The following is a 991,346-nucleotide window of genomic DNA, read 5'->3' on the forward strand; positions in this document are numbered from 1 at the left end:
AATAGTGTCCATCGCTCAGCTCTCGTTCAAGGTCGGCGAGCTGAGCGTGCTTCTCCTTGTAGAAGTTGGAGATTCGCATCAAGACGACGGACAGCGGATCGCTGCCGTTTTTGTGGACTAAAATATTTCTGTAACATGTCATAAGCATTAAAACTTACCGTTCTCCGCTTCAGTCAAAAGGGGGCGAGTGAAGGTAACCCCTGGACGCTTGATGGGCATTGGAAACAGGTGGTTTCCATAGCCAGCGTACACGGCATCCTCCGGTGTGATGCGAAGGATGGTTCTTCCATGGTTGGCGACGTTGACAGGGGCGCCTTTAATCCAAACGACCCCGTAGCTTCCACCCCGAGCATTCTTCGACGGTGGTTGGCCGAAGACGCCCGCGTTATCCGTCGGACGCTTGCGAGAAGTGGTAGGCTCGTCGAGACCAACTTGGTCGAGCGCCTCCATGCTTCCGATTCGACGAGCGTCACGTTGCTCTACTCGTCGTTGCTGCAGAAGGCGGGGGTGAGCGTCGGCGACGTCGGAGGGTTGCTGCGGAATTCCTTCGTATCTAAACACAAAAATTATGATCAAACAGAAGACAACCAATCTTATTGAAAATGTAAGCGTATTGTAGTGATATATAGAACCCGCAAGTTATCCTACTCCATTAATTATGATAAATACGTACCCAACTTCGAATTCTCGGGTTGGACCGAATCGGAAGAATTGTCCGCTGCCTCCCATCGATGGGGGAAACATCGGGTAGGGAAAGATGGCATTGGGGGTGAGGGAGCTGGGATGCTGGTACAATCGTGCACCCTTCACGAAATGGGGGTCCAGGCCGACGAAAGGTGAGGGCGGAAGCGGAGCTCCAATCGGCGTGCCAGGGACGAAACGATGCGGTGCGTTGAAGCCAACCGGGAACTGGAAGACAGGGTTCACACCCATCGCACCATAGGGGCTAAACGCGTACGCTGCTGGAAGGGCGCTCGGAACTCCAGGCCAGTTCGCAAAGTTGGCGCTTTGCTCCTGTGGTAAAGGAGCAGCAGGCGCGTCTTCGCCGATGTTCGTCGGGATCACTAGATTCCGAAGCCGAGGAGCACCACGCCGAGCTGCCAAGTCGCTTTCCTTTTTACATGTTTTCAAAAAATATTACAATCCATTTAATAATAATTAATTAAAACATTTTCCTTATGGTCAGCGGGCGCCCTTTCCCATCCTGCATTCGTTCGAATCGGACGGGCCTCAAAGAAGAAGCTAGAATCCTTTTCGTCCTGAGAATTCGGATCCCATGCTCCAAGCGTGACTTCGAGCTGGTTATCCGCTAAATTTCATTTTTAGATATTAAAGCAATATCAAATTATTAATGTTACTCATAAAATTCATAAAATATGCAATTCAAATTTAAGTCAAGTGTAGAATATCTTTTTGCAACACTTACATTCATTCAGACGAGTCAGATTCTCGAGATCGACGACTTCAGGGGGGCAATCGGGACGTCGACGTCCATTTCGGTTAAAAATCGTTCCAAACTAAGAAATTTTAAAACTATTAACGTAATTTCTACAACGTACCCGATGCATATTCTCCAAAAGTTATTGTCCGAGAACTGCAACTTTGAAAACTGATTGAATTTGACCACACGATCTCTTATATACCCGTCGAAAACATCCATGTTCTAGAAACACCTGCCAACAATATCTTATGAATTTTTACAAGAAAATGATAAAAATCAATACGAAAATGCAATAAAACAAAGAAAAGAATAAAGCTAGAAAGTAAAGAATTGGAGTAGGAATCGAGATGATGCCAGCGCGAGTAATAGTGTAATTTTGTAGAAGAAAGCCCATATATTCCAGGAGAAAAACCCAAATTTGTCAATAAAATGCCATTTTCTCAGAATTCAACCGTTAATTTTCGCTAAAATTTGGTATATAGAATAATTATTGAGAGTTCTCAATATTTACATAGAAGAAATCCAAATGAATACACTAACTGAAGAAAAAAAGAACTTTAGAAGTGAATACATGTATGACATACGCAAAAACGAATTTCACTCGATTCTAGAACAAAAACAACAATAAAAAAAAAACAATTGTCACAAGAGCCACTTTCAAACTTCTAATGACACAATTAAATTGCATCGATGAATTATCGCCACCGATGGCCTTCTCAATTGCAAAACCCTAATTCATACGCGGCCAAGTATTCCTAACTCGTACGTAACGCTTACTACACAGCTCAAACCGACTACAAAACAACCGTTATCAACAAAAGACGAATCAACCGCGATAAATAGACAGTGATGACAAGACAGGTTAAGAAAGAAGATTATATTTTATTTATGCACAGATTGCACAAAAAAAAGAAAGGCCAATATTTATCGGCGTCGTTGATTCTGGCCGAAGTTGAACTCCATGCCACCGCGAGTTTTGATGGCGATCGTGAAATGACCATTGATCACATCGTCTTCGAAAGTCTGGAAACGCTCCAGAATTTGCGCATCTTGCCGCATGAGAGATTCAACGGCAATTGCCCGTTCTGCAGGGCGGAGAGAGTCCAGTTCGAGGGCCCGATACAGCGCGTTTCGCTCGGCTAATATAAATATAAGGTTGGAAAATGTATCGAATCATACCGTTGTAAGCAGCCGAGCCAGGAAGGTGCTCCACGTCTTCCGGCAAGGGTTGCTGTCGAGGCTGGGGTCGCTCCCGGGGCTGAGATGGTTGATGCTCCACTCGGCGCTGGTCCAACACGCGTTCGCTGCTACGAGCGCGTCGAGAATCACGAACAGAGTCGGTTCGGCGAACTCTACCACGTTCCATTTCAACTTCACTCAGCTGAGACGCCGAGTCAGAGGTTGAAACATCGCTAGCAGAGGACGACGAGTAGGTATTAGCTCGTGTAGACTATAAATAAGAAGTGAATGATTATTATTAAAATTCCACCGCCAAATTATGTCAAAATAATAGTACAATGAAAATAACAATTAAAATTAATCTATAGCTCCACAGTAGACACTCAAAAATAAAAAAGAACTTACCGGCATTTTTGGACTTTCGGCCTTTTCTCTATCCAGACAGACGAGAACTGACGAATTTGAAAACACATCCCAGAAGTTAACCAAAGTTCTAGAAATAGTTAGAAGACGAAAAATAAAAACATGTTAAATTTGTAAACAAACACAGTTCTAGAACACCTGTTATTAAGATACCTTTAAATTTCCATTGAAGCGAACGGAGGCGGACATGATGGATAGCAAGGACGTGAATTCAGTTGAGAGCGTGCGTAGGCGGGCAAAATGAGCCAGCTAACCCAATTGGTCGCAACGCGAGCGACAAAACCAGTACACGAGATTTTTTGCGAGAAAGACACCAAATTTTTAAAAAATATTCAATCATATTTCCCGGAGATCTAATAAACCACGATTCACCTTCTGCCAAAAGGAAAATCATGGCTAAACCCCGTTTCTGCCAAAAACGAGGCTTAGAAATTAAATCTACAGGCAATATCATCCGAATATTTGAAAATTATATAAAATCTCGTGCAATTTATTCATAAAAAATCAATCTTAATTCTTACTTATAAAATGCAGTTCCCACAATTTCGAGCAAAAAATGTTTTCTAGGGGCGATTTCACCGAAAAAGTCCAACAGGGCGACCAAAAATTTCCCCCAACCCGCCCCCAACTCCGTTGCATCCTAACTATTTCGTGGGTACAAAAAATAAATTCCGCGAGAAATCCGTTTTCTAGGGACGCTTTCACCGAAAAAGTCCAACAGGAGGACCAAAAATTTCCCCCAACCCGCCCCCAACTTCGTTGCATCCTAACCATTTAGTGGGTACAAAAAAAATAACTTCCGCAAAAAATCCATTTTCTAGGGGCGCTTTCACCGAAAAAGTCCAACAGGGCGACTAAAAAATTTCCCCCATCCCACCCCCAGCTACCAACCATTTCGTGAGTACAAAATGGCTGGCCAGTTGGGAATGGCACGCTCCGCGTGCCCAATATTATTCGAGGGGAAATAAGTTGGGAAGGGTTGGTTAGTTGGGAAGGTGGGCCAGTTGGGAATGGCACGCTCCGCGTGCAATATAAAATTCGAGAGAAAGTAAGTTGGGGAGGGTTGGTTAGTTGGGAAGGTGGGCCAGTTGGGAATGGCACGCTCCGCGTGCAATATAAAAGTCGAGAAAAATAAATTCGAGAAAAATGGAGTTTTTTTGCGCGGAAAACATTTGCGCGGAAAAAAAAATGCACGAAAGTGAATTTGCCAGGTTTTCGTGCAAGTGCCATTCGCGCAACACGATTTCCGAGCAATTACCATTCGAGTTTTGCGATTTTGGGGCAATTCTTATTCGCGCACTTTTATTTCCGTGCAGTCCAATTGGCCCCTGGAAGTCATTAATTTTATCGTGGATTTTCTTTATCAACGAAAACATAATTATAAATTACTATCATGTCTTGATTGGACATAATTTGATCATTAATTGATTGTTGAACTTTAATTTCCAAACCTCGATCGAAGCGCTGAAAGGTAATTGTTTGTTATGCTCTGTTCCTGGGAAAATTAGGTCTTTCCTAGGCTCGTCAATAGAAGATGAGAACATGTCCGACTTCGAAACGCGGGGAGCTTACGCGGCTTTGTCTCAAGCAGCCGGCCGTCTCAGGTGGAATATACTTTTATTCTACTTCAAATGGCAATCCCGCCCAGCTAAAGAAAAAACGGATAGTCGGATAGATAAGGTTCCCTGAAGAGATTACTAGATCAATTATTTTAAATAAATAATTTATTTAGCTGCTCAGCAAATGAGCATGCTGGGGCTCTACCTGTGTGGGCTCAACCTGTGTAAAACCTGAGTCAGGATATGACAGACCTTTGATGAAAAGCCGCGTAGCGGCTTTTAAACGAAGCCGCGAAGCCGAATAGATTGGAATTTTAGCTTGCGGCTTCGTTAAGAAAAAGCCGCTACGCGGCTTTTCATCAACGATCTGTCAGACCCTGACTCAGGTTTCTACAAAGGTTGCCGAGTCCAGTTCTAGGGTAGGGTAAGTGTTGGGTTCCAATAATGGGTAAGTTCAGGACTTTGATTGGCTAAAAGATAGAGAAGTATTTTCTGATTGAGTGAAGCCTTCAAAGATATTTTTGACTCAAATTAGTAAGAAGAAGAAGCAACACGAACTAAGGTTTAAAAGAGCGTGAACTTTCCGTAGTATGGATTGCGCCGTTTTAAAAGGGCTCACCTTAAGACGGCCTTAAAAGGGCGTGAAGTTATTGTATCAACCTGGTACGGCCGTTCAAAATCGCTCAATCTCGATTTAACTAGATTTGTTAACAACGACCTTTTTGAACTGAGAAGTTCTTAGAAGCGTTATTTTCTTCTTGGAAGGACTCTCCGCTACTCCTGCTGACAGTTGCGGGGAGCAATAAACACAGAAGCAGTAATCGGTCTAGGTCGGGGTAAATTCAATCAGGGCCCTCTCTTGGTTAGACGACTCTGAAATCTGCGCCAACAATTAGTTGTTTAGAGGAATCATAGCACTGGTCAACTCCGGCTACTTGACCGTGGACATTTTGCTCAATAATCTTGAAGCGTCTGCGCGAACTCTTGAAGCTCTCTACGGTAAGAAATTGGAAATTGTTCTCAGCAACCTGTGTGGAATCCTGAGTCAGTATCTTAAGGGAGTGTACCTAAAAAGTGAATGGAAATATGCTCGAAATCGTTGTTGACACCCTAAGTTCAAAAAATTAAATTAAAATGGCACACTTGTCGAAGCCGCTTTGCTCTGAGGTTTTTACACTGGTTGCCGAGTCCTAATTGGAATTTTTGCTTTGAAAAGACCTCAATTGACATTTGTAGCCGTCGAAATGGGCCACGATCATGAAGACGCGAGCGTTTTCACCGAGTGCGGAACCGCCGGTGAATTCAATGCTCTTCGAAGAATCTCGGAAACAGCTGAAATTCCGTCAGAAGTAAAGAACTGGCTGGTCGGGACGTTCTGCCGGACAGAGATTACAAAAGCGAGTAAGTTGTTTATGCAGAGTTGAGCAGATTAGATCATCTCCTAATTGTCGAATTTGCATAAAACAGCGAGGCTGAATTCGAAAAACGCAGAATTAGAAAATGAATCTACTGTTTTCTGGGCAGCAGAAGCAGTTTCAAGCAAAGAATTACAGTAAGGAAAGGGCAAAACGGTAATGATCAGAACAAGCCATAAAGTAATAATTTCTGTTTACTCCAGGTTTTTCATCTTCGAATAAATTGAATCTCGAGAGAAGAGCTGGCGTTTTTATCAGAGGATCGTGTCAGACAGAGGGTGCGCGGCTCTCGAATAGGCACTTTCGCCCATTTTTCGCGGCCATAAAAGTGCCTAAGCCAAGCTTTAAAATGTCAGAAGGCCATCATTAAATACGGATCATCTTACAAAGGTTAAACATTAACCCCTCGCGAAGCAGAGTTGTGCGTATTCCTTGCCGCCAATAAAACAAACATAGAAACGTTTTTTTTTCTTTTTTCGCGAGAAAAAAAAACGAAAAGCGAAAAAAAATCATTCAATTTTCAAAAAAAAACACCTAAAAATCACTCATTTTTGGGAGACATAGAAGAGAAGAATTTCAAAAAACAAGAAAAAAAAACAGTGAATTGCCCCGAGGCGCGTGAGCTCGAAATGAAGCTGGAATTTCAATGAGCCGGGAATTGTCTTGCAAACTTTGTCAGGCGATAACGCAGAGTCAGAAGAAAGGGACGAGATTTTTAACTTACGGGAAAGGGACACGAAAAAGAATGCGCGGGGAAATGTTGTGACATTGAATGATAGCTCTGTATTTGCATGACAGTTAAAGTTACTGAGCGCGTCATACCTTGAACGAACCAACAAAACAGAATTACCGAATTTCCCCTTGTTCAAAACTTCGCTCAAAAAACATAGGAAAAAGGGCCTCAGTCGCCCTAAATCAATATTATCAATTTGAAAAGAGAGCCGACTTATCCTACTTATATTTGCCGAACTTGGCCCTCAAAAATTACGAAAACTCGGCGACTCCATCTGTGCTCACAGAATTAAGTACAATTGTCAGAACTATCAACTTGGAGTTTGTCCTGAGATTAAAATCCTTGAGAAAGTGCGCTTTTCAGTAGTTTTTTTTCTGAAGAAGTTTTTTTTCTTACTGTACTTTTGCGCAGGTAGAAGATTATTTTTTCGTTCGTTGCAATTTGGAACACGAAAACTGACCTTTTAAAGCCCGGAAACATTAAAATTCGAGAATATCCGGTCATTTCTATTTCGATTTTTGGTTTTGTCAATTCTGAAAATTTGTGTCCCGCATAATGGCATGGCTGAGCAGGACGGCAAATATCAGGACTATACCGAGACGTTCCTGCCCAAGGGTGGACACCAGCGCAGTGAAAAGGAGCATCCAGATGATTTGGACAATGAAAAGTGAGTTGCTAACAATATTTTAGATGAAGGAAACAAGAAAAAATTCAAGGTCTTAGGAAAATGGTCCATAAAAATATCATTGATTTTGAATTTTGGTAATTATCGAGAAGCCGCTTGCGGCTTCGAAAACAAAAATTAGAGCCGCGCTCTGCGCGGCTTTCTTTTTAAAAATCTCGAAGCCGCGGGCGGCTTCTCGAAGGTTATTTTTGATTTTAATTTTGGACTTGAAATTGTGCTTGTTAGAAGTTATTACATCAATAATTTATAACTACACGTAAACTTGGTGTTGGAAGAATAAAAAAAAGATGTTGTTTCTTGTTTCGCGGAGCATTAGAATGCTGGAATTGATCGTCAGCCCGGGAGACCCCGCCAGCGGTCGGGCAGATGGCCGCCGATTGACATGGCGGTCGGAAAACATCCAGTAAAATCAGATCACTTCAAATTTGCGAAATTGACTCAACAAAACAGTGAACACAACGGGCCTCCTTCTGAGACACGTTTAATTCTAGCGCCAGTACAGTCATAAACGTGGTCTTGAACGCAAAGAGGCGATAGTCCCTCCTCTCGAATTCGGGACTAAATATTTGCTCGTTCGGACTCTCACTCGACCATAACCGGCATCTAAATGACGACTTGGATCAATAATTTATTAAAATCGGTAAACTACCCCGCTCAAATATTTGCGGCGCCTAATTCCTCGCTTTCGCAAAAAGTACTCTCTTGAAAGCAAATTCTTTTCGATACCGGGTTAGATAGAGATTCCCGAGGTCAAACATTATATAATCGTAATAATGACTGTTACAAATAAAATTTAATTTATGAGAAAAATGAAATAATGAAAAATATAATTACTACGAAAGCCGCGCAGCGGCTTTTGGAAACGAAGCCGCGCAGCGGCTTTCCTGAAACCGAAGCCGCGAAATTTCTTCGCCGAAAATTTGATATCTAGAAACTAAATAAAAATTAAATATCTTTATTTTTTAAGACTTCAAATTTTTGGCGAAGCCGCTCTGCGGCTTCGTTTTTAAAAAAAGCCGCTGCGCGGCTTTCGAATTTAACTATTTCAGCGATGGATTTAGGAATCAAGAAGTAGCGCGGTCTTCCATCTTATCATTTTCTAGGGCAGATAGCCCCGTAAATAGAAGAAAGCAGCATTCTAAATTGACTTCTTGCTGCGAAGTGGATGGAAGGAAATTAGGGGGCAAAGGAGCAACGCGTCATTTTTTTTTTGCGAGTTGGGCAAATACGCACTGAACAGTTATCTTTTGAAGTTTTCGCATTTTTGAAACTTCTCAAGCGCGTAAAGACAATTTACGAAAGCTGCTGTCTTTCTGTTCAAAAAAAAAAATGTTTCCTAAATACCGTTTTTCGGACCGTTTAAAAAGTGACCGGAATTCAAGCGGCCTCGTTTTTGGAAAAGATCTTCAAGTAACAATTTTGATTTACTGCCATTTTGTGTCAGAATCAGTGTCGGAATCAATGTTTACCATTTTTTAACGTAAAAACGTTTCATCGTCAAATTTACAACATCGTTGTCGTCGATTTTATAGCGGATTATTAGATGCCGATCAAATAGAATTTCATCCACCTCAAAAGCAGTAAAACATGGGATAAGTGGTTTATTATAAAAAATAATCATTCCCCTGTTTATTCAGAATCAGAGCTCAGCAACCTGAGTCAGGGTCTTAAGATCGCAAATGAAAAGCCGCGTAGATTTTATAATAGCCGGAATTTTATAAATTATAATAGATTGGAAAAGTAACTTTTCGACTTCGTTTTGAAAAAAGCCGCTACGCGGCTTTTCGTTTAAGATCTTTAGACCCTGACTCAGATTTTCTATACAGGTTGGCGAGTCCAGAGTATTCGCCACCAAGGTCATTTTTCTTCTGATTTAGTTTCAACTTTAGTTTCCCACTTTTTTCCCAAGGAATTTCGCGATATTTGCGTCTTGTCAAAAGCGAAGCCTTTTTATTCCTCAGCTGAGGAAAACATTCCTTGTGCAGGAATCTCTGTTCTTTTCAAACAGGGGGACTGTAAAATGAGAAATCCAAACTGATAGGGTAGTCATCCAGTTGACAGCTGCTTGTATACTTTTGGCTGTGACGACACTAGAAAGAATTGTCATTTGCGCGGAAGAAACGGCCGGATCTTTTAGCTCCAGGATTTCTTCATTGTCGATGGTGTTTTTTTTAATTTTAGACAGTTTTTTGTCGTTAAATTAAAAAGATCAAACATCAAACAGACGATTCTAACCAAAATTTATAGGACGCGTCATATGAACTACCCAAAAGATCTGGTGAAGAGCTTGAGTCTGATAGACAAGTGGGAGTTCAATGTTTTCGACGTCTCCGATGCTTCCAAACAAAGGCCGCTTACGTATGTTTTATACGAACTGCTCAAGAAGTACGATTTACTTTCGACGTTCAAGGTAATCGAAAATCCAAATTTCATCAAAATTCAATCAAAACTGGCTTCTACCTTTCATAACCTTATTTTCTTCTGATTCATTCGATAATTAGCGGGCTAGTTTCAGACAAAATATTTTGTAAAAAATATACAGTTGGCCGTCAAAAGCTCATTCAAAATTTTCTCGAAGGAAAACTCCATTTTAAGGGTATAACCGTCGATTTCCCCAATGATCGAAAATAAACTCATTTATTGAAATTTTACTGAACAAAAGGAAAAGTTCAAACTTTGACGAAAAAGTTAAACAACCAGCGATTTCGTTGATCTTTATTTTTCTAAAGCCTTAGTAAGTATTATGGTTATTTTCTTAGGCTGAATAACCCCCTTCCGCCCGTCGCGCAACGCAGCGCTCAAGTCCCACCTAATCAGCTCCTGTCAGTGACAGTCAGTGCGACTTCTGCGAGTATTTTCTTGAGCACTGGTCGTATTTGCTCTAGCAGCCCCTGGCAGCCGATATCGCTGACAGGATCTCATGTCAAATGTCTCCGATTTCGCCGATTGCGCTTATTTTTCAATTCAGCTTTCTTTAATTAAAAGAAAGCTTCCCTCAAAGTTACCGTAAAAGAAAGCATCGATAGAAAAATATTCCTCCGCTATTTGGGAGACGAAAGAAGCAATTACAAATCTGAATATTTTAGATTCCGACGAATGTGCTCATGTCCTTCGCGGACAAGGTAGACGCTGGCTATAGAAAACACCGGAATCCGTACCACAACCCTAATCACGCTGCTGATGTCGCCCAGACCACCCACTTTTTTATTTGCCAAACAGGTAAAAAGAACACTTTTTCCACAACAGAAAAAGTTCACCTGGCCTCGGAAACCTGTGTTGAAAACCTGAGTCAGGGTCTGAAGGGTCTAGAATGAAAAGCCGCGTAGCGGCTTTTTCTAAGATACGAAGCCGCGAAGCGGCTTCGCGAATGTTACTTTTTCAGTCTTTTATAAAATTCTAGCGTATTTTGAAAAAGCCGCTACGCGCTCAGACCCTTACTCAGGTTTTCTACACAGGTTACCGATCCCGTCAGTTCACAGAAAAAAATGCAGAAAGACTATTTTTTTTGAATTCTTGCCGAGGCAATTTCCGAAATCGAATCGCTGTGAAAAGTGCACTAAAGTCTATTTACATATTTGAAAATGGCTTCCATTACTTCCGGAAGCTCACTTGCGAGAAACATAATCGTGAGATTTCGTTTACTAATCCAATTGGGAATCGCTCCGTTGTCTAGAATTTTCTAGGCCTGCTCAACTGGCTCAGCGAAGTAGAAGTCTTTGCCATGATCTTCGCCGCTGCAATCCACGACTACGAACATACAGGCACAACGAACACATTCCACACGCAAACCAGGTGTGTTTGGCCAGCTACCAGAACTCTTCCGAAAGTTAGATCATCATTGTAAATAATGATTCGATAATAAGGTCGATACACAGTGGCAAAATGGAATGCCCAGTCTTACTACTGATAGAGTACCGTATCGGAGTTTCAGTAAAGTTTTATAAGACCACTTTTTGCTCATCAAATAAGTTGACAAATAAACTTGAATTCGCCAAAACTTTGAAATAAAATCGATAAGATAAGACCTCAAAATTAAGTAATTGATATTTTTATCCAATCAAAAACCTTTATAAACGCTTTTAGCCAATCAAAACCCCAATTTCCCCAACTATTTAAGACAAAACCAAATTGGCCTCGATATCTGGCTGTACAGAAGGTCGTTTTATTTTGTGCAAATAGACAAAAGTGACTGTAATAACTAAAGGATCAATTGAGGTCGCCTTTGGCCGTGCTGTACAATGATCGCTCCGTTCTTGAAAATCATCATGTCGCTGCCAGCTTCAAAATGCTCCAAGACAACAAAGGAAGCAACATCGTTGCCGAACTGACCCGAGATCAATTTGAGGTATTTTCGCTGCTTCGTGTCCTTTTTTCAAATTGTGATTCAGGAATTCCGCTCGCTCGTTGTCGACATTGTGCTCGCCACCGACATGTCGCAACATTTCCAGCAAATGTCCCAAGTCACCGACGCGCTCAACAACCCGAAAGAGCTTGACAAAGTCAAAGTGATGGCTCTCATCGTTCACTTGGCCGACATTTCACACGCTGCCAAGTGCTGGGAGCTGCACGAACGGTACAGTCAAGAGGGAGAGAGCACTTGATTGAATCTCTCTCTCGCCCTGTTCACATAACATAACAGTAAATTGAAGCTGGAGCTACGCGCTCACTGAAGAATACTTCCGACAAGGTGATCGGGAGAAGGAACTTGGACTGCCTTGCTCCACTCTTTGCGATAGAAATACTGTGATGGTGCCGCAATCTCAATTTGGATTCCTGCGTTTTATCATTGAGCCAAGTTTTAACACGCTGATTGAGCTCTTTAGGTACTCTTTTCAATTTGCTTGTAATTTGCTGAAAATCGAGAAGCCGCTTGCGGCTTCGAGAAAAAAAAGAAAAGCCGCGCTTCGCGCGGCTCAAATTTTCTTTTACTCGAAGCCGCAAGCGGCCTCTCGATTTTCAGCTAAGATTTTTCTTCAACCCTTCTCGTATAACATCTCTTCAGGCATATTGCTGACCACTATATCGCGAAAGAAGACGCGGCCCTAAATTCCGCTGATGTCGCTGAGAAAACCGAGGGCTCGCCAAACCGAACGCGCCGCCATATTGTCAAGTGCCGCTTGGGGACTAGTCAAGACCAAGGTCAGTGTCAAGTTTTCTGTCACTGCAGCTGTCGTGATCTTCCCACAAGAACTCGGCAACTTTTATTAGACGCCAAATTATTTCTAGTTCGAGTTAGAATCTTCTCAAGTAGTCTGTGACGCTTATTTACTGTATTTATTATAGGCGATGCACTTTACCCTGACTATACTTACGCAAACGTGGTGGCCCGGCTGGAGGAGAGCGGCAAGAAATGGATCGGAAACATCGAATCAAATAGAAAGAAGTGGTCCGCCTTGGCTGAAAAGGAAAAGGCCACTGCTTCGCCTAAAGATGAAAACAACAAGGACTCACTCTCCACAACCGACTCGACCAAAAACGCCTCCTCAGACTCGGCGGACAACAAAAACGAAAATTCTAATAATAACACTAAGGAGAAAAACTCAAAATCAACGAAATCAGAAACGTCGACAAAAACCACTGCGAAAGACAACGAAAACTGATGCCGCTACGCCGCAACGCTCAAAGCACCAGATGAAACCTCATTTTTTTTTGATATCAAGAAGAGTCTCTGTTCAGAAAATATCAACGTAGAATTTCAAAAAAACAACGATTACTACTATTAAGATATATAATAAATAAATATACTAAATTAACATTTTCTGTTTCCTTGAATATTGGCTTTGGCTGAAGTCATTTGATCAAATATTAGCATTATATGAAGGAGAAAACGTATTTCATGCAACTCAACGAAAAATGAACGGCAATGAAGAACTATTAGCGCTAAGAGATATTTACAGGGAACGAGTTATTCCCGAGAATAAACGATTCAAGCAGCGATGTGTTCTTTTTTCAGCCGAGAGTTTGAAAGAAAATCATCGAAGTTTTTGGAAAGAAATTTTTCTTTTCAACTACTCAGGTGGGGACAGAAATCGAAGCACGGCGCAAGCAAGAGACTCGGAATTCGATGAGTTTTTGGATTTCAAGAGGTTTTCTGATGGATCCGGGCCTCATACCTATTTAAAAAAGCTCCTTGAATACAGAAAATTGCCAAAAGAAGAGCGATGGAAAAAGCTCAAGCTTGCTGATTTCGCAGGCGCTCTTCAGAAAAAGACAGGGGAGGAGGAGGAAAGTCCGCAAACTCTTAGCCCTTTCAGCACTTACATTAGACCACAAACATTCTTGGAAGAAATATTGGACATTCAACTTCATTCACTGTGGCTGGAAAAAACAACGAATGAATTGGGAGAGTTGAAACTCCTATTTCCAAATGAAAAGCAATTCAAAGAAGATGTTTCCAAATCAGATGCTTCGGTGCAGGAATTCGCCAGGGACGAAGCGAAAGCCCAGGCCTGGCTGAATATTTCCACCTGTTTGTTAAAAGCATTTGAAGATCAAGCTGCCTCTGTTTTTCACCTTTACCAAGATTTCTTTAGCGACATAGAGCGAGAAATGGAAGACAAAGAAGATTATTACGGCATAAGCGCTGGAACAACTAATGAATTCAAACTATGGCTGAATGAAGAGGTCAAGAAGCCGGATCATCTGAACCCGTTGAGCGAAGAAAACTTTACGAAAAATTTGAGCTATCAGATTCCGGAGTTGGGCAGACTCGCAGCGACGAAGGTTTCACCGCCAACTACAACTATTCAGAATGCGCCCTATCAAACCATCAATCACTCCGTTTTAAAAACGATCGTTCCAGTTCTCCTCAAAATCCGCTGCTTTTTGGAAGGAAAGGATGAGCTTCACGAGCATTTATCATCTTTCATCTTGAAAACTGACGATTCGAATCGATTCGTCAGTGTCACTTTGGCCGACGTTTTCAAAGAGAAGATTTCCGTGGAAATGAATTCAAAGTGGCTGAACTCGTCTTTGGAAGAAATCGAGGTCCGCTACGTTCACGAAGATTTCAACCCCGAATTATTCCCACTGCCCGAGTGGCTTCCAGATTTGAAGAATCTGTACACATTCTTGCTCGCGACCTTGGCTCGCTATCCGATGACGCTTTGCAGGCACGTGATGAAGAAGTTCGAGAGCGTCGGTTCCAACTCCTTCGACCATTCGAACTTCATCGCCGAGTTCAATCCCGTCTTCGACCAATGCGTAGGCCTCGGACGTAAAAATTTCGATTTTCACCATCGGAGCTTCGTATGAGGACGAGTAGCTCATTCGAAAGCTCTTGAAGAGGGCTTATGGACAAATAAAAAATTGGACCCTGCCTCCCTGTTTCAAGTTATTTCGTAAAAACGTTTTTCGACTTTATCTTTAACGGCAGATTACTCAAAACTGGGAGACAGGGTCCAATTTTTTATTTGTCCATAAGAAAGCCCTCTTCAAGAGCTTTCGAATGAGCCTATTCTCAATCCTATACGAAGCTCCGATGATGGTGATGGATTTTTACGTCCGAGGCCTACCAATGCGCGTTGACCATCTTCTGCGTCGAGAATTTAAAGCTTACCAAGAGCAACTCCAGCACCGATCTCTTGTTCAACACTATGTTCAAGCTCAAAAACGAGTTCAAAGAAGCGCTCAAATGCAACTTTCAAAAGGTCCTTGTCCCGCCTCGGAATCACTTGAAATCGGGCGACTTCGACTTGCACTTGTATCTTCGGCGAATCAATAACTTCTCGCTCTATCCGATTCGGGCTGAGTCGATCGGACGAGTTCTGCAATTCGAAATGAAGCACTTCAAGGACCTCTCTCGCGGAATGCACATTTCTACCAAGCCGAAAATGATCGAGTTCTTTCAGGATAATGCTCTCGTAATGATGGACGTTTTGAACGATTGGATCAAAGAAGGAACGATAGTCAAGCAACACGCATTCGCAGAAAAGTCATCGAATCTCTCAAGTCTCAAAGGCCAGATGAAACAAAGAAGCTTGTCCAGCAGATGATCCACGACTTTCGATCTGAAACGAGCACTTTTGTCGACAGCGAAGCGGACGGAATTTTCAAATTTTCATATTTTTTGAAAGATCTTTCCGAAAATGCGATCGGATACAGCGTCAACAAAAATGTTGATTTTTCACGGATTTTGATGGAGAAGAACTTTTGCATTCTGCGGGTTACAAATGACGAAGAATCGGATTTCTGGATTTTTGCCAGGAAGAAACAATCCAACGATTTATCAACGGGCAATCGACTTGTTTAGAAGAACTATTCGACCAAATGCAGAGTTCTGAGTTCCTCTCGCCAGTCACGAAAGATCTGTTAATTAGAATTGATGACAACGAAAAAGCTGCTTCGAACAGAGCTAGGGTTCCGCACGATTGGAGGACCTTATTTTTCAAAATCCGAATCCTTATTATATCAAAAATAGACTTTTTATAAACTATGGGTTTTCGAATACGGCGAAAAAATGATGACAATAATATTCCGATTCACCATCGGAGTCGCCGATTTTTCTCGGTTTTTCATACTTCTAGTGGCAGCACAAACTTTTCTTTAACACTGTAGATAGAATCAACCCTAAAAATCACAAATCTGCAAAAACAAATTTAAAAAAATTCAAGGTTTTTATGTGCTGTCCATTTGAAAATTATCCATTATTTATCATTATGTGAAAATTGAGGAGGCGCGCTCTGATTGGCTGATGAGGAAGACATTCTCAAGAGTCGATTTGAAGGAAGATTATTCTAAGCTTCCGCGATTTTGTCCTTGTTGGTGAAAAAGCCCTTTCTCGATAAGATTTTAAATAGAAACCATAACAAAGTAAAAATCTTGGATAATTTGACTTTTTTCAACAATGGGTGAGGGCGGGGTTGGGGACATAACTGAGATTGATCACCTCAGAGTCCAACGCCGATCTCAAGCCCCTTAAATTTAAAAATCAAGGAACGGGGCTGAAACGGCCCGAAGGGCCGTCAAGCCCTTAAATTTAAAAATCAAGGAACGGGGCTGAAACGGCCCGAAGGGCCGTCAAGCCCTTAAATTTAAAAATCAAGGAACGGGGCTGAAACGGCCCGAAGGGCCGTCAAGCCCTTAAATTTAAAAATCAAGGAACGGGGCTGAAACGGCCCGAAGGGCCGTCAAGCCCTTAAATTTAAAATCAAGGAACGGGGCTGAAACGGCCCGAAGGGCCGTCAAGCCCCTTAAATTTAAAAATCAAGGAACGGGGCTGAAACGGCCCGAAGGGCCGTCAAGCCCTTAAATTTAAAATCAAGGAACGGGGCTGAAACGGCCCGAAGGGCCGTCAAGCCCCTTAAATTTAAAATCAAGGAACGGGGCTGAAACGGCCCGAAGGGCCGTCAAGCCCCTTAAATTTAAAATCAAGGAACGGGGCTGAAACGGCCCGAAGGGCCGTCAAGCCCCTTAAATTTAAAATCAAGGAACGGGGCTGAAACGGCCCGAAGGGCCGTCAAGCCCTTAAATTTAAAATCAAGGAACGGGGCTGAAACGGCCCGAAGGGCCGTCAAGCCCTTAAATTTAAAAATCAAGGAACGGGGCTGAAACGGCCCGAAGGGCCGTCAAGCCCTTAAATTTAAAAATCAAGGAACGGGGCTGAAACGGCCCGAAGGGCCGTCAAGCCCCTTAAATTTAAAATCAAGGAACGGGGCTGAAACGGCCCGAAGGGCCGTCAAGCCCTTAAATTTAAAATCAAGGAACGGGGCTGAAACGGCCCGAAGGGCCGTCAAGCCCCTTAAATTTAAAATCAAGGAACGGGGCTGAAACGGCCCGAAGGGCCGTCAAGCCCTTAAATTAAAAATCAAGGAACGGGGCTGAAACGGCCCGAAGGGCCGTCAAGCCCCTTAAATTTAAAATCAAGGAACGGGGCTGAAACGGCCCGAAGGGCCGTCAAGCCCCTTAAATTTAAAAATCAAGGAACGGGGCTGAAACGGCCCGAAGGGCCGTCAAGCCCCTTAAATTTAAAATCAAGGAACGGGGCTGAAACGGCCCGAAGGGCCGTCAAGCCCTTAAATTTAAAAATCAAGGAACGGGGCTGAAACGGCCCGAAGGGCCGTCAAGCCCTTAAATTTAAAAATCAAGGAACGGGGCTGAAACGGCCCGAAGGGCCGTCAAGCCCCTTAAATTTAAAAATCAAGGAACGGGGCTGAAACGGCCCGAAGGGCCGTCAAGCCCCTTAAATTTAAAAATCAAGGAACGGGGCTGAAACGGCCCGAAGGGCCGTCAAGCCCCTTAAATTTAAAAATCAAGGAACGGGGCTGAAACGGCCCGAAGGGCCGTCAAGCCCCTTAAATTTAAAATCAAGGAACGGGGCTGAAACGGCCCGAAGGGCCGTCAAGCCCCTTAAATTTAAAAATCAAGGAACGGGGCTGAAACGGCCCGAAGGGCCGTCAAGCCCCTTAAATTTAAAAATCAAGGAACGGGGCTGAAACGGCCCGAAGGGCCGTCAAGCCCCTTAAATTTAAAAATCAAGGAACGGGGCTGAAACGGCCCGAAGGGCCGTCAAGCCCCTTAAATTTAAAAATCAAGGAACGGGGCTGAAACGGCCCGAAGGGCCGTCAAGCCCCTTAAATTTAAAAATCAAGGAACGGGGCTGAAACGGCCCGAAGGGCCGTCAAGCCCCTTAAATTTAAAAATCAAGGAACGGGGCTGAAACGGCCCGAAGGGCCGTCAAGCCCCTTAAATTTAAAAATCAAGGAACGGGGCTGAAACGGCCCGAAGGGCCGTCAAGCCCTTAAATTTAAAAATCAAGGAACGGGGCTGAAACGGCCCGAAGGGCCGTCAAGCCCTTAAATTTAAAAATCAAGGAACGGGGCTGAAACGGCCCGAAGGGCCGTCAAGCCCCTTAAATTTAAAAATCAAGGAACGGGGCTGAAACGGCCCGAAGGGCCGTCAAGCCCCTTAAATTTAAAAATCAAGGAACGGGGCTGAAACGGCCCGAAGGGCCGTCAAGCCCTTAAATTTAAAATCAAGGAACGGGGCTGAAACGGCCCGAAGGGCCGTCAAGCCCCTTAAATTTAAAAATCAAGGAACGGGGCTGAAACGGCCCGAAGGGCCGTCAAGCCCCTTAAATTTAAAAATCAAGGAACGGGGCTGAAACGGCCCGAAGGGCCGTCAAGCCCCTTAAATTTAAAAATCAAGGAACGGGGCTGAAACGGCCCGAAGGGCCGTCAAGCCCCTTAAATTTAAAAATCAAGGAACGGGGCTGAAACGGCCCGAAGGGCCGTCAAGCCCCTTAAATTTAAAAATCAAGGAACGGGGCTGAAACGGCCCGAAGGGCCGTCAAGCCCCTTAAATTTAAAAATCAAGGAACGGGGCTGAAACGGCCCGAAGGGCCGTCAAGCCCCTTAAATTTAAAAATCAAGGAACGGGGCTGAAACGGCCCGAAGGGCCGTCAAGCCCCTTAAATTTAAAAATCAAGGAACGGGGCTGAAACGGCCCATCCCGGATCCGTGTTTTCCAAGCTAGAAAGCTTTTGAAAAAAATGAGACGCGGGTTGGATTCGAGCTCGCCATCTCGTCTGCTCGAAGAGAAGCGCTCACCACTGAGCCAACTCCAGGGTGACAGTGCAGTGCAGTACTCGATTCATATTTCCGCGAAGAGCGCCAGCCAATCAGCGCGCAGCAGGCCTCCTTGGCAAAATATACTTTGAAGCCCTTAAAAGGGCTGAAGGGGGATTTTCTGGAAAAACAGAGGCCAGGAATGAATTTCTAGGCATTATTTTGGTGGAATCTCCAAATTTTATTAAAATGAAAAATTTTGGTCCAATCGTGCGGAACCCTAAACAGAGCTTTCTTGTCGACAATTGTTGATCCCAATCGAGGGAAGTTCAAAATGCTGAGACGAGCGTACTTTGAACCAGGCAACTTTAGCATTGATGTTCCGGATGAAGAAGAAGTGCCAAATCTTTACCAGCAGAAATCGCAAACAACAAGGACGAAGACACTTTTGGCCCGACAGAAAAGTGTTGTTGATGAAACAGAGCAAAATGAGGAGCTCGAAGATGAAGACTCTATTTTCGAGGAGACAGAAGAAGCAAAAGAAGAAAAGAGAAAAATGCCATTGACTGGAGAGAGGAAGACAGCATCTTTGTCGTACGAAAAACAGTGTTCGACAAGCTCGACTGGAAGGGAAAGTCTACGAAATCGCCCCTAATTCAATGACTCTTACCCCCGTTTTTGCCGTTGAAATGGAGAAAGACTGCGATTGCTATATCGTCACAAAAGACATCAACAACGAAACCGTCTTTAGCAACGTCTTTCAAGAAAGCTTAGAACTCGTCGTCAAGCAAATCGGAATCACAAACGAGGCAACAAAAATGGTCGAAAATCTCCGGCAATCAATTTTGAAGATAACGCTTTCTTTGAAAAACATTGTGAAGGAGCATTTTGCGATTTTCCGGCGAGTGGAAGCCTGGTTTCTTGAGATGCAAAAGACTGGAGGAGAGAATTTCAAGCTTCAAGAAACTTTGGATTATTTCATCAAGGAATTTCCGAATGGGACGCGCCGACTTTACGAAAGCCTCAATTTTCTATTTCTTTCCGTGATGGGCAGATTCACCAGAAAACCCTACAATGAAAAGATCATCAATGATCCATTTTATCAGTCATTTCAACGAATGACTCTGGATATTTTGCACGAATGGACGCTTTTTGAAACGACAATCTCGAGTGCTTGGTCGTTTGAAATGATCAAAAATAACTTGCGACGAGGGCCTATTTCGATGGAAAATGAACACTTGGACATTCATTTTTTGAGAACTCTTGGAGGGCAAGAAGCAGAAAAGTACAAAGAAACGCTCAAAAGAATTATTGACGCTCTTCAAAATCACGGAAAGGAAAATCGTGTCGTTCGCCCAAAAAGAATATTCAGCCAGGAAAGTGTCGACCAGATCAATACTTCTCGAATTACTTTCCAGAAAAGATGCCAGGAGTCTGTATCAATGCTTGACTCAAGAATCATGAAGAAGAAGCAGAGCTTGCCTAAAGAACAAAGGAAAAAATTGGGCATTGGAAGAGTTTATGAAGCATCTTTTCTGAAGGCACTAGCGAAGAGCCAGAAGTCACTCTAAGCGAGTGGAGGACTCTCGCCCAAGTGGACTCTCGCCTAAGTGGACTCCCGCCCAAAAGGACTCTCGCCCAACTTGGGCGGGAGTCCATCTTGGGCGAGAGTCCATGTGGAAATTTTCAACAATGAGAAACAGAAAGTTGGGCGAGAGTCGATCTTGGGCGAGAGTCCTCCACTCCATTTGTTAATGAATGACAAAAGAAAGCAATGAGCTGTATATAATATATATGCAATGTACTTTATATAAATAAAAGTTAGGGTTAGGGGGCACTGGGCAAAATGACAGAACAACCTTACCCGAGGGGGATAGGCTAGGGTTAGTTAGGGTTACTGAAGGTAACCCTAAGTAACCCTAGACTAGACCCCGGCATCTTAGGACCTAAGGGGCGAAGCCCCGTGGTAAGGGGCAATTAGATTTGATAATTTCGTCTGAAAAGTGGTGCAGTAGGATTGACCTTCTCTTTCAACCTAGTCGAGGACTAGCACTTTTGAGAGTTCGAGTTTTATTAGCGAAGCGCTATATTTTCACATCAAAGAATTTATGCTTTCGCTTATCTTTCTGGACAAACCGAAACAAATCTAATTGCCCTCTAACCCTAACATTAATTTATATAAAGTACATTGCATCGTTAAATGACATCTGGAGATAAATGAGAAATTCCATCATCAGAGCCAGTTGCTTGTCTTGTAGAACAGTTCACTTTTCTACAAGACAAGCAACTGGCTCTGATGATGGAATTTCTGTTCCGAAAACGTTAAGCCTGCAATAAACGAACTCAAAGTACATTGCATATATCATGTATGATATATGTTATATACAGCTTATTGCTTTCTTTGTCATTGAATAGTCATTAACAATTGGAGTGGAGGACTCACGCCCAAGATCGACTCTCGCCCAACTTTCTGTTTCTCATTGTTGAAAATTTCCACATGGACTCTCGCCCAAAGGACTCTCGCCCAACTTGGGCGGGAGTCCATCTTGGGCGGGAGTCCACTTGGGCGAGAGTCCTCTTGGGCGAGAGTCCTCCACTCACTCTAAGCATCAGAATGTACCCTCATACTATTGATATAGGAAAATCTTTAGGAAAGGTATTTAAACTATCATCTGGAAATTGTTTGCTTCATCTTTTTAGGGTGGCTTTGGCGTGGTAAGCTTTGGAACGAGACGGGACACTGGCGACCAGCTTGCTGTTAAACAAATCAATCCAATTTGGAATGCCGATGCCGAAACAATTGCATCGATGCGAGATACGATCGAAAGCGAATGCGAAGCCAGCGAAAGGCTTCATCACAAAAACATTGTCACTTATTTCGGCTTCAAAATGGAGGTAAATCTAAATCTAAATCGTCCATTGAGAGTTGACAATTGCCGTCTAGGCAAACGATTTTCTGCGAGGGCAAATGATTTACGAGTACTGTGAGCTGGATCTTTCCAAAGAAATCTACCCTGAAGGTCTTGCTCAGATCACCATTCAATCTTACGCAATCCAATTGATCGATGCAATCGAATACATGCATTCCAGTGGCTGGGTTCATCGAGATATCAAACCTGGAAATATCCTCCTTTCTCCAAGACGAGATCACAGGTAGAATTCTATGATTGCTATAGCCTATAGAAAGCTAGAATTACCGCTTTAGCGTTCTCAAACTAGCTGATCTTGGCAGTGCCCTCCTCCTAGACGAAGAGACAATCGTTGATCGGCCAAAGGCAGAAATCGGGTGCACATCGAATTACGCACCCCCAGAAGTGTTTAAGGGAAGAGTGGGCTTGACAAGTGACATTTGGTCAGTTGGCTGCACGGTGCTCGAAATGATCACTCAGAAATTGCCATGGACGGCTGATTGTTGGAAAGAGCAATTTTTTCCTGGGCCAGTTTGGAGAAAATGATTATGACATAGAAAAATGGAGAAATCCACTGGAGCACTATGAACAGAAAAAGGGAAAACTTGAGACTCTCTTTGGCGGTTCCGCGTTTATTTTGTACGCTAAAAACTTCATCAATCGGTACGTTACCTCAGCCTTGCCAAAGAAGTTAATGAACTGTTTCTGTAGATGCTTCGATCACAACCCAGAAACGAGAATCACTGCTTCCGAGCTGAAAAATCACGCATTTCTTGGACAGATAGTAACTTCCTACTCGTGGTATTGAATCTCTTCTCTCTTTGATCGATCTTTTATTTACAGATAATAATACTTAAATAAAGTGGTTTAATTCTTCCTGATCACGTGTCGGATATAGTAGCTGAAGCCTTGGCTGAAGCGCGGATTGCAGAAACTGAAAGTTATCCAGATCATCTGCTTTTTTTCAATTTACCTGTAGAAAAAGCTGTTCAAAATTGAGTTAACGTAGAGCAGCGCTACTATCACGTGCTTGGTGAAATTGCACCAGAAGAAGCTCGGCATTTTGATTTCGACGATTGTCGACAAGTTCCAATACGTAAAGAAGGGAACACGACAGACAAAGAAGCTCAGCACCAGGTTTCTCACCATTCCCAGAGAGCGCTAGAATATCTGTAATTCGGAGAAATGAGAAAAGAGAACTTGCCGATCTGACAAAAGCTCTAGAAGAATTGGACCGCGAAGTTTGCATCACGCGGCGCATTACCAACGCGTTTGCCACTACAATCACCACTGAAACAAGCTTCAAAGGGGTTGAAAAGGACAGTAGCTTACCAGAAGGAATGGTGAAGGCAAACCAAGTCCATGTCTGAAGCCATCTCGAAAAGGCTTGAGTTTCACTGGGAGGAAGTTCGCAGCTCACGAGCGGAGAAACAGTCGAGTTTTGGACGGACGAGTCGGCGGGAATGGAAGTTGAGCTGTCGTTGAAGTCGAGATTGTAGTCGGAGTTCAACACTGGCAAGTCGGGAATGAAAAAGAGCGTCTCTTCTTTGCTCTTGTCCATGAATCTGTTTTGGCATCTTCCTTGATTTTTTGATTATTTAACAAATACCGTTGTCGTTTTCTTGCCTGCGGAGGTAATTGCGAACTCGTTGGAGATCAGAAAGCTGAAGATGGGACAAGTGATCCAGAGACATCGGACCACCCAGCGGGCGAAAACTGGCGTCCTAATTGGTAATTTTTTTTCGCAAAGAGGCTTGTTTGAAAAGTACCTGTATTTTAGTAGTTTGGCAAAGTTGGCACTGACGCTAAAATATCTTACAATCAGGGACTCCAAAATCATCCAAATGGATTCTCTCAAAATGAAGCAGATGGATTTTGTGTTCAAAGTTACTTTCATTAGTAAATAATGAGTGCCTCTTTCTCCCTATTGAATAATGAGTTCCCTGTTTCCCTGTCGACTGACATGACGGCCAAGAACCAGGCGACGATGGTGAAGTTTAGATAATGAAAGAATGCCCACATCCGACAGGATAATTGACGCATTCGCTCGCTGCACATTCGGCTGAGCAGATCAAGCTGATTAGATTAACAAAAGTCTGGCAAATGAGTTATTGGCTCTGGTTCAGTCAGTGTCTTCAAAGCATCGTTTTTGCTTGATTTTCTGATTGCGCTGGAGACAGAAACCGGATTAGCCGACGGTCAAGGGATTATTTCTTGGATCAAAGATTAGTTGCTAATCAGTATTTCTATAAATTCATCAATAGATGTAATGATAGTATTGTCGAAGAAAGAGATCTAAGAGAACCTTCCTCTCTCAAAGGGGAAAAATGGTATCTCGACTGCTTCAATTAAAAATGATTGAACCTCAATTAGAATATTGGCGAGCAAAATAGCGAACACACGCAATTACAGTAATTCGCCAAGAGGCAACAGGCCCAGCCCGTTCCTGTATTCTTCAAAAGCGGAAAACTCCGGCCAGGCCATGAAATAATCCGACCAGAGCTCCAAAGGACCAAACACCAAAAACGTAAAGTCGGTGAAGGTCAAATGAATAGTGTATCGGAAGCTGGAAGTGTGCTGGCTTCGCGCTGCGGACTTTCTTGTGTAGAAATGGATCACCAGAGCGAGGAGGTTGAAAACGAGGCCGATGATCAAAACCGTTCCCTGGAAATAATCAAGTTCATCGCGAAATCCAATAAAACGATAATAATTGAATATTTTATAATAAAAAATAAGTCCATTCTTTTTTTTATTTCTCTAATAAAAGCTCACCCTTAGAATAATATACTGAATCATGTCTTTCTTCTTTCTTAAAATAGTCTTTGAAAAAATGTATCGATACGAAAATGTAAGAAAAAAAGGAGGAAAGAGCAAAGAAGAGAACTCAGGAGATGGCGCGGTTTCCAATAATATTACCTCATTAGAAAAGGTCTAATCTAACGTTAGTTAAGCAGCCCAGCTATTTCTCCGACAGAATTAATCATTTATGGAATTAACGAATCATTATGTCACTTTTGAGTCTTGTATTTCAATTTCAGATTAAACTGATGATTCCGTGTGATGATTTATGTGTATTATAAAATATAATTTATACTCTCGTCACGAGAATCCCCTGGTTTATACTTTTTTCGGCGAAAGACTATCGAATAAGAACCACTTCCAATTTGCCCGGACTGCTAGGAAATTGCAACCATACAGTAATACACCTGCTGTCAATTAGCTGCGTCATAGCTCCTTGATTGCTCCTTCCAGGAACGCAGCTTCTCAAAATTATTCAGGTGCCACATCAATTCTAGCGCCATAGCAGGAGTTTACAAGCAAGTAACTTCCGATGTTCCAATAATAATACTTACGAACAACAAACAGGCAAAAAATGAGTACAAACAGCAAGAAGCTCCAATCCCGAAAGCAGCCAACTTCTCTTCTGATGCAGTCAGCAAACGGCACCCTCTACAACGCCATCGAAGTCGACCTTCTGACCAGAGAGAAAGTCCGGGACGTCGTGGTCAAGTTCTTTCCCAAATCCTCCGTCCGAACCTACGTCGATGTCAAAGGCATTCGCTGTCCTTCGGAGATCTACTTTCACGTCAAAGCCTTTTCCCTTGCCCGTCCCTTCATCGTCGAACCACTCGACTGGATCGAGCGAGAAGATGACTTCGCGATCGCCGTGGAAAAGCCCGAAAGAACCATGGTCCATGGACTTGTTTAACTTCTGCAACAAATTCGGCGTCCAGAGCGAGAAGAGCGCGAGAATCATTTGGACATGTCGCATGCTACAAAATGCATCTGGGGGGAGTGATCTATTCTGACATCAAGGACGAAAACGAACTCATCGACCCCGACACGCTTCAAATTAAAATCATCGACTTCGGCTGCGCGAATTAGGTTCAACATCTCTACGAGAAACAATCGTGAACAGATGCCTACTAGGTCATCACGGAGAATTTGAGGATTCTACCATTTTGGAGGGAGAATTTTGGGCTTCAACGGTCTAAAATTTGTAGAAAATATCATGCGTTTTGATGGTAAGCATGTTCTCCTGTAGCATGGCAACGAGTTGATATATTTGCGAGTCAACTTGTTATCTTTTGCAAGATCAAAACGGACAAATTTATGAGTAGCTTTCCTGCAGAGAAGAGTTCCTTCAGTCTCTCCACGATTTATCTTCCTGCACCGGACAACACTCTCTTTGATGAATTATGGACTTCAGGATCGAGTTTTACCGGTTGGTTTTTACGTCGCTTTTGACTTGATGTTCCAACTCGTTGAAAGATTCAGAAGTAGATTCAGATGATTCTTTGTCTTCAATAGAAAGTGTCGAGGAGAAAGAAGAAAGGGGAGGGATTTTGTCGAGATGGACTTCTATTTTCTGTTGCACTAGAAAACGAAAAGAAATAAACCATAAAATGTGAAAAAAGAATGGCCAGTACGGGGATCGAACCCGCGACATTCGCGTTATTAGCACGACGCTCTAACCAACTGAGCTAACCGGCCTGTCGGGAAAGCTTGAATTTGACATACATATTGTCGATCTTCCATGATTCCAGAGCTCGCAAAAAGTGTCGCCCGCGCCCCCACCCCCGAAAAACGAGCGGGCACCGCGGGCGAAAAAAGCCCGCTAGGAGCCCGCTTGAAGCCCGCCTGTAGCCCGCTAACAGATTTTTCTTTATGAGATGCATACGGATGTCGAATATTGAGAATATTGTATTCCCCATCAAATATGCGTGTATTTACCGTAATACGGCCGTCTGCACTTCGCGGCTGTTATTTTTACTTACAACAGTACAAAATGCTGTCCAAATCAATAATCCTGAGAGTCCGCTAAAGAGGGTTTACGAGAGGTTCACTTCGGAAAAGCTGAATTTAAAAATTTATCAAGAGCGCGATATAGATTAGTTTCTGTATACAACAGACAAGTCAGAAAGTAAATGTAAGGCCAGTGAAAAGAAAAAGAGAAAGTAATGGAGAGCGGGATATATTTTTTATTTCTTCTTATTATATTTATTATTGGTAAGGGCTTCCTTTTGATAAATTGTTTATTAAAAATAGTGACGCTATTGATTTTAATCTGGAATGAAATTCAAAACTACATTTTTTGCAAACACTCTTCTTCAGGAAATTTTCTCAAATTATAAATTTTAAAATTGCATAACTCAAAGCCGCAAACTGACCGATTTGTTGGTAAACGGAAGCGATTACTGTTCTGACGAGTCAGCTTAGAATTTGAGAATAAAAATGAGTCTACGCAGCAGATGATGATGGTCATATGGTTACCAAGTCTGGGCTCGGCAACCTGTGTAGAAAACCTGTGTAGAAAACCTCAAGTCAAAAGCGACCTGAGCTGTAGTGAAAAGAATTCGAAAGACTGATTTGGCATTATTGGCAAGGCCTCTTCGCGGCTTTGTTTAAAAAAAAGCCGCAACGCGGCTTTCAAGAACAGCTTTTCCAAACCCTGACTCAGGTTTTTTACACAGATTGCCGAGCCCGGTTAAAAGTGTCCAAGCTGGGTTGCCTTCAGAAATTACTATTCCCACTAGCTAAGTGAAAATTGACTACTGTAATAAAATCTGGAACAATTCTTCTTTTTTTATGCGAGAAAATTGTCTTTTATTTCGTGAAAGTGCGCTGCGGCTTCGTGGCGGAAATGGAGAATTAATCGCTTTTGGCCGCATTGATTTTTGTATTCGTATATTCTGGACTGCGGTCTCGCCACCGCTCGTTTCTGGACAATTGTAAAAAGTGGGAGAAGCCACTTGATTCCCATCTGGGCGCCTTTCTCATGGACGAATGTATGGGAATGAAATGAAACATTGCCCATTCGGAAATATGAATTTTGGCAAATGCAGTTGCGGGCAGTCGCAATTTCCTTCAGTACTTGACTTGCTCGGGGATTCAAATACATTTCTGAAGCAAAGCAATGTCTACCAGACACTCTTCTTCACGATGTTCGTCCAAAATTGTGGATAAGACTCGAAATTCCTGTCCCAAAATCGTCAATTTCTCTCAAAATTTGACCAATCAGAGCGCGATTTTGTCCAAAAACCGACAATCTTGGGCTGAGATTCCTAAGTTTTGTCCACATTCTTGAAGGAAGATACATTGATACATTATATACATGTTATTGCATTTCAAACTTAATTTTTTCGATTTGTTCAAAGCAAGAGGCCGCCTATCCGGTCTATTCTAGCCCTATTCCGAATAGGCGTAAAACTCAAAACCCTTGCAAGAAGTGTCTCTGGCTGCGTATTTATTATGGAGATGAAAGGCGCATTCCGCCCATCAATATGCGCCAACAAGCGAAAAAATCCGCTAAGGCCACTTACGGCGGCGGATCATCCCTCCTGAATAAAAATAACGAAAAAAAGAGCGCTGACTTTCAAAAATCATGTTTTCACGATCTTCGAACATAGATTTTCGAACAGTCAAGTCTCTTATACTTACTTATTTGAATATTGGCACTAGAATCTAACAGAAACAGCGAAATCACCTAAGTGTGATTCTAGCTCTTTCTTTTTGAAATTTCTTGTTTATTTTTTTCTCTCAAAAAGCTCAAGAAACTTCAATAATGAGCTCGAATAAAGATTCGATTTAATTCTAGTGCCAAATTCTAGTCTTTTAGTTCAAATAGAAGACTTGGAATTTTGGCCCTAGAGGACATTCTAGACTAGTCTCGCCCAGCAACTTGTGCCCAAAACCTGAGTCAGGGCCTGAGAGATCTTGAATGAAAAGCCGCGTCGCGGCTATTTTTAAAATGAAGCCGCACAGATTAAATTGATAATATTGTTATTTTTTTTAAATTTTGCGGCTTCGTTTTCAAAAAAGCCGTCACGCGGCTTTTAATTAAGCCTCTTTCATATCCTGACTCAGGTTTTGAACACAGGCTGCCGAGCCCAAATTCTAGAGTTCTATCTTGAAAGAAACTGAAGCGGAGGAAACAAGAGAAGATAAGAATTTCCTGCCTGAAAAAGATTACCGCGCCGAAGAAAGTAAAATTTCGTCTCGGAGCGAGCGACTCAAAAGGCTGGATCCTGATTTTCTGATGTCATTTTTTGTCGGGTGCAGAAGAGAAATGGCGATATTCCGACTGAAGATGGGCGTCAATTACAATAATTTGAAGGATCTGCGAGACAAGGATGGTTATACGTTACGGAATATTTCGAATGGCCAATTTAGAACAGATTTTATGATAATTTTTTGTTACGATATTAAAATAAATTTTTGAAGAAAATATTCTTTCCTTCAAAATCGACCTCTGATTACTAAACGTAAATCATAAAAAAGGCAAAAAGAAAAATTGAGCAGCGAAAAAAGCGTCAGATGGAAAAGAGAACTCAAAATAATCCTGCCCAGATCACGGAAAATGCCCCACGTGACACTCAAAAGGTATCTTTACATTCAACCTGTAATCATTTCAGAATCATAAATTCCTATTTTAGACGATTCCGGTTAAAAACCTGACGGAAATCTTCGAAAAACTCAGTTCGCAAGAAAATCCACGAAAAGTAAAGTTCATTTTAATTATTTTTTATTTAATAATTTATTTTCTAGCGAAAACATGAAGAAGAAGAAAAAAGTTGAAAATGCGAAAATATCTTTAGAAGCCAATTAATTTAGAATCAAATCAGCATAACAAATAAATTCATCCAGCTTTTGTCCATTTTCGTAAATATTATCGATTCCGAATTTATTTGCCCCAGATAGCATAAACAAATTGTTTCCAAATTCATAATTTTGATTCATCATAAATCTGTTTTTCTATAGATTGCATTATTCATAAAGCCTTAAATAAATAATTTCCATAAAAAAGAGAGATTTTCCGTTAAAAATTCACGATTTTGTTTTTTCATTTACATTTTCATTCTTTTCTCGAATACGTGAATATGTCACGCGAAAATGGCAATTTTCGCAAAATATTAAAATAGTATATTCTTCAAACTTTTGTTCAACTAACAGTTTACTGTACGAAACTACAGTTCTTACTGTCAGTTGAACAAAAAGTTTCAGAATAAAAAAATCTAATATTTTGCGAAAATAGTCATTTTTTTGATAAATTAAGGGGTCCCCATATTAACGGGAAAACAGGGAAAATAGGGGTCCCTATTTTTATTGTCGACTTTCTATTGAAAATAATTTGGCGCGGCGCAAATTCGCGGGTTCTGAATTATGTGAGTCTCGTTTAATCAAATGGGCGACATGAGAAAAAAAGTGCAAGTCCATATTCTGTCATGTCCGGTCGTGGGATAATCGCCCCGGACTAAAACTAGCGGGGCGAAATTTCTTGATTTTCTGATGAATCTAAATCAAATTCGCCTCCCGTCCCTGTGGGAAAAAGAAAATCAGATGCTTTTCTCATTTCGCGCTTCTTTTTTGTAATTTCCAAATTACATATACAATATTTCAGCACGGGCCAGCGAAAAAAGGCGTGGCTACTAAACTGACAAGCGTGTACTTGAAAATTGATATGCTCTTTTCCTCATGCGCCATTCAAGATTGCATGGTTGCATATTGAAAAAGATCCGGAATATGCATTCCGAGATGCAAAAGGAGACATTCCGCATCCTAAATACTCCCCTAATTGATCATCTTTCTAAGAAAAATGGCGAAAGTTTAGCCTGACGCTGGGCTCTCTAAACATGGAAAACCTGTGTAAAAACCTGAGTCAGGCCCCTGAAAAAGCGATTTTTAGCTTTTTAAAATACTGACTCAGGTTTATGAACAGGTAACTGAGCCCACGTCAGGCGGCCTGACTCAGGCCTGCGCTCGGCAACCTGTGTAGACCTGTGCGGAACCTGATTCAGGCTGCATTGATAAAAAAGGTCATTTTGCGAAGCCTGACTCAGGTTTTTCACACAGGTTTCCGAGCCCAGGCCTGAGTCAGGCCGCCTGATGTGGGCTCAGTTACCTGTGTATAAACCTGAGTCAGGATTTCAAAAAGCTAAAAATCGCTTTTTCAGGATCCTGACTCAGGTTTTTACACAGGTTTCCGAGCCCAGAGAAAAAGACTTTTTCGTTGGAAAATTAAAAAGCTCAGTTTCCGTTGCTGGCATTTTTTTCAACAAAATATTCGGAACTGATTAAAACATCTTCAAAAAAGTTTTCTTGCTTCTATTTCCGCTGACAAAAGGGTGGACCGGAAAATGTACAATAGTAATTATATGCGGAACAAAATGCTCAATCGAATGCCATCGAAGGCGCGCGCCGCCTGAGAGTTCCGCTCTTGAAGACTTCCGAAAAACAATCCCTTCCGCTATGCAAAAATCAAAACTAACCGCCGAGGAGACAAGAATAGCTGAATACTGATTTGAAATCAGTGATTTCCAAAAAAGAAAGAAGGAAAAAATCGGAAATGGATTTCTCATGGGAAAATTTTTATGAAAATTAGTAAAAAAAATGACCATTTTGGGTCATTACCGGCATTTTACCAGGGCTTGGAAGATGTCCAATAAAAGCCGCGTAGCGGCTTTTTTAAGAAAAGAAGCCGCAAAGCGTTTTCGCCAAAATTTCTGACCTGATTGGAAAGAAAGTTTTGCGAAGCCGCTTCGCGGCTTTGTTTCCAAAAAAGCCGCTACGCGGCTTTTAATTGAAGATCTTTCAGACCCTGACGCAGGTTTCCTATACAGTTCGCCGGGCCCAGGTTATAATACCGACCGATTTTCTTTATTTTCCAATTCTGAGATTGAGGCTGAAACTGTGAGGAAACTTCTTTCCTTTGCGGTGCTAGACACATTTCATCTTTTAGTCAAGCTGTCGCTGGAAATTAAAATGCCAGTGTGTATACCTATTATAACGCGTATTCATAACGCGTCAAGCCGTTCCGATTTACTATCGCCAGTGCTTCCTATTCCATCCTTTAGATTTCGAAATCCCAATCTTTGCAACTTTCGTACAGATCGATAGCTAAGTCCTCGGAAGCGCTAGAATGATCAGATAATGATTGTATTTGCAAACAATTTGCGGGGAATGCCGGTTTTGGTTTTATTCAGTTTCGAAGTTCCAAAGAGGGCTATAATCAATCGCAATTCTTGGTCGGCATAATTCGATTCAACCTTATCAATCGAGGAATTTACTTCCGATTTTACGTTTTTGAAATCGTTTTTCTTTCCTCTTTCTCTCAAGAGTAATTTTCTTCTAAGGAGGTATGCGCAAATTGATGCATTTTCCGGGCCTTTTTGGTTGAGTTATTTATATTAGAGTAAGGGTTAAGATAAGGGCTAGTGTTAGGGTTAGGGCACCCTTAAAATCAGAGCTCGACAACCTGTGTAGAAAACCTGAGTCAGGTTCTGAGAGGGTTAAATTTGAAGCCACTGCTTTTGTAAAGCTATTTTTTAGGGTAAGGGTAGGGATACCCTTAACGTCCGATCTCAGAGCCTGTGTAGAAAACCTGAGTCAGGTTCTGAGAGAGCTAAATGTGAACCCCTGCTTTTCATAAGCTTTTTGGAGCTCTCTCAAAACCTGACTCAGGTTTTCTACACAGGCTCTGAGATCGGACGTTAAGGGTATCCCTACCCTTACCCTAAAAAATAGCTTTACAAAAGCAGGAGCTTCAAATTTAACCCGAACCCAGTTGCCGACCCTTTTAGGAAGAACCTTTAGTAATTGAAACTACATGGGTTTGCACTATTTTCAGCGCTTGTCAAAAGTGCGATTTTCTAGTTTGTAATTTTTGTGTATAAAAATATTATGCGTTGACAATTTGAGGCGGATACTGATTCCGGAAGTAGAATAAAATTAATTTGAGAATAAAATCACAACTCAAAATAATCAAAATCTCATTTTAGAAGAACATCGAAGGTAAATATAAAAATTAGTGTTTTCAGTAAACATTTTTTCTTTCAGACTCAGAAAAAACGCTGATTTGTTTTGAAATTTTGAAAGTGAAGGAAAAGCCCTTCTTGGCTTTTGCCCAGAATAAGGCGCTAGAATGAGGCGCTAGAATCATGGGAAGAAAGAGCTGCTTCGCGATCAAGTGGGCCTTGTTGTCTTGAAAAATTTGAAAATTTCCTCTTGCGCATTTTTGGCACTTGATGCTGCGGCAACAAATTCAAATTATTCAAAACGCGCCTTTACGGGGTTAATGAAAATTATACCAAATATTCACGGAAGCGCTAAGCAACTTTGTTTTCGTTGACGCCGCCGAAATTAAGGGGGTGTCTCAGTTTTCCTTTTTCTCGTAAAAAAGTTCGACTTTCTTTCTTATTCAAAAAAAAATTGCCATGAAAGATTCATGCGCTAATCCAGGCTAATTATGCCTGTTTGAGATTGACTGACATTATCACGTGAAAGAAGCGGGAGCGAGTCAGCTGAGCTGGGTTTTTTCAAGGGTGGAAGTGGCGGCACCCCTTTCAAATTGACCAAAACTGTATACAAGCACTGACAAACAAGAATACAAGAATACATGTTTTGCATATCAATAGTACTTCTCGACCCGCACAACAAAGCTTTTAGCGGCGATGAGTAGTACTGCTATAAATTATAAATATTTTTTCGCAAAAAGAAATATCAAAAATCTAAAAATAAAGCAATTTTTTATTTAGTGATGTTTTTAAATTGAATCTGTCCATTTTGATAATTGTCCATTATTTTCAATTTTGCATCAGAAATTCTTTTTAATATGTTTTTCATCCCATTACCGGGGCTAGGCGTGACGGGTTAGCACTGACCCAGGTGCGTTTGCGCCTTTATTTTTTTAATAATTGTTGAAGATTTGAAGATTCTTGCTCTTTTTGATCAATTTTTCACACTTGCCTCGCAAATGTTGATTTGAGACATATGGTCAAATTGAAATCTACAAAAAAGAACCCAATGCTTCGAAGTTATATAAATCTTAGATTTTTCATTTTCACAGAAAATCTTTGACTTACTATTTAGGGTTAGGGCTAGAGTAAAGTTAAGGGTTAGGGTTACGATCAGAGTTGGTAAAAAAGTATACTTCACTCGCCCTTCAGAATGAAGTATACTTCATGAAGTATACTTCAGGGCGTTGCAGGGCGTTGAAGGGCGTGAAGTGTACTTCCGCACTTCCCTCTACTTCAACCGCCCTTCCGCCCTTCACTCTACTTCAACTTGGTTCTGTCGGCCATCAGAATCCATCCGCCAGAATTTTTTCAAATTTTACGCTTATTGGCTCTCAGGCGCCATGATTTAAATCACGCTGATTGTGGCAGATGAAGTGGCAGCGAAAGTTTTCGATAAGAACCGATAGCTGAAGTATACTTCAGCGCGTGAAGTATACTTCAGAGCCATTTCGTACTTCACCGCCCTTCAAGAATGAAGGGCGCCCTGCAGATTTTTGAAGGGCGGGGGGAAGTATACTTTTTTCCAGCTCTGGTTACGATCTTTGCTGAAAATCTAGAAACAAGGCTCGGCAACCTGTGTAGAAAACCTGAGTCAGGGTCTTAAAGATCAGAAATGAAAAGCCGCGCAGCTGCTTTTTTAAATACAAAGACGCAAAGCGGCTTCGCTAATATTGCCAACAATCTGAGTTTGTTTATTTGAAGGCTTAACGTTTTCGGAACAGTAATTCCATCATCAGAGCCGTTGAAGTCTTGAGATAACTGTAGATCTTTTCAAAAATCAGACAAATCTATCAAAAAATTTAGCGAAGCCACTTTGCGGCTTTGTTTCTGAAAAAGCCGCTGCGCTGCTTTTAATTTCAGTTCTCCCAGACCCTTACTCAGGTTTTCAACACAGGTTGCCGAACCAAATCTTGAAGCCGCTCCGCGCGGCTAATTTTCTTTTCGACTCGAAGCCGCAAGCGGCTTCTCGACTTTCCGATTAAGGCTTCTTATTTGACAGATTACTGTAAAATCCAAGAAGGTACCTGTAAGTATATGTATTGGAAAGATGAGTGCTTTTGGCTGTGAAATGAAGCGCGTGGAGATATGCGAATTGGAATGCATTTTCAATGCGTATTTCGCGCATTTGCGAATTATTTAAAAATGAAGGCGGCTCGGCCACTCCATTTTCGGGAAATAAAAATGCATCGATATTATCATGTCCTAATCGACATGCATGTCAAACGGGGCGTACTCTGACAGGCTAATTTTGAATATTGAATTACTCCTTCTCAATTATCCTCTAATTAGATATTTACAGATAATATTCCCAATCGACAATATTTCGACTGCTCTTCTTCGATCAAAACGCTAAAATGTCAATTTGAATTGTAATTAATTCTTATTCGGAAACACGCTTCCTTCGGTATAGTCAATTTAGATGTGCGTAAATGATTATGGTGGAAAATGTAGGTCAATGCCTCAAATTAAATGAATTTTTGTCGCGATTCGCGAATTTATTAGAAATTATAATTATGGAGAGAATGAGAGAGTCGTTTTTGAACGCTCTTACGTCTTGACTTTATTACGAAAGATTTCCAAAATGGAGAAAAAGTACGAGAATAGATCTCGATCGATTTTCGCGTGACTCTTCCTTTTCCGGAATTTCGCGAATTTTTCCTGGCAAAAGGAAAGTATAAGAAAGCATTACACGCGTTCTGAAAAAAGCTCTAGAATCAGCTTTAAATATACTCTGGTCACCCGACTGAGAACAGTCTAACCCGATCGTTGGGGACACCCTTAAGGGGAAAAAATTTCGAAAAGTCGTTTAAGAAAAGCCGCGCGCGGCTTCTTTTATCGGCTTCTAAACGCTAAAAATCTCCGCGCACGCGTATTTGTTTACTCCCCAACACAACACCTTCCCCTCCCCCAGCCTCTTCTGAGTCTTTTGAGTAATTTCCGCTCGGTGGCGCTTTCAATATTTTATTCAAATTATTCGCCGCCGCTTATTCGTCTGAGCATACGAGTCGCGCGCCGCTCCGCCCGTGCGCCGGCGCAAAAAGAAAAATGCTCTCTTCCGCCCTCTTGGCGCCGCGCAACTGCTCCCTCCCTCCATAACTCGAGAAAAGAGCATATTGTGCGTACCATATTCAATCAGAGAATTATATCCACGCATATACCTTCTCAAAAAAACAAAAAACTTTCAAACTTCATTTTTAAAAATTCAAGAAAAAATGACAACAGAAACGAGCCAAAACGAGCCAGAGCCAGTTGAAAAGAAGCCGACAACTGAATTTCTCCAAGTTCCAACATCTTCGCCAAAACACGTGACGGCAGGTAGAGCCACGCCAAGTCCAACAGGGACAGCTGTAGCGAGCCAGAGCACGGCGGGGACGCCAAGTGCGGTTTCAGAGGGACAAGATGGGATGATCGCAAAACTCCTCGAGCACTTTCAACAGCAACAGCAGCAACAACAAGTCCACGCTCAAACACAAGGTAAGAGATTAGAACAAATTTTAGAAATTGTAAATCGAATTAGTCGTAAAACTAGCCGATTGCATCTTTTGACTCAAAAAACGACCACCAAATCATAGAATTCATAGGTTGAATAAATCGGTCTCGAAAGCCGCGCGCGGCTTTCTAGACGATTTCAACTAAATATTCAGTCTTCATTTTCAAACGAACATTTTAATGAACAATAACAACTAACCCTAACCCTAACCGTTGAGGCGGACAGTAACCCTACATTAGGGTCCATTTTTCACTAAAATTCTTGTTTTTAGCTATTTTTGACACCTAAAAAATACATTTTCTATTTTTTTCATTTTTAGAAGTAGATAAAGAAAAAGATAGCTGGCTCGGAATAGGCCGCCTAAATCTGTTTGAAGCGTTCATAATGAGGATGCAAATCGCGTAAATATTTCCAACCACAGCAATCCAACAGGGCCAAAAATAAATATTTGATCATGGATATATATTTGAATATCTTTCGTAAGCCCAGGGCGGCCTTTCTGTGGCGGCTTATTTTATGCCAAATGATAAATATATAAATCCGCAGAGTCTGTTTCGCACTTTGGAGGTGTCATCTAATCGTATCAACAAAAATATAACTCCATAAACAGCTCATTTTTAAGGTGCTCAAAAGTCAAATGAGTTTTTTTACTAGAAAAAAATTAATTAATATTAAAAATTATTATTTAAACAAAAACAAAGTTTAGATATTGAAAAATAAGGGGGTCTCTGTCTTAAATAACTATTTTCAGAAGATATTTCTCCAAAAATTAATATACTGACACCCTTATTTTTTCTCTCTTTCAATTGATAAAACCCTTATCTTTGATTTATAAAGGCTTAATTTTTAAAATTCAAAATTTTTTTTAATAAAAATTTCAATCAAAGTTGTCTTACTTTTGGTAAAAAGAGACTCTGAAAATCTAAAATTAGACTGAAGTTGAATTTATTGTTATTTTTTTTCTGGAGCTAGAATTTTTATTTGCAGCTTATCAGAATTATAATTAATAAATCGACTTTTTTATGATCGATGTTTTTTGAAATATCAAAAATAATAAAATAATGACTTATTTGTTTTGAATTTATTTGGATAAATGCGGTGCGGGTTTTTGCACCTCGGGACTGATGGGTAGTTAAATCCGAATGAGATTTTATTTAGAATAAACAGATACAAACCCAACGCGGCTTTTTCATCAAGATTTATTTGAAAAGGAAATCAAACAGACACAGGCTCCTGTAAAAAGTAGCTACTCGGCGATTTCCGAGATTTCCGCAATAAACAATCTCATTTTCGTTCCTCTTCATTCCTAGCTCATTATTATTGAAATCAATTTGGTTCTTGAAATAAGCGACTTCCGACAAGCACTTCCGAGTCTTTTTCTTGAACATCGTGTTTTATTTATTTTTAGGACAACCCTGGGCGAATGCGTACACGAATCAACAACTAGCAATCACCATTCAAATGCAAGCTTCTTTGACCAACATTCAATGTAAGTTTCTTCATTCAAACTACCACGAATCTAATCCCAACTTTAGCAATCGAAAAGAAGCTGGAAAAAAGCGCGGAAAACTTCGCAGAACTCCTCGATCAATTCTCAAAAGCGTCTCGTTCTCCTGAGCAAAAGCACTCGCCCAGTTCCCCATCATTCCAAAGCGGCAGTAACTCGCTCCGGGGAAAGTTCCGCGATTCCGACATTTCCACCGGCAGCAATGGTACGTCACAGCATTCCGGCTCGTCGTCGTCTGCTTCCTCCTTGATGCGTCCCCAGCATGGGCTTCCTCCCCTAGCGATGAGAGGACGGCCACATTTCCATCCCGGAACCATGGATGAAAATATTCAAGTAAGTTTTTTTTCCGCCAGAGATATTGATTTCTCTTCTCTTATCGAAGACTTTAGGGCACTAACTACCATTAGCTTGCGGAAACCTGGTCTCGGCAATCTGTGTTGAAAACCTAAGTCAGGCTCTTGAAGAGCTGACATTAAAAGCCGCGCAGCGGCTTTTTTAAAAACAAAGCCGCGAAGCGGCTTTGCCTGAATTTACGATAGATTTTGATGGTTATATTAGCGAAGCCGCTTCGCGGTTTCGTTTTTAAAAAAGCCGCTACGCGGCTTTTCATTTTAGCTCTTCCAGAGCCTGACTCAGGTTTTTTACTCAGGTTGCCAAGCCCAGCCAGTGGCACCATGATTCGCTGAAAACACACAAATTTGTCCAGCTGAGTATGGACGGGTTAATACCATCAGAACGAGCTGAAGGGTCTGATCTTTACTGGGAATACTTAGTTATGGACGTAGCCATTGATTTAAATGTAAAAGTCAAATTCGGTAGTCATTGTGCGGTCGGCCCTCCACCTGGTCATCCCCCCGCGTCAACGGTCATTTTGAAATAAATTCGGGCACCTGCATTATTCTCGTGAATTTATTAACATACGCCCTGAGAAGAGCCCTTTCTTAACGTAACTCAGAGAGAAAAAATGACCTTTTCGCAGAATATTTTTTGATATTCAAAAAAGCGGGGAGATTAAAAAGCTCCTTTTCGGAGGACTCATCGTATTCTCTCTTGCATAATCCCCTGGTGCGCGTTTGAGTATTCCTCGTGAATCAAAAATTTTTATTTTTTGCATTATCTCGCCACAGGTTATGCAGAAGGCGGGACCCCGCTTGTCATGAGCAACTTTCAATTTTTTCTCTTCCATTTTTTTTGAATTTTTTGCAAAATCGCATCGTTTAGTGCATAAAATACAAATCAGCGGGCGTGAGAAAGAAACCGAAACGCCACAGACATTCAGTCGCAACAAATGCAAAAAAAACGACAAAAATAAAAATGGAAGAGGAGAGAATGGGATTCCCAGCCTCTTCTCTGAAGAAACCGTCTGCGGCCCTTCATTTTTTTCAAAAAGAAAAAGCCGCGCGCGGCTTCGGAGATCACGAGGGAAAGAAAAAACTTGATCTCGAAAGCCGCGCGCGGCTTTTTCCAGGCCTTCGAAAAGCAGGCTTAGGTTGTAAGTCTTATTATGGCTTTTTCTTAACCCATTTGTTCGTCATGGCCATTTTCTTGGACATTTGCTTTTTCGACTCGGAAGTGTTCCAAGGACTCATGAGGTGGAAGTGCCAGCACCTGACACGGGGCCCAGTAACTTCATTTGCTTTTTAATCTCCGGTCGGGCAAATTTTGCAGCTTTTGGCAATATTATTTTTTTGACTTGCATGCAGTACAGGTGGCCATTCGGCTCGCCTGACCCAACCCATGTATAATACTACGCTATGTTAATGAAATTCAGCAAGATAAACCACCACCTGCCGGAAAAAGAATTAGAGCCAGAAAAAAGTTCTTTTTCTTGCGAATTAGAAAATTCAAATTGAATTAAAAGCATTAGGCTTTAATATTCAGTAAAAATTGATAAAAAAATGATGCGAAAATTTGGGTCGTGGAAATCTTGCGAAAATGATTTCATCTTTATGACGCGGGGGAAATCATTAATGTAAATTTTCAATCATGAAAAAACGATTCACGCGAAAATTATGTATAATTTTTTCCTAAACAAGCGATTGCGTAAGATTTCCGATGATGGTCAGATTGGAACATTACTGATGCTTGAATTTTTAGCTTGAAGAATTGGACAGATTCGCGAAGGAATTCAAGCAAAAGCGGATCAAGCTCGGCTTCACTCAAGGAGACGTCGGAGTCGCTATGGGAAGATTGTATGGAAGCGACTTTTCGCAAACGACGATTTCGCGTTTTGAAGCGCTCAATCTTAGGTAACCAGTTTTCTCCCCACCCAAATGAGACGATTTCCTTTAGTTTCAAAAACATGTGCAAGCTGAAACCAATTCTCGAGCGCTGGCTAGAAGACGCGGAACGCTACCTGACTCCGAATCAACAGTCCTTGTCCACTGAAGCTCAGTTGGAAAGCGCGAGACGCAGGAAGAAGCGAACCTCAATCGACAATTCTGTCAAAGGTACTTAGCTTATTGTTTTGTCGAAATTCGCGAGTTAGGTAATGAGCTGCTTAGCTGCCAAAAATGCACGTGGGTGAATACACGGTGGTTTATTCACGGCCTGAATGTGGCATTATTAGCTTGAATGTCGTGGAATATCGCGACTAACACCACGAATATTATACAAACGAATAATCATATTCCATGAGCGCGAATTTCAAGCAAAATCGATAAATGTCATCTTCAAAAACGCTTGAAAATTTCATGAATCAAAATTCAAATTTCACTAAATGTCACTAAATTTTGTTCTTTTAACTGAACTAATCATTTAGTAGCTTTGGAAATGCATTTCCTTCGAAACTCCCGACCAACCAGCGCCGAAATCACGCAACTGGCCGAAGACCTTGAAATGGAGCGAGAAACCGTGCGAGTTTGGTTTTGTAATCGGCGACAAAAGGAAAAAAGAATCGGCAGTCACGGAGAGGTACTAAGAGGACTATCCGAAGAGCGGGGAATGAGTGAGATTAGGAGCAGTCAAATGAGATGCAAATTTGGAGCTCATTTCAATCCAATAATAGAAGGATGAGCACCTGCGCATTTCGGAATGTGACAGGGGCTTGTTTAGGTCAAGCGCGGGTCGAGCGAATATTTTGAAAGAAATATTTTTTTGAGAATAGGCCTTACTTCATTCAGCCCTCACTTGAAACCCCGACTCTGCATGAATTTCAATTAGTCACTAACTCCGTTCTTTTCAGGAGGAAAACGCATCGATTCAAGACTCCGAGCCAACATCTCCAGTTGGCACTACTCACCCGACCCTGCCAGCTTCCAGCCCGATTGCCCAAGTTTCGCAAATCCCTCAGATTCCCGTCTCCATTCCCCTTTCGATCCAGAACGCTGACTTCTACCAGAACTTAGTCAACATGCAAAAGAGCGGAGGACTATTCGGAAATATGGCCTCCGAGATTCCGAAGCTGCCAAACTTTGGTTTCTTCCCTCAAATTCCGCAAATATCGGCGCCAAATCAAATGGCAGAGATAACTGAGCTTCCAACTGCACAGTAAGAGTTACTGTATATCCCCGTCACAGCTTTATAAATATATTTTCACTGTATAATAAAAATATAAAACTCATTAATTTCATTTGATTATTGTTGATTTCAAAGTATTGTTTTTGCTAATGGGCTCGGCAACCTGCGTGGAAAACCTGAGTGGAGTCAGGGTCTTAAGCGGCTTTTCTAAAAACGAAGCCGCAAAGCGGCTTTGCCAGATTAAAAATTGTTTGACGTATCAATATTGATTTAGCCGCTTCGCGGCTATGTTTTTAGAAAAGCCGCAACGCGGCTTTTTACCATCACTCTTCCAGGACCCTGACTCAGGTTTTCCACGCAGGTTGCCGAGCCGAGATATGACTTTATTCGATGAACAGCATATTTTTTAGTTTCCGACAAAGCTCTTATTATTTTTTCCGCATCGAATAAATTCAAGAGGCAGTTCACTCTGTTTGGAATATTTTTCCGCGCAAGTCGTTTTATGTAATTCGGCAAAAACTTGAAATTCAGTCGGGATGCTTAAAATTATGCTGAAAGCGCGGCCGAACAAAAAAATTCATAAAAAACATGAGTGCTTATTATTTTCTCTCCTTTTCTTTTTGCAGTGTTTAGGAGTTAGTGGGAAAATCTGGTTCTTTTTAATCAAAGATCGCATTTTTATCTGGTTTTACGATTTTTCTTGCCCAAGATCTGAAACGTGAGTGCTAATTTTTTATGTATTTATTCCATTGTTTGGCAGATAGTGGAAAAAAACAGGTCAGTTTTTAAAAGTATGGAACTGTGTGGAGTGATTTGAACAATTCTATTCTTCTTTCGCAGTGAGAGATTTTTTCTCAGCAAGTACGATGTTCTCTTCGTTGATTTCATTCTGATTCTCGTCTTTCTTTGGTTCTTCGTATTTCTTTCGTTTCAACACTCGGTAGATGTGCCAGCTTGTGAACAAACTAAAATATGAAAAGTTTAAAACCCAAAGGCTACTAAAGTCCCTCACGTGATAAAAGCGGCAACAGCGTTCACAATGAACAAGACCTTCTTGGTGCCCATCGCCGCGATGAATAGGTTACTGATCGTCGGCACAATAAGCGTCATCAGCCCGTCAAACATCTGGTCGAAGAAGAGGGCCTTGTTGAGGTTGGCCCCGCCGACCAGGTCGATCAAAATCACGTATTTGAGACCAGAGTAGCCAGCCAAGCCAAGAGCAAAGAGAACTAAGCCGATGGCAAACATCCAGTAACTTTCAGCGAAGATAAAGGCGATTTGAGAAGCAAGGAGAACCGCTGTCCACGCGAATTGGAGAGTGGTTTCGGAGAAGCACTTGGTTAGCTCTCCCCAAAGAGGTCGGAAGAGCACCTAGAATGCTGCGTTATTCAGGCAGAAATGATGTTAAATGTACCTCTGGAATAGCGCTCCACAAAATCAGCTGACCAGCCTTTTCTCCATCAATTCCCATTTCAATAGCAACATTCGTAATTTCCGTAAAAACCGAGCTCATGATAAAACCAGAGCAGACCATGCAATTAACGATCATACAGACGATTCCAGGGTTCTTCAGTACGCCGGTGAATTCCTTCACTTTATCGCCAAAGGGGACTTTGTTTTCTTTCTCTTCGAGCGCTCGTTGTTTCTGGCTCTCGATTTCGGAGGAGTGCTGGTGGAAGAGAGTAGCCACGATGGCTAGGGAAGGATGTTAGTTCTATCGCTGAGGGTAGAGTATCTTACCTTGGTGGAAGAAAATTCCAGTCATGATCAAAAGCGCGCCTGTCCAGCTCATAACAGTGGCGAGGTAGGAGGTAATCGGGAGCAGGGCAGTAATGAAGATAGGAGCTCCAATAAAGAGGTAGGGATTCCATTTGTTGCGAGTCTGAAAATTTTCTTTACAAGGAAAGTTGTATATCCTAGACGTCTAGGAAGACTTAAAACTAGCATGTATGTCAGTGCATATTCCATGTTTTACCTCGTCTAGCCAATTCTGTGGGGTGATGCAAATGATTCCGAAGGAAAAGCCAGCGCCGATGCCGGATAAAATTCCCATAATAATCTGCGGGATGACAAAGTACTCGGCAGGCCACCAGTTAGCAAAGTAGATCAGCAAGTAGCCGACAAGCGAAAAGACAGTGGAAAGAGTGAGCCACTCGCGAGCAGAGAGCTTGGAGTAGAAAGCGGAGAGGAACATCGCGCCAAAGTAGAGGAAGCCTTGGTTGAATCGCTGATGCAAGGAGGCTGTTTCTTGGGGCAAACCATAGGAACCCTTCCACTGAAAAACAGATTAGAAAAAAGTTGAGAAATAATAGCAGAAAAAAATGATTCAAAGGGCGCTAAGCTTTGAAAAAGCAATATTTATCTTCTGAATGATCATTCTCTCCTGACTGTAATTTGAAAGTGTACTTACTGAGGCTGTGAGGACATTCTGAAAAGCCGAGAAACCGAAAGTAAATCCAGAAAGCAGGGCCGAGCAGGCGACAATCAACTTCGAGTAGCCGCCATCTTTCTTCGTTGAAAGCCCAAGTCTCTTTTTCGGATAGCCCATATTCTCCGTTCTTTGGGCAATTTGGGTGCTAACGGGCTTAGTGAAAAAACGGCCTAAATTTCGGGATTCTCTCGATTCCTCAAACGAGTCCGGGGCGAAGTGCAAGAGATGACTCATTTTTGAGCTCCTCACTGGACTCGCGCCAACCAATAGGGAATCATCAAGGCCTGAGGAGCTGAGTCAACTTTTCAGCAACCTAAAAATGAGAAAAAATTGAGAATAAAATGAAAACAGTAGCATCCTTCAGTACCGAACTGAAACTTCCGAAACTGATTGAGTCTTGAAGCAATAAATATCTAAGTTGACAAATTTTCAAGAGTTGTTTTTTATAAATTGATTTATTCTGAAATCACACTGATATGAAGAGAAGAAGCAGGAGAATGGAATTTTTGAAGTAAAGTAAGTTTCGAAGCAATGATCTTTGTACAGTCATAGTAAGGTCCTTCAGAATGTTCTTTGTTTACTCATACTGGTAGCAGACAATTTCATCTTGCATGAAGTAGGCTTGTTGATCTGGTTGGTCTGGCTGTCCGACCGCTGTCTCGTAGACGTAGTAATCGCAAGCTGGGAATTCACCGGTGACGACTTGAGTTACAGGAGGAAGAGCAGAGTTGCTGTTTTCTTGGTTGAAGAGGGGAGAAGCTTGGGCAGGTTCCTGAGTCAGGACTCCAGAATCCGGAGAATGAGCGAAGGCGAGAGAAGTTTCTGGAGAGTAGTTTTGCTGCTCAGCGTAGCTAGAATCCGGCGAGAGTTGACCTTGACTGTGATTTTCGACTGGAGAAGCAGATCGATTCGCAGATTGAACCGGTTGTTCTGGAAATGACTGGTTCTGTGCCGGGATCATCCCTTTTCCCATCATCTCAGCGGTGACTTTTTCCAGGTAGAGAATTCGATTGATTGCTTCTCGAAGAATCTTGGCTTTGGTTGGTGTTTTCATGTCTGGGCAGACGATGGTTCGGATGTCTTCGATGCAGTGATTAAGCTTTTCCATTCGTCGTTTTTCTCGTTGAGTAGCCATTTTTCGCCGGTTGGATCGCTCTTCTTTTTTGGGGTCTTGTCGATGCGCCGGGGCAGTTGCGATGGGGACGGATTGGGGCTGCTGAACTGGGGGTTGGAAGGCTTGGGGAGGGAGGTTGACGTGAGGTTGAGGGACATGGAGAAAGTCCTGGCCCCACATGACGGTTTCGGAGGGTTCAGGGTTGATCATCGAGCTCTTCATGGAGTATTCGATCCAGGTTGAAGTCTCTGTAACCATTTTTTGCTTTTTGCTTTTTGAGGTTTTGCTTTTTTGGTTGTTTGAAAGTGTGTTTTAAGTTTGATGAGTGTTCGGAGAGAGGAGGAGTATTTATTGCAAGCGTGTGAATACAGAATATCGCCACCTATGTGCGCATTTTGCATTTTTTTCGCGTTTAGCGGCGGCTGGCGCCTTTCAAATGCCCCGCGCAGGAGGGAAGATTCTTATCGATGGCGAAAATCGCCATGTATTCAGGATATTGGCTTCGTGGAAAGCTAATCTGATACTGATCTCGTATCTGATCGAGTTTGAGGATCAACGAAAAAGCTGGCGAAGGGTTCCGGGAAAGAGCTATTTCCGTTTCCGCTTGTCGCTAGAAAATTGTAATAAACATGTTTTTCATTGCTTCTCTTTCAAATTCATGACAGATAAGCTAACTTACTAGAAAACAAGGAAGAGAGTAGACTTTCGAATAGAAAATCTCGATAAAAAAACTGATTTTAGATTTTTTTTTTGATTAACCAAATGATTTATCTTAACTGAGGCGACTTTAGAACTTCGAGTGGAGGACTCTCGCCCAAGTGGACTCTCGCCCAAGTGGACTCCCGCCCAAAAGGACTCTCGCCCAACTTGGGCGGGAGTCCATCTTAGGCGAGAGTCCATGTGGTAATTTTCAACCATGAGAAACAGAAAGTTGGGCGAGAGTCCATCTTGGGCGAGAGTCCACTTGGGCGAGAGTCATCCACTCCAATTGTTAACGACTATTCAATGAAAAAAAAATGCAATGAGCTGTTTATAATATATATCATATATAATATATGCAATGTACTTGATATAAATTAAAGTTAGGGTTAGGCGGCACTGGGCAAAATGACAGAACAACCTTACCCCAGGGGGATAGGCTAGGGTTAGTTAGGGTTACTGAAGGTAATTTAAATAATTTTAATAATTTCCGCTGAAAAGTGGTGCAGTAAGACTGACCTTCTCTTTCAACCTAATCGAAGATTAGCACTTTTTTGAGATTTCCAGTTTCGGTTTGTCCAGCAAGATAAGCGAAAGCATAAATTCTTTGATGTGAGAAAATATTGCGCTTCGCTAATAAAACTGGAACTCTCAAAAAAGTGCTTATCCTCGACTAGGTTGAAAGAGAAGGTCAGTCCTACTGCACCACTTTTCAGCCGAAATTATCAAATCTAATTGCCCCTTACCACGGGGCTTCGCCCCTTAGGTCCTAAGATGCCGGGGTCTAGTCTAGGGTTACTTAGGGTTACCTTCAGTAACCCTAACTAACCCTAGCCTATCCCCCTCGGGTAAGGTTGTTCTGTCATTTTGTCCAGTGCCCCTAACCCTAACTTTAATTTATATAAAGTACATTGCATATTTATTATATACAGCTCATTGCTTTCTTCTGTCATTGAATAGTCATTAACAATTGGAGTGGAGGACTCTCGCCCAAGATCGACTCTCGCCCAACTTTCTGTTTCTCATTGTTGAAAATTTCCACATGGACTCTTGCCCAAAAGGACTCTCGCCCAACTTGGGCGGGAGTCCATCTTGGGCGAGAGTCCTCCACTCTAGAACTTCACCATGAATACAACAGAAAGTCTTAATTTCTAGCAATCATTAGAGCAAGAAGCTCGCATAAAAAATTTACCACCGCGCAAATTCCAAATTCCAGAGTAGCTGAATTCTCCCCTTGGCTGAAAGATTGTTACCTTGTCATTCTCAAAAACCTCAAAAACAAGTCTGAAAGCGCTGTAATCGACCGTCAGTTGACAGTGAGCTTAGCATAACTTTCGTCGACTTCCTCGAATTAGAAAATCTGAGCGGGATTAGCTCTCTCCCGGGGTGTCATCTCCCACAATTCTCAGTTCTCAAAGACTCCTTCCGTCCGACCAAGTTCATCATTCTCACCTAGGAGGCCGCTTCATCTCTCAAAAGTCTATTAATAGAACTTTGAAAATTAAGGGGCTGGACATCTTTAATCGCGATTTTCGAGATGATATTTTCCAAAAAAAAATTAGACATTGACTCCCTTATATTTTCGAATTCTGAGTACACAGCTTCAAATAAGGGTCTATCCTTTGTTCACATTTGAATAATCAAAAGTTAAATTAATTGAAAATTGAAAAGCAAAGCACTGATTTTTGAATATTAATCAATCAATCAGACTCTGAACTTTCGAACTCATAGACTGGTAATGAACTCATTTTTTGTAAAAATCGATGAATCAATTTATTTCAACTGATTTGCATCGCCGAGCGACGAATGAACTAAAGTCGTCAATTTCAACCCCAAGAGAAGAAGAGAAGAAGGGAGACTGTTAAAACTAATCCCCCAGAAACCAAATTTGAAGTAATTACAAAAATGAACTCAAAAACAGCAGAAGAGATCTGAAGAGAAGACAGAGACGTAGACTGAAACGAGAAAAAGGAAAATGAAGAAAGAAGAGTCTGGAGAATCGAATGCACATAAATTATGTGACATAATTAAATTAAAGAAATGACGTCAATTGTAATCAAAATTAGACAAGTTTGAACTGGGTCACTTCATTTGAACAATTCGTCATAGACGGTTTTTCTTTGAACTTCTCCCAGGTTCAGAAGATGCATTGAACGAAGATAATCGACGGTTCTTATTTCAGTTCTGATGCGTCCAGAAACTTATCTGAAGATTAGATAGCTGCGCGCGGTTTTCGAATGAAGACAAAATTTGATCATTTATATATCAATTCGAAAGCCGCGCGCGGCTACCTTATCTTCAGATAAGTTTAAGATCACAGAAGAATTGAAATAAGAATCGTCGATTATCCTCTTTCACTTGTGGAAAAAGTTCAAAGAAAATTCCAGAGAAGCGTGAATTTATTGCCCTCTGCTCGCGCTCTAATTAGGGTACTCAGAGCGTCGTTCACAAAGTCACAAATTGCGCACATTAAAACCGGTCTGAAATTGAGTAGCTCCAGTTTTCTGTTTGAAGTTGGAAGAAATAGACAGCAATTCAAAATGAATACAAATGAGAGCATAGGAGTCCAACTCCAATGCTGAAAGTCCATGAATCATCCAAGATGATTTCAAAAAACTTTTTGTGGGGCCGGAAATCGTAAAAAACTGCAAGTGCAGTTTTCTTCAGTTCGTCAAGACGAGTCGAATGATGGGTCTAACTCCTGATAATTCTAAGGATTTACCGGTTTACCGGCTGGTTACCGGAAAATACGTTGTCACCGGCCGTTTTTGTTCTAGAAGTGATAGACTAGTGTTTGACACCGGAAATTGTTCTTTATAGTCGGTTCTCCTGCAGCCTAAAAGATGAAGGTTGTATCAATTCTCTGAAGAGAGTTATCACTAAAAACAGTAATTTTTACTAAAATTTTGTTGTTGCTGCACGTTCCTAATTTCTAGTCCCATTTTCGCCAAAAATAGTATTTTAGTGATAACTCTCTTCAGAGAATTGATACAACCTTCATCTTTTAGGCTGCAGGAGAACCGACTATAAAGAACAATTTCCGGTGTCAAACACTAGTCTATCACTTCTAGAACAAAAACGGCCGGTGACAACGTATTTTCCGGTAACCAGCCGGTAAACCGGTAAATCCTTAGAGTTATCAGGAGTTAGACCCATCATTCGACTCATCTTGACGAACTGAAGAAAACTGCACTTGCAGTTTTTTTACGATTTCCGGCCCCACAAAAAGTTTTTTGAAATCATCCAATTCAAATTTCATAATTGTCTTATTCCTTGAAAAGACGGATAACCAGTGGAGAAAACCTGAGTTAGGGTCCGAAAGATCTTTCATGAAAAGCCGCCAAACTCAGATTTTCTACTCAGGTTGTCGAGCCCAGTTACTGTAACTAATTTCCGGCTAAGCAAAGGCAGAATTCAGCACGAAATTAAAATTAGATGAGTCATAATCTCTTTGAAGCTCACTGTGAGTTATCTCCCTTCGTGTTGAAGGGTTGAAGAGGACCCCTTGAACTTGGAACTTGGTCGTAGTGGATCGAGGCGGCTGGGCGCTGAATCGCGGCGCTGTGAGTGGCGCGAGCGATCGACCAATCAGCGCGTCGCTTGCGCCCGCGTCCTCCAGCAGAGCCCGCCTACGTGTTTTCTTTCTGGGACGATCCACACTGCGAGTTTTGCCTCTGGACGAGCTCTCTGTCTCGCCACGGACTCGCCAGTGAGCTCCCTCTTTCTCTCTCTGTTCTCCCAGGCCCGGCACCTCTCTAAGGTGCTCCTGCCCAATTACAAGCCCCCCTTTGTTAAAATAAAAAACAGCCATTTTTGGGACAAAAATCTAAAGAACACAAAACAGACTCCGCCGAAAGAGATTATACAGTAACCCAATACTGCCCAGAAGATTAACATAAGTGCCACAAACTGAATCTTTGAACGTTCAGCTATTGAGAGATACGCCCTTAAGAAAAGTGAAAATTGAGAAAGAAAAAAAGAATATAAGAAACAGAAAAATTTAATCAAAGGTATTTCTTTTGAGTTTTATGATTATGTAATACGTTTTTTGGCGAATCCCAGGAGGTGGAAGGCTATATTTATGCAATAATAAAAATAATCGTTACGCCCATCACGATAGTTATTATTTTTGTCCTTTTTATTTCGAAAAGGGGCTAATTGTTTTTAACCCCTTTGAACCCGAATTGTACTGAAAACGTCTATTCGGCGATTTGCAGACTTTCAAAGAATTTTTTTTATTGAAGAAGGAATGTCAATTAGATTTTAATTTTGATTAAAAATCATTACAGTAAGAAAAATGCGGAAATAGTTGTTCAAATCTAAAGACGCAGATTGAATTCTATGACTAAATGATGAGTTTTCAGAAATAAGATACAGCCGCTCTTGGGAGCTTGATTTCTTGTTCGGAATTTAATCACCGCTTTTTCTAAATAGCTTAATTTAATTTGCTCGGCAGCTGATTACTGATTGTTATTTATTCTTAGCCGTTTTTCTTTCAAGACAACATTCAAGTTCGCTTTTCTTTCGTTTTTTGGTTCCAGTAGTTTGAAATTAGCAAACGCAGCTGTTTCGTTTTGAGAGTTGCAAATGTGCGCATTTTTGGATTGAAACTTTTGCGCTCATATTTGAAACACTTTACGGCAGAATTCCAAAAACTTGAGAAAACTTTCACCCCGGGGCGATAGATGCTGAGGGCCTTACCCACCATTGACAGTCTCTCTTTTCCGAGTTCATCGTGGGCCACTTATCTGCAGTCGTATACTTCGGCCATGTAATTTTCTGAGAAGGTATCAAAGGAATCCTTTGATGAAGTCACTCTGCTCGGAAACCTGTGTAGAAAACCTGAGTAAAGATTTGAGAGAGCTAAAATAGAAAGCCGCGTAGCGGCTTTTTTTAAACCGAACCCGCAAATTATTATGGGTTTCTCTGTAGTAATTTTGGCGAAGCCGCTTTGCGGCTTTCATTTTAGCTTTTTCAATATCCTGACTCAGGATTCCGGGCCTACGAATCAAAGGAGCCATAAAGTGTATTTGGCTCATTGATTTGGCTTCAATTTGGAAAAGTAACTCAGCCGCAGATCATAATTTAAAGAAAAGGAGTGACATTTTCATTCAAATGAATTTGCGCGCCAAAGAATTTTACGTCTCCCAGGAGCATAAATTCTACGTGATTACGCTTTTATCCTGAGTAAATGATAGGATCAGAAAGAAGCTCGGCTCAAATATTTATCGATCCCTCCGTGTTCTGAATTGATACAGTCACATTCCTACTGTCTGAAGCACAGACAGCTGGGGAATTGTTTCAGTATTGCTACAGTCTTTTTTTCGAAGTGTTCTTTGGTTTGGCGATGATTATTTATTGATCATTTTCAGATGTCTAAAGCTGCAGCAGTTTGAGAGGATCATCAGTCAATCCAGTTTTTTTGCAATCAAGGAGGAGTCAATCAAGACTGTTTTTGTCTGGGTTCTTTTTGTAGACAAAAACAATCAGCTGCAGATTGTTCTTTCTAAGGCACAAAAATAACTGATGAAGAACAAGGTCGCTAATTAGTAATAAGCAAATTCGCAGCTTCGTTTCCTCGAATTCTTTGATGCTCATTTTGAAGGGAATAACTCATTCCGAATGATAAACGATAGTAAATTAAACTTTAATCAAAAACGTCATGGCTTCGAGAAGAAAGGTAGGATAAGGATATTCTTCTGAGGTTGGAGAACTGTCGCCACATCGGAGACACGCCGTAGGGCGAAAATCCCCGTTGATTGGCCACCAGAGTTTGACAAGTGGCGTGTTTCACGATTGAAAAGAACCTTTTTTGAACCGCAGTTCAAATTCAAATTGACACTACTGCGAAAACGTTTTGACACTTATCTTTCCAGAATCAGAGGAGTTAATGTTATGACAAATCCTAAAGGAAATGGGCGCTTCCGAATCTCAAGATAGCTTCTTTTTTGCCTTTCAGGGAGATTTTTGGATCATAGATTTCTCTTGAAAATGGCTGTAAATCGAAAAGCCGCTTGGGGCTTTGAGGGAAACCGAGCTCTTAGCGCGGTTTTTTTTTTTATAACTCTTTCTTCTACCCTTTTCTTCTGCGATTCTTTACAGATATGCCTTTGCGTGATCAAACATTTGCGTTAATCTGCGGTTGCTTTCAGATGTCATCGGAGGCAGTCGAATTCGTGCAGGCAAAGTGGCAGAAACTCATTGATCAGCTGGAGGCGCAATCAACAAGGACAAAGGCAAACTGCCCAAAGAAGCTGGGAAACAACGGGCCCTATGTATATGTCGATCGGCGTAGATATGTGGAGGTAATCACATCCTACTAAAGAGAGGGGGTTGAACGACTGTACGGTACAATTAAATTGCAGCAAACCCGATTTTCTTATTTAAAAAACGAGAGAAGCTGAGAAACGCGGGGAAAACTAAGTAACAAGGTCAAATGCTGTATAATCTGACTGTAGCTCCGAGCCTAACTTCATGTCATTCTGAGTTCTCTCTTGGAAGATTAGATTGATTAAACTTGTTTACCAGAACGCAGCGTAATTTTAGCCGAACAGCCGAAACTTTACAAGTTTTTATGTCCTTATGATTGTAATGCCCTGTAACAGATTGTGGACCGTTCATTCAATCTTGTTTATAAAATATTTACGATCGGGCCTAACACCTTTTCTTATTTTGGCCATCTTATATCATCTCTTTCGAATCGGTTCTTCTCGTACAGACATTGCCCTTATTACGACAACCCAAGAGGCTCAATTGAATATTTAAAAGGTAATTGACTCGAGGTGATCCTTAATTTTATAAACGGCCCCCTCCTGGCTCGGCAATCTGTGTAGAAAACCTGAATCAGGGTCTGAACTCAGAGAATCAGGATCTTTCAGAATCTTACTCCGGTTTTCAACACAGATCGTCGAACCCAGCGCGCCTTAGCAGGGCCTATTCAACAGATTTACTGAAGAAACACGCCCGAAAACGGACTTCCTTCCCTCGTTTTGGTTTTGTACTAGATCGGCAGCCAGGAACATTGATTTGATTTTACACAAGTTTGCAGTTTATCGGGCGCCGCTTAGGCTCTCCTTTTCCCGCGCTCGGGGACATATTTCCGCGTGCATTATTTATCTTAAAATGCTGAAATATTTACCCAAAAACTAATCCCGGTCGGTCTTTCTTTTCTGCTCGCCAAGATCAGCCAAGACGGACCCTGGCGGATGTCGACCGACCCTCGGGGCGTAATGATCTTGAATGGACAAAAAATATTGATTCAGACTTTTGCCCCCTGCCAGCATCACCGCTGCTGTACCGTACAGTATTAGCCTTATCAGTTAGAGATAACAAAGTATCCCCAACCTTTTTCCTCGAGAAAATATCGCGATTATCTTTACACAGCTTCGAAAACCCCTGATCTTTGAATAGGAAGCAATTGATGCAGAATTTAGCTAAAGATAATCGAAGCGAATCTTAGCTGCAGAAGTGAGTAAAAGCGAAATAGAAATACTTTATAAGCGGCTGACGTACTTCTATCAAAGAATGAGCGAAGCGAGGCTTCGCTACAAATGAAGAAGAAGCGAAAACCAGCTCTTTTTATTCGCTTCGCTCATGCTCTGTATCGGGGTGATCTCTACAGATCTCTGTAGCGAAGATTCGCTTCGATTCACATCTTCGTAGAAATCCGAAAATTGCGCGAGTCATTGATTTTTTCAGCCCTTCACTCCCTTCGACATCTCCAAGCTGACTCCACCAAATTTGAAAGCAAATAGCAAAGAATCGTAGATCGAAAAGAATCTTTATCGAAAACATCAAAATTGAAAATCCCAATTTGCATATCTCAATTTCACCTTTATTTTTCTACTTCTATTTTCCTGTAATAGATTATTATATTTTCTGTAGCTCTCATTTATTTACCGCTAATCGGATTTATTCAGATTGGGTTATTCTACGAAACAGTGAAATCGTAGAACGCAGAAAAAGAGAGAAAAATGGGAAAGGTTCGACGCCAAGCGGCGAAATCAAGTGGAAAAACGAGCAAAGATTCGAAGACAGTCGCTCCTGGTGCTTCTCAGGGCTTGGTTTTCAATACTTCTGGTTATGGACAGCATATTTTGAAGAACCCGCAAGTCGTACAGGTAATTTAGCTTCTTGAATTCCAGCGTAGCTGAATAAACGACTAACCCAATACGAAGATGAGCTTCTCATCGACTTCTTTAGTCAATGGTTGAAAAAGCTGGAGTTCTCCCAAGCGATACCATTCTTGAAATCGGTCCTGGAACAGGAAACATGACAGTCAAGCTGCTGGAAAAGTGCAAAAAGGTGATCGCGCTGGAAGTCGACGATCGAATGGTGGCAGAAGTTCAGAAGCGCGTGATGGGGACGCCACTCAAACACAAACTCACAATTATCAACCAAGACGCCCTGAAAGCAGAGCTGCCTTTCTTCGATCTCGTTGTAGCGAACTTGCCGTATGCAATCTCTTCGCCCATTACTTTCAAATTGTTGCTTCATCGGCCCATGTTCCGCGTCGCCGTTCTCATGTTTCAGAAGGAATTCGCTGATCGGTTAGGAAAGGGTTTTTAGGCTTCGAAAGCTTGAATAGGTGGAGAAGTCGCTTGCGACTTCGAGAGAAAGAAAAAAATAGCCGCCCATGCCGCGGCTTAAATTAGTAGTATAGTCGCAAGCGGCTTCTCGATTCAAATTTCCAGTATTGATTTATTTTGGCTCCATCTAGGAAAACACGGAGCGCTGTCTATCTCTGTTTATTTACGCAAGTGAACCCTAGAAGTGGCGCAGCCCGGGGATAAAATCTACTCGCGTCTGTCCGTGGCCGTCCAGAGCTTGGCCCGCGTCGATCGCATCCTCAAAGTCGGAAAGAACAACTTCAAACCGCCGCCAAAGGTTGAATCCACCGTCGTTCGTATCGAACCGAGGAGGCCTCCGCTGCCGATCAATTTTACTCAAGGGATTTTATATTTATGCTATTATTCAAAAGCTAACGCATCATAAGCTAACGCGCAATTAGTGCAAATATGAATCTCATTTTCAAAATCACTCTTTTTCTTACCAATCGAGAATCTTGTCATTTCGTAGAAAGAGCGTCGGAGAATTTTTCTTCTATAGTAATGTTACTGAAGAGACCTTCAATCTGTCTGCGAGACAAAAATGGGCGAATTTCGATTGAGGATAACAAAGCTCCCGTGAGAATAAACATTCGTTACTTCACGCAAGAAATGCCCCTTCCTGTCTATCCGACGACAGTACATAAACACGGATGCAGACTGCAGGTTGACATAGATGACTTCTTGCGCCCGAAATAAAACACTTGGGTTTCCATAGAGATAACTCGAAAATACTTCCGATGTTCGCGATTTTTTTCTAATTTTTTTTTTCGTCGAAACAAGTCTTTCTTCCTTCTTCTTCACTCTTATGTGAATCATATTATGCCTGTAATAGTTACTGTGTGCCCAAAGTCGTTTGGGCATAGCAGCTGAGGCGCTTTGCTCTAATATTTGAAGCTCGTTGTCAATATACGATCGCGGAAAGGTTACCATAGAGAGAAATGCAAGAAGCAAAACTCAACTTCACTTTTGAGAAATTGGGAATTTCAGTTTGATGATTTTAAATAGCTAATTTTAAAGCCAGCGCTTTTTATGACGCTCGTTGAGTTGTGAAAAAATGAAGATCGATTATGATTTCAGCGCTAGAAATGAACCGGAAACGATAGAGAGATTTTCAAAATCCCTAAACACAGAGAGTGGGACGCAATGTTGAGAATTTGCTTCAGCCGGAAGAACAGAGTTATGATGGCAGAATTCACAAACAAGAAGGTTTTGGAAACGCTAGAAAAGGAATGGGCTCTTAATTTCATCTTGTGAGGGGTCGTTTTAGATTTTAATTGACCACAAAGTAAATAAAATTATTATTTCAACTTATATTTTCTTAAAATTTAGCGTCTTTCTGTAAAGAAAATTTGATTCTCCCCCCTAAATTGATTCTTCTAAGTTGATCTTAGTTTGTTGCAATTAGTTGAGTGGTTTCGCAACGGATTTACATACCCGAATGTTAGCTTAAAATTCACCTCTATAAAAACAGATCATCTCTGCATCTAACTTTACTTTATTCACTTGATCAAATTATTTAAGCCCGTAATTACTGCCAATAATGGTAGTTTAGTGGGGGTCAATGCAGAATAAACTTGCGTAGTCCGAGCGACGTGATTTCATAAGTGACTTCAAAGTATTACTGAGCCCCGGAAAGAATTTTCAAACGCACTGTAGTTTACAGAATAAGAGCTTACCGATGGATTTTGATTTCAAAGAACTGATCGTCGAGGCAGTTAAATCTTCCGAAATGGCCGAAAAAAGAGCTAGACAGGCAAGACATTTAGTCTTATTATAATACCAGTAGTCCAACATTGAAAACCGAAGAGCCGCTGGCAGCTTTTAGCTAAAAAATTTAGAAGTTTACACTTGCGGCTTTCAAAAGTCATTTTTTAGTTCTTGCTCGAAGCCGCAGGCGGCTTCTCGATTCTGAAATTATCGTTCTATTTTGGCCCATTTCATCCCTTTTTAGATGGATTTGGACGACTTCATGAAGCTGTTAGCCGCATTCAACGAGCGCGGAGTACACTTCGCATAAGAAGGAAATAACGAAGAAGCGAAAGAAGAGTTGTAGATCGTCTTCAATTTTTATGAAGCAAATGTTTGCGAACTCGGATGTGTATAAACGAAAAAGAACGCTCATTTCAGTCGATTCTCACAGTCGTTAAATTTAAGAAAGCCTCTTCAAATTCCAGTTAGGCAATTTTTCACGCAATTCTTAGGACTTTCATATCAAGCGTTTTGATTGGTCCGAATTTCTTTAGAATGCTTTTGATTGGCAGATTTTGCTTCTTACCTTTTTTTCTTTGTTTTTGATCCGCTGGAATTAAGGAATTGTCTGATTTTAGATTGAAATTGGAATTTCGCTTTGATAGGTCCTAAACTACTTGCCTCCATCCCCTGGGTCTGACTTGGCTGACCAGTGGGAGACTCACTCGTCTAGAACAAGCCAAGTCCAAGCCCAGAACCAATGCCAGCCCAACCGACAAATACGCGCAGTCGCAGCCAGCGAAACCCCACAGGAACGGTTTCTAACTACACGGATCTCATTTTTATCGATTAATTCTCTAGAACGTGATAGCACCCGCCTATTTTTTCCATTTCTACTGGGCCTTATCCCATTACAAGAGAGATCAAGGTCGATATTCAATACATGGGCTACAGTAAAAGTAAGAAAATCAAGCCCAACTCACTAGGAACTGCTAGAAAAACTCGTAAAATTGAAGAAAGATTAACTTTAGCTCAAAGCCGCAAGCGGCTTCTCCATTCTGAGCAAATTTATTAGGGTTTCTTCTTCATCGAGATTTCTAGCTGTATATGAGAAATGTTTTCTGAGCCGCGAGATCTCCTCAGAGCTCAGGCACTCCGAACAGAGGGTCGTAGCCTTTTGAGTGGCCAGTTAAGGGTCTTCCTATTTTAATCATTCAATGCGTATTGAAAGCGCTTCTGCGCCCTTACGAAAAATTTTGTGCAGACCCATAAAATTAGCAGCTCATGCTCCATTCACGGACCGCAACTCCGACTTCTGCGGGTGCATCCGTCACCAGTTATAATCTCCCGTCGCCTAGCGGCGGGCGCGGCAAGGGACAAGTTAGAAACTCGGAGTCAGATGGCAGCAGAGATCGAAATGTGCTCATGGTCGGGCCGAACTTCCGCGTCGGCAAGAAGATCGGCTGCGGCAATTTCGGCGAACTGCGACTCGGTAAATCTTTGTCAATGTTAGCTTCTTATTAACGATGACTTTTTAGGTAAAAATTTATACACAAACGAGCATGTGGCGATCAAGCTGGAGCCGATGAAGAGTCGGGCTCCTCAACTCCATCTAGAGTACAAGTACTACAAGTTAATGAGCAACCCAAGTACGTACTCTCTACCTGTTTCCCCTCGTAACTAATTTTCTAATTATAGAGGGTATCCCGCAAGTCTACTACTTTGGCCCCTGTGGACGCTTCAATGCGATGGTGCTGGAACTGTTAGGCCCCTCCTTAGAAGATTTATTCGACTTGTGCAACAGACGATTCACCCTCAAGACAGTTTTATTAATCGCCATTCAACTGGTACGCCCTTAATCATTAACTCTTTGATCAACCTCTTTCTTTTCAGATATCACGTGTAGAATATGTGCATAACAAACATTTAATATACAGAGACGTCAAGCCGGAAAACTTTCTCATTGGCCGGGTTAATTCAGATACACAAAACACAATTCATATTATCGGTAAGCTCTTTCTCGCTACAGCCGCGCTAACCCACGGTTTCTTTAGACTTTGGCCTTGCGAAAGAATACATTGACGCAGAGACGAAAAAACACATTCCCTATAGAGAACACAAATCGCTGACTGGTACAGCGAGATATATGAGTATAAATACTCATCTTGGAAAAGGTAGAATCCACCAAAATCTTGGCTAGACTAACCTGTTCTTAGAGCAAAGCCGCCGAGATGATCTCGAAGCTCTGGGACACATGTTTATGTACTTTTTACGCGGATCCCTTCCATGGCAAGGCTTAAAGGTACGCTTTACTCGCTCAGCCCTCTTTCCGTGATCCATGATATACATTTTTTATTCATCGATCTCTTTGATTTAACCCGTCAACGCACAATGGCGCAAAACTGAAGGCTCCTGCACGTTTTGTGTCACCACTGCCTTGACGGGTTAAAGATAATAAACGACGCCTAATCTCTTTCGAAGTACGAAAAGATTACGCGAGTGTAAAGATGCTTTCCTTGACAAAAAATGCACGACAATAGCAAAAATATGCCCTAAAATGTCCGAAAATGCAGTTTGACATGTATATCAATTTAGGCTGAGACTTTAAAAGAGAGATATCAGAAAATTGGAGATACAAAGAGGACGACGCCTATCGAATCTCTCTGTGAGAATTCTCCAGGTACGAAATGAACAGGAAAGAAAGGGCCAAACATGGAATTTTCAGACGAAATGGCAACCTATCTACGATACGTGCGTCATCTAGACTTTTTCGAGCAGCCGGACTACGACTACCTGCGGAAGCTGTTCACCGATCTCTACGAGAGAATGGGCTACGGCCAAGTGCCCGGCCCCAACGAAATTCCCGAGTTCGACTGGGCTAACAAGCAGCTGGTAAGTAACAGAGCACCAATCATTGACAAAATAAAAGACATAAACTCAGTCCCCAGATGAGCAGATTTTGGTAAGAAACGCGAGCGAGAGAAAGAAAAAAGAGAGAGAGGCATTTTTTAAGCCTTTGAAAATTTTGATAAAGGCAGTTTGAAACCATTTTTTAACGAAAAGGGAGAATAATTGGTCCCTATTTGAATTTTCTCCCCTTATCGAACTTTCGCTTCTCTTAGATTTAATTTCTATTTTCAGCCTCTAACGACGGCAGTGAGCACGCAGCCCAACTCGTCGAGTACTCAGCCGAATCAGGTAAATTTGAAATAAGCCAAGATCAATTCCAACCATTTGACAGAAGATTAAGGAGCCGACTCAACAGCCATCAGTGAATCCACCTGTCAATACTACTGTTAATAGAGATACAGTATCGGAAACAAAGTAAGTCTTCAAAAAACACCAGAAATGCACTGAAATCAAGGAAGAGTAAGTACTCTTAAGAGTTCTTAAATCTTCAAATAAGACCTGAAAATGGCAACTTATTCACCCTTTTTTCAGATGCTTTTGCTGCTGGAAAGGAAAGAGCTCGCGTTCTGTGCCAAAAAGGAGCTGAAGTTGGCATCGTCGCAAATCCAACCTGCCTTGAATTTTGAATCCAATTTTCAAAAGAAAAAAAAACTTGTTGCTGAAAACGCCTTCTCTCTTTGACACTGTTCCTGATATTCACCGCCGTTAAAACCGAAAAAGAAAAGACAAAAAAAAGAGAACAAGAACGCAACGAGAAAAACGCGCAACTTTCAAATGTCAAGTTTTTTTATTTAAAACTAAATTATTTTCAAAACAAACAAAATAGACTCTATTCTAAAAAAATCTACTCTCTGTCTGTAACTTGCTCTACTTTATTTTCAACTCAGCCCAAGTCTCAACTCATCCCATGTATCATTTTTATTTTTCTACCGACTTTTCCGGGCCCCTAAGTTGAATTTACAGTCACTCCACCACTAGTGAGAGCTTTTCAAGTTAACTCTTTTGGTGAGGAAATTTCAAAATTGCGCTGAAATTTCATGAAAACATTATTTAAAAAAAGTGCACAAAACAGTTCATTTCGGCGCCGCAATTCTAGTGTCTTACAAATTTGACATTGATTTAAAAAAAAACTCTTATCGGCTCTTTCAATTTCCCCTCAACTAGAAAACATAAAAACGGGTTAAAATTGTTTAACCCGTAAAAAGCCAACTTTCAACTCAATTTTTCGAAGTTCACTAGCCTTTTAATGAAGACGACAAAAAATGAATAATTAAAAAAAACTCAACACACTGTGCATTTTCTTCAGTCTCCCTCTCATTTTTTTAATTTCCCTGTTTCGAATTTGGCCCGTTTCGAAGTTTTTGAAAAACCCGCCGAATTTCCCGCCAATAAAAACTATCAGTAAATTATTTCTCGTTTTCGACCAATCAAATTTCCCGATTTTCATCCTTGGCCAATCAAGTCAGCCAGTTTCTTTTCAAAAACTTCGAATTGGACCAAGAACCTCCTGTTTTTGCTCTGCATCAAAAAATACTTTTTGAAAGTCAAATATTCCAATTTACACCAAAATTCTCGGAGAAAAAAAACCCACTTTCCTATTTGAATTGAACCAAATTCTACTTGCGGGGGAAGACCTTAGGAATAAAATTAAAAGAAAACCTAAATAAAGCAAAACACTCTATTCTAAAAACCCACTCGTGTCATGTCAACTTTCAAAAAAAAAATTGCAAGAAAGAAAAAATTCACAGAGTTTCAAGAAAAAAATGCAAAATCCGCCACTCTCTGTAAATTTACTATTGAAGACTTTTTGCCAAATAAAAAACTTATTTTCAATGGACCTAAATTTAAAATTTGCAATTCTAAATGCGATTCGCATTTCTCTCCTTCGGCAGACTCGGCTCGGTAACCTGTGTAAAATCCTGAGTCAGGGTCATAAATGAGCTTTAACTTATTTCGGGTCAGCTCTTTGGGACCCTGACACAGGGTTTAACACAGGTTGCCGAGCCCAGTTGGCAGATCCTTGATTCTTTCTTGCAAGAATCTCTAGTACTGTAAAGTCTTTAGTAAATCGTCTCTAGAACCCCGGCAACCTGAGAGTTCCTTCTCCGACTTTCACCGATCCAGGAACCAAGAGAAAATGTCAGTCGTGACTTGTAACGTCCCTTAGCTTCAATTTTATTGTCAGACCTTTTTCAACCAACCAAAAAATAGAAGAAATTCAAAGTGCAAGACCAAAAAAGAAACATTCTAAAAGTCAAATGGTCAAGTTTTTTCAACCAGTTTTACCTATTTTAAACAGTAATTGTTTCATCATCGGGTAACTTTTTTTGTGTATATTTTTCCCTGTACTCTTACTGTAATTTCCAGTATCACACATACATTCATGCATTCAGCCGGTCGAAAAATAAGCAATTAGGTTACCAATTATTCAATTCAATCGGCAATTCTGCCAGATTTTCCCTCGATTTCGACCAATAAAATCGCGCTGCGACTCTTTTCAACAAATATGAAATCCTCTTAGGCCAAAACATGCTACAACGGTTCCAACTTATGCAGTCCCAGCTTACTGTAACTGCTGCTTGGGTCTTTTCTACTTTTAAAAACAATCAAGCCTACTTCTTTTAAAAAAATCTAGTGTAACTAAATCCTTGTTCTATTTTTTAAAATGTTCGACTTTGATTAAAACTTGAAACTTAACATGTTTGAAAAATGATGAGCCCATGTTCTTTTCAGAATTTCGGAAATCTTTATTGAAGAAAATGTCGTTCAAAAACAATGAATATGATATCGAGGAGCAATTTACTGACAAGGACAACTACAGTAGCAACCGCGAAAGATCACCTATTCGCGGAGCGCGACCAGGAAAATTTAGGAAACGGTTCAAGGACGCTGATTATTTTCCTTGGGATTCTTTGCGTCGCGAATTACGATTTGCCATGAAGTAAAATCTGACAATCTGATAGGTCGAAATCTACCCTGGGTTCGGCAAGCTGTGTAGAAACCTAATTTAGGGTTCCGAATGAGGCTCCCTTTTTTATAAAAGCTCTTTCAGGCCCCTGACTCAGGTAACTACATAGGTTGCCGAACCCATTGTAGATTTCGGACAATCAGATCTTGCGATTTTACTTCATGGCCAATAAAAATTCGCAGCGCAGAAGATCTTATTGCTTGAAACGATGAATCAGTCGTGAACCGCAAGATAAAGCTCTGGCGACAAGTTCAAGATTCTTCTGAAAAACTTGCCTTACTCAGTGAACTGGATGAAATTGAAAGATATTTGCAAGGAACATTGCGCCGGGACTGTTATCTTTGCCGATATCATCAAAACTCGAGATGGCCGCAGCGCCGGTTTCGGCCATGCTGAATTCAAAGTAACCAAAATAATAAATTAACTTTTTTTATAAAATAGACAATGACTAGCATTTGGAAAGCTGCTAAAAAGAGAATTTTCTTTAGACGCTGGAAGAAGCAAAATCCGCAGTTGAGAAGCTCCATGGAATGATGTTAGATGGACGGTTAGTAAGCGGAAAATAGGATAGTCTCATTATCGAGAAGCCGCGTGCGGCTTCTATGATTGAAAATGAAGCTTCGCGCGGCCTTTTCATTTTATAGTTCGTAGCCGCAAGCGGCTTTTCGATTTTAGACCACATAAATTTTGCAATCGTCAATTTAGAATATTGACATTAATTTTCTTCTAACATATTTTCTAGCGATGTCCGCTGCGATCTTGACATAAACGATGACCAGCTCCATAGAATGTGCCGAAAACAAGGGCTGGATTTTCGCTCTGAGCGGCAGCAGCAATGGGACGCAGAACGCGCTGAGCGTCGGAATCAGCGAGGCAATGGAGGGTACAGCAGAGATACTGGCTACGGATCCGGGCATCAGCAGAGCTACGGAGGGGGGCCTGGCCGCTTTCCCGGCGACGACGGACCTTACGGAGGGGAGAATCGATACGGCCCGATGCGCAGTGTTGCGCCCAGTCACCAAGGTTAGTTCAAAATAGACAGAAGAGCGGTTTTAATTGAACCTCGAATGATGGTCGAAATCGCAAAGAAAAATTAGTTGGAGACGCAATTGACTGACCGTCGATATTGAGCTGTTTTTTTATTTGCATGACGCAGATTGTCTGAGATGCAGTCTTGTTTTAGACGCGTTTCTCATTATGAGAGTTCGCAGTAGCTGATACAGGCAGATCAGAAAGATGGTTCTTTCGGACAGAGAGAGGAAATTATGTCATTTTGTTCGTTCTTTTAGGCGACGGACTTATGACAATTCAAGTCCACAATCCCTTTTCCGAGGAAGAGTATTGTTTTACAGGTTCCAATTTTCAAGATTTTCTCCACTTATCACACACTGACTTATCCACACTTCCGTAAAAATAGGGTTCCTTTGATTTTGATTCCAAGCCCAAAAGTATTAATAATCATCAAATTTAACGGCAAAAGAGTGGAATCAGAGGCGTCCTAAATTGAAAACTCATATTTTTGTACAGTAAGGTTTTTGTAGAAAAGTTCGCTAAAAATGTCGGGAAAAGGCGACATAAGAAAGACGATAAAGTGTCGCCTGGTTATAAGATTTACATGGTTTTAGCTAGCTTTACCGATAAAGATATGGGTATTTCGATTTTAAAATAAATGTGTCTCCGTTTCAGCTTGGTTATCAGTCTATGTTCAGTACCTATGATTAACGGGCGTCCCCTGACCGAATACCCGGGCTTCGATAATCTGAGCCCGTCGGTCATGGATGCCATCGGAGCGGGTCCAGTTGGGAAGAACATTTTTGTGAGGAATTTGGATTACAAAGTTGACGAGGATAAAATGAAGGAAGTGTTTGGGCTTGCTGGCACGGTTGAAGAGGTTTCGCTGACAAAGGATCAGGACGGAAAGTCGAGAGGAATGGGAGTTGTTTCATTCAGTCAGGTTCGTAAAAAGCAATCGATGTTTGTCAGCTTTAAAATAAAGAAAGAGTTCAAGACTCAATTTCTCAAGACTCCGGGTAATCAAATTAACGCGCAGCTCTGGGAAATGACAGTAATGATAAATCCGCCCGAGCCGGGCTTGAGTGAAAGATATAGATAGTATTAGAGGCTACAGAAAGCAACCTCAATTTGTTTCAGAATTACGAAAACGTTGCGAAATCGAGCTTTCTCACTAATAGAGATTGATATTTGCCCATCATAATTTTGCGGCGCTATTTTGAGAATTTCGAGTGATTCACTTTTTGAACTTTTGTTTAAATTAAGATCCAGAGATGATTAGGAGAATAGGTGGCTTGTGACTTTGAGCACCATTTATGAACACTGAATTTAGCCAATGGAGGCTGTCAAGGCCGTCGTTATGTTCCACACTCAGGCACTTTTTGGCCGCGCTATGTACTGTAAGGTAAGTGCATCTGACAGTTATTCGATCCAGTTATACTTTATCAATGTACTTAGATGGATCGCAAGAACAATGAGGCTCCAAAACCAGAGAAGAAGAAGCTGCCCGAGGGATTGGCCGGACTTAATGTTAATCCGGACATTTTGAATCTTCCCACAGGAACGCGGGCTCTTACTTTCAAACAGCGGATCAGGCGGATGATCTCATACCCGAGATTTCTCGCTCTGAGATCTCGTTTTTCCTGCATTCGATGAATGTCAGTTTCATTCGCTTCAAGCCCGAGAAATAGATTTTAAACCGGCTCCAGCTTCCCAGGTTCCAGTCTACAATCCCCCTCCTATGAGAGATCCCTATGGCGGCTATCAGCAAGCGAACAATGTCAATGCTCCAATGCTTCATTCTCATGGATCCGGCTGCGTCATCACCGTCGATCGTCTACCTCCCAGTGCCACTCAACAGCGGCTCAGGACAGGATCATAAGCTTACAGAATTTATGAGCTTTGAAATTGGGATAGTAGTTGTAATCTAAGTTTCAGGTTGATATTATAAGTCGTTAGCTTCGATATTTTATTAGTTTATGCGTTGTATAAAGATCGATCTGGTTCGAACTTCAATTTTATAATCCCGGATGGTTTTAATTTTTACGAGATTACATCTGGATTTGCTAGTTTTGATAGAGAAAAAATGAGAATAAAAATGATCTCCCAAATTATTTTTTCCATGAAATCAATGAAGAGAACCATGATGATTCCTGATAAAGACGGCTTTTTGAAGACACCGGTCGAGTGGCACAGGTTCACCTGACTGATTTTGGACGAGCAGAGATCAGATTCGAGAGTGCGTTTGATGCGGAGAGAGCAGTCGGTCGATTCAATGGATACATGATTGAAGGAAAAGTTTGAACTTGAAAGCTCATATTGCGCATTTTTCACTCAGAACATTCCAGAGACACGAGTGCTCTTGTGAAACAATACGTTCAATCCTGTTGAATCAAACAGCAATTTGATATTTAAATAATTTAAAGCAGTCTGTGTCAATACTGATATTGAGTGGCCTCCATTCTAAGAATCAATTAGAGTCAGAGAATTTCTCTCTTTGATCGGAGATGGGTAATCAAATTGAAAAACCCTTGTTCAAACTTTAAAAAGGTCACCAACTTTCTGCCAGGATCACCGATTAAGAGCATTCATATCCATCTCCCCACTGCCCAACGATACACCTTACCCTTTATCTTTCAGAAACTTTCACTTTCTTTTGTTTCACCTGTCCAGAAAATGTTCCTTTATTTGCGATTTATGAGAATTTGGCGATTCATTTAGGCTCTATTCTGCATTCTGACTTTTTTGACGGTGCTTCATTTTCCATTTAATAATAGATACCATTCTACAACTGAATAGAAAAGAGTCTTTTTTTCAGAGAAATACACGAATCGAATATGGACAACCAGGGAGATGGCCCAGAGATGATCCAGCTGGACAACAACTCACGTGAGTCCTCAGAATCGCCACGGCTGTCCCCACGCAATCGTCATGAGTCGGCGAACTTCCAGCGAAAGGCGCTAGAATCGCTCAATCTGGACGGAAATGACTCAGGTGAGAAAAGGCTCAGCCAGGCGCTTTTTAACAATTCTAGCTACTACTGGTAGTAGTCCAAAGCGACAAAGAATGTCGTCTGGTATGGGATTACGGTTTTAGGGATGATGTGTAGGTACGTTCTTTATTTCTGAAAACAATTCATTTGAACCCATTTTTTGATGATCAGATAGATTCGCATGTAACCAGCGCGTTTTATTTACAGTTATTTCTTACAGCGAAAGAACTCTTTTCAGAATTATTGATTGTAATTATAGATACTTCCGATGGCTACCCAATCGAGAAGAGCGAGCAAATGAACCATGATCTCATGGAAAACGGACTCCAGGCGAAGCCCTCGTCCAAGAAAGTCCTTGGTAAGTCGTTCTCGAATACAAAATTAGAAAATCGAAAGATTGAGAAGGCATTAAGAGGTTTAAGGGCCCCGGACAAGGAGAATGCTAGAAGGTATACCGTATACGCAATCAGTAGTGCTAACAAAAATATATACTCAAAAGCGCGGCTAATAATTAAAAAAGAGGTTTTTGAACCATCCGAATGAACTCACTAAAACGCTTCTTCTGGTGCTAAACCTACCTAAACTTGCTCCTGAATTAACATTTTAGAGTACTACAACAAGTACCAACTTCCGATGCCTCCAGTTTCACGGCTTCGCACTGAGTCGATCACGGATAATGAACAAAATGAGTACCAAAAGATCAACATTTCCTCTCGAGAATCAACAGGAATGTCACGCGAGTCCTTCCAAAAGATTGCGCATGATATTATGGGGGCCATAGAGATGAGACAGCGTTACATGGCAAACAGGTTAGTTTTCCTTGATTCCAACCGTCTTCCTCAGCCTTTCGTAGCCACCAGACTTTCCAACCAACGGCAGATCGTCATTTACGAATTGCAAGAGGACGCGCCGCGAAGACCCCCACGGACGACTCAAGTTTAGACCTTGATGTACCGTATCATCCGCCGCCAGAGGATACTCACGTAGAAAGCCCATACATTGACCTTAAGGTCGATCAACTACCAAAGAACTGGACTCATACTTGGAAAATGCGCCATGGGATTATTGACATTCGGTATCGAGCTCTATTACTTTCTTCGATTTTAAACTCATCGGTCTTATTCAGGGACGAAGACAACAACCCGCTGCGCTACATCATCCGTCCAGATACTCACGAATTTCTCGACAACCACGCACAACTACTCAAATCCATGTCAAACGGACAATTACGAACTTACTGCTGGCGACGACTGCAGTTTCTCTCCCACAAATACAACCTCCACCATTTGCTCAACGAAACACTAGAAATCAAAGAGATCAAGGAGCTGCCACATCGAGACTTCTACAACTGCAGAAAAGTCGATAATCATATTCATGCCGCTGCGATGATGAATCAAAAACATCTTTTGCGGTGAATTTTCGCGCTGATCGAATGAAATTTTAATGAGAAATTTAGGTTTATCAAGAAAACGCTAAAAACCGACGCTGATCTGGTCGTAACAAAAGATGGAAAGAAGCTTTCTGAAGTTTTCAATCAAATTGGCATCTCTGCGTACGATCTTTCCGTTGACTTGCTCGATTGTCACGCCGATACAAACGTTTACCATCGATTTGACAAGTTCAACTCGAAATATAATCCTCTTGGACAAAGGTACGTTCTTCTTTTCCTCCCAGTTGGTAACACCCTCCATTCTAGCGTACTTCGCGAGCTGTACATCAAAACAGACAACCACATCAACGGTCGTTACTTTGCGCAAATCGCCAAGCAAGTGGCCGAAGATTTCGAGGACGCAAAATACCAACACGCAGAGCCGCGTCTTTCAATATACGGCCGAGAATATGACGAGTTCTCCAAATTGGCGAAATGGGCGGTGTCCAACGATGTCTTTTCCAACCATATTGTATGGTTGATCCAAGTCCCGCGATTGTACGATATCTATAAAAAGAAGAACCCGAAGCTCGTCTTCCAGACCATATTGAAAAATATATTTGGACCTGTAATGGATGCTTCTTTGAAGCCACAAGAGAACGGATAAAGAACGAATAGCATTAATATATTCATTTGACCCAAATTTAGCTTATACCTAATCCCTCCTTGATTGCAGTCATTTCACGAACAGGGTCGATTGAACCATCAGTCCTTCTATGCATTTATCCGCGGAAAAGAACACCCCGAGCTCGCGCGTTTCCTCGAAAACGTCGTTGGTTTTGACTCCGTCGACGACGAATCCCGCCACGAAACCTCACAGTTCACCGCCGAGACGCCGACCCCAGATAAATACAATATGCTTGATAATCCGGTCTATTCATATTATCTGTGGTATATGTACGCCAACATATCAGGTAAAGTATCTCTAGCGTGTGATAAGCGGGGCTCAAGATAATGCTTTCAGGGGTAGACTTAGGGCTGATTATTTAGATTCCGAGAGCTGGTTGCAATTTACAGTTAGACTGTAGACTAAAGAGTAGTGGACTCACTTTTGTTGGTTTTATTTGCAGAAACTTGGTGACAGTTGAATTCACGATATGACAGTTGTAAAGTAGGGTTTATGAAAGATTTGGTGAGGTGACGGATTTTTTCGGGCGGCCTTTCATCGACTGTCGGCAGCTCTGGGCTTGAGCCAGTCTGAAATTTTGTATTTACGACTTTTGTAGGATTTCTTTTTATTTTCAAATTAACTTACACAGCAAAGTCGGGATCAATTTCGAATTCTTCCTCTTTTTCTTTCTTTTTTGTCGATTTGAATTTGGTTATGGCTTTGTTTACCTTGAGTGAAATTCTGACTACTCTATCCATCTTTCCGATTTTCGATTATATTCCCTTGTCTCTTGTGTTCACTTTCAGTCTGAAATAATGCGGGTTGAGATCACTACTGGGCTTGCTACAGACAAGAAGGGACACTCTGTTGCCCCCTCCTTCTGGGGCGACGGGCGACAGACATGAGTGCGTAAACCGCTTGTAAAGGATTCTCTGAGCTTTTCTGCTCGACATATTCTGTTAGTTTAATTTGCTGCCGTCAGAGCAAGCGTTCATTGCAAGGTAGAAATGCTTTCAGTCTGGGACACGGTCATTGTCTCTCCGAATTTAATATTTTTATATTTTCCATCTCTTTCGACCAGAAATGACATATGGGACTGGGTTTAAACATGGTTTACAACTGTGTTAATTTGACATTCAAAAGTCTACTGATGTAAGAAAATCACTGTTTGACGTAAAGGTCTACAGTTTTTTTCACACATCGAATACACATCCTTCTCGGGAAAATTTACATTGCTAGATTATCTCCTATTAACCTTTTGAATCGATGCAAGGTTTTTGCCACGACTTGATCATCCTAGTTATAAAAGCGCAATTAAAAAAGCAAATTGGCTATGCATTTATTGAGAACAGCTGACGTAGTAAATTCACTCTTGACATTCCGAGTCTATAATGAACTTACGAGCTAAGTGCTGGATATTGGTTCAGTCGAGTTTTATTTTAGTCATTGCCCATGTGATTTCGTTCTTATGCACTCGCCAAATGACAGTTGTGACGTTATTTCAAATCATTTAGGAGAAGATATTCAAAGCTCTTAGTCCACTTTCTGGAGATTCTTTATATCATGTCGAAAATCTTATAAGCTCGATATTCCTTCCTGTTGTTGAGCTAAGAGTTTAACGTGATGATTTTAAGCTATTTACTGTATCATTTTCTACAAGAAAGGGAACCTTTGATGATCTGCGTTTTCGTTGAAAGAAATAGAAGTAGCATTAATAATGGAGCGTCCTCATCACCAATATTATCATCATCAACTTGTTTTTGACCGCTGAAGGCAGCAACTGTCAAATGTCAAATAGCCCAGGTTATTAACAAATGCAATTTTCCTAGTGATCAACCAAATACGAAAAGAACGCGGAATGAACACATTTGCCCTACGCCCTCACTGCGGCGAAGCTGGTCACATTTATCACACGGCCACGGCGTTCCTCCTTTCGGAGAATATCAACCACGGCATTAACCTACGAAAGTCGCCGGTAATGGAATATTTTTACTACCTCTGTCAGATCGGCATCTCAATGTCGCCAATGTCCAACAATCACCTATTCCTACCCTACTCAAAGTCCCCCTTCAAAGGTACTAAAAGGTTCTTTCGTCACTTTCTTTACCCAAATTCAGAGTTCTTCGAGCGAGGACAGAACATAGCCCTGTCGACAGATGACCCACTTCAATTTCACCTGACAAAAGAGCCGCTGATTGAAGAGTATTCTGTCGCCGCCCAAGTTTGGAAACTAAACTCAGTGGACATGTCGGAAATCGCGCGAAACTCGGTTTTGATGTCAGGCTTCAAGGATCAACTTAAGGTTCTCCTTTTCTTTCCGATCCCTTTTATTCACTCTTTCTTCAGCAATACTGGCTTGGTCCGCTTTACCGCCGAGAAGGAATAGAAGGAAACGACAACCGACGAACAAACGTTCCACCAGTTCGATGCCACTTCCGCTTCGAAACACTCGACGGCGAGCTGTCTCTTATTTCTTCAATTATCAAAGAAACGAAAAATAACAACCCATAACTTTGCACTACCGACAAGTTAAAACAACGAAGTTACCAACCATGACGAAACTACAAAAAATGACCCCAAAAACGACTTTTTGAAAACTCAACTGCTGTATTTTTCCTTCTTTCTTCAGTGCATCCTTATTCTTCCGTTAATTTTGCACGTTTTGAATATTTATGTACACGTTACATTATCGCTCGCGTTATTCACAGTTACAGTTACCGTTGCAGTTATACAGTTAAATACTTTAATAATAATTAAACAGCTTTTGTTGACATAATATAATCAAGTTGCGCCGTGTTATCATCCTTCAGTTCAAATTCATTCAACTCATGATTTGTGAAACAGAAAACGAAACAGATTCTTATTTAAATATTACAAAATTTAAAAGCTAATGGCAGTTACAAATGAGAAACTGTTGTGTGAATCAGATAGAAATAAATAAAAACAATTTTGCAATTTACCTCTCTCGCTCGTTTTGTATGAAAAAATTTCCTTCGTAAAACGTTACATCAGTAGTTACAGTAATTCTAGTAGTTCTTTTAAAAAATCTTCAATTTACCTTCTGCTCGTGAACAGTTTAGAGTTTAGCTACATTCCGAATACACTAAAATAGCTAATAAAAGTACTGAAAATTTGCATGTCTAATAAACAAAAAAAAACGAATGAAATCAACGAAGAAAACAGATAGCTTTCCTCGATAGTCTCGCGAATTATGAGCAGGCATGGAGAATTCCAGCTTTTCCCGCACTTGTGAAGATCAAACTTCAAATAAAAACACGCAGGGCATTTTGCAAGATGTAATTTCTTTTCCAACTTTCGCACTAACTATCAATAATAGCCGCTTTTTCTATTTTTGCGAGCAAAAGTTAAAAATAATGAAGCTATTTGAAGCTTCGCTGCCGATTCTAGCGGCTGGCTGGAGTGACTTGTACGAGAAAGCAGAGAATGGGGTGGATTTGATATTCAGAAATGACACTGAATTCTATGCGAAGTACAGAGATCACATTGAGAGAGTTGGAAACTGTCAAAACTCGGTTCCGGTGACGGATGATTCTGGTAACAGTGTCACTATTCCACCAGTTTTGTGGCCTACGCAGGGTGCCAATCCAAATGTGGTTGATTATGAAAAGAAAGGGATTAGGCAACATCGATTTATGAGCGCTTTTCTTCCTTGATTTCAAATTTGACATCTCCTTATCCCTCTCCAGTGCGTCTATATTTTCTCGAATTTCAACATGATGTGGTCGGATGCTGAAAAAGTGTGCGAAGAAAAGATCTCAAGCTCATGCACTCCCAATTGCAAGGGAAACCTGGTCAGCATCCATACTGACTTTCAGGACCAAGCAATCTTTGACGCTTTCAAAAACGACGAAGGAACTGGCAAGCCGGCCTGGATTGGTCTTCGACAATACTGTGCGTTCTGCCCGTTAGAGTGGGCCGATCACAGTCCTTTTGACTTCCGAAACTGGCAACAGGGAGAGCCCAACAACGAAGACGGCGATGAAGACTGCGTCGAGACAAATTTTTTCTCCGAAGGATGGAACGACAACACTTGCGCGGCGAAGCGCCAGTTTGTCTGTCAGATTTACACAAGCGCTACGAACCAGCATCCAAAACCTGACATGGACAAGACATGGCCAGCCATCGGCGGCTGCAAAGACGGCTGGTGGAAGTACGGAAAAGCTTGCTTCAAGATTATTGGCGGACGCGGGAACACTGATGCTCAGAAGGAGGAGCCAGTAAGATCTGCATCGCCAACTATTTTTAATGATTTCAGGCAATGAATTGGGACGATTCGAAAACCCAGTGCTCAAATGAATGGGCTGGTGCTTCACTCGCGCAATTCCCAAATATATACTACCAATATTTCGCCAACTCACTAGGATCCGGCTGAATGTGGAATTATTTATATATTATAAAAGAAGAATGTTACGACATAGAGGCTTTCATGTGTACGGTACACATATCACCATGAATCATGGTCCATGATTCAAATTGAATTTCAATAAGGTCCTCCTTCGGCCTTGATGCTTGAATTTCCATCGACTCTATTCATCAATATTGTCGATGACTTGCCCAGCTACTGTATTTTCCATCTCGTCATGGTCTGAGTGGAAATAATTTGACGATTCAAGTGGGCTCAATTTCCATGGATATTTATACTAGCGAAATGTGCGGATCTACTTAATTCCGTATCTTTTCCATCGTTCAGTTCATCTTCTGATAACGATAATTTGTTACTTAAAGTTACATCAACAGGGCACAATCCTGTAATACAGAGAATATTTTTCACGACAGTAGAATTCCATCTCTAGAATTTTACTCGGTTTTCCCAACAAGGACGCGACTTTCCAGTGAGAAAAATCTCGATACAGTATCGAATAATTTCTTGATAAGATTTTTCCTCGCGAAATCAAGTACCGCAGATACATGTCACATACAGCCAGTTCTAGTAAAGCTCGCCGGCCGTGATGTCTACATCGGAGCGCTCACGTCAACGACCGACATAACTTTCCACTGGGACGATGGCTCCCGACTAACATATTCTTACTGGGCGGACGGAGAACCGAATAATTATGGCGGCGTCGAGGACGTCGCATTGATGGCTTGGCTGAACGAGCCACATTATCACACTCGCGGACCAGGAGAATGGAACGACTTCCCGCGGAGCTACGAGCGCGCGGCAATGTGCTATCACAAGCTCGATTCTTCCATGAGCGAGAACACCGGCCGCTGCCCAGAGGGATGGAAACAGCAACCGGGCATTTCTAATTTCTGTTACAAACTTGTCACTGACGGCGATGGATTCGACAACGCCGGGAAGAAATGCGCCGATTTGAAGGGAGAAACCGGTCACCCAACAGCTTTGGCATCTGTAATGGACGTTTATGAAGATGCGTTTTTGGCGTCAATGCCTGTAAGTCAAAGTCCCGGAAAATGATAATTGATGAATAAATTTGCCTGTAGTATTCTGCTGAGACGAATTTCGACCCAACATTTGATGGAAAAAGAGCTGGAATCTGGATTGGACTCAAGGGAATCAAGGAAAGGTTTTCCGAAAGAATACTCGAAATTATAATGTTGTGCAAAACTTATATAAATTTATGACTGAAAATAGCGTCTAAATATCAGAAAAATAGACGTCTTTAAAGACCTTCATATGAGCCTCAATAAACAAATTAGTTGAACTTTATTTTTCTTTGACGAAACCTCACTAGGACGATTCTAATACCGTCAAATGGAAGTGGGACGACGGCTTTCCATTCGCATACACAAGATGGGGGACGAACGAACCCAACTTGCAAGCCATTCCAGCCGGTGGAGAGGGATGTGTCTATCTTGGAACAGATCGAAGTTGGTATGTGGACAAGTGCAACTTGGTGAATCCGTTTATTTGCAAGTCGAACATGGATGATACGAGTGGACAGGTGACCGATGATCGAGGAGAGCTGATGGACTGTCTGCCCGGCTGGGAGCCCACTGGATCTGAGGACAAAGGTAGAACCCTCAAAAGAGCTTGAGTTGTAAATTATTCTAGCAAACGGACACCATTGCATGAAATTCTACGATACAGCGGCAAGCTGGTTCCAAGCAAACTACATGTGCGAAGCTGTTGGCGCTCAACTGGTCTCCATCCATTCTGAAAGCTTCAATCTCCGAGTCAAAAGCTACGTCACTTCTCAAGGAACAGATTTCAAAGAGTATAGTAATAGTTTCTGTCTTGGGTCGATCTTATTAAAATCGGCCAAAATGGATCTCTCAAATAAGGCACCAATGCTAAGTACTGGGTCGGCATGAAACGAAATGAAGTCGGCGGGCTAGAATGGACTGATGGCTCCCCAGCGAGCTACTTCAATTGGGCCCCGGGAGAGCCAAGTGAAGAATGGGTGAGTCTTCCTTGTTTTCAAAACCGTGATTTATACTGCGACTATGTTTCAGGGAGGTGAGAAAGAAGACTGCGTCAATATCTTTAACAACGGAGCTTGGAATGATGCACCTTGCGGCTATGCAGCTCCCTTCGTTTGTAAAGCTTCTCGACCTACAGTAAGTGACTTAGACGACAACGACCATGGTAAAATAATTTTTGAAATGTTACTTGTTCTTATGTCATAATGATTTCAATAAAAAATGTAATTTTGTCTACTAAAAGGGAAGAAAATTGGCGTGAAGATACATGTAGATATCGTTTTATTGGACATTAAAATGCGCATAATTAAAAAACAATCACAAGGAATGCGTAATCAGAGTTCCATTAAAAATTTCTTCAGAGCAATTGTTTCGACATCGCTGAAGTCGATAAGGAGCAGTGTGGCTACCCGGGCATCACAGCTTACGAGTGCGAACATGTCTTCAAATGTTGCTACAACACCTTGACCGTTAACGGAAAGTCATGCTACCATCCTAGAGGGAGAAAGTCAGTCTCAGCTACTTGCGCTCTCGTCATCTCATGATCGATTTTTAGGAACAGTGAAATGACGCCTGGAAAAGCAGCGGGAATCGCCAGTGCTGTTTGGATTGTTCTGATTTTTGCCATTGCTGGGTATTTCTTCTTTTTCCGTGGAAGTGGTGGAGATGGGTTTGCCAATCCGAACATGTAAAAATACTGTCTTTTTTCTATCATGACTTCTGTTGAAATAAATTATCAGATATCGTTTTTGTCAGATGAGATTTTCGACACTTTGATTTTGAATGACTTCGAGATTTACCGAAAAAAGGACTTCTAGATGTTCACCAAGAACATTTAACATGTTCAGTCCATCAAACACTAAAAAATGTCTCAAGCGACGTCAAACGAGAGTTACATATTTTACACCCCTCCCACATCTGCCGTTAGTATTGCAGAGGATGCAGGAGCGGAACGATCGGCAGAACTTTTGAGCGAAAACGAGAAGCTCAAGAAAAAGAACAAGAAGCTGAAGCTTGCCTTTGTGGTCGCTGGTACGAGCATCGCCACTGCTTCTGCGATCGGTCTCGGCATGGCTTGCGCCAAGAAGTTCAAGAAGAAAAAGAAGAAGAAAACTGGAAAGTGATTGTACTCTCCTCTCAATGGATTTTGTCAAAGAAAATTATTGTTGAAATAAATTTTAAAAAATATTTTTTGAACTTTTATTTCAAGATAGTCTATCATATCGTTTTATACAAGCAATTTTGATGCAGCGAAAGGTAGGTAAATGAGCAAAGTTTAATGATAATGCCGCGCTTGTCGAAAATATCGTCTCAGCGAAGGTTTCATTTGTTTTCTGTTTGAACCAGTGAATCGATAAAGCACTCCTGTAGACGATCTTGGACCTCGAGTTCCCTGTTTGAATTGGCTGACGTTGTTTCTGAGTCTGTTGAAGCCGATCATATCAGCAGAAGCAACGAGAATATTGAGTAAAAGAGCGAGAACAAGCATGTTTTATTATTTTTATTTGATGTCGTATTCTGATTTTTGGACTGATACTGATGATTCAAGCGCTGTTTAAATATCCCTTAGATTCAAGCGTTGGCGCCCTCCTCGTTCTTAAGATCAAATCGAGGGCATTGAAAGAGCATTCGCTTTATCACGCCGATATATAACTTATGAGCGACCAGGTCGGGAAAAGGTTTTATTTTCATCTAAACTAACAACTATTCATATTAGACTTGCATCAATTGTCCAAATAAAGATAACTAAATGAGGTATAATCAAATGTTATGTAAGAAAGCATTTATTTTGTTCACAAAAAGAAACTGCTAAAATTAAATTTAATTGCACAGGAAAAATATTATTATATGGATGAGTTACAGGAGTCAGAACGGTTTTCGTAATACAGATGTTGCTCGATTTCGTCTTTTTAGGGCTTAGCTTTGAAAGCGTTAAATGTCTGTTTTGGATATTTCACATTTGACATTTCATTAAAGAGGAACCTAAAGCTAAGCCGTTCCTTGAAAATTGATCATTTCGCTTTGTCGATATTTGTTGTCGAAGAAATGTGTTTTCGGTCGCTCTGGACCTTTAATGTAGCTTTGGCGCACCATTGTTTCTTTTTTGGATTCAAAAAAAGTTAAAGAGTATCTTTAAAATCATCAGTTTTGAGTCCCCTTGGCAAAGTTGTAATTTCCTTTTTTTATCTGTCGTTTTACTTCTATAAAGAAGGATTGTTAGGGTCCGAGGGAATTAGTCCTTACCGTTTCTTGATACAGTAAAGTTCATCAGAACTTCGTTTATATGAACTGGTCGGTTGTAGCGGCCTGTTTTTGATCTTCGAACTTGTCTTTTCGTCGGTTTATATCATTCGCAAGCTTGCTGAAAACGACACTTGTTTTGGAAATCAGGGCGTAAGTATTATGTCATACTTACGATATCCGTTCTAGTTTAGTAAACCAACCAAATAAAGGGTACATCCCGATTATTTCCGCTCAGTGCAGATGCGTTTCTACTTCCATAGAAAGCTGTATATCGAGGAGGGAAACTACGTCATATCTACTGCTATACATAGCCTGTGTATAACTCATACAAGTCCGAATTCTCTCTACTCCAGTGAAATTATGGGGAAACGTTAAATTCATTACCTAATCATGAGCTCTTTCAGAAGCGCTCTGTAGGCAAATATTTCTTCCGCAGTCGGCTCTCTGTCAAATTTATTACTGTCTCTTCTGACTGAACATGAAGATCCCATCTTCTTCTTCTTCTTCTTCCAAATAATATGAAAATTATAGTTCAGTAGCTATATCAAATCAAGTCAAGCCTTTGTAAATTTGTCACTAAAAGTATGAAAGTTTTCTTTTCAGAATTATGCAAACTGAAAAGAATGAAGTGACCTTGGTCGCGAGGAAAGCGATTAAAGTTAGAGCTTGGTCAATTAACACTCGACGTCCCTTCTGCACCTGATGATTTTCGCTATCAGAAGGGAACTTAGCAGCATGATTTTATGCTATAGATCTGATGGAAAGCTGTCAACACTGCGTAAACCCTGTCTTTTGAATATTATCGATGGAATAAGGTATTTTTGGTGATACAAACGAGTTCAAAAATTCAACAATAGAAAAGTAAGTATAAATAATGATTTTGTGATGCATTTTTGATCGAGTTTGCGGTTGATTATTGCATTATTGAGAAATAATAACTAATACATTAATTAATCGATAGCCTCGGGAAGGCACGAGGACGGAGATAGACTTTGCAGGTACCCAACACGTCGAGGAGGATTAGTTATTAATAGCTAGCTTTTTCTCTGCATCCATTGAAAGTAGCAATTCATTCCAAGAAAAAAAAACAGCGAATGTCAATATTTTTCACCGGTTGGAGAAAATACGCCCTTTATTGCTGCCTGACAAGTAAAATCAAAAGAAAAGAGATACAGTGGAGGAAAATATTCTTTAGTAATTTGCATCTTTCATTTTATTGTATGCGCGCAGCTGGAAAATGGACTTGGTGTTTTGATAGCCTTTCCGATGGTCTTTGAGTTGTTGCTGCTTATTGTCGGCATTCAAGGTACTTTTGTCGACGTAGCTACTAGCGAATCGAACGGATAGATTTCTTACACAGTTTTTCATAATCTTAATCTGATTGAACATACGAGGAAGATAAGTTGTACTGAGTACCATAAGATTATCAGATAAGTGACGCTTAAGAAAGCGGCAGTTTTCTCGTATTTTTGATTGATTAGTTGCGCAAATATCGAGCAATTTCTAAATTGGCATTACTATAATGAAATCAAACGTGCAAAAAAATTACTACTGCTGGCCTCATAAGCTGTAATTAGATATTATCTGAGCAGCTGAATTGCGTTTTGGGCCTCTTTGCTTGAAATATTCGATATAAATTTCTTTCAATTACTTGTTATAAAATTCCGACTTACGTATTCTCAGGCTACGAGCGATATCTTGAAAAGAAAAAGACGGACGTCCATCAAATCGAAGAAATCCAAAAGATGTACCCTGAAAACCTCAACAATCTCAAAAACGAATAACCTATCCTTTCAAATTTCTAGAGCATCTGTTTTCTCCGCAATAAATCGCAGTTCCTATTGAGTTTTTCCTTCAAAGAATCATTGAATTATCTCCAAATGGAGAAGACTTGCGGCCAGACAGCCGCGAAATTATTCAGCTCGTTTTTCGGCAGTGATTTTGGCGTTGAGACCTGGTGTAAGGACGTTCCGGCTTGGAGCACAGCCGGAGCAGGAACGGATTTTTCTTATATAAAGTCGAAATCGTCAAATTTATCCTTTGAAAAATTCTCAATGCAGTGTATGACTATATCATGCTCTGGACCCCGTTCGTGGCATTTTTGTCGCATATTCTCGTGGCTTACGCTTCTTACGTCCTGGGTCATTCTTGGGGCACCTTTTTCATGTCCAGCGAGACGGAGGAACATGAATTCACAACGGATCAAATTCAAGAGCGCAGACAGATTCTTCAAGAGCAACTCGCGCTAGTTCTCGATGATTTGAACAATGACAAGAGGAAGATTTTCGATTTGGATGCTGAGTTTGAGTTTTCAAAGCAAGAAATTCCGTCGTTGCAGAATCAAATCAAGCAACTTCAAGGTTTGAATCTTTCTAGATGGTTGATTGGAGCTTTTAATTGAATTAAAAGCAATGTTATTACTGTATTAATGATCAGTAATGATGAAGCTTCGAGCTTCTTTCCGTTATTGATAGTTAGGGTTTCGGAGATTCTCCGATTTTAATTCCCGGTTCTTTAGACAAAATTTGGAACCCTGTATAAGTTTTGTTGATGCTGATTCTTCTGTTTCTTCAACATCTTTTAGAGGAGATCGATTTCCTCCAGGAAAAACTCGACAAGTTGAGGGAAGACCGACTGGAGCTTCACAAGCGATTCTACGGAGGAATCAATGACATCGCAAATATGCAGGCACGTGGTTTCGTATTCTTCTGCTGATTAACAATTCGGAATTGTCAATTCTCTCAATAGCAGTTTAGGGCTCACAATCATCATGACGGAGTTATCGTTGATTGTTTTTCCTCGTTGAATTCATTCAAACTAAATTAGCATTGACAATGTCTTACACAAAATCTTATGTAAGATTTGTTTCATAACATTCCATTTTAAGAAAATCTTGGAGCCTCAAGCGCTAGACAACGAAGCAGCTAAAGAGCTCATCCGGCGTATTTCAAATATTGAGGATACAATTTCATCCTTCCACGATGCCATGCGAAACCAAAACCATTCTTTCAGAAAACGGGATTGATCGATCTTCAGATTAAGGCTATAACCTCTCTTTTGGCCTCTCTGGAAAACGGACTTCCCTTGGTCGATTTCAAAAATTTAAAAGGCAAACATACTTGTTTTCTCCTAAAAAATTCAAAAATGATATCAAAAAATACTTTTCTTCCGTAAATTTTTACTCTAGAATAATTCAAAAATCGCCATTCGGTTTTCCAAGAAAACTGGAAGCTCTGAGGTAAAATTAATCCGATAATAATATTAAGTTTGGCATATTCTATGATCCCTATGGAAAAAATATCAAGAAATTGTCTTAATTATGATTATAGTTCTCTCTTCTTTTAAATCTCTTTTGTTTATAGACGGACGCTTGAGATACACGCGGCCAATCAGAGCGCGATGAATCGCTTGACTCACACGCTCGCCAACAGCGCTCTCTTTTTGGCCTGGAGGATAGCACTCCGCGCAGCGCGTCCACGCGCATTTTTATCCTCAGGTGCGTCCACTAACATGGCGCTAGAATGAAAATTTGAACAGATATCGAAGATTTTTTCCATAGGGATTATAGAGAAGGCTTTAATCTTTTAATTGATCGAAAAAAATCTACCTCTGTAATGGTAAAATTCTTCGGAAAACCGAATGGCGTTTTTTAAATGATTGTAAAGTCGAAATTTCGAAAGAAAAAATAATTTTTGATGGCATTTCTGAAATCTACGATAGATTTTGAGTACATGAGCCTTTTTAATTTTTGAAATCGACCAAGGGAAGTCCGTTTTCCAGAGAGGCCAAAAGAGAGGTTATAGCCTTAAGATTTTACGAACATAAAAATCCCGAAAAAAGACCGTTTGAGATTCAAGATTCCGCTCGATTTTCAGAGTCGTTTTAAAAGAAGTAATTTGTTAATTTTAAATTGAAGACGCAATAAATATATATTTTGTTTTCATTTGGAAAGTTTATTGAAGCAATCGAATTAATGAATTATTGAAGCAGGAAAAAGTTGGTTAGTAGTCGGCGGATAAATCGTCAATGACGTACGCAGGGTTAGATGTTCCGCTCTGAAGCTCAATCTGAGAATGACATGATTTAAATTTCCGGTCCTAAGGACTAGGGGGATTCTATCACTGTTGGCAGAAGACTTCTCATTTCCATGACCGTCGTTGGCCGACGGAACAAAGGTCCGGTCGCCATTGACGCCCTCACTTGTAAAACCTAAGCAGAAAAAGAATGTACCAAATTTTGACTTCAGAAATTTGTGCACACTACTGGTGAAACAAAGTGAGTCTCCCAAATCTTCAAAGATTTAGATTTGAAATTTTTTCATAAAAAAATGGGAGGATGATTGAATGGTTAGATGAGAAGCGAGTTTAAACTTTATACAACCCGGCAGTTTTGTTTATAAAGTTTCTTTTCAAGAGATGTTGAAAATGCGGACCAGTAAAGATAAAACTTACGGATTTGCGCCGACGAGCAGAAGATTCGATAAGGCTATCGTCATATTCCTTCGCTGTTAACGTCATGCTAGAAATATAGAAAATGATCCTTTGATTTTGAGAAAATAAGTCTGAGTTTTAGAATGTCGGTTGGAACTCCTTTTGATGATTTCAAAAAAAATTTCGCGGGCCCGGAAATCGTCAAAAAACGTCTTGACTAGTTTTGTAGAGCTCGTCGAGACGAGTCGAATGATATATCAAAATCCTGAAAATTCTAAGATTTTCCGCCAAAAAAAGTGATAAGAAGGTGGCTTATCAAAAAATTTCTGACCAGCGCCGTTTTTGTTCTAGAAAAGTTGAGGTGATGTTTGACCCCGGAAAATGATCCTTATGATCTGTTCTATTACAGCAAAAAATTTCAGCTCGTAATCACATATCCTGCCGTACTTATCAGCGAAAAATTAGAAATTTAGTGCATTTTGTTGTCGCTGCTCGTTCCTAATTTCTGGCCCATTTTCAGTCCCATTTCCATTCGAAAATGAAATATACTGATAAACTCGGCTGGGTAGATGATGACTGGCTGAAATTTTTTGCTGTAGTAAAACAGATCATGAGGAACATTTTCCGGGGTCAAACGTTACCGCAGCTATTCTAGAACAAAAACGGCGCTGGTCAGAAAATTTTTGATAGGCCACCTTCTTATCACTTGTTTTGGCGGAAAATCTTAGAATTTTCAGGACTTTGATATATCACTCGACTCGTCTCGACGAGCTCTACAAAACTAGCCAAGAGGTTTTTTGACGATTTTCGGGCCCGCGAAATTTTTTTTGAAATCATCTTTTCCACTCTTTGAGTTTTTTTATTATCGGCATTTTTACATGTTTACACCGAATTCAATAATTTTCATACCGAGTCTGATTTCATTCAGTATTTAGTACTCCTTGGGAATCTGTATAATCTATCTTGGCATCAAGATAAGCTCGAAATCAAAAGGATAAAAAAAATAATTCTTTGGGGCTAAAGAAGGAAGAAATTTACCGCTGTATCTTCCTCTAACTCAACGTATTCATAAATATCATCAAGTCCGAATCTCGGGCTATATTTTCCATCATAAACAAGACTTTCAATTTCCTTGTACCTGTAATAGACGACGAAAAAGACCCATCCAAAGTTGAGAAAAACCAAAGCGCCGTATAAAAACAAATCGCCGGGGATGATGTCTTTCTCGTTTTCTTCCCATTCTTTCTTGCCGTTGCTGAACTGGATTCCGAAGCCGATGAAGAAGGGAATCGATATAACAACTAAAGGAGGTTCTCGGGATATTCCTAGGGCTTGATAATCTACCCATGACAATGGCAAGCCACATAAAAAATCTGCACCGTCTCCAGTTTCGTCTGCAATCAGCAAATGTCATCCTCTCTTTTCCTTCTTCTTTTATTCAAGACGTTTCTTTTCTCTGCTCTGTTCCCACCGTGAATCAGAGCTTCCAAAAATTGATATATTGTTTGGCTTTTTGTCTTGCGCGTTACTCACAAAAAAAAAAGGTAAAAAATTAACTCGGGAGAATAACGATGCTGGCGCGAGTTGGTAATCGCGCGTTTCAAAGCTGCTGAGAAGCTCAAACTGAAGCTGACAAGGATTTTTATGATCGGATTGCGATCACAACAAAACAAAAGATCAACCGACAAGGACGTTACTTGAAAAGGCAGCCAAGCGAGAAGAAAAACGGAATAGCGAATAATATGCGCAAAAGACTGGACTTTTGAGCATATAGAAGAAATTAATTTATTAAACATGTATTAGAAACAGAGATTGCGTGGTAGTTCTTGTAGCAGTACAAAAGAATGATAGTTGTACGAACAGAAAAATTGTTGTTTTTTTATCCTTTTTGAAGAAATTGAGTTGCTAGAATTGTCTCGTCCAGTTTTGCGCGGTCCTTTTCTTCCGCCAGTTTTTCGCGCAATCTCGATATTGCGGCGGGGAAAAGCTCTTCGGGAAAAGTGCTTGGTACAGGAAGATACAGTATGTAATGGCGGATGGAGTCACGGTCGTTTTCTACTGCGGAGATAAGGGAACTAGAAGAGAGTTTTCTTTTGGGAGGGTTTGGAGTGGTTATGTTACCAGATAATGATTTTGGACTGGCCACGGAACTTTTGGCAGATATTTGGAATAGCTAGCAAAAGCCAGTTGAAGATTTCATCTCGTTGAGGAAAAATACGGAAGCAGTCGCTCAGAAAGAATAAATATGAAGGAACCAGCGCTTCTTTTGCATTCATCAGTTCGATAAAGAGCTTATTTAAAACCCTAGAAAAAGATAGAATGTATAAAAAGGCAGATTGATTTGTACCTTTCATTGATTGAAATTTCGCTGAATAAGAGCTTCAAGAGAGCGAGCATTTTCGAAGAATGTTTCTTTGGATTGGTGACGGCGGAGTTCAGGATCACGGAAATTACGGGGTCGCTACCGATATCGCTCGAGTTCTTGTTTTTGATGAACGACGCGGAACGCTTTTTTGAGGAGAAATAGCAGCTAAAAACATATTAAACTGACCATAATTTGTCATGATCTTACAGAAGGGAACTCGTAGCAAGAGTAGAGCCAGTTGAAGCAAGATAGGAGTCGTTCGCCATGCTCAGATCAGCTCCTATCTGTGAAAACTGCACCACTTGGTCCGGAAGCAAATGTCCCAGCCACGCGATTCTGCCCAAACCGAGTAAAAGAGGTTCGACGGCTTCGAGGGAAGCCCCAGTGTAGCCGACTTGGCGATGATTGATATGATGTTCGATGTAAAATCGACCTGTGCAGAGTTAGAATGAAAAGTTCAAGATATATTTCATTTTTGATATTAAACTCTTTCCTCGTCTGCGAAATCAGGGTGTCGCTCAATTATCAAAAGAGCGATGGAGAAGTCGTAGAGCTTGAGTTGCAAGTCGATAGGATTCAAGGACATCAATGATGGATGCGCGCTCAGTGAAGTGAGAACCTTATTTGCTATCAGCGTCAAGAAGTTACTGTAAGAAACAGTGAGCCCTCTTGGCATGTCTAGCAAATTCAGTACAGAGCTTCGGACACTAGAAGTTTTGTTACACTTTTGTAGATGTACCGAACTTACGATAAATCGGAGGAAATAGAACAAAAGCCTCGAGAAACAAGGGGCGTAAGAGTTTTTGTCAAAAACTCATCGTTGTAGCCTGCGACAGATGCTGCCTTTGTCAAGCATGGCAACAGCGTTTCCCAAAGAAGAGGATCTTCGTTTTCTGGATTTGAAGTTTGAACAAGTCCAGTTACAGCTTTGAGAGTTTCGTTGAAGTGCTCTCTGGTTGGATAGGCGTTGACGATCATATTTATTGCTCTCGCTGCTTCCAATAGAACTCGTCGATGAGGCGCTAAAATTTATGTTGAAATCATGTCAGAGAATACTTTAGTACCTTCGGAATTCTCATGAATAGCAAAATGAAACCACCGTAGAAACAAATCAAAAAGAAACTGCGTCGAAGAATTCAAATCTGGCGTCCAGGAATCATCTGATTTCTCCGAGGCCTCGAGCTCTATTTCTGCCGAGGAGCTTCTTGCACTTGTCATTGGCGAAATTCCTTGTTTCCTGAAATGATTTGGAGCGCATGAAGCTCCAACTGAAACTATCGATGGTCCCTGGGACTCGGGATTCGAAGACAGCCAAGGGGATGAGTTTTGTAACGACGAAGATAGGTCAGATTCAGCTTGCGCATCTAAAACCCGAGGAAGAGGACATCGAGGGTGGTTTATCAAGGGAGAGACAGCAGGTGAGCCCGCAAATGTCTTTCCATTTTGAAACTGGCGAAATGCGAGCATCGTGAGTACTGTTAATCCTCTAACAGCATCAACCATCGAGTCTATCTCTTCTTCGCGACCAGATCCAATGTTCAAATCGCTGGAAGTCTTGCTCATGATCACCTGTTGCAAGCCAGTCCACAGTGAGAGAAAGCACGTTCGAGTTCCATAGCCAAACGCGCGAAAATTCCGAACTGATTGGGTGATTATTTCTTTATCTTCCAACTCGTTTGGCTCGCCAATTTCAGAAGCGAGAAGAGGCTTCCGGAAGAGCTCTTCTTTGCCGGGAGTATAGGAAAGAATCGATAGGATCTTCCGAACAAGGACGGAGTCAGGACAGTTCGATAGGAATGAAAAGGAGATTAAGCTGTCGATCCCGACCATGGAAAAGATTTCTTCAAGATTCTTGATTGTGTTATCGTAAATTTCATCATCCAAACAGTCAGTTTTGCAAAGATCATCAAAAATATTTGCTAGCTTCCTTCGTTTTCTGCTTTCTACAAGAAGCGTGGTATTCGATGAGCTTTTCTGATCGTTTTCTCCGACTTTGATGGAAAACGGACAGTCGAACATCGTTGAAATCTCGAGTCGTAATCGTCTTGAAGGAATAAGTTGTACGTATTTTCCGACCGTTTCTGCCCAGGCAACCTTGTTCATTGCTAAGAGTTTGACGAGCTTTCGGATAGCCCCGATTCTATTTCCCTCAAATGTCACTTTAACAAGATCTTCATCGACATTCACATCAGATTCGATGAGAGAAATCATGTGTCTTCTAACATACGCCGGTGCGCTGGAAAGACTGGACTTAAAGCTCGCTTGTTCTTCTTTCAGAAAATTCTTGAGTTTAGAACGAGTCCTCGTTGATTTCAATGCGGATTGAATCAAAAGTTCATCGCATGAAAAGGTTTCAAAATCAGAGTTGAAGATTTTAGCAAGTTTGGCACCGGTGTTATTGTAAGTTGAGTCCGATGCGATGAAATTATTGTGAAGTCTGATGGCAGGACAAAAAGTGCTTTCAAGAGTCAAATCTGGAATGAGTTGAGATTCTGCGACGAGCTGCTGACGAGAAATATGCTGGATAAGAACAAGCGTTTCGAATTTTAAACTTTCATCAGAGTATTTCAGCAGCTCGGAGAAGATGCTTTTCATGTTGATTTTTGAAAGAATCCCGTGAAGATTTGATTGAGAAATAACTAGATGAAGAATCCCGAATAAAACCTTGCTGATCGCCGACGATTTATGCCTTTTCAAAGCAATCAAGGCATTGTCTAACATATCTTTGAACGAGTCTTCGTTTGCTTCTAGCACTCCTCCGGTACAGTGCTCGAAAACAACTCTTAGTAGCTCGAGCTCTTTTTTGTCCGAAAATTTCAAATTCAGGACGAAATTTTCGATAAATAAATTTCCAGTAAAATTGTGGACGATTCTAGCACTCACACTTCTCCAGAGATTAATATCAGTGAGCCGATAGTACTTGAGAATGTGAATCAACAGTGGAAAAGATGAGCAAGTAGTGGACATGTTCAGAATCATCGAAAGAATCACTTCTTTCTGCGCAGACTCGGAGACTGTTTCAAGGGAGAAAATATCGTCGACAATCGGAGAAAGCGCTGGAATCGCATGTGTTTCGGGACTGAGCCCGGCTGCGTTGAGACTGTTGCATAGATTGATAACTTCTGACTTTGTAACAAAAGTCTTTGCGCCTCCCTTTTTCTCCCCGCTTAGAAGAACGAGGAAAAGAAAGATGCTCGGAATGACCATTTTTGCATCTCGCCACAGGTTTGCTTCGGCGGTGCTCAATTGATTCAGCAAGATTTTCACGAAGATCCCTTCAGAATCCAGCAAAGAATAATTCACCCGAAGCTGCATCAAATTAGTAAGAAGTTTTAGGACTGCTTTTTGAATACGCTCATCAGTAGAAACTGTATATCTTCGCATAGCACAGATGACGATCGGTTCGAATATTCGAATAAAGTCTTGAACTGATGATGATCCCTTTTTCGCGTTGAAGTTGATTTCTTGGAGCCGCGCGTCTACCATCTGTTTATACGATTTCTGATGGTTGAGTTCGCTTTCAGAGAGGTGTGAACCTGCCTGTGTTGTTGCTTGAGCATCCGTGAGCCGAAGAGATATCAAGGAAAGCGGAGTGTCCCTTAATTTCTCCACCAAATCAGCTTCGTACGATGATGGCAGCTGAGATTCATTGGGCGGTTGTTTGACTTGGAAAAGGGCAGAAAGCACGGAAGTCGCAGTGAAGATGCATTTCGAGGGCAAATCATCATAGGTTGATTGAAGAAGCCCAGTTAAAGACGTCAAGATGATCTCGGCGAATTCGGAAATGACCGAAAACTCGATGTTTTCCAGAAGAATCTGCAAACTCTCAAGAACCCCTGATAGTAAATCTGATAGATTTGAAGACTTGGATGTTTGAATTTTTGAAGTTTGGTATGCTTGATTGACTTTTTTGTAGAACTCATGTTGGGGAACCTCGTCAGAGTTTTTCTCCAAGTCCACAACCGGCGAAGTAGCCTTTGGGACGTGCTCTTTTGGGCGAGAATTATTGAAAGGAATGGAGTTGCGGAGCTTTCTGGCAAAGCTTGGACTCGAGCCACGGACCTTCTGATCATCTTCTACCACCGGTAAAGTTCTTTTCTCCGATTCAAGGTTCAATAGTGCATCGATTTTTGCTTCAATCAAAACAATATGTAAAATTTTTAAATAGCGAACGATCAAATTCGCCAGTCGTTTTTGACCATCCAAGACCATTGCTGGTACAACTGGCTCTTTTAGCTGCAATGTTTGGGTCCACTTAACCATCAGTTTTGACGCTAACTTGAGCATTCTTCCTAAATACTGCCAGTCGACGATTTCGCTGTAAATTTCGCAGGTTTGCAGAACGAAGAACAGGAGTGGAGGTGAAGGATGATCGAATTTCCGAACCCAAGTTTTTGCCGAAGGATACTTCTTTAACAAGATGAAGATTGCTCCACAAATAGAAGCAATTCTAGGTCCATCGACTGATTTTAACAACTCGTTAGTCATGAATGAAATGAACCATTCAGTAGACAGGTCGAAGGGTTCTTCAGTGGACTCCTCAAAGCAGTGGTTCACATATTTGGCGGTGATCAATTCTAATCTGTTGATTTCTGGCGAGTGGACTTTGTGAATAGCTTTTGGCCCGTAGCAATTTTTGCTAAACGCGAAGGTGAACTTGAGACATCCTTCTCGAACCCGCTCGTCTTTTGAAGAGAGACACGCAAGAAAGTATTCCAGGGCCCGTTCTTCGTATAGGAAAACATCTGCTTCTGGCGATAAGGCGTGAAAGAATCGCCAGTCTACTTCGGAGAGGCAGGAAACGAGATCGATTTGCGTTGACCAGTAAGTTACCGTTTTTGTCAGTTTCAAAATGTTTTCCACGGAAGAAATGTAAAGCTCTCCTTTCCGATGCTGGAGAAAGAAAGGGAGGAGATTTCGAATTCCTTCAATTGCTTTCGACAAGGATTGGTTCGAAGAAGTCGTCGAAATGAAATTGATAATTTGCTCGAATTTGGATTTGACTCCATTTTCCTCGTGCTCATTTTTCATCAAGTTGGCAAGGAAGAGAACAGTGTGGCCTTGAAGATTCGGGTCTTCGTGCGAAAGAAGATCTTGAATTTTCGCCATAGAAGGGAGCGAAGAAATGGAGGGGCTCATTGAAACGCAGAAATTTGAAGCAGAAACGATGAGAGACTTGATTGAAACACGCGAAAGACCTGAAATTTGATCAGTTTGAAAGAGATCTTAATTTCGAACCTTTGTCAGGCAATAATTCTCCATCTTTGACGAGAAAAGTGGGCAAGAGATAGCTGCAGAGCTCTTCAATCGCATCTTGATCCAAATTTTTCGCGTTTTTGAGGAGTAAATTGACGAGTTCGAGCGAAATCAAAACTGTAGAATACGCGGGCTCTTCTTTCAAAATGTCCACGAGGGTTCGAATCAACTCAAAGTTCGAAGCGTAAGATTCTTCAAATTCTAGCAGTTTCTTCAGCGCTAGAATTATGGCGGGAAGAATGTCTCGCATTTCCGGGTCTTTGAGTTTTAAAAGAGAGCTTCGACGACTTCATTTTTCGCTGACTGTAATGAACGAGCATTTCGAGCGATTTCGCTGCAGATTCTCGGTTAGACGGAGAAATAAGTGGCTTGGAAGTGATCTTCGCGATGAGCGTCGTTTCCAGATCTTTGAAATCTGCTTCGGTGAAGACATGACCCAGGGATCGAACTAGATTCATTGTCGCATCTGACAGGACTTGTTGGACGCTTTCTTCTTTGCTCGAAATCAGTCGGTTTAAAATTGGAACGATGTGCTGGGCGAATGGCTTGCTTTTTTGCGGTTTAATCGAGCTGGAAAGATTGGAGAAACGCATGAGAAGCTGCTTGACTCGCTTGAGTGTCTTGTCATCCCAGTTTTCCAACGGAAGATTGACGGTTTTCTGTAGGTCCTTGAAGAGAATGTAGCGGAAACGAGGGAGAATATTTTCGGGAAGGAATTGGGTCAGTTGATTTAGCGCGTCGCTGGAACCTTGACGAACGTCACGTGAGTTGTCTTCGCAGAGAAGAAGCAGAAATTCTAGCACAATAGTTATGAAAAAACCACCGTTAGGGACATACCTATGCATGAATTTAAATTCAATGTAAGCTGCTGATCCGGAAGGAGCAAAAGATTCTCGACCATGTTCTTCGCATTCTGGCATTTTTCTTTAGGGCTCATTTGGTGCCGATTAGTGTTTTTGGAGGCGTCGAAATGCAGCCGAAACTGCGCCAAGTTCTTTTGGACCGACTCCATTTTAATTTCATCTCAATTTCGAAGCATCTGAAAAGGTAACAAATATGTAAAGGAATTAGTTGATAGATATAATGATAATTTTTCAAGATATTCGTAAAATTTATATCACGAATCATAACAACAAAGTTATTCTATGAGCTTCATTTTATGCAGAGTTGGAAGGGCCTCATCACGGTGTATGATGCATGCAGTAAGGAACATGGATATAGCTTCATTTTATATTTATACTTTAGTAGAATTATTTTTCATTAACATTTTTATTTCTGGGGACAAGTTCATCTTCAGGTTGTACGATGCACCATGGGGCTAATATGTATCTTGCTTCATTTTATTCAATTAAATTCATATTTCTCGCGTCGATTTCAATTATCTGAAAACAAATTGTAAGTAAAAGAAGAGTTAAATTAATAGACCTTTATTGAATAAATTTAATTAGACGTTGCCTTATGCATTTATGCACTAATTTTGATAAAGCTTCATTTTACGTAGATTTGAATTTAGAAAAGTAACAGTTTACATGCACAATGCACCACGGGAGTATAATTGAAGAAGATTCATTTTATGTAGAGTAGAAAGAATTCGAGATGTATAATGCATCTGGTAAGCAATATGGATAGAGCTTCATTTTATTAAGTATAATAATAATTCAAGTATAATTTAAATTAAAGTTGTTTAATACACCTCGCATCAAACCTAGATATTGATTCATTTCAAAGAAATTATATTATTTTTACTCTAATCTACGGGCAGTTTGTTGTTCGAATACATTTTAATAATTCTTCATTTTCATTTATTCATTTTTTCGAAACGATTCCAACCATCTGAAAATAAAAGAAGATACACTTAAGTTTCAAATTCAAACATTTGATATTCATTTGAGCAGTTAACACAGTTGAAATAGCACTGACTTATTTTACAATCTTCCATGCAGTATGCATATTGGAGCTCTTTTAGCTTCATTTTATTTAGAATTTATTAGTTAAATGAGAATAAATAGTTGCTATATGCATGCAGGGGCGATTTTGGATCTCGTTTCATTTTATAATAAAATTTTTATTTCTTATATTTTTGAATAGCAATATTTTCATTTATAAAGAAGTTGTCTGATGCATGCGACATCTAATATGGATAATGATTCATTTTAAATTCATCGAGTCGATTTCAACAATCTAAAAGTAGAATACGATATTCATCATTCAATTCTCGACTCAAGAATCTCGAGTCAATTCCATCGAGAATTTGTTTTCGTAACAAAAATTTATTTCATTTTTTCTCAACATTCAAAAGTACACTCCGAATTTGGCTTCATTTTAAGAAATGTATGAAAGTACAGTAATGAGACATTGTACTTTAATTCATAAATCATTTTAATGACAGAATTGAGTAATATTTCGATGTTCGGTTTCCATTCGCAGGAATGACCCTAATATTCTCTTAGATTCATATTATTCATCGTCAACGATCATTCTTCATTCCACTTTTTTCTTTTGAAAAAAAACCATAATCTTTCTTCATTTCTCGCGCAAAATAATAGTGCGGAGAAGGGCGATTTCCCGTGGCGCCCAATCAAAAACGAGAGATTTTTCGATCAGCTCTTTTTTGCATTTTAACATTTATAGAGAGAAAAAGTAATTAAAAAAATAATACTCGAAAGAATCCGAGCAATGTAACAAATTCTCACTAGTAATTACCGATTTCTCCGAAGCCCTCTTTTTAGAAACAAATACAAATTTCCCTTATTATTTCAGAATGACCGCAATCGACGACGGACCAGAAGCAAAAAAGGCGAAAATGTTCGCCGCCCCGACGGTCGAAGAAGTCGCCGCTCTTCGTGAAGCCGAGGGAATCTTCAGTGGCCGCTTGAGTCAGCTCAAAACGGACGAAATTCTCCGCGAAATTACTCCTTCCCAGAGCGAACTAAACGAGCTCTCCGAAATCCTCGGAGCGATCAGGACTCTCATGAAGAAGTTGCCAAAGCTTGACGACATGAATCTCGAAGACGTCGGAACTTCAGTCAAGGATTCCGTCATTCCGATCGTGATGAGCCCTCCAAGCGACAAAGGGCTCGTCCGATTTCTCCCACCATCGCGAATTTCACTCATTGATCTGGATTCCAGCGTCAAATACGATGAAAAAATCGAGGCCAGAATCGAATTCGAAATGCCCAAAGCCTGTTTGCAAGAAAAAGACGTCTGGGACGAGCGATTTTTCAGAAAGAGAGCGATTTACATGGCTTATTTAGCGACAGTTTTGACGAAGAAATTCGACGTCAGCTATAGAATCGTCAATGGTTTGAGAATTAAGCCAATGATGATTCTTTCCAACGAGAAATTTCAAATCACGTGCGAAATAAAAACAGAAGTGGAGTTCGCAAAACGAGTAAGGTTCATCCCTTCTCGCTGCAACATTCATTACAACTGGTGGGCCCAGATTTCCGAGGATGATTCCATTCCCGCTGAAACGACGCTTTACAACTCCGCCATGCTCGACGATCAAATTTCCTTCGAGCAAGAAGAAAAAGACCTCCTGGAGAAATTCTCATCTCTGCCCCCTTCGCTGAACAACGCATCCCGATTATTCAAGCTCTGGACGAGGCAGTCATGCATTCATCATTTCGAATCTTCTCCGGATTTTTTCAAAACATACGCGCTCACTTTACTCGTCAAAAATCGAATGCCCCGTCTCGCATCCGCTTTTCAAATCTTCCGTCTCGTGTTGGAATCACTCGCTGCGGGCGATTTATCTTCCCTATCCGGCCTCTCAGATACCGAATGGCCCGCTCCGTGCCTTGGCTCGACTCAGGGGAGAAATCTGTTATCAAATGTTCCGCTGAGCGCTTGCGAATGGCTCCGTTTTTCGGCAGCCCGAGATAGCAAAATTCTAGCGAAGGATCTTTCCAACGGAGTGATTTCCACTCTCGTCAACAAACGAAGCTTCTTGTCTCTTTCCCATGCGATTGTTCTTCTACCAGACGATGGTTCCTTACAGTGCGTTCTCAAGCGAAACCGAAACGACACTAGAATCGCCGCTCTTTCAGGAGACACAGCTACTACAGCGCTGGAGTACTTAATTCTGCTCCTGAAAAACGCCGTGACAGATCGAATCGTCGCAATCTGCCCGAAAGTGCCGGAATTCAAGCCTTGGTCCACAGTGCAACAGCCGCCAAAGTCTGAGGAAGTCTTTGGCCTCGGCTTTGGCATTTCCTTGTCTGAAAGCGAAACGAACAATTTGGCGAAGGTCTTTAGAGGACCAGCAGCGGATAACGATTCTGCGAAAAGGTTCAGGAGTCTTTGGGGAGCAAAGGCGGATGAGAGAAGATTTCAGGACGGATCAATTTGCGTCGCAGCGCATTTCGATTCTGAAGGTTAGTTGAAAATAGAAGATTTATTTTTGGCTAATTTTGGCGTAAAATTTTAGATCCACTGGAAGCAGCTGTTCGTCATTTGCTCAAATTTCACGGTCAAATTGAAAAAGTCGAGTATTTCGGACGAATGCAAAGCGAGAATAGAGCCGACTTCGCGGAGTATCAAAAGCTATCTGATGGTTACGCGGAGCTCGAGCAGATCCTGCGCTCAAATGACCTCGATTTGCCGCTGCGAATTACACACCTCTGGCCGGGCAAGTCTATTTAACAAAGTTCAACTCAATAACTGTACTTTTAGTGAGTCCTACTTTCCGCGGGACAAGTTCTATTCCCTTTTCGCCAAAAGCAAGTCACCTGCCGAAAGCCGCTTATCAGTACAACGTCGACGTTCCAGAAGCAAAATCACTTCCTTCCCATTTCGCTTCCAATCGAATTCTACTTCAGCTTGAAGGATCTTCGAAATGGCCACAGAATATTCAAGCAATTAGGAAACTGAGACAGGCTTATCATATCAGACTTGCGGAGATTCTCGCCAATAAATTTCAAGTAAATAACAAGCTCAAATTTTCCTTATTATTTATTAGATGAGAGCAGCGCTTTCGGAAAATGGATTTGCCGTGAACTGCCGATTCAATGGATTCTTATTCACGCTAGAAACGGTTTATCACAGAGAACAGGAGCTGCTAACAGAATCCTATCATCCTCAAACCAGAGTTCGAAATCCCGCGTTTGCCCGGGGGAAGATACGGGCACGGGCAAGAAAGTGAAGATTCCCGAGGGCAAAGGCGGTCACGGGCAAAAAAACGAATTTTCCCGCGGGCCAAGCGGGCACGGCTAGGATCGACAAGTCCCACCCGACACCCGATCGAAAACCGACGTTTTTGTCGGGTTTTTGTTGATTCTGCCTACCCTACAAAAACCCGACGTTGAAATTTTGGCGACCCTAGAAAATCGGGTTTTTGTAGGGTCATTTATCGGGTTTTTGTAGGGTATTTTTGTCGGGTTTCTCATCGTATCTACTCATCAGTTTCTTTAAAGAGAGCACCAAAACTTCTGTTAGCCAAAAATTATGTCCATTTTCGCCGATTTGGATTCAATTTATTTGATTTAACTTCCGTGTTGTGAAAACGCGACGAGAACCCGACAAAGACCCGATAAAACCCGAAAAATACCCGACAAAGACCCGATAAAACCCGAAAAATACCCGACAAAAAACCGAAAAAAATCCTACAAAAACCCGATAAAAAACCCGACGAAAACCCGACAAAAACCCGATCGGAAAAATCAGAGCTCAAGAAAATCCGATGAAAACCCGACCCGGATTTCGGGGGCATTTGTCGATCCTAGGGGCACGGGCACAATAAAAAATATTCCCGCGGGCAAATTCGGGCACGGGCAAGATTCCCGCGAGCTTTAACGGGCACGGGCAGATTCAATGTACCTTATGAAAAAGTGTTTAAACTATTTAAATAGCGTGGAAATAGACACCAAATACTTGAGGGAGTATATTGGGGGGTATATTGAAAACTAATCTGAATACAGAACTGTTATGACGTGCTTTTTTTAAGGTTAACGAAGTTTTCCAGCCCATTTCCGCCTTATAGACCCCCGAACATTATACCTTTACAAATCAACAGAAAATTTTAAGAACTTTAACGGTTCAAAATTCTAGGAAACTCCACTTCCGGTCGGTTCTAGAGCCGGAAGTTGACGTAATTTAGGTGTTATGGTGAAGTGTGACCCAGTGTTAAAAAATGGCCAAAACTCTAATGAGGGAGTGAGCGCGAGCAGAGGCCCCTAGATTATTAACATGAGTGAGCGAGGGCGAGTAGACCCTTCTGATTTTTTCGTGAGCGAGCGAGCGCGAGCGCAGATACCGGAATGTTCTATGAGTGAGCGAGCATGAGCGCTCACTCGCTCGCACGCGCTCACTCGCAGCTTTTCAACAACGTTTTGATTGAGTTCTTTCTTAAAAAATTCTAGTTCTTTTAAATTTGAATGACTTTTAACTATAATAAGTCAATAATGAGTACTCTAACGGGACTGAAAGATAATATCCAGATAAATTTCATAATTATTTAATGACTCAGTGTTGAGGGTGAATTAACTGTGAGCGACCGCGAGTGACCGCAAAAAGGGACCTTTGAATTTTATGGTGAGTGAGCGAGCGCGAGCATTGGGTTCTCCAAATCACATGAGTGAGTGTGCATGAGCGCTCGCTCACTCGCTCGCGCTCGCTCGTGGCTCGCGCTCACCATTTTTTCAAACACTGGTGTGACCTATCAAATTGATGCTCAGACGATTTCCTATCATTTTAGACCAAGAATCAAGACCAACCGCGGTAAAATAAACCGGAAAAAAGTGAAAAAAAAATTCATCACTTTATGCCTTTTTTACATAATTTTAACGGTCGGTTTGACCAGGTTTGGGACTGTTTCTTCTGAAATATTGATTTTAGGATGACTCGAAATCTTCTGAGCATCAATTTGATAGGTCACACTCTACCATTTTAACTAAATTTCGTCAACTTCCGGCTCTAGAATCGACCGGAAGTGGAGTTCTCTAGAATTTTAAACCGTCAAAGTTTTTGAAATTTTCTGCTGATTCTAAAAAAGTATGGTGTTCGGGGTCTATATTATAGAAAATCGCCGTTTGCCCAACTTGGAGAAACGGAGATCTTGGGCAAACGGCGATCTGAAAAAAGTTTATATTAATTGATCATTAGACATTATTTGGCTTTTTTAATGTCAACCCTGGCTTCTTCAACGCCAATCCTGGCTTCACCAACATCAATCATGTTTTCTATATCAATATCATCGACACTATATCAATTATGGCTTCTCCATCGCCAATTCTCGCTTCACCGACTTCAAATATAGCTTCTCCAATGTCCATCCCGGGCTCTTCGACGTCAATCCCGATTTCTCCATCGTCGATCCCGACTTCTCCAACGTCGATCCCGGCTTCATCCATCTCCATCTCGGCTTTTTCAACGCCAATTTTATCTTGAAGAAGCCATGATCGACATTCGAGAAGCGATGATTGACAACTGAGAAGCCGGGAGTGACGTTTGAGAAGCTTGGATTGAAGTAAGTGACGCCCGGATCAGCATTGAAGAAGCCGGGATTGACGCTGGAGATGCCAGGATTCAAGTTTGAGCCACCAAGATTGACGTCTGAAAAGCTAGGATCGAAGTTTTTGAAGCCGGGATTGAAATAAGTGACGCCGGGATTGACTGTGAAGAAGACAATAAAAGTTATATGATCAATCAATTTAAACACATCGCCGTTTGCCCAAGTCGCCGTTTCCCCAAGTTGGGGAAACGGAGACCATTCGGTCGTAGTTTCTAACTAGCTCCTAAAACTTGCGATTTAAAAATCCGAATTGATTCAGGGTCGTTTTTATTTTATTTTCTTATTTTGAAAAATAGGCTTGAGATTTAGCAGTAGAAAAAATGTTCCCCGGGCTGCCCTCGGGAATATTTCGTGCGGGAACGCGGGCAAACCGCCCGTGCCCGTTTATGCCCGCGGGAATCTTCTCATTCATGCCCGTGCCCGTATCTGCCCGCGGGAAAATTTGTTATAGTGCCCGTGCCCGCTTGGCTCGCGGGAAAATTCGTTTTTGTGCCCGTGACCGTTTTTGCCCCCGGGAATCTTAAATATTCTGCCCGTGCCCGCCCGCCCGCCGCCCCCTTGCCCGGGAGCCGCAAAAATTTCGAACTCTGCCTCAAACTGGCATGCTCATTGTCGAGGTATTTTCAAAATCCAAAACCCTTTTCAACCCTCTTTTTCCAACACCAGAACACAGCAGCTTCGGAAAAAGAAGAGCTCAGAACTCAGATTCGCCCGAAACTTGCAATGATTCTCTCACGAATGTCTTCCGTCGAAATGTCAGTTTGCCGCCTCTTCCGAAGATGGATCGGAAGTCATTACTTTTCATTCCAAATTGATCCGCTTCTTTCGGACTTGTTGGTTTATTCGGCGCTGAGGCACGACGCTGCTGGGCCACCTGGAAGCTTGAGAAATGGATTTTATCGGCTCATGATCTTTTTATCAAGTAAGCTTTTTTATACGATTATCTTGGTAATCGTTTTAACTAGCATTTGACTTCATTGACGAACCAATTTTCATCACTGGCGGCGTGGGAGAAGCATCAGAAGAAGAAACAGAGAACGAAGAGCTCAACCAAAACTCTCTCCGCGAGTATTTTATGGAAAACCGCTCGACGATCTTCGCAAAAAACGGAATTATTATCTCAAGCAAGGCGGATCAGAATAGAAGTTTGATTACACAAGAAGGTCCATCGAATGCGGTCGTCAAAAAATTACAGATGTTGGCGCTTGCTTCAAGAAAAAAGGTAGAATCGGAAGTTTTGTTGAAAAATTTATGCTCTTTTTTAGATGGAATCAGATGTATCCGCAATGAAATGTCAAGATCTCTCCTCCCTCTTCATCGGCTCAACAAAATGGTTCGACGTTTTAGTAAATTTGAAGCCAATGAAGGAAGCTAAACTCAAGACCGCTGCGGAAACATCAAAGAACAAGCACCGACTGGAAATACCCGACTGGTCGCCAGTAAAACTCGTCTTTGACACCTATTCTAGGGCACTCGGCCACAGCGCGCTTTTCTTTGCAGACGAACATAATCAGGAAACGAGATCACAAAACTCCCGAATATCCAAAATTGCAAGAGTCCTCTTTTGTTATTTCTAGCTGGGGAAATGAGGTGCCAAGTAGACTTTTGACGGCGGAGGAGTTTTAATGATCTTGGGAAACAGAAAGTATTAGGTGTCAAGTTCCGAAATGTTGGAGAACTCAAAGGACTGCAAGGAGAATGTTTAGGTTCGGGTCGTTAACAGTTAATTACAGTCAGTTTGCGAAGAATACAGTCTTAGAGCAGAGGCTTCTTTCGGCTTCAAAGTTTTAAGAGGCTTTTGGAATTCGTTGAAGACCCATAAAAAGGTGGAATGGCTCGAGATGAGCTTTCAAAAATGTATTTGAACAAGGTTGGACTCGTGAATGACATGAAGATTCTCGCTGAAAACGCGATTGAGTCAATTTCTGTGCAGAAGGATATTTGAATGAATCTTCGAATTTAATAAATTACCAAGTATGAAAGAACAATCCTGTTTGATGCGTCTTTTCAGATAAATGAGACTTGTCAGTGCAAATATTTGGCTTTTCAATTGTCGCTTGAAAATCGAGACTAGGGAAAATGGTTAAAATCGCGGAAATTGAAGCAGCGTTGGTAAGTTTTTGGAGTTTATAAATTCAAGAAAAAACTGGTAATTCCCAGGGGAGAATTAAAACAACTATCCACCGCACTCCGATTTTGACGAACAGCACAGTGGACAGTCTCGCCGGGCGGCAATTGTTTTTCAAAGCTGAGAATTTACAGAAAACCGGGAGTTTCAAAGCTAGAGGAGCGCTGAATGCAGTTTCCAAGCTGGGAGACGAAAGTTTGAAATCCTTTCCGTCTTGCCCATATTTTTTCTTTAGTCAGTGCTGTCTGCTGCGATTCATCTGGAAATCATGGTCAAGCATTGTCTTGGGCGGCAAAAAGTGTCGGAAAGACATGTCACGTGGCAGTTCCTAAGGGGGCACCAATGGTGAAAGTCGCTGCTATTGAAAATTATGGAGGTCTAGTGCACTTTTGCGAACCGAATGATGCCGGAAGAGAAGCGAAGGTACCCGCTATTCTTCATTTCGAAATGTCTAAAACTTTTGTAAGAGAAATGAGCTTGTCGAAAAGTATGGCGCAAAGATGATCCACCCAAGCCAGGACTTTGACGTCATCGTTGGCCAGGGAACAATCGGCCTCGAACTTATTGAACAATTCGAAGAACAGCCCTTGGACGCGATAATCATCCCCGTCGGTGGCGGCGGGTTAATTTCCGGAATCGCAACGTAAGAAATCTGTTCCCTCTTTTTACAAGCTGTTAAATCCGATAAATTCATTAGGGCGCTGCGTGCGAGCTGGCCGGAAGTGAAAATTATCGCTGCTGAACCTGTTGAAGTCGATGATTGTGCTGTTTCGATGGAAAAGGGTGATCTAGTTGTGACAGAAAAGAATGATACCGTTTGTGATGGAGTCCGGACTAATGTTGGCAAAAACACTTGGCCGATGATCAAGGAACTCGTTGATGAGGTACAATTATTCAATTAACCTATGTACAAATATTCGAAGGTGATCACCGTTGATGATATTTCCGTCGCAAAAGCTTGGAAACTCATCATGGAGCGAATGAAAACCGTGGCAGAACCAACTGGAGCCCTAGCCCTTGCTGTAGCGCTTTCGCGATCTTTCAACGAGTCATACCCACGAGATCAGTTCCCGAGAGTCGGGGTGATTCTTTGCGGCGGAAATCTTGATCTGTCTGTTGTTCCACAAATGCTGAAACTCGCTGATTGTTGATTACAGCGATTTATAACATTTTTTGACTTTCAGAAAGTTCGATCGATGTCGGAAAGCTGTTCAATTTGCCTGGAAGATATTCTTCTTCCCCTGACTCTTCCATGCAACCACACATTTTGCTACTTATGCATCAAAGGGGTTGCGTTATCGCCTTCTGGTCCTACTTGCTCTCTTTGTAGAGCAGTTTTCAGCAACAGTCTAATTGTTAAACCTCCAGCAATTCCGGATGCAGCGGCGGGAGACGAAAATAAACCAAGATGGTACTATGAGGGAAGAAATGGTTGGTGGGAGTACGACGAGCGCACTTGCGAGGTGGAATAGATATTTAAACCAAATGAAATCGTATTAATATTCTTTGAAAATATGGAGGGCTATCAACTAATTTTCAAGATGGTTGAAAAAGCCTTCGTGGACAGAAAAACAAAAGCGACCGTTTTCATCTCTGGCAACACGTATGAAATTGACTTTGAATCGAAGCGCCAGTATCAGCCAAATAGAGGAACAAGACGGAGAAAAGTCACTAGAGGATCGCGAGCTGAACTGGGAGACCGATTTCTGGGAATTGCGGGTGTCCCCAAGCCAGACCCTGTTATTGATCTGACGAATAGGTGAGGAATCCAGTTGCTAAAGGATTTATTCTGATTCTAGTGATTAATTGTAGAGTCAATCGACTTCGAACCGGCCGATGAATAACTAAAGTGAACGACTGTAATATTACTACGATTCATTATTTTTAAACTGATAAGACATATTTATACTGTACCTCTTTCGCTTCAACCAATTTCCTTTCAATGATTCATGGATAATTGACCTAACTCGTGGTTAATGTTTTTTCTATTAGATAAAAAAATATTCTAAAAATGGACAACGAAAACTGCCAAATGTGCAAAGAAAATCTAATCTTGCCCCTTCAGCTTCCCTGCAAGCATATGTTCTGTTTTCTATGCGCCAAGGGGCAGGGATCGAGCTGCTTCATTTGCAAAATGTCCTTTGACAAAAATCTTATCGAAAAGCCACCGTCGATGGATGCTGTTAGAGAAGGAAACAAGGATAAAATTCGATGGTACTATGAATCGAATAATAATGGATGGTGGGAGTTTGATCCTAGAACTTCTGATGTAATTCAAAGTTTATATCAACCCGATCATTTAAATATCAGAATTCGTTAGCTAATACGAATTCCCTAGAAAATCGAAGATGCATTTCGTCAGTCACAAGCTACAGTCGATTTTCCGATCGGTCAAAGAACGTACGAGATCAATTTCGAAGCCAAACGACAGTATCAGCAAAACGATACTGGCAAGAAACGAAAAGTTACAAGAAGTTCTAGGCGAGATATCCAGAATCTAAGAGGCGTAGCAGGAGTACCCTTGCAAGATTATCGAAGAAACAATGATGACGAGTAAGAATTTTTAGATCAAGAACAATTCCATAACTTATTTTTAGCATTGAAGGTCTAAGTGACTCTGACGAGGATTAACTCTGATTGATTCTGCTGTAGAATTTTATATATAATCTCACTGCCGTGATTGGCTTTACTCCTGATTGAAACGAAAAAATACTCGCTCCTGTAAACAAAGTTCCATTGAAAAATTGCCTTCGACTTCAAAATTTCAAATTAATAAAAATGGATAAACACTCCTTGATGATCTAATCGTATTTTTGATAAAAATCTAAACCGGGCGCGGCGCTAAGTTGCAAGATAGAAAAGAATCCAGCGTTTATTGCTCTCTTTATTGCCCATTGCTGTATCGGAAGTGATCTTCCCAGGCATGATAGGAGTTTATTGCCCAAAATGCACAGCGATATTGGAGCCTTGAGGTACGAGGTCACCGTCAAGCTCCACCGACTAGTCCTGTTTTTTCGCCATTATGTAATTTGAATGTCAATTTTCTCTTCCGGATTTTGATGAAAGCTATTTGAATTCAGAATGAAATCTCTGGAAGTCGACAAGCACGTCAACTTCTTGGTCAAAGCAGCGACTACGAGAGGCTTCGAATGGGAGATGACAGAGTATCTTAGAATGTCTGGGAGAGGCTCATAAATGTAGCACTTATTTGAAGCTTTTGATATCATAGAAGAGTACCCAAATAGCCATGAAAAGCATCTATTGGTCCCTAACTGCTCTTGATCTTCTCGGACAACTAGATAAACTTCCTCGGGAAGAAATGATCGCATATGTCTTCTCCTGTCTCCACGAGAACGGTGGATTCTCTCCCGCTCCAAATCACTATCCAACTATTATCTACACATTATCCGCTATCCAAGTCCTGGTGATTCTCAAAGCGCTAGATCAGCTCGGAGAAAAGAAAGAAAAAGTTATCGAGTTCGTCAAATCTCTTCAAAATACGGACGGCTCATTTATCGGCAGCCCAGATGACGACGAAGAAGAAACAGACACGCGATTCTCTTTCTGTGCTGTTGCGACATTGAAACTGCTCAATTCATTGAATGCAATTGATCTCGACAAAACAGTACAGCACATAAAGGCCTGTCAAAACTTTGACGGCGCTTTTGGAGTCCGGGTGGGGAGTGAAAGCCACGCAGGGCAAGTTTTTTGCTGTGTTGGAACACTCGCGCTCTTGGAAAAACTGGACATCGTTGATCAGGAATTGCTTGGTTGGTGGCTTGCTGATCGTCAGGTAGAGAATAAGAAATGAATGGCAACTTGGACTTATACGATTCTAGCTACCGTGTGGAGGGCTGAATGGAAGACCGATGAAAAAGGAAGATGTCTGCTACTCTTGGTGGGCACTTTCCAGTCTTGTCATGATCAAGAAATCTGCTTGGATTGATCATAAAAAACTCGCTGAATTCATCCTCTCCGCTGCAGTAGCCCGTCCTAAAGCTGCCTCCTTTCATAACGTTTTTTTATTCAGGACGAGGAAATGGGAGGAATAGCAGACCGACCGGGAGACATTCCAGATCCATTCCACACACTCTTTGGCATCGCTGGATTGTCTTTACTGCAGTACAATAACAACTTAGAGCTTGATATTTCAAGCTCAAAGGAGAATGTAAAACTGAAACCAATTGACCCAGTACTTTGCCTGCCATCATACCTTCTTCATGAAAAATAGATTATGCAATAAAATTGTTCATTGAATGAAAAACTTGTTATTTCAAAGCTCCAAGTCAATGGCAGAAATATAAGTACTGTTAATTCTCGGAAATGAGCAGGTGTGCAGACTTGTATGAGCCTAAAGTACGCTTATTATGCGCCTTACCATGAAATTGTCGCTTGTAAGCCGCAGCAGCTGCAGCGGGGTGTAGGGCGGCCACGGTACAAATTTGTACCGCCGTTACAAATTTGTACCGCCGGTACAAAAAATTTTGTACCGCCGGTACAAGCCAAAAATAAAATCCGAGAAAAACTGTGCGCTTCGCGCTAGAATTGAAGGAAACTCCGTACTGGTATAGTAAAGGTGGAATTCTGTCCAAAAATGAGCATTATTTTGGGTAAAAATCGGTTTTTATTGGCAAAAAAATTATCATTTTTTGTACCGGCGGTACAAAATTTGTACCCGCGGTACAAATTTCACTTTTGTACCGTCCCCCCTGCAGCGTTAGGTGCTTCAAGCGTCGGCATGATAAGATCTCCTAATAGGAATATACATCGAACATCTCCAATCCTCTAAGAGATTTGGCCTCATTTAGCATCAGATAATTCCTTCCGCATTATAGCTCAAAATTTTCGTAACCTGAAAATTTTTACAAAACAGTGATGCCGCGCATTGATCCGCTCAGTTGAAAATGAGCGACCTACATCAGGCGGCATCGAGCTCAATTAGCGTGAGGTGGTAAATTCTAGTTGCAATTTAGTTCGTCATCAATTTTTCAATTCAAGCCTAAGAATGACTATAAGCAATTCGGTATCTTATCAATTCTTCCCCAAAAACGACACCACCGAATTTGTGGCAGCAATCATTCGCATCGAATGTCTTTCTGCTACTCGATTCTGATGCATTTAGAAGATTGAGCTTTTTCAGCCTTCATCTTCATCGATGATTTCCACGAGCGAAGCAATCCTAGCTTCTTATAAGTGAGATTGAGTCGATCTTTTTGAATGTCAAAGCCCCGAGTTTTCCGACAAAATTTTATAGATGTAATGAGTAAACCCACAAAGCATACTTTCTTTGATACTTCCTGCCGAGTTGCTTCCCCTGGCTTTCCCTACTTTCGCCTATCCCTCCCCCGCTGAGCCCTTCTTCTCGCTATATTTGTTGACCTCGATGATCCCGTGGACAGAGTCTAATCAGCCGCCAGAATCGGAATCGTAAATTCCGCCGCTATCATTTTACCCGATCTCCCCATGTCGCATGAAGCGCGCCCCATGGTGCTCCTTACGAACGATGCGCCACCTATCAGCCTTACAGTCGTAAACCCATATAAACTGTATCCGACTGCAGTTCGACATCACCTCATTCTCAATTCCAAATCAAATCACAACAACCAAACAATCTTTTCAACTCCAAAAGATTCAAAAAGAGAACAAAACTCGCTGAAAAATGAACGCTTTCTACCCTTACAGCTACTACCAAGCCTCTTCCCTTCCAGTCGCTTGGGGAACCAGCGAAGCTACAGCGACTGGCAATACCCTTCCTTGGGAAACATCCGCTGTCCTAGCTTCTGCTAGCCAGGCTCCTGACCAAGTTCTCAACTCCTCCGTTGGATCTGGCTCCCCAACTGGTTCTCCACCACCACCAGAGACAAACTCAACCGAAAACAATGGCATCAACCATGCTCAATTTGCTCAGGCTCAGCTTTACCAACAAGCCTATCAAAACTGGAACTACGCTGCTCAGGGATATCAACAAGCTGCTGCTACTGGAGCTACTGCCTGGCAACAAAATCCATCTGGTAAGAATTTGACAATCATCAACCTTCAGATCGAATTCATAATCTTTCTCATTTTCTAAAATATCAATTCAGCCCCAGCTCCAAACCGAACCCGAACTCGAGACAAATACCGAGTCGTCTACTCTAACTACCAACGAGTTGAGCTCGAGAAAGAATACAACTTCAACAAGTACATCACGATCCGTCGAAAAGTCGAACTGTCCAAAATGCTCGATCTCTCTGAACGACAAGTCAAAATCTGGTTCCAAAACAGGTAAATATCTTGAACTTATAGATCTTTCTGAAATTGTATTCCCAAAGAATTTCTCCTTATAACAAAAATTTTAGACGAGCCAAAGAACGAAAAATGGTCAACAAATCTGGCAACACTTCCACTGACTCTCAGGATCTCTCCGAAGAAGAAAAGTCCGCCCCTGAAACTCACTCTGGCGTTGAGTTCTCTGACGATCCCTCTCCCCAGCAACCAGAAGATCACATCGACCACATGATCAACATCATCGACGTCAAAGCTGAGCCACAGACTCAAGCCCCAAAGCCCGAGATCGAGACCATCATGCAATCCCTCGTCGGCTGCACTCAAAAATACCTCATGTAAATTCATTCTTCCTGCCATAAGTCGTCTATGATTCCTTTGTATTTATGCTCATTTAACTATTACCGTTATTGCTTCTTTACTGCCAATATGAAAAATAAAATATCATGCCAAACTCGAATCTCGTTGATTTTCAAATAATTTCAAATCAATATTTCATTTTTGTGTAGTTGCAACTTTATTAAATAAATGGCAGCTAGTTTGATAAATGAAATGTTTTCGATAAATGGAGGTAAATGAACTGTTGAACTTTAAAAAACGGAGGCTAGTTGTCAGCTTAGAATGTTCATAAGTAGTTTCCGCCGGTGAATGGTTGAATCACATTGTTTGCCATTGGAGTCCAAGACTTGCCACCACCTCGACTTCTCTGACCGTATGACTGCTCATTCGAGTATCCTTCGTTGTTGTTATACTCATTCTGCTGATTTGAGTATCCATCGTTGTTGTCATACCCATTTTGCTGGTCAGAATAACCAGAGTACTTTCCAGTGCCCCCGCCATATGTGACGGTCGACTGTCCTGCATAGCCAGCATCGTTGTTGTTTGACTGATATCCAGCATGGCTATTGTAGCCCCCATCATTATCATTGCTGTGGGATTGGTAGCCGCCGTGACTATTGTAACCGCCCTTGTTGCTATTGACTGGAGCGTGGTTGTTGGACTGATAACCGGAATGGTTGTTGTAGCCACCTCTATTTGACGATCCTCCACGTCCTCCGCGGTCAGAGTACCCCCCTCGTCCACCACGATCAGAGTAGCCACCTCTTCCGCCACGGTTGCCACCGCGATTGCCACCACGATTGCCACCACGGCCTCCGCCTCGTCCACCGCGGTCAGAATAACCACCTCGTCCGCGATTTCCACCACCTCGATTGTTGAACCCTCCTCGGCCACCACGACCGCCTCTGTTGTTGAAACCGCCGCGGTTGTTGTATCCGCCTCTGTTATTGCCTCCATACCCACGATCATATGTAATCATCTCTTCATCCTCTTCGTCTGGATTGTTGAAAGCCTTAGAAGTGCTTCCAAAGCTCATAGGAAGATCGAAACCCGCCATTTCATTTTCTTCTTCAGCGGCTTCTTCCTGTCCAGCTTGAGCACCTCCAAAACTTGTTGGAAGATCGTAGTTCATTATGTCGTCTTGTGTGAACGGATCAGCCGTGTTTTCCGATACAGCGCCGCTATTCCCGCCAACAAGGTGCTCTTGAGAATGTTGAGCCGAGTTTCGGGCCTGAGGAGCAGCATTGTCCCAACCTGGCGCAGGTGGAGCAGCCCATAAAGCCTTAGGTTTAGGAGCAGACGCATTTTGACGTGAGTTTGTGAGTTTCGGAGCAGAATGGTATACGATAGGAGAGGTTTCCTCAATATCAGGCCCAGTCAAATCGATTTCTATGCTTGTAAAGCTATCAGCAGGGCCATTATTGAACGGATTATACGGACTATTTTGGTTTGGCGTTGCTAGTTGCGGCTTCGAAGGTACAGGCGCTTTCGGTCCGAGCTTTTGAACTGGTTTTGGCGTGTATGGTTTGTAAGAAGGATGGGGACCAGTGGCAGAAGTAACGCTTTGTACTCTTGGTGCTTTCGCGGGTGGAGGGCCTTGTGTAGGTGTAGTTTGAGCGGGCTGGAAGTCTTGGTCGTTTGGATCATTCGGTTGTCGTTGCATTTGAACGGGTTTTTGCAGTTGCGGTTGAGATGCTTGACTTGGTTTTGAAGTCCTAAGTAAAATAAAATGTGGGAACTGGGCATTGGACTTACGGTTGCGAAGTAGGCTGCGCACTTTTCTGATTCTGCAACATCATGCATGTCGCCATGTTCGACATAAGCATCATATTCATCGTGTTTTTGGCAGTTTTGACCTCTTCATTTTTCTTTTCCAGCTCTTCCTGCAGCGCCATTTTTTCTTTTTGAGTCTTTTCTCGTTGGAGTCGTTGTAAAACAGACTAAACGGGAGAATAAGATATTGAGTTGAAAACATCAGGCTTTACCTCTTGTTCAGGCTCTTGCGCCAAATTAAGATTGATCTTCGTGCCCTGCTTGAACCCTTCTTGAGGAGGTGGTAGGTTCTCTTCATTTTCCAGCTGAAAAAATGAGATGAAAGGGGACTTTGAAGGGATGAGTTCACCTCTGGAGCCTCGCGGAGCCTATCCAACGAAGCTTTAATCATACTTCTTCTTTTCGGATCTTTTGTCAGTTGCATTTCCTTGATCAACGCTTGTCGTACTCGTTTGCACTCTTCTTCCTGTTCTTTTAGCCTTTCCTCACGCTTCGCCAATTCTATGTCTTCTTTCTTTCGTCTTTCTTTAATCGCTTTTCGTCGATTGTACTCGTTAGTTTTCAGTTGTTTTCGATGATTCTGGACTTGTTTTTTCATATCTTCGGCTGTAATTGCTTCGGAGGAGATTATAGAGCCGTTCAGTTGGGCATTCTGAGTGTGGAGGATCGCCCGGTCACGCGTTTGCTAAAAATGGTTGGATCTCTCTAGCTGGAATTGCATGAAAAACCTGATCAACAAACTCAATGTAGCAGTCACCCGAGCATAGCCTCTTGCCGTGGGTTTCGATATACAAGCCGTATTTTGCTATCAAACAGTTTTTCAAAGGTCCAGAGACCAGATCATCTCTTGTGACGTCTGGTGCGAGACCGGAAATCTTCACGCAGCTCGATTCAATATCAGAAACGCATGCGACCTTGCCAATTTCTTGCGTCTCTTCGTCTGAGCTCTTGTTGTTTTCGGATTGGTAAATAGGCTTTATAACGTCTCCATCGAGCTTCTCCCAGATTTCACAGTCCAAATGGTTCACTATGGAATGAGTTATGAATTGGATTTGAATAGTCAGCTTGCCTTTGACAAATTTGGTTCCAAAAAGCTTCTGATCAAAAGACAAAGCGCGATCCTTGTCACCAGGGGAGTTAAACTTGACCAGAAAGCTTCCACATTCTGTTCTCTTGAACTGAGCAATCTTTATTCCCTTGAAAAATGGAACAATCTCATCGGCCGTAGCACCGTCTGGCAAGTCGAATAAACGAACGAAAAGATCATTTTCTGGCGGTGGTGTGATTTCGCGTGGCGCTTTTTCGGGATCCAGCCCGGCCGTGATTTCAGCGATGACTTTTTTCATCTCCTCTTCGCTGCTCTCTGTAACTTTCACCTTGTACATATGCTCGCCTTCTTCAGGGGAGAGCTTTTTTCCGTCTTTTTCCAAGGCGAGCTGCATATCTAATTAATTCGTAAGAAACATGTTCCTTTCAGTAATTTTCTACCTTCATCATTGTGGAGATTTACATAGACAAGTCCTTTCGGACCGCCTATGATGTGGACTCCTCCATCAGGAATTTCGATCTTCTTGAAGAACCGGCGAACATCAACGGATGTAGCTTCCTCTGGGAAGTATTTAATGCGAACGATAGGCATTAAATGTCGACTTTCGATTTCTGAACGGCGCAAAAACTAGTTCCTTGTTGAATTTTCGGCAAGTTTAAATAGTAAATGATAATAAATGTACAGAATGAAATAGATAAAAGAGCGTCAAAAAATTAAGCACGAGTACAGGCTTCTTTTAAGAAAGATGATCTTCGTTTGAAATTGGTTTTTTAGACTTTTCTTTCTTCACTTCTTGAAGTCTGAAGGCTTTGAAAACCGCCATGGAAGTCACCCTAGCACCCGGCTTGCTCAGTTTTTTGGCGATTTTAATCCAGGACAACTCTTCTTCGCGCATTTCTTTGATGAGTTTGATCTCTTTGGCAGTGAGTTTCTTTTTGCGAAGATCTGGATGGAGCTTTCTGTCCCATTGAATGTACGCTTGGAAGGGATGGACTCCGTTGGCGCCGTATTGAAGGCGCTCTCGTGATGTCAAATGCGTGATGCGTTTGCTCGTCATCTTTACGTTGCACTGAAGAGCGAGGGTATTCAATTTACAGGCGATCAGCATCCAGTCGACTTCCACTTTCTTTCCGACGATATTTTCTCCCTGTTCTTTCATCGTTTCTATTTTCGATTTGAGCTTTTCTTTCGATTGCTCTCTGATCTTATCCGCTTCAGATTCGACTTCCTCTACTTCTCGATCTTCGCTTTCTTTCTTTTCAAATTTGTTCATAAGCCGTTCCCACCATCGTCTTTCGTCCGACATAAGAGATTCGTTGATTTCATTTTTCAACTTCGCCTCAACTTCTTGACGGATGAGATTCTTCAACATTTGCTCCTGACGCGGGCTCATTTCGTAGTCCATTTGGTTCATCACGAAATCCTCGCAGAACTTCATCTTCTCTAAGAACAAGTTGTCACTTGGATTGTCCGGATCATTATAGGGCGAGGCAGTTTGAATCCTATCGAAGAAATAGGGCTTTTGAAAGGACGAGAGGGTTTCTCCATTTTCTAGGCCTCTCGATCGCCGGTGAAGACGGTCGTGTTTTTCGTCGATTTCAGCTCTTATTATCAGTTTTTGCGTTTTCAGATAGGTGATCCGGCGTTTCAAATCATTGACGAATTTCTCTAGAGGTTTTTGTAAAAGCAAATTGTGCTCCAATAAACTGTCGATTTTCTTTCTGTTGCTTTCTTCGGAGACGGGCGCGAGGTCTAGAGAATTTTTCTCAAGTCGTATTGAGAACTAGAACTTACCGATAAGCGTGTTGCTCAGATTATTCTTTGAGGGTCGAATTTTCATTGGAGAAGTGGGAGTGAGTTCTTCATCGTCATCTTCATCTTCCGGAAGTAAAATTTCGTCCGGATTCGTTGGAAGATCAGGAGGTAGTTCGGGGTAAAAAAATTTGCCTTCTTCATTCGTCGGCATATTCTGGATGAGCTCATCAAGATCTGCCAGGTCGCCCGCGTTGCTCGTTTGGATGGAGGGCTTCGTTGTCGACTCCATGATCTCAGAGAAGATCGAATCGAAGTCGTTCGTCATTGTGCTTCTTGAATCAAAGATGGGCGGATTTCGAGGAGGGAGAGGAGCGTTCCAGACTTCAGCTGACCGCGGGTCGAAAAAGTCGAATGGCTCATCACTAGAAAGAAGATGCACTTTCTGTTTCTTCCAATGTTAACAATCCACACCTGCTCTGGCCAAACTCGACATTGATTTTCGACATTCTAGCATCAGGCCTTCTTCTTTTTGCAGGAGGATTAACAAGGGTTTCATGGTCAGAAGCTTTCGAGGTAGAAGGTTTGTCTTTATTCATCGATTTCAAGAGTCTAAAAGCAAATAAAGAGTTAGAAGACAAAGAACCGATTCCAGGGCAGTTAACGGTAACTGGAAGAAACTTGAGGGTCAGCAACTAATAATCAGTTAAATAAGAGGATATTACCAGTCCTCAAGATATTGAGCGCCTTTTGCCGGTCGCCCTTTTTCAAAAGAATATAAACAGCTAGCAGCACAGTTTTATGTGAAATGAGCTCGGGAGGAACTGCCTCGCGCACTTTAGCCAACTGGTCGCACGCTCGGTTGTAATCTCCATTTACACAGTAGGCTAAAATACAGTTTCTTTCTTTGACTGAAGACGAGGGAGGTACCTGCTGCAAGATTTGAACTAGCTAGAACTTTTGCTTGTTGAACTGAGGTTGGGCAAGTCATATTCATTGGATTCTGAGACCAGGAAAGGTCCATATTCATCCATTTCAGAGCGTCTTGTGCGTGAGAAATTGCTTGTTTGTAAACTTTGCAAGCTTCTGTTATTTCATTTAGTTCCATGAGTGCTTCGCCCTTTAGAAGATATTAAATTTTGATTTAGAAGTTCAATTTCACCTTGTACATGTTCGCGAAGTAATTATACCCATGCTCTGGATATTTTTCAAGAGATTTGTTCGTAAAATTGACCGTTTCTGAATATTTTCCAAGGCGCAGGCAAACAAAACCGAGTGTTACATAAATCATCGAATTCATTCGTTGCATCGCTTTCACTTCCTCCTGTGACATCCCAGGCGTTTTCATTGACGGACTGTAACTCAGCGCATTGTGCAAGCATTTGTAAGCGTAACAGTAGGAAAGCCGAGGGTTCGTATCTGGTTGATCGAGCTCGATTGTCTGTTGTTTGTGGTTTGCAATTGCTAAGCGGGCGCAACCTGAATTTTGAAGTTTTACACTGTAAAATTTACAGGGAAAGTAGAGGATGAACTGTACCTTCACCAATTTCTGTAATCACTTTTTCCTCTTCTTTAGCACTTTCGTGTTTATAAGCGATACAACATTCTGCCAATCTGTACCAGACTGAGGGTTGATCATACAATGTTTCCGACGCCTTAATTTAATAGGACGAGGGTACTCTTCCATGATTTCCACGTACCTTCAAAAGAAGTCCAAAGGCCTCTTCACTTTTGCCATGATACAATTTTGTTACCGCGATGTTCATAACTAGCCTCGCTCTCAGGTCCGTGCTGGGGCGGCCGTTCAGAAAGGGAAGTTGATGCTTACTAAATATTTTGTCCAAAAAGTCGACAAATTCGTCTTTACCAGAAGATTTCATCATGTTCTTCGAGTGCCTTTTGGAACGTCCCAGCGGCGAGAAGGTGTTTATGCATCCGATGGTAAATGATTCCAAGGTTGTTAAAATACATCGTTTTGCAGGACTCTCCAAGCTCCGAAGACTCCTGTCTTGATTCAACGATCGGCTCGGAGTTGAGTATCTTCATCGCTTTTATGTCATTCCCGCGATTGATTTCGAACGCCGCTTTGGCAAAGATTGATAGATTTGTTGAAGACTTTGTAAGAGTCTTGATGTCTTTGGAAGATGGCTGCTTTGGGCGCTCTTCTCCGATGCAACAGGGATAGAGATACGCTCGACAGTAACAGGCATTGATTCTTGTTCGCCATGTTTTTTGAAGTTCTGGTCTGAAGGAGTTAACACACATCTGATCTCAAAGTCAGAAACATGTACTTACGACCAGTTCTCTGCTCCGTTGACGATACTGCTCATATTCTCCAAAACAGTCAGTGCGGTCATCGGATCTCGTTGAGCTAGATGAGCGTCCGCAGCTAGATGGAGAATTTTCAGCTGAAATTCTTGAGACAAACTTGTCGAGTCAGATTCGACATCTTCTTCGAACAGCTCCAGTAAATTCTCAAGGATCAACAACGTGTCAGCGTATTTCTTTTGACGAAAAACCGTGACAGCTTTGTTGTACAAAAAGACCGGGAACTTCTTGACAAGAGTTTTTTGATCGTAGCCGGACTCTTTCAAGCAAACAGAGTTCAACTAACATTGGATTGTCTTGATTCTTCCTTGATATCAATGATGAAAAATGATCAAATCCTTTCCTGTTTCATGTTGCTATCAAACTCGTCGCATTGTTCGAACCCTGCTTTTCTGAACTGGCAAAGCTGGATATTGCTAAGTATGCGCATATCGTTGGGTCGGAGTTTGGACAACTCATATAAATCATGCAGCGCTTTTTCTATGTCCCCAGCTTTGTAGTGTTTCCGACTGCTTTCTGCTAGCTCTTGCTCCTTTTCGGTATATACGATTGATTGGTTGTTGCTCGGCTTTTCGCCCATTCTGAACTTGTTTCAGAGGCAACAGTGATTTTCATTCATTAGTTTTATTTAGATATTTAATCAATATTAAGATATTAAAAAGGCAGGTTATCGAAGCAAAAGAATAGTAAAAAAGTCGTACACATGTTTGATTTGTTGAGAAATTGAAATTGAAGAAAAGCAAGCAAAAAGATAGAAGAAGTACGCTTGGCGAAGATAGAGAGAAAGGGATTCCAAGAGGAAGCGCGCGGGAAAAAGAGAGAAAGAGAGGGAGGGAGAGGGTTAAAGTTCAGTAGATTCGGCTATTTACGATACTTTGATAGAAGCGTTACTTTGCTTTGAGGTAATGAAAACAAGGGGACAGAAACAGGAGTTTATTGTTGTGAGCCAAAAACGTTAGCGATTTCGTCGTGCTCAACAATTGGCTCTTCATCATTATCCTCTCCGTTGACAGGAATGTGATGAGGACGGACAAAAAGCTTTATCCTAGGCAATATGTATCGTTTTCCTGCAAAGACCAAGGCAATAATGAGGATTATGAAAATCAAGAAGGTAAATAACATTCCGGCGCGACCAGTGGTTTCGTACGGCTCAAGGGTCCCGTCGTCTTCGGCGATATAAATAGAATGAATAATTAAGTGATTATCGTTGTGCGCTTTGATAAGGCCCTGTATCAGATCCTCGCGGAACTCGTCCTTGTCTCCCGTAAAGTCTTCCGATAGATGGGCGTAGATGTACATCAGTGTTAAGTTTCCCGAGAGTGAGTGGCTAACTGGCAAGATGTCGATGTCAGTTTCGAAATTGAAGTGGTATTTATTGACGAGCTCGTCGACCTTGTCATCCTCAAGCATTTTCGTCAGCAGCAACGTTTTGATGTATTCTTTGATTGCTTGGTACTCTTGATCGTGAGCGGGAGAAACTCTGAATGAAACACAGTCAATTGAATCCAAGGAAGGGAGGAACTTACATCGAGCTTTGAAAATGCACCTGAATCATCTGAAGATCAGGAGAAGTTTTCATTCGACACTGACTCGTCGTCGTCCCCAAAGTCGACCTTACGCTTACTTGGACGTCTAATTGCAGATCCGCAGAGTAGCGATTAGGAAAAGTTACTAAATAATATTGAATCAGAGGAATACATGCATGACATACCATTAATAAAAGGAGTGTTCTGCTCAGAAAAGCCTTCATTGTTTCTGAATCCATCTCCTGACCATGTGAAGGAAACAGGGCCACTAATCTGATCGAGTCCATGAAAATCCAACCAGTGACCATTTTCATCCGATACATGAACATTTAGCTCGTTGATAAATCCGACTTTTGTAAATCGAGGACAGTAGAGTAGCGCGTTCGAGATTTTTTGCAAAACTAATGATTGAGCTTGCTTTTGGAAGATTAATTTCCTGATCACCTGTGAAAGATTCGGTGTTTTTGGATAACTCGTCGCTCACGTGGATAGTGTATTTGCCAAAAGGGAGGTCTTTGTACACAAACTTGTCCGTCGTCTTATTAGCAATTACCTTCTGTTCGTCTTCGGAAAATAATGTCCACTGAAACGGAGGAGTACCGCAGGAATCAAGCAGCTCTGCAGAAAATGCAAGTGGTCCCTCGAGGAAAACCTTCCCTCCAATATCTATTTTGGACTTTTTACAATCGTCGTTTCCTGAAACCGTTAGCATGAAATATCCATTCGTGTAATCTACCTGATGCCCACGAAAATTCCGTGCCGCATAGATTTCCAGGGGCTTTGATCGGCAGCAACGACGATTTACGAAGATAGCCGTTGTAGTCTTTCAAATAGCTGCAACGATGGTCCTCGACTACCTTGAGATTGTTTTGGCAGAAGTAATCATTCATTGAACAAGATTTACAAGGCTTCTGCATTGATTTTTCTTTGGATGATTTCTCAAACGACTCAGAATTGTAGCAACTGTAATTGATTGACAAAATGCTCTACAGACTGCGATATTGAGTCTTAAGACTAAAAGATAAGACTTAAGGGACCTGGGCGAGCAGCGCTGAGCCAAACTTCACGCGCTCGCCGTTCTTGTTAGAAATAAGATTTTTGAAATTTCTTTTGTAAATTATATCTCCAAATCCTCAGCTTTCTGTTCCAATTCTTAGTTTTTCTCTATCATTCTTGGTTGATGAGCTAGCGAGAAAAGAGAAGCCCAACTTCAAAAGGCATCAAGTCTTGCAAACTTAATTTTTCTTCATAAAATTAGCACCATTGAAAAGCGCGTTAAATTCTGAACAGATCCCACTCCATCAGCTTAACTAAATGGGTACTCATTGGCGTGTAAGGCCAGATAAACAAGATAACTTAGCGCCCGCCCAGCGGGAATCATGTCCAGGAAGCCCAAAATAGCTAAATCGGAGCGTCCAGCCGTGCCGCGACCAGCTGCCCGCGCTAAGTAGTTCTCTTTATCTGGCCTTACACGCCAATGAGTACCGATTTAGTTAAGCTGATGGAGTGGGATCTGTTCAGAATTGAACGCTCTTTTCAATGGTGCTAATTTTATGAAGAAAAAATTAAGTTTGCAAGACTTGATGCCTTTTGAAGTCGGGCTTCTCTTTTTTTCGCTAGCTCATCAACCAAGAATGATAGAGAAAAACTAAGAATTGGAACAGAAAGCTGAGGATTTGGAGATATAATTTACAAAAAGAAATTTCAAAAATCTTATTTCTATCAAGAACGGCGAGCGCGTGAAGTTTGGCTCAGCGCTGCTCGCCCAGGTCCCTTAAAACTAAAGTTTTTCAACCGTAACTTGACAAGGGTTTCTTTCTCCAGTATGAAATCTCCGCTCCAATCGTATTTTTATCATCGCAGTTTGAGTATACCCACGACTCGTAGTCGCTCTCCTTGCAGTACTCATACAAATGAGCAATGTTGATCGAAATCGTGACCCATTGATGATTACCGTTATGGGCAAATACGATAAATTCTTCAGCGCCTTCTCCTTTTGTCCAAATCGCATCTAACGAAGATTCGGAGATTTAGAGATAAACTCAAGAAAGAATCCTTACCAGAGACAATAGGCTCAGTCGACATTTGAATCGTCTTCCAATTTTGTCCATCATCAACGGTATAATACAGCTCAATTGACTTCTCAGGAATCACGACTAAAATCGACCCATAATCGAGAAAAGCGTGAAGACTTCGTGTATTCTCCAATTTTCCCGGAAAAGAAGGACTCTTCCATGTCTTCCCAGCATCGTTTGTTATAAACAAATTAAGCTTATCGCTCAGTTGCGGGCCCACAGAGCCCATAGCCAGGACAAATCCTGGCATGAGCTTTTTCGAAATGACTGTTGGAACATAAACTCCCGTGGATAGGTACGCATCTTCTAAGTGAATGTTCAAAGTATCTCCCTCTGCTATTTCTTCAGTTGACAGAGGCTGGGAAAGTACTGACCAGCTTTTTCCTCCATTCCATGTGATCACCGATTGATAACGATCATCATAGTAATGATTCGCCAAAAAGCACCCTCTCAACCCTTTCACTTGATGAATATCAGCGTTGAAAACATTTGGTTGGATCGAAACACTCATGCAACCCGTCGCTACTCGATCAAAAAACTTCACGTCCGTCAATGACTCGCGGAACTGCACACCATTCTCGTCAGAAACGTACAAATTACAAATACCACTGGCGTGCTTGACAGCGAGAAGAATGAAGTTTTGGTCCGTGGAGATAATGTGAAAATCTTCATGAGAAACTTCAGCAGGAAAAGATGTGCGTTGGAAAGGCAGACGATTTTGGGAGACATGGAGGAGAGAGACATAGTTCATCCGACTTTCAAAGAATAAGAAGCCATTCTCGCTTCTGAAAGATCCTTCCGCCATATCATTTTTCTTCGAATATTCTCGCAGCGCTTCATATTCTTCTCCAGCTGAAGAGCAATCTGGCACCAAGCACGAAACAACCTCGTAGTTTCGCAAATAGTTTTTGATCGAAAATCGCTCAAAATGAACAACTCGTTCCCAATTCTTCACCGATGCTTCTTCGCCAGTGATTGTTTCGTACTTTTCGTCGCCCCAGTAGACTTTTTGCGGACTAACAGAGTCCGAAAGCTTATCCAGCGTCTCTCCGAAATCCCGAGATACCCACAGCGTCATTTTCGAAAAATCCTGCAATAGAAACCAATCAACTTGACTTGGGTGAAAAGTGATGCTGCTCGCAGTAACTCCAGGAGGGAGAATTATCTCCTTCATCGTTTTCATTCCATCTTTAGAAACGAAAATAGCTCGTTCATCCCTTTTCGTCTCCGGTGCTTCGAGAAAAACCAACCGGTCTCGATCGACATCGCTCCCTTGCATGAGACTTATGATCACATTTTCGCCAAATTTCGCGCTCTCGTCAGTCCAGGACTTTCCAGAATCAGTTGATGTCCAATACGAAAATTTCGTACTAACAGTTCCCTGCAACAAGATTATTCAAACAAGAAAACGCGGAAAAATTTACCTCGCAATTTCGAAAGAATAAATGAAAAGAATCAGAAGTGTCGCGAATAAAAGCCTGGTGCATGTCTTTTAGATGCGAGGGAAAGGTCTTTTGAGTGACATAATCGGGAATAGTGACAGTTTCGATACCCCTTCTACTTCTGATAACATTTTCAGCTGGGGAAAATGGCAATTTCTGAAGACAAAATTAGCCGAGTCTTCGATTGATAAATGTCTTACCTGAATAAGAGCACCAGAATCAGAATTTCCAGTCACAAAAAGAGCATTTTGGAAAGTCGTTTCGGCAAGAAGAAGCAACCAAGATATGTACAAAAACGGCGACGTCATGATTCAGGTTCTTCTTTAGGATTTCAATAAATTCATCACAAATTTATTCTAAAAGGAACAATTTCAAGTGAACCCTCTGTTTCACCGTCTATAGATTAATGCTATAGCATCAGTAAATTTCAATCAGAACGAATCAAGAGCAGTCAGAGTTAGAATTAGTCTTTTAAATATCCATGGAGTCGTCATCAAGCTTGACAAGCGATGGCTTCTCTCCTGGCTTGAATGCCGGCTGGCCGAGGTAGGGGCAGCTAGCGCATCGGAAAGCATCGCCAAGGTAGCAAGACCCACAGGCAGATTTGGGATTTTCACGCTGTTCCACTGATAAGGCGTCGTTTTTCGCGATTTCTTCCGCTACAAAAACTTTCTTTATTCCATTTTGAGAATCGCTACAGCCGTCTCTTCTTATAGCGAAAATTTTCCATCATGCCTTTCATTGGCTAGCTCATGATTATCCAATCATGAGGCTTGATGGAAATATGCGCTAAAGAGAAAAGCCTCTGTAGAAAACTCAAATTTACCTAATCCACAAGTGCAATTCGCGCAAGCTCTCTTTTCTTATCTTTTCCAGTTCCGCAATCTGCCTTCAAGTCCTTCTCATCCGGCTTCGCCAAATCTTCAGATCGTAAAAGAGACGCTCCATCGATCGTATTCTTATCATCGAGCGTCACTGCACTTCCCAAATTGTACTAATCGTAATAATAATTGAATAAAGCAATCAGAAATTAATTCTTACGTTTGGTTTCGAGGCAGTTATTTGATTTCCGCCGCTTTCGCTAATTTTTACGAAGCCACTCAATGTCAGATTTAGTGTCAAAGTGGCCGCGGCGCCGTCGGGAATGTTGGTGATGGTGACGGATTCGCCTGAGGCGAGTGTTTTGAAGACGGACGAGAGGGATTCGATCGTGTTGTTGGTGGAATAATCGAGGGAGGACATTTTCTTTCTGAAATAAAATGAGGTTAGTCTTGTAATTTGTGATTAATTTGGGGCACCATAACTTATGGTCCATAAGTAAACAGATATTTGGAGTTTTACATTGATCTCGAATCTCTAACTTTCACTAAATAAAATGAATCGATACTGAAAAAATTAGGACGAGGTATGCCGAAGCAGTTACAGTTTATGACAACTACAGCGAACCTATGGAAAATTCAAATCCCTTCTAATACTTATCTGTTTTAATAATTATTCTGTTCAAAAAATAAAAATGATAGCATGTCTATCATATACAGTTTACTCGCACATTTTGGACCTTTTTTGTTTTGCAGATTTCTCGAAAAAGGGCCGAATTGTGCGGGTCCGAAATTCGGATTAACTTGCTGCTCCTTCAAAAAAGATGAATTTTGGAGCCCTAAAATGTTAAAATCTCACTATTTTCGTCAATTATCCCCGTAAATTCTACGTGTTAATCAAAAAGAGTAAGAAATAGCATTTCTGTCGTAAATATATCTTACAAAATACGTTTGAGCAAGGAAAATTGAGTGAAATTCACATAGATGGCTAATTGAGCGATTTTCATTAATTTTCGCGAAATTCGAAAAAAGGGCCGAATTGTGCGGGTCCAAATTGTGCGAGTCGTCTGTAACGTAAAATTCTAGAATAAAAAATATTGTTATCAAAGTGCAAATCAGATCCTCGTTTCTTCTCTCTTTCTTCAAAATTGATCTCTTTACTACGCGAGGTGAGTAATTTTCAAAAATGAGAAACGCGGTGACTCATATTTTCTCTCAATTCAGCTCGATTATAAATTGCACATTTCCTTCCAATCGTTACGTAAAGACCATTTAATTCTAGAGATATGAGATCGAAAGAAAAACGATAGTTGCTGTGAAAACGAAGAAGAACGAAGAAGATGATTTTGAAACTTGGGAAATTCGCGGCGAAAAGAAGAAGTCTCCGAAATTTCGCGGTTTCAAGTGGCGATTTTGCGAGAGGAAGGGTTGAGAAGACGCCTGTTTATGTGGATAATCCCTTTCTTCCGGCGAAGAAAACAGGTTTGTGCGAATTTTTGGTGAAAATTGAAATCGAATTTGGTCAAAAAATAGAATCAATTTTGAACGTATATTAGTCAAATTTCAGATTAAAAATTAAGTCAACATTTTCGTCTTTTTAGCCAGATTTTAGTCGCAATTTTGATGCGGATTTCAGATTCAACGCGAATAACGCCTTCGAACCGAGAAAAACTGAACCAATGGAGCGCGGAAGTCGACAAAATTGAGCTGAAAATGGCGAAGCTCCAGGCGGTAGAAGTTGCTCAACTGTTGAACAAAGAAATCCTCCGCCAAGCAGCTGTTTCTTTCGAGCCCCCGAAAATGTCCGAAAAAGAGCTCAAACGAATCGCAGGTACAATTTCTACCCCTCTCCTTTTCCAAAAAATTAAAGAATTGACTTCAAGATGAGGCGAGAAGTTTGTATTTCTGGACAGTTGAGAAGCACTTTTTCGCGCTGCTAGAATCGACCGCGAGAATCAGCGAAAAATGCTATCAATATCAGCTTACTGGAAATGGAAACAGCAACTTGGCGAACAAATATGCTTATTCTTCTAGCGTTGTCAGAGCAAGATGGAATTATAAAGGTAATAATTTTTTTCAATCTATTTTTCTGGATCTTTATTATATTTTTCAGATCAAAGCACTCCCTTTTTCGGAAGCTATTTCGACAACGTCATGATCCGTGTTACCTCAATTTGGATTTCTTCACAGTGTGGCTCTCTTTTCGTCCATTTCTGTCCGACCTTTCGCATTTCGCTTGTTCTACAAATAACCCACGAAGCTTCTTCAATATGTCAAGTATCTTCAGGCGATCAAGAGTTTAACCAAAACCAGAATTTACCTTCATTCATTTCAAATCAGGATGTTTATCTTATCAAAGTTCCTCTCACCAAGTCCAGCTACCTAAGTTTATATGCACATGTAAGTCAGAAAAATAGGGTGGTTAAAAGCCCCCCCCTCCCTCGGGGTGGAAGCAAAGGAACCCCTCCCGACCCCGCTTTTTGCCTCCCTAGCCCCCCATCTTGTAAATATCTGAATAATTCAGGTCCGAAAAGATGATATTGAAAAAGATGAACATTCAATTTGGCAGTCGAATCCTGTAACACATTCTATTCTTACCTCTCTTTCTTCTTAAAACAATCATTTTTCAATTTTTTCTACTGAATTCAAAATCCTCAAAATTCATCGAACCCTATTCTAAAATCTCCCCCTTTTAGACCAAAAGGCAAAAATGGCGGAGCACGGAGCCGCCCTGCAAACTTACAACAACGAGCTAGTGAAGTGCATCGAGGACTTGAATCAAAGACGGGATGAAGTTTCGAAGGAAATCAAACTTGACGAGAGCGAGAAGGAAAAACTCGAGCATGATATTGCGATCCTCCACGAACGGCTTCAGAAAGTCAACACTTCGCTCGCCAGGAAGATTCAAATTAGAGATGAATACGGAACGGCTTTCAAGTTATAATTACGAGGCCGAGAAAAGAGGGGGCTTCTCCCCCTACCCCCTTCCTCGGTCTTCAACCTCAGTTAGGCTCTAAAATTTGAAAGCCCTCGAAAGACCAGACAATTGCGGAAACCGAAGGCGCCTACTCCAAAATCCTGGAAACATCTCAGACCCTGTTGAACAGCGTAAAAATGCAGATGACGCACAAATCGCCAAAGAAAGACTTCAAAGCATAATTTCTATTACACAATCCATTCCTACTCCTTTCTCCTTGCGAATGTTTTATTTTCTCCTTCAAATTACATTTTTTCTATTTTATATAACTTACTACCAATTTTAATAAAATAAAAGATGATTTTTTATTTCTTTCCTTTCTTTCATTGTTTGCCGCGCTAGAATGCCGAAAAAGGACGAGTCATCAGGGGACGAGTTCGTTCCATCCGGCGAGGAGGAAAATTCAGCGCCGGAGAATCAAGGATCTGACGAAGAAGAAGAGGCCGAGCAGGAAGATGACTTCGACCCTTATCAGCCGAGAAAGGCAAAATTGAATAGGAAGAATATTGTAGAATCTGAAGGTACTCCCCTTTCCCAAACTCCTTTACTCTATCTTCTTTTAGATTCGGATAAACTATCGACAGATCCGGACAACTCGGATGAATACGACCCTGATGAAAAGAAGTCCAAAATGAAGCGATCGGCAAAGCACGCAGATTCGGACTCAGATGATCAGCCGAAATTCACACCATCACCTAAGAAGAAAAAAATTGTCCAGAGAAGAAGAAGGCCGCCACGCAGGAGGCCTGTTTCAGAGTCAGACACGGAAGATTCAGCAAGTACCGCGACAGAATCAGAAAGTGATGAAGCCGAAGCGTCTGATAAATCGCCCGCTGCTCCGACGGGAAATACAGTTGTCGATCAATTACAAGCGAAGTTTCCCGATGTTCCAAGATCTGATATCACTAGAGGTAGGTTCTTTTCAATATCCTTCCTTCCCTTATCATTCAGTTTACTATCAATCCTCCTGCCAAATGGACAAGGCAATCGCGTACCTCACAAACGAATACAGTCCGAGCAAATTTTCAAAGCCAAAAGTTGAAAACGGAAGCAGAAGAGTCCCTGCTAACGGCCCTGATTTGAGCGAAGAATCAGAAGAGAGCGAGGACGAGAACGAAAAAACAAACCTGCAATCTGAAGAAGACCAAGAGAGTGAAGACGAAAAACCTGTTGTAAAGAATAAACGAAAAGTAAGTGCCCTGAAGATATTACCCTTTCCCCCGCTTGAAGCCGTGTGAGTCTTGAAATCAAGGAAGAGAACCGATTTCCCCACGTGATTACGTCATCAGACGTAATAACTAATCCAGAAGGTTCGATAGAACATTCTAGTAGATCATTGCGGGGTTTTTCGTCAGTAAAAAGAGGATTTTTCGAAACTTGCAAGTTTGATTTTTCAAGATGGTTATTGAGAAAATACGGAGTCAGAGTAAAGAGGCAAAGTTTATTCCCTATCACATGGTGGTAAAGCGGGCTAAATCGCCTGTACAGTGCTTGAAGACGAAACAGGTATTCATAGTAATTTTTCTTCTGCGGATTTCGAACTCTTTATGGAATTATATTCGTTGACCATCGAGAGAGGCACAGTGGTCCATATCATGTCGTTTCATTTCATATTGATATTTTCTTGATAATATCTTAGATTTCTTAAAATTTTATTCCAAAATTTTCACGGCGTCTTCATAGCGTTTGATAGTAAATGATTCGCGGTTTCATTTTTTTGTCTCTGATATCTTCAAAACCTTTCCTATTTTTATATACCAAAAAATCAATTAAAAAACTGCCACGCAGCTTTAGAATTATAAATCGATCGATTTTCCAACGATTTTAGGCTCTAAATTCTTCCGATGAAGAATGGTGTCCCGCTGCGAAGAAGCAAAAGACAAAATCCTCCAAGAAAAAGCCAAGCGTCAACTCTCCAGCTCTGACGACGATGAGAGACCAACAGCCCGTCGCGACGAATCTGACATGTCCGATGGTGGTGTCGATGACGATTACTCCGAAGACGAAAAGCCGGCTAAAAGATCAGCGTCGGCGGAAAAGCCGCTGCTGAAATTTCTCAATTCGGCTTCTGCTCCGGAACTCGCGATCTTGAAATCCTTTTCGGACAAAAAGATTGAAATTGTAATGGAGTTACGACCATTCTCGAGCTTTTTGGACATCAAAAAGAAGATCGAGGCTTATAAAAGTGATCTGAAGGTAGGGAGAACTGTTTAGAAAGAAAAATAACAGTTCATAGGACAAAAGAGCCACGGTTTTAAACAGCTTCAATATTGACTCCCTTGCCGATAGTGTGGAAGAGTTCCTGAAAGGCCGCGACATGGTCGTCAGTCTTCTTAAAAAATGCCAAAGCATGGGCAAAAACGTCACTCGTGGACTCCAACGAGAAGGTGGTGGACTCATGATTGAGAAGCCCTCCCTCATGGCTGATCACTTGGTCCTCAAAGACTACCAAAAGCGAGGACTGCATTGGTACACGCAGATCCACCAGTTGAAAATTGGTGGAATCTTGGCCGATGAAATGGGGCTCGGAAAGACTGTTCAGACAATCAGCTTCTTTGCTTGGTTGAAGGAACATTATCCGAACTTCACGAAGCCGCATTTGGTTGTGTGCCCGTCTTCGACGATGGACAACTGGAAGAGGGAGTTTGAGTGCTGGTTACCAAGGTAGATTTCGAATCGAGAGGCGTAACTTTCATTTATTCGTTTTCAGCTTTAAGATCTTCATGTACCACGGCGAGGACCGGCGCCACCACCTCAAGCGCATCATCAAGGCAAAATCGGAGCCGCACAAGGCGGAGGACTGCCATAAGGATATCGACGTTATCATCACGACCTACACCTCTAGCAACTCACACGAAGCCGATCGCGTTGGAATCAAAAAGCTGGGCGTCGGCTATGCGATCTTCGATGAGGGTCACATGTTGAAAAACATGAACACGAATCGTTATCAGCAACTGATGAGAATAGGCGCGCGGAGAAGAGTTTTGCTCACAGGAACGCCGCTTCAGAATAATCTGCTGGGTGAGCAATAAAATCATATTTATTGACTGATTGATTTTTTAGAGCTGATAAGTCTGATCAAATTCCTGATGCCGGACTTGCTTCAGAAGTCGTCAAACACGCTGCAGCGGATTTTCAAACTACGGAATCAGGAATCTGAATTCGCTAAAAAGCAGGTCGCCGAGTGCCGAACTATTCTCCAGGTAGAATATCCTTCGATGTTCCCCTCTATCATGATCTTAGCCCTTCATCCTCAGAAGAGTAAAATCGGAAGTGCTCAAGGATCTTCCTCCAAAAACATCGGAAGAACTGTACGTTGATTTAACGTATCAGCAAAAGATGTTTTACATGGAGATCAAAGACCTTCTTCGTTGTAAATTGTCGACTACGGAAAAGAAGGAGCAGGGAATCAGAGACATCAGGAACCATTTTATCCAGCTTCGAAAGGTAAGACTCGCTGAATCTAAATGCGGCCTCATAATCAATTGAAGGTGGCAAACCATCCTCTTCTTCACCGAAATCACTACACTCCCGATATCCTCCGCAAAATGGCCCGCACCCTTTGCGATAAGGAACTGAAGAAAGAAGGAAATGTCGACTACGTCTACGAGGACCTCGAAGTGATGTCCGACTTCCAAATCCACGAGACGTGTGAAAAGTACGCGTCGCTGAAGAAGTACCGGCTCAAGAAGGACGATATCCTGAACTCCGGCAAGTTCAAAGTCCTAGATGAATTATTGCCGAAGCTCTTTGATCAAGGCCATCGAGTGCTGCTCTTTTCTCAGTTTGTCATCATGATGGACATCATGGAACGATACTTGGTTAGTGAGACATTTTTCTTCTTTATCTAGTTTGTCTTCAGACCGCACGAAAGATCAAGTACATGCGCTTAGACGGATCGACTCCCGTGGAAGATCGTCTTGACATGATCGACACTTTCAATGCCGACTCGGACATCAATCTCTTCATGGTGTCAACTCGCGCTGGTGGCCTTGGCATCAACTTGACATCAGCGGATACCGTCATTATTCACGACATCGATCCAAATCCCTACAACGACAAACAGGTAAACACTCCTCTTGCTCTTCAAAAAAAATTTTTCAAAGGCCGAGGATCGCTGCCACCGTGTCGGACAGACGAAACCGGTCAAGATCATCCGACTCATCGTCAAAGGTAAAGAAAGTCACTCATCTCCTTTGTTCTTATCCGAGTTTTTAGATACGATCGAGGTCCGTATGCGCAAATTGGCCGTCGACAAGCTTGCTCTGGAGTCGAAAATGGACATGAATGACCGAATGGTCTACGGCGAGGGTGAGAAAGGCCCGGTTGAAGCTGAGGACGAGGATTCAAATGATGTGAGTCAGGCGGAAATGCTCGATCTTCTCTCTGATAGCCCCAAGCCCGAGGCAGTGAAAGAAGAAGAATGTTCTGAGAACGAAGCGATGAAGGTAGACCAACTCACGCTGGATACACAGTCTCAGAGCTCGTCTATCAAAACCGAAGCAGAAGGTAGAACGATCATTTTTTGTGTGGTTTACCATCGTTTTTAGGTGAGAAGGAGCCGCTACGAGAGGTCCAACCAAATGGTTCCTAAAATATAGACTTTCATGTGTTCAACATGCGCAACATTCCAGTTTAACTGCCGTATACTCCCTCCATCCAACAATAAACTTTTAAACAACCAACGTGTTCAAAACCACTCTGCCAGACCTAAACGAAGGTTAACTAGGAAAACTTTAACATGCTAGAAAGCTTCTTTTAATATGCTAGATTATTTTTCATTTTGACGATAACCGACTCTTACTGCTCTGAACAAGCGCAATACTGCCCTCATGTGTTATTTTTTCTTAAATTTTACTACCGATTTTATTCGACGATGTCCTTAAATATTTCCTGCATCTCAAATCTCGCTGAAAATAGACCCACAAAGTAATTAAATACTAATGCCCTTCTACTCACGATTTCACTCTAGAATAACATGTGGGACATCGTCTTATCGTATACGAATGAACGAATCGACTTCAAAGTCGACCCAGAGTGGTCGCTAGAAACTCTATTTTCGAAAGTAGAGGACCTGCTTGATGTGCCAACGACGAATATGAAATTGATCGTCGCCGGAAAGGGGCTTCAGAATGTGGCGGATCAGAAAGTTGGAACTTCTGGCCGGGTTTCTAGAAGTAGTCTTTTGTGTTGTTGAGGGTAGGATTTGAGGAACCCAGTGAAGGATAAAAGAAGGAGGAAAACTCATGGTCTTGGGAAAAAAGTGTAGCGCCGCTGAGGATGCAATCATCAGTCAGCTCAGGCCGCTCAGAAAAGACTTCGACAACAAAGTGGCTAAATTGGACCAAACAGGTTATCCTGATGATTTGGCTTCCAGTAACTAATTCTATTTGTAGCCGGGTCTGTTGAAAACTATGAAAAGGGTTTCGTCCAGGAGAAGAAGCGTATCGACAAAGAAATCATCGCCATCAATGAGTTCTTCATGAAAACGCTAGAAAAACTCGATGGTGTGTCCATTGCAGCCGATTTGAAAGCAGCTCGGCAGTACCGAAAGACTATGGTCAAGGTAAGTCTCATAATTCAAGATGAAGATACATTAAAGGCAAATCAAGGATATCCAGGCGCAAATGGACCGTGCTGATTCTCTGCGATCAAGACTATCCTTCAGTCCGATTGGCGAATTCGCCACAAAAGAGTAGACTTTTGACAATTTAGTTCACTTTTCCCTTGTTTTTCCTTTGCGCGTGACATGTTGAATAAATCTTTAACTTTAAAGTTTGATCCTCTTTCTTGACCGCCCCTGCGCTAGAATGCCAAAAGAACGTAAGAAGAAAGGAGCACGAAAGAACAACGATCCTCTGATCAAAAAGCCAAAGCCACTCGGGCAAGAGCCAGTTGAACACATGGGAGATGGAGTTTTGATCAAAGATGTTGATCCATCGAAAAGTATGGATGCTGATGCTTATTTATTTCTTACTTTTTTAAGTCGGACAATCAATCGGGCAGTCAGGACCTAATTTTGTCGACCCAAAAATCACTCGTGGAATTCTTGAGGCAGCTCGGGAACAGCAGAAGGAAGAAAACCCGATTGGACTTGACGATGAAGACGAATTTCCAGCTCTGGGGGCTATTACAGCGAAAAATCCATTGGAAGATGATGACGACGAAGAATATGAGGATATCGATGAAGAGGGCGAAGATGTGGAAGAAGTTGTGATCGACGGAGATGATGAAGAAGCCCTCGCGATGTTCTCTAAGGGAGGAGAGGTAGGATCAGTTTAAGAGGCAGTTTGTCTAAGATGATTTTCAGCGGCAAAATTTGGCCGATTTGATCATGGCCAAAATTGAAGCAAAAAAGCAGGATGTTCAAGAAATTGTTGGCGAAGACGAGGTTGGCTCTAACTTGCCGGAAGAACTCGTTATTCACTACCAACAAATCGGCAATGCCTTGGCTAATTACAGAAGTGGAAAGATGCCAAAGGTAAAATACCTTCAATTTGCAACGTCAAATAAAATGAATGAAAGTTTCATGAATCCTTAAGTCTTTCAAACTCATCCCTCGCCTGACAAACTGGGAAGACATCCTTGACGTCATGGCTCCTGAAAAGTGGTCGGCCGCCGCGATGTACCAAGCCACACGAATGTTTGCATCGAACATGTCCGAGGGTCTTGTCCAGCGATTTTACAATGTGTACCTCTTGCCTCGAATCCGAGACGATATTGAATTTTACAAAAAGCTCAACTTCCATTTGATGAGCGCGCTGAAAAAGGCAATTTACAAGCCCGCTGCGTTCTTCAAGGGAATTCTTCTTCCATTGGTAAAAAAAATCATTGGAATCAAGGAAGACTAACTTCACTTTTCTAGGCCATGGCAGCAGATACTTGCACCCTTCGAGAAGCAACAATCATCTGCAGTTGCCTGAGAGAACATTCTATTCCAGTCATGCCAGCGGCCGCCGCCATGCTCAAAATTGCTGAAATGGAGTACAACGGAGTCAACTCGCTATTTTTACGAACGCTCATTGAAAAGAAATATGCCCTGGTAAACCGATCCTAAATATGGGATTTTGACAGTTGAAATATTTTAGCCTTTCCGAGTTATGGACGCTTTGGTTTTCCACTTTCTCCGATTCAAGAACGAGAAGCGCGTCCTCCCCGTCCTCTGGCATCAGTGTTTCCTATCGTTCGTGTCAATATACGCAGCGGATATTTCGGCGGAACAGAAAGAAGCGCTCATGGAACTAACGAAGTTCCAGAACCACCCGAAGATTGTGAATGAAATCAGACACCAAATTCAGAGGACTGAACCGAGAGATATTGAAATGGAACAGCCTCCAGAGCATATTTTGGAGGAAATGATGATGGCTAACTGAACGAAATAAAACAGACACAATTGTGAACTTATTGTTGTTGTTTTCTTGCTGGTTATCTTTGTGTTTAATTGAATCTTTATCAAAAGAGGAGTAAAAAGATTCAAATTTTAGATGAAGCGAAGTCGAGACTATGGCGCGGGTGTGGAAGTAGATCCATCCGAAAAGCGCGGATGGAAGATCATCCACCAGTCTGTTGTCGTCACGCAAATCAGTCTCCGAATGCGCTCGCTCATGGCGTTTGTAGACTTGCGCATTCGCCCGCTCGATCGAAACTTGAAATGTAACTTTCTTCCTTATCAATTTTCAAAACTTAAAATTCACTAGCAATCAGATTGAACGCCCGTCAGTTGCGAATTTACTGGGTTCGTTGCGACGATATCGTCTGCAAGTTCGGCTACGTGGATCCCAGCTCAAAACTCGCCCGAACCGACTTTCCTCAAAAGAACCACACGTACATTCAGCATTGCTACGAGTCCGCGATCGCCGAATCCGATCCAGATCGAAACCACGGTGAGCTGAAGATTGACCTACCACCTGAGATACTCGAGCGGATTCGAAACAATCCCGAATCTCCTCCAACGCTTTCTATTACAGTTGAATACACGCTTGAAAAGCCCCGTGGAGGTCTTCAATTTATCCAGGGTCCGAACGCCCATTGCTACAGCTATGGCGAAAGTAGACAGTGGTTTCCCTGCGTCGATACGAATACTGAACTTTGCACTTGGACCCTCGACTTTACCGTTGATGCGAATTTAACAGCAGTTTCTTGTGGAGAACTGGTGGAGACTGTTTTGAGCGAAGACAGTAAAACGAAAACCTACCGCTACAAATTACTCGTCCCCACTAGCGCTCCGAACATAGGACTGGCCATTGGAAGCTTTGATATTCACGTGGATCGGGCAATGCCTGAAATGACGCATTTCTCCATCGCTGGACTGGTCGATTCCCTCGTGTTTTCAACCAATACAACTTACCAAGTCATTGAGTACTTTGAGGACCTTCTCTCCGCCAGATTCCCATACGCTCTCTACAAGCAGGTTTTTGTCGAGCGATTGCCAGACAAATTCAAGTCCTATAGTTCGATGACGCTGTATGATACTAATTTACTTTATAATGAGCGAGTCTTGGACCAAGGAAAAGAGGATAATTTTTTATAATTTTTATTTACAATTTGAATGAAGGGTTTACAAGACCTCTTGGGAGAGGTTTAGGAGAATCAACATGTACAAAAGTAGAGCGGTCGATCGTAGCAAAAAGCGATGAATCGAAATGATGGTCGAAAGAGGGGTTGATAACTCCCTTCTTCGTCAAGCAAGGAGATGGGTAGTGGTAGAAAGAAGGAAGTTCCTTCTTAGTCGCTGATTCTTCGTTCGTTTTGCAAATGCAAAGAGACTCGAGGCAGAAAAGGAATCCAACGGTGGAGCAGTAGAAGCAAGATTCGGTGGTAGAGGTGTTCATGGATTTGATTGTTGTTTTTTGATTGATGAGTTCTATCGCTAAAATGATCGCTTATATACCCGGAAGTAAGGCGCTATAATGAGCGATCGCTATCAGCGCGCAGCAGATTTCGCGGAAAGCAGCAGGCATCAATCGGCGAAATGAACATTCGTGACATGACTGGAACAGCTGTGCGCTTTCATTTTTTGTTCATCCCGGCTGGATATCTTTGAGTCATTACTGTTCCTTACCCCTTTGAAGTTTTGTCGGAGACAAGTTTTTATCCTCATGAAAAGTCATTCCAACGCGGAAAATCATCGCTAGAGCAATTGCAGCTCAATTCTTTGGTTGCTTCATGGTCGCTGGAAAGGATGGAAACTGGTTGCCAGCGGCGATTGGTGGTTATTTGAACTCACTTTGGCTGAGGAAGACATTTGGAAACTCTGAATATCGGTATTTCATTTACGATGAGACGCGGAAAGTCTGCGCGTATGAAGAGAAGGAAACTCCAATTGTTCTGGCCAACAGTTTCTCAAATCAAACAGTTCGGCACAAGAAAATGGTAGCAAAGAAAGGCCACCTAGTCCTCCGAATCCTTGAAAATCGTCTCACAACTTCACTTCTTCTCCAAGCCATCAACAAACTTCTTGCTATTTCTCGCGACTCATACCTCAGAACAGAAGGAAAGCTTCTTGCAAACAAATCTGGGAAGTTTGAGAAATCGCCGCAAATCATTTCTTCAGTCAGTTTTTTGAAGTTTGTCGCTTCTGTAACCGAAAAAGATGTGAAAGACTTGTTGGATCTGTGGGTCCGCCGTGGAGGAGTGGCGAATATTGTAGCGTCATTTTCTTTTCAGCGAAATAAGAATACGATAGAAATAGAATTGAAGCAGGATCGATCTGGGTCGGTCAGATACGTTGGTCCAATGACAGTGAGGGTTCAAGAACTCGATGGTACTTTTAACCACACGATTCAAGTTGAAGACAAGACAAACAAGATCTCGATCAGTTGTCATTCCAGAGCGAGGAGAAATAAGCGAAAGAAGATACCCCTGCTGAACGGAGAAGAAGTTGACATTGATCTTTCCCAGAGCGACCAAGATTCACCAGTTCTTTGGATTCGACTCGATCCAGACTGTAATTTATTGAGAACAATCGAGCTCAGACAACCAGACTACTGCTTACAGTACTTGGTAAAATACGAGCGAGAAATCATTGGCCAATTAGAAGGAATCGAACATCTCAAAGACTATCCAACAGACAATACAGTCAAGTCACTGAAAGAAGCCGTGGAAAGCTTAGATTTCTTCTGGAGAGTGCGAGTTCGTGCAGCAGAAATGATGGCTCGTGTGGCAGATCAAATGCCAGATCCTGTTCCTGTAAAAGACGCTCTATTATCGGTGTTCAAAAGCTACTTCTGTTTGTCAGATACAGTTTCGAAAGAACGTCTGGTGCGGAGAAACGACTTTTCGAATTTTCAACAGTATTTCGTCCAGTGTGCAATTCCATTGGCCATGTCGAGAATACGACTCTCATCGGGGATGACTCCGGCTGGCGTTTTTACGTTCATTGCGAATTTGATAAAGGTAAATTTTCTTTTAATTTTTCAATTCACATCCTTCGTTTCAGCACAATGACAACTCAAAAAACGCGTACCTTGATTGTCAATGGAAGGCAAATCTGGTCACAGCTCTTTCTAACACACTTTGCCGCGCTGTTGTAGCACAGAAGCTTTCGTCTGTTTCAGAAGAGGCAAAAGAAGTTATCGAGGAAGTAATGAGAGTCATGAATACAGAATGGTTGCTGCCAACCTACAGACATGTGACTTTTATCGCTGCTATGACAGCGGTAAGAACCCTTCAACGACAGCAGCACATTCCACCTAGTCCAGAACTATTCAGGTTAGATTGATTTTGGTGTCATAGAAATTTAAGTCTTTTTCAGGCGTTTTTCGGAGAGCGACCAATACAGTACAGTACGAGTAGCGGCGATAAAATGTCTGATAGACTACATCAAGACCGAGAAAAGCAACGCGCTGGATGATCTTACGAGACTTTTGCGCTTCGCTTCGAGTGATCCAGAAGCTAGAATTAGATACAAAGTCGTCCGTCTTCTCACCAAAACACCGCCTTTCAAACGAGGGTAAATCAGATTTCTCTTTCATAATTTCTATCGTGAGTCCTTCAGTGATTACAATAACAAATTGAATTGTCCATTGATCCGGCAACTCATCTGGCAGTTGATTTCTGAGGACTCTGCTTGCGACGCCAGAGTTAGACTTGCTGGAATACAGCTTTGGAGGGTTTTGTTCGGCGATGCCGAATTCGACAGGGATAATAAAGTCGTTGCTAATGTAAGACTATTAACTTCTCTACAAATTGCTTATTGGTTTCTTTAGTCGCAAGGGTCAGACGACGAAAGCAAGAAGAAAAAGAAAAAGAAGAAGAAAAAAGAGAAGAAGCTCAAAAAAGATCGCGAAAAGGGAGAGACAGATTTGAACTTCTTCTGATTGAAACTTACTCTGCATTCAAAATTTCTGCTGACGCTTCTTTTCACTACCATTCGATAAAAATATACTTTCAAATTATAATTCTTGGATTTTAGAATGGAAGAGTTTGAAAGTTCAATACACAATTGTCTCGCGGGTGATGAAGAGTTGACAGCAATTTCTACGCGATTTTTTAACATTCTTCAAGACGAGGAAAACGAGCTCCTTGTTGAGAACTTCGACGATGAACAGATTTTTCAACAGATCGAGGTAGCCTAATCCAAGTTTTAGAGTCATTTTGATAAGTCTTTTTTAGCATTTGTATACAAAAGAAGTGATTGAAAATATGGAAGAATACAGATGCTTGGAAATCGAGTCGGACTCGGAAGCAGAAGAAGAGCAAGAACTGATAAGTGACGAGCCTAAGCAACAGGGTTCTCTTTCAGATGGAACGGAGCTAGATCCTGAATTCGGATACAACTCTGACGATAATGATGAAGGCGATGAAGACGATGATGGCGATGAAGAAGGCGGATTCAGCGATGCTGAGGGATCTGATGATGATCTCAAGGCTGCGCTGGAGCATTTTGATGATGATGAAGGAGAAACGAAAGGTAGTACTGTTGAAATTGATCCCAATCAACGATTGATTTAGGCAAGAGCTCCAGATCGGAAGATGAGTTCGAATCTCTCCGGGCTCAAAAGTCCGAAATCGACGATGAATTCTTCTCTCTCGCCCAGATGGAAAAGTACTGCGACGATATGGATCAGAAAGAAATGGACGGAAACTTGGATGAACTGGACTCAGATCTGGAAGACGAGCTCTACGGCGATGGTACAGGGGCTGACGATGGCGAAGAAGAAGACGAGGACGACGATGAAGAGGCGGACAAGCCAATAATGTACGATTCTTTCTTCAAGTCTACATTTGAAAAGCGACAAGAAAAACTCGCAGAGGAGATCAAAAAGCTCGAGGACGAAGCTGTCTCCAAGAAAGCCTGGCACTTGCGAGGTGAAGCCACCGCTGAAGCTAGACATGAAGATGAACTACTTCAAATGGATCTTGACTTTGACGCTCAGGTTGATCTTATCTACATCCCAGATTAAAATTGTACTTTATACAGGCTCCTGCGGTAGCTCCGACAGCAGAAGCGACTGAAACCCTCGAGGCGATAATTATTCAAAGAATCAAAGACATGGGTACGCGACTACCAAAGATCGATAAGAAATTCAATTGAAATTCTAGCATTCGACGATGTCGAGCGAAAGTCACGTGCGATGATTGAACCTGCTGAAGCTAAAGCGCGACTAGTTCCGGACGAAGAGCGAAAATCACTAGCCCAACTATATGAAAATGAATTTTTACAGGTTCAACTGTTTCCTGATTATTTTTTCTTATCAATGTTTCAGAAAGGACAAGATACAGACGAAGACCCAGTTCGAAAAGAAATCAAGAAGGACATGAACGACCTGTTTGCCGAACTTGACTTTTTGACCTACGATACGACAGTGAACCAGAAAGAGGTGGAAATTAAGGTGATAAGCGATACTCCCGCCTTGCGCTCGGAGGAGATCGGCCCTTCGCTCGTCTCGACGTACTCTTCGATGGCGCCGGAGGAAATCGACGGAAAGGCCCGAGGCGCGTTTATGGACAAGAGCGAGCGATCTGCAACGGATATTAAAAGACACAGAAGAAAGGTCAAGGCAAAGATTAAAGCTAGAAAGGAAGCGGGCAAAGAAGTTACGTTTAAAAAGCCGAAAACAAAGGTACTCTTTTTCTTAGATTCAAATGCTAATTTTGATTAGTCGCAAGCGGACCTCAGACCCGTCGATGGTGCAAAGATCAAATGGACGAATTCGACAAAGGTCTTCAAAGCGCTGCAAGACGAAATCGACCACGGGACTCTTTCGAAAAAGGCCGCCTCGAAAGCGAAGAAGGAAAAAGTTTTGGAAATGCGAAAAGCAAAGAGTTTCAAACTGTGAAAAATAATAAACTTCCTTTGAAAAACACACCTTTCACAAAAAATTGGAACATCATGTTAAGATTTCTCCAGTTTCGATTGGCCGGTACGCCAAATACAGCAATCTTATTGGTAATCTAAAAATGCACTTCCATAAATTGGTTTAGTCCTCAATTTATCACTCACAAGGGCCGTATTCTCTAGATTCTAGAAGTCACATCTCAAAAATATTCTTTCTTCTCTATGCAAGTCAGACAAACTCGTAAGAAAATTAGGGAGGCATGAACTGCGGGAGCTGTTGTGGTGGATGTATCAGGTAGTACTTTCTATTTTTACTTCATCAAAAAAGAAATTTCAAAAGAATATTATGCTGCTGCGGCAGAGCTTCTTGTCGAGACCAGGACTGTTTTGGAATAGAGACAGCTATGGAGTGGGATGGGCTTTCAGTTTGCCATGCAGCCATTGTTGAGCTAAACTCTCCTCTCGACCGAATAACCATGACTGACGCCTGGTACAAGACCATTCAGACTCATCCTTTTTTACGCGCGAAATGGAGCAGAGGGTTCATCGCGAAAGTTAAAGAAAATACAGAACCGACGTATCTGGAGATTCCTGGAAGTCAAGATATGGTTGATCAGCTGATTATTCACTCGAATAAAGATGCGAAATTTGCGGAACTGACTGTCTGCGAACAAGGATTGACTATTCAAATTCTAGGTACAAATAATGCTTACTCCTCCGTTTTTCTATTTGAGTTCAGTGACGATTCCTCATTCCCTGGCAGATGGAACAGCAATGATGATAATTCTCAACGACCTTCTGAAATTCTACGAAAAACCGCATCAATCTGCGATTCTAAATGAAGACTATCCCGTTCAAGCCGAAAAACTCAAACCAAAATTGTCTAAAGAAGCTATTAAAAACTACAAGGTAATTGTCTGATGGCTTCAATACAGAGCTTCACCGAAAACACATTCCGTTTTAGAGGAAAATTCTAACCCAGCAGAAAGAATTCAAAAACGTCGTTCCTCATCAGAAATTCAAAGAACGAGATCCCGAATACATGCCTACACATGTTACGATCCGAAAAGGAACTCCAGATGGGCTTCAAAAGCTTCTTCATTTTTGTCGAAATAATGGAATCACCGTTGGTACTTATTTGATGGCCGCTTTCAATTGTGCATTGGCTCAAGACAAGGTAACTCACACCTTGTGGTATACTTTTCATCCAGTTAGATGGTAAAACTTGGAAACGAGCTGAAAATGGACATTGACTTCAATCTTCGAGATCGATTTCCTCAGAAGCTTGGAAATACTGTTGTAGCATGCTATATCGGTGTTGGAAGCATCGTTCCTAAAGGCTTGAGTTGAAATCATTAAAAACTACAGATTTTTCGAGCTGAAATTTTCGTGAGCTTTTTGTAAGCTTGATTTCAATCACGAAAAAAAGCGGAGCTTACCGAAACGCTCGTGGACGTAGCCAAACGGATCAAAAACGAAATCAACGAGCAACTTGAAAACCAAGAGCCTTTTATGATGAGAGCGATGATGGATATTCTAGGATCTTCAGATGGCAAAGAATTCAATAAGCCGATTAATAATCACATCGGTGTGTTTTTCCTTTTGTTTCTAATAAAAATCGTGTTAGCCTCGAGCGTGAATTTCTCAAACATCGGAAAATACAAGTTCGAGACCCAGTTCAATTTTGGGAAAATTCGCGAGCTTTACTGCTCTGGCAACAAATGGACCAAGGCATACGAATACTGCCTGACCGTCCAAACGACTGATAAACTCTGCCTTACCATCACCCACCCGACGATGCCTATATACGAACCGACCGCTAACATCTATGGCGAGTATCTCATGTTATTTGCTAATGATCCAGAAAGATTTGGAAATATGACCCTCAAAGATTATGAGAATTTTTTGAATTAGTGAAAGCTATTTATTCTTTGTACTCTCTTGTAAAGTATTATTCAATAAAGTATATGTATATCTTTGAACAATATATAGGCTATATATAATATAGCGAAATAATATAGGCTATATTATATAGCTCATGCATCGTGAAAGAATACGAGAGAATGTTACGTAACTAAATCTGGGGCATCATTTCTAAACAAGAGTCCCGTACATGGGTGACCCGTTTGCAGTGAAAATAAGCAGTTAGAAACGTCATTTGCAACAAAGAAAAACGTGGGCTCAGAGTTTAGACATGCGTGGTGCAGTTGGTGCCCTGCTGAGTGCCAATTATCGAGATTCGTTTTCATGAGATCATCCACTCGAATCGCTGCCGCTAGCGGTGCACCACGGCGCATAAAGGGAGCAGTTTTCTCCACCAGAACACGTTCAACGTCATAGAGAAAAAAAAAGTAAAAAGATGAAGCTCAGTTTTGCTTTTGTTGCCCTCTCCTTCGCCCAAGACGACTCCAGTTTCTACACATCTACTGTTGCAGCGACTGAACGACCAGATCGGCCACAGTGGTATCCTTATGAAAGCGTAAGTGTCTTTATTTTCCACATTTTCTGGATTCTTGTTCCTGATTTGGATGAAAATTTTATCGTAAAAATGTAGGAAGCAGAAAAACAAGCAGCCGAAGCCGCCGCCCAAGCCGCTGATATCGCCCGACGAGCCGACGAAGCTGCCCGCCACGCCGCCGAGATGCAAGCTCACCAGGAGGCTATGGCCGCTCACGACGCTCGAATGGCCTACGAACAAGAACAACGAGAAGCTGCTGCCGTAGCTGCCGCTGAAGCCCTTGCCGAAGAGATCGCATACAACATGACGCGACAAGAAGAAGCTGATGAAGCGCAGCGAGCGGCAGAAGCTGAGCAACGAGCTGCCGAAGCTGCCGAACGAGCTGCTGAACGAGCTTCTCATCGAGCCTGGCAACGAGAGCACGAGGCTGCTATGAGTGAGCATGAGTCCAGAATGGCTGGTTAGAAATTCCCAGCGAAAGGGAAACGGAATGAACTAACATTAATTTTTAGCCGCTCAAGCTGATGCTGCTGCTGATTCATCTGCTTCAGACTCTTCATCCTCCACTACCGACGAATACTAAAGAATTTTCAAAGGAAATGCAGAGAAACCCGGAAGTCCGACCAATTCACTGTATTAATTTCCCAACAATAAAAAATGCTTGTTTACAAGCTTGTTTGCATTTAGTCAGTAACTATGAAGCGGATTGAACAGATTTGGTTGTTTAATCTTCGCGTTAGAACAATCTTCTCATGGTCCTCAATTTGCATTTCTAGGGAGATCGAGAAGTGTTTAACCGGAAGTCAGAGAAACGTGTGAATTTAAAATTACTAATGGAAAACGAAGGGTTACAGATAACGGTCTTGAAATTGAGCTGACTAGTACTCTATTCATTATAAAAAAAAATGTAGTTTTTCAAGACGAAGACAGATTCGCGTGGAATCCTTGCACTTGACAGGTGAGAGTTTCAAATTGCCTGTGAACCAAAATCTTGAATAAAGATGTTTACGCCGAGCTACTGGAGCAGAGGAGGTCAGAGTTGCGATGCATCGAGATCGTCAAAGTAAACAACGGTCGATTCGGGAGGTGCTCATCGTTGATTTCAGGAGGTTTCCGGAGAAATTGAAGATTTACGGAGTCAAATAGGAGAGATTCTTCAATGTTTTTCGACTTTTTTTCTTGAGAATTTGAAATTTGAATTTGAAAAGTCGACAAAAGACGAATTTCATTCAATGCTTCTTCAAAACCTGGCACCTGCTAACACCTGCTCATAATTAATAAATAGAAGACGACAACTATTTTTGGTATTTTTTTTTGTTCCTTGTTGTGTTGACTTAGAGGCAGTTATGAAGACAAAATGCAATACATTTGGCGCTAATTGGCGCACAGGTGAGCATTTTTTTCGCAATCGTTGAGCAGTTTGTTTATGTAAATATATGTATAAATATATGTACGTATAAGTTAGCAGGAAGGGTGTTCTGTACAGATTCTTGTTTGGGCCACAGCTCGCTACGAAAATATGCAGATTATTTATCTTTCTTTTTTGTACAATTGGAGAGTTTGGAGCTACTTCATACATGGGGTCAGCATTTCTCGGGAAGGGCCACTACGGTCCGCTTTTCCGGCGTCTTTTCTTGGGCTTTTCGTTTCGTGGAGTAGCGATTTAGCTCGGCGCGGACGATCTCGTCCATTTTGTCGTCTGTAATTACGATTCTTCCAGGCTGGTGTTGTCGAAGGTCGTCTTTGGACAAGTCCAAGCTGGATCCACTTCGGGAGGAGTTCCACAAATAGCCGATGAGTCCCAAGACGACTAGAATAGCGACTCCGATGGCGAAGAGCAGAACAGTCGCTAAAAGAGTGTTAGAAAAAGGTTCAAACTGGTCAAAAATCAAAAAGGGGGTAATCGGCTAGTTTCGGATCGCGTGGAGCTGAGCGCCCGCACGAGTGAAAATAAATTTCCACCACCCGCGAATCCGAAATCCGCGATTGCTGAAGTCCAACTGAATAAATACGCGAAAAGGGATGAGCCGCGAGAATGGTCGCTGAAAGTTGGACCTCTGCTATTTTGCTATTTGTGGTTATTCAGTTGAAACTTCCAGTGAGATTTTAACCTAAGGGGGGTTCTGTGGCCGTTTACTTACCAACTGTGTAGGAATGATCCCTGGCGAGTTGCATGGACTCAGTCCTGTACTCAGTGTCGACTCGAATGATCTTATCGCGATTGACATAACTGTACTGGGAATCGTAAGGGATGGAAAACTGCCGTCGTAGTTGGAGATCTTCAATGTGCGCTAAAAATAAAAATTGATTGAAAAGTTGTTGATTCTGCATTTCTGGGGAGAAAAAACGGTGTTCAGCTTTCAGGTGCACCGTTCGCCAAATCGTAAAATGAAGAATTAGCGTTAGAAAATGATTCAGGCCGCGGCCTGACAGTTATATTGCAGGCGGAATACATAAATGCGTTCGCCTCAAGGGCCAGCGGAAATACGCGCACTTGCGCCTTTTTGCGTTTTTACAATTTTGATTTATTAATTGAATGGCGATGGTGCTGGATACCGAAAAAATATGACAATTTCCGAGTCTCTCAAAATCTGAAATGATCCATCAGCCAATTTAACACGTGGCCCAGTTTCTTTTCACGCACTCGAAATTTTGCATAATTGCCTCTTGAACCGGTCGGCCATCTATCATCGACGGGGGCCGGCGTTTGAGCGGTTGACATTTCTTTTTCGAAAGTACGCGAAAAAAACTCATTTCGAAAATTCTCTGTCATGCGAGATATAATTTATTGCTGCTAGTTCCAAATTATTTCTGTCAATTTAGGAGTCTCGTTGTCTCAGGGCCCTTTTTTACTTACAAAAGCAAGGATTCGTGAAGTACTGGTTGCGGAAAGTGTTGCAGTGGAACACGTGCATGTTGACCTTGCTACTGGTGAACTGTAAGTCGTCAATGTCGCAGCTACAGTCACGTGGGAGGCAGTTGAGTTCGATGAGTTCTCGGCGGCCGCGCTCGCATTTTTCTAGCCTTTCCATTTCGTTCTCGTTCTGGCAAGTTGTTGGGGAATCGGGCGAGATGGTACAGTGATCGTTGATTGCTGAAGAGATACTGTGAGACTGGGAGAAGAGAAAAGGGCTTGGAGATAGGGAAAAATATGTCGCAAAAGGGACGCGCATCAGGAAATCAAGCAACGATAATCGTCTGGAAACTCTTTCCCAAAGGAATTCTCCTACTACTAAGCCGGCCCTGCTCGAAGCCGGATACAGCCATTTTTTCACAGCCATTTGCTACTATGAAGAAGCAAAAATCTTTTGAACTTTCGCTCGAAGAGCGTTGAATGGGCCAAGCCGGAACTACGAGCGACTAATAACTCGTAAAAATACACAGAAATTTAGGCCCGGAGCGGAGCATATTAACCACTTATGCACGGTGCATGTAAAATCGCCGCGGAGGTATAAAACTGGCCGAATCTATTAAATCTAAAAACGAATCTGCGAAAAAAGAAATATTCGAAAATTGCGATTGATTAGGTGTACTAACTCAATTAAGAAAAAGTGAGCTCTTTCACAGCGAATCGATCCCAAAATCGAAAAACCGAAAAAGGAGGATCACGTCAAAAAAATTAAGATTTGATTGAAGAGCCCAAATCCGGTACCGATTGTATTGATCCGGAACTTTTCAAGAGGCGCGAAAATTGGCGGCTTTGGAGGAAAAAATCATTGACCTTTGGGCGCTGGACTGTTTGGTTCTTCAAGATGTTACTTTAAGATTTTTATGTAAGATAAATTCAATGACCTTTTTGCGAGGAAAAAATAAGGCTGTCCTTTTTCTATTTAGATGAGTTTGAAGGGTCGGTCTGCTGACTTTTAATAAGTGTGGCACTCTTAACTCCTGCTATTTTCACAAGAAATTAGAGCTAAAGACCCTAAATCAACAAGATGGAAAGAAATATAAATGTGTTGTATGTTCCCAAAAGAAAGAGCTTGAACTGAAGATCTGGGCACACGCGCCGCCGTCCTTTGACAGGCGATCTCTACTATTCATCAAAATCATCACGATTGTTGGTCCTAAGGAGTACGCGTGTTCCCAAGCTTTTTTGGCTACTCGATGAGAAAAAATGAAAAAAAGCGCTCTGGTTTCACTTTTTTCTTTCTTTCTCAGACCAGCAAAGTCAAGGGCAAACTCGAATAAGGGGACACCCCTGCGGGAACATTTTTCAAGATATTCGCTAAAAATTGATAGGGGTCAAGTTTTTCAAGGTCAAATGCAAAAACGATCCATGGGAAGATTATGTCAGACTGGGCACAGTCACGTTACGACTCACGTAAAACATTTTCCCGCACCATCGCATCCGGCTAGCACAATCGACGAAAATTCCCACAACGACTACTTTTTTTCATTTTCGTCGACAAAACAGACAGAAAAATTGAAATAATTGGCCAGGTGCTGGATCATTATCCCATAAACTGAGGTCGAAAATGGAACTTCTACAAATCATCTTCTTTATAAGACTACCCCTAACTCCAACCCTAACCCCTGAACTCCCCCCAACTTTAACCCTAGCCAAATGGCAGACTCTGGATTCTAGCGCCCGATTAACCCGCTTCCGTACGAGAAATATAGGAAGATCCTCTGCTCAGTTAACCTTGTACTGTGAACTTCAGAACCATGGCAAGTCCAAATCGAAAATAAATGACCTCTTCGTAAATCAACTGTTCTCACTGAACGATGTGTCAATATTTCAAGAGCACTTGTAAAATCGACAGAATTAAGAAGCCTTTTCCCTTATTCGCATTTTGAATTCCCTTTGGTTACTAATTCGTAATTCGTAATAATTTAAAATGCGTATACGTCGTTTTTCATGGGAAAGGGCGGGTTTTCCTACTCGACCGCATTTTATTCAAAATTCTGGCTTCTGCCCGATGTTGCTACAAATTGGCCAAGGCGGAAATGCCGCTTGTTTTGGAAGAAAAAAATTTACTAAAAAAAAAAACGAAAGATTTTTTCGAAAAAGGGGATATGCAAATCCCATCGATAAGGGGGTTTGTCGCGTGGCGCTAGAATTAGAGAAAGAGAGAGCTACTGGGGCGGAGAGATGTCTGGAAGACTTTTGCATAATCTTACTGTTTGAACATTGTTTTTGGATAAATAGGAGGGCGAACATGGATCAGATCGAGGGATGACAAGGTCATTTTATACGCTTCGGTTGGGTTCAAATCCCGGTTTCTTAGTAGGGTTAGGGTATATGTATACCTTCTTAGATAAATAGAACGCCTTTTCCTTTTTCACCGTCATTTTTGGAGCTCGCTTTTGAGTTCTTTTTTACGATAGTTCAGAATTATGTTGTTTTCCCAGAGGAAGTTGTTTTTGACGTGTAAAGACAATTACGGTTTAGAGTCGTTAAAAAGTCAAGGGAACCAAAAAGTCTGCGTTTGTCTATCCTGAGTCAGAAGTTCTGAGAAATATTAAAGGAAAGAGCTTGCTGTCCCCTTTCTAGCGTTTCTCAAGGCCCCCGAATCATCTTTTAAAAGTGTGATTAGGCGGAAGGGTCATCACAATCAGGTGGTCAGCGCCGCCTTTTTCTCCCCAAGTCTTTCGAAACCGCTTATCTCAGATTTCAGCCTCAAACGAGCGCCGAGTGTAATAATTAAACGCACTTTAAATTGGCTGGCGAGGGGTCGCGCGCCGAGAATTTCGGAATGCCTCTCGCAAAAAAATTCAACGACAGGTCACATTGTTGAATATAAAGCCATTCGAGCGAGCCCAAATTCTTCATTTTGAAATATTTATTCGAAAATCCGCCAGATCAGAGCCAAACGCGCAATGCACGAGCCTAACCGCCCGGTCAAAGATCCCAGACTTTGCGGCGCAAAGATATTTTTAGAGAAAAATTTTCGGTATTTTCAATATCAAATGATTATCTAACTGATTTTCCTAAAATTCTCCGACAACAATGATAATTTTTGCGAAGCCGCTTTGCGGCTTCGTTTTCGTAAAAGCCGCTACGCGGCTTTTTATTGAAGCTCTTTCAAATACTGACTCAGGTTGCCGATCTCAATTAGGGTGAAATTAAGGGAGATAGGGGCGATGGAAGAGGCCCGAAGATCGTTCGGAAACCAGATCTGATGTTTATTTCAAAAATCAAAGCGGATCAACATCGTATGTAAATTGGCTGTAACATGCGGGGGGAAATTGCATGCGCAGGCGCCAAAGCAAGCAGCTCATATAAATCACAGCATGCCGCCAATCCGCTGTTTACATAAAATATACTCCGTGTAAATGTTCAAATCCGCCAATTTAAAAATCGAAAAAATCCCGACCGTGGCGCGTAAGAGGATTTTGAACTTCGCGCCGAAAGTCATTATTGGATAAGCGGCGGGATAATAATTCCTGGGCTGTGAAACGGAGGGGAGAAGGCAGGTGCGTCGTATACATAAAAACGAAATAATCTGCGATCAATATTTACTATCTGCATGTTCTCACGAATCGCGAAAAGAATTATTCATCATTTCGTCAGCGTTTTTGGATCGACCTCGCTTTTTCCCTCCTTTAGAAAAAGACTTGTTTATCAACCTGTAGCTCCTTAAAATTCCTTCAATAAGAGAGACACCCCCTTAAATTTTAGGCAAAAGAAAAATGGGTAAAAAACATTTCGTTATATTTCTCCAACAAAAAATAGATAAGGGGACATCTTCAAAATATCTCCGAGCGCTTATGGTATCAATAAATTTTCCTTATCAGTGATAAGGGGTGAGCCGAAAGATGTTCTTACCTATCAATGCCCTGTCGCAAAGACTTCTTTCTTTGACAATTTTCTTGTGATCAATGCAGCTCATTTCGACAGCATCAGCTCCATGGCCGAGAAAAAGGCCAGCTGTGATGATTTTCAGCATTGTTTTTTTATTGTTGATCTTCTGATTTTCTCTCTTTTTTTCCTCGACTTCTACGTGTTTTTCTTTTTCTTTCGTGTATCTCTTTTGCGGAAGTTCTTCTTCTTTCTGAAAATAAAAAAGGTGTGTTTTTTTCGTATTTATTCTTGATCTTTTTTTGGCGAAAATGAGTTTAGCGCTCTAGGAAGCTGCGGCGCGAGGATTTTTTTCTCCACCGAGCTCGGTGACTTGGGCGCTGCGGAGCCCCAAAAGAGGGCGCGCCGTGATGGCGAATTTCGCGAGGAGAAGGGGGAGGTCTTTGATTGAGGATTTTGAAGATTTCGAGGTTCAGGGGAAAGGGGACAGATGGGAGGAAGGGCACAAGATGGGGGAAGATAGATTTATTGATAGAAATTATGGATTAAAAGTGCTCAGTGGCGATATACAGGCTTTTCTGGGCTTTGCTGAATAGACAACTCAGATTCAGTAAACTCCTTTTAGTCAGAAAAGACCAGTCTTAGCCTGCAAATAAAAGGGATGAGAATTGAAGAGTACATAATCGATTCAAAATGTAAAGTTGAAATGCCAGCTTTGGGAGTTCCAAATCTGCCAAATCTTTGTGGTGATATTTAACCCCAAATTGCACCTGAAAGTTCAAGAAAGGCGACCACAACTTTTCAATTTGACGACTTCCAAATGTAATTTCATTTTTCTTTTGTATTTTTTCATAAAATGAGTTGTGAAAATGTATATTCCCGGGAAGAACGCCAGGTGTTTCCGAATAGAAGGGGCTTGGGCACACGCCAGGACGAGAAACAGGAAGACATTAGAGGGGAAATTAAGAAAATTGACACGGTTTCCGGTTGCGAACGCGAAATTTAAAATTGGCTAACTAATTTTCGAAATTGTAAAACACGCAACTTTGTTTTTGTTGTTTCCTGTGTGTCATTATCAGACAGTCACTAAGGGCCTCTCTCAATTTATATTCGGCTCGGCAACCTGTGGAGAGACCCTGAGTCAGGATTTGAAAACGTCTAAATAAATAGCCGCATAGCGGCTTTTGCAAAAACGAAGCCGCGAAGCGGCTTCACCAAAATTACTATCTGTTTATATTCCTTCAGGAGTCCTGAATCAGGACCTGTGTAGAAACCTGAGTCAGGGTCCTTAAAAAATAGATTCAGATTGTAATTTTGGCGTAGCCGCGTTGGGGCTATTTTTTGCAAAAGCCGCTATGCGGCTTTATATTTATGCTTTTTCAAATCCTGACTCAGGTTTTTTTCACAGATTGCCGAGCTCAGGAAAAGAGTTTTTAAATTTGAAACTTACCTTTATTAATAAAAAAGCTCTCTGTTTTCTGATCCGGGCTGAGTCGAATGACGAAAGTTTCGGGAAGTCGAACTCGTACGAGTTTTTTGACGCCTACTCAGTTTTAAACTTACTTTTATTTAGTCTTTAAAAAGGCAAAAATTGAAAGAACAAACCTTGAAACCTTGGCTGAACTTGAATCCACAATCAATCACTAGAAAAAAGTGCTTTGTTTTTTTAACAACCAAACTCGCGTGTGGCTCTGATTGATGATCTTCTGGAGCAGAAAAAGTAAGGCTCAATTTTCAATTCAGAATTGCTGAAGTCTCTCTTCTAGAAAAACGAATACGGAGAAAATTGCCCAAATAAGAATGGCTTTATTTTAGGAACACCAGAATTTTTCGAGAAAAATAATTCAAGAATGAACACAGGGCTCGGCAACCTGTGTAAAAACCTGAGTCAGGATCCTCCGAAGCGGTTTTGAAGAAATAACACAGATTTTATTTGCGATGAGTGGTTAATTTATTGAGCGTGATTCACGTTCAGAAGGATGAAAAGAAGAAGTGATTGTTGAGGAAAGAACCATTTCAAACAATTATTGTTACTGTAGTTTTAGCTCTCGGATTGTGATCGTGGTTTAACCAGATCTCTGGATAAAAGAGTTCCTTACAATTTTTTTCAGAAGAATCTCGGGCCCATTTCGACTATTCTAGTGATTTTAAGAACTCTTTCCTGAGAGAAGATCGCGCCCCAATAGCTTCTGATCTTCGTCGATTCTTGACTTTGGTTATTTGAAAATCGTCCTTGGCCTGTTCGAGTCCAGCGTTTGCTCGCTCGAGGCACTCCTCAAGCATCTGCGTCTTTTCATCCAGCTCGCGCTTTTTCGCTTCTGAAAATCAAAAACAGTCAGTTAGTTCATTTCGTTCTTTCAAGGAACCTGAGATGCGAAAGTTCTGTTCGACGATAGAATGCTTCTCCATCAGCTGTTGGTTTTGCGCTTTGAGCTCTTCTTGCCACTTTTGCCACTCTGCGTATTTCTTATGGAAGAATAAGAAATTTCAGGGTTGGATCATTTTTACCTGCTGAAGCTCGCTAAGCTTAGAATTATTGTTTTTCAAAGCTTGAAGTTTGGTGACTAAGTCGTGCTCGGCGACTCTGAGCTGGATGTGCATATCCGTGTCTGCTTCTTCTCTTATTCTGCGAAGAGTCTCATTCAGCCCCCGAGGAGCTGCTTCTGACAGCGTATCTTCGAGCTGAGAGAGCTCTACTTTCTCAATTTCCATTTTGCTGCGCCTCGGAACTGGTGAAAATCGAAACTGGCGAATTTTTTGGAAATTCGCTTGCTATGGTTTCGGTTAGATCGCTTGATAAAAAGTAACGAAAGAAAAAAACTTGTTTTTGAATGTTTTTATTTTCACCCACCATAATTACTAACAAGGAGAAGAGCTGGACGAGGTGATGAAAATTTATTGATTTCAGAATGGGTCCAATAACCGCCTTGGCGCAGATTTTCATATCCGGCGGATGAAAGACAGATCAAGAGCCATAAGAAATATGGTAACAAATTTATGGCCCTTCCCATCCATCTGCCACTAATAAGCTCGCCCTTTCGCCTTGACCTTCCAGAAGAAAATCGACGAAGAGGAAGGAAGACCTCCTGTTCATAATCCAGTCTAAGCACTTTTATGCTTATCTGCGATAAGAACCATGTGTTTTAGGTGTTTAAACTTCGGAAATGAAAAATCACTAGGGTAAGTTTATACAACATCACGTGTTCTGTTGTGGTTGTGGTCGACTTAGAGGTGTCCGAGCGTGAAGACTAATCCAGCCGAGCTTAGTGCAAGTGCATCTTTTGAGCGATAATTTTCCATTTTTTCATCCCCGGCGCGCGCGGAACCCGATAATCCCCTTATTGTATCCAGATCAGCCTAAATGCATAAAGTATACCTTTCTTCTCCAGCCAAAACCGACATGGCAGGTTATGTGCACAAATGCATTAATAAATTTTAAACGATTTCAAACGCTGCAATTATGGTGCTGTTATCAGCCGCGCAGATTCACTGGAGCCAGAGGAAGAGGTTCCAAATTCCAAAATGTCTTATCCAACTTTTGGAAGCGCCAATTTACCGACCTCAAAAAAGGTGATTGATAAGGAGCAGCATTTTTATGGGGACTGACTCTACAGAACTATCGTTTCAACTAATTTCTTTATAAGCATGGTGACACCCTTAAATTTAATTCGAAATTACAAAAGATGAATATTTCGCTGTGCTCGGCAACCTGAGTAGAAAACCTGAGTGAGGGTCTGAAAGAACCGAAATGAAAAGCCGCGCAGCGGCTTTTTCTTAAACGAAGCCGCAAAGCGGCTTTGCCAAAATTTTTGATATATTGTAATTGTAATATTAGCGAAGCCGCTTTGCGGCTTCGATTTTATAAATAGCCGCTGGGCGGCTTCTCATTTCAGTTCTTTCAGACCCTGACTCAGGTTTTCTACTCAGGTTGCCAAGCCCAGATATTTCGATTCCTGGAGAAAAGTCTTCCCCCTTGAAGTTGACTTTTTTTGTGGAACAGGAGGTTTTTGACAGAAGAGCAAATTCTATTACAAGCGCCTGAAAGCCGAATCATCCTTTGTAGAAGCTCTTACAAGAGTAGCGGTCGTTAGAATCTCCATTTCCCGCAGGTGCTGTCGGCGGTACCTTCGAGTAGACTTGGCGCTCCGGACATGTCGCTTTGATCGGTGAGCCAATCTGATCAGTAATCTCCCTAACACGACGCGCAAATCTGATCCACCGAGAATCTGTCTCGGCTCAAGCGCATTCCCCTGCTGAGGATTACAAAAAATCTGCGGTTCGCGAACAAAAATATTTGACAAGCTCGAAGCTTCAAGCGGAAACTTTCAAAAATTCACAACTTCTACAGTACTGTACCGCAAAATTCCACAGAAAAGCTCAAATACAAGTCCGCTCACCATCAAGATCGTGGAGATCGACAGAAAATTGATGGGAAGATGGCCTTAGAAATTTCCCTTTTTTGTTATCAAGGGTAAAATTCAGAATCGTTTTTTATGGCCTCCCAAGGTCTTTGACCCCCTGTTGAATATTTGGCGCGGAAGTGGGGGCATCTGTACAAACGCCAGCCAAAAACTGGGCTTAGACAAAACAACTTTCGACTTTCGTGTAATCAATGTGTATCTCGGGCAAAATGTATCTTCGCGTGTTTGAAAAGAATGTTCCGGGGATATCTAAAATACACCCTTCGTAGATTGGTGATAACCGTCTTTCTGCTTATCACAGTTTTTCTCAGCGTTGTTCTTTTTTTTTTGCCTAAAGCTCAACACCAGGTGCTTTTTTGCCAAACTTTCAAGTACTGATTTTTCTTACAGAAGGAGGTCATTTTAAGACCACCCTTGATCGACTTGCCCGGGCACTTAAATTTTTTAAAAACTTGAAACGAGCAATTTTCATGTCAAGGAAGCAACCAGCCCAGCTTGGAAATCAGTATCCAAGCATGTAAAAAATTTAACCTGGCCGGCTTTAATTATAGATTTTTCACCTGTGTGGATCATCGGCCACGCGTAAAATCGCGCGCTCATTTCCGGAAACGGATCTGTCAGGAATCAGATCCGCTTGTGAACAATGACAAGTGTCGCGCTGAGAAATTATGCGTTTCATCAGTACTTTTTTCGCTTTCCCTTGAAATTTGAAATTTGAAATTTGAAATTTTGTTTATCAAACTTGATCTTTGAAATTTCAACGAAAAAGTGAGAAATCAAACACTAAAAGTACCTGTTTCTCAAACATGATTTCCTGAGCCCCCTAAATAACACACGATGTCTCGAGATGACAGCGAGCTGTCAGATGTAAGACAAACCGCCCCAACTCGAAATGTATTCAGTGACATTCACCGCCGATGTCCTATCCATACAACCAAACGAAAGGTCACGAAAGTCAACCTTTGGCACGTGACTGGTTTTTCTGAGAAATCAGACCTACAACGGAGGCCTGTTTTAAGACCACCGTTGAGCGAAAATGTGTAATGAAATAACCACCGTGTCTAATTTTTAGCTCTTCAATTGCATCTTTTAATTGAAAGCAGTAGGACTTTCTCTGGTCGATAATTTTTCCACCAAGTGGGGCATTGTTTCTGATCCTTGGATTACTGACTCGTGGCACGTGCGTGGCACAATTTCGCCAAGACATTTCAAACAGGGAATTAATCCCAACCTTAAAATTCGCCAAGGCAGAAGACAATGGCTAGAAAGCAGTGCTTGAAATGTCTTTACGGCTGTTATTGGCGGCGGCATCAATGGCACTCCAGGCGAGGGATTAGCCAGAGTTGAAATGCGGGCAAGCACCGTAACAGATGCCCAGATCAAGTAGGGCACACCCTCGAGTACTCGAGCCAGTGCTTTGTAGCCGCACGCGCGAATCTATTTACCGGATGGTTTTACCCGACCCCGCCCGAGATTTATGCGAATATTTGGCGCTTTTCCGCGAAAGTCAAAAGAAAATTCCTTTCAACTGACATTGAGAGAAGAACCTTCTGTTGGAAGAGACAGAAATTGATCCGATTAGAGTCTCCAAAAGGTCATCGGCATCTGAGAACTTTGAAGATGCCTCCTTTCCATTTCTCTCGGATGAATAAATTTTCGAAAAGGCCATCGCCTCTGATCAACGCTTTCAAGCTGATTTTCAAAGATGCTTTTTTCGAAAATGGATGTTTTGAATTCACTCAATCGAAGAAGCGAAAATTTCTTCCGCTCAGATTCTCATCAAGGTAATTTTTAAATTGAGGATAATTAACTGTTGACTCAAGGGGCCATAAATTCGTGTACCGACAGACGCGCACGTCCGGCGCTAACAACAAGCCGTTAAGTGTGGCCATCTTATTAAGGAGGCCCCTCACGGTCAACGAGCACGGCGTGACATCATCGCCAAGGATCATGGCACGTGTACAAAGCGATCCATCAACATTTTAGTGGCTAAGAGAGCTCAACATCGAAAATACGAAAAATACCTTCCTTGACACCTTTGTTCATGAATCCTGGGTTCGAAAATAACAAAATTGCAACCCATAAATCACCGTTAATCACCATTTTCCGACAGTAGTCGACGTAACACCCTAAAAATCATGACTTTCTTCGGAAACAATCTGCGTCAAGTTAGGCATTTATTGCACTCGGTAGTTAAAAAAGATTACACAGACTAGAATTATTCTAATGGACAGTTAATCATTCAGAGCTCGTCATGTTGTCCCTCGTGCAGCTTCTTCTTGGCCTTTTCTTTTGTCCAATCGAAAAGGGTGTCGAAAACTAGAGGGCCTTCGTATTTGACCATGGTTTCCAAGCCTCTGAAGAGCCAAAACTCTCCAGCTTTGACTTCTTTGCCCCGGAGAACAGAGGTCGAAGAAGAGGCGATGATGTAGTTCTTCTTGATGTTGAATTCGGTGATTCTTGGGTAGCCTCGTTTCTTCTTTTTGTAAGTTTCAAGCGGGAAAGCTTCCGCAATTTGTTTTAGGAGTTCCATTTCTCGTTCATTTCCGCCGTGGTGGAACAGGACAAGGTGAGGTTTTTGCTGGGCGATGTTTTGCTCGAAGACGGCAGTTGTCTAAAATAATGTTCAAAGTGAGATAGAACGATTTCTTTACCAAATAGAGCGGTTCCATTTCGTAGAAGTTCTCCGGCGCTCCTTCGGCAAGTTGGAACTTCTCATTCCCAGCAAGTGCATTTTCGAACACTTCAAAAAGTCGATCTGGCTGCCACTCCTTCTTCTTCATGACTCGTCTTCCCCAGCGATTTCCCGTTGCCGTGTGGGAAATTCTGAGTGCGGATAATTATGGTTTATGCCAAAAATAAACGTGCGAAAGTGGCTCACCTGTAGGTAGGAAGCTCATCAGGCACGACATCGAAGAAGCCAACGAGTCGATAATTATCCGGGTTGTCGGCATCTGCCACCATGAAAAGCGTATCCTTCCCATGACCCGCTAACAAAAAACATGGTTACGTTGAGCTCAGCATACTCACTTCCACCTCTCATAAAATGCCTTGACAATAAATACACTTACTTTCAATGGAAGAAAAACTCAACAAAAATGACTTAGAAAATTACCTTGTTCAACTTTTGCGGCGAATTCGATGAAGTTGTCCAAGATCTTAGCATATTTCGTTTCTTCTTCCTCATTTGTCGGATCAGGAAGGAGTAGGAAGATGTGATGAGCTTGATCTTTGTTAAAAATAACCATCGTGTGCTCCTTAATTTTCATTTTGAACAAACCATCATGCGTTTTCATCAAACCTCTGTATAATCCTGCACAAGTGGCTTGCCAAAATTTTCAAGGAAAGAGCTCAGCGTCTCCTTGGTCATTTCTCCTTCCATTTCAACGATTCTTCCTGGCATGGACTGCTTGAAAATGTATGTTCCATGTCTCTCAATCTAAAAACTGAGATTCGATGGCAAGACAGATTTTCCTACCCCAAAGACTTTCGCTACATCGGCATTAAAAGTAGCCGCCATTGTGACCAAATCGAAATCATCGCTTGCATATTCTAGCGTGGAGATATTCGCATCGCCTTCTGGGTAATATCCGAGGCAGAGCACTTGGGTGTCTTCATTGTACTTCTCTTTGAGTGCCTCAGCTGCATCAAGCGTTTCAACGTGACTGGGGTGAGATTTATTGCCAATTGAATTAATGGAAGGGACTCTCACCGAAAACTGTACAAAATTCGACGGGCCATAAATTTCACCAGTTTGGGAATGTGACGACGACCCTGGTATCGCGAAGCTCGTCCGTTTTTGTAAAAATTAATCCAAGGATAGCCTGAAATCAACAATGACAACTCCTCTTCTTTCTCTCTTACCCTCGATGTTGTACATCTCTTTGATTCTCTCTGTATCTGCGCCCATGTTGATCTGGACGAGTTCGATGTTCTGAGCCCATTCGAGATCCTCGAGAGCTTGGGGAAGCTCGTTGAAAGTTTCGGAAAACTCCATGCAAGGGATGCAAGCGGGATGAAAAAAATATGCAAGGACGTATTCATTCTCATCAATCATTTTTTGCAGCTCGCCAATGTCTTCCACATATTCGATGTATTCCTGAAAAAACCATACCGAGAATCGTTTTTTGTTGTAAAATACCTCTTGTTGTTCTTCCTTGATTTCAGTTGAATCTGTGGCCTCAATCTCAACATTTTCACTTTCGACCACGACATTTTCCTCGACGACCGTTTCTTCAGCAAAGGAAACGGCAAAAAGGGCAAAGGCCCAAAGTAATAACCTCATTTTCTTTTATTATTTGCGAGGAATTTCAAATTTTGGCGGCGATATTAGGAAGCACACATCTGTCCACTTTCCCAACTTTACGTGTAAGCCACGTTAGTATTTGTTTCTTTCGTCAATTTTAAGAAAGTTTCGGAATCGAACTTGAGTTTGATGTCGAGGATTTATTTGTTTATTTTCAAAAGGATTCGGAGCAGAGAAATAATTTTTAAAAATGTGATCAAATTTTCAGCTAATTTCTAACGCGGTCAGGGATAAGGAAAGGGTGTTAAAGTCTCAGTTTCAGCGCTGATCAGCTGCTAGTCGTTCCATTGTTCGGTGCCGAAGACGCTCGCGATGTTGTTATGCTCACAAGCATCCTCTTCATCGTTGTCGTTTTCGTTTGCTGGAGTGTAGTGTGGACAATCAAGCGCGTGTTGCAAATCATCATGTTCAATAAGTGGTTGATCTTCGTTGTCTTCTTCTTTTACGGGTTTGTATTGATGACGATTTTTAATCTTCGGCAATATAACGCTTTTTATGACAAAGACAAGAGCAGATAGTAGCACCAAAGAAATGGAGGAGGAGTAGAATATATGATGAGTGATGATTGCAAGGAAGCGTTTGAACCATGTCTTTTTTAAAGAGTTTTTCTTCAAAGTAGTTGGATCATAATCTGCACAGGTCGGAAAATCTTTCGGCAAATAAGAATAGGGCTTGTTCTCTTCCTTGTCTTCAACATTCAATGCAACGGCCATTCCTTGGGCATTGTGGAAAAGTTGATGACAGTGCATAGGCCAGATTCCAGGATTAGTCGCCCGGAAGCGGACAATCGCGTAGCCCATTGCCGGGACTAGAATCGTATTCTTCGCGACGGTGTTCTTACTTCGCAATCTTCGAGTCTTCAAAATGTCTTCTCTGTATTCTACTCTTGGACAGCGGCTTCCACCAATACATGTCAACGCATCATCAAGTCCAATAATTTTTCTATGTTCATCAAGTCTCGGAAATCCAAGTTCCTGGACAAAAAACTCGTAGCCGTGCAAATGAAGCGCGTGATAAGTCCACTCGTACGGGGAGTTTTCGTTTGTGATTTCATGAGCAGCGGATATTCGTATCTCAACAAGCTCGTCTTTTTGGACTGTGAAAATTTGCGTACAAGTTCTGTTCCCCTCATCTCCTAGAATTTCTTCAGTGCAAGGCGTTATATACTCGTCCTTGATTCCATCGAAAAAGGGTCGGTATGGATAGGCGAATTTGATCCCGTTGATTGACGATCCTCGAGCAAGATTCAAATTCAATTCAATGACTTGATCTGGCTCTTCATGAATCTCTGCTGGATCGTACTGATAAGCATCTGCTTCGATGCTTTCATCTCGAAGAAAATCCATTATTCCAACGCAATTGAAGCCACGGTAGTTGGCCAGCGGACAGTTGAGATAAGTGAAACTAGGATGATCCAAATTTCCGTCATAGTCCATAAATTCTGTAACATCCCTGCCTTCGTGAGGTCTTAGAGGAGGTGGCATGTCTTTCCAGGGCTCAAGAGCGACGAGATTCCGGATGCGTTCTCCGCGAAACGGGGCTGAAGATCGCTTAACAGAGACTCTTACAAAAGGTCGAGGGCTAAGCTGGTAGTCCGGGTCAACCACATGTCCGTATCCTTCGACCATGATTTCAGCAATGAACTCAATCTCGTCAAGTCCGTTTAATTCGCTTTCAATATTCCACGTCTCACCAACTCCGAAGATCAGTCCATGTCCAGCTGTTGACTTGATTCTTCTACCATCAGTTCCAGTCGCATAAATAGGCAAACTATCAGCTCGTCGAACTAGAATTGGAACTTCGAAGCCGGCGTGGATTGCTTTCAACTCGACAGTTTCTGTTTCGTAAGGAAGGACAAACTGCTCGCCGATAGAAAACTCTGACGAATCATTTTTATGTCGGAATTGCCCATGGCCGTTGACCAAAATTGAATCGACGCAGTAGCTGCTCACTTTTGCCCCGTTGAGAAAACCCTTCTCCGGAGTGGTGCATGTTCGCGCTCCAGTTCCAGTAAAGCGATCTCCACCAGAGAAGCCATAACGGTAGGGATCCGCAGCAGCGAGAAAGTCAGAATCATCTCGATACCAGTCGGTCATAACAAATGGAATTTTGTTCGCGTGGTCTTTTTGTTCTTCTTCTTCAAGGACGATGAATGCTCCATGAAGTCCATCTGCCCGCTGCAGTCCTTTGTGCGAGTGATACCAGTGCGTTCCAGTGTTTTCAGCCTCGATGACGTATGTAAACTCATTGAAACTGTTTACTGGGCACTGAGAGAACATCGCTCCTCCATCCATCCAGTAGTTGTTCATCATATGTTGCCCATGCCAGTGGAGGGTAAATGCCTGATCATGAAGTGCGCTTTTTACATGGATAATGACCTTCGCCCCCTTATTTACGATAACACTCGGACCGGGAAAATGACCGTTTGTTGTAATAACTCGGCGTTCTTCCTGGCCGTCGGTGAAGAAAAGGTTCTCTAGCTCGTTCAGGGGGTTGAGGGTGTTACCTTTTTGATCGACAAGAAATGGAGTATTGGCGGTAAGCCCGATCTGGACAATGTCTAGGTTATGGCGTGTGTGGTTCCAAGTCACCGAGAAATCACGAAGAGAACCCTTTGCTACATTTGTTCGCTGCCCGTAATCTCGCGTTCGCCAGGTGTTAGTTAGTCGATACTCAATGTTCCAGAAGTACTCGCAGACATCAGCAGTACAAGCATCATTGCAGGGCTCATCGTAATGGCAGATAACTTGGCGAGTTTTGGTTTCTTGCTCCTCATTTGGTTTCGAAAAGGTTCGATGCAAAAATATCAGAAAAAGAAAGTTCATTTTCTTTGTCAGCTTCTGGTGGTGAAGGTCAGCTTTTATACTGTCAATGGCGTCTTTGGGCGGAAGTTTGTCTGAGGAAGGGCGAAAGCGTGATTCCGCTTACCTATTATATTTTGAGATCTATTCTGCGCTGCTAACCGGCAACTAATTATAATGAAAAAAAAGTTTACCATTTCGCACATTTGCGGTTTTTTTGTACCGCTCTCATTATTGAACCAATGATCTTTTATTCTTCAGCCCTCTATCTTGCCGGCGTCAAACAGAAAAGCTGATTACCTATTGTACTGTCAGACGTAATGGCGGGAAAAGAAGTTCAATGTTCCGAGTTTTTCGATCAAATGTGTGATTATATTTGCTATATCTACAAAAAATATGTACATAAAATACTGTAAGCTGAACTAGAACAGAAGCTGAGCTGTAAGAATCACAAGGAGTATATTCAGTACAGTCGTTTTAGAAGAAGAGTCCTCCATCTTGGTTGGATCGTAATTTCCACATGTCGGGAAGTCAGTCGGGAGATACGAATACGGTTTGTTTTCCTCCTTGTCTTCAACATTCAACGCCACGGCCATGCCCTGGTAATTGTGAAAGAGTTGGTGGCAGTGCATCGGCCACACTCCTGGATTTGTCGCCTTGAATCGAACAATCGCGTAGCCCATCGCGGGAACTAGAAGCGTATTCTTCGCGATCGTATTGTTACTTTGCATTCTTAACATAGGTCATCCCCTTGTTACCAGGATAAACGTTGGCGAAAATCTGAATTTAGCAGGATAAACCCCAGGCAAACTTGCCCCCATGTTAGCAGGATAAACTTTGGCAAAAGGGCTCATTGTTAGCAGGGTAAACTTTGGCACTCAATTAACAGGGTTGCGTGAATCATCAGCGCTCGCCCAGGGCGTGACGTAACAGTTAGCCCGAGGAGGACTCAACCTGCTGGAAGAAAATGCCAATGAAAAATATCTTCATAAAATCTGCTTGAAAATTTCAATATATATTTATAAATTCAGTATTTAATACAAGTTAACGATTTTATCATTATTAATTTTAATTTTGATATTTATTCATATTTTTAAATTATTTATTTTTAGGGCTTAGGAGGGTAGGCACCAGAGTTGCAAATTTGGCTTTATTTTCGCTGAGCTGAGTGAGCTGAGTTGAGCTATTTTTACTGTATTTTAGTAGTAAAATTGTGTTGAAATCATTGAGCTGAGCTGAATTATTATCGACGATAATTTATCGTCTGAGCTGAGGAGATCAGTTCACTTTTGAAAATCACTGAGCAGTCTCAGCTCACTTAACTCAGCAAATTTGAAACTCTGGTAGGCACATTATACAGTATTACTAATACTGTATTAGAAAGCTCAGAAGCTGAGCTATTTTGACTATTGATAACGGGGTGATCTCGTACCTGGCCCTTTTCGGACTCTAACCATCTTTCAAGAAGAAAAATCTCCAAAGTTGATCCCGAGTGATCCCAGGTAACCCCAACTTGACCTCAGGTCAGCAATGATGCAGATATTATATCCAATATTAGATATATAAGATATTAGTCCCTATATTCTATAATGATATGGGCTATACTTCACCGAAGTCGCTTGATCTAATGAATGGCCTCGGAATCCTGTAAACAGGAACAGAGACAGGAACAGGGATTTTATTTTTTGGCCCATTTTAATTTAAAAAAAATTATATATTAAAATTAAAATTAATAACATAAAATTGTTCACTTGTATTTCAAGCAGATTTGCTTCATTCGCATTTTCTTCCAGCAGGTTGAGTCCTCCTCGGGCTAACAGTTACGTCACGCCCTGGGCGAGCGCTGATGATTCACGCAACCCTGTTAATTGAGTGCCAAAGTTTACCCTGCTAACAATGAGCCCTTTTGCCAAAGTTTATCCTGCTAACATGGGGGCAAGTTTGCCTGGGGTTTATCCTGCTAAATTCAGATTTTCGCCAACGTTTATCCTGGTAACAAGGGGATGACCTATGTTAGATTGTCCAAGATGCTTTCCGTGTATTGAACTCTCGGGCAGGAACTTCCGCCTTCGCAGGTCATTGCTCCATGAAGTCCAACAATCTTCCCATGATCATCGAGTCTGGGAAATCCAACGTCTTGGACAAAAAACTCGTAGCCATGCAAATGGAGAGCGTGATAGGTCCATTCATATGGAGAAAGTGGATTTGTTATTTCATGGGCAGCAGATATTCTGAGCTCAATGATCTGGTCTTTCTGGACTGTTATCATTTGAGTGCAGGTTTTGTTTCCATCTTCACCCAGAACTTCATCGGTACAAGGAGTTATGTTCTCCTCGTTGATTCCATCGAAAAACGGGCGGCTTGGATAAGCAAATTTGATTCCGTTGACAGATGATCCTCGAGCAAGATTGAAGTTCAATTCAATAATTTGATCAGGTTCTTGCTCAATTTCCGACGGGTTGTATTGATAAGAGTCAGCGTCGACGCTCTGATCTCGCTGGAAATCCATAATACCAATGCACTTGAAGCCGCGGTAGTTGACTACTGGGCAGTTGATGTAAGTAAAGTGTCGGTGGAGAGGGTCGTTGATGTCTACTCCTTCATGAGGTCTTCGAGGAGCAATCAAGTGCTGTCTTGGCTGAAGAGGAAGAAGTTTTCTGGTTCGTTCTCCCCGAAATTGCGTAGAAGATCGACGAACAGGAACTTTCACGTAGGGTCGATGGCTGTGATGATAGTCCGCATGAACGACATTTCCGATTCCTTCGAGCATGATTTCAGCAATGAACTCAATATCATCAAGTCCATTGAATTCGCTTTCAATATTCCAAGTTTCGCCAACGCCGAAAATAAGTCCGTGACCGGCTGTGGACTTGATTCTCCTGCCATCAGTACCGGTTGCGTAAATCGGCATATTATCAGCTCGTCTGACCAAAATGGGAAATTCAAACCCGGCATGAATGGCCTTCAACTCTACTGTTTCTGTATCGTATGGTAAGATATACTCCTCGCCAATAGAAAATGCCATTGATCCGTTGTGTTGTCGAAATTGTCCATGGCCGTTTACAGTGATGGAATCGACGCAGTAGCTGCTCAGTTTAGCCCCATTGAGGAAGCCCTTTTCTGGCGTTGTGCATGTTCGCGCTCCTGTTCCAGTAAATCGATCTCCTCCAGAAAATCCGAAGCGATAAGGGTCTGCAGCGGCGAGAAAATCAGAATCGACTCGGTACGAATCAGTCATGACAAAAGGAATCTTATTACAGTGATCTTCTTGTTCTTCTTTTTCCAAAACGATGAATGCTCCATGAAGTCCATCAGCTCTTTGAAGTCCCTTGTGCGAGTGGTACCAGTGTGTTCCACTGTTATCAGCGTTGATTACGTAAGTGAAGTCATTGAAACTGCTCACGGGGCATTGAGAAAACATCGCTCCTCCGTCGTTCCAGTAGTTGTCTTCCATGTGGAGCCCGTGCCAGTGGAGAGTAAAAGATTGATCGTGGAGGGCGCTTTTGACGTGGATGATGACTTTTGCTCCCTTGTTGACCATGATGCTGGGGCCAGGAAAGTGACCATTGATGGAAATGACTCGGCGTTGATCTTGTCCGTCGGTGAAGAAGAGGTTTTCAAGCTCGTCCAGAGGTTCAAGTTTGTCGCCGTTTTCGTTGACGAGAAACGGTGTATTTGCTGCAAGGCCTTCTTGTATGATTTCTACGTTTTTGCTTGTCTCGTTCCAGGCGACAGAGAAATCGCGAAGAGATCCGCTTCGAACATTCGATCGCTGGCCATAGTCTCGCGTTCGCCAGGTGTTTGTTAGTCGATACTCGATGTTCCAGAAGTACTCGCAGACATCAGCAGTGCAAGCATCATTGCATGGCTCATCGTAGTTGCAGATAATTTGCTGCGATTCTGCTTTTTCCTTCTCCGTTGGCTTGGAAAAGGTTTGATGTAAAAGTAAAACAAAAAGAAATTTCATTTTTGATTTTTTTTGATAACCGTGGGTTACGAGGACTACCTTTTATAGCGTAAAGAGGGCGCTACGAAAAGGAAATTTTGCGTATTCATTTGATTTCCACGTAGGACTCGTGCAGTCATTTTATCGCTTTGCAAACTCTTTCCATAGAAACGTTCGAAGTAATGGTGTTAGAAATGATTATTGGAATCTATTATCTTTTATCGTCATGATCTTTTACTGTTGGCAAATGAATGTGATTGAGACTGGAATTTTCCCGTAGTTAGGTCCTTATGAAACGTGATAGGCTCTGCCGGAGCCTCAAAATCAATGATTAAAAGTACTCTGATTAGTTGTCACTTAAATTTTAAATTATCTTTTCTTCGGCCCTCTCAACGGAAGAATTAGCCCCTAGTACCATATTGGCTGAGTCATCTGATAGCCTTCAACTAATTTTTTTTTTTGACTTTGACTTCGTGAATTTAACCGTATTCAGAATTTTGAACCCAGAATTTATGGGTATTAGATGTAGGAAAGGAGGTCTTTTTCTGCAAATTTTCATTCAAGTTCCTACCTGTTCAAACACCAGCCGTTTTAAACTGAGGTTATGCAGGATATATAATATATTAATAAAATGCATCTTTTCCTACAAGCAATTGTATCAATTGAACTATTCCTATCAGCAGTATTCGGCGGTGCTGTTAAATTATTCTGTACTGGCATTTTTTCAAGGGCAAGGTGATTTGAACTCAAGTAGGATATTCCAATTGAAACCGACATGAGAACAGAATTATTAATTTGAACATATTTCATACTCTAAATAAGATTTCTTTATCTACAGGTTGGCTTATTCAGAAAGCTAAGGGCTCTTCTGAACGAATGTTGTATGTGAATTTCTTGTTGCAATTCAGAAAAACTCAAGTGGTGCAGATACATTTCAAAAACTTGACCCGTCATGCAAAAAGGAAAATTCACACCAATGGTATATTTTGCAATAAAAACCGTATTTGGTCTTCACAGAAGAAAGGAAAATTACCAACAACATCACACCTTCTGAAGGGAAAACATGTCCGTATTTATTCGACTGAATTATATTTTCGACACTAGAATTGAAAAAGAAAAGAACAGAGAATGGCTTCAAATCTTATCGCCATTGATACAGAAGGTGGAACTGGGAATGGAAAAGTTACTGTTGCTCTGGTTTCTTGCTCCGAAGCCATACTTTACCACAAGAGAGGTAAACTTATATTATCACGATAAGTTATCGTCGATAACCCTGAAAATATAGATATCGTTGAATACTCACCAGACTTTAATGCAATGAAAGCTGCTATTCTCCGACATACAAGCGGAAAAACACTTGTTGGACACAATGTGAATGCCGACATTTCTCGAATCGGCCTTAAACCTTCGGACTTCACAGACACTTTTGATACTCAGGGCAGTGGTGCAATCACACACACATCGAATCGAACACATGATGTTGTGGAAGATGCACGACAGAGCATGAAGATCGCGCTCAAACACTTCGGCTATCAGGTAGGACTCACATTCTTCTCTCGCCTCACATATTTTAGAAGCAGTAAAATCTGAATAGAAACCCACGAAAATTTATCATCTTTCATTTTGAAAAATTTAACGGATGGCAAATCATGAAGCGTTATTTGCTGTTCAGCTCAATTTTCCTGACTGACAATAAACTACCATCACATCACTTATGAGCGATTTGAAACAGTATAACAGCTTTGGCGAGAATAAGCAGGGTCAATAACTTCGAGCAAACAACTCAAGTTTTCTCTTTTTGGCAAAAACGTTGTAAAAAAGTTTGAATAGAGGGATAGATCCTAGATGAAATCCGGTTGAAGAATAAAAAACCCACTTGATGCCTCTTCTATTCAACAACTTGCTTCAATTTGACACTTTTAACTTTTATATTCTTCGCGATCAAAAACAATCTCTTTCATTCGAACTAACTAAAGCTGCCTTACTGAAATTGAATAATGAATTACGACCAGCACGCAGAGAATATGGAATATGTCAGAAATATTAGACCGGAGCCAGCGAGTCAGAATCAAAATGATGAAAATACGGTAATTTTCTGCAAATAACTGTTTATTTCATTTTTAAAAAGGATGATGATGGAGATATTTTGAAACAAGTCCTTTTACTTTCCACGCATTTGTCTAACAGATTCGGCGAGTTTTCAAAACAACCAATTTTAAAACGCCCTCTCTCAGCAATTTTGAAAACTAAGCTAAGACAACAACCTCAGTGATATATTCGGAATCGGGCTACTTCTTCTTTTCGTCGGGATTTTCTTTCTACTGATGTGCTGTTGCTGCATTCTTGGCTTGCAAAACATCTCGTTGTTCCAGCAACTGCCATGTTTTCAATCACTTGCGACGCGGCACCATCAAAATCCTGCTCAGAATAACAACTTAAATATAAACGGCCATTTGGGGTGTCCGAATTTCAGAAGAGATCATAGACATTCAGGTTCGTTGAAAATTGCTCTTCGATTCTAAATTCTAGCTTTAGAAGGAGAGTATAGAATAAACATTGAAGATGACATGAACGAAAGCATAATTCTACCGCCTGCCGGGAGCACCAGCAGAGCCAGAGGACATCATCCTTCAGCGCCAAGAAAATGGATTCAGAAAAACTTCTTTGGAAATAATCAAAAGATTTTGTAGTCCATCAAAGAGAAAGTTCTTTGCTCAAGCCGAGCAAGTAATTTCCAGCTACAAAAAACTGCGCGAAGAGCTTCGATCAACTGATAATAAGAACAATCATGTTTCTTGACAAATAAAATTTTTCTCCAAAAGTAGCAGCGAGTCGATCTTGGCGACTTTTTCTCCAGCATTAAACCTGCCAATCTAGACAGATTTCGAAAGAGACCGGCTTGAACCGGTCGGTAGCGAACGTGTCTATTTCTAAAATTGAAGGGGCGTTGTCCGAGCTATGACTACTCTAAAATCTCTTATTTCTACGATTCTAGCGCGCTTTGACCGGTGAACAAGGGGTTCTAACGTATGACGAGTTGTTTGCAAAACATAGTTTCATCATAATTTCATCGAAAATGCCGTAAATACGGATCTCACGAGGTCATTTGTGACGTAAAAGGCTCCATGCCCCGCGGTGTTTTGGTGGTGGTATAAAACGAGGCGCAGGACTGGTGTTCTTCAAAATCTTCGAAAAAGAGATTCTTTTTTTGCCAGCAGCAGATAATGTTGTCCTCCACGACCAGCCGAGCCCTCTCCGTCACTGTCCGACGACCCTTGACAGTTTCCACCGCTTCCTCGCTCAAGAACTCGTCGAAGCAGCAAATGATCCAGAAACTCGGGCAACGAGACCACTTCGGCAACGCCAAGCGATTCGAGGCACAGCTCACTTCCTCTGCCGGTAACAAAAAGTCCTTTCCCTTTTTCCGAAACAAAGTCGTTGCTTAATTACAAGCACGGCAAAACGAACCTACTAGGTATAGCAATTTGTCCTGATTTAATGTTCTGTTTGAATGAAAATGTGTTATTTTTTGAATTCTGATTCTTATGTGTTCTGATTGTTATGACTCTCTGCTCTGATTTGTTTTGATGTTCTACCCCATTCAACAAGAACCCTACCCTTATCGATGTATGCTCCACGACAAAAAGGAAGAAAACTGCTTCCGGAGCTCTATGACTATGACTCTGATTCTGATTGATACTGTATTACTTCTGATTTTTGATATTTTGTGTTATGTTCTGTTATGTTCTGATATGTTTGTTTGCCTGAAAGTTATGTTTGATTGAATAAATGTTTTTTTTTTCCTTAAAATTTGTTTTAATTTCGTTGTTCCTTTTTTTCAAGCGCAGGATTTTGGCATCGTATATTCTCAAGCAGTTTTTTGGAGATCGATGAGTTGATGTTCCGACTTATAACTGGAAAATTACTGTAATATAAATGATAAATAGACTGATTGAAGGGCGGTGACGGTTCTGCCGTGATAAGTCTTCATCTTGACAGTTATTGAAGATTGTAGTCTAAAAATTTACCTTGGAAACTAACCTTGGAAAAGTCACATCAGGCAGCGCTTATACTTATCTCATATCATCGGCGATACTGTCGATATTACTGAATCTGTCGAACGGCGCTACTCAGCCTTATTAATATGCAGAACATATCTTAATCACTTTTTGATATAAAAACCAGAGCGGTCCTGCCCAAAAGATCACCGAAACAAAAAAAAAACTATGAAATTCTTGATTTTTTTCAGCGCATTTTTTCTCCATGGATCCGAGGCCAACCGGCTACGACCAAGTCAGATTCAAACAAAAAGTAAACTTCGAATCAAATAATTTTCAGGCGCGTTTTCGCCGTTTGGCATGATGAAACAGGACGCAGACTACTTCAAAAAAGCGAAAAGAGCTTACAAATCTCCATATGATTCCTGGCAACAGTATTTTCTCTGAATGATAAAATAAATTTTCTATTTACAAGTTCAAAAAGAGTATTCAATATTTATTTATTTACAGTTTTTCTACTACCGGTTTTGTACAGAAATAAATCAATTCGCGCTCAGCTTTTTTATAAACCTCCCGACGTCCAAATGACCGTGGATCTTTTTAATCGAATTCGCCGTCTTGTTCAGCTCTTCTTCCGCGCTCGTCTTTTTGCCGTAGTAAGAGGAGAACTCGCGGTTGAACTCGAGGAGGATCATCGCGCGCGTTGGAACTTTTTCATTTTCCTTTGTTACAGTGTCTTTTACAGGCATTTGCCAGCCTTTGAACATGCTCTTTGCCTTGAAAGGGCTCCAGCTCATTGACATCTTCTTCTTGTTGTCCTTGCAAATCCAAGCTCGTCGAGAAACAGCTTCAGCGCATGAACAAAAGCTTAGACGATTACTGTAACTGTGTTCAAAAACTACTCATTTATCTATAAAGCAGCCCAAAAAATCAGTCTTGAACCTTTCCTTTTATAGCTCGAAATTCCAGCCAACCCAAGTGGCTGATGCTTGCCGTCGTGCTTGTCCAAATGGCCGGCTTCTTTCAGACAAATGGTGTGACAAACTGGACAGGTGGACGCGCATCTGGCCATAGAAGCCTCGGTGTCTCGCTTGAGGAGACATTTGCGCACCTCTGCTGATAGGTCGGAAGGGTTTGGCGCTTCGACAGTACTTATAAGGCGACGGCATTCTTTTTTGATGAGCTTTAATTCGTCTTCAAATGAAATGTTCGTTTCGGCGACTTTTTAGAGTTAGATTCGAGTTAATTATTTATGCCAAATCTAATTGATAATTGAATAATCAAAAAATCTACACTCATAAACTCTTGCCTTCTAATTTATCAGAAAACCAGCTTGAAAGTAAATTCTTGCAAATCGGCCTCAGTCGAGCATCATCTGGATTCGCCACTGCGCTGGAAAGAAATTTCAGTTTCTCAAGAATTGAGTCCCTTTTCTCGCTCTCCTCGATAATTGAATCAAAATGCTTCTCAAGTTTGACTTCCAGGGAATTCTTCGTTTCGTTAATAGAAAAGTGAGCTTCTACTAGCCGCTCGAAAATTCGCCAGTAATGCGCGGCAGGGAAGGAAACATTTTTCAACAAGATCTTCGACACTTCCCCACGAAGATCTTTCACCGAGGAGGCGATCTTTTGGACAAATTCTTTGTCTTTCGAGAGACAGAGAGTTTTAGCGATTTCAGTGGCTAACAGTAGTTTTGTTTCATCATTGAAAGTGATGTTCGCCAGCTGCGAGGTCTTCATCAAGTCGATTTCCATCGTCTTCCACATTTTTTCAGCTTCCAAATCGTTGGAACTCGCTGTTTTAATACTCACCTCTTCAGCGGCAAACTCTTGGAAGCCCTTAACAACCGCCGTTTTAATTTCATTCTTGAGCTGCTCCATCAGCATTTGAAACTCCGTCAGATCTTTACAGCTTGCTTCAAAATTCAGCCACATTTTCTCCTTGCTTTCTGCCGATCCAAATCGCTCGACGATATTATTTTCTTGTTCCCACTTTGAGTGAACTCTTTCGAGACTCTCGGTTGTGTACTTTTTCGCGAAAATATAAAACAAAAGTGCTTCGCGATGCTTTTTGGTGACTTTGTTTACTTGCTGGTGGACTTTGTAGAGGATTTTGTCCACGACGCTTGTTGAAAATTTTTCACAGTTTTGGAGAATGTCGTCGATGGAATGCTTGATTCCTTTGGCGTAATAACTCAATGAAGATGATTCGTCAAGACCGGTTACCGACTCTGTCGACCAGATCTGTTCTCCATCTGAAAAACGGTAGAATTTATCTTTTATTTAAAACTTACCTTCATCCGTTTTACATTTTCTGATTGTGGATGTCTTCTCTTTCAGCGGTTTCTTCCATGTCTCCAGAAACGCTTTGTCTTCTTTGCCATCTTTTTCGCCCACGATCATTTTCATCATTTTTCCCGAGATGTCCATCTTTTCCCGCTTTGCTTTGTCGGATTCTAGCTGCACTTCAAAGTCCCGGAATCGTTCGTAAACCCGGGCTTGAACATCGATTTGCGGCGGTTGATCGGCTTTTAGCTCTTCATAGAAAGAATTGTACTCTTTATCGAAGAATTTTTGGTACTCTTCGGGTTTTTCTTTCATCGATGGGTTGTTTTCCCATGCTTTTCGAAGCTTGTTTCGGAACTGCTGCTCGTAGCGGGCAAGGATGGTGTTGAACTTGAGCGTGTTGGATGCAAAGCGTTTGAAAAGATATCCTTTTGTGTCGTTTATTCTTGAAGCTTGACTTGTCCAGTGATTAACAAACGTGGGCTTGTTTCCGCCAAGCGAGGCAAAGTGTTTTTCTTTGAGTAAGTTTTCATGATTCTGGATGAACTCCTCGACAATCACCCCACAATCGTGCCGATGATCCTCCACCAATTCGTCAATCGTCTCATCTATCTTTATTCAGAGTTCAATTACAGTAAAACCAAAAAAACACGCCTGACAAATCTGATTAAAACTCATTCTTTGAAATCTCACATTTAGCATCAAGCTCGGCCGCCTTCGTTGCGGTTAGTTTTTCCAACCGCTCGGTGGCGCTGGACATTTTTCGCTCAAGATCGCGCTTGAGCTTTTTTTCGGCATTCTTGAGCTGGTTGTATGCTCGGAGTTGGACGGCGTTTTTGAAGTTGAAATTGAAGTCCATTGTGGACATGGAGTTGGAAACATCTTTCATGAGACCCCACCATTCCGACAATCTCTGAAAAAAAAAACGTTCAGTCGGGCTCTGATCAGATGTTTACCTTCGGCTCGTATCTGGAATCGACAGTTTGGCTGTGAATATATTTTCGAAGCTCGCGAACTCGTTTTCCAAAACCGGGCTCAGGCTTGTCATCAGGAGGATTGGGAGAACTTTTGAGCTGCCCAATGAACTTAATATTGCCTTCGAGCTCGTTGTCGCCCGTGGAGATATTGATGAAAGAAATGCTCACGTCCCTGAAATAAGTAAGCGACAATTATCGGCAGAGGTCACCACCTGAGCTCGTTCTTCCCCTTTTCTTTCTTAGCTCCAGCCACGCTCATCACAGAATTATACACCGCATCATCCATAGAATCTCCAATAACGCCACAATCATTCAAAATCTCGTTCGCAGATCGCAAGCTTTCAACGAGAGAAAGTCGCTCGTTCAAAGTCGCATTGAAAGAATGTCCATTCGCATTATTGACTTTGTATAAAACTGTCATTTTCGGACGGACTGTAAGACCCGATTCTTCAGCTTTCAATGCGGGTCAATAGTAAGTCTCAAGAAGGAAAAATCGTTATCAATAAAATTTTGACCAGAGCCTATGGAACTCGATTGATAAGCGCGAAGAACGATTGGTAAAATATCCTTCACTGCTGAGTCGTCATCCCCAACCGTCATCATGATTGTAGAATCAGAAGGAATGATGCTCATTGTCGCCATTTTATTGTCTTTATTCTCGCTAAATGCTCTTCCTGCAAACTCAGGAGCTCTGAATTACAATTTAATTCAACTCAAGAGGGCTTAGTAAGTTACTTACCTAATTCCTTTTGTATCGAGCACTAGAATGTAGTCAAATAACGGAGAAAACTTGGATTTGACCAGTTGCATATTGATTCCCCTAGAACACATTCCATCTCCGCAGCTAAACTGCGTCCCGAACATCGTATTCAAAAGAGTTGATTTGCCAGCAGATTGGACCCCAATAACTGACTGTACGAAGACCCGGACGTCTCCAATTTTCTCAATGACAGAATGAAAGACTGCATCGAGCCACTTCTCGTTCAAATGCCCTGTATCTCCGTCTTGTAATTCTAGAGGGAAACCATCCAAAAGATGTTGCGCAGCGATGGAAGGGAGGAATTTGATCTTGGTTCGTCGCGGATTTCCGACATAGACGTGGCTCATCTCCCGCCAGATTTGAGTCAGAGAAACAGATTGTTTTGTGTACTCAAGTTTAGCCTTGAAGAAATCTTTTCGTGCTTCTTCCCCTCCTTTTTGCTGCATATTGTTCGCCGCAGTCAAATAATTCTGATACGATTCGGCGGTGTATTGCCCCACGAGTCGTTCAAAAACATGCGAGAACGTCTTGAATCCGAGAATTCGTAGCTCGTCGTCCTCATTCTGAAGCACGCGTAGAAAAACGTCGATAATTCCACAAATTCGGCTCGTTTTAATCTGCTGCTGGTACGTCTCTCTAGCGCGTTTTAGCTCTTCCGTCTCTTCGGAAAGCGACAGATTCTTTTCGTCCAAAAGGTTGCAGTAGTTTTGGAAGAGTTCCTGGAGCCCTAGTTCATTTCTCAGAACATTTTTCGAAGCCAAACAGGACTTGACCGCGGCATCGAGTGCTTCGACCCCAGATGATGCGTAAAAATGCTCGACATTTTCCGCCCTCAGTTTTTGCAGCGAAACTCGTTCGTCAAACCACTTCCACTTTGATAGATGCTCGTTCAGCTCGTCCGCGATTTCATCAAGCTCTTCTGACTCATTTTGCAAAGGAACAGTGCCGTTCTTACTGTGCATTGTGTAACTATCCCCGTCAGATACAATGACATCCGCAAATTTCTCGACAAAATCCATGAGCTTTTCTGATTTTCCTGAAACATTCAGGACTATCCAAGGATCCGGTTGGGACTTGTTTTCAACATCGATGAATCCGATGCCGATTTCGACAAATGTTTCTTTGAAAACTCTTAATTTTGTGACATTCGATGTCCCTGATGTCACCGTGTGATGAAGAGCGAGTTCGATCAATTTTGGGTTGCGTTCTTTTTTGTCCTTGTCGGAAATAAACGCGACTCTTGGCAAAGAAACATCGTTCGCCAAATTGATCTTGCTTCCATCTCCAACGAATATTTCAAACAAATCGAGGGCTTTTGAAAAGTTGTCAAAACCAGCTCCTTCCAGGGACTTCAAGATAATGGGCACAGATCCACGCTGCTCTAGAATCTTTTGAAAAAGAAAATTATTTCGGGCAAGGCCATTTCCGCGAATGATCGAAACCAGGTTTTTGAAATTCTGACTTCGCATCTTGCCATCTGTGAATTTTTGCCGATGAACGATGTCGTGAATGACTGCTTCGGGCGTGTTCGACCCGAGTGCTTCGTGGTCAACGTCTTGGAACTCGATTCGATGGGTGAATCGTGGGACGAGGGTTGGATCGACCCAGCGAAAGACTGGTCGTGGCAAAATTATGTCCAGCATCGAGTCATTTTGCGACTGCGAGCTCGAACTCCGTTTGGAAGAAGAGTCCACTGTCATGCAAGATTTCATCGATTTCAAATCGTCCAGCGTGTCACAACTCATTCGCCGTTCGTTCAAGCTTTCCTTGATGTTTGCTAGTTCAGCTTTTCTCTCATTCTTTGCCAGGTGCACCATCTTTACCATGTTCCCATTCTTGTCCATTGCTGCTTTCTGGACGAGTTTTACAGTATACGAGTTTCTGCGCTCGTGTTTGGCCAAGTCTTCGGGTGGCAGTTTTTTGACAGAATCGGACCAGCTCTTGTCGTGGATATCAAAGATGTTGGTGACTTTTACACTTTCTAATTTTGCTTGCTTCTTTTTCGACTTCTTCGCCTTTCGTTTTTCTTCTTTTAGTTGTTTCTCGACTTCTTTTTGTTTTTCAACAAACTCTTCGTATTCCTTCTTCAACTTTTCGTCATCTTCCAGTGTCGATGATTCGGGTTTTTCGGCTGTTTCTTCTTTTGGAAGAGACTTCTCCTTGTTTTTGTCTTTTTTCTTCTTCCTTGATTTTTTCTCGGGCGCTTCAGAAATTGACGATTCGGCTTGAGAGATTTCAGATTTTTCCTCAGGTATTTGCTGAATGTTTACTCCTGGAGTTCCTTTTCTTGCCAGCGGCTTTCGCGATTTTGTTGGTACTTTTTGATGGTTAGTCAAGTTCTTTTTTAGCTCTTCTTGGTGCACTTCGGAAACTTCGGAGACAGACACTTCATCGGCTTCAGTTTTGACCTCAATTTGCGGCGCAGAAACTGGCTCTTCTTTTGGCACTTCTTCTTGAAACTCGGGCTCTTCTTCGATGACCTTAGGAATATTGACAGATTCTTCCACTTGATAAGAGACTGGCATGCTCTCTGCATCGTCGGATGTATTTTGATTGCCATCGCTCAGCGGATCTTCCACGATATTGTCCAATTTAGCATCTAATTTATTCGCTTCATTAATTTTTGCTCTATTTGCCAGCTTATTTTTCACCACATCTTTATATTTCTCCTTCCTGGGAAGAAACTCGGAGTCTGAATCTGTCGAAACATTTGAAGTTGTTCTTGGTACTTTTGGAGGAAATCGAACTACGGGAGGTGTTAGGCCACTTTCTACTGATTTTTCGGCGTCTGGAGCACTTTGCTCTTGAATTGATTGGATTTGCTTTGGCTTTGGGCGGACAGAAAGGCTGAATAGTGTTCTATATGAATTTTGCTTATTATGATATTGAAATGATGATGAAATGAATTTGTTAGAACGCTCCTTAAACTCCCAACGCGACGTTTATATTGCCTCGCTGATTTTCCAGACTTGCTTCCTGAAGAATCATCCTTTTTACATTCAATTTGATCTTTCTGCGGTTCTTGGCCTTCTTTCGATAAATCTTCTATGTCAGGTTTTTCTTCTGGCTCTGTGGTCGAGATTGTTTCAGGCTTCACATTTCCTTCTATCTTTTCTGCTGGTTTTTCCAGAGCAGAGTCTGACGGAATTTCTTCAGGTGAGCTTGATGATTGAGACTCACAAGATGATTTGCTCACCGGTACCCAGGATTTTTCACGGCTGGGATGAGAGCTCGAGGTATTTTGGAACGAGTTTCCAGTGAGTCTTTTAACCATTCGGGCGAGCTCAGATTCATGCGATTCTTTCCCTCCATTGTTACCGGTAATCGGAGCGATGGTTTTAATATTCAATGTTTTGGGCTTTGAGATATCCTTCTTGTCAGCCTCTTCTTTCGGTGGTTCTTTTGTGACTTGTTCTTCTTTAGCAGAATTTTCAGAAGGCTTGGAATCTGTTGTTACAGATCCAACCGTGTCTCCATCGAAATCTTCTCCATTTGTATCTTGCGAGCTAAGACTCAAACCTGAGCTTACATCTGAGAAGTCCGATACTTCCTCCGATATTTTCTCCCTCACTAGGTTTTCGCTTTTTTCGTTTTTCGCCTCTACAGACATTTTTAATCAATAAAGATCTCTCTTTTTTGTTGTTTTAAAAAATATTCATTTTTAAAATAGTGTGACTTTGTCCTGAAAGATTTAGTTCTAATCCGATTCTATGCTCGTTGAAAACAGCAGGCTATAAGGTCATCGTTTGATCTTGCTGGGGTTGAAACACCGCGCTGCCAAACCACATGTGGACTAGCGATTCGGAAAGTGCTCACGTTCCGCGTCAAGATACCGTAAGAAAGGGGACAATTAGAATGCCTAACTACTTGGAGACCTATTAATTGAGATTGTTAGACAGCTCCCCACTGGCAGCTCTTTTGGCACGATGAATTTTCTGTTCGTTGGAATTCGGCCGAAGATAGTTAACTTTAAAATGCTAAATGCACTGTAAATCGCTGTATGTTTGAATAGTCAGAGACAAATCTACATCTGTAAACCAATTCGCCTGTCAATTATCGGTAGAAAACACTCTAACCGCTCATCGTTTGGGTAGACAAAGATTTACGACTCGTTTTGAGACCTGCTCTAATGAAGAGGCTCTTCTGTATTCGAAGGGCGAATTTATTGAGGAAGATAAAACGCACGTTATGAATGAAGTACCCTGTAAATATCAAGCCCTGCGTATGTTCAAACACAGAAACGACCCCGAAACCGAATCACATTTTTCGTCCACCACGGAATTTATTTCTATTTCTTACAAAACAGAGACAAAGAAACCGAAGAAATAGGTGAAAAAGAAGGAAAATACGATGGGGAAAGGGTTCAGAAATCATGAAAGGAGGAGTTAAAGAGCTGATTCCTTGAACCATTATGAAGGCTGCCGATATAAAGCTTCAAGAATCGCTGGAATTTCTGGTTTTGGACTGTTTCTTGGCCTTGTTTCTATTGCTACCGCGATCGTCAATATAATTTTTATAAGTGACAGAACTAACCCTACCCCTAAATATAAAGGTTTGTTTCGTCTCATTTCTACAATAAACAATTGCTCATGCAAGAATGGATCCCGTTGGATAATATGCCGGGATATATTAGTGGATTTTTATCTGTTCTTTCTGGGGCTTTTGGTTTATCCTTGCTTTGTACGGTAAGAGCACACACAGCTTTCATGAGATCTACCTCTTGACTCGTAGTCGACCCCTGCCTCTTCCGCGTCCGGGATCGTAGCATCTGCCCTGGCGTTTTCAATTATTGCTATGGCTACTTCTGCAGCCGCGTTTCTTGTCAATATCAACTCGATTCTTCAACTCGACAATCAGGGTGGTAAGAGTCTCTTACTAAGAAAATTTCATTTCTTTAGAATCTAACCTTTTTTTTCTTCAGATACTTATTTGTGGAAGATTAGTGTGGATGAAGAAGTAATGAACCTCTTTCAAGAAGAAACAAGACAAAAAGACATTGGCTTCATTATGTTAGCTGTTTCTGCTTCAGTTAACATCACCAATTTCATTATTCAACGTAGTTATATAAACATTGTTATGAAGTACTAAGTATTTATTTCAGTATCCACGGCATTTGTCATTTGCTGTAGTGTCCCGGGTTTTTGCTGTGCCCCTTCCGCTACAGATGTATCTATGGAAAAGGGTGAGAAGAATTACGCCCTAGACGAGGCTGGTTCTGTTGGAAATGTCGACGACCTAGCGTCATTTGTCTCTTCTGGCTCGATAGGAACATGTCTTCGATTGATTTTAATTAGCAAATTAGCAAGGTGGCAAAATTATCGCTTGAATTTCTCGGTGAAATTATACGAGATTATACAGCGTCAGAGATAATTCTTTAATCCTTGATTAAGTCTTACATAAACTTGAATAATCTTCAAATATGATGAGTATAGTTTTAATTAATCGAAAAAAGAACTTCCTTTCTACAACGGAATGTATGCTAATGGAATGCCTGCTATTCCAGATGGCCAGGCACCAGCCCCAGAGTCTTATCAAGACATTCCAGCGCCAGACTACTCCAACAGCTGATGATGCTTGCCCTTCCCGCTGTTGATTTTCTAGCGCCCGCTCAAATAAACAAAGTGCTCGAGACAAAAATCGATTGCAAGCTAATCATTGACATTTATTTTTGACGAATATCACAAAGCATAAAAAGGGACTGTTATAGCTTGAAAACATCAAAGGAAGTCGTAGCTAGCACCAGGGAATAAATTACATTAGGAGCAGGAAATAAGTTGATATGAATTCTTTCTGTGCCCGAGATAAAATAAAGTGAAAAGAAAAGCAATGAAGCTTGCTTATTTTTTTCGGAAGAAAAATGGAGAAGAGGACGAGCAGTTTTGAACTTTCGAGCAGTGAACTGTCGTAACACAGGAGGCTGTGTCGTATTCAAATAAATGTTAAAAATAGAAAATCATCTGTCGTTGGAAAAATATACAATCGGGTAATAGAAGTTCGATCAAGAATCATCGCTGAACATGATTTTCATTTTCAGCCGGTCATGGACACTTTCTTGTTCTTTGTGTAGTCGACATAGAATGCCAACATTCGCTTGAGACGATCCAATTCTTTCCTGAAAAGGGTCGTTATCTGGTCTTGAAAATGGGCTTTTGACGGCTGCGGTCTTCTGACATCATATTTACTTTCTCCTCAATGAGTTCATAACGCACGCTCAAGGGCGATTTCAAACCGGAAAAGAGAGAATGATGTCAAAAGAGTCGGGAAACGCCAAAGAAAATTTAACTTACATATGAGTATCGAGGCGCATCTTGAGCTTTGGATTTTCCTCTTCAAAGATTGAAATCTTCTTGAGTTTTTCTTCGATCATTTTTCGTTTCTTTACTCGTGATCGTTGCGCCGCTTCGTTGTTGATCTTTCGCTGAGCATTCATCTACGAAAGAAGTTAGGATTTGGTCAAGATAGAGATTACTTACTCTTTCTTCATATTCTAGCTGCGTTTGGATTGAACTCGAAGGAGATTGCTCGAGAGAAAGCACCATATCTGTGCTTCCAGCGACGGGCTGGACCTTCAGCATTCCGGAGATCTGGTCAGCTGTGATCGGCTGCATCTGGCTCGACTGGGCGATTTGGGGCTGCTCGGGAGTCTGTTTCTCCGGCTCTTCTTTTTCCTTGAAAAAGGGTTTGAAGCAGCCATTTTGAGGGACAAAAAACTGGCAAAAATAGAAAGGATACTTACATTGTAGCGGCCCAGAAAATCGTCGATCTTGGAGAACGCAAAATCCTGTTGAATCCTCTTCAATTCATCAATCATCTGATCCTTCGTCTTCGGCTCTTGAGGAGCTGGCTCAGCATGACCAGGCGGTAGAATCATCGATGGCTTGAGAACTCCACCATTCTGAGCGACTCCTTGTTCGGCCTCGACCAATTCGGAGAATTCATCCAAACCGGACTGCTGCATTATATCGTCGAAGGTGACCATTTGTGACTTTTGCCAAATATTCTCTCTGGGAACCTGAAAAGATGAATTTTCACAAATTTGCATTCAGAATTTTTGAATCTCGAAAGAAAAAAATTGTTGGCAACGAACCCAGAAAGCGAACTCGATTGACCCCGGCCTTAGGGGCAGTATACTGGTGCAAAAGTGTGGATTTTATTTGGTGCATCTTAGCTAGCAGCCTTCGGGTTCGTTGGAGGTCAAAGAAGGGTGTGAACAAGTTGAACCAGACAGAAAATTGAGGTCAAATGACCTCTTGATTTATTCAGTACCTGTCTCGTAGAAGGCTCCATGGATTCTTTCTGAGCCTTTATCAGCTTGCTCTGGTCCCATTCAACATATTGTTGATGTTCAGGCGAGAGTTGTTGAGGAAGGTGCTGCTGCATCGGTGGTGATGGCTTCATCATTGGTGCTTGCCCAGGCCTGAAAGAGAACAAGATAGTCTTCAAGAGGGAGAAAGCTCGAAACAAACCTGAACATTCCAGGCTGCTGGGAAGTTACATTTGTCGGAGACCTCGCCTCCGGAGATGAAGAATAGCTGAAAAGGTCGTCAAAGCCCTCTCCGGACAGCTGCTCCAGATCGTTCATCGAAACGAGCTGGGATGGATTCCAAATTGAATCGTGTACCATTGAGGGGCCCTAAAGCAACTCACTTATTTTCAGCTTCAAAAATAGGGGAATTGAAATCTCTTCCGAAAAAACTGAAAATTCAGTCTCAAATGAACTCTTGCTCTACTGGAAGTTTCTCAGTAGAAAGTATTTCCGCTAGTAGGGATCAATGAATTCCGCTTATAAGTGGTTACGTAATCATTAACCAAGACTTGCTTTGAGAGCAAGAATTCATAAAAGATAATTGATATGAGCATTATAAGATGATAAACCGTGTCTAAGGAATTGAGATCAACGTAATCCATGGGAAAAGAATGCAAAAAGGGTCTGATCTCTTGTATGTTTTCTCGAGAATGAGCGAGAGTCCCGTGTGCGCTCAGCTTTTTCTCCTTCAGAGTTCGAGTTTTCTAAGAGTTCACAAGCGAACCCGTTTGCGCCCCTTGTCTCTTATGTAATTAGTCAGCTCAGACGGCCACTGGCTCAGCCAGAAAGGCGTGGACCACGGTTAACCTCCTTCTTTTCTTTAAATCAATTGGCCTTATTCGAGAATGTTCCCAAGAGTGTTGTGAAAGATAAGGTTAATGCTTTTTTAAACTTTAAATATTACACTGTCTTTGTGGGACAAAACAAGATAAGCGTAAACATATTTTGACGATGCTACCGTATCATATAATTAATATCATCGATATGATAGGGTTCCATATCATTCTATGAACACAACAGTGTTAAAAGATGACCAAAAAATCAGAGAGAAACTCGAAATTTACGAATATTTATGAGAGAAAATCTCTCCCAGAAATACTGTCCTTGCGTTTTTTCGATAACTGAAATAGATATTCTAGCGTTGGAAAACATTTCCACGGGAAAAAGAACCGGCCTTATTCTTCGATATTGTAAAAATCAATCAATAAGATCTTTATCAAACAGTTAACGACGAAGAAATTAACGATACTCGATAGTATCGAGTCGATACTCAGGTAATAAAGATACTCGATTTACGTTTTTCTGTTCAATCAAGTGTAAATTAATAGCCTTCTCTTTCTAATAGACTTACAGCTGGGTTCTGTGAGTATTTGACGGTCCCAGGTTTTCTTGGAGCGCCGAAATTCTTTTCTTGCCCATTCATCGGGTTCCAGATTTCGCGATTCTGCGTGCTCATTCCTTCTCCCTCTTCTTTCACCAGGATTTCGGACGTCACCGGAACTTGTCGACTGATTCTTTCAAAGGGCTTTTTACTTGAATTCTTTTCTTGTAATATTCAATGGCGACATGAATTTCCTTGAAAAATGCATTACTGTATCATAAAAGAATATTTGATTTTGAATCTCTCAAATGAATTGAAATTTGCCTTTTACAGGATCCGGCAGCCTGTGTAAAAAACCTGAGTCAGGTTGTGTGGAGGCTTTTTATTTACCCTCTTTCAAATCCTGACTGAGGTTTTCGACACAGGCTCCTGAGCGCTGTAACAGGTAAATTCCAATAAATTTGAGTTTCATTCTTTTGAAATCCAGTAATTATATAAATTGGAAAAGAAAGAATAATAAATGTATAGAAAAAAATCGATAGTTGATGAGTTAGATAAGCCCCATTCCTAATTGGTATGGTAGTAGGGATGTTCTTCTGAAGAGATTCTGTGCTTCTACCGTTGCTCTCGCTAAAACCGTGGCTATAAATTCGTTGCTTGCCGGATTTGGGCTGAAGGGCCTGCTGAGTTCTGGCCCTTTTCATGGCCCAACGCTCTACTTTTATATATTTTTTGTCGAAAGGGCGATACTCGTGGATTTCACGAGCTCCACCATTCTTCCCTGAGCCCAGATTTCGCCGCGCCCATTGGTCAGGAGCCAGCGCGCCTACGCGATTATATAACCCTAACGCAATTTTTCTGCGAGATTCTTACGACCTCCTTTGAGAGGTCGTCTCGGAGAATCAGTTTATCGGACGTCAGAAACTACATATCACTGCAAATGTCTATTCTTATGATTTTATAGAGAATGAACTTTTTTGAGGCCATTTTTGACCAGAAAATCGACGAGAAAAAGGGTTTATAAAAGCTGTTACATAACTAGATATCGTCTGAGCTGATGATCTTTGTTTATCAAGCGAAATTTCGCCGGTCTGAGATACTGTAACTTTCTTTATCAAAAAAGCTACAAAGGAACCCTTGATCAATGTTCACTCGAGCGGAAAAAGTAGGGGACTAGGGGTGATAATTTGATTAAAGTTTTTTGACCTCTAAAATCAATGTCGAAGCTGATTTTCAACGGATACACGACGTTTTCCTCAAACCGACGTTCTCCTCAACCGACGTTTTCGTTAAACCGACGTTCTCCTCAATGATCAGAACGTCGGTTTGATCAAAACGTCGGTTTAATGAGAACGTCGGTTTTCCTAAAAATGCGGGGGCAATGAGAGCGAATGAGAATGGGCTCTTTTTGGATTAAAAATTGTAAGCTATTGTAAGCTATGAAAAATGATAACAGAATTAATTATTTAGAAAAATAAAAAAGTAAAAAAAAAAATAATTATTAATAAAAGTCGATATGTTTATCGGACAAACATTTGTCTACATAATTTATGCGGTAAAATGATCTTCTTACATTTTATCAGTCTTGTATACATTTTAAAAAGATATATTTTAGTTGTATTAGTTCATTTAATGAAATTATTAATTATTCTTACACTTTAACGCTTAACAATTTAAGTTTTGAAACATAATGAAAACGTCGGTTTGACGAAAACGTCGGTTTCCAAGCTGAGTCTAAGCCAAATTCAAGGCCACGCATTTTTAGGGAAAACCGACGTTTTCATTAAACCGACGTTCTGATCAAACCGACGTTCTGAACATTGAGGAGAACGTCGGTTTAACGAAAACGTCGGTTGAGGAAAACGTCGGTTTGAGGAAAACGTCGTGTATCCATTTTCAACCTTTCTCAAGGGGGGATTAAGTTCGATCAACGATTCTCAAACAGCGAAAACTTCATTCCAGGCTACGGGACTATTTGTTCCGAAAACATAGGTTCTACCGTTGAGCTCAATGAACTTATTGAGGCATTCAATTTGAGGGGTCATTTGAACTTTCCGAAGAAAATTTTCTGGAAAAATCATTTTCTGAGAGTCTAAGATGATGCAACGAAAACATGAACCCAACGAATACGGGGTTATTCATCATCTCCAAAGATAGATACAGAAACGTATGGCCTCGTCACGTGTATAATGGAAAAAATACGATACAATCAACACAACCCGTATCAAAAATCATATGTTATTAAAGCGTCATAAAGTTGGAATCAACAAGGATAATATAATGAATCATGAGGATCGTTTTTCGAACGTTTTCGTTTATTTAAAACATCATCAGGAAAAACTAGAAACTGTTACGACAGAAAAAGAGATAGAAAACTAACTTGGTGTGTGAGAAAGCTGGACAGATAGCTAACTGAATCGAAATTTTCAGAGCAGAAAACAAGTGAAAAAGGAAAACAAGCGAAAGATAGTCGAGCGCCAAGGTGGCCCTAAAACAGTGCTCGACTAAAAAGTTTTAAATTGTTTGAAATCAGATTGTTCGTTGAGTGAAGGTTTATGGAGTAAAATAAGAAATTGTTCCGTGTTTTTTCGTTGACTCTCAAAAGTTAGATTGGTCTGGAGTACGTCAAAGAACTGAAGAGCAAAGTCATTTTTTGATAGTTTACGACGGATTTTTGGTGGATTTTCAGAGTGAAAGAACTCTAAAGCATATTTCGATTGGGCACTTTTAGTTTTTTGTGAACTAAGGAAGTTTTTTGTGCTTGGATCACTGATGTAATTGTGATAGTGTTCTTGAAAGGTTTTGCAGGAGATAATATGTTTATAAATAGAGGAAGGAGCAGATTTGTTCTGATTATTTGAGCTCGTATGTTCACACCAGCGTATACCGGCACGTCTCATGGTTTGACCGATGTAACTAGCACGACAAGGACATTCAAATTTATAAATAAGATCGTTTAGCTCGTGTTTATCTACTGATCTTTTCCAAAATTTACCTAAAGCACGCTCCAAACGAATAGTCCTCCAAGAAATAGTGAGACGAAAAGACGGAGTAACTTTGCGAAAGAGTTTTTGAAGACTTAATCCGATTTTGTAGCACCGTTCACTAGTAAAATCAAGACACAAGTTGTATTTTCTAATAATTCCTTCTTCATCCCTATGAAGCGGTTCAAAGTTTTTAGATTTTATCTCATTAATTTTACGCTTGATAATGGGCAAAGGATAGGAGTTTTTTAGGAAGCGTTGTGTCAATTGTTTGAGTGCGAGGTCTAAAGAATACGGACACGATGTACAGTTGAATCTTCTGTAAATTTCTCCTGTCAATAGAGAGATCTTTTGATTGAGAGGAGTGACACTAGTTTTAAAGTTAGTCAAGATGTCGGACTTATTATCTTTTTCGAAAAAGAAAAGTTGGTATTTTCCATCGTGAAGTTTAATACTAGTGTCAAGATAAGAAATGAAATTAGAAATTAGTTTTAGGGCCACCTTGGCGCTCGACTATCTTTCGCTTGTTTTCCTTTTTCACTTGTTTTCTGCTCTGAAAATTTCGATTCAGTTAGCTATCTGTCCAGCTTTCTCACACACCAAGTTAGTTTTCTATCTCTTTTTCTGTCGTAACAGTTTCTAGTTTTTCCTGATGATGTTTTAAATAAACGAAAACGTTCGAAAAACGATCCTCATGATTCATTATTAACGAAGTCAATATCAAAAATAAAGGATAATATAGTTTGAAACTTGTGAATTCAACAGGAACATTTTTGTTTATTTGAGTTTGTGAAAATTTGAGGTAGACAAGCAAAATGTACAAAGAAAGAAACAGACTTGAACGGTTCATTCATTTTTTCAATGATGAGTTGTTAATTGAGTTTGAACGAGGGTGGATCGGCGGCTTTCGCTTCTCTGGTGTTTTCTGAAAGAAATGGGGGTAAGAAAATGATGCGATGGGCTAGCTTACCTTTTCCAAGCTGGGCCAGATCTTCTGAACTTCTCTTTCTGATTCTACGATTGTGACGGATTCCAGGTCGGATTCGTCCATGAATGTTGAAAAAGTTGGCCTGGCGCTTGTCAAAGAACTATGAGTTGATTTCGGAGAGCTCAGAGGGACCTGAAAGAAAGAGGGTTGAAGTGGAAATAAGGGTCGATGATATTTTACCTGCTGGAGCTGTGGATTTTCATTCGTTCCATCAGAGGCCGATTCCCGCCCGGAATCAGAGTGGAAGCTATTTTCAATCGTACACTGTGTGTGCGGATGATTGGAGCTGGTAAGTTCTACCTGCCACTTGACTCGCTCGTAGTTTTCGATTCTGGAATGTCTGGGCGAAGTTGTCGCCGAAGGTTTGTGTTGAAGAGGCCTTCCTGGCTTTTTATGCGTTTGGGTTTCGTGGAAGAGATGGGGGTTTTCGATGCTCTGATTGCAGCGGGTGTAATCGGGGTTGTGGGGTGGTGGAGGTGGGAAGGAGTTTCTTGAGCTCTTGGATCGTCGACGAATCACGATGTAGAAAGTAACCATGAAGACAACAAAGACAAGTGCAGTAAAAACTGCAACGAGGAAAAATGCCAGCTGACTTGTACTCGTCTTGAGGGACAAACTCTGGCTCTTGAATTCTGGCAACAAGGCCTGAACATCACTTGCTGTCATTGTCACTTCCTCTTCTGTCACGTAAATATTCACCTAAAATGCAGATAAGTACATATTGAGAAAATTTTATCTTGAGGCCGAAGAATGCGCCAAACGCGTAAAATTACGGGCTAGCTGACACCAAGAGCGAGATAGCGCCGGATTCAATTACGGTAAAAATTAGTTGCTGAGTCGAAACTTACACGAGAAGAAATCTGAAGAGGAGGCGAGCCGCCATCAGAGATGCTGATTAGAATTGGGTTTGCACCAAGATCGGATCTTTTCAGTTTCGATGCAAGAAAAACTTCGCCAGCGGAGTTGATTCTGAACAGCTCTCGCGGTTTGATTTGATTGATGATGACTTCTCCGTTTGCTCCTTGATCTCGATCGCGAACTTGAATCGTAGCCACTTTTTCTGCCACGCGGGTGTCAAGAGTAACTTGGATTACGTCGAGGTCTGGATTGGGCCAGATCAGGGCCGGAGCGTTGTCGTTTATGTCTTCAACTAGAATTGAAACTGAAGCAGTGGCGCTTCGCCCGTCCTTGTCCTCGGCGATTATCTCGATGTTATATTTGGTCTTGTCGATATCCGCGTCGATGGATCGCTGAAGAGAAATTTTCCCAGTCTCGGGGTGAATTCGAAAAGGAACGGAGTTGCTTCCAAGCCTGTAGCGGACTTGGGCATTGGTATCTGCGTCGATTGCAGATACAGAACCAATGACTGTCCCTCCCTCGGTGGTTTCCGGAAATGAGAAGTCGTATTCGAGGCGCTCGAAGACTGGATCGTTGTCGTTCTCGTCCAAGACGTTGATAATCACGCTCGTTTCTCCTCTAAGACTTGGGCTTCCTTTGTCGACAGCGATGATTTGGACAACGTGGCGGGATAGAAACTCTGCATCCAGCGATTTCAGAGCTACCAGATTGCCAGTTTCTCTTTCGAGAGAGAAATAAGGAGAGTCTTCTTCACCGAGAAAGTACTCAATCTCGGCATTTACACCCTCATCGACATCCGTCGCGCGGAGAGAAACAATCGACTTGCCAACATCGTTATTTTCGAGAATATTTACATGATACATATCGCGCTGGAAGAATGGCGCATTGTCGTTTACATCTTCTACTTTTATTGACTTCGTGTTCGTCGTTGTCAGCGGAGGGCTTCCATTGTCCATCGCTCGCAAAGTAAGCTTGTAAAGATGCACTCGTTCGCGGTCGAGTTCTTTCGCTGTTTTCAGAATGTAGCGATTCGAGCCTTCGATGCTCTCAAGCTCGAAATCTCCATCTTCTCCGTCTTCGAGAGCAACAGTGAGTTGCTGGTCTTTGTCCGAATCAGTGACTCGAACAAACGCGACAAAAGTCCCAACAGGTGCGTCTTCTGAAATCCTTCCTTCAGCGTCTGATCTTCGTCCAAAAGAAAGTTCGATTTGAGGAGCGTTATCATTAACATTAACAATGTTGATGGTAACTGTAGAAAGAGCGCTTTCAGATCCATCGAATGCCTGAACATAGAGCACGTGTTTCTTCTGCATTTCATAATTCAGCTCAGAATTGACAGCAATGTCGCCAGTTTTCGAGTTGATCTCAAATATCTTTCGAGAGAGCGCGTCTGTCAATCCATCGTCGAAGGAATAAGTGATGATGCCGTAGCGCCCGCGGTCGCCATCGCTAGCGTTTAGCTTGTGAATAACAGTTCCAACGGGAATTGATTCGGTTAGGTTCATGCTGACTTCTTCGCTTCCAAATGTTGGTGAGTGATCGTTAACGTCATCGACAACAACGTTGACTTTCATCGAGCTCGATAGTCCACCGAAGTCGAAAGCAACAAGCTCCAGCTCATGATTCTCTCGTTTTTCAAAGTCAAGGGGTTGCTCAAGAACGAGTTGCGGGATGATCTTGCCATTCGGGTGCTGAAGAGGAAGGATCGAAAAGAATCGAGCAGGGTCGGAAATTTCATATCGTTCTATGCCGAATTCTTTGCTATCTGCATCTGTAGCTGAGGGAAGTCGAACTTTTGTTCCTACGCCCGTGTTTTCAGGAAGATGAATTTCTATGGAGTCTTTTTCGAAAACCGGGCTGTTGTCATTGATGTCCAAAATGTCCAAATCAATGTAAAATAATTTAAAGTCGTTGTCGTTTCGGTAGAGGATCTCCGCGCTGATCGAGCACCTGGGCTCGTCTTTGCTGCATAATTCGCTGTTCTCGCGGTCAATGTCCGTAATCACTCGCAGATCGCCTTCGGGAGTGACGTTGACGATATTTGCTCCTTTGACGACTTGAAAAATCGCGGTAGAAGAGGTGAGGGAGATCTCGGCCAAGTCCTGGACGATGTTGCCGATGTAGCTGCCAAGGCGAGTGCCATCCGTGATCGAGTAGCTCAGGTGACTCCCGGCCAGCGCTGTCGCCAGCAGATGAAGAATGCGCCGCATTTTTCTAAACACAACCATTAGTGCCAAAAAACCCACCGATCCATCAAAAGTAATACGATGTTATTATGCATTGTTTTCTGCATGAATTTTTAAAGCTGAGAAAAAAGTGTTAATTGATGGGGAAAACTGGTATTTGCTTTTTTTTTCAGTTGCAAGATTAGAATGTTGATCCAGTAAGATGAGTAAGAGTGCCATGTCGTGCCAGGAAAGGGGATTAATAATTCGGATCGCACACTTTCGATTGTTGTTCCTTGCAAATAACAGCGTGAATTACTTATTGAAAGTTGAAAATTGGCGATCTCAAACGTAGAATTTTAAAAAGGAATCCCGTGGGAAACGAATTTCATGCATTGAAGTTCAATGATTGAACAACGAAATCAAAATATACAAAAGAAAAAGTTTAACATAATCGGGAACTCTTCTACAAAAAAATGGTACCAATGGGAAGTTCATTAAATTTGAGCCTCATAAAGTACAGTTAACATTAGATCAGACCGCGTCTTAAGGCTACGGGGGTCGACGAGGCTCTAACCATGGCCTTATTCCGGGAAACTCAAAAGAGTTGGAGGCTTGGATCTTTCATTTAGAGTTAATTTGAACCTAGATCTTGATTTGTATAGAAAAAAATCTTAAGTTTATAGACATTTTCTTGCCAAAAAATCGCTTCAAAGTTGGCATCTCGACCTATAATAGGGTAAAATTGGCTTCAATTCTGAAGAATTGAACCTATAAAAATATGCTTAGTATATTTTTAAATAAAATTTCAAACCTTTTTGAGGCTTTGTATAGAAAGAAATCGTGGATTGAATCAATAAAAATATCGAATATAATTTTTTGAAAAGTGAATCTCAGTAAAAAGTGCATTTTTTGAAATAACCATAAACGATTTCTGCTGTAAAATCCAATATATCTGACTACATAAAAAACCAAGACTACCATCAAATTTCTCGTGCTCTGCGCTTTCGAAAGAGCCCCAAATGACGAAAATCCAAGCCAAAAAAATTTTTACGGTCAAAGTTCTAGCGCTCGTATCTCGGAAACTACAAATGATAACGACTCACTTTCAACTGTAAGTCTACTTTATTTTTTGAGGTGAATTCACATGGCATAATGAATATCGTCATACTTTCAAGTTAAGACCACATATAACGTCGACCCCCGTACCCTTAAGGCCCTTAAGTTAAGGGTATCAGGGGCATAAAAAGACCTTCAGGTCCCCGGTAGACACAGTTGACCACAAGTGGTTAAAATAATTTTTACCTTGTTTTACGATGTTTCGTTATTTCTCTGGAACTGATTCATAAATGAATATTCCTGTATTCGTGTGTATAGGAGCACAATTGTTGTCGACTGGAATTGTTTAAACTGGCAATGCGCACAATGGTCCCTCTTTACATATTCTTCCAAAAACAATTCTTCGTAAGAATTACTCTCTGTCTTCCTTTTCGAATCCAATCTCTGGGTTTGTAGTTCTGGAGAGTCTGGTGACTGGGGCCTAGGACATGTTTTTAGTTATGTTGGTGGAGGAACCCTTTGCGCCGCAAATTTTTGTGGCTTTCGGAAAACGCGGTGCAAGCGAGCCTGGCGCGCGGCGGCGGAGCTAGAGCGCGGTGGCCCGCCGATCCCCAGCGCTGATAGAGACGCAGCTCCGCGCACCGCACAGATGCAGATCAAAAAACGGACGATCATCATTGATACTAGGAAACTGAATGGTGGAAGGACTGCTACCGTTATGGTTCATCTTCAATTTCATTGTTGAAAAATAATCATTTTCGTTGTTTTTTATGTTTAATTTTTTATGCAAAGTGTGGGGCTATTTATTTATCTTATCGGCGTCGAGTTTATGCTAATTGAGCCCACCATCTAAGGGGCCTTGTTTACCCTGCAAGATGCTAAACGAGTTAGGAAGATTTATTTAGACAGCTGGGAGGAACTTTAGACAGCGCTAAGGAAGTTATTTCTCGTGACCTTTCTCGGCGAAAATAACGCGACTGGGACGCAAATTTATGCAGAAAATTTTGAAAAATCGAAGAAGAGGGATTCATATTTTTGTAATATATACAAATCATGGCGAATTAATGAGTATGCTGGATCGGATTTTGACAGACGCGCTAATGGTGTTGCCAAAGGAATATAAATTCAATGGGATTAGGAGCCGCGAATCTGAATGACGGGAATCTCGACCTGTCAGAATAATTTACAGATACTCGTACAGAAGGAACGGCGATCCAAAACAGCGATCTACCTCTCGTGTTTCTCAGTATTAGAATAAATACTGCGGTGTATTGAAAGATTCCTGGTCGATTTCAAAACCAAAAAGAAAAACTCAAAACCGGTGCTTCCCGCGGGCCTAATCATAAAAAAATACATTCCCAGAATTTCAGTTGGCGCTTGAAAATATAATGTTAGTTCTGGCAGCGAGGCAGGATGACCACAGCAATCAAAATGTGCATTTCGAGGTGCGCGCTCTTTTCTCAAAAATCGCGACGAAATTTTAGGGACTTGAATTCCGCCACCGAAAAATGTCGGGAGCCAATTGAAGCGCGACCGGAGTCAAAGAAGGACATAATTTCGCGGTTCTAGCTTTACATGCACCAACTTGGTCTCAAAGATCATTACAAGGAGCCGAAATGAAATATTTTATTCATGTCTTCGAAAACCAAAATCGAAAATCGAGGAATAATAATTTTTATTTCAAGAAAAATCCTTTCGGTTATTTTCGCTCTGGGGTCCCTTAATTCGTAACTAGGCCTCTCATTGTCCCGTACAGGAGAAGTAATCAGCCTGGTACAAGATTTATCTTGTTCGGGACAAGGCTCGCATTTTACTTACTTGGGCGAAATTGACCCCTGAACATGATTCGCGCCCTTTTCGCGCTAATCGTCTAAGAGGCTTTCTAGCTGCTCTAGAAACAATTTGCGCCGCTTTTTCCCTTTTCATAATTACGGGGGCAACTAAAGAGCCGGGCCTAATTACTATGCAGGTGCACTTCAAATTTTCCAAATCGCTTTTCAAGTGCTCTGAATATCAACGAGCCCAAGAAAGTTATTGTTCAAAAACAGATTTGCAAATTTTCATTAATTTTTCTGATCTGAGCTGACCTGAGTAAAAATTTCTCTGAGCTGAGCTGGCCTATTTCGGAGGTTACTGAGCTGAGCTGAGCTGAGCTGGCCTTTTTTAGAGGTCATTGAGTTGAGCTGAGCTGAGCGGACCCTAATTAGAGCTGAGCTGATTGACCTGAGCTGAGCTGTTTTTTACCGTTTTTGGTAGTAAAATTGTATTCAAATCATTGAGATGAGCTGAGCTGAGCTGAGTGAAAATTGTCTGAGCTGAGCAGATCAGATCATTTTCCAAAATCACTGAGCTGAGCGACTGCTCAACTCACTCAGCCAGCTCAGCTCAGCAAATTTGCAACTCTGTTCAAAAAACTTTTCGAATTCAAAAATCGCCATGTTAATATTTTATCAGCTCAAATTTGACACGCTTAGCTGGAGAATCCACTGAACTCGCGGCTCAATGGATCAAAAAAAGAGCCAGGTGCAGTTGCTCTTTTTTGTTGTAGTTTTGTCTGAAGGGATTACTGAGCTCAACAAAAAACAGCTGGAAACTGGGGTCTCCGAAATTTATTGGCCGATTAGAAAGAGCCTTAGAAAGGGATGAAGCCTTGGTTTTTAGGATAAGAATCGAAAAAAAATGTTTTGGAAAAATTTTTGAAGCTATCACTCAAGTTTGTCGAAAAGTTATTTTTTCACTTCATGCACGGGTGGGCTAGCATTTCTGACACGATGTTTGGCGCCGTATAAACTCACCGGTACCTCCGATCGATCATGTGACTTCCTGCAAGTCAAAAGCGGAAACTGCAATCTGTCAATCCGATCTCAATACTGGTCTGGATTAAGTCTAATATCTGCCAAGTCTGATAAGCTCAGAAAGACTAATTAGCCCATTGTGGACCTTCTCTGGCGTGCCTAAGCTCCTGAAAAAAGGGATGAAAAGAGGCGGTCCACGATTGCCGCAAAATTTGATTCCGAGGCGACGGTTTTTTAACCTCGCCGCCCTTTTTTTTTTAAATTACGGTACTTTGGCAATTGGTTTTAGCGAGCATTTTTTAATGCTTGAAAAATTTGAAAATTTAAATTAAATTCTTCATTACTCGAAAAGAGAGGGGCTAATGAGTGAGAATAAACTTGTATTTGGATAGAATTGATCAGAAGAAATCAGATATGAATTTTTAAAACAATTTGTTTACATGTTAGATGTTTGAATAACAGATGATGAATTATACATAGAACCAAATTGAAAACTCGCGATATATTCTGGCAAAGCGCCCGGGTCTTTATTTTCGCGCCACTACTGTAACTTTCATCTGACTGTAGAACAGATTTGAACAGATCTTACAGTTGTTCGACTAGCAAATAATTGAGAAGAATTAGTTCGGAAAAAGATTTGATTGTTACGAGAAGCATCGAAAAAAATTGTTATCCTTGTCTGATCCATTTTTTGGAAAGCCACAAATCGCATTTGTAGACCTCTGGAAAAAGTGGAACTTGGCTCGCCAGATGGGCGAAACCGCGACATTGCTGCTTAGGCAATTTTTAGCTGTGTTTAGACTGGAGATTTGGACAGGTGTACTTCCGCTTGAACATTTTCTTTTTCAGAGGCTTATTCATTTTTTTTCTTCGCGGAGGAAAATTTTGAATGTGTGTTTTTGGCGGTTTGGGAAAGGAAAACCGCCAAAGCCGCTTGAAGGTGCTCATCCCCTCTAACTGGGAGACGTCCTCGGATCGAATTCGAAAACGATTATCGCTTCTATTTCCGCTTAGCCGGGCTATTTTTCTACTCCACGGCTGTCATTAATAATGCGCTTTCAAATTCTCTTCTAGCGCCAACATGAAGATTATGTTATTTGATCTTACTACTAGATCCTGTAGAAAATTAAAAACCATAAAAATCATATTTTTTTGACTTAAGAAATTTATGAAGGTGCAGTTTTTGGATTACCAATAGGATTGCTATATTTGGCCTACCGGCCAATCAAAACCCTAATCACTTCCATAAATTGGTTCAACCTTTTTTTCCTTTTTATAAATTTATTCTTCTTTTTATTCCATGAGCCCTAACATGAAATATCTTTAGATTTGTCAACTTTCATGAGACTATCAGAATCATCGTAAAACTCATTTATCAAAATTGTAACTCGTAACCAAACCCTTCCCTTCCGGATGCTTCCCTACTCTGGTTTCAGAAAATCTGCATATTACCTTACCTTACGTTACCCTTATTCAATTCTCGACTCTAGAATAAAGCCTTAGCTACTCGGAAGTGCTTGAAAACCTCTGGTTTATCCCTACCGCCCGGTATAACTCCGGTTTAACGATGTTTACAACACAACCAGAACATGGTTGTAACATTTCTCACCCTCCGAAAAAGGCTCATCAAATTAACTCCCCAGCGCGTGTTTACTATATACAACTGCCAATCCGAAAAAATTTCCGAAATGCTTGACATAAATTTTATAAATTCCATGTTTTCAATGTTACCTTGCTATTTGCTTTTTTCCTGTCCTCTCTAGTTGCTGGGACGGGGATTAAAATTTAAATCCTGAATTCCAAATTTGAAATATTCTGGATTTATGGTGCAAGTTCCAGATTTTTCCCTGCGGCGGAGTTTTGGGTGGCGGAGCTGCCGTCTGTTAGCATAAAAATTTCATCTTCTGAGCCATTATTCAAATCCAGCCAGGTTACATGTCATGAGTTGTATGTTTCCCTTTCATTTGTGATTAATTATTCACGTTTTTCTTTAAAATGCACAATCTGAGAAGCAAAATGCAGAAGGCTATTCAATGGCTGCTTTTTGTTCGTACTCGATTTGAAACCGCTTTTAACATTAGCAGGTGCAGATTGAATCTACTGTGGTTTCGCGTTACAGGCAGATCTGGGCTCGGAAAGCTGTGTAAAAAACCTGAGTCAGGATTTCGAAAGAGCTTGAAATTGGACCTTTTTAACGTAGTATGATCTCAAAATTCGGCCACCTATAGCCGAATTATTCGTCAATATTTTCAATAATTCTGAATGAAAAATTCGTGTCAACGTCGTTAAATCGTATTTTTGGCAAAGCCGCTTTGCGGCTTCGTTTTCAAAAAAGCCGCGTTAATGAAGCTTTTTCAAACCCTGACTCAGGTTGTCTACACAGGTTGCCGATCTTCATCTGTTGTTAAAATAAAGCTTTCCATAGTTTCTTTCTTTTGAATTGATTCTTTCCGGAACGAGTCCCCCTCTTTGATCTTCTTTTAGTTTCAAGAGCGGCTTATATTTTGGAGCATATGGCGAGGCTTTGTGATTTTTGGGAAAAGACTCTTCTTGCTCATAATTAATGATTAGTTTCTCCATATGTTGATTTCCGTGGCTCAATATTTTTTGAATTCGGCGGGCGGCGGGTCAAGAGCGCTTGAAAGGCTTTGTCTCAGCTGCATGTAGTTCCGAATTAGTCCGAATTATAAATCTGTGAATAATTTACTTTCATTTATTTTGACTCGCTCGAGTGAGTCGGCCACGAAGATCGGATCTGAGCGTCAAGGGCTCTTGGACCTTGTTTGGAAAATCTAAAAAGGAAGCCCCTCTACAAACAAATCACCCGTGGAGAGAGTTTATGTACATCTACAGATAAGAGAGGCCTTCGGGAATCCCACAAGTGCCAGTAGTAAACAGTTGCTTGAATTATTTATCTGCTTGATCTTTTTTCAATGAAAGAAAGAACACTTACCATAGCATCCTATGAAAAGTTTCTTTCCCTGGAAATGGAAAGAAAATGAGACAAATCATTATTTGCTTATCTCCGCCTGGAATTAAAGATGTCCCGCTGAGTCCCCCGCTGAGGCGAAAAACGCCACCTTTTTGTCCCGTGTTTGCGCAAAAACGATTTTGGAGAATGGAAGTCTGCGTGAAAGTTACGAATCAGTATTCTTCAGTTACTGCATTCTTCATTATGTAAGAACCTGTTTTGTCTGTCCTTGTTGATTTCACAAAAAGACAACGGTTTACATAAGACATTCGAGACGAATCTTAAATAATAGCATGTCACACATCACATGTTACATTTCCGAGTGAAAAAAAATCATCAAACTGGTTCTGAAAGTTGCTAATTTGGAGGCGTCCCTAAACGAGATAGGCTACTTTAGGGTCATTTTTAATGAGAGGTGTGTGAGTCCCTGTTTTCATCCTAGCTAAATATAGCCAAGCAATTACGACTAATACAGACACTTCCTCAAAAGGGATTGCGTACGGAGGCGAGCGCTAGAATCCTGACTTGAACCTTGTTTCAAAAATTGAATGACTGTAATTGATCATTTAAAAATGACTCAGTATAATTTTTCTCTTGCAGAAATCAGCAAAACTCTAGCCGAAAACGATAAGACTCCTCAATCGAAATTTCATTGAAAAAAAAATTCTAACCGAAACGCCTATTTATAGCTTTCAAAACAGCACTATAAATCGCTATATCGAATAAACCTAGTAACCGAAATTTTCGCCAACATTTCATCATTGAGTATTATTTTGTTTTTCATCATAAAAAGTACTAGACAGGGGTCAACCCTCTTTCAGCCATATTTTGCGCGTCGACAACAAATCAAATTTGCAATTTTTCGATCGTCAAAGGGCTGATCTATCGTCATAAATGATGTAAAAGTACAACTCGAGCCAAGCATTAGAGGAGCGTAAGGGCCGTATAAGGAAAGACGCGTGTTGGATTTGCACGATCGAGCGCGTGAACCCGTCTCGTGCTGGTCGAGCTAGTACCAGCTACCGGATTTTCTAGCCATGCTATTTAAACCTCCGTCCATCCGCTCATTCCTCATCAAAACTCAAAAACAAGAGCTTTAATAAAAAAACTTCGACTTTTTTCTAAATAGAGAGTCCAGAACTACAACAACGATGATTTCCACAAAAATATCACCACGAACCTTACGACAACTCGGCATCCGATCCGACATCCTCAGATCAGTCTCTGCAATGGCCATGGAAACTCCGACTCGAGAAGAAGCCCTGACTACCAAACCACTTTTCTCTGTAACCCCAGTGAACGAGCGAAACCAAACCGAACTGTCGGTAAAAATCGGCAGGGGTTTCGAACAACGTCACGTGGGACCCGGACCCCGAGAGCAACGCGCTATGCTTGAAACGCTCGGCTTCACCACCATCGAAGAATTGATCACACGAACCGTTCCGGAAAACATCCGACTTCGCGGAAACCTACAGATTGCCGATGCAATGACCGAAGCTGAAATGCGCGAAGAATTCGAACGAATCGCGAAGAAAAACGAGCCCTTCACCTCTTTCATCGGCATGGGCTACCACAACTGCTTCACCCCTGGGCCAATCCTGCGGGATGTCCTTATGAACCCTGGCTGGCACACCCAGTACAGCCCATATCAGGCTGAAATCTCGCAGGGCCGACTTCAATCTCTCTTGAATTTCCAAACCATGGTTTCTGATCTTACCGGACTTGCTGTCTCCAACAGCAGCTTATTGGACGAAGCTACCGCTGCTTGCGAATCGCTCTCGCTCATGATCAACGGAACAAAGGGCAAGAGAACCAAAGTGCTTGTAGACTCGAAGTGTCACCCGCAGACGATCGCTTGTCTCCAGACGCGCGCTACTAACAAAAACATCGACGTAGTGATCATGCCCAAGAATCAAATGGGCGAAGCGATGGACACCAAAACATGCGGCGTGATCGTGCAGTACCCAGACACCGAGGGCAACATGGATGACATTACCGAATTGGTAGACAGCGTTCACAACAACGGAGGATTGGTAAATACAATTGCATAACTAGAACTGTTACGTAATATTTTAACAACTAGGTCAGCATGGCTACGGATCTCCTGGCGCTTTCCATCATCAAATCACCTGGTGAAATCAATGCTGACGTCGCTTTCGGTTCATCCCAGCGACTTGGTATTCCAATGTACCTTGGCGGCCCTGCAGCTGCCTTCTTCGCTACTCGAGAACAGTTTGCTCGACAAGTTCCTGGCCGAATCGTTGGTGTTTCAAAAGATGTCAACGGCAAGCCCGCACTCCGACTTTCCCTCCAAGCACGAGAACAGCACATCCGCCGAGAAAAAGCCACTTCCAATGTCTGCACCGCTCAAGCACTCCTTGCCAACGCGGCGGCAATGTGGGGCGTTTATCATGGACCCGAGGGAATGGTCGAAATCGCCGAATCTATTCATCACGCAGCCTTGGTCGTCGCTCATGGCGCGAAATTAGCAGGCCATAAAGTGTTGACCGAGAACTTCTTTGAGACGATGAAAATTGATGTTGGCGAAGAAAAAGCTATTATCTTGAAGAAAGCGCATCAGGCGAGAATCAATCTCAGAGATTACACTGATGAATCTTGCATTGGCATTGCTCTTGGTAAGATTCGAGCTTGAAGATAATTCGCTAACTGATTTATTTCTAGATGATACAGTCACACGCGACCAGATAGACATGCTTCTTTTGATCCTTGGAAGCCCAAAGATGGTCGGCGATTTGGACGAAGTAGACATTGACGACATCGACAGAAACTCAATCGCTTCAAGCGACTTTGTTCGAAAAACTTCATTCATGGAACATGAAGTCTTCAAAATGGTCAGATCAGAGCTCGAACTTGTTCGCTACATCAAGGAGCTCGAACGAACTGACTTGTCGATGGTGCACTCAATGATTCCCCTCGGCTCTTGCACCATGAAATTGAATGCTTCCTCTGAACTTGAGTATTTGAGCATGCCTGAGTTCACCAACTCGCATCCATTTGCTCCAGAGTGGCAGAATCGCGGATGGAAGCAAATTTTCAACGAGTTGGAAAACGATCTTGCTGAAATTACCGGCTACGATAAAGTGTCACTTCAGCCCAACTCGGGCGCTCAGGGCGAATACGCGGGTCTAGCTGCTATAAATGCTTATCACAAAGCAAATGGTGAAAAACGAGGAATCTGTTTGATCCCAACTTCTGCTCATGGAACTAACCCTGCTTCGGCCACCATGGCTGGGTTGAAAGTCAAGGCGGTCAAAGTCAACTCTGACGGATCCATCAACCTCGATTCGCTCAAAAACGAGCTTCACAAGCACCAGGAAACGTATCTAGCATCATGGTAACCTACCCATCCACATTCGGCGTCTTCGATGAAGATATTTCCGACATTTGCGGGCTCGTCCACGATGTCGGTGGTCAAGTCTACCTGGATGGAGCTAACTTGAATGCTCAAATGGGCCTTTCTCGTCCTGGAAAGTACGGAGCTGATGTTTCTCATTTGAACCTTCACAAGACCTTCGCCATTCCTCATGGTGGCGGTGGACCTGGCGCTGGACCCATTGGTGTCCGGGCTCATCTCGCGCCATTTCTGCCGTCTCATCCAGTCATGCCAGGCACAAACCATGCAACTAGCTTTGGTTCCGTTTCCGCCGCCCCATACGGCAACGCTGGTGTCTTGCCAATCTCCTGGTCGATGATTAAAATGCTCGGGCCAGAAGGACTTCGCCATTCATCTGAAATCGCCATTTTGAACGCCAACTACATGCGAAAACGGCTCGATGGCTACTACCAGATTCTTTATACAGGTTCGCATGGAATGTGCGCGCACGAGTTTATCATCGACATTCGACCTTTCAAGAAGACCTGCGGCATCGGAGCACTCGACGTCGCCAAGCGATTGATGGACTACGGCTTCCACGCTCCTACAATGTCTTGGCCAGTGCCAGACACGCTCATGATCGAACCAACCGAGTCAGAAGCAAAAAGCGAGCTTGATCGCTATTGCGACGCTCTGATCTCCATTCGAGAAGAAATTTCCGCAATTGAAAATGGCTACGTCTCCAAGATCGACAACGTTCTCAAAAACGCCCCACACACGATGGAAAGCGTTCTTTTTGGAGAGTGGGATCATGCGTACTCGCGAAAGAAGGCTACCTTTCCTGCGCCTTGGCAGCACAATGGAAACAAGTTCTGGCCTACTGCTTCCAGATTAGATGATACTTTCGGAGATAAAAACCTGATCTGCTCGTGCCCTCCTATGAGCAGCTACAGATAAATTTAAGAAAAATTTTCTTTTCTGTCTGATTAACAATCTGCTACCTCATCAATCATCCTTGCTGCCAACATTTAATGTACATAGAATTGAATCAACAAATTCAAATTTACGATTTATTCTCTGAATCAATGAAAACTGGAAGGTTTTTTAAAAAGCATCATTTTGAGAAACAGTTTCTTCTTCAATTGTTCCTTGTTTCTCTTCCTGGCTCTGATGAGTTTTGTCATCGCGTAGTTCGGTACAAACATTTGTCCGAGTCTTTTACTGTTAAAAAATGAAAGATCAAACGCAAAAATCGCCGAATAAAAGGCAGAAAAGAGTAAAACTAAGTTCATTTTCATGAAAAAATAAAGGTTTTGCTTGTCAGCCTTTTTTACTTAGTTGATTTTGAGGGACAGAGATTTATACTTTTAATTTGAGGGCGCTGTATCCGACTTCTTCATATGCGTTAAATTGAGCTTGAATCAATTTTTCGCAAAATAGTTGTCAAATTTAACTACTGCATTCAATATTTTCCTATTCTTTGGGAAGGCGTGGCTCTCATTAGATCTCATAAATTCAAAAATCATTCATCGCGTAACCAAAATCTCAAGCCAATGAGCCTCAAATTTTTCATCGTTGACGCTTTCGCTGGAGAGCCGTTTTCAGGAAATCCAGCTGCTGTTGTCTTTTTAGAGAAAAAGCTTGAAGAAGAAGAGTACCTAAAGTACAGCGCAGAGTTTAACCTTTCCGAAACGGCTTTTCTTCTTCCGCTTGAAGGCAAGAGTCTAAATTTGAATGAGAATCCAACGAGATTCTCTCTCCGCTGGTTTACGCCCACTGTTGAAGGTTTTTATTGCATTTGAAAGTAAGCAAATAACCGATGTTCTTTTAGTAAATCTTTGTGGTCATGCGACGCTAGCAGCTTGCGCGGCATTGGAAGCTTTTGGAATTGTTGCAAATGAGTTCGAATTTGAAACACTTTCGGGACTTCTCAAAGGTGTTAAAGATGAAGAAAACTGGTGCCTTCAATTTCCATCGAATCCTCCAGCGGGTTTATTTCCGTTTCTTTGAAATTCTCGACAAGTATCAATTCAGAAATGGAGAAAACCTGGCACTCTGAAGTAACAAATTCAATCTTTGATGACAATGACGTCGTTTCGAAGATTTTCTATTCTAGCGCGACGAAAAAGATGATCATCGTTCTTGATGAAGAGGTATTAAAGATGATCATATAAATTGTATAACTTTTAGCTTCCAATTGATTTCTTGAGAAATCTTCAAGTCGATTCTACGAGGATGTTTGAAAGCTGTCCAAGGTTCATGATCGTCACGAGAAAAAATATATATCTGGTTATTCTAGTGGCGAGGTTGTTCGAGGAGTATCAATAACAAAAGCTGTAAAAGAAGATGAGAACCTGGACTTTGTCTCGAGATACTTTTCACCGTGGGCTCGTGTCTGAACAACTACTGACATAATTCAGTAAGAAGCTCAGTCTGTTGTAACAGAACGAGCCTGACGCAAGAACGGGATCCCAGAGGATCCAGTTAATGGCTCGTCGCATACTAATCTCGCGCCGCTCTGGGCGAAGCTGCTCGGCAAAGTTCAGCTCAGGGCGAAAATGGTGTCTAAAAGAGGAGGAGATCTATCTTTACAAGGTAAATTGAACATTTCCTCAGTTAAAAATCATCCTTTTTAGTGAAAGAAAAAGAAGTTATGATAGGAGGACCGTCCAATCTCTTTGCATCTGGCCATGTGTGTGTTGAAATTTAAAAGCCTATCACATTGAAAATAAGTTAACTTTATTCAACAGGGCAGTATTTGCAAAGGGGCTTTTTGAAGTCTTGATAATTTGCGAGTCGTTTTATTTCGGGATCCAAGCATTCGCAGCATCCTTCGTCAGATGAGTTTTCTTGTCGGTACCAAAAGCCTTTTCCAGCGCCCATGGCTTCGCATTCCACCATGCAGTCTGAAAGTTACAGTAGCGAAATTTGATTTGTTGATGTTTGTTCTTACCAGCTTCAGGCAGACAATGGTGATGAAAAGTCGTTTTTGGAAGATGGGCATTTTCGCGATGGAGGAGCCCCGAACTGAACTAAAGGACCACGTGAAACTGTAATTCTGAATGTCTGTATAAAATACCTCGTTCAGGGCAAACATATCAAAGGAAAAGAGGTCTGCATCATCCAAAAAGTCGTTGGCTAGATCACTAGAACAGCGCGTTATCTATGAATTGATTTTGTTACTCTACTTGTATCTGTTTTTCGTGACAAATTCCGAGGTAAATTTGACCGTGCTGTCCTCCTCAATGTCTTCGATTTCGTCGCACACGGCTAGATTATCGTTAATTGGAGGTAAAGCTCCTCAACCGCTGCTCATAAAAGAGCTGGTTATATTTTACGCTGAGAGCTGTCGCGGTAAAGGTCATGACTCGTTTATAATACTACGTCAATCAGCAGAAAATGATTTAATTGCTTCCATTCTGAGCCTTTTAAATGTCATGTCTCTTTCATGCTCACTTCAGGATACAAGTTATCCTCTCGGCTATCATAAAAATAAACCATGGCCTTTCGATAACTACCTGATGGAAGAGTCTTGCGTCTGCAGCAGTCCTCCATGCGATTGCCGACTTTTTCCAAATGAAAAGAAAGACATTCAAAGCATTTGTCACATTCTTCCCTCACTCCTCTTGAAAGCCGACCAGAATTGTGAAACGGGCATTTGGCGCAGTTCAAAGCAGGTCGTTGAATTTCGTGCGAGTCCCAGAGTAATCCGATGCTTCCAACGGTCTTTTCCAAATGACTTCCGCGAAGGGATTTTAGAGCATCGGCCAGGGGGACTTTTTCGACGTCTGTTTCATACGATTTCGGCCGGATGTCTAAACCATGAAGACTGCAAATCGCGTAGCTCCTAAAAATTTCATAGAAAATCAGAGCCTCGAAACTCGATCCTGAATTTCCTCCCTTTTTTACCTTTCACAGACACTATCAAAGCTAACTTCCTCATCTGCTGCTTCTAAAAACTTCAGAAGAAGAATTCCCAGTCTGACCATTTCGATATTATCTTTCTCTTTTTACTGATAAATGACTCTTTTTACGAAACACGGCAGTTTTGAAAATACGAGATTCGGATGAGTTTTCGACAAAAACGTTGTAAAGCGCGATATTTTCTGGTTGACGGCGCTCCGGCTCCTTTGTCAAACTATTCAAATTTGCTCTAGCGTCGTATTCACTCGGCTACTCTGCTGTTTGTTCACTGAAAATCACAGTTCAAAAATATAAGTTTCTACTGAGAAAAATAGCGTAATGATATAATAACGTCATACTTATTGTTCTAGCTATTCTTTAAAAGTCCTTTGTCTGTGTGAAAATTTATGATCTTTGGAAAGATCACTGCTCCCAGCTTCAAAAGCAACATGAAGTTGTTCGCGAGTTGCCTCGTTTTTTCTTCCTCTGCAGAGATTGCCCTGTCTTCTGATGATTTAGCAAAGTTCAAGTGCAGGTCAAGCGGAAGCTGGCAACTTCCTCAGAGCTGTGGGTCCTCGGTAAATAATATCGGCTGATTTTTTTTATTGTTTTTATCTGATTAAAGTGCACCGATTCGGACAAGGCAAATATAGCATGTCAAGTTAACCTATCAATTGACCCCAGTGATGAAAACTTTTTGGTAAGTATTTGCTTTCTATATCTTTTAAAGAAAGTATCAGCTGTTCACTTCCAACGGCGTCCCTGACCACAATGCATGCGCTGCGGCGCCGCAATCAACCGTCGACCCTCAGAATTACTCGTACAAGATTCCTCGAGAACCGGTCAAAAGGGCTGGCAATCCGGAAGACTTTGGTACTACCAACATGGCGGAAATCGGCTTTGCAATAAATGGAGTCCCATTTTACAACCCCTACGACGCTGCTTGCTGCGATGCGGGATTGTACGAGCTACATGCGCTGGATCTTTGCTATGCTCATCCAAATGGTCAAGGAGGCAGGTATCATTACCATGTTTGGTCTCCCTGTATCGCAGAATGCACTGGTGAGTCTGAACTGGTCGGCATTGCCTTAGACGGGTTCCCAATTTACGGCCCTGGAATCAATCCGGAAACTGGCAAAGTCTGGTCCCAGAGCGACATGGACTTTTGCGGCGGAAAAGAAGTTGATGGAAAGTAAGTTCATTTTCAAAAGAATTTTACGCCAACTATTCTAGATATGCGTACTACGTTACAGTTGACTTTCCTTATGTGTTACAATGTTACCGTGGGGAAACGAGCTCGACCTTCAAAGATGGACAGGAGTTCCGTGCTACAGGAACATGCGCGCCGAACAATGAAGGCTGCAGCCCGGGTGCTGGGGGCGGGCCTGGAGGTCCAGGAGGACCAGGAGACTCTGGTGGGCCAGGGGGTCCAAGAGGTCTACCAGGAACCAGGCCAAATCATCACGCTCACGGTCGAAAACGAAGAGATATTCATGATCAAACTGAGAGTTGGTTTCAAGAGCTGGAGAACCTTACTAATCTTGGATACACTTCGTCCTACTCCAAAGAAATCCTGAGACATGTTGAAAAGAGGCAAGATTCTTCTTCAGTTCTTCTTAAAAAATCTTCTTTAGCCGAACAGTCAGAAGTGTTGAAACTCTATCCTCTGCTATTGATGAAGTCATCTCTGCAGGCGACGGTCGATTCACGAAGGAAATCTACTTGAAGCACCTGAGCTACCAGTGCAATTCATGCAACGGGCCTAGAGATCTTTACGTATGTTCGTATCCATCGACAGATTTTTTAATCTTTTAGTTGAACTGCACGGCGGGGAGACATGATACATGTACTGGAGAACGAAGTCTGTTTACGCTCCAAGATGAGGATACTTCTGTGAATAACGGAGACGGAGGGGATGCAGGAGACAGAGAAAATAATGAAGATGGGGGAAACAATGGAGATACCGCGGAAACTGGAGGAAATGGAGCAGGTTTCAATACTGTTTCAATTTCTGTACTGTCGATGATGTCATTATTTATGCGATGATATACCGTATTTCTCTTAGATATAGAATAAAGGATTTGTTAGAATAAATAGCTCATTTACTCCGCAGCAAAAATAATTGCGCCAAGTTGTGATAAGTGCACTAAACCGAGGATGTTGGACTTCTTGCGCATCTGGCTAAGATTGTGTTCGACAGGCTAATCCTTGACTCAACCTTTCGATTGCGAGATAATTGATGTTTTCACAATATAAAGTTGTATCTGAAGAATTTGTCGAACTCACAATTCGCGAAAAAAGAGGAACAGCGATGTTAGAATCGAAAAAAAAGAAAGATGAGATATTGACAATATCATATTGTTTTGCCGTGGAGGATTAGACCACTTTTAGTATAAAGCATTTGTCCAAAAACCTTCAGATGATGAAAGGTTTTAGTTTTTAGCACAGCTATAGCATTCGGAGAGGAGGAGCAAAAGAAATGAATAATTAACAGTAAATTATTGATGAATATTAAACGAATTGCGAATTGACAGAATCGATCTCGATTTACAGGAATTCAGAAATAAGTACAGAGTTTGAGCGTTAATTATGAAGAGAAACAGTACCTGCCACGTAGATAGGCCAATTCGGCAGCAACCGTTTTGCCCGTTTTGCCGTTCTGCCCCAATGCCGTTTCGCCCCGAATGCCGTTCTGCCCGTTCAGGGCAAAACGGAAAAATGGGCTGAACGGCATTTCGGGCAAAACGGCATTGGGCAAAACGGCATTCAGAAAGTAACCAATTTGAAAAATTTAAGTCTTTATTCTTAAAAATTTAAACCTTTTAACCTGTTCAATCATCAATTTACTTTCAAATTTCAATCAATCAAATCTATTTTTGGAATTTCCGATTTCCAAACGCACTATAAAGTCCAGCCCGAGTCAGAATCGAATCAGTTCCGTCGGCTCCAATCAAAAGGTTTTTTCAGGTTTCGAGTATTATTTTTCAAGTACCTACCCCATTTATGGGTATTCTATTATAAAACCCGAGGAGCGGGCCTTTATACCCTCTAGGTATCTGACCTAAAATTACAGTCTGAAATTGGTACTTGGCATACCGATTGGAACCGAGAGGTACCGGTCGGTAAAAACTCAATATGAAATCAAAGTATTCATCAAACTGACAACCTTTTCTGATAGAAATCACGGTCAAAGGGGGTCGGTGGTCGAGAATTCGACCCAGTTTTTCTAAAGCTTCCAATATTAGTGCTTAGTAGTACCTACCTATTAACTATTCTAAATCTATTTTTGGAATTCCCGATTTTTACAACCGACGTTCTCACTTCTGCAGAGATTAGCAGGCGCAACGCTGAGATCGAACTTTTTTTTGAGGTGACAAAAAACTCGAACTCATTGTTTTCGTTTCGTGTAAATTTTAATTATTCAGTATAATTAGCTAAATTCCATCATAATTAAGTAACTTTGCCCTCATCAGCTAATTGAAAATTATTATCGAAATGAACGCTTCAAAAATGCCGTTTTGGCCGAAATGCCGTTCAGCCCATTTTTCCGTTTTGCCCTGAACGGGCAGAACGGCATTCGGGGCAAAACGGCATTGGGGCAGAACGGCAAAACGGGCAAAACGGTTGCTGCCGGCCAATTCAGCCCATTTTCTGGAAGAGGACACCTTGTCCGATTTGAATATTTTAACTGCGCACTTCTGGCCGAAATAAAGCCTGCTTTCCAAGTTTAATTTTATACTATTTTTCAGACGGACAGAAATTAAAACAAAAGAAAAACGAGACCATGCAACTAAAAATATGCCTCCTACTCGTCGGAATCGTCCAGGTACCAAACTCTTCTGAAATCAAGGAGGACTGATTAACCCGCTTTAGTCACGATTCTACAAGAAGGCTCAGAGCGAAGCAGCGGCGAAAAGAGGCGACGAAAAAGCATCTTACTGTACTGCTGAAATCTGCGACAACTGCCGTAAACATATTATCCTTTCTTTCGGCCAGGGTCCCTCGGAAACGACAGAGTCTTGCAAGCAGATTTGGATTGAACCGGACTGTTGCTTCTCGCTTCTTTGAAAATGAATGGTACAGGTAGGAGCTTCTGTTATCATCAGACTGGGATTGGCAACTTGTGTAGCAAACCTAAGTCAGGGTCTTGAAAGAGCTATCTTAGCGGCTTCGATTTTACAATACCCACAGCGTGGCTCTTTCTTTGCCCTGACTTAGGTTTTCTACACAGGTTGCCGACCCCAGTTCTCGATCATCCTTTTTCTAGCGCTCACATCTTGCTAAAACTGGAAGAGGAGCAAAATCTTCACCTTTTTAACCCTTCGCCGCGCAATTACCAACCTGGAATATGAAAAACTGGAATTGCCCTGCTCTTTTTTACTTCATCGATTCTGCTCTTTCCTATTTCTTGCCAGTTTTGCACAATTTTTTTGAATAAAAATAATGACAAAGAAGGCTTTTTAGAACTCGAGCGTGGTGTTATTTTGAACTCCCAAAGACAGGATACATGTTTGATCCAATAAATAGATGGTGGTGATTTCTCGTTCGTCGGAAAACAGGTTGAACAGGTTTAAGCGACCTGGATGTCGATGGTTCGCTCGCCGTCGATGCTGTCCTGGGTGAGGTCGGGGGCGGCGAAGTTGATCTCGGGGAAGACATCCATGTTTCCACCTGAAATGACAGTCAAATTGATTGAAAATGCCCTTTGGAAAATTATTGGAACATAGATTTGAACCTAAACTTGAAAATTAAAAAAACCGCTTGCGAAGAAGCTTTAATAAAAAGCCTTCTAGCCGCTAGAATCTAGCGGTTTTCTCAGAAACGAAGCCACAAAGCGGTTTTGCCAAGATTTCAATTCGAACAGTTATAAACTAGATGTTACCCTGACTCAGGTTTACTTTACAGGTTGCTGAGCTCAGGCTCCTGGATTTCTTGAGTTCTATTTTTTGAAATTGAATTAATTTTTTTCCTCAATAAAATGTTCGAAATAAAGAGTTAGTCAGTGTTATCTTATGTGAAAATTAAGGGGTTATACCTCCGTAAGTTCGGGAAAGTCGCTCCTGAATGTCAGCTCGTTCCTGGGCGAAAGCAGCGCCGCCGTCGACGATTCCTTCGGTCTCAGATCGAGACTTGTACTCTCGGATCTACGAGATTCTATTGAGTGGATGGTTGCGGCGATGATTTGGTACCTTGTTGAGGAAGATGGCCTGGACGGGGTCGACGGATCGTCGGGTGGTGGAGACGGAAAGGGCTCGGGCGGCGACTCGGAGCATTCTAGAATAGAACACTTGTTTTCATTAGATTTTCTGGGTTTTTTAATTGTTGTGTCTGTCGCTTACAGGTAAATTTTTTCGCATAACTGTTAGAATTATCAAATTGTTTGGTAATTAATGAATAAATTGACTACCCTTCTTCTATAACTTTAATATTTTTATACAAATAACTGAACGAATAATAAACAACCATAATAAAAATTACTTTTCCGAGTTTTAACAGAACTAATTTGAAGAAACCCGTTTTCAATTCAAATAACGCCTAAGTTCTAGAAATTCTTCTGGACAACAGGATCTTCTTCTTTAAAATCTCTTATCACTTTCCCACGGTCGAAAGGGAAAAAGGAAAAGCATTAGGAACTCTAGAAAAACTCGAGAAAGTCGAAAAAGCGGCGATTCTTCGATTCGCGCCGTGCTGCCTACGCGCGCGAAATTGAAGCCCTCATTGGCTCAGCGCCGTTGGGAGAGAAACAATCAGAATGAATGAGAAATTCGCTCCGACGTAGAATTTCTAGATTTTCACAAGAGAATGGAATTTCTACTCGCCTGAGGGCAAGAACGAATCGCCCAAGAGACAGAAAATGACTATTTCTTCAAATCTGTTAATTCTTATCTAATTCTATATTATAATGACTATAAATTTATAAAATGAAATCATTAGAATCTCCCTAAATTCCGTAAAATGCGTGCTCTCTTAAAATTGTTTTTCTTTTTTAAAATTAATCTTATTCATAAATTAGTGTTGCGATATTTCTGTAGTCAACCAATGATGACTCTCATAAACTTAGAAAACTCGTTAATCTCAAATCTCTCTATTTTAGTTCGAAATTAGAATGTCTACCTGGAAAGCCGCCGGTATCACCTACGTCCGATTCTCCGCCATCGCTGCTGGAGCTCTCAAGCGAGGCTTGAACGCCGAGGCCATTGGTAAATTCCTTTATCAACGCTAGAATCAACATTTCGTAGCCAAGCGAGCCGGTGGATCTGGCCAGAACATCATCGCCCGACAGTGGGCTAACGGCAAGCCCAACGGAGACTTCATTATCGGAAACAAGGTCATGGAAGCTCTTTAAACGCTCTTCTCCAGCTCTAGAATCCCCCTGTTCGACTGTTCAAATTATTTATTCGTCTCCAGCCCTCGACTGAACTGTCGAAAACGGCGGCCTTGAATTCGTAGAAAAATACAATACAAAAACACACTCCAAAGAAATAAAAACGAGAAAAGAATCGAAATCGAGATTTCAAAGAAGTCGATTTCAAGAACTTTTGTTCATCATTAGCTGTTTTATTGCATGACTTGAACAGATAAAAAGATTTATACAGGATGTATCTCGGAAATTCGCTCGTACTGTAGCGCTTTCAAAAATAGATGTTAATAATGTGCCTATTGAATGCATAATCGACAACCTGCTTGAGGCAGTGCGCGAGGCTTCTGCATCATTTTAAGAATTTATAATATTTATTCATTTGATAGTCGAAAGTTGAGTTTTTATACCAAATGCACCCGCGGGGCTAAATTGATCGAGGGATTTGCGTTTGAATAAAGAGCAGCTTATATCATTGATTTTGGATTATTGACAGTTGGATTAACCAATTTGATTAAGAATTTTTGATAAAAATGAACATTTATCTTAATTTAAGAAATCTAAGTCTTCAAAACAATTTTTGGAAAGCGAGAGCCTGAACATGACTTTGATGGGTTCTGCTGTCTTGTTGCCTCTGTTTCGCCACATCAAAAATGATCCCATAACTGTGTCTTCTGTTTCCATTAGATTTCTTGATGATTGGTTTTGAAAGAACATTTCTCTGGAAAGTATAAGAGTTTGCTAAGGCTCTCCACATCTTGTTCCGGATTTTGAGGAGGATTAAGATTGAGGCAATGCCTACTGAAATTCTCGTCGAGGGTTTGATTTTCAGCTTTTAATTTGCGCTAGAATTATCAATCAAAAATCAACCCTTTGCCCAATTATGTGCAGCATGTAAAGCCGCTCGTTTACGATTTGATTCATTTTCTCTCTTTCTTTCTATTTTGTTTTATTTTCCCGAAATGCCATGCCAAAGCCCCTAAGCCGCACTTGAAAGCGCTCAAGAATGACTCAAGAAAAGGATTTTTCCGAAGTGACTTGAATTCGCGAATTCAATACGAATATTTTCCCGCTTCCAAAGGCAGCCCTGTTTTTCATGCATTCACAAATATTTGTGGCTTGGCGAAATACCAATTCTATAGTTAAAAAATTCTTGTTAATAATTTTATTTTTATTTGAAAGACAAGAAAATCTACTTGCACAAAGTGGCCATTCTCGTGCAAAGCATATTTTCATGCTTATTTTTGTTAATTTCGTATTTACAGAACAGTTAGAAACAATCTCTTTTCTCAGCCAGACTTGCCCTTCTTCTTGCATTTTCTGCCCTTGCATTTTGGAGGCGGCTGGTTCAGAATTGGCGCGTTTACTTTGACTTTCTTTTCCAACCCGTCGATTCGTTTGAGGAGAGCTCGCTGATTTGCGCAGAATTTCAGGTCGGAAAGGATGAATCCTCGAGCGCCCTAGAAATAGCTCTCTCTCTGTCTTTCGGAAAAAAGATGGAACCTGTAGCATATTGAACCAGATTCGTTTTGGCCCAAGTTTTCCCTTCTTCTTTCCTCGTCTTCCTCGCACCTAAGTCATTCACTTGACAAAATCATGGAAAAATAAGAAACTAACATTGAGACTAGAAGCGATAACTCCATCTTTGCTCTCTCCAGGATTCTTCTCGCCGAATTCGTCGTCGTAGTCGGAAGTGTGGTCTAATTTTCTATGTAAGCATAAATTCATATTAACCGAACCTACCTCCGTAAAGAATGTAATCTTCATAGTTGTCATACTCTGCGTACTCATAATCGTAGTCATAGTCGTAGTCGTAATCGTAGTCGTCATCATTGAGCTCTGTTTCACGACGTTTTCGCTCGACCAAATCGTCCTAAAAGGCATTTTTGGGGGGTCAAAAGCTTGATTTTTAGTACATTGAAGAGTCGGGAAGCTTTTCGCTCAGACTGACTGGCTTTTCTGGCCGCTTTCTTGTCCATTCTCGAGTTTCGTCGACCTTGCTGGGTCATTTTTCGTTGATATCTTTCTGTCTCGTCGAAAGGAAGGCACTGGTTGCTTCTGAAAAGAGGTTGGAAAAAGTGGGGATGAGCTGTTTTTCCACCTTTGGCCAGGAAGCGGAAGGGAATTTTTAGTCTTGCTGTCGATTTTGTTCAGAAGATTGTTGATCTTCTTCTTGTTCGATTTGACATTCTTTTCGGCAAATTGTTTCACTAATTTTGTGATGGCTCCCCATCGTTGCTACATTTGAGTTATTCTAGCTTTTTTCTCTTTTCATCGATAAATTAAAGGAATAGCTTCTTTAGAACTCTAACTGAGGTCCCATTTTCTTCTTTTTCTTTCCTCGCTTGGCCTTTTTCCTTCTTCGACCGCGTTCAAATGAGGCTGAAATTGTTCATAAAACACGAATGATGGTTCTTCCTTGATTTCAGTGGACTTTTTTTATGAATAAACTTACCCAAGCTGCTGCCTTTTCCCTTGGCTGCTCGCCTAACAAGCGATCTCTCTGCATTTTCGACACTCAAAGTTTGCCCTAGAATGCCGCTAAAAATCGTGAAAATCGGCAAGAGTCGCATTCTCTTCCCAACTCAAAATAAATTTATCTAAAACGCAAAACCGCAACAAACTAATACTGAATAAAGGCAAAAAAGATCATGATGACTCGCGCTCGCGTTCAAGGGCGCCATCGAGTGGTACACTTTTTTGGCTGCAGCGCTGAATTAAGGAACTGCTACTATTTTGGGATGGAGAAGGTCGTCGGGAAATAGGATCGGGATTAATTATCCAGCGCTGAAGTCATTTTTTGCAGATGTCGTATTTTTGTGCGACGAAGCTTATGAATGATATAAGAAATCAATCAAATAATGAAAAGGACTTCCTCCTTGATTTCCGCTCGGATCGTGGGCTCAGGAACCTGTGTAGAAACCTTAATCAGGGTCCTGAAAATGCTGAAATAAATGGCAAATTCTTGCTTAGCCAGAATATGAACAATAGATTGAGATGGCTAGAAAGCCATTTTCAGGACCCTGACTCAGGTTTCTACACAGGCTGGGGATCCCAAATCGGCATCATAGAATTTTGAGCAACTTGAGCTTGAGCAGCAATCGTCAATCCAAGAAGCAGTTGAAGAGTCGTCAGAGTAAACTTTCAGTGGCGTAAAACATTTCCGCGAAAGCGAAAAAAGCTGTCGCGGCGGGAGTATTTTGCCAATATTTGAGCTCTTTAGGAATTCACAATTCGGGACATCATTTTTCGTTTATTTTAAGCAATCAAAAGATTAGCCCTAGCGCATTTTCTCAACCACTCAGCAATTTCGAATTTCAACAACAGAAGACAAAAAGAGACGGAAGAAACAAAAAAGGTAGAGGTCGAATTTTCGTTACAGTTATAACAGTAGGTTCAACGAAAAATGCGACTTTTTTGCCGAGAAAAGCGGAAAATCCTTCTTTTGAAAAGTGGAGATCTGAAGATCAATTGAAATTACAAAAGTTAATCCAATCAATAATTTTAGCGCCGCGGGTTTGCTTCTGTTTGGGATCTGGAGCGGCTTCTGGGCACACACAAAACAACTTTTTATACTGTCAGGCAATCAACAATTTTGCGCAATTCGAATGAGAAAGATTTGAGGAAGATTGTGTGAGAATGAAATGGTTTATTTTTGGACTGGCGATTCTTTTTCAGACCAGGTATGGAATTAGCTTTTTGCTTCAGCTCAGCAAGTTCAATTTTAGCCCTTAAATTCTAGAGCTTTTACTGATGGCCGAAGAGCCGCTTGCGGCTCTGACTAAAATGAACCCTTAGCCGCACAAACCGCGGCTCTTAAGTTTTTTCGCTCAAAGCCGCGAGCGGCTTTTCGGGTCAAAAAGCTGTTGCTCAAGCTCAGCTTGCTCCGTTCAACTCATTTTCAGCCAAAAATTGATTTTCTTACCGCTAGGTTTTGTTTTCCTAAAAACCGTAAAACAGTAGCAAGAGTGTCAAAATCTACAGCGAATATCCTTGTATTTTCGACAGTAATTTCGCCAATGTTTTATAAGCAGTTCGGAAGTCGACAGTTTTATGAAACTGTAAAATGCATGAAATGTCAACTGGCGAGACAGGTGGCGTCCCAAACAGAATCTTATCTTTTTCTAATTCAAAATTTCTAATTCGCCAAAATAAGAAATGAAAAAACGATGAGCTGTTAAAAGTTCACGAAAAGTAGGAATCAATTCAGCTGTGTGGAATTTAATAAATCTGCTCTGCTGACATTTCGAGCAGCTTAGAAAAATTGAAAGAGGCTTTTCTTGCCAATCAAATGTAGCTCATTTAGCGATTTTAGCGTTTTCGCTGATCGGAAAGTGGCGAAAAGGTGGGCCAGGAACTCGGCTCTTGAATGTGATATATTGACGGTCTCGGAGATAAAGAAGAAAAAGAAGGCGAAAGTGAATTTGGACGAAATTTATAATGGGTAAGATTCTTATTCAAAATATGAGGTTCCCATTTTAAGGATCTCCCCCCCCATCGAGATTTGCGAGTGATGGGGGGGGGGGGGTCCCGAGAAATTTCCTTTAGGATGTGCCCGTTTTAATGAATTTTCTTTTGAAGTCAAAGTCCAAGGCTACAAAAATTTACGGGTGCTTTTTCAGGTCGTATTATTTGAACATGAACTCTGGACATTCCGGGTTATTTTGGGAACGAAGCGCTGAGAATATAAAAGGCCAGTTGCTGGAATTATTCATCACGCGAGGACGTGTGAGAGGTATTCTTCTTTCTACCATTGTCTCGATTCTGTCACTCTTCCACTATTGAGTGTTTCGTCTCAATCTGTAGTTACAGTCGTTCTTTCAAGTCGGGGATAAAAATCGAAAACTGCGGCCAGCCTGGTTGATTGGATACAAGCAGCCGGGAACGGGCCACTTCGTCCTCCGATTTTTCGCCTTTGGAAGTTTGAATTGTCGAGCAGCCCATCGCCTCATTCACTGGAATCAGATCAAGCACTTGACGGCGTACAGCAATCTAAGGAAGATTCAGGAAAGACTCCTCTTAATTAACACTTTCTTTCGAACGAATTAAAGTTGAAAGTCTTGATCAAGATCCGAAAGAACAACTTTCGACATGCGATCTTTCAACTAAGCAATTTGGACAGCTCCCTGCTTTAGAAAATCAAATTTATTCCATCTTGGAAATCTTTCTGTATGTTCCTTTATGTTCCTGTATGTTCAAATTAATAAAACAGCATCTCATTAGTAGCCTAAGCAAAGGACAGTTAAAGAGGTTTCCTTGGTTCAAAGTCAACAGTTCAATTAACAAAAACAACTAACAATAGAATCACTGCCGAGAACGAGAAGCCGCTTGCGGCTTCGAGTATGGGTGATTAGGCCGCGCGAAGCGCGGCTTTTACGCCTTGTTTTGTTCGAAGCCGCAGGCGGCTTCTCAATTTTCAGCAGCAATTTTTAAGTAACAATTACGATTCTAGCGTAAATCGTTGTTGACACCCTCAATCAAAAATTACAAATCAGAGTCTCAACATTTGCCTTTGCTTTGTGAAAACATCGGAAAAGCTCCATCAACCCGTGATTTGTCCGTTAAAAACTAATCCGCCTGGGAAAGTACTTGCGAAGGAGAAAAGTGAAGGTCGACGAGAATGAAAACAAGTTCTGATGGGAAGACGATCGTAAGGAGATTGTTCCATGCGCTTGCCAGCTTCCAAAGATGGATCGGATTAAAAATGCAGAAAAGCGCCGCTTATAAGAAGAGATACAAGTTTTTTGTACTGCCTCGACACTTTTTTTTCGGTCAACAGAAATTTGAGAGGGGAAAAGATTTGAAGATCGAATGCGTCTTTTATATCTTTTTATTTCAGCAGTTGTAAGTAAAAAAAATAGGGTTATAGAAAAAAAAGACGGTGGCGATGATGTCTGATTCGCCAGAAGGCCGAATAATGATTTTTGATTGGTCAAGAGGAGGAAATTAAATTTTGTCTTTTAGCTATCTTTATACGATTTTCGAGATCTGTACGAGCTAAATGATGTCCGTATTCGTCTCATGAATACGCTGGATACAAATACGCCTGACCACAACATCCGTAAAACATAACCTTCCTCCTCCATCCCCATAATGTCTTTTCTAGAGCTGCGAGAGTACATGCCCTACAAAATGCTTTGGAAAAACGACTACTTCCGAAAAAGCGCGGCTTCAGTCCCTATCGAGCGCTAATGAAGAATAATTATTTCTAATATATTTGAAACAGATGTACAGTTAATAAAACAAGAGAGAGAGAGAGATTGAGAGAGGAAGGAAATATTTGACAGTTGCTTTCAGCAGTAATTCAGCAGCTCTTCTTCGAGGTTCTTGAAGATTTTCGGACGCGAGTACGTCGCCAAGTGTCTTAAAAAAGGGGGAAATGAATATTGATTCGGGGCTACTGTAGTCCTTACTGTTGTCCGTCCGGATTGACCATTGCCATGGTCATCTGCAGCGACATTTTGGCAAAAGACTGTTTCGTCTCTCCAGCTCGAATTTCCATCATTTTCGACTTGTGCCTTCGATGCAGTTTTGTTTCGTAAATGAATCGCCAAACCAGCGAAACCAGAAAAACGATCAAAAGGCCAGCTAAAATTATTCTTTGATAAGGTCGAAATTTGAAAGTTAAAACACGACAAAGCGTGTGAAATGTCTAAAAGTCAGAAAAAATGCGCTGTCTAAAACACTTTTTGCTGCGAAAGTTTGATTTCACGCTCTTTCGTGCCTAAAAACGCTAATTGCTTGACATTACGCTTGAAAAGTGTTTAGACGCACGGACGGGTTAATTGTTGTACCGTTTTCGCGTGATAAAATTTATTTAAAAAATTGATTAATTACTTCACTAAAGCTTTCGCTCGGGAACCTGTGTAGAATACCTGAGTAAGGATCTGAAAGAACAAGGATAAAAAGCCGCCTAGCGGCTTTATTCAAAACGAAGCCGCAAAGCGGCTTTGCCAGATTATCAAAATATGATAAAATGGAAGACTTCAGGATCCTGACTCAGGTTTTCTACACAGGTTGCCGAGGCAAGTCTTTAACTCACCTAGGATGACTCCAACAACATCTCCTCTTTTCAACATTCTCCGAAATTCTCGATCGTCGATCGTTCTTTTTGAAATCCGTACTTTTACACTTTTCTCAAGGTTTTCGCCATAAAACGATGCCCATTGAAGCGAACGAGAAAGAATTCAATAAAATGCCAATTTTTTTTTATTGAAACACAACCGATCACAATGAGCGGATTATCCGGCTAAGTTGACGGTCCGAGAGCATCATTTTAAACATGCTATAATTTGCTGTGGTCTTTCATCTTTTTTTGTTTCCAACTACCAAAACTAACCATCATCGCAAAGAAGAAATAAATCATTTTTATTGCACACAAGCTTAGAATTCTTGCATAACTTCAGTTTTCAGATTTCAGATACCCCTTCGAATTACAGCAATTTGTATTAAAAATAGAACTCAACCAAGTAGGAATCCCCTGGCAGCCGAAAATACAATCAGTTGAGTTTCCTCTCCGAAAACGAAGTGCTTCGACACTAGAAATCTTTATAAATTCTTAAATAAAGTGCAACCGACACTTTGTTGATCAAGAAATCAACGAAGAGGAGTTGATGATCTGTTGCTCTTCATTTTGCGATTTCTGCAAGCTACGAACTTTTTTCTTCGTGTGAAAATGAAGTCGTTTTTGAAAATCCCGCAGCTTTCATCTTCCACGATTCATCTTGATAATCCCTTTTGAAGCAAAAAAAAAAACGATATCGGGACATTCATTTCGAGCGAGTTATTTTTGAATTTCTCAACCCACCTCATCCTGAATCATCTTTCACCCGAATCCACCGTATATAAAGCCCCCGAAACTGGCATTTTCGCCATTCAAAAATCCTTCGATTTTCAACAGAAGAAAACAGCAACCACCAACAATCAACCTTCAAGATGCCACTCCGATGCCTCGCCAACGCGATCGCATACTGCTGCGGGATGCAAGTCGTGATCCTCGAACAGAGGGTTGAGGAGAACGAGGAGAAGATCCAAGACAACCAGGACGCCATCGAGGAGATGAAACTTCAAATCACCCATCTGAAGAAAGGCATCCCTTTGCCCTCTGCGAAGAAGACCGTCATCGTCGAGAAACCAAAGGAGTCGAAGGCATCAAACCCCTGGGGCTCTGGAACCAAGAAGCCTTGGGGAGTCCCCGAAGAAACCAAGAAGGACAGCGGCGAGGATGAAGAGTACGAATTTCCTTATAAGTACGTGAAAGAAAGCCATGGCTGGTACTAAGTCGCTTCATCCCAAAACTTCTGCAACAACATCCTGATCATTCCTCCTAACATCTGGAACACTTCTGGCTTTGCAGAAGGGCCCTTTTTAGGGCCACAAATCCTTTTACCTGAGCTTGCTCGGTTTTAGACTAACTTTTAGTTCTTCCCTACTCTTCAGATTCATTTGAGAATCTAATTTACTCATTTAGTGTCATCGGACTCCCAAAATTCGATGGGAATTCTTGACCTCAAAATGTATCATAAACTACGGGATTAAAAGATGTGATTTATCTTGATTCTGTACGTCGAAAGTATCCCTCACCCCTACCACCTGCAATTCTTCAAAAGCTCATTCTTTTTTATCCGAGTTTCGGAAGAAAAGCAAGGTGTTTGAGGTCCGGAATAAATTTTACAACTTCTCCACTTCTCTAACAAGTCAGAATTCCGCTGATTTTCACAAAAAATTGTGACTAACTCAGAGACGTTGAATCGTTCGAAACTGGCGCGTCGCTCCTCCGCCCACGCAGAATAGTCACGCGTGAACAAAGTCTCATTACAGTCGATCCAACAGTAGGGCCTTTTTTCGAAAAAGTACAGTGGACTGTTTCTCGCTTTCTCGTCCGACTGAAGAGAAAAATCGGAATTGTGAGAGTGCGCTTTTGGCTGTTCCATCACGTGCGGGCGCCAGGGCGAGCCGCGCGTTGATTGGCCGTCGCGAGCGCTAGTCAAAACGCGCGTAGAGAGCCCGGAGAAAGAATTTTTCGAAAAAAAAGAGAGTAAAGGAAGATTGCTTTAGCGGAATGGGACATGAAAAGGACTGTAATTGCCACGTGAAATCGACGGGTTTAGAGCAATCTTTGGATGAGCTTGATTGGCAAAGGTTTTTTTAATTAATTAGGAAGATATTATCGTAAGTTTTATCAAAGAGGAATATGGGGAGCAGCTTTTGAAGGAAATTTAGAAAAAGTAAAGAAAAAAATTGCGAATCTAAACAAACATGATAATTATGGCTTTACTGGAAAGTGAAATATTTCACTAGTTTAAAAAATAATTAAATATTTATTTGAAAATTAGTATTTCGCTCCTGAAAGCTATTCATTATGCAGGCATGGATGGAAAATCTAGAATCAGATTTTTGTTTCTAGAATATTCTAAGCGTGTTTTGCGAGTTTTTCCGGTTCAAAAGTTTCTGCTTTTCCAACCTTACAATTCCAGCGCGACAGAAACACAAGCACATAATTCAATTCTTACTGAACCAAAGGGATATTGAAGTAAACGCTAGAACTAACGGTGGATGCACTCCCCTTCATAGAGCAGCCATTACAGGTGCTTTACTGTGAAATACAGTAAGATAAGAAGTAATTAAGGGGATCAATCGGTGGTAGAGCTATTTCTAGCGAAAAAATCCGTCGATTTCTCAGCGGTTGATGACGAGGGCCAAAATTTTCTCCACAAACTTGCCAAGTCCAAAAAATTCTCGAAACAGTTTTTATCTAGAATTTTCGCTAACTATTCCGAACTCCTCGTTTCTGACAATTATTCCAAACTGCCTTCTGATTATCAATCCTAATTTCAATTTTATGAAATTGATCTTTTTTCTCACAAAATTTCTTATTTTTAGACGGTTTATTTTGAGGCAAACTTGGCGAACAAAAAAATTCGTGCGTATTCGCCAAGATCGCAAAGGAGAAGGAGTCAATCTTCAATTCCCTAAGAAGATTTCCTAAAAAAGGAAATCGGGATGGACGAAGATACCAAGCTGGCGCTTGAGCGGCAGAAACAAATAAACGACATCAGCAACTATAAGAAACTCGAGAAGATCGGAGAAGGAACATATGGCATCGTCTACCGCTGCAAATACCTTCCAACAGGACAAACTGTTGCAATGAAAAAATTTCGTCTGGGAGACGAGGAAGAAGGAATTCCGCCGACAAGGTAAGACTTAAATCGTTTTGGGCTGTTTCAACGCAATTCTAGCGTTCGCGAAATCTCCCTGCTCAAAGAACTGAAGCACCCGAACATAGTCGACTTGATCACGATTTTGGTGGAAAAGGAGAAAATCTATCTCGTGTTCGAATTCATGCCCATGGATCTCAAGCAATATCTCGACTCCCTCAAAAGTAAATAAACCCCTTTCCCCTTCCCACTCTAACTTCAAATTTCAGACGGAGGAAAATGCATGCGCGAAAAACTCGTTCGATCATACATGTTTCAGCTTGTTTGTGTAAGTCAAAGACCACTCCCTTCCTCGCTTTTCTGACAGTCATTCATTAGGGCTTGTCATTTTGCCATAGTCGTCGAATACTCCATCGTGATCTGAAGCCACAAAATCTTCTGATCGACGAATCTGGCAACATCAAACTTGCTGATTTTGGCCTCGCTCGCGCTGTTTCCATTCCTGTCCGCGTCTACACCCACGAAATCATCACCATGTGGTACAGAGCGCCGGAAATTCTTCTCGGTCAAAAGGTAGGCATTCATTCTTGTTTCTGGCGACTCAATGAGCTCTAGAACTACTCTACGCCCGTGGATGTCTGGTCCTTAGGCGCAATCTACGCAGAAATGACGACATGCAAGGCCCTCTTCCCTGGCGATTCGGAAATCGATCAAATGTTCAAAATCTTCCGCATTTTGGGAACGCCGAGCAAAGACTGCTGGCCCGAGGTCGAAAACTTGCCCGATTTCAAAGTCGAGTTCCCGCAGTTTCCGCCGATCGGCATCCTGAATCGACTGAAAGAGCAAAACAAAAACATCGAGCTTTGCAAAGAAGGACTTGACTTGATGACGTCGTTCTTGCATTACGATCCAAAGAAACGATTGTCCATGCGCAAGGCCTTTGACCATCCATACTTCGACAAGCCACAGTAAGATCTTTTCCTCTGCTCATGAGCTGATTTCTCTTTTTCAGCTTGGACCGAAAGATGTACCAGGCAATGCGATGCCCTGTGGTCCCCGACTACACGAAACCAGACGCGAATACAGGGGCGCTGAACCTGAACACATCGCTCAATTCGATGGAACAGTAACTTTCCTCGTTCTTTCCTTTTCTCCATTGAAAAGAAGTATTCAAACCGTTCCCCATTCACACTGAAACACTTTGTGACATTCCAGTCATTCACACACCTGCCCCACTAAACTCAAACATTTTCTACTCCCCTTTTTGTAACAAAATCAATCGTTTCAGATTGAAAGGGACCAAATAAATCATGACCCGAGGTCAGAAGAAGCATCTGAAGCGGCTGAATGCCCCCAACCACTGGATGTTGGACAAGCTTACCGGTGTCTACGCCCCCAAGCCTTCCCAGGGTATGATATAGCCCTTGCCTTTTTTCGGCAGAAGTTGTCACGGAACTAATCTTTTGATTAGGACCCCACAAGCAGCGGGAGTGCCTCCCCCTCATCCTTTTCCTCCGTAACCGATTGCACTACGCTCTCACCGGTGCAGAGGTCAAGAAGATCCTTATGCAGCGATTAGTCAAGGTCGACGGCAAGGTCCGAACCGATGTCAACTTCCCCGCTGGTTTCATGGACGTCATCTCTTTGGAGCGAACCAACGAGCACTTCCGATTGATCTACGACGTCAAGGGCCGATTCGCTGTCCACCGAATCACCCCCGAGGAGGGCAAGTACAAGCTCTGCCGTATCACCAAGATCGGTGTTGCTGCCAAGGTAAGATCAACCCTTAGAATCAAGGAAGACTAACTCAAATTTTCCCTGCAGGGTGTTCCATTCGTCGTCACCCACGACGCCCGAACCATCCGATACCCCAACCCCGACATCAAGGTCAACGACTCCGTCATCCTTGACATCGAGTCTGGTGCCATCACCGAGCACGTCCGATTCGACACCGGATCCCTCTGCATGATCACTGGCGGTCATAACTTGGGTCGTGTTGGAGTCATCGCCTCCCGAGACCGACACCCTGGTTCCTTCGATATCGTCAACATCAAGGACGCCACTGGTGCCGTCTTCGCCACTCGACTTGAGTAAGACTCAATTCCTTTGTCACGATCCTATTTTCCATTCTAGCAACGTCTTCGTCATTGGCCGAGGAAAGCAGGCCCTCGTCTCCCTCCCACGACAGAAGGGAATCAGAATCTCCATCGCTGAAGAGCGAGAGAAGCGACTTGCCCGTTAATTTGTCCCTGTGCGCGTAAAACTGTACTTGTGAAGATTTAACTGCGGCTACTGTCCAAAACCAGAAATTAAAGGATCACTCTTTTAGATCAAAGGACTCTTAATTAATCGATATGGATAAGGCCGCCGCCCCAGTCAAGCTTGCTAAGGTCACCGACGTTCTCGGCCGAACTGGTTCCCAAGGTCAGTGTACCCAGGTAAGTCGACGACTTCAAAACTTCCAAAAATGTGTAGAGTTGCTTTCTAAAACTTCACTTTTCAGGTCAAGGTCGAGTTCCTCGATGACACCAAGCGATCCATCATCCGAAACGTCAAAGGACCCGTCCGTGAGGGGGACATCCTCACCCTTCTCGAATCCGAAAGAGAAGCCCGACGACTCCGATAAGTGGACAGCTCCACCACTCTTGTCTACTCAGTTCTGCTGTGTGTGATAAATAAACAAAAATGGAGTAAAATCGGTCTCGTTTCCAAATAGTTTTAAAATTTCGCAGGATTCAGCTAGTTAAAATCCTTTGACGCATGTTTTCTTCCTATAGAGGTGATAGTTTTTAATGATGCGCGAATTCAGATGAGTTGAAATCGTCGAAAAATAAACCATGACAGACGTGGCCGTAATCTTACAGAGCCTGGAGTCGGGCACGCTCCCGATGCAGTCAGGACTCTCGGCGCTTTTGATGAAGTCTCGCGACAATCCGGTAGAAGTTCTTTCCTCTGTTCCCTTTCTCGTCCAGCGATTATCGAACGAAAATGACTTGAACAAGATCTCCATTATTCTAAACATCTTTTGTGAGCTGCTTGGCGCCTCGGAAAGCGAGAGAGTTGGTGATTCCACTGCCGAGAGCATCATCAAGTCGGATGTGTTGACGACGCTGTTCAGTTTATTGCCCGAGACGGAGTTTTCTGTTAGATTCCCTCTTTTGCGAACGCTTCTTTATACTTGTCAACGAGTACCGAAAGATGTCCAACTGGCAGCCGTGTCATCTGGAATTGCGATTGGACAATTAACTGGTATTCTTCAGGATTCTCGAGAGATTCTCAGGTTTGTTTTATCCGAGAACTTATTATAAAACGATTCCCAGGAATGAAGCTGTGCTACTTTTCTCAGAACTATGCGAGGATAATCAAGACTTGCCAGTTCTTTTCGCCTTTGAGTCTGGATTCGAGCTGCTTATCCACATTTTTGAATCTGAATCTTGGGCTGATGGCGGCGTCGTTGTTCAAGACTGCCTCCAACTCATGTGGCTGGTGTTGAACGAAAATACGAACACGCAGTCATTTTTCAAAGAAATGGGGTTCATGCACAAGCTCCTTCCGCTCTTCGCCGCTCCCGAGCGTTGGGGAAAAAGAAGAAGTGCAATCGCTTCGTCCTCGGTTCAGCTATTTTCCGTCTTTGTTTCTCCTTCTCTTCCGGCTAATCATGTGATAGCGATGGTGCAAACGATGGATCAAATCGGTCTTTTGCCTCATGTTCTCAACCTTGTTCGCTCTCCTGGATGCCCAGACGAAGTCGTCGAGTCCTGCTTGATTCATCTTTCCCGAGTTTGTTCGCAGTCTTCAACGCAATCAATTATCGATTCTGGAGTCTGTCTCGCTGCTCTAACACTAACCCTAAACTCTGAGCGACGCTTTCCCTTGCGCCAGGCCGGCTGGGAACTCACAAGAGCATGTATTCAACGATCAGCAGTAACTCAACAAGAACTTGTCTTTGGGATTTCTCAAGCGACGGCTGGAGATACGACACAACCAAAAACATTCGGCTCTCTCATGGGAAGACATATTTTAGTAGCTCTCATGGGCGGCGACGCAAGCTGCTGCTGGTTCAGTGCCACTATTCTCGCCCGTTGCTTGACCGATCCTTCAGTCAAAGAATGGCTTCTCACAGTGAAGCTTCCTTACCAAGACTCAGACGGTTCTGTCAAACGATCCGTGACTTTATTTACGATTTTGACATCGAGAATACTGCAGAGACCCGTTCGCCTTGCAATCTTGCTCTTACTCGCTTCCTGGTCACATGGTTCCCCTGGTGCTATCGCCGCTTTATTGTCCAACTCTCCTGAAACGCCCGAAGCTAACTCCCTCCACGTCCTGCTCAATATCCTTTCGCAAAATCCGAATTCGGACGATCTTCTCGACATTTCCGAGCGATGCGTCTCCAGCTACATCCTTCTCCTTGCCGTATTACAGCTCCCAGCTGTGCGCGGACAACTCATTCCCGTTCTACAGCAACTGGGTGGTCGATTTGTTGATCCACTTAGAATCGCTAATAAAAAATCGTCAATGTATAAAAGTGGCGATCTTTTGCTCGAGGAAGATTTTAGGAAGCTCGTCCGTGATGCGTTACCAGCGGCGGAAGAAATCATGAAAGTCCAGTTGAAGCCAAAAACTCCCTCTCCTACCCAAACACCCGCTCCTAAAGCAAGTACTCCGGAGCCGAAAAAGGAAGAAGAGCTGGAAGAAAACCGTGATTCCGAAATGAAAAGTGAGCACTCGAGCCCAAGCCCCTCTCCTATTCCAACGATGGACTCTTCCATGACAAAAGAGGCCGACACTTCATCTATCATCGAAAAAGAAGAACTAGAGCAGCAAATCCTTGACATGTCAAATGAACTGATTTGCCTCAGAGAACGAATCAATGATCTGGAATCTGAACTCGATACGAAATCAGTTGATGTCGAAAAATACTCCAACGAAGTTAAATCGCTTCAAGAAAATTTGGAAGGAAAATCAGCTGAGAGCAACAAAACTGCGGAAAAAATCAAAGAACTTGAAGCTAACTTGGAAGAAAAATCCAAAGACAACATCAGCTACAGCCGTAAAATTGATGAACTTGAGGAGCAATTGATTTTGCTAGAATCAGAATCAAACTCAACGGCTGCTACTGCAAATGGTGATGCTAAACCTGGTGATCAGAGTCAATCGAAAAGAATCAAGGAGCTCGAAGCCGAGTTGAAATCAGTGACACTGAAGGCAAATCATTCAAAAATTGCGATGACCAATTTGGAAAAAAGTATTTCAAGTTATCACGACAAAATTAATATGCTCGAAGGTGAAGGGACTTTTTTTATTTGATCTGGTGTTCGACTTGTCTTCTGGAATTAAAATAACATTCTAGCGCGAAATGTCGAGATCCAAACGCATCTGACTGGGGTTGAAGAGCACAACAAAAAGCTAAAGAGCGAGTTGATCGAGAAAACGACGCAGTGCGAAAAGTCAGAAGAAGAAGTTCGTGTGCTGATGTCGTCTACGTCATCGGATAATATTGAAAACGCAACAAAGATTCAGGAGTTGGAGGCTGAGCGAGACTTGTTGCTCTCTGAGAATACTCAAAAGTTTGATCAAAATCGCGTCTTGCAGGTAAGCCTTTTCTCTTTTTTCAGTTAAAAAACAATCCCCATTACTAATGGGCCATTAGGATCGAATTCTGAAGCTAGAAACACTTCTGAAGCAGCAAAACGAGTTTATTGACAAGCACGAGCAAGAGGCCCAAAACAATAGAGATATCCAAGAGAAGATTGTTCTCCTGGAAGATGCGCTTCAAGACATGGAAGCGAGACACAAGAGAGAGATGAACTACAAAGATGATGCATTGAGCGAGCTTGAGCGACAGTTGGACCGAAAAGAGTAAGTTTCAAAACTGTTAAGGATAAGATGAAATTGATTGATTTTTCTGTTCAGAAGTCAGGCAAAAGAAACGAAAGAAACCATCAGCGATCTAAAAGAAATGCTCTCAGAGACGAAGGAAACAATCCACGAACACGTAGCTGTGATCGGAAGTCAACGAGCAGAGATAGACTCGCTGCGTAATTTGCTCGATCAAAACGGAATCGAGGTAAGTCAGGAAATATCATTCAATATTTTCTGATTATTAGAGTTTGGAGGAAAGGGCGGTCAAAAGCACTGAAAGCGCTTTTTCAACTAGACCTGGCTTTTCAAGGATTCCGAAACTAGTTAGATCCAGGGAGAAATCGTCGAGTATTTCATCCGACTCATTGGAGGTTAAATGAATTAACCGTCGTAAATCATCATAAATGTCCATTATAAACTTTATAACACTTTATAACTTCGCTAACAAATACAGAAACAAATGCGAATCAACCTAGCGTAAATCGTCGAAAATTGTCTAAAATCATATTTTCGTTCCATACTTCAGTTAAAGCTCTCTTAAGCTGCCTGCTAGGAAGAACTCAAGTGGAAGTACCGAGCGTGTCCGTCAATCATCAGCCGAGTCCTCGACCCCTACTGTAGTTGAAAACGGAGATCAAGGAGAGCCAAAAGATCTAGGTAATGCTTCCCCAATCCTCATTTCCCTGACGATTACCAAATGACTAGACATGATGCATCTCCAGAAACCAGTCCACGCTGACGTCTTGCTGCGAATCGACTCGACAAATAGCGAGAGCTCAAGAACCTCAAATTCGAAAGCTGAAAAACCTGAGAGCAAACCTTCAGCAACCTCGCCTTCAATCGAGATAACAGCAAATTCCGAGATCATCAATCAGTCTTCCCAGAATCCCCCTAAATCAGAAGAGTCAGATGGTAAGTCAATGAAACAGGGGGCGAGGTATCTAACCATTTTTAGATTCATCCTCTTTAGAAATTCAGGCATTCTCGTTTGCCAAATATTTTAAAGATCAAGCATCAGAGGGTGATATTTTATAAAATGCACGCTTTGATTTTTTCCACTCACTATTTTTAACACACGCTTTTCATTTACCGCCAATAAACCTGCCCTATCTTCAAAGAAACAGTTATTGAAAATCAACGAAGCTTCAAGACTGAATGGTAGATTCAGTTTGTAATTTAGAATTCTTCGACTCGCCCAGATCATCACACTATGAGCATTTACGAAGGATGATGCCCTCGGCAGTGTCATCTGGAGCCGATATTTCAGCCAACGAAGGGTTCGACTATGACGCCGATGTAACTGAAACCAAACGACGTAAATCAAAGATTCAGCTTGACAGGTAATCAGAGCACAAAAAGCCCAAAATGGAAAATGAGTGTATGTCGCTTCAGAATTCGACAACACGGAGAGAAGCAGAAAATCAGGGAAAAGTCCAACGAAGCAGACAACAAGAGCCAAGAGCAGGATAAGAACTCCTCCGAAAAATCATCTTCTAGTAAATCTTCGAAGAAACCAAACGCGCCTAGCTCAAGATCAAAAGCAGCGCAAAAGAAGCCGAATAAAAAGATCGCCAATAAGCCCCCTCGATCGAAGAGGAAGTGATACTTTCACACCTCACTATAGGGATGAAGGCAGTTTCAGTTTTTTAGTTAACTTATATAACTTTTATGTTTATTCAACTTTTAGTTTTACCTTCACTTTTCATCATTTCTGTATTCTGTATTAGAAAATATTTCTACTGTCTAAGTTCCGTTTTGTATCTATTTCAAAAATTATAATTACATCCGCCTATCAGTTTGTTCTTATCAACATCAATTCTTCTATTGACCTAATTTCAATTATGATGATTTCATTTTTCCTTTCTTCTTCTTGTATATTTTCTCTAACTTATCTCATGGTACCGGACCGCATGTGTGCAATATGGAGTAAAATAACAGTTCCGAAAAACATTTCCTCTATTTCTTTTCATCCCTCTATTCAGGCAAGTTCGATTGGTAAATGTCGGAGAGAAAAAGATCTTGGGATGGACTCGACGATGAGCTTTTAGAGCCTAAAAAGGTATAGAACTTTCTTTTGAATTCATTTTAATATCTTTTGAAGGGAAAATTAGACAACGAGGAAGAGCATGACGAGGACGCTCTGTTGCTAAATGAAGATCTCGATGATGATCTTCTCAAAGACTCGGACGCGGAGCTAGAAAATGAGCTGAATGGAGCGGATAATCTTTCCGACAGTGAGCTAGGTAAAAATAATATCAGAGTAACACCGGTAAATACTTTTTTCAATTTAGACCTCGAAGACAAGGAAGAGAACAAAGAAGAAACAGTCGAGAAAGAGGAAAAAGCTCAAAGCAGCAAAACTGAAAGCCCCAAGAATACAGAACCAAAAGATGAGCTCGCGGTTGATCTCGAAGAAGAAGAGCTCGACTACGATGACGAATTGTCCGACGATGGGTCTGCAAAGGTTCGAGAGTCCAAATTCAAAAGCGAACGGAAAGATGAAAGCGAGCCTATTCGAACAAAAAGGTATTTCCTGAGCATTTTTTATGCCCTAGCCCCTCTTTTCTAGCCCTAAAGACATCCCTGATAAACTGGAAGTATCAAAAGAAGTGCAGGAAAGGATAGAAAAGGCAGACAACGAGAACAGAAACCGCCGAAATAATCGCAAGCGCGACAACGAGCGTCACAACAACTCAAGTCGTACAAATCCGCCACTGCCGAAAAACGCTCCGCCGGTGATTCGTTACGGCGTGCCACCTCCCAACATGGGTCACATGCCTCCGGGCCCGCCGATGAATATGCCTGGCGGGCATATCCCACCTATGCCGTTTCCGCCAGCTTCAGCCATGGTAAGAAAGCCGGCATTCTTCATTGTGAAGCACTGAGTTAATCGATCTTTTAGCAGCAGCAAAATAATATGAGAAAGATCCACGTAAATCCACGATTTCGCAACGCAAGTCAAGCCCGAGCAACTCCCATGGTAAGCAACGCCTTCCAGAGAGAGTCCTTGATCTGTTTTGTCTTAGCCCCCTCGTCCAGTCTACAACCCTGTCCAGCCGCCGTATGGGATGCCGCCAGGGTTAGGAGCACCACCAATGATGGGTGGTCGTCCCCCTTTTCCTCCAGGACCACCCCCAAACATGGGGATGGGTATGAATTTGCCCCCACCTATGATGCCTCCCCGGCCGTACAAATAATTGATAAAATTGTAGAATTTTACAAACAAGACATTTTAAGATTTATGAAAATCTCTTTACTTTATTGCCTAAAATTGTAAATAATAATACTTGAAGAAAAAATATTTTCTATTACAATTTCTCCTTTATTAGTTCAAAAATGAAAGAAATATCTCCAAATCTCATCTTTATCTCAAGAATTTCTGCTTTAAAATCTTTAAAGTTTGCTAATATTAATATTATTATTACTGTATTTCTGTCATTACCCAAGGTTGTTGCTTTCTGATATATCAAAATAATCTTTTTTAACAAAAAATCTGAACTTTAACCTTCTGACTGTATTTTTCAACCAACAAGTCAACTTGGTGATCCCATAAAAAAGAATTTACCCGTTTCTGTTTCTTTAGTTTCTTGATCTACCAAACCAATTGTTTAATGAAAACAAATGTAACAAATCGACAATTCATTCTGCAATGTGTTTCCCTTGATGATTCAATTTCCTGCTGTACGAGAGATAGTTCCAGTGTCGACGAAATTCACGATTTCAAGAAGACGAATTTCAACTCAAGAAGTTAAAATTTTTAATTATCCAATTACTGCCTCAACAATCCGAAAAATAAACAATAAGACTTTCGCAAAATCGTAAATCGTTGGTATTCTTTCATAAATCGAACTGCAGTAACATTTAGTAGACGGCAAATTGACTCATTCCATGATCATCAAATTGTCTTCCCCAGGCGAGTGTCCTTTGCTCGCGGTCTTGTCCAGCGCTGGCAGGTTGAAGCTCCTCATTTTACGGTCTGTGGGTCTGACAATCGGGGCGAATTCTTAATAAAACTTGCGTTGAATAAATGAATGAATGCTGAAAGTCTAACCGATTACGGTACCAAGAGACATTCGCGCACACTTTGCGTTAGTTTGTGCCGCTTGACGAACTGTGACGAGAAATGATTGAAAATAAAGATATTTTATAATCAAGTAATTATTCTGCCGGTTTGTAGATTATAATAAAAGAGAAGAATCTGTCTCTCTTTCCTTCATAAACGGTCTTGAAACCAAGCGTGCCCACTCGTACGGAAATCGAATCAGTAAGATCTTTCATACGGAAATTTAAAAGTGCTCTTTTGCGGAAAATTATTTTTAACTTTCGAACTTTCCTATTGTATATAAAGAAGAGCTTCTCTCATTGTTCATCTTTCGATAATCAAATAATCTAAAAAAGTAAAATTATTTTTAAAATCTTCGTAAAATTCTTTCGTTTTATGGCGTTGAGAGTGAACTGCCAGCTATATTGGCAATGAGCAGTGGCGCCGCCAAGTGACAATACTTGTATTTAAAATCCTATGACGGAATTCGACCAGATGTTCTTTCTTCAGTCAAGATCAAGAATTGCGAGAAAATATTTAAAGAGCCTCTCAATTCAAATTTTATTCAAGAAAAGTCGGCTCCGGGACAGTTAATTTTATCTCAAGATTGACTTAAATTCTTCAAAAGTACTACTGAATCGGATACGGATGATTAAGCATTATTTTTAGGCGCTTGATCCCGTAAAACACTAATTGGAGGATCCTTTTTTTTTGTTTTCCTCTATTCTTCTACTAAAAAATGAGCAAAAATCTGAGAGTCTTCTCTTTTAAGATGTCGGACGTAATCCCTGACGTGACAGGAATCTCGCCGAAGGAGGCGAAGCCTGGCACGAAGTTGACAATCCGTGGGAACAACTTTGGCAAGTCACCTTCCGATCTCGTGGCGGTTTACGTCTGTGGCAAGAATTGCTCATCCTCAGCGGAATGGCAAAGTGAAAGGAAGATTATCTGTCGCGTAGCTGCTGATTGCGAGGGTAATCTATTGAATTGAAATCAAGGAAGACACTATTTATCTAAGGGCGAGGAAGCGTTGTTGTTCACACAAAACGAGGTCCTGGAAAGTGTCAAATTCAATTCACAGCGCTCAAATCTACCCCGCTCGGTCCACTGGAGCAATCGGCTGTTTGGGTAGACGAGGCGCCCGGTGCAGGGGCTTTTTCAAGGTCAGAACGCGGCTCGATCCGCCCGACGTCGCAGGATCCATTGGGGCTCAAGAAAATCGCAGACAAGCCACTTCAGACAGAGCACATTCGATTATTTCCCGGCCAAAGTCCTGATCCAGGAAACGAGCAATTTTCCCCAACATGGTTTCTGCTACATCATCACAAATCGACCAGTTTTAACGATTTGAAGAAAGGCTTGGTCAATTTGACACAGACAAGTCGAGGAGGGGTCGTTCCTCAACCTACTACCGCGCAATCCGCCTCAATGACGCACATAAAAGATTCATTACCGATCTTCTTCGAGGTTCACGAAGGAACGGATTCTCTTTTCCGAAAAAATAGACAGTAAAATTACTGAAATGATAATCTAAAAATAAGCACTCAACTCGATTCACGGGCAAATGGGCAAGCAATCTTCTGTACGAGGAGAACGACCGGATATGACGGACAATCTTTTAAGGCTATTGAAATCGGCAGAATCCAACTCCCAGAATCTATTCCAAGGTAATTCCAAACGTTTATAAATAGGGTTATAATAAGCGACTTCAAGATGTTCTGACCCAAAAGGATAAGGCTGATAAAATCAGAAATACCCTGGCGGTTCTTCAGCGCTTCAAGGTACTTTTAGAACAAAAATACAAGGCTTAAACAATTTCTAGCTTCTGTTCTTTCTTCCCGGTCGAGTAAACGAGCTAAAAGACGACATCTTGGACGTAGACAAGTTCTCGAAAGTCGTGTCTGATGTAGACAAAGTGCGTTCTCTTTTCCGCGATACAAAAGTTCCCGCTTTCCAGAAAGTGATGAAAGAATTACACAACTCCGTCTCCAGTTTACAGACGCATCTACAGGAAAAGCTCTTCGAGTCGTCTGTTCAAAATCAGACTCAGATTGTCCGACAACTTATCGAACTCGGCGCGACGGGCGATCCGACCTGGGATGCTTTACAAACCAGTTTGAGGGTAAAATCGACCTCTAATTTTAAATTTCTACATTTTCCATTTTCAGTCGATGCGTACGAAAAACTTTGCCTCGTTGGAAAAAGCACAAAAGTCGTGGAATAATGAAGCCACATCTATCCGACGCGAATGTATCTCCGCATTCGTTGAGGAAGTATTAACGTTATTCAAATCCGTCTTACCGGATCTATGGAAGCTATGGAATCGATATTCCAATGGAACCTTAATCTCTAATGACGCCGTTCAATCTTCGAAACTGAAGCAGCTCGCTAGCACTCATGCTAAAGAAGTCAAGCGACTCTTTTCCGATGAAATCCTCCACGGAGTTTCAATGATTCGCGCTGCGGTCCTTCACGAAACTCTACAGGCGAAAAACGCGACGGAAGCTGCAGAAAGGCGAGAATACGGAATCTGGCCAGAAGCGTGCTGTAGTGCGGTGAATGCTGCGACGATGAATCGACTTCTTCAGATTTGCAGGGCGATCGATTACAAGGGCATCTACGGAAGCGATCATATAAAAGAGCTGTGCTTCGACTTCCGGGTTCAAACAATCCGATTGCTAATGGAAGAGTTGTTGGAGGAAATCAAGAGTCTGAAGCATCAAGAAGATTGGGAACTCCTGGCCGATGGGGGAACTAACCTTCCGAAACTCTTCGTCTCCGCGGTTGATGAATTCTGTCTCTTAGTCCGGGAGCCTGTGAAGAACTTCCCCAACGAAGAAGTGATCTTCGATCGAATTCAAGTGGAAACGGAGCTTCGTAGCCTGATAGCTTCTATACTTTGTCAGTTTCCTGTCACTCTCAGGTAATGTCAGAAGATAGATTCCCTCACTATCCGTATATAGCCAACTAGCGACGATGGAAGCACCGGCTAACCTCAAGAAAATGTGGCTATCCGGTGCAATGCGGCTTGTCACAGTCCTCTCGAATTCTATCCATTCTAGGATCACCAAAATGAATCATATAGAAGAATCCCTTACAAAGATCGGCTTCCCCGACGCTAGAAAGGTATCATTTTTCATACTGCATAAAGATAAAAGTAAGGAAATTATCCTATATTTAGGTCTGCATCACCGTTCAGCGAAAATTTGCAGAGCTGGACAATCGGCTGATCGAAGGATATCTCGAAACGCGACGAGATCCGATAGTGTGCGCGGTTGAACCTGGGATGTACGCGGGTATGTTTGACTGGGGAGCGTGTCCCAGGCCGACACAAGTTCGTCCCTACGTGAAATTGTGTTTGATCGAAGTAGTAGCGGTTCATGCCGAGCTTCATTCGGTCTCGCAGAAGTTACTGGCTTCTGTTCTTCCCAAGGTATACCACTAACAAACAATCCAATCAACTCTTATCAACTAAGGTTATCGACGGTCTTGGTGACGAATTCGTCCGGCTACTCGGATCAGTGTCCAAGTTTTCAGCACATGGAGGACTACAAGCCAGAATCGAAATTCGAGCTATTGAAGAATGCACCGCTCTTTATAGCTCACCTCGGTCGAAAGAGCTCTTCGAAGAAGCCCTCAAGCTACTCCCTCCCGTCACTGGAAACGAAGAACGGCAGCTTGAAGAGCAAATCATGCAAACGTTCAGAAAACAAATGCGTATTCAACTTATGCCTCTTCGCGATAACTAAACTAGCTATTATTCACCCTATTCGTACTCTATTTCTTCCTCATTTAGTTCAGCTTATTCTTACCTTCATGCAATTTTCAATTAATTCTCAAGCCTTCTTTCTGTACTAAGATTCCTCGCATGTCATTCCTAAAGCTCTCGTTCTTCAATAAAAAGAGTTTTCAGTACAAAATAAATTCCGTGCATGACAGGGCAACTGATTCGATTTCGGTTTCAAAGATGCTACTCAATAACTTGCCGCAGACTTGCGCCCGAGGACAGAAATGAAGGATCATCCGCAGGTTCAAAGATGGGACTTGGTGAAAAGAAGTTCAAAATCGATTGGACTGATAAAGAATACAGGCAAGAGTTACTGACCTCGAGAGCTATTTTTAATCGCTCTTTAGACATTTTCACGCGCGATACAACGCAAATCCAGTAAATCGACCTTATTACAAGTCGAAAAAGCCGTTTGAAGTGTACGATGAAGCTCGAAAAGCTACAGTAGCTCCTCCTCCCGATGTCGATGGTACTGTTAATTCTGATGAAACAGCTGTTCGAGCGTCAGACGGTCCCGCGGAAACCAGAATTCAGCGGAAGATTCGAGAGCTAGAGGAAGCGGAGCGACTAAGATATTACCACGTTTCCGAGTATAAGGTAAAATTAGAATCGGAGAAATGATAATTTTATTTTGATTACGGCAATTTATATAATAATCCGGAAAATTCGAAATTGGATTGTATGATGAAAAAATTATACAACATATTTGTAACGTAAAGACATACCTAAGTGTTCATAGAAACGTTTTGTCTGTCTTTTTCTTACCAAATGTTACTGGAATTTTAGTCATTGTTCAACTCGAAGAGTTGGATCATATCGTCCTTTGATATCTTCGAGAACGTGCTTTTTCACGTGCTCTATCTTTGATTTTTCACCGTGATTTCTGGAGACGTCTTTTTAGGAAGTTGTCGTAAATCAAAGATACATATAAATTATGTATCTTATGAGAATTATTATCATCAAACATTTTAAGCCAAAATGGCACGAGTTCTACGGTCTGCTCTCCAATCTAGATGTCGATTACGAAAAAGAAGCTGCAAGACACCAAAAATGGCGTGCGCGTTTGGATTTTGCTCACAAGTTGGGTATTTTTGCTCTTTTCTTGATAACCTTTCTTGGTTTAGGTAAGTTCATACCCCCTCATACTCTCTATAAAGCGTTTTCAGTTGATTTTATTCTAATGGAAGTGGGCTCGCAGTTCATCCCTCGCGGAGAGCTGACGCAGCTCCAAGTTCTTGAAGAAAAACGAGCGCAATTACGAGCACAGCTATCAGATCGAAACTGGGTGATTGATTACGATAAGAAAGAGGCGAAATTGAAAGAGCTTAATAAAGAAATCCGCGAGTTAAAGAAAATTAATCAGGAAGTCGAAAGATTAATTGCTTCTGAAAGTGCGTCTGAAAGTTCATCTTCTGTTAATAAATAAATAAAAGTTTTACCATTCTTCACTTATTTACCGTTAGTAAGAAAGTCTACCTATATTAGAGGTCGATAATTGAAATCGTGATGGACAGAAATGCCAAGCTAGCGGCAGCTCGAAGTAAACTAGCAAAGTTTCAAAAAGCAAAGGCATCAACAGTACCCGCCAAGCGACCCGAAAACGAGGCGATTTCAAGAGGCGGAATCGCAGATGAAAGTGGAGCTCCTTCGGTCAATGGAAATCATGAAGCGCCAGCCCCGTTTTCCATGAATAACTTCAGTCATTCTCAATCTCAACCATCTAATGGCAATAATTTATCCGCGCTAGAACAAGTTGAGCTTCATGCAACACGAGAGCAGCTCCAGGAGCAACAGAAACGAATCACAGAGCTTGAAGAAAGCCTCAAACGAGAACATGAGGAAAAAGAAAATAACGCCACCAATGCCGTTCAATCCATTCAGCAACTTCAACGGCTCCTGGAAGAGACGAAAAATCAAAACGATCTTCTCCAGAAAACGCTAACAGACGAGCAGAGCAAATTTAACCAAATAAACTTCAACAAAGACACAGAAATATCAACTTTGAAGAGTGGTAAACTTCAAGCAGAACAACTTTCCCAGGTTTTTCTTCATCCTAGTTCTTCCTTGATTCCAACGAGTGTTTTTTAGCAACTGAACGACCAACTCAACCAGCTGCAACATCAAGTGGAGGTTTATCAGAGCCAAGTGAGCCAGAACAACTCTCAAAATGTCGCCAACCAGCATCAGTTATCTGGAAAAGTGCAGGAGCAACAAATGACGATTGAAATTCTCGTTGAAGAAAAAGCAGAACTGAATGCCAGGTTCTTCTACAAGCGTTCGAGTGATTGTATCTATAATTCCCTTTAGAGTCCGGCAGTTAGAAGAACTTGAGATCTCGTTGAGAGCAAATCTCGAAGCTTCTCTTTCCAGCGATAAGAATAACTCGCAGAATATTCTTAACCTCCGGAACGGATGAAAATTCTAAACATAGTAATTGTTGCTCAATATTCAATTCCGAACATGCTCGCTAATATCTGATCATTTCCACAATCGAAAGAGAATATCTATTTATAATATTTTAATTGTGTCATTACATCCTCGCAAAAGACAGGAGAATAAACGACTCAACGAGTCCAACGAGCAGCTTTCAAGCCAAATTGACGAAAAAGATGCGACGATTAAAAAATTTCAGCAAACTTCTTCAAGGCTGAAATCTGAGGTCGACATCATTTCGCTCAAAGAAGAGGATAATAAACTGATGATCGAGCAGTTGGAAGCGCAGATCAAGGAGTTCCAACAAATTAACGCGACATTGACAGAAGAAAAGAACATGGCGGAAGCATCGCTAATGCAAATGTCTTCGGGATCCGACGCTGTTCTTCTTGAGCGAAATCGGTTGATGGACATCGTCAACGAGTTGAAAGCGCGAGTTCAGCAGCAGCAATACCAACTAGAAGAAATTTCCTCTGAGCGAGACCAGTATCGACTTCAACAACACGCGACTACGGAAAAGAGTCAAGCAGCTATCAACGGCCTGGCCGAGCAATTGGACACTTCTGTGAAGGAGAATGATACGCTGAAGGAAGAAATTGCCGTTCTTCGCGAGCAATGTAAGTTGATGCATAAAATATACTTGAAGTTATTGCAACGCAAAATAAGAAGCATGCTTCTCATACCAGCAGGAAAGATAAATACGTATTAGCATTCAGTGGCAGTAACGATTGAATCCAACACTTTGCCTGTACAGGCTGTTTAGGTCTGGCAAAATAGTTTTGTCTGTAAATTCGAATGTCTGAAGTCTCAGCGCAAGTTTGATTTCCATTCGCAAGTCTACCGGCAAGACGAAAGCATATCTTTGGTCACTCATGTATACACCGTATACAGTATACGAATCATGTGCCAGTAGCCATAATACCTTTGATAGAATTATCATCTATTAAATAAGATGTGTTCATTCATGAATAAACGATTACATAAAAATATACGCGATTTTGTTCCTCGTTAAAAAGGTTTAGTTATCAGATCATTTCGTAACATCTATTTTGAACGGTGTGTGCGCCAGAATATTTTGGCGCCCTCTACACTGGTCTATTCTCCCGTCGACTATTTAAGTTTCTCCAAGGAAATTTTCAGTCATCATTAGTTTCACTATCTTAATAACGAAAAATGAATATCCTCAAACTGTTCGTTCTTGTCCTCTCCGTCGAAGGTCGTGGCTTGCGCAGAAATCGACGGGATCTGAGCTCGCAGAATAGAATGGCCAACAATATGTTTCTCCAAGAAGTTGCACTTCGAAACCCACAGAAACGAGACCAGCTATCATACTATCAAATGCTTCACAGCTATCTGAGCAAGCAGCAGCGTTCAAAACACACTGTCGACTTTCTTAATCATGTTGAAGGTCAACTTGAGCGTTTATAGCTCGACTGTAACCTCTCTTCACTATCGTCGATTATTTATCGAAAATATAAATAAAGATCATTTATATTTAACTTGTCATTTTTCCGTTGTCTTTCTTCATTTATAATTCATTCCAAAATCACTTATCGAAAGTGACTGCTAAGAAGTTTCGCTTCTTCGAGTGTCATTTACAAAACCAGACACTTCGAGAAATGAACCCTTTTATATACTTTTTACTCCTCATCGAATGTTCTTTCGCTCGAGGAAAAATGAGCAAACGAGATCATGCAGGAGTGAACAGACTTTCGAATAACATCTTTTACTCGTACAAAGCATTTTCTGATCCACATGAGGAAGCGCAGGATCTACTCCATCAAATCTACGATCACATGAATGATTATCGCATGAAGAACCAGTTTGGCCTTTTCTTTCATTTTCAATAAATGTTTTAATAAAGCGCAAAATATTATATTCCTTTCCAGGCTTTTCAACAAGCTCCAGGGTTAAATCTATCTTTTTCTCACAATATTTTTCAGCGGTTTCAAAAGCCGACGATTCCGAAATTGACGAGTTGACCAAGACCATTCTTGAGCACGAGGAAACTTTCAAAGAGCTCGACTCTGAAATCAAGCTCCAAACTGAAGCTCGCCATCAAGCCGAGCAAAAAGTGCAAGATGTCCGTAAAGAAAAGGAAGAATTGCAAGCGCTTGTTCAGCATGAACAGGATCGTTCCGAGGCGTTCCAGCGACGATGCACTGATTTGGAGCAGAGACAGATTGAATATAAAATTATGCTCGAATCATCCGAGGGAGATAAAGCGACGATATCACGTGTGTTGACCCAGAATAAGAAGCTAAAGGATGAATTCGAGGAATTACAGAATCAGCTCGTTCTCGTCACGAATCAGAAAGCAGATATGCTTCAAGATAATGACGGGCTAAGGCATAAATTAAAAGCAGCAGAAGCCGCGATTGAAGAATCTCAAGGCGTTCAACTAGATAAAGACCAGTGGAGGTATATTCCTTAGGAAGTGTTTTTCGTAAGTTTTAAAATAAGGGACCAGCTGGAAAGTCACGAGCAAGCAATCAAAAATCTCCGCGCCGATCTTGACTTGTCCCAGCAAGAAGTCAAAAATACACTTCGGGAAAATGCCGAGCTCCGCGATGCTCTGAAGACGGCTAGATCTCAAGCAAGACCACCAGTGTCTTCTATGATTTCCGTCGAAACGGTAAAATTCAAATATAATTTCGAACGATTATAAATATTTTCTTCAAATTTTAAATTAGCTTCCGCTTCCGCGCAGCCGTACAGAATTAGAAGTCTACGTTTTATTTTGTCTGGCTATTTTTTAAAATATTTACATCCGGGTTAACTGCGGTCGTGCTGAAGCTAATTTGAAACGAGAAATGAATATATTTTGGTGACACATTCGGTGAACTTTTCTGTCTAGATGACAACTTTTGATGTAAGTATGAACGGTGAACAAGGTGATGACTCAAGCTCATACTCGTTTGTTGGTGTGAGCGAACAAGGCTCTAGCCAGGATCTTGGAGAGGACCTGGTCGAGATGCATGAATCTGAGCATGCAATCGCTCAGCCGGGCGTGTTCCCTGATGATACTTTGGTGATTCCCATCCTTTTCTATATCATTTTGTTTACAAAAACACTAGGCGAACATTGAACCGATCAATCAAACGGTCTCTGAAAAGCCAGAGATCATCAACAGATTGGAAGCTCAAATCGAAACGCTGGAAAAAGAGCGCGACGAGCTAACCTCCCAACTTGTGGAGGCTAAGCAGAAGCAACTCAAGCTCATGGAAAAGACCGATGCGGCGATGGAAAGACCAGCCCAAGAGGACTACTCTGCTCTCAAATCAGCGAAAGAAGCGTTGGAAACTAAATTTGTCGATGTATGATTTTGCAGAATTTGTTGTTGACGACTATTTTTATATTTTTAGATCATTCAGCAAAATGCTTCAATAAAAGATGAGAACGAGAAGCTTGAGGCCTTGGTTCTTCAATTGAATGCTGAAACGGATACAATTATAGAATATGTTTCTCTATATCGAGATCAACGTTCCGCTCTTGCGAGGAAAGACAAAGCTACGGTGGCAATTTTTTTTAATTTCGGAAGAGATACCGGTGAAACTAAGATCTAAAATGAGATCTCACTTTCCAGGAGAAGGTTGAAAGAATATTTTAACCTATCTCAATGTCGATCTCTGTATAAATTTTGTCATCGTTGGAAAAGAAAGAAATGAAGAACTTCAAGCTCTTGCTTTACAAAGACAAGAGGTCCAGGCGAGGGTAAATCAGCTAGAGATGCTGCTCAAGTCTACTGTTCAAAACATCAGGCCTCAAGTCGAAGCTGCTCAAACGGTAAGAATTAGCTTTATTTTGCTGCTTTTCATTTTGTAATCTTAGATATCCGAGACTAAAAAAGATGAAACTTCTTCCGATGCTGGTTCAACAGCTCCTGAAGGCGAGATTGAAAGATCAGAAGAAGCTCCTGAGTCTTTAGAACTATCCGAAACAGAGAAAGGAAACATCGATAAAATTCTGACACTTCTGGACGAAATTCGAGACCCCTTCCAAGGCCAATCTACTCCCGCAATGATCGGCATGGAGTACGAAGGGCAACTAATGATCGTCTAAGATACCAGCACCTATCGCTATTAAAAAATATTATCATAGTCGACTTCATCCAACTTCTGTAATAATATTTTCCCTAATTCTATTTTCTGTAAGAGCTTCTGTTTATATAAATATCTACCGGTTTTAAAGCTGCTCCATGCTAGTATCTTACTGTTCTTTTACAGTGTGAAGTGGTAAAATGTGCAATAATATCTTTCAAAGATAGTCCATTCAAAATAAAAAAGTAACATTCACAAAAAAAAACAAGGCATTAAATTTTTATTCTTCAGACAGAATGAGCAGATTGCATTATGCGGACTTTAGCGGCACTGAAAGTCATCGAAATGTGAACATCGGCAGGCGGCAGAGGAGCGACAAGAATGATTTCTTGAACAAACGGCAGCAGGAGCGCGAGAGAAGGGCTCAGGAACGCAAGAATGAGAAATCAGCAGTTGTGATCCAAGCTGCGTGGCGGAGCCTTGTGTCGAGGCGTAGGAGCGTCTTGGATTTTCAGAAGGATTTGTCGCAAATACTGGCCAGCGCGAGCCTAGGTGCGCGAAATCGGAAAGCTATCTCCCTTTTCCTCCTTTCTTCGAGGTCCGGGCCAGGTGAAGAGCTCGTGACAGCTCTGGTTAATCATTTGTCCAGACAACAGGAAGTGACGGGATTCACTTTTCATCAAAATGAAGTGTCGATTCGCTGTCGAACACTTTGTAAAAACATGAAGAAACTTCTCTAAAAAGAACCTCAAGAGAATCCCGAAATAAGCGATCAGCTCTTTGTCTGATCATTCCATTTCCACCGCCTTCCTGATCATCGAGATCTTGTCTCACGTTAAATACCTGTGTGGGCACTGGTAGTCTGATATTAAATTTAATTTTCACTTCTGATTTTCCATCCAGAACATCGGAAATTAATTTCACGATCGAATTGTTGATTATCAGTTGAAAGAGAAGCTGCTCCTCGAATTGGCCCTGGATTAAGAGTAGTAGAGAAGCTGATAGCATCTCGCCCAGAATCTATCATTGATGCGATCCAATTTGGCATGTTCCGACTTCTAGCGTCAATCCAACTTTTGCTCCTTCCTTCTGACACGACAGATTTAACGCGTTGCCCGCCGCGAGTCGTTGCCATCACTGATATAATCATGAAGGTCTTGAATTCTGTTGAAAGAAGCCCACGATCAACAATCGGAATAAAATGCTTCCTGCGCGACTACATCGGTTCCACTGGCAATTCCTTCCTTTCATCACAAGTTGCACTTGCGATCAAGGAAGACTCACGTGTCAGCGAATTCATTTTAAATGCGATTGACAGTTTTGTCACTGAACAGACAATCATCGTTTCTTTTTCACAAGGTATTTCAAAAATTTATCATTTGGATGTTAAATAGTGTTGGTTTCAGAAACAAACTCTTTTGGCGATTTTTCAAGAAGGAAACTCCCCCATTTCAATGATGCTCGTTATGTTCCAGTTTTTCCCGATTCCGAACTTCTTCATTTTCTGTTAATAATCGCCTCCAATGCAGCGCAATCTTCACAATCAAATACAGTTCTCAAGTCGATCTGTTGGTGCTCAAAGAGCGCTATTCAGCAGCCGGTCTCTACCGATGCCTTTGAAATGGAAGACGACGATGATTGGCTCGACGAGGACGAAGACGAGTTTGATGATGAAAACTCTTTCGTTTCGACGCTCAATCTTCGTGAACAGGAGCTTCGAAACAACCTGGCTTTGTATTTTGCCACGCTGGACTTTGACGCAATCGATTCGGAGCTCATCGTTGAAGTCGTCAAGTTGATAACGTCTCTCAACGACTCAAGCTTGTACTTGAAAGTTTCGACAAACACAGGTTTCCTGAAAGCACTCTGGACAAAAATCGAGACCATGGAGAGTCCCCTTGGAGGAAAAGTGGCGGAACGACTGATAGGGTTCCGGCCGGTGACGGAAGACGACTTTAATGATTTCTCGTCGTTAGTGCATTACTTTTGCAGCACAATCAGGCTTCAGTTAATCGGTAACGAATAGAGATTTTTAACGATGATTTTCATGATTTTGTAGCGCTATCCGACGATGAGCTTAGCAACGACAAATTTCTGATTCCAGCTAAATCGTTGACAGAATTTACTTCATTTTTCTGTCGCCTAGGCGTTGGAATCGTCAAATTTCTCTTTGGCGGACAACGCGAGACCCGCATCTCAACCCAAAGCGGATTCAACTTACTAACGCCAATGTCAAAGGTACGAGTCTATTTTCTCATTTTTAAATTATCCGGCGAAAATACCGGTCATGACAATGTTGACGCAAGTAATGAAAAAGACGAGCATAAGAGAGAAGGACTGAACAGTTCGAGCGAGGAAATTTTTGTTTGGGTGTTGGATAAAGCTGAAGATGCAGGTGTTGACGACTCCTATCAGAATCTGAAACGAACACTAGAGAAAGAGAGAAGGAGAAAGGATGCTACCTGTCCTGAGATAGAGATAAGGACGAGGAAGAGGAGACATTTCCATGTGAATGGGCGAACCTCGCATCCAGTTGGAACAGAGACTCCATTTTCAAGAGTCCTTGTCTAAAATAAGATCTCATTTCATGTGATTTTTATTAGTTTTACCTGCTCCCAATCTATCTTCCCGCAGAGGTCATACATTACCATGAGAATTCGTAACTATAAACATCAGATTGGAAAATCAAGTTAGCCGAAGAGTTAACCTGATTAGCATTTGCAGTAAGTAAGGCCATGTCCACCGCAACGGACGTAATCGTCTTCTCAGTATGACACAAGCACTCGCATCCGACGGGGCACTCTTGAACAGAAATTTTACATGTGTTTTACACGACTCAGTACGTTTTTTCACGGTCTTTTTTCGTTTGAAGAACCCGAAGAAGCCCGACTTCTTTTCTTTCTTCGGTTCAATTTTCTTTGGAGTCTGTCGTTTTACCTTCCTTGGTGCTTGATGGTTCTTTTCCGGTGGATTTGAGTCGCAAGAATAACCACTGTCTAGGTTGTCTTCTTGGAAGACAATGTCCTAAAATTAATATAAGAAAAAGGCCAAACTGTACCCGAAACCTCTTCGTTAAAAAGTGGTTGCTCCTTGCTTCCAGTAGATCCCTTCTCTCTGTAATAACTCCGATCGTAGGCAGATTTCTTGGCATCTTCTTTAGCTTGTTTAGCTTTTCCAGCTTCCTCGTCTAAACTCGGATAAACCATGTTTGAAAACTAATAAATCTCGTAGATGTCACTTTCAATCGTTTCCTGGCTCCTGTCATCCCTCAAAGCTATTAAGGTGACAGTGCATGTTACTTTCACACTTTATTAAGTGTCCTCAACTCGTCAAGGATTACCTATCATATTCAGAAAGATATCCTGCATCTCTCTTTTCTTAATTTTAAAATAACTGTAGCCTTCAACTCTGCTGGCTAACGTATCTAGGCATCATTTTTATCGCCCTATCGAACTATCACTAGACACTTGTTTTGCTAGATTCCTGGTTATCGGAATCATAAATTGCAAATGAAAACAACTGCTAGTAATTCCTCGTGACCAGCTGTTTGAAGACCAAAATACCTTGAATTTTTCTCGTTTTCCAAAGCAGCCTTGCATATTTCGATTGTTTTTCTTCTCTTCTTGTTTCCTATTCTCATAAACCTGAAATAAGCCTGCGATTACGTCCATGCACGGCCGAGTAACTTTCGGAAACGGAATATACGCAAAATTAACTCTGATGAAGTTGGTATGGCGCGTCGTTTCCGTCTGCTGAGCTGCTAGAATGTTAAAGATTAATGACTTTCTTTTTATCCGACAAAGAAGAGCGTGTGAGTTTCTGAACTTCTCTCAGCTGTTTAGAACAAAAGGAGGCGTTTATTGCTGAGGAAATCCACAATCAACAAAATTCACGATCTCGTTAATTAACTGCAACTTTAAGCTCCTGCGAAACCTCCTTTCCCGTGCAGAGCGGAACCCGAACATTATTCATCGTGTATTCTCCGATCATGTCTATTTCCCCGTCGAAGATTTTTCAAGTGAGTTAATTTCTCCCGCCACATGGCTTGACGCAAATATTCTAAGTTCTCCGGAAGCAGCCGATGCTCGATGAATCCTCGCAAATACAAAACGTTGCTAAAAACTTCTACGGCGCGCGTAATTACGATAAACAACTGATGACGATTCTGTCCTTTTTTCCCTTCGCGATTCCGTTTTCCAAGCGGATCACGATTTTTTATAATCTTCTGGAAAACGATCAAGCTCCCAATCCTTCCATGTTTCGGAACGACACAAGAAGAATGCGATATAGAATCAGACGCGACCGGGTGTTCGAAGATGCTTACTCGCAAATGTCCCATGCTGACTGGAAACACGACTTTGACATTGAAATTATGAACGATGGACGCGTCGAGCCTGGTTTCGGCCAAGGCGTGACGCGCTGGTTTACTGAGGCGTTGCTTCAAGCTGCTTTTGATCCTAAAGTCGGCCTGATGCTGCAGAATGAGAATGGCGAGCTCTACCCCAATCCTTTCGTCAGCCAAATTTATCCAGACTCTTTTGAGGCTTATTACAAGTATGGTTGAACAAATAAGACTTTTATTAATCTTCTTAGGTTTTTGGGGAAGATTCTCGGCTACATGGTCTACACGAAATCAATCAACTATCTACCTCTCTGTTCATTTTTCCTATCAAAGATCCTCCGTGGAAGTATCGAACTCGACCTTTCCGAACTTCAAGGACTCGATAAAGGTACCATTATTAGACTTGAAACGCCTTATATTATCTTTTTAGAGCTTTACAAAAACCTGATGTATTTGAAATCAAATCCTGAGGAAATCGAATCAATGGGTCTCGATTTTACGGCGAATTTATCAGCCCTTGGCAATGCAGAAACTGTAGAACTGAAGCCAAATGGATCAAACGTCCCCGTCGACAAATCTAACTACACAGAATTTATCATCAAAGTTGCAGATTTTCACTTGAACAAGGCTGTCGCTCGTCAATGCAACGGTAAGAGAGAATAAAATATCCTTGTTGATTCCGTATTTTAGCATTCCGCGCTGGCTTCTACTCAATCATCGACCAGGCATGGGTGAAGCTCTTCGACCAGCGCGAGTTCGACATTCTCATCCAAGGCGTCAAACAAGACATCGACATCGAAGATCTAAAGAAAAACACTGTCTACTACAAAATGCGCGACGACGATGATCGATGCTTTACTGCTGATCATCCGACGATTGTTGCATTCTGGCAAGTCCTGAACGATTTCAATACTGAGGAGCGGGTCAAGTTCTTGAAGTTTACGACCAGTTCGCCCAGAGCGCCATTGAGAGGCTTTGCAGAGCTCAATCCGCGGTTCACGCTGATTAATACTAATGAAGGTAATCACCTCCCTCCCAATTTGAACCGAACTTTTCCCAAGATACATCACGGTTACCGTCTGCCTCAACATGCGTCAACTTGCTCAAAATGCCTCCCTATCCAAATCGCCAACTCCTAGAGGAAAAACTCCGCCTCGCGATCGAAGCTGTCACCTTCGAATTTTCCTAAACGAAATCGGACCTAACCAAAACTTGCATCTTACATGAACAAACTCGATGATTTTTCTGCTCTACAACTTCTTCACGGATAATTCTATATTCTTCCCTTTTTAAAAATCTAATAAAAAAAATGATGGAAATGAATCAACAAAGCTACAAAGGACTTTGTTCAAGTAATTATTGTAGCAGCATCCACGCGTTTAGCTTCAATTATCCGAGCAATGGCAATTATCTCTCATGCGTTAAAAACAACATGCCTCTAATTAGGTTAAAGAATCCAGCTTCGTAAGTTGTTAGTACCATTTATTTTTGCTTTGTAATCAGTAGCGATAGATAGATACTAGCGGCCAAGTCCTGCAGACCCCAAAACATCATTCCAGGGCATTGAGCTTCCAGCTTTAAAATTTACATGAAGATTTTCGTCTATCATTTGCATCATCTTACGCTTTTTATAGGCAGAGAGCATCTTCGACCAGCTGCGACTCGAGATAGATCTGAAGGCAGCGTCGGAGCCCTTATCAGCAAGGAAGAATACTACTTTTCCGCTCTTCAATCCATTAGTAGGAAGTTGTTAGTGCTAAAAGGCCATCTTATCAGTTCGGAATTCGACCGTGTTTAGCTAACAATTCCTCCTTATCATATTCACGATATTTTCATAATTAGTACTTTGAGGTTTACTCGTGACGCTAGAATGATAAGATACTGTTTTATTTCTCTACGTAAGTTCTTCAACCTCAATCGACTGATAGTACCCAGCCGATAGGCGGTTATTAAGTATATCTTTAATTTTGTCAAGCGGTTTTCCTGAAACAAGTAAAATCCTTTTTAAAAACATGTTTTCTCCTGCTAGCTCTTAGGTCTTGATAAATAATAATCCGGAATTTCTTGCCCTGCTCCTTTTAACCCTTCAAAATTGCGCCATCATGTGGTCAGTAAGTCAATAGACGTGTATTGTGATTTTGCTGGTGTATTATAAATATACAGTGTGACGCGTTAAGACTATGTACAGTAGTTTTTTCTTCTTCTTTGCTGCATTGGCAATTTGGCAGGGTAAAAATTTCTTAAAAATTAATTCCCTGGCTGAGTTTTTTTAATTTTAAAAATTCAAAAAAATGGTGGAGGAATCAAAATGGACATGTTGATGATTTGTACAGATACTGCTCATAATTTTGAAAAGGAGGATTTGGGGGTTTAGATGGGAACATCGTAGCCGTCCGGACTGTATGACTTCGACTTGGGGCCGAGGCCTTTAAAGTTGCCAAAGTGGACGTGATCGTAAGTCGACGGAACTTGGGAAAAGCTCATTGTTCGTTGGACTCCTCCGTTCATTCCGAAATGAGCTCCTGGAGGAATTCCCATTGGTCCAATGTGCCCATAAGGACCCGACATGGATGCCATAGAAGCGCGAGGATCCATCATTCCCATCTTCAAATTTTCCATTGAGTAATTCATTCAAGAGAACAGAAATAGAATACCTGTTGTTGCATTTGAGGCGGCAAGTGGAAGGTTTCATAGTTGGACGGAATCTGGCTCTGCGGAGACATGTTGCCCAAGTGACTCTGGGTCTCGTAAGGGTGGTGCTGACCTAAAACGCCAAAAGTGAGAAAATGAATCTAATTACCCTCGGTGTTGATTTGATTCGCGTGTGCCCAAAAATATGCAAACACATACTTTTAACGTGGCTCCGCACGTTCACTTCTCGAGTGCCCGGGAAAAATATTCCGCCCCTTTAATTTTCCACGAGGATTTTTTACGAGAGCCTCTCATTAGAGAAAAAGATGGCCTTTTTGAAAGCTTGTAAAAACAGTATTAACAAAATAGGCGCACCGGGCCGAAAGTTTTCGCCCGAGATTTAGAATAGAATTTTTTTCTACTCTTGTATTCGAGGCCCACAAACGCATTAATTAGCAACTAATTAACGCTTTAAAATCGAAGAAAAAATTTTTTTTTTTTGAAAAATTTTTCGGAATCTTGGGCCGAAAATTTTCGCCCGAGATTTAGAATAGAATTTTTTTCTAATCTTGTATTCGAGGCCCACAAACGCATTAATTAGCAACTAATTAACGTTTTAAAATCAAAGAAAAAAAAAAATTTTCTTGAAAAATTTTTTGGAATCTGGGGCCGAAAGTTTTGGCTGCGCAAGATTATTTTTTTAATAAACGGCAAATTTCATGGTGGGCTTTTTCGATGTTGCTCGACTCGCGGATGTAGAGCTGATCGTGATTGACCAGAAAGTTGTTGTCTCTATAAGGAGAAGATGAGTTTTGATTCTCTTCCTTGCTGTCAAAAGACTTACACGAAGGAGCAGAGAAAGTGGCGACTGCAGAAGCGAATCAGAGTGAATCCAATGATCGAGAGCACTTCCAGTGTCACGTCCAAAAAGCAAGAGGTCAGATCGTGCGTCGTCTTCGGCAGTTCCGATTCAAATTTTCAATTTTCAAATTTATAGTACCTGTATCTTATTTTCTCCCACGATGATTTGATTTCCCTCGACGAGTTTGTTTTCAACACTGAAGCCCATCTGCTGAGCATCAATCCGAGCATTTATCAAAATTGAAAAAAAAAGAAGATTTTTTGTAGAAAAATAATTTAAATATCGCAAAAACCTAAACCTTATTGTAATTTTTATATCTTTGAATTTCAAAAAGCCAGCCCCTCCGGCCATTTCCCCACGGGGATTTGGCTGGAGGGGCTTTTTTACGTAAGGAGAGCCTTAGGCTGAAGTCGACCAAACGTAAAAAAGCCCCTCCGGCCAAATGCCTTGACGGAAATATTCTAAGTTCTCCGGAAGCAGCCGATGCTCGATGAATCCTCGCAAATACAAAACGTCGCTAAAAATTTCTACGGCGCGCGTAATTATGATAAACAACTGATGACGATTCTGTCCTTTTTTCCCTTCGCGATTCCGTTTTCCAAGCGGATCACGATTTTTTATAATCTTCTGGAAAACGATCAAGCTCCCAATCCTTCCATGTTCCGTAACGACACAAGAAGAATGCGATATAGAATCAGGCGCGACCGGGTTTTTGAAGATGCTTACTCGCAAATGTCCCATGCTGACTGGAAACACGATTTTGACATTGAAATTATGAACGATGGGCGCATCGAGCCTGGTTTCGGCCAAGGCGTGACGCGCTGGTTTACTGAGGCGTTGCTTCAAGCTGCTTTTGATCCTAAAGTCGGCCTGATGCTGCAGAATGAGAATGGCGAGCTCTATCCCAATCCTTTCGTCAGCCAAATTTATCCAGACTCTTTTGAGGCTTACTACAAGTATGGTTGAAGAAATAAGACTTTTTTTAATCTTTGAAGGTTTTTGGGAAAGATTCTCGGCTACATGGTCTACACGAAATCAATCAACTATCTACCTCTCTGTTCATTTTTCCTATCAAAAATCCTCCGTGGAAGTATCGAGCTCGACCTTTCCGAACTTCAAGGACTCGATAAAGGTACCACTATTCAATTAGAACCCCCTTTTATCCCCTTTTAGAGCTTTACAAAAACCTGATGTATTTGAAATCAAATCCCGAGGAAATCGAATCAATGGGTCTCGATTTTACGGCGAATTTATCAGCCCTCGGCAATGCAGAAACTGTAGAACTGAAGCCAAATGGATCGAACATCCCCGTCGACAAATCTAACTACACAGAATTTATCATCAAAGTAGCGGATTTTCACTTGAACAAGGCAGTCGCTCGTCAATGCAACGGTAAAAGAGAATAAAATATCCTTGTTGATTCCGTTTTTTAGCATTCCGCGCTGGTTTCTACTCAATCATCGACCAGGCATGGGTGAAGCTCTTCGACCAGCGCGAGTTCGACATTCTCATCCAAGGCGTCAAACAAGACATCGACATCGAAGATCTAAAGAAAAACACTGTTTACTACAAAATGCGCGACGACGATGATAGATGCTTTACTGCTGATCATCCGACAATTGTTGCATTCTGGCAAGTCCTGAACGACTTCAATACTGAGGAGCGGGTCAAGTTCTTGAAGTTTACGACCAGTTCGCCCAGAGCGCCATTGAGGGGCTTTGCAGAGCTCAATCCGCGGTTCACGCTGATTAATACTAATGAAGGTAATCACCTCCCTTCCAATTTGAATCAAACTCTTTCCAAGATACATCACGGTTACCGTCTGCCTCAACATGCGTCAACTTGCTCAAAATGCCTCCCTATCCAAATCGCCAACTCCTCGAGGAAAAACTCCGCCTCGCGATCGAAGCTGTCACCTTCGAACTTTCCTAAACGAAATCGGACCTAACCAAAACTTGCGTCTTACATGAACAAACTCGATGATTTTTCTGCTCTACAACTTCTATACGGATAATTCTATATTCTTCCCTTTTAAAACATCTAATAAAAAAATGATGGAAATGAATCAACAAAGGACTTTGTTCAAGTAATTATTGTAGCAACATCCACGCGTTTGGCTTCAATTATCCGAGCAATGGCAATTATCTCCCATGCGTTAAAAACAACATGCCTCTAATTAGGTTAAAGAATCCAGCTTCGTAAGTTGTTAGTACCATTTATTTTTGCTTTGTAATCAGTAGCGATAGATAGATACTAGCGGCCAAGTCCTGCAGACCCCAAAACATCATTCCAGGGCATTGAGCTTCCAGCTTTAAAATTAACATCAAGATTTTCTTCTATGATTTGCATCATCTTACGCTTTTTATAGGCAGAGAGCATCTTCGACCAGCTGCGACTCGAGATAGATCTGAAGGCAGCGTCGGTGCCCTTATCAGCAAGGAAGAATACTAGTTTTCCGCTCTACAATCCATTAGTAGGAAGTTGTTAGCGCTAAAAGGCCATCTTATCAGTTCGGAATTCGACCGTGTTTAGCTAACAATTCCTCCTTATCATATTCACGATATTTTCATAATTAGTACTTTGAGGTTTACTCGTGACGCTAGAATGATAAGATACTGTTTTATTTCGCTACGTAAGTTCTGCAACCTCAATCGACTGATAGTACCCAGCCGATAGGCGGTTATTAAGTATATCTATAATTTTGTCAAGCGGTTTTCCTGAAACAAGTAAAATCCTTTTTAAAAACATGTTTTCTCCTGCTAGCTCTTAGGTCTTGATAAATAATAATCCGGAATTTCTTGCCCTGCTCCTTTTAACCCTTCAAAATTGCGCCATCATGTGGTCAGTAAGTCAATAGACGTGCATTGTGATTTTGCTGGTGTATTATAAATATACAGTGTGACGCGTTAAGACTATGTACAGTAGTTTTTTCTTCTTCTTTGCTGCATTGGCAATTTGGCAGGGTAAAAATTTCTTAAAAATTAATTCCCTGGCTGAGTTTTTTTAATTTTAAAAATTCAAAAAAATGGTGGAGGAATCAAAATGGACATGTTGATGATTTGTACAGATACTGCTCATAATTTAGTGTTATTGCTTTTGAAAAGGAGGATTTGGGGTTTTAGATGGGAACATCGTAGCCGTCCGGACTGTATGATTTCGACTTGGGGCCGAGGCCTTTGAAGTTGCCAAAGTGGACGTGATCGTAGGTCGACGGAACTTGGGAAAAGCTCATTGTTCGTTGAACTCCTCCGTTCATTCCGAAATGAGCTCCTGGAGGTATTCCCATTGGTCCAATGTGGCCATAAGGACCCGACATGGATGCCATAGAAGCGCGAGGATCCATCATTCCCATCTTCAAATTTTTCATTGAGTATTTCATTCAGGAGAACAGACATAGAATACCTGTTGTTGCATTTGCGGCGGCAAGTGAAAGGTCTCATAGTTGGACGGAATCTGGCTCTGCGGGGACATGTTGCCCAAGTGACTCTGGGTCTCGTAAGGGTGGTGCTGACCTAAAACGCCAAAAGTGAGAAAATGAATCTAATTACTCTCGCTGTTGATTTGATTCGCGTGTGCCCAAAAATATGCAAACACATACTTTTAACGTGGCTCCGCACGTTCACTTCTCGAGTGCCCGGGAAAAAATATTCCGCCCCTTTAATTTTCCACGAGGATTTTTTACGAGAGCCTCTCATTAGAGAAAAAAGATGGTCTTTTTGAAAGCTTGTAAAAACAGTATTAACAAAGTAGGCTCACCAGGCCGTGCGTAAAAAAAGGTGTCTACTTTTGTCAGAATAATGGATCCTTTGAGGTAATCCGGTAAATTCTCGCGCGTAAGAAAGCTCATTACAGATAGACGTAACGGTAATAAGATTTTTAGAGTAAGACTCGAGAAGCTTATTAGCGACACTTTAATGCCCGGGTATTAGACAAGTACTGCTCTAAGGATTCCGATAAGCACGTTTCAGCGCGTCTAAGGCGATTAAGGGTCCCCACAGCGATAACTTCCCAGTTTGTTCTTACCATGCATCATAAGAGGATATCCACTAGCGTACGAGTCTGGCGAATTTCCACGCGCAAAGCTTGGGTCGAGCATTCCGGGTTCCTGAAAAAACACCAAAAGTTCAAGAGCGAAATGATTATAAGTTAGTGGCTACCGTGGAATAAATGTTATTTGGATTGTGGGGGAGATTGTGGTTGTCATACGCGCTGCCCTTCTTCCGATCGTGGCGGAGAGTTTCTTCTTCTGACGTTCCGGTCAGCAAAATGTTATAATTCAAAGGGATTAACCCATTTTTGAGTTGTTTTCTGACCCGTTCCTTGTGCTCTTCTAGCGTTGGCGCCGCGCAGGCCATTTTTGGTTTGCTCGTCGTCGATTTCCTCGTCTTTGGTTTGCGAGAACTTCGCGTAGGCAAAGGCGATCAAGCAAATCAAAATTAAACCGCCTACGAGCAAGCCTACGATGAGCATTGTGGTCGCTCCGCCGCCCACGCAGGCGACTTGGGCACTGGTTGCTCCGGCGGAGAGTGACCGGGGGATACTCCAGCCGCTTTCGAAACACGTGATCTGAAGGATATCGATAAGGATTTGGTATAGAAAGGGACAGCTGATTTTTCGCAAGCTTGTCTCAAGTTTGAGATTTTTGAAGAAAAAGTCTCGATTCTAGTTTTGCCAAAAACATGGTTAAAGATGCGCTCAATGGTTAAAATGAAAATTTATTTAGGAAGTCGATGATAAGAGCGGTTCTTTAGAGAGCGTGGAACGTGGTCAATGATAAGTGACCACGAGTTGGCACTTGATCGCCTCCCAGCGCCGTTAGTACAGCTTATGGGTACTTACTCGGTCTATCGATGGTTTGTAGCCCCCGTCGCACTCGAGTCTGCATTTCTGCCCTGGTTTAGCGATCCAAGTCGTCAGTTCAGGACAATTTAGGCGCCCGTGCTCGGGCCTCCGCAGCATTTGGCCGGAACATTGCACTAGAATCAAATGTTAAATTTTATTTTATCAATAATTTATTTTTAAAAAACATATTAAAAGGTTAAAGGAAAGATTCGAGCAAAGGAAGTCTTCAAGGAAAAAATTTTTCTTGAACAAATTGACTTAAAAATAATAAAATATTTATAAATAAAAAAGTGACGTGATTAAATCTTAGCTAAGATTATAAATCTTAAAGTGACCGGAAGTCTCGCCAGGCTGGATCAGTGATCGCTTAGGGCGGATAAGCCGTAATCACATCATCTTCTTGGACTTGTTTGGACCGCTTTGCCAAATAATTATCTCCAGCTTGGAGCAAAATATTTAGAAATTGAGATCACATTTTTTTCGCTTTTGGGGTTTGTTCATCGGTGACTCGACGTGAACTTTAGGATTAACCTCAATTTAGCAAAATTAACAAAAAATAATAGAAGAAAAGTGAAGCTCAATTTTTCAATTTTAGACACTGTCAGGTTATCTTTGACGAAGCTGTTTGACGGAGCTGTATTAATCAAATTCTAATCACGAAAGAATTTGAAATGGAACTTCAGTCGAACAGTTGTTCACGTGACATTTCATTATTTGACAAAAGAAAGCATAATTGATACCGGTGAGACCAACGATCTCGACGGTACCCTACTTCCCCACGGGGCCCCTCTTATTTTTTAATAAGGGTTTTAGTCGAGGTAATACTAAGGGAGTCTTATTAAGGGCAAGGGTTAGGGTTAGGGGCATTTTTTTGACTAGAAATCATGCCCAAATCGTTGGTCTCCTCGGTAACACCCCTTATAGTTATTTTAAAGCACTACCGTAACAGAGTATTTTTTAATCTGAGCTAAGAAGATCGAGCTATTTACGAGTTATTTACAATCTTTCACCCGTAACAAGTGTTTTTACATAAATCTGCGTTCGATCCCCTTTTGCGAAAACAAGCTACAAATATTCACGAAAGTTTCGGTCGACCCGTTAATTTTCTAAAGAACGAATTCGGGGAATCCAAAAAAATGCTAATTTACGTGATTCAATAATCGTGATGAAAGCTCTTTCAACCAGATGACCTTTTTCCCTGCCGCAACTTTTCGAACTTGTCGAGAACGCACTGAAATGTCACTTGCTGACAGTGAGAATGTCAAATGTCACTCCTTATAGTTCCATTGAAACCGAACTTTCTGAGTACAACACAGAGTTGGGACGTTTTTAGACTGGTTGATTTCGGTTCAAGATGAGCAAAGAATAATCTGAAATTGTCAATTTGATCATTGATCAGCAAGAGAAGATCTTGAATTTTCTCATTAGAGCAAATTCTTTTTGGTTGTATAAGAGTCTGAAACGAGCTTGAAATTGCTACTATCGATCATCCTCGGAGAGAGATTCTCAAAATTACATCCGGTCGGGTTCTCTTGGAGGATCTTGGAAGGACTTTATGACAGGTTGAGCGGAGCTTTCCGCCGAATTATGAACATACTAATTCTCAGTCAAAAAAACTACTGCATATTTTATGTCTTAAGACCTTTAGACAGACTTGAAGCTACAGTTCACTGACCTTCTCTTCAGGCATTAGAGTAAAGAGTACTGAGAAACCCTTGCCACAAAAATCATCGGTGCATTCGATATGCTAATAAAATGCTCGATTCCCATTTCTAGCGATTTCTAATGTCGTGAGAGCGGAGGATATGCGCTGGACTGATATGGGCCCTCGTCCGTGAATCCTCCGCAAGAGTAGATATGAGTAGGAGCATCACTTTGTAACCGAGGCCGGATTAGATGCCTTTGCGGCCGTTCCATAACTTTTTAAAATGCGACGGGCAAAAAAAAAACGCTTCTAGCTAAACAGCTCCACGTTTTGCACCTGCAGCTGCTTACGGCGAAATTATCAGCTACGACGTTCGAGTAAACTTTCTCTCTCACCGTAACCGTGAAAAATTTACGATTGCTGCCCTTTTTCAAGCGGTTCACAGAGGCACTTTCTAAGTTTGATTCTTTCAATTTTTTGAGTCGAAAATTTCAAAGAGGAGGAAATTGAATCTGTTTAGATTTTTTGCCCACTGTTTCTAGAGCGAGCTAGCTGTTTTAGACTGCCCATCGCCAAGTTCTAATTTTCTGGTCGGTTTTAGTTTTCGCCGCAGCGGACAGGCATAATTTGTCAACCCCGTCATCATGTAATGAACCGACGCCAAAACTAAGGCTATTTTGGGACCGTTGTTATTCGACCGGGCAAAAAAAAGAAGAAGCTACGGGTTTCTTGAGCATTTAAATCGATTCTTTGGCCAAAGACTCTCTTCAGTAAAAATGAGGATGAAATGCCTCGAGTGTTGTAAACATCGTAAATTATAATTCCAGCGGTTTCTAGTTTCGAGTAAAGAGTACGCCGCGGAAATTCCTTTTCCATAACTTGGGATAGAACGTCCGCGCCACCTCATCTCCAAAAAGGGTTGAAAATGCTAATTTTACTTTAACCAAGTCTTTTTCAAAAGGATGTTAATTTTTTTTATCGCGAAAAAAGTCTGAAAAGTCCAAACTTTCTCAATCATTTTTAGCCTTCTTATCTTGAAGTTTATGAATCCTCCCAACCGACTGATATTTTTCCTCAAAGCTCAGTTTCCTTCCAAGCAAATTTTCTTGCCAATTAAAATATTTTGGCCCGTTCCATTACATCACGCTCAAACATTTCTGTAAACACAATTATAATCTCCAAACTGGCCCAAATAAAACGTAATACCGTAAGTTAGTCGATCTTAAGAAAAATCAAAATTAGCCAAATTTATGCGAATTCGATTTTGATGCTTCCGAAGTGCTTCCGAAAAATGAACATGCCCGTCAAACATAATCTGACAGAATCTGCATTTTTGAAAGTGCAGTTTATTAATGAGCCTAAATTCTATAAGGGATGCTTTTCAAGTTTAGGTTTTAGGGTTGATCGAGGTCTTTTTGTTTCGAAATTTGGACTCAACCAAAAAATGGAAGTGTATTTTTGGATTACCAATAAGATTGCTGTATTTGGCCTACCGGCTAATCAAAACCCCAATCCAGAAAATCACTTCCTTTTTTGGTTGTACCCCGAAATTTCGAGGAAATCTATTTTTTGAATGAAATTTTTAAAGAATTCAGGGAAGAAAGTGCGTCTTTTGGCCATTTTTCGTTGAGGAAGAATATTTAACCAAAGCTGTTTTCCAGAAAAAATAACTCTGGTGTCAGCTGTTGTATATTGACAAGAAAGTTCTTGTTGCACTTCTGGCTACTTATCATTGAAATAATAATACATGCGCTGTCCCCTTGTCTGCTGCATTTTTCACTCTTGACTTGAGAACTCAACAAAATGCAACATGGACATAATCGCTTTCTAACAAGAAAAAGTCAAAAAACAGGGTCAGCTTTCTGCTCTCTTTTTTGTATGTTCAACATAAACAACAAACTTTTTTCTGCCCAGAACCATCCCTTGTTCGAAACTGTTTCGTGCTATTATTAATCAAAACCCTTGATGGATGAAAACACGTGACACAAAAACAGAACCTCCAGGCTGGCTCTGGTATTGTCGAAAACAATTCGAAAGAATTCAATTAAAACGTTTCTTTTTGAAAAAATGCTAATTGAATTCGAAAAGGAAGCACAAAAACATGCAAAGAGGGGAGGCTCATTTCCCAAAATGATTTTGAGAATTGAGAATTCGGAATTGAGATCTTGTAAGAGATAGACAGAGCTTCTAAGCCCAATGATCCGGAGAGTTAGAGGTTTAATTCGATCAAAGGACAAAATCCTTCGAGATTTTCGCCGAAGGGAAAGGTACCTTCAGTCAATCTTTTGGCAAAAGCGCACGAGGAAATTGCGGATTTCCGCGTTAGAGGTTCTAAGTCCAAAAACGTTCTACGCGGCCTTTTTATGACTCAAAGCTCAAAAAAAAAACATTCTTTATCGAAATATGAATTAATTTTCAAAAAAAAGAAAAAAATATGAGAAAATCGATTTTTTAGAAAAAAAAATTAATTTCTAAAATTTTAAAATGAAAAATCATTATTTGATAAATAAAATTTTTAACCAATAATAAAAAAATAATATAATTTTATAAGCTTACCAGACGAACTCATTTTCTTCTTTTGTTTTCTCTCTCAATCCAAGTTTCTTCTTTTTTATTTTTCTTTTTTCGATCTCTTACTTTCTTCTTTAAAAATGATTCTTCCTTGATTTCAAATAAAAATGTAAAGACGCGTCGATTCTTCACTAATTCGTCAATATTTTCTTAATTCCTGTATTCTAGTTTAAATTCCTCAACCGTTTTTTTTGCGTGTTCGGCCAGATGCGTCAGGCGAGCTCGGTTCCTGTGCGGCGCTCGTGCGACTCGTTATCATGAAGACTCAGCGCGCGCTCAACGGCTCCGTGCTACGGACGCGGTGCTCATTGGCCGCGTTGTCCGTCACTTTTACCTGCACCACCGCGAAAATCGCAAAGCGGGACCAAGATCCTTCTCGAGCCGCCCAATTTGGCGATGCCAAGTGGATCAACTCGAAAATTGGCGCTTGCAATAATATAAATGATTATCTAAGAATATCGATGAGATAATTCTAGCTTCGAAACAGATTAATTTGAAGCAACGTTTTGCGGATCAGAGATTTTAATCGAAAATTTTCGACACTAAAGGTCATGAGTTCGAATCTTCGTGGAAACTTTGTCTTTTTTCCTTTTGCTATATTTGAGATCGAGGTCAACTTTTTGGATTGAACCATTTTCAGCCCTAGAAACAACCCGAATTCGAGGCGTTCCGATCAATTTAAGCCTCTCGCCCCTCCTTAAAACGTGTTTTCAATTGAGCCAGCTCCCAAGTTCCTGATCGGGTTATTACTGCACCGCTAAGTTTATTATCGAAGGGAAACTGGTAATTATTATCCTGCCTTTCTTGCTGTGTATTTACACAGGATCGACTGTCCGGATCTTGCAACGTTGCGTTTTGTGTTCAACGAGAACCCATGCATGTTTTTCCTAGTTTACTAAACGTTTGAACTTTTTTGATTAGTTATTTAAAGAACGGGATTTAACCGAGAGTAATCTAAGCGAAAGTGGAAGACACCCTTCTTAAGCCTGTTTTTCAGCGGAGTTTTCTTCCGGAGTTAACATAGCGAGACCCTTATTTTTTCAAGCCAAAAGAAAGCTTAAATCCTCCTCTAAGGTTTCTGCCACAAAATCAATTTTTACAATCTTAAGAATGTTTGATATTCTAGCACCCAAAAAGGGTCTTCAAGCACTTCGAAATACAGAAATTTGAAGCCGTAATCGTTCGCTAACTTTCTTCTACAATAACGCCTTGTAATAACAAGATTGACGCCTTTCTGGAGACCAATAATAATAATATGAAGACGGTATTTATATTAAAAACCAGGCGCAATATTTTGAGTTCGATAAGAAACTCACTTCCCCCGTAATTAGAATCTGGACAGGTTGCATTAAACAAATACCGAACCCACTCAACCTAACCATTTCTCTTATGCGAAAATCAGAGTTCGTTTTAGCAAAACTGCCTAATTTGCAATTTCACGGATGACCTTTTACTCAACGTTCTGATCGCATTAAAAAAACGGGCCCCTAAATTTACTTTTTGTTTGATTCGTCATTATGTCTAAGCTTTTAAACTTTAAACAACTTGTTGTACTGGCGGCTAGTCATTTTAGATGCTCATGTAATTTGACAAAAACGATTATAAAGAACACGTTAAAACTAACTAGTTTTTAATTTTTAAATTCCACAATGACATTGCTAGCCCAATTCCTAGATTTTCTTCAAAAATTTGCGAAGTGACACCCTTATTTTTAAAATATAAAAAAATACAACGCTAGCCAGATCTTTTTGCTGAGTTTTCTTCAAAATTTAACGGAGTGACACCCTTATTTAGCGACTTAATTTTTGTCTTGAAAGGAGAAAGATTAATTAATTAATTATTAATAAATATTAATTTAAATATCTAGTAATTAAACAATCTCGTTTAAAGGCTAAAATTAAGTCGCAAATTAAGGGTGTCACACCGTTAAATTTTGAAGAAAACTCAGCAAAGTAATCTGGCTAGCGTTGTACCTTCAATATCGCTATATTTAAGGGCGTCATCATCTAAATAAGCACATTAGAACTAGTCGACACATAAGACTGACCCTAACTCAATCGATGTGGACACCCTTAAGCAATCTCTTAGCATCTGGATTTTAGAAATTGTCAAGTGGCTGAGAGACTTTGATGGGTGATCCGCTTCTTAGATAACTTGCAAAGTTCTTGAGTTGTTTCAAATATTATTGATAAAACGTGTGAAGATAACAAGAAAAGAAACAGTACTTAGTTTTGATGTCTTTCAGGTGAAAGACAGGCGTGCTGACTAAGAGACAGCTACTTGTCTTGTGCTATTTAGCAACACCTTTGTTTTAGAAAAAAAGAAATGCAATAAAATGTTTGTTTTCGCCAGTACACTCTTTGACATTTCTGGTAAACATTTCAGTCCTCACTCACTTTTCTTTAGAAGCTCACTTTTCATCTTTGGAAAAAAAACCGTGAACAAATTCAATAAGAAAATTTGAAAAGACTTTTCAAGTACAAATTCAATCAAATAAATCGAAGAAAAAATCGGAAGCCACAAACAAAACCCACCTTCAACCCTTTTTTTATATCCAAGGCTGGTCTTTTTCGAGACAGAATAAATTTTTGAATATTCAAATTTTCGGGCAATTTCAGACTTATTTAAAACTTCAAGTCGTGAAAAAAGTCAAAAGCGAAAAGCCAAAATTGATTTTAAAAGAAAACGTAATTATCCCCACCAAGGTCGTAATTAGCGGCACCGCAGAAGCTCATCACCAGCTTGTGTGATCATTTCTACCGTGGAAGGTTGCCCCCCCCTTTTTTGCGATAAGATAGGAGCTCGCGAAAATGTTCTGAAGATATATTTTTATCGAGTTTGCACACTGTGGTCGGGGTAATGCTTATCCAATCACCCCTGGCAGGAGATATTCGACGGAGATTGTGTCATGTTATCTTTCAGACGACCGTTCTTTCTAAAAAATAAGCGTCTCTAACGAAATAAAACTATAATTCAAGAACTTCTTCTTCAAAATTTTTTATGATGATCCGGCGAATTGAATTCAGTGGCCTTTGACGTAATTATCTAACTGTTCAAAATAGAATAATTTCAAAATCTCAGATCAAAAATCGAAAATTGAAAATTGAAAAATTAAAAATGAGAAAATTTGTGAATGCCGCGATCATTTTCCTTCTTTTATTCATATTTTTAGCAAATCTATGTGGCGAAAAAGAGGATTTGGAAGAGAGAAAAGCTCCCGTTGGTCAACTAAGAAGATGGAATCGATCAAAGACCATCGCATTTTTACGTTCGTAAATCAATTTTTCCAAAATCTTCATCAACTCATTCTAGATCCGAAGAAATCAGGAGGTACTTCAATCGATGTAACTCTCTCACCCATCGTCAAGGACCTCTCCACCAGAGAAAACGACAAATACCTTGGTTTTCGCACTTCGACTGGTCATTCTTCAACACTCTTTCGTACAACAACTCTCTTGAGCCGATAATGATGCTGAGAGAACCAATGGCTCGGTCGGTTTCGCACTTTTATTTCAAAAAGACGATGTTTGACGTCACTTCCAAGCGGGAGAACCAGAAGTTTATGAAAATGACGATGGACGAATTTTTCAATGATCCAGTCGAAATAATGCGATTTCAAGAAATTTGGATGGACACCTTTTCCGGCGTTTCTTGGCTCGCTGGAACAATTACGAACCCAGATGATTATACCTTCACTTCTGAGCATTTTAAGAACGATTTCGACAAGCAAAAAAGCTTCGAAAAACTAGAATTGAAAAGGCTAAATGCTTCGTGGAGCTTGACTTTGGCTGCGGACAGACTGGAATCGCTTGGATGGTTTGGAATTTTGGAACGAATGGAGGATTCGGAACGACTTCTTTCGTACGTATCCTTGAATTTTATTTGAATAATTTATTTTTTAAAAGATATTTTTTAGAAGAAAACGTAAAAATTTCCCACAAGCGAAGTACGAAAGAGATCCTAGGGCACAAATACCCGATTCCAAGTCCGTCGGTGTTAAAAAAGCTTCACGATCTTTCGCCTCTTGATCGATGGCTTTATGAATTCGCCAATCGACTCATGGACGCTAGAATTGAAGAGCTTGAAACAGGAGTTTTCGCCCGGCCAGAAAGACCTGCTTTTCCAACAATGACCTGTCTCGCAACGAGTTACATGATCAACTGCCCAAATTCTAGCGCTCTTTCTAATTGGATTAGCTCAAGAGCCACAGCAGAGTATCAAGAGTCATTCGAAAAACTGCTGAAAACATAGTAATAAAGAAACTACTAGTAATTCGAGGTTATTCCAGATTTGAACGAGTTCCCATCAAAATCTAGGACAGAAGTCTTATTTATCTTTTTGACAATTGTGGGCACCTTGGCTCTGCGGACGCGATAACTTCCGATCTGACAAATAAGTTGGTTTTACTGTTCTTTATTTGCGCGCTGAGCTCTTTATCGAACGCCATAATTGGCATAATATTTAGCTTTGAATTAGCCAGAGGCAGTAGTGATTTGCCTCCCAGGCTTCCTCTGAGATCTGCCCTCGGGCGAGAGTTCGCGAAGCTACGAAACATAGAGATCTAAGTAATTCTGGAGACAATTGTTTCGAAACTGGACAAAAGAAAAAATTGCTGGAAAGTGCGTGCCCAAAGCGCTTCTTGCTTTTTGATATTTAATCTTCACAACGAGCGCTAACAACCGCTACGACCACTTACGCGCTGATTACAGTAAAGTTACAGAGAGACGAAAAGAGAGAGCTCTCCCCAGGAGCTGAGGAAAGAGAATGGGGAGGGAAGAATCATCCGTAAATCGGGCAGATCTGCACATTGCTCTTCTTCCAGTAAGTTTAAAAATGAATAGAATTTGGGACCGTCAATCCTGTCAGAAATTTATTTGCCCAGCTTATAGAGCTTTCAAAGAGCGAATTACTTTGAGGATTAGTATGTTTAGTCTAATTTCAAGTAGCTTTTTCAAGTCTTTTTTTCTCAAAAACTCTTATCCAACTTTGGAGTGACCATGACAACAAAGAGTTATGAAAAGCACAATTTTGCGAATTTCCATTGGAAAAACTTTGAATACTTGAATCTTAAATCCGTTTTCAGAGGGAAGCTTGGATTCAAAAGCTCAATTATGCGCAGTTTCAGTCGATTTCGGATGCAGTTTCTTTGGGTTTTGTTAGAGTTGACCCGGATTTCAGGAACAAGCTCAGAATAATTCGATTATTGTAACTCTACAGAGGCTATCTAGAATGGTGTTGCTGTATATTCGCGTTGCTGATTGGTTGATTTAGGAAAAACGGAGTCTTGACCAATCATAAGCGCCGGATGGAGGGGTTCGTTATCAAGGAGAGCTGCAGTAGATTTTCGGTTGAAAATGAGCTTGTTGCAGTTTGAGTCTGATCCGGAAAGAAATCTCCCGTCAAATAAGATTTCGGGAAAGCTTCACCTTTCTTCGCCATGTCGGCCGGGCCCTGGTCGTCGTCAAGAAGAACCAGGAAGAGGAACTCAGGCACAGAGGTCGGAGAAGTTGTTTGATTTGGCATTTGGTTCTTTCAAATTTCAATGTTAAATTGTTTGATCGAAAATTAATCCTCGAAATCCACGGCAGATTTATTTGCCGTTAGTACACTTGTAAATGCTGCCCAACTTGTACAGTAAATGTCGACCTCTCGAACAGAGGTAAACTCATAAATCCATTCTTCTGTCGCGAATTTTCCCTTTAGGGAAGCATTATCTTCCGCCGCACTCGCACTCGTACGAAATTTTATTGCTTCCTGGAGAGTCGCATCTCTATTTGAGCAAAAGCTATACAGATGGCCAGAAACGACCGGTTAAACGGGAACTGACGAGGCTAAATACTTCGCAGATCTTGAGGCAGATGGAGCAAAAGAAATGCCTTGGCGACCGGGTCTAAAAATAAAATAAAAATTATTTTATCAAAATCAATCAAAACCCAATTTCAGACAGCACGGAGTAGTACAACTGGAAAAATTGGCAAAGGAAAATTCTCAAGCTAACAAAGGTTCGTTTACGCTCATTTCTTACAGTAACAGACACCTCGAAATGTGAGTAAACTCCGAAAAGCCATCAGAAGACTCTACGAAGAAGGAATTCTGGAAGACATTTTCCGATTCTTCGAAACCGACAAAGACCGAATCCGCTTTATCGAATGGATGTCCGAGCAGACCTCCCTCGACGACCTTATTCATCAAATGAAGGACGACCCATTTTCAGGAATTAAAAGCTATCTGATCAAGCAGGGCACGTTTTGGAACGAAGGAAAACGTTTTATTTAATAACTATCCCGAAGACTGAAGAATTTCTTAGTCTCATCTTTGTTTCATGACGCGCATTATGAGTGTTTTCATGGACACAAACTTTACTAGTTGCTAATTGAACGTGCAAAAGCCCAAACAGCGATGGCAGCAAATGTCGACAAGCGACGCAGATTCGTCTGGGGCAGCACTGGCGCCGACGCGGAAGCAGTAAGTCATCATTGGCCTCACACGAATCTTGGGATACAGATGTCCATACAGAGTGCTGTTATCAGCGCTAGAGTGGTGAATTTGTGAACGTTGTCTTGCGTCAAAGCCTCTTATCGGCGATTTTGAATTTTGAGTATTTCTTGACTTTTCACCGCAGATTGGCCACTCTAGCAAGCACGCAAACATCTCCAACTTTACTCGGGAGTAAATCATCCCCCGATCTCTGGAATTCCTTCCAAGGAAAGAATATTCTTCTTCCAAAAATTCCACACAGTCAGAGTCAAACACACCGCAACTTTGATAGTCCCGGTTTTGGAAAACAAAAGACGGAAAACCGCGTCGACGAGAATTTGGACCAGCAACACTTGGATGTGTGTATAGTCTCGCTGTTTGAGTTTGTCGAGCAATTGAGTGTCGCTTTTTGAACTCACCGTACTAACTGCTGTTTCCATTAGTAGCCATAACAATTGACATTTTAGCGCTACTCGTTAAAAATGATCCTAAAATGACCGTTCAACCCTAGTGTAGACAAATCTGGACAACCAGATTTCAAATTTCTCTCGAAAAAACGCGAAATCTAACATCTTTCTTCTTAGGCGAAAATTCTCAAAAACCTGGAAGAAAGATTCGATGACCTTCGGGCGACCAAGCCAGAGCCTTCTGAAGCGAGCCCGCAGCAAAGCAGAAGCCGACTTGGACCGAGTGAGTCGCGTGAAAAATCGCGTAGATTACACAATTCACGTTCGATTCATTCTTCCAAGAATCAATCGAAAGGGTCAGTACTCCCTCAGCTTCTTCCGTCGCCCTATCGGAAATGGTTCCAATTCTCGATTACCCTCATTATTTAATAAGCAAAATAAACACCTTCTATAATATTTAGATCCGTGTGGCCACGAAGCGGCCACATATTGAAATAAAATATATATTTTATATTCATAGTGAACTTTGAAATAGACAAGACCCTCGAAGAATGAGCGAGTATTCGAAAATCTCACAAATCGAAGCGAAATCAAGAAGCACGCTTCTTGATTTTGCAGTAGGAAGGTTCATTCAGACTTGCAATTTTATGGAACGATCAATGATTATTTTGAACCTCGAAGGATCAAAAGTTCATCCAGATCTTGTGGTGAGTCCGCCGCGAGATCGATTAGAATCAAACCAAGTGCGGACCAAGAATCTTGCCCTTCCGCCACTAGAACTTGCGCTAGAAGACTCTACTTCTACTAGTGAAGAAAACGCTTTAGAAAAATCCTTGTTAGCGATAGAACCTAATCCTGCTTCGCACGAAACTGACGAAAACTCAATGTACACCGAAGATTTTTCGACTGAAGAAAAATCTTCAGAAAATCGCACGAATTCGCATGTTTCAAATGATCATAAATCCGAAAACGAAAACGCAACTGTCGATCAAAACGCACTCGATATTACAGTGATCAGTAATTCGAACATGGCGACAATAAGTAACACAAACGGGACGGTTGATAATTCAGAAGGATACAACAACGAGTACAGCGACGATGATGGATACGGATATAGCGACGAAGAAAATTACCAGCGGCGGGAGGATGATCGATCTTACGAAAATGGATACTCTAAATCGCACGATAGAAAGGCGAGAGAATCAAAGAGATACCAAAGCAACGAGCTTGATTATCACCACGACCGGGACATACTCAAAGACAGCCAGAAAGGCAACGAGAATCAGTCGCAATTTCCATCAACAAGTACCAACGAAGAACTTGAAGAGAAAATCCGCCAAGGTAAAATTCCAAAATTTCCATCCAAATTTCTCTTATCGTCAATTTATCCAATTCGCCACACGCGCTAATCAAGATTATCCGCCCTTTAGCCCGCGCCGAGCAAGAAGCATTCCGCCGCGAAGAAGAGCGACGTGTCCGGACGGAAGCCGAAGAACGGAGACGGAAAAACGTCTCGCGCCTGAATCGCCTCCGACAAGAGCAGAAAACCGCCGAGGATCGTCGTCTAGCAGTCGTTGCGCAGGAAAGGCATTTGAAAAATGAAATTGCTGATATTGAGGAGCGACGTGCAGGTATGTTTACTCAGATACTATCTACATGGGCGTTTTACATCCTTGGCTTTTACAGTAGAATTCACAAGGAACAAATTAAGAGCTGGAAAAACTAATCATGCTGGAAATTGAACGATCCAGACGACTAGAAGAGCAGCGAAATCCAAATTCAAAGGCCAAGAATCCGTCGAAAAGAAAACCAGTGCTCGGATCAGTAGAATTCAAGCGGAATGCCAATCGTGATAGAATTATTCAGGTCAGTTCCGCTCAATGTCAAAAGGCGAGTTTTCTTTTTAGATGGCTGAGAGAATAAAATTCACAAAATTGCGAAATGAAAATACGATCAAACGAATTGAAAACGAAACAGCCCGGCGGTAATCGATACTTATTCTTCCTTCGTCCTTGAGATCTTTGTTTAGTAAGAAGATGGAAGAGGAACTCCGGCGGGTACGCTCGGATATGATACGTGCAAAGATTAGCCACAATCGAACGTACCGGACCAACAACACCAAACGCAACAGAGCCAAATAATGACAATTCCGCTTTTTTAAAAACCACTGATTTGATCATAAAAATACACATATCTTCAACTTTTCGAACAACTTTTTGTTTACAAAATTATTTTTTATTATTATTATTGAAGCATTAGAAAAATATAATTTACAGTTCTTCTTCCGGCTGACCTTGAAGAGCTCGAGCGTCTTTGATGGCATTGATCCGAACTTGTTCCACTTTTGATTTCAAGTCGAAATAGAGCATTTCAGCTTGCTCTCTGAAAGAAGAATTAGAGAAGACATTCGAAAAATCGTCGTACCTCGTCGAGTCATCATCATGTTCCAAAAGCTCGATCATTTCTTCCATCGCGAAGGGTCTTCTGTTCTTGATGCGGTGCAGTTTTTCATCGAGCTTCTTTTGACGATCCTCGTAGCGCCATTTTTCTTGCATTTTTATCGACGTCTTTGTTGATGGAGCGCTGGAAAAAGGATTGAAAAGAGAAGGCAAACAAAAACTTACATTAGCAAGGCTCGGAGCTGATTGTAAGCGGCGGTCTGGGAAAGCGGCTCGACGTTGTAGGAGTACTCGACCTTTTCATCTTCTGTCAGCTCTAGAATTTTCTCGATGGGCGTCAATTCTTGCTCCAGATCAAGCTCCGCTTCGCGCATCGCCAACGCAGTGATCTTCGACAACTCGGACTCATAAGTCGGCTCCGGCTCGTTTTCATTCTTCTCTTTTTCTTGGACGGGTGGTTCTTCGTCGAGATTTTGTGTGAGGAAGAATGAATCTTGAGGCATTTCTGTTGGGTCTTTTTGGTCTATGGAGATGTCTTTTTCTTTTTCGAGTGACTGGAGTTGACTTTTGGAGTTTTGAATCGCGAGTTGTTCCTTGTGCTTGATTGCTGCTTGTTCTTCTCGGTATGCTTTTATTCTGAAAAGAACTGTAAGAACCTGTTTAGAAGGATCATAAGACTGACCGTTGATCGACTGTAGACTTCTTTACTTTCGGCTCGAACTCTTGAATAATAATTGGATGCTGAATGACAATTGGCGTCTTCTTTGGCGGCTCTGTAGCTTGTCTCTGGATGGCCATCCCGTGTCGCTGGGTCAGATACTCTTTCAAAAGTGGAGGATCGCCTTTTACAGATTGCGTAAGAATCGTATTCGATATAATCAGCCGCTGAAGTGAGGGCATACTCGCCGCCGGAAGAAGCGATTCTTCTGTCTAAAATCATTGAAATCAACGAAGAGAACGACGAGAATTTACTTTACCTTGATAGGATTGGAGGATAAATCGAGCAGCTTCAAGTGCTTTAAAATCAAGTGTCCAGTTTCTGAACCGACAACGGGAATCTCCTCGATGTGGTTTTCATTCAGATAGAGCTCTTGTAGCGACGGAATGTACTGTAGTTGATGGAAACACTGTGATTGAAGCGAATTCGTTGATAGGAGAAGACTTCTTAGTTTTGTAAATGCGCCATCTTCGATTGTTATTTCTCCGATTTGATTTCCGCTCAGATTTAGGACCTAAAAATTGGCTTGAAGTATTTGGATGCTGACTTACTTGAAGGCTTTTTAGCTTTCCAAGGCTAGCCAAGCAATCGCCATTTAGCTTGTTAAAACTCAAGTCCATAAATATCAGGTTTTTGTAGACTTCCGGGTCGGGCAAGCGAATTCGAAATATACTGTTGTAGCTCATCTCAAGGATTTCCAAGTTTTTGGAGAAACACTGTAACTGATCTAGGTTCAGGTAGTTTTCTGTGACATCCAGCGTTACCAGGTTTATATCTAAAAAAGCAGTAAGTAAAAGGCTAATTATTGATACAGTACCTTTCATTTCTTCTGAAAGAACATCTGTATAACAGCCGCCAAAAAGCCGCGCTTTCGTGAGTAAATGTGCTTCCGGCCAGCCATGATTTCGCAGAAGCTCTTTTAGGGTTAAAATATTCGTCTTGATTTCGTCATTTTGTTTTGGAGCGGGAAGACCTTCCTGGTGAAGATTCTTGTTTCGATTGTGTTTTTTGCTGTGTTCTTTTGACAAGTTGATGATCCAGTTTCCGTTTACTGGATCTTGTTTTCTGGCAAAGTTTTAAACAAGGAAAATTTATTTGAAAATACCTGAGATTCTGTGGTCGGAAAACATGATGCGGCACATAATCCGACTCTCCTTCAAGTTTCCAACGTGCCATTTTTTAAAATCTCATTTTTTCCTCTCGTGTGTCGTCTGAAAAAATAATTTTCAAAACTGAATGAATCTCAAAAACAAACAAATCTTCAAGGGATATTCTCGAGAATATATTTCTTTAGAATGTTAGTGAGTAAACTTTGAGTCGATTCTTGCGTTACTACGGCAACAGGACGGGAATAAATGTTAAAAATCAGAGAGATTAGATTGTCTGAGAGTAGTGGTCACTAAAAGAGAAGATAATAGTTTGAGCTTAGCCTCTAATAAGTTTATTGAATTTTTAGTGAGAGCAGATTTAAAATGTGCACAGGAATGGGTAGTCTCTTCAGCAGGTTTCGTCAGCGAAAATGATTGCCACCTCTTCTGATTGATTGCATTCATCGGCGCGTTTGTTGTTCGCCATTTTGGCATCATCGACACCGGCATTGATCGTCTCTCTGAACGAGATGATGTAGCGAAATCGTTTCTCCATTTCGTCCTTGTTGTTGATTGTTCCTTCCTTCGTTTTCTTCATATGACCACGAGTGGCGGAAAGATGATGGATGCTGCTTACTTTCTGTGGGAATGCTTCGATCTCCTTCTTGTATCGGGTTCTCCGAGCGCAGAACCATCTGCTGACGAGGAACAACGGAGAGTCGAGTTCATAAGCGAGTTCTTGCCTTTCCAATTTTGTTGGGTAAGGGTCCGTCATGAAGGCTTGTTCGAGAAGTCGCTCTTTCTCCTTCTTCGAGAGATGAGTTTTTTGCTCGTTGTTGTTTTGCATTTCTTTCTTGTCTGATGTTATGACTGGTTAGCATCCGTTCCCTTTATATACCCTGCACAATCGAAAAGGTGGCGCCACAAGAGCACCGATGAAGAGATCAAGCTGGTTAAAAAATTCCTCCCCTCTCCCGCTGAGAATTAAAGATTCCTGCCGAATATGCCCTGCGTTCTGATGATTATCTTTGCACCAATTCAAATTCGACACTGGAGACTTTCAGCTCAGTTTCAGAAATGCTACTTAGCTGATATTTCATGTTTTTTTTGTATTTTTATTACTCAATATAAAGTATTAGTAAAGTTGAAAGAAATCTTTGAAGAATGGATAACATCGGGTGTCGAAGGTCGAATAGAGAGAAAAAGTCTTCATGTATATTGTTTTATGGGTCAGAGAAAATGTTGCAAAGCTCGGTTGATTGAATTTGAACAAGAATTATTTAGATAAAAAAATGATGAACAGAATTTTTACTGTCTGGGTTGAATATGAATTATTTTAAAAAGTTATACTTGGTTATTTCATTATTGAGTGTTTTACATGGTAATTAGTACTTTAATGGAAGGAGTCGATTATTGTACTGTACAAGCCACGTACCAAAAGGATCAAATGTAGAATTGTTGAGTGGAACTTGGAGTCTATTTAAAAAACACACAGTCTAACTACTGTAACACATTGAACATGAGTAACACCAGTAAGCAGAGATTTCGCGAGTAGGCAACTGTAAGGCTTGTGAATAATAATAATAAATAAAGTTATGCGTGTTTAAATATTTACATAAAAACTCGGGGCTGTTTTTTCTTGCTTTTTCTTTAATTAAGTGTGAACGAAAATAGAACGGTGGGAGACATAGAGCAGCTTCTAGTTGAACGTTGTGAAAGTGGAAGTGAAGTTTGAAGAGCGCATCAGTTGCAGAATTAATGGAGGAGCAAGTTACATTGTCGTTATTTTGTCGGCCCATTCCACAAGTGCGGCGACGAGGACATGGAGGAGAAATTCACGTGCAGCCCGTGCAGACCGTTGTTTTGCTGGTGGTAATGGCTGGAAATGGAATTTAGGGATTGGGTTAGGAAAAATAGTCGTACTTATTCGGCTGGCCTTGTTGCGGTGGATTCGGCCTCTGGACAGGAACTGTATGATGCGGATGAATGTATTGATACTGGCCGAGATTGTTTCTGACGTAGTTTGCTGGATTAACTGTAACTGGCGTGTACTGCTGGTTCGGATCTGGCGCCATGTGAGCATGCGTGCTCGTCTGCGGCAGCTCGCCCTGTTGCGCCGGTGGCAAACCGTTGTATCCTCGATGCTGGAGTTGAGTTGCATTATTCCCGTTCGGCGCGCTTAGAGGCGCCTTGTTCGAGTTGCCTTTCGTCTTTTGCGTTGTTGTTTTTTGTTGATGCTTGTTCTCGCTTGTCACTTGTTGCACGATTTGGTTCTGCGGATGTCCGTTTAGTCGCGGGTTCTGGCGATGATCACTCGGGGTTGCCCGTTTGTGGGGCTCTTCTCGCAGCACCCGCCGCGTCCTCGATCGTTTTGCTTGTTCCTAAAATATGCTTTATATTCCGAAAAGCTGGAGAAACTGTACCTTGTCATATTTTTCGCGTTGCTCGGGCGTCATTAAACTCAACGCCAGGCCATTTGCCTCTTTTAAACTGTTGAGTTCGTTTATCAAATCGTTGATTAGCTGGTCCTTCGACTTGCTTTCTTCTTCAATCATAGTGAGCATGATCTTTTTGCCGTAGTCGAAGAACTCCGTAATCTTGCAGATCGTCTCGTTCGAGCGCACTGGCTCGTCACTTTCAACGCGTACTGGTGCCGCCACCGGTACTGTACGTTTTTGATCTGATAGAATGGGTATTCAAAAACGGTATAAAAAAGCGTAACTCACCGAAAATTTTCTTATCAGGTTTTGGCCTCGGTTCATAATTTTCTGAAGCCGCAGATGAAGTGGGTTGCTGAGCTTCGCGCAATTGATTTCTCGGAACCTGATTCTCATCTTTCGCTTTTTCCTCGAGCTCTTTCACTGGACTTGCGACTTTGGAGATTACTTTTTCAGGTGCTTCCCGCGGCTCGCCAGCTTCAAATAATTATAAATGGATACAATAATTGAAAGTATACCTGGCGACTTTGATTTCGCCCCGTCAACGTCAATTTGCCCGTGATTTTGCTCCTTGACTTTCGCGAAGCCGTCGAGAATGGTTATCAAACTGATAGTAGAAGGCTTCATCGGTGGCCCGAATTCCGGTGCTTTGTTCACCAACTCGGGGGACTTGGGCGTCGAGTTCTTGCCTACTTCGTGCTTCAACTCAACTCTTCTCACGACGTTGATATCTTTACCAGAAGCTGCGTGGCGAATCCCGTCGCCTTCGTTGGGCACTTTATCGGTGATCTCCCACCGATCCTTGCTCCATTTGTTGTTTAATTTAACGCGGATGAATTGTTTCTTGTTCGCTGCTGTTGTTTCCGGCTTCTTCGCGCTCGGGTCGGGCGCTGTTTTGACGCTGGAACCGGTGTTGATGTGGATTTGAGTGTTGTTCGTGATCAGCGGCTCTTCGTCGTCGTCCGAGTCGTCTTCAGAGGATGAAGAAGAGGACTTAGATAAGGTTGAATATATAGTTGGAGAAGTACAGTGTACCTTATCGGGATTATCAACGCCATGGTCAAGCGGGTCGTGCTTCAACGATTGCGGCTTGTCAAGCCGTTTGACTCTCTGTTGGATTTCGACGACCCTGAACCCGCTGTTGGAGCCAACAGGCTCAATTGGCACTGTACGATCCATTGTTTCGTTACTACTGTTCGTGCCTTTCATCCAGACTTCATGAGTGCTCTTTTAGAAACTCTTGTCAGTGTTTCTCTTCGATTCGGATCGTCATTCTAGCGCGAGTTCATAAGTAGGGAGGGTCATAAGAAAATTCGCAAATATTTAAACTCCACTATTCGCGGAAAAGTGAGGCTGTGGCATGGCAAACAGATACAGCTTTTAACAGATACAGCAGTACTAAAGAAGAACTTCTCTAAACGATTTGAGAACGATTGAGGCAGAATTAAAAATAGACTTGAAAAAGAGGCAGTTTTGGGAGTTCATTTTAGCCGGTGATACCGTAGCGTGGGCGCCGAGCAAGACGCCCTGAGCGCGAGAGACAGATGAACTTTCTGATAGCGAAAAATACATGTAATGTATTGAACTTTTGGAAATGTGAATTTTCTAAATTGAGGGTATGACGGTAACACGGCAGTGATGAACTTCAATTACATAATTTAAGAAACAATAACTTTTGACGTCATTAAATATAGGAAAATGACTTCATCTCTGAAAAGCACTGTGTCAGTCAGAATGAGCATCTAGTGACATCGAGTCACCATACTCATCATCGCAAGGAGAAACAGGGAAGCCATAAGTTCGCTTGATCCACTGTCCTTCAATTTCTTCCCCGATTGATTTTCCTTTGATCTAAAAAAAGGAGCAGTTAAAATTAAGAAAAAAACTATCGACAAACCTTGGCAGAGCACAGCCAGACCCAAGGCATCCGATGATAGTCCACCGGTTTCTCCAAAAAGATTTTAAATTTCTTCTTGCTGTTGAAAGTTGTTGTAATCCGTTCTTTCAGATCGTATAAGGTGGAGACTTCCTTCATTTGCTTCATATAAGGATCGTAGTTGTCTGGTCGACCGGTTGGATGCTTCTCATCAAACCAGCATTCGACTATCATGGCGGGTTTATCCTTCGAGACTTCGACATCTCTGTGGCAGTTCATCAGTCGACCACTTTCCAGAAGCTTATGCGTAACGACAACGGGAGAGTTCTTTGGATCATCCAAGTCGGTTAAGATAAGACTCGATTTACTCCAAACTAAAGAGGTGTTTATGCCTTAGATAATCAAAATTCTGAGCTGATATTTTCTCAAAGAAAATACATAAAAACATCATTTTTATCGAAAATACGCGACTCTAGAAATTACCTTCAACTTTGGGAATCTGAAAATCCGCCAAAATTCGCGGATTCTTTCTCAGACAGCTTCTGATGCTCGTCAGTTCTCGCTCGTCTCGAGGGTAGATCATGAAGCTGTTGAGAATTATCCCGCGACAGTTTCTTTGTTCGTCGTACGGGATGTAGTCGATTTTAAAATGCTTCTTTAGTCGGGTGAATACTTCCTTGCTTCGTATTTCCGGATCGTTGGTTTCATAACAAATCTGCAGAGCTAGCGGCAGTCGAGTTTCACTGAAAGACTCTGAAAAAGAAAATAATGAATGCGTTGGATATTCCGCGTTACTTGTCAGGTATCGAAGGGCCATTCGATGCAGATCTCCTGTGACTTCATTTTTGTAGATGACGGTGGCGGTTTTTCTTTTTTCGCGAGAGGACTCGACAAGGTCCAAAATCTGCTCCATCTTTTTGTATGGTCGGATGAATCCAGCTTCGATTAATACTCGCGCTCTGAAAACATTCTGTTTTCATTTTTGAATGCCCGGATTACTTGACAATTAAAAATGTAATTTCACTCACCTAAGAGAAATGGCTTGAATCATCGGCAGCCCCAATTCCTGTCGATCTGGATGCTCGAGGGTAATCAATGGCGCGTCCCGAAAACTCCATTTCGGCAACTGTTCGTTAGGTGAGTCGATATAAAGTATCTTCTGCGCAGAGAGCTCCCGCCAGTACGCGTTAATAGCATCAACTTTAACCAAAGAAAAGGGCGCTGGAGTCGCTCCAAATGCGGTAAACGCGACTCCTTCTGCTGGGCGATGAAGATTCAAAACCGGCGAGAATTTGAAGTCGTGTTCCCGAACTTAATTTCTTATTTTACAGGTTTCCTAAAATTTTCACTCTGAAGAACTTACTGCAGTTTTGAGCTTCTCGGGCGGCGATGATAAATTCCGGTTCATTTCTCTTCGTTGCTTCGCGCTTTTGAAAGTCGTCGACGATTTCCTTCCGTGTTTCAAAGATATCCTGCTCTGACTCAAGTTCCATCGTCCTTTCCTTCATTCTTCGCTCAAGTTGGGCTTTCACTGTACCTTCCTGAATGATCATTTGCCTCGCGAACTCTTCGCGCATCTCTTTGCCCGATCTTTGACGGCCTTGATCATCTTTGCCTTCTGGATGTTTAACTCTTCGACCATGCAATCCGACAGCAGCTGAACTAGAGCCGTAAAAGTGGTGAAAACAGTAAAACATAGGCAGAAACGACATCATAAAACTTTCCAATGCATAATTAACGCGATTACATAATTACAAATTTGAATCTCACGTGAACGAATTATTCTATTAGAATTGTTTGATTAGTTTAAAACTAATCATCAAAAAACGAGTCACCGACCAAACCCTTCGAAAATCAAAATTACCTGTACGTCATCAATATTTTTGTCGATTATATCATCAAATTGCTTTCTACTTCTCAAATTTGAGCTCGGAAAGATCGATTCAACCTCGTGATAGTTCTTATTGCTCTTATTGTGTTCTGCGATTCGTTTTACATGCTTGGCGCAGTAGAACTTGATCCCTCCGGGACAGCGATCGCATTTGAATGATGGCGTTTGTGTTTCACCGACGAAAACGCAAATTGCGCAGCCATTCGGATCAAAGATCTCGGCCATTTTCCTCGTTTTCTTGATGAAATCATCGAGTACTTGCTTTCGTCTCTGAGCAGTATCGACACTCATTTCTAAAAAACAGCTTTTTCAATGAGGATCAAAGTAAAATGAATCAGTACAGTTTTGCTAATGCTAAAGAGCTCCAATCAAGCTCGTATTGAATCAAAATACTGACTCAAGCGTGTCTAAAAACTAAGAAGGTCTGAAAAAAGAAGACAATCACAGAATTTCTCTTATTCAATTGAAAACGTTTTTCAATATTGAAAATCGAAATGGTAGTTACAAATGTTACGAAGGAAGTTCGCAGGGGCTGTCATAATCATATTTTAACGAGAATTCCGCCCGGGGGTATTTTTGTCTTCAGGGTTTCTTTGACCGATTTATTTGACCATTGTCTTCCAGAATCTGGCGCAGACAGTTGTTGATGTGCTTCCATCGGTCGCCTCCAAGGTGAATTCCTCCGTACCAACGAGTCACGATCACGGCGATGTTCATTGCGCCCGTTATGTCCACGAGATGCAACATTCGACCCTGAACACAACCTCATTATTGATGAAGTAGCCTACTTAAACTTGAGGTCTTCAAGTAGGCAAATTGAAATTCTATGGGGTATTCCGTGTTTTTATGAACTGAGCAAAATAATAAAATAGCCATGCCTTGCGTGGCTAACTTTACTATTGGAAGCTGCGAATGGCATCTCAATTTAGAAACAATTGTTCCCGAATAGCATCATTAAAAATTTTATTCCCAAGTCCTTAAACTCACAAAGCCTTAAATCACTAACGGTCCATAACCGGTCATAAAAATAAAAGTTCACCCCAAACTCGAAAAATAATCCCCTCTCTAAGCCATTACCTCTGCTCCACTCTCTCCATCTTCATCAGCATCTGACTTGACTATTCCATTTTCGTTGACTTTATAAACAAACTAGAAAAAAGCTCGTGTTTTTCTCGGAAAATTAGACTACCATGTTGTGAGTAGCCGACGCAATTTTTCGATTTTGAAGGAGTTTTTCTCGAAATCTGAGCGCTTCGGCTACTGTATTAACTTTTGCATAAAAGGGCTGGAAAGTGGACTTGCGATCGATAATTGTCTCGCCGGCGACGATTGCGATATCGCTGATGAGCGGGTCCTCAATTTTCTCAGCCGGCTTCTCACTCTTTTGGTATTCCAAGGAAGCTGCCTCTCTAGATTTCTTGGCTCTCTCACCATCGGCCAAGGTTAGTATCTCTTTAGGACGCTCAAACCAGTTCGATTTCAAATAATTATCGATTGGGAAATTTACCAAGACCTTGATTGACGAAAACACGCAAATGAATAAACTCTAAGAAAGCAAGAAATCGCTTATTATTTCATCAAATGTTATACAAATCTTATACTGCTTATAAATTCGAAAATATTAGGATTAATATGTCTCAAAGTTTGATGATAGTTTTGGGACATGCTAATCCGTTTATTTTTCATTATGATTGTCTGTTATTGATTGGGCTCGGCAACCTGCTTAGAAAACCTGAGTCAGGGACCTGATAAAGCTCTTATAAAAGCCGCGTGACTTTTTCAGGACCCTGATTCAGGCTTTTTTCACAGGTTATCGAGCCGAACGTCGATATTTTTTACATTCAGCATACTGTATGCTGCATACACTAACTTTTCTCAATTTTTAAACTCATCTTATTGTCTAAGGGTTGAAAGATGAATAAATTAACTCGTGTCGAACGTTTTCCTCGAACTTTCTCCGCCCACTCAAAGACAATTGGCTCTCCAGATGAAAACATATCCTCTAATTCTTTGATGAGAGCGCTCTTTTCTTCACGTTGCAAAAAGAACGCCTGCACAGATACAGCAGGGCAGTGGAGGGGATAGTCAGCGGCAATTTCTACCCTCAGTGATGCTTCTAGCGAGCTTTCTTCCCCCTGCAAGAGATGTTCAAATTGATTATATATAAAACAAACCTTGAAATTGATCTCAATACACTTGTCCGACAAAACATCTATTTCTTCATAAATGCTTTGTAAAGCGAGGATTTCATCGGACCACTCTTCCGTGGTCATAGTCTACCAGACAGATTGACGGACAGACAAACTTCAGACAAGAAAGCACAGTCTTCAATACAGTGTGATTCAGTTCTAGTGCAGTATCTTTTTATTTTTGCTTCAAAGAAAAGTTGAGGGAAGCTGAACTAGGGCAGAGTTGGAGCGGCGATCCTTCGCTCGATTTTTTACAGGAGTGCGGCTTACGAGACCCACGTCGTTGATGGAATGTCGTCTTTGAGACCTAAGAGTAAGTTGGAAGAAAATTCAAGAGCGGAGCTTCTTGCTACCTTTCCATCGCTTCGGTGAAGAAATCTGAAGTGTCGGATAACGGCGTTTCTGCCTCAAACTTGTCTTCTTCCGCTAGTAAAATGTCTCCTTTAATTTCTTCTTCAGCTGGCTTTTGAAGCTCAAGTTCTATGGAATTGCTTCTTTCCTGGATTCTTTCTTCAGCAGGAGATCTGACGAAAGACTCGTGAAAACTGCCCACAGATTTTACCCAAGGAAGAAAAACGGTCGCTTTTCCAGGCGATTTTGAAATGATTTCCTCCGCCGTTTCCAACTGCACATATTAATTAAGTTTCAGTTATTGAAGTTGAAGTTTTAATTACTTTGATTGGGCGGCAGCGTTTTCTGATTCCTTTTGGGAGCTCGGGCATGTCCAAGATTTTGTTGTAGTCGACTAGCAGCGATGTTAACTCGGGCATCGCGCTTAATTGATTGGTAACTTAATAAGTAATACTTATCATTGAGTAGGGGGTTCTGACGATATCTATAGAGAGTTCTCTCCTTGCAAAACCTGAGTCACGGTCCGGGCAGAGGTTTTTTCGAAAAAAAAGTCGATTAAAAAGTGGTTTGAAATTACCTGATGGTCCGGGGCAAATAGGTGATTTCATTATTTTCGAGGTCAAGAATAGTGAGCTTGGGGAGAAATGTAACTTCGATGGGTAGCGAGTCGAGTTGATTGTTGTACAACCACAGGCCGCGCAATTCAGAGCATTTTTTTAATCTGCGGCGCGATGGTTTCAATTCTGTTCTGACCCAGGTGAAGATAGGTCAGCGACTCGAGACGATGGAGGTCGCCGGGGATGCTTTTCAAATTGTTCTTTTCCAGCCATAGAGATTTGAGTGAAGGGCACTTGCGGAGCGTCGATGTTTTCAGACTGTTTAGGTTGTTGTCGTTCATGTAGAACACGCTCAGATATCTTCAAAGGGAAGCAATCAGAACATGAGTTGGAGAAGGGTTTTCAGACTTACTGTAGGCTTGTAACTTGGGGTGGAATATTTCTGAAGTAGTTGGAGTCAAGGCACAGGACTTGGATGAATTGAAGTTCTTGCACGGCGTCTGGCAGACGGGTGAGGCGACAGTCGTTCAAGTACAGTCGAGTGATGTGTATCAACATGTCATCGTAAATGACCTGTTGGACAATCGGAAACAGCTCATACTCGAGTGGTAGATCTCGCAGGCCTCGGTAGCCAAAATCTTCAAAAAGACATCCAAAAAACAGTGAAAAAGCGTTGGGCTTACCGATAGTATCTTGTCCATGGCAAATACGTCTCTTTTTCCTGTCGAGTTTTAGGAGAATTGTGTAGACGAAGTCGCACACAGAGACTAAAAAATACATCTTACACATTTCCTCTAACTTTTTCACCATCTGTGCGATAGAATGCTGAATAATTGCTAGTAGATATTGTGGAATATAGAAATTACCGACGATGGCATTCATGGGCACCATAAATGTTAATGAAGATAATTCACACTCGCGTCCCTCACTACTGGACACTTGTTCATTACTGGAAACTCTGCTCGTGGCTAGAGTTTTGGAACGATTGGCTTTTTAATTGATGATCTCTTTTCTTCTTGTTTTTGCTACCGTGAGTCCTCTATGTCTTCAAAATTTGTCCTCATTTCTCTCTGCGTTCTGGTGAGCGAGTGAGCGATACAGTGAAAGTGGATTACAAGCGGCCTGTCTGTATGAGAGCTGCACCTGTCGCTTCGAACAATCAAATTTGAGGCTCGAGCCACGAGATGGCGAAGCCGACAAGTCCGATCGCAAGTGGATTAGCTCCAAGACCGCCCCAAGAATTATTTTCTTTCTCTAGTATCGACCTTTTTCAAAATCCAAGATTATAAAGATCTGTCAAAAAGTGTCACTGGACGACGAACGAATAAAAAAGTATTGAGAACATGTTAGATCTATCGTACGATCTTGGGATAATTTGGGGGCATTATATTGATCAGTATTTTTTTTATTAATCCGAAATGAGATTATCCCGCCCGCGTACCACGACCACCGAAGCTTTGCTCCGCAACCTGTGTGGGAAAACTGAGTCAGGGTTAGAGACCATCTCTATTAGTAAGTATGGCGAATCCGCGAAGCGGCTTGGAAGCTCTTTCAGAACCCTGACTCAGGTTCCCTACACAGGTTCGCGAGCGCAACGCTAAAGAACCATAAATTCTACTGGTTTTAGTAGAGACCGGAAAGAAAACCAACAGACGAAAATTTAGCTGAATGCCAGTTGTCGGTTGGACGCTTTTATCTGTAGGTCTTCCAGCACTAGAATTGGCTAATATTGAAAGTATGGCCCGCTGCAACCCTGGCATCCGAATTATAAGGCTCCTAGGTACGTGTGGGTTGGACAAGTAATCTATTGTATTCAAGTTCTTAAAGTTTCAAGAAACAGTAATTTAGACTAAGAGCAGTAAGTAATGATCAGGCAGGATGAAAAGTTCTTCTAAAAATTTGACTAAATCAGCCGCAGCACCCTCGGCAACCACAATGAACGCATTCAACGACCTAAAGAACATCAATTTCGGCTCTCTTTTTTTTCGCTCGATTCTACCTTTCCCTCCTCAAGTTTTGATTTAGGAACGCGGCAGACGCAAGTGGTCCCGAAGTTGGTATCCCTCGTTTGAATGCATCTGAGACAGCAGAGATTCTCGTATCCTTGCTTCTTCCACTTGGCGATCAAATTCGCGTCAGCAACTCCTTCTCGAAGGCACCAGTCGTACAACTCGCGCTACAAATTCGAAAATTGAAAACCTGTTCGTTTTGGGATAGAATTATAAGTACCTTCTTTTGGCGTTTATATATGCATGGAAAGACGGTGGCTTACCGAAATGGCCTTTCGCTTGTAGAAAAGGTCAAAAATGTAGCGCGATCGCTGATGGTGGATCTTGAAGACGGGCCAGAGTGATTCTACCTTTTGAAGGGTTACGAATTTGGCCAAAAGTGAGAAGCGGAGCAATGAGCGGTTTTGAGCAAATACTAAAAATTCTTCCGCTCATTTTCCGCTCAAAGTTCGTAACCATTCCTTTCGCTTGCCTTCATGAGACTCGTTCTCCGCTTCTTTCATCTTGATCGTAAGTTCCTCAAAGCATCGATTTTTAATTTTAGACTAGCTTATTTCAATTTAAATAGACCAACGAACATAAATCCACTTAAGAAGAGTATCCGACGAGTAAATGAAATTAATCCCGAAGCGATTTCAATTAGCTTGATTAGGAAAGATTGAAAAGGATAATCAGAAGTGCACCGATCTTCGTTGGACATAAAGCCTTACATTCAGTGTTTCTTCAATCAGCTCGTAGCCCTCAGGCGCTTTCTTGCGAGTTCGACGGATTTTTGGCATTCTGAAAAGGTGAAATTATTAGTTCTTCTTTTAAATATTCAATAAAAAAGCGAAATTTCTTAGTAAAAGTCTTTTTTTTCAATAACGAATTGATATTATCATGACACTGTCAAAAATATCCTCAGAAGCTTTCTCTTGCAAATTTTTCTTTCTAAAGAAGTAGCTCAGGAATAAAATATTCTCGTGGAAAAAAGAAAGACGGATTTTGAAGGCAGGTGCGCGCGAAAAGAAAATAATTCTCGATCTTGATTGGCTAAACCGCGCATTCGAGCGCGCGATTCAATTTTGAATCAATTTCTTACCAGACCGAGAGAACAATCGGATTTTCCGAAGATACATTTATTTTACAGATAACAGATAACAGAACTCTCAGAATTGAGTTAAAATTTTTAAATGTCGTCAATTTCAAGCACAGCTTTGATTTTTACCCTCAGATTGTTGATTTTTCCTCGAAAATGAATCGCCAAATTGGGTTTGTGCTCGATTCCCACGCAAGCTTTGATCCTCAGCACTCCTGTAAAGACTGCATCTTCTATGGGGATGTAGATGATCTCTTCCGAAGTCGAAGCAGCTTCGGAAATGGCCAGCGCCGCTTCCCAATATATAACGTAGCGGCTCCGTAAATGTACTTTGGCCACTTCCAGTACGGCCACTTTTCGTGCTCCACGAAGATTCCCTTCAAAACTCAATCAAGGGCTTCTATTTCAATTAAGGGTGTACCTTTCTATTTGCCCATCCGCTGTGGACGTCCATTCTTGGCAAAACTGCTCCCCAAATTGCTCGTTGTTCATTTTTATCGAGAATTTCCATCATTGCAGCTAAAGTACAGTGGTCAACGATGAATTAAAAGACTGAACATACCCGGGTCTGACCAAACATCATCATCTTGAATCATAAAGAATTCCGGCTCCTCGCAACTCTCAAAGTATTCATACGCCGATTTCGTCTTGAGCACCAAGTTCTCATAGCAATCCTTGAAATCTCCAATGATGATGTCTTCCTCATCCTCAAGCTCGATCTCCGTCCTGCCAAGAATGAAGAAAACACTGTATAAATCTCGTTTCGGAAGTCGATGAAAATAGAAACGGAGAAGATTTCGAAATTCCAAGTTTTTCGGAGCGGAGTTGATGATGATCAAAAATTTGGAGGTGGGACATTTTGGCTTCTTCAAAAAACCAAGGGTGAGTTTTCTGCTTTGTCGCCAACTTGGTGGCAACACTAGAAGAAAAATCATTCATCTCCCAAGGACGAGAAATTACCTTGAGGATCGCAAACTCCATTTTCAAAAGTAAAAGAATTCGGCCCTATTCCCGGCGGAACTTCCCAGGGTTTGATGAAACTTGGATTCTTGAAATTTCTCTTGTAGGAAAAATCTTCAAAAATCTTATTCAAAAAGCTTCGCTCTTGTAAATATTTAAGAGCAGAATGAATAAGAAAATGATAATAAAAATAGCTAAAAAGCTAGAATTTGTATTCATTTCAAATCAGCTTTCAATTGAACTCCATTTCGTCATCAAAACCCGGTGATAAAAAGTTTTTCGTCCATTGTACAAAGTAATTATTGTCAATCATCATCAACTCTCTTTTCTTCAAAAATAAGAAAATCTAAGGCCTGTATTTTTCATTGATATTTATTGAATAAATAATTTCGCAAAAAGATATGCTGGGCATTATTTTCAGGCAGTAAAGTTTCTAAAAATTCAAAATAAAACTAATTTTTTCATCCTTCAGAGATCAACAGCTTTTGCTTTGTAGAGAACGTTGAGAAGGAGGTCGTCGTGAAACGCGAATTTCTTCGCGGTCGGATGCACGATCCGTTCGACGAAGACGTTTCGCGACCAGGACGATGGTGTTGCGCGCTACCAGGGGATTATGTTATTGCGTTTTAAGTACTCATTCAGATTGAAAAGCTGTGTTTATGAACTTGATTATTCAAAGGACCGAATTATTATTATAATTTGAATAATCATAATCCGCACCAGAAAGGCAGTACTCCTGACGCAAATCTCTTGTTCCGACGTCGAGATAATATCGTGTTCTGAGAATTTTTCGCAACTTAGCGAGTAGACAAATGGAAACAAATCCTCGGAAGACCAAACTGGAAAGTCCGCTCCAAGTCGCTCTTTTACCATCTTTTTCATTCCGTCTCGAATTTGCTCTTCTGACAGGGGAACTGCCACGTAAACGGCTTGAATTTTATGCCTAGAAACTTGGCTGCGGCGGGAAAGGGGATGAAGAAGTTACCTAAGAACCTGGTCTTCGAGGTAGTCGACAAAATGCTTCAAAGCAGTTGGTACGTCCTCCATGATTTCTTTTACTTTTTGGCATGTTTTGTTGTCCTCCTGAAATAATTCAAACTAGAGGTTTTGACGGACAAACAAAGCTTTTGAATCCTTTTTTTTCTGAAAATATTTGGAAGGCTATAATCACGTTAGGCGCCTTTCACGAGAACCGAGTGTTTTTCTACAGCAGAATTGACGCTTACAGTAAACAATAAACCCACTAGATAAAGCTTTCAGGGTGTGAAAGCTAAGACAGTACCTTTTCTTTACAGTGCTTCATCCAATCATCAGTATCGAATCTGTAATGCACTGCAATGAATCGTTTTCCACCGACAATTTTCTCCATGAATCTGTCAATCATCTTGACGATAAATGGTGGTCTTCTAGTGCTTTGCATCATGTGTTTTAAGAACTGAAGATCTTCCGGGTTCTTGAGCGCTTTATTCGCGTTTCCGTTCCAAGCAGCGTGGAGGTAATTCGTGAAGTCGTTGAATTGAACGTAGGGAAAGACCCAGACCACGCAGCGAGCATCCTGGACGGGGTAGAGGGAGTGGATGTGCTCGTTTCCGTCCAACGCCAGATTTGAAGTCATTTTGCCGTTGAAGTCCTTTGGAAAGGTAGGAATGCCATCTCTCGGCCCGCAATTCGCGTCAAGAAAGGGATAGAGCCCTGTGAATTCTCTAAAGATCTCAAGCCGATCTGCAAGGTGAGATGAGCAAGCCGCCCGGGCATAGAGAACTGCATCGATGTGTCCAGCGCACTTCTCCTGAATTTCTGACATCTCGCAGGTCGTCGTCAAAGACCGCAGTGAACCCAGGTCAAGGCGCAATTCAGGCGGCACGAAAACGTTTCCGCCTTGAATACTCTTTCCCTCGGTTATCAATCTTAGTACAAATGATAGCTTTTATTAGAGGTTTTCCGACCAATCAGAATCGAATATGGTTTTGTGAGAGACCAAATTACTTAGTCTCCTTAATTATTTTATCATGTGACCCAAGATAGCCTTACATCATTTGCAACTTGTAAGCGAACCGAGCCTTATCAGAATGATGTTTGAAGAAGGGAGGCACGCAAATTGTTCTGAAAAAAGTCTATTATTTTCTCTCCATTTCAGTCGCTCATTTTTTACCTGTTCATCTTTCTTGCTAAAATGAGGGCTTCTCTGAATCCACGCATTTGATTATTTGGTCCCCATGCCAAAACCGGAATTAGAAATTTCTCGGGGCTAGAAATTATTTGCATATTTAGAAGTATTAACGAAAGACTTGATTTACTTCGTATGAAATCGAGGGACGATCCCATTTTTTCGAGGATTGTCAATTTGGCATTCTCGCCGTTGCAAATGGTCCTCGATCAATTTGTTCTCCAAGAACTTTTCCGCAGATTCCGGCACTTCTTCTTCTTTGATTAATCCTTCGTCAGCCTCGACCAATTCATCCAAATGAAGGATCTCTTCTTCTTTCAGAATATTGTCGAAGTAATGAGCGACTGAAAACGATATTATTGGATTTAACTAACAATTTGTCTTTCTTAAAACTAAGGTTACGATTTCGCATTTTAAAGGGCATTTCGAATGAAGGGTCTGTTTTGGGTGATAATATATCATTCCGAAGATACGAAGCTAGAATTCGAATTCTTGAGATTAGGAAATTCAATTTCCACGGGAAAACTGGAGAAAACTGGATCGTTTGAAAATTATTTTGATAAAAGTTTGGACGTGGCGGCGCGGGGGTTTCTAACGTGGTTAAATGGCGCTCAGAGGTTAAGGCTAACGTTCCATGCGCATACCCTCGCGGGCCTTATCGTAATTTATCCGATTACTCTTTCTTGTCGCTACTCACAGCCTCGGACAGAATAGTCCACGTTATTAATCTGAGTTAGCAGCCAAAGACCAAGAATAATCCAAATACAGAAGACGGCAGCGCCAGAAATAGCTTCCATTTTTCCTTTCTGGCTTCTTCTACTACTTCTCTATCATTTTTTCTTCGCTAAAAAAGATAATTCTTTGGATTTAAGAAAAGCCAAAAAACTGGAAACTCTGTTTTGGGGACCCTTTCTTTTGATGAGAGTCAAACTATAACGTTCCGCTGAATCTGCCCGCGGCACTCTGCTTTCTACCGCAGTAAATAACTTTTGAAGAGCTTAATTCGGCTTTATTTGCCCCAATTACAGTATTCCGTCGTTCAGTCTGACCGTAATCAGTGCGATATGACCACCTGTAGTTTTTGTTTGATGCCGAGAATTTATTCCACAATTTTTCGTGTTTCCACGATGTCTTTAATTTTATTCTATTCTTTGAGAGGTGCAAGAGTTATTCAGGCAGAGGAGGCAATAATCAAACGTCAGAATCTCCAGTAGTTATCTGCTGTTCTTCCGTTTCTTGGGCGAAATTCTTCGGCAGCTCGTCATGATCTTCTTGTTGCTCCATTTGTTCTAATTTCTTTTCGATTGTAGCTTTGCGTCGCAATGTCTGAAAAAGATAAATTGGTCATTTGACCTTGGCTTTTTCGAGCTTACTCTTTTTTGGTCCTCGTCGATTTGGTAAAGAACGTATCCAGCATAAACCGAAACAGACTCGACATCGATCGCCATGAGCTCGGAAATATGCCCTTCATAACTTTTGATTAGGCTTCGATATCCAGAGTCCTAGAAAGCATTAAACAACAGAAGCTCACCACCAATCTTACTTGGGACAACTCTGCCAGGGCTCCAAGAGCTTCGCGTTTACAATTGAGCGAAGGGGCAAGAGCGAATTGCACAAGAGTTTTGACAACTCCGCTTGGATCGTTGTTCATGAGCAGCTTTCGTTGCTTGTCATCCTTGCACAAGACATGGATCGCGCTGAGAGAAGCCTCAATGACATCGTCGATTTCGAACTGCTCGTATCCCTTTGCAACGGATAGTTCGGTCATCAGCGAGTAGATTTGAGTAATCACTTTCAGATCGTACATTTTGTTTCGACAGCGTTTGTTGAGAGAGAGGTTTCGGACGAGTCTGAGGGCTGCTCGTTTGTAGGTGACATCTTGTTCGTCTGGCTGTTCATGGGTTAAAAAATTAGTCATTTTTTTACTGGAAAAAGAGTCTTTCAACCCGTAGCTCGGGAAAATTCTTGAGCGCGGAATGAAGTTCAGCAATGACATGGCGGTCGGCAATTTGATCTCGTGCCTTTTCAGCACATGGGTTTCTGGAGGTCAGATGTCGAAGCGTACAGATCGCGGGCTCTTTCGTGCTCAGGGAATCAGATGCTCTGTGATTTGGAATTAGGAGTATGTTTTAGCAAGGATTTCTTACTCTAAGATACAGGCGGAAAGTGATCGAACACCGTTGTTTTCCACGACGTAAGCCTTGTTTTTCTCAGAGTTGCAAGTCAAGTTGCAGAGGATGCCACCGGCGATGTGCCTCAAGCTGTCCACAACGTTAGAATCGCCACTGATGATCAAGAGGCAATCAGAGATGAGTCTGTGAATAACTTTGGAATCGTCATCGATTCTATCCGACAAATTTCGAATTGTCCACAGGATTGATTCCTTTATGTCTTCGCTCGCTTTGGGATCGTCAAACGCGGTGATCAAGCTGTTAACTGCATCCAAGCTAAGAATTTCTCGCTGAAAATCGAAAATCACTCACTATAAAAAATATTTTCTCCCACCTTCAGACCAGAGTAAGCGCTGAGGGAGCAAAGAGTTCTAGAGGCGGCGTATCGAAGTTTTTCATAAGTCGAAGATTTCACCGCATCAATAATGAAGCCGATGCAATTCATTTCCGAAACAATCACCTTTGAGCCCACATCTCCCATGCACAGCTGCTCCAGCGAGGCACAAACGATCGCGTGCACCTTATCTTTGAAAGGTCGATTTTCTAAAAGAGATTTTTACTACAGGAAATGTTGAATATAAAAGCTGAAACCTTTGGGGCTAATCAGAGCGGACATCCGTTTGACTCCGCCAGCGAGACGAATTGCTCCCGCCACTTCGTCTTTATTGTATGAGATGAGGTTGTAAAGCGTCGATAGGGCATATTTGACGATGGTGTCTTTTGGATGGCCGAGCATTCGAACCAGCGCTTGGATGGTGTGACCCTGAAAATAAACTAAATGCAGCCGGCATTTTTGACCAGATGTTCTCGGCAGGTAATGCTTCCCGCCGAGATGGCGTTTCTCTGCCGCCACCAGTTGGACTTCTAAGTCGATATAATCTCCCAATGTTAATCCTTCACCATTATTAAAATGATTACTTCTAGTACTGAATTTTGCATATATCGACGAGAATTTGAATTCAGAATATGTACTACACAGTGTAGTCTACACTTCTTTAAAATGAAACTGTAACTATATTCGCAATGCAAGAGAAGCAACCTGTTAAAACCAATAAATTATTTTTTGAATAGAAACTATGAATTGGTACCTTGAACATAGCCATTCGGCCTTTGGGTTCTTCACTAAGGATTGCCATCGTACCAAGAACAGCCTTTTTAGTTTCATCGTGCGTCTTTGTATTCGTGTCTATCAAAAAAAAACTGTTTACTTAGGAAAGCTTTCATTTGAAATTACCTTGAAGAAAATGGGAAAAGGCGGGCATAAGGTCTTTTGAATCAATGAGAGCATACTTCGGCGCTGCTTTCTTCGCGAGTGAAAGGATGGACGAAGCGCCATTGTGAGCCTGGTTCGGATCGGAGGAGTTCAACAGCCCTATCAACTGCGGCAGAACGGAAAGAGTCACTACAATTTTATCGTCAAATAAATTGCTGGGAAAGAATAATTTCTGTCGCTTTAAAACTTACCTAGTGCATCGTCTTTGAAATGGAGGAGATGGATCACGCCATCCATCAATTTTCGAACAGCTGGGGTGAGTTTGTCGACGTTTCTGTTTCGTCGATTACTGAAGGATATTTTGGTCAAATTTTCTAGTGCTAGAATTTAAATCAAGCATTGACAATTAATGATTTTAGGAAAAACGAGCGATAAATTGATCGATGTTTTATTTAAAAATCAAATTAAAAATAAAAAAAGCTCTTCAAAATCATACCTTTTTGGAGCTGATGCATTTTCGTCTCCAATAACTGCTTGTTGGACCCTTTCTCCGATTCCACTAATTTCATCTGTCGGGAAAAACGATTCCCAATTCTACAAAAACCGATTTCTTTCTTGTTGATTTCGCGCTTTCTCTTACCAAAACTCCCAAATCCTTTTCATAATTAGGCTCTTCTCTGGCGATTTGTGTACTCTGAGTCCATGCCATTTTCCGGACAAATTATTTTTATGAATGATTCGCGAAAATACGACTTTCGCGAAAAAAATATGAAATCAGAGCCGTCTTTTACGAGTGAATGGCGATCACAAAAGAGCCCCCAAGTCAAGGAAAAAATGCGCGTACACGGCACTACGGCCATTCAGCAAGCCACGGAGCAAGTCACCATTGTGGGAGGGAATAATGGATTCACCAAAAAAGGCGACCATGAATCATTTATTGCCACCGTTAAAGCCAGTTCTTTTTATTCAAAACTCATCAAAAGTCGAGTTAGCAAATTTGGAGTTTATTTCAAATTCAGGGAGTTCAATGTCAGGAAAAGTCCATTCAGCGGGAAAACAGTAATGGTGTTCTTACTGGAGCTCAGCGACGAATTCAGCGTAGACGTTGGCGTCGCACTTGCCTCCGACATCGCATTGGTCGCACATTTCTCCGTCGGCGAGGCACTTGGCGCAGGGAACGCAAGCCATGATGTCGGCTTCTAAAAAAGAAGGGGAACAGCTTTTTGGTTGCGTTTGGGTTTCGAACCTGGGTGTCGAGCTTGGAGCTCAGAAAGGCCCCGGCTCTGGAGGGCTTGATCTTCAGCCTTGCAGCTGGTGATGCAGCAGGTGATGCAGCAAGTGATGGAAAGTCCGGCGCAGTTCGAGTTCATCGAGTCAGATAAAGTCGAAACTCAAAACGTAAAAATGAAGGAAAGGACAAAATGAATAACATAAATGTTAAAACTTTAACTTTTCAATAATTCATAATTCCTATCCTCTACAGATCATCGCCGCCCTCGTTGCCGCCATCTCCGCCTCTGCCTTGACCGGTGAGTTGGATACCAAGGCCGGTTGTGCTTGCTGCGCCGGACTTTCCATCACTTGCTGCATCACCTGCTGCATCACCAGCTGCAAGGCTGAAGATCAAGCCCTCCAGAGCCGGGGCCTTTCTGAGCTCCAAGCTCGACACCCAGGTTCGAAACCCAAACGCAACCAAAAAGCTGTTCCCCTTCTTTTTTAGAAGCCGACATCATGGCTTGCGTTCCCTGCGCCAAGTGCCTCGCCGACGGAGAAATGTGCGACGAGTGCGAAGTCGGAGGCAAGTGCGACGCCAACGTCTACGCTGAATTCGTCGCTGAGCTCCAGTAATCTCAGTTCCGCCTTTTTCAGATTCAGTGATTCAATGATTAATAAAGTCCCATTCGTAAATCGGGTTGATAGTTATTGATGCCAGCGCGTACATAACAACAAGGGCAACTGCGCAAATCAGGAAATCTTAAAATCCGCTTCGTAAATTATGTCTGAAAAGGTCAAACTCTTTGTAAATAAAAACATGATGAGCGGTTTCCTTCAATTCGAATGTCATCAAGCGGCCTTTGCTCTTGATCGCCTCGCCGTTGATTGAGCGGATTATTGGGAAGAAGCTGGCGCAATAGACGGATAAGTCGCCAGGTTAATGTTTCGTTCTCTTTTTCCAAGTGTTCCTTGATGCGGCGCAACGCGGCCTGGCTTTCTTCAGAAACGCTTTCGCCGATATATTGGGTCAGCTTCACTTGAACCGAGGGCTTTCCTTTCAGACCCAGCAACATGTTCGAGAGCTCTTTCTCTGACTCTAAAATAAGAATGGAAAAGTTATTGCGTAATCTATAAAAACCTTTCTTTTTAGAACATGAATTTTCTTCCAATCTGGAATCGGAATAGTTGACTGCGTATTTTGTGAAGACATCTTTGTATTCTTCGATAACCTTATCCATCTTTTTTGGAGTTATTTTATGATAGTGACACCCTTATTTTTCCTTTCTAAAAGACAGATTTTAAGTTAATGAATAAGGGTGTCACTTTGTTTTTAAAAAGTTTTTAAGAATTGATGATGCATAACTCTGCCTTTGAAATAATGCTATTGGATTGTTTTGGACTTGATTCTTGCATTTGTGGCGGTGGTGGTGTTCCAGCGCGCTCTGGAAAGGGAATAATTCTGCTGCTAAGTTAAACCGCAGAATGTGCCCGTACGACAGGACCGCAGCGGGAGAGAGTGATTACTTATTCCCCTAATCTGATACTCGCTGCTCAGTAGTTTCCTCGGCCATGTGTGAATTCGACATTTCGCACTTTTTTCAGAACTGGGCACCGCCAAATAAACAAGCCTAAAATGGGTTAAAAAATCGCAAACTAGAAAAAAAAAATAAGTAGCACCTTGGTACGAGAATTTGGCAATTTGAAATTAGGTCAATGAAAAATAACAATTGGATCTCTCTTGGAACATCTGTAAATGTGTGAATATCTGCAGCTTGTGTTCACTGATGATAAAAAAGGGTTGTTTCTCAGAATTGCTAAAACAGTGCCCCCTCGATTTCGTGAGAGAGAACATTGTTGATAATATTTTTGATATCCGCTTTATTCAACCCAGATTCTCCATAAAAGCAGTAATACTGTAACTGTCCAAATAGCCTAAGTAAGTTTATGTAATATTACGAATTTGCCGTTATAATGATATTGAGAACTTCTTATGCTTGTAAGCAGTACTAAATAATGACTTATTGATAAGAAGAGTACGCCCTTTTAGGTACAAATTGGAAAGCTGAACATGATTCATAGGGGACTGAAAAAATGCATATTTACAAAATGAATCTTCAAAAATAGAGTTTACGCAATCGTAAAACGCAGGCTTCAAAAGGCAACTCATACAAGTGGCATTATTCATCAAAGACTATCTTAAAATTTCTACAGTTTTATTTTAAACATAAGCATTTTTGACCAAATTTCACGCGAAAAAGCCGCGTGCGGCTTTCGAGTCAAAAAGTACTAAGATTTTTTATTCAAGTTCTATTATTAGTTTTATATTTATTTTCTTTATGAGAAAGCCTCAAAAAATATTATTTTATTTTTATCTTTTTATCGGAAAAAATCATCTAATCCGATTTTTTTTCCGCGAAATTTCGTGGCGCGCGGAGCATTTCTGCTTCGCTCAAAGATTTTTTTGTTTTCGATCTTGATTTTCGGCTTGACGATGGTGCTTGACCGGGCGGTTAAGGTCAGGGGCGATTTTTAACCGTCGACGATTGAATTCGCGAATTCGGATTTGGCGATTGGGCGTTTCGGTGGCGCCCGCGCGGTCCGATTGGGCGCCACGCTTTCCAAATAAGGAAGTTTCTTTAAAACTGGTGGAGACATCGAATACGAAGCAGACTCACTCACTCAACCAAGCGAGTCCCAAGAGAACACTCCTTCTCTACTTTTTTCTTTTTAACCCGTTTACCGACAACACATAAATCCACCAAAATGATGGAAGACGAAGTTGCCGCCCTCGTCGTTGACAACGGATCCGGTAAGTCCGACAATATCGCCGAGAGAACGAATGAGGGCTGGGGATGATTTTTTGTCAAGAAATTTATCTGAGAAACTCGTTTTTGTTAGTTATTTTTATATTTTGGACTCGAAAGCCGTTAGCGGCTTTTGGAAGTGAGAAAACTCAGTTTTCGCTCTGCCGCTTTCTTTTCGAGCCGAAAAACGCTCATTTTTGGAATTTTATTTTTTCGACTCGGGAGCCGCACGCGGCTTTCTCGCATTGTTTCATACTTCTCAAAAGCCGCGAATGGAAATTGTTTTTTCCGTTAGGTTCGAAAGCCGCAAGCGGCTTTCTCACAATTTTCGTCGTTTTCGCGACTCAATTTTGAGTGTTCGAGTTTCCACGATTTTCTAGAATTCTTGAGCATTTGCTTTTCGGAGCTGCTAAAATGATCATTTTCAAAAAATCGAGAATCGAGAGAGACTTATTTAGAACAAATCTAAATTTAAAATGATGTCTGACGATGATATTTCCGCTCTTGTCGTCGACAACGGCTCCGGTAAGAGTTTGGACTTCGCTTTTTTATGAATTCCGACGGTGTCAGTGCGGCAGCGTTAATTTTTTATGAGATCGTCAGATTTTCGCTCTGAAACGAAAAGTCAATATGTGAATGATTCGCGCGTTTTATTTGCGTAAGATTCACATCCGGTCCAAGCCAGAACGATTAACCTATTGCCGGAAATGAGTCATTTATGCGGTTTTCTAACTTATACGCTCTAATGGGTTAAAATTTGAAGTAGTCTTGATTTAATTTATCGCAATTGCTTCGAACTTTAACCCATTGGCGTACGCAAACCAATTTTATGGCCTGCTAGTCTCGAAAATGCTCTGTCTGAGCACCGCGTCATTGAATAAGCCCCCTCTTTATTCGTTCAATTGCTCGATTCATTGAATTGAAACAGCTGACCTAACAAAAACTTTCAAGGTATGTGCAAGGCTGGATTCGCCGGAGATGACGCTCCCCGAGCTGTCTTCCCATCCATTGTCGGTCGACCACGACACCAGGTAATTAAATAATTAATACTCGCTGATAAGTTAATAACTGATAATAGAATTAGTGACGCCCAGGTTTTTTTTATCAATTAAGCTTGGGCGGTATTGTCCTCTCTCAGCACATTTTAATCTTGAATTCAGGGTGTCATGGTCGGTATGGGCCAGAAGGACTCCTACGTCGGTGACGAAGCCCAGTCCAAGCGAGGTATCCTCACCCTCAAGTACCCCATCGAGCACGGTATCGTCACCAACTGGGACGATATGGAGAAGATCTGGCATCACACCTTCTACAACGAACTCCGAGTCGCCCCAGAGGAGCACCCCGTCCTTCTCACCGAGGCTCCCCTCAACCCCAAGGCCAACCGAGAGAAGATGACCCAGATCATGTTCGAGACCTTCAACACCCCTGCCATGTACGTCGCCATCCAGGTACGCTTCAACACCGTATTAGCAGATCTTAATTTCTTCCCTAGGCCGTCCTTTCCCTCTACGCTTCCGGTCGAACCACCGGTATCGTCCTCGATTCCGGTGATGGTGTCTCCCACACTGTCCCAATCTACGAAGGTTACGCTCTTCCCCACGCCATCCTTCGATTGGACTTGGCCGGCCGAGATCTTACTGATTACCTCATGAAGATCCTTACCGAGCGAGGCTACTCCTTCACCACCACTGCCGAGCGAGAAATCGTCCGAGACATCAAAGAGAAGCTCTGCTACGTCGCCCTCGACTTCGAGCAGGAGATGGCCACCGCTGCCTCCTCCAGCTCCCTCGAGAAGTCCTACGAACTTCCCGATGGACAGGTAACCCTCCTTTCCTTGCTTATTTCCTAACTCTTTTTTCCAGGTCATCACCATCGGCAACGAGCGATTCCGATGCCCAGAGGCTCTCTTCCAGCCATCCTTCCTCGGTATGGAATCTGCCGGTATCCACGAGACCACTTACAACTCCATCATGAAGTGCGATGTTGATATCCGAAAGGACCTCTACGCCAACACTGTCCTCTCCGGCGGTACCACTATGTACCCAGGTACGTAACGCACTCAAAAAGTGCCCCCTCTCTCCCCCACTTAGTTTCTTCTCAAGCATGAAAACTCAACTTCTATTTTAGGAATCGCCGACAGAATGCAGAAGGAGATCACCGCCCTCGCCCCATCGACGATGAAGATCAAGATCATCGCTCCCCCAGAGCGAAAGTACTCCGTCTGGATCGGTGGCTCCATCCTCGCCTCCCTCTCCACCTTCCAACAGATGTGGATCTCGAAGCAGGAATACGACGAGTCCGGACCCTCGATCGTCCACCGAAAGTGCTTCTAAGCAGCTTTTCGAAAACCCCGCGCCCTCGTCTTTATTTCCACGTGACACTATTCTTACATGTAATAATTCGACGCGCGTTAAAGTTAATATTAATTTGTTAATTAGTCGCATATTATTTTTTTCTCTATTCTTGTTCTACCACCTTGCACCACCTGTTGACTCCTATTTTTTTATTTTCGTGACGCTCAAAAACTCTCATGTAACTTCTTATCCCCTTCTTGAGGAAGAATGTTTATTAAACTGATTAATGAACATCGACTTTTTTGTTCTTGGCGGTATATTTAAAATTTCATCATTCCCAAAAAGGCAAAACTCTTAACCAATCAAAAAGCACCACCAAAAACACTAAAAAAGCAACAGCGCCACCGTCTGGCCGGGTTGACATTTGCGAGTCTTGTCAAAGAATACTTCTCTTGGTAAAACAAAATCTGCACTATCTACCAATCAACAACCATTCAAGTTGAGCGAGCCCCTCCAAGGCCTGGCCCGAGGGGGGTGAGCGCGAACTGTTGACAATGCACATTGCCAATCGACCGACTGCATGATAATTCTGCTTCATGTTAGACTTAATTCGGTTAAAATCATAATAATAAATAAAAATGCTCTGACAATTCCATCACTCTCTTAAATTTTCTTCGCAGGGCAGGTGTTTATCTATTAGAATTTATTTCAGAATACTGCGGAGGAGGAAGAACTACAGTAGTTGAATCAGAAAAAGCAGGGTTTGAATGTGCCTCTCCGGCTCTTGGGGGTCGGGAGGGAACTGGATCATCTTTCGGGTAGTTTTCGATGTCACCGTATTCTGGTGGGAGATCGGCCATTCCGGGCAAGTTTGAATTTCGCTCTGAAAATCAGGTTGAGTTTTTAGAAAAGGGCCGATTGACTTACCGTTTATGACGACAGTTCCACCGAGATTTTGAATGACTCTGGTGGCGGTTGGATTTCTAGGGCAGAGCTTGGGGATGATCACTTTCATTGTGATGAAAATGAGCAACGTCAGAATCAGTAATCCTCCAACGACTCCTCCTGAAGAAGATCGGATACGAAGGATAAGATAATTTATGTTCTTACCGAGGATGTATTGAAGCAGATTCTCATGGGAGATGCTTGAATTTTCCAACGTCATTTCTTCCGTTGTAAAGATATCTGAAAATAGGTTTTATGGTTCGCTGAATAAATAATTTTATTTACCAATTATTTCGCACGAATCTTTAATTTTCAGATTCGAAAAATTGACTCCAGTGTCGAACTCCCATCCTCCTTGTAAAATTTGATCATTATCTAACTCCAAGCACTTTGAGTAGATAATAGCTTCTTTTGCTGGTATTCCCAAATTGAGACAGCTAGCGTCGTTAATATTTTTGTAAATATAGCAATTGGAAGGAAGCGGCAATGAATCTTCTAATTGATCGGTTGAAGAGCTTTTTATATCTTCGTAAATTTCATCAAAAATTTCCGGGTATTCCTCTAAAATCCCGCTAGTTCAATTTTTTGTTTTCAGTTTTCTCACCTTGCTTTTCAAAATCTCTTTTTTGAATACAACTGTTCCGTTGAGACGCTTCTTTCTCCACATTTGTATAAATCTCTCTGATGCCAACAACAACGACAATCACAGCTAAAGCATAAATGTAAATACAGCAGGTTCCTTCGAGGTCATTCAGTGCCCGAACTTCGAAAGTTCGACTATAATAGGGGGAATTGATCATTTTCAATCTCTATCCAATCAAACAAAAAATAGAAAAAAAATTGTGTTTCCGGTTTGAGAAAAATCCTGAATCCCACTAGTTTTGCTAAATTTAAACTAAAAAAAGTTTTAGTAAAAAACAACCGTTTCTTCCTTGATATCAATTTTAGACATCTAATTTTAATGGATCATTGAGTTTTATTCTTACAAATAGCCATTTTATTGAATGAATTAAAAGCTAAGTACTTTGTCAAGAATATGGGATAATCAAAAAAAAAAATCCGTACCGATAAAAAAGCAGAAAATCGAGCAAACAGGAGTGAAACAACTTCTTCTATAATTCTGAGCTCTGTGAGAACTTCTGAATAAAAAAGCTAAACTCATATTTTCGAACGTACTTCGTTTCAACTCAATTTCGTGCACTAAAGAATCGAAAGAAAAGCAGAATTAGCAGTCGTAAATGATCGGACTCAGGACGGGTTAACGATATGCCCAATTATAAAAAGAAGAATGACGCATGACCCCAGAATCAGGGCACAAACCAAGAATAGGAAGTGATTTTTTGGATAGCCAATAAGATTGCTGTACTTGCCCTACCGGCCAATCAAAATTCAGATCCAGAAAATCACTTCGTTTTCTTGGTTCAGGGTGAAAAGTTCATCCTTACCGATAAATGCTAGAATATAATGAATTCGTTGATTCTGCGGGTGACTGTAAAATCCTCTCATTTCAAAATTCACTCATTATTTTTTTTTTCTCAATTCTGACGAAAATATAATTGCAGCTTTCGTAAAAAGTAATTGCTCAAGTTTGTCAGTTTCAATTATCTGGAATAATTCATTATAGATGCCTTGGGTTTTGTTTTCCATCACCTTACAAAGGCCAAAAAGCTCAAGCGAACAAAGAAAACAAAATGAAGATGCGTGCCACTATTGTCGACCCTGTCGACCGTTGTGAGGATTAGTTAAAATTGGACGCTCCAGAAAAGTTCACTTACCAAACAAAAACCAGCACAGTTGCCAAATACTGAAGCTACTTCTGCTTCTCTGTCTGTTCTGTCTTCTTCTGATTCGAATCATTGTTACTCTCGTCACGACCAATGTGTCCTAATAATTTAAAAAAATCTATTTTGAAGATGTTTTTTAATGACGACTTTCTGTGGCGAGCAAATTTTTTGTTCACGCACTCGCAATTTTTAAGCGATCGCCGGAATCGCCTCCAGACTTTGATTTTTTATGGCTGACTTGAGCTGTTAGAAATTTTCATTTTACTGACCCACTTTTGTTTTTTTTTAAATGTCTATTTTTATCACTTACCATTTAAAAACGATAATCAAGAAACACGCTCTTTTTTTAATTTTTCTGATATCCTTTTTTGATTATTGAGAATAATTCACTTTCAAATACGGCTAGGTCTTTTTACGCTGCTGTGCTTTCGCTGCGAGTGGAAGTAGTTCCACTTCTCTTTCATCTGATAATTGCCAAGGAGAATTTTTATTGAGATATTCAGAGAGTTGTATTCTTCTTTATTACACCGACAATTCATCAAGAAGAAGATTGCCGGTCTTCTATTTCTAAAACAACAATTCTGAAAGACTTGTGCGTTGATGATGTATTCCGGTGGCGTCTGAAAAGGGATCGAAAAGGGCGATTATGCAAACCCTCTGATGCGGCGATTTTTTGGGGCGATTTTCTGTATTTTGTATTGCACGAGAAGTTATAAGCTATCAAGGGATAGTGCCGGATAGGATTCCAATTTCGGGTCGAAATTTTCGGCTGTCAGCTCAGTGCGATATTTGAGCGAGCGGGTTTCGGCTCGAAAATGTTTTACCGCGCCGCTCGCTCACGCTAAAATATCGCTCATCACTCAGCCGAAACTGGAACTTTCGACTCAAAATAAGCTCCGTTAAGAATTTCCGAAAGAAAGGAAAGAAAGAAGGCTTTGGAAAACGGGGGCATACAGTGACTAGCGGAAGTGGCAATCGGACACTTGTGGCGGAATAGACCTCACGCTGCCAGTTTCCATGGCGGGCAGGCTCTTGAGCGGAAATCCGCCAACTGGCCATCAGTGAGAGTTCACATTGGTAAGTCGACGGTGCACGCGTGGCTCAACTCGGACTAGCTGCAACTGCGTTTACTGGCTTTGCTAATGCCGCCGCCTTTTACCAAGTACCCATTTTACTTACTCCATCGATTAGCAATCTAAATTAGCAGCAAAGAACTGATGGGAAAGTCAGAAAAAGAAAAACGCAGAATATTTTCGCGCAACAAGTTTCGGCAAAAAGTACACCACCAAATTTTCTTACCGCCAAACATCTCCGTCTTTTCCTCACGTGATCGGTGATTTAGATAGAAAAACGTGAAATTATACTAATTACTCATTATAATAAACTCATTATGCTGCAATATTCGAATTATTTTATATAGATGCTATAAATAAACAGCGATTATATGATATAATTTATATAATTTATCCAAAGTTTCAGTTATTCTTTGGATTAAAAAGAACTTTAGATCATTTTATCGGTGTCGAATCTCATTGAAATCAGATGACAAATGATCAGCTGATTACTCCTCATAAAAAATCAGGGCAACACCTTTTTTAATCAGAGAAGTCAAAAATGAATCTAATCGAGATTTTTCAAAAAAGTACTTATATGTGAGCTATGTCAATCAGAAGAAAAAGATCCTGAATTTGCGAAAAAATATGAAATGAATAACAATATTTTGTAATTTTTTTGGACACCCTTTGATCATCAACATTTGAATAAATTTCATACTATAAAATTGTCTCTCTTTCTTTAAAATTGCACAAGATCAAGATATCGCTGGAAAATTAGAGATTTCTCTCTAAAACGAAACGTGAAATTTAGGCACTTGCAGGCTGCAGCATCTGGAGGCACGAAATTTTTGATCAGTAAATCAGTAAAAGTAATCCGAATCGGCATGCTTCATTTTCAAAGTTTGGAAAATTTGCTTATTTAGATGCGGATTCAAGTGGCCTGCGCTTGAAATTATATAACTGGCGTGTATTCTTGAGCATCGTTTGAAAATATCGTCCTCGCAACTTGGGCATATTTGCTGTGATAATATACATTTCTGCGCATTCCGCTTGGAACTAAAACTCAAACTTGAAGTGCGTTTAAAAGCTGCTTAGATGCGGCGATTGCGTAAAAAAACGCATTTTCGAGGACGCTATTCTTGTCAACAGCAATTTTAATTACCAACAAGAGTACATACGCGCATCTCAATAATTCGCGCTCACGTGCTGACCGTGTAGCTATTTTCTAGCGCCCGTTTCAAGCCGCCCTTGAGAGTCTCAAATCTTTTCCAAATAGCTAAAAAAAAGTTCCAGCAAAAGATTTTCCACTCTGAACTTTTCAAAACAAAAACAGAAAAAGGAAGTTTAGTAAACGCACTTTTAAAGTTTTCAACTAAAGCAAACGAAAAAAGTGCCACTTCAAAATTGTGATTTTTTCCCAAAAGTGCTTTTTTTCACCGGAATTCGGAATTTTGTGAAATTGAGGATCTCGTTTTTCGTAAGACGGGGAAAGAAGGGATTGGCGCGTGGATCATCATTCCTCCTGCCTTTTCCGAATTTAAATTCGGTTGTTAGAGGTGTTCTGCAGAATCCAGCTGGCGTCGTTTCAAAAAAGAGATAAAAACCTGATTTTGCGCTAAAGACAACTTTATCGGCGAAGCTCTCCTCGGAACCTTGTAACCATTCAAGCCAACGAACAACAAGGCCTTGTTAGATCCCCTCTACTGTTACTGTAATTCATTTCGTTCAACAGTTATGCGATTATTCGATTGGGAAGTTGTTGAAAACAGGAACGTGTTTGTCTGGCGAATGCGCGCTAGAATTTCAAGCACTGTTGGTCAAGAGCTCGAGAATACTAATTCAGAATACTTACTTTGGCAAAAGTACGATCGATAAGCAATTCGCTTTGTTATGTTCAATATTTCTTCAGTAAGTAAAAAGAGGTTTGTTCAATGCATATTTCGTTTAGCTACCCTTATTCTACCGATGATTTTTGATGATTTCCCCGAAAAAACGACACCAAGCGAGAAGATTTCATTTTTTTTTGTGCTTGGAGGACCCCCCTGCTGGAAGAATTTTAAGTAAAAGAAGAATAAACTCTTCCGGGGATTAAAGAGTCTATGGACACTTTAGTCTATAGACTATAGTCTAAATAGTCTTTTATAGTCTATAAATTACAGAGTCTAGACTTTAACTCAGCCAGGAATAGATCAATTACTTCTTTGCGTCAGAAAAACAGGACATTCTAAATTGAGCAAATTTAGCAAATTTGAAATTGTCAAGATTGAGCTTAATCGCTGGCTATTATGAAATAGAACAGTCGCTCTCTATTTTTCTTTTAGAAGTCGTGGAAACGTCATTCCTAATGTTATTGCAGAGCATAATCTCAAGCAGACCAATCTCAAGTTTATAAATTCGTCATAATCGCGTAACAACATATTTACGTAACGAGCACATCGAAAGAATCGGGATGTTTAAATGCTAATGATTGAAGCAAGCAATATTGTGTTAGAAATAAAAATAGGGACTCAGCGCTTTCATAATTTCTTTAATTAATTTACCAGATTTAATTTGCTTTTGTATTTTTGTTCAAAATTATATGATTACACTCCTCGGTAGCTACCTCAGTAATCGACTCAAAACCACGACAGTGAACTAAAAGAGCAGTTTGTTTACAAAGTACCAGTTGCTAAAAAGCGTCCCACAGTCAGTCGGACACTGAAATAGACGATTTGAATTGGACATCGTTAGAGGCGCGCTCTGGATCTATCTCTCTCTCTTTCTCTTCTTGATGATGATGGCGCCAACGCGCGCGCCCTGAGTCGATCGGAAAAAATCGCGCTGGCTTCGTTATTGCTCCAGAGAACCAAGGACTGCTCCTTCACGAAGTAATATTTTTCCATAGATACTTCGGAGCAGCTTTTAAACCGAATTCTTCAAGAGACTAAGACCACGAAAGTGGATAATACGAAAAAAAGGAGGAATACATAAATCGTCTTTAAAAAGGTAACAAAAAAAATTTAAGAGAGGAGTAGAAAAGCAACCTTATTTTTGGTATTTTAATCGTTTTACCGAAGGTTTTACTTAGGGTATACCCTCTGTAAAATTTTTTTCTATTTATAGATGTCTTTGAACGAAAATTTTCTAATTTTGACTCAAAATTTTTGAGTCTCCTAAAATTAAGGGTCTCTAAGAAAAGAATCTCGAACTTTTCGAGTCGAAAAAAAAAATATTTTGAAAGACATTTTCTCTTTGCTAGAAAACGAAAAAGACCCTTATTTTCTTTGATTCAAAATAAAAAAAGTTGTGGAGCTAAATATGATGAAAGTGTAGCTTATGAGCAGCAACCTAAATAGGGCGTCGATGTGTTTTGGGCAGTCATATTTTTAGAGCGTTGTCCAGTTTTCTCAAGTTAAGGGGGTAGAAACAGCTTTCTCGATTTTGGACTGCAGCTACATAAAAGAAAGCATAAGATTTAGTCATGTTCACGAAATTTCCTCATAAATGTTCCTAGAAAAAGGGTTGAGCTTCACAAAAATGTGAATGAAATTTGTTTAACTATCAGGGATCTCGCGATATACGTGTTTAAAAATTAGGGAAAATCGAGAATTTCGGAGAGATGAGCTGCTTCTGAGCCCCCTTACTCAAAAATTCGATGACTAAAACAAATTTCGAGAGAGATGCTCTTAGATCTAAGATGTTTCTATCAAAACCTGAAGAGAAAATTTGAAAATGTAAGATTCTCTTGTCTGTAGCGCCGGTCAAAAATCGCCCATTTCGGAAAAAAGCTGTTTCTACCCCCTTAATCCTCAGAGTTAAATAAGGCTTAACCGTATTCTAGTGATATGCAGATGCGCGGGCTCATTAGCCATTCGGGATTAGGCAAATAGATCTTCTGTTGCCTTTGAAGGGAACTGCTGAACTGTTATCAGATGGGGCAGAAGTACTTGTCCCAAAAAGAGGCTTCCCGCGAAGGTGATAGATTCCCCTCTTCTTTCTTTCTCCACCTACTTCGGCATTAGCGCTAAGCCCCCTCTTCTCGCGTTCCTTACTTGAAACCGTTAAAACACTCCTCCATCGCGACTCGACCCTCTTCCGAGGAATAACGCTTCGTAATCGACGCTCAATGATTTTATCAAAACAAGCGATTAAAAATGATTAATTTACCAATTTATTTTTTCGTTGATGAAATCATAATTTCTCCTGATCCAAAACGAGCTTGGCCATGAGTTGGCTAATATTATTAACAACTCGGCGGGTGACGAGCACTTCGATAAGCGGAACGGGCTAACGCTCTAACCAGAGAGTCGGAGTCGGAGATAAATCCAACTTTTTATTCCCAGCTCGTCATATTTTGATAATGCGCGCGAAACTATAGCTTGACTCATTTTCTCTCATCATTCTTATGAAATTTTATTATGATTTTTTTTGTATAATTATTAATATTTAATTATTTTATTTTTATAATTTTATTTTTAATTTTTATAATTTTTGTTATTTTATTATTTTTTATTTTTTATTATTTTTTTATTATTTATTATTTTTGTTTTTAATAAAAACAAATAAGTTGGTGAGCTGAGCAAGCTAATCTTTAGCCCTTTTATTTTGAGCTCTGTTACTATTATTTTGACGTGTGCTAGAATTTTTACGTATTGCTGCAATTAAGCGTTGGTTAGTTTCGTCACACGCTCTCTAAAAGGGCCGATCTGATGAGGTTAACGTCGAGTGACATAAGTTGGGGGAACCTTGGCAGAATGCGTCGATCATCGGCTGTCTCCTGAAGATACCGGTAGTTACTGGTGGCGGAAAAGATCTTCCAAAAGCGGAAAATTGATTTCGATAAGGCGCTGCGAAGAAATCGGAACAAGCCGCCACATTCATTCACAACAACTAACGGTTCCATCACTTTGTCCAAAAATGATGTGGCATTTCACGAAGCCCACTTGCGCCAGTTAGAACTTCAGAAGAAAGAGACTCTTTTTCGAATGATTTTCGATTACCAAGATGCTGGCTCGCGTATAAAGTTGTGAACGAGGATCAGTCTAACTTGGGGGCGGGTGTATTTTCACACGACGCAGCGGACGGACGTTTTGCATCCCTTCTTCCGGATCGTTCTAATACTTGACCAACAAATATGCAACCACGTGGTTGACTTCAGGCTCCACACAAACTGCACTTTTGTAATGAAAATTGACTTTTTCGAGTCGGAAAAAACCTAGATTTTCGAACTCATCTTTGTCCAATATTAAATATAATATTTAATAATTATATTAATATTTTTTTTATAAAATTATTAAACCTTATATATTGAATTATAATTTATAATATATTAAATTATAAAAATTTTTATTCTTTTTTAAAATATAAATTAATAAATTTTTATATTTAATAAGTATAAATAAAAAATAAATATTTTTTGGCAAAATTAAGTTCTGTGAAAAAATAGACATAATTTCTGAAAGTGGTTATTTACAGTAACTGAAATCGCTTAAGAAATCATGAGATTATTTTTGCACTTCTCTCGTGAAAGCAAAAACGCTCCTGCTTCTGATTGTACATTAAAACTGCAGCTGTATTTGGAGTCACTTAGGTCGGTGGCCGCCCGCCCGGAGAGCAAGGACAATACCGGATCCTTCGAAAGTGAAATGATGCACCTGCAATCGCCTTTTTAGATTTTGCGTCTTAGATCGCTCTTCTCCCCGCCGCGGACTAACTCTAATCGCGCGCAACATCGCCCCGATTTTTTAAGCTTATCCGATTTTTTGACTTACTCCGCCGGATTGATTATAAAAGAAAGAACTGATCTGTTACCCTTTATTGAGCGAATAGAAAAAAATACGAAAAAAATAAGTCTTTGATCGGGATTTGAACTCGCGACCCTTTGAACTCGAGATTTTTTTTATAATTTTTGAGCGTCAAAATTTTTAATCCTAAAATTTAGAATCTGAATTTAGAGGAAAACAGACTAAAACTTGAAGGTTTTTTAACTCTGAGTATCGTTAGCTAAAGTTAGTTTTGAAGGTTAAGGGCTATCGCCCAGATGTACGTAGTCTGGAGTCGCAGGTGCTGCTTATAGTATTTATTGACTTTCGCCATGGCCACGTCGTTGCAGTACGTAACTCCGGGCGGGGGTCGTTGGTCTTACTGCAGCTTGTTTAGAAACTGAGCGGAACGTGATTTGCATCCCTTAATCCCAACTATCGCCACGCATCATCCGCTTTCTCTGTCATTTAACTCCTCATTTAACAAGACAAGTTCTAAACGGATTGCCAAATCATTGTTTTGCCAGATTTGAATATTCAAATATCACGCCGCTGTTTTTTTTTTAAATTTTATCTCGAAACTAAGTTCAAGGCAAATTGCGGGGATACCCTAAATTTTTCTTTACAAATCTTCTCTCCAAAGTTTAAATAGACTCTAAGCTATCTATTAGTTACAAATAATTATTATAACGGAAAGCTAGAATAAGCAAAAATTCGTAATAAAAAGACCTCTCACACTTCATTTTTGTCGAAAAAGCGATTAACTCGACTCTTTCTAAAGCTCCCTCTCTATGTAAAGATGTGCCTACTTTGTGTCGATCTCTTTGTTATCCTCCGAGGTCAGCCAGCCCGTACATATGCTGCGAACGGGTTAATGCTCTCCCGTCTTAGCAATTATTGAAGGACACCGGTTGGGCCAGCGAGCAGCACCAAACAAACCCTTAGTGCCACTCGCTCAAATGTGCAAAATGATTGTTTTGGGAATAAACCCTTCCAACCGATTTAGAAAAAGACCATTCAAGTAGTACAGCGCACAATTTCATCATCAATTATTTTTTTCGAATATGCCGAAATTAACAAAAAGCAATTACCAATTTTACCATTCAAAGATTTTCATCAATAGAAGCATCATTTTGGACTCCAATTTCTGATTATATTTTTCATAAATCACAATCCATTATTAGGGGCGCCCTGGGAAAGTCGCCGAATGTCGCCAAATGTCGCCGAATGTCGCTGAATATCGCCAAACGTCGCCGAATGTCGCTGAATGTCGCCGAATAGCGCCACTTTTTCTTTAAATACAGGCATCCTGAAAGAAAATTGTTTTCTGTTTTTAAAAAAGAGTGGCAACATTCGACGACATTCGATGACATTCGGCGACATTCAGCGACATTCGGCGAAATTTGGCGACTTTTCCCAGTGTCGCCCCATTATTAATCAATTTCAAAGTAGAAAAGGGGTATTTAATCATCATTTTTGTAGACACACAAAAATGCACATTCATCATATTACCTCATCGAGTTTTAGAGCGCTTTTGCTCTCAATTGGAGATAATTTGCCAATTGAAAAACTGTCGATCAAGTTATTTTTTAGATCTCTTGCTGAAATGTTTCGCTTCTTTGCGAAATTGGCGATATTGGCCCTCGCCCGGGCGCAAGAAGATGTGCAAGTCACGTGCGAACCGGAAGAAATGCGCATTCAAGTGACGAAAGCAGTAGTCGAAAGCAACGGCTTCCGGCAAGAAGACGTGCACCTCACCGTAAGTAAATTTTACAACTTGTGAAAAAGTTGTTTCAAGTTGCGAGTTCTTTTTCGTGTTTTCACTCTTGCAAGTGTTGTAACATGAGTTTTTTTTTTCTAAATTTGTGAATTTCAGGATTCCAGCTGCGTTTTCAACGAGGTCGACGAGGACAACCAATACTACGTGTATGTATTTATAGAAATGGGAAATAAGTGGGTTATGATAATTATGACCAATTTACGAATGCAAATTCGCTCGTATTTGGAGTGAAACTATCAGACGCTTGTTCAATTAATTGACCCCTTGGCCGCAGTGTTTCAATCACAACACTCGTCCAATACGTGGCGAACGGGGTATTTCATAAGACGAAAAATTAAGAGTCTATTTTAAATCGAATCATTTATTATAAAAAACCAAACGTTGCGCCCCTTTCCAATCGTCGAAATTTGATAAAAGACTTGAGTCTTTTATTGAAATAAAATCAGCTTTTTGGCTTTTAAAATTGCCTAAAATAGACGATGAAGGACTAGAATTTGGGGTAGATTTGAAGTAAACGAACGTGAAATCTGTATTTTCGGCTCGAAAAATACTTCAGCTGAGGATCTAAAATTTAATTTGTTTTTTAGGTACCGAGTTTCGCCGCTGTCAGCCTGTGGGACTGAAATTAAGGTGAGTTTTTACCCTCGCTGTTTTTATTGATGCACAAATTCATGAGGAGGGCTACTTGATTGAAATTGATGTTGCTTGAAAAATATCAGATTGAGATAAAAACACGTGTTCAGATCAATGGCACCCACGTTACCTACAACAACAAGCTCGCTGCTGGCAGCCCAGATGAGGAGCTCAGAAAGGGACAGGTCGTCATTGGAAGCAAAAATAGCCAGGTACGTTTTTTCATTATATTTGTTTTGTGATTTGTTCGATAATTGATCGAGTTATAGTTTGATTATTTCAGTCGCGACAATCTTTGGCCGCCAAGCTCCGCTGCGTATTCCCCGTCGAGTTGATGGTGTCATCCGCTTTCCTGCCCAACATTTCCTTCATCAACATTCCGGAAAGGATCTATCTCGAGCCAGGAGCGCTCGTTTTTCTAAAAAGCTAGAGACGCAACTCGATACTTAGTCAAGTCGACTAGTCGCGCCCGCGCAGTACTTTCAAAGAATATCATTAAATCGCTAGAAATTGATCCGTTTGAAAAGCTTCCGGACTCTTTTGGCGTTGGTTCTTTCCAGGCGTCGATGGCTCTTTTCGAAAATGAACTTTACGAAGACCAATATCTCGAAAACCCGAAGATTTCAAATGAAGACCTTCTTTACGTCGGTATGGAAAAAAAAAGAAAATATAATTATTAGTCATCATTTTCCAGAGCTCGATTCGCTCAAGCTCGTAATCCCACCTGACGCTCCTCGATTACTCGGTTTATTTAGGCGTTCAACTTCTCGGAGAGATTCAATCGGACGTCTTCTTGAAAATGGATCGATGCTGGGCCACTCCGATCGCTGACGCTAAATCCGACAAACAATTCGAGCTTCTGACCGATTCCTGCCCAGACTCACTCGCCAAGGAGCAGGGAATGAATGTCACCCAGAATGGAGTAGCTGTAAGTAGCAGAAGTGACAACCTCTTTCCGGAATGATTACGAGGCCGAGCTACCGCGAGTTGTATACAGAAATGCATCGACCGCGGCGGGGCATGACTAGCTGCGAATGAAAATGACGCTTTTGAGCTTCAAGAAACAAATCATTTCCGGCCGATAAATTGGCCAATCTTCTTTCCTTAACTTTTCTTTTCAAGACGACCGCCCGATTCCAGATGCCCGTCTTCAAGTTCGTCTCCTACTCCGCTGTCTGGCTTCACTGCGACCTCCAAATCTGCGTCAAAGAAACTTGCCAGCCAACTTGCGATGCGCGACGAAAACGTAGCTCTGGCTCTGAAGAATGGGATCAACGGTAACGTCAATTTTCATAAAATTTTCACATTGAAAATTAAGGCACCTGATTTCCGTCGGTCCAATTCAGCTCAGCTCTGGCGAAGAATTGGCGATTGAAGAGACTGTCAAGTTCATCGAGGAAGAAATCGCCGAACAAAGCGACAAGATTGTTTTTACTCCCTTCCACGTCGCTGTTTTGGGCGCTCTCTTAGGATCGAGTTAAAACTAAACGGATGAAAATCGAAAGAACTAAAATGTTAAAACACATTTATACCATTAAATATCACGTGATTAACTCGTTGGAGCCGTATCAGTGCTCTGCATCGCCCTGACCATCTTCCTTTGCCGAAAACCATCCAAGGCATAAAAACTTTCTAAAGTCAAGTTGAACCGTTATCATAAATTGCCCAGCCCAATCGTTTCAAAAAAAATTTTTTTTATGTAAAATTTCAAACAGCTTTTTTTCGAAAAAAAATCAGCAGCATCATCAAACTGAAAGAAGTTACTTTCAAAAAAATAGTCATTTTTTCAGAAAGAAGCTATTTTTCGTTTTACAAATTAAAATTAAAAGCATTTAAAAGCTTCTGAGAATTTTTAGCTTCTTGTTTCTTGTAAATATTTCACAAAATTAATCAGCGGTGATGAATTATTTTGTCGACCATTACCAGCTTCGGGGCTTTTTTTCTAAAAAATGGAAATATTCGAATTTTCAAATTTTCGCGCAGGCGAAAGAAAATCTACAGATGTCGAGAAAACCAATCCTTCGTTGGAGAAAACAGAAGAACTAGCAATTGTATAAACGTCGTATTTTATTATTTTCTGTTTTCGACTGCGAATTTCAAAACACACAAAAACACAAAACAACACGACTGTTCAAGTACTGTGCCAAATCATTTATTAATAAAAAAACGATCTGTACTATAATTTATAAACAAAAAAGCTTCGGTGGTTTTTAAACGTGTCATAGTTATGCATTTCTAGCGCCGTTTCTCGGGCAAATGTAAAAAACGCTAACCGCTGGTGGTATTAATAAGGACAGGTCTTGATCCGCGGAATGCGTCATCATAGCTTTCTCGCAGCTGGCCGCTCTTGCTCAAAGTACTCTCTAAAGTAAGCAACGTGACTCATCAAGCTTGAATTTAAGATACGCAGCTTAACCCTGGCAGTTCGAAATATGCGTTGAAAACAACGAGGACTACCTCCACTTCAAAATAAGTGAATCGAAAATTTACGTATTTCTCCGTTTTCAAAGTATACGTACCTTCGAAATTACATAACTTTGGCTGTGCAAGAAGCGTGAAAATTGAAAATCGAAAATTGAAAATTTCATTTGTCGAAGTTTAAAATCACCGCCCGCAGAGAACAAACAGCGCCGCCACCTGACGAGCCCAGTCATCAAAAAACGCCGCACTTGGCGAGTCTGGAATTGGAATGTTGAAATTTTCTTGAGTACTTTGAACCGGCCAGATGTGTGGAGAACTCTGACGCGTTTTTTGCCAACTTTTTATTGGACATTTTTTCCATGCTGGCTGGGGGTGAGTACAACAAATTCCCGGAATGGAGGTTGTTAAACACTTGACATCAAAAATAACACAAGCTAAGACAAAAAGACTGTCAAGCTGTCGACGCATGTTGTCAAAATCCGTCCCGTAAATTTTCCGCTTTTATCCTCAGAATAGCTTTTCAGAGATGGTAACCGAAGAAGAAGGAGAGCTCTCTGCAAAGCATATTTTTACACAACAGCTTGTTCTTGATGATTCTCCGATTTTTTATCGGCAAGAAGTTCAGGTGACTAAATCAATAAATTAAACGAATTAAAATGATATAAAACAGTGTCTGGGATGCAATCGAATCGGCATTCTAAATCAAAAGATGGAAAAGTACTCTTGTTTCCTAAAGAAGAAGCTTTGAAAAGAATTTGGACGAGAAAAGTCTCCGGCAAATTGAGCTTTGCAAATCATGGTTTTTCAACGCTGAATCAACGTAACACTTACATGACAGTTGGCTCTATTTTTTGGATTGCGGTCATGATAATTGGTATCCTTTGCTTTAAAATTTTCTCTTTATTTTTCAGCGAATCTGTATTCTTTGGAAAAATCGCGCGGCGTCACTACTTTTCTTACTTCGACTTGCAATCGGAATTACAAGCAGTGCATTCGAAGCGCAACAATGGATTACTGTGGACATTTGATGAAGCAATGTTTTCAAACGAAGAATTTCATTGTTCCGGAAACAATTTCCGAAATCAAAGCGAAAGATTCAAAACCCTCTTTGTTCTCGGAAGAAGAGAACGAAGTGAATTTGCGCCGCTGCCAGAAGAAAAAGTTTTACGATCAAAATGTGTGCAGACATCTTTGTTCGAAAACGCTTGTTTTGGAATCAACAAGGAGAAACCCAATCTCGCCTTGCGAGTCGATCTGTTTCGAGTTGAGCAGATCATTCGATTCCGCCGGGGCAGTTTGTCCCTTTCAAACATATTGTCCAAAGGGTTGTCCTTGCCCTTTTTACGAGTGTGAAAAGTTCGAGGCGCGTCAGAAGTTGATTCCTGTCTTTGATTTGCGCCAGAGTTCGGAAGATCGCAGTATGGAGGCGAATGAGGACTTCAAGCTCATAACGGGTCGTTGGGAGAATCGAAGAATCGGGAAGTTTAAATTTCCAATAATTCTTTCTGAATTTAATGGCAATGGGGAACAAAAGAATGCCTATGCATCGAGTTTATTGCTCCCTTACGGAAGTTTTTATTGATAATCCAAAGATATTCGCCAAAAGTTTTGGCCCAAAACAAGTTTGAAATCAATAAAAACACTCAAGTCAATTGGCGCTACTTTTCTCAATGGCGAGCATTTTTTGGTCGATGCAATAGGAAATCTGCTGAAAGTCAAAGAAAACGGTGATTTCCCCACATTTGTTCCGAATCGAATAAATAGCAAAGGAATGTAGGTAATAATGCCATAATTACTTTTTGACTTTTTCAATAGAGGATTCTTCGTTTTCCACTTTGGCTCCTCGATTGGACTTCATCAAATCGAAATTCGCAGAAAAGACAAAGCCAAAAAAGTCTTTCCGGTAGTCGTCATCTGAAAAAGGTCGAACTAAAATAAGAAAGTTACGTTTTTCCACCCGTTTTGACCTCAAAAAGCTCACCAACTGGAAGGGCAGATAAATGCTTCTATTACGCGCCTGATTACAATTTGGACCGTTTCGAAGAAGCACAGGGTTTCATCGCAAGCAACCATTTCAATGCGAAAACATCTTCTATCAGTTTCAAAGGGGTTTTTAATTTAATGAGTGTCAGGATGGGCGACTATTACATCAAGCTTTCTTCGACTGTTTCCTTGAACTCGATTAGAAAAGACGAAGAAATGGAAAAAGGATGGCGAAAAAACGAGATTCATTTGCCGGCAGAATTTAGAGATTTGGATCCTGTCCTTGTCATTCCTATGAAATGAGTTAAACATTTTTTAAGGAAAATAAATAAAATATGTTTAACTCGGAAAAGATTGATTTGGAAAAGCTGCTTTTAATTCTGGTTTCAAGAAGTATTGAACTCTCAAACACGCTGTACTCGCTGCTGTTCGAAGCGGAAGGGAAGTTTCTCACTCTCGGCAGCGAATGGATTGGCTCTCTGGTCAAATACGAAGAAAAATCTTTCTGCTTTTCAAAACTTTTTTCTTCAGATGATTATTGGTATACAGATCAAGGTGGAATCAACAACGACGAATGCGAATACTTCGGCATTGGAATCATCAACGACGAAAAAATCTTTCTTCAAAACTACGTTTTCGATATTTCGTTTGAAATTGTCATGAATTTCGAACAAATCGAGATCGAGTTCGTGCAGCAAAAGTCGTCGCGGAAAATGCACGTGACAAGCAATCCATTTTTCGCGTTTCACGACGACATCTTCCCCGCTTTTGCGAAAAATGCTGCTTCTCAGAGACAATTTCCTCAGCCCAGTCCCTTCTTGAAAACAATCATTCCGGACAACTCATTTTATTCGCTAGAGGAATTGAAGCATATTTCAACTTTGGAGATGAAACTCAATGGAACAGAACATTTTGAGCTCGACATCGATTTTCGGCGAATTTATATTTTCCCAAGCGAGCTAAAAATTCTTGAATTTCAGCTTTTCGACGGAACAGCTCTTTTCAAACTCGGAAACACTGAAAAAGGCGCGCCTTGGATTGCATCCGACTATTCCAATGATCGCATTATTTTCGACGATCGTATTTTTTATTTAGAGAAACTAAGATTGAATTTCAGTTCAAACAATCAAAGCTGCTCATTTTTTATTGAAGTGAATAAGGAAAAGTTTGAATCCTTTGCACATTATATTATTTCAATCATTTAATAAAATAATCAAATAAATCAATAAATTAAACTCATAAAGAATGGAGAGCGCGAGATCAAAAGTATAATAAAATTGAGTGGACTGGAAAGCATCGAAAACAGAAAAGTTCGAATCTTCAAGTTTGATCGTTCAACGAGCATTCGGAACTTTATTTATTCTTCGGCAAAGTCAAGCCAGATAAATGTTATAAGACCGTGGCCGTGGTTAAACCCTGACTATCGACCTTACGCACTCCTGGCTGACGGGTCCATCAAAGAAAATGCCTTTTTCAATCCTCCTTTTGGCAGCAAAATGAGTATTTGCGAATATGCGCAGGATTTCAAACACGCACTGGTAAAAAATCAACTTCACCTTTTTGGCGGCAGAAATAATAAAGTAAAACAAAAAATTGAAACCGGAGAATTATGTTCATTTTATAGATTGCGCGACTAGATGGATGCCAATTCACAGAGTTGTCTGCGCAGTTTTATTATTCGTATGCGGGATATGCTTCAGTTTTATCAATTTCAGGAGGCAGTGAAGGTAAAGTGCATGATTTTCTAAACTAAAAATATATTCTTAGCGATCATTTGTTTTGATGGAGACTCTGAAAGAAAATGCGAGCTGTTCGATGGATTTAAAGTCAGAGTGACTTTTGCGACTACATCGCCTCATCAATCGGGTGAATTGGCCCTTTACAATGGTCGTCCGACTGCAATCGGGGGAGGTTTACCTTACGGGTAGGAGAACCGGTGATTATTTCGACTTTTTTCTGGGCTTAGGTAGGGAAGAGTTTGATGCAGTTTTGGAAAGCCCAGATCATGCGGATCATTTTGACTATTGACACCATGGGGTAATCTTTTATCCTTAGGGCATCAAGGGCCTTTTAAAGTCCCAAAATCGAAGTTTTTCCGGAAATCCGGTAATTTGAAGGCTTGTCCGGAGGTTTTGTGGAAAACTGCTTATGCCAATTCAAAGAAGAGGCAATGAGGAGTCAGAAACCGTCGAAAAAAGTAGTAGGCTACGGGGTTCCTGAGGAGCTAGAGGCTCTAGAAGTTGAGGAAATCACCCGGAAACGAGTAAATTTTCTCTAAAAAGGGATGAAATTGTATACTTATATATCCGGATTGGCTTTTATTACGTTGTTCTAGGTTTTTGATGTCAACTATTAATTTTGGGGTCATCTGAGGTCACTTGGGGTCATCTTCAAAAAAGATTAGAAATCTTTGAATAAATCACCCCAAGTCACCTCAGATGATATAATAGACATAGTTTATATCATATAAAGCGTTTTCATCCCTTTTTAGAGAAAATTTACTCGTTTCCGGGTGACTTCCTCAACTTCTAGAGCCTGTAGCTCCTCTGGAACCCCCCTAGCCTACTACTTTTTTCGACGGTTTCTGACTCCTCAAAGCCTCTTCTTTAAATTGGCATAAGTAGTTTTCCACCAAACCTCCGGACAAGCCTTCAAATTACTGGATTTCCGGAAAAACTTCGATTTTGGGACTTTAAAAGGCCCTTGATGCCCTAAGGATAAAAGATTACCCCATGGTGTCAATAGTCAAAATGATCCGCATGATCTGGGCTTTCCAAAACTGCATCAAACTCTCCCCTAACTAAGCCCAGAAAAGAGTCGAAATAATCACCGGTTCTCCTACTTACGGGGTAGCAAAAGCAGCAGTCGAGACATTGACCAACTCAGGCTGGGTTTTTCTGCAAAACCATCCAAGGTAAAAAAAAGAAAGAGAGAGATAAAAATAATTGAAGATGGATTTCTTTGTTTTCTGCGATTGGGCTTCCTTCAGGAAGTGTCCTGACAGTTGGAGGACTTAATCAAAGAAATCCAACGGGGAGGAACGGCGAATTCGATGACATTTGGCGACTGAAAGAAAATCACTGGTCCTTGATCGGTTCTCTTGAAAAAGTAAAATTAGAGTACGTCTCGAGTATTTATTACTTCAGTCTGTTCTTGGCTCATCAGCTTTATTATTCGATAAATTCATCTACGTTTTTCCTGGCTCCTACGACAAAGCAGAAGGCGTTTTTGGTCCATCACCAATTATAAAAATAAGCTTAGGTCAAGGTTTCAATTTTTTAAGGAGTATTTGACAGCACTTATTTATATTTTTAATTTGTTTTTGGAGCCTTGAAAAGACTCAGAAGAAAAGGTTTTGTCGACTGATGAAGTTGCAGTTCAAAAACATTCTGTTTACTTTCCTATTCTTTTTGTAACGCCTTCTGAATTTTAGAAAAAAAAATCTATGTACAAAATATTATTAAGACTTGATGTGATAAAAGTCCCGTAAGTTTTATCATATGATTGTTAAACTATCAGAGCAACAGATAGGGCCATCGATTACTAGCTGTTTGAAGTCCGTATTTTCAAAATTTATTGATCATAAAGTAAGCTCCTTTCGATATTACAGGCTGTTATTAGTATAGTATAAATTTTATAGCTTTGATCTGTGTACTGTTCGCAATAAAACTGTCATGGAATTTGACCTTTTTGTAGCTTTTAATTCGTACTTTTAAAGAAAACAAGTGTTTTTGAAGCTCGTTGCTAGAAAGCTGCATGCAATTACAAACTTCGGGGCAGTTATTGTTATTGAGAAGTCTAGCCGAAGAAGTCGCCAAACATCTTGAAATCGTTGAGAATATTATCTAGCCTTGAAAATTGCAGCATCCAATTTTTTATTGGCTTTATTCGTTTTCAAACCTTTTGCAGAGAATCGGAAGAAAGTGCGAGTGCATGTTTCGATGTGTCAATGAACCAAGCTTGTCGTGTTGGCCACAGAAGCCTCGGTTCTTACAGTAAAGTCTTCGAACTGTAATTAGAAATGGGCAAAAGATCTAACCTGTTTTGCGTTACGCGCATGCAAGTAGAGCAGTTTCCCGAAACGAGAGAACTGAGCAAAAGTGAAAGAAGTAAAAAAACCTTCATTTCGTTTTCTCTTTTAGAGTGAATCCAAAAGGGAGACTTGATCTTTTGAACTGAGACTGTCGATTTTCCAATTTACCCATTTCAATTATCATTATTGATTAGTAATTTATCAGGTCTTTTTTGATGATCTTTGACAGGATAACCGATTCAGTCTAGTTTTTATCTTATCTGAGCAGAATATCTTATTCAGAAGTAAATTTTTGGGGACAGGTGAGTCCATAAGTTGAACCCTTCTCATTTTTGCTGTAAGGTACAGCAATTTGAATTTATCCGTGGATAAAATTCAGCCGGCAATTCTTATAACACTTTTACAAAACACACGAGTCGTGTGAGTACGGCACTTTTAAATTAGGAGTGGTGTGAATTTAATTGCCTCAACTTATTTTCCATGTTAAATTGTCCATGCAGTTCCACCAATCTTTCCATACATACTTACCCCATAAAACCATATATTTTCTGAATCCTAACGAAAAGATCTAGTGCTTTGCTTCCGTATTAATAATGCGCCCGATTTTCAATTTTCGGTAAATCGGATTTTTGTCAAATTTTGAATAAAATGAAAGAAAAGTGCTATTTTAGGCGATGAACAGCAAAGTTGAGGTACTATAATGAGTTTCGACTTGGCTCAGTTGCACCGGACACCGTCAATCAAGTAAAGAATTATTAAAAATAAGGAGTTTTTGCAAAGAAAAGAAACGCAAAAAAGCTTTTGTTTTTCGATTTTATTCAAAATTATTGGCAGTGGGATCCTCCGTCAATGGCCCATTGAAAATGGCCTACTCGAGAAGTTCAATCGGCAGGTTCTATGGCGTCCTCTACTTGTTGGCAGTCCGAAATTCCGCTACTAGTAGTAGTGAAAATGTCACAAATTTCCAGAAAGTGATCGATTTCGTGACATTTGTGACATTTCGAGTGCTGTCGGTTATATCACACAACGTTGATTGACACCCATTTCGAAAGTCCCGGCAGCGCACTAAGACCTGTTGTTGAGGATGATAAACTCTTTTGCGCTAAAGATAGAGCTCTTGAGCGTACTAATTGGTGCACGTTAACATAATATAAACTGAGGGTAACAGTGCTGTTAGCAACGGCAGAAAATCCCTCAAAAAAAGATCAAATAAAAAAGCGATGAAAACCATCTTCGCCATGACAATCTTCGCTTCCGCCTCGGCCGAGTACTTTGGCAAAATCCGAATGCCTCGGTTCGAGAAGCTGGTTGGTTCCGAGGTCGATTTAACCGGCCCCATTGCGGTTGCATCGAAGGACGACTGCGTAAGTCTCTGCCGAGCTGCTTCCATTTTCATCAGCCCGACAAGGCAGTACGATTCTCTCTGCGACTCGCCAAGTGCTTACCGCCACGGACAATGCTTTCTTTCTGGAATTCCAACCTTGCAAAAATTCAATCTTGACAAAACTGGCTCTCGCGCTTTGTCTTGCACCTTTCTCTGCTCTTACATGTCTGACTGCATGTTGGTACAGACGGAGACGCGATATACAAGCAGACGAACCTACAAGACCTGCTCGTTTTTCAATGGATACGTCCAAATCGAGCCAACACGTCTCTCCGTCGAAGTTGAGATGAAAGAAGAAATCTTCGATGAATATTCTCGCATGTAACTGTTATTCCTGCTCCACCATCAGTACTTCTTTATCTATTATTTCTTTATATGCTGTAATCATACTAGACAATAATTCCGTTTGTTGTTATTAACTACATGAGACAATCAAATTCAATAAAATGCATTCAAAATAATATTGACGCGGAGAAGATCTGATTCAATTTTGAATAAAGAACTTACAGTGGTACCTTAAACTGGGACCCCCTTTAGATCAACTCAATTGGCATTCCCTCTGAATGCGTTTTTCTTTGCTCTTAGTTTTGAATTTTTTGAGCTCCTGTGGCTAGACAAGAGCCAAAACCCATGGGCCATGGTCTAAGTGGTTCGAACATACTGATTAGTTGATAAAAGGTAAAGCGGGCCGAATTCGCTTCGCTTTTGAGTAAATTCGCTTTAGGGAATTCAGACCTCTTGTCATAATCAGGGCTCTAAATCTGAGGCAAAAATCAAAAGTCCGGTCTGTCCAGGTCCGGGCACTTGGCCTAAATTTCGAAGTCTGGTCTGTCCAAGTCCGAATTGAAAACCCGGACTTTTAGTCTGGTCTAGTCCGGGAAAAGTCCGAAAAAGTCCGAAAAAGTCTGGTCCGAGAAAAAAGCCGAAAAATCCGGTCTGGTCTAGTCTAGTCCGAAAAAATCCGAAAATTTTCGAATAAAATACAACAAAAAATCGATTTTTTTTCGAAAATTTTTCGACTTGAATCAAGAAAAACTATTATGACATAATAATTATGTTCAAAATATATTTGAATAAGACAAATCGAAACTTGCTCATCAGTAAGTACACATCGAAGATTTGAGCGCTGCTAGGACCCATCATCTTTTTTTTTATCTTGGAATCAAAAAATAATTTCCTAAGCTATATTTTCTATGAAAAACTTACTGGGACACCAATCATGACAAAAAACCATATCATATGGCCCATATGGCTATTGTCAATAGCCTATTGAGACTTTTCGGACTTTTTCGGACTAAATTTGTCTAAAAATAAGTCTGTTAGTAGTCTCAAATCGGTCCAGACTTCTCGGACTATCTCGGACTTTTCGGACTAAAACATAAGTCTTGAAGTAGTCCACCTTTTCGGACTTTTCGGACTTAGTCCGGCGACAAAGCCAAGTCTGGTCTGGTCTAGTCCAAAAATTTTCTCAGCCAAAAATCAGAAGTCTGGTCCGTCCGGCCGGACTAGACCGGACGGACTTCGGACTTAGTCCTAGCCCGGACTAGTCCATTTAGAGCCCTGGTCATAAAAATACGGTATTATTAATACTTCTGGTATATTATTTGACCCTGACCGATTGGGTTCGTAAACAAACCGGGTTCGACGGTGAAGCACTCTGAAGCACTTAAGAAATAACAGTAGTCATGGATGATCCATGATGGATCAGTGATCAAAGGTACCAATTTTAAATAACATAAAGGATGCTCCATCAAGCCTTGATGATCAAGGTTCACTCAAGATGTTGATTTTGACAATCAAAATATCTTATTTTATTTGATTGACATGACTGATTGATCTGTACATGAGTACACGAGGTGCTTCCCCGAGATAACTATACAGGCGTAACGCCTGGGAAGAGTATTCAATTAGTTTATCTCTTGATTATCAGTAACAGATGAAGTGAATGTTAATTCAAAGCAATAGGGTAGATCGGAACATTTCTCCACAAACAGCATTCTGATATGATATCGCGAGAATCGCCCGTAATGTACTAGAGGGTTTCTTATGGTTCCCCTGGTGATAAAAATTATACTATAATCTTGGGATTTATCGGGTAGTTCCAAGCTATTTACTTACGATAAAGAAGGACTCATTGAGATCTTGATTTTGTCAATTATCAAAATTTATATTATCAAGATTTATTGAAGCAGGGAAAATTTTGACGCATAAAAATAAGAGGTAAAGCGTGCAGAGAGGTACCAGATTGAGTGTGCTAGTGACGAGGACTTCTATTTCTACGGGATTGAAAGCTCTTCAATGTCTAAAAAAATAAATTAGAAATGCTTGTTTATAAAAAAAATGAAACCTTCAAGACGTCCATGTTGCAAACAGACATGGCATAATCAATCGCAGTTCTTCCTTTGTTATCTTTCTGCTTCAAGTCGGCACCATTTCGCAAAAGCATGTAACAAAGCTCCTCTGTCTCTGGCTCAAAAGCTCTTCCTGCTACATCCATCAGCACAGTAGTGCCAAGCGGGCTTTTTGACTCGATGTTCGCGCCATTTTGTAGTAATAGTTTTATAACATCGTATCGAGGGGTAAGTGCACTCCCGGCAAGTAGGATTGGTGTTAGACCAGATACGGTTGATACATTTATTGAGGCCCCCTTTTGAACGAGCATCTCGACTACTTCTGTTTGCGCATGCTGAAAATAACAATGATTACTGCCGGCTGCAATTTAAAATTTATAAATATCATTAACGCACGACTAATCTAATTTTAATAGCTAATTAAAATAGCTTCTTTTGTAAGATTTAATGACTTTTAATTTGATGATGGGACAACTAAAATAAATATATTATTGTAGTGAGTTTATAATTCTCAACTCACCAAGCAAGCATGATGAATAGCTCTCCATCCACGATTATCAGCAGCATCAACTGGCAACTGTCCGACGCGAAGATAAAAATCCACCAACTTGACATTTCCGACCGAAGCCGCGACGAACATATCCACTAGAATCGTCTTCGAACTCAGCAACGACTTCGTATGCAAATCTCGAACATAGTAACTATGCCTCGCAAGCTGTCTCTGAAATCCAGGACCATTTGTTGGTGCCAACGCTTCTCGTGATTCCGATCGTGCTTTCATTTTCGAGCTCTGAAAAAAAGTTGGAAAAGCTCAAGTTGTTGTTTTTCCACCTTTTGCGGGTAGTTTTCTTTGTCGAGTTTTTCCAAGGATTTCGAGAAGGTCTTTTTCTCTAAATCAAAGTTATGGATGCGCACGTATCTCCCGCTCTTGGCATGAGATTCACTCTCGTTAAGTTTCTTCCGGATCATCTGAGGAGTGTAAAAAAGCTTCATTATCGTAAAATTATGTTAAATTATCTTGCGCTTTGTCGAGTTTTCTCTCGCTGGGATAAATGTTGTGCGCAAATCGTTCGCTTTTGTACTTTTGAGCACTTGAGACTACTTCAAGGCACGCTTCGCAGATTTCAAGAAAAAAAAAACTATAATAGTCGGAATCGATTTCTCAAAAATAGAAAAACAGAAGCGGAACAGAAAGCCGTCTCAAAGAGGACGCAAAAGGTCGTCCGAACCCGTGGGGGGCTCATTCTTCCCATCGGGGCGTCCGGATGGGATTAATTTCTTTATGTTACCTATTGTAAATCTCCGCGAACGGCGGCGGAAGCTCTTTAGTTGCGTCCGATACTTTTTCATTTTCCCCAAGATTGTATATTATTTATGGACAGAACTGGCCAAAGATTGTCGATTAAGCTTCAGATTGGCTTCTCAAAATAGACGATTTCTATTTGAAATGCGTTGTGTAATTGAACTTTGACTGAACTTCAATTACACAAGGTGTTTAAAATAGAAATTTTCAATCTTGAGACGCGATTTTGAAGGTTTATCGACAATTTTTGCCCAGTTCTGTCAAGTTTTAATATTGAGGACTTAACCAATTTATGGAAGGGCATTTTTGAATTACCAATAAGATTGATGTATTTGGCCCACCGGCCAATCAAAACCCCGATCCATAAAATCACTTCCATAAATTGGTTTAACCCAATATCGATGACTAGTAAAACTTAGAGGAGGTTCTCTGGTTATTCAAAAAGTATCAGTACCGGTCACATTTCCTTGCGCAAAAAGCTCTTGAAAGAACTCATCTTTTCTTCCAAAAATCAAAAATACTCTCTCTCTGAAAAAACAACGAGTTAAATGCCTCTAAGCACCGCTTGGTATTCCTTATCACAGATCACCGTCAGAATCGATTAATTTCATCATTTCTCACCGTCGAAGAAAGAACTTACCTAAACTGTTCTTGGGAAGTTTAAAAAAGTCTCCATTCTCTCCAATAGTTTGTCTCAGCTTTTTCTTCTCTTTTTGTTGCGTTTGATTTGAAATTGCCTGGCTTTGGCCGGACGCTTTGTGGGAGATTTCAAACACTCTATTCATGATCTTCCCCATTTTTGGAAAAAATGAAACAAGAAATCAAAAAAATTGAGTCGCTTTCTCGATGTCAGAAACCTTTGGGTTCCGCTCTGATGGTTTCAAATTGATTTTGATCTCTGGCCAAGCCGAAAATCTGGGCCAATTCAGAGAAAAAATATGGGCCAATCCGGCAAACAAAATCGAGCAGCTGCTCCTGTTTTTCAACAGAAAATCTACGAAGAAGCTCGTAAGAATGATTTTATTAAATATTATCAGTTGAAAAAGTGATTGAACTCTTCGAGAATTGCTTTTGAAATCTTCATGTTCTTCGACGAGACCGAGTTTGAATCCAGTATTTCTTCAGTAGCAAAGACATTCAGCGTCGATTTGATTTGTGAGCTCTGAAAGACCGTCAGCATCCGGCGATTTGAGATTTGTTACCTTGTGTTTGTTTTCTTGCCAGCAGGAGTTTTTGATCATGGACTTGAGGATGAGTAAAAAGTCGGTTCTTTTTGGATCGTCGGGTGTCAGGTCGAGGAGATTTCGGAGGATGATTTCAATGAGGATGTTCAGATCTGTTGTGTAGAACAAGTCGGCAGTTTGTTTACTATTTTCGATTTAAAAAAGAAGGCGAATGATGAATTTTCTACCTTGAGAAGATATCCGTCAAGATCTTGAGAACCGAGTGTTTTTCGATTTGGCTTCTTTGGAAAGAAGTGATTTCTTCGTATTCGGAGTTGAGGAGAGGATCGTGTCCGCGATTCATGACCAGCATGAGCAATTCGGAGAAATTGGTCCAGGAAGGGTTCTTGGAAAGCGCTGCAAGGACCGGATTGTGCTCTGGGAGCGAGAAGTGCAGGTTGAAAGCAAGGAAGAGTTTCAGGAGAGAGGAGTTCGTTTTTTCAAGCTACAAGGAAAATCATCAAGGAAAAAATTGATCTGAGTTAGTAACCTTTTTGACAGAATTGTTCTCGATAAAATTTAGCACCGAATAAGCCCAATCTTCAGTCAGATGCTCCAGCGTATGGACGGTAAGGGGCTCTACCGCTGACAACAACAATGAAAAGGCCTCGAAGAGGAGAAGTAAATATTCTTGGCTCTTAGGTTTTTGCACGTGATCACGAATGTCTCTTGCCAGTTCGACTGGGAATACTGTAGGAGTGAGTTGTCTTGCGATGTTTTCAGAAATTCCTAAAAAAAGGTGAAGATTCACCAGAACTGCGAATCTACCTAGTAAGCAGTGAAGAATACTCAAGACGCTCATTCTGATTTCCCATCTCGGCTCGATCGAATAATAATTGACAAGTGTCATTAACGGACCAAAGTTATCTGTCTCAATGACCGCCAGAATCGTGTCTGGATGAGTATTTTGCAGTTTCTTGACGCAATAGGAGCAGAGATTTCGAATCTTGTCGAAGTCATCTTGAATCGGGTTCGTGATCTGCTGCATATCATCTTTGAGATGCTCCAACTGCTCGAAAATCTCCACTAGCTCCTTTTCGTCGTCCTGGTCTCTCGCGAATTTCACATCTGCTAAGAACTCTGTCATGATTTTGTCCATCAATCGATCCAGCTCTGGTACGTTCTCGCCCAAATGACACAAGACCGATCTGAGAAGCTTCCTCGATTTCTCTGAAGAAAGGCCCGACTCTGATTTGACAAGTCGAACCAAGCTCGTTCCGAAGTTCTCCGGCACTGAAACGTTATCTAGCGCTGCGGAAACATCCGGTTGGCTTTGAATAGAGACATAGGATTGCTGGCGAAGCTGGCGCTCTTGTTCAACGTCGGTGCTGTTATCTGAAGTGTCATCTATCGAGCTTACTTCAGACTGTGTCACGTTGCTTGTGTCCCCGTCAGAATAAACTGGAGGTGCAGGGGCCTTTTCTTTTTTCGGTGCTTGTAAGCCATTTGGACCGACTGTTTGTCGGATGACAGAAATCGCGGAGCTCGCCGAAGACTGGGAGCTTTCCGTTCTCATCGGTGGCGGAGGAGCTTTGTTTTTCTTGACAGGAAGAGTTTGGCTTCTTTTTGGCTTGGCACAAAGCTGCGATTCGACTTCTTGCGCGTCTGTGTCCGACATGCTTGAGTTCAAGTCCCAGTTTTCCACTGCTTCACGGAGATTCTTGAGCTTCGTCATCAGGGCCCGGTTTTCTGCTGTAGGCCGATTTGCCATCTCGTGAAAAAGAACTGCGATGGCCTTTTCTAGAAATCTCTTCGTAAATGTCGCGTTTCTACCAAGGTGCTCGGGGAGATACGATCCTGTTTTATGATTCCCAACATAGTACTTTTGATTCTTATAAGAATGTATTATAAGAATATGTATATACAGTGAGATCGATTGATGGGAATCAATAGGAACCATGCCTGGAACGTAACCAACTTGACCCTTCTCATTTGCAGCTAGCCACCAGTCAGACGTAGTCGTTTCAATAATACAGTAAACCCGGCCTGGCTCCAGATTGATCGTATTCGATTCTGTTCCATTATATTTATACGTCGCCCTGAAATATCTGGCAAATGTTTCTCCTATAAATATTTACCGATGAATAGCACCAACAGTTTTCGTATTGCTGGACATTCTCTAATTCTAGCAATTCTGCGTCTTATTTACAGAAGAGCAATTAAACCATGTTTCATTGAATGACAGTCACAGCGGCGGTAGGATATATTTTCTCTGGGGAATAAGCGCTTGCGGGCGTAGTATTTACTCGCCGAATTCCCAAATTCCAAAGAAGCGTATTTTATACAGAGAGAAGCTCTTTTTAGTAATCCTAACACAAGTGCATCTTTCGTGGGCCGAAAATCTCCCCGTGGCCCAATCAACTGGCGTTCAAACAGATCATAGATTATTCAAAACTCTCTTTTCAAAAATAGAACATCAACTACCAAAATAATTCTTCAGTCAAAAGAAAAACCATCAAATGTCTTTTGAAACTCAGTCAGCCTGACTGAGTCAGGAGTAGCGTTGGCCAAAAAAATCGAAGGTCGTGCGCCCAGGCATATAAATTCGCTTGGCGATTTTCGCCGAAAGCGAAAGCGAAGCGAAAGCGAATCGAAAATTTCGCTTTCGCCCCCCGAAAATGACACTCCTGATGTTCGCTTCGCTTTCGCTTTTTGTCCCCGATTTTCGCCAAAAATTCGCTTTCGCCGAGGCCTCGCTTTCGCCAAATTTTCGCTTCTGGCGAATCTTCGCCAAAATTTCGCCGTCGCCAAGGCCTCGCTTTCGCCAGGAGTTTGCTTTCGCCAAAATTTCGCCAAATTCTCGCTTTCGCCAAGAGTTCGCTTTCGCCAATATTTGGCCGAATCTTACTTTTTTGTCTTTCAAAGCGGTAGCTTAGTAGAATTTAATACAGTTTTAGAACACCTAGAAGCTGGGGATCATTTGGCTACTGATAGGTGGGGGTGATCTGAGGGCATTTAGGTACCTCCGAAGGTGGGGTCGGCAAGCCACCAATGTTTGGTCACCAACCGTTGGTGGAGGTGGGTGGGTTGACAAGAAAATCAAATTTTCACTGGTGGTGGTGGGTGTTGGTGGGTTCTTTAAGGTAGTGGTGGTGGGTGAATGATGGGTGGGTGGTGGATTTTTTCGTAAACGTTTTTCTGACCCCAAAATTTATAGAATAGGAGTTGATTACACCGATTTTTCGGTCATTTTTAACCAACAGGAGGAAAACGAAGTAGAGGTAAAGTCATTTTAAATAGAGAACTGATATTTTTGAAAGATTTCGCCAAAAAAGTTTTACCGAAAAATCTTTCCCACCACTTCCCACCAGGGATGTGCCTTTTGCTTTTTTTGGCTCCTGAAGTCGGAGAACTCGGCAAAAATTGAGCACCTTTTCCAAAAAGTCTTTTTGTCGATTTTAATTCATTTAAAAATGTTGAAGTTGTCATTTGGGGTCATCTGAGGTCAAGTCGGGTCACTTATCAGAGTTTTCTGAATTTTCAATTATTCTTGACCTAGAGTGACCTCAGTTGACCCCAAGCGACATCTTAAACACTTATGAATGAATAAACGTCGATTAAGAGAATTCAAATCGTGTACTTTTTGGGAAAAAGTACTCAATTTTCCTAACTTGAAGAGCCCCTAGCTCCCCAGATACCCCACCCCCGCCCTACTTTTCTAGAGCTCAAAATGACTGCCAGAGCCTGGGCCTTCAAAAATTCTGAGCTTTCATTTGGACGGGTATCCCATATCAAGGGGTCAAGGCATTCATGGGACCGGAAGTTCTGAAATCGGAACTAGATCTCTTCAATCGAATTTTTGACTAGCGGGAAACGGCTCAAATGAAAGCTCAGCTTCTCGGTGTTCCAAAACTGTGTCATAATTATTATACTAAATTAGAAATATGGGTCGAAGTTTCATCTTATTAGATCGCGTTTTATTCAAATTTCTTTCAATTTCGGCGAATTTTCGCTTTTGGCGAATATTCGCTTTTGGCGAATTTTCGCTTTTGGCGAATTTTCACTCTTGGCGAATTTTCACTCTTGGCGAATTTTCGCTTTTGGCGAATTTTTCGCTTTTGGCGAATTTTTCGCTTGGCGAATTCGCTTTCGCTTCGCTGTGAAAGATAGGCGTTCGCTTCGCTTTCGCTTCGCTTTTTGGCTGGAAAAATTTTTCGCTTTCGCTTCGCGTTCGCTTTGGGTTTTCGAACGAAATTTATATGCCTGCGTGCGCCTGACACAGTTCACCCCTGTTTCGAAGCGCCTTCTCGAGAGGGTCATTTTGAGCTATTAAGGACCCCCCCCCCCGTCAGCTTTTTTCGAAAAATCAAATTTCGGAATTTTAAAATTTTGACCCCGGAAATGGATTCTACGGGTCGAAAAACGATTTTGAGGCTTCATTTTTGAGGGTCTATCTTGACTCTAACACCCTCAAAATCGCGTTTGAAAATTGGACTTTTCGCCAAAAATTGACGAATTAGCCCTAATTTTGGCAAAAATATTGATTTTCTTGGTCCAAAATTCCTCTCATCATGTTTTTAAGCAAGTTTAACCAGAGGACGCATTATAGACCAAAGATATGGTGTTTTTAAAAATTTCCATTTTTGAAGGAAAGAGCTGACGGGGGTCCTTAACGAAAATAGCAGGAAGGCATCGAAAAAAATAATTTTCTGAAAATTTCGTGATGATAAGGTTTTAGAAATAATGTCAATTGAGTTCCACTTCGTTTGTCAAGGAAATATGCTTAGTCGATTCCTGATATGATATCAGTGATATAATATTAATGATATGCGTGTCCACGAAAAGATCAGTAGAGAATGCACCTAATTGGAATTGCGTCAAATCTGCTGAGCATTCAAAGTCAAAGACGCGGTTATAAATGCTTTGAAAGGTTAATTAAAAGTCCTTCCGGGAGCCACTGTCACTCATGTGTCCGCGTGCCTGTTTCTCAATGCGGGACCAATCGGTTTTGGCTTCTAAAAAGTGACTTACAATCCGGAAAATTAAATGCCACTGGCAATTAGAGCTGCGAGTTCTAATGCGCTTCGAACTTTGTGCATAATATATAATATAATATATCATATAACGTACCCCCTAGCTCGCTCACATTTTGTGAACATTTTTCCCTTTTTCGCTTAGTTAAACTCCAACAAGACCCCCATTGGTCGCTCGCTTTTTGTTACCAAGATCCGTTGGTCGCTTTCCTTCTTTTGCATTCTACGACCCCTTGTTCGCCCTCCTTGGTTTCGACGGCGCACCTTTGCTCGCCCGCCTTTCTCCGTCATTTATCTCTTGTTCGCTCCTGAAGCCCCGCGAGAACGCTTTATAACGCGTAGCTCATTTTCTTTTTCACTTTTAAAAGGCTTTTTAACTCGTAGAATGGTCTCAAAATTCGATTTTCATGATTTTTTCCAAGCAAACATATTTTTTTATGCTCGTTCACGTCCATTTTGTCAAATTTTCATATCTTCTTAATAAGAAGAAATTTGGACACTCCATTTTAAGTAAACATAAGTACTCGAAATACATGGATTGAAACTTTGAGACTGTTTTTATAAAAAATCAAATGCCATTTTCCTCGAGAGTTGCAAATTTTGATTAATTTTTCCGAGCTGAGCTGAGCTGACCTGCGAAAAAATTTCTCTGAGCTGAGCTGAGCTGAGCTGGCCTACTTCGGAGGTTTCTGAGCTGAGCTGGCCTTTTCAGAGGTCATTGAGCTGAGCTGAGCTGAGCAGACCTTTTGTTTAAGAGAGTTGAGCTGAGCTGAGCGGACCCTAATTAGAGCTGAGCTGAGCTGTTTTTTACTGTTCTTTGGTAGTAAAATTGTATTCAAATCATTGAGCTGAGCTGAGCTTAGCTAAGTGATAATCGTCTGAGCTGAGCTGAGCTGAGCAGAACAGATCATGTTCGAAAATAATGGAGCTGAGCTGAGCTGAGCTGAGTGAAAATTGTCTGAGCTGAGCTGAGCAGATTAGATCATTTTCCAAAATCACTGAGCTGAGCGACTGCTCAGCTCACTCAGCTCAGCAAATTTGCAACTCTGGAACCAGTGTCAACATGAAGATTCGACTATTTTGAGTATAAATGTACATATAAAGTCAAACTATCAAGTTTACGGCATAACACAGCGTTGCTACAAGATATAAAAATTTAACTGGCAAATGAGGCAAATGTATGAGGGTACTATATTTAATATAATTATCTTTTTCAGGTTTAAAAAGAGGAAATGAAGTTTAGTTACTGTCAAAATATTCATGAAAATGAAAATATAGTTCCCTATGAAAAAAGAGGGTTTAAAAAGAGGAAATGAAGTTTAGTTACTGTCAAAATATTCATGAAAATGAAAATATAGTTCCCTATGAAAAGCTTGAGTCGAAAGTACAGTAAGAGCTGTAAGAGCGACCCAAGCCGAGCTAGGCTTTGGCGGTCTCGCGGCGAACAAGGGATAAATGGGTGAGGAGGAGCGAACAAGGGCGCGCGAGGTAAAAGAAGGATGGCGACTAATGGAGCGCGCTGAAACAAGAATGAGAGCGAGCAAGGGGACTTTGATAAAATTTAACTAAGCGAGCAAGGGAAAAATGCTCACAAAATGTGAGCGAGCTAGGGGGTACGTTATGATGTACGACCACCCGGCAGTATTCCAGTAGAAACGCGTGAGGTTGTATTTGCTAAGGCCATCACGAGGCTCACAATTTTCTTATTCAGTATTATTTCCTGTCATATCCACACGATCTATGCTAAAAAATATTCATAAGAAGCCTCTCTTTCATTTTCTCTCCGTTTGCCCAACTTGGAGAAACGGCGACTTGGGCAAATGACGATATGAATTAATTTAAATTGATTGATCATATGACTAAATTTTATAAGCTTCTCCACAGTCCATCCCCGCTTCACTTGATTCAATCCCGGCTTCAACAACTTCGATACTAGCTTTTCAGACGTCAATCTTGGTGGCTCAAACGTCAATCCTGGCATCTCCAGCGTCAATCCTGTCGTCTTTAATGCCAATCCTGTCGCCACTTACACTTCAATCCTAGCATTCTCAATTTTTTACAGAAAAATAAATAACTGGTCGATTCGCCCTTGTTTTCAAAATTTTTGGATTTTGGTCAAAATACTCGTAATTCTGGCACTCGTAATTCTCGCAGTCGACTGTATACGTTATGTTTCTAGAACAAGTTGTTTGATATACCACTGTTCAAACAAAATCACTGAACGTTGTTATAAATACCCACATAACCGCTTACAACCTTCTATAAGGATGATTTTTATGCCACACAATCATAAATGACTCCTATTTTTAATCATAAAAAACGTTAATCTACAGAGTTGCTCTTCCAGGATTTTCGATGTAGCATCTTGGGATTCAGGAATTTTTTTTTTTATTATTCTTCCAATTTTTCTGAAATCTTTTTCTTCGGCCTTGTTACCGCCTTTTTTATTTGAACGAATATATTCACTATAAAAAAGTAAAAACTATGAGAAAAAGGATGAATTAATTTTTTTTATCGCGAAGATTCTTGTGGCGCACTTAGCCTCCAAAAGGATCAAGAGCGCCATTGGTCGCTCTGTATAAAACAGCGCATTAAGATATTTACCGTATCAATTTTTGAGTAAAAAAGGAAAGCCCGGTTTTCTCAAAAAGATGAAATTATTTAAGTTTTTTGCGGGTAATTATCAAGAGATAATATTTATTTGAACGTTAAAAAATAAATTTATAATATAATTTCAGAAGCTTGCAATATAGAATTGTTATCTTTCTATCATGATATACCTCATACCACACAATCATAAATGACTCCTTCATTCATCATAAAAAACGTTATTCTTAACAGTTTCTTTTACAGGATTTTCGATGAAGCATTTTGGAATTAAGGAAAAAAATAATTTCAGATTAAATATGAACTTTAAATTCGATAACAAGTGAAGTGAACCAGGGGGTTAAAAATTTTCAAAATTTTGGGAAAAATTGTTGTTATAGTTTTATTCTTAAAGGATAACCTATATTTAATCAATTACAATTTTTTTGTTTTTAAGTCTCCTCGGCTGTCGGTGCCACCGAACGACCAGAAACTGATGATGTGTTTATGAACCAATGTCAAGCAGCATACTTGGAAAGCAAAGGTATTAAGATCGATCAGGAGATGATCATTGAAGACGACTGCGACAAGGAAGGCGAAGAAAATCGTGCTGCCGTCGGGACCGTCACGAGATGGACTAATCTGTGGGACCCAGCTGAGAACAAGTTTATCGTTCCATATTACTTCGCAGAGGGTTATGAAGACCTCGTGTTCGGCAAACACACTGGGGCAAGGTCAATGGAGGTAATCAACGAAAATGTCGCTCATTTTGAGCGACTTACATGCATCAAGATGAAACTTATCACCGAAGTAGAAAAAGACGACTACACTTCGGTCATAAGGGTCTATGGGGATGATCCAAATAAAGAATGCTCATCTGGCATTGGTCGCTCCTTTGGCGATAGTTTTGTCCATATGCGAGCTGATTGCTACACCTGGAACGAGGGCACAACGATCAATCACGAGTTCATGCATCGACTCGGATTTCTCCACGAGCATTCACGCGCTGATCGTGATGAACACGTGACTATTCACGCAAATAAGGTTAACGATTGGAACTACCGAAAATTGACCTACGGTCCATCGGACATCGGCCAATGGGAGGATCTTAACAGTCCATACGATTTCAACTCGATAATGCACTACTACTCTGGGACGCAGCCAGATGGACTTCCAACCATAAGCGTTGCCGGAAATCTGGCAGTCCGCGCTCCTGTTGATCGAACATGGCCAATGTCGGACCAGGATGCATTCCAACTTAATGCTTACCAAGGCTGTGAAATGAACAACAAGTGTGCTGATGCTGGGCCAAATCGATGCGGAGCACCGTTCCACGTTTGCTTGAACCAACCGATCGGTTACGAATGCGTCTGTGTCGTCGGCTTTGAAAGAGTTATTGACGCCGATGGAGTTCAAACTTGTATTCGCAGCCCTGATCCAACATCGGAACCAACACCTCCGCCAGCAAAACTCGTACAGGACATGGTGGTGATGATTGATGGAAGTGGCTCATACAGCGGATATAGGGAGGCCACATGCGACGGTCTCAAGACACTCATCAGAAGAGGAATTGATATAGAAGAAAAACGAAACGAAAAATTCCGTTTCGGTTTTACCCTTTACTCGGATAGAACCTTCATGACAGAAGAGTTTACAAGAACCTCTAGCAGAGTCTACGATTTAGCAATGCCATTGGTTGACGTTTCGACTTTCGTTAAAGATGATGGAAAGACGATAGATGAAGGAAAACTCGACGATGTTAAACAAAGCTGCATAACTCGTCTTGGGAGCATGTACGGCGGAGGTAAGATAGAAATTATCCTTTTGATACCTTATAATACTTTTCAGGTGATTGGGAAGAGGATGTTCTTTCCGGTGCAATATGGACAAGATCAGCTGATGCGATGAATTGGTCGGAAGATTCTGCGAAATCCATCATTGTAGCAACTGATGTTCATTATTGGACTCAAGAAAGGGGTCTCACGTGATCAATTGAACATTTTGAATCATACATTATCTGAAAATCGAATCATCTGTAACCCTCTATTAGAAACGAAAATGCGTGGCATAGTGACACCACCAACCTCCTTATTGCCAGGCCAAGTTCTTAACGATCTCTACATCTTCGGCAACGATCCAAATCAAGAGGGTGGTCAGTACACTTACTATCCGATGGATCCAGCTGTCGAGTTTCTCTTCTGCTCCGAGTTCCGTCTGGACAAGATATTTATTTCTGTCAAGAGCAGCTGGCCTGAAGTTTTCGCGGCCTACGATCAACTGAAAATCAATGCTAAGAATCAATGCGAGCGTGGAGAGAGTCTCGAAATCCATCCAGTAACTGGGAGCGTTGCAACTCAATTCTTGACACTCGCTGAACAGCTTGAGGAGTTCGCAGCGTCCGCTGCTACAGCTGCTGGATCGACGGCAATTAATGAATGCAATCTTGGAACTCATGATTGCCATGCCAAGGCGACCTGTACCGACAATTCATCAGGCTATTCTTGTGCATGTAATGATGGCTTCCACGGCGATGGCTTTGTCTGCACGGCCGTCGATCCATGTGAAACACTCACCTGCGACGGAGCTCACGAATTTTGCCGTAACGGTGCGTGTACTTGCAACGATGGATACGAGATGGTCGATGGAAGCTGTGTCGATGCTGACGAATGTGCTATCATTGCCTCTTCCAGTACTCTGACTTCACTTGGAGACACTCTTCTCGTCCCGTGCGCCGAGGAGCTACTTGCAATAATATCGAAGGATCATACGAGTGTATTTGCGACGGTAAAGGGTGGGAAGAAATCGATGGTGTCTGTGTCAACAAGGACGCTTGGAAACAAATCCAGACTCAGTACACGATCCGAATGAATAAAGTCAACGGACATCTCGCTGTAAGTAATTCTATTTGTTTCAGAAATGAGTTAGATTTTAATTCAAATTGTCATTTATTTAAAGAGATTAATCGACAACCTTGAAAAGACAAGATTTACACGAAATTACATCCGAAAAATGACAAAGAGGATTCAAGTACTCGATGACCATACCAATGAAGATAAACTCCGCTGCGACGGCTCTGACGCTCCTGATGATGATGATGAAGAAGCTGAAGATCTCCGAGTTTTTGACGGAACCACAAATTGCAAGCTCGCCTCTCAAATCAACAGTGCGCTCGTTTCAGCATCCCGAAAATGGGCCTGCACGCGATCCGGCTTCAATAACTCAGCTGCTGACAGACTCGTCCGACATTTTAACAAACTTCACCGTCAATTCAAAAAACGAATGTGCTCAGACGAGCTACTTGTCTCTTGAGGGTCTATTTTATCGCGCTCTTCCGCTTTTTAACTAGCATTCTTGTAAATGCGTCAAGAATCTGCCGAGTTATGATTTTCTCGTTATTTTTTTTTCCTTGATAAAAGTTTTTTTTTACTGTCGACGTCTATTATTCAATAAAAAGCGTGATGTCATGAAAAAATTAATATGAACAGTAAAAATTTCTCATTTCGATGATTTCCCTCTTTCAGGTTTCCAAATGTAGCAGTCAAACAATGAAGCAATTACTTTATTTCGATGTAGCACATGAAATATGAAACAGCATACAAAAAAAGAGCTCCTCTTTTCTCGTAAGATTATCTCTAGAATGTCATATTGTTTTCCATTAATTGTTTAATTGTTAAGTTTTAATTGGTACATTTTATGCAGCTCATGTAGCAGCGTTCAAATATTTATGACAGTGTATATTTATATACAGTTCAACCTCAAATAACTTCTCTTTTTGTTTAAAAATGATAGGCTTAGAGAAAATAAAAAGAAGGAGACGATTTTCTGTTTTTATATCTAAAATGAACTGAATTCTGAGAAATGGCTTGTTTCGTTGTAGTTGTATGAAATCAAGGATGACAAACATTATTGTTTCAGTTTTTTTTTTTTGTATTAATTTTGAGAAAGGAACGAAAAACGTAAATTCATGGGAATTCTAACAAAGAAGGATTGATTGAGCTAGCTGGTAATCCGTAGCAAAGATGCAAGGATTAGAAGCTGTTCAAAAATCGACGAAGTTTTTTGATGTTGTGGCGCATCGCCTTCTCGCTCTGCCGGTAGCGGATGAATTTGGTCATTGCAGGTGTAACCTTGTAGCGATTGAAGAAGCGAAACTCCATCGCGAAGGCCGAAGAAAAGATGGAGAAGAGGATAAAGATGTTCATCAGAGAAGAAGAAGCTGTTGTTGTAAGTTTGTGTTCTTGGGAGGAGTCGATTGATGTGGTTCCATTGAGTTTTTCCGATTATATATTATTTTTTGAGGGCGCTATTTACGCATTGATCTGGTTAGAGCATCACACTTCGGGGCATGTGAAGAAAATTCTCAAATAAGGAAGCAATACATATTCTTTAAAATCTTACTCCACCATGATATGATTTTCCTTTGCTCGATTTTTTCGGCTAATAACTACTATAATAACCAATTTTTTCATGATAAAATTCTACATCAATTTATTCTACTACTCATAAGACTGTCCTTCTCCACGGAATTCTCTAGTAATTCTCTAGCTCTGGTCTCTCTTCAAAACGCATGATTCTTTCGCCTTTTTCTAGAGAATTCCGTGGAAAGGGACACTCTTACGAGTATTTCGATATATTCTAGGTCATAATTTCCACAAACAAAGCGTGCTAAGTCCAAAAGTTTCCGGCGCAGGGTATCTTTTTTTTGTCGCTGCTTATCATCTCTGTCTCCACAGGAGATCAGCCTCTGCCGCGCATACCCGTAGTAGATGTGTTTGATGCTAAATAGTGCTAATAGCACGCGCAAAGAAAATAAAGCCACTCGCCCCGGGGAGCATCACACATCAGATCAGAGCTTTCTACCCATCTAGGCGAAGCACAAGCGGTGGTTTTGTTGCGGCAAAATTTACCGAAAGCGAACCAAGGTAAAATTGAAAATTGCCAATTTTTGGAAAGCCGAATTTCCAACGATATAATAACGTCCTTTTCGCCAAATTTGACTCATTTTCAATATAAAAAATAATAAATTTACGAAATTTCGGATTCAAATAAGCCGTTTTTCACATCAATTATCGATGGAAACTAAAAATTGAAAAAAAAAATTAATAATTTCAGAAGCTGTGCGCGTCAAAACGTAATGGTCGCAAAAGACTCCGGTAAAAAGTAAGAAAAGTGTCTCCGTTTATCCATTCCTAAACATGCTTAAAAAAGAGGGAATACGAATCCAATTAATTCGTGGCTTTTGCGCGCGATGGGGCTGTGTCAGTCGAAGAAGAGGAGTTTGGAGGAAAAGTTAACCGCGAAGAGGTAACAACGTGCATCCATCTTTGAGCGCGATAAATTTTTGAGATTCACGACTGGCAGGATTGACAAATTTATGGGGTCCTTTCCGCGCCCCATTTTTAGTCTAAAGGGTTGAAACTTTGTTCTAGTGAGCATCTTGACGAGCGAGAGCTTGTTGAAAGTTGGCTGGATACGCTTCAAAGAGCGCAAAGCGACGATGAGAAATTTATCCTTTACAAAATCCTCGTCGGCTTCTTTGAGAACCGTGGTCATTTCTGGAACATGGCCGGCTACGCGCAGAAACAATTCGACCTGGTGCGCAACTCAGTGAACAAGGAGCATTTGTTGTGTGGAAGTCTAAACCTCGCGCGTGCAAAGCTCTTTTTGGGCGATCACTCAGAAGCTGCCAAAATGGCCAACTACGTCAGTACCAGAACACGTTTTTGCCACATTAGCAACTCTATTTTCAGAGTCTCAGCATGTTGGAAAACATCGACTTGAATGCGGTAAATTATCGGTTCAAGGAAAGAGTTTTTTAATTAATAATAAGACTCATCAGAAAAACCTTCTCAGAATTTCAAAAATGACCTCTGCGCTGGAACTGGTTAAAATTAAAAAAGCTCTTTTGTTAGGTCGATGCACTACTTACTGCTGGAGGAGCAAATATCGGATGCTCACGGTACATTCACTCGTCTTACTCATCTATGTATTTTATAGATATTCCATAGCTTTGGGACATCTTGATGCAGCGTTGAGGCTTAGCCATATGTACTCCGACAAAGTGACTGAAGCTTTAACATGTTGCCTTCTTTCTCAGCTCTATTTCCAGCTGCGGGACGACGGGAAGGGAACATTCTACCCCATGAAGGTAAAATTCGAAGTTCAAAGCCAAGTTTCAGAGACCAATTTTCAAGGCTGACTCGCTCCTGGCCCGCTTTGGCGAGCAATGGGACGAAAAGTCCAAATGCACAATCATGCTGTCGATGGCGTATGCTGAGCGAAAGGTAGGTAAAAAATATCGAGGCGAGGAGAGGGATGAAAAGGCATCTGAAATGATTCTAGAGCAAAAAGCTTGATTCTGCAATGGCTCGATGCGAGGAAGCGATGGCAATTGCACATGAATCGAATGATAGAGCTACTCAAGCACATACGATTCTCTGCTTTGCGGATATTCATCGACAGCGTATGGATAATGATGCTGCTATTCCAAGGTGGAGGAAGTCGTTTTAGCTTGCTTTCAAAAAGTCCTCTAGGTACAAAGCGGCGCTGAAGATGTTCCAAGACAACGGAGATTCTATGGGAAAACTAAGAGCTCAAATTGGGCTTGCAAAATGCCTTGTCTTCAAAAAAGACCAACGAGAAGCTTCCCACTTTTATCAACTCGCTGTTGCTACCTGCCATCAAACTGAAAATAAGGTACCATGAATACAAGACCATTTAATGATCATATCTCCAAGAGCTACGCAATCAAAATTTACGAAGATCTGATCATCATCGAGACTCACAACAATCTCGTGTCCAATATCGAGCGGTACACATCTTTGCTTCGCCAGGCGTTGAAGGAGATGAAAGTCAAGTGTGGGGCATGTCTGGGTCTGGAAAAAAGACCAGACTTAATTGAGTAATCATTCCTTTTAGAATACATTGGCGACGAGTCGACTCAATTAGAGGCACTGAACTGTACTCATTTCTTCCACACGGATTGCGTCCAAGGAGGAATTTCCGTCTGCAGATGTTGCCAGCAGAACGTCCACGATCTAAGGCCCATCAACTAAAAAGCTATTTTCCATGTTCAAATCAAATTTTTACCGCGCATTCGACTGAGCACTGCTTTACAACTTTAAATTCAATAAATTGATAAATCTTTCATTGTCCGAGAATTTTCTGTTACAAGCGATAATTCATTATAAAACTCATTATTACTCCAATCGCTGTCAGAAAGTCGGGTTCCAGCCAAAAAGTTATGATGAGTTCTAAAACGTGGCCAGCGAAGGAGCCGAACCGCGATCGGACAAGTGCGCATCTCATTAGGTCCGGAAGCAGACGTCTCTCTTACTTCATTCTTTGAGAAGCCATTTTTTATATTCCAATCTATCTTTTTATACGTATTTTTTCACCATGAAAGTCGTGAGTTTCTGGCTCGCCGCGCTCTTGGAAGCGCAGAAAGTAGATAAAGGACCAACAAGAGGACCTCGCGGAAGAGGGCGAAAACTTCAAGAGCTTCAAGCACTGTATCAATCGCAGCTGAAACAGAATCAATCGAGAATTTTGGAAAGAGCTTCAGAACTCGAGGAAGACAGCGAGTTATCCAGAGCGCTTTCATTTTCCTTCCTTGAGCAATTTTCCAAGGTAGCCATTTTTCAACCCTTTTTGGTTCTTATTCCTTCAGTACAAAGCCTGGCGTGAATCAGCCCGAGACTCGAACAACGATTTGTTCATTTCGTTCGATGACAACCGTGATATGATCATCCAACAACTCGACCATCACCTGGCAGCTTCTCAAGATTCCCCTTACGACAAGCTTCCGAACTACGACCAGCTCCTGGAGTACGGCTGCTATTGCAACTTGCTCGATCAAAAGATAACTCAAGGACAAGGAGACCCAGTTGATGAGATTGACGAGGCTTGCCGCGCTTGGAGAAGATGCTCTTATTGTTGAGTTCATAAAACATTTTCCGCTTTATAGCAATATTTTAAAACTAGAATGCTGAACTCTAAAAGCACTAGAATCGATGATGTCGACTGCGAGCCACTGCACACTCCCTATCAGCTTTTCTTTGATTACGAAGCGAACATGTATAACTGCGATAAGAATATTGACAATCCTTGCGCTAGGAAAGGGTCCGGAAAATCTCCAGCTTCATATATAAATTCATCAATTTTTACCCTGAAATAGAAACGCCTGTTCATGTGATGGAGAGCTGGCCCTGCGGTTAGCAGAGCTCGCGCCTATGTTCGACGAGAGAGTATTAACGATCATTACGAAAAATTCTCATAATTCCATTTTCAGTTCAGTAAATCAGGCGGATTCGACAGGAAGCAGTGTCAGTGGAAACTGAGAACAGGACCAAATCCTCCAGATGAATGCTGTGGAAGCTATCCAAATAGGTAAGAGATCTAAGAAATGCGTGGAGGAAATGCGTAAATGGATCTTGTGTGGGGAAACAATTGAATCAATTAATTCTAATTATGCTAAATGATTCGTTAAGATTTCCTTACAACACCAATTTCGGTGACCAGAGATGCTGTAAGAACGATGTATACAGACCAAATGAGGGACAATGCTGCGTGAAGGGCCGCGTAACGACTTGCTCATTTTGAGCCTTTTTGAGACCTTTTTATACCTTTTTATACACGAAAAATAAAACGCTTGTGATTTTCATTGATGGAATATTTATTAATTATTGCACAGCAGTGAAAGTTTAAGATGATGAATCTGACGATTGGTAAGGTAAGTTGAGAAGTTAGAAATCAAGGTAAGTACGCGTCGGGATATAAACATAAAAAGGCTCAATCTTATGTAAAGAGCCGTTGGAGGTTATTGGCCTTGTAGTCGGTTCTGAGCTTGACGAAATTGTGAAGCACATTCTTGTCCAGATTTGCGAGCTGATCTCCAGTGCAGACTTGTCTGAGATTCTCTGGAACAGCAATCAACAGGTTGCACAAAGCATGGAGGGTGTCGAACTTGGAATCAACGAGAACAGAGTTGAGCGATTTTGCGGCAGTTCTGTATTCTTTTATGTCGCAGATGGCCAGCATTCCACCCATGGAGGAAAATTGGAAAGCTAAAGGAAAATATATGACTTGCAAACTTTTCGAAATAAACCTTGAAGATGGTCATAAATGAGCGTGTAGAATTTTCCACCTAAGGCAGTTAGGATCATATCAATATTTTCGCCATCAAGATGCTTTTTCATAGAAGAAATGACCTTGTGGAGGTATTCGACTGCTTTTCGACACGCTGGGGTGGCTTGAGAGGCGAGCTCGTCAGACAGGAAGTCATTCCGTTTTTGCTCAGATTTTAGGATGTTCTTAGCGAAGCCGATTGCCGACGTAATCGTCTTCTCCAGAGCATTATCCATAGTACTCTCCATCGCGTCTTTCATGGCTTTCCTAGCCTGGACGGCTTCTGCGTGAATAGGACTCTGCGCAGTCAAGGGCAAAAGATCATCGTTGAATTGCTTTTCAAACAAGTGCCACACTGTATTTGCTTCTTGGACGAGCAGAAACATGGACATATCTGGCTCTGCCTTTGGCTCAGCAGCTGGCGCCTGGCTCAGGCCAAGATCAATCGCGTACTGGACCTGGGCTCGGCAAACTGTGCTGTGTAAAAACCTGTCACAGGTCCTGTTTCCTGTTTTTGGGGAACCTGTCTGAGTACCTGTGTAAAATCGGGTAATAATTTGGGCCTGTCCTGTGTACCTGTGTAAAATTGGGGGATAAATTTTTCTTTTGCTGTCCCTGTTCCTGTTTCTGTCTTAAACAGGCCTGTGTTTCCCGCTCAGGTCCTGACCATAGACAGGTTCCTGTGTAACCAGGTCAGGAACTGCATAAGTCAGGGAAAATGTATAAAGAAATCAATAGCGAAAGACGAGAAAAAGAGTACAATAATCAAAATTACCGATAAATTCGCGTCTTTTTGTTTCTTTGTAATATTTTTTCTCAGAAATTTCCTGTTTTTTTGTCCTGTCACAGGGCCTGTTTCCTGTTTTCTGGCCCGCTCAGACCTGTTCAGGCAGGCCCTGACCTGTGTAACCTGTTTGATAAGCTGTGTGAAAAAACCTGTCTGAGTACCTGTCTAAAATCAGGATATTTTTGCTTCCTGACCTGTGTACCTGTGTAAAATATGGGACAGAATTTTTTTTTCCTGTTCCTGTGTCTGTTCCTGACACAGTTTGCCGAGCCCAGGTACTGGACATGTTGCTTGATCAAAAACTCCAAAAGTATGTTGAAAATCTTCAACCCATTCTCAGCAATCGAATTGGTTGGAGAAAGCATTCCGCAACGTCTAAATGCCGAGTGGGTCTCTTGCAAGACGGAAGCAGCAAGCTCCTCGGAAATTAGAATTTCAACCTTGCGGTTGTCAGAGCCGAATATTGACCCGACTTTTGATGCCATTTCGGAGCCCAAGCCGCGTTTCTCGTGACCTTGGCGTTCGTAATAACGATCAAGGAGCTCTTTTGACCTCTTTTTGAGGAACATTTCTTCATCAGAAAGATAACTGTAAATAGAATGCGGACTGTAGAAGATGAGTAATCGTTAGCTAAACACTCAGATACACAAATCCAGCATAGAATGGACATAAAATCACTGAATGGCGTCTCTGAATGTCTGACTAAAGAATTCTCAAGGGTTTCAAACTTTCTCTACGGTATGCAAAAATTTGCAATAAAACTAGTCTCATCGGATGAAATCGAATTTGTGATGAGCGAATTCGTCGGCCGCAAATTATGTCCTGCGCGGTGTATTGCTCCGGGGGACAAAATAAAAATTTATCTTGTCGCATACGCAGCTGAATTATGCCACTTTCCGATTTCCGCTTCAATTTGGCGGTGAGCGACAAAGAGTGTGATGGATATCGGGGCGCCTTCAGGTGGGCCCCCTTCGATGTTCCATATGAGTTGAGACATGTGTGGTGATAAGAATAACATGGCAATAAATAGAAAACAGCGCATCCTTTCCTAGAGATAAAGTCGTCGAAGACGGATCGTTGAAGCTTCTTCGTGAATGTCGAATCTTTGTAAGAGTTTTATAGTGTTAGCTGATGATATTTTGTATGAAAATAATAAACTCTTTCCTGATCCAGGTCGGTGTTTACTCAGAGCTGCAGAGAGCGTTGATGTCTTCTCGTACAACTTATGACATTCCGATAGATAGAGCTCCAAGTTCTTTCTTTTCAGCGGGTCAAGTTTTCCATGAATGTACTCTCCCAATTGATTGTCGTAGCAGCTCTGGATCAGTTTCCCCAGCACTTGTTCTGGCGAGTTGAACACCTTCGAAATCTGCGGCGATTTTCCATCGATGAGCTGCGTTATTTGCTCAAAAATACTTTCATCCGCTTCGATTTGCTTCAGCGCTTCTTCCACATACGCATCCACGCAGAGCTGATAGTTCTGGTAGCGACTGAGTGCAGAGTTTGAAATGCTCGCAAATGCTCGCGAGCGAAAAGAGCGAGAGCAAAAATTTATCATTGCTCTGAGAGCAGGGGAGCGGGAGCATGAAAATGAGTTGGCTCGAGAGCCAAAAGAGCACGAGCACAAATTTGAACCCGCTCGCGAGCGCAGAGAGCACGAGCGCATATGTCAGAAATGCTCGGGAGCTAGACGAGCGGGAGCGGCTGCTCTCGTGCTCGCCATGGAATTGACTCACGAGCGGCTCGCGAGCAAAATTAAAAGAGTAATTTTTTTGCATAATTATTCACTTTCATAAATAAATTTCTTTGAGGATCTATTTTTGGTGTTTTCGTATGTATATTCGTTATGTAAGCTTCATTAGGGCCGTAATCTCGGCAGCAGAATGCGAAAAGCCGAGAGTAAACAGATAAAACATGCCCACCGCGAGGTGCTAACTCCTGTGACAGAGACTCATATGGAATTAGTCACGGGGCCGCCGAATCATTTTAGGCCCTTGAAAGCTGCTCGCGAGTCAGTTTTTTCAGCTCGAGAGCCGATCGAGCGAGAGCACAATTCGACCAGTGCTCGAGAGCCAAGAGAGCGAGAGCGCGAAATGAAATGCGCTCGCGAGCGCAAAGAGCGCGAACTCTGAAATAAATGTGCTCGGGAGCACAAAGAGCATCATGCTCGTGCTCGCTCGCTCTCAAGTGAGCCGCTCGCGAGTCACGAAAATTTCAAACTCTGACTGAGTGTCTCGGCAGTGAGCTGCATTTGCTCGATGTCGTTGTTTTCTCCTGCAGAGCGGAATTTGTTGAGCAGTTCTTTTTCGACTTTTTTGTATTGGTTGAGGATCGAGAGTTTTACTTCTTGGAAGTTTGAGTCTAAAATTCATTGATGAAAAAAGCGTCTTATTGAAATCATTCGTGACAGATTTTATATTTACCAGGGAGCTCTTGGGCAATAAGATGCAGTTTTCTGACGACATCAGCGGTTTCGTTGATTCTGTGTGGATTCGTAAGAACATCTTGATCGAGGGAAACAAAATTAAACCTACCCAATGCTGTAATTATTCAGCACGAGACCAGAATTAACGCTAAATTATTGAAATGCATTCACCATATAGACAATCATATGATATGATTAATATCGTATCGTATTTATCATATATAATATAATGTTGTGTGTTTTCGTCGTTTCCTGAATTTACATTTCCCGAAAGAAATTCAGAAAAATAGCCCATCAATCGCTGCGCATCCGCGGCATGCTCTCTCGGCGTGTTGACCCCTTCCAGCTGTTCACCAAGATGGACAACTCTCGCGGCAACGGCGGATATGCGCTCCTCCAGATCTTGGAAACTCTGGAAAGCCTGCTGCTGATGACGCTGAAGTTCTTGAATCCTCTCAGCATGGCGTTTTCCACTGCTGCGCAAGTCGGCCTCCAGCTTTTGGGATTTTTTCTCCAGTTTTGAGTCCAAAAGTCGAAGTTCTAAAAAATGTCTCTAGAACATTGCTGAATATAGGGTTGTTTTTTAAAAAGTAAATCAGTTTTGAAAAGATGCCCGGAGCGCCGGAAAAAGGAAAAGTATTCAATAAAATCTAGTTTTTTTCTACAAAAGAAAAAGATTTAAAGCTCGTATATTCGTAATAAAATCTGCGTAATTGAATATTCTAACGGAAGCCACGCCAAATATAGTGCACCAAAATGCCATCTGGCGAGAAACAATTCGAAAAGAAACAAGATGCCAAAAACTTTACACTGATTATCACATAAATCCACATAAAAAGATTCACAATATTACAGGTAAACTCATCCTAACCACTACACAGTAATGATTCGAATTCAGGCAAGCCTAACTCGTTACACGATACCGCTGAGGGTGAAGAAGATCCTAATTTTTTGCATATTATGAGAGAAATCCGCGTCGAGCCAAGAAAAAAGTACGAGTTTCCCGTCACTGAGAGCCAAGAAATTGGCTGGGAGTCGCGGCCCCTTCTAGATGGCAACACTAACAGTAAGTTGAAATCCTTCATAACTAAAAACAAACGGTAACCTTAGACTTTGCATGGAATGATGATCGACTTCGTTTCCCTGTGGCTAATACTGACATTTCAAAGTACAAAGACGCCGAGTGGAAGATCAAGGAACAAATGAAAATCAATCAAGGCTAGGACTTTTTTAATTGTTGCTCTCCGAAACTGTAAATAAAAACGATACTCCCTTATCAAGAAACAGTAAAGACTGAAATGTTCAACAAAGACAATTCAGCCTTCATAATAACTTTACCTTGAATATGATTGGAAAACTCATCGAACAGAACTTGTGGATCGAAAGTAGTTTCCGAAGACGCGCCACTTCGCCAGGCCAGCCTTTCTTTTATGAGTTGACATTTCGACTGGCGAGAAAATAAAGATACAGCTTACATTAGCGTCATTTCTAACGCTTTCCATAAACTTTGTGGAACAAAGAGTAACTTCGTCAGAAAGGCTCAAGATCGACGACGGACCCGGTTAAACTTATAAAATGAGCTAAGAAAATCAATAATCAAATGACTGTAACTTTTCCTATGTACTGATCAACATCAAACGGATTATTCTCCGACTCATCGAAAATCTCCACATTCGACATGCTAAAAATCAATGTTTTCAACACATTCATCAGTCATAAGAAGAAATCGCTTTGGACTGACACTTTTTCCGGACACGAATGGTTTTAATTTTTATTTCGAATAGGGTGTTTTTGGTTTGGTAAGTTTTCCAAACAATAAATAAGGAATAATTTACTAGTTATTTTGAACATGGATTTTTCAAGTCTTCCGGAGCAGATTTTGTTTTTTCATAAATTTAAGTTTTCTTTTCACTGTTTAGTAGTGCTGCTTGTTGCCGACTTCAAGGCCGAGACCAGACTTGAGGAAGTTTCGGGATCGCATTCGGTTGGCTCCAACGTCGAAGCCGTCGCAGGCACCGTACGCGGCCTGGACGAAATCAGCGTCGTACATGTACTTGTCGACAGCAGACTCGATGTCGGTCTTGCTGACACGGGCAATGTTGGAAGTGATAGTCTTCAAAGATTGCTAGAAAAAGGTATGAGGAGAAGTTTGAATTTCAAACTTTGAAAGGTGTTTTCATAGGGAGAAGGCCCTCTGAGACACTCTTCATAAATCTACAGCAAGCATTGACTTACTCCCTGAGCAACAAGATCAGCCTCAGTGGTTGGGTTGGAGTACTTCTGGTAGAGCTTGAGAATGGCCTTGTTCTTAGCAGCCTCGATCTCGTGTTCTCTGAATTCAATTATATCGCATGGAAATGATAAAATTTCTTACTTGAGTCCCTTCCACATTCGTTTCATTTCTCGCTGCATCTGGTAGAGAACACCCATTCCTCGGGTGGCGATTTCGATGTAACCGTGAGCACCAGCGTAGGCCTTTGGCACATGAGCGTACATGCCGAAGAGACCGCAGTCAGAGTGGGTGGTAAGCTTACCCTTGAAGGAAACGATGTCTTCGGAGTTCAAGTGTCGGGTGTGGCCGCCCTAGAACAAATAGAATGGAAGATATGAGGGAAGATTTACCTCTTCGACTCGTCGGATAGGTCGCTCAGCAGAGTAGAACTTCATAAGTGGGTTGGAAGAGTGCTGAGCATGCTGGATGGCGTTGTTGTACTCGCCAGCGACCTGGGCAAGGACCTGGAAGACAGCAGTCTCTCTAGAAAACGGTTCGGAAGAGAAAAATGGGAACTTGAATAACCGAGGTCGGTCAGAGCCGGGGACGTAGAAACCAAGTCGGAACCAGCAGTCTTCTTCGAAATCGTTACGGTCCTTGAGCTGGTTTCCGTGGAATTGGCAGGGCTCGTTGGGAGCAACTCGGCCAGCCTAAAAACATGGAAATACTGTCTGGCAGATGGGGTTTCCCAGACAAGACGTAGATTGTGTTGAAATCAAATAGTCTTTATCATAAATTATGAAGTCTGTTTCAGACATGGAATTTTTTTACTGTCTTGGAAAAGGATGGATGAACTTACATTGGTGGCGATTTGGCCAGCGATAGCGCAGAGTTCGTCGTGGTTGACGTCTCCGGTGCCGACGATGGTGAGGTTGGAGCCGGCAAGGGCTTCTCGTCGGAAGGAGAGGACCTCCTCGGCGGAGGTCTCGTTGATACCAGAGGTGGTTCCGTAGGGAGAGGCGGAGAGACCAGAGAGCTAGAGAAAATTAGATAGTGAAGGTTGAGATAGTAAAGAAATTACCATGAAGCCAGACATGTGAGCGTAGTCCTCGCAGACAACCTCTTTGTTAGCAGCAACGGCGTTGAGAGCAGAGAGAGCATGAGCTCGATCAGCATCAGTGACAGCGTCAGCGCCAATGGCAGAAACGAGCTGCTCAGCGAATGCAGCGGCGTTACCAGGGACGGTGGTGCCGAAGACGCCGGATCGCTCCCGCTCGAGGTAAGAGGAAACGTTGGTGTTGCCAGCCTCGAGGTTGTTGAGCGTGACCGATCGGTTGAGAGTGGTCTGGGAAGAGGCGGTCTCGTTGCGAGAGCCACAGCCAGAGACGGCACCGACGACAGCGAGTGGCGAAGATGATGGGTTGGTGACCACGGTGACACCGTTGGAGAGGGTGCTCTTGGTCAAGTTTCGGATCGAGTTCAGTGCCCTCATCTGAAATCAATGAAGAATGAGGAAGTGAAGAGGATTATCAGTTGAATAAATAAAATATCAGGATTGTAAGTAGTAGAATTATTGCAGTATCTTTTTTGATGATTTGGCGAATGAAATTGATTTCCTATTGAAGAAATTTGTCGCGCGGATTGACGGGCTTCGGTGGTTCAACAGGAGGATTCTAAATGAAGAAATTAGATCAGTGCTTTTTTTCAGGAGAATAGTTAATAAAGAAATAGTTATTATTTCAAGGGCATCTGTACTCAACGGATGCTCATTTCGAATTTCACCGCTTATTTTCGTAAATAGCCAAACAAAGATGTATTAGAAAATCACCGGAAATATGATTTTGTGGAAATTAAGATTGGATAAGCATTGAGCAAGAGGGGCGCGCGAATTCACGAAGATCACGAAATTTTACGGTAAGATTCGCACAACTCGACCGAGAAAATCTATTCGAAGAATCTTCGAGAAAGTAGCATGATGTAAAAAATTTAGTTTTATCAAGGCTTTATCCTTGTTCTTTTGAATTACCTGTTGTGGAGGAGGTGGAGATGGATTCATGAACCAGCGCTGTATCAGAATAATTACAGTGACAGCCACAGCAGTAGACGCCATCGAATCGACATAATATTTATACTTTTGATAGAACGACTCTTTTGGAACTTCTGCAGCTGACTCTTCTTTCGGGATTTGATTCTTTCTATTTTTTCGCGGCGGCGTTCGAATTGGCCGATTTCGTAAAACCGATGAAATCGAAACTCGCCGGAAGGAGTTGTTGATGATAGTTCTTGACATTCTTGAGCAGCTTTTATCGAAGGAATCGTCGCATTTGTATTCTCTACTACGCGCGTTTTCGTTCTCTCGGGCCAGATCTAAATAAGAAATTTGACCAATGAGCGCGCGCGGCCGCAAGTTGCAAGAATTTGCTTCGCTCCAAAGATTCTAGATTTTCTTGAGACGATTTGAGAGATTTCTATGACTCATGCTAGGCAAACAGAATTTTTGAATGCGTTTTAAATTGATAATTAACGATATCTATTTACAAAATTAGTGATCCCCAGCTGCGAGGATATACCGTAAATAATACGATATAATATGTTTTATCTTACCAATGAGTCTTCAAAGATGACTTTGAAGAATTAAACTACGAATTAAACGATAAACTTGAGCTTTATTATTGGAGAATTCATTCTAGAACTTTCTGAAGTCTATCAGCATTGATGTCGCTTCATCATCATTTTTTCCTCCTAATAAATTGGCAGACCGGGCTGATCCGGCTCTGAAGTATCAGAAAAGCTGCAAGAACTGGACCAGAAACAGTACACATCAATCATTGTCAAAGGCTACTTTATTTACTTTGAAGAACTTTCAATTTCCGAATAAAGATTTCTACACTCTGTGCGGTTTCTGCCAGTAGCTTTTCGACCCCCTCGCCACTCGTTGCGCCTTGTTGTACGTTGACGGAAACATCTTCTTCAATACCCGCCACGTTTGCATTTCCTGGAGATAGTCGAGTCCCTGGCGAATCTTCGGATCCGGCGAGTGATCGGAAAGGTTGTTTCGCCACTTGTTCAGGGCGCTTTTGTAAATTGGCTGTGAGATCTGATCTGTTGACGGCTCTAAAAAGGGTTGAAAAGCAAAAGCGGTTGGATTCATCTGAACCGTTGGGCGCGACTTTAATCTGGTCCATTCCAGAGGTATGATCCAGCATCATCGGGTGGAAATCCTCGCCAATAAACTTCATCGTTTTCCTCATCACAGTTTCCGTCGACAGAACCAAGTCCTCGTACAGAACCATGATGCAGTTTCCCTTGCCCCTGTGCGCTCCATTTTCTCTCTTATTCGAAGGTCAACCTCGTCTCAACTAGAAATCGCAATCAAGGATGAACCCTTTCCCATTCGTTTCGTTGGCATTGAGAAAGCATGAATCTCATGTTTCTATTCCAGTTGGAAAAGATCGACTCCAAGCTGTCGTTGTCGACGCCTGAAATTGTGATGTTCCTAGTTCTCAGGCTGTTCGCAATCGCACGCGGGTCCCGGATCATCAAAACGTATTTTGAGTTTGGAAACATATTCGGCAATGACAGAAGATTCATTTGTCGGAGAACGAACGGATCTAGCAGCAAATACATTACAGAGCTGAAACAGCCAGATTTACCTTTGTTGCACATTTGCGGAGCGGCCCGATCGTGTTCCACGATGACCTTGAGGACAAATTCGGCAACGAGCGCGTCATACATCGCGGTACTCAAGCCCGAATCGGCCATTCGCTGAAAGTATGATCAATTTGACCTTGACGTTCAAGCGTTGAACACGCGAAACTAATCTCTACCGGGCAATAAATCAAGTCTTTATTCTCCTTCACAAAGAAAGGCCTTTGCGAACTTTCTCTTCCATGATTTCACTTTTTACCTTTGTGTTGCGCATTTGAGCCCATCTGGAGATAAATTGAGGAATCACGTGGGTCTCCGGGCTGATTGAGTATTTAGGGTATTTTCAAGAGCAAGGTCTCTTACCCACAGCGGATATTCTCATTGATCTCGATCAAAATTCGCATCAAAGTCGTTCCAGAGCGAGGAAATCCACCAACGAAAACGATCGGGTGATTCTTGTCGTATCGATAGCCATCTTTCTCTTATTCACGGTTCTACAGTATTTTCTCGCGAAACGATCAAGAATAATAAGACCGTTTCTATAATGAATTCTCTTCCAGCACATTCACAAGTACTATCACTATTCAACACCAACGACGAAGAGCTACTAGAACTGCTCTGCGAGTGGATACTGTTACTCGAGCTCTGGTCAGTAGCATGCGCTACTATTGCCAGAAAAATACTTTTCAAAATCATAAAATCGCAAAATCTAGATTGTTCGAGGAAGGAATTTTTCAAGGGGCTTCAAGGAGCAAAAGGGACGATATTTATTTATTCGCCAAAGTTTGTATTTGCGCTCAAGTCTGGACACCCAAAGTTTTCCTCAAAAAGGAAGTCTGGCTTTGCGATTGATTTGACGCTTTTTGAATGAAGAGTCGACGGATTCAAAAAGAGGAGAGTATGTATTTCAGTGAAGGCAAGTTTGTAGAAAAATGTGAAAATGTGAGCAGGAAAGTTGTCAGTCTTCATTCACGCGTCTTCGTTTTTTCGCGCTTTCTTCAAGTGCATTAGTGACATCTACTTGATTTCTATGTCTGCTGGTCCCTGGAAACGCTCTTGAAATACGATTATAATTTAAAGGGATGTAAGAGGCTTACTTGGAACGGACGCACTTGACTCGGAACTTATGGAACTTGCTGTGAACCTCTTCAGAAAAAATATCCTCAGCTGTGTACATACTGACAGACTTGGTTTCTGGAGCGAATCCATCATCGTAGATATCTTCGTCGGTCTTTTCTGACTGCTGGAATTCATCTGATGTCGACAGTCGCTAAATTAATCATATAAAAGTGCTCTTAGAGGTGTGATGTTTACCATAGTCACGTAATATTTCTTCGGCATCCTTGGCATGGCTCTCATCTTGGCGGTCATAGATGTTAGCAACTTTGTAACTGCTTTTTTCAAATCAGTCTGTTCATTTTTATCAAATTTGATTGGCTCATTATCATCCTTCATCTGGAAGCAGAGGGAGCTATCCTTGACAATGAACTTGAACATCTCAAAAATAGTAGTTTCCGGCTTGCCCTTCTCTGAGTAAAATGCCAGTATGATGGTATTGAGGAAGCCCTTTTCGATGTACTCGAAGATCTTCTTGAGCCAGATGCTCACTTGACGCGCGGTGCAACTGTCTTCTATTTCCGCAGCGTACGGGTTCAAAACCTAGAAAATCTATCTAGCTTGCCTGAGTCTTCAAACCTTACCTTGACAGTAATATCATCGCACCTTCGGTCAACGAACAGGTTCTCTTCCAACCTGAGTCGATGCCTGCAAACATGCGAGAATCCAACAGCAACAAGCTTTTTTATTAGTCTGCGTGAAGCTGCGATCGTATCTGTTTTCTCTTTGAAGAGAAAATTTTGCTCTGTCGCGACTTCGTTTCGATATTTCTGACGCTGCATTGTTAAAAAAATTCTAAGGCAACTGAGGAGACATTGTTTTCCAGGCTTTTTTCTATGATGATTCTAGAAACTGGTGCCCTGCTTTGACAAATAGATCGATTTCGGACGAGAAGGAAAGTGAGTCCTTGTTGATTTCAAAAACGATTTTCGCGATTGTTTTGAACTATATTCTTGTTTCGTGTTTTTGTGATCAGTAAATATATATATTTTAACGAGTTTTTCATGTTTGTGATAAGAAAAATGGTTATGAAGGTAAGTTCAGTGTAAATTGAGGTATTTCAATGATGAGATTTTGTTACGCGCAAGAAGTTTTCAATGAGAGTTAGTTTGGGGTACCAGAAGAGTTTTGGGGTTGTGTCTACAGCGGTTTTGAGAAGGTGGAAGTAATAAATAGTATAGAAAGAAGTGTCTTTGGAGGATTGTCTGGCTAGGTTTGATGAGCCATGGCGGCGCCAGAGGCAGGATTCCGACTCAGCTGAAGACGCAGGCGATTTCCTGATTGTTGGATCGCGGCGAGCACGGCCTGGCTCTGCATCTCGTTACACCTACCAATCGTCAGTAAAGACAGGAAATAAATTGATAGGCTAACCTTATGTTGTTGATTTGAAGTATGCGATCAAATGGCAGGACTCCAGCGCGCGCGGCAGGACCGTCCGGCTTGATCGAGTTAACAAAAACACCTTGTTCGTCTACGCCATCAGAAACTGAGAAACCAAAAGTTCCAAGTTCAAGATCCTTGAAGACGATCGCACGGAGGTTTTCTTTATATCCAGCGGTTGCTACAGAGCGTAAGTCCCTGATGACATCATCTAAAAACCCCTTATGAAACATATTATGTATTGATGGCAACGATACCTAAAAATTCACTAGTTTCACTTGGTGCGCGCTCGGGAAATTGCTTCGAATTCGTGTTGCCTTCCCAATTGCTCTCGTCGCTACTTCGGTCTTCTTCTTGATAAAGATGCGGTTGACGATGTTTGACATCTCTGACTCTATGGGCGGATCGCGCGCGGCTCATTTTACTCCTTGTCTCTTTCTCTTCCAAGTCAATATTTCGAATTTCATTACGGCGCTCGCGACCTAATGCTCGATCACGGCTGCCATCTCTACTTCCAAATCTAAGAAAAAAGGATTGAAGGGTGAAATGATGGAGTAAATCTTTACCTGCTACTAGCTCTCATTCTGCGGCTATCCTGTGACCTAGAGCGCGGCAATCTCCTCGCTGAAATGTTGTCCATCGATTCGAAGTTTCTCTGGAAATCGAAATCAACGAAGAGAACAGTAATTTGTGATTTATTGGACAAATAATGTGAAATGACATGGATATGGCGTGTGACGATAAATGAATTACCTTGAGGATGGAGAATTCTAGTGGAACACTGTTATTAACGTTTGTGAGTGAAGACTTGGTTAGTAGGTTGAGTGAGGCGGAATGTGAGAGGCCGAGGCCCATGGTGAGATTTTGTAGACTTGCCTGCGGGATGTGCCTGTCCGAGAGCGCGCGGTCCCGACCCGGCAGCCGCGCCAGGGAGCCGAATTCATTCGACCTTCGCTCTGATGCACGATGCCGAGGGTTGCCCAGTGTGTGACTGAAATATCTCGGTTGAATCTCTTTGAATCAAGTTTTCAGTAAAGGACCTTGAAAAGTTAGGATTGCGGCTGTTAGGCTGCCTAGCTTTGCCATGATTCGATGACGAGTTCTGACTGAGTTCCGAATTGCCTGACTCCCAACTCTCCACGGCCGAGTCGTGGGACTTGTTATTCCTGAAATGATAATTTCACGAATTAGCAACCACCACCAAAATAAGCTTGCAGCTTCAACCGCAGGACTTACGGAGTATGGTATCTCTGGAAGCGCGTTTGCTCATTATCAGATGCTTCCTCTGCTATTCTCTCGTCGAACAGCGCTCCTTGAGTTTAAAAGTTACGGATTTAGACTAGCGCACGCCTGTACCTGTGGAAAGAGGTTGATTTGAACTTGATGGCTTCATCTCATCTTTTTCTATCTTTAATTTTAGTACATCACTTGATCTCATAAGCTAAAAAGAACGGTTATTATCTAAATAAAAGTCTTTTTTTATTAACCTCGATGCATTGTTGAAGCGTTTTCGTTTTACAAGAAGTTCCGTTGATAGATAAAATTTTGTCACCCTTTTGAATAGCTCGTGTTCTTTCGGCAATGCCGCCAGGAGTCAGGTTGGAAACATAAATCGGGTCAAATGGATCGTCCGAGCCCGTTATCGTAATACCTTCGATTTACGAGAAATGTCAGTAATTGATGACAATGATGGGTTTACCTAGCGGGCCGCCGTTACCCTTGAGCTCAACAGTAAAACATAATCCTGTTTCTTCTTCATCCTCTTTTCGTATTTTTAATCTGACCAGTTCTCCTGTGTTTTTCAAGAGCTGAATTGCATCTGATATCGTACAATGATCGAGTTTATGATTGTTGATCGCTAAAAGCTTATCTCCCGCAGCCAAACTGCCTGTCCGATGAGCCACAGATCCAGGAATAATATTCGAAATCGCAAGAGGCTCGCCAAATATTCTATTTCGCGGCGCAGAAACTTCAATTCCAAGACTTTTCACAAGGATAACCTACAGTAACTAGGCCTATCAAAAGGCGACAGTTTCCTGGAGCCACTTTTTCGAATAGTGGCGCCCTACCTTCTCGTTCAGAGCGATTACATGATCATAAAAGTGGACGCTAATTGGCGCGATTTCGTCGGTTACCCTTTTCCTTTGATGTGACTTCCTGTGCAACTTGAGCGTGAACTCGCCCGATGTCGGTACAACAGCGTCGGCAATGTCAAATTCGACCTCGATCTTGACCCGTCCTCGATCAGCGGAGTCCATGAGCATCTGATTTGCCTCGTCTGGGCCCATTTCCTCGAGAGGGACATCGTTCAGTCGTAAAATCCTGTCTCCGGCCTGGAACACTGCCGCCTCATCTGCCGCGCTACCTTCGTCAATCGACTCAATCAGCTTGGGCCCACCCATGAAGTCGCAAGTGGCGAAAACACCGGCAGAAATGTTGATTCCAAAGCTTGTCCGGGGCTCGCACTCGAGCGTACGGCAGAATGTTTCCTGGTGGTTCACTTTGACGAGTGCTCGAAAATATGGTACTAGCGGCCAGTCGGAAAATTTAATAAGATCATCGACACAATTAATCTTGCAAATACGGTCTAGTAAAATCGTTTTACGTTTCCGACTACACACTTGAGCTTGTAAGGGGTCATTTAATACACTGAACATGAGTCAAGTTGTTTCTTGTTGAGCACTGGCCTTGATTTGGCTGCGCGTAGGGGTCGAATGACGCCACGGACATTTGCGAGAGGCCGGATTTCAACTTGCGCCCGCGCATTCTTGAGAAGGTGTTTGATTTCGAGCTCAGCATCGTTCCGGAGCGCGAGAAGGTGCCAGTGTTCAGATGACTGTAGCTAGTACCAGGGCCTATCGATGGTGTGTACCTGCCAGGATATCCGATACTTTTAGGACCTTCAATAGATAGTCGAACGTGACTAACTGGCAGAATTTCCAATTTGATTTGATCGCTAGGGGACGAGAGCAACCTTGTCGCATCATCAAGCGTGAGTTGTTCAACGTGATGACCATCAATTCGAATCACCTGATCACCAACATGTAATGCTCCGCAGCGATCGGCAATACTGGCCGCCACGATTTCAGAAATGACGATTACGTGTCTGTGGTTAATCACAGTTACGCTCAAATTGACTCCCAAATTGGATCCGGGCGGCTTTGCTACTTCAATAGACAGCGGCCCCTTGGCGTTTTGAACTTGATCGACTATTTGAGCCGAGTACTGGACGGTGAAAACCTCCTCGCGATCGATAATGGCGAGGGCCTCGTCGAGGGTGCAACTGTCCAGCCGGTTGTTGCCCGCAGCGACCATTCTGTCGCCCACTTTGATTGGAGTATTCGCATCGCAAAGGGACCCAGGGCGAATGAACGAGACAACAAGAGGGCGGGTCTTCATCGGATCTTCTTTATTCACGCCGCCTCTTAGAACGATGCCACGGCCAGAGCCTGGGACGTCGTCGCGTGGCAAATTGACAGTGACAATCTTTTGGACTTGATGGGGCGAAGGTGGAAATGTAGGAGGCAGCTCATAGTCGATGCCCAGGTTGAGTACGTTGCCCACGTTTTTCAACAAGTTAATAATGTCGTCATGCTTCAGTCGGCTTGTATTGATCCCATTCACCGAAGAGATGATGTCGCCGACTTGGAGCAAGTCGCAGCGCGAGGCCAACCCGCCAGCGCGCAAGTGCTCCACTCGCGCCATCGACAGCTTATCGAGCCCGCCAGCGATTGTCAACCCCAGTGGCTCATCTGAGTCCTTCACAAGCCTAAAGCCAACTTTCAGTATCTTTTCAACGGGTTTAGCATTGATGTACAAAAAAATTAATTGACCCAAATGGTGATTATTCTTTCAGCAAAAATCTTACTAGAATTATTTTCGACCAAGTAAATTTTCAAAAAATCGCCTTACCTAACAGTTGTGCTGCCTTTAATTTCTTCTGGAAGAAGACTCTCCAGAGGCACCAATTGCTGCTCATAATTAGGAAGCGGACTTTGACTGCGCTTGGATCGGTGATTCTTGGAGCCAAGACAATAAAAATTCTTCAGAGGCATTTCTTTGAGCCACTCGTCAAGTGATCGGCAACATTCTAAAGAATTCTCTTTCTCAAATTGAAAAGAAAGAAAGTAAAAAAGACGGGGAGTAAAAATTACGGTGGATTAAGCGTGCGTGCTCCAGATGTAGCTTGGTGATTTGAGAAAATTATGGGGGTTGAACGAAACGATGAACAAAATCAAACGGCGGATCATTATGAGATTAACGATGAATTATGCGTTGTAATGAGTATAGCGCTCGTGAAAAACCGTAAAATGAGCTTTTGTTGGCATTTTGAAAAAGTACGCTTGAATAACGAAATTCAAAGGATCTTTCGAATGAATTTTTTCTATAATTAAAAATTTGAAAGAATTTAACTTTTGAACTTGTCAAAGTACTCAATAAACGCTCTTTTATTTACGATCGATTCAAGAGCTAAGTTAATTTTTGATGATGACAAATTAGACACAGAAACATTGATACAAGGTACTTCTGATTATTACCTTCTGATTCCTCTTTTCTTTAAAAAAATCTCTTTATTCTTCGGTACAAGGCTCTCTAGTAAGTGAGTGTATATTTCTTTTTCTGAATCCTAGTCTAGCTGCAAGATTTTTCTGACACCTCAGCTCAGGGTTTTCAAGGTGAGCGTACTGTTTGTGAGATTTTGAAAAAAAATTTCAACGCTCGTGCTCACTCGAAAATAAACGGCAACCTGGGGGAAACAATGCCCCGGCGCCAGAGTTAAAATTACTCAAGCCAAGAGATGCGTGTCGCCCCCATCTGGACGTCATGATCAAGAGAGAAAAGGTAAACCCGCGGAAATTTCAATTTCCTCAAAATGGTCCTTGATCAAAAGACTCAAGTACCGTTTGGAGAAGCTCCTTTGATAGAAAACTAGACCAAGGGCCAAAATGTTATTCAAAACAAAAATACGATTCCCATGAAATTCGAAAAGAACTTGATGAGAATTTATTCGAAATCAAGGAAGAATTCCTTAGAATAAAAACTATTCCAAAAACTCCACGCTTTATTAGTAAACGTAAAAACAATTCAAGAAATGAGTAAGTTAATTATGCTTAGGTATGCGTTCAAAAGACCACAAGCGAAAATCGCTTCCTCCTTGGTTGTTACTTTCGTTTTTTTTCTTTACCTCTCATTAAATCTCCCGTTTCAGAACCACTGTTTCCTTCCTCTCATGTAAAAAGCTCGTCAGACATAAAATAATATAAATCTATTCAGGTGACTTTGAAAAGTAAGATTTTTGAAGGTCGTCAAAAATGTGGCGTCGTTGTCGAGCTACTACATTTTATTACTATTGACGATATTTATTATCACATTTGAAGATGTGATCTCATTTTCTGGTAGTTTTGCTTTAATCCCACGCGGATTTCCCCTTCTAGATCAATTACAATCTCCGGAAACGAGCTGAAAGAATAGCTCCTTTCTTTCAAAGTGTCCTTTTTACAGTAGAATCGCTTGAAAAGGACAATAGAAATTCCTTTGGCAACTAGTTTTTCTCTTTTTATTTTTTAACATTAGTTATAGCAAAATAAGGAGAGTGAAGATTAATTTTACAGTAGTTGAACTACTGGCCGTTTTGGCCGAAACGAACGGGAGCACCAGTTGAGCCGGTCGAGTTTTGAAGCTTTTGGTAAAACGACGAGCGCCAGATTCCATCGCGAATGCGCGGTTGGAACTCTCCTTTGGGCACACCCGTGTAGAGGGGCCACTGGTTCGTGTCTTCCCGCTCTGGAGGGAGGTTCTTGTCGGGGAGAACTCCCAGAAGCGTTTTCGACCATTTCCACCTAAGAAAATAGATTTTAAATTCAGCTAGATGAGATCAAGGAGGAATGTGAGCACCCTAGAGCTAAAGAATTTCTCGAGAGATTACCATGGTCTCGATTTTCCTTTTGTGTCCGATTCATTAAAGAGGCTTTGTTGTTGATATAGTACTGTTGCCATTCGCGTTGCGGGAAATAGTATTTCTCGAGCGCCTTGCGCGCCGCAAACTTCTCCGCCAGCTGGATCGACGGCCCGTGACCTTGAATAAAGAAAAGTAAGTTGAAACGACGTCAGATGTGCTCATAATACTAACGATCATAAATTATCAACGCTATTTTCGTAAATCATTTAATCGCCGAGTTTTACTTATTTCATTTGATCTCGTAAATCAAACGGATATTCATCAAAACCGAGCTTTTTCTTGTGGCTGCCTAAAGAAGATCGATATTTTTATATTTGTCTGGCTAGAACTTTTAATTTTTCGACCAGCTGTTAATATCAAGACATCACAAGAATTTTAACTAGATAGACAAACTCTTGAAAGTCAATCAATCTCACGAGACTACTCAATTTTGATCAACATCCTTTTGATTTACGAGATCAAATAAAATTGGCGAAACTCGGCGATGAACAAAATGATTTACGAATAAAGATTGTTTCCGTCAAAACTTATTATTCAATAAACGGTACCTTCTCCGATTCTCTCGCCTCTGAAGTAGACTTCCACTCTGTAACGCATCTTTGACGAGCTTGTAGAGCTAGAATTGTGTCTGTATTCTGGCAAGTCGGGAGATCCTTCCTCAGGGCGCAATGTGAGGCAACACTGTTGAAGACAGGATTTAGGATCGTTCCAAACTTGGCTCATAATAAAGTGCTTCAATCGGGGATAGAAGCAGACTTTCATGAAAACGTCCACGGCAATTATTCCTTGATCTAATCGAGTATTAATAAAGTCATTATGAATATAAATTTACCGATGAATAAAGCGCCAATGAAGGATTCCATCAAATCTGCGAGAATTTTTTGTTTCCAGCCCATTTTATCTTGGTTTAGTGATTGGCGCGAAATGACAAACTTTTAAAAGTTTTCAAAAGAGTGTTAAATTAAGCATTTTTTTTCTGTCAAAATTTTATTGAAACTAGCCTTATCGAGTCCAATTTGCTGGGCAACAAGCGCTTGGGTCGGTGCACCAACCATCGTACATCTCAATAATGTCAGATGCCCCTCATGGTGAAGTGGAAAGTGCTTGAATAGATATTCCGCGGCAAGAAAGTTGCAGATCGCGTCACCTAAAAACTCAAGCCGCTGATTGTGACCCTTTGTGATGTCATTATATTTGACGTTCTTGAGGGTGAGTGCTTTGGCGAGGAGGCGAATGTTCTTGAACTTGAGGCCGAGGAGATTCTCCAATTCTGCGCAGCGCTTGAGCACTTTTGAAGATTCAATCTTGGCTCGGTCGCCGTCCGGGAATTCTTGCTGAAGAGGATGAGCTGGGAAATTGAGCCAGATTCGTTGGAGACTTTCGTCGTCGAATAAAACACGGGCGAGGAGGTGGCGAACGGGCTCGAGTCCGCCGTCCATGTAAATAGCACCGAGGACAGCTTCGAAGCAGTTGGCGAGGGCGTTGTTTAGATCCTCTCGTTTGGCAAGATCCTGGAGAGAATAAGGTTGGGATTTTTCGGAAGTAACAAACCTGGGAGTGGATGTAGACGAAGTAATCTTCTAGCGTCAATTTTTGCGCTAGAGCCGCGAGATGAACATTACAAACAAGGGCACATCTCAGCATTGAAAGCGCTCCTTCCCCGAGATGCGGAAACAGATGAAAGATGGAGACGGAAACGATGAATCCTAACACAGCATCGCCGAGGAACTCCGGTCGCTCCAAATAGTTAATTGGACTTTCCTTCGGCTCGCTAGTTCCGAGCAATGCCATGACTTTTATCAACGTAACAATGCCCCTTTTCCGCTCGTACGGACGAGATGGTCCATCCTCGCCGTATTGCGGTTTCCTGATGCCGCAGTTTGTCGTGGAGTTACGCACGTGATCCGGGTTTTCGCCGTAATTGTAAACTGCTGATGGATGGGTCATCGCTCGCGTGAGCCAGGAGAGATTCTTGAATCGATAACCAAGGATTGTTTGAAGCGAGTCCAATGAGTGGATGTATCGGAAAATTGGGATAAAAACTTGATCAAAGAATTTGGAAAAAATATTTCAATTTGGAATCAAGGAAGAGAATTTGGATCCCTGCCTGATATGATGAGTTACGACGGGCAATAAAAATGCATGAGCCGCCATGTCCGGGAAAATACCGGTAAGTCGAAAGTTTTCGCAGGAGATTTCGTTTGTAACTTCGCGCTGCATGTCGGCCATTCGGCGCATCTTCTGAAGAAGAACTTCCAAATCACGGATTTTTGACCAATGCTGTTCTTGAATACGCGGCTTGTTCGTAATTAAATGTCGGTATTTCTGATAGGTCCTGTACACTTTCTGATAAACAGGGTCGCCAGCGTAGCTCAAGTTCGCCGGACGCACGCCAAAGTGCACAATTATGGGCCAACGGTGTTCTTTGTTCGCAGCCCCGGTCATGGTTTTCTCCCGGTCGAGTTGGTCAAGGCGAATAGTAGAAGGCTTCTTGCCAGGGTTCGTGACAAGCTGACCTCGGAAGGTTTTGACAGGGTGGCTATTTTGGATTTGGGGGTTAGTTGGAATTGGATTGGATCCAATCCATTAAGGTTTGGATGGAATTTGGATGGCCTGGGTACCGGATTTTGTTGGGGAAAATTGGGCAATTGGGGGAAATTGGGGAATTGGATCCAATAAAAAATATCTCGCTAAACTATGCAAAGCAGGGTCATTTTCATGATAAAAATGAACAATTTCGGATAAATAATCATTGTTTTGGCCATGTTGATCTTCTTTTCGGATTAAAACTTACTGTTTCCGTTCTTCTCAAAGTACTAAAAGCCTTGGAAAAATTGGAAATCCAATTGGATCTAATTGGAATTGGGGATTTTTGGGGAATTGGCTAATAATTGGATTGGGTTGGATTTTGGATGGATAGTTACGACTCAAAATTTATTGGATGGAAATTGGATGGCCAGACCCCAAAATTTTGTCCAAAATAGCCACCCTGGGTTTTGATATAGTTTTCCCAGGTATTGAAATCCGATTCTTGAGAGAATTTTGAAAGATGTTATCCTTATCATTACGGACTATGTCTATAGAAATTTCTTATAAATCAAATTTTGATACCAACAGGGTCTAATGTTCAGAATTATGATCGGCATTTGATGCGTGTTTTTTAATTCAGGTAACCCCGTAGGGTTAATCATCAGTATGTGCCAGCCCTGAGACATAATCTCCCATTCGTTCTTGGCACGTAGTTTTTAGGTCAGTTCCATATCCGCAAGATAAATCTTCACCCAGATAGCGTCAAGTGTCCCTATCTATAATTTCATCATTCCTGACCCTATCAGGACTAAGGGAAGACGGAGTTTTCCTCCATTAGGAAATCTTATGGTCTTTCAAAACTCTTCCTAACAATCTAACGAGGTCATTTGGCTCAATCAGCGGCTTGTTACTGTCGATAAAATACTGCATAATCTGGTCCATTCCCAGCAATTCCAACTGATTGTCAAGTCCGCGTGATTCGAATCGGGGCAGGAAATAGAAAAATTTTTGGCTAAAAGATGATCCCGGCTCGATTTTGACACTAGGGTCGTTCGAGGGAGTGAGGCCTTCAATCCAATCGTAGAGTTCTAGTGTGTCTTTGAAGAAAAAGTCCGAGAATAGTTCCAGGTCGGCAAGGCAAAATGAGGTGGGGGCAGGTTCGGGAAGCAGGGTGATAGCGTGCTCATTGTGGTATCTAAAGATTGACACGGTAAGAATCAGAGGGGATGGTTTTATTCGACCTGGTGACTGGTATTGTTGGCACTTTTGACAAGTCCCGATGGGAGAAAATTGAATACCCGGCAAATCGGAATGTCTTGTTGTTGTAGCTGATTTTAGTAGTGATATGATCCTTGAAGGCAAAATTCTTGAGAGGACTGACAGTGATTCTATAGTGGAACAGCTTATCGAGGTTGTTGCTTTTGGCAGGGAGAGCGGGAGGCTGGATTTCTTGTGGATAGACGCCGTGGTTGATTCCGTGTTGCTGGTCCATTTCGCATTTGCACAAAGGGCCGTCGTTGGCCATTTTGGGCTCATTGTACCAGAGCTCGGCACACATGCGGTCCGGGTGATTCTTGATTGTTCTGATGTACTTGATCAGTTCGCCAGCTTTGTTGAGGATTTTCTTCGTGTCTCCTTGGAGCAGCGACTTTCTCTTCTTCTTTTCTGACTTGCCGAAGACGCCGGCTTTTTCCAAGTCCTTTCTGAACTCTTTGATAACTTGATAGCCTATCGTGTCTTCTTGGCCATCGGCAGCTTCTTCTAGCGCATCGTTGAGGGTATCTCCGTCGACCGTTTGGCTTTCAGTGGCAGTTTCTTCTTCTGTAGCAGCTTCAGTCTCTTCATTTCCATTTTCCTCGTTTGTTTCTAGGTCATCTTCGCATATGAGTAAATTAGTACCGTTGTCATCATCGGAATCGACATCTGAGAATTCATCTTGCTCGTTTTCAGGAGTTCCGGAGAGGATGGCCGCTCTTTTTCGTCGCAAAACCTGAAGAGAGAAAGTTCAGGGGGAAAACTAAAGCTGCATACCTTCGGAGCTTGCCAGGTTGAATCAGATTGGGCAGTGTGTCTTTGTGAAAGAGCTTGAAACTCTTCGCGGACAGGCTCAAGTGACGGCAAGCTCTCGCGCTTTTCAGTGAAATTCAGCAAGGGAGAATAGTTGTCCGTTGGTGCGGAGATAACTTTTTTATTCGCAACAGGTGCAGGAGGCGGTTTGGGAACACTTCCATGGAGGAGTTTTTTCTCGTAGTTTTCGCGATTCCTTTCTCTGTTTTCAGGTCTTGGAGAAGGGCTCTTGTTGGCACTTTCAATCTTTAAAATAAATAAAACGGAGCCCATTCCTTCGGGAACTTCCAGTTCTAGTGTCCCGATCTCTGTTCCTCGATCTACTCCTATCTCTAGTAGCATCTCCATTCATCATTCCATTGCGAGATCCAGATCTGGAATCTCTATCTCTTGAATTAGAGAAATCTCTCGAGCGTTTTCGGCTATCACTTCTCGGCTCTGGGAAGCCTAGTAAGCGTGAAACAAAGGAAAAGAAAAGTGATCAACGTACCATCGTCGATTCGCTCGAGTTTGACTCTCACAGGAGCTCCTGAAAGTTGAGGCTCTTCTCCTGGTTCTGTTTTGACCCTAGCGGTTGGGTCGAAAGGGATGAAAGAAGATCGGTCTTGCCACTCTTGGTCAGTGATGCGCTCGATTTTCACCCGCCCGTTAGTGCTACTTCTGCCTCTATTTTCCTGCTGGTCGAACGTTTCCTCTCGTGAGTGACCCCACTGTGGCAACTCTCGCGGTTCTCTAAATCTATCCACGCGAGCGTTGCCACTGTACTCATCACGGGAGGAGCTATTTCGCGAAGTTCTAGCGCAATTCTGAGGCTCAGAAGGGAAGCCTGGCTCTTCGAATTCGCGCTTGAGAATCGGTTTTTTAGAATTGGAATTTGTCGTGTTGGAACTGTTCGGGGGCGCTTGGAGCAGCTTGAGCGGTGGGGAGGGACTGTTGCTAGAAGAATCAGTGTTGGACACTTGAAGATTGTTGGAGGCGATGACGCAGGTGGCAATTTTTTTCATTGGCATATCGTGACGGCTTTTAGCAGTATAACGAACGGAAGCGTTTAGCGTGGGCAGTATTTGATTCTCACAGACTGACTGAAGAATAGTGTTGCTTTTCAAAAGAAAAAAGGAGAGCAAACCTTGGTGAAGAAAATGGTGCCATCAATGAATCCAAAATCGGCATCGAGGGCAGTGACGATCCCGACAAAAATATCGCCACTGTCATTAGTCATTTCGCATTGATCTGAACTTGAGTTTTTTTTAAGAAAACAGAATACGAGGACTTGCATAAAGGAGTAGTTTATTTTGTCGTTTAAAAATTGAACCCTTTCAATATTTCAATATTTAGTAGTCATGAAACGATGGCGCGTTTTTTCTTTGGAACCAAGTTTAATTAGAAACTTTTTTAAAAACGCTCAAAAGGCCCAAATTCTGCCCTGATTTTTGTATTTCAAACATGTTTTCGTCTTTGAAGAAGCAAAAAATGAGTTCTGTTGTAAGGAAAGTTATTTCAGGTAAATTCAAGTTCATTAGGTTTTTTATGAATAAAGACTTGCTCGTTCGGCAGTTGTTTTTTTTCTTAATTTGGGGCAGAATGAAAATAATAATGGATCATTTTGGTCATGGCCTTTTTTCCAGTTAATTCTAGTGGAGAAGCATTGGAGACTCGTAATGGAAAAATATGATAACGGGTGGAAAATTGACGAAAACGGGAAGTAAAAAGGGTAAATTTTTGAAAACGCGGTTTTGAAATTGCCAATCGGCAAGTTACAGTAAGAAAAAACTTGTACAGTCGAGAAATAAAGCAAAAGACTAGTACTGTAACACTTGTACTCCTACAATTGAGACGGTAGGTATGGAGTACCGAAAATAAACAGGCTGAGAAAACGCTCAATAGAACTATTTATGGGGCTAAATATGAGGGTTTTCAAAGCCTGCCGTTGATTCGGTTTCGTTGAAGTACACTTCTCACATCTTTTGTAAACCTCAGTGCATCTAACATGGGCAATAAATTAAGTAAACATGTATCGTGCGGATCCTGAAAACGAAAATTAAGATCATTTATTGGAAAAACGAAGGACTTACGGAGAACCACGATTTGATGGGGACGGCATTTTCGACATAGTGGCGATATGCGCCGGGACTATTGTCAAGGATGAAGACGGAAGATAGATCGCTATTTACTGTAGCCAGATCCTGAAGAAGATTTTTAACTTTAGGTCTACCCGACGTTTTCGTACCTTTGTGTAGGAATGATACTCCATCCGGCAATCTTGTCGATAATATCGCCGTCTGAGTATCGTTTTGTGCGGATCAAGCTTGTCGCAAACAGCTGAAAAAGGTTACAAATAATCATCATTAGCAAGTGAACCTGATCCATAAACTTCCATAGATGCGGTGAAGACAACCAGGTCATACCATTGAGAGACAGTTTGAAGAAAATAGTCGACATGTGGACGCTTGTAAACATAAAACGAAACGGGATGTGAGTCAATCACAACGTTCAAAATGAAGTCTGATGTTTTTGCTACAGAATATATTTTCACTTGGTTTTCAAAAATCCTCCTACTTGATCTAGCTGGACCTCCACGGCCAAGGCCATCGTGCTGCGAGTGGATGAGTGTCTCGTCAAGATCCAGCACTAGCGTTTTCCGCTTGACACCAGTTACGCTTAAGTTTCACATTAAGCAAAGCGAGAGGGGACAAGAACGTACCGTTGAATTTCCGCAGGTTCTAGCGGTGCAAATCGATTGGGATATCTCAGCGTCGTAAACTGCTGAAACCATCTGATATTCCTGCTTGCCGTGGTGTACAAGTACTTGATGACACCGACTATAAACATAATGGATCTGATACTGTAGACGAGTACTGTACTCATTAGTTGCAGCATCACCGTACTCCAGGACTTTAGCGACGGGTCACCCATGGAAAACAAGAAATAACAATTAGAAAAAAACGCGATGAGCACCTCACTGGCGCTGCATTTTTTCTCTCTTTTTTAACCTTTTTTCTTTCGATAAACCTCTAAAAAGATGAATGCTCAAGAAAAATGTGAAGAAAACTTGGTTGTTTTTGAAGAAGAGGAATGTCAGAATAATTGGCTACCAGAAGTCTAAAAGGTGTCTAATCCTCCTTTATGGAAGAAGTGGAAGTTCCCAAGGAAAAAATTGTCGCTGTCCACAAAGGAAGAGCAATAGAAAGAACAAGTTGAAAGTTTGAATTTTCATTTTGAGTATACAACTCGATTTCGTCGAGTAAATCAAACGACGCGCCTGGGTAGAGAAATTCGTGTTTGGAAAATACTGCAATCGCGATAATTAAAAGTGGGTGACTCAGAATCGTTAGAATCGCCGGAATTTTCTTGTTGTAAATTGGTAGAGACAGGAAACAAGCAGATAGGAGGAAAATCAGGCCTTGGCCGATACAGAGCAAGCATAAAATAGCAGAGAATGTTGCGTAAGCGAAGAGAGGGATAGAGGATTCGGCGGAGAGGGATTTCTTGCGACTGGAGAACAAAGGGCCGATAGAAGCGAGGAGTACAATTGATAGCTGGGCGGTAATCGTTTTGTGGGGAAAAGAAGCGTATTTGACCAAAATCTCCATGAGGAAAAATGATGATACTCCGCAAACTGCAACCCTTGATAAATGTGACAGGTCGAAATCACCAGCCTATGATTGTTTCAAAAGCGGATAATAATTTGAAAATGTACCTGATTGCCAGTGTTCCAAGACTTGAGAACAGCCACTGCGGGAACGAGAAAAAGAAGTCCAGCGGCAGGCATGTAATATGAAATCGAGGAATAATTATTCACTGAGGAGTAAATGTAAAACCAGATCGAAGCGTGAAGTCTCTCCAGTAGATTATTCTCTGCCCGCAACAGGTGCTCAACAAGCCGTCCAAAATGCTCGTCCCCGTATAGTTTCTTACCCCCTTTTTGCTTATCCTAAACAGTAACAAATCTGTCAGCATATGATGTAAAATAGGGTCGGCCAAAAAAATTTTTTGATCTCCGATTCTTTTGAAACCAGTTTCAGTGGATTCGCGGTGCTCAAAACCTCTATAAACCAAAAATTGCAGAGATCCGATGTTCCGGTCTCATTCAAGGGCATTTTTTCCAAAAATTGGGACTTGAATTTGACACACTTGCTAAAAAATTAAATTCACTATATATTCAAGGCAAATGAAATATTTGATGACAGAATATCATAGAGAAGGGTTCAAATTATACAGGTAGTGAACAGAAAAGAGATAGAAAACTCATGTACCATTTTTATGGAAGGGTGTTTTGTGCCAATTACCCTTATATATGGTTAACTCAGGTATTCATTCATTCATAAATCAATAAAAAAGATGTTTCAATCCCAAATTTTTGCTCGTAAGTTAGATTAAACACTAAGGAATAACTTTTCCCTTTCAGAATGCTTATATGAGTTGGGGAATTTTTTTAAATAATTTTTAAATAAAACTACTGGATATTTACGAGAACTTAAAAATGAAGAAAAAAGTCTTTTAAGAGGACAAAAAAGGTTCAAATTCTTATCTATATGCTTGAACGTTGATTAGAAATTATTAACTAGGTATTGTGTGGATATCACCAGTGATATTCATGAGAGTCTATTAACAGAGGATCTGTTGGTGTCTATCTGTATCATTAAGAGGTCTTGAATGACCGTCAGCACTATAAATGTAGTTTCTAGTCCTTAAAATTACACAAAATGTCTTTTTGAATTATGCTGACATCATCAGAAGTCCTGATACTGATACCTATGATCTGTAAGGTAATGTCTGTATTAGAAACGCTTAGTCAATGACTCTGAAAATCGCATACATTCATAAACAGGGCTAAAAATGCCCAAAATGTCTTTTTGGATAATCCTCAAAGTATCAGAAGTCGTCAAACTGATACCTATCATCTGTAAGTCAGTGTCTGTATTATAAAGGCTCAGTAAATGACTTCCAAAATTGCATACAGTCATTAACAGGGATTAAGATGCACAAGATGTCTTTGATAATAATTCTCAAAGTATCAGAAGTCCTCAAACTGATACCTATCATCTGTAAGTCAGTGTCTGTATTATAAAGGCTCAGTCAATGACTTCCAAAATTGCATACAGTCATTAACAGGGATAAAGATGCACAAGATGTCTCTGAGAATAATCATTTAAGTATCAGAAGTCCTCAAACTGATACCTATCATCTGTAAGTCAGTGTCTGTATAAGAAAGGCTTAGTCAATAACTCCGAAAATTGCATACAGTCATAAACAGGGTTTAAAATGCCAAAAATGTCTTTAATAATAATCCAACCCAGCTCCGTTTCTGCAATTCAGTCTAAGATGGAGCAAAGCCGACCCGAAGGGGAGGCTAACTCCATTCATGCATTCACGTCTGAGACGGGGCCAAGCCGACCTCAAGGGCAACCTAGCTCCGTTTATGCAATTCAGTCTGAGACGGGGCCAAAAAATATTGTTAAAATGAAATTTCAAGCTAACGCCCAGTTACCATAGTACGGAGGCTTACTTTTAACGCAAGATAATTAAGCCCGGTTTCTCGGATTCAGTAAGGAACAGGGCAAAGCCTATTTTAAGGGGAGAATAACCTCATCTGTTGAATTGAGTAAAGTAAGGCGCAAAACGACCCGAAGGGGAGGCCAGCCCCCTTTCTTGGATTCAGTTAGGTAGGGGGCCAAGTCGACTCGAAGGGGAGGCAAGCCTTATCTCTTGAATTAAGTCAGGTAAGGGCGAAGCCGACCCGAGAGATAAGCCAGCTCGTCTTAAATTCAGTCAGGTAAGGGACCAAGCCGACCTGTACCTAACTGAATCCAAGAAACTGGGCTCGCCTCCCCTCCCGGTCGGCTTAGCCCCTTACCTAACTGAATCCAAGAAATGGGGCCAATAATCCGAAGTTATTAGCGCGCGCTTTGCGGGAATCGTGGGCAAACAAGCCAAAAAAAAATGTCTCAAAAGCGCAAACGCCCGCTGCGGAACTGATCCTAACGCCCAGTTGCGATAGTACGGACTCCGGAGGCTTACTTACGGAGGCCAGCACCGTTTCTTGGATTCAATAAGGTTCGAGGCCAAGCCGACTCGAAGGAAAGGCCAGCCTTATCTCTTGAGTTCGGTTAAGCAAGGCGCAATAACGACCGGAAGGAGAGGCAAGCCCCGTCTCTTGAATTCAGTCGAGTAAGGGGCGGAGCCGACCCGAAGGATAAGGAAGCCCCGTCTCTTACATTCAGTCAGGTAAGGGGCGAAGCCGACCCGAAGGGGAGGCCAGCCCCGTCGTTCAAATTCAGTCAGGTAAGGGACAAACAACCCGTACCTAAATAAGTCCAAGAAACGGGGCTGGCCTCCCATTCGGGTCGGCTTGGCCCCTTACCTAACTGAATCCAAGAAAAGGCTGGCCTTCCCTCCGGGTCGGCTTGGCCCCTTACCTTACTGAATCCAAGGAACGGGGCTGGCCTTCCCTCCGGGTCGGCTTGGCCCCTTACCTAACTGAATCCAAGAAACGGGGCTGGCCTTCCCTCCGGGTCGGCTTGGCCCCTTACCTTACTGAATCCAAGAAACGGGGCTGGCCTTCCCTCCGGGTCGGCTTGGCCCCGTACCTAACTGAATCCAAGAAACGGGGCTGGCCTTCCCTCCGGGTCGGCTTGGCCCCGTACCTAACTGAATCCAAGAAACGGGGCTGGCCTCCCTTCGGGTCGGCTTGGCCTCTTACCTAACTGAATCCAAGGAACGGGGCTGGCCTCCCCTTCGGGTCGCCTTGGCGCCTTACCTAACTGAATCCAAGAAAAGGGGCTGGCCTTCCCTCCGGGTCGGCTTGGCCCCTTACCTAACTGAATCCAAGAAACGGGGCTGGCCTCCCCTTCGGGTCGGCTTAGCCCCTTACCTAACTGAATCCAAGAAACAGGGCTGGCCTCCCCTCCGGGTCGGCTTGGCCCCTTACCTGACTTAAATCAAGAGACGGGGCTTGCCTCCCCGTCGGGTCGTTTTGCGCCTAAAATTTAGGAACGGTTCCTAAGAAAAAGTTTTCTCCGAGCCCCCAAGTAAGGCTATTTATATATTTTTTTTTAATATTAGTCTTCAATCAGTTGGTCTTCTAGTAAGGGGGTCCTCCGGGGGGTCCTCCGGCAGGGAGTGGCCGAAATTGGTCGAATGTGGCAGTATGTGGCCATCCAAAGCTATTTATGTTTTTTTCTATTATTGGTCCTCCAGCAGTTTGTCTTCCAGTAAGGGGTCCTCCGGAAGGTCCTCCGGCAATAAGTGGCCAAACTTGACCGAAGTCGGCAATCACTTGCCAATGAAGGCTTGATATTTTGCGTAGCCAAAATTTCGATATTTAGAAACGTCCACGATTCAAGTTTTTGGTGACAAAATCGCGATTTTCAAAAAATTCTAAAAAAATTTCCCCAACTCGCACAGACAAATGGTTGAAACCATTCGAATCGTCTCGTTCTCCTCTTTCTAATGAGGTATAATTCGTAATTGAAACACGAGATCAATTTTTTTTTTGGCCGACCCTAATGTAAAAGTCGACATTACCTTGACAGTTCTGAGGGTAACCGAATGAATTCCATATTTAATCAAGTCCGCATGGTTTCCCGAGCCGTATCCCGATCCAGTTTGAAAGAGTTGTTTGAAAAAGAGCTTGGAGAAGTCCTGAATTCGATAAATTTCTGCCGAAGCGGTGTCGTTCATGATCCTCATCGACATTCCTTCCGAATGACCGCATCGTATCACAGCATTTACTGTAAGAAAATCATTTGAAATTGCATTCAAGAGGAACATACCGATGTCCTGATTGGTCATTTGGCCGTTATCGCCTTCCATTTCCACATTGACGAAGGAAAAAGTCGGCGCGTCTCCCTTCAAAACAACGCCCGTTTGAGGCGAAGCAGCGGACAACTCCAACTCTGGACCCTCGCATTCTTTGTTTTTATTCTCGAAATTGTTCTCCAGCCAGCACTGAATGCCCCGACGCCCATGGGTGGAAAAGATAAAGAAGATATCCTTGCCCCAGTGGGTTTGGTCGGAAATCATCGACATTAGCGCCATCCCGGTGCCGAACGCTGAATTGGTTACTTTCTCGTCCCAGCTGGCGATTGGGACGTTGATGATGATACTTTCAGCGGCTGAACTGCCGATTGGGCAAACTCGAACGATGATGTTTGAAGAGGAAAGATCCGAGTAACTCCAGGATTGTTCTTCATATTTCAGCCTAAAAATAAGATTTTTGAAAACTTGAATCTTGCAATCGTCAATTCCATCATCATTTCTTTCCCCGAAATGGAGGCAAAGAAGGTTGCTAGAAAATCCTACTGTACCTTAAAGTAGTAGCAGCCTTTTTAATCAAATTCTTCCTACAATCAGCAGTCACACAGTCTTCCATCCTCCTATTCATCACTCCCGCCAAACCCTTCACCGTCTGCGAATACTTTGGCGAAGCCATGCGCGGCTGTAACGCATTCTCATCAATATAAGTTCTAGCGTTGAATTGAGCTGAGCTCTGCATGGCCAGCCAACCAATGCCGCATAAAAAGCCGAGAGTTGAGAGCTTACTTCCGAATTTATTGATTTTAGCGCCGATATCTTTTGTTGAACTCGGGTCTGTTAGAAGCCCCATTTTTAAATCTGAAATCAAGGAAGAGTAACAACGAGTCGGTAAATTAGAAAAATAGATATATATTTTATGAGATTATAAGAAAATAAAATCAAAGTGAATGAAGCAAAAGGCCGAGAATGGGGAAGAAGGAACAAGATAGTACAGTAGCTTTTTTGAGCCGTGGAGTGGGAAGGGCAATTATTTTCCTTTTTTGCCTTTGCCCTTTCCACCCTTCTTCTTCTTGCCTTTCATGAGCTTGCGGACCTTGTAGGAGCGGAAGAAGGCTTGAATTACAGTCGCGTTGAATGTCTTGTCTTCGAATTCTTTGCGTTCGCGCTCTTCTTGCTCTCTCTTTAGGCGGCGTTCTTCCATAATTGCGTCGTAGTCAACCTGAAACCGCAGTAAAGAAAAAAAGACAGATAAACCCTTCACTTACTTTTAAAATAGCAAAGCGTTCCTTGAGTTCATCGAGCTGTTCCTTTTCCTCGTCATAAGCGTCCTGGACCTCTTCGAGTTGCTGCTGCTTCTCGATCATAAAGTCGTCATATTTGGCGATCCAGTTTTCGACCTCGTTCTCGATTCGGAATTTTTTACTTCGCAAGTTGAGTTCCACTTCGCGGTGCTCCACCACTAGCTTTTTCAGGTCCACTTCGAGCGGTTTTATCGCCTCGATTAAAGTTTTTTTGCGCTGCTCAGCATTTCGATTTTCATTAGCTCGTTCCTAAACAAAATGGGTCAGTCCTAAATTGAGGTAGATAGCATTTTTGATAAAGTCCTTTTAACACAAACTGTCAGCTTATATAAATACCGATCCACGAGAAATAGATCATAATTAACTGACATGCAAAAGCCTTCCTAAATCTTGTACTACCACCATTTGGAATGAATAACAAACAACCAGAAATCATACTCGACTCAAATGAATATGCGACAAAAAGAATTTTTTACTTTCTTTAAAATGAATTCACTTTTATCTAGAATATTGAAAACATTTTTGAGATATTACAAATAAATAAAAAATTATATATTTCTCCATGTCCTTCTATATTTTATTTACAACCCTGCAAAAATGGGTTGTTCCAAGATATTAATCAGGGTTGTGCAAATATAAAAATGGTCACAGTTGGTTTTTTAACCCCTTTTCGCCGTACAAAAACCCGCAGAGAGTGAAAAATACTGTAGCATTCTTTTGAGAGAAACAAGGGTTCATGTCCATAATATTTTTTATAAAATGACTTTTCAATTTATGCGGTTTCATGGGAGATGATCGTTGATTCTACATATTTATGAAAAAACACAATGAATCATTGACAATGATCATTGACACGAAAAAACTTCGATTGTGGACAAAAATTTTGTACTAAAATGAATCTCAATCTATGTAAGAATACTCTGAAGGAAGCGTGAAAAAAATCATCCGTATTTTGTGCTCAAATACTTTTCAATCGAAAACCACGATAAAAACTGCTAAATAAAAAAACCAATATAATTGTGTTACTTACTTGATCAGCATCAGAATTAGTTTTTTGCGCCATCGCTTCGGCATTTTTCTCAATATTCGCCAGCTGCGTTTTGAGCTCGCGAATGACTGTGGCTCGTTTTTCTGTTTCTTCTTTTTGATTCCTTCCGCGACGGAGAGTTCCTTCTCGACCTTCTGCGTCTGAGTGACGATCTCCTTGAGTCGCTGGTTCGACTTTCGAATGTACATTTCGCGGTTTTCTTCTTCCTTTTGCGTCATCGTCAGTCGGTCCACCATTCCAGAGCGCAGCTCGTCGATCAGAGAAGCCAGCGATTCCAGTCGAGCGTCCGATTTCGAGCTGCGGATTAAAGAACACAAGTTCGCGTCTTTTGAAACATCTCGCAGCGCGTTTCGGGTGAGAATTTTTAGCTCAGCCGCTGAAAAATGAGTTTATATGAGGACGAACAATTCATAATAGAAAAAAGCCGTTTGCGGCTTTCGAAACATCGAAAAACCTCGAAAAAAAATTTTAGCCGCATGCGGCTTTTTATTCAACGGAGAAAATTTCATTAACAAACTTGCTCAAAATAAGCCGCTAGCGGCTTTTCTTCTTTGAAATCTTCTTCGGTAAATGAATTTTTCGCCTTTGAAAAACCGCAAATTCGGCTTTTTGATTGAATCTCAAAGCGAAATTTCACGGGAAGAATTGAAAAGTACCTGGAGTAGATTTCTCCTGGGCCGCTTTTCTGAGAATGTGGCAGGACTCTGGAAATTGTTTGAACTGTTCAGCTGGGACCGACGCGAAGCCGGCGAGGAGAAGAAGCCGCCTGTGCAGTTCGTTGAAGACATACATGATTCGTTCCGCCTCGACGCAGGAAATCTTCTTTCGGACTTCGCGATACGACGCCGCCAGCTGCGCCGGATCCTGAATTATTTCATAACGATTTTCTATAGTAACGATTCTTTCGTAAAATCCGTATTTTGACCATTACTGTACCTTTTTGGCGGCGTCTGGAGGCGGCCCAGAAACAGTGACCGTCATTATTCTGAACTGGTGCAAATTTCAAACTGAGCAGAAATTCCAAAAAGGAGGGAAAATAAACGAGCGTTCTAGAAATCGCACTTTTTTCTAGACGGATATTTACAAGGCGATTAAGCCTCATTCTCGGACAGTAATTATTTGGCTTGAAATTTGAGTTTTTTTAGCAATTTCGTCAGACACGAAGTTTTTAAAGCAAAGGTAATAAAACACAATAATTTTTAACAAATAATTTATTTTAAAAAATCATTAAGAAAACACCGAGAAAGCCGCTTGCGGCTCTAAAATTGATGAAGAACTCTTCATATTTGACACGAATCGTGTTTCGACTCGAAAATTTCGGATTTTTTTTTGCATTTTTTTTCGCGATAATTTAAAATTGATAATTCTCTTTGAAAAATTGACTCTGACGACAGAATATTTTTTTATCCAGGAAACATTCGGTAGTAGCGCCTGGGGTCAGGGAAAGGACAATAAACGCAATTTTTTGGTTTCTTTCTTTTTTAGCGCGAAATGAGTCAAAATGAGTTGCTTTGGCGGGGAAGGGCGCGCCAACGCGGGCCCAGCGCGCGCAAATTCGGACGAAAAAAAGATCTTCTCTTGTGGTTTGACATCTGTTGAATCATTTTTGTTTTGGTTTATTCATAGTAAAGCTTTCGGATCTGATAGATCCATCTTCAGTACTAAAATAGTTGTAAAATTGTTGATCAGAAAACTCTTTTCACCTTTTTGAGAGGCTTGTAAGGGCACACTAAAGAACTTGAATGAGAAAATAAGAACAGATAAAATTTGGTCTAGAGAAGAATTTGATAAGACCTCGGTCTTGCAGACAGAATGTTTTTTGAAAATGTGTAGAAATAGACGGGCTTCGGAACATTTTCAAATTTAGACGGGCATTTTTGAAAATGTTCCGAAGCCCGTCTATTTCTACACATTTTCAAAAAACATTCTGTCTGCAAGACCGAGGTCTTATCAAATTCTTCTCTAGACCAAATTTTATCTGTTCTTATTTTCTCATTCAAGTTCTTTAGTGTGCCCTTACAAGCCTCTCAAAAAGGTGAAAAGAGTTTTCTGATCAACAATTTTACAACTATTTTAGTACTGAAGATGGATCTATCAGATCCGAAAGCTTTACTATGAATAAACCAAAACAAAAATGAAAAAAAGATCCTTACTTTTTGAAAAACCATTTTTCGCCGCTTTTTTCGCTCTCATTCCGGTTTTCCCGAGTTGGTCTGAAGAAGAGATGAGTCGCACGTGATGCGAGCAAGAAGATCAGGGACTGGGAAAAAGGCTAAAGAAGAATTTAGAGACGAAAAAAGAAGGAAGAAAAAATGGGAGCTCCGATTCACGAAGAACCTTTTACCAATAAATTTACAAAGAAAAAGGTTGGAAATTCATTCATTCCATTATTCACCCAAATCAGGAAAAGCCGCGTGCGGCTTTCGAGTCAAAAAGACAGTTCGTTTTCGATCAATTTTTGAGTCGAGAAATCTTTGAAAAAGACGCTTTTTTGACTCGAAAGTCGTGTGCGGCTTTTTCCCTTTTCTCTTCATCTTTATCCATTTTTTCTTATTTCTAATCATCTTTTTGATTAGGAAAGCTTATCAAAAGATTCCTTGAAATAACTGAAGACTATCAAAGCATAAAATTCTCGAAGAATTTTTCCGAGGTGATAAAATTTCATTTTGACCGTTTTTTCCTCTTTGAAAAATGCTCTTCGGGAATTTAAACGGGTCCGATAACTTATCGCGTTTTTCATTGTTCGAGCTGGATAAATTCAAATTTCCATCACGTGACCTGATTAAAATTCCTCTAGAAATGAAGATGTTTTTGAACAGAACTTCTTATTCCCTTTTCTTTATGGTTTTTAGGAGATCGCCCGAGCAGGGTTCAAAATGTAGCAGTGTAGTAATGTAGCAATGTAGCAATTGCTACATTTTTGCTACATGTTGATGTAGCAGGTGTAGCATGTAGCAGCGTTCAAAAAGCGTGTAGCAAAGTGTAGCTTGCTACATTGCTACATTTTTCTGGAGGTGAGGATTTTTATTATCAAAAGAGACGATTTATTCATAGCAAATATATTTTAATGTCTCTTTTGATTAATATTATTGATATTTAGCTTAATTTCTATCTAGTTTGTCTTTAAGAAATTAAAAACCATAAAAAAATTCATATATAATTGAGATCTTATCGAAAATGGTAGCAGACCGGCATAATTTTATGTAGCAAGTGTAGCATGTAGCAGCGGTTTTTTAAGGGGAATGTAGCACATGTAGCATGTAGCAGGGACTTTTCTTGAGGGATGTAGCACGTGTAGCATGTAGCAGCAATATATTGCTACATTTCGAACCCTGCGCCCGAGGGCTACGAGGAGTGATCAGGTGCGTCGAAGATGCAGCTGGAGCCCAGTTCGCGGCTAAAACGATCAGAAAAACGCAAAAAGGGCAGAATATCGTGGACGAGATCGAAATGGAAATGGCCGCCCTGAATCTTTGTGAAGATGTTGCTACTGTAGTGAACTTGCACGCCGTCTACAAGACCAAAAGGGACTACACTTTCATTCTTGACTATCTGCCTAAGGATCTCCACTCGGAAGTCGAGGTAAGCGGAAATTAAGGAGGATAGGGTTGCTAATTTAGGGCTCTTAGAAAGACGAGCCGATGAATGAAGCGGAAGTTATTCAAATCATTAGGGATCTGTTGAAGACGCTGAACTATTTGCATGAGAGACAGATTATTCACCTAGGTAAGGAGAAATTTGTTGATAATGGAAAATATTGAAGAAACTGTTTGCTGACCGTTTTCTTTCAGATCTGAAGCCAGAAAACATCCTGATCGACGAGGAAAAGAAAATCTATCTTTGCGACTTTGGCATGTCGAAAATGCTGGAAAATTCAAAAGAAACCTGCCGAGTTGCTGGAACGACCGAATACTGCTCTCCAGAACAGATTCAGTTCGAGCCGCTTTCTGCTGCTTCCGATATGTGGGCAGTTGGAGTCATCGCTTTCGTCTTGCTTTCCAAGACAAGTCCTTTCGAAAACGGCGAAAAGCACGAGACGCAAAATGCGGTGATCAACTGCATTTACGACTTTGAAGGGGAAGCCTGGTCTGACAGAAGTGCTCTCGCCAAAAGCTTTATTCAAACATTGCTGATTCGCGAACCAAAGGTAAATTTGCTTCAAAGATACAAAAAAAAGTGGCACAAAGGCGGGAAAAAAGGACAAGCGAAATTTTCAATTCGGTCAAATATTTGTTAGAAAAAATGCTTTTTCTAACAAAAATTTCGTAGAAACGAGCGAGCGCTTCTGAAGCTCTACTTCATCCTTGGCTCGAGTCTCCGGATAAAAACGGCGCAGAAATGGCTGCCCCACCGAAAATAGCTAGAAGATTGAGCAAACGATCATCTTCTGTTGCTCTTTTCGGGTTGAACGATATCAATCTGAATCGGTCACTCGATTCGGCCGTCCAAGAAGTGATCGAGCTCCCACCGAAAAAGATCAAAAGCGATAGGTAGCTAGCAATCCCCATTTGATGAATTTTCTTACAGCTTTTTTCAGCCAAGAGTGATCTGAATCGTCTTCAATAATCTACCTCCGTTTGTTTGTTCTTACTGTATCCATATCAGACATACAGTACTTCTAGTATCTACTCATACAGTTCAAAGTTCCGTTCGCTCTAGAATCTCCAACAACTGAAATCATCACCGACCGTACTTTCAAAAAGAAAATCTTCCAAATTCGTACTCAGAGACAACTTTAAAACGTACCCTGCCCGAATCAGTTTCCAAAAAATGACAAAATGACAACAACAAGGACTAACGCTTACTGATTTCAAGCAAAGACTCTTCAGAATGAGATGATAATTCAAAACCTAGTTGAAGATTTTTACCGTCAGCTAGATTTAACGAAACCAGTTCTCATATTATGCGGAATCGATGTGGATGCCATGGCGGCCACGCGCATCCTGATGGCCATGTTTCAAGCAGACCTTATTCAATATAGACTCAAGGTAATAAACACTCATTTCATTCCGTTTCTCAACCTCCTTTTAGCCAGTAAACACGAGACAAGCCCTGTGCCAAGCAATTTACGATGAGAAGGCGAAGATCGAGCAATTTGTGCTTCTCAACGTAGGCTCCACTGTAGAATTTTTCAATGTCGACCCAGATGGATTCGAATTCACCTCAGAAGATCAGAAACCGCTCTTTGGGGACGATGACAACCTCACTTTGTATATTATAGACTCACACAGACCTATCAATCTTCTTAAAAACGGATCTCAAAGAACTTATTTTTCCCCTAAATTTTTACTCTATTTTTCCAATTTCAAAGTTCATTTTGCGATCCTTAATCAGTGTTTTTTCCGACCTCTCGATGTCCAGTAGAATTTTTGTACATGTAGCTGAAGACGAAATCGAAAATATTCCCCTCCACGAAGACGTTTTCTCGTCCGACTCTGAAGATGAAAGTGGAGACGAAGGTTTGTCTCTTACTCTGCTACGTTTCTTCTTACTGTGTTTTCAAGATAATCTGATGGAACGCATGGCTCGCAGGACGGAGAAAGCCCAGCGTAGTGAAGCCAGACACGCACGAGTTGCGGAATACGAAGAGTACACATTTTGCGGCCCAAGTACGGCAATAACAGTATTCGGTAAGGATCGTCTTCAACTTTCATACTTGAATGTTGTGTTTCTTAGATCTTGCACAAAAACTTTCAAAAGACACAATCGCTTCCTTGTGGTGGGGAATCGTCGGAATCACGGATCAGTATGTCTCTGGCCGTGTTCGACCTGAACAGTATAAAACTAATGTATATAAATATATGCTTCATCAGCATACACAAAGGTAATCTGACAATCATCGCTTCTCTGACGAGCTTCGATTTTCTCAGACTTCAATCAAAAGCTGACGCAAATAATCGCGCTCAACTCCTGTTAGAACCACTGGAAGATCTTCAACTTCCTCTTTACAGACATTGGAACGTCAGCGAGGCCCTTACTCATTCACTCCCAGTTGCGTCAGGTACTCTTCCTTGCTTCCAACTCCCGCTCATTTCTTCCATAGCCATTAAAGTTTGGACCGGTTCCGGAACCCGCAAAATAAAAGAACTCGTTGCTCAAATTGGCCTTCCACTCACCCAAGCGGGAGAAAAGTATCACTACATGGAGGAGCGCTTCAAAACCGACTTTCCAAAGCAACTAGAGCAGAAAGCGCCGAATTTTGGAATCAAGAATCTCAAAGTGACAGCGTTCACGGCTCAGCGAGGATTTGGTTATAAATATACTGCTGCTGATACGGCCATTGCGATAAATGCTCTATTAGAATTGGTAAGAAAGACTGCGCTAGACTCATGATTATTTTCGGGCTTCTCTTAGACAAGTGGAGACGATTTAGTCAAAAACTTCGAAGAAGCTTTGGAAGCGCTTAGAACAGAGCAACCGACAATGTGCCGCATGCAAGACGGAATCGAACTCGCCAAGGGCCAGCTGCGCGCTATTCTAAACACGATAAACTCACAGATAGAAACGAATAATATAATCAACGCTGGACCGTTTTTGTACATGAACATGAAAGAAAGCCCAGACAATCACATGTTCGCCCATCCTGTCAGTATACGACTTCTCTGTAAGTTACAGTCAAAGACTCTTGTACTTACTCTTTCCAGCTGCGTATCTTCTCCACTCATTCTGCCGATCCCAGCCAAAACAGCGTCGTGAGAAAATCCGAGCTCTTCCCCTGGTTCTTGCGGCTCCTCGTGGAGAAACAGCGTAAGTGTTCAAATACAAATACTTGATGATCAAAATGAATTCAATTTTAGTCCTGGGAAAAAGCTTGTTTGCGGCTGCCCACCACTTGGCTCTACCTCAAATAAAAACCCCTTCGGAAAGGCATTCAAAGAAGCTGGCGCTCGCTCACAGGCACGAATCGACTACCAGTTTATGGGTAATTTTCAGCCACTTTTTAATAAGCATTTCATCTTGTTTTTAGACGATAGCTTACTCCAAATCGACACGGACGATTTTCTCAAGTTCATGGAAGCCCTCGTTGTAGAACTCTCGATGAACGACTAAAATGAAGAAGATCTAACTTATAGAAACGTCCTATCTTTCAACACATCCTCATATACATTCCACTCATCATCTTCGGTAGCATACTTTTACTAAATATTTTCCGAGCACTCTTTTTTTAATTTTTCGAAAAACGCAACTTTTGGAACACGGAGAATCTTTTCAATTGAAAAATTCATTTGAATTTACTTGTTGAAAACATTCTTTCTGATGACCATCCTGACCAGAGTTTGAAATTTTCGTGACTCGCGAGCGGCTCACTTGAGAGCGAGCGAGCACGAGCATGATGCTCTTTGTGCTCCCGAGCGCATTTATTTCAGAGTTCGCGCTCTTTGCGCTCGCGAGCGCATTTCATTTCGCGCTCTCGCTCTCTTGGCTCTCGAGCACTGGTCGAATTGTGCTCTCGCTCGATCGGCTCTCGAGCTGAAAAAACTGACTCGCGAGCAGCTTCCAAGGGCCTCAAATGATTCGGCGGCCCCGTGACTAATTCCATATGAGTCCCTGTCACAGGACTTAGCACCTCGCGGTGGGCATGTTTTATCTGTTTACTCTCGGCTTTTCGCATTCTGCTGCCGAGATTACGGACCTAATGAAGCTAACATAAAACTGAAAACACCAAAAATTGATCCTCAAAGAAATTTATTTATGAAAGTGAATAATTATGCGAAAAAATTATTCTTTTAATTTTGCTCGCGAGCCGCTCGTGAGTCAATTCCATGGCGAGCACGAGAGCAGCCGCTCCCGCTCGTCTAGCTCCCGAGCATTGTCGAGATATGCGCTCGTGCTCTCTGCGCTCGCGAGCGGGTTCAAATTTGGGCTCGTGCTCTTTTGGCTCTCGAGCCAACTCATTTTCATGCTCCCGCTCCCCTGCTCTCAGAGCAATGATAAATTTTTGCTCTCGCTCTTTTCGCTCGCGAGCATTTGCGAGCATTTCAAACTCTGATCCTGACTATCAAGCGTGAAAGGTAAAGTAAGTTATCTCTTCTTTGGACTCTTTTGTTCACTCAAGTCTTCCTTGATTTCACTTTATGAGTCCTTTTTTCTCGCTTTAGGCCTATGATTAGAATATTTAAATTACAGTCTTAATTAAATCTCATGCAATTAAAGTCTGTTCCCATCATTCCCAGATACCAAAATCATCTCAAAAAGAAAGGCCTCTCATACTGAATGCTCCCGGTCCGCCCAATCTTACAAATTGTTCTTCTCTTTTCCAAGAGATTTATCATTGTAAAGAAATACCAACCTTTTGCTGATCAAAAAAGCACCACTGCCACTTTTTACAAGTGAAACAATAAAATAAAGTTCCAAAGAAAATTTTGTCTTCATTTCCTTGCCTTCATTTTTTGAAGAAAAAAGAAAAGAAACGCGCTATATCTTTTCATTATCGATCATGAGCTTTTTGCCACTTGGAACTGTTTCTGCAGTGAACTAATCCCAATGTGCCATTCTCGCTCACGGACTCTTCCTTTCTCAGAATGCCTGCGCAGTACGCGATTTTGCACAAAGAGGAGAGTGCACATGAAGAGGGGATCTGGTGCGTCGCGTGGGCCACCGATCCGGAAAGCGGCGGCTTCGAGAGAATCGTCACGGGTGGCGCAGACGGTGTTGTTAAGGTTTGAACTCACAGCTTTTCGCATTAAAAATGAACGGCAGAGCTGGAAATGGGAGAACAACATGGTCATTCAAGAACACGCAATGACGGGCCACAATCTCGGAATCGTGGGAATCACTGCGAATGGCAAAAAAGCTGCTTCGGTGGGAATGGACGCGACGATCAGACTTTGGGATTTGGAGAGCGCCCAGGAACTGTCAATTATAGAAGGGACGCCGTCGAGCATGTGGTCGATCTGCTTTTCTCCTGATGGCACAAAAATCGCCACTGGCGCCACTGGAGCTGATGTCAAGGTGAATTTTGAATGATTTTCCTATTGAAGTAGCTTGTCATCTTCAGATTTACGACTCAGAAACATGCGAGGAAATCCAAACCGTTTCCGCTGGAGGCAAGTGCCCTTTTGTTCTCTCCCTCGCCTATTCTCCCGATGGGACGCTTCTTGCAATTGGTGGCATGGATGGCATTATAACGATCTTTTCAACTGAGAATTACGATACTTTCAATGTCATCGAGGGACATGCCATGCCAATCAGATCTATTGCGTTTTCATCAGATTCCCAATTCATGATGTCCGCTTCAGATGATGGTCATATCAAAGGTAAATATTCAAAAAGGTGGCAAAATCACAGCTCTTTTCAGTTTATGATGCAAGCCACAAGAATCTCGTCGGAACTCTTTCCGGCCATTCTGGCTGGGTGCTCTCCGTCGCCTTTGGCCCTGATAACACGGCAGTCTCCTGCAGCGCTGATAAGACAGTCAAAGTTTGGAATGTCGGAACTCGCCAGTGCCTGCACACTTTTCACGATCACACTGATATGGTTTGGTGCGCGAAATACGCATCTGACGGACAGACTGTCGCCACGGTCGGCGATGACTGCATCTTACATGTATTTGATTGCCCTGTATGAAAAGAACAAACAACTGCCAAGAAACCCGAAAATCGAACTGCTGAAAGAACACTTTCTTTTTCAGATTTCGATGCGGACGGACTGAAAAGGGATGAGTTCGGAAACGCAGTCTGGGACACTCGGGTTTTCAGGAGCCCAGTTGCTTTGTAAGAACAAGTGTGGTTTTTACGGCAACGAATCGTGGGAAGGATACTGTAGTCTTTGCTTCAAAAAGGCCAAGAAACAGGAAAGTGTTAAAATGAGCGATTCCACGGTGAGCCTCCTTTTGATTTTGGCTTATCACTCCTGATTCATAAAGAAAAAAAGGGAAAAAGATCGAATCAGTTCTTGAGAGTTTCGTTTTTCGAGTTTTTTCGGAAATCAAATGATTGTCTCTGACCGATCATAAGTCGTGAAAACTTGTGTCTTCGAAAACTTTTTTTTTTAATTTTCAAAATTGAAAAAATAACACCATGAAAAAGCAAGAAGAACAAAGAACGAAGCTCGACAGTCCCGAGAGTCCGAATTCGAAGTCGAGTTGGTTCGATTTCAGCGAAATCTCTTTATTTGGCGAGAAGAAAAAGACTCGTTTGTCCCTAACGAGCGCATTCAGGTATGAAACCGGTAGTGCCCTTTTGCACCTAATCTGCTAAAAATCCTAAAATCCGAGCAAAGAGAAAAAATGCTTGGAAGCGCCCGATCTTGCTCTTCTTTTGCCATTATTGATCAGAATGGCAGTTATATAACAAGCCATTTACCTTCTTGTAGCTCTGGCTCTGGCTCATCCCGTTCGCGATCGCCCGAGGCTGAGGCGACGGGCCCAAAAGCGGACCTCGTCTCACGCCAGTTGTTGACACTCGTGGACAAACAATCCGTCGAGTTTGTCGCCAAAACCAAAAAGAAAAACTTTGCTCCTGAAGAGTTCGGAGAGGTGATAACCTCCTTTTACGATGCTCTTGCTGATGCAATCAGAACCAAAGAGGATGATGATGAAACTGTGGCGACTTGCATGGATCGTGCAGAGGGGAATATAACCAGCGAAATCTATCATAAATTATTTGCACAGGAAGAAGATGAAGCGTTGGATATTGGTACTTTCTATTTTTATCATTTGAGGTCACTTGACCTTAATTTTTCAGATCTCCAGCGAAAGATACGGGCTCTTCACTGGGTCGGACCGGCCATGGTTGGCGCAAAACTAGACCGTGGTCTACCAGAAGTTCGACTTCTTATCGACGATGCAGTAACAAACTTTCTTCAAACAAATTCCACTGAACTACCTCGGTAATTTCTAAATCCCCTAAAATGGCCTTTTGGAACAGCGTTTTTAGCGAAAAACTCGAGCATTTGTCGGCCGCTTGCGACTGTATTATGAAATCACTGTCAATATCTACTGGCTCATCTCCTTCAGCGGATGATCTTCTCCCAGCGCTCATATTCCTCTTGTTGCATACTAATCCGCCACTGTTCAAGTCGAATTTGGCTCTTATCCGGCGCTTATCCCAACCTGAAAACCTTCGCAGGTAAGAAACTTTTCTTTCTATAGTCCAAAGTTCGACAAAGAGGATTCAAATCTTCATTATCATTTAGTGGAAAACTGGCCTATCATTACTGCTCTATTTGCTCAGCTGTGGGTTTTATTGAGCGAGGCATCAGCGAAACGGAACTCAATTTAACGAAGAGACAATTCGATCAGTTCCAGAAGAGCGAGGCAAGGCCGCCAGCTGCGTTGATGGATTTTGACTTCACGACGATGCGAAAGTCGGACAGAATCGTTGACATTTTCGACGTTGACGAGGATGAGGTCACATCTCCAGCGCTGGAAAGACTTCGGTAAAAAGAGGCGAATTTTTGGCGTTTTTTCTAGCACAAGTACAGTTAATTATGGAATTTCTGGACATTTTTTGTCGCACACTTTTCACAAAAATGTCCAGAAATTTGATACATAACCTTGAAAAAAATGTCCCACCACAATTGCTTAAAATTTTTCACGGAGGAAAAATAAACGTTTTTTTTTCAAAAAATTGATTAAGGGATCACCCCCCGATTTTTCAAAACTTTGGCACCAGTCATTATCGCCTATGATTAGATTCCTCGTGTTCTGAGGATCATTTTGATATATGATAGTACCCCTTTACATAAATGCATCCCCGAAATTTTGGCTCCGAAAGTTCGGGAAAATGCATGTAAATTGTACTTAGCGTGAAAATCGCAATTTTTTTCGATTTTTCATTGTAATCGTAATAAGACAAACAAGGGCTCTTTCGAAAGCTTAGAATGTGAAGATTACGAATATAATAACCGCACTAGAATTTTCGGCCAATTGTTGGCGCTAGAGAGCATTTAAGCACCCAAATAACGCCAAAAATGGTTTCAAAAGTTTTACAACTAGAATTATTTTATTCACTTATCCGATCATGCTGATTCTACCAAAAAATATAGATTAGCGTCTATACTTTTAGATAAACCAAAAAGATTTTGAATCCCAAAGCCCAAAAAAAAGTAGATACGATTTGAAAATGACCTAAAATGGCCATTTTTCAAAATGTTAATCACTTTGACGGCCTGTAATGCATAAGCGAATGTTTTGCTGGCAAGCTGATTCTACCAGAATTTGCTCCTTTCGAAGCGTACTTTCTAATGCGCCCAAAAACAGCTTCCTACGTAAGCTCAAAAAAATGTAGATGGAGGTCAAAGTTGGCGAAATCGGGGGGGGGATCCCTTAAAAACAATAATAAAGTGCGATGAAGCAGCGAATTTTGCTTAAAATACTAAGATTCTACAAGAAAAAGTCTTCTTCGTAAATAGAATAACCTTTCATAACTCAAATTTGACTATAAATTTCGGAGTCGAAAATCTTTTTTGAGAAAAAATGTCCAGAAATTTGATTCTTTTGCTTTTTAAAAGTGTCCCAATTAAACCCCTTAAAATTCGAAAAATGTCCAGAAATTTGATGTCCAGAAATTCCATAAAAAACTGTATAGGGAGAAAGTCTAACGAGTATTTCTAGCCTCCTGAAGCTGAAAAACGAAGAGTTCTTCAACAAAGCAAAGAAGATGAAAGAAGAACTGACGAGTTTCTCGATGCATGTGCAGCGCGAAGTGACTGACATCTCCGAAAAGTACTCCCTCTCTCCCGATCCATCCGAGCAATCCGAAAAGAATCCCCCATGACCAGCTGCTACTTCCTTTCTTCTCTCTCTTTTACCTTCTTTTTAATATTATCTATTCAAGAAAAATATACATATTCTGTCATAATATTTCTTCACAAAAAGATTAAACGATGTTGTTTCAAATAAAAAAGAAAAACGGAAAATCAAAAAGCCAAAATTCTCAAAAGAAAAATTCCTCCAGAATAGAATGACAGAAACGGCTCCAGAAAAAGTAGAAATCCTTCTCAGAGCAGTTGGCGATGCGCCAGTGTTGAAAAAGAACAAATTCAAATTGAATAGAACGCAGAAAATTGCATTCGTTTCCGATTTCTTGCGAAAAGCGACGAAATGCGAAGGAGATGAACGTATTTTTCTGGTGAGATTTTTCACTATCACGTTTTCTTAGAATTTTCAGTACATTCATCAAGCTTTCTCGCCAACAATGGACTCACCAATTGGAACGCTCTTTGATAACCACGCTAGGCCCGGTTCTATACTCGCAGAATCTCTAGAATAAGGCATTATTTACTTTCTAAAAAGGAGAATATCCTCAGTTATAAGAAATCTTCTGGTAAGAAAGGGCGTGATTTTCAAGAAAATTTTCCATTATTTTTAACGAAATAGAACCGAAAAAGTGACAACAAACTTGTTGTCCATTACAGTAAGACTCCTGCTTGGGGATGATTATTCACATAGCCACTGAAAAAGAATCTTTCCTACAAAGGCCCATCTGTACATTAATTCAATGGAAATAATCAAAATTCAAATTTCTTCATTCAAATTTCCGATTCATTTTGATTGAATTTTCGCTTTTTTCAGACATCATGGGGCGCGATGAGGGCGGAAAAAGCGACATGGAACGAGTCGGCCTCTTCTCTGAGGTCGGCTACACGACGCTCGGGGACAAGTACCCAAAAGTCCACCCCAGCTCGCGACCTATAAATCAGACGGCTCACAAAGGGAAACAAATGTTGCCCGGTGGGAGCAAGACAATGTAAGTCATTAGCGTCTATTTACGAGAAAATGATTAAAATTTTTTATGATCAGGTCCGCCAACCAGAGCGGCTACTTTGAGCCCAACTTCAAGCGAATAATGGAAAAGGAAGCTTACATTGATCCGGTGAAACTGAGGCGTCAGGAGCGACTGCAGAAGGGAAAGAAGAACATTGGAAAGTCCTTCCTCCCTTCCAACTATCCTAAGAGTACGTTTCTTCGCCCTTAATTCTAGCGCTCACGAATCTCTTCAGAACCTTCCGGAGCTGGAAATCATTACGGAACCTTGTCTGGTCCAATCGAGCATTTCTCCGCGCAGACAAAGCCAAAAGCCGCGTACATCAAGGAGAAGAAAAATTTCCTCACCAATCCTAGCAAGCACGGAACTGGATATGGGTATTTGCTCTTCTTGAACTTTTCTTATAATTCTACCTTTTAGCTACGTCGGAGTGACGCTCGGAAAGTATCAAGACCACGCTGTGGATCCGTATAATCGAATGAAGGAGCTCAAAAGAAAGGAAATGGAAAAAAGCAAGGCGCTCATGAAGGGAGGCCATTTCAAAGTAAGAGTTTTCTTCTCTGTCTCTGATTGTTAAAACTATTTTAGCTCAACCTTCATCCAAAAACTTATTTCAATCCAAATATTTTCAAAGCTGACCGACCGCTACCTCCACCGAAACCAGCTTCAGTTAAGCCACCAGCAGTGAAGCCATTCAAGCACTCGTCGCCTGGAAAAGCACTTGGCGGATCCAAGGCAGGATGTTTCGACAATTATCCTTCCCACTCGAACGATCTTTACACCATCAAGGTAAATCCCCGTCAATTAATTCGATTTCGAAGCGTCGTAAAACTTTTATTTTTAGCAAAATAAAAAAGTCACAGTGAACTCGTCTGGAAAGCTCTTTCACGCCATTCCTGGGCCAAAGTCACGCCCAACCCCGTCCATCATGGCAAAGAACGTCGCAGTGAGGGTGAATAGAAACAACTACAAAACAATCAAGAGCGTTATGTAACTGTTCATCCCTATCTGTTTGCGTCGGACACTGTAAAATCACCGAGATTCCGTATATATTTTTTTCTAATAAAACAAGTTTATTTTTTTATAAAAAAAAGAGAAAAATGTTCTTTACACTAGATTGAGTGGTTGTAAAGAAAAATATAAAAAGAGAAAATGGACATGGATATTGATATGGAAATTGAGGGAGTTGATGAAAGAGAACAAGATGGTGAGTTTAGCCCTAAGTTTGAGGGTTAAAATGGCTTAGAAATCGTCGATTGTGGTGACTATGATTGTGACGTGCCGATGAAAGAAGGCGACACGCGCGAAACCGAGCTCAACCACAAACTCATATCCAACTACAAGGTGCTATTGGCTTCGTTTTAAGATGTTCCTTACCCTGTTCATAGGCTTCAGTACAAGACTTTGCCCTATTGAAGACCTTGGGAAAAGGTGGATATGGAAAAGTAATTCTCGTCAGAAAACGAAACGAGCCAGACAAAGGGAAGCTTTTTGCGATGAAATCGTTGAAAAAAGCGACCATCGTCACAAATCAGAAGGACACGGTTCATACCAAGGCCGAAAGAAACATTCTAGGTTAGAAACACTCGATGGAAAGTGAGAGATAAATCGTGTTTTTCAGAGCAAGTGACGCATCCATTCATCGTCGAGCTTCGATACGCCTTCCAAACGAACGGAAAGTTGTATCTCATCCTTGAGTACTGCCAAGGTGGCGAGTTGTTCATGCTCATGGAGCGTCAGGGCAACTTTCTCGAGCCCATGGCCAAGTTCTACCTCGCGCAGATCACCCTCGCACTTGGCCATCTTCATTCGCTAGGTATCGTCAAAGAGCAAATAGAGACAAAAACAGGAAGGGGAAGTGTCGGGAAGACTCTCCAGAGCATGTTGGTCTGATAGACTCCCTCTTTCGCGTGTTTATTAGTATTTCGTGACGCTCACGATTTGCGTAAAAAAGACACATTTGAGCATGGGAATTTATAATTAATTTTAGGAATCGTCTACAGAGATCTCAAGCCGGAGAATATCCTGCTTGACAAAACTGGCAACATCAAGATCACGGATTTCGGCCTCTGCAAAGAATCTGTCTTCGATGAGGACACGACAAACACATTCTGTGGCACTATCGAGTACATGGCTCCAGAGGTAATCATCAGACGAGGTCACAATAGAAGTGCTGACTGGTGGTCTGTAGGTGTCGTAATGTACGTTGTTGTTTTGTTGTCCGTTCTGTACTTATCGCTATAAATGTAGGTATGACATGTTGAATGGCGGCCCTCCATTCACCGGAAGGGACAGAAATGAGGCGAAGAAAGCTGTCTGCAGGGGGAAATTGAAGCTAAAGAGGCAAGTACTTTCTAGCGCTTTTAAAATGTCAGCAATGACAGCAGTGGCAGATGTTCACAAATTTTAACAAGCGCCAATTCATTTTGATGCGACACTACTTTACTTATTCTGTAGTTACTTCACGTTGAACGCGAGAGATCTGATGAAAGGCCTTCTGAATAGACAACCAGCAAATCGACTCGGAGCGGGGCCGAACGATTATCTCGACATAAAAGTAATTCAATCTCAGTTTAAGTCTTTGAGAATCTAATACACAATCAAGGGACATCCTTGGTTTGCGGAAATTGACTGGGCAAAATTACTGGCGCGGCAACTCGAGCCGCCATATGTGCCACAACTTCGCAGCGAGGATGATACTCAATTATTCGATGAGCTTTTTACGCGAGAGCCGGCGCTCGACTCGCCCAGTCAGTCAAGGATTCAAAATGCAACTTATATCAATAATGAGCCGCTCTCTTCATGCCTTTCCTTTTTTTTTGAATCCATGTCTAGACGCCCTTGAGCATGACCCATGCAGACGCGTTCGCCGGCTTCACATACACCCGTAAGTCTAGACTAGTAGATAAGATAAGGAAAAAAGAAGATCTTTTTTAAGCCGATTAGCCAATTCTCACCGTTCTATTTTTCCTAGACCCATCGATTATGTCAGAGTTGACCAGTGAGCAGAAAGTATCGAATGTTATGGAAAAGGATCGACGAAGGATCAAGATGAGAGACGAAAAGCCAGTCGAGTACACCGCATCGGCAAGTTACTCGTTTTCAGTTGAACAGGGAGGTTTCAATGAGTCCCTAAAGGAGTCCCCCAAAGATCAAGCTCAAGTAGGAAATGGTGGCGACAAGAAATGCAGCATCTGTTGAAACCTATGATCAGAATTCCGGCATCAATATCAAACGATAATTGAGCATATAATTATAAATAGTAATATTTCTTTTTGTATTGTATGGGGCTATAATTATCTGGTTAAGTGCGCGCTAATTTATTTTGTATTTTAATAATCACAAATTTTTATTAAAACCTCCGCTATTTTTTTTCAATTTTTATTATCTGGTGCGTCAGATCTCACCATTCGCAAGTGCTAGGGTTTTCGTAACGTAGTATTTCCTCTACACATTCCAAATAGAGTTCCCAATCATTTATCATTATTTTCGTTATTTACTACTGATAACCTGAAAAGGCAATAGCAGATCAGTCAGCTACAGACCGGCTTGACGTGCCTTTGCCTTGCTGAAACTGTTGTTGTATCGCAAAATTATCCCGTTTTATAAAATTCAATTATGAGTTACTATTTTCATTTATGATTGACGAACAATATCGTACTGTATGTGAACTTGTGTATCTAATCAATAATAATTATCTACTGTATTTTTATTCCGAAGGCATGTGAGTATGACTTCAAAGTTAGCTCTTTCTCCTTTACTACCGCTATTAGTCTGTTATGAAAACTTTATATTTTTTGTTGGTATCTTGCTACTGGATATATTTTTGACCAAAAACCGCCATACTGTTCTATGAAAACAAATATTAATAGGCTTTACTAATTATGATGCAACCCTCTGTCTGCAACTACAGAATACCAGTATCGTGAATTGAATTTGATAATTCTTCCGATCGAAAATCGTGTTGACTTTTCATTTTTCCAAGATTAAAAATGGATGGGGATTTGGACGGAATTAACGACGGGCCTGCGGAAGATGAGACAGAGTTGCTCGACCCGGGCGAAATGAACACTGACGATGTTCACATGCGAGAGAGCGAGATTCAGACAGAAACTCTTGAACTCCGCTACAAGGTATTTTCTTCCATGATTTCAAGGGGGTAACTTCTTCTGAAGGCGAAGGAAGATGACTTTCAAAAGCTCAAACTCCTCGGCCAAGGCGGATACGGACAAGTCTTTCTGGTCAAGAAGAAGCACTCGCCGCATGAGGGCAAGGTCTTTGCGATGAAAGTTTTGCGAAAGGCGAAAATTGTCTCAAGCGAAAAAGATACTGCTCACACAAAATCAGAAAGAAACATTTTAGGTTTGAGGGTTCCCTCTATCCTTTCCCAATTTAACAAAAATTTAGGGAAAATAAATCACCCGTTTATTGTCAATCTTCACTATGCATTCCAAACCAGTGGGAAATTATTCCTTGTCTTAGAATACGTCCAGGGCGGCGAAATTTTTATGATGTTAGGAACGGCTTTTATATTGGAGTCTCCAATTTGGAGAGCCCCTAAAGTTTCTCTGGATAGTTTGAAAGCTTGGAAAAAGAAAATAAAGGGCTCTTACCCGAATCAGAAGTAAAACTTTATCTTGGCCAAATCACGCTCGCGCTGGGGCACCTGCACGAAGTCGGCATTATCTTCAGAGACTTGAAACCAGAAAATATTCTTATCGGAGCCGATGGACATGTTAAACTTATTGACTTTGGCCTGTGCAAGGAGCGCGGGAGCAATGACGAGAAAACCTTTACTTACTGTGGAACTATTGAGTATATGGCGCCGGAAGTTATAACGAAACAAGGCCATGATCAGTGTAAGTTTTGTTTATTATAAAAAGAGTTTTCTTCCTTGATATCAATTTCATTTTACTTGAACAGAAACGACTAGCAATCTTTGAAAAGTAGTCTCATTCTTCTTCGTTTATTTCTTTGAATAATTTTAAAAGCACGTGAGTTTCTCGCATTTCCGACAACCTCAGGTCGGATATTATTGATCGGAAGCGAGCAACATTCGCAACAAAGAACGAAAAAGGGAATTAAAACAGAAACTCTCATGAAATACATTTACTAAAATTTGAAAATTGTCTCTCGCTGAAGTATTAATCTACGTCGATAAGAGCACTGGTCATTTCTCAATAGTGAAATTCCATCTGACGTTTAGGAAAATTTTATCAATTGCCTCTTACGCGCCTCCATGAAACACCCCGTAACGTTTTGCTTCAGCTGCTGACTGGTGGAGTTTAGGAACCCTAATGTATGATATGTTAACTGGGTCGCCTCCATTTTGCGCGGATAGCAGGAGAGAAACGACGAGAATGGTCCTTCACGGGCGCATCTCACTTCCTCATCATTTATCGGCGGAAGCGAAGGACCTTCTCAAAAATCTCCTAAAACGAAATAGCGTATCTCGTTTAGGAGCGGGTTCAGATGATGCCAAAGAAGTCCAGGTAATCATCTATCCTTTGTATTCAGCCTCTAACTTGCCTTTTTCAGAGACACAGCTGGTTCAGAGACATAGACTGGGACAAATTATTTAACAAAGAACTTCCAATGCCTTATATTCCAGAAATCACGAGTATAGAAGATGTATCAAACTTTGATCCTACGTTCACCGAGAGGCCAATTCACGCAGAGTCACCTTCTTTTACCCCTCTAAATATGAAACAAGACCCTTTTACCGGTTTCACTTTTACTGGTTCGTTACTTTTAAACGAACCTTTATTACCAAAAATTTCAGAAGAGCTTCCCGAATCTTTTTACCGCGTCGATAAAGGGTTGGAATTTATCAGTGAAAGAGAAAGGAGGAGAAGGTTACAACAGGAAAGGTCAATGAAAGTTCCACAGGAAAGCAAAGACTTAGCATTTTAGTTTCAGCGGGCTTTTCATGATCACTTTCAGTTAAGCTAATTTAATATTCCTTATGCGCATTTATCCTCAATTAACATCGAGCCTATCCGCGCTGCAAGCCGCCTCGATGGTCAACGGACTCTGTCTTCTGTTTGCTTGAAAGTTAACTTTAAATAATGTGAACGCTTTAGCCTGATCTCCTTTCAACTTTAATTTGTTCGTATTTTTCTTGTCTGATAAACAGCTCAGAAAAAGAAACGCCCCTAAAATAATCTAATTTAAGAATTTGATCAAAATGGCAAAATCTCTTCGCTCCAAGCGCATGAGAAGAAATCGGGCTTACAGAGCTCAGAAGACAGGCCCAAGGGTGCTGAAACGAATGGTCGACAGTCTCGAAAAGGCAAAGGTCTTTAATGTGAGTCTTCCTTCCTATCAGTCGGGATTTTATACAGTTCAGGAAGCACGAGAGGCGGAGAAACTGAAAGAAGGCGGAGTCGAGATGGAAGATGTCACAGAGCAACCAGAAAAGAGCGGAGACGCAGAAATGGTCGACCCAAACAAAAGCTCGATGTCGAAACAGGATTGAACAAAGATGGATCCAAGGTGAGTGCCAAATTTATCGATTTGTTTTTGAACGAAAGCTATTAAGCCCGTTTGGATGAACCAGCGACAGTTTAAAAAGCTCACGAAGGCGAAGAAATCAGCGGGAAAGAAGACGAACAAGTTTGGATTGGTTTTGGAAGGACTCGGCCCAAGGAAGAAGTTCTTGGCTGACAAGAAGAAAAGCTGGAAGGGAAAGAATTGATCTGCCTGAGAGACTCGACTGTACTCTTGAAATAAATGAAGCTCTGAATTTGTCCTATCTATTTTCTTTGTCACTAGAATGTCTGGAAAAGTTCCCCGAAACGAGTTGAGCAGCTTATTAGACTATTTTACAGACGCAAAAACTACAAAATTCGGACATGGAGCGTCATATGATCAGCTCGATAAAATCACAGAATTGCAGCTATCAATTCATAAACAGCACTACGGTAGAAAGAAATGAGAGTTTCTGATGGTACCAATCGCTTTAGAAATCGACAGCGATAATCCGAAGAAAGATAAACTGTGCTGCAGCACAGATGAGCTGGAAAAAGTCAACGAAATCTTCAACAAAATGAAAAACATCAGTGACAAAATTTCTTCTCTGTAAAACTAGTCGTCAATTCCTGTATCTGTACATAAAGAATATGCATTTATCGATTACTCTCAATTTTATTCCTCAAGAAAGATCTTATGAATGCCTCCCCGATTGAAAATCCGGATTGTCAGTTGTAGACGTTTCAAAACGTATGATTCACTCGAAGAAAAATTCCGAAAAGACTTGCATGTCCGTTCAAGAAGGTAAAAAATAAGTCCCGAGCGGTCGATCAAGATCTTTAGCAAGATAAACAAGCTGTATGTTTTTGCCCTCGCTGCGCCAGCTTGCTTTATTTGGGACGCGTCGAACATTTACAGAAGTTTGAATGACCAATTTCACGAAAAACTGGAGTACATTTTGGAGGACGCAAAGACGAAAACAGAGAGTCAATATAAAAAACTCCTCGTGATGTACTGGCACACTAGGTAAGCCCGAGAGATCCTTCATTTCATAAGTTTTTCCTCTTCATGCCAGTCTTGGCTAATCGGATTTTCCTTCAGCTTCGAGAATGGAATTTCTCCTACAAATAACCACCCCTTCGATATTTATACGTTCTACCCCCTGACCACGCCGTGTGCAGCCCTGGTGTACGCCGGATTACGCGACATTTCCCTTCGTCTTGCTCTCGAAATCGCCATTCTCAGCCATGCGGCAAAACGGGGCGATTCCATCCCACTTGGTTCTTTCTGGAAATCGCGATTCATGTCCAGTATTGCCTGCAATACAGTAAAACGAAATCTAAATATGTCCTGGAGTCCCCCGAACGAGCATAGTGGCAAATATTTCTACCATAACATCGTTATCGCAAATTTAAAGAAGCTCCGAGCAAATTACCCTCGATATTCAATCCGCTTCTTTTCCCTCTTGGCTCTTTGCGGAACCTTCGTCGCATCAACTTGCTATCAGTTTATTCAAATTGCCAAGAAACAACAGCTAGAATACCTAAACACCGTTTTCAAAGAAGATGCGTTCAAAGATTTCAAATTTGAAGAACTCGATAGTTACGCCATGCAAAATATCATCATCAACATTCTCGACAACAACCCTGAAATCTTTCACAACAAGAAACAAGTGCTATCGTATTATGTTGGCCTCCTGACACAAAATAATACAGACCCGCTTTATTCCAGAAGTTGGTTGCCTTTCTCGCCCCTCATATCGGTAAGATCATTTGAGTCCTCCGTTTCTCTAATTGTTCAATTTTCAGCTTCAATATTTATTCAACGACCTGGAATTAAGAGTGGGACCATGTCCAAAAGTCAGTACTTTACTTGGTGACTTCTTATTCTACCAAGGGATCAAGTATCCTTCTTTTTCGCCTCTGTATCCTTACCTGAACAACGATGATGCCGTTCTCAGATCTGTTCTGTTACGACAGAAATACTCAATTAGCGAGTAAAGCTCCTCTTCACTGATCTCTTTAAGAATTATCGAATCGGAAGGAAAAGCTCATCATGTGATGAAAATATATACTCATTTCTTACTTATCATCAAATGAAGAACAATATGATTTTTAGCAGTGTCAGACCCTATAAACTTATAGAGAACTGTTTAAAACAATGAATGCGCTACTTGTTGATCTATTTTTGCCGCCTCATCATTTTTCAAAATGCTCTGCTTTCTTTTCTGATCTCTAGATCTATTCTGAAAACAGCCTCAATTAAATATTTTCAATAGAACCGTGAGACTAAATTCGTTGCAACCATGGGCCAGGGAGAATCGAGACAGAACCGCGACAAGGATAAAGATAAGGAGAAAAAGAAGTTTGAAGGTACTTTATTGATAGTTTTTCGAAGTTTCTGATCATATTCTTCAGCTCCTATCCCAACTCGAGTAGGCAAGAAGAAGCGAGTAAAAGGACCAGATACTGTTAACAAGCTTCCAACAGTCACTCCTTACACCAAATGCCGACTTCGTCTGTTGAAGTCTGAGCGTATCAAGGATTTCTTGCTAATGGAAGAAGAATACATCAAGGTAAAATTATTCCGATTTCCGCTTTGAACTCATATCTTCTTAGAACCAAGAGCGAATGAATCCTCAAGAAGACAAGAACGAGGAAGAACGCTCCAAGATCGAAGAGGTCCGAGGCTCTCCCATGGCCGTCGGTTCGCTCGAGGAAATTATCGACGAAAACCACGCCATCGTCTCGACTTCGGTCGGCTCTGAGCACTACGTCAATATCTACTCCTTCGTGGACAAGGATCAGCTCGAGCCTGGCTGCACGGTTCTCATGAATCACAAGGTCCATGCTGTCGTGGGCGTCCTCAGCGACGATACTGATCCACTAGTTTCAGTGATGAAGCTGGAAAAGGCGCCAACAGAGACCTACGCAGATATTGGTGGTTTGGATCAACAGATTACAGAAATCAAGGTAACGAGAACATGATCCCATTTGAAATAACCAACTCTCTAGGAATCTGTCGAACTCCCATTGACGCATCCCGAGTACTACGAAGAAATGGGCATCAAGCCGCCCAAGGGAGTTATTCTCTACGGTCCCCCTGGAACCGGAAAGACCCTCCTTGCCAAAGCCGTAGCTAATCAAACCTCTGCCACTTTCCTCCGCGTCGTCGGTTCTGAACTTATCCAGAAATATCTCGGTGACGGTCCCAAGCTCGTTCGAGAACTTTTCCGGGTCGCAGAAGATAACGCTCCATCGATCGTTTTTATGGATGAAATCGACGCTGTTGGTATGAAGCGATATGACTCGAACTCCGGCGGAGAGCGTGAAATTCAAAGGTGACTTCTTTCTTTTTTATATCTGTTATTAAAATAATGCTAGAACAATGCTCGAGCTTCTCAACCAGCTCGACGGTTTCGACTCACGCGGTGACGTCAAGGTGATTATGGCAACAAACAGAATCGACGCGCTCGACCCTGCGCTCATCCGACCTGGCCGTATTGACAGAAAGATCGAGTTCCCACTCCCAGATGTGAAAACCAAAAAGCGCATCTTCAACATTCACACCACAAAGATGACGCTTGCCGATGACGTCAACTTGGAAGAGTATTACAACTCGAAAGAGGAGCTCTCTGGTGCTGATATCAAGGTACTCTTCCATGATTCCAAAATTTTCTAAAACTATTAGGCCATCTGTACTGAAGCGGGTCTTCTCGCTCTTCGTGAGCGAAGAATGAAGGTTTGCAACGAAGACTTCAAGAAATCAAAGGACAACGTTCTCTACCGAAAGAAAGAAGGTGTCCCAGAAGGCCTCTACTTGTAAACGAATCCTCAATCTTTGGCACTCTTACATGTTCAATGACTTTTTCCCTTCTTCTGTCGCAGCTAGTTTGAATTCCGTTATTATTCTTGCTCTAGAATTAAAGATATCTCAATGAGTTTGGTTGTTTATATATTTGAAAGATGGGTTTTCTTTTGAAGTTTTTGAGTGGCGCAATTAGAGTTTTATCTTTTGTTTTTTCTAAGAATGAGCTCTTCAGAAGGAACCGATCGTTGATGACCTCGAATCAAATCAACTTTCAGGGTATAGTGGATAAAACCAGCTCGGCGCAAGAAAACCCTCACCTCAATATCGTTAAAGAAAAGTAAGAAATTCATTTTTCCGCCTTTTTGGAACGCACATTTTAGAGCTCGGGCAGCAGTGAAGGATCATATATCGCTTATTCAAGGAACTTTTCTCACTGGAAAATATCGCGAGGGACTAAGATCGTCATACAGAAACTTTGCCGATTGTGACAAGATATTTACGCGGCTGGAGAATCGGACGAATCGACTCCAGCGAAACTTAAAAGCTTCGGAAAAGCAGGAAAAGATCATCTGCTCAGGACTCTCTGCCGTACCCACCATTCAGGTGCTCGGTTTTCGCACTGTAACAATTTTTTTAATAATTTACCGTCTAGGCAAATATCGCCGCTGCCCAATCTCACTTCAAATAACTACCTGAACTACTCTGCCCCTATCATGTCATCCGCGAATGAAAAGATTGCCTCTTCACTGGGCAAAGAAATCATAAAAATTATTCATCTCAACGGGAATTTCCTCATTTTTGATCCACCATCCATCATAAGTTGTATGAAGATCAATATTCACGTTGATCTAATTGGCCCGTGTCCGCGACTGCTTGTTTCTGAAAAGGTACGGCATTAGCTCTTGCTAATAGCAGCCGCCTAATTAGCTGATTGTAATTAAGACGGGTCTCCCAGGCCTCCTAACGCCCTACCAGGCAAGCATTCTCCTCCCCTCTCCAAATGTGGAAGTTTTTGATGGCAAAGAGGAACTCGATTCTGTTTTGGGATTGACTGCGTTTTTTATTGCTTTCTCACTTAGGCACATTGAACGTGTCTTTGGGCGCTAGAATGAATACGTGACAATCCCTCTTACTGAGCAGCTAGTCGATTTCGAAGACAAGTTCTATCTGCAGCTAGAGCGCCATGTGAAGAAATCGCACTTGGAAATTGCCGCCAGGAAATGATGATTAAAATATTATTTGTAAAAAATAAAGATAAAAGTGTTTGATATCAGAATCGAGTTATGGCCAAAAAGTGGATATTCCCGCGGCGCTAGAAATACTGACCGAGGTGAAACCCTCCGATCGCCGTTGGAGAGTCAACTTTCTCGATCATGGATCGCTGTTGAAAAATACTAACGACGGCAGTAAATGCTCTCGCTTGCCGGAGATCAAAGGGCTCGACGCAGTGAAAGACAAGTGTCACCGTTATTTATGGGAATGCGGTTATTATCTCACCAGTGGCATGAAGTACGGCTGCGATTGGCTTGCGTACGAGCATCCGCCAGATCTCGTCCACGCCGAGTTCATCGTATCCGTCCTCGACGTCGACAATAAGGTAAAGTGAATGACTCATTCCACGTTCTTGAGCACTTGTTAACAGCTTTTCTGAGCCGTGTTTATGAGCGCGAAGAGTAACAGTATTTAGCTGCGCTCCTCTGAGAAGGGTTGGACGAGCTTGAAAGGGATTAAGAAAAATTTATGAGACATCAGCGTCCAACTCTGGCGTTGACATAGCTGCCAGATCACGCATCGCCACGAAGAGCAAGAAGAAATGGCTGCTTCTTAGTGTTGTTAATGTCATGGCTTTCAGATTTGTTAATCTTTTATGAAACTTATCAATTTGGATCATAGTCATTTTTAATGTCAATTATTAATTGGTTAGCAATTGAAACCCATTCACAGATCGCGTAGAAGGCTCCGTGATTAGCTGGGACCACCGTCGATATTAGGAACTGGCGCTGCCCAGCCCTGAGGCATGTGCATCTTCATTACCGCCGCAGCAGTGCTACTATCGCTAAATGTATTTGCCGAGTGAATCACGGCCAGTCTCCCTCTCCCCATTTTTTTCGTTATATCACCCCTGTGCAGGCCACAATCACTCTTTTCAAAAATGCCTTTTTCATTCACAAAAAATATTTGAAACTAAAACAAAATAAAAGAACGATTGAAAAATGCATACTGAAGATTACGAATAGAGAAATTTTATGTTCCGAGATGACCCTTGTTTAGTTTTTAAAACTTTAAATGAAGAGAAAATTGACGAAGATTGGGTTGAAAATTTATGGGGATAAGGTTGAAGATTTGTCATTTTGTAAAAATATTTTGAGTTATAAACCTTTGAAGAAAACACAATTGTAAAAAAAACTTTAAAGATGGGCCATTTTGTGTTTATGACCAACAATCGAAAACTCGGCAGAAAGAGCCTGAGCCTCGATGGTCTGTGCCTCTTTGTGTGGGTCTCTCTCGCTCTCTCTCTCGTTCAGAGCGCGCAGAGATAAAGAAAACAACTCCGCAAAGAATACGTTTTGAATATGAATAGTGGCGATAGTTTTTATTCCTCTGAATGAGGCCTAATTGATACGTTAATGATGAAATTTTATGCTCCGCGTTTCTTCTATTGACCCTAAAAACGGCAAGTTTCTTATTTTTTCCTCGCGAGAAAATTACTGTTGAAAAATGGGCATTGATCTTGCTCCTTGACCTTTTTTCACAAGGTTTACTACCCTCGCTCCCCGGAGGCATGTGTACCCTAATCTTACGTGGATACTTTTCCATAGATTTTCTTGAAAGAGAAGCTTGCAATTCTTTTTTTGACTCCCATGTATAGGTCAGCGAAAAATTTTGTTTGACTTGGGCACACACGCGTTCCGCTAAATTTGCAGATGTCAAGAGAGTGATTTTGCATGAGCTTTTTACGGTATAAAATTTTTTCTTCCTATCGACATGTTGTTTATGAAATACGCTCCTGGTTAGGAATATTTAGTAAAACCAGCGTTAGATGATAATATGACTCTAGCAATCAGTCAATCACTTTTGACTAAAGTTCATCTCCCATGCCGTTATCACCCGATTAGTGCGCTGCGTGGCTCCCCTTACGCACAGCCCTATTTTTTTATATTTTTGACAAGGCAGCCGTTTATTACATTTTTGAACATGATATCATGTAGAATGTCAAGAGTGTCACAGCGTAAATATCGCTTTTACGAGCCGCTTTCTTTGACAACAAGGAAGACTCATCCTGAGGGTTTCTTAGAATTGGAATCGGGATTATCCAGCTTCGGGCGCAGCCTCAGGCGCTTTCTTTTTTCACACCGCCGCGGGGCGGAATTAAATCTCGCCTAGTTGCCAAAAGCGCCCTTCTGAAAAACTTTTTCTTATATGATTTTTTTTATTCTGAGAGAGAAAAATAGAGGCTAATTGGATTCTGCGTTCAGAGTGAAATGAAATAAAGGAATATGCGTTTGTCGAGAAAACAACCACGATGAGTTTGACGATCGACCACTCAAGGCAAGAAAACGGTCGCGAAAAGCGTCAAGAGCAGCTTGCGAGATGGGACGAGAGCCAAACTGCTACTAGTAAGAATGATTTTTATAGAATTTTTATGAATAATTCTCAGTATCTGATGACCGAGCTGCTTATCGCGGAGGCCCGAGCAAGATCAAGTTCGGGTCAGGCGCAATTTTCCTCTCAGCCTGTCAGGCCGGCGACTACGAAGAAATCGAGGCCGTTCTGAGAGACAATGATGACATCACTATCAACTACGCTAATTCGGACGGTTTGACCGCGCTCCATTCTGCCACCATTGATGGAAATGTCAAAATGGTCAAGTACCTCATCTCAAAAGGCGCTGATATTAACGTGCAAGGTACCATTAATTTCATTCTGGTTTTTGGAAACAAGGAAGACGGAGAATCAGAAGTTGATCGTTCTTTTAGATCATGAAGGCTGGTCCTGTCTGCACGCGGCCGCGTCTTGCGGTTACGTAGAAATTGCCAAAATCCTGGTCGAAAACAAGATCGACCTTCTTCCGGTGACATCCGAAGGCGAGCTAGCGCAGGACGTTGCCGCCGAGGACAATCCGAAAATGAAAAAGTACCTCGACGAGCTGTATGCCTCAATCGACACCGAAGCCGAGCACAACAAGGAAGAGCAGCTTATGTTCCACGATGCCTCGCAATTCTACCACTATTATAAAAAATTCAATAAGGTCTACGAGCCAGAGCCAATCGATCCCAGTACGAAGGCAGGACCTCTTCATGTCGCTGCTGCAAAAGGTACTAAAGATCCTTTCTGAACAACTGTAATCTGGCTTTCAGGCTATCTTACTGTAATAAAGCTACTCCTCGAAGCTGGTTTCTCCCCTCACAAGCAAGACGCCGATGGATGGACCCCGCTCCACGCAGCGTGTCATTGGGAGCAACAAGAGGTAGCTACAGTCGTGATGTTTCAAGGAGTAAGACCTTTTTTAGGCGGCAGAATACCTGGCCGCGTATGGCGCTAATTTCAACATTCGAAACTCGCTCGGCCAGCGTCCTATCGACGTCCTGACTGCGCAGAAACTCATTCCCAAGATTCGCGATTTGGGCAAAAACAGACCAAAGCGCGAATCACTCCCTGAACTTCCTGAGCTACCTCCTTTCAGTTTGCCTGAACCTCAACCGGAGGTAACTTTCCTCGATCAATGTCGATTTTAATTTATTCTAGCCTACCCCCGCGACTCCCGAGCCAGAACCAACGACCTCAAAGACCCTCCCAAGCCGCACTATTGAGCAGCCGAAAAGGGAACCGGAGCAGAACTCCGCTAGCGATAGCCCGAAAAAGCCAAAAGTGGGCTTTGCCAATTTGGATAAAGAGCAGCGAGCTGATAGCCCGTGGGATGTGAAGCTCAAACAGAACTCAAATGCGACCGCCTCGCCTTCGGTGAAAAAACGCGAAAAATATGGCGTCCAGGATGACAGTATCAGTGTCAAAGATAGCTTCAGACAATTTGAGACCTCTGGGTAAGCCATTCTAGTAGAAGACTCCGCTAACCTTTTTGTAGCAAAGAAATTCGTCGTACGAAACGAGTCTCATCGACTGTTGAAAATCCCGATTCCGATCAGCGTCACACAGGCCAAACGCCCATTCCAGGTCTTCTCAATGAAGTTGAACGAAGCCACAAGGCCAAGAACAAGCGTAAAACACGCCAGGCTACAACCGGTGTTACTCTAGACGTGTACAAGCAAGCAAAGGAACTGGCGGAGAAGTCAATGAAGAAGAATCAAACAGAGACTAAATCTTCGACGAGTTTTGACAGAAATACTGATCGTATGTTTTCATTATCAAGAACTGCCCCTTTTAACAAAAATTCTAGCTGTTTCTTTTCCGAGCGGATACATTCCAAGTGATCAGCGCACGGAGCAGCCGTCCATCAATGCCTTGCTGAATCCAAACATTGCGAAGCAAGAGATGCTCAGAAAAATGCTCGCCAAAAAGACAGATTCGAAGAAATCTCCGTCAGAGACAAAGAAATCCATAGTCCCTTCAGTCGATTCCAGTGAAAGTTCAAATACAACTTCTTTGCCTGCTGGAAGATCTTCAAGGTAAACAATCTTAGATATTTTCGTCTGATCTTAAAAATAATTCTAGTGATTCAACTCATTCCGCAGCGACTCGCAAGACCTCATCGGAAACAACAAAGAACAACCTCGAAGCACCAGCTCCATCAGCCAGGACGAGAACGACATCCGAAACCCGCCGCAACTCGGACATGGAGTTCCCCCAGCATCTGAGTCGCATCCGCAGCCCTGTGCCGGACAAAAACGTGAGTACGGTAGAGATACTGGACAAGCCACGGAGGTGCAGCAAAATGGCCTCGCAGTTGATAGAAAGGATACGCATGGAAAGTGCGAGTCTGAATACGAGTCTTCCCGGACAGGCAAGATCGATGTAAAAGTCGAAAAACCGCGCATGTTCGTATCGTATTTTTTGTCCCTGTGTTTGAAAGTTTTGCTGGAATGGAGGATAACTTTGAACTCAGGAGGATGCCGAGGTTGATTACAAGTCAAAGTACGAGGATTTGAAACGCAAGCTCGAAGAGCAAGCCCGACGAATCCAAACCCTAGAAGCAGAAAAAGCGGATCTGGCGAAAGACAAAGCCACTTTATCTGAAAAACTCAGCAATATGCAGCTCAACGGTAAGCAAATATAGATTCGGCAACCTTTTATCGGTTTTAGGTTCGTACGACTCAGAAACCGAGCGGCTGGAGAATCTAAAGCTAAAGCAAGAAAACGCAGCATTGATAAGAATTATCGCCAAGGTGTCGAAGTAGACGCCAAAAATAGACCTTCACTTACTTTTTTTTCTTCTGTTCATGGTTTCAATGCATCAAAAAGACTCTATCAAACTTTAATTTATGACAAGAAAAATTCAAAATTCTCTGTACAATACACCAATGAATAACGCCCCAGAAACATGTTGATCAGTATATTTAAAAGAGACGATATTAAAACAAAAGTTCACGCAAAAAGTAAAACTCGAGATTGTAATTAAAAATTATGACAAGCACGTATTTTTTCTGTAATTTTCATTCTCCTTGTTGATTTCCAAGAAAACCGCACACGAAAATCACCATGAAATAAGGCACACTCACACGCTTTTTAGTATGTATAAAAATTCTCAACTCTTTTTCTGCATTTTACATATTTTTTATCTGCAAAACCACTTTATTAACACGAACCATCCAACTTTGGTCTAACAGAAAAGCATAAATCTCACGATTAAAAATTAATAGAATGAACAAATTTGCAAAACTACTGCTTGTGATAGCAACTACTGTCGGCCTTCAACTCTCGCTTCTTGGTGCGCTTTCTACTCTTTCTTGGGGAGCTTCGAACTTTCTAGCGTTTTGGGTTTTTCTTGCTGTTCTTGCCCAAGTCATCAAGGTAATGAAGGAGCCAAGAAATGAGAACTCAACGATTTCTACTGTAGCAAACCATCGGGTTCGAAAAATGCATAGAAGCAGTCAAATCCGTCTACCGAGAAGATAAAGCTGTTGAGAATTCAAAAACAAAGAAAGAAAACTGAAATGTATCAAAGTCAATCTTGCCATTTACCTTACCTATCGTATCTTCAATCTATTCCAAGTTGTAACACTGATTTCTATCAATAAACATATTTTTATAAAACCCAAAAAAGAGGGTTCAAAATGTGAATCTTTCTTTGAAACCGATTTCTTGTTGGCATGGCAGGTTTATGTCTATTTAAAAGTCTCGTAAAAGAGTCCTTGAAAAGGGTGGAGGAGCGTAAAATCTCGAGATCAAATTTTGATAGCCTCAATCTTGGATCGTTTTGATTGACTGCAGCGTGACATCTTTTCCCGCCGAGTGCTTTTCAGAGTGGCCCGAAGTAGGCCATAAGGTGAGTACCGTGGCGGGGGCATGAAACCGTAATTTTCGAGTCCACTGGGTTCTGACGCGTCTTTCATCAATGTCATCTCATTTCTGGGAAGGGGATGGTTCGGATTCGTTTGAGGTGCTTCCGGTTTTGAATGGAAGATTCGTGCAAATGATGGGAACCGGGGAAGATCTGTCGTTGGTTCCCTTTTTATATGGATTTTTAAATTGAAATTGACCATAAAAGAGGGAAAAAAGATGAAGGGACCGCCCTTAATAATGACCGTAACGTTAAATTGAGAAAATATTGAGATCCAGTCATGAGAAAAAGAACTGATAATTATCATTGATTAGGGAAATTAGGCCCTTTTAATCGATTTAGAAAGGCCTGCTAACGGTTGAAACTTGGTATTCTTATCTAGAAGAAATTATCTAATTATAATCCTCTTTTTATCGGATTCGGTTAGGTCCTCATCCGTCAACGTCTTTCGCCTGGTGGCGCGCCAGGCTCCTCCCCACTTCGCGCGGATATAAATAGCGAGTGGTGCGCGCTCTTTTTTCAAAAACAGTACAACAGATAAACGAATAACAACGATAGAAAAGAGAACCGAGAGTAAAAACGACAAGATCACAAGATGGTTTGGGGGACGGTTGAAAGCGTCATCACCAAAGCTCTCCACTACAGTACTCCTCTGAGTTACGCCTGGTTGTTTCTTCTCTTCACTTTCAGGTCCTTCATCGTTGCCGTCGTTGGTGGATCTGTCTACGGAGATGAAAGCGTAAGTTTAACTAAGAAAATGAATAACAATAAGACTGAGTTTTTCAGGGCAATTTCAAATGCGATACAAATCAGCCCGGTTGTCAAAACGTTTGCTTCAACCGATTTTCCCCAATCTCGCACATGCGCTTCTGGGCCTTTCAGTTGCTCTTCGTTTGCCTGCCGACAATCATCTTCATGGGTTTCGCTCAATTCGAGCTGGCAAAAGTCAACATGATCAAAAAACAAAAAGAAGAAGAACAAGTGAAGCAAACATCTAACGTAAGTCTTCCTTGATTTCAGCGATGAGATCTAACTTCCCATTTTCAGAGCGAATATTACAACAGCGCATCATACTGGTCAAACAAAAAGAAGCTGGATAAAAAGAGCGCGCGATATGGCGTCGATAAGCTGAAGAAAAAAACCACGGTCGCGAAAGAAGGAGTCGTTGATGTCGCTTGGACGCCACGAATCCGCACGATCTTCATTGTGCACTTGATCGCGCGGTTCGGCATGGAATGTCTCTTCATCTACCTTTCCTATCTTCTCCAGCAGCAGCAGAGCAAGAAAACAGGCCTCTCCGCCATGTGGGTTCCCGAAAAGTACGAATGTACTCATGGAGAATTCGAGACAAACTCTGCTTGCTCTCAGAATACACTCATCCCCTGCTGGGTCAGCCGCCCCTGGGAGAAGACAATTTTCATGCTTTACATGACCATCGTAAGTTTCAATGTTTTCAAAAACACTGCTCTCAAGAACCGCAAGAGAGCTACAAAACTTGATAATAGCCAAGAACGCTGTTCAGACTGGTCTTTGCAACGATCATCGACCGAACAATAAATTTTCAGTCTTTTCAAAAATTTAAATTATTTATTCGCGGTTCGAAAATGCTTATTGTGGTGTTTAGATTTCCGTCATTTCCGCCATCATCTGTGTCGTGGAATTCATCTACGTCCTGACTAGAACTACGCGAAAATCCCTTCAACGCCGAGCTCACCGAAACGTCGAAAAGAAACAGCTTATGCAAGGCAATGGCAAAACTGGAAATGGCTCGATTGTCTCTGAATCGACTAACGGACCAGCTGGCTACCCGAAATTGCCAAAAGATGAGAAGGAGCTCGAAGCGATGGAAGGCGCGATTTCAGAAGAATGCGAGCTGGAAGCTGAGGATCCTCCAAGCTACAAGACTGACGAAGAACGAGAGGCGCTCACTGCCTAAATAATCTGTATAAATATCGACACACTCTTCGAATCATCCCTTTCCCAATCGTTCCAAACTGTACAAAGCCAAAATTACCCCCTCAACGATCACCATCCTTTCAAAATAAACGACTACGAGAAATAACTCGATCATTATCAAATGAATAATATGTTATTAATTGCAGACGAATTCAAGGCAAAAATGTTTTCAAAGGAACATTCGGATGATTTTTTTCTCGTGGATCTCAAATCCGCAGTGGCAGTAGAATTTTCTCCTCCTCGCTTAAAAATTTTTAACCATGATGCAAGTCTCATTTCTTACCTTCTCGTTGACGAGCGAATTCCATCTTCATGCAAGTCCAGCAACATCCGTGACCGCAGCTGTGCGAGTATCGCGCTCGTTTTCCGTCGTCGTAGTATCTGAAGTGTTTTTCGATGAATACAGTATTCAGAATACTGATAAAGAACTTACTCGAAGCAGATTTGACACGTCAAGAATCTATCCAGTTGTTCTTTCAGTGAGCAGTTCTCTTCTTTTTTGGGGTCATCGACCGGAGATGATGAAGGTGAAGATGAGCTCTCTCCCAGCTCACTTTCTTCGGATTCTTTCTCTGACAAACTTATTTCCTTTAAATCTTCAACTAACGAAACGATTTCACTGGTGTTCGTTTCCCCATTCGATTTGTCTTGATTTCCTACTGTATTCCAGTCTGCTTCGTGGCCATCATCAAGTTCGAGCTAAATTATTATAAAAATTTGTAAAAATGATGTATTTACTTCTCCGGATACCATGTCGCTTTCGCCTCTGTTCCTTGAAGGGTCGTTCTGAACATCGCCTTGCTTGGTTTTCGAAGTTGTTTTGTTCGAAAGTTTGCTGTTTTGTTTCTTCTCTTTCTTTGCTTTCTTTGGCTTATTGCTGCGAGTTTGTTTCTTCTCTCGCGCTTTTCTGTCTTCTTCGTCGACCCAGTCAGGCATTTCAAATCGGTCAGGGAGCTGCTCCATCCTGTCAAAGACAAACGGAGGGTCGAACCTAAACTTGCCATCCTTGTAAACCAATCGTCGCTTCCTATCTTTTCTAGGTTTTTCTTGCTCCCAAACCCAGCCACATTTCTTAGAATATCCAGAAGTATCCTCCTCTCCTGTATTTTTCTCAGTGATGGCGACTGTAAAAAGAAGCCAGTGTGCGACTTGCCGTTTGCTCCTTTTCGAAATGTCAATCGAAACTTCTATAAAAAAAATGCAGTTATACGGACTGCCCGACGAAATTTCTCTGCTGCTAGTTATTTACCTTCCTCGTCGTCAGCATGAGGAATCAAAAGCCTCTGGCGCTTGCCATCAGGACTAATGAGAAAAAACAATTTCGCATTTTGGCATCTATTTTCCAGAAACTGGTCGATTATCCCAGTTTGACAGTGTTTCTCTACGTGTGAGCAGCGTTCTGGTATCTTCAAGGAAATTGGATCGAACTGCTGAACAACGACCAGCTTCATTATAAACCGACTGGTGCTCAAGGTTATGTTGCTCTCTTGGAGACATTCGTTCATCTTTTCTTCTCCGTAAAAAGTCATTTTCTCGAGAAAAAGGGAAATTAATAATGACTGTTTGAGTACCAACTTGGAACTGATGGTAGCGATTACACTTGTAGGCGGCTTCTTTTAGGTGTCGTGTCCTAATTCAAGGTAACATTCGCGTGGTAATAGACAAAACTTGTCTTTATTACCATAATAAACCGAGTCTAAAATGTGCAAAAGGGCTCATATTATTTTGAGTCAAAATGCTTCTAGATACCTCGGTAACTCGGCGTCTATGCAGCTCTTGAGAGCTTTTTTCTCTGAGGTCCAAAAAATGAACACAGAAAAAGCGACTTCCCGAAAACGCAAGAGCGAATCTTCCTCAGACTCCGGTCTTTTGAATTCGAAACGATGGTCGATCGAAAACGAAGACAAGGAGTCCGAGGAGAAGAGGGAAATTGAGTACATGGCCGATGACGAGTTCGAAAGCGAAGATGAGCTTCAATACGATTTCAGAAAGCTCCGCGAAGGGATGAAGAAGAAACAAGCACTCAAGGAATTCAAGGATTTGGTCAAACAAATCAAAACGACAAAAATCTGAAATGAAGAAAAACACCCTCAAAAACAAGCCTTTTTCAAGGCTACTAATCAACTAAACTGTACTTTTCTCCATCGTTGATAGTGTCATTCACTGAATGAACGAATTGATACTGTAAGACTTATTTTCATAATCGTTACTGTATCATTTCTACAATCGATTTTCTGAGCATTTTCAGTCGAAAACTGAAGATTTTGAGCAGTAAAATTGCTGTTATCGACGAATATACGAGATAATACTGTAATTACTAATAAGCCTCGTTGGGATGGTATTATTGAGATTGCTACTGTAAGTTTTTCTTCTTTCAAATTGACTTTCCTTCGATTTGACCTTGAGAAAACAGGTCAGAAACGACCTGACTTTCAATCTAGAAAAAACAACTTTTCCAGAGCCAAAGTTAGGTCTGGCAAATGAGTAATTGTGTTGTTTTGAGTTGTGCATCTTTCCGTAGGTTTCTGGGGTGTCCCCTTCTGCTGCTTTGATTAGTTCTTTGCGAGCTCGTCGATTCTGGTTGGAGCCAGTTGCCAGAGCAGAAATCGACACCGTCCATACACGTGCGTTCTCAAACGCGCCCGCGCTCGCTTTCAAACTCGAAAAAGCACACAACTCAACTCCCAACTCGCAAGAGAGACAGAAACACCTCCCCTGCTTCACTCTACCTTCAGTTCAAAAACACCCTTTTCTTTATTTTCGAAGAAAAAAAAGAAGGAACAAAAAGATGACCCGAAACGGAGGCGCGCGAAAAGCGAAAGAGGTTATTAAAATTATCACTTTTTTATTGATAAAAAATTATAACTAAAATAACGAAAATTTTTTAAAACAAAATTAATTAAAAAGTATAAAGAACCAGAAATAAGAGAAAAAAAACCTGAAATTTGAAAACCGGTTTTAACTAGTTTTTTCGATGAGAGCACGTGTTTTCGAGTCGAAATGGACAAAAGAAGAATTTCTCATTTTTCGACTCGAAAAGCTGAGTTGGATTCCGTTTTCCGCTTCTCAAATCGATTAGTTTTTTATCTATACCATTTGGTATCTTCTTTAGTAAATTATTGATCCGTGAATTTATTTCCACTTTTTTAGACGAATTTCAATTGAACTTTTGCTTTTCAGGCTGCACCTGCCAAGCCTGCTGGAAAGCCAAAGCGACCACTTTCTGCTTTCTTCCTCTTCGCTGCCGACCACCGACCTCAGGTCCGAAAAGACCTCGAAAAGAACGCCAAGGAGGGCGTCAAGGTCCGAGTTGGCGACATCTCCAAGAAGATCGGAGTCATGTGGAAGGCCGTCGACGAAGAAACCAAGGCCAAGTACCAGGTGAGCCGCTAATTCCGTCCTTATCCCCTACTTATGCCAAGTCTGTGACTTTTTTGAAAAGTTCTTTTTTAGAAAAAAGCCGACGAGGAGAAATCCAAGTACCAGGACGCCCTTGCCAAGTTCAACGTAAGTAAAAACACTCTGACGTACTAGATAGTTCTCAAAAGCCGGCTTTTCGGGTGATAACTTGATAAGCCGACGATTTCATAAAGATAATTGGACATCTTGCCACTTATATTCGAAATAAAAACGATACGCCAGCAGTAAACGTTCAATTATCTTTATGAAATCGCCAGCTTATTATTCTGAAAAGCTCCCTTTCCAACATTTCCCAACATGAATATAATTTTCCATTTTCAGGCGAAACAGGACGAACCTGCTGCCGCCGCCGAGGAGTAAACTTCTCGTCAACTTTTGCTCTTCTGTGCGCTCCCTGACCAACGAATTCGCGCTGCCCTCAAAAACATCGCGCAGAAAAAAACGCGCACGGTCTACTTCTCCTGCTGGTTCTGATCATCGCTAGACCAGTCTTTTCTTATTCTACTGCCATTTTCAAAAGTGTGCCACAAAAAACGATCCCTTCATTTTTACAAATGATCATTTTCAATCCCAACTATTCTGATTCGTCTTTCATGTTCACCAGCTTCATTCATTTGACGATGGCGATTTTGAAAGATGGATTAAGAACTTCGTACAATCTCGTCCTTCCCGGCCACTTTCACTGTTTTAGTACGATTCCCTCAAATTATTACTAGTATTTTATGACTGCACTCTGACAGTTCCGATTTTCTAAATTGTTCCAAATACAAATTAACGCCTCAGGGACCTTTTTTCTCGTCGATTTTTGACATCAACAAGGACTAACCAGTGTCAAGGACCTCTAAAAGTTCATCAGCAGGCTGGAATAGCGCTAGAATGAATCAGAGGAAGCAGTAGACGTATATTTGAGAAAGGAATCATTTGAGTGGACTCAGATCATTTCTGCATGAAAAGCGGCAAATATTTGCAAAAGTTGCGTGGATGTGTGTTCTACAGAATCTACACCCAGTCTCGCGACTTGCTAACGACAGAGATAACTAACAAGAGAAACGGAAAAGAATGGGCACGGTATGTTTTCAAAGGATATTTCGAAGCTCCTGTTCTGAAAAACGGTTGTATTCAGGAAAACGACATTCCAATCGCTGGAGCTGCTCCTCCACCAACTTACTCTGCTGCTACAGGTGCTCCAGCACCAGCTCAGCAGCCACAGATAATTTATGTCCAGCAGGGAGCACCACCACCTCCGCAGCAGGAAAGATTTCAACGAAAAAATAACGACTTTTCGCAAAGTTTTGTTGAAACCAAAATAAGGTTCTCGTTGTCGACCCTTACGGAAATCCAGCTGGAGTACAGACGCGCCACTGTAATTCATGCCAGTCTTCGGTAACGAATCATAATTGATACTATATCCAAATGTATATTAATTTATTATTTTGATTTTTCCTAAAATTCTCTTCAGCAACAAGTAATTTACCGCCCCGGTTACACTCCAGGAACGATCCTTTGTTGCATATTTTTCCCGATCTGCGGCTGGATCATGTGCTGCCAAAGTATGGCTGCAGAAGGTCATTACTGTGTCCGATGCGGAGCGAAAGTCTTCTAAGAAAATTCTCACATGATTCGTACTGTATCTTTTGTAACTGAAAATAAATGAAAGTCAAGAAACTGGAAGATCGTCTGACAGTACGAACAGAAGTGACTGAATAAATTCCATTCTTCTGGGCGCCAAGACTGGATAAACCGCTGATACTTCCTTTTTAGACAAAGCCTGTATTGTCCCGCCAGACTTTACAACTGGTCAATTTCCAACTAAACTAAAACCCAGAATGAGAAATTGATATCTTCCTCGCTCTTTCCGGGGTTTTTTCAAAACAGATGTTCCCACAAATTTTCACAGTTTTTCCAGCTTTTTTAAAATGCGATTAGCCGCACTAGCTGCCACAAGTTGAGCCTAAGCCGCGAGTTGCCGTAGTTACTCGACTAGAGATAATCTTCAATTTCCAGGTTTTCTTTTTTGGAGGCAAGAAAAAAGGTATAAACAAAATTGAAAAATTGGCGGAAGGAAAGTTTCTGACAGTGCCAAAAATTGAGATTCTGTTAGGAAGAGTTTACACTCGGCCTGTCAAAGATAAACCCGGCCATGTCATGTCAAATTGCGATGTCAGTCTCCTTCGATTTGTGATGTTGCGAATGTTAAAATTTCAACAAATTTTGCGGAAAAATTTTGACCAAAGTTTTTTTTCATAAAAAAAAGAAAAAGAGAAAAATGCGAAACGATTTTAAAAATTGAGCTGTTGAAATTTTGAGAAATTTCTATCGATCACGTGAGTGTCAAGTTCTAGCGCGGCTTTCTTTTAAGGTGCGTATTTGGCGCTAAATTCCTTGTCACTTGAAGTACCTTGCGGTTTTCCCCACTACAATAGCGGCTCTAATTCGTCATTTTTCTGTCACCAGATCTATCACACTGCACGGGCCATAAAAACAGAAACTCCGTTTTTTCGGTTTTCCTCTTTTTCCGGCGCCTTCTTTTATCTAGCACTTTATTACTTTTTAATCGACGAATAAATTCCTTTTCTTTAACCCAAAATCGTCCTGAACCATTTTTCTGGTCGCGCGCTTTTTGGGTGGTCGAGAACTTGATTCAGAAAGTAATAAATAAAGTTCAAAAAGAGACACTATTTATAGAAAAGCGCTAACGTTAAAAATGTATCGATTCATTTAGTTAATGATTCAAGTTCGGCTTGTTTTCAATTAATGATCATCACGTCCGAGAATCAATCATTTTGTCAAGATCAATCTTTGTATTCGCGCATAATTGAGATTAATTTAACAATTTTTTTTTTGAAAAACTTTGGTGATTTTGAATCTTTCAGAGATTTTTCTGACCGTTTCAAAAAAAGTTTTTTTTTATAAAATTATTCTCGCTTTAGTAAACCCTAACCCTAACCCCAACTCTAACAACTGCAGTATTTTGAGATTTGTAGGAATTGAGACGTGTTCTCAATTTTGTCTGGCAATCAGTTGATTAGTCTAAGACAAAACTGATAAACTCAGCTAATTTCGCCTTGTTGCATTTCCCCCAGGTCAGTTCTGAACAAATTCATTAAAATAAGCAGTATTTGAATTAATCAAAAAAGCCCGGCAACATAAATTCTCAGAGAAGAGGTGCAGTAAAAACCCAGTGTTGAGGAATGAGCATCAAACCCTGCCTTCGACCTTGAACCTCAGCTGGGCGGTGCTAGATTAATTACGCCGTGCGGCCGCTAGAAGTGCCACACTCTCGTTTTCTTCATGTTTTTTTGGGAAGTAAAAAGGTTTTATTTTTAGAGAATTCCCGGAAATCCGATTTTTTCCAAAGAAAAACCCACTATTTCTAAAAAAACCTAAATGATAGAATTTTTTTTTCTTTTCTTTTATGTCATTTATCATATAAAAATAAGGGTATCAAAACCTAACCCTAAAATTGAAGTCTTGAATAAAAAATTGAGCGTTTTTTAATGATAATTTATTATTTAAATAAAATAAAACAAATTTCTTCAATAAAAAAGCTCAATAAAACGATCTCGTAATCATTTTTCCCTCAATTAAATTCGCTTAACAATTAACTTTGCCATGAACTCAGATCAATGTTTTGGATGCCTTTGCATTGTAAAAACATTATTGTCGTTAAATTTTAACCTTTAGACTCTGTCAGAGATTAGAACGGATTCGCGAGATTCATTTCTTTTTTCTGATTCTAATTTCTACCAAACGAGCTGCGAAAAAATGAAGGAAAGAAAGCAAATTAATTTTTTGGAAGATTTGTGGGAAGAGAGAAAATAGAGAGGGAAAGAACGACGGGATTATCCAGTGTTCAAGTTGCCAAAATAAATGATTCGTTTCGGGCGGGAAAGGGACGGGCATCCGGAGCCGGAGTTTTTGGCCTTCGATTTTTTGAAGTTTTTGAATTTTTTTTTTAATTTTTTTGTTATAAAATTTCACCCCATTTCTCTCCCCTGTTTCCTCAGGCTGCGTGCCAAGAAAAATGACAAGTTCCAAATGATGCGCCGCCAGATCAAAGAGAAAACAACTGAAGATGCATCAATTTTTTTTCGTTCAAATTTGAGATTTCGCCTTTTAGAATGAGAGAAAAAAATTGAGCAAAAACAAGAAAATGTGGAGAAAAGGGACGATACTTTGGCTGCTCTTTCTCCAGGTAAGATTTTTTTTGTTAAAAGTTAACATCATTAAAACAGCGAAAAAAATGACAATTCTGACAAGTGGTTGTTTAACTGGTCACGTGCCAAAAGTACACCCGTTTAATGTTTTTTGATCAAGCCGTAAATTAACTCTACGACGTGACTTGCTTTGATAAGCGGAAAACACGCTCCATAGAGGCTTAAAATAGTTAATAGTGAGAAAATATTGCCAGATCAAACAACTAAACAACAACATTAAACATTTCTGCTGAGACTTAATAATCAAGGCTGCTTCAAGTTGTCATATGAAAGTCAAGCCCCAAAATCAGCTTTCAAATCTGCCGGTAGCGACGCATTAAGGGTGTCAACATCGATATTGAAGTTTGATCAACACTTCTTCTTTCTTTTTTCACTTCAGAAAAAAAAGAAGAAAGTGTCTAAGCGGCAAAATAGTTAAGAGCTTCCGGCCATGAAGATCGGGTTCACACTTTGCCCGACAAAAGGTGATTTAGCGCCAGTTAAAAAGCTTCCGTTCCCCCCTCCGTTTGACATAAAAATCGCGAATTCGCAAGAAGTTACTTCGGTACTCATTTTCAATTAGCATTTCAGCTCGCTGCTGCGCGGAGAAGAGAGCCAAGTCCAACTCGCTGGGTCTCGAGCCACATTCGTCGACAGTTCAAAAAGCTGGAGAGGCGACTCGACGAGTCTGACCTCAAGTTTGAGCAGCAAATGGCGCAGAAAGACAGCGAAATCAAATTGCTCAAGGATTCGCTTGACAAACTCGTTCAAAGCTCAAAAGTCCAGGTTCTCTCATCCTCTCTCTTTTCCCCTCTTCACTTCTTTTAGGACGAAACAATTAGTATATTCACAATTCGATTATCTGATGCTTCCGATACAATCACAAACCAGGACTTGGAAATTCTATCCTTGAAGAACAGACTCGTCCAATTAGAAAACTATTACAACTTCGACCTGACAACTTTTGCCTCCAGTTCTGCTTCGAATTCAGCAGCTTCGGCAAATGATGTCGCTAGATTAGAAGAATTGATCGAGAACAAGGAGAAATCCTTTGTCAAAACTATCTTAGGAAAGAGATTCAACGAGAACTTTGATGAGAAAATATCTTAATGCTTATTTATTACGTCTAAATCTTTTCTCAGAATTATACTCCGACCTGGGACGCCATTCTGACCAGCTTGCCTTCCCAGTTGACCGAAGCAGACTGCCGAGAATTGCCCTGAAGTCAAGGAGGAAATCGCTGATTTCAGAGACCGATGTCAGTAGCAGTTCCGATGCGAGAATTCTCCTCATCGGTGGCATTTCAAAGTACGAGGACGAAATTCACACACCTTTTGAAACCCGTCGAAAAAGCTCGTTCATCAGAAGAGATTATGTGTTTTCTATGGATCCGCTTATAAACTCGACGGTTATGACTCATTCCTTACCAGAAGCGAGGTAAAAATTTTGAAAAAAAGGGCTGATTTTAGGCGGTTTTCAGAGCTTATCATTGCAGCGTTCTACTAGAAAATCGAGTCTACGTCCTGGGCGGGGAAGGGATCGACAAAAAGATACTGAACTCAATGCTGGTCCTGACAGACTGGGGATGGGACAGAGCCAAAGAAATGAATCTTGAGAGAAAGCGCCTTTCTTGCGCCGTGTTTCGCGAGCGCATTTGGGCTTGTGGCGGCACAATGACGTACCACCGGAGGAAGGAAGCTACCTCCAGCCGCACATCTGCCATTACAATTCCTCATAAAACTTGCGAAAGCTATCACCCACAGGTTTTGCTTCTTGGCCCTCTTTCCAGACATCTTTTTAGAGTCAATAAATTTTTTTACTTCAGGACGGTTGGCGGGAAGAAGCTTCGATGCGGCAAGGGAGGCAGTGTGCTACTGCTTCTGTCACTTCTCATGGTTAGTTCAATATCTAATTGTCTTATCAATACTGTAAGGTCTGTACATAATTGGCGGAGGAGACGAGTTGCACAGTGAAGATCCTGAAAGTGTTGACATGATCGAGACTTTTTCGGACAATTTCGTCCGAGGACCCGAGCCCCTTCAAATGAGACAATCAGTTGGGTCTGCTTCTGTTTCCGTTTACGACAGTATATTTTTGCTCGGTGGTTGGTCTCAAATAACGAAACAGTATCTCTACGATGTTCTGGTTTTATATCCACATAATAAAGATCAATGGAAGAAGATTGGGGTGCTTCAGAGCAAACACTACGGCTTCGGGTATTTTTTCAGTGAAATCAAGGAAGAGAATCACTTTTTCAGTGCTGTTTTCCATGGAGGTCTGATCTACGTTCTTGGCGGACGGGACGAAGGAACATCTGATGAAGTGTTTCCCGTCTCGATCGAGCTTCTTTCCGCAGAAGAGCCACTGATAAAAACTTCTGCAATTGAAATTTCTCATCCGACAGGTTCAGACCGTTCCTTCCAAGTCAAATACCACTCTGTCACTGCATTCATCCCTTGATAAACAACTCAAAAGTCATCGGACTAAAACTACTTATAAATGCCAAAGAAAACTTCGTTACCTTTCCGGTAAGAATAGATTCAAAAGAAGAAATTCTTATTCATCATAAAATTTTCAGAAAAGCGAAAAACACAACTCTTCAAAGAAAACGAAACGACTAGAATTGAGTTTCACAAATATCAAAATTTGAACCGTCTTGCCTTTTGTCCACTGTACGTAATAAAATATGTTAATAAATATTTAAAGAGGACTACACAAAGAATATAAAAATATATTTATTCGAAATAATAAAATACAAAAATTAATGATCTCCGGCATGATCAGCAGCGTAGGAAGGATGTGGAAGGAGGTGGCCTCCTTTTCGAGTGAGGCGGATGATCTCGTCCTTGAGCAGGTTGATTTCGTTCTCTTGCTCTTGGATGATTTCGCGAGTTTCACGTCGGTAAGCTTCGTCCCTAATTCGCTGCTCGTCCAAATGTTGTGGTCGAGTATCTTAAAAAGGTTGGAGGGTGATTGGAAGAGGAAATTTACCGGAAGTAGCAATGTCCAGGTCAAATTTAAGCTTGTAATCTTCGCCTTTCATCATTGTTATTTGAGCAATTCGATCTGTGTTCTCCTTGACATGAACGGCGAGTTCTTCCCGGAGCGCTAGAATCTTCTTGTCCATTTCCAGTTCCTCTCGGGCCAGGTTGATTTCATTCTGTTGGTTCACTCGCTGGCCTGAAAAGGAAATAAAAATCAGAAACTCTCAATCATGTCACCTTCTTCAACTGCTCTGGGAACAGTAACCATGGCCAAGGAGTCGATATCGACAATTCGACCAAACTTGAGCATCATCGCTTGATTGCACTTTTCGTCCAGAGCTTTGACCTGATTGACGATGTCCTTGTTTCCCTTGACCAAATGGACGTGTTGTTGCTTCGCTTTTCGGTACTTGAGCTTTTCGTTTTCTTTCTCGCCCATAAGTTCTTCAATTCGGGTTGACAACCGGTTCATTTTTTCGGACGGAACCACGAGTCCTTGTTTCACAGGGAACTTTTCAAAGTCTTGTTCTATCAAAATCTGGGACATTTCCAGCGGCACTACGACCCACAATTCGTTGAGTTTTCCTTGCTTTTCCTGTTGGAAAGCGTCTAAATCTTCCATGGACGACTTTAGCTGGTTGTTGAAAAGCTTGATTTTCTTGGACAGGGCGTCGTGTTCTTTTCGCAAACTCTCTGAAGCTTTTTTCGCGTCTTGATGATCATCTTCAATCGCGCATCGATGTGCTCGGAGGAGAATCGTCTTGTCAAACTGCTCCTGATCGCAGTTTGCCGGGCAGACGGTGTCATCGAAAGGTTCCGCGTCAGAGTCCTCGTCGGAGTAGTCCTCGTCATCGTCGTCCGAATCAGAGTCCGAGTCGCTTCCAGAGCCGTCGTTGTTGCTCTGGGTCGCACGCTTGATTTTCTTTTTGTAAACTTTTGTCAAGTAGTTTTCGAACTTGTTGTTTTCGCCGATCAGTCGCTGGAAATCCGAAAGGCAGTCCTTTTCCTTCGCAGCGAGTTTTTCAACCTCTTTCCGCTTCGAATCAAGGCGAGCTTTGACTTGAGAAGCGCGGGCCGAGGCCTCGTCGATTTCTGCTTCTTTCTTTTCTACTCGCTCGAGGATGGCATTTTCTCGCTTTTCAAAGTCCTTGAGGAGGATCAGCTCTTGATGAAGAGTGTCTAATCGGAGCTCAGCCAGGACCAGATCCTCGTCAAGACGAGCTTTGAACACGTAGAGCGTTCGGACATCCTTGTCAAAGTTTGAAATTCGCTTTGCTGCTTTTTCTAGAGCCTGGTCGCGTTCAAATCGACTGATGACGATCTTTCTCGTGAGTTCTGCTTGTTCAAACTCCGTGAGAGCTTTTGCTTCGCCGGATCCTCGGCCGGAGCGATCAATAAGCTGAGTTTTCGAAGAGACTCCGATTGATTGAGCTAGAGCTTGAGCTGAGCGCGCTCGCCCGAGACCAGTGTCGCTTGGGCTCGAAAATTTATTGGCAGAAGCACGATTTGGTAGCTGAAATTTGTGCTCGTTCGTTTCTTCCGGCCTTATTTCTGGAATCGCTGGTGGAATTTTGTGCTCTTCTTCTGGCAGAATCGCTTCGAGTTCTTTCACTTTTTCGCACAATTTGAGCAGATCCTTTCGAATTGCGATTTTTTCATCTCGACCAGCGCGGACCTTTTTGTTGAATGTTTCTTTGCGTCTAAAGATTTCTTGGGAAAGGAGGGCGATCTGTCGCTTTTTCTGATTCGTATTGCTGCGCAAATGGTCGGGGACGATGTAGTCTTTCGACGTTTTCAGGTGGAAGTAGCCCAAAGTCTTCTTCGCGATACGAATCTCTTCCTCATCTTTGGGATTGATTCGATTATCGTCGGGTTTTTGCTTCATCAGCTCTTCCCACTCGCGCTTTCGCTTTTCTTTTCTTGCTTTCTTTTCTTCCGCTTTTCGCTGAGCACGAGACGCATCAGCTGGCAACTCGTCGATCGCCGTTTCCGAAATTTTTGCAGAAGACATTGATTGAGTCTCTTCTATGTTTCCACGACCACCGCCCCTGGAATTGCCGCGAGAGCTGTTTTCCCGAACGTTTTTCTCTGCTGTTACTGATCGTTCTAGCGCTTCTTTCAATTCTTCAGGAAGAGATCGCAGCTCGTAGGATTTGACTGAATCTGACGATTGAATAGCATGAAGCGTGATTGGATCTTCCATTATGTCTCCTCTGAATCGTTTGAAGACCTTTTCGTATCGCAATTTCGCCTTCGCCAAATCCCACTGATTCTGGCGTTGAATCAGGTCCAGCTTGTCTGCCAGAGCTTGTTCGGCTTCCGCAGTGAGCTTTTGATTGATTTCGAAGTCTTTCTTTAGCAGCTGACATGCTTCGGGCAATTGCGCATTTTTATCCTTTAGCTTGTCGAATTTTTCAATTAGGCTTTCAATTTGCTTTCTCTTTTTGATCTTGAGCAGGTTTGCTTCTTTGACTCGACGGTCGTATTCTGATTTCTGTTTTGCTTCTTCTAGTGAGTAACTTCCTTTGACTTCATCTCCAACTGGAAGATCGTCGAGAGCGATTTCCACTGGAGGGCGCAGTTCAATTTCGTCAACGGGAGTCACTCCGTAGGCAAAGACATTGCCGTCGAGTCCTGCTGAGATCATCCATTTCTGGTCAGAGGTGAGAATAATTTTTGAAAGACTTCCAAGCTGACAGTCGTGCATTGCGATTGTGTGATGGCTCTCGAAACCGTTTTCCAAATCGGCTTCAGAGTAGTGCTCCTTTTCTGTTTGATAAATTCGTACTTTGCCGTCCAAGGAACCGGCGTAGATGCGGTTTTTGCCTTCCGACCAAGATGTCACGTGGAAATCCTCATCGAGCATGAATGCGTCTTCGGGATCGACAGGCTCCGGCATTTCTTCAAATTCACTGAGTTTACATTTGTAAACTAAGCCATGATCGTAGCCGGCCATTTGGCACAGAACATAGCCTTCTTCATCCGCTGGTTTAGCCCAAATAACTTCTCCGACTGTTTCTGGGACGAAGAAATATTCTTCGAGCTCTTCAAATTCCATCGAATTTACCGGCTCGTAGATGTTCTTGATCTCATCATCTTTCACCTGGTCGCCCATATCCGCAGCTTTCTTCTGCGCGGCCTTGAGTTTTTCGTCGCAGGATTTCTTGAGCTTGGCAAGTTTGTCGTCGAACTTTGCTTTTGCTCTTGCTCGCGCTCGCTTGCCCTTACAGCTCTGGAATTGATAGCCGACGATGTTGACGTTGGAAATGGAGAAGGAAACAGAAGTGTCGATCGAGCTGATTTCCGGCAAGGTCACTTGGAAAATCGCGCCAGTCTTGCTCCAGCAGAGAAGGACTGAGTCATTAACCCAGGTAAAATCCTTGATCATTGATCCGAGGGAAACGAAACCGACAGCTTCCATGGTGTTGTCCTTCAAACTGAAGATGAATACAGTTCCATCGTCAGAAGATGATCCAATAAGCTTGCCATTAGGGCTTGAGTGAATTGAATTCACGGTTTTTCCATGCGGTCGGATCGCCTGGCGCAGGAGCAGGGAGTGATTCGACTTCATTTTACCATAAGAGAGGTTTCGAACTGTGCCATCTTCGAAGCCGACAACGATGGTGGTGTCATTTGGCCAGCAGACTGACGTACCCTTGACCGGGAATTTCATCGCGGCGAGAGCGGAAGAAGAGGGAATGTCGATGATCCGGACTTGTCGATCGCCAGTGGATACGTAAATGCAAGCTGTAGGGTGCGCGCACATGTCGACGACATTTCCACCGTGGAATTGATCCAGAATCTTTGGCGGCTTAGTTGTGTGGCTGAAAGAAAGGTCGAGTTCCCAAATTGCGCCATTTTGATCTTGCGCGAACCAGACTGAATCGTCTTCGGAAGACATGATCATCGAGGAAAAGGCAGCGTCGGGCACTTTCAGGCAGTTCATCGGATCGAGCTCGAACGTCATTGATGTCTCGGTAGTGTCGGCTTGGTCGATCGTGTCAATGTCCCAGACGCAGATGGCGCCGTCGACTCCGATGGTGAGCAGTTCGCCTTCGAGGATGAACATTTGCTTGATCGAACCATCGTGGCAGCTCTTTCCGCCCTTTCTGGTGATTTCGACTTTGATTAATCCGCCGTCCCAGACGAGCAAGTTGCCCCACTCGCAGCCGGAAATAACTTTTCCGTCCGGGAGCTGGACGAAGGCGTCAATGTCCGAAACGGATGTTCGTCCGAATCGCCCCAAAGCGCCCTGAAGTTTCAAACCAGTAAAGGTCTCGGCCATGTTCCAGAATCGAATGTGACCGATGCCGCACGACGTGAGTTGTCCATCGATGTCGGGGCTGAAGGAAGCTTGGAAGACGTCGAGAGAGTAGGCTTTTGAGCGAAGAACGATACTCTGGGTCTTCCAGTTCCAAAGAGTGAGGAGATAGTCGGGCGTTGAACTGACGGAAGCAAGGAGAGAGCCATCATGGTTGAATTCAACGTGGGAGAAGCCTTTTTCAGCACCGCCACGGAGGACATAGACGACTTCCATTTCAGGGTAGGAGTAGATTAGGATTTCGGGCTTGTCTCCTTTGCCTCCCACAGCGAAGAATTTCTTTGATGGGTGGATGCAGACCGAACCTAAAAATTTAGTTCGTTTTCGTTTTATCAAATAATTTATCTCGAATAGCTGCACAGCTGATATTGTCAGCTGTTGATTTCTTTAAAAATCAGTTTCGCGTGCTCTAGTTCACGAAATTTAAAATGTCACGAGATATATTACGCCATTACAAGAAAATTGAGTATGGTCAAAATTTGTTTCTTACCTATTGATCCAGCCGGCGAACGAAGAACCGTCTTTTCGTCTGTCTGTACGTTGTGAAATAAGAGCAAGTTTCCGGCAGAATGAAGAAGAACCTGTCCACTGTGTGTCTCCTCATCGCTCGGGAATAAATGAAGATTGAGCCTATTTGAGTTATTGATCAATTTTAAAATATTCTTGCATACCGTTTAGCACTGTCGTAACCAAAGGAGTCGAAATAATTGAAGAGCCTTCCACTTAGGTTCTTTGACAGGACATCTTGGTCACTCATATCCGGCACTAGAATTTCTTATCAGAGAGAATTTAAAAGCGAAGCGCGTGAATAAAAATTGGGGTTAGTGAAAAACTCTAATTTTTGTTAAAAATCACCTTTCCGACTACCTTTGGCGACAAAACTAACGAAAACTAGCAAAACACCAAAAACAACTCATCCCTTCTAGAGACGTTCTAGAGAAAATCGAATTAATACCGAGAGTGGTTTTTGCCTCCTCGACCTTTTTTCTTGGCAGTTCAACTTTAACCGGTTCTGGTGGGGGAATTTCCGGCTCTGGAGAGTAAATTTCTTCATTTTCAGAAAAGGTTAAACTTTCGTCATCAGAAATGCCCTCTGGAAGGCCAGAAATCTTGTTCATTTTCTCGTTTTCAACAATTTCTCGTGCATTTTTGATCAAATGTTCAGTCAGATTTTCAGCGCTCTTTTGATAATCTTCAGCAAGAACGATTTCAGTAGCAGTGTCAATTATAAACTCCGTAAATTGCTTTGCAAATTCCGGGAATAATGCAGAATCGGTGGAATCAACGAAATCACCGGACCCTTGAGAGTTCTCGCTGATAAAAGAGACTTTTGACTTGTGCTTCAAAAGACCCGGCGAGACTGATCGAAGATTTTTTGGATGGACGCTGAAATCAGAATCGCGTCTTAGTCTTGAAAACTTGCCGACAACTTCGATTTCTTCCTCCTCTTCTTCAGGCTCCGGGGTTGGTTCTTTCGGCTCTGGAGTCGGCTCTTTTGGTTCGGGAGCGATTTCTGCAAGATTGACAATCTCTGGTTCTTCCTCGGGAGCTTTTGTGTCTTCTGCGAATTGGACAAAACGGTCCCCGTTGTCTTCCAAGTCGGGAAAGTGAGTGAGCTCCTCCATCTCTTCTTGAGGGCTCTTGACTTTTTGAAAATTAGCAAAAAGGCTTTCTTGTCAAAAAATGCTCATTTATGCTAACTCATTCCTTGATCTGACTCTTCCATGTCTTCAAAATCGTCTTCGAAAACGTCGTCTTCCTCGTCTTCTTCTATTTCTTCTTCGATGATCTCTTCAAAAACTGCTTCAGAAACTTCTCCTTGCTTCTCTTTCTGTTTGCGATCAAATTCTTTTAGATCATCAGCTATAAAAAAGCCGTGTTATTGGAATATTCTATCAATAGCTTCTGTTTTGTAGCTCATAGCTTGCACAGTTTTTTCGCCATAGAAACGGCTGAACGAGGAGGTCCAAGTTCTATTTTTTCAACAATAGGGCCAGAATAATACATTCGATTATTTTCAGATTTTGGAGTGGGTGCGACATCGCTACCCTTTTTGATCATTTTCTTTTGCTTTTACCAAGACTGGCAATTCGACTTTTTCGCCGATCAGGGACCCAAGTTGGATCATTAAGGTGACGCCTCGCATATTGGCGCCTAGCCTCGCGCTTCAGGAGCAAGAAACAGTCCTTTAGCGACTTTGGCTTTTTATGAAATCCTTTTCAGAAGAAAATTTTTTATGTTGAGCTTTTAAAAGATCGTACCTTGATTATCTTCGCTCATAAATTTCTCGATACTGAACTAGAAACTCACAAGTCAAACATGAGCGCAGTATCCATTTTTGTAACCAAGTAACAAAGCAAACATGGTTCATTTTCATTGTTTTCATCAATATGCAATAAATCAAAAGTTCAATCGAGAGGCAATTATTTATTCTGTTTTTATTAAATCAGGATGTTTTAAAAAGAGGCTGTGGATTTTGAGGTCACGTTGATAAAAATGAGTATTTGAACGAAAGGGTTTAGTTAGGCTTTTTATAATAATACTACTGGCGAGTACAGTATTTCACATCTTTTGCTCCGCGCATTCCGAGAATTTGTTTTCCAAAGCGATCGAGATTTTTCGGACACCTACAAAATCAGTTAATTGACTTAAAATGAAGAAGCTCACCTCCTGCAACCATACGAGCCGGAATTCGGCTGATAGTAGCCAGCTGGACAGGTAACACACTGTGACGATTTTGCTCTCGGAGATCTGAAAGTTCCAGGATCGCATTTTTCGCACTGACCATCGCGAAACTCTTTTCCAGCTGGGCAGTTTTCATTTTGTTTTCTGATATTTGGGCAAGTCTGTTCCAGGGTATTCGGCTCCCAACGTCCAGTTGAAATTCGGCAGATATAAATTTTCATTGATTGTCCATCTGAAAAGGTGAATCCAATCGGACACATCACGTGGCAAAGTTTTCCAAAAGAAGCTCGGCGGCATGAAACTCGACCGTCAAGGGGCGTGGGTAGGTCGCGCTCGCAGGGAGAAGCAGCAGTTGTGGTAGTTGTGGTGGAAATTGCTGTAGTTGTTGTTCGGTGAAGATAAGGCTTGGGAGTTGTCATCCAATACTTGAGAGTAGATTCGCCTTCGACGAGGACGGCTACTTGGCAGAGACCGACGTTGTTGAACTTGTCAAAAGCCCTGTAAGTTATTAAATACTCCCCTGGATTCATTGGGACTCTTGGAAGTCCTTCCACATCTATTCGCATCACTCCTGTGTTGTCTTCAAATTTCGGGTCAAAGAAGATCTGTCGATCGGGATTGTAATGATGCATAACTCCCTTCTGACAATTTTTCGACACTGGAGGACTATCATCCACGACATCGACAAAGAAAGAGCAAGAGGCGACATTTCCCGTGAATCGATTTTGCGTCGAGAAGGAAATCTCAGTCACACCAAGATCAAAGCCGTACTCGTATGCACGGCCGTTCATTCTCACTCGAGGATGAGCCGTCGTCGGTTGAGAAGAACTGGCGGATTTGATATCTAACTGGAGCCAGGCAATGGCGTCGTCGGGTGGGAGACTTTCGCGGACATCCGAGGGACATTTGATCGATACTTTTGTCGAGACGCATGCTTCTTGAGGTTGGTCCCATGAGCCGTCAGATTGACAGCGCACATTTTTCTCCTAAAAGATTTTGATCAATTTTACTTTGAAATCAAGGAAGACCAACCTTAGTTCCATCCTCAAAAATGTAGTTTTTGTGGCAGAGCATAATGCATTTGGCACCCGGAAGTATTCCACCAGCAGTACAATGCAGAGGAGCGATTTCCTGGCCGACCTTTGGCGCCAATCCAGGGCACTTAATTTATTCCCTGTTACAAGCACTGCTGTGTTGTGACTTCTCTCACCTCAGCTTTGATGCATCTTGGAGTGCGCGCGGACCAGCCGCTCATTCCACAAGTTGCCTTGCTCGCGCCGATCAGTGAGAAATTTGGCGAACACATAAATCTGCAATTAACGCCGAGAAAAGCGCGTCCGTAGTCGGGCCGGACGCAGCTAGTCGGACCGATTACTCGACCATTATCGGGGATCGTGAGTGGATGACTGTATTTTGAGTTAAAAAAAACTTTTTTATGATTTAAGAATTCAATTTAGAGTTTCCTTTTTCACTAATAATAATGATAAAAGAATAAATAAAACAAAGTGTCTAAGAATTTTTTCAAGCTCTGACAATAACCGTCTGGATTAACATTTGTGGCCGAAGAGTAGGTATAAGGGCGGAAAGCTGGACGGTAGCGACTTCTAGGACTGAGAGCTGTTGGCTGAGGCTCACAATGACGGCGGTCTCTTTGAAGTTTAAGGCCACTCGGACAAGAACAAAAATACCCGGAACTGGTATTCATACAGATGTGGGAGCAGCCACCGTTGTTCGTTTCGCATTCATTTTTATCTGAAATCGTCCGGCTCTAGAATTCGCAGGAAAGAGTACCTTCGCAAGGGATATAAGCTCCAGGATCACCAACAAATCCTCCGGAACATTTGCAATCTGCAACTGTTTTGGTCGAGCTGGTGAAATCGCGCTCGGAATTCGCTTTAGCGCGGGTTGTCAAAACATTGTTCCCTTTTTCCTTATCACTTTGTCACTGAAAGTGTTTAATGAACCCGAACCTGGGCACTTCCGACAGAAATTTTCCGACGTGGCGTAGAACTTGTCCGGACACGAATACCGACATTGGTAACCAGTGGGAGTATCCATCAGCACTTGACCTTCAAAGCAGCGCCGCTTTGAAGAGGCTCGATTAGGCTCAACAATCGAACAGAGATTCAAAAATTTTCACAAAAAATATAAAACCATTTTTGCCCTTTTGAAAAAATGATCTCGCCTCTATTCCTGACAGCTGGTTTGGTCTTCTCGTAGAAAAAACCCTCTTCTACATTTGCACCAATAAAGGCCTTCGCATTTTTAAATGAATAAATTCAATCAATCCAAAAAGCCCATTAGCGCTTGATTGAAGCAATAATTTCAGCTGTGTTTTTACAGCGAAACAGGATCGACCTTGAACCAGCGCTCCGGCTTTTTACTAGTCGCTGCGAAGGCCATTACCTGAATTTAATGGGAGCTGTGACATTTGTCCTACACAAGCCGAGAGGCGCCCCACCACACAACGCATGACCAAGCTACTAGCCTTGGGGTTAGGTTAGGGTTAGGGTTAGGTTAGGGTTAGGTTAGGTTAGGATTAGGTTAGGGTTAGGTTAGGGTGTAGTAGCTTGCTGCAGCGCGGTGTGGTAGCGCGCCCCTCGGATTGTGTAGGACAAATGTCACGCTACTCGAATTTAATTACCAATGGAACTCTTTGCAAGGGATCAATTTTTTGTTTACCTTGAAGTGTCCGTACAAATTTTCGCAAAGTTGTTCACATGGATTCGCACTGTTAGCACATTCGTTGATGTCCACACAAGTCCGTCCGTCACCTGCATTTAGGGCTACTCGCTACTGTTTACAGAAGAAACTGGACTTCCGCTTTTTTATTAATTTCGGAGCCCGGAGCAAAAAGCCTGAATCCGTCCCTACAGTTGCACTTGTATCCGCCGAATGTGTTCAAGCAAGTGTGATGACAAGGGTTTCCTGTTGCGCATTCATCAATGTCTTTTCAAAGTTTCAAAATAAGTAAGAATCCTTTCCGTTTTTGGAAATGATGGATGGGTCAATCTAGGACCCAGGTCATTATCAAAAGAGTAATCCCAGGTATCAAGTAAAAGTGGGCCATAAGGGGTCTTACTTTGAACATGTTGATCGATGGATGCTTAGGACTTAGTAACTTAGTTAATTAAGGAAATTCAAAAGAGCGTCTCGATCATCGTTTTTGAAACTTGTCTTCGCAATCTCCTGTTCTGAAATTGAGTCTGGTACCAACCGAGCAAGCGCAAAAATAGCTCCCAAGAGTGTTTGTACAGGTCTGTCCTCTCATACAGTTGTGGCCGTATCTGCATTCGTCAATATCCACACATTCTCCTCTTGAATTTTACATACATTTATGAACCCCAAGCTCTCCAAACCTGATCATTTTAAACCCGCTCCCGCATCGGGTCAAAGAAGAAAGAATCAATTCTGTGTCATTATTGGTTTCATTCAGAGCTACTGCGATTGCGAAATGTATCGTAAACCTACAGTTTACATTTTCAGGCTGTTTGAATGGCAGATTTTTCAAACCTTTGTATTGAAAACAATTTCATCCTTTACAGCGAAAATTTTCTTCGAAGCATGATTTAGGGCGTCTCTTCAGATTTCTTCAGGGTCTCTACAATCGAGGCTGTTTAAACAAAAATTGGCCTTGTGAGTTGGCCCGTGGTGAGTTCTATAAGTAGGACAACACGAACAGAAAGAGAAGTAGTGGAAGAAGAACTCAGCGAGCTCGAAGAGAGAGGAGTACGCTCGGCTCGCCACAGGGGGGCGTCCCAGTTGGCGCAAGTTCAACAGCATCACAGCATTAATTAACACAAGCTCAGTCCCTTCTAATCCCCATTTCCGATGCAAATTAATATTTTCACAATACAAAATACTAGGATTAGACCGAGACAAAGGGCGTGTTTATTAGTTTATAACCGGAAGTGGGGTACTAGAAGTCAATTAATCAATTTAAGAAATATGAAAGAAAATATTAATTTTTGAATTATTGAAATTTTTATTGAAAGAAAGATCGAAGCAGAAACTTTTATTTGTGAAATTCAATTTTGTCGCGCAAGTTCTTTAATTTCCTTCTAATCTAAAAGCGGGCTCTGATTTGCAAGGGAGAAAAAAATTCAGTAAATTCTGAGCCCTGAAATATGATGGAAAAATCGGGTCGCGGAAGGCGTAAACAAGAGGGTTAGCCACAGTTCGCCAGTAAGTCCAAGTTTTTAGCAACCATAAATAATCGTCAGCGTAACTCCATAGAGCAGGGACACAGACTGAGAAGCAAAGGAGAAGATAATAAGGGCTGAAAACGTTTAGGGCCTTATCCTACTGAAGAAACTTACCCATGAAATGAAAGAAAGCTAACGATGTTTATGATCATCGTTCTGATCATACTTCCAGTGCTCGTCAGTCCATTTTGCTTTTGAAAGCTTGTTCCAACAATTGCATTTGAAAATGATGTAACTCTGAAAATACATTTACTCCCTTCCACTTCTCAGAAATATCAACCGAGAACAAACACTCATCACAGAGCTTCTTCTCCACATAAATGAGTTCTCAGGATGCAAATAAGTGAAGTTCGGGATGTTCGAATTGTTATTTTCATTGCAAGTGATGCAATCGCGGGTTCTGTCGTTCCACTTTCCTGACATTCTTCGCGATTCTGACTCCGAAAGCAGCGAGTTTCTTAATTTTTGTTAGACGTCTTTGGTCATTTTCTACCTTCTGTTCAAAACCAATCTGCTTCTTTGACTATCTGCCGACTTTCTTTTTGCAAGAAAAAGCTTTGCGGCCCGAAGAGCTCTTGAAGATTCTGGCGTTTCAAAAGTATGATATGAATGCCGTCGATCATGAATCAAATCAGGAATACGAGTTATCGAGTAATCGTTTTTCTCTTGCAGTCGGATATCCGGAAGGCTAAATGATTGAGATTACGGAGAAAAGAAAATCAAAAAGCACCTTCTGATCATTTCGCCTGAATCAGGGCCCCTGTTGCTTGATACAGAAAACCAGGAAGTGCGACTTGCTCTCCGATTTCTTCCTTGAAGCGATGAAATGTAAGAGTCGGAGGATTTTATGCTCAGAATAATTGAAGAGTAGCTCCAAATGATCACCACCAGCGGTATGAAAAAGTAGACAAAAGAGGTACTACGCTGGATGAAAGAAAGAAGGCTAAGTTGAAATCAACGAGGAGAATTCAAATATTTCTTCATCCTTTCCTGATTCGATTAAATTGAGACGAATGAAGTGCTTTCAAGCTGCAAATTTTTTCATCAGAACTAAGCTCGAGAATATATAATATGAGGCCACTGAGGACCGGCGCAAGAACCCATAAAATCGCCAAAAGCACTTTCACCAGCGTCGCAGTCCGATTAACACGATATCGAATCGGCGAGTAAATTGACAAGCCTCGGTCGACACTGATCAGCGTAAGACAAGCAGTAGAAATGAAATTCAAGGAACTGTCCGCAATCCCCCAAGTTAAGCAACACCACGAGTCCATTGGGAATGCCGATTCGAGGAAAAAATACGAAGAAATGGGCAGCAAAAGCGTTGAAATCAGTAAATCAGCAGCTGAAAAAAGGGATCTTAGGGGCTAAGCTGATTTTCTTACCAGCTAGTGAGAGGATTATGAAGTTTCCGGGGTCATAACTCAGTTGATAACACTTTTTGCGGCTAGAAAAGATCATTGCCAGAGAAAAAATCGAATAATTTCTAGCGCTGCCCATAGATATCCAAAGATAACCAGCGAGTTCTCTATGATGCTTGCAAGTGAGACCAAGCTATTGCCAACTGTTCCTATGTGAAAAATCGCAGAGTCTGTTACGTTATTCATTCTTTTTTCCTTGTTTTACTGGAGACAAAGAAGAATCGACCGAGCGAAGACGGAGGCCGAGAAGAGGAAGGAGATAATCGTCGTGGATCGGATTTAAACGGGGTGAGACTCGATATTTGCTTCCATTTACCAAAATATAATATATATCTTTAATTTCTCTACTGTATATCTACTATACGAGTTTAATACTCGTCTCAAGAAGATTTGGCACTTGGAAACAACGAATAGAAAATAAGAAAGATTTATTCTTAGAAAACATATTTTACAAAAAAATAAAAGAGCTTGTTTTGAGGTGAATGAAAAGTGGCAGCTTTTTAGATCTTTGGTGCAACACGGAACTCTTCTTCGAGACCTTTTCCTTTCTTTCGGCCGATCCAAGATCCGCAAGGGAATGTCCAGGAGCTAGAAATGAGTTGATTTGAGGCAATTTCAGCGTTTTCTTACTTTGAAGGAGTGGAAATAATGACATTTTTTGGCTTCCAATCAGCATTGCGCCCCTTGTCGTCATGTTCGAGTTTGATTCTAGAGCAGAATTATGAATGATTGAATTGAGAAAAGACCTTACTTTTCTAATTCACCGAGGTCGAGGCAGTTGATCTCAAAGTTGTCAGTATTGCCCCTTTCAAAGAGATCTCTCCATCTTTGCTGCAGAGGCATTTTTCCAGAGTCGCCGAGGGAACCATAGACTGTCAGTTTGACATTTGCGTCCGTGCCTGCTTTCCTTTCATCACAGGTTGAGACTGCCACGCTGTAGGTGATATTCTGCCGATTTCTTTGTTTCGCTTAATATTTTTCAATCATTCATGTTCAATTATTCTAAATTACCGATTCCGTCTTCAAGTGAGACAGTAGCAGTGACGCCATTTCTGTCCACCCAGTTATCCACAATCGCCAAGTACTTATTGCCACCAAATACCGCCTCAACAGTTGAAATATATGTCTTCTCAGCTCTTGAGCCGTCTAAGCTGATCGCAATTTCTTGTAATTCGCCGACGCCTTTACTCGTTTCGGGGTCGAAGCGACGGGATTCACCTTTTTTTAGACCAAGCGGATTTCGCAGACGCATTTCTGTCGAACCAGTTGATCCCATCAATTTCAGCTAAAAATATGATCATTGTTGTTGAAATAAAACGGAGTGTACCTTGAGCGACTCAGATGTTCCGGCATTTTTGACATCAGCGCAAGAAATGGTGAAATTGTATTCAGTCTTCTGATTGTCTCCAGCACCACCTGTCATATTTGTTGGAACCAGCTCACGGACAATTTGCCGATCTCCTTCGCTCTTTGCCAGCCACTGTCCGCATGGGAAGAACCACTCTTTCTCTCCTGCTTTCACTCGTACGTGTTCCAAGTGCCAGCCGGACTTGAATCCCTTGTTATCGTGCTGGATTCTGAGCGTGGCGAGCTCTCCAAGGTCAGGTTTATTGACGAATTTAAAGATATCGGTCTGGTTACGCTCAAATGGATCCTCGTTGTTGCCATTTTCTAGCGCCCAGACACCAGAGGTACCTGAAAACAATCAATAAAGGTGACATAAATTTGATTTACCGTTTTGGCCAGTAATTTCACAGATAACATTCGCATCAGTTCCACAACCAAAAAGATCAGAAGTCTTCACTTCGATTTCATAGTCAAGAAATTTCGCAGAACCGCGAGGCATGAGCTGAACAGTTTGTCCGCCCTCAGTTCTTTCGGTTCCATTGAAGACGTAGATTTTTCCCGAGTCTTTGTTTCTAACTTCAATCTTTTCACAGAACCAACTGACTTTTTTCTCTCTTCTTCCGAAAAGTCCACCGCCTTCAACAGCATCAGTCGATACCTTTGCTGTCACCATTTTTATCGGCTCGATGTCCTCAAGATCAATGTCGAAAATATCCCTTCCAGCTCGGGAGAATGATTCTTCTGATCGCTCAAGTTTGACATCAGCAAGCGTTTTGCTCTCGCCAGTAAATGTCAAGTAAACATCACCTTATTCTGTTCAGAAATATTTTTAATTGATAAGAAAAGAATGATTGATGTAATTAATTATTCATTATTTTACGTCATCTTATTTCTGAACTGAGCCTTCATCAAGACCTGCCCCATCTTCATCAGCCGTCATAACTGTAACTTCATAGGCCGTTTTTGCAGTGCCTTCTTCGATTGGCAGCGCATCTTCAGCATTGAAAACTCTATTGAGAAGACCGTCTCCTTCCGTCTTGCAATACCAGTTGTTCACTTTGAAGAAGTACGTCTTTGCCTTGAGAGGAAGATGAACCTCTAGGAGTTCGACGAACCAGCTCTCGTCTAAGTTCCTGACTCCAAGTTCAACTTTTGTAAGTTCTCCAACATCCATGTTTTCGAATGCCCAAGAGTCGACCGAGTCTTTTACGAATTTGTCCTGTCCGGTTGGGATTGGAAGATTGATTCGTTTCGTTGCCTTTTCATTGTCAACCGATGATGTTGTTGATGATCGACGACGATCACGTGTTGGCTCGTATTCCAGGACATCGTCAGATTTGCCATAGAAGCGAATGTATGCATCTGGCTCACTAGAATAGAATAATTTTATGTGGATAACTATCTTTACTCACGTTGTAGAAGATGCTCCAGGAATAGAGCCTGTTTTGATTCTCACTTCATACTTAGTAGCTGGTCCCTCAAAGTCGCCCTTTCCAATCGATCTTCCGGAGCTGGTAGACATTGCTGACATTGTCGATTTCGATGTCATCTTTTCCGGATCATAGCCCTTGATATACAGAGTTCTTGAAATCTTCTTGTCCTTGAGCCATTTTTCTGCTGGGAAAACGGCTGGTTCGTTTTCTCCATCAGAAATTTCCACGCTTCCGAGGAACCAGTCCGAGCCCAAGATTCCACTGTTGTCATGGCGAATGACCATTTTGAAGACTTGCCCTAAATCTGGCGTTGTTACTGTGAAGGTATCGAGCTGTCCACGCTCGAATTTGTTTCTGTTCTCGGATTCGAGAAGCGGGAATTCAGGAGATTCACCGTTTTCGCCAAGAAGTTTGATGAAAACATTCGAATTGGTTCCGGCTCCCATTTTGTCGCCAGTAAACACCTTGATTGTGTAAGTCTTGTTTTCAATCAACGTCCCTCCTGCGAGCAGATCGAGTTCAATTCGCTTATCCAACTCGTCGGACGCCAGCCATCTGTTGGCGCTAAAGACCGTCTCCTCCGACCCAGACGCGATATCTTTGACGTCTTTCATCGTCCTTACGACGACTTTGTCCAGATGCCAGCCCGATTTAAATCCGTTATCATCGTGGCCGATTCTTAATTTTTCAATAGGACCTACATTTGTTAATTCAAATGTGAATATATCGCAGTTGCCGGCTTCGAATCGCTGTCTTCTTTCGAACTTATCCGGGCATAAGAAAATCTTGTCTGATGAAGATCCGTCTTCGCCGAAAAGCTGAACGTAGACATTTGCATTTGTTCCGCTTCCTCTGTTGTCTGTGGTGTAAACGCTGAACTCGTAAGGAATCTTTGGCACAACTATTTCTGTATCACCATCATCTGGGTACAAATCTCGCTCGATGAGTTGATCCTCTTCATCTTTTGCAAACCATCGTCCAACTGGGAAACGCCAGGCTTTTCCCTCGCCAGGGCATTCAATTTCGACGTAAGAAACGTACCAGCCTGATTTGAAACCTGCATTGTCGTGCCCAAGTCTGATCTTTTTCAAATCGCCGAGGTTTATCGCTTCCACAGAGAATTGATCAAGTTGATCGCGTTCCCATTTATTTCTGTTATTACTCGTCTTGAGCTGGATTTTTCCAGAGTCGTCTTCTTCACCGAAGAGTTGAATGTAGACATTGGCGTCGGTTCCAGCACCTCTTCTGTCGCCGGTTTTGATTGAAATATTGTACGTATCGACGGCGGCTTTTTGCTCGAGAGCGATGGAATTTCGGCCTTTGTTCTGCCACTGAGAAATGGGAATGGGGATCAAGCTTCGTTCGACTTGACCATCATCTTCATCAACTGCTAGCCATCGTTTGCACGGGAATGCCATCTGCTCCGACATTCCTGGCCCAGATACTTTCACGTGATCGACGTACCAACCTGCCTTGAAGCCGGAGTTATCATGACGGATCCTGAGAGATGTCAATTCGCCCAGCTCGGCTGCTTTGATTGTGAAGGTATCCGTCTGATTTCGTTCAAACTTGTTGAGATTCTCCGACGAAGTCAGTGGTCGTTCGCCAGTGTCGCCATTTTCACCCGTCAGCGTGATGAAAACATTCGCATTTGTTCCACAACCCCGCTCATCACCAGTGACGACTTCGATTTTGTACTCAACTTCGTTTATGTCTCCAACTGGATTGCCTGACTCGTCGGTGGGCAAAAGCTCTCTGACAATTTGCTTGTCATCCTTTTTCTTATCAAACCACTTGTCACAAACAAAAATGGTCTTTTCAACCTCTCCTTTGCCATTTTTCGTCGAAATGACTACCCGGTCGAGATTCCACGCTGAACCAACTTTTGAATCATCATGTCCGATTCTGATCTTTTGGATTTTTCCCACATCTACGTCTTCTATTTTGAACTGGTCGACTTTGCCCCGCTCAAAGTTGTCAGATCTGTCGTTGAGGATTTTTTCTTCTGTTTTGCTCTCTTCTCCGTAGATTTGAATGAAAACATTGGCATCTGTGCCCGCAAATCGGACGTCACCAGTTGTTACCTCGATTTGGTAAGGAATAGTTCCGTCTCTGTTTGCTGTTTCTGTTGGAGCCAATTCTCGCCAGGTTTCACCATCATCTTCGTCAGAAGCAAACCAGCGATTGACCGTGAAAACGTATGCTTTTCCTATTTCTGGCACTTCCAGCTCAAGGTATTCAACATGCCAGCCATCTTTCAAGCCTCGGGCGTCGTGCCCAAGTAAGATTTTGGTAACATCACCGACATTTGGCGCTTCCATGTGGAAAATGTCAACTTGGCCGCGCTCAAATTTATCTCGGATTCGATTTTCGTTGAGCTTCAATGGCATTAATTCTGTTGTTCCATCCTCGCCGTAGATTTTTAAAGAGACGTTTGCATTTGTCCCTGAATTCAAAATATCAGAGGTTTTAACGCGGACTGTGTAGCGAGTCGTGTGGAGCATTTCATTGCCGTCGAGGTAGAGATCTCGGAAGAGCTTTCCATCTTCTTTTCGCTGGTCTAGCCAACGGCCGCAGATGAATTCTTGGCTCACTCCACTGGCAATATCAACCACTTCTACCGAGTCGCAGAACCAACCAGCGTTTCCGCCCCAGTTATCGTGCCCAATTTGCACGTGATTTATCTCCTGAAGATCGACAGCTTGAAGGATGAATTCATCAGTGTTTTTCCTCTCGAACTTATTTCGATTCTGAGATTTTTCTAGGGCTCTTTTTCCAGAATCGCCAAGGCCGTAGAGAATCACGTAGACATTTGCATCTGTACCAGCTCCAAAAACATCTCCAGTTTTGACGATGACTTTGTAATCTTTCAATTCTCCCGGCTTTTTCACCTTCTGTCCCGTTGCTGGGAGCTCTCGTACGATTTGCCCATCATCTTCATCAGTAGCAAGCCATCTGTCACAGAAGAATTCATAAACTTCGTCCGTATTTGCTTTCGAAAGCTCGACGCGATCAAGATGCCAACCAGCCATCGGCCTCGACCCGTCATGCCAGACGCGGATTTTGTAAAGCTGATCAAAGTCTGGCGGAAGATCCAAAGTGAAACGATCCATCTGACCTTTTTCAAAGTTGTCTGTTTGATTGTCCAGTGGAATTTCATCCGAACGATTTCCTTGAACATCGTAGACTTGGACGAAAACATTGGCGTTGGTTCCAGCGCCGCGAACTTCCGAAGTCCAGAATTTCGCTACGTAACCGTGCCCTTCTCCAAGATATCGCCGCTTGGACTTGGTCTCCATTAGTTTTCTCTGAGAAGAATTGGTTTTGCTTTGCTCGAGCCATTCGCCGCAATCAAAGGTTTGTTCCAACCCAGTAGTGTTTGAATAAATCACCACTTTGTCCAAGAACCAGCCGGGGCCGCGACCAGAGTTGTCATGCCCAACATGAATGTACTTAATCGGTGAGAAGTTGTCCGCCATTTCGAGATTATTGTGATCGACATCTTTCCTCTCCCACTTTCCTTGAAGCTCAACTCGACCAGAATCTTCTCCTGCTTCGGAAAACAGCTGAACCCAGACATTTGCGTCCGTTCCAGCGTTACGCTCGTCGCCAGTGTAAATAGAGACTTTATGGATGTAAATGTCTTCTCTGCCGCCAAGTTGAAACTCCCGCTCGATTTTTCCATCATCTTCTGACTTGGCAAACCAGCGCTGGCAAATGAACTCGTAAGGTTTTCCCTCGACCTCGATCTCCACTTTTTCCAGATACCATCCAGGCTTTGGTCCTTTATTATTGTGCCCGATTCTGATCTTCTCCGGGATTCCCACAGACGGAAGTTTGAGCAAGAAAGTGTCAGTTTTGCCCCGTTCAAAATTATTCTCCATTCTATTGTCGAGATATTTCTTTCCAGTATCGCCCATGTCGCCAAATACAGTCAGATAAACATCTGCATCTGTTCCGGCTCCTCGGAAATCACCAGTTGTTATTTTAATCGAGTAATTGGTCAGTTGAGCTTTTTGAGAAGGATCGGATGTTCCAACCAGATCTCGGAACATTCCTTCCTTGTCATTCAGCCAAGATCCACAGTAAAAGTACTGTTTGTCATTCGGCCTGATTTGGTTTGTCACAACAAGTCGTTCGAGGAACCAGTCTGATCCGCGACCCCTGCCGTCTTGCTCGATTCGGACCTTTTTGATGCCTCCAACATCTACACCAGGAATGACAAACACATCCGATTGCCCGCGCTCGAAGGTATCGACAGTTTTTGAAATAAGAGGACATTTCTCCGTCTGCCCGCGTTTTCCATAAAGCGTTATGAAAACATTCGCATCAGTTCCAGCACCAACCCTGTCTCCTGTAATGACTACGACTTCATACTTCGTCTTTTGCAGCTTTTTCCCGCGAACGGCCTGTATTTCTCGCGAAATCTGACAATCCCCGCGGTAAAGTGAAAGCCACTTTTCACAATTGAAAAGGTAAGTTTCCGGCGAATCTTCAGGTGTTACCGCTATTGATTTCAAAAACCAAGAAGCGGATTCTTCGTACCCATCGTGTTCAATCACAATTTTTCCAAGACCCCGACGTTTTTAAAATGCATGGAAAAAGTATGAGCAGAGCCGCGGGAAAACTTGAACGGACACAAGTCTGGATCTTGTTGCCCGTTGCCAGAGATTTTGTAAATTCGTTGCTTCTTCGATTGTCCTTTGGAGCCGATCAGGGTCAAATAAACGCGAGCTTCAGTTCCGGCGCCTTTCATGTCGCCAGTTTCAACTCTGACTTTGTATTTGATCTGGCCGCGGACTTTCTTGCCCTTTTTGTTCGTCAGACCAAATTTTTTCTTATAGAAATCGACCATGTGTTTGTCGTTCATGGTGTCATATCCTTTTATTCCACTTGAAGCGGGTCTAAGTGGCTGGAGACCGTATCCACCTCCACCGCCAAAGCCGCCTCGATTTCCTCCTTCTCCAAGGAGAGGATTTGGCTTTGGTTTCTTTGACGGAGCACTAATAGGTCGAGGAGTCGGTCGCTTAGGCGTTTGACATTGAACGTCTTTCAAATCGAGCGCTGGCGGCGGAGTTGGTTCTGGCCTCGGGCGTGGCTGCGGCTGATGGGTTTGTGTGAAACTATCTCGCCCTGTATTTGTCCCGGAGGAATTGTGAGTGATCTGCTGAATTCGTTTTGGAACGGCTTGATCCCGTCTTGTAAGAATTCGCTCCTGCGCTCCAGGAGGCGGGGACGATCCCAAAGCCGCGCTTCCATCGGAATCGTCCCGTGATTTCTCGGTGGCTGAATTCCTGGCTGCAGAACCATCGTCATCACTGGCGAGGAGTTCATATAGAAAGGGTTTCTATTTCGCTCCCGGCCCCACATCTTCTTATTTTCTTCGTTTTCGATCTCTTTTAAAGTATTCTCTTATCGGTTTTCAGTTTTCTATAATAAAAAATGTCATCAGAAGATTCTTTTTTTTTTATTTTTCGTCTGCTGTGGATAACGGAATTATTGTGGACTCAATGACGTGACGACCAGTTGCCATGTCTACCTGCGGCCCAACAAAGAGAAATGTACGACTAACTGCGACCTGTTTACAATGGCGATTTTTCTGATAATAATAAATACGAATTTTCGATAAATTCCTTTGAATCGCTCTTCAGTAACATTTTTTTCAACAATATTCATTTGAAAGTCATAATTTTCAACCAAAAGATGAACATTGATAAGCCCCCGTCTCTCAGCCAAGAGCTTCATCTAAGAAATCTTTCTAGATATTTCATTTCGATGAGATCCTCGATGTTTTGGCAGGATTTCACCCCTAAAACTTAAAAACTTATATTTTATTTTTTACTTATTCGATTTTGCTGGAGTAGAGAAATGGCTGGTAAAAAGAGGGGCAGACCATCGAAGAAGGACAAGGGTAAGTCTGGTGCTAAATGAAAATTTAAGCCAATGAAATTTTGTCATTTTGAAAATTATATTCAGAAGCAGAAAAACTTAACAAGGAGCTGAACAGTCTTCCTCGTGTCAAGATGATCAAAGAGAGACACAAGCTTGATACTGAGAACAATGTTCAGGAACGGGTCAATTTTTTGATAATCAATCGGAATTTCCGTTTTGTCCTCTTGAAATCAAGAAAGACTCACTAGCTTGGTTGATCCTAAATAAGTTCCCCGAGCCATCAACAAAACCTCCTCCAGTCGAAGCTCCAGCACGCCTTGATGATGAAACTCTGCTCAGTAGATCTGCAGAAATTCTCAAAGCTCTGAATCGACCAGTATCGACCATCGATCTGACAGACGAAGTCGAGCCGCCACCATCACTTGTCGATCTGACAGTAAGAAAATCCGTTCCGCTTGAAAAGTTCATGCGTCCGCCATTTTCCAACTTTCGCTTCGTCAAGCCCCAGGAAGGGATGAAAGCCGCTTTTTCAGACAAGTTATTTTTGAAAAGCAATAAGATAGAAAGCATTCTAATCGGGGACACGGACGATGAGTCGGCCACCCAGACCAGATTATTAAAAATGATAACAGCTGGCGCGTTCTCTCATTCTTCTCAAAACAAAATCTATCGAACCTCCTTCGTTCTATCGTGTGTTCTAATCAATATTTAATCAGAAAATTCCTTACACTGTTCTATATAAAGTGGAGAGTTGTTGATTGCGTGATTATTTCAATTCAGAGAATGAAAAACTTCTTTTTATTTTTTATTTTATTTGCCTTGGTTTTCGCTTTTCCGATAATTGAAGACTTCGGAATCGAAAAACGAGGAGATTTTTATGAACACTTAAAAGAACTCTTCATCAATTTTTTTCAACCACATGATCCTTACGAATGGTAAAAGAACTCTTTCATCTCTTCGATAGAAACCGAGACCTCCCATCAAACTCAGACAGTATGCTCGACCCAAGGGCCTTGGACCAAATTATGATTCAGACGAAGATCACTAGCTTACTTTTTTCTTCCCCCTACTTTTTCTTTCAACTCTCTAACTGCCATATTTCATTTATTTAAATCTAATAAATTTACGCAAACTGTCACAAACTCGGTTATTTCGAGCAATTATTGGCATTTCCAGTAAATGAACTTTCAAAAAGAAAGCATGATAATAATTAAAAATGCATTTAAAATGCGTTGATTGTTGCGCAAAGTTTACAGTTCACTAAAAACAGAATTCGGTGAATGAGAGGATTTTCTTTCTTTTTGATATTATTCGTTGAAGCTTTTGCTTTAGCGGAAACACCTGGATTTGAAGTTCAGAAAAGAGGAGACTTCATGTCTTATATGAAAAGAGCCATCGACATAAAAAAGAAATATGTCAAGAGGCTTTTCCATATGTACGTCCATCGACAACTATGATCATCTCGTAAAAAAGAACCGCGATCATCTATCCTGAGTCAAACGACAAACCCTCTGATCTCTTTATCCATATTTTAGTAAGAATAAAAACACAAATTAGAAAAAAATCGAGTTTATTGTTTCATTTTTTTTTCGAAGAAAAATTGATTTACGCGAAGCCAGCTTCCTTGTAGCACTCGTAGACGTTCTTGAGCGAGGTAATGTAGGCGGCGGTTCGGATGTCGAGTCCCAAGTTGTAAGTTTCGGCAGTTTCCATGATCTTGGTTCCGGAGCGTTTCATGGTAAAGGCGAGGCCAGAGTGGACGATGTCTTTCTCGGTGGCGCCGTGGATTCGCTTTTCCAAGTCAGCGGAAGGAGTCACTTTCTTGCCGATGGAATCTGTGACGGACTCTGAAAAGGGAAATTAAAATTTGGTTTCGATTTGAAGACTTACGGAGGATAGCCAAGTTCTGGTCTCGAGTGAATTCCCAAGTGAGTCGGCCGTAAGAAACGTGGTTCAAGTTCTTGAGCCATTCGAAGTAGGAGACGGTGACGCCACCAGCGTTGAGGTAGAGATCGGGAATGACGAGGCACTTGTTCTTGACGAGGATATCGTGAGCTTTGGGAGTGACGGGGCCGTTGGCACCTTCGGCGATGACCTTGGCTTTGATGCGGCCGGCGTTGTCGGCGGTGATGACCTTTTCTTTGGCGCAGGCGCCGAGGATGTCGCACTCGACTTCGATGAGACTGCCTTCCTTGGCTTCGTCCCAAGCTCGGGCGCCGGAGAAGCCAGTGATGCTGCCGGTCTTCAACTTGTGCTCGTCCAAAGCGTAGATGTCGATGCCGTTCTCGTTGAAGAGGCAGCCGTCCCATTCGACAACACCGATGCATTTAGCGCCCTAGACATAAAAATAAGCTAACGTCAATGGATAAAAACTTACGTGGCGGTCGAAGTATCGAGAAGAGTGGAATCCGACATTACCGAATCCCTGCATGACGTAAGTCTTTCCCTTGAGCCCAGTGGTGAGTCCAACCATGTCCATGTACTTTTTAGAGTTGCAGAAGAGATCGACTCCGTGGTAGACTCCTCGGCCAGTCGCAGAGACTCGTCCATGAACACCACCTAAGATAACGCGTGTTAAAAACCAGATTTTAAAGAGTAATTTCAAAAAGAAGAGCTTCTTTCGGAGTGCACTTTAGACAAGAAAACTAAGTGTTCTGAGTTTTTTGAGTTTCGATTTATGATTTAAAGCGCGCTCTCAATTGAACCGTTGGAACACTCAGTTGATGACGATGAATTATGAATAGAAGTTCTGGCAGAGAAAAGTAAGTACCTTGAGAAATGGGCTTTCCAGTGACGCATCCAGCAGCGTTGAGATCGGTTGGGTGGAGTCGCTGGTACTCGTTCGCCATCCAGGCCATTTCCTGCTCGCCAGTGTACATGTCAGGAGCGGGAACGTCGATGGAAGGTCCCAAGAAACCGTGCTGAAGAAAAAAATATTTTCTAGAATAACTTGAGTTTTTTACCTTGCTGAGCTGCTGAGTAAAAGCTCGAGTGATTCGCTCGAGTTCATTCTTTGAGTACTTTTTCGAGTCGCAGGTGATTCCGGCCTTGGCGCCGCCGAAGGGGACATCAGCGACGGAGCACTTCCAGGTCATCAGAGCAGCGAGAGCCTTGACCTCGTCCATGTCGACGTCGGGGGCGTATCGCATGCCACCCTTGGTGGGAAGACGGTGGTGCGAGTGCTGAGCTCTGTAGCCGGAGAAAACCTGAAAATGGCTTTACGAGTGGCTTTTTCGTTCGATTCTAACCTGGCAAGAGCCGTCATCCATTCGAACTCGGAAGGATGTCTCGAGAACAGTGTTGCAGGGCATCATATGGTTGAAAATTCCTTGGATATCATTTTTCTTCTGAGTAGCGCTTCGTTTAGCTGCTTCGGCTTGAGCTGAGCGGGCGGCATTGTCATAACCGACTAGCAAAGAAAATTAGAATGGGTTGAGAACAGTCAGGCTTACGTTTAATTTGAGAGTCTTCGATAAGTTTAGTTTCCAAAATATTGGCAGAGGCCTTGGTAAAGTCCAAAACCATCGAGTAGAATTTTGGATTGTCAGCCTTGGCCGAGGTGGAAGCAGCTCGGATAAATGTTTGGGAGAGCTTCATCTTTACTTGATAACTAAATTAATGATTGTATTGATGATCTGCAATGAAATTCTGTGACGAAAAAGAAACCTGCGAAAATGAAAAATGCGTCTTACCTGGATAGTAAAAAAACAAAAACTGATAAGCAACTGCTGATAAATGAAAAACAACGAAGGATGTTCTAGAGATGTGTATTTATTTCATTATTTAGATCTCAATTTTTGTGATGATGACTTCTTCAAATTTTGCATGTATCTACATAACTCTTTCCCTTCTAAATTCAGTAGTTCGTCAGATCTATCCGCTCTTTCCTTGAACTCGTTGAATAATTTTAGTTCTTTTTCCATTTTTTCAGCGCCAAATTCTTCGATTTTCTTGAACAATGTTCTATTTGCAGCTTCGTGAATCGCTTTATCGACTTTTTGGCGATCAAGAATCTTTTCTATCATTTGTTCAGAAAGATCATCGACGTGGAACTCTTTTTTCTGGTTCTTTTTCGCGCTGAAATAAACGATATCTTCATATTTGAGCCTCAAAAGCTCCTTCAAAAGAATCAAGCTTTCATCGAAATGCTCTGTTATCAGAATAAGATCGTAGTATCCAACAAGCCATTCGGCCACAGCCCTTTCTGATCCGAGCTTTTCATAAATGTCCATCAAGCCTAAAAGTAACAGTAAGGAGAAAGATGATTATAGTACCTAAATCAAAAGCACACGGATTTCGCCCATTCTCCAGAAATCTCGCATTGCCAACCCGTTTTCCAAGATTTTCTTTCGCAATAAATTGTTCAAAAGCTTTGAGTTTTTGGCTATTATCTTTGAATCCCATGTCTATATGAGAAAAATAAAACCAAGCCGAGATGATCTGAGTTACTGGGTCGCGTAAAATCGTAATTTTCTTTGCAGTCGGCAGTGCTTTATCAATGAAAGGGGACCAAACATGATGATTGGCGATGACTTGGTAATTGCCATCAGGTTCGTCTGTACAGTTAGCTTTGATGGGCCTGTGTTTGCAGAGATAAACTTCGTCTCCTTTTGGTAAGCCGACTGTCAAGTTGTATGTCAAGGCGTAACGGTAAATGATGTTTTGCAAAGTTGAGCTTCCAGTTTTGTGCGTTTTCATAAAATAAACTGGATACGCTTCAAAAGGCTCTTCCTCTTCCTGCGGATCAACATAATCAACCACCAGGTCTTCAGAAAAACGCAGATACGACATCTCTATAAAGACAATAATGAATAAAAAAATCAGGACAACCAGATAAGTGGTTTTCGAGTCGGATAATTTCATCGCTGTGAAAATCATTTTCTTAAAAGTTAAAAAGCTTAGCTAAGCGAATGAGCAACGGTTGGAGCGTACTCAGCCGACCGTTCTCGCGCGTAAGTTTTCTTCCTCAGGGCAGGCGAGTATTCTAGGGCCACTATTTTAACATAGGTCATCCCCTTGTTACCAGGATAAACATCGGCGAAAATCAAAATTTAGCAGGATAGACCTCTGGCAAAACGTAGTATGGTCTCAAAATTCGGCTACCCTCATTTTAGGTTAGTGTTAAGGGGGTTCCAAGGGGGCGAAGCCCCCTAGGTTAGGCCTAAGGGTTAGGAACTGGGTACTTTTACCCACGGGGGGTCCCGGGGGGCGAAGCCGCCGGGTTAGGAGTAGGGTTAGGAAAAAAAATTATACTTGGCCGAATTTTGAGGTCATACTACCTGGCAAAAGGGCCCCCTCGTTAGCAGCATAAACTTTGGCAAAAGGGGTCATTGTTAGCCACTACATTCTAACGTAGTCAGCAAATCTGTTTAGCTCATTTTTATGAATAGGGCTGTTTATCCAGAGCTTTTATCATAAATTCACTTGTCCATTGTCAATCACGATATCTCAATGGATATAGAGTCGACTTATAAGAATGCCGTGTGGTTTCGTTTACAAAGCTAATTCCCTGGTAGAAAATGCTTCAATCAGACTTACCATCAACATGAAGTTGACGCTTGAAAGACTCTTCCTCTACCGGTGGATCCACATAATCAACCACCAGGTCTTCAAAAAAATGCAGGTAAGATTTCTCTATAAAGACAACCATGAACAAAAAAATCCAGAGTGCAAGATAAGAATTTCTTGAATCAGTTAAATTCATAGTTTATTTAAAAATCATTATTTTCTTTTGGGGTAAAATGCTGAGCAAATTTGTCTATCTCGTTTGAATCAAACGGTTTGATTAGAATTAAATTGAATTCGCCATGAACGGCGATTTTTTATCTTGTATATAAGCTCAGTATTTATTCCATCAAAAGAGCGCCCAACTTCGAGGCGCTTTTTTCTGAAAATTTTGCAAGTTTTGTCACCAGCAAAAGATCAGCTCAGTGATTATCGAAAATGATCTGATCTGCTCAGCTCGGCTCAAAAAATGATCACTCAGCTCAGCTCAGCTCAATTATTTTCGAAAATGATCTGTTTTGCTCAGCTCAGCTCAGATAAGAATCACTCAGCTCAGCTCAGCTCAGCTCAACTACCTTAAAAAAGGTCAGTTCAGCTCAGCTCTGCTCAATGAGCTCGGAAAAAGGCCAGCTCAGCTCAGCGAAAATAAAGCCAAATTTGCAATTCTGACTTATATTATATAAGTCTTATATAGATAAATAAGAATAAAGTTGATGGTGAAAACGAGTCAAGACTGTATATCGTTTTTTCTGACATAAAGTGATATTGAAAGATAGAGAAAGTGTTTATATTTATTTCATTATTTAGATCTCAATTTTTGTGAAGATGATTTCTTGAGATTCTGCATGTATCTACAAAACTCTTTCCCTTCTAAATTCAGCAGTTCGTCAGATCTATCCGCTCTTTGCTTGAACTCGTTGAATATTTTTAATTCCTTCTCCATTTTTTCAACGCCGAATTCTTCGATTTTCTTGAACAATGTTCTATTGGCAGCTTCGTGAATTGCTTTATCGACTTTTTGGCGATCCAGAATTTTTTCTATCATTTCTTGAGAAAGATCATCGACGCGGAACTCTTTTTTCTGGTTCATTTTCGCGCTGAAATAAACGATATCTTCATATTTGAGCCTCAAAAGTTCCTTCAGAAGAATCAAGCTTTCATCGAAATGCTCAGTTATCAGAATAAGATCGTAGTATTCGACAAGCCATTCGGCCACAGCCTCTTCTGATCCTAGCTCTTCATAAATATCCATCAACCCTAAACATTACGGTGAGAAAAAGAAGATCATTCTAGTACCTAAATCGAAAGCACACGGATTTCGCCCATTTTCCAAAAAACTCGCATTGCCGACCCTTTTTCCAAGATTTTCTTTAGCAATAAATTGTTCAAAAGCTTCGTATTTTTTGCTGCTATTTTTGAATCCCATCGCTGCGTGCGGAAAATAAAACCAAGCCGAGATGGTCTGAGTTACTGGGTCGCGTAAAATTGTAATTTTCTTTGCAGTTGGCAGTGCCTTATCGATGAAAGGCGACCAAACATGATGATTGGCGATGACTTGGTAATTGCCATCATGTTCGTCCGTACAGTTAGCTTTGATCGGTCTGTGTTTGCAGAGATAAACTTCGTCTCCTCTTGGTAAGCCCACTGTCAAGTTGTACGTCAAGGCGTATCGATAAATGATGTTTTGCAATGTTGAACTTCCAGTTTTGTGCGTTTTCATGAAATAAACTGGGTAAGCTTGAAAAGGTTCTTCCACTACCGGTGGATCCACATATTCAACCACCAGGTCTTCAGAAAAACGCAGGTACGATTTCTCTATAAAGACAACAATGAATAAAAAAGATATAACGACCAGATAAGGGGTTTCTGAATCGGATAAGTTCATCGTTTAGCTGTGAAAATCATATTCTTTTTGAGTAAAATAGCGAGAAAATCCAACGCATTTATCTTAAATTCAACGGTCCATTGTCAATGGATATAGAGTCGACTTACAAGAATACCGTGTGGTTTCGTTTACAAAGCTAATTCCCTGATAGAAAATGCTTCAATCAGACTTACCATCACCATGAAGTTGACGCTTGAAAGGCTCTTGAGCTACCGTTGGACCCATATAAGCAACCACTAGGCTTTCAAAAAAATGTAGGTATGATTTCTCTATAAACACCACGATGAACAATATAATCCAGAGTGCAAGATAAGAGGTTCTTGAATCAGGCAATATCATCGTTCATTTAAAAATCATTAAAACAATTGTCTTTTGGGGTAAAATGCTGAGCAAATTTGTGAAGCTCCTTATATTGCTGAACGGCGATTTTTTATCTTGTTTATCAGAACGAAAGCACGGTAGTTATTAATCTTAAGAGCGTGCAAGATAGAACGCGTTTTTGCCAAAATGCTGAAAACAAATTGAGACTGTATAATATACAGTGTATATCGTCATTTTTTTTGACATAACTGATATTGAAGTTGTGCATGAATTTCTAATGCTCTCGAAAATAAAATTCTCATCGGTCCTGATTCAAACAAAGGCAGAAAGTGAAGAGCAGCTAATGAATCAGGGCGGTGACAGGTTTATTATTTTAATAGAAGGTGGCTTTCTGACTGTCAAAAGACGAAACTCGTAATGGAGCTAATTGAAGTAATTAAAAATGCAACCGCGAATGGCAAAAAACCCTAGCATCGAAAAGACCAAAGAAAATAGTTGTATTTTTTCTTAAGAAAGAGGAGTTCAAAAAAAATGAAGACTAGCAAAAGAGCTTCGGCGTTGAAAAAATCCGGCAAAAAACGTAAGTTCGAAATAATTTTCTAAATAAAAATAATTTTCAATAAAAAGTTAAGCCAGCTTTTTTTCGCAGGCTTGAATTTTTAACGAGCAGCGCTTGAATTCGCGCTAAAAGGCCTGATTTCTCATGTTCCTAATGTCCGAATCGAGACCAGCTGGTGAATTCTTAATGCTTTCTCGTTTCAGATAAATCTTTCAAGAACAAAAAAAAACTCAAAAAGAAAATTAAACAAAAACGTCTCCGCTAAAACATGTGCTAAAAGAGCAATCCAGAGCTATTTTTGAAAACATAGAGAAAAAGCCGAAAACAAGGAAAAATGGAAATTCTTCCAGTGAAATGCTTAAAGGACGAGCATTTTTTATTCTTTCATAATTCGTGGCAACTGTATTACATTCCTGAAGGAAGAGCTTTCGGATAATCAAAAATCAATCTTCAATTTAAAAATTTTAAAAATCCTCGTTTTTATCAAGCAGTCGTTATTAATAAATTCATATTGAAACAAGTACCGATACTTGGACCTTTCAATAAACATTTGAATCAATTGCCGCTGACTTTTCCATTTCTTTAGCGGCTTTGATCCTTCTATGAACCCTTTTTTCACCGCCTGAATATTTTATTATTGAAAGCTGAATATTAGAAACTTCAACTTTCAACTGCAAGAAAACCGAACAGGAAGCAGCGCCATCGGTTCTACCAGCTCTTGAAAATCCAGCTAGAGAGACCCATTCTGACTCTGGATTTGTCAGAGAAAAGAGACGTTATCCGCCGCCTTATTTTAGCAGTAAGAAATTTAGTATTAATTATTTGCCGAGAAAATATATAGCGAAAAAAGTCGGATCAAATGATGATGATACTAATAATCAATATTGACGCAGTTGGAATAGAGAAAGGGTCTATTTTTTACTTCTATTTTTTCATATTCTCGTTACTGTAAAATTACAGTATGGGAGGAGACATACGGGAGCATATTAAAAAGGCATATGCTAAGAGGGTATTGGTGATTAAAGGTGATTTGACATTGATAGTAGAGTTGGATATAAAAATGTCATCAATCGAGCGAGGGTGATTCTGAAGACAGGTCGTTTCCTCGCGCAATTTTAACTTGAAATTGAATTTTTAAAAATTCATCCTTTTTGAATGAAAAATGGCGCGTAAATGGACGACGCCGCGTAAAACAAGAGTTTTAGGTCAGAGAATGCCGCCCAAGGGAGGAAGCAATCAGAGGAACGCGCGGCCGCGGCAGGACATTGTCCAGTGGGCGGCGGAAGTCAACAATCAAGGCCAGCAAAATTGTAATAATGAGCAGGGACAATTGCAGGACTCAAGAGTGCCGCCGATTTCAGATGGAGGGGCTGAGCAGGGACCGACTTTTCTACCCGACGGAAGGAACAGTGATTTCGCATTTCTGCTCATATTTATGATGCTCTCTTATAATTAACTTATTCAAAAATCACGTGAACAGATCAGTCTGGCACACAAACGACGGCGGCTACTATATTTACTCTCCGACGGATTTCGGCGGTTCTGCCAGCTCGTTGAATCGCGTCAACCCGCCATACCAAATCGCCGAGATCGGCGCCGCAAAAGGAAAACACAAGTGGGACGATCTTTATTATTTCGGCGCGCTGGCTGCATCTAGACATGCAACTACCCATGTCTTCTCGGGAATAGTGGCGACGATCTTCGGGTTGATTGTGATGAAGACGCAGGCTTTTCAGGTAGACAGGAGCAGTTTTTTGTTGGATGAGCGAGGTGGTTAATTTTGGATTTTGAAATAACTTGTTTCAAGTGGATGTACTCGGAGGGCATTATCGCAGGTGGACTCTTCTTCCTCTGCGGCTTCATCTGCTGCCTTTGCTGCTCACCAAAAACCTCTGTTTTCACCTGTATTTTCTCGAGTATCATAGCCATCATTTTAATCGCCCATGTTGCCATCGTTTTCTACGTAGAAGGTAACCAATTCTATCCTCTATTCGGTGCAATTGGGACTCGATAATTTCGAAGTTTTTGATTCGCTGATGAAAAGAATACTGGCTTTTGATTGGTCGAATATTCATAAATGTTCGAATGATCGATATTTCCAGGAGAACTTCTTCTTATGATTTTTTAAGGTTATCGAGTTCGGGAAATCTGGGAAACACGTGACAATGTCCTGGGCCTCTGGTCTGTTTTGGGGTGTACAATGGCTGGAGTTATTGAACTCCTTTTAGGTAGAAAATCCTTTTTTTCATTTAGCTCATTTTTAAAGGTCTTTCGTCGTGTTCTGCCTGTTTAACCTACGCTGACATCGTCGACCGGTTGGCGATGAGGAAGCAGCAAATGAATCTAGCTAACCAGTACCCAGGTTTTATGAGCACCATTGCTGGTTCAAATGATAACGATTTCGCCTCGTCCCTTAGAGTTTCTAATAGATCGAGTTTGAAGCATCACGGGGAAAGAGTCTCCCTCTGCTCTGAACTCGAGCAATCCGCGGAGTTGACGGAATAATTCGCTATCATTTGATCCTTTTGTAGAAATAGAACTAACTGAAGAACTAATCGAACAGTAGAATCACCCTTACTAATCATTAGATCGCTTTGGATCACTTCTTTCTTCCTGGTCATCGCGATCCGATCTTGGCCTCAACGGAGGAAGAAACACAGGCATTGACGAAGAAGATGAACTCGACGCCGCTAAAGGTTTGATTTTGCTGCTTGTTAGGAACGTTTTGATAACGCTTTTGGAAAGATTCAGAATATGAGTTCCTGATAATGAGTCCGTTATCGATAAAACCTTCCAGTAGGAATTTCCTGTCTGGTCAATGGAAATTTTTTATTTTGAAAATCAGAAACTTTCTTAAATGCGAAAAATTAAAAATCAAATGAATCGAAAGAATATTCTTTCAAGATGATCCAAAAAATGGATAAAATCTCCTCGTTTTTGACCATTTTTTCAGACCAAATGGACGACCAAGGAATGGAACAAGGAGCTCTGGACGATTTCATGGAAAACGACTTGGCGAATATGGCGGAACGCGATGCAGAAGTCGAACTTGTCATGGCCGAGTACGACGCCGGCGATGCAGGTGGTGATGCTGGCTATGATGTCAATGATTAATTTAACCTCGTTTCCTTATTTATAAAGAGCTTATTTACGATTTGCATATTGGTTATTTACTAATATTTCCTCTTTTTTTTAATTTCACTGTACAATCACTTTCAAACTCACTGCTGCCGAAAAGAAAATTTGGAGGCGACCAAATTTTCAAAACGTCAAAAATAACAAATCAAAAATTTTCGAAATCTTCGAAATCAAGGAAGAGAATGACTGAAAATTTGAAAGTTTGTATTGAAAAAAGATACAGCGAAAAAAAATTAGACTTTTGTTTTAAGATTTTTGAAAGAACGGCTTCAACTCATCTCTGTATTTTTTTTATCATTTTCTGCTGTTGAAATAAAATAACTATCATAACCTTTAATTTTCTGATATGAAAAGAAAATTCTAACGAGCCAAGTTGGCAATTAGTTAGACTCTAACTGTTAGACAGTAAAAGATTCATACATACTACTGTATTCAATCAGAGAACAGCATGCAAACAGAACAGAATAGTAAATACTGAATTCAGCCAAAATAAGAATCAAGTGGATATGCATCTTCGCCATGTTTCAGCTTATCCAATCCGTATTTTTCTATGCTAGCAGGGACTCGTAGAAGTTTGAGCTTTTTGAGAGACCAGAAAACAGCCCCAGACAGGGCAATTGTCCACACTAGAATGGCAAGAGTTCCGGCAATGTTCCAGCCGAGGACTTTCCACTCAAAGAAGTCGCATCGAAAATCAGTCCCGTTTGGATATTTTCGGATGTATTCGAGCTCTTGGACGGGACAAATGTCGAAAGCTGAAAATACAGTTGATGCGTAAAAGACGATATAATCCTTACCAATGAGTCCATCATGCTTGAAAATCGGCGTCAAGAAGATTCCAACAAGTCCTCCTCCAAGATGAATCGGCGAAGCAGTCAAAGGGTCGTCGATTTCAAATTTTTCCAGGAGGTTTTTCGAGAAGATCATAAAGAGTGCCCCTAAAATTAATTTTCATAACGACTACCGTCACGGTAATGCATGCAGAAACTAATAACAATCGAGTTTTCTGACGGGTTTCATGATAAAATTGACAGTTCAATCGATGAACAAGGAAAAAGGCCGCATAATTTTGATCGGCTCTCTTAATAAAAATGTTCGGCTTCTTATTATTATTCCTTTTAACCCGGCTTCAGCTCGGGAAATTGTGATTTCTCACTTCAAGTTAGAGAAAGATTACGATCCGTGGCGCATCTTCGACTCTCACATCATGGAGAACTACTTGGAATCGCTAGAACATCAGATTTTTATGCAAAAATATGTGATGGGCTACTGGCCGGAGAATTGAATAAATATCGAAAAATCATTCTTACCTAAAGAGCCGACAAGAAGAGAGTAAGCCTGTGTCAAGCTATTGCTTCCCGCAGCAATGGCTACCCATCCAGCAAGAGCGCCATTCATCAGATAGTAAAGCGAAATGTCAGCGTAACCCCTTTTCCATCGCAGGGTCAAGTAATTGTAGGCCAGCGAAACGATGCCTCCCGCCGAACCGCCGAGGATCGTATTGACAAAGATTTTAGCAACAGTTGTTCCGTGATTTCCGGGGCCAACAATTGCCAGTTCTGATCCTCCATTGAAGCATAAAAAGCCAATAAAGAGGAATAGGAAACCAAGATTGATGAGTGGAACACTATGGCCGAAGAACAGTCCTTCGTTTTCCTAGAAACAGGAATAAACAAATATTCGTTGATTCGTATCGAAGCCTTACCTTTCCAAAACGGCCTCCTCTCGGACCCATAAACCACGCTCCAATCAACCCGGCGACGCCACCTGTGCAATGGACAACGGCCGAACCAGCGAAATCAATAAATTGGACTGGTTGATTCTGGTCGTAGAAGAAAGTCCCGTTGGAGGAGTAATCGTGGCGGTAGAAATTCTCAATCTTCGGATTTCGTAGCCATCCAGTTTCTGTCCAAGACCAGTGCGCGACTACGGGGAAGATAAAGCCCGTTATAAAGGTCGTGTAGATTATATAAGCGCCAATCTTAAACGGATGGTCATTTTGAATCATGGAAAAAAGCTTATTTACCTGAGAACGCTCAGCAACAGAGCCGGAAACAATTGTTGCTGCGTTGACAGCGAAAGAAAACATAAAAATCCAAAAAGCGAAACCACTTCTTTCTGGCTCGTAGGGGTTTCCCATGTCGAAAAAGAATTTAAGCCCGATAAAACGATTCGAGCTTGCATGAGGATGATCTTCGGGGAGGTCTCCAAAAGCAAAGGCGAATCCAACTGCCCAGAAAACAAGAGCTCCAATAACTAGAATTTTTTTCAGAAATGCTTGTCTCTTTTCTTACTTACAGAAGTCTAAAATATTCTTCCAAATAATGTTGACTGTATTCATCGCTCTTACAGATCCTGCCTCTAGAAACGCAAAGCCAAACTGCATCAAGAGCACAAACCATGCCATGATCAACAAAAAGTAATCATTCATATCATTTTCGTGCTTAGAAATTTCATTCGCCAAATTTATCCTGTCTTGTTCTTCGCTCATTTTTCTCTGTATTTTTTTTGTCAACTGAGAAGCGGTCAACAGGTTGCTGGACGAATAAATACGCACTTGGGAAAATTATGACAGGTGCCATAAAATGGCGTTTTCAGGTCATGATGCGCGATATAAATCTAACCCGTTTAAGTGGGATTTATATAGGGTTATAAAATGCCGCTACTAATTACTGCCTGCCTCTGAAATTTATTGTTCCAAGTTGTGCTGACGTTGCATAAGGAGGACCTTCAGGCTGAAGGCCTCAAATCAGAAAAAGAGCCGTAAAGGTAAGAGTTCCCTCTGACAGTTGATTAGTATGTACACAGTTCTAGTGCTTTTTCGAAATGTCCAATAACTAACATCGTCGAATAGAGTTCATTTGTAGGTAAGACCTTCGAATAAGACCCGAAAACAGAAAGACACTTTTTCAAATCAAATGTGTCCTAATATCATGAGAAGCGATTAATGCTAAATCGCCTCCCTTTCCACTTTTTTTTCTATTTGAATGGTTGCCCTGGTGAGCGCACTTGGACGATTTGCACAAAAAAGTATCTACAGTGGTGTTGTAGTTGACACTTCACAGTATAATCTGTTGCACAGTAACTATCAATAAACTGTTATTCATCTCCTAAAAAATTCGAATTTTAACTCTCACCCTATTCAACCAGAGGAAAGAATTGACTAGAGGATGTCCTGTAAAAGTGCCTTTGGGAAAGGATTTTGAAGTATCAAAAATGAATTTCAAAATTGAAATTATTCAAACAATCTTCAGTGAGCGTCATTTTACTGACTCGAAGTTTTCGAGTCGAAAGAACTTTTATAAAAAAAATCCTCTGAAAGATCAAGAACTCCTCGTTTCGCGACAAAAGGTGTCCATCCAGACTGGAAACTGCCCGGCGATTATTTGCAAATCTACTACGAGCCTGAAGTGCACGCTGATAGAAAGACAGAATTTTACAATGTTCAGACAGGTCCTTTCACGGAGGATCATGCTCGCAAACTTCGGTAAACGCCCAAAATATTACTCAATAAGCTTTTTTTTCGCAGCGATAGTCCAGGTTGGAAGAAAGGCTTCGACTTGTCAAAAGAAATGGCGATTCCGCATTTGCTTTACAAACCGCAGTTTGAAAAGAACAAGGAAATCGAGGCCCGATTTGGCCCGGGAATGTACAAGCACACCGACTTCATTCAGGAAATGAACAAAAAGCCAAGCTCGAAATTGGCGCTCTACGACCGGCCGGAATCAAGGAGAACTCCGAAAAACGATACTCCTGGTCCAGGAGAGTATACTCCAAAGAAAAGGGCAACAACGGTCAAATCGGTCAATGGGACCTATGAATTGAGTCCCACTTCGTTCAGGAGAAACGAAATTAACCTCCTCGATCATCCCTCTCAGCCCTCTGATCGGTATCAAACTTCCTCTATTCTTTATAAATTTGCTTCAAGATCGAGCTCTTTCAATCGAGAAACCAACCTCTTCCCGGGCGCTTTTCACAAAAATCTTTCACTGAAGAAATTTTGTCAAAGCAAGTCTCGAAACGCGGCCCTTACGATCTGTACTCTGGCAAAATCGGGCTCAAAATCCGGAAAAACGATGGCATCGGGCCTGGAGCATACGAAGTACAGTCGTTTACAGGTATTTTTTCAAGAGGTTCTTTCTTTTATGCTTTCGAAAAGATGTCCTGCAGAAAGAGAACAAAGGCAAGTTCAACATGAACAAGTATCAGTACAATCCATCAAGACTTGCCAGGCATTTACCGTAAGTCTCATTATTAAAACAGATTTGAAAAGCGTCAACCCTAGGCCATCAGACAACCCAGCTCCGTCAGACTACAGCCCTCATTCTTCTTCTACAACGACTGATAAAACACCGGCGGGAAAACGGGCTCCATTTTTGACATCAGCACCGCGGGAGAGAAAAAACTACAGAATGCCGTGCGAGGGATGGACGGATATCAACAGATTCTCGCGTTATCAATCCAAGTAAACCCATTTTCATTGTCAAATCAAGGGTCAAATCAATGCTTTCAGAAAAGTACTCGGGCCAAAAGTAGAGCCGAAGCAACCCAGATTTGTGCATCCAACAGCTGGGCTCAGCAACCTGTGTAGAAGACCTGAGTCAGGATACTGAAAAGCCGATTGAAATTAAGATTTTCAAGCTCTTTCGGGTCCCAGACTCAGCTTTTCTACACAGGTTGCTGAGCCCAGCCCAACAGACGACCAGCTTCATCAATCCCGGCTTCGACAAAATCGCTCAGTTTCCTTCGCCTAGTTCTAGAGCTGCAATCTACTGTAACTGTACATTTTTATCAGAAAATATTACTGCTTCAAAAATACATGTAACGCAAAAATACGGTACATTCTCAAATGATGAAAAAGCATAAAGAAGAAACCATAATTCAAATATCGGACTTCTTCTAGAATCGGCGAAAACCGGGATGTTGTTGGTGACTGTAATTCAGTCTAGAGATGGAAAGCGTGGGGAAACCGACTGCCAAGCGGAAGTTTTTCCTCCGACAAGAAAAGAAGTCAGGTAAAATTCTAGAAGAGAGATTTTTTCTTGAATTTGAAAGATAATTATAATTAAAAAGAGATCCTGTGGACGTGTCACGCTTCTCCGATGCGTGCCCAAGCCTTGACTCGCTCGTCGATAACCAATGAGAGCTGAGCTCCATTTAGCCCGGGGGTGAGCCGTTCTCGCCCCCGCTGAATCTGATTGTAAGAAGGCTTGACTCAGAGTTCCTCACTGTGGAAGTTCATTCTCGCTCTTCAGAAATTGGGGCGCTCAGCGAATCAGTACGCGGCGTTTGTGGCGGATCAACCAATAAGCGCCGCGCTTCGGGTCGCGCTCCCGAGCGAGATCTCTTGTTGCAGAAAACGCGCGCGCGCCGCCCCGAAATCGCACTTTTTTTGTTTTGTTTTTTTCTTTTGCTGAAGAGATTTTGAAGTTGTGAATTTCAGAAGTTGCAAATCCACCCACCAGCGTCCAGGTTGGAATTAGAACGCTGTCAATCGGAGAGTCTGCCACGGAGATCAAACTCAAAAGCGAAAACAAAGAGAATGAAGAGTCAGAAAATGAAGAGAGAATGAAGATGGAATCCTTCGCCGGCAAAATTGACGCCCAACGACTCGCCAAACTCGAAAGAAGGCTCGTCGAGGAGTTACGGGTTCGAAATTTATTAATTATAGTCAGCTTTTTTCGCCATTTTTCAGAGTTTTTAAAAAAGTCAGCGCGAAAAATATAGCCCCCGGTTATGAAAACAACCAAGCTAGCCAATGCTGACAGATTTTTAGTCAAAAATATTTTTTTCTTTTTATAGAAAATGGATACTTTTGATTGATCCGACTGCAATTAAGATAATTTCAGAATTATTTCTAAGTACATTGAGTGTTATTCATACTTTTTGAATATAATCTAATGGCTTTGTAATATGTTGAATATCAGCTGCTGAATAAATTATACATGCTTCTCAATCGGTGATAATGTCAGAAAAACGGTACTTTTATTTTGTTAAATATTGGCTAACTTTAGCTTGATTATTCACTGATTAGGGGCTCTGCTTATCGATTTAATAATTCCCCGCTAGGAAAATCACCGATTTTCAAAATTTCTCGGACAATAGAAAACTGTTTGCTTGAATAAACACCAAACTAGTTTTCTTTCTTCGACAAGTTCAGTTTTTTCCGGATCGGGGAATGAACCAAATTCTGGTTTGATTTGGGTTGATGGGGCGCGTTTCAAAGGCGTGAAATGCGCCCTTTGAACCCATAAACCTGATTTTTATTTGTTGCGACTGATTTTGATACTTTTTGAGTTCAGACTTGATTTTCTCATGACCACGTGACAAATAATAAGAAAATAATAAAGAAATTTTCTTTGAAAGTTATATTTTTCCTTTTTTTAATTAAAGAGATGATAATTTTCCGAACCCGACTTCAGCCAAACTCGAACGGATCTACCGGCCCCGCGAACCAAATAGCCGCCATGGCGAGTGTAGCAACTCCAGCGCCGCCAGAATTCAACGTCGGAATGAACACTTCTGAATCCGACAATAGCCAGACTGAGGGATCGCCGATGGAGGATCTTTCTGACTTGAAACAGACCTTGAAGACGACCGCCAAAACCCCTGAACAAACTAATCGGAGAGGGTGAGTTTCTTACACTATAAATTTTAGGAAGAAAAGATAAAGACACTAATCCATTTTATGTTCTTTCAAATCATCATTTATTCATAGCAAGCGAAAGCAAGACACGCCCCAGGAAAACCGGAGGACAAAGAACTCGCAGGCGAGCCAGAAGCCGATCGATAGCTATTTTGCTTCGAGCAACGATGTGTCAAGAACTCCCAGGCGTGGAACCGATAATGGAGTTGCAGTAAGTCGAAATCCTCTCTTTCAAAACGGTTACGTAATCGACATCTTTCAGAGGAGCTTGCTGATGTCTTCGAACAAGGATGAGTCGAACGACAATTCTGGAATCACACCTTTAGAGCCGACTACTCCGACAAGTTCAAGGCCGAAAAGAGCTCGACCCTCCCCTACTAATCGCTCGACCGACTGCCAAACGGACATGACGTTGAGTCAACTAGAATTACTTGAAGCTGGACAGGTAATTTTTATAGTAAAACCGGTTTAAACCCACTAGAACCGTTGAAACCACATCAAACCACGCAAAACCGAATGAAACCACCAAAAACCTCCATTTTTAAGGTGCAAAAAGCAAACGCGGAAAAGGACGTAATGTTCCGTCAAAATATGCGACTAGAGATGGAACTGAAACAGGCAAAGGACCTGGCGAGCTCGTTTCAAGACAAGTTTACCCGATGCATCAATCTGACGAAGAACATGCTCATAGAAAAGTGCAACCACGAGAAGCGCGAGGCACGAAGGAAATCGATGGAGGATCGCATTCGTCTCGGCGAGTGGAGCAGCTCTTACAGCGCCAGAGATAGTGTAAGTTATTCGAAAATCATCTTGAAAGAGGGATTGAAAATGGGTTTAGGAAAAATGGCTGAACGGACAAGCATTCATCGCCTTGGAAGATCGCGAGATTCAGCTTGAAATGGTGAAAAAGAACATTGAAATGGAGCGAAAGCTGCTGAGTCGCCGGCGCCCACCATCGACGACATCTTCTGGGAGCAGCCGTCAGCGCGAGAACGCCCTTTCGCTAGACGAGTACAACATGCAGGACATGATACTCAAGAACAGATCCAAGGCGCTCAAGGAGGACGAGGCGGAAATCAACTACGACAGGGACAAGCTCCATCGTGAACGAAGCTTGCACATTCGGTATGTTTAAAACACATCATTATACCTTCAGCCGTCGTTTTTAGCGAAATGAAGCGAATTATCAACGAAGATAATTCGAAATACTCGACGAATGTTGAGCTCCACAACCGCTACCTGCTCCTCAATCTGCTAGGCAAAGGAGGCTTCTCAGAAGTCTACAAAGCCTACGATTTCGAAGCGCAGAAGTTCGTCGCCATAAAGATTCATCAGCTGAACCAGTATTGGACCGATCAGAAGAAAACTGATTACCAGCGACACGCTCATCGAGAAGCTGAGATTCAAAAAATTATTAATCATTCCAAAATTGTCCGACTGTACGATAGATTTGAAGTCGACATTAACACGTGAGTTATATTTTTCTACAGTTTAAGGGTAATCCTATACATCGGCGCGGCGCTGCTCGCTCGATCCGCGCTCTGCCAGAACCTATTTTTCACTAGGCCATAAAATTCGAACGGAGTGAGATTTTTTCAAAATTCATAGAGATTCGTAATCCTTAAACCCTCTTCTATTGTTCTAGCAAAAATGAAAAAAACGGGAGCGAGGAACTATCTGAAAACCGCCGGTTTCCTTTGAAAGACATTTCCCGCCACATTTCTCATTCAAATTTCACAAAAATCAGATGGTCTTGTAGAGAATCGTCTGTTCTACAATTCATCTGATTTAGATTTTCTTTTAACGTTCTCAAAAATTCTCGATGATAGTTTGAAGAAAGTGCTATTCTTCTCTGCCGGAGCGCGCCGTGAGAAATAGGAAGAAGAGAGGCGCGAGGAAGCATAGCGCTCTTTTAAAATAACCATATAAAGTTATTGAGAGCGCAAAAGAAAATCTAAGTCAGAGGAATTGTAGAGCAGACGATTCTCTACAAGACCATCTGATTTTCGTGAAATTTGAATGAGAAATGTGGCGGAAATGTCTTTCAAAGGAAACCGGCGGTTTTCAGATAGTTCCTCGCTCCCGATTTTTTCATTTTTGCTAGAGCAATAGAAGAGGGTTTAAGGTGTTTCCTGGTTTGGTACAGATCCTGGTTTGGTACGAATCCTGGTTTGGTACGAATCCTGGTTTGGTACGAATTTCAAAATCATACCAAACCATGATTTGTACCAAACCAGGATTCGTACCAAACCAGGAAAATCGAGGGTAAAAATCCCGAAAATTGAAATATGAAATCATCGACTCTTATCAATTGTGCTCGACCCCCTTCAGCCTCAATATTTGAAATTATTTTATAGGAAGGAGATCTCATTTCTCAGAATCGTCAAGATATTTTTACACGAGCTCATCTGAGCAATTATTTGGAATCGCATGCTCATTTAAAAGATGTTAGGAGCATCCCTGCCCCTTCGAACAGTACCAATTTTCATACTGCCAGTGTCAATTTCATTTTTTCGAGTGATATTTTTACGGTAGACTTCAGCTATTACCCACAAAAAGAGCAAAAAATGACTTCAAAAAGTTTGATAGCTAGAAAATTTTTACACTAATCCGATTTTGCTGATTCTATCAGAATATAAAATCGGTCTTAGCTTATAAACCAAGCAGAAATATCAGCCCTTGAAAAGACCAAGTAAAAGGAGATTCAGTTTGAAAATGGCCTAAAATGGCCATTTTTGCCAACCTCAAGGAGGGGGTCGACGAGAATCGGGATTTCCGTGACCAAAAATGCGGGAAAACCTGATAAGATAGGCAAAATCTGATTTTACTGGTGAATAGAGAAGGGTTGATAAAATTAACCGGCGAAGGGAAAAAATTGGCCAGAAAAATCGGTCAAAAATACCGTCAAAGTAGGGCCATTTTCGCAAAAATGGTCAATTTTTTACAATTTTGTTCATTTCGACCCCTTAATCTTATTTTTATCAAATGATTTTAGGCTCAACAGATTCGGGAAAATCTGTAGATTCAAAAATATAAGATTCATATCCTGACTATGTGTATAAGCGAAATTACGATCACCCCTAAAAAATTCTCATCGATAGCCTATCCATTTTTCTCTTGTACAGAAAAATGAATGCTCAAGTAAAACCTACCACCAGAGGCGCTTAACCTTAGCCGGCCAAAATGTTATTTCTGACACTATCGGCCAAATGCACCATGAGTGGTGCATCACCTGCTTTTATTCTTGAAAAAATCAACTCAAAGTCTCTTGCGTTCGTCTTTGAGTTTGTTTTTGGGTTCTTGGTTAGGGTTAGAATTTGGATATTAGTTTGGGTTTGGGTTGGGGTGCGGATTCGGGTTTGGGTTTGAGCATCGGATCAAGTCCTCCAATTCGAAGAGGGAGGCTATACGGCCAATTTTTCGGAAAAATACTGCCTACCGGCCAAAAGCACCACCAGTGGTGTCGGCGCAATTGTTGCAACGAAAAACAGGAAATTATATCCACATAAATTACTTTTTTGACACAGCTAGACTAGCTAGCCTAACTTAGAGCCGTTACAAAATTACCGGGGCAAACTTACTACAGTTAATTATGGAATTTTTGGACATTTTTTGTCCCAAGATTTTCGAAAAAATGTCCAAAAATTTGATACACGCTGCCCAAAACAATGTCCCATCCAAATCACTAAAAAATTTTTTTTCGAGGAAAATCTACATCATCCTCTGTTTCATCCTTTTTCATAAGACAAAAAATGTTCTAAGGGTACGAGGTCAACCTTCAATCTTATTTTTCCCAAAGAAAAAATAAGATTTTTGATAAGAAAAAACGTCATATCTTGCAAAAAACAGAAAATTCAAAATTTTGGCGCAGAAAATGTCCAAAAATTTGATACAGGCACTTTTGAAAAGTGTCCCAAGAAAACCTCTTAAAATTGCAAAAATGTCCAAAAATTTGATGTCCAAAAATTCCATAAAAAACTGTATTGCTCTAGCGCATAGGGGCTACATTGTAGCCCAAGACATCTTTATACGGATCGATGGAGAATCTCAAGCTCTATGCCTGTATCATCTCAGATTTTCGAGATCTCAAAAATTTTCGGATTTATGGCGATTTTTCATTTTTCAAAGGGCTACGTGTCCCTAATTCAGCCAATCACAGCACTGTATTTCACGCATTTGCCCCGGTAAATTTGTAACGTCTCTTACTGATGGGGTGTTTGATAGCGAAATTTCCATCAGAGCGCTGTGGCGAATCAGAGTGCCTATCTCCAGCGGGCCTGAAATAGGCTAGTGAGGCCAGTTACCACACATTTTCTTGGTCGGCGCTCCGATTCGTCAGATGTTGGAAAAACGGGTTACGTGAATCTTATGGAAAATTCGAGAAAAATTAAACGGACGAATCAGAGCACCCGTCAGTGGGATGTCTGGTTACTAGCCTTACAAGTCCAACCCAGGCTCCGATGAGAATTTTTCCGCTATCCAACACCCCATCAGTAGCTGAGGCAAAAAAACGCCTCAGCTTAGCTTAGCTAGCTAAGCGTTTTTTGAGAGTGTAAGCTCACAGCTTAGCTAACTTAGGAGAAAATTTTGAGATCCTCAGCTTAGCTCAAAATTCTCAGAATTTAGAACTCTGCTCAGATGAGCTCGTGTAAAAATATCTTGAAGATTCTGAGAAATGAGATCTCCTTCCTATAAAATAATTTCAAATATTGAGGCTGAAGGGGGGTCGAGCACAAATGATAAGAGTCGATGATTTCATTTTTCAATTTTCGGGATTTTTTACCCTCGATTTTCCTGGTTTGGTACGAATCCTGGTTTGGTACAGATCATGGTTTGGTATGATTTTGAAATTCGTACCAAACCAGGATTCATACCAAACCATGATTCGTACCAAACCAGGATCCGTACCAAACCAGGAAACACCAGGGTTTAAGGATTACGAATCTCTTTGAATTTTGAAAAAATCTCACTTCGTGCGAATTTTATGGCCTAGTGAAAAATAGGTTCTGGCGGAGCGCGGATCGAGCGAGCAGCGCCGCGCCGATGTATAGGATTACCCTTAAGGGTGTCCCCAACGATTTTTTTGAAACAGGATCAACTTTGAGTTAATAATTCTATTAATCGGATAGTTTCTACATGAAAAATCTATTTGAATATTATTATTTGGACCCTTCTTTCTGCATTAATCTTGACCGATTTTGTAGATTTTGATCCGTTAATCCCCTACCGCCGCTTCAAAGAAGTTCGATTTCCGTAATCTCGGGGAACTTTGAGATCGTTTTTCTCGAAATCTACTCGTTCAAATTTCAAATTTCGTAAAGAATAATGTTGCTTGAACACTTCTCTCTGCATTAATCTTGACAGATTTTTTATAATTATATCAAATGCATATATAAATATACAATATATATAATGATGATTTTCACAAAATTTGAACCAAATTTTAGGGCTCTAATCGCTTGATTTTTTCTTCGAATTTCAGTCTGAACATAGTTCGATCCTTCAACAAGGCTCTCATGAGCTCAGATTGTGCACCGATAAGTAGGTTAATCCCCTTTTCCGGCGCCAAAGAGCAGGTGTTTTCGAGCTTTGGCGCGCTGTAACAATAAGTAAAATTCTTCGGATCTTTTCGAAAATGGTATCAATAGAAAGGAAATTTTTCAAGCTTTCAGGAGATATATAATTTGCTATACTTAATTTAGAATTTAAAAATAGCCATTTTCACAGTGCATTTCTATGGAAGGCTAATGCATTAGCGCGCTCATAGAAAAAGCCATATCTCGAGAAGTAGATAAGATATTGAAGATCTGAAAAAAGGTTCGGAATCGGAATTTCCTAAATAATAAGAAAAAATTGAGTCACCGAATTAGACATCTTCGGCCTCGATCGTTGGGGACACCCTTAAAGAAGCTGGAGTACTTTCTATATAGAAAATGATTCATTCTCTTTTTTAGATTTTGCACAGTGTTGGAATACTGCGAAGGAAACGACTTGGACATCTATTTGAAGCAGCATTCGAAGATTTCGGAGCAGGAGGCGAAATCTGTGATCATGCAGATAGTCCAAGCCCTCAAGTACTTGAATGAGCTCGAGCACCCCGTCATTCATTATGACCTCAAGCCAGGTACTGTCCTTTTCTAAAATTTATCTCCTCAAGCTGCCTTTCCAGGAAATGTCCTTCTTGCTGACGGTTCTGTTTGCGGAAACATCAAAATCACTGATTTTGGTCTTTCCAAGCAAATCCTCGACGGGGACCAACAAGATGGCGGAATCGAGCTGACTTCCCAGGGCGCCGGAACCTACTGGTATCTGCCGCCAGAGTGCTTTTCCAGACCAAATGGCGGTCCGCCAATCATTGACAATCGCGTTGATGTTTGGTCGATTGGCGTGATTTTCTACCAATGTATTTATGGAAAAAAGGTGAGAAAACAAGACGATTTTAGGCTTCAATCATTTTTCAGCCCTTCGGCCACAACCAAAGCCAGCAACAAATTCTGGAAAACAAAACTATCGTAAACGCGACGGAAGTGAATTTCCCACCGAAGCCGTCGCTGAGCCAGGACGCGAAGGACTTCATCCGCTCGTGCCTGATCTACCGCAAGGAAGACCGCGCCGACATCTTCGCTCTCGCCAGTCACCACTATTTCAAGGTGGGTAGTAAAGTCCACAAGAGTACCAAAGCACTTCCTCCACCAATAACTACACCCATGTCGCCATAAAATATCAAGACTCAAGAATACAAGTTCAAGGCATCATTAAAAAACATGTTTTTATTTGAATTGTTATTTTCATACTGAAATTTTTCAACTATATCTCACTGCACGAAATATTTTTTTACAACAATAAACCAACATCTCATCCCATCATCAGTAAGATCGGCAACCTGCGTAGAAAACCTGAGGCAGGGTCTGAAAGAAGCGGCTTCGCAAGAATATGAAAATGGATTAGACTGTTTATTTTGTGAAGCCGCTTTGCGTCTTTTCGCAAAAGATCTTTCAGACCCTCACTCAGGCTCTCTACGCAGGTTGCCGAGCTGACAATCATTCTCAAGGAGAAAATTCCCTGTTATAAATTCCTCTTTTGATTTGATTTTCAAGGTGCCTAACCGCCGACCAGCCGTTCCGCGCAATCCGCCAGGGATCTTCAACGAAAATTCAAACTGAAAAAAATAATTCATATTTCAAATCTATTCTAATTCAATTTTTTGAAAATTCTATTTCCGACTTTTCCCGATTTGACGTTCGGGCTCAACACACATTTTTCACTCTGCTGCTGCTCAAAAAAGAAGAAGAAAATAAGAAGAAACACGCATTCTAAAATAAATTCTAATGTTACGAAAAAACACCATTTTTTGCGGATTTTATGCTCAACTAGCAATATTGAATATTTTAATAACTAGACACTATTACTATTATTTTTTATACTGTCTGTGTCTGTTGCACCTTCTGGAAAGTTCACTAAACGACAATTGTAATTCTAGTACCCTTAATTTGAAACAAAAACGTACCAAAAACACCAAAGCCGTTTCAAACGCACTCCCCATTTATTTTTACTGTAATAAAACCATACCATGCCGTATCGAAAAATATATTTTGGCAGATTATTTCCAGCAGGATTCCGAAGGCGTAGATAATTTCGGCAAGATAAGATATTGAGAACCTCGCAACTGGGCTCGTCAACCTGTGTAGAAAATATGAGTCAAGGCCTTAAAGAGCACATGTGAAAAGCCGCGTTTTCTACACAGGTTCCCGAGCCCAGGTTCGTAATTTCGGTTGTTTTCTTTATAATTGCTGCTCCGTCATATTTTATATTTTCAATTATTCATTCTAATTTGCCTGCCGCTGCAATAAAATAAAAACTCCAAAATGAACCCGCTCAAGCTATCTCTTTATCGCTCAAATCTCGCCCCTGGTGAACCCGACCGTTTCTTTTTCCTTCTGAAAACGGAAAAATTGCCAGATCGAAAATTTGAGATTTACGGAACGCAGCACAAAAAATAATTATTGTTACTTTTTGAAACAGACAGAAAATAAGGAGGAACTCAAGCCTAGACAGACAAAACATTAGACTACAGGATCACGGGTCACTTACATTTTGCGACGCTAGAACTAGTTTTTGTTGTTTAAAATTTGATTAATCTAGTTTTTAAAAAGAGATAGAGTAAGAATAGGTAATTATTGGAAATTCCCGGCAACTCCTATTTTCAGTAGATTTTTTTCTGGACCTATTTTTCAAACCGATTTTTAAGGGTATTAGAATAATAATTAAGGGTGTCTTCTTGGACCAAAAGAAAGCCCGGGTCCCGGGCCGGGTTTTGTCAGGGTTTGAAGGGGCCGGAAGGCCCCTGACCCCCTTAAAAATCGATTTGAAAAATAGGTCCAGAAAAAATCTACTGAAAATAGGAGCAGCCGAAATTCCCTAATGGTCGTCACATTTAGCAAAGTTAGTTAGAGCAGGATATTCTCATTCCTTGAACCGTAAAAAAGACCGCTTTTGCGAAGCTAGAAACAAAAAGCCTTCCAAGATGGTAATGAGCAATTTCTTGAACCCTCTTTGTTCAGAGCACGAAAGGGCAACGTTGCTCATGAGCCGACCGATTCGACAAAAGCCCGTTCTTGATCTTCCAGCCCAGGTAAAATCCTCGAGAAATAACAGAACATCATTTTTTCCTCAGTTGGGAGAATCTCCTGGAGCTGGGAGTGGCTCAGACTCGCCTCGTCTGACGAGAAAGACGCAGGGTGAGCTCAACGAGGCTGAATCGAAGGGGGTTCCCTTAAATTCAAAATGGACTTTTTGGCTCGACAAGTAAGCTTACTTCTTTTTTATGCGATAGCGAGCCTTTCCATCTCGCGTTTCTGGTAGGCTGAGCTTCCAACGACCGATCAGAAGCGATGGAAAAACTCGTTATCGAAAGAAATCGCAGTAGAATCTTCGCAAATGTCAATTTAGGTCCGTCCCTGGTGCCACAGCGGCGCAGTACGAAGCCAATCTGCGAAATTTGTACACTGTTTCTACCGTCGAGGTAAATTTTTGAGGGAAAAAATGATTGGTTATTCTATCTTTTCAGAGCTTCTGGTGCGTTTACAATAATATTCCGACGCCATCGCGAGTTGCTTGCCGATATTCTTACCACTTGATGAGAGGCGTCCGGCGACCGATTTGGGAGGATGCGGAAAATGTCAACGGAGGATATTGGAAGCTCAAGTGTCCGAAAATTCATACTGTAAGTCTTTTCAAAAGGGATTTTCAGTCAAACGCTTTGCTTGAAAATTGAGCTATTTTTAAGGCTACTGTATGGAAAGAACTGGTCCTTGCCTGCATTGGGGAGCAATTCGTCGACGCCACTGCTGCTGATGACGATGTTACAGGCATTTCAGTCTCTGTTCGGGAGCGAGAAGACGTGATTCAAGTTTGGAACGCGAACTCGACCAAGAGCAACGACGCCACAGTAATTCCAAAGATAAAGTCCCTCGTTCCTCACGTCCAGTTCATCACTCACTTCTACAAAGGTCAGTCTACAGTCGTTCTTACAGTCGTTAACGTTCCGCTTCAGCCCACAAACAACACTTTGCCTTCGAAGGTTCTCGCGGTGGAAAGAATCACAATTCTCATCACGACAATCGCAATAACCATAATCGTCGTTAGTTCCAAAAACCGTACTCTCATTCATTTTCTCTTGAGTCTAATTTCATCTTCCTTTTTTTCTCGCCCGGACTACCTTTTTTCTTCCCGCGAGTCGTTCCATCCCTTCTTTTCATTACTTTCCCCCTATTTGTGCAATACGATGTTCCATGTCAGTTGAAAATCTTTTTTTCATTCATTCAAAGTTGGTTTGAAACTGGGGTGAGCTGAGGCTTTGGAAATCGGTGGGCTTTTTGGGAAACTTTGGGTTCTATGGGATTTTTTAAGCCAATAAGAAGGCCGCATCATCAATTTTGGCCAATCAGAGATCTTTTTGGGTTTACCTTTAACTCTGACTAGTTGGAATAGATGATGTAGGCTTCTGATTGGCTTCAAAACCCCACAGAACCCCAAGCATTCCGCTGGACCCCGCAAACCCGACAGAATGCGCCCACCCCAGTTCCGAAAAATCAAAATTCTGAGTTCACTAATTTTATATTCGCTCCTAAACCGACTGAAACTGTTTTAGTCGCCCCTTCCTATCCTAAAAATATTCTATTTTTACTGTTTCCCTCCTCGTTCAATTTCAACTCAACTGGCGGCCGCGAAAAAAACCGTTTTTTCGCGACTCAATACGCCTTTTTCTCAATTCGATTTTGTTTTCGTTTTCTATCGTTTTGATAAGCATCAATAAAAATGATCGATCTTTCGTTGAATTTCTTTACTTTTGCAAGTTTTGAAACCGATTTTGAAGCAACCAAAGAATTGGTTATTCCCACCGAAGAGGGTTAAAAACATAATGTTCAAAATTGAAGAGAGAATTTCATCGTTTTTAAAATTCGAAAACGCGCATCCTTTATTTACCTTATCCACTCAATTCCACTCTATTTGAGATTCTTTTTTTAATGTCTATTTCGCCTTTTTCCAAGACCGAAAAAAATCATTCGTTTCCGCTGTTTCTTGAATTATTCTTGTTCGAGGACATTTCTTTTTAAAATTCTCAAAGGCAATAAATAAATATTTTGTAGACTTTTCATAAAATCATACTCGTTTCAAAGCTTTTCAATTTCTTTGGAAACTTTGAAATTTTCTAATTTTCACTTGCAATTCCAGCAGTTGCAGAAAAGAAAAGTCAAATATTTGCTTTGGCTATTCTTTGCCCAGGGATCGTAAAGGAAAAAACATTGAAGAAAAATCTTTTCCATAGATCTTTTATGCTTCGCGTTGGTAGAGAACAGATACGGGCAGTTACTCGAGTTCCGATTATCACGAGACCGAGTGTTCCCGCAGAAAATTCGCAGTTTATTATACTCGTAAGTTTCGAAGTTTTTCTACAGGGGCTTCATCGAATAACGCTTGTTCCATCCAAGTCTCTGATTGGCCGGAAGTCTTGACCAATCAGGGCTTTGATGGAAAGATTTGTTATCATAGAACACCGCTGTAGCATCATCCTATCAGCAGAAAGCAGGTTACAAGAACAAAATTGTAGTCTGGCTGGGCTGGAGCCCGCCCGAAAACACTGAAACGATATGCCGAAATGTACGAAGAAATGGGCCACTCTTCCGTTATGGTCGGAGTGGACCTGACTGCGGTCAAAAACAGTGAAAAGGGTGCGGCCCTTGCGAAGCAGCAAACCTTCTGGGACGAAAACGAGCGAGCCATGTACACAGAAATGATGGAAGAATACATGAAACCGTTGTGGGAAGAGCATCCCGATTTGGAGAAAGTTTCCCCAATCGTGCATACCTTTTCGAATAACGGAATTCAAACCTGGTTTAATTTGACGGACGTTTTTCAGCCGCACAAGGGAGTGATATTTGATTCCGGCCCTGCTTGTCCACCTGATTGGGACGTGCCAGGAAAAATTTTTAGGCTCAACAATCCGAATGCCCCGCTTATGATCAAAATCGCGGTCACTTTAGGAAAGGATAAAGAAAATATTCATCAAATCATTTAAGTCATCAATCCATGAACCTTGAAAAGTAATGAACAGTGCTTACAGTTTTCGTGGCTTGGCAAAATACAAGAAAGAAGGAATGCTGATTCCTGACGACTTGATGGCAATGATTCCACCTCAAATAGGAACCGCGCCAAGTTTATTTATCGCTGCTGAACACGACACACTCACGTAAAATTCGAACTACGGTTAGGCAATTGAATTTCTTCAGTCCGCCTTCTTCCGTTGAAAAAGAACGAAATCGAACCAGGGATTTCGGCTTGTCGACGACGGAGTATCATGTGCTCAATGGAGGACATTGCACGATGCTGAGGGATGATGGAGAAAATTATAAAAGAGTCATTGAGAACTGGATAAAAACACTTGATAAATAAAATCTAAATCATTTCACTTTATTCGAAATAAATTATCTAAAAATGGACAAGAATAGGAGTCCAAGAGCAAGGCTGTATTCTCGCGCATCACTACCTCCATTGCCGCCTTTATTCGTCACCTTCATTTGAACATCATTCGATTTAGCTTCAAACTCGCAGTCTGCATAAAGAGCTCCAGTTGGCACAGAAGCAGCCTGGCATTGCGCTTAATTTTTCATTGAAATGTTGACCTTGATAAAAGCACTTACGGAAATTCTTGTCCTTCAAAATAAGATCCATCACATACAGGGTCAACTCGTCGATTTTCAAGAATCTTAAGTCTTCCATTGTATGATAGAATGCAGCCAATTGAAGAAGGCTGTATGGAAGATGGCAGAAAAATTCGTTCGAAATTTCAGCCGCTAATGAATTTGATTAAGATCTCTAGGAAATCTTTGTTTCTATTTTACCCGTAACAGGTACTGGCGGATTTCCTGCATTGTATTCCGTTACATAAGCGTTTATGTAGGCATCAAACTTTGAGTCTTTATCGGTGTTTGGTAACTCTGAAAAAAAATTGGTGCCTTGGATTAAAAAGACGCTTACTGTTCCAGAAATAAATAAGATCCCAAATTCTTGGCCCAATGTTTGAATTGTCGTAGTCCAAAAGACGGTAAGTTCCGTCATCAAGCTTGAAGATGTTGCCCAAGTGCGGATCTCCGTGGCTAAAGACGGCTGGAGACGGGGCCATTTCGGCTTGATCTCGCGCGTATTCGTAGAACTCTTGAAGAGTCTTCATATCACCGATTCCGTTCCTACGATATCGTTTAGAATTCGACAGAAATATTTCTAAATACTTTTGCATGTATCCTTGAACGAAGTCTCGACCATCTTTGAAATAATCATCGTTCAGATGATCCCCGTAAGCGACTGTATTCCAGGGCCAGTGTTGGCTGCAAAAGTCCCTGTTCATGCCTGTATCGCCGTATGGCACTAGATGATTCTTTGCAAGCAACCTAGCCACGGCGAAAATATCATCATCCGTTGGAGTGGTGTCTTCTAAATCACCGCCGTTCAAAAACTCCTGAACAATGGCGAAGTTCAAGCTGCCATAAGGATTTCCATCATTGTAAGTTTTGTAGATCTCTGCGCCAACTCCGATGTCGCCGCCATTTTGATACGCGTTGACAACGTCATTGAGACGATTTTTATTCATCCTGAAGTTTTTATCATTAATACTAGTGTATATAATATACAATATACAGTATAATACAGTATATTTACAATTTTCAATACCTGTAAAAGTTTATAGCGTCCGGATCGTTGTATAGTTTCACAAGAGTTTTTCGCTCAATCGTTCCTGAGTCCGCGGCTACATCATATGTGCACTCAAATAGTTTGGCTTGAGCACCGCTGAATCTGTATTCGAAGACTTTGGGATCTCCGCCGGCAACATCTTTGCAAATCTCATCCGCTTTAGCGGTTTGAGCATCTGAAGGTCCGTCAGCAAGAGCCGAATTGATGGCTGTTCAGGGTGAAAATTTTTCGTCATGAAATGCTTTAGTTTTGAATTTTAACCCTTGTCAAAAAGTGAAAAAAGCTTCATCTTCTGAGACGTCTCTCTGGCACGCCACAAATCTTGTCGAAAATCTCGGACCGTCGGAGAGTCGTAAAAGCTAGAAAGGCGTAGTTGGCTAAGCCCACTATTTCAGCTGGATTTTAGTCTTTTTGAATGCTAACCGCACCTCTTTATTTCTTCGTTCTCAGGGGAGCGGAAACTGCTTTGACGAAAAATATTTTGCTTTGTTCGCAAAAGTTCAAATTATAATAGCCATAGATTCTGGTCCATAGTTGTTTTTGCTCCACGAGATAAGACGAAGAGATCCTCGTACAATTGGTAGATTGGATCTTTTGCCGTTTAATCTCATACAAAAAGAACCTGAATTTTTCATGCAAAATCATCAGCAGATGTATTTCGGGGTGTAAGACGTAGCACGCGCCTCTCAAGAGGCCTCTAGAATATCGGTCAAGGAGCTAATCCGCGGGCTCCGCATCGAGGCAGAAAATAGGCGAACGAAGAAGCTCGGTCGATACCCATCTGTTCGACGGGGAAGCGATTCCGGTGCCCATTGTCTCGCTGCTGCGCGAGTGTTTCAACCCGATGACTTCCAATAAAAATGAGATTACAAGCACAATCGACCGTAAAACTGTCAGCCGATTAGTGATGCCTTGATTATAGAATTTTGCCGAAAGGAAAGTATCAAAAGCACTCTAGGAAGGAATGCAGATATTCGGGAGACGCTCGGTTCGATTACCAATTGGTATTCAAATACCAATTTTGGTATTCAAATACCAAATTCGCCAAAGAATACTAATTTCGCCCACCAAAAAATGCGAGTGTGCGCTCCGCGCCTGTTTTATAGGAAGCTCTAGATGTAATTTACCTGTTTTTCAAGGAAAAAAAATGTTTCCAGTAGAAAAATTTGGTATTCAAATACCAATTTTTGGTATTCAAATACCAATTTTGGCATTCATATACCAAAAATTTTTGGTAATGAAACCGAGCGCCCCCGAGATATTCTGCAACATTCCTACCTCTGATATACCAGCTCAGTTTTCTCCTCATTTTAAATAATCTTTTTAACGAAAAATAAGAAATGTATGGACATCGATTAAGACTCACTGGTAGCTCAATAAATCATTGACTTCTTTCTATAATTGGTATAATTGGTATAATTGCAAAAATAGGCAATAGTTACGGATAATTGTATAATAAAATATTCTCTAGACGGAAACTTAAAAATATTTTTCTTCACGGGAAAACAACAAATTATCAGTAAAATAAAATTAACCGATCTTGCCAGAGAAAATTACATAAACCAACCGGTAATCCCGGATAACCGCGCATTCTGTGACTGATCAATATCCAAGTTTTCTGAGAAGTGTCTTTTGAACTTGTCAAGAAATTGAATTTCGCGCGGTCGGACTCCTTTCAAGCTCGATCGATTCGGAGATCAGCTGTTCACTTTCTCGGCGTGCGCCTGTCCACCGTGCGCCCTCCATCATCCCCTTTATAAATTCCTTCGATCTGTCTTTCTTTTCATAAGCAAAAAAATTGAGCAACAAAATTTCAGAGAAAGAACATGCCCGAGTTTCAAATTCGCAACATCATGTGCCCCTTCGACTGCCGCTACGGACTTGGGAACAAAAACGACTCGCTCTGCAGACATCTCAAGCCCGTTCATCTCGAAAACCTTGCAGCAGAGCTGTTGGAATTCGAACTGTCTCAAGTCGAACCCTCCGAGCTCTTCAAATCCGTGCAGTTGTACGTCGACGACCCGGAATTCTGGAGCAACTGCTTGGGACTCGGCGAGAAGCTCCACCGCCACGCGCCAGTCTGGATTCAAGAAGCGTTCATCGAGTCTACGCGACACCAGCTCCTTCGTTTGAGCGGCGCGAAAATGGACAACAACAACTACCGATTGTTCATCAAACGCATCGAACAGCTGATGATGCTGACATCTCAATGCGACATGCAATTTTTACTCAGCGACATCGACTACTGTATCAGCAATGTCACTCGAGCCAACTCTTTTTAACTGACTTTCATTTAAAAATTTTAACATTCATTTTTTTATTCTTTTTCATTTATTTTTCCAGTTCTTTTATCATTCAAAAAATAAATTATGTTCAACTCAAATAAACCATGTCAATTCGATTCTGTCGTTTTCTGAAAAAGGGAATAGTATCCAAAAATTTGCAGGCTCCAAAGCAGCATGCACAGATGCACAAAAGCAGTGCAACGAGACCAACGACGATCCAAAGGATTGTGTGAACAAAGCTCTTCTTCATTTTGCAGTGACCGATCTAAGACAGTACTTATTGAAAGGAGATGAGAAGGTGCTACTAAATTTACCGGCTTAGTGAAATGGCGTGTATCTTCTCGAAACTCGCAAGTAACCTTGTCCTTCCAAAAGTCCATTCTTCCGTAACAACAAACCCTCGCTGAGCATGTCTTTCCTTCAGAAGCAAATGACAAGACGTGAAAAAAGTGCGTTGGAGCGCTTTCGCATCCGTAAGAATAATCCAGTGCGTAATCGAATTCATCTGCAAATGCTGCCAAAATGAAGAAATGAAAGATAGACCCAGTAAAACGCATCTCTTTAGATATTGAGTGTGAATTTTAGTGTCGGATTTCATGGTGAATAGAAAGGGGTAGTAATAAAAGGGGGTTCAGTGACATTTAGGTACGTCATTTCGCACGAAGAGTTGGCACGATAAGACGTGGTTCTTGTTCTGGGTGTTTGTTTGGTTGATTGTTTCTCCCCCGTGGGGGAGTGGGCCGAGCTCGCCGGTACTGCAATAGCGAGTCAACCCGTGGGAAGAGCGGAGCAAGCCCCTAACTACATCCCTAGTTCCAAAAATCAGGGTGACAATAGACGTCCCAGTAGGGACGGTCCCAGCTGTCACACTGAGAAGAACAGATACTACACTTGATCTTAGCCACAAAGGCCGGAAGCGATACCGAAGAAGATTCACGAAAGTGCCGGGCTCTCAAATTTGGGCGCGCGTTATGGTGTTTGAAACGCGCGCCTCAAATTGACATTCCATTTTGGGGCGCCGAGTAAAAAACCCTTTTTTCAAATTTTAAACACTTCTAGTGATATTTTTATTAATATTTCGAATAGAAAATAAATTTTTTAAATTAAAAATTATAATGTATTTCAGAAAAATAACTATTTTCATTCAATTATTTTTTTCTTATTAGTTTGTTATCGTAATTGAAAACTGCCGTGATTTTCATGTCAGTTTGAATGTCGATCACTTGCACAGGAATCGCGAAAAATCTGAGAACTTTCCCATCAAAACCAGATCAGCCAATTTTCAGCCATTCAGCGCGCTCCAAATGAGCCACGTACTCCTTGCGTCATATTATGGCGCGGTGAGCTGAATAAAATAGAGAATATTTTTTATAAAAAGGAAAATTAAATTTCAACGCTTTCCCTGGCAGTATTGATTTGGGCGAAGAGAAATTCTAGTGGTGCTGATGCGGGGATGGGTGTGGATTCTACTTCTCGGGTCAGTTGAGCTCGCAAGGGCGGAAGAAGAGGTGAAATCGAGAAAGAGCAGAATTGACGAAGTAAATGACGATTATGATGGAAAAGGTAAGCAATTATCGAACGAAAGACGCGAAAAAAATAATATAATCCTAGCTGAAAACGCAGAATTAACGATTCAAGAACAACACCGTCTTCTACACGAAGAAGCTGTCCGAAAAGCCCACGAAGCCGCACTAAAAGCTGCCGGACAAGACCCTCACGCAGGGAATACGCAATCGAATACCGTTACAACTAGCGAAACAGTTCAATCCGTACATACAGAAGTCGTTGACAACGCTTCTGGCGAAACGATAAAGGAGAAACTTGAAGTTACAAAAAAGGTGGTAGACAGCAATGGAGAAGTTAGAGAAGACCATTTTGTCGCTGAAATGGAAGATGAAGACCTACAGCTAGAATCTTCTCAAGAAGAAGAGGTTGTCCAAGAGGAGCAAGATGACCCAAAAGTTGCGGAGGAACCTGCCGAGAAAGAAGTTCAAACGACGATTCAGAAAAACGAGGCTTCCTCCACCGCTGGCTCGGAAGACTCTGGTAAACAAGAAAGCCCAGATGACGAAGAGTTCCAAAAGAGAATGGACGACTTCTCCGAATCCCTGGGGTCGCTCCTCACAGACGCTGTAAATACTCAACGACGGCTGAGAAAAGAGATGGACGACGAAGAACAAGTCAATGTTGGAGATAATATTAAACTCGAAGTTGGAGGAAGAAAACTCAAGGAAATTGAAATCGATGGAGTGAAAATCCTCACCGCTGATACCGTCAAAGAAAAACCTGGTAAAAAGAGCGGTAAACTCTCGAATATCCCTCCGACAAAAGTCATGCGAGAGCACGAAGTAGACGGTATAAAAATCATGACCACAGTAGATCTTGAAAACAAAGGTTTGGGTAGAAAACTTGAAAAATCAAATGAAGCAATGAAATGAAAAACGAAGTCACACAGTAAACATCACTAACTAACCCTAATCTTAGCAACCTTAATCAAATTTTAACATTATCGGCTACCTTCAACGGTACAGTACTCATTTTCAAGTAAGCACCCACTAAAAAGGCAATCCCGATTTACCAATCGACGTTCAAGACGAAGAATGGGAGCAATACGATCGAAACGAACAACTTCTCCTTCGTCGAAAGCGATTTCTCGCAGAAAACCCAACTTTCATCAACCCAACCTTCACGGGCTACAAAAACATCGACAATCTGGAACCAACCGTCGGTAAAACTGAAGATGATTGCCGCCGAATCTGGATTTTCAATGAGCGGCCGTTTTTGAAAAAGTGCGTCACTGAATTCCGTGGAGATATGCGCCCCTGGTGCAGTTTGGATGAGGTATTTCAGGGAAACTTTATCTTCTGTGAAGAAACTGAAGAAGAACGTCTCAAGCGGGAAAAGTACGTCGAAGCGTTGACTCTCTTCACTGAAGGAACTTCGATCATCGGCGGCTGGGATTCGCGACGATCCGTGGTCAAAAGCGGATTCGAAAAGATCGAGAAAGCGTATCAGCTTGGTTATGAAAAAGCATCGGGGCATCTCGCTTGGGCGAAATTGAACGGCTATTTTCTCAAAATGAACGTCCAGGAAGCGAAAGAACTCGCACTTGGCGGTGCCGAGCGCGGCCAAGCCCTGGATCAAGCTGTACTTGGATTCATGTACGCAACTGGTGTAGGCTTCCCAGCTAATCAAGCGAAAGCGTTTCTCTACTGGTCTTTCGCTGCTAATTCTGGCATCATGTCGGCTGATATGGCTCTTGGTTTCCGCTACTCCAAAGGCATCGGCGTCGCGTACAACTGTGAGGCTTCAATGGTTCATTACCAACGAGCAGCAGGCAAAGTGATGAACTCGATCTCGTATTCTGGAGGAAACGCGAAAGCGAAATGGAACCTCGAGCAATTAAATTCTGCTACTTTTGACGAATCGGGGCTGCACGATATCAACTTGATCAATTACTACGAGCTCTTGGCTAATCAGGGAGAAGTCGAAGCGATGGTAAAACTTGGGGAAATGTTTGTCGACCGAGCATATGAGGTAAAACGTCTTCAAAAAGGGAAAGATTTAATATTTTTCTATACAGAGAGATTATCAACGCGCAGCCGATCTGTACCGAAATGCTGCTAAATCATTGCCCGTCGCTGCCGCTCGCCTTGGACGACTCTATCTCGATGGACGAGGAGTTCCAAAAGACTACCGAACTGGGTACGAATACCTGAAATCCGCCGCCGACCGAAAAAGTGCAATGGGCCAGACCTATCTTGGAGTCATGTTCGAAGAAGGAACCTATCCACATCTTGCGATTCAAGATAAGGAAAATCCTGGTATCACGGGAATTCCAAGAATCGAAGAAGCTATCAAGTACTACAAACTCGCTGTTGAGCAAGGTTTTCCTGAAGCCTGCTATCGCCTGGCGATGATCCAACTTGAAGGACGAGGAATGAAGCCTGATATTCGCTCAGCGGTTAAAAATCTTCAAATTGCTGCGCAGCATCAGAACATCAAGGCGATCTACCAACTCGCGGTCATGCAGAGCTCCGGACGGTAAGATAATCGAAATCGAGGAAGGTTCTAAACATTATTTAGGGGAATCCCGAGAAACTGTCCAGCCGCGGTAGACATGTTCAAGAACGTCGCCGAGAGAGGCATCTACGCCCGTCTGTTTATGCATGGTGGCCAACAGTTCAAATCTGAGAACTACCAATCATCTTATGTGATTTACGCGAACCTCGCCGAGATGGGATTCGCGATCGCGCAGAGCAATGTTGCTGAACTTCTTGAGAACGGAGGTAGACTCAACTATCTCAACTCATTCAAACTTTATTTTACTTTCAGAAATCACGATCACAGGCGAGCAAAGCCCATACCCCCGCGCTCTCGCTTCCTTCCAACGCGCGGCTATGCAAGGAATCGTCACTGCCCGCGTCAAAGTAGGCGACTATTACTTTTATGGACAAGGAACTCCTGTGGACGAAAAATTGGCTGGAGACAATTATCGAGAAGCTGCAGAATCTCACGGCAATGGACAGGCCTTCTTCAACCTCGGCTGGATGCACCATCACGGTGTTGGGCTCGTGAAGGACATGCATTTGGCGAAGCGATTCTACGATCAAGCTATTGAAGTCAATCCAGGTAAGATCGAGATAATGTTGATTTCGACCATCTTTAACATTGACTTTTTAGAAGACGCAACACTGCCAGCGACACTTGCAATCATAGAACTTTACTTCGGCGGCTACGCATACGACCTCTTGTCCAGCATCGGCAAGATCACGCTTTCTTCTGTCGGTGAAAGCACGATGGAACTTATTGAAATTTACGTCGGCGAAAGCTGGGACATTTATCTCGGCCTCTTCCTAGCCCTAATTCTCTTCTTCGTTATCAACTTCAGAAGACAGTGATTTGCTGTATTCAATGGACGGAAAACTATCTGCTAGATGAAAATTAAATTCCATTTCTGTACCTTTTGCAATATTATTTAATGATGTTAATAAGACGATGCAATATTCAATTTCAATTCGACCGAAGTTTGTGTAAATTTTCACGCGCAAACTTTACTCTCTTGTTCAGCAGTTTATTATACATGAATTCAGGTCAATATTTCGTCCAAGACGAGTATAGGAGCACAGTCAGCGTATCCCAAATACGAAGCTTTCTGAAAAGCGTCTCCTTTATTTGATTTTTATGCTTCCCTCACCTGCTTTCCACCTTCTTCGCAAACGACGATGTCTGGATAAATCAAAGGGCTGAGAAATATAAAAATGGTTCCAAAGAAAGTCACCAGGAGAAATATCTGAAGAGATTTTAGCGACTTTCTTGAAGTCAAATCTTACCCAAAGTAAAAGCCTATCTAGGACCATCGCTACATACTGCCATTCTGTAGCTACTGCTTTCGCCGCCTCATGATGTCGGATACAATCGCCGATGAAGCTCATTTCCATCAGAGCAGCTCTTATTGAGCCTGAATTTTGATTTCCAACAGACATCTTCCATTTCCTCTTACCTTGAAGGGAAGCAAGCGTACTGTTTCGTTCACCCTGAAGTGCTTCTGTAGTTGATTCTTGAGTCAAAATTATAGGTGGAAATATAATAAGATCAAACCTTCAGTTGAGCTATCAGATGGGACTTTTGCTTCTGAATGTTTCCAGCTCATCTTGTTATCTACATTTGCTTCGTCGATTTTGAAGTTTAAGTTCCGTCGAAAGAAGATGTATTTTGGAAGGACTTGTAGAAAAACATGCCGAAGCCACTAAGCGAGAATTTGTTTAAGTTGTTTCTTGATGAGGATTTACCTTTGGCATGTCATGAGTTTGAGGACTTCTGTAGTGGATGTTGAGAACGCATACTGAAGCTACAATTGATGATGTAACCAGGACCATCGTAAAGATCAAGAATCGTCCTATCAGCGGAACATCCAGTGACGTTGGAGGAATCAGTTTTGATATCAGAAGCTAAACAACGGCCTGATACTCTGTTGAATGTGATGACTTACCAAAAAGACGGTAAGAGCAAGTAAAACCGAAATGCAGAGTGACATTTTTTCACCAGACTCGGATGGCAGGACAAAAACGAAGATCGCCAAGCTTGTAATAAGAATACAAGGAACAATCAAATTCACTGTGTAGAAAAGCGGTTTTCTCTTCATGACGATGTCGAATCTTACTTTGTCCATTTTGTCATTCTCAGTAGTTGTTTTTCTAGCGGGAAGGCCGATTATTGCCCACTCTCCGGAGTCAGTAAAATCATTTCGAATAGCTTGCAAAGAACCATGTTTTGAAACAGTCAGCTGAATCTGCACTTCTTTCTTTGAAAATACCCACGATTGAAATTCCATCGGACAGAGCTGGATGTCAAAGGGAAAGTGACGGACTCTAATCCCACAAGAAGAGTGGAACACAGCCGGTGGAGTCCATTCTACAGAGCCGTTGAAATAAACGATCGCCATTGCCATAAATGTCGACTCGTAAGAGCCGTCAGCATTGTTGTACAGAACCAGTTCAGGTCGCCAGATCTCGTCTCCAGGAAGCTGAACCTTTTCGATTCCACCATGATCAGCTGGGTTCCACTTCAGTCGCTCGTCAAACCAGCTTTGAGCTAGCCAAACTTTCGCGGTCATAAATTGTTCATATTCTTCAAGCGAAATAAGCTGCGATAAAATCAGGGTGAAATTTATATTCACAACGTCATGAACTTCTCTAACTGGCCTAACAAGAGGCGAGTACTTTTTCTTGTCAAGAAGCTTGTTTATCAATTTCTCTTCCTTGTTGTCATACGGAAGTCCGTCGTACTTGGGTATTTCTGCAGAAACAAAGAGCACGGGTAAAAAGTAAACTACTTTCATCCTCTTGAGCGCATTTTTTTCAATAAGCGAAGGCAAAGCTCATGCAGACAATAAATCAATATATCTTCGATTTTTACGCGGCTCACTGTCAGTCGAGAATTCAATTATACAGTTTCAAGGTCATCTTAAAATTATTTGTTTATTTTTTTCGAGAACAGCTTATGTTATTGAAAATTTCTCAAGCTCACAGTGTCTACACTTATTTTAAAAAAGTACAGAGTATGGAATCAGAAGAAGTTATTGCGGAACTGCACAACCTTTTCTCCGATAATGTGCCGTACATGAGCATTTGGAAAAGAGTAAAATTCAACGGTCTCGTGAACGAGACATTTGAGACACCTCTTCTTGGACGTCGAAATATTGAGCACCATGGATCTTTCTATGATATCACGGACGAAATCAAGGCGGCGTTTTCTACTAAGCTTGATGATTGGAAGTGCATCGATCCTGGATCATTACGAATGAAAAATTTCAAGCGGATTTCTCCTTCTAGTAAAGCCTTTGAAAGCTTTTTAATGTCAGGAAAAGAGGTGCTCGATGAATGCAACGGACAAGAGTCTTATGACTTAGGCTTCAACAACAAAGAGGTCTACTTATTGATGCAACCATTTAATAAGAGACTGTTTTTGATCCCGAAATCTGGAAGTAATAATAAAGGTGTGAATGATATAAGTTAAAATCTGTTAATAACATCTTGAAGATGCATTCATCAGATACACGGAAATCGACTCAATGGTTAGTGCACTTTAATTTTTACATCGTATATAATAATCCGAGGATAGGATCAAGACTGGGCTGCAATTTCAACGGTGAAATTTACCATTCAAGACAAAGAAGAATATGATAGACTCAAGCAGTCATCAAAGCCTCCGTCTTCTTATGTGATCCCGGACTGGGTGGAAAAGGAGTCGCAAGAAAGGATGAAGCAAGAAAGGAAAAAGCAAGAAATGCAGAATTCCAAAAAATCCTCAAAGAAAAAGCCGTCGAAGCAAAAAATTAAATCAAATCAGCCAAAGAAAAACGATATTAGTGCTCAAATAGCGGATCTAGACATAATAGACAGAAATGCTCCGTCTGGCGAGGTATGTTCTTTTGGATCAAGATAAACCAAATTGGTATTATACATTTTAGCGTGAACCTGATAATGAAACAGACTGGCTAACGGTTGGAGCGCCAAGTCAAGAAGAAAAAGACAGCCAAAATCCACCGATGAAACCACGAGCATCCCCGCCAGACGCCTCAGAAAAGCCACCGACCGAAACTGAGAAATCAGCTCTCGTTGAACTGGTCGAGTCAACAGATGATGCTCTTCCGGCGGAATCTCAGGGAGATCGAGCGTTGAAAGCTGAAGTTTCTGAACTGCAGGAGAAACTTGAACGCTATGAGATGTGCCCAATTTGTTTTGAGTGAGTTCTAGTCTTTGTTCTATTTCAAATTCATGTTTAGACGCTACGATGAAGATGAACACGCCAAATACTCCCATCAATGTGGCCATGGCTGCTGCTTGACATGCATGAAGATGGAGTTTGCTCGTCAACGTAACTGTAAGAATTTGTGAATTGGTGTTCATTCAATTTGATAAAAACTTTTTTCAGTGAGAAAAATGAAGTTCTACTGCCACTGTGGATTCGAGATACACGAAAAAAAGATAATCAGAATGTTCATTTGAAGAATGTCTACTGCTACAGCCTACAGTTGAAATGTTTCAACTTGAAACGTTTGATTATTGGAATAAACATGAAAAACAAAAGAATGAAACTCAAGTCTGAATTCTTCTTCTGGTCACTTTTTCAACTGCATTGGGGGCCTTTAATTTTAAGACATCGTAATTAATCGTAAATATCGTTTTCCACGTGCCCAAAAATAGCACCATTATTTTCCGCTCAATAGTACTTTTGTTCATTCAATAGAGCAGCTCGTCATTGTCCCTATTTTTATACTGCTCGGTTTTCTTTTCCTATGGGTCCGAAATTGACATCCTTGACGTGCTAACATGGGTAATTTCACATTTGACTGAATATTGTAATTTCCCATTCTCTCTGGTGAGGCGAGATTAGGGCACTTTCGAGTGGCGGTTCATCGCTGGAAATGGGCGATAATTGACCTCACTCGCAATTTGCGACGGAAGAAAGTGTTTGAAGGCGAGCGACGAATCAATATTCAACAGATAGAATTTCCCCCCAAACCTTAGATAATCCCGGAAGAGATTCTATTGTTGAGCATCGCGCTTTTTTCTCATACAATCAAGGCCGGCCTTAAAACTTTTCAAAAACCCAAAACAAAAGCTGAAACAAAAAGAACTTCAAGTCGCTGCTCTTCAGGGAAGAAAACAAAAATCAATCTGCCGACAAACAAACTGTACATTCCAACCCTAAAATCCTAAAATCGATGAGTTTTTATGACGCCGATAATAAACGGTATCAAGTGCGCGATCAACCGCTGAACCGGTTCCTCTTTAATTTCACATTTCAGTGCACCAGCTTTATGATATCGTTAATTTGACCCTGCGATCTTCCAATTTCCGATTTTCGTCATTGTCCTTTAGAATGGTCTCATTCTTGTATTCTACTGTAGAATTTGTACCTGCGAAAGAACCGACAGAGAACTTGTAGACTCTATGTGACTTGCCGACATTTGATCAACAGCATCTTTTTTGGGGCAGCTCTGATGAAATTTTTGAAAGATATAAAAATATGTATGACGCGTTTATGATAGGGAAAGACTCCCACGCTTTATTAAATTTCAAAACTTTTGAATAAATATATATGGGAATAGATATGGTCCATATTGTTGGTGTTTGAGTTATTTTCAATACAGTAAAATTGCAGTAGGAAGCCTGGGAAAACGCTGCATAAAAACCAATTCATCAAGCTAGAAACTGTTTCATTTATCAATCGGCGGCATCAAAGATTTGTCTATTTTAGATTTTTATTTACGCCAATTTATGATTCACGTTAATTGAAACCTCCTTTCCGCATCGTAAATTCGGCGCGCTTGGTGGCGCTGCGGGATCACTATTTTTGTAGCGCGGCTCGCCCTACCATTGTCTAAAAACTCGAAGCGTTTTCATCGTTCCACCACCGGAGCATCTCGCAACTTCGCCAACACAAAAGAGCTCGTAAAGCGCTTATTTTCACCCGTCTCGTTTTTTTCTAATCCCAGAGCATCGCCGTCAAATAGAGAGCTCAAGAAGGTTCCGAAAGGAAGAAAGCGAAGAAAGCCATGTCGCAGATTCTTAATATCGGCACCATCTGCTGCTTCTTGTTCTGTGGACTTACGTTATTTATCCTCTGTAAGTACTGTCATTCTAAAACCGCTTCTTACAGGCATTTTAGTTGATGTACAGTGGCAAAGAGAAAACGTAGCCGGAAATGTCCGAGAAAACCGAATGGAGACAATTGGTTTGTACTCTTCCATGATTTCGAAATTCTTATCTTCTATTCAAGGTCTTTGGCAACGATGCCAGTACTTGTCATCAGGAAACAGAGATTGCGACTACTTCGACAACCTCCTCATCTGTAAGTAAACTCGTCGTGCCCGAGAGCGGAGACAACTAAGAGTAATTTACAAAATTAATGAATGATTACCCGGATTGAATGACTCGGACGCGCGGCGGACGATAAATTCACTATCAAGCGCGCTTTTTCTTTCCTTTTATGGCATTCTACCGATCTTATCAAAATTTCAGGCGTTCCTGGCTACTGGGTTGCCGCTCGAGTCTTCGTCATTTTCGCCACAATTGCTGCGATTGTCAGTCTTGCCATGAGCACAGCCGGTCTTTCCTGCGTCAACTGCATCGCCGATCCAAACACAAAGACCAAAATTACTCGCATTGCTGCCATCCTCTTCGCCGTTGCCGCCCTTTGCCTCGGTAAGACTCCGAACAAGTCCATTCATAACAATGGGGAAAAAGAGCGAGTTTGAATAACGCTCGTTTCAATAGGCCACTTGAAAGCCAGCTCGAGTGAGTAGCAGCTTAGCGCACTCGTTTTTGATTTTGGAAAAAGCTTGCTCAATAGAATAATATGTTTAATAACTTTCATCAAAAACATTTTCAGGTGTCGGTGTGACATGGTTCTCCGCGGTCGTTTACCGAAACTTCTCAATGGTCGGCGGAACTGGTTTTTACGGAGGAGGACTTGGCACCATGGGCGGCATGGGAATGAACCCTCAATGCGCTACTACTGCTTCTGAATATTTCCTCTCTCGAGGCGGTGTCTTCGGCCGAGATGCCTGGCTCGGTAAGTCATTTTTTCTCACCTGACTGCGTTTTATCAAAGCAAGTTCCTGACGCGCCGAACTAACTCCAAATTTAAAGGATGGATCAACACAATCATCGGCATCATCGGCGCCGTCCTCATGTTCTGCGGCTCTTCCGGCAACGATGAAGATGATATGTACAACGACGGAACCATGAACAACAACGGCTACAACTATGGAAAGCCATCTGCCGGCGAATATTTGTAAACTTTGAGAAATAACGAGCAGATAATTGTGTTAGATTTCCACAATATCTACCTGTTGCTAACATTCCTTTTTTCTACGCGAAATGCCTCCCTTCTTGAAAACCAAAAACACTACTTCTACATCTGAAATCTTCACATCTGCACTAGAATTTTTATTCAGAAACAGACTACTGTACAGTCACGTGATATGCGTGATGATACCGATTATATTTTTTTGGCTCAAACTAATTGTGATACTGTGCCAACTGACCATCACAGCCATTTGAAAATTTTGTGAAAAAAAATACGAAAGAATCAATCAGATTATCTGTAACCTATTTCTAGGAGATAATAAAATATATAAAAAAGTCAAAAATCCTCGTTGTTTGATCTTTTCAAGCATGTCTTCGTTGTTTTCTGATATGGCGCCATGATCCATTGGTACTAAGTTTTGCATTCTTTGATTGTTCAAAAAGAGTAATAAATCTTCGATAACCTAGTCATGAAATTAGGCATCTGACCAATAGTAATTTTGCAGAGCGCTCGAACTCGGTATTTACGATCTGCTTCGTTTACGATATCGTCTCGCTTCATCGAGCCCGCAGAAACAATACCAGTTTACGCGGCTCATTCTAGATCATCCTTTTACAATGCAAAATAAATTGTCTCGTAAAATCAGTAACCCATGCCACTGGAAAGATGAAGCTGAGCGCCTGCTGTCGACGAGGTACAACTTTTAGTTAACGATGCTACTCATACAGAACCGCTGATCATGAGAGAGGACCCATAGTAAAACATTATCATATGTGTTCAGATAGTAAATATGTGAAAGAAGCGCCGGAGAAGCGAAAGTTCTTCGAGCGATTTTATTTGCTGACCATTCGCCGACGACAACAAGAAGAGAGGCTATCAAAGCACAAGAATTTTCCAGAGGGGATGAAGATGGCTTTTCACAAAGAGTAATGCTCGCAATTCTTTTCTTTGTCTCTTAAATCCCATCCTATAGAAACGAGCAAGACGTTATCGCCTTCCGAAGATGTTCGATTAAAAAATATCAAGGAAGAAAGTTCTCGTCGCTAATTGACCTTCAAAATGAAGATGGTGAAAAGGAAACAGTTCGATAATTAACTTTTATTGATGAAGAACTCCTTTTGTTTTAACCGAAACATTAATTTTTAAAAGATCTCTCTCTAGAACATGTTTTATGTTAAAGGCGATAAGCTAGAGATACAATCAGATACAGTGGTGTGAGCAGTTCGCACATCCCTTTTGATTCCCGAAGGTTTTTCTTTCTTTTTGACTAGTAACTATTTTTCCCCTCAAATGTCTTGTTTGATTAGGTAAAAAGAAATTATAAAAGGTCAGGAATAGTGTTGCGCGGACTGCTCACACGGCTGCTTCTGGTAAAAATGTGCTGCATCTTTATCTACGGGTATATTTGGACAAAGAAGCGGTTACAGAGCAGAGACGAAATTTCTAACTGTAGATCAAAGACCAGCTACACCGAGCAAGACTACCACAACGCCTACAAAAACTTGATGAAGATCAAGCTTCTCCGCCAAGAGAAAGACCTCGAACGAGCAGAATGCATCGAACACAGCGAATTCGACGATAAACTTTCACGAGTCACAAAAGTCCTGAAGAAGCAGCACTTGTCCCACCGGAATGTTTTTGGAAGCACTTCCCTTTCCAATGTCAGATTCAACATATAAATAAAAATCCTCAAAAACACCAAAACACTCAGATTAAAATCTTGAGCAGCTGCATCTGCATTTTGAATCATTGGAATATATTTTGAATCAGGGCATTTTTATTCAAGAAAGATGAGAATTATTTTGAATTTATTTTTGATAGAGTGCATTCAAGCGGTTTATAATATCGAGCAATGCGATAATTGCGGACTAGATATACAGGTAAGTATCAAAAAAGAAATACTCTTTGGAGTTTCTTTTAGACCGAAATCAAATGCCCGAGAAATCTCCCTCAGTTTTGCGACTTTGCGCCCAATTGCGAGGCAATTGTGGATCTTAGCCAATTTGGAGCAGAAAAGCTTATCCACTTTTTCGGGATGGATTTTTAAAAATTGAACAAAAACATTCTTTTATATAAATAGTTATTCATCCATTTTCAAGACTATAATTTCTTGAGAAATGGTTTCACAAAAGACTCCATTTCATTGAGGTATGAATCCTCCTCGCTGAATAAGGTGCAAAAATAATTTCAGTTTTCACTGGTGTCACACAAGTAGCTGCCTGAATCACCTTTTGACCGATGACGTCGACTGCACGGTCGCCATCGCCCCTGGTCAGAAATTAAAGTCTTCAATCAGTGCAAAGTGTAGCAGCAATTATGAGTGCGACGGTGAATCCAACATTTGCCAAGATACAGGAAACGTGGTCGAAAGTCGACGTCCGGCGACGTTTATTGTATTTTACGCTGTAATTAAGTCTACTCATGGGACTTATTGATTTTCCTATGGTACAAAGGGGTAATTGATGAGCAAATACTTTCACTACGGGCAGAACAATAGACGATCTTTCTGAATATGCGTTTTAGACGTCGCTTCATTCAGAATAATTTGGTTAGATGGTCTGAAAACATCCTCGCGACCATGTATCAGGTCTCTTTCTAAAACTAGTTTCCCAGTCGTCAAGGATCGGCCCGTATTCTGGCTGGGCGAGTCAATCTTGTCAAGGGAATGTTTGCGCCTTCAAGATGTGCAACTTCCGATGCGAGTTTCCTAAGCAAAAAATCATCGTCCATGATCTTGGTCTTCAGCCTTCTTGCTCTGATTGTACGAGTCCTGTGATCCCGATGCTGAAAAGCAAGAGTGACTGGAGTTGCACCGTGAGAGGTAATCATCTTTAAAATTCTTGCGCCGCTAAACCGAATAAGCACTTTTGGTAACGTCTCGGAATGAGCCGATTAAGATGAATGGCGACTACGTCGGCAAGCACATCACGAGTCAGTCAATAGCAATGGGCGAGAATGTACGAGTCATCTATGCCTTCGACAATTATCCAGAAAATATGCGACCGTGGATCGATTCTTGTGAAATAATCCTCCCGTCTTTGAACCAAAATGTCACTGTTGTACGAAACGGAGCCGTGCTCGATTGTAAACTCACGAGAGACATCAATTTTCAACTATTGCAGCCTTCAATCTACTTGCCTGATCCAGGAATCGTCCAGTTCGTTGCATTTACCCCTGAAAATCACAAAGGTTCTAAATCTCATAAACATCTGAGTCAGATGATCTGACTACTTTTCCTAGGAAGTTTCGGAATACGACTCAAGTGTCGTGCCATACTTTTGGAGAAAACGACTAGCCAGTATTCATCCGCTCATAAAATCACGACAAGGGAGACATCTACTACACAGCTCACGAAAGACACCATTGACTGGTCCAGGCAAGAGTCGATTAAACTCATAAAATTAATACCTCGATGAGTTCGAGATTCACTCAACAGTTATGAACGGAATGACTACAAATTCGAAGCTCTTGTATCAAACAATCTACCGGAGGAGTCAGTAACAACCGTCACCATGAAAATCTCGCCTGACAGAAAAACATCTTGGCAATGGGCAGCAATTTTCGTCATTATTCTCACTCTTGTATGCTTGATTATTATTTGGAGGTATGCTAAACTCCTGATGGTTTATCTTTACCTTGACTTTTAGCTCAAAGAAAGGATGTACAAAGAAAAAGGTTCGCTACATTTCACCCTTTTTGGCCGGTATGACAACGAGATAAATTTAGAGAAAGCGCAAAAATATCTGGCACGGGCTGCCGAAATTTGTTGAAAGTCATACCATCAAAGACAAAGAGACCGCGAAGATCGTTTGGGTTGAAAAAACCAAGCCGGAAGGAATTTAGAGTCGACTCAATCAACAACAGTCACATCAACTTTGAAACACCTAGTGCTGTCAGCATGAGCATAAAATAAAGAATTTATTTCACCAAACGATTCTCTAGGAGGATAATTCATCTGCTAGAGATAATACCGATGATTTCAATGCATTGCCCCGAAAAAATCGAGGTATCCATATATGGATACCTGCCCTTTGCCGCACGAAGGCGCTCTTGTGCTAGCCTAAAAAGTCCTCACCGCTTTCTTACTTTTGCTCCAGAGCAGACTCAATTAAAAAAATTGATAAATGGTGGTGTTTGGGCCTGGTGGTGGTGTTATTAAGTAAAAATATTAAAGATGTCACAAAAATCAAACTTGAATATAAAGAATTAATTAAAAAATTCAATGAACAATAAAATAAATAAATACGATTTTATTCTGAATTCTAAATCTGAGCAAATTAAATTAAAGCTTGTCTAAGGTAAAAATTCTGAAACCGAAGATAAAATTTTAAAATCGCTTGAACCAGAATGGATGAAAAAACGGCAGGGGCGAGATTCGATCTCGCGCCGCCCGCCCCAATTTCCAGAGCGATACCACTACGCTACAGGCTCCTGAAGCATGGCCTAACTTTTAAATTTATGTAGTAATTTACTATAAAAATTAAAAATATAAACCCCAACCGTCAACATTTTTCGTAAAAAAATCGAAAATTTTGGAACAGCCATATTTTGGCTTCTTAGTGCAGAGTTCGAAATTTCCCGCGCCGCAAGCTCCCGCGAGCCCCCGCGGGAGCGGGGGAGAGGAAAATTTCTCCCGCGCCCCCGCTCCCCCAAGATATTTGGATATTCTTTCCCCCTCCCCCGCTCCCTCGAGATTTTCGTGAGATCCTTCCCCCTCCCCCGCTCCCGCCGTAAATTTTCATGCCTTCTTCCCGCCCCTTCCCGCGCCGCGAAAACTCAAAAATGCTCCCGCGGGGCTGCGGGAGCAGCGGGGAAGAAGGTTTTAAATTATCGGGCCGTCTCAGCCCCGTCCCTGGCTTTTTATTTAAATGGGCTTGACGGCCCTTCGGGCCGTCTCAGCCCCGTCCCTGGCTTTTATTTAAATGGGCTTGACGGCCCTTCGGGCCGTCTCAGCCCCGTCCCTGGCTTTTATTTAAATGGGCTTGACGGCCCTTCGGGCCGTCTCAGCCCCGTCCCTGGCTTTTATTTAAATGGGCTTGACGGCCCTTCGGGCCGTCTCAGCCCCGTCCCTGGCTTTTATTTAAATGGGCTTGACGGCCCTTCGGGCCGTCTCAGCCCCGTCCTGGCTTTTATTTAAATGGGCTTGACGGCCCTTCGGGCCGTCTCAGCCCCGTCCCTGGCTTTTTTATTTAAATGGGCTTGACGGCCCTTCGGGCCGTCTCAGCCCCGTCCCTGGCTTTTTTATTTAAATGGGCTTGACGGCCCTTCGGGCCGTCTCAGCCCCGTCCCTGGCTTTTTTATTTAAATGGGCTTGACGGCCCTTCGGGCCGTCTCAGCCCCGTCCCTGGCTTTTTTATTTAAATGGGCTTGACGGCCCTTCGGGCCGTCTCAGCCCCGTCCCTGGCTTTTTTATTTAAATGGGCTTGACGGCCCTTCGGGCCGTCTCAGCCCCGTCCCTGGCTTTTTTATTTAAATGGGCTTGACGGCCCTTCGGGCCGTCTCAGCCCCGTCCCTGGCTTTTATTTAAATGGGCTTGACGGCCCTTCGGGCCGTCTCAGCCCCGTCCCTGGCTTTTATTTAAATGGGCTTGACGGCCCTTCGGGCCGTCTCAGCCCCGTCCTGGCTTTTATTTAAATGGGCTTGACGGCCCTTCGGGCCGTCTCAGCCCCGTCCTGGCTTTTATTTAAATGGGCTTGACGGCCCTTCGGGCCGTCTCAGCCCCGTCCCTGGCTTTTATTTAAATGGGCTTGACGGCCCTTCGGGCCGTCTCAGCCCCGTCCCTGGCTTTTATTTAAATGGGCTTGACGGCCCTTCGGGCCGTCTCAGCCCCGTCCCTGGCTTTTATTTAAATGGGCTTGACGGCCCTTCGGGCCGTCTCAGCCCCGTCCCTGGCTTTTATTTAAATGGGCTTGACGGCCCTTCGGGCCGTCTCAGCCCCGTCCCTGGCTTTTATTTAAATGGGCTTGACGGCCCTTCGGGCCGTCTCAGCCCCGTCCCTGGCTTTTATTTAAATGGGCTTGACGGCCCTTCGGGCCGTCTCAGCCCCGTCCCTGGCTTTTTATTTAAATGGGCTTGACGGCCCTTCGGGCCGTCTCAGCCCCGTCCCTGGCTTTTATTTAAATGGGCTTGACGGCCCTTCGGGCCGTCTCAGCCCCGTCCCTGGCTTTTATTTAAATGGGCTTGACGGCCCTTCGGGCCGTCTCAGCCCCGTCCCTGGCTTTTTATTTAAATGGGCTTGACGGCCCTTCGGGCCGTCTCAGCCCCGTCCCTGGCTTTTATTTAAATGGGCTTGACGGCCCTTCGGGCCGTCTCAGCCCCGTCCCTGGCTTTTATTTAAATGGGCTTGACGGCCCTTCGGGCCGTCTCAGCCCCGTCCCTGGCTTTTTTATTTAAATGGGCTTGACGGCCCTTCGGGCCGTCTCAGCCCCGTCCCTGGCTTTTTTATTTAAATGGGCTTGACGGCCCTTCGGGCCGTCTCAGCCCCGTCCCTGGCTTTTTTATTTAAATGGGCTTGACGGCCCTTCGGGCCGTCTCAGCCCCGTCCCTGGCTTTTTTATTTAAATGGGCTTGACTAAGGCTTGGATAAGATTAGAGATGATCAGTCTCAAATCTATCCCCAACCCCACCCACACCCGTTTTTAAATTTATCCCAGTTTATTCTTCCCGAGTTTTAGTTATGGTTTTTACTTAGTATGGACTTCAAATGAATACCATTTTCGGTATACCGGATAATTCCCTTGAAGATATTATTTTTCCTCAATTTGGTTAAAATTCTTCCATTTCCATGGTCCTCCGGGTCCTCCAAAATGTTACATGATAAAATTAAGGACATATTTATGACAAGAAGTTAAAGTAAAGTATATAAATATGGTTCCCCAATGTCGTCTTCTCTCAAAATCTTCCATCAGGTGAGGTCCTCCGGGGTCCTCCAAAAATCCACGTGATTTTTTATCGCGAAATATTTTGTTAACGTGACGAGAAATTTGTTCAACGAAGATTTCCCTGGAAGAGATTATTCTTCTTTCAATTTAAAATTCTTCCACCAGGAGGGGTCCTCCAGGCACCAGGAACGAGGCAAATGCTCGCTTGGTGTCGCTAATTCGGGCTTAAGTTTTCGGGGCAATCATCAAAAATCATCGGTATGGATATCTCGATAAATATATTTAGTAACAGGAATGAAATGACCGTTCTCATAAGTGATATAACAGCAGTGAAGATAAATGGGCAAATGTAATGTTAATTGAATTCTATTTCTTCGGCGTATTCTGAGAACTGTTAGATATTGCTTCCAAGAGTTAGCATACCTTTGGTGTTTTCTGTTTTCTCGGAACTGTAGGGCGCCAGCTTCCTTGTGGAGGCCCATTCCATCCACCAGGGCAAGCATAATTTGGAGGACCATTCCAAATTTCTGGTGCAGGTGGGCCATCAAAGTAATGTTGATGCCACGGATCAGGAGGGTAAGCCCATTGATTTGGAGGAGCAGCCCATGGATCTGGGGGACCAGCCCACGGATCTGGAGGACAACCCCATGGATCTCGAGGGGCCCAGTCCTCGGCCCAACCTGACTGCTGGGGCAAATGTGGAGTAAAAGGCATGCGATGAAAACCTCGTCCTCTGCCACCACCTCTTCCTCCTCCACGAGGAGTTTGTGTATTTCGCGGGATGATTTCCGACTTTCGTCGTTTACTGTCAGGCTCTTCGGTGGAAGGATCTTTTGTTGGGTCGATATTCTCTTGCGCTTTCTCGATTTTCTGACTGTCTAGTGAGTGTCTTTTTGCAACTGCCGCATTTTCAGTTTCGCGCTTTCGCTTTACAGCTCTGTATTTTCTTCTTTGCGTAAGTGCTCGTTCCATGGCATTGCCGAATAGTCGCTCTAAAGAAGGATTGCCTCCTTCTTTTTCGTCTTTGATATCAACGGGGGTTTCTATTTCATAACCCCACTCTTCGCAGCAGGTTTTTAGAAACAAGAAGCTGAGCCAGCGATGAGCGATTTGGTTCCAGTGCACGCCGTCGTTCTCCCGCAGCTTGTCTTGATTCTGTATCTTTCTGAACATGTAATGTGCATCCAAATATGCCCAGTCAGTGGTTTCTATGACTTTTTGAGCGGCAACGTTAGCAAATCCAATGTCTCTTCTGAAGCTTTCAGAGGCACCTCCGAATTGAATTTCTTCCACAAGGCCTCCAAAAGTATGCCGGCTGATTGGAAGAGCACTGCGCCATATTTTCAACGGCTTATCTCTCTTTTGCTGGTTTTCTTTCTCTCTTCTTTCGTTCTCGGCTTTGTAGAGTTCGTCAACGTGATCGACGAGAAGACGCAAATTGTAAGTAAATTGAGGAAAGTAACGTTGCCCGCGGATTTCTTCGCCATCGCCATATCTTGTCACGTCCCAAAAAGTACTCTGAATGTAGATTACATCTGGAAAATGATCTTCGCAATAAGTCGAAATCATCGCTTTCAGGCCCTCGCTGAAGACTCTCGTGACAAAAATAAATCGAATGAGAAACGAATCCTCCCATCCATCTTCCCCGGCTATTCCTCGCCATTCTCGCACCTCGCAAAAGTTCGTTCCGTTCATTTTCGCCGTAGATGCGACCAATCTGTCTCCTCGGAAGCATGCCTCTACTTTGAAGCGCTTTTCGTGTTCAGTCATCATACTGCCATCTTCGATCAGAGAGACGAGGTCTTTATACACGCATCTCTTAATTTAACTTTGACCATCAGCCTCACTAAAGCGTTAAAACCTGGACTGAATCGCCAATTATCATTATGTATTTATTCTTCAATATCGCTCTAGCATGTTCGGAAAAGAAGAGTTCCCCTTCTTGTTGCGATTTCCTTTCCATTATCTCTTGAATTCATGAATTTAAAAGTTTTCTAGCGCCTTGCTTTTAAATAGAATGAACAATTAAAGAATGAAGAATAGAAGACATCAGGTAAATCAGTAAAAATGCACGTAAAGTTGAAAGCGTCAGAAAAGTCGATCACGTGAGATCTGGAATCGACGATGCTTGCCGATGAGCGGATCGAGCAGATTTAGACTTGGAGGAGCGGGAGAAAAGATCGTTTCGCATGAGGTTTGCTCGTTGATTAATGGCGAGTTTCACTGGCTCCGCGGAGAACTTCGATGCTGATTTGTCTTCGATAAAATTGATCAGCCCCTTGCTCTTTTAAACAAACGTGAACGCAGGCAAATGAAGATAGATTTTACCTTTCGAATAAGTCTCAAATTATCGAGTTCATCAACAATCGCCCTCAAATACTTCTCCGCGCGGGGGTCTTCATATGAAACCGAGCCTTTCTTTCCATCTTGCGCTAGAACCATCTTTTGAAATTATTCCTCCTACATAAAACGTACTTTTCACTATTTCGAAATCAGTTGGCGTGGGTAAAACTCGTAAGCAATGACCGAGGGAAGCTGATGAAACTGAAATGAATCGCGCAACATTTGCGATCTCAAACTTATCTTCTGCTTCTTCCATTTGTTTCTTGTTCTTTCCCTGAGTAAAAATTGGCGATAAAAAAATTTGAAATTCCTTACGGATAAGTTTCTTCTGCGAACGGAATGAGGTGCTTTTGGCAAGGCACTGATGATTGGTTTTGGATCAGTTATGCTGAGGTATCCCTGGAGAAGCTTTTTAGATTCAGAAATTTGTTCTTCCCGTAATTCTGAATTTTCCGCGTGTGTTTCTGATGCTGTTGATCGTTCGCTTTCCAGGTTGTTTGAGCCTTCGATGATTTTCAGCCCTAGGTCCGATATATTGTCCAGCTTTCTTTTTCTTTCCGCCCTAAAACTGACTTGACAAAATATCAAATTTCGCTCCATACTTTAACAGTTCGATAGTAGCCTGTTCAAAGCGGTTCTTTTGCTCGTTCTCCTCGAGTTTTTCTTGGATAAATTTCATTCGCCTCTTCACTCGCGCTGATTCTTCGTACAACTTTGCAAGTTTCTGAAGCCGTAGGACCATTTGTGATTGAGGAGAGTTGCGCAGTTTTTGAACCCGAATCGAAAGCTCGTTTATGTCTGGATCGGTTTTCGCATTTCTCTTTTGGAAGTCATCCATGTCATCGATGAAAGCCATCTCTTCATTTACCACTTGAACCGGTGGCATTCGAGGTCTAGAAAAAAAAAGGGATGAGAAAGAGGGAGGATTGAAAAGACATAGAATTTATCCGATAATGCATGAGAAAAGAAGGTGTGAGAAAAAAAGAAAAGGCATTTCAGATTCAATGCTTCTTTTTGGCGCCAAATGAAGCAAAGCCCATTACTGAAGCTGATAGTGGATCTTCGAGACTTTCACAAGCTGCGGCGATCTTTCTCTTTTTCGCCTTTTTGCATTCTTTCTTATATTGCTTGTGCCACTCTTCGTCGGCTTCGGCTTGAGCTTTTCGCTCGGCTTGTTGCTTTTCGAAGGTCATGCCTCCGGTCTTTTTCAGTTCTTCCATCTTTTTTATTCGATCAGCGAAGACTTGTCTCACACCGACGACGCTTGATTCTAAATGGTTCAACTAGGTTAACTTTGGCCAGAGAAGGCACGAAACCTGGCAGTTTGTAAGGGTTGAAGCCCATATTCCTCTGATGTCTTCTTCCATTCATGTGGTTCAAGTACGCTCTTGAATCTTTGACATTGACATCACAAACTGAGCAGTAGTATCCGCCAGAGCCCTTGCCGTTATTCCCGTTTTCGAAACTGATCGCGACCTAGAGCTTCTTCAGACTAGAATGAGAGATGCTAATTTACCGTTTTCCCGATTCCACTTTCCATGTCAAGCTTTTTCTTTCGAGCTTGAACGGGATCTCGCATTGAGCTGGGCAAGTCTCGCTTTTCAAGGTTCGCGTCTGGGCCGTATTTTGTAGCTTTTTCCATGTCGCTTTAATAAAAAATGAGTGCCACGGCGATAATTTTAGTTTCCTACACTTTGAGACGATGTTGAGCAATCTTCTGGTACTCGCCTCGATCCCAAAGTCGCCGACCTCGATCATCCTCTGTCACCAATTCTTTCTCCTTTTCAGGAGGTGTGAGAGCGTTTTTATTCCCGGACATATTCTTCCGGATCTTCGCCTTGATGTCCTCCGCAAAAGTGGACATTCTAAAACAATCATATGAGACTTCGGCCGTTTAAAAATTTCCCGTGTGTATTTGTATCTGTAAATGGAGTGGTGAAGCGGCGCAGGCTGTGAAAAGTACGATTACTCGTCGATTATTTCATGAACTTTTGCAATGTGAGTGTCAACTCGAATCTGGAGATTTTCAAGAAAGTCTGTTTGAATATTGTATGCGCCAAGGGAAGAGAGCTCTTCTGTGATTGCCAGCAGCTTTTGCTTCAACTCGAGATTTTGACTTTCGAGTTCGTCGATGCGGCCCTCGAGCATCATCTGATTTGTGGGTCTATAATATGGCGATAAGAGAGGCTTCTGGTTTGTAGAAATGTACCTGATATTATCAAGCAAGTTCGAGAGACGGTTGGTTACGTCTTCAAGTTTGCCTGATCTCGGAGCAGGGGATTGAGGGATGTAATTCGGCGTGTAGTATTCCGTAGCGGATCCAAATCGACTATCCTTTAATTTTTCGGCAGGTGTGAAGTACATCGGTTTTTCTTTCTTCATCAAATTTATCGTCACATTTTCAGAGGGAGTCATGTAGATCGACTTTTCGAGGGCAAGTTTCGAAGCTTGCTTCTGCTCATTTGGCGTTTCAAACTTCGTCAAGTTTTCATTCAAATCTTTTGCGAAGGATTGCTCGTTGTCATTTGTTATTTCATGGAAGATGCGCCCTTTGGAGTCTTTAATTTCAGACTGATCGTCGCTAAATTCTTCCACGCAGCTGTGAAATGCGTCCGAGTCCATGTCAGAGAAGATGTTTTTTGCTGGACTGTTCACTGAAAGAAAAACGGTTCAAGATAGTAGGAAGAGTCATTCTTACCTCTTGGCAGTGGAAGTTTATTTTCCTTCTGGATACTCTTTCTCTGTGGTGTTTCACTGTTGATGACGGATATGTCTGGAATATGGAAGGTGACTTCTTTCGGCGATCGTTTGTTGAAAGGAGTTGAGGTCTGCTTGTTCTTGTTCGTCAAAATTCCTGGAGAAGGGAAGTTGCAGCTCTCATCTGCTTGAATTCTTGCGAGAAAGGGAGATTGGAGCTTCTTTCGAGGAGTCGAAAACATTTCAGGCTTTTCCATTTTTCAGTCCTACTTTTCAATTTCCAAGGTCTGAAATAAGGATTGTCATTATTTTTACATTTCGAAAGAGATTTAGTCGGATAAAGTATCATTTTCTTCAAGAAACAGATCCACAGATTCCTCATCGAGAAAGTCTTTCAATCTATCCACTCTTCTATCTGGCAGGCAGAAATCTACAGTATTTGTCATTTCTCTGCTCTCGCTAGTTATAAAGTCATCGTAGCCATCAGAATAATCGAAAATATATGGCCAGTCGCTTTCTTGAAGATAAGTTTTTGTATCACGGTTGTATTTGAGGCCGAATTTTCCGATTTCTCCATGTCGACATTTGTGAATCTAAAAAACTCTTAACAAAGATTAAAGTTGATTTCGAAGATACCTGTATCCAATCTTTCCGGACCCCGGTTTCGATATCCTGTGATGTTTGAAGTATGATTACATTATCGGCTTCCTGGACTGATCTCGCTCTCCCAGAGAGGTCATATTCCGTCAAAAATGAGTACCCATCTTTCTTGCTGACATTGCTTGTTTTTCGCGGGTGACAGATTACTGTTACGTGAACATCGGTAAATGTAGCTAATTCACGCAGCATTCTTATCGTGTTATCTAAGAAATGGTAATTAATAATTATTCAGTTTTAAATTGGTAGGTTATTTACCTTGGCTCATGTAAGCATCGTCCGAGCTCGTTCCAAATATCAGAAACTGCATATTATCGATAATTATATGATCGATTCTATGATTCTCTATCAGTTCTTTCAGCTTATCAACAAGCTCATTAGGATCCATCGAGCCTGGCTCGGAATTCAACGCTAGAATTCCAAGATTTCCAAGTTTTTCCTGAACGAATTCGTATTCAATTTGGCAGTCTTCGGAAGATTTCTGGCAGAGTTGCATAGCCTGCATATTTTGCAGCGCCTCTAGTTTCATTTCAAACGAGCACCAAAGCGTTTTTGCTCCATTGAGAGCCAAGTCTATCGAATATTCTGAGAGAAATGTTGTTTTTCCCTTTCCTGTGTGACCCGAGAAGAGTGTCAATTCTCCTTTCCGCAGGCCACCGAGATTTTCGTTGAGCATCGAGAACCGGGTAAATTTTATCGATTCCGCTGCAGTTTGACTTTGAACAAAAGATCGGGCCATATTCGCTCCAAGGTTGACTACATCGCCAGTTTCTCTGATCAGAACATTTAAAAGAGTAAGCGTGGATCGATGATGCTTTGGTCGTGGAATTGACGAGCTAACGGTCGTTATTTTTGAGTCATCAAGATCCTCAAAGATATCTGGGTATTTAGCAACAAGCTGGCCTGGCCAGATTATAATTTCCTTTTTCATCTCCAGAATTGTTCTTTTGAAGAGTGAAGAGTTTTCCGCGCCAGAAATGGGCAGCACGCCTTTTTGAATTCTCGCAGCAGTAGGTTCCAAACAAAGGGCATCCCACTCGTCTTCAACAACGATCACACGGTCAAACTCGCGCCATGAAAATAAACCGGCATAATTGTGATTTCCCGTGCTCGGTACATATGAAAAGTTGTCAGGAGAGTCGTATATTTTGACAGCGTGGACATTTTCGTCGCGTAGAAAATTTTCATCCTCGTGAAAAGGAATATCAACAAAGAGAACTCCATTTGATTTCAGGAATTTTAACCGCTCAACATTCTTATAATGAATCTGACTCATTGGGAGGGGAAATTTAACTTCATGCTCGTCAAGAATCGTTTGAAATCTCGCCTCGTAATCCCTTGATGAAAATTTTAATCGAGAAAATTGACGGAGTAGAAAAATTACCCTTCCAGAATCTTCGAGCTTTCGAGCAAGTTTTTAGCTTCGCAAAAATGATATAAGGCCCCGAGCTTCTGACAAAAATATGTTTTTCTGTTCCCATACAACTTGAATGAATCCTCAGATAAATGCGATGACCTTCGCTTTAGCACGATTGTTCTGACGTAGTTCTGCGTACACGTGCGCATTCTTTAATCAATCTAAGTTACTACTGCTTCGTTAAAATGCGGCTTCTCTTGCTCACTACACTCTACGACCGAAAGAGAAAAACAACAAGTGTAAATATTACATCTTCATCATGTTTATTGGCAGAAAGATGGTTCAACACCAGCAAAAGAACATGAGAAGGGCTTCACCGTAATCGGCCATTTACTTCTTGGACTTGTCGATGAAGATGGTGTGGCCGTTCTTACCGGAGTAATATCGGTCCTAAAATAATGAGATAAACGGAAAGTTCTCCCAGTTGATTTTTACCTTGTGGTTGGCCATGAAGCAACCGGGGCCGGCGACAGGGCATTCCTTGCGGAGTCGAGTGACCTTGCCGTTGTCGTCGACCTTGTAGTATTTGAGAACTCGGAGCTTCTCCTTCTTTCTCTTATGCTTGTTCTTCTTGGGGGTGGTGTAGACCTTCTTCTTTCGCTTCTTACCACCACCTCGAAGTCGGAGCACAAGGTGAAGGGTGGACTCCTTCTGGATGTTGTAGTCAGAAAGAGTTCGACCATCCTCAAGCTGTTTACCAGCGAAGATTAATCGTTGCTGATCTTATATGGAGTCAAAAATGGTTCCGTGGGTTGAGGTAAAGTTCTATAGGTAAGGAAAAAGCCTGAGAGATCAGAGTCACGGGAGCAAGCTTGTCCTTGCGTTATCGACGATTTTGCCAGACCGAGTCGAGCAATTTCTAACAGCGAAACAATGAGAAAAGCGAGCGAATTTAGAGATAAAAATACAGTTCATTTAAATGATTTATACTCGGCCTGGCAGGATCAAGCCGATATGCAACAAGTGAGATTTAGAAAACGCGAAAATAAACCTCGTGGACAAAACAATTGCAACCCGGACCGATCCTCAGGTCTCCCCTTCCAAGAAGTGTATCGAATCGAAAATCCTTTTTCAGACTCGTTCCTGGGGGAATTCCCTCCTTGTCCTGGATCTTAGCCTTGACATTCTCGATGGTGTCAGAAGCTTCGACCTCAAGGGTGATCGTTTTACCCGTTAGGGTTTTAACGAAGATCTGCATATTTGGCCGATCCTACCTGTCTAAACTCAAAACAATGAATAGTTATCTTACACAACCACAAGTCCAGAAATCGACAGAATCCGTACGCAAATGGCCGGAGCCGGATTTATTTGGCGGCAGCAAGGGCAGCGAGAACGGAGGCCTTCTTTTCGTCCTAAAAAGGGATTGAGAAAAGTGTTCAAAAATGATGGTGAAATCAAGGAAGAGAAATCACGAACCTGCTTGGCAGCTCGCTTCTCTCGCTTGAGCTTGTTCTTCTCTCGCTGGACGTGAGCCTGGGCTCGGAACATAGCGGCTCGGCTTCGTCGGGCCTTCTCCTTGTGGATGTGCTCCATCAAGACTCGCTTGTTCTTGAAGACATTACCCTTCGCCTTGAGGTAAAGCTCGTGGTACATGTGCTTGTCGACCTTCTCCTGCTTTCGGTACTTGGCCAAAAGTCGTCGGAGAACTCGCTGACGTCGCATCCAGAGGAGCTTGACGGGCATACGAGCGTTGGCAGTACCGAGTCGCTTACCGGGGCCAGTGTGTCGACCCTTTCGTCGGGCTTCGGTGTTGGCTCGTGCTCGGGCCCGAGAGTGGACAACGGTGGGCTTCTTGATGATCAGACCATCCTTGATGAGTCGTCGCACCTGATGCCTGGTAAATTGTTAGCGACTTACTAAACACGGCAAACGCACGAAACGTCAACTTACCTCGAGTTGGCGTTGGAGATGTTCTGGTTTTCATTGGGGTCCAACCAGACCTTGTTTTTACCGCACTTCATGACAGCGGCGGCGAGCCGCTTCTGAAGGAGGAGAGCCGACATGGTTGTCTAAAAAGGGCGGAGGTTAGAGACTTGCTTTTTGAATATTTTCGGCAGTAGATTTAGTGGCGGCCTTTGGTGGCAGGCGCGTCGGAGAAGAAAAGGACACGTGAAAAGTGACAATAGTTTAGAAATTTGACTAGCGTTTCGAGGCCTTCTTCATTTCGGCCTCGGTCAGACACATCATTCGGGGAGCGATCTGCATCGACATGAGCTCTTGGAAAAGGAGCTTGCACGCGTACGGCATTCGGACCTGAAATTTACATGAGTTTCAACGACTTAGAGTAGGGATTTTACCTGTGAGATGTTCGTCTTGTTTGAGCAAGATCGACACTCGAACGAGTTATTCGTCAGGTTTGCAACGCAGATGAGACCGCACAAGTTGCACACGTGTACTCTAGAAGCAGATATTATTATCTGGTGGATTTTGATTAATCTTACTTGTAAGGATCCGAAACCTCGAACAGTCTCTCTTTCAAGAACTGCGAGGCACCGTGCGCAATTTGACAATCACGTTCCATTTCTCCGAATCGGAGACCACCATCACGTGATCGACCTTCCATGGGCTGTCTGTTCAGCAGCTGAACCGGACCTCGGGCTCGACTAATTCATGATTAAAAGTTGAATGAGACAAGTCCAAGTTACCTGTGAATCTTATCGTTGACCATATGCTTCAATCTCTGGTAGTAAGTGGGTCCGAAGAAGACCTGTGTGTTCATCTTTCTACCAGTGAAGCCGCAGTAGAGCACTTCGTTTCCTCTCTGCTGATATTCATACTCGTGAAGAATATCAGAGACCTTCACAGAAAAAGTTAGAAATGATAACATTTCATCGACTTTTTACCTTCTGTACTGTGACGGAGGGATTGAATGGTGTAGCGTCACCAATCTCTCCCTTAATAGCGCCAACCTTTGACGTCAAACACTCGAATAAATGACCGATGGTCATACGCGATGGAATGGCGTGAGGGTTGACAATCAAATCTGGCTGCATACCATCAGGTGTGAAGAGCATGTCCTGAAGACAATGATGAGAATCGGTTAAAAATTCAAAGGCATTACCTCGCATCGGAGCATAATTCCGTTGGTACCCTTCTGACCGTGACGAGAGGCGAATTTATCTCCAACTTCTGGGATTCGGACTGATCGAAGACGGATTTTGACGAATTTGTAACCGTCTTCGTTAATCGTGACCATGACGGAATCGACGATACCCTTCTCGGTCGGCTTGGCAAAGAGAGAAGCGTCCTTCTTTGTGTATTTCTTCGCCGTCGGATCGAGGACATCGTCACCGTCCTGGAGCGCGATGGTCTTGCCGATCATAACATCATCACCGGAGATACGAGTGCCAGGAGCGATGAGACCGTCGTCTTCAAGTTTGTCGTAGATGGCGTGTCGCATGCCTTGAGTGGTCGCTCTGTCCGGCTTTTCGAATGTCTCTTCGGGGTCCAAGATCTTTTTGTTCTCCGTGTCCCTGTACCCTCTGTAATAAATAGATCGATGGAAACCACGATCGATTGAAGCCATGTTCATAATGAGGGAATCTTCCTGGTTGTAACCGGTGTAGCAAGAGAGTGCGACGATGGTGTTGATACCGGCCGGAAGTTCAGAGAAACGAAGGTACTCCATTGATCTCGTGACGCAGAGAGGCTTCTGGGGGTAGAAACAGATGTTGCCCATGGTGTCCATTCGAATCTGGAAGTTGGTGACGAAGACGCCGACGGCCTGTTTACCCATAGCGGACTGGTAGGTGTTACGCGGCGACTGGTTGTGATCGGGGAAGGGGACAATCGAAGCGCAGACGCCTAAGATCATAGCAGGATGAATTTCGCAATGAGTGTAAGATCTGCAGTAAGCCATCTCGTCCGTTTTCTTCACCTCGTCTGGCGTCATTGCGCACATGATCGTCTCCTCTTCGAGTGTATCGATGTACTCGACGACTCCAGCTTTGATCAACTCTGTCCATGAGTAATTCGAGTATTCGGGGTCTTTCAACATGGCGAGATGATCTTTTTTGAGGAGAAGTCGTTGATCTTCAACGATCAGGAGCGGGCGGCAAATTCGACCGGCATCAGTGTAAATGCGGATTTCTCTGTTTCTGATGTCTCGGACCATCGATACTTCGGAAACGATGATGTCCATCTGTCGACGAAGCTTTCTAAGGGTTCCCATGAGCTGTTCAGGGTCGCGATGGATACCGACCCAGCAGCCATTGACAAAGATCTTGGTGGCGTCGGAGATGGAATTTGGTGTAATTTCTTCTAAATTTTCCATCGACCATTCTTCCAAGAATTCAAGAATAGGACTGGGCTGAGAACCGACAGAGATGTAGGACATGAGGGCAAGATTTTTGACGAGACCGACGGCGTGGCCTTCAGGAGTTTCGGCTGGACATACCATGCCCCACTGTGTTGAGTGGAGCTGACGGGGCTTTGCGAGTTTTCCGTCTCGGCCGACGGGGGAGTTCAGTCGACGGAGATGAGAGAGGGAAGAGGCGTAGGTCAATCTGTTCAAGACTTGAGAGACACCGGGTCGGCACTGAGATGCTTTTTGCTGATCACCCCAGTTACCAGTAGCGAGGGAATACTTGAGACCATCGGTGATGATCTTCGTTTTGATGGCGGTAAGAACGTTCATGGGCTTTCCCTTTTCGATCTCTTTCTGCGCTGCCATTCGCGCATCCTTGGTCAATTTCTTAAAAAGTGATCGGAAGAGGAAAGCGAGGAGCGGGCCAGCAAGATCCATTCTCTTGTTACCGTAGTGATCTCGATCGTCTTCGCCTCGTCGACCGAGACCGGCCTGGAGAATACGATTGACCATGTAGCCGAGGAAGTATGCCTTTTTGGTTTCGCAGTATTCAGAGATACCCACGTGAGGGAGCAACTCTTTTTGGAGGATTTCTTTGGCGTACTTCATTCGCTTCTCGCGAGTGACACCAGGTCGAGCACCTCTTTTACCGATGAAATCGAGGGCAACGGCTTCTTCTTGGATGACGAAGGCTTCGTCAATAGATGGCTGAAATTTCATTTACTCTTTGACAAAATTTAAGTGACTATTACCTTGACCATTTCCATCATTTCCGGATCATCAAAGTCGTAAACGATGTGTTCCAAGATATCACGATCGGAGACAAAGCCTAGGGCTCGGAAAACGATGATGATTGGCGTATCCTGTTTGACGTAAGGCAAGATAGCAGCGATTCGGCGACCAATGGCGGACTTCTTAACACCGGTTCCACCGCTACGGGACAAGAGGTTGATCCAAATGGTCGACGTGGGGCGAGAGGAGTTCTCGAGACATGAGCGGCATTCGGCAGTGAGTTCGTACTTTGAGTCCTTTTTCTCGAAAACGTAGACGGTGTTGTTAGCCATTTTCTCCTGGGCGATGACGACTTTTTCGGAGCCGTTGATGACGAAGTATCCTCCGGGGTCGAGGGGACACTCGTTCAACTCGGTCAAATCGCGATCGGAAAGGCCGCTGAGGAGACAGTACTCTGACCTGAGCATGATGGGGATTTGACCGATGAAGATCTTTTCGTGCTTTTCCTCGTGTGGGCGAGGATCGTCGCTGCGGATGGTGGTTCTGTTGATGTCTACGTACAACGGAGCACAGTAAGTCAGGTTTCGGAGACGAGCTTCGTTGGGCATCAACGGATTTGGACCGGTTCCGACTTCCCAGTGAGTAGGCTAGCAATGAAAATGAGTGTATTGGAAAAAGAAAATGCATTACCTTGGAGAGATAAATCTGCTCAAACTTGATCTGGTACTTTGTCGGTTCTTCCGGCTCGCCGGCATTGTAATTCGGCTCCGACTGGAGCTCGATTACGGGCGATTCTTCAACAATCCGCTGGACGGACATGGTGATGAATTCATCGAAGGACTCCAACTGCTGACGAACGAGGCCTTTTTCGTCGAAATACGCAGTGATAATGGTCCAACAGGACTCATGCCACGTATTTGGCTATAAATGCGAATAAGAATTCGGTTGAGATGGAAAATTGTAGAAATTGACTCGAACAAGAAGAATATCAAGAATATTTTAAAGAAAAAATGAGTGTACTAACCGAGATTTCATTCTGGTCCCCGAAGGAACCAAGCTCATCGTCGTAGTTCATCCAGGAGTCCGTTTCAAATCTCTTAAATTTGAATTTTGCATTTTATGTCTCTCGGAAAACGGAAACATTCGAAAGAAAACGAAATTGTGAACAGTGGTGTGGGCAAGGGGCAGTCAGTTTATCAAATGACGCCGTTTGATTGGCCCATTCGTTTTTAAGCCAGAATCGGGCGGCCAATCGAAGCGCGCGCCCGCTCTGAGGAACGACACGTAACCACATGAGCCCGATACTACGATTCTGGAATTTTGCTAGAAAATTATTTTTCGTAAGACGACTGTTTTCGGTCACCAGAAGGTGACTCATCCCGAATTTGATTAAATATCGACTAGTTCTGACGAGTGACTATAGACTGGACCCGGCACCCTGAGTCAGGGTCTCAAAGATTTAACCGAAAAGCCGCGTAGCGGCTTGGGAAAATTACCTGAGTCAGGTGTTTGAGCTCAGTCCATAGAACGACTAGTAAACTGACATGCTTCATCCCAAAAGTGTCATTTATCACTGTTCAATTTCATGTAAAGGAGAAACGAGAGTTGTGTAAGTTCAAAAGATATCTCTATTTTATCTTGAGTGTGTTTTGGTATGGTGGGACAAGAACTGTCAGGATAATTGTGCGAATATATGGCAGTGTGATAACTGGATGAAAGTTTTAATTGGATTCTAGTTGATTCTGTGTCGAATTGACGGTTTATTCCTTGACTCGTCGGATGACCTTCCTTTGCTTGTCGAACTCGAACTTGTGGCTGCGGAAAATCGCCGAATTGTACAAGCCCTTGAAGCGAGAATGTAAAAAGGGGCGAAACAAGAAAAGTCTTTACCTTGCAAGATGTAATGTTCATCTGTCTAGCCTTGTCGAGCAGATCCTTCTCTGAGATCTCTACGTTGTTCGCCTTGTCCAAATCGTGCTGGAATCTGTTTCGGAGGTAGAATGTCTGCTCCTTGATCAGCTGCTTGAGCAAGAACATCAACAATTCGTTGTTGTCTCGTTTGTAGCTAAAAATAAAACCCGTGTGAAGAAAATTCGAGAGGTGATAAATTTTCGCTCACCTGAGATATTTTGAAAAGGTCTTTCGCATCTGTCTGGCGACAGTGAATTTCTGCGTCTCAATGAATGACTCAAGAACGACTCGGATGCCGATGTTGACGTCTTCTTCCAGCACCATGTTTCGGAGATGCATCTTCGCATTCGCCTCGGCCAGACGGATGACGGATTCAATATGACGAACAGTGATTGGAATCGAACCTGTCGCCATCGATTCTCGTCGCAACTCGGCGTACATTCGCGCCACTTTGTCTTGCTCCATGTCGAGCTTTGGATGCACCTAGAATTTTCTTTTTCAAGCAAAATCATTGATAACCCCCTTACCTTCATTCGCGCGTACTGAATGTATTTCTTCAACAAATCGGTTGGGATGTTATCCAAATCGGATTGAATCATCACTTCTTCTTGCTCCCTTTCTTCCTCTATGAAAAAAGTTTTGACTGATCAAAAAAGGTTGATTTACCATCGGCAAGAGGGTGGTTTCGCGAGTGCGATCGCAGAACAAAACGGGCAAGCTGCTCATCTAAAATTAGCGAAATTTAAAATCATTGTTGTCTTCAAGTTTTTACCTTGAACAGGGTCAATTGTATCCCGCACAACACAAAGCACATCGAAACGAGAGAGGATAGGCTCAGTGAGATCGACATTGTCGGAGAAAGTAATAGAAGGATCGTACCGACCGCTGATAGGATTGGACGCGGCAATGACTGAGCAACGAGCCTAAAATAGAGTTCGCCGATAGAGTTGCTTGAAAACCTGGTTAAGCTACCTGCAGCTGAGTGTTGATACCGGCTTTTGAGATGGAAATAGTCTGTTGTTCCATAGCTTCGTGAATTGATGTTCGATCTGAGTCATTCATTTTGTCGAACTCGTCAATCAGACATGTTCCCTCATCGGCCAGTACAAGCGCACCAGCTTCAAGAGTCCACTCTCCGCTAACTGGATGTCGTTGAACGTAAGCAGTCAAACCTACAGCCGAGGCACCCTGTCCAGTAGCATAGACGCTTCTTGGAGCGATCTTCTGCGTCGATTTCAAGAACTGAGACTTGGCAGTTCCGGGATCACCGCAAAGGAGGACGTTGATGTCGCCTCTCAGTCTGTGCTTCCCGTCGATGTTTTTGCGAACACCGCCAAAGAGTGATAAAGCAATGGCTCGCTTGATATTGTCATGGCCGTAGATGGATGGAGCGATGGATTGGCAAATTCGCTCGCCAATGCGCTCATCTTTCGACAACGCGCGGATCATTTTGATATCTTCTTCTGTGATAGCGCAGCTGGTGGTGCGGGCCTGTGAGTTGATTACGTGGTTGGCAAGGAGGACAGTGGAGAAGACAGGAAAGCCGTTTTTCGTGTTGAGCGAGCCATCGTATGAGTGGGAATAGATACCAGTGATGCTGACTTCATCACCGGGTCGACAGGAATCGACTAAGTCCGCGAGCAGGATCACATCCTTCGATCGAGGAAGACGGCCGGCTTGAACTGTAGCTGGCGACTCTTGAAGAGAGACTCGCTGATAATTCTGATAAATGGTTTCTTCCATGTTGACCTCGAAGGGTCCATATGATTGGCACTGAGGGCATGTTCCTGGCTTGACTTCCTGATTCTGTCCCTGCGCAAATGGGCCAACGATTTCGCCACATTTGAGGCAGGAAAATTTGACCATTCTCATCTGGGGCAAAACACCAGTTGTGGAAGCAATGACACCGTGAGTCTTGATAAGCTGCTCCAAGTGAAGCTGTCGCAGAGCGTTGATTTCTTCGACGAGTGGTAGCTTTGTGATGCGCACGAAAATTTCGGAATGTATGTTGGTGTAGCGGGGGAAGGAGTTGGTCACCAACTCGGTGGCAGCTTTGTTCATGATTTGCAGCATGACTTCAGGCACTTCTGGCAAGAAGTAAGCGAGCGAGTTGGCTTCGGAAGCGAGATTCGTGAACTCCACTTCCAGCGACTGTCGGTTGTCCATCACCATATCGTAGATGGCCTTTTTGAAGATGGGGTGGCCGTTTTCGTCCTTGGCTGTGCGCATGTATTGCTGGAAACGAAGGTAGAGTTCTTTGTTGATTTGGGGTTTTTGGACCCATTCAAGAAGCGAGTGTCCTTTTGTGTCTTCGATGTTTTCAATTTTTTCGTACTCTTCTGCGCCATCTTCGTAACGATCGAGGCGTCTTCGTCGACGAGAGTGATCCACCTAGAAAAAAGATTATATAACTCTATTCGTCATTATTAACGATATAAAGTCGTGTATATATAATTACATAATGATCCTACATCGTCATCTTCGTCATCGTATATCAAGTGATCCATTCCTCGACCTTCGCGTCGATCTCGTCGGTTCAGGTCTTGCTCTGCTCGCGCTCGTGCATCTTCGTCATCATCGACTTCGGCGTCGTCCAGCATTTCTTCGCCGTCTAATCACTTATGGAACGAATTCGGACTCTATTTCACTCACCGAGGTCGCCTCTATAATCGTCCAGCTCCGGAATCGCTCGATAATCATTCTCCATTCCATCGCCGAAGAGTTCATCGCCCTCTCCTTCATCAGCGTCTCCTTGGGCGTCGAGAAGGTGTTCCATTCCTTCGTCGATTTCATCGACTTCATCTCCGGCATCTTCCTCGAAGGGACGATTTGGAGAAGCTGGACGATGTGGATCTGGTGATGGCGGGTTGATTTCGGACGTTCCCAATTCACTACTGTTTGGATCCATTCTGAAAAGTACAAGTTCCGCGGAGTGAAAACAACGAGGAAAGCACGAGGCAGAGATATATATTTATCAAGTTGTGATGTTTCAATTGACAACCATCTCTTCGCTAGCAGTGACCATCTGTTCATCTTCTGATTCCGACTGTTCCTCGATCTCGACCTTTCCTCTTCCAACTTTGATGCGCTTCTGCATCTGATCTGCCTTCTTCTTTTCCTTGAACTGGTTCAGCTTCTCCTTCACAACAGCCTTAAGGGTAAAACATGAAATCGGCGCGGCGCGCCCGCCCGATCGGCGCCCCGCGGTGACCTACTTTTCAAAGACAGGGCAAATCTGAACGGATAAAGCTTTTTACAAAATTTTTTTTGATTTAGGATCGTCAAAGCTTTTTCTGAAATTATAGCAATTTTGAAAAGAAATGATAGCAAGGAAGAGTTCTTAAATGGCGTGAGTTGGTCAAAGTCTATCTCCTCCCACAATTTTCGTCCGATTTTTACCAAAAGATGAGCCTGTAGAGCTTCGTCTAATCTACAATTTCGTAGTTTCAGATTTTGAATTCTAGTTTCATAAATTTTTAAAAGAATTTTTTAAATGAGCGCTCTCTCGCCGCTGCTCGCTTTTTTCCCGCGCTCCTCGCTTCAACTACCTGCGCTAAATTCTGAGCAAATACTCTATGTGGGTCAGCGTATGCTGAATTTCCGACTGAAATGGTTTGAACTGGTGGTGATAATCATGCTTCTAAGGATGTTGATAATCCTTTTTCTTCAGCATTTTCTTGAGTTTGGTGGAATGCGTTCATTTACTATGCCAAAAAGATCTAAAAAATACGACAGAAGTGATAATTTCAAAAAAGCAAAAAATGAAGAAAGAGAGATGGAAAAAGATCAAGAGAAAGATTCAAAGGAAGTCGGCGTCCAAACAGAGGAGCCAGAAGAAGATGACGATGATGAAGAAGACTCTGAAGACGGAGAAATCGAAGAAGAGCAAGCTGAAGATGATGACGATGATGAAATCGAAGAAGAGCAAGCTGAGGAAGTCGAGCCAGAAGATGAATACGCTGAAATACACGATGATGAGAACATTATTGTCACGCTCAAAATAATCAGGAACATTCTACGAATCGTTGCGTGTCCTGGTTGCCTCAAGATTGGGGGACTGTGGCTGGCAGCTTTGAGTTTTGAGTATGTACGTCTTCATTTCGAGCTTGGATGTAACAACTGCAACAAATTCAAGTACAAGTGCTGGATGACAGAAGAAGCGTTCAACAAAATCTTCACATTTGCTCAAATTTTGAGCGGAATAAAGGACAGCCAGATGAAAAGATTCTTAGCAACAATAAGTTACGCTGCAAAAACTCGTAATGGACGTGAAATTTCTCCTGTTTACAACAACGACATCAACTCAAAAGCTTCAAAATGCAAAGAAACCGTCAATCAAGCAGTCATCCAAGAGTGTGAGGCTTCTATGAACTCAAAAATTCAAGAGTTCATCGAATTTCATCATGCCCATCCTGGCGAGCGCGTTGCAGTAAGTCTGGACGGCAACTACAACGACCGCGGCCTTTTGCGTAATCAAGCCCAGGCCTGTTTTGTATCGCTTATCGGAATAATGCAAGGCAAACCATCAGTACTTGGAAGTGTCATTCTCAAAAGAGCACAAGAAGCAAAAGAAGAAACCATCATTAAAAATTCGAAAGGAAGAATTGCTCCTCGTGGAACTCCTCCAAATGCATTGGAAGTCATGGGTGTGAACATTCTGTTTGAAGAAGTACTACAAAAAATTCAAGTCGCTATTCCAGAAAAGAAAATTTACATTTGCGCCGATAAAGATGCAAAAGTTCGAAGCGCAGAAACAAACAAATATAAAAATGGGCCGAAGAAAGGGATGGAAATTTTGCCGAAAGATTCTTTTCAATGGACTTACGATTCCGCGCATCTTCTGAAAAATATAGTCTACCACGCTGAGAAAAATTTGCCCATCGGAAGTTCAAAAGACAGATTCACAAAAAAACAAGTAACACAAGTTGGAACAAGGGTTCAAGATGCCTCAAAACATATAATGAATAACGATCTCTCTCTCGAAGAAGCGAAATTGAAAATGGATAAAACACGGAGACACTCTTATGGAAAACATGAGCTTTGCGATGAAAATTGTCAACAACTTCCTGCGATTCTTCAGCCTCATGGAAATCTAACGCAAGAAAAAATAGAAGAACTAATCGACGAACTTTACAGAAAAAAATTTGGAGAAGAGTTTATTTTATGTCTTCTAAATAACGGTTCAACATCATATAACGAGTATCTTCACAGCCTTATTTATAATCGACACTTATTTGCGAAAGGAGATCCCGCTGGTCCCTTTACTCAGCGATTTGATGTTGCTTGCAATCTTGGAATTCTCATTTACAATTATTCTCAAAATGAAGCTATCAAAAAAGTATTCAATCGACTTGACATTGGAACTGGTGAAATCGGCCTCAAAAGAATGGAGAAAATTGAAATTAGACGAAAAGAAACAAATAAGAAGCATGTCACTCCTCATAAAAATTCAGTCAGACAGAAACGTCGGATGTCGCAGAAACAAAATCGTCAATTTGGAACATATGGGAATAGAGTGCAGCGAGAGATCGACGAAAAACGGGCTGCGGCACTTGCAAAACTTGAAGAGGAAAAGAAACTTGTGAATGTGAAGAAAATTGAAGGAGAAAAGAATATTGGAGAAGAAAAGAAGATTGAAGAAGAAAAGAAGATCGAAGAAGAAAAGGAGAATCTGGAAAACTTTTTGTAAACTTACTTTTTTTTCTTTCAAAACATCCGTCTCTTTATCAAAATACAACTATGAATTCTGAACTGAAAGTTGTTATGAATTTGTTGCAAAAAGAAAAACACGATCTAGAAGTGAAAAGGGCATTCGCAGGAGCGCAGCGTGAGAAAAAGGCGGCCGCGGCGTGAGAGCAGTTGTTTTGAGAGGTCATTAAAAATTCTAGAAAAATCAAATTTGAAAGTTACTCTACGAAATTAAAGAGCAGACGGAGCTCTACAAGAATATCTAAGTTTGACGAAAATCGGACAAAAATTGTGGGAGGAGATAGAGTTTGACCAACTTATATCGTTTTTTAATATTTCCCAATTTTCAATTCTATTCAAAATTTTCATGAAAAGAGAGTAGGCTTTGACGATCATAAATCAAAAAAAATTTTGAAAAAAGCTTTATCCGTTCAGATTTGCCGTGACTTTGAAAAGTAGGTCACCGCGGGGCGCTGATCGGGCGGGCGCGCCGCGCCGATTTCATGTTTTACCCTTAAGCGAAAATTGTTTATCAAAAACTAGGCTGATTCGATTTACCTTGAGTCGCTCATCCTGAACCGCGGGCGCCTGCACGATTTTGAGGTTTGTGTCCACTTCCCATAAATCTGCTCGTTTTTGAACCTCCTAAAAATAATTGAAGGAAGAAGGGTTGGGTGGACTCGCCTTTGAAACAGCCAATCTGCTGAGAATATGATGTGCTTCTCGTTTTTGTCTGATCGCGCTGATTTTCTTGACCGCTTTGACGGTATCCTGCATGAGTTTTCGATCGTATTTGACGGGCTCGTTTCGTCTCTGGAAAAAGGGGTTGGAAAACGAAGAAGAGGAGGTGATGTTACCTTTTCGAATTCAAGGGAGGCGTCGCAGGTAAGTTCCTTTCCGTGAGCCTTTCTGTACGCCTTGGTCCAGCGGATCTTTCTTGGGTTCTTCTTCTTTTTGAACATTTTGTTGCACTTAGCCGTGCAAAATCGAAACTGTTTTGAATCGTTTCTGAACATTTTTTTGTGAAAAAAATTTTTGGGTCCCTTCTTTAACGGGTCAATTTAGAAATTTCTAGCAAAAAAAAACTAATTTTTAATTGTGAAAAAAATTATATGAAATTTTACCTGACGAAAACTGTTCCATGACCTGGATAGACCGGGGCCGAGCAGAAGTAGCATTTCTCGACTCTCATCCTCTATTCTTTCTTTTGAAAAAAGAGGAGAAACGCACGGAAAAGGGAAAATGAGTGACGAGTAGCTGGAGCAAACGCGCACTGAGGGGACCCACGGTGCGCTGATTGGCCGATTTCCTTTTTGAAGCGCGAATTGGGGAATTTGAATTTCTAGTGTAGCCAGATTCTAGAAATAAATAGGGTTGAAAACGTGAGCAAGGGGGTTTTGTGAAAGAAAAAACGAGCTAGCTTTTCGTATAAAAAAATCAAGGAATAAAAACAGTAACGATGATTTTTTTAACCACGAACTATATTTTATGAAATCTAGTACTTTCTATTGAAAAGTATTTTTATCCTACCATAACAATTGTCGATTTCCTAAACTATTTTTACAGTCTTACGGGACTTATTTTTACGCAGCACAAAACTAAGATTTATAGTGAATCAATGTACCAATGACTGGAAGTGACGAATGATTCATTCATGACGCCATTCAAAATTCAAAGGGCCCCATATTGGTGCGCACGAGACTTTGCGCGCCAATCAGTGGCTCCAGGGCGGGCTCTTTCCCAACCCACGCCACTTGAGCGCGAAAATCGACGACGAGCAGTGAAAAAGGAGAAGCGCGTAGTAAAAATTGAGATGACGCGATTTCCCCTTCGACTCCCCCTTCGTCACTTCAGCTTCCGCCAGTTTTCAATCAGCAGCAGCAGTTTTGGAAGAATTCGAGAATTGAACGATTTCGACGAGTTTTTCGAATGGACGAGCGAGGAGAAGATTTTGGTTTATTTCTATGCTGAGTGGTGTAATTTACGCGGATTTCAAATTGAAGAGGTAGAACAGAAAACGTAGAAGACAAGTACTGTATTGAAATCACGAAAAGCCCTGCAAGGAATCGACAAGAGCGCTAGAAAAATGCGTCAAAAGTTCAAAAGGTGAGAAATTCCATCAATTTTCCTTCGAAAAATCCTTTTTCTTTTTGTAAATTTTGAACCTAATTCCTAGCTGAGCTGATAAAAGTCGATTTTGACGAGTACGATGACATTTCAGCGCATTATACAGTCGATTATCTTCCTCAAACCCTCCTTATTGCGAAAAATAAAGGTTTGGAAATCTAAAAATTACAAATTCTCAATTTGAAACTAGAACTCGATCGTTTTATTGGAAACAAAGATGAAGAATTCATCAAAGAATTTCTGAAGAAAAACGATTTGTGATGACCTCTTGAAATTTTTCAATCAGAAGAGAATTTTCTAAACTCGGGATTTTTAGATAATTTTCGATGAATTTCGTTGCTCGAGCCATTTCCAGACGAACTTTCGCTTCGACTCGCCCTGTTCTTGGAAAAGTCTTCGATCTTGGCGACAAATCTGAAATTTCTGGCATTTTGCAAGGTAACAGCCTGCACAACAGACCGTAAATCGAAGAAAAAAGTGAGCCCGGTTATCAAGGAAATTTTTTATCGGTGAGAGATCTGAACGTCGAAGTTTGAAGGTACCTGCGGGAAATTCAAATTTCCAGCTTGCCTTAGGAGCGCGATTTGCAATCGGCGGCTGGGCGTTTTGCATCTGGCCTCGGGCGGGTGACACCTGCTCAATGCTTATAAAAATCAGACCATTCTAGATTTTACCCTCTTTCGATATATTTTTTCTAGAAAGGAAGCTTGAATTTATTCCCTTTTTACAAGCCTCAAATTAAATTATATCATTTTTGATAAAATGAATCTACTGCTTCTTTTTCATATTTATGTTTAATACGATCAAGAGAAATTTAGAATCGCCAAATCTTTTGGTCGACTTCCACGCTTCCTGGTGCGGCCCTTGCAAAATGATGGATCCTTGGTTGAAAAACGTCATCGCCCAAGAAGATGGTTCGTGATCCAGCCAGGCTGCCGGCTCGAGCCGCTACTGGCCCCAGTTCAAACTAACAAGTTCGTTCAGACGTAAATCTTTTGAAAATCGACGTCGACGAGTTTGAAGATATCTCCCTCGACTTTCAAGTGCGGGCAATGCCGACTGTTGTCTTTTTGAAAAACGGCGACGAAGTGAATAGATTTGTCGGAGCTAGAGACGAGTCTGGAATCAAAGAATTTATTGTCAACTCTATGGAGCGCTAATTTATCAGTTCCTTTCCTCAAATATTATTCAGTTTAACTGAATCAGTTCTTGATCGATATTCTAAATTTATCTCGTTATTTCATCGTGATCCGTTTAGACAGCAAAATCGGTTATTGAAAATATATGGTGAGCGAGTACAAGGAGTGTCCACTCTGTAAAGAAGAACTCGTCTCCAAATCACATGTCAGAGAACACATCATAAGCCACCAAGTTGACAAAGGTAAGTTTCTCTCTTCCTTGCTATCAATAACGCTCGATTCTTAGCTTACAGTTGCGCTAAATGTGACGACTTCTTTGCAAACTGGGGCGATCTGATGGAACACCTCGGCGTTCAACACAACGAGTCGTCTTACTCGGAGCGTATTCACTGGAACAACGTCACCACCGGCGAGCTAATAAAAAACATCTGTGAAGACATTTCCTCCGATGTTTCGAACTCTGAGAGTTGCCGGTCGTCCGATATTTCGTGCCCCTCGCCTGACTCTGCTATTCAAGGATTTCTCGATCAAAAAGCTACACCACTGGAGGACATATCTGAAGACATAGAAGAGGCTGATGTTCCCGAACGATCGCCCGATTCTGGCTTCATCATGACTTCTGGTACAGAAGCAGATGCAATCGACGCTGGTTCCTCTGGTTCCCCGTTTACCAGCAGAATCAATTTGAAGAGAACGAAACCGATGTATGTAAACATCACCCGGCTGGATCCATCAAAAGACTACGTCGATGGTGCAAGCAAAAAAGGAGCGGTGAGACGTGTGTCTACGCAGGAAAAGAACAGGATTGACGAGGAAGTACTCGATATTTTCAACGAGTCGCAAGGTTCGCCAGAAGCTCTTTCTCGTCCTGACACTCCGATCGAAACGGTCATCGCTGAAGAGAGTGAAAAAGAAAACATCGAGCCATCACTGGGAGAAAAAGAAAAGCCTGTATCACAGCCCGAGCCAGTCCAATCTGCTGATAGTCCTCTACCTGCTCTAGAACCAGTTGAGGATCAACTGGAAAATGCTCCTCAAGCAGAAGTAAAAGAAGAACCAGTGGATGAGAATGAGCAACATTCTGAGTCACCAGAGCCAGAAATCGAAGTCAACTACAGCGAAGGAGATATCGTCTGGGTCTGGATGAAAAAATTCCCCATTTGGCCAGCCCTTATTTCTAGATCGCCAGTAGAAGAAGGAGGGGACTTTGTGCGCTTGGTGAAGGGACTGAAAAAGGGAACGGATGAAATGGTGAAGAACTACCACTGCCAATTCTTCGGCGATCGAACTGAGCGAGCATGGATGACTGGAAATGCGATTGTGAATTGGGAAGAGAACATGGAGCCGCTGGATCAATTCACGAAAATCACAGAAGCTATCATCAACAAGATCCACAAGGCCTACAAGAAAAAGGAGCGCTCAAAGCAGCTGTTGACCGTGAAAAGAAAGTTGACAAAAACACAAGAAGGCAGTTTTGAAAAGGCAATCGAAGAGGTCAAAGATGCACTGGCAATCGAAAACATAGATGATAGAATTGAAAAATGGGGCATCCAATACATCGATGAAGAGGACATCAGAGAGTTCAAGCGAGTGAGGGATGCGGAGAGGCGAAAGAGCGAACCGAAAAAGACCGTCACGAAGAAAAAAAGCATCTTGCCAAAGACGGTCATCACGCGTTTCGATGAGCTTGATTGGGCAGAAAGCGCGGAAGAGCGAAATCCAACTCTACTCGTTGACGAGAGAAGAATGAACGATCACAGAAGAGTCGAGGCTGTACCTGTTCTTATGTCTCACCCAGAGAGGAAGGAGTACAAGCCCGTGATGCATGAGACACGAACGATTACAAAGGAACTCGCTGAGCGGGCAATTTCGACACTGTTCCGAAAAACCAAGCGATCTCAGCAGAAGGAATCGCCCGTGAAGCCTTTGAAAAAGAAACCAGCTGAAAAAGAAGACGTCGTCGGTTCCAAAGGCGATCACAAAAACGTGTGCGTCGACTGCGAAGAGCCGAGTACCGAAGAGATGGGAGGACATTTCTGCCGCGTTTGCAAGCAATTCTTCCACGAATTGTGTCAGAGCAATGAGAAAGAAAGTGTTGTCTTTATTTGTCGCAAGTGCAAGGATGGGAAGTACAGTTGCTTTGAGTGTAATATGGAGATATCGGATGAGGACGCCGTGCAAGATCCAAGTCTAGCCATAGCATGGGTAAGTTTATCGATGACAATTTTGAAGAATCGCGAAATTAACGGCTTATCTTAGTGTCCAGTCGAAGATTGCGGCAAGGTCTATCACAGGCACTGCCTTGAAGATAACAAATATTCGACACCATTTTCCTCCAAAGAGTCATCCGAGCAAAGTTACAAATGCCCACATCACAACTGTAAAACCTGCGTCCTGAAGAAAGACGACAAAAAAAGATTCGCTGAAGCTAACCTCAAGTTCAAAAGCAAGTTCCTTCATTCTATGCCCATTTTCTTAATCTTTTCTTCAGGGAAAAATGTTCAAATGCATTCGATGCCCAACTGCCTATCATTTTAACGCTGAGAACAAAAAAGACAAAGATGATGAATGTGTTCCTGCTGGTAGCGTGCTCATTGCTGGGACGAGCATTATTTGTCCAAAGCACTTCAATGTAATGAAAAACGTTGCTTAGATTCCTCATCAATGTTTCTAGCGACGGAAGGATAAGAAGAGCCATCGACAGATCCACGTCAATAATTGCTTCCACTGCTTTGAAGGAGGTAATCTGATCATTTGCGACCGATGTCCGGCTGCCTATCACGAGGCTTGTCTCGAGAGCCCTCCTAACTCCGATGGGGCCTGGTTCTGTCCGGATTGCGAGAAGGGATCGACAATTCATTACAACGATATTGTCTGGGCAAAGGTACTAAACTTTAGTAACTAAAGTTTCCGTTATTTATCAAACTAACAATAAACACCAGATCGGTAACTATCGCTGGTGGCCGTCCGAAGTCTGCCATCCAAAAAACATTCCAGACAACATCGCCAACATAAATCACGAAGCGGGCGAATTTGCAGTCAAATTCCTTGGTACCAATGACTACTACTGGCTCAACCAGCATCGGTGCTTTCTTTACAAGGTACTTTCGAGGACTGATATCAATTCTTTCGTTTGAAATATTGCTTTAATGCTTGAAAATCGGCTTCCCAATTTTTAATGCTTCTGAATCATAGGGACTTGTGGATAATCCGGTTGCGTTATTATACCATAATAATCAAGCTTTATACAAAATAAACGAAGATGGCAAGGTTTGATAATCTCACTTAAAAATATTTTTTGCATGATCACAATTTATCACTCATTGCATGGTTCTATTCAATGCTTGCTCACTTTTTTCACGTGTTATTTTCATGAATTAATTTTGTTTTAGGACATTGACCGTTTAACCTATCTCGGAGCTTTGTCTGGAAAGGGTGGCCTCAGAGACCATTTCCGTGAGGCTCTTATTGTGGCGGAGAACTTGTTCGACGAAAGAAGAGGCATCAAATCCTCTGGTGGATCTCTTCCTTTCCAAAAGATCATTAAGAATGTCGTAAGTATCCTGTTTTCTTCTTAGATTTCAGTCGACTCACCATCTTTTTAGGTTCACCAGAGTTTCCCCGACAATCTGAAGCAAGCAATCAAAAAGAGAATAGAGTACAACCTATCAGAGACCGAAATCTGTGAGTGTCACAAGCGCGGGAACATGTGCGACGAAGACTGCCAAAATCGCCAGCTCCAAAACGAGTGCTCCTCGAAGTGTCCCAACGGAGACAAGTGCCAGAACCGTCGATTCACCAAGCGCCAGTACCCGCCTCTTCAGAAGTTCACTACCACTTGGGGCGGGAATGGACTCAAGGCGAAGAAACTCATCTCGAAGGGTACTTTTATCATCGAGTACGTCGGCGAAATCATTTCGCACGAGGAGTCGAGGATCCGTCTCGCAAATTCGGCAAAGATCGGCGTCACTAATTATTATATTCTCGAGCTCGATAATGTAAGTTTCTTTGTTGGAGAGTGGCAAAGTTTGAACTCTTTTCTAGTTGCGGATGATCGACGCTGGTCCAAGGGGAAACATAGCCAGGTTTATCAACCACTCTTGCGACCCGAACTGCTGCATTGACCCTTGGATTGTTCAAGGAGACACTAGAATTGGTAAGAAGCATTCTTATTAACTCTTTTAACGTGCGTTTTCAGGAATCTTCGCAACGCGAGACATCCAAGAAGGCGAAGAACTGACCTTCAACTACCAACTCCAGCAGTCGTCCGAGGAAGGCAAGACAAAATGCCTCTGCAACAGCAAAAACTGCGCCGGCTACATTGGCGACAAGGTCAAAAACGAGAAGCCAGAGTCATCGCAGAACTCGAAGAAGTCGAAGTCCTCGAAAAAGCGCAAGCAAGCTTCGAGGAACTCGACCGCCGCCGATACGAGCATTTCACAAGTCACAAAGAAGAGGAAACTTGCGTAAACTCTTGACTTCACCAGGCACTCACAGATCTTTACAAAAAAAGAAAAACAGTTCACTCTCTCACTCAGCTTATTTTTCCTTTATTATCAATTACAACTGCCACTCACATTTTTATTCTGAATTCTTCTGTGACAAACATGACGCTGCCGGCCAGATTCACTTTTTGAAACAACTGAAGTTGATACTGAGCCTTTTTTACTGTAAATACACGTCTAAAAATAAACTATATTTAATTCACTTTGGCTTATTATCTGCAAAACTTTCGCTAAAACTAATCGAAGCTTGAATGCATCATATTTTGTCTAAGAGACTTTGCAAATATGTTCAAATTTCTCTAGACCCCATTTTTGCATCTTCAGTTTCTTTGCTTTGCTTCTCATTCTGCATTTTCTAGGCCTCAAGGTACGCAGATTGAGGACAGATTTAGCGAAGGATTAAATGAAAATAATCCAAAATGAATTGAATTGTTATTGAAGAGATCATCTCAGAAGTTTCTTCTTCTCATTTTTATTCTTTAGATCTTGATCTGGGCCTCAAAGAAATCGGACAACCATGGACGCTGGTTTCGAATCATTCGAAGTTGAAGAAATTCGTGATAAGCGGGTTACTAAAAGAGGTGAGTCCTTGCAAAAGGATATGGTCTAATTAATATGATCTTCAGGAAGCACGGAGTACCTAATCAAATGGAAAGGATACCCAGAACATGAAAAGACCTGGGAGCCGCCAGAGAATCTACAGTGCTACTCAATGATTTCTGAATTCGAAGAGGCTCATTCGAAGAAGGAGATCCGCAGATTCAAGCGGCCTAAAAACCCCGAGGTAGATTCTTATTGCTTATTTTTGGTTGAAACTTTTAAATAAGGACAAGGACGGTTTTGATTTCAAATACACGGCGAAGCGAATCATGGGAGTATCACATGATGACGATGGAAGAATTCTCTTTCTCATTCGATGGTAAGAGAATCGGCTCTCTTTTTATCAGCATTGTTTCAGGATAACAGATAAAGGCGAGAAAGACGTTTCTTTTGTCTACGCAAGCAGAGCAAACGATCATATTCCCAGCGTAAGTTTGATTCTATCATTAGGGATTAGAGATATTTTTCAGCTCGTGATTGATTTTTACGAATCGAAGCTGACCTGGCACAAGCAGTACCGCGTAAGCAAGAAGAAGACGTAAGAAAATCGAAGAAAAAAATGTCTACCAACTGCCAAACACAAAACAAAATAAACTGTTCTTGGTAGACCCCAGTCACTGACAGTGGCTCACTCACTCTATCACGTAAAATGTTTGCTCCAATGGGTTAAAACTTAAAGCAAGTTGCCTTTCTTTTTTTTCGTTTTTCAAGCTCACTTCATAATTCGACAAACAGTCAGTATTTTACCAATCAAAGTAAATTCACTTCTCTCTTTCTCTCATACTCAGGAACCACACTTCAGTTATTTTCTCTGCTTGGTAAAAATACTCCAACCGAATAAGTCCACGAAATCATCTTTGAAAGATCCTATCCTAACCAGCTTTTCTCTCCTTTCTTCCTTCAATCTAATACTATTCTATTTATAGCTTGCTTCTCCCTTAAAGTTTTAAGGGAGTCGGCGAGCTATACCAAGGTGAAGTTCCTCTGCGTTCATTCTAACCTTACTTACTTTACTAACAATAACTGTAAATTAAAAATTTAAGAAGCTCTTAAATTTCAAGAAAAAAATGCTCCAATTTAAATCTTTAAGCGGCTATAACTCTTAAATCTTGAAGCAGTTGCATAAACTGTTCCTATTTCTTTCACTTCAAAAACGAATTGGGTGTCATTAAAATTCGCTGTAAATAAATGATTTCCGACAAAAATACCTGTTTCTTTCTCAAGAATGAAGTTGTGTCCTTTGTCAGATGATGGCGATGAAATTGTCTTTCCGAAATTTTTGAAGAAATGCAGAATTGGCAGGGCAGAAATAAAACAAGCCTTGCATGGAAACGAAAGTAAGGAGAAAGCTGAAAAAGTGTCGAAATCATCTGTTGATTTTCAACTTCGCGATGATTCTATAACTGTGACTAACATTGGAAAGAACTCGGTGTTTACCGGAGATTTCGGGATGCCTTTGGAAAAACTGGGGCCGGATCAAGAACGAGTTTTGAAATTCGGAGATGTCGTCGGTTTTCGGCAAGACGCGCTGATCTTTCGGATTGAAAGTGGCTCTACTAGAAAAACGTCGAAATCCGATGAGATCAACGAGGAGAATACTGAGGCTATTTCTGAAGAAATACAAAATAAGGAAGAGTCTCAAATAGGGTCAGACAATGCTGAATGGACAAGTGGCTCCATTTCAAACCACGAAGAGTGAGAAAATAAATTCAATCGTTACTTTTTCAATGAAAAGTTTTCAGCGAAAACAAATCTTCAAAAAGCGAAGCTGGCCCCAGTCATATTAACACAGCTGCCCCAGCTCGGACGCGGCCTCCCTGCGAGTACGGGGGACAATGTTACCGTCGAAATCCAAACCATAAAATCGAATTTTGCCACCCTGGTGATGACGATTGGTGGGATCCTCTTGTTGAAAATGATGATCCTGATTTTCAAGATCCACGACCTGGTAATTCAAGGCATTTTTGTAAAAGGCTCTTGATGAATTTTTAGAATGCCAATATGGCATCCTCTGCTACCAAAAAAGCGAAGCTCATCGGCGAAAATTTCAACATAATACAGCCGGAAGCGCACCAAAGAGAAGAGCAGCCAGAAAAGCAGAAGAGAAGAACAAAGAAATCTCTTCTGATAGCGACGATCTCTTGAGAGAATCTGAAAGCGAGGTTGAATACGACATTTCTAGCGGAGAGGAGGAAAGACCAGCAAAAATGCAAAAAATTACAGCTGAAGCAAAGGAGCTCATAAACGAAACAAAAAAGATGCTTCGCGATCGAAATTTCTGATGATCCCTTTTATGAATTTTTTGTACTACAGTTAATTCCAGTGATTCTTTTAAAACATTATTTTCAATTTGATTTTTGTCAAATGAATGGTCCCTTGTTTAGAATGTCTTTTATAAAAGGAGTGGAGCAAATTGCCAACAAGAAAGTTTTCTATGAAAATGCATTGAAATATTGGGACAGGGTTCCACCGACGCTTGATGGTGTCATGGGTGGATTGCCCATGCTTTCAGGTTTGAAGTCTTTTCGTTGGTACTTTTGTTAATATGATGGTTTAGATCTGGATCTTCAAGAATCAAAGCCTTTTCTAAAGAAACTCGGGATGAAACACGGGATGAAGACAGAGAGAGCGTGCGACTTTGGCGCTGGGATAGGCCGTGTTGCTGATAAACTTTTACTCCCAGTCTTCAAAGAAGTGGAAATGGTCGAGTTTTCCGCCAAGCTTTGTGAGCAAGCAAATAAAGATTTCACGGAAAAGGGGCTGATTGAAAGATTGAAGATCACTTGTCTTCCGATGCAAGGTAGGGTTTTAATTTATTGCGGACTTTCTGCTAACTGTGTATTCTCAGATTATGATACATCAATAAAATTCGACTTGTTTTGGTTTCAATGGTGCGTCGGCCATCTGACCGATGAGGATTTTATCGCTCTCTTTACGAGACTGAGAGGAAAATTATCGGAAAATGGAGTCATTGTCATCAAAGACAATTGTGCCTCTACTGAGGAGACAGGTTACTTTCCGAAATATGGAATCAAAAATATAGCTTAGTTTTCAGAGTTTGATACAGCTGATTCGAGTGTTTCTCGACCAGTGACTGAATTGGAGAGACTTGTAAAAGAAGCGGGGTTGAAGGTGATTGAGAAAGAACAGCAAAAGAATTTCCCTGAGATAGGTCTTTATCCTGTTTATACTCTTGCCCTCCGCCCGATGGAATAAACAACCAGAAAATTAATCAGATGAATAAAAAAGGAGCCCGAAATCGTCACTTTTATTTCAGATGATCGAAAGGATACGTGATTTAAATCGTGTCGCTATAATTTTATAGCAACAATGACGAACTGGCTCCAGCTAACTAGACTTTTCGCCAACAAGAAGGCTATAATTGTTCTCCAAGGTATGGGTTCATATTCTTGAGAAGAAGGATTCTTTAGTGAGTAAAAGTATGAACCCTCGTTGTTGTTTTTATAATTTTATTTTTGTTACTTCAATTTCGTCTTCCCGATATCAGTTCTCCGGCCAAGGTAAAAACATCTTTGACTATTTTAGCGAAGATTTTAGCTTTTTGAAACTAATGTCATTTTTAGCACCAATCCGAATCTGAGCTAGAAAGAATTAAAAACTCAGTGAAAATCGAACTGCGAGAACTTGAAAGGTACTTTCTCTCATTCCATGATACTGTAATTATTTTGTTTCCGGTAGGACACGTGACACAGAGCAAAAAAAAGTAGAAAGCGTGCGTAAAAATGTCCTTGCTGAAGAACAGCGTCTCAAGCAACTGAAATCAGATGTGGCTGACTATCGTGGTCAAATTCAAGCTCTTGAGCGCGAATTACGCCAAAAAGCTGCGATTCAGAATCCGCCCGTGATGCCTCCGGAGCGTATCTTTCCACCGCATGAGATTCCGACGATCCCCTTCAGGGCCAATATTGACTGTTCCCGCGGCGACTGTTTTGATTACACCCGATGTCCGTTGACGGGTGGATTTCCGGTTTATCTTTATCCCATCGATCATATTCTCGACGATGTTACACACCGTCGCGCTGAGAATATCCAAGCCGGGCTACGTAAAATGCTGCAGATTGTCGAAGACGCAAATACCGCCTGTATTTGGTTTTTCATAACTGATAGTGTCGGTGATTTCGACCCAGAAACGCTTGAACATTGGCATGGTGATGGGAGAAATCATGTGATTATGGACCTGTCAGGCAGCTCAAGCTGGGGCGATATTGGCAGAGCTTCGAAAATGGGAACAGGCTTTGCGAATGTTTTGCCTTTTGATCTCCTTTTGCCAGAACCGATCGAGCTTCATCAACCAATTTGGGAGATCGCACCGCTTATGACTCCAATAAAACGCGCTCATCGACTCGTTTTTCAATTCTCTCCGCCACAAGGTGCCAGCAAAATCGTCGAGCAGCTGGCCTTGTTGAAGAAGCAACCGGATAATGTGGTAGAACCTGTTTCCTGCGGCGCGAAGCCTTGGGCGAATTGTGGGACGCTGGAAGAAAGGCTTGAGATCTTGTCGACGTCGACATTTTCCCTTGTTCTCGTTGAGAATAGTTTTGCTGATGTTTCTGATCGGCTTCTCGAAAGTTTGCTTTCCGGCGCCGTGCCGGTGGTGCTATCGTACTCTGGTGTATTGCCACTGCCCCTTAACGCTGTTATCGACTGGTCGAAAGCGTCCTTGCAACTTCCACTTTCGCGTCTTCCCGAGTTGTCGTTTTTGCTCAGTTCCATGACCTCGGATGATATCTTCGACTTGAGAAGACAAGGACGGTTTCTTCTCGAAGAATACTTCTCCTCCGAAGTCAAATCAGTCTACAGCGGTCTTCAAGCGCTCAGACACAAGATCGGATTGACCCCTCCTCCGATGGAACAAGCTGTCGGCGAAACGACGGACATTGAAAAGTTCTACCCGCCAACTTTACCCGCCGAACCAAACTTTCTCGATGAGGAAGCAAAGGACGAATTCGTATCAATCCAGGTAAACATGATTTTTTGTCGACTCACTTGGCTATCAATTCTGTTTCAGTCATTATCGCCGCTTCCATCGCCTGTTTTTCCTCAAAATTACACATATTTGATCAAGGATTATTTCAACTCTGTTGGTCCCTTTGCACACAAAATGATCGATGTCAATATTTTGGCAACGCCGCTACCATCAGAAGAAAAGTTCCACGACAAACAACTCCCGTTTGACCCCATTTGTGGGGGAGCAGGGGGCGATGGGACGCAATACCAGGTAACATTATGCCTTCTTCCTTGATTTCATACAATTTTCAGAGCGCACTTGGTGGTAACTTTCCACGAGAAGAGTTCACTGTAGTTATTTTGACCTACAAGCGCGATGATGTCCTTATCGGTACCCTTTCTCGTCTCGTGAATCAGCCACACTTGAACAAAGTCGTTGTTGTTTGGAACTCTCCCTATCCGATTCCAGACAATCTTCAATGGCCAGCTATTGGAGCCCCAGTAGAAGTTGTCATTCCTGAGCAAAACTCGTTGAATAATCGATTTCTTCCTTACAAAAACATCGAAACGGAAGCAATTCTTTCTCTCGATGATGATACGCATCTGAGAAGGGATGAGATCGAGTTTGCTTTTCGGACATGGAGAGAAGTAAGATTTATTAACGATAATTGAGTCAAAAACTGATAAACTTCAGAATCGCGACAGAATCGTTGGCTTTCCGGGAAGACACCACTCATGGGAGAATGGAGGGTGGTTTTATAACTCTAACCACACTTGCGAGCTGTCAATGGTCCTCACAGGCGCAGCATTTTTTCACAAGCAGTACTCGTATCTGTACTCAAACTGGCAGCCTCCCGAAGTCAAGGCCCTTGTCGACGAGCTGATGAATTGTGAGGACATTGCCCTCAACTTTCTCGTTTCTCATCTTACCCGAAAAGTGAGAAAGACTAGAAGTTAAAAACTAAAAAATTGATTTACTAGCCTCCTGTAAAAGTAACTTCCCGCTGGACTTTCCGATGCTTAGGCTGCCCAGAAGCTCTGAGTTCCACAGATGGTCATTTCAATGAGCGCCACTACTGTATAAAGGTGACTAAAAATGACTGCGAATGATCGAAGCCAGCGTTGATCATCAGTTATCGATACCGTCTTTTCTTGATATTTCGCCCCGCGCTTTATAAACTTGTCCGGTTCTGGATATATTTCATTCCTTTTTCATCTAAACTTGGAATAAATAGACTTTTTACTTCTTGGAAAAATGAGCAAAAATGCTAAGAAAATCTACTCAAAACATAAAATGCGCAGATTGAATTACAATACTGGGCCGATTACTAGCTACAATAACGCAAGCTTTCATTCTCTTCAAGCCAAACCCCAAAAGCCGATAAAAAGAATAACAGTGTGGCGAAGACTTGATTTCTCTTCCATCGAAGTAAAGGTAATAATTTCTTATTTCTAGCGCTTGACGAAGATCTGGGGCTACAATCCGCTGCTGTACACTGGTTACAGAGTTGACTCTGTATTATTCAAAACTAGACTGCCCCACGATAAACAGAAATGCTTCAAATTTATCTAACCAATTCTTTAACGACTTTATCAAGCTCCAATTTTGCCTTGCCATGTAAAAAAGATATTATCAAAGATTTAAAAAAGAGTTCTTATTTATTATAATTTATAAATTATATTTGCTTTGCCTCTATGATACAATTTCGCAATACCATATGTTTCCAACCAACTTTCTTCATAATTAAAAAAGGGATTCTTTACCAACAAAATCGTAATTTTTCAATTTAGAAAGAAAGTAAGGACTCATCGCCAAGCTTGACCGAAGTCGACTTTTTGGCTCTTCCCGATCAAAAAATGACGGTGAATTTAATGCCAAGTCGCAAGTCCCGTGGCCAAAGAAGAAGTGTTGAGGGCGAAAATGATCAGATCAAAAGGTATGAAGATAATCAAACTGCATGCTTTCCTCTAGAACACTCTTGTTTATCGAAAACTACAAGATGCTATTTTCCTAAATTCACAAATTTGCGAGTGACAAAATGAAGAAGAGTCCCATTTTTAGAGAACGTTTTCCCGCTTTTAAAGGCAATTTGTGGAAGTATGTCTTTTTTCAAGAGAGTCTTTAAGAGAGAAAATATTTTAATCAAACATTAAGCGAGCCAGAGCCGGCAGAAACGCAACGTCGACCGAATTACGACGATCTGCCTTCAGAGTTCGCTATTTGCGACCCGAATAGCACCACTCCAATGGCCCCAAAACCACCACTACCTGCGACTCCGAAAACTCCGCAAAACGTTCAGAAGAAGCCAGAAGCCTCAAAGAAAACAGAAAATAAGCCGAAAAACGATCGCGCACAGCAAGAAAGAAAACCGCCAAAAGAAATGATGAAGAAGCCTGCAAAAGAAAACCGACAGAATGCGAAAAATCCCGCGAAAGAAGCCGTCAAAAAGCAAGATGATCGAGTCAAACGAGTGGAATCCCAAGAAAGAAGTGAGAGAATTTCTTGTAAAATTGTCCTTTATTTGCTATTTTCAGAATCGACAGAAGATTTGATCAAGGACTTGATCGCGCGCAACGAGGAAATCGGCTCTTTGATGAAGATCGTTCAGGGCAATATTCCCAGCCAGAAATCAACCGAGAAGAAGCTCCTGAAGCAGGAGCTCAAGAATCTGTCTCACATGTAAGTTAAGCAAAAGAATATACACTCTAATTGAGTTTTAGGCAAGACATGTATGCAGGAAACTGCCTCTCCATCGCTCTTCGACTCTTCAATGCTGAATCTTCATCTGAAAAAACTGACAAGCATCGCATCGATTTATATAGAAGCATCGGTCGTTACAAGCAAAAAAGTGAAGAAAAGACGGCGGAAATAAATGCTGCCATGAGCAAGCTTTCTGTAAATAACAAAGAAGCGGAAACGCAAAAGATGGAAAAACAGCCAAAGAAGATTAAAAAAGGTAACAGAACGATTAATTCAAAACCGATTAATTCAATCTTCTCGCAGAGTTTAACCAGGGATCTCCAAAAAACTCAAAAACTGCCGAAAAGAATCCAGATCCAGTCAAACTCAAGCCTGCTCATAAAATGGCCGTTCCAGAGCCAGCCCGAAAAGAAGGATCGGGAATCTCTTCCAATTCCGGCCCGACGTCAGAATCAGAAGTCACTGAAGAGCAAATAGAAGCGATGGAAAGTGATCCATGTAAGTACAGTTGTGGCAAATATTTTCTCAATAACAGCTGCGCGGGATTAATTCTTTGTCAACTAGGAACAAACTTTGAAACAATCTAGACGAGTTTTGACGTATCTTCAAATTTGCCTCCTCTTCATTTTTGTCAAATGCTGATCATTGTGAAGTTACTGTAATTTTCTTACTCTCCTATTCTTTTCGATTTCAAGCCTCTCGTTCATTTCATCGAGATTGATGGAAACTGCTTTTTCAAAATAACGATTTCAGATCTCGTCTATGACGAAGTCGATGCGCTCGCCGGTCAACTGTCTGATTGCGACATTGTTCATGCAAAACAATATGTTGAGCCTGAGCCTTATTATTCTGCGCGAGAAGTTTCCCAAGAGATGGCAAAGCTGAAACTCGAAGAAAACGCTGTTTCTGTGATTCACGACTCCCATCTCGCCCGAGAAATGGAGCCATCTGAATTCACTGAAATCAACGACGACTACTGCAAGGCTTGCGAGGACCTTGGACAACCCTGCGAGGACTGCGACGAACTTTCCGGCTGGTGAATCTCGCCTTCTATCTCAATTTATAACTTTATTTGTGGTGCGTTTTATTTTCAAGCCAACTGCCTCCACTTTTTCTTTTATATACTCGTCGAATTTTAATTTTGAATACACGGAAAATAGAAAAAATTACCACAGAAAAGTTTTCGGAGTTGTTTTCAGGCCAAAAAATGTCTTCGAAGTTCCAGTTGAGTATTTTTGCCAGTGCGGCACTTTCTTCGTTCCCATGCCTTTTACTCAGGGTCGAAATTTGTCACTTCTACTTGCGACTGTTCTGATTTACGGCCCGATTCCTAACGGCTCGTCGTACCAGTATTTGAAGCCAGCACGTGCGCGCACTTGAGCAGCTAGAACGGGAAAATTTGAGATGCTTTGTTGTGAGGGTAAGTATTGTACCTGAGTTTGCTGAAGCGCGTGTTGCCGGGCGCTAGAAAGAGAACAGTCAGTGCGGCTATCATCATCTGACAATAGAGAGGGTCCCGATCATCTTTATTGTTTGACTAGTCTTTTGAAAGTAGTCTCATGCGGATATTATGAAATCGAGGAAGAATATAAAAAAAATATGAGTTGCTTTTGCATGGGAATTCTCCTTGACAACTCCTACGGGAAATCGAGCTTGACAATATCATAAAGATAAAGTCGAACTTGTTCTTTTTCGACTTGAATATGGGCCAACTCATACCTTGAAAGACTCAGTATACTCAGTTTTACATCTGAGCATATTTGGGGCAGTTCTACATCTAACCATCGGGACTGGCCTCCGTTGATCCTCAAGCCCTTCCATATTATTTCTAAGCTTCGCATAATGATCAGTTCTTCTATTCTTCAGCTGTGCCCACTCCTCTCTCGTCCAAAAGGACATCAATCCGTTCGGATAATTGTTCATTCTAGTAAAAACTCTCTCGTCTGACAAAAAGTGGAAACTCTTTTCTAACCCTAATCCGGAAATCTTGAAGCCACTCTTGTGCCGTAGCAGGTCGCTATTGACAATGGCGCTGGCGTGTGGTGGGGATATTTGCTTACCTTAGACTCTGATAAAAGCTGCAATCGTAAATGATACGTGTCAGGCACGGCTGTTGTTTGTAAAACTTTCAGCATTATTGCTTTATGCAGTGTATTTTGCTTGTCAAATACTGCTGTCTTTTGACATTTACTGTATTCTTTTTCTTCTGAGATTTGCAGTTTCATATAGTCTTCTTTGATTTCCCTCAAAAAATCATCAATTTACAATTCTAGACAATGGATGAATCGGACGACAGCTTTTTATACCCGAAGGGAGATGATTCTCTTGTGTACAGCCATCCCAACAATATCTTCGAACCGAATAACTCCGAGATCGCGTATATAAAAAGCGAGCTTCCCAAATGTGACGACTCAGCGAGCCAGATTAATACGTCTAGTCAACTTGCGCAGAAATTACTCGACGATGAAAGCTTTGTGATTCCAGAATTAAATTCAGAAAGTGTTTCTGAACCCGGCCCAGCGCCACAGGAAAGGGCTTGAATGAGTTCGAAAGAAAAGTAACGAGTTAGTGTCTTTGTATTGAACTCGACAAAAGCCCTTATTGAAGCTGCTGTTCACAACGGGAGATCTGCAAAGTAAACTTTCCACAAGAAGCCTCAAATTCAATAAGGACCTTTTTGCGGATCTCGATGGCCCTTTGGTATCAAAAGAAAACCAAAGAAACAAGCCGAGAGGCCTTCCGACGACCGGAAATAAACGAACAGTCACATATGGGAAGAAATACTGGAGTCAGAAATTAAAAGAAGACGATCCTGACGACGATTTCAGTCAAGAGCTGACATCGCAGTACTTCGTCAAGCTTCAAACTCAAAAATCAGTGCAAACAAATGCTATTCCAGCGAAAGAAAAAGTTCAAAACGGTGACGAAGACGATGAATTCGACTTCTCCGCGTACAAGCCACCACCAAAGAGCTCATTCAAACCTCCCTCGAAAAACACATCGAAGATCCACAATTCAGTTGAGACGATTTTCAATAAGGATTTCTGAGTGAAATCCTTACCCCCCTCTTTTATTTGCTTGTTAGAAAGAGCGTAAAAAGTTACACTAGAAACACTGAAAAAATCAAGAGATTTTCAAAATATTGACCTCGTGCCACGTGACTGAAGTTCCAAAAGTACCATTTCTTTCGGACATCGGCATTTCCAAGTCCTCTTAGCTGAGCAGGCATGCGATACATGAAAATGATCGTCTTGTCGAGCTCTACATCGGCATCTTGGTTTCAATCCTTGTAATTTAGTTTTCCATCCCTTTCTAAAATCAGCTGTTTGCTGAAAATATTGATTTCGAGAAAAAAGGGATGAAAAGGTTTGAGACTGACACGCCGATGTAGAGCTCGACGAGACGATCATTTTCATGTATCGCATGCCTGCGTACCTAAGAGTAGTCGGAAATGCCGATGTCCGGAAGAAAAGGTACTTTTGGAACTTCAATCACGTGCTATGACGTAATAACTTCAAAAATTTCATCCTTTTTTGGTGGAATCTGGCATAACTTTTTACGCTCTTTTAAATGAGCTAATAAAAAAGGGGGGTAAGGATTTCACTCAGAATTCCTTATTGAAAATCGTCTGAGTTGCTGAAAAGATTTGATCAATCTGTCGCCACTTCACTTTTTACAACAGGAGCAGGCTCAACCATTGCTCTTCCTGGAGTTCCTTTACCAAACAATATCCAGTCTCCTTCTGTATTTGCCAGTCCTAAAAATCCTCTCAAGGAAGTCGGAAATGATAAGAAAGCGTTTGCAGCTGTCGAGGGAAGGAAACTACCGCTTTCTGAGGTTGATATGAATCAAATAGTTCCTAAGAGTCCGAGAGAAACGAGCTTGGATGTTTCGTTCGATCCATCGCAAGCCCTTTTCACCAATTCGCCTTATGGAGCGAGTCCGATTTACAAGTCTGAAGATACGGATAAACCAAAGAAATCATCCGAAAATTTGAGGAAGGATATCTTTCAAGGCTTGGACGATTCCTTCGAATTCAAAGGATTCCAAACTGGACTCGGAGTCCCTGCTAAAATTGATGAAGCAGCCTTGCAAGCAGTTCGGGCTGCTGGCCCTGAAAGCAAGAACACTGGCTTTGAGAACTGCTTGGGAGTCAAGGCGAAAATTGATGAATCGGCGATCAGTGCAAGTAAGCAGCTCTTGAATACATCTAACGAGCCCGCCGCTTCTGCCAAGACTGCCGACGTTGACGACGAGTTTAGTCAGGATTTGACATCGCAGTATTTTCTGAAGCTCCCAACTCAAACAGCGCCTCAACTAAAGAACACTGGCTTCCAAAATTGTCATGGAGTAGCGCCCAAAATAGATGAAAATGCACTCAAAGCTGTCCGAGCTGGGAATCCTCAAAAGTCACCTGAAAGAAAGAACACTGGATTTCAGAACTGTTTCGGCGTAGAAGCAAAAATTTACGAAAAAGCTCTGAAAGCTGTTCGAGCTAACAACCCTCCCGGTTCTCCAGAAAAGAAGAATACCGGATTTCAGAATTGCTTTGGAGAAAAAGCGAAAATTGACGAAAACGCGCTGAAAGCTGTTCGTGCCGCGGACCCTTCACGGTTGCTTGAAAGAAAGAATACTGGCTTTCAGAATTGTTTGGGTGTCAAAACGAAAATAGATGAATCAGCGCTCCAAGCTGTTCGTGGTGCAGATGCTCTTACGTCGCTTGAACGACAGAACACTGGATTTCAAAATTGTTTTGGCGTCAAAGCTAAAATTGATGAATCCGCTCTACAAGCTGTCCGAAGCTCTAACCCTCCGAAATCGTTTGAAATAAGGAATACAGGATTTCAAACTGCCCATGGCGTCCCAATGCAAGTGAATGAGGACGCACTGCGAGCGGTTAAAAATTCCACAAGCTTGAATCAGAATACCTCTAAGCCGGAGTTCAGAGGCTTTCAAACATGCCTTGGTACCCAAGTCAAACCTGATGAAGCTGAACTCAATTATGTCAGAGGAAAGGAAGAGAAATCCGTGTCGGTGGCAGACAACTCTCAGAATACCACAGCTGAAAATATGAATGCGAAGATGGACATGCTTATCTCTGAAATACCCAAGGAACCTTCAAAATCTGCTACATGTCCATCACAAGCGTTTTTCGCTGATGTCTGGGAAAAAGATCTGAAAAAAGAACGAGAAATGAATCCTTTCGCAAAGCCACCTCCGAATGCAGATCAGCCCAAGCCGACTATCCAAAAAGAAAATGTTGCAAAGCCAGATTTACCGAAGTCAACAATCCAATACAGAGAACTTCCAAAACCAGATTTCGCGATCAAGCCATCTATCAAGCGAAAGTCTGACGAGAATGAATTTCCGGCGAAGAAGTTCAAGCCATCTCATTCGTCATCAGCAACTGAATCGTTCATTCCTCCTTCTAAAGAACCAAAACCTCCAGAACATAAAGAAGCGAAGAGAAAGAGTCTCGATGAATTCATGGCAAAATTTGTTTCCGAAACTTGTCTAAATTCAATTCATTTGCCCACCAGTTTGCGTCATCCTCCTCTCGAATCGTTGTGGGAGGAGTATAGAGATCTGCCAGACGAACCAACCGCGGAGACAAATATTGAATGTGAAGCGGATACAGATATTGAATGTGAAGCGGATACAGAGCTTATTAATAAACAAGAATCGGATTGTCAACCTTCTCAGCCGCCACGCAAGTACGTCTATGTTCAACGCTTACCAGAGCCAAAGCCAGAAGAAGTAAATGAACGAAGCTATCAGTTTTGTGCTAATTTCTTTCATCCGGAAACTGACTCCATTATGTACAAATACGCTCTTCTTGCGGATGAACTGCGTCTCAAAGAGTTGCAAGCAAAGTTGACCAGTGTCAAAAGATCTTCTTCATTCGCCATTCCAGTAAAATCGGCTGCTAAGAACAATTCGAAGCACAGTACTCCCATCCCTACTCGAAGTAACAAACCCGTCAAATCTCCAGATCTTGCTCTTAGTCCGATAAAAGAAGCGAAATCATCGGAGACAACCGGTATGATTAAATATATCGCGGAAGAAGATGAAGACTTCGATATGGACCTTGACGAAGAAACAGAAGATCGTGTCATGTCTGAAGAAGAAGTAAAGCAATTAAATGCATTGATCAGGAAGATCGACGAGGAGATCGATTGTCGGAAGAAAAGTCAAGAAAACCGCTACGGAGTGCTGTTCCAAAGCAAGAAATACTACACCGAAAGAGGCCAGACGATTCCATTGAGTCAGTTCAAGCCGCAAGTAAATACAGAGGATGAGCCTGCTGATCCAGAGCGCAATTTCAACTTGTTCGACTTTTGGCCAAAGGAAGATATTTTGGCTGGTAAGAAAACGTCCGATGATGGAACATTCAGCTGCGCAGCAGATGGAACTTTCGGCTCGCGACATATCCAGCGCACTCTTCACAGCTCGACGATCAATAGCTCGTTCCACTCTAAATTGTCAATTAACTGGGTAGAAAATCACGCCAAACTCGTCAAGCAAAAGCTCGCTGGATACAACAACTATCTCGATCACGAACTGCGCGAAAAGGTCTTCACCCCCGACGCGTTAGTCGACCAACTTCGACTCAGGGCTGACTTGGAATTTATCGACGGAAAGAGAAGTCTCATTGTGAAGATTTCCGAGCAGGATGTTGCTCCGGCTATGCCTGCTGTTCTTTTCATTTCCTCCAAGGAGCCTCTCAGGTATTTCGTTTCTATTAAGACGCTTTTAATTAATTCTGAATAGACTATCAGATGGCTGGTACGAAATCAAATGCGATGGCGATGCTTTGATAAAGCAGCGTCTTGAAAAACTCCCAATCGGTTCCAAAATCCTCATTTGTGGCGCAACCCTTGCCAAAGACGCTCAAGCTTCACACCCGTTGGAGAATATTTCCGAAATTCACATAACCGCGAATTCCACGAAGCGCGTAAAATGGTATACGAAACTTGGGCCGTTTTACAAAAACGTTACGCCTTCGACATTATCTTCTATTTCCTCCTCTGGCAGGAGTATTTACAAGCTGAAGCTGAAAATAACAAGAAAGTACCCAGATATTTGGCTTCAAGACAACCCAGCAAAAGAGAGCAAAGATAGACGAGTAGTTTTTTCAAAAAGACAGCGAGATCGATGGCATGCTCAGAAAGACAAAGATCTGGACAAGCAAAGAGAATCGCTCGCAGCAAGTATCAGGTAAATATATAAAATGATAAAATGCAAGATTTTATTCAAATCTTTAAAGAAAGAAACATCGAGAAAACCTCGACGAAGATCTAGCCAACTTGACAATCAAAGAAATCAGCGTGCTAGACGATCCAGAAGAAATTTACACTGCAGTCACGCTTTCAAAAGACCCAGAATATACAATTTCGAACTTGACTGAAGAACAACGGCAGAAATACCAAAGTAAACACGCTTTTTGTCCGTCCAACAATTCACGCTCTTTTCAGAATTCGCCGAGAAGCAAAACTTCAAGATAAACGAGACTTTCCAACGTGAGCAGCGACAATCCAGCGGAAAAACGACAAAGAAATTGAGATTTAAAGTCAAGGAGGGAAATAGAACCAATATTCTGCAAATTGATGAGAGCAAACTGCGCGACCAATCTCTGAAAGCAGGATCTATCGGTAATTCTAGCATTTGTAGTCCTCTGCTTCAAAGTGTCGCTTCTAGTGATCGTTGAAATGGCAAACATCGCATATCGAGGCCAAATCACAATCCCGAAAAACGGGATCGTGCGTGTCATTGAACAGGAATTCGTGAAACCTGAGTTGCCCGCAGAATACGCTAATATCCTTCCAGAACTCGCTGAGACCACAAAAGAGGTTGACATCGTTGGAATTGTCGTTCATCTTGCACCTACATCATGCGTACTTGCTGATAATAAGAAGCAGTTTGTAACTGTTCAGTTGGAGAAAAATACTTGGGACTTTGAAGCTCTCGACAAAATTGTTCTTGTCGGAGCTGTACTCGGTAATTAGCTTTCAAAGAAACACCCTCTTACCGTGCAAAATCTTAGCATTTAAAAACTTGGAAGTCGACCGCCAAAAAGCAGCGCAACTCAATTATACCCACGTCTCCGAAGTACTTTCCCAGGTGTCCGACTTCCAGGGCTCTCGCGGCGCGCTTTTCAACCTCTTCAATGCTTACAACAAAGTGCTTGCTCGCTCCGGCCACGAGAAGTTCATTTCTGCCTATCGATCTTCACCCAAATCTTCGTCCTTTTCTACACCGACGCGCCCCATACCGAATTCTTCAATAAACCCAACCACTCCCCTTAGTTCCAGAAAACCACCCGGAAATGCCGATCGAATGCACCAGCTGGAAATGGCAGAAGAGAAGTGGTCCCGCTCGAGCTTCTCTTTCAACCAAACCTCAAACTAATCAAGTTCAATCTAATTATCCCCTCCTCATCCCCTTCCTGTCCCATTTTTCTCACTACCATGAACATGTTCGATAAGTTTACAACTCACTAATTATAAAGAAAACACCAACCATTTCACCCTCATTTTTACGATTCAGTCGATCAAAATCGGAATCGATAACAATCATCTCCTCCATTCCTCGATCCTCTATTCTCTTTTATGATACCGCTTTTGCGTACTCTACCACTCTCTACTGACACTCGAGATAGGCTTTTTACGAAGCTTCGTTTTTTCTTTGTGATTCTACTATTTTCGCCAATGCGTGAGAAATTCGTTGACCAGTGCTTTAACTCAGCGCCCGCGGTCATGTGAAATTCTAGCTTTTTTTCAGAACCATTTTTTCACCACTACCCTTTTGTCTGACAGAGAATTACCCAAAGAAATCAAGAGCGACTTGACATGTTAGTATACTTTTCACAAATAGATACAGTATTTTATCTCAGGAATATATTTTGATAACACGACATTTAACATAAAGCAACATTTGTCAGTCCGACAAATTAAGAATGTTGCGAGTACTTGTTGACCAAGCGTACAATCTATCGGAGCCAAGTCCGCCAACCCTGTTCTGTCTCTTGGAATTCGACGGGATGCGACTGGCGACGAGCCACGTCCCGGTCAAAAATGGGAAGGTTAAGTTTAACGAAGAAGCCGAGTTTAACATCAAGAAGGCTGGCAATTTGAGGATTCAGCTTTGCTCAGTAGACTCCAAGCCTGGTCTTCTCAGTCTGGAGGTAAAACAACGCCCTAGAAACAGAACCATCCTAGAATTACATGATTAATCATCCCATATCTCGTCTTAACCCGCCTTTTAGAAGGTCAAGTTCTTTATAAAGGTATCATTTACGATTTTCTGGTAACAATTATTGTCAAAAACATGCATGATTAAAAGTTTGAACTCACGGAACTCAATTTATGTGGAATACTCACTTCATGATCTCATTTAAGGGATCCCCCCCTGATTTCGCCAACTTTGACCTCTATCTACTTTTTTTTGAGCTTACATAGGAAGCTGATTTTGGGCGCATTAGAAAGCCCGCTTTGAAAGGAGCAAATTCTGGTAGAATCAGCTTGCCAGCATAACATTCGCTTATGCATTACAGGCCCCCAAAGTGATTAAAGTTGGCGAAAATGGCTATTTTTGACCATTTTCAAATCGTATCTACTTTTTTGGGGCCTTTATATCACCAATATTTTTGCTTCTATAGATAGCTCAGAGCCTAAACTTAATATTCTGGTAGAACCAGCATAATTGGATGAGTGAAAAAAATTTTCCTAGTTGTAGAACTTTTTGGAGCCTTTTTTGGCATTTTTTTGGTGGTTAAATGCTCTCTAGCGCCAACAAATGGCCGAAGATTCTAGTGCGGATATCATATTCGTAATCAGCACATTCTAAGCTATCGATCAACCCCTTACTTGTCCTCTTTTGGTAACGATGAAAAATTGAAAAAAATTGCGATTTTCACGCTAAGTACAAATTTCATGCATTTTCCCAAACTTTGGAGGCCAAAATTTTTGGGATGCATTTATGTAGTGGGGTACTATAATATATCAAAATGATCCTCAGAACACGAGGAATCTAATGATAGGCGAAAATGAGCTGTGCCAAAGTTTTGAAAAATCGGGGGGTGATCCCTTAAAAACCAATTTCTTTGGACATTTTCTCACTACTTTTCAGGAGCATAAATTATTTGGCCGTACCAAAGTTCCCATCGCCTTTGACAAGGCAACAGAAACGGTTCAACCAGTGCGGGAGCTGGAAATCAAGTCCAAATCTGGAAAGACACGCGCGGTGATGAACCTGCGGCTGACTATTCAAAAGAATCCGAACGCAGCAGTAGCCAAAGAAGAAGAAAGTAACAACCCTTTTGTTTCAGCAGCTCCAGCAGAGAAATTCTCTAATCCACCAACGCCAACTGCGAGAAATCCTTTCAACAGGCCGAAGAGGGATGATTCGTTTAGGTCCTCGACGACTTCGGTCGATTCTCAGGAGCGTGGTTCACGATTATTTTTGTTGTTGAATTTGAAGTTGTTGTTCGAAGGCATTCAAACTGATTATCTCATGGGGTCACCCCTAGGTCAGAAAGCAAACCTACGTTTTCGTTATTGCTTGTCTTTTCCAATCCTTTGTGTCATGGAACAGACACATTGGTTGATTTTAGACAGCGTTAATGTCGATTAACAGTAATCTCCTCTTAATTCCACATGATATGTCATTGAAATATCTTATGGTGACCACAAGATCAGTCGACCTCTCAAAATCCCTTCGAAACATCGGATAATTCAAGCACGAATCCATTCAAGGGCTCTAACCCAAACTTGGCTAGCTCAAAAAGATCCATGTTCGAAAAGCACAAGGACTTTTCCCAATCGCTCACATCTATCGACGGTATCCCCGAGCACTCGACGCCGAAGAAGCCGCCAGTAATCGAAGAAAAGCCAAAAGAAAGGACTCGCGATAAACCGAGCAGAAACAAAAGCGTCCGGAACACGATTATTGGGAATATCGGCGACTGGGGATCAAGCTCAAAGAAGGAGGAAAAAACCGAAAAGAGGGAAGATAGATCGAGCTCAAATAATCACCTAGTCGTGGAAAATGACAGACTCAAGTTTGAAAACAAAGAGTTAAAGTCCATCGTTAAGTCAAAGGTAATTTATTTGACCTTGGAGCCCGAGGTTAATGAGACTGTTTTCAGGATAAAGAAATCGCCGAACTGAACGATTACATCGGCAAATTGTTAGTACGTGTAATGGAGCAAAGCCCCGACATCTTAAAAAGTTAATCCACTGTATTCTTTCTTTTTTACTATTATTTGTTCATTCACCATTTCTTGCGCTCAATCCACTCAAAAATACTTTAAACCCATGAATTCTCATAAATGAACATTCATTCAAAAAACTCATTTCGTTACAAATATTATTATCTTGAGATTTCTTTTTTTGCCTTTACAAAAAGCAGGAGATAGATTAAAAATTTTGACAAGTCTGTTAAACAATTTATAAAAGTTTCCTCCGGTCTTGACAGAATTTGAAAATCAGAATCTTCTTTGAGCTTGTTAGAAATCAATTTTGTAAATACTTCTGAATGGTAATATTCAATTCTCCCTTTATTCAAGTTTCAATCTACCGGACAGAATTCCGCCCCACCGTAAACTGACCGTTCTTCTTTACAACTTTCTTCTTCGAAAAAATAAACAAATGCTACATTTATTCGGAAAAAATCATTCTTGGCTGCGTATTTAAAAGATATCCTGATTCTTATTCATCGCAGAGAAAAGGTTATTTTACTTTATTCATCGCCGTTGCATGTTAGCAGCTGCTCATTTTGCAATGCAGCTAGTTTTTCATTATGTGGATTGACTGGGCCAAGAATATGAGGATAATCTCGCATCAGTCTATCCCAGAATAGTTCTGCAAGAAGCACATGAGCTGTGTGACTCGGGTGGAAACCATCAGTCGTTTCAATTCCTTAATTTATCATCGCAAATGCACGAATAGAGCCTTTTTACCTTGCCATAGTTCTCCGCCATTTTTCTCGTGAATCTCAAAAGCCACGTCGAGAGGATAGTCCATGTAAATGAGTTCGAAATTGTTGAAATTATTTCGTTGGTCTTCAACCAAAATTTCAGCAGTAGCAGTTAGATTTTGGGCTCTCTCAGTTGTGAAATCTCGTCGAGACTGATCGGAAGACATCCAGCCGGTGCAGGGAGAAACTTCAAGGCATTCAATGTAGTTGTAGAAATCTTCGTAAGTTGCGTCTTGATCGAGTTCCCCAAGAGGGTGCAGCCGATCAGCTTCAGATAGGTTTAACAATTGTTTTAACGAGTAAGAATAGTTTTTGGTTTAAACCCTTTGCTAGAATTTCAAACAAAAGCTCTCCCTGAGCAAGGCCAGTCACCACAACTGCGCTTCCTTCGGGGAGAATCGTCTCCAAATAATTGAGGCTCTCCAACGTCTTCTCGTAAAATCTTTCCGGAGTGGTCATATATTCCTCCGTATTTATCTTCGTGTTGCAAACATCATTTCCGACAAGCGATAAGAACACTAGCATTGGTTTGTCCAGATGTTTTCTACCAAGACCAAAGATAGTCTTGTCCGCCATGCTCGACGATTTGCAGCCATTGTTGGCTTGATTAATGAAGTCGTTCAAATTGCAGCGATTTCGCTCAACAAGGCGAGAATAAATGGAATCAACGTACTTTCCGTCGACCCACGATTTGGGCCCCGTCTCCCAGCAATTTCCTTTGAATCCGGTTATCCAAGAAAGATGCGGCCAATCAAGCTCGTTCGCCAGCGCGATTTCAGCGTCTTTGAACGGCATCGATTCTTCGGTCCAAAGATGTGGCGTAAACCAAACTTCTGGGATCGAAAAATGGGCTCCAGCAGAGTCTCCAAGAACAGCGACGCCGATCGCTCCACTGTCAGCGCAATAAGTGTCTTCGATTGAGACATCGTTCTCCATTCCAGATATTCCGTTGCAATTTGCATCGATGAATCTGTCACCTCTCACAGGAGGTTGCCCTGGGTAAATAGTGTCTTCTTGGTCGATGCAATCTTTTGCTCGCCACCAAAATCCTCTTGCACCGCCTGTTCGGAGGCCGAATAAATCGCCATCGTCGTCGATTGCCGGGACGTGTCTATCTAGTCTATCCACGATTTCTTCAAGCCAATCTTCAAAACCAAAAGAAGCAAATCCCTTGCAAATCGCAAAGTTTTCCGGTCCTTCCATGCAAAAATCATCCAGTCTCGACTTCATTTCCATCAAGGATATTTTAATTTGATCAGTATTTGCTGGACAGCCATCGTTTTCTTTCTCAGGATAGAATGAGCAGTAACGGTGTCCCTCTGAAATGTAACACTCTCCCATACAGTAGCAAAGGCTATCAACAGTATTTCCGAGCTCGAATGCCTCCTGGAAGTACGCTCCTAAATCAGCAGAAAATTCCTGGCAAATAGGTTCCAATCGCCCGAGTTTTTGGCAAAATTGAGACATGCCTACATCGTAGCGGATGTTGTTTGCCCGGGAGTACTTAGATTTTTTATAATGAATGTATCTTCATTGAAAAGATACCTGCTCTACCCACGTGCTAATGATCATGCAAGTATAGCAACCTGACCCTCCATTCTTGCTAGCGATCGCCGAAGCAAACAAAATCGGCAACGCCTTCATCTCTCTTATTGAGAAATTGAACTATTTTGCGCTTAAGAAGCTCAGTCAGAAAGAACAGCTGCATATTTCTCATGCAGTCATTCTATCTTCAATATTTATTTTTAAAATGAACTGTGACAGACCTTAAATAGAAGTTTTAATTATCTTTCTTTCGTGAATCTCAAATCCGCAGTAACGGTTAACGCCGGAACGCATATACGACCCATTTTTGGGTAATACGATTTAAAATCGTCGATTTTGCTCATTACAAAACCCATATTATATTTGATAAACGCATATAATATGACCACGGTCAAGTTATATTTTTGTAGCTTAGAGTCCGGTTATAATATATAAACCCGGATTTTTATTCTCTTTATGCCCAAATCGCGACAAAATCGGGTTAAAAAAATTGTCAGAAATTGGCAAAAATGGCCATGCGTTCCGGGGTTAAACTAACTCATTAACAGCATCTGTTTCAGTTTTATCTCTCCAGGAGAAAACTGATGAAACCCCAAGCTATATGAAGCTATCTTCCTGTGATCATATAAAAGATTTTCTTAGGAATGCCTAATGGACGATTAATGATCGTGTTTACTTCTTCCTATGCGCTCCTATGGCAATGACTATGTCTTTTCCGAATAGTCGTAATCCTATCTTCGTCAAAGCAACTCTGACTTCATTTTGTCTCGAGTGAACTCTTCATGGTGGTGCTGTTGTATAAATTTCCGCTTTATAAAAGCAGCACACGAGGCAGCTAACTATCTAGTCGCGATGAGAGAGCCGGAGATAACAACGTTGTTTTCGTTGTTGATTTTCTGTATCAGGAAACTTTCAGAGACCTAGGAGATGCATTGAATTCCTATTTTTGTAATGAAAGATTTTCTTTTAATGTGTTAAAATCACATTATAAATACCGTTAAGGCATTTACCGTATATACTTGGAATTAATTTGAGATCACAATTCAAACACTGCGCACATCCACTAATCCATTTATAGTTTGCCTGTGTTTCTAATTTCGATCACTTGAAAGGATATACAACTCAAATCATGAGATTAGGGTATTTCAGCAGCTTTCGTTCATGACCCGAAACGTTATTTTAATGATCACCATTCAATGTCATCTTTCGCTCGAACTAACATTTATAGCTTTGATATCTTCGGTTACGACTTTCAATAGTCGCGAGCATTAGCTTAACCCCCGAGAATCCGAACTTAAATGTTGATGAAGGCAAAAAAGTTTCACCGCAATCGATTGTTCCTGTCAATACACAAGCTATCCAACCAACGGGTGTGGGCCCGACGGCCCGACGATCTTTTCGCCGGTAAAATGCATGACCGACTGCAAAGGATTCACACGTGCGAAGAAGTTTGAAGCTGAAAAAATCTCGCAAATCGATGGAGTCACGACATATGCTGTTTCATTCAAAGGGAAAACTCAGCCTCCACCTCAAAGCTCATACACTGGAATGCTTCGATTTCGAAGCGGATGCTCACAAAAAGCGCTCGAGTATTTCTACTATTACAAAAAACTTGTGTTTATGAAACTCTCGGACCGGACACGAAATACCTACCAAATCGAGTTTGCGCTTCATCAAATTCCAAAGCAAGAAAAGCAAAAGGACAAAGAATCATATGTCGTTCAATTCTCAAGAAACTTTACTGAGGGAGAAAGTTTCAAAGCAAAAGGCGATGCTTTTATAATGATGGTAGGCCTTGATGACTGGATAATGCCGTATGTGAACGTAACTCACGATGAGATCGACGAATGCGTCGCAGGAGCGCAACTTTGGTATCTCCCTCAAGATATTGACACCAGTGAAATTGACTACACAAAGTGCTTCCTGTCCAAACGCTACAACGAAAGAATTTTCTGGAAAGAATCGTGGGAACTTCCACCTAAGCGGATGCCTAAGACGAAATCATGCCCGAATCCAGTCCAACCAAGCAATGGTGAAGACAACGAAGAGGACTCTGAGACAACTAAAACTCGGCCGATGATTGCTGGTGGACAAGAAAGTAAAAAAGGTCGATGGCCGTGGTTTGCATGGAGTCCTGGAGGAGAAGCTAACTATACTAACGATAACTTTGGACTCACGTAATCTGAGTATGTTTTTTACGCAACTAAGTGTTCCTTTTTAGAATCTTGACGAAGAACGAAGATGGGTCTGATGACTGGCTTCTAACAGATTATTATGCATGCCGTTACAATCCTTCACAGCTTCTTATACATATCGGAGAGTGGAATCTTGAGGAAGAAGACGACTCAAAATTTCAGGTCTATTCAAAGCGAAAAGAATACATTGATTATGGCTGGTATGACCGATACTGCCTAGTCCGTGTTCCTAATTTAATTAATGCTGCGCCAAAAAGCTGTCTTGATAAAAATTGCTTCGAACCTGTTTGCCTGGGATCAGAAGTTCCAAAAGAGTAAGTGCATTTTCAACTAATGTAATCAATAAAATTTTCCTAGTTACACAATCTGCTATTCTGCTGGCTTTGGTGCTGTTAAAAATATTGCTGAAGATGATGACTCATCTGACAGTTCTGACGATTCTTACAGCTACTACAGCTACTACAGCTGGTACTACGACAATTACTTCGAAGATTACTATAATGCTCCTAAGCAAACATTCGTTCTGAAAGACTTTGCTGTTTACGTTGAAAATGGGTATTATCATGCGATTGACTTTGATAATGGAAAAGGGAACAGAGCTAGAAGAAGTCATACCGATAATGATATTGACGGCCCTGCTCATTGTGTCGGTGATGCGGGCTCTCCAATGATTTGTCTAGGTAATATAGGTTTTTTATGCTTTATTAATACTAAATCTTCTAAGTTGATGATTACCCTGTTCTCACATCGATTGTTCGAGGAGACAGGTGGTGTCAGGAATTTCCAGAACGTATTCAAACGCTACCCGCTGACAAAATAATCGAATTTGTGAACAACCCACCAGAGATTTTTGTCTTTCCGAATGTAACATGGGAGGAACCGAAAGAAAATCTCACTTCAGGACTTGTCTGTGACACTCCTCTCGACCCGATTCCAGCTGAGCCAGTTCGTCCACGAATCATTGATGGAAAACCAGCTCCGATCGAAGACTATCCTTTCATAGGTTGGGAAGATTTTTTTATCTATTTCTTACAATATATAATAGTTTGGCTTGGATTCTGTGGCGGTACCCTCATAACAATGAATGATGGTACTTCTAGTGACTACATTGTCTCAGCTGCTCATTGCTGCGAGGTCAGATATACCGTTTTTTCTTGTTCAAGAAATTTCTTAGCTCTATGAATATTATGATATTGATATCCTCGAAAAAACCAACTCAACAACAGAGCGAACGACCACCACTACAAATAAACCATCCACTTCGAGCTGGACCACCACTACTGGCTGGGGATCAACATGGGGTCCGACAACAACAACAACTGGCTCTTCATCTTCTCCAAGACAAATTCTTCTTGGAACGAACGATATCTACGATCTTGGTGAATGCGGGATCAGTGTTGACGTGCAAGCGTACGCTATTCACCACGACTACGACTACAATTTCTACGACTACGACGAGTCGAAGTCAGAAGAGAAAGGAATACCAGCGGACATTTGTCTCATCAAAGTACCTAACATCAAAGCTGAAATCGCGAAGCAGCGTGGTAGTGATGCTTTGAATACATGCAAAAAAGCGATTTCTCCGGCTTGTCTTCCAGCAGAACATGTACCTGAAGGCTCTTACTGTAAACTTGCCGGTTGGGGAGACGTAAGCACAACTTTTTTCTTTACAAATAATTAAACCTTTAAAGGGAAACTCGCCATCTTATCTTCTTCATGATATTGGGCTCTACACTTTTTCAAACGAATACTGCATGGGAACTCCCAATAATGATATCATACCAGTTGAAACCTTCGAAACACAGGTTCTAAAAATCTGTAGCACATGAAATTACTCCTCTAGTTTTGTGCGGGTCTTCCTGATTTTGACGGCGACGGTGACATCGATAAAGGCAATAATGCATGCTACGGAGATTCTGGAGGCCCGTTGGTCTGCGAGGCTTATGGCAAACCGGTTCTTTACGGAGCCGTTTCATGGGGAGCTAGAGCCTGCAGCGACAAGAGTTACCCGGATGTCTATGCAAAGGTTTCTCATTTCACAGACTGGATTCTTGATCTTATTGAATAATAACCGTAGTCTCTGTCCAGATTTTACTATTTAAAATTTCTTCCAATAAATTTCTTAAAAATAATCGAAAAAAAAAACTTTTATTTACATTGTAATTGCAGTGATAAGAAAAAGTGAAGCAGGAGTCGATTATTTGAAGCTACCCCAAACTTCGGTCCCAGCCAGAGTTTTCCGTCGGCACAGGTTTGCCATCAACAGTTTTCTGTTCCAAACGAAGCTCATTCAAGCGTTTGCAATTTAGATCGCATTGAACTTCTCCGGGCTCGACTTTTATCTGATTAGGGATGAGAAAGGCACTCGAATACTCGAAACTCGAATAAATGATCAAAAACATTATTTCTCATCCCAAAAGCGGACCCGATATTCTCTGGTCTAAAACGGCATTCCAGTCGATTTCTTTGAACCATTTATGTTTTCGAATTCCGTCGATTCCATTACTCTGGTACCCGAGACGACTTGTCGGAGATCTTTTACAGAGTGATTTTATCAACGATGTTCCTGCTTCGGAAATCTCGCGACGAATGCCCGTCTTAGAACATTGGAAAACGAAAGGTGCAAGGTCGATTCCGGAGACGATTCTGTCTTGAATTCCCTATAATCCCAGTTGAATATGTAGAGAGAAGGTACGTAGAGTACCTTGGCGGTAGAATCTCTGAAAGGAGTTGAGCAGCTCAACATCTCATAAATGACGACTCCAAGAGACCAATAATCAACAGCAATGTCATGACCGTTGTTTAGAATGATTTCTGGGGCGATGTATTCAGGAGTGCCACAGAAGGTCCATGTTTTTTCTTCGACAATTTTGGCCATTCCGAAATCAACTAGAGAATTAATCTATCATTTCCTCTTGATAAAGAATGATAATACCGAGGACTAAATGTCCATTTTCATGGTTGATCATCAAGTTTTCCGGCTTCAGATCTCTATGGCAAATATTTTTCAAATGAAGATATTCAAGAGCAAGCGTGATATCAGCAGCGTAGTATTTTCCGACGATTTCATCAAGAGGACCTCTTGCCACAAGGAGATCGAAAAGCGAACCGCCCAGGTAAGCGTCTGTGAGAAAATATACAAAATGGAGATCTTTGAATGTGGTGTAAAGTTTGGAGATGAATTTGCAGTGGAGAGAGCTCAAAATGTCCTTAGAACACAGTTAGTTTTGAATGATCTGGTTGTCTTACTCTTTCTCGTAGAATGTATTTTTCTTGGTGATTCTTAACTATCGTATATTTTGGAATCATCTTCAGCGCTAAATGAATCGACTTGGTTTCAGGGGTCGATACAAGATGCACGGTTCCGTAACCTCCTTTGCCCAGGCGCTTTATGACAACCATTTCTGCCAGCTTGAAGTGCGATGCAATTTGTTTGTTGTAAACATCGTTTACAATCGTCAACGAAAGAACTCGCTCACGAGCTGGTGAATTTGCTCGGTGGCGTTCGATTGAACCGATCAAATTCACAAAAAGAGCTTTTTAGTGGTTAAATACTGAAATCAACGAGGAGTACCCACACGAAATGAGGCACGATAAAACCATTTCCTTTGTTCAAAACATAACACGTGACGTCTGTTGCTGCCACAACGTCGGCGTTTCTGTTCGTGTTGGAGAGCAGTGAAATGTCTCCAAAGTATTTGAACTGCTCCAGAGTCGCCAGATATTCGCCATTACTTTTAGAGGGCCTTTTCATTACTTTCTTCCCTTTCGAGTTAAATCCTCGCAGAGTGACTGTAAGATGCACCTGCAGTATCGAACCGGCATTTATGATGTGGCGGCGGATCAAACTGCCTTGTGGAGAGATGCCCTTTCCTGCTCACCTTGACGGAGCCAGATTTGATCACATAAAAGGAGTGCCCGATGTCGCCCTGGCGGATGATCTGACTGCCTTCAGCGAAGAACTGCTCGCTTAGAATAATAAAACAGTGTTTGTTGATCTTTCTTACCTCAAGCAAGCGGCCACTTTCTTCTGTTCCAACTTCGAAAACGTCTCAAAGTGGGTAATTTTGGAGACGTATTCGATCTTTTCTTGGAGACTAGCTGTTCCTATCGTTGCCAGAACTCGCTTGAAGTCATGTCTCTAATATGGATTTTTATGAGCCTCCTGGACTTGAAGATTAAAGAAAGCAAAAACCATAACTTGATGTACCAGACGGTCATTTTTGTCTTCGCTCTGACCGAAGCTGTTCTCGCGCAGTTGTAAAACACGGCAATTTCTCCAAAAAGATCTCCAGGTTTCAATACTTTTTCAGCTTGGCGGATTCCTCCTAGGCTTCCGAACATTTCCATCCCAATAGGCTTCAGAACAGCGGCGAGTCCCTCCTTGATGATGAACATTTCGTCCTTTTTCTTCGCGTTAGCATCGATAATCAGCGTATTCTCCTCGATCGTCTTTTCCTGGAATGCGTCGATCACAGCGTCCATCTGGGCCTTTGAGAGAGTTTCGTTAAATTTGAGAAGTTATAGAATCATATCCTGTTTGAGCACCTGATTCAGCTGAATTCGACCAACTCATAAATGTCATGGAACACTTGTTCCACGCAAATATGACAATATCGGCGTATATTTTGAAAGATCGGTTTGAACTTACTTTCGACAGTTTTTTCATGACAATGTCGTTTTTCAAGGCGAGACGTATTTGCACGATATCGCTTTCTGATTTATTGACAATATGGCGCGGAGATTCAATGGGACCTAAGATGTTAAATGTAAGTCATCGAAACCACCAGCTTCCGCCGCGCTACTGCAAAATCTGCGATATCAAGACGCAAACTACTGCGAGAATTTTTCACTAAAAAGTTTACCTGAGCCGCGTTCTCCGTAAATTGGGTTTCGGATTGTTTCATTTTGATCTCGATTCCCGGATTGAATAGCTTTCTTTATGGACAAGGCATTTCCATTCTTGAGTTCTTGGTTTTCGTCCTTTAGTTTTTTCACACTCGACTCCAAGTTTTCGATTATTGTTTTGATGTTTTCCAGCGACGATTTTAGTTCTTTGCTTTTTTCAGGAAAGACCACCCCTAGTTTCTCTAAAAACTCTTCCAGTACTTCCATTCTGGACGCTGGAGATGGTTATCTTCCTTGATTTCAGCTCTGTTTTTCTTTTCTGTTATCTAAAAATTATAAAATTTTTAACAGAAAGGACGATATTTTCCGGGCAGCACGCTATGCAAACAACGTTTGGATAGAGTTAGAATTTGCGAAGGCTAAATCAAATGTTGAACAAGGGGTCACGCACGAGTCACATTTTTCTTTCATTTCTCTTTTTTAAATTTCAATTTTGAACTTTCTCAACAAAATTTGCGCCTGATTTGACTATTTCTTTTCATTTATACACGGATCAATTGTTCTCTCGCCTTATGACAGTTCTCTCCGTCTCAGTTGATGATTCTCTGTTTAGTTCTCTTTTATTTTTATATTGTTAATTCTGAGACACCGTTTTTGGGAATCTCTGGTTCAGATATAAAAGGAGATATTTTCGTACGATGACGTAGTTGAGCATCTGTGCATCAATTATGGAATAAATGACGAGGATTTATTGCGTGCTTTTGCTCGTTACGACAAATTACTAATGTCATGATTTTTATTTTTTACAAAAAAAAAATATCAAAAAAGCCGTCAATTATCAAAAAGGTTCGTTTTTACCCAGATTCTCCCAGATTTTACCTCTATGTATATTTTCTTAATGATAGCTGAGTCCGAGTTCTCGTCATCTTAGTAATAATTTTTAATGAGACGTCTCTCTTTTCAAGAAAGAGGATTAGAGACAGGTTGAAGGGAGGGGAATACTTTATGGACAGAATAATCTTGTTGCCCTGAGGTGAAACGAAACTAAATGGCGGAGAGTCGGCAGATTCAATTCCGAAGACGTGAGATTTATTCAGACAGGGCATGATTTTAAATCACAAGGGTTTACAGTCAGGCTTGTAAATTGAGAGCTTGAAATTCGAGGAAAATTTCAAACTGGTCTTCAGAAGAGATGATAAACCTTTCGAGAAAGCCATTTTTTTATCATACTGCGGATATTTTATTTTTGTCCTTGAAAGTATTTCAACCACGTGTAAGTAAGTACCTGTAACTTAGAGCGGTAGGATTCACATCCGCCAAGACATTATAAATTGTCCAAAAATGCAAAAAAAAATCTTGCGCTGCCAAAGATTGACACGGAGATGGTTTAGCCAGTGTCAATTCTTGCAAGCATCAATCAAGACTGGCTCATTTGGCAGCTGATCTATACACGACAATTCAACTCTCAAGTCCTTTTTAAGACACTCGTTTAATTTACAATAGAAACGGCATTTTTTCTAAGAAGATTGTACAGTGCGTTATTTTGACAGTAGATCCTTTCGTGTTTATAAGACGAATTCGCGGAAGGCGTCGAGGTGCTCTTTTAGGCTCTCGATATCTTCGTCTCCTTCTGGCCAGATGATTCGAAGAGGAGCACAAATTGGACATTCGGGCTTGGAGCAAGAAAGGCAATGTCTCAGGTACTTTCTTGAAGCGTCACATGCCGCGACTCCGAACTGAAAAAATGATTATAGCTGAAATTTAAATCAAGGAAGAGAATTACTCTCAAATTGCATTTTTTCTCGAAGCACTCCTCTTGATGACAAAGCAGATCCTAAAAAGGGACGTTTGAGTCATGAAATGCAAAAGGAAAGAGCTCACTTGGAAATCCAGGCAGTATGGCATCAGAGCACACTCTTCGTCATCGCAATCAACACAGTGGATCATCATTGAAATTACCTGTCAACGGGTGAAATCAGAAAATTACGACCAAAAGCACAATTATCGCTCATCTCTCTTTATCATCTTTTTTAGAATATTTTCAGAGAAAAAGATGTTTTTTTTTTTCAAATTTTTTTTTGACTAAAATGGCTAATATTGAGAAAATTAACAAAAAAAAATTTCAATTATCTTCGGTTAAAAAGTCTAGTGAAAAATCTTTCTGTTCGTAATTAGTTTTTATAAAAAATATTTTTTTTCTTTTCGAATTAACCCGTTTCCTTTCTGATACCAGCGTACTTGTCAGCTTTTGCGTTTTTCATCTCTGTGACATTCATTTTTTTTAATGAAGTTAACTTTGTTTGTTTGCGCTCGTTTGATGAGTTTTGCGTTTGGAATTCAAGGCCTCGCCTTGATGAAAGAGGTATTTATTCATCAGTGCAAGGGCGGCCACTAGCGATTCTAGTAACAAGTGATAAAGACTGTCCAAAAGTGTCAAAGTGAGTCACGCTCGTCAAACAGTAACATCTGTACATTTCCCATCTGGTGTATAAATCTAAAACACGTCCTCTATCAACCACAGTGATTCATTTTCACTGCACGTACCGTGGTATATGAGAAAGTTACAAACCGCGACGTTCGATTTTTCCCATTTTTACCTTTTTTCGGCGATTTTTTTTCTTTAGTTTTTTTCGTAGAAACGTTGTTAAACTCGCTCTAGAGCAACTTTAATACTTTGGCCTATTTACTATATTCAAGCCCTAATCTAGCCATAAGTCCTTCTAATTGCCGATCAACTATTCCTCAAAAATGCGCTGCTCATACTCGTCTCACTTGCGCAACTCCGAAGACCGCGGAACAATCTTGGGCGACAGGCCATTTTTTCAAAGTTTAGCATGTTGATGAAATAATCATAAAAATCATAAGACTCACGTTGTTGTGAGTCTCTTTGATTTACTCTTGATAATAACAACCGCATCAAAAAGCAACAGCAAATGTTGTTTGGTTTTCGAGCATGGTCGATTTCTTCTTACCCACCGGTCATAGAAATATTTTTCTAAGTACAACTCGTCTCAGTGACATTTCTATCATTCTATTTTATGCGGTAGAAAGATTTGAGCGAAAGCCCGATTCTCTCGCTAGAATTTTTTGATAAAAATCTGAACGAGTAATTATGGCTTGTAAGAATATGGAAAAACTACTGGTAGCAGTGATAAGAAAATGTGAATAATGTAGCGATTCGTGTAGTCGAAGAAATTGATAATTACTTTTCACGTGGAACTTTTTTCTTAACAGAAAAACAAGGAAGAATACGCTAAAAGAAAAAGTTATGCTGAAATAAAAATCGCAATAGGTTAAGTCGTTCAAATTAAGCAGACGAGAAATGAGCTTTTCTCTTTTGCGTTTACGTTTTTCAAAGTTGATAAGTCGCTAACCTGCTTACACCGTGGAATGGGTTGAGCTGGGCAGCTGAATAAAATGCCGATCATTATCCTCGAAATTCGGAAGGCAAATAAACCCCCTCACGCGGTCCTTGCTTCCATCATTATTTTTTTTTCCTCCCCAAATTGAAATTTGCCATTTTTCATTCTTCCTCGACTTTATCGTAAAAAATACGGCGGTGACTTAACATGCCTCGAGTTGACTTTGAATCAGAAGGAAAGAATCAAAATCGAATCTCGGTGGCGAATTTTGTATCATTACATTTTGCGATCACATTACTACTTCGAGGACACCTGCGATGCCACACGTATCCTCATCACTTGCTTCTTCGAGTTTTAATCCCTATCCTTAAGGCCTTCACCTCATCTACTACTTCTTGTCTGTGTAATTCTAGCTTCAATATTCAGATTTTGGAATCAAAATATTTCGCTAGCAATATAGTCTTGTAATCTGGGCCGGCAACCTGAGTAGAAAACCTGAGTCAGGGTCTGAAAGATCAAAACTGAAAAGCGGCTTCGTCAGAAGTATAAAATATGATTGAATCATAATCTTGGGAAGCCGCTTCGCGGCTTCGTTTTTTAAAAAGCCGCTACGCGGCTTTTCATTTTTGATCCTTCAGACCCTGACTCAGGTTGCCGAGCCCAGTTTGCAATTGCAAAACAGCAATTGAGAGACCTTGTCTTGCCTATGCGAATATTCGCTAATTCGCCGACTTCATAAAAAGTTGCATCACAAAAATTCCCCTTATTCCGGCGCTGTTATAAACGTGCGCGATGAGAGGTAAATCCCCCTCCGCCCAGGTCTATTTGTGATTTAAGAATTCAGCGCGATAGATCATCCTCGAGCTTCTCTTCATGATGCAAATTTGAAATTTCGCATCTTCAGCAAAGCCAGCGAAATGAGTCAAACAAGTTCTATCAAAATAGTATTAAAATATTATTAGCCAAAAATGATTTTAACTTACCTTGATCTAACGTTTATTTCGGGACAATTTAACCATGAAACGCAGTTTAACAAATTCAATTAAAAAAATCATTACAAATGCAGTAACGCAATAATCCATTTGTCAGCCAAAGCAGTTAGTAAGGTAAAGTGAGGAGATGATCTGAAAAATTCATATCTGGGAAATGCCGGTAATGAACGGAAAGAACGAGAAATCGTCCGGATCAAGGGGATATTTACGCTCTCTTCAATAATTGCGAGTGAAAGAAAAATTTCTTGCGCAAATGTTCAAGGGCTCATTCAAGAGCAGAATAGTTCGAGTACCAACGCACAGACGATAAAGGCAGCCTTTTGTTGACATGTGAATGTTGACATGTGAATGTGTCATGTTCCTGTCATCATAAATCAACTCGTAAAATTTCCTTTTGGCTGCTCTTGGTTCAATAAATATTGTTAAATTTAAATTCTGAGAGGAAAAAAAGAAGCCTTCTGAAAGGCCATTTTGAGGCGTTTTTAGGTAAGTTTAGGTCGGTAGATCTGGCTGAATAATTGAGCACTTGGTTCGGCTCCCATACTCAAGATAAATATTTCTGAAATAATTATCCGCTCCACTTGTCACTGGCACTAAAGTTATCAATCGCGCCAGGCGGCTTTCTGAAGCCTCGTGAACACATCGTAATATTTTGCCTCTTGCTATTTTTTTGCTTTTTGTCTGGATAAAGATTAAGAGTATCCCCACTTATAGTTGACTAGAGGGCACAACGTCACTATTTTGAGTGTTTGAACGAGGAAAAAAATCCACAGAAAACAGCTTTTTATTTTTAACGAGCCGTTTTGCGTGTTTTTTATTCAATTATGACTTCAAGAGAAGCTCCTGCTCAAACTCAATCCACAAAGAAAGGTAAATTACGCGATAAATTAGAACGATGAGAAAGCGGAGGATACACCCTTAACGATCGTCAAAAATTTTAGCAAGAGATGATTTTTGAAGATTTTAACGATTTTCCTAGAAAAATATTAATTTGCGTCATGTTAAAAAAACGTCTCTTTTGTGATCTGAGCAGCTTAATTTTCGATTGTTTTACTCAAAAAGTGTCTGTTGTTATATCTAATAATTATATCTATTGTGATAAGCAGCTGCTTGCCTCTCAATGAGGGCCTCCTCGAGACGTGAGAGACTTGAGTTCAACAATCATTATCTGAATTGAGAATTGAAAATTGAAAATTTCCGACTTCGAAAAATTTCGAGCTGAAAATTAAAATTGTGTAATTGTGTAATTTTTGTAATTTCGCTAATTTGACGAACACACGACTAATCGATGCGTTGATCAAATTTTCGGAAAAATGAATACACTCGGCGAGGAGGTTCAATTGCTATAATTTAGAAAAATCCACCAAGCAAACGAGCACGGATCATATTCAACTCAACGGGAGAGCATCAGAATCCGAGAAAAATACTCAACAACTTCACGAAATGGATGCTACAGAGATGGAGCGAATGAAACGACTCAATCCGGACATTTTGAGAGACCAAGGTACTTTCAAGCTAGAATTCGGACAAGTCCATTTTCTGTAGAAAAAAGTTGAGAGAAATCAAAAAAGAGGCCGTTCTATGAATTGTCCAAGTGAGACTCTTTTAGATCAAAAGTTTCATCCAAATTTCGCCGCGCAGAATATTCTGACTGGCGCGGGAAAAGTAAGTTTTGATTGACACGAGTGCGCGCTAATGGCCTTTTGTAATTTTTCAGCCGATTTTGTCGCCACTTCAACAGAAGAGAATTCTGATTCACTTGAATCAACTTCAGAATATCAAGCTGGAGAGAAACAGGAATTCGGTTGAAGTCACTTTTTTTGCAAAAACTATCAATGGGTGCTCAAATAGTAGCAAGACTTGCGCCTTCGTCTACCGACCAACCATGTGAGGGACCAGAATGACATGGAAGGCTGAGTTTGGACTTGATAGAACCTTCAAAGGTGGTGAATCCTTCATCATCGATTTGCGGTTTTTTTCTAGTGGGTCAAGGGGACTCTGCTTTGTCACATCTCTCAGAATTTTGCGTTCCGGACCGCCTCTGGTTCCTGAAAGATGCCCCCGTGAAGAGAACAGACTGCCTCCCGAACAGACATCCTCATCCACTTGCATTTTGAACTGCGAAGCCAGATGAGCGTAACAGGAATCCTCACGAAGGAAGAGCAATTAAGCTCTTCGGGATTCGAACACACTTGACCATTTTCGCCTACTAACCCGCTACCCACACCACCGGGTAGCTTCCGATAATGGGGATGAAAAATCAACTTTATAAACCGAAAAAACCGACCTCGAATTTGACAATTCTTACATTTTTACTTTTTATTACAACATTTCTTCGGAAGTAGCCGCACATCAGCTCTTCTCGATGTAATTTAACATTGTTTTCAACTTCCGATTTTCAAAAACGAAGAATTCCGCGCCCGTTAGATCCAAGTAAATGAACAACTAATTTATTGCCGAATCAATATTTTTGATTCAAATAATAATTAATCTAATATGAAGTGATCAAATAACTGCAACTGTGTTTGCGACATTGTCTTTTGAGGAGAACATCTTGAGAGATAAAAGTGTGAAGTTTTATTTGCACAATGTTGTAATTTGCAAAACATGAAAAGACTTCTACTCGCTTGTGAAAACAAGCAATTTCTTTGAAGCAAGTTTATTTCTATGTAAGTTACAAAATGTGGATTCAGCGTGTCAATTTTGACCGCTTTCTACCGCGCTGCTGGAGGAACTGCAAATATTTTTAAAATTCAATGAATTAGCCTTTCGCCGACTCAGCTTTTTTCGTGTTTATCTTCAACCGGAAATAAAGATACCAGCAACTGTGCTTTGACAACGAAGCCTTCATCGACACTGAGCCGACCGGCAAATCTTCAACTTCAAATTCCAACACCAACAGCCTCAATCTTTGATCATCCTCGCCGATTAATCTGCTTCTCATGCACAAAATTGAAATAAAAAAAAAAAGTTCACTTACATCATAAATATCAAAAATACATCATGTTATCTCTACTGGTTTCTTCTTGTTGCGTGAAGATTTGGTTGATAACTGGGAGGACCAGTGCTCTCAAAGTGGATTGCGGCTGTGGATTTTGTGATCTACCTAAAAGTGTGAAATCTGATAACCGATTATATTTACTCAAGAGGTTCTATAAACTGCTTTCTATGTGAAAATATGCAGGTTTTTAAGTATAATTTGATAGATTTTAGACAAGACTTGCTTCGAGAAACACCTTTTTTATGAGATTTCATGATAAGATACACCGATTTTTTTTATAAAAAAGGCATAAATGTTTATTACTTTCTGTACAAAGAAATATCTTTACTTTCACAAAAGATATCTAAATAACCATCGGAGCTTTATTTCTCCAATCGTTTAGGCGCACATGCCATAAGGCTGAATGGTATGGTCGTCGCAGCACTGTTTGTTGAGAGAGTTGAAGATCGTCAAGGGACCGGTTGGGGGACCGCAGCATTCTGGCTCACTTAACAAATTTTGCGTGAGACTTTGTCGGGAAATTTCTCGTCGGTTTACGCCCGCCGCAAACGGGGGCTTATTTTGTAACTGTTCTGTAGCTTATTGTTTCCCGGAAACTCGGCGATTAGAAAAGCTCGTGCTAAGCAATTTTCAAGACATCTATTACAACGCCTGGATATATCATCAAGCCCTTATCCCAAGTGAATCTACTTTTCTTTACATAATCAAACTATTAATGTTAAATTACTCCCTCTCACTAAAATCTCGAGTACCTGACGCCGCTGGTTTTCAAACACGATGAGTTATCACCGCGCGGGTCCCATCCAGTGGTCGACCAGAAGAGATGATAGTCGGAATTGAAATGCACAAGTTGCTCGGGCATCTTTTTCGCGTAGTCGAGGTCGCACTCGCATAGATTTCTCTGGCAAGTGCCCGGCTTGTCCACGCAGATTACACCGCCGTTGGTTTTGCGCCATTTGTACTTGACGAGTTCGCCGATGCATTGCTCGCCAAACTCCATCTTTACGCATTTTTGGCAGTCTTTGTACTGCTTGCATACAACGTCTTTAGACTTGTTCAAGAATTGTTACATAAAGAATCGAATTGTCTATTTGACGAAGCTAGCGTGTCTCGTGTACGTAATTGTTGATAAAAATCTTGAACAACATTCCTAAAGGATCAACCGGTCGTCCATAGCCAGGATCGCTCATTGGGCGGTCGCCAAGGATCAAACAGTGGCATCCGTATGTCCAGTACTTAACACTTGATTGTCCAAAGAACAAAGAGAGTTTTTACCTTTCTTTCATCAAAAGAAGGGTTGTAAAACTGCACGATCTTCAGCAAGTCCGAGTACCTTCTTCCCATCACCGAGATTCCCCCTAAAAAGAATCTTGATATTCCTAAATCATTACTTTTTACCAACCTTGGGGTCGATTTCCATGTCGTCCTAGAATGCCCAACGAGTCGCTTTCATCCGCTTGCGCTTGTGTTCCGCTGAAAAAGGAAGCTCCGAAAAGGGCAAAATTGAAAAACGATTTCATGATGTTGAAGTTCGCTGGTTGATAATTGCTTATTGCAATTAACTGGAAGTGAAATTTGTTTGATGAAATTTCCGGGCTGATGAGATTTTTTATATTGCTCGAGTTATATCAAATGGCGCCGTCTAGTGCACCGGCTGGTAGATATGATTTACGCCACGTGAGCGGATGGAACTGATTATCCCACAAGTTGGACAAACACGAAGCAGATTTTTAAAATATGAAATTCAGGATCCGGAAATTGCTGAAATCAGCTTCATGCGCTTTGATTTCCCAGATGGAAATTCTTCATGGGAACTCTCGATAACTACAGGAGGAACGAAGATGCACGTAACCGTAAAATCTCACCTCTACGGTGCCTATCTTGCCAAAATCCTAGACACGTTGCGAAGGCTAGAGAGGACATTTTCGAAAAAGTGTCCGTTGAAATTGTAAAAGCAAACATGCGATAATAATCATTATTCTCTTGATTTGAGGGTGAAACTATCAACCTAAAACTGAGAATCTTGCTGCTAAGACCTTTCGTTACATCATGCAGAAACTGGGTAAAATTGGTATACAATCTTTTGCTGTTTCATAAGAATTTGGAGAGACGGAAAATCTTATCTTTCTGCAACTTTTAGACGCAAAACTCGTGCATAAACATGTTATCTTCTTTTTCGAAAATTTCCAGATTACTCAGTCAGGAGTTTATTCAATCTTTTTCTTTTTCGACTTTCAAACATTCACAGTTTCAGTCTGTAGGCGTTTCTGAACAGCATCTTGGAAGAGGTTGAAAACCGGCTTCGCGGAATTGGCAGCTTTGTGGAGCGCGTCCATAAGATGACCCTGGAAATCGCCATCGGATTGAACCGCCAGCAGCTTTCCGGTTCGGGAGAATACTGCGTGAATTGAGCCTTTTATTGATGCTCAGAATTTAAATCGCCGACTCAGAATCGTTAATAGTTCGATTTTATAAGAAAAAGATCGAATATATAATAATTTAGAGCACTTTCCTATCGAGTTATTAATATCTTCTAGCGTTGGGTTCCCTAAGATTTTAATGAGAAGACAAGTTCAAATTTGAATGTCATACCAATCAGATCAAGCGTCTTCTTCTCATCAACAGTTGAAGCTAGAAGAGCTACAGTTCCTCCAGCAGCAACGTGGTGCATTTGTATTCCAGCGTCTAACATGGCGAGAATCGCGCAATTTACTAAAATAACATTTTGTAAAACACTGTTTGCTTTCACCCTTGAGGTTTCTCTTTTACAAATGACAACTGTGTGCTGTCATAATCAATAATTTTACCTAAGGGAGTCACGCAAAACTCTGTTTCGAGCGGTTGCAAAACAATCTGAATCTGACATCTAGGGTTGGCTTCTTTCTGGACGAGGGAGGAGAGAAGACCCGAGATGGTCCTTTCAATTTGTCGGTGAACAGGTCCAGCTTGCTGATTCGACGGGGGATGAAGAATCACATTGACTGTAACTCGCATCGGATCCTGTTCTCGCTCCTTTGCTTCTACAGGGCCGTTGACTCCGCAAACGACTGTTCCAAGCTCGGAAACGAGCATCGCTGATCCATCGCAACGACTAAACAGTGAAATCACGGTTTTGCGGAAATTCAATTTCGATTGAAATTTGCAAAGTTACCGAACGAAAGGGAGTTTTTTCACTCCATTATAATCTTGGGCGGGGTTTGTTTTCCCTCGCCCGATAGATTTGATTTCCCTTGAACTAGGAAACAACATTTTTTCTTTCAAAGTAGCTTTGAAAGCAACTTTACTTCAGTCCAAAGAATAGAGCTGAACAAGCGCTGTTAGAAATTCTGTCTGCCAAGGGCAGGTTTATTAACCTCTGACTGATGATTGACAGAAGGTCAGAAAATTAATCGATCGACAGGTACTCGACAAATCGATCGAAACATCACACGTTTACGGCCACTGTTTTGTAATTCTTACTTTCTCTGAAATTCTAGCGAGTCAATTCTTACCTCAAACATCCTAGTCTAACTTCGACTTCTTTCTGCTTCTGAATTTGTGATGGGTGCAGTTCTGCTTCTTTTCTTCCCATCGTTATCGCTCTCGAAGACTCTCAAACCTTCCTTCTCAAAACCTCGAAATTCTTTCTTTCTTTCTCCAGTGAGACTGGCCAATCAGCGAGCAAGAAGAACTCAGTCGGAATCGAAACGGGGCAAATTGTGTGAAGGCTTCACTGAAGCCACTACTATTCAAGAGATGTGCAGCAGAACTGCTGGTTTTCTCTCAACAACTTTTCTTAAAGTTATTTGTCAGTTATATCAATCACACGATGATTCATAAATTGATGAATGAAAATGGCATTCTCGGGACCAAATCATGACCCCCTTCTTTCTAGTGCTTATCTGAAAGCCCATGATCTTAGGAGTCGAATGGTATGTTACTTAGGGTCTGAGTCATAGAAAATGACGTCATTTTGCTCGAAATAAGGCCCTTATGGGGAAAACCTATGTAGTGCCATAACTTTTTATTGAACATATAAAAAGATATTGATCTTAGGCTCATTCGAAAGAGCAGCTCGAGATCTAGGTCGGGAGAGGAAAATCGCAGTCAACCACCCGGTCAACCACGTGGTCAAAATTTTGAAACCGGCCGGTTCAACGTGGTTTATGGCTCCCGACCTAGATCTCAAGTTCCTCTTACGAATGAGCCCAAAATCACTATACTTTTATGTGTTCAATAAAAAGTTATGGCACTACATAGGTTTTCCCCATAAGGCCCTCATTTCGACCAAAATGTCGTCATTATCTATGACTCAGTCCCTAAGTTACATACCATTCGACTCTTCAGATCATGGGCTTTCAGATAAGCTCTAGAAAGAAGGGGGTCATAATTTGGTCCCGAGAATGCTATTTTCATTCATCAAATAGAACAAATAGAATTTCAAACAGATGTCCCCTGTAAGAGGCATCTTGTAACAATGCTGTCGTGTGAAGCGTTTTCACTACTGTAACTATTTCAAAATAGCGCATTACCCGTTTAGGGGCGATTCCGAAACCCGTTGCTCTTTTCGTATTTCCGGCGGGTTGTTTTCTCCCGCTGAGCAATTTGAATACAAAACGGAAAAAAGTTTTCGTAACAGTTAGAAAAACGTAGTGAAAGAGACAATGTGTCAGCTTGGTTTTTTTTCTATTGTAATTTGTCAAAGTTAGCGGGGGGTACTCTGATCTGCGAAAATGCAACGTGGTTTGTTCAGGGAATACTAGCTTCAATAATGTTTTTAGTTTATGATAGAAGGATGATGTTCTCCCGGGCTTCTGTCTCTCGCCCATCGTGGACGTTTTAAGGGTTATACCTTCGATTTCCCAAAAGTCTGAAAAAACCTTTTTTCTTGCTAGAAATGAGCTGTTTTATCTGACAGTCAAGTCAACTGTAAAAAATCACACATTAGTTCACCGCAACTGTGCAACGCTTTAATTGCCACTTGTTAATTACCAGCCACGATGGCTTGTTGTTCCCGTTAATTTCTGGCAACACAGGAATCAGCCCAATTCCTGTATTTGTTTTGTTGGAGGAGGTTATATCATCACGCCACGCAAGTTTCCTGAAACTTAAACGTTCAAGTCAGGTTCATCCAAATCGGATAGACGGAGATCATAAGATGATTGTGAGCCAAGACTAATCAGACAGAACCTGCAAATAAACGAGAAAGCTGTGAAAATCACATTTTCACAGAAATGCTTCTCGTTTTCTTTTTCGTTTTATAAATTATAATTCCTTCATGGTAAATTCTGGTAACAGGTCATTTTATTCATAAGTCTCATTTTATTAATTTCAATATCTCTAATGTTCGTTGCACAAAATTTTTACGATTGGGCCACATTTTGTCACTATAGTTTTCTTAATTCCATCTGCATCATTTTATCTTTCTTTCAAAAAAATTACTTTTGAATTTTAGTTCATTTCATATTTTTTGCTTTTTACATCAGATGATATCTGTTCCGCTGCTCCAAAATCAATAATTCGATCAATCAATAACTGTCGTTTTTTCAAAAATTAATGATTCTCAAAGATAATTTTTGAGTACTTACAGAATAAATACCCCCTGTATCTTCAGTCGATTCGGGAGTCAGTAACTTTCGTGACTGTTCGACCCTTCTAAAGCGAATTCTGGAGCTTTTACTGAATAAGTGCTTGTATGTCAAAACTGGTCCACGTGATGGTTGACGTAAGCTGCTCGATGGTTTCATAAACGCAAGCAGCGATTTCGCTTTCAGCCTAAAAGGATTGCGCGACCGTCAAAAGAATACGCGTTCGAGCGCGTGCCAAACGGGCCCATAATTTACCACCTCACTCTATAAATATTCACCACTAAGGCTCACCATAATTGCACAAAGACTAATTGGCTAAGTTCCTGCCCGGCGGAAATCTTGTCTTTTTTCATGAACAAAAAAAAACGAAATTGAATCAATTTGTCACGTGATCAAAAGTAAAAAAAGGCTGTTTATCCTGACATACTTGAAGTTCCATTTTTACCGTATTAGAGAAACGATTTTAGAAAAATTGAGGCGGGAAAATGATTGAATGCTAAGTGTCCCGATAGCGTCCGATAAGAAAACCTTATGAACAGATTACGAATCGACACGTAATTATTACCCTACTTATTAGACCCTGATGGAGCTTCGCCCGATTTCCTCACCATCCTTCCTCTTTTTTTTTTCACTGGAAAAGCCGCACTTATGCACATTTGGGCACCACAAGCAGCTGAAAAGCAAGCCATTCTAAAAGTTGCCAACGTGTGTATTATGCCATATTTCTCGAAATTTTATTTGAATTTTAATTCAACTAGAGGCGTACCAGATAGTCAATGGCATGCAATGTCAGTTAAGTTTATAGCAGGGAAAAGGGCTACAGAGAAAGATGTCTTATTGGTAATATTGCACTTGGGCTCTTCCGTGAATGGAAATTTCTCCATCGATCTTTTTGCGGGTTAATCTCTTTGTCGCTTCGGATATAATGGCGAGAGCTTCAAAATTAACCTTTCCTTGTTTCTATGAGAAAACGAGATCTTCTGTTCATCGGCAATAGCAATCTTTGCGCGGCAAATTTCCGTTCCTACAAAATTGATTTTACAACAGTAAAAAACGGCGCGATCCCCTTAAATTCTCTAGCATCTAATCTGGCCAAAGAATATTTGGCGCTCTCGCTAAATGCTTGGTGGCTGCACTCATGATGCAACTCGACATTGCTTTTAAAATTGCGACTGTTTTGAATCTCTAAACTATCTCCAAATCACTCAACCAAAATACCGTGAAGTGAATTAGAAAGATGAACTAAAATTCCAGTTTCTCTGAAGCTGATTCTCTTCATGTTCCTGCTTTCGGTTTCAAACTTGGCTGCAAAGAACCCCGGGTTCAATATTATTTCTCGCAAGATTACCGTCGTTTCCGTCTTCTTGAATAATCTTCACCACGAATTCGCCACTAATCTCCTCATCTGCGTCTTCACAAATCTGAATTTTAATTTATCTCAGCCTTTCTGAGCCGGATGAAATTCTGTTTTGACTTGACGAACGCGGAAAAATATTCACCATCGTTTTAAATGGCCAGGTTACGTAGTGCCTCCTTTTTTAACCAAAAGAGTTCATCCTATCAAAATATTTTATATCTCTTCTTACAATTTAAAACCATCAATAGCCAGCTTACCATGAACTCAGCTCTATCAAAATGGACAAATCCAAAGTTATTTTCCGGGTCAATTTTTCCTCGTCCTAGTTCCAAGCTGGGCTCGGCAACCTGAGTAGAAAACCTGAGTCTGGCTCTGAAAGAGCTAAAATGAAAAGCAGCGTAGCGGCTTTTCAAAAAGAAGCCGCAAAGCGGCTTCGCCAGAAGTTTAAGGAAAATTTATGTGATTTATTTGCAAAGTCGCTTCGCGGCTTCGTTTGTATAAAAGCCGCTACGCGGCTTTTCATTTTAGCTCTCCAGAGTCTGAATCAGGTTTTCTACTCAGGTTGCTGAGCCCAGGTTCCAAGACCTTTCCATTCTCGAGCTCTAGAATCGCCAAATACACTTCCTCCCCACTTTCATAGCCAGCTGTGTCGGTAGGAATGCCACATAGATCGCGAAGGTAAAACTGAAAAAACTCAGGTTCATAAGAGTTTCTTAGAAATTTACAAATTCTAGCGCGCGTAAAATCGATTCTAAAATATGCTTTATCAAATAAAATCAATGAAAAAGAAGTCTGCAAAAATACCGAAAGGAAAAGCTAAAAATCACTGCAGCGAAAAATAATTACGAAACTCTCGTTGTTGGAGCATGTGTTACAAGAATCACATCAAAAATTTAATGAAAAAAGAAGAAAGAAAACCTGAAAAACTTTCTTCTTTTCCTTTCCTTCCTCTAACTCTTCCACAGAAACAGGTTTTTTGAGGTCGATAAGACAGTGAATTCGACCGCCTTCCGGAGCCTTCAAATCAAACCACTCGTCCGTAACACCCTTGTTCCACAATTTCTTCAGGTTGATTTTCACTTTCCCAAGAGGTTCTTCTGAATATTCCTGCAGTTTGTCTTCCAGTGGCTTCTTTAGAATATCAGGAATGAGGTCTGTTTTCTCTTTGATTTCTTCAACTTTTTTGTTCAAAAAACCAAAGGAGCTTTTTTCCTGGGCTCAAGAAAAGTTGGCTCGAAAACATGAATAGAAAACTTCAGTCACTGCTCGAAAAATCTTTAACGAAAAGCCGCGTAGCGGCTTTTGAATAAGAAGCCGCAAAGTGGCTTCGGAAAATCTTATTTTCAATCAATTTGCAATTTGCTTTGCGGCTTCGTTTTCAAAAAAGCCGCGATGCGGCTTTTTGCTAGAGATTTTTCAGACCCTGACTCAGGTTTTCTAAACAGGTTGCCCACGAAAAGCCTCATTATGAAGTGGTTGACTTAATTCTCGAGCCCAATTCCTGCCCATAAATCCGCCGAAGCCTTTGTTGATTTTCTTGCCAAGTCCAAAAGGAAGACTTTCTATTTGCTCGGTCGGCAATTGCTCAACGATTTCGGGAACAAGTTTCTCGAAATCGTCCGAGTCGATGACTTCAAGTAGGAGCTGTGCATTCTTCCGAAACACCGAGAACACCTGTCAAGATTGAAGAGATTATTGAGACGTACGAAAACGTGTTGAATTTCCGATAAGAATGACTTGGTATAAAATTTGCTTCTTTCAACAAGGGCGCTCTTTCCAAGTTCTGGTAGATAAGATAAAGAAACTAATGGTACAAAGATCAAATCCAAGAAAGAAAGAAATTTACTAATTTTGAGCTCGGCAACCTGTGTAGGAAACCTGAGCCAGGGTCTGAAAAAGCAAAGAAAAGCCGCGTAGCGGCTTTTTAAAACGAAGCCGCAAAGCGGCTTTGCCAAAATTTTAAGATTGATTGAAGTTGTAACATTTGCTACACCGCTTTTCATTCAGACCCTGACTCAGGTTTTCTTCAAAAATTGCCGACCCTAGATCTTGGTTGTCTTACATATTTAGCCCAGGGACTCCCTGGCAGGGAGGACAATGCTAACCACTCCTCGGTTCTGGGAAAAGTGATAGAACTGATCATTTTAATTGCTACTTTGAGGACATATATTATGATAATTACGCAAGATCAACTTAAATTTAGAATGCACGTGTCTAGCCATTGGAAAAACCCGCTACTCATAGTTCATCGATTATGGAAATGCAACGCAAATGACAAAGGCGAGAGGCGCAATTATGCTTACCGTCTTGAAGTCCCACGTTGGGTTCAGCTCGTTTTTGATCACTGGAGTTCTATTTTTTGGGATTGGCGGAAAGAAAAAATGAAGTATTTATCAAAATTTCACTTTGGATTTTAAAAGTCACTTTTGGTGAAAAAAATGCGGGCTTTTGGTCGTTTCCTATTTCGAAATTACTACAGGAAGGGTTTATTAGATCATGTAAGTATCTCGAAAATTGCTCCCTTCGCCTAAACAATTGAAGGCTGCTTTAGAAGGTGTTTGATTGATCCGCGGCGCTCCTCAATGTCTTGAGTATGTTGTTTGACTCGGGTATTTTTAGCTGCTTGGAGGTGCACCTGTTACCCGGCCGCCTGTAAAAAATGTGTTCCGTTAATCCCTGCCTGGCTTGATTCCGCGGGTCTAAATAGACTTTCACAAAAGGGTCCGAAGCGCCTTGCCCAGGTGTCTGAAATATTTCTTGAAGAAAAAGTGAAGTCAGTCAAGAATTTCTCGATTTCAAAATTGATGAATTAACCCAGCTACAAATTAAGAATCGCATAAATTTTTGTTAGCGCTTTATCACCGATTCCGATCTCGCACCTAAAATGACCCCTTTCGTCTGGAAGCCACAAGGTCGGCAGAAATTTATGAATCGAATTTATACAACCGGAGCGGGTTGGTGCCCGAGCTCTAAGCAAAACTCAGCTTTGTTAGGACACGTGCACCTGCTCCCGGGCTGAGCATGAGCTGGAGCTGGATTCATTCAAAAGAGGATTGATAGACTCACGCTGTCCAGATCAGGCAAATCAGCTGCTTCCAGCACGTTAACGGCAACGATTCTAGCCGGCAACGGGAATTTGTAGACTAAACACGCACATTTCAAAATATACCAGATATAGAATAAGCTCAAATAAATCTTTCAGCTGAATATTTTCTGACTAAAAAACTTACCGGAGGGATCTTTATTGGCTGATTTAGGGGTTAAAAAGCATCATTATTTCCTGACCTCGGCAACGTGAGTAGAAAACCTGAGTCAGGGTTCTAAAAGAGTAAAATCAAAAGCCGCACAGCGGCTTTTAAACGAAGCCGCGAAGCGGCTTCGCCAAAGTTTCCAACTTAATGAACTATTTTAACCAGCGAAGCCGCTTCGCGGCTTCGTAAAAGCGCTACGCGGCTTTTCAGTTTACTCTTTAAGAACCCAGACTCAGGTTTTCTAGTCAGATTGCCGAGCCCAGATTTCTGCAATTAGTAAAAAATTCTTAATTTTAACCCATTTCTAGCGGAATAACCATCCTTTCAGGCTCCAAGAGTTGCGTCGCTATCGCGTCTTTAAGTGCCTTCTTTACGTTTTTGTGAATAAAGGGTTGATTAGCGATCGCAGCCGACTGAAAAAGCGAAAAAGTGAAGTGACGTAAGCGGGGAAGGCTTTTAATACGGCGAGTACTAACCTTTGTCAATTTGAAATCCACGTCGGGCGCTTCTGTGAAGTAACACACGATCGCAGAAATGAATGGAACTGTCGACGTGAGGTCTTTAAACTCGATCTTTTCGACCTGTTACGAACGCGGCTGCTTTTTAACCCGCCCACCTGCATTGGCCCTTTGAAGGTCAGATTTTTGACGCCAAAGGAAAGGTTCGCCATGGCTGTGCCGACTTCAATCGCGAATGTGGCATCTCCATCGTAGTCGACGTCAACTTCTAGCGCGATGTTGTCTTTTCCGATTTCGATGATTCTAGCTTCAGATTTTCAAACATTCTTGAGTCTGGGCTCGGCAACTCGTATCGAAAACCTGACTCAGGGTCGGAGAAATCTTAATGAAAAGCCGCGTAGCGGCTTTTAAACGAAGCCGCGGAGCGGCTTTGCAAAAATTATTTTCTAAGCTATTTGAAAAAGCCTATTTCTAAATTCTAGCGAAGCGGCTTTTCATTTAACATCTCTCAGCTCCTCAGGTTTTAGACACAGGTTGCTGAGCCCAGGCCCGATAATTGTCGTATATTTTGAAAATCTGATCCTTGGGTTGGTGATTTTCGGCACAGCTGATCCCATGGACGACTCAGTGAACCGGAAGAAGTTCATGAAGGAACTAGTGTTCTAGGGTCCGCTATCAGCTCTTCCGTTTTATCACTTATGTTCAAAAAGGCTTCTGTATTCGGAAGCAGATAACGTGAACAGCCACGTTGGATTTCGCAGCGGTAGAATTTTTAAAAAGCCAAAATTTCATAGAGTTAGGAAATTTGATTATTTTTGGAGAATTTAAATTAGCCCCCAAGAATGGCATGCGTATTAAAATGAGCTCTCCAACTCAGCTCTTTTAAACTGCAGGTTGAATAAGAAATTTTTCTTTTACCAAAGTCTGAGAAAAAGCAATGACCGGAAAAGAATTTTTCGACTACAGTAAACAAAGTAGTAATTAACGTTTTTCCTTAATTGCTGAAGAACAAAACGGACCCAAAGCCTGAAATCAAAGCTGCCACTAATTGAACTAGTGATACAGCCCAACAGCTCACTCTGTATGTATTTTGCCGCGTGTGGCCAAATCGAGCTCATTATCCCACCCATCAGATCACCCGTGAAATCTCCGGCGAGCTCTTCCATCCTCAAATATCCTCCTCACGGTTTACTCTTAATTTGTTCTTTCAAATTTGATGACTAGATTTATTGTGAACTTGAGCCAGAAGGACTCAAAGAACAGCTGACGGTGGTGGATTAGCATCTCTCTTTCTCTTTAGCATTTTAAAAGACTATTTTTTGGGAACAAAAAGTTACGAGAAAAAAGTTATAGCAGCTTCTTTTATTGATACTTTTATTGACTTTTTCTTGATAAAAACTCTGTCTTCTGAGTCATTAAAAGCACAATTTCACTATTTCAAATGAAAGCAGTTTCAGTTAACGACCCGCAATTCGTTGAAAATTTGATTCATTTATTTTTTAACGAGAGTGCTCTTTTTGCCCGTTCATTTGAAAAGTTGTTGCATAACATACTACCGGTATTTACTGCTATTTCCGGTAAATAAGAGTTGATGCAATCAATTTCAAAATTGAGTTTTGAAAATTGGGGAGCAGAGATTTTTGATAAAACCCACAAAGAGGTCTCTCAGCGGGTAATCACATCAGAGGCGAAATAATCCCAGCCCGATGGAATTTCCAAATTTGATAATTTCTCCGCCTTTTCGCAAAAAATGGAACAACTTTGGAGAAGGTGGGGAGTTAGAGGCGCGTGTGACCGAATCCTGTTTGAATGTGACCACCAAATCAGGCGGGATCACCCGCTGAGCCCCCTTATACGGTCGTGATAAGCAGCAGGGCGAGAGAGCGCCTGATCAAATGAGTTTTCACGCACTTGAAAAGCGAGAAAACCATGTTCTCAGATAAACAAACGGAGTTTTTCTAACTTCGGTTTGATTTTCGAATATCACGATTTTGGAAATCACATCAAAAACCTTGTCTCTCTATTCCCTAGCTGTGATAAAGAGGTCCATTCGTGAGTGTCTGCAAATGGAAGTCTTATCAAATAGAACATAAAGAAACGCAACGTGTATACTTTCGAAGCCGCCAATTTTTGGCTGAACGAAATTCTGGCAAAAGTCACCCCAGCTGGGGGATCAATCGTCGGGGAGTTAATAATTTCGCAAAATAAAAATGCTGCATGTAACTTACTAGTAGATGACACGTGATATAGAGCTTTAAAAACGCCATTTTGTAATCATCGGCCATTTGAAATCGTCTATCACGTGTTTCTCGTAATCCTCTAAAAGTTCAACGCAAAAAACTTTCGCTCTCTTGAGTAATTACTCGTCAGAAATCTCAATAGAATGTCTAATTGGCCTCGTCATGAGTAGTCATGAGCATCGTTTTTACAAGTTTCGGCAATCGACCCTCACTTTTTTTGGACAAAGAGAGATCGACTGGGCTTGGCAACCTGTGTAGAAAACCTAAGTCAGCCTTTGGAGAGCTAAAATGAAAAGCCGCGTAGCGGCTTTCTAAAAACAAAGCCGCAAAGCGGCTTCGCAACACCATTACTCTTATCTATTTTGAAATATTAGCGAAGCCGCTTTGCGGCTTCGTTTTTTAAAAAGCCGCTGCGCGGCTTTTCATTTTAGCATTTCAAAACCTGACTCAGGTTTTCTACACAGTCAGCCGACCCCAGGAGATCGATAGTGCAGTTAGAGTTCTGCTCAAATTTTCGTCATGAAATCGAAATCGAAAGGACGTCGCCGGCTGACCGGAAGATGATTTCATTATGAATAAAATTTGCGAATGAATGAGATGGCTAGACCGCAGCATTGGCACCTTGACGGGGCCACATAAGGCTTTGCTCCAAAAATGTCGCTAAATGTGACGCCTGGCTTATTTTTTTCGCTCCTCCAGAATTTCAACTTGAGTTGAAATTGGCGAGCAAGTATTGCTATTAGGTAGATAATGATGGGTCTATTTCGAAGTTCGATTGATTCGCTCGCTTCAAACGTGAGGAGCGGCTTACAAGGTTAGTTACAGTAGTTAGAATCGATTTGGACTGATTGCCGGTTCAATTGAGAGTGAGAGTTTTCAATATTTAGAAATTTTCGCACCACGTTTTTTGAAAGAAGCAGTTACAAAAATGCAAGAGTCTACGTGCCACTGTGTACAAATGTGCAAAAAGTGGATCCGCATATCCCGCCGCTTTCAACCACGGAAAAGGAAATACAGCAAGTGGCAACAGTAAACGCCGGCCATGGCTTTGTTTTTGAACTACGTGACACCGTTTTTATATATTTGATTTTTGAGACGATTGGCCTTGAACGAACCCGCCTGGAAATAGAATAAGATGGCAGACAAGTTCGACTAGACTAGTCAAAACTTATTTCCGACATTTGCTTAATCTACTGGGCGGCGTAAAATCTCGATTTACTTAGATTGAGCTCTCGGTCATTGCCAAGCCGAATCAAGTTATTTCTGAGGCTGGAGTGCGGTTATCGGAGCCGGAAATCCGACGTGTTTTGTTTGGTCGAGTTGTTCTCTGAGAACAGCGAGTTGTCGATGAAGATGTTTTAGATCCTCTCCGCTTACTTCCTGGCGAGAAGCTCTCTTGCGCAATTGCCAGATTTTCTAGTTCCTCCGATAGCTACATAATTCTACGTTTCCCCTCTTACTTGTTTGAACAATTGAGAAGCCTTTAATGCTGTAAGAGCCATTCTTTGCCCCGCTGGGCTCGGCAACCTGTGTAAAAACCTTAGTCAGGGTTCAAAGAGAAAATGAAAAGCCGCGAAGCGGCATTTTATATACGAAGCCGCAAAGCGGCTTCGCCAATATTCTAAAATAGATAAGAGTGATTGTGTTGCGAAGCCGCTCTGCGGCTTCGTTTTAAAAGCCGCTTCGCGGCTTTTCATTTTAGCTCTTTGGACCCTGACTCAGGTTTTCTACACAGGTTCCCGAGTGGATATTTGGAGAAGGACTCGTTCTGAAGGAGATAGAAATTCAGAAGAAGAGTGAGTCAAAAATAAAAGCTGGACTGGCATCTCATTTTTCCGGCGTCAAATTTCCATCTAAAGAGAACTTTTGCCATCTGATGCGCGGCTATTTGTGGTTTCTTGTTCTTGGCGAGAAAGAGGCGCAATTTGGATGGAGCGCTGCTAATTCTTCGCTAAATGATGATGAGGGACATCTAATGAGGTGAGAACTGCATCCCCTGCGCTTGATGACATCCTGGTACCGGGATTAGAAACGTCATTTTCTGACGCGAAGAAAGTTATGCTCCATGACCAGTAAACACGTACTCATACATCTTGTTACTTTCGAGGCAGCTCTACTTTTAGAAATTTCAAAAAGTGTCGGACATTCGTTTCACACGATAGTCGTTTTACATCTTTCCGATTTCGTCGCACTTCTAACAAAATTTATCAAAAGACCATATCTTGGTATATAAGTTCTGTGGATTCTGTAAAATAGTGGTGCATGTTCTTATGAAACAGTATCATCGTGATGTGCGGTGGAGAATTTCGAATGTGTTATCGACAAATGATCGCGTAATTGCACAGTTGGGGGAGAAGAAATAACACAGGTCGCGTTTTGTCTGTCGCTGACAAAATTTAATAACGACTTATTCAAACACTTTTCTCCAATATTGGATCATAATCTAATGAGACGCTTCCTTTATTCTTTGTCTTTTTCGACGAAGAAGGACCAAAACCTTTCATCTTTTAGGAATGATTACATCAATGAACTTGATGATAGAATCTTGAACCCCTAGTTGCCTACTTCCTAAAGATCGTAATTAAGGAACTACCCTTCGATAAGGCGTTAAAAACGGTGTTAGAAAAAAAAGCGAAAATTTTCACGATTTCGTTACACAATCCTCTCGGACTTCAATGTACTTATAAAGAATCTCTCGGGAGCGTTATGCAAGAGTATATTTTGGTAGAGAACGACGGATCCAATTCGCCACGGCGGATAACGAAACAATTGCACGTTGACGACGCTTCGCCCTTCCTATTACCTTTTTTAATGAAATGAAATAATAATTTTACGGGCAGCGGGACGATAATGCCCCGAAGTTGGAGGAAGTTTGTACTGATCCAAGAATCTGCTTCTTACTTCTGTTGGACAAAGCCAATGTTTGATCCGGAGACTTCGATTTATCCGCGAATTTCTGCTGAATCTGAATTTGGTTGCAACGTGTTTACGCACTCGCTCAACAAATCCTGCTTAGCGGTATAATAGATCATAACCCCTCTGCAGGTGAGCGCTGTCGACGGGAGAGCATGATTGAGAGATCTTTTTGCAGCTTCTTGCGTGCTAAGTTCCATTCCAAAATATGATGATCAACTGCGGTTAATTCTGTATATCTCTCTTCATTTTCTTGCGTAACAGATAGAATCATTTTCAGGTTCATAATCGCAAAAGTCAAAGAGTCTCGACAGTTTTGACGAGACACTTCGAAAAGCCTCTTAGACTCGTAATTGGAAACAATTGGTTCGCTCTTTCATCTGGTTAGCTCTGATGCTCCTCTCATCTCCCTGCTTCCTTGAATTCATCCATCGAGTGTTATATCAATCCGTACGGTCCCTCTCTTTTAAACCAAGACTGGAATCGTTGAATCAAAAAAGCCGTCTATTCGACCATTTTTAAGAGTCTCGTTTCACATTTCAAGTTCCCCAGATGATTTTTTCAACCCAAGTCCATCTAAAGGTTCTTTTTTAAAGAGCTTTTGGCCACAAGAAATCTCAAATACAAAAATTAATTGAATGAAAATGTTGTCGTTTCGCACTTTATCGCACCTGTCCAGCGGCGCTAATTTAGAGCATTTATGCAACAAAAACCAGCGGTCAGGGGAATCAGTATTTGTAGACGGCTTATCCGAACCCAATAGAGTCGGTGGAAATTCGTTGCGCAACGTGATTGGGATATCTTGGCGGAGATAAATTTAGGAGAGGGTTGTTATAAACGTCCCTTGGAATCAACCCTTTCAGTAATCCTAACTAACCCTAGCCTATCCCTCAAGCAAATATTTTAGCGGTAATGTTCACGAGAATTTGCTGCGTGAGTGATAAAACTTCTTTATAAACCAACTAAAGCTGCATTTTCTCTTTCTTCTTATCAGTATACAGTTATTATTCCATCTGTGGTCATGTCCGTTCATTAATAAAATTCTATGTTTAATTTTATTTCGAGCACTGGAATTAAAAAACACTGTATTAAATTTTGTTTTTATTTTGCGTTTTTTGAATTGCTTTATTATGAAATAAATTTCTGCTTTTCGGAAAAAGCAAAAAGACCGCAAAAACAACGCCCCGTTTTTAGACGTAATGAGGCCCCGTACAAAACGAGTACAAAGGCTGTTGAGAGGCATGTGTGCGGAAGACGAGATTGGCATGTTCGTTTCCAGTGCAAGAAAAGAAAGAAAAATATAAGGGTTAAGTCAAATCGGAACACTTCGAAAAAGTTACGCGAATAAGAATTTTTTCAATCAAATGAGTGAAAAGCATACAGAAACTTTGAAATTCTAGGGCGACGTCTTCAATCAGACTATATTTATTCTAAAGCCTTCTTTCCTCTCACATATTTACAAACAGAGGGTACTGGATCGACCCAGGCGTACCTTCGTCCGAAATGATTAAGGCCTCCCAAATCGTTATCACCGTCGCACTCTCCCGAGCCACTCATCAATCACTAGTTACTTTCCCAAATTTGACGCGCGCCGCGTGGATATTCCATTTGGGCTGTCCAATTCAAGGAAAATCGCTACCTTCGCTTTGATCTTGGCTCAAATCGACAATAGCAAATTTCAATCAAAGACTTTTTCACTACTTTTTACGATTTTTTAGAAAAAATATTTTCTTATCAATTCTATTTCAGATTCCTGCTTTTATGAAGCGTTTTTTCTTCAAAAAATAATTTCACGAGTTTTCTTAGGTTTTTCATAGTTTAAGAGATTTATTTATCGCTCAGATATTTACATACAGCGATTGAACTTTGGCAGATTCGTATTTTTGCGACGAAGAATAAAGAAGTGATGGGTCCAAGCGAGTCCATTTTCTTCTCAGACAGTGCAATATCGAGCTCGCCTCTTGCCCAGTTAGACTGTAACTTTCCGAGTTTCCCTCTCGAGAAATTAAAGTACAGGTCGGGCAAGAGCAGCTGATATTCGAGGCAGAATTGATCCAACCTTTGTCACTCGGGAAAATGCAGCAGTCTTGAGGCCATCTGGGAAATCTTCTTTTGGAGCATCTTTCGTCATCGTTTTTATAGGACTTTTTCACCCCAAGTTTTGGGGCTGTTGGCAAATTGATTAAAATTACGAGCGCGCGAAAATAAGAAGAAAAATTTTCAAATAAATATTTACACACGAAAAGATTTTTACACGGAAGGATCGAAATTCCGTCTTACAATTTAAGACTAGAACTTTTTAATAGTGAAGTATTTGATATTGAGTAACCCGTGCTGTTTTTGGGTGCCTAGAAGAAGAATAAAGAATTTAGGTTTGAGTTGTGTTTCAACTATGGTGTCCTATGAATCTAGTACGCTAATTCTAGTGCGCTTTCAGGTTACATCGGGGAAAATACTTGACCTCGTCGGTAAAAAATTAGAATGTTTCACACATTCCAATTGGTCTGACAGTTTTATCAGCGCAGCATTCTTTGTTCAGGGAGTTGAAAAGAACCCTAGAACAGTGATTAGCTTCTCCGTCTTCTCTTGAATCCATTTTGACTTACATGGGTCCGTCATCGGCTCCACAGCACTCTGGCTCGGAAATTCCTGGGGATCGGACGCAGTTGTTAGGGTCTTGGTATTCCCATGGTCCCCAGAACGCATGGTATTTGTCATCGAAGACATCCCGGACGGCGGGGAGCTACAACTATCAAACAGCCCGCTCAGACTTAACCTGCTTTTACCTCAGAAGTGTACTTGTTGTCGCATTCGCAAAGGGCTCGCTCGCAAGTGTTGGGTTTGTTGGTGCAGACGATGTTTCCCTTTTGGTTTTTCTTCCACTTGTATCGGACAAGCTCGCCGATGCATTGTTCACCAAACTTCATCTGCACACATTTCTGGCAGTCCTAAGAAGAGGGTTACTTTAGGTACTTGTTTGGGAAATGGCTCGATGTGGGGAAGTTCAATGCTTGCTAGTGATAACGAGGTGGTATTAAGGGAAACTGGTGTAGAGAAAAATAGGAAATTTCCGATGGGGAAGTTGAAAGTTTGAACTCCTTACTTTGTAAGCTTTGCAGACGCCGTCCAATTTGTCAACCGGTCTACCGAATCCAGGGTCACTCATCGGTCTATCGCCGAGAATGAGGCAGTTGCAGCCGTAAGTCCAATATTTTCGCTCGTCAAAGTCGGGCATGTAGTGAAGCGCAAGAAGCTTCAAGTCCTTGTATCGTCGTCCTTGAATCGATGATTCTTGAGTCTCTTCTCGTTGTCCTGCTCTTTGCGCAAGAGCGGAGCCGAAGAGAGCTGAGACGATTGACTTTGCAGAGAAAACCATTGTGACTTTTGATTTGTTTCTTTTCTGTTCGGAACAGGAGAAGATTTTACTTCGAGGAGTACTAAAAGGGCAGATGAGCAAAGGGAGGAATTGTTAGTTATCTATTCGAGTTTTTACTTAGGATTATTTTTAAGGATATCAACATAAGTTCGCCAGAGAGTCAAAGTACTCGATGATTAAATTTTAAGCTATGTTTTCAGTCTTATTCTAATTTTGAAAATTTTGCTGTAACGATGTTGATACCCTTAATTTCTTGTCTGAATCTCTATCTCTTTAATCTTCGCTTTGCTGCTATTCTTCGTGTGCCTAAAACTTACCGGTAGAAAAGCCGGTGACGAGAGAAGCTTTTTAAAGCTTTTCCTAAATCGGAAAAAGAAGAAGATGACTTGAGTCGATGTGTTGACACCAAAACGATCGGCGAGTTTATATATCTCCTCGGCGCGGGGCACCAGACGCGCCGCCAAACGCGCTCGAAACAGCTCGCGTGCGACATCGGAGCGATCCTGAGCGGGATGCGCGCTCCGCGGCGAGGCGCTGTTTTCACGCTTTCGCCGCGGCCATCTTTATCAGCGTTATTATCGGTAAATGGAATTATAAATTTCGTAATCATACCGAAATCTCTATAAAAATCAATAATCAATAATTTTTTGATATTTAGCAATGATTTATTATGCTCTTCAGTGCCTAAAATGTCATTTTGATTGTTCTAGCGATCGAATATATCATTTTCATGAATGTAAACTGTGGTCTTTGGCGTCTGAGGAATCCAAGGAAAAGCCGAAGAAATCGTTTCAGAAAGTTTAAACAAACTTGTTAGGCCGAATAGAAGCCAAAAATTGAAGCGTCTTTAGAACTAAAGATTCTAAAGAAAATTCTCTTACCGCCATAATTGATATCTTGGGGTGAAAGTTGTTGCATGCGATCACTTATGGCAACATCGCTTTCAGTTAGGCTGGTTTAGATAACAAGCCGCTTTAACTAGCATGGTGTTTCTCACGAAGAGGCCCTAAAGAACAGTTTTGGTGGTTGAAATTAATTGATAGATCTGAAGTTCAAATTTATTTTCATACACAAATGTGGTAAAACTGATCGTTTTTGACCATTGATCTCCTTTGAAGAAGGGTGTCTAACCATAAAGTGAAACTACTGATAAGAATTGCCCATCCCCTTAACATTGATGGTAATCTTCGGCAATTTCATATTTCGTAGATCCAAATTGGAGCCACCCGAAATGTGCCCAAAATCCTTGTGTGAAGATAAGATTCCCCTTAAAAATCTAAAAATCGTCGGAGCATTTGTCTAAGTCTAAATTTATTGCGAAGATAGCAAAAATTATTTTACGAAAGTTGCGAAAAAAAGAAAATCTAGTCATTCGCCGGGCCAATTTAGAGTCATTTTGTCGCAATTAGGAATCGAATACGAACCTGAAAATCCGACGTCGATTCAAGCACTCACCTGTTAACAAATCCGATTGTTTTCGATCCTTTCCTAGACTTTCAAAGTGTCTACATCGGCGAATATGTATTGCAACATGAAAAAGATGTCTACAAATTGTGAGAGAGAAGTAGAAAAACCTTATACGGAGTTCCCTTAATCAGCTGACGTCTAAATTGAGCGCCGCGTTCTCTTATCGTTTCAATATTTTCGTGTGCACTTGTGAATCTCGGTCTTCACTAGAACTCTCAGGATTTTGTTGCAAAAGATAAACTGTCAAAGAAAAACTCATCTTTTCGTTGCCGCTAGAACTTGATTCTGTATTCATTTTTATGAATACTCCTTGATATAAAGAGCACCAATTTGATTATATGATGAGATGAGTCATCTCTATAATTAACCGTTAATTCGAAGAAGATTTCTAAACGAGCTCACGGTTAAGCTCGATCTTACGCCTAAGCGGGTAGGCAGGCTCTAAAAGTTATCATAATTATTTGAGCGAACTCACACGCTTTCGCCGTCTATTATTAACGACTAAACGGTATCTTCATTTTACGAAATAGACATCTTGCATCTTATAGTAGAAGAAAACTGTTTGAACGTGAGTAGGACCCGAAGTAGAGCTTTCAAGGAAGCTTCGTTCCACCCAAGCCGCTAATGATAGCATCACTCCTCCTATCTGATTCAGGAGCATAAATAAATCCCAGCCAGACGCAGAGGTTATCTCGGGGTGAGGTATAAATAGGGTCGACGAGCAAAAATTCAACCCCAAGAACCCTTTGTGGTAAAGCCTTGAAACTTTGGGACAATATGTATTTGGGCCCAACTAAAAAATTTGTTATTGAAAATTTTTTGGTCTGACCACGTGATCACGGGTTACAGACCCTCGAAAAGCTAGAAAAGCTTGCCGAGCTTGATCCCCTTATGGCATCATCTTCTTGTTTGCCCAAAAAGAAAGGTCTTGGTTTGTTCAAGTGGTTAAGTCAAAAAAATTCTTGGTGCCGCCTTTACAGGACACGCTAGAAGCTATATACAGTTAATTATGGAATTTTTGGACATTTTTTGTCCCAAGATTTTCGCGAAAATGTCCATAAATTTGATACACGCGGCCAAAAAAAATATCCCATCCAAATCGCTTAAAAAATTTTTTTTGAGAAAAATCTCCATCATTCTTTGTTTAATCCTTCTTCTAAAGACAAAAAATGTTTTAGGGGTACGAGATCAACCTTCAATCTTATCTTTCTCAAAGAAAAAGTAAGATTTTAATATGAAAAAACTTCATATCTGGCAAAAATAACAGAAAATTTAAAAATACGGCGCAGAAAATGTCCAAAAATTTGATACGGGCACTTTTGAAAAGTGTCCCAAGAAAACCCCATAAAATAGCAAAAATGTCCAAAAATTTGATGTCCAAAAATTCCATAAAAAACTGTAAGGACCCAAATCTAGCTAAAATTGAGGTAAAAATCCAGGTTTCACGGGTTACTCAGGCAAATATACATTGCAAAAAGGGCCATTTTGGACGCTTCACTTCCCTCTAGCGACTCATGTGATCTCGCCACCAAAAATGTTTTGGATTCTATAGGAAGGACTTTTTGTGCTCTTTCATGTGAGCTACATTATGATCACCTGCGGTCAGGGGATCGAGGTTGGCAAGCTTTTCTAGCTTTTCGAGGGTCCATATCACGTGATCACGTGATCATACCAAAAAAATTTCGATTACAAATTTTTAAGATGGGCCAAAATACATATAGTCCCAAAGTTTCGGGCAGTTACCTGAAGGGGTTTTAGGGGTTGATTTTTTGCTCGTCGACCCTAGGTATAAATGCGTAATATGCATAAATTTTATGAAATTCAGGATCTCTACTTGAAAGTATTTGACTTAGTTTCAAAGGTATGATCAGGTTCAATAAGAAAAAAAGCAGCACTTGATAAATTTGAAATGAAATTGATAGACATAACCGCAAAGAAAAATGTTCCACGCAGACTTTATTTTTATTTTTTCACTTGATTTATTAAATTAAAGATCAGCGAATTTATGCTGTCAAGTTGGAATTTTCAATTCCATCATCCAATTAGTCTCAAAAATACCACACCGAAATTACACCGATCAGAACTGCCAAGTTTCTGAAAAAGGGCCTTTCTTTTATAAAAATGAAAAAAGTCTTCAAAAAAATCACGATCTAAGAAAACATCACCAAGGTCATGTTGAGTTACAGAACCGCAACTTCACTTGCGTCAAGTTCTATTTCTTGAAAGTTGCAATATGTTTTAGCAAAAGAGATTACGGTGGTAGCAATTTCACTTTGATAATATTTGAGCGACCACCCTTTAGAACTTCGGGTCCGGGCGCCTTAGCTTGAAAATCGCAATAATTGTGGAAAAATTGAAATGAGCGATTTTTTAAATTAGAGAGTTTTTTGAAGACTGAAAATATTTTTTACGTGTAGTTTTTTTTTGACCCAGTTTTAACGGCTTAGGAACGTTTGTTTGTCTCAAGTTGGCAAACCTGCTGGAGGAACGTCACTAATAGCGAGTGCTACCAAAAGCCGGCTGGATAAACCCCGGGCTGGCTTAGCAGCATCACATAATACGATTGTGGAGGGTGACAAATTTCTTCTTGTCTACATCTTATAGCACCAAATCGCGTCAACGATTCCGGCCGTTGTGGAACATTTTAGCAACAAGTCACAAGTCACTCATTGGAATGCTTGTAGAGATGCAGTATTTTTGCTCTTGCATACTACGCGCTCAATCTAAAAACAGCCAGTCTAAAAAAAATTGTATTTTTTTTAAACCAGTATTTTTTAAATGGATGAGAAATGTTTTCAATGAAATTTGATGAAATCAAGTTTTAAAAATTCTACCATCGTTAGGGGAAATCACTGAGATCCCCAACTTCAAGAGCTCCTAGCTCCCCAGATACCCCACCCCCTCACTATTTTTCTTGAGCTCAAAATGACCGCCAGAGCCAGGGCTACAATCTAGGCTAGTGGGCAGCCTCTGAAAGGGTTAGTTAGGGCTTCAAAAATTACTATTTCCGAAGTTTGAATCGTTTATTGACATCAGAAGATAAATGAGTTCGTTTTTATTGCAGGCTTAACGTTTTCGGAACAGAAATTCCATCATCAGAGCCGGTTGCTTGAAAACTTGACGATCTTTTAGCAAAGGAGAAACTGACCTTTTCTTGTAGAAGAGTGAACTGATCAATATTCCGAATAATAACTTGATCCCTAGCCACATTCTAGAGAAAATAATGCAACCCGAACTATTTTTATAATCTCAGAGGCTCCAATTGCCTTCAAAATTTTGCCTAGATTCAGAAATGAAGAGAAAAAATTATTAAAACCAATACCAAAAACTGTTCTTCGACCTATTTTAGTTTCTGTGCTTACTCGTCTGACTTCTTTTCGTTGTTTCGACAAGTATTATAAGCAAATTTCGGGACTGAGTATGGGTGACAGTATAAGCCCTAAATTGGCGAATTTTTATCTCAATATTCTTGAAAAAGACAAAATAAAAAAATTAATTGATCAAAAAATCATTTTCGGTTATCGGCGCTATCTCGATGATACCATCGTTTTCTTCAAACGCGGTTGTTTCGACGAAGTCAATAATATTTTCCAAAATCTTCATGAAACTCTTAAAATTACAGTCGAAAGATCTTGTCAAAGTGGTATAAAATTCCTTGATTTTATTATCTATCCTTCAGAATCAAATATCCTTCAAATACGCAATAATCGTAAACACACAGTTCCGATGAATTTCGTAAAAGATACTGCTCCGGTCTCTTTGAAAAAGGGAATTCTTATATCAGAAATCAAAAGGGCACACTACAAGCACTCCTGTCAAAAAACTCTTGACGAGGAGTTGAAAGAGATAGAACAGAAATATCTCTCTCAAGAATTTCCCCTAGAAATTATACGTGATGCATTAAGAGTAGTTAAAGACGGTAAAACGGATAAAAAAGACTGGAAATTGGAAAAATCTGAAAATCCAGATCGAAATTTCACACTCTGTATTCCTTTCACAAGTCAGAGGGTGTCCCGAATAACCAGCGAGTTGCGCAGGTTAATATCCGTATTTTTGCCAGAATATAACTTGCATACGGCATTGTCTACTGTAACGATGCGTAACACGATTATCTCCAGTCTACTGCCGAAGACGGAATTTGAAAAGGCCATTAATGTGGTGTATTCATTTAAATGTCGGTGCGGCGAAGAGTATATTGGAGAGTCTGAATCCCTGAGCATGAGAATTCGAGATCATGGGCAACCATCAAAAGATACAGCTATATTTTCTCATACAAAGGATTGTGAGGATTTTAAGACGGGTTTTAATGAGAAATATCAGCAAAATAATCCTCAATCTCGATTCAATTATCTAAGCTCACATTTTTCGATATTACATAAAAATCTTCCTTATGACAAAAGAAAACAAGTCGAGGGTCTCGAAATCGTGCTTAAAGATCCGCAGTTAAATAAACAGATTCACCATCGAAAAATTTTCATTTTGTGATACCACTCAGAGGCAAGTTTTGAAGGCAATTGGAGCCTCTGAGATTATAAAAATAGTTCGGGTTGCATTATTTTCTCTAGAATGTGGCTAGGGATCAAGTTATTATTCGGAATATTGATCAGTTCACTCTTCTACAAGAAAAGGTCAGTTTCTCCTTTGCTAAAAGATCGTCAAGTTTTCAAGCAACCGGCTCTGATGATGGAATTTCTGTTCCGAAAACGTTAAGCCTGCAATAAAAACGAACTCATTTCCGAAGTTGGCCAGATTTTGGGACTTCGGAAGAATCTAAATGCCCTCGGGGTACGAGATCACCCCCCACTATCAATAGTCAAAATGATCCCCAGCTTCTGGGGATTCGAAAACTGTATTATACTCCCGCCCTACTAAGCTAGAAAAAAAGCTCAAATATTAGTGATTTCCCCTAACCATCGTAGATTAATTTATATTTAGATGGCTCTTGAAAGATTTCTATGAGCTGAGCTGAGCTAAGCTGAGCTGGCCTTTTTAGAGGTCATTGAGCGGAGCTGAGCTGAGCGAACCCTTATTAGAGCTGAGCTGAGCTGCTTGAGCTGAGTTGAGCTGTTCTTAACTGTGTTTTTAGTAGTAAAATTGTAATAAAATCATTGAGCTGAGCTGAGCTAAGTGATAATTGCCCGAGCTGAGCAGAACAGATCCTGTTCGAAAATTATTGAGCTGAGCTGAGCTGAGTGAAAATTGTGTGAGCTGAGCTGAGCTGAGCAGATCAGATCATTTACAAAAATCATCGAGCTGAGCTGCTCAGCTCACTCAGTTCAGCAAATTTGCAACTCTGGACGCCATTCGTTCAGTTGTCAAGCATCGTGAGAGAGATAAGAATGAAAATCATCAATCGCAATAACCGAGACGTAATAACCCGTTGGACACTGAATTGGTACGTTTCTAAAAAATGTTGCATCAAATCGATTACGACTCTGATGTGAACGAAACTACTCTTGTTTCGTGTTTTCCGACTTGTTGTTTAGAACTTTTCTGAATCGATGTTCTGATTCGGATTAAAATTTTATTCACTCGTTTTTCTCACAGTCGCAATTACATGCAATGAGAAGAGCTCGGTTATTCTGAGATGAGCCAAAAACATTCAAAATATGCTGCGACGTTCTTTAAGGAGGTAGATATCAAGAGTTGCCATTTTCTGTCAGACTTTACTCCCAAAGTTTAAATAATAACAACCTTATTTTACTTTGGAAACAAAAAGTTTAAACCTTTCTCTATTTCCTATGGAAGCCGAAATTTCGAATTTCAAAAAAATGTTTAACAAAATTTTTCGTCAAAGATCGCTAACTTTCCTAAAATGGTCATTTTGGCGACAATCGGAGGTGCGCGATTTGCATTGTGGCACCTTGAAAGGTCAAGAAATCTAAATTTTTGGTTTCCATAGGAAAGAGATAATTGCCTAAAATAAATTTTGAGCCGAAAAAATAAGGGGTCACTATGTTAAAAATTTGAGAAAACACTGACAGGAAATACGATTCTTGATATCTACCCCCTTAAAAAAGACGTTTTCAAGAGAGTGAGGAGAAGATTTAGAATCTTTTAAGAATGATGTCATTTATTTGAGCATATTCTAGCGTGCCACTGCGTTGTTTTAGTCATTAGAAGAGTTTTTTCTCTTCATTTTTTTGCATAACTTTTACCGTAATTTGGAGATTTTAGATGATCTATTTCATAAGATCCGTTGTTTACGATTTCCCTGGTAACATTTCCTGTAAAGATGGGAAATCCGGATTGAGCAGAAGGATGATTCCGCAAAAACGAGACGCTTGAGCAACCCGGACATCCGGGGAAAAAAAGAGGAGCAGGTGCAGTTGGAGGATTTTGCAAACATGTGTGACTCGCAAAAAAAGGGAGAAGACGCGCGAAAACGTGCCACTGCTTGTTAGACAGATCGCGCTAAGCGTCAGTTCTCCCTGCTACAGATTTGGGGAAGAGTTTAGCGACAAGTTTACTCGGATTTTGACGGCTTATGAGTATGTTTGGCGAGGGAGAGAGGAAAATTTGTCGATTAGTTGAAAAAAAAAAATATTTTTTATAAGTTGAGGTTGGTACAGGCGGAGAAACCTACAATACTACCCGTAAACTCCCCGTTTTCGCCAAGGAGTTAAAATTCCATTAATCAACATCTTTCTTCTTCTGCGAAAAAGGAAATGTCAAACACACGCGTCTTAACAGTTCATCGCCTTCTCTTGAGAAAAATTTATGTCACTCTTTTATCCGTTCCAAGAACATGTGAATAGATCTCTTAAAACTTAAAAACTTAAAGAATGTATGGAATCTTATGACGAGGAAAGCATCCTCTTACAGTAACAAGGCAGCTGTCGAACATGGGTTTGCCTGTAACTGTGGCGGATCAAGAATTCTTGGCTTTTTAGTACTGTTTTTGCTTTTTGGAAAAGCCAGGAAGAAGTAAGGAAGAGATAGGAAATGAACGTTTTGTTTTACGAAAACGAGATTTACTCACAGCGCTCATTAATTAAATCAGCCTAGCTCTGAACTTTTGAACCTCTCTCCCTTTCCAATTATCAACGCGAAAAAAAAAACGCAGAAGAATTTTTTTTCTTCTTTTTTTCGAAGAATTGAATTTTTGTTACACGCAATTAACGAAGGTCTTTCTATTCAGAACAAAACTTTTGAAGAGTTTATTATATTTTTGCGAGTTTATGAGTAAAAATAAGTTTCATTCAGTTCATTTTTCTGGCCTTTTCGTAAAATCAACATTTGTGGTCGGGCTGTTTTGACAGTCTAAATGGGTAATTTATACTTTTATTGAATGTAGCACCTTGAAACGGGCGCACCGCGCGGCACCGATGTTCTAAACCCGGGCACTAGAAAATGAGTATTTCACAAAACGTTATCTTTCTTACGCTCGCGTCAGATACTGCACATCGTTTTTGCTGGTTGCGTTATCTGGTCGGCAGTGAACAAAATTGGCCATTTTACGTGCTCAAAAAATGCTCTAAAATTTCGCCTCACTTCGTCAGGCCTTGTTGAGCAGAGTTATGAAACATTTGTATGCACAAGTTCCTTCTTATCAACTAAGCTCATTTGAAAAGTCCTTGAGCCCGGTATTTTCTAATCTGAGACAATATCCGAGGCTGGATCGAGACGATTTTCCCCCAATTTACCGGATAATGTCATAACATTACCCACGACTCAGCATTTGTTTGCTCTGGCAGTGAGGGATTATTTTTTCTTTCTGATAAGATTCTATGGATCAAATTAGATATCATTCTTGTTGTCATTCGCTTATGAAGGGAGACGGATAGATTTGAAGGAGTTTCTTATTCAGGGAAATTCAGGATTAAGAAAAATCTGGCAGAAATGAAACTTTAGTTGTTGGCTTGAAAATATGTTGATTTATTGTCTTTCAATTGACCAGTCAATAAAATATAAAAACGCGCTGTGTTATGCGTCAGTTGCTTTTTTCAAGCGATTTGACACCTACAGTGACAAGTCCTCTTCGCTACAGGGGAACAGTTGATCCTCCTCCCCAGATCCAAGTCACTTAGAAAAGTAGCTTCACTTTGCTAAGTCTTGAATCGTAAGTCAAAGCATAATCAATACAGAGAAAATTTCTACTACGAGATCACTCAAAGAAAGAGCATTAAATAATTCTTCATAGAAATTTTTAGTTCAAAAATGGACGACAGAAAGAAACATGAACTCTGGGGAAAGATCTTAAAATTCTGCCAAGGTAAAAATCCAACGCTAGTTTTTATGCTAAATCGTGTCTAAGAGGCTTTGAAAAAGGAAGTCGCCGATGCTGCAGAAAAGAAAAAGCAAGTTTTATCCGAGAGAATTGTTCCTCTTCCAAATCTCAGTGGAATGAGTAAGTCGTTTGTTTTTCGTTGGGGATTAAGTTGAGCAGTCGGAAATTACTGTACACGTACTATATTTGGTTAGCGACACTTTTCACGGTGACCTAATTCGCTAACTACAACTTTAGCTAATAGCGAGTTTGCACTAGCAGTTTTCTTTTCTGACGCTTGAAATGCCGAATTATTGCGTCCCCAGCACGCTAGAATCAAATCAATCCCGTAACCCATCACACAGATGATTAGTTGAACGATTCTCTCTCTTCGCCAAGTTGAAAATCTCCCCGGGCGCTAATCAGATTCGGGAAAATTACAGCTTATCGGAGAGCTCCCAGCAAAATAAGACAGCTCATAAAGTAAAGAAGTCCGCTATTTTGACGGCTCCGCAACATACTTTTTTTTCGAGCTCAATCCTTAAATTTAAATTGACTTACGAAAAAATCTGTCTGAATATTACTGAATCTCAAGACTTTTCTTAGACAAGAAATTTCCGTAATTCATTATTCAAAAGTGCTTGCAATGTGGATTTTTGGAAAAAAAAAGTGTCGCGCTTTTCAAAATTTCAAATTGCTATTTGAGCGTCTTGATTGAAAACGCGGTTTCGCTCGTTCATTAGTTTCATCAAGTACTCGACGGCGTGGACTTATTCCTGGCGTCATAATTTATGCCGCAATTGATATTGCTCATAACGCTACAAAACTCGTTCTGCAAAGTTGATCCTGGCCTATTTGCTGAAAGCCAATTACAGCAGAAATTCGAGTTTAGAAAGATGATTTCCTTTTTAGGCGACGATGAACTCCGTCAGCTGTGCCGAGAAATTCACTCCAAATGCGACAAAGTCGATGAAGAAAGATACGACCTCGAGATCAAAGTCAACAAGTTCGACTCTGAAGTTAAAGATCTCGAAATCAAAATTATGGATCTCCGAGGAAGTAAGTTGATTTTCTAGCTGTCAGAGAAAGCGATTCTAGGAGACTTGATTATTCAGATGACTCTTACGTAAATTTATAATCTAATTTGTACCCGCTCAAAATCAAAGCGGAACTATAAACACTAGCTTGAACTTTCTGACTTATCGTGCTCACGTCTCACCTTTTCAGGCAAATTCAAGAAGCCCCCACTTCGAAAGGTAAAGATGTCTACCGACCAGATGCTCTCCGCGCTCCTGGGCAAGCAGGGTGGCGGCAAGCAAGATCTCCGATCCGGCCTCAAAAAAGTCAAGTAAACACCGAAATCAGCATTTTGTATTCTCACGCGGCATTTTACCCTTGTCTCTTTACTTGTAAATCGAAATAATACACTTGAACTGTCTTTTGAATCTACCTACTCTTCCTTGATTGCAATACGTAAGGAATAATCAGGCAAAATGTGTGATTGTTAATATATTATTTAGATAAATAGAAGTGGATTAAAATATTTAGCTTTTGATTTCTTTCACGCTCATTATTTGGAGAGGAGTTCAGTCGGAAGTGGGAAAACAATCGTGGAGTTTTTCTGAGCAGCGACTGTATTGAGAGTTTGGAGGTATCTGAAGGAAACTTGCGGTTAGGGGTTGAATCTATAAATTACCGAAGTTGGAGGGCCTTGGGATTAGAAGCCATCATTCGCGCAGCATCAGCAATGTTTTTGGCTGCTTCCCGTTCGCCAACAGCCTGGGTCAGTTTGGCCTTTGCTTCTCGAGAAGCTTCAGCTTCTGCGGCCATGGCGCGTTGCATCTTTGAATTAACAATTAAGACACTTATCTTGGTATAAAACTGACCGCAGGTGGAAGAATAATGTCTTTCACTTCGACGCTCTCTACTTTGATTCCCCAGTCGTCGGTGGCCTCATCGAGGCTTCTTTGCAAAACCCGGGAGATTTCTTCTCGCTGATTCAAAATCTCCTGCAAGCTCTTTTGGCCAAGGATATTTCGCAAATGAGTTTGCGCAAGAAGACGCTTAAATAAAAAAACCGTGAGTGAATCAGATTTATGGGAAAACTTACGGTTGTGTGATTGTAATTCATGACAGAATCGATGGCTGCAAGAGGTTTGACAATTTTATACTGCGCAACTGCATCGACTCGGATAGTGACTGCGTCCTTGGATAAAACTTCTTGGCGGGGGATATCGAAGACTTGAGTACGGATATCAACCTTGTGAAAATTTGAAATGAATGAACAATGCTTTAAATAAGATCTTTTTACCTTCTCAATGTGGTTGACAAAGAAATTGAGGCAGAACATACCCCTTTTCTCGCTGGAACCAGCTTGAAGTCGGCCAAGCTGGTAAATGACAGCTCTCTCGTAGTCCTCGAACGATTGTTGGAATCGCTCATTCTAGTAGCGGTAATTACCTGGATCGTTTGAACCGCCTGACACCAGAAACACGGGAAGATTATGATCAGAATCCAGGTCAAAAATACCAAGATTCCGTCAAAAATACCAGGTGGTTTAGCTTCATCTTCATTCTTTCGTGGAATATACTCTTGATGCGCGATTTGCGTGTTGTTGAAAGTCATGTTTGCGCGAATGTGCTTGTATTCAAAATAAACTAGGTTAGAAATTCGTGTCTAGAAACTTTTGGACACTTTTTTGACTACTAGTAACTTTACTAGTAAATGCATCTGCCAATTCCTGAATGCGTAAATTTCCTGAATTCTTGAAACAAATAAAGAACAAATTAGACACTTATCTTACAACTAACTCGAGTAAATAGAGTCTTGTCGCAGAGTATGATTTCAATTCAGAGTATCCTTTTATTGTTTTTCAATGAAGAAGAAAGATAAATGCATAGATTTCCGTGGCAATGATACTTGACAATTTAGATGAAAATAATTCCTTCTGGGTGTTCATTAAAATGCTCTTTGAATTCATTCGCTTTGATGATGCCTTCTTCGAGGCGGTTGCAAATCTTTCGGGCCCAGATCATGGGCCAGAGTTCTGGCTTTCTCTTTCTTTGGATTGAATGTTGGGGAGGCGCTTGTAAATCGTATAGAATTGACTGAAGCAAGTAATGGGTCATCGTTGTTGAGCGGTTGATCAGATGGACACTTATATTGGGTTTTATTATGCATGCAATACTCTGAGCAGTTGATACTTCAATAAATACCCTTCCCTGATAGGACGAATATTGCTCACAGCCGCGCCTCTTGTGGCAAACTCTTTCATAGGAGCTATATGGATATGGTTGCCACTGATCTCTTTTCTTCGGTCCAATCGTCGGTCAATTCCCTCTATTTTAGCCATTGTGACTCTCAAATTTGCACCATCCAAGTACTTCATCAGATGACCATGATCTCTTTGATTGATCATTCCCTTTTCATTTGACCATTTTGCTTTATTTGCGTCTTCGAGCATTTGATTGAAAATGTGAACGTCGAACTGACCACCAGCAAGAAGTAAAATCTCATCCGGTTCATACTTGAGTTTGGTTAAGATTGTGTTGATACTGTCGGCGATATCTGAATAGCTTGTTTGTATCATAGTCCGAACAAAATTACAAACCTTCCATGAAGGTTCTTTGACCGTCATCCATGTATTCATTTGTGAGTTTAACGACTGGGTGCCCGGCTTTGAGGATGTTGCATGTATTGTACTGATTTTGCTTTCGCTCTTGATGATTGTAAACAAAACTGAAGTAGCCATTCGATTCATGAATTGCAATAATCAACAAGGTTTTATTCTTCGGATAGCCTGTTAAAGTCCAATTACGAGTTTGTTTTGGCGCTCCAAGTTTTGTGATGATATCATTCACTCGATTTTTCGAGTACTTTTCTATCCAGCGATCCCTTTTGAAAGATTTAATCGGAGTAACGCTGGAGAAATGTACCTGTCGCTTTGAGGGAATCTTGATTCAGTTTGGACAAAGACGGGCAAGTGAATATTGATGCACCTCTTCTTGATCTCTCTGTAAAGATCCTCCCGGAAAAGTGGCAAGATGAGCCACAGCAACGAGCTCTTGTTCTGCTCCCATGTATTGGGTAACTTTGCTACCCATGATTTTGGATCATGTTTTTCCTCGTTTTCGATCATTATCTCGCTAGGAGCTTTCATTTTGATTCCATTATCGTTGCAAATTTGCATCATCTGCGACTTAACAGCTCCTACAGCTTCTAGCTCAGAGCAGCACATAATTGTCCAGTTCTTAATCGCTACTTTCTTGAGCTTGAGGTTAACTCTGCCTCTCGGAATCAAATCAGGATCGCATTTGAGTGTGTTGCCAGCGGATGTGAACCAAAGTGGAAACATTAAATGCATGGAACCAGCTTTTTGAAACATAAATCGAATCGCTTTCTGTGCATGAGCAAGAATAGAATTTTCCATTCGATATCGATCAGTATTTGCGACAGCTAGGTACTGCTGTTTCTGTGGATCGACAGTTCCAGTCATTGTCCACAACTCTGGAACGATAATTCTTTTCTCAAGCCAGTCAACCCCTGTCATGTCTGGACCGGAATCGAAAGCGACAGTCAAGTATCCATCCTTTTCGTGCTTGTTTTGAAAGCAAATAGGCTGTTCGGCGATAGTGATGTTCAACCCTTGCTTTTCGTACATGCTCTTGATCGTCAGCCGTTTATTGTACGTTCTTTTTCCACCAGGGTTGGCGGTAACTGTCATGCATGAGTTTGGGCGAGCGTCTTTGCGGATGCCATCGATAGACGCGAACACGTCGAGTTCCTCATTGTAGACAACCTGGAATTGAATGGCTTCATCTATAGCTTGATCAAGTGACTCTTGACGGTTATTGTCATCGTTGTCAAAGGCCTCTCTTATAATGGCCATGTATTCCAAAAGCGTGTAGTCCTCTACAATGTTTTGAACGATGACTGCTAAGTGCACTTTTCCTAAAGAATTCTTTTAGAATCCATACAATGGATTTATTAAGAAACCCGTTGCTTCGTCTTCGAAGAAGTGACTGAGCCGATAACTGTCATATCTATACGTTCTCTCCCTCACTGGAATTTCGTTTTCATCCCCGTCTCTATCATGATCATCATCTTTCTCAGTAGCATCTATCGGCGCAAATGCTAACTCAGGGTCAAAGTCGGAGAAGATCATCTGCGCCATGAGCTGGGAAAAAGTGGCACCACCGACGTTTCTATCATCCGTCAGTTTACATGTATCTATAAGCTTCAGATTCCATGCGTCTCCATGTTCTTCCGGAAAAGGCTTGACTTTAAAGAGGGAGATAATTTGACAGCAGAAGTTCCCATCACCGGCATCCTTCAATATTATGAAGAAAGGGAAAAAGAATGAGCAAAAAAACCTCTAAGAAATCATCATAGCCTCCTCTGATATGGAAGCCTTCTTTGGTTTGCAGAACTTCTTCTCCACCGTTATCTTTTAACAGCAAGATCGGAGTCTTCGGAGTGATTCTCGCGGACTTACTCGCGAATAGAAAGTTGCGATACGCTCTTTCTACTTCTTCGTAGGTTAACTGTTCTTCACACGGTGATTTGAAGACTATTTCGTACCAAAAATACTTTCTTATGTTTGGTATGTCCAAGTTGATGGAGTGAGTCCATTCGAGGGCCATTCTAAATAATCTGCGCTAAGACACAGCTTGTCAAAAAAAAAAGGTTTGATAAAGGCAGTGTAAACGGTAACATCAGAGAAAGATAGCTTTACATGTAAAATTTGGTCCTAAAAGCGTGCTGATTCCGCTAATTTACAATGAATTACGATTCCATTTCGTCCTCATTGTTTTTCTGCTCGGCGTTTTCTTTATCGGCTTCAGTGTTCACTTCACCGCCGGCTTCTTCTTCAGCCTCGTTTTCACCCTTTTCTTCTTCAGCTTTTTTTTCCTTCTTTTCTTTTGCCTAAATCTTGTTTTATCAAAAGCTACAGTGGAGAGCGAAAACCTTGTTAGCTTTCTTCACTTTTGCAGCTTCGAGCTCTGATTTCACAAGTGGAACCAAATCGTCAAATTCTGTCTCACTCAGAGCATCGATGATGTCTGATTCTTTTAGCGTTTTTCGCTGATGATTCCTTTTATTATTTGATTGTTGCGGAAATGTACCTTGTTATTTGAAGCAACTTCTGTAGCAGTTTGACTGAGGTAAACGATGAAAAGTGATGTAGCTTTAGCAATCGCAAGTTTTGCGTCCTTTGATGAGAAAATGTTTCAATTTGAAAACTGGGAAAGTTCCAAACCTTGGCAACGATAGATCCTGGTGGAAGAGCCTCTTTGATAATTCGTGCTACGACAGCGTTTGGTAAAGAGAGATCTTCAACTTTATCGGACATCTAGTAAATAAGAACTGGTACTTTAAATTTTTTAACTAATTTTTATCTATATTCGACTGATTTGACAATAATCGTAAAAGCAACTTTTAAAACACAGAACGATAATAAAAATATAATGAACAGAGCGAGTGGTTGAATTTTATTTTCTTTTTGCTTATTTTTCAATTTTCCATCGCGTGTTTCTGAACCCAGTCACGCGCAGTTTTGTAATACTCGTCAGGATTTTCTCGGAGAACTTTTGCTCGGTCAGGATTGAGAGCGTGATCTGGATTTGGAGACATCAGAAATGAGAGGAACGAGATAAGGACTTTTTGAATGCTAAGGGCGGGAGTCCAACTGCCTCTGAAATAGCGTTTTATTTTTGACGAAGAATGTTTCTTACGCAAGTATATCCATGCAGATGTAGCCTTCGTCGCTGACATTTACGTGATAGAGTTTCGTAAGCACCTTTACTTTTGGCGGCTTGAAGGGATAATCCGGGGGAAAACTGATTGTCAGGTTGAATTTACCGCCCTATAAATCGTGAAAATCTCAATACTACGATATGTTCAGTACCTCGTAAGGTGTATCTTTCGGACCCTCGAGAACAGCCGCCCAGCTGAACATGTCATTTTCGCTGGGAGTGATTGTAATTCCTTCGACAGGCGACTTGGCCAGATCTTTCAATTCTTTTTTCACTCGCCCTGTCGCCATTCTAAAACTAACTTTGGCTCTCTGAATAAAAAGGGTCTCGAATAAAAAGTAATTTTGAAGACTTGAGGCGTGAAAGCTATTCAAAAACAGTCTGCATAGAATCGTTAAAAGGGAAAATAAAAATTAGTCACGATTCGTGACTCACGAATCATGAATAACAAGTAGTGGATTAAGGATATTGCAGCGAAATACTGAATTGATGGAAAGTACAAGATATCTGTTAGTAATACGTAAGCTCGATGGCAAGATAATGAAAGAAGATTGAATTCGTAATTGAAACTTGAAAGACTATTTTTTGAGCATCTTGTTCATCTGCTTGTTCATACTCTGTGTTTTCAAGTTGTTTCTTTGAATCGCCAAATCAACATCGTCAATGAGCTCGTCTTGGGCGTCGATTTCAGTTTGAAGCGTCAAACCGAGGTTTTTCAGACGCGATAGACCAGATGACATATCGGTAAGATTTTGCTCAATCTAAGAAACTCCTTGTTGATTTCTCGGGAATTGATGATCTTGTAGTTACCTGTTGTTCTCTTGTACTTGGAGCCTTCTTGTTGGCCAATCTACTCATGTGATCGGCGCTAGAAGACGAAGACATGCCGCTTGACTGGCCAAGCGAGCTAGGGTTCGAGCTAGAAACTGAAGAGGCAGCCGTTGCCTTCGCTGGACTCGATGACTTCTTGGACGGAGAGCTGCTTGCATCACCTTTTGGTTTCTTTCCGAACCAGTTTTGCATCGTCTGACCCCAGAAAGACTTATAAAATCATAGTTTTTGGATGATGGTGAGTCTAGCCTTACTTTTATTGATTTGAGATGACCTTCAGATTCGCGCAGGTGAGACTCGGACTCTTCTAGGCGCCCTTTCGTCCTGATTAAATTGATGAAATGTCTGTAACTTCTTACTCTTATGATTACCTTTCCAAAACTTCTCTTTGTCTGTATAATTCACTCGCAGTTTGGGCTCCTATTTCTTCTGATTCAGCGATTTTTTGAAGGGCTCTCTTGGATTTTTCTTTACAACTTATATTCTCGAAAGAATTCGTTACTCACCTGAGTCGAGGAGAGTCCTCCGTCATTTTTCTGAACCTGAACGGAATAATCCTTGTTCGGATCGAACTCGGCATTGAACTCTGCGTCGTCCCAGTTGCTCATTCTATTGAAAAGAAAAATGAACATTTTTTACAATAAATAGTAAATTTAATTCATGAGAATCTGTTTCTTCAAAAGTTCCAGCGTGGACTTTACTTCCTCAAGTTCTTTTCTCAATTTCTCGTTTTCTGCCGAAATCTCTGAGATCTTATTTGACAAAGTTTGACTTTCGATCGACGATTTATTCTTGTCCAAATGCATCAGTCTCATCTCTTGTCTGAAAAAGGACTGGATAGATAGTAGAAGGACGCTGTCTACCTGATACTCATGATTTCTCTATTCAAGTCTAGCAATTCGTTACTGACCGCTGCACTGGCGTTTTTGGGGTCTAGGAAATCAACGCTTGAAAATGACTTTTTGAAAAGAAACTTACCGATATCAGGATTATAGTAAATAATATTGTAATAAATGTAGTGAAGAATTCCAGAAATAAGATTGTACGCGACGAGAAATGTCAAAAGCTGGCCAAAAAAGTTCGAGCCCTTTTCATTTGCTGATTTCTCGGTAAGATTGATCGACGAGTTCATGAACATTCTCCTCCGAGCTGGATCTTTCTCCAGCCTCGCCGAGATCTGGTGGTCCAAATTTGCAAGACCCTTTTTCATACATTTAATTCTGCGTTATTTCATACTGGAAATCCTTACATTTCCAACAGGAATGAAGATATTCTTTCTGATAATCGGTGATTTTGTCGAAATATCCATACAAATGTCTGTCGCTGGCTTACAAATTGACAGCCAGCTTTTGTAAAGAGGCCCGTGATTTGGAAATGCGAGGTTCCTGACAAAAACGCGCGAAATCATTGAGTTCAATTTCTAAGGTTCAAGATTGTTCACGTATATTTTTTATCCGATGTAATAACAGGCAATAAGATATCCTTTTGTTACATGTGAGTTTTTCTTTTTATGAATGGTGGGTACGAGCTCTCAACAAAGAAGGAAAAAATCTAGGAAAGAAACTATCGGAAAGTTGGATTTTAGGAATAAGCTTTACTAAAAACTAAATCGAGTTAAATAAAGAAACAAGCCGCAATGTGAAGATTAATTTTAAAATTTCAAGTGTACAGAAACAAAAGTCTTTCGTGAGAAGTTGAAAAATAACATACAGGCTAACTTTATACTTTTATCTTTTTTATAACATTGTTACATGTATTGGCGTGAGTGTTTTTCTTCAGTGTTTACTTCCAGAGCTGCTTGACGGACATGTTCTTTTCTGAGTCCTTTTGCATAACCTTTGCCACGGCCATTTCGAAGTCTTCCTGAGTCACGTGGACTCGTCGCTCTCGAAGCGCGTACATGCCAGCTTCAGTGCAGACTCCCTGAAAGACAGCTCTTCTGAGAGGCCTCAGAAATGAATAATTACCTTGGACTCGGCACCAGAAGCCCCCTGCATCTTTTCGGCAATCTTGCGCAAGTTGATTCCTCGAGTGAGGTTCATTTTTCGACTGTGGATCCTCAGAATATCCACTCGCGCCTAAGATTGGTTAGATTTTCATTCAGATTTAGTTTTGATTACGTCTTCATTTGGTGCTGGGAACTCAATCTTTCTATCGATACGGCCGGGTCGGAGAAGAGCGCTGTCGAGGATGTCGATTCGATTTGTCGCCATAATAATCTAAAAAAGGATGATTCTAACCGCGTGAGTATGTGAGCTCTTACTTTGATATTTTGGTGGGGTTCGAAACCATCGAGCTGGTTCAAAAGCTCGAGCATGGTTCTCTGGACCTCGGAGTCGCCACCGCCGCTGCCGGATTCCATTCGAGAGGAACCGATGGAATCAATTTCGTCCATGAAAATAATACTAGGGGAGTGCTCTCGCGCCATCACGAACAGTTCTCTTGACAAAATGGTTAGAACCGAGTTTTTTTATAAAATTCAATAGTACCTGACCATACGGGAACCTTCACCAATGAATTTCTGCACGAGTTCGGAGCCAGAGACTCGGATGAATGTACAATCAGTGTGATGAGCCACTGCTCGCGCAAGAAGAGTCTTGCCAGTTCCGGGAGGGCCGTAAAGAAGAACACCCTGGGATTCGGTAAAAATTCGTGCAAGAGCTGTTTCAAATCTACCTTTGGCTGTGCGATACCGAGCGCTTCGAAGAGTTCAGGATGTTTGACGGGCAATTCGATGACTTCTTTGATTTCTTTGATCTGTTTGTCCAGGCCGCCTATCATTTCGTAAGTGGAGTCTGGCACTTTCTCGACCATCATCAGCGAGACAAGAGGATCGATCTAAACGTCGAGTTCCAAAATCAAGCGGAAGAAGTCTCACTGACCTTGTTGGGAAGGATCTTATGGAGCAGGTAGGAATCGCTCTTGAGGGCAACGCGGGTGGTCGCTTTCAGGTCTTCGATCTTGATTTTTGAATCGATATCAACGACAAATTTTCCTTCAGGATGAATTTTGACGAGAACCTAAATTTTAATCTACCTCGTTGGTTCATTGTTATTAAAACCTTGTTCTTTGTCATCGGCTTGATCACTTCTCCTACATAACTTCCCTGCTCCTGGAGGAGCTGCAGCTCCTCCCGAAGAAGTCGAACCTAAACAATTGTTTAGCAAAAGAACAGGCAAATGCGTCTATTTGCTGTAGTAAGCGAATTACCTGACTGTTCAAACTATTTCGTTGGGCTTCTAGTCGGCGCACATTTTGCTCCTTGTCATTTTTAATCGCATTGAGCTCGAGCAATTGACTGTAAAAATAGATAGAGTTACGTATGATGGTCATTTTGGTACCTTTGATAGTAGTTTGCAATTCCTCCCTCTTGAACTTGATTATCAATATCCATCTGAAGATCGATTAGAAGTAAAAATACGCAATTGAAATCGAGCAAATTTGATGAAGAAAATAGAAGAGAAAGAAAGAAATAGGAAGAAAGGTATTTTGATGAGAACAGCGGATTTCGTGCCCAACTAGTGTGCTCCAATGCGCGCTTCATACAAGGTCAAAAGTGAAAGAAAAAGAGCTTGAGAAGATGGACTAATTGATGATGTTCCTTTTATTATTTTTTACCTGGTTGAGTTGTTTGATGACCGCGGTGACTTCTTCTTGCTCCGCCTTTTCGGATGATTTGGGCGCTCGAAACTTCTTCGAACTGGGTTTCAGATATTTATCTCCTTCGTCAGACTTGCGTGTTCGTTTTTGGGGCATAAAGGCTGTTTCTGGGCTCGCAAAAGAAAAGAATAAAAACTAAGGGTCTGGAAACCACACCTCTATCTCTTCAAGAATGAAAATGAAGGCAACAAAATCATTCGACGCCGCTGATCTAGAAAAGATTGAGCAGTCGGCTCATTCTTTTTTCTTTGATGCTCGTTACTTGAAGTTTGATAGAGTTGAGAAAATCTGATGTTTCAATAGTCTTAGTTTTTTCTTGAGCCCAATTCTTAAAACATAGACGCTGAAGGCTAAAATTTAATCGAAATCAATCTAAACGGACGAAATTAAAATTTGGTCATGTTTAAAACAAATGACTCATAGTCGAATTAAAATTCCTAGAACGACTATCTGATAAGAAGAAAAATGAAGCTTTGCCTGAAGCGATAAATGTCTATAAATTTTCCTACAATCAAAGAGACCAGTGTCTCAAAAAAACCGGCAGTTTCTACAGCAAATACCGATAATGACTAAGGTGTAAATAAGACGAGTAAGTTAGTGTTGGTTTCTGGTGACATATGGTTGGTCTTCCAGGGTGTGCACGTAACTCGACAGGGGATCTTGTAACTCTCGAAAAAGGGCAAAAATCTTTCTCAGCAATACGTTATGGCCACGTCATGCTGTCCCCCTGAATGGCGCTATTTGATTGGCCCGTCTCCCACGGCGACGCAGCACATTCAAGCGATGAAAGTTTCCTTGCACCCTCTTGGACTCACACGGAATCTGGCTATTGAAGCTACTGTGTCTCCCTCTTCTCTTTTTCCGGGTCCGTAGGTGCAAGAGAAACTAAACTAAATGAAGCTCTATTTGGCCTTGGCCACTCTGGCCCTCTTCGGCACTGTTACCGCCCAAGAGGAAGCTGTTGCTGACGACTCTGTCAACTTCCACGACGATGCCACCGACGATGACGTCGCTGCCAAAGAAGACGAAGCCATCACCCTTGATGGCTTCAGCGCTGAGGAGCAGGCCGCGCTCCGAGAGTCCTCCGAAACCATGGCCTTCCAGGAATGTGTTTAACAGCCGTTTTTAATGTAGGCAACTTTTCACTAGTTATTTTAAGCAAAAACAAATCAATTTTCAATAGGGTCATTGGTAAAAACAAAGAGATGGCAATCTAAAAATTTTGCATATTCTCTTTGTTGAATTCAGCTTTGTTAAACTCGCGAAAAGGCTGAAGTCTCCCGAATGATGAAGCTTATTATCAACTCGCTCTACAAGAACAAAGACATTTTCCTTCGAGAACTTATCTCCAACGCTTCCGATGCCCTTGACAAGATCCGACTTATGTCTCTCACTGATCACGATGCTCTCTCTGCCACTGACGAGCTCTCCATCAAGATCAAGGTCGAGAAGGACGCCAATGTTATCCACATCACTGATACTGGTATTGGTATGACCCAGGAGCACCTCAAGAAGAACCTCGGTACCATCGCTAAGTCTGGTACTTCTGAATTCTTCGAGAAGATGTCCAACTCCGGAAACGAAGACTCTGCTTCTGATCTTATCGGTCAGTTCGGTGTCGGCTTCTACTCCGCTTTCCTCGTTGCCGACAAGGTCGTCGTCACCTCTAAGCACAACGAAGATGACCAGTACGTCTGGGAATCCGACTCTCTTGAATTCTCCATCGCCAAGGATCCCCGAGGAAACACTCTTCCACGAGGTACCACTGTCTCGCTCTACTTGAAGGAAGAAGCTGGCGATTACCTTCAGCATCAGTCTGTCAAGGAACTCATCCAGAAATACTCTCAGTTCATCAACTTCCCAATCTACCTCTGGGGATCCAAGCAGGTCGAGGAAGAAGTCCCAGTCGAAGAAGAAGCCGATGAGGAAGTCAGCGCTGACGAAGATGAAGAAGGCAAGGTCGAGGAAGAATCCGACGAAGAAAAGCCAAAGACTCAGAAGGTTACCAAGACCGTCTACGACTGGGAACTCATCAACTCCACCAAACCCATCTGGCAGCGAAAGACCGCCGAGATCGATGAGGAGGAATACGAAAAATTCTACGCCGCTATTGCCAAGGTAAGCGCGGTGATAAAAACGGCTAGGGATTAGATTTACCCTTTCAGGACAACACCAAGCCAATGACTTACACTCACTTCTCCGCCGAAGGTGAAGTCTCCTTTAAAGCCATCCTCTTTGTTCCCAAGCAAGCCGAACGAGACATGTTCAACGACTACGGCCAGAAGAAGGGCGATAACATCAAGGTTATTCACGTTTACGCTTTAGGATCAAAATGCCAAATCGATTGCCAGAGCCCATTTTCACGCCGAAGGAGAAGTTTCCTTCAAAGCGATGCTTTTCATTCCTGAAATAAGCATTTATGAACACAACGCTCGAAAATACCAAGATAAAATCAAGGTTCCAGCTAGTTTGATTGTAAATTAGACCTTTGCGCCGGTATTAGCATAGAAAATTTTTATGGCATTGCAAATGGCACCTTAGTGTTTAATTTAATGTTAAATATTGACTCACGTTTGCTTCGTTAGATGTACGTCCGACGTGTCTTTATCACCGATGACTTCACTGACATGATGCCAAAATACCTCCAGTTCATCCGAGGTGTTGTTGATTCCGATGATCTTCCATTGAACGTTTCTCGTGAAACCCTCCAGCAGCACAAGCTCCTCAAGGTCATCAAGAAGAAGCTTGTCCGAAAGGCTCTTGATATGATCAAGAAGATCGATGTCGATGAATACACCGAAACCTTCTGGAAGCAATACTCCACCAAGTATGAATAATTCATAATTTCATAACCTTATTCATTTTCCCAGCGTCAAACTCGGTGTCATCGAAGATAACTCCAACCGAACCCGACTCGCCAAGCTCCTCCGATTCCGAACTTCTAAGGACGACGGTGCAGGATGGCACTCACTTGAAGAATATGTTGAGCGAATGAAGGAGAACCAGGAGAAAATCTTCTTCTGTGCCGGTACCTCTTTGAAGGATGTCCAGGTATAACTCTCAATTAAATTATCACTCGCTAAACCATTCATTCCAGAGCTCCATCTTCACCGAGCGACTCATCAAGAAGGGTTACGAAATCATCTACCTCGTCGAGCCCGTCGATGAGTACACTATCCAAGCTCTTCCAGAATTCGACGGCAAGCGATTCCAGAACGTGGCCAAGGAAGGTGTCGACATCGATGTCAACAAGAGCTTCCTCGAGCGAATGGAGAAGAAGTACGAGCCACTCCTTGACTGGCTCAAGTCAAAGGCCCTCTTCAACAAGATCGAGAAGGTGATACTCAACAATTTGTAAACATAGATAACAAGGTTGCTTTAGGCTATTATCTCCCCCTCTCTCGAATCTTCGCCAGCTGCCCTCGTCGCTTCCCAGTACGGCTGGTCCGGAAACATGGAGCGAATCATGAAGGCTCAGGCTTACCAGACTGGCAACGACGCTTCCTCCGAGTTCTACGCCAACCAGAAGAAAATCTTCGCCATCAACCCCCGACATCCTCTTTCCAACGTAATATTCATTCAATCTTTTTGTGTTCTAACTTTCAATATTTAGACTCTTCTCGAGCGAGTTGAAGCTGATGATCAAGACGCCGCGGCAGAGGAGATCGCCAAGCTTCTCTTCGACCAGGCCGCTCTCCGATCTGGCTACACTCTCAAGGACCCAACTGACTTCGCTGACCGAATCATGAACATCATGTACGCCAACTTGGACATCGACCCTGAGACTCCAGTAAGTTTATTTCGAGATAATCATGAAATATGATGAAAATTGACCCAGCAACTTTTTTAAAAAATAATTTCAGGTCGAGGAAGAACCCACCGCTGGCGACTGGGATGATGAAGAAGACGAAGAGGAACTCGAGGCCGAGGAAGAGGTCGATGCCTCGTACGAAGCTGATGAGGAGGTCCATGAAGAGCTCTAAACAGCGAAATGTGCAATAATTCTCGTCTAGAACCTTAAACCTTACGTTATTAGAGACATTACTATCAGTTACAGCCTAACCATCCTATAGCTTCACAGTTCACCTTCCCATGCTTTATTTAATATTATTTTCTTATGTTTAATTCTGCTACTTCCGAGGCTAGGGATGGTGCAAGACTTATTTGTTCCAAAGTGCAATCCTGAACACGACTAAAGCTACTACCTTTAGTGAAAACAATTTGTAAAACTTGATCTTCAAAATCTTTGTTATTTTTTCTTTATCTGACATTTACTTTACTTTATCGAATTGAGAATAAATAACAAAAACGCCGAATGTCTTTGGATTGTTTTGAATTCTTGCAGGGATATGCAGGATGAAAGATTGTTAAAAACTCCGCGTATAATTTCTAAATGAGCTTAGATTGTGAGCTTTCCAAAAAAGGGAAATGTCTTGATGGTGGTAACCGAAATCGAAGAAAAATGCGTCCGTGGGGGCGAAATCCAGCTCCCATGGAAGCGTTTAGAAAAAGTAGCAAAGGGAAATCCCCTGCTCTCGAAAATGGGATGGACAAAAGAAAACAGAAAGGAAATTCGTAAGGTTCTTCAAAAGCTGCCTTTGCCCAAACTTGTCCGCCTCTTTTCTTCTCAATGTAAGACAGTCCAAGAAAATTTAAATGAATTCATCTCTGTATTATCATCCTAATGCATATAACTCTAGGTGCCATTACCTCGCTGCTGAAAGTTGATGCCTTCCAATTGGCAATAGAGTGTTTCCGCCAAGGCCTGCCTTACAACCTAGAAATCGAGTTCAGTCCCTCTCGAAATTTGAATCCGCCTTCCAGTAAGAAACAGAAGCTCTCCTCAAACGCTGACCTTGACTTTCTCTTTCTCCTTCGCGAGCTATATCTCCGCCACTCTCCCCTATGGGCGGAACTGCTCGATTCTTACTCTGGCGAGCTGAATGAATCGCTCATTCGCTGGATCTTTGGACTGCGCTGCGGAAAAATCACTTTGGACTATACTCAACCCTTTTTTCACGCCGCAAAACGTGCACTCAATCCTTCCTCTGAAAGTTCCACATTTCTTCTGCCAGAGCCCGAAAGAAAGAATTTGACGAAAAAGACTCTTTTGGCTTCCGAATTTCAATCCGAAACCGGCTTCGTTTCTATCTGTGGTATCCCCATCCGTTCTGGCTCTTTTCATTCTCCTGAGCAGCCATTGAGCAAATCGCCTTTGATAATCGAAAAGTTGCGAGAAGTTTCAATTGGAATCTACCACAAGTTACCCGTCTTGCTTGTAGGAGGAGTTGGAACTGGAAAGACACATTTGGTAAATACGATCGCGCAGCAGACACAAAAAGAGCTACTTTCTTATCAGCTGAGTCCGGAAACTGATGCCGCCTCGCTTATCGGCGGGTACATTCAAGCCAGCGACGGGCAGTTCAAGTGGCGCCCGGGCCCTCTCGCTCTCGCCGCCTCTGAAGGGAAATGGATACTTTTGGAAGACGTGGACCAGGCGGGTGGCGACTGTTTCACGTTGATAGCCCAGCTGATTGAGCGCAACGTCCTCGCAGTTGCTGGCCACGGTCGGCCGATCGTGCCCCACGGCGAGTTCTGTCTCTTTTTGACCCAACGCGCTAGCTCGCTAAACTCCTCTGGCCCGTGCAGTTCCTTGTACGTCAAGTGCCATCTCGTCTCTCTTCCAGAACACACGAAACAGTCCCTCGAGCAAATTGTCAAAGCACACTTTCCAGAACTGTTGCCCCAAATCCTCTCCCTTCCTGTTCAAATCCTCAATGCTGTCGAAGCTGCTTCAAATGGACAAATTCTAAACAGGCGACTTGGAGTCCGCGATTGTCTTTCCTTCGCCAGGCGACTGTCAAAAGCTCGTTCTAGTGCTGCTTCTGGTAGCACTCAAGTTGCTCACGCGCTACTCGACGCGATCGACATTTTCGCCGCACATCTTCATAAAAGAGAAGAAAAAACGCTTTTCTATCGGCGAATTTCGGATGTTCTTTCGGCGAACAAAGAAACCCTTCGCGCTCTTCAAAATGATACCCTTTCGCATGATCCGGTGGAATTTCTGCTTGATAAATATAGACCAGAATTAGCGGAAGAAAATGGATTAATCGCTGGAAGGGCGAAAATAGGTGAGAAACAGTGGGATATTTACGAATGAAAATGAATAAAAAATATTAAGGCGTGAGCGGAGAACTTGACCAGAAACAACTAAAGCGCTCTGGGATGGTTCCAACGATGATCCACTCTCGGATTATCGAGCAAGCAGTCTTGGCAATCAACAATCGAGAGCCAGTTCTTCTGGTCGGCGAAACAGGAACCGGCAAAACAAGTTGCATACAGTACATCGCTGCGCGAACAGGCAACAATCTCCGAGTAGTGAACATGTCTCGTCAATCGCAAGCTTCGGACCTTATCGGCTCTTTCCGCCCAGTAGACGCTTCCGCAATCATGCGACCCGTATTCGCTCGTTTCCATCAACTGATGAGTAACACCTATCCACAGAACGAAGCTGTTCTTTCTCAACTGGGCGTCGCCTTCAAAAGAAACCAGTTCGAAGACGTGCTTCTTCCAATGATGAAACATGTTTCTACCAAAGCCGCTGGGGAAGATACTCAACTGAGCGCGGCGGCGAGAAGCGACTGGAGCAAATTCGCAGCATTGTTAGAAGATGCCGATGTGCGGATACGAAACAAGCAAATTTCCTTCGCTTTTGTCGAGGGCGAACTCGTTCAAGCCGTCAGAAACGGCGACTGGCTTCTTTTCGATGAAATCAATCTCGCCCCAGCCGAGCTGCTCGAGTCAATCTCTGGACTGCTTGATTCAGGCTCTCTTTCAATTGCGGATATTTCTGAGCCCGTGATAACTCATCCAAACTTCCGAATCTTTGGGTCAATGAATCCAGCTAACGATTACGCAAAAAAAGACCTGCCGGACTCACTGCGAAACCGATTCACTGAACTGTACGTTCCAGAAGCAAACAGCGAGCAGGACATCTCCCAAATCGTCGTTCACTATCTCCCTGGTCTACGCGACAAAGCAGCCATTCGAAACAACCTCGTTAAGTTCTATTTAAAAATACGCAACGAAAAGAGCATCCGGGACATGAGCGGCAAGGCAACAACGTTTTCTCTACGAACCCTTTCCCGCTGCTTGCAATGCGCGAGGGACGCTTTCGGAGCAACTCCAAGTGGCATTTTTCAAGCGTTACAGTTGGCCTTCGTCTCGGGCCTGGACGACTCCTCCACGAAGCTGGTAGAAGCAATGATTGAAAAATACAAATTCAAAAGTTCAAAATCGAGATTAGTTCAACCGGACCCAGGCGTACCTCACGTCACAATCAAAAACTATCACATCTACCGAGGGGACGAAGCAGAGCTTTTCGTGGATAAGAAATTCATCATTACAGAGACTGTCGATCAAAATTTGAGAAACTTGAGTCGCGCCATTTCAGCGCGCAATTATCCAATTCTGATTCAAGGTGAAACCTCAACAGGCAAAACCTCGCTGATCAGCTACTTGGCAAAAGCTTCCGGCAACAAACTGATTCGAATTAATAATCATGAACACACTGACTTACAGGAATATGTTGGCTCTTACTTACCTAAGTCCGACGGTTCACTCGTCTTCTCTCACGGGGCTCTAGTCAAAGCGATGCGAAATGGGTGGTGGCTCTTGCTCGATGAGCTCAACCTGGCGCCGGCAGATGTTCTCGAAGCTCTGAACCGAGTTCTGGATGACAACCGCGAGCTCTTCATTCCCGAAACAGGAGAAGTAATCAAAGCACATCCTCGCTTCCAACTCTTCGGAGCCCAGAATCCAGCGGGCGTCTATGGTGGAAGAAAACAACTTTCGCGCGCATTCACAAACAGATTCGTTCAAATGGAATTCTCTGAACTGCCCAACAACGAACTCGAAGTCATCGTCGCCGAAAAGTGCGACCTTCCGCTCTCAAAGTCCAAATTACTGGTCGAAGCTGTTTCTGAGCTTCGAAAGTTGAGAAGAGATTCTGATGTTTTTGGCGGCAAGAATTCGTATGCAACGTTGCGAGATCTCTTCCGATGGGCGGACAGGTACTCGAAAGAGAAAGAAATGGAATATAACGACTGGGATCTGCACTTGGCTCTTGACGGTTACTTTCTCCTCGGAGGACGTTGCAGAAGCAAAATTGAATCAGAAAAAGTAAAGGAGGTTTTGGAACGCGTCTTCCGCCGAAAATTAGGAACGGACGATGAAATTTTCTCACAAAATCGACTTGAAGGGGATGGAATCATCGAACGAACGAGACAAAACGCGGCCCAAGAAAAAGTTCTAAAACGATTTTACTGGGGCGAGAAGTCGCGACGGATGGCTATTTTGCTTGAGAGATGTCTCAAATTCAATGAGCCTATTCTGCTCGTCGGGCCAACCGGTTGTGGAAAAACAACGATTGTCCAGTTGCTCTCACCACAAGGGTTAAGCATTATGAACTGTCACCAGCAAACTGAAGCTAGCGATTTTCTTGGCGGGTTGAGACCCGTTCGTGAAAAAGATTTCACCGACACAGCCTCGAAAGCGCTTTTCAAGTGGAGCGATGGACCGCTCGTTGAATCGATGAAAAATGGAAGCGTTCTCCTCGTTGACGAGATTTCACTGGCGGACGACTCAGTTCTCGAACGATTGAACTCAGTATTGGAGAGAGAAAGGACTCTCGTTTTGGCAGAAAAAGGGATTGTCGACGTTGCCGACAAGGATTCTGCCTTGGATGTCTTAACAGCAAGTGCGGGTTTCCAGTTCGTTGGGACGATGAATCCAGGCGGTGATTATGGAAAGAAAGAACTTTCGCCCGCGTTGAGAAATCGAATGACAGAGATCTGGTGCGAACCACCGGATACGGAAGAAGAGTTTGCTCGAATCATCCAAAACGCGCTAAAAAGAAAAGCAACGGCGAAGAAGATCTCAGCCGCGATTTGGGAATTTGTCCAAATTCTCAAACAAGATTCGACGGTCGGACAACAAGTGGTCTTCTCTGTTCGAGATGCGTTGGCCTACGCGGAGTTTATCAATGCGATGGTGGAACGGGTCGATAACGAGCGGCATTCTTTTGGAGAAATCTTCTTCGACGCTTGCAGAGCTGTGCACTTGGACTCGATCGGATGTTCCGGCTTCGATCTTGCTGTTGATCAAGTCGAAAGTGTGAAAATGAGGCTGGAAAGAAAACTTTCCGAAATCATAGGGAAGTATTTTGAAGACGGAACTTCAAGCGAATCAGTTTTAGTTTTCAACGAGCCGCAATGTCTTCGCGGCTTGATTCCAGTGGCGCCGGGCCCAATTGAACCCAAACATCCCAATTTCATTCGAACTTCGTCCGTTGCTGCGTCGACAACCAGAATCGGCCGCGCTCTTCTCCTTCCTCGCCCGATTCTCCTTGAAGGATCGCCAGGCGTCGGAAAAACATCAATTGTTGCGAGTTTAGCTTCAATGTGCGGCTATCAAGTGACCCGTATTAATTTGTCGGAGCAAACGGATGTATCCGACCTTTTTGGCGCTGATTTGCCGGTCGAAGGTGGTCAGGGAGGTCAGTTTGAATGGAAAGATGGGCCGCTGCTGATTGCTCTCAAGTACGGACACTGGGTGATCTTGGACGAGTTGAATCTCGCTTCTCAACCGGTCTTGGAGGGTCTGAACTCGGTTTTTGATCATCGAGGGGAACTATTTGTGCCTGAACTCAACAAAACTTTCCAAATATCTGGTAAAGGTTGTCGCTTCTTCGCCTGTCAAAATCCCCGAGTACAAGGCGGAGGACGAAAAGGACTACCAAAATCATTTGTGAATCGCTTCACAAGAGTTTACTGCAACGAGCTCACTTGGCTGGACTTAGTAAACATCGTCTATGCCACTGGTCCAGATGTTTGCCCTGCTGGTATGAAGCTCGACCATTTCGACAAAGAATTTCTCGACAAATTCCGTGAAGAAATTGAAGCTGTTGAGTTATCTCGCACACTCGCTTTGAATCCGGTTCAAAATGCTCCAACTTACCGAGATGCAAAAGCCACGAGAGCAATGCTTATCGCCATCGTCCACGCTAATAACGAAGCTTGCAAGTATTTGGAATACACTTCGCTCCGTGCAGAGCTCAATCTCCGAGACATAAGAAGATTCGTCGAATTACTCGGCTCTGGAATAAGTTTGGAAAGAGCGTTTAATCTCATTTACATTTCGAGGCTTAGAAATAAAGCAGACGCAAAAATGTTAGAAGATATCTTTGAAAAATGGCTGTCTTTACCTGAACTTGAGAGTCAAGATCGTCTCTCCCCATCTACCGTTACTAAAGACATAAAAGAATATGAAGAAACGAGCGCAGATTCTGTCCGATTCGGAGTCTCGGAAAATCATGTTCGATACGCGCGCCGTCAAGTTACGTCTCTTCCACCGCCGGTGCTGAATTTAACCGAACGAAAAGTGCTGGAAGACATTTTACTGGCGACTCAACATGGGTGGATGGTCCAGCTCGTCGGAGAAGCTGGAAGCGGAAAAAGTACCTTGGTCCAACTAGCAGCCGATCTAACTCGTCAGCGACTGCGACTAATGTCTCTTTCACCGGCGACGGATGTGACTGATTTACTTGGCGCTTTTGAACAATATAATTTCGAAGAAACATACGAAAGTGCATTTGATATCTTCCGCGGAAAAGTCCGAGACTTGCTCAACATCAACGAAAATTCGAATTCAATTCATGAAGAGTCAATCCTCGAATTGATGAAGCTCCTTGATGAAAAAACGGAAAACGCAGCAAATGTTCTTTCAAGAATCGAGTCAATACTGAAACGCAGCATTTCCAAAAACGAGCAACTTCGAACATCAATCGAAAGATTAAGAAGTCTACTGAAAGATCAGCGCCATTCCGATCGAGGTAGTTTCCGATGGGTGGACTCTGACCTTGTCAAAGCGGTCGAACAAGGCGACTGGCTGGTGCTTGACAACGCGAACCAGGCTTCAGACGCGCTGCTGGACAGACTGAACTCCCTTCTAGAACCCGACGGTACTTTATCGATCATCGAGCGAGGAAACGTCAATGGCAAAATCGTGACTATCCGTCCTCATCCCGAGTTCCGACTCTTCATACTTGTCGACCCATTTTACGGCGAACTCTCTCGTCCGCTACGAAACCGGGGTGTCGAAATTTTCATGCACGAGCGCCAACCTTTCGAGCACCTTTCTATCGGAGCCACTCACTGCCGAGATCAAGAAATTGCCAAGTCACTTTATCAATCACTTTCAAGTGATAGTCGAACTCACAAAAAATTCGCCGGCATCTTTTTCAGCGGTTGTCGTCGCTATTCCATCGAGCGCGCTTGCGCAAGCTCAGAAAAAAATGCCTTCAACTCAGCTCTTCAACATTGCCTTCTTCTTCTCAAACGCTCGAGCGAAACTTCCAGTGTCGAAGCTGTTTCAGTAAATCTTCCGATTGTTGCTCCCGCGGCGCCTGCTTCCCTACTCGAATCGATTCCTTCGCTCTTCAAAGCTCTAGAATGGCACATTGTCACGGAGATCGCACCACAATTCGAGCAGCAACTTGAAATTCCTCGATACAAGGAGCGCTTCAGTTTTAAACAAATCGTCTCTCGTGAGCTAATGCAACTGATGAGGAAGGAAGAGATCTTCAGCGCGTTTATTGGGTCCAGCGAGTTCTCGAACCGGGAAGAGAAAAGAGCAGAAATACTGGAAAAAGCGAGTAGTTGGACATTCTGCAGTGATCTTCAAGGTTTTATAACTACCCGTTTCGCGGACTGGATGAACAACGACCCCGTGGAAATCGACAGAAAACATAATTTCAAGAGCGGAACTTTACTGGGAGCACTGCGGGAACGAGGCGACAAAGCACGAATAGGATTGATGAGTCCAGTAATCGGAACTGTTCTTGGACTGTTTACCAAGCAGTTTCTCTTTGAGAATGAGACGAAACTGATAACTCTCTACTACTTTATTTATTTAATTCGAAGAGTAACACCTGAGGATCTTTCGCTTGCGCCTTTCTTCGCAAGATGGCTCCTCCAACTTTTAGAACAGTATGATGCAGAGTTGGACAGCGAAGAATTCAAGCTTATTCGAACAGAGATTGTCACGTTGAAAGCCTTTATTTCCAGCGACCGTTTCATAACAAGCGATGTTTTGGAGTCTCCCACTTTGAATTCGGTCTCTCCTTTCAAAAGCCAACTAGAATTCGACGAATTAGTCAAGTTATCCAGCATCGTTGAAGCTCTCAACGACGAACCAAGTAAATTTGTCGCATCAAGAAGCCTGATACAACTTTTATCCATTCTCGAACATGGGATTCCTGGAGAAATGATCAGCGACATCGGGAAAATTGCCATCGAAGAGCCCGAAAATGTCGATAATTGTTCTATTCATCCCTTTTTGTTTTATCTTCACGTTTTTCATTTGGAGAAAAAATTAATCGCAAGGATTCGAATGCGCGAATACCCGGCCAACTTCTCGCCAACCTTGCTTACATTTCACAGTCGATCGAGTCTTCCTACATCCCTTCGGATGTGTCTATCATGGCCTACATTTGTTCAAATCCGGAGATGTTGAACTACCAGGCAAAAGGCCAGCTGGGATTCAAATGTTTCGCAGACAGTATTTTCGGTAACGAAGTTGAATGGAAGTCAAACCGATTTGGGCTGCTGACTCTCGTTCCTATCGGCCATTACGAACAATTCAGGGAACGATTCAAGCTCACTTCCGCCCGTGCTTGGCGAAACATGACATTCGCTGAGCCAAAATCATCTAGCGAATTAACTGGTGAGCTGAACTCGATTTTGAATGCGCTTGCGCCTCTACGAGCAATGCCCACGATTGATCCAGTCATAGAAGCTAATTTCAAACACTCGTCAAGTCAAGCAATGGCTGCCTATCTCGAAGATCTGAAGCAGGCGCTCACATTCATCAAACACAATACTGGTCTTGTCTTCGAAAGCAGAACACTCCAAATTCAGAAACAGAGCGACGATCTGAACGAAAACCAACTTAAAGTACTCGCGTCCAAAGTGGGTATCAGAGCTGCCCACGATGAGTATCTCCAACTGCGGCAAGTGGTTGTCGACTTCATCGACCACACTGTGATTCCAACTATGGAGGATAATTCAGGCAACAGCGTCAATGAAAATTTAATCTTGTCTTGTTCCGGCTTCTTGAGCATTTTGCATCGATTTGTTTGGTATCCAGACATTGTTGTTCCCATTTCGAATCTAGTCACCAGCTTGGTTTATGTAGCAAAGCAAATCATCGCGAAACAGCTTGCAACTGTATCCTCGTCTGAGGAAAAAGAGGATCATGTTTCTTCGATAGAACCTTCTCTTGAAGCGTCTCTTGTACGATTTGACGAAGCAGAAGTGTTCGAACAGCAGAATTTGTGTTCAGCAATAAACGATTTTGTCAATCAGTGGCTAGCAAAGAAAGAAGAAATCGAAGCGCGAAAAGCAGAGGAAGAGTCTCAATTCAAATTCAAAAACATCGACCTCGGTCAAAGTGTAGAGGAACAAATGGAAGAGGAAGAACAGGAGTATCACGAGTTCTTCCAAAGCGACAATGAGTTCAAATCAGAAGCGGAAGGACCAAAAGCAGCCAAGGAATGCGAGCTTGAGAATTTCGCAAAAATTGTAGAGCTGTTTTTGAAAACTGATTTGAACGTCAACAGCGCGGTCAAATCGGCGAACAAGTTCCAGCTCATTCGAATTTTCAACGATCCAGAAAGCATGATCGAATGTGATCACGTGATAGTTCCGCCTCTGATCAAGGACAAACACCACTTCGACGAGATCGACGCTTTTGTGGACTCCGATTCCGACGTTTACCGGCGCGCAAATCCAAAAGAAGCTGCTTCAGTGTGTGCCCCCTTGAGAGCACTGGACGAGCGCGTTTCAGAGCTTCAAGTTCAGTTTGACGACCATCCCACACTAGTTTCCATTCGCAAAATGACGGCGAAAGTTTTGGAGTTGCCGCTTTTTGCGCCAGTAATTTCGCTTTGCACAGGCATTGAGATGGTGCTTTCCCGAGTCAATGACTGGCATCAAAACGCGCCCAAACGCCTATCTCTGCAAACAGAAACAGATGCTCTTTGGAACATGGTCGTCGAATGGCGAAAACGTGAGCTTCATCAGTGGAAGGCGATCCTGGAGACGTCGATCAATCTCGAAGCACAGAAGTCAAACCACCTCTTTCCTGAAATCTGGAGAGTGGCGACAGCGGAGGACTCAAGCGAGGAAAATATCCGACTCATGTGCACTTCGTTTTTGAGCAGCGCCAACTGCGCCAACTTCGCAAGGCGCATCAGTCTACTTCGCCGCGTCGCCAAAATCGTGGAAAAACCGTTCACGAAACTGCTCATCGAAAATATCTGCTCATTTTACCAACAGTTCATGCCCAACATTTTGAAACAGACAAATGCAGTCAAAAACTCAATCGAGAAAGAACTCAAAGAATTTGTCGCCATTCAGCGCTGGAAAGACATCAACTTCTACGCGAGAAAAGAAGCCGCCACGAAGATCAGACGACAACTCTTCAAATTCGTCAAAAAACTAAAAGAAAGTTTGGTCGACAGGACGGCCGTTGAGCTCTTCAAAGTCGACCATGAATCTATCAGACTTCCACAAGTTCAAAATGTGGAGATTTTCATTCCGCTTGAGAAAAACGAACCTGTGGAATTTTCAGTTGAAGGAGACGTTCTCTCCCAGCATCCGCGAATTATACCCAAAATGAACAACTACTCCAAAGCTGCAACAGCTCGATTCGAGAAGTTCAACGCCCAATTCACTGCCGAAATCTTAGAAACAACTCAAGACATAAAAGAGCGCTTTGATGAGCTCGCTTGCGAAACTCAGAAAATCCCTAGCGATGGCGACCGAGAAAAAAGAATCAAAATGGTCAAGTCTTTGCTTACAAAGAAGCGACGAGCCCTCTTCGATTTATTCTCACTCACGAAAGAGGCCGGTCTCAGCTTCAAACGCGGCCTCAATCGCTCCAGAGAAGAGACAATAATTTCCGACTGGTTTTACATTGAAAGCGAAACTCTTTCCAAAAACCGCCTTGTTCAAAAGTTACTCGATGTGAATGAGGCTAAAAAGCATCCAGACAAAGCGGTTAGCAAAAATGAGTCTGATCGGCTCATCGGCTACACCTTCCACCTTGCAGCAGTTTCCAAGACTATTGCCCAAAACCGAAATTCTCTCGAAAGACAAGTCAGCAAATTAGAACAAATTTACAAAGTCGCAGAAACAGGAACGTTTTTGGATCTGGAAGCTGAATATGGTGTGCTCTCGGGAAGATTATCGAATATGATCTTTGCAATCGCGAATGTATTGTTGTATCTTGATTCTGCCCCCGAAGAGATTTCCACCTCAAGATTGGACATCAACGACGCTCCATCTATCGGAAAACTTACGCTTCCGCAGCTTCGACAAATTCATGATTTCCTTTCTCAAATGAGAAGAAAATGCGAGGAACTGAAAGGAGCGCTTGGCACGAGCGAGACTGACAATCACATCGACCGAGCTAACCGAGTCCGACAGCTGATCCAAAATTATTTCCGACCATTGTACAACAAAGAACTTCCGATACTAGAGGAAGTGCGGCAAATCCACCAAACCTCCAATCGTAGCATAGAAGATCTCAATTTGTTCTTTGCTGCCATTCGAAAACTCGAAGGAAGCGTCTTGATGACAGAGCAAGTGATCAACGAACAGAGCTCGTCCGAGACACGACTTACCGACTGCAGCCAAAAGCTGAACAAGTTCTTTGCCGAAATCACATTTGCTTTCCAGAAACTCGTTAAAATCCAGTCAGAAGGAGGGGCGCCAGAGAAGTTATTTCAGCAGCAAGGACTTTTGGCAAATATGCTCGAGTCCTTCACCCTCTCAAATGACGTGTTTTCTAACTTTTGCGAGTTTTTCAGAAGCGTTAACGGAAATTGCCCCGAGTTGTCAGTTTTTATCACAAGCCTTGTTCATCCTTGGATTCAACTTTCCAAGTCGATGCTTTCCTATTTCAAGCAAATGGAACAGTTTAACTTTGCCTTGCTAGATCAGCTTACAACTATCTCTTTTCTCGTGCTCAGCCGCGGTTTTTGTCTCCCCGAAGACATTGCCGACGATGTTTTGGAGCAAGAAGGCGAGGAGATCGGCGGAGGCGGCGCTGGCGGAGGGGAAGCCGGTACAAACGATGTCACTGAAGAATTCGACGAAGAAGACCTTGACGATCCTCTTCCAGGCGATTCTAAAGCCGAGAGAAATGAGAAAGACCAAGATCGAGGTGAAGGAATCGACATGGAGAACGGAATGGACGATGCCGACGATGTAGAGGATGTCGAAGATCAAGACGAGAATGAAGCTCAAGAAGAAGAAGAGGAACCCCTTGAAGATGAAATGGGCGACCTCGGAGACGAAAATCTGGCTGATAAAATGGACGAAAAGGTTTGGGGTGACGAAGACGATCGAGACGAGATCGAGGAAAACAAAGAAAATAGAGAAGAAGACGGAAAGGGCGACGAGCGAGAGCAAACTCAGGTAACTATTATTTTTGAAAGAATCCAGTCTTGTTAACTTTTTTAATCTTAAGGAGCTTCAAGCGAAAGATGATGGCCTAGCGGATGGAGCTGACAACGAAAAAGATGAAACGCTTCCTGAAGCTGAACCAGAAGAAAACGGCCCGGAAGAAGGCCCATCCGATGAAGAATTGGACGATCAGGGGGATGAAGGGATCCTAGCTTCTGCTGAATCTCCCACTTCTAGCGTAGTTTGCCTGCTCTCTATATCTGGACGAGTGAAGAAAACGAGTAAAGTATCTTTGACGTCTGTATTTCGAGCTGGAGTAAAATAGAGGTTAATTCACGAACTGCGTGAATTACCGAATGGAGAGAAATACACGGCGGCGACCGAGCAAAGCTCGATCTAGATAAGCAAGTGACCTTAGGGGACGAGGGAGTCTAACGAATCTAAGATCCCAATACCCCCATGAGACTGAAACGTCCTCTAAGGCCAAAGTGTGTGATTTTTGCAGGAGTATAAGCGTAAGATGAGTAACATGGCAGGTTCGAAACGTCGAGGCAGTCTGATTCGCGTTAAAAACCCTTTTTGGGAAAAAGCTTGAATCAGATGCGAAGTTTTCGTGATGTCCGAGCGGTGATGACATGAAGGAGTAGCTGCACATGTAGAAGAACTCAAAATACGTCGGCGACGGTAAACTGTGATAATTTCCGTACCTTTTCAGGCCCCGGTCGATGAATAGGGGACCTGAGTGGGGCAGTACTTGCGCTTAGTCGTATGACTGACCCGAGTTTGTGCCGATGTTTAGAGGTTCGACGGGCCTCGTTTCACGGTGTGCTCGTTTTGTATGTTTCGGGAGATGAGCTGCTCCAACTTCGGTTAAAGTCGCATTCGGATCGGCGCCGGCTGAGTATTGACGATCTGGTGAAGACTTTGGACGGGTTCTTTTCTTGCTGTTTTCAGTTGCTGAGCCCTCAACTACTGTTGAATTTTGTTTATCGACTGACATATGGCTATTGTCGGGCGCAGCAACCTCCGAAATCACTGTAGCATCAGCTGACATGTCCTCGGCAGTTTCATAAAGAGTACCACCAGAGTACCAGCGATCTGACGGCTCGGCTGGAGCTACCGACGAGTCCAAAATAGATGTAGCGGTTGTATCTCCCAGATTTTCCATGTCCAATCGGCGTCTACTTTCCAAAATAGGTGATAGAGATGATCTTGGCGGTTTTTCCATAGCAACCATCGGAGTCGACGCGACCTGAGAAGATTTCCTCCCCCATGCGACTTCGACCCGGACTTTTCCATCGGTTTGGAAGTAGGAACAGGCGATTTTGTGGGACTTTCGACTTAACGATTTCGGTTAAATGTGGGAATACGTACTCGGCCTCGTAGTAATCAATCCAGCGTAAGTCGTGATTTCGTTCTGCGGCGTGAACCACGTGTTCTCGATGGATGAAATCACGTTGTCCTTTTTATCTTCGACCATGACGACCCAGTCGTTGCTCGAAACGGCTTTCAGGGGACCTACCCAGCGTTCCTTCTTGCTTTTAGCGTCGGTCAGGTTTTCTCGCTTAATGTACACGACAGCGCCAGCGGGATTGGTCTCGGCTTAGGCTCGTTTTTCAGCCTGTGCTCCATGGCTCGGTCAGCAGCTTCCATCGCAGTTTTCACAATGGCTTCCGCCGATTTCGCTAAAGCTCCAACATTGAGACCAAACACCTGAGGTGTTTCCGCTGTCATTTCTGCGCCAGTAGAGTGGGTGAAAGTACTTTTTCGGCCAAACCAAACTTCTCGCGGTGAAATTTTCGTGCTTTTGTTTTTCACACTATTGAGCGCGCGCATCACGTGGGGAACGCAGTCGGCCCAAGTTTTTCGACCGGAAGATGAGTTGACCATGCAGAATAGACTGTTTTTGATAGTCCGATTCGCTCTTTCTGCGAAAGCGTTTGATTGAGGGTGAAATGCGGTACTTATTGTATGTTTTATCTGGTTAAGCTTACACATTTCGTCAATCACGCTTGCGCAGAAGTGGGTACCTCTGTCACTGTGTAGATGTTTCGGCAAGAAATCCATGGGAAGGAAGACCTTGTAGATGAGCGCTTTTGCAGCGCGGATAGCAGTGTCGGACCGCGTCGGAATGCACCAAGTGTAGCGAGAGAAAGTGTCCGCCACCACCAAATAATACTTGAATCCGCCAGCGGGAGGCATACAAGCGAAATCGATCTGAATCGATTCGCCAGCTGTTTTTCCACGACGAAGGGTTCCAAGTGGCGGTTTGGTACGAGTTCCAGCAGATCCTTTTCTGCGTAGGCAAGGGACGCAGCTGTGGACGTAGTTAGAAACATCGTCTTGAAATGAAGGCCACCAAACGTCCTCTAATCGCTCTAAAGTCCGCGGCTCGCCCAGATGACCGGACAAGTCGTGAGCTAGAAAGAGAAAGTGACTTTTTACCGCTTCCGGTACCACCGCCCGCGCGCCAGATTTGAATTGACACATCAAGCACCCGGTAGTGTTATCCAGGAACAGAGCTTTTTCCATCTTGAGTAGAGACGATTGTCGGTGGTCGGAGTCCTTCACCAGCGATTTTATGTCCAGTGGCTCCTTACCAGATTCCAGAAAAGTGATGATTGCACTCAGAGCAGAGTCCTCCCTTTGATAGTCCAGAATGTTATTATAATTCGCTGACACCAACGGAATCTCCATTGGCGCCGCGATAGCCTTGACGTTTACCTTATGTATCTTCACCTCTGATAAAGTGATTTTCTCCGGAAACTGATTTTCGTTCCAGAAAGGGACGAAGACACGTACTGGTGAATTCTTGTCGATTTCGTACTCGCGACCAACGGGAAACTCAGAGTCGTATCCAAGTGATTTGTCGTCCTCGCCAGGTCTGCGGCTCATAAAATCGGCGAATTGATTTTCTGATCCCTTGATGTAGACAATGTGAAAATCGAATTCTTCCAATCGGCTTTGCCATCGGCTTATTTTAGAATTCTTGAACTTCTTTTTGTGTAGGAAGATCAAAGATCTGTGGTCTGTGTGAATCTGAAAGAATCTACCTTTCAGGAGCTTTTCCAGTCGCTCGCAGCACCAGACAATGCTAAACATTTCCTTTTCTGAAGTGTTCCATTTTCTTTCAGCTTTGTTGAAGGTGTGGGAAATCGCGCTTACTAGGTGCACTCTCCCGCCATACTCTTGTAGCAGAACACCACCCGCTGCGTACAGGCTCGCGTCTGTGTAGAGGTGAAAAGACTCGTCAAAGTTAGGAAAGCTTATGACAGGAGTCTCGGAGAGTCGTCGTTGAATTTCCTTGAGCGCCAAATCCGCTTCTTTGGTCCACTTGAAACAATTTGTTTCGTTCGCCGAATTTCGAACATCGTTTATGGGTTTCATTCTGCTCGAGAAGCAACCGGATGAAATAGCTTCGCCCATTTTTGTTTCTAGAAAACCTCGGATCCAATTCAATGACCCGATTAATGAAGCTAACTCCTTTTGGGAGCGTGGGGGTTTCATCTGACGAAGGGCGGAGACTTGCGCAGGGTCCGGTTTGATTCCTTCTTCGTTGATGATTCGGCCCAAAAGTGAGCTTCTGATTGTAGGAAAGAGCACTTTTCGCCCTTGAGTTTAGCGTTAAACTTGCGGAGCGCGATGAATAGGTTTCGGAGAGTGTTGTAATAGCAGCTGAAAGACTTCCCAAAACATACTATGTCATCGATATAAGAAAGCATCTTCTTCCTGGTGGGGCTTGAGTCGAGAATCGTGTTTACGACGCGCGAGAATATATTCCCCGAGCATCGATAACCGAAAGGTAATCTGCAGAAGGCGTAAGATTTCCCACCCCACTGGAAGGAAGTCTTATACCTATCGCTTTTCTTAATAGGGCACTGCCAATATCCGCTCCGCAAATCAACTGTGGCGAAATACTTGTTGCCCGGTCCAATGTTCGCGATCGTATCCTCCATGCTCGGAAGATGATATGGGTCGGATTTGTCGGAGAGGCATTTGTTCAAGCTGTTCTTGTAGTTGATGCAGAAGCGCATTTCCCCAGATTTCTTAGGGATTGGCAGAACGGGGCTATTAAACCCTTTCTGGTCCTTGATCTCTTCTATTATTTTCGTATCGAGCAGTTCGGAGATGTGATCAGTGACCTGGCCATGAAAAGCTTGCGGAATAGGGTGTTGACTGATGTTTCGACTCGTACCATCAGTCGGGATTTCGATCTCGAATGGGAATTCACCCATTTTTGACCGTCGCAGCCGAATCTGTCGTCGAAATCCAAACACAGCTCGGCGACCACCTTCTTTTGCCCCGGGTCGGCGTTTGCTGGTAGGGTAATTCCGAGTTTTTGCTTCGCTAGCTGAATGGGGCACCTGGCTGCGTTCTTGTTAGGTGCGTCCAGCTTTGGGACTTTTGGTGGCGGTTGAGTGCGGGATCGATCGCTATCCTTGACCGCTGATCTAGTAGTCAAGTATTTCTTGATTTTGGTCCGCTTCACTCCGTCCAGCTTCACCACTTGAGTCTCAGTTTGTGTGAAGGCTTCGTTGTAGCAAAATGAGAGAGTACGATTCTTATTGTCGACTGTGAAGCTGTCCGTCATCGCATTCTCTAGTATATCGCGGCCCAGTAGACTTGGGTATTTACTGCCTGGCATAATGGTGAGATTCAGGGAGAATGCAGGGCCACCATTGAATGATAAGCGGCAGGGAAGGATACCCATCGGCTGCTCGGCGGGAATATTTGGGCTGAAACCGGTGACCTTGAAGGGACAGGGCTTCAGCATCTGGAGAAATTCGTCGGGAACGTAAGCAGCGGACAGACAGGAGGACTCGGCTCCGCTGTCGACTTCCATCGATACGTCAAAACTTTTAGAGCCCGTAATGATGGTAGCCGAAGCGAAATAAGCCTTTCCTGGTCGCTTCTTCTTCACTGTGTAAAAGTGAACGTCGAATGGTTGGAAATCTTCAACGTTCTTAGTCGTATTTATCTTCTTGGATTCTGGTTGTTTATCGTCTTTCCCATCCTTAGAATCGTTGCTGGCGCGCTTAGCATTCTTCTTCTTTTTGTTCTTATTTCTGTTGAAGTGCTGGGAGACGGTCGCGCTGTCAACTCGATTCTGTCTTGTGGATTGGGCGAGACGGCAGAGTTCGTTGATATCGTAAACTTTTGATAGGCTTGGAAGGATTGCGTTGAAAACGTCTGGTTCTTCTTTCCTAAGATTCAAGTACAGCATCATCGTCGAGAATATGTCAAATATTTCATCGACCCCGGCGTCGGCTGACTTCTCTTGTCGGTAAGAGTTCAAAGTCGCTTGCTTCGCCTCGTTCATCTTTTGCAAGACGTTGGCGGTGTAGTGTGCAAACGGCTTCGAATGGTCGTATTCGACGTCGAAAACTTCGCTTAGCTTCAGTAAGTAGTGACTCTTCGCGGCGAATGATTTCTCTAGCAGCGCCTTGGCCGATTTCCAGTCTTGACAATTCAGAAATTCGGTTCCAAGTGAGCGTTCGATGTTCAAGTCGAAGTGGCTGTACACTGCTGCGATGAAAGGCTGTTCACGTGAAGGTCTGTCGCGGACGTAGGCGCGGTGATAAATGTCGGCTCTGCCCAAGAAGGTGTTGAAAGATGTGTTGCATGCGGCGTCCAGCTTCGGCAAGTCTTGGACGTGACGAGACCAGGTAGTGGCCACCCATGCTTCTTCTCTCATTGTCGCATTCGTAGAGTCTTTTCCTTGATCGAGCTCGCAGGTAAGAAGCGTTGTACTGAGCTGTTCTAATTTTACTCTGCTTTCTGTGATCAAGGGCTCTAGGCTTGGCTTTAGTGATTCGTCATTTCGCACTTGTTCTTCGAGGTAGTTTACTCGATCGTTTATGCTTCTTATTTCGGTGACGGTTTCTAGCAGTGATTTGTTCGCCGCCATAGCTCGAAATATATCGGCAGTAAGGGTTTATGGGCCTTGGATTACCTTTCAGGCCCTCAGAAAATACTGCGACTAAAAGTCGCAATATGATGAGCTGAGGTGCCTTTTGCGCAAACGCCCGACGATTTCTCTGTCCAGCGATTGTCGAAATTTCAAGGTCTGGTCCAAGGGTCGATTCTTCGTAAACTTCTCTCGATTTTTGGTGAAAAGTGGCGAAAGAATTATGTTTTTCTCAGTATTTTAGGTTTTCCCCGGCGTGCGTGCGTGGTTGCGTGGGCGCGACTTTCGGCGCGTGGGTCGTGGTGGCGCTCGTGCGGTGGCGCTCGCTCGGGGTGGTGTTGGTGTGGTGCGGAAAATTCTCTGAGTGGAGTTTCTCCGGCGGCGCGGTGGCGGTTGGTGATTCGGTTCCCCTCGACTCCGCTGACGGCCAATCAGCGTCCAAGTTGCGAAACTTCGGTTGTCGATGGCGGAAAAATTTATCTTTTCTCCAACGGGACTACTCTGATACCACTGAAGGGATCCTAGCTTCTGCTGAATCTCCCACTTCTAGCGTAGTTTGCCTGCTCTCTATATCTGGACGAGTGAAGAAAACGAGTAAAGTATCTTTGACGTCTGTATTTCGAGCTGGAGTAAAATAGAGGTTAATTCACGAACTGCGTGAATTACCGAATGGAGAGAAATACACGGCGGCGACCGAGCAAAGCTCGATCTAGATAAGCAAGTGACCTTAGGGGACGAGGGAGTCTAACGAATCTAAGATCCCAATAGGGATCAGCAAGACGAGTCAGAATTCAACGCGGACGAACAAGCGCAGCCGCCCCCTGAGAACTTCGAAACAGAAGCACCAGAAGTCGACGATGTTGATTTCGAAGAAAAAGATGACGGTGAGAATCAAGACGAAGAATCAAAGCAGGATGATGATGATGGGATCGAACTTGACGATGCTCCGCCTGAAGGTGAGTTTTTAATTTGATTTTCATTGCTGAAGATTTTTTTAGGAATGAGTGATGCAGAGGGCGAAGAAGAAAACACTGATAACAACGAAAATAGCAAAGAAAATGAAGATCAAGAAGAGGAAGAAGATGCGGATGAAGGCGGAGACAAAACAGAAAACGCTGATGATGATCAGGAAAAGATTTTAGATTTACCCATTTTTGATATTCATTATTTTGAGTCATGGTTTCAAATCTCATGAAAAGACAACTGAAGATGATTTGAACAAAGATATTTCTGCTCCTCGTAAAGGCGAAACACCAATGGCCGAAAATCAGCAGAACCACGAGAGAGCAGCGGAAACTTGCGAAGCAACTGATATGGAGCAGGACAATGGAGATAACACTGGAGGCGAAGAGGCTTCTGGAGATCAGACTGGCGCATCGGAGGACAAATCTGATGGAACCAAAGGCAATCAGCAGACACAGGGTAACCTTTTTCTCCTTATCTTTGTTAATAATTCAAATTTTATGTTTAGTTGAGCGGCCAAAACCAAAAAGAGGCGATGAAAAATCATCAGATTCAGCTGAGCTGGAAAAACACGAAACAAAGGAAAAAGAGTCCCAAGTGGAAAATAACGAAGAGGAGCCAGAAACTGGAGTTGAATTCGAGCGTGACAACGCTGCGAAAAAAGAAGTTCTTGACGAAGCAGAAGAAGGAACTCGGGAACAAATCGAACGGATGGAAATCGAAGATGGGGAAAAAGAGCAAAAAGAGGAGCCGATGGAGGTGGAGCACGAGCCAAACTCGAAGCTTGAATCGAAGTCCGGTGAGAAAGTTGATGAGGAAAAGGTCAAACATTCGGAAAATGACGAAGACGAGAGCAATGAAACGGGAAATGAGGATGTCGAAATGCAGGAAGACAAGGAAGAGAGGGAGAATGTTATTATGACGAATCATTTGCAGAAAAGCTCGTTGGAGAAAAAGATGCGCGACTTGGAGAGCATCGAGCGTCACATCCCCGAATTGATCGGAATGAAGCCAGCTGGTGAAGAGGCGCAAATGGCGTGGAGAGGAATCAACATGCTCCAAGCGTCCCAAGCGCAGAGACTGGCGGAACAGCTACGCCTCATTCTTGAGCCGAAGAAAGCTTCTGCACTGAAAGGTAAAATTTCGTTAGTTACATTTCTTTACAATTGAATCAGGTGATTACCGAACTGGAAAGCGGCTGAACATGCGAAAAGTAATTCCGTACATCGCCTCCCAATTCCAAAAAGACCGTATTTGGCTGAGACGCACGAAACCGCGAAACAGAAATCACCAAATTGTGCTTGCTCTCGGTAAGGATCCAATTATTTTGTCAGAAATAACAGTTTGATTTCAGATGACTCGGAAAGTATGATCGACAACAAATCCAAAAAGCTGGCTTTCGAGTCACTGGCGTTGGTTTCCTCGGCGTTGAAGCTAATTGAAATCAAGAATTTGGGCGTTTTTCGCTTCGGTGCTGAAACAGAGTGCATACTTCAACTGGGTGACGAGTTGAATGACCAAGTAGGCACGGTTCTTTATCTTATCATAAATTTAAAAGAAGTAAGAATTATCAACGAAAAATTATCGGTAAAAAAAGATAAAAACCGTTATAAAGGTGGACATATCATCAGCCGCTGCACATTTGAGCAACAAGCCACTGACATGGTGAAAATGCTGGATTTTGCTCGGAGGAGCTTCAGAGAAGCGGACAGCGAAGGGGTCGCTAGCAAATTGCTGATTGTGATAACAGACGCGCAAGGCATTTTCAAACAGGGTCGGGAAGCCGTGGCCGATCAAGTCAAGCTTGCTCGCCAGCGAGGAATGATGGTGATGCTTGTCGTTGTTGACAATGGCGAAAAATCTATTACGGAAATCAGGGTAAGTTATTTTGGATCAGGAATTACAAATGTAATGAATCAATTTCATCGCTGTTTTCAGTCGGCAACGTTCAAAGATGGAAAAGTAAGCTGGAAGTCTTACCTTGACGATTTCCCTTTTCCCTACTATGTGATCTTGCGGAATGTGGAGAGGCTTCCGGAAGCGATCGCGAATGCGTTGCGGCAGTGGTTTGAAATTTTGGAGTCTGAATCTTGAATCTGGATTTCAAAACTATCGATGATGGAAAACGAGCGCTGCTGGGCTCAGAAGACTTTTATATCACTAGAAGATATTTTAAACTGTACATATTCCGTATTTATTGATATATTAAAGTGAACTAGCCCTGCTTAAATTTTTTTTAATTTCTTCGAATAGGCATGCTTTTTGAATGCAACCACCGCAGGTAAATGATAAGAAAAACATCTTAGAATGTGATAATTAATAATATATTGAAATGATTCGCTTGATATGCAATTAAAACTGAGGATAATAGGGCAGTGCTCTGGAGCATAGTGGTGAAAATGGGAATGGAGTGATAGGAGCTCGGAATCCTGGGAAGAAGTATTCATATCGTGTTGTCTGCTTGGCATAGGCTCCATTCGTAAATCCAGGAATTGGGAAGTAGTTGACCACCTCGTGAATCGACTCGTGGGGAGAGCTGAGAAAAGGACGAATATTTTCATCGAGGAGTGCATACAGGGCGTCCGCTTCATCCGATGGGTCACTTGCCTCGCACTCGTTCGAGATTTTATCGTCGTTGAACGAGAGGGCTTCTTCGCCGCTGTCTTGAGTGTCTGGGATGGACTGAAAGTTTCCATTGGGTTTATAATTAAAATAATGAAGTTACCTTTTGTTCGGTATTGAGCTGATTCGCAACCAAAGATGCTTCCAGAACGGGCAGCGGAGCTTCATCCTTTCCGATCGGCAATGCTTCAACGTCGACATCGGGGCAAGGGTCGGTTGTTGCAGGAGCGGAAATCTCGACTTTAGTGGTGATCTGGTCCACCTGCGCGCTGGTTCCAAGATTTGCAGTCTCATCTGGCTGAGTTGGCGAGGTCGCATCGAGCTACAAAAATAATTAAAGTCGTATTTATGGTTGATGAATTAAGTCGAGCATTATGCTGCATAATTAATGTTTACCGGTGAAAGAGCAGGGAGAGAACCAAGAATTTCCTTGAAGGAGACATCAGGCCGAGGAGTCGATGTTGGCACTCCCTTCAATTGTTCAAATCCGTCGAATGACATCTCTGCTTTGAAGCTAGCGATGAGCTCTTTCTTTCGATTCTTGGGTTTTGGAAGCACTTCTGAGACGGATGAGTTGATCGTATCATTCACGGTAGTCTCGTGGCCGGGTAAAGTCGAGCTGGTAGTCCCGTGAAGTAACGTCTCATCTTCCCTTGCTCGTTTCCGAAAACGGCCATTTTTGTAAGACGGTCGTACCCAATTCTTTGAATCTCCTGTAGCAGCTCTTTCATTTTTAAACCAGTTAGATATCTGCCTCAACGGCTTGTCGAAGTGACTCGCGATTTCACGTCTAGCTTCAACATCCGGGTATTTGTCTTCATTTTCGTAGTACTTCTTGAGGTAGTCCTTTTCGTAGTTGGTGAATGTGGCTCGCTTTGGCTTTCCGGTCATGATGCTGATTTGATTTAATCTGATTTCCAAGAAGAAAGGTCCCACTTTTGTATCATCTGGTGCTCGATTGATGGCGCTATTCCAGGAGTGGACTCGGTGGGTGAGCGCGGTACGGTTTTCGCCAAAAAGGGCACCTGTGCGCTGTTAGTTGACATGATATCAGTGATGTCCTGCTTTGAACGATTAGTTTAACAGCGCAATGCAACTGCAAAACACTGTCGCAAAAATTCAAGCTAAAATAATTTATGCAGTTTTCGTTTATTCAGATGAGAAATTGTATTTTTCGGTAGCAACGCTTTTAGTGAGTTAGAAAGACAATTGATATAATAAGCGTATTCTTATAAGTAATTACTTGCGCGGGGATGAATGGTCCATTTTTGCAGGGATGAGTAACTTTCGATTCCATCTCAACCCGGGGGCATAGCGCTGGTAGCCCACAATTTTTCACTGTCTCACTGCGGTTTTTTGCTTGCGAGAGCTGATTTTACACTAGAATTACAAGCCAACAGATAATTATCAACAAGAAAGAAGCCCAGAGACTGAGAAGATGGGGAAAACGTCGCAGAAAATGTTCAATATTTTGAGCACAATTGAATTTCTAATTCTGGGCGCTAGTTTGGGCCTTTCTATTTACATATTGACGTTGGCGCCAACAGTTGATAATGTCTTTTCAATTGTCGTTGTTGCTTTTACTGGGTAAGTTTTAGTTTTAGAAAAATTCAACCTTCAAACTCCATCTAGATTTGGAGTTATGGCCACACTTATCGGGGCGTTAGGAGCATGTGCAGAATCGCGTTGCCTTTTGAAGCTGAACGGAATGATGGGAATCATTTGTTTCATTTTATTTGCGATCATTGCTGTTCTTTCCGGGCTTTGGTACGGCGGAATCGATATCGTTCCAGGTAATATAATGATTACAAAGAGAAGCTGGCTTATGCAAGCACTTTTTAGAGTTTGATGTTGGGAACAAAAACTTTACGGAGCTATGTGCTAATTTCAACGAAACTGAGTTTGAAAAGACGCAAAACGACATTTTGTTGGAAGAAATCAGCAAGAACTTGGAAGATAATGAAGTTATCGATGAGGCCTCAGAATCAACCGTCACTGAGGCGGTTGCTGATGCCCAAGTTCAAGAACCAACAACAACAACTGTCAGCACGATCACAACTTTGAGCACAACGACAGAACTGGAAGTCGAAGAAAAACAACTTGATGTCGGCGATTCGTCAGTAACAACAACAACGTCGAGCGATAGTTCTACCGTCAGCACCACAACTTTATCAGATGAAGCCGGGGATGACAAACCTGTTGATAATAGACTTTTGTATTACTATTGTGAACTTGAAGGTAATCATTCAAAGTTTAACAAACCTCAATAAAAAATTAGGTTTTATGCTGGAAATTATGTTCGGCCGCGCTGATCCAAACTCCGATTCGGACTCCGCCAAAATCATGCTCGCCATACTTATCATATCCTGCTGCGTATCTGTATTTTATCTTCTTTCTTCATGCTTAGCTTTTTATGCCGCCAAAAATATCGACCGCTACAGTGGCTACTAGCTGTAGTTACAGTCGATATGAGCTTGCACAAATATATCTCATTTAGTTCCGAAAAATATATGTTTTTTTCTGTACTTTTCTTTGCATTTCAATGTTAAAACCCAGCTTTACTTCCTCTTGTATCATTTTTATCAATAAACTCAATGAACAAAATACAAATCATCTCTCAAAGTGGTAAAAGAGCAAAATATTTTATTCACATTATGTCAGACAAGGCAGAAAAGAATTGATTCGTTATTTTTTTTTTGCATTTTTTGTTTTTTAAAAGATGTTCATTCCAGCCAATTTGGCATCGGAGGGTTCTCCACCTGGTTTGAGCTCGTCCAAAATAGCAAAGACAGCAGCTCTAAGGTCGCCCATGTTGACTTCCTTTGGCGCTCCGACTGGACCAGGGTTTCCAGGCATACCGGGAAGACCTCTTGGTCCCGGCTGACCTCGTTGACCAGTTGGACCGTTGTCACCAGTGTCTCCAGAGGCACCAGGGGGACCCTTGATACCTTGTTCTCCTTGAGGTCCTGTTACTCCTCGCTCTCCATGAGCACCAGGTCGGCCCCAAAGACCAGGTTCACCCTTGGGTCCGACAACACCGGGGGTACCATCTTTTCCTGGAAGACCTGCGGGTCCCTCGGGACCTGCTGCACCTTGAGCGCCAGGCTCTCCGTCAGCTCCGACGTCACCATCTTCACCAGGTGGACCCTTCTCACCAGGAACACCAGCTTGACCAGGAGCACCAGGACAACCGGTCGGGAGGGGGCACTGGCATTCGCAGTGAAGCGACTTCTGTGGTGGCTCTGGGCACTGGCTCTGACAAGAGTCAATGACGTCATGGATGGATCGCGCATCGTTGTACTCGTAGATGTCGTTGGAGTCGTTGTTGAGCATAGTCATAATTTCTGCTCGCTTGGAGCACTGTTCGACCTTTCGTTGGAAGTTCGATTTTTGGCACTCTTCGATGGTTTTGAACTCTTCACCTCGTGTAACAGCGTGGAGCTCAACATCTGATCCAAGCTGACGGAGCTTTTGTTGAACGTCTCGTGGCTCGACGCTGGGATGGTTGTAACCGTCGGCAACAGTGACAAGGACTTTTTTGCTGTTAGGTCTGGCCTTGTTGAATTCAGAGATGGCTTCATCAAGACCGTTGGTGACGTAGGTTCCCTCGGCGACAAAGTTCTCTGGGGACATTCCCTCGATGGCGGATTTGATGTCTTCGATGTTGTCAGCGAAAGAGATGACAGTCTCTTGGGATTTTGAGTATTGCACGATGGAGATTCGTGCCTCCTCGCTGCTCACGCCGATTTCCATCTTGATTTTAAATTAAAACTAAGTTTGCAAAAAATAAACGTACATGGAATTTCTTCGCCAAAGCTTCAACGTAGGACACAACACCCTGCCAGATATCCCATCCGCAAGAGCACACATCAATCATGATGACAACGTCCAGATCGCACTTTGGAGCTGGCTCTTGTTGGCAATCACAAGTGCATCCTTAATAAAATCGTTAATAATTTTCCACGATTTTTTTGCAAGTACCGTCTTCTTGTTGCATAACAGCAGAGCATTCCTCTGGTGGCGGGCAGATTGGAACCTCTGGAGCCTCACATTCGTCATCTCCGTAGTTGATCTCAGGCTGTTCAGGTCTTGGACCTCTGTCTTGGACGGGCATGTCTTTGTAAGGATCATCTCCCATTGGCAGTTCATTGAAGTTGATGGTTGTTCGCCAGTTGTCCTGTACGCGATTGACTCTCTGTCGACGGGATCCTCGTCGGAAAGCATCGCCTTCTTCTACCAAAAGGGCAGCGAGAAGACCCTGAAAAACATTAATCCCTCATCTGAATAAACTAAGAGTTACTACCTTGAACAGCTTCATTCTCTAATTTTCCGAGCTTCTGAGCTTGAGCCGGGCAAGGTTACGAGTGAAAGCGGCTTTGAAGTGAGCCGGATGAAAACATTTCTGAGATCGTAAAGCCAATTTTAGTACCAGCATCAACCTGCCAACATGCCGATCTGTCATTATTCGGACGAAAAGCACCAATTAGTCAATCAACATAAAAAATGAAAACGATGGTATTTGAACTTCTTCGGCGCTCGAACTTACTTGCTCATCGATAAATTTATTCTTATTCACTGATGAGTTCTTTTCTGCAGCAAAATGAATAGGAATAAGTCTAGGAAAACTAACAAGGCAAAAATAAAGTCATTCATAATTATTTATTGCTCATCTAACATCGCATGTGCAGTATCTTGGCAATTATTTCTCAGAGCGCAGATACGAGAATGATCAGAAGATTCGCGGTGCTCATTTTTGCTTTTTCTAGCGCCTTCAGAAATGACAGAAAAGATTACACAGAATTTGCTTTCCGTGCGCAACTAACGATAAAAATCCCAGAACAACTCCCGGACCAGGACCTTGTCTCTACGACTGAGCCAACAACTTTGATGACAAAAATTGAAGAAGAAACGACAAATAAAGAAAGCGAATTTGTTTCAACAACTAAAGACGTGGGGAAAGATGATTATTTTTTCATTTTTGCTCAAAAGCCACAACCGGTCTTAGGGTGGCCAATCGAATGGAAAACTATAGAAATGAGCTTCATCATGTCAGCTGAAGGAAATTTTGTCGATGATCGAAAGATTAACGTTCCACCTTCTGATTCTGTTTACGGCTACACCGGAGGAAGCGTATGGTCATTTGTGAACGGAGAAGTTTACATTTTTGGCGGACTGGATGATCCGAAGTCTGAAGATCTCCTAGAAAATACGAAGAAGATTTCAAAGTTGGAAAATTGCGAGATACGTAGGACAAATAAGCAGCTCAAATTCGCAGTAAGTGGCGTCTCATTCATCATGGAGGTCCAAAATAAAGAAGGATCCAGAGGTGAGCGGAAGTTTTCTGCGAAACTATCAGTAAAAATTTGTTAATTAGCGCTAATTTGTGGCCATCAAAATCAGTGCGAAGAGTTTGATGGGAACTCTTCATCGCTAACACCACCACTAAAATATCAACATGCTGGAGGTTGTCTAGCTTATTATGATTCTTATCCGACTATTGTTGGTGGTCAAACATGGTGGGGATGGGGAAAGAAAGTTGAATCTCTAACTGGGCCTGGATGGGTGGAACTTACTTCTCATAAAAGGCAATAAACGAAGATTAAATAGTGAAAAAAATGAATTACAAGGAACCTGCATTCTCCCGGATGCATCAGCTTAGAGGGAACACTTTTGACTGTTGGTGGCTATATTTCGAATGATGACTACGTCGACGATGTTTGGAGGCTCAAAAATTCCGAGTGGTCGCTTTCTGGACATCTGAACCATGTTTACTTTTTTATTCTTCGGAACAAGTATTGAAATAAAATTTAGGCTGTTGGGTACAACACACTTTTGAGCCATGGAAACTGGGTCTACTCTTTTCCTGGGTTTGTCTCGTCAGATCGTCAGAACAAGTTTGCAGTGGAAAAATTTCAGCTTGTCGAAGACACTGTTATCGCAGAGAGCGTGAAGTTCTATGGTGGTGACAAGGCGTTCGAATATCCATTTCCTCTAGTCTTACAAGTACCTCTTGACTTCTGTTTGTAAATAAATTATTCTCAACAAATTTATGACTTTGATTCTTCAGATATTCCTTCATTTCAAAAAAAACATTTCCATGCTGTAGAATAGCCTAATCTGAATCTTTCAAGCAGAAAAAGATGTGCCTTGACTGTGGATCGAACACAGGACCTTCAGATCTTCAGTCTGACGCTCTCCCAACTGAGCTATCAAGGCGAAGGATATGGCCAGTACGGGGATCGAACCCGCGACATTCGCGTTATTAGCACGACGCTCTAACCAACTGAGCTAACCGGCCTGGAGAAGGGCGCAATTATTACGCTACTTATTCGACTTTTTTACGTAAACGAAAAAATAATCAAAAATTTGTCCAAATTTTATGCTGGCGTCTTTGATTTTCGCTATTTTGTCAAATGACAATGGCAATTTTGGTCAAAGAAAGAGAAAGTCTCAATTTTGAAATCTGGAAAGCCCGAATTCTCCGCGCGCCGCGATTGGTGCGAGGGAGAGATGAGCCATTTTTGGTGCGTTACTCAAAGTGACAAAAGCTTGCGCCATCGAGAATGTTCTGTCATCGCTTCAGTTTCAATTTGCCCCCGTGAATCATCACTGATAAAAACCCCCTGTTTCCCACTGCACTGCAAGACTTATTGAGTTCTTTTCATTCGAGAAAAAAGAGAAAACTTTTTAGATAAAAAAAGCAAGAGAATCTGATCATGGAAAGTGATGCGAGACCGCCAGATGATGGCGGAGGGAAACCGCAAACTAAAATGAAAAACAATCGTATGTAAAAAATAATTATTATTCAACTTTATATTCAAACTGAAAATATCATTATTTTTTCTTGACTGAAAGTACCCTTGAGAAGTGAAAAATATTGGTTTTAAATTTTGTCGTTTAGAAAATCGATACTCAAAAAACGGACGAGGCCGTCCAAATTCTGGCGGCAAAAGCGGTCAGAATCAGCGAAATCAAGCTGAAGGCGACAATCAAGGTCGAAATTCCATTCAAAATGAAGGCAGAGGTCAGAACAGAGGAAGCTTTTACAATCGCGGATCGCGGGGTCGAAATTCAAGAGGAAACAAGAATTCTCCCGCCCAGTCGATCGGATTCAATGTGAATGCTCCTGTATTCGTCCCAGGAAGTGTCGAAATGAGGAATCCTCCTGCTCGTGGCGGTGGCAGAGGCCGAGGAAGAGGAAGGGGTGGCTCAAGAGCGATAAAAATTATCGACCCAGAGGTAAAGAAAAAGGCCGGAAAGTTCAGTATTACAAATTTTTAGAAAAATGAAGAAATCAGGATTGGAGCAAAATCTCCTGATGACGGAAAGCCCCAGACTCCTCGCAAAGAATCGAATCGAAACCAAAATCAAAGTAGAAATCGAAATAAAAGTGGGAATCCAGCTAATCGGCCAGCAACCAGGCAGGCGGAACAAGCAGATATCAACGCTCTTGCCGATGGAGTCAGCAAGGTAAAATTTCTTTTATAGATAAATTATCTAATTTTACTCATAGTTGATTTCGAAAAGACACAAGACAAAAATGAACGAAGACCAGCACGAAATCCTCTCCCGAAAGATTCAAAAGAACCTGTTGGAATGCAGTATTTGTTTGGAAAAGATGAAGCATTACGAAAAGGTGTGGCACTGCGGCAACTGCTACAATCTCTTGCATTTGAAATGCGCTACGGAGTGGGGAAAAGCAGCACTGAAAGACAAGAGTACGTGGAGATGTCCGTACTGCCAGAACGAATCTCGCTTCCTTCCAAATCGCTACTACTGCTACTGTGGACGCGAAGAGAATCCGACATCGAGTTACGGTGAATTGGCGCACTCCTGCCACCAGCCCTGCGATCGCCCTCAGAAGTGCCCTCATCGTTGTCCTCTGGAATGTCACCCTGGTGCTTGTCCTCCCTGTAAAGCCACCTCTTTAGCTGAGTGCTCCTGTGGCAAGACAAAAGCGCGTATAAAATGTGGTACTGATCTTCGTTGCGAAGAAATATGTGGAAAAGAACTCGCCTGCGGCTACCACAGTTGCGGGGAAAAGTGCCATCCAGGCTCATGCAAGCCTTGCGAAGAAATCGACCTGCTGGAGTGCGTCTGTGGACGAGTTGAGAAAGAGGTCCCTTGTGGCGTCGAATACGACTGGAGTTGCGAGCAGAAATGCGAGAAAATGAAAGACTGCGGGAATCACCCCTGCGAGCTTGTTTGCCATGAGGGAGCTTGTGAAATCTGCCCGTATACGCCCGAAAGAGTCTCTAGTTGTCCTTGTGGCGCGATACCGGTTTTGCGCAACTCGAGGAAATCTTGTCTTGATCCGATTCCTACGTGCGATGGATATTGCGAGAAAGAGCTGATGTGCGGCCACAAATGCCCAGAAAAGTGTCACGAAGGAAAATGCCCCCCGTGCAAGGTCGAGTTAAAAGTCGAATGCCGCTGCGGACGGACTGGCGATTTACTGGTCAACTGCCACGACTATTTCATGGATCCCAAAGCGGCTCAATGTAAGCGCCCATGTAAGAAGAAAATGAGCTGCGGACGACACACATGCCAGGTCTTGTGCTGTCCAGATCGACTCGACAGCGGACCGAATTCGCATATTTGCACGAAACCCTGCGGAAGAATGCTTCAGTGCGGCACTCATCGTTGCGAACAAGTCTGTCATCGAGGAAACTGCCGGCGATGCTTGGAAGTTTCCTTTGACGAGCTGACTTGCCACTGTGGCCAGCAAGTATCATACCCACCGATTCAATGTGGCCAGAAGCCGCCAGAATGCCAAGAGATCTGCCGAAGGGAGCACAGCTGCAACCACACCGTTCATCACAATTGTCATTCTGATGAAAGCTGCCCTCCATGCACCGTGTTGACAGAAAAAGAATGCAACTGTGGAAAAGAAATACGGCGAAATATTCCCTGCCACTTGAACATTGTCTCGTGTGGACGACAGTGCGGAAAAGAGCTTCCTTGTGGCCACACTTGTCCTAAGATATGCCATGATGGAGACTGTATCACTGGCGAAAATCATGTTTGTCAACAGAAATGCCAGGAAATACGGCCAACTTGTGGTCACATTTGCGCGAAAAAATGCCACACTGGAGTTCCATGCGAGCCCTTCGACTACTGCGAGGTGAAAATTGCACTCAAGTGCGCATGCAAAAGACGAACGCAGAACTTTCTTTGTCCAAAGATTGAACAGATGAAGGCTCACCAGCTAAAGATGATGGCGCAACAAGGTCAAGCCGTTCCTGCGGGGGAGATGATCTTGTCGATTGAGTGTGATGCTGAGTGCGAAGTTCAGGAAAAGCTTTAAAAACAATCAATATATTTTGATAATTTAAAAAGGTGGAAGTTCAATTTTTGAGCTTTTTTAGAGAATAAAGGCTAGGGACGAATTCTTAAAAGCTAATAAGGAACGGAACCGTCAGATTGCCGCTGCTCTTGCGATCGAAAATCCGGTCATTTCATCAATCCCAGAAGTTGTCTATCCAGAGAGCGTTGTTCGATTTGCAACGGAAAGACCCAAACTGGCAATAACTGTCGAAACGAACCTGCGAAGGCTAGCGAAGCAATGCGAAGAAGCACCTGGAAAGGGGATATTTGAGTACAACCTACCACCGATGAATAAGAAGGAACGAATGTTTGTACACGAGCTCTCTGATTTTTACAACATCGAATCTAAAGGTAACTATTTTTTCAATAAATCAACATAAGCCTCATTTTTATCAGGTAGGGGAACGGAGCCGAATCGCCACCTACTCCTTGTTGCTGTAAAAGGGATGACAATCGCCCCACCGAATACGCTTTCAAAGATGCTCAAAATCTCTCCAAGCTCCTATCAATCTACATGGAGTCGACCTGTCGCTAACAAGTTCTATTAGTTCTATCGACGCTGCACTTAATAAAAGCTCTTCAAAAAGTTCAAATTCATGCGATTTTTTATGAAAAATGTTAAGAATTAATGCTTCGTATTGTCGATTTCGGTCCAGATATTCATGACAAAGAATCCAAAAAGGCAGATCAGTACATTTCTCATGGCTCTGCTTCTGAGAGACGAGAAATTCTAGACGGGATCAAGGGATTTTCAATATTTGACGCTGATGATGTCGAGGATCTCGAGAGAAATTGCACATCGATGATTGAGCGAGGGGGCAAGGGAAAATTCAGGGTCAAGTCCATAGGTACATACTATCTTTTCGATAGGAAATTAACCGGAAAATCAGACATTTCTCGATTGCGGATGAAATACTTTTTTGGCCACGGATACGACTACGGCGGGGGCAAAGGATCGGAAAAATTCTTCAATCCAAAGGATATTTCGCCTATTCCAGAATGGATCTATGAAAGCATCATTGAAAAGATGGAAAAGACCGGCATCGTCGACAAGAATTGGATCAACTCAGTCGTCATAAACGATTATGAACCGGGAGGATTTATCGTTCAGCACCAAGACCCACCTCATCTTTTTGAAAGGAAAGTTTAAAAAAAGCTATAAAGAGTCAGCAAAAGGCAAATTTTAATCTTTCAACAGACCGATTTTCATCTTGACCCTCTTCTCCGATTCAGCGTTATCTTTCGGGAACAGGTCGCATTTTTTGTAATCCCCTTTTGAAAACCCATGTTTCAAATCGAGACCAAGGTAAAGCTGCAACTTGCGGTTCGATAGAACTGTCGAGCCAGTAGAAGTGACTGCTAGCGATCCAATTTTGCGCCTTCCCATGCAAAGAGGAATTATAACATCTTTCGAGGGCATGTGTATGAATGAGGTAGGCTTAGCGGACGAATAAGAGAGTGAAGAAAGGTTTAAGATCAAACACTGTGTCCGACCAGTAGACACGAAAGAACGTCGTGTAGCCATTATTCTGCGGCGAATATGCGAAGATGGTCCAGTCCTTGAGCCGCTGACAAATGGCGAAAGCCTGCGTAATTTCGACAAAAAGCTACACAAAAAAGTCCAAAAACGATGCGAGAAGATGCTAGCCTCGAAGATCTTGCCCTATGAAAGGTCTTTCCATCTCGTCGAAGTGAAAAGAGAAACGGAAAAATGTAAAACACCGATTCGCAATTCATGCCATTCATTCATTTCATCTTTCAGCTAAAGCTGCGCCAAAAGAAAAGGTGAAAGAACCTTGGAGAAAACAGCCAAAACCGAAAAAAGAATCAAAAAAGAGGAAAGAAAAACTCAAGAAAAAGGGAGTCGGAACTTTCGAACTGGATCGACCTATTGAAAAGGACGAAAATGACAAACAGTGGAACTTTGGGGTATGTTTCTGCTTCCGGCTTCTATTTTTCCTCAGATATAATTTTCAAGGATTCACCAGAGAGAGTTTCAAAGCGAGTTGAGTGGTCTTCTGATGACGAGCAAAAGGAAAAGAATAAACGAATAGGTAGTGGGCTTAGTAAATCCAAGTCTGAAGAATAACTTTTAGGTAAAACTGGCGACATGGCCGATTTGATCTACGATTTCCATCACCAAGACAAGGATTTACGGGATATGGACATCAAGACTATTGAGCGCAAAGTGTACGACTATTTAGCCATACTTGATTGAACTTTCATTTCTTTTTAGTCACATGCAAAAGAGCAGGAAACAGCGAGGCCGCGAGTTCCGCGACAAAATCAACTCGAAGTTCGGTTTCAAAACCAGCGTTGCCAATTCCGATTCTGATTCTTCCGACTCGTCCGACTCTTCCGAAGAAGTCAGACCCAAAAAGACGAGGATCAGCAAGTTTACGTTCTAGTCATGCTTTCTCTGTACTGCCACTTATTTCTCTTTCAAAATGTTTGTCTGAAAATAGCAAAATATTCCACGCTTTCAAACTCTTGAACTCGTTTTATTTGTATTAAAATATCAGAAACGATGGAAAAGTATGAATTCGGAAGTAAAGATGTTCTCTGGTGTCAGATTGAAAACTGGTACCCGATTTTCAAAAGGTTTTGCCCAAAGACGGAATTCTTCCCGCTTGATAAGGTAATTCTCTGACCACTTTAGTCGCTTGCTGATCTGATTCTAGAGCGCGCTCAACTATCTGAAATCAAATGACAGCATCGTTTTACCAGAAGAAGAGCCTGAACCAGCCGGTCCTCAGCCGGATATCTTCGGTCAAATTGACTCGGATGATGCTTTCTCTGACTGGTCCACGGACGAAGAAGCGGAGTCTGTTCCACACGTGAATCCAGTCCCAGATCTTTGCAGAAAAATTCGCCGGGTCATTGGCGAGCGTGCTAGAAAAGCTGTCGTTCCCAAATTGAACTGGAGTTGTCCCTCTGACGCGCTGCATTTTTCGCCAGATCAGTCGCTTAAATCAGGGATGGAAATATGACAAAATTTTCCAGCGGCACCGGCACGGCACGGCACAACCAAAATACCCGTGCCGCGGCACGGTACGGCACGGCACGGCACAAAATTCAATAATGGGGTGCCGCGGCACCACGGCACGGCACGGCACAAATTTGAGTCATATAAATTATTAATTAAAATGAAAAAAATTAAAGCTGCTAGTGTTCTTATAGAATTTTGACAAGGTTTAAATGAAAACCATAATAAAATTAAAATCTTGGGTAATTTGAATTTTTCAAACAATGGGTGAGGGTGGGGTTGGGGACGTTACAAAGATTGACAGCAATGTTCCCAGCCAATGTCAAGCCCCTTAAATTCAAAAATCAAGGAACGGGGCTGAAACGGCCCGAAGGGCCGTCAAGCCCTTAAATTCAAAAATCAAGGAACGGGGCTGAAACGGCCCGAAGGGCCGTCAAGCCCCTTAAATTCAAAAATCAAGGAACGGGGCTGAAACGGCCCGAAGGGCCGTCAAGCCCCTTAAATTCAAAAATCAAGGAACGGGGCTGAAACGGCCCGAAGGGCCGTCAAGCCCCTTAAATTCAAAAATCAAGGAACGGGGCTGAAACGGCCCGAAGGGCCGTCAAGCCCCTTAAATTCAAAAATCAAGGAACGGGGCTGAAACGGCCCGAAGGGCCGTCAAGCCCCTTAAATTCAAAAATCAAGGAACGGGGCTGAAACGGCCCGAAGGGCCGTCAAGCCCCTTAAATTCAAAAATCAAGGAACGGGGCTGAAACGGCCCGAAGGGCCGTCAAGCCCTTAAATTCAAAAATCAAGGAACGGGGCTGAAACGGCCCGAAGGGCCGTCAAGCCCTTAAATTCAAAAATCAAGGAACGGGGCTGAAACGGCCCGAAGGGCCGTCAAGCCCCTTAAATTCAAAAATCAAGGAACGGGGCTGAAACGGCCCGAAGGGCCGTCAAGCCCCTTAAATTCAAAAATCAAGGAACGGGGCTGAAACGGCCCGAAGGGCCGTCAAGCCCCTTAAATTCAAAAATCAAGGAACGGGGCTGAAACGGCCCGAAGGGCCGTCAAGCCCCTTAAATTCAAAAATCAAGGAACGGGGCTGAAACGGCCCGAAGGGCCGTCAAGCCCCTTAAATTCAAAAATCAAGGAACGGGGCTGAAACGGCCCGAAGGGCCGTCAAGCCCTTAAATTCAAAAATCAAGGAACGGGGCTGAAACGGCCCGAAGGGCCGTCAAGCCCTTAAATTCAAAAATCAAGGAACGGGGCTGAAACGGCCCGAAGGGCCGTCAAGCCCCTTAAATTCAAAAATCAAGGAACGGGGCTGAAACGGCCCGAAGGGCCGTCAAGCCCTTAAATTCAAAAATCAAGGAACGGGGCTGAAACGGCCCGAAGGGCCGTCAAGCCCTTAAATTCAAAATCAAGGAACGGGGCTGAAACGGCCCGAAGGGCCGTCAAGCCCCTTAAATTCAAAAATCAAGGAACGGGGCTGAAACGGCCCGAAGGGCCGTCAAGCCCCTTAAATTCAAAAATCAAGGAACGGGGCTGAAACGGCCCGAAGGGCCGTCAAGCCCCTTAAATTCAAAAATCAAGGAACGGGGCTGAAACGGCCCGAAGGGCCGTCAAGCCCTTAAATTCAAAAATCAAGGAACGGGGCTGAAACGGCCCGAAGGGCCGTCAAGCCCCTTAAATTCAAAAATCAAGGAACGGGGCTGAAACGGCCCGAAGGGCCGTCAAGCCCCTTAAATTCAAAAATCAAGGAACGGGGCTGAAACGGCCCGAAGGGCCGTCAAGCCCTTAAATTCAAAAATCAAGGAACGGGGCTGAAACGGCCCGAAGGGCCGTCAAGCCCTTAAATTCAAAAATCAAGGAACGGGGCTGAAACGGCCCGAAGGGCCGTCAAGCCCTTAAATTCAAAAATCAAGGAACGGGGCTGAAACGGCCCGAAGGGCCGTCAAGCCCCTTAAATTCAAAAATCAAGGAACGGGGCTGAAACGGCCCGAAGGGCCGTCAAGCCCCTTAAATTCAAAAATCAAGGAACGGGGCTGAAACGGCCCGAAGGGCCGTCAAGCCCCTTAAATTCAAAAATCAAGGAACGGGGCTGAAACGGCCCGAAGGGCCGTCAAGCCCTTAAATTCAAAAATCAAGGAACGGGGCTGAAACGGCCCGAAGGGCCGTCAAGCCCTTAAATTCAAAAATCAAGGAACGGGGCTGAAACGGCCCGAAGGGCCGTCAAGCCCTTAAATTCAAAAATCAAGGAACGGGGCTGAAACGGCCCGAAGGGCCGTCAAGCCCCTTAAATTCAAAAATCAAGGAACGGGGCTGAAACGGCCCGAAGGGCCGTCAAGCCCCTTAAATTCAAAAATCAAAGAACGGGAATTGTCCTTTATATTTACCGATAATAAAAATTTTATGTGAAAATAGTGTTATACTGTGCCGCGGTGCCGCAACCAGATTTTATTCTGCGGCACGGCACGGTACGGCACGTGCCGTGCCGTGCCATGCCGCTGTGCCGTGCCGTGCCGTGCCGCTCAGATTTGCATCCCTGGCTTAAATGCATGAGCCCGAACGAGGTGTTTCTCCTTCTCAAATCGTCCGACAAAATTAATCACGACTTGACTTATCCTTTTGAAAACTGCAACGACTCTGATGATTCTGAAAGTCCGGTTTATACACTGGCTCTGCAAGAATTTGCAAAACTCGCTCCTTCTCGTGAATTTCGTTGCTTTATTCGCGACAAAAAGCCAGTTGCGATTTGTTCCAGATCGACTACATTCAGCGATGACGAGGAAGACTTTTTCGACGAAGTTTACGAGGAGCTTTTGGAGTTTTTAGATCTACAAATCATTCCGAAAGTAGAACTAAGTTCATTCGTAATTGATGTTTACAAAAAAGAAGCGTCAGGGTTTCTGATTTTTGGATTCAGTCCTTTTGGGCTACCAACCTGGAGCATGTACTTTTCATGGAAGGCCTGGTTCGAATTCCGTTTAACCCGTTAACTGGGCATCCGATCTTATGCGTTAACGGGCGCGTGGCAGTCTAATGTCCACGCACCTTTTGGTGTTTTCTGAGAAATAGGGATGAGAAAAATTAATTCCAAGTGTAAAATCTGATTCAGAAGCGTCTTCTCTTTCTCCTTCATCTTTTTGTTTTGTTTTTGTGATTCGTTTAGGGGTTGAAAATTGAGGTCAAAGTTACGTCAATTTTCGACGCTGAGATTGGAGAAAAAGGGAAAGAAGGGAAAGGCGGGCGATTTGTATTATTCTTTCCCTTTTTCTCGCTCACTGAAGTTTTTCTTTCGCTTCTCCCGACCTGAATTTCATGCCGATTTTTTTCAAAATCACACAAACAGATAGAGAATCGATTGAATTTTTAAAAAATACAAAAATTTTTGATAAAAACTTGAGTTTCTCCTATCTTATGGCTCTACAATGGCTGCGTGGCCGTGAGACAGCCACGCGCCTGTTAACGGGTTAAATAAGCTAGCAATCAGCATAAATTTTTAACCGAGCAAAGGAACTATATGACGACGAATTTGGAGTCGAAGAGCCAGTCTATCGGTTCAATGATGGAGAGCAAGTGATAGGCTTGAGCCAGGACAATCGAGTACCACTGGACGCCATTCACATATCGCAAGGATTAGACTCGCAGAAATTAGTAGATTACATGCAACTTGTCAAAGAAGGAAAGCTTGATGGAGAAGGACTACAGTCGTAATTTCTTCGACGTTCTTTTGCTCAAAATTGTAAAAAGGTGTAATCGGCCAAACTTAATGAAATTTTACTTAGAATGAGATTGAGTCCGTCCGCTATTTCTTTGTTCCAATCGGCAACTGCTCTTCTCAAAAGATCACAAATCGAAAAAGAGCGTCTAAAAGGCTGTATCGTAGGCTTGTGGAAGACAGACGCGTTTTACTCTGACCTTGGCCTCGTCTACGCTGATGAGTCTTCTGTGATCATCGATGAAATAGACGACCCAAAGTTCTCCCCATACAAAGCAATTGATGAGCCGGGAATATATGTTTTTGAAAAGAAGCTTGAAAACCGAAAGTGCCTGATGGATTTACCAGTAGCTCCTGTTCAACCTGAAAAAGTCTCAATGAAAAGTTTCGAAGCACTTGTTACGGAAATCAACAGAATCTGCAAGACATTTCGGAAAACAGATGGGAACTTGAACTTCAAGGGAATCCACGAGCAAGAGATTATTAAAAATCTTTATCATTTTGACGGCCCTACGATGGACAGTGTGAAGTTCTCTCGAGGTCTCAATTCTTGGCAAACAAGAGGGGCCGAAATCCCAAAGTGTCAAAAAGTTTCTGCGAAAGACTTATCCTACGACGAGTTCAAGCACTCTTATGTTGAGCGAAATCGACCGGTAATCATCGCCGATGCTGTTGATAATTGGAAGGCATTTGACCTTTGGTCAAAGGAATATTTTCTCGAAAAACTGGAAGACGCAAAAATTCACGTGAAGCTTGGCGAGAGCGGTGTCTTTGAAGGACCCGAGGAGCGCGAATTATGGAATGATGCGGAGGAAAACGAATTACCGGAAAAACTTACGAAGAAATTGCGATTTCCTGAGCTTGTCATGGCCAGGCCGGGACATGTTCAATTAGAAATGAGTAAAATATTCGATCTGTTTCAAACTTCCTTGAGAGATCCAAACAAGGAATCATGGACATCTGGTAACGTTGATTTTTCTGTTTAACTCAATGAAATGATTTTAGCGTATATCGAGTACACGCCGATGAAATCTTCGAACGCTTTTTCAATTTTGAAACCTGACGTGCCTGAAATCAAAAAATACTTTCACGAGCTCAAGCTGCATCACCAAAATATCTGGATTGGTGATGGGCAGACGTTAGGGAAGATGCATTTCGACGAGTATGAAAACGGACTGGTAATGATAAAAGGATCGAAGCAGTTTCTGATCTACGACCCACGTGACAATCGGAATCTTTACGAGGGACATATTCCAGAAGCCAGATTTGAAATCGAAGAAACAAAGGAGGGAAAATATAAACTTATTCGAGACGGGCTTCAAGAATCAACGTCCATGGTGATGGCTCCTGTAAATGTCCTCAACCCAGATTACGAGAATTTTCCGCTTTTCAAAAATGCAAAACCTATGAACTGTACTGTAGGCCCGGGTGAGATGCTTTACTTACCTTCTTACTGGTGGCACGAAGTTCAGAGCTTTCCCGATTTAGATGAATACTTAAACATCGCCGTTAACTTTTGGTACGAGCCTTTCTTCTCCAAAGAATTTCCTTGTGCCGAGTGTCCTTTAGAGATTAATCCACAATACTTTGATCTTCTGTAAAAAGACCCAATTTTCTGTAGGCCTACTTTAGTGGTTTAAAATAGTGCAATATTTAATTTACAGCTACAATATTATCGACATATTTGCGATTTAGAATGCTCCCAAAGATTCCAAATCATTTACCGCCCACAAACAAAGTCGACTATCTCTTGGACTTGTCAGAATTGCTGGTTATTCACTTGATGGAAGAAACTGGCACCAAAGTGATCCCGTTACAAAGAGTAATCGACTTTATCCTTGAGAACATTCCCAGTAACCTGCCAGTAGGACAAGAGCTCATCGACGAAATACTCTCATTAATTTCGGCGAATCCTAAAATGACATACAAACTCAAAGCGAGGACGAACCGAATTCTCCATGACGGGAAGAATATCCATTTACTCGACGAAAAGTATTGGTTCGGTGAAACCTCCCTCCCATCAGAGCGACCGCCGCTTGGAAGAAAGATAAATCTGCCGGAACATATTTCCAATCTTATATTCGATCCTCAAATACGTTTCGAAGCCGTCCGTGGTTTTTGGTTCAGGCCAAAGCAAAATAAAGGCCTTCTTCTTTCGAGATTGGGGCAGATGATCGGTCAGACACCACGCTTACCTGCATTCGTTTATAATTTCATTTTAGTACACGATTATGGCTGTTTTGTTACCTATCTGCTACAGTGCTGTCGAGAATACCGCCCGCATTGGAACGAAACTGACGTTAAAATTTACGAAACGCGTCTGAAGGATCAAATCATGCAGCGGATAAAATCAAACCTAAATGTCGCCAGTTGCCTCGACTTGCCCTACATATCATTCTACACCTTCACTGTCCCTCTCCTCGTTGATTCCAACCTCATCAACTGTTTCCTCACTCACACGGCAGTCAACTACGCTCAAGATGGCCTCTTTCTGAAATCCGGACCAGGGCAAGTTTCAGAAAGCTGGGACGATGACAACAGCGAAATGGAGCCTGAAGAAGTCATCACAGAAAACTTGAAAAAGCTAGGCGACGATGATATTTTGTCTGTTTACTCCTCATCTTCGCGCACATCATGGAAATAACTGTATTTACTGATAATGTTTAAACAACCCAACTATAGAAAAATCAAATCGATAATAAAATGCCCTCACTTTTTTGTAACAAATTGAACTTTAAAATCGAACCAAACTCTGCCTAACGATCAAACCAATTTCGGCGCCAACAAAAACAGTCACTCGCTGAGATAAGAAATCTCTCGCCTTGCATTTTTGTTGTCTCATTTTTAGCCTACCAGAGCACCTTTTACGTTAGCTGAAGACAGATAGAAATATTTTTTATGAACGATCTCACTTCAGCAATGGATGAGTGGTCCTTTAACGTAAGGGATCAGGCACTTGGCGACAAGACGGGTACCGACGACGTCTTTTCCGGTAGCTTTTTCTTGGAAGAAGACAAACCTGGACATGAGAAACAAGTTCGAAGGAGGTAAGAAGAGAATGAAATAAGAGATGGGTGTCTCTAGGTTAACTTTAAATGTGCAGATGATTGATACAAAATTTTAGCGCTCGGCTTTCATCACGTAAGAAAAAAGGCGTGAAATTTCTCGTGGAAAAAGAAGCCGAGAAAACTCCACGACCACCGGCAAAGAAGAAGCCCAAGCAGGATCTTCCAGTTCCAAAAATCGAGGAATCGGAGGAAAAACCAAAGAAAGCCGCTCATGTCGCGGCTAAGAAGGTGGAACCAGTGCGGGCTACTACCAAGGCAGCGACGAAAAAGGTGGAGAAAACTGAGGCACCGAAGCCCTCTACTGCTTCTCTTCCCAAGCCGGTGGTGAAGGGAAGAAAAACAGAGACGGATCTAGGCGAGTTCTTCAAGTATAAGAACGATAAGGGCAAGGTTCGACGCAGTACGACGAATCCACAGCCCTTTAGTTTCATGGTACGCGAAGAACAGAAGAAGAAAGCACGGGAGGCTGCGAAGCAGGCATCAGCTGCTAATGTGTACAAGGACGACGAGTTAGAGTTCACCTCTAAGCCGGCCGTCCGAACAACCACTGCTGCAACTGTTAACCGTCTTGCTCAGCCAAAGAAAGTAGCGGCTCCCGTCGACGATGAAAAGAAAGAAGCACGACGCATTGCCAAGGCGAGACGAACTACTCGAGCGCTTTCGCCGAAATTTCGCACAGCTGCGCGCGCTGCTTCGCGAAAGTTCTCCACAACGGAAAATAAACCAGCTGAAGGAACTGAAAAGGAGGAACCCAAGAAGGTAACCGAAAATCAAGATCTTCAGGCATCTCTGACTGATTATTTAGAATAACACCGAGCGCAAGCCCTTCAAGCCAACGGTCGCAAAGTCGCCAAACTTCCACTACACAGCACGCGCTAAGAAGCGAGCCTTGGCCGAGCAGAACTGATTACAACGCTGCTCTGATGCTGCCCAAAACTTTCACCATTTCCACATAACAACCGTTCACCACACAACTTTTTGTATAAAAGAAACTAAAAGAACATCCTGTGCACTCTAATAAAACTGACTGTTTTACTAAAACGATAATTTTCCCGACATGATCTAAAATTGCATAATTCTTTGCATATTTTTATTCATAAGTCGTTGTTGTTTTATTTCTAGATTTCTCATGTTTTTTTTTCTCACACATTTTTCGAGCGGTATATTGACAATAGAATCACTTTTTAATCAAATCAGTTGATAATTATTCCTGTTTAAGAAATTGTACTCGAAAGAAAATGACTCTTCTTACGAGTCAGTTGATGAAGCTCCGACAGGATGCTTCATCCAATATGGAAATAGATGCCCGGAAACGCGTCTCAGTCCTGTACACGCCAGAAGAAGCGGCAAAATTGAGCTTGAGCGTCGTCCTTGAACTCGCCCAATCGGGTCTTTCGTTCCTCTCTGAAATCGATGATAAAATTGTCGAATATGCGGATGATCTTTTCTCGCCCGGATCTGTCGAGCTCGAGCGAAGTATGCTCAAGCCAGAAGATCATAAGATCCTATCAGACAAGATTCGCTTATTTCTGGTTCATCTTGCCCCGCATTATCTCATCCGAGCAGGTCAAAAGTGTCTTGAATGGCTCCTTGCTAGATATAACGTCGCAGAAGTTCAATATGCCGACCTTCTTTTCTCCCTGATGCCATATCACTCGACAAACCTTTGGACAAAGGTTGCGTGCCAAATCAAGTTTCAAGGCAACTGGCGCTGGTTGAAGAACTACAAGCACGAAGCGATTCATAGGGATGTCATTGTCAAAGAGTTTTCGTTGAACTTGCAGCTCTTATCCGACTTTTACAAGATCTTCGAGCTCGCAGCGGATAATGAAACTAATCCGATAGTTGTGTTTGGCATTTCGATTTCAAACCTGCTTGCTACAAAGCCAAAAGAAAGTGTCCTCGCTGTACTCGTTCAAAGCGTTATGAAAGGTTTCCAATCTGACAAAGTCGCACTTAGAGCTCATGCGATCACCACCATGGCTAGTCTTACTCTTCAAACAACGAGTTCTGCTTTGCTCGACGAGTCTTTGGCTAAGAAAATATTGAAGATTTCACTGAAGGATGGATGTCCTCTAAACCTCGAAGCTTTCAACTCTGTTTCTCTTGTCGCTCATTGCTCAGAAATTGAAAGTTTGCCATCGAAATTTTTCACCCGCACGATGAAGTACATTGCTGAAGGTTCTATGCTTCCTCAAATTTCCAAAAGCTCAGCGAAAGTCTTTCTTCTCCTCTTGAACCAAGCAACTCCCCTTGCTCTTGAAGAAGATCAATCAGCTTTGGCGACTGTCGAGTACATCTTGCATCAGCAAAGTTCGCATATAGATATTTCAAGCGCTTTGGAATTTGTCGTTGCGTCTGATTCCGATAGTAAGGGAGCGTTATTGGCGTTGTTCAGACGCTCTTGTAACGCTGACCTTCTTCCGAAGATCATGAATGTTTTGACAATTGAAGATACAAGTAAACTTCCTGCGGAAGTACTCATCCAACACCCTGAAAAGAAGATAAGAATGAATGCGCTCTCAAAGCTTGAAAAAGTCCCTGAAAACGAAAATCTTCTGCGCTCTTTCATCGACGGAGAAAATGAAAGCGATTTGGTCACTCTTGCGTTTGAAAAAATCGAACTCAGCAAACGACACGTTCCTTTCGTTTGTAACCAAGCGTTGAGGTTAAACAAGCCAGATTTACTTGAAACGTGTGCGGCGCTAGAAGATTTGCAAAACTTTGAAAAATACAAGTTGCTCGCCTACTCGATGGCATTGGGAAATGAAGAGTCTGTTTCGAAATCTCTCGGAGGTTCTCGAGTCGCAAACTGTAGCTTCGTCGACTTTGATGAGCTCATAAAAATCATGGAAACGGACAAATTGGGAGATGCCTTGAAAGCAATTTCCAAGGATGTAGCACGGACAGGTTTGATACTAGTGTTATGTGAATAAACTAAATTTAATTTCAAGAAACGAATCAAGTCGATAAAGTAACTCGACTTCTGAAACTCAGCAAAAGCTCCAGCGATCGTTTATCGGCGAGTTGTTTGGAATTAAGCTGCCGATTCATATTACCGACAAGTTCGCTTTCTTCGCCCTTTCTTGTCCAAATCTTCTTGGAAATTTTATCAACGAGCATTTGCCCAAGAATGTGGAGCTCGAAGTCTCAAACAAGGTAAAAATTATCAACAAGTAGAACTCAACTAACATTGTCAGGTAACTGCCGGTCGATTTTTCGCGCGTCTTGCGTTCCGGCATACAGAAGGAGTCGGCCCTGCTCTCATGGTCATCAAACTCTTAGGTAAGCGGTTATCAAAAAGTTTTTCTTAGAACTTATTTTTAAAGGATCCACAGAAGAGTATTGTCCGGTGATTGAGCTTTTGGCCCTACTTGGAATGTCCAATACTGAGGATTCAACAAGATCACTTGCTTTCGAAATTTTCGAGGGCATCCAGGCATCTCGTGATTCGGAAGATAAAGTCGCAAAGAAAATCATTAAAAAGAAAGGAGAAATCCTCTCTGATGGCAAGCAGCTAAAGCAAGTTCTTGGTCGAATAGTCGAAAAACAAGGAGCTGAGAACTGGTCTCTTTTACACGGTCAACTTTCTCGATTTGGTTTGCCGAAGCTTCTTGAGCTCTGTTCTGCCAATCTCGCGGATTATGTCGTCCCTGCTTTTATTGAAAAACGATCTCTTGATACAAGCCATGCTTACTTCACCTCATTATTTGCGCTGATGCAAAACATGACAACCGACATTTCCAACAACACTGTCGACGCTATCGATAATCAACTATCTTCCGGTCTTCTCAGTGGTCAAAACACTTCTGAGTTGCTTGTTGCCTTGTCAGGAAAAGCGTTTTCCTCGAAACAGAAGCAAATATCTCTGGCTAAGAAGCTCCTCTCGATTGCGCATGAAAGTGCGCAGACAAATTCTGGCATTTCGGAAGCGACTGTCGGCTATTTGAAAAATTTGCCTTCAGCAGTCATCAAAAGCATTCTTGCTGGCTGCCGCAAAACTAACGAAAAGACCAGTTTAACAAGAGCAAAGAAAGCTAAGAAAGACCAGCCTGAATTCACTCTTGAATTTGTACTCTTCGTAATTGAGCGATTGAGCTCATTCGACCAACTTGCTAATGAGATCAACGACATTTTCGAAGACTCGCTGGGCAACGAAGGCAACACAGAAAACATGATTCAAACGCGTGTTGTTGGCCTAGCTGCTTCAACGAAATTCGACAAGCTTAGGCCCGAATTGCTCGTTGAAGTTGTGAGACGCTGTTCCGCCCGAGGAAATGATGATGGAAATATGCTTCTTGTCTCCGCGCTTTCCTTATTGTCATCAATGGCTAGGTGTAATAGTAGAAAAATCGACCCCCCGATCGCCCTTTTTAAACTTTTAATTTCATGCAGAATAAGAATCCTTATGTCGCGGCGATCATTTTGGTACCAAATTCATCGCAATCGGACTTGGTTTTCGGCCGATAAGGAGCATTTGAAGGCCCAAAATAAGCACTAGAAATTTTCTAGCGCCCGGAAAGGGATGAATACTCCATCTCATCAGTACGCCACTTGTTCCAGATTGTAGAGCAGGCTCTACTCTATCGGAATCTACTCGCAAAAGTTGTGAACAGGGGCTCTAGTGAGAACCAGCGCCCGAAGAAGGTCGAAAAATGAAGCAAAATTGGGGTGAAATCATCAGTCTGAGATCATGGAAGTCAAATTTGGCCTTGATTTTGCCCCATTTTTTGAGCTTCTTCGGGCGCTGGTTCTCACGAGGGCCCCTGTTCACAACTTCTGCGAGTAGATTCCGATAGAGTAGAGCCTGCTCTACAATCTGGAACAAGTGGCGTACTGATGAGATGGAGTATTCATCCCTTTCCGGGCGCTAGAAAATTTCTAGTGCTTATTTTGGGCCTTCAAATGCTCCTTATCGGCCGAAAACCAAGTCCGATTGCGATGAATTTGGTACCAAAATGATCGCCGCGACCTAGGGATTCTTATTCTGCATGAAATTAGAAGTTAAAAAAGGGCGATCATGAGGGCGATTTTTCTACCGTTACACCTATCAATGGCATCGAAGACACCCGACAAGGTGCTTCAAAGCTTGATGTCTGTTTTCACTTTCATGGGCGCCGGGTTGCTCCCACGAGCTGACGATCGCTATTCCTTCCATTCGATTCAAGAAACCATCAAATGCGTAGTCCCACCACTTTTGAAAGCTTCGGGAAAACGTAATCAACTTGGAAATATTCTTGACGTTTTCTGCACGGCACTTCCTCATGTTCCTGTTCATCGACAAGGAGCTGTTTTTGAGTCTCTAATTATCAGATGCGATCCAGAAAAGGCCCTCTGGTTGACTCTTGTTCAGCTAGCCGTTAAACACGTGAAAAATTTCAACGGAGAAGGAAAAGACGAATCCATATTGGATCCCTCTGTTTACACAGAACTCATGTCTCTTTTGGTCAAGCGATTTCCCGTTGAAGTTGTTCTCCAGGCTGCAGTTGAAATACTTTCGTTCTTGAAGGAAACTGGCTTCGATGCTTCTGATGAACTTGATTTGAAAATGAATACTAAACTCACTGGTGGACGAGTTATGCAGGTCAATTTCTATTTAGTCTCTTTCCTCAACAGATTGTTTGGATCAATGGACTTCCTTCATACACAACTAGCGCAGATCACTGATGTCGAGCAAGAATCAATCGTTCAAATTTACAGAGAGCTTCTTGAGAAGTCCTTTGCTTACACGGAAACAGTACAGCCACGACAGAGCGAAAAAACCTTCAAGGGTCTGGCGTCGAAGGTCAACGGAATTATTGAGAAGATTCTTGGTCTTCTACCTAGCGTTGAGTTCGCCCAGTGCGTAACAGGACTCCTTATGAATTCTCTAAAAACATCAACTGACTGGTTGACTCTTCAATCGCTCGAAGTTCTCTGTACTCGCCTGAGACGCAGTGATGCTGATGAAACGGAGACACTTATCGAAGCTGGTATTCTGGAACACTTGGCGAAAGTCTTCGAAAATGAGTCCATCACATGTATCAATCTCGCCGCAAAGTCTGTTAAATTGCTAGCGAAGCTTTCTGGAGAGCATCAACTCAAAAAATTCAAAGGATTGATGCCTTCGCTGAAGAAGCTTTTGACTGCGTCTGATAAGTGCCATATTGGAATGAAAGATAGCGCTTTCGGACCCGTTGTTCTCTGCTGCGCTGTTCTTTTGGCAAGATTGAAAGTTCAGGTAAAAATATTTTGCCAAAAGTCTTCTAATTATGTCAAAATTATAGGCACTGGGGCATTTGAACTGGACTATTGAATCAATCATCGCGGGTATCACGAAGGCTGACTCTGAAACGCTCAAAATTATTACCGTTGCATCGCTTGGAAAAATTTTGTCGGAAATGAGTGGGTTCGTATCCCCACACTTGCCAATGATTTTGACGGCACTCAGCCAGTTTTCACTAAAGAACGATTCTGAATTGGAACGACGAGTTGCTATTTGCATCAAAGAACTTGGTAAGCCAAATTTTAAAGACTTTTTTTTTTATCATTTTTAGGCGGCTTTCCTTCCAGAGTTCTTCTTCCTGAGATCGCCTCTGTTTACTCGACTTTGGACGGCAGCTCTGTTGTGACTCTCCTAGCGATTGTCGAAAAGCACATTGATAGTTTGGAAAAAGGAGCTGCTGTTAGACAACAGTCAGTTTTCCAGGACTTTTTCTTGCGTGCTCTGGCTTTCAGAGAGGAACATCCGGACATCGATGCTGCTTCTGCTACTGAAATTGAAACTGCAACTTGTAACGCAATGGTGCAGTTGGCTCTTCGACTTCCTGAAGCTTCTTTGAGGTGCAAACATCCATGAAAATAGAATTTCAATCGATTTTTAGACCTTTCTTGTTCAAGACATTCAACTGGGCGGCAAATGAAGGGGGTGGAGCTGCTCGGCTATTCCCACTTTACATACTTTATGGGAAGATGACTGAGGTCATGAAGTCAATGTTCCTCATCTTTACAGGATCACTTACACCGCACTTTATTGATATTTTGGTAACTCGTTCTTTTCCCCCATATTGTGTTGATTCTTTGCTTTAGCCCAAGATCACGGACAGAAGCAATGCATTTACGAATTCTGCACCGCTGAAGACCGAATTACTCCGACGAATGCTACAAGTTCTCTCGCTCATTTTCGTGAATGACACTGGAGAGTTTTTGGATGAAAGCGCGATCAATGATCTTATTCCATTACTGATTGACTTGTTGGAACACAATGAGCTTGCTGATTACGACTCTTTCTGCAAGAAAGATTTGGTAAGAGCCTGTATTCCTAACACAGAAAGTAAATTTCATGTAGATTCCTTGTATTTCCCATGCCGCGACTGCAATCAGCGATGATGCTCTCTGGCGGCCTTTGAACTATCGATTGCTTTTGAAAACGAGAAATGAGAATGCCGAAGTTCGTCTCGCAGCTTTGGATTGCCTTGACGACCTGATTGACAAGCTCGGAGATGATTGCCAGACTCTGCTTCAAGAATCTGCACCGCAGTTCTTCTCTGAGCTGCTGGAGGATGACGATGAACGAGTAGAAAAGAAGATGCAGGAGACCATCGCCAAACTTGAACAAGTCTTCGGCGAAAGCGTCCAATCTTACTTTACATAAACTCCTATCGACTGTTTACCCGAATGAATAATAAAAAAAACTTGATAAAAATGATAATTTTGTGACATTATTAGATCTAAAATGAGTGGAACGGAAAGCTGTCCCGCAGGAACAGAAATGGCTGGCAAGGCGTCAGCTTGTGAAGGCTGCCCGAGTAGAAATATTTGCGCCTCTGGGTAGAGTTCTTTGATAGTTGATAGCAAGGGGAAGTAAATCTTTTGTGCGCCGGTAAAGAACTCTTTTCTTGGTGCAACTGGGCCAGACCCTGATATTGCGAAAATTGCAAGTTGCTTGAAAGACGTGAAGAACAAAATCGTTGTCTTATCCGGAAAAGGCGGCGTTGGAAAGTCGACCGTATCGTCTCTCTTAGCGAGATCGTTAGCGAAAAATGAGGAACTGGAAATCGGTCTTTTGGATATCGACATAACGGGACCTAGTCAGCCTCTGTTTATGGGAGTGAAGAATGAAGAGGTGCACAAGAGTGCGTCTGGATGGACTCCAGTTTATGCTGATGAGAATTTAGCTGTGATGAGTGCTGGATTTTTGCTCGCTCATGATGCAGCGCTTGTTTGGGGCGGCGCTAGAGTATGTTATTCAGCAAAGCCATTTTTAACAAATTCTATAATAGAAAAATGGTCTCTTGAAAAACTTTCTCAAAGAAGTTGAATGGGGAAGCTTGGACTATTTGTTGATTGACTCCCCTCCTGGAACTTCGGACGAGCACATGTCGATCACTTCCTTATTGAAAGACGCAGGAATTACCGGAGCAGTTCTAGTCACTACTCCCTCGAAAGTTGCTCTGATTGATGTTCAAAGACAGCTAGCATTTTGTAGAAAAGGTGAAATTTGCGGATAGATTTAAAATAACAGGTTTTAGTCGATTTGAAAATAATCGGGTTAATCGAAAATATGGCCGGGTTCGTTTGTCCCAAGTGCACGAAAGAGAGCGAAATTTTCCGAAAATCAGCGGGCGGCGTCGAGGAGTTCTGCCGAAACAATGATGTTCCTTATCTGGGTGCATTACCGATTGATCCTAAAATCTGCCAAGCAATGGACACGGGTGAAAATCCGGTTGAAATCGATTCGCCCGCGATCAAAAAATTGAACGAAATCTGTGAGCACATTCAATCAAATAGTCAGCAATAATGATGATTCTAGTACATTCTACCGATTCATCCCTTGTTTTTGAAATTTTTCAAAAAAATTTTTTCTCTAGAATGCCTCTCTATGTTTTTGAAAAAATCACAGTTGCCTCATTCGCTCAGCTTTACAGGTACGAATAAGTGATATTATGGTTTTTTTTAAAAGCATTTATGGGTTAATCGGGGATTTTTATTCGTTTTAGGGACCCTTCTTACACAAAATGGAAGGGGCTCGAAGGCGTCAAAGCGCCTTTCAGGCCAGCTCGAATCGTCGGCAGTCACTCACGACTATGAATCTACAAAAATACCAAGAATCCCTGAAGGTAAATTATATTCTCCCAATTATACGCTAATTTTTGAATAGGAACGCACCGCAAAGTTCAAAGCTGAACGAGAGGAGCGTAAAGGGGCAATTGGACCCGTGCATAAGCGAATTTGTGACTACTTGGCTCACCATGTCATGTACATCACTCCTGAGGATGCCGAAGAGCACATCATCGACTCTCAGAAGCAAATGGATCTGATCGAGGACTTCATGAAAAAGGGTGGCAAGCGCACTTTGCTCGTCTACGTTCAAATGTGCGAACCACCAGCATTGGAGACCGGTCGAAGTGGTCAGGTAAATAATCGTGTTCTAGAGATTAGATAGAAAATTTTCTAGCAGAAAGAACCCTCGGTTAGAGCGTTCGTCACAGATTGCAAAGACGCTCCTTGCACTGGAAAGATCGTCTTTTTCCACAAAAAAGATGTTGCCCTAAACGCCCGAAACTGCGCCGACGAAATGACGATGCAATTTATCGATCTGGCCCAATATTCTGGAGCTGTGCTTCCAGCTCTGCGTGAACACATGCAAAAATGTCTGATCCCATCTATTGAACAGGTAAACCTTTTCTTCATTACAGTTGATAAAAATGTATCTCAGTATGAAAACTGGGGACCTCTCAAAGCTAACAAGCAAGGACTCCAGCAAATCGACGCTTTCCGTCGAACACTCAGAAACTTCGAAAATTACCTGGCCTCCGCTCAAAATAATATCGAAGGCGCCGTCACTTTGAAAACGTCCGCCAACGAAGCTGTCAACAACATCGACGAATTCAAAGTAGAAGAACTCGCCAAGGACGCAGACTTTGTCAAGGAAGTCGAAGTTATTGTTCTTGAATGGAGCCACCAGATTGAACAGGTAAAATTCGCATATTTCAACTTTTTTCTAAAGGGCACTTTTAGGTCTTGGCAGAATCGTCTCAAATGCGAAAAGAAGCTGACGATATCGGTCCACTGGCTGAGCTTGAACACTGGCAGTACCTTACTGCACGCTTCAACTCCTTCCTCGAGCAGCTCAAGCAAGCACGATGCAAGAACGCCATTGCCGTTCTCGTCTTTGCCAAGTCCAAAGTCCTCAACAGCTGGAAACAGATTGACATGCAGATCACCGATCACGCCAACGAAGCAACCGATAACGTCCGCTACCTCAGCTCGCTCGAAGCCGCCTGCGAGCCCCTCTACGGCTCCGATCCAACTGGCATGATCGAGCACATTCCTAACCTCATCAAAGTCATCTCAAACATCTACCAGATCTCTCGCTACTACAACACTTCTCAGCGAATGACCTCCATCCTCATCAAAGTCACCAACCAAATGGTAACCGCCTGTAACAAGTACATCACCGACTCCGGTAAACTCACTGTCTGGGAGCAAGACGTCGACGTCGTCCAGCGAAAGATTAAAGAATGCATCCTCCTCCACGACAAATATATCGAGCATTACGAAGCTGAACAGCTCCGTCTCAAAAACGCCGCCAACGATGGCCGAATTGACCCGACCAAGCAGTTCGACTTCTCCGAAATCTACATCTTCGGCAAGTTCGAAAACTTTGTCAAGCGAGTGACCAGCATCAAGAACCTCCTTGAAACTATTGAAGGCTACCGTGGCATCGCCAAATGCCACATCGACGGAATCGACTCAATCAACGCTTCTTTCAACGGTATTGTCGCCACCATCCGTAAGAAGCGATACGACGTTCTTGATCACCGAAAGACTGAGTTCAACACCGACTATAAAAACTTCCGCAACGACATGGACAAGCTTGAACAACAGCTTATCAACTTCATGGACTCTACTTTTGACAAGCTCAACACAATCGAGCAATTTGAAGCCATGATGGACCGATTCCGCAAGCTTGACTTCCCATGCCTGCGCGATGAGCTTCCAGCGAAATACGAGATTTACGCTCAGCTTTACAAGGAGCGTCTTGAATCCATTCAGCGAGAGTACAACGATCGACGAGTATCTGATACTTGGCACATTCCCCAAGATTGGCCAAAGACCCCCGGTATCGTCCGTCAAATGGAATTCTTCCTCTTCCGAATCACCCAGCCAATGCAAGTCATCCAAGCTAATGCGCCTCACCTGATCAAGAGCAACAACAAAAAATACAAGAACTTCGCGAACTTGATCTCAATGCACAACAAGCTCGGAGAAATTTGCGTTGAATGGGCTCGAATGAACTACCTCAAGTGGGCTGAAACTGTCGATCACGATGTACGAGTCGCTCTTCACGCACCTATCCTCTTCCGTGATCAAAAAGGCAACTACTGGGTTAACTTTGACCCGAAGCTCGATCAAATCCACCGAGAAGCAAAGTACTTCAAGCGCATTGGCGAGCAGTACAACTGTACTGATTCCTATCCGTTGACTAAAGGAGCAGAAGACATGCTTCGACGATATGCCGCTATTCGAACAGTTAAGATTAATGCTGAGGATCTTATTCGTCGATATACCCACGAAACCGGCCGAATCCCACGAATCTTCCAGTCCGTTCTCGACAAGCATCTTCGACGAGTCAGAAGCGCCATGAACCGAGGTCTCCTAGATGTCACCTGGTCCTCACTTATCCAGGAGCGGTTCTTTAAAAAATGTAATGACGAGCTCGATAATCTCAGCAAGATTATCAGCGAAACTTTGGATATTAAAAACGAGCGAATCGACACGGTTTTCGCTGAGATCTCATCTTTTGATCTCATCGAAATCGACGAAGATGCAACTTTTGAGCCTGCTGAATTCCTGAACGAGGTTCAAAAGCAAGCAGCTGCTGGTGGAGTTGAGCTTGAAAAGCTTTCTCAGCGAGTTGAAGATGCTGTTTACAATCTTATCAAGGCTTTCGCCCATTATGAAGATGATGTTCCCGAAGACTTCGATATGGACATTCGAGAGAAGATTTCGGTCGCTGGTAGCTCTTCTTTCTGCTTGACCAAGCCAAACGAAGTTCCCGCTGATGAAAAGGGAGAGAAAGACTTCCCTCAGCAGTGTCTGGATATTTTGACTTACTTCCGAAACCGATGTATCGAACGAGTGGTGACTTGCCTCAAGAATGCACTCGAGCTTATTAAAAAGCGAATTGTGCCTCCAAAATCCAAGACTGTCACTCCAATTCTTCGAATCGACATTAACCTCGCTATCCCTAACATCGTCCTCTCTCCACCACTCGACGAACTCCAGCAAACGCTAAACAAAGCGACAAAAGCTATTGTTGATGCTTCCACCTCCATCAAAGCCTGGAATCAGCATCGAGTTCAATCTTGTTTGGTTGAAAACGAGCAGGGCGTCCAGGAAACTCAAATTGTCCCGATCAGCCCAGATAACCTTGACAACTGGTATACTAGCATTCGAAACAGCAAAGATATCGTAAAGAATGTCGTTGTTGTCAATGGCGCGGTCAACTCTTTCCGAGAATCTACTGCAGCCATCCTCAAGAGTTTTAACGTGTACCAACATCTTTGGGAAGGTGATCAGAAGGAAATCATCCAAGCTTTCATTGAAGGCGAAGACGGCGTGAAGCCGACTCTTTCCGATTACAAGGCTGAGATCAACAAATACGTTGAAATTCTCGAAAATATCGACAATATCGACCAAGAATTTATTCTGAATTCGATTGCCTTGAACGCTGCTAATGTCAAACTTGCATTCTCTGTCGAAGCCAAAAATTGGAAGTTCGAACTTTGCAAGTACATGCACAGCGAATACAGAAACATGATGAACGAGACTTTCAACTTTGTCGATGAAGTCGCCAAGAAACTCACCCGACCCATTCAAGATCTTGAAGATGTTCGATACGCTATGGACTCACTCAAGGAAATCCGTGATAACTTCACAATGACAGAGGCGTCTATTCCACCGATTGAAGAAGCTTTCGCCCTTCTTACCCGATTCGAGTACCAAGTTGATCAAGAAGAGATTAATAGATGCGATTCCATCCGATACGCATGGAAGAAATGCCGAAACCAGTCTGAAAAAGTCCAGAGCGAACTTGAAATTATTCAGCCGAAGTTTCTTCTCAATCTCCAGGAGAACGTCGAAATCTTCAAGGAAGATATGGATAACTATGAAAACGACTACACTGAAAGCGGACCTATGGCTGAAGGAATCACTCCTGATGTTGCTTCTGAGCGACTTGCCATGTTCCAGTCCAAGTTCGACACGATTTACCGACGATACGACACCTACAACTCTGGTGAGCAGCTCTTTGGTCTCGCTCAGACCGAGTACCCGGCCATTCACGTCATCAAAAAGGAGCTTGGCCTCCTTCAGAAGCTCTACGGCCTCTACAACGCTGTCATGGATTCTATCGACGGTTACTACGATCTTCTGTGGGTTGATGTTGATACTGAAGCTATAAACGCTCAGCTCTTGGACTTCCAGAATCGATGCAGAAAGCTTCCAAAGGCTCTCAAGGAATGGCAGGCGTTTAACGATCTCTCCAAGAGAATTGCCGATTTCTCCGAATGTTGTCCTCTGCTCGAGCTTATGTCTAACAAAGCTATGAAACAGCGACATTGGGATCGAATCGAAGCTCAGACCAATCACAAGTTCGACATTCATAACGAGAACTTCTCCCTTCGACATGTCATGGCTGCTCCTCTTCTCGAAAATAAGGATGATTTGGAAGATATTTGCATCTCATCTGTTAAAGAAAACGAGATTGAAGCCAAGCTCAATCAGGTCATCGCCGAATGGAGCGCGCACGAGTTCGAATTCACTATGTTCAAGACAAGAGGCGAACTTCTCCTCACTGGTGGTCACACGACCGATATTGTCACATTCATGGAAGATTCTCTCATGATCCTCTCCTCTTTGATGTCCAACAGATACAACGCTCCTTTCAAACCCCTTATCCAGCAGTGGGTTTCAAAACTCTCTAACTCGAATGAAATCATCGAGTCCTGGCTTATTGTCCAGAACTTGTGGGTCTACCTCGAAGCTGTCTTTGTTGGTGGTGATATCGCCAAGCAGCTGCCCGATGCCGCGAAGAGATTTGCGAACATTGACAAGTCCTGGGTGAAGATCATGGCTCGTGCCAAAGAAATGCCGAACGTTGTTCAGTGCTGTGTTGGAAACGATTACATGTCTCAGCTTCTTCCTCATTTGAGTGAGCAGCTTGAATGCTGTCAGAAATCTCTTACTGGTTATCTCGAAGCCAAACGACTTATCTTCCCTCGATTCTTCTTCATTTCCGATCCTGCTCTTTTGGAAATTCTTGGTCAAGCCTCCGACTCCCACACCATCCAAGCTCACTTGCTCGGTATTTTCGAAAACGTTGCCTCTGTCGAATTTAACGAAAAAGACTACAACAGAATCGATGCTGTCCTCTCCCGAGAAGGCGAAAAAGTTCCTCTTGACGAGCCTGTCATGGCTGTCGGAAATGTTGAAGATTGGATTGGTAAACTGTTGGTCCTCCAGCAGCAGTCCCTCCATTCGGTCATTCGATATGCTGCGAATGACATCATGGAACCAGATACTTTCGAGCTCCTCTCTTTCATCGACAAGTACCCTGCACAGGTCGGCCTTCTTGGTATTCAGATGATCTGGACCAAGGATGCTGAAGAGGCTTTGAACAACGCCCGATTCGACAAGAAAATCATGAGCGTTACCAACCAGCGATTCCTCGATTTGCTCACTAAGCTCATCGACCAGACAACACACGATCTTTCCAAGTTCGATAGAATTAAGTACGAAACGCTCGTTACCATTCACGTCCATCAGCGTGATATCTTCAATCAGCTCACTCAATGGCACATCAAGACTCCGCTCGATTTCGAATGGCTCAAGCAGGCTCGATTCTACTTCGATCCTGAAGCTCACAACGGAAAAGGAAAGTGTCTTGTTTCCATCACTGACGTCGACTTCGAATACCAGAACGAGTTCCTCGGTTGTACTGATCGTCTCGTCATTACGCCACTTACCGATAGATGTTACATTACCCTCGCTCAGGCTCTTGGTATGGCTCTCGGTGGCGCTCCAGCTGGTCCTGCCGGTACTGGTAAAACTGAAACCACCAAGGATATGGCGAAAGCTCTTGGAAAGTACTGTGTCGTCTTCAACTGTTCCGATCAGATGGATTTCCGAGGTCTTGGAAGAATTTACAAGGGTCTTGCCCAGTCCGGTTCATGGGGTTGCTTCGATGAGTTTAACCGTATCGAGCTTCCTGTCCTTTCCGTCGCTGCCCAACAAATTTACATCGTCTTGCAGGCTAAGAAACATCGCAGCCGAATGTTCATCTTCACTGATGGTGATGAAGTGAGCATGAACCCCGAGTTCGGTCTCTTCATTACTATGAACCCCGGTTACGCTGGTCGACAGGAGTTGCCAGAAAACTTGAAGGTCCAGTTCCGATCTGTTGCTATGATGGTTCCCGATCGACAAATTATTAAACGAGTCAAGCTTGCCTCCTGCGGTTTCAACACCAACGAAATTCTCGCCCGAAAGTTCTTCGTCTTGTACAAGCTCTGTGAAGAACAGCTTACCAAACAGGTCCACTATGATTTCGGTCTCCGAAATATTTTGTCCGTCTTGCGAACACTCGGTGCTGAAAAGCGAAAGAATCCTGAAGATACTGAAGAACGAATCGTCTTGCGAGTCTTGCGAGACATGAACTTGTCTAAGTTCGTCGATGAAGATGTGCCTCTTTTCCTTTCGCTCATCAGTGATTTGTTCCCTGGAATTCAACTCGGCTCTGCCTCTCATGACGAACTTCAGGCTCTTATCCAACAGAACGTTGAGAAAGCTGGCGATATCGTCAACCACCCATCTTGGAATCTGAAGGTCATCCAGCTTTACGAGACTCAGCTTGTCCGTCACGGTATTATGACTCTCGGACCTACTGGTACTGGTAAAACTCGTGCTATTCGAACTCTCATGGGCGCCTTTACCGATCAAGGCCGACCTCACCGAGAATTGAAGATGAATCCTAAGGCTATCACAGCTCCTCAAATGTTTGGTCGACTCGATGTTGCCACCAACGATTGGACTGATGGTATCTTCTCCACGCTTTGGCGTCGATCTCATCGAACCAAGAAAGGTGAATTCGTTTGGATTATTCTTGACGGTCCCGTCGATGCTATCTGGATTGAGAACTTGAACTCTGTCCTTGATGATAACAAAACACTCACCCTCGCTAATGGTGATCGTTTGGTCATGGCTCCATGCGCCAAGCTTGTTTTCGAAGTCCACAATATCGACAACGCCTCTCCAGCTACTGTCTCTCGAATGGGTATGATTTTCTTGTCAAGTTCTGCTCTTGACTGGACACCTATCCTCGACGGTTGGCTCAACACTCGAAAGGCAACAGAATCCGGTATCCTTCGAGACCTTTTCCACCGAGAAAATGTCTTTACTGATCTGTTGACGCAAGTCTACCAAGTCTACGAGCCAAAGATGAAGCTGTACGAGTGTAACTACATCGTCCAAGCCACAAATGTTCTTTCTGGTCTTATCCCAGAGAAGGAAGACAAATCCACGTTGTCTGCCACTATTCTTGAGCGACTTTTCATCTTCGCTCTTATGTGGTCTATTGGCTCCGTACTTGAATTGGAAGACCGAGCGAAAATGGAAGCTTTCCTCAAGTCCCATCCATCAAAACTTGATCTACCAAAGATTCCAGGTGATACCAACTATACCATCTTCGAATACGTATGCAATATCGAAACCGGTGAATGGGAACATTGGAACGATCGTGTCCTCGCATACGATTACCCAACCAGTCCTGATGAAGATCTCCCAGACTACTCTGGAATCCTCATTCCGAACGTCGATAATACGAGAACAAATTTCCTCATAGATATCATCGCTTCCCAGGGCAAGTCTGTTCTCCTTATTGGTGAACAGGGTACTGGTAAAACCGTCATGGTCCAAGGTTACTGTAAAAAGTACGACCCAGAAGTGCACGTTTTCAAGTCTTTCAACTTCTCCAGCGCTACCGAACCACACATGTTCCAGAACACTATCGAGTCCCTTGTCGACAAGCGAGTTGGTACTACCTACGGACCCCCTGGTGGGCGTAAGATGACTGTTTTCATTGATGACGTAAACATGCCTGTTGTTAACGAGTGGGGTGATCAGATCACTAACGAAATTGTCCGACAGATGATGGAACAGAACGGTATGTTCTCACTCATCAAACCTGGTGATTTCACCAATATCGTCGATATCCAGTTTATCGCTGCTATGATTCACCCTGGTGGCGGACGAAATGACATTCCTGAACGATTGAAATCCCAGTTCGTCATCTTCAACTGCACCCTTCCCGCTGATAACTCGATTGATCATATCTTCCGAACCATCGCTACATCTTACTTCTCGACTGAACGAGGCTTCTCGCCAGATGTTCACGACATTGTCGCCAAACTCGTCCCTACAACTCGACTCCTTTGGCAACAGACCAAGGGTAAAATGTTGCCAACACCCGCGAAATTCCACTACGTCTTCAACTTGCGAGGTAACTTCCTAATTATGAGATTATTAATCTAATCCTAATTATTAAGATTTGTCTCGAATCTGGCAGACCGTTCTCAACGTCACTCACGAAGAATGCAATTCTGTCGAGAGTGTTGTTGCTCTGTGGAAACACGAATGTACCCGTGTCATTGCTGATCGATTCACTTGTCTCGAAGACAAGGCTTGGTTCGAAAATGCCATCAACGATACCCTCAAAACTGTCATTCCTGAAGACGTCGTCATTCGAGAAGAACCTTTCTTCGTCGATTTCCTCCGAGAAGCTCCTGAGCCAACTGGTGAAGAAGGCGATGATGCTGACCTTGACGCGCCAAAGATCTACGAAGAAGTTCCAAGTTTGGACTTTCTCTTGGAAAAGCTCCACGAGTACATGCGAAACTACAACGAAAACGTCCGAGGTGCCAATATGGATCTTGTATTCTTCAAGGATGCTATGGTTCACTTGGTCAAAATCTCACGTATTATTCGAACTCCACAGGGTAATGCTCTCCTTGTTGGTGTTGGTGGTTCTGGTAAACAGTCGCTTACCAAACTCGCTTCCTTCATCGCTGGATACAAAGTCTTCCAGATCACCCTCACAAGATCTTACAATGTTACCAACTTGATGGAAGATCTCAAGGTTCTCTACCGAGATGCTGGTCAAAAGGGTCAGGGATGGACTTTCATCCTTACCGATAACGAAATCAAGGACGAAGGCTTTTTGGAACCAATGAATAACCTCATTTCTTCTGGTGAGATCTCTGGTCTTTTCGCTAGAGATGAAATCGACGAGATCTGTGGTGAGCTCATCGCTGTTATGAAAAAAGTTTCGCCAAAAACTCCACCAACTCAAGATAATCTGTACGAATTCTTCGTCTCTCGAGCAAGAGCAAATCTTCACGTTGTTCTCTGCTTCTCCCCCGTCGGTGAAAAGTTCCAAGCTCGATCTCTCAAATTCCCTGGTTTGTTCTCCGGCTGTACTATGGATTGGTTCACTCGATGGCCTAAAGATGCCCTCGTCGCTGTGTCCAGCCATTTCTTGGGTAATTTCGACATCAAATGTACCGATGAAGTAAAACAACAGCTTATTCAAACTATGGGTTCTGTTCACGATTGTGTTCAAGAGTGCTGCCTTGAATATTTTGATCGATTCCGAAGAACGACTCACGTCACCCCGAAATCCTACCTATCCTTCTTGGAAGGTTACACAAAGATTTACAAGGCTAACCTTGAAAATCTCGAACATCTTGCTTATCGAATGGGTACTGGTTTGGACAAACTTGTTGAAGCTGGTGCTTCCGTCGATCAGCTCTCCAAAGAACTTGAAGTCAAGAAAGTCGATCTCGAAGTTGCTTCTATCAAAACAAACAAGGTCCTTGAGGAAGTCGCCGTCGCGTCTGCCTCTGCTAACAAAGTCAAAGAAGCTGTCATGGTCGTCAAAGAACGAGCTCAGAAAATCGTCGACTCCATTCAGGCAGAAGAAGCCGTTGCAAACGAAAAACTTGCTGCTGCTGAGCCTGCTTTGAAGGCTGCCGAAGATGCCCTCAACACCATCAAAGCTGCTGATATTGCCACGGTCCGAAAACTGGGTAAACCTCCACATCTGATTATGAGAGTCATGGACTGCATTCTCATCCTCTTTGGAAATAGACTCAACCCATGCGTACAGGATCCTGAGAAGGATTGCCCCACACCATCATGGGGTGAGTCTCTCAAGATGATGTCTCAGTCTTCTTTCCTCTCTAACTTGCTGAATTACAACAAAGATACCATCACTGACGAAATGATTGAAATGCTCGAGCCTTACTTCCGAATGGAAGATTTCACTCTCGAATCAGCGATGAAGGTCTCAGGATCTGTCGCCGGTCTCCTTTCTTGGGCTAAAGCTATGGCCTCCTTCTACTCCGTCAACAAGGAAGTCATTCCTTTGAAAATGAATCTCGCTGCTGCTAAGGCTCGTCTTACCATCGCCCAGAAGGAACTTGACGCTGCTCAGGCTGAGCTTGACGCAAAGGAAGAAGAAGCTGCCATTGTACAGGCCAAGTTCGATGCCGCTATGGCAGAGAAACAAGCTCTCGAAGACGATGCTGCTTCTTGTATGAGACGTATGTCTGCTGCTACAGCGCTTATCGAGGGTCTCTCCGGAGAAAAGATTCGATGGACAGCTGCTTCTAAATCTTTCCAAGACCAAATCAACAGACTTGTTGGTGACGTCCTTCTCGCCACTGGTTTCTTGTCTTACACTGGTCCATTTAACCAGGAATTCCGACAGCTTCTTATTGACAATAGATGGAGAGTTGAAATGGAAGAGCGAGGAATCCCCTTCACGGAAGACCTCAACATTACTGATTTCCTCATTGATCAGACTACTGTCGGCGAGTGGGCCCTTCAAGGCCTCCCATCTGATGATCTCTCCGTCCAAAATGGTTTGATTGTCACCAAGGCGTCCCGATATCCTCTTCTCATTGATCCTCAGCTCCAGGGTAAATCATGGATTAAAAACCGGGAGAAGAAGAATGACCTGATGGTTACAAACTTGGAGAACAAATACTTCCGAACCCATCTCGAAGATGCTCTCTCCATTGGTCGACCTCTTTTGATCGAAGATGTTGGTGAAGCACTGGATCCCGCTCTTGATAACGTCCTTGAGAAGAACTTCATTAAGAGTGGTTCCCGTTACAAAGTCAAGGTAGGTGACAAAGAATGCGACGTCATGGATGGCTTCGTTCTCTACATCACCACCAAACTTCCTAACCCCAAGTACACTCCCGAAGTTTCTGCTCGAACATCCATCATTGATTTCACTGTCACATCAAAGGGTCTTGAAGACCAGCTTCTTGGACGTGTAATTCTCACAGAAAAGGCGGAACTCGAAGCTGAACGAGTCCGATTGATGGAAGAAGTCAACGCTAACAAGAAAACAATGAAGCAACTTGAAGATAACCTCCTGATGAAGCTTACCTCTACCAAGGGTTCTCTTGTCGACGACGAATCTCTGATTATTATGTTGAACACAACCAAGAAAACCGCTGGCGAGGTCTCTGAAAAGCTTCAGATTGCCCACGACACCAACATCAAGATTAACATTGCTCGAGAAGAGTTCCGACCTGTCGCTACTCGAGGTTCGATTCTCTATTTCTTGATCACCAAGATGCAGGATGTCAACGTTATGTATCAGACATCTCTCTACCAGTTCTTGGAAATCTTTGATAACTCCATGCATCGATCTACCAAGTCGCCAGTTAATCAGAAGCGAATCGCCAATATCATTGAGTACTTGACGTTCGCTGTCCATGAGTACACTGCGCGATCACTCTACGAGGAACACAAGCTTCTCTTCGTCCTCCTCATGACTCTTCAAATTGATCTGCAGAGAGAAAACATCAAGTTCACTGAGTTCCAGACCTTCATCAAGGGTGGTGCTGCTTTGGACATGGCTTCTGCACCAACCAAGCCTCCATCTCTCAAGTGGATTCAGGATATGAACTGGCTCAACTTAGTTCAACTCAAGCAACTTCCTGAATTCCGAGAAATTCTCAACCAGATCATCCGAAACGACAAGGCCTGGAAGCAGTGGTGGGATACTGACGCCCCAGAAGATGAAATCATCCCTGATGGGTACAACGCCTCCCTCGACACCTTCCGAAAGCTTCTCCTCATTCGATCAATGTGTCTCGATCGATCTATGCCTCAAGCTCTCCGATACATTTCTGACTCTCTTGGAGCACGATACGCCGATCCAGTCATTTTGAACTTGGAAACTATGTTGGCTGAAAGTACCATCCGTGTTCCTATGGTCTGTCTGCTTTCTATGGGTTCCGATCCTACAAACCAGATTTGCGATTTGGCGCGAAAGATGAACCTCGAATGCCGATGTATCTCCATGGGTCAGGGACAAGAAATTCACGCTCGACGACTTCTCAACCTCGCTCGAGAACAAGGTGGCTGGGTTCTTCTTCAGAACTGTCACTTGGGTCTTGAGTTCATGGAAGAACTTCTCGAGTTTACTCTCACCAACGAAAACCCCAACCCAACTTTCCGAGTCTGGATTACTGTTGAGCCTCATCCAAAGTTCTCTATCACTCTCCTCCAGTCATCGATCAAGTTTACCAACGAGCCTCCTCAGGGTATCCGAGCAGGTCTCAAGCGAACCTTCTCCGAGTACGATCAGGACTACCTTGATATTAACAACCTCAAGGAATGGAAACCGCTCATCTATGCCGTCGCCTTCCTCCACACCACTGTTCAAGAACGACGTAAGTTTGGTCCAATTGGTTGGAACATCCCTTACGAGTTCAACTCTTCCGATCAGTCTGCTACCATGCAGTTCATCCAGAACCACTTGGACGATCTCGACCCCAAGCGAGGTATTCAGTGGGCTACTGTACGATACATGATCGGTGAGGTACAATATGGTGGTCGAGTCACTGACGACTTCGATAAGCGACTTCTCAATACCTACGCTCTCGTCTGGTTCTCACAAAAGACTTTCGAGGACAGCTTCAACTTCTACAAGGGCTACATTATTCCCAAATATGCCTCTCACGACCAAGTCATGGGTAAATTATCAAATTATAATCCAGTTATTCATATTTTTATTAAGGCGCTATCAATGGAATGAGTCCTATTGATTCTCCCGAAGCTTTCGGTCTCCATCCAAATGCTGATATCACCTACCAGACTCGATCTGCTGGAGCCATTCTCTCCACAATCGTCGACATTCAACCTAAGGATGCTGGCGCTGGCGGCGGAGAAACTCGAGAAGAGAAGGTCTACCGAATGGCCGATGAAATGTTGGCAAAGCTCCCCGCTGACTTTATCCCTCATGAAGTCAAGGCACGTTTGAAGAAGATGGGCGAATTCCAGTCGCTCAACATTTTCCTCAAACAAGAAATTGATCGAATGCAGCGTGTCATTTCGCGAGTTCGAATCACCCTCATCGACTTGAAATTGGCCATCGAAGGTACAATTATTATGTCCGAAAACTTGAAGGATGCATTGGACAATATGTTCGATGCTCGTGTTCCCGCCCTCTGGAAGAAGATCTCCTGGGATGCTTCTACCCTTGGTTTCTGGTTCACCGATCTTGTCGACAGAGATGCTCAGGTAATATTTGTATTTTTTCTTTAAGGCTCTTATTTTCATTTTAGTTCCGATCTTGGTGCTTCGATGGTCGACCTAAATCTTTCTGGATGACTGGTTTCTTCAACCCTCAAGGTTTCTTGACCGCCATGCGACAGGAGGTCACTCGAATGCACAAGGGCTGGGCTCTCGATTCCGTCACCCTCGCCAACGATGTAACCAAACACAACTACGAAGATATCAACGAGGGACCTAAGGAAGGTGTCTACGTCCACGGCTTGTTCTTGGATGGCGCCAACTGGGATCGAAAGAACAACTGTCTCGCCGATCCTCTTCCAAAGGTTTGACTTCGTATTTTTCAAACAAAAATCTTGACTCACTTTTTCAGGTCTTGAATGTGGCCATGCCCGTGATCCATGTGTACGCTATCAACTCGACTGCGCCCAAGGATCCCGCGCTCTACCAGTGTCCAACATACAAGAAACCGCAGCGAACGGATTTGACCTTCATTTCGTCTCTGTACTTGAAGTCCAAGCAGCCACCATCCAAGTGGGTCCTCCGAGGTGTTGCCCTTCTCTGCGATATCAAATAAGCTGTTTCTGATTTCTGCTTTCACATCTATTTATTTTTATATCAACATAATATTCTATTTTTATATTTAATAACTTTGGTCCGCATATTAATCCCTTCAATCAAATTTCAATAAATAATTCTCCGCAATAAACTAAGTTTGTCTTGTTTAGAAACTTTTTGGTAGTAGCGAGTGTATAATATAGCAGTGTCGAGATGGATTGGGTAGAGCCCGCAGAGGAGGAAATGTACATTTCCAACTTTCCTCCTGAAAACATGCGTCTAAATGTGAAGTTGTTTTCTGTCCCGCCGAAGTCTTCGCCAGATCCACCGGTAACTTGACTATTTCGAGATGAAGATAATTTTCAATGATAGGAAACACACTCCAAAGTATTCAAATGGAAGTCGCAAATTACCGAGGGTCGTCTTATTTCAAGCCTCACTGATCTAAAGACAAATCTCATCACTGGAATTGAAAATATCACGCTGAATCAAAACAACGCAGAAGCTAAGTTTACTGAGAAAATGTTCATCTATGCGAATTTGGCGCGAAATCCGGACGAGCAACAAGAACTTATTGAAATTTTACGAATACGAACAGATGGAAACGGCCACTATTGGTTCAAGCCAGATTTGACAGGAAGCAGGCCTCCCTATCGGATACCGCCGTTTGCGTCTGCCAGCATTTTTACCAACCAAGGTTTTTCAAGAGCTTCTGATTCTTGAGACGATGCCATTTAGAGTGGCGATATAAAATTGAAGGAATTCAAGTCGGACCGGCACACGGTTTCCAAGATGAAAAATCAGTTCTACCGCCGCAAATCACATGGACAGACTCGCACCCGATGGAAGGTGTCGTCAAAGTCCATGTTTTTGGAGAGGTGCTTTCGGCTGAAGGCTTCGAGTATCCAACTATCTCTGGTAAATTCCGCTCTATTTTGCTCTTTTTCGAATTTACCGCCTTAAGTAACGATCAGAAACTCCCTCGACTCGCAACACGTTGTCACGCATTCAGTGTCCCCACGAGACGGAATCAGAAAATATTCGTATCCCTTCACTTTTGAGTTCTCAATGAGAGACGGGGCTCGGTATCCAGAGCTGTTTGTTGAAGCAGTTTCTTTCGGGTTTTTCAATAATCGAAGAATCGAAGGTAATTCTTATCATTTTATCTATTGATAATAGACTATTATCAATTCATTTTCGATATTTTTAGGCTATGGTTACGGAATGATCCCGGAAGAGGCGGGTAAACACGATGTTGAAATCAAATGCTGGAGACCGCAAATGGGACTTCAAGACGAGTAAGTTCCATTGATTTTGCTCCGTTCTGATTTGAACTGCTTTCTAGATTACGCCGTTTCTTCCTCGGTGGCACAGGAGAGCTGGTGTCGCTCAATCCAATCGGCATCAACCCTTATTCTTCCTCAAACAAGTTCTCCCGCCTTGGACTCAACACGATGACTACAGGGACGGTGAAAGTGCGTCTCCGCATCGCCAAACACTTCCACAAAAGCTCCAAAAAGAAATCAACCTCACGACTGCCAGCAGAAAGTTCGAAAGAAGACATCTTGGAAAAATTCCAAAAGGTTCGAGATCAGATGATTCGCAACCGAAGAGCCGTTCCAAAACACATTATTTCCTCTTGAGAAGAAGCCGCTTTTATTTTTTTAGCACTGTCCATTTTATTTTTTTCAATAAAATCTTTCCTTTTGATAATTTTGTGCGTGTTAATTTTTTAAATAAGGTAAAATGGAAATGATTATTTGAGTTGAAAACAGGATTTCGGTGAAAATAAGTCAGGAACTGTCCAAAGATGAAGTTTTTGGAGACTTGAATCAAAACACCATAATGCCATATTTAACCAGATATTCCGGGATCGATTTTCGGTCTTTTGCTTCAGCTCTGGTCTCTCTTCAAAACGTATAATTCTTTCGCCTTTTACTAAAGAATTCCGTGGAGAGGGACACTCTTATGAGTATTTGAATTTTTCTGAAGCCTCACACGAGGCAGTAACCCTGAACTTTGACCTCGGTTCTGAGATCTCACCTCCGACGGGGGATTATCCATCGGTCGCAGGCTGCTCGCAGCGATTCCTTTCCCGATTCGTCTTTTACATCTTTTGATTAGTGTTGGTTGATTTTGACGTTTGTCGATATATGCTACTGCATATAATATGTAATATCATGAATTATGATAATAGTATGACGCGCTTTTTTTAAGGTTGTGCAAGTTATTTCTCCCACTTTTTCTTTGAAATACCCATAACATCATATATATTTGGAATCAGTGAGAAATATCAAAAACCGTGACCTTTTTAGTTTATCGAAAATCATTTCCGGTTTCGACTCTAGAGTCGGAAGTTGGCGAAATTAATGAGAATGTTATGCTTGTGACCTATCAAATTGAAGCTAAGAACGTTTTAAATCATTTTCAGATCGCGTTCAGATTCGGTTCCCTTTGGTTTAGTGCGCTCTTTTTTCAGTTTGAAATTCGTAAAAATATGCCAAATATCGATTTTTTTCTCTCGTTTGACCGGTCGTTCTGACCGCGGTTTGATTTAATTTCTCTTCCAAGAGACTGGAAATGTTCTATGCTCCAGTTTGATAGGTCACATGCATGCCATTCTCATAAATTTCGCCAACTTCCGGCTCTAGAATCGCAACCGGAAGTGATTTTCAAGAAACAAAAAAGGTCACGGTTCTAGATTTTTTCTGCTGATTCCAAATATGTATTGCATGCCAGGTTTTGGAATTAGTAAGTAGGTCAAATAACTTGCACAACCTTAAAAAAAGCGCGTCTATGGTGTTTTATTCCGAGAACTTTCGTCCATAAAAGACAGAGAACTCGGAATAAAGCGCCACACTACAAATATAATCATAGGAATGATAATTGATTATTTTTAGAGTATAGAAAACTGTTAGAACATGTCGTCGATTTTGGTTACATATCCGCGAATATTGAGAACGTACGATTGCGATGCTTCACTTACAGGCGAATGGACGAAGCCCTCGAATGAGATTGCTTTCGCGAAAATGTCGTCAACTGGACAACTCCTTTACAGGTAGCTGGTGTCACAAAAACTAGTCCAAATTACAACTGTATTTAGACAAGGAGAATCTCTTCTTTTCGCCGACCAAAAAGCGCCACCGAAAATCGTAAATGTAACCGAAAAAGTCACTAAGTTCGACGTTTCGGATCGCAACGTCATTTCCCTCACACCGAATTCACTCGATGTCCTCACCCTTGGCCTTCGAAAAGAAAACTCAATCAAAATACCCGCAAATCGCAGTTGTCTTGCTCCAAATACCGCCGACAAATCCGTGTTCGTCGGCTGCGCCATTTCCGGAGAGCTCCACCGAATCTCCCTCGTCAATTATTCCGTCAAAGAGATCCCTATCATCAAGCAACCAACAAATGCTCTGAAATCTGGAATTCTACAAATCGCGCCGATCCACGCATCGCAGAGAAAACTCGCCATTTTGAGGGGCGAAAAGCTTGCTGCTTCAGAAGCCGCCATTCTCGATGTCACTAAAGGCGTTGTAAGCGCCTTTCCGCATTCTAGCCTGGCTCCTACTAAAGCCCTTCGCTGCTCTCCAGTCACTGACACGCTCTGCTTCACTGCCGGCTACGACAAAACTATCAAGCTCTACGACACGAGAGAGGTGAAGATGATCAGCCGCAACACAACCGACTTGATCATTCAATACGCAGACTTTGTCGACGCGCAGAAAATTGCGTTTACTTGCATCAAAGGTGGCGTCTACATGATCGACTTGCGAAATAGCGATAAAATAACGACAATCGCGCAGCCCGTCGAAACCGGACTCGTCAAAAGCTCGATCACTTTGGATCCTACTCATCGAGCTTCTACAATTTTGGCAGAGTTGGAGAACCCACAAGAAAAACCAAAAAGAGACAGAAATTTTCTGGAAAAACGAACTGCGCCGAGAATCCAGTCTCCGTTAGTTTCGCATTCTACGACCACAAGTGCTAGCCTTCAGCCATCTGCAAACACAAATACAATGGAAATTGACCAGCAAAAAATCACGACAAGGCCAAAGCCAGTTCTCAGGGAGCAAGTTTTCCCAAGTTTCAAAGAGAACAAACAAGTCACTCCGAGAAATGAAGACGAAAAGCAAGAAACTGCAACATTGCCAAAAGTGGAACTTGCGAAGATCACCGGTCTACTGGAAACTCTTGTTTCGAAGGTTTCGGCAATTGAACAAAAAGTGGTGAGTTTGGATCAGCGGATTGAGAAATTGGAAGCTCCGGTCAAGTAAGTTTCATGAATATTTTCTTGTTTTCAAAACGAATTCAAGAGAAACGAGACATTTGATTACCTTCCCGATGGAATCTGACTCCGCACGTCCTTTGCAAGCTGGTATTCTTCAATAACAAGATGATCTAATTTATATTTTAAAATGTAGACATGAGAGCTCAAGTGACAGATCCACTCAAGAGGAAAATCGAGCGACTCGAACTTTTCCAGAACGACGCAAACAGCATGATCAAGGAGCTGGGCGAGATGTACATCAAGGACAACGACGAACTGAAAGCCGCTGTGCAGAACCTTGCTGAACAAATAGAACGAGCGCGGTAAGACTCAACGCGATTTTCTTGAAACAAGACTTTTTCTTTCAGCCAGCCGATGAACGCTTCTCAGCTTGTCCTTCCAGACTGGCGAACTTAAAACACCTGTTAAAAAACTAACTTACTCTCACGGTTTATTATTCTCTCACATTCCCTCATACTCAACACATTCGTATTTTTAATATTTTGTCTTAAAAAGTTCAAATACAACTGCCTTTCACTTAAAATTTTAATAAATTTCGAATTGATCTTGAAGCTGATCTCATTTCTCTAAAATTTGCATCTACGTAGAATGTCATTTGCAAGGCACTTGTCAACATCCACTCGCCACCAAATCAACAAAAAGCCCTTGCTGCGCCCTTGGTTCTATCATCACAAATACCAGGACTCGCCTGCTAATGGCGAGTTTGATTACAACAGTGGAAAGGGAGACTATTTCTTTGGAAAGCCATACTTCGTGCACAACAAGGCGAAAGACATCTTCTACGAGCAAATTGGCTGGATCAATTCAACCCATACTTCCGTCAAAGTAGTCTTGCTCAAGGATTTAGTCTACGAAACTGACGAAGAAGGAACCCAAGCATCGGGCACTGTTGGCGATGTTATTTCGCTAACAAAGGTAATCTATTGAAGGGTTGATTTTGACCAAGAGTTTCATCAAAAACCTCAAGGATATGGGCCGAGCGATGGTCAACAATCTTGATGCTCTTTATGCGACGCCTGAAAATATAAAATTCGTCGAAAGCACGACCGATTCGACCGGTCAAACCAAAGAACAACTTGCTTTGAAGAAGAAGTATTCCTGGCTTGAACTTGCGGACTTATTCATTGGTAGCCTTTTTTACAGATCTTTCTCGTCAACTTGATTTCAAGATTTCAAAGCAGGATCCGGCTGGACGGTGACAGAAGAGACTATCGCACGAAGACTTCTTGTCTGTAATAAAATTGTTGTACCAGCGGAAAATATAACTGTTCTCGACGATTCACTCGTCAGGCTCGGCGATGTGGAGCCAAGGGGCGTTTTGAAAATATCTATTGCTTATGATGGAAATGTCTCTTCCATAGAAAAGTCTATTGAAATTTGCCCCGCTGAATAAATTTGACCTTAGAGAATAAACGCACTGCTTTTAATCGTAATTTTTTTTTTAAAGAATGGCAGATTCTGAGGTGGAAAGTTCTGTTCCACAGGACTCGATTTCGGTCGGCGACAATCAGTCAACATTCACCGGCTCGACGGTGACGGGTTTCACATCCACAGCTGCAAGGAGAAAGATTATTAATGTGGAGACCTCGACCCTATTTCAGCTTCGGTCTGAAGTCGCTCAAAAAGCGGGAGAAGTGACAGAGATAAAAAACAAAATCGGCGTTTTTAAAGCTCCTGTTGTTAGGTATCCATCTTCGAGTTATCATTAGATTACTGTTGTTTAGTCGGAAGCTGCTGCCAGAAGAACTGAAAGCGAAGCGAAAAGCGAGAAAAGAGGAAAAGCGAAATGCTGGAATTGATGCTAGAAATGAGCGTGATATGGCTCAGCGTCTTAAAGATCGCGAAACAGCGGATAAAGTCAGAAGAAAACTTGAGGCCAAATCTCGAATCTACGATGCCGTAAATTATGGAGAGGAGCTTGATGATTACATGAGGTAAGCAAAATTTAACAAATTTTTGATGATAAAATTTTTACTAAAGAGAAAACTGTCTGGTCGACTTTGATGGAAAAGAAGTCGAAAGCAGGTCGAGGGATCGAGACTATCGAAGGGGTGATCCGCGTGATCTAGATCGAGATAGACGACCGCGAGAAAGACACTACAGCCATCAGGTACTCGCCTCGTCAACTCACTTTCTTCATGAGTTTTTCTTAGAGCGAGACATCTGACCTAATCGAACATACTGACGCTCTTGGCCGGACAAAGTACATCTCACGGGAACAGCTCCGGGAGGAGCGCGAGTACGATCGTGAGATTACCGATATGCGGCGAGGACATGACTACGACGAGCGCTCAAGTCGATATTCTGATGGATCCCGCTCTCCATCGCCTGAATCGAAGCAAGCAAGATTCCAAAATATCGACGATGGAGATATTCGAGATCTTGGTGTTGGTTACTACAATTTCTCGGCGGACGAATCGACCAGAAGACAACAGATGAGCATTCTTGACACTCTACGAGCCTCGACCGAAGATTCCAGGTAAAATTGTTCTTACTTTCGTTTCTTACTCTTTTTAGGCAGAATAAACAGATCAAAGAAACAGAAAAGGCCGAGAAAAAACGGAAAATGCTCGAGCGAAAAAGAGCCAAGCTCGCGAAGAAATTCAAAGTTGACGCTGAATCGATCGCGATTCCAGAGACAAATGTGGTTGTCGATCTTCCCGCTCCCAAGCCGATGAACATGACGGAGATGAATATCGATAGAAATATCGCAAAAGCAAAGAAGGCGGAAAGAGACTGGGACAAGGAAAAGGTCAGTCGATGAGTGTACGGACTTTGAGACTAACGTTAGTTCAGGATTTGGACGAAATTTATGGAAAGGACGAAGGCCACCGTCGCCCTGTTGCGCTTGAAACTGATTATTATCAGAGAATGAGAGACGAAAGAAGGGACGAGTTTGCTCCTTCATACGATAACCAGCCGACAAAAAATCATTATACGAGCACATATCTTTGTAAGCGCATCAGCCAAAATTTGGCTTTGAAAGCTTTATTCACAGTTACATATTCTAGCCCAGCAGCAGCAACAAACCTATTCAAATCAGTACGGCGGCAGCGGCTACGGAGAAGGCAGCTCTCAACAAAATCAAGGGCCTTGGGGTTATTAGCTTTTTCTCGTTCCATTTTCTGTTCTTTCAAAACATTCTCACGTCTTCCATTTTCAAATTTATCTTTTTAAGAATGATAAGACTCAATCGTCAACTAACATCAACTGTTTCTCGACTAGGAAGACCACGAGTCGGTGTTACTAGCGATAATTTAATAATAGGTAAGCGGCGTTTATTGAAATTATACATTTGTCTGTTCATTGTCGAATTTTGGCGGTTTTCCTTCTGGTCCCCAGCAAGCGCTGAATGCTGTCGGCATCTTGTCCGTATCTCGGCGAGTAAGGCAAAAGCATCCAGTGCAAAAGCCGACCAGAGACGAGACTAGTAGCAGCATAAGCAGCAGCTGCACATTAACTGAAAGTGCTCCGTCGACTAAAATGAAATTTAGAAATTGCATTTGAGTTTTTCTTCTTACTTTGATAATCTTCTAGTGTGTCATTTTCCATCTCGCTATTTTCTCTTTGCTGCTTTTAAAATTGGATTATTTGTGTATTCTTGGTCAGCGTAAGTCTTCAATAGTAAATGTCAGAATACGCTCCATCCTGGGATTGGGACCTTGTGCGGTCATCTTGCCCGCGGCGCATTCTGCACTAGAATGGTTGAATCATACTAGGATTGAATTCACTTGTTTAGTAATGCATCATCCTGCCGTGGAGGAAATCAAATACGAAGACACTCTACCTCTTCCTTTGGATAAGCCCGCTACGGCTGAGGAACTCGGTCGAAAACTGCTAAAAGCAGAAAATATTCAAGGTACCTTCGCTCAAAATTTGAAAACTTTTCAAACACCCGCCTAGAAAAAATATGGAAGTTCACTTTCATGCGAAAACCTATCCGACACCAGAAGGCTACGACGTTCACACATTAGATGACCTCTATCCTGGCGGCATTCTTGGAAAGACGCAAGCTAAAAACTCAGTTGTACTGCCCGAAAAGCTCGGAAAAATTTATCGAAATACGCCACGACAATGGGCAGTTCATAATTGGGCGTTCGAAAGTAGAGCGCTGGCGAACAGGCCTGGAAAAAGACGATTGGAACGTGACCCAAACCTGTAATTTAAAAATAAACAAGATTTAACGAATAAAATGTATTGAAATTATGAAAGCTGAATTCATTTTTTGGTTGAGCTTTTTGGATTATTTTTTGTTTTGAAATGATGCAGGCTTTAGGAAAGGATTTCAGTCAAGCGCCGATCAGAAGAGAGGGGTTGATTGTAAATCATCGCAGCTCTTGCCCTAGCGATGAAGTCGTCGTATTTCTTTTGCTTTCGACTCTCTGCTGTCAGTTCTTCAGACTTGAGCTTCAGCATTGTCAGAATATATTGGAGCTGATCAGCCGGTCGAATGTTTTGTCGAGCCTCGAATTTACGATAACATAATATCACTTTTTTCAACATACCCGATTATCTGCATCGCTGATGACTACAATGATAAAATTAACGATTGCGAAAATCGCAACAATCAGATATCCAATGTGGTAGATCCTAAGGAAGAAAACAGCTTCGCCTTTTTCCACGATCGGTTTGAGATCGTTCGGTTTCAGGTAGCCAAAGACCATCAAAGAAACGACACTGTCGCCAAAAGATTTGAAACGGCCGCTGTATGAGTTCAGATAAGCCATCCCTAAAACTTTTTGGAAAATGAACTAATATATAAATACCGATAAGAGCGAAGGCGACAGTAATAGGGACCATGAAACACGCGAGGCCGAGGGATTTTCTGACAACTTTTCGAATCACATCGAAGTAAATCTTTACCATGTTGAGGCCAGTGAGCACGAATATAACATGGAATGAGTTGAAAAAGAGCGCAAGGGCGATCGTTACCGAGCAATAAGTTTGTAAACTAAAAGTATGATTTTCAAGCGAAAGTAGTACAATTCTTACATGAAAACTTGGTCGAAAGGAGGACGCTGTCTCGGGTTGATCGAGTACAGACGGACCGCTTCCTTGGTCACGAGCAATCGACTGATAAAGAAGTAGATCATCAGGCTGTCCATCAAAACAAAGACCGTATTCGCGAACAATTTTTTGTCGAATTTCTTTGAATATATTCTCCGAATAAACGAGATCAATTTTAAAATGAACTGGATCGCAAAAACACAGTACGCTGCGAAATAAATGTTGGACTGTGAGCCAAACGTGTAGACGAATTGGTTGATCGAGAGTGTCGGAGTGTAGCCGCCACCTGGGGCTCTTTCGAAGGTTAATCGGAGTTGCGCGAAAATGTTGATGTTTCCGTTGAAATAAGTTTGTTCGATCATGAGGAAAGACGTTGAGTTGTCGATCCAAGCACTTGATTGCAGCTCCTCGATGATCAGTTCGCAAGAGTTCAAGTCGACTCCCAACTCGGCTTCGTATCGATGCTCGGTTATTGAGGTGGGAATGAGCTCGATGTAATCTTCAGGAACTTGGCTCTCGCTTGAGATCCACGGAATTAGGAACGGTGACTCCTTCTCGTATTCCTTCATATCTTCAATACTTCGAGGAACCCACTTTGGCGCATAATTGCCTCCTTGTCTTCTTGTCTGCAACAGTCGAGCGGGTCCAACTCGCAGCGATATCTTGTCACTAGCTTTTCGCCTTTCAAATGCGGACAACAACTTCCCGTCGTAACTTGTATTCGCAAAATTGACCCTTTTGAAATCGTTGACAACCGACCAAATTTCATCAACGGTGACGATATTCTCGGTAAAGTCAGAGCGAAAGCGGGAGCGCAGGTTTTTATCGACTTCGAACTTTTCAGTTGCAATGAAGCTTCGAGAAAGCAGAAAGTATACGGCTTAAAATTAAATTATTTATAGAGCAACTTTGATGAGAGACTATTGCTTAGCGTCATACCGCGTAGAATGAACCAGTTCTCGTCCGATCACTGAAGTTAAACTACGACGGGCGGGGTTAGTACTTACATGGGTGACCGGTTGGGAATACCTCGTGCGCTAAGCATTTTGCGTTTTTCGTACGTGGATCATCCTTTTTTCGGCAAGGTCATTTCCGCACAGTCTGGCTGATGAATCGAACGATGAGCTATCGAAAAAGGCTGTGATTGTGTAAGGCAAGTCGCATGGATTGAGAGTGTAGCTTGGCTGGCGGGCGGCTTGGCACTTGCGAAAAAGCGCCCTCTGACGCGCGCTTTTCTGAAAAGAGGCCGAAAATAGGAGCGCGCAGCGACAAAACGACCTCGAAATCAAGCACCCTCTTTCTTTACTCATCCCATTTTTGAGTCCGATTTCGATTGTCTAACAGGTAAGAATCGTATCCATGCCCCCTCTCTCCTATCCCTCTCGCCTCTTACAAACAATAACCAGCACAACAAGAAAAATGGGGTCTTCGGACGCGCTTTTTTAAGTTTTTTCCAGCCAACTTCCGCCATATAAACCCTAGTGTTCACAATTGTAGCTACAACCGCTCGGTATTTACCGCTAAAACGGTCCGAATTCTCTGCTGATTCTAAAAAGGTACCGTATTTGGGGTCTATAAGGCGGAAGTGGGCTGAAAACTTCGTTAACCTTAAAAAAGCACGTCTGAGCATAAATTTGAAAGGTCAGAGTTTACCTTAACTCCTTAATTTCGTCAACTTCCGACCCTAATATCGGACCGGAAGTGAAATTTCCAAAAACTAAAACCGTCAAAGTTCTTAAAATTTCTTGCTGATTGCATTCGGACCGTTTTGGCGGAAAATACCGCTACAATTGTGAGCACTAGGGTTGATAAAGCGGAAGTTGGCTGGAAAAACTAAAAAAAAAAGCGCGTCCTGTTACTCCGAAGACCCTATTTTTCTTGTTGTGCTGGTTATTGTTTGTAAGAGGCGAGAGGGATAGGGGAGAGAGGGCATGGATACGATTCTTACCTGTTAGACAATCGAAATCGGACTCAAAAATGGGATGAGTAAACAAAGAGGGTGCTTGATTTCGAGGTCGTTTTGTCGCTGCGCGCTCCTATTTTCGGCCTCTTTTCAGAAAAGCGCGCGTCAGAGGGCGCTTTTTCGCAAGTGCCAAGCCGCCCGCCCGCCAAGCTCCACTCTCAATCCATGCAATTTGCCTTACACAAACACTGTCTTTTTCGATAGCTGATCATTCGATTCATCAGCCAGAACGTGTGGAAATGACCTTGCCGAAAAAAGGATGATCCACGTACGAAAAACGCAAAATGCTTAGCGCACGAGGTATTCCCAACCGGTCACCCATGTAAGTACTAACCCCGCCCGTCGTAGTTTAACTTCAGTGATCGGACGAGAACTGGTTCATTCTACGCGGTATGAAGCTAAGCGTTAGTCTGTCATCAAAGTTGCTTTATAAATGTATTTATTTATTTTTACCTGTAGTAATTAAAGTCATAATTATCATCCTGAAAGTCTGATGAATTGATTTTTTGAACTGTTTGTCGATTCTTGCAGCCTTTGTTGCTCTGGCATCATTGATTTCCGACGGTTTCTGCGTTATTTTTGCAATTGAAACTTCAAACGAGTCATGCTTTACTCCAGACGGGTCGTGGATGAAATACTTGGCCTGGCTTTTCCTTTTGAAGCCGAAAAAGTACGAAATGTAGCCTTTCAAAAGCACGATTAAAACGGGGCCAGCGAGGAAGTCCGTGATGATGCCAAGGATTTGACTTCCAACCCAATTTTGAACGGGGACCTTGGTCAGCTGTAATCCGTAAAGAATCGTGAAAAAGTACGAAGTCAGAATTACAAGAGTGCAGAGAATGTAAGCGAACGGTCTCATCCATCTAGAGCGCCCAACGTTAAAGTTGTCCGCCCCCGAAGCTCCCTGGAGAGAAGATGGTAATGTGTTCTGAAAAACCCAAGTGAAGACCAAAGTTGTTGTTACTGTCAGTGAGGTAACATAAAGATTGACCAAGTACGATTGTGGATCAAGCTGAATTGGCCCTATCTCGATCGGCGTCGTTTTCGGCGTCTGGTAAAACATCATATTCGCCACCGAAGCAACCGACAAAGTAGCGTGCACTATCATCGTCTTGGCGGAACGATTACAGAATGCCCAAGGACTGTATGAAAATATCGCTATTTTGATGTTCTCAATGTGGAAGTTTTTCTTGAGAATCGTGATCGGATTCGCACTCAGATTTTCTTTCGGCGCCATGTTCAATTGTTTCAAAAGCTTCTTACTCGGTGCGGTGAGAATTTCTGTTTCTTCTGACAATCCAATCTTTCCGGAAAGTTTGAATTGGTTGACCTTCTCGAATTGTTTCTTGATAGAACCAAATGCAGGAATTCCTGTGGTTGATTCTGATCGTGGAATATAAACCTTGACGCTTTCGGGTCTCCAGGAAATGTCCATTCCTTCGAAGTTCGCCCAGAGCTCCACTCGATGTGCTTCTTCTAGAGGCGCGTTACTTCTGATCAAAAACGCTTGTTCGCTTCCTGGAGTGAAATTGCTCCCTTCCGGCAAAAGCAGCGAATAACTTCTGTGGATAAACGCTCCATGAAGGAAGCGCTCTAGATCACTCGCTGCATAAGTGGATTTTATGTGGAACGAGATGTAGCCAGTTTGCGGATTTTTCATGCCAATGGACGCGTGAGTCGAGGTTCGGACGACAATAAGATAGTCCTGTTGATGCAGATTGTACCGGTTGTGATAAGATCGCAAGTCTACCAACTTGAGCTGAGTAAGGTCCTTTTCATCGTTTCTTCGAGACCAGATGCACATGGCCGCCCAAACTCCCACCATGAGTATGACAAACTGAATGATCGGCATTGCACAGTCCATGCACACGTTTTTGAAAACACTGCTGAAGTCGATTGTCGATGGAGGAGCAAACACTTTTGTAGAAACTTTTACGTCTGCCGATGTTTCTCCGCAGTCACAACTGGTCAATTCTGTTGTCGTTGCGAATGGATTGACTTGACAAGTATCGTAGTCCCAGGTGCCTGCAGCAGAATCAAGGATCTGACAGGAAGCTGTAGTGTAAGTGATGTTAACCTCGGTGGGTTTTATAACCTTGATGTCAGTCACCATAGCGCCGACGAATAAAAAGCATTTCGGAGAGTTGGTCTTTTTCATGCAGTTATCAATTTCATTTTTTGGCAGTCGAAGTCCAAATTTATTGCCAGTTGATTCTTCACAATGAGTTCCGCTCTGATCAACAACATTACATTCCGCCGTTGTCAGCGCAGGAATATTCACATCGTCATGAGTAGTAGCTGGTAGGGCAAGTTTGAACTCGTGAACAAAAAATTCCGGATTCGGAGGAGATCCGTAGTTGATATAAACCATCATTGAGAGAGCATCAGTTTTGAAATTGACGTAAAAGTCGGTTGATTTTAGGATCTCAATTTTGATCGATGTGAACTCTTTGTCCGCTAGTGCTCTTGAAACAAGATTCGGTGGTTTTGAGTTTCTAACTGCGAATGAAAGCGGTTTGTCCCCATCTGGTGTTTGTAAACCAAGAACTGGCTCGTCTGTCGCATCATCGTCGAGGGCAAAAACGTTAACCTTAGACACCATAATTGTTCCATCATGATTTCCGTCTTATCGCAGGTTCAGAAGATAAAGCGAAATCCGAAAAGAAGGAAAATAGAACCCGTTCCTAGAGTAAATGAAGAAATATTCACCGGAGCGCCTGATCTTAATTTCTTGGAGCCAAGTTTCATGAACATCATTCCATCAGAAGAATTGCCAATCATTGTTCCTTCCGGCTGAGTATCGAGCAAAGCAATAGTTTTCTCAACTGCACTTTCAACAAGCTTCTTTGCCTCAAGCGCTTTTTCATTAGCCCCCGAGTTTTCATATTCCTTTTTGATTTCCGACTTCATCAGCCTCTCCGCAAAACCATCAGAGTCAGAAGATTCCTTTACGTGTGACGCAGCAGTGACGACCTGAAAAGACTCCAGCACTGTAGCGACTTTGAGCGCTGCGTCTTGAGCGGAAGCGATGTCATTGATTTCGGCGTTATCGACTTCTTTTAGAACAGTTTCACTTTGCGCTAGAACTAAAGCGACTTTTTCATTCAGTTCTTTCGCTACTTCTTCTGATTTCTCGAAAACAACTGCGTCTTTTTCTTCATCTGATGATTCTGAAGTCATTGAAAAGTCATCAACTTCTATCACTATCTTCGTGCATGATCTGGCATCATCTGTTGTCGAGAAACCAATGTCACACTCGCACAAATACGATCCATCGGTATTAATGCATTTTTGTGCGCATGTATTCAGTAATCGGTTTTCGCATTCATCTGTATCCAAACAAACTACCTTGCCTATTTCGTCAAGATAGTATCCTTCCGGACACGTACAGTAAGGAAGCCATTCGACTGGATTTAGATTGCAAATCGCGTTTCCCAGGCAAATGTTATGACGCTCACTGCAGACGTCGATTTTTGTGCAAGTATGATTTCCATCTTTGAAAACGAAACCCTCAAAAGTATGAACGCAATTGCATCCTTCCAAAATATGATCTTCCTTGCATTCAATAAGATTGTCAAGTTTTTTACACGATGCAAAAGTTGCTTGGCCAGTTTTCATGCTATAAAACTTACTCGGGCACCTTATCGGATTCTTGCTCCCCTCGCCACAGTAAAATCCCATCGGGCAAACTTCGCAATCTTCAATTGTTTGTCCTCCTTTTTCGTCGTTAAACGTTCCCGCAGGACAGAGAATTTCCTCGGTGGATGTGATGTTCTCGTTAGAAGGGCAGTATTTTCCTTTCCCGCAAGTTCTGCACTCGTCCACGCTTTTTGCTCTTTCTGTCGGAAGAAAAGTGCCTTTTGGACATTTTGTAGGATCGACGGAGCTTTCGGGGCAGTAATGACCGATCGGGCAGCTCTTGCAATCGCTTCTCGCAGAAGCTTTGGGTTCATTACGAAAAGTGCCAGGGGGACATTCAGTCATGCTGGTACTTTTAAAAGAGCAGTAATGTCCGGGATCGCATGGAGAACAGACCGTTCCATTTACAAACTCGCCAGTTGGACAAGGCACTCCTTTACTTGCTCCTTCTTGACAGTACAATCCCTCTTCGCAGGGGTAGCAAAAGTCCTTTCCTCGGTAATTCTGATAAGTTCCTTCTTCACAGGGAACCGCGAACTGGGGTCGGGAACCCACCACAATATTTCGAGGAGGGGAGGGGTTTCCCATTTTGGTTGGTTTTTGGTGGGTTTTTCATTTGGTTGGTTTTTGAGGGGTTTTAAGGGGTCTCTGGTGGGTTTTTGGTGGGATTTTTTTTGTCCTATCCAAGGTAAAGAAAAAATGAATATTTTTACATAAATATAGTTTTATTAATAGAAAAATAATGATGAAATTCTTTATTTTTTTAAACTCTTGAGGACTTTTTCCATCTCTTCGCCATAACCAAATTGAAGAAATGTTTCAACCGTTTTTGTTTTCAGTGACTCCCTGTCCGAAGAATAAAATTTTGAGCAACGGGCAAAGACACGCTCTTGGCAGCTGCTTGAACAAACCGATCCACGAAAAAGCTAGATATTATTCTTTAACGCTCAAAGAAACAACCTCACCAATCGTTTATGAAAGTTAAATATAAGAAAAAACAAATCTAGAACAATTACCTATTTTGATAATCAGAGTGCTCGTTCTCGAAACTTTTCCATTGAGAAGGGAGCACCATTCCATCACCGGTCGAATATGAATCCGTCGAATATGCACCGAAATCATAAAAAAACCCACCAAAAACCAACCAAAATCATCAAAATTCCCACCAAAAACCCACCAAATCGCAAAATTCGAGGTGGGTGAGGGTCAGGCTGAAAACCCACCAAAAATCCCTTAAAAAAAAACCCACCATAACCAACCTCAACATGGTGGGTTCCCGACCCCAGACCGCGAATTCCAAATAAGCGTTGCATTTGTGACCTAGCGGGCAATACTCACAACTACTCGGGCTTGCGAATCCATACATTTGATTATTGTAAGTTTCCAAATTCTGGAATGTTCCTGATTTGCATGGTATTTCTACAGGAGTGCTCCTGGGGCAATAAGTTCCAAATCGACATTTAATGCAGCTCGTGATATTATGTTGGCCTGTCAGAGGTTGAATAGTTCCTGGAGGACATTCAGTTTGTGAACTTGAACCGACTCCACAATAGTATCCAGCGTTACATGTCTGACAAGAGGTCGCGCGCTCTACTTTGTTATAACTACCAGCCGGGCAGGGAGAACAAATATGCCAGCCTACTTCGTCTATTGTCTGGTAAGTCCCAGGTGGACAGGGGGCTAGGAGCTATTTAAAATTTAATCTTTATGATGAAAATCATCAATTTCTAATAAATGATACCTGAAACTCCAGCCGCATCACATGAGAATCCTGACTCGCATGGTCTACATGAGGTCTGCCCAGTTTGAAGCGTGATGGTTCCCGGCTCGCAAGGTTTGCAAAGGGCAGCTCCAGGTTCATCTTGATAGGTCATCGAAAGACATGGTAGGGGCGACGGCGAGGCTGACGGACAATAATGACCTGTCAAGCAAGTCGTGCACTGATCACTTAGCCCCTCGATTGAATTAAAAGTCCCTGGCTCGCAATCAACACAAATGTAGTTGTTGTGCTCATCGATGATTTGTCGAGTACCAACTGGACATGGATAACTTCCGATTCCGTCTTTTGTGCAAAAAAATCCACTCTCACAGATATCACAGCTTGAACTGCCTAAATTAGGCGCTGTAGTGCCATTTGCACAGACAATGCAATAGTTTTGTTCGATTTCGTCCTGATATTCTCCGGCGGGACATTGAAGGCAAGGGAATTTGCCATTTCCGCCTTCAGAATAATATCCCTCGCCACAATTACAATCAGTTTCTGCAGTGGCTGTCTTGTGACATTCAATATGGTCATCAACAAAGAAACAATTGGTAAAATCACTCTGGACTGCGAATGAGATTTTTCCATTCTGGTAATGTCCGACTGGCCCAGTTGTCCAAAGATTTTCGTTCAGAGAAGTGTTTGAGACGAATAACATTGTGAATTGGTCTTTTTTATGAAGAACTCTTATCCTTAAATTCTGAATGTCCACTGTTGGAATGTATTTCTTCATGGAATGAAGGCCAAAGTCATTTACTGATTTCACGTCTACCGAAAGAAATCTTCCCTTTTCATCGACATCAGAACTGATTGTCAAATAATCAGAGTCATATAAATTCGGAAGGTAATCAACGGAATCATCAAAAGCTGAAAACCACAGTGAAGTACTAAACATATTTGCGGGTATTTCGTGGGGGATCCTTGGATACGTCGCGTCACCATCTGCAAGCTCACTAGTTATCTCATATGTCTCATTGAATTGGCCTTCGTGGAGCTCTGTTGTAAAGTGTGAGCCAGCAGGACATCGGGTTTCTACATCAGCGGAACAGTAATTATTATCCGAACATGGAACTGGCGTGTCTTGATAAATTCGATGTCCAACGTCTGGGCAGAGAAAACCATCTGGACAAACTTCAGGGTGAATAGTTCCAAGTCCAGTTCCTACCCAAAACCCAGGTTGCGCTCGAGAGCAATTGAATGATGGAGATACATTGCTGTACTGCCCAAACGGACATCGTGCGCAAAGTCCTGTGCCCAAGTTGTAATATTGTCCAGGCGGACAAGGCTCACAGAATTCATCTTGTCCACGCACGTATCCGTGATTGCACTGGCAGTCATTCACGGAAGTTGCAGTTTTATAGCAGCGAAGATAATTCTCAGTATCAAAGAAACAACCTGTCCAATCTGAAGAAACTGCAGTCATTATGTTCACCATTCCAATCCAAGGCTCAGAAGCATCTCCTGGATTGTCGATTGGTTGAACATCAATATGACAAAATTTGTCTGTATGGCATAAAACTGTAAACATATTCCACTGCTGAAGGTCGATTCCTGGTAGGTATTTTTTCAGTGGTAGGAGTCCATTTGTTTGTAACTGCTGTCCGAAGATGGATGCTGGGTTGCCAATACACTAGGAGAGATTGAGAATGAAAAGGGATGAATCTCCTTACCTCGACAACAAAAACATCATATTCTTTGTATGCGAAGCAGAAGAGATAGCTATCATAGGCAACGCCTTCGGGATTCTTTGTACGTGCGAATGTTAATCGACAGTTTAAATTCTGATGAATATCTGCCCAGTTTGTAGGACACTGCTCAACATCTGTGGTTGCATATTTTCCCTCAAACTGCATGCTTATGACATCAAAATATTCAGAAGAAGGATAATTTAGCTCGTGTCTTGTTAACCAATTGGACTCTGGGTCGGATGAAAGCTCGTAAGTGACAAAATGAGAATTTTCGGGGCATGACTGAGAAGCTTCGCCAACACCTCTGTAAGTGTTGTCTCCAAGTGGATCTGGGTACCAACCGTTGATATATCCACGACCAATGCCCTCACAGAGAAATCCAGCAGGACAGAGAACTTCCTCTGTAGCACCAACACCGCTATCAATAAACATTTCTTCGCTCGCCCTCGTGCATTCAATCATCCCTTCACTTGGCGTGAACAACCCGATCGGACACGGAACGCATTCTCGTGAAACGGTTCCAAATGTTCCAGCGGGACAGGCAATGCATTGTCCATTCGAGTTCAATTTATATCCTTGTGTGCAGTAGCAGTCGCTTGGTTGCGAAAATTTCTTCTGACAAATGAGCTTTGGCGGATCATTATTAGGAGTAACATAACAAGCAGCAGTGCCATTCGCATCATATATAAAGTCGTAATCGCCGATTTCTGCCCAGTTATTTCCATTGTCATACAACTGATCAAGAAGATCTTGTGTTCCACAGATTTGTTTTTCTGTTCTCGCGAAGATTTCATCTGTACCAGAAAGGAGCCTCATCTCGGTTATTTCCTTGAACCAAGTTTTTGCGTATCGAAACACTTCTGGCCTATGGTTATCGTGATTGCTGTTGATTGCGTTTTGAAGGATGTTGATGTTGTTGTTGCATTCGTCGCTTCTACTCTTCGTCGCATAGAAAATTTGATCATCAATAAAGACTTTAATTGTTAGCAAGTTCTCTTCATCCCACTTCTTGTCCCAATTGTAAGTAACTTTTAGCTTGTAGATTTCATCAAGCAAAAGAGTCTTCGTTCCGAAAATATAATCTTCTTCGCTGCTTTCAAAAAGCTCCTGAGCCACGCTGCATGGTTTCTTCAAGAGCGTTAATTTCTGGGAGCCAGAGTCGTACTTGAACACAATATCTATCACAGGGTACGTCAGTTTCCAAATAATTTTATTCACATATGTTCCCGTTGTTCTGAAATAAGAGACAAAATATTGAACCTTTGCATGCGCGCAACCCGCAGGAAGTTTGTAGAAAGCGTTTTCAATGTATTCACTGTCATATTCTCCATCGGCCCTCAAATCGTATTTCAACCGCATGTAGTACTGTGAAATATCTTCGTTATTTCTAAAGTTCTTTAAAGTCCTTTCTGTAAATCCGTATAAAAACGGCTCGAATTCCACGATGCCTAAATATTCCATATCCGAAGTTGTATTCGCCGGACACACGAATTTTGACCCACCAGTACAGTAATGTCCATCTTCACAACTTTTTGGATGAGCTTGTCCCGGGGTATCGCAAATGGATCCTTCTGGACAAGGTTGGCATATTCCATTTGCATACGCGAACGTTCCAACAGGACATGGTTCGCATGTCATTGTTTCATTGTTGTAGAAAGCTCGGCTGAAATCGCATCTTGAGCATTTCTGAGGATGATTTGAACTTAGCTGAAGAGCAGTTCCGTCAGGGCATTTGTGACAGAGAGGATCTGCTACGTCTGCGAAGTATCCATCAGGACATTGTACGCAATTGCTTGAAACTGGTATTTCACCAAGAGGACACTTTTTAGGGACATTAAACGGGCATATGAATCCAGGTGGACAACTTGCACAGGTTTGACCGGGCGTTGAGAACTCTCCAACAGAGCAAACTCGACATGTTCCTCCAGTTTCTAAGAAGAACCTTGAATCAACAAGTTTCAAATTGCCTTCGTAACCGGACCCAATACTGCAATGAGTGTTCAACTGATCAGTGTAGCTAATTCTGAATGCTGGGACATAACCAGAAATCTGTTGATAGATCAAGTCCTGAGCAGAACACTGGTTGTTCGATGCGCTAACTTCAGAACAGTAAGAATCATAATTCCGCGCATCCCAAACTTCTTGATCTGGAACTGTTCCGTCTAAAATGCATTGATCTCCGTGCCGATACTTTCCAGCTCCGCAATATGTGAAATAACATTGTTCAGTGAACCAGTTGTAATCTCCATCAGATCCACTAAAAATTGCGTCGTCTGCAGATATGAACGACTCGGAAAACGCATCTCTTTGCGTATAGTAAATTTCTTCCGAGGAAATTTCCAAATCTTTAGCCGGAGTCTTTTTGGCAAATGTTATGCCAAGCGCTTTTGGTCGAAAGTTCTCGATTCTCAGCCCGTGTAAGTCAAGATCAAAGGTACTCCCAAACACAAAATACGCGTTTGAAACACCTGATATTGATTCAATGGGAAGGTATATTTCTGAGCTCATCGAAAGCACTTGGCTTCCGCCGCTGTATGAGATTTTTACTTCGTAACTTGGGAAATTCTTAATGTTTCCGTAGAATTGTGAGATTTCAAATTGGTAAATGTCATTATCTGCAATGTATATCCACGCTGATCGGTACTGTATGTAAGCAGAATTATCATCATCCAGTCGGATAGTAAACATTATTTGTTTTCCAGGATAATCAATTTTATATTCGACGTAAATAAAACTCTCGTCGGCTGCGTATTCGATCAAAAATTACGATTACCTTATTATCAAAAAATATGTATATTAATTATTTTTGACCTTTGCTGATTTTCTTAATCTGAAAAGAGTGCATCCAAGCAGGCAGTATTTATTACCTTCTTTAGTAAGTTTCATGATTTTTAATCAACAAAATTTTAAACAAGCAATTATCATATTTTCAATTTACGTTTCATCAAAATATGAAACCACTAACTGAATTCAGCGGGATGTCAACGTCATTCTCAATATTCGATCGGAGTGGCCCAGAGAAGGAAAGCATGATATTCAGAAAATAACTTCCAGTGAAAGTATCCATGGTCATGTGCGAAGCATCAGAAGTACCAATATTTCCAATTTTTTGGTTATTTGTAAGTTGGAAGGGATAATTCAACTGTTCCCGAATTTTGAAGTCTTTGATCAGATAATTATCAAGGCAGGACGAGACAGGCGGGCCATCAAATCGCAGATAGTATTCTTTTCGAAGACTACCTTGAGTTTTATTGATCGAATAAGTTTTGACATGAACTTCATTGAGGCGTACAACTATCTTCTGCCCTGGTACATCATGGTTGAGCTGTGTAATGATTTGGATCGAATTCCATTTATTCAACCTGAGATTGAGTTCTTCTACCAAATCATCGTCAAAAAGAATAACCAGCTTCTTGTCTGTTCCCAAAAGCTTTACTTTTATATGATTTGACCTAAGAGTGCCAGCATACCAGTGAAAAATGACATAATTTGAACATAACATATCCTCTTCAGGAGCAAAAATTTGAAAGCGAAGGCGATTTCGAAAGCGTAAAAAGTTGTACTGCACGTTCAAATGAGAACCAAGGCTTTGAAGAGTCAGTTCATCATCTGGAGCTATAACTACGCCATCATCTTTGATGTACGATTGTATCCAAAAACCATCTTCTTTTTCAACATAGAGGTCACCGTTTCTTGTCATCAACTCGTAATCGAAAATCGTTTTGACGGAAAGTGATTCTTCTGAAAGGAAAATGGAGCTGGCGCCTTCTATGTAATTGTTATAGTTGATCATTGTCTTATAAATCCAGCTTGATGGGGGAACCGATGGAATAACTGCTAGTTCTAGGGGAGAAATGGAGCTTCTCTCTGTATTGACTTTGCAACAGCCTTTGAACCAATTTACAGATTTGTCGGGACTAACATAAAACGACGGAGAAACACTTTTAGCGGTAAAATACTGCGTCTTTTCTTCTCGCCAATTTGTGGAATCTTGATTGTAATCCGCGCCCAGAGCATTCGTTATTACTTTAGGAGTTGATGATTTATCCGGCTTTAGAATTTGCAGTTCAAAATTTTGCGGGTCGAATCCTTCATATTCGAAAGCAACGAGGTCAAAGTCGACAGCTTTGTTGTGTTGCCAAGGCGGGTAGAATATAACATTGACTGGTGCTTGATCTAATAAACGTCGAGTAAATGTCTCAGAGCAGACTACATTCGACACTAAGATTTCATCCTTTTTGAAGCCGATTCGGTAAGTGATATGTCCATTTTCCAGCATCAAAGTATCTATTCGAATCTGATATTCAGAATTAGCAGAAAATTGTGCATACTCCGTCTCACAAGAAGAAAATGAAGGATTTCCATCAATTATACCAAATTTGATAATCGGGAAATTCTCGTGCGAAAATTTGAAGTACAAAAGAAGATGATGAAGTAAGTCGATAACAACAAAGTCTTCTGATTCGCAATTCTCGTAGTCAATGGAACTCATGCCATCGAAGTCACCAAAGTCATCGATTGAATGGCAAGGTACGACGTCCATGTTACTTATTATGACATTGATAGAAAATAATCCAGTAAAATCGTGCAATAACCATCCTCCTGCAGGAAAATGAGACCCAGAATTGTGATACTCGTTTAAAACGTTAGCAATTCTTCCAGCTGTATTTTCTTTTGTGATGAATTTGTAGCGATTGTGTTCTTGCAAGGTTCAATTTGGTGTTGGTTTTTGAAAGCGATAAAAATTGTTCGAATGATAGTTTCAGTGACTTTAAAATCAAGAACCCGTTCCTATTATAGTGAAGTCTTTGATCCAGGACCTTTCAGATGGATTTTTGGTTGGAAAATTGACGTCGAACGGTTTTTTCGAGTAGTAAGCTGACTTTGGAGAAAGTTCAAAAACGTTGAATAGCTTCATCGGTGAGCTCGCCCATTCGTTTCCGGCCTCGTCTTTTCTGATGACTTTGACGGTCAAAGAATGAGAATCTCGTTCTTCGTAAACTTCAAGTTCGATAAGATTCCATTTGTTTGCCGCGAGATTCTTTTGCCTGTAATCCCCGTTTTCATTTTTAACCACTATAGCTGAAGCTTTATCTTTGTATTTTACTTGCAAAAATGTTTCGCCTGACTCAGCAAATTTTATATTGAAGAAATAATTAGTCGATTCTCCCGGGCCCGAAAATGGAATCTGAATATAAATGATATTTTATACGATTATAGAGAGCTTGCTTACATTTTCATCGGGGTAGATTTGAAATCGGACTCGAAATGAAGCCGGAAATAAATCGATTTGCGTATCATAAGAGCTCATTAACGATTGTGTTCGGACAGGGCCAGAAATAATTGTATGCTCAGGGTTAAGATAAGCTTTTCTGAAGTATCCGTCTTCTCCCAAAGATACTTCAATTTGAGATCTAACGGAACCAATGCTCTCTGAATGAATCAAGTCTAAGTTCGTGTATTCTTCAGAAGCTAGAGATTCGATATCTTCTCCATAGTTGTGAGCCAGATTGATAATGGAAGTGTAAGTCCAGGCGCGTGGCTCTACTGATGGTATTTTGTCAAATTGATGAGGACTTATTGTTGTTCGAGGTGAGGTTGGATCAGCATCGCATGGAAGAAGAGTATGAACGCCAGTAGAGTCACACACAGCTCCGTAAGGACAATCAAAGCATTGACCTTCGACAATATATTTGTCGGGAGAGGCACATGTCTCTTCAACTTTCATTTCTGGGCAGTACTCTTTTCGGCAAACAACTTGAAGAATATCTGCAGAATCTGCCATTTGAATCGTTTCTGTTGTAAGTAGAATCTTGGCGTACTTTTTCACATCCGAATACTGCTCACCATCTACCCAAGGGTATTCATTCCAACCTACGAAATTGGTATAGCTTTCGTCTGGATTTTTAAACACTCCCGAGGTATCCAAGGCTGTCAGACCTGTCCAAGCATCAAGGAACCCATAAGAAAGGTATTTTTCAAACTCTTCTTCAGTTTTGAAATACGCAAGCTCCATTCCATCTGCTTCGCATTCTTCGACTCCCGAAGAATAAGGACCGGGAATACCAAGATCCGTGAAATGAACACAATCAATTGGAGGTGCGCTTGGAGTGCACTCATAGATCCGACAATACAGGTCGCCATCAACGGTTGATGAACTACAGTCTTCACTGTTCGTGACGAGAAGCTCTCCATCTTCCTCGATTAAACGAGCGCACTGGTTACCATCGTCGAATAAATCAATTGTGACGTTAGTAAATCGAGCGATATCACTAAATGATCCGTCGGGATTCCACCAGTTGTAATCTTTGAGAGTCAATCCAAGCCAGCCAACGGAGTTTTCAGTAGTCTTTCATTCTGGTTAAATAAGTATTCTTATCTCGTCAAAACAGTGCATTTGCTAGCCATGTCCTGAAGGTATTTCTCGAGCTCCTCGTTCGAACTAAAAAACGGAAGTGTCCCTTGCCTACTAGCACAAGAATCAGCCGCACTTGCATAAGAAATACCCACTCCATTTGAAATTGTTTTCACAAAGTTAACACACTCAATGCCTTGTGCTTTTATCACTGGTAGAAAAAGAAATATAAATAGTCTCTCCACCATTATTACGACGAATGAACTTTACTTTAGACAAAATAAGCTTGGATGTCATTTATGAATATTTGATGAATATATTCATGGATTCTGACGGAAGCATCTTCGCGAATTTTCGCCCTCGAACTCTATTCATTATATTATATTTCGTTACGAATGTCTTCTTTATCATCAAATCTTAGGTGCACTTGCTAAGACAGCTGCAGATCATAAGGTGCATTAATTAGTTGTCTCTGATGATCCGAGCGCAGACTAGCAGCTGGTAAGGTGCACCAACGGACACCTTGAGCTTTCATCATAATTTCATCTACAAGGTGCACTTGGCGCCATTGAGTACAGGTTCCATATAAACAGACAGTTGAGAGCAAACGATCATCAAATCAAAATCAAAGCACTAATCAACAACAAAAACCAAGAATCACCATGACAGGCAAAATCCTCTTCACCAAGTCAGGCAAACGCAAGCAATACCGATCTCCAGAAGCCATTCTCCGTCGAAACGACCAAGAACGCGCCCGTCAAAAAGAAATGAACGAAGCTTTCGACGCTCTCCGCAAAGTCATTCCAAACGGCGAGTGGAAAGGAAAGAAAAAGTCCAAATGCGAAACTCTTCAAGGAGCGATCGAGCACATTGAAAATCTTCTCGAACTTCTTGCAACTCCTGGACCAACTGTTTACGATCAGAACTGTGCAAACTACTACTCTTCGCCAACTTCGTCCTTGGATCAGAGTGGCTATTCCTACGGCTCTTCCGGCTACGGTTCGCCTAATTCATCATTGACTCAAGACCAAAATTGTTTCCCGCAAATGCCTCATCTTCAGACAGCAAGCCCAGAATACCAGTATTTCGAGCAATACCCTGATCTCTCCAACGCCCTTTCGTGCTTTCCTTTCATCCCGACTGAAGAAGACACTCCTTTGCCGCCTCTAGTTTCTTCATCTTCTGCCCGTTACTCTCCCTATTAAAAATGCACCCCATGTATATATCAAAAATAAAAAAAAGACTAACTACCGACTAATAAACCGCCCGTTAGAAATTATCCGTCCTTTGAGTTACTAAAGCGCCCTCTATCGACCAGAAAAAATGTTTTTTTCTCGGCGACAAACCTCCATCGCGCGTGATTGGCCGTCAACGGAGAAAGCTGCTAAAGGAAATCGCCAAAGCGCGCAAAAACGCGCTCGCGCCGCTTTTTCTCTTTTTATTTTTCTGAGTTTGAGTTTTGCACATTTTCTGTTTGCCAAGCTCTGCCTCACTCAATCATTCGATTCTTTACGAACATGCTCCGGTAGAGAATAAACCGAAATGGCAAAAATAGAAGCCGAGCTAGAATCGGTGAAGAGCCATCTGGCGCTTCTTAGGGGCGAGTTCTCAAAGTGCCAAAAGAGAAATTTGGAGCTAGAATCGCAAATAACCGCCCGTGGAGGAACCGTCAATCAGTTCAATCTACCTGCAAGGTACTCCCAATTCTCCAACTTCAACTAATCTTACAAAATCAAGTCTATCAAAACAAGCCCAATCCCTCTTCAAAAATGCTGCCTTATCAGACATCGAGCTTCAAATCTCCGAAAAAGAAACCTTCAGTGCTCATAGATTTCTTCTCGCTGCAAGATCCGATGTTTGGTCTCCAGGAACTCTTCAAAATACGAATTCTCTTGATCTTTCGAAATATTCTCAAAAGGAAAAGTTGCGATTTTATTTTTCTTGCAAGTCAAATCTAAATAATATCTGTTTTCTCAACTTTAAAAGTGCAATATGGCGATGCTAAACTGGCTCTACACAGATCTCGTCCCTCAACTGGAAGAAAATCACGTGATAGAACTTATGCATATGGCGAAAGAATTCCAGCTAATCGACCTTTCCCGCAGAACAGAAGATGCTCTCAAGCCGATGGTAACGAGGCACAATTGCGTCAAGTTCTATCAGCTGGCGGAGGAAATCGAGTCTAAAAGCCTCATCGATTACACTGGCGAAATCGTCAGTCAACACTGGGAACAACTCGGCGCGAAAGAACTAGCCGCAGTGAAAGCTCCTCTCCTTTACGAAATGCTGAAGAGAAAGTCCAACGATCCTCTTCATCGAGCTATACGAGCAGAAAGAGAAGACGTGGTGTTCCTCTATCTGATTGAATTCGACAGCCAAACTTCTCAAAAACTCAACGAAGCAAACGACGCCGGGCTCTTTCCTTTGGACATAGCAATAGCAGCGCAGAATGAGTCGCTGGCGAAAGTGTTGACTTCTCACAATGCGAACATAAACAGGAAAGACAAACAAGGGTCCACCCTCGTCCAGCGTTATATCAGCGAGTCGAACAAATGGGCTGTGGAATTTCTTCTCGACGCTGGCGCGCGACTTGACCTTGTGGATAATAAAAACGAAAGCGTGCTGCATTACCTAGCGAAAAAGTAAGCCTTGGCGACTTGAAATCGACGACGGAGAAGATTCTCATCAGCTCAAATGTCAATTGCCAGAATGAAAATGGCGAAACGGCGCTCCATCAAGCAATAGAAACGAACAACCTAGATCTGATTTCCCTTTTGCTTTCGCAGAATCCGAATTTGGAACTTGTCGATGATCAGCAACGAACTGTTTTGCTCAAAGCTCTTGAATCGAAGAACGCGTCTAAATTGGCAAAGATCTTGATCGAAGCTGGTGCCGATTCTACTGCGGCGAATCCGGAGGGTGATTCTATCGTGCAAGTTTTAATCAAAGCGAAGAAATTCAAACAGGCAGAGATTCTCATACAATCGGGCGATCCTGACTTGGAACATGCAAATAACGCTGGCGAGGCGGTTATCCATACAGTTTTACTTGAAGATAATGCCAAATTGGTTGATATTCTAGTGGAAAACAGGGTCAATGTGAATTCGATTATGCCAGATCGTGAGATGAAAGGGCAAATCATCGGCGGCAGCGCGCTACATTTGAGTCTACAGATGGAGAGCGAGAAAAACACGAAGCTCATTCTAAATAAAATGAAGGAAGATCAACTCAAAATTGAAGGGGATAACAGTTCACGATCTGCACTTGACCAGTGTCTGAAAAACCAATGGACGGACAAGGCCGAAACTCTTCTTGAACTTGGAGCAGACGTAGATCAAATCCTGGGTGGAAATCCAATTCTGATAAATGCTTTAAATTCAAGTGCCGAGAAGTCTGCGCTTTTCCTCCTTGGCAACGGGGCTGATCCAAATCTCGCGTCATCTCTTAACGAGACTCCATTAGAGTTAGCGGTGAAAAATTCTCTTGGCCAGGCAGTTTGTACTCTTTGCATCAACGGCGCTGATAAAGAGAAGCCGGATGTCAATGGAAATGTCCCTCTTTGGAATGCTATCAATATGGAGTTATTCGACATTGCCGAGACACTCGTTCACCAAGGAGCCGATGTGAACAGCTGGTCAAAAACGGCAAATGGGGCGGTAGAATGGACACTTCTACACAGGACGCTAGAAATTGGCAACGAAATGGGAGCCAGTTTTCTGATCAACAACCGTGCGGATATCGACGTCTCGCCCAAAGTTGATAAAGACTTGTTGAATGAGTTCGAATTGACGCAAAAGGGAGACGAAGAAGAAATCGAAAAACCTTCTGAAGCATCATCTTTTGGCGACAGACCAAAGACACTAGAAGAAATCTTAAAAGGAGCTGGAGGAAATTCGAAGAAAAAGAAGAAGGAGAAATCGCCAAATCCATTCGGGGACGATTCAGATTCGGATGACGATAATCCTTTTGGCAAGGACTCTGATGATGACGAAAGTGAATCGAATCCATTTGGATCGAGCACGAGGAGTTCCAAGAGGAGTTTTTCCTCGACAATTTCAAAGGAAAGGTGCTTTATAAATTATAAATTATGATATTGAAAATCTTTGAAATTTGTGTAACTAAAAATGTTATCAAGGTTTTCCAAAAGAAAGCATCTCCAAGGCATCGTCTCGCGGCGGAATCGTCCAAAAACCACCTCAGAAGAAATACCAATTCCCTCTTCACACCGTGGCCAGCCGCGGCTACTACATCGTCCTGAATGCGTTACTCGATAGAAATGTCGATTTGAATAAAGCTGATTCTGATGGAAACACTGCCATGCACTTGTCGATTATTTATGAGCATAAGGATGTGACAGAAATGCTGATCGACCATCGGAACATTAATTTGCGCCTTCAAAATAACGATGGATTGACGCCTTTTGCCACGGCGCTCAGGGTCAAGAACACGAAAGCAGCTGAGAGGTAAAACGTGTTGTACGGGTTTTGCTGAATCGCGATCTTGTTCAGAATTTTGGACAAAGAACCAACGACTGCGGAGCAATACGATCGCCTCGGTCGAAACTTCCTGCATCTCGCCATTAACGAAAAAGACACCGAGAGCGTCCTTTTCCTTATCCAAGTTCGCGTGGACGTGAATTCCAGGACGAAAGATGGCGACGAGGCAACTCCTCTTCATCTTGCGGTGAAAATTGGGGACGACTTTATCGTCCGAAATTTGACTTTGGCCGGAGCCGAAGTCGATGCGGTCGACAAAATGAGCCAGACGGCGTTGCATTATGCGGCTGAGCGCGACTTGGCCGAGATAACCAGGATTTTGCTTCAAAATGGATGGAAACCCGATCTCCTCGACGAAGGTAAGAAATTCTGACCATACCGAGGATTAATCGTTTTCAGAGGGCAATAACGCGCTTCATCTCGCAGCGAAGCACGACGCTTCACAAGTCACTCAGGTTCTACTCTCTGAGTCGTCCGTCGATCCAAAAGCTCCCAACTCAAAAGGAAAATGTTTCCTTCATCTTGTCGCTTTCCACGGAGAAGACAACGCCGTTCAGCAGATGAGTATTCTCCAAGAATATTGGTGAGGCAAAATTTTCGAAAATATAAACTGATCAAACATGCGTCTCTAGCCCTGATTACCCGATAAACGAACAAGATCTCGATGGAAACACGCCTCTACTGATTGCTTACATGAACGGACAAGCAGCTCTATGCGTTGCGCTAGCCAAAGCTGGATCGGTTCTTGCAAAACCAAATAGCGAAGGAATAACAATATTCAATTTGGAAGTCGCTACTAAAAGGTGTCTGTTTTTGTTCGCTAAATATATAAATACGTGTGACATGTGTAACTTGAAGTTCAGGTTGCTCAATCGAGTTTTGGACCAGGTGGAGAAAGAGCCGCCATGGGTAGAAACTGATAGATGCCAAATTACTGACGAAAAATTCTCGATGCGACTCCGGAAACATCATTGCAGGCATTGTGGAAGCTGCGTTTGTGAAAAGGTACTGACCTAGGGAATGAAAAATGGTTTATTTGATGCTTATAGGTATCGAAAAACCGTCTCCAAATCGCGAAATTCGGTTCTGGCGAGAAATCCATGCGCGTTTGCGATATTTGCTACGATGTTCTGACACTCAAAGACGCCGTGAAATCAGGCTACGCTCTTTGAAACTTGAAAACTGCTTCAGCTTCTTATTACTTCGTAAACTTATGTTTTTTTCTACTTCTGTGCCCAGACGATTGTTCATCCCATCAAACTACTCATCCGTTCAACTGTTCATTGCCATTGATACCTCCGCTCATTTCTGTACTAGAATCCAATAATTGCTAAACATGATTTAATAAAGCATAATTTAAATTGAAACGCCTCCTTGATCCGGCCCAGAGTCTCTCTGACTGGATTTATGAAGACAAATGAGTGAATATTGATATGCTTTGGAAAAATAAGGAAATAGGCCTCTCTGTACTCTAGTTTAAAATTGATGATTTGCGGTTTTCCGCGTTCCAGCGAAAACAGAGATTAGTTTAAAGAATTTCTAGCCAGAGACAATGCGACGTATCCGTGAGTGATCCTGCATCTCAGATGCATTTTTGATTGCATTCTTTCTGATTCGCGAAATACTTTATTATTCTTGCGTTAATTTCGCTGAAGTATTCTGCTCGTTTCCTATGGAAACTTGATATTGAAACGTTAATAAGAGGTCTGTCACTTACAGACTGATAGGTTAAAGATATCTGATCAAGTTTAATTAATTATATTATGACAAAGGAATTCGAAAAATATATAAAAACTGGCAAGAAGAGCAGTTAAATAGCATATCTTGCGATGATTAGAGAAAAAAACGAAATCCTATAATGCAAAAAATAGCAGTAACCTCATTTTTATGCCCTTATTCAGAAGGATAAGGTTCTATAAAAAGGAAGACTTAGGTTGTACATTCTATAATGAACCTTGCATGAGAAATAAAGATTTCCAGTCGTGTTTTCACACATCGTGGTAAGTAAAGGTTTTACTATAAAACAACCTAGTTGACACTAGAATTCACTTTAGAATTAACATTGTTAATGATAATTAAACCCTAATTGGATATTTAATATTCTATGAGTTTTGATAAGAACATTCTAACAAAGCATATCTGAAGTACTTTAATTCATTCATACAAAGGGGTGCATTCTGATTCTCCCACAAGATGGTGCGCGGCGCGTTCAATCTTGGCATTAGTTCATAACGAGCATGAAAACATATTGCGCGAGGATAGAGTTGAGCCCCAAGCGTTCTCTTCAAGTCAGTCAATAATCGGCTAGCAAATGCAAAAATAATCTCATCGATAAACGAGATCGCCTTTTTCATTTTATCATATTGCTTTTTCTGAGACGCCAGTGGACAAAAGAAAATGAGAACACGCGGCGCGAATAAATGAAGAATTAAGGGTACCAGAGACGAATAAATGCTCAGAGAGTTGTAGTCAAGAAGGACGGGAAGAATATGAGGTCGAACACGAATGTGCTTGAAGGCATTATTCGAAGGAACGCTTACAGTAGCCAACGTAAGTTTCGCTTCTTTCAGATCCAGGGGAATTCTTTTTTATCTGTAGACGGTGTCTTTGTTGTCGCAAATGCAGAGCTTCCGGAGTTCCCTGTCATTTATGTGTCCGACAAATTCACCAATAAACTCGGCTACACAAGGGCCGATCTCATCGGCGAACCAATAACGTTAGATTTTATGGGGAATAAAGACGTTACACAAATGCTCTCCCAGTTTTTGATCAATATCAGCCGCACCAGTGCTAAACTACTTCCTCAGGAACGGTCTTATTACCCGTAAATTATGGTAAACTGATGATTTTCGGGACCTCCGAAAAGCTGGAAGACGGGCCGAGCTTCCAAACAGAAGGACTCCTGACGCGCAAAAACGGTATTCCTCGACTGTGTCGAATTCGCTTGTCTCCAGGTATAACGGGCAGAGCAAGATATAATTATAAAGTCATTATCGACATGCGTTTTCGATTTTCTGCCCCACTCGCTCGCTCTCAATCTACTCAGACTTACAAAGCGTCGCTCTGCCCCTGCTAAGTTATAAATAATTTAAAGGTGACGTTCATCGTCATTAATCTCTACGAAGTAAAGGACATGGAATTAAATTTATCACAAAAATGTTGCTTTATTGGTAAAAAATGATAAGTGCATAGAATTTATAGAAACAATTTCACGGGCGCCTGCAAACTTTCCACGCGCAAATTCCACAGATCGTCAGAACAGAAAGATTGAATAGACCACTCCAGTAGTTTCTCTCTTCTTTGTCATCCTCCAAATCAATCACTCTTCTTTCAAGCTCCTGCATCCAATCGTTCATTTCGATTTGTTGCTTGAAGAGCTCTTCAAGTTGTTCTTCAACTTTTTCATCTTTGAATTGATAAAAATCGATTCGAAGTTTGAAAGATTCATATTATATTTTTATCCGCGCCTAAATATCTTGGAGTCATGATAGGATTTGGAGTGCTCGTCTGCTCGCGAAGCATTCTAGCACTAGGATCTGGGACGATTTCTTGCGGGCACGGCTGGGGCATTTCTTGGAAGCTGAGGTTGATGCCTTGCATCTGGTCCAAAAACTCCTCCACAACGAGTGAATCGGCTCTAATGTTCCTTGCTGGAGCCTTCATGCTGTACTCGTCCGCATCCAAGAAGTCGTAACCTGATTCCCAGACCATGCTTGCGCTCGTCAATCCAACGGGATGATCAAGTTCGGTTCCAGCGCCATTTTCATCGTCTTCGTAGGGAGCGATCATTCGTGGTGCATGCATTTCCAGATCTGCGCTTGGATTCGGAACCTGATCATCCAGATCGACGTTTTCTCGGAGACTGAGAGAACGAGGAACTCGCATGTTCTTGTTGATGCTCTCGGAAAGCTCCTTTTCGATGGGAAGATCAGCCAAGCTGCCGTTAAATGAGTCCATTTTAAATTCTGAAGCGATTCAAACAAGTTCTCTTGAAAATCAAAAAAGACATCCTACCTCGATAAATGAAGGGGTGAAACTGAATATTTTTCGCTACGAGTAAATATGTCCAAATAAGTTCTAGAAACCTAACAAAATATATTGATTCCAATCAAAGATAAAGGCAAATAACGCCAGCACGCGTAAATTTCGACAATCTGTCTACCGAAAATCAAGGAAGAATACGATCGACCACACTGTAACAAGCATTTCACATATCGAAACAAACTCGACTTCAAATAATCATGATACGAATCAGAAATCGGAGAATGCAAAGTTAGATCAGCTAGAGGAACCGACGAGCCAATCTAGGAGACTGTCTTCGACATCGCTGATTTCGCACAGATCTTTAATAGAATCGCCAAAAGCAGAAGGAAGAGTTGAAAAAAAATAGTAGATCAACTAATCAGAACTTTGATTAACTCTATCAAGGAGACCGGCTCACAATATCTCATTACGGTTCTTTCAAAACCTTGTGGGTCTGGTTGATTCTCCTGCTCACGATCTATTCCGCACTGTTTGTTCCATATAATGTGGCATTCTCCGGGACGCACCATGTCGTGTCGCATAATGTTGTTTGGTTGCTGCTCGACAGCTGCGTTGATTTCATTTTCATCGCCGATGTGTTCATTTGCTTCCTGACGACGATTGTGGCTGAGAATGGGGAGACGATCGACGACAGGAATATTATTCAGATGAATTATGTCTCCAGTTGGTATTGTTTGGATCTACTGAGTTGTCTTCCGCTTGATTTGCTGAACTTTATCACGACAATGGGGCAAGCTCAATCGGGCGATGGAGGAATAACTTCGTTATTTACAACGCTAAAGATTGCTCGGCTATTGAGAGTATCTCGTGTAGCGAGAAAGCTCGATCAATTTGCTCATTACAGCTCTGTCATGCTTCTTTTACTTGTCTTGTCCTTCCTTCTGTCTGGCCATTGGCTCGCTTGTGTCTGGTATGCAATAGGTAAGAACAAAGTACAAATTACGGTGAACTATAATTTCCTGAAAGGCGTGACCGGAAGCTGCTCAGAAGGGATCGTCCAAAACTCCTCCTGGATCGTCAAGCTCGCAGACGACCTAGGCGAGCCCATCGTCTTCCGCAACGATTGCACAGTTCTCGAGATCCCGCCGTCTTCCAAATGCTATGTCGCTTCTTTATATTTTGTCATGACTTCTTTAACTTCCGTCGGCTTCGGCAATATATCCGCTAATACGAAAGAGGAGCAGATATTCTGCGTCTTTGTTTTGCTTTTTGGTGCTCTTGTTTATGCCACTATTTTTGGTAACATCACTACAATTATACAACAGCTACATACCGATACGAACAGATATCATGATGCGATCAACTCAGTCTCGGAATTCAGGTAATTTTATTCGATTAAAATATTTTGAATGGAAATTATTTGATTTTAAGTCGGCAATTCCACGTTCCTCAAGAGCTGCGTGACCGAATTCGTGACCATATCGTATCATCTTGGACAATGAACAAGGGCATTGATGCTAGGAAAGTAATTGAATTCTGCCCTGAAGATCTCCGTGCAGGTAAGTTCATCGCACATCGAAATTTTATGACGTTGGTGTAAGATATCGCTGTCCATCTCCATCGGAAGGTTTTCAACGATCACAAGGCCTTTCGAGAAAGTTCCGATGCCTGCCTGAGAGCGTTGGCTACAGAAATCAAGGAAAAGAGATTTTGCCCAGGCGATATCATCTATCACAAGGTTCCGATTTTTTCTGACTAGTATTAATGATTTCAAAGGGCGAAGCTGTTGATGAAGTTGTTTTCATAATGTCCGGGTGTCTTGAAATCCTGGAAGATGATGATGTCGTCATTGCGATTCTTTCAAATGGGGACGCTTTTGGAAATCAAGTGTGGAAGGTAACAATAAATTTCGTTCCAACTTTCGTCAAAAAAATTCGAAGGACAACGAAGCTGCTCGAGGAAGTCATTTTTACGTGCGTGTTCTTGCGCCTACTGATTTGCGCATTTTTAAATCGGACAGCTTGAAGAAAGTGCTTCAATTCTACCACCACTTCAAAGAGTCTTTCGATGCAAATATGGTGCTTAGTTTCAACTTGTGCAATCCGCGGACAAAGTCATGTAACGGGGAGCGCAAACTGAGTAGCTCAAGTACATGTTCAAAGAAAACACCTGTTGGCCGTCTCTCAAGGTGATTTGTACGCGCGAGAATATTTTATAGAAATTTTAAAGTCTTCCAAATATAACGCACAGAAAGTCACTCTTCTCGCCAGCAACCAAGAGGGCTACTATTGGAGGCTCGTTTCCAATAATTGATGTCGACTGTGCAATACATGGTGGTATGCGGTCACCTGGGTTTTTAAACCCAGAGTCGCAAAATGCTCAGTTTGGGATTACCAGTCCCAGATCGTCCAATTCTTCAGTCTGGGATTTTCAAAACCCAGACTCACCACTTTTGTGACCCTGGGTTTGCCGAACCCAGGTCACCGCATTTTATCAGTAAGTTGAACCTGGGTTTTTTGCTCGTACCAAAACAATTTCCACGTCGTCTAGAAAAAAAAAGATAAAATTTCTACCAATCCTGCTAAACACCTACTTTTAAGACAAAAACATTTTAGTTTTAAGTACTTTCTATGACTTGAGGTTAGTGTTAGGGGGCACTGTGCAAAATGACGGAACAGTCTTACCCGAGGGGGATAGGCTAGGGTTAGTTAGGGTTACCGAAGGTAACCCTAAGTAACCATAGACTAGACCCCGGCATCTTAGGGCCTAAGGGGCGAAGCCCCGTGGCTAGGGGCACTTAGATTTAGTAATTTTCTGCTGCCGAATCTGTCTTTTTCTTATCCTCTGAAGCTTGTGAACCCTAGAAACTTGTTTGGTCAAGCAAAAAAAAACCCAGGCTCAACTTATTGATAAAACGCGGTAACCTGGGTTTGACAATCCCAGGCTCGCAGAAGTGGCGAGCCTGGGTTTTGAAAAACCCAGACTCAAGAATTTTGCCTCCTGGGACTAGTAATCCCAAACTGGGCATTTTGCGACTCTGGGTTTAAAAACCCAGGTGACCGCCTACAACCGCAATACATCCAGCCAAAAATCGCGGAACTCCGAGTCCAATAGCAGCGTCAAAGCAGACTCAACTCAAGAATCTCATCGCTCAGGTTATCAAATCTTCAATTTGTTGCTAATCAAATTATTAGATGAAAGTCTTGACTGCAACAGCAGAGCATCTTCTTTCGAACTGGGATGAAACACCAGACTCAAAATCGACGCCAGAACCCTTCTGCCGAAAAGACTCACTTCTTGTCGAAGGAAAGTCGAGAATCATGTCTAGTTCTTCTTCCAGAAAGAGCATCATTAGCGACAATGATTATCTTCATCCAACATTGGAAGAGGTCGACGGTGAAACTTGCAGCGAACAAAGAAAATCGGAGAACAGAAAATCCAGAACTCTGTCTATCGAAGATGTGCTCTTTGTTGATGAGTCTGAGTCCTAATAAATAAATCACAGGAGACCTGTTATGCTAAACTTTAAGCTTTGTTTCGTAGGAAGTGAGATTAGTTTTGGATAAAATAAAGAGTGTTTATTATTGGTACAGAAACTCGAATAATTAGCTCTCTTCAGACGAACCGTTCATGTTAGACAAAAATACTGCCAGCAAAACGATAAATACAACTTTCTACTCTTTGTATCTTTAACTTTTCGCTCAAAAAAATTCAAGTGTGCTACCAAATGGTTAATCTATCAAAGAATGCGAAAGAATTTCTTATCACTTTGAATTTCATTCATAAATTTCGGGGTTAATAAATAACTCCTTTAAATTTATTCTGTGGCCACTTTTATGGAAGGAACAAGAACTAATTGATAATCATCTACCATAATCAATAATCAAACGTAAGAACTTTAATAAATTACAATGAACCTCATAATATTTTCACCAGACACATTCGCATTCCTCACTACCGTTACATTAATGCAGCGCCACCTGAGCTAGAAAAGTAGCCCCGCAATTGTTTCAAACTCATTCAGGGAAGAATAAATTTTTAAGAAATAAGAAAATGAAACTTTTATCTATCGTTGCTGCTCTTGTTCAGGGAAATACTGACATTGAAGCAATAAAGAGCACCTTCGAGGTAGAACAGAGAAATTGGATGAATATCGATTTAGAAATTTTAGAGCGCGATCCAAGAAATAATTCCAATCGTCCGGGACTCTTCTCAATTTGCAGGACTATCAGAAGCAGTCAAAAGCTCAACGCTTGAAAAGCTCGATGAAATTACAGCCGTTGCCTCCTACTGGCAAGACTTTCTTCTTACAGAAGAGGAGCGCGTCGACTGTAGCACTGATTCTGATTCACAAGAAGATGAGGAATACTTTGGTCCAGTTCTCAGTGCCGACGATGTCTGCCAGAGCACTGCGGACATTTACTTCGCTCTTCATAAAATCATCCGAAACTACGCCTGCTCTGAGGAGAAAAACGGAAATATAATCAACGCGAAAGCGATTCAGACCGATCTTTTCAACAAAATCCTCCGAATGAACAACAAGCTTGGCTGCTCAAGAAGAATTCTTTATGAAAGACTGTAGAAAGTCTCTGCAACTGTACAGAATAAAGATTTTATACTGACGACTAAACTAGAGACTACTTTACTTAGAGAACACTTGATGATTTTTTAAAAATTTATTGTTAAAAAAAGCATGAAAAGAGAGTGCATTTATTCGTCGACGAAAAAAGGTCTCCATGGGCGGGCAGTTCTGGTCTTGGACGATTTTCGAGTAGCAGTCGTTACTCGTGGCGGCTTCCAAGGACGACTGGTGCTCTTCGATCGATTGATTTGGACCTCTTCTTCTGGTTCTTCCAGCTCATCTATATTTTACGTTAAGAAAGGATGGAATTTGTTCCCCGTGATACCTGAGGTTATGGTGGACGATTGAGAAGAAGTGAGTGGCTCGTAGAGCTTGTCATCAGAAGCGATGCCAGATTCTGGTGAAGATTGACGTTTGAAAGAGCTATAAAAAGATAATTTTACAAGTAGTCTGTCAACGAATCGGTTTACCTCTGCACCTCCATTCTCTCAGGCTGTGTCTCCTTTATCATCTTCTGAGTGATCGTTTCCGGCACAAAAATGGGCGGAGAAGGTGGGGCCAGCTTCACAGACTGCACTCCCGAGTTGCCAGCCATGAGCATCTGTGTCTTGCTCATCTGGGTCTGTGTCTGCGGATTGAACACCTGAGTTGGACCGGGAAGAAACGCAGGACGCTGCGTTGGCCCCATCAAAAATTGAGTCGCGCCAAATTCTCTTTCTAAAATTCTTTTTTGAAGTCGTTTATTAAAAGTTTCGAACTCTTTTTCTCTTCAGATGGTTCAAGCGTCGAGTCGATTCTTTTGATGATGTCATCAAGTCGTCTTTTTAGATCTCCGTAGTCGGATCTGCCGAGATTTGACCTTTTATGAGGATATGACAGGATCAATTTACTGTTATTCAGTATCTCTACTGTATGTTAACTATTCACTAATTTTTTATTAAAGAAATATCTCGAATTTTTATTAGTATCCTTTGCTTTTGCCGCTCTGCATCCTGGAGAAAAATGAATAAAATGAAGCTAAATGAAGTTGTAACTCGACTTTATATTGACCAAGATGCCATTTTTTGATACAAATGCGACTCAAAATCCTTCTAGAAAGTCCTCGTTGATTTCAGTCTTGCCATTTTTCTTTTGACACGAACGGTCCGGCCCAAACTGAAGCTTTTTTCATGGAAAAGCGATGGAAAGAAAACTGGACGGAAGATTTGAGAGGATAATCCCGCAGGTGCACTCTTTTCCAGACCGCGGCGAATGTTCTTGACTTTCGAGGACTCGAGTGAAAATTCAAACATCCGGATTAACTCAAAAAGTGCCCTCTTTTCAGCTTTTCTGACAAAATGAAATTTAATAATGAGAAGTTGTGTTTTTTGGAAATTTAATTTTTAGCGAATTTTTTCTTTCTCGATGGTGGTTTGGGAGCGGCGGTTACGGTTACGGTTGAGCTCGCGGTCGCCAATCGGGACAAGGTGCAGGAGCTGCGGTCAACCCTCTCCCGCTGCCAGCTCCGGAGCTACCCGGCGCGGAAGCGAGCTGGTAGACCACGTCACTCTTGAAAGTCAAGTCCTCGAAAGTCCGCACTTCTTTCTTTCTTATTCCGTTTTTCTTCCTCAAACAAAAGATTCGTGCAAGAATTCAAGTTGCATTTCCAACTAAATTTACTCACGTCTTACTAGTTAAACTTGGCTGTATTTACCGTTGTTACAACTTCTACTATTCTACGTCTAGTAATACAGTACTCTGCTTGTAGTCATGCTTCACTGCCAGTGCTAATAGAACTAGTAAGCTGCAAAGAATCTGATTTTTTGACAAAAATGAAAGATTTTTTTTATAATTTTTATTATTTTTTTTGTTCTTATTCGTAATAATTGTTACAAATTTGTAAAGCAAAAAATAAATATTGGCTGAACGCTGTCGTGAAAAGAAATTTACAGAAATCAAGTTTGGTTCGGTTTTTTTAACATTTTCAGATTCAGTAAGGAAATATTGAGAAATCTCAGTAAGGAGGAGCTATTTTTTGGGAAGTTTATTTTGTGCACCATATTTTTAATAAAAAGTTCCGAGTTGACTATTGAGTGCTAAAATGGGTGTTTGGAATTTCTGTTTCGATAGATTTTATACAACCCGAAACTACGCTTGCTATTTATATAGTAATACGAAGTCAAATTCTAATAAAGTTACAACTTTTGTGAACTTCACCTTGGAAAGGCTAAATCGAAAAGATAAAATGTAAAAATATAATTTCAAAAACGAACAAACGCTTTTTTGGAATTTGGTCGAATCTCAAAGTGCATAGAAAAGTTAATTTCTCATAACTTCACATTTTTATCGAAATTTTTGGGCACGAGTTCGCGAAAATCATCGAATTAGGCTGGTTCTTGTTTAGCAGGGGATTCGGACGAGATTATCTCAATTAAAATAAAGGATCCAAAAGCAAAAGTATTTTTGGAGCGAATAAGAAATTTCTTCAGCCTGAAGCAAAGCTGGGCCGGAAGAGCTAAGAGATCTTAGCTGCTTTCACAGCCCGTTTCGGAATAAAGAGTTGAAAGCGTTTTTTTTTTGAAAGAGGCAGATTTCCGATTCTTCATTTTTTTGGTAAAATAATAATTAACTCTTGCATGAAGCGATCTAGGAAAAACTGAAAATGAAGTCGGAAATGTGCGTCTTTCGAAGTTTAAAAATTTTGGTCAGAGAAAATGAGCACGACCAGCAAAAATACTGTCTGTTATCCGTGATTATGATGGCACATCAATGTTGAAATGATAATTTTGTGTCTTTTAGGCACACGCGCGTCTTGGAGAAGTGAGAATGTTTGTGTACCGTTTTGAGATAAGCGTATCTATGGGTCCTATTTTTTGAAGCAGATTCAATTCTAGCGAGTTGGAGAAGGAAATCCGGGCACATGTCGGTAGTACACAGTTTCGTCAAAAAGAGCTGAAGTAGGTCGAGAGGTCGTCGTGACTGTTTTTTAAAAATCTATCATCGTCAGGAGGTCTGGTCCGAGGTCAGTTCCAATTCTGGGCTCGTTTGTGTTGGGTTCTTACTCGAACTCGGCCTCGCGGCGGACCTCATCGTAGATCGGCAGCCTGGTCGGACTCAACGGCCCGAGGACCTTGTTGAGGATGGAGCGGACGGAGTTGGTGGACCGGTCGCGGCGCTCCTTGACCCGGCGCTTCGTGTTGTCGACTTTTCTTTTGCTCTTGTACTTGACGAATTCGGTCATTGTCACTTCATCCAGGGGCGAGGCTTGCTTGTTTTTTCCTGATCGCTGGCCGGCGACGGGCGTCGTGCTCATTTTCTGCGGCGGTTTGGTGGATGTGTAGCCGGTGCCGGACGCCATCGACGAGTTAAATCCGGCACCTGCGAGGGGTTGCCCCTTGCTGGGCCCTTTCATTGGGGCGAACGACCCCATGCCCCCTTGGGCTGCTGATGACTTCCCGCTACTGGCGGGACCATCCCAGGATCTGAACTGAAAGTCATTTAGAGATTTTTTAAGAGATAATATCCGTTTCTGTGCTCTAATGGGTTTTCGAAGGCGGGTGTTGTGACAATCATGTTCCTAGTGAACGGTAAGCAACAAGCAAATAATTAATTTCAAAATAATCAATTATTTTGAAGGTTTTGGGAAGTTTTCATGCTAAAAATATAAAATTTGAGAAACCGAAAAAATCATAGTTTTTTCGTAAAAGCTATGAAGCGATTGATTTTTAAAAAGGTGGACCTACGAGTCGTCAGAGTATTCCGGAATGCGAGTCCTAAGAAATTGAGCTTTAGCGAAAATTTGGATGTGTCAAATAAAGCAGATGTTTTTTTATGTTTTGGGGAAACAGGGAAGCTAAGGGTGTACGTACGATTTAGGGCCTGGTGCGAATGAGTTGAAGCGCGAAGGTGTGGGCGCGCTCGGCTCAACCGGTGACTGCTTTAGCTTCGTCGACTCATCGCTGGAATCACTGCCATCGCTGTCTTTTGACCGGCTGAATAAGATACAGTTAATGAATTGTTTCACACTCAAGCCGGGGACAAAGTACAGCGACTTGGCAGCTGTTCAAAAACTTATGATTTGCTTAGACGCGCTAGAATTGGCCCTATACACCGTGACCGAGGATAAATTCGATTCAGAAATTGGATTTGGAAGTGATAAAGTATCCCTGCCAAAAAGAGGGATGGTGTTACAAGAAAATGTTTTCAAAGAAAAGTTTCGTTCAGAAAGTTTTCAATTAGGAGTTAATTAATTGCGACATTAATTAAACCCCGCTCAGAGTAGCGATAATTTGATTGTTGCTGATTGTGCCAATTTGGAATAATTTGGGCCTAAGTGTGAACAACTACTGATTGACGGATATTATCTCGCGTGTGAATAAAAGAAGACGTTTTTATTTTCGCCTGAGAAGGTCGGCGACCTTTGCTTTACGACTGGCGGCTGTCTCTGAATGGAACTTACCCTTTGTCGGAGTCGTGGGGCCTCCGCGAGGTTGAACGCGAGCTCGAGCGGACCGATGAAGTGGCGAAGCTCTCCGAGTTCGCTTTTCGCTGCTCGACCAGGTAATTATTTTCGGCGTAAATCGCCGCCGAGTACGAGTTATTATGGTTGTTCGGGTGGATCATTCGCTGCTGCTCCAAGTCCCGCGCGCGCTCTTCTTCCTTTTTGTTGAAACGCACGTACCAACAGAAACCTCCACCACACATACACACTGAAAATAAATTTCAATACAAGAAATAAAAAATAATATAAAAAAAGCTCTTTTATTTATCTTTCAAGGCTGATCTGAGGCGATAAATTGTTGGCCAGCTAAGCTAAATTGAGCTTCATTTCGAGGAAATTTCCTCGACAGGAACTTGTTTAATAGGCTTTCTCCTGTTGTGTCAACAAAGACGATATTAGACTTTTTTATGAAATAATAATCCCATTGAGTGAGATTTTATGAATCGGATTAAGGATGCATCAACGACCTTTGTCGCAATCGCTCAAGCCACAGAGCGTTGTAAGAAAGACCACTAATTGTAAACGAACCGGTGCGCTGGAAGACGTTTTTAAGGTCTCCGTAATTGTTTATTTATCCAAGCGCTAAGGCGATTATATATTTATATACGCAGCAGCGGTATTTTTTCGAATCAACGAGTGATGATGAAGACATCTCCTTACGTCAATAATAACAAATAATGGCAAAAATGGACGGGGAAAATGTCATGTGCAAAATAGGCTGTTTTACTTGACATTAGTTACTCGACTCGTAAAACTTGACATTTGACTTGGGAAGAAAAAACAGCTAAAAAGTCGATAAATAGATTTCATCTTCAGTAGACTATGACTGTATTTTCAAATTGTTTTTTGATTTCTAAGCGGGGAAATTTTCGGCTAATCTTGAAATTGCCGAGATTTGCTTATTTGATCATGTCTTAGGGAGGGCAAATTGCCCGGTAAATTGGCGCGCAGCATCAATTTTTTTATTTCCTGATGGAGATGAAAATGTTGTAAATCAAGTTTTACTCAATTAATGATGCTCAAGTGCCAGATTTTTATTATAATCCGTCTTGAATCGACCATAAACTATACGAAAACATGGTAACAACAGTTCGCTTTTATGATAAATACGTGGATTAACTTACCAACTACTAAAACAGAAACAATGACGAGGGAGGCAATGAGGATTGGGGTGAGGTAAGTCATCGGATTATTATACTGCGACACTATCGCTTGCTGGTGTAATAGATCGCGTTGTGAATTAAGGAATTCTTTTTCTTCTTGCTTCGCTATCACATAGTCCAGCTCCTCCATGTCTGCTATCACTTTGTGGGGATCCATGTCTTCGTTAGCTCTGAATAATAATGTTACACACAATTCTTTCTTGATTAATAAGCAACAAGGTTTATAGCCTGTTTTATGAAAGTGACATAATACCGTTAGTTTTTATTAATGACCACCACTTGAACCTATTTTCGCGCTCTCAGACCCCACTTTTTAGGGCGATGAATAAATTCTCTCGTTCATCTTTTCTGTTTAGCTTTATTTTAAAAATAAAATCGCAGTTAATCGCGTTTGTTGAATTTTGTTTTGAAAATCGATTAGCGACACGTCGCGAGAAGGTGCGCTTTCGAAGGTCTTAGGACTTTTCAGAAGGCTGTGGACAGATATAAAATGTCCGTGAGGCAGGTTAGGAATTCGCCCAATGCTGCCTGTCTCAATGAATCCTCGAGAAGGTCCTAATCACGTGCCCATTCACGGTCCCGTCTTCTTGCTAATCGCGTTATATCGCAAAGTGTAATGTTTAGGTTAAATAAAAGGACAAGACCGCACCAAAATATTTATACAAAAGATACCAATTCAGCCCTCGACGGATTGAATTCCGACGCAAACATTATTTTATATCTAATTATCAGGCTATCCTTGAGAGCCTATGAAGAAGATTAAGAAGCTATATATAGACAATTTCAAAAATAACTGTTCAAATAAGCATTTTCCTCGTTGTCTTCCTTGATTTCAAAAACATCATTACGTAAGCGTCTTGAGTTACGTACCAGTTTCTGGGGATAAACTTCTATAGAAGGTTTCATAAAAATTGAACTATCCTTTGTTCATTTCGACTCCGTGATTCTTTCTTTCCTGTGCTTCTGAATTACTCTCTCGGTGGGTACCAAAAAGTGGCGTTTTTCGAAATAAGATTTCTACAGCGCGTGACTAGCTCTTTTCATTTATTAGACAAGTGCGCCATTAAATCGTGCTCAGTCCTTTATTCATTGAGTCAATACTAAAATTGGAGGTCTGTACGCACCGGCCACCATGGCGACAAAAATCAGTGTGGTAAGATAGCCAAAATAGTACTCGTAGTAATGTTTATTCGCGAAAGGGCGCGCTACTACGAGGCTCTTTTCGGAAGATTGAAATAGTAGCTGGCGCTGTTGCCGTTTTCTCGGCCAATAGGAGAGCGTTACTGTCGGGGAAGGGGAGAGGCGGCCCGAGGCGCGGAGAAAATCACCAGTAGCGCTAGGTCAGGAAACAAGCTGCCATGGCGACTGTCTGATAATATTTTGACAAGAATGAAATGCGAGCGGAATGTCAAAACGTGAATTATGCCACTGATGATAGTCAAACACCGTCATCAGTTGATCTTTCTACGATAAATGACAGGCGAAAACACTAGAACTCGCCTTGGCTACAACGAGGCAGCAAGGACAAGTTCTGCGGTAATCCTTAGGTCATCTCGGCGCTTAACTTAGCATAAATCTTTGCAGAAGAGAGGCGACGCAGATGAGTTTGCAAAACGGAAGCTTTCCGACTTATCGGCGGGCGATAAGGGCGAGTCCCTTTTTCGTTGAACATGGCCCAGGTTGCAACCGCGCGCGCCCGCGAAATTCTCATTTACAATTATTTCATTTTCCATTTTTTCCCAAGAATATCTGGCTCGCAGCTCTTGAATTCGAAAAGAACCGTACAATTGTCAATCGTCTTTTAGTCCCTTAACCCTACGCCGCCAAATGTGCCATATATGGCACAAGGGCTTTCCAAAACCCATTTTTCTCTCCGTCATCATTTCGGGTTCTTCCATTTTTACTCATTTTCGGGCAATAGTCTGGGCTTTGGTTTGGGTTCATTTTTGAGCTCGGGTTCTGGTTCGAGTTCGGATCTTGGTTAAGGTTCGGGTTCGGCCATTATATGGGGCCTAGGACGACGGAAAAGATGATGTGCCATATATGGCACATTTGGCGGCGGGGGGTGAAATTTTAGTTTGGCGGCGTAAGGTTAAAATTAGTTGGAAAGATAGTTGAAGATTTTCTTTCTTTGATCCCTTTTTCGCCCCTTGTATTTAAATTGATACGGTGTTTGGTACAGATGATAAGAATGCTAAATATATTTCGCGCACGTGTGATTAAGGCTTCCCACCGAGCTAGTTTAGGATTTATCCGCTTTTTCGGTGTACCGATAAGTATTGATAGCGCCCAGGTCCGGTGCCCGTGATGTGGTCAGCAGCCAGGGACGATTACTTTCGCTATTAGCGAGAGATAAGCAGCTATCGTGGCTCTGTAATAGCTTGCGGAACGGTAGGGACTCTGCTTGTGCCAAAAGTATGTTCCCAAAACAGCGATAATGATTTTGAGAATAAACACTAATACACGGCGGAAACAAGTGTACTAAGCACATTTATCAGGCGGTTGATTAGGGCATCAAGTCGTTGATTAACGGAAAAGACTACCTGACCACGCCCGGCCACTCAATATGCTCTTTATCCGAGTCAAAGGATGAAAAATGCAGTGAAGATCTGAAGAAGCGAGAATTTCAAAGGAAGCGCTTCTTGCGAAAATTGGGCGTTTTTCATTTGTAAATACGGTTGTAACCCTTGATAGCCGAAATCGCGAAGAAGACGAGAGAGAATCATTACTGGCTCATGAAAGTTTGTGAAGATCGAGTTTACAGTTGAAAGAACACGTCATGCTTCAGTGATGATAGAATTAGTCGCGTTTGAATATTTTATTAATACTTAATTGACATATTAATTGACATATAATACATAAATAGACAGCTTGCGTTAAAAAGTGACTCTCAGAATGGAAAGTAATTAGCCCTGAAAGGAGGATGGAATTAACCGGTAAAATGGAACAGGCGCGGGTATAACGAATGAGCAGATCCGGTCGGAAGAGCTCGGCGTGAAATCGATCGCTAATTAGCATTAAAATATTGGGCGGACGGATACACACAGGGGCGCGATTAGAGCGCCATTCAGTTGACAAAGCGACCGGTTGGTAGCGGTTGCTCCCGCCGTTTGGACCGCCACCGCGGCTGGTTTTATGCATTTGCGCACGCCGCAGAGCTCAAATCCGCAGATAATCGCGAGTAAGGAGTTGACGCGATTCACGCATTTTTCAACGCCGCGGAGTTATGTCACCTTGTTTTCAATAAGAAGCCTAAGCCGCGTAAAAAAGGGTAACAACGGAGTAAAGCTCTTGTGACTTTTTAGACTAAAGAAGGAAGAAATCCGCGGTTCCAAGGGAAAGAGATAGACATTTCCAGAAATTGTAAGCGGCTCAATCTACCCGGAAGCGGATCGATCTCATCGATTTTAGCTAGAGCTGCGGATGATCCTTCCGGCGGGTAATTCGTAAAAATCCCGCGCGCCCACAACTTCGCCACAACCCTGTCTCATCCATCAGAATAAACGGGGAAGCCGTTTTTAGGTCTTTTGACTTGCGGTTTTTCATAGTACTATTATCTCACGAGAAAGGACGCGCACGTGAAGATCCAGGTCTAGAAGCTCTACGGCGGTGCCTTTGAAGCGCTTCCGGCTCGGCTAGGTCGAGTACCGTTCCGTCAAAAAGATCACTACTGAATTGAATTTCTCCGCCGCGTACGACCGTCAATTAACCCTCACAGGTGCAACGGGGCGCGGCTCGGCCGAGGAGACCCAAATGCACCGGAATAGCGCAATTACACACACTTGCTTATTACACCAACGAGACCTGATGCCAAATGCTATTTTCAGAATTTAATTCAAGTAAAGATCGTAGTTACGATTTTTCCAGAAAAATATTCTAAAAAGGCGAAAACATATTTTTTGAATATCGAGTTGGGCTAAACAAAGCTGTGTCGTTAGAATCGACCATGTGAACTTCGATGACATCAAATGTCAACGCTAACATCAGTTTTCGACATGTGCCACCGTGTTCCTGTGTGCTAGAATGCGATTACGTAGCTGTTTGCTGTCCGATTCAGTCATTTTCTTGGCATTTTTGTTTGAAATAAGAACATTTTTTCCCTTTTTGCATGATTTAAATAACGTCAGTTATCAATTTGAGCTGTCAAAGTTAGGATAATTTAACGATAAACAATAACGATTTTTGGCTGTACGGGAAGCAGCTGAGCAAAAGTCATCAACACGCTCGCGCAAAAATAGTATTTTACGATGTCTTTTCGCCGCATCGAATGATCAGGTTTCGTAAAAGACAATCGCAGCGGGGGAACTCAACTAAACACGGGAACAAAGGAGCGCACCTCTCTCGTGGGAAATGACTATCTCAGACTGAGCGACAAAGTTTTCAGGTGAAGGGTAAGCTTGTAAGACTTGTCATTGAAATCAAGTCGAGGTTTTCGATGTCGCAATTGCCAAAAACTGAAGACATGGAGGAAAACCGCCAAAAATCCGTCCTATGTCGATTGTGGCCGATCTGTGTAAGATAGAAAGTCGCCACATTATGTCCCGGTGGTGGTGGCGCAGGTGCATCTTTTCAGTCACGTCCGTGCCTCACCTTGACATGGTTGGACTCTCCCCACCCGCGGTTTGTCAAATGGCGTTATTTACTCAGCCAACATCGGAGGCGAAATTTCATTTTTCTTTCGATTTCGACAGGACGAAAGAAAAATTTTTGAATAAAACAAAACTCAAGACGGGACAGCTCACACACAGGGCTCACGCGCCTCGGGGCAGGCCGAGTGCAATCGTGGTTTGTCTTCAAAGAACTGTGGGAAGTGGCGAAACTGCTACTTTACTACACGCCCGGGTCGGAAAATTGAGTCGTTAAAATGTTTCAATAGATTAACTCTCGCTAGCTCGTAGTAAATCGAGAAAAAACCAGTGAGTAAGCGATTTATTTACTACTGAGCGTAATCATCCTCCAGCACGCTTCTCAGGAAAGAGCGAAGGTCAAAGGAATAGTAGTAGCTTCACGTAATGGCTATAAATGGAACCGTTTCAGTGTTATCAGCGGTGATGCATTGTGTCTCCCGCTGAGCCGATGTACATGCGAAAAAGGCGGTCTGACAAGTAGTCAACTGGTGAAATCGGAGAACTCTGTCGGCACGGTGCATTACCGCCTCATCTCCTTTCCCGCGTCCGGTGAGATCGCACCTAAGGGCCACGGGCACCTACGGGAGACATCACATTTTTCACCTCTTGACTAAACACCGTATGTTCCCTTCAAATAGCCCGTGCGACGTCCCGTCATGTCAGGGTTGATATTTAAACTGGTTTAACCCGGTTACGCTCAATTGGGAATTCTGGAGTTCTGAGTTTATTTTCATCACCTGTTCTATTTTCGTTCTGTAGGATGATAGCTTCTCTTGCTGCTCTTTTTCTCCGCCATGTGTAGCGTGGGAGAAGGAAAGTAGATAGAGCTGTTCAGAGAAGCTACAACCCGAGAAGTGGAAAGATACTAGCCAGTTTGTGTACTTTACTTGGACACAGTTACTACTCGTCCTATCTTTCCCCGCGCCGAGTTCTATTTAACCACGTGCTACGATTGAAAAGGAAAAAAGTGCGATCGTAATGTCTATCGCGACGCGGGCTGGCAAGCTTCCAGTTCTGGACAGAAGAAATTTGTAAAACAGTAACACTAGCCGATGAAGATCCCCTCGAGCCTGGAGTAGAAGGAGAGGACTCGAGGGCACAAGTGCCGGTCTAGGCGGAAGTACAAGGAAGATGAAAAGGTCAAAGAGGGCCAGGCCAGACACTTGAGATAGCCGGGTATCATATCAAGTGATCGGGAAATGATAGCTCGAAAAAAAAACGTAAAGTGGGCCATGCGGAGATACTTTATGGCTGCTCGTAAATCTACCCCTCACGAGCCCTTTGAATTCATTTTCTGCTTGAAATCATATCAATACAATCGCGCCCTTTTATTGAACCCTAAATAAGAATCACGGGAAAAAGGGCTGAATATTCGAAAATTTTCGCAACTTGCGCTTAGCTTGGGTTTAATCCTCAAATTTAAAAATTTCCATGAGCGCTCAAGGAATCACTGGAGCGGGGAAAATCACGGATTCTGGCATTTTCAAGCGTGGCATTTTTCAAATATGTCCGACACGTACCTGCTATGATAGGACCCTCCTACGTCCTGTAAAAGGCGTTCCATGACCTTTTCTTAGGTCACAGAGGCTTGATTCTGATTTTTCTTTCTTCTGAAAAATCTCTAGTTCTCCTTTTTCTTGGGAGTTTTTTCGTATCTCTTTTTGGTTTTAGGGTTTTTTCACTCTTCGGCGATGTTCTCGGTATTTCTTCCGTTCACTTGATTTCCGTTTGCTTTTGATCTCCAGGTCGTTTTTTATACAATCGGGATGAGTTTTATCTTTTTCGGTGGAAAAAATTAACTCAATGGAAATAGTGTTGATGGATGGTTGTGTGCTTGGTCGCCGCCGTGCGGTGGAGCTTGCGAGAGAGAGGAGCACGGCGCAATCATCAGGCAACCCACGAGGTCGTAACTGCGCCCTGAAGCGTTTAGAAGTTGGCTATGCTCGCCGGAAACTTAACCCCGGTAGGGCCAGAGGCACCGTGGAGGTGGAGCCGAGCCGCGTTACTACGCCAGACCAGACTAGGGTGGAGCATAACTTCATATTTTTGTTACTCTTCGTCTTATTATTTAATAATTTTTTCAGGGAAACATCCTCATCATCTCCGTTATTGGAAAAAGGCTTTGTTAATTCCATTATTTCGATCTATCATTTACCTTCTTCACATCATTTACGATTATAAGAACCAACATAATGAAAATTTATAGCCACAAATCTTTATTTATGGCCATAAATACAAATTTATGACCTTTATGAAGCGGTTTTTAGGGTATTATTTCGGTAGATTTCAAGATTTTTATTTTCGTAATTACGAAATCATCGAGCTTCTCCGCTCACCCTATCCATGAGTCAACGCTCATGATCATCCCTTTTTTTGTTCCAAGCGCGGCGAAAGTAGTAAGAAGCGCTGGAGGAAGCGCGCGTTGGCGGAGATGCTGCTGGTGGTGTTGGACGTAGACCCCACCTGGTGGTGGAGACAACAAGACGCCACCAAGATGGATAATTGGGGAGAACGACAGGAAGTTAGGGAACGAAATAAGTGCCTTTGCCGACAAGAATAAAATGCGCGCACAGCGTTGTGTATACCATGACAAGAAAAATGTTCCTGTTCTAATTCCAGCGACGATGTTGGAAATTATTATGTTCTCACCAACTAAAGACCTACTAAAAACACTCGGAACTTCATTGAATTCTTCATAAAATAATTTCAAGGATAATAAATAGCGTAACGATGAGACTAGCGATAACATTTTATCGATATTTTCAACCGTATTTCTTCATAAAAGATTCTTCTCATCCTGATTACACTTATCCTCACCTCTATCAGCCGTCGTTCTATGAACCGTGAAAACGATAATTACGAAAGCATCATTCTGGCAAGGTGTATTCCGTAGGCGCATATCTAGGCTATCATTTTTATGGAAAAAGATTTGGAGACCTGTTTGGAAGGAAAACAAGATCAAAGCGGCAGCTGACCGTGTCGGTACAACTGCTCGGCCGATAAGCTCCCCACCGAGCGGTTTCGTTTCTTCTGTTGCATTTCTTTTCTTTCTTATTTTGAACAATTCGTGGCTGACGATTTAAAATTGCCGTAATCATTACCACAAAAAAACGGTCACTTAGAAACCATAAAGAAGAACTTGGTAATAACATTTTATGCCGCCATAAGTAAAATGATTTGAGAGATTCACACGCGCTTACGATTCACGAGCAGTATCCATGATTCTTTCAAAGAAATACGACGCAATTCCGCGGACGTCCGCCGAACAATCACCCGGAACATTCGAAAAGAACCGCGTAGAAGAAGAAGAACGGGGCGACGAATCTTTGAATGCGGTTCTTTTTTTTGAAAAGAAAGGAAACTTATTGTCCAATTATGAATTCTTTTGTAGTTCAAAATCGTCGCTGATTATTCTTCTTTTGAGAAAAAACTACTGTTTCTGAATAGAACTCGTGGAATATTCTACAGCCTGGGCAGATTCTACGCCGTGAAAAAGGATCAAAAGCGTGAGAAGTTTTCGGAAGAACGCGTTTGTTGTCTCAGTGATCCATCCAACAAAAGGTAGTATTGTTGTATTTCCGTCGAAGAATAAAAAATACGTATAACTTGGCCGAGTACCAAATTGAGATAATTTGATGCCAGTTTACAGCTCCGTCGAGCATCAATGATGATAAAATGATAGTTGCCAGAAGACAGGAGTGTTTTGTAAGAAGCTACTCGACAAGAAACGTGTTGTTTCGGGAGCAAATTTAATCAGCCTCTGAAGAGCACTCACGAGTTAGTAATTTTTTCTAGCGTCGAATAGCTAGACACTGACTACTAACAACTTCTAATAACAGTCATTTTGAGCAATTTGCTGAAGAAATTCTTAATTGAACTTGAATTATAAAGCTGGAAAAATCGAGCCGAATCGTCAAGAAAGAAATCTTCAAAGCAAGAAATAAAAGTTCAATAAACATAAATTCCTTTTTCAGACGAGTGTTCAAAAAGAACCACTGTTTGAGGCAAAACAAGATTTGCCCAGAAGCGCGTTATCTCCTCACACAAAAATAATCGTCCAAACAATGCCTGCCCTATTGTCCCGTGGCTTTAGTTTTTCTTCGGCAATGCGCCAAAAGCACCCTTTAGGCCGGCGCCTTGAGCTGCTTTATCTCAGCAGCTGTCTAAATTTACACACTCTCTTTGGTAAATTTAATTTATTCAATTTATAACTCTCCAGGAAAACCTTTGAAAATCGGAAATATTCAAACACTAGAAGCGTTTTTTTTTGCTAAAAAGACTCATCAAGGGTGCTCTAGATAAGAAGAAACTTACGAAACGTCATGTTTATTTGGTACGAAAAAGATTTATTGGCGACTTTGAAATGGAAGTCAAAGACTTTGTAGTTTTAAGCGCGCCTCGTAACTCACAAACATTTCGGATCATCAAACCCTGCGGTCACTTTTATGTCTTTTCTTTATTTTGGCGGCGAGTTCGAAAACTAAATTTCAGCGGGTCAAATTCTAAGTGGACTTAAAACTATATGTTTGCCTCTAAACAGCGAGTAAAGACAATTTCAAGAGCTTGCATTTCATTTCAGTGCTCGAGGAATAAACTAAAGAGTTAAAGGCGATTACTAAGGCAAACATTTTGGCCAAGCACGTCAAATTGGCTAAACGAGCCACTTCCGAAATTTCCGAAAAAATTTTTAGAAAGAAATTTTTGAAGCACGTCCGGGCGCATTTTCCTCTTTTTCGCGGGTAATTGGCAAATAATCAAATATTTTGAGGACAAAAATTTTGAAGCAATCAACTGAAATTTTATTCTCCGGGCAGAAGCCCTGAATTTATTATGTAAGTAAATAGCCCAGTAGTCTGGGAAAAAGGTGTCGAGTGTTCCAATTTTGAATTTATTATCTTGACCTTCTTTTTGAAAAGATAAAATCTCACCACTAAAACTAGGAAAGTGGGCTTGAGTGCACCCACCTGTTCCATTTCCCCAGCTCTTACCCAGACTCTCGGCCACAGAGCCTTGAGCCTTGGGTTAACTGACCTTGAAGACCTGATTTGATCATCAAATAATTGCTAAGTTTGCATCATAAAATCACGTAAACATCCAAATTGGAAGTCGAAAACACAGAGAAATGAAACTCTTTCCCGCGCTCGTTTCCACCTTTCTTGCTGCAGAAACTTGCAGGTTTACAAGCGAATGAATACGCAGCGAAATTCTCCTTTTAGTGAGAAATCTTCTTGCGATGATTTGAAAAAGTACGAGCGCGTAGAAGCGGGCAACTTTGCGCGAGTACAGTCTCATGTGAACATGAAAAAATGGGGCAACTTATTTGGAATCAACAAGTTCTTTCACATGCGAAAGGTTTCAGGACCAGAGGATCCGATTCCGAGGCCGAACGCGGACACGCTTTACTCGATCGGGGTCATTGATCTTTCTGCTGGACCAGTTGGACTTTCGGTTCCAGATGTTGGCGACAAGTACTTCTCCGTCACGTGTTATGATGAAGATATGTACATCACCGCGTACGAAACTGCTCCTGCGCAGTTTAAACTGAAGGACGACGATGAGATGAGTCGATATCAAGTTTGTGCGCTTCGTATAGCCGTAAACAGTAAAGAAGAGCTTCCTGAATTACACAAGATGCAAGACGAAGCCAAAATCTTTAGTCCTCAAGGTAACTCTTTCTAAAGCCTTTTTCCTGAGTTATAAATAAGAATCGTACCCGCCAATCGATTTGCCAGATTATGATCAAGAGCAGTACAAAATTGTTTACTCCAATTTGCTCACTCTTTCCCATCAAATGTCTGAGCTCGGCGATGCATACGCTTTCAAAGGCCAAAAGGATGATATTTCACGAATGCTTGGTGCCGCTGCAGGGTGGGGCGGTCTTGGAACTTCTATGGCCAAGTATGAAGGCGGAACTGTTCAAATCAACGATGGCAAGACCGAGTATATGATCAAAGTCGTCGGAGAGGTACCAACTGATTGCTTTTGGTCCGTTACAACTTACAAGGAAGAGTAAGATTCTAAAAAATCTTTTCCACTAGTCGAGTTATTTAGCCGGCTGACATACGGCATCAATAACATCAATTCCAACAACTTGAAACGCGACAAAGATGGCAACGTCGTCATCATCTTCTCAAACAACCACACGGACGAGTCAGCCAACTATCTCAACATCGAGGAAAACTGGAACTACATCGTTCGAATTTACGAGCCAAAAGCGCCTGTGCGTGATGGAAGCTGGAAATTTCCTGAGCCAGTTCTTTACCAATAAATATTTGGCCATTATTAAATCAGTGTTGTTGACAGTTGTGGGTTAGAAACTTGTTTTAAAAATCGGATTTTCATTTCATCAACCATTCATCTCATTTGGCTAGACATTCGACACGTGACCTTGAAGGTTCACATTGTGAACTCATTAAAATGAAATCTAGCCGATCTATTCTAGCGCAAAGAGTATAAACATGTAAAAATCAGGCTAAAACCTCTTGTAGGAAGTGTTCTGACACTATCTTATCAGTATCAATCTTTCCAAATGCGGTTTCTACTCTTAAACGTACTCGGATTGGTATTTTCCTTTCTCCATAAGTGCAGGGTTGAGAAAAGAATGAGGTATTTGAGCCTCGGAACTGGTAGTTGGAATATAAGCCTTAGTCCGTCACGCTGGGTTAAGAAAAAAGGTTCCGCTTTTTTCGAAATACCAGCTCAAAATACAACACCACGTATGTTACAGTAATCGCTCTTTTCGAGCCTTTTGGACACATGAAACCGGAAGAGCAAACGAACACGTACACGAGAAATGCTTTAAAAGATGGGACTGGCATTTGAGCGTTTATCTGAGGCGATTATCCGGCTGATCGTGGGGCGACCGCGCGCATCACCCACCGCTCGTGTTATCGCCAGTCCAGCCCTGTTATCGGGGATTTAGCAGGGATCCCGCTGGATTTCTATCTTCAGAACACTTCTACCCGCTGGTTTTAATACTTCTTGGATACGTCTTGCTTTACAATTCTCGTCGATGCTCCAATTTTCAAGCGAAATCCAGCATTTTTATGATACGGTAAATAATAACCCAGTCATATCTTTCCCTCTCCTCATTTTGCTACTAACAAATGGTCTTCGTTTCCGAAGGGCCACTTTGTTTTTACAAAATCACCACTCGGGCAGGTGCTGATTTGGGAAATGCTTTCCTTTGCTTTTGCGAAAGAAAAAATGTAAATCCAGAGTTTACTAATCATTTCGTCTATTACCAAAACAATAAAATGAAAGTTGCTCTGGAATTTGGAAAGTTATGTTTTCGCTGTTTTGGCAACAGCACTTGCCGCGCCGGCCGTCTTTCTTGTTGCACCGCAAGCGGAAGCAGTTATGATTTACAAAAATCAAGCGAAAGTAAGCACCTAAAGGCGCTTTTTCGGTCTTAGAGCCTAAGCCACCTGAAAGTCTACGCTTTCAAAACTGCGCACTTTTCGAACGAGCTGGAGTTTACTTTTCTAAAAGACACGTGACATTGATTCTCCTTTTTATCCTTTCTAAAATGTAGCAATATTCTTGACACCCCGGCAGAACGCGAAAGCAAGCTACCACAAGAGCTTATGTTTTAGATAAATAAAGAATTTTTAGCCAATTTGTCAAAAATTCAGTACCAACCGGCGGTGGCATTTAGCTCGTTGATTTTGAGACTAAACAGAGACACCGCTAAGATTTATCCAAAATCAAAAGCCGAAATAACAAATGGACGTCTTTTTTAACTGCCGTAGTTGACGATTTTTAATTTAAGATTTTTGAAATTTCGATTTTGATAGAGCTTGAAATCTCTAATCGCTCGATTGGATCAAAATAAATCAAATAAAGCGAATGATAAATTCGCGCTCCTGTGAAAATACGAATTTAGCAAGTAAAAAATCTGCGCGTGGAATGGCGAATTTGGTTATTTTAACAAAGAACTGGATCAAGTATCGGCCCGGAATCTGATTATGCGACGGCCGTCACCATAATGTAAAACTGGCGGCACCTGCCACTTCGCCCTGAATACAAAATCAACCGCTCGCCACTTGTGGACTCGTCTTTTTTAGAATATCTTTTAAAAATCAACACTTATGCATTCTTACCGTAGTTATTGTTAGACAGGCCTTTTTCGTAGACAGTTTGAATAAAAGTTGGATTCTGAATATTTTTATAGTAATTTTATTTTTGACTAAAACTTGATAGACTCCAATCTTCGTCCGAATTTATGAAGAAGATTGAAGAAAACACCCTTTGTATTCGTTTTTTATCGTCCGAAACCCCCGAAAATGTACCTAACAACTTTACCATCGATCGAAAATTATTCTTTCAAGAAGAATACGGATAGCTTCTTCAAAGAGAAAGAAGAAGAGAGGGAACATGACGATTATCACGACAATGGGATACTGGTTCATCCCGATGACATTTCTCCTTTGTAGTGGAGCCGTCTTGGTAAGAGAACTTGTTGAAAGGCCGAGATATATTTTCTTAGTTTGCGTTACGCCTGGTCTACAAAACCCACAAGCAGGTTTGTGCAATTTCTAAGTATTTGCGAGTTTATGAGAAAATCTGGGGCTAGAATTGATGCAATTACTCTTGAATATTCGCGGTGAATTTAGCGTCTAAATTTTAGACGAACGAGCTGCTGCTGTTGAATTATGCCAATTATTTGAGCAAAGGATGTCGAATTCCGCCGACAGCAAAAGTGCTTCGCGTTTTTAAATTTTTGGCATTTTCCCAAGCACAAACTCAGATTCGCACAGAAAGACGGCGACTTACAGTAAGTTTTAAAAACTAACAGTCAGTTTTGGAACTTCTACGAAGGAAACCGCGTCCAAGTTCAATATTTGCCCATGTCAAAGTACAAGATAAAAAGTGATGGCTTGCAAAAATTTCGAAAAATAGGAGACCGGAAGTATTTTGGGATTCTAATGATAACATGCATTATTTGCATAGCAATTACGGGTGAAAGTTTTCCCAGGTCAAGCCAAGTTCATTTATCCGGGTTTTATCATATCGTGTTTTTTATCCGGGCATTTTTATTCTCGAAATTTGAGAGTCTTTAAATTAGACTTTGAATTATTGAGACATAAAAATTTTAAATGAAGGCATAAGTAAAGGTTGATACTTTTTGATAGCCTTGAAAATAAGATGAATTTATAATTTTTCTTATAAATAAGGCTCTCATGAGGGACTTAGGGTTCATTGTAAGCGCTTTTACAGTTGTTAAATCATTAACTATTATCATTATGTACTGAAACATTATCCTTCTTGCCAAGAGCTAAAGCTAAAAAGCTTTTGACGCAATAAGAAAGGTCTTGTTAAACAAGAAAGACACTCTGTGTTGTCCCCTTTTCTTTTAAAAATTATCTCTGAGGCGTAAAAGCTAATTTAATTCCTTTGCTGACGTTTGAAGACTAGTTCATGTTAGCATTATCTTATCTTTAGTTTACTACTCTTATCTGCTAGAAAACATATCAACTAGAGATCCTCTTTTGAAAAGTATCCAGAACATTTTGTTAAAAACAAATATTTCGATGATAAAAAGGTTCTTGGTGGAAATTACGGTGTCTTTGAAGCAAATTGCGACGCGCGGGCTCGAGCATTCCTTTGAAAATGATTCTGGGAAAGACATTAGTGCTCTGTAATGATGATGGCTGCCGTTCCGTTTCTCACGCGCTTCCTTCCAACCTTCCCAAAAAATGATAGAACATCTCGAAAGTGGCGAAATTTTGAGAGGAAGGAGGCGACCGCCGACCGCGTAAAATCAAGATTGTCGGAATTGCGGACATTGCCACTAATTCTAGTTATATGAGAATTATTGCGCCGAATTAGCTATTTCATAAGTCTCCTTTTTTTCTTCGCGGTTTTGAGGGTTCGCCCTTGGATATTGCGTTCTGACTGAAAATTTTATGAGGAAGCAGAAGTTCTGATATCGATACATATGTTTTTATAAAATTGGAAATGATAGGTTTGAAGTCACTTATGATAAAATTGAGGGCGCGGGGGGAAGCACTCGCAGACCAAAGTGTTCTCTCTCATTTGCCGACTTATCATCCCCTCGCCGGCTTGTCCAGCTTCTACAGTAATTTCGCTAGGTTGAGCAGCTACTACTCACGTAAATGTAAATATGTTTCTGCCAATATGAGAGTAGCCCTTGAGCAAGCGCTGATTGAAAAGCGATACGACGATGGCCTCCACTTGTACACTCCAAACTACTCGGACAAGAGGACTTTTAAAAACATCTGCACTTGGGAATCTAAAGTTTCTCCAGATTTTCACTATTTGGATAGACTATCCAAACCAATAAAAGAAATCTATAAGCACTCTTGTTTCAAGCTATGGAATCTCTTTCCAGCAACAGTGGAAGTGACAGTGCTGATGTCGATGAAGCTATGGCAGAGGTAAATTATTAGATCAATCTTCGTTTCAAGTTGAAAATTTACTTTAAAATTAAGGAAGCGGATGCCGATGATGCTGATAACAACTGCTCCAACTGTTGATTAAATCATCTTGATATTCTAATAAAAATAAGTCGTTTGTTCTAATGTGACTTACTGTACCGAGTAGAATTACTGTCCAGAGATTACTTACAAGACAAAAAGACTTGCAGACCATATCCGATAATCGTTTAGGTCACTACGTACTCTCTTGATGAATTTTTAATAAAGTCTTTGGCCAAATATAAATGCGGAAATCTGAGCACAAAACTAGACAGTAACAATGAGAATACAAAAAGGGTTCGTTCTGGTACTTTTTAATATTTTCAGGAACAGATTGATGAATTTTTTTTGACTTGAAATCGAAGTTTTTATTCATGCTTATGAATAGAAATTATTTAAATCTGAGAAAGCATTGTTCTTTGCAAATTTCAGCGAGTCGGGCTTCATGGAATGTATAACAAGGTATGGATGTATCATCAAAGTTAATGGTGAGCTTTAAATTAATCTAGCAACCGGGGAAAATGGTCCGAAGGCGGGAAGGTCAAGTAGCCTGGAAACATCATTCGGGCAACAACAATGCAAATCAACAACAACAAGACGACGCTCTGGTCCTTTGGCCTTACAACTGGTTTATGCGAAACAACTACTTTCAATCTGAATAAAGTCCAAACAGAATGTTTCCATTTTCCTGAAACAAAACACCAAAATGCATAATTCACCCGGGTCTAATCGGTAACTTCACCATGGCCGCCATGTGGTGAGATTATAACTCAAGCGGCTGATCCATAATTCATTTCGCATCCAATCAGCTGATTATACAATCAACCCTTCGTCTTTTTATTTCCACCCGGGAAATTACTTTTTTATTTTCCGTTTTTATTTTCCCCATGCGAACAGTGACGATACGTCTCTGTACTCAGAGAGAAAAGTAGAATATTGCATCGAGGTCTGCACGACGCCTAAAGCGAGAGAAAGATTGATAAGTCGAAGATTAAGGCTTTCGACAGATGGAAAAGACAGTTTTTATACCGAAATGTGTGGTGCAAGAATTCGAACTCAGTTATCGGCTTTGACAGACGACAAGGGGCGCAGAATATTTATTCTGAATTAGATATTCGATTGCTTCGAAGATTAGAACGATTTTTTAGACAAAAATAAAGTGAAGCCGACATAAGAGAGAACAAAAAATACTTCGAAGCCATAAGGTTTTCTATCAAATAAATTAATGGCGACCTATTAATTAGCCACAAAACAAAATTAATCAAATTCAGAGAAGAAGATTCATTAGAGATCCCTCCCGACAGGCTAGAAAAGATGGACGAAGATCCAGAATACTGGGAAAAGTACAGCTGGAATAATTTATTTTACTACCGAAGTTTAAGTCCAAGCCGACACTTCAGGTACAGCAAAGTATCTACGTGCATTCTATTTAAAAATTAAGCGGCCACTTTAAAGCAACGCACGTCTTTTTTATCGCAGCCGTTAAGTGATCCTTTTCGGAGGACTTATGATGAAAATTCAGATATCACGTGCTCATATCGGTGATATGGATGTTTCTTGGGGGCTTGATTTTAGGTTCCAAGACTTTCCATTTGATATCTATCGAGCCGATCGCGTGTGGTTTCTTGCTCTTGTGCTGCTCGATTCTTGCGGTAAGGCGATTGACCACGAATCGCGAGCCACTTGAAATTGCGGATTTTAGTTCTCCCTCAAGTCTCCAAAAGCGACCATAATTGTTTCTGTTCTTGGAGCAGGTATTGGGTTGCCTTCTTTTCCTCTGCGGTCGATCCAAATTCATACAGTAAGAGGTCAACCGAGCAAGTCTTGTCCATTATCATTCTGTGCCTTGTTGGAATGGTTTTTACGATCGAGCATTATAAAGTCGTCCAAATAACGAAAACTAAAACGAATACAGTTCCTCTTTGGTCTTTGATCTTCCTTTTCATGTCTTGCTTCATCGAGATTCTACTGCTATGCTCATCCTGTTCCGCAATTCTCAGGTGAGCGCGGTGCTAGTTTTCATAAGTTACGAAAAGTAGGTATTCAGACTCTGTTACCCGAATCCGCCTGTACAATCAACTCGCACGTGTCCAACATGAAAATCACCAGCCACGTGATCAACCCAAACAAGAGCATATTTTTTATTTTCATTGCTTGAGAAAACAAATCCAATAAGCTCAGAACAACCCGTTCTTATTCAGTTATATGATCACAAAAACAAGATATTTGGCGATATTCTTGATCACTGGAGTACAACCGATGATTCTTCCGATGATGACCAGGAAAGGTGCTGAATGATGCTCTAATAAAAAGAGATATCTGTAAGAAAGCATATCTTCTCACTCTGTAACAGGAGGATCACGAAAAAATACACAAGAAAGACAACATTGATGATGTCAATGCTGCTGAGCAAGAAATGATGGAAGTCGACTTCGCAGCAGACGCGATGGAAATGGCCGAAATGGCTGACATGCAAGAGCAGGATGCTGAAATGGATATGGCCATGAACGAATTGGGCAATGAATAATTATTTTTGAGGATCTGGAAATATACTCTTCCTTGATATCAATTTTATACGCGATCTGAACGCATCAGACTGCATATTTTTTACCACATTTTTTGGTCTTTAAATTTTCCGTTTGAAAGGAACAGAGATTAATTATTAAAATAGCACTTATGTGAGCTACTTTTGAAGGGAAAAGGAAACAAATGTCTCATCTGCATGTTTTGAGTCAAAAGTTTTGACGCTTGAAACACGGTCTTATGATATCTTTAAATAAAATTTTATTTCTATCGAGTGATGGAAGTCAAAATGATAAATAAGGAACAATATTTGAAGACTTTTGACAGAAATTGTGGATTGAGGTTCGTTTCTGCTTAAAATACGGAAAGTAAAAGCTGAATTGGAAATGCGATTTCCACTTTGTGAACAGTAAGTTTGTACTTTGAAAACACCAATTCTAAAGATGAACTGAAGAAGAATCATAATTCTGATGAGGCACAGTTGTTACCAAGCTCAAGGCGGATAGCTCGTAGATTCGATAAAGCATATGCTTGACAAAGCGCTAGAAAATCATTAGTTCAATCAATAATCGAACCATCTCACCGGCAGCAACGACAAAAATATGAAAAATTTGGTGGCTATGAAAGAGCAGGTCAAATTTTCCGGGCCAGACGCATTCGGGAAAGCGCGTTATGAAGAAGGAAACTCCGATGCCGTACAAGAGACCCATAAGAAGAAGTAGATGCATTTGACCATTTTCAATTGAGTGTTCCCATCCGTACTGCACAAAATAATCACATGTTTTTCTTCAAATATATTACCTTGTAAAGGGCGTGACTAAATGGGAAAATGCCCGTCAGTCCGAAAGAAGCAAAAAGCATTCCACGGAAAGTTCTGTATTTCGGAAGCTGAAATTTCTTGGAGAAACTGACGCAGGTGCAAACCAATCCCAAGAACAGAATTGTGGACATGTAGACTAATTTCGTCGTCGGCTCGCAGTAGAAATTGTAGTAGACCCACGGAAGATACGAGCCAGTAATGAGAACAGCGATTCCAGTGTAATCTAGTCGCCCGCAGAGAAGACAGACATTTGGAGAGTGGCAACTGAAAACAACAAGAAATCAACAAACGTAAGAAATTTGCTTGCTTACCCAAACAAATGGAATGAAACCGAAAAGATGAGGCAGATAAAGGCACAACTGAAGAAAATGAGGCCGATGGATTTTTCCTCGATTGGAGAAATGAATTCGCCGTTACTCTTCAGGACGTAGCTCAGAATGAGACCAAGGAATGAGACGGCGCCGAGGAGGTGAGACCAAATATTGCCGGTCTCGTTGTGGTACTGGAAGATTGTCTTCAGGCAGGTCTGAAAATACGCATTGTTTCTATATGATAAATTTTGGTGATTTACCCAAGAATCTCTCAGCTCCGGCCGGTAGAAGTCACGAATGTATTCATTGTCTTTCATCCACTCCGCCAGTTCCGTGTATTTCACCAGCTTTCCGTCCCATAGTTTCTCCTTGAGCGCCTTTGAAAATGAGCTTACTCTTTCTCGGATCTCCGTCGCATTTTCGCCGAGCTTTTCTGCCAGGCGCTCTTTTCTCTGCTTCAAGTCTTCTTTCACTTTTCCTGCTGATTCTTTTGATCGCTCGCGCACTTTTATTATTGCCTCTGAATTGGACATTTTAAAGTTGATTTCGGTCGTTAATTTTGGTATAAGGCTAACAAGTTATTATTCTGTTAGATTGTAGACATCATGTTTATTGTAAGATGTTCAGCTGAATGTCTGACATTTCATTGTTTTCAAGTTTTTTGAGGATATTGTTTCTAATGAAAGCTCTGCCCACCTTTGACTTCTTTTTTGACATATTGCTCTCCATTCTGTAGCTCTGCGGGAATCTCCTTGAGCAAAGGTCTGTAATTATGGTTCTCTCCTCTGATCATTTCTTTACGGATCGTTTTCGGGGAATAAATAAAAATGTGGTCTAGTTATTAATCACGTTCACGGCTCAATTGCCTGAGCTCAGGGCGCGTAAATAGAGACGTATTCAGCGCTTTTTATCCGAAATTGAAAAGAATCGAAACCGAGCGCCGAATTCAGCCTAACAAAAGCTTACATCAATATTGCTCAACGTAATTACTAAGAAAAAAAGAAACGTATAAAACGACCAAAAATGTCCAACAACATTTCTTTTCACCTTCCTTATTCACTTTTTATATGATCTTACCTGAGTCATATTAAGTCAATATGTATTTTTGAACCATTTCCTGTCATTACTCGTCGTATTTCTATTCGTATCCATATTAATTAATAATTCTTCTCTTCGTAGAGTTTCTTCATAAAATTGCTCTTTCAGTGTATAGTTCGTTAGACAGTAAACCAATTCGACCGTCTGAATCTGGCCTGATCCAATCGTATCACAACCGGGTCAAAGGTCAGGCAAACAGTTGCTACTTGCTCACGAGTTTGACTTGGAAAAAAAGGAAAATTCTTATAACAGGGAATTTCTTGGGGGTAGGTTGGTGGCGCTTACCCCGAGGGCGACTGGAAGGTTCACAAAATAACGGAGTCTTTGGTTGATTCTCTGCTTGATTCTGACTCGACATTTATTTTGGGGAGCCATTTTGCGGTTATATAATATCGCGCGATATTCATGCATCATCGCAGGGCATGCAATAAACAACTCGATTGAACTCGACCTTGTCAGTAAGGTCATATCATCTGACAGTAATCAATGATCATTTTGGTACTTTTTTTTATTTTTGATATATACATCGGATGCATTTTTAATAGGGAGAATAACGGGCAGAAGATGAAGAAACTAGTGGCGGCAAAGGAGTGTCTTCTTCAGTCGGGATGAAAGGAAAGCACGAAAGGGCGTTGGAGAGATCAGGGTATTGCTCGAAATACTGGTATTCTGGACTTGCTGTCTGAAGAGGAGGAATTTGCGGGAAACAATTTGGATCTTGAGTCAATGATGAATTCGGGGAGCCATAGCCAGAAGAACCGTAGGAATAGCCACTTTGATCCAAGGACGAAGTTGGCGAAGAGTAGAAATTTGCACAGTTCTGATCGTAAACAGTTGGTCCAGGAGTTGCCAGAAGTTCGAGAAGATTTTCAATATGCTCAATCGCTCCTTGAAGAGTTTCGCATTTGGACTTTTTCTTTCCTTTCCACTCGCCGTTCGGGATGACTTTGCGGAGAGCGTCGAAAGCTTCGTTCATTTCTTTTTGTCGGGCGCGTTCTTGGTCGTTTCGGCGGAGAATGGCTTCTGGAGATCGGTATTGCTTGCGTTTGCCTGACTTGGTGAAGAGGATTTTTCCAGTCATGGTGATTTTTGCTTTTTGTTGTTGTTTGTTGTTTAGATTTTTGATTTGATGATCGTCTGCTCTCAACTGACCGTTTATATGGAACCTGTACTCATTGGCGCCTAAGTGCACCTTGTAGATGAAATTATGATGAAAGCACAAGGTGTCTGTTGGTGCACCTTACCAGCTGCTAGTCTGCGCGCGGATCATAAGAGACAACTAATTAATGCACCTCATGATTTGCAGCTGTCTTAGCAAGTCCACCTAAGATTTGGCGATAAAGAAGAGATTCGTAACGAAAATAACCCCCGAACATGCATAATATCAGAGACCTGCGGTTGTCATGTCTCCTGTTTGTCTCTGTGAAAAATTTCAAAGGCAATAAAACGCAGCGGAAATCATTGATAGGCAGTGATATACTCATGATTTGAGTCGATAATTGACCAGCTATCGCATCAATAAATGCACCTGTTAAATATAAAAGCTCGTTAGATTTCTTAATTTCATTAAAAAATGAGAGTTTTTGGAGCTTTTGCTCCTTTTGTGATAGGAGATGTGTACTTGCACTTTCCGAGAGGATCAAATAATCGGTTGAATGAGAACACCGAAAATCGAGCGAACGATAATCGCGTTTTTGATTCCCAGGTACGATTTTACCAATAGTTTGGTGAGTAAATCTTTCAGAACAACAATAGAGGCGGTTATAACGTCGGTGATGTTACCGACGCCGCTGCTGGAAACAACAAAGAAAATCAAAATCGAGCCGTCTACTTTGAATCCACCTCTGAAGCTCCGACTGAAATTCAAATAGAATGGTGGAATCAGCATGGATGCGGGAAGCGGGATGAAAACGACGGGAATTGGGTGAACTGTCAGATTGTTCTTCAATACATGTGCGAAGATAGTGCAACGGCTTCTATTCAAAATGGACTTCAGACAAACACGGCTCAATATACCGATGCTGGAGAAGATGAAACCTTGGAGGAGTTTCAAGCGCGAAGAGATGCAGATATCCAAGGTTCAAAATCCTGCGTGATAATTATTTTTTTCATGAATATTTTAGAGAGTGAGAATCGTGGCATCCACGAGTCTTGGGATAATTACGAAACCTGTGTGAATCGAAATAGAAACTACGGGCTTTTCAACGCAGATCAAGAAGTTCAACGAGGCGGTGCAATTTACACTCGTCAAAACCCAAACGGAGGGCGAAGTGGATATGAATGCTCGGAAGAACGCGACTACTACCCTTACTGGCATCCAACTCCATGGAAAGATATCGCGATTCTGACTTCAGAGCCAGAAAAATGTGAAGAGATCGTAGAATCAAGCGCGAATCGACAAATGCGGTTTGAGTGCATTGAAAATATGCGTGGTTACAGGTATTCTTTCGTCGAAAATTAAATTTCTGAACAATCTCAGTAAATGGAATACCGAAAAAGAGTGCGCCGAAAATAATGGAGAATGGGTTGGGTTTTACAACGGCAAGTTTACGTTTCCAAATATCGAAACAGAAGAAGATTGCTCAAAGCTTTCTCAAGAAATTGGACTGTCTAACGACGTAGTTTGGGGACGAGAATATCCAAAGAATGAGATCGTTTTCAATAGAAAAGCGAACTCCTGTATTCTTCTCGAAGAAATCCCTGAATGCATCAAAGCACCGTGGTCGAGAGCAAATCATTTGGGCCATTCAGATCAAAACAACTATTTCTCAACTTATCGTTGGGCTCTTCCTAATTTCCATGGCTTGGTTGAATCTCAAGAGTGTGTTCTTAGAATCCGTTACAATATCACTACCAACGACTATCACGACGAGTTCGACAATGAAGAAACATCCACTTATTTTCCCGGAAAAGAAGCTAACGAAAATCCAGAGGTTGTCTATAAAGGACTCAACTTACAGGATGGTTCAATAGTTTTGCAAAATAACTATTTTGATAACTTTTATTTTGTGAATGAAATAATTTCGGTATGAAACTGTTAAAAGCTTGCAATAAACACGGCCCAAACAGGGAGAGTATTCCAAGATCGCAGTCATGTGTTCCAGCTAAAGCCAAGACCAAAAGAAGTAGCCGTCAACAAGCGAATTGTCAATCTTGGTGTTCGAGGACGGCGCGGTAATATTGTGCAAACTTTCCCAGGTCTATTATTTCTCCGGTAAAATTTTTTTATATTTTGATTTGAAGCTGTCGAATACGATTTTTCGCCAACAATCCTTGAAATCTACGAAGATGATTTGGTACACTTTCAGTGGGAAGGAAGCAACACTGTTCCCGCTTCAGACGGCGAAGGGACAGAAAGCACCGATCGAAGTAACATCGTCCCATTCACTGTAAACAACGGAAATATTCCATCTGGCGAAGTGATGAACAACGGGAAAAGAAACTATTTTTCGATCGACAATAAAAGTCACTTTCATGTGATGTTTGTGAAGAAAAGTACCGTTTCTGAGATCCGTCATCATTGTGAAGAGGCGAAAATGGCCATTCCGGACATCAATTCGACGGAATTTCACGAAGCGTTGATTGAATTTATTCAAGGAAGGGATAAAAATAGCATAAAACAAGCATTAAAGTTTAATGATTAAACTAACGGAATATCCCAATAAAAGCTAAAAATGCTCTTGAAGAAATCCCAATAACGACGGGCCTAGTCGAGCTACAGATGAGCAGCAACAGTAGCTTTCATGTTATGAAGAAAAATGGCACAATTGTTGAGGTCGATGAGAGGGAAAAGATATTCGAAGAGGCAATTTGCGTCACCTCGCTGGATCATGAAGTTTTGAGGACTCAAATCGGTGGACCCGACATGTTCGAAAAGTGGATTTGGAGCTCCATGAATATTCGGTAAGACGATGCAGGAACAAAGTTTCTCAAAATATTCAGAGACATTGAAGATCTCGAAAACCTCAAGCTTCAATTCGCAAGCTCAGGATACTACGGGTGTTACAAACCACAGCACTGCGACACTTCGATGGCTGAGAAAACTGAAGAGCTGCAAAATCAGCTCAACAATGCTCCAGCTTCATTTCACGGCAACATCGTTCAAATGAAGATAGGAAGGCATCATTACATGGGCACGCGAAACAACAACTTCTCAAACAGAGCTCAGAAAGGGACAATCATCGTCAAGGAAGGAGAATATCCAAATCCTCGAAGCTCTGCTGAAATCATGAGTTTTTGCATCTTGCTTTTGGCTTTCGTCTTTATGATTTGATTGAAAACATGAAACATTCTTTTGGAGCTTTTCCAAGCCGCAAAATTCTTTCAGTTCTTTTGCTGGAATATATTCTTGGCAGGTAGAGATAAGCATTTTAGGTTCACCTTGAATCTTACTTGATTTGTTGAACTAAAACGACTGGTTAGTAAAAATGAAAGTAAACAAAATTGAAAGTGATCTGAATGGTGATAAATGAGATGATGATAAACGAGGATGTAAATGTTACCTAAATTATCCCTGGCCCTAGAATATGTCAGTTAAAGTTGGTGATAGGAAATCAATTGGAAAATGTCGGAAGAAGTTGAGGTGAAGAGTGAGAAAAATAAAGAAGAGAGGTTAATCTCTATAAACTTAAAAATGAAGAAGCCTCAAAGTACAATACAGTGAGGTGGAACGGAAAATAAAATATGTACAAAATTGAAATGAAAAGATGAAAATGAGAACTCTGAACTTCATTCAGAGGCATTATTGTTATTTGGGGTCTTACTGGTAAAGAGCTTGGCTCCGGTGGACGACTTCGATTGGCGGCAGAATTTCGATATGATTGCGGAAGCTTGCTTTCCTGGAGGAGTGACGCGTTTTGCGAGCGCTTGAAGTTCTGCTTCCGTCCACTTGAATGATATTTTATAAGTAGCGATCTTTACCCGATGCCAAACCTGTTTTTTGAGAGAGAAAAGGTAATTGAAAAGTGTGAGCGGCTCTCTAGGCAAACTCATCGGGTTGAGATAGTTGATGACTTCTGTGCTTTTTCCTCTTGACGAGTCTGATGAGAGATAGGCGAATCCAAACAAGTCGTTTAATTCTGGTGTTACTTCGCTCGGAAGCACTGCACTCCAAACTTCCATAAATTCGTCCAAAATGATAGATTGGCCAGTTTTCTCCGCATTATCTTTGAGGATGAAAAGAGCAACTTGGATAGAAAGCCTCTTCGGACAGAGTTCGAAAGTTCCCATGTTCTCACTGATCGACATATTCTTCAAGCAATGGTAGATTGCCCACTCAGGATAGACTTCCCCTGCGTCGTTGACAGTCTGAGCCAATCCTTCTGCGTCGATCGCTGCTATTGACCAGGACTCGGAATCTACGATATTTGTGAGCTTTATAAACATAAAAATTTCATTCTATTTAGAGAAAAAGATGTTGTTATTGACAACTTGTTAGGATTCTCTTTGTATACCCTTCAAGCCATCAAAATGTACTTTCCAAAATTTCTAAACGAATCTTTATAAAAGACAAACCGATCGTCATGCAAATTGCCTGCGCTACTTTCTCCATGTCCGTAACAAGTTTCCATCCATCACGATTAACTGCACCAAGCCGATCTAGTTCGTCTAATATTTGAGTTTTTGAAGCTTGAACGCGATCAAGTAGTTCGTCCATAGAGACTCCTTTTGGTTCGCTTTTCTAGTTTAACCGATTGAAAAAAAATGTCGAAAATGAATATCGAAAACTATTCCTGTCGCCTTCAAGACTAAATTTGGGAAGCAATCGTTGTAATTTTTCAAGTTTGGGGAGAATTTCTTTTGGTTCCATGTAATCGTGCACGCGAAGAACAAGATCTGCCTTGGCTACTTCAGGCCCTTCCTTGTTTCGGGAAATAATCAAGTCTGGGCTGACAAGAAGTTCGTTCGATGTAGTGCACATTTTGATGTCAAATGTCTTCGTGTCTGTGCAGACGACAACGCCGTCTTTTGGATCCCCTAAAAAATAAATCATAGAATGAAGAAAATTCCGGTTGCAGACCTCGGATAACAACATCTTCTCCTCTTTTCAACGCTAATTCCAAATCTTCATTGAGTTCAATCAAACGAAACTTGTTCTGCTCGACAAAAGGAGAGAAGCTCACCGAGGCCGATGGAAGATTTATCTTTTCTCGATTGACTTTCGCATAATCTGCGCGCAGAAAGAACTGCTCGCGTTCCTGCTCATTCATCTTAATTTGTAAAAGATTAATTCAAAAATAAAATAGAAAAATAAACTCATTTTTAGCAGTAGTACAAAACAAATAATAAAAAATCTAATAAAAATGAAGAATCAATTAACTCTAACAAATAGGATGAGAGATGACGCGTTGTGAGCCGTACGCCGAGAGTAGAATTTTTCCATTACTTTCCCAGTTTACTCCAGTGAGCAAATAATCGCCTATTAATTCGCTCTTTATGACAGAGCCGGATGAAGTGAATAGAAGGATTCGCCCATCTTCGCCCGTGGAAACGCATAATTGAGGGGAAACATTTGGATCAGCTTTTGAAACTATGCTCGTAACGCCGGCTGTATGGCCATTTATTCGAAATTTGACGGTGTCTTTTTCAAGTCCGATAATCGCACCATCCATCGTTCCGATCAGAAGCGTTTGAGGCGCTACACATACTGTTGTAGCGATCGTTTCCTGGAAAGTTCGTCGAGACTGTTACAAAGTGGCTTGACTACCTGGAGTTTGAGACTGTATAAAAGCTGGTTGTTGACTTCAATATTCCAAACAGTTACCCAGCCAGTCTCATCGACAACGGCAAGAGTTTTGCCATCGCAATCCATGGCCATGATCGAGCAGTCCTTCAAGAATTTATAATTGGATAATCAGTAATAATATACTAATTACTTTTTTACTTGATGAGGAATCTAAAGTCACATCACTGGCAAAGCCCGAGCCAGTAATTTTCATAATTCTAATCCTCCCATCTTCATGTCCAAAGAAAACCCTCGAAATGTCTTCATGACTTGTTGCTGCAGTAATCGGTGTCTTTGAATTCCACGTCGCAAAGTGGCAGTAGGACTTGTGACCGTACAGAAACACCTGAGAAGAAGTGACGATAACGATGCGCTGCTTCGAAACTTTTCCGATTTTCAACGGGTTTTCCGTAAAGTTGATCTTTATTTTGCCGCTTTTCTCGTCGCCAGTGACGACTGCGTTTTTCGAACAAACTAGAGGGACGATTTTGCCGTTCTTCTCGACAGTGATTAGATTGTCATTAACAAGAGAAGTGGTACCACCAAGAGAGAGGGTGCTACTCATTCTTAAGAAAATCACCTAATGGCTTCTGACTCAACCGGAATCTCACTTTTCAGCAACTGACCTGCGAAAATCCTGCAAGAAAAGAGACAAACGAAATTGGGCTCTCATAGATATCATTTATTAACAGTAATTTCCTAGAAGATGATTGAATGCGAGCTAGAAAGAGCAAAATTACATGTACCGTTGCACAGAGGCCGCACAGCCGGGCTTGCGCCCTATGCATAGGCTTACCGGACTAAATTTCGGCACATTTTTCTAGCTTAATTTGGGGGTCATGTAACATATATTTAGAAAGCCCATGTCCTGAGCTTTCATTTGGGCACAGAATAAAGGGGTCTGAGTCATGCCCCCAAGCAATTTATGGGACCGGAAGTCTCAATATAGGCACTAGAAGTCTTCAATCAAATTTTTCGATACGTTTAGGAACTCCTGAGCCTTTAGGAACGGCTGGAATAGGAAGCTCAGACTCTGAGCTTTCTGTAGAGCCCATAAAATCTAGCTGCCCTTCGGTCTAGCGGCCTCTAGTGGTCAAAGAAGGTGAGAATATGGGTATTTTTCGACAGGAACCCGAAAGGAAATTGAAAAAACCTTCCGGTTCTACCGCGGTTCAATTACTAAAGACTCATATATTGTTTATAATTGTTTTATAAATATAACAAGTAAGTTAAGAAGTCGGAAATTCGACTCGAAACCAGAAGATTCTCGACTTAAGCACTTATAAAGTCAACTTCTAGGGCCACAAGAGGGCGCTAGAGCCGAGGGCAGCTAGATTTTATGGGCTTTACAGAAAGCTAAGAGTCTGAGCTTTCTATCCCAACCGCTCCTCAAGGCTCTTGAGCTCCTAAACACATCGAAAAATCGATTGAAGAGTTCAAGTGCCTATTTTGGAACTTCCGGTCACATAATTTGCCTTGGGGGCATGACCTTGACCCCTTGATATTGTGCCCAAATGAAAGCTCAGCTTCTGGGCATTCTAAAGCTGTATCATAAGACCCCCCAACTAAGCTAGAAAAATCGACAAAAATCAGTCCGGTAAGCCTACCTATGCACAGCCACCGCAACAACCATATTTTGAAGATAGTGAGGGGAAACACAACTAATATTGGATCTAAAGAGAGCAGTATTTTTCAATTATAGACGCGGGATCAGAGACGGGGAAAGTGGCTCTTTTGCCGTCTCAAATCGGCCGCGCTAGAGGTTAGAAACATATTAACGGACAAAGGACGAACATTAATAGGCGGAACAGCTTGGTTGACGATCGGGTTTCTTTCAGTTGTCCGGTTAATCGACCTCCTCAATGGTGGGTCCGCCAGAAGCAGCGCCGGATTGGTCACCGCCAGCGGCTCCACCGGGAATCCACCTGGCATACCGCCTAAGAAGAAGTTGAATTCATTGAAAAAGATGTCGATTTTTACCTGGCATACCGCCGGGGGCGCCACCAGCACCCTGGTACATCTTGGTGATGATTGGGGTGCAGATCTTCTCGAGTTCCTTCTTCTGGTATTCGAACTCGTCCTAAAAATATTAGGAAAAGAGTCTTCCATTTTATTTTTACCTTCTCGGCAGTCTGGTTGGAGTCGAGCCACTGGATGGTCTCGCTGCACTTGTCGGAGATGGTCTTGATCTCTTCAGCGGAGATCTTGTCCTTGACCTTGTCGTCCTCGACGGTCTGCTTCATCTGGAAAGCATAGGACTCGAGTTCGTTCTATAATATACAGTTAGTATTGGAAGGCAGTCAAACGAGTTTCACCTTGGCCTGGATCTTGTCCTTCTGGGCTTCATCCTCAGCCTTGAACTTCTCGGCGTCGTTGACCATCTTCTCGATGTCCTCCTTGGAAAGTCGGCCCTTGTCGTTGGTGATGGTGATCTTGTTCTCTTTGCCAGTGGACTTGTCACAGGCAGAGACGTTGAGGATACCGTTGGCATCGATATCGAAGGTGACCTCGATCTGGGGAACACCTCGTGGAGCTGGGGGGATCTGGGTGAGATCGAACTTGCCAAGGAGGTTGTTGTCCTTGGTCATGGCTCGTTCACCTTCGAAGACCTGGATGAGGACACCGGGCTGGTTGTCGGAGTAGGTGGTGAAGGTCTGGGTCTGCTTAGTTGGGATGGTGGTGTTTCGCTTGATCAAAGCAGTCATGACGCCACCAGCGGTCTCGATACCGAGGGAGAGTGGGGCAACATCGAGGAGAAGGAGATCCTGGACTTCCTCGGATTTGTCACCGCAAAGGATGGCGGCCTGGACGGCGGCACCGTAGGCAACGGCCTCATCGGGGTTGATGGACTTGTTGAGTTCCTTTCCGTTGAAGTAGTCCTGGAGGAGCTTCTGGACCTTGGGGATTCGAGTGGAGCCACCGACGAGGACGATATCGTGGATGCCGTTCTTGTCGATTCGGGCGTCTCGGAGAGATTTCTCGACGGGGTCGAGGGTGCCTCGGAAGAGGTCGGAGCAGAGCTCTTCGAATCGGGCTCGGGTGATGGAGGTGTAAAAGTCAACACCCTCGAAGAGAGAATCGATTTCGATGGCGGCCTGGGTGGAGGAGGAAAGGGTTCGCTTCGCTCGCTCGCAGGCGGTTCGGAGACGTCGAACAGCTCGCTTGGATCCGGAGATGTCCTTCTTGTGCTTTCGCTTGAACTCCTGAAATATTTTTTAGAATAAGGGCTTCGATAATTTCGAAGCGTAAGTCAGATCGAGTTTGACAGCTCAGGGTTAAAAAGCTCTTTTGTAACTTCCAGGGAAAGTCAAGACAAATTGGGGTTAACATCCTTGCTGTCGAGGATAGCAAAATAAAAGTATATGAAGTTCACTGCCGATGATTGGCTTATGGTTTCGATATTTACCTGGGTGAAGTGGTTGACGAGTCGGTTATCGAAATCTTCACCACCCAAGTGAGTGTCACCAGCAGTGGATTTGACCTCGAAGATACCATCTTCAATGGAGAGGACGGAGACATCAAAGGTTCCACCGCCAAGATCGAAGATGAGGACGTTTCGCTCAGATCCGACCTTCTTGTCAAGACCGTAGGCGATAGCGGCAGCGGTGGGTTCGTTGATGATTCGGAGGACGTTGAGACCAGCGATGGTACCGGCATCCTTGGTGGCCTGTCGCTGAGAGTCGTTGAAGTAGGCTGGGACGGTGACGACAGCGTTGGGGACGTCCTTTCCGAGGTAGGCCTCGGCGGTGTCTCGCATCTTGGTGAGGACCATAGAGGAGATTTCTTCAGGGAAGAAAGTCTTGGTCTCGCCCTTGTATTCGACCTTAATCTTGGGCTTGGTGTTGTCGTTGATGACATCGAAGGACCAGTGCTTCATGTCGGACTGGACGACGGAATCGTCGAACTTTCGGCCAATCAATCGCTTGGCGTCGAAGACAGAGTTCGATGGGTTCATGGCGACCTGGTTCTTGGCGGCATCACCGATAAGTCGTTCGGAGTCGGTGAAGGCGACGTACGATGGGGTAGTTCGGTTACCCTAAATAGAAGATGTAAGAATGTTATAAATGAAAATATCTAACCTGATCGTTGGCGATAATTTCGACTTTTCCATGCTGGAAAATACCGACGCAAGAATAGGTTGTTCCCAAATCAATACCAACTGCGGCTCCCTTGGCGGCCATTTCGCTGTGTATTCGACTCGAAGCTCTGAAAACGTTGGAGATTAATTCCGTGTCGAGTGATTAAACCGGCGGTCAGGCAGTTGTATTTGTTCTACTTGATCATTTAACCTAAACAGATGACATTCTCGGGGCTGCCTTAGGGTCACGATGTTTGGGGTCAAATCGAAATCGAGCCGGGTTCGATTGAACTAACGGTGAGCGCATGAAGATCTCTGGGTTATAATTAAAATAAACAAGTATAAATTGAGGTGGCTCGACATGTCAAAGGCGCATTTAGCCAATATCAGGGGGAGGGGATTTCGAAAGGGGACAAACACACAAGTCAAAATGCGATAGGATTTTGGGCTCTTTGGTCTAAACTTCAGTTGAAATAACGTTATGTAAAGCCTAAAATCTTATCGCATTTGATCACAAAAAATAACAAAAGGAATTTTGAGTAAAGAAATATATCCTAGTGGCGAAATGCCCCAGCGACAAAGTGGGGAAGTCGTGTACGTGTCTGGGTGGTAGTGATCGACAACGGACAGAGCTCAGAAAAGACGGGATTAATCGACTTCTTCCATTCGGGAGGAGTCATCCTCACCGTCGTCGTTCTCGAGCTCGGGCATATCTTCCTCGGCCTAAGAAAATGATTAAGATATGTGCATATTGCATTTGATTACCTGATCGGCGGAATCATCCTCACCATCGAAGCCAAGACCGAGCTTGATCATTCGGTGGATTCGAGTAGCGTGGGTGCCGGGATCTTCAAGGGAGAAGCCGGAAGTGAGAAGGGAGGTTTCGTAAAGAAGCATGACAAGATCCTTGAGTTATTAATTGAGCGATGTATGGCTTCAACAACTGGTTTACCTTGACAGACTTGTCGTTCTTGTCGGCCTCAACCTTCTGTCGAAGCTGCTCGACGATGATGTGGTCGGGGTTGATTTCCAGGTGCTTCTTGGCGGCCATGTAACTAGAAGCGCCAACGTTAGTTGATGGATTGAAGTTTCAAGACTCACCCCATGGTGGAGGTATCCTTGAGGGCCTGGGCCTTCATGATTCGCTCCATGTTGGCGGACCAACCGTACTGCGAGGTGACGATGCAGCATGGGGAGGAGACCATTCGGTTGGAGACGACGACCTTCTCGACCTTCTTGTCAAGAATGTTCTGAAAGAAGGGAATTACTAATTGATAAGAACAAAGAACTGATTGATCGTTAGTATTTTATACTCATATACGTGAGAATGAGATAGCTTTCCTCAGATTTTCATTCGGATAACTTTGAAGGTAAAAATAGTAATCATTGTAATCTTTTTATAGCTTTCTTTCAAAAGTTATTAAAGCAATTACCTTCATGGTGTCGCTAAGAGCAGCGAACTTGGCCTTAGTCTCCTCGAACTTCTTCTTCTCCTCTTCATCCTCGGGGAGCTCAAGACCCTCCTTGGTGACGGAGACGAGGTTCTTGCCGTCGAATTCTCGGAGCTGCTGGACGCAGTACTCATCGATGGGCTCGCACATGTAGAGAACCTCGAAGCCCCGCTTTGTCACACGCTCGACAAAGGCGGAGTTCTTGACGATATCGACGGACTCGCCGGTGATGAAGTAGATGTCCTTCTGGCCATCCTTCATTCGGCTGACGTAGTCAGTGAGGTTGGTGAGCTCCTCGCCGCCATCGAAAGATGACTTCCATCGGAGGAGCTTGGCGATCTTGGTTCGGTTGTTGGAATCCTCGTGGATGCCAAGCTTGATGTTTCGACCGAACTGCTCGTAGAAGGTCTTGTAGTTGTCCTTGTCTTCGGCAAGTTCCTCGAAGAGCTCGACGCACTTCTTGACAAGATTCTTTCGGATGACCTTGAGGATCTTCGACTGCTGGAGGGTTTCTCGAGAGATGTTCAAAGGAAGATCCTCGGAGTCGACAACACCCTTGACGAAGTTGAGGTACTCGGGGATGATTTCCTCGCAGTTGTCCATGATGAAGACTCGTCGAACGTAGAGCTTGATCGAGTTCTTCTGCTTCTTGTTCTCGAAGAGATCGAAGGGAGCTCGCTTGGGCAGGAAGAGAAGGGCTCGGAACTCGAGCTGACCTTCGACGGAGAAGTGCTTGACGGCGAGGTGGTCTTCCCAGTCGTTGGTGAGGGACTTGTAGAACTCGGCGTACTCCTCGTTGGAGATGTCGTCGGGGTTTCGAGTCCAGATGGGCTTGGTCTTGTTGAGCTCTTCAAGCTCGGTGTACTTCTCTTTGGCGGTCTCCTTCTTTTCCTCCTTTTTCTCTTCGTTTTCGTCGATCTCCTCGATCTTGGGCTTGTCGGAGTCTTCGTCCTCGTCCTTAACTTCCTCGTCGGCGGCGGTCTCGACTTCTCGCTCCTTCTCGACGTGGAGTTTGATGGGGTAGCCGATGAACTGGGAGTGCTTCTTGACGATCTCCTTGATCTTCTTCTCCTCGCAGTATTCGGTCTGGTCTTCCTTCATGAAGAGCTCGATCTTGGTTCCTCGGCCGATGGAGGGACCGTCATCGACTCGGATGGTGAAGGAACCACCGGCGGAAGACTCCCAAATGTACTGCTCGTCCTCGTTGTTCTTGGAGGTGACGCGGACGGTATCGGCGACGAGGTAGGCGGAGTAGAAACCGACACCAAACTGACCGATCATAGAGATGTCAGCACCAGCGGAAAGAGCTTCCATGAAGGCCTTTGTACCAGACTTGGCGATGGTACCGAGGTTGTTGATCAGATCGGCCTTGGTCATACCGACACCGGAATCGAGGATGGTGAGCTTCTTGCCTGAATATATGAGTCATAAAAAGATCGATATTATCAATTGAATTACCGTCGGCATCGGGGATGAGCTCGATTTCAAGCTCCTTCTTGGAGTCGAGAGCGGAAGGGTCGGTGAGGGAGCTGTATCGGATCTTGTCCAAAGCCTGAAAGGTGCGTTAGAAAGGGTTCGAGTTGGAAATAATTTTTGAAATTTCGGATAAGTTTGGCTCATAAAGTTGAGAATGAGATAGTTTTCCTCATGTTTTTTCGGATAACTTTGAAGGTAAAAAGTAGTAATCATTGCAAAACGCGTCAAAGGATAGTAAAAGTAAAGTGGTAGTGTACTTACATCAGAAGAGTTAGAAATCAATTCTCGGAGGAAGATTTCTTTGTTGGAGTAAAAGGTGTTGATGATAAGGGACATCAACTGGGCGATCTCGGCCTGGAAGGCGAAGGTCTCGACCTCTTCATCTTGGACCTCAACTTCCACCATTTTGTCGGTCAGAGCACTTGCTTATCTCTAAAAACGAAACGTATTTAGCCTTTGCCGGAGGGGTGAAAACCCAATAAAGGATGAAAATTTGAAGAAAAAATCGAACCCCTAAATCCACCACTCGAGCGCCACCCAGTCACGGGGACGCCCGAGATACGGGAGGTACGATCGAAGTTTGGGAATTATCAGCAGGGAGGTAAGATTTGAGGTGGATAAGAAAATTCTCTAAAAATGGTTGAAAAATGCTCTCTCTCGATTTCTTCTGACTGAACAGGAAAGCGCGTTCACCGATTCAGCTCGTCGTCACGTGGGCGGAGTCGATGGGCCAATCAGTGAGCGTATTTAGCCTCCCCCGCCAATCGAGAAGCTTCGCGAACTTTCGAGAATGAGGCGGCTCCGCACTCCGAGCGGGCGCTACTACGAGCTGCGCGGCCAATCATCGTTCTCGAAGAATCGAGAAAATGGAAATTCCTCTGAGTCAAGTTGAAAATCGGCCAAAACGGCAATTAATCGTGAGAACTTGCATCATTAGAAGATTCATTTTCGATGAGAAAATACGAAATCACTTATTAGTTTCAAATAATTTGATATTAGCCCATTTTAATATGCATCATCTATTCACTTATCACTAGTTCAACCCTCTGTATAACTACTCATTGAGTCCCTTGAAAATTTCATCAATTTCATTACTTTTAGAATGGGCTCAACAGGTCCCTGCTGGAAAGCGGCCTTTGAAAAGCTTGAATTTGGCGCTCCGGACAGGTAATTTCTTAAAAATCAGTAGATCTGGCATTTCTCTAACTGATCATCAATCGCACTACCAGTGACTTTATATTGATCATTTATGTAGGACTAGAAACGTTAAGAAGGGGAAAGAACATTCTAGCATTTTCCAGTACAATTACAATTGTCGATCGAGAATCGAATCAATAGAATTACGACTACAAAGGTCCTTATTTATTACATAGGATGTTTGTAGGAAAAATACAATCATTTGGTGAATGAATATTTACTTTGAACAAATACCAATAGCGTAGTAAAACTTTGATTCAATTATTCAGCTATCTTACGATGCTGGACCACATGGGCGACCGGCTGGATCCGTCTTCCGGCCGCGAGCTCACCGAATGGGCTTTGGCGAATGAAAAATTTAACAGGAAATATTCGCAAATGCATGAAAATTTCACACCTAAGTGAGTTCGTCTATTCTTGTCGCAGTTTGTGTTTATTTTTGCATTGTTGCGAATCCTCGAAGCCAAAAGTTCGAAAAAGTAGAGTTCAACAGGGATGAATTTTCTAATTGGAGTCCTCCAGGATTGTTGGAAGCTGCGAGAATCTAATTCCGTTAACACTAACTATTAGCACTATTGATTATTCATCCTAATCGCTAAAATACTTTTTTCCAACTCGAAGGGGCAGCGTACCTCGAAAATGTCGATAAGAATCACTGGGTTGAGATCATTTCCTCGTCGATAAAACAGGCTCAAATCGATTTTCAACCCTTGAAAAGCCAGACATGAAGATGGAAGTCGATCAAGATTCAGTGGCCAGCAAGCAAGAAACTCCTTGGTACATGGGCAAAGCTGCCAATCGAGTCATTTATTATCCGCCAGCAAAGTCGGCTCCACACCCTGATGATGTGGAAATGAAGGAGCAGGAAAGTAAGAAACGAAAAAGGAAAGCAGCCAATAAGAAGGAAAATGACCCGTGTGGAAAAGGAAGAGTTTCATCGATTCATATTAGTCTTGATTTTTATTATCACAACTTGAAACTTGAGTCAGCCCGAAAACCAGCCGTCAGTGTGCCGGCGCCTTTTTTACACACTGCTGCTGATGAACTCGTTCGCCAGGCCGAAAAGCAAAACAAGCCGGTTACATCTCCTCCATCAACCGGCAGACCCGTCAAGATTCCAACCTTCAGCACGCCATACATTGGAAGTGTATTTACTAAAAACAAGAAAGAAGAAGAACATGATGGGATCAAAGGAATCGACAAGAAACTGGTGGACATAATCGAGAATGAAATTATGAACACAAAGAAGAATATGTCCTGGGATGACATCGCTGGATTGAAAACAGCCAAAGAGGCCATCAATTATGCTGTTATAGCACCGATGAAACGGCCCGATCTGTTTACGGGCATTCGATCAGCCCCCAAGGGGGTTCTTCTTTTTGGACCACCAGGTTGAGATTCATTAAATTTGCTCGATTCTTTATTGTTTTCTTAGGAACAGGGAAGACATTGATTGGAAAATGTATCGCAAGTCAAGCAGGAGCCACGTTTTTCTCGATTTCTGCTTCTTCCTTGACTTCGAAGTGGATCGGGGAGGGAGAAAAATTGGTGAAAGTCCTGTTCACCCTTGCGAGAAGAAAAGCTCCAAGTGTCGTGTTTGTCGACGAAATTGACTCAATGTTGAGCGCAAGATCAGAGCAAGAGCATGATGCTAGTCGACGAATCAAGGAAGAGATTTGCGACTTCTTAGATTTCACTTTCTTATGAAATTTATTTTCAATCTACGCAAAGACAGAATTCCTGGTCCAAATGGATGGTTGCCGAGAAGACGAAGACGGTAAAATTGTCCTCTTGATCGGCGCAACGAACCGTCCCGAGTGCTTGGACGAAGCTGCCCGCCGTCGTCTTACTCGACGTTTATACATTCCACTGCCTTGCCACGATGCTAGGCGACAAATTATCAACGATCTGCTGAAAGATCAGACGCATACGCTTACACCCCGCGATTTTGACAAGCTGGTCGAGGGAACAGAAGGGTACTCTGGTGCTGATTTGAACTCTCTCTGTCGTGAGGCCGCACTCATGCCGATGAAGGTAATTCAAAAACTTGGAATTCAATTTCAGAACTGATTTTAGGATCTTTGTTTGGAAGATCTTGACATCGGTTGCCAGGGTGCTCGATTCGTCTCGTCAAATTCGTCCGATCCGAGGACGAGACGAAACGAGAAAATTCGTCGTCAATTCGTCGTCCCGGCACCCGAAAAATCCTCGTCCAAACTCGTCCTGACGATTTTTTTTCATTTTTCGTCCGACGAAAATTTTTCGTCCGCTCGTCTCACCGAAAATTTTTTCCGGCCTCGTTTTTTTCGTCAGCTCGTCCAACCGAGATTTCTGTATTAAACTTCAGTAAAACGGGGCCCCTGAATCGCAAAAATTACATTACAATAACTTTCCGTTAATATATTGTTAAAATTTAACCTGCATGCTTCACTCATTTTGATTAGTGAAACATCCTTAATTTTCTCTTTGAAAAAATCGAATTTCTGATAAAGCGCGGTTTGTGGGAGTATCAGGGTGGAACGTTCGGACCGGGCAAGTCGGGCAAAAAACCGGGCGGCGTAGGGCTCGATTTTACGAGGTAAAAATCGGGCAAAGTCGGGCAATAGGGCAAAAATCGGCGCCAGGGAAAATAGTCGGCGCCCGGAAGAAAAAATGGCATCTTATGGGACATTAATACTCAAATTTTCTTTAAGAACGTCCGGTTTCGGTTCTCCATGAGTGCCCTTCTTCCTTCGGGATACAAAATAATCCTTCTTCTTCAATAAATTAACATATTTTTTGGTTTTGGGGTTGCCGAAATTTCCGAGCAAAAGTCGGCGCCCGGGCAAATCGGGCGGGCAAATAATCGGGCGGCCATCGGGCGGCGCCGACAAAAAAAATTAATCGGGCGGGCAATCGGGCGGTCAAATTCAATCTTTTTGCCCGAACGTTCCACCCTGGGGAGTATAGAGGTGAAAATAACTTTATTTTGAACTATTAGATCGACCGACCACCCGACTAATTTCATTTTTGAAATAGCTGGCCACTGTTTCGTATCCAAACAAGACCGACCGATAGCCCGACCTGGTCGGAATGGTCAGTGCCGACCCTTGGTTGCACAAGCTGGACAAGTTTTTTTTCGGTTTTCGGCAGGACGAACTAGACGAGTTTTTTTCGGTTTTCGGTTGGACGAGCTTGACGAATTTTTTTTCGTCCTCGTTTTCGTCCGTTTTTCGTCCGTCCGGGGAAGATTTTTCGTCCTCGTCCGTCATTCGTCCGGGAAAATTAAAAATTTTGGACGAATCGAGCACCCTGTCGGTTGCATGCCTGCCATCAAATTGAGTCATTTTCAATCCGCACTTGCCTTCGTTCGACCTTCGGTGGAAGCATCAGAAATCGTCCGTTACGAAGAATTTCTGAAGAAATTCGGAAGCTAGACTTCTCACACAATCACTTATACGCACTGCCTTTTACTTTAATAAAGTATTAAAGAGAACTTGATATATTTGATTTATTAGACTAATCTGAGGCGCAGTTGGCAGAAATTGTGGCCCCTCTTGCCACTTTTTTTATGACAGGAGTCGAAAAACCGACTAGATGGTCAGCTCCATGATTGAGTTGACGATGTCGTTGTCGTTCTTTCGGAGGGCGGCGACGGCTTTCGCTCGGGAGCAACCAGCTTGGGCTACGACGAGCTCAATGTCCTTTTCTTCGATTCCGGAGGTGTCGACGTCTTCGCTTTCCTCCTCTTCCTCAGCGATGGTCTGAGGGGCAGCAGCCTTGGCAGCCTAAATTTAGATTTAAAAATATTCTTAGTGGGTCAAAATTAAATTCAAAAATACATTCCTGAGCCTGCTGGGCGGATTCAGCCATCTTCTGAGCGGCCATTTCTCGTGCTCGCTGCTTGGTGTCCTCAACTCGGGCTTCTCCAAGAACAACCCAGCTGTCACCTCGTCGGAAAACTTCTGGGGCGGGAACAACGAAGAGAAGGGATTTGTCCTTTCGGAGAACAACTCGGTTGATTCCTTCAACCTGTTGGAGGCCGAGTTTCTAGGACATCAAATGATGAGCGTTGCTGAAGATTTCGACTTACCTGGAGGGCTTTCTTGACCTTTCGCTCAGCGCGGGACGATTTGCTCTCGCCCTCTGGAGCAGCCTCAGCCTGGAAAGCTGGAGCAGCCTGGACGGGCTCCTATGAAATGAAAATAAAGCAAAGCCATTATTTTGCAATAATAACCTCAACAGTCTCGACTTCGATGTCTTCTACAACAGGGTCTTCTGGCTCAGGCTCGTTGGGCTGGCACTCGGAGGTGGGTCGGGAGCGGACGGCATCAGCGTAGGTAACAGTACCCTTTGGGGTGAGGGGAATAGCAGCTTCAGTGGTCTCGGCTTCCTCAGCTCCTTCGTCAGAGTCGGCGTTGATGAAATCAAAGGGATCAACTGCGCCAGAGGTATCAACGTTTTCTGATTCATCGTCCGAATACTCGACGGAGATCATCTGCCAAAAAAGACGTTTTTAATATTTAAAGAATTTCGACGAAAGTAAAGTGACAAAATTTGCAAAATTTAACCATTAGTACAATTAAGCAATCTCAGTGGATGGCTCCGTTAGGGTTATCCATGCAGATACGATTGGATACCTGTTTTCCTTCAGAAGGCTCAACAATGTGTTATTAAATTTAAAATAATTATGTCACATGAGTTAAGTGGTCTGAAGATAAAAGAGCCTGTCCTTCAGCCATTGTAAAAGTCTACCGAACCAAGTTTTCTCTAAAAGAAACTCTTTTAAAAGTTGGAAATAAAAATTTCCAGCGACACAAAAATCAAGGGATCGAAGCCAGAGCTTACCACTTTGCACAAAAGTATCAAAGCGACAAAAAATGCTCTTCAACAGTGCTAGCGCTTCATTCAAAATAACTTCCTTTCAATAAAACAACTAACAACGTCTTTCATAAACTGCATGAAAAGGGAACCAAGCATTATCTTTTTCATGTCATTTTTCATGTTTGCTGAAGTTTATTACACAGTCGATATAAAAGATAGTTTCATAGTATTACTCCAATTTTTTCTGTTTTTCCTTGTAAGGCAGAATAAAATCTAAGAGTCGAATAATTATAGTGAAGGGTGCTTACTTCTACTATCTCTATACTATCTCTGCAGTTGCATATAAAAAGATAACAAAAAGGGTTACAGTAAAAAGGGTACTTTATTCTTAATCTTATCTCAGTGGGACACTCAGTCCGAATGCCTATTTCAGGCGGTTACGCTTCTTTATATACTCGCCGCAGGTGCGTGCTCGCTAGGGGCGACGGTGAGCCGGAAGCGCTGCGCTTCTAGAATTCTCCAGAACTTTGCCCTGCAACTTGTATTGCATAATAGTAGTAGCACCGTTACACTCTCCCCTGCCCGCAAAAGAAGTTTCAGCCCGGCCGCTTGGAGTCGCACTGTTGTGGCCGCAAGGCGCTCGAAATCAAAAAAAAATATGTTCGGCGCGTGACTGAAGCGCCAAGTTATAGCATGATTCAAAATGGTTCCGGTTATCTGATTCAGTGCGGGAGGAGAGAACTTTGTGAACCAAGAAATTTGTTTCTTTCTTTTTAATCAAACAGGTTGTTGGTTTACTGGTTTTGTTTCATCTCACATTCGTATTGCGTCTCGAAAACAATGAGGGTAAAAAATTTAAGTTTTTGTTTTTGAAGGATGGCTTGTGAAGGCGTTATGATCTCAAAAACAAATTGTTGACGAATCGCATTCCAAGTCTCGTCGAAATTTTCCTCAATTTAACTTATCGCAAAATAGTGTTATTCTCAACTTGTCATATAAACCCTTCCCCACCAATATCTCGTGAAGAATTTCGGTATCGAATGACAAACTGTACCTCATCAGATCGATTTCTGCTTTATTCTTACGACTGGTGTTGGCAGGGTAAACTTACAGCGAAAACAATCTTCATCATTTTCCTGTTCTTGTTGATCTTCTTTTGTAGTTCTCCTTTAACAACAAATATGACTAGGCATTCTATTGAGACCCTTCCCCTTGGGAGGAGTACCTTTACAAAAAAGACCACTGTTGTCGGTACGAGGTTACTTCTTTCGGACACTCGGTGGGTTTCTCTCACTCTCGTTTGCTTCCGACTCGTTCTTACATCCTAGACTTTGTTTTGACTTTGTAACGACCACCTCTCATTCTCACTGTCGACAGATTTCAGTCTCGTCATCGTTGGGGAGGCCATTTGAAGTGTCCTTGATCGCAAATGAGCCGTCGATTGACATCTAGGTTCTGTTAATTAACCGCAGCGTTTATTATCGCTTGCCATATCATTGTTCTAAAACAACTTTCTTCGGATCTGTACAATATACTTACTTGAAAGAACCTTCGGAATGACTTCTACTGGACGTATCCGTTTCATGCAAAACAAAAAAGAATACAGATCATATTAAGTAGCCGAAGCCATTCTATTCGTTCGGATGGCAAAAAATTTATCTCTCGTTGTGTTCGTTAAACATGTGAAAAAAAATTGACTTTGATTGATAAACCTAGGATAATCTTTGTCATTTTTGTCACCTGGCTCGGTTTACTCTTGGTGGCTGTGAATCCAATTTCCAACTCGTTGGACTGACTCACCACCCAGTATGCTAGTTCAAAATCGTTATGATTCTTTAATTAAGATTGTCAGATCCGGTTACCTTTATTTTGATAGCAGCTCTCTGTATATTGTCTTCTCTCTCATCAAGGTTATCTCAAATGATGAAAACGACTGTCGGCATTCTAAACATTTCATCGCTTTAAATTTTGGAACAAAAAAATCAGTTTATTCGTCGTCTTTGATTTTTCGGTTTAAGGCAAAGCGATTTCAATTGTTTCGTATGCCGTTGTTTTTGGAATTCAGTTTGCATTATTTTTTTCTTATGTTCGTCTTTGCTCGGTGAAGTACTTTTCTGTACCGTTTTCCTTTAAAAGGTTTTGACTTTAAATATCGCTTACAATGCTTACTCAATTAACTTTTGATGATTTTTCAAAAAGGTCATCTGTTTCTTCGTCGGTTCTTTCCTCAGTGATGGTTCTTTTCCAAAATTCGAAGAAGTTATTGACTCTTTGTTCTTCCGCTTCTAAACAAAATTCATCTTCAAGCTGACTGATTTGACTCGTATTACCAATTTTGGGTCGATTCGGTCGAGAAGAGTCCGCTGTCTCTTCATTATCTTTCATTATTCCTGCTGGTTCTGAGTTCTCTTCTGAAGTAAGGCCTTTGCGTTTTATTTTTGTAGTTGAATACTTTCTGTCCATATTTTCGAAAGCAGCCTCGATCGAACGAAGGCTGAGATTCATGCATTCCTTCCAGTCAAGTTTTTTAAGTCTTCTTGATGAATTGAATGCTTCAACAATGCGTTGATCTCGTCGAGCGTTCAAGGGAAGCCAGCAAAAGATTTCCTGACGAACGAACTCTCCCTCTTTTAGGTTCTGGGATGCGATTTGAAGAATAAGCAGCGCGGCGTAAAAAATTCTCGTTAGATCTTCGTTTTCGGGAGTTTTTTCCAACACGATTGATGTTACATTCAGGAGGATTGTTTTTCTTATCGAAGTATCGTTTCTTTTAATCAGATCTCTTATGGTCCAGATTGAATCTGGATTCATATAAATAAGGTTATTCAGTTGAGAATGGGTATCGATGATCTTATCAATATCACTTTTCGGTGGATACCACGAAATATCAATTTTACCTTGATTCTTCAAACTGTCGCTCATGGCTAGTAATAGTATTGAGACTCGCTGGTTCTTATCGTTCCGAGTCATTCTTAATAAATTAAGATCTTATTCTCTAATTTAAAATTGTTTGCTTCTTATCGAATCAAATTCGTTAAATAATCGTTGTTGATTTTCATGTTATTTTCTTCCGGTGTTTACTCTTCTTCGCCGTTATTCTCCTCGTCTAAATTAGTTTACACGTTGACAAATGTTGAATTTTATTACCGCTTGACTCGCTTCCTAACGCTTCATTATCAAAGGTTCTTATTTCGAAAATTCCGGGTTCATCTGTTTCTGTTCTCAGTTTCTGAGCAAAAATGCATGCGTCCATTAAATCTTGTACAGTTAGGGTTAGGTTCTCCAATTTTTTCTCACACGACCTCTTTATTTCCACCTTCGTGGCATCGCTTGCCACTGCCATAATACGATGATACATTATTGTCGCATCTCCTGAACTAACATTATCATTGTTGGCAAGTTTTATCATAAGGTTAAGTCTTGAAAGAAAGGCAATCAAGGATTCGCCAGGCCGTTTAATTGTTTTATGGATTTTTCGGCTGAGGTCTGAACGGGACACTCCTAAGAAGGTCATCAATGAGTATGTAAATCTTGTGAAGCTCGTTCGCTCTGTCTCTGGTATCAGCTGGTCGATATAGGAAAATTTGCCAGGCAATGTCGTAAGGAGCAGCGAACAAAGTTGTGATTCATCTACTCCTTGGGCTCGTGCCGCTTTGAAGCATATCGCGCATGAGCTTAAATGGTCCAAGAAGGAGCTTTCACTCGGGTTCCATTGAGATAGCCCGAAAGAAGACGCTTTAAGACCGACGGGCATTTTTGAATTGTCTACTTTCTCCTTTACTATTCTAGGTTCTTTTTGAGTCTCGGGTTCCTTTATTTGTTTCTCCAGATTCTGAAATGCTTTCTTTACTGCCTCATCCCCTTGTTTGTTCCTGATTGCGCGCTCCATTTCGGCCAATGCTTGTTCAATTTGCCTTTCGGTATTCATTTTATGTGATCTCAGTCTTAAAACAAACTTCTGGTTAGAAAGTAAGATAGCAACAACCGATCTATCCCTCGTTCTTCATTTGTTTTTGCGTTGGCCGGTTGGTGACGTCTTCACGACGAATTTGACGTCGCGAACTGATGATCAGCAAAATTTTGGCAACAAAAACTTAAATTAAGATTTATTGCCACTTATCCCCTTTTTTGTAAAAAAAAACTCGTGATCAAGCGGAAGCTTTATTGGCTTCGCGCGTGTGTGTGAGCTGTGTGATGGACAAACATGATCTTTACTGATGGGGAGTATGGTACTCGTGATCAGAGGAAAGACCGAGATATCCGATTAGTGTGCTTTGACACTCGTGCGGTCAATCAAGATCCGATCTTTGATGTAAAGAGAATTTCTTTTACTTATAGGAGACTTATATTAACCAATTATATAGCCTTATCACCCTGATTGTAACGCCGAAGCCTAGTTCAGAAGCTAATCAATGTATAACTTATTATAAGCATAATTAGTGGATTTCCGGTTTGACTTTTGGCACTTACAAGCTTGATAGAAATTACGCATCGGGGAGTCTGACCTTTTCAGGACTTTCGATCTCCCACTACCCGTCAAGTGCTTGCATGGCTCGAGTCAAAACGAGGGTAATTAAGCATAATTAGGGGACTTTCGATTTGATTACGGCACGCATAGCCCGGCGGCATTACAACAGGTATCCCTGCGACCGCTCAGGTCTTACAATGGCCTCATGTCAAATCAGAGGGTAATTAAACATAATTAGGGGTTTCCGATTTGATTCCGGCACGCATAGCCCGGCGGCATTACAACAGGTATCCCTGCGACCGCTCAGGTCTTACAATGGCCTCATGTCAAATCAGAGGGTAATTAAACATAATTAGGGGGTTCCGATTTGATTCCGGCACGCATAGCCCGGCGGCATTACAACAGGTATCCCTGCGACCGCTCAGGTCTTACAATGGCCTCATGTCAAATCAGAGGGTAATTAAACATAATTAGGGGTTTCCGATTTGATTCCGGCACGCATAGCCCGGCGGCATTACAACAGGTATCCCTGCGACCGCTCAGGTCTTACAATGGCCTCATGTCAAATCAGGGGGTAATTAAGCTCCTAAACGGGTTACATCAATATAAGGTCAAAAACTGTCACCTGTTCAGGTGTGAGCCACTAAACTTGGGGCCAGAATTCTGGGTGCAAGATATGGCAATGACTCAGGGCTGAAATTAATAGTAAGGCCTTTAGGAGTGAGTTATATACTGTCTTATTTGTTTACTTAAATTCCTATTTACTTTTTTGTTTTCTCCCATTTTACATACCTGTTAGATCGTCTCGGCTCGGGTTCGTTTAATTCTTCTGACACCATTGAAGGGTGCTTACTTCTACTATCTCTATACTATCTCTGCAGTTGCATATAAAAAGATAACAAAAAGGGTTACAGTAAAAAGGGTACTTTATTCTTAATCTTATCTCAGTGGGACACTCAGTCCGAATGCCTATTTCAGGCGGTTACGCTTCTTTATATACTCGCCGCAGGTGCGTGCTCGCTAGGGGCGACGGTGAGCCGGAAGCGCTGCGCTTCTAGAATTCTCCAGAACTTTGCCCTGCAACTTGTATTGCATAATAGTAGTAGCACCGTTACAATAGAGATCGTGTTTTCTCAACCTTACCTTGATGAAATACGCGAGCAAGCACTAGAATATTCAACGTAGAAATAATTCCAAGCGAAGTCATCAGAGCATACCACTTCGCATCCCTGCTGTAATTAGGCCGGGCGAGCATCCTTTCGATTAAATGTTTCCCAACTGAGTAACGAAAAGGAATATTTGTCACTAAATTCAGCAGTTTCACAACGGGGAAAAACGCATTCTCAGTATTTCCGGAATATTTCATCAATAAGCGTGTGTGAACGAAGACGGAATTGACCTCCATTAACAATGAAGTCAGGACGAGACCTAAGTTTTTGAAAATAAACTGCTGAGATGAAACAAGCGCACCTTGATACTTCGTGTCCTTCAGGCACGTGAGCAAAACAAGATCACAAACAGAGTGGTGTAAGACAAAAAATCCAGTGAGAAGCTTGTTGAATGGCCTTTCGACTAGGACCTTGTAGGAGTCGTAAACGTAGAAAGCGGCGGAGTATTCAAGTAACGCTTCTCCTAAGGAGTTTATCTTCGATTCCATCACGCTTGGCTTGAAAATATATTGAGTTACTGGTTTATGGAAAGAAGTTAAAAACCGTTGGAGAAAGATAGATGGCAATGGGAGAACCAACTGCAAGAATAGATGCATTTGCGAGGGCGGCAATTTCATGCTTCCATTTTGCAGTATTCTGAAGAGTTGCTTAAACTGTATTTACGGAAGCTATAAATTTACATGGTGCTCCTTGACATATTCAGGAATCGGGATTTTCTAAAAAGTAAGACAAATTTATCAAAAACGATGACAGCAGCTGGCCACTTAATCGCGTGGATTACGTCCTCTAAGATTTCTAAAATCATTTTTTTTCTAAAAAGATGAGTAACTCACTAGCAGGAAATATGTTTTTTGTGCGTGAACGCGTAACAAACTTTTGATTTATTTTGCATCCACTTATGCAAAAGTGCCGATGGATGAATTTATATCAGCGACGGGCCCATACTCATGAAAACATTGAGCCAAGAGCTCACTTGCGCCGTTCGGACTAAGCCGATGAACCGAGAGTCTCAACCAGGGGCGATAAGGTTTCACCCGGTTGTATCATTTTTGAAGATATTCAGAGGCAAAACATTCCATTGCTTATAAACCTGACAGTTTTCCCATTTTCATAGAAAAGAAAAAATGACGAGTAGAGAACAACTAATAGGATCAAACTCAAAAAGAAGAACACCTCAAATTGCACTGTTTATTATCACATTGGTTCTCTTTTCCTTTGCAGTCAATACTTTGCGAACATATAAAGCGCCGATTAAAAAGGTACAGGAACGGATCATTCATCATCCATTTTCTTGATTACAAAAAGTAAATGAAAATATCCTCAAAAGCGACCGAAACCAATTCCACACAAATCATCTTCCTTTCAACGAGAACAAACCAAGACTCACAGCGAAACACCCTCAAAGCCAAGCCCTCAAGTCGATCCAAACAGAGCCTATCCGCAACCGATGACGATGGAAGTAAAAGATCCATTCTGGGAAGTGTTTCCGAACATAACCGAAGGACAAGATTGTGCTGCTGATTTCAGATGGTTTCGCCCGGAAGAAGGGAGGAAAAGGACTGCGATTTCAAGCTTTCCTGGTTCGGGGAACACCTGGGCAAGACATTTGCTTCATATGGCCAGTGGATATTGGACGGGGAACAGAAGAGGATCGAACAAGTTGGAAGCAGCCGGTTGGAAAGCAGAAAAAATGATTGCAAGGACAGAACAACTATCGCCCAAAAGACACACAGGCTTCATAACAATCAAGGTAAAGCGAATTATATTGAAATTATCTAAGTCTCTTTAGCATGCGAGTTTGAACAAGGAATAATCTTGGTCAGAAATCCCTTCGATGCTATTCTAGCCGCGTACAATCATCACAAAGCCGGAAAAACCGGGGAACCGCCGATGACAGTTTACAAAGGGCCCGACTGGCCAGAATTTGTCGACCACTGGGCTTACCGTTGGGAAGAATTTCACCTTCAGTGGCTTGCGTAAGAGATAAAAAAAGAAATTGAAAATGACTAGATGGATTTCAGTTTTGACGGACCGGTGGAGTGGACATGCTTCCAAACATTGATAAAGGACCCGGTAGAGACAGCTGGAAAATGGCTGGACTTCTTGGAGATGGACCATCGCCGCTTAGGTAAATCCTCTTTCAAAAACTGTCACGACAGTATCTTCTCCTTTCAGGCTGCATCCACGCGGACCCAACAGGGCAATTCCAGCGAAAGAAGACGCAAGACTACTCGCATTTGTACACACCGAAGATGGCAAAATACGTCCACCAGAAAATAAAGACGATCTCTGATGGCTTCAAACAAAAGGGAATCGAAGATTGTACTCAATATTTCAAATACGATAAATGCTGTTGAACTAAAACTCTTATTTATCAATAATTATGTTCTCTGCTCGAGTTGATATCGAATAAACTGCTAATCAAGTTAATTTCCAACCATATTCTCTACCTACCGGTTCGTAATTAGTGCAGGTTAGGGTTAGGCTTAAAATCGAGTCAAAATTAAAGCTAAAAAATGAAGCGCAGATGCGTGGGCGAATGAGCGCGGCGCGCTGAATTCCTCCGAGTCGGAGATTCCAACGAAATGGAGAGTAAAATCTAAAAAAATCTAGAATGGAGAGATAATAACGAAAATAGAAGCAAAGGAAAAATTATGAGAGAAGAATCATGATGACACCTGTGGATGATCGTAGGCGCAGGTCGTCTGCGTCTTCAGTTCAGGTTTAATTCTAGAAATTATCGTTAAATAAGGAATTTTTCTTTCTATAAATAATTTGGAAGGGATAATAAAAACCATAATTATGGGGAGGCAAAAGGGAATTATGACGCGTAAACATTTTTTTAGTCTACGATCAGCTATTCGGATAAAGAACGGCGTTGGGGAGTGTTAGACGCTCGAGTTTGTCTACCAGCCGTCCTCAATGATCCTCGAAAATCATCCCGTTACGCAAACGAGCCTGTTCCAGAGATCCCGGCTTCCACACTTCGCGAAGTGCGCATTTCCGACTTCGATGGCTACCTCCGAAAATTGAAAAACCGCAATCAAGAAAGTCAAGTCCGTCAAGTGGATCGAGAGTCTTCGAATCAGTCATTTCAAAATCGCCAAAGTCAAAGCTCGTCCAAGATTCCGTCGCGTTTTTATCAAAACGACTTTGATACAAAAAAGGAGATTCAATTTTCGTTATCGTCGGGGAAAGAAACTAAATTGGAGAACATATCCGTTCACGATGCACAATTGAAGCACTGGTTGGACTTGACTGAAGTTGAACTGTCAAGAAGATTGAGTTCCCGAGCAGCTTCGTTTTTAGCCGCCGTCAGTGCTCAGGATACACTCAAGGAACTACTGGAAAATGCACAGGTAACATCAGAATTTACGGTGAAAAAGTCCAGTAGCCGCTTGCCGCTTCAAGCAAATGAGAATGAAATAGGCTTTGCGCGGCTTTTAATTATTAACCTATTGAGAAAACTTTCAGAAAAATGCGAAAAACCTCCGAAAAGAAGTGAAAATCATTGGCGAAACTGTCTCCGGTACCTTCGCGGCCATCCACCGAAACAACAAAATCGCGCGCCTGAAAGAAACGACTCGTTTGCTCAAAGTGATCCAAACAGTTCAACAGAGCCCAGCGACCATTCGTCTCCTCATTTCTACTTATGACTTTTCTGCTGCTAAAGAATACATTGAAACTATACGTGAGGTGCTACACAACGAGTTGCAGGGTATTGCCGGCCTAAAGAATCTCCATGGCGAGCTTGATAATGCGGAGAAGCAATTGAATGGGATTCTTGTTGAAGAAGCAAGCAACATTTTTGATGTAAATATAATTATAAACAGATCGATCTCGAGCAAATTTTCTATTAAAAACAACCTTAGATCCTCCTAACTCAAGAAGATATCGACGGAGAAAGAGCGAAGAGCATTCAAGAAGCGATAGTTTGTGCTGGAAGGTTAGCTGATACGACTCAAGCGATCCATGACGTGGTTGAAAAACGCGCGGACACGCTACTTTCCCGATTTAAAGATCTCGAAGGGGTCGAAAGAATCGAAAAAGATGTGGAAAGCTTGACGAAACTGCTGCATTTGGTCAAGAGAGGCGTTTTTGTCGACGAATTTGAAGTTCTATGCAAATCTTCTGTCGAAGTCGTTCAGCACCGTCTTTTGAGAATTTTACAGGAGAAGCATTTTACACAAGAAAAAGGTACGCAAAGAATGTAGAGAACTGAGAACTTTAATTGATAGATTTTCTCCGAATTCTGCCGATTCTTTACGAGTTTACAAACACCTGCTTGCGCGAGTTCAAGACTCAAGGGCCCCTGGTGATGCAGCTCAAGGCGGAAACGAACAAGTATCTCAACAAATTCCACGAGGAAAGGCGGCAGCGTTTGGCTCTTCTGCTGGATTCAGAAGAGTGGCGCCCCGCTGAAGTTCCCAAAGAGCTACAAGAAGCTATCGATGATGTACTGGCGCAAGGTCAGGGGCAGAGACAGGACGGTGATGTACCTGTCAAACCGAAACGACCAGGTATAACAATACCATCAAAGAGGAAAACTTCAATATTTTTGTAGTTATTTCATCGGCAGCTGACATTTCCGGCGAAAAATTCGTTGTTATTGGTTGCTCACTTCTCATGATCAAAATGATCAAGGTACAACATCTTTCTTTGTGAACTTCGCTACCTTCTTTATTCTAGGAATATCTTGGCTGCCTGCGTCAGCTTCCAGAGCCCTCTCTTCTTCATAAACTTGCCGATCTTTTGTTTCTGTTCAATTCTCGCTGCTGCCAGCTCGTTCTCGGCGGCGGAGCGACTACTACCCTCGGCCTTCGGTCTATTACAACCAAGCATTTGGCCATCACAGGTGATTACAGTTTATTAACCTTAAACAACAAAGCTTTCTAGCTCGATCTCTTCAACTGGTCCTGCGAGTGATCCCCTCTGTCCGCGGCGCCGCCTCCTCAGTCCTTTCCGACAGCAACACAACTCAAGTTGCCCTGCGTCAGCTGAACAAAGTCGAGTCAGATTTCCAAACTCACATTCAAGAACTCTGGGGAAAGATCTCCGCGATTATGGACGATTTCTTCGCCAAACACGTGCAGAAATACGAGGTCAGAAACAAAATAATAGCGAAAGTCGATCAATAATTCATATTTTTGAAGGTAAAAGCACCAGTTCCATCGGCGACGATGAAGACAGTCGTCAAGCAACTGAAGAAGCTGAGCGATTCGTTACAAGAAGTCCTCCAGCCGGCAGAACACGTGACTCTTATTTCCAAAATTCACACGAGTTTTACTCAGCAAATGGATTCACGTATCAAAGCTCTTAGTAAGCTTTCCCCTCTTCTCTTCTTTTTATCCGTTTTTTCAGAAACTTCCAAAAACGACGGGCTTCTTCTTTCCGACATTTCATTCTACATGTCAAGCGTGCGCAAGATCGAAGGAATGACCGGGATCGACTGGGCGTGAAAAGAAAAATTCCTCGAATGAAATTTCTATCAAACTTGAAGTGCAATTTAAACTTTCATTCATTTGCTTCTGCGATTTTTTACCTTGAAGTTCTGTCCTCGATTTTTAGAAAAGTCTCTAGTTCAATCTCAATTATTCATACCACGCTTTTCGTATTTTTTACTTCTCTTCTCGCCTTCCTTTAACTAATATTTATAAAAATATAAACGATTCAAGCGATTCTTACTATTCGAAATCAAAGTTTCAATTCTGACTTTTTTAGCTGATTTGAAAATGGCCTCGCTTTCGACATGGCTAAGAGGACTAAAAACCGGACTAACCAGTAGTAGCAGCAGCGTTTCTCGAATTATTATCGGAAATGAAGCTGGGGATCTCGATTCTGGTGAGATTTTTATTTTGATTTTTGTCGCTTTTTAAACTTTTTAAAGCGGTTTGTGCACTTGTTTTGGCGTACACCTTCTCAATCAAGGATCCCAAATCCGTCACGATCCCGCTATTCAACTACTCAAAGGATCTCTTCTTCGTGAAAACTGAGGAACTGGTGACTCTGTTTCACCCCTAGTGTCATCTTCAGCAGGATTTGGGCTGTAAGTGAGGTCACCTTTCTTTGAGGTCGTTCATGTGCTCAAAAAGATTCAACTATCGGAAAACGACGTGTTCTTCCTTCCGCAAATGGTCGACGAACTCTTGAAAACGAATGATTTGGAAATAGTCCTTGTCGATCACAACGAACCAACTGGTCTCTTGAAGCAAACTTTCAGGTAAGGAAACTTTAGATAAGAAGGATGCTTTTAGTTGATCATTTTTCAAGTTCGAATAAAGTGTCGCTGATTATCGATCATCACCCAGAAAACGCTGCGAACATTTTATCTTGTGAGAAAAGGATTGAGCTCGTGGGTAGTTGCTCGAGTCTCGTGGCGGATTATGCGATGAAAGCTGCTGTCAATTTACCCGACGATGCGCGGGAACTTATCGCAAGCGCCATTGTGATAGACACGTCTGGCTTCAGCCCGATTCAGGCACTTTAGCTTTTCAGAGATTATTTTATAATTGAAGAAATAGCTCGTCGGAGATATTGACCGTGAGATGTTCGCGCGTGTGACGGATGGAAAAGAGGTGGATGTCGATTCTTTGGTCGTGGAATTGACCGATGCGCGCTTTCAAATCGATGGCCTTTCGACTAGACAACTCTTGCTCAAAGATGCAAAGCATATACAGGCAGATAAGAACAGGGTTAGTTCTTTTCCGCATTTTATAGAATTATATTTGACAGAATTGAAATATCATCTATTTTGAGATGCTGTTTTTGCCTTTTTTTCAGAGAAAATTTAGATTTTAAATCTCCATGCTCTTTTTTAATACAATTTAGTCCATCTTTGCGGCTACTCTTCACTGCGACTTGGGTGAATTTTTGGCCAAAGAAAATACCTGGAAGGAAATCAGTGAATTCTACAATTCCGAAGAGTGCAAAAGCGCCGAGATCTTGCTCCTAATGGGAACAGTTGCTGACGGTACTAATCGAGGGTTTGGCTGGTATGCGCCGAAAATGGGCGGCGATTTTTCCGAAATTTTCACCGCCTGGCAGGATTCGATCGGATCGTGGAAGATGGGTCCATATGAAAAACTCGCGATGCTACCAGCTGGCGCCGGGGCGAGAACCATTTCTGGCGCAGATGGAAAAGTCGTTTCGAGAAAAAAAGCACTGCCAATTTTTATTCCCTGGTTCAATTCTCTTTGAATCAGTTTCTTGTTTCTTCATTTATTTATTTCAGGAAGATTTATTCTTTTTTAACGTTGAATTTTATTCAGAGAAAGAGAAACGAGAGCTGCTGAGCCCTTAATATCCAGTGAAATCAACGAAGAGAACCGAGAAAATCAGGCACTCAAAAACTCTTTGAAAAATAAAGTTCAAGTTTATTTATTTCACTTTTCAAAAGTGACAAAAGTCAAATCAGACATAAACAACGCTTCAAAAACACGACACAACAATGCTCGTTGTCGTCGGCAGTTATGAGCAAATGCTGCTCGGATATAATATAAGCCAGGTACGAGCATTGACGATTCTTTTCTCTATAATTTTCTCTTTTCTAAACAGGAAAAAGGCGGATTCAAACACGACTCGGCATTCACAGACCATTCGCATTCGGGTTGCATCAAAACGATCACTTCCTCCCCGCGAATCCTGGCATCTGGTTCCACCGACGAGAGAATATGGTGAGCAATGTTCTTGTTAACTGAAAATATCATACTCTTTTTCTCCCGTGAAGCCTGTTTGATATTGAAGAAGGCAAGGAAGAGGGTATTCTCTGCGGACACGAAGGCACAGTCACGAGATTGGCCATTTACAAAGAGCATCTAATCAGTGCTGCAGAAGATGGAACGGTCAGGTATTTTCATTGCACCAAGATTTTCAAATATGTTCCCCGGGAAAAACTAAAGTTATCATTTATAAAATCCGAATTAACTGTGAGCGCTGTCCTCTAACCCCTAAGTGGTGGCGCTTTCTGGATTTTTACTCAAAATATTTGAGTCTGAAAATCTCGGTAAATGGGTCTAAATTATACGGTATAATTTATACCGGAATTGGGCGTAGCATATCCTCTCATTAGTGTTATGTAGATTATATTCTCCGTGAAAATGACATTGCGCAAATTTACCAAGCACACCCTGAATTATAGTTCTGTTTCTATTTTAATTTAATTACACCGGCTAATTTTAATTTGGACGATTCTTGTTTCAAAATAAGAACGAATTCGAGTACGCAACATCTATTTTAGTAAGTCTTCCTTTGTCCAGGGTGCTCTCGTTCCACTCTCAAGAATATTCTTTAACAAAACGTTGTAGAATGTGGTCACTAGAAGATTGGGAAGAAATCAAAGCGCTAAAGCATCCCTGTGCCGTGCGGGACTTTTCCGCCGACCCAAGCGGCAAATTACTCCTGACGATTGCAAACGACAAAACCCTCAGAGCCTGGGATCTGACAAAGGGCCGCGCCGCCTTCACGAAATCCTTCAGAGAGCAGCCAGAAAGAGTGCTCTGGGGACCAGATGGAAAAAGATACGCCCTTCAAACTGGGGCCAGTAGATGCTTGATTCAGACTCTGGAAGAGTCCAAAGAAAAGATTCAGATTGATACAAAGGATCGAATCATGGAAGTCAAGTTTTTCAGGTAAGAAAGTTTCATCAAAAGAGCTATCGTTTATTTTTCAAAAAGTGAGAACGAAGTAGCAATCGGCCTCTCCAGCGGACGCGTCGAAATCTGGAGAATAGAAAAAGGCAACAACAACAGAGACGTCGGAGTCAAGCAGTCGGACTTCTCCGCCCACTCGACGAGAATCAAGGGAATGGACATTTGCAGAGGGATACTCTTTACCGGCGACTCCAGCGGTGTCGTCTCGGCCTGGAACGACAAGGGCGAGAAGATGATGCAGTTCGAAACGAATGCTAGAATCACGTGTTTGACCGTTTCAGGAAGCGGACTGATCGATTTCGCGGAAGTTCAAGTTTGATCAGTACATTTATCCGTTGAAAAGCACCTACAGACGCGAATGAAAACGAAAGCCTCGTGGACGAAGCAAAGACAGAGCAGGTTTCTAAGGTGTGCACGAGAGCTAACTCTCTTCTCTAATTTTTCTCTAGAATTAACCCCTTTTTACATCATTTTAACAGACGGTGTTTTAACATCCTTATGATTTCCAACGTCGGTAAGAGCCTATTTTTAGCGCAAACAGAAAGTTGACAAGAGAAGAAAGTCAAAAGGAAGCCATAAGCTGAGAGAAGACAGAGGATAGAAGACAGATAACACCAGAAAACAGAACACTTCAATTATTCGTTTAGAACGAGCGAGAGCCATCTCCACTTTTATATACAGCCATTTCATTGAAAAAAATAACGATCGTTAAATTCAACAAGCTTCGAAAAAAAATAAGAAAATAAATATTAGACTCACTTTCTCGTCCATTCTTCTTGTCGATATCGAAAATTCTTGCTATTTTCTTGCCTATTTGGCATGAACTTACGCTGAATTATAAAATCACGGAGAAATTAAAATAGAAACAGTCTGCTCTATGAAAAAAACTATTCGTTTTATGTGGAACTTAAAAAGCGCTTTTCTTCAACATATAAAGATAAAAAATATTCTCTAAGCAAAGCGGGCTGATTCTTTCTTCTCTCGCCGTGATTTTGATAATTGAAAATTGAAATTTTGAATATTTCGCAGTTTCACTACACACTTTGAACTTCGCAGGAGCAAACAGACAATTGCTTTCTCTCGCTTTTAAACCATCGCTTAAATATACTGTAGGCTAGCTGCTAGTAGCTCCTTCGTGCTATCCCTTCATGCGAGCTACGATTTATTCGAGCTTCTACCCTAATTACTATTTGGGACTATTTATTGAAAAAAAACTCATTGGAAAAAACACACTCTCACATGTTCTTCATCACACTCTTTTTTGAGCTCGATAAAAACAACCGTTCTCCTGTCTCTCTCTCTTTCTCTGATTGAAAAATCACATTTATTGAAATGAAAGTTATTGAAAGAAAGTAAGCGATATCGATACATGAATACCTACTACTTTTCTCGAACTTTGTAGCTCACGACATCTTGCATTGGCACATTGACAGAAAGAAGCTAATATAATAAAATATATGTGGCTGGTAAAAATTAAGCGTAGAAGGGCTAGAAGGAGTTTTTTAGATGAAAAAATCAAGGTGAAGAACGAGAAAAAAGTTAACAAAATCGGAATATCGGAAATTTGGGATATCGATATCGAAAATCATGTCAATAGAAGATCCCTACTTTGTCGTACGCGATGACGTCGCCAAAGCTGTTGATTCCTGTGAGAAAAGAGTCGTGGAATGGAGACGAATCATGGAGGTAAAATTCATTCTGTATTTTCAGTTGTTTTTATTTTTAATCAAGGGCACCTCAACATCTGTGAAGGCCAGAAATATCACTTCCGAGTTGCGCAGCGCGGTGAGAAGCGCTGAATGGGACCTCGAAGACCTGGAAGAATCCGTCAAGTAAGATATTTTTCAATATTCAAGTGAGAGCTTTTATAGAGTGGTGGAAAACAATCCAAGTCGTTTCGGTATCGCCGACGATGAATTGCGGGAAAGGAAGAGCTTCATTGTCAGGATACGAAACTCTCTAGCAGATATGAAGTCGGAACTCGAAGGTTGCAAAATGTCTTTTCTTCATTTCCCTAATGAACTAAATTCTAGCACCTGATGTAAATGAGCGTCTATTAGCGATGGATTCGAGCCCACATGTGACCATCAAGTATGATTATAAAAAGCGTTCATCATTGATGTTTTTCTAAGCGTGAACAACTCCAGATACGGAAATTCGAATCCAGCCTTTCGGGATAACAACGGAGGATATTCCCAACAATCGCAACTTCTTCAAGAGCAAGATGGGCAATTAGAACTTGTATCAAACAATGGTAATAGTACCAAGTGGTGAGAAGAATTTGACTTCTTCTTATCCGTTATCCGTGACTGATCAAAGAAAGAACAAATTGTAAAAATTAATTTTATTTGATTGAAGTACATGTACTGAATCTTTCATGGCGAAAAGACGTATTTTACAAGACCTTCCAATTTAGTTCGGGTACTCAATCAAATAAGCCGAGCAATTGGAGATGAGCTCGACGACCAGGGACAGCTACTCGACAACCTGGGCAACGAAATCGACTCAGCTCAGTCGCGGATGAACGCGACCCTCTCCAAAATCCAACGCGTTACCAGGTAGACTCATTTTTCTCGCGGCGCTTGTCTAGATCTTTACAATAGACGTATTAGACTTTCAACGGATCGACGGCAGTGGGCCGCTATTGCTGGCTTGGCTTTTCTCATTGTAATTCTGTTTATCATGCTGTTCTCTTGAAACTTTCAAACTGTGCCTTTGCTTTATCCGGTTCAAGAATTTTTTTCCTTTCGTGAAGAAAATTGGTCTTCCTTGAATGAATTTCTTTAGTTTCTTTTCAACTTGCGTCATTTTCCCTTTCGTCTTCTTGTATCAACTCTAGTTGAGAATTAAAAAGTTGAAAAATCTATAATTTTGGCCCAAATTCTGACATTATCAAGACAACAAATTCGAGGTGATCCACTAGCGCTGATAAATTTTATGTTCAAAACAGTTCTGTATGCTTTTTTATTCTATTTTCGTTTCTAAACCGGTTTTCCTCGATTTTCGTTGAGTTTGTCAAAAATACGGCCAGTCGCTAGAACATCGCTAGAACATTTTGCCTCAACATCAAAAACAACATTAGCTAAAATCATTTGATAAAGAGAGTTGGCGGGAATTATTCAGTTTCAGGCGCGATTTTGTCTGTAAGTCTTCGTTTTTTTTCAAAATGTTATCTTTAATAGCCAAATAAAACATGGGGTCGGGTATTGGATTTAATAGTATTCGAAATTATAAATCTATTATACATTTGCAATATATTCATTGTCCAGAGAAATATATTAGTTGATATTAAATTATTTATAACTAACTTTGTCTTCTTCGAAACTTGATTTTACCTGCCTAGACATGGTAAATCGGTAACAAGAAAATGGAACCGACGTCATCCTCACAGGCTGGATCCTGGAAGGCTTACAAGCTTATTAATGATCCAGCTATTCATGGACCAGGAAAGTGTTTTTAACTACTCTCTTTTCTAAACAAGAGTATTTTTTGTTTATAAACATGAACAGGAGGATTCGGCAAAGTAACCCGCTTCGATGGCGTTTCATTCAAACCCGAAGGCTACCCTGGCCAGATTCCTTCAAATCCGCGCGACCCGCGACCCCCCACTTTTGGCTTTTCGGAAAATAAAGAAATCCTCGATCTTCCCGTCCCTCGATTCGTGATTGATGCAAATTATGTCGGCCCCGTTCCACCGCGCATGGTGACGCTTTTCTGCCTCAACGACAACATTCAGGACAGCTTTTTAAGACAAGAAATACAGCTTCGCATGCCAGAACTAAAGAAGAACATGAAAGAAATCGAAAAACTCAAGGTCAGTTTCCGCTTTTAGGTTTTTTCTTACTGCGCTTTAGATCTATTTCTCGGACAATGGACGACATCTTGGACTAGCAAAAGTTTCCTTCCGAACTGTTCGGCTAGCGAAGCGATGCGAATCGAAGCTCAACGGTGTTCAAATGATGGGCTCCAAAATTGGCGCTGTTATTGATCCAAAGGGGGAAATTCTAGCAAGACTGAAGCATGATATTGAAAACAGGCGCCTTGATCGATACAACATTTCTGGCAGCGTTATTTCTAATATTCAAAATTCATTCAAATCACAAGGAAAGTGGATGATTTCTCCAGTAAAAAGATTATTTCGTATTCAAAGAAAAAAATGATTTCATCCGGTCTTAAGGCAACGGAAACGGAAAACAGTTAATGCAGCAAAAAATTGCTGACAATAGTATGATCCAAGAGCTGAAGAACGAATTCGATCAAACTCAAGTTTCATCTGACGAAGGAACCCCTTTAGGTACTTTTGACTTTTTTCTTTGCTTCCTTCTTATTTTTCTTTTAGGTGATGAAACACCAACTGAAGACGACACGCCATATCAAGAATCAAACGGCCACGATAGCCACGAGATTAAAATAGTAACTCGTAACATGCCACAAAGTTGGGGAGCGCCAACTCAACGAGAGCCGCCTCGAATGGAAAATTCCGGCTTTGGAAACAACAAGAACTTATCAACGCCAAACGGACGGTACCATCATTCACCCGATGATAGAAGGTACAAAGACTCGTACAGTAGCTCGAACTGGGACGACGATAGAAGGAATAGAAGAGATCGACACTCTGAATCGAAATCGTCATGGGACGATCATCGCTCTCACAGGTCTGCCTCACTTTCTAAAGTCAAATACATCTGACTTGAATTAACAGAGATGACCGGAGAAGAGATAGATACGACTCTTACAGCAGCTCCAGAGACAAGCGAGATCGTGAGCGAAGATCGAGACATTCTGGTGGATCAAAGACCCGTGACGACGATTACTCAAACGGCGATAAATCCTGGGATCGTCATAGAGCGCGCGATCGGCAGGAACGCGACTTGCGAGTTCCCGATCACAACTCATGGAGCAACAATGAGAGCAATCACATTGACAACAGATACAGCCAAATGAACTCCGACCATGTAAACAGTCAGAACTAGCAGTTCTAAAAATAATCTAATTCAGGGCTGGGGATCAAATGGAAACTACCACAGCGAGAAATCGCAGGCGCATGATCCATGGGCTCGCCACGACAACGAAATGAAGCGCATCCCTTCCTCTGAGGGGCGACCTTACAACTCCCAGCACCATCAAAGGAATGGAGCGATAAAACTAATGCTTTAGTAGAAATCAACGAGGAAAATCATCAAGGTCAAATTCGCACCCCACATAGTGAAAACGTAAACAAGCCCAATAATAATGTACAGAACAGCAACCATTCTACCATGCTCGAAAAGGTGAAGCCACCTGCCGATGGCAGCACTGAGGACATGGAGATTTCCGACGAAGAAGAGGAGGGAAAAGAAGAGAAGCGCAAGCAAGAGTTGTACGACCAGTTTGTGCGCAAGACCATTTACTTGCTGGGAAATGGAATGACGCAGAACATCCAGAAGGACATAATCAAAGTAAAGCTGAAAATTGCAGAACTGTTGGTTTATTAGTAATCTTTAGATTTTCGAGCGTTCGATCATCAACAAATACAATACTTGGTGGCAAGAGCAGCAAGAGGCCGAGGCCGAAAAGAGTCGTATACAAGCAGCAAACAACCTCCGCCCTGAAGTACATTCCACGTCAATCTAACTTATATTTAATAAACTACCACTAGCCCGTGCAATCTCGTGTTTTTAATCCAAATATGGACCCTGGTTCGCTTATTCCCAAATTGCCCAGCTTCAGTCTCAAACGAAAAATTATACGCCAGAGTATGAAATCATTATATTCTCGCCCTCCTGAGAGCTTTATTATAATATTATATTCACCGAATCTATGACTATTGACATTATTTTGAGCAGCTGATCCAGCGGATCCGTCAACTCAGGTTGAGTCCGAAGAGCCGAAAAAAGCCAAACAACCTCAAGAAGAACCACATGTTCCCCCGCCTCCGTACGTTTCTTTTTTTATTTTGTATTTAACTTGTTAGTTATGAATACGTACCTTTTTTCTCGTGATAATTTTGTCTTTGATGGCGATGAAAGCAGAGATCTTAGGGAGTTTTTTTGAAAGGATGACAATATTTCTGACGCGGATCAATGACGATTTTTTATACTAGGAGCTCTTCTGAAGACGAAGTCACTGAAGACGAGTCAGAGCGAGATTCTCTCATCTCGGAGGATGATAAATTGGAGAATTTCGACGCGCCTTCCGCTCCACAAGACATACGGCCTAGTACACCGCCACTTATAGAAACGTCAGAGGATTCAAAAGATGATAAGCCAATCCTTTATTCGTCACCAAGATTTAGGAAGCCGGTTAATACGATTCGTAATTATTTTTTTCAGATAATATCTGATAATCAATGACGTTTCTTGACGCTTGAATTCACACTCTTTCTAAATTTTGTTTCGACACTCTCTAATCAATTTGCCTATCAAACCGGTAAAAGGGGCGATAATCGAGCGCCTGAGTCTCTGCTTCTTGCCAACTTTCTGTATGAACATAGCTATTGCAATCCGGAAAAACTCGCATACGACAAGAAGTCAAAAGTTTTCTTGCAAAGGACAGAAGAGGAAGAAGAAAAGCTCCTCGAGGAACCGACCAGAACCGATGTTGAAGATCTCAAGTATTTGCGCCAAGAGCTCACGAGAAGGAGATTATTGCTTCCAAAATGGAAGCCTCATCCACCTGTGGAGACGAGAAAGAAGGTAATGAGAGTTTGGGAAATATCGTAATCCTGATCAATTAAATTCAGGATAAATTATCATCTGGATGTGCCCGAACTGAGGGGTACTTTAAATACACCTGGGAAGAAAAGCTCCAGATGCGTCTTAAACTACATCGTCTCGGTCAATTAATCGGTAGAAACACATCTTGCGATATCTTCCAACTCTTTCAGATCTGAAACCAGAGGCAACATCTTCCGGAACCGACGCCGCTGGGCGAAAAGAAGCTGTCCAGGCGACCGATCGAGAAACGAGGAATTATCACAGAAGAGTTGCCGATGAATTCTCGGAGTCAACGATGATGAGATACAATCAACTGACGATGCGGAAGAAGAAGGTCAAATTCATGAAAAGTGCTATTCATGGATGGGGCTTATTCGGTACATATTCTTTTGGAAATTGACACTCATCGTTGTTTTCAAGCTCTGGAAGATATTCCAGCCGATGATTTCGTGATCGAATACGTCGGTCAAAAGATCCGCATCGGTATCGCCGACGTCCGGGAACGAGAATATACAAAATGTGGAATCGGCTCCTCGTATTTATTCAGGCTCGATACGACGCACGTAATCGATGCTACTAAACACGGAAGCTCTTGTATGTCAAAGTTGATAGTCCAAAATTTCTTATTATCCTTCGTTTTCAGCTCGTTTCATCAACCACTGCTGTGTGCCAAACTGCATTGCCAAAGTGATTACCGGGGCGGATGGCGAGAAGAAGATCGTTATCTACTCCAAGGTCCCTATTCCCAAGAACGCGGAAGTAACGTACGACTATAAGTTCCCCATCGAAGACGAGAAGATTCGCTGCCTCTGCTTCCACGAGAACTGCCGCGGCTATCTCAACTGAAACTCTTCTTTCGATGAAATATTTCATTACTATTTATTATTACTTTAAGATTCAAAATGCCTGTTTTATTCAAAGAAGCAACACTGATAATGATCCTCTTAACAACGTCTTTTGATAACTATTCTTTTGTAAGGCAAATCACAAATGTGTATTATTCAAAGTATCTTCTTGTTATTTAAAAATAAGTTTTCAACTTAAAAAAATCAGGGAAAAGAGCCAACAACGGCTCTAGTCTAGTCTACTAGTCACCTATCAAGCTAGGTGCTCGCTTCCACTCCAGACCCTACAACGGTAACTGCCACTGAACTTTGCTTTACAAAAAGTTAATTAAATCAACTTTCAACTTTCACCTGTTATGTTTTCTTTTGTTTCTGTTTCGCCTTAATAATACAAAGAAATATACTTGTGACTTGTTCTTTTTTGAGTTCTGCTGGATTTTCAAAACGGCTTTCTTCAAATTCAAAATTCAAATATACGAGGATTAAAAGCGAAAATCGACGGCTAAGTTTTAAATATAAAATGCTCTGCTTTGTGACTTTTATTATTCTAAATATATATTTTAAACGAGTGAGCTGTACTTTTTACTCGAAGGAAACTAAATTAGTTGTTTTCAGAGAAAAATATAGAGATGGGAGGAGACGGAGGAACCTGCTGCAAGGCGCGCTCGATTATGACCAAAACAAAAAAGGAGAAAAAGAAACAAGACGTAAGTTGAGAACTTTAGTTCGTCAATAATTGACTGCTGGATTAATTAGCGAGAATACGAAGTGAACGCAAAGTGGACGTTCTGCTCCATTTCCGGCAAGTCGCTGACCAAGCCAATCGTCAGTTGTCAACTGGGCAAGCTCTATAACAAAGATGCAATAATAGAGTTTCTACTTGATCGTGCTAAACAACCTCCCGAGACCCAGCGTCGTCTCAAGCACATCAAAGGACTAAAAGATGTTGTAGAATTGAAGCTGACGGCGAATCCAAGGTGCGTAACTAAGTTTATATTTAGAAGATGTTTTAAACTAAAAATTACCAAATTATTTTCCAATTGTGAGTCAATTTGAGGCTTGAGTGTGAAGAAAACAATAAAAGAGCATCTGTGATTTCGACATTTGTTTCACATCGTAAACAAATTCCATTCCATATACTTATGACGAGGCAGTAAAGGGTGCGGATGAGTTTCTTACCGTTGAACTCCCCGAAAACCTTCGAAAGTTAAAGATTTCAATTAATGAAAGTTCCTAAAAATATACAGTATATAATATACCCAATTAAAGCCACCGAACCGATGCTCATGGAACGCAGCACGGTGCCAAGTACCACTGCCCGATCTCGACTCTTGAAATGAACGGCCGCCACAAATTCGGCTACATTCTCAGCACTGGAAACGTAATCTCCGACCGGGCGATTCAGCAACTCAAAGAAGACAACATGATTATCGGTAATGAGACTCACCACAAAAAAAATGAGTGCAAGCCATACTTTGTACGTTTTTGTTATGAACACAACCTCATTGACAAGCGTCATCCGTTTTGGAGCAAAAATACAACTCAATTAAAAAATGTTTGTTTTAAAAACTGCAGATGAGCCAATTCTTGAATGTTCGACCAAATTAGATTAAATTGAGGCCGAGTCTATTAATGGAGACTTCTTGAACTAAAAATAATTGTTTCTTCTTCCAGATCCATCGAATGAGCAGAAGTACCCGCTTGATGACATCATTTACATTAATTTGGAAGAAGAAATCGATATTGAAAAACAGCTGAATAGAATGAAGGCTAGAAAAGAAGCCAAAAAAGCTTCAAAGGTTCTCTCAAGTATCAATACTTTCCCAAAACTAACGTTGAATTGTAGGCCAATAAACGGCAGAAAGCAGAGGGCGAAGAGGAAGCCCCAAAGAAGAAAAAGAAGTCGATCATTGTCCCTCAACGTCTGGAAAAGTCAACGATCAACTCCAGGCTCAATACAATAACACGTAAAAATCATGATTCATGAAGCAACAACTTTTAGTAATTGTTAATTTAGGAACTTCGATCAAAGACGGAGCAGAATCCGTCAAAAATCAAAAGCAAAAGTCTGAAGTTCTCTCCGCTCTTTTTACCTCGCACGATTCTTTCATTGGCGATCTTACTGCGGAGGCACTGGCTGGAAGGTAGGAACCATTCTTTGCTAGAATCCCCTGAAATAAAACTTTTTCGAAGAACGGCGAATATGGCCACCGCGGCCATCCAAAAAATCAAAAATGGCGTGCGATCTAACGAAGCTCGAGAAACTCAGAAGAATCTGAAATACGCGCGCTACAAAGCCGGTGGTTTAAACAACTGATCGTTTGTCGTCCTCTTTATTTTCTCGAATAACAAACATCATGTTTGTAAGCGTTATTGTTTCTGCCAGCAAAAAATGTACCATTTTCAAAATGGAATTTCAATTGAACTTGATTTTTACCGACTGTTTTATCATTTCCATAAAAGATAACAAATTTACCGATGTTTGTTTATCGTCTTTTCTTTTTCTTAGAAAGCTATGATAACACTGCGACCGCCGCCACAAAGCATCGCCCGACAAGTCCGACTCCTGAGTCAGACTCAACAACTAGCAGGAAACAACAGACGAATGGCCAAAGAAAAACAATCCCTCGACGGCGACAAGCCCTTGACGTATGAGAGGCGATTCAAGCCGCATAGAATCAACAGAATCAAGCAGTTCCAGTGCGTCAATACGACGAATTTGAAAGATTTTGGCTTTGATGTAAGTAAAAATAGATTCATTCGTCATTTCCAATATGCTTGTTTCCTTGTTATTATAACAAAATGCTTTTAAGAGCAATTGTTCCTGAGCACTTTCGCTTCTTGAGTACAATATTTGTATAAAAATATTAGTCTCATCAATTCAATTGAATTCAGATGAATTACTTCAGACAAAAAGAAACCTCCCAATGAAATCATGTGAACTCGTTAATCCTTGATTCTAGCTCCATGGAGATAATCACGCAGAAAACGCGATTTACGAAGATTTATTCATCAAAAAGTTCCTTCACGGTGTCTTCTGGCATCAGCTGATTCCCGAGCAAGGAATTGCCATTTTGAGAAGATTGAATGAAATTGAAATTGTTGTCACGATCACAGAGGTTCGTGTTTAAGACTTTCGCACTCGTCCGCAAAAGTAAAGGAGAAATTGAGAAATAGACAGAGTATCTGTGTATCTACAAGTTGAGAATACCCGTAGTTGCGAAGAAAATAAGTTTATCTTTGTCGTATAGTTTGTTTTAAGTAGAGTTGATTAAATTAAGTACCGAGTCGGTACTGCCGACTTATGTTCTTGACCATGTATTGAATACATTCTCCAACATTGTTTTTACATTGGTAATAACAATCTTGCTTGATTCGATCTTGGCTACCCCAGTTGGCTGTCTAGTTCTCACCTTTTTGTCTAGAATTCATCAAAATAATTAGTATTATTATCCTATTCATGATCTTTGAAAAGAAAGTGGGTTTAGAAAGTAATTCGAATATTTAGACGCACAATCCACTGACAAAGCCGGTAGTTGACCCACCAGGAAACATCTTAACGAAGCAGCGTCCGATCAAAATGGAGCCCGGGACCGTTGGAGACTTTTATTTCAAAGCTGGCTTTGTGGAAACGATTTTGTCGCATCAGCTGAAAAGAAATGTTACTTGTACAATGAAATTCGCGTATAGGGATCAGACGCATTATTCTTACTGGTAGACACTGAACTCGGAGTTCTTAGTAATTTCTTTTTGAATCAATTGTTTAAAGTCACAAGTTTTCAGATGCGTAATGGCGGAGCAATGAAACGAGTTCGCCCTGAGCGGTTTGTTACTAAGAAATCGCTAAATGATAACGATAGGATGCGGATTCCATCAAAGGCTTCTTCTATCTATGACGATGAGAATTCAAAGTAAGACATCTATCTCGTAAATCTAATTAAAAATTAACGATAAAACCTTCAAAGATAAATTTTTCAAAGATAGAGAAATAATAACATGACGCTTCGAAATTATCATCTTTATCATATGACTATTTTTTACGTATTTTCTGCTTATCAAACACGTGTTTAGCAGCACAGACGAAAGTCTTAACCAACAAAGTCTCTTTGCTCAAATCAAGCAATTGGACAACTCGCTCGGTTCCTACTGGAACGTTGCTCCTGAAACTGATTCAACCGGAAGACGACCAAGAAAGAAAACGGAGCGACTTCAAATGTAAGTTTTCAAAGAAAAATGATTGTCTGTGAGTCAGAAAGGCGCAGTCCGAAAGCGCGATAACCGATCTTCCCAAGATCTGATTTCGTGTCAAGCCAAAGCTACCCATTTCGCTTTTTCATTTATTTATGGAGAGAATGAAGCCCGAGCATATTCCTCTTCGAAAGGCGTCTCTAATAATTTATTTAGAGATAAAATTATATGAAAAGTAAGAAAATAAACTCATTTTTAATGATTATACACTGTATAATATACACTTATTAAGTGTCATTTAAAATGATTAAGGTGGTAGAAACAGCTTTTTTGAAAAAAGCCGATTTTTGAACGGCGCCCAAGCTCAGCCAACCTTAGATTATTTAATTCTCTCTTCGACTTTAGTTAGATTTATCTTAGATCTAAAAACATCTGTTTCTAAAATTATTTTTTGTTATTTAACTGTAGAGAGCGAAAAATCAACCCATCTCGTCGAAAATGCCGATTTTAGCCCATTTTCAAGCACGGTTATCTCGAGTCATGTGATGAACCGAGAATTTCAAATCTAATTTTAGGAAAATTCAACCCTTTTTCTAGGAGCATCTATGATTGAAATTGCGTAATCATGAAAAATGATAATGTTGCGAGGCCGATTGAAACTTGTGTCTCAAATTTTCAAAATTTTGAATTTTAAAGATCATTTTTTCGTGATACCCTTAAGTTATGGTCCTTCCAAAATTATTCAAGATGATCATGTGATCCAAGCAAATCTATTCTTTTCCCGTTGATCCCCTTATTAAACGATTTTTACTGTGGCTAAATTTCGAAAAACTCAAATTTGCGCCAAAACTTCAACTTTTAAGGCAATTTTTAGGGCGTTCCAACATAGTTAGAACATTGTTATTGATAGAATTATATTTTTCGTGCATTGGGTTATCAAAATCTTCAAAAAAATTTTTAAATTTCCATTTTTGGCAAAAGCTGTTTCTACCCCCTTAAGTGACAAAGCTTGCGTATGATGTTCGTGTTTAGAAAGATACTCGCAAAAATAAAGAACTTTCAATGAAAGTTTCAAATTGTCTATAAAACGTTTAGTCTGAGATAGAGACGCCTTTCAAGTCGTTCAGTGAGGGTTGTAAACTTTACAATCTTAAGGGGGAGGTCGACGAGAATCGGGATTTCTGTAACCAAAAATCCGGAAAAACCTGCTTAGATAGGCGAATTCTGACTTTTCAGGTGAAAAGAAAAGTGTTTGAAAAATACAGCGGCGAAAACTAGAAAAAAATTTTTTTCGAAAAATTTTTCAAAAAATTGGGTCAAAGTGGGGGTTACTCGTAACCAATAAATCTCGAAAACGGGATTTTTTTTTTCGTCTAATTAAATAAATAGTAAGTTGAAACCCTTAAAAATACAGCGGTGACAATATAAAACGGGCTGCTTTTATATAAAAAATTTTTTCTGTTTACTAAAAATATGCGATTTTCCTAAAAATCGTCATTTTTGCTCATTTTTCACGGAGAATGTTACCAAAAGCGCCGAGACTCGAAATTTTTTACTGATTATGATAAGAAAACCATTCAAAAACAATATCTAGTGAATAAAAATCGGATTAAGATTGTTTTTGGGTGAAATAAGAAACTTTAAAATTTTGTAAAATCTCGAATTTCAGACACAAAATTGAAGATTTTGTTAAAAAAAGTTAGTCAATGCCCAAAAAGCTGGAGACCAAAAATGTTCCTTTTTTATTAAGGAATCCAAAAATATAACCAAAATTTTGAAAAAGCGAAAAAATTTTTCTCGTCGACCCCCTCCTTAAGTTAAAACAGTTATAATCTTACATTCTCTTTCATTTATCTATTAGGTTCTATTGGTAATTATTATTTGCAATAAATATTCCTAACCCGCTCAAGGTCGATATAAACCGTGCATTATCTATAGAGAAGAAGAAACGAAAAGCAATGGCGATCCAAACAGCCCCGTAAAAAGAAAACAACAGTCTCGGAAGACGAAAAAAGAAGGTAATTACCTTTGGTTAACTTTGTTAGTAAACTCTGATAACGGGCATTTTAAGAATTGAAAAGAGAAGCTGGAGTTGATGTTTCTGATGATGAATCTTTCAAATCGGGATCGAATGATAGGTCTACCCATCAGGGCTCGGACTTTGAGGACTTTGATGAACCAAGAGACGTTCCAACTTCGCTTACTGGTGCTAAAAAACGAAAGGTAACACTTTTTTATTGAAACTTTTTAAAAATCTTTCCGAAATAGGCGAAGACGCGTCCACGTACCGACCTGACGTCCTTAAAAGTGCGCCTCATGCTCAATCGCCACGAAAGCCAACTGTCTTCGACGATGGAGGCAAGTCAAAGTCGAAGATAAACTTCTAAAGACTAAATTTAAGAAACTTTGTGGCACACTAACCCCAAGCGAACTCATCAAAGACGTATCGAAACACCTCATGGAAAGTTATAACAGCCAGCCTCTCCTGCTCAAGTCTGAAAAGACGATTCTCTGCCACATAAAAGACGAGGACTTTGAGGAAAAGACCAAACCGCAAATTTGTCGAAGTCCATCGGTAACCACCCTTTTTCAGATAATAAAATTTAACTTCAAATTCAGCCTGATCGAACGCTGCCAATCTCCAAGAAAGCGGAGCAAGAGCTGAAATTGAGCTTGAAAAAGCGGCTCGCTGATCGTCGCATTCTAGAGCGCGACCCCAACTCTGAAGCGTTCAAAGCAGTGGTCGCGGCGAAGGCGAGTCTCTACGAATTCTTGAGCAAAAATTTCAACAACGATGGGACGCGAAAGAAACCTGCCAAGGCCTAATTCATAGAATTTACTGCTCAACCCAATCGATGACAATTATCAATTGAGAGTTTATCAACAACCATTACTTATGATTTAGATTTTACTGATTCTAACTTTATCAAAATTAAATCTTTCTTTCATTTATTACCTAAAGACGGAATTACAGTTAAATATAGTTATTCTGCATTAAACATTGCCTGACTTATTTCCTATCTCGAACCTCGCTCCCTGAAATCACCAAAAACACGATTCCTTTTGAAGAAAACGAAATAAGTACACCCTTAGAAATTCAAAAATAAAACTGAAGCATATTCTCAATCCTCGTCTTATTCTCTTCACATGATCTTCTCCCCGCCGGATCGGGTTTTTCCCTAAAATCAGGGCAAAAAATGCTAGTGGCGTGAGCTCAGGGTAGCTTATCGCTCCTCACCCCTCCCACTAATATGGCACACACCCCTGCATTATTGTATTAGTTCGAAGTTTGGAAGAAAACGACCAGAGAACTACTGGTATTTCTGATAGAATGTTGCGACGATTTGGACTTCGAGTGTTCCGAGGTGCCTCCCGGGCGGCTTCTTCTTTCAAAGGTGACATATTGGAAAAATACATGCAAGTGTATAAAGATATACAGTACACTATATCATACTGCGCGTCATAACTAGTATTAGCAAGCGGAAGTAAAATACGAGACATAGAGTTTAAAATTGAGCCATCAAAGTATACTAAAATCACGAGATGACTTCCATAGAGGATTTGAAAACTATCAAAAAGAAGCGCCAACTAAAGGGTTCTGAATATGCGCATATATTTTATATGATTAAACTGTATTTTCTAGCGGCTGATTTGACCGTTGAAGTTACTAAATCGCCAGCCCAAAAGCCCGAGTCCGCTGATAACTTGCCCTTTGGCGCCGTTTTCACCGATCATATGTTGGAAATCGACTGGACCGCCGAGAATGGATGGGGCACTCCAGAAATCAAGCCATTCCAAAACTTATCGCTGGTAAATTCAACATTTTCCAAGTTCAATTTCCGAAAATAAACTCTTCTCCTTCTGTAGCACCCTGCCGCCAGTTGCCTTCACTACGCCATTGAGTTGTTCGAAGGGATGAAAGCTTATAAACGACACGACGGCAAAGTGGTTATGTTCCGACCAGACAGAAACATGGCACGAATGCACTCCAGTGCGGTGCGAAGCGCTCTTCCTGAATTTGACCAGGTATGTTTCACTGTCATGTCTTGAAGTCTCCAGCGAAGCCAGGTTCAATTCTTACTTGAACTATTTTAGGAAGAGATGCAAAAATGCATTCAAAAGCTCGTCGACTTGGAGCGAGACTGGATTCCTGACTCTAAAGTTGCTTCGCTCTACATTCGACCGACGATGATCGGCACAGAACCTACACTTGGCGTTTCTGTAAGCAAAAGAATATCTAACGCTTTACCACTAAACCTTTAGCCACCAAAATACGCTAAATGCTTCGTCATTCTTTGCCCCGTCGGTCCTTACTTCCCAACTGGCGGATTCAACCCCGTTTCTCTTCATGCTGATCCCTCCGTCGTCCGAGCTTGGGATGGTGGATCTGGAAACTTCAAAATGGGCGCTAATTATGCTCCTACTATTCATCCTCATATGGAGGTAAGTTTTGCTTTCGAAAACTTAAAATAACTATCATTTTAGGCGATGAAAAAAGGCCACCAACAGATTCTCTGGCTTTACGGAGACGAGCATTACATCACCGAAGTCGGCACAATGAATCTGCTTATCTACTGGGTAAACGAGAACGGCGAAGAAGAACTTGTCACTCCACCTATCGAGCAGGGCGTTATCTTGCCAGGTGTGACCAGAGACTCGCTTTTGACTCTCGCACGTGAGTGGAACGAGTTCAAGGTGACCGAGCGGCCAGTTACGATGAAAGAATTGGTCGATGCTTTGGACCAGGGACGAGTTAAGGAAGTCTTTGGTGCCGGTACTGCTTGCGTCGTCTGTCCAGGACAGGGTCTCTTATTTTTCAAAAAGATTCTCTTGGAGGTCGAATATTTTGTCAATAATGATTATTTGCGGCCCACTAACGACCGCTTATCGTTGTTCGTAACAAATTTCTTTTTATTTTTTGTTAGTTGGAGAATCTTGGTATAAATTATACCGTTATACTACCGTTATATTATCTGGTAGAACGATTTATTGCGCGTTGCAAGTTGTTTCGATGCGCAATAATCAATTTTCGTGCCTGACCTATCGCGGAAAAACAGCACAGTTGCTCCATGTTTAAATTTGTCAAGATAGAACATCGTATTTCTCTAAATTCAGCTCAGTTTGACAAGTATGCAGCGGGCGGGGTTGAAATGACAATATCCCCTCGTTGTTCAAATATGCGTTCGACATATCTTCAACTGCCTAGGACGTGCCAGTCGTGGAATTCACAAGGTTTGCTGTATTTGCAAAGAGGCGAGTTCGAAGATATTCTGTCGCAATTTCGCAACCGAGCTCAAGTTTTTTTTATGTGGAAAGATGAATTTTTACTTTTCGAATGAAAATGACTTCATTTCTAGTTTGCTAGATTACAAGAGCATCGAAATTGATGTTTTCTGTGTCCCCACAGGTGACGCTTTCTAACGTGACCCGAAAACAGTGAACCGTGTCACCTACGGCGACCGTGTCTTGGAAATTCCAACGATGGATAACGGCGCCAAACTTGCCACGCGCTTCTTAAACACTCTCAACGACATTCAGTACGGCAACACCAGCCGAGAAGGATGGCAAGTCATCTTCTAAGCTCAACATGCCAATTATACCTACGAGCCAATATTTTTTGCCACAAACCAACGAACTACACCATTATACTCATTTTATACGATTGTTTTTTTTTCTTAGCAGTGTTTTTTTCGTTTGAATTTTTTACACTCCTAGATCGTTAATCGATTTCTTTATTATAATTATTTAAAATAAGCCACTAAGATTATAATTTATAAATGTTTTGTCTGCTCGTTTCCAAAAGGGCTTGAATTTCACTGTGAAGTTCTCGATTTTAGTCTTTCTGGTGCAATTTCGAACTCCGAAATTTTACCGCTTTCATACTGCACTTCTAAACCTGTTCTCAGCATGGTTTCACAAGTTCCATCCAGCCCTCGTTTTGTTCCACGCTCTCGTTAATACCAAATTATATTATTGTTATTATGATATTTTAAAAATGTACTCTGTTCAACAAGGAGATTCAATAAACAGTACTAACTCAGAAAGCCATTCGCGTATTCCTATGTCGTGACATGTTCTTTTAATTGTACGACATGATAAAAATGCTTTTTAAATTGACGACTCTTGATCATTCTTTTTAGGAAAGGGCAAGCAAGTTGGCTTGCAAAAAGATCGAAAGAAGCACTTTTCAAGTGCGCAAATTAACGAAAGTAACCAGACTAAAGGCTCAGGAAGGTGATTATCATTTTTGGCGGTTTTGAGCTATCTGCTAAACATACCCCGGTGCATGCTCTAATCCTGCTCGTTTTTTCGCAGAAGGCTATCTGCCATGACCTCCAATTTCGTAGTGAACTCGGCGAACCCGTAGACAAATTCTCAAGTTCTCAAGTTTCCTTTCACTAAAGTAGCAAATGCTACTTGAACCGCTTAAAACTTTATTTGGCAAACCAACAAAATGAGCGTTTCATGTTTCATGTTCATTAATTCTCTGTATCGAGACAAACAAGACGTGCGCCTCTTAAGATATTAGTAATACCACATTAACATATTCAGCAAGAATAAAGTTCTTTCGTTTTAGATGATAAGCAAGTCCCAATTTTTATCGACGCTTCCGAAACTTGAGTGATAAGATGGATGAACTTTTGTTCGATGAAAACTAGGTTTAGTAGGAACTTTATAGAGTTCTGGCGCGTTTAGTCTTATCACCTAAAGTTCATGCCTTAAATTTCAGATATTTCTTCCAGCAAATTCCATTGACTGAGCCCGAGGCAGCGGAATAGAGAAAGGGAACTCTACGAAAGAGTTCGATGGTTGTTCCATCATGTTTTTAGAAACGAGCTTTCAGTGGAAGCATGTCCAATTGTTGACGTCGCACACAACTTGTACCAATCAACGGAGATAATCGAACATGCCCACAACATAGTTAGTGAAGAGTTCTCTCCCTTAAATCTACAGCATTTCTGACGAAAAGGTTTATTGAAAGTGGAATTGATGTTCGAGCGGAGACTCGTTCTTTCCAGAGTCTGGGTACCCGCTGAAGTCAAATTGGTCATTTTTAGCCATCAATTTTTTCTGTTTTTTGATCCAGAATAATATTAAGAGCACCAAAGACTTCTTAAAGGACAAAGAAAAAAAATAATATTTTTTGAAAAATTCACCACGTGACTATTTTCTCGGGAATAATTCTAGTTTTTTGGCTCTAATTTGTGACCCCATCACGCCCCATAAATGAGACCCATATATATTGAAAGAGCTTCAAAAATGCTTTCAGAAAATGTCACTCATCGAATTGCAGGACATTGCAGGCAGATTCTAGAGACGTTTAAAGGTCAGGATTTGCGAAATTTCCGCGATGTAGGGTGTTCGAATCCCGACGATGACACTTTTTTTTCGAGGTGGACTTTAGTTATTTCTTATCTTTTTCGAATAACTATTTACCCTTGATACCTAAGAATCAACTTGGGGCGCTAGAGAGTATTGTAAAATTTTTAAATCAAAACCATAATAATGGAAAAAGCCTATATAATTAGAATTTTCGTAGCGGATGGGTGTGGGTGGGGTTGGGGACATAACTGAGATTGATCAACTCAGTGTTCCAAGCCATTGTCAAGCCCCTTAAATTAAATAATCAAGGAACGGGGCTGAAACGGCCCGAAGGGCCGTCAAGCCCTTAAATTAAATAATCAAGGAACGGGGCTGAAACGGCCCGAAGGGCCGTCAAGCCCCTTAAATTAAATAATCAAGGAACGGGGCTGAAACGGCCCGAAGGGCCGTCAAGCCCCTTAAATTAAATAATCAAGGAACGGGGCTGAAACGGCCCGAAGGGCCGTCAAGCCCTTAAATTAAATAATCAAGGAACGGGGCTGAAACGGCCCGAAGGGCCGTCAAGCCCTTAAATTAAATAATCAAGGAACGGGGCTGAAACGGCCCGAAGGGCCGTCAAGCCCTTAAATTAAATAATCAAGGAACGGGGCTGAAACGGCCCGAAGGGCCGTCAAGCCCCTTAAATTAAATAATCAAGGAACGGGGCTGAAACGGCCCGAAGGGCCGTCAAGCCCTTAAATTAAATAATCAAGGAACGGGGCTGAAACGGCCCGAAGGGCCGTCAAGCCCTTAAATTAAATAATCAAGGAACGGGGCTGAAACGGCCCGAAGGGCCGTCAAGCCCCTTAAATTAAATAATCAAGGAACGGGGCTGAAACGGCCCGAAGGGCCGTCAAGCCCCTTAAATTAAATAATCAAGGAACGGGGCTGAAACGGCCCGAAGGGCCGTCAAGCCCCTTAAATTAAATAATCAAGGAACGGGGCTGAAACGGCCCGAAGGGCCGTCAAGCCCCTTAAATTAAATAATCAAGGAACGGGGCTGAAACGGCCCGAAGGGCCGTCAAGCCCCTTAAATTAAATAATCAAGGAACGGGGCTGAAACGGCCCGAAGGGCCGTCAAGCCCCTTAAATTAAATAATCAAGGAACGGGGCTGAAACGGCCCGAAGGGCCGTCAAGCCCCTTAAATTAAATAATCAAGGAACGGGGCTGAAACGGCCCGAAGGGCCGTCAAGCCCTTAAATTAAATAATCAAGGAACGGGGCTGAAACGGCCCGAAGGGCCGTCAAGCCCTTAAATTAAATAATCAAGGAACGGGGCTGAAACGGCCCGAAGGGCCGTCAAGCCCCTTAAATTAAATAATCAAGGAACGGGGCTGAAACGGCCCGAAGGGCCGTCAAGCCCCTTAAATTAAATAATCAAGGAACGGGGCTGAAACGGCCCGAAGGGCCGTCAAGCCCCTTAAATTAAATAATCAAGGAACGGGGCTGAAACGGCCCGAAGGGCCGTCAAGCCCTTAAATTAAATAATCAAGGAACGGGGCTGAAACGGCCCGAAGGGCCGTCAAGCCCCTTAAATTAAATAATCAAGGAACGGGGCTGAAACGGCCCGAAGGGCCGTCAAGCCCTTAAATTAAATAATCAAGGAACGGGGCTGAAACGGCCCGAAGGGCCGTCAAGCCCTTAAATTAAATAATCAAGGAACGGGGCTGAAACGGCCCGAAGGGCCGTCAAGCCCCTTAAATTAAATAATCAAGGAACGGGGCTGAAACGGCCCGAAGGGCCGTCAAGCCCCTTAAATTAAATAATCAAGGAACGGGGCTGAAACGGCCCGAAGGGCCGTCAAGCCCTTAAATTAAATAATCAAGGAACGGGGCTGAAACGGCCCGAAGGGCCGTCAAGCCCTTAAATTAAATAATCAAGGAACGGGGCTGAAACGGCCCGAAGGGCCGTCAAGCCCTTAAATTAAATAATCAAGGAACGGGGCTGAAACGGCCCGAAGGGCCGTCAAGCCCCTTAAATTAAATAATCAAGGAACGGGGCTGAAACGGCCCGAAGGGCCGTCAAGCCCTTAAATTAAATAATCAAGGAACGGGGCTGAAACGGCCCGAAGGGCCGTCAAGCCCTTAAATTAAATAATCAAGGAACGGGGCTGAAACGGCCCGAAGGGCCGTCAAGCCCTTAAATTAAATAATCAAGGAACGGGGCTGAAACGGCCCGAAGGGCCGTCAAGCCCTTAAATTAAATAATCAAGGAACGGGGCTGAAACGGCCCGAAGGGCCGTCAAGCCCTTAAATTAAATAATCAAGGAACGGGGCTGAAACGGCCCGAAGGGCCGTCAAGCCCCTTAAATTAAATAATCAAGGAACGGGGCTGAAACGGCCCGAAGGGCCGTCAAGCCCCTTCAATTAAATAATCAAGGAACGGGGCTGAAACGGCCCGAAGGGCCGTCAAGCCCCTTAAATTAAATAATCAAGGAACGGGGCTGAAACGGCCCGAAGGGCCGTCAAGCCCCTTAAATTAAATAATCAAGGAACGGGGCTGAAACGGCCCGAAGGGCCGTCAAGCCCCTTAAATTAAATAATCAAGGAACGGGGCTGAAACGGCCCGAAGGGCCGTCAAGCCCCTTAAATTAAATAATCAAGGAACGGGGCTGAAACGGCCCGAAGGGCCGTCAAGCCCCTTAAATTAAATAATCAAGGAACGGGGCTGAAACGGCCCGAAGGGCCGTCAAGCCCCTTAAATTAAATAATCAAGGAACGGGGCTGAAACGGCCCGAAGGGCCGTCAAGCCCCTTAAATTAAATAATCAAGGAACGGGGCTGAAACGGCCCGAAGGGCCGTCAAGCCCCTTAAATTAAATAATCAAGGAACGGGGCTGAAACGGCCCGAAGGGCCGTCAAGCCCTTAAATTAAATAATCAAGGAACGGGGCTGAAACGGCCCGAAGGGCCGTCAAGCCCTTAAATTAAATAATCAAGGAACGGGGCTGAAACGGCCCGAAGGGCCGTCAAGCCCCTTAAATTAAATAATCAAGGAACGGGGCTGAAACGGCCCGAAGGGCCGTCAAGCCCTTAAATTAAATAATCAAGGAACGGGGCTGAAACGGCCCGAAGGGCCGTCAAGCCCTTAAATTAAATAATCAAGGAACGGGGCTGAAACGGCCCGAAGGGCCGTCAAGCCCCTTAAATTAAATAATCAAGGAACGGGGCTGAAACGGCCCGAAGGGCCGTCAAGCCCCTTAAATTAAATAATCAAGGAACGGGGCTGAAACGGCCCGAAGGGCCGTCAAGCCCCTTAAATTAAATAATCAATTTTTGTCATCGAAATTGAGTTTTTGAGGGTTGAAATAGCTACTTAACAGTGTTTATAGTCACAAATTCAATCATTAGAAAAAACCACTTTTTCGAATTTTGATGCTCTCTAGTGACCCCGAGATGAATTTTTTTGAATTTTTGACCTCAGAATGGACTTTTAGAGGGTTGAAATAATAGCTAAACAATGTTTTCAGTCACAAATACTTTTATTTGAAAAACTCACTTTGACGAACTTTCATGACCTCTTATGACCCCAAGATGAACTTTTTTCGAACTTTTGACTTCGGAATTGAACTTTTGGGTACTTATTTACTATAGTCACAAAGTTTCGTTCAAAAAGGACTAGAATATCGACCACTCATTTTTTTCAGCGGGTACCTATTTCCAGACCCTTCCAAGACACTTGTCATAAGCATATCGTATGTGTATGATTATATTTAGTACCGTTTTCTAGGTTTGCTAGTGGACAATAATGATGGATCGCAACTTTTCTAGCTTCTCAAAGAGTTAATCTTAAAATCCAGTGTTGAAGGTAACGCAAATATATCGCTTCAGTTCAAAAAACTTTTTCTCGATGACGAAAAATGGGCGTTGCCAGTGTGGAAACTTCCTAACAGAGAATGCAAATATGTACAGTCCGAGCAAATAACCATCACCTCACGCGGACACGCCTATTTTTCTGGTTGATATTTGAACTTAGCATTTCTATTTCGTTACATAATTTCGCTCAATGGACTCTATTGTATGTACACCCAGTTACAGTAGAAGTGCTTTCTACTCAGCCTATTCGCCAAAGAATAACTTTCCGTAATCATATGCTAGAGCTCAAGTCGAATAGATTTTGAAATACAAGCAAAATCCTTATCATATGGTCTGATTTCTATTTTCTTCTCTTTTCCAGATAAATTTTCATTTTTGGTTATGTTTTTCTGACTCAATGCAGAGCGCATAATGTCCCGCGGTGCTGCCCACGTGTCTTTCGAACCCTTATCACTTCCAGCCATTCTTTCTCGGCTTCCATTGAGGCGTTTCGGTTCAATTTGACGGTCTCCAATCAGCGAGACTTTTTACTGTATTTGTACGCAAACGCGTTTCGGGTTTCTTCAGAGTTTCGCCAGAATTAACCTCCAGTCAAACGGCTCCCTGCGGCGTTCTGAATGATAAGACGAGGGCGCTTCGGATGGAACAGACACTGGCGCTGGAGGTCCGTCGCTACGTCGCATAAACCACCAGCTCCGCTCTGCTGCCCTGGTGGAGAAAAAATCATGATATAGTAACACCATATCATTCAGCGATCACTCAAAGACCACAGCAGACAACCCGGAACGAGCTTTTTTTTACTGAAGTTCAGCGGTTTTTTCTAAATTACACGCGAATTTATCAGAGATACGAAGACATTTATCACCAAGGTAAGATTCTCTTGATCGTTTAATGAATAAAGATACCCCAAAAATAACTAAACCATATTTTATGGTTGATATATCACAAACTACGACAGCGCCTGATGTCGCAAAAGAGTCGTTCATGTATATTTTTTGGAAATAAAAGGCTGTTCGGCCGGTTAAAATTTCATATACGCTCCAAAAAACAACATCACTAATATGATATCAGCAATTGCTAAGTCACAAGGTAATTGATGTTTAGAAATGATCATTTTTAACTGCTGGGGACCAAGTGGTACTGCACCAATAGTCACTATTGGGCGGAAGGTCTAGTATCAAAATAAGTCGGCATCTATTTCACTCAGCTCAGCAAGGTTTAAAATTGTAGACTAAGAAATGACAACCCTTCTAGGATAGCAGGGCAGTGAGGATGGGGATGATGCCTGTCCGGTAATTTGACCCAAAGTCCGACATTTGCAGACACTTTGTTGATAACCCGTGATGTTTTTTCTATGCCCCCGGTCGTTTATGTTTTTTTGGAAAAGGAAGTACTGAGAATATTTTGAAAGCAGAAGCCGCAAGCTAACCTCAATCTGCGAGGGTGTTAAAGTTAAGAGGAACCTTAGCACGCGGCAAAATGACCGGTGCATGATGCTGCCGCGTGTAGGCTGAAGGTGCGCAGAAGCTGGCTGCTTGACCGTGGCAGCACTTCTCCCTGAAAACGCGCAGCGCAACACTAACTCGCTCGAATAGAGTGACAGGGTTAGCTCTACTAGCCTCAAGCAGGCCCCCGCAGACGCAAACGCACAGCTCCATGGTGTGGTGTTTTTTTGGCAAAACTTTCGAAATCCATACTTCAGGCCAGAAATTCATACTTTTAGACGTAAAATCTTTAAGGTCGTCTTTCTTTTTGAGAATAACTTACCTCAGATTTATATGATCAACCGACTTGGATTTGCAATTTTTCTTTCATCGGAGTAAAACAAGATATTCAATCGAAAGCTGTGTTTTTAGTAACAATGTTCGCGCTAAGTAATGATTATGGGTTGCGGATGCTGTCTATTTTTGAGTACTGAGCAATCGGAAATAGACAGAACTGTGAAAAAATAGACAGCGTTTAACCTTATCCTATTTATCCTTCAAATACGAGGGTTGTTTTTGGTACTTTGAAACACCGCAAACAAGCAGTTATGTATCAAATTTACTTATTTATTAGAAATAATGCCAAGTAGATATTAATTAAATAGAATATAGTAATTTTTTATTGTATAAAAAGGATGACTCACAGTGCATGAGTATAAATACTAGCGATAGTCGTTGCGACGCGTGCAGTTGGAACGCATGAGAGTTCATGTCTCGGGGGCACTAAGAAACTCACTCGCGTCAGCAGGGACTACGAGACGCTAGAATTCTAACGGCATCAAGCTCGTCAGATAAGGTTCTTTCCGAATAACTACAGTCTTCTTTTGTTATTGGGACAACCTCATTTCTCGCCAGTCTAATTTTGTACTTCCTGTTTAGTCAATTTAAAAATTACCTTGGGACGTCGGAAATTTCACATTCAAATCATTCAACCCATTTTTTAAGAAAAAGAAAACAGAAGAAAGATGGACGCTCTCATTCCTAAACACCTCGGAGAGCTGATGTACCGACAATGCTTCAGCGAGCAGGAATATTGCGACCTCGTCATTCGATCGAAAAATGGCATCAACTTTGCCCACTCCTCCGTGGTTAGCCTTGCCTCGGCCATCTTCAAGAGGCTGATCAGAGAAGCAAACGTCATCGAGAACAAGCGAATCATCGACCTGTCCGACTGCGACCAGCCCTCGATTCAAGCAATCATCGAATACATCTATACTGGCAGAGAGGTAATAATCTTATTCCGCGTTTTGTTCGTTCTTTAGACCAGCTTTTTTTTAGGTCAGCATTTTTACAACTTTTATCTACGGTCGAACTCTAGTTAAACATTAACTCGCAAAGCGATTGCTTGCACGTTCCACTTTAACTGGACCTCACGTGAAGCTTCGAATCCTTTTATCTTCAAGGATTAGGGTTGTTAGAAATTTCCAGAAGACTTTCTCCCTCGGCCACGATTAATGCTCTTTTAATGATAAGATAAGCCCTCTATAAACCTACTGCCATTTGCTTATCAGTCCGAACCTTGAGTCGTCTGAATTTTCCTTAAATTGAAACCGTTGAATTTAGGCTGATTAATTTTTCGGTTCAAAAAGGTTAAGGAAAACTACTAAAATTACAAATTTACATGCGTAACTGCGGCCTAACCTAGATATGGACGAACTCTTAAATTAACCTAAAAACAATTTGTTTCCGGGACCAACTAATGACGTAAATTTACAACAATAGCACAAACGCAGTTTTATGAAAATATCAAAGAAACAAACGTATTTTTAGAATTTCCCATTGGAAAACCGCGCTCAAATCCTGAAGCTTGCCTCTTTTCTCGAATGCCAAGGAATCCTGAAATGTCTCCTCGGACAAATCCGAGAACAGCACTTTGGCACGACTAGACAAACTCAACTTTCTCCAGATTCCGGCCTCCACAGTCCGGATATCAAAATGGAACCTCAAGAAGAACAAGGACATGTGACTCTCCACCGCGTGATCCGACTTGCCCCTGCGAATCAACCAGAAGGTCACGGTTTCTGCAATTCCTCAGCCTATTCTTCCCCTCCACAAAGCGAAGAAGACGAGCAGGAAGAAAGGACTCAGCCAGACCCAGAACAAATCAAACAGGTAAATAAAAAGTGGCGCTCTTGAGCCAATCTCTTTCATGACAACTCATCGTGACATGCTTTTTTGCATTGATCGTCTATCAGCTTTTTAACAGAAGTTTGTAGAACGAAATCGAAGCGCGAAAATACTGCAAAGAGTGCAAGAAATCCTTCGCCACAGTCGGCAGCTACACGAGGCACTTGCGAATGATTCACTTCAAACTGAAGCCACTATCGTGTGCAGTCTGTCGTCATGCGTTCTACCAGCGCTCTGATCTAAAGAAACACGTCCTGCGCCAGCACCCCCACGAGGCGAACGCGATACTTGGCGCAGAGGAGCGCAACCGAATGATAGCCAATATGGGCCCGCCGACACTCATGAATTTCAATCAAGAAAACTGAGAAGACTCTCATTTTTCAATAGAGCAAGAATAAGTTCAGGCCGTCTGCATATTATACACCCTTTTTCTCATTATGTTATTTATTTAAATGGCATAAAACTCTGTTTTTGTTTGCTATTTTTCTTTTCTGGCAACACTTTGCAATCTGTAGCTTCTCCAGAAATAAGACTGTACATATTTGTTTCGCGTTTATTACCTTACCAATCTCGAACTTTGTTGATATACATGTGCGAGCGTTATGATCAAAATAAAGAAAAAAAATACCAAAAATTCGTTTTTTTACACAAATATATTTGCAGAGAATAAAAAAAATATAAATATCAACTTTTGTTCAGTCAAGTTGGCAGAGCATGGCTACGCCTCGGCCGATCCAATGCTCTTCTGGTTGATCAGTAGGAACTGTTAGCATAATGACGAAGTTGGTTGAGTGACCAGTTGTAGAGAGGGTTCCACGTCTTGCAGATGTTTTGTAAACAGGACAATTGTACTGAGGACGAACTGGGAGCTCGTCTTTCTTGCACGGCTTCAGCCATATTTTAGGCATCGTGTCAAACAAGATCTAAATTGAAATTGAAGACGTTCATGTCTCTCTTTATTCAAACCTTTGGGTGCGATTCAGCGAGAAGTTTCTTTTCTCTGTCCCATCTTGCACCTTCCAAAAAGAAGCCATATATAAACGCGCCATCATCTGGTGCTGTGTAGTCCTTATCCTCCATGATTTCGTAGTCGAAAGTTAGCAAGTCAATAGGGATCTTGTATTTTCTAGCGTAGTTTTGTTGAACGCCAGTCAGAAACGCCTGCGTGAAGAAGAATCCAGAACACCAGAATTGTTGAGGAGTACCGTTGTCATACCAGTCCTAAAGATTCAAATAATGAGCAAAAGACTTAAATAGCCTATTCAACAATTGATCATATATCGAAAATAATTACCAGGTTCAAGGCTTACCTTAAGAAAATTAAGTCGATCAAGCAAATCGTTGAAATATCCTCCAAGAGTTTTGAGCGAAGGATAAGACTTTTTAGTCCATAAAGTCGGGATTTGACCACTAAGTACTTCGCGGAACATTGTTTCCAGGTCCGAGTTCATCACAACAAGACCCTAGAATAAAATAATAAACGCTGAAATAGACAAATTAGGGCATTCGTTGTTCAATTATTACATGCGAAAACAAGCTTTTAATAACTACCTTGATCGCCTTTTGAATTTCGATAAGCGAATTGCGCACAACTTTCGTGAGCGCATTGAATCGCACCATCTCTTGAACAAGAACTGTATTCATCGATTCTTCGTATCTCGTCGGGAACTTGCGCATCGTCGCTTCAATGTCAAAGTCATCTGGTAGTTTGTTGAGCATGTCTTTGGTAACTTCAAGCACGGAATCGTCATCTGATGCTCCAGCATTTCCACCAGCTGCTCGTGACTAAAGCAAAAGAATTCATAAATCGCAACGAAAATACAATGTATACCATTGTGAGAAGCACGGAACCAAGGAGAGAGTTCGTCTCATTTTGATCTTTCGTGATGTCAGCATTCGGATGCATTCCGAAGACTTCTGGCTTCACCAACAGCGGCAAATTTCGACAAAACTCCAGATAACTTTCCCTCTAGTTTAACGAAATGTTTTTATCTGGATTTCGATGAAAAAACATCTTTTAATTCCGAATAAGCCAACAATTTATGTCTCAGATAAGTCTGCAGCTGAAAGCTTGCACTCGTTCAAGTCTATCAGTCTGAAAGCCAGTCTGCTCAAGCAATAGAAACTTTAGTTTAAACCAGTCCCTTTCATGATCTCCATCTGGGGGCACGGCAAAAAGACCGTCATTATCAAAAGCATAACCGGGAGTGTCAACTGTATCTCTTCTGTAAACACGTGAAAGCAGTGCCAATAGACATCTTCTATCTTTATCGTCAGTGACTCTACCACCATAATTACATTCTCCAGTCAAGTAATTGATTGCATCTAATGGGATGAAATCGTACTGATTCAGGAAAATCTGCAACTGGCGTACAGAAATACGCAGGTCAGTCTCGTTGAATTCATAAGGTATGTTCCAACCAATCGGGCCGAATTTACGACGCTCTTGGACAAGACCATGGAAAAAGCACAGGCCAAAGAGGAGCTTCTTAAAATGTACGTCTTGTTGGCATCCCGTGAACCACTCGGGATCAGAGATAGGATCGGAAAGATATGACCTGATCATGTTGGCCTTCATTCCTGCTGGAGCTTCGTTCGTCATCTTGACACCATTCTGCAAGACTGAAACGGGAAAGTTCGGACTCGGATAGGAAGTCAACCATAATCTGAAGTTGGGATGAGTGGTTTCAGGATTCAAATCGTAGCAAATTTTCTCAAGAGTCGTCATCCACGAAGTAGCCAAATGACAGTTTTGAAGAACAACCCATTTTCCTTCCTCAATACCCTTGTTGATCATTTTTATTGCGATCGGCCCTTGACCCTGGCCAAGCGAAAGGGATGAAATTTTCGAACCCATGTCTTCGTCGTCAGCAAATTTTAACAACGCAGCATTGGGATCAGATCCAGGAGAAAGAATAAAGATCAGAGGTGCGCAGCTATGCGAGTCGGCGTATGAGCCTGGGAGATCAAATGGAGGTGGCTCAATAAACCTCTGACCAATTTTTTCAGTGATGAATGCTTGAAGAGCAGGTATGAGTTTGTCTGGCCGTAAACATCGAAGAATGAGAAGCCGCTTGAAAAGTGATAAAGATCCGTATTTTCCGGGAGGTACAGCATCTTGCGGCTTTTAACGGTTTACTGCACATGAGAAGATATTTTATGAATAAGAAATATGAGTATTTTTAATTTAATGGGTCTCCAATTGACTAATCGGCAGCTGACATTTCAAAAATAGAGTGTGTAATCATTATTCAAATTGTCGAGTTGAGAATCTCATATTTCAGATGTAGTAAACTGTCCTTGTTATCATCATAAATTACCTTCCATTGAGCACTCAACTCTTTAAAATCGCTTATTATCCCCTTGAAATCGTCTCCAACATCATTTAGTCGGCAGATCTCATCCCAAGATTTCGTCGGTATCCAGTCGACCGGTTTTTCATTGGGATTTTCTAGGCCAACACCGCCGGTTAGAAGGAACCTGAAGTCCTCCATCGACACTTCGTTTCTGTGCATAAGCAGATTTGTGCAGAGAATGAACGAGAACAACAGCTTGTCTTTCTCAAAGAGCGATCTACAAACATTACAGTACAGACTGTACGTAAAGTAGTCCTGCAAATTGCTCAATCGTGTTGTGATGTCATCTGATTTTTCCGACTTTTCGATTCCCTTTTCAAACAGGCTCACAAACCAAGTCAGTGAGTATTGGTACATGGGATCTATATTCGCCAAATCAGAAATCGTAAAGAAGAGAATTGTGGAATGGATGGCGATAGGGGTGTATCCTTTTCTTGCCTCGTCAATTTTACGTTCAGTTACTTCGGCGATTGCCTGTTTTTCAGAGATTTCATTCGCAAGAACTTTCGAGCTGGAGAGGATCTTGATCGCCGTTTCATCTTCCAAAATATTTCCTTCGGAACTAGAGAGCACTTCCAAAATCTTGTCTTCAATTTCCTTGAGCTGTCGCTTGTTTTCAGCTCCTTGAAGAATCAGTTGGTTCTTTTCCTCTTCAAGGTCGGGTCTTTCCAAGGCAACAACGATTCCTAGAAGTTGATCTTGAAGGCCTTCTTTCGTGATCATAAAGTTGAGAAGTGTAACTTTGACGGATGTTTCTGGAAGATAATGTGGATTTCTGAGCTTGGTCGTGATATAAAATCGGAAATCGTTCGAATATTCTAGCGTCGAGTCGCCAAGGCGGATGCACAAAGCGCCTCCTTGTTTAAACGTTTGCTTCAGCAACAGTGGCTCCAATATCGGATCAAGCTCTTCGCCAATGTCTTCTAAAAGAACAGGATTTCCAAACTGAATGCAGTTTTCAAGCGTCCTCACAAAATCTGTGTCAGTTAGTTTTATCACGTGGAGATTGTTTGACTTCTCCATATTTTTGATCCACTTGTTTGCTTGACCCTGAGGATCAATCAGAAGTGGCCAGCGAGTAGAATTCGCGATGATGATGCCATTGTCGATCGAAAAGGAGTCTGAAGGCAGTCCAGCGATATTCCAAGCTCTTATTTTGACTGGATCGCCAAGGACGCCAGAAAGAGCGAATTTTTCAGAACAGGGTATTTTCTCAGCAATGCAAAGCTCTCGCCATTCTTTGATAGCGTCTTCTCTGTATACCGAGGTAAAAGCACCGAGATATGCAACAACTCCTGCTGAAATCAAAACGTCGCCTGTGAGGTTTTCGTACTGGATCCCAAGATTATGCGCCATTTCTGTCCATCTGTCTTTCTCTCCACCAAGTGATTCGATTAGTTGTTTGGCACGGACGAGCTTTTTGGAACAAAGATCGACTTGATTTTCCAAATCGCCTTTTTTCCTCTTGTTATTGATAAGCGTTTCTTGTAGAACCGCCATTTTATCTTGGACCTCTTTGAGCTGGTCTTGCTTGGCCTTCAAAGCTTTCATCACAACTGCTAGCTCTCCTTCTGCTTCTTTGAGTTTTTCCTTCTTTGGTGCTACCACTTTCGCGACTTTGTCGTACGACTCAATTGCTCGGACCCATTTACAAATGCCCGCACATGCTGACGAAGCTTGAACGACCTTTTCTGGATGGAAATCTGGATGAGTGATGTATTTTGTTCGAATTTGCTTGATGTAAGCTGCTGGAATGTTGTCCTTGTCAAACTCAATAAGCGACTGAAGGAACTTCATATCTCCAAGCATTCTCTTCGCCGGTCCCCAGTAGTCCTGAATCATTTGACCAGAGCCAGACGGATCTGGCTTCTTCTCTGGCTTGATACCTTTGAGCACACAAACGGCTTCAAGGATCAATTTGACGACAGCAGGAGGACTACCGAATTGCTTTACGACACCGATATCCTTTGGTGTCAGAGTGTTGAGGGCTGCCATGGCACTTTCCAGAATAGGTATAGCTTCGGCAAGATCCGCGTCACATTCATCCTTGAATAGGTTAAATTGTGTCATAGAATTTATACGATTCTTCTTCTTTTTCTTTGATCTAATTATTATCGATGATTCTTTGTATATGCGACAAATGTAGGACATGGAAGAATATAAGATACGTAATAAAAAGTCTCTATGCCTCGATGATTTTTCAAAAGAGATTTTTAACCCATTCCTTAATCGCTTTAGCTGCCATTGCTTGCTCATTCGCAACGGCTTCATCTGCCCGCACAACTTTCTCCACTTTAGCGACTTCCACGCTTTCCTTTTCGACTTTGATCATAATTTTGTCAACTTCCTTCGACGACTCTACGAGCTGCGGTTGAAGAGCTTCGAGCTCGATTTGCATAGCTCCAACGGCTTCTGCTGCGGCGCCCAGTTTCTCCAATCCAACAATGTATCGATTCTTCATTTTGCTGATTTCCGTGCGTCTTTTGTCGAGCAAATTTTTATACGTAGAAATCAAGACAAGGTATGAGGTTGGTGTGACGTAGTTATGACGGCCAGCTTCATCTTTGAAACGGTCAGTGAGCCCACGTGACGATTGATGAAAGTTTTTACAAAGACGGACACAAGACGCTTTGTGCGCGTCACTCATCTCTACTTCCTCCATGAATTTCTGCGCAACAGAAGCGAGTGCATCGTCAGGCCAGCTTTGGAACCAATCAATCGTGCAACAATTAACGAGCGACGGGAACATTCTTTGATGAGATTTGACAACTATATTCTTGAGCAAGAATACAATAATTATCTTTGAGAACATACAAATTGTATAATAAAATAAATTAAATCTCGTTCCTAAGACGCTCGACGAGCGCATCTCCGATCGGAGACATAGCCAGTACAATATGAAGCTGGTCTTTGACTCTCTCAATAAACATGTTGAACAAGGCGAGCGGAGTTCCATCCGTTTGTAGCGCCTTATCACGCTGTTTGTCCAGTTGACGCATTTTGTTAATGATTTCTTGTTTTTCATCAGCTGCGAATATGTTTGGAACTTCTCCAGCATTCAGCAAATTGTTAATATCTTCGAGGAAGGCTTCCTCCTTGATTTGCGTATCAGTGAACAAGAAAACACCTTGTCAAAAGTTATTTATCGCTAATTCCAAATTAATTATCTTGCTTTATTTTTAACCAAAGAAGATGCTGTTCTTTTTGTTATAAATAAAAACTCTTTCCTTGTCGATCCGTAGCAGTCGCTTTCATCAAGATAACTTTCAGATCTTCTCGCCATTCTGTTAACCCGTAGCCTTTTCCGATTTCCACCTAGACGAAGCTCATAATAATATTTACTTTTTGATTATAATTTGCTTAATTTTCAAAAGAATAAATTCTTTTTCGAGTTAAAATTTAACATGCTACTTGGTAAGCGTAAAATCTTGAGGTAGAAGTTGAGCCTTTCCTGGAAAAGCTCACAGTCCGCCATGAAAGCCGCCAGTCTAGTCAACGACTGTCTGCCTGATCCACCAACGCCGACGAGCAGAGCATGGCCTCTTGGTTGCTTAAGAAGTCGCGAAATACGTGATATGTGCTCGATGGCAAAGCGGAACAACACCAGGTTCATCGGTTTTTTATCAATTAAGTTGAATTCAGCAAGTTGCTCAGTGACGGTTTCTTTGAGCTCTTCAACATCTGGCACCTGCAGATAATATCCATTATCGTTTTTCGGGACAAAGTCGCAGAACATGAGAGAGCGCAGATCATCCTGCGTGATTGTTCCTTTATTCCCTTTTTGTTCAGATAAGAAATTGCTTTGCAAATTTTAATTCCACTTTGGCTTTTTTTATCCGTTCCTTGGTCATATTCATTGAAAAGGGATGCGAAGGAAGTTTTCAGATGTTCTTCTGTCACTTTCTCGATCTTTTCGAATAGCCAGGCTTGATCTACGTCGTCTACAAGACGATCATAGTATACTCTTAGCACTTCGTGTACCCAAAGTTGCTTGATAGAATCTGTTGTTGGGGCGCTAATCGGGTTTGAGAGGCAAACACCCTGAATTACTCTTGCGAAGTCGCGAAGGTTGAAAAGATAGTGCGATTTTTTCGGCGTTGGTAGAAGATTTTTAATCGTCGAGTGAAAGATTTCGAGGGTTCCGGAGATGATTGGTTTGATCAAATCAGAATACGTAGACTCGAACTGGTTCTTGATGTTGAAATGCCAGTCTAACATTCGACTGAAGATCGTGGACATGCTCGCATCGTCGAACTCGTTGATTGTGATGGTATTGAAATGACGTAAAAATCTGGCTGTGACTGGATTTCTTCCTCCACCAGCTGGGCCCATTGCACCCATGAACTGAATATCCACGAGATCAATCTGGTCAGAGTTGTGTTTATGTATTTTAAAATATCTAAAATTATCTACTAGCTAAGTCTATTGACAACCAGCCTTGGTGCAATCTTTCAAGTCATACCAATTCCAGTGATCAAGGGCCTGGCGAACGAGCTCAATCGGAGGCTGAGCTCCATATGTTCCGCGCATAGGCATATTTACGTCATCAATGAAGATAATTGTCTTCTTGCCCATCGGTGGACCGAAAACACCTTTGCGACGTTTGTCCAGTTTGCTCATGATAATGTCCTGAGTTTGCTTCGATGTTGTTTGAGCGGAAAAATTGATGACTAGTGGGCGATATTTGTCCTATGCGGAGTACAGATGTGGATTAAAATGATTGATAGAATAATTTCGGTTAGATACGGTTAGATTTCGGCCATACGGTTGATATGATAATATCATAATTATAAAGATTAAAATGCACGAGACAATAATTTCGGTGTCAATATAATGGCGCGATGTCCCAATCAATTAATATTCATTATGGAGCATTATCAGCTGCTTGGCTGGCCACAAATTGTACTCCGTCCCTGATCAAGATCTTTAACCAAATAATTGTTAACATAAACGGATTTTCCCGTTCCAGTTGGACCGACAAACAGTGAAGGCATTTTGTTTTGAGTAAGAATGTCCATGAGATATGTGTATCGAACTGTGTCTTGCGTTGGAACGACGATTTGATTGAAGTCAAGGCCAGCTGGAATTTTAGGACTATTTCTGAGCTCTTCGGTCCATCTTTCCCAACGACCAATTCCTTCTCGGATAAAGTTCCACGCATAAATGCTTTCAGTCTTTGGAATCGGAACGTAAAGAGAACGTGTCGGAGATTCGACTTTTGTGATCATGTTGAATTTGCTCTTTGTTAATTCTGAGAGAGGGCCGTCGATCATTTCGCGAATGAGCATATCGAACTTTTCTCGACCTTCGCTGTTAATTCCTCCTCCAAGAGACCATGTGCACGAGAACAGGAATATTCCCTCAAGCCAGCTGTAAACATCTCGTTCGTGCATATCAGCTACTATCTTGGGGTCAGAGAGCTCTGTGAACTGACACTGCATCAATCTCATGCAAGAAACCGCCATATTCGTTTGACTTACTGGAGAGAGATGACGGACACCCGACTTTCTATTGAATTCAAGCAAGGCTGGAAGATATCTATCCATCAATGCATTGAGGAATGTCTTCATTTCGGTCGAAAAGCTTTCCGGAAGCGTGTTCAGCCACGAAGCTGCCATCGGCTGCCAACCCAACATGTGAGGCTCCATGTAAATCATACCACAGCGAGAGACAGTAGCTGGCGATGCCACCTCTAAATCTTCCGGTTCGAAGATCAGATTCGTCGTGCTTGCCAGTTGGATGATTTCTCCCGACATCAGACAAAGCTTTTTGTTGTCGTCAAGTACTGTATTCATGTTCTCAATCCAAACCGCATCGACAGGTCCATCAAACATGAGCCATTTTCGATTTGGGTTTGTTGAAACTGCAAACTGACGATAAGACACGGCGAGGATACCATCGGACCACTCGTGTGACACTGGATCGAACTGTCCGTACAGTTGTCCCATCGTGATCGATTTTGGGTTGATAACTGTAATTTCAACTTGATTTTCGAAATTATGCCGTTCGTTGATGATTTTTAATGCTTTTGCCAACACCCTGTATGCTGACGTTTTTCCACCAAACGGATCTCCAACGATCATAAAACCGTGTCGGACGATCATCATTTCATAAATTTGCAGAATTTTGTCAAGGAAAAATGACGGTAACTGAAGATTCATCTCGGTGCAAACTTCTTCGATTGCCTCTTCAAACATTTTGTAATCTGGCGGTGGAAGTTCTATGCCAGGGAATAAATCAGTCGTAATACCCTTGAAGAGAGGCAGATCTTGAGCCAAGAACTTCGGCAAGTTGACATCAATAATCGACCTGAGCATAAGAATATCTTCAACGTCATCTGGGTATTTGAGTTTTAGATTGCCTGCCGCTGTGAGGACAGACTTGACAGCTCTCATACCATAATCATAGTGGCATTGCGAAGAGAGCTGTTCGGAACAGAGTCGATAAGTCGCCACAATTTTAACTGACAGCGGTCGAGCTCTGACGAATCCAAATGAGTAAAGTGAAATTTCAGAAATGAGTGCATAATCTGGTACCATCATAGCAACAGATCGGAAAAGCGCTTTCAAGTTATCTGGAAGCTCTGATCGACCAGCATAGCCGGGGTTCATGGTAATGAAGACTGCGCAAGTTGGATCCAACTTAATGTCTGTTCCTTCGAAGAGAATTCTGCTTGATCCGGCTCCGATTCCTCGTTGAATGGTCATAATCTGCTGTGCGACGACTTTTATTAGTTCAAAGAACTTCAAAGTTCGTTCGTTAACATCGGTTTCGGGTTGCCGAAATGGTGCTGAAAATTAGCCCCTGCAATATGTGAATAATTGATATAAATAGATATCACATCTGATGATAACGAAATAGATACATGGTAATTTTATATGATTTGCTATGTTAGTTCAAAAACTTCAAAGTTGTTAATCTTTATACCAGCTGGCCGATATTCTGGTTGTTAAACAGAATAATGGTGCTAAAGTAAGCGCTGATGTGGTATGAAGTTCTCACTGGGTAAATTTGGAACGATTCAGTTAAATGATCCCAAAATGATTCTTGTTCAAATAACCATTTTAGGCGCAAAATGCAACAGTTGAAAAAACAGATGATAATAAATTATTAATAATCAATGAACTGGCCTGAGAGTACTTCAAGATCGATTCGATTGAACTCGTCAAAGCAACTCCACGCACCACAAGAAGCTAGTCCTTTGAAGAACTTTCCAAGCGCAAGGTAGTCAAGACCATCTGAGCAATTGAATACAACGCACTGTTTCGCCACTGCTTTGGCCAAATCTTTAGTTGTTTCAGTTTTACCAGTACCAGCTGGTCCCTCTGGCGCTCCACCGAGATGAAGATTAAGCGCTCCAAATAATGTCCTGTAGCATCGATCGGTGAGTGGTGTGATGACGAGACGTCCAGAGTTTCCGAGATACTCGTAGCCGTAGTTCAAGTATGCATTGATCATTCTAGTGACGAAGTGGTAGTCGCCGTTTCTGACCTCATCCGGTTCCCAGTAATATCGAAGCTGGGCCAGCCAGTCAAAATCATTCGGCTGATCAATCTTCTTGTTGATCAACACTTGCAGGACGTCACGAGCGTGAACATCGAGTACAACGAGAGCTCCAAGAGTAACTCGATTTTGCTTGCTCAGCTTGCCCCGGACAAGTGCGACAATCTCATTAATTTCCCCGTTGCATTGTTCCAAATATTTTTCCATAGCCTCGTGACCTTCGACGATAGAATTGGTAACATTATCAGTCCAGTATTTTTGAGTCACGGCAAGAACAGCTTGTCCAGGGTATTCCCTGACCCACTGGCCTCTTGGCCGAGTCGGATAAGTTTCCAACCCGACGCCGCAGACCTTCCAAACTGAGTCAACCATGATCTCTTCTAATTCCAGAAGCCACTTTTCAACCTGACCTCTTGCCTTCGAAGTTGATATTTCTTGCGAAAGCTTAACTTCTTCGCCTTCAGATGACAAAATGTGGGTAATGTCGAGAATGTCAGTGAAATTCAACTTCGCAACACCCTCGAAGCACTTTTTCAAATGCGGCTGAACACGAGTTGGATCTTTGGTTTCGGAGAGAATTTCCAAAAGCTCATCGTTTGACAAGAAGAAAAATCGAGGAAAGTAAAGTCGTTTCTTTTCGAGATACTCATTGAGTCCTTTCAAGATCATTTCGAGCAGTTGGTTGGAGCCAATCAGTCGCTCCAGTAGCTTGTCAATTTTAATAACAGCTAGAACATGCTGATCTTGAAGGGCGACTTTGATGATTTCTCGCCAGGTTTTATCAACTTTTGTAAAACGACGTCCTTCTTCCGGCATTTGCGCCATGATATCGGGCGAGGAAAAGATTGGTTCAAGGTAAAGCCAGGTTGCTTGTACCTTTAGCCACTCGTCAAGAACTTCTTGAGTGAGCAACAATTTGCTCTCCCAGTCCTTAATCTCTTCCTCGAACGGCTTTATAAAAGGACTTCCCCGCATCGTCTGAGTTTTGACAATGTGATCATCAAGAAGCATTTGAATATCATCGACGCCAGAGAGGATAGATGTTCCAGTCTCTCGATAAGGCAGCAAGGTAAAGCAAACATCGTCCCATTCGATGATCATCTTTTCCATTGCTTTTTCGAGAGAATACTCTTTCGAAGCAGATTCCGAAACGGCATCAAATTGTTCGAGATATTTTCCAAGATCCATTTTGAGATACTGTTCGACATTGCTGTTATATGCTTTTCAAGGAAATATTTGATGTGTTATTATAAATATTAAGAAAATGACCGTGGTGGACTACCAGGTCATCAACAAGCTGTCATGATTTATTTGGAGATCGTATTTGACATATTGCACCTCAAAAATTATATTACCAATATTGGCAATAAACTTGAAGCACGATCCTTGATTCGTCGGGAGCAAAATTGTCAACACCAACTATTTCTGCCATTTTAGTCCAGTGACGTTCGCGCAGACCAGGATTGCAAATTGTCGAAATGATCGGTAGATTTTCTTTGAATTCATCAACGATAGATTTTGTCGCCGTTGCGATGGATTTTGCTTTTGGATTGTCACCAAGTTCTTTTTCCAGTTTATAAAGAGCTCTCCAGGTTCCGCTCACCTCCTTAATTATTTACTTAAAGAAAGGGCGGATTATTATTTATGTACCTGCTCAATGTCATCTGGGTTCATTTTGGTCATATCTCCGTGCATCCACTTATCATGATTCGCCACAAATGTAGCGCAAGTCTCATACAGCCTTCCATATGGAGCCAAATTCTGAGACACCTCAGTTCTCAGTGGATACGCTGAGACTTCCCATCCATACGCTTCTTCTTCTAAATTGAACTGGTCAATGGTCTCGAGAGCCTTATCGAGCTTCTGCTGTAGTTTTTGAGCTTTCTGATGGTATTTGTCAACTTGGTTCGGATCCGCAAAGCCTTTGAACTCTTCCAGTTGTCGTTGGTAGGATTCGAGGTCTTCTTGAAATCGTGCACGCCTGTTTTTCAGCTCATCCTGATACACATTCGTCTTGTCAGCGATGATGCTTTCGTGATCGACGAAGACCTTTTCAATCCTGCTTGGCCAGGTGAAAACATCAGAATTGAGCCTAACGTCGCGAGGGGCCATTTGCGTCTCTCCACAAAGAAAGAGAAGGCGATCTTTTGTATGACGAAGATCTTTTTCGATCTGCGCCATTTTGCCTCCTGGAGCTCTTATAGCTTTGATTTCTTCTGAAAGAGCCATGAGGTCCTCGGTATCTTTCGGCGTAGAAAGTGCTTTTCTTGAGATTCCATCGAAATCAGAACAGAGTGCTTCAGTCAATTTGACGTGATCATCTTTCATTCGATCGACAAACTTGGCAATTATTTCTTCGACGCGCTTGGACAGACTTCTGATGAGCTCAGAACTGTGAAGCTCGAACATGCCGAACTGAATTATTCGGGGCTCTTCGTAAAGAATTTGGTTCAAAGCTCCGCGATAGTTCTTTATTTGCTTTTGGTACTCGCGGAATGTGTGCTCTTCAGATAGAAACTTGTCCACTTTCTCGTTTGCTTCGCAGGAGATGAGCGGCTTGTACTTCTTTAAAACTTAATTTTCTTGTTTAAAAATAGTCGAATTTATAGATCTCAATTAATCTTAATGGGTCATTTTTAATGGCATAATGACTCATTTATAATATGCTCATTATTTTTTAAAATCGAAGACAGTATATCGATTTAGATTACTGATAGATGACACTGTTTTGAAACAGCGCCATCATTAAAAAACTATAAATACTGATCTTTGATTTCGTTTTCATAGACAACCTCGAAAAAGAAAAACAACAAGGATGAATATATTTTTGGGACTTTTTAGCTTGTTCGGTGCTTCAGCTGCTTTGAGGATGATGAAACGCAGCGGGTAAGGAAAATAGGCGAAATTATAAAATGAAAAAAATTTAAGGCCAAGTGAAAGTGCTATTGACGATGCATCTGATGTCAATTTTAATTTGATGTTCGTGTGCGATATTTTATTGAGCTAAGAGGCCAATGCACTTTGAATGAATCATTCAAATAAGGGCACTACGAGGCTATAATTCGAGCTGCCCTAACCCTAACCCAAGCGGTCTTACAGTGTAAGACTTACACCATGTTCAAAATCATATCGCACACGCCAAATCTGATTGAGCTTTTGAAATTGATGGAAAACGATCCGGAACGATTTGCTGATGATGAAGGGCCAGCTCGAGGATGGGGTGGACAACGAGTTCTCGAGTTTTAATTTCTATTTTCTTCTTTGTTTTCAAAAAATCCTTGCCTGCGACATATCTTTAGGAAAAACCTAAACTATTTTATTTTCATTTCTCGCAAAATAAAATCAAGATATTTTACAGTTTTCTTCCTTGATTTCAACTGTATAACACTTACGGTATGCCTTTTATTATGCGCATGCTTAATCACATGTCTACGAGTTACAGACATTTTATCGAACTTGAAACCTTAACTAATGCAATTATAATGATAATGAGCAATATAAGAATGCATTAGCAGGCTCAGTGACCGTAAACTGACACGTGACTGGCATGAAAAGCAGAAGCAAAATACGTTTTTAGCGGATATTAATCATTAAAAATTCTGAGGTAAATGGCGAATCATTTACCTTTTTCTAAATGCTCTTGTGGCTTTTTAGAAGCCTCATTGATGACGCTGTCGATCATGACCTTGGCTCCTTTGACAATATTCGGAAGAATGATCGGTCGTAGATTTCCCGTGTCACCAGCGCGGCTTGTGAAAGGTTTCTCCGAGTACAACTTCGTCTCGACTCTTGGGACCTGGTTCACTCCTGATGCGATGACGTCGGTAATGCTTCGCATGTACTGGTGGAAATCGGACATTTCAGGCTCGAATTTCACCTGTTCTCCGTCGATGACAAGCCGAATAACGAATGAAAACTAAAGTTCCTTTTTTAGGATGAGAAAATACTGGTTACTTACGGTTGAATCTGGCTCCTGTGAATGCTTGATAAGAGTTTTGTAGTCATAGATGGAGTCAAGTGCGAGATTTTGAAGCTGGCGAGTAAGCAAAGTCGCGGTACTCTCAAAAAAGCCACACAGCTGTTTTGACTTCATATTCTGCAGCGAGTCGTTCTTTTTGTTGTACGCGTAGAAGACATTTTGAACTTCAGGAAACCAATTTCGAAGGAGCTTGTCTTTAGTTCCGTCAATGTGGCTCATTGCTTGCGAGTGAAAGTTTTCTAGTTCGATTGCTTCAGTCATTGCTTTGAAATCGCCCGTTTGGATCAATCTTAGGCTCTGGAAGCCTGTTTCCCAAAGTTTGAGTAGATCTCCATGAATGGGTCTTGTAAATGGAAACAGGTAGTTTTTGCATGCGTCAGTTGCTGCAGCAAAATTTGCCTCTGTTTCGGGAGTTTTTCTACGACATTCGATTCGATGAGCAGTGAGAAAATCATTTTTGTTCTTCTTTTTTCTTCGTCTTCATCGTTTATGATAGTGACCTTATTTAGATTGAATATAATCTGTATAATTATTTTTCGATCAAAAAGCTCTTTGAAGTAATGCTATATCAAGCCGGTTTCTCACGTATCAAAGCCATATCGGTTTAAAGCGGGTTACAAAAATTAAAGTAAATCCAATAATCAGTCCCCTCGGTGACATTCAGACAATCTGTCTGACCCAGAAGTTTCGAGTCCTGATTATATAATGACCAGGGAATAAAAGACAATTAACTTAAATTTATGGAAGAATACTGAATATTCAACTTTCCTGTCGATTATCCTTCAGGACGAAGTCAACGATTGCCTTCTTCACACTCAGCAAATAATCTTCTCGAATAGTTTCGTTCAAGTCTCGGAGTTCTTTTTCATATTGCTTATATTTTAGAATATCGGGCACATGGTTGAAGATCTCGTCGAGCCAGGATTCTTCTAGTGGGGCGACGTTGGAAGTATCAAATCCGTGCTGAATGTAGTAATAGTATCGTAAAATATCGATCTTTGTCTTTCCATCAGCTTCTGTTTTAGAGGGTCCTCAAGTGATATGCTAATTTGAACAAGGCCTGAATCTGACTATTTACTGAATTCGAAATTTCTCGATTTTAACCCTCTCCTGTCGAGCCCGCTTCGGCTAATGCTTGACAAAGCTCCTCTCGAAAAGTCTTTCTGTCCCTCTTTTTTGGTTCCTTGGTCCTTTTCGTCTTCTTTTGCGGCTCCATTTGCTCCAGAGTTGAAAGAGTGCTCTTTTCTGACTCTGGCGGGAAGAATAAAAGTGGATCGGAAGATGTCCATTTGGAGCTTTATTTTTGTTTATGAGTTTTTTCTGGTTGGAACTTACGTGGAAGTTTTGGAGAAGAGTCCGCTACTGGGGCCCCTTCTCTTCTTATCCGGCATTTTTAATCTCTTTTTGGGTCACATGAAAATCAAACACAAAGAGCAATAAGTAACTCTATTACAGGAGTACTGTTAAGTATTTAATTTCTCGAAGCGTCCTATTTAGTTTACGCTCGCACTCAATAATGCTCAGGTCGCCATGGTGATTCCCATAATCTGATCGCTTCAACAAGCAGCTCCTTGAGCCGATTGACACTTTTCTTAGTCACACTTTTTACTTTTATAATATAAATTTCATGCTAGTTAATTCAAATCATAATGTTTGTGTTATATTCAGAATTTTTGAAAAGTACCCTTTCAAAAAAAAAATTTAGCCTCTGGTTCCCGACAAAAAAAATAAAAAATTATAACAAACTCATTATTTTAGGTTATAATTGTTTAGAAATATGGTACTTGAAACTTTGAAGAAAAGAAAACTTACTTTTAAAAAGGATCAGAGTCAAATTCCGGCAGTCAAATTCGGGCGGTTTCCTGAAGATGTGTGTAAGAAAGTCAGCGCCTAGCTTAGAGGCGATATCGGATTGCAACTGCGAGAAATGCAATTCTGAAAAAGCTGGTGTCAGTCCCGGCCGACGCCAATCATGGTGTTTTTCAGCATTTTTCTACTACGCCTGGGATTGGCCCAGAGTAACTACTGTGGTCGAGAGGGATGGTTTTATACAGGAACAGTTGAATCAAGGAGCATTCCACTATGCTTAGACGTACAGAGAGAATAGGCAAAAGTTCAACTTTCTTAAGAAACCGATGCCACCGTCGGATCCTGCTCAAAGTTTTTTGCAAAGCCCTTTACTTGGGAACAAGCGAGAGAAAAATGCTTGAATAAGGTAAAAAAATGAGTTTTTTCCTCATACTCAAACATTATCTTTGCAGGGCGCTCATCTAGCGTCGATAAGAAACGATCGACAGCTCGAAATCTTCCGACAAAATGCTCCTAGAAACAGCGAATTATGGGTGAACCATCGCCAGAGTGAGAACAGCTGGGCAGATGCGTCTAATTTGCCGATGAGCATGTCGTACGAGATTTCCATCGAGTCAAGAGCAAGTTCTGATGAATGCGCCGTCATGGATACTTCTGGTAATTTCAAGGCGAGAGACTGCAATGAAAAGCGCACTTTCTTCTGCCAATACGAGGTAGAGTAGAATGTATAATAATTCTTATTATGCATAATTAAAGGCACCAGTCCGTGGGTGCGAAGCTTTCAAATTCACAACGGTTTTCCGCGAGCTCGATGACTTTGCTGGAGACTACTCTAGAGGAAAGCGATCCCAAAAATATTTACTCCGTAAAAATATACGACTTTTAAAGTCTTTGAAATTCTATATCGCTTCTAAGCATCAAGCAGCTCAGGCGAAGATTTGTTTGTGCTATCGAAAGACATCGAATCCAGTGGCACTGACGGCGACAAGGAGGGTATTACTTTAGAGGTTTTTGTGATTTTTAGCTGATTTTTGTTTTGATACCCTAAACAAAGAAGGCTTTCGTTTCAAAAACAAATGAAAATGGAGATAAGATATGGGCACTTCTTGATGAGAATCTCAATGTCAAAGCTAAAAGTCTTTATTACTCGTCCTGTCCTGCTGACTCTCAAAGCTGGGTCTATTTGGCAAGATCCGGGAAGTTCGAAGCTCTATCTATCAATCAGGAAGGATCTTTAGGAAGAGGATGATCAATTCTAACTAAATAACCAAATGCGTGATAGTACTTTTGACATTACACTAGCTATATTTAGTCAAGATAAGTTTTCATCCAGTTCAAGTTCGCACTGAAAGTTATAACCCCTTCTTCACTACATTCTGTCAGTATTTGATGCCGATTGAGTCAGTAATTGGGGTTGCTGAAATCATGAAGCGAGAAACAGATACTTTTGTACACGGGCTTCCGACTTGGACTAATGCTGAAGCACGTATCGAACGACGAGCTAGTGGCGGATGGAATTTCAAAGATCAAGAAGATCAAATCCTTGCTTATACAGAACAAAACACATTCTGTCCTGGTGATGCCATCAGTTGGACTCTTGTTAGCACTGGAGGTGAAATCAGCAGTCCCTTCTCACTAGAGAATATCCCAGTCAACTGCATCAAGCTCAAAACTTGGACTGCTGGCCATATTAAAATTTCTGTCAATCTTAAATCCGGAGCGGAGAAGGCTCTTTTCGAGAAACTTCAATTCCTTACCGATGATTATAACGAGCAATTCTGCTTTTCAGAAGAAATTGAGTCTATTTCTGTCAGAAACAGCAAAGCAAGCGGATGGTACGGAATGCTGAGAGTTTTTAATCTAGAGGGCGACAATATAAACTACGTTTGCTCTGAAAATTGTGGTGCATCAACGGGTCCGACTAACGAAGGCCTCATGGTCAGTGGTGGAAGAACGACTCAAAATGGAGAGTTATGGATGGCGGTCGCGAATTCTTGCATAATGGGCGAGACTTGCATCTTGAAGCCAAAGTGGACTGTTTACGATGGGGCAATGTGCATAAGTGGAAACGACTGCTTCACGACCGAAGAGACATGTAGCAAGAAAGATCTGGTTAATATGGACCCTACTTGTGTCGCATTCGTAGAGAAACTGAGCTCAGGATGCAGATCCCTAAGCTCATGCATTCTAGCGCCTTCTGTTGATGGATCTAACAGAGTATCGGTGCTCACTAAGATAACTCTTCTTCATGAAACAACAACAACAGCTGCGACGACAGTTTGGACAACTACTGAATTCACAACACTTGAACCGACGACAACGTCAACAACGACGACGACAACTCAACAGACGACAACAACGACAGTTATAAAAACAACAAGTACAACAGAATTAACTACCACGAGCACCACAACTTCAACAACTAAAACTAATTCTTCAACAAGTGCAGCAACCACAGAAGCACCAGAATCAACGACCAAAGAGCAATCATCTACGACGACCACATCGACGACAACATCTACGACAAGCACAACAACAACGACGGCTGAAGAGACCACATCGACGACAACTTCTACTACAAGCACAACAACAACGACGGCTGAAGAAACCATGTCGACGACAACTTCTACTACGAGCACAACAACAACGACGGCTGAAGCGACCGCATCGACGACAACCTCTACTACAAGCACAACAACAACGACGGCTGAAGAAACCACATCGACGTCAACTTCTACTACGAGCACAACAACAACGACAGCTGAAGCGACCACATCGACGACAACTTTCACTACGAGCAAAACAACAACGACGGCTGAAGAAACCACATCGACGACAACCTCTACTACAAGCACAACAACAACGACGGCTGAAGGGACCACATCGACGTCAACTTCTACTACAAGCACAACAACAACGACAAGTACCACTACAACGACATCAACTTCGACAGCGGAACAAACCACAGAAGCGCCAACGACTGAGCAGACAAGTACCACTACAACGACATCAACTTCGACAGCGGATCAAACCACGATAGCGCCAACGACTGAGCAGACAAGTACCACTAAAACGACATCAACTTCGACTACGAGCACAACAACAACGACGGCTGAAGCGACCACATCGACGACAACCTCTACTACAAGCACAACAACAACGACGGCTGAAGAAACCACATCGACGACAACTTCTACTACAAGCACAACAACAACGACGGCTGAAGAGACCACATCGACGACAACTTCTACTACGAGCACAACAACAACGACGGCTGAAGCGACCGCATCGACGACAACCTCTACTACAAGCACAACAACAACGACGGCTGAAGAAACCAAATCGACGACAACTTCTACTACAAGCACAGCAACAACGACGGCTGATGAAACCACATCGACGTCAATTTCTACTACAAGCACAACAACAACGACGGCTGAAGGGACCACATCGACGTCAACTTCTACTACAAGCACAACAACAACGACAAGTACCACTACAACGACATCAACTTCGACAGCGGAACAAACCACAGAAGCGCCAACGACTGAGCAGACAAGTACCACTACAACGACATCAACTTCGACAGCGGATCAAACCACGATAGCGCCAACGACTGAGCAGACAAGTACCACTACAACGACATCAACTTCGACTACGAGCACAACAACAACGACGGCTGAAGCGACCACATCGACGACAACTTCTACTACAAGCACAACAACAACGACGGCTGAAGCGACCACATCGACGACAACTTCTACTACAAGCACAACAACAACGACGGCTGAAGAAACCACATCGACGTCAACTTCTACTACGAGCACAACAACAACGACGGCTGAAGAAACCACATCGACGTCAACTTCTACTACGAGCACAACAACAACGACGGCTGAAGCGACCACATCGACGACAACTTCTACTACAAGCACAACAACAACGACGGCTGAAGAAACCACATCGACGTCAACTTCTACTACGAGCACAACAACAACGACGGCTGAAGCGACCACATCGACGACAACCTCTACTACAAGCACAACAACAACAACGGCTGAAGAAACCACATCGATGTCATTTTCTACTACGAGCACAACAACAACGACGGCTGAAGCGACCACATCGACGACAACCTCTACTACAAGAACAACAACAACAACGGCTGAAGAAACCACATCGACGACAACATCTACTACAAGCACACCAACAACAACGGCTGAAGAAACCACATCGACGTCAACTTCTACTACGAGCACAACAACAACGACGGCTGAAGGGACCACATCGACGTCAACTTCTACTACAAGCACAACAACAACGACGGCTGAAGAAACCACATCGACGTCAACTTCTACTACGAGCACAACAACAACGACGGCTGAAGCGACCACATCGACGACAACCTCTACTACAAGCACAACAACAACAACGGCTGAAGAAACCACATCGACGTCAACTACCACTACGAGCACAACAACAACGACGGCTGAAGGGACCACATCGACGTCAACTTCTACTACAAGCACAACAACAACGACGGCTGAACAAACCACATCGACGTCAACTTCTACTACGAGCACAACAACAACGACGGCTGAAGCGACCACATCGACGACAACTTCTACTACAAGCACAGCAACAACGACGGCTGAAGAAACCACATCGACGTCAATTTCTACTACAAGCACAACAACAACGACGGCTGAAGAAACCACATCGACGTCAACTTCTACTACGAGCACAACAACAACGACGGCTGAAGAAACCACATCGACGTCACCTTCTACTACGAGCACAACAACAACGACGGCTGAAGAAACCACATCGACGTCACCTTCTACTACGAGCACAACAACAACGACGGCTGAAGCGACCACATCAACGACAACTTTTACTACGAGCACAACAACAACGACGGCTGAAGCGACCACATCGACGACAACCTCTACTACAAGCACAGCAACAATGACGGCTGATGAAACCAAATCGACGACAACTTCTACTACAAGCACAGCAACAACGACGGCTGATGAAACCACATCGACGTCAATTTCTACTACAAGCACAGCAACAACGACGGCTGAAGCGACCACATCGACGACAACTTCTACTACAAGCACAACAACAACGACGGCTGAAGAAACCACATTGACTGAGCAGACAAGTACCACTACAAGCTCGACAACCACCACCACTACAACGACATCAACTTCGACAGCGGAACAAACCACAGAAGCGCCAACGACTGAGCAGACAAGTACCACTACAGCCACAACATCCACCACCACTACAACGACATCAACTTCGACAGCGGAACAAACCACAGAAGCGCCAACGACTGAGCAGACAAGTACCACTACAGCCACAACATCCACCACCACTACAACGACATCAACTTCGACAGCGGATCAAACCACGATAGCACCAACGACTGAGCAGACAAGTAGCACTACAACGACATCAACTTCGACAGCGGAACAAACCACAGAAGCGCCAACGACTGAGCAGACAAGAACCACTACAACCACAACATCCACCACAACTACAACGACATCAACTTCGACAGCGGATCAAACCACAGAAGCGCCAACGACTGAGCAGACAAGTACCACTACAAGCTCGACAACCACCACCACTACAACGACATCAACTTCGACAGCGGAACAAGCCACAGAAGCGCCAACGACTGAGCAGACAAGTACCACTACAAGCTCGACAACCACCACCACTACAACGACATCAACTTCGACAGCGGAACAAGCCACAGAAGCGCCAACGACTGAGCAGACAAGTACCACTACAAGCTCGACAACCACCACCACTACAACGACATCAACTTCGACAGCGGAACAAGCCACAGAAGCGCCAACGACTGAGCAGACAAGTACCACTACAAGCTCGACAACCACCACCACTACAACGACATTAATTTCGACAGCGGATCAAACCACGGAAGCACCGACGACTGAGCAGACAAGTACCACTACAAGCTCGACAACCACCACCACTACAACGACATCAACTTCGACAGCGGTTCAAACCACAGAAGCGCCAATGACTGAGCAGACAAGTACCACTACAAGCACAACTTCTTCCACAAGCACTTTTCAATCAACAACAGCCCCCACTACCCAAGCTACAGGAACTTCGTCAACAATTGGAACAACGAGTTCAACAACTACTGTTGATATACACACTCAGTTTCAATACGGTAGATTCATTTTGAGGAACGAGGTTTGCTCGGATATTCATGTGCCTTCTGTTTCCGTCAGCGACATTGATTTGAATGCTTGCTTAGAAAAATGCTATAAAAATGATGATGAAATTGTTTTCAACTGCAATTTTGTCATTTGGGAACATGACCGGTGCAGTCTTTACGAGTTCTGTTATCAGAGAGAGCCACGAACTGATTCTGATAGTTCAATGATAACCGGAGAAATGCAAAGACAATGTTTCCCAGACTATGTTGACAGTTATTCTGAAGACTGTGAAATCTATGGTGATGCATATTGCACAATTACGGGTGTATATACCTCTGGGTGGAAGAAATCGTGGGGACCATTCGAGAGTTGGAGCGAAAATAAAGTCTCTGGATGGAACTGTCCTGAGTGTGGCTGTGACTATTATGCTGATATTGAGACAACAACGGAACAAATCACAACAACTGAGTACTATACAGACTCAACAACTACATCCACAACAACCACTACCACTTCTACAACGAAGACAACTTCATATGATTACACAACTACGTCAACAACTACAACTTCGACTACATCGACCACTACCACTACGACTTCGACAACTTCAACTACATCAACGACTACCACAACGACTTCTACAACGACCTCTACTACGACGTCTACAACAACAAGCAGTACTACCACAGATGAAAAGACAACAAGTTCAACTGTTGTATCATCATGCGATTCTTCTATGCTTACTTCTGGAGCTGAATTCTTAGGAAAGCCCATTACTACAGTAGCTAACGGCGAATCTGTTTCGGTCAAATGCCAAGAAGGCTTGGTGAATACGGCTGCAAAGAACAAAGTTTCGCATACATGCGTCTGCGACGATTCTGGCTGCGATCTCATCCAAAAACAACCATTTAGGTAAATGATTTGTTCATCAACAAATAAAAACGATTTCAGATGCGTTAAAGATGAAGACTGTCCAATGCCTTTCTGGTTTGGCGCAATGAGCCACGAAGTTGTTAGCAGACGACGAAACTGGGCACTTATAAATGGTCTTCATTAGATTTCATGTCATTTTTTAAATTTTGCTTTAGCTAAAATCCAAGCTGTTATCGACAGCGACAAAGGTTGGGACGCAAAATTCTGGCGCAAAACTGACTGGACAGTTGTCTTCGTGTGTCCATTCGATGTCACAGGTGCATCTGACACCGGAAGATTATCATTTGATCTCGAAGCTCGCTATGGTTCTACTTCTAACGATGGCAAGATCTGGTAAAGAAAACAATTTAAGCTTCTTACTAAATTTGATCTAGGGCATTTACTGGCCGAGAAGGAACAGAGATCAGATCCCAGAAGAAGAATGACTTCCAGTTCGCTATTGATACGCCTGATGGAATTATCAAATGGGAACTTGGAAAGAATCAGTACACTTGCGAGGTAAAACCTGAAATCTTTTAGTTAGGATGCCTATATGAAAATTACCTTATTCAGGTCGGTATTGCACCAGTGGATAGAAAGGACTTAGCCACTTGTCTATTCGATACTTACGGCGAAAACCTGACTAAATTCTTGAAAACCAAAGAAGACAAATTCCCGAAGCTAAGAAATTGAGCTCTTTCGACACTACCTTAACTCTTACTAACCCAATGAACGAAATAATATAACTGCGCAGCCGTGTATAATCAAATATTTTGATGAATACCGCTAGTTAGAAGTTCATAAATAAATCATAAACTTTTCAAACTAAATAACTTAGGTGTGATGTCAAAATCTGGCAGGCAGCAGGTCGTTTCCTTTCATTTCCTATTAGTTTTTAAGATAGTAAATTTTTATCGCCATCTTGCGGTCCAATCAAAGATTTGGAGCCGGGTGCGGTCTTTGAGAATATTTCAGAGAGTGTGAATTCTAGTGTAAGGTAGGCGATAATCTAAAATGAGAGAAGACAGAATTTTAACAACCTTCAAAGGTTTTCGAGAAATTTTGCCCTGAAATTCAAGGCTTGAATCAATAAACTTGACAACTAGGGCCCGTTCGCCCAACCTTCTCTAAAGGGAGTCCATCTGTTCCTCAAGTCTTTCCATCAATAAATATTCGCCCGTTCCAAAGAAAGGGAATGTTTAATTCTTGGAAAAGTTTGCGTCCCAGATCCGGCAAATAAAACTATTTCCGGCATTTTATGGGTAATCGGAGGATAAGGCACCCGCTCAGTGCCGGAGACCATGAACCGTGAAATAATAAAAAGGGATTTGTTTATTATTCTCCAAGCACCAGTTGACTTCTTAGACAAGTAGGCCTGGTTACTTCAGCCTTTAGTAAATTGGATCTTTTTATAGCTGTGCAATATTTATCAGTTTGGACATCATGATATGCAAATGAGCTCTTCAAAGTGGACAAGGCTTGACACCAGGCCAGAAGTAAACTTGTGAGAGAATAAAAACAAAGGCTATAATCCAAGCAAATGATCTCCAGCGGTAATCAGCCTCGATTCTCAATCATTAATACTTCTTTGCCAGTTCTCGATGCTTCTGCAAATCATGAGATTTTTACAGCTGAGAACTGATCAAAACTTGAAATGAGGAAAGCAAATCTGAAAGCCCTGAAATTTATGGTACATTTCCTGGCTACTGTCCAAACCAAAAGAGCAGCGTATAAAAACGGGCGACCTTTAACGAGTTCCTTTATTATTCAACCCTTCAAAGGACGGATTATCATCTGGTCAATTAATCGTGTTTTCCATTCTAATCAATATCCCCTTGGAAGTTATAATAAATTAACAAGCTGGGCGAGCTCGGCGCTCCTGAGGCCGTCAATGTCCGGCTCCTGGCTAGACAAGGGCGACAGGGCGAAAAAAATCCCCCCAAAAGTCGAGCTCCATTTTTTTCAAAAATCAATTGTTAGGCGGGTGACGAAATCAGCACGAGATTTATCAACACCACAGCAAGACTGAATCAACTTATCCTGAATTCAAATTTCATGCTTTAGAAACCAAGTACAGAGAGATTGAAGAAAAATGAAAATCTCCGCACTCTTCCTCGTCCAATTTTCATACGGTAAGAAAAAACACTAAGCCTAACCCATAAATTATGTTATATAAGGGTGTCACTATGTTGATGAGAAAATCTAAAGTAGATTCCAATTATTGATCACTATTCTTTTAAAATTACCCTTTTCCAGCTTTGAAATGTTATCATTGCTCGGACAGCCGCGAATGTGTCAAAAACACCGAAGACTCCTGCCCCGAAAGCACCACTAGTTTCTGCTTCCTCGACAATACCTACTGGAGCGGACAGGATCAAGCCCCCGAAGGAAGTCTTTACTGCAACACTTTGGCCGACCTAAACAACATTGGTGTGAACCCAATAATCGCGAAAAAAGTTCGAGCTGAGCTGCGAAAAGACAAAAATGAAATTTACGAGTGCAGCGAAAATATGGGCTTGTACACGTGCTACCACATTTGTTTCACAGGTTTATACAAAAAATTCTTTTTGAAAGTCTAACTCTAAGTTTTAGATTACTGTAATAGCAAGTACCATAACGCGACAAAAGATGACGATTTCTCAAGCGAGCTCGATTACGACAACGGAATGATTATTCCGGATATAAATGAAGAATTCAAAGTCCCGACAGCGCAGACGCCAGAAATAATCGAATTGGACTACAATTTTGAAACAGAAATCGCGCCAGAAGAGAAGAAAACAAGTAAGAAAGAAGAGATTATTGAAGAAGTTGTCAATCTCATCGAGCCGGAAATGGAGAAGATAACTGCTGGAGCTCAGGTTCCTATTCATATAAGAACGGAAGACGGCCAGTCAGGCTCCCGATCCTTCGCCTTCTCTGTTTTCATCCTCACAGCTTTAGTTTTACTCCTCTTATAATCCTCCCGTCTCGAATATCATATGACTTACTTTGTGAATAAATAAACGAGATTCTCCATAAATATAAGTATTTGTGTTCTTAGATCTAATAAGAAGCTCCTTCAGGGAATGACGACTAGGTTCGTAAGGACTAGGTTCGTGTGACTAGGTTCGTGGTGGGTTCTATTGAAATCGGCCTATATTTTGGGGCAGTAAGGGAAATGGGTTGATGACTAGGTTCGTGTGACTAGGTTCGTGAAATTTTAAATAGAAAAACTTTTGGGGCAGTAAGGGAAACGGGTTGATGACTAGGTTCGTGATGACTAGGTTCGTTTGACTAGGTTCGTGGAATTTGGATTTTAAATAATTTTTAAAATTTGGCAAATATAGTCCCACATTTTCTCTATTTTAAATTTCACGAATCTAGTCACACGAACCTAGTCATCAACCCGTTTCCTTTACTGCCCCAAAAATTTTTCTATTTAAAATTTCACGAACCTAGTCACACGAACCTAGTCATCAACCCATTTCCCTTTCTGCCCGAAAATGCTGAAAATACAAAAAAAATACATATAAAAATCCAAATTCCACGAACCTAGTCACACGAACCTAGTCCTCACGAACCTAGTCATCGGTCTCCTCCTTCAGGATCTTCACGAACATTTATCAGCCATTGCTAGTTTCAAATGGTGTTTTACCTTGGTCAAATCTGAATTTGGAAAATAATATGCAAATTTGTCAGAATGTTAGAAGATTGCTTTATCTATCAGCTGCATGTTTGAGAATTGATTAGTAGAAAAGAACCATCGCGAGAGCTTTCATTCTTCTTTTTTCTTCGCTAGAAGTAGGAATGAAGTTATTTTACTATTTGGCTTTGCTGGCCGTAATATCTGATGCCGGAAAGGCTAAGAAAGCAGCGAAGAAGAACAGTGCCTCAAATGATGTTGCAACCGAAGATACCGATTCAGCAGAGATAGAGGAACCTAAAAAGACCGGCAAGTGGGCAAAAAAGCAAGAAAAGAAAAAAGGTAAAGCTGATTCCTCGGACGAATCTGCTCCCGACGAGCCTGGTTGTGTCAAGAAAGGCAAATGTGATAAAGGAAACAAAGCTAAGAAGGTAAAAGGCGAAGTCGAGAAAGAGGTTGTAGAAGAAGCTGCTGAAGAAGAAGCTGTTGAAGAAGAAGCTGTTGAAGAAAAAGAAGTTGATACTGAGTTGTCGCAGCCGGATTCGGAAAGAAATATTGGCGCGATCTTCAGTCATTTACTTGGTCAAGGTGATACCAATGATGATAAAAAAGAAACAGTTAAAACTACCAAGAAGCCCAAAACAACACAAGCTCCAACAAAGAAACCAAAAAACACTACATCGCCAACGAAGAAGCCAAAGAAGACCACAACAGCAACAACAGCGAAGGAATCAAAGAAACCTGGTAAATGGGCTGGTAAATGGAATAAAGAAAAAGGTAAAGGGAACAAAAAAGAGGTAAAAGAATCGACAACTATTGCACCAATAACAACAACCTCGACAACTACAACTACAACATCGCCAGATGAAACGACGGTTACAACGATTCCCACCACGACAGAAGGAGTCACAGTCGAGATCAATGCCGTCATCGAACCTGAATCATCAGACAACGATACAAGAACTGTAGATGACGCTGATACGATCATTGAAGAAACAGTCGAGGAAGTTGCTCCACCTCCAAAGCCAACAACAATGTGGGATGTTTTCCGACGAATCAAAGAAAATCTCCCACCACTGATTCCAACGACTCAGCCAGAGCTTACCACATATGTTCCTTACGGAAATGAAGCGAGAGAGTTTTTTCACGCTATTCTCGATAGTGATGATGTTGCAATGCCCTGTATCAATGGAGAGCATCAGTGTAATGAGCATGCTACTTGTTATCCAGATCCTCTGTCAGTTGAAGGCTACGCTTGCAAGTGCAGAGCTGGACTCAAAGGACACGGTAAGAAAAACCTTCCTGTGGTCTGGAGCACCGATGTAGAGCCTTCGAATGAGATTTTCTGGACTACCTTTGCCGAACAAGTTTCTCTCGTCCCAGAGCTGACAACTGCGTTCGGCCTCAACGATGAGAATAGCAGAACTATCAGTGACATTGCAGACCGTGTTAAGAGCATGGCTGTTCCTGGAAGAAAAGGTACGAACGAAGAGGGGCTTTGGTTTCTGAAAGATTCAATGGTTTTTAACGCTGGCGAAGTGCAAGGCTGCGTAAACATCGACGAATGTGCAGAAGAAAACAAACCAGTGAACGCTAACAAGCCACGATTATGCCAACATACTCAACAATGCTTGGATAAGGATCCCGTTGAGAAATATGATGAAGAAACGAAAGAATATGGACCATTATATGAGTGCGAAACAGATTTTACTAAATTCTGCGCTCTTGGGCTCCACAATTGTCATGCACTCGCTGACTGTCTACCAGCATTCGATCAAGAGGATCCAACAAACTCTACTGGCATCTACTGCCAGTGCAAATCTGGATTCACATCCGCTAAGGGAACTGCTCATGTAGATGACCAATGCTTAGATATAAATGAATGCGAGGAATACGGACTCGACCTTTGTCCAGGTGCCGATCTTCGTTGCTTCAACACAATTGGATCGTATAAATGCGTCGCTAGAAATCCTACTAGTCATCCAGATGATTTTGACTTGTATCCGATTTATACGCCAATCGAGAATGTAACACCTACTGCAAGACCTACGACTCTTCCTGATACTCTGCCACTCTGTGACCAACAAGATCCACTGGTGATTCAACTTCAAGCAGAGCAAGAGCAGCTTCAAATCGCAACAAACTACTGGAATAACCAAAAAGATAAAGCCAATCAGCGAGGAATCGGTGGTTTCATCGATGAACCCTGCCAAGATGATACTTGTGGATACAACGGACATTGCATTCCCCGTTCCCTTTCCACTCCATGGGAATCACTCTGCATCTGCGACGCTGGATTCTCAGGACTCAGATGTGAGATTAATCTGATGAGCGGTGGTGCTGCAGCTGGAGCAAGATATGGCGGAGCGAAAACATGTCAAGAAATCAAGGTTTATCCAGGAGATAAGGGAACTATTGAGATATTCGCGAAAAACAACGATCTCTACGACATCGCTTGCTTCCGATTTATTACTCGGCCATCGTCAAACACTGCGCTCCATTTCCGATTTGGAAATGACGGTGGATGCGCTTACAACCCTGATTTGCCGAAATGCGCCCGATATCAATCGTACTGGCTTGCACTTGATAATGGTGTTGACGAAGTTGATACTAAGCGACTCATTGAGTACCAATCGGAAGCATGGAAGTGGATCTGCGAATCTGATCACGATCCTCATTTTCTCGGAGGACATACGCATTTCATCGAAAAAGAAAGAAGCTCGATCACTCTTATCTATCAGCCAACGGCTATGTCGGTCATGCGAGAAGCTGTCCGTCTCGACTACGAGGCCGATATTGATGAATGCACTCTTGGCATCCATGAATGTCACGTCGAAGCTAACTGCTTCAACAAACTCAAGGGCGATCCTACCTATGATTACAGAGGGTACGACTGCATCTGCAAAAAGGCTGGGTTGGCGATGGCTTTGTTATGTGCATCAACGAATATTTCCAAAATCAGCTTTCAGCGATGATCAACGACCGAATTCCACCGCTTCTCAACAGACTAAATATCCTCTCTGAAGAGATCGCTTCTACCCTGCTCAACATGCGAGGAGTCAAATACGATTTCTATCGAGACGAAGTTATTCCTAAACAAGAGGAGGAAGAAGAAAAGGCCAAAGTTCAAAATGACGCCATTGCCGAGATGGAGACTGATTCTAAGGGATTCCTAGAAGGCAATACACAGAGCATCAACCAGGCAGAAAGTACTTCTGCAGCGGCAAATCAGACTTACGAGGAGAAGATTGCAGAATTAAGTGGAACTTTCACAATTATAGGTGGAATGATCGACAGCTGGGGCAATGACACCGTCAGCCAGAGAGAATCTGCTCTTGCAAATCTTCTTGGCCTTGCTGGAGCAACTAGAAAACGACGACAGACTTACCCCGAGGATCCTGCTGAGCAACTCGAGTATCATAACGAGATCAAAGTCGACATGTTCGCCATTGCCGAAGCAAAACTCGAAGGTGTTCAAGGCGAGATTATTCTTGTCAGTCCCGAAGTCCTTGAACACGAAGCTGCTATGAATAATTTGCTAACTGAAATTGACGAAACTAAGCTTTGGCTTGCGGTAAGACAGAAAATTCGAATACATGAATGCAAAAATTTTATTAAGGAAAAATTCCTCGACAGACAAACGACGCAATTAATTCCATTAGAAACAAATATGAATTCATATGTCGCACAAACGAATGAATTTATTGCCAACATCACCAGTGGAGACGTTTTCAGCGGCGATCTAATTCAAAATAACGTTCGACTTGGATCAAAGCCTCAATCAATCAGAGTAAAGAATGCCCCTATTTTACCGATTGCGTACAGTTTTTTTTTTTAGCTCGACAACGTCTTTACCGCTGAAGGCATTTCACAACAGCGGGCCATGCTTAGTGGTAACTGGCTGTGTCAAGTGCCAGGAACTTACCTCGTCACTTTCGACGTCAAACTGAATCCATCCACAACAGCAAATATTGAACTCTATGTTGACAATGTCGGAACCGGTTTCGGAATCGAAGTCAATGACTTAACTCGTTCCGGCACCGATCTCTTCAGTCAAACGGCGATTTTGAATCTCAACGTCGGACAAGAAGTCTCTCTGATGAATCACGCTGGAGCTATTACTGGAGGAGAAATTACTATTGTGAGCCTTCACAACTAAAACTCTCGTTTACGAATAAATAAATATATCTATCAAATATCTCATCTCTACTCTATCCCCGTGCTAAAGCAAACTCTTTCCCGTACTAAGGATGAATATTTCGACACCCTCATTTTTGGTAAGTGTTAGGAGCAGAGTTCCGAATCACTTCACTTCAACTTCAATAAAGTTAACTTTGAAGTTAAAGTGATCAACTTTAAAAAAAATAACTTCACCTCACTTCACTTCAATTTTTTCGAAAAAAAAAATCACTTCACTTCACTTCGAAATTCCCTGAAGTGATATTTTTTATCTTCACTTTACTTCACTTCAAAAATTTGAAGTCGCGAATAACTTCACTTCACTTTGAAGTTATTTTTTTTTTGATGAATAAATCGCTCATTATCAAGCAAAACTTCCCATAAATGTCTGAGTTTCTTTCAAAATGACGGTTTTTAAGTGATTTCAATAGGTTTTCACTATTAAAATTTGAATGAGGAGGAACTAACTTCATTTTTATTGAAGTGAAGTCACTTTTTTCATGAAGTGTTATTTTTCACTTCACTTCACTTCACTTCAAAATTTTGATATTGAAAAATAACTTCACTTCCCTTCAATTTCGAATGAAGTTATATTTTTTAATTTCACTTCACTTCACTTCATTTTTCTCAAAAATAAAATCACTTCACTTCACTTCACTTCAATATGGCAATGAAGTTATTTTTTCAAAGTAACTTCACTTCAAAGTTAAAGTGAAGTGATTCGGAACTCTGGTTAGGAGGTTCCAAGGGGGCGCAGCCCCTTATCATAAGGCAGCAACCGTTTTGCCGCTCTGCCCATTCAGGGCAAAACGGAAAGATGTGCAGAACGGTATTTCAGGCAAAAAGGTATTAAGAAAGTGACCAATTTCAAAAATTTAAGTCTTTGTTCTTAAAAATTTAGGGTTCAATCATCAATTATCTTTCAAATTTCAATCAATAAAATCTATTTTACGAATTTCCGATTTCCAAAATCACTATAATTTATAGTCTATAAAGTCCAGCCCCGAATCCGAATCGAATCAGTTCCGTCGGCTCCAATCAAAAGGCATTTTCAATATATTGCCTATATTATCCGACAAAGCGGACAAAACGGTTGCTGCCTGAAAATATTCGAGTTGAACCTAAGTTGATCCGAAACGTTCGCATGAACTCAGCTCGAACCCGATGAACCTTTGTTGAATCACTGACAAGACAGAACGGAAGTTAAAAGTAACGAATGTCTAAGTAAAGAGCACGACCTTTAGAGATCAAAGTCAAAATTGTTCGCATTTCTCTTGAGAGGTCATTCACCATGAGTATCAAGAAAGAAGAGAAAACTAATCCAAATCTGGTTCTATTAAATCAGACTAGAGTACAGGTATTGAATTATTAAGGTTGTCAATAATTGTCTATTGACAATCCTATTTGCGCATTGCATGATTTTACCGATTGACTGCATTCAATACCAGTGCTTGGACTGCAACTGCATAGGATTTCTCAAACAAAAAGAAGATGAGGTTTTTTTACTCCCTGATCATATTCTGTCAAATCGAAGCATCAACACGAAAATAAATGATCTTGAACAGGAGAGAACATGGAAGAAAAAAGTCACTGCGCAAATGAGCTTGACTGAGCATGGATTTTCAACGTTGAAACAAAAATTAACATATTTGGGGATGGGTTTTCTTTTTTGGATAACAATCATACTTATAAGTAGACTGATTTGAAAGTCGAACACTTCTTTGAAATATTTTAGCGAACTACTATTCATTGGAGAGATCCCGCGGCATTAAAACTTTTCTGACCTCGGTTTGCCACAGAAACTACAAGGTGTGCGTGAAGTTTGATAGCATGGATTACTGTGCTTATCTGATGGAAGAGTGCCGCGCAACGGGAAAATTCAACCTTTCTGAGCGCACTGCCGTCATCAAAGTAAGAGAAAAGGATGCTGTTGCCTTTTCGGAAGAAGAGAACAACTTGAACCTTCAACGATGTCAGAAGAAGCAGTTTTACGATCAAATTATTTGTCGTCACCTTTGTTCCGAGACGCTTGTCTTGGCATCAGCGAGGAGCATTCATGTTTCGCCTTGTGAATCGATCTGTTTCGAGTTAACTCGATCGTTTGGAGATCGTTCGGCTGGAGAAGTTTGCCCGACTCAAAAATACTGTCGTACTGGCTGTCCGTGTCCTTTTTACCGGTGTGAAAAGTTTGAATCGCCGAAGAAATTGGTCCCTGTTTTTGATCTTGAAAAAGGAACAACTTCAGTACAGTCAGTTGCGACCTCCACAATTTCTGATACATCAATATCAACAACTGCTATGCCTACAATAGAGTCTTCAACAGCATCTTTAAAAGAAGAGCTTCAAGGAGACAACAACGAAACAGATGACACCTCGTTCGACTGGCTGACTAAATGGTCGAATAAGCACGAATCACAAGAAGAAAAATTTTCGTTTGATTTTACGGCATTACTAGGAGGTCTTTTAGATGACTCCACGAATAGTTCTACTGAGCGGGCTACCACACCGTCAACAGACTCTACTTCTACCGCTTCAGTTTCGACAACGACGTCGTCCATGACACAAAATAGCGAATCAAACCAGGCTTTTTCTGATGAGAAGATAACTGGACGATGGAGTAATCAAGAATCCAAGAAATTCCCTATACTTCTTTACGATTTTTCAGATCTCAACAGAACAGCTAAGATAGAGGTTTCGTACCAGTTCTTGTCCTATGAATGTTTTTAAGAATAAAAATTTCGGGAAAAATTTATTCAATGATAAAAACATTTAAGTCAACGGGTGCTACTTATCTCAAAGGCGAGCATTATCTGGTCGACGCAAGGGGAAATCTTATGAAAGTTCAAGAAAACGGAGACACACCAATTTTCATTCCTAATCGCCAAAAGAATACGTAAGCATTCGAATTCTTTGTCGATTCAAGCGCATTGATTTTACAGAGGCTTCTTTGTGTTTCATTTTGGCTCGTCTATTGGAACTCATCAAATTGAAATAAGGCGCAAAGAAAATGACAAAAAAGTTTTTACTGTTGTCGTCATCTGAAAATGGTCGAAAATTGTTTTCTTTTAAAAATATTTTTATTAAACTTTATCAAGCGGTATCCAATTTCGACCGTTGCTAGCTCTCCAACCGGAAGGCCGGAAAAATGCTTTTACTACGCTCCGGACTACAACTTAAACCGGTTTGAAGAGGCGCAGGGTTTCATTGCAAACAAACACTTTAATGCAAAACTCTCTTCCGTCAGTTTCAAAGGAGTATTCCATCTTATGAGCGTTATGCTCGGCGAAAAATTTATCAAGCTTTCAAAAACTGTTGCATTGAACAGAATAAGAGCGAGTGAAGAGCTCGAGAAAGGCTGGAAAAAGGGCGAAATCGCTCTTCCTGTTGAATTTAGGGACCTTGACCCAGTCCATATAATCCCGTTGATTGGAGTTTAATCTCAATAAGACTGAAAAAATATTATATCTAAACAAAACTCAAGAAAGATTGACTTAGGAAAACAGATTCTATTATTGGTGACCAGGAGTATTTCGCTGTCAAACACTCTGTACTCATTTTTGTTAGAGAAGGATGGAAAGTATCTCGTTCTTGGCAGCGAGTGGATCGGCTCACTTGTAAAATACGAACAACAATCGATTTGCTACTCAAAATTGTTTGCATCAAATGATCGGTATTATACTGATCAACGTGGATTCAACAATGATGAGTGCGAGTATTTTGGTGAGGCTATTATTAATGATGAGAAATTGTTTATTATGAATTACATCTTTGATGCTACATTCGAGATAAAGTTCGATTTTGGAAAGGGTCAAAAAAAAAAATGAAGCAGCACGGGAAAAAGAAATAAGCATGCTGCATGCGCTATCTTTTGACTCCTGAACAAAGAAAATCTCGAGCTAGATTTTGCCCAACGAAAGGCAGTGGAAAAAATGTACGCAACAAGCAATCCATTTTTTGCATTTCATGACGATGTTTTCCCAGCATTTGCCAAAAACGCTGTGGCGCAGCGGTCATTTCCTATGTCAAGTTATCACTACAAGACAATTATCCCAGACAAGTTTTTTTCGTCGCTAATTGATTTGAAGCATATATCAACTCTTGAACTGGGCTTGAACGGAACTGAGACGTTCAAACTGCAATGGCAATTTCAGGTGTCTATATTTTCTCACAGCTGCTTAATTCATAAAATTTAAAGAAATATTCGACAATCGACGGCAAACAAAAAATCTTTGAGTTCAAATTTTTCGACGAAAAAAGTTTTTTGAGTTTCGGAAGAAGCGCAAACGCCTCGCTTTGGATTGATTCTGACTTTTTCGATGAGCCTCTAATTTTTCAATCGAAAGCTTTAGAAAGAGAGCAAGAACTTGAATTTTCTCTGCACTCGAATCCGCGTACGGAGTCATATTCTTTTGAAAGCGTCAAGGAATTGTTCAATTGTTCAGTATTATCTCTAAGTTAGGGTAACTAACCATAAGCGGTCCCTTCCGAAAAGAGGCTATTTGCATTGAAACTTTTAAAGCTGGGAGAGGAAAGAATCACAATTGGGTCAAAAATGGATATAAATAAAATCAAAAACAAGAAGGTCCGACTCTACAAGTACGAAAAAGAGGTCGAAATCAAAAACTTTATTTACGAACCTACTCAATTGACTCAAATCAATATAATACAATCATCTCTTCTCTTTTACAAAAATCAAGGCTACGCTCTGCTCAACACTATCGGATCAAAAAATTCGAAGTGTCGATAAAGGCTCCAGACGACTATGAAGACTCGCTATCAAAATACGTTGATGAATCAGTATACGCTTTGGTCAACAACCAAATCCATATCTTTGGCGGAAAAGAAGATGGTTACAGGGTAAAACTATTCAGGGATCTAGATTTTTGCGATAAATAAATAGCCATTGCGACGCAAAATTTTCCGAAAATTCCGATGCGATTGCGATTTTTCGCAAATTGCGCTTTTACGTTTTGCGATTTTCAACTCACAACTCATCGTAATTTGCGAAATATTGACAAAACTGAGCTCACGATTGCTATTCGGTCGTAGAATTTTTGTATCAAAAATATTTTGCGAAAAAGTTTAGATCCCTGAAATTCACAAAAATAATTGTAGAAAGGTTTTGATTTTAAAATCAAATCATCTTCAGTAGTAATTCAAGCATTAGATAAAAATGATTTTTTCTTAAAATACCTTATTAGTGAGAAAGCGGACGTAATCAGTACTCGATAAAATCATAAGAAAGTTCTTAAGATTTAAGGGTAGAACATGAAATCGGCGCGCGGCGCCTCGCTCGCCCAGCGCCCCGCCGTGCCCTACTTTTCAGAATGCCCTTAAATCGGAACGGATATAGCTTTTCAAAAGTTTCTTCGGATTTCAGATCATCAAAGCCTTTACTTTTCACAGATCAAAATGAGCAGAATCGTCAAACAAAAACTCGGAGAAAATGACATGAGTTGGTAAAACTCTATCTCCTCTCGCAATTCTTATCCGATTTTTTCAAATTTAGATAGGTCGAAAGTGCTCCGTTAGACCTAAAATTTCGTAGTCTCAGAATTAATTTTGAAGCTTCTTAAAGTTCCACACGGCTTCTCAAAACAAGTGCTTTCACGCCGCGCCGCTTCTTCTCTCACGCTGCGCGCCTCACGACGGTGCAGCTCTCATTTCAAAAGCTCATATAAAATTCCATAAAGCTTCAAAAGTAATTCTGAGACTACGAAATTTTAGGTCTAACGGAGCACTTTCGACCTATCTAAATTTGAAAAAATCGGATAAGAATTGCGAGAGGAGATAGAGTTTAACCAACTCATGTTATTTTCTCCAATTTATTGATTGACGATTCTGCTCATTTTTATCTGTGAAAAGTAAAGGCTTTGATGATCTGAAATCCGAAGAAACTTTTGAAAAGCTATATCCGTTCCGATTTAAGGGCATTCTGAAAAGTAGGGCACGGCGGGGCGCTGGGCGAGCGAGGCGCCGCGCGCCGATTTCATGTTCTACCCTTAAGGCAGCTTGGCGCTCGATCAAAATCGCTATCTTTCTTTTTTGATTCAGTTTGCGTTACGTCCGCTTTCTCACTTACGAGGTATTTTAAGAGCACTTTTTCATTTCTAATCTTCTTTATCAAATGCTTTAAGTACTGATGATGATTTGATAATAAAATCGAAAACGTTCTACAACCTTTTTGTGAATACTATGAAGTCAACATAAAAACGGGAATTAGTATAAAAGGAAAGATTCGGCCTGATGATGGCGAAATGCCGAAAGCTTGCCAATAATAAAGGAAAGATGCTAATTTTTTAATAGATCGGCCGCTTAGACGGATGTTTTTGTGGAATTGGCCGCTCGACTCAACAATTACTTTTTTAAAGGACATTCTGCAATCACTACGGAAAACGGTCGTAACGGTAATGATTGTTTCCCCAATAAAATCACTTAATTATTTAATCATTGAAGCAATCATCTGCTTTGATTATACAAAAGAAAAAATGTGAAGAGTTCAATGGAATCACTTCCAAAATATTTTCACCATTAAATAGAAAGCACCAAGACGGAGGATTATCAATTTACAACGGTCAACCCATTGCGATTGGGGGAAACAGTCCAAAGGGCTTGCTGAGATATATACAGACGATCGCTGGAATATAACGCAGGCAGGGATGTATATTCGCAGCGCAAAACTGCCCAAAAAATTCCGCAAAATTGCGCACAAAAGCGCATTTTGCGCAAAAATTTCACAAAATTTAAAAACATTCACAACCCACAAAATGCAGTTTTGATGGACTTTGCGCAAAATTTCTGCGCTTTTTCATCTGAAGATTGCCGGATCAATCTTTCAGCCCCGTTCCTTGATTTCTAAATTTAAGGGCTTGACGGCCCTTCGGGCCGCTTCAGCCCTGTTCCTTGGTTTCTAAATTCAAGGGGCTTGACGGCTCTTCGGGCCGTTTCAGCCCTGTTCCTTGATTTCTTAATTTAAGGGGCTTGACAAAGGCTTGGAACTCTGAGTTGATCAATCTCAGTTCTGTCCCCAACCTTACCCACACCCATCATTTTAAAAGTCCAAATTATCATTGTTTTTAGCACTATTATGGTTCTTATTTAAAACTTGATTCCAGGCTTCTTCGATCCCGCGGGGCCTTCGGACGCGAGGGTTACGGGCAATCAACAATTCCGTAAAAGCGCAAAATCCGCAAAATTTCCGCAAAATGAAGAAATTTCGATTCTCCGCAAAACAGCGCAAAATTCCGCAAATTGCGCGATTTTCGGATTTCGCGGCAGAAAAAGCGCGAAATTGCCCGCGAAAAATTCCGCAATCGCAGCGCAGCGCAAAGCAAAAATTTATGCGAATATACATCCCTGAACGCAGGTCCTGGAACACCCAAGGTACAGCGCATTTTTAGTGAATATAAAGGGAGAAGTCTTTAATCATGGTCTCGGTGAAATTTTTCTGCTTTGTGATGTCTACTAGACATTGTCGAGGATCAAAATTCTCCCGATTTCAGAACTCGAGACTTCTTTCTAAAATTTCGATTGAAGATGGATACGTTTTTTCTGCGATCAGCTTGAAATCTGGGGCTCTTTTGACTATTGGGGGATATGATCAAAAGGATGAAGAGCGACTGGATGATATCTGGCGCTTGATGAACGATGAATGGGACAAAATTGGCAGTCTTATAAAAGTATTTATTCTTCATCATTTAATTCACTTGTTCTGCTCTTTAGGCTGTTCAGAGTTCCTCAGCAATATTGATCGACAATTCTATCATTGTTGTTCCTGGATGGATTCATAAACAGCTTGATAATATTTTCACTCTATTTTCGCTGTTTGAGAGTCCAGTTCAAAGAATCAATTTAGGTCATAGTTAACGAATTTTTCGCAAATATTTAAGTTATACATTGTATTCGTATCTTAACACAAGATTTGGAAGACAAGGTTGATTCTATCGATATTCTAGCAAACCAACTTGGAGAAGAAACGATTCCGATTCTTTTTGTTTCGCCTCAAGATTACTGTGGCCCATTAAATGCCTAATTATTTCCACAAAATTTACAAATTTAAATGCTATCCTATGCCAATGATTATACCAATAATAACCTTTCTGTGCTTTTTACACTCAAAATAACGATAAAAATCCCAATAAATTAACAATTTCAAATTTAAAGAACATCAAATAATTTTATTAGTCCGAAAAGCTCTTCGTTTGTCAGAAATAGTTTTCTTTTTTTGATATTTTATTTCTTCATGACCATCATCTGCAGAAGAAATCTTTCTCCTCTTTTTCGCCGTCACTTTTACTCACTGATTTCCGGGTGTCTTACCCGATGCTGCAATCCCTAAATTTCAAAGGTTTATCTTTAGCCTAAGATTTATCATATTTGAAAAGAGAGAGTGTATCTGAGGGTGATCAGTGTTTGAGAGGCGATTTTACGAAAAAAAATTGCGTTTTTTTTCGCCTTTTTTAAACTTCAACATGCATAATTATCCTCAACTTTTAATACCCACCTTTGCTTTGGTACCATCTGTAAATTTCATGAAAAAAGGAAGCCGAATAGTGAAAATCAAAATCGCAGTGAGAAGGTATTCCGAGCCCCACGCGCTCCCGTGAAAAACCCGAGTCATGCCGTCATCAGCTAATTGAAAATTATTTTCGAAATGAACTCATCAAAATACCGTTTTTCCCAAAAATACGTTCAGCACATTTTTCCGTTTTGCCCTGAACGGGCAGAACGGCGTTCGGGGCAAAATGGCATTGGGACAGATCGGCAAAACGGGCAAAACGGTTGCTGCCTTATCATAAGGGCTTTGTGTTTGGCTTTAGGTCCTGAGAGCTCGTTTTCGCATCATAATTAACCTTCTCAACGCCTAAAAGTACTGAATCCTGAACAATGAAACAACTGGCTTTAAAATACTATGTGGCTGCCATCAGGTGGACAAATTGGACACAACTGCTCCGCTTGCTTCTGCAGTTGGCAAGAGGTGACAAGCCAAGGGCCATTTCAAACTCCGTGCGCTCGTCAATTTCCAAAAGAGTGACTGAGCAAACCGCCACTACCTACTAAAACGATCAAAAATAGAAAAAAAAACGACAGAACAAAAATCATGGAAGACATGAGAGCATTACGAAAAAATCTAACGAGCGAGTTGAAAAACTCGTTTTCAACGGTAAAATCGGAAATCGACAATTTTTCAATTTCAAGTTTCAAGAAACAACACCCATATGCTTCATTAACAGAGGATAAGCCAAATGCATTTGAGGTCAGAGAAGATTTTGATCCTGTCGTGAAAATCGGAAATCCACATAATAAGTACTTACTATCAGTTTTTTTTTCGTTTTTAGTTCTTTTAATTCAAGAGGTCGAGTCGAACAGCCTGACCTTGATCTTGCAGAATACTACTATCAATTTCAAAATCCAGACAGTGACAAGCACCTTGATGATAACAGCTCTACTGTAACTTCTCAATCTTCTAGGAAAGGATCTCCAAGTTCGCTTCAGAAAAAAAGCTGAACTTTAATTATCCTTTTATAAAGAGTTATAAACGTAAAAACAAGCTGCGGCGCAGAGAAGCAGCTCATCTTTGATTCCAGAACGCCACCACCTATTCCTGACCTACCGCCTGTTCCCTTTGAGCAGCGCGAGGAAGTCACACTTCATTTCTACCCACCTGTTGACAAGGAAAATGATGAAGAGTTCGACAATGTTAGGCAAATTTGCAAGAATTACAGGAACGGCCTTATCAATCATATTTTAAATCCTTTCCAAAGGATCATTTTCCTCGAAATATAACTAGGGATACCGCACGAATTTTTAGGTACCCGAAAAAAGGGTCCTGTCCAATTTTTAGAAGGATGATCTAGTAGAACTTTGGTCGAGGATTCTAATGGTGTGATTATCATTTCATAATTATTAGTCATTTTCGTAAAAATGACGTGTCAAGGGGTGATTTTTTCGATCAGAGTGAAACTTTCAAAAATTTGGAAATTGAAAATGCTAGACTAACATAAATTTGGACGAGGATTCCAAATCTGGAAAAAAATTCACTGACGCACCTTGCAATCGCTAGAAATGAACTTCCGGGAGTTGTTTTTTTCTCTCTCGACGCTTGTGGCGCTTTTCTGTTTTCAGCTGCGCGCTGATTGGCGGACACTCCTGAAAGCCTTGTTCACAAAAAGGCTCGGAGAGTTTCACTAAAATGATCATTTCTCGGGACTGGAACGTTGAAATTCCATGATTTTTGGACGAAAAAAGTTCTTGAAGACCACTTTATTTACCATCTATTCAAAAATTATGGGAGATGAAGTTGTAAAGAGTTTCTGAAGGTTACATGTAAAGTCGACTCTGGCCATTACGAGCCTTTTTTGTCAGGAATTTCAGAAGCATCTGTCCGAAAGATGAAAGAGGCGTAACTTTTGCTTGATATTTCTCGAAAACTGTTCTCTCAAGGAATCAGCAAGAGATAAAAGCACATCTTTGGAGTTCTTTTCTGTTGTGGAATCGGCGAGGCAAAAATGCGCGCAGAAACGAGAAATTGCGCTAAAGATCCTTTTCGAATTGTTTTTGCGGTCGAGGACGCCCAAATGTGATCGACTCTCAGTCGAAGATTGAAACGCTTCCTCTGGAAAACCTCCCTGCTTTCATACGAAAAGAAATGTCCATGCTCAAACAGCTGAAAATGAAGATGGACTCGGTTAACAAGGAAAAACAATCGGTCCAGTCTGAACTCTTGCCGAATCTGTATCTCTTCAAAAACGCCAAGAAGAAGAAATTGAATGTCTGAATCATAAGTCGGCAATTCTCGAGGAGACTCTAAGGGGCAGCAGCTTGATCAAGCAATCTGAACAGATGGAGTTCGAATATGAAGGGCTCAAGCTCAAGTTCGAAGAGCGAAACAAAAAGATGGACAAGTTCCGCGACATGTTCGCGCATAGCCGAACTAAAATCAGACCTGTTCAACGAAGAAAAGTAAAACAGTTTCACGCAGAGTTGCAAATTTTTGAAAAATTTTCTGAGCTAAGGTCGAAATTGAACTGAGCTGAACTGAGTAGGCCCTTTTTAAAAACGACTGAGCTGAGCTAGACTTTTTCAAAAGAAATTGAGCTGAGCTGAGCTGGGGCATATTTGAAAATTTTTGAGCTGAGCTGACGATTTCTCAAACTGACCTTATTTAATTTCTCACTTGCTTCAATGAAAACTCGAATTATTTCTATCTTAAATTGACCAACAGGAAAGCATAAATAGAAAAAACGTGCAAGTTTTTGAAAATAAGACCAATCAAAAGTAATTTGATTTTGATCAGCTCAATAGACTGAACTGAGCTGAGCTAGCTGAGATGAGGTTATTATTGAGCTAGCTGAGCTGAGTAGAAGAAGCTACAAGTCTTTGTTATTGTCTTGGAGGACCCCCTTGGAGGGCTTCATCTGTTGGAAGACCAATATTAAAAATATTCAATATATGGCCAATATATGGCCACCAATGGCCAACTTTGGTCTAGTTTGACCGGAAGACCCCGGCGGACCTCCCTGGTGGAAGACCATTCGCTGGAAGACCAATATTTAAAATATTCAATATATGGCCGTGCTCAGCCAGTATATGGCCTTCTATGGCCAACTTTGGTCAAATTTGGCCGGAAGACCCCCGAAGGACCTCCCTGGTAGAGGACCATCAGCTGGAAGACCAATTTTAAAAATTTTCAGTATATGGCTTTGCTCGGCAAATATATGGCCACCTATGGTCAAATTTGGTCGAGTTCGGCCGGAGGACCCCCGTAGGACTTCTCTAGTGGAAGATCATCAGTTGAGAGACCAAAAAATAAAATTAAATGCTTTGCTGGGCTAAGAATTTACACTTTCGGCAAACTTTGGTCACTTTATGCCAGAAAACCCTTTTTGCAGAAAGACAATCAACTAAAAGACCAATATTTAAAAATAATAAAAATAAATCAGAGTCAATTCAGTGATGAAGGGGCTACATCGACCCAAAGCCTTGTGGCAACTCGATTCAGTTAAAGGCGAGGCGAAGCAATTCAAAAGTAAAGGCCAGGTCCGTTTCTTCAGCTCAGAAAAGAACGGGCAAGCGTCAGGGAAAGCCGACTCGAAGGGAAGGCCACGCCCGTTCATTCTATTGAATCAAAGTCAGGGCGAAGCAGACCCGAAGGGGTGGCCACGCCCGTTCATTCTTATCATTCAAAGTCAGGGCGAAGCCGACCCGAAGGGGAGGCCACGCCCGTTCATTCTTATTATTCAAAGTCAGGGCGGAGCCGACCCGAAGGGGAGGCCACGCCTGTTCATTCTTATCAATCAAAGTCAGGGCGAAGCCGACCCGAAGGGGAGGCCACGCCCGTTCATTCTTATCAATCAAAGTCAGGGCGAAGCCGACCCGAAGGGGAGGCCACGCCCGTTCATTCTTATCATTCAAAGTCAGGGCGAAGCCGACCCGAAGGAGAGGCCACGCCCGGTCATTCTTATCAATCAAAGTCAGGGCGAAGCCGACCCGAAGGGGAAGCCACGCCCGGTCATTCAAATCAATGAAAGTCAGGGCGAAGCCGACCCGAAGGGGAGGCAACGCCCGTTCATTCTTATCAATCAAAGTCAGGGCGAAGCCGACCCGAAGGAGGCCACGCCCGGTCATTCAAATCAATCAAAGTCAGGGCGAAGCCGACCCGAAGGGGAGGCCATGTCCGTTCATTCTTATCAATCAAAGTCAGGGCGAAGCCGACCCGAAGGGGAGGCCACGCCCGTTCATTCTTATCATTCAAAGTCAGGGCGAAGCCGACCCGAAGGGGAGGCCACGCCCGGTCATTCAAATCAATCAAAGTCAGGGCGAAGCCGACCCGAAGGGGAGGCCATGCCCGTTCATTCTTATCAATCAAAGTCAGGGCGAAGCCGACCCGAAGGGGAGGCCACGCCCGTTCATTCTTATCAATCAAAGTCAGGGCGAAGCCGACCCGAAGGGGAGGCCACGCCCGGTCATTCAAATCAATCAAAGTCAGGGCGAAGCCGACCCGAAGGGGAGGCCATGCCCGTTCATTCTTATCAATCAAAGTCAGGGCGAAGCCGACCCGAAGGGAAGGCCACGCCCGTTCATTCTTATCAATCAAAATTAGGCCGAAGCCGACCCGATGGCGAGGCCACGCCCGTTCATTCTTATCAATCAAAGTCAGGGCGAAGCCGACCCGAAGGAGAGGCCACGCCCATTCATTCTTATCAATCAAAATTAGGGCGAAGCCGACCCGAAGGAGAGGCCACGCCCGTTCATTCTTATCAATCAAAGTCAGGGCGAAGCCGACCCGAAGGGGAGGCTACGCCTGTTCCTTCTTATCATTCAAAGTCAGGGCGAAGCCGACCCGAAGTTGAGGCCACGCCCGGTCATTCTTAACAATCAAAGTCAGGGCGAAGCCGACCCGAAGGGGAGGCCACGCCCGTTCATTCTTATCAATCAAAGTCAGGGCGAAGCCGACCCGAAGGGAGGCCACGCCTGTTCATTCTTATCATTGAAAGTCAGGGCGAAGCGGACCCAAAGGGAGGCCACGCCCGGTCATTCTTATCATTCAAAGTCAGGGCGAAACCGACCCGAAGGGAAGGCCTCGCCTGTTTATTCTTTTCAATCAAAGTAAGGGCGAAGCCTTCCTGAAGGAGAGGCAACGCCCGCTTATTTTACGGAATCAAAGTCAGGGCGTAGGAATCGTAAATTGAACAAGCTAAAAGCGAACCAGAAAAGACCTTAAATCCTTTTCGCCCTGACTATGATTGGAAAAAAATTAACGGGGTGGCCTCCGCTTCGGGTCGGCTTCGCCTCGACTCTCGGTTCTTACGGTGTTGGCTGGAGCGAAGTAGATCGAATGACGCACAAACGCGCTCGAGGCAGATGATCTCATTTTCAGCTTTGAGCTGGCGGGCGCCCAGAGATGCAAACAGGGCGCGATTCGCGCTTTTCTGGGGCAAGGAATTTTTCAGGAACGCCAGAGTCCCTTATCTCATTCCTAGCTTGTCGATATATAACAATGTGTTCTTATCATTTTTTATACGAATACAAAATTTTACCTACTGATTCAAATAATGAAAATTATCTTGCTAAACATTTCCATAATAAAAACAAAAAAATTAATTTTTGAAGAGGTGAATCATATAGAAAGGGTCTTACAGTCGAGTCGGCTTCGCCCTGACTTTGATTGATAAGAATGAACGGGCGTGGCCTCCCCTTCGGGTCGGCTTTGCCCTGACTTTGAATAATAAGAATGACCGGGCGTAGCTTCCCCTTCGGGTCGGCTTCGCCCTGACTTTGAATGATAAAAATGAACGGGCGTGGCCTCCCCTTCGGGTCGGCTTCCCTGACTTTGAATGATAAGAATGACCGCGCGTGGCCTCCCCTTCGGGTCGGCTTCGCCCTGACTTTGATTGATAAGAATGATAGGACGTGGCCTCCCTTCGGGACGGCTTCGCCCTGACTTTGATTGATAAGAATGAACGGGCGTAGCCTCCCCTTCGGGTCGGCTTCAACCTGACTTTGAATGATAAGAATGAACGGGCGTGGCCTCCCCTTCGGGTCGGCTTCGCCCTGACTTTGATTGATAAGAATGAACAGGCGTGGCCTCCCCTTCGGGTCGGCTTCGCCCTGACTTTCAATGATAAGAATGAACGGGCGTTGCCTCCCCTTCGGGTCGGCTTCGCCCTGACTTTGATTGATAAGAAGGAACGGGCGTGGCCTCCCCTTCGGGTCGGCTTCGCCCTGACTTTGAATGATAAGAATGAGCGGGCGTGGCCTCCCCTTCGGGTCGGCTTCGCCCTGACTTTGAATGATAAGAATGAATGGGCGTGGCCTCCACTTCGGGTCGGCTTCGCCCTGACTTTTATTGATAAGAATGAACGGGCGTTGCCTCCCCTTCGGGGGTGCTTCGCCCTGACTTTGATTCAATAGAATGAACGGGCGTGGCCTTCCCTTCGAGTCGGCTTTCCCTGACGCTTGCCCGTTCTTTTCTGAGCTGAAGAAACGGACCTGGCCTTTACTTTTGAATTGCTTCGCCTCGCCTTTAACTGAATCGAGTTGCCACAAGGCTTTGGGTCGATGTAGCCCCCTTCATCACTGAATTGACTCTGATTTCTTTTTATTTTTTTTAAATATTGGTCTTTTAGTTGATTGTCTTTCTGCAAAAAGGGTTTTCTGGCATAAAGTGACCAAAGTTTGCCGAAAGTGTAAATTCTTAGCCCAGCAAGGCATTTAATTTTATTTTTTGGTCTCTCAACTGTTGATCTTCCACTAGAGAAGTCCTACGGGGTCCTCCGGCCGAACTCGACCAAATTTGACCATAGGTGGCCATATATTTGCCGAGCAAAGCCATATACTGAAAATTTTTAAAATTGGTCTTCCAGCTGATGGTCGTCTACCAGGGAGGTCCTTCGGGGTCTTCCGGCCAAATTTGACCAAAGTTGGCCATAGAAGGCCATTTACTGGCTGAGCACGGCCATATATTGAATATTTTAAATATTGGTCTTCCAGCGAATGGTCTTCCACCAGGGAGGTCCGCCGGGGTCTTCCGGTCAAACTAGACCAAAGTTGGCCATTGGTGGCCATATATTGGCCATATATTGAATATTTTTAATATTGGTCTTCCAACAGATGAAGCCCTCCAAGGGGGTCCTCCAAGACAATAACAAAGACTTGTAGCTTCTTCTACTCAGCTCAGCTAGCTCAATAATAACCTCAGCTCAGCTAGCTCAGCTCAGTTCAGTCTATTGAGCTGATCAAAATCAAATTTCTTTTGATTGGTCTTATTTTCAAAAACTTGCATGTTTTTTCTATTTATGCTTTCCAGTTTGAGAAATCGTCAGCTCAGCTCAAAAATTTTCCAATATGCCCCAGCTCAGCTCAGCTCAATTTCTTTTGAAAAAGTCTAGCTCAGCTCAGTCGTTTTTAAAAAGGGCCCACTCTTTTCAGCTCAGTTCAATTTCGACCTTAGCTCAGCTAGCTCAGCTCAGAAAAATTTTCAAAAATTTGCAACTCTGCGTTATTAACAGCTTAACCCCTACCCGCATATCGACCTACGCGTAGGTAAATTGAATTTTAAACGCGATTATCTCACGATTGGTAAATATTTTCTATAAAGCTGACCCCCACATATCGGGCTACTTTTTAATGGAGAATCAGGATCTAAGGTCAAAATAACATTTATTCAAAGATTTAAGATTTTAGCAATTGAGCGAAATTTTGATCTCGGTTCAACATGATAAAACCCAACTTTGATTCAACTGTTCTCGGCAAGATCTATTTGATTAAATTAATGCTCAGTAGCTAATAAAAATTCGGAATTCTTAATTTTTACTGTATTGAAGACTGCATGAAAATATTTAAATTTATTTTGGACGAGATTTGGAGCACTGACGACTTATTCTTTTATCAAAAATGAGTACTATTGAAAAGATGACATTTGTTGACATTTGACATCTTACATTTGACATTTGATCATGTCCAGGAGAAAGCTCAGCCTTTAATCTTTCCATCCATGTCTTTTGGAAAATTTTATCCGGGCTAAAAGACCCCAAAAAGGCCCGACCTACGCGTAGGTCGATATGCGGGCAGGGGTGACAAATTTTTCATGCGGGCAGGGGTTAAAGCTGTTTTCCTTTTCTTCTTAGATTTCGAAGGAGCTGGATTTTCTGCTGATTCCGACGATGAGCCAGTGAGAATATTCCGCGACTCTGCTCCTCTTGATACTCAGCAAAGTGGGTCGGACGATGAAATGATGGAAACAACGAGTTGAGCAGGAGCAGCTCCAAAAAGTTCCAAGTCAAAAAAGCCAAAATGACCCGTTCAACAACAAGAAGAATCCTTCCGCGATCGCCAAATTTGCATGAGAGAAGACCACGAAGATGCAAAAGCAGAGCAAGCACGATTGCTCAGAGAAATGGAAATTAAGTTACCTCAACATCAAAAAGTTTTCTCATTAGGTAAATCTTTCTCCTGAGCGCGCAAAGCTGTGTTGAAAACCTGAGTCAGGGTCTGAAAGTAGCAACTTAACATTAGAGATCTTTCAGACCCTGAGTCAGGTTTTCTATTCAGATTCGCCAGCCCAGCCGTCATATATTCAGCAAAAAGTATCATTTTTTCAAAATCAAATGTCACCGCCGAAGAGTTCAAAGCCAAAAAAGCCAATTCCGGCTGTTTCTGGAAACCAGACCTCGCATATTTCAAATGCCCGGATCCTTCTGCCGAATCCCAAAAGAATCCCGCTCCAGAAAAAGTTCTTCTATCTACGTTGAAAAGCCCGAATAGCCGCGAAAAAAGCCCGCATAGCCGCACTCGGCGCGGCTAAAGCGCCAACACCCGGCCATGGCTTTCTCCAGTTGAATCCAAAAATGTCCGATTTGCAAAAGAAAATGGTCAAGCATCTGACGAAAAAAAAAATCGCCAAAAAAAATGTGTACCAATATTACTGAAACGGTCAAAAATGATGTCGGAGAAATTGTAGAAATCGGAATTCGCCAGCAATCAGCGTTGACGGCGCAATTTGTTGCAGGGAATTTCTTTTGCGTGAGAGTTACTTTAGTTTCATTTTAATAAAACTCATTCTTAACCAGTGAAAGATTGAAAAAAATTTTCTAATTAAGCTATAATTTATAATAAAAAACTTATTTTTATTATCAAATTTTCTTATTATCAATTAAAAATCTTTATTTGTCAAAAAAATCATCTTAAAGGCTCCAGAAATATGCAATTTTATGAAAAATAGCGTAAAATAGTGAAGAGAGAGGAATTTGAAGCGGGCTAGCTTGGCCATGCAGCGCGCGCGCCCCCTGGCGGCCGCCTCCAAAATGACGCAACGCCGCTAAGAATTCACCTCGGAAAACTTTAAAAATTCATATTTTTAAAACGCGAGGTGCGTCAGTGAATTTTTTTACAGATTTGGATTTCTCAGCGCAATATCTATAAGGAAAAAATATAAAATCACTAACGACAAAACAGTCCTCGTACTGATCCGAAAAATGGGCTTTTTGAACGTCATTTTTACGAAAATGGCTCATTATTATGAAATTATTTTGGTAGCATTGAAATCCTCGACCAAAGTTCTACTAGATCATCCTTCTAAAAATTGGACAGGACCCTTTTTTCGGGTACCTGAAAATTCGTGCGGTATCCCTAAATATAACCCATAAAAGCACACCACCTCCAATCCCCAAGCGCGTCGACTCCATCGCCAAAAACATCGACAAATACTTCGACCTCAAACTCGTCAAACGAGCTGACGAGGACGAAGAAAATGCTGGAGAGCGCATCGAAAAACAAATTCTCAACCCTTCAGACGTCGAATCAGACGTTTCTTTAGAAGAAGAAGCCTCTGAGCGTCAGCTAGTGCCATTCACCGAAGATGAGAGGTCCATTCCAGACGTTGGTGAATTCCAGGAGCCGGAAATTTTGGATGCCTTCCCCGCCCCACCAGTGAATCTACCCATTCTGCCCACTGAACAGGGTAAATTCATCACTAATAACATTTTTCACCGACGAAAAATTATGATCCCAAAATTCGTTCAGGCACCGCGGAAAGAGTTGAAACAAAAGGAAATTCTCAGAAAGAGGAGGGCACTTCCACTTTCCATGGTAAACACGCCCGAAAGGCTGCAAAATACTGCTCTAAATTCGAAGTTTAGGATACCATAAGGCAATCTTAGTGACGCTAGAAACATTCTTTGAACTAGAATCAAATCATAGTTATAAAGAAATGGCATCCAGATAATCAGCCTTACTTTTCATGAAATTCTTTGGTTAGATTTTTTTGCGTTTCTGAGCTTTTGCATGCTTTTCTTATTTTTTTGAGCTTTTACGAGCATGAATTTTAAAACTAGAACTTTTGACAAACTTTTATTCAGGAAAAACTGCACCACCAAAGCCCCAGAGGAAGAAGAAATCCAATCCTTTGGATAAAGAGTCTCTCGGGTAAGAAAAAATTGAAGAATAGAAAGAATTAAAAATATTTTAAAGGGGATTAAAATTCCGCGAGTTGATGGCTCTTGTTGGAAGCAAGTCGGAGAAAAACTCGGCGCTTATTGCTGAATTGATTGTAAAAAATGGACGATAAAAAATTCTCTCTGTAAAGCCTGGAATAAAACAGTTCTTGATCCCTGTTAGAAGATCACGTGCTTAATGAACTTTTCAAATGAGACGATGAACATTAGTTTTAATTATCTTATAAGACAGAAAAGTTGATTGTAGCTCATTGATGCGGATAATAAAAACTGAAGACTTCCTAGTTATTAAGGATATAAGCTATGAATTTGAACTTTCGTAGCGCCTAAATGCGAAGTAGGATCATTTTCACTTCAAAAGTAATCCTACCTAAAAATTCACGCAAAACTCAAATATGGTACTTTTAAAAAAAATTTTATTGAAAATTTCCCTTTTAGAGCGATTTCAAATCTTACTCTCTCGATTTCTCGAAATTTTTCCATTGAATCGCTAAAACTAAACCGTGTTTTTTATTTTGATGATGTTAAGCTAGAAAATTGACGGGCTTGTATTTCGAAATCCTTTCGAATTTTTATTCTAGCGTTTTCCTCTTTCTTGCTCGTGTTTTTCTTCTTTTTATGCTTTTTTGCTTGCAACCAATCAAAGCGCTCCGCTCAACCGCGCCACTCTCACGGAAAAGAGGAGTCGAGAGAGCGAGCGCCCAGCGCGCCGCTTTTTACACTATTCGCGCGCTTGGTAAGCCTCATGGAAATGGCTCTAAAATCGGTTTTGGTCGGAATCAGGGAAAACTGATCCGTCAATTTTGTAGATAAGGGTCAAGAGAAGTTATTTATCGAAAAAACTGGACCGATTTAGTGGCAAAATTTCGAGGAATCGAGAGAGTAAGATTTGAAATCGCTCTAAAAGGAAAGTTTTCAATAAAATTTTTTTTAAAAGTACCATATTTGAGTTTTGCGTGCATTTTTAGGTTGAATTGCTTTTGAAATGAAAATGATCCTACTACGCATTTAGGCGCTACGAAAGTTCAAATTCATAGCTTATATCCTTAAGGTTGAAAAGGCTTATTAAAAATGAACTCAGAGCCTGGTGGTGGTGAGAATTTGCCTTGGGGGCTATATCAAGAGACAGTCTTTCTGAAGGATAAGGTCCGATCTGATTATAGAGAAAGTTCAAATCAGAAAATCAAAAAAGAACAAGAGTTTTTACTTTTGAAAAAAATGCATCATCAAAAGAGCCCGAAAAATCCGCAAGAAGACAGTCAAAGGCAATTCATATTTTATCATTTTACGAGGCGAGTGGCGTTGATCGTCCTCGAATCATAAAATTACCGTTTAGCATCAGAAGTTAAGGATTTATGAGAAGCGATTTATGCTCCTGTCGAAATTAAAGCCAGATTCTTTGTTTATTGCTTTTCAAATTAAAAACTGAAATTCTTACAAACGCTATTTTTATCAAGAAGGAATCTTTTCTTGAGATAATTAAAAATGAAAAAATGCGATAACGCTTAAGAATCTCCGCTGCTAAGCTGTCAAGTCTGAACAGGATAATTGCTACTGACCAAATTTTACAACAATTTTCAACCGGCCCTGTTGAAAAGAGGGTTTCAAGAGCAGAGTTTTCTTATTCACCGGGAGCTACACTCGGCGACCTGTGTAGAAAACCTGAGTCAGGTTCTGAAGAGCTTGAATGAAAAAAGCAGTTTTTTAAAACAAAGCCGCAGAATCATTTTTATATTCTGACTTGGCTTCGTTTTAAAACCCAGCTTTTCATTTAGGCTCTTCAGAAAATCAGAACCTGACTCAGGTTTTCTACACAGGATACAAAAATCTTGGCCAGGGAATTTTTCTTTTCAGGGCGGGGTAAGTGGCTCTGAGGAATTTGCGGGGGCGGTTGTGAGACTACTCTACTCTGCTCCAGCTCTTTGTGGAGACGATTTTTTTTTGAAAACTGAGAAGACGAAAAACCACTTTCTCCGTGAGAAATTGGCTTTGCTGAGCAAACACGGCCCAGGCCAAGCCCGGTCCAACATGATTTTTTTCGAGCAGAGAGGAAAAACAACTACCGGAAATTCGAATAGAAGCAAGAAATATGAAAAGAGGCGTTAGCTTTTTGAGAAAAGAGAAATTTCTGAAGACATAGAAGACTTATCATTTTTGATGACCTTTAGATGCAATTTCCAAATTTGATTTTTAAAATTTTTATAACCAATCGTTCCTTTATAAATCGATTTCTTTACTCCGTAAAACACACCATAACCTACGATCAATAAGTTACGGTACAAAAGAGTTTAAGACAATTTGTTTAGTAACAGTTTATCTGTCGAACTGAAGCTCCCCGGGCCCCAAGGGACTGACAACAATATCAACCCAAAATCTAATAAGAGCCTCATCATCCCCAACAGTTTATCGGCCCAGCCCTATTACGTTATTCTGATTACGGATAATTAGCCAATCGGACACCCCTAAATTAGCGCGCCGAGAAAATACCGTAACCGCGCGAGTTCTCGGTGGGTGGTTTTTCGGATGATCTCGCAGTAACTTTAAACTTTTATGGACTTGACTTTTCGCGATTTAGCGCACGACAAAGGACCCAGGATGAAGAGGATTCCTGTCAGACGAGAGAAAGACTTGATCCTCGAAAACCACATTTCAAGGTTTTTTTCTTCACTTGAGTTTTTTGAATAAACGATTTTTGGATCGTAAAAAATGGACTCTACCATCTTTGGTGATTGTTCATTTCAGCAGAGTCGTTTTCAATCATCGAGACCGTAAACTGCCCATTTTCGCAATTTTTCTTATTCATACTAAGTTAGAGGAAAGTTTAGGCGATAATGAAGCCCTTACGAACGAGAAATTACTCTCCGAGAAAATTTAGCGCGATTTTCCTTTTGAAAGTTTGAAGAGAGAAAAATCCACTTATCTTATTAATTGCTTTCAATTAGTCTCCATAGACCTTCTTTTCCACCATCTTTTCAGCTATTTTTATACAGTTACTTTTTCATTCCAACTACCGTCGAAAACATGAGAGGGCTCTTTCTTTTCAAAGACTAATTTTGGATCATTTCCGATATTTTATTATATGGCCATTGGCTTCAAATTTGAGCGACCGACCGCTTTTTCATTACCGGCGCGAATTCCGGTCGACCTTCCGCTCTCAGTCCAGTGAGGCTCTCACTTCGTCTTTTTTGCCAATTTCCATTTATAACTCGTTCAGTTGACAACTGTACAAATGTACAGGCGGTCATTTGGGTGAAATATTGGGCCAACGAAGGCTCCGAATGGGCGTCATGTCGCCGTCAAATAAGTGTGCCGCTAAAGGGGTGATTGATAATTGCCCCAGAACACGCAGTTGCTCTAAATTCAACCCTTCTATTCGCTAGTAAGTCGCCATATGTTTCGGCCATTGATTCGGCCCATAAGTGACCAGGTCAATTTCACATCTTACAACTGCTCGAAAAATCCCCTCCAATTTCAGTAAAGAGAAAATTTCAAAAGAAAAGGTATCAAAAAACGAAAACAGTAGCAAATGACTGTATCGAAAAATCTATTTACCGACCCTCTACTTTGTCACTTTTGCTTTATAAAACGTAACTTTTTCGAGCTATTCAAAGAGGGCACCGGAAATGGAGGTTTCCGGCGGAAACGAGATCAGAGTAGATTATTTATTCAAAAGCCAGATCAACGGGGATCATTAAAATCAGCTAGCTTAGCATTTTTTCTACCTCATTATTACTACCAAGAGAGAGGGCTAAAAAGAGGACAGATTTGGCGTAAGGATTGTCGTAAGATAAGCCTTCCAAGAACAAACCGCTGGACAATAGATAGTAGCCAAAAAAGTAGTATTGGCTAAACTTACTCCAGCTGCAAAATCTGGCCCTCCGCCAGCAGATATTTTCAGCCGAGTTTGTGTTATCTCCGAACGTTATTTTTGTTGTTTTGCTTTTTCCATTTTTTGCGATTGGGGAATTTTTGTTTTTGACTTTTTTTTAAAGATCATTTTTTTCGTACAAATTTCGAGATGGATGAGTAGCGATGAATTGGGGATAACGTCAAACAGATTGAGTTGAGATCTCTTTCAATGAGAAACCTCCACTTTGGTATTTTTGAATTTGAGAAAGAAAGAGAAAGAAAAAAATGTATAGAATATTTATGCCTCCAAATCCGACAAACCACCAAGAGCGCCAGTTAATAATTAATTTACTTGTGAATTTACTTTCTGAATATTCTTTCTTTTTTCGCCTGACTGCGTTAAATCTTCTTTCTTTGCGAAAATTTTATAGAGAAGATGTTTCCATTGAGATTTACTTTTTGAAAAATTGCCAAATTTTCAAAGGATATTTTGCGTAAAATCAGAATTTCGCACAATTAGCGGGTCAACCCCCTATTAGACATATTGGCCTGGATTAGGCCTCTTGGGAGTCATTTACTCGGCTCGTTACCGCCTATTGGATATACTAGCCCCTCTCCCTCTTACTATTCAACTTTCCTCTTTTCTAAAATGTCACCTTATTTTTAAACCTCAATTTGCTGTCGTCTTAATTTAAACCGCCATATGCTTTACCTTTCTGGATCCCTTCCAATAGGATCAAATTTAACAGCATCCCTCTTTATTCAGAATGTGAATAATGAAAATATCGAAATCATCGCCAAACTACGGAAACAGAAGAAGACAAAGAGAAATTAATTATGCTGCGGAATGGCTTCAGTACAGAAAAATCGTTTGATTTCCACAGCAAGCAAAAAGGAAAAGCCCGCAATTGACGTTAATTCAAATTTTCTTCAAAATTTCCACGAGCCGCGGGTTTTTTTTTCTTCCGTATTGCCCAGTAAGACAAGCTGTGAAGATACATACTAATTTTAGATATATAGATTTTCCGTAGATTTTCGATTAAGTCATACGCGCATTCTATATCGGTGCCCACGTGAGACAGAAGAACTGAGTCTTAAAATTTTACACTTGTTTTAACCTCGACAACAATGATCATGAGCTTCTGTCTCAATATTTGGAAAAGGTCAACACCCAGAGTCTGTTGTTGACTTTGTGATTGATTCTACAGTTATTTCGCGCAGTAAATGGCTCAATAGAATTATTTCCATAATCCAGCTATTGATTATGCTGACGATTACGCGAGCTTCGGAAAGAATTAAAAGCTCGATTCCAGGCGGAAAATCGACTTATTGAAGGACTACACGATGCGCAGCACAATGCTATTAACGAGTACGCGGAATATTGCCGCCGGAGAGCCGAAATTGAAACTGAATACTTTCGCAGCTTGAGGAGGCTACATTCTAGGGAAGGATCATCAATATATCAAGAGATAAATTTAGACTCGCTTTCGAAATCTTGTGAAATCTTCCGTTTTAGGGAAACTGGTTTCCGGTAATTCCAGTGCCTGAGAAAAACCCCAGCAAACCGAGTGACCCGGGTTCTCCAGATTCTGGAGTCCAGAATATTATTAGCATAACATGATTCTCTCACAGATGTACCGACAAACGGAATGATTCCAAAACATCAAGGCACTGGTTGTCAGAGAGGGGATTTCCATCGCTACAGGAAGCCTGGGAAAGCAACATGGAAAGACTGAAGGCAGACATAAAGGCTCATGAAAGACTTACTCAGGAATACAACCAGATCATCATCCCGCGTCTCCAGCAATCCGACGAGTTTCTGAACCGAATGTGTCGCCGATCTGGCGAAGTCGATCAAACCTCGCAGGCCGAGTTAGATAGGCAAATGAAAACGTTGGAGAAGACGCTCAAGTATTACATCCAAAGTCGAAACGATCAACGCCAAGCGAAGACGAAATTATCTGGAATCGAGAATGAATCGTCTTCGAGAAGTCTTCACAACCGGAAACGCGAGGATCGCCTTTCAAGGGTTCGTACATTTGCTGAATAGCTTTGCATTCTAATGATTATTAGAGACGCCAAAAATACACGGAGAAAGACAAGGCCTTCCAGCAGATGAAGAACGATTTCGTTCTCCAACTCAAAGCCACGCAAGCCTGCTTCAACACCTATTACGAGTCACGGTTGCCGGAAATTGTTGATTCCTGCGCATTGGGATTCCACGCGATAGTGCGTCACGCGCAAAAAGCGACGATCCAGTCTGAAAAAAATGTTCTCCAAGAGAGGCTCTCGAGGTGCAACGCGTCGCTCAAGCGGCTGGAAAATGTGAATAGCAAATCGGACATGGAACATCTGAAGAACCTAGTCCCGGATATGTTCAAAGAGTTCTCGCTGGAATTTAAGGAGCTCGACCACAGTGTTGATATCAACGAAGACAGCTACAAAGGATTGGCGATGCAGTCAGAGCAAATTCAAGGAAGACTCCATGGAGTGGAAGAGGACTTTCAGAGCTCGAGAAAACGCGCTGATAGAGCAAGAGATGATCTAATGAATAATCTTCCCAATCTCACAGAAGTGATACCTCCCGGATCTGAAGGTAACTTTCTCTTCTTTGATTTCACTGAAACCATTTCAGTAATTTACAAATTACCTCATTAATTGTAATTATAAACACGATTTCTATATACAGGTCCCCCCTAAAGCCTGTCAGTTTCAAATTTGCAGCCGAATTTCTCTTGAGATATTCAAGACTTTTCATCTTGTCGTTATTTCAAATTATAGATTTTCTCAATTTTACTGTCTGAGCACCCCTTGGAAATCGGTCGAATAGTGCCACCGGTTTCAAAAGTAGAACCCCCAAATTCATCTAGCGATAGCTTGACACCCTCATGTGGATAACTTCCCCTTTGGGCAACGCCTACTAACGCATCAGACATAACCGGTAAATGGTGAAATTAACTCGGTATTCATCATTTCATTCTTTAATTATGGTCTTCAGAAACGCGGAACCGGACGGAGCTAGAAAATGAGTTCTTCGAACATCTGGGCAAGTTGTCTGAGCTGGAGTTGCAGAAGAGCAAAATGTCGGCGAAATCGGAGCACTTGACAAAATCTCTTGGTAAGACAACGTTTTTCGAAGGTTTCTTGACCTTTTCGTTTTAAGAAAATGCGGGCCCTATCGCTGCAAGACTGCGTGCACGAGAGAAACGCAGCAAAGAAGCAAATAGTCATCTGCGTAAATCTCGATACATTCTACCAAGCGATATTCAGCTCTTCGGAGGGCGATTGTTGGAGCAAGTACAGCTCTCTGGCCAGGCAGTGCCGAGGATAATTTCCAGCTGCGTTCGATGCATCACTAGACACGGCCTTTACCATCAAGGCATCTTCCGCGTTAATGGAGTTCAGGCTGAAGTTGCTAGGGTAAGAAAATGAGTTCCAACTAACAAAAATTTATCGCATATTTGTAGCTACAGGATGCCTATTCATCGGGCGAAGATCCGCTCGCGGAATGCAAAGATACCCTCTTTTACGACATTAATTCCGTCGCTGGCGTTCTCAAGATGTACCTCCGGAAGCTCGAGACGAAGCTGATACCAGATGACGTCTTCGAAGAATTCAACGACGCGGCGAGCATCAAAGACGAGATCCTCAGAGCAGAGAAAGTCAGGACTATCCTTAAGGCGATTCCGGACTCGATCCTGATTGTCATGCGATATATTTTCCAGTTTTTGCATCAGTAAGCCACATTTTCAGCAAACTTAAACTTAAATCGCTACCTAGTTTGTCAATGAACTCTGACGAAAATATGATGGACGCGTATAACCTGGCGGTGTGTTTTGGCCCCTCCGTAATCGACATTCCTAACCATGCCAATCCAGTCATGTGCCAGGCGAACATAAACAACGTAATAAAGGTATGCGCGCGAGTTCCACGCCAGTTCGATGTTCCAACTCATTCAGACCATGATCGAATGCGCAGAAGACATCTTTCCAGACCATTTGGAAGGGCCGCTGTACGAACGTCATGTGGATGCAATTGTCAACGATTCCGAAGACAACATGTCTTCCGTCGCAGATTCCGCTTCCAATCCAGGCTCGCCGCAATTGGGGCTGAATCTCCAGACTGGATCCAACTCGTCAAAATCGTCACAAAATGAGATGTTGGATTCGCCAACCTCGGAAACGAACTTATTTCCATATCACTCCGGAAAAGGGCAAATTATACGATCAAGCATTCAAGCAGCTGAGTCTGGGGGTAGAAAATCTCAAGCTGTTCTCCGTTTCATAAATTTATTCAGAATTTATCGGTGAAGCAATCGCAGCATACGATTATAAAGCGCGCTCTCAGAAAGAACTTGGCCTCCAGAAAGGCTGCAGAGTATTCCTCAAGAAGAAAATGAGGTGATTTTCGATTTATTTGGTCAGTTTTTGATATTTCACAACTGTAGTCCCGACTGGTGGAGAGGGCAAGTCAACGGCGTGGAAGGTCTCGTTCCTCATATTTATCTGACCTTTGCAGGATCCAGGTATGCCGGCGATTCCTTATCCATAAGCTAACCTGCTTAAAAATTTAGCTCGAGCTCAACACTTTCCGAAAAATCACAATCTTCACTTCACAGACACCGCTTTGGCGATCGCTCACTGCGCCAAGATCCCAGATTTCAAAAACATCACCAAGGTAAGCTTCCTTTTTCACCGAAATCCGTTATTTTTGGCATTTAGTGAACTACACGCGACACAAGGAAATATAATGCACTCTTTGAAACTCACCAGTATCACCTCGATGATTAAAAAAAACTCAGAGATTCTTCTACACAATTCTTGCCTCACGTCAAAACTAAAACCCCGATACCAAAAGAACAAAGCCTCCAAAAAATGAACAAACTATTCATTCTATCTTGCTCAAAGTCAACCTCTCGCTCAACCGAACAAAGCATTCAAAAATTAACTTTTACTAATTTCGCTGAGGAGTTCTCCTCGTTGCCTGCAAAAAAATGCTTCTAGACAAACCGATCTAACCTCTTAACTCGTCGTTACCCTTTATCACGATTTCACCGACAAAAACAATTAAGAAATCCAAACCGATTTACCCCTTTTTTACCTTCTTATCGGTCTTTTTTCCTCGTGCATTTCTTTTCTTTATTCTCACTTTATATTTATATTCTCAGAAGAATGGCCATCTTCGCCACTCATACTGGTTAGAGCCTTGGTTCCTAACCAGGCCTAATAAATTTTCAAAGTTCAAGAAATAAACTGTAAAGCAAAATTGGTCTTCTGTGATCTATTGTCATTTTCGAACTTCACGTACCAAATTTGTACTGAAAGGAGAGAAGCAAGTGTTAATTGAATGGAGGTCTATTTTCTGATCAGCCGCATATTTCTTTTTCTTCCCGAATGAGATGATTTTATGTTGTTTCTTTGGCAACTTAAAGGTGTAAAGGTAATCCAATATAGGGACACGTCTAGCTCGCCTTTGATATAAACGCAAGCGCTACACGTAAGCGGCCGGTTTCTTATCAGTTGCTCCCCTCCTCCGCTCCGGTGTGGTGCTCCTTGAGCTACTAGACGAGACCGTTCAACCAACTGGTGCTGCGTGATGCAATCCACTCCACCTGCGTATTACCACATCGACTAAAACCTAAACAACGCTGACGTGAGTTGGTGGAACCTACATCATGCCGTGGTCCAATTTAGCCTGGTTGGACTCATGCCAAACCGCAAATTCTTTTTCTGTGCCAACTCAGCCCTAGAATCATTTTTTACTCATCCTATTCTTTTTTTCTCCCTAAGAGTTGTATAAAAAATTGTTCAAATAACTCAATGTAAATGCTTTGTTATTATTTTTTGATGATTTTCATCAAAAAATCCTGCATAAAATTATGAAAATAATTTTTTTTTCGAGTCATTTTGTATTTTTACGCATAATAAAACATACAGTTATGTACAGATAGAATGAGATCCAGGAAAGAACTTTACAGTATTTCATTTTTTGTCACTTGTATAAGAACTTATGGTCCGTGATTCCGGACTTTCACCTTCGAATACACACGGCTGTGCACCAGCCTGAGCGGTTCTTTGTTTTCTTGTGACGTTTCATGATTGAATTATAAGTCGGGATTGATGTTTATCGATGGGAAGAGAAGTAGTGGTTGTTGTGATTGTTTAAATGGTCAAACTTCGTTCAAACAGGTTCAGTCTTTTACGATTTTTTGTTTTCTTATTGCTCCGAGGCGAGGACTTGATTGTGTCGTAGTCGTTGTGCGAGGAGAAGGTGATCTAGATGTAAACGTTAAATTCGCGGTTCATTTTAAGTAGTGCGGGATTAACGAGTACTTGCTACACGTGTCCCTGTATTTTACCGTTAGAGAGGCCTCCGTTGTAAGCGGATGAGAGGCTGGCTCCAAGAGGAAAGTATGGTGATCCTTGTGCGAGTCGAACAGAAGAAGCCTGAATTTATTGGTTAATCATTTGGTCAAATTTTTTTTCATACAAAATTTTTGCATTATTGAAAAATTTTTAATTACTCAAAATTTTTGATGAGCATTACCTCAAGCGATAGATGAGGGTTGTACGCTGGAATAGAAGCGGCTTGTGAGGCACTCGATTCTGGCAAAAAAGCAAGTCGCATCTTGGCAAGCTGTTCTTCGGCAGAAAGAACTGGAGTTTTCGCTGGAGCCGGTGTTTCATCAATGCCAGGTCTCCAGAAAGCAGGCTTCTTTGGAGTCTCGCATTTTTCAACTTTGACGGATTCGGACTTTCGATTCATTCGTTCTTCTTCTCGTCGGACGAGCTCGTTGATTTTGTCCTTGTTCTCCAAGAACTTGTCGGAGGAGGAGGTTCTCCTTGAGCATTTGGTCGTTTTTGCCGGTGATTCTGGTCATTTCTTCCTCGAGCCATCGCATTCTGAAGAGATTTGTTAGTTGGGCAAGTGAGTAGCTCGCGCATATAAGGATTTTCATCAATTTCGATAAAACGTCAAATTCGTGCACGTCAACGTGGCCGCGGCTGAGTTGTAGTTTCCGAAAGTAGTGTTATCACTGCGAACCCGTGGCCCTAGCCCCTTGTTGATTAACGACGTGACGTTCTCGGCCACGTAAATGTGCTCTCTAACGTGCGTTTGTTCAAAGAAGCGAGGTGAAAAAATGCTACGGTGAAAAATTGCTAGGGGTTGGGGCCTCAACCCTGCTAGGGTCTAAGCCGACAACGTGCAGCACAAGGCGCGTTTCACGAGATTTTTATCGACTGTTTTCAACATGAATAATCCTCAAGGCTTCAAAAAACTGCTGACAAGCCAAAAAAGGGTTAGTTCTTACCGAGCTTTTTGTCGGTCTCGAGCTCGCTGGGCGGATTCTCGGTTGCGGAGCTTCTTTCGCATGATAGCTTCTTCGATTTCTTCAGGTGTTCGCTTGGAACCAGCTCGGATGGAGCTTTGCACCTGTTGCTTGACGTCGTTGTAGTCGATTTCTGGCCGCTCTTCGCCGGAAATGTTTCCAGAATCGGAGGATCCGTGCACAGAGTGCATGTGGTCCCGTGGAGAGGAGGGATTCTCGCTCTTGTAGGCCATGGCGGCGTTGAATTTCTCTTCAAGTCCCTTCGAAAGCATTTGCTCCATCATCTTCTTAGGATCTTTGCGTGTCTTTGGCGGTCTCTGGGTCGGTTAATTTATAAAAAGTGTTTAAAAACTAGAAAGCTTTTTGCGCGTCTGGTGTGGAAAGTGCAATATGAGTTTATGCCAATGTGAGGAATGGTTCCATGCAAAAACGAGAAGTGGAAAACGCGGCGCCAGCGCAGCAAGGGGGCGCTAGCAGCTCACCGAGTCAACCCCCTTTTCTTATTTCTTGAGCAACGCGGATAAGGGATGACGAGGGGACACTTCAGGGAAAGGGACGCGGTAACGTAGCGCTGCGCAAAGTGACGCAAGAAACACCACCACCACCACCGTGACCGATGCCACAAAGATGCCAATCCCGTTAATGTAAATTACGTGTTTAATCTTAGCCGCACAAATTTTATTTAAGCAAGTTGATAAATTTTAAACAGCGCGTTAATGACACGTCTTCATTTTTATCGAGTTTATTTAGCATTCGAAATAATATCATAATATTATTCTTCTCCAGCGAATTTTATCGCACAACTGTGCATAGCATTTGCTTGATATAAATTTGTCATAAAATTTTATTGTTCTAATAACCTAAAATTCGTCGCATTGCTCAGAATAATTATCATTCGAAAATGGTCAATTGTATAAATAAAATATATAGATTGAAATTATTGGAGTTTATTCTTGTTTAAAAAATTTCAGAAAGCAAAAGATAAAAGAAAAAGGATTTTTGGCTGAGGACACGAATAGCGTCAAATGATGAAGCTGGAGGACCAGCTGAGAGGGCAGCCACACACATGGACAGAGGAGTGAAGAAGGGATCAGTCCGGCGTGACCTTGGCGTGGCGCCAACGCTAGACTCTTCGAAAGAAGCGTTGCCAACTTTCAGATTGTCAGATCGCCTTTCGTGACAGACTGGTTAGGGAGATGTTGCTTGGATGAAAAGTACTGTAATACAGTCAAGACTCGAAGAAGAGTAGCTTAGTAGTCGATTTCGTCGTCATCGAAATCCTCGCAGTTGTCGTAGTCGTCGTGAAGATCCTCGTATTCATATTCGTCTGGGTTTCCCATCAGCATGAAATTTTTATGGTACACCTCGTCTGCTCGATGTTCGATTAAATAGGAGAAGAAACCGGAGGGAGATCGCCACCATGAGGCTGATTGAAATTCGTACCAGCAGCGCTTGAAGACTTCTTTCCATGAGAAATTTTTAGTCACCAGCGGGTAGGTATTTTGCATTTTTTCCATCACGTAAGAGAGAGCGTATTTTTTGAAGAATATCAGAAATTTTTCCAAAAAGAAAAACTTCAATCTTCTTTACCAGTCAATCATAATTGATCGGTCTTAAAATAGGTGAAATATGAAATGATATTTTTATATTTTGTTTAACACGTCGGCGGTCGGAACGTTGCGTAATTCATCTTAAGGGCGGCGTAATATATTGTGAGGGTAAGTTAACAAACAGAAACGCTGTCGGTATCGTGGACGTCTTCGAGCGCGCGTGGAGTGTGGTGGATCGCGGTGGAGGAGGAGGAGGAGTCTAGTAGCGCCGAGAGTCTTTTTTGCAACGGTCGGGCAAATGCGGTGTAGTTATTAACGTCATTCAATGAGCTGGACTTTGGTGTTGCATTTGGAGTATCCGCCGTCACTTCAATGAAAAGCCTATCAATTCGTAGTTACTATTTATGCCCATAACAAACTTTCAATAGAGAATGACCACTTTTTAATCTTTTGAAAAAAATCATATTTTTAGTTACACGATTCAATACGCCTCGATATCTGAAGGAAGAGGAGAATTAACCGGCTAGCTTTAGCCTATAGGCTGACCGAATAAAAGCACGAGGGACGCGTCGCCTAGATCATCATCATCCGCCTCCCGCCAAATTGAATAAGTCAGAATAGCCCGGTAAACTGATTTCCTTGGCGGAACCCAGTCTGGCACTCGTCTGTCCTCAATCTTGTCTACCATCCATCGTGGGTTTTTTTGAAGAAACAAAATTTCTTAGAAGACTTTTTGATTGAAGCCAACTTATCAACAGAACTAACTCCTGCAGTAATAATTGATTGGCTCTTCAATTTGAGATTGGTTATCCATTCTAAACTCCTTGTGTTCATCAGATTTGGAACAGTTCTTGATCGAGCTTGTCTCCTTGTTGTGTTTAAATATTTCTGTGATGCTTCTGCTGGGTTTGTATTGGTTAGACAGATCGGCCACTGTATCAAAGATTAAGAATAGAAGGTTCCATTCGGCTTGGCCTGCATTTTTCATGACTCGGCCTGAGGGCTGAGCGCGCGCTGAATATTCTAGCGGGACAAGTGAGCCCAAATGCCCACCACTGAGTTTTCTAATTCTGAAATATTCACACTCCTGATATATCGCCATACTTTCAAATCGCATTCATTGCGAATTCATTACAACCAAATACGAAGACACTATATAAATATATTTTTTATTGAAACAGTAACACTTGATTAATGACTACATTTACCACGTATCTGGCCAAGAATTCATTTTATATCGTTGAAGTTTTCTCTTTCATATTCTTTTATATTTGTGCATCTTCTCATCTGACTATTATCGATCTAATTGGCACCTCTGAAGGTTATAATCACTACAAAAAATACCTCTGGGTTTTCATAAGATTTTAAATTGAATAAATGAAACAAGTCAAAGCGAAAAGAGAAATAGAACGGCAAATATGTCCCTCCGGCTATTGTCCAAGATCTCAAGATCTCGTCATGTTTACCTTTAGTTTTCGTACTATTAGAACAAGAAGCTCTTTCATTTAACCATCTTTAACGGCCTTTTACATTTGTTAATCGAAACTACATTGCTCCAGAAACAATATGGTCCGTTACCTTAAAAGTCTGCTCTCTGTAGAAAATATTTTTCATCAAGGAATATTATAAGAAAACGATGGATTAATTTTTTCACATTTATTTTTTGATCGACAGTATCGACAAAAATAGTTATTTACAAAGATTTTCGCAGAAAGAAGTGGTTCGCGCGCAGCAAAAAGTATACTTTTTTTTGTACTAGTGCAGAAGTAAATCAAAACGGTTGCTCAGTGCTGAATCGTCAGTTTTCTTAGGAGGCTAAAAATCAGGAAAAAAATCAGACCGAGATTCCGGTCTTATGTCTGGTTAACGTTAACGGAAAAAAATACGAAACTTTGAACTTTGCAGAAACAAGCGGTTTTTTTCGCGTTTCAATATTTTTCAAACCAAAGCGCGGTTAAAAAATAATAGCGATGAAACTGGAGTAGCGTTACTTTACAAAATTGGCGCGTAAAGGCTTTTTTTTTGGCAGTATTTTGAAGATTGGCGGCGTTTTTCGCGTTTTTTCAGCAGTGTTTTTAAATTTACATATTGTCACCGTCCTCCGAGTGGGTGTGTTCGGTGCCGATGCCGTGGTCGGAATCGGAGCGGACGGGAGAGCCGACGTCGATTTCCTCGTCTATGTCTTCGATCTCGCAGTCGTCCTCGACGAAATCTGGGGACTCGCGGCCCTGCTTGTCCATGTGCATGGTTCCTCCGGGCGAGAGTCGGACAGAAGGAAGAGGAGGCATGAAAGGCGAGTTTCGATGGCTCTGAAGAAATGGTTAAACATTGCTCTTGATTTAGCTCTGCTGGAGAAAATTCTGCCCCGAGCGAGAGCTCGTTACCGTGGGTCGATATGAAACCTGGTTAGGGATGATGCCGCCGAGAGGAGTAGACAGATTCACGCCTGAGTATCGCGCGCTTCCTAAACAATAAAATTGAGAATAATTTTTAAGAAATCGTCGTCTACGAGATCGCAAAATGAGATTAAAAAAATCGAATGCGTGACGATGGAATTTTTAAATAAATCAAATTCTGAATAAAAATACCTTGGCTTGGTTTGAGATGAGAAGTGATTCCGCTGGCAGTTATTCTATCGGAAATCATGGAGGACAATTCTTTCTTTTCCTCGCTGGCAGACTTGGATAAGAAACCAATTGAGAAGGATGACTTTCCACGGCGAGGGCTAAATGAAATCATGACCAAATGCTCATTAATATTCACGGATTTCATGATGGAAAAAATATTGAGAATCACACAAACCTGTAGCTGCCGGAATCTTCAGAATCAGATGATCGCGATGACTGTTCTTTGGCGATGGATTCGTTTTCTTTTTGAAGAAGAAGATTGAGCTTTTGCGACTGTTCGCCGAGCATGTGTCGCATGTAGGTATTTTCGCGGAGGAGATTGTCATGTCGTTCGGTGACCAGTCGAACTTGATCCTCGAGCCATCGCATCCTAAACGAATGATTATGAGATCATTGTTGGCATTAAATGATTTTTAGCGCAAATGAAGTGGGACACGTCATAAATCACGGCACAAGATCAGTCTCGATCAGTTGAGGGCTGAGCTCCTGTCGAGTAGATTAGGCTGGTAATTTCTTGTACGTTTCAAATTTGAATGGAACGCGCGCCGCATGGTGTGGTGGAGGAGCGCCGGTGCTAACTACACCAGCTCCAGGAATCCAACTCAGCGCGGTGCGGCGCAATTCAGCGCGGACAACGCGATTCTAAGAACGCGACGTGAAACCGCTACGCCATTACACAACCCCCTAATTTACCGTGATAACTTTGATTAGCAGCGCGCCCGTTTTTTTCACACCAAAATCATAATTTTTATTCAAAGGGTTCTTAATTCCAACCAAACATTGTTCTTATTAATTTTAAAAAAGCAGCTTTCAAAAAAGGATTAATGATTAATAGTAGCTCAAGAAAAACTTTCCTGAGTCGAATCTGAGTCGAGTAAAACTGAATCTGGTTTGAACGCGCTTCAATTATTGATGACTCTGCTCAGTTTGAATGTTTTGTGCATTCTAAATTGAGCAGAGAGCAAGTGTGCATGGATTAGGGACTCTTTGGCGAATAATTAAAACGGCTCTGACGTCAATTGGAACGTTTGATTCAACGTTGGGAAGATGTCCACGTGTTTCTTTTCAAGAGTTTTATTTATTCAATCGAAAAATTATTGTATTTTATCTCTGAAAAAAAATCTATCGACCGAAAATTAAACAATCAAACTTACTTGGCCTTGAATCGGTCCCGAGCTCGTTGCGCTGATTCTCGGTTCTTCTGCTTCTTGCGTTCCCGCATTTCCTCGACTTCATGTGGCGATCTTTTCAATCCCATTTTGTTAAAGTGCGAAATCTTGAGTCTTTTTCTTGTCCTCAAAGGTAGTTTTCAAAATGTGCGTTGTAGAATTGCGAGTAGAATTCTCTTTCTCCCTCTCGATCTTCTTTTTTTGATGTGTTCACGTTTGCTTGTTGAGGACAACTGTGATCGTTAGTCCGCACCGCTTGGTTCCATTCACGTTCGAGCGCAGATAGCGCCGCGCGCCGCGCTCGGGCGCCTATGCGATCTTTTGCGCGAAGACACGCAGCCGCCCGTTTCTTGGAGCTAGGTGTTACCACGTTCAACTTCTAAATATCCCCATAGGACCACTCTTCTAAATCCATACACAATCCATAGACGGCTTTTGGAAGGCGTGCTTGCTTGTTAGCGTGTCTCCTTGACGTTTAAATGGTGAGTTAATCGCTAACAGGCAAAATACTATAGGTAGGATTTTCTTTATTTCCTTTTCAAAATTTTGACTTATTTTTTCATAGATTTTTAGACTGACAAAAAAATTTTATAATTTTCGTCAGAATAGATATTCTGCAAAATCAGAACTCTCGTCAGACACGAGGAGCCATGAGTGACAAGCAAGTGATGTCGATGAACGCGCTAGAAAAGCAAAACTCGGAGACAGACTCTTTCCGGAGAAACACTTGATGATGACGATAGAAGGGAACGTTCCATTTCGAAGAGATACGTCGTCATTTTTCAGCGAACGGACTTCCGCTTTTATACTGTAACCAAAAAATTCTTATTGAAATAGGAAGAACTAGGAATAAGCCTTATTGCCAATAAGTTTTTGGAATTAACGATTGTTTCAAAATCATAAATACCTTGATTTATTTTTAATTGTAGAAGAGAGTCAAATTAATATGGGAACGAGTTTCTTTCGATTTGGCCTTGATAATGATTTGCGGTTACGTCTTTTCTGCACTTCCGGTTTTGATGTCAACCGAGAAAGGCAACGTCACTGCTTATAGCCGCTAAACGCAATGCGATGTGAATACATGCGCTACCTATCGTTAACGTCGTTTTCGCTGAAAGTTGCGCTGGATACTAGCTTCGACAACAAGCGCCAACTACACCTGCCAGCTCAGCTCCACCGCCGTTTAGCCTCGCACCAGCTAAGCGCGCACGCCTTTCACTCCACCGCCAATCCACGATCGCAACTCTCAGAAATTACTACACTTACCTAATGAACACTAAACGACAGTAGTAGGATCCTTTCTTCTCTGATAAGCCTTGCTACGTATTTCTAGCTAAAGAAGATAATTTTTATTCTTATTTTCAAACAACAGGTTTTCGACGAATCCAGTTTTTTTCTGATAAAAGTATCCAAATTATTTTGAACCCTGTTGACATAATAAAATCGTTTTAATAGCCGACCAACTTGATATTCAATAAGGTAGACTTAATTTACGCAAATGCCCTTATCTTGGATGCATGCTTCCTAGTAGGGTACGTGCCGTGGAAGTGATGGTGTTAAAGGGAATTGATAGTCCTCCCGCGTGGATGTTTATACTAACTCAAGTGTCTCATGTCACTCAGACATCGATGATCCTATAATTGCTAGTTTTAAGTAAACAACCTTATCTTTTAACGACATATTATAAAGCTTAAAGCTTTTTCAATAAATTTTACAATTTAGATTGACCTTTGGTATCAATATATTTGATTCTGTTCAAAATGCTCCAGATGTAAAAGTGAAACATCTCTTTTTGATATTTTACCAAGTAGAATTATCAACATTTTAAAGAAAAAATAACGCGTTAAATTTACATCCACGTCCGTCTTCTGCGGATCAACGTGCTTGAAATTTGGAAATAAACCCGCGCGAGCTCATAATAAACCGTAAACGAAAGCTTAGTTTCCTCGAGATTATAATAAAAAAGCCAGACATTCGGTAAAAAATTGCTTGATTCAATCGCAATTTGTCTATTATTTCTTTTTCATCTTTCCAATGAGCGTCATTTCATGCATAAATTTTGACAATTGGATACTCACCGATTTACAAGAAAGAAAAAAGAGCGGATCACTTGATAGCGCGGTAATTGAGCGGTGTTGTCCGAAAACACGAATAAACATAACTTACGCAGGTTATCGGAACAAGTCGTCATCGCATGTAACTGATCATAACAAAGTAGTGTTTATTGTCGCACTATTGATACCCCAAGATAAATATAATATATTCCATCGTCACTAATTTTATGAACGAGTTAGTGCATAACTGCTATTTTCAAAACAACTCCCACGTACTTTGATCAAGTGCGTCACAAGTTGAATCGTGTAGTCCCAGGTAGAACACGTGGATAGTAATTATTGCGATTTAGCTCTACAATATTCTTTGCTTCATGACATACGCATAATATTGATCGTAACAATTAATATCGTCTGATAATCTCTAACTTTTGCAAAGTAAAACCTCTTCTTTGGATTTTAAAATATACTTTATTTGATTGAGCATTAACATTAATTGCATTAAATAATAATGTACCAACACAAATTGGTATAAGCATACAGAAAAGACAGATGAAAAAGAAGAGGGAAAGAGAGATTTGCAGGAAATTGGTAGGACAATAGCCCATTTTTCAATGGGTAATAAACATGGTGTTTATAATAACTGGGGAGTTTTTATATATTTTTAAACGGGTGATGAATTGCGAAATGGATTATTGCGTGTAGGCTGGTGTAGGACTTTTGTACCATTCGAGCATTTCGGATGGTCGAGCGTTGCTGCTTTGTCGTTCAGCGACGGACCGCGCGAGGAGAAAAAGCCTTCGTCTATCGACGATTGTCGGTTGAAGGGAACAGGCTGAGTGTCGAAAACTGGGAGCTCGCCGATGTCGGGGGTCTCTGGAGTGTCTGATAAACAGCTATCCGTTGTTTCTTCATTCTATCAAAATGGATTAGAAATCGAGCTAGAAGAAAGTGCGCGCTGAAAGATTAATGATGCAGGTTAGTTACTTTCGCTGATATTGCATTAAAATAAGATGTTATCATTAGGTGCACTATTGAATTCGACAACTTACCTCGCTGGTTGAGCTATGAGGCGAAGCAGAAGAAATATTTGCATCATCAGAGCTCGATGCTTCTCGCTGAAGCTGCAGATTGTCGACAGTTCGAATATGGTGATACGACTTAGCGCGCAGGCCAGAGTTAACCCGTGGCACTCGGGGAGGAACATCATCGTCCGAGGAGTCGCCTTCGTTCTCCCCTTCGTGATCGCTATACGTAATCTGGAAAGCGGAGTTGACATGGCCAAAGTTGGGCGAAAAGGTGGCTGGTGGTTTCTTGGCACGGCGGCGGCGGTTGCTTCGCCGACCCGAGGACGGTGTTGGTGGAGAGTTCAGATCTGGCGGCGAGACAGACGTAGCGATCTTGTTCATGATCGGTAAGCGGATACTTGAGGGCATACGCACGAACTACAATTAACCATGTCATCTTTATGAACTTGAAGCGAAAACGATGAGAGTTGATTAAACTGAAATTACCGATTGTGTAATGCACTCTGGGCTCAGATCTCCGCTCGTTATCTTGTCCGATACGAACTTTTCGAGTGTTTCGCGAAGTTTCGCGACTTCTTTCCAGTCTTCCTCGACGCGGGTCTTTGTCGACTCTTCTTTTGCAGATTTGTAGTCTTCCAAAGCCGTGTTGATTTCCCTACGCCAAGTGCATCGGTCATCTTCTAGTTGTTCAATCGTGACTCCTTCAAGGTCCATTTCAGCATGCTGAGACACATTTTCAAATTTCAGTTGATTTATTCAAGATCTCACCTGGATCATTTTCTCGAGTCTGCTAAAAGATGGCCTTGCTGACGCTGGCGTCTTCCAGCATGAAGTCATTAGCGAGGCGAGAACCGGGGAACACTTGCACGGAATAGGCAGCTTCAACCTGTTGCTGCCGACGCCAAAGATGATCTGATTTGAGTTCAAGTTCTTGTACGGTTCTTCGCGCGTCACCAACTCCCAGATAATAACACCAAACGACCAGATATCAACCTTTCCGCAGCACTTCTCAGCCCTGATCAACTCGGGCGCCATCCAATTCGGCGTTCCACGGACGGAAATCTTTGCAGATTCTTCTGGATGCGCGAGTGTGTGGGAATCGAGATCGGAAATCTTTAATTTATTGTCGAAACCGACGAGAATGTTGGGCGATTTGAGATCGCGGTGGATGATACGCTTGTTGTGCAAGTATTTCATCCCTTTACACATTTCCGTCGCGTATGTGAGGATTTCTGTAGGGCCGATTGGGATTCGCTGGCTTTGGATAACCTAAAATTCGGATTTGAAGAAAATTAGTTTGAATTAATAAACTTACCTCTTGAAGAGTCATTTTGCAAAATTCCATAACAAGACCAGGTCCTTGAATGTGACTGTGTTTGATCTGCTCGGTTGGAAAACGCTCGACGACGCCTTTCAAGCTGACGATGTTTTCGTGTTTGAGCTTCAGTAGCTTTTTCAGATCGGAGAGAGAGGCTAAAAGTCAAGTTTCAACAATGAGATCAGAGAAAGAGAGTGAGCGAGTTTCAAAGCTAATCAAATAGACTCAAACATACTCAGAATGGTAAATTAACGACATTTTTTTGTCTTTGGGGACACAGTTTATCATAATTTAGTAGCTTCAGCAACGTTTTTAAGGGGATCGTAAAATCGTTTAGGAAAATCATCTGATTGAAAGACTTAGAATTCTATAGAAAGACAACGTATTAGAATTTGACGTACCTTCATTTTCATTTTTGAAAATTTTGCAGGCCACTTCTCTATTCTTCCAGGAAGCTCTATAAACGTACGCTTGGCCACCATCACCGACGATTTTGAAAAGTTTGATATTCACCGGATCGATCAGTTCAGATTCTTTTTCTTCGTTTTCGACTCTTTGCGTCCACGGTGAAAACGCCGCTTTGAAAACATCAAAACACCCTTTTCCGAGATCTTCTCTCCAGTCTTTTTTCGAGTTTTCCATTCTAAAGTAAGCTTGGTCAGATTTCAATGATCTTGGAAATTAGAAATAACGAAAAACAAAACACTCATTACGCTAGGTATTCTCTCTTGCTTGTTAAGCAAGCCGTAGCGTTTTAATGGCTTTCTCCGTTGCGCTAGTTTTACGATTTGTTTTCCTCTGGCGTAAAAAGCAGCCTCTGATTTGGTCGTTGAAAAACGCGGGGAAACCAGAGCCTGCGCGTTGCGAGGCGGACCCACGTTCTATTCTTGTTTGCTTTAGCGATGGCGTATATACACACCCCCCAGGGCAGTTTACAGTCTCATGGTACATTAATTCGCGATAGATGGAATGATACTGGAAATGATCAATGAAGAGATCTATTTTGAGGGAACATCTACTGTATATTTCGTCGAGAACTTCAAACTACCAGTTCTATTCTACGGAATGCGTTTTCTACGATCAACGATACAGTATTTTTCTTACTGAGTTTTACTGCCTCTTTTTGTGGGATTGCGTGAAGATTTTGAGAGAAATAAATTTCAAATGTTACCTTTTGTATTCCATATAAGATCACTTCCTCTAACCCTCGTTATTGTAAAAATGTCAAATTGGCAATATTCTCTTGATTTGAAAGATGTTCTGTGTCCCTGCACCGAACTATCGCGATTGTAATGCAGACTGGTGGCCCGCCCGAGGCCCAGTTCTATCCCAAGATCGAATGTAAGAGCGAGTTCTAGTCCGAGATTGGTTCTCCCATCGATGATTCAGATTCAATCCCGCCGCAAGTCAAGCAACCGGGCATGAAAGGGATGAATAATTAAGGCGCTTATCGCTTTGCAGAGGGCTCTAAGAACTTGACCAGTTGGTTCCAATAAGTCTACTTTGTCTTCTCAAAGGCCATTTTCAAGTTCCTCTTAGTGCAATACACTACACTTGATAGAAGGTAGTATGGGGTTATAAATTATAAGTTGTAATTTATTACTACTAATAAAAACTCTCTTCTTTACGCGTAATATATTTCCGGTTCAACTTATTGCTCTAAAAATTATACGTAAAAACTGAAGCGGTACATGAAATTGGTATATTTTAATCGACTGTCTCTCTCTCTCTGATAATTATTTTCTTTTTCAACGTCACGGGCAGACTGTCAAGGTAAACAAGCAAAGAAAAAAATCAGGCGAGAGTGGTGTCGAACATCCGGCTTGGAGATTTCCAGTTGAAAGGCTATTCCGAACGCTTGAGGCAGTGAAGTTGTTCGACCAGCAGCGCGCACAATCATCATGACGCTTCTGAGTTCTCGGATCCACACGATTGCCAGATTTGAACTTTCGTTTATAAATATTTGAAGCATAATAATGCAGAGGATAGAGCTTCAAGATTCACTGCGGACCCGAGCCTTCAAGATAATGTCGTCCTTCAGAAGTGCGGAAAAGGTCTCGTTCAAAGTCGATCGTGTAGGAATCGGGAGGAAAGAGCTCATTTAGCCGTCGATTGATCGTCTTTAGCTTTTACATGGATGAATCTCAGCAGGAGTTCAGTTAAGTTGATATTCAGACTTGCGATGCAATGACCTTATAGACACGTCTGGAAACAATCGAGTTAGCGTTTAATTGCGCAAGACGAATTAATCAATTAGTCGTGAAAAACGAATAACTACAGTAATTCCGCCATTCCCTGATTGACACGATACTCGAAGTCATTATTCATCAGCTCGCAGCTCTTTCCAACATGGCTGCTTGCTGTGATAGCGCAGGGGCAGAAGAACCCGTCCGAAAGTCGCGTTGAATTTTCAATGAATTGAACAAATGCATTTGAACCTTCTAATGGCTGAGCTGGAGTCATTTTTTCGATGACTTTTGAACTGATGAGCATCGAGTTCATCGTTTGGATCATAAAAATTGGCCAAGCAATCGCAGTAGAGGCTTTCTGGGATGAAATTTGTGCGCTTGAATATAGACTTTTTTCTTTTGTAAATAGGTTTGATCCCGACCTAAAATGCCAAGGAATACAAATTTATTCCTACGAAAATAAACCAAGCGCTCTCGTAAAACCCAGGGGGAAATATAACTTGACTTTGTTTGTTTTCCCGGTGGCAATCTATGGATTAATTAATTATAGTGAGCGGCGGCCGATTCACGTCACCTCTGGTTGATGCTTGACACGGAAACTCCCAGGTCTTTGTACGAACGAACACGGGTAGTGGGATCGTAAATATTCGGAAGCATGGCGGCCAGAAGTGCTCCAGCAACGTAAAACGGGTTCCAAGTAAATTCTTCCCCAGGTTTTTGACTTGTTCAGAGCTGCATAAAACAAGAAAATCGAATAACAATTTTTTTTACTTAGAGCATCCCAGACAATTGGCAAGCGCTTGATTACTGTAATAAACCTTCAAGATCGGGTATTGATCCTGAGATCAGTGCTTGTCGATTCCACTTACAGAAATTAAAATAAAATCTTGCTTTTGGATTCTGATATTTGGGCAGCCCCGCCTGTAGATAGAATAGAGAGGTCCCATTGCCAGGAGAGGAGTAGCAGGGAGATACTGTCGAAGTCTTAGACCTAGTTTTGGATTAAAATTTATGCAAAAATTCTAAAGTAACATCCAATGGAGTAAGGATTACACCGGCTCATTAAAACTACTACAAGTTAAAGTTCAATCCCTGTCGGGCTTTCTTGGTTGAAAAAATAGCTAGAAGACCTAAATCTTTAGACACGTGATATCTTTATAAATTTGATTTTAATCCGTTTTCAATCATCCGCGATTTCAAGAGGACATTCCCCCTGATAACTGCGTGGTACTTTTTATTGGGTCAAGCGGTTATTCTGCGAAGCGAAGCGAAAATTTATTACACAACAATAAACTTGCCCAAACTTGTTTTTTTTAATATAAAAGATTACTCTCAATACGTCTGTAAGACCAGAGCGAGCGAAGGAGAAAAACTTTCTCTAGACGATTATCGTCGTGGCGCTCATGCAAGTCCTCTTCGCCCCGAACAACAACACTAGCAGCTACTCAGTCGTTGAAAGCAGAGAAAACAAAATGAACCGAAGCCATTTCAATAGATTCAGAGACACAAGATTCCAGAGCAAGTGCGAATTCGCGGCAGAGGTGAGTTCCATTTTAAAAAATGTCAACATCGAACACGAGAACTTTCATCATTCGTGAAAAAGTTAACTTTGCTTCTAGAACTTTAGAAGTTCGAAAAAAGTTAGACTTGAACTCTTTTCGTGAATGAAGCTGTTTTGTGCAACGTTAACCTCTCATACGACCAGGTTCCGTTTAAGTGACCTAATTAAAATGGTCAAGATAAAGGAGTTACATAAGATCTTGTAAGAAAACCTTCAGGCGCTAGTTTTTGGTCTTAGCAAACTAATCAACAGAATAGAAAATCATCCATGATTCCAAGCCTCCAAAATTAGATTTCTGGGCCGATCTCATTAAATTCATAAAATGAAATAAACGAAGAGGCGTGTCAGGGGTTTACTGGAGCGAAATTCCATTAAGTTTAGACATCAGCTACGATTTATCAAAAAACAACGCTCTTCCCAGCATAAAATCGTTATCTTATAGATCATCGATGCCAAAGAAAGACTGTCTTTTCTGCATATAAATATGAGTGCAGAATCCGATCGTCTGGAGACGATTCAAACCGTCTTGTCGCAACACGAGTATAACTTGCGCAACCTTAGCTTGGATGAAGATATTGAATTTGTCAACACAATGATCGACATACTTCAAGTTTACAAAGACATCGAGCTTGAATGCAAAGGACGCGTGGTCTACTGGCAGACACTAATCAACGATGCTGCTGTCAAGGACGAAAAGCTCGCAGGAAATGTTCAATTGTCTTTAGAAAGTAAATTTTTATTTTGAAGAGTAATTCTTTGAACAAATATAAGAATTCTACAAAAACCCAGTCTTTTGATAAGACTGATCGAATCTAAAACTAGCTTTTACAAAATATCTTTTCAGAAAAAAAAGTCTTTCTATTTCTAAATCGCTTGACCCTCGCCTGTTCTTTTACATTCGTGAATTTCACCATATCACTTTAGCGGGATTTCGCCTCTGTTTTCATGAGTTCTTTTGTTCAACTTTTGTGTTTTTATGTTACAGCGATGTGTTTTTCTTTATTTTAATTTTCCAGTCCTTCATTTAACTATTTTTCGATTTCCTTTTTTTTTAAATGATGATTGCAGACGACCTTCAATCCCTATTCCTTGTTTCACTTTTCATTCCGTGCCACAGAATTCCTCCATCTTTCCAGCCGTGAATTACCGCGGGGAAAACAGAAAACATCACCAAAAGTTTCGACGTAAGCCAAAGTGGACTTAAAAATAGGATTATAACCGCACGACAAGCTTCACTTCTCTGAAAGTTACCTTGAATACGTCATTCCGTCACAGTAATAATTTCCAGAGAATGTTAGACTGTCTACTTATGTGATCATGTATTTTCAGCTCTTTTCATTTTGAATAAAAACCCATATAGATATCTTGATGACATTTTCTTGTACAAGCCCCTCGTGATAGACAGGAGGAAGCTCATCGTTCCGCCGTGGGTCAATGTATGGAATTTTGTACGGGTAGATGAAATTCAATATCTTTTTGATTCCACTAAATTGCTCAAAATTGCTTTCGTCGAGTCCCTCCAAGCAATAAGAAATTTCCTTTGATCGGTCTACTGCTCCTGAAGACGCGCCAACGAGCTGGGCGAGAATCGAAGAATCACTAGACAATTTGCTTCTTTCTTTTTTCCATTTTGATATTATATCATTTTCTGGAAACATTTTCGATAGAAAAGACACGGGCAAGTTGAGAAGATCCTTTGTTGATTTCGTTATGTGTTGATAGTGGCGTGCTGCGATCTCCGTTTGAATGGAAGCCATTGATGAAACCATTTGACGGGAGAATTCAGTTTGGCAGTTGTGATTAAAGTAGATCATCGGAGAGTATGGATAAAGAAGAGCATATGTTATTTGACCCTGACCGCCTAGAAAGAGCTAGAAAGTTGTGTCCGGGCACAGAAATTGATTTGATCAAGCCCGTTCCTAAATTGTAAGCTGAAAAGATCCGCTGCCTCTGGTTGAGAGTAAACTTATTGATATTGAACTCTGAAAGCGTCACATTTCGCTTCCAAATTTCCACCGAGTTCTTTGGACGATCATCGCCCCAACCTAAGAGTCCCATTCTAAAAATTATAATTTCAAAGGCCTAATTTTCATGTTATTGGCTTCAAGTTCTTCTTTCTCTTTTTGGGTGCCTTCTGCTTGTTTGGATTTGAATTAGCTTTTCTTTTCGCATTATCAACAACTACTTCGTTCTTTTCATTTTGCTCCGAGGGCTCATTATTTTCAGGTTGCGTAGTCAAGGTCTTGTTTTCTGATTTAGATTCATCAGATGCTGATTTATTCGCTGTTTCATCATCATCTTCCCTGATTTCAGGTTTTCTCTTCATTTCTGATGTTCCGGTGGTCTGCTTTCCATTACCAATATCATTGTCGAAATCAGGTTTTTCCGTTTCCAACGTTTCCGAGATCGCTTTGCCATTATCATTGTCGGAATCAATTTCAGATTCCGAATCGTCATCGCTTGAATGATGCTTGTCCTCCAACTCGATGGTGAGACCCTTTCCGTGAGTTAATTCTAAATTGCAAATTTTTTGGATGTCCATTTATTTTGATAAATGGGAATTACAGTTTTCCACCGTCGATAAACGTAAAAATAATTAAATTTCTTTCCATTCTATCTGTCAACCCAGTCCTCTCCGTCTAAATCTCTCAAGAAGGAGCTCCTCGATTTCATTTTTGCCTTGTTTCTCGTCACCGCATACTTCGACCTCGCTTCTTTCGATCCCTCTTCGATTACTTTCACATTCGAGACATTCCAAAATCTTATGTCGTTCGCTCCGAGACCAACGGACAAGCAAATTCGCTCATCGAAAACGTCCAGTCTCTCAATAGGAACACCCTTGCTGTGACAACCGAGCGTTTCCATGATCCGATTTGGCTGAACGTTCACTGCTTGTATTCTGCCTTTGACATCGCCAGTAAGGATCACGTGCTCGTTCAATTTTGCGCAGCATAAATCCCCGACTTCGAAGCGTTAATGGGTTTTTGTAGAGTTCAATTTTGATTTTTTTAACTTAGATAATATCTTTTCTCTTCAAAACCCATGCCCAGGAATAATGTCACTGTGATGACCCCATCCCTTGTAATTGTAAATTTGAATTTGCCCTCCCGACGTTGTGACTAGAGTTTTCTTCTCCCCCTTCATCGTAACAATAGAGCATAGATCCGTTCCGACAGATTCGCTTTCCATAAGAAACATCTGACGTTTACAATTGTAGACGGAAACAGTTCCGTCGTCAGAAGCAGCAATCAGATATTTTCCATCTTCAGACATGTGTACATCCTGAAATATGATTAAAAATAAACACCTGAAATCAAAGCGCATCAGTGTAAACCAAATATTAAAATCAAGATTATGAATCAAAATTAACGATTCCGTGATCTTACCTTGATGGTATCTTCACCAGAGTTCCAAAACACGCGTGCGTACGTGCGCACGCGTGCGCGTGTTTGCGTGCGTGCGCACGCGCACGCACTCGCACGCGGATTTTGAAAATTGTTGCGCACGCGCACGCACGCGCACGCGAAGATTGAGATCGCGCACGCGTGCGTGATCGTGCGCGTGCTCGAAATCCAACAAACTTTGGCGTTTTTAGGTAATTTAAGCCGAAAAAATTTCTAAAGTGGATTAAAATCCGTAAAATTTTCGGTTTTCCTATGTTTCAAAACAATTTTGATTTGTTTTTAGCAATAATTGTTCTAGATTTAATGATTGAAACAAATTAGAGAGGAATAAAAATGTTAAAATTGGGCAATTTTATCCCTTTTTGCGCACGCGCACGATCACGCACGCGTGCGCACGCGTGTGCACGCGTGTTCGAAAGTCGTCTCCGCACGCGCACGCACGCGCACGCGAAATTTTAAATTTCTCCGCACGCGCACGCACGCGCACGCGAGAATTTTGCGTTTTTTGGAACTCTGTCTTCACACCTTCCATCGTCGATTAATAATTCATCGATGGGATTTTTCTTTCGGATGTCAAATAATCTTACAACACCGGATTCATCACCAGTAGCAATTATATGCTCGTGTTTGGAAGATATACAGTACGGCGCATCCCTAAATACTTATTTTACATGAGGGTCAACGACGGGAAAGATTACTCAAAAGCATCCTGAAGCGCAAGAATTGGCGAAGAAGTCTCGACGTCACTAATAAGCAGCTGTTTGTCGGATCCGATTGAGAATAATTTCTTGCCGCTCGGAGCGAAGCAAAGGCCTCGAACGGAGTCTTCATGGGCTTTCACGCTTATGTGCGTTTCTGGCGCCTCACTGTAATTTGAATATTCACTGACAGTAAGATAGATTATTTTCTACCTCGACTCCTCATCAATCCGCCAGGCTTGGATTCTCCCCTCTAAGTCTCCTGCAACGACTAAACACTCTTCTGGATGAAACTTTGCATCAAAAACTGGCGTTTCAAGTTTAATTGCTTTCGGTGCTGTAAGATCAAGTGGAACCTCAGAGTCAGACTCAGCCTCAGAATCAGTCGACCAGTCCGAATCGCTCATTCTGAGATCATTTATTTCGTTTTTTTTCATTCGTGAATGTACATTTATTTCAGATGCGTTATTATTCAAGATTTTGGGGGAGAAAGAGCGCCGAATCGGCCAATAATGCTAACTGTTACTGTAGTGAAAATGAGTAACTGGGAATAAAGGAGGGGAATAAATTTAAAAAAGAGTTGCAGTGAAAGTATGTGCCCATGTCTTGCTGAATTTGAGAAACTAGAAATCGAATCCGCTGCTGCTTCCGTCGGACTCACTTTCCTCGGAAGATCCCTTCTTCGGCTTTGGTAACGCTTTCTTTCCCTTTTTCTGAACATTGATTTATTAAAGCTGCATATTCTGATATTCTTTACCTTGGAAAGAAGATTGACTCTAGCCCGAGAGGGCTTTTTGGCAGATGTGGATGGCGCGTCTTCATCAGACGAATTGAGGTTTTTTTGGAATTCCGGCTCTGATTCCGAGCTGTTTTCGATGATCTTCTTCTTCTTTTTCTCGGCTGGCTTTTTTCGCGATTTTTTCGACGCCTTCGCCTCTGCAAAGATTTAAGACTTTATCGGTAAGAAAAGCACTGACCGTTTACTCTCTTTTCTGCCTCTGATTTGAGGGCGTTGAATTTTCGGTCGTTCTTTTTCAGCTACGAAGATTTTGAAAAGTTAAATTTGTGTTGCATCTTTTACCTTTGCAAGAACTTGTCGTTTAACTGTAAAATCCAGATTATCATCCTCTATCATCTTGGCAAACATATCGACAAATCCAAGCAACTGTTTCTCGATCTCCTCTTCGTCAGTGCTTTCGCCATCTGATCGCTTCGATTTCGCTTTTTGCTGCGCAGCGAGGAGACGCTGCCGCTTGAGCCTATTCTGCTCCTTTTTCTTGGTCTGTTCTTCAAGCGCAATGTCGTGGAGCTTCACGCACTTCTTGATTCGCTGAGTGAAGGCGACGCACTTCTCGACTTTCGAAGGGTCGCAAATGTAGCACATCCATTTTGCGGAGCTCTCGCATTCTGTCACTCCCGCACGGCCCAGATTTCGTAGAACACACTTAAAACTCTTAACCTCGATCAAAGCCATAACTTATGGCCCATAAGCAACTAACCTGTTTACAAAAACTCTCAACGCATTTATCGCAGCCATACAAAGTGCCACCGTCGGCACACCATCGGCAATGCTCATAATACCCCTCCGCATCAGTAGTAAAAAGGCCGTTTGAATAAAAGTCTCTGCACTTTTCGCACTGGATCGTTTTCATCACAGGATGTGTGTAAAACACGCCGAAAGGGTTGATTTGGCCAGAACAAGTGCTGCATCCGATTTCTTCTCGCTGCATCCATGACCACGGATGCTCGACATCCGAGAAAGGATTCATCTGTAATTGAAATTCAAAGCATAAAAACTAGTGCGAGAGTCAAGAGTACAAAAATATATTCAGATTGTTTGATATAAAAATTGATCACAGTACAAAAATAAAAAGTTTCAAGGCAGGGCAATCGGTTTCTCTTTTTTTTATATAATTGAGTTTTTTTCTCAATCTTCAACTGTTTCGTTTTGGCTCTGCGTGGCAGCACGTGACGCTGCTATACTCGTCTTCAACTTCTTGATCGTATCTTTGTCGACGAACTCGGTCACGTGACGTTCCGAGTCTTTTTGAATCACCCTGAAAGGGGGAGAATAGTCATTATAAATAGGCATAAAAATTACTTGAGATATTCGGTGGCTTTGGTCGGGTTCGAGGAAGCGTGGAACTTGACACAGAAAGCGGCAAGATCAGCCATTCTAACAGCAGACTAAAAAGTTGAGAACGCATTAATCCAACAATCAAATCAGTCAAATTTACCTTTCCTTCGTGGACTTCGCGCATGAGCGCGGTAACTTCATCAATACCGTCTGACGGAGAAGAAGCCATCGCTTTTTTGACGTCTAGGAATTTCTTGTAGTCGACTGCTTTTTCGCGAAGAGTGTTGATTTGCTCTGTCGTATCGGCTTTTGAGCTTTGGAGTTGCTTCACGGCTTGTTGAAGCAGACCAAGGGCCTAAATTAAAGTGTTCCTATATCAAGTGATATTTCTGTATTCAACTGTACCTGTTCGTAGTCGCTGGCTGAGTCTATCTGATGCTGCGCGCATTCGATAAAGAACGTTGTCATCAGATCAAGTTTTCTTGCTTTTCTGTAGAAAGTAACAATGGCCTTCAGAATCGCAGGATCCTCTTGCCATGCGTTAGTACTTCTCAAATAGTTGCCAGCGAGAATGAACAAGGAAGGATCGCGAGCAAGCTGCGCGAATTCGACCATCTTTTTCACATCTCCAAGTCTCGCCAGGCATTTCATTGCCTCCTGTCGTTGTCCTGGAAATCAAAATTAGATAAGTGATTCCAGTGATTCTTCGATCAAAAGAAATTCATCATAAATTTTGATAAAAGACGTCAATCAAAGGGAAACTGTGATAAAATCTCAATTTACCAGCGTGTTGAAATAATTTTGCCGCATCCGCGAATTGAGTTTTATCGTAACAGTGCTGAGCAGCGGCTTTCATGATCTTTTCCCGATTAGGTACATCTTTCAATGGCTCAGATATGTCACAAGTGTTGCGAAAAACCAATAAAATCTACCTTAGCCACGTTCCTTGAGGCAAAACCAAAAGCTCTACCATCCTAGGCGACATCTCAACATCTTCTTCAATGATAATTTGAAGAGCACGTGGGTAGCTTTTGGATAAGATAAACAAATGAGCAGCTTTCGCACCACGGCCATGCTCCAAGAAGAATTTGGCGCAGCGACTGAGAACCTCAGGAGGAGCTTGATACAGTTTTCCATCAAATTCGATTCTCAATGTTTATTTTCTCCATTCGATTAAAAACTTTTCCTGAGTGATCTAACTCATCAACCAACTGTTCCAATACTCCAAAGCGTTTCTGCTGAAACACCAGATCGATCGCCTTTGCCAGGTTCCCTGCTCGATGATACAGCAAGACCGCTTTATCCATCGTAGTCTCGCTCTTCTGGAAATGGTCCGCGGCGAGAAGCATGTCTCGAGGCTGGCTTTTTTAGAATTCAAATTTATTCAATTGACTAATGAAAATGAAATTGATGCTGTGGGCTGCTCTTTCCATAAATGGAAAAGTTTTAATCGAGGATGATGGCATCATCATGATGCTAAATAATAAGGGGACGGGAGTCCCCTTACGGTACATTACAAATAAATTATAATAATTTTGAACTTTCCTTAAAAGCGCAACATTGAACAATTGGTCCTCGAATCCATGCTCCTTGCAGATACGTATAACATTATTGTAAGCTCCGGCCCTCGTGTAGAAATGGATTGACTGCTTGATGTCACCCGCCAGTTCATGATGTCTAGCCATGTGGAGACAGGCAGCTAAAATTGAGTTGAAAACGTAAGATTTCGAAAAGATAAAAATACCAGGGTCGCCGGTTTCATTTGCCAGCTTATCTGCTTCATTAAAGTCTTCCTTGACGCAAAGCACGCGGGCTAAGGCTAGGAAATCGCCGCATTGTCTAAAATCAAGTTTAATCAAAATCAAACGCTTGTAATCAATACTTGTAAAACTTCTCCGCCTCTTCGAACTCGCCCGTGTATTCCATGTATTGCGCCCACCACTTGTTCATATCTGCGTTTTTCTTGACATATGCTTCCAATCTGTCTGGTTTGTCAAATAGCATTCGTGGAATCTCAAATCGATGCGTTTTACTTTCTTCATAATGTCCAACCGCTTGGTCGTACTCCTTTTCCCATTCGCATTTCTTTGCGAAATTGTAATGAGTAGCACGAAGATGAAGTCTGTCACTTTCTTTCGCTGTCGATAGCGCATCGTCCCAGCGCCCGATCGCTTGGTAGAATTTATTGAGTAAGTCGAATCGTTTCGATTGAATGTACAGCTCTTCCGCTTCTTTATTCATACCAAGTTGCAGGGCGAGCATTGCCACACGCGCTTCCAATGGCTCTTCATTCTGAGCCTTTCTGACTGCTGCAGCAGCTGCGGCATTGCCCATATTAGCGAGGCAGACCTGAGCCACATCCAAACGCTTTGTATACACACATCTTTTCGCCAGATTCAACCAGACTGTCTCGTTTTTGATGAGTTTAATCGAATTAAACGCCGAGTCCAGGTCGCCAAGAGCCATTTGCCTTGAAAAATCGAGCAGGGCAACTCTTGTCGTATTGTCACACTCGTCCAGTCCGACAAAATCCTGCAGCGGAACTTTCTTTATCTCTGAATCTGTCGTAGAGAAGATCAAATTTGGTGTACATAAGCTGAGGAATTTTCTTCCATCGTTTGGAAAGGCGATTTCTTCCTGCCGAACAACTTCGCTGTCAGTTGACCAGACAAGTACGACGATATGTTCGGATGCTGATGCGTACTCAATCGCTAGCAGTTGTTTATCGTGTTCGTCCCACTTCATATTCAACGGGTAGAATCGATCAAAGTCTTCCTCATTTTCATTTTCGTCGTTGATATCAAATGAGAACATTTTCTGACGATCAGGAGCGTAAATGTGAATCCTCGAATTTGACTCGCCTCGCCCATTGTCAGTCGTCATGGAGAGCCGATTCGAAGTCGAGTTGATGGCGAGGTCCGTGATAACGCCGATGTCAGCGCCTAAACTTGTCAACTCGCGATGGACAGTTTGCTTTGCCTCTCGTCGGGCAAGATCGAAGACTTTCACGGTGCTCGGAACAATCGCTGCTGCGAGATAATTCCCGTTGATGGTCATTTTTGCAGAGAAGCCTCCGAGTGTCAAGATTTGTTTTTCAACACCAGCCAGTGAGTGACAGCGAATCTTTGTCTGGTCATCATTGAAGCTATAAACGGTCTGAGCGGACATGGCGAGTTGCTGTGATGGCGATTCGAAGCTGCCGCTGTTTGTTACAAGTCCGTTCGGACCCATTTCCTGAATGAACATCGATTGTCCGGAATAAATAGTGAAGTTGGGAGGACACATGGCGATATTGTAGATAGGCACGTCGTTGTCGTGAACAAGATTTCCCGATTTCTGAAGAATTTGGAGCCGCTTCGGGCCTAATTGAACTATTTGCATGTCTCCGCGGGAAATTTCAGATATTTCTTGCTCCCGCAAATAAAATGCCGAGTTTTGGCTAGCCACAGCGAGAAGAGGCGTCAAAAGTGACTTCTTAAACCACGTGAGAGAAGAGGCACGCTTTGTGGACGATGATTTCTTAGATTTTAAAACAACAGCGTTTGATTTGTTGCGAGAATAGCTCCAGAAGCTGACACCATTCGCTCCAGACGCAGCGGCTACGGTTCCATTGTGACATGCGACCGAGGTCATCGAGGCTCCGTCTTCGTTTTGGACAAGATGATGCTCTGAAGCTTGCATATCCCAGATTTTTAGCGAAGAGTCGCCAGTAGTAGACACCATGACACCGGGAGCGGCCCAGTCGCAAGATATCGTTTTGCCCGAGAGCTTTATCTTTCCAAGCTCCATCAACGACGAATCAGGAGTGACTCGGAAGGCGGCGAGGGAGATATCATTGCAGACAGTGACGAGAATTGAACGCTCGGGGTTGAATTTGAACTCAGTGATTCCTGCAGGAGCAGCGAGACGCTCAGCGAGCTGTCCTTTTGCATCGATGAAGTAAATCTTTCCATCGTTGGCTCCGACGAAGAAGCCGAGAGATTCGACAGTTTGTGTCAGATCCATGCTTCTGCTAGTATGAAGCTGTCCAAAGAGATCTTCTCCACTTACTGCGGCTACGGCCATCTTGGCGAGATCGGAACTGGCACCCTCTTGTTTTCGGCAAAGAATCGCTCCAGCTCCACTGGGAATGGAATGCTCCCAAGCTGGTTTGAGTTGAAGCTGAGCTTTTGCATTTGCTCGAAAGGATTTCACCACGCCGTCGTTTTGTATTGTGACGAGTCGTTTGCCACCCGGTTGAGACCAGGCGAGATTCGTGATAGAATTTCCATCCGAGGCTAGCTCGCTGTGCTCTGTTTTCTCACCGTTGAGCGTGTTCCAGATTAAGACGCTGCCAGAGGACCAAACAGCTGCGAGAATAGGTTTCTGCGGATGCCAAAGGATCTTGACCGGTCTAACATGCTTAACTTCGCTGTCAACTGCGATTCCATTACTGTTATAAACTGTGACGACGCCCTGATTCGTGGACGAGTTGAAGGATGATACTGCTAATCTTTGTTCCTTGTCGTGGAAGATTATTTCTTCGCATTCGCCTGCTAATTCCGGTAGCGCATGGTCAAAAAACAGTGTCATCTAAACACGCAAAATTCATCGTTACCCTTTATTTAGAATTTCTACAGAATATATCAGTTTTAGTGAGATAACATAAAGAATGAATATTTTTGAACTATTTCTGACTATGCCGAGCACGGAAACGGTAAATTAATAAAAATGCCTTTAGTTAACTGACATGTTCAGACAAATAACATGCTCAGAAACTAGAATTTCTAGAGACTTTTAGTTTCGTACACGAAATAGTCAGGGAAGCCCATGTTTTTTTTTTGAAGATAAGTTTGAGAGGTTCATTTTTCGATTTTTCAGTTTTAAGAGTCTTCTTCAGTCGATGATTCATGTTTTCTTTTTCTTTTTGGTCCGAGAATTCTTTCCAAGTCAGGGGCGTGCAGGACTTCCTCGCGAATGAGCAAATCCACAACTTCCTGTAATTTTTCTTTGTTTTGAAGGAGGAGTTCTTCGGCAGCCGCTATCGCCGCGTTCATAATATTTTGCCGCTCTAGGTCGATATTTCGCTTTGTCCCATCAGAATACATGTTGTCATCTGTAAAATTGACCTGACCAACGGTTGGTGAGAAGCCAAACGATTTGACCATTTTGGTCGCGAGATCAGAAGCGTTTGTCGAATCCCGATCATTGTCAATTTGCGTGGATACTCGGCCAAAGAGCACTTTTTGCGCGATTTTCGGCGCAAGGAGGACGCCCAGTCGTTCTTTTAGATATTCTTCAGACTGAATTATACGTTTTGTAATAGAAAATATTCGAGAGACGACAAACCTGTAAAAAGCGCTCTTTTGTCTGATACTGTGTGTAGCCGACATTCCAGTGCGATCGAGGAACAATGGAAGCTTTCAAAACGGGATCTTGAGTCTCGGACAGCCACGAAACGACGCATTTACCAGCTTCAAGCGCCGCCAAAATTGCTTTAGTCTCCTGTTTAATCGTATTGTTGTCTTTGCGAGTACCAGACATCACTCTGTCGATTGCAGCTTCGAAATGGGAGCTCTTGATGAGATCGGATTCTTCGCGCGCTGCGAGTAAGGCAGCTTCATTCACAACGTTTGCGATTTGGGCGCCCGAGAAACCAGGTGTCAGCTTTGCTAGCATTTCCGCGTATACTTTTGGGGGTTTCTCTGTTTTGATGGTTTTTAAGTGGACCATGAAGATCTCCCGCCGACCGTCGCTAAAGAAAAGTTTAAATTGAACAGCCCAACTAGCTGTCTCTTACGTTGGAGGAAGATCGCACTGAATTTTCCGGTCAAATCGCCCTGGTCGAACAAGAGCTTCATCCAGCGACTCTGGATTGTTAGTTGCTGCCATTAGGACGATCGTGTCTTTCTCGGATCCAGTCATGCCGTCCATTTCGACAAGGAGCTGGTTCAGAGTGTTGTCTTTCTCAGTCGCACCGCCTCCCATCGACATTCCAGTGGCTCGTTTTCTAGTAATCGATTTAGAATGTGATTCATCAATAAAATGGTCGAACTTACTTTCCGATGGCGTCTAACTCGTCGATAAAAACGATGCATGGCTGGTTTTTTCGGGCGATAGCGAACATATCTCTAATGTCTTTAGCTCCTTTTCCGGCTAACGACTGGACGAATTCCGAAGAGGCCTTGTAATAAAACGGCACGTTGCAATCATTTGCGACTGCTTTTGCTAACATGGTCTTTCCGGTGCCAGGTGGCCCGGTCAATAGAACACCTTTAGGCATTCGCGCGCCGAGGGAAGTGAAACGGTCGGGATTCTTGAGGTACTGGACAAACTCCTCGATTTCTTGCTTCTCTCCTTTCATTCCAGCGACATCTGATAGCTTTACGTTGGTCTTCATAACTGGCGTAATCGAGTTTTTCTTGGCATTAGGGTTGTTTGATTCCATTTGGCGCATGACCATCTGACCCATTTGCATCAATCGCTGTCGCAATCCCTTCACTGTTCCTCCGCCAATAACTAAAGAAGACATAAATGAAGATTTGAGAGAGATAAAACTTACAAAGATAGTAAGCTGTGATTATCATGGAGAAAACACAACCGAGAAGTTGGCCTTGAATGTTCGCTTTGTAGTCCGAAAAGTCGTGAATAGATTTGAAAGTCGATCCAGTCGTCAATGTTCGCAAATTTCTCCCAGCTAGAATATTCTTAGAGACTGTTTTTCAAGACCAATTCTAACCGATTCTTTCGCTTGGATGAATGTTGTACTCATTTTCAAACTTTCCGAGCTCCGTATGGAAATTGTTGTAGTTGACGTTCATCAAGAACTTTTGGCCATTTTGAAGGCTGACAACGACTTCTTTTTGCTCTGTTCCGTCGAATCGGATTACCATGTCTTCTACCTCGCCACGGGCAAGATAGTGCGTGAAGAATCTATCCATTGGAATTCGGTCCAAGTTTTCCAAGTCTAAAGTACTCGTAAACTATCGCCAATTCGTGTTTCGTGTTACGTACCTTCTTGCATACGCATTTGCGATGTTAAGTCGATATATCTATACAACGAGTCCAAACCAATCAACAAAATGATTCCAAGAAGTATATTTACAGCCATATTGAGGGCTCTCTCTTTCTTCGCATTCTCTTCTTTGAGCACATTTGCTTTAGCTTTCTCTTCTTTTGATCTGATCTTTTTCTTTTCTTGTTGAACTTTTCGATATTTCTCAAAAGCCTCCAGATGATCTTCTGGTTCTGGCTCTTGTTCCGCTTTGTCGGAATCGGTTCTTTTTGTTCGACGAACTCGACGATCCAGATTAGTTGTGAGGCTCAATTGTCTGGCTGAAAAGATAGCGCTATAATTGGGAAAGCGTGTCGATTATGCCGCATAATTTATGCGAATACTTACATTGTGGAAAGTTAACGGGACGAAGAGAAACTCGCCTGGCTAATAAAAAGCTCCTGCTTAAAAATAATCTCTGCATCATGATTTTTTCTTTAGTTTTTATCCCTTTCTTTTGCGTGTTAAAATTTCTTGCTCATGAATCAGAGAATCTTCTCGAAGCGCACAACCGATCTCGATTCTCAATCTGACACAAACATTACGTAACAGCGTTTCCAGAGCCTTTTTTTTGCCCCTAGGGTGGAGGTACGTATAGGCACATTAGAATTGAGAATTTCACACATTTGAACATGTATTGTGAAACGGGCAGTAAAATAGAATTGGCTCTAGAATCGCTTTCGTCGCGCGACTTCTGGTTTCCACAGGATCGGGTTCGTTTCTTCTGTTGCTTCCGCATCTTCCTTGTAAAGTTTGATAGTCTAAAAGGAAAAATTTTAAACCCAAAAGAAGGCATTTTTTTGAGCCTAACCTTATCACCCTCGCAAGAAATCAGTCGACTCTCTGACTTGTCAAAGGCCAGAGCGAAAATGCCAGATTCGGAATCGAGCGAGCCAGGCTGCACTGGCGCCTGATATCGCTGGAAATTGTAGCCAGTTCTCCAGTCGAACCACTGCATGGTTCCGTTGTCAGCGCCGGAGACCATGACACCGTCGGAGTTGATCGCCAAAGCGTTCAAGATCGAGTTGTGGCCGGAGACGTTTTGGATGAAGTTGCCTAGAAAAGGGATACTTTTTAGCATTCGCTCTTGTTAGAGAAATTAGTACCATCAGGGAACTTCCACTGTTTGATATTGTCGGGAGCAGCTGAAGCAAAAGTGTACTGTTTGGGATGAAGAGCAAGAGCGCGCACGGACTTCTTGTGATTTGTCAAAGTACAGTGACTAAAAAAACGATTTAATTGAGGATGAACAATCGAAAAGTGCTGGCTTACGTTTTGCCAGCAGCCAAATCCCAAAGTCGAACGGTTGTATCGTGAGAAGAAGTAATCACTTGAGGCTCAGCGGCTTGACATCGCACGGCTGCTACTGTATTTGTATGGCCTAAAGAAGAGTTGACATTCAATGATCAGTACATAATCAGGGTAGATTAATCTAAGGTAAACCTGTAAGAGTCATGACATTAGCCTTCGTTCTCATGTCCCAAACTCTTCCACAAGCATCTCGGCCAACTAAATTTCATGATAATTATTCTACAATATTTAAAAATCTCTACCAGAAACAAGAACATCAATAGTAGGATGCAAATCCAAGCCGTAGACCGATGATAAGTGACCGTGATAATGTCTGATAACTCGATTGTATTCCATATCCCAGCACTTGACTGTATGATCTTGTCCGCAACTGAAGATGTAGGGGTGTCTCGTCGATACTTTCACGCCTCGGACCTCGGAAATATGACCAGTCAGGGTTAGCTTCAATTTTCCACTTGCAGAGTCCCAAATTTTGATGCATCTAATTGATTAAAAACTGTAAAAACTGCTCTATTTATTTAAAAATCTACCTATCATTAGATCCCGTAACAAACCACTCGTTTCCAGGCTCGAAGTCAACGCAACGAACCCACCCAATATGCCCAGAAATGACTCGATAAAGCTTCCAAGGCGCGTGCCATTTTGGCTTCGGCATCACTGGAGCTTTTCGCTGGGCGATCTTCATCTTTTCCTCTTGCTTGTCTTTGTCTGATTTTACTGTTTTATGATCACAAAATGAACTAAAATGGCAAAATTCCCGAATAAAAGTTGATCAAAATTTCCTGGTACAATAGCTCCATGTTGATTTGGCCTGGCAATCGGCGTCGGCACATTTTCAGTTCGATTCTGTTTCGCTACATCGCCGTCTCCAACGAGTGATTTTCCATCTGTAATGGCGAGTGTCTTCTCCCCTTCGATCGCCAGCGCCCGGCCAGGAATCTTGGCTGCTTTAGGTTGACTCTTCTCTAATCCGCCATACTCTTGCTTCGTCTTTATTGCTTTCTTCATTTCTTCGGCAGTTTTATCTTCAAGGATTTTCAATTTATCGACCCTTAGAAAGTCACTCGTTCCGTACCTGCTTCAGGCATGCATCCGTGGTCCGAAATGAAGGTATCGTGAGTTCTTTTCAAAGATCGGAAGCAGAGGGTATGCACCCCGTGCTTCGTTACTGGCATTTGCTCGACTTCGGCGCTCATTCTGAATATCATTATTTTTAGAATGTTCTTTAGATAGGATAATAATATATTCAACAAATTTCGAATCTAACGACATGATTCCATCTACGACTGAACCCTAACCATTCAGATGAATGAAAATGGCATTCTCGGGACCAAATCATGACCCCCTTCTTTCTAGTGCTTATCTGAAAGCCCATGATCTTAGGAGTCGAATGGTATGTTACTTAGGGTCTGAGTCATAGAAAATGACGTCATTTTGCTCGAAATAAGGCCCTTATGGGGAAAACCTATGTAGTGCCATAACTTTTTATTGAACATATAAAAGTATATTGATCTTAGGCTCATTCGAAAGAGCAGCTCGAGATCTAGGTCGGGTGAGGAAAATCGCGGTCAACCACCCGGTCAACCACGTGGTCAAAATTTTGAAACCGGCCGGTTAACCACGGTTTCTAGCTCCCGACCTAGATCTCGAGTTCCTCTATCGAATGAGCCCAAAATCAACGTAGCTAAATAAGTCCAATAAAAAGTTATGGCACTACATAGGTTTCCCCCATAAGGCCCTCATTTCGACCAAAATGACGTCATTATCTATGACTAAGACCCTAATTTATATACCATTCGACTCCTTAGATAATGGGCTTTCAGATAAGCACTAGAAACAAGGGGGCCAGGATTTGATCCCGAGAATGACATTTTCATTCATCAATTCATAACTTTTTGATACAGTTTTCATTTTATAAAATTTCATCAGTAAACGGTTAGTTCATGTTTCCAATTGATAATCAAATCTTCTCATTCGTAAAATCAACAGCAAAATATCATTTCTAGAAGCTGGTCGGATTTTCTCTCTTTTTCTTCATCGGGGAAAATGACGCGCGCTGAGTGGTTGAGCTCAGTGAGCGCTCAATTTGAAATTTAGAATTCGCCATTTGAAATGGCCCATTTCGGATTTTTCTGATTTCATATTTCCACATCCTTTTCTTGAGACTTTCTGATCAGATGCTACTGATGGCTTTCATCTCGGAGAGGAAATCGTACAAAAATAAGCTATTTATTATTTTTTTCTTTCTAAAATTAGGATTTAGGACTAGAAATCGGAACTGAATTCTTCGGACAATGATTTGATTGAACTAATACACTGCATTTTTGAACATGATAGAGTTGATTATCTTTGTAAGCCCCTTATAAACCTCGCGCATCTAAAATGACCGATGAAACCGTTCAAAACTCAGGAATCTGGACTGATTTGATTTGGGGCCTCTTTGTGCTCAAATAGAATGATCGTAGATCCTCCTTTATACCTCCCCAACTCTTCACTCACTATTACTTGTCTTCTTTCTGAATACTTTCAACGTCGATGATCGCTTCTTTCTGGAAACAAGCATCCGAAATAGTCGGATCCAATGACGGAAAATAATGATTTATGTAAGCGCCCCAGGATTACTTTTTCCAATAAAAATATTTATATTTTTAAAAATATATATATAAATTTCAAAAAATTGCCACTCTGACTTTTAGGAGGTGTAACATCAACAGTTGGAGGTCGATTTCTTGTTATATCATTATATAGAAAGTCAAGTTGTCCAATTTCAATTACCCCTGTATAACAATATTACTTATATTATAATAGACTATTAGTAATAGTCATATTTAATAAGATAAAAAGTAACCCCTTTTTGAAGGATTTGGCTGGATGCAGGTCTTCGTAGGGGTCGCCTTTTGAGGGCGCGCTGCCTCGCTACCGCGTCCGCTCATAGTCGGGCAGCGCTATTTTTCCCAAAAGAAAAGCTCCGACACTTTTTTGGCACTTTGACTTTCCGTTCTAGGGCTTAGAGAGTTCATCAATCGGAGGAGTGTACTTAGAGATAATGAGCGCAGAAAGGGGTGAAGAAGACACTGCTAAGAGTAAATCTTTGGACGATCAATTGACGGAGCTAGAATCAATCCCGAATCGAAATGCAGCTGCGGAGGAACGGTTTTCATGTAGCAAGATAGCATCCTTTTCTTCACGAAGTTATTGAGTTCACGGTTCAATCATGAAATTCGGGTCAGAAAAGGTTTCAATTGATCGCTGCAAACTTACCCGCTGCGCTGCTGAACAAAAGGATCTGGGACGAGAAGCGGCAAAACTGCCTAAATGTGTCATTCGCAAAGTGCTCCGCGCCGATGAAGATCCTTAATGTGAGTTTATTCAGAAATTACTGGTTGGCCATTTCGATCGATTTTCGATTTCGTCCAAATTTATTGAATTAAAGATTGAGATCTTTGTTTGGGAAATATAGAAACAAGTTCGGCCGGGTGAAAAGGACACATTTTATGGCCTGCGCTATAGAATAATCATAAAGGCGATCTGCTGTAGCCCGTGTCTTTCTCTTTTCCGCCCAAAAATTACTCTACCGCAACGTTCCAACACCGGCGCTAAATAAACAACCGTCACGGGAGCCTGATCTTCTGGATGTTCAGATGGTCGACCAGAACTTCCGGTTTTCATGCATCGCGACTTTTCTATTGCCCGTTATTCATCGGCTAATCGGCGTGTTGTTTATGCATTAGAATAGCATCAATTTCAGGCCTGCAAAGCAGTGAAAATCGACCCTGCCAAGCTGAGCGATCTTTACGGAAGGACGTTGCTCCACGTTGCCGCGCGCGTACCCGACCTGGCCGCTGCGGACGAGCTGCTAAAACTAGGCGCCGATGTTAATTAGGGGTCATAAAACGAGGAATCATCAATCCAAGCCATTTGATTTCCTATCAAATATATGTTAACAAGTTATTAAGCTTGACCCCGTTTTAGCGCTACAAATGCCTCAGGTGTGAGCCCGCTTCATTCCGCAATGGCCGCAGGGCATGAAAAAATGGCCGTGAAGATCCTTGACGGCGGCGGAGATCCTGCACTAGAATCATTATCGGTACGGGCGCCAAAATTAGCTTGCTAAGCAAAAAAAAACCTGTCCAGAGTGAATAGGCCAATGTAGGGGTGCACGGTCGGGGGCACTTTGCTCTCATCGAGAAGTAGCTGAGGAAACGGCCCACTGTGCGTGTCACGTCTCTTCAGTTGCTATAAGCTCGGCAATATCGAGCAAGCTTCGAGCGGCATTTACCTCGTGCCTTCTTTCCGGAATCTGCGGTTCTACCGGATGAAAACCTTGACAATTTATAGCTGATTATGATTTTTGTAACAACTCTTCAACGGAAATTCGAATTTTTTCACATTCATGTGCGCTATTTTACGGCGGTAATGATAATGATGAAATAAGGGTATACAGAGTTGATCCCCGTCGCGACGGCGTCTGGTGGATTTCCTTGAAAATTTAATATTTACCAGATAACTAAACTCTGCTGTCGTTTCACCCTGTTTCGTGTCTTCTGAATCCACTTGAGTCACTCTCAACGCATTGAGCGTCGTGTGCCGCCGGTGTAGAAATCGCATACCAATAGACTGTGTCTTCGGATCCAGCACTTAAAACGAGTTCTACAACGAGGCAGGGAAGAAACGGACCAGCGCCCGACCCATGTGGGAGGCAGCTGCGGGCACCCCGGTCGCGCCGAGATTCTGCTCTACGCAGATTAGCGCTAACCAGAACTATGCCAGCCGGTGAAAACATTAGGAGACACGCAGAAGTGTCACCATTTACCTTTTCTTCTACCCCCAATTACCGTTCAAAATCTAAGAAAGAAACGAACTCTTAACAATTAAAGACAAAACCCACGGCATTTTCATGTTCTTTCTTTGAAAAGCTAACATGCTAGACAACCCCGCAATCCGACATAGACCCTTTCTTTTCTTGTTGAAACCCTAAGCACTCAATTTTCGGCAGTAATGACGGCAAATTGCCCTCAAAAGGAAAGCTGCTAGAAAAGAAAAAGTGTTATAGTAATCTCATCTGAGATTGTGGTATGCGAACCGGCCGGTAGTGAGCCATTTACTCGGCGATAGACCTTTTCCTCGCTGGCCTAAAATTGCGATAAGGGCAATATTTGGCGTCCATACAAAGTGGCGAATCTTTCGCGTTCCTTACCCCGGATTACCCAAGGATGTGTGGAATTGTACACGACCAGATGTCGACGTTGAAATGCCAAAAGAACTTTACGACCGACTGCATGTCCCCAAAATGGCGTGTAAACCGCAAAACTACAGTAAACATCAATCAGGCATATTCAAAGCCTCTTTCGAGGACGATATAGAAACTGTTACGGAGTTCATTGAGAAAGAAACTCATCTGAGTAAGTCGCCACGGAGAATTTCTTTTACAGAATTTACACTAGCACTAGATATCCGAAACTGGCGAGGAGACACGCCACTAACATGTGCCATACGCGGTCGAGCTGACAATACAATCGACTGGTTATTGGAGAACAAGGCTAGCCCGGAATTCGGAGGGTGGTTGTATGAACCGCCAATCGTAGCCGCTACTGCAATCAACAACGAGTCCGCAGTAGAAACTCTGCTGAGAAAGGAGATAGGTACAGGTAGTTATTACGAAAGGGATATATTCATAATAAGACGCAGTTTAACTGCTTAACCACGGATGATTAAGATCAATTGTGGTATAAAAATCGAAGTAACATCCTAAGTTAACGCCGAGAGCATAAATCACGCTCATACATTCTGTTTTCGCTGGATTTATTATCACCCTGTTTTCATAGATGTAGACGGTGTCGACGAGCGTGGCTGGACCGCAGTGTTGATTGCTGCTAAAGCAGGCTTTTACTCGTTAACGAAGAGGCTCATCAATTTCGGTGCAGACTTGAGTCTGCGTTCCAAACAGGTGAGTCGTATAAATTTATAAAAAATCAGCCTGAAATTGATTTAAGGGTGACTCTGTCACTTATTGGGTGGCAAAGAATAATTGGGAGGACGTTTATGAGCGGATAACGCAAGAGTCAAACTTCAAATACCTCTTCCAAGATGCGATGGAATTCGCGGAAGAACAAGACGAGGAGCAACTGCCTGCTCTCTTGAAGAACAAGGATCAAAATGTGAATACAAGAAGACCTCCTGCCTCGCCCGAAGGACCGCCTGCCAAAAAAACCTGTCAATAATGCCATCATTTTACATACAGAATATATTGAAAAATCGGCGATAAAACAAATCATGCCTTCGATGATGATATTTTTACTTCTGGATCATCCGCAGCGTAGAGCGGAGATGAGTTCTTCTGGTTCTCGATTTCTTGTAGCATTTGAATCAAAACGCAGCTTGTGCACCACATTGCAAGGCAAAAGTTTCGCATTGGTCCTTCATCTAGAATTCCGAAGCGCATCATGAATTTGAATCGCGTATCTGTTACTGCCCAAGTTCCACAGCAAAAAGGGTTGAGAAAGTAAAGAGCGCAGTAAGGCCAGCCTTTTCTCCCAATTTGCTCGTTTACAGTTCCTAACGCGACGCAAGGGCAAAGGAATGAAAGAAGGCAGATTCTAGGGCCGAAATTGAACCAGGAGCCAAGTTCATATTGCCAACACCCATCAACAGTTATGTTGAAGTCTGGTCCTGCCCTGTAACTCCCATCTGTTGGCTGAAAGAACATGAGTAAGTGCTGCCAACTTTCTGACTGACCTTTTTGTTGTATTTTGTTAAAGTTCCACGCTTTCCCAGTGGCTGTTCGACGACTGCCATCTGTAAATTTCGTCTCTATGAGTCGACTTTATTTTGAGTTTAAGATCCGCGGAAAATATACTGGGCATATCGGACAAATGCGGCGGTTTGATCGAGCTCCGGGGTAATCGCTGTGACAACGTTGTGGTTGTATCAGTTCGGACACGGCAAATAAAAATGTGTAACACCCTAGGAAAGGATATTAGTAATAGGCTACTTTTCACTTTATGAAGTTATTGCATCACTGGCGGTTTGCAGTTGTTTGCATTTTGCAGACGAAAACGGCTCGAAGTCATTGCTCTGCATATTTGCTTTGCTAACAGCGGCCACTCAAGTGAATCTTTATCCATCAGTAATCCGAGAAAATGATTCCCGAATTTCCCGTTGTTCCTGGCCGAGAGCTCAATGATGGCACCGTCATGCCTCAATTTGGCCTTGGAACTTGGCTCTCGCCCAAGGGCGATGTCGAAGCTGCTGCTTTGACGGCTATTCAGCTCGGTTACCGACATATTGATGCCGCTTGGGTGTACGGAAACGAAGCCGAAGTTGGAAACGCCGTCGCAAAGGCTATCAAAGACGGTTTCGTCAAACGAGAGCAGCTCTATTTGACCACCAAGCTGTGGAATATCTTCCATGATCCCAAAGATGTCGATCGAGCTTGCGACATGTCTCTCAAGAATCTTCAAACTGACTACATCGGTAGGATAATTTCATCTTGAATCAACCTTTATGGGAAAATAGATTGCTATCTGATGCACTGCCCAATGCATTTTGTCGGGCCAGATGATGGACCAGCGCTCCTTGATGAATCCAAACCAGCCTGCCCCGGTAAGATGAACATAGAAATAATTTTCCTATCATGTCCTTAGCTAATGGAAAGAAACCACATCTGATTGGTGACGCCGACTATCTTGATACCTACAAGGCAATGGAGAAACTCGTCCAGGCAGGCAAAGTCAAATCGATTGGTGTTTCCAATTTCAACATCTTTCAACTGCAGCGCATTTTGAACAACTGCACAATCAAACCGGTCGTCAACCAGATCGAGGTCCACCCTTACCTCACCAACGATGCTCTGGTCAATTTCTGCCAAGAGAACGATGTCCAGGTAATGGAATTTTTCAATTAAATTTCATATACAAAAATCTAAAGGTCATGGCGTACTCTCCACTCGGAAATCCGTCTAAGCCAGTTACGCGAGTCTGGGACGAGAACGCAAAAACCATCCTCCAGGACGAAAAACTCCTCGCTATGGCGAAGAAATACAACAAGTCTGTCGCCCAAATTTGCATTCGATTTGGCATTCAGCGAGGTCTCATTCTCATCCCAAAAGTAATCAGTTTTAGTGGATACCTAGAAATTAATGTTAAGACAACCAATCCTCAACGTTTGACCGAAAACGCTGATGTCTTCGACTTCGCGCTTGAATCTGGCGAAATGGACACGATCTCCGCGATGAACCAAAACTTCCGAGTTGTTGAGCTCCCACAAAATGTTGGAGTCAGATACTACCCTTTTGTTGATAACTATTCTGAGTAAAGTTATTAGAATAACATCAATAAATAGACAAAATCTACAAAAATCATGTTTATTTCAGCAAAGTATAAAATCGGGAAACTGTCATGTGCTTTCAAAAATTGAAGTAATTGAAGGATCTGGTGGAAAACATCGGATCAGAGTTGTAAAAATATCGTCCGTCGTCTGTTCCTTCTCGAGCTTCAACACAATCTTCTCATTGCATATGCATTGATATATCAATTCTTAGTATCAAAACTTTTGAGTAATTCATGGTAAAAATTTAAAAGCTCTAACTTCAGGCTCAAAGAAGGGCGACGGGAATCCAGTGTTAGAATATTCACCGTAGTCGTTGTCTCGCCAAACTCTGCAGTTACCCAAATTCAGCAAAAGAGAAAGAACTACTCCTTTATTCATCTCTTCCTTCGAAAATTCTTCTGATTAACTCCTTGCTCTTTGTTTATTATACTCCTCTTCTCGATAAAAAAAGGTCATTATATACGCCTCTCGAAATCACTTCAGAAGATGGGGCTAGAGAGTCAACCCAGCGCCTCTGAATGTGCATTCTGAAACATATTTTCATGACGCAAAGAAAAGTTTCAATTAATAATGGAGGGATTTCCTCATAAACTTAACAAAATGCTTTCTTCACTGACAATACATCATTGGTAAAGCTTTATTAAGAGACCTTAGAAATATATAGCTTATATCATCGATTATCAATTTGATTACCGAAAGTACAGAACTGTTTTAAACAGTAATACTGTAAACTCCTAGTTAATGCCACTGACAGTGCTACCACCCAATATTTTCGAAGAAAAAGGGATGAAAATGTACGAACGTAACGGAAATAACTGTAGTTTTGTTTGTGACTGATATTCATATGAATATTATATTTCTTGAACTTATTTACAACGACGATATCTGATTTTAACTCAAATTTATTCAAGAAAGAGAATCTTGGATACCATCGACAAAACTTTCAATAGTAATCCTGTCAACTTCAGCGACCGAGAATGGATGTTAATCTTATAAAGAACTTGGTCGAAGACAGGTTAATCAGATAAATGTTCATTACTGCATGCTACATTCAAGTAATTCAATAAGTAAAACTTTGTTAAAACGGTACAAGAATGAATTTTCATTTATTCTTCCCCATGCAAGAGAGCATCTGATTCCTGAAATCAATTCATTAAAAATTACTAGCCAAACGTTATGCAATCTTGAAAATCTAAGAAGTCGAGAGTCCGGACTTCGCAATAATTTTTATTTATACAGATTGAATTCATAAGGTGTCGACCTCTTCGCTATGTTATATAATTTAGAACTAAGTGCTCGTCAAGAGTAAATAAAAGAAAGAAATAGACAGAAGGAGGTCTAAATAAACAGAAAAAATGACCGTAGAAAATGCCGGTCAGAAGGCGCAGAAGCAATAAAGTGATAGTAGCCAAGCGTTGTTAGAAATCATCAGAATTCAGTGTCGGACAATTCTTTTTCAAAAGCCGGGCTGACCTGAGACTTCCGAACATCTTCCACTTTCTCGTTTCCTCCCTCTAACTCGGCCTCCCTTGCACGAACAGCTTCTGGAAGACATCCTGCACAAGAAGCTTGGTAGCCAAAGAACCACATTCCTAAAAACGCTGCAGCTGCACCGACGGCCATCGCAAACATTTGAACGAGGAAGTTGTAAGGCGTATCACTAAGTTTTTTGATTATTTAAAGATTCTAGTGTAAGGTCTACTTTACAGCTCACAACGGCTAAAGTCAAGCTCACTGCGCACAATATACCGTATTTTCCCGATACGCGTCGCCGTGTATTACCTGAAGACGAGCGCTGTTCCTAAAACAGGCATGGACAGATTTCCAAGTGCATTTCCCAAGCCAAAAATGAAAAACCACTTTCCCGACATATTTGTCAATATCGACGAATAGCTGATCCCGCTGCCATAGAAGCTTGCCGTGCCAAGCCCGTAGAAGAATGTACAGACCCACAAAACGATTTGATCTTCGGGCCAAATTAGCAGAATTATGCATGGGATGCCGATTAAGACCAAGTCTTGAGAGGGTTTTTTAACTCTTTTCTTAGGTCATGCTTTCAATTAGCATAATTCATTGTCCATAAATGACTTTCAAATCAAATATTTCAACCCTATCCGATCAGAATAAAAACACCAGGCGTAATGAACCTTGTTATAAAGATACCGCTGCCTCTGCCGAGTCCGAATCCTCCCCAGAAAATCGAGTTGAGAAGCGTTGCGTCATTGATGTCCATCTTTACATCTGTGCATACTGCCCACTGAAGTTACAGTACATATCAGTGTGTATATTTCTTTTCAATTATGGAAGCACAAAGGGATGATCCTCATTTACAAGATTATATGCGCTCCTTTGCATTAGACACCTTAGTTAGCATAGTATGTTTTTCCCCGAAACAGACTGATCTTCTCATCTCTCAGGTGTCGGGATTACTGTACTTACAGAAAAGATGTTCGCCTGGTACGTGTTTTCGCCTCCGACAATACAGAAGTAATAAATCGTAACGCAGAGGAAATATGCCCAAACAGTGCCAAATTTGTCTTCTTTTCTCGTCTCACATTCTACTTCGTCGTCGCCTTAGACCGTGTATTTACAATCAAATTTACAGACTATTACTGTATTACTGTAGTCTGCAGTCATAAGAAAATATTTCTTTTAGTACATTTCCTGCGATCTTTTCGACAATATTGATACAGAAAAGCCACAAGACCAAAGCCGCAGCGGTCAACATAATGGCCATTCCGATCAAATAAGGGGTCAGGATAACATTTTCATCACCAATGCCAACACATGCTCCTGGGTCACTTCCGGCATCGCACACATTGTCGTCCACATTTTCGTAGAAGGGAGTAACGATGAGTGGGGCGATGAAGGCACCAATGCTGAAGGTAAAGTGGTGTAGTTGAATTATAGAAGCGGAGGAAACCGATCCCCAAATCTTGAGGATTATGACCTGCCCGGGGTTCAATCGGTTTTCAATTTATCTACGGATTCTCAAGACGGACGATCACGCGCTGATTGACCTCCAGTCCTGAATGGCAGCATCGATGTACCCCAGCATGATCCCTGTAACGCTTATAACGAGGATCATTATCCAAAGATCGGTGAGAATTGGAATTATTCCTAAGCTGGCGCCACAGACAGCCGCGGAGATGAACAGCAAAAACATGTGGCTTAGCTTGTCAGTTTTGTCGACCATTGGGGCCAGAAGACTACCAATTAGGAGACCAGCGGATCTTCCAGCTTTCAACGGGTTTTAGCCAGATTTAGATCTAGTCACTTTCCAGTAATATCCAGAAACCAGGCCTAATATCCATCCGACAGTATCTGGCGTCTGACAAAGATGCTCAGCAAGTACAGGCAAGGTCGGTCCAGTAATCGAATAGATTATTCCCATTCCAATTCGAACTGAACAATTATTGAAAACAAATCTCCCAAGCTAACCGAAAGAAATGCAAAGCAAAATAGTCAAACCTGAGCTCATGACAAGAAGAAAGATCCATTTCAAATACCTCTCTTTCATAACGGGAAGTTTTCCAAAACGGTCAAATGCTAAATAAAATGAACAGTTCCCTCGTTTAACAATCTGACAGTGCAAATGTTGGAACAAGCTTTGCAGGGAGCACAAGCTTTTTCTTCTCTACTGTTAAACACAAATATCGGCGCACCGGCTTGGCAGGGGCGAGTAAATTTGCGCAAAGTACAGCAGTTCCAGAGCTAATGATAGCTTTCTATAGAATTTGGTTTGCGGGGTTTATTCTAATTTAAGAATTATTTTAATTCCTGTATACAATCCTAATGAAAACATGCAAAACAAACTTCCTGTTCTTCAGAATAGTAATTTTATTTGTATCACAAATTAAAAATCCGTTTCATCAGATTTCGAGAGTTTCTTTTCCGGTAAAACCTGGGATTTTCTCAGACTCGGCGATGAGTTCTTCTCATAATCTTCATCCCTTGCTTTTCTGATTGCTGGTAGACAGGACGAGCCTTTAGCTTTGTACCCGGTGTACCACATTCCAATGTATCCGAGAACTGTGCCGATGGCCATCGCGAACATTTGGATCATGTATGAATTCGGATTATCACTAATGATATTTTCCGATTTATACTTTCGTCTTGTAAAGATCGTCTACCTGTAAACAAGGGCCGTTCCAAGGACGGGCATTGATAGGTTTCCAATAGAATTACCAAGAGCAAATATAAAAAACCATTTTCCAGACATATTCGTCAATCGAGATGCATAGGTTATTCCGCTTCCATAGAAAGTGGCTATTCCAAGGCCCCAGAAGAAAGTGCCACACCAAAGGACAATCTCGTCAGCTGGCCAAATAAGCATCACAACTGAGGCAGCTGTGATGACAACGCTATCTTTATCATTTGCTCAGAAAAATCTGAACAGAGGAATCTCTCAAATTTTTTTCTCAACAAGTTCCTATAATAATGTACATTCCAGGCGTTATAAATCTCGTGACAAAGACTCCCGCGCCTCTCCCAAGAATAAATCCAGCCCAAAAGATGGAGTTCAACACGGTGGCATCAGTAGCTTCCATCCCTACTTCTGTGCACACGGCCCACTAAGGTCAGTAAATATAGACTGTATAAAAAAAACTAACTTACCGAGAAAAGATTAGCCTGATAAGTATTTTCTGCTCCAACTATACAAAAGTAATACACTGATATAAAGAAGAAAAATGGCCAGAGCGTTCTCAGTGAATCTTCTTTTCTTGTTTCAACCTTGGAATTTTATGTCGATCAACTTCCACATTCCTTTTTCTCACCTCGACTTCTTCATCAACAGAAATCTTCTCCACAATATCAATAAAATAGAGCCAGAGGACTCCTGCAGAGGCGAAAAGCATCCACCCCATTCCGATTAAAAATGGCACTAGAATCACATTGTCGTCATCGATTCCACAAGTGAGGTCGTCATCGCCAGAAGTACAAACTTGATCGTCGACTTCTTCGTAAAAGGGATTGACGATAAGAGGAGCGATGAAGGCCCCAAATCCGAACATAAAGTGGTGCAGCTGGATAATGGAAGCGGATTTAAACGAGCCCCAAACTTTGAGAATAATGACCTTGAGGGAGGCTTTTCGAGCGGAGGAAATTAGCGTTTTGCATCATCGAAATCGGACAGCCGTCAAGAAAACAAAAGCTGCCGATTAAAAAAGCCTCAGCCTGAATAGCAGCGTCAATGTATCCCAACATGATCCCTGTAATGCTAATAACAAGGATCATTATCCAAAGATCAGTAAGAATTGGGATTATTCCCAAGCTGGCACCGCAAACTGTACATGAAAAAAAGATGAGAATAACGTGTCCGATTTTATCGGTCCTTGAGACTTGGCTTACTTAATTATTCTAAAGCAATTGAGATTCCACGTAAGCCACGTTCCTATCGACGAAGGGGCAAATAATGCTGCCAATGAGGACACCGGCAGATCGACCGGCCAAAATCCACCCAACTGTGTCTGGACTCTCACACAAGTGCTCCGCTAGAACGGGGAGAGTGGGACCCGTTATCGAGTAAATAATTCCCATGCCGATAGCCGCTACGATAAGTACATTATTAATAGTAATTTATTATGAAGAAAACTTTCGTCTTGAAATCAAGGAAGAATACCTGCGTTCATCACGACAATGAAGATCCATTTTAGCGAACTTTCTTTCATGAAGCCGCAGTATCTTTTGTCCGCTTTTCTGACCCGCAATAAACTCTTAAAATGAATTATGATCTTGGGGTTACAAAACGAACAGGCCTTTTGTAAATTTGCTTTTTGCTACTTTGGGCAGCCAAAAATCAAACTTTTCTTGACACTGTTTACGTAATGAGGGACTATCAAATTGGAAGTAAACTTAGAAAAAAAGACACCTTAGTGTTCTCTCTTCAAAATATAGCTTATTTGGTCTCTGATAATTACCTCATTTTCAAACTGTACTTCGATTTTATCCCTCTGCATTTCATAAATTTCAAACTTTTTCGGCTTAAGGGGGTCCCCACGATTTTGCGATTTTGCGAATTAGATGTTTTCCTCTTCAGATCTGAATTCCTCGTGTAAAAAGCTGCAAAAAAGGTCTCTAGCTTTTTTCGATTTTTGTAGAAAAAAGTGTCTAAAATCGACCTTGAAGTTACCAATTTTGCTTCATCTTCATAAAAATTGAAAAATCAACCCTTTTTTATAGTTGTCTAAGGGTCGCACATAGCACCTTTTTAGAAAGGCTATGAGCTAAGCTTTCTGAAAATGCCCGAAAATATGGGTTTGGGTTATGCCCAGAGGGCAATTTACATGATTGAAATTTCCGAAATCGTACATTTTTTTGATCGTCTTTGTTACATACACATTTTCTGGAAATAGAAAAAACTGAGAGACGCTTCACTAGATTAGTGTTAGAGCTTTAAGAAACAGCAGGAAAAAAATTTTTTGTAACCTAAATTTTTGGAGTAATCTCAGGTGAAAAAATGGCCAAAAACGCGATTATCTGCGAGATGCTTTCCTTCTCGGCGCCGTTGCGCGGGATGTGGTTGAATTTTAAAGAATCTGAGATACGCTTCACTAGATCTAGGTTTGACCTACTTGTACGTGAAAAAATTTTTGAAAAATATATGTCTGTGTCGGCGTGAGCGCCGGTCGAAAATGGCCAATTTCGGAAAAATCGTTGGGGACCCCCTTAATTTTATTTTGAGAATGCAGCGGGAAGGATTAGGTTCTTTGCAAGTTCCATCAATCATAATTTCATCCTCATATTACGCTTCTACCGGCCGGTACTAGATACTACAAAGATCAATAAAATGAAGCCCTTCGCTATTTGGTCGTTTCAGTGTAAAATTGCCGACAATCTTGCTAGAATACTAGGGACTATCACATGAAGCAAAGTATGAGAAAGTTAAAAGGACATTTTCATCTTCCAGCCTGGAAGTTCCAGGATTCATTTCGATAAGCGCTTTTGAAGCAAGAACGATATCGAGCCATTCATTGCGCGGAGGGATGTTTTTGAAATTCTCAACACGCTTCATCCTGAATCATTTTCCGCAGTATAAAAAGGCTCCCCGAAACTGAAATTTTCACCATTCAAAAAATCTTTTGCTTTTTCGCAACTGAAGACAACAACCAACAACCCATGATGCCTTGCAAATGGATCGCTTCCACCATTGAGCTCCTCTGTGGGATCAAATGCACCAGCATGGAAGAGCGCTTGGAAAGTGCGGAGACAGCGATTGACAAACTTCAGGATCATGTCCTAGACATCGAGGAACTCAAGTCGGAAGTCGCCAAGCTCAAGAAGCGCATTCACAAATCAACTGCTGCGAAGACCATCAGCCAGCAACAACCAAAGAAGCGAGACAACCATGGTTGGGGAGCCGCTCCTTCGGGAAAAAACCCCAAAGTCGTGGATTCAGATGATAACATCGAGGATTTAGATGAGGATCCATCGAACGTCTGGGTTCCCGTTGAACGAGCCATAAATGCGCTTGGAAAGCAATGGTGAACACCTTCTTCCGCTCAAACTTCTGCGAAATCTGATCCGTCCTTTGAACATCTTGGAACACTTCTGGTATTGCAGAAGGGCCCTTTTTAGGGCCACAAATCCTTTCACCTGAGCTTGCTCGGTTTTAGCACTAACCAGTGGATAGTAAATACGCCGTTATATTGATGTGATGAGCCTGACTCTCAGTCACAACGAACTCGCATGATGCTTAGAATAATTATAAAAAAACTAAATAATTAACAAATAGATACTTGTAATAATGAAAAGTACGCTATGATTTTTCGAAAGAGAATAATTTCAACGTTTGTCCTTTTTGGCGCATGACAAAACACCAGACAAGTTCGAGTGTTTCGAGATCAGAACAAATCGACGGCGAACGAACCAGTTGAAGGGGGGGACCGAACCAGTGTCTTTCCGAGGCGCGTGATTGGCGCGCTCCATCTCAATCGCCAAAATTAATATTTCGGTCGATTTCGCCCCCCGTTTTTTCGCTCTTATCCTTACTGCGCAAAGAAATGAGCGTTTTTGAGCGGCCTCTGAGTAGTATATAGAGTGGCTGTCTGTCGAGGGGTTGTGGTTCTCTGTGAATGGCTAAAACGGGTGTGCGCGAAGTTCGAAATTGGACCAATCCTGAACCATTAGGGCGGCGGTGTACATCGAGGTCACTTCCTGTTTCTCCACCAAAGGTAAACAACTGCTCCAGTCTAAACAAACAACTTTCCCTCAGTGATTAGGGCGGCGTGTCATTTCCGGTCGCATTCTAGAGCCAATCAAAGGTAAACAATCTACACCAATCAACTTCCGGTTTCATTCTAGCGCCCATTTCCTCACTAGTCATAACAATGGTCTCACTAATCATAACAATGACCTTCAGATGAGTAAACACTCGACATAATCATAACAATGGACACAACGACAGTGATGACGTTATCCCCCACTTGGAACAGCAGTGACCTTGACAAGGAAGACCAGAAGAGCAAACATCTGAGTTCAAACAAGGTAACCATTCCAAACTACAAAACATATCCTCACATAACTTTCAGATCCGAACATCTACTGCAGACAATGATGACAACTGCAACTACTGTTACGTAATCAATACTGTAAGATCATTACTGGAAGACCAACAAAACTGTAATTATCCTGCCAATATAATCAAGCAATAATAGACAACCAAACAAATCAATTTCAATGCACTTTTATTCCTCAATACACTGGGAAAAAACGTACTTTAGTTCAGTATCAAAAGCATCTGTTTATGAAATCTTCAAACATTTCGTCAAATGCAGCGTCTTTTAATATCTCGTCGACTAGCTGGTAGACTTCTTTTCGTCTTCTTTTAAAGTCGGATGGTTTCTTTGAGAACTTGTTGACTTCACGCAGGCTTGTCGATGTATCTTCTCGAGGGATGCCCATGTTTCTTCCGTTTAACCTACTTTATTCAAAGTACTTACTTTTGTTATAATTAGAATATCTCTGATAAAAAACTCGTTTACCTCTCAAGTCTCTTTTCTCTCTTGACTGTGAAGGTCTAAGTCAAGGTCTCGGTCAAGTTGTTTCCTGTTTGTCCTCTATCATCCAAACAACCGCATCTAGCAAATTCTACGCTTCAGCTACGTCTACCAAAGGTCATAACAACAATTTTTGCATTGCAGATTTTTGCTAGCATTCATAATTATTTATGATTACGCAACTTCAATCTGACCAAAGTACATAACAAAGTATTTTCCTGCAATTTTTTGACTCTCAGGCGGTTTCTTTCATGATTTCTTTATTGATATTCATTTTTACATATTCAGAAGATTCCTCTCTAGAAAGGAGCGGTGAATTATTGTTTCATTTTATCATATTTATTAAACAGTAATATATAATAGTTTCTGATCGATTTTAAAAGATCTGCATAAGCTTATAGATTCATTTTATAATATTTTTATTTACATTTTATCACATTAAATTATTTTGCATTATTTCATCGATCTTCGGCTTCATTTTATAATCCCACTAATTTAGCGTAATTTCATCGATTTCTTGTTTCATTTCATCTCTTTTTTTGGTTTTTGTTAAAATTTTGTGTTTTTTTTGATTTTGTGTTTTATGTGTTGTTCCTGCTCAGTGCGCGCTGCTTTTTGTAGCGCTTGTTCGCGTCATATCCGCGATAATCGGACTCGAGTTCGAATCCTCTACGTTGATCTTTCCGTTTCAACCTGGGGATTTCGTCATGACTGCTCTCTGCTTCGTCGAATGCACAATTATCAACGATCAATGCAACAGTTCCATTCTTCTCAAGAATGGGGCTATTTCATCGAAGTTGAAGTTTGTAGATTAGTGATGATGTTTCCCAGGGCCACAATATCTGTCAATAATTCTATAAACAGGTATGCTGACCGTTGAAAATTTCACCATATACTATAGTTCAGTTTTTATGTAGATTATGAATTTTAAAATACCACCGGCTGCATTTCTGTTTATTTGTTACTATAAGCAGACATTCAGACGGTGACATTGTAAAATAGGTGACAAAGAGTGAATCTCTATGAAATTTGAAGTCGTTGTTGCTTTCATAAATAGTTTTTAGCCTGGTGGCGCTCGCTCACTAAAAATTTGACGGCCTCTCTTTTGCGCCTGTTCTATTGGAAATAAAATCTGACGGTCGGGTCGAGATCTTCATTCAGATTTGACAAATAAATATTTCTCAGTTTCTCTAGTGTCGTCTATGAGAGATGTGCTGTTCACTCTTTTCGATGTCGGATGCCGCCTGTACTTCGCACTCATTGTGGTAAGTTACACTGCTAATTGATCCGAGTTTATTTTATATTTTAGATTGCTTTCCTTGGAGAATTAGTAACCGAGGTGATTTTCCCTGGATTGTATGAAAGGATGTCTACAAACGAAAGCTTCTCGTCTGGTCGACTGATTGATAAATCGAATGCATTGCTGGGTTGAATGAGAAGACGGACTGAGTGACAGCACAATCTGAACCCTATAATTATATATGTCTCCTCCAATCTAGGATGTCACAAATTTTTCATCTTTTTTATCGCCATCTACTTTTACTTTATGCTCGGTTTTTTTTTTCTGACTTGTTTTAATGTGTATGAAAATTGTTTTTTAGAAAGATCTCGTAGTCCTTTTGTAAATATTGTACCTTTACAAGCTAAAACACTGTCAATGACTAGCGGCCTGTAGGTTTTTTTTTTAAAAAGTAATTCTGTTGCGGTTAGAAAAATCTAGTTGTACCGTGTTAGGGTTAGGTTAGGGCGTTCTTAAAAGTTCATCTCTGTACCTGTTCTGTTAAGTTCATGCATCTGGGTGCACTACAGTTTCTATTAAATTTCATTTCTGTTCACAAAACTACATGAAACTGTCACACATACACCTTAATAAAAAAGGACCCACATATTTTCTAGAGTTTGTGTTGTTTCTTAGCAAATTAGAAATTACGAGGTTATCTCAGCAAAAAAAGTTTCTAGAACTCTGGGAAGCTCCGGACTATATAAACAAGCGCGAGCTGGTCAAAAGTCAGTTTTACAATTTGGTAAAACAAAAAAAAAACAGTTTCCGCTGCAGATTGCGCGTTGATTTTGAAAGATGGTCCGATCCGCTACTCGACGAAACCAGAAGCTCGCCGCCAAGAGCGCCAAGGCAACCCCAACTACTTCGAACCCGTCGCCATCGAACGTGGTCAAACGAGAACCTCGTCGTTGGGCTGCTCGATCACCACCTCTGCGTTCCGCTCGGCCGCTCTCATCCGACGAGTGGCCAGAACTTCCACGATCTAGTTCCACCGAAGAAGCACCTCCTGCTTCGCCGATTGTCTCACCACCACGTGGGTCTGGCACACCGCGACAAAGTACGCCAAAGAAATCCGACCACCCTCAAAAACTTCGAACTGGCGTTCGAGTGTTTCAATTCGACAACATCGGTGCCGAAACCCGCCAAGCTCCTCCTCTTCCTGACCGTCCACCTGCAGTTGGAGAATCTGACGATATTTCCCTGGCTGAAACAACGTCGTTTGATAGACAGCAGGATGCAGAAGAAACCGTCCACCTTGCAAACGACGACGAGACAAAACTTGAAGCCTTCACTTCTGGTTTTCTCTTGAAGTCCGATTTTGATGAATTTTCGTCGTTGTCCCGCTACAACGATAATGTCGTCAAATCTGATTGGTTTTTTAGACCTGTTAAAAACAGGTCTTCTCCAGAAGGGAATTGGAACTTCCCGGCCAACTGTAAGTCTTTTAATGAAGGTGTGTTCTTATTTGTATTTAGACAATCCAAAGGGATCCGCTTTCGCAAAGGCTCTTGGTTTTGCGAAACACTTCTATGCTAACAAGATGGCGAGTCTTGATGCGCTTGAAGAAGAAATAAACTCCTGTAAACTAGGCGTCACATTGGAAACTTCACGTCTCTTATGTCCGCTTCGGGACATTGAGCTCGCAGCTGAAGATTCTGAGAGACCCCCGAACCTAAACGACACTATCGTGGACTGCTTTATGCAAACAGCTGATCGATCTTTTTTCAATTAAAACTGTTTTTAATAAATTTCTGTAATTTATTAACATTAAAAATTGTAAATCATATTCAATGGTTTACTTTTCAAAATTGTTTTCTTTTTTTGACTCTGCATGAAATTCTTATTCTAGAAATTAGGCAATTAACACATTTTCGTATGTTATTTTGTTTGTTTTGATCTTTGCAGGGGGGCTCACTTCTAGAAAAATAGGTCTTTCCCTTTTTTACGAAATTGGAAGCAGATTGCGTCATTTCGCGTTTCGAGATTTCTTTTCGCCGGCTCTGCATTTTTCAAGATTTGGGTATTTCGTCAACCTAGTTTTACTGAAAGAGAATTTACTATTTCACAAGAGAATTTGCGAAGAGATTATCAGTTTGTGCCGGTGCTCTGCCTTTTATCTTATCACAGTTTCCCACACTTGTTTTCAGTTCAAATTGATACCGTAAAAAGGGGATGACGCCTTTTTTGGTTTATAATAACCGGGGTTTTTTCAGGGATAATGTATATCCCACGTGGTGATGGCGGCGCTCCGCAGACGTTTACGGTGAGTTCCCGATCACTTGATGGTGGAAGCACTCTTGAAGAGCGCATCTCACTCGCCTCTTCTCTTCAAGGTCAATTCTTGGTTCCGACTGTCCCTCAACCGACAGCACGCCAAGTTGAGTTGAATTCTCGACAATCGACTTGCGAAAGGTTTTATTCTCCGAGTGTTCTAATTTTAATTTTTATTTAGAGAAAACTTTCCGGAAACAACGACGATGCCTCAGAACCAGCAACCGTCCATGCCTTCCACTACCGTCGCTCCAACTGGCAGTGCCACTACGACTACCACGTCTTTTGCCGCAGGAGCTGGTGGAGCTGGTTCTTCAACCGCCTTTCCCGCTGCGCCCACCAACATCGGGGTCCACATGACTGATGTGTCTCGAACCCGGGTCGAAAATGAAAACCAGCCGTTGATTGCTGGTGTTGGTCGAGGTGTTGGCAATCCAACCGCGGTGTCCCGATCCTCAACGGTAATTTTAAGATACTTTCTTATTATTATTATTATTTTGATAAGGTCTGCTTTGCCACTCGTGCGTTCTGGGCAAGTTGTGCGTTTTTTGCGGCTGGCGCTTTGATTGCGCTTAGCGCATACATTTTGTACTCTACGTACAACAACTGTGTGCCCTCCGCACTTGTCAACCGCCGGGATGAGCTTTCTGTTGAGTCCCGTGACGCTCAAATCCAGACCGATGGCATGGGCGATAACCTCGATGGCTTCAATGAAGCAATCCCCAGCGTTGGTCGAATCGCCGATGACGAGGAAGCCCAGGAGCATGATGAGTACCGGCTTCGAACTGGTCGTCGTCGTCGCCGCGGCACTCGGGCTGTCTTTGTACACCGTAAGTTCCCGATTTGTGCAAAAAAAAAATGTAATTTCAATTTTTAAAGCTGGTCTCTACGGTCGCGGAGTTGAAGATTCTGGAGTCGTCATGCAAAACGACTATGATGCGGAAACCAGCAGCTTTTCTGCCAGTTCCAAATGGTACAGTGGCGATTTGGACACAATTTCCAGCATTACCGACAGTAAGTTTATAATTACACATCCAGTACTAAATTGATCAATCAGTTATCAACCGCCGACGAGCAGCTGTCACTCGGCTCTTCGAAGATGTCGACTCTTCTTCGTCTGAGGAGGACAGCGTCTACTTCATTGCCGGGCTCTTTTCCGAGCCAGAACTTGAGGGCAGCGGCAGTGAGGCGAGTGACGATCTCACTACTCCAACTCTCCCCGAGAAGGACCCTGCGATCGAGTCCCTTCCAGTTGTCTACGTCGCTGAGACTGATGGAAGCGGATCTGGCGATGATTCTCATCCTTCTGCCGGTAATTCAACTGGTTTTGTTTTTCTTTTGATTATCACTTTAGGGGATGACTTGGTGGTCGCCTCTGTCGTCCCAGACTCCAACAATTTGGAGATTTCTTCCAACACCACAACCCAAGCCAATGCCACCATCGTCTCTGAAACCGATGCGGCTGTGACTCCTGGAACCGATTTCAACACTACAGTCGGCTCTAACTCTTCCGAAGCTATGGAAATGACAGAACTCAACTAAGTCTGTTCAATTTGACTAGATATAACCTACCATGGAGTTGAGCTCTAAGGGGAGATTGAGAATCTGAGCTACTGAAAAATGCACTGACTTTTTCAGTAGCTCATTCTTTGCGCGCCTAATTTGGGTGAGAAGCCGCGCGAAGTCTTTTCGGCTCTCTCATTGGCTCGGACTTTCCAGATTCTGTTCTTCAGAATCTCGAAAGTCTTCTAAGCTGCCAAGCGAGCGTTAAAGAGTTTTTCTAGACTTCTCCGACAGTGATTTGGGCGGGATACGGGGAAGGGGGCCAGGGGCTTTCTCCCAAAAGAGTTAAACTCCATGGTAAATTACTCTCTCGTTCACCAAATTGTGCTTCATCCCCTCGAAATTTAATTTGATTAACATTGTTTTTGCGCCCTATTTTACACTCGCTCTCATAAATGAAATCTTTAATATTGAAAATGTTTAATGAATCTTTAATTGAAATCATCAACCTCCTCTGATCCTACTTTTCGCCTCCTAATTTTCTCTCCAATTGTTCCTTCTCTTTTGTCAATTTATTCATGATCCACCGTCGCTTTATCAACATTCTCATTGCCGTTTTTTCTCTCCTGACATAATCTGGCCCAAAATATGTCCAATATGAAGCCACTATTACCACTCATACAGTTTTATCTTATTCAGATTTATATGTATGAGAAAGCTTCGAAGAACGGTGTCACTTGATGCGATATCACTCTCGCCCGATTCCTACGCCAGTTCATGCACAAAATCATTACCGTACTTGGATGAGTTTTCCTTCTATGGACAATCAGCCAAGTGTCCACCTCCAATGGTAAAGCCTTCTTGGATTACATATTCTAGTTAAAAATTAAGATCAAAACGACCGACAAAAACAAGAAGAAGCGTAAAAAAAGTGCCAGCTTTCCAAACTGGTACGAAAAATCTGCCGATAATTACTTTCCGACTGTTGATGAGGTAAACTTATTTTCTTTTTCACAAATAATTTTTAATTGAGCATTTAAATACAAATCTACGACTGGCGATGTATCTCTCGGATTCTGAATTCTTCGAATGGCGAACTCTATCCTGGATTTCATTTCAAAGGGTTTTTACGCTACCTTCTATTTTTAACCACCCGTCTTAGCTTAAATTTCTGCTTGCTTGCCTGCCTACTAACTGATCTTTTGCTTTTGTGCTCTGCGTTGCTTGGTGAACTTTATTTTATTTTATCATAATAACCTTACAGACATTGATTCGGATCACAGACGTTTGGCGCTATTAAGCTGACGACTCTGGAGCGACACCATGGGTCGAACGAAAGGCAAGGACAGCTTTAAGAGTCGTCTTTTGCATGAAGTTGCTTCTCGGGCTAAGATCGGGTATGCAATCATTGTCGTATCGCAATTCTTATTAACATGCTTAGGGAAAAGGTTTCCCGTAAGGTAGGCAAATCGATCGCCTCGGTCATTGCCCCTAAGTCGCCAACTGAGCCACACGGTTCGCCAATTCCGAAGACGGTGAAGTCGCGTTCGCTCCTTGACGTCGCAGCCAACGAAATCCTTCAGCGCGCCATCCCTTCTTTCAACCCCCATTCTCCCAAAAACGGTAGTTCAAACAATATTTTCTTTTTGCTTATTGTTTTAGGTCGGGTCAAGAAGAGAAAGCGAGCTGTTAGTTCAGACGAGGAAGCAGTCCACGAGAACGAGCAACCGGCGAAGCGCTCCAAAGGGCTTTTTGAAAAAGCCAAGCAATGTGCCAAGGATGCCAAGCGTCGAACCATAAATTCCATCAAGGGTAAGTCTTTTAACTCGCCTTCAATTATTAATTCATATGATAGAAACGGTCAATGCCGCTCCAGCGCTCCAGGCGTCCTTGTTGATGGGAACTTACACGGCAAGCCTCTGTGTTACACCAACCGGCAAAACCCCAAAGTTCCTCGACTCCTCCGTTGTTGATTCCGATCGCCCAATCGTCGTTCCTGATAAAGGGATTTTTATCCCTTATTCGTGCTTCAAGGGTGTTTTGCCTGCGTTGCAGGCTCCTCCTGGAATGATGGCAATTGAAGATCATCAGATGCCCGTTCCGCCGCAGCAGATCCCACATTTTCACAATAGCGAGATGCAGGAGGGTCAGTTGGGAAAGCCCACTGTCGCTCAAGATCGCGACTTTGATTTCGCTCAGGGTCAGACGATTCCGGGCGTGCAATCTCCGCCCCCTTTTGGTATGTTTTGAACTTTGGCCACAATTATTCAAATGCTTTTTAGTTCCTATTCACACCGGAACTTCGGCCTCTGCGTTCGAGCCCCGAAATGACGATTACTCTTCCGAAAAGCGGGTAAACATTACCGTCGTTTCTACCTCTCCTCCTCCCGGCGAGACAGAGAACTTTTCGTCTGCGCGCGAATTCTCGCCCCCATTTGCAGCTGAGAAAACTTCGCCCAAAACTGTAAAGAAGAAACCTCTTCTTTTGGCTTCGCGACGACTGGTCTTTGACTCGCCTGGCCCTTCCCCACAAGAAGATTCTGTTGATCCTGATGCGACTCTTTGCCCACAGGTCGACCTTAACGCGACTCTTCGCCCCATTCCCGAGTCGCCTACCTTTTCGATGCCCGCGTCTGGAACTAAATTCCTTCCTGCGGACGATGGTTTTGTCGCTCCTGACGCGATCACACCTGCGTCTCACCGTGTTGTCACTGCTCAACTTCTTCGTGAGCGACGTCGTTCCTCTCCACTCGTCGTTCCTGCCTGGCAGAACTGCATTGACGAGTTGTCCAAGCGTGGACTTCCTTCTTCCGAAGAATGAGAAGAAAACCGTCTGAATTTTTACTGCTTTATTCTGCATGTAATAACACGACCGTTCTCACTTATCTTTGTGTACTTTTATATTTATTATGCAGCTTTTGATTTCTACACAAGTAACTATTTGTAGATTGGATTTTTTGGTGATTTAATGAGTCAGTCATCCAAAAAGAAAAAGGGTTCTGCTCCTAAGCCTTCTATTCCTACGCCTTGCAGCGATATGAATTGGTCTGATGTGGAGGAGCAATCACCTGAGCCATATCCTCAATCTGTCAGCTTTCAAAATCAATTCAATATGGTTTAACTTTCCGTTTTGCGTTAGTTTACGTTTTTTAGAAATCTGATTACGCTCGACAGGCAAAAGTGAAGAACTACTTGGACAAACTTGAAGGAAAGATTCAACTTGATTTCTTTTGCCTTATATAAAGAAATCATTTGAATCTTTTTAGAATCGGCTATGGCGACAAATCCGCGCAAGAAAACAAAGCAGGTCAGCGAAATCGATACTCGCTCTGAGGACGAAAAAGCTGCTAACCGCGCGTTGGCACGAAAAGCCGCTAGAAAGTTTGCCAGCAACCGCGACAGTCCAGCCGGCCCTGCTACCTTTTCATCTGTGGATACGACTGAACGCGGTCAACCCAATGCTTACGATCCGAACGAGTGTAGTTCTTCTGATAGCGACGTCACTTTCGTTTGTGAAAAACCTGCAATGACGGCTCCTTCTTCTTCACAGACACAAGTTGTTCGACGGAAGGTTGTTCCAACAAAACAACCGGCTTATCCCGCGCGAAATAAAAAACGCAAAAAAATTTCAAGCGACGAATCTGATGAGCCTTGTACTGAGCCAGCAGCGGACAAACGAAAACCGAAGAAAAAAGACGGTCTTTGCAAAAAGAATGGAGAAGATGTTGGTAGACGATCACGCTCGCCCAAAAGTAAGCCTATTCCCCGCTACCGTCGTTTGCAGAATGTTCCTCTTGGTACCCTTTCCCAAATGGACTGGATGGATCGTAAAGATCCTAATACTCCAAAGGGTGACAGCGTTGCACCACCAAACGAGCCGATTGTCAAGCCTATTTTGGCGCAGAGCGAGTCAAATCTTCCTCGAGAGATTTCTATGAACAATGCGATTTTCGAGCTAAGTGGTGCACCTGTAGATGTTGTTGAAGGCGACGCCCCTGATATTCCACTTAATCTAGCGCGAAAATCTGATACCGACAGGGTCCAAGAGCAGTTGGCTTCCATTCGACTCGCGTCAAAAGCCGGCAGAAACCGTCGACACAGCGAGAAGAGTAAAAATAAGTTTGGAATTAAAAAGCACCAATCCGTCTTGTCCATGGTTCCTGAAGAGACCGAAGAAGAGCGATACCCTGAAGATCACGAGGACACAGTCACTGAAAGCGAAGATAGCAATGATGAGCTTCGAATGAAAATAAAGGGGTTGGAACAAGAAAAACCTATGTGGTATCTGAATCGTTTCCAGCTGCGTCGGTTTTTTTCGGCAGCTTTTGATTCGAAGAATGGTATTCGGCCTAGCTTACGCTGCACAAGAATTGCTAATTTTCTGCAGCGGGTTGATAGAAAACTCTCAAACGCTGAACACGCAACTGCCGAACAAGACGATTCTCCGACTTATCGCGTGTTCTTTGAAAATACCCCTAAATACACGTCTTTCGACCCATTCTATACGGAACCTGGCGCTTACACAGGTGTTTATGCTGAATGGGACAAATTGGGCGCCTTCAAACCGTACTTTGCAGTGGATGGATTTGGACATTTTTACATTCGCATGCTGAAAATCTGGGTAAGTTTACTGTGATGGATCTCGAAACCATATTAAATTCTAGGTTCACTATCCAAGCGGTGTCGAGGGTGTTGAAGGTGCATGGAAACTAGTCGACTTCGCAGACCGCTCCTTGGGTCACCCTGCAAAAGTTCTGGCTGCAGTTAACAAAATGTCCATTTGCGCGTATCCTTGGCCAACGAAAATACGCGTTCGTTCTGTTGAGGGAAGCCGACAGCTGACAATTGTGGATCCAAATGGACCTTTTAAGGCTTCAATTTTACTGATCAACGGCTTTATTCCACTTGTTTACGATCCACCTTACAAGGAACAGGCCGATCTGCTGTTCAACAATCCTGAGGTAATTTAACGGTCAGTTTCATTTACAGAAAATCTTTAGGTTTTGGACGTGCTGTGCGATTCTGATATGATTAACGAAAGACCGAATCGCGCGCAAGTCGACGCCGTTAATACACGACTGGAGAACTTCGTTTGGCGGTGTATTCCAAATGTCTTCAGAGCCGATCTCTTTGGAGCAACTGATGATACCAACGTTTCCTCGTCTGAGCACAAGACGGTCGATGAGCGCTTTCAAGCTCTTCAAAAACAATTTGACAGTTTGTTTGGCCCACGAGATCGCCCAGAAAATAACGATCCTTTTAACACGAAGAAAAGACCTATTGACATCGCTGTTGACCAAATTTTTGAGGCTCTTCCGCCTATTTTCAAGCGATATGATGACTTTTGGCCTTCAAAATTGCTCATTGAAGCGATTCTTTACGCCAACAGCTCTAAGTGCTTCACCGAATCGACTGACATGATGGCTATGGTAAGATTTATTGTTGCAAGTGTCATTATTATTCTTTTATGTAGATGGGTGTCTCTCGCGGAATACCAGCAAAAATTATTGCTTGGCAGATTTGGGCTCAATATCAACCAGAAGAACTCAACAAAAAGACTGTCAAAAAGGAGCTGAAGCAAGTTCAGAAGAAGCTTGAAAAAGGCCTCAAGAAGAAAAATCTAGGTGTTCCAACTCCTAGCGTCATGAATTCAGTTATCCACAATAAATCGGCGACATCGGAGAAAGGTTATTTACTGTTTAATTTGTATATCAATTTCTTTTAGTCGTCGAATCCGCGCGACCGAACAAACGGAGTCAAAGTTCTGCTGACACAGTCGAGCCAGAGATTCCTGATCCTCTCTTAGTGGGTGGTACTCGACGTGGAGTTAATCGCGATGAAAACCGTTTCGGCTTCTTTAAAACCCGTCCCAAATCATCGACTACTGCTCCTAACCCCCCATCTCTCATCTCATCTTCGAATTCTGATGATTCTTCTGAATAACCAGATTGTAGATTCTTTTTTGTATCTAATTTATTTTAGACATGGTATCATTAACTCACTCGCTGCTTTTGTTTTTGTTTATACCATTATGTCGGTCGATGTTTCCGTTCGACTGCCCAGATTTTATGCATGCGCCAAGCAATCATGAACAGTGGTGTATGTTTCGTATCGGCGTCGATCATTGTTATGATGACGAACTGACAAGTACTAGCACCCGGCCAGCGCGGAAAACAACAACTACTCCCGAGGCGACTACGCAGTCAATAACAACTGCTGCAACTACGACGGCTGCAGCAACTACTTCAAAGACTTCAAGTTCATCTTCTTCGTCTCTGATGAGTACAACCGTTGAAGTAAAGACTACGACGGAAGAAGAAGTAAAGACTACGACGGAAGAAGAAGTAATGACGACGACGGAAGAAGTAGTAAAGACGACGACTCAGGAAGCTAAATCAAACAATACAGAAACTACAATCGTTTTTACGACTCCCTCTTCGACTACAAGTTCCACGAATACCACAAAAGCTTCTCCGATTGAAGAGACAACTTCCACGAGTCCGATTGATAATGTGCCTGAGTCATCGAATTCCTCAACTGAAACTCTCCCACCAGATTTTTCTCCGCTGAAAAAAAATTTGTTGTTCAGGTGAGCTTCGAAGTTATGGTAGCCTTGGGAACGTGGTGGCAAAATGACCCATGGTATCAAATGTTGCTAGGTGGCTTGAAACCCTATGGTGGTATCTGAGACATTTCATCTACCACCATGCAATTTTACCCTACCATGGTAGATTTTGCCACCACGTTCCGAAAGGCACCATGCGATTCCAAAAAAAAATCCAAGCGGAAAAAAAGCTCGAAAATTCCGCAAAGTGAAAAATTTGAAATGATAAATTTGCGTTTTTCACGGGTCCTTATATACAAATCCATTTCCGCAAAATGTAGGTTAAATAAATAGATGAGTAATATAATTCGCGGAGCATTTCCTGTATTATTTGAAAATCAAAACAAATGTTTTACATTTCCAGGAATCGTTTCCTGTATTCTAGCTAAAACAAACAAAAAGAACACGGAATGAACGAGAGTAACCTCATTATGAAAACACTTTTTGACCTACTGACCTATTGACCTATATTTAAATCAGCGTTATTTTAGCGCGCTCACTTTCGCTTTACGATTCACGGTGTTTACGGCGTTCGTTTGCGTGATTCGGCAGTGGTATTTGGTGTTCTCTAATCGCGACCTAGCCGATGCAAGCTTTACCGCTCGATTCAAGGCCGCGACCAGTTTTGTTCTTCGGGAATTACTCTGTCTGCGTTTGTTTGAAAAACGGAAAATGGTCTACAACGTTAGCTACTCTCGTGGTGTGATCCCTGGAGCTTGCGCTTCGACAACTAGGCCTGGCGAAAATTTTACTTCCACGCAACCGCCTGGATATATACCTGGCAGAAGAACTATTCAACAACCTCCTGCGGTCAATTCATCTAGAGCTGACTCAGTCGTTTATTATGATGAAACTGTATCCTTGGAAGAGGCCCGCCGTAGAACTTACGAGTCTAGCCTCAATTTCGGAATCGAAAAAGAGCGCGTTGATCAAATTTTCCGCAAGGCTCCAGTCCAAGATGATCACATCTCCCATCCGTGTCCAGCTGGTCAGCAGAAAACAGCTTCTGAAGAAATTGTTGTAATCCCTCAAGATCACGATCAGGAAAACGATGACAATGAAGATGAGGGAACAGAACCGATTGCAAGTGACGTATTTTTACCAAAGCCAAAATGTAAGTTAATTCAAATTAATTGTAATTAAATTCTTTTTAAGCGAAAGATGAAAATGTCGACAAGTCGAAATTTGCGCGCGTCAAAGACTTTATGGCAAGATCGATTTCTCCATTCAACAAGAAAAAGAATAGAAAAAAGAAGGCGATTTCTAAAAGTAATGACGCTTTTAAACTCAGCATTGGATCTTCTGACGACGAACAGACAGAAGATGAAGAAAAATTTTCCGGTAGCATTGTTAGTCAAACACCCGCTACCCCAGAAAAAGAAAATCTTCCTAATTTGGTTGATGAAGACATGCCATCGGGAGAAGTGAACAACAACAGCGAGAGTAAAGAAGAGTTCTCCGAACGAGAGGTTGATCTTAAACTCGATAAATCAACCTTCTCACGCTTCCATAAAACTCGTCGAACACAGCGTAATATCTGCTCTCCTCGACTTGCTCATCGTCCCCTTCACGAGTCTCCGCTTATTCAGTCATTTTCGCGAACAGACAATGTGCGAAATGAATCCTGTATCAAAACGGAAGCAAAGCCACACGATGATGAGAAGAAAGGTGATGACGCCGAGAAGCTGAAGAACTCCTGCGGATTCAAGAACAACAAAGACCTCGCGACTCCAAAGGTAAATATCCGGTCTGGTATTTTGATCCCGAAAATATTTAATCTCCCTTTGAAATCAGTTTCCCTTTTTCTGGGTGTCTAAATATTATCTCGGGAATTTATGAGACGATTGGGAACGGAAAAAAATCACTGAACCTTGCCACAATATCCGTAGTTTTAGTAACGACCCATCATTCCAAAGCCAAAGTTACGAAAAAATAGTGAGTGCGAAAACTTGCAATTTGTTGATTTCAATCTTTTTAAAGCGGATTCGCTGATAAAATCATTTATGGGAATTTGAGAAGGTTGTAAAGCACTGCGGTCATGTCTTTATATTACTCTGAAGTACCCTGCAATACACAGATCTCCCGCGCTCGCGCGCAAAGATCAAAACAACATCTGCTTTTCCTTCTAGCGCCATCATTCCGCTCTTTAACGCTATCCTACCAAAGTACCAAATATAACCAAGACTTTTTTCTGAGCCAAACTACAAAACAAATCTACTTTCATCCTTTTACAAGCTTTTCAACTTTTACGCAAGTATGATCATCAACGTCCAGCAAATCAAGCCAGAGTCAACTAACAAAAAGACAATGCGCCGTCTCCGCAAGTTTCTGCGAAAAACTTTCTTGGTCAAAACTTTGCGATACCCTATTGGGGAAATCGAACGAGGCCTCAACGTCGATTCTGATATTGACCAACGACCTGGTGCTATTGATTCTGCTGCTGTTCGTTATCTTACCCGCGTCAGAAACCCATATGCTCCTGAAGATGAACCCGACTCGCTGATGACTCGCATGAGCGAGGAAGAGTTGAGATACGCCACTATAAGACGCTCTTATTCTTTCCGATACAAGTACTCCAACAACTATATTTTCCCTTTGTAATTTCTATTATCACCAAATTCAAATATTGCTATGTATCTCAACCAACCGTATTTCCAAACAGATTTAATTCTTGTGAACTATTTTCTTCCAGATTGATTCTAATTATTTTCCCATGCCCTAAACCTATTATTTTAACCCAAATAAAATTTCAAAAGCAAACTTCACACTACTCAGCGGGTAATTTCCTGCAGCGCCCCCCTTTTTTTCCTCATATAGTGGTCTGAGTTTCGTTCAGAATTATCTCAAAAATGTAATTGATAAAAGAAAAAACCCAGTACCAGCTTGTGAGAATGATCGTAAAATGAACCAAATATGTCGAAGAAGACCTCGAGAAAAATCAGAATATGTTCCTTTATGTTATCATTACTCTCCTAAAATGTCGCGTTAACAATTTCTTAACAGTATGTGCAATCAGTCTCTTATGTTTAATTATTAAAAATTATAAAATGGCTCAAAAAGCTAAAAAGTTAGAGAGTTAAAAGAGGGTTTATATTTATATGATAAAATGTAGCTAAATGTTTAGAGAAACGGTATATTATCCATCGGATTTAAATTAATAAAATGTAGCTAAATGCATTTTTATCACGAAGTTTCAGAATTTCATAATATTACTAAATGAGGCAAAATGTAAAGACGACCCAATATTACTTCATCCGATATATAACTGTACTATAAATGAAAACTAAATGAAAATGATATTCTAGTCGCGTTCCACCTTTATTTATACTGTCTTATAAAATGCAATATGCAAAAACTTGGTAAAATATAAAGTACATTTCTCAAATATTTTATTCTTATTAAACATAAAATGAAGCTTAATATCTCAGAGATTTGATGACAGTTGTCTTGCCTTCTATAATATAAAATGAGTCGGTTTGAATTATGATACCTATTCCCCTGCATCTTGTGCAAATGATATGCCTAAAGCTTCTCATCCAACAGTAATGATATTTTCCTCTATCTGTTTCTATTCGTTAATAAATTCAAATATAAAATGATTCTATTGGTAATTTCAAAGCTAAACCACTGCATCGTATAAAATGATATACCTTTAACTATTTATTCTCATATAAAATGATTCGATTGGCAAATGAAACCCTATTCCATGGCACCTGATATTCTTGTAGAATGATATACTTATACCTCATCCTCATTTTGATTCAAGCTCAAACTACAATACATAAAGAATTTATCTATCTTTGTTTTGATCTTTGAAAGCCTGATTCTGAAACCAATGCAGGGTATACTAAACACCAATGTTCAAAACAACACTTTTCTAGCGGTTCTAAATTGCGTTCTACTATTGCAATAACACATAAAATCCTGCTTGATCTTAAACGATTAAAAAGACCATTTAGAAAACACAATCTAGATAAAATTTCAAATTTATTTCATTTTTGATCACGCAAAAAGAAACAAAGTAACGACTCTTTATTCTTTTGCAGCTTTTCGTTTCTGGAGTCGGTAGAAATCTTCCACTTTCGCGGCGAGCCAGGGATCCATTTCTCGGGGTACAGCAAACTCGTCCTCATCGCTACTAATTTCCTCGCCAGATGTGTGCTTGGCCGGTCGGAATTCGTGCATCAGAGCTTCCACAATTGCTGGAGGTTTTGATTTTGCAGCTCGAGCGAGATCGCAAACAATATAAAAGCCGTCGTCCAACAGGTCGTCGATAAAAATCTGCTTTTTCTTGCAAATCGGATTCGAGCAGGTTCGTGACTTAAGACAGCTTAAAAGGTCATAACTCGCCTGGCTGGGACGGTCAGCATTTATCTCGATTGCTCGGTAGTTGATCGAATCGACTGCTTTCAAGAGCTCCGCGTTTGTCCGCTTGATAAACACAATTTCAGTTTTCTTATCAGCGGTAGTGTTACTTGCACTTGATCCCGGTGTTGTAGGTGGCGAGGTTTTTTCTGGAATTCGCTTGGAACATTTTCTCGTATTTTGACTCTTATTTAGTTCAGATAAATTCAAGTGTGGAATGATAGCACACTCGGGAGCGGGTTTTGAAAACTCACGAGCGACTCTTGTAATAACACTTCTTTTAGACCGACGATTTGACTGTCAGCGAACATGCAGCGATGCTTGGCGGTGGTGGAATTCATGGTCACGTTTCCATTGCGGTTGGTGTTACTGCTAGAATTCGCAGTAAACTCGGAGATTTCGCGGATGTACACTCGCCAGGTCTACAAGCCAAATTAATGGAGACTGTGATTCAGCATGAGGCAAATAAAAAGAAAGAAATCAAGCAAGAAAATACGGAAAACTGCGAGGAATTCGAAGGTGAACCCTTTTCACCAATATCCGATAAGCTTGAAAAGATGCGGCCATATAATGAGATTGCTCAAGATTCGTCTATGAGTAAGATCAAGGTCAAGGCCACATCGCCCAATTACAAGGTCAATGAGCAAGAATCAAAACAAGCTCCTGCGCCTACAGACGATGCATCGGAACTTGCGCCTACCTCAACCTCACAACACGATTCATCAGAATCAAAGAAAGAGGTAAAGAGAAATAAGAGTGTTTTATGAATAGAATATTTTCTAAGATTCGATCTTTACTTGCTGCAGTGCCAAAACAAAAACAAATGCTTGAAGAGAAAGCTCAAAATCCAGTTTTCTTCCCTCCACTACCAAGACCACCGACTCCACAAGAAACTATTTCTTCTCCCGCTACTGGAGGAATTAATTATCCAGTGAGATTTCCAATTATCCCGTTGCGCTCGAATGGTCCTAAAAAACCGCCTATTTATGAAATGCCTATTATAACTGACTTGTAAGTTTTAGTTTGCTTATCGTGAGCTTACTGTTCTTAAAGGGTTCGTGAACGTCGAGAAAGAAAACAGCAAGAAAAAGAGGACGAACGACGGCGATATCAGGAAGAAATTAATAATGGGCATCGGACTTTTGGTAAAGGGGGTTCGAATCTCACTCCCCCTGACCCATTTGACAGAAAAGAAGCCGCCTATTTTTCATTTGGAAGCTCGAAAACTGAGGAAGACAACGATGAAGATGAAAGCACTCAGATGGGTTTTGGTAAAAATGTTATCATTGATGAAATCGCGTTGGCTGAAAGAGTGAAAGAAGGCTCGCCTTCTCAAAAAGAAATTTTGGAATCAAAGAAAGCGTTTACGACTATGCCCGTCCCTGATTCGGTCATCAAGAAGGAAGCTAATGATCCGGGTGAGCCTGCTTCTTCGCCCGCATTATCATCATCATCGTCAACCTCGTGGTTTTCATCGTCTCCTTCTTCTTGGAATTCTTCAAGAACTCTTACCAAGTCGACAAGTCAGAGTAGCGGTGGAACGTCATCTTATGACGACGATGAAGAAGATTTCGACGTTAACGATAATTTTGAAACAGATCAACCGCAGAAAACGACTCAGGTTTTGTTACTCCATGAAATAAAGAAAAAGCGAATGGAAGAGCTTGCAACAATCGTTGAAGATAGCGATGACTCTGAAACACAAGCAACTAGTTCCTCGCCGCTGGCTACAAACATTGAATCAGCCGATTTCCAAGCGGTAAATAAAAATTCAGTAGATAACAAATTATCCCATTTTAGGTAGAAGAAACTATGGAAGTCGTAATGAATGAAGAAGAGTTGAAGAAAGATGAAGTACCGAAAAATGATGAAGAGCCTGCAAAAAATGAAGACATTTTTGTTCCTCGAAGATCAAAACGTCAAAGAACACAGACTGATTTTTATGGATATGGCAAGAAAAAGTAAATCATATCTTCACTGTTAGGGACTAGATCACTTATCATTATATTCTTAAAATGTTCGCTGTCTGCCACGGCGGCGGCGTAACTTTCGATCCTTTTTCCTATCTGTGTTAGAATACCGGCAAGTCGCATTCCTTCCGCTATCGCACCTTCACCAATTCTCAAAATACATCCGCGCACTGGCGGTCACTTCTTTTCATCTTTGAAATACTGAAAACAGAATCTACCCTGTATCGTTTGATGCTCATTGAGGGTGTCGCTGTTAAAACTTTAGGATTATACTTGGGAAGTGAGGATTTTCACTGCCAAATTGTTTTTACGTTTGGCATAGAAATAAACCAAGAGGAGATTAATTAAATGTTTACTTTTTCTCATTAATGAGTGAATTGAATGAAAACAAGGAGGACAAATGTCACGAGAGGTTTAATTTTGAAGATTGTCAAGAGAGCTCGAATATCGTTAATGAGTCGACCGATTCAAACAATGGATTACGAGCAATTCCAGTTCCACCAAGAGAGCAATCGACGTCGGTATCAGAACTTTCTCTGGGAGCGTCAACTTCGGATTCATTCGGCGCCAGCGTCGTTACCGCAAATACAAACGTTTCCAGAGAGCGAGAGCTTCATTTCGATGTCAACCAGCTCGAATGCGAGCGGAAATTCCTTGACCTTGACAGCGGACGAATCATCGTCGGAGCCCTTGCCACCGAGGCAAGTACCGTTGAACGAAATAATGGTAATGCGGGAGACTTTAACAATTTCGAGCAGCTTCCAAGAACTACTGCACGCAATGCTTTTGAGAATTCAAGAACACCGCCAAACCGATATAAAACGAGTCACCATAATCCTGGCAATAACACTTCTGCTCCTTTTACTAATTATGGCACCTTTGATCCAGCTTCGCTTGCACTAAACAAGGCTCCTCCTTTGCAAGTTGATTGCGATAAAAGGGAAATTCTTATTATGCAAGAGGATTACAACAGGCGGTTCTCATCAATTTATCGAAAGAATTCGATTCTTGAATCCGAGCTCCATTTGCACACTCACTATCAAAATTCTCCTGCGAACTTATCCTTACCGCTTCAACGGCTTGAACGCGCTTTTATCGGAGATGCCCTCAGACACAGGTTTATGTTTAAGAACTCGGCTATGGATTTTAAACAGCATGTCAAATCTCCTGTGAATGTTCGATTGACAAGTGCACAATGGTCCAGATGCGCCCGGAGGGTTGCAAAAAATATTACAGGTGCCAGCCTGTTTTATCCACATCGCGACAATTGGGAATCATCTTCAGCTGCTGACAATGATCTTTATTCGAAAATCTTTTCCTCAGACGATTCCGGCGCTGACTTTCAACTGCGATTTTTGGATTTCCCCGCTTTGTCCCAGAATAAGTCATTCGATGAATCGTCATCGTGTCTTGCCCTTTTAGAGTCATATTATAGTCTGCTTAACCCGCAGTTCATAAAAAGGACGATGACGGAAAAAAGCGCCAATGGAACAATCCGCAACGTTCAGAAGCTAAGAGTCATAACTACTAATCTACAGTTTCTCAGTCCAGTAGAAGATCATTGCTCGACTTCTGGCTGTAATCGATTTATTCCAAACATCTTTTGTTTCGAAGAACTTGTTAACAAAGCAGCTGAGTATTCATTTGATCCCGGCTTTATCGAATACAACGCAGTGGATATTACGATGGAATACTATTCTCTTTGGGAATTTGTCGCGGGCAAGCTCTTCTTTAATGCCGGAAAAAGGAATTCGACTGCTGCTGAAGTTGACGAAGTAAATCGCCGTGAAAATGAACCTTTTAATGATCATGCTGAGGATATTCAAATTACTCGAAGAGCGAGTGATATTATCCAGTCGCGCCGTGGTCCAATCGAAACCGTTAACGCTGATCCATGTTCATACAAGTTGACCGATCGTTTATTTTACGATTCTTACGGCGAACAGCGATTTATCAAATACAATTATGAGGCCAGCCGTTATTATGTTAAATCTTTTCATCTAGCAGATACCGACTTATTCGCGTACACAGCATTGATCGGCGTTCTTATTCAAGCGGTGGTACCTTACTATATTCCTTCACAACTGATGAGCGGCGATCAACGAAGTCAACTCACTAATGTTCTCCCTGACGATGTGGATTGCGATGTCAACGCCGAGAATAATTATACCCGCAAGATGAAATCAGATTGGCGTGCTGGTTTGAGAGGAATAAAAAGACCGAAGTTGATGAACTCAGAAATGCTGAAACTTGAAAATTGTTTTTGTACCGACGCACGGAATAGCTCTTACTCGAAAATAATTCAGTTGGATATTTTCAAATATGAAGTAATCAGGGATCACTGCCCAAACTCAAATATTGGCTATTTGATAATGCTAACGAAGAATTTTCTCGACTTAACCGACGGGGAGCAAACAAAACTTCGCAGAATTTATTCCCAGCCGGTCGACACATCTTTTGAGGATCCACCAAAGATCAAAACAAAACAACGGGCACTGCGAATGTCACTCTTTTCGCAAATCAAATTCGTTCAAGATCTTTTCAGACGTTCGCAATCACTCTATCACGGATATGTAAGTAAGTGTTACTCAACTGGATTGGCATCTCTCCCAACAAAATCAACATGCTTTCAAAATCTCGTTTCATGTAATGGTTACGCGAAGATTGATGTTGACCTTACCCCTACTCTTTGTCCACGGTGTTTGAGTGGTCTCAATTCAACACGAAACCGTATGGCATCAATACTCAAATGGCGTGAACCCGTTCACAACGCTGTTATTGAAAAAAGGCAGTTGCAGTTCAATACTCTCATATCGGACAATGTGGAACTTGATGAAATTTTCATTCACGATGTCGTCGCAAAAGAAAAGAACCAAGTAAGTTGAATTTATGAACACATATTTGTTCATTTTTTAACTCTCTGCTGCTCTCATGACACCCTCTTTAGCGACTTAAACGTAAACAAACATGGGAAATGGAAGGCTCAGAAAAGATGGAGGCGAGCTTTGCCCAAAAACTACCTCGTCATAACCATTCATCAGCGAAAAAAAGCACCCGAGAATATAACACAAGGTTAGATTTTCATTTTACGACTTTTTAAGAGAATAATTTAGTGACGAACCCACTACGTCAAATGGTGCAAATTTCTCCAAGAAGGTCGCCACTCGCGGACAACAATCGTCAAGATCAACCCCTAGAAGAGACTCCACAAAATTTTACGACTGCCCAGCAGATCGAGCAGGTTTTGAATTAATGAAATGATTGTTTCGAATATAAACCAAGGAGAAGGAAAACATACCTACGATGACACTGATGGTCGAGAGCGATTCACCTCAGACAGAAGCACCGAGCCCAGCGTCGGAAGAATGGGAGTCACCACCTCCTACGCCACCAAGACAAATAATGGAAGAACCGGAACTACCTTCGCTCTCGCCACAGAGTCAGACTTGGGAAAAACATGCACAAACGCCGCCTCTATCACCGCACACAGTGTTCTCGAAAAAGTTGCAGAAACTCCAACAAATGAAAACGGAAAATCTACCACAAGATTGGGAAGTAAGAAAGAGTCAGTTAACGAGTCTGGACGAATACTTTCCGAATTACTCGCCGATGGGAGCTCACGAGGAGTCAACGTCGAGAGACCTGGCGGATCGAGCACAAACATCGAAAGTACGATTCGAGAAAGTAGTGGAAACGGAACCTTTTCATCTATTCGACGGCCACTCGAAAAACAACCCAATCGTATCGCCATGGTATTGTCGGGTGATTTTTCGACCAGGCGAGATAAAAGTTTTACCAATCACAAACCTGGGGGTTGTTGTGATTCCAGCAAAACCAACAACAAACTCAACTTGCCAGAATGTTCAATGCCAGAAGACAATCGAGGAGCTACACAAATATTACCAACAGGAAATAGAGAGAAATCGCATCTACAGGGAAGAACCCTCTCCTCTCCCTCTTCCGGTTTTCTCCAACCTTCTCAACCTGAAAGAGACGAGCGAGCCAGATCACGATTCACCGGGGACTTCGGGATTGAGCAGAAAGACAGACAGCAGCGAACAGCAACGGCCACCTTTTATCGTATCTCAAATGAGCGAAACCCAATCTTCCGAGCCGCCCGCCAAGAAACCGCGCATGGATCATCTCTAACAACTCTCATCGATTCACCAAAACCATCATCTTCATTGCCATCCTATTACTCCGCGGTATTCAACAGAAAGAGAACTGAAGCAACAATGGAAATCGACAGCTTGGTAGACGAACTTAGAGGTAAATTGATAATTTCGAAACTTTCTTACTATCTTGTTTTAGCAACAAATCACATCTATCGCCGCAAATCCTCATCCTCATCTCTACATGACTCTGACACAACTTATTCTACCGGAAACAACAGAAATTCAGCAGAAGACGACAACGAAACGAGCGAAATTTTGAATCTTTTTGTTTAACTTTTATTACTTTTATCTTTTCTCTGCTTAGACCGATTTATTTGCACCCAAACAGAATAATACAACGAGATTTTTCATTAAAATAATTGATTTATTTAAACGCCCAGGCAGCAGGATAGGTTTGAACAATAATTTGATAGGCTAAAATTCTATTTAAACGCACATTACTCTCTTCAAAAACATCGCGGCGGTGGAAAGTGTTCTTTAGCAGGGAGCTTTTGAACTCATCAGGTTGTATTTCTTCAAGCAGTTGTTCCAAATCGTTTTCGTTCCTAAGATATTCCGTAGTGTTCGTACTTCCCCAACAATTTGGATAAATTACAGAATACTTGGAACGAATTTCGGGCTCACCAGTATCCGTGTTAAACCAGGTTCCAGTAGACACTGTGCTGTAAAAAGCGTCAACTGACACCCTCAACAATCCAGTGAATGTTCTCCCTATTTTCTCCACCAAGCCAATATAATCCTTGTCGTTTAACAGTGTTATCGTGTATCGGTTGCAGAGATGAGAGTAACGACCTTTAGGATCTGCGCCAAGAATAAGACGACTATGACGAAAATGGTTTCCTAATAGTTGATTTCAATTAAATGATAATTACTTCTTAATACTTATCAAATGACGTTGAGGAAAGTGTCTTGTGCCACTACCTTCAATCAGAGATTCGAGTTCTTCCGGCTCAAAATAATCATCGCCAGGCCGTTCATCTGGGACGTGTTCTCTAAGAAATTCTAGCTCCCATCCGACATTAGACTTAAGTCCATCTTCTGAGAGGGAAAAATTAGGAATTTTTGATTGACGTGGAAAAAACCACTCGATCTGTTTCTTTGAAAGATTGAATTCTGTTTTTGAACGATAAAATATATCCATGAAATCCTCCATTGATAATCCATTTGAAGGTTTATCCATATCAATATTTTTCGCGCGTCGTCTTGTTGCTTTTCGAAAATCCATTACAACATCAAATACACTTGAAACTTGTAAGTCAATATCTTCCTCTGAAGGTGTTTCTATCGGAGATGAAGAAGGAGACGTTGGACTCGACTCGGGCATCATAGAGCTATCTTCTGGAAAAGACGAAACTATTTTAGAAGACATTCTTAATTTTTGAATATTTTAACACGATAAAATTTCAAATACTACACTAGATACAGAAAATTAAAAATAAGAACCATCAGCTTTTTTCAAGGGTAAAGTAGTAATCTTGTCTTCACAAATTATTCGCTTCTTTAGAATAGAATTAATAATATTTTTTGACATCGTCCACGTTTTTGTTCGTTTAGTCTTCTGATCAAATTGAATAAGGGGGATATCTTTTTTTATGCGTTTGTTCGAGTCCGACGAAAACAGAGCAGCCAAATACTCGTAATGTCTAAAACTCAGTAAGCTTAATACTATCAGGAAAAACTTACTGTATGTGAATCTTTTGTGGGCATCCTTTAGCTGAGCGTTTCTTGATATTCGTCGAATATGCCGAATCTTTATACTCTTCCAAAATCTCGTAGACTCGATGAGCGTTATTTGGGTCAGCCAGTTTTTCTTCCAACTCGCACGGATCGGAATCAGCGAGAATATAACATTTGGGGGACAATGACACCATCCACCCCTTTGAAAGTCCATTCTTCGGTCCTTCTGGCTTTAATAAACCGGGTTCCTTAGCAGACTTAGGACACCCCTCTTTCACAAACCACTCAGGAACGATTTCTTCTTTCCATTGGTCTAACATCTCGGGCTTCACACATTTCTCAAGAGTTTCGGCACCCAAAGCAAGCATAAAAGAGTCGGTATCTGCATAGCACATTGTGCACATTCCATCGACCATATATTCGCGAAGCACATCCAAAAATCGAAAGAACAGTAATTTACTATTCTGATAAACAGCAATCTGGACATGTAAACAGTTATTGTGGACTACTTTCCGTTTCGAAAAAACTGCTTCGTGCAAGGGATCGAATCGCTCACCTTCAGCAGTCAACCCTGTTAAATCCTTCAGTCGCGGATCGCGCAATGCATCAAACAGATTGTTTGCAGAGAGAATACGAGTTTTAAGAAATTTTGAACGATTAATTGCAAAATAGCCAACAGCGGAATTGAGGATAAATTTGATCCAATTTTGAAGTGCATCATCTTTGTTTTTACATGCTTCAACACGATCGGCTACCATCGTGTTCACAAAGTCTTTGAATGGACAGCCTCGTTTATATTCAACAAAATAGTGGACTTTGTATTTAATTCCTTTCGCGTCGTAATAAGAAAGCATGTCCGAAGTTATCATATATCTCTTGGCGTTGTAGCAGAATATGTTTTCCTCGCATGGAAAAAGTTTTTTCTTATTTTCTTCAGTAAGAACTTCATTAAGATAACCTTGAACATCTTCTGGATTGATTATTTGTTTCGCAAATATAGGGGGAACGTCTTTATGAGCTTCGATAACTTCCGGAGGCGACTCCAAATCAACCATCGCAAAACCATAGAATAAGGATTCTCCATTTGAGTTTTTAGTCGTTATTGCATTTTTAAATTCTTCTTCAGTTACTCCTTCATGTCCCGACAACTTGCGTGTTTGAGGTGCTCTTGTTCCCTTGAACAGAAACGGGTAGTCGATCGAATAAGGAGGTTGTCCTTTCATCTCCAATGAACGCCATTCTCGTTTCCATTGACATGAATTCTTTATTTCAATCTGATGCGGAAAGTATGCAGGTCCTTCAGGTTGCACTGTGGTGCCAGTTTCAATGTCAACAACAATAGGATCGGGAAGTCCATCGCCAATACGGTCAAGAGAGCGAATTATCGCTACAATTTTATCGATGCGCGCCTGCTCATGCTCAAAAAGTTCCATTTTTGTCATTGGTTTTTCGATAACTTCACCAGTACCAGGATCGACAAGCTTTTTCTTTGCCGGAAATCTAGGTGAACCCTTACAATAAGGACACACGTGAAAGGCACATCCACGGTATTCAAATAAATGTCTTTTAACAAATTTAACACCATTGTACTCCATTTCAAAACTCTCCGCATATCCGTCAATGAAATATTCTCCAAATTGCTTCTCCTCAAAATTATAAGAATGCTGGATTGGACCTTCTAAAAAATTAACGACAGTTGTGCAGTTGTTTAAGTACTCAAGCCATTGTATCGATTCAAGAGACGTATTTTGGCGTTGCTTGAACATACCCTTTGAAAAAAATCTTATTTCTTCATAATGACAATTTGCAGTAGAGTAACCCATCTTATCAGGCATATAAATTATTCCAGGTCCAAGCGGCAAAGCGTTACGAAATGCTTCTGGATAGAGACTATTGAAATCAAGCATGAGAATTAACTTGTGAACAAAGCCCTTCGATTTCCAGGCAGCTTCGGGAATTTTATCATTCGGTCCATTTAGGTAAACGGCTCGTTTGAGGACTTGGCAAATACCACCAGTTAAATTTGCTCTTAAGTCCTTAAGAAAGTGAGGATGGTCCGGGGATATCGAATATAATGGTGGTAATTTTGGATCATATTTACTGAGAGCGATTTTGTGTGCAATTTGGGAGATGCTGACATCAGAGTGAATACCTACATGGAATTTTTCAATGTTCTTTCTAGCAAAACTTGAAATAGAACCCTCGAGTAAATAAACATCATTGTAATTATAATGTATCAGATATTGCCTCATTGTAGGTTCAGGCACATTGTCCGGATCTCTCGTGTGGGCTAAAATAAGTTTAGCCCAGAAAATGAAGCTGTCAGCGTATTTTCTCGGTGAAAATCGAAAGAATTTAAGTGTTGCTGCACAATTTTCATCGAACTGCCAATAGCCAGTTTCTTCATCAGATATAAGAAGATCCGACAATTTTTGTTTTAAATGATTGCAGTATTCAAGAGGTGTATCCACATCAAATTCAGCCTTAAGCTGCCCCATCGCACAGTAGTACTCAAGCGCCGGATCACTGATTAAATTTTCAAAACCCAAGAAATCGGATAATTTTATATTAACACTTTCTTTACTCAGATCAATCGTAAATTTCCAATCTTTCTTCATCATAGCATTCATCTCAGCCACGTACTCTCGTTTGGTTACAGCAAGCGTTGAATAAAAACAAGGGTATGCGCTTAATTCATTCGCTTTTTCAAGATGAGCGACTTTCGTAAACCATTCGTAAGGAAAGGAACCCTTACAGTATTTATTCGGATCCAAACCACACGCATTTGCCAAACTCTCTAGAGACATCGGGCTTGTGTAATTTTTAAAATCCCTGAAGCTCAAATTTTTGGCGTCTAAAAGCATAATTCCAGCAGCTCTTTTAATGTAAGAAATATCTTCAGTTTTACGATTAACATACTGAAAAAGCACTGACGATAATGGTGTAAACAAGATAGGCAAGTCGTATTTTTCTCCATTGAAGGCGTAAATTTTCAATTTGAAAAAATCCTTCAGATATTTCAATTTCTTATTCCAGGATCCTCGCTGATGGTAATTCTCTGAGGGAAAATTCCTTTCATACTCAATTTTTTGTGTATAATAAGTGATACCAGCAGTAATGCATTCAGGAATAAGCTGCGCCATCCGCCGTTGTGTTTTATCGAGGTAATTAACAAATTCTGCGCACATTATAAGGATAGCTTCGTAATCGTCCTCCTTCCGAATAAAAATCTGTTTTTCGCCGTCACTCGTGTATGTTGCAATGGAAACAAGGTTATGAAAATGCGGTTCATTTTTCACAAACGGTGAAGCAGTCATTAACGACTCAATATCATACGTGCAGAAAAACGTTTGCACGTAATCAAAACTAGGTAAGAAACCATCATCAGCAAGCTCCTTGATGTAATCATTGATTCTCGGACCCTCAACTTTTTGTTCGATGATATTTATTTGATCCAAAGAACAATATTTAACATGTTTCTTCATTCGATTTGGCCTTGAGCTTGAATATAAACAACCTTTCGTCGGGCACACTGGAAGATCTTTTACTGCATTCGCAGGTAGAATACGAACACGAGTATCCTCAGAGAACACATTTGGTACAAGACTAAAAACATTTTTTATAGGCGCGTAATCTCCAAGATCGTTGACAAGTCTTGTGTCGACACTGGGATTTCTGTCATAAAAGTCACTTGTTACGGAACTCTCATCAATGTTTGCCACGTCATGACTTGTTTTTTCTTTTTCGGGACGTTCCTCATCACATTCATCGTCAAGGAAAATATTTCTACGGCCGCACGAGTTCTCAGATTGAGCGTTTTCAGTCAGTCTATCAAAATCTACAAATGACAAGCCATCCTCATTATTCTGATCACTTTTACTTGGAGCAACTAGCATAAGGCGATGGCGATCATCATGAGCATTATTGTCATCGCTCCCATCGTCGTTGTCATCTTCGCTTTCCGATGCGTAGTGATATTGATGAGTTCTAGATCTAGACCAATTAAGGATTTTGGCTATTTTCTTCGTGCTCAAATATTGGTCAGCAACAGCCACCCGTCTATGATAATCGGGATCGACAGCAAAATTTGGCATAAGACTCGGATCGCGCATGAATCGACGATATTCAGAACTGGTAAACTTCTTAAACTCACGAGCAAATTCATCTTCTTTATAGGAAGCCACAAGTAAATTCAAAGGAATGCACTTTGTTGATTTAAGAGTAGCGTATATACACTTTTTAACGTTCACATTGTCGTTCAGAATTTTACCAACAAACAGTCGAATGTCCACTTGTATTTTTTGTTTAATTTTGTTAAGAACACCATCAGCAATAGTAAAGATTTTGTTTTCATAACCATCGCCGAGAATTGTTTTCTTAAGCGTCAGTATTTTGTTGGGATAATCTTGTTTGCGTAAACTTGGCCACTTCACCTTGACAATCGCTGTCCAAATACTCGTCCAAGCAGAGTCGCATGTCTCGAACGGTTTTCTACCAGGTAAGACCCAAAATGTTCCAAGTCGGTGAAAGAAGGGGCGGGCAGATTGGAGTACAACGACAGGTCTCGCGATGGCAATAGATTCATGAGGAACACTTTCTAGTCGATTGATTATCGACGAAATATCATCATTAGAATTTCTTCTCTCCAAAGGTCTGTAAGCAATACCAAGAGGCGCGTATTTACCACCGTAAAGCACATAAATATCAATATTGAGCAAGCGCTCAAGTTTAGGTAGCACACCTCTTGTCGGTCGATTTCCGAATTTTTCAACAAGACTCCTTGTGTCAACTTTAGCCAATTCTTCTCTTAATAGTTGATTCACTTTAGTTGGTACTTTTGGTGATATCTTCTGTAAGTGTTTCCACAAATTAACACCCATTAAAACAGCGTCATAAACATTTGAAGGATAGTGGTCATCAGAATCAGAAGCCGCAGGAAAATAATCAACCTCATTGTCATCATATTCGTCATTATGAAAAGTCGTATCAAAACAGTTTTCATTATATAAACTAGGCCGAAAACTAGCTGTACTTGCAATACTGCTACCAGTTTCATAATCATCAAACATATTTTCATTGGGGAAACTTGATCCAGGAATGTCTTTCGGTCTTGCAAAAACACTGTCACTATCTTCGCGATTTTCTTCGACCTCACTTTCAACGTCAACTGTAGCTCTACAAGTTTGATTCCCGCTAAGTGAAGAGTTTGACGGAATATTATTACGCGAAATATTGCCATTATTTTGAGGGGGGATAACAATACTTGATAAGCTTGACGTCTCACTTGCAGATGAAATATCAGAAAGCAACTCCTCAATTTGCCTGTCAACGGAACCATGCAGAAATCTTCGTCGTTTTATCTCGTCAGTACGTGTTTTGTACTTTGCACGATTAGGTAAAAACCGTTTCATTTCAATTAAAATTGTGGTGACAGTAATTTATTTTGATTTTATAGATACAGTGTTTAGAAAAAGAGCGACTACAGGGAGAAGGAAGTGAGGGCGCTCGACGACTATCCGCGTGGCCTTTTGGCGTTTCGTTTCGCTGTTGCGACTGGGACCTGTGATAGAACAACAGCCTCTAAAAAATAGTAAAGAAAGATATAAAAGATTGATCTACCTTGTTTCACTGAATCAAGAATGAGAGCATCGACCGGAATTCGCATCGCCATAGCACTCCAATTTTCAGTAGTTGTTTCTTTATTTTCATAATTAGCAAACCCCGCAAGTGGTTTTTCAAAAGTCACTCGTATATTAACAGTAGCGTGGATTCCTTGCATTGGAGCAAACGACATTGGAACAATCCAGTTTTCAGTAATAAATTGAAAATAATCCAATCCTTCACCCACAGATTTGTTTTCGTATCTTCCGTTATGGTGTAAAAAATTGATATAATGATCCCGCGGTGATTTCCATGGGGTTCCAAAAGAAAACTTGTTATCTACGAGAATAGAGAACTCCTTGATAACAAATCCTTTTTCAAACAGAGTCGTTTTTGTAATGCACTGATCAAAGGATCCTGGACATCGAGCGCCGCGCATGCCGGTAAAAACCAACCATTCGGGAAGAGGTCCAGAAGAGATTTCGAATTCGTATGTTTGTAAACCAGGACTCAAATTCTGCATAATCAGTCGAGGATAATAAAATGGAATTTTTAACTGTCCTTTAACACCCGTTGTAAGAGGTTTTTCACTCGCTTTGGGCTCACAGAACACACTTTCAAGCATTATGTTCTTTAAATGATATTTCTCGAAAAACCTCTTACTAGGATAATCAACAGCACTATTTTTCTTCCAAAAATGGACATACTGTTTATCATTATCTTTAGCGAGAATAAATTTAGGTATTTTACAATAGACCATATGAGGTCTGAAAGTACCACTTTCAAGTATGGTACTCTTCGGCACAGCTTGTTTTCTCCCAAGATCAAGAATTTCAATGTATTTGAGGTACTCCCTTGTTTCATACTTAGTTTTACCATTTGAGTCAACAGCTAAACAATCACAGTCGTCCAGATACTCGTGTTTTACAGAATTATTCACCAGTAAAAGGTCGGGGTGATAAGGAAATCTGATCTTGGAGACAATTTTTCCATTTGCATCACTCTCGTAAATATTATCGTAATCAGTACGACATTCTGTAAATTCAGAAAATTTCTGCAAAAATAACTTAGCATCGTTTACTTTGACCAAGAAAGAGACCCTTGACCCGGGAGGTAAAACTTTCTCTTGCCGAGCTAAACCATGAGTAATCGGAGTCCGCAAATTGTAATCGTACCAAAGAACATCGTAAGATAGCGCACTGCCATCAGTCGACAATTTGATTGTATCAGGTTCAGGTTTCCAATTTTTTTCTGCGTATTGCTGTCTGTTCTCCACAAGAGTTTTCCCATTGTGCTTCACCCGTTTTGTTTCCAGTTCATCGCTATCAACATCGAAAGCGTCAAAGTGTCCCTCTACAAACATTTCAATCTCTTGAGCTTTTGGGGAGAAGTTAAGTTTCTTGATAAAATGATTGAAAAAGGCGTATTCCAACCCATCAGTAAATGATGAAAAGATAGTACTGTCCAGAATTTTCACTTCAAACTTATTAACCATCTTTGCAGCCACATCGTTGTCAGGAACGAAATTTGAAGGCATCTCCATTTGATAATGAAACATACATCGGTCAAGTTTTATAGGAAGCTTATCTTCGGGAACCGTAAAACAAATTTCACCTTCAAGCGGATGAGTTGCCAATCGCATAACTACTTTGTATCCAGTAAATGGATCTTCAATTTTCTTTTTAGGAATGTAATAAAGAAGCTGCCCATAGTTTTCGGTCATTTTCGTTTACTAAAATTTATTTTAATATCAATGAACAATAAAATGATTGAGATGAGCAAATAAAAAAACAAAAATAATAACATGAATTTTGATGGTAAGAAAGATAACGAAATAAAGGCCAAGATTTGATTTAACAAATAAATCAATGAATTTAAATAAATGTCCGAGTCCGTTGAGCAAAAGTGATCGAATTCTTTTCTTTATTATCGGCGTCGTCGTCGTCGTCGTCGTCTTCGAGGAAACCTTCGCCTCTTCGTTGTTGTTTTCCGACGAGGACGACGTCGAACCAATCTCGAGGTCCTCCGTTTCGGTCCAGGTCTCCGGCGACGTCGAGGAGTTGTCCGAATTCGGGAAAGTTGTGGTCTCAGAATAAAGGATCGTAGACGAGTCATTTTGGTTAATCTCTTCGTCGACGGAGAGTAATAATAAGTCCGTTATCTAAAATATATTCTCAAGATTCAGAAAGCGGCAACACAAGATTGAGTTCGTTTTCATAAAACCGTCGGTCTAAAGTTTCTCCATTGGGCCCTTCTAGTTCAAATGTAAAGACACGAGCTCCTTTATTGATATGTACGATTTGATAAAGCTCTTTCGACCATTTTGAAACCGAGCCTTTATCGAAAATTCGCTGCATGCTTGGATCTTTCACTTTTCGCACAAGATCACCCAAGTGAAGTCTACAGTGGTGTGAGGAGTTTCCGCACCCTTTGTGAGTGCTGCGTTCGCGCACCCCTAGCCCGCACTTTTTCTACTATTTTCTTCTAGAAGTAGCAAAAGTGAGTGCTGCGTTTCCGCACCCTTTACCCGCACTTTAGGGGTGCGGAAACTCCTCACACCACTGTACTTCCAGTTTGACGTTTCATTTTTGATCGTAGACTTTCCAAATAATCAAAGAGCTGTGGTGCGTTCGTACGATTAACATCACTTGGTCTCATGTTTATTGACGAGTGAATTGAATTATTGATTGCTTGATTCACATCATCCAATATATGTGTCCATCTCTTAACTCCATTCTGAGCCGTAAAAGCTCTTGCAAAACGAGTTTCCAAAGTGCGGCTAGAAATAAATAACTGAAAATTTGAAATAAACTTACTTGAATCTTTCCACCATCGCTGCTTTATGGCGGCCGACTAAATGCACAGGCGTCATACCCCATTCCTTCAGTAATTCCTTAGTAGGTCCCAAAAATTCACTACCCTTATCAGAACAAAAGAAAGTATGTCCGGGTAAATCAAGTCGCTCAAAAATATGCTTCAATTCCTTCGAAGTTTCCTCCGCAGTCAAAGTCTTTAACATTCTAACAAAACTCTGACGAGATAATGCATCAATAACACATAAAATATATCTGTATCCATTATTTACACGACCATAGTTTTTATACGCAGCGATAGTATCGGCAAATAACGTGGTATAGAGTCCGCTAGCAATTATTGGATTACGAGTAAAATTATAGCGAAAAGGTTTATGTAAAGAAATAGGTTCGTTCATGCGTTTAAAACGTTTCAAGTCAAATCCACTATAATAAGATTCTTTATTCGGGTTATACATTAAATCGAGAGCAAAAGGAGGTCTTTTAGTTGTTTCAGTATTATTCGAATCATTTTGTCCAGAAATCTGTGATGTCTGTGACTGCTCGATTCTCGACGACATTGTCTCCCCTATCGGAGTCATACTCGGACTTCTCTCCCTCGGAGCTATCTCCGGCTCCCTTATCTCCCTTCTTGTTTTTATTACTAGCGGACTTTCCGGATTTAGACTTTCCTGACTTTGATTTGTTTGGGGGTTTTGATACTGTAGTGACTCTTCCAACAGACCGCTTGGACCGTTCATTCTGTCGCTTGAATTTGTACGCGGGGTTCTCGACAATAACGGACTGCGATCGTCTGGAATCGGCTCGTCTGGCAATGTTATGTCTTCCACCCGATTTTTTTCTAGCATCTTTAGATTTTGGTCTGGTCTCATTATCTGATTCCTCGGATTCATCGACGTCTGAATCTTCATCATTTGAAGTTGTTTCGGAATCGTAATATTTCCGGCTTCGTTTCGAGCTCCTATTATTTGTGTCATGAATTGAATTCCGCCATTTTCGGAAATCAGAGCTGGTGATAGAATAACCGTCGGATTTATTGGCTTTTCTTTTAGTGCGTTTGATCGGATGCCGTCTATTTGGTTCATCTTCTTCGCAACTGCTGACGTCCACGTCTTTATAAAGTCGTTTCCGCCCGCGTTTGGTTGTAGTACGGATGACAGTTGGTTTCTTCTTTCTACGAGCCTTTTTGAACTTCCGTTTTGACCGAGACTTTTCAAAGTCTTGGCTGTCCTCGGAATCATAGAAGTCCCTTTGCTCTTGCTGCTGATACCGTCTCTGATTACGGGCGATTGTGTACTGACCATTCTCTTCATCGGACTCTTCTTCCTCCTCGCTAGATTTTTCTTCCTCATCTGAGCTTGAAAACGCTCTTCTCTTTCGAGATTTTTTTGATGATCCTCTAGGAAGGGTTCTGTTGCATAATCCTGCAACCATTTTGGCTGTTTCGTCTTCCTCCGTGTCATAGTCAGGGTAATTTTCCTCTTTTGTCTTAGGAGCTCGGACTCTAACGCGATTAGTTATTGGATTAATTTCCCAGTAAGAGCATATATTTTCCATCTGGGATAAGGAGAAAAAACATCCTCCATTAAGGGGGGCTTTACTTCCAGTATTTAACGTACTCATGAGAACTTAATATATTAGAATTGCTCAAACTCAATCTTGTAAAAATAGAATAAAAACAAAAATAAAAGAAATAAATTACCTGCGACATTACCTTTTTAAGTCTGAAAAAACTTTTTTCCGAGAGGTGTGATTTCTCCAAAAGAGAAATGAATTATGAGAAACGCACTCAAGGTCAACATTTATAAACACGATGGAACAGCGCCACCTGACACATCATCTAAAACAACAGTATAAATAAACGTGTCCGATCATTCTTGCTCAAAGTACGAAATGTTGAACCTTGAGAAAATAGAAAAAAATTGTTATCAACAATCGTCAGCATCAATAAAATATCTGGCAAAGAAATCATAGGAAGCAACGAATTCAAAGCTACCGGGAACAAATCACTATGTCGACCATTATCACAAAGTTCTTACCAGATATACGATTTCAACATCCGTGCTCTCTATTTATAAGTGGAGCAACTGGGAGTGGCAAAAGTAACTTTGTAAAAAATTTAATAGAATGCGAAGGTATACGCGGAGAAATGACAGATATATATTACTTCATGCCACGTCTCGAGACAATAAATATTCGACCACCTGCACACCAAGAATTATTTTTAATGGAAGGTCTGCCAACAAAAGAATGGGTAGATGACACGTTCAAAACTGAAGATAATAACAACGTGATTGTTGTAGACGATCAGTGGTCCCAAGCAGTAAATAGCCCGGTTATCGAGTACCTTCTCACATATGGTCGTAGACATCTCCGGCTGACTCTAATCTTTATAAGTCAGAATTTCTACGAAAAATCGAAAATTTCCATCACCCTAAGGTAAATGATGACTTAATTTTATATTTATTTTCTGAATTTTTAGGAATTGTATGACAATATTTATTCTATTTAAAAATAATACAGATACAGGCATAAATAAAACAGTCGCCACAAAGACAGGCGAAGTGGAAGCGTACAACGCAGCTATGCGCCTTTTTAAAGAACGAAGAATCCCAACCTTCTACTACGTTATCCTGGTAAGAGACATAAATCACCCGGATCAACCACGTGTTATGACAAACTATTTCGGGGAGATCCCTGGACTTGGCGGCGCACCCTGGCTATTCGACGTTCAACAGTAGTTACCTGCATTACACATTTCAAATAAATAAAAGAGTAAAAATTAAATGAAAGCAGTTTATTTTGATCTTTGGTGAGTAATCAGTTTCTAGAACGTTTGTTTTCTTTTTTTGTCGTGAATAGATCAAGAAGAATTGTCTTCGCCAATGGCGGTGGATGAAGTAGCAGCCTGCTCGTTTTCTTCTTTCCTAAAACCATAAGATAAGAATTCGAGATCGAGAATAAGAATAAATGAGATATCGCAAAATTTGATAAATTACGACTAGATCCTAGCGGTGTGTAAAATATGTAACTTTCGTAACTTACTTCTCACTTTCCAAAATGATTTTCTGCTCCTCTTGATATCTTCTCACAAGATTGAAGATGGCATAATCGAAGTCTTCTGGTTGATGCAGTTGCGGACGAAGCGCATGGCGAGAGAATCCCAAAAACCGCTAAAAAATTATTAAACAAAAAACAAGCGACAGATTACATTTTGATCATCGTTGATTATTTCACGTTCCAAGCAGATAGTTTCAATACGATGCGCAAAACGAACAAACGAGCTTATCGGTCCAAAGTAGTTCGAGAACGCGTAGGTACGAAAGAATTTTCGTGCAAGTTGTCTGAGAATCAGCAATCGAGTGTCGCACATCTGGACCAAGTCGTAGTCTTCCTTTTTTAGTCCAGCGATTCTTACCAAAGATACAACGCGCCTGTTTATTTTGTCCGTGTCAGCTTGATTGTCTTTCTGATACTCCGGATTTCGCTCGAGCAGACTTCTAGCAAAGACTTCCCCGTAAAAGAGGTACACAGAAGTCATCGTAAAAGCATCATCGCGAAGCAATGTGAAATTAAAAAAGATGTCATCCAGATAAGGATAGACGACCTTTTGGTAATCACATGTAAAACTATAGGACTTGTCAGCAGTCTTCACACGCAAATAGGTAAAGCGGCGATAAATAACCATCGGTTCATATGACAGAGTCCCGTATGAACATCCATCAACAGCGTGATGAGAAACAGAAGGTCGTCGGCGGACTATAATATATAAATAACTTTGTTTTGAACTTTGGTATTACCGTATTCTTCGCACAGGTTAATAACAATTCGAGGATGGAAGGTGTTAGTTTCCCTGTCGTACTCCTGGAATAAATGGAATCCAAAACTCATCTTTCGTTTAGCAAAAGCCTCCTTGTTCAGAATTTCAGGAACCGGGAAATTGGAATCATTTTCGTCCCAGCCATCAAAAATGTTCGCTCTAGGTAAAACAACAGGGAACTTCACTTTACACAATTCAGAAAGAGTTTCTTCGAAGATCAACACCATCTCGAAAAACTCTGACGACTAACCACCGAAAGCTACAAACCAAGACTACCAAAAACTCCAACCGACTCTTGACCGCCTCACACAACAACTTCAAACCGAAAAGGAAATAATAACAAATCAGGGATACAGGAAATATTTTTTTTATTTTGTTGCAGCTAAAAAGCGCAAAGAAAGTTGCTTCTGCTTTAGTTGCTTTCGGTAGACCAATTTCGCCCAGCAAGCGTGAAGGAGCGATTCGACGGAGTGGTGAATTCTAGTCGCCATCTCTGATTGCAAATATCGCTCCAAAGATCGTGGTATCGCGCATCGATCTCCCGCTCTTTCACCTGTAAGTAGCCCTTGAGCTGGAGCTGCTCCTCTCTCGTCAATTTTTGTTTGAGGAGATTGTAGATAGCAGCGGGAGAGGGATCGTTCGCTTGGGTAGAGGGGTCGATTGGGTACGACCCAGCGAAATCGACGACTTAAAATAATAAGAAACCAGATAGAAAACTAAAACTTACATTCGCGAGCGGGAGAACGGGGCTCCTGTTGGTCGGGGACAGCCGTTTCCTCACCAGAGTTGGGACGAGGAGGAAGATCTGGATACACCTGCGGGGCTGGGAGGCCACTTGGTCCAGCTTCTTCAGGAAGACGGAGCTGAGGGTCGGAGTTTCGAGATGGACCCCTAACGCGGAAGTGATTAGGAGGGCAATCGGTGTCCATTGGAGCAGAAGCTATCGGGGACAAAGGTGTCGGCTGCGGCTCCGGCTGCTGAACAGGGGAGCTGGGAGCGAGATCGTTAGTCGCTTCCGGGGCAGCGTCTCCTGATCGACGATTCTTGGAAGAAAAGCCGAATTTGGTGATCAGTTTTTTCTTGCCGCGTGGGAGTTCTTCGCTTTCAGATGCGGACGAATTGGATGCATCAACAGAATGCAGAGCCAGTTTCGCCTGGAGTAAGTGCGCTTCCGCGCGAGAGATCGCAGAAGCGAGAGCGGATCGTTTGCTGGCGGATCGGGTGATTCGCTAACATCAATTATTAATTTGAAAAAAATCTAATACGGGTACTTACAGTCATCGGGAAAGTCGAAAAAAAGTCGAAACGTCCTTCTTCTAAAGCTTGCAGAGAGCAACTGATTACTTTTTGCAATTTCGGCCTGATAACGACAACAATTCTAGAGAAAAATCGTGTTTTTGACTTGGAATTTCTTTGTTTTGATCTTTGCAAAACATGTTCTAGAGACGAAATAAAGCATAAAAAACACCATTTTAACCATTTTTACGCTTTCTTTTCGCAATAAAATTGAATCTACTGGATAAAAAATTTTCCTTTTTTGGGAGTAGGTCGAGACCTAGATAAACAAACTTCAAACGCAATTCAAATAAATTCCGACGGTGGAAAAATCTTTTACGGATGTTTATGTACCCGAGAAGGGGTATTTACTAACGAAACCATCAGGAAAAAACAACTAAATCTGCTGAGTAGAGTTCCACGTAGCAACTGATTGTTGTGATAACTTTGAAAAAGGAAATGATCTTGACCGATTAAATCAAAAGAAACAAATCAGAAGGACACAGAATTCTTTTTTTGATTGCAATGGAAGTACAAAGTCAGAGAAAAGAACAAGATGTCAAGCAAGAAAACGAAGTGGTACAACACCCCCGGGATAAAATCAAAGCTTCAAGAAAAACTTACAAAGTAATGTATGAGAAACTCCTTGATCAGCTGCTTAGGACACAACCAGGAAGATTCCACTCACACTGCAACGGTCTACTTTGGGCTATCGGTAACAATGAAGACGGAGCTCCAAAGTACAGTGCAAATCGGCTCAAGTCAATCATGGAAAAATCACCAGACGTGGATTACGACCATAATCTCCGAAAAGAAATTGAAGCTGGTGCTGAACGGAACAATAGTGAAGATTTTGTTATTGACCACACTCTCTTTGATTATTATGCTAGGTATGAGGACAGCGACTTCAACGTGCTCTACATCAGACGAACCGCCAAGGGAGGCGAACAACCATTTCCCGATTATGACAAACGCGACAATTCCGACGACTCAGACGACAATTTCTTCGAATCAGATGACGACATCAGTGAAGACAGTGACAGGACCGTATCTGTGCGAATCGGAGAGCCAGATGAAAGTGAATCAAGCTGCAGCTGTATCAACTTATTACTCGAGGGGAATGACACCAACAGTGAGTACTCAGACGAGAGCACAGACGACGACAGCAGGGATGGGTCATATGATGAGAGACTTGCAAAGGAAGAGACAGATGCGGATGCAACGGCTAAAGCGACTAAAGGTGCTTGAACGACGATTTAAAACAACACAATTGATACGACATATTATTGCAAACAGAAAAGTGCGTAACCTGCGACCCTTTACATATACTGAACTAAAGTACGTTTTTTCCCAGTGTATCGAGGAATAAATGTGCATTGAAATTGATTTGTTTGGTTGTCTATTATTATTGCTTGATTATATTGGCAGAATAATTACAGTATTGATTACGTAACAGTAGTTGCAGTTGTCATCATTGTCTGCAGTAGATGTTCGGATCTGAAAGTTATGTGAGGATATGTTTTGTAGTTTGGAATGGTTACCTTGTTTGAACTCTGATGTTTGCTCTTCTGGTCTTCCTTGTCAAGGTCACTGCTGTTCCAAGTGGGGGATAACGTCTTCACTGTCGTTGTGTCCATTGTTATGATTATGTCGAGTGTTTACTCATCTGAAGGTCATTGTTATGATTAGTGAGACCATTGTTATTGTATGTGAGGAAATGAGCGCTAGAATGAAGCCGGAAGTTGATTGGTGTAGGTTGTTTACCTTTGATTGGCTCTAGAATAATACCGGAAATGACACGCCGCCCTAATCACTGAGGGAAAGTTGTTTGTTTAGACTGGAGCAGTTGTTTACCTTTTGGTGGAGAAACAGGAAGTGACCTCGATGTACACCGCCGCCCTAATGGTTCAGGATTGGTCCAATTTCGAACTTCGCGCACACCCGTTTTAGCCATTCACAGAGAACCACAACCCCTCGACAGACAGCCACTCTATATACCGCGATTGGCATTTCTGACTGACTGATTCTGATTTTCGAGGGAAATAGCTAATCAACCAATTAAAATTTGACTCTAGTGTCTCTTCTTTTAGAGTTCCGTCAAACCAGTGACGCCTACGCAATCTACGTTACAAATCTCCTATGTTTTTTGCATGGAGAATTGTAACGTCAATGTGCATCTTTCAAAAATCAGTCAGTCAGGACTGCCAATCGCGGTACTACTCCTCTGAGCGAGCTGCTATCGAGATGAAGGCTGGAGATAAGCGGATAAGGAGCTCTTGTCGGTAGAATGAGCGCTGGTGGGGGAGAAAGGCGGATGGATCTTGGAGATTATGGAGGAGGAACAGTTTAAATACTTGATTGAACTCTTTATTGATTTTGTTATTGTGAAATGTGTTATTGAACTGACATGATCAGGACTGCTGACGGGAGGATCGTCAGGATCCGTAGCTGGCAGCTCGGCGCCCCCAATTTTTAACCGAGGGAAAAAGACATTCCGCGCTGACCAATTCTCCGATGACATCAGAGAAGGCTTCAGAAAGCTCAGGGAAAATGACTCCCTCAGTGACTGCATTCTCATTGCTCAGGAATTGAGGTCAACTCGAAGATAATCCTTTCTCTTGTTACTGAATTATGTTTGTTGACCTGAGAAATGAAAGGACGTGCAATTTCCCGTGCACAAGGCTCTTCTTGCTTCTGTTTCTGATTACTTTCGTGCCATGTTCTGCTCAGGGATGAAGGAAGCGACCTCGAACGTCGTCTCATTGCAAGGAATTTGTCCAGAAGGGCTCAAGAAGATCATCGATTTCATCTACAGCGGGGAGGTGATGATTGGAATGGACGATGTCTGCGTCATCTTAGACGCCGCTACTCACATGCAAATCAGTCACGTGGTCGCCTTTTGTACAGAGTTCCTTGTCGAGCAACTAACGATGAACAATTGCCTCGAAATCGGCAACATTGCCTCGCAGTTCAACTTGTCCGAAGTCGACGACTTCATCAATCGTTTTCTTCTTCAAAACTTTACATCTATCCCCGACTTGTGCAAGATCCCGTTCGAAAGGTTAAAGTTCCTCCTGGGTTCGAACGATCTCCAGGGAGTCAAGGAGCTCGACCTGTTTCACTACGCCAGGGTTTGGCTGAAAGGAGGTCTGCCGCAAGAAAATCGACTCTCCCGCGCAGGAGAACTCATGGAACAGATCAAATTCCCGCTCATCCAGCCTTCCAGCGACCTAAACGAGATCAAGGGTATGAAACCAATGACCAGAAAATTTTCTAATAAAAATGTAGATGTCGATTTTATGAAAGAGTCAAAATGTATGCAGCTTTTGCTTGAAGCCACAATTTACCAAATGCTCCCAAACATGCAGCCACTTCTTCAAACTTCACGAACCCAAATTCGCTCAAACTCGAATCACCTAATCGTCCTTGGCGGAGTGCTTCGTCAACAACTCTCTGTTTCCAATCAATTAAGGGCGTACGATGAAAACAAAAAGGTACAGTTGCGCTTATAAGTTACTATTGAGTCTTTTCTTCGAGAAAAATTAAAATATTTTTGTAGGATTGGCTTCGATTGCGCGAAATGGATCATCCACGGTACCAACATGGAATCGCCGTGATTGGAAATTTCCTATTTGTCGTCGGCGGCCAGAGCAACTACGATACGAAGGGAAAGACTGCTGTTGATACTGTCTTCCGCTTCGATCCGCGGACGAATTCCTGGCGCGAAGTTGCAAGCCTCAACGAAAAACGGACATTTTTCCACCTGTCCGCAATTGGGAGCAATTTATACGCAGTTGGTGGTAGAAACTCCGCTGGAGAACTGGCAACAGTCGAAAAGTACTCGCCGAAGGAAGACGAGGTAATTTAATCGAAAAATGAGGTATTTAAATCCCTTTTTTTCAGTGGAACTTCGTCTGTAAAATGAAAGAACCTCACTATGGCCACGCTGGAACAGTCTACGATGGAAAAATGTACATTTCCGGTGGAATCACTCACGATTCTTTCCAAAAAGAGCTGCTTTGCTACGATCCGACAGTTGATGATTGGGAGACTAAAAATCCGATGACAGGTCCTAATCAGCTCATTTTTCTATAAATTTTCAACCCTTTTTCAGTCGTTCGGGGGCTTCATTGCATGACAACGCATCGTGACCGTCTGTACGTTTTCGGCGGCAACCATTTTCGTGGCAGCTCTGGTAGGAGCTTTAATTTCGTTCTGGGAATCTAAGAATCCTGCTTATAGATTACGACGATGTCCTGGAGTGCGAGTATTATCTACCGCGAACGGACCAGTGGGTGAAAGTTGCGCCAATGCTGACTGGTCAATCAGATGTCGGAATCGCTGTTTATAATGATCGAATTTATGTCACTGGAGGCTACAGGTACGTTTTTGGAAGAAATAAAAGACAATATTTTTCAAATAGTTGGAATAATCGTTGCATGGTCGATATTGTTCAATGCTACGATCCAGCAAAAGACAAGTGGGAGAACCGATTCGAGCTGCCAGAAGCTCTTGGTGGAATTCGAGCTTGTACTTTGGTGTTGAAGCATCCGTCGGACTATACTGTCGTCAACGTCGAAAAAGAGATTTCAATGCTCGAGATCGGCAGTAATCATGGGTAAGAAAATGGAAAATCCTAGCTTTCAAAACTATTTTTTCAGCGCTCGATATGGCCTCCCGCCTGGAATGCCCAATAATGCGTCACTAGATTCTGCCCCGCCGCTTTAAAAACTAACTATATATTTATATCTATGCTGCATTATTTTAACTACGCTCTTTTCTTTAAATTTGCACATTTAAAACTTTAAAGTTTCCTTATTTCTTTAATATTTGTTGTCCTCCTTTTCTGTCATTCTAAAAAACAATCTGCTTCAGTAAGTCTGTTCTAGCCTGAGAAAAAAATCATCATCATCATTTTCTTCATGAACCAAAAATGATCGCTTTCTTTACTTTTTTTACTGAAAAAAGGTCGCTCTTGCTTTATCAATTATAAAATTTCTTTATATAAAGTAACGTCTGAATTTCAAATGAGTCTGATTCTGAGTTTGAGATTGAGTAGAATCCCAAACAATGGTTGTTAGATTAGATTCCCCTTAACGAGGCTATAAAACGACGCCCACTTCTTTGAGAAGACACCAGACAAAACAGTCATTTCGTTGAATAATTGTTCCATAAGAAGCTACAAGTAGGCCCATTCATTCCGTACAGAATAGCTATTTCATAAGGGAAATCGTATGTTCACGAGATTTCTTGCCGTCGGCCAGAGCAGGAGCTAATATCGCTGCTCAATAACATCAAAAGAGAAGTTCAAAATCATATGATCGAGACTTTCAGCTCCGGGGGCTAGAAATGCTCATCATCGAAAAGAGTTAAACAAAGAACGAAACAACAGTCGTTAATTTTCAAGAGTGATCGAGTGATTATCGGAGAATAGAGCGAGACAAATAGAAAACAGAGAGAAAACGCGAATTTTGGCGCAATGGAAGGAGACGCGCCAATTTCAAAAGCGCCGTCGTCAGATGATCCAGCTCCGCCAGCAACAGCCGCCAAAGATGAGGAAATTGACAAGGGTGGCTGGTGGAGTAGCTGGACGCCTCTAGCGAAGACTATTACAGGTAATGGGAAATTTCAAGTAAATAAAAAACTGATTTGGATCTCCTCCAGAAATAAACAAGTGAACCTTCTGCCTTCCTTCTCAGATTCTAACAAATTAAAAGCTCTTTTTATTCAGATGTCAGTTCCAACCTGTCAAAAACTGTCTCCCAGGGATTGGAAATGGCAAACCAAGTCCTCGACAAAGAAATTGAAATCGAAATTGACGTGGATAAAATGGTCAATGCCACGAAAAACATTGCAAATCAAACCGTCCAAACTTCCAAGGTAATCCATTCTCAAGTCTTTGGCTAATGGGTTTTAGACTATTTACGAAAAATCGTCAGAACTGTCAAAAGTAGTTGCTCAAGATGTGACAGATTTAACAGGAGCACTTGTTGAAGATTCTGTCGAGACCTATTCTGCCTTTTCTGAAGCTACGAGGAGTACTATTGAACAGGTACAGTTCATGATCTAACAAAGGTCATCCTAATCAACGAAAAATAACACTTTAATTTATTCAGTCCTCATCCTTATTTTGTCTCAACGGCATGGTAAGTCTTGAACATGCTGCATGAGACTTCTAAAAGACCATTCATCCTTTATCATCATTTAACACTAGAATAATCTTCATACATGTCATCTCGTTTTTGAATTAGAAAATTCATTCATTTTGAACTTCAAGGTGAGCGGAACGAAAACTGCTGAAACCGCCAGTGCTATGAAAAATTCTGTATTTGGTGCCCTCAACGCTATTTCGTCTGCCATTCTCGCCGATAGCTCTGGTAATTTGACATTTTTTTTCTTCCTTGTCTAGTTTCTTCTTGCTAGATTCTGAATCCGAAGATGGAAAAACAAAATCAGCCCTCTCCGGTCCAGCCGCCCGTCTCGCCAACCTCCGTGTCAATCCAGCTACTTACTGTAACGAAGCAGAAGACATGGTGCACTTTCTCCAGTGGACGGAGAATTTTAACGTCGAGGGGCAAGAAATCAAGACTGAAATCTCCGACGTCATGGTCGAATGTCCCGAAGTTCGGGCGCTCTACTCCAAGTTGGTGCCAAGTGCAGTCGCTCATAATGACTTCTGGACGCGGTATTTCTACAAGTAAGTCTTTTATCATGCTTTTCTTTTTGTATTATGAAATTTAAGGCTTTCGCTGTTGGAAACAGCTGAAATGAAGAGATCGGCGCTGGTAGAACGCGCCACTACAGACGAAGAAGAAGACCTCGAGAGTTGGGGCGACTCGGACTCGGAAACTGACGAACCAGAGACTCAGGAGGAGTTGCCAACCGTTGAAGAAGCGAATAAACAGTTTGATGAGGAAAAATCTGAAAAGCCCGAAGCGAAGAAACCCGAAGAAAAGAAAGCTGAAGAAAAGAAACAAGAAGAAAATAAAGAATCAGAAGAGATCAAAACTCAAGAAACTTCAAGCAACAGCCAGAAAAGCGAGAAAAACACCGTTACCGAAGAATTGAAAGACGCTGCCAAGGAAGAGGAACCAGCTCCAGCAGCTGCGACTCGACAAGAGAGTCAAACACCTTTGAGCAATCCAGATTCGAAGGAATCGTGGACAGCAGTGGACAAAAGTGAATCCGACGATTGGGAGCGCGAGTTCGACCTGGAAATGACCGAAGAAGAGATCGAAAAAGCGCTGAAAAACGAGGTTAGCCCAATGAAAATACCGCTCAAGTTTTTAAAACTTTATTTCAAAAAGAATGAAACTTCCAAAAACGTAAAAGAAGATGACGACGATGGCGAGCTAGATGACTGGTCGGATGACGAATGAGCTCACTACTGTATGAACAGTATCTCTACATAGTGTTAAGCAGAAAATCTCTTGTCTTCATTTTCCCTTTTTTCAAACAAAAAATGCAAAAACGAACCGATACAAAATATTTTTCTATAGACGTTCAACGGAAAAAATTCCAACTTTTACTTTCTCGATATTTTATTTCTGTCATTTTCCTGCTTATTTCTTTTGTTTTTCCTTTTTTCTTCAGCCATGCTTATCCCTCGCAGCTCAAACTTTCACCGTTTATTCTTTACAAAAAAATCATATAACAGGAAAATATATAAAAGTATATTTGAAAACCGCGTCCTTTTCATTCCTCCAGATTCAACAAAAATAAGCATGAAACCATTCGAGTTCGATTCTAATTTTTTAAAAGCAAAGGTTTAAGAAAATGGGAATGCTAGAAGCATTCAACCTCGCTCAGACAAAAGCACTGAATCTTTTGAATCCGTTGAAGTTCTTCCAGGGCGTCGGCAAGCCATCTTCGAACATGAATAAGTTCCTTCCAAAGAATCGTAAGAGCTGGGCAGAGTGTTACAAAAACGAAGAGATGATGCATGTTTACACGACTTCGAAAGCGGGCTTTCCAACGATGACCTGGATGCGCAGCTCGAAATACTCGATACATTACATTTTCTCAATTGCAGGCTTTGCCGCGTTTTTGAATTGGAAAGTCATGTCCATGCAGCTTCAAAAGTGAGCAAAACTCAAGAAAATCATCAAGCTATTTTGATTTCAGAAACGAAGACTACAGAATGGAGCAAGGCGAACTGCAAGTGCCTCAGTACGCCACGAATCTCGGCTTTGGAATCCGCTTTCTTTACCTTGTAATTGGCATGGCTGCTCTTTCCGCGTTGCTTTTGCTTCCCTCGAGAAGAGTTCACAATATGTACATTCATATTCCAGACAAATCTCTCATCATAGAAAGCGGAAGGTTATTCGGTACAAAGCCGACGTACTATATTTTTGACGGAAAAGTAAGATGCCAATTTTCTTCTCATCTCATTAATTTATTGTAGGAAAACGAACGTGTCCGATATATTCTTCAAAAATCAAGGCAAAAAAGTGACAACATGAAAGGTCTGAGCACGGACAAAATCTCCAGTGGGACGCTTTCGTATCATCCGAAACTCGCTTATTGGGGTCAGACGCCCAGATTCTTTCCTAAATTCTTATTCCTGGGCAAAGGAGAGTTTCTCCTGAATATGAACGAAATTAAGAGCATTCAGAAAAATATGCCTTTTGCTGGAGGTAAAAGTAGGGTGGGAATATTTTTTCCGAATGTTGGTCCCGAGGCTAGATATTTTTTGGGGTGAATTCTAGGGTCCTAAGAAGTCCCGAAAAAAAATTTGAGAAAAAATTTTTTTGTCGGAAAAAATTCTAGAGCCGATTGAAATTTAGTTTTTTTTAATCATGAAATATGGTTTTTTTTTCAAAAGGAAATGCCCTAGGGCAATTATTTTGTCCTTCTTTTTTCTTTTATTTTTTAGCCGCGCTTAAGCCGCAAAAAAGCCGCACCTCAAAGATGAAAATAATAGAAAAAATTATAGCTTTAACGCCAAAAATAAGTATTTTTTTTTCGTTTTTCATTTTTTTTTTGACTCAAAAACTAAGTGACCCCCTTAATAAACATAGTGATACCCTTATTTTTACAAAAAGATTCCCTAATTTGTATATTTATATTTAAAAATCGTCAAAAATTAAAAATTCCTTTTTCAAAGGAAATTCGAAACACCATAAAGGTGTTCCTCGCCAAGAAATATGGGCATTGAGGGAATCTTGAGGACCTGCGCGGGCCTTGGCCACACTGGCCATGTGCGCTGGGGCCTTGCGTAACTCGCGATGCGCAGAGGAGGATGCCTCCCGCGCCGCGATCCCAATGACTAACGAGGGATCGCGACGCAAAGAGCCTGAGACGGGCATGGTGGGGACATGGGGGGAAGCTCTGAGGGGCCTTGAAAAAAATTATTTTTGACAAAAAAAATAATTTTGGCCTCTCTAGATCAGCCCGGACCATTGACAATGGTCAAAGCCGCATACGTGCGTACGTCCGTACATCTTCATCGCACGTATTATCGGTTTCGACGCGCATCGTGAGTTGACAGGAAAGTCTGCTGGTGGGCCTAACTCGCCAGCAGGGATCCCTGTCCTAGGCGCTTTTGGCCCGGTATCAGTGGGACGGCCGACTGATATCGTGACCAGGGCAGGGCAGGGCAATGCAGGGCAGGGCAGGGCGGGGAAAGGCAAGGCAGGGAAGTGAAGGGCAGGGAAGTGAAGGGCAGGGCAGGGCGGGGAAGGGCAAGGCAGGGCAGAAAAGGGCACGGCAGGGCGGGGAAGGGCAAGGCAGGGCAGAGAAGGGCAAGGCAGGGAAGGGCAAGGCAGGAAAGGGCAAGGCAGGGAAGGGCAAGGCAGGGACGGGCAAAGCTGGGAAGGGCAAGGCATGGAAGGGCAAGTCAGGGAAGAGCAGGGCAAGGTAGGGCAGGGAAGGGCAAGGCAGCGCGAGGCATTGTAAGGCTCATCAATGCAGCGAATGGCATCGCACGGCTAGGCAACGCTGTGAGTAGCAGCGAAAGGCTGGGCAACGCAGTGAGAGGCAGTGCAGGGCTTGGCGTTGCAGTGAGAAGCCGCGCAAGCCTAGGCAACGCAGTGAAGGGCAGCGCAAGACTGGGCAACGCAGTGAGAGGCAATTCTGGGCTTGGCAACGCAGTGAGAGGCAGTGCTGGGCTTCGCATTGCAGTGAACCAGCGCAAGCCTTGGCAACATAGGGAGGGGCAGCGCAAGGCTGGCCTTAGCAAGACAAAGTCGCGCGATCAAGCTATCCTTTCCGAATGAAAATAAAGGCAACTTTCTACAAGCAACAAACAAGAACAATAATCTCGAAAGACAAGGCATATGAGCGATCTATGATTTATTCAGAGAAAAGCACAGAATGGTAAGCAAGAAAGATACTTTTCTTGTGCTGCTTGCGCTTCTTGTTTGCCTCTTTGACTTTGTTCGCCGCAGTCTCCTTCTGCTCATCGGTCATTTTAAGTCGAATCGCAGAGGTAAATGAATCGTAAGCTTCATCGCGTGTGACCACTCCGAAATCGGCAACAACTGCGTTCGCCTTCGTGAATGCCTGGAAAGCAGCATCGAACTAATGAGGGAGGTTAGTTTCATGAAACCAAAAAGTCCTCTTTTACCTTCGAAGCATCCTTTGGTAGTGCATCAAGTGCAACCGCAAGTTCCGTAAGCCCTTGGAGACGAGCCTTAAGACTTGCCTCTTTGTCGATGGTCTCCATCATTTCGCTCACCGCAGCAGCGTGGGCAGACTTCCTAACATCGGAGCCCCGCTTTTCATCTGCATAGAGTCCTCGGAAGCAGCGACGTAGAGTCTCCTCATCGTCCATGAAGTGGCTCAGAGTTGAATTAATTCGGCAGCAGAAGACGGAGGCGAGCTTTGTTGAGTTGAACTTCGAGACAAAGGTGTCCTTGGCAATGCTGAAGCAGCGTTCAGCATGAACATTTGTCAATGCAACAAGGCCCTAGAAAAATGTATAAGGTACTGCTGACTCTGTGCAAGAGAGAGATGAAAAGTATCGCTTACCTCAATATCTTCCTTCGGAAGCTGCTCGAAACGGCTGAAAGTGGCAAGGAGAGGGTCGAGCTTTCGTCGAATTCGCTCATTCAAATCAGCAGCCCCACTTTCATCGTCAAGAATCGAGTTGAGAAGCTGAGAAAAGCCGGGAATCCCATTATCTCCGTTGCGCGTCATCGGATTGCCCTCAGAAGTTAGAAACAGTGCTGGGCATGCAGCGTCTCGTACAAGCTCGACAGTCTCTTGAAACGTTTTGATGAGCTTCTTGTATTCATCGAGCGTCGCTTCCTTCGCCGTTTCCGTCCAAAAGAAGAGGCAGAGATGATTCCAAAGGAGGTGCACACTCACAAGCTCAGGAATGTAGACTGGCTTGGCATTCTTCACGATTTCGGCCTCTTTTTCCTTGCCTTCGAGAGCCAAAAACTCAACGATCAAATCGTAAGTAACGCATCCGACAGCGGCATTACGGTAGAAAACACCAAATCGGATGTTCTGCTCCAGTTGAAACGGCGTGATTGGGATGTCGAGGCCTCTTTTAATTTTAACTCCTTCAAGAAACAACTGAAATTTGTTTCCCAGGCTACCTTGGTATCCATGTGTGCGGCTGGTGGTAAGAAGACCCTTCATCAAGACATAGCAGCGGGATGCTTCGTCGACAAGAGATGCCTCCAACGTGCGTTCAAGGTGCATGGCAGAATGCATCGAGCAAGTAAGATGCTCTCGCTTGAGACTATACTTCGTCGACAAAAACGCATCCACCTTCTTTGCAATCGATTTTGCCACAGCGGCGTTATCGTTGATCAGAAATTTGCAATTCTTCGCAAATGTCGTCTGAAGATCGGCCGGAAGAGAGTCGAAGAGCTTGGTGAAGGCGTTCATCACAATGTCGACATTCTCCGTTGCCACCGGAAGCATCGCCATGCAGAAGTTCTGCTCACCTGGGACGAGAACAGTCACAACTTCATACTTCTGCATGGCCAGCTTGGACCCGTCAAAGCCAAGTCCAAACGGCTTGTCAAGACGAATGACTTCAAGGAGGTGTTCGCTATGGAGTCGTTCAGTGGCGCCAATCCAAATGCGAGCCGTTCGATCGGTGACGGAAGGAAAGCCGTACATTTCTGCGATAGCGATCATCGAGCGGCTCGAGACGTTCAATTCGACACAGCCTCGTACAAGTCGTGCTTTCGCGATCACATCATCTTCGACACGTTCGTAGTTGCGTCCACCTACTGCAGGAAGATATTCTGAGCTTGTTGATGCTTGAGATGGGGCTGCTTGTGACGAAGGTGCTTGAGACGCGGGCGTTTCAGACGTCGAAAGTTGAGACATGGAGGTGGTGACTGCTTCGGTTGTATTCTGCCGGCGATGTCTGAGCGCTTCGACAAGCTTTTCGTAATCTTCCTTGCCAAAAGCATCAAATGATCGAATGAAATTGATCGCCTCCTGCTGATAATCGGTCGCCATTTCAACATCGATGATTGAAGACGCAGGCTCTCTAAAGAAATCATGAGTATTATGGAGGGACGCAAAGAGAAAAAATCTGAGAAAGGACCACTTACAGTTCAAGACGAGGTTTTTTCTCTTCCGGAATATCCTCTGCATAGACGATGAGACAAAAACCAGTGTACTCAGACGAGTTCTTCAGGAACTTGGTGACGAGAGCGACGTTGCGCTTGTGTTCCTTCGACTTCTTGGATGGAGGCAGCGGCCAACCACCGTTTTCCATGCGCGATTGTCCGTAGCGAGTCAAAAAGGTCTTGACATAGCCCTGGAGCGTTGCTTCAACAACATTCTTGCACGCGGCTAACCCTTTCTTGAGCTGTCGAGAAAGGGCTTCTGCGTCGAGTTCTTGATCTACCTGATCTTTCGTCTTCCCAAGCACCTTGAAAATTTCATCAGACGTAATTGGCTCTCCTGGAAAATAACAGGCGGAGAGATCGTTCGTGGTGGGCTTGCACAAAACCATTTTTCGTCGTTTTCGTCTTTCTCTTAGGTGATCTCTGGTAAAAATGATAAAAACTTCAAAAACATCGACTTATATAGGTTCAAACACCTACGCAATGTTCACTTTAGCCAATGAAAACACTCCAAATTTTCAATCCTGACCAATCAGAACTCTTGAGGTAGACCAAACCATTCTAAACCGAACCATTCTTAAAATCGAACCAGTTACTATTTTCGACCACGTTGAGAAAGAGGGCGGTAATGAGCACAATGAGTCTGCAGTGGGGGAGACAACCTCAAATTGCCTCCGGCTAGATGGTCATCAATAAGCGGATGGCTCATCATTGAAAGCTTATCCCTGACGGCTTATCCGTGAATGCTCACTCATTATGGCTTATCCCTTGATTGCTCATCGCGACGGGTAGACCAAACCATTAAGAACCGAACCATTCTTCAAATCGAACCAGTGACTATTTTTGACCACGCTGAGAAAGAGGGCGGTAATGAGCACAATGAGTCTGCAGTGAGGGAGACAACCCTATCTTGCCTAGAAGCACCGTTTTCAGAGTGTGTTCAAGCTTATGTCATGCGAGCGCCGCGAACAGTATGAGTGGATGCTTGTTTGTTACCAGAGCAGCCTGGAAATAGACTGCGCTCTTTTCAGAAAGAACTGAAGAATCTTTTCCGAATAAGTGGTGACAAATGAAAGAGTGCGCTATTTCGAAACCTTTTCTTGAGAAATGCTTTTGGAAGCAATTCATGGCGCTCGCCAAGGGCTATCAAGCCTTTCCTCTCGATTTTCTTGATTTCTTATGTGTTTAAAGCAGTAAATTAAGGTAAACAAGTGGTTGAAATGGGTTTGTGCAGTCCAAGAATGTTTCCTTCTGATTTTGGCGAAATTTCACTTTTCAATTTTTATTCATCGATTTTTTTGAGTGGGTTCCGACAAATATTTTTTGGTCAATATAGGCTCAAAAAATGCGCAAGACGTTCTTCTTTATTGTATTGGTACTAACTCACTCCGGGACCACCCTTTTCTTAACAATTTTTTTCAAAAACCGATCGGATTTTATTGGAAAAATGGCATTGTCCATCTTCAGCGCCTCATATCTCTGAAATGAGTCATGATGACGTCATCATTCCAGTATTGAAAATGAAGCTTAGACACTGTTCTTTGTTTAATTACTAATAATGATGACGTCATCATGACTCATCACAGAGATATGACTCATTTTTCCGATGACATGCCAAAAAATCATGTTTTTTGCCATAAATCACGTCTCAGATGAAAATTTTCGACGAAACTTCGGGAATGTAATTTTTAGGACCTAACAAATCTACCAAGACCATTCGGACCTATTTTCACCGAAAGTGGAAAAAATATTCCCACCCTAGGTAAAAGTCTAAATCGCTCGTTCTCCTTGTTAAAATTAATCTTAGACATTATAAAAGGCCTTTTGGAATATCATTCTCAAGACTCCTTCACTCTCAGCAGACGGGAAGCCATGACAAGTGGAGAAGAAGTCAGCAGAAATAAAATTCTAGCTCCTCTTTTGTATTTCTTTTCGATGTCAATTCTGTTATATTCTAACCAAGATGTGTTTCTTCAAAACGAGTCTATTTCATATCCAGATAATGCTATTGGCACGGCTGGTTATAAGAAATTAGTCAGTAATCTTGGTACTGTGACGGATGAATAAATTACCTGTAAATCTATTGATGGGATTTTATTTAATGCTGAGACTTTTTATTTTTATTGTTAAGAAAACATGCGTGGCTATGATTGTTTTATCGAAGAAAAGGCGTGGAAAGCCGTTCTACTAGCTGTGCAACTGTATTGTTTGGGGAGTTCAGCGCCATGGTTACAGAGCAAATTCTGAGCTTGCTTGATACATGAAGAGTTGAAAAGTTGAGAACAAGTGAAGAGGAACCACGATGGCTCAGGAGAGGAAATTTTAATTTTTGATGGTAAAGATTCAAAATGTTCGATTTGCTACCAGAAAATCATCCTCTGATAGATGCATTCGCTTCGAGACTGGTACCAGGCCAATGAGAATATTATGGGAGATGCTTCTAACCAGCGGTTTGATGCCAATGCGACAAAGGTAAGAAAATAACTGAATTCCAGTATCTTTGGAATCAAGGAAGACTCACTCGACTCATTTTCTGCTTTCAGTTTGCAGCTCGACGAACTGTGAATGAAACGGATAATCAGACGAAATGGGATAAATACTTGAACGACTGCAGACTGGATGATCGACTGGTGCAGATTGAGCAATGGCGGTGCGAGCTCGAGAGAGTTCTTGGAAATGCCGATGCTGAGATCAATCTTCTGGCTAGAATGAAAGATGATTGCGATGCGGCACTCGCTGCCAAGGCTATTCCAGAGTCTTGTTGCGCGGAATGCTTAGGTAATGATAGATAGATATCAACAATATATATTTATTTGAAAGCTTTATTCTTCATAGGCGGCCTCATAAATTTCATATGTCGATGACGTATTTTATTATGCAGGATATGCTTTCATTGAAAATATTCGGTTTGAATATTTTCATTTTGAATGATCTATATTTTCAGGTTTGCGCGATGGTCGCCTCGAAATTGACGTCGTGAAAGATGTGGTACACGATGAACTTTGTAAAGAAGAAAAACTGATCGAACGCGTGAAAGAAACGCTAGCAAAGGTAACTTATTAGTTGGACAAAGGGGCTTCTCTTTTTAATTTATGAATTTAATATTTGATTTCGGTAAATATTTGAATATTTGTTTTAAGAGATCACAAGAGGCCTTTACGATGATAATGTCCCTAAAAGACGCCAAAAGAAGAGTGTCTGATGACCTCGAAGGAAAACATCATGCACTTGACATCAATCGACAAGCTCTTGGACTCCATACTGAATCATCCGGACTGAGTTACATCAAGTGCGTTGTTATTTCTGCAACAGATTAGCATTTTCGAAATTTTAAGAGGCCTCGGGCGAGTTGCCCAAGGAAACTCGACTCCTGAATCCTGGAATGTGTTTTCAACAAAGAATCGCGACGAGTGCGAGGAAGAAATTCGCGCAAGCACTCAACTCAGAAGCCTGATCGAATCCGATATTCAGAACACAGCGAACGATTTGGAAGCTCAACGCATCGCTTGTGAGGTACTTACGTTAAATATTCATGACTCTAGTCAGCGATGAACCTTTTTTCGTTACTGACGGTCGTTCTAGTACGCTTTCCGCAATCGAATTCACGAATTTGAACAAACCAAGAGTGAGCTTGAATGGCAAAAGACCAGGACGGAAGAGGAACTTCAAGAAATCGAAGCGGAAATCAGAAATGTTGAAAACGCGATTGCTGCGAAAGCAGGGCCTCAAAAGGTCTGTTTCTCGCGATACGAGCTCAGAGCTGAATTGCCAGGAGTCGAGCATTGTAAGTTTAGGGATGTAGCTGAAGGTCTTTACGGCATTTTAGGCCGAGATGAACCTGCCTTTGGCTTGCACAATGAACTTCGTGAGCTGGAGAAGTCACTTGCTACTCTAAACTTGCGATTAGAAGAAGCTCAGAATAACCGAGACCGGTAAGGCCGTGTTTAATCGGCATCTGGTTCTGAATTAGAATTGTTCAGACTCTGCCGTACCCTAGCAACAATCACCCATGATTTGGACTTGAAGCTGAACTCACTTCGCCTGGATCGCCAATGCCTTGAAGTTAGAAAGAAACTAACGGTGCCGCTCTACCGAACTCCAAGAATAGAGCCAACGATGGACACTCTTACTCGAACTTTTGCTTGAAAATTTTATATCGCACTTTCGCAAAATCAAATATATCGAACTAAAATACAAAAAAAATGCATCTCCTTCTTTATTTGCAGTAGAAGAAAGTATCGAAAGCAAATGAGAACACATTAATAATCAGGTGTGATATAGTCGTCGAGGTTTTGGTAGACTGGGTCTCGCGATACTCTAGCGAAAAAACCATTCACTCCTGAATTAATCGTTACGATGGGAAAAGGGAATGAAATTAACCTGATGCAGGGACGCCCAAAAGGTTTCTCGCGAAGGCAGACTCTCTCTTTCCAAAGGACATCATTGGGTTGAAAGCTTGACAATTTTTAGAAACATTTAATTATCAGAAGAACATAAGAAATATACTTGCACTTGCAAATTAACTAATTAAATCTAAAACCTTCCTGAAACAACGGAAAGAATAAATAAGGTACGCATCTCTTAATTCTTATTAGCCGTCACTTTTCTTGTGCTTTATTTCAATTGTGATCTTGCATTGCTTCAAGCTGAGTTATAAATATCGAGGCAATGAATAATTTAGGAAAGAGCGTTACCTCTGGGCCGAAATATTAATCCGCAGAGAAAACAAGTGGTGATAAAGAGTAAATTTCAAGGCAGCCGGGGCATCTTGTACGGTGCTTACTAAGGCAGACGCGTTTCTTTATTAGATTTGAATATTTAAAGCAGTATAAAAATAAATACTGACCTGTCAATAGAAACGTGGTTTCTTCGCTTTTTGATATCCTGTTTCCCTTTCTTGAGTATTGTTTTAAAAGGGTTAATATATGGAAAAGGCGTCTCAATAAATCAGAAGGCTTGTCCAGTTTCTGATAAACACTGATTCTATCAGGGGGAGATTGACTTGTGCATAGAAATCGAGCATCGCACGAATGAGGATGTTTAATTAGATTTGACTTTCTTGAGATGATCGGTCTCAGGGGAGATTTCAGCATATTAATTCATTTCAGTCTTTCGACTGATTAGGATCATCCTTTCAGTCAGGCATTTAAGAGACTCACGTTAATGTTGAGCAATGGTCCGCCGCCAAATTGGGTATGAAATTTTCGAGCTACGAAAAGTCACACTTTTTAGACGACATCAGAGAAAGTAACAGCTCTTGTTTTTGCAATTTTATTTGCAATCTTATCTATATTTTGCTCACCATTATGCCAAAGAAGGTCAAAACACGAGGATGCATCGGATGAAGAAATTGAAAAGATGATTCGAAATGAGCAAGATCGGGATTATATCTTCAAATAAATACCGACTTGTGCCTTTTTTATTCGTTAAAAATTAATGAAAATACCATTATTTATTGTAATGCCTAAATATCCTCTGAAAAGAAATCCGAAAATCCATCATCCAACATCACAAAGATCAACAACTACCAATTTCTATCGAGTCTTAGCCACTTGTCTCAATCTCCATTTCCTTTTATAAATAAAACTTTATAAGTAACTCGTTCTTCCTTTGAACTTCCTTCGATCCAAGGGCAGCGATACTCACAAATCTAAACAAAACATCTCGCCCAAAATCAACCTTAGTAGGTGTTAGGCGCTAGTTTCGGCAAATAGTATAAATTGTGTCTTTTCAAGTGTTTTTTTAATCACTGCTGATTGCAGTTTTGAAAGAGAAAGGAAAGAAACTAAGGCTGGATGAGGCTTGTAGCAGCAATAGTCGGGTAACGTTTCAACCTGCAATTACTTGAGAGCAATGATTTTGATCATCCTATTAGATCGACGGTCGCGAGCTCTGAGCTCGTCCAGTGTCGCCGGGCAAATAGTAATTGCTTAAGGCCATTACCCCAGAGAAGGCCTCAACAACCTGCTTCTGAAAATCCGACAGGTATAACTCCTATCCTCTGGTTCTCATATAAAATGCAGATGTTTTGCGGCAATCTCTTGAAGAATTCATTAATTTCGAATAGACTACTTATGTCTCGGTCACCTTTTGTCCATCAATTACTTTTCTCAAGTCAAGGTTGAAATATTTGCATAGATCTTGAGAATATATTCGGACCACGTGATCGGCACAATCCTTGTCGACATCGCGGTGGAGCTCCATGTTGTCGAAATTTACCACGACCATGCGACGGGGCATGCAGATTCAAAGGAAGCTGGGTCAATTATTTTTATTCATAGAAATATGCAGTTGCTGACCCACATTAAAGACAAATTCATTCCAATTGGGAAAACATTTCTGCCAGATTCTTTTGACCCTTGTGTTATTGGAACGTGTGCAAGGAAAGGTTAACCTAGATGGCTTGATTTTCAATCAATCAATGATCCTGCATCTTGACAACCTGAGTAGCGTAGAAGGACAAGCTAATCCCGAGATCTCGATCAAAACTGAAAAGTGCAATATCTGCCCAAAGGACTGCATCTCGCAGCCTGAGCCCGGCAAGTGCTGTCCAACGTGCCATTGCGGTCCCCTTGGTCCGCGAGATTGGGATCCGAGTGGCAGAAGTGGTGAACCTCAAGAATCCCAGCTCAGGGCCCGGTCTGTTTTTCAACTCAACCAGCTATCAAAATACAAATAAAGCTTCCAATATTGACCGCAATAAAAAGACCCGACACTTGCGGCCCATTAAAGAATTGCCCATTCCTTTCTTGTCCACTCGAAGATCAATACACTAAGGCAGGCTTAATGAACTTTAAAAGTGGATCATCCGTAGACAATTAAGTTTCAGCTTTCAAAAGTATATGGACTGTTGTCCAATGTGCGACTATTGCGTTGATCAGTGGGGAAAGAACACTTATGATGACCAGGAAAAGGTCTTGAAAATTACTGAAATGTTTATAATTTTCAATTACGATCAGACAAAAGCAAGCTTGGTGGTTTTACGACAAGAAATGTATCTGCAACAAGGGAGTCATCCAGTGCGACGATAATGCTTTTCCGCCATCTCCGTTCAGGTTTCCAAATACGATCGAATGATCAACTATGGCATTAACAAATGAGACTATCATTAATATTTACAGGCCCAAAGACTGCCAGGAGCCGAATGACCCTTCGGTGACCCATCAACATGGCCATGAATGGACAAATCCTGAAGAGGAGTGCGAAAGTTGCGAGTGCAGAGATGGGCAGATTACATGCTCTAAACGCTGTCCAGAGCTAAATTGTCCAAATGAGCAGTATCCAGGGATGTTGATAGAAACTCAAGTCAATATCTGCCATTAATTTTACTTTTTCTATCCATAAAAAGGACATTTGCGGGGTGAATGCTGCCCAGTTTGCATCAAGAAGCCAAAGAAATGTATGGCGTATGGAAAAGGCCACATCCTCACCATTGATGGAAACGTAACGAATGTCGAAAACTGTGTTTTCACTCTAATGTCAAGCTGCGAACCCATTCCTGACGCCGTGGAAGGCATTACTGAACTTCAACCTCCAAAGACAGATGGCAAAAATGGAATCAGCATGGCACACAAACCTGATTACTTTATTCCCGATGATAAGGAAAGGAAACAATCTAGTGAATCTGGCCCTTATTAATGTTGTATTGTTTTTATTCTTTCAAAGCTCAGCGAATATGACTCGATCGACTCAATTTCTCTCAATTACGACTATGATGATTACGATCCAACTGATTACGTTCGCCGAGCTAATAGTCAAGTTTTAATAAATCATTTTTGATTTAAACAAACAAAGATTATTGAAAACATGGTGAAAGTAAACGTGGAGAAGCACCAGCTAAAACTACCAAGCCCTGGAGAGTGGATCTGGTCACCGATGAGAGAGGAGAAACCGCTGGTCTTTACGTTCTGATCGGGTTTGATTTATTTATATTTAGGTTAGGCCTTACTTTTTTATAGAGCAACAATGATCGTAGAAATCGAAGATTGGCGAACTCTCCGTCTGAATGGAATGGACATGGGTTTACCTTTTGAGAACTCAGAAATAAAAGTCATCGTCTATTGTGGAAGCATGCAATTGCAGTCACGTGACGGGCTCGTTCTGACTCTGAACAAAGACGGCCAAGTTTCCACCACCCCGCCGGGTACAGAAGAAAGCTGTCCGCATCACATTCCACCTGCTTGGAATCATGGAAAGGACTTTAACGACGGGCGCTGTAAACGACCAACGGATTGTGTTGAAAATCCAACTTGCCGAGATCATCCAAAGGTTATTTTATCGATAGTCTGCAAATATAAATTGGCACACAGTGCGATCCTCGATGCAGAGGAGATGGTTGCAATCACTATGACTGCCGGCATCATCCAAGATGTCCAGAACGTGAGGAGCTCCCGCCGACACCTGTCAAAAATCAAATTTTAAGTCCTATCGGTGGACCGACCTGTTAGCGTTTTTTATATCTTACTGCTTTGATTCATCCCTTTTTTCGATGAAAAACGCGGCTAAAGCGAAAGTCCAAGGATTCCTCCTCCGATTTGCGGCGCATGCGCTTATCCGCAAAGGTTAAATCCAGGAGAAGTTCGAAAATCGTTCCAGCGAAGTTGCACCCTTAATGACTATACAAATTACATTAGGGTCACATCCCCCGTATAGTGTATTAGAACTCGAACAGATTGTGTAATCCCCGAGACGCGTTGCGCCCATCCTTCGGTAAGAAAACAAGCGCACGAGGAATGCTTGATGCTCAAGGAATGGTTTCTTATAAAGATATAAATAACATTCAAGTGACAAGTTTATTAATGATTATGAGCATATGGGTGGACTTGCTGAGTCATGATTCCTAGAAATCTTTATGGAGCAAGCTCCATTTTCGCCTTGTCACGATGTCATTGATCCTGATCCATTTTATCATGCTTGCATCCAGGTTTGTTCCGTCTCTTAGCCACGAAATCACCTTCTTACAGGATCGATGCAGAACTTTTGGAGCAAAGCCCGTCTGCGAAATTCTTGAAGCATACTCTTTAGAGTGTCACAGGACAAGTTAGAATTTTGATTAATAAATCATGTATGCTTTGACATAAGTTTTTCAACTCAAATAAGAGCAAATGTGCGATTACGATGGAGAATGCAGTCGAATTGCTTCAAAACGTGTCCGAAGCCGTTCATCTGGTCAGACTGCGGAAAGCCTTGCGATGCTTCTTGTGGTGATCTGAATCCACAGTGCGAAGGAAAATGCGTTCCTGGTTGTCGCTGCCCAGCTGGCCTCGTTAAGGTTCTCACAATTTCTTGAGCAAATTGAACAAACGTTATTCTAGCACGCTGGAGGCTGCACAAAGCCAGAATATTGTCCAAACTACACTCCGCCGCCAGTTGATTTCGACGACGATACTGCCTGTATCTAAATTTATTCATTCGTATGATAATAAATCATACACACAATTTAAACAGAATATTTTTATAGGAGCACCATCGCATCTGCCCCCTAATAAATTTCTTGAGCGCAACTTTTTAAACTGTTTATTTGAGTCGCAATAAAAGTCGCTGGAGCTCAAATCACTGAGCTAACATATTGATATAAATTCTTGTTTACGGACTTTTTGCCATTCCTTCGAGTGCCAAGATAAAAATGAAAAGGGACATTTGGACAGTCCTTGGCATTATAAGCTTTATTTTCTTCGTTCTAGGAGCACCTGCGTTATTTTATTTTGGATTTTGGATTCCCAAAGAGATTGAAAAAGGTAAAAAGAATGCACGTGGTGTTTTACAGTCCGCGTATTTCAGCGGCTGCTGAAGAAGAAGGAAGAACTCTCATCGCAAGCGCGTGGGTCTTTCAATACCCTCTGCAACCTTATGGCAACAGGTTCAAACTAAGCGCTACCGAAAACGGCAATCAGCTTCATTATTTCGTGCTGAATGCTTTGCAGAAAGGACTGATAAAGAAATTTGACTTCTCTTATGAAGACGGTATTATTTCCTGCAAAACAATCAATGAAAGTTGATCTAGGAGGACAAGAGCAATGCGAAAATCTTGGATTAAAATTCTATGACTATTTTGACGCCCATGATTCGAACAAAACCGAATGGCTTTTCGACGAAAGCGGACATCCTTCACTCGATAGCTGCCTATTCAATCCACTAAAGTACGAATGTAATGACTTACAACCATATCATCAAGGTGGAACCTCGGTCGATCAATCTACTGTTGATGCGATTAATGACATCTTAACGCAGAAGGAGGATCCCGAATGTCATGGAATACTAGATGAATAATGAATTATAAATTAAAGAAAGTAAAGCCATAAAATTCGAGTATTCCTGGAAAAGGAGGAAAATGATCATCGTGAGGTGTGAGAACATAGAAGGAATCTATACCCCTAGAATGGCGTACGAGAATTACGAAGAGGCAGTCGAACAGTGCAATTCAATTGGCATGCGTCTGATTGAAAATTTAAATTTTTCAAAATTTCGAGGTTTTCAAATGAAAATATTTTTCGTAAAACATTTAATACATTTTAGAAATCGACATTGATGATGATCAAATTCCGGTGTGGGAAAGAGACTTCTGGCTTGACAAGACCGTCGACGATCTGGGTGACCTTGAAAAAGAACAGGTTCAAGCGAAGATGAATTCGACAAAAGTAGTGACATCTTACCACCCATCTGGTTTCATGGAGTGTTACTCTCAAAGGTGATGTCGGAGTTTCTATTTCTTTTTTATTAAAAATAAAGCATTGCGTATAATTCCGCAAATTTTTCCGAAATGAGGACCTACGTCTGCGCTGATGACATGCTGACGGATGATGGAAAGCTAAAAATCAAGAACGTAATCACGAAGAAATTCGCTGATGATTGCGATTATCTCCCGATTAATAAAACATTTCTCGATAGCTTTGGCGTCTCGGAAGGAAAAAACAGGAGAGCCTTCTACTATGTTTTAATTGAACTCATAAAATGAATTTGCGGAGCCTAAAATAGACTAGAAGCTAACATTGAAGTTGTGTCTAACTGGGAAGTCGCTGCTAATAGAGAGTTATTCTCAATTTTAACTCCGACTCCTGAAAATAATGAGAACATAACTTGGTGCTGGTAAGACTTTTCTCGCTTTCCGAAATCGATGCTTACTGTTGCTCAGGGGCTCTCCGAAACCGTTGAATCGGTTGGTTGCAACATTTGATGAGAACAAACAGTTGAATTACAAACTTATTTCCGAAGAACAACAGTAAGTCATCTACAAATTTTTTTCACTGAACTTGATTTCAGGGCGAAAACTCTTTGCGAAAAGAAGTCGGCCTGAGAAGAAAAGTCAAGAGTTTAAATCTTCTTTGAAATTTTTCATTAATAAACATGATCTTTCCGAAACGAATGTCTTTCTTGGGGAGATGAGAACGAGTTCGATAAGATATGTTGTGAACATGATTCTTGCTTGCGTCTGAAAAATAGCAGCTGGGTAAAGAGATATGCTTCCTTGTTCGAGGGAATGCCAAGATCTGACGACAGTTATTCTGTATTTCTTTATTTTGTGTGCAAACCTCGGCTTTTTTGAGAAGATGGGAGGAAACGATCTTGGACTTACGCTGAAAATTCGATAATCTAATTTGCACCAAGACGCTATAGAAAAGGCAGCCAGTGGCTATTGATCGGATTACTAAAGTGGCAAAAAGCCATAATGACTCTACCGGAGGATTTATCAAACCGCAATCGAACATTTATCAACTCATCAAAAAGTAACTAAATGAGTTTCTGCGTATTCTTCTTACGGAGATTTACGCCTAATAACTGACATGAATCTCCAAGAAATCTTTGCAACATCGGACCCGATATTTACCATGTTCAGGAAGTGAACATTAACTGATTAAAAAACGTTCGCTATAGACGAATTAATCCAATAATGTCCGGCAATCATGGATATCCCGGAGCACTCAGGTGGCGCGCGCGAGCTCGCTCCTCATGGCGCGATTGGTAAAGAAGAGTGAAATTGCCGCAATTCTATTTCTAGCTCCTCTTTTTTTTGCATTATTGGACTGAAAAATCGTCCGATAACGAGATGAGCTATACAATCCTAGGGACGCTTTTTGCGCTAGTTGCGGGAGGACTATTTGTTAGTCCGTATTGGGCACCTCCTGATGACAACGCGCTAGATTTAGAAGATGAAGTTTTGGTGAAAATTGACAGAGAGACTGTTCCTCTTTTCGAATTTCAACAAGAAGAGCTTGAAGAAAGAGAGGAAATTGATTTGATCAACGAAGAGAAAACTGAATTTAGCTCCGAAGAGGAGATAAGTTTCACGTCGGAATTCCGCGCAACGGAGCGTCCAAGTGAGTAGTCAGGAAACTGACAGCATGTCCGACAGCGGCCCCACTTTTCGCCACTCACTCTCGAGTACTTTCGGATATATTTCTTTCGAGAATCAGACCAAGATCCAAAGAATCTCATTACGCCTCAATTACCAGCGTTTCTAGCTGTTAACAGTCTTTTAGAGTGGTTTCTGCAGAATCGACTCAGAAGAGAAGGCCCCTTGGATCATGAATTTCACAATGATCCTCGATACGCTTCCCCAGATCATGAGCTAGTGTGTTTGAAAAACAAGAAAAGAAACTTTTATATCGAAGAGACAAGAAAATCAATCGGCTGTTGTCCCGAAGGAGATCCCAACGGAAAGCCTTTTCCTGCTGGTCAAGGTGAGCAATAACGCCCGTTTCGGTGTTCATAAAATTTAAGCCTGTTGCTGCGGTAAAATTTTCAACGAGCAGAATCAATTTTGTTGCGAAGAAACCTGTGAAGTGTTGCCTTCTGGTCCAAAAGCAAAGAAACAGTGCAAGAGACAAAAGGGTTCAAAAGAGAAAAATGAACAGCAGCGAATCATAAATCCAACACAGAAGCCAACACCAACTTCAACAACTACTACCACATCAACCACCACTACATCAACTACCATTACAACATCACAACTGACAACAATTAAATCGGTATCTGTTCCACTCACTTTTACGACCTTCACAACAGAAGATTCATCACGACAGTGTCCCAAGCTCTGGGACAGGAAACCAAAGCTGATGAAAAAAGACTGCGAGCAACTTGGAAATGGAATCGAAACATGCTCGCTCTCCTGTCCAGAAGGAACAAGAGTCAATGGAACGGAGTCGCTGGCGTGTATAGGAAAGTTTTTAGCGCAAATAATAAGGTTTTTCGATGAATTTTATGAAAAACTTGGATAAAGGTGGCACTTGGGACATGAAAGCACCCAACTGTTGCTTATCTGTCGGCTGCTCGGATGATTTCAAGCTCGACTTGTTTCTCGTCGTCGATGCTTCATCCTCAATCGGAGAAGAAAACTTCAAGTTAGGAACGGGGTTCAAGGCTAATTGGACGACGCGATTATCGCGCTCATGGAAATTCGGAAGGTCAATGACAGAGGTTGATATTTTCCTTAACCCCAAGCTTAGTCCGCCGTTTCATCAAATCCTTATCCGATTATTTCGAACTAGCGAAAGATAAAGTCCGCATTGGAATCGTATCTTTCAACAGAAAGGTTGTCATGACGAAGACTCTCGATCAAATCCAGTCGAAGGAAGAATTGGACAAAGTCATTGAGGAACGGACTTAACAATTGATTGTGAATAATTTCATATACATTTACTAAGAAGAAAATAGATTCCCAAAGAATATCTTTCAAAAGTCTTTGACAGGAAATGCCATACACCGGCAAAGGAACAAATACTGGTCGAGCTCTACAAGCAGTTCTCGACAATGGTTTGGATAAAAATGGCGATCGACCGGGGGTTCTCAACCAGGTTAATATCTAGCGCTCGATTAATCTTTTACCTTTCATAGATTCTGGTGATTACTGATGGAAAGTCAAAGGATAACATCAAGAGACCAAGTTCTCTTTTGAAGCAAAAGGCGAAAATCATGGCAATTGGTGTTGGAACAAAACTGAGGAAAGACGGTATGAAAGAAACAAAGTCACGCCTTCTCTCATAACATGTTTTAGATCTTTACGACATCGCTTCCGATGAAAAATCGGTGTATTTTCCCGAAACATACGCAGAATTAGGAGAGTTAAAATACGTTCTATCGGATATGTATTGTCCGCCTAAATGTATTGTATAATTCATTCAAAATTCATGCAGTTTATTTATTCAATCTCTTAATCTCTTTATGTAAATTTGTACATAGAAAATAACTGACAAAAATAATTGTTTATAATATTTTTTGAAAAACAACGGGTACTGTAAAAAACTGTCCGATCAACTGGATGTGCGACATGGAGTGCAAGTACAATAATTGGCCCCAGTTGAGATTCACGAGGAGAGTTTTACGCAGCAAGAAGATATTCGCATTTGGCATCGTTCAGGAGATAATTTCGAAGAAAACAGACTGGAAATTTATTTAAAATCGACTGTCAAATGAAATACATTGATTTTCAATTTCAAATGTTCTTTTTTTTGAAAGAGAAGGGTTTTTATGAAAATATAAATTTATTCTGAAAATATTACAGCAGTGCTATTTAGAAAAATATTCACAGTTCGAGGTAGTCGATGAACTCGGCCGAGCCATCTTTCAATACACTTCCAGGGCTTTCCATCAGATCCACAATGTGCAAGTAGTTGTTGAGATGAACAGAGTTCCATGCGCGGCCATAGTCACCGAGTTCTGAAAAAAAGAATGGGAGAATCTATTCTACTGGATTTATTTGAGTATTGAGCAGTTTAATAAAGTCCCTAACTAAAGCCCAAGCACCGCAAAAATACTTCTGACAAGACAGTAATTTTGGCTTTTTCTTTTTTATAATCACTAAATTTTTGAGCTGTTGTCGAGTTAAATGGCAATGATGAGACTTACCTAGAGTCGCTGGTACTCCGGTGAGATCAGCGAGCAACTTGAAGAGAAGGGCGCGTTCACGATAAAGTCCAAGCTTGAGCGATCCAAGAGGAATGACATTTGAGGCTCTGGCTCGTTTCAACTCGACAATGTGCATTTCGTATCCGATTTTTCGCACTTGCTGTTTGGAGATTTCACCACCGAAAGTTTTGGCCACCAGCTCGCCAAGAACGCGTACATGGGTCTCGTAGCTATCATCTAAAAAAGAGAAGCTCATTTGAACTGAATTTTAAGCTATTTTTACCTTTCAAAATAAGCGATTTAGCGGTTTCAATCAGATCGGAAAGAGCATCATCGATTCCGGAGCTTTCTTCGACCTCAGAGGCGACAGAAATTTTTGAAGCACTTGATACTAATTTCATTGACGATGCGATTCTTTCAGTTTTGTGGTCTTTTTCAACTTCTTTGAGTTCTTTTGGTTCTTTCGTCTCTTTTGATTCCTTTGATTTGTCTTTCTTCGATGATTTCGATCGTTTTTGTCTTGAGCTAAGATTTTTCAATGAAATCCTTTATTTTGGTCAATTTACCCATCAGGAGTTGAAGAAAGATCTTTTTGCGAAGCCTCGTCATCCATTTCTTTTGCATCTGATTCTTCGTTGTTCTCGAAATTTATAAGCAAAGTTGGTCTTTTATCATTTATTTTCTCATTTTCCAAGGCTTCTAGCGGCTCAAACAAGGCATCTGGAGCGACAATTCCAGTGTAATAGAAGCCCGCTAAAATGGTCTTATAGAATGATTTCTCGTTGATTTTTCTTACTTGGGATGTGATCAGACTGGTGAAGAATTCCGAGAAGCGCCAATTTCGCGGGCAGATGAAAATCCAGAATAGTTTCAAAACAACATCGACTAGCATTCGATTTCAAATGTGGATCCAAGTTGACCTTTTGTAATTCAGCGAGACAATTAGCATCGACGATCTTGGTCGCAAAGTTTGAGTCCTTGCACAGGCTGACGATCGTATTTGAAGCGGTTATGCGTGTTTGACGATCGCGGGAGCTCAGAAGCTTGATTATATACGGCAATAGGTTTGCTTTGAGCAAATTGTCGCGTGTCTTTGCGCAGCGAGCGTACAATGTAATAGTCTTCAAACATTTTTAGTGAGTTTTTAATATTTTCAATACCTGAAGCGATCGACGATGAATATCAGCAGATCTAGTTCGTGGAAGCATATCTCGAATCTTTGAAAATATGTCGCACTCGATAGCTTCTTGGTGAGCTTGGTCATCGTTGCTGATGCTCGTCAAGAGCGAGAGAATGCCAACAACGAGGTCATCGTCTTGGATTGACATCATCGGAAGGACCGTTCTGATGACGTCATTGGTGAAGATGATGCCTCGGTTCTTTGGGTGAAAGTGAACAAGTTGGGCAAGGGCGAGGATAACAAATCGACGGACCTTATGAAATCTCAACTTTTTTATTGGATGGAAAATGGTTTACCTCAATATTTTCGGCATTCAACAATCCGATCAGCTTGAGCATAAGCCCATTGTCCGAGGCGATATCTCGGAAACTAGGCTCAATAGCGAGCGTTCGAATTGCTCGACAAGAAGCACACTTCAGAGGGTCTGCTAATGTGAGCATTTTGACGACAAGGTCCATGATGTTTGCTTCAATGAACGGTCGGAGAACTGCTGAGCCGGCTTCTTCCGTCGCTTTGCCGAATTTGGCGACCATGTTGCAGAAGAAAACTAAAAATTTGAAAGTAAAATTGCTTTCTGTCCTGAAAAACTTACTTGAAGTTTCATCAGAGAAATTTCCTTCAGCAAGTTTGATCGCCTCAATGACTCGCACGAGCATTCCAGTTTCCTTGAAATTCTGGACGACCTTGGGGTCCTTCATGCAAGTGCCGATACATCGTAAGGCGTAGCAGTGAAGATCGGAAAACTCGTGATTTTCGATGAAAAAGACGAAGTTCTCCAGGAGCGGGCCGCTTGTAACCGTGTTCCGCGAGACATTCTCCTGCAACAGGCAGTAAACAACTTCGAGCGAAAGCTGCTGAATGAGCGGGAACTCGGAAGTCAGCTGGTCGAGAACAACTCGCACGGCGTCGAGTGGCCCCAGCTCAGCCAAAACTTCGGGATCGTTGCAAAGACTCTTGAGCGTGACAAGAGCGTGCTTCTTTGTGTCGGGGTCGGATGAGCTGACGAGCTTGACGATGTGTGGGAGTGACTGTGCCTCGACCAGGGATTCCTTGAGCATGTATCGAGTAGACAAGTTGGCGATTGTCGCCACAGCGAATTCGGCGACGATAGGATCTTCATCTTGGACCAGTTTTGTTAAATCAACGATGAGAGTGTCTTGCTCTTTCGCCAGAAAATCTCTGATCTGTGGGACGCCGCTCATCATGCCAAAGGCCATTCCAGCGTTTCGACGCACCGGAACATCTGGGTGATTTATCAGCTAAAAAGAAACAATTGTCGAAAGATACAAGGTATAAGAGTATATTAATACCTTTCGCAAATAGGAGAGAGCACCCAAGTTCATCAAGTCAACACTCTTCTCCGGCCCTTTCATTGCATAATTGAAGCAAGCCTGACAACATCGAGCAAGAACATCTTCCTCTGCCGTCGATAAATTAAGCACGATCGTTTTGATATTTTTGACATCGATAGAGAGCCCGTCAAACTGATTTTCCTGAATTTAGAAAACTTTTTACTTTTGACGTCAAAAATTTTCGCCTGGAAAATTTTTGCTTGTTTTTAATCTTGTTTTTAGCAATCATCATTGATTAATGATTGAATTTTTTTACAATTCGCGCTAGAAATTACCTCTGGGGCTTCCTCCTTTCCGCCCTTGGCTCCCTTATCCTTCTTGTCCTTCTTTGGTGGCATTCTGAACAAACTGAACAAAATTCTCTGAATAAAAATAAATCTTTCGATGTTCTAGAGAAGCATTAAAAGAATTAGGAAAATATTTTGTCACAACTCATGAATTTTTCACTACTGCGCTCACCATGACAACGAAATCTCGCTTGTGAAAATACTGACCTTGTTTCAGATTTAAAAAAATATGAAACGATATTTCATATTCCAAGTATGAAGTTCATAGTATCATTCTCGCTATGAACGGTATGAGAAACTTTTACTGAGAAATGTCGATTTTTCAACTTTGAACAAGAATCGTCACTACTAATATGGGGGTAGTTTTTCATCCAGTCAGATTCCAAAGGGTTAGTGTTCAAAAATGCCATGTTCGCCCTGTTAATCTTTGAAGTACTAATCCCATGCCGATCTGTTCGTGTGCGATGCCTGTATTTGCACCGATTACAATCAACTAGGCTTCGCGCTCCCCCGCTAAGATTATCAATTCTCACAAGCTCCCTCTCTCCCGCCATCTATGCCACGAATTTTCGCATAAATTCTGAAATCAAAACCTCAAGAGCATTCAAAGGAAACAAAAAAAAAACTCGAAAACGCCTAAAATGTGCAAATATTGTACCTCGATCAACCCGCTTCAAGAAGCCCTCAATGGAGAAAAACGCTGCCGAAAGTACCTTTGGGACCTTGACCTCGGGATCCCGACAGTCGAGGATGATGCTCCACCAAAGATGATAATAGAGAACGCGCTGGAGAATCAAGGCAAGGCCGCGGAGAAAAAGGACGAAGAAGTGACCCGAATAAAGGAAGAAGTTGAAAATCTCAAGGATCAACTCCAGCAGAAATCCAAGGAACTCGAAAAGGCAAAGTTGGAGAACCGACTTGACAGCATCATTCTCTGGGTCCTGGCCGACTCCATCGTCAAGTACGTAGATAAGATCGTTGTCGACGGCGACACTGCTTCAGTCAAGACAGCCAGTGACAGTGGATGCGAGAGCGAACACTTCACGCCGATCGACGAATACGAAGAACTCGCCAAAGAATCTTTCATCTTCGACTTCAACGATCAAACCGAATGGCCCGTCATTTCCTGAGTTAAAATCGCCCTGTAACTATGACAGTATTATTTCCATTGCAACCGCATTTTCATGTGCTCATTTTTTTCACTGAAATTTCTTCGATTCATACAATAAATACTCAGAAATAAATGAGCTGCTTTCTTTATTTTAATAATCCAGCAATAAAATCTTGAGCAGAAGCGAGAGATAATTTGTCAAACTGCAAGGAGTTCAGAGATCCATCTCGAGTTAGTTTTTTCAGGGCAAAGGCAAGTGAGTTGTCTGAGTCTATTCCCAAGGTCCACAACTAAAGTTCAATGCCAGCAAATAGAATTCGCCAGATTCTTGTTTGTCAGAGTCTGATATCTACGGTAACTATTGCTGTCATTGAACTTGACTCGCGTACTTAGGGACTCGCTAATAATAAGGAAATTTATTAAGGAGATTAACTACCTGGTACTGACTGTCGAATTAATCGTCAATTAAAGTTATTACAAGGTATATGAACAGCTTTACTCCTTCCTTTGAATGAAAGGCTCAGATCCCGAAATCGCATGAAACTTCGATCAAGTCTGACTTGATCCGTCAGATCTGATCGCGCTCAATAAACTTGCCAATTGAGCCCTTTTTTCATCCTCGATCGGAGACTAGTTGGATTCAACGCCCACGAGGAGCGCGGACGATGCATCTACGTCATTTTTCATTCCGCTGTTTCATCGCTGTTTCATCATTTCTTCTTTCAAATTACAAATATTTTTTTTCAATACAATCGGTCCTCAAGGCCGCCCTTTGTCTTTTCGTACGTGAATGAGAGAATTTTCAAAAGTCCGAAATGAACAAATATCTGCCTTCAAAAGGTAAAAAGAAAGAAAAAGTGAGTCTGTTCGCCGGGCAGCAGCAAAGATATTTGAGCCAAGCGCATGTTTTTTTTTCAATTGCGAGGAGAGAAAAAAATAAAAATAATCGAAAAAACAAGAGAATAAGCAGTAAGGCCCACAAGAATTATCTACTGTCATTTCTAGACTTTAGGAGATTCTTAAGGCTTCGAGAATTCTAGTCCATCATCTTGGTCGTATGAAAAAATCGTCCATAAAAAAAGAGATTCTTCAGAAGCTTTCAACCCGAAACGAGAAGGTTTGTTGGATATCAGGATATGGTTAATTTCGCGATGATCAAAAACTAACGAAAATCGTTGGATAAAACCCCCTCTTTTGAGTTTTTTTACGGCTTAGTCGGAAAATGTCAGCTCGGTTCTCTCTCTCTCTCTTTCAAGATTTAGTGAAATATCAAGTGACTCCCTTTTCCGACTTCTTTTTAAAAATTGGCAGTTTTATTTTTATCAATGCTCTGTTAAATTATCCGTTTGATGGGGGAGAGAATAATGTGTTTATTTAGGGGCTGGATCGAACGTCAGAATTTATGATGCTGTCTGATACTGGGCTGGTAACTCATTTGGAGAGGTGTGTGTTTAACGATATTGACGGAGACAACAAAAAGCGTGCCCAAGAATAAATTTGTGCCCAAACAAAACTAAGACTCATTTAGAGAACAGGAAATCCAGTTCAGCGTACCAAATTATGCGAAAAAGTGAACGATGAGGCAATTTCCTGCTCCTCGGTAGGCAAAATCAACACGAAACAGTTTGAATGCTGATATGGGTGCATGCGTCAAAAACAAACAACTAATGTTCAATTATTTTTTTCCATTTACTCCAGTACTCATTTATTTACTCATCGTTTTTTGGAATGCCGAAAAATCGTTTTAGTGTGTCACATTTTTCAATAACGATGATCCAAATCGTATCTAACAAGCGATTCTGCACGTGCATGATTCAAGGAACATTGACTAACATTATGGTCCCCTCTCATCGGTTCTTTTTTTTATGAAGGTGTTTCTTCGCATAAAAGATTCACGCAAATCCGCATTGCGATATCGACTTTTTGTTGGCAGCCATGAAAAATCAAAATCGATCATTATCGGAGTCGCATTTGACTCACTGATAATTATAATTACTTATATAGTTTTTGAGGGCTTTTTTTGTGTGGCAAGAGAGCTTGAGGAATTATAATAAAACTAAGAGAAAATCGATTGGGATGATCTTCCTTAGAGATATTCTGGCTATTCGGAGGGAGTTTTCCTTGTTCAATTATCTTTGAAACGACTAGTTTTCTTTAACAATTTAGGGACTTTTAGTGGGCTATTCAAATAGTCAGATTATTCGCTTAGGGGATGTTCAATTAAACTCGAAATGATCGAAGGCCATTAACGAGAAGAAGAAGGTTCAGAACTCTTCTGACATCGTGAGAGATAAGGACTCCCAGGGGACTGTTGATGCCCTTTTCGTTCGTTTGATTTATCCTGCCAATCTTTCAGTTTGAATGAGAATGGAATGCCTGGACTAGTGCCACAGGGCGTACTCCCAAGATTAAAAGTAATCTAATGTAGATGCCTGATGTCTTATTTATAAGACAAACGAAAACGACTCTCACGCTGTAAATGTGTCCATTTATAATTCATGTTCATATCGGAGCGTATGCATCTTTATTAGGCGGATCACTAGAGCAAGAACGAGAACGGTCCTTCAATTCGATTATGCTCACGATGATTTTTGGAGTTTTCCTCCCCCGGGTAACCGAAAAAATGTTCAATAGAGAATTTTTACTTTTTTTGTGAAAAGAAAGTGGACAATAAGAATTAATTTTTTCCACAGAACTGCTCTTTTTTTGTCTTTCATCTGACAGTTGTGTTTCGTATTTTCAAAAGATTGGGAAAACAACGAGCGCTGTGGATTTGGAGCTAGATTTGGAAAATGAAAGAAAGTTAGAGCGTCAAACAAACAAGCGTAGGAATCCATCTTTTTGAGGGCACATTTGGCGCGCCCTGGGGTACTGTGCCTCGTCTCGAAAGTGAAAATAAGAGATAATGCGACAGATAGAGAGACCTGTGGCGATCCTAATCCCGGGGCGCTTTTCAGCTTGTAACTTCTGCCTTACTGATGCAGATTTCTAGAGATATGGGGGCCATTTCTAGCCCGACACCAAAAGGGGTTACAAAAGGTCAGTTCGGCCTTTCAGATCGAGACATACAGTTTTATCAGCACGATGCAGAATTCCTTGTTTGAGCTACTTCTTTAAGCCTGAGCTATTCTCCTTCCTTCAAAATTTTTCGTATTCGTCCTCGTTGAAATCAAGGAGGAAAAAGAAGTTTTCAAAGAATATTTGAACAGGAGCTTGGTGATCTTGATTCAATTATTCTTGAAATGCTCAAGTGTTGACTTTCACTTCCAGTTTTTTCGATAAATCCATGGCAATTTTCGCGAATGAATTCGTCATCAATAGTTCGATATTTGATGAAATCATTTATTTTTGATAACGGTTATTACGATTTTCTGATATTTTATGCTTCGGTTTGAAGAAACAGAGTGATAAGTAAAAGGCAATCAATCAATGAGCTGATAATAGTTTTAAAATTGATCAATTATTTTCTTCCCAAATGAACTCGTTTCGACCACTTGGTCCAATTTCAGTTCGTCGATAAAATAAAAGTGAAGGAGAACAGCTTTTTCTTGAAGAAAAATCAAGCTAGATACTTTTGGATTGCAAAAATGTGCATGAATGTCTGAGAAAAAACAGAGAAAGAGATCGCCGGAATGCCCGAAAGTTAACTAACACGTGCTCTTTTCGCCCGATACGATTTTTATCATTTTATACATTTACGCTTTGTTCACCGCCGAATCTAATTTTTAAACGTTTACATATTCGAGATAATGTTTGTGAATGATTTTATTTCTGTATGCCTGTTCTATCATAATCGCTCATTATTTTACGATGCAGGAACATTGAGAATGGGGGTTGAAAACAAGGATGACTGAAAAAGTCGATTTTCACGCTTGCGGAGGATCATGGAAAAAATCATTGCGCCAAAATCGATAGAAAATACGTCTCGTGGAAGCTGTTAAAATTCTTTTCGTCCAAGAAAGCTATATCATGAATCGGGGAACATTTGAGATAGCTGTTGCTTACGAAAGTGCTGTAAATTATTTCGGATATGGCTCGTTTCAAGTTGAGCGGCTACAATTATCTGAAATTGAGCACCGAAGTAGAACGAAACGGAGTTAGATATGGATGATCTTTACTTTTTTATGTCACAAAGAGAATACTTAGTTGAGTCTTGATCAGCAAGGAATGCTTTTAATTGATTTTAACTTCATTTCCACCAACCCGAGCATGCGCCAAATGAATCCGTGTCACAAGAACAATATTGTTTTTGAACATTCATTTAAATTTAGAGAGAACGAAAAAAATTTCATCCTCGCCTTTTGAAATCTCCTTTGTTTCATTCCCTCACTCTCAGTATTGTTTGCATCTTTATGTAAAATGATTCTAAACCCTTTTCTACATGATTTTATCATCAGAATAATTGATCTCGTATTTCCTTAAATGCAGATAGAACGTTTCGTACTTTACTAATCACTTGCTGCCTGCATGGAGCGACGTGTTTTCCGCTCGTTTATTCACAGTTCGGGAAATCGTGAAAATGCTCAGCTCATTGAATATTTATGCGAGTGTTATTAACATCGATCGGATTTAGAGAAACATGGCAGACTTGCCTAAGAGCGCTTCTGAGTGCCCAAGAACTACTCCAACCACCGTTATTACGGAGAACACAAGCCAGAATAATCCCAAGTGGGCACTGGCTGCCAACGCTTGGAAGCAAGCGCAATCAGCGACGATAACTTCTGCCCCAGTGCTTCAAGATCCGCGAAAACTCAAACGAAAATCTGTAATCACTGAAGACGATTCGGAGATCTCACAGGCGAAGAAGGCTAAATCGGAAAGTCCAAGACCCGCTAAAGCCCCAGAAGATGTGACTATCAACAACAATACAGAAGAAAACACGCATATAAAGACTCACACTCCTGATGCTGTCCATGATCCATCGACATCGATCAAATCAGGTAAATCAACCATCGAAAACAACAAAGACCAAAAATTTAAGATCCCCTCGAAGAGTCGAGAAAACTGCCCATTGCGACGGAGTCGAAGCGTCTCCATGTCTCGAATATCCCCTTCCGCTTTCGCGAACCCGACCTACGTGAGATGTTTGAAAAATTCGGCAAGGTGACCGAAGTGGAAATTATCTTCAACGATAGAGGATCAAAGGTAATTGTCGATTTATATCCACTCCTTTCGTGCTTGACCATTGATCAACAAACAACTTAACCTTGTCAAGATAATCACTTTATACTGTAATTAAGGGGTTCGGCTTTGTTTCCTACGCGGATAAAGACGATGCGGACCGCGCGAAGCGAGAGATCAATCACACCAAGATCGACGGCAGGATGATCGAGGTGAACGACGCGACCGCTCGGAACAAATCAAAACGCGGCCCAGCCGGTAAGTCCGCCAACTCGAGCATCTCAAACCGCTAGAAATCATTAAACAAAACCTTTCACACTCATTCGCACGTGTTATTAAGAGATCCGTAGAAACACTCTTTAGTAGTGCAAAAACTTGATTTTGCGCATGGTTTTCTTGTGAGCTCTGTTCTAATGAATGTTATGCATAGTTACGCAACAAGTAATGATGGGACTACCTGGCGCTGTTCCCGGTGTCTTCATGAACCCCATGATTCGCCCCCAAAGCTTGATTCGACCGGGCCTGGTCGTCCCGCACGAAGGACATCCGTTCATGCGCCACATAATTACGGGTCTAGACTCTACTGTGAATGTTTCCGAAACGAAAAGAGTGACATCCTCTTAGACTTTGATTACGTAGTCGTCGTCGAAACACCGGTTGTTTAACAACCAGACAATAACCGGTTTTGATATTTAACGACTTCATCGCATGTATTTTGGTTTCAGAAAAATACGAATTGAAAGCTTCGATGATTCATTAACTGAAACTTTAGATAGCAACTGTACTCTGGAGTATTACAGCGTTACAGTCTGTTTTAAGTTTCAGTTAATGGATAAATTACAGAAAATACGCCTAGTCTGGGACAGTCTTAATCAGCCAAAGCGTCCCAAACCAGGATTATTTTCGCTCTCGCCTCTGGCGCCACTTTCATATTAAAAAGCACCCCCCAGGCGTGCGCCTTTGATCTTTAAATGGCCCGACCGTCCCAAACCAGGCGTATTTTTGACCGTCCCAGACCAGGAATATTTTCTGTATAAAACTTCCGTAATCACGATTATGTTTGACTTTTCGCGAGCCGCACCGCACATTTTCTTACATCGAAAATCTCCGAGTCTCGACCTAAAAATAGTACAGAATAATCCAATGTTCGCTGCCAATCCTGCGGCCGCCGGAATGAGTCCGATGATGCTCATCGACCAGAACCGTATCTTGGCCCAACAGCAGCTTCAGCAACAATTGCAGCAGCAGCAGCTTGTCCAGCAGCAACAGTTGCAACTGGCTGCGCTTGGAAATCACGTCATCATGGGCAGCCCGATTATGGTGAGATTTCGGAGGTAGAATTTCTCGTAGTATATTTGTTTGCTCAGGCTCAACAAGGACTCGGCACTTCTCTCCCACCAGCTGGCTACCCCGCGCAGATGTTTCAAGGACACAAGCTTCCAGTCATACCGGTAAGAATCCATCCCAATCGAGAGTAACCAAAAGCATTCGTAGAATATTCCAACTATGACTCCGCCGGCGCAGTACAAGAAATAAAAGAAGACAGTTGCGATGAGAAGATTTCATTATTTTATCTGAGATCAGGGAAATAACCTGCCGAGGTCCTCCTGCCACCCTATGCTCAGACAAGTTCTCGTTCTTTCAGTTAACCTCTCTCTCAAGTTCAACATAAAATGTTCATTGCTAAATATTCTAATATTTGAAGCACTTATTAATTAACTGACAATCTCATTTACAAACATTGCACTTTTCTTCCCTGAATTGAGCTGCTTAGATCGAGAGATTCGATTTTCCTGCTCTTGTTCTTCAGAAAAAATAGTTGCTGTACAAAAATCACGTTCCTCCATTTTCAATTACTGTCTTACTCTTTTTCTTTCACTTTTATTAAAATACAAGTGCGAAACTCATTTTGATTCATAATTTATGAACGAAGAAAACAGTTCATAATTCATGAATATTGTAAAGTATTGCAGGAGTAGTCCTTTTATTGGAACCCAGTTTATATTTTGAAATTTGGCAGTGCTCATCAATCGTAATTCCGATATTCGGGCTTCAACTCCCACATGTTTCTTTGCGTCGCCTAGAAGATGTCGATAAGAGAGGAGGATTGAAAATTGGACATTACCCTTGAATTGTAAACAGCGATTTCTTTTAACTTTTCCTTCAAAAAGGCAGTGGGCTGCTTTGTAATATCGCACAAATCTTTGAGCGTGTAGTACTGAAAATAGGGTAAGAAACCGATTTGCAAGAAATGAAAACCTGGTGTTTCTCGAAAAGCTCCAAGAGTCTGCTGGTAAGCTGATTATCATCCATTCTGGTTCGCTTTTCGCTGCCCTTAGCTTCTTGAATTTCCTTTCTGGTGATTCCATTGACCGGTTTGATATGCTGTGGTACTTCTGTTAGTTGTACCGCGCGTTTACGCTTCATCTCGGGGCCTTGGAAGTTCAGCCGTTTTTGCTTCATGTACAGATCGCAAGACATACTGGCCGGACTGCAAACTGCGTTCTACCAATTTTGTTTAATTCACTTCGTAAAATAACTTTACTCAAGAAACAATAAGTAAAAAGATCATTTTATTGATTATAAAGTACAGAGAAAAACAGAAAAGGGACTTCTTATTTGATCCACTCTAGATCGGCTCCCGCTCTTGACACCGTTTTGAGTAATCGACCAAGCTCTGCTGTTTGTTTCAAAGCTTTCTTCTTAAATTCTTCGGCGCCATCATCAGTAAGCAAAGCCTCCAGCTCATCGAATCGTTCTTTCAAAAACTTATCACAATCAAGCATGACTTCATAAGCGATATTAACAGCTTGGTACCGGTTTCCTTCTAACCCTCGCTCATAACGCTCAAGATGTGATTTCAAAATCAAAAGCCGGAAGCTCATTCCTTCACTGTTCTGCATTTCATCGATGACAAGCTTGCTTCCGGGCTTAATAACCTTCTGGAGCGCGTCGAATTCTTCTTTCAGCCAGACATGGTTAAACTTTTCGAGCTCTTCTGCTTCGGCCATCAGCTCATTTCCAGACTTGTGCAGTCGGTTGAAAATTTCAACGATGGGCTGATGTGTTTTCTCAGTGATTTCGTTATTTGTAGAGATGATCATGTTCTTCAGTCGCTCTACTTTTTTCAGCCCTTCTGAGTATTCCATTGCTTGAGTAACTGTCGCTTCTTGCGCTTTTGAGATATTTTTTGAGATCTTCGTGAGTCGACCAAAACTGATTTGCATTGCCGTGACTTCTGCATCAAAACGCTTTAGGAAGTCAGCGAACAGTTCTGGCTCCTCTTTAACTTTCTCGAGTTGATCTGCAAGTTTCGTGAGTTCGCCGAATGAGCCATGTTTTAAGGATAGCTCGCCTACGTCATTTCCGAATCCCTTGTGCAGATCCTTGATTTTTTTAGTTATCGCTTTAAACAATAACGTTCTCTCCTCCATGTTATCACTAATGGACTTCATATTGATTTCATTTCTAGCGGCGCTTGTCCAAAAAGAATTAAGATCGGTCTCCTTGACTTGCTCGACTTCATTTTCTTTCAGGTAATTCTGATGCTGCTTCTTCTTTATATACTCTAGTAAATTGTCGAATTGATCTCTTGGTCCGCCAGTTTTAAATGCTTCCTTTAATTCGCCAAGCCACTCTTTGGATTTCTTGTTAGCCGCACCGATTCGACTGTTTTCAACCGTAAGCACTTGTCTTCCCCATTCAGGATATTCTTTGAAAATGTACGTGTGTTTTGGCCCCATTGGGATCGCATACGCATCCAATTTTTCGCGCAATATTTCATGTTCTCGTTGCAATGCAGTTAATTTCTCGTTATATCCGCTCGATGACCAAAAGTATGCGAGAAAAATACTACACAAAAGTACAGAAAAAGACTCAAGATTGAACATTTATATTTTCTCAAAAGGAAAAAATACTTCGGGAAAGGTTTAAATTGTTATGCCGGATGAAAGATGCGCTGGTAAAAAATAGCGCGCGGCACCAATCGTTGCGCGACAGTCGTTCCTGACGCGAAAAAGGAATCGTTTGGCCGCTTGGATATTTACCTGGACGATTGTGCCTTCCACGCTGCGTTCCTCTATTTCTTGCCCGTCTTCGAACTTTTTACTTCGACAGAGGATGCCGATCGTCTCTGATTTTGAAGGGGCGGATAGACGGAGCTTATGATCGATGGGAGTTCTTGTTTCTCCCTGATTTGCGAGATGCTCATTCAACTAAAATGAACATTTGAAAAAGGAAACGTGTTGCGCTTTTACCTTGAAATTAACCTCTGTGCGTCCCTTGTCCCGGCGAATTTCGATCTTGCCCACTTCCGAACTTGGCGAAGACAGCCACTTTTCGCCTAAATACTTTGGCACTTTCACTAGCCACCAGTTGAGACCCGAATTCGAAGTGTTCATCTTTAGTTGATTGGGGTCGCGCTCTCGCTTTCGCTTTTTCTGCGCTGGCTCTTGAGACCCCCCTGCATCGGACATTCTATGCGATTGCGAATTTCAACTTTGTTGCTTTATATTTAATCCGGGTTTCATTTCTTCATTGAACTTCACAGATACAGTTTGCAAAAGCGCAGGTAGCGCCTATCTTATACGGCCTCAAAGATGGATGTTTAGCAGACTTTGTATTTGGTTAGAGAATCGGTAAAAATTGTGCTAGATGCGTTAATATTACACGCAGGATGATTTACTGATTGGGACATTGAACAAGATTATTATTATTAGCCTAGAGTTTTTTTTGCCCAAATGGACAGATTCAGAAAGATAATTGATTTGGGTACCACTGAATCGTGGAAAGAGTCAGTGGTACCCAAGATCGAAGAGATACAGTACAAAATAGTGTGACAGAACAATAGATTCCCCACTCGATAGCATTCCAGTTCTAAATTATGATAAAAGAGGCTCGACAAATGAGAACTCACGTCCAAATCCCATAATTAATTATCTTCGTCCTTGACACCACCCAGTTCGCTCTTGACACCCTTCTTGATATCGCCCCAACCGATCAATCGCCAGGCTCTGTCGATACGTCTCGAAATGGCGATCTTCTCGCCTTCACTCGTGCACACGGGCTGCTGGAGCATCAGTCGAGCGCTTCTTCCTTTCACATTGATGATTCGACCTCCACAACTCAACGAACCAATGTTCAACATAAGATTTTCATTCTTTTCAAGCGGCTTGATCTTCGATTCCTTTGAAAATAAAGTATTACTAGGATAAAATTGATCCAAAAATACCTTCTTCTTGTTTTCATCGGCAGCAACACCAAGGAGACGAGGAAGTAAATGAGTTCGGATCTCAATCTGTCGGAAAACAGGAGGAAGCGTGCCAGGAGTACCAAGAATTTGACCGACCATTCGATCCGATCTACACAAGAATGGATCGCACTTCGTTCCAACGGCGATAAGACCTCCAGGAACGGCGTACTAATTGAGGTGAGTGTTTGTGTTGTAGGAAATGATTTACCTGAAGATCATTTTTGTCTGATTTCAAAGACATAATCTTCGATTTTGTTGGGAACACTTGCGAGTTGTTGGCATCGTCTCGGACAGTAACTCCAGGTCTGATTTCGATCTCCTGGCCAAGAACAAGGACACCGCGCATGAGCGAGCCTCCACATACACCTCCCTTGAGTTCGTGCACCTAAAAAGATATTTATTCTCTGTTCTGATCCAAAAAGGATACCTCAGAACCAGGGTTATTGACGTCGAATGATCGGATGACGATCATCTTAGGCTGTTCAGTGAAGTCTCTGAGAGGAAGGGGGATGTAGTTGCAAATGTAGTCGCAGAGAACGTCGATGTTATACTTCATCTGTGCAGAAATGGGGATAATTGGTGAGGTATCTAACGGGACGGATAATAAGATGAGGGAAAAGATAAACTTACCGGCTGGTGTGCCCTGGATGAATTTACGAATGTCCATGTAGTTGCTCTTAGCAGAGTTTTGATGGATCAAGTCGATCTTGTTCTGGAGAACAATGATATGTTTCAGTCCCATCAACTCGATAGCAGCCATGTGCTCTTTCGTTTGAGGCTAGAACGTTACTCAGTACTTATTTTTATCACGAAATCAGATGATATAATTATATACCTTGTGGTTTGATATAAGATTGATAAGAAATCACCGCGTTATCTCTAGGTTATACCTGCGGGCAAGGTTCATTACAAGCTACAAGCAAGATAGCAGCGTCCATGACAGCGGTACCGTTCAACATAGTCTGCATAAGAACGTCGTGACCGGGGCAATCAACAAAGGAGACGTGTCGATGCACCTTGTATGTAACCGCTTTTCCTTCAAACTCCCTCGTGATCTGAAGGTAAACTCGGCATGAAGCTAAGCTCGAGAAGAGTTTATCGTACCTCGTCTTTGTCTGATGAGCTGCTGGACATGTAAGCTTCGGGCCTTGGAACGTCCGCGCAATGGTAAATTTTAGCATTTGAGTAACCAAGTTTGATTGTAATGTTCTTTTCCAATTCCTTCTTGTATCTAATGGTCGACTGGCCGGAGATCGCCTTCACCACGGTCGACTTTCCGTGGGCTACGTGGCCAATCGTACCGATATTAATTGTGGCCTTTGAAGGATGAAAATAGACGCAACAGTTGTGGTACTACCTGTCTGGAAATAACTTCCGGAGTATCAGCAGCAAGGCTTGATAAATCTAAGTTATCTTTATCTTGCTTAGCCAAGCCATCAGCAGCAATTTCGATGGTCATTTTCTTGTAAGATGTAAGATGTTTTGCTGGCGCTAAAAACCTCAAGTCTAAATGGGATATTGAAAAAGATCTATGAAAAGAACATGTATGAATTGATATTCGGTAGTTTCTGAAGATTAAACAGCAAGAATATGCATTTATATTGTTGAAAGAGGAGCGAAATTAGGTTTGAGAGATGAAGAAAATAGGTAAACATAGATCAGTGGAGACACAATTCGGAAAGTAACAATAAATCTGTATAAAAAAGTGTATAAACCGAAAATTAAAAGGTAGAAAAGACATTGAAAGAACGTTGAACACAATTATTAGATGGAAATGGTATCGAGAATCTCAGCGCAATTATTCGGAATAGCAGCAACACCTACACCTCCCTCATGCCGGTTCATATTTCCTGAGAGGGACCACGTGCCTTCTTCTGGATCGTAAATTTCGATGGACGACAGATTGGTCATTCCATCATACCCGCCGATCGCATAGAGCTTGTTTCCAGATGATGCAACGCCGACTCTAGCTCGTCGAACATTCATCTCCTGAAAAATAAATAAAATTTAAAGTTTAAACCAAATCACTTGCTACCTGAGTCATGGGAGTCCATTGTTGAGTGGCGAAGCTGTACTGCTCGCAAGTTTGCAAGAAGCGTCCGTTATACCCGCCTACGACCCAAAGCTTGCCTTGGAAAACGAGACTTCCATGTCGGCAACGATTGTGTATCATCGGAGGAAACTCGGTCCACTTCTTTCCGTCAAAGACTTCCACAGAATTGAAGAATTGAACGACGTCGCATCCGCCAGTGACGAACATTTTACCGGCAAAGCAAACCGCTGCCGCTGCGGATCGAGATCGTTGCATCGATGGAACTTCTTCCCAAACGTCCCTAACAGGGTCGTAACATTCGCAGCTGTTGAGGCAGAGGTCGCCGTTATAGCCACCAGATACATAAAGTCGACCGTTCATCGACGAGCATGCCGGCGCGCTTCTACAGTATAACATACTAGCGACGACTTCCCATTTGTTTGTTTTAGGGTCAAATCGTTCAGCTGAGTTCAATCTCACGGCGCAATCAAAGCCACCCAGTGCGTAGAGCATTCCATTCAAAACGGCCACCCCAAGTCGTCCTCGGCAACGATTCATTTGTGGCATGTGCTTCCATTGCTAATGAATAGAAAATGAAATATGTTGAACTTAGAAACATTTGAGTACCTTTGAACTGGAGTCAAACATATCGACAATGTTGATGGACTCGTGGACAGCGTTTGACGCGAAACCGCCAAGTAAATAAATGTGATTCTGCAAGTGCGAGCAATATCTGGGGTTTAGTCGTTCACTTTCAATCAGCAGCCCATCATCGTCTGGATCGCAAACTTTCATTCGCGAGAACTCAACTATTAATGCAAAGAGTAAGTTTTACATAAAAACGCGATCGTTCTACCATTGCAATGGCGCAATATTGCATCATCTATCAAGTTACGGCATTGGATATTGCTCGAAACCAAATCGAAGATCAAGACCTCGTCGCGAATGAATTGCGGCGGCAGCAGGTGCAAGCGAACTTGGCTGAGCATCCCATGGACGAGGTTTGCCTCGCAAGATGGGTTTGCGATGAGCCAGATTTTGAACGCTGACCAGACATTCGCCTCCTGCTCGACATACAAGTCAGATGAGCCAAGAATACTCATCACTGAACAAATGCCGTATTATCAGCGGATCCATCGATCTTCTCAATTGTTACCTAATTCAGCAGGAGCGCTTGTCCAAACAGGAAGTCCAAAAAGATCGCAGAAATAGCGGTCTATGTACTGCCGAGCTCGCCGGGCCAAATCGTGGCATGACAAGCTCTCTGCGACCTGGACAACTTCGAGGACATTTTCAGTGCTCATGCGCCGCTCAATAAAGTCGCAACAGGCTGTGATTACTTGTTCGCAGCCTAGATATCCAGCAGCGACGAGGAGAGACTGTACGGTTTCGTTAGTGAGCTTTATCTCACCAATGTACGCCCATTCAATCACTATTAAAATTTATGTATCTGCACTTGAGAAAGATAAACTGCATACATGAAATGATGATTGCAGGATCTACGCCTGGAATTTCTATTGAAACTTCCGATGTCTCCGGGTTATTCCTCAGTGACATAAAAAGCCCCTGGAAGTAGGGGATTGCTGAGCAAATGACGACTTTATGCGCCCCAATTCGTAGTGGTCCCGATTTGATCACAACGTCAATCGCCTTCGACTCTTCTCGAAACTTGGCAAGTCGATTGAAGCAAGTTGGAAACAAGGAGGACTTGTGAGAAATGACCTCCTTCGACTCTGTTTTCTCGGCGTGAGGTCCCCGCAAGGGCCCGTCTGCGTCCGCCAGTTTGACATCAAGTTCAGGCCTGATAGTGGACGTGCCTAGTTATTTATTAAGCAATACAAACAACAAATTGACAACTCACCAGTTTGAATATTCAGTGAAAATTTAAACGCTCTCACAGCCGCTTTCACCGCTCCCTCCACTTGAGTCTAATAGACAACAACTTAGTTTCACTTTGTCCTGTGACAGCAATTTACCTTAGTAACATTTTGGTACTTCTGTAACGAGTCATTTTCGATAAACTGGGCAATCAGCGACTCGGTCAAGTCCCGAATGACTTCGACGTTAGACATTTTACCGCATTTCTAGCGCTTTCTTAAAGCTTTAAATCAACGAGAAGTAAGTAAAGAGTGTTTCTTTCTGTATTACATGTATCGATAAAAATTGAACGAAGCAGAACTAATGAAACGCGCTGTAAGGCCCAAAAAATAATTGCTTGAACAGTTACTTGTGAAGGAGTTGGGACTGTGCACAAAATTAAAGAGAGAAAAAGATGACGATACGCGCGCGTGTTTATTTCGTGTTCTATGCAAAGGCCTTTGCCTTGACAATTGGCAGCTCTTCGATTCCGTCCTTGGAGATGATCTTCAGGCGGAAAACTGGGAGGTTGATTGAGAAACGACGCTGTAACTCGTCGCAGCACTTTTGAAATAGGGCGATTGCTTCCTCCCGCGTTGGTGGCTTGTCCCTACAAACGTGGTTAAAAGGAATGCTTTGAAAATAGGCGGAAGTACTTGTTGTAGTGTCGGTCAAGAATGGACATGGTGAACATGGCTCCATAACCGTGAGCTCCGTATGGGCACTCAATATCAGCCGCGAGGTAATCGATTAAATGAAGCTCTGGCTTATCCTCGATATCGTCGTATCCAGCAACCAAGAGGTTCACCTGAACATCGATTTTCATTAAGAAAAAGAACGCGAATCTTACCATGTATGATTTTCGCGATCGAAGTGATGTAGCAAGCCTGTGTCGAGTGAAGCAAGCGGCTTCGTTTGGCGTCATATCGTATCCATTTCGCATTTCGTACAGCGCGATGTTCTTGGCGATGGACTCTTGGAAGAAGTTCGTGTCTCCGACTTCTCCGCACACTTGAAAGGGATTAAAAAATGCTATTCTTTCAGTGCGCTTACCAGCCATGGCAGTTTTCTTTCCGATTGGGTAGATCTTGTCGTATTCCTGCTGATAAACGATGACCGATCGTGCGGCGGTCTGATCAGCGCCGACCAAGACGAAATCTTTTCCTTTGATTCCAATTATGTACTCGGTCATTTTCCACCTCTATCTGAACGCGTAAAACGTAAATGAAAAGAGCGTTCGGTGAAATACTGTAAATGGGCAAGGTGGTGGAATTCGGTAAAGGTAAAATCTGGTGTGACACATTGAACACATCGACACAAATTGAACAAAAAACGACACGGAGTGAAGTAAAAATCTATCTATTCCCAAGCTGCTGCTGAGGATTTCCTGTTCCAGCGTGGATGCGTCGCACTCTCGGAACAAATTCCCCACTTGATACGTCCTTTTCCAACTCTTCCATCTGCGGACGCCCTTTTCCTAAATAATAAATAACAGGCTGCTCCAATTCTAGAGCTGTTTTACTCACCTTCATAAAGAAGAATATTCAAAGTTTCTTCGTAAATACGCGCTTCGGGAAACTCTACCTTCGTTTGTTTCTTTTCCGTCGCGTAGACGATGCTCGTACAGCAGATTTCTGATATCTTTCGCCCGTGGCCGTAAAAACTCCAGACGCAAATGTCTTCTCCGACGACGTCGCGGATGAACTTTATTCGATTTGTGAAATTTAGCGCCAGTTTATCAAAAAGCTCGATATTTCTAAGCATGTGATCATCGGAAGAGCTTCAAATAATCAATTAAAAAATCGGAAAATAAAAGATGAAAACGTACTTTGTGTAAGAATACTTGTTGTTGCCACGGTTGTACAGAAGCTTGACAACTGGTTTTTCTGATTGCTTGATGATCTTTTGCTCTTCAAACGGCGATGTGACAATCGGAACTTGGCAAATAGGGGTAATTTGGTCTTCCTTGGGCGGTCGGAGTTTGTTGAGACTTTCATGGCAGGCTTCAATTAACTCCTGAAGAAAATTCTCTTGTAAAAACTGCAAGCTATGATACAAAAATAGCCCCAGTTCAAAGTTCACTGATGCAAAAAAGAAGGCAATTTCTGACGATGAAAATAGTCGGATTCTGAGCGTACCTGTACGGCGAAAAAGTTAGCTTCCTTTAAAATTTGCTTGATCTCTGCTGGGTCTTGTGGAAGGACGATTTTCGAATCGCGAAGAAAATCGAGTATGTAAGCAAAATATGCCCCATTTCGATCAACAAGATGGTACCCGTCTTCGTCTCTACCAAATAAAATTGTAGATAAAGAATGATTTCTCTCCTTTACTTTTCAACTTCCATGCGGCCGGAGAACATCGAGCTCAGCATCGTCTCGCCTCAAAACATTCCAGTTCGAAAAATACTCGAAAAACTCGAAAAGCAGACGAGAAACAGAAATTGCTGATAATTTGGAACTTTTCCTGCTCAAGGTGTCTCGGGTCGTCATGTACAAATACCCACCCACATTGAGCTTGATGTAGTTATCTAACTTTGACATCTGAAGCAATGGTTGGTACTATTTAGTCGGAACGGGAATATATTTTTGTACACCGGAAGTTTGAATACAGAAAGGTTGAAGTAAAATACAGAACGGAAGGTAATTTCACGGCTCTAGAACTTAGAGGCTAGGGCCTAGCCGCTAGGCTTCTTCGATCAGCCGTAAATGTCGCTGTTCCTCGTCTCTTTTCTGCGGGATACAACTGTAAATGGCCAGAATAAGAATGCAGCATGCCAGTAGAATTGCTAGAGAAAGTTTTTAAGATATCAATATAACTCGATATAATTGTGAACAAGATAAGAGTGCAACTCAGACACTTCTTTTTAAAGCCAGATTGTTTCCTGAACTTACCTAGATCAAAAATATGATGCTCCGTTATATAAGCTCTTTCAGTAGAAATGAGTGGTTTGAGTCCCAGTTCCGTGACATTTTTGCCTTTCTGTTCTGCCCATATAAAGTCAATGTTCTGCAGCTCCTGAAGCAACATTTTAACCCATCAATCGGAGCAATGAATTAACCTCTTTCCCGACGATGTAAAAGCCGCCACAAAGAAGAACGACCAAGAAAATGAAAAGATTGAGCGCGCAGCAGACTAGCGGAGGATTTCCTTTCAGACAGTCCTTTTGCGTTGTGTTACACATTTAACGATTTCTGTTTTTTGTCTGAACATCCGAAATTACATAACAACGCGAATATATTAAAAGTTAATATATTTTGATTGATATGTAATGAAAAGGCTCGCAAATGCAATTTCACAGGGAGAAAAAGGGAGATGGAAGATGGGCAAATGCTTCAATGTCACATTTTATTGCAGATGCACATTTTTCAATGAGACAGAGCAGGATTAAGAGTTGGAGTTGGGGCCCTTCTTCTTTCCGAAGGATGGGACGACGTTGACGAATCGTCGGTTGTACTAGAATTCATCGATAAGTAATGATTTTTTTGATTTAGGAGAATTGGAAGTTTCAGGTTGTTATCTAAATTTTTTCAAAATGTAATTTTTACCTGCATTCGTCGCTTAGCTCGTCCAGTCTTGGCCTTCTTCTTCTCCTGAGCGTCGACCTTGGGGGTCTGGCCCTTGACCTTACCAGCTCGGGCAAGGGAACCGTGGACCTTACCACCAAGCATTCGTGGGACTTCCTCGACCTGGAAGCCTTCGGTCAAACCGAACTCCTCGAGGGAGAATCCTGGCTGGATGACTCGGCCATTGACGACGGCGTAGGTCTACGATCAATTAGTAAAATAAATATTTTCTTTGGTATTTAAAATATTTTGAAATTTGAAAAGAAAATTGATTTGAATCATTTCATTCGTTTATTATAATATAAAACATTAATTTATATGAACAAAACTGTACGTACCTCCTCGTTGAAGAGAGAAAGGACCTCGTCGGTGTTCTCAGCGTTGAAGCTCTTGCCTTGGAAGGAGAAATGCATTTTTTTCGGAGCCGAATTAGATCTGAAAACCAAAGTTACATCAACTTTTCTCTTTGTCAAGTGCTCATCAAAAATAACAGAAATCGAAACAACAGTCGGAGGAAGAGAGAATCTCTCTCGGAGGAAGATTCTTTCCAGAGGCGAGAAAATTTTCGAGACTGACGCATCACGCGCGCAGATGCCCGCTCCGCCAATCAAATCGGGCGATTTCTCAGGCAAGGGCGATTGGACGCGCTTTCTGTAAAAATGACACATTTCAGAGATTTTAATTGAAATTTTCTTACTACGCGAGAGAATAAATGCTACAGAAGATTCTATTCGATTCATTTTTACTCCTTAAAATTTTTATGCCGAGAAAATAAGAACTTCGTCATTAAAAATTTCTTTGATTTTAGATTGAAACGGACATGGCTGCTGCAAGACCTGTAGTTTCTGTGTACGGTGCTGACGGATCCGCCACCGCCGAGCAGATCAACCTCCCAGCCGTCTTCAAGGTAGAAAATCATTGAAAAATCCATTTTTAAATTCCTCCTCAGGCTCCAATTCGAACTGACGTTGTCCAGTTCGTCCACTCGAACATTGCCAAGAACGCTCGTCAGCCATACGCTGTCTCTGCCACCGCTGGCGAACAGACTTCCGCCGAGTCCTGGGGTACCGGTCGAGCCGTTGCTCGTATTCCCCGAGTCCGTGGTGGTGGTACTTCTCGATCTGGCGCCGCTGCCTTTGGAAACATGTGCCGAGGCGGTCGAATGTTCAACCCCAACAAGACCTGGCGCAACTGGCACAGACGAGTCAACGTCACCCAGCGACGATTTGCCACCGTCTCTGCCATCGCCGCCACTGGCATTCCCTCCCTCGCCATGGCCAAGGGCCACGTCGTCTCCCGCGTCCCTGAGTTCCCCCTTGTCATCGACAGCGCCGCCGAGGCTTTGAAGAAGACTAAGGCCGCCGTCAGCGTACTCCGGGCCGTTGGCGCCATCGACGACGTCAACCGAGTCAAGGAAACCCGACGATTCCGAGCCGGTCGAGGAAAGATGCGAAACCGACGACGCGTCCAGAAGCGAGGCCCTCTTGTTGTTTACCAGAACGACGATGGTATCGTCCAGGCTATGCGAAACATCCCCGGCGTCACCCTCCTCCCCGTCGATCAGCTCAACCTCCTTAAACTCGCCCCCGGTGGACATGTCGGTAGATTCACCATCTACACCGCCAACGCTTTCAAAGCACTCGACACTGTCTACTCCTCCGCGAACAAGAAGGGCTTCTCGATGCCTCGACCGATCCTGGCGAACGCCGACCTTCAGCGAATCCTCCAAGCCGACGAAATCAAGGCCGCCCTCAAGCCTCGACGATCGGCGACGAAGCGAAGCACGGTGAAGAAGAACCCTCTCAAGAACATCAAGACGATGCTCAAGCTCAACCCTTACGCCGCCGTTCAGAAGCGAGCTGCCTTCAACAAGGCGGCTAAGAACGCTGCTGAAAAGGCCGCCAAGGCTAAGTAAGAAAGAATCTTCCAGTCTTTCCTTGAGAAACTCTCTTTTCTGTTTTACGCACATTTACTTTCTTCATGCGCAATAAAAAAACGGAGTCTAAAAATCCGGATGATAAATCTCCTTATCGATTATTCTTCAGCTTGACTAAAGAATATCGTACAGTAACAACGCAGTTATTACCGTTTTCATTCAATGAAGGGCATAAGCAGGGCAGTGCAGGTATTGTCTCAGAATAAATTCGAATTGACCAATAACTGTCAATAATTAAAATGGACAGGTTGTTGCACGATAGTCCTTTTATACTATCAGCCGCTTTGGTAATGTTGCATCAGTATGAGAACAAGAAATAGGCTTATTGCTACCTTTTCTACTCTTTTGATAGCCATTTATGTTGCTTTTGCGATATGCCAGGGGTTGAAGTCGCTAAGATTTAATGGCTCAATAATTTTAACTCATCCCTATTTAGTCGTAGTAAAGCTAGAGAAACTGCAGCATGAAAAAGAAGAGCAGCATTACCTCCAACATTTGTCAGGACCTGCATTGGAAGATTATAAGATGAATGGAGAGTAAGTCGATTCGCCTTGATTTTCGCTTATGCTGGTAAGATATTTAGGTACGGATATGACATCATTGATCCTTGCCCCTCTTCTGATCGAGCTCGGCATGGCGATTATGGGACTGTGCCAGTATTTGGATAACACCAACTGCGAGGAAATGGATAAATGCAACAAAATGAAACACACGCGATTCATATAACAACGATCCAGTTTAATCTTGTGAATAAAAACCAATTTCAAAACGATCTATTTTTAATCATCTCTAAAGTGCCATTTCACAAGGTCAACTCATTTTCAGCTTCGATTCTCGTTTTACCCCAACTTTGTTGCAATTAAGAAAGCATGACTTCGGTCAGAAAAGATAACTATTCTAGCACTTGGAAGTACTAAGTACTCTGCCGCAACTGTGATTGACATCTCCCGATAAAGAAAACTGCCAGCAAGAAGGATAGCATTCGGTCGCTTTAGAGATCAGTATAATATTATTAATATTAAATATCTTTATGTGTCCTGTTTTTTGTTGGCAAAAAGTTGAGGAGATGGCCTCTTAATTCTCCGAACTTGACCTTTGAATGAGTGAATTCAGTTTATTTTTTAATACAATAAATATCTTTGAATATCTTTTACAATTAATAGGTACAAGGACGGTAGATGTTTTTTGTCTGTTCTTCACACGGATACATTGTGTTGTTGTTTGCGCCTTTCGACGAATGTTTTGAGAAAGAATTCACCTGCTTTGTATGATGATCTGAATAATTCAATAAAACGTCCGTAGCTTGGCCAAGTGGCTTGTTCAGTAAAATTGAAGTGCAAAAGGATAACATCAGGGGAAGATTTCATCAGTATTTCATTTTCTGTAGAAGGAAAACAAACAAGCTCTCTTCAAAATTACGTTGATTTCAAAATATCCACCCCTGGATAATATGCTTTACGCGAAAAAGACTGAATTTTTCCGACTTGAATAACATGAAAAGTACACACTTGGGGTCTGACCGAACAAACTTCGGGTCAGAGTAATTGATCACAATTTACCTGACTAAAGGCCCGGAGGGAACATATGCAAATCCAAGTTCAAGTCCTATTTTCTCCCACATGGCGAATTTATCCGGATGAACATATTCCTCTACTTTCATGTGCCTCTTAGTCGGCTGCATGTACTGTCCGAACGTAATACAATCGACACCAATTGATCGCAAGTCCTTCATCGTTTGGAGAATTTCTTCATCTGTTTCGCCCATACCGAGCATAAGAGAAGTCTTTGTAACTAGGCCAGGAGGTCCACGCTTTTTGGCTTCTTCTAGCGTCAGAAGAGACTTAAGAAAGGAAACGGCTAGAAGTTGGAACAAAGGGCGCTTGATACATAATTAAAGTTGATGCCTTTAGTTTTCTTCAAACTAAGGGCCTGAATAAAACTTGTTGATTGTTTCGTGGCGAGCTTCCGCCTCTAATATCTCATTTGCTCTACCTGTTCATATCCAGCTCGCGGGTCTCTGACGAACTTCTGAAGTCTTTTGACAGTTTCAACATTGTGAGCGTAAACATCGAGTCCCGAATTTGCTGTGACATCGACACAATCCAAGTCACCCCTCCAATCTGGAAGAAGACATTCTACTAACAGATCGGGGTTCTCTTTTTTGACTTGTTTCACCACTTCTGCAAAATGGCTGGCCCCACCATCGGGAATATCGTCTCGATCTACGGACGTTATGACGCTAGAAATTTTGGTTTATCACTTGTTTTATCCGCTTAGCTCAAAGCTTACATGTAACCAATGTCCCAAGATTTTATTCTCTGAGCTGTTTCAATGGGTTCGTTGGGATTAAGCGGACCGGGATTACGGGAAGTTTTGACAGAGCAAAAACGGCAACCTCTAGTACAAGTGTCTCCCATGACCATTATTGTGGCTGTTGCTGAACCTTCTCCACCTCCCCAACACTAGAATACGGATTAGACGAATGCTACGTCAGTTTCCTTTCACCTCGCCAATATTTGGGCATCTAGCTTCCTCGCAAACGGTGGCAAGTCCTGAGCTTCTAAGACCTTGCTTGATCTTCTGGAATGATTTTCCCTTCGGTATATCGACTAAAAACTATATCAAAATCAAATACATGTAGCTTCATCTGAAAGCTAATCGTCATCATCCGCGACGGGAACCGAGATAAGTAGTAGAACATGTTTATTCGAAAATAAATTAGAATCATCACGCGCTTTAGTGCCGAAAAGCGTTTCCAATCCCCCTCCCTGGCGCTGTTGCTCACTCTCTCCGAAAAACCTGTAAAAAGACTGAATATTCATCACGCCAGAGTCCATATAAAGACCTACTGGTAAGCTTTTTTTACTAAACTTCAGTTCGTTCATTCTTTCATTTTAGAGCAATTTGGAAGAGGTAAAGCGAAAATAAAAGAAGCAGCCCAATCTACTCTATTTAATCGAGAATAGCACGATAGCAAATACAGTTCAGAACATTCGTTCTTTTATTTATTTATATAAAGGCGTGTTTCGATCGTTCCATTATGATCTGGAATTGATCCTAACATTTCAAAAAATTAATAAACAAAGAGAGAACTCTTCCAGCCAACTAAGGGATTCACTTTCGAGCACTTTTAAAATCCATGTTTAGAGTGATGACGAATCTACGAAAAATCGTTTCTTTGGTGACAGTTTTCCTGGCCAGTGCTACTTTCGGCTTTTCACAAGATTTCTGCAATGTACGTATTCGATGCATAGATCAGCGAACTAACCAAAAATTATACAGAAAAAGACCTGTGATATGTGTCGCCGAGCAATTACGTACGCACAGTTGGACCAGAACCCATTGGACGACAAGTTAGCTGGAAGTATCATGCAGTGCATAGGCCTGTGGCAAATTCGAGATTGCTGTTTTTCAATTTGAATATATTTAAATTTGCTGGAATAAACTATCAAAAAAAAAGTTGCGTTTCTCAGAAAAAAACATCGCAAAAATGAAATCAACGAAGACTACTCCGATGAGAGATTTTAAATATCACTACCTTTTAACCAAGGAGGCAGTCGTAGACGCTTGTCCCCAGCCTCACGTTTGAGTTTGCCCTGGTAGTCTCGAAATGTTTTTTCTTCCACTTGTCCAGTGACGAAGTCCTCAAGTCCTGGCCCGCTAAATTAAATGCATTAGCAGGTATTGATTGGCACTTTCTTTTCGAAAATAATCACAGATTTGTAGCAATAATAGGGAGCTTACATAATGCACGAATTATCGTCGCGAATAAGGGGATTATTGTCGTATTTTGAGAGTTCAAAATCCGAGGAAAAATTAATATTAGGGGTTGAAATAAAGATTCATATTTTCGGACAGACTCCTCTCCTAGAGTTAACATAGTGGCCCGTTATTTATTAATCTTAGATTAATTTTAGGACAGAATCTCATAAATGAGCAAAGGGTGTCACTATGTAAACTTTCCGACAACATTCTCAAAATGGTTGTCGATATGATACCATTTATCAGTGAGCAATTATGAGGATGAACTTATTCTTATGCCTTCACTCATGCAAAATATTAATCGTTTTATTCTTACTTGAACTGAGACGACGTTCTGACGAGTGCTCGAACACGAACAACCTGATTTCGAAGCATTCTAATTAGGTGATCTTTTAAAAGAGCTTATCTGGAAACAAGTAATTGATCAACAGGGAAATTGGATACAAGTCTGAGACACATGTTTACATCTCCATCTTAGAAGTAAATGAGGTTGAATGAACCTCTAAAATTTAGAGATCAAGAGACCAGTTGTCACGAATGAAAGTTTAACACAAAAATGTTTAAACAAGCCTTAAAGCTTGTATTGAACGACAGTAGTTGTTCAGTACCAAACACGATTTTTCTGCGCGTCGTCATATTTGACAGCTGCCCTTTCCAATTCATTAGACTCGTTCATCTGTTTTCTGCGTTTGCGAGAGCGCGGAACGTATTCACTTAATAATTGCTCATTAACTTTGTTTTCCAAATCCAATCAATCTTACCGTCGGTTGACATTGGGCTTTTCTGGTCCAACTTCTCCCTCTCCAGTAGCATCGTTGTACCAGGCGAGGGCGACTGGGTCGCGATCTTGGCCGATATTTTTCATGCCAGGGAAAGCTTTGCTGCCTAATCTCTTGGTCTTCTTAACTTCGCCGGCTTCTTTTCGAGCGGCGATTTCATTTGCACGCTCTAATTTCGCCTTGGTAGCTTCTAGTTTTTTCAAAGCTTTCTTCTCTTCTCGTTGAGCTAGCTAAAAGAATACAGGTTAAATAAAGCTATATTCCCGTTAGGATTGATGAAATCCCAGGACATCCTAACCTGTTCTTGAGCTGCTTTACACATTCCCGGTCCCCAGCAGTAGCGATCGAAGTTGTAAAACTCTCGAATACGCTCCGCCTCGCTTTGCTCCAAAAACGCCTTTTGCATTTCTCCATCCAACATTCCACTTTGAAGAGTTTCCGGCAGCTCGGAAATGATATCGCTTGAGCGGCAAGCATCGCACGTTTCGCCTGGCTCGTGAACATGAAGAATGATGATTGTCGTGCCGACCTTTACCCTGTCCATGTGTCGCACTCTTTCACGATGCTTATAAATTTTGTAAACAAAAGTATTCATCAGTCAATCGAAAATCACCTCGGCGGGCTTTAATTGCCCATTGAGCTGTCCGAACGCATTAAATTGGATTTCAAAATATGTCTCGGGATTCGGCTCCAAGCTCGGAATTGTGCGATGCTGAATAACCACGTGTCTAAATACGGGATCAGCGATATTATTCTCGGATATTCTACAAGGCTGCATATCTATGATTCGTGATTAGTAGCGATCCTCTCCTAGGCTGGACATGATCTTCTTTTATTCGGATTTGTGCCTCCTGTCCAGATCCAATGATGCACCCAAGCTCTGTGATGATCGTCAGCTTACCAAGCTGAACCGTGTCGGATGCCATAATCATAGCTAAGAAAATATTCATTAGAGCAGAGTCTGTCAAGTTTTCAATTGAAGGTAGTACTGTACTACCTCTAATATTCTCGCCATAATAGACTGGCTCGTCTCTTTCCTCTTCCTTCATCTTCAAGTCTTCCTCTGGCGGTGGCGGTGGAGGCTCGAGGGAAGTGAAATCAATCAGACTGTAGGGATCAGCAACTTTTCTACTGGCCAAATCTGCCTTTTGCTCCTCGGTCGGTTCATCTTCTCCACTTTCTAATTTTGAAAAGTGAGTTTTTGGCAGTCCGCTTACTCTACCTTTTTAGACTCAAAAGTACTCTCTAGTAATAGAAGTTGCTTTTTTATGAAGAGATAATTTTTCTCTTTTTCAATTTGGGTTTTTCAAGTACCGTTTTCATCATCTGACTCTTCAGATAGAATTTTATTGTCATAAGCTGGATCCGTATGCGTTTCGATCAGTTCGCCGGCTTCTGTCTTGCGATAATACTTGTCAACGGTTTTTAACTTGAAGAAATAAGAGATCACGATTTTAGAATGTTCTAATATTTTAGTGCCAATTATGCTGCGATTACGTAACCGCGCCCCTTTCCGCTGCGCTTATCAAAATAACTTCTATCAGTTGGATCGTAGTACAGATTGAGGTCAGGGTCAAAGTAGCGCTTGAGAACTGGGTCAAAGTTCAAGTTCGCCTGCCGCAAACCTTCCAGGGCTGCTGCATGCAGCTCTTCTTCCTTCATTCTGAATGAAAAAATATCTTTATATCTGCATATAGACTGCTCAAATGCCCTTTTTCAAAGTAGCAAGAAGGTTACAACTATTTGTGCTTGCTTTCCGGGCTATTGCATTTATTTTATTAAAAGGGCTAAGTAAAGGTAAGTTAAATGTTTGTTGGATGTGAAAGGTAAGAGTGAAAGAGATTGATATTGCACGGTTATGTCAGCATTCTTTAGTTGTTTTTCTTCGCTGGAGAAACATCTCGGTGATAAAGGATCGCGAAGGACATGAGCGTGACTCCAAGCATCATTGAGAAGGAAGAGAAGTAATAGGGGTAAGCAGATGCAATGAAGCGCTCATACATATCGTGGCGAAGAGGGCGAACGGTGATCTAAAAATGCGGGTTCGAAAACTGCGAAGAAAAGCTAGTAATTACCTGTTGCTTATGCTCGATATAGGTGTGGCCAAGCTTTGTCTGCCAAATGATAAAGTTAAACACGCCATAAGTATCTGGAACCTTGAAAGTGGCCCTGAACTTGCCTCCTCCTTCGTTCGCAAAGGGAATTCTAATGAAGGGGTCGAGTCGGTGGAAATCCAACCAGAGCTGGGGAAAGGTCAAACTTGTCGGCTCCCAGTTGTCATCAACATACTCCTCGACAAAGGCAACAACTTCAATTTCTTCGTTGATGTAGTAGAAGTCGTTTCGCGAGTTTTCCTTGTCCAAAAGTTTGTGTTGAAATCCACTGATTCGAAAAGTTCCAGAGTTGTTGGATCCCCAGGCAAAAACATGCATGGCAAGCTTGCTAACGGAGTTTTGATATCGAGCGTGCTCATTCTTATTGTTGTCCCAGTAGGTCACGAACTTTTGGCGAATAAGTTTGTTGGAGAACATTGATAGAGAGCTGGCGAAAACGATTCGAGCGTTGTTTCGGAGCTGAATTCCGGCGAGGAGGGAGATGTCACGACCGACAGCCATTGGGTACTCGCTAATAGGCTCGTTGGGGAACCAGGAGTAGCAGTAGCTGTTGCATTTGACGATTGGAAAAGCGAGTGTATTTTTCTTGTCAATCTTCATTGCGACGGCGTTGTCAATTAGAAGACTAGCGTAGCCAGGAGGGCCGACAATGGGCTCACTTCCGCCGAGGAATGAATCCGAAGCTTTGAGGCTGAATCGGCTGTGGTCGTGCTGAAGCTGATCCCTTTCATAGTCGTAGTTCATATGGGACATCACTTTGGTGCCAGTCTCGTCGTATTCGATTCCAAACTCGGCTCCAAGCTCACGAATAGCATCACCAATGTTGGAAGAGGCAAAAACCATCAAGTTACCGCCGTTTTGAGTGAATTCAACAAAGGTTTTCGTTGTGACATCGCCGCCGAATTGCTCAGTCGATGGAGCCATGATAACCGCGTTTTGGTAAATATTCTTGCCGTATTTTACAAGATGAAGATCTGAAAGAATACGAGTGAATAGCAGAAAAAGAGCATTTGAAATTACCCGCATCATCAGCAAGTTTGTAATGAGTCTCAAACTTTCCATTGAGCTGGTTGAGAACGGAAGAGTACTGCTCCTTCATTCGGTCGTTTTCAAGGACGACGAGCATTTTCGCCCTGGCAGCAAATGCCGCCCCTAGCAGCAGCGCGTGAAGTATCATTCTAAAATTTTATATTTGATATTTGCTTTCAAAAATGATCTATGAATCGAGTTGATAAATGCGGCAGTGGATTTCTAAATGGTAAATTTTCCTAGTGTCTCTTTCTCGGAAACTATTTCCTTTGAATCATCTATTTCTTCGCCTTCTCGCAGATGAGGATCAACTTGGAGACGAGCCCGATGAGCTGAGTGAGCGAGGTGGTGCCTTCTATAATTCGCATATGGGAGAGCCCGATTTGTTTGATCCACTCAAGTTTGATCAGTTCTGGACTTTTGTGGGTTTTGGAGACCCTGAAAGAATTGAAAATCAAGTTGATTCCGAGGCAAACCTGAATACTGTGGTGATGATATCTTCTGGCGCATAGCCGTAATTATAGAGCTGTCTGATGATGCCTGTCGCTTCATTGGTTTTTCTTTCCAGGCAAAAATCGAGCATTTTCGAAACCATCAGAGGATGTGGCTCGTCGCAGACTTTGAAAACATTTTCTGAGTTGACGACGCCCATGCCGGAGTGAGTCGCTAGAAATGAGTTTACTTTAGATTTATTTTTACTAAAAAGGAATTACCTTGAAGATTGTTGAGTGCTTGACGCATGTCGCCCTGTGCTGTGAATAAAATTGCTTCGAGCCCCTTTTGATCATGATCGACATTCTCGTCTTAAAATTTTTCGTGAAAAAAACGGAACCAACGAAGGAAGTTCTTACGTTTGATGACTTCAGTGATTCTTGTAAGCACTTGCACATCTGAAAGCTTCGAGTAGCGGAGCACAGCGCATCGCGATTGAATCGGCTCAATTATCTTTTCCGAATTGTTGCAGGCGAGGGCGAATCTCGTCGTCTTCGAGTAAATCTCCATTGTTCGCCGAAGAGCTTGCTGAGCTCCTTCTGTCATTGAGTCAGCCTCATCCAGGATGATGATTTTATGCTTTCCCGGCGGAAGAGTGCATTTTTTCTGCGCGAACATTTTAATTCTAAAAATATTTTATACAAAACACATAAATCGTAGATCCTGACTTACTTGTTTCTTACAACGTCGATTCCTCGATCATTTGAAGCGTTCAACTCGAGAACAGCATCATTAAAATTGTCGCCAAGCATTGTCCGAGCAAGGCACAATATTGACGTTGTTTTTCCACATCCAGGAGGTCCTTGAAAACAAAACAGTAAACCTGGAAATTGTTTTCTATCTGATTTTACCTGCAATGATAATATTTGGCAAATTTCCTTCTTTCGCAAAAACGGCGAGTCTCTCTACGGTTTCTTTATTTCCAGCAATATCGGACATAAACGTCGGGCGGTACTTTTCAACCCATGGCAGGTTGTAGCCCTGGTTTCTTTCCATATCAACTTCCATTCTACAAACAACGAAAAATTCATTTTTAAGACTGAATAATGGGCAATCTCGGGGACAGAAAAACGCTGGAAAAGTGCCACGAAGATAGCCCTAGGGCGAATTCGCCCGCTTCGCCAGTAAGAAGCTCTGGTGCAGGAAATAAATTATTTTAACCTTTATTCCAAGAGCTTTAATCAAATGAGGTGAACAGGGTTGTAGATCATTCAGTAAGACATTATTTACAGTACGTCTAATCCATAAGGCAAGGAACTATTAATGGGCATTGAGGACAGTACGGAAGATTCAATCACAAATTCGAAAATTTTTGACTGAGAAGATGGAAGATAAGTGAGCTTAGTCCAACGCAAGCAGCCGCATAAAACAACGCCTAAAATTATCATTAGTAGTAGGAAATTCATCAAGGAATACCTGTGAGAAGAGAATTTCCTGGAGATAGGTGTAGAGAGCCGGCCCGACCATAAAAGACGAGTCGATTAAAAATGCGTAGATCATGAAAGCGGTCGGAAGTCGTTCATATCCAGCCAAATCCACAATGATACCTAGTTTGAAAAGTTATCAAAGGTTATTAAGGAATTCTCTTACATGTTGGTAGCCCACCAACGAAAGCAAAAGAAAATCCTTGAGCAACGGCAATAGCAAGCAATACTCTTGTAGTACTCGCAAGCGGCGTGAGGCCCAAGGAAACGGCAGTGATGATTGTAGCGAAAGTCATGAGTTCGAATTTGAGGCCGCTCTTCTTGTTCAGAGCGGTCGAAAGGATTGGGCGGAAGATCACTTCTGAGATTGATTGAACGAGGGCTACTTCGGCGGCAAAAGAGTATGAATATCCCTTCTCCGTTAAGTACGGATACAAAAGAGTAGTTGACGAGTAACATGTCCAAAAGAGCAGTTGGGCGAGGCCGAATAAAATAACCGCTGGCGATTTCAAAAGACTCCAGGAAAATGGAGCTTTTTTTGTGTTGACTGGACAGGAAGGACATTCGATGAGCATCAACGAAATCCACAGAAGATTGAGACTAATTCCTGCTTGAATAAGACACGTACTTCTCCAGGTATAAGTTTCAAAGAGATAGGTCCACAAAGGGTTGAGAATGAAGCCGCCTAGTGGGACGCCACAGTAAACGATTCCGTTGCCGAAGACGCGCTTTTTATTCATCCAGCCCTAAATTTAATTAGAATGGTTCGTTTCCAAAATCAGGTCATTCCCGTAGCGGGACTTCTTCAGCTATTATTTAAGGGTGTCCCCAACGATTTTTTTAAAACGGGCCATAGTTTGAGCTAAAATTTATAGCACTTCCTAAAGACTTTTTGGTCAAAAAAATTATACCAATTATTATTCAGACCCATTTCTCTGCATTAAATTTAGCAGAATTTCGAAATTGTAATCTTTTAATCCATTACTAGGGAGGGGACACAAAAAAATGAGCTTTCTCAGCAAACGTCGTAGAGACTTTATTTTTGGTGACAAGATGGAATCAGCCCCAGAAAATTTTTTGGCAAAAAAAATTTTTTTGAAATTTTTTCAGGTCACGTGGGAAAGCACTAAATGTATGCTAAAATCGCCGAATGAACATCGATTTTTTTTATTCCTGCATATGTGATAGAGAATTCAATTCTGAATCTGGTGGTACCAAAATCTTTTTGGAATCGGCCTCCTAAAGATCCATAATGACTATTTATATGCCTAATTACGTAATAATTATTACGTAATATAGCAGTTTTTTGTAGATTAAAGTACCTTCTCGATGCAATTCCAAAAAGATTTTGGTACCATTAGATTCAGAATCAAATTCTCTATCACATATCCGAGAATAAAAAAAATCCATGTTCATTCGGCTATTTTGGCATTTTTGGCACTTTTAATGGCGATTTTCATCACGTGACAATCAAAATTCAAAATTTTTTTTTCAAGAATTTTTTTTGGTTGGCAATAAAATAACTTATCCCAAAAAAGTTTTTATCGTTGCTGCTACGAGTAAAAAGTCCATTTTTTGTATCCCCACCCTATCCATTACCGCTTCTTCAAAGAAGTCTGACTTTTCTATTCTGACCAATCTTTGAGATCGTTTTTCTCGAGTTCAACAAATTCAATTTTCAAATTTCGGGCAGATCCGGATTCCTTGAACACTCCTCTCTGCATTAAATTTGGCGGATTTTGAAAATTCAACTGCATGCATCTGAGACGATGCATTATCTAAAGCAACGATTTTGCTAAAGTTTGTGCTCGATTCTAGCGTAGTTTCTGAAATTGAATTTTCCTAATTTTTACAGGGAAAATAGTTTCATCTATTGACAATCTCCCGGTACGCTCAGATTGCGCGCTGATAAATCCCTTAATCCCCTTTCTCGGCGCCAAAGTGCACGTGTTTGCGACTTTTGGCGCACTGTTCGAAAGTGAAAAAATGGTGTTATCGTGTCGATATGGGCATCATTGGATAGAGAATTTTTCAAGCTTTCAGAAAATATACAGGTTGATATATAAAATCGAAAGTTTGAAAATGACACATTTTACAGTGCATTTCTATCGAGCCGTAATGCATTAGCGCGGTCATAGAAACAGTCATATCTCGAGAACCAGATGAGATATTTCAAATCTGAAAGAAGCTTTAGAATCAGCTTCCCATAATTAACACTAAATAGTTTGTTCACCCGACTAAGAAAACTCGGGCCCGATCGTTGGGGACACCCTCAAGATTCTGTTCCAAGGAAAAGCATAATGAAAAAACACGTTTTTATAAAAATGAAGCATAAAGTGGAATACTCATCTGATTTCTATTCAGTCGCTTTTTGACTTAATAAATCATCTAGTCAAATGTCTTTTGAATCAATATTATTTGTAAATTGATAATGATTACCTGGAAAACAATATTCGAAGTATAAACGAACATATTAAAGAAAAAGCCTCCAGCGACGCCCAACAGAATATGCGCCTCCAGAAGATTCCTCGAAAAAGCAACAGCAGCTTGTGATAAAGAAAGGCCAATCGCACCGAGGAGCATCATTCTTCGCGTTCCCAAGATGACCAAAATTATCGGAGCAAGCAAACTGTTGATACAGGATCCGATCGTGCTGAAGAAGAAGATGTAGGCAGCAGTGTTCATCGAAACACCAAAGTAGGGCATCCAGGCACTGACGAAGACTCCGTAGCCTCGCATAAGGCCGATCGTAAAGGACCATGCGAAAGAAACGAGAATAAGAACGACGTAAAAATATCCCTCATCTTCAAAAAGCCTCGACAAAGATGAGATTTTTTAATAAAAAAAGATTTGTACTGTTAATGGCGTTCCTGGGAGAACAGAAAGTCCAAATCTCCTTCTCTCCGTCTTCATTTCTCTCGGCCGAAATTTCAAGAATTTCTCCCCCCTTGTAGATTTTCACATGGCGCGCCTATTGGTCGAGATTCATCGCGACTTTCTTACAAATTGTGTTGTAAGAGCGTTCTTCTCTTCCGAATCGATTGTTGAAATCTCTATCGACCATTTGCATATTTGTCGTCGATTTCGCCGACTTCAGGGGGTTATAACCTGGCCTCGGAATTCTGACCTGTCTAAAAACCTGAAACAGGTCCTGTTTCCTGTTTTTTGGACCCTGTCTTGCATTTCGAGACCAAAATAAACCTGTAAACAGGCCTGTTAACAGGAAATACAGGAAATACAGGAAAACACGCCTGTTTACAGGGACAGCCCTGTAAAATTGAAACAGGCCTGTAAAAAAATTGCAGGAAAACAGGCGAGAAATGGGGAAGATAAGGTATTTTTCGTAAAAAATTTCTTGGAATTTCTTTCAAATATGTTATAAAGGACCTTTTATAGTTGAAACTGTCTATAGACATGATAATATCGAGAAAAAAATTCTTAATTTTGATTCTTCAAGGAAGAATTAAAGCCCTGAAATTTGAGTTTACAGGCCTGCAAAACCTGTAAAACCTGTAAAACAGGACCTGTTCCTGTGTATTTTATCCTGTCCTGTTTCCTGTCTTGCAAATGGGCCAAAAAATAAAATCCCTGTTCCTGTCCCTGTTCCTGTTTACAGGATTCCGAGGCCAGGTTATAACTCGGGACTTGGAATATGTGGGAGGCTCTAAAATAGGTTATATAAAAGATCTATCCTAGATTTCACTTTTGTCACAGCCTTTTACGAAATTTCCAAGGAAATCATGGTTTGCGGATCGCTCAAAGTTGAGCTCTCGGCCAAAAAACGCGAAAATAGCCTCTATTCAAGGCGTTATAAGTCCAAAGTTTCTAAATAAACCTATTGATTTTATGTTTTTTTTCTCAAAATATAGACCCTTATCTTAAAAATGACACAGCATTATACTGTAATCATAAAATTTTCTTGGAAAAATTTTTAAAAGAACCAAGGTACCAAATTTTGACCTTTCACTTTGATAAAATGCCCTGCGGACATAGCCCAAATTTACCCTACGTGGTCCTTAACTTCTCAATACACGTGGTCGGTTCAACCGACCACGGCGACTTTGAGCCGCCGTAATTTCTCTTCTGATAATCCATTCGACCTGATTTTTGTAATGTGAGCTGAAATGACTAAAACGAACCACTTTGTCAAATTTTGGATGTTTTCTCAAAAGTGGTGGCGTTTGGCACCGCATTTATCTTTCATTCTGCAGCTGAAAATCCAAAAAGTTTTTTTCAAAAGTAATTGTAAATCTTGATAGGTGAGTGTTCAAGCTTTCCAGCGATATGTTTTGCAAATTTTTTGCTTGCCGGAAACGCAAGTTAGAGCTCAAAATTTTGAGCGCTCTTTATCACACTCCGAATTTTGCGCGCCGCGTGGGGCTGAATAATGCATTGTGGTCCCCTCACCCGACCCCGTGTTTTGAGCGTTTAGTTGCGCGCCCGTGTATTGAGAAGTTAATAAATGCCCTGAATATAAGCTTTCTAAAAATGTATCATATGGCACCCTTACAAAGCCCCTAAAAATGGTCAAAATTTCAAAATATTCGGCTAATGGTCAAAATGCACAAAATTTCGCCACTTTCAAACGCAATTTGCGGCCAAATGGGTTAAGATAGCCAAAATTATCACAGGGAGGTTTTTGCTCAGAATTTTATGGGCATTCTAAAAATGTGCTCAGATTAAAAATTGGATACCCGACCAAAATCGATGACTATACCCTTAAAACATCGCGTAACAAGCTTTATTGGAAGATTCTCAATAGTAGTAATATTGAATTAATTTATAAATGGTTGTGGTAAAAATTTTTAATGAAGGTGCAAGCTGATTCTTCAGCCAACACTATCTGCTCTTGAAGATGAGTCGTTGATTTCCTGAGTTTTGATCCCTTTGAGTAAACTGATAAAAGTGAGGCTTTTTGATTTTTTCGTGTTTTGTTGAACTCTTAAAAATTGCTTGAGCAACGTATAATATACGTCGTATATCGTTGAAACTATATACCCGTACAATTGGAGCATCAAAGACAAAATTCGAGCGTAAGCAAGCAGGCAGGCAGGGAAAATATAGTCGAAGTTTGATATTCTTCTTTGAGAGTCCTCACTTGGTAGAATAGTGCGAAAATGCACTCTCTATTTATGTTCTTGAAAATATTGTGAAGCACTTTCTCAATAATTCTTCGAAAACAAACCAATTATATCGTACTCAATAGATATACTCGTACTTAATGCAGATTAACCATCGAGCAATTAGATCTTTCCCAAAAACAACTCCTCCCAAATCGAACGCGCCGATGAGTACTTTCGTAAATTGAATATAAACCGTCACGACTTCAACCATTAACTCTAGGAAGCTGAAGTATTCTCTAGAAATCTGTATTCTCCTCGTTGTTTTCAACCATGGCGCTCAATAGAGTTGCATAATCTGATGACGGAAGCTGTCAAAGAAGATGCCGATCTGGAAAGCCTCAACAAAAGGCGAAAAGAGAGCCTGATTCAAGGTGATATTTATACTCAACTCTTCGGCTTGAGTCTTTCAAATTTGTACAAACAGTTCATAAAATAGATTTTTTAATTTGAATATCTATTTTGGAAATCTATTTAGGAGTGCAGAAGATTCTCAAGTAAAATAATCATTTTTAAATTAAGAGCTCGCCACACTGAAAAGATTACGAAAAGATGAGAAGGTTAAGGGAGTTCCCCCACAGATAAAGGCCCTGGTTTCCTTATGTTTGATTGGCATCGTCTGTGGAGCTATTTATTCTGCGATTCCGGCTGAAGAAGAGCAACGAGTTTCGGTTACTACTACAATTACAACTGCTACTGCTACTTCTACTTCTACTCTTGCTACTACTAATAAATCCGCAACAGTAGCAGCAGTAGTTGCATCTAATGTTACAGGTTGATAAATTATTGATATGTAATTTTAGGACATGAACTTAGACCAGGAGAATTTATGCCCTAGTATTCAACAGACTCCAGAAGCGGTGGAATACGAATACCTGGACAGATCGCTTACCCAGTTTGTTCATTTCATATTTTTTTGTTTTGTTAACGTCTTAGGTGGATGCATGTCTCTTACGATGGACAGAGCATGGAGAGAATTTCAGTTTTCAACAAAGACAGAAATATAACTAAACGCGAGATTCGTAGAGAAGAACGAATCGTCGGGGGAGCAGTGACCAGCATTCAGCAGCATCCATTTTATGCCAGTCTTTATCTCAACGGTATCATTTTATTGGATTCTCTTCGAACTGATCACTTCAGGCTACGACTCGCACGTGTGCGGAGGTTCACTGATTACGAAAGAGTGGGTACTTACAGCAGCGCACTGTATCGATGCCTACCCACAGTTGAATAGCTGGAAGATCCACCTCGGTGCCTCATCTGCGCAAGAGATTAAAGACCAAAACTACGAGTTTCATCACGAATCTGACCCTTCCGTGCTCGTCCTTCACCCAGACTGGGATCCGATGACCTTTGTTGGAGACATTGCTTTGATGAAGCTGGAGACTCCAGTTGAAGCCTACACGAGCTATATCCAGCCTCATTGTGTGCACTTGCCCAGTCATGGTCCGACGCTTTCACCGGGTGATCAAGTCACGGTCGTTGGCTTTGGCCTGACAGATGAGAATGCCAGTGGCGCCTCTGAAAACTTACGTGAGGTTACCCTTGATATGCTATCAGCACAAACTTGCAATGATGCGTTTGGAGCAAACTGGGTCCTTGAAGATATGATTTGCGCTGGAAAACTTGAAGGTAAGCAAGGTGATGAAAATTGAGGTAACTCGTTTTTCAGGCGGAAAAGACGCATGCCAGGGTGACTCGGGTGGTCCCCTTTCTTTACCTGAGTACACAAATGATGGCGACCGATGGTGGCTCGTTGGTACTGTCAGTTTTGGCGTTGGCTGCGCCCGAGAAGGACTCGGTGGAGTTTACGCAGAAGTCCGACATTATGCTGACTGGATTGTCAATACAATCAATCATTATGACAATTATCACTAGAAAACATAAAAATATTCTGTATCGTAAATAAACTTGAATTCAATCTCTTTCTATCTCTCTTTCTGACGATAGTACCCGTCGAGTATGGCCAAACAGTTAAAGTGGTTTGTGAAACAGACCTATACGACCTGTGTTTCTTTTCAATTTCAAAAGGCGTATAGTAATCTGAATGTCAAACCGCAACAACAGTGGCAGGTTATAAGTGGAGAAAAGGTGAGATTTCCTTCCAGACTCCACCAGTAGTTCGAAACAACCCAATCACGCGCTTTTTGAGCACGATCTGGCGTCTACCGCCATCATTGAGCAGAACCTTGTCTCTCTTTGGCGCACCTATAATTTTAATCATTTATTGTTTAATTGCTTGGGTTAGAAAAAGAATAACTTAAACTTAATAATAGTAATATCACGATTCAATTCTTAGTCTATTTCTCTATTGTTACTAAGAATTAGCAAAATAATAAAAGTTTCTATCAGAGCAACAAAAAATTTGGCAGTTTTATTATGATCAAAAAACATACTCTGTGCGCTTTCTCAGCCTTCAAGCTCGAATCTGTTCCCCAAAGATCAATTATCCGAAATGTTATTTACGCGTCGGTCCAAATCATTTCATAAAGTCACTACAAATTTTAATAGAATATGATGACAAAATTTATTGATTGGCGAATAGTTTGTTCTACTTTGGTCTTTGGATTTGTTCCAAGTCTTTGATAATTTATGTTTTCTAGCGTATGTAGGTTCTGTATTGGCAGGGCTTCACCGATTAGATTTATTCTTTTACGCTTGGTCGAAAAAGAACCCTTTGAAAAAGTCGGCTGCCCTTTTCAATAGAGTCTTTTGGGAAAGTTCCAATCTTTCTGGTTTGACGAGAATTTATATTATAAGGATTGTATTAATAAAAAGTCTTCTCATGTGATTAAAAATGCTAGAAGTAGATGGTTGACCACCTGATAAAGGATCCTTTTAACGGGGTCTTATCAAAGTATACGATTTTAGTCTATTCGAGGGTAATTTAGAGCAATTAAGAAAATTCAATTCAATAGTTTTGCCAACTTTTCGAGAGTCAAAAACATCGGTGAAAAGCGTCGTTTCGGCGATAAAACGTATGTAACGGACGCTCCTGATAATTGGAGACCTTTGGTGAGTCGTGTACGTTCCCGTGGGGTCGTATTACAGTATCTTTTCCTGGCGATTAGGAGTCTCCGAGCCATTTTTAGCTGGAAATGGGGAGATCTAGGAGACTTTTCTTGGTTTAAAAACGCTTACATAACTGAAATCTCTCGTTCTCTTAATTTCTGAAGCGCTAGCTCTATTTTTATCAAAACTTGGCAGTGCTCTAGAAAAAAACTCGCTGTTTCACGGGCTGCTAACTGTACGCTTTATTCGTAATTTTGAAAAATCGACGTGACGGAGAGGCTAAGTGAGAGCGAAAAGGCGAACCGGTGCCCCTCGCAATTGTCTCTATAATTGTCCAAAAAGCGTCATTTCAAGCGGCAAAGCTTGGCTAAAGCCTGGCTTGCCGAGCTGAAGGTCACGGTTTCATCATCATCTTCTTCCTTCCCTATTCTTCTCGTTGTCTCCCTTTCTCAAAATTATTTGCTCAAAATAAACATAAAACCTTTTCAATAGATGGTCGAAAAGATTTAATTGTAACTCTTGAATAAGGAAGTCCATTATGACTAGGAAAAAGACGGACAAGCTCTACAAATGATCTCTCAAGGGCGAACACATTTTTGTTTTATTCGCTTTGAATGGGATCAATCTGCTTGTAAAACCAAGAATGCTGGATCTGCCAAAATAAGCAATCTTTTGTCCGGCTCATTTCATTTTCGAAAATTTGAACAAACATGTCGCCACGCTTTTTTCAGAGACTGAGTAATTTTGGGTTCAAAACTGGGAAAAAATTTTCTGAATTCTCTTTTTTCTCAAGCTACCGGCTTATTTTGAAGCTTCTTTTCTCCGTCATTCAGAAGGCGAATTACCGGTGCTCTTTTGAACCTCTCTAATTTGACAACCCTAATCACCGCTCGTGAACGCTTTGCCAAAGAAGTACTCGCTCTCTCGTAAAACACTAGAATTTCAAAAACCCTAGAAGTCAATCTGAGCCTGCTTCGGATTGCTTAGAGGCAGAGCAATCTGTCATTATCTTGTCGTATGTCACTGACTCTGCAATAAAACGAGACTGACCAGAATCAAAATTCCTTTCTATCCTTAGTTGAAGTTTTCAAACAAAATGACGATCAAAAAAAACGTTATAAAAATAAGAACAACTGTACCAAAGGCTGAATCGAACATATCATGATCACATCAACATTGATATGAAATTATATCGAAGGTAATTGCTACGATTGTAAATGACGACGCTCAAACAAGATATGAATATAATTGCTGATTTAATTTGCTCGTCATTTTTTCAAACTAAATATAATCCACTTTCAAGAAAGGAATTCTGTTTATATTGGCACTTCAGCGCTAAGTACAGAAGATTTAATGCTTGTAACTTTTCAGTTGCTTTTTTAAACTTTCTTGCAGCGCCTTCTTCTTTTGGGTGTACGATCTTCCTGTCTGCTTCTTTGCGACCTTGTGCATCACCATCTGGAAGGGTTTTTGCTTTCGCTTGTCTTTGTTTGTCGATGAAGCGTATGGATTTAGCTTTTGCCTTGAGAGGGTTTCAAAAATGTTCACAATTATTATGGCGGATGAAGAAAAATATCTTCATCTATTAAACGATATAGTGTAGGAAACCATTCCTATGTCCACGTCCATACTTTTCTCGCCCTTCTCGTCCAGCCAAGACTGTAGCCAGTCTGTCTTCCTTACTGTGCGCTCTTCTACTAGCCACTTGTTCGATCTTCTTTAGCTCTACGAGATTCGAGCTGTTTTCCGCAGACAACAAGCTCGACGGAGTAACCTTTCGATGAATATCAACAGCCTTTTGCGTCGCCTGCTCAATCTTGATCTTCTGGAACTCGGCATCAGTCAGAACCCGAGTTGTGAGAACATTCTTCGCCTTTTCTTGCTTCATTTTCAGAAGTTCCTCTCGGCCGACTTTTTCTTCGAGTTTAGCCTCCTGAAAGGTCGATTAAAAATTGGGAGTTTTTTGAAGTAAATTCAAGGCTGAAATGAGTACGTGCATCATTTGATGATGAAAGAAATTCAAAAAAGTGATCCCGACTATTTAATTAAAATTAAATTATAAATTTGACTCAAATTATTTGAGCGGCTGAATCCTCTGAACTGGATCGACTGATCCTGCGAGTCAATCAAATGTTTTACCGTTTCTGTTCGTTTTTCAATCTCTTCTTTCTCAATGTCCTGTTCAATATCATGCTCAACATCTTGCCACTCTCCATCAACCCACTCCGTTGGCTTGTCTTCCTCCATTACTTCTTCTTCCTCCTCCGGTCCACGAAGAGGAAGCGTTTCAGCGCCAGGAATGAAGTCCAACGCCTTCGATTGCCCGTAAGAGTAGGGAACGATTTGTCGCTGATGCTCGTTCGGTTTGCCTCGATCTTTTTTGGCGAGAAGCATTGGCGCTTCTTGACGGTAGAGAGTGATGAGACCCTTTGCGCCAGCTTTGACTCCTCGGTCGATGTGTTTTTTGTACTGAAATAGGTTAAATAGATCCATGAGCGACTTTCTTACCTGTGTGAGGTCTTGAAGCAGATCATCACCGATGGCAAGTGGATTTCTCGCTGCTACTTCTCGAACAGAGTTCAAACCAACCGCCATTACTTCGCCCGAATTTCGCTCGGTAATAAACTGATTGGAAATGCATCGAACCATTTCTTCACAGACTTCTGGAGGTACTAGATCGTGAGTAGCATGTGCAGCCGCCTATGAAATACACCGTGATATCAGAGGATAAAAAACTCGATAAAACAAAGAAACAAATTCTCTTACAAGCACTTTTATCGTAAAATAATGCCGGCTTTAAGTTACGATTGAAAAATTTATCAGATTGATGTTCCTATCATGTACCTGTAGAACGAGAGTGACATCTCGCTGGCTAGGATTAAGAAATCTTTGCAGATATGGGTAGAAGTTGTAAATAACCAGCTTGTGCACGCCAATAACTCGCGCGATCACCCGAATGTGAAGTAATTTTAACGCGAAGTCGCCATTTGTCGACTCCAGTTGCTTGAAAAGCTTCTCCGCGAAGCTCTGAGGATCGTGAAGCATGTCAATCGCTGTGAAGTTGATGGCGTCTCTGTTCTGACCCTTGTTTGACTTCTTGGCAATTCGCGCCATCATCTTCTTCTTCTTTCTCTTGTTCTTGGCTCCTTTCTTGCCAGTTTGAAATCTGACCATGATGTCACGAGCAGTGGGAAGCTTTAGTTCGTTCTTTTCTCGCTGTCGACGTTCGTCAGGGTCTTCGTCGTCGTCTGAGTCGTGGTCTTCCGACTTCTGGTCGTTTCCGAGGAAGAAATTGAGGGCGCGCGATTGAATCTTTACGATGAAAATTTATGTAGCTGGTAGAGGGCTCAATTTTACCTTTTGATGGCCATGGAAACAAGCAGCCGCGATAACATTAACCGTCTTTTCGTCATTCCAAACATTCTTTCTGTACAAATCCTCGGTAACTTGGAGACTTTTAAACGATGCCGTGACGTCTTGATCCTGCAGCATCGTGTACATGAAGTTTTGCAGTGACTTATTTACAGCATGGTTCTTGCTCTTTAAATTGATTCGCTTGACATCGTTGACGATGAATTTGTGAACAGTTTCGCGTATTTTCTTGTCTTTCATTCGGAAGAGCTTGAAAAAGAGCTCGAATAGCACCTTGTCTTCGATCATCTGCTTGCCTCTGAGAAGCATCAACGATTTGACGATGTCCTGACGAAGCTTTGAAGAGAACGAGTGACCGGAAGTTTCGATCAGCTGGGCGAGCTCGTTGCCGTAGTTTTTCATGTCTTCCTTGTAGCAATGAGCAGTAGAAGCCAGGAAGATCATTGTTTCTGATAATGTCTAAAAGGATCATCAGCGAGGCGAAAAAGAACCGGTAGCTTAAAAAAGGATATA

The 991,346-nt window shown here is 41.9% G+C and overlaps 262 protein-coding genes, 19 long non-coding RNA genes, 8 other non-coding genes and 3 pseudogenes across 343 annotated transcripts in view; 161 read left to right on the top strand and 131 right to left on the bottom strand.

The window, feature by feature from the left end:
* Positions 1 to 4,111: 4,111 nt before the first annotated feature.
* Positions 4,112 to 6,297, top strand: LOC145697497 (uncharacterized). Its single transcript, XM_081774709.1, has 4 exons — positions 4,112 to 4,514; positions 4,563 to 4,647; positions 5,507 to 5,601; positions 5,839 to 6,297. Exons 2-4 carry the CDS (start codon positions 4,586 to 4,588, stop codon positions 6,024 to 6,026), a joined length of 345 nt encoding a protein of 114 aa, XP_081630835.1. The 5' UTR covers positions 4,112 to 4,514; positions 4,563 to 4,585; the 3' UTR covers positions 6,027 to 6,297.
* Positions 6,298 to 6,524: 227 nt separating this feature from the next.
* On the top strand, positions 6,525 to 13,143 carry LOC145697496 (dual specificity calcium/calmodulin-dependent 3',5'-cyclic nucleotide phosphodiesterase 1A-like). The gene is made up of 10 exons (XM_081774708.1): positions 6,525 to 6,741; positions 7,308 to 7,417; positions 9,683 to 9,845; positions 10,522 to 10,654; positions 11,119 to 11,227; positions 11,651 to 11,780; positions 11,824 to 12,008; positions 12,085 to 12,258; positions 12,438 to 12,574; positions 12,719 to 13,143. The coding sequence occupies exons 1-10, from the start codon at positions 6,664 to 6,666 to the stop codon at positions 13,033 to 13,035; spliced, it is 1,536 nt and encodes a 511-aa protein (XP_081630834.1). The 5' UTR covers positions 6,525 to 6,663; the 3' UTR covers positions 13,036 to 13,143.
* An 8,358-nt stretch (positions 13,144 to 21,501) lies between these two features.
* Positions 21,502 to 22,725, top strand: LOC145699276 (uncharacterized). Its single transcript, XM_081776544.1, has 5 exons — positions 21,502 to 21,595; positions 21,640 to 21,834; positions 21,884 to 22,092; positions 22,145 to 22,511; positions 22,560 to 22,725. Exons 1-4 carry the CDS (start codon positions 21,554 to 21,556, stop codon positions 22,392 to 22,394), a joined length of 696 nt encoding a protein of 231 aa, XP_081632670.1. The 5' UTR covers positions 21,502 to 21,553; the 3' UTR covers positions 22,395 to 22,511; positions 22,560 to 22,725.
* A 3,543-nt stretch (positions 22,726 to 26,268) lies between these two features.
* On the bottom strand, positions 26,269 to 26,342 carry TRNAI-AAU (transfer RNA isoleucine (anticodon AAU)). Its single transcript has one exon. It is a non-coding gene; the product is annotated as a tRNA-Ile (tRNA).
* A 9,455-nt stretch (positions 26,343 to 35,797) lies between these two features.
* LOC145699771 (uncharacterized) lies at positions 35,798 to 41,187 on the top strand. The gene is made up of 7 exons (XM_081777033.1): positions 35,798 to 36,118; positions 37,543 to 37,623; positions 37,670 to 37,974; positions 39,739 to 39,890; positions 39,934 to 40,091; positions 40,403 to 40,554; positions 40,826 to 41,187. Exons 1-7 carry the CDS (start codon positions 35,857 to 35,859, stop codon positions 41,132 to 41,134), a joined length of 1,419 nt encoding a protein of 472 aa, XP_081633159.1. The 5' UTR covers positions 35,798 to 35,856; the 3' UTR covers positions 41,135 to 41,187.
* A 643-nt stretch (positions 41,188 to 41,830) lies between these two features.
* LOC145699105 (uncharacterized) lies at positions 41,831 to 43,883 on the bottom strand. Its single transcript, XM_081776353.1, has 6 exons — positions 43,511 to 43,883; positions 43,076 to 43,375; positions 42,841 to 42,982; positions 42,515 to 42,795; positions 42,113 to 42,471; positions 41,831 to 42,065 (listed from the first exon to the last, which is right to left on the bottom strand). The coding sequence occupies exons 1-6, from the start codon at positions 43,763 to 43,765 to the stop codon at positions 41,924 to 41,926; spliced, it is 1,479 nt and encodes a 492-aa protein (XP_081632479.1). The 5' UTR covers positions 43,766 to 43,883; the 3' UTR covers positions 41,831 to 41,923.
* Positions 43,884 to 49,089: 5,206 nt separating this feature from the next.
* Positions 49,090 to 56,090, top strand: LOC145699774 (putative dimethyladenosine transferase). The gene is made up of 8 exons (XM_081777037.1): positions 49,090 to 49,354; positions 51,497 to 51,649; positions 53,264 to 53,464; positions 53,547 to 53,904; positions 54,118 to 54,286; positions 55,081 to 55,176; positions 55,586 to 55,706; positions 55,905 to 56,090. Exons 3-8 carry the CDS (start codon positions 53,318 to 53,320, stop codon positions 55,968 to 55,970), a joined length of 957 nt encoding a protein of 318 aa, XP_081633163.1. The 5' UTR covers positions 49,090 to 49,354; positions 51,497 to 51,649; positions 53,264 to 53,317; the 3' UTR covers positions 55,971 to 56,090.
* A 179-nt stretch (positions 56,091 to 56,269) lies between these two features.
* LOC145699772 (casein kinase I-like) lies at positions 56,270 to 61,249 on the top strand. 3 transcript variants are annotated; one of them, XM_081777034.1, is made up of 12 exons: positions 56,270 to 56,451; positions 57,039 to 57,134; positions 57,181 to 57,291; positions 57,341 to 57,489; positions 57,536 to 57,650; positions 57,697 to 57,816; positions 57,859 to 57,944; positions 58,238 to 58,322; positions 58,368 to 58,534; positions 58,784 to 58,840; positions 58,884 to 58,966; positions 59,084 to 61,249. In XM_081777034.1, the coding sequence occupies exons 1-12, from the start codon at positions 56,403 to 56,405 to the stop codon at positions 59,136 to 59,138; spliced, it is 1,173 nt and encodes a 390-aa protein (XP_081633160.1). In that variant the 5' UTR covers positions 56,270 to 56,402; the 3' UTR covers positions 59,139 to 61,249. The 3 variants fall into 3 exon arrangements, with proteins under 3 accessions (XP_081633160.1, XP_081633161.1, XP_081633162.1); XM_081777035.1 differs by having other exon boundaries at positions 58,887 to 58,966; XM_081777036.1 differs by having other exon boundaries at positions 58,893 to 58,966.
* Positions 61,250 to 61,744: 495 nt separating this feature from the next.
* On the top strand, positions 61,745 to 64,428 carry LOC145696274 (myelin expression factor 2-like). Of its 2 annotated transcripts, XM_081773276.1 has the most exons (8): positions 61,745 to 61,923; positions 62,009 to 62,067; positions 62,263 to 62,543; positions 62,810 to 62,872; positions 63,230 to 63,474; positions 63,865 to 63,936; positions 63,990 to 64,090; positions 64,221 to 64,428. In XM_081773276.1, the coding sequence occupies exons 1-8, from the start codon at positions 61,813 to 61,815 to the stop codon at positions 64,411 to 64,413; spliced, it is 1,125 nt and encodes a 374-aa protein (XP_081629402.1). In that variant the 5' UTR covers positions 61,745 to 61,812; the 3' UTR covers positions 64,414 to 64,428. The 2 variants fall into 2 exon arrangements, with proteins under 2 accessions (XP_081629402.1, XP_081629403.1); XM_081773277.1 differs by lacking the exon at positions 62,810 to 62,872.
* A 635-nt stretch (positions 64,429 to 65,063) lies between these two features.
* LOC145696182 (AMP deaminase 2-like) lies at positions 65,064 to 70,712 on the top strand. The gene is made up of 11 exons (XM_081773178.1): positions 65,064 to 65,525; positions 65,783 to 65,881; positions 66,131 to 66,332; positions 66,377 to 66,598; positions 66,650 to 66,934; positions 66,980 to 67,174; positions 67,220 to 67,520; positions 67,662 to 67,866; positions 69,392 to 69,637; positions 69,680 to 69,864; positions 69,909 to 70,712. Exons 1-11 carry the CDS (start codon positions 65,369 to 65,371, stop codon positions 70,071 to 70,073), a joined length of 2,262 nt encoding a protein of 753 aa, XP_081629304.1. The 5' UTR covers positions 65,064 to 65,368; the 3' UTR covers positions 70,074 to 70,712.
* Positions 70,713 to 71,273: 561 nt separating this feature from the next.
* Positions 71,274 to 71,955, top strand: LOC145697981 (galactose-specific lectin nattectin-like). Its single transcript, XM_081775188.1, has 2 exons — positions 71,274 to 71,800; positions 71,839 to 71,955. The coding sequence occupies exons 1-2, from the start codon at positions 71,297 to 71,299 to the stop codon at positions 71,953 to 71,955; spliced, it is 621 nt and encodes a 206-aa protein (XP_081631314.1). The 5' UTR covers positions 71,274 to 71,296.
* Positions 71,956 to 71,987: 32 nt separating this feature from the next.
* Positions 71,988 to 73,842, top strand: LOC145697982 (C-type mannose receptor 2-like). Its single transcript, XM_081775189.1, has 6 exons — positions 71,988 to 72,018; positions 72,515 to 72,978; positions 73,029 to 73,104; positions 73,278 to 73,559; positions 73,600 to 73,762; positions 73,830 to 73,842. The coding sequence occupies exons 1-6, from the start codon at positions 71,988 to 71,990 to the stop codon at positions 73,840 to 73,842; spliced, it is 1,029 nt and encodes a 342-aa protein (XP_081631315.1).
* On the top strand, positions 73,833 to 74,715 carry LOC145696136 (E-selectin-like). The gene is made up of 4 exons (XM_081773125.1): positions 73,833 to 73,948; positions 74,001 to 74,105; positions 74,330 to 74,475; positions 74,524 to 74,715. Exons 1-4 carry the CDS (start codon positions 73,856 to 73,858, stop codon positions 74,657 to 74,659), a joined length of 480 nt encoding a protein of 159 aa, XP_081629251.1. The 5' UTR covers positions 73,833 to 73,855; the 3' UTR covers positions 74,660 to 74,715.
* A 1,131-nt stretch (positions 74,716 to 75,846) lies between these two features.
* On the bottom strand, positions 75,847 to 76,807 carry LOC145699982 (uncharacterized). The gene is made up of 3 exons (XR_014134117.1): positions 76,596 to 76,807; positions 76,212 to 76,329; positions 75,847 to 76,168 (listed from the first exon to the last, which is right to left on the bottom strand). It is a non-coding gene; the product is annotated as an uncharacterized LOC145699982 (long non-coding RNA).
* Positions 76,808 to 78,273: 1,466 nt separating this feature from the next.
* Positions 78,274 to 79,236, top strand: LOC145697983 (uncharacterized). The gene is made up of 3 exons (XM_081775190.1): positions 78,274 to 78,571; positions 78,796 to 78,899; positions 79,099 to 79,236. The coding sequence occupies exons 1-3, from the start codon at positions 78,286 to 78,288 to the stop codon at positions 79,234 to 79,236; spliced, it is 528 nt and encodes a 175-aa protein (XP_081631316.1). The 5' UTR covers positions 78,274 to 78,285.
* Positions 79,237 to 80,144: 908 nt separating this feature from the next.
* Positions 80,145 to 82,222, bottom strand: LOC145697412 (uncharacterized). 2 transcript variants are annotated; one of them, XM_081774609.1, is made up of 4 exons: positions 81,986 to 82,222; positions 81,780 to 81,942; positions 80,663 to 80,729; positions 80,145 to 80,266 (listed from the first exon to the last, which is right to left on the bottom strand). In XM_081774609.1, the coding sequence occupies exons 1-4, from the start codon at positions 82,053 to 82,055 to the stop codon at positions 80,213 to 80,215; spliced, it is 354 nt and encodes a 117-aa protein (XP_081630735.1). In that variant the 5' UTR covers positions 82,056 to 82,222; the 3' UTR covers positions 80,145 to 80,212. The 2 variants fall into 2 exon arrangements, with proteins under 2 accessions (XP_081630735.1, XP_081630734.1); XM_081774608.1 differs by having other exon boundaries at positions 80,177 to 80,278.
* A 198-nt stretch (positions 82,223 to 82,420) lies between these two features.
* Positions 82,421 to 83,350, bottom strand: LOC145700401 (uncharacterized). Its single transcript, XM_081777664.1, has 4 exons — positions 83,214 to 83,350; positions 82,989 to 83,171; positions 82,763 to 82,945; positions 82,421 to 82,716 (listed from the first exon to the last, which is right to left on the bottom strand). Exons 1-4 carry the CDS (start codon positions 83,270 to 83,272, stop codon positions 82,521 to 82,523), a joined length of 621 nt encoding a protein of 206 aa, XP_081633790.1. The 5' UTR covers positions 83,273 to 83,350; the 3' UTR covers positions 82,421 to 82,520.
* An 84-nt stretch (positions 83,351 to 83,434) lies between these two features.
* Positions 83,435 to 89,311, bottom strand: LOC145700385 (uncharacterized). The gene is made up of 5 exons (XM_081777642.1): positions 89,100 to 89,311; positions 88,245 to 89,058; positions 84,071 to 88,204; positions 83,755 to 84,028; positions 83,435 to 83,713 (listed from the first exon to the last, which is right to left on the bottom strand). Exons 2-5 carry the CDS (start codon positions 88,510 to 88,512, stop codon positions 83,488 to 83,490), a joined length of 4,902 nt encoding a protein of 1,633 aa, XP_081633768.1. The 5' UTR covers positions 88,513 to 89,058; positions 89,100 to 89,311; the 3' UTR covers positions 83,435 to 83,487.
* A 1,650-nt stretch (positions 89,312 to 90,961) lies between these two features.
* On the top strand, positions 90,962 to 93,405 carry LOC145697986 (nucleolar protein 6-like). The gene is made up of 4 exons (XM_081775191.1): positions 90,962 to 92,638; positions 92,692 to 92,896; positions 92,941 to 93,184; positions 93,223 to 93,405. Exons 1-4 carry the CDS (start codon positions 91,024 to 91,026, stop codon positions 93,403 to 93,405), a joined length of 2,247 nt encoding a protein of 748 aa, XP_081631317.1. The 5' UTR covers positions 90,962 to 91,023.
* Positions 93,406 to 96,273: 2,868 nt separating this feature from the next.
* LOC145700397 (nucleolar protein 6-like) lies at positions 96,274 to 97,757 on the top strand. The gene is made up of 6 exons (XM_081777659.1): positions 96,274 to 96,389; positions 96,439 to 96,694; positions 96,738 to 96,994; positions 97,038 to 97,283; positions 97,412 to 97,478; positions 97,599 to 97,757. The coding sequence occupies exons 1-6, from the start codon at positions 96,375 to 96,377 to the stop codon at positions 97,715 to 97,717; spliced, it is 960 nt and encodes a 319-aa protein (XP_081633785.1). The 5' UTR covers positions 96,274 to 96,374; the 3' UTR covers positions 97,718 to 97,757.
* Positions 97,758 to 97,768: 11 nt separating this feature from the next.
* LOC145700396 (serine racemase-like) lies at positions 97,769 to 99,054 on the top strand. Its single transcript, XM_081777658.1, has 6 exons — positions 97,769 to 97,884; positions 97,933 to 98,095; positions 98,136 to 98,323; positions 98,368 to 98,543; positions 98,598 to 98,784; positions 98,824 to 99,054. Exons 1-6 carry the CDS (start codon positions 97,852 to 97,854, stop codon positions 99,049 to 99,051), a joined length of 975 nt encoding a protein of 324 aa, XP_081633784.1. The 5' UTR covers positions 97,769 to 97,851; the 3' UTR covers positions 99,052 to 99,054.
* LOC145700404 (E3 ubiquitin-protein ligase RNF146-B-like) lies at positions 99,050 to 99,866 on the top strand. Of its 2 annotated transcripts, none has more exons than XM_081777667.1 (3): positions 99,050 to 99,363; positions 99,442 to 99,659; positions 99,700 to 99,866. In XM_081777667.1, exons 1-3 carry the CDS (start codon positions 99,097 to 99,099, stop codon positions 99,704 to 99,706), a joined length of 492 nt encoding a protein of 163 aa, XP_081633793.1. In that variant the 5' UTR covers positions 99,050 to 99,096; the 3' UTR covers positions 99,707 to 99,866. The 2 variants fall into 2 exon arrangements, with proteins under 2 accessions (XP_081633793.1, XP_081633792.1); XM_081777666.1 differs by having other exon boundaries at positions 99,713 to 99,866.
* Positions 99,810 to 100,692, top strand: LOC145700405 (E3 ubiquitin-protein ligase RNF146-A-like). The gene is made up of 3 exons (XM_081777668.1): positions 99,810 to 100,169; positions 100,239 to 100,453; positions 100,498 to 100,692. The coding sequence occupies exons 1-3, from the start codon at positions 99,912 to 99,914 to the stop codon at positions 100,529 to 100,531; spliced, it is 507 nt and encodes a 168-aa protein (XP_081633794.1). The 5' UTR covers positions 99,810 to 99,911; the 3' UTR covers positions 100,532 to 100,692.
* Positions 100,693 to 100,983: 291 nt separating this feature from the next.
* Positions 100,984 to 102,151, top strand: LOC145696726 (geranylgeranyl transferase type-2 subunit beta-like). The gene is made up of 3 exons (XM_081773810.1): positions 100,984 to 101,693; positions 101,740 to 101,883; positions 101,931 to 102,151. The coding sequence occupies exons 1-3, from the start codon at positions 101,148 to 101,150 to the stop codon at positions 102,129 to 102,131; spliced, it is 891 nt and encodes a 296-aa protein (XP_081629936.1). The 5' UTR covers positions 100,984 to 101,147; the 3' UTR covers positions 102,132 to 102,151.
* Positions 102,152 to 103,483: 1,332 nt separating this feature from the next.
* On the top strand, positions 103,484 to 104,618 carry LOC145697303 (uncharacterized). Its single transcript, XM_081774490.1, has 3 exons — positions 103,484 to 103,911; positions 103,984 to 104,164; positions 104,239 to 104,618. Exons 1-3 carry the CDS (start codon positions 103,560 to 103,562, stop codon positions 104,504 to 104,506), a joined length of 801 nt encoding a protein of 266 aa, XP_081630616.1. The 5' UTR covers positions 103,484 to 103,559; the 3' UTR covers positions 104,507 to 104,618.
* A 56-nt stretch (positions 104,619 to 104,674) lies between these two features.
* On the bottom strand, positions 104,675 to 108,012 carry LOC145697437 (uncharacterized). The gene is made up of 7 exons (XM_081774640.1): positions 107,765 to 108,012; positions 107,346 to 107,720; positions 107,005 to 107,303; positions 106,626 to 106,961; positions 106,489 to 106,581; positions 106,259 to 106,443; positions 104,675 to 106,218 (listed from the first exon to the last, which is right to left on the bottom strand). Exons 1-7 carry the CDS (start codon positions 107,913 to 107,915, stop codon positions 104,790 to 104,792), a joined length of 2,868 nt encoding a protein of 955 aa, XP_081630766.1. The 5' UTR covers positions 107,916 to 108,012; the 3' UTR covers positions 104,675 to 104,789.
* Positions 107,966 to 109,684, bottom strand: LOC145697438 (uncharacterized). Its single transcript, XM_081774641.1, has 3 exons — positions 109,551 to 109,684; positions 109,119 to 109,501; positions 107,966 to 109,076 (listed from the first exon to the last, which is right to left on the bottom strand). Exons 1-3 carry the CDS (start codon positions 109,673 to 109,675, stop codon positions 108,061 to 108,063), a joined length of 1,524 nt encoding a protein of 507 aa, XP_081630767.1. The 5' UTR covers positions 109,676 to 109,684; the 3' UTR covers positions 107,966 to 108,060.
* Positions 109,685 to 109,726: 42 nt separating this feature from the next.
* Positions 109,727 to 111,984, bottom strand: LOC145697987 (CCR4-NOT transcription complex subunit 10-like). Its single transcript, XM_081775192.1, has 8 exons — positions 111,793 to 111,984; positions 111,372 to 111,685; positions 110,944 to 111,321; positions 110,777 to 110,903; positions 110,614 to 110,731; positions 110,239 to 110,555; positions 110,007 to 110,196; positions 109,727 to 109,963 (listed from the first exon to the last, which is right to left on the bottom strand). The coding sequence occupies exons 1-8, from the start codon at positions 111,982 to 111,984 to the stop codon at positions 109,779 to 109,781; spliced, it is 1,821 nt and encodes a 606-aa protein (XP_081631318.1). The 3' UTR covers positions 109,727 to 109,778.
* A 38-nt stretch (positions 111,985 to 112,022) lies between these two features.
* LOC145696775 (uncharacterized) lies at positions 112,023 to 113,921 on the bottom strand. Its single transcript, XM_081773863.1, has 5 exons — positions 113,667 to 113,921; positions 113,375 to 113,626; positions 113,116 to 113,331; positions 112,931 to 113,075; positions 112,023 to 112,884 (listed from the first exon to the last, which is right to left on the bottom strand). The coding sequence occupies exons 1-5, from the start codon at positions 113,845 to 113,847 to the stop codon at positions 112,338 to 112,340; spliced, it is 1,341 nt and encodes a 446-aa protein (XP_081629989.1). The 5' UTR covers positions 113,848 to 113,921; the 3' UTR covers positions 112,023 to 112,337.
* Positions 113,922 to 114,720: 799 nt separating this feature from the next.
* Positions 114,721 to 116,808, bottom strand: LOC145697988 (VPS10 domain-containing receptor SorCS1-like). The gene is made up of 4 exons (XM_081775193.1): positions 116,648 to 116,808; positions 116,430 to 116,603; positions 114,991 to 116,386; positions 114,721 to 114,941 (listed from the first exon to the last, which is right to left on the bottom strand). Exons 1-4 carry the CDS (start codon positions 116,753 to 116,755, stop codon positions 114,721 to 114,723), a joined length of 1,899 nt encoding a protein of 632 aa, XP_081631319.1. The 5' UTR covers positions 116,756 to 116,808.
* Positions 116,809 to 116,832: 24 nt separating this feature from the next.
* On the bottom strand, positions 116,833 to 117,702 carry LOC145698729 (anamorsin homolog). Its single transcript, XM_081775941.1, has 3 exons — positions 117,489 to 117,702; positions 117,274 to 117,441; positions 116,833 to 117,106 (listed from the first exon to the last, which is right to left on the bottom strand). Exons 1-2 carry the CDS (start codon positions 117,687 to 117,689, stop codon positions 117,274 to 117,276), a joined length of 369 nt encoding a protein of 122 aa, XP_081632067.1. The 5' UTR covers positions 117,690 to 117,702; the 3' UTR covers positions 116,833 to 117,106.
* An 804-nt stretch (positions 117,703 to 118,506) lies between these two features.
* LOC145696132 (uncharacterized) lies at positions 118,507 to 119,928 on the top strand. The gene is made up of 5 exons (XM_081773122.1): positions 118,507 to 118,747; positions 118,902 to 119,096; positions 119,149 to 119,328; positions 119,379 to 119,665; positions 119,790 to 119,928. Exons 1-5 carry the CDS (start codon positions 118,606 to 118,608, stop codon positions 119,877 to 119,879), a joined length of 894 nt encoding a protein of 297 aa, XP_081629248.1. The 5' UTR covers positions 118,507 to 118,605; the 3' UTR covers positions 119,880 to 119,928.
* A 32-nt stretch (positions 119,929 to 119,960) lies between these two features.
* Positions 119,961 to 120,554, top strand: LOC145696133 (uncharacterized). The gene is made up of 2 exons (XM_081773123.1): positions 119,961 to 120,194; positions 120,308 to 120,554. Exons 1-2 carry the CDS (start codon positions 119,976 to 119,978, stop codon positions 120,422 to 120,424), a joined length of 336 nt encoding a protein of 111 aa, XP_081629249.1. The 5' UTR covers positions 119,961 to 119,975; the 3' UTR covers positions 120,425 to 120,554.
* Positions 120,555 to 121,291: 737 nt separating this feature from the next.
* On the top strand, positions 121,292 to 125,193 carry LOC145700389 (SWI/SNF-related matrix-associated actin-dependent regulator of chromatin subfamily A containing DEAD/H box 1-like). Its single transcript, XM_081777651.1, has 11 exons — positions 121,292 to 121,432; positions 122,071 to 122,438; positions 122,479 to 122,906; positions 122,953 to 123,263; positions 123,306 to 123,445; positions 123,486 to 123,689; positions 123,734 to 124,063; positions 124,105 to 124,308; positions 124,349 to 124,415; positions 124,461 to 124,751; positions 124,793 to 125,193. Exons 2-11 carry the CDS (start codon positions 122,094 to 122,096, stop codon positions 124,834 to 124,836), a joined length of 2,364 nt encoding a protein of 787 aa, XP_081633777.1. The 5' UTR covers positions 121,292 to 121,432; positions 122,071 to 122,093; the 3' UTR covers positions 124,837 to 125,193.
* A 25-nt stretch (positions 125,194 to 125,218) lies between these two features.
* LOC145700402 (BAG family molecular chaperone regulator 1-like) lies at positions 125,219 to 126,023 on the top strand. Its single transcript, XM_081777665.1, has 4 exons — positions 125,219 to 125,404; positions 125,466 to 125,594; positions 125,639 to 125,808; positions 125,855 to 126,023. The coding sequence occupies exons 1-4, from the start codon at positions 125,221 to 125,223 to the stop codon at positions 125,939 to 125,941; spliced, it is 570 nt and encodes a 189-aa protein (XP_081633791.1). The 5' UTR covers positions 125,219 to 125,220; the 3' UTR covers positions 125,942 to 126,023.
* Positions 126,016 to 127,625, top strand: LOC145700394 (bystin-like). The gene is made up of 6 exons (XM_081777655.1): positions 126,016 to 126,188; positions 126,229 to 126,509; positions 126,553 to 126,723; positions 126,785 to 127,060; positions 127,108 to 127,284; positions 127,331 to 127,625. The coding sequence occupies exons 1-6, from the start codon at positions 126,053 to 126,055 to the stop codon at positions 127,613 to 127,615; spliced, it is 1,326 nt and encodes a 441-aa protein (XP_081633781.1). The 5' UTR covers positions 126,016 to 126,052; the 3' UTR covers positions 127,616 to 127,625.
* A 101-nt stretch (positions 127,626 to 127,726) lies between these two features.
* LOC145700409 (transcription initiation factor TFIID subunit 2-like) lies at positions 127,727 to 131,627 on the top strand. The gene is made up of 7 exons (XM_081777675.1): positions 127,727 to 127,895; positions 127,940 to 128,755; positions 129,355 to 130,637; positions 130,681 to 130,952; positions 130,996 to 131,193; positions 131,239 to 131,404; positions 131,450 to 131,627. Exons 1-7 carry the CDS (start codon positions 127,727 to 127,729, stop codon positions 131,558 to 131,560), a joined length of 3,015 nt encoding a protein of 1,004 aa, XP_081633801.1. The 3' UTR covers positions 131,561 to 131,627.
* Positions 131,628 to 131,650: 23 nt separating this feature from the next.
* LOC145700391 (uncharacterized) lies at positions 131,651 to 133,549 on the top strand. Its single transcript, XM_081777653.1, has 7 exons — positions 131,651 to 131,809; positions 131,856 to 132,153; positions 132,195 to 132,619; positions 132,664 to 132,739; positions 132,786 to 132,907; positions 132,950 to 133,306; positions 133,346 to 133,549. Exons 1-7 carry the CDS (start codon positions 131,657 to 131,659, stop codon positions 133,520 to 133,522), a joined length of 1,608 nt encoding a protein of 535 aa, XP_081633779.1. The 5' UTR covers positions 131,651 to 131,656; the 3' UTR covers positions 133,523 to 133,549.
* A 32-nt stretch (positions 133,550 to 133,581) lies between these two features.
* Positions 133,582 to 135,495, top strand: LOC145700393 (uncharacterized). The gene is made up of 8 exons (XM_081777654.1): positions 133,582 to 133,632; positions 133,705 to 133,816; positions 133,862 to 134,217; positions 134,261 to 134,430; positions 134,486 to 134,698; positions 134,737 to 134,860; positions 134,951 to 135,109; positions 135,149 to 135,495. Exons 2-8 carry the CDS (start codon positions 133,782 to 133,784, stop codon positions 135,433 to 135,435), a joined length of 1,344 nt encoding a protein of 447 aa, XP_081633780.1. The 5' UTR covers positions 133,582 to 133,632; positions 133,705 to 133,781; the 3' UTR covers positions 135,436 to 135,495.
* A 295-nt stretch (positions 135,496 to 135,790) lies between these two features.
* On the top strand, positions 135,791 to 136,649 carry LOC145697446 (uncharacterized). Of its 2 annotated transcripts, none has more exons than XM_081774653.1 (3): positions 135,791 to 136,000; positions 136,076 to 136,439; positions 136,492 to 136,649. In XM_081774653.1, exons 1-3 carry the CDS (start codon positions 135,881 to 135,883, stop codon positions 136,560 to 136,562), a joined length of 555 nt encoding a protein of 184 aa, XP_081630779.1. In that variant the 5' UTR covers positions 135,791 to 135,880; the 3' UTR covers positions 136,563 to 136,649. The 2 variants fall into 2 exon arrangements, with proteins under 2 accessions (XP_081630779.1, XP_081630780.1); XM_081774654.1 differs by having other exon boundaries at positions 135,793 to 136,000; positions 136,076 to 136,415.
* Positions 136,650 to 137,305: 656 nt separating this feature from the next.
* LOC145697292 (uncharacterized) lies at positions 137,306 to 143,187 on the bottom strand. The gene is made up of 4 exons (XM_081774478.1): positions 142,749 to 143,187; positions 138,837 to 139,073; positions 138,121 to 138,270; positions 137,306 to 137,828 (listed from the first exon to the last, which is right to left on the bottom strand). The coding sequence occupies exons 1-4, from the start codon at positions 142,867 to 142,869 to the stop codon at positions 137,563 to 137,565; spliced, it is 774 nt and encodes a 257-aa protein (XP_081630604.1). The 5' UTR covers positions 142,870 to 143,187; the 3' UTR covers positions 137,306 to 137,562.
* Positions 143,188 to 144,627: 1,440 nt separating this feature from the next.
* Positions 144,628 to 145,455, bottom strand: LOC145699313 (uncharacterized). The gene is made up of 4 exons (XM_081776580.1): positions 145,230 to 145,455; positions 145,088 to 145,187; positions 144,883 to 145,039; positions 144,628 to 144,799 (listed from the first exon to the last, which is right to left on the bottom strand). Exons 1-4 carry the CDS (start codon positions 145,431 to 145,433, stop codon positions 144,763 to 144,765), a joined length of 498 nt encoding a protein of 165 aa, XP_081632706.1. The 5' UTR covers positions 145,434 to 145,455; the 3' UTR covers positions 144,628 to 144,762.
* A 3,903-nt stretch (positions 145,456 to 149,358) lies between these two features.
* On the bottom strand, positions 149,359 to 151,427 carry LOC145700608 (protein disulfide-isomerase-like). The gene is made up of 9 exons (XM_081777903.1): positions 151,284 to 151,427; positions 151,007 to 151,241; positions 150,855 to 150,966; positions 150,621 to 150,807; positions 150,444 to 150,581; positions 150,258 to 150,399; positions 150,024 to 150,132; positions 149,797 to 149,968; positions 149,359 to 149,756 (listed from the first exon to the last, which is right to left on the bottom strand). Exons 1-9 carry the CDS (start codon positions 151,425 to 151,427, stop codon positions 149,385 to 149,387), a joined length of 1,611 nt encoding a protein of 536 aa, XP_081634029.1. The 3' UTR covers positions 149,359 to 149,384.
* Positions 151,428 to 151,705: 278 nt separating this feature from the next.
* LOC145700609 (multicopper oxidase 3-like) lies at positions 151,706 to 154,980 on the bottom strand. Its single transcript, XM_081777904.1, has 2 exons — positions 154,720 to 154,980; positions 151,706 to 154,216 (listed from the first exon to the last, which is right to left on the bottom strand). Exons 1-2 carry the CDS (start codon positions 154,978 to 154,980, stop codon positions 151,724 to 151,726), a joined length of 2,754 nt encoding a protein of 917 aa, XP_081634030.1. The 3' UTR covers positions 151,706 to 151,723.
* A 4,315-nt stretch (positions 154,981 to 159,295) lies between these two features.
* On the top strand, positions 159,296 to 159,890 carry LOC145699781 (uncharacterized). The gene is made up of 3 exons (XM_081777045.1): positions 159,296 to 159,429; positions 159,481 to 159,731; positions 159,770 to 159,890. The coding sequence occupies exons 1-3, from the start codon at positions 159,324 to 159,326 to the stop codon at positions 159,776 to 159,778; spliced, it is 366 nt and encodes a 121-aa protein (XP_081633171.1). The 5' UTR covers positions 159,296 to 159,323; the 3' UTR covers positions 159,779 to 159,890.
* Positions 159,891 to 161,925: 2,035 nt separating this feature from the next.
* Positions 161,926 to 165,088, bottom strand: LOC145700615 (uncharacterized). Its single transcript, XM_081777910.1, has 5 exons — positions 164,487 to 165,088; positions 163,503 to 164,447; positions 163,168 to 163,414; positions 162,764 to 163,060; positions 161,926 to 161,959 (listed from the first exon to the last, which is right to left on the bottom strand). Exons 1-5 carry the CDS (start codon positions 164,791 to 164,793, stop codon positions 161,926 to 161,928), a joined length of 1,830 nt encoding a protein of 609 aa, XP_081634036.1. The 5' UTR covers positions 164,794 to 165,088.
* A 57-nt stretch (positions 165,089 to 165,145) lies between these two features.
* Positions 165,146 to 169,825, bottom strand: LOC145700616 (uncharacterized). Its single transcript, XM_081777911.1, has 6 exons — positions 169,167 to 169,825; positions 166,195 to 169,062; positions 165,971 to 166,146; positions 165,668 to 165,908; positions 165,435 to 165,627; positions 165,146 to 165,391 (listed from the first exon to the last, which is right to left on the bottom strand). The coding sequence occupies exons 1-6, from the start codon at positions 169,823 to 169,825 to the stop codon at positions 165,146 to 165,148; spliced, it is 4,383 nt and encodes a 1,460-aa protein (XP_081634037.1).
* An 812-nt stretch (positions 169,826 to 170,637) lies between these two features.
* Positions 170,638 to 171,783, top strand: LOC145700618 (uncharacterized). Its single transcript, XM_081777913.1, has 6 exons — positions 170,638 to 170,767; positions 170,812 to 170,900; positions 170,947 to 171,076; positions 171,137 to 171,271; positions 171,317 to 171,508; positions 171,668 to 171,783. Exons 2-6 carry the CDS (start codon positions 170,832 to 170,834, stop codon positions 171,781 to 171,783), a joined length of 642 nt encoding a protein of 213 aa, XP_081634039.1. The 5' UTR covers positions 170,638 to 170,767; positions 170,812 to 170,831.
* Positions 171,784 to 171,852: 69 nt separating this feature from the next.
* On the bottom strand, positions 171,853 to 175,031 carry LOC145699902 (uncharacterized). 2 transcript variants are annotated; one of them, XM_081777161.1, is made up of 7 exons: positions 174,873 to 175,031; positions 173,682 to 173,848; positions 173,482 to 173,632; positions 172,952 to 173,227; positions 172,689 to 172,883; positions 172,503 to 172,645; positions 171,853 to 172,327 (listed from the first exon to the last, which is right to left on the bottom strand). In XM_081777161.1, the coding sequence occupies exons 1-7, from the start codon at positions 174,975 to 174,977 to the stop codon at positions 172,246 to 172,248; spliced, it is 1,119 nt and encodes a 372-aa protein (XP_081633287.1). In that variant the 5' UTR covers positions 174,978 to 175,031; the 3' UTR covers positions 171,853 to 172,245. The 2 variants fall into 2 exon arrangements, with proteins under 2 accessions (XP_081633287.1, XP_081633288.1); XM_081777162.1 differs by lacking the exon at positions 174,873 to 175,031 and adding an exon at positions 174,091 to 174,208.
* Positions 175,032 to 178,589: 3,558 nt separating this feature from the next.
* Positions 178,590 to 183,422, bottom strand: LOC145699900 (protocadherin beta-18-like). The gene is made up of 5 exons (XM_081777160.1): positions 183,143 to 183,422; positions 179,663 to 181,886; positions 178,995 to 179,513; positions 178,797 to 178,946; positions 178,590 to 178,751 (listed from the first exon to the last, which is right to left on the bottom strand). Exons 2-5 carry the CDS (start codon positions 181,880 to 181,882, stop codon positions 178,677 to 178,679), a joined length of 2,964 nt encoding a protein of 987 aa, XP_081633286.1. The 5' UTR covers positions 181,883 to 181,886; positions 183,143 to 183,422; the 3' UTR covers positions 178,590 to 178,676.
* A 6,310-nt stretch (positions 183,423 to 189,732) lies between these two features.
* On the top strand, positions 189,733 to 193,065 carry LOC145699903 (glycine dehydrogenase (decarboxylating), mitochondrial-like). Its single transcript, XM_081777163.1, is given in 4 exon segments — positions 189,733 to 190,695; positions 190,746 to 191,298; positions 191,345 to 191,998; positions 192,001 to 193,065. Coding segments are annotated over 4 exon segments (3,042 nt in total). The 5' UTR covers positions 189,733 to 189,813; the 3' UTR covers positions 192,954 to 193,065.
* Positions 193,066 to 193,520: 455 nt separating this feature from the next.
* LOC145699905 (phenazine biosynthesis-like domain-containing protein) lies at positions 193,521 to 194,709 on the top strand. Its single transcript, XM_081777166.1, has 6 exons — positions 193,521 to 193,781; positions 193,828 to 193,986; positions 194,031 to 194,149; positions 194,187 to 194,251; positions 194,296 to 194,591; positions 194,633 to 194,709. The coding sequence occupies exons 1-5, from the start codon at positions 193,550 to 193,552 to the stop codon at positions 194,393 to 194,395; spliced, it is 675 nt and encodes a 224-aa protein (XP_081633292.1). The 5' UTR covers positions 193,521 to 193,549; the 3' UTR covers positions 194,396 to 194,591; positions 194,633 to 194,709.
* Positions 194,710 to 194,718: 9 nt separating this feature from the next.
* LOC145699904 (uncharacterized) lies at positions 194,719 to 196,202 on the bottom strand. The gene is made up of 6 exons (XM_081777165.1): positions 195,906 to 196,202; positions 195,515 to 195,843; positions 195,185 to 195,266; positions 195,076 to 195,142; positions 194,950 to 195,028; positions 194,719 to 194,902 (listed from the first exon to the last, which is right to left on the bottom strand). Exons 1-6 carry the CDS (start codon positions 195,983 to 195,985, stop codon positions 194,736 to 194,738), a joined length of 804 nt encoding a protein of 267 aa, XP_081633291.1. The 5' UTR covers positions 195,986 to 196,202; the 3' UTR covers positions 194,719 to 194,735.
* Positions 196,203 to 196,208: 6 nt separating this feature from the next.
* LOC145700619 (uncharacterized) lies at positions 196,209 to 197,490 on the top strand (the record flags this gene model as incomplete). The annotated part of the gene is made up of 4 exons (XM_081777914.1): positions 196,209 to 196,477; positions 196,525 to 196,599; positions 196,640 to 197,091; positions 197,133 to 197,490. Coding segments are annotated over exons 1-4 (1,056 nt in total), but the record flags the coding sequence as incomplete, so codon positions are not given.
* A 2,161-nt stretch (positions 197,491 to 199,651) lies between these two features.
* LOC145700407 (uncharacterized) lies at positions 199,652 to 200,347 on the top strand. The gene is made up of 3 exons (XR_014134203.1): positions 199,652 to 199,725; positions 199,773 to 199,982; positions 200,167 to 200,347. It is a non-coding gene; the product is annotated as an uncharacterized LOC145700407 (long non-coding RNA).
* A 1,605-nt stretch (positions 200,348 to 201,952) lies between these two features.
* LOC145697195 (protein stunted-like) lies at positions 201,953 to 202,371 on the top strand. Its single transcript, XM_081774360.1, has 2 exons — positions 201,953 to 202,099; positions 202,139 to 202,371. The coding sequence occupies exons 1-2, from the start codon at positions 202,006 to 202,008 to the stop codon at positions 202,243 to 202,245; spliced, it is 201 nt and encodes a 66-aa protein (XP_081630486.1). The 5' UTR covers positions 201,953 to 202,005; the 3' UTR covers positions 202,246 to 202,371.
* Positions 202,372 to 203,413: 1,042 nt separating this feature from the next.
* On the bottom strand, positions 203,414 to 204,892 carry LOC145697393 (uncharacterized). Its single transcript, XM_081774585.1, has 8 exons — positions 204,713 to 204,892; positions 204,569 to 204,639; positions 204,359 to 204,495; positions 204,174 to 204,315; positions 204,001 to 204,130; positions 203,875 to 203,957; positions 203,761 to 203,829; positions 203,414 to 203,717 (listed from the first exon to the last, which is right to left on the bottom strand). The coding sequence occupies exons 1-8, from the start codon at positions 204,828 to 204,830 to the stop codon at positions 203,547 to 203,549; spliced, it is 921 nt and encodes a 306-aa protein (XP_081630711.1). The 5' UTR covers positions 204,831 to 204,892; the 3' UTR covers positions 203,414 to 203,546.
* Positions 204,893 to 205,779: 887 nt separating this feature from the next.
* On the top strand, positions 205,780 to 206,998 carry LOC145700266 (uncharacterized). Its single transcript, XR_014134184.1, has 3 exons — positions 205,780 to 205,940; positions 206,573 to 206,701; positions 206,880 to 206,998. It is a non-coding gene; the product is annotated as an uncharacterized LOC145700266 (long non-coding RNA).
* Positions 206,999 to 208,017: 1,019 nt separating this feature from the next.
* Positions 208,018 to 208,483, top strand: LOC145700030 (uncharacterized). The gene is made up of 3 exons (XR_014134135.1): positions 208,018 to 208,101; positions 208,222 to 208,318; positions 208,364 to 208,483. It is a non-coding gene; the product is annotated as an uncharacterized LOC145700030 (long non-coding RNA).
* LOC145700029 (uncharacterized) lies at positions 208,472 to 209,364 on the bottom strand. The gene is made up of 3 exons (XR_014134134.1): positions 209,300 to 209,364; positions 208,671 to 208,845; positions 208,472 to 208,620 (listed from the first exon to the last, which is right to left on the bottom strand). It is a non-coding gene; the product is annotated as an uncharacterized LOC145700029 (long non-coding RNA).
* A 2,761-nt stretch (positions 209,365 to 212,125) lies between these two features.
* LOC145700395 (cyclin-dependent kinase 1-like) lies at positions 212,126 to 213,669 on the top strand. Its single transcript, XM_081777656.1, has 6 exons — positions 212,126 to 212,453; positions 212,496 to 212,638; positions 212,684 to 212,742; positions 212,793 to 212,987; positions 213,030 to 213,382; positions 213,427 to 213,669. The coding sequence occupies exons 1-6, from the start codon at positions 212,260 to 212,262 to the stop codon at positions 213,542 to 213,544; spliced, it is 1,062 nt and encodes a 353-aa protein (XP_081633782.1). The 5' UTR covers positions 212,126 to 212,259; the 3' UTR covers positions 213,545 to 213,669.
* A 2-nt stretch (positions 213,670 to 213,671) lies between these two features.
* On the top strand, positions 213,672 to 214,728 carry LOC145700399 (small ribosomal subunit protein eS4-like). The gene is made up of 4 exons (XM_081777662.1): positions 213,672 to 213,824; positions 213,886 to 214,187; positions 214,239 to 214,504; positions 214,548 to 214,728. Exons 1-4 carry the CDS (start codon positions 213,725 to 213,727, stop codon positions 214,654 to 214,656), a joined length of 777 nt encoding a protein of 258 aa, XP_081633788.1. The 5' UTR covers positions 213,672 to 213,724; the 3' UTR covers positions 214,657 to 214,728.
* On the top strand, positions 214,687 to 244,903 carry LOC145700408 (small ribosomal subunit protein eS28-like). 3 transcript variants are annotated; one of them, XM_081777674.1, is made up of 3 exons: positions 214,687 to 214,852; positions 214,918 to 215,045; positions 244,894 to 244,903. In XM_081777674.1, the coding sequence occupies exons 1-2, from the start codon at positions 214,769 to 214,771 to the stop codon at positions 215,038 to 215,040; spliced, it is 207 nt and encodes a 68-aa protein (XP_081633800.1). In that variant the 5' UTR covers positions 214,687 to 214,768; the 3' UTR covers positions 215,041 to 215,045; positions 244,894 to 244,903. The 3 variants fall into 3 exon arrangements, with proteins under 3 accessions (XP_081633800.1, XP_081633799.1, XP_081633798.1); XM_081777673.1 differs by lacking the exon at positions 244,894 to 244,903 and adding an exon at positions 221,006 to 221,015; XM_081777672.1 differs by lacking the exon at positions 244,894 to 244,903 and having other exon boundaries at positions 214,918 to 215,110.
* On the top strand, positions 215,227 to 220,233 carry LOC145700386 (uncharacterized). Of its 2 annotated transcripts, XM_081777643.1 has the most exons (10): positions 215,227 to 215,694; positions 215,735 to 217,701; positions 217,768 to 218,009; positions 218,068 to 218,276; positions 218,331 to 218,484; positions 218,525 to 218,650; positions 218,822 to 218,936; positions 218,985 to 219,191; positions 219,460 to 219,619; positions 219,672 to 220,233. In XM_081777643.1, the coding sequence occupies exons 1-10, from the start codon at positions 215,252 to 215,254 to the stop codon at positions 219,880 to 219,882; spliced, it is 3,834 nt and encodes a 1,277-aa protein (XP_081633769.1). In that variant the 5' UTR covers positions 215,227 to 215,251; the 3' UTR covers positions 219,883 to 220,233. The 2 variants fall into 2 exon arrangements, with proteins under 2 accessions (XP_081633769.1, XP_081633770.1); XM_081777644.1 differs by lacking the exon at positions 218,525 to 218,650.
* LOC145700406 (uncharacterized) lies at positions 221,006 to 222,096 on the top strand. 2 transcript variants are annotated; one of them, XM_081777670.1, is made up of 3 exons: positions 221,006 to 221,128; positions 221,182 to 221,259; positions 221,306 to 222,096. In XM_081777670.1, the coding sequence occupies exons 1-3, from the start codon at positions 221,045 to 221,047 to the stop codon at positions 221,474 to 221,476; spliced, it is 333 nt and encodes a 110-aa protein (XP_081633796.1). In that variant the 5' UTR covers positions 221,006 to 221,044; the 3' UTR covers positions 221,477 to 222,096. The 2 variants fall into 2 exon arrangements, with proteins under 2 accessions (XP_081633796.1, XP_081633797.1); XM_081777671.1 differs by having other exon boundaries at positions 221,185 to 221,259.
* Positions 222,096 to 222,542, bottom strand: LOC145700410 (uncharacterized). Its single transcript, XR_014134204.1, has 2 exons — positions 222,331 to 222,542; positions 222,096 to 222,282 (listed from the first exon to the last, which is right to left on the bottom strand). It is a non-coding gene; the product is annotated as an uncharacterized LOC145700410 (long non-coding RNA).
* LOC145697989 (exocyst complex component 2-like) lies at positions 223,094 to 223,848 on the top strand. Its single transcript, XM_081775195.1, has 2 exons — positions 223,094 to 223,295; positions 223,340 to 223,848. The coding sequence occupies exons 1-2, from the start codon at positions 223,094 to 223,096 to the stop codon at positions 223,831 to 223,833; spliced, it is 696 nt and encodes a 231-aa protein (XP_081631321.1). The 3' UTR covers positions 223,834 to 223,848.
* On the top strand, positions 223,866 to 226,197 carry LOC145700390 (exocyst complex component 2-like). Its single transcript, XM_081777652.1, has 7 exons — positions 223,866 to 223,988; positions 224,035 to 224,102; positions 224,144 to 224,443; positions 224,490 to 225,244; positions 225,285 to 225,447; positions 225,503 to 225,754; positions 225,798 to 226,197. Exons 1-7 carry the CDS (start codon positions 223,886 to 223,888, stop codon positions 226,068 to 226,070), a joined length of 1,914 nt encoding a protein of 637 aa, XP_081633778.1. The 5' UTR covers positions 223,866 to 223,885; the 3' UTR covers positions 226,071 to 226,197.
* Positions 226,229 to 226,729, top strand: LOC145697990 (uncharacterized). The gene is made up of 2 exons (XM_081775196.1): positions 226,229 to 226,411; positions 226,456 to 226,729. Exons 1-2 carry the CDS (start codon positions 226,254 to 226,256, stop codon positions 226,727 to 226,729), a joined length of 432 nt encoding a protein of 143 aa, XP_081631322.1. The 5' UTR covers positions 226,229 to 226,253.
* LOC145697991 (uncharacterized) lies at positions 227,043 to 227,560 on the top strand. The gene is made up of 2 exons (XM_081775197.1): positions 227,043 to 227,232; positions 227,275 to 227,560. Exons 1-2 carry the CDS (start codon positions 227,043 to 227,045, stop codon positions 227,532 to 227,534), a joined length of 450 nt encoding a protein of 149 aa, XP_081631323.1. The 3' UTR covers positions 227,535 to 227,560.
* Positions 227,598 to 232,833, top strand: LOC145700387 (golgin subfamily A member 2-like). 2 transcript variants are annotated; one of them, XM_081777647.1, is made up of 11 exons: positions 227,598 to 228,148; positions 228,197 to 228,369; positions 228,416 to 228,513; positions 228,655 to 229,158; positions 230,485 to 230,962; positions 231,005 to 231,176; positions 231,399 to 231,572; positions 231,619 to 231,858; positions 231,907 to 232,047; positions 232,196 to 232,327; positions 232,373 to 232,833. In XM_081777647.1, exons 1-11 carry the CDS (start codon positions 227,615 to 227,617, stop codon positions 232,601 to 232,603), a joined length of 2,877 nt encoding a protein of 958 aa, XP_081633773.1. In that variant the 5' UTR covers positions 227,598 to 227,614; the 3' UTR covers positions 232,604 to 232,833. The 2 variants fall into 2 exon arrangements, with proteins under 2 accessions (XP_081633773.1, XP_081633774.1); XM_081777648.1 differs by lacking the exon at positions 231,399 to 231,572.
* LOC145700388 (uncharacterized) lies at positions 233,332 to 242,481 on the top strand. 2 transcript variants are annotated; one of them, XM_081777650.1, is made up of 10 exons: positions 233,332 to 233,432; positions 233,534 to 233,940; positions 233,988 to 234,596; positions 234,641 to 234,819; positions 236,503 to 236,599; positions 240,883 to 241,372; positions 241,412 to 241,548; positions 241,590 to 241,808; positions 241,850 to 242,179; positions 242,221 to 242,481. In XM_081777650.1, the coding sequence occupies exons 2-10, from the start codon at positions 233,628 to 233,630 to the stop codon at positions 242,346 to 242,348; spliced, it is 2,502 nt and encodes an 833-aa protein (XP_081633776.1). In that variant the 5' UTR covers positions 233,332 to 233,432; positions 233,534 to 233,627; the 3' UTR covers positions 242,349 to 242,481. The 2 variants fall into 2 exon arrangements, with proteins under 2 accessions (XP_081633776.1, XP_081633775.1); XM_081777649.1 differs by lacking the exons at positions 240,883 to 241,372; positions 241,412 to 241,548; positions 241,590 to 241,808; positions 241,850 to 242,179; positions 242,221 to 242,481 and adding exons at positions 236,646 to 237,135; positions 237,175 to 237,311; positions 237,354 to 237,572; positions 237,614 to 237,943; positions 237,985 to 238,240 and having other exon boundaries at positions 233,333 to 233,432.
* Positions 234,761 to 235,975, bottom strand: LOC145700400 (uncharacterized). The gene is made up of 7 exons (XM_081777663.1): positions 235,922 to 235,975; positions 235,647 to 235,768; positions 235,425 to 235,605; positions 235,289 to 235,383; positions 235,191 to 235,244; positions 235,044 to 235,148; positions 234,761 to 234,999 (listed from the first exon to the last, which is right to left on the bottom strand). Exons 1-7 carry the CDS (start codon positions 235,947 to 235,949, stop codon positions 234,847 to 234,849), a joined length of 738 nt encoding a protein of 245 aa, XP_081633789.1. The 5' UTR covers positions 235,950 to 235,975; the 3' UTR covers positions 234,761 to 234,846.
* On the bottom strand, positions 239,054 to 249,790 carry LOC145700398 (uncharacterized). Of its 2 annotated transcripts, none has more exons than XM_081777661.1 (7): positions 249,460 to 249,790; positions 245,256 to 245,392; positions 244,730 to 244,982; positions 244,574 to 244,656; positions 244,440 to 244,521; positions 239,578 to 239,687; positions 239,054 to 239,527 (listed from the first exon to the last, which is right to left on the bottom strand). In XM_081777661.1, the coding sequence occupies exons 1-7, from the start codon at positions 249,470 to 249,472 to the stop codon at positions 239,294 to 239,296; spliced, it is 912 nt and encodes a 303-aa protein (XP_081633787.1). In that variant the 5' UTR covers positions 249,473 to 249,790; the 3' UTR covers positions 239,054 to 239,293. The 2 variants fall into 2 exon arrangements, with proteins under 2 accessions (XP_081633787.1, XP_081633786.1); XM_081777660.1 differs by lacking the exons at positions 239,054 to 239,527; positions 239,578 to 239,687 and adding exons at positions 243,281 to 243,768; positions 243,819 to 243,928 and having other exon boundaries at positions 249,460 to 249,728.
* A 2,810-nt stretch (positions 249,791 to 252,600) lies between these two features.
* On the top strand, positions 252,601 to 254,652 carry LOC145698693 (uncharacterized). Of its 2 annotated transcripts, none has more exons than XM_081775904.1 (4): positions 252,601 to 252,742; positions 252,787 to 253,335; positions 253,380 to 254,295; positions 254,558 to 254,652. In XM_081775904.1, exons 1-3 carry the CDS (start codon positions 252,654 to 252,656, stop codon positions 253,723 to 253,725), a joined length of 984 nt encoding a protein of 327 aa, XP_081632030.1. In that variant the 5' UTR covers positions 252,601 to 252,653; the 3' UTR covers positions 253,726 to 254,295; positions 254,558 to 254,652. The 2 variants fall into 2 exon arrangements, with proteins under 2 accessions (XP_081632030.1, XP_081632031.1); XM_081775905.1 differs by having other exon boundaries at positions 253,391 to 254,295.
* Positions 254,653 to 255,859: 1,207 nt separating this feature from the next.
* On the top strand, positions 255,860 to 258,543 carry LOC145697723 (uncharacterized). Its single transcript, XM_081774936.1, has 7 exons — positions 255,860 to 255,939; positions 256,536 to 256,641; positions 257,430 to 257,699; positions 257,789 to 257,989; positions 258,070 to 258,224; positions 258,266 to 258,342; positions 258,388 to 258,543. The coding sequence occupies exons 1-7, from the start codon at positions 255,874 to 255,876 to the stop codon at positions 258,497 to 258,499; spliced, it is 987 nt and encodes a 328-aa protein (XP_081631062.1). The 5' UTR covers positions 255,860 to 255,873; the 3' UTR covers positions 258,500 to 258,543.
* Positions 258,544 to 258,599: 56 nt separating this feature from the next.
* Positions 258,600 to 260,747, bottom strand: LOC145696363 (uncharacterized). The gene is made up of 8 exons (XM_081773384.1): positions 260,581 to 260,747; positions 260,293 to 260,540; positions 260,027 to 260,250; positions 259,735 to 259,989; positions 259,440 to 259,687; positions 258,983 to 259,393; positions 258,783 to 258,941; positions 258,600 to 258,740 (listed from the first exon to the last, which is right to left on the bottom strand). The coding sequence occupies exons 1-8, from the start codon at positions 260,649 to 260,651 to the stop codon at positions 258,629 to 258,631; spliced, it is 1,728 nt and encodes a 575-aa protein (XP_081629510.1). The 5' UTR covers positions 260,652 to 260,747; the 3' UTR covers positions 258,600 to 258,628.
* A 1,459-nt stretch (positions 260,748 to 262,206) lies between these two features.
* On the bottom strand, positions 262,207 to 270,452 carry LOC145696317 (uncharacterized). Its single transcript, XM_081773331.1, has 7 exons — positions 270,439 to 270,452; positions 264,037 to 264,275; positions 263,520 to 263,994; positions 263,290 to 263,478; positions 262,987 to 263,243; positions 262,487 to 262,944; positions 262,207 to 262,442 (listed from the first exon to the last, which is right to left on the bottom strand). Exons 2-7 carry the CDS (start codon positions 264,208 to 264,210, stop codon positions 262,346 to 262,348), a joined length of 1,650 nt encoding a protein of 549 aa, XP_081629457.1. The 5' UTR covers positions 264,211 to 264,275; positions 270,439 to 270,452; the 3' UTR covers positions 262,207 to 262,345.
* Positions 264,303 to 267,100, bottom strand: LOC145696318 (uncharacterized). 2 transcript variants are annotated; one of them, XM_081773333.1, is made up of 7 exons: positions 266,742 to 267,100; positions 266,241 to 266,534; positions 265,906 to 266,188; positions 265,673 to 265,836; positions 265,361 to 265,630; positions 264,899 to 265,251; positions 264,303 to 264,852 (listed from the first exon to the last, which is right to left on the bottom strand). In XM_081773333.1, exons 2-7 carry the CDS (start codon positions 266,452 to 266,454, stop codon positions 264,727 to 264,729), a joined length of 1,410 nt encoding a protein of 469 aa, XP_081629459.1. In that variant the 5' UTR covers positions 266,455 to 266,534; positions 266,742 to 267,100; the 3' UTR covers positions 264,303 to 264,726. The 2 variants fall into 2 exon arrangements, with proteins under 2 accessions (XP_081629459.1, XP_081629458.1); XM_081773332.1 differs by having other exon boundaries at positions 266,241 to 266,539.
* Positions 267,210 to 270,432, bottom strand: LOC145697992 (protein IMPACT-B-like). Its single transcript, XM_081775198.1, has 9 exons — positions 270,278 to 270,432; positions 269,886 to 270,225; positions 269,632 to 269,731; positions 269,311 to 269,582; positions 268,943 to 269,264; positions 268,721 to 268,903; positions 267,958 to 268,314; positions 267,846 to 267,917; positions 267,210 to 267,521 (listed from the first exon to the last, which is right to left on the bottom strand). The coding sequence occupies exons 5-9, from the start codon at positions 269,039 to 269,041 to the stop codon at positions 267,351 to 267,353; spliced, it is 882 nt and encodes a 293-aa protein (XP_081631324.1). The 5' UTR covers positions 269,042 to 269,264; positions 269,311 to 269,582; positions 269,632 to 269,731; positions 269,886 to 270,225; positions 270,278 to 270,432; the 3' UTR covers positions 267,210 to 267,350.
* Positions 270,453 to 271,643: 1,191 nt separating the features above from the next.
* Positions 271,644 to 272,654, bottom strand: LOC145696488 (protein BUD31 homolog). The gene is made up of 5 exons (XM_081773533.1): positions 272,585 to 272,654; positions 272,335 to 272,392; positions 272,138 to 272,223; positions 271,865 to 272,041; positions 271,644 to 271,818 (listed from the first exon to the last, which is right to left on the bottom strand). The coding sequence occupies exons 1-5, from the start codon at positions 272,651 to 272,653 to the stop codon at positions 271,774 to 271,776; spliced, it is 435 nt and encodes a 144-aa protein (XP_081629659.1). The 5' UTR covers position 272,654; the 3' UTR covers positions 271,644 to 271,773.
* A 331-nt stretch (positions 272,655 to 272,985) lies between these two features.
* Positions 272,986 to 274,065, bottom strand: LOC145699449 (uncharacterized). 2 transcript variants are annotated; one of them, XR_014134018.1, is made up of 3 exons: positions 273,913 to 274,065; positions 273,515 to 273,871; positions 272,986 to 273,471 (listed from the first exon to the last, which is right to left on the bottom strand). XR_014134018.1 is itself a non-coding variant. In XM_081776721.1 (2 exons), exons 1-2 carry the CDS (start codon positions 273,885 to 273,887, stop codon positions 273,362 to 273,364), a joined length of 483 nt encoding a protein of 160 aa, XP_081632847.1. In that variant the 5' UTR covers positions 273,888 to 274,065; the 3' UTR covers positions 272,986 to 273,361. The 2 variants fall into 2 exon arrangements, 1 of the variants encoding a protein (XP_081632847.1); XM_081776721.1 differs by having other exon boundaries at positions 273,515 to 274,065.
* Positions 274,066 to 274,322: 257 nt separating this feature from the next.
* LOC145699525 (uncharacterized) lies at positions 274,323 to 275,782 on the bottom strand. The gene is made up of 4 exons (XM_081776799.1): positions 275,195 to 275,782; positions 274,898 to 274,995; positions 274,633 to 274,855; positions 274,323 to 274,512 (listed from the first exon to the last, which is right to left on the bottom strand). The coding sequence occupies exons 1-4, from the start codon at positions 275,714 to 275,716 to the stop codon at positions 274,381 to 274,383; spliced, it is 975 nt and encodes a 324-aa protein (XP_081632925.1). The 5' UTR covers positions 275,717 to 275,782; the 3' UTR covers positions 274,323 to 274,380.
* Positions 275,783 to 275,939: 157 nt separating this feature from the next.
* LOC145697993 (uncharacterized) lies at positions 275,940 to 276,944 on the bottom strand. The gene is made up of 4 exons (XM_081775199.1): positions 276,777 to 276,944; positions 276,210 to 276,423; positions 276,065 to 276,160; positions 275,940 to 276,015 (listed from the first exon to the last, which is right to left on the bottom strand). The coding sequence occupies exons 1-4, from the start codon at positions 276,874 to 276,876 to the stop codon at positions 275,940 to 275,942; spliced, it is 486 nt and encodes a 161-aa protein (XP_081631325.1). The 5' UTR covers positions 276,877 to 276,944.
* Positions 276,945 to 277,205: 261 nt separating this feature from the next.
* Positions 277,206 to 277,966, bottom strand: LOC145696605 (catenin beta-like). Its single transcript, XM_081773674.1, has 3 exons — positions 277,623 to 277,966; positions 277,453 to 277,581; positions 277,206 to 277,405 (listed from the first exon to the last, which is right to left on the bottom strand). The coding sequence occupies exons 1-3, from the start codon at positions 277,884 to 277,886 to the stop codon at positions 277,271 to 277,273; spliced, it is 528 nt and encodes a 175-aa protein (XP_081629800.1). The 5' UTR covers positions 277,887 to 277,966; the 3' UTR covers positions 277,206 to 277,270.
* Positions 277,967 to 277,986: 20 nt separating this feature from the next.
* LOC145696604 (armadillo segment polarity protein-like) lies at positions 277,987 to 280,279 on the bottom strand. Its single transcript, XM_081773673.1, has 9 exons — positions 280,104 to 280,279; positions 279,960 to 280,057; positions 279,715 to 279,812; positions 279,485 to 279,652; positions 279,339 to 279,436; positions 278,842 to 279,013; positions 278,585 to 278,793; positions 278,227 to 278,540; positions 277,987 to 278,182 (listed from the first exon to the last, which is right to left on the bottom strand). Exons 1-9 carry the CDS (start codon positions 280,170 to 280,172, stop codon positions 278,002 to 278,004), a joined length of 1,407 nt encoding a protein of 468 aa, XP_081629799.1. The 5' UTR covers positions 280,173 to 280,279; the 3' UTR covers positions 277,987 to 278,001.
* A 3,053-nt stretch (positions 280,280 to 283,332) lies between these two features.
* Positions 283,333 to 286,431, top strand: LOC145699700 (actin, cytoplasmic 3). Of its 2 annotated transcripts, none has more exons than XM_081776968.1 (6): positions 283,333 to 283,487; positions 284,434 to 284,513; positions 284,643 to 284,930; positions 284,975 to 285,301; positions 285,345 to 285,528; positions 285,610 to 286,431. In XM_081776968.1, the coding sequence occupies exons 1-6, from the start codon at positions 283,442 to 283,444 to the stop codon at positions 285,813 to 285,815; spliced, it is 1,131 nt and encodes a 376-aa protein (XP_081633094.1). In that variant the 5' UTR covers positions 283,333 to 283,441; the 3' UTR covers positions 285,816 to 286,431. The 2 variants fall into 2 exon arrangements, with proteins under 2 accessions (XP_081633094.1, XP_081633093.1); XM_081776967.1 differs by lacking the exon at positions 283,333 to 283,487 and adding an exon at positions 283,944 to 284,007.
* A 33-nt stretch (positions 286,432 to 286,464) lies between these two features.
* Positions 286,465 to 288,652, bottom strand: LOC145698859 (uncharacterized). 3 transcript variants are annotated; one of them, XM_081776085.1, is made up of 6 exons: positions 288,497 to 288,652; positions 287,326 to 287,430; positions 287,007 to 287,282; positions 286,887 to 286,961; positions 286,704 to 286,841; positions 286,465 to 286,659 (listed from the first exon to the last, which is right to left on the bottom strand). In XM_081776085.1, exons 1-6 carry the CDS (start codon positions 288,576 to 288,578, stop codon positions 286,466 to 286,468), a joined length of 870 nt encoding a protein of 289 aa, XP_081632211.1. In that variant the 5' UTR covers positions 288,579 to 288,652; the 3' UTR covers position 286,465. The 3 variants fall into 3 exon arrangements, with proteins under 3 accessions (XP_081632211.1, XP_081632212.1, XP_081632210.1); XM_081776086.1 differs by lacking the exon at positions 288,497 to 288,652 and adding an exon at positions 288,167 to 288,405; XM_081776084.1 differs by lacking the exon at positions 288,497 to 288,652 and adding an exon at positions 287,787 to 287,996.
* A 3,727-nt stretch (positions 288,653 to 292,379) lies between these two features.
* LOC145696735 (uromodulin-like) lies at positions 292,380 to 299,885 on the top strand. The gene is made up of 11 exons (XM_081773820.1): positions 292,380 to 292,545; positions 296,895 to 297,060; positions 297,178 to 297,227; positions 297,669 to 297,711; positions 297,825 to 297,926; positions 297,998 to 298,095; positions 298,241 to 298,362; positions 298,470 to 298,642; positions 298,837 to 298,991; positions 299,033 to 299,175; positions 299,269 to 299,885. The coding sequence occupies exons 2-11, from the start codon at positions 296,908 to 296,910 to the stop codon at positions 299,337 to 299,339; spliced, it is 1,110 nt and encodes a 369-aa protein (XP_081629946.1). The 5' UTR covers positions 292,380 to 292,545; positions 296,895 to 296,907; the 3' UTR covers positions 299,340 to 299,885.
* A 9,813-nt stretch (positions 299,886 to 309,698) lies between these two features.
* On the bottom strand, positions 309,699 to 312,065 carry LOC145697253 (uncharacterized). 2 transcript variants are annotated; one of them, XM_081774429.1, is made up of 5 exons: positions 311,830 to 312,065; positions 310,718 to 310,776; positions 310,407 to 310,676; positions 309,883 to 310,221; positions 309,699 to 309,837 (listed from the first exon to the last, which is right to left on the bottom strand). In XM_081774429.1, the coding sequence occupies exons 1-5, from the start codon at positions 311,984 to 311,986 to the stop codon at positions 309,790 to 309,792; spliced, it is 873 nt and encodes a 290-aa protein (XP_081630555.1). In that variant the 5' UTR covers positions 311,987 to 312,065; the 3' UTR covers positions 309,699 to 309,789. The 2 variants fall into 2 exon arrangements, with proteins under 2 accessions (XP_081630555.1, XP_081630556.1); XM_081774430.1 differs by lacking the exon at positions 311,830 to 312,065 and adding an exon at positions 311,176 to 311,801.
* A 157-nt stretch (positions 312,066 to 312,222) lies between these two features.
* On the bottom strand, positions 312,223 to 314,831 carry LOC145697994 (NCK-interacting protein with SH3 domain-like). Its single transcript, XM_081775200.1, has 6 exons — positions 314,491 to 314,831; positions 313,181 to 314,451; positions 312,903 to 313,141; positions 312,601 to 312,857; positions 312,392 to 312,557; positions 312,223 to 312,351 (listed from the first exon to the last, which is right to left on the bottom strand). The coding sequence occupies exons 1-6, from the start codon at positions 314,526 to 314,528 to the stop codon at positions 312,223 to 312,225; spliced, it is 2,100 nt and encodes a 699-aa protein (XP_081631326.1). The 5' UTR covers positions 314,529 to 314,831.
* Positions 314,832 to 320,012: 5,181 nt separating this feature from the next.
* LOC145699239 (zinc metalloproteinase nas-7-like) lies at positions 320,013 to 323,436 on the top strand. The gene is made up of 4 exons (XM_081776500.1): positions 320,013 to 320,061; positions 320,429 to 321,775; positions 321,820 to 322,862; positions 322,927 to 323,436. The coding sequence occupies exons 1-3, from the start codon at positions 320,037 to 320,039 to the stop codon at positions 321,957 to 321,959; spliced, it is 1,512 nt and encodes a 503-aa protein (XP_081632626.1). The 5' UTR covers positions 320,013 to 320,036; the 3' UTR covers positions 321,960 to 322,862; positions 322,927 to 323,436.
* A 1,077-nt stretch (positions 323,437 to 324,513) lies between these two features.
* LOC145700876 (U5 spliceosomal RNA) lies at positions 324,514 to 324,633 on the top strand. Its single transcript, XR_014134244.1, has one exon. It is a non-coding gene; the product is annotated as a U5 spliceosomal RNA (small nuclear RNA).
* Positions 324,634 to 324,767: 134 nt separating this feature from the next.
* On the top strand, positions 324,768 to 327,083 carry LOC145696710 (43 kDa receptor-associated protein of the synapse-like). The gene is made up of 12 exons (XM_081773791.1): positions 324,768 to 324,893; positions 325,087 to 325,131; positions 325,180 to 325,275; positions 325,401 to 325,674; positions 325,722 to 325,773; positions 325,882 to 325,930; positions 325,969 to 326,119; positions 326,166 to 326,255; positions 326,314 to 326,462; positions 326,505 to 326,667; positions 326,709 to 326,844; positions 326,890 to 327,083. The coding sequence occupies exons 2-12, from the start codon at positions 325,106 to 325,108 to the stop codon at positions 327,024 to 327,026; spliced, it is 1,323 nt and encodes a 440-aa protein (XP_081629917.1). The 5' UTR covers positions 324,768 to 324,893; positions 325,087 to 325,105; the 3' UTR covers positions 327,027 to 327,083.
* Positions 327,084 to 327,333: 250 nt separating this feature from the next.
* On the top strand, positions 327,334 to 328,633 carry LOC145696978 (uncharacterized). Of its 2 annotated transcripts, XM_081774112.1 has the most exons (5): positions 327,334 to 327,600; positions 327,641 to 328,083; positions 328,145 to 328,217; positions 328,262 to 328,359; positions 328,461 to 328,633. In XM_081774112.1, exons 2-5 carry the CDS (start codon positions 327,956 to 327,958, stop codon positions 328,570 to 328,572), a joined length of 411 nt encoding a protein of 136 aa, XP_081630238.1. In that variant the 5' UTR covers positions 327,334 to 327,600; positions 327,641 to 327,955; the 3' UTR covers positions 328,573 to 328,633. The 2 variants fall into 2 exon arrangements, with proteins under 2 accessions (XP_081630238.1, XP_081630237.1); XM_081774111.1 differs by lacking the exons at positions 328,145 to 328,217; positions 328,262 to 328,359; positions 328,461 to 328,633.
* LOC145697995 (exocyst complex component 5-like) lies at positions 328,634 to 333,989 on the bottom strand. The gene is made up of 9 exons (XM_081775201.1): positions 333,926 to 333,989; positions 333,648 to 333,734; positions 332,562 to 332,849; positions 332,308 to 332,388; positions 332,108 to 332,245; positions 330,956 to 331,372; positions 330,160 to 330,506; positions 329,078 to 329,546; positions 328,634 to 329,036 (listed from the first exon to the last, which is right to left on the bottom strand). Exons 1-9 carry the CDS (start codon positions 333,987 to 333,989, stop codon positions 328,768 to 328,770), a joined length of 2,160 nt encoding a protein of 719 aa, XP_081631327.1. The 3' UTR covers positions 328,634 to 328,767.
* LOC145696990 (cilia- and flagella-associated protein 144-like) lies at positions 333,020 to 333,561 on the top strand. The gene is made up of 3 exons (XM_081774128.1): positions 333,020 to 333,164; positions 333,208 to 333,375; positions 333,420 to 333,561. The coding sequence occupies exons 2-3, from the start codon at positions 333,270 to 333,272 to the stop codon at positions 333,530 to 333,532; spliced, it is 219 nt and encodes a 72-aa protein (XP_081630254.1). The 5' UTR covers positions 333,020 to 333,164; positions 333,208 to 333,269; the 3' UTR covers positions 333,533 to 333,561.
* Positions 333,990 to 334,062: 73 nt separating the features above from the next.
* LOC145696952 (cytochrome b-c1 complex subunit 1, mitochondrial-like) lies at positions 334,063 to 336,034 on the bottom strand. The gene is made up of 7 exons (XM_081774073.1): positions 335,603 to 336,034; positions 335,381 to 335,557; positions 335,107 to 335,231; positions 334,932 to 335,064; positions 334,684 to 334,892; positions 334,545 to 334,641; positions 334,063 to 334,434 (listed from the first exon to the last, which is right to left on the bottom strand). The coding sequence occupies exons 1-7, from the start codon at positions 336,011 to 336,013 to the stop codon at positions 334,225 to 334,227; spliced, it is 1,362 nt and encodes a 453-aa protein (XP_081630199.1). The 5' UTR covers positions 336,014 to 336,034; the 3' UTR covers positions 334,063 to 334,224.
* A 1,331-nt stretch (positions 336,035 to 337,365) lies between these two features.
* Positions 337,366 to 338,651, bottom strand: LOC145699268 (putative protein-tyrosine sulfotransferase). Its single transcript, XM_081776529.1, has 5 exons — positions 338,533 to 338,651; positions 338,429 to 338,489; positions 338,175 to 338,286; positions 337,679 to 338,132; positions 337,366 to 337,635 (listed from the first exon to the last, which is right to left on the bottom strand). The coding sequence occupies exons 1-4, from the start codon at positions 338,571 to 338,573 to the stop codon at positions 337,894 to 337,896; spliced, it is 453 nt and encodes a 150-aa protein (XP_081632655.1). The 5' UTR covers positions 338,574 to 338,651; the 3' UTR covers positions 337,366 to 337,635; positions 337,679 to 337,893.
* Positions 338,652 to 339,085: 434 nt separating this feature from the next.
* On the bottom strand, positions 339,086 to 340,073 carry LOC145699476 (HORMA domain-containing protein 1-like). The gene is made up of 4 exons (XM_081776749.1): positions 339,870 to 340,073; positions 339,484 to 339,828; positions 339,267 to 339,439; positions 339,086 to 339,224 (listed from the first exon to the last, which is right to left on the bottom strand). The coding sequence occupies exons 1-4, from the start codon at positions 340,065 to 340,067 to the stop codon at positions 339,128 to 339,130; spliced, it is 813 nt and encodes a 270-aa protein (XP_081632875.1). The 5' UTR covers positions 340,068 to 340,073; the 3' UTR covers positions 339,086 to 339,127.
* Positions 340,074 to 340,221: 148 nt separating this feature from the next.
* LOC145696286 (glutamate receptor-interacting protein 1-like) lies at positions 340,222 to 345,927 on the bottom strand. The gene is made up of 14 exons (XM_081773294.1): positions 345,851 to 345,927; positions 344,578 to 344,755; positions 343,353 to 344,434; positions 342,820 to 343,165; positions 342,365 to 342,648; positions 342,153 to 342,316; positions 342,022 to 342,106; positions 341,902 to 341,977; positions 341,706 to 341,831; positions 341,419 to 341,656; positions 341,232 to 341,320; positions 340,923 to 341,185; positions 340,657 to 340,876; positions 340,222 to 340,612 (listed from the first exon to the last, which is right to left on the bottom strand). Exons 1-14 carry the CDS (start codon positions 345,855 to 345,857, stop codon positions 340,495 to 340,497), a joined length of 3,276 nt encoding a protein of 1,091 aa, XP_081629420.1. The 5' UTR covers positions 345,858 to 345,927; the 3' UTR covers positions 340,222 to 340,494.
* Positions 345,928 to 346,224: 297 nt separating this feature from the next.
* On the bottom strand, positions 346,225 to 352,439 carry LOC145697998 (ribonuclease 3-like). The gene is made up of 13 exons (XM_081775203.1): positions 352,347 to 352,439; positions 351,711 to 352,302; positions 351,496 to 351,667; positions 351,185 to 351,434; positions 350,395 to 351,143; positions 349,999 to 350,348; positions 348,736 to 349,212; positions 348,176 to 348,651; positions 347,626 to 348,135; positions 347,457 to 347,556; positions 347,173 to 347,415; positions 346,592 to 346,741; positions 346,225 to 346,505 (listed from the first exon to the last, which is right to left on the bottom strand). Exons 1-13 carry the CDS (start codon positions 352,437 to 352,439, stop codon positions 346,240 to 346,242), a joined length of 4,428 nt encoding a protein of 1,475 aa, XP_081631329.1. The 3' UTR covers positions 346,225 to 346,239.
* A 51-nt stretch (positions 352,440 to 352,490) lies between these two features.
* Positions 352,491 to 354,227, bottom strand: LOC145696970 (CTD nuclear envelope phosphatase 1-like). Its single transcript, XM_081774103.1, has 7 exons — positions 354,082 to 354,227; positions 353,922 to 354,039; positions 353,777 to 353,877; positions 353,579 to 353,734; positions 353,448 to 353,539; positions 353,293 to 353,403; positions 352,491 to 353,245 (listed from the first exon to the last, which is right to left on the bottom strand). Exons 1-7 carry the CDS (start codon positions 354,131 to 354,133, stop codon positions 353,135 to 353,137), a joined length of 741 nt encoding a protein of 246 aa, XP_081630229.1. The 5' UTR covers positions 354,134 to 354,227; the 3' UTR covers positions 352,491 to 353,134.
* A 32-nt stretch (positions 354,228 to 354,259) lies between these two features.
* On the bottom strand, positions 354,260 to 359,825 carry LOC145696948 (GPI-anchor transamidase component GPAA1-like). The gene is made up of 5 exons (XM_081774069.1): positions 359,527 to 359,825; positions 358,993 to 359,420; positions 358,745 to 358,950; positions 354,918 to 355,151; positions 354,260 to 354,876 (listed from the first exon to the last, which is right to left on the bottom strand). The coding sequence occupies exons 1-5, from the start codon at positions 359,823 to 359,825 to the stop codon at positions 354,331 to 354,333; spliced, it is 1,713 nt and encodes a 570-aa protein (XP_081630195.1). The 3' UTR covers positions 354,260 to 354,330.
* Positions 359,826 to 359,868: 43 nt separating this feature from the next.
* LOC145696998 (dynein regulatory complex subunit 10-like) lies at positions 359,869 to 362,356 on the bottom strand. Its single transcript, XM_081774137.1, is given in 6 exon segments — positions 359,869 to 360,194; positions 360,241 to 360,525; positions 361,307 to 361,354; positions 361,357 to 361,700; positions 361,981 to 362,188; positions 362,261 to 362,356. Coding segments are annotated over 6 exon segments (1,122 nt in total). The 5' UTR covers positions 362,306 to 362,356; the 3' UTR covers positions 359,869 to 360,002.
* Positions 362,357 to 363,365: 1,009 nt separating this feature from the next.
* LOC145696967 (serine/threonine-protein kinase 17A-like) lies at positions 363,366 to 366,091 on the top strand. Its single transcript, XM_081774096.1, has 6 exons — positions 363,366 to 363,690; positions 364,177 to 364,906; positions 364,954 to 365,050; positions 365,116 to 365,471; positions 365,594 to 365,814; positions 365,862 to 366,091. Exons 2-6 carry the CDS (start codon positions 364,775 to 364,777, stop codon positions 365,869 to 365,871), a joined length of 816 nt encoding a protein of 271 aa, XP_081630222.1. The 5' UTR covers positions 363,366 to 363,690; positions 364,177 to 364,774; the 3' UTR covers positions 365,872 to 366,091.
* Positions 366,092 to 366,121: 30 nt separating this feature from the next.
* On the top strand, positions 366,122 to 368,619 carry LOC145696947 (cell division control protein 45 homolog). The gene is made up of 11 exons (XM_081774067.1): positions 366,122 to 366,312; positions 366,356 to 366,573; positions 366,659 to 366,783; positions 366,829 to 366,954; positions 367,001 to 367,148; positions 367,195 to 367,325; positions 367,368 to 367,630; positions 367,679 to 367,928; positions 367,969 to 368,071; positions 368,122 to 368,246; positions 368,292 to 368,619. Exons 1-11 carry the CDS (start codon positions 366,160 to 366,162, stop codon positions 368,372 to 368,374), a joined length of 1,725 nt encoding a protein of 574 aa, XP_081630193.1. The 5' UTR covers positions 366,122 to 366,159; the 3' UTR covers positions 368,375 to 368,619.
* A 1,202-nt stretch (positions 368,620 to 369,821) lies between these two features.
* LOC145696965 (uncharacterized) lies at positions 369,822 to 370,923 on the top strand. The gene is made up of 4 exons (XM_081774094.1): positions 369,822 to 369,984; positions 370,025 to 370,276; positions 370,323 to 370,581; positions 370,623 to 370,923. The coding sequence occupies exons 1-4, from the start codon at positions 369,847 to 369,849 to the stop codon at positions 370,889 to 370,891; spliced, it is 918 nt and encodes a 305-aa protein (XP_081630220.1). The 5' UTR covers positions 369,822 to 369,846; the 3' UTR covers positions 370,892 to 370,923.
* Positions 370,924 to 370,936: 13 nt separating this feature from the next.
* LOC145696953 (rab5 GDP/GTP exchange factor-like) lies at positions 370,937 to 374,047 on the top strand. The gene is made up of 7 exons (XM_081774074.1): positions 370,937 to 371,121; positions 371,357 to 371,483; positions 371,639 to 371,961; positions 372,010 to 372,154; positions 372,202 to 372,393; positions 372,461 to 372,703; positions 373,881 to 374,047. Exons 1-7 carry the CDS (start codon positions 370,983 to 370,985, stop codon positions 374,041 to 374,043), a joined length of 1,332 nt encoding a protein of 443 aa, XP_081630200.1. The 5' UTR covers positions 370,937 to 370,982; the 3' UTR covers positions 374,044 to 374,047.
* Positions 374,048 to 374,124: 77 nt separating this feature from the next.
* On the top strand, positions 374,125 to 374,801 carry LOC145696988 (ubiquitin-like protein ATG12). The gene is made up of 3 exons (XM_081774127.1): positions 374,125 to 374,397; positions 374,437 to 374,504; positions 374,657 to 374,801. The coding sequence occupies exons 1-3, from the start codon at positions 374,230 to 374,232 to the stop codon at positions 374,703 to 374,705; spliced, it is 285 nt and encodes a 94-aa protein (XP_081630253.1). The 5' UTR covers positions 374,125 to 374,229; the 3' UTR covers positions 374,706 to 374,801.
* A 2-nt stretch (positions 374,802 to 374,803) lies between these two features.
* LOC145696963 (cilia-and flagella-associated protein 96-like) lies at positions 374,804 to 376,042 on the top strand. The gene is made up of 6 exons (XM_081774093.1): positions 374,804 to 375,015; positions 375,069 to 375,223; positions 375,269 to 375,410; positions 375,454 to 375,577; positions 375,622 to 375,822; positions 375,878 to 376,042. The coding sequence occupies exons 1-6, from the start codon at positions 374,846 to 374,848 to the stop codon at positions 376,025 to 376,027; spliced, it is 942 nt and encodes a 313-aa protein (XP_081630219.1). The 5' UTR covers positions 374,804 to 374,845; the 3' UTR covers positions 376,028 to 376,042.
* Positions 376,043 to 376,124: 82 nt separating this feature from the next.
* Positions 376,125 to 382,165, top strand: LOC145697999 (ribosomal protein S6 kinase 2 beta-like). Its single transcript, XM_081775204.1, has 21 exons — positions 376,125 to 376,240; positions 376,280 to 376,377; positions 376,422 to 376,608; positions 376,655 to 376,849; positions 377,024 to 377,234; positions 377,284 to 377,376; positions 377,491 to 377,590; positions 377,639 to 377,786; positions 377,867 to 377,920; positions 378,008 to 378,195; positions 379,005 to 379,166; positions 379,209 to 379,395; positions 379,441 to 379,549; positions 379,627 to 379,892; positions 380,302 to 380,525; positions 380,572 to 380,773; positions 380,816 to 380,903; positions 380,982 to 381,340; positions 381,383 to 381,528; positions 381,575 to 381,956; positions 381,999 to 382,165. Exons 1-18 carry the CDS (start codon positions 376,186 to 376,188, stop codon positions 380,983 to 380,985), a joined length of 2,571 nt encoding a protein of 856 aa, XP_081631330.1. The 5' UTR covers positions 376,125 to 376,185; the 3' UTR covers positions 380,986 to 381,340; positions 381,383 to 381,528; positions 381,575 to 381,956; positions 381,999 to 382,165.
* A 1,567-nt stretch (positions 382,166 to 383,732) lies between these two features.
* LOC145696954 (26S proteasome regulatory subunit 4-like) lies at positions 383,733 to 385,445 on the top strand. The gene is made up of 6 exons (XM_081774076.1): positions 383,733 to 383,876; positions 383,922 to 384,079; positions 384,123 to 384,476; positions 384,519 to 384,844; positions 384,888 to 385,155; positions 385,195 to 385,445. Exons 1-6 carry the CDS (start codon positions 383,810 to 383,812, stop codon positions 385,327 to 385,329), a joined length of 1,308 nt encoding a protein of 435 aa, XP_081630202.1. The 5' UTR covers positions 383,733 to 383,809; the 3' UTR covers positions 385,330 to 385,445.
* Positions 385,446 to 385,516: 71 nt separating this feature from the next.
* LOC145696984 (uncharacterized) lies at positions 385,517 to 387,823 on the top strand. 4 transcript variants are annotated; one of them, XM_081774123.1, is made up of 7 exons: positions 385,531 to 385,651; positions 385,695 to 385,917; positions 385,967 to 386,201; positions 386,257 to 386,911; positions 387,002 to 387,020; positions 387,091 to 387,152; positions 387,258 to 387,823. In XM_081774123.1, the coding sequence occupies exons 4-7, from the start codon at positions 386,819 to 386,821 to the stop codon at positions 387,303 to 387,305; spliced, it is 222 nt and encodes a 73-aa protein (XP_081630249.1). In that variant the 5' UTR covers positions 385,531 to 385,651; positions 385,695 to 385,917; positions 385,967 to 386,201; positions 386,257 to 386,818; the 3' UTR covers positions 387,306 to 387,823. The 4 variants fall into 4 exon arrangements, with proteins under 4 accessions (XP_081630246.1, XP_081630248.1, XP_081630245.1 ...); XM_081774120.1 differs by lacking the exon at positions 387,258 to 387,823 and having other exon boundaries at positions 385,517 to 385,651; positions 387,091 to 387,156; XM_081774122.1 differs by lacking the exon at positions 387,258 to 387,823 and having other exon boundaries at positions 385,517 to 385,651; positions 386,242 to 386,911; positions 387,002 to 387,147.
* Positions 387,824 to 388,755: 932 nt separating this feature from the next.
* LOC145696941 (uncharacterized) lies at positions 388,756 to 391,785 on the top strand. Its single transcript, XM_081774063.1, has 11 exons — positions 388,756 to 388,931; positions 388,973 to 389,221; positions 389,292 to 389,630; positions 389,673 to 389,782; positions 389,826 to 390,020; positions 390,061 to 390,356; positions 390,398 to 390,663; positions 390,710 to 390,938; positions 390,985 to 391,159; positions 391,376 to 391,532; positions 391,573 to 391,785. Exons 1-11 carry the CDS (start codon positions 388,838 to 388,840, stop codon positions 391,665 to 391,667), a joined length of 2,205 nt encoding a protein of 734 aa, XP_081630189.1. The 5' UTR covers positions 388,756 to 388,837; the 3' UTR covers positions 391,668 to 391,785.
* Positions 391,786 to 393,290: 1,505 nt separating this feature from the next.
* Positions 393,291 to 394,728, top strand: LOC145696764 (gap junction alpha-6 protein-like). Its single transcript, XM_081773850.1, has 4 exons — positions 393,291 to 393,509; positions 393,557 to 393,769; positions 393,818 to 394,207; positions 394,395 to 394,728. The coding sequence occupies exons 1-4, from the start codon at positions 393,366 to 393,368 to the stop codon at positions 394,704 to 394,706; spliced, it is 1,059 nt and encodes a 352-aa protein (XP_081629976.1). The 5' UTR covers positions 393,291 to 393,365; the 3' UTR covers positions 394,707 to 394,728.
* Positions 394,729 to 394,872: 144 nt separating this feature from the next.
* LOC145699454 (uncharacterized) lies at positions 394,873 to 395,889 on the bottom strand. Its single transcript, XM_081776725.1, has 4 exons — positions 395,465 to 395,889; positions 395,160 to 395,425; positions 395,010 to 395,107; positions 394,873 to 394,969 (listed from the first exon to the last, which is right to left on the bottom strand). The coding sequence occupies exons 1-4, from the start codon at positions 395,687 to 395,689 to the stop codon at positions 394,896 to 394,898; spliced, it is 663 nt and encodes a 220-aa protein (XP_081632851.1). The 5' UTR covers positions 395,690 to 395,889; the 3' UTR covers positions 394,873 to 394,895.
* Positions 395,890 to 397,351: 1,462 nt separating this feature from the next.
* Positions 397,352 to 398,932, top strand: LOC145697001 (uncharacterized). Its single transcript, XM_081774140.1, has 4 exons — positions 397,352 to 397,550; positions 397,907 to 398,107; positions 398,180 to 398,233; positions 398,468 to 398,932. Exons 1-4 carry the CDS (start codon positions 397,515 to 397,517, stop codon positions 398,504 to 398,506), a joined length of 330 nt encoding a protein of 109 aa, XP_081630266.1. The 5' UTR covers positions 397,352 to 397,514; the 3' UTR covers positions 398,507 to 398,932.
* A 212-nt stretch (positions 398,933 to 399,144) lies between these two features.
* LOC145699203 (uncharacterized) lies at positions 399,145 to 399,811 on the top strand. The gene is made up of 4 exons (XM_081776466.1): positions 399,145 to 399,214; positions 399,270 to 399,396; positions 399,456 to 399,529; positions 399,606 to 399,811. Exons 1-4 carry the CDS (start codon positions 399,206 to 399,208, stop codon positions 399,747 to 399,749), a joined length of 354 nt encoding a protein of 117 aa, XP_081632592.1. The 5' UTR covers positions 399,145 to 399,205; the 3' UTR covers positions 399,750 to 399,811.
* A 2,459-nt stretch (positions 399,812 to 402,270) lies between these two features.
* Positions 402,271 to 403,452, top strand: LOC145698000 (uncharacterized). Its single transcript, XM_081775206.1, has 3 exons — positions 402,271 to 402,341; positions 402,934 to 403,128; positions 403,171 to 403,452. The coding sequence occupies exons 1-3, from the start codon at positions 402,300 to 402,302 to the stop codon at positions 403,450 to 403,452; spliced, it is 519 nt and encodes a 172-aa protein (XP_081631332.1). The 5' UTR covers positions 402,271 to 402,299.
* A 32-nt stretch (positions 403,453 to 403,484) lies between these two features.
* Positions 403,485 to 405,062, top strand: LOC145700268 (alpha-scruin-like). Its single transcript, XM_081777516.1, has 6 exons — positions 403,485 to 403,779; positions 403,823 to 404,105; positions 404,168 to 404,237; positions 404,276 to 404,558; positions 404,601 to 404,870; positions 404,921 to 405,062. The coding sequence occupies exons 1-5, from the start codon at positions 403,727 to 403,729 to the stop codon at positions 404,800 to 404,802; spliced, it is 891 nt and encodes a 296-aa protein (XP_081633642.1). The 5' UTR covers positions 403,485 to 403,726; the 3' UTR covers positions 404,803 to 404,870; positions 404,921 to 405,062.
* Positions 405,063 to 405,064: 2 nt separating this feature from the next.
* On the bottom strand, positions 405,065 to 411,289 carry LOC145700269 (cilia- and flagella-associated protein 44-like). Of its 2 annotated transcripts, none has more exons than XM_081777518.1 (6): positions 410,603 to 411,289; positions 410,319 to 410,412; positions 410,138 to 410,277; positions 405,564 to 409,952; positions 405,334 to 405,522; positions 405,065 to 405,294 (listed from the first exon to the last, which is right to left on the bottom strand). In XM_081777518.1, exons 1-6 carry the CDS (start codon positions 411,270 to 411,272, stop codon positions 405,104 to 405,106), a joined length of 5,673 nt encoding a protein of 1,890 aa, XP_081633644.1. In that variant the 5' UTR covers positions 411,273 to 411,289; the 3' UTR covers positions 405,065 to 405,103. The 2 variants fall into 2 exon arrangements, with proteins under 2 accessions (XP_081633644.1, XP_081633645.1); XM_081777519.1 differs by lacking the exon at positions 410,603 to 411,289 and adding an exon at positions 410,503 to 410,534.
* Positions 411,290 to 411,343: 54 nt separating this feature from the next.
* LOC145698001 (uncharacterized) lies at positions 411,344 to 411,927 on the bottom strand. Its single transcript, XM_081775207.1, has 3 exons — positions 411,909 to 411,927; positions 411,725 to 411,862; positions 411,344 to 411,510 (listed from the first exon to the last, which is right to left on the bottom strand). The coding sequence occupies exons 1-3, from the start codon at positions 411,925 to 411,927 to the stop codon at positions 411,344 to 411,346; spliced, it is 324 nt and encodes a 107-aa protein (XP_081631333.1).
* A 197-nt stretch (positions 411,928 to 412,124) lies between these two features.
* LOC145699614 (sushi, von Willebrand factor type A, EGF and pentraxin domain-containing protein 1-like) lies at positions 412,125 to 413,311 on the bottom strand. Its single transcript, XM_081776888.1, has 2 exons — positions 412,315 to 413,311; positions 412,125 to 412,274 (listed from the first exon to the last, which is right to left on the bottom strand). Exons 1-2 carry the CDS (start codon positions 413,121 to 413,123, stop codon positions 412,190 to 412,192), a joined length of 894 nt encoding a protein of 297 aa, XP_081633014.1. The 5' UTR covers positions 413,124 to 413,311; the 3' UTR covers positions 412,125 to 412,189.
* A 52-nt stretch (positions 413,312 to 413,363) lies between these two features.
* LOC145699641 (uncharacterized) lies at positions 413,364 to 413,723 on the bottom strand. The gene is made up of 2 exons (XR_014134054.1): positions 413,543 to 413,723; positions 413,364 to 413,493 (listed from the first exon to the last, which is right to left on the bottom strand). It is a non-coding gene; the product is annotated as an uncharacterized LOC145699641 (long non-coding RNA).
* A 4,654-nt stretch (positions 413,724 to 418,377) lies between these two features.
* LOC145696993 (lipoxygenase homology domain-containing protein 1-like) lies at positions 418,378 to 426,226 on the bottom strand. Its single transcript, XM_081774130.1, is given in 9 exon segments — positions 418,378 to 418,546; positions 418,589 to 418,666; positions 418,710 to 418,926; positions 418,970 to 419,243; positions 419,286 to 419,653; positions 419,693 to 420,112; positions 420,209 to 420,675; positions 420,718 to 425,314; positions 425,317 to 426,226. Coding segments are annotated over 9 exon segments (6,801 nt in total). The 5' UTR covers positions 425,609 to 426,226; the 3' UTR covers positions 418,378 to 418,458.
* Positions 426,227 to 426,419: 193 nt separating this feature from the next.
* LOC145699529 (uncharacterized) lies at positions 426,420 to 426,891 on the top strand. Its single transcript, XR_014134036.1, has 2 exons — positions 426,420 to 426,649; positions 426,715 to 426,891. It is a non-coding gene; the product is annotated as an uncharacterized LOC145699529 (long non-coding RNA).
* Positions 426,892 to 428,183: 1,292 nt separating this feature from the next.
* Positions 428,184 to 430,264, bottom strand: LOC145700762 (glutamate dehydrogenase, mitochondrial-like). Its single transcript, XM_081778088.1, has 7 exons — positions 430,083 to 430,264; positions 429,879 to 430,039; positions 429,594 to 429,836; positions 429,401 to 429,551; positions 429,008 to 429,189; positions 428,521 to 428,965; positions 428,184 to 428,477 (listed from the first exon to the last, which is right to left on the bottom strand). The coding sequence occupies exons 1-7, from the start codon at positions 430,225 to 430,227 to the stop codon at positions 428,236 to 428,238; spliced, it is 1,569 nt and encodes a 522-aa protein (XP_081634214.1). The 5' UTR covers positions 430,228 to 430,264; the 3' UTR covers positions 428,184 to 428,235.
* Positions 430,265 to 430,319: 55 nt separating this feature from the next.
* Positions 430,320 to 431,476, bottom strand: LOC145700763 (galactosylceramide sulfotransferase-like). The gene is made up of 2 exons (XM_081778090.1): positions 430,905 to 431,476; positions 430,320 to 430,867 (listed from the first exon to the last, which is right to left on the bottom strand). The coding sequence occupies exons 1-2, from the start codon at positions 431,419 to 431,421 to the stop codon at positions 430,410 to 430,412; spliced, it is 975 nt and encodes a 324-aa protein (XP_081634216.1). The 5' UTR covers positions 431,422 to 431,476; the 3' UTR covers positions 430,320 to 430,409.
* A 1,424-nt stretch (positions 431,477 to 432,900) lies between these two features.
* LOC145698002 (galactosylceramide sulfotransferase-like) lies at positions 432,901 to 434,006 on the bottom strand. The gene is made up of 2 exons (XM_081775208.1): positions 433,432 to 434,006; positions 432,901 to 433,392 (listed from the first exon to the last, which is right to left on the bottom strand). Exons 1-2 carry the CDS (start codon positions 433,853 to 433,855, stop codon positions 432,935 to 432,937), a joined length of 882 nt encoding a protein of 293 aa, XP_081631334.1. The 5' UTR covers positions 433,856 to 434,006; the 3' UTR covers positions 432,901 to 432,934.
* A 3,004-nt stretch (positions 434,007 to 437,010) lies between these two features.
* Positions 437,011 to 438,448, top strand: LOC145696592 (uncharacterized). The gene is made up of 4 exons (XM_081773657.1): positions 437,011 to 437,128; positions 437,167 to 437,262; positions 437,489 to 437,596; positions 437,854 to 438,448. The coding sequence occupies exons 1-4, from the start codon at positions 437,101 to 437,103 to the stop codon at positions 438,012 to 438,014; spliced, it is 393 nt and encodes a 130-aa protein (XP_081629783.1). The 5' UTR covers positions 437,011 to 437,100; the 3' UTR covers positions 438,015 to 438,448.
* LOC145696591 (putative ammonium transporter 1) lies at positions 438,256 to 440,589 on the bottom strand. Its single transcript, XM_081773656.1, has 6 exons — positions 440,337 to 440,589; positions 440,065 to 440,294; positions 439,744 to 440,019; positions 439,349 to 439,694; positions 438,836 to 438,976; positions 438,256 to 438,793 (listed from the first exon to the last, which is right to left on the bottom strand). Exons 1-6 carry the CDS (start codon positions 440,527 to 440,529, stop codon positions 438,519 to 438,521), a joined length of 1,461 nt encoding a protein of 486 aa, XP_081629782.1. The 5' UTR covers positions 440,530 to 440,589; the 3' UTR covers positions 438,256 to 438,518.
* A 665-nt stretch (positions 440,590 to 441,254) lies between these two features.
* LOC145698003 (ciliary microtubule-associated protein 2-like) lies at positions 441,255 to 442,860 on the top strand. Its single transcript, XM_081775209.1, has 7 exons — positions 441,255 to 441,316; positions 441,361 to 441,525; positions 441,568 to 441,922; positions 441,967 to 442,156; positions 442,198 to 442,279; positions 442,324 to 442,503; positions 442,552 to 442,860. The coding sequence occupies exons 1-7, from the start codon at positions 441,255 to 441,257 to the stop codon at positions 442,649 to 442,651; spliced, it is 1,134 nt and encodes a 377-aa protein (XP_081631335.1). The 3' UTR covers positions 442,652 to 442,860.
* A 539-nt stretch (positions 442,861 to 443,399) lies between these two features.
* On the top strand, positions 443,400 to 452,262 carry LOC145696945 (serine/threonine-protein kinase tousled-like 1). The gene is made up of 11 exons (XM_081774065.1): positions 443,400 to 443,679; positions 444,459 to 444,669; positions 444,757 to 444,895; positions 444,947 to 445,129; positions 445,231 to 445,473; positions 445,523 to 445,809; positions 445,854 to 446,153; positions 450,639 to 450,808; positions 450,854 to 451,104; positions 451,146 to 451,334; positions 451,782 to 452,262. Exons 1-11 carry the CDS (start codon positions 443,607 to 443,609, stop codon positions 451,845 to 451,847), a joined length of 2,112 nt encoding a protein of 703 aa, XP_081630191.1. The 5' UTR covers positions 443,400 to 443,606; the 3' UTR covers positions 451,848 to 452,262.
* Positions 452,263 to 452,657: 395 nt separating this feature from the next.
* Positions 452,658 to 455,015, top strand: LOC145696968 (eukaryotic translation initiation factor 4E type 3-like). Its single transcript, XM_081774098.1, has 7 exons — positions 452,658 to 452,756; positions 453,169 to 453,316; positions 453,359 to 453,489; positions 453,634 to 453,706; positions 453,752 to 453,907; positions 453,971 to 454,193; positions 454,238 to 455,015. The coding sequence occupies exons 2-7, from the start codon at positions 453,209 to 453,211 to the stop codon at positions 454,327 to 454,329; spliced, it is 783 nt and encodes a 260-aa protein (XP_081630224.1). The 5' UTR covers positions 452,658 to 452,756; positions 453,169 to 453,208; the 3' UTR covers positions 454,330 to 455,015.
* A 435-nt stretch (positions 455,016 to 455,450) lies between these two features.
* LOC145696977 (uncharacterized) lies at positions 455,451 to 456,635 on the top strand. Its single transcript, XM_081774110.1, has 3 exons — positions 455,451 to 455,618; positions 455,795 to 456,433; positions 456,474 to 456,635. Exons 1-2 carry the CDS (start codon positions 455,520 to 455,522, stop codon positions 456,260 to 456,262), a joined length of 567 nt encoding a protein of 188 aa, XP_081630236.1. The 5' UTR covers positions 455,451 to 455,519; the 3' UTR covers positions 456,263 to 456,433; positions 456,474 to 456,635.
* Positions 456,634 to 458,537, bottom strand: LOC145696955 (uncharacterized). 2 transcript variants are annotated; one of them, XM_081774078.1, is made up of 8 exons: positions 458,361 to 458,537; positions 458,200 to 458,291; positions 457,912 to 458,140; positions 457,473 to 457,832; positions 457,222 to 457,430; positions 457,086 to 457,181; positions 456,885 to 457,037; positions 456,634 to 456,841 (listed from the first exon to the last, which is right to left on the bottom strand). In XM_081774078.1, exons 2-8 carry the CDS (start codon positions 458,219 to 458,221, stop codon positions 456,669 to 456,671), a joined length of 1,242 nt encoding a protein of 413 aa, XP_081630204.1. In that variant the 5' UTR covers positions 458,222 to 458,291; positions 458,361 to 458,537; the 3' UTR covers positions 456,634 to 456,668. The 2 variants fall into 2 exon arrangements, with proteins under 2 accessions (XP_081630204.1, XP_081630203.1); XM_081774077.1 differs by having other exon boundaries at positions 458,200 to 458,318.
* A 2,410-nt stretch (positions 458,538 to 460,947) lies between these two features.
* On the bottom strand, positions 460,948 to 461,138 carry LOC145700864 (U2 spliceosomal RNA). The gene has a single exon (XR_014134234.1). It is a non-coding gene; the product is annotated as a U2 spliceosomal RNA (small nuclear RNA).
* A 399-nt stretch (positions 461,139 to 461,537) lies between these two features.
* LOC145696932 (protein sel-1 homolog 2-like) lies at positions 461,538 to 465,228 on the top strand. The gene is made up of 7 exons (XM_081774052.1): positions 461,538 to 461,780; positions 461,829 to 462,611; positions 462,781 to 463,754; positions 463,801 to 464,261; positions 464,304 to 464,506; positions 464,553 to 464,849; positions 464,901 to 465,228. Exons 1-7 carry the CDS (start codon positions 461,663 to 461,665, stop codon positions 465,116 to 465,118), a joined length of 3,054 nt encoding a protein of 1,017 aa, XP_081630178.1. The 5' UTR covers positions 461,538 to 461,662; the 3' UTR covers positions 465,119 to 465,228.
* A 78-nt stretch (positions 465,229 to 465,306) lies between these two features.
* Positions 465,307 to 467,058, bottom strand: LOC145698004 (neuronal acetylcholine receptor subunit beta-4-like). Its single transcript, XM_081775210.1, has 7 exons — positions 466,210 to 467,058; positions 466,010 to 466,168; positions 465,819 to 465,966; positions 465,721 to 465,777; positions 465,551 to 465,678; positions 465,415 to 465,510; positions 465,307 to 465,372 (listed from the first exon to the last, which is right to left on the bottom strand). The coding sequence occupies exons 1-7, from the start codon at positions 467,056 to 467,058 to the stop codon at positions 465,307 to 465,309; spliced, it is 1,503 nt and encodes a 500-aa protein (XP_081631336.1).
* A 219-nt stretch (positions 467,059 to 467,277) lies between these two features.
* Positions 467,278 to 468,753, top strand: LOC145699498 (uncharacterized). Its single transcript, XM_081776770.1, has 6 exons — positions 467,278 to 467,715; positions 467,759 to 467,793; positions 467,841 to 468,140; positions 468,190 to 468,464; positions 468,505 to 468,602; positions 468,654 to 468,753. Exons 1-6 carry the CDS (start codon positions 467,280 to 467,282, stop codon positions 468,725 to 468,727), a joined length of 1,218 nt encoding a protein of 405 aa, XP_081632896.1. The 5' UTR covers positions 467,278 to 467,279; the 3' UTR covers positions 468,728 to 468,753.
* Positions 468,754 to 470,099: 1,346 nt separating this feature from the next.
* On the top strand, positions 470,100 to 471,879 carry LOC145699370 (claudin-3-like). Its single transcript, XM_081776641.1, has 6 exons — positions 470,100 to 470,350; positions 470,394 to 470,459; positions 470,505 to 470,576; positions 470,747 to 470,929; positions 471,117 to 471,299; positions 471,377 to 471,879. Exons 1-6 carry the CDS (start codon positions 470,281 to 470,283, stop codon positions 471,523 to 471,525), a joined length of 723 nt encoding a protein of 240 aa, XP_081632767.1. The 5' UTR covers positions 470,100 to 470,280; the 3' UTR covers positions 471,526 to 471,879.
* A 236-nt stretch (positions 471,880 to 472,115) lies between these two features.
* Positions 472,116 to 473,229, top strand: LOC145696980 (uncharacterized). The gene is made up of 4 exons (XM_081774114.1): positions 472,116 to 472,230; positions 472,318 to 472,462; positions 472,510 to 472,608; positions 472,993 to 473,229. The coding sequence occupies exons 1-4, from the start codon at positions 472,203 to 472,205 to the stop codon at positions 473,213 to 473,215; spliced, it is 495 nt and encodes a 164-aa protein (XP_081630240.1). The 5' UTR covers positions 472,116 to 472,202; the 3' UTR covers positions 473,216 to 473,229.
* Positions 473,230 to 473,300: 71 nt separating this feature from the next.
* On the top strand, positions 473,301 to 473,971 carry LOC145698005 (uncharacterized). Its single transcript, XM_081775211.1, has 4 exons — positions 473,301 to 473,416; positions 473,458 to 473,568; positions 473,635 to 473,684; positions 473,728 to 473,971. The coding sequence occupies exons 1-4, from the start codon at positions 473,327 to 473,329 to the stop codon at positions 473,969 to 473,971; spliced, it is 495 nt and encodes a 164-aa protein (XP_081631337.1). The 5' UTR covers positions 473,301 to 473,326.
* Positions 473,972 to 474,103: 132 nt separating this feature from the next.
* LOC145696796 (uncharacterized) lies at positions 474,104 to 475,457 on the top strand. 2 transcript variants are annotated; one of them, XM_081773887.1, is made up of 6 exons: positions 474,104 to 474,357; positions 474,399 to 474,725; positions 474,777 to 474,912; positions 474,973 to 475,140; positions 475,184 to 475,235; positions 475,324 to 475,457. In XM_081773887.1, exons 1-6 carry the CDS (start codon positions 474,219 to 474,221, stop codon positions 475,447 to 475,449), a joined length of 948 nt encoding a protein of 315 aa, XP_081630013.1. In that variant the 5' UTR covers positions 474,104 to 474,218; the 3' UTR covers positions 475,450 to 475,457. The 2 variants fall into 2 exon arrangements, with proteins under 2 accessions (XP_081630013.1, XP_081630014.1); XM_081773888.1 differs by having other exon boundaries at positions 475,184 to 475,211; positions 475,263 to 475,445.
* A 3,229-nt stretch (positions 475,458 to 478,686) lies between these two features.
* On the bottom strand, positions 478,687 to 480,416 carry LOC145697143 (PC-esterase domain-containing protein 1B-like). The gene is made up of 3 exons (XM_081774300.1): positions 480,279 to 480,416; positions 478,841 to 480,235; positions 478,687 to 478,801 (listed from the first exon to the last, which is right to left on the bottom strand). The coding sequence occupies exons 1-3, from the start codon at positions 480,378 to 480,380 to the stop codon at positions 478,784 to 478,786; spliced, it is 1,515 nt and encodes a 504-aa protein (XP_081630426.1). The 5' UTR covers positions 480,381 to 480,416; the 3' UTR covers positions 478,687 to 478,783.
* Positions 480,417 to 480,419: 3 nt separating this feature from the next.
* LOC145697144 (uncharacterized) lies at positions 480,420 to 481,682 on the bottom strand. The gene is made up of 5 exons (XM_081774302.1): positions 481,363 to 481,682; positions 481,076 to 481,322; positions 480,893 to 481,034; positions 480,746 to 480,849; positions 480,420 to 480,701 (listed from the first exon to the last, which is right to left on the bottom strand). The coding sequence occupies exons 1-5, from the start codon at positions 481,644 to 481,646 to the stop codon at positions 480,519 to 480,521; spliced, it is 960 nt and encodes a 319-aa protein (XP_081630428.1). The 5' UTR covers positions 481,647 to 481,682; the 3' UTR covers positions 480,420 to 480,518.
* A 4-nt stretch (positions 481,683 to 481,686) lies between these two features.
* On the bottom strand, positions 481,687 to 482,621 carry LOC145697145 (zinc finger matrin-type protein 2-like). The gene is made up of 4 exons (XM_081774303.1): positions 482,452 to 482,621; positions 482,277 to 482,406; positions 482,077 to 482,236; positions 481,687 to 482,030 (listed from the first exon to the last, which is right to left on the bottom strand). Exons 1-4 carry the CDS (start codon positions 482,577 to 482,579, stop codon positions 481,762 to 481,764), a joined length of 687 nt encoding a protein of 228 aa, XP_081630429.1. The 5' UTR covers positions 482,580 to 482,621; the 3' UTR covers positions 481,687 to 481,761.
* A 49-nt stretch (positions 482,622 to 482,670) lies between these two features.
* LOC145699341 (uncharacterized) lies at positions 482,671 to 483,770 on the bottom strand. Its single transcript, XM_081776607.1, has 3 exons — positions 483,459 to 483,770; positions 482,970 to 483,414; positions 482,671 to 482,924 (listed from the first exon to the last, which is right to left on the bottom strand). Exons 1-3 carry the CDS (start codon positions 483,712 to 483,714, stop codon positions 482,726 to 482,728), a joined length of 900 nt encoding a protein of 299 aa, XP_081632733.1. The 5' UTR covers positions 483,715 to 483,770; the 3' UTR covers positions 482,671 to 482,725.
* On the bottom strand, positions 483,760 to 485,700 carry LOC145699340 (mitochondrial DNA helicase-like). The gene is made up of 4 exons (XM_081776606.1): positions 485,499 to 485,700; positions 484,373 to 485,451; positions 484,094 to 484,320; positions 483,760 to 484,050 (listed from the first exon to the last, which is right to left on the bottom strand). Exons 1-4 carry the CDS (start codon positions 485,678 to 485,680, stop codon positions 483,787 to 483,789), a joined length of 1,752 nt encoding a protein of 583 aa, XP_081632732.1. The 5' UTR covers positions 485,681 to 485,700; the 3' UTR covers positions 483,760 to 483,786.
* Positions 485,701 to 485,777: 77 nt separating this feature from the next.
* LOC145696983 (uncharacterized) lies at positions 485,778 to 486,773 on the bottom strand. The gene is made up of 3 exons (XM_081774118.1): positions 486,615 to 486,773; positions 485,967 to 486,253; positions 485,778 to 485,921 (listed from the first exon to the last, which is right to left on the bottom strand). The coding sequence occupies exons 1-3, from the start codon at positions 486,727 to 486,729 to the stop codon at positions 485,862 to 485,864; spliced, it is 462 nt and encodes a 153-aa protein (XP_081630244.1). The 5' UTR covers positions 486,730 to 486,773; the 3' UTR covers positions 485,778 to 485,861.
* On the top strand, positions 486,022 to 486,874 carry LOC145697002 (uncharacterized). Its single transcript, XR_014133838.1, has 2 exons — positions 486,022 to 486,263; positions 486,797 to 486,874. It is a non-coding gene; the product is annotated as an uncharacterized LOC145697002 (long non-coding RNA).
* LOC145696975 (large ribosomal subunit protein eL19-like) lies at positions 486,792 to 487,570 on the bottom strand. Its single transcript, XM_081774107.1, has 3 exons — positions 487,422 to 487,570; positions 486,948 to 487,365; positions 486,792 to 486,883 (listed from the first exon to the last, which is right to left on the bottom strand). The coding sequence occupies exons 1-3, from the start codon at positions 487,532 to 487,534 to the stop codon at positions 486,836 to 486,838; spliced, it is 579 nt and encodes a 192-aa protein (XP_081630233.1). The 5' UTR covers positions 487,535 to 487,570; the 3' UTR covers positions 486,792 to 486,835.
* Positions 487,449 to 491,742, bottom strand: LOC145696930 (DNA-directed RNA polymerase II subunit RPB2-like). Its single transcript, XM_081774049.1, has 9 exons — positions 491,594 to 491,742; positions 491,260 to 491,490; positions 490,590 to 491,216; positions 488,593 to 490,545; positions 488,375 to 488,548; positions 488,177 to 488,328; positions 487,973 to 488,134; positions 487,829 to 487,928; positions 487,449 to 487,784 (listed from the first exon to the last, which is right to left on the bottom strand). The coding sequence occupies exons 1-9, from the start codon at positions 491,642 to 491,644 to the stop codon at positions 487,671 to 487,673; spliced, it is 3,564 nt and encodes a 1,187-aa protein (XP_081630175.1). The 5' UTR covers positions 491,645 to 491,742; the 3' UTR covers positions 487,449 to 487,670.
* Positions 491,743 to 492,174: 432 nt separating this feature from the next.
* Positions 492,175 to 495,389, bottom strand: LOC145696937 (DNA replication licensing factor MCM2-like). The gene is made up of 9 exons (XM_081774055.1): positions 495,133 to 495,389; positions 494,952 to 495,091; positions 493,453 to 494,871; positions 493,253 to 493,403; positions 493,147 to 493,206; positions 493,008 to 493,105; positions 492,689 to 492,963; positions 492,460 to 492,634; positions 492,175 to 492,413 (listed from the first exon to the last, which is right to left on the bottom strand). Exons 1-9 carry the CDS (start codon positions 495,386 to 495,388, stop codon positions 492,330 to 492,332), a joined length of 2,658 nt encoding a protein of 885 aa, XP_081630181.1. The 5' UTR covers position 495,389; the 3' UTR covers positions 492,175 to 492,329.
* Positions 495,390 to 495,426: 37 nt separating this feature from the next.
* Positions 495,427 to 499,451, bottom strand: LOC145696974 (putative ribosome biogenesis protein RLP24). Its single transcript, XM_081774106.1, has 5 exons — positions 499,293 to 499,451; positions 499,026 to 499,176; positions 498,853 to 498,981; positions 498,727 to 498,813; positions 495,427 to 495,631 (listed from the first exon to the last, which is right to left on the bottom strand). Exons 1-5 carry the CDS (start codon positions 499,358 to 499,360, stop codon positions 495,470 to 495,472), a joined length of 597 nt encoding a protein of 198 aa, XP_081630232.1. The 5' UTR covers positions 499,361 to 499,451; the 3' UTR covers positions 495,427 to 495,469.
* A 26-nt stretch (positions 499,452 to 499,477) lies between these two features.
* LOC145697003 (uncharacterized) lies at positions 499,478 to 500,583 on the top strand. The gene is made up of 3 exons (XR_014133839.1): positions 499,478 to 500,274; positions 500,345 to 500,443; positions 500,486 to 500,583. It is a non-coding gene; the product is annotated as an uncharacterized LOC145697003 (long non-coding RNA).
* Positions 500,584 to 500,590: 7 nt separating this feature from the next.
* LOC145696987 (thioredoxin-2-like) lies at positions 500,591 to 501,525 on the top strand. The gene is made up of 3 exons (XM_081774126.1): positions 500,591 to 500,733; positions 501,114 to 501,209; positions 501,280 to 501,525. The coding sequence occupies exons 1-3, from the start codon at positions 500,622 to 500,624 to the stop codon at positions 501,453 to 501,455; spliced, it is 384 nt and encodes a 127-aa protein (XP_081630252.1). The 5' UTR covers positions 500,591 to 500,621; the 3' UTR covers positions 501,456 to 501,525.
* A 13-nt stretch (positions 501,526 to 501,538) lies between these two features.
* Positions 501,539 to 506,386, top strand: LOC145698006 (uncharacterized). The gene is made up of 11 exons (XM_081775212.1): positions 501,539 to 501,676; positions 501,721 to 503,639; positions 503,694 to 503,882; positions 503,926 to 504,066; positions 504,109 to 504,318; positions 504,377 to 504,535; positions 504,630 to 504,704; positions 504,827 to 504,988; positions 505,040 to 505,432; positions 505,479 to 505,590; positions 505,633 to 506,386. Exons 1-11 carry the CDS (start codon positions 501,580 to 501,582, stop codon positions 505,902 to 505,904), a joined length of 3,729 nt encoding a protein of 1,242 aa, XP_081631338.1. The 5' UTR covers positions 501,539 to 501,579; the 3' UTR covers positions 505,905 to 506,386.
* A 34-nt stretch (positions 506,387 to 506,420) lies between these two features.
* LOC145699267 (chromobox protein homolog 1-like) lies at positions 506,421 to 508,891 on the top strand. 2 transcript variants are annotated; one of them, XM_081776528.1, is made up of 7 exons: positions 506,421 to 506,520; positions 506,566 to 506,723; positions 506,767 to 506,858; positions 506,898 to 506,967; positions 507,010 to 508,234; positions 508,282 to 508,487; positions 508,532 to 508,891. In XM_081776528.1, the coding sequence occupies exons 1-5, from the start codon at positions 506,457 to 506,459 to the stop codon at positions 507,079 to 507,081; spliced, it is 456 nt and encodes a 151-aa protein (XP_081632654.1). In that variant the 5' UTR covers positions 506,421 to 506,456; the 3' UTR covers positions 507,082 to 508,234; positions 508,282 to 508,487; positions 508,532 to 508,891. The 2 variants fall into 2 exon arrangements, with proteins under 2 accessions (XP_081632654.1, XP_081632653.1); XM_081776527.1 differs by lacking the exons at positions 506,421 to 506,520; positions 506,566 to 506,723; positions 506,767 to 506,858; positions 506,898 to 506,967 and having other exon boundaries at positions 507,080 to 508,234.
* A 33-nt stretch (positions 508,892 to 508,924) lies between these two features.
* Positions 508,925 to 509,755, top strand: LOC145696920 (N-terminal Xaa-Pro-Lys N-methyltransferase 1-like). Its single transcript, XM_081774032.1, has 4 exons — positions 508,925 to 509,051; positions 509,097 to 509,339; positions 509,388 to 509,549; positions 509,595 to 509,755. The coding sequence occupies exons 1-4, from the start codon at positions 508,925 to 508,927 to the stop codon at positions 509,753 to 509,755; spliced, it is 693 nt and encodes a 230-aa protein (XP_081630158.1).
* Positions 509,756 to 509,805: 50 nt separating this feature from the next.
* On the top strand, positions 509,806 to 513,270 carry LOC145700553 (exostosin-like 3). Its single transcript, XM_081777843.1, has 9 exons — positions 509,806 to 509,932; positions 509,995 to 510,060; positions 510,124 to 510,191; positions 510,239 to 511,520; positions 511,569 to 511,778; positions 511,820 to 512,155; positions 512,202 to 512,444; positions 512,489 to 512,593; positions 512,964 to 513,270. The coding sequence occupies exons 1-9, from the start codon at positions 509,870 to 509,872 to the stop codon at positions 513,078 to 513,080; spliced, it is 2,490 nt and encodes an 829-aa protein (XP_081633969.1). The 5' UTR covers positions 509,806 to 509,869; the 3' UTR covers positions 513,081 to 513,270.
* On the top strand, positions 513,254 to 515,940 carry LOC145700554 (uncharacterized). The gene is made up of 6 exons (XM_081777844.1): positions 513,254 to 513,444; positions 513,663 to 513,997; positions 514,043 to 514,187; positions 514,229 to 514,464; positions 514,512 to 514,706; positions 514,962 to 515,940. Exons 1-6 carry the CDS (start codon positions 513,365 to 513,367, stop codon positions 515,246 to 515,248), a joined length of 1,278 nt encoding a protein of 425 aa, XP_081633970.1. The 5' UTR covers positions 513,254 to 513,364; the 3' UTR covers positions 515,249 to 515,940.
* On the bottom strand, positions 515,305 to 516,131 carry LOC145700555 (uncharacterized). 2 transcript variants are annotated; one of them, XM_081777846.1, is made up of 4 exons: positions 515,928 to 516,101; positions 515,642 to 515,672; positions 515,556 to 515,592; positions 515,305 to 515,475 (listed from the first exon to the last, which is right to left on the bottom strand). In XM_081777846.1, the coding sequence occupies exons 1-4, from the start codon at positions 516,047 to 516,049 to the stop codon at positions 515,375 to 515,377; spliced, it is 291 nt and encodes a 96-aa protein (XP_081633972.1). In that variant the 5' UTR covers positions 516,050 to 516,101; the 3' UTR covers positions 515,305 to 515,374. The 2 variants fall into 2 exon arrangements, with proteins under 2 accessions (XP_081633972.1, XP_081633971.1); XM_081777845.1 differs by having other exon boundaries at positions 515,308 to 515,474; positions 515,538 to 515,592; positions 515,928 to 516,131.
* A 1,670-nt stretch (positions 516,132 to 517,801) lies between these two features.
* Positions 517,802 to 525,178, top strand: LOC145696929 (uncharacterized). Of its 2 annotated transcripts, none has more exons than XM_081774047.1 (7): positions 517,802 to 520,936; positions 520,980 to 521,426; positions 521,476 to 521,639; positions 521,684 to 521,860; positions 521,907 to 522,206; positions 522,253 to 523,392; positions 524,337 to 525,178. In XM_081774047.1, the coding sequence occupies exons 1-6, from the start codon at positions 518,052 to 518,054 to the stop codon at positions 522,615 to 522,617; spliced, it is 4,338 nt and encodes a 1,445-aa protein (XP_081630173.1). In that variant the 5' UTR covers positions 517,802 to 518,051; the 3' UTR covers positions 522,618 to 523,392; positions 524,337 to 525,178. The 2 variants fall into 2 exon arrangements, with proteins under 2 accessions (XP_081630173.1, XP_081630174.1); XM_081774048.1 differs by lacking the exon at positions 524,337 to 525,178 and adding an exon at positions 523,474 to 523,495.
* LOC145696986 (uncharacterized) lies at positions 524,883 to 525,867 on the top strand. Its single transcript, XM_081774125.1, has 2 exons — positions 524,883 to 525,307; positions 525,355 to 525,867. The coding sequence occupies exons 1-2, from the start codon at positions 524,999 to 525,001 to the stop codon at positions 525,439 to 525,441; spliced, it is 396 nt and encodes a 131-aa protein (XP_081630251.1). The 5' UTR covers positions 524,883 to 524,998; the 3' UTR covers positions 525,442 to 525,867.
* A 64-nt stretch (positions 525,868 to 525,931) lies between these two features.
* On the bottom strand, positions 525,932 to 527,859 carry LOC145696999 (acyloxyacyl hydrolase-like). Its single transcript, XM_081774138.1, has 4 exons — positions 527,730 to 527,859; positions 526,508 to 527,687; positions 526,168 to 526,452; positions 525,932 to 526,126 (listed from the first exon to the last, which is right to left on the bottom strand). Exons 1-4 carry the CDS (start codon positions 527,826 to 527,828, stop codon positions 525,948 to 525,950), a joined length of 1,743 nt encoding a protein of 580 aa, XP_081630264.1. The 5' UTR covers positions 527,829 to 527,859; the 3' UTR covers positions 525,932 to 525,947.
* Positions 527,860 to 529,046: 1,187 nt separating this feature from the next.
* On the top strand, positions 529,047 to 532,058 carry LOC145696936 (uncharacterized). Its single transcript, XM_081774054.1, has 8 exons — positions 529,047 to 529,906; positions 529,951 to 530,238; positions 530,282 to 530,604; positions 530,649 to 530,927; positions 530,970 to 531,058; positions 531,099 to 531,572; positions 531,616 to 531,729; positions 531,768 to 532,058. The coding sequence occupies exons 1-8, from the start codon at positions 529,143 to 529,145 to the stop codon at positions 531,990 to 531,992; spliced, it is 2,556 nt and encodes an 851-aa protein (XP_081630180.1). The 5' UTR covers positions 529,047 to 529,142; the 3' UTR covers positions 531,993 to 532,058.
* On the bottom strand, positions 532,054 to 533,326 carry LOC145696966 (cGMP-dependent protein kinase 1-like). The gene is made up of 4 exons (XM_081774095.1): positions 533,174 to 533,326; positions 532,860 to 533,133; positions 532,629 to 532,813; positions 532,054 to 532,584 (listed from the first exon to the last, which is right to left on the bottom strand). The coding sequence occupies exons 1-4, from the start codon at positions 533,324 to 533,326 to the stop codon at positions 532,333 to 532,335; spliced, it is 864 nt and encodes a 287-aa protein (XP_081630221.1). The 3' UTR covers positions 532,054 to 532,332.
* A 145-nt stretch (positions 533,327 to 533,471) lies between these two features.
* On the bottom strand, positions 533,472 to 534,295 carry LOC145696976 (cGMP-dependent protein kinase 1-like). Its single transcript, XM_081774108.1, has 4 exons — positions 534,125 to 534,295; positions 533,932 to 534,065; positions 533,798 to 533,893; positions 533,472 to 533,658 (listed from the first exon to the last, which is right to left on the bottom strand). The coding sequence occupies exons 1-4, from the start codon at positions 534,272 to 534,274 to the stop codon at positions 533,472 to 533,474; spliced, it is 567 nt and encodes a 188-aa protein (XP_081630234.1). The 5' UTR covers positions 534,275 to 534,295.
* Positions 534,296 to 536,008: 1,713 nt separating this feature from the next.
* LOC145699298 (uncharacterized) lies at positions 536,009 to 537,095 on the bottom strand. The gene is made up of 4 exons (XM_081776568.1): positions 536,991 to 537,095; positions 536,654 to 536,730; positions 536,556 to 536,606; positions 536,009 to 536,508 (listed from the first exon to the last, which is right to left on the bottom strand). Exons 1-4 carry the CDS (start codon positions 537,046 to 537,048, stop codon positions 536,338 to 536,340), a joined length of 357 nt encoding a protein of 118 aa, XP_081632694.1. The 5' UTR covers positions 537,049 to 537,095; the 3' UTR covers positions 536,009 to 536,337.
* Positions 537,096 to 539,806: 2,711 nt separating this feature from the next.
* LOC145696985 (uncharacterized) lies at positions 539,807 to 542,116 on the top strand. Its single transcript, XM_081774124.1, has 5 exons — positions 539,807 to 539,996; positions 540,481 to 540,630; positions 540,736 to 540,791; positions 540,844 to 540,930; positions 541,949 to 542,116. Exons 1-5 carry the CDS (start codon positions 539,951 to 539,953, stop codon positions 542,039 to 542,041), a joined length of 432 nt encoding a protein of 143 aa, XP_081630250.1. The 5' UTR covers positions 539,807 to 539,950; the 3' UTR covers positions 542,042 to 542,116.
* Positions 542,117 to 542,436: 320 nt separating this feature from the next.
* On the bottom strand, positions 542,437 to 543,167 carry LOC145699653 (uncharacterized). Its single transcript, XM_081776925.1, has 2 exons — positions 542,880 to 543,167; positions 542,437 to 542,614 (listed from the first exon to the last, which is right to left on the bottom strand). The coding sequence occupies exons 1-2, from the start codon at positions 543,125 to 543,127 to the stop codon at positions 542,506 to 542,508; spliced, it is 357 nt and encodes a 118-aa protein (XP_081633051.1). The 5' UTR covers positions 543,128 to 543,167; the 3' UTR covers positions 542,437 to 542,505.
* A 60-nt stretch (positions 543,168 to 543,227) lies between these two features.
* On the bottom strand, positions 543,228 to 543,690 carry LOC145698008 (uncharacterized). Its single transcript, XM_081775213.1, has 3 exons — positions 543,530 to 543,690; positions 543,403 to 543,485; positions 543,228 to 543,362 (listed from the first exon to the last, which is right to left on the bottom strand). The coding sequence occupies exons 1-3, from the start codon at positions 543,645 to 543,647 to the stop codon at positions 543,228 to 543,230; spliced, it is 336 nt and encodes a 111-aa protein (XP_081631339.1). The 5' UTR covers positions 543,648 to 543,690.
* A 628-nt stretch (positions 543,691 to 544,318) lies between these two features.
* Positions 544,319 to 545,781, bottom strand: LOC145696971 (uncharacterized). The gene is made up of 5 exons (XM_081774104.1): positions 545,619 to 545,781; positions 544,935 to 545,218; positions 544,720 to 544,839; positions 544,639 to 544,675; positions 544,319 to 544,539 (listed from the first exon to the last, which is right to left on the bottom strand). The coding sequence occupies exons 1-5, from the start codon at positions 545,696 to 545,698 to the stop codon at positions 544,362 to 544,364; spliced, it is 699 nt and encodes a 232-aa protein (XP_081630230.1). The 5' UTR covers positions 545,699 to 545,781; the 3' UTR covers positions 544,319 to 544,361.
* A 2,635-nt stretch (positions 545,782 to 548,416) lies between these two features.
* On the bottom strand, positions 548,417 to 549,376 carry LOC145696243 (uncharacterized). The gene is made up of 4 exons (XR_014133796.1): positions 549,309 to 549,376; positions 549,043 to 549,115; positions 548,648 to 548,718; positions 548,417 to 548,582 (listed from the first exon to the last, which is right to left on the bottom strand). It is a non-coding gene; the product is annotated as an uncharacterized LOC145696243 (long non-coding RNA).
* A 490-nt stretch (positions 549,377 to 549,866) lies between these two features.
* Positions 549,867 to 572,320, top strand: LOC145696242 (troponin I, cardiac muscle-like). Its single transcript, XM_081773244.1, has 6 exons — positions 549,867 to 549,870; positions 570,795 to 570,818; positions 570,910 to 570,971; positions 571,014 to 571,106; positions 571,878 to 572,024; positions 572,193 to 572,320. Exons 3-6 carry the CDS (start codon positions 570,917 to 570,919, stop codon positions 572,315 to 572,317), a joined length of 420 nt encoding a protein of 139 aa, XP_081629370.1. The 5' UTR covers positions 549,867 to 549,870; positions 570,795 to 570,818; positions 570,910 to 570,916; the 3' UTR covers positions 572,318 to 572,320.
* LOC145700674 (extended synaptotagmin-3-like) lies at positions 550,489 to 553,978 on the bottom strand. The gene is made up of 10 exons (XM_081777992.1): positions 553,787 to 553,978; positions 553,343 to 553,414; positions 552,919 to 553,063; positions 552,779 to 552,874; positions 552,607 to 552,715; positions 552,282 to 552,299; positions 552,118 to 552,194; positions 551,732 to 551,796; positions 551,355 to 551,403; positions 550,489 to 550,725 (listed from the first exon to the last, which is right to left on the bottom strand). Exons 1-10 carry the CDS (start codon positions 553,924 to 553,926, stop codon positions 550,489 to 550,491), a joined length of 1,008 nt encoding a protein of 335 aa, XP_081634118.1. The 5' UTR covers positions 553,927 to 553,978.
* LOC145696241 (uncharacterized) lies at positions 559,725 to 561,694 on the bottom strand. The gene is made up of 5 exons (XM_081773243.1): positions 561,607 to 561,694; positions 561,017 to 561,350; positions 560,700 to 560,861; positions 560,520 to 560,656; positions 559,725 to 560,468 (listed from the first exon to the last, which is right to left on the bottom strand). Exons 2-5 carry the CDS (start codon positions 561,287 to 561,289, stop codon positions 560,390 to 560,392), a joined length of 651 nt encoding a protein of 216 aa, XP_081629369.1. The 5' UTR covers positions 561,290 to 561,350; positions 561,607 to 561,694; the 3' UTR covers positions 559,725 to 560,389.
* Positions 572,321 to 572,461: 141 nt separating the features above from the next.
* LOC145696240 (band 7 protein AGAP004871-like) lies at positions 572,462 to 573,596 on the bottom strand. The gene is made up of 6 exons (XM_081773242.1): positions 573,426 to 573,596; positions 573,277 to 573,381; positions 573,076 to 573,225; positions 572,852 to 573,028; positions 572,662 to 572,807; positions 572,462 to 572,620 (listed from the first exon to the last, which is right to left on the bottom strand). Exons 1-6 carry the CDS (start codon positions 573,588 to 573,590, stop codon positions 572,536 to 572,538), a joined length of 828 nt encoding a protein of 275 aa, XP_081629368.1. The 5' UTR covers positions 573,591 to 573,596; the 3' UTR covers positions 572,462 to 572,535.
* A 217-nt stretch (positions 573,597 to 573,813) lies between these two features.
* On the bottom strand, positions 573,814 to 661,814 carry LOC145696939 (26S proteasome regulatory subunit 8-like). 4 transcript variants are annotated; one of them, XM_081774060.1, is made up of 13 exons: positions 661,755 to 661,814; positions 582,540 to 582,583; positions 582,170 to 582,312; positions 581,893 to 581,945; positions 581,762 to 581,849; positions 581,588 to 581,699; positions 581,434 to 581,546; positions 581,228 to 581,389; positions 581,041 to 581,183; positions 580,815 to 580,992; positions 580,672 to 580,770; positions 580,519 to 580,629; positions 579,978 to 580,474 (listed from the first exon to the last, which is right to left on the bottom strand). In XM_081774060.1, exons 3-13 carry the CDS (start codon positions 582,305 to 582,307, stop codon positions 580,334 to 580,336), a joined length of 1,338 nt encoding a protein of 445 aa, XP_081630186.1. In that variant the 5' UTR covers positions 582,308 to 582,312; positions 582,540 to 582,583; positions 661,755 to 661,814; the 3' UTR covers positions 579,978 to 580,333. The 4 variants fall into 4 exon arrangements, with proteins under 4 accessions (XP_081630184.1, XP_081630186.1, XP_081630185.1 ...); XM_081774059.1 differs by having other exon boundaries at positions 581,434 to 581,571; positions 581,613 to 581,699; positions 661,755 to 661,813; XM_081774061.1 differs by lacking the exons at positions 582,170 to 582,312; positions 582,540 to 582,583 and having other exon boundaries at positions 581,434 to 581,571; positions 581,613 to 581,699; positions 661,755 to 661,801.
* Positions 577,479 to 578,010, bottom strand: LOC145698013 (ubiquitin-conjugating enzyme E2 D2B-like). The gene is made up of 3 exons (XM_081775219.1): positions 577,873 to 578,010; positions 577,700 to 577,830; positions 577,479 to 577,659 (listed from the first exon to the last, which is right to left on the bottom strand). The coding sequence occupies exons 1-3, from the start codon at positions 578,008 to 578,010 to the stop codon at positions 577,479 to 577,481; spliced, it is 450 nt and encodes a 149-aa protein (XP_081631345.1).
* LOC145696994 (endoplasmin-like) lies at positions 583,041 to 586,527 on the top strand. Its single transcript, XM_081774131.1, has 9 exons — positions 583,041 to 583,321; positions 583,481 to 584,329; positions 584,377 to 584,514; positions 584,797 to 585,038; positions 585,082 to 585,262; positions 585,309 to 585,548; positions 585,594 to 585,779; positions 585,825 to 586,001; positions 586,075 to 586,527. The coding sequence occupies exons 1-9, from the start codon at positions 583,106 to 583,108 to the stop codon at positions 586,192 to 586,194; spliced, it is 2,349 nt and encodes a 782-aa protein (XP_081630257.1). The 5' UTR covers positions 583,041 to 583,105; the 3' UTR covers positions 586,195 to 586,527.
* Positions 586,581 to 605,843, top strand: LOC145698025 (uncharacterized). Its single transcript, XM_081775232.1, has 7 exons — positions 586,581 to 586,843; positions 586,912 to 588,342; positions 588,393 to 594,580; positions 594,655 to 598,752; positions 598,805 to 598,948; positions 605,430 to 605,604; positions 605,647 to 605,843. Exons 1-7 carry the CDS (start codon positions 586,648 to 586,650, stop codon positions 605,841 to 605,843), a joined length of 12,429 nt encoding a protein of 4,142 aa, XP_081631358.1. The 5' UTR covers positions 586,581 to 586,647.
* LOC145696949 (midasin-like) lies at positions 605,846 to 607,841 on the top strand. The gene is made up of 6 exons (XM_081774070.1): positions 605,846 to 606,070; positions 606,120 to 606,746; positions 606,787 to 606,921; positions 606,966 to 607,136; positions 607,227 to 607,489; positions 607,550 to 607,841. Exons 1-6 carry the CDS (start codon positions 605,905 to 605,907, stop codon positions 607,703 to 607,705), a joined length of 1,518 nt encoding a protein of 505 aa, XP_081630196.1. The 5' UTR covers positions 605,846 to 605,904; the 3' UTR covers positions 607,706 to 607,841.
* On the bottom strand, positions 607,964 to 609,124 carry LOC145698031 (uncharacterized). Its single transcript, XM_081775236.1, has 3 exons — positions 608,630 to 609,124; positions 608,337 to 608,555; positions 607,964 to 608,293 (listed from the first exon to the last, which is right to left on the bottom strand). The coding sequence occupies exons 1-3, from the start codon at positions 609,122 to 609,124 to the stop codon at positions 607,964 to 607,966; spliced, it is 1,044 nt and encodes a 347-aa protein (XP_081631362.1).
* LOC145696809 (uncharacterized) lies at positions 609,561 to 610,831 on the top strand. Its single transcript, XM_081773901.1, has 4 exons — positions 609,561 to 609,820; positions 609,866 to 610,026; positions 610,076 to 610,471; positions 610,512 to 610,831. Exons 1-4 carry the CDS (start codon positions 609,672 to 609,674, stop codon positions 610,682 to 610,684), a joined length of 879 nt encoding a protein of 292 aa, XP_081630027.1. The 5' UTR covers positions 609,561 to 609,671; the 3' UTR covers positions 610,685 to 610,831.
* LOC145696462 (uncharacterized) lies at positions 610,872 to 612,634 on the bottom strand. Its single transcript, XM_081773504.1, has 4 exons — positions 612,537 to 612,634; positions 612,215 to 612,491; positions 612,030 to 612,169; positions 610,872 to 611,986 (listed from the first exon to the last, which is right to left on the bottom strand). The coding sequence occupies exons 1-4, from the start codon at positions 612,549 to 612,551 to the stop codon at positions 610,946 to 610,948; spliced, it is 1,473 nt and encodes a 490-aa protein (XP_081629630.1). The 5' UTR covers positions 612,552 to 612,634; the 3' UTR covers positions 610,872 to 610,945.
* TRNAF-GAA (transfer RNA phenylalanine (anticodon GAA)) lies at positions 614,377 to 614,449 on the bottom strand. The gene has a single exon. It is a non-coding gene; the product is annotated as a tRNA-Phe (tRNA).
* Positions 614,458 to 614,531, bottom strand: TRNAI-AAU (transfer RNA isoleucine (anticodon AAU)). Its single transcript has one exon. It is a non-coding gene; the product is annotated as a tRNA-Ile (tRNA).
* Positions 614,919 to 618,147, top strand: LOC145696935 (protein shuttle craft-like). The gene is made up of 6 exons (XM_081774053.1): positions 614,919 to 615,016; positions 615,135 to 615,472; positions 615,515 to 615,703; positions 615,747 to 617,526; positions 617,639 to 617,911; positions 617,957 to 618,147. The coding sequence occupies exons 1-6, from the start codon at positions 614,950 to 614,952 to the stop codon at positions 618,106 to 618,108; spliced, it is 2,799 nt and encodes a 932-aa protein (XP_081630179.1). The 5' UTR covers positions 614,919 to 614,949; the 3' UTR covers positions 618,109 to 618,147.
* LOC145698037 (uncharacterized) lies at positions 618,189 to 620,058 on the top strand. Its single transcript, XM_081775242.1, has 7 exons — positions 618,189 to 618,408; positions 618,451 to 618,704; positions 619,036 to 619,273; positions 619,323 to 619,489; positions 619,539 to 619,614; positions 619,657 to 619,750; positions 619,797 to 620,058. The coding sequence occupies exons 1-7, from the start codon at positions 618,189 to 618,191 to the stop codon at positions 619,966 to 619,968; spliced, it is 1,221 nt and encodes a 406-aa protein (XP_081631368.1). The 3' UTR covers positions 619,969 to 620,058.
* Positions 620,083 to 620,550, top strand: LOC145698039 (uncharacterized). The gene is made up of 2 exons (XM_081775245.1): positions 620,083 to 620,198; positions 620,242 to 620,550. Exons 1-2 carry the CDS (start codon positions 620,088 to 620,090, stop codon positions 620,548 to 620,550), a joined length of 420 nt encoding a protein of 139 aa, XP_081631371.1. The 5' UTR covers positions 620,083 to 620,087.
* On the top strand, positions 623,074 to 624,243 carry LOC145696972 (translation initiation factor eIF2 assembly protein-like). Its single transcript, XM_081774105.1, has 2 exons — positions 623,074 to 623,495; positions 624,043 to 624,243. Exons 1-2 carry the CDS (start codon positions 623,085 to 623,087, stop codon positions 624,241 to 624,243), a joined length of 612 nt encoding a protein of 203 aa, XP_081630231.1. The 5' UTR covers positions 623,074 to 623,084.
* LOC145696950 (bifunctional peptidase and (3S)-lysyl hydroxylase Jmjd7-like) lies at positions 624,160 to 625,920 on the top strand. The gene is made up of 3 exons (XM_081774071.1): positions 624,160 to 624,271; positions 624,315 to 625,210; positions 625,253 to 625,920. Exons 2-3 carry the CDS (start codon positions 624,316 to 624,318, stop codon positions 625,846 to 625,848), a joined length of 1,491 nt encoding a protein of 496 aa, XP_081630197.1. The 5' UTR covers positions 624,160 to 624,271; position 624,315; the 3' UTR covers positions 625,849 to 625,920.
* Positions 625,922 to 628,488, top strand: LOC145696962 (uncharacterized). 2 transcript variants are annotated; one of them, XR_014133835.1, is made up of 3 exons: positions 625,922 to 626,424; positions 626,470 to 627,294; positions 627,372 to 627,512. XR_014133835.1 is itself a non-coding variant. In XM_081774091.1 (3 exons), exons 1-3 carry the CDS (start codon positions 627,146 to 627,148, stop codon positions 628,220 to 628,222), a joined length of 954 nt encoding a protein of 317 aa, XP_081630217.1. In that variant the 5' UTR covers positions 627,054 to 627,145; the 3' UTR covers positions 628,223 to 628,488. The 2 variants fall into 2 exon arrangements, 1 of the variants encoding a protein (XP_081630217.1); XM_081774091.1 differs by lacking the exon at positions 625,922 to 626,424 and adding an exon at positions 628,121 to 628,488 and having other exon boundaries at positions 627,054 to 627,294; positions 627,372 to 628,074.
* LOC145696938 (HEAT repeat-containing protein 1-like) lies at positions 632,347 to 634,949 on the top strand. Its single transcript, XM_081774057.1, has 6 exons — positions 632,347 to 633,535; positions 633,582 to 633,810; positions 633,852 to 634,137; positions 634,179 to 634,338; positions 634,384 to 634,599; positions 634,643 to 634,949. The coding sequence occupies exons 1-6, from the start codon at positions 632,369 to 632,371 to the stop codon at positions 634,946 to 634,948; spliced, it is 2,364 nt and encodes a 787-aa protein (XP_081630183.1). The 5' UTR covers positions 632,347 to 632,368; the 3' UTR covers position 634,949.
* LOC145696961 (cytosolic Fe-S cluster assembly factor nubp1-A-like) lies at positions 635,027 to 636,139 on the top strand. Its single transcript, XM_081774090.1, is given in 3 exon segments — positions 635,027 to 635,533; positions 635,577 to 635,787; positions 635,826 to 636,139. Coding segments are annotated over 3 exon segments (984 nt in total). The 5' UTR covers positions 635,027 to 635,029; the 3' UTR covers positions 636,095 to 636,139.
* LOC145696928 (dynein axonemal heavy chain 8-like) lies at positions 636,279 to 650,659 on the top strand. 2 transcript variants are annotated; one of them, XM_081774045.1, is made up of 9 exons: positions 636,279 to 636,413; positions 636,455 to 636,709; positions 636,752 to 636,970; positions 637,013 to 637,270; positions 637,315 to 644,857; positions 644,904 to 649,412; positions 649,457 to 649,959; positions 650,004 to 650,276; positions 650,324 to 650,659. In XM_081774045.1, the coding sequence occupies exons 1-9, from the start codon at positions 636,312 to 636,314 to the stop codon at positions 650,525 to 650,527; spliced, it is 13,866 nt and encodes a 4,621-aa protein (XP_081630171.1). In that variant the 5' UTR covers positions 636,279 to 636,311; the 3' UTR covers positions 650,528 to 650,659. The 2 variants fall into 2 exon arrangements, with proteins under 2 accessions (XP_081630171.1, XP_081630172.1); XM_081774046.1 differs by having other exon boundaries at positions 636,755 to 636,970.
* LOC145696956 (tectonic-like complex member MKS1) lies at positions 650,683 to 652,215 on the top strand. The gene is made up of 6 exons (XM_081774079.1): positions 650,683 to 650,838; positions 650,881 to 651,205; positions 651,247 to 651,426; positions 651,473 to 651,655; positions 651,719 to 651,806; positions 651,854 to 652,215. Exons 1-6 carry the CDS (start codon positions 650,722 to 650,724, stop codon positions 652,149 to 652,151), a joined length of 1,191 nt encoding a protein of 396 aa, XP_081630205.1. The 5' UTR covers positions 650,683 to 650,721; the 3' UTR covers positions 652,152 to 652,215.
* Positions 652,403 to 652,515, top strand: LOC145700872 (U5 spliceosomal RNA). Its single transcript, XR_014134241.1, has one exon. It is a non-coding gene; the product is annotated as a U5 spliceosomal RNA (small nuclear RNA).
* LOC145699211 (uncharacterized) lies at positions 653,411 to 655,350 on the top strand. Its single transcript, XM_081776474.1, has 5 exons — positions 653,411 to 653,566; positions 653,612 to 654,781; positions 654,825 to 654,886; positions 654,933 to 655,101; positions 655,147 to 655,350. The coding sequence occupies exons 1-5, from the start codon at positions 653,430 to 653,432 to the stop codon at positions 655,193 to 655,195; spliced, it is 1,587 nt and encodes a 528-aa protein (XP_081632600.1). The 5' UTR covers positions 653,411 to 653,429; the 3' UTR covers positions 655,196 to 655,350.
* LOC145699212 (uncharacterized) lies at positions 655,365 to 656,212 on the top strand. The gene is made up of 3 exons (XM_081776475.1): positions 655,365 to 655,714; positions 655,767 to 655,926; positions 655,969 to 656,212. Exons 1-3 carry the CDS (start codon positions 655,388 to 655,390, stop codon positions 656,190 to 656,192), a joined length of 711 nt encoding a protein of 236 aa, XP_081632601.1. The 5' UTR covers positions 655,365 to 655,387; the 3' UTR covers positions 656,193 to 656,212.
* Positions 656,242 to 657,953, top strand: LOC145696951 (coiled-coil domain-containing protein 174-like). The gene is made up of 7 exons (XM_081774072.1): positions 656,242 to 656,483; positions 656,524 to 656,733; positions 656,780 to 656,909; positions 656,953 to 657,278; positions 657,317 to 657,551; positions 657,596 to 657,752; positions 657,811 to 657,953. The coding sequence occupies exons 1-7, from the start codon at positions 656,248 to 656,250 to the stop codon at positions 657,903 to 657,905; spliced, it is 1,389 nt and encodes a 462-aa protein (XP_081630198.1). The 5' UTR covers positions 656,242 to 656,247; the 3' UTR covers positions 657,906 to 657,953.
* On the bottom strand, positions 658,062 to 658,419 carry LOC145696989 (uncharacterized). Its single transcript, XR_014133836.1, has 2 exons — positions 658,321 to 658,419; positions 658,062 to 658,277 (listed from the first exon to the last, which is right to left on the bottom strand). It is a non-coding gene; the product is annotated as an uncharacterized LOC145696989 (long non-coding RNA).
* LOC145698041 (uncharacterized) lies at positions 658,957 to 665,996 on the bottom strand. Its single transcript, XM_081775247.1, has 6 exons — positions 664,448 to 665,996; positions 662,223 to 664,394; positions 659,792 to 660,686; positions 659,566 to 659,750; positions 659,305 to 659,528; positions 658,957 to 659,263 (listed from the first exon to the last, which is right to left on the bottom strand). The coding sequence occupies exons 1-6, from the start codon at positions 665,994 to 665,996 to the stop codon at positions 659,072 to 659,074; spliced, it is 5,217 nt and encodes a 1,738-aa protein (XP_081631373.1). The 3' UTR covers positions 658,957 to 659,071.
* On the top strand, positions 660,732 to 660,850 carry LOC145700857 (5S ribosomal RNA). Its single transcript, XR_014134231.1, has one exon. It is a non-coding gene; the product is annotated as a 5S ribosomal RNA (ribosomal RNA).
* On the top strand, positions 661,117 to 744,781 carry LOC145696940 (vacuolar protein sorting-associated protein 54-like). The gene is made up of 11 exons (XM_081774062.1): positions 661,117 to 661,150; positions 741,717 to 741,825; positions 741,950 to 742,462; positions 742,578 to 742,916; positions 742,976 to 743,300; positions 743,342 to 743,623; positions 743,668 to 743,747; positions 743,793 to 743,958; positions 744,000 to 744,205; positions 744,257 to 744,422; positions 744,465 to 744,781. Exons 2-11 carry the CDS (start codon positions 741,772 to 741,774, stop codon positions 744,560 to 744,562), a joined length of 2,229 nt encoding a protein of 742 aa, XP_081630188.1. The 5' UTR covers positions 661,117 to 661,150; positions 741,717 to 741,771; the 3' UTR covers positions 744,563 to 744,781.
* Positions 662,055 to 662,173, bottom strand: LOC145700855 (5S ribosomal RNA; annotated as a pseudogene).
* Positions 675,876 to 676,418, top strand: LOC145698042 (achaete-scute homolog 1-like). Its single transcript, XM_081775248.1, has one exon. The coding sequence runs from the start codon at positions 675,876 to 675,878 to the stop codon at positions 676,416 to 676,418; it is 543 nt and encodes a 180-aa protein (XP_081631374.1).
* LOC145698043 (ankyrin repeat and FYVE domain-containing protein 1-like) lies at positions 676,623 to 681,076 on the top strand. Its single transcript, XM_081775249.1, is given in 10 exon segments — positions 676,623 to 676,907; positions 676,951 to 677,126; positions 677,195 to 677,847; positions 677,850 to 679,281; positions 679,349 to 679,676; positions 679,722 to 680,068; positions 680,109 to 680,292; positions 680,342 to 680,512; positions 680,573 to 680,714; positions 680,759 to 681,076. Coding segments are annotated over 10 exon segments (3,708 nt in total). The 5' UTR covers positions 676,623 to 676,755; the 3' UTR covers positions 680,882 to 681,076.
* On the top strand, positions 682,063 to 687,319 carry LOC145698044 (voltage-gated delayed rectifier potassium channel KCNH1-like). The gene is made up of 12 exons (XM_081775250.1): positions 682,063 to 682,259; positions 682,308 to 682,533; positions 683,965 to 683,981; positions 684,138 to 684,674; positions 684,720 to 685,074; positions 685,125 to 685,252; positions 685,295 to 685,431; positions 685,470 to 685,589; positions 685,634 to 685,881; positions 685,923 to 686,029; positions 686,778 to 686,848; positions 686,888 to 687,319. Exons 1-12 carry the CDS (start codon positions 682,199 to 682,201, stop codon positions 687,182 to 687,184), a joined length of 2,304 nt encoding a protein of 767 aa, XP_081631376.1. The 5' UTR covers positions 682,063 to 682,198; the 3' UTR covers positions 687,185 to 687,319.
* On the bottom strand, positions 682,854 to 683,670 carry LOC145696483 (uncharacterized). The gene is made up of 2 exons (XM_081773527.1): positions 683,177 to 683,670; positions 682,854 to 683,115 (listed from the first exon to the last, which is right to left on the bottom strand). Exons 1-2 carry the CDS (start codon positions 683,664 to 683,666, stop codon positions 682,919 to 682,921), a joined length of 687 nt encoding a protein of 228 aa, XP_081629653.1. The 5' UTR covers positions 683,667 to 683,670; the 3' UTR covers positions 682,854 to 682,918.
* LOC145699603 (uncharacterized) lies at positions 687,703 to 688,302 on the top strand. Its single transcript, XM_081776880.1, has 2 exons — positions 687,703 to 687,821; positions 687,865 to 688,302. The coding sequence occupies exons 1-2, from the start codon at positions 687,747 to 687,749 to the stop codon at positions 688,273 to 688,275; spliced, it is 486 nt and encodes a 161-aa protein (XP_081633006.1). The 5' UTR covers positions 687,703 to 687,746; the 3' UTR covers positions 688,276 to 688,302.
* Positions 688,404 to 689,133, bottom strand: LOC145698045 (uncharacterized). Its single transcript, XM_081775251.1, has 4 exons — positions 689,034 to 689,133; positions 688,746 to 688,992; positions 688,601 to 688,698; positions 688,404 to 688,555 (listed from the first exon to the last, which is right to left on the bottom strand). The coding sequence occupies exons 2-4, from the start codon at positions 688,961 to 688,963 to the stop codon at positions 688,404 to 688,406; spliced, it is 468 nt and encodes a 155-aa protein (XP_081631377.1). The 5' UTR covers positions 688,964 to 688,992; positions 689,034 to 689,133.
* LOC145696960 (uncharacterized) lies at positions 690,106 to 700,420 on the bottom strand. 6 transcript variants are annotated; one of them, XM_081774084.1, is made up of 6 exons: positions 700,067 to 700,420; positions 693,880 to 694,088; positions 692,714 to 692,963; positions 692,124 to 692,246; positions 691,998 to 692,027; positions 690,108 to 691,736 (listed from the first exon to the last, which is right to left on the bottom strand). In XM_081774084.1, exons 1-6 carry the CDS (start codon positions 700,108 to 700,110, stop codon positions 691,313 to 691,315), a joined length of 1,080 nt encoding a protein of 359 aa, XP_081630210.1. In that variant the 5' UTR covers positions 700,111 to 700,420; the 3' UTR covers positions 690,108 to 691,312. The 6 variants fall into 6 exon arrangements, with proteins under 6 accessions (XP_081630214.1, XP_081630210.1, XP_081630212.1 ...); XM_081774086.1 differs by lacking the exon at positions 700,067 to 700,420 and adding an exon at positions 694,789 to 694,924; XM_081774087.1 differs by lacking the exon at positions 700,067 to 700,420 and adding an exon at positions 694,172 to 694,434.
* On the top strand, positions 703,603 to 704,823 carry LOC145699243 (uncharacterized). The gene is made up of 4 exons (XM_081776503.1): positions 703,603 to 703,721; positions 703,763 to 704,211; positions 704,252 to 704,555; positions 704,598 to 704,823. The coding sequence occupies exons 1-4, from the start codon at positions 703,669 to 703,671 to the stop codon at positions 704,812 to 704,814; spliced, it is 1,023 nt and encodes a 340-aa protein (XP_081632629.1). The 5' UTR covers positions 703,603 to 703,668; the 3' UTR covers positions 704,815 to 704,823.
* Positions 710,279 to 711,512, top strand: LOC145698047 (uncharacterized). The gene is made up of 4 exons (XM_081775252.1): positions 710,279 to 710,385; positions 710,508 to 710,637; positions 710,688 to 710,739; positions 711,367 to 711,512. The coding sequence occupies exons 1-4, from the start codon at positions 710,300 to 710,302 to the stop codon at positions 711,510 to 711,512; spliced, it is 414 nt and encodes a 137-aa protein (XP_081631378.1). The 5' UTR covers positions 710,279 to 710,299.
* On the bottom strand, positions 711,761 to 714,052 carry LOC145696959 (adiponectin receptor protein 2-like). The gene is made up of 7 exons (XM_081774082.1): positions 713,757 to 714,052; positions 713,336 to 713,403; positions 712,900 to 713,159; positions 712,640 to 712,854; positions 712,310 to 712,592; positions 712,092 to 712,269; positions 711,761 to 712,050 (listed from the first exon to the last, which is right to left on the bottom strand). The coding sequence occupies exons 1-7, from the start codon at positions 713,789 to 713,791 to the stop codon at positions 711,968 to 711,970; spliced, it is 1,122 nt and encodes a 373-aa protein (XP_081630208.1). The 5' UTR covers positions 713,792 to 714,052; the 3' UTR covers positions 711,761 to 711,967.
* On the bottom strand, positions 714,276 to 714,818 carry LOC145698048 (achaete-scute homolog 1a-like). The gene has a single exon (XM_081775253.1). It carries the CDS (start codon positions 714,816 to 714,818, stop codon positions 714,276 to 714,278), a length of 543 nt encoding a protein of 180 aa, XP_081631379.1.
* Positions 715,269 to 718,012, top strand: LOC145698049 (protein DD3-3-like). Its single transcript, XM_081775254.1, is given in 7 exon segments — positions 715,269 to 715,442; positions 715,482 to 715,815; positions 715,861 to 716,176; positions 716,217 to 716,935; positions 716,981 to 717,349; positions 717,406 to 717,640; positions 717,680 to 718,012. Coding segments are annotated over 7 exon segments (2,436 nt in total). The 5' UTR covers positions 715,269 to 715,310; the 3' UTR covers positions 718,011 to 718,012.
* LOC145696958 (sister chromatid cohesion protein DCC1-like) lies at positions 718,068 to 719,946 on the bottom strand. The gene is made up of 6 exons (XM_081774081.1): positions 719,757 to 719,946; positions 719,470 to 719,713; positions 719,252 to 719,412; positions 718,670 to 719,094; positions 718,501 to 718,624; positions 718,068 to 718,142 (listed from the first exon to the last, which is right to left on the bottom strand). Exons 1-6 carry the CDS (start codon positions 719,944 to 719,946, stop codon positions 718,126 to 718,128), a joined length of 1,161 nt encoding a protein of 386 aa, XP_081630207.1. The 3' UTR covers positions 718,068 to 718,125.
* Positions 719,975 to 721,026, bottom strand: LOC145698828 (uncharacterized). Its single transcript, XM_081776050.1, has 3 exons — positions 720,613 to 721,026; positions 720,444 to 720,566; positions 719,975 to 720,402 (listed from the first exon to the last, which is right to left on the bottom strand). The coding sequence occupies exons 1-3, from the start codon at positions 721,024 to 721,026 to the stop codon at positions 720,058 to 720,060; spliced, it is 882 nt and encodes a 293-aa protein (XP_081632176.1). The 3' UTR covers positions 719,975 to 720,057.
* Positions 722,171 to 725,097, bottom strand: LOC145696946 (heat shock cognate 71 kDa protein-like). The gene is given in 7 exon segments (XM_081774066.1): positions 722,171 to 722,381; positions 722,384 to 722,398; positions 722,442 to 722,541; positions 722,582 to 722,731; positions 722,777 to 723,664; positions 723,868 to 724,497; positions 724,541 to 725,097. Coding segments are annotated over 7 exon segments (1,959 nt in total). The 5' UTR covers positions 724,643 to 725,097; the 3' UTR covers positions 722,171 to 722,307.
* LOC145696942 (heat shock protein HSP 90-alpha-like) lies at positions 722,526 to 727,898 on the bottom strand. Its single transcript, XM_081774064.1, has 8 exons — positions 727,728 to 727,898; positions 727,449 to 727,542; positions 725,973 to 727,402; positions 725,641 to 725,789; positions 725,492 to 725,594; positions 725,305 to 725,445; positions 725,161 to 725,262; positions 722,526 to 722,535 (listed from the first exon to the last, which is right to left on the bottom strand). The coding sequence occupies exons 1-7, from the start codon at positions 727,869 to 727,871 to the stop codon at positions 725,188 to 725,190; spliced, it is 2,136 nt and encodes a 711-aa protein (XP_081630190.1). The 5' UTR covers positions 727,872 to 727,898; the 3' UTR covers positions 722,526 to 722,535; positions 725,161 to 725,187.
* LOC145700877 (small nucleolar RNA SNORD36) lies at positions 723,726 to 723,799 on the bottom strand. The gene has a single exon (XR_014134245.1). It is a non-coding gene; the product is annotated as a small nucleolar RNA SNORD36 (small nucleolar RNA).
* LOC145698050 (fidgetin-like protein 1) lies at positions 729,394 to 732,100 on the top strand. Its single transcript, XM_081775256.1, has 4 exons — positions 729,394 to 730,054; positions 730,099 to 730,325; positions 730,389 to 730,697; positions 730,740 to 732,100. Exons 1-4 carry the CDS (start codon positions 729,394 to 729,396, stop codon positions 731,001 to 731,003), a joined length of 1,461 nt encoding a protein of 486 aa, XP_081631382.1. The 3' UTR covers positions 731,004 to 732,100.
* On the bottom strand, positions 732,140 to 733,167 carry LOC145697000 (nascent polypeptide-associated complex subunit alpha pseudogene; annotated as a pseudogene). The gene is made up of 3 exons (XR_014133837.1): positions 732,880 to 733,167; positions 732,736 to 732,834; positions 732,140 to 732,692 (listed from the first exon to the last, which is right to left on the bottom strand). The product of XR_014133837.1 is annotated as a nascent polypeptide-associated complex subunit alpha pseudogene (transcript).
* Positions 740,435 to 741,522, top strand: LOC145698979 (sialate:O-sulfotransferase 1-like). The gene is made up of 4 exons (XM_081776222.1): positions 740,435 to 740,853; positions 740,893 to 741,079; positions 741,125 to 741,231; positions 741,279 to 741,522. Exons 1-4 carry the CDS (start codon positions 740,631 to 740,633, stop codon positions 741,458 to 741,460), a joined length of 699 nt encoding a protein of 232 aa, XP_081632348.1. The 5' UTR covers positions 740,435 to 740,630; the 3' UTR covers positions 741,461 to 741,522.
* Positions 744,782 to 744,835: 54 nt separating the features above from the next.
* Positions 744,836 to 746,300, top strand: LOC145698051 (exopolyphosphatase PRUNE1-like). The gene is made up of 6 exons (XM_081775257.1): positions 744,836 to 744,944; positions 744,991 to 745,103; positions 745,175 to 745,323; positions 745,374 to 745,581; positions 745,625 to 745,795; positions 745,932 to 746,300. Exons 1-6 carry the CDS (start codon positions 744,836 to 744,838, stop codon positions 746,298 to 746,300), a joined length of 1,119 nt encoding a protein of 372 aa, XP_081631383.1.
* Positions 746,301 to 746,550: 250 nt separating this feature from the next.
* LOC145698052 (p21-activated protein kinase-interacting protein 1-like) lies at positions 746,551 to 748,070 on the top strand. The gene is made up of 5 exons (XM_081775258.1): positions 746,551 to 746,607; positions 746,658 to 746,776; positions 746,830 to 746,949; positions 747,407 to 747,730; positions 747,776 to 748,070. The coding sequence occupies exons 1-5, from the start codon at positions 746,551 to 746,553 to the stop codon at positions 748,068 to 748,070; spliced, it is 915 nt and encodes a 304-aa protein (XP_081631384.1).
* Positions 748,071 to 748,352: 282 nt separating this feature from the next.
* LOC145696969 (syntaxin-6-like) lies at positions 748,353 to 750,549 on the top strand. Of its 4 annotated transcripts, none has more exons than XM_081774101.1 (7): positions 748,353 to 749,437; positions 749,483 to 749,583; positions 749,623 to 749,738; positions 749,785 to 749,842; positions 749,884 to 750,005; positions 750,168 to 750,309; positions 750,355 to 750,549. In XM_081774101.1, exons 1-7 carry the CDS (start codon positions 749,339 to 749,341, stop codon positions 750,446 to 750,448), a joined length of 732 nt encoding a protein of 243 aa, XP_081630227.1. In that variant the 5' UTR covers positions 748,353 to 749,338; the 3' UTR covers positions 750,449 to 750,549. The 4 variants fall into 4 exon arrangements, with proteins under 4 accessions (XP_081630227.1, XP_081630228.1, XP_081630225.1 ...); XM_081774102.1 differs by having other exon boundaries at positions 750,364 to 750,549; XM_081774099.1 differs by having other exon boundaries at positions 748,353 to 749,583.
* A 132-nt stretch (positions 750,550 to 750,681) lies between these two features.
* LOC145696931 (uncharacterized) lies at positions 750,682 to 755,876 on the top strand. 2 transcript variants are annotated; one of them, XM_081774050.1, is made up of 18 exons: positions 750,682 to 750,894; positions 751,095 to 751,194; positions 751,258 to 751,565; positions 751,606 to 751,852; positions 751,926 to 752,045; positions 752,091 to 752,406; positions 752,454 to 752,706; positions 752,750 to 752,878; positions 752,956 to 753,189; positions 753,236 to 753,343; positions 753,390 to 753,486; positions 753,574 to 753,667; positions 753,834 to 754,023; positions 754,165 to 754,425; positions 754,473 to 754,578; positions 754,617 to 754,823; positions 754,867 to 755,040; positions 755,090 to 755,876. In XM_081774050.1, exons 2-18 carry the CDS (start codon positions 751,119 to 751,121, stop codon positions 755,290 to 755,292), a joined length of 3,123 nt encoding a protein of 1,040 aa, XP_081630176.1. In that variant the 5' UTR covers positions 750,682 to 750,894; positions 751,095 to 751,118; the 3' UTR covers positions 755,293 to 755,876. The 2 variants fall into 2 exon arrangements, with proteins under 2 accessions (XP_081630176.1, XP_081630177.1); XM_081774051.1 differs by having other exon boundaries at positions 753,577 to 753,667.
* A 30-nt stretch (positions 755,877 to 755,906) lies between these two features.
* On the top strand, positions 755,907 to 757,770 carry LOC145699480 (replication termination factor 2-like). Its single transcript, XM_081776755.1, has 7 exons — positions 755,907 to 755,998; positions 756,048 to 756,268; positions 756,561 to 756,724; positions 756,966 to 757,090; positions 757,138 to 757,258; positions 757,309 to 757,435; positions 757,485 to 757,770. The coding sequence occupies exons 1-7, from the start codon at positions 755,921 to 755,923 to the stop codon at positions 757,606 to 757,608; spliced, it is 960 nt and encodes a 319-aa protein (XP_081632881.1). The 5' UTR covers positions 755,907 to 755,920; the 3' UTR covers positions 757,609 to 757,770.
* A 9-nt stretch (positions 757,771 to 757,779) lies between these two features.
* On the top strand, positions 757,780 to 759,046 carry LOC145699482 (small ribosomal subunit protein uS3m-like). Its single transcript, XM_081776757.1, has 3 exons — positions 757,780 to 758,031; positions 758,255 to 758,410; positions 758,800 to 759,046. The coding sequence occupies exons 1-3, from the start codon at positions 757,807 to 757,809 to the stop codon at positions 759,007 to 759,009; spliced, it is 591 nt and encodes a 196-aa protein (XP_081632883.1). The 5' UTR covers positions 757,780 to 757,806; the 3' UTR covers positions 759,010 to 759,046.
* Positions 759,046 to 762,605, top strand: LOC145699479 (uncharacterized). 2 transcript variants are annotated; one of them, XM_081776753.1, is made up of 7 exons: positions 759,046 to 759,202; positions 759,363 to 759,506; positions 761,418 to 761,497; positions 761,551 to 761,702; positions 761,748 to 761,837; positions 761,881 to 762,054; positions 762,099 to 762,605. In XM_081776753.1, the coding sequence occupies exons 1-7, from the start codon at positions 759,075 to 759,077 to the stop codon at positions 762,303 to 762,305; spliced, it is 975 nt and encodes a 324-aa protein (XP_081632879.1). In that variant the 5' UTR covers positions 759,046 to 759,074; the 3' UTR covers positions 762,306 to 762,605. The 2 variants fall into 2 exon arrangements, with proteins under 2 accessions (XP_081632879.1, XP_081632880.1); XM_081776754.1 differs by having other exon boundaries at positions 759,052 to 759,202; positions 759,366 to 759,506.
* A 161-nt stretch (positions 762,606 to 762,766) lies between these two features.
* Positions 762,767 to 765,513, top strand: LOC145696482 (branched-chain-amino-acid aminotransferase, mitochondrial-like). Its single transcript, XM_081773526.1, has 7 exons — positions 762,767 to 762,874; positions 763,123 to 763,289; positions 763,347 to 763,505; positions 763,575 to 763,700; positions 763,743 to 763,922; positions 763,965 to 764,283; positions 764,917 to 765,513. The coding sequence occupies exons 1-7, from the start codon at positions 762,811 to 762,813 to the stop codon at positions 765,057 to 765,059; spliced, it is 1,158 nt and encodes a 385-aa protein (XP_081629652.1). The 5' UTR covers positions 762,767 to 762,810; the 3' UTR covers positions 765,060 to 765,513.
* Positions 765,514 to 770,501: 4,988 nt separating this feature from the next.
* Positions 770,502 to 774,863, top strand: LOC145699481 (uncharacterized). The gene is made up of 4 exons (XM_081776756.1): positions 770,502 to 771,523; positions 773,084 to 773,364; positions 773,909 to 774,250; positions 774,355 to 774,863. The coding sequence occupies exons 2-4, from the start codon at positions 773,104 to 773,106 to the stop codon at positions 774,628 to 774,630; spliced, it is 879 nt and encodes a 292-aa protein (XP_081632882.1). The 5' UTR covers positions 770,502 to 771,523; positions 773,084 to 773,103; the 3' UTR covers positions 774,631 to 774,863.
* Positions 774,805 to 789,599, bottom strand: LOC145699484 (dynein axonemal heavy chain 7-like). The gene is given in 19 exon segments (XM_081776758.1): positions 774,805 to 775,188; positions 775,232 to 775,486; positions 775,576 to 775,728; positions 775,817 to 776,050; positions 776,097 to 776,232; positions 776,404 to 777,403; positions 777,561 to 779,667; positions 779,840 to 780,368; positions 780,466 to 780,748; positions 780,843 to 780,938; positions 781,075 to 781,398; positions 781,443 to 781,986; positions 782,059 to 782,312; positions 782,537 to 784,345; positions 784,752 to 786,321; positions 786,497 to 786,730; positions 786,775 to 787,697; positions 788,749 to 789,040; positions 789,083 to 789,599. Coding segments are annotated over 19 exon segments (11,253 nt in total). The 5' UTR covers positions 789,365 to 789,599; the 3' UTR covers positions 774,805 to 774,960.
* On the top strand, positions 787,908 to 788,472 carry LOC145699486 (uncharacterized). The gene is made up of 3 exons (XR_014134026.1): positions 787,908 to 788,010; positions 788,053 to 788,107; positions 788,278 to 788,472. It is a non-coding gene; the product is annotated as an uncharacterized LOC145699486 (long non-coding RNA).
* Positions 789,600 to 791,068: 1,469 nt separating the features above from the next.
* LOC145700677 (lymphocyte antigen 75-like) lies at positions 791,069 to 792,161 on the top strand. Its single transcript, XM_081777995.1, has 6 exons — positions 791,069 to 791,155; positions 791,231 to 791,318; positions 791,365 to 791,625; positions 791,669 to 791,777; positions 791,828 to 791,919; positions 792,006 to 792,161. The coding sequence occupies exons 1-6, from the start codon at positions 791,076 to 791,078 to the stop codon at positions 792,159 to 792,161; spliced, it is 786 nt and encodes a 261-aa protein (XP_081634121.1). The 5' UTR covers positions 791,069 to 791,075.
* Positions 792,162 to 792,252: 91 nt separating this feature from the next.
* On the top strand, positions 792,253 to 798,860 carry LOC145700230 (uncharacterized). Its single transcript, XM_081777483.1, has 5 exons — positions 792,253 to 798,027; positions 798,067 to 798,161; positions 798,204 to 798,381; positions 798,423 to 798,546; positions 798,601 to 798,860. Exons 1-5 carry the CDS (start codon positions 792,302 to 792,304, stop codon positions 798,718 to 798,720), a joined length of 6,243 nt encoding a protein of 2,080 aa, XP_081633609.1. The 5' UTR covers positions 792,253 to 792,301; the 3' UTR covers positions 798,721 to 798,860.
* Positions 798,861 to 799,953: 1,093 nt separating this feature from the next.
* On the top strand, positions 799,954 to 801,098 carry LOC145700231 (uncharacterized). Its single transcript, XM_081777484.1, has 3 exons — positions 799,954 to 800,159; positions 800,284 to 800,574; positions 800,620 to 801,098. Exons 1-3 carry the CDS (start codon positions 800,120 to 800,122, stop codon positions 800,982 to 800,984), a joined length of 696 nt encoding a protein of 231 aa, XP_081633610.1. The 5' UTR covers positions 799,954 to 800,119; the 3' UTR covers positions 800,985 to 801,098.
* Positions 801,099 to 814,549: 13,451 nt separating this feature from the next.
* Positions 814,550 to 815,623, top strand: LOC145699485 (uncharacterized). The gene is made up of 3 exons (XR_014134025.1): positions 814,550 to 814,991; positions 815,034 to 815,134; positions 815,182 to 815,623. It is a non-coding gene; the product is annotated as an uncharacterized LOC145699485 (long non-coding RNA).
* An 8,210-nt stretch (positions 815,624 to 823,833) lies between these two features.
* Positions 823,834 to 824,934, top strand: LOC145698053 (uncharacterized). Its single transcript, XM_081775259.1, has 5 exons — positions 823,834 to 823,860; positions 823,919 to 824,288; positions 824,351 to 824,416; positions 824,686 to 824,752; positions 824,798 to 824,934. Exons 1-5 carry the CDS (start codon positions 823,834 to 823,836, stop codon positions 824,892 to 824,894), a joined length of 627 nt encoding a protein of 208 aa, XP_081631385.1. The 3' UTR covers positions 824,895 to 824,934.
* A 5,332-nt stretch (positions 824,935 to 830,266) lies between these two features.
* LOC145696353 (SLIT-ROBO Rho GTPase-activating protein 2-like) lies at positions 830,267 to 833,889 on the top strand. Its single transcript, XM_081773374.1, has 11 exons — positions 830,267 to 830,659; positions 830,704 to 831,226; positions 831,629 to 831,748; positions 831,794 to 832,050; positions 832,098 to 832,366; positions 832,411 to 832,543; positions 832,590 to 832,884; positions 832,928 to 833,030; positions 833,078 to 833,155; positions 833,204 to 833,307; positions 833,352 to 833,889. Exons 1-11 carry the CDS (start codon positions 830,354 to 830,356, stop codon positions 833,378 to 833,380), a joined length of 2,217 nt encoding a protein of 738 aa, XP_081629500.1. The 5' UTR covers positions 830,267 to 830,353; the 3' UTR covers positions 833,381 to 833,889.
* Positions 833,890 to 835,217: 1,328 nt separating this feature from the next.
* LOC145696354 (uncharacterized) lies at positions 835,218 to 836,359 on the bottom strand. Its single transcript, XM_081773375.1, has 2 exons — positions 835,943 to 836,359; positions 835,218 to 835,532 (listed from the first exon to the last, which is right to left on the bottom strand). Exons 1-2 carry the CDS (start codon positions 836,242 to 836,244, stop codon positions 835,364 to 835,366), a joined length of 471 nt encoding a protein of 156 aa, XP_081629501.1. The 5' UTR covers positions 836,245 to 836,359; the 3' UTR covers positions 835,218 to 835,363.
* Positions 836,360 to 839,186: 2,827 nt separating this feature from the next.
* LOC145696582 (uncharacterized) lies at positions 839,187 to 841,529 on the bottom strand. Its single transcript, XM_081773646.1, has 5 exons — positions 841,292 to 841,529; positions 840,313 to 840,507; positions 840,099 to 840,235; positions 839,913 to 839,974; positions 839,187 to 839,819 (listed from the first exon to the last, which is right to left on the bottom strand). Exons 1-5 carry the CDS (start codon positions 841,393 to 841,395, stop codon positions 839,592 to 839,594), a joined length of 726 nt encoding a protein of 241 aa, XP_081629772.1. The 5' UTR covers positions 841,396 to 841,529; the 3' UTR covers positions 839,187 to 839,591.
* Positions 841,530 to 843,825: 2,296 nt separating this feature from the next.
* Positions 843,826 to 846,374, bottom strand: LOC145697194 (mitogen-activated protein kinase kinase kinase 10-like). The gene is made up of 6 exons (XM_081774359.1): positions 846,105 to 846,374; positions 845,701 to 845,858; positions 845,154 to 845,654; positions 844,872 to 845,108; positions 844,410 to 844,802; positions 843,826 to 844,273 (listed from the first exon to the last, which is right to left on the bottom strand). Exons 1-6 carry the CDS (start codon positions 846,343 to 846,345, stop codon positions 844,022 to 844,024), a joined length of 1,782 nt encoding a protein of 593 aa, XP_081630485.1. The 5' UTR covers positions 846,346 to 846,374; the 3' UTR covers positions 843,826 to 844,021.
* A 949-nt stretch (positions 846,375 to 847,323) lies between these two features.
* On the bottom strand, positions 847,324 to 847,948 carry LOC145698794 (uncharacterized). Its single transcript, XR_014133950.1, has 2 exons — positions 847,715 to 847,948; positions 847,324 to 847,610 (listed from the first exon to the last, which is right to left on the bottom strand). It is a non-coding gene; the product is annotated as an uncharacterized LOC145698794 (long non-coding RNA).
* Positions 847,949 to 847,977: 29 nt separating this feature from the next.
* LOC145698054 (uncharacterized) lies at positions 847,978 to 850,807 on the bottom strand. The gene is made up of 7 exons (XM_081775260.1): positions 850,705 to 850,807; positions 850,338 to 850,652; positions 849,074 to 849,122; positions 848,814 to 848,883; positions 848,467 to 848,613; positions 848,315 to 848,421; positions 847,978 to 848,246 (listed from the first exon to the last, which is right to left on the bottom strand). The coding sequence occupies exons 2-7, from the start codon at positions 850,365 to 850,367 to the stop codon at positions 847,978 to 847,980; spliced, it is 672 nt and encodes a 223-aa protein (XP_081631386.1). The 5' UTR covers positions 850,368 to 850,652; positions 850,705 to 850,807.
* Positions 849,102 to 850,250, top strand: LOC145700680 (uncharacterized). The gene is made up of 3 exons (XM_081778002.1): positions 849,102 to 849,433; positions 849,896 to 850,181; positions 850,225 to 850,250. Exons 1-3 carry the CDS (start codon positions 849,296 to 849,298, stop codon positions 850,248 to 850,250), a joined length of 450 nt encoding a protein of 149 aa, XP_081634128.1. The 5' UTR covers positions 849,102 to 849,295.
* A 735-nt stretch (positions 850,808 to 851,542) lies between the features above and the next one.
* On the bottom strand, positions 851,543 to 853,962 carry LOC145698055 (WD repeat-containing protein 55-like). Its single transcript, XM_081775261.1, has 7 exons — positions 853,769 to 853,962; positions 853,556 to 853,723; positions 853,374 to 853,511; positions 852,840 to 852,849; positions 852,494 to 852,735; positions 852,079 to 852,424; positions 851,543 to 851,950 (listed from the first exon to the last, which is right to left on the bottom strand). Exons 1-7 carry the CDS (start codon positions 853,960 to 853,962, stop codon positions 851,543 to 851,545), a joined length of 1,506 nt encoding a protein of 501 aa, XP_081631387.1.
* Positions 853,963 to 853,990: 28 nt separating this feature from the next.
* On the bottom strand, positions 853,991 to 855,324 carry LOC145699240 (uncharacterized). Its single transcript, XM_081776501.1, has 5 exons — positions 855,055 to 855,324; positions 854,637 to 854,999; positions 854,533 to 854,593; positions 854,313 to 854,491; positions 853,991 to 854,268 (listed from the first exon to the last, which is right to left on the bottom strand). The coding sequence occupies exons 1-5, from the start codon at positions 855,322 to 855,324 to the stop codon at positions 854,179 to 854,181; spliced, it is 963 nt and encodes a 320-aa protein (XP_081632627.1). The 3' UTR covers positions 853,991 to 854,178.
* A 72-nt stretch (positions 855,325 to 855,396) lies between these two features.
* LOC145698056 (intraflagellar transport protein 140 homolog) lies at positions 855,397 to 860,204 on the bottom strand. Its single transcript, XM_081775262.1, has 10 exons — positions 857,515 to 860,204; positions 857,377 to 857,471; positions 857,174 to 857,331; positions 856,825 to 856,990; positions 856,585 to 856,757; positions 856,416 to 856,548; positions 856,038 to 856,300; positions 855,793 to 855,987; positions 855,657 to 855,742; positions 855,397 to 855,612 (listed from the first exon to the last, which is right to left on the bottom strand). Exons 1-10 carry the CDS (start codon positions 860,202 to 860,204, stop codon positions 855,483 to 855,485), a joined length of 4,089 nt encoding a protein of 1,362 aa, XP_081631388.1. The 3' UTR covers positions 855,397 to 855,482.
* Positions 860,205 to 860,245: 41 nt separating this feature from the next.
* On the bottom strand, positions 860,246 to 863,191 carry LOC145698568 (ATP-dependent zinc metalloprotease FtsH 4-like). The gene is made up of 8 exons (XM_081775774.1): positions 863,014 to 863,191; positions 862,626 to 862,946; positions 862,351 to 862,578; positions 862,174 to 862,308; positions 861,671 to 862,130; positions 861,412 to 861,621; positions 860,961 to 861,366; positions 860,246 to 860,914 (listed from the first exon to the last, which is right to left on the bottom strand). The coding sequence occupies exons 1-8, from the start codon at positions 863,090 to 863,092 to the stop codon at positions 860,495 to 860,497; spliced, it is 2,259 nt and encodes a 752-aa protein (XP_081631900.1). The 5' UTR covers positions 863,093 to 863,191; the 3' UTR covers positions 860,246 to 860,494.
* Positions 863,192 to 863,281: 90 nt separating this feature from the next.
* LOC145700548 (pleiotropic regulator 1-like) lies at positions 863,282 to 865,215 on the bottom strand. The gene is made up of 9 exons (XM_081777837.1): positions 865,052 to 865,215; positions 864,759 to 865,001; positions 864,507 to 864,693; positions 864,219 to 864,457; positions 864,109 to 864,174; positions 863,938 to 864,046; positions 863,772 to 863,887; positions 863,477 to 863,721; positions 863,282 to 863,426 (listed from the first exon to the last, which is right to left on the bottom strand). Exons 1-9 carry the CDS (start codon positions 865,182 to 865,184, stop codon positions 863,334 to 863,336), a joined length of 1,431 nt encoding a protein of 476 aa, XP_081633963.1. The 5' UTR covers positions 865,185 to 865,215; the 3' UTR covers positions 863,282 to 863,333.
* A 1,719-nt stretch (positions 865,216 to 866,934) lies between these two features.
* LOC145700549 (uncharacterized) lies at positions 866,935 to 870,244 on the top strand. 3 transcript variants are annotated; one of them, XM_081777840.1, is made up of 7 exons: positions 866,935 to 867,129; positions 867,212 to 867,335; positions 867,725 to 868,063; positions 869,150 to 869,378; positions 869,421 to 869,618; positions 869,802 to 869,923; positions 869,970 to 870,244. In XM_081777840.1, the coding sequence occupies exons 3-7, from the start codon at positions 867,989 to 867,991 to the stop codon at positions 870,195 to 870,197; spliced, it is 852 nt and encodes a 283-aa protein (XP_081633966.1). In that variant the 5' UTR covers positions 866,935 to 867,129; positions 867,212 to 867,335; positions 867,725 to 867,988; the 3' UTR covers positions 870,198 to 870,244. The 3 variants fall into 3 exon arrangements, with proteins under 3 accessions (XP_081633966.1, XP_081633964.1, XP_081633965.1); XM_081777838.1 differs by having other exon boundaries at positions 866,937 to 867,129; positions 869,421 to 869,624; positions 869,970 to 870,242; XM_081777839.1 differs by having other exon boundaries at positions 866,938 to 867,129; positions 869,427 to 869,624; positions 869,970 to 870,240.
* A 3-nt stretch (positions 870,245 to 870,247) lies between these two features.
* Positions 870,248 to 870,814, bottom strand: LOC145700551 (uncharacterized). Its single transcript, XM_081777841.1, has 2 exons — positions 870,712 to 870,814; positions 870,248 to 870,670 (listed from the first exon to the last, which is right to left on the bottom strand). The coding sequence occupies exons 1-2, from the start codon at positions 870,769 to 870,771 to the stop codon at positions 870,248 to 870,250; spliced, it is 483 nt and encodes a 160-aa protein (XP_081633967.1). The 5' UTR covers positions 870,772 to 870,814.
* Positions 870,815 to 871,091: 277 nt separating this feature from the next.
* On the top strand, positions 871,092 to 872,311 carry LOC145698543 (aldo-keto reductase family 1 member B1-like). The gene is made up of 5 exons (XM_081775748.1): positions 871,092 to 871,449; positions 871,492 to 871,578; positions 871,620 to 871,858; positions 871,903 to 872,082; positions 872,122 to 872,311. The coding sequence occupies exons 1-5, from the start codon at positions 871,116 to 871,118 to the stop codon at positions 872,287 to 872,289; spliced, it is 1,008 nt and encodes a 335-aa protein (XP_081631874.1). The 5' UTR covers positions 871,092 to 871,115; the 3' UTR covers positions 872,290 to 872,311.
* Positions 872,312 to 873,052: 741 nt separating this feature from the next.
* On the bottom strand, positions 873,053 to 876,101 carry LOC145698057 (sodium-dependent glucose transporter 1A-like; annotated as a pseudogene). Its single transcript, XR_014133907.1, has 8 exons — positions 875,776 to 876,101; positions 875,608 to 875,709; positions 875,337 to 875,544; positions 874,936 to 875,258; positions 874,744 to 874,877; positions 874,414 to 874,561; positions 874,087 to 874,321; positions 873,053 to 873,964 (listed from the first exon to the last, which is right to left on the bottom strand). The product of XR_014133907.1 is annotated as a sodium-dependent glucose transporter 1A-like (transcript).
* On the bottom strand, positions 875,880 to 877,542 carry LOC145698058 (sodium-dependent glucose transporter 1C-like). Its single transcript, XM_081775264.1, has 7 exons — positions 877,477 to 877,542; positions 877,083 to 877,382; positions 876,922 to 877,038; positions 876,731 to 876,878; positions 876,438 to 876,672; positions 876,209 to 876,389; positions 875,880 to 876,032 (listed from the first exon to the last, which is right to left on the bottom strand). Exons 1-7 carry the CDS (start codon positions 877,540 to 877,542, stop codon positions 875,880 to 875,882), a joined length of 1,200 nt encoding a protein of 399 aa, XP_081631390.1.
* Positions 877,543 to 880,259: 2,717 nt separating this feature from the next.
* Positions 880,260 to 880,966, top strand: LOC145699768 (uncharacterized). The gene is made up of 4 exons (XR_014134078.1): positions 880,260 to 880,478; positions 880,520 to 880,568; positions 880,667 to 880,791; positions 880,836 to 880,966. It is a non-coding gene; the product is annotated as an uncharacterized LOC145699768 (long non-coding RNA).
* Positions 880,967 to 920,041: 39,075 nt separating this feature from the next.
* On the bottom strand, positions 920,042 to 920,844 carry LOC145699996 (uncharacterized). Its single transcript, XR_014134124.1, has 4 exons — positions 920,514 to 920,844; positions 920,424 to 920,472; positions 920,201 to 920,325; positions 920,042 to 920,156 (listed from the first exon to the last, which is right to left on the bottom strand). It is a non-coding gene; the product is annotated as an uncharacterized LOC145699996 (long non-coding RNA).
* A 451-nt stretch (positions 920,845 to 921,295) lies between these two features.
* Positions 921,296 to 923,854, top strand: LOC145699992 (kelch-like protein 13). The gene is made up of 8 exons (XM_081777255.1): positions 921,296 to 921,905; positions 921,948 to 922,153; positions 922,219 to 922,518; positions 922,563 to 922,728; positions 922,774 to 922,854; positions 922,902 to 923,040; positions 923,083 to 923,277; positions 923,321 to 923,854. Exons 1-8 carry the CDS (start codon positions 921,377 to 921,379, stop codon positions 923,385 to 923,387), a joined length of 1,683 nt encoding a protein of 560 aa, XP_081633381.1. The 5' UTR covers positions 921,296 to 921,376; the 3' UTR covers positions 923,388 to 923,854.
* A 131-nt stretch (positions 923,855 to 923,985) lies between these two features.
* LOC145699993 (uncharacterized) lies at positions 923,986 to 926,397 on the top strand. 2 transcript variants are annotated; one of them, XM_081777256.1, is made up of 8 exons: positions 923,986 to 924,274; positions 924,391 to 924,539; positions 924,577 to 924,711; positions 924,776 to 924,805; positions 924,937 to 925,036; positions 925,083 to 925,356; positions 925,402 to 925,915; positions 925,967 to 926,397. In XM_081777256.1, the coding sequence occupies exons 1-8, from the start codon at positions 924,139 to 924,141 to the stop codon at positions 926,036 to 926,038; spliced, it is 1,410 nt and encodes a 469-aa protein (XP_081633382.1). In that variant the 5' UTR covers positions 923,986 to 924,138; the 3' UTR covers positions 926,039 to 926,397. The 2 variants fall into 2 exon arrangements, with proteins under 2 accessions (XP_081633382.1, XP_081633383.1); XM_081777257.1 differs by lacking the exon at positions 924,776 to 924,805 and having other exon boundaries at positions 923,990 to 924,274.
* Positions 926,398 to 926,402: 5 nt separating this feature from the next.
* On the top strand, positions 926,403 to 933,298 carry LOC145699995 (uncharacterized). Of its 2 annotated transcripts, XM_081777259.1 has the most exons (4): positions 926,403 to 926,740; positions 926,784 to 927,021; positions 927,064 to 927,295; positions 933,006 to 933,298. In XM_081777259.1, exons 1-4 carry the CDS (start codon positions 926,436 to 926,438, stop codon positions 933,263 to 933,265), a joined length of 1,035 nt encoding a protein of 344 aa, XP_081633385.1. In that variant the 5' UTR covers positions 926,403 to 926,435; the 3' UTR covers positions 933,266 to 933,298. The 2 variants fall into 2 exon arrangements, 1 of the variants encoding a protein (XP_081633385.1); XR_014134123.1 differs by lacking the exons at positions 926,403 to 926,740; positions 926,784 to 927,021; positions 927,064 to 927,295 and adding an exon at positions 928,643 to 932,960 and having other exon boundaries at positions 933,006 to 933,127.
* Positions 933,299 to 933,347: 49 nt separating this feature from the next.
* Positions 933,348 to 935,394, top strand: LOC145699994 (tektin-2-like). The gene is made up of 9 exons (XM_081777258.1): positions 933,348 to 933,507; positions 933,582 to 933,670; positions 933,742 to 933,976; positions 934,143 to 934,249; positions 934,339 to 934,487; positions 934,534 to 934,711; positions 934,781 to 934,982; positions 935,025 to 935,130; positions 935,179 to 935,394. Exons 1-9 carry the CDS (start codon positions 933,501 to 933,503, stop codon positions 935,342 to 935,344), a joined length of 1,239 nt encoding a protein of 412 aa, XP_081633384.1. The 5' UTR covers positions 933,348 to 933,500; the 3' UTR covers positions 935,345 to 935,394.
* A 1,509-nt stretch (positions 935,395 to 936,903) lies between these two features.
* LOC145700300 (uncharacterized) lies at positions 936,904 to 937,450 on the top strand. Its single transcript, XR_014134188.1, has 3 exons — positions 936,904 to 937,019; positions 937,074 to 937,183; positions 937,337 to 937,450. It is a non-coding gene; the product is annotated as an uncharacterized LOC145700300 (long non-coding RNA).
* Positions 937,451 to 938,866: 1,416 nt separating this feature from the next.
* Positions 938,867 to 939,933, top strand: LOC145699257 (uncharacterized). The gene is made up of 3 exons (XM_081776518.1): positions 938,867 to 939,113; positions 939,157 to 939,466; positions 939,508 to 939,933. Exons 2-3 carry the CDS (start codon positions 939,164 to 939,166, stop codon positions 939,643 to 939,645), a joined length of 441 nt encoding a protein of 146 aa, XP_081632644.1. The 5' UTR covers positions 938,867 to 939,113; positions 939,157 to 939,163; the 3' UTR covers positions 939,646 to 939,933.
* Positions 939,934 to 940,040: 107 nt separating this feature from the next.
* Positions 940,041 to 940,668, top strand: LOC145700114 (BMP-binding endothelial regulator protein-like). The gene is made up of 3 exons (XM_081777371.1): positions 940,041 to 940,121; positions 940,162 to 940,469; positions 940,513 to 940,668. Exons 2-3 carry the CDS (start codon positions 940,323 to 940,325, stop codon positions 940,597 to 940,599), a joined length of 234 nt encoding a protein of 77 aa, XP_081633497.1. The 5' UTR covers positions 940,041 to 940,121; positions 940,162 to 940,322; the 3' UTR covers positions 940,600 to 940,668.
* Positions 940,669 to 940,811: 143 nt separating this feature from the next.
* LOC145699019 (uncharacterized) lies at positions 940,812 to 942,553 on the top strand. The gene is made up of 7 exons (XM_081776269.1): positions 940,812 to 940,935; positions 940,979 to 941,161; positions 941,202 to 941,667; positions 941,714 to 941,885; positions 941,927 to 942,283; positions 942,330 to 942,416; positions 942,458 to 942,553. The coding sequence occupies exons 1-3, from the start codon at positions 940,824 to 940,826 to the stop codon at positions 941,465 to 941,467; spliced, it is 561 nt and encodes a 186-aa protein (XP_081632395.1). The 5' UTR covers positions 940,812 to 940,823; the 3' UTR covers positions 941,468 to 941,667; positions 941,714 to 941,885; positions 941,927 to 942,283; positions 942,330 to 942,416; positions 942,458 to 942,553.
* A 639-nt stretch (positions 942,554 to 943,192) lies between these two features.
* Positions 943,193 to 944,793, top strand: LOC145698898 (uncharacterized). Its single transcript, XM_081776134.1, has 4 exons — positions 943,193 to 943,512; positions 943,675 to 943,875; positions 943,916 to 944,535; positions 944,636 to 944,793. The coding sequence occupies exons 1-3, from the start codon at positions 943,242 to 943,244 to the stop codon at positions 944,410 to 944,412; spliced, it is 969 nt and encodes a 322-aa protein (XP_081632260.1). The 5' UTR covers positions 943,193 to 943,241; the 3' UTR covers positions 944,413 to 944,535; positions 944,636 to 944,793.
* A 93-nt stretch (positions 944,794 to 944,886) lies between these two features.
* On the top strand, positions 944,887 to 945,596 carry LOC145696595 (cuticlin-6-like). The gene is made up of 3 exons (XM_081773661.1): positions 944,887 to 944,988; positions 945,029 to 945,143; positions 945,189 to 945,596. Exons 1-3 carry the CDS (start codon positions 944,887 to 944,889, stop codon positions 945,305 to 945,307), a joined length of 336 nt encoding a protein of 111 aa, XP_081629787.1. The 3' UTR covers positions 945,308 to 945,596.
* A 93-nt stretch (positions 945,597 to 945,689) lies between these two features.
* Positions 945,690 to 948,958, bottom strand: LOC145696594 (armadillo repeat-containing protein 3-like). 3 transcript variants are annotated; one of them, XM_081773660.1, is made up of 10 exons: positions 948,847 to 948,958; positions 948,530 to 948,703; positions 947,812 to 948,478; positions 947,516 to 947,766; positions 947,200 to 947,472; positions 946,836 to 947,160; positions 946,606 to 946,792; positions 946,323 to 946,564; positions 946,040 to 946,276; positions 945,690 to 945,850 (listed from the first exon to the last, which is right to left on the bottom strand). In XM_081773660.1, exons 1-10 carry the CDS (start codon positions 948,907 to 948,909, stop codon positions 945,717 to 945,719), a joined length of 2,553 nt encoding a protein of 850 aa, XP_081629786.1. In that variant the 5' UTR covers positions 948,910 to 948,958; the 3' UTR covers positions 945,690 to 945,716. The 3 variants fall into 3 exon arrangements, with proteins under 3 accessions (XP_081629786.1, XP_081629785.1, XP_081629784.1); XM_081773659.1 differs by having other exon boundaries at positions 945,691 to 945,850; positions 946,323 to 946,558; positions 948,530 to 948,712; positions 948,847 to 948,955; XM_081773658.1 differs by having other exon boundaries at positions 945,691 to 945,850; positions 948,530 to 948,712; positions 948,847 to 948,955.
* A 1,952-nt stretch (positions 948,959 to 950,910) lies between these two features.
* LOC145699228 (uncharacterized) lies at positions 950,911 to 955,859 on the top strand. The gene is made up of 7 exons (XM_081776491.1): positions 950,911 to 951,086; positions 951,348 to 951,412; positions 951,498 to 951,569; positions 954,543 to 954,909; positions 954,951 to 955,114; positions 955,210 to 955,348; positions 955,521 to 955,859. Exons 4-7 carry the CDS (start codon positions 954,549 to 954,551, stop codon positions 955,712 to 955,714), a joined length of 858 nt encoding a protein of 285 aa, XP_081632617.1. The 5' UTR covers positions 950,911 to 951,086; positions 951,348 to 951,412; positions 951,498 to 951,569; positions 954,543 to 954,548; the 3' UTR covers positions 955,715 to 955,859.
* A 131-nt stretch (positions 955,860 to 955,990) lies between these two features.
* Positions 955,991 to 957,014, top strand: LOC145699232 (uncharacterized). The gene is made up of 3 exons (XM_081776494.1): positions 955,991 to 956,410; positions 956,458 to 956,541; positions 956,585 to 957,014. The coding sequence occupies exons 1-3, from the start codon at positions 956,147 to 956,149 to the stop codon at positions 956,624 to 956,626; spliced, it is 390 nt and encodes a 129-aa protein (XP_081632620.1). The 5' UTR covers positions 955,991 to 956,146; the 3' UTR covers positions 956,627 to 957,014.
* Positions 957,015 to 957,057: 43 nt separating this feature from the next.
* LOC145699230 (general transcription factor IIF subunit 2-like) lies at positions 957,058 to 959,569 on the bottom strand. The gene is made up of 5 exons (XM_081776492.1): positions 959,347 to 959,569; positions 959,137 to 959,304; positions 957,350 to 957,595; positions 957,216 to 957,308; positions 957,058 to 957,170 (listed from the first exon to the last, which is right to left on the bottom strand). The coding sequence occupies exons 1-5, from the start codon at positions 959,563 to 959,565 to the stop codon at positions 957,117 to 957,119; spliced, it is 780 nt and encodes a 259-aa protein (XP_081632618.1). The 5' UTR covers positions 959,566 to 959,569; the 3' UTR covers positions 957,058 to 957,116.
* A 33-nt stretch (positions 959,570 to 959,602) lies between these two features.
* On the bottom strand, positions 959,603 to 961,867 carry LOC145699227 (eukaryotic translation initiation factor 2 subunit 3-like). The gene is made up of 9 exons (XM_081776490.1): positions 961,699 to 961,867; positions 961,446 to 961,658; positions 961,232 to 961,396; positions 960,972 to 961,119; positions 960,769 to 960,929; positions 960,550 to 960,726; positions 960,321 to 960,509; positions 960,006 to 960,275; positions 959,603 to 959,965 (listed from the first exon to the last, which is right to left on the bottom strand). Exons 1-8 carry the CDS (start codon positions 961,798 to 961,800, stop codon positions 960,021 to 960,023), a joined length of 1,410 nt encoding a protein of 469 aa, XP_081632616.1. The 5' UTR covers positions 961,801 to 961,867; the 3' UTR covers positions 959,603 to 959,965; positions 960,006 to 960,020.
* A 6-nt stretch (positions 961,868 to 961,873) lies between these two features.
* Positions 961,874 to 964,485, bottom strand: LOC145699226 (kelch-like protein 18). Its single transcript, XM_081776489.1, has 8 exons — positions 964,350 to 964,485; positions 964,235 to 964,301; positions 963,852 to 964,190; positions 963,530 to 963,805; positions 963,230 to 963,478; positions 963,001 to 963,182; positions 962,377 to 962,952; positions 961,874 to 962,330 (listed from the first exon to the last, which is right to left on the bottom strand). The coding sequence occupies exons 1-8, from the start codon at positions 964,443 to 964,445 to the stop codon at positions 962,106 to 962,108; spliced, it is 2,010 nt and encodes a 669-aa protein (XP_081632615.1). The 5' UTR covers positions 964,446 to 964,485; the 3' UTR covers positions 961,874 to 962,105.
* Positions 964,486 to 964,496: 11 nt separating this feature from the next.
* On the bottom strand, positions 964,497 to 965,436 carry LOC145699231 (proteasome subunit beta type-2-like). The gene is made up of 4 exons (XM_081776493.1): positions 965,284 to 965,436; positions 965,081 to 965,241; positions 964,887 to 965,038; positions 964,497 to 964,840 (listed from the first exon to the last, which is right to left on the bottom strand). The coding sequence occupies exons 1-4, from the start codon at positions 965,420 to 965,422 to the stop codon at positions 964,678 to 964,680; spliced, it is 615 nt and encodes a 204-aa protein (XP_081632619.1). The 5' UTR covers positions 965,423 to 965,436; the 3' UTR covers positions 964,497 to 964,677.
* A 30-nt stretch (positions 965,437 to 965,466) lies between these two features.
* On the bottom strand, positions 965,467 to 967,452 carry LOC145698024 (BTB/POZ domain-containing adapter for CUL3-mediated RhoA degradation protein 2-like). Its single transcript, XM_081775231.1, has 8 exons — positions 967,289 to 967,452; positions 967,122 to 967,245; positions 966,694 to 967,015; positions 966,561 to 966,611; positions 966,369 to 966,516; positions 966,059 to 966,246; positions 965,757 to 966,010; positions 965,467 to 965,707 (listed from the first exon to the last, which is right to left on the bottom strand). Exons 3-8 carry the CDS (start codon positions 966,768 to 966,770, stop codon positions 965,586 to 965,588), a joined length of 840 nt encoding a protein of 279 aa, XP_081631357.1. The 5' UTR covers positions 966,771 to 967,015; positions 967,122 to 967,245; positions 967,289 to 967,452; the 3' UTR covers positions 965,467 to 965,585.
* Positions 967,453 to 967,558: 106 nt separating this feature from the next.
* Positions 967,559 to 968,284, bottom strand: LOC145698038 (uncharacterized). The gene is made up of 3 exons (XM_081775243.1): positions 968,132 to 968,284; positions 967,776 to 967,994; positions 967,559 to 967,683 (listed from the first exon to the last, which is right to left on the bottom strand). Exons 1-3 carry the CDS (start codon positions 968,204 to 968,206, stop codon positions 967,615 to 967,617), a joined length of 363 nt encoding a protein of 120 aa, XP_081631369.1. The 5' UTR covers positions 968,207 to 968,284; the 3' UTR covers positions 967,559 to 967,614.
* A 272-nt stretch (positions 968,285 to 968,556) lies between these two features.
* On the top strand, positions 968,557 to 969,815 carry LOC145698020 (large ribosomal subunit protein uL4-like). Its single transcript, XM_081775225.1, has 2 exons — positions 968,557 to 968,700; positions 968,743 to 969,815. The coding sequence occupies exons 1-2, from the start codon at positions 968,614 to 968,616 to the stop codon at positions 969,706 to 969,708; spliced, it is 1,053 nt and encodes a 350-aa protein (XP_081631351.1). The 5' UTR covers positions 968,557 to 968,613; the 3' UTR covers positions 969,709 to 969,815.
* A 1,002-nt stretch (positions 969,816 to 970,817) lies between these two features.
* LOC145698019 (lipoyl synthase, mitochondrial-like) lies at positions 970,818 to 973,866 on the bottom strand. Its single transcript, XM_081775224.1, has 7 exons — positions 973,808 to 973,866; positions 973,268 to 973,389; positions 972,235 to 972,338; positions 972,019 to 972,191; positions 971,722 to 971,968; positions 971,289 to 971,569; positions 970,818 to 971,004 (listed from the first exon to the last, which is right to left on the bottom strand). Exons 1-7 carry the CDS (start codon positions 973,864 to 973,866, stop codon positions 970,926 to 970,928), a joined length of 1,065 nt encoding a protein of 354 aa, XP_081631350.1. The 3' UTR covers positions 970,818 to 970,925.
* On the top strand, positions 972,542 to 973,179 carry LOC145699530 (uncharacterized). Its single transcript, XR_014134037.1, has 3 exons — positions 972,542 to 972,642; positions 972,877 to 972,964; positions 973,012 to 973,179. It is a non-coding gene; the product is annotated as an uncharacterized LOC145699530 (long non-coding RNA).
* Positions 973,867 to 973,906: 40 nt separating the features above from the next.
* On the bottom strand, positions 973,907 to 975,938 carry LOC145698015 (uncharacterized). Its single transcript, XM_081775221.1, has 8 exons — positions 975,780 to 975,938; positions 975,585 to 975,681; positions 975,268 to 975,450; positions 975,081 to 975,204; positions 974,884 to 974,998; positions 974,569 to 974,835; positions 974,253 to 974,500; positions 973,907 to 974,204 (listed from the first exon to the last, which is right to left on the bottom strand). The coding sequence occupies exons 1-8, from the start codon at positions 975,930 to 975,932 to the stop codon at positions 974,093 to 974,095; spliced, it is 1,299 nt and encodes a 432-aa protein (XP_081631347.1). The 5' UTR covers positions 975,933 to 975,938; the 3' UTR covers positions 973,907 to 974,092.
* A 74-nt stretch (positions 975,939 to 976,012) lies between these two features.
* LOC145698014 (dolichyl-diphosphooligosaccharide--protein glycosyltransferase 48 kDa subunit-like) lies at positions 976,013 to 977,582 on the bottom strand. Its single transcript, XM_081775220.1, has 3 exons — positions 977,405 to 977,582; positions 976,346 to 977,358; positions 976,013 to 976,300 (listed from the first exon to the last, which is right to left on the bottom strand). Exons 1-3 carry the CDS (start codon positions 977,559 to 977,561, stop codon positions 976,142 to 976,144), a joined length of 1,329 nt encoding a protein of 442 aa, XP_081631346.1. The 5' UTR covers positions 977,562 to 977,582; the 3' UTR covers positions 976,013 to 976,141.
* A 12-nt stretch (positions 977,583 to 977,594) lies between these two features.
* On the bottom strand, positions 977,595 to 978,923 carry LOC145698021 (replication factor C subunit 2-like). Its single transcript, XM_081775226.1, has 6 exons — positions 978,757 to 978,923; positions 978,578 to 978,707; positions 978,265 to 978,530; positions 978,127 to 978,216; positions 977,890 to 978,079; positions 977,595 to 977,851 (listed from the first exon to the last, which is right to left on the bottom strand). The coding sequence occupies exons 1-6, from the start codon at positions 978,911 to 978,913 to the stop codon at positions 977,692 to 977,694; spliced, it is 993 nt and encodes a 330-aa protein (XP_081631352.1). The 5' UTR covers positions 978,914 to 978,923; the 3' UTR covers positions 977,595 to 977,691.
* A 38-nt stretch (positions 978,924 to 978,961) lies between these two features.
* Positions 978,962 to 982,164, bottom strand: LOC145696539 (monocarboxylate transporter 13-like). The gene is made up of 4 exons (XM_081773595.1): positions 981,769 to 982,164; positions 979,496 to 980,075; positions 979,322 to 979,452; positions 978,962 to 979,280 (listed from the first exon to the last, which is right to left on the bottom strand). Exons 1-4 carry the CDS (start codon positions 982,066 to 982,068, stop codon positions 979,200 to 979,202), a joined length of 1,092 nt encoding a protein of 363 aa, XP_081629721.1. The 5' UTR covers positions 982,069 to 982,164; the 3' UTR covers positions 978,962 to 979,199.
* A 504-nt stretch (positions 982,165 to 982,668) lies between these two features.
* On the top strand, positions 982,669 to 986,349 carry LOC145696190 (trypsin II-P29-like). The gene is made up of 6 exons (XM_081773186.1): positions 982,669 to 984,823; positions 984,972 to 985,120; positions 985,253 to 985,344; positions 985,386 to 985,549; positions 985,590 to 986,081; positions 986,122 to 986,349. The coding sequence occupies exons 1-6, from the start codon at positions 984,751 to 984,753 to the stop codon at positions 986,325 to 986,327; spliced, it is 1,176 nt and encodes a 391-aa protein (XP_081629312.1). The 5' UTR covers positions 982,669 to 984,750; the 3' UTR covers positions 986,328 to 986,349.
* Positions 986,350 to 988,803: 2,454 nt separating this feature from the next.
* Positions 988,804 to 991,346, bottom strand: part of LOC145698040 (protein SDA1 homolog) — a 2,821-nt gene continuing 278 nt past the window's right edge. The window contains exons 2-7 of the mRNA XM_081775246.1: positions 990,819 to 991,292; positions 990,306 to 990,773; positions 989,970 to 990,161; positions 989,601 to 989,930; positions 989,084 to 989,394; positions 988,804 to 988,989 (exon numbers count right to left, since the gene is read on the bottom strand). Coding sequence (XP_081631372.1) covers positions 988,812 to 988,989; positions 989,084 to 989,394; positions 989,601 to 989,930; positions 989,970 to 990,161; positions 990,306 to 990,773; positions 990,819 to 991,292 — 1,953 coding nt within the window. The 3' untranslated portion in view covers positions 988,804 to 988,811. The remainder of the gene's footprint in view (positions 988,990 to 989,083; positions 989,395 to 989,600; positions 989,931 to 989,969; positions 990,162 to 990,305; positions 990,774 to 990,818; positions 991,293 to 991,346) is intronic.

This window comes from Oikopleura dioica, chromosome 2 (assembly GCF_907165135.1).
Source record: "Oikopleura dioica chromosome 2, OKI2018_I68_1.0, whole genome shotgun sequence".
Taxonomy (NCBI): domain Eukaryota; kingdom Metazoa; phylum Chordata; class Appendicularia; order Copelata; family Oikopleuridae; genus Oikopleura; species Oikopleura dioica.

What these genes read in the sequence shown, in the direction of transcription:
- LOC145697497 (XM_081774709.1), top strand. Translation starts at nt 4,586, where the DNA reads ATGTCCGACTTCGAAACGCGGGGAGCTTACGCGGCTTTGTCTCAAGCA. An exon ending in CAAGCAGCCGGCCGTCTCAG is followed by an intron (nt 4,648 to 5,506) that starts GTGGAATATACT and finishes TTAGTTGTTTAG; the next exon opens with AGGAATCATAGCACTGGTCA. An exon ending in AACTCTTGAAGCTCTCTACG is followed by an intron (nt 5,602 to 5,838) that starts GTAAGAAATTGG and finishes TGACATTTGTAG; the next exon opens with CCGTCGAAATGGGCCACGAT.
- LOC145697496 (XM_081774708.1), top strand. Translation starts at nt 6,664, where the DNA reads ATGAGCCGGGAATTGTCTTGCAAACTTTGTCAGGCGATAACGCAGAGT. An exon ending in GGACGAGATTTTTAACTTAC is followed by an intron (nt 6,742 to 7,307) that starts GGGAAAGGGACA and finishes GTCCCGCATAAT; the next exon opens with GGCATGGCTGAGCAGGACGG. An exon ending in ACATTCCACACGCAAACCAG is followed by an intron (nt 11,228 to 11,650) that starts GTGTGTTTGGCC and finishes GGATCAATTGAG; the next exon opens with GTCGCCTTTGGCCGTGCTGT.
- LOC145699276 (XM_081776544.1), top strand. Translation starts at nt 21,554, where the DNA reads ATGTACCCTCATACTATTGATATAGGAAAATCTTTAGGAAAG. An exon ending in ATTTCGGCTTCAAAATGGAG is followed by an intron (nt 21,835 to 21,883) that starts GTAAATCTAAAT and finishes ATTGCCGTCTAG; the next exon opens with GCAAACGATTTTCTGCGAGG. An exon ending in TCTCCAAGACGAGATCACAG is followed by an intron (nt 22,093 to 22,144) that starts GTAGAATTCTAT and finishes TTACCGCTTTAG; the next exon opens with CGTTCTCAAACTAGCTGATC.
- LOC145699771 (XM_081777033.1), top strand. Translation starts at nt 35,857, where the DNA reads ATGACAACAGAAACGAGCCAAAACGAGCCAGAGCCAGTTGAAAAGAAG. An exon ending in CCATGGATGAAAATATTCAA is followed by an intron (nt 37,975 to 39,738) that starts GTAAGTTTTTTT and finishes TTGAATTTTTAG; the next exon opens with CTTGAAGAATTGGACAGATT. An exon ending in TTTGAAGCGCTCAATCTTAG is followed by an intron (nt 39,891 to 39,933) that starts GTAACCAGTTTT and finishes GATTTCCTTTAG; the next exon opens with TTTCAAAAACATGTGCAAGC.
- LOC145699105 (XM_081776353.1), bottom strand. Translation starts at nt 43,765, where the DNA reads ATGAGTCATCTCTTGCACTTCGCCCCGGACTCGTTTGAGGAATCGAGA. An exon ending in CACAGAATTGGCTAGACGAG is followed by an intron (nt 42,983 to 43,075) that starts GTAAAACATGGA and finishes GAAAATTTTCAG; the next exon opens with ACTCGCAACAAATGGAATCC. An exon ending in GCTGTTGCCGCTTTTATCAC is followed by an intron (nt 42,066 to 42,112) that starts GTGAGGGACTTT and finishes TTCATATTTTAG; the next exon opens with TTTGTTCACAAGCTGGCACA.
- LOC145699774 (XM_081777037.1), top strand. Translation starts at nt 53,318, where the DNA reads ATGGGAAAGGTTCGACGCCAAGCGGCGAAATCAAGTGGAAAAACGAGC. An exon ending in CCTCCGCTGCCGATCAATTT is followed by an intron (nt 54,287 to 55,080) that starts TACTCAAGGGAT and finishes AATCCCTAAACA; the next exon opens with CAGAGAGTGGGACGCAATGT. An exon ending in CCGAAAAAAGAGCTAGACAG is followed by an intron (nt 55,707 to 55,904) that starts GCAAGACATTTA and finishes ATCCCTTTTTAG; the next exon opens with ATGGATTTGGACGACTTCAT.
- LOC145699772 (XM_081777034.1), top strand. Translation starts at nt 56,403, where the DNA reads ATGCCAGCCCAACCGACAAATACGCGCAGTCGCAGCCAGCGAAACCCC. An exon ending in TATTAATCGCCATTCAACTG is followed by an intron (nt 57,490 to 57,535) that starts GTACGCCCTTAA and finishes CTTTCTTTTCAG; the next exon opens with ATATCACGTGTAGAATATGT. An exon ending in AAATACTCATCTTGGAAAAG is followed by an intron (nt 57,817 to 57,858) that starts GTAGAATCCACC and finishes ACCTGTTCTTAG; the next exon opens with AGCAAAGCCGCCGAGATGAT.
- LOC145696274 (XM_081773276.1), top strand. Translation starts at nt 61,813, where the DNA reads ATGAAATTGAAAGATATTTGCAAGGAACATTGCGCCGGGACTGTTATC. An exon ending in GAGTTGTTTCATTCAGTCAG is followed by an intron (nt 63,475 to 63,864) that starts GTTCGTAAAAAG and finishes CACTGAATTTAG; the next exon opens with CCAATGGAGGCTGTCAAGGC. An exon ending in GACATTTTGAATCTTCCCAC is followed by an intron (nt 64,091 to 64,220) that starts AGGAACGCGGGC and finishes AGCCCGAGAAAT; the next exon opens with AGATTTTAAACCGGCTCCAG.
- LOC145696182 (XM_081773178.1), top strand. Translation starts at nt 65,369, where the DNA reads ATGGACAACCAGGGAGATGGCCCAGAGATGATCCAGCTGGACAACAAC. An exon ending in AATCAAAAACATCTTTTGCG is followed by an intron (nt 66,935 to 66,979) that starts GTGAATTTTCGC and finishes TGAGAAATTTAG; the next exon opens with GTTTATCAAGAAAACGCTAA. An exon ending in TATAATCCTCTTGGACAAAG is followed by an intron (nt 67,175 to 67,219) that starts GTACGTTCTTCT and finishes CCTCCATTCTAG; the next exon opens with CGTACTTCGCGAGCTGTACA.
- LOC145697981 (XM_081775188.1), top strand. Translation starts at nt 71,297, where the DNA reads ATGATGTGGTCGGATGCTGAAAAAGTGTGCGAAGAAAAGATCTCAAGC. An exon ending in ATGCTCAGAAGGAGGAGCCA is followed by an intron (nt 71,801 to 71,838) that starts GTAAGATCTGCA and finishes TAATGATTTCAG; the next exon opens with GCAATGAATTGGGACGATTC.
- LOC145697982 (XM_081775189.1), top strand. Translation starts at nt 71,988, where the DNA reads ATGTTACGACATAGAGGCTTTCATGTGTACG. An exon ending in CGTTTTTGGCGTCAATGCCT is followed by an intron (nt 72,979 to 73,028) that starts GTAAGTCAAAGT and finishes ATTTGCCTGTAG; the next exon opens with TATTCTGCTGAGACGAATTT. An exon ending in CACTGGATCTGAGGACAAAG is followed by an intron (nt 73,560 to 73,599) that starts GTAGAACCCTCA and finishes AAATTATTCTAG; the next exon opens with CAAACGGACACCATTGCATG.
- LOC145696136 (XM_081773125.1), top strand. Translation starts at nt 73,856, where the DNA reads ATGAAACGAAATGAAGTCGGCGGGCTAGAATGGACTGATGGCTCCCCA. An exon ending in GAGAGCCAAGTGAAGAATGG is followed by an intron (nt 73,949 to 74,000) that starts GTGAGTCTTCCT and finishes ACTATGTTTCAG; the next exon opens with GGAGGTGAGAAAGAAGACTG. An exon ending in TACCATCCTAGAGGGAGAAA is followed by an intron (nt 74,476 to 74,523) that starts GTCAGTCTCAGC and finishes ATCGATTTTTAG; the next exon opens with GAACAGTGAAATGACGCCTG.
- LOC145697983 (XM_081775190.1), top strand. Translation starts at nt 78,286, where the DNA reads ATGCTCTGGACCCCGTTCGTGGCATTTTTGTCGCATATTCTCGTGGCT. An exon ending in TCAAATCAAGCAACTTCAAG is followed by an intron (nt 78,572 to 78,795) that starts GTTTGAATCTTT and finishes AACATCTTTTAG; the next exon opens with AGGAGATCGATTTCCTCCAG. An exon ending in ATGACATCGCAAATATGCAG is followed by an intron (nt 78,900 to 79,098) that starts GCACGTGGTTTC and finishes TTCCATTTTAAG; the next exon opens with AAAATCTTGGAGCCTCAAGC.
- LOC145697412 (XM_081774608.1), bottom strand. Translation starts at nt 82,055, where the DNA reads ATGACATTTGCTGATTGCAGACGAAACTGGAGACGGTGCAGATTTTTT. An exon ending in TTTTTCGTCGTCTATTACAG is followed by an intron (nt 80,730 to 81,779) that starts GTACAAGGAAAT and finishes CTATATTTCTAG; the next exon opens with CATGACGTTAACAGCGAAGG. An exon ending in CTGCTCGTCGGCGCAAATCC is followed by an intron (nt 80,279 to 80,662) that starts GTAAGTTTTATC and finishes TGTCATTCTCAG; the next exon opens with ATTGAGCTTCAGAGCGGAAC.
- LOC145700401 (XM_081777664.1), bottom strand. Translation starts at nt 83,272, where the DNA reads ATGGCGAACGACTCCTATCTTGCTTCAACTGGCTCTACTCTTGCTACG. An exon ending in GAAATTTCAATCAATGAAAG is followed by an intron (nt 82,946 to 82,988) that starts GTACAAATCAAT and finishes ATCTTTTTCTAG; the next exon opens with GGTTTTAAATAAGCTCTTTA. An exon ending in CAGTCCAAAATCATTATCTG is followed by an intron (nt 82,717 to 82,762) that starts GTAACATAACCA and finishes ACTCTCTTCTAG; the next exon opens with TTCCCTTATCTCCGCAGTAG.
- LOC145700385 (XM_081777642.1), bottom strand. Translation starts at nt 88,512, where the DNA reads ATGCGAGACATTCTTCCCGCCATAATTCTAGCGCTGAAGAAACTGCTA. An exon ending in AGAATTATTGCCTGACAAAG is followed by an intron (nt 88,205 to 88,244) that starts GTTCGAAATTAA and finishes ATCAAATTTCAG; the next exon opens with GTCTTTCGCGTGTTTCAATC. An exon ending in TCTATTTCCTCCGATTTATC is followed by an intron (nt 83,714 to 83,754) that starts GTAAGTTCGGTA and finishes CAAAACTTCTAG; the next exon opens with TGTCCGAAGCTCTGTACTGA.
- LOC145697986 (XM_081775191.1), top strand. Translation starts at nt 91,024, where the DNA reads ATGACCGCAATCGACGACGGACCAGAAGCAAAAAAGGCGAAAATGTTC. An exon ending in AGCGCATTTCGATTCTGAAG is followed by an intron (nt 92,639 to 92,691) that starts GTTAGTTGAAAA and finishes GTAAAATTTTAG; the next exon opens with ATCCACTGGAAGCAGCTGTT. An exon ending in TTCTCGCCAATAAATTTCAA is followed by an intron (nt 93,185 to 93,222) that starts GTAAATAACAAG and finishes ATTATTTATTAG; the next exon opens with ATGAGAGCAGCGCTTTCGGA.
- LOC145700397 (XM_081777659.1), top strand. An exon ending in CGCTTGCTTCAAGAAAAAAG is followed by an intron (nt 96,995 to 97,037) that starts GTAGAATCGGAA and finishes GCTCTTTTTTAG; the next exon opens with ATGGAATCAGATGTATCCGC. An exon ending in ACTGCAAGGAGAATGTTTAG is followed by an intron (nt 97,479 to 97,598) that starts GTTCGGGTCGTT and finishes ACCCATAAAAAG; the next exon opens with GTGGAATGGCTCGAGATGAG.
- LOC145700396 (XM_081777658.1), top strand. Translation starts at nt 97,852, where the DNA reads ATGGTTAAAATCGCGGAAATTGAAGCAGCGTTG. An exon ending in CGGAAATTGAAGCAGCGTTG is followed by an intron (nt 97,885 to 97,932) that starts GTAAGTTTTTGG and finishes GGTAATTCCCAG; the next exon opens with GGGAGAATTAAAACAACTAT. An exon ending in TTAATTTCCGGAATCGCAAC is followed by an intron (nt 98,544 to 98,597) that starts GTAAGAAATCTG and finishes TAAATTCATTAG; the next exon opens with GGCGCTGCGTGCGAGCTGGC.
- LOC145700404 (XM_081777666.1), top strand. Translation starts at nt 99,097, where the DNA reads ATGTCGGAAAGCTGTTCAATTTGCCTGGAAGATATTCTTCTTCCCCTG. An exon ending in ACGACGAGCGCACTTGCGAG is followed by an intron (nt 99,364 to 99,441) that starts GTGGAATAGATA and finishes CTAATTTTCAAG; the next exon opens with ATGGTTGAAAAAGCCTTCGT. An exon ending in GTTATTGATCTGACGAATAG is followed by an intron (nt 99,660 to 99,712) that starts GTGAGGAATCCA and finishes GATTAATTGTAG; the next exon opens with AGTCAATCGACTTCGAACCG.
- LOC145700405 (XM_081777668.1), top strand. Translation starts at nt 99,912, where the DNA reads ATGGACAACGAAAACTGCCAAATGTGCAAAGAAAATCTAATCTTGCCC. An exon ending in TTGATCCTAGAACTTCTGAT is followed by an intron (nt 100,170 to 100,238) that starts GTAATTCAAAGT and finishes CGAATTCCCTAG; the next exon opens with AAAATCGAAGATGCATTTCG. An exon ending in CGAAGAAACAATGATGACGA is followed by an intron (nt 100,454 to 100,497) that starts GTAAGAATTTTT and finishes ACTTATTTTTAG; the next exon opens with CATTGAAGGTCTAAGTGACT.
- LOC145696726 (XM_081773810.1), top strand. Translation starts at nt 101,148, where the DNA reads ATGAAAAGCATCTATTGGTCCCTAACTGCTCTTGATCTTCTCGGACAA. An exon ending in GGTGGCTTGCTGATCGTCAG is followed by an intron (nt 101,694 to 101,739) that starts GTAGAGAATAAG and finishes ATACGATTCTAG; the next exon opens with CTACCGTGTGGAGGGCTGAA. An exon ending in AATTCATCCTCTCCGCTGCA is followed by an intron (nt 101,884 to 101,930) that starts GTAGCCCGTCCT and finishes TTTTTTATTCAG; the next exon opens with GACGAGGAAATGGGAGGAAT.
- LOC145697303 (XM_081774490.1), top strand. Translation starts at nt 103,560, where the DNA reads ATGAACGCTTTCTACCCTTACAGCTACTACCAAGCCTCTTCCCTTCCA. An exon ending in CTGGCAACAAAATCCATCTG is followed by an intron (nt 103,912 to 103,983) that starts GTAAGAATTTGA and finishes ATATCAATTCAG; the next exon opens with CCCCAGCTCCAAACCGAACC. An exon ending in AAAATCTGGTTCCAAAACAG is followed by an intron (nt 104,165 to 104,238) that starts GTAAATATCTTG and finishes CAAAAATTTTAG; the next exon opens with ACGAGCCAAAGAACGAAAAA.
- LOC145697437 (XM_081774640.1), bottom strand. Translation starts at nt 107,915, where the DNA reads ATGCCTATCGTTCGCATTAAATACTTCCCAGAGGAAGCTACATCCGTT. An exon ending in AAATCTCCACAATGATGAAG is followed by an intron (nt 107,721 to 107,764) that starts GTAGAAAATTAC and finishes CGAATTAATTAG; the next exon opens with ATATGCAGCTCGCCTTGGAA. An exon ending in ACATTGAGTTTGTTGATCAG is followed by an intron (nt 106,962 to 107,004) that starts GTTTTTCATGCA and finishes AACCATTTTTAG; the next exon opens with CAAACGCGTGACCGGGCGAT.
- LOC145697438 (XM_081774641.1), bottom strand. Translation starts at nt 109,675, where the DNA reads ATGAATAAAGACAAACCTTCTACCTCGAAAGCTTCTGACCATGAAACC. An exon ending in GTCGAGTTTGGCCAGAGCAG is followed by an intron (nt 109,502 to 109,550) that starts GTGTGGATTGTT and finishes TCTTCTTTCTAG; the next exon opens with TGATGAGCCATTCGACTTTT. An exon ending in TCTGAGCAACACGCTTATCG is followed by an intron (nt 109,077 to 109,118) that starts GTAAGTTCTAGT and finishes AAAATTCTCTAG; the next exon opens with ACCTCGCGCCCGTCTCCGAA.
- LOC145697987 (XM_081775192.1), bottom strand. Translation starts at nt 111,984, where the DNA reads ATGGGCGAAAAGCCGAGCAACAACCAATCAATCGTATATACCGAAAAG. An exon ending in CCTTTGGACTTCTTTTGAAG is followed by an intron (nt 110,732 to 110,776) that starts GTACGTGGAAAT and finishes TATTAAATTAAG; the next exon opens with GCGTCGGAAACATTGTATGA. An exon ending in TAGTTCAAATCTTGCAGCAG is followed by an intron (nt 109,964 to 110,006) that starts GTACCTCCCTCG and finishes ACTGTATTTTAG; the next exon opens with CCTACTGTGTAAATGGAGAT.
- LOC145696775 (XM_081773863.1), bottom strand. Translation starts at nt 113,847, where the DNA reads ATGCAGAAGCCTTGTAAATCTTGTTCAATGAATGATTACTTCTGCCAA. An exon ending in GGAATTTTCGTGGGCATCAG is followed by an intron (nt 113,627 to 113,666) that starts GTAGATTACACG and finishes TAACGGTTTCAG; the next exon opens with GAAACGACGATTGTAAAAAG. An exon ending in AAACACCGAATCTTTCACAG is followed by an intron (nt 113,332 to 113,374) that starts GTGATCAGGAAA and finishes CTCAATCATTAG; the next exon opens with TTTTGCAAAAAATCTCGAAC.
- LOC145697988 (XM_081775193.1), bottom strand. Translation starts at nt 116,755, where the DNA reads ATGACGTCGCCGTTTTTGTACATATCTTGGTTGCTTCTTCTTGCCGAA. An exon ending in ATTCTGGTGCTCTTATTCAG is followed by an intron (nt 116,604 to 116,647) that starts GTAAGACATTTA and finishes TTTTGTCTTCAG; the next exon opens with AAATTGCCATTTTCCCCAGC. An exon ending in GACTGAGCCTATTGTCTCTG is followed by an intron (nt 114,942 to 114,990) that starts GTAAGGATTCTT and finishes AATCTTCGTTAG; the next exon opens with ATGCGATTTGGACAAAAGGA.
- LOC145698729 (XM_081775941.1), bottom strand. Translation starts at nt 117,689, where the DNA reads ATGTCCTCCCTCGATTATTCCACCAACAACACGATCGAATCCCTCTCG. An exon ending in TAACTGCCTCGAAACCAAAC is followed by an intron (nt 117,442 to 117,488) that starts GTAAGAATTAAT and finishes TATTACGATTAG; the next exon opens with TACAATTTGGGAAGTGCAGT.
- LOC145696132 (XM_081773122.1), top strand. Translation starts at nt 118,606, where the DNA reads ATGATTTTGAAACTTGGGAAATTCGCGGCGAAAAGAAGAAGTCTCCGA. An exon ending in AGAGCTCAAACGAATCGCAG is followed by an intron (nt 119,097 to 119,148) that starts GTACAATTTCTA and finishes ATTGACTTCAAG; the next exon opens with ATGAGGCGAGAAGTTTGTAT. An exon ending in AGCAAGATGGAATTATAAAG is followed by an intron (nt 119,329 to 119,378) that starts GTAATAATTTTT and finishes TATATTTTTCAG; the next exon opens with ATCAAAGCACTCCCTTTTTC.
- LOC145696133 (XM_081773123.1), top strand. Translation starts at nt 119,976, where the DNA reads ATGGCGGAGCACGGAGCCGCCCTGCAAACTTACAACAACGAGCTAGTG. An exon ending in TTAGAGATGAATACGGAACG is followed by an intron (nt 120,195 to 120,307) that starts GCTTTCAAGTTA and finishes TCGAAAGACCAG; the next exon opens with ACAATTGCGGAAACCGAAGG.
- LOC145700389 (XM_081777651.1), top strand. Translation starts at nt 122,094, where the DNA reads ATGGTGTCCCGCTGCGAAGAAGCAAAAGACAAAATCCTCCAAGAAAAA. An exon ending in TTTGAGTGCTGGTTACCAAG is followed by an intron (nt 122,907 to 122,952) that starts GTAGATTTCGAA and finishes ATTCGTTTTCAG; the next exon opens with CTTTAAGATCTTCATGTACC. An exon ending in AGTGCCGAACTATTCTCCAG is followed by an intron (nt 123,446 to 123,485) that starts GTAGAATATCCT and finishes TCATGATCTTAG; the next exon opens with CCCTTCATCCTCAGAAGAGT.
- LOC145700402 (XM_081777665.1), top strand. Translation starts at nt 125,221, where the DNA reads ATGTGGGACATCGTCTTATCGTATACGAATGAACGAATCGACTTCAAA. An exon ending in TCAGAAAGTTGGAACTTCTG is followed by an intron (nt 125,405 to 125,465) that starts GCCGGGTTTCTA and finishes GAACCCAGTGAA; the next exon opens with GGATAAAAGAAGGAGGAAAA. An exon ending in GGCTAAATTGGACCAAACAG is followed by an intron (nt 125,595 to 125,638) that starts GTTATCCTGATG and finishes TTCTATTTGTAG; the next exon opens with CCGGGTCTGTTGAAAACTAT.
- LOC145700394 (XM_081777655.1), top strand. Translation starts at nt 126,053, where the DNA reads ATGCCAAAAGAACGTAAGAAGAAAGGAGCACGAAAGAACAACGATCCT. An exon ending in AGATGTTGATCCATCGAAAA is followed by an intron (nt 126,189 to 126,228) that starts GTATGGATGCTG and finishes TACTTTTTTAAG; the next exon opens with TCGGACAATCAATCGGGCAG. An exon ending in TGTTCTCTAAGGGAGGAGAG is followed by an intron (nt 126,510 to 126,552) that starts GTAGGATCAGTT and finishes GATGATTTTCAG; the next exon opens with CGGCAAAATTTGGCCGATTT.
- LOC145700409 (XM_081777675.1), top strand. Translation starts at nt 127,727, where the DNA reads ATGAAGCGAAGTCGAGACTATGGCGCGGGTGTGGAAGTAGATCCATCC. An exon ending in AGTCTTGGACCAAGGAAAAG is followed by an intron (nt 128,756 to 129,354) that starts AGGATAATTTTT and finishes GAAAAGTCATTC; the next exon opens with CAACGCGGAAAATCATCGCT. An exon ending in ACACCGCCTTTCAAACGAGG is followed by an intron (nt 131,194 to 131,238) that starts GTAAATCAGATT and finishes TGAGTCCTTCAG; the next exon opens with TGATTACAATAACAAATTGA.
- LOC145700391 (XM_081777653.1), top strand. Translation starts at nt 131,657, where the DNA reads ATGGAAGAGTTTGAAAGTTCAATACACAATTGTCTCGCGGGTGATGAA. An exon ending in TGATGAAGGAGAAACGAAAG is followed by an intron (nt 132,154 to 132,194) that starts GTAGTACTGTTG and finishes CGATTGATTTAG; the next exon opens with GCAAGAGCTCCAGATCGGAA. An exon ending in TTAAAAAGCCGAAAACAAAG is followed by an intron (nt 133,307 to 133,345) that starts GTACTCTTTTTC and finishes AATTTTGATTAG; the next exon opens with TCGCAAGCGGACCTCAGACC.
- LOC145700393 (XM_081777654.1), top strand. Translation starts at nt 133,782, where the DNA reads ATGAACTGCGGGAGCTGTTGTGGTGGATGTATCAG. An exon ending in ATTGACTATTCAAATTCTAG is followed by an intron (nt 134,218 to 134,260) that starts GTACAAATAATG and finishes ATTTGAGTTCAG; the next exon opens with TGACGATTCCTCATTCCCTG. An exon ending in GCCGATTAATAATCACATCG is followed by an intron (nt 135,110 to 135,148) that starts GTGTGTTTTTCC and finishes AAATCGTGTTAG; the next exon opens with CCTCGAGCGTGAATTTCTCA.
- LOC145697446 (XM_081774653.1), top strand. Translation starts at nt 135,881, where the DNA reads ATGAAGCTCAGTTTTGCTTTTGTTGCCCTCTCCTTCGCCCAAGACGAC. An exon ending in AGTGGTATCCTTATGAAAGC is followed by an intron (nt 136,001 to 136,075) that starts GTAAGTGTCTTT and finishes GTAAAAATGTAG; the next exon opens with GAAGCAGAAAAACAAGCAGC. An exon ending in GCATGAGTCCAGAATGGCTG is followed by an intron (nt 136,440 to 136,491) that starts GTTAGAAATTCC and finishes ATTAATTTTTAG; the next exon opens with CCGCTCAAGCTGATGCTGCT.
- LOC145697292 (XM_081774478.1), bottom strand. Translation starts at nt 142,869, where the DNA reads ATGCTGAAAATCATCACAGCTGGCCTTTTTCTCGGCCATGGAGCTGAT. An exon ending in TTGCGACAGGGCATTGATAG is followed by an intron (nt 139,074 to 142,748) that starts GTAAGAACATCT and finishes GTATCTCTTCAG; the next exon opens with CAATCAACGATCACTGTACC. An exon ending in CTTCACGAATCCTTGCTTTT is followed by an intron (nt 138,271 to 138,836) that starts GTAAGTAAAAAA and finishes TTTTATTTTTAG; the next exon opens with CGCACATTGAAGATCTCCAA.
- LOC145699313 (XM_081776580.1), bottom strand. Translation starts at nt 145,433, where the DNA reads ATGGAAATTGAGAAAGTAGAGCTCTCTCAGCTCGAAGATACGCTGTCA. An exon ending in AGCTTAGCGAGCTTCAGCAG is followed by an intron (nt 145,188 to 145,229) that starts GTAAAAATGATC and finishes TTCTTCCATAAG; the next exon opens with AAATACGCAGAGTGGCAAAA. An exon ending in ACAGAACTTTCGCATCTCAG is followed by an intron (nt 145,040 to 145,087) that starts GTTCCTTGAAAG and finishes TTTGATTTTCAG; the next exon opens with AAGCGAAAAAGCGCGAGCTG.
- LOC145700608 (XM_081777903.1), bottom strand. Translation starts at nt 151,427, where the DNA reads ATGAGGTTATTACTTTGGGCCTTTGCCCTTTTTGCCGTTTCCTTTGCT. An exon ending in GATGAGCTTCCTACCTACAG is followed by an intron (nt 149,969 to 150,023) that starts GTGAGCCACTTT and finishes ATCCGCACTCAG; the next exon opens with AATTTCCCACACGGCAACGG. An exon ending in AAATGGAACCGCTCTATTTG is followed by an intron (nt 149,757 to 149,796) that starts GTAAAGAAATCG and finishes ACATTATTTTAG; the next exon opens with ACAACTGCCGTCTTCGAGCA.
- LOC145700609 (XM_081777904.1), bottom strand. Translation starts at nt 154,980, where the DNA reads ATGCAAAGTAACAATACGATCGCGAAGAATACGCTTCTAGTTCCCGCG. An exon ending in ACTCTTCTTCTAAAACGACT is followed by an intron (nt 154,217 to 154,719) that starts GTACTGAATATA and finishes CCAAATGAGGAG; the next exon opens with CAAGAAACCAAAACTCGCCA.
- LOC145699781 (XM_081777045.1), top strand. Translation starts at nt 159,324, where the DNA reads ATGGCTTCAAATCTTATCGCCATTGATACAGAAGGTGGAACTGGGAAT. An exon ending in CATACTTTACCACAAGAGAG is followed by an intron (nt 159,430 to 159,480) that starts GTAAACTTATAT and finishes CTGAAAATATAG; the next exon opens with ATATCGTTGAATACTCACCA.
- LOC145700615 (XM_081777910.1), bottom strand. Translation starts at nt 164,793, where the DNA reads ATGAAAGAAAAACCCGAAGAGTACCAAAAATTCTTCGATAAAGAGTAC. An exon ending in GTTTTCTGATAAATTAGAAG is followed by an intron (nt 163,415 to 163,502) that starts GCAAGAGTTTAT and finishes AACTCTAAAAAG; the next exon opens with TCGCCGAAACGAACATTTCA. An exon ending in GGTCATTTGGACGTCGGGAG is followed by an intron (nt 161,960 to 162,763) that starts GTTTATAAAAAA and finishes CATAACTTTCAG; the next exon opens with GCAAACAAACATATCAGAAC.
- LOC145700616 (XM_081777911.1), bottom strand. Translation starts at nt 169,825, where the DNA reads ATGTCTGTAGAGGCGAAAAACGAAAAAAGCGAAAACCTAGTGAGGGAG. An exon ending in AAGTCTGGAAAATCAGCGAG is followed by an intron (nt 169,063 to 169,166) that starts GCAATATAAACG and finishes AACACTATTCAG; the next exon opens with CCTTTCTGTCCGCCCAAAGC. An exon ending in ATTCCAGATACGAGCCGAAG is followed by an intron (nt 165,392 to 165,434) that starts GTAAACATCTGA and finishes TTTTTTTTTCAG; the next exon opens with AGATTGTCGGAATGGTGGGG.
- LOC145700618 (XM_081777913.1), top strand. Translation starts at nt 170,832, where the DNA reads ATGCCGGGATATATTAGTGGATTTTTATCTGTTCTTTCTGGGGCTTTT. An exon ending in TCAACTCGACAATCAGGGTG is followed by an intron (nt 171,077 to 171,136) that starts GTAAGAGTCTCT and finishes TTTTTTCTTCAG; the next exon opens with ATACTTATTTGTGGAAGATT. An exon ending in CACCAATTTCATTATTCAAC is followed by an intron (nt 171,272 to 171,316) that starts GTAGTTATATAA and finishes TATTTATTTCAG; the next exon opens with TATCCACGGCATTTGTCATT.
- LOC145699902 (XM_081777161.1), bottom strand. Translation starts at nt 174,977, where the DNA reads ATGAGCACGCAGAATCGCGAAATCTGGAACCCGATGAATGGGCAAGAA. An exon ending in CAGCAGCCTGGAATGTTCAG is followed by an intron (nt 173,633 to 173,681) that starts GTTTGTTTCGAG and finishes GTTCTCTTTCAG; the next exon opens with GCCTGGGCAAGCACCAATGA. An exon ending in TGGAGCCTTCTACGAGACAG is followed by an intron (nt 173,228 to 173,481) that starts GTACTGAATAAA and finishes TCATCTTTTCAG; the next exon opens with GTTCCCAGAGAGAATATTTG.
- LOC145699900 (XM_081777160.1), bottom strand. Translation starts at nt 181,882, where the DNA reads ATGCGGCGCATTCTTCATCTGCTGGCGACAGCGCTGGCCGGGAGTCAC. An exon ending in CTCTTCAGATTTCTTCTCGT is followed by an intron (nt 179,514 to 179,662) that starts GTAAGTTTCGAC and finishes TCTGCATTTTAG; the next exon opens with GTGAATATTTACGTGACAGA. An exon ending in TCTGGCCCAGCTTGGAAAAG is followed by an intron (nt 178,752 to 178,796) that starts GTAAGCTAGCCC and finishes CATTTCTTTCAG; the next exon opens with AAAACACCAGAGAAGCGAAA.
- LOC145699905 (XM_081777166.1), top strand. Translation starts at nt 193,550, where the DNA reads ATGAGCCTCAAATTTTTCATCGTTGACGCTTTCGCTGGAGAGCCGTTT. An exon ending in TCCATCGAATCCTCCAGCGG is followed by an intron (nt 193,987 to 194,030) that starts GTTTATTTCCGT and finishes GTATCAATTCAG; the next exon opens with AAATGGAGAAAACCTGGCAC. An exon ending in ATGTTTGAAAGCTGTCCAAG is followed by an intron (nt 194,252 to 194,295) that starts GTTCATGATCGT and finishes TGGTTATTCTAG; the next exon opens with TGGCGAGGTTGTTCGAGGAG.
- LOC145699904 (XM_081777165.1), bottom strand. Translation starts at nt 195,985, where the DNA reads ATGGTCAGACTGGGAATTCTTCTTCTGAAGTTTTTAGAAGCAGCAGAT. An exon ending in ATATGTTTGCCCTGAACGAG is followed by an intron (nt 195,029 to 195,075) that starts GTATTTTATACA and finishes GTGGTCCTTTAG; the next exon opens with TTCAGTTCGGGGCTCCTCCA. An exon ending in CCATTGTCTGCCTGAAGCTG is followed by an intron (nt 194,903 to 194,949) that starts GTAAGAACAAAC and finishes TGTAACTTTCAG; the next exon opens with ACTGCATGGTGGAATGCGAA.
- LOC145697195 (XM_081774360.1), top strand. Translation starts at nt 202,006, where the DNA reads ATGTCTACCTGGAAAGCCGCCGGTATCACCTACGTCCGATTCTCCGCC. An exon ending in CTTGAACGCCGAGGCCATTG is followed by an intron (nt 202,100 to 202,138) that starts GTAAATTCCTTT and finishes AACATTTCGTAG; the next exon opens with CCAAGCGAGCCGGTGGATCT.
- LOC145697393 (XM_081774585.1), bottom strand. Translation starts at nt 204,830, where the DNA reads ATGCGACTCTTGCCGATTTTCACGATTTTTAGCGGCATTCTAGGGCAA. An exon ending in AGAAGAAAATGGGACCTCAG is followed by an intron (nt 204,496 to 204,568) that starts TTAGAGTTCTAA and finishes ACTCAAATGTAG; the next exon opens with CAACGATGGGGAGCCATCAC. An exon ending in CTTCCGCTTCCTGGCCAAAG is followed by an intron (nt 204,316 to 204,358) that starts GTGGAAAAACAG and finishes ACCTCTTTTCAG; the next exon opens with AAGCAACCAGTGCCTTCCTT.
- LOC145700395 (XM_081777656.1), top strand. Translation starts at nt 212,260, where the DNA reads ATGGACGAAGATACCAAGCTGGCGCTTGAGCGGCAGAAACAAATAAAC. An exon ending in GAAGGAATTCCGCCGACAAG is followed by an intron (nt 212,454 to 212,495) that starts GTAAGACTTAAA and finishes ACGCAATTCTAG; the next exon opens with CGTTCGCGAAATCTCCCTGC. An exon ending in AAATTCTTCTCGGTCAAAAG is followed by an intron (nt 212,988 to 213,029) that starts GTAGGCATTCAT and finishes AATGAGCTCTAG; the next exon opens with AACTACTCTACGCCCGTGGA.
- LOC145700399 (XM_081777662.1), top strand. Translation starts at nt 213,725, where the DNA reads ATGACCCGAGGTCAGAAGAAGCATCTGAAGCGGCTGAATGCCCCCAAC. An exon ending in CGCCCCCAAGCCTTCCCAGG is followed by an intron (nt 213,825 to 213,885) that starts GTATGATATAGC and finishes TCTTTTGATTAG; the next exon opens with GACCCCACAAGCAGCGGGAG. An exon ending in GTCTTCGCCACTCGACTTGA is followed by an intron (nt 214,505 to 214,547) that starts GTAAGACTCAAT and finishes TTTCCATTCTAG; the next exon opens with CAACGTCTTCGTCATTGGCC.
- LOC145700408 (XM_081777674.1), top strand. Translation starts at nt 214,769, where the DNA reads ATGGATAAGGCCGCCGCCCCAGTCAAGCTTGCTAAGGTCACCGACGTT. An exon ending in CCCAAGGTCAGTGTACCCAG is followed by an intron (nt 214,853 to 214,917) that starts GTAAGTCGACGA and finishes TTCACTTTTCAG; the next exon opens with GTCAAGGTCGAGTTCCTCGA.
- LOC145700386 (XM_081777643.1), top strand. Translation starts at nt 215,252, where the DNA reads ATGACAGACGTGGCCGTAATCTTACAGAGCCTGGAGTCGGGCACGCTC. An exon ending in GATTCTCGAGAGATTCTCAG is followed by an intron (nt 215,695 to 215,734) that starts GTTTGTTTTATC and finishes AACGATTCCCAG; the next exon opens with GAATGAAGCTGTGCTACTTT. An exon ending in TCAAAGATTCAGCTTGACAG is followed by an intron (nt 219,620 to 219,671) that starts GTAATCAGAGCA and finishes ATGTCGCTTCAG; the next exon opens with AATTCGACAACACGGAGAGA.
- LOC145700406 (XM_081777670.1), top strand. Translation starts at nt 221,045, where the DNA reads ATGGGTCACATGCCTCCGGGCCCGCCGATGAATATGCCTGGCGGGCAT. An exon ending in TTCCGCCAGCTTCAGCCATG is followed by an intron (nt 221,129 to 221,181) that starts GTAAGAAAGCCG and finishes TCGATCTTTTAG; the next exon opens with CAGCAGCAAAATAATATGAG. An exon ending in AAGCCCGAGCAACTCCCATG is followed by an intron (nt 221,260 to 221,305) that starts GTAAGCAACGCC and finishes GTTTTGTCTTAG; the next exon opens with CCCCCTCGTCCAGTCTACAA.
- LOC145697989 (XM_081775195.1), top strand. Translation starts at nt 223,094, where the DNA reads ATGTCGGACGTAATCCCTGACGTGACAGGAATCTCGCCGAAGGAGGCG. An exon ending in CGTAGCTGCTGATTGCGAGG is followed by an intron (nt 223,296 to 223,339) that starts GTAATCTATTGA and finishes TATTTATCTAAG; the next exon opens with GGCGAGGAAGCGTTGTTGTT.
- LOC145700390 (XM_081777652.1), top strand. Translation starts at nt 223,886, where the DNA reads ATGGGCAAGCAATCTTCTGTACGAGGAGAACGACCGGATATGACGGAC. An exon ending in CTCCCAGAATCTATTCCAAG is followed by an intron (nt 223,989 to 224,034) that starts GTAATTCCAAAC and finishes AGCGACTTCAAG; the next exon opens with ATGTTCTGACCCAAAAGGAT. An exon ending in CAGTTTCCTGTCACTCTCAG is followed by an intron (nt 225,245 to 225,284) that starts GTAATGTCAGAA and finishes ATCCGTATATAG; the next exon opens with CCAACTAGCGACGATGGAAG.
- LOC145697990 (XM_081775196.1), top strand. Translation starts at nt 226,254, where the DNA reads ATGACAGGGCAACTGATTCGATTTCGGTTTCAAAGATGCTACTCAATA. An exon ending in TGGACTGATAAAGAATACAG is followed by an intron (nt 226,412 to 226,455) that starts GCAAGAGTTACT and finishes ATCGCTCTTTAG; the next exon opens with ACATTTTCACGCGCGATACA.
- LOC145697991 (XM_081775197.1), top strand. Translation starts at nt 227,043, where the DNA reads ATGTATCTTATGAGAATTATTATCATCAAACATTTTAAGCCAAAATGG. An exon ending in GATAACCTTTCTTGGTTTAG is followed by an intron (nt 227,233 to 227,274) that starts GTAAGTTCATAC and finishes AAGCGTTTTCAG; the next exon opens with TTGATTTTATTCTAATGGAA.
- LOC145700387 (XM_081777647.1), top strand. Translation starts at nt 227,615, where the DNA reads ATGGACAGAAATGCCAAGCTAGCGGCAGCTCGAAGTAAACTAGCAAAG. An exon ending in TGCCGTTCTTCGCGAGCAAT is followed by an intron (nt 229,159 to 230,484) that starts GTAAGTTGATGC and finishes AATATTTTTCAG; the next exon opens with CGGTTTCAAAAGCCGACGAT. An exon ending in TGTTCCCTGATGATACTTTG is followed by an intron (nt 231,573 to 231,618) that starts GTGATTCCCATC and finishes CAAAAACACTAG; the next exon opens with GCGAACATTGAACCGATCAA.
- LOC145700388 (XM_081777650.1), top strand. Translation starts at nt 233,628, where the DNA reads ATGTTCCGACTTCTAGCGTCAATCCAACTTTTGCTCCTTCCTTCTGAC. An exon ending in TCTTTTGAGGCTTACTACAA is followed by an intron (nt 241,373 to 241,411) that starts GTATGGTTGAAG and finishes TAATCTTTGAAG; the next exon opens with GTTTTTGGGAAAGATTCTCG. An exon ending in AGTCGCTCGTCAATGCAACG is followed by an intron (nt 241,809 to 241,849) that starts GTAAAAGAGAAT and finishes TCCGTTTTTTAG; the next exon opens with CATTCCGCGCTGGTTTCTAC.
- LOC145700400 (XM_081777663.1), bottom strand. Translation starts at nt 235,949, where the DNA reads ATGCAGGATATCTTTCTGAATATGATAG. An exon ending in AAAAAAGACCGTGAAAAAAC is followed by an intron (nt 235,384 to 235,424) that starts GTACTGAGTCGT and finishes TTTCTGTTCAAG; the next exon opens with AGTGCCCCGTCGGATGCGAG. An exon ending in TTACTGCAAATGCTAATCAG is followed by an intron (nt 235,245 to 235,288) that starts GTTAACTCTTCG and finishes TGATGTTTATAG; the next exon opens with TTACGAATTCTCATGGTAAT.
- LOC145700398 (XM_081777661.1), bottom strand. An exon ending in ACAAACCATCGATAGACCGA is followed by an intron (nt 244,983 to 245,255) that starts GTAAGTACCCAT and finishes GATATCCTTCAG; the next exon opens with ATCACGTGTTTCGAAAGCGG. An exon ending in ATATCCTCTTATGATGCATG is followed by an intron (nt 239,688 to 244,439) that starts GTAAGAACAAAC and finishes TTGGCGTTTTAG; the next exon opens with GTCAGCACCACCCTTACGAG.
- LOC145698693 (XM_081775904.1), top strand. Translation starts at nt 252,654, where the DNA reads ATGTGGCGAAAAAGAGGATTTGGAAGAGAGAAAAGCTCCCGTTGGTCA. An exon ending in AAAGACCATCGCATTTTTAC is followed by an intron (nt 252,743 to 252,786) that starts GTTCGTAAATCA and finishes AACTCATTCTAG; the next exon opens with ATCCGAAGAAATCAGGAGGT. An exon ending in GATTCGGAACGACTTCTTTC is followed by an intron (nt 253,336 to 253,379) that starts GTACGTATCCTT and finishes ATTTTTTAAAAG; the next exon opens with ATATTTTTTAGAAGAAAACG.
- LOC145697723 (XM_081774936.1), top strand. Translation starts at nt 255,874, where the DNA reads ATGGCAGCAAATGTCGACAAGCGACGCAGATTCGTCTGGGGCAGCACT. An exon ending in TGAAGAGAAAATCCGCCAAG is followed by an intron (nt 257,700 to 257,788) that starts GTAAAATTCCAA and finishes TCCGCCCTTTAG; the next exon opens with CCCGCGCCGAGCAAGAAGCA. An exon ending in ATCGTGATAGAATTATTCAG is followed by an intron (nt 258,225 to 258,265) that starts GTCAGTTCCGCT and finishes TTTTCTTTTTAG; the next exon opens with ATGGCTGAGAGAATAAAATT.
- LOC145696363 (XM_081773384.1), bottom strand. Translation starts at nt 260,651, where the DNA reads ATGGCACGTTGGAAACTTGAAGGAGAGTCGGATTATGTGCCGCATCAT. An exon ending in TCTTTCAGAAGAAATGAAAG is followed by an intron (nt 260,251 to 260,292) that starts GTACTGTATCAA and finishes CTGCTTTTTTAG; the next exon opens with ATATAAACCTGGTAACGCTG. An exon ending in AAGTCTACAGTCGATCAACG is followed by an intron (nt 259,394 to 259,439) that starts GTCAGTCTTATG and finishes AGTTCTTTTCAG; the next exon opens with AATAAAAGCATACCGAGAAG.
- LOC145696317 (XM_081773331.1), bottom strand. Translation starts at nt 264,210, where the DNA reads ATGAAAGGCACGAACAGTAGTAACGAAACAATGGATCGTACAGTGCCA. An exon ending in ACCTGATAAGAAAATTTTCG is followed by an intron (nt 263,244 to 263,289) that starts GTGAGTTACGCT and finishes CCATTCTATCAG; the next exon opens with ATCAAAAACGTACAGTACCG. An exon ending in AACGCGAAAAATATGACAAG is followed by an intron (nt 262,945 to 262,986) that starts GTACAGTTTCTC and finishes AGCATATTTTAG; the next exon opens with GAACAAGCAAAACGATCGAG.
- LOC145696318 (XM_081773332.1), bottom strand. An exon ending in ATTCAAGCCATTTCTCTTAG is followed by an intron (nt 265,837 to 265,905) that starts GTGAGTGAAATT and finishes GAATGTTTTCAG; the next exon opens with AGCGCGAGTATTAATCGAAG. An exon ending in TCTGGCTGTGCTCTGCCAAG is followed by an intron (nt 264,853 to 264,898) that starts GTTTGTCGATAG and finishes TCCTTTTTTTAG; the next exon opens with ATCAAAGGAAAATCAATCGG.
- LOC145697992 (XM_081775198.1), bottom strand. Translation starts at nt 269,041, where the DNA reads ATGACCACGGAAGAGTGGTCCGATGAAATCCTCGCTTTACAAAGCATT. An exon ending in TCTTTGAGTGGGCGGAGAAA is followed by an intron (nt 268,315 to 268,720) that starts GTTCGAGGAAAA and finishes TTGCTTTCTTAG; the next exon opens with AGTTTATTCATTTGCGTGTT. An exon ending in CGTCGGCTACTCACAACATG is followed by an intron (nt 267,918 to 267,957) that starts GTAGTCTAATTT and finishes GCTTTTTTCTAG; the next exon opens with TTTGTTTATAAAGTCAACGA.
- LOC145696488 (XM_081773533.1), bottom strand. Translation starts at nt 272,653, where the DNA reads ATGCCAAAAATCCGTCGAACTCGCAAGAAAGCGCCTGAGGGCTACGAG. An exon ending in TGATTGAAGAAACACTGAAT is followed by an intron (nt 272,393 to 272,584) that starts GTAAGGCTTTAT and finishes CGATGCTTTGAG; the next exon opens with GAACTTACGATCAAGATGAA. An exon ending in CAAAACTTGAGGAGGGAAAG is followed by an intron (nt 271,819 to 271,864) that starts GTAGAATCGAGC and finishes GATGTTCTTTAG; the next exon opens with GTCGTTGAATGCGTTCATTG.
- LOC145699449 (XM_081776721.1), bottom strand. Translation starts at nt 273,887, where the DNA reads ATGATTTTTCTTCTAGTGTTGCCACCAAGTTGGCGACAAAGCAGAAAA. An exon ending in TGATGTTTGGTCAGACCCGG is followed by an intron (nt 273,472 to 273,514) that starts GTATGTTCAGTC and finishes ACTGTACTTTAG; the next exon opens with CTGCAATGATGGAAATTCTC.
- LOC145699525 (XM_081776799.1), bottom strand. Translation starts at nt 275,716, where the DNA reads ATGTCAGAAATTCAGGAGAAGTGCGCTGGACACATCGATGCAGTTCTC. An exon ending in TGAAGCACTGTAAAGAAAAG is followed by an intron (nt 274,996 to 275,194) that starts GTACTGTCTTAG and finishes GAATTATTTCAG; the next exon opens with GAGGACAACAAAACATGCCA. An exon ending in TCAGGAGTACTGCCTTTCTG is followed by an intron (nt 274,513 to 274,632) that starts GTGCGGATTATG and finishes ATCCCCTGGTAG; the next exon opens with CGCGCAACACCATCGTCCTG.
- LOC145697993 (XM_081775199.1), bottom strand. Translation starts at nt 276,876, where the DNA reads ATGGAAGCTATTTCTGGCGCTGCCGTCTTCTGTATTTGGATTATTCTT. An exon ending in GGACTATTCTGTCCGAGGCT is followed by an intron (nt 276,424 to 276,776) that starts GTGAGTAGCGAC and finishes TATCGTTTTCAG; the next exon opens with TCGCTCATTACTTCGACAAT. An exon ending in TTAGCAAGAAAGATGAACAG is followed by an intron (nt 276,016 to 276,064) that starts GTAAAAAATGAG and finishes GACTTTTTTCAG; the next exon opens with AACAATTTGCGTGCCTCCCT.
- LOC145696605 (XM_081773674.1), bottom strand. Translation starts at nt 277,886, where the DNA reads ATGTACGATCTGAAAGTGATTACTCAAATCTACTCGCTGATGACCGAA. An exon ending in CCCTGGCAGAGTTGTCCCAA is followed by an intron (nt 277,582 to 277,622) that starts GTAAGATTGGTG and finishes AATGCTTTCTAG; the next exon opens with GACTCTGGATATCGAAGCCT. An exon ending in TCGACGAGGACCAAAAAAGA is followed by an intron (nt 277,406 to 277,452) that starts GTAAGCTCGAAA and finishes TATCTTTTTCAG; the next exon opens with ACATTGCGACGCAAAGCTAC.
- LOC145696604 (XM_081773673.1), bottom strand. Translation starts at nt 280,172, where the DNA reads ATGGCATGGACTCAGAGTACACAAATCGCCAGAGAAGAGCCTAATTAT. An exon ending in TTTCAAAGACGATGCACTAG is followed by an intron (nt 279,653 to 279,714) that starts GTAAGTTTTAAA and finishes ATAAAATTGTAG; the next exon opens with TGACTCTTTCCGTTCTGCCG. An exon ending in CTTTCCGCCTGTATCTTAGA is followed by an intron (nt 278,183 to 278,226) that starts GTAAGAAATCCT and finishes TCCAAATCACAG; the next exon opens with AGCATCTGATTCCCTGAGCA.
- LOC145699700 (XM_081776967.1), top strand. Translation starts at nt 283,959, where the DNA reads ATGATGTCTGACGATGATATTTCCGCTCTTGTCGTCGACAACGGCTCC. An exon ending in TGTCGTCGACAACGGCTCCG is followed by an intron (nt 284,008 to 284,433) that starts GTAAGAGTTTGG and finishes AAAACTTTCAAG; the next exon opens with GTATGTGCAAGGCTGGATTC. An exon ending in ACGAACTTCCCGATGGACAG is followed by an intron (nt 285,302 to 285,344) that starts GTAACCCTCCTT and finishes TCTTTTTTCCAG; the next exon opens with GTCATCACCATCGGCAACGA.
- LOC145698859 (XM_081776084.1), bottom strand. Translation starts at nt 287,883, where the DNA reads ATGAGTTTAGCTTTTTTATTCAGAAGTTCTCACAGAGCTCAGAATTAT. An exon ending in AAGAGATTTTGAAAAGCAAG is followed by an intron (nt 287,283 to 287,325) that starts GTGAGAAAACTG and finishes GCGGGATTTTAG; the next exon opens with AGGAATACCCGGAAATTTTT. An exon ending in AGATTCGTGCGAAATAATTG is followed by an intron (nt 286,962 to 287,006) that starts GTAAATAAAATT and finishes ACCTATTTTCAG; the next exon opens with ATATCTTTACAACGGAAGAA.
- LOC145696735 (XM_081773820.1), top strand. Translation starts at nt 296,908, where the DNA reads ATGTTTCGCTTCTTTGCGAAATTGGCGATATTGGCCCTCGCCCGGGCG. An exon ending in ATTTCCTTCATCAACATTCC is followed by an intron (nt 298,096 to 298,240) that starts GGAAAGGATCTA and finishes TCCGTTTGAAAA; the next exon opens with GCTTCCGGACTCTTTTGGCG. An exon ending in TCACCCAGAATGGAGTAGCT is followed by an intron (nt 298,643 to 298,836) that starts GTAAGTAGCAGA and finishes TTTCTTTTCAAG; the next exon opens with ACGACCGCCCGATTCCAGAT.
- LOC145697253 (XM_081774429.1), bottom strand. Translation starts at nt 311,986, where the DNA reads ATGGGGAAGATCATGAATAGAGTGTTTGAAATCTCCCACAAAGCGTCC. An exon ending in ACTTCCCAAGAACAGTTTAG is followed by an intron (nt 310,777 to 311,829) that starts GTAAGTTCTTTC and finishes ACTTTGATTTAG; the next exon opens with AGAAAAAGACCTTCTCGAAA. An exon ending in CTATTCATCATGCTTGCTTG is followed by an intron (nt 310,222 to 310,406) that starts GTGAGTTGAGAA and finishes TGTTATTTTCAG; the next exon opens with CATGCGCAAACAGAAGTAGT.
- LOC145697994 (XM_081775200.1), bottom strand. Translation starts at nt 314,528, where the DNA reads ATGTCCAGCAATACGAAAACTGTTGGTGCTATTCATCG. An exon ending in TATTCTTCACTGCTTACTAG is followed by an intron (nt 313,142 to 313,180) that starts GTAGATTCGCAG and finishes ACCTTTTTTTAG; the next exon opens with GAATTTCTGAAAACATCGCA. An exon ending in AGAACAATTCTGTCAAAAAG is followed by an intron (nt 312,858 to 312,902) that starts GTTACTAACTCA and finishes TTTTCCTTGTAG; the next exon opens with CTTGAAAAAACGAACTCCTC.
- LOC145699239 (XM_081776500.1), top strand. Translation starts at nt 320,037, where the DNA reads ATGAAATTATTTAAGTTTTTTGCGG. An exon ending in ATTATTTAAGTTTTTTGCGG is followed by an intron (nt 320,062 to 320,428) that starts GTAATTATCAAG and finishes TTTGTTTTTAAG; the next exon opens with TCTCCTCGGCTGTCGGTGCC. An exon ending in TGGGAGCATGTACGGCGGAG is followed by an intron (nt 321,776 to 321,819) that starts GTAAGATAGAAA and finishes AATACTTTTCAG; the next exon opens with GTGATTGGGAAGAGGATGTT.
- LOC145696710 (XM_081773791.1), top strand. Translation starts at nt 325,106, where the DNA reads ATGGTCGCAAAAGACTCCGGTAAAAA. An exon ending in GAAAAGTTAACCGCGAAGAG is followed by an intron (nt 325,276 to 325,400) that starts GTAACAACGTGC and finishes ACTTTGTTCTAG; the next exon opens with TGAGCATCTTGACGAGCGAG. An exon ending in TGCGGTAAATTATCGGTTCA is followed by an intron (nt 325,774 to 325,881) that starts AGGAAAGAGTTT and finishes AGCTCTTTTGTT; the next exon opens with AGGTCGATGCACTACTTACT.
- LOC145696978 (XM_081774111.1), top strand. Translation starts at nt 327,370, where the DNA reads ATGAAAGTCGTGAGTTTCTGGCTCGCCGCGCTCTTGGAAGCGCAGAAA. An exon ending in TCCTTGAGCAATTTTCCAAG is followed by an intron (nt 327,601 to 327,640) that starts GTAGCCATTTTT and finishes TTATTCCTTCAG; the next exon opens with TACAAAGCCTGGCGTGAATC.
- LOC145696990 (XM_081774128.1), top strand. Translation starts at nt 333,270, where the DNA reads ATGAGAGAAATCCGCGTCGAGCCAAGAAAAAAGTACGAGTTTCCCGTC. An exon ending in TCTAGATGGCAACACTAACA is followed by an intron (nt 333,376 to 333,419) that starts GTAAGTTGAAAT and finishes CGGTAACCTTAG; the next exon opens with ACTTTGCATGGAATGATGAT.
- LOC145697995 (XM_081775201.1), bottom strand. Translation starts at nt 333,989, where the DNA reads ATGTCGAATGTGGAGATTTTCGATGAGTCGGAGAATAATCCGTTTGAT. An exon ending in TGATGTTGATCAGTACATAG is followed by an intron (nt 333,735 to 333,925) that starts GAAAAGTTACAG and finishes AACTCATAAAAG; the next exon opens with AAAGGCTGGCCTGGCGAAGT. An exon ending in CACTGCCGAGACACTCAGTC is followed by an intron (nt 331,373 to 332,107) that starts AGAGTTTGAAAT and finishes CTGCACTCAGTC; the next exon opens with GCTACCAGAACTATCAGCTC.
- LOC145696952 (XM_081774073.1), bottom strand. Translation starts at nt 336,013, where the DNA reads ATGAGGGCACTGAACTCGATCCGAAACTTGACCAAGAGCACCCTCTCC. An exon ending in CTCACATGTCTGGCTTCATG is followed by an intron (nt 335,558 to 335,602) that starts GTAATTTCTTTA and finishes AATTTTCTCTAG; the next exon opens with CTCTCTGGTCTCTCCGCCTC. An exon ending in CCCGGCTCTGACCGACCTCG is followed by an intron (nt 335,065 to 335,106) that starts GTTATTCAAGTT and finishes ACCGTTTTCTAG; the next exon opens with AGAGACTGCTGTCTTCCAGG.
- LOC145699268 (XM_081776529.1), bottom strand. Translation starts at nt 338,573, where the DNA reads ATGCGAATTTTGATCGAGATCAATGAGAATATCCGCTGTGG. An exon ending in CTCAAATGCGCAACACAAAG is followed by an intron (nt 338,287 to 338,428) that starts GTAAAAAGTGAA and finishes TCATACTTTCAG; the next exon opens with CGAATGGCCGATTCGGGCTT. An exon ending in TCCGCAAATGTGCAACAAAG is followed by an intron (nt 338,133 to 338,174) that starts GTAAATCTGGCT and finishes ATTTGCTGCTAG; the next exon opens with ATCCGTTCGTTCTCCGACAA.
- LOC145699476 (XM_081776749.1), bottom strand. Translation starts at nt 340,067, where the DNA reads ATGCAGCGTCAGAAATATCGAAACGAAGTCGCGACAGAGCAAAATTTT. An exon ending in GCGATGATATTACTGTCAAG is followed by an intron (nt 339,829 to 339,869) that starts GTAAGGTTTGAA and finishes TAGATTTTCTAG; the next exon opens with GTTTTGAACCCGTACGCTGC. An exon ending in AGAAATATTACGTGACTATG is followed by an intron (nt 339,440 to 339,483) that starts GTAAACATCACA and finishes TGATTAATTTAG; the next exon opens with CGACTGTCGACATCAGATGA.
- LOC145696286 (XM_081773294.1), bottom strand. An exon ending in AAAGGCAGCACAACTGTTAG is followed by an intron (nt 344,435 to 344,577) that starts GTAAGGCGATTT and finishes AGTTGGCTTTAG; the next exon opens with GCTTGTGAAGGACTCAGATG. An exon ending in AAATCAACCTCTTTCCACAG is followed by an intron (nt 341,978 to 342,021) that starts GTACAGGCGTGC and finishes TTTAAACTCAAG; the next exon opens with GAGCGCTGTTCGACGAGAGA.
- LOC145697998 (XM_081775203.1), bottom strand. Translation starts at nt 352,439, where the DNA reads ATGACTAATGACAGTGGCGATATTTTTGTCGGGATCGTCACTGCCCTC. An exon ending in GCACCATTTTCTTCACCAAG is followed by an intron (nt 352,303 to 352,346) that starts GTTTGCTCTCCT and finishes ACTATTCTTCAG; the next exon opens with TCAGTCTGTGAGAATCAAAT. An exon ending in TCGTCTACATCCACTCCCAG is followed by an intron (nt 348,136 to 348,175) that starts GTTTGTTACTTC and finishes TATTCTCTCCAG; the next exon opens with GATCTTGCCAAACGAGAGGA.
- LOC145696970 (XM_081774103.1), bottom strand. Translation starts at nt 354,133, where the DNA reads ATGGGTGACCCGTCGCTAAAGTCCTGGAGTACGGTGATGCTGCAACTA. An exon ending in GAACCTGCGGAAATTCAACG is followed by an intron (nt 353,878 to 353,921) that starts GTACGTTCTTGT and finishes GTGAAACTTAAG; the next exon opens with CGTAACTGGTGTCAAGCGGA. An exon ending in CCATCAAATCGTGGTTCTCC is followed by an intron (nt 353,246 to 353,292) that starts GTAAGTCCTTCG and finishes TTTCGTTTTCAG; the next exon opens with GATCCGCACGATACATGTTT.
- LOC145696948 (XM_081774069.1), bottom strand. Translation starts at nt 359,825, where the DNA reads ATGGGGCTTCTAACAGACCCGAGTTCAACAAAAGATATCGGCGCTAAA. An exon ending in AATGACCAATCAGGACATCG is followed by an intron (nt 358,951 to 358,992) that starts GTATGTTCCTCT and finishes ATTTTCTTACAG; the next exon opens with TAAATGCTGTGATACGATGC. An exon ending in CTTGGAACACTGGCAATCAG is followed by an intron (nt 354,877 to 354,917) that starts GTACATTTTCAA and finishes AAACAATCATAG; the next exon opens with GCTGGTGATTTCGACCTGTC.
- LOC145696967 (XM_081774096.1), top strand. Translation starts at nt 364,775, where the DNA reads ATGGAAATGGCCGCCCTGAATCTTTGTGAAGATGTTGCTACTGTAGTG. An exon ending in GAGACAGATTATTCACCTAG is followed by an intron (nt 365,051 to 365,115) that starts GTAAGGAGAAAT and finishes GTTTTCTTTCAG; the next exon opens with ATCTGAAGCCAGAAAACATC. An exon ending in TGCTGATTCGCGAACCAAAG is followed by an intron (nt 365,472 to 365,593) that starts GTAAATTTGCTT and finishes AAAATTTCGTAG; the next exon opens with AAACGAGCGAGCGCTTCTGA.
- LOC145696947 (XM_081774067.1), top strand. Translation starts at nt 366,160, where the DNA reads ATGATAATTCAAAACCTAGTTGAAGATTTTTACCGTCAGCTAGATTTA. An exon ending in AGACCTATCAATCTTCTTAA is followed by an intron (nt 366,574 to 366,658) that starts AAACGGATCTCA and finishes ATCCTTAATCAG; the next exon opens with TGTTTTTTCCGACCTCTCGA. An exon ending in CTTCATCAGCATACACAAAG is followed by an intron (nt 367,149 to 367,194) that starts GTAATCTGACAA and finishes CGATTTTCTCAG; the next exon opens with ACTTCAATCAAAAGCTGACG.
- LOC145696965 (XM_081774094.1), top strand. Translation starts at nt 369,847, where the DNA reads ATGCCTGCGCAGTACGCGATTTTGCACAAAGAGGAGAGTGCACATGAA. An exon ending in GCGCAGACGGTGTTGTTAAG is followed by an intron (nt 369,985 to 370,024) that starts GTTTGAACTCAC and finishes AATGAACGGCAG; the next exon opens with AGCTGGAAATGGGAGAACAA. An exon ending in AGATGATGGTCATATCAAAG is followed by an intron (nt 370,582 to 370,622) that starts GTAAATATTCAA and finishes AGCTCTTTTCAG; the next exon opens with TTTATGATGCAAGCCACAAG.
- LOC145696953 (XM_081774074.1), top strand. Translation starts at nt 370,983, where the DNA reads ATGAGTTCGGAAACGCAGTCTGGGACACTCGGGTTTTCAGGAGCCCAG. An exon ending in AATTCCACTGAACTACCTCG is followed by an intron (nt 372,155 to 372,201) that starts GTAATTTCTAAA and finishes CAGCGTTTTTAG; the next exon opens with CGAAAAACTCGAGCATTTGT. An exon ending in CAACCTGAAAACCTTCGCAG is followed by an intron (nt 372,394 to 372,460) that starts GTAAGAAACTTT and finishes ATTATCATTTAG; the next exon opens with TGGAAAACTGGCCTATCATT.
- LOC145696988 (XM_081774127.1), top strand. Translation starts at nt 374,230, where the DNA reads ATGACAGAAACGGCTCCAGAAAAAGTAGAAATCCTTCTCAGAGCAGTT. An exon ending in GAGATGAACGTATTTTTCTG is followed by an intron (nt 374,398 to 374,436) that starts GTGAGATTTTTC and finishes TAGAATTTTCAG; the next exon opens with TACATTCATCAAGCTTTCTC. An exon ending in CTCTTTGATAACCACGCTAG is followed by an intron (nt 374,505 to 374,656) that starts GCCCGGTTCTAT and finishes GAACCGAAAAAG; the next exon opens with TGACAACAAACTTGTTGTCC.
- LOC145696963 (XM_081774093.1), top strand. Translation starts at nt 374,846, where the DNA reads ATGGGGCGCGATGAGGGCGGAAAAAGCGACATGGAACGAGTCGGCCTC. An exon ending in CCCGGTGGGAGCAAGACAAT is followed by an intron (nt 375,016 to 375,068) that starts GTAAGTCATTAG and finishes TTTTATGATCAG; the next exon opens with GTCCGCCAACCAGAGCGGCT. An exon ending in TGAAGGGAGGCCATTTCAAA is followed by an intron (nt 375,578 to 375,621) that starts GTAAGAGTTTTC and finishes AAACTATTTTAG; the next exon opens with CTCAACCTTCATCCAAAAAC.
- LOC145697999 (XM_081775204.1), top strand. Translation starts at nt 376,186, where the DNA reads ATGGACATGGATATTGATATGGAAATTGAGGGAGTTGATGAAAGAGAA. An exon ending in TGATGAAAGAGAACAAGATG is followed by an intron (nt 376,241 to 376,279) that starts GTGAGTTTAGCC and finishes AAAATGGCTTAG; the next exon opens with AAATCGTCGATTGTGGTGAC. An exon ending in ATCAGAAAGAAACATTTTAG is followed by an intron (nt 379,396 to 379,440) that starts GTTTGAGGGTTC and finishes ACAAAAATTTAG; the next exon opens with GGAAAATAAATCACCCGTTT.
- LOC145696954 (XM_081774076.1), top strand. Translation starts at nt 383,810, where the DNA reads ATGGGCCAGGGAGAATCGAGACAGAACCGCGACAAGGATAAAGATAAG. An exon ending in TGGAAGAAGAATACATCAAG is followed by an intron (nt 384,080 to 384,122) that starts GTAAAATTATTC and finishes ATATCTTCTTAG; the next exon opens with AACCAAGAGCGAATGAATCC. An exon ending in AACAGATTACAGAAATCAAG is followed by an intron (nt 384,477 to 384,518) that starts GTAACGAGAACA and finishes CCAACTCTCTAG; the next exon opens with GAATCTGTCGAACTCCCATT.
- LOC145696984 (XM_081774120.1), top strand. Translation starts at nt 385,563, where the DNA reads ATGACCTCGAATCAAATCAACTTTCAGGGTATAGTGGATAAAACCAGC. An exon ending in CTCAATATCGTTAAAGAAAA is followed by an intron (nt 385,652 to 385,694) that starts GTAAGAAATTCA and finishes CGCACATTTTAG; the next exon opens with AGCTCGGGCAGCAGTGAAGG. An exon ending in CTGCCGTACCCACCATTCAG is followed by an intron (nt 385,918 to 385,966) that starts GTGCTCGGTTTT and finishes TTTACCGTCTAG; the next exon opens with GCAAATATCGCCGCTGCCCA.
- LOC145696941 (XM_081774063.1), top strand. Translation starts at nt 388,838, where the DNA reads ATGAGTTTGACGATCGACCACTCAAGGCAAGAAAACGGTCGCGAAAAG. An exon ending in AGACAATTTGAGACCTCTGG is followed by an intron (nt 390,357 to 390,397) that starts GTAAGCCATTCT and finishes ACCTTTTTGTAG; the next exon opens with CAAAGAAATTCGTCGTACGA. An exon ending in CAGCAATATGCAGCTCAACG is followed by an intron (nt 391,533 to 391,572) that starts GTAAGCAAATAT and finishes TATCGGTTTTAG; the next exon opens with GTTCGTACGACTCAGAAACC.
- LOC145696764 (XM_081773850.1), top strand. Translation starts at nt 393,366, where the DNA reads ATGGTTTGGGGGACGGTTGAAAGCGTCATCACCAAAGCTCTCCACTAC. An exon ending in AAGTGAAGCAAACATCTAAC is followed by an intron (nt 393,770 to 393,817) that starts GTAAGTCTTCCT and finishes TCCCATTTTCAG; the next exon opens with AGCGAATATTACAACAGCGC. An exon ending in TCATGCTTTACATGACCATC is followed by an intron (nt 394,208 to 394,394) that starts GTAAGTTTCAAT and finishes TGTGGTGTTTAG; the next exon opens with ATTTCCGTCATTTCCGCCAT.
- LOC145699454 (XM_081776725.1), bottom strand. Translation starts at nt 395,689, where the DNA reads ATGGAGCAGCTCCCTGACCGATTTGAAATGCCTGACTGGGTCGACGAA. An exon ending in GCGACATGGTATCCGGAGAA is followed by an intron (nt 395,426 to 395,464) that starts GTAAATACATCA and finishes ATAATAATTTAG; the next exon opens with CTCGAACTTGATGATGGCCA. An exon ending in ATTCGCTCGTCAACGAGAAG is followed by an intron (nt 394,970 to 395,009) that starts GTAAGAAATGAG and finishes AAAATTTTTAAG; the next exon opens with CGAGGAGGAGAAAATTCTAC.
- LOC145697001 (XM_081774140.1), top strand. Translation starts at nt 397,515, where the DNA reads ATGACCCGAAACGGAGGCGCGCGAAAAGCGAAAGAG. An exon ending in GCGCGCGAAAAGCGAAAGAG is followed by an intron (nt 397,551 to 397,906) that starts GTTATTAAAATT and finishes TTTGCTTTTCAG; the next exon opens with GCTGCACCTGCCAAGCCTGC. An exon ending in AAACCAAGGCCAAGTACCAG is followed by an intron (nt 398,108 to 398,179) that starts GTGAGCCGCTAA and finishes GTTCTTTTTTAG; the next exon opens with AAAAAAGCCGACGAGGAGAA.
- LOC145699203 (XM_081776466.1), top strand. An exon ending in AGCACCACCACCTCCGCAGC is followed by an intron (nt 399,397 to 399,455) that starts AGGAAAGATTTC and finishes GAAACCAAAATA; the next exon opens with AGGTTCTCGTTGTCGACCCT. An exon ending in GTAATTCATGCCAGTCTTCG is followed by an intron (nt 399,530 to 399,605) that starts GTAACGAATCAT and finishes AATTCTCTTCAG; the next exon opens with CAACAAGTAATTTACCGCCC.
- LOC145698000 (XM_081775206.1), top strand. Translation starts at nt 402,300, where the DNA reads ATGTGGAGAAAAGGGACGATACTTTGGCTGCTCTTTCTCCAG. An exon ending in TTTGGCTGCTCTTTCTCCAG is followed by an intron (nt 402,342 to 402,933) that starts GTAAGATTTTTT and finishes TTAGCATTTCAG; the next exon opens with CTCGCTGCTGCGCGGAGAAG. An exon ending in TTCAAAGCTCAAAAGTCCAG is followed by an intron (nt 403,129 to 403,170) that starts GTTCTCTCATCC and finishes CACTTCTTTTAG; the next exon opens with GACGAAACAATTAGTATATT.
- LOC145700268 (XM_081777516.1), top strand. Translation starts at nt 403,727, where the DNA reads ATGGATCCGCTTATAAACTCGACGGTTATGACTCATTCCTTACCAGAA. An exon ending in GCGAAAGCTATCACCCACAG is followed by an intron (nt 404,106 to 404,167) that starts GTTTTGCTTCTT and finishes TTTTTACTTCAG; the next exon opens with GACGGTTGGCGGGAAGAAGC. An exon ending in TGCTTCTGTCACTTCTCATG is followed by an intron (nt 404,238 to 404,275) that starts GTTAGTTCAATA and finishes CAATACTGTAAG; the next exon opens with GTCTGTACATAATTGGCGGA.
- LOC145700269 (XM_081777518.1), bottom strand. Translation starts at nt 411,272, where the DNA reads ATGGAGGAGCTCACTCACTTTCCCGACTTGGAAGACAACGGGGACCGT. An exon ending in TTCGCCGGCTGGATCAATAG is followed by an intron (nt 409,953 to 410,137) that starts GTAAGAAACAAA and finishes CTAAATTTTTAG; the next exon opens with GTTCGGTCTGCATCCACCCA. An exon ending in TCCCAGAGCAGTTGAAGAAG is followed by an intron (nt 405,523 to 405,563) that starts GTGACATGATTG and finishes TTTCCTTTTCAG; the next exon opens with GCCAGCGAGTGAACCAACAG.
- LOC145698001 (XM_081775207.1), bottom strand. An exon ending in AAGTCGAATTGCCAGTCTTG is followed by an intron (nt 411,511 to 411,724) that starts GTAAAAGCAAAA and finishes GCTTTTTTATAG; the next exon opens with CTGATGATCTAAAAGAATTT.
- LOC145699614 (XM_081776888.1), bottom strand. Translation starts at nt 413,123, where the DNA reads ATGAACGGCCGTGCATACGAGTACGGCTTTGATCTTGGTGTGACTGAG. An exon ending in GGCTCGTATGGTTGCAGGAG is followed by an intron (nt 412,275 to 412,314) that starts GTGAGCTTCTTC and finishes CTGATTTTGTAG; the next exon opens with GTGTCCGAAAAATCTCGATC.
- LOC145700762 (XM_081778088.1), bottom strand. Translation starts at nt 430,227, where the DNA reads ATGAAGCTCTCCCAAACATTTATCCGAGCTGCTTCCACCTCGGCCAAG. An exon ending in TTACTCAGCAGCTCAGCAAG is followed by an intron (nt 429,552 to 429,593) that starts GTAAAAAACTCA and finishes TTTTTTCTTCAG; the next exon opens with CACGGTTTCTTGGGACCTTC. An exon ending in CTCGATACTTCGACCGCCAC is followed by an intron (nt 428,966 to 429,007) that starts GTAAGTTTTTAT and finishes TTTTATGTCTAG; the next exon opens with GGCGCTAAATGCATCGGTGT.
- LOC145700763 (XM_081778090.1), bottom strand. Translation starts at nt 431,421, where the DNA reads ATGTCGTATCTGCGTTTTTCTGAAGACCTGGTGGTTGATTATGTTGAT. An exon ending in TCCGTGTGCTTTTGATTTAG is followed by an intron (nt 430,868 to 430,904) that starts GTACTATAATCA and finishes TGTTACTTTTAG; the next exon opens with GCTTGATGGACATTTATGAA.
- LOC145698002 (XM_081775208.1), bottom strand. Translation starts at nt 433,855, where the DNA reads ATGAAAACGCACAAAACTGGAAGTTCAACATTGCAAAACATCATTTAT. An exon ending in TCCGTGTGCTTTCGATTTAG is followed by an intron (nt 433,393 to 433,431) that starts GTACTAGAATGA and finishes CGTAATGTTTAG; the next exon opens with GGTTGATGGATATTTATGAA.
- LOC145696592 (XM_081773657.1), top strand. Translation starts at nt 437,101, where the DNA reads ATGGCTGGAGTTATTGAACTCCTTTTAG. An exon ending in TCTAGCTAACCAGTACCCAG is followed by an intron (nt 437,263 to 437,488) that starts GTTTTATGAGCA and finishes ACTAATCATTAG; the next exon opens with ATCGCTTTGGATCACTTCTT. An exon ending in TGAACTCGACGCCGCTAAAG is followed by an intron (nt 437,597 to 437,853) that starts GTTTGATTTTGC and finishes CCATTTTTTCAG; the next exon opens with ACCAAATGGACGACCAAGGA.
- LOC145696591 (XM_081773656.1), bottom strand. Translation starts at nt 440,529, where the DNA reads ATGAGCGAAGAACAAGACAGGATAAATTTGGCGAATGAAATTTCTAAG. An exon ending in CTGTTGCTGAGCGTTCTCAG is followed by an intron (nt 440,020 to 440,064) that starts GTAAATAAGCTT and finishes CATCCGTTTAAG; the next exon opens with ATTGGCGCTTATATAATCTA. An exon ending in TCTTCTTGTCGGCTCTTTAG is followed by an intron (nt 438,977 to 439,348) that starts GTAAGAATGATT and finishes AATTAATTTTAG; the next exon opens with GGGCACTCTTTATGATCTTC.
- LOC145698003 (XM_081775209.1), top strand. Translation starts at nt 441,255, where the DNA reads ATGAATTTCAAAATTGAAATTATTCAAACAATCTTCAGTGAGCGTCAT. An exon ending in CGTCATTTTACTGACTCGAA is followed by an intron (nt 441,317 to 441,360) that starts GTTTTCGAGTCG and finishes ATCCTCTGAAAG; the next exon opens with ATCAAGAACTCCTCGTTTCG. An exon ending in AGACTTGCCAGGCATTTACC is followed by an intron (nt 442,280 to 442,323) that starts GTAAGTCTCATT and finishes CGTCAACCCTAG; the next exon opens with GCCATCAGACAACCCAGCTC.
- LOC145696945 (XM_081774065.1), top strand. Translation starts at nt 443,607, where the DNA reads ATGAAGATGGAATCCTTCGCCGGCAAAATTGACGCCCAACGACTCGCC. An exon ending in CTTACAGCGCCAGAGATAGT is followed by an intron (nt 445,474 to 445,522) that starts GTAAGTTATTCG and finishes AAATGGGTTTAG; the next exon opens with GAAAAATGGCTGAACGGACA. An exon ending in CCAGTCACCACTATTTCAAG is followed by an intron (nt 451,335 to 451,781) that starts GTGGGTAGTAAA and finishes TTGATTTTCAAG; the next exon opens with GTGCCTAACCGCCGACCAGC.
- LOC145696968 (XM_081774098.1), top strand. Translation starts at nt 453,209, where the DNA reads ATGGTAATGAGCAATTTCTTGAACCCTCTTTGTTCAGAGCACGAAAGG. An exon ending in AGTGTCCGAAAATTCATACT is followed by an intron (nt 453,908 to 453,970) that starts GTAAGTCTTTTC and finishes GCTATTTTTAAG; the next exon opens with GCTACTGTATGGAAAGAACT. An exon ending in CATCACTCACTTCTACAAAG is followed by an intron (nt 454,194 to 454,237) that starts GTCAGTCTACAG and finishes GTTCCGCTTCAG; the next exon opens with CCCACAAACAACACTTTGCC.
- LOC145696977 (XM_081774110.1), top strand. Translation starts at nt 455,520, where the DNA reads ATGCTTCGCGTTGGTAGAGAACAGATACGGGCAGTTACTCGAGTTCCG. An exon ending in ATTCGCAGTTTATTATACTC is followed by an intron (nt 455,619 to 455,794) that starts GTAAGTTTCGAA and finishes ACAAAATTGTAG; the next exon opens with TCTGGCTGGGCTGGAGCCCG.
- LOC145696955 (XM_081774078.1), bottom strand. Translation starts at nt 458,221, where the DNA reads ATGAAGCTTTTTTCACTTTTTG. An exon ending in GACGCTATAAACTTTTACAG is followed by an intron (nt 457,833 to 457,911) that starts GTATTGAAAATT and finishes TAAAAACTTCAG; the next exon opens with GATGAATAAAAATCGTCTCA. An exon ending in GTTCAAGGATACATGCAAAA is followed by an intron (nt 457,431 to 457,472) that starts GTATTTAGAAAT and finishes ACGATATCGTAG; the next exon opens with GAACGGAATCGGTGATATGA.
- LOC145696932 (XM_081774052.1), top strand. Translation starts at nt 461,663, where the DNA reads ATGCGGGGATGGGTGTGGATTCTACTTCTCGGGTCAGTTGAGCTCGCA. An exon ending in TTGTCGACCGAGCATATGAG is followed by an intron (nt 463,755 to 463,800) that starts GTAAAACGTCTT and finishes TTTTCTATACAG; the next exon opens with AGAGATTATCAACGCGCAGC. An exon ending in AGCTATTGAAGTCAATCCAG is followed by an intron (nt 464,850 to 464,900) that starts GTAAGATCGAGA and finishes TTGACTTTTTAG; the next exon opens with AAGACGCAACACTGCCAGCG.
- LOC145698004 (XM_081775210.1), bottom strand. Translation starts at nt 467,058, where the DNA reads ATGAAAGTAGTTTACTTTTTACCCGTGCTCTTTGTTTCTGCAGAAATA. An exon ending in TTGCTCTTACCGTCTTTTTG is followed by an intron (nt 466,169 to 466,209) that starts GTAAGTCATCAC and finishes GCCGTTGTTTAG; the next exon opens with CTTCTGATATCAAAACTGAT. An exon ending in AAACTCATGACATGCCAAAG is followed by an intron (nt 465,967 to 466,009) that starts GTAAATCCTCAT and finishes ATTCTCGCTTAG; the next exon opens with TGGCTTCGGCATGTTTTTCT.
- LOC145699498 (XM_081776770.1), top strand. Translation starts at nt 467,280, where the DNA reads ATGGAATCAGAAGAAGTTATTGCGGAACTGCACAACCTTTTCTCCGAT. An exon ending in ACACGGAAATCGACTCAATG is followed by an intron (nt 467,794 to 467,840) that starts GTTAGTGCACTT and finishes ATCCGAGGATAG; the next exon opens with GATCAAGACTGGGCTGCAAT. An exon ending in GTTTGCTCGTCAACGTAACT is followed by an intron (nt 468,603 to 468,653) that starts GTAAGAATTTGT and finishes AACTTTTTTCAG; the next exon opens with TGAGAAAAATGAAGTTCTAC.
- LOC145699370 (XM_081776641.1), top strand. Translation starts at nt 470,281, where the DNA reads ATGTCGCAGATTCTTAATATCGGCACCATCTGCTGCTTCTTGTTCTGT. An exon ending in CGTTGCCGCCCTTTGCCTCG is followed by an intron (nt 470,930 to 471,116) that starts GTAAGACTCCGA and finishes AAACATTTTCAG; the next exon opens with GTGTCGGTGTGACATGGTTC. An exon ending in CGGCCGAGATGCCTGGCTCG is followed by an intron (nt 471,300 to 471,376) that starts GTAAGTCATTTT and finishes CCAAATTTAAAG; the next exon opens with GATGGATCAACACAATCATC.
- LOC145696980 (XM_081774114.1), top strand. Translation starts at nt 472,203, where the DNA reads ATGAAGCTGAGCGCCTGCTGTCGACGAG. An exon ending in GAGCGCCTGCTGTCGACGAG is followed by an intron (nt 472,231 to 472,317) that starts GTACAACTTTTA and finishes ATATGTGTTCAG; the next exon opens with ATAGTAAATATGTGAAAGAA. An exon ending in AAGATGGCTTTTCACAAAGA is followed by an intron (nt 472,463 to 472,509) that starts GTAATGCTCGCA and finishes CCCATCCTATAG; the next exon opens with AAACGAGCAAGACGTTATCG.
- LOC145698005 (XM_081775211.1), top strand. Translation starts at nt 473,327, where the DNA reads ATGAGAATTATTTTGAATTTATTTTTGATAGAGTGCATTCAAGCGGTT. An exon ending in ATTGCGGACTAGATATACAG is followed by an intron (nt 473,417 to 473,457) that starts GTAAGTATCAAA and finishes AGTTTCTTTTAG; the next exon opens with ACCGAAATCAAATGCCCGAG. An exon ending in AAAAGCTTATCCACTTTTTC is followed by an intron (nt 473,569 to 473,634) that starts GGGATGGATTTT and finishes ATCCATTTTCAA; the next exon opens with GACTATAATTTCTTGAGAAA.
- LOC145696796 (XM_081773887.1), top strand. Translation starts at nt 474,219, where the DNA reads ATGTGCAACTTCCGATGCGAGTTTCCTAAGCAAAAAATCATCGTCCAT. An exon ending in GACACCATTGACTGGTCCAG is followed by an intron (nt 474,913 to 474,972) that starts GCAAGAGTCGAT and finishes TTCACTCAACAG; the next exon opens with TTATGAACGGAATGACTACA. An exon ending in TGCTTGATTATTATTTGGAG is followed by an intron (nt 475,141 to 475,183) that starts GTATGCTAAACT and finishes CTTGACTTTTAG; the next exon opens with CTCAAAGAAAGGATGTACAA.
- LOC145697143 (XM_081774300.1), bottom strand. Translation starts at nt 480,380, where the DNA reads ATGGAAAGGAAATCGCAACAAGAAGGGGAACTCTTCTTTTCCGAACAT. An exon ending in TAATTGGCGATTCAGTCCAG is followed by an intron (nt 480,236 to 480,278) that starts GTTTTAACGCTT and finishes AGTTAAATTAAG; the next exon opens with AGATGCGTGTATAAAGACCT.
- LOC145697144 (XM_081774302.1), bottom strand. Translation starts at nt 481,646, where the DNA reads ATGCCACCGGTTCAAGTGGTAAATGAAGAGATGGCTTTCATCGATGAC. An exon ending in TTCGCAGAAGAAACTTATCC is followed by an intron (nt 481,035 to 481,075) that starts GTAAGGAATTTC and finishes ATTTTTACTCAG; the next exon opens with GGAAAGAACAAGAAACAAAT. An exon ending in TGATTTCGAAATAGTGAAAA is followed by an intron (nt 480,850 to 480,892) that starts GTACGTTTTATG and finishes AGATGGTTCTAG; the next exon opens with CGCAAGATGGAAAGAAAGGC.
- LOC145697145 (XM_081774303.1), bottom strand. Translation starts at nt 482,579, where the DNA reads ATGTCCGGGAATAAAAACGCTCTCACACCTCCTGAAAAGGAGAAAGAA. An exon ending in AAAGTGGAATCGGGAAAACG is followed by an intron (nt 482,237 to 482,276) that starts GTAAATTAGCAT and finishes AAGAAGCTCTAG; the next exon opens with GTCGCGATCAGTTTCGAAAA. An exon ending in CAACCCTTACAAACTGCCAG is followed by an intron (nt 482,031 to 482,076) that starts GTTTCGTGCCTT and finishes TGAACCATTTAG; the next exon opens with AATCAAGCGTCGTCGGTGTG.
- LOC145699341 (XM_081776607.1), bottom strand. Translation starts at nt 483,714, where the DNA reads ATGGAAAAGCCTGAAATGTTTTCGACTCCTCGAAAGAAGCTCCAATCT. An exon ending in TAAACTTCCACTGCCAAGAG is followed by an intron (nt 483,415 to 483,458) that starts GTAAGAATGACT and finishes TTTTTCTTTCAG; the next exon opens with TGAACAGTCCAGCAAAAAAC. An exon ending in AACTTGCTTGATAATATCAG is followed by an intron (nt 482,925 to 482,969) that starts GTACATTTCTAC and finishes GCCATATTATAG; the next exon opens with ACCCACAAATCAGATGATGC.
- LOC145699340 (XM_081776606.1), bottom strand. Translation starts at nt 485,680, where the DNA reads ATGCGCACGTGTACGCAGAACTACGTCAGAACAATCGTGCTAAAGCGA. An exon ending in AGCTCGAAGATTCTGGAAGG is followed by an intron (nt 485,452 to 485,498) that starts GTAATTTTTCTA and finishes ATTTTCATCAAG; the next exon opens with GGATTACGAGGCGAGATTTC. An exon ending in TCCGGAAAGATTGGATACAG is followed by an intron (nt 484,051 to 484,093) that starts GTATCTTCGAAA and finishes AGAGTTTTTTAG; the next exon opens with ATTCACAAATGTCGACATGG.
- LOC145696983 (XM_081774118.1), bottom strand. Translation starts at nt 486,729, where the DNA reads ATGCAGATCTTCGTTAAAACCCTAACGGGTAAAACGATCACCCTTGAG. An exon ending in CAAGGAGGGAATTCCCCCAG is followed by an intron (nt 486,254 to 486,614) that starts GAACGAGTCTGA and finishes ACTCCATATAAG; the next exon opens with ATCAGCAACGATTAATCTTC. An exon ending in GCTTCATGGCCAACCACAAG is followed by an intron (nt 485,922 to 485,966) that starts GTAAAAATCAAC and finishes TCATTATTTTAG; the next exon opens with GACCGATATTACTCCGGTAA.
- LOC145696975 (XM_081774107.1), bottom strand. Translation starts at nt 487,534, where the DNA reads ATGTCGGCTCTCCTCCTTCAGAAGCGGCTCGCCGCCGCTGTCATGAAG. An exon ending in ATCTCCAACGCCAACTCGAG is followed by an intron (nt 487,366 to 487,421) that starts GTAAGTTGACGT and finishes ACAATTTACCAG; the next exon opens with GCATCAGGTGCGACGACTCA. An exon ending in AGAAGCGAGCTGCCAAGCAG is followed by an intron (nt 486,884 to 486,947) that starts GTTCGTGATTTC and finishes ATCCCTTTTTAG; the next exon opens with GACGAAAAGAAGGCCTCCGT.
- LOC145696930 (XM_081774049.1), bottom strand. Translation starts at nt 491,644, where the DNA reads ATGAACTACGACGATGAGCTTGGTTCCTTCGGGGACCAGAATGAAATC. An exon ending in CCTCCGTCACAGTACAGAAG is followed by an intron (nt 488,329 to 488,374) that starts GTAAAAAGTCGA and finishes TTTTCTGTGAAG; the next exon opens with GTCTCTGATATTCTTCACGA. An exon ending in GAGGTTTCGGATCCTTACAA is followed by an intron (nt 487,929 to 487,972) that starts GTAAGATTAATC and finishes ATCTGCTTCTAG; the next exon opens with AGTACACGTGTGCAACTTGT.
- LOC145696937 (XM_081774055.1), bottom strand. Translation starts at nt 495,388, where the DNA reads ATGGATCCAAACAGTAGTGAATTGGGAACGTCCGAAATCAACCCGCCA. An exon ending in ACGATGACGAAGATGACGAT is followed by an intron (nt 494,872 to 494,951) that starts GTAGGATCATTA and finishes TCTTTTTTCTAG; the next exon opens with GTGGATCACTCTCGTCGACG. An exon ending in TACAATTGACCCTGTTCAAG is followed by an intron (nt 493,207 to 493,252) that starts GTAAAAACTTGA and finishes CGCTAATTTTAG; the next exon opens with ATGAGCAGCTTGCCCGTTTT.
- LOC145696974 (XM_081774106.1), bottom strand. Translation starts at nt 499,360, where the DNA reads ATGAGAGTCGAGAAATGCTACTTCTGCTCGGCCCCGGTCTATCCAGGT. An exon ending in GCAGATTGGCTGTTTCAAAG is followed by an intron (nt 498,814 to 498,852) that starts GCGAGTCCACCC and finishes AATTATTTTTAG; the next exon opens with GAGGTTCAAAAACGAGCAGA. An exon ending in TTCAGGATGAGCGACTCAAG is followed by an intron (nt 495,632 to 498,726) that starts GTAAATCGAATC and finishes TTTACCCTTAAG; the next exon opens with GCTGTTGTGAAGGAGAAGCT.
- LOC145696987 (XM_081774126.1), top strand. Translation starts at nt 500,622, where the DNA reads ATGAATTTCGTTGCTCGAGCCATTTCCAGACGAACTTTCGCTTCGACT. An exon ending in AATTTCTGGCATTTTGCAAG is followed by an intron (nt 500,734 to 501,113) that starts GTAACAGCCTGC and finishes AGAGAAATTTAG; the next exon opens with AATCGCCAAATCTTTTGGTC. An exon ending in CGTCATCGCCCAAGAAGATG is followed by an intron (nt 501,210 to 501,279) that starts GTTCGTGATCCA and finishes AAGTTCGTTCAG; the next exon opens with ACGTAAATCTTTTGAAAATC.
- LOC145698006 (XM_081775212.1), top strand. Translation starts at nt 501,580, where the DNA reads ATGGTGAGCGAGTACAAGGAGTGTCCACTCTGTAAAGAAGAACTCGTC. An exon ending in CTAACCTCAAGTTCAAAAGC is followed by an intron (nt 503,883 to 503,925) that starts AAGTTCCTTCAT and finishes TCTTTTCTTCAG; the next exon opens with GGAAAAATGTTCAAATGCAT. An exon ending in TTTGTCCAAAGCACTTCAAT is followed by an intron (nt 504,067 to 504,108) that starts GTAATGAAAAAC and finishes CAATGTTTCTAG; the next exon opens with CGACGGAAGGATAAGAAGAG.
- LOC145699267 (XM_081776527.1), top strand. Translation starts at nt 507,765, where the DNA reads ATGAAGTTGTGTCCTTTGTCAGATGATGGCGATGAAATTGTCTTTCCG. An exon ending in TCCATTTCAAACCACGAAGA is followed by an intron (nt 508,235 to 508,281) that starts GTGAGAAAATAA and finishes AAAAGTTTTCAG; the next exon opens with CGAAAACAAATCTTCAAAAA. An exon ending in TTTTCAAGATCCACGACCTG is followed by an intron (nt 508,488 to 508,531) that starts GTAATTCAAGGC and finishes ATGAATTTTTAG; the next exon opens with AATGCCAATATGGCATCCTC.
- LOC145696920 (XM_081774032.1), top strand. Translation starts at nt 508,925, where the DNA reads ATGTCTTTTATAAAAGGAGTGGAGCAAATTGCCAACAAGAAAGTTTTC. An exon ending in TGGATTGCCCATGCTTTCAG is followed by an intron (nt 509,052 to 509,096) that starts GTTTGAAGTCTT and finishes ATGATGGTTTAG; the next exon opens with ATCTGGATCTTCAAGAATCA. An exon ending in TGCCTCTACTGAGGAGACAG is followed by an intron (nt 509,550 to 509,594) that starts GTTACTTTCCGA and finishes CTTAGTTTTCAG; the next exon opens with AGTTTGATACAGCTGATTCG.
- LOC145700553 (XM_081777843.1), top strand. Translation starts at nt 509,870, where the DNA reads ATGACGAACTGGCTCCAGCTAACTAGACTTTTCGCCAACAAGAAGGCT. An exon ending in GAACTGCGAGAACTTGAAAG is followed by an intron (nt 510,192 to 510,238) that starts GTACTTTCTCTC and finishes TGTTTCCGGTAG; the next exon opens with GACACGTGACACAGAGCAAA. An exon ending in ACGAATTCGTATCAATCCAG is followed by an intron (nt 511,521 to 511,568) that starts GTAAACATGATT and finishes ATTCTGTTTCAG; the next exon opens with TCATTATCGCCGCTTCCATC.
- LOC145700554 (XM_081777844.1), top strand. Translation starts at nt 513,365, where the DNA reads ATGACGGTGAATTTAATGCCAAGTCGCAAGTCCCGTGGCCAAAGAAGA. An exon ending in CTCAAGAATCTGTCTCACAT is followed by an intron (nt 514,188 to 514,228) that starts GTAAGTTAAGCA and finishes ATTGAGTTTTAG; the next exon opens with GCAAGACATGTATGCAGGAA. An exon ending in AGCGATGGAAAGTGATCCAT is followed by an intron (nt 514,707 to 514,961) that starts GTAAGTACAGTT and finishes TAACGATTTCAG; the next exon opens with ATCTCGTCTATGACGAAGTC.
- LOC145700555 (XM_081777845.1), bottom strand. Translation starts at nt 516,131, where the DNA reads ATGAACAATTATCCGAACGGATTGATGTCCTTTTGGACGAGAGAGGAG. An exon ending in ACGCGCTTCAGCAAACTCAG is followed by an intron (nt 515,593 to 515,641) that starts GTACAATACTTA and finishes TTCCCGTTCTAG; the next exon opens with CTGCTCAAGTGCGCGCACGT. An exon ending in TGGTACGACGAGCCGTTAGG is followed by an intron (nt 515,475 to 515,537) that starts AATCGGGCCGTA and finishes CTGAGTAAAAGG; the next exon opens with CATGGGAACGAAGAAAGTGC.
- LOC145696929 (XM_081774047.1), top strand. Translation starts at nt 518,052, where the DNA reads ATGAATCAAATAGTTCCTAAGAGTCCGAGAGAAACGAGCTTGGATGTT. An exon ending in TCGCTCGCAGCAAGTATCAG is followed by an intron (nt 521,427 to 521,475) that starts GTAAATATATAA and finishes AAATCTTTAAAG; the next exon opens with AAAGAAACATCGAGAAAACC. An exon ending in ACAACGGCAGAAATACCAAA is followed by an intron (nt 521,640 to 521,683) that starts GTAAACACGCTT and finishes CGCTCTTTTCAG; the next exon opens with AATTCGCCGAGAAGCAAAAC.
- LOC145696986 (XM_081774125.1), top strand. Translation starts at nt 524,999, where the DNA reads ATGTTCGAAAAGCACAAGGACTTTTCCCAATCGCTCACATCTATCGAC. An exon ending in AGTCCATCGTTAAGTCAAAG is followed by an intron (nt 525,308 to 525,354) that starts GTAATTTATTTG and finishes GACTGTTTTCAG; the next exon opens with GATAAAGAAATCGCCGAACT.
- LOC145696999 (XM_081774138.1), bottom strand. Translation starts at nt 527,828, where the DNA reads ATGAAGGCGTTGCCGATTTTGTTTGCTTCGGCGATCGCTAGCAAGAAT. An exon ending in TTAGCACGTGGGTAGAGCAG is followed by an intron (nt 527,688 to 527,729) that starts GTATCTTTTCAA and finishes AAAAAATCTAAG; the next exon opens with TACTCCCGGGCAAACAACAT. An exon ending in GTTTGAAATTCTAGCAAAGG is followed by an intron (nt 526,453 to 526,507) that starts GTTTAAACCAAA and finishes ACCTATCTGAAG; the next exon opens with CTGATCGGCTGCACCCTCTT.
- LOC145696936 (XM_081774054.1), top strand. Translation starts at nt 529,143, where the DNA reads ATGACCGACTGCAAAGGATTCACACGTGCGAAGAAGTTTGAAGCTGAA. An exon ending in AACTTGCCGGTTGGGGAGAC is followed by an intron (nt 531,573 to 531,615) that starts GTAAGCACAACT and finishes AAACCTTTAAAG; the next exon opens with GGAAACTCGCCATCTTATCT. An exon ending in TTGAAACCTTCGAAACACAG is followed by an intron (nt 531,730 to 531,767) that starts GTTCTAAAAATC and finishes TTACTCCTCTAG; the next exon opens with TTTTGTGCGGGTCTTCCTGA.
- LOC145696966 (XM_081774095.1), bottom strand. Translation starts at nt 533,326, where the DNA reads ATGGTTGTCATAAAGCGCCTGGGCAAAGGAGGTTACGGAACCGTGCAT. An exon ending in AATACATTCTACGAGAAAGA is followed by an intron (nt 533,134 to 533,173) that starts GTAAGACAACCA and finishes CTGTGTTCTAAG; the next exon opens with GACATTTTGAGCTCTCTCCA. An exon ending in TCAGAGATTCTACCGCCAAG is followed by an intron (nt 532,585 to 532,628) that starts GTACTCTACGTA and finishes CTGGGATTATAG; the next exon opens with GGAATTCAAGACAGAATCGT.
- LOC145696976 (XM_081774108.1), bottom strand. Translation starts at nt 534,274, where the DNA reads ATGGAAATGTTCGGAAGCCTAGGAGGAATCCGCCAAGCTGAAAAAGTA. An exon ending in TGACCGTCTGGTACATCAAG is followed by an intron (nt 534,066 to 534,124) that starts TTATGGTTTTTG and finishes AATCCATATTAG; the next exon opens with AGACATGACTTCAAGCGAGT. An exon ending in GGCTCCGTCAAGGTGAGCAG is followed by an intron (nt 533,659 to 533,797) that starts GAAAGGGCATCT and finishes GCCCTCTAAAAG; the next exon opens with TAATGGCGAATATCTGGCGA.
- LOC145699298 (XM_081776568.1), bottom strand. Translation starts at nt 537,048, where the DNA reads ATGAATGTCACAGAGATGAAAAACGCAAAAGCTGACAAGTACGCTGGT. An exon ending in GTACGCTGGTATCAGAAAGG is followed by an intron (nt 536,731 to 536,990) that starts AAACGGGTTAAT and finishes CCCGTTGACAGG; the next exon opens with TAATTTCAATGATGATCCAC. An exon ending in CATACTGCCTGGATTTCCAA is followed by an intron (nt 536,607 to 536,653) that starts GTGAGCTCTTTC and finishes GTCCCTTTTTAG; the next exon opens with GATCTGCTTTGTCATCAAGA.
- LOC145696985 (XM_081774124.1), top strand. Translation starts at nt 539,951, where the DNA reads ATGACTTCAAGAGAAGCTCCTGCTCAAACTCAATCCACAAAGAAAG. An exon ending in TTCTGACTGGCGCGGGAAAA is followed by an intron (nt 540,792 to 540,843) that starts GTAAGTTTTGAT and finishes GTAATTTTTCAG; the next exon opens with CCGATTTTGTCGCCACTTCA. An exon ending in TGGAGAGAAACAGGAATTCG is followed by an intron (nt 540,931 to 541,948) that starts GTTGAAGTCACT and finishes TAAAGATACCAG; the next exon opens with CAACTGTGCTTTGACAACGA.
- LOC145699653 (XM_081776925.1), bottom strand. Translation starts at nt 543,127, where the DNA reads ATGGAGTTTGGCGAGCAATGCATCGGCGAACTCGTCAAGTACAAATGG. An exon ending in TTGAAAACCAGCGGCGTCAG is followed by an intron (nt 542,615 to 542,879) that starts GTACTCGAGATT and finishes AAATTTGTTAAG; the next exon opens with TGAGCCAGAATGCTGCGGTC.
- LOC145698008 (XM_081775213.1), bottom strand. Translation starts at nt 543,647, where the DNA reads ATGAAATCGTTTTTCAATTTTGCCCTTTTCGGAGCTTCCTTTTTCAGC. An exon ending in ACATGGAAATCGACCCCAAG is followed by an intron (nt 543,486 to 543,529) that starts GTTGGTAAAAAG and finishes GATTCTTTTTAG; the next exon opens with GGGGAATCTCGGTGATGGGA. An exon ending in CTTCTTTTGATGAAAGAAAG is followed by an intron (nt 543,363 to 543,402) that starts GTAAAAACTCTC and finishes TCAAGTGTTAAG; the next exon opens with TACTGGACATACGGATGCCA.
- LOC145696971 (XM_081774104.1), bottom strand. Translation starts at nt 545,698, where the DNA reads ATGGGAAGAAAAGAAGCAGAACTGCACCCATCACAAATTCAGAAGCAG. An exon ending in GTTAGACTAGGATGTTTGAG is followed by an intron (nt 545,219 to 545,618) that starts GTAAGAATTGAC and finishes TTCACTGTTTAG; the next exon opens with TCGTTGCGATGGATCAGCGA. An exon ending in GAAGACGCTTGATCTGATTG is followed by an intron (nt 544,676 to 544,719) that starts GTATGACATTCA and finishes TTAAAATCTTAG; the next exon opens with GGAACCCAACGCTAGAAGAT.
- LOC145700674 (XM_081777992.1), bottom strand. Translation starts at nt 553,926, where the DNA reads ATGGAAGAGCTCGCCGGAGATTTCACGGGTGATCTGATGGGTGGGATA. An exon ending in AGTGGCAGCTTTGATTTCAG is followed by an intron (nt 553,415 to 553,786) that starts GCTTTGGGTCCG and finishes CTAGAACACTAG; the next exon opens with TTCCTTCATGAACTTCTTCC. An exon ending in TGGATTTCAAATTGACAAAG is followed by an intron (nt 552,716 to 552,778) that starts GTTAGTACTCGC and finishes TCGCTTTTTCAG; the next exon opens with TCGGCTGCGATCGCTAATCA.
- LOC145696241 (XM_081773243.1), bottom strand. Translation starts at nt 561,289, where the DNA reads ATGGTTTTCTCTGCAAAGTCAATCGTCTCAGCTCTCTTCGGCTCCGCT. An exon ending in ACAACAAGTACACTTCTGAG is followed by an intron (nt 560,657 to 560,699) that starts GTAAAAGCAGGT and finishes TGATAGTTGTAG; the next exon opens with CTCCCCGCCGTCCGGGATGT. An exon ending in GGAGCCGATGACGGACCCAT is followed by an intron (nt 560,469 to 560,519) that starts GTAAGTCAAAAT and finishes TCACTGTTCTAG; the next exon opens with GGTTCTTTTCAACTCCCTGA.
- LOC145696242 (XM_081773244.1), top strand. Translation starts at nt 570,917, where the DNA reads ATGGACGACAGAAAGAAACATGAACTCTGGGGAAAGATCTTAAAATTC. An exon ending in GATCTTAAAATTCTGCCAAG is followed by an intron (nt 570,972 to 571,013) that starts GTAAAAATCCAA and finishes ATCGTGTCTAAG; the next exon opens with AGGCTTTGAAAAAGGAAGTC. An exon ending in TCCAAATCTCAGTGGAATGA is followed by an intron (nt 571,107 to 571,877) that starts GTAAGTCGTTTG and finishes TTTCCTTTTTAG; the next exon opens with GCGACGATGAACTCCGTCAG.
- LOC145696240 (XM_081773242.1), bottom strand. Translation starts at nt 573,590, where the DNA reads ATGACTTTCAACAACACGCAAATCGCGCATCAAGAGTATATTCCACGA. An exon ending in TGAATTACAATCACACAACC is followed by an intron (nt 573,029 to 573,075) that starts GTAAGTTTTCCC and finishes TTTTTATTTAAG; the next exon opens with CGTCTTCTTGCGCAAACTCA. An exon ending in CCCAAGGCCCTCCAACTTCG is followed by an intron (nt 572,621 to 572,661) that starts GTAATTTATAGA and finishes AGTTTCCTTCAG; the next exon opens with ATACCTCCAAACTCTCAATA.
- LOC145696939 (XM_081774058.1), bottom strand. Translation starts at nt 576,607, where the DNA reads ATGGCCCTCGAATGGACTCACTCCATCAACTTGGACATACCAAACATA. An exon ending in CTTCGAAGACGAAGCAACGG is followed by an intron (nt 575,916 to 575,960) that starts GTTTCTTAATAA and finishes AGAATTCTTTAG; the next exon opens with GAAAAGTGCACTTAGCAGTC. An exon ending in TCAAAGAACCTTCATGGAAG is followed by an intron (nt 574,533 to 574,575) that starts GTTTGTAATTTT and finishes CAAGCTATTCAG; the next exon opens with ATATCGCCGACAGTATCAAC.
- LOC145698013 (XM_081775219.1), bottom strand. Translation starts at nt 578,010, where the DNA reads ATGGCGACAGGGCGAGTGAAAAAAGAATTGAAAGATCTGGCCAAGTCG. An exon ending in CGAAAGATACACCTTACGAG is followed by an intron (nt 577,831 to 577,872) that starts GTACTGAACATA and finishes CACGATTTATAG; the next exon opens with GGCGGTAAATTCAACCTGAC. An exon ending in ATCTGCATGGATATACTTGC is followed by an intron (nt 577,660 to 577,699) that starts GTAAGAAACATT and finishes ACGCTATTTCAG; the next exon opens with AGGCAGTTGGACTCCCGCCC.
- LOC145696994 (XM_081774131.1), top strand. Translation starts at nt 583,106, where the DNA reads ATGAAGCTCTATTTGGCCTTGGCCACTCTGGCCCTCTTCGGCACTGTT. An exon ending in AGAAGGGCGATAACATCAAG is followed by an intron (nt 584,515 to 584,796) that starts GTTATTCACGTT and finishes TTGCTTCGTTAG; the next exon opens with ATGTACGTCCGACGTGTCTT. An exon ending in TCTTCAACAAGATCGAGAAG is followed by an intron (nt 585,549 to 585,593) that starts GTGATACTCAAC and finishes AGGTTGCTTTAG; the next exon opens with GCTATTATCTCCCCCTCTCT.
- LOC145698025 (XM_081775232.1), top strand. Translation starts at nt 586,648, where the DNA reads ATGGTGGTAACCGAAATCGAAGAAAAATGCGTCCGTGGGGGCGAAATC. An exon ending in CCGCCTCTTTTCTTCTCAAT is followed by an intron (nt 586,844 to 586,911) that starts GTAAGACAGTCC and finishes ATATAACTCTAG; the next exon opens with GTGCCATTACCTCGCTGCTG. An exon ending in TGACGATGCTCCGCCTGAAG is followed by an intron (nt 605,605 to 605,646) that starts GTGAGTTTTTAA and finishes AGATTTTTTTAG; the next exon opens with GAATGAGTGATGCAGAGGGC.
- LOC145696949 (XM_081774070.1), top strand. Translation starts at nt 605,905, where the DNA reads ATGGCCGAAAATCAGCAGAACCACGAGAGAGCAGCGGAAACTTGCGAA. An exon ending in CGAGTTGAATGACCAAGTAG is followed by an intron (nt 607,137 to 607,226) that starts GCACGGTTCTTT and finishes ACCGTTATAAAG; the next exon opens with GTGGACATATCATCAGCCGC. An exon ending in AATCTATTACGGAAATCAGG is followed by an intron (nt 607,490 to 607,549) that starts GTAAGTTATTTT and finishes CGCTGTTTTCAG; the next exon opens with TCGGCAACGTTCAAAGATGG.
- LOC145698031 (XM_081775236.1), bottom strand. Translation starts at nt 609,124, where the DNA reads ATGACCGGAAAGCCAAAGCGAGCCACATTCACCAACTACGAAAAGGAC. An exon ending in CTCTCCCTGCTCTTTCACCG is followed by an intron (nt 608,556 to 608,629) that starts GTAAACATTAAT and finishes TTATTTTTGTAG; the next exon opens with CTCGATGCGACCTCGCCAAC. An exon ending in AGCTCAATACCGAACAAAAG is followed by an intron (nt 608,294 to 608,336) that starts GTAACTTCATTA and finishes GGAAACTTTCAG; the next exon opens with TCCATCCCAGACACTCAAGA.
- LOC145696809 (XM_081773901.1), top strand. Translation starts at nt 609,672, where the DNA reads ATGGGGAAAACGTCGCAGAAAATGTTCAATATTTTGAGCACAATTGAA. An exon ending in GTCGTTGTTGCTTTTACTGG is followed by an intron (nt 609,821 to 609,865) that starts GTAAGTTTTAGT and finishes AACTCCATCTAG; the next exon opens with ATTTGGAGTTATGGCCACAC. An exon ending in CGGAATCGATATCGTTCCAG is followed by an intron (nt 610,027 to 610,075) that starts GTAATATAATGA and finishes AGCACTTTTTAG; the next exon opens with AGTTTGATGTTGGGAACAAA.
- LOC145696462 (XM_081773504.1), bottom strand. An exon ending in TGTTATGCAACAAGAAGACG is followed by an intron (nt 612,170 to 612,214) that starts GTACTTGCAAAA and finishes GATTTTATTAAG; the next exon opens with GATGCACTTGTGATTGCCAA. An exon ending in CTTTGGCGAAGAAATTCCAT is followed by an intron (nt 611,987 to 612,029) that starts GTACGTTTATTT and finishes TTTAAAATCAAG; the next exon opens with ATGGAAATCGGCGTGAGCAG.
- LOC145696935 (XM_081774053.1), top strand. Translation starts at nt 614,950, where the DNA reads ATGGAAAGTGATGCGAGACCGCCAGATGATGGCGGAGGGAAACCGCAA. An exon ending in AACTAAAATGAAAAACAATC is followed by an intron (nt 615,017 to 615,134) that starts GTATGTAAAAAA and finishes TTTGTCGTTTAG; the next exon opens with AAAATCGATACTCAAAAAAC. An exon ending in TTGCCGATGGAGTCAGCAAG is followed by an intron (nt 615,704 to 615,746) that starts GTAAAATTTCTT and finishes TTTTACTCATAG; the next exon opens with TTGATTTCGAAAAGACACAA.
- LOC145698037 (XM_081775242.1), top strand. Translation starts at nt 618,189, where the DNA reads ATGCTTCGTATTGTCGATTTCGGTCCAGATATTCATGACAAAGAATCC. An exon ending in CTCATCTTTTTGAAAGGAAA is followed by an intron (nt 618,705 to 619,035) that starts GTTTAAAAAAAG and finishes GAAAGGTTTAAG; the next exon opens with ATCAAACACTGTGTCCGACC. An exon ending in GAAAAGAGAAACGGAAAAAT is followed by an intron (nt 619,274 to 619,322) that starts GTAAAACACCGA and finishes TTCATCTTTCAG; the next exon opens with CTAAAGCTGCGCCAAAAGAA.
- LOC145698039 (XM_081775245.1), top strand. Translation starts at nt 620,088, where the DNA reads ATGGAAAAGTATGAATTCGGAAGTAAAGATGTTCTCTGGTGTCAGATT. An exon ending in AATTCTTCCCGCTTGATAAG is followed by an intron (nt 620,199 to 620,241) that starts GTAATTCTCTGA and finishes ATCTGATTCTAG; the next exon opens with AGCGCGCTCAACTATCTGAA.
- LOC145696972 (XM_081774105.1), top strand. Translation starts at nt 623,085, where the DNA reads ATGAGCCCGAACGAGGTGTTTCTCCTTCTCAAATCGTCCGACAAAATT. An exon ending in GCATGTACTTTTCATGGAAG is followed by an intron (nt 623,496 to 624,042) that starts GCCTGGTTCGAA and finishes AACCGAGCAAAG; the next exon opens with GAACTATATGACGACGAATT.
- LOC145696950 (XM_081774071.1), top strand. Translation starts at nt 624,316, where the DNA reads ATGAGATTGAGTCCGTCCGCTATTTCTTTGTTCCAATCGGCAACTGCT. An exon ending in CAAGGAATCATGGACATCTG is followed by an intron (nt 625,211 to 625,252) that starts GTAACGTTGATT and finishes AAATGATTTTAG; the next exon opens with CGTATATCGAGTACACGCCG.
- LOC145696962 (XM_081774091.1), top strand. Translation starts at nt 627,146, where the DNA reads ATGAACGATCTCACTTCAGCAATGGATGAGTGGTCCTTTAACGTAAGG. An exon ending in GAGAAACAAGTTCGAAGGAG is followed by an intron (nt 627,295 to 627,371) that starts GTAAGAAGAGAA and finishes ACAAAATTTTAG; the next exon opens with CGCTCGGCTTTCATCACGTA. An exon ending in AAAAGGAGGAACCCAAGAAG is followed by an intron (nt 628,075 to 628,120) that starts GTAACCGAAAAT and finishes CTGATTATTTAG; the next exon opens with AATAACACCGAGCGCAAGCC.
- LOC145696938 (XM_081774057.1), top strand. Translation starts at nt 632,369, where the DNA reads ATGGCATCGAAGACACCCGACAAGGTGCTTCAAAGCTTGATGTCTGTT. An exon ending in TGGCAAGATTGAAAGTTCAG is followed by an intron (nt 633,536 to 633,581) that starts GTAAAAATATTT and finishes TCAAAATTATAG; the next exon opens with GCACTGGGGCATTTGAACTG. An exon ending in CTTTCTGCAAGAAAGATTTG is followed by an intron (nt 634,600 to 634,642) that starts GTAAGAGCCTGT and finishes AATTTCATGTAG; the next exon opens with ATTCCTTGTATTTCCCATGC.
- LOC145696928 (XM_081774045.1), top strand. Translation starts at nt 636,312, where the DNA reads ATGGAAGGGGCTCGAAGGCGTCAAAGCGCCTTTCAGGCCAGCTCGAAT. An exon ending in TGATCCCATCTATTGAACAG is followed by an intron (nt 636,971 to 637,012) that starts GTAAACCTTTTC and finishes AATGTATCTCAG; the next exon opens with TATGAAAACTGGGGACCTCT. An exon ending in TCGCCGATCCTCTTCCAAAG is followed by an intron (nt 650,277 to 650,323) that starts GTTTGACTTCGT and finishes TCACTTTTTCAG; the next exon opens with GTCTTGAATGTGGCCATGCC.
- LOC145696956 (XM_081774079.1), top strand. Translation starts at nt 650,722, where the DNA reads ATGGATTGGGTAGAGCCCGCAGAGGAGGAAATGTACATTTCCAACTTT. An exon ending in AGTCTTCGCCAGATCCACCG is followed by an intron (nt 650,839 to 650,880) that starts GTAACTTGACTA and finishes TTTCAATGATAG; the next exon opens with GAAACACACTCCAAAGTATT. An exon ending in CAGCATTTTTACCAACCAAG is followed by an intron (nt 651,206 to 651,246) that starts GTTTTTCAAGAG and finishes GATGCCATTTAG; the next exon opens with AGTGGCGATATAAAATTGAA.
- LOC145699211 (XM_081776474.1), top strand. Translation starts at nt 653,430, where the DNA reads ATGTCGTCGATTTTGGTTACATATCCGCGAATATTGAGAACGTACGAT. An exon ending in AAATTGGAAGCTCCGGTCAA is followed by an intron (nt 654,782 to 654,824) that starts GTAAGTTTCATG and finishes AACGAATTCAAG; the next exon opens with AGAAACGAGACATTTGATTA. An exon ending in CGCACGTCCTTTGCAAGCTG is followed by an intron (nt 654,887 to 654,932) that starts GTATTCTTCAAT and finishes TTTAAAATGTAG; the next exon opens with ACATGAGAGCTCAAGTGACA.
- LOC145699212 (XM_081776475.1), top strand. Translation starts at nt 655,388, where the DNA reads ATGTCATTTGCAAGGCACTTGTCAACATCCACTCGCCACCAAATCAAC. An exon ending in ATGTTATTTCGCTAACAAAG is followed by an intron (nt 655,715 to 655,766) that starts GTAATCTATTGA and finishes AAAAACCTCAAG; the next exon opens with GATATGGGCCGAGCGATGGT. An exon ending in ACTTGCGGACTTATTCATTG is followed by an intron (nt 655,927 to 655,968) that starts GTAGCCTTTTTT and finishes CTTGATTTCAAG; the next exon opens with ATTTCAAAGCAGGATCCGGC.
- LOC145696951 (XM_081774072.1), top strand. Translation starts at nt 656,248, where the DNA reads ATGGCAGATTCTGAGGTGGAAAGTTCTGTTCCACAGGACTCGATTTCG. An exon ending in TTTAAAGCTCCTGTTGTTAG is followed by an intron (nt 656,484 to 656,523) that starts GTATCCATCTTC and finishes ACTGTTGTTTAG; the next exon opens with TCGGAAGCTGCTGCCAGAAG. An exon ending in TTATACGAGCACATATCTTT is followed by an intron (nt 657,753 to 657,810) that starts GTAAGCGCATCA and finishes TACATATTCTAG; the next exon opens with CCCAGCAGCAGCAACAAACC.
- LOC145698041 (XM_081775247.1), bottom strand. Translation starts at nt 665,996, where the DNA reads ATGGGAAACCCCTCCCCTCCTCGAAATATTGTGGTGGGTTCCCGACCC. An exon ending in CCTTTCGACCAAGTTTTCAT is followed by an intron (nt 659,751 to 659,791) that starts GTAAGAATTGTA and finishes TCATACTTTTAG; the next exon opens with TTTACAAACTTATTGCTCGG. An exon ending in TGTCGCCTTCGCTCTTATCG is followed by an intron (nt 659,529 to 659,565) that starts GTATTTATATAT and finishes AAAAAGTTTTAG; the next exon opens with GGATGGCTTATCTGAACTCA.
- LOC145698042 (XM_081775248.1), top strand. Translation starts at nt 675,876, where the DNA reads ATGACAGGCAAAATCCTCTTCACCAAGTCAGGCAAACGCAAGCAATAC.
- LOC145698044 (XM_081775250.1), top strand. Translation starts at nt 682,199, where the DNA reads ATGAGGTCGAACACGAATGTGCTTGAAGGCATTATTCGAAGGAACGCT. An exon ending in GAACGCTTACAGTAGCCAAC is followed by an intron (nt 682,260 to 682,307) that starts GTAAGTTTCGCT and finishes TTTTATCTGTAG; the next exon opens with ACGGTGTCTTTGTTGTCGCA. An exon ending in CGACTGTGCAATACATGGTG is followed by an intron (nt 686,030 to 686,777) that starts GTATGCGGTCAC and finishes CAATACATCCAG; the next exon opens with CCAAAAATCGCGGAACTCCG.
- LOC145696483 (XM_081773527.1), bottom strand. Translation starts at nt 683,666, where the DNA reads ATGGACTCATTTAACGGCAGCTTGGCTGATCTTCCCATCGAAAAGGAG. An exon ending in CATGACTCCAAGATATTTAG is followed by an intron (nt 683,116 to 683,176) that starts GCGCGGATAAAA and finishes ATCAATTCAAAG; the next exon opens with ATGAAAAAGTTGAAGAACAA.
- LOC145699603 (XM_081776880.1), top strand. Translation starts at nt 687,747, where the DNA reads ATGAAACTTTTATCTATCGTTGCTGCTCTTGTTCAGGGAAATACTGAC. An exon ending in CAATAAAGAGCACCTTCGAG is followed by an intron (nt 687,822 to 687,864) that starts GTAGAACAGAGA and finishes TAGAAATTTTAG; the next exon opens with AGCGCGATCCAAGAAATAAT.
- LOC145698045 (XM_081775251.1), bottom strand. Translation starts at nt 688,963, where the DNA reads ATGGGGCCAACGCAGCGTCCTGCGTTTCTTCCCGGTCCAACTCAGGTG. An exon ending in GAGAGAATGGAGGTGCAGAG is followed by an intron (nt 688,699 to 688,745) that starts GTAAACCGATTC and finishes ATCTTTTTATAG; the next exon opens with CTCTTTCAAACGTCAATCTT. An exon ending in ATCGTCCACCATAACCTCAG is followed by an intron (nt 688,556 to 688,600) that starts GTATCACGGGGA and finishes CGTAAAATATAG; the next exon opens with ATGAGCTGGAAGAACCAGAA.
- LOC145696960 (XM_081774084.1), bottom strand. Translation starts at nt 700,110, where the DNA reads ATGGAACGCCTTTTACAGGACGTAGGAGGGTCCTATCATAGCAG. An exon ending in CCCCACGACTCCGACAAAGG is followed by an intron (nt 692,247 to 692,713) that starts GTAAGTTCCATT and finishes TATCTTATTCAG; the next exon opens with CCGGTCAAAAGACAGCGATG. An exon ending in TTCGCACCAGGCCCTAAATC is followed by an intron (nt 692,028 to 692,123) that starts GTACGTACACCC and finishes TCAATTTCTTAG; the next exon opens with GACTCGCATTCCGGAATACT.
- LOC145699243 (XM_081776503.1), top strand. Translation starts at nt 703,669, where the DNA reads ATGAAACTCTTTCCCGCGCTCGTTTCCACCTTTCTTGCTGCAGAAACT. An exon ending in CTTGCTGCAGAAACTTGCAG is followed by an intron (nt 703,722 to 703,762) that starts GTTTACAAGCGA and finishes TTCTCCTTTTAG; the next exon opens with TGAGAAATCTTCTTGCGATG. An exon ending in CAAAATCTTTAGTCCTCAAG is followed by an intron (nt 704,212 to 704,251) that starts GTAACTCTTTCT and finishes GTTATAAATAAG; the next exon opens with AATCGTACCCGCCAATCGAT.
- LOC145698047 (XM_081775252.1), top strand. Translation starts at nt 710,300, where the DNA reads ATGGACGAAGATCCAGAATACTGGGAAAAGTACAGCTGGAATAATTTA. An exon ending in AGTCCAAGCCGACACTTCAG is followed by an intron (nt 710,386 to 710,507) that starts GTACAGCAAAGT and finishes ATGAAAATTCAG; the next exon opens with ATATCACGTGCTCATATCGG. An exon ending in TGTGCTGCTCGATTCTTGCG is followed by an intron (nt 710,638 to 710,687) that starts GTAAGGCGATTG and finishes TGCGGATTTTAG; the next exon opens with TTCTCCCTCAAGTCTCCAAA.
- LOC145696959 (XM_081774082.1), bottom strand. Translation starts at nt 713,791, where the DNA reads ATGGATACGAATAGAAATACGACGAGTAATGACAG. An exon ending in AATACGACGAGTAATGACAG is followed by an intron (nt 713,404 to 713,756) that starts GAAATGGTTCAA and finishes CCATAATTACAG; the next exon opens with ACCTTTGCTCAAGGAGATTC. An exon ending in CGGAGCTGAGAGATTCTTGG is followed by an intron (nt 712,855 to 712,899) that starts GTAAATCACCAA and finishes GCGTATTTTCAG; the next exon opens with ACCTGCCTGAAGACAATCTT.
- LOC145698048 (XM_081775253.1), bottom strand. Translation starts at nt 714,818, where the DNA reads ATGACTGGAAAAATCCTCTTCACCAAGTCAGGCAAACGCAAGCAATAC.
- LOC145696958 (XM_081774081.1), bottom strand. Translation starts at nt 719,946, where the DNA reads ATGAATGAGCAGGAACGCGAGCAGTTCTTTCTGCGCGCAGATTATGCG. An exon ending in AGAAGATGTTGTTATCCGAG is followed by an intron (nt 719,714 to 719,756) that starts GTCTGCAACCGG and finishes TTTATTTTTTAG; the next exon opens with GGGATCCAAAAGACGGCGTT. An exon ending in TTTTCTCTCTCAAAAAACAG is followed by an intron (nt 718,625 to 718,669) that starts GTTTGGCATCGG and finishes ATATCATTCAAG; the next exon opens with TGGACGGAAGCAGAACTTCA.
- LOC145698828 (XM_081776050.1), bottom strand. Translation starts at nt 721,026, where the DNA reads ATGAGTAGCACCCTCTCTCTTGGTGGTACCACTTCTCTTGTTAATGAC. An exon ending in ATTCCTCATCAAGTAAAAAA is followed by an intron (nt 720,567 to 720,612) that starts GTAATTAGTATA and finishes AAATTCTTGAAG; the next exon opens with GACTGCTCGATCATGGCCAT. An exon ending in TATACAGTCTCAAACTCCAG is followed by an intron (nt 720,403 to 720,443) that starts GTAGTCAAGCCA and finishes CGAACTTTCCAG; the next exon opens with GAAACGATCGCTACAACAGT.
- LOC145696942 (XM_081774064.1), bottom strand. Translation starts at nt 727,871, where the DNA reads ATGGTGGAAGTTGAGGTCCAAGATGAAGAGGTCGAGACCTTCGCCTTC. An exon ending in TGATTTCTAACTCTTCTGAT is followed by an intron (nt 727,543 to 727,727) that starts GTAAGTACACTA and finishes CGCACCTTTCAG; the next exon opens with GCTTTGGACAAGATCCGATA. An exon ending in AAGGATACCTCCACCATGGG is followed by an intron (nt 725,595 to 725,640) that starts GTGAGTCTTGAA and finishes TGGCGCTTCTAG; the next exon opens with TTACATGGCCGCCAAGAAGC.
- LOC145698050 (XM_081775256.1), top strand. Translation starts at nt 729,394, where the DNA reads ATGGAAGTCGATCAAGATTCAGTGGCCAGCAAGCAAGAAACTCCTTGG. An exon ending in TCTTCTTTTTGGACCACCAG is followed by an intron (nt 730,055 to 730,098) that starts GTTGAGATTCAT and finishes TTGTTTTCTTAG; the next exon opens with GAACAGGGAAGACATTGATT. An exon ending in AGCATGATGCTAGTCGACGA is followed by an intron (nt 730,326 to 730,388) that starts ATCAAGGAAGAG and finishes TTTTCAATCTAC; the next exon opens with GCAAAGACAGAATTCCTGGT.
- LOC145698979 (XM_081776222.1), top strand. Translation starts at nt 740,631, where the DNA reads ATGGTTTCGCCCGGAAGAAGGGAGGAAAAGGACTGCGATTTCAAGCTT. An exon ending in CAGGCTTCATAACAATCAAG is followed by an intron (nt 740,854 to 740,892) that starts GTAAAGCGAATT and finishes AAGTCTCTTTAG; the next exon opens with CATGCGAGTTTGAACAAGGA. An exon ending in TTTCACCTTCAGTGGCTTGC is followed by an intron (nt 741,080 to 741,124) that starts GTAAGAGATAAA and finishes GATGGATTTCAG; the next exon opens with TTTTGACGGACCGGTGGAGT.
- LOC145696940 (XM_081774062.1), top strand. Translation starts at nt 741,772, where the DNA reads ATGATGACACCTGTGGATGATCGTAGGCGCAGGTCGTCTGCGTCTTCA. An exon ending in AACTACTGGAAAATGCACAG is followed by an intron (nt 742,463 to 742,577) that starts GTAACATCAGAA and finishes GAAAACTTTCAG; the next exon opens with AAAAATGCGAAAAACCTCCG. An exon ending in TGTCAAACCGAAACGACCAG is followed by an intron (nt 743,624 to 743,667) that starts GTATAACAATAC and finishes ATATTTTTGTAG; the next exon opens with TTATTTCATCGGCAGCTGAC.
- LOC145698051 (XM_081775257.1), top strand. Translation starts at nt 744,836, where the DNA reads ATGGCCTCGCTTTCGACATGGCTAAGAGGACTAAAAACCGGACTAACC. An exon ending in TCGTGAAAACTGAGGAACTG is followed by an intron (nt 745,104 to 745,174) that starts GTGACTCTGTTT and finishes CCTTTCTTTGAG; the next exon opens with GTCGTTCATGTGCTCAAAAA. An exon ending in CTCTTGAAGCAAACTTTCAG is followed by an intron (nt 745,324 to 745,373) that starts GTAAGGAAACTT and finishes TCATTTTTCAAG; the next exon opens with TTCGAATAAAGTGTCGCTGA.
- LOC145698052 (XM_081775258.1), top strand. Translation starts at nt 746,551, where the DNA reads ATGCTCGTTGTCGTCGGCAGTTATGAGCAAATGCTGCTCGGATATAAT. An exon ending in TCGGATATAATATAAGCCAG is followed by an intron (nt 746,608 to 746,657) that starts GTACGAGCATTG and finishes TTTTCTAAACAG; the next exon opens with GAAAAAGGCGGATTCAAACA. An exon ending in TCCACCGACGAGAGAATATG is followed by an intron (nt 746,777 to 746,829) that starts GTGAGCAATGTT and finishes TCTCCCGTGAAG; the next exon opens with CCTGTTTGATATTGAAGAAG.
- LOC145696969 (XM_081774099.1), top strand. Translation starts at nt 749,339, where the DNA reads ATGTCAATAGAAGATCCCTACTTTGTCGTACGCGATGACGTCGCCAAA. An exon ending in TATGAAGTCGGAACTCGAAG is followed by an intron (nt 749,739 to 749,784) that starts GTTGCAAAATGT and finishes ACTAAATTCTAG; the next exon opens with CACCTGATGTAAATGAGCGT. An exon ending in AGCCCACATGTGACCATCAA is followed by an intron (nt 749,843 to 749,883) that starts GTATGATTATAA and finishes TGTTTTTCTAAG; the next exon opens with CGTGAACAACTCCAGATACG.
- LOC145696931 (XM_081774050.1), top strand. Translation starts at nt 751,119, where the DNA reads ATGGAACCGACGTCATCCTCACAGGCTGGATCCTGGAAGGCTTACAAG. An exon ending in AAGAAATCGAAAAACTCAAG is followed by an intron (nt 751,566 to 751,605) that starts GTCAGTTTCCGC and finishes ACTGCGCTTTAG; the next exon opens with ATCTATTTCTCGGACAATGG. An exon ending in GACGATCATCGCTCTCACAG is followed by an intron (nt 752,407 to 752,453) that starts GTCTGCCTCACT and finishes TTGAATTAACAG; the next exon opens with AGATGACCGGAGAAGAGATA.
- LOC145699480 (XM_081776755.1), top strand. Translation starts at nt 755,921, where the DNA reads ATGGGAGGAGACGGAGGAACCTGCTGCAAGGCGCGCTCGATTATGACC. An exon ending in AAGCTGACGGCGAATCCAAG is followed by an intron (nt 756,269 to 756,560) that starts GTGCGTAACTAA and finishes ACCCAATTAAAG; the next exon opens with CCACCGAACCGATGCTCATG. An exon ending in AAGCCAAAAAAGCTTCAAAG is followed by an intron (nt 757,091 to 757,137) that starts GTTCTCTCAAGT and finishes GTTGAATTGTAG; the next exon opens with GCCAATAAACGGCAGAAAGC.
- LOC145699482 (XM_081776757.1), top strand. Translation starts at nt 757,807, where the DNA reads ATGATAACACTGCGACCGCCGCCACAAAGCATCGCCCGACAAGTCCGA. An exon ending in TGAAAGATTTTGGCTTTGAT is followed by an intron (nt 758,032 to 758,254) that starts GTAAGTAAAAAT and finishes CCTTGATTCTAG; the next exon opens with CTCCATGGAGATAATCACGC. An exon ending in TTGTTGTCACGATCACAGAG is followed by an intron (nt 758,411 to 758,799) that starts GTTCGTGTTTAA and finishes TCGAATATTTAG; the next exon opens with ACGCACAATCCACTGACAAA.
- LOC145699479 (XM_081776753.1), top strand. Translation starts at nt 759,075, where the DNA reads ATGCGTAATGGCGGAGCAATGAAACGAGTTCGCCCTGAGCGGTTTGTT. An exon ending in AAAACGGAGCGACTTCAAAT is followed by an intron (nt 759,507 to 761,417) that starts GTAAGTTTTCAA and finishes CATTATCTATAG; the next exon opens with AGAAGAAGAAACGAAAAGCA. An exon ending in AACTGTCTTCGACGATGGAG is followed by an intron (nt 761,838 to 761,880) that starts GCAAGTCAAAGT and finishes ACTAAATTTAAG; the next exon opens with AAACTTTGTGGCACACTAAC.
- LOC145696482 (XM_081773526.1), top strand. Translation starts at nt 762,811, where the DNA reads ATGTTGCGACGATTTGGACTTCGAGTGTTCCGAGGTGCCTCCCGGGCG. An exon ending in CTCTTCCTGAATTTGACCAG is followed by an intron (nt 763,506 to 763,574) that starts GTATGTTTCACT and finishes GAACTATTTTAG; the next exon opens with GAAGAGATGCAAAAATGCAT. An exon ending in CTATTCATCCTCATATGGAG is followed by an intron (nt 763,923 to 763,964) that starts GTAAGTTTTGCT and finishes CTATCATTTTAG; the next exon opens with GCGATGAAAAAAGGCCACCA.
- LOC145699481 (XM_081776756.1), top strand. Translation starts at nt 773,104, where the DNA reads ATGGACGCTCTCATTCCTAAACACCTCGGAGAGCTGATGTACCGACAA. An exon ending in ACATCTATACTGGCAGAGAG is followed by an intron (nt 773,365 to 773,908) that starts GTAATAATCTTA and finishes ACGTATTTTTAG; the next exon opens with AATTTCCCATTGGAAAACCG. An exon ending in ACCCAGAACAAATCAAACAG is followed by an intron (nt 774,251 to 774,354) that starts GTAAATAAAAAG and finishes AGAAGTTTGTAG; the next exon opens with AACGAAATCGAAGCGCGAAA.
- LOC145700677 (XM_081777995.1), top strand. Translation starts at nt 791,076, where the DNA reads ATGGTGTTTTTCAGCATTTTTCTACTACGCCTGGGATTGGCCCAGAGT. An exon ending in CTTTCTTCTGCCAATACGAG is followed by an intron (nt 791,626 to 791,668) that starts GTAGAGTAGAAT and finishes GCATAATTAAAG; the next exon opens with GCACCAGTCCGTGGGTGCGA. An exon ending in ATCCCAAAAATATTTACTCC is followed by an intron (nt 791,778 to 791,827) that starts GTAAAAATATAC and finishes ATCGCTTCTAAG; the next exon opens with CATCAAGCAGCTCAGGCGAA.
- LOC145700230 (XM_081777483.1), top strand. Translation starts at nt 792,302, where the DNA reads ATGCCGATTGAGTCAGTAATTGGGGTTGCTGAAATCATGAAGCGAGAA. An exon ending in TCTAACGATGGCAAGATCTG is followed by an intron (nt 798,382 to 798,422) that starts GTAAAGAAAACA and finishes AATTTGATCTAG; the next exon opens with GGCATTTACTGGCCGAGAAG. An exon ending in AGAATCAGTACACTTGCGAG is followed by an intron (nt 798,547 to 798,600) that starts GTAAAACCTGAA and finishes TACCTTATTCAG; the next exon opens with GTCGGTATTGCACCAGTGGA.
- LOC145700231 (XM_081777484.1), top strand. Translation starts at nt 800,120, where the DNA reads ATGAAAATCTCCGCACTCTTCCTCGTCCAATTTTCATACG. An exon ending in CCTCGTCCAATTTTCATACG is followed by an intron (nt 800,160 to 800,283) that starts GTAAGAAAAAAC and finishes ACCCTTTTCCAG; the next exon opens with CTTTGAAATGTTATCATTGC. An exon ending in CTACCACATTTGTTTCACAG is followed by an intron (nt 800,575 to 800,619) that starts GTTTATACAAAA and finishes TCTAAGTTTTAG; the next exon opens with ATTACTGTAATAGCAAGTAC.
- LOC145698053 (XM_081775259.1), top strand. Translation starts at nt 823,834, where the DNA reads ATGGCTCATTATTATGAAATTATTTTG. An exon ending in ATTATTATGAAATTATTTTG is followed by an intron (nt 823,861 to 823,918) that starts GTAGCATTGAAA and finishes AAAATTGGACAG; the next exon opens with GACCCTTTTTTCGGGTACCT. An exon ending in CATTCTGCCCACTGAACAGG is followed by an intron (nt 824,289 to 824,350) that starts GTAAATTCATCA and finishes AAATTCGTTCAG; the next exon opens with GCACCGCGGAAAGAGTTGAA.
- LOC145696353 (XM_081773374.1), top strand. Translation starts at nt 830,354, where the DNA reads ATGGAAAGACTGAAGGCAGACATAAAGGCTCATGAAAGACTTACTCAG. An exon ending in TTCCTCAAGAAGAAAATGAG is followed by an intron (nt 833,031 to 833,077) that starts GTGATTTTCGAT and finishes TCACAACTGTAG; the next exon opens with TCCCGACTGGTGGAGAGGGC. An exon ending in CTGACCTTTGCAGGATCCAG is followed by an intron (nt 833,156 to 833,203) that starts GTATGCCGGCGA and finishes TTAAAAATTTAG; the next exon opens with CTCGAGCTCAACACTTTCCG.
- LOC145696354 (XM_081773375.1), bottom strand. Translation starts at nt 836,244, where the DNA reads ATGATGGAGCAAATGCTTTCGAAGGGACTTGAAGAGAAATTCAACGCC. An exon ending in CGAGACCGACAAAAAGCTCG is followed by an intron (nt 835,533 to 835,942) that starts GTAAGAACTAAC and finishes AAATCTCTTCAG; the next exon opens with AATGCGATGGCTCGAGGAAG.
- LOC145696582 (XM_081773646.1), bottom strand. Translation starts at nt 841,395, where the DNA reads ATGGGATTGAAAAGATCGCCACATGAAGTCGAGGAAATGCGGGAACGC. An exon ending in CGGGACCGATTCAAGGCCAA is followed by an intron (nt 840,508 to 841,291) that starts GTAAGTTTGATT and finishes TCATTCGTTTAG; the next exon opens with GATGCGATGGCTCGAGGATC. An exon ending in TCATCTCAAACCAAGCCAAG is followed by an intron (nt 839,975 to 840,098) that starts GTATTTTTATTC and finishes TTTATTGTTTAG; the next exon opens with GAAGCGCGCGATACTCAGGC.
- LOC145697194 (XM_081774359.1), bottom strand. Translation starts at nt 846,345, where the DNA reads ATGGAAAACTCGAAAAAAGACTGGAGAGAAGATCTCGGAAAAGGGTGT. An exon ending in TTTCAAAAATGAAAATGAAG is followed by an intron (nt 845,859 to 846,104) that starts GTACGTCAAATT and finishes CTTGACTTTTAG; the next exon opens with CCTCTCTCTCCGATCTGAAA. An exon ending in CAGAGTGCATTACACAATCG is followed by an intron (nt 844,803 to 844,871) that starts GTAATTTCAGTT and finishes GGTTAATTGTAG; the next exon opens with TTCGTGCGTATGCCCTCAAG.
- LOC145700680 (XM_081778002.1), top strand. Translation starts at nt 849,296, where the DNA reads ATGCAAGTCCTCTTCGCCCCGAACAACAACACTAGCAGCTACTCAGTC. An exon ending in AGTGCGAATTCGCGGCAGAG is followed by an intron (nt 849,434 to 849,895) that starts GTGAGTTCCATT and finishes GTTATCTTATAG; the next exon opens with ATCATCGATGCCAAAGAAAG. An exon ending in TGTTCAATTGTCTTTAGAAA is followed by an intron (nt 850,182 to 850,224) that starts GTAAATTTTTAT and finishes AACAAATATAAG; the next exon opens with AATTCTACAAAAACCCAGTC.
- LOC145698054 (XM_081775260.1), bottom strand. Translation starts at nt 850,367, where the DNA reads ATGGTGAAATTCACGAATGTAAAAGAACAG. An exon ending in CTTGAAATCGCGGATGATTG is followed by an intron (nt 848,884 to 849,073) that starts AAAACGGATTAA and finishes ATCCAAAACTAG; the next exon opens with GTCTAAGACTTCGACAGTAT. An exon ending in TGTATTCCTTGGCATTTTAG is followed by an intron (nt 848,247 to 848,314) that starts GTCGGGATCAAA and finishes CATCCCAGAAAG; the next exon opens with CCTCTACTGCGATTGCTTGG.
- LOC145698055 (XM_081775261.1), bottom strand. Translation starts at nt 853,962, where the DNA reads ATGAGCGATTCGGACTGGTCGACTGATTCTGAGGCTGAGTCTGACTCT. An exon ending in CGGATTGATGAGGAGTCGAG is followed by an intron (nt 853,724 to 853,768) that starts GTAGAAAATAAT and finishes TTCAAATTACAG; the next exon opens with TGAGGCGCCAGAAACGCACA. An exon ending in ATTTAGACGGAGAGGACTGG is followed by an intron (nt 851,951 to 852,078) that starts GTTGACAGATAG and finishes ACTCACGGAAAG; the next exon opens with GGTCTCACCATCGAGTTGGA.
- LOC145699240 (XM_081776501.1), bottom strand. Translation starts at nt 855,324, where the DNA reads ATGAATCCTTTCTCGGATGTCGAGCATCCGTGGTCATGGATGCAGCGA. An exon ending in TTGAGAGTTTTTGTAAACAG is followed by an intron (nt 855,000 to 855,054) that starts GTTAGTTGCTTA and finishes AAGAGTTTTAAG; the next exon opens with TGTGTTCTACGAAATCTGGG. An exon ending in GAGTCAATCTTCTTTCCAAG is followed by an intron (nt 854,269 to 854,312) that starts GTAAAGAATATC and finishes ATCAATGTTCAG; the next exon opens with AAAAAGGGAAAGAAAGCGTT.
- LOC145698056 (XM_081775262.1), bottom strand. Translation starts at nt 860,204, where the DNA reads ATGACACTGTTTTTTGACCATGCGCTACCGGAATTAGCAGGCGAATGC. An exon ending in TGGTAGAGCTTTTGGTTTTG is followed by an intron (nt 856,549 to 856,584) that starts CCTCAAGGAACG and finishes ATTTTATTGGTT; the next exon opens with TTTCGCAACACTTGTGACAT. An exon ending in AAAATTATTTCAACACGCTG is followed by an intron (nt 856,301 to 856,415) that starts GTAAATTGAGAT and finishes TTTGATTTCCAG; the next exon opens with GACAACGACAGGAGGCAATG.
- LOC145698568 (XM_081775774.1), bottom strand. Translation starts at nt 863,092, where the DNA reads ATGATGCAGAGATTATTTTTAAGCAGGAGCTTTTTATTAGCCAGGCGA. An exon ending in GAGTTAGACGCCATCGGAAA is followed by an intron (nt 861,622 to 861,670) that starts GTAAGTTCGACC and finishes ATCGATTACTAG; the next exon opens with AAAACGAGCCACTGGAATGT. An exon ending in CAGTGCGATCTTCCTCCAAC is followed by an intron (nt 861,367 to 861,411) that starts GTAAGAGACAGC and finishes ACTTTTCTTTAG; the next exon opens with CGACGGTCGGCGGGAGATCT.
- LOC145700548 (XM_081777837.1), bottom strand. Translation starts at nt 865,184, where the DNA reads ATGATATTCAGAATGAGCGCCGAAGTCGAGCAAATGCCAGTAACGAAG. An exon ending in CGGATGCATGCCTGAAGCAG is followed by an intron (nt 865,002 to 865,051) that starts GTACGGAACGAG and finishes AAATCCTTGAAG; the next exon opens with ATAAAACTGCCGAAGAAATG. An exon ending in ACAGTGGAAGTTCCCTGATG is followed by an intron (nt 863,722 to 863,771) that starts GTACTAATTTCT and finishes TCCCTTTTCTAG; the next exon opens with GCAACTTCATCCAAAACGTC.
- LOC145700549 (XM_081777838.1), top strand. Translation starts at nt 867,989, where the DNA reads ATGGCCGCAGGGCATGAAAAAATGGCCGTGAAGATCCTTGACGGCGGC. An exon ending in GAGAAAGGAGATAGGTACAG is followed by an intron (nt 869,625 to 869,801) that starts GTAGTTATTACG and finishes CTGTTTTCATAG; the next exon opens with ATGTAGACGGTGTCGACGAG. An exon ending in TGAGTCTGCGTTCCAAACAG is followed by an intron (nt 869,924 to 869,969) that starts GTGAGTCGTATA and finishes AATTGATTTAAG; the next exon opens with GGTGACTCTGTCACTTATTG.
- LOC145700551 (XM_081777841.1), bottom strand. Translation starts at nt 870,771, where the DNA reads ATGGCAGTCGTCGAACAGCCACTGGGAAAGCGTGGAACTTTAACAAAA. An exon ending in TAACAAAATACAACAAAAAG is followed by an intron (nt 870,671 to 870,711) that starts GTCAGTCAGAAA and finishes ATGTTCTTTCAG; the next exon opens with CCAACAGATGGGAGTTACAG.
- LOC145698543 (XM_081775748.1), top strand. Translation starts at nt 871,116, where the DNA reads ATGATTCCCGAATTTCCCGTTGTTCCTGGCCGAGAGCTCAATGATGGC. An exon ending in TCTTCAAACTGACTACATCG is followed by an intron (nt 871,450 to 871,491) that starts GTAGGATAATTT and finishes ATGGGAAAATAG; the next exon opens with ATTGCTATCTGATGCACTGC. An exon ending in ATCCAAACCAGCCTGCCCCG is followed by an intron (nt 871,579 to 871,619) that starts GTAAGATGAACA and finishes TCATGTCCTTAG; the next exon opens with CTAATGGAAAGAAACCACAT.
- LOC145698058 (XM_081775264.1), bottom strand. Translation starts at nt 877,542, where the DNA reads ATGATCCTTGTTATTAGCATTACAGGGATCATGTTGGGATACATTGAC. An exon ending in CTGTTGATGAAGAAGTCGAG is followed by an intron (nt 877,039 to 877,082) that starts GTGAGAAAAAGG and finishes TAAAATTCCAAG; the next exon opens with GTTGAAACAAGAAAAGAAGA. An exon ending in ATCAGGCTAATCTTTTCTCG is followed by an intron (nt 876,879 to 876,921) that starts GTAAGTTAGTTT and finishes TACTGACCTTAG; the next exon opens with TGGGCCGTGTGCACAGAAGT.
- LOC145699992 (XM_081777255.1), top strand. Translation starts at nt 921,377, where the DNA reads ATGTTCTGCTCAGGGATGAAGGAAGCGACCTCGAACGTCGTCTCATTG. An exon ending in CGACCTAAACGAGATCAAGG is followed by an intron (nt 921,906 to 921,947) that starts GTATGAAACCAA and finishes ATAAAAATGTAG; the next exon opens with ATGTCGATTTTATGAAAGAG. An exon ending in ACTCGCCGAAGGAAGACGAG is followed by an intron (nt 922,519 to 922,562) that starts GTAATTTAATCG and finishes CCTTTTTTTCAG; the next exon opens with TGGAACTTCGTCTGTAAAAT.
- LOC145699993 (XM_081777256.1), top strand. Translation starts at nt 924,139, where the DNA reads ATGGAAGGAGACGCGCCAATTTCAAAAGCGCCGTCGTCAGATGATCCA. An exon ending in TCTAGCGAAGACTATTACAG is followed by an intron (nt 924,275 to 924,390) that starts GTAATGGGAAAT and finishes CTTTTTATTCAG; the next exon opens with ATGTCAGTTCCAACCTGTCA. An exon ending in CGAGGAGTACTATTGAACAG is followed by an intron (nt 924,712 to 924,775) that starts GTACAGTTCATG and finishes TAATTTATTCAG; the next exon opens with TCCTCATCCTTATTTTGTCT.
- LOC145699995 (XM_081777259.1), top strand. Translation starts at nt 926,436, where the DNA reads ATGGGAATGCTAGAAGCATTCAACCTCGCTCAGACAAAAGCACTGAAT. An exon ending in ATGTCCATGCAGCTTCAAAA is followed by an intron (nt 926,741 to 926,783) that starts GTGAGCAAAACT and finishes TTTTGATTTCAG; the next exon opens with AAACGAAGACTACAGAATGG. An exon ending in ACTATATTTTTGACGGAAAA is followed by an intron (nt 927,022 to 927,063) that starts GTAAGATGCCAA and finishes AATTTATTGTAG; the next exon opens with GAAAACGAACGTGTCCGATA.
- LOC145699994 (XM_081777258.1), top strand. An exon ending in TTGATGCCAATGCGACAAAG is followed by an intron (nt 933,671 to 933,741) that starts GTAAGAAAATAA and finishes TTCTGCTTTCAG; the next exon opens with TTTGCAGCTCGACGAACTGT. An exon ending in TTGTTGCGCGGAATGCTTAG is followed by an intron (nt 933,977 to 934,142) that starts GTAATGATAGAT and finishes CTATATTTTCAG; the next exon opens with GTTTGCGCGATGGTCGCCTC.
- LOC145699257 (XM_081776518.1), top strand. Translation starts at nt 939,164, where the DNA reads ATGATCGTAGAAATCGAAGATTGGCGAACTCTCCGTCTGAATGGAATG. An exon ending in CTTGCCGAGATCATCCAAAG is followed by an intron (nt 939,467 to 939,507) that starts GTTATTTTATCG and finishes ATTGGCACACAG; the next exon opens with TGCGATCCTCGATGCAGAGG.
- LOC145700114 (XM_081777371.1), top strand. Translation starts at nt 940,323, where the DNA reads ATGCAGTCGAATTGCTTCAAAACGTGTCCGAAGCCGTTCATCTGGTCA. An exon ending in GCCCAGCTGGCCTCGTTAAG is followed by an intron (nt 940,470 to 940,512) that starts GTTCTCACAATT and finishes ACGTTATTCTAG; the next exon opens with CACGCTGGAGGCTGCACAAA.
- LOC145699019 (XM_081776269.1), top strand. Translation starts at nt 940,824, where the DNA reads ATGAAAAGGGACATTTGGACAGTCCTTGGCATTATAAGCTTTATTTTC. An exon ending in TCCCAAAGAGATTGAAAAAG is followed by an intron (nt 940,936 to 940,978) that starts GTAAAAAGAATG and finishes CGCGTATTTCAG; the next exon opens with CGGCTGCTGAAGAAGAAGGA. An exon ending in TGACTTCTCTTATGAAGACG is followed by an intron (nt 941,162 to 941,201) that starts GTATTATTTCCT and finishes AAGTTGATCTAG; the next exon opens with GAGGACAAGAGCAATGCGAA.
- LOC145698898 (XM_081776134.1), top strand. Translation starts at nt 943,242, where the DNA reads ATGAGCTATACAATCCTAGGGACGCTTTTTGCGCTAGTTGCGGGAGGA. An exon ending in CCGCGCAACGGAGCGTCCAA is followed by an intron (nt 943,513 to 943,674) that starts GTGAGTAGTCAG and finishes ACAGTCTTTTAG; the next exon opens with AGTGGTTTCTGCAGAATCGA. An exon ending in GCCTTTTCCTGCTGGTCAAG is followed by an intron (nt 943,876 to 943,915) that starts GTGAGCAATAAC and finishes ATAAAATTTAAG; the next exon opens with CCTGTTGCTGCGGTAAAATT.
- LOC145696595 (XM_081773661.1), top strand. Translation starts at nt 944,887, where the DNA reads ATGCCATACACCGGCAAAGGAACAAATACTGGTCGAGCTCTACAAGCA. An exon ending in GACCGGGGGTTCTCAACCAG is followed by an intron (nt 944,989 to 945,028) that starts GTTAATATCTAG and finishes TACCTTTCATAG; the next exon opens with ATTCTGGTGATTACTGATGG. An exon ending in AACAAAACTGAGGAAAGACG is followed by an intron (nt 945,144 to 945,188) that starts GTATGAAAGAAA and finishes AACATGTTTTAG; the next exon opens with ATCTTTACGACATCGCTTCC.
- LOC145696594 (XM_081773658.1), bottom strand. Translation starts at nt 948,909, where the DNA reads ATGCCACCAAAGAAGGACAAGAAGGATAAGGGAGCCAAGGGCGGAAAG. An exon ending in CTCTCTCCTATTTGCGAAAG is followed by an intron (nt 948,479 to 948,529) that starts GTATTAATATAC and finishes GTTTCTTTTTAG; the next exon opens with CTGATAAATCACCCAGATGT. An exon ending in CGGAGTACCAGCGACTCTAG is followed by an intron (nt 945,851 to 946,039) that starts GTAAGTCTCATC and finishes TCTTTTTTTCAG; the next exon opens with AACTCGGTGACTATGGCCGC.
- LOC145699228 (XM_081776491.1), top strand. Translation starts at nt 954,549, where the DNA reads ATGGCAGACTTGCCTAAGAGCGCTTCTGAGTGCCCAAGAACTACTCCA. An exon ending in ATCGACATCGATCAAATCAG is followed by an intron (nt 954,910 to 954,950) that starts GTAAATCAACCA and finishes CAAAAATTTAAG; the next exon opens with ATCCCCTCGAAGAGTCGAGA. An exon ending in ATCAAAACGCGGCCCAGCCG is followed by an intron (nt 955,349 to 955,520) that starts GTAAGTCCGCCA and finishes TGTTATGCATAG; the next exon opens with TTACGCAACAAGTAATGATG.
- LOC145699232 (XM_081776494.1), top strand. Translation starts at nt 956,147, where the DNA reads ATGTTTGACTTTTCGCGAGCCGCACCGCACATTTTCTTACATCGAAAA. An exon ending in TCATGGGCAGCCCGATTATG is followed by an intron (nt 956,411 to 956,457) that starts GTGAGATTTCGG and finishes TTGTTTGCTCAG; the next exon opens with GCTCAACAAGGACTCGGCAC. An exon ending in ACAAGCTTCCAGTCATACCG is followed by an intron (nt 956,542 to 956,584) that starts GTAAGAATCCAT and finishes AAGCATTCGTAG; the next exon opens with AATATTCCAACTATGACTCC.
- LOC145699230 (XM_081776492.1), bottom strand. Translation starts at nt 959,565, where the DNA reads ATGTCCGATGCAGGGGGGTCTCAAGAGCCAGCGCAGAAAAAGCGAAAG. An exon ending in GCACAGAGGTTAATTTCAAG is followed by an intron (nt 959,305 to 959,346) that starts GTAAAAGCGCAA and finishes TGTTCATTTTAG; the next exon opens with TTGAATGAGCATCTCGCAAA. An exon ending in TGGAAGGCACAATCGTCCAG is followed by an intron (nt 957,596 to 959,136) that starts GTAAATATCCAA and finishes CAAAATTGGTAG; the next exon opens with AACGCAGTTTGCAGTCCGGC.
- LOC145699227 (XM_081776490.1), bottom strand. Translation starts at nt 961,800, where the DNA reads ATGACCATCGAAATTGCTGCTGATGGCTTGGCTAAGCAAGATAAAGAT. An exon ending in GTAATGAACCTTGCCCGCAG is followed by an intron (nt 961,120 to 961,231) that starts GTATAACCTAGA and finishes GTAACGTTCTAG; the next exon opens with CCTCAAACGAAAGAGCACAT. An exon ending in CATCCAGGGCACACCAGCCG is followed by an intron (nt 960,930 to 960,971) that starts GTAAGTTTATCT and finishes CCGTCCCGTTAG; the next exon opens with ATACCTCACCAATTATCCCC.
- LOC145699226 (XM_081776489.1), bottom strand. Translation starts at nt 964,445, where the DNA reads ATGTCTAACGTCGAAGTCATTCGGGACTTGACCGAGTCGCTGATTGCC. An exon ending in AGTACCAAAATGTTACTAAG is followed by an intron (nt 964,302 to 964,349) that starts GTAAATTGCTGT and finishes GTTGTCTATTAG; the next exon opens with ACTCAAGTGGAGGGAGCGGT. An exon ending in AATGGACTCCCATGACTCAG is followed by an intron (nt 962,331 to 962,376) that starts GTAGCAAGTGAT and finishes TTTATTTTTCAG; the next exon opens with GAGATGAATGTTCGACGAGC.
- LOC145699231 (XM_081776493.1), bottom strand. Translation starts at nt 965,422, where the DNA reads ATGACCGAGTACATAATTGGAATCAAAGGAAAAGATTTCGTCTTGGTC. An exon ending in GATCGCGAAAATCATACATG is followed by an intron (nt 965,039 to 965,080) that starts GTAAGATTCGCG and finishes ATCGATGTTCAG; the next exon opens with GTGAACCTCTTGGTTGCTGG. An exon ending in CTTGACCGACACTACAACAA is followed by an intron (nt 964,841 to 964,886) that starts GTACTTCCGCCT and finishes CCACGTTTGTAG; the next exon opens with GGACAAGCCACCAACGCGGG.
- LOC145698024 (XM_081775231.1), bottom strand. Translation starts at nt 966,770, where the DNA reads ATGTCAAAGTTAGATAACTACATCAAGCTCAATGTGGGTGGGTATTTG. An exon ending in CTAACTTTTTCGCCGTACAG is followed by an intron (nt 966,247 to 966,368) that starts GTACGCTCAGAA and finishes AATTTTCTTCAG; the next exon opens with GAGTTAATTGAAGCCTGCCA. An exon ending in GAATATTCTTCTTTATGAAG is followed by an intron (nt 965,708 to 965,756) that starts GTGAGTAAAACA and finishes TTTATTATTTAG; the next exon opens with GAAAAGGGCGTCCGCAGATG.
- LOC145698038 (XM_081775243.1), bottom strand. Translation starts at nt 968,206, where the DNA reads ATGCATTTCTCCTTCCAAGGCAAGAGCTTCAACGCTGAGAACACCGAC. An exon ending in TTTCTCTCTTCAACGAGGAG is followed by an intron (nt 967,995 to 968,131) that starts GTACGTACAGTT and finishes AATTGATCGTAG; the next exon opens with ACCTACGCCGTCGTCAATGG. An exon ending in GAGCTAAGCGACGAATGCAG is followed by an intron (nt 967,684 to 967,775) that starts GTAAAAATTACA and finishes GATGAATTCTAG; the next exon opens with TACAACCGACGATTCGTCAA.
- LOC145698020 (XM_081775225.1), top strand. Translation starts at nt 968,614, where the DNA reads ATGGCTGCTGCAAGACCTGTAGTTTCTGTGTACGGTGCTGACGGATCC. An exon ending in ACCTCCCAGCCGTCTTCAAG is followed by an intron (nt 968,701 to 968,742) that starts GTAGAAAATCAT and finishes ATTCCTCCTCAG; the next exon opens with GCTCCAATTCGAACTGACGT.
- LOC145698019 (XM_081775224.1), bottom strand. Translation starts at nt 973,866, where the DNA reads ATGCTTCGAAATCAGGTTGTTCGTGTTCGAGCACTCGTCAGAACGTCG. An exon ending in AGAACGTCGTCTCAGTTCAA is followed by an intron (nt 973,390 to 973,807) that starts GTAAGAATAAAA and finishes CATTTAATTTAG; the next exon opens with CGGGCCAGGACTTGAGGACT. An exon ending in CCCTCCGGGCCTTTAGTCAG is followed by an intron (nt 971,005 to 971,288) that starts GTAAATTGTGAT and finishes TGAATTATTCAG; the next exon opens with ATCATCATACAAAGCAGGTG.
- LOC145698015 (XM_081775221.1), bottom strand. Translation starts at nt 975,932, where the DNA reads ATGAAGGAAGAAGAGCTGCATGCAGCAGCCCTGGAAGGTTTGCGGCAG. An exon ending in GGCAATTAAAGCCCGCCGAG is followed by an intron (nt 974,836 to 974,883) that starts GTGATTTTCGAT and finishes AAAATTTATAAG; the next exon opens with CATCGTGAAAGAGTGCGACA. An exon ending in GTAAAGCAGCTCAAGAACAG is followed by an intron (nt 974,501 to 974,568) that starts GTTAGGATGTCC and finishes GTATTCTTTTAG; the next exon opens with CTAGCTCAACGAGAAGAGAA.
- LOC145698014 (XM_081775220.1), bottom strand. Translation starts at nt 977,561, where the DNA reads ATGATACTTCACGCGCTGCTGCTAGGGGCGGCATTTGCTGCCAGGGCG. An exon ending in CAAACTTGCTGATGATGCGG is followed by an intron (nt 977,359 to 977,404) that starts GTAATTTCAAAT and finishes GTATTCTTTCAG; the next exon opens with ATCTTCATCTTGTAAAATAC. An exon ending in ATATCGAGCATAAGCAACAG is followed by an intron (nt 976,301 to 976,345) that starts GTAATTACTAGC and finishes CCGCATTTTTAG; the next exon opens with ATCACCGTTCGCCCTCTTCG.
- LOC145698021 (XM_081775226.1), bottom strand. Translation starts at nt 978,913, where the DNA reads ATGGAAGTTGATATGGAAAGAAACCAGGGCTACAACCTGCCATGGGTT. An exon ending in AATCACTGAAGTCATCAAAC is followed by an intron (nt 978,217 to 978,264) that starts GTAAGAACTTCC and finishes AAAAATTTTAAG; the next exon opens with ACGAGAATGTCGATCATGAT. An exon ending in ATCATCACCACAGTATTCAG is followed by an intron (nt 977,852 to 977,889) that starts GTTTGCCTCGGA and finishes CAATTCTTTCAG; the next exon opens with GGTCTCCAAAACCCACAAAA.
- LOC145696539 (XM_081773595.1), bottom strand. Translation starts at nt 982,068, where the DNA reads ATGCGAGGCTACGGAGTCTTCGTCAGTGCCTGGATGCCCTACTTTGGT. An exon ending in CTTCGAATATTGTTTTCCAG is followed by an intron (nt 980,076 to 981,768) that starts GTAATCATTATC and finishes AATTAAATTTAG; the next exon opens with GGCTGGATGAATAAAAAGCG. An exon ending in AGGAAATTCTCTTCTCACAG is followed by an intron (nt 979,281 to 979,321) that starts GTATTCCTTGAT and finishes TGATAATTTTAG; the next exon opens with GCGTTGTTTTATGCGGCTGC.
- LOC145696190 (XM_081773186.1), top strand. Translation starts at nt 984,751, where the DNA reads ATGACGGAAGCTGTCAAAGAAGATGCCGATCTGGAAAGCCTCAACAAA. An exon ending in AAGAAGAGCAACGAGTTTCG is followed by an intron (nt 985,121 to 985,252) that starts GTTACTACTACA and finishes ATGTAATTTTAG; the next exon opens with GACATGAACTTAGACCAGGA. An exon ending in TGCCAGTCTTTATCTCAACG is followed by an intron (nt 985,550 to 985,589) that starts GTATCATTTTAT and finishes TGATCACTTCAG; the next exon opens with GCTACGACTCGCACGTGTGC.